This window comes from Schistocerca gregaria, chromosome X (genome assembly GCF_023897955.1).
Source record: "Schistocerca gregaria isolate iqSchGreg1 chromosome X, iqSchGreg1.2, whole genome shotgun sequence".
NCBI classification, from domain to species: domain Eukaryota; kingdom Metazoa; phylum Arthropoda; class Insecta; order Orthoptera; family Acrididae; genus Schistocerca; species Schistocerca gregaria.
Genome location: NC_064931.1, coordinates 570,619,852 through 571,773,284, shown reverse-complemented (window position 1 = coordinate 571,773,284; position 1,153,433 = coordinate 570,619,852). Strand labels below are relative to the sequence as shown.

At 41.8% G+C, this 1,153,433-nt stretch overlaps 2 protein-coding genes and 3 pseudogenes across 3 annotated transcripts; all 5 read left to right on the top strand.

Moving 5' to 3' along the window:
* Window positions 1-92,491: 92,491 nt before the first annotated feature.
* Window positions 92,492-185,566, top strand: LOC126297778 (protein BCL9 homolog). 2 transcript variants are annotated; one of them, XM_049988956.1, is made up of 9 exons: window positions 92,492-92,617; window positions 100,355-100,691; window positions 109,040-109,207; window positions 109,292-109,554; window positions 116,948-117,085; window positions 143,103-143,541; window positions 156,459-157,181; window positions 163,889-164,123; window positions 172,485-185,566. In XM_049988956.1, exons 2-9 carry the CDS (start codon window positions 100,394-100,396, stop codon window positions 174,166-174,168), a joined length of 3,948 nt encoding a protein of 1,315 aa, XP_049844913.1. In that variant the 5' UTR covers window positions 92,492-92,617; window positions 100,355-100,393; the 3' UTR covers window positions 174,169-185,566. The 2 variants fall into 2 exon arrangements, with proteins under 2 accessions (XP_049844913.1, XP_049844914.1); XM_049988957.1 differs by lacking the exon at window positions 116,948-117,085 and having other exon boundaries at window positions 92,503-92,617.
* A 91,813-nt stretch (window positions 185,567-277,379) lies between these two features.
* Window positions 277,380-279,827, top strand: LOC126298203 (alpha-ketoglutarate-dependent dioxygenase alkB homolog 4-like; annotated as a pseudogene).
* Window positions 279,828-384,460: 104,633 nt separating this feature from the next.
* LOC126299097 (relaxin receptor 1) lies at window positions 384,461-1,141,091 on the top strand. Its single transcript, XM_049990771.1, has 21 exons — window positions 384,461-384,636; window positions 592,005-592,124; window positions 740,402-740,515; window positions 740,584-740,692; window positions 748,263-748,331; window positions 762,333-762,404; window positions 767,377-767,520; window positions 836,049-836,117; window positions 851,830-851,901; window positions 863,828-863,899; window positions 869,891-869,962; window positions 916,227-916,298; window positions 967,090-967,161; window positions 984,984-985,051; window positions 1,014,669-1,014,836; window positions 1,038,158-1,038,303; window positions 1,057,355-1,057,505; window positions 1,075,256-1,075,385; window positions 1,078,083-1,078,276; window positions 1,114,790-1,115,001; window positions 1,140,680-1,141,091. The coding sequence occupies exons 1-21, from the start codon at window positions 384,549-384,551 to the stop codon at window positions 1,140,701-1,140,703; spliced, it is 2,238 nt and encodes a 745-aa protein (XP_049846728.1). The 5' UTR covers window positions 384,461-384,548; the 3' UTR covers window positions 1,140,704-1,141,091.
* Window positions 905,825-905,943, top strand: LOC126299914 (5S ribosomal RNA; annotated as a pseudogene).
* On the top strand, window positions 1,114,157-1,114,275 carry LOC126299861 (5S ribosomal RNA; annotated as a pseudogene).
* Window positions 1,141,092-1,153,433: the final 12,342 nt, after the last annotated feature.

Here is a 1,153,433-nt window from a genome sequence, read left to right as displayed (position 1 = left end):
CTGATAATTGTTGTTGAATTTTGTGTACATTTAGATAGCACTGAAAAAGTGCTACCAAAATTCCCATATGGTTTACAGTATTTTTGTTTAACATCTCTTTAATAGCATTCCTTGGTGTATCATATCCTAACATATTAACGAAAAGTGTGAGATGATCCACAGGAGTTCCAAAAGAAATCCGTTGGAATCCGATTACTCGATAAATAGTACAATTCTCAAGGCTGTCAATTCAACTAAGTACCTGGGTGTTAAAATTACGAACAACTTCAGTTGGAAGGACCACATAGATAATATTGTCGGGAAGGCGAGCCAAAGGTTGCGTTTCATTGGCAGGACACTTAGAAGATGCAACAAGTCCACTAAAGAGACAGCTTACACTACCCTCGTTCGTCCTCTGTTAGAATATTGCTGCGCGGTGTGGGATCCTTACCAGGTGGGATTGACGGAGGACATCGAAAGGGTGCAAAAAAGGGCAGCTCGTTTCGTATTATCGCGTTATAGGGGAGAGAGTGTGGCAGATATGATACACGAGTTGGGATGGAAGTCATTACAGCATAGATGTTTTTCGTCGTGGCGAGACCTTTTTACGAAATTTCAGTCACCAACGTTCTCTTCTGAATGCGAAAATATTTTGTTGAGCCCAACCTACATAGGTAGGAATGATCATCAAAATAGAATAAGAGAAATCAGAGCTCGAACAGAAAGGTTTAGGTGTTCGTTTTTCCCGCTCGCTGTTCGGGAGTGGAATAGTAGAGAGATAGTATGATTGTGGTTCGATGAACCCTCTGCCAAGCACGTAAATGTGAATTGCAGAGTAGTCATGTAGATGTAGATGTAGATCGGCAACTTCATTTGCATAAAACCAATTATTATTTTATTCATCAATAATCATAAAAAAGTGCTTATTGTTATACAAAAGCTTTTTGTTGATGATACCTACAATCGATTCCATTTAACAGAAATATTTTTAATTAGTTTTGAAAAATTAAATGGGTACCTCTATTTTATTTATTCATCTTCCCTCTTTCCAAAATATTTGTATGTATTCTATTGATGACATCATAAATATTAAATTTTTCTCCATCAGGATTAAACCGAATAAACTTACAATTAAATTGATCTTCTATGAATTCCATTCTTTCGATTTCTTCTGTTATATTTAGAGCATTATGAGAATAATCGTCCCAGTCGAAAGCAATTTTAAGTTCTGTAAAATATAAATCAAACCTGTACTTTCTAGTAGTGAATTGTGTTTCAAATTTTTCATTCTTGAAACAATTGATGAGGGTATCAACCAATTTTTACCCCTTTGTTTGTGTATCTAAATTTAATTTCAATTCAAAATAATTAGAAGTTTCTCTATTTCTTTTTTTAAGTAATTCTTTATGTTTTTGTATTAATGGAGCTATTCCATTTTTATTAATGCGTATTGTGCTACTTTGTCTGTTTTTATATCTGTCAATCCTTTCAATTCACTATACAAATTCTTTTCACAAATATCAAGATGTTTTCTAATTGCATTGTTGGTATCATTATACTCTAATATCTGTGCAACATCTTTTGCTTTAAACTAATGATTTTTGGTACTTCAATAATCAATCATACTTGTTTATTGTTGTAAGTAAGCTTTTTGTTGATAAGATCTACAGTCGATTCCATTCAAGTTCAACAAGACTGCTGTGTAAAACTAAATTTTGCAAATATTGTAATACAGAAAAATGAATTAATAATTTCACTTTATAAAAGTACACAAAGGCTGGTTATAGAACTATATGTAGTCCATGTTTACATAAAATTTCATCTAGAAAATTACAATAATAATTGAATTGCTACGTATGTGGAAAAAGTGTTGCTAAATATTATTTTAATGGATATGTAATACGAAATCCAAGTGAAGAACAAACGAAAATGAAAATGAATTTACAATGAATTATGAAGGTATAAATGAAGAACGAATGAAATGTAAAATTTGTCAAGAAAATAAAGATTGAAAAAGTTTTTACATAAATCCATCACATAAAGATAAACATAATAATAAATGTAGGAAATGTACCTTAAAATATATTAAGAATAAGAAAGCTTTAATTTTAAATATAATCCTATTTGATTAATTATCCATTATATAATAATATTTATCCATCTATTGAATAATTATCATTTTATTAATAAAAGAATTTCTCTAATCTACTGAATTTTTATGTGAAAAATAGAATAGCAAACTAATTGATTGTTAAACTAAATACTAAACTAATTTTTTTAACTAATTGATAATTAAGCTAATTCTTTTTTGATTAATTATTTATTAAATCATAAACCTTATCCATCTATTAAATAATTATCATGTTTAAAAAAAAACCAATAAATTTTTTTGTAATAAATAAAAGAATCAAATGGAAAGATACACTGCTGTTCGACTAGAATGAATTACTAATCAACTACAACAATATACTATTCCAACACTTCATGATTTTTGTTAAGATTATAATTTACTCGCATATTCAAGATAACTAAATTAATTAAGTTTATCATTAGTAATCGTTCACGTATTGTTAGAAATCATTCAGTTATTCTTAGAAATAATACATCTAATAGTATATCTGAGACTGCTTCAGCTGTTGGTGAATTAATAAAAATATTGTTGAACAAAATATGACTGAAGTAAGTGAAAATTATAAAATGTATATAACTGAAGTAAGTAATAATTACAAAAATATTGTTAATATTTGTATACCTGAAGAAGTAACTGCAAATCAAACAAATTCTCTTAAAAATAATATAGCTGAAAATCCTTGGGAAAAGTTAACATTTGATATTTATGATGTTTTCGTAACTAAATAAATAAACCATTAAAATGAATATTCCCATTTTCTACAAATAGGTTTGTAAAACCAAAACATATAACAACAAAGATTACTTAGTAGAAAAAGCATTTACAGACACATTATAATATATAAATTTAGAATAAGTATAGATGTACTTGATCCTAATCTTTTTTTAAGTGCAGTAAAGGAAAACATATTTAAGATTGTGAAAGGCTATTGGACAGTACATCATGGTGTAGAGATAAATTTTAATTTATATTGTGAATATCAATATCAAACAAATGAAATAAACGAAAAAGGTCAAGAAATTGGACAACAAACACGAAATTATCCAATTGTAACAGTAAAAGATTTTAATAAAAAATTCTAATATTTTAGAAGATACATTTTAGAAAAAATATCTAATTTTCAAGCACAAGGATCGGGATGTTCATTGAATAGAATTATTGGTTGACTGTAAGGAATTAACAAAAATGTTCCACTAAGACGATCATCTTTATTGACTTACTCGAAACAATAAAAACAAAATTCTTTGTATTAATTAGAAAAAAGATGAACAAAAGTGTTTTCTATGTTCTATAAAACCAGCTTTGTTTCCTGTAGATAAAAATGCTGAACGAATAACAAATTATAAGGATGTAGGTTGATCTTGATCTTGATGAAAAAATTGAATTTCCTGTACTAGTTGATCATATTCCAAAAATAGAAGATGTAATTAATGTGTCTATTAATGTTTATTCATTTGATGTTGAAGATGTAAATACTTAAGTGTAACCATTAAAAATAACAAAATCTAAAAAAGAACATGTGCACCTAAAACAATAAATACAATAATTCACTTTCTTGTTATATAAAAATTTATTCAGACCTGTATTAAGTCAAATGACTAAAAATATTGAAGTTAAATTTATTTGTGATTTATGTTTATAACATTGTAATAAGATGAACAAACAAAAAATTGTTTAACTAATAAAACATTAAAAGTTGAAATGCCAGATAAAGGTGAAACTGTATATTTTAAAAATTATCAATTTACACAAAGGGTTACATTGTTGTATATGCTGATTTTGAATGTTTACTTTCAAAGATGGATAATCTGAACCAAATCCAGAAACACAATATACAATGAAATATCAAAAACATGAGCCAAGTGAATTTTGATATTTTATTAAATATATATGGCAATTATAAAGATCCTTTTGTTTATAGAGGTCCAAATTGTCATAAAAACTTTATAGAATGTATCAAACAAGAAGTTGATAAATTGGAAAATTTATTTTGAAATTCAAAAGTGAAACCACTTACACTTGATGAATAGAAAATGTTTCTTAAATCTAAATTTTGCACAGTATGTAAATGTTCTTATTGAAAAAAGGAATTACAAAGTTCCTCGTCATGATGATTCAACTGGTAAATATATTGGTCCATTATGTATTATGTGTAACTGAAAATTATAACAAACTGATTTTGTACCTATTTATTTACATAATTTATCTTGTAAGAGAACTTGGTTATGATGATAAAGAAACAGAACTAATACCAAATAATGAAAATAAATATTTTATTTTTGTAAACAAACAAAAAAATATAAAAAATTGAGATTTGTTGATACATTTGGATTTATGGCTTCTTTACTTGATAAACGTTCATCAGATTTAAAGAAAAATCAATAAAAAAATATTAAGAAATATGTTTCTACATAATTATTTAACTTAGTAATTAGAAAAGATGTTTATCCATATGATTACATGGATTCTTGGAAAAAATTTGAAGGAACACAATTACCAACAAAAGGTAAATTTTATAGAGAATTAAATTATTTTGCATAAGTGATGAAGATTATGAACATTCAAAATTAGTTTGGGAAAAATTCAATATAATAAATTTTGGTCAATATCATGATTTATATCTTAAAACTGAAGTATTATTATTAAGTTACGTTTTTCAAAATTTTAGAAGAACATGTACACAAACATATAATCTAGATCCTTATTGGTATTTTACTGTACCAGGTGTATCTTAGGATGCAATGTTAAAAATTACTAATCAAAATCTTTAATTAATACATGATTGTGATATGCTTCTAGTGGTTGAAAAAAGAATAAGAGGTGGAAATTCACAATGTCGTAAATGATATATAAAAGCAAATAGAAAATATTTAAAAGATTATAATAATAAAGATATATCAAATTATATGATGTATATGAATGCAAGTTATTTATATGGTTATGCTGTGAACCAATATTTACCATATGGTGGATTTAAATGGGATGAACCAAATAATTTTAATTCTAAAGAAATAAGAGAAATGTGAAACAAAAGTCAAGATGGCTAAGTACTTGAAGTTGATCTAGACTATCCAAAAGAATTACATGTTTTAGATAAAGATTTGCGACTGGCTCCTGATTAAAAACTTGCTCCAGGTACAAATGAAAGTAAATTAATAACTACTTTAGATAAAAAGTGTAATTATGTAGTACATTCTAGAAAATCTTAAACAATATTTATCTTGAGGAATGAGAGTGTTAAAATTAAAACAATCTGATTGGTTAAGGGAGTATATATATCTAAGCACACAATTAAAAAAACTAAAGCCACAAATGATTTTGAAAAATATTTCTAAAATTAATGAATAATTCTTTATTTGCTAAAACAATGGAGAATATAAGAAACAGACAAGATGTAAAATTAGTTTCAAATAGAAAGTATGTGATAAACTTTAAAAATAGAACTATATTTAGTGAAAATCTTGCTGCTCTTCATATGAATAAAACTAAAATAATATTCATTAAACCTATTTATGTTGGATTAAGTATACTTGATCTATCCAAAGAATTGATGTACAATTTTCACTATAGAGTTAGGAAACCTAAATAAGGAGAAAATACATAATTATGTTATCAATATACACATAGTTATATTTATAATATTAAAACTGAAGATTTCTATGAAGATATAAAATCAATGAGTATTTATTTTGATTCAAGTGAATATCCAACAGAAAATATATATAATATTCTACAAGTAAACAAGAAAGTTGTTGGTAAAATATAAGATGAATGTAATGAAAATATAAGATGAATGTAATGGAAAAATAATGGAAGAATTTTAAGGTTTACGAGCAAAAATATATGCTTATAAAATTGGCGGCAAAATAGAAAAGCAATCTAAAGGAATTAAAAATTGTATTGTTAAAAAAATAAGTTTAGAAGGGTATATAGATTGTTTATATAAGAATCTACATCTACATCTACTCTGCAATTCACATTTAAGTGCTTGGCAGAGGGTTCATCGAACCACAATCATACTATCTCTCTACTATTCCACTCCCGAACAGCGAGCGGGAAAAACGAACACCTAAACCTTTCTGTTCGAGCTCTGATTTCTCTTATTTTATTTTGATGATCATTCCTACCTATGTAGGTTGGGCTCAACAAAATATTTTCGCATTCGGAAGAGAAAGTTTGTGACTGAAATTTCGTAAAAAGGTCTCGCCGCGACGAAAAACGTCTATGCTGTAATGACTTCCATCCCAACTCGTGTATCATATCTGCCACACTCTCTCCCCTATAACGCGATAATACAAAACGAGCTGCCCTTTTTTGCACCCTTTCGATGTCCTCCGTCAATCCCACCTGGTAAGGATCCCACACCGCGCAGCAATATTCTAACAGAGGATGGCTGGTAAAGCAGAAAGTAAATAATTTCATATACTTATCCATTAATATAATTTTTTAAGAACTCGTTTTTCACTGAAGTCAAAAAAGGTCAATTTTTGGGGCCACGAAAATGATCTAAAAATGCTTTTTAAAAATTTTTTTCGAAATTAATTTTAAAAAACTTGTTTTTCACAGAAGTAAAAAATAGGACAATTCTTGGAGCTAGGAAAACGATCTGAAAATGCTTTTTTAAATTGTTTTGAAAATAATTTTTAAAAACACATTATTTACAAAAGTCAAAAATACGACATTTCTTGCGCCTAGAAAGAGTTGTAAATAAATAATTTTTATATAGTTATTCTTTAATATAATTTTAAAAACACGTTTTTCACTAAAGTCAAAATTAGGACAATTTTTGGAGCTAGGAAAATGATGTGAAAAATGCCTATTTTTAAAAAAAATTTAAATAGTACCTAATTACCTAATATATTTGATTACCTGACAGTCACCTATTGAAAATGTATGCAAAATAAATAATTTTTATTATAGTTATTATTACACAAACTAATATTTTATATTATATTATGTTATATAATGTTATATTATATGATATTATATTATATTATAATTAGGTAAAGGGGATAATAGATTGTTTTGTATGTTCTAGATAACTAGGTCAATTTTGTGAAAAATAAAAAAATTGTGATTGTTAACAATTTTTAATTTTTATAAAATATTGCTAGTGAGCCCAAACATACAAAAACAGTATACTCTTGCAGAGTGGCTATCACTGTAGCCTTTAATAGGCCAAATTCACCTATGCCCAAGCTATTTATGCTAAACAGCACCATACACTTACAAACCAAAACATTATGACCAACGCCCACTGCGAAATTGGATGCTGCCTGGTATCATATTGGATACATGATGTGGTAACAACATTATGTAAGTGGAATAGATATGGATGAGGCATCACGCTAGCAAAGATATAGGGCAAAAATGGGGAAATCCATTGAGATTTTGACAAAGGGCAGATTATCATTAGACAGAGCCTGTGAACGAGCATCTTGAAAACAGCAAAGCTGTTCAAAAATGTCTCTGAGCACTATGGGACTTAACAGCTATGGTCATCCGTCCCCTAGAACTTAGAACTACTTAAACCTAACTAACCTAAGGACATCACACAACACCGAGTCATAAAGCTTTTCGAATGTTCTACTGTTGTGAGTATCTATGGAAAGAGGTAGGACAGTGAAACTAACAATAAGCGCTAAATGGTTGAATGTTCACGACTATTCACATGGCGTGGGGTTTTGAACCTTGTCTGATTTGTAAAGTAGATTAGATGGTGGTCTGTGCCATCTCTGCCCAAAGAGCACAATGCTGGTGCACGCACAATTGTTTTGGAACACACCGTTCATCGTACATTGTTGAACACACAGCTCTGCAGCATACCACCCCTACATGTTCACATGTTGACCCAATGGCATCGCTAATTACGATTGTATTGAGCATGGGACTAGTAGAATTCAAATATCGATCAATGGAAACATGTCGGCACTTAGGGTGAATCACATTTTTGCTACACTAGGTCGATGGTTGTCTCCACAAACACCGTCATCGAGGTGAACGGCCGCTTGAAATGTGTAGCACATAAAGGATGAAGACTGATGGGAGCAGAATTGGGCTATGGGAGACATTTTCCCGCACTTGCATGAGACTTGTGGTAGTAATCGAAGACACGCTTGCAACTGCAAGCTTGCTGTCTTCCCCAACAACGATGTTCTCTTTCACTTGCGAAAGTATTTGTGTCTCGGTGCCAGAACCATGGTACAGTGGATTGAGAAGCTTTATAGTGGACTCACGTTGATGTCTTGACGACCAAATTAGACTGATGTAAATCCTGTGGAACCTATCCGGATACTCATCGGGCGCCATCGCCGCTTACGCAAATCATAGGCCCATTATCTACGCGAATTACATGACATATACGTAGAAATCTATTATCACATACTTCCACAACATACCAACAAACTGTCGGATCTCTCATATGCAGAATCAGTGATGTATTTCGTTCCAAAGATGGACCAACAATCTGTTAAGCAGCTAGTCATAATATTTTGGCTCTTCAACATATGCTCTCCATTAATATTACTCGCTCAAGATATGCTTCTGGGTACAAAACAATGTGAACCATTAAACCCTTTATAGCTCCAGAGTGGCACAACCACATAGAAAATCATGCAAGGCAAATTGATACCCACAGAAACACACACAAATTTTTCCGTACCTGCCAGTATTTTACCCTGTTGATCAATCTTTAATGATCTCGTCAGCAGTTTAACTGGCATCACCTTCACGACATGTGAACCTTGCGACATTGCTTGGTTTACAACTGTATCCCCCCACTGAAACAAAGTTTCACTGAGGTCCATTGTGCACTATCAAAGGTCAATCCTAGCACAATGTTTGTCGAGAAAATCTAGTCTGAGAATCGCTGAGTTGCTTCCACCCCCACATAGCAAAACCTTGTTTGCCCAACACCAAAATCAAGTACCGTCGTATCCAGTGACTCCACACTTCTACAGCCAACTCCACGTAACTTATATTGTGGTGTACCAAGTCTCCTGCTCACAAGGTCTAGACTGATAATGGATATGTGTGTTCTGTGTGTACAAGAAACCATTGTTCTATACCAATCACTAAGCCCACTGAGCAGCATTTCGTCTGTGCTCTAACTTGTGCAGTGTTATGGCCTATCAGGACCACTTTCCGATGTACAAAGCATTCCCATTTGAATTTAGTGGATGTCTCTCCCAGTTACCCTTTTCATATTTCCTAATGTAGCATTCAGTGGCCAACTTTCCCACAGAAGTAATTGTCTGGTTGCTGATACTGTAACATTTGACCTCTAAAGTGAATACACAGTTACTTCATAGCAAAATCTATCTCCGCCAACCGAACTGCAATTCTAGGAGCTGCTGTTAAATCACAAGGATTCTCAATACGAACTCTTCGTGATAGTTCTGCTGGTATCCAGCGCAACGAAACTTCTAACGTTCTTTTTTCTGCTTCCTGCAGTAGCGCATTATTGGTCTTCACCTTCTGGGTAGGCACATATGTCTTTGCTAATCCTGTCTGAAAGGACTTCCACCAACTCATTATATTTCAAAGATAAAGTTATGGGAAGGGGCCAAAATAAACGGCTGCCAGTTGCATTCGAACATACAACCTTGTATTTGATCAAACATTACAAAAGCCAATAAATTAAAAAAAAACACAGCTTTAGTTTTGGAACTTAATTAGCAGGTGAATGCGTTGTGTAATCTCATGCCTTAAGGGCAAGACCACTTTAATGTAAAACGGCTGAAAACTAATAACTTAAAGGTCAACCAAAATCAGAAAATCAAAAGAGAAAGCCTTATCTTAAAACAGTTCCCTAAATAGGCTGAAGGCCAAAAGAATCTGACGCTTTAAAAGCAAACAACTTAAATTCAAAATCAGCTGAAGGCCCAACACTTAAGATTCAATAACATTAATTTTAAAAATGTCAATAGCTTTACATAAAACAGTTCTTAAATTATGCTGAAGGCCTAAACCATCTGACGCCTTATGTGCAAAACGACCATAATCTAAAAATCGGCTAGAAGCCATACAAGAGCAAACAACAAGAACAAACAAGAAAAGGCAGTACACCCAAGGGCACTCAGAAGTTCCAAGGGTTGGCCTGAAATTCAAACACTAACGCTCGCTTAGGTGGGACACGCAGTCGGCCCAACCATTTTGGATCCAAGACAACCCAACTGACAGACAGTCAACGGACACACGTACAAGCTAACCTCCGCTTGACCCGACCAGCACACAACAGGGAGTTCAATGGAACAACGTAGAAAGTATTCGCGCCCACTACCAATTATTCACTGAGCCATCAAACTACACACCATGCTGGACAGCGACAACACGATGAGGAAAATACACTGCCTGAATTTACATCAATGGCCAGGGCAGGTAACGGGAACGTTAACGCCCACAAGGCAGAAGATTCCACTGGTGCACTTAAAATAACAGAGTACAGTTAAACTCCACTGGAGGGTGGCTAAAATGTTCCAACTTGAAAACACACGTTCTTGCTCGCGGGAATCTTCCATCAGCCGACAACGAACTCCAAACGACACAATGTGAACAGTCGTGACTTGCTGGTAGATTATCTCAAAACTCAACTTTCATGTCCAGGATCGGTGAGCCACGAACCTCATAGCAATGGGAACAGCACCACACATTCCAACACCGCATAGAGGCCGCCAGCGGGCCCTGCCAAACTCGCGGTGCGGAGACTTCCTCGCTGCTCCACGCCAACTGACCAACTGCAGGCCCGTAAAAGGTGAAAGGACCGAATACACGTCGGCCTATGAAATGACCAACCGAACGACCAATCAACGGTCGTCCCGCTCCAATCTCCCTCTGTCGGACAGTTCATGTGTGTCGCCAGCTGTTGGGGAGCACTGGCTGTCAGTGCCTCACTGGCGCTCCGTCCCTGTCTTCACTGTTAGTGTGTCCCGACAGAACTGCTGGTCCATCTCCAACTGACTGCTAGACACACGACGACTCGAAAATAGTATGGGTCGCTCCAAAGATAGTAAGACAGTGCACTTATCGATACGCGCTGCTGCTCCCACTCATGGGCAAGTAAGGCAGGCAGTAAATGGAATAAGAAAACGAGGCGGCAGTATCGTAATAGAAGATGACAATAAATAAATGGCCTGAACACAAGCCGTGCACGGCTCACAGAGTTCTCGTGAAAAAACCGTGTGCTGTTTTGTTTTTGGTAGCGCTCATGCAGTCCAGGGACCGGCTACTGAACGACTGTGCTTTAGCGAGGGTCTCATGGTACAACATAGATGTTTCGGCTTTCCATGTTAAAAGCAACTTAGGCACATGAAGGATTACTTCGTCTGACCAACTGCGAATTACAGCAACAGCAGTAATATCAGTATCGAATATTGACATGTCTTCTGTCGATTTACCCAAAAGAGATTGATAATTGCAGCTAGAACTGGATCAAAAGAAGAAGGAGATAACCCCAACTGACTTAGATTTTGATTGCAACTGAACGGCTTGTAAAGTCTCAGATCTATGAAGGAGTTCGTTATGCTCCTCCTTTTGACCAGAATTCCAATCTGTTAACATCCGTTCCTGCTCTGTTAGAGCAACAACGGACTCCATAGTAGTAGCAGCAACACCTGTTTCTACCATTTTGTATACTTTACTCCTACTGTAATTAATACCCAGAAACATAAATAAACAACTGATGCACTCAAATACTTAAAAAAACACTATAAATTAATTTTTTCGTCTTATCATGGCCCACTAATACCCTGAACAATCGCAAGCCAAATGACAAATTCATTTATACGTAAGACATGTGGCTGCTACAGCCTTGGTGCACAGCAAGTTGTGCCCTGCAAGATTACAGACTAACACCTTACCAGTACGAGATTATTGGGTCTAACATTACCCATAAATAATTAGATAGGATCATAAGGTTTCACAAATGTAACCTGAAAAATAATCTATCCAGTACTCAAACAAGGTAAATCTAACAACTGAGAATAGATCCAGAGTCAAACATAAAAAAGTGAAACTCACTGCACCACATTGTGCTGAGGTGATACTGATGAACTGGAGGTGAACTAAGAACCACCGCTCGTACATAATTAACCAAGTGTTCAATACATACTACTCAACACCAGTGTACAGAAATTACAAAAATGGTTCAAATGGATCTGATCACTATGGGACTTAACAGCTATGGTCATCAGTCCCCTAGAACTTAGAACTACTTAAACCTAACTAACCTAAAGACATCACACAACACCCAGTCATCACAGAAATTACAGCTTTTGGTTGCCGAGACTTACTCAACAATCACTGATCCCACCGAACTGTTGCGTTTAGACGCCAGACGAACAACCCGTCATGGCGGGAAATGTAACAACCACTTACTGACATGTCAGGATGGGTGAGTGAAATGCTGCGGGAGTGGCTTGATGTGTGCAGCGGAGGACAGTGAAACAGTGGTTGCATTAACAAGTATTTATTTCCACCAGCAATGTATAGTGGGACAGCCGCCCTCTGGGTCGTCCAGCATGCCTTCTAGTTCTGCCAGTTGCAGAATGTACTGATGCCCTGACAGCACCCACAACGTCCGTTGCCCTGGGTCGTGGGCTGCTTTTAACATGCAGTCATGGACTGTGCTGCTGGTCCCAGCGAAGGTTCGAGTGCTCCCTCAGGCATGCGTGTATGTGTTTGTCCTTAGGTTAATTTAGGTTAAGCAGTGTGTAAGCTTAGTGTTGTGTACACAGTTCCGCATAATCAGTCCGTACACAACTTTTCCTCTAGTGCGTTTCCCACCAAGCACAACAGCGCAGGTGCAGCACTCATCCATCTCCACACTACGAGATGCTGCTGCCTTAGAGACGGAACAAATTTTGCTTCCGCCGATCCGCGTATTAATATGTAACGCAGCCAATGAGATTGCTGCTAACTTAGAACCATTTCTCCTTGCGGATCACACTCGTGCAGTGATACCTGAACAAGCGAGGTATTATAACGAGTGTACAGATCTCCGATTAGACAGTCTGCATTAGTCTGCATTAGTCTGCATAAAGTCTGCATTAGACTATAGTCCAGTTTCAGTCTGCGCCTAATAAGATTATCATATTCCTGTACATAGCCATGAAGATAAATGAATAGACACTTTGTCAAGTATCAGAGATACGTGAGAATAAGATTAACGTTTCCAAGAACAAAGGAACTTCAGAGTGTCAATTGTAAACAGCATCGAGAATCAAGTTACGTAATGTCTATGCTTTTTATTATTTTAATAAATGTGTGTGAAAATTAATCAAGTTCTGTTTAAAGTTGGTCACCGTGAAACTGCTACTCTAAGGGTGCAAGTGGCATTTCTATCGTCTGACCTAAGGGCAAAAGATAAACACGCCACGATAACACCACTAGACGTATTGCTGACACTCGCCTACTTCGTTAGAGCGACAAGACAAATAATCTGATGATGTGTGTACCGAAGGTCTTACAGTACGCACACCACACTTAGGGACTGATGACCTTAGCAGTAAGCTCCCATAAGATTTCACACACATTTGAACATTTTTTTTATTTTTTTATTTTTTTGCTTTTAGCGCAGTGCTGTGTGGCCAGTGAGCAGACAAAGGAAAGGGTATGGCCCACTCAGGGCCTCAGGAGTTTGGCCGACTATCCATCTATGTCCCCATTTGTCGCTCGTGGCCCCTATTTCGTGCACTTGGGTACGATAGCTGAAACTATATTTTCGGTGCTGAGGAGAAATGGCCCTGGTAACCCACCAGGAGTTGACCTGAACAGTGGCCGACGACGTCTAGGTGGCTATGAGGACTCGAGGGCGCACCTCCTCCAGCCAGATTATAGACAACACGTAGTATGTCGGCCGAAGTCCTTCAGAGAGCAGAGGCTGGTTGCACACAAGCTTCTCACATCGGTGAGGTCCAGCAGATGCTACGTCATAGGTGTGGCATGCCTCGGACTGCAACGTGAGAGATTGACCAGCAAGCAGTCAGCCAGCTGATCTTTATCATCCAAAGAGTTAGCCATAGTTTCTCTGAAGTGCCGGCCGAGGTGGCCGAGCGGTTGGAGGCGTTACAGTCTGGAACCGCGCTACCGCTATGGTCGCAGGTTCGAATCCTGCCTCGGGCATTGATGCGTGTGATGTCCTTAGGTTAGTTAGGTACAAGTAGTTCTAAGTTCTAGGGGACTGACGACCTCAGATGTTAAGTCCCATAGTGCTCAGAGCCATTTGAACCATTTCTCTGAAGCTCAACAGACAGTCGTTCTCTCCAGTTCATGATGCAGCCAGAGTGTTAGCATGATTGAATACCATGACCCTCTACATTTACTTCTACATTATACTCCGCAAGCCACGTCATCTTTTGAGGTGGAGGGTACTTCTGGTGCCACTAACGGATCCTGCTTATCCTCTTCCATTTGCGAATAGCATGTGGGAAGAATGATTGCTAGTAAGCCTCCGCATTGGCACTAATTTCTCGAGTTTTCTTTCCATGTTCGTTACGTGAGATGTATGTGGGAGGAAATGAGTGCTATTTTGTCCGACTTTTACTGGAAGGTGCTGTCTCGTAATTTCAGTAATAAAACTCTCCGTGATTCACAGCGCATCTCTTGTAACGACTCCAAATGTGGTTTGTTGATCATCTCGATAACGATTTCGCGCCGAAAAAAGGATCTCGTGACGAAAGGTGCCTCTCTTCGTTGGATCTTCGCTATCTCTTCTATCAGTCCTTCTCGGAAAGGATCCCATACTGATGAACTCAAGAATCGGTCGAACAAGCGCCTTATAAGCCACTTCCTCCGTGGATGAACTACATTTTCTTAAGATCCTTCTCAGTAATCTGAGTCTAGCATCTGCTTTTCCTATTATTTGTTTTATGTGGTCATTCCTCTTAAGGTCGCTCTGGATAGTTACTCCTAGATATTTTACGGTAGATACTGTTTCCAGCAGTGTAGTTGTACAGTAGTGGCTTTCTTTTCATTTATTTACGTTCAGAGTCAACTGGCAGAGTCTGCACCAATCATCAGTCCACTGCAGGTCATTCTGCAAATTGATAGTGTCTTCTGATGTTGCTGCTTTGTTACAGACAAACGCAACATCTGCAAACAATCTTAAAGAGCATCCGACGCTTTCTCCTAGATCATTTATATACATTGTAAACAATAACTACCTTTTTTTCAGAAATTACTGCAACCAGTCACCTTTTATGTAGATGTATTTTATTTAACCATGACCGGTTTCGAGCTGCCTAGCAACTCATCATCAGATGGTATATACATTCAGTGCTTTTTTGTACCCATTGTGTGGGTGGTTGAGTATCTGTGGCTAGACAGAAACGAGAACAAATAATCGCTACATGTGGTACAGTAACACGAAATATTTACAGCATAATTTATGTTTAACGTATAAGAGCAAATAATCACTACATGTGGTACAGTTACACGAAAAATTTACAGTTTAATTTACGTTTTGAGGTGTTACTTACAGATAAATCTTTCTGCAGGTATATATATCTCTTTTAGGAGGTATTCTTGAAACCATTGTTGTTCTTGTTTTTCACAATTTCACAAGTTAAAACTTTCTCTAGATGTATATTACTTTTATGAGGCACTGTAGGAAACATATATCTTGTTTTTCGTAATCATCGCTGAACACACTTAGCCACAGATACGAATACAGGATTTACACATTATAAACAAGCCAAAGATTGCAATATAACTACAGTATCAAAGATTTCAAGTTGACCAGAGACATTATTAGTCATCACTCACACTCACAAGAGATTTGTCTTTATTACATAGAAAATAAATGTAAATTAGCTTAAACTAGTAAAATGTTGATTTATAAATTAACTGTGCAATTTTAACAGGTATATAAAACTAGATTTTTTACATTATATTTCAGTTACATTCAAGATTATTGGTATTGAGAGTATTATAACAGCTAATTTCTTGCTCCTTCCATTGGCTGATCTTGGCATATGATGTCTGGGATGAGAAGGTTGATGGTTAACTTAAAATAATAAGTAATGCTGGTATTTGATAGGGTGTGGAAAAGGAGTTGGCGGTGGGGGGGAAGGGGTATAGGAAAATAGAGAGGGGGGGTTGAGAGGGTGATGTGGAGAGAGAAGAGAGCTGAAGGGGAGGGGGGGAGAACAGGTAGAAGCTTTTATGTGTGTGTGTGTGTGTGTGTGTGTGTGTGTGTGTGTGTGTGTGTGTGTGTGTGTGTGTGTGTGTGTGTGTGTGTGTGTGTGTGGGCCATTTTATTTCTGAACGACTGTTTAGTTTTTTAAGTTCAAAGAATCTTTAAATTTCTGAAAGAAGGAGTTATTCGCCAATTCTGTCTGCTCATTTAAAATGGTATGTGGGGAATTATGTTTGTGGGTAAAAATCTCTAATTGTTCGAGAAGATCCATCTTGATTCCCTTGTCTACAGTGTGTAGGATTTGAAGGTTAGTTTTAATGTATGTTATGGAATGTTTATTATCTGCTAGATGGGTAGCAAAAGTGGATGTATTTAAGTTGTTTAGGCGAAGTGCATCAGTGTGCTCTTTGTATCGGATCTCAAAATTTCTACCTGTTTGCCCTATGTAGTAGCAGGAGCAGCTGTCACATCTTAATTTATATATACCAGATTTTTGGTAGGGTGTGCTGGCTCTTTTGGTGTTGTGGACTATTTTGTTCTGTATTTTGTTGTTAGTGTGAAAACTTATTTTGACATTATGTGGTTTGAATAGCTTAGCAAGTTTGTATGAAATATTGCCGAGAAAAGGCATACAAACGAATTTGGTTTCTTCTGCTACTGAGGTCTGGTTTGCTGGTTTTGCTTTGTTAGATATAATGTTTTTATCTAATTTTTCAATTATGCTTGGGTCATAAGCATTGTTTGATGCTATTGTTTTTAATATATTGATTTCATTAATTTTTGCAGTAGGATCAGCTTGAATCTTGTTGATACGGTTAAGTGCTGATTTGAAAAAAGCTAGTTTATGCTAATTTGAGTGGCATGATGTATTGTTTATTATGACATGTGAAGTGGTGGGTTTCCTATATATCTGAAATTTATGTTTGTTGTTGTGATGTGTTATGTTTAGGTCAAGAAAATAGATTCCTTTTTGGGTTTGGTGTTCTACTGTGAACTGTATTTTGGGGTGAACATTATTAAGTTTACCAGCTAAGGCCTCAATTTCAGTGGCTGTCCCATCATATAACAACAGGGTGTCGTCAACATATCGTTTATAATAAATGATTTTGTCTGTTTCTATTCGATTTGCTTTAAAGAATTTAATTTGGAGATCATTAATGTAGATGTCAGCAAGAAGGCCAGCTAGACTACTGCCCATTGCTAGACCATCATGTTGAATATATATTTTGTTGTTGAAGGTTAAGTAATTGTGGGACAGCACTAATTCAAGTAAATCCATCAGCTCATAGATTTACATGTCACTTAGCTTTTTATGTTGTAATAAGTTATTTTTTATTATTCGAAGTGTGTCTATTATAGGTATGTTTGTGTACAGGTTGACAATATCAAGGGATGCAAAGTTAGCTGCATTGGGAATGGAAATTTCTCTGATACTGTCAATCAAATCATAGGTGTTTTTTATGGAATAATTGGTTGGGAATGTATAATATTTCTTGAGTATTTCATGCAGTTTTTTAGTCACTTTGTACCCTGTGCTATTTATGGAATTCACAATCGGGCGTATCGGGTGTCCATCTTTATGAATTTTAGGTTGTGATCTAAGCTTTGGTGCTGTAGGGTTCATTATAACACATTGTTTGGCTTCAATGGATGTCAGCAGAAAGTTACAATTTTTTAACATGTCTTTTATTTTAGCTTCGTATTTGGGAGTGGGGTCAGATTTCAACTCAGTTATGTTGTTATTCTTGAAAAATTCTAGGGTTTTCTTAATGTAATCAGACTCGTACATTATTACGGCTGTGCTGCCTTTGTCAGATTTAACAACAAGGGCACTACTGTTTGTTAGCTTTTTGTTAATTTGTATCAGTGTTGCAGATTCATCATGTTTATTACTATGGAGCCTTTGTGCATCTATGTTTTTCTTTATTATTTTGTTTGCATCATGGGCTAGAGCATTTTGATCATTCTGATCTAGTTTTGATTCTATACAGGCTATTTTGGTGTTAGCTATTAGCTCTTTAACACTGTTGTAATCAAGTTTTGTGGCAATATTATGTTTAAGTCCCTTATTTAACAAATTTAATTCTGTGCTATTGAAATTAAAGCTTGTTGTGTTAACTACTCTCTCAAAGAATTTATGTTGCACGGGAGGGCATTCATTTGGTGGAATGGGGGATTTTTTTGCAATCAGGAGTGAGAGCTTTTCTTTTTGTTTATGTGCAATTTTCAACTTCTCTTTATCCACATTTAGTTGGGTTAGATCTAAGAAATTCGTGACTTGGCTTAGAGTGGGATAGTTGCTTAACTCTAAGTGCAGCGTGTAGATGTCTCTGTTTAACAAGTCTTTTCGTTTGTAATGTGATCTAATTTCATTTTTGATCCATACAATTTCACATTTTCTCTTGGCTGCTTGTGCAGATTCACTCTGGTCTTTAACTACAACTCTTATGTAATTAGGTGTTACATTCTCTAAGATACATTGCTTATTAAATTTGATGGCAAGAATAGTTTTCATTAGTTTCACTTTGCACTTCCTGTATTTGTTCATTGTTCCTTTTACCTGGCTAGGTAGCAAAATAAGACTTTTATCCATTGTGGATGTGGAACACTGCGACTGTGGTGTGAAAAGGTTTTCAGAAATTACTGCAACCAGTCACCTTTTATGTAGATGTATTTTATTTAACCATGACCGGTTTCGAGCTGCCTAGCAACTCATCATCAGATGGTATATACATTCAGTGCTTTTTTGTACCCATTGTGTGGGTGGTTGAGTATCTGTGGCTAGACAGAAACGAGAACAAATAATCGCTACATGTGGTACAGTAACACGAAATATTTACAGCATAATTTATGTTTAACGTATAAGAGCAAATAATCACTACATGTGGTACAGTTACACGAAAAATTTACAGTTTAATTTACGTTTTGAGGTGTTACTTACAGATAAATCTTTCTGCAGGTATATATATCTCTTTTAGGAGGTATTCTTGAAACCATTGTTGTTCTTGTTTTTCACAATTTCACAAGTTAAAACTTTCTCTAGATGTATATTACTTTTATGAGGGACTGTAGGAAACATATCTTGTTTTTCGTAATCATCGCTGAACACACTTAGCCACAGATAAGAATACAGGATTTAAACATTATAAACAAGCCAAAGATTGCAATATAACTACAGTATCAAAGATTTCAAGTTGACCAGAGACATTATTAGTCATCACTCACACTGACAAGAGATTTGTCTTTATTACATAGAAAATAAATGTAAATTACCTTAAACTAGTAAAATGTTGATTTATAAATTAACTGTGCAATTTTAACAGGTATATAAAACTAGATTTTTTACATTATATTTCAGTTACGTTCAGGATTATTGGTATTGAGAGTATTATAACAGCTAATTTCTTGCTCCTTCCATTGGCTGATCTTGGCATATGATGTCTGGGATGAGAAGGTTGATGGTTAACTTAAAATAATAAGTAATGCTGGTATTTGATAGGGTGTGGAAAAGGAGTTGGCGGTGGGGGGGAGGGGGTATAGGAAAATAGAGAGGGGGGGTTGAGAGGGTGATGTGGAGAGAGAAGAGAACTGAAGGGGGGGGGCAGAAGTGGTAGAAGCTTTTATGTGTGTGTGTGTGTGTGTGTGTGTGGGCCATTTTGTTTCTGAATGACTGTTTAGTTTTTTAAGTTCAAAGAATCTTTAAATTTCTGAAAGAAGGAGTTATTCGCCAATTCTGTCTGCTCATTTAAAATGGTATGTGGGGAATTATGTTTGTGGGTAAAAATCTCTAATTGTTCGAGAAGATCCATCTTGATTCCCTTGTCTACAGTGTGTAGGATTTGAAGGTTAGTTTTAATGTCTGTTATGGAATGTTTATTATCTGCTAGATGGGTAGCAAAAGTGGATGTATTTAAGTTGTTTAGGCGAAGTGCATCAGTGTGCTCTTTGTATCGGATCTCAAAATTTCTACCTGTTTGCCCTATGTAGTAGCAGGAGCAGCTGTCACATCTTAATTTATATATACCAGATTTTTGGTAGGGTGTGCTGGCTCTTTTGGTGTTGTGGACTATTTTGTTCTGTATTTTGTTGTTAGTGTGAAAACTTATTTTGACATTATGTGGTTTGAATAGCTTAGCAAGTTTGTATGAAATATTGCCGAGAAAAGGCATACAAACGAATTTGGTTTCTTCTGCTACTGAGGTCTGGTTTGCTGGTTTTGCTTTGTTAGATATAATGTTTTTATCTAATTTTTCAATTATGCTTGGGTCATAAGAATTGTTTGATGCTATTGTTTTTAATATATTGATTTCATTAATTTTTGCAGTAGGATCAGCTTGAATCTTGTTGATACGGTTAAGTGCTGATTTGAAAAACATGATGGTCTAGCAATTGGCAGTAGTCTAGCTGGCCTTCTTGCTGACAGCTACATTAATGATCTCGAAATTAAATTCTTTAAAGCAAATCGAATAGAAACAGACAAAATCATTTATTATAAACGATATGTTGATGACACTCTGTTGTTATGTGATGGGACAGCCACTGAAATTGTGGCCTTAGCTGGTAAACTTAATAATGTTCACCCCAAAATACAGTTCACAGTAGAACACCAAACCCAAAAAGGAATCTATTTTCTTGACCTAAACATAACACATCACAACAACAAACATAAATTTCAGATATATAGGAAACCCACCACTTCACATGTCATAATAAACAATACATCATGCCACCCAAATCAGCATAAACTAGCTTTTTTCAAATCAGCACTTAACTGTATCAACAAGATTCAAGCTGATCCTACTGCAAAAATTAATGAAATCAATATATTAAAAACAATAGCATCAAACAATGCTTATGACCCAAGCATAATTGAAAAATTAGATAAAAACATTATATCTAACAAAGCAAAACCAGCAAACGAGAACTCAGTAGCAGAAGAAACCAAATTCGTTTGTATGCCTTTTCTCGGCAATATTTCATACAAACTTGCTAAGCTATTCAAACCACATAATGTCAAAATAAGTTTTCACACTAACAACAAAATACAGAACAAAATAGTCCACAACACCAAAAGAGCCAGCACACCCTACCAAAAATCTGGTATATATAAATTAAGATGTGACAGCTGCTCCTGCTACTACATAGGGCAAACAGGTAGAAATTTTGAGATCCGATACAAAGAGCACACTGATGCACTTCGCCTAAACAACTTAAATACATCCACTTTTGCTACCCATCTAGCAGATAATAAACATTCCATAACAGACATTAAAACTAACCCTCAAATCCTACACACTGTAGACAAGGGAATCCAGATGGATCTTCTCGAACAATTAGAGATTTTTACCCACAAACATAATTCTCCACATACCATTTTAAATGAGCAGACAGAATTGGCGAATAACTCCTTCTTTCAGAAATTTAAAGATTCTTTGAACTTAAAAAACTAAACAGTCATTCAGAAACAAAATGGCCCACACACACACACACACACACACACACACACACACACACACACACACACACACATAAAAGCTTCTACCACTTCTGCCCCCCCCTTCAGCTCTCTTCTCTCTCCACATCACCCTCTCAACCACCCCTCTCTATTTTCCTATACCCCTCCCCCCCACCACCAACTCCTTTTCCACACCCTATCAAATACCAGCATTACTTATTATTTTAAGTTAATCATCAACCTTCTCATCCCAGACATCATATGCCAAGATCAGCCAATGGAAGGAGCAAGAAATTAGCTGTCATAATATTCTCAATACCAATAATCTTGAATGTAACTGAAATATAATGTAAATAATCTAGTTTTATATACCTGTTAAAGTTGCACAGTTAATTTATAAATAAACATTTTACTAGTTTAATCTAATTTACATTTATTTTCTATGTAATAAAGACAAATCTCTTGTCAGTGTGAGTGATGACTAATAATGTCTCTGGTCAACTATAAATCTTTGATACTGTAGTTATATTGCAATCTTTGGCTTGTTTATAATGTGTAAATCCTGTATTCGTATCTGTGGCTAAGTGTGTTCAGCGATGATTACGAAAAACAAGATATGTTTCCTACAGTGCCTCATAAAAGTAATATACATCTAGAGAAAGTTTTAACTTGTGAAATTGTGAAAAACAAGAACAACAATGGTTTCAAGAATACCTCCTAAAAGAGATATATATACCTGCAGAAAGATTTATCTGTAAGTAACACCTCAAAACGTAAATTAAACTGTAAATTTTTCGTGTAACTGTACCACATGTAGTGATTATTTGCTCTTATACGTTAAACATAAATTATGCTGTAAATATTTCGTGTTACTGTACCACATGTAGCGATTATTTGTTCTCGTTTCTGTCTAGCCACAGATACTCAACCACCCACACAATGGGTACAAAAAAGCACTGAATGTATATACCATCTGATGATGAGTTGCTAGGCAGCTCGAAACCGGTCATGGTTAAATAAAATACATCTACATAAAAGGTGACTGGTTGCAGTAATTTCTGAAAACCTTTTCACACCACAGTCGCAGTGTTCCACATCCACAATGGATAAAAGTCTTATTTTGCTACCTAGCCAGGTAAAAGGAACAATGAACAAATACAGGAAGTGCAAAGTGAAACTAATGAAAACTATTCTTGCCATCAAATTTAATAAGCAATGTATCTTAGAGAATGTAACACCTAATTACATAAGAGTTGTAGTTAAAGACCAGAGTGAATCTGCACAAGCAGCCAAGAGAAAATGTGAAATTGTATGGATCAAAAATGAAATTAGATCACATTACAAACGAAAAGACTTGTTAAACAGAGACATCTACATGCTGCACTTAGAGTTAAGCAACTATCTCACTCTAAGCCAAATCACGAATTTCTTAGATCTAACCCAACTAAATGTGGATAAAGAGAAGTTGAAAATTGCACATGAACAAAAAGAAAAGCTCTCACTCCTGATTGCCAAAAAATCCCCCATTCCACCAAATGAATGCCCTCCCGTGCAACATAAATTCTTTGAGAGAGTAGTTAACACAACAAGCATTAATTTCAATAGCACAGAATTAAATTTATTAAATAAGGGACTTAAACATAATATTGCCACAAAACTTGATTACAACAGTGTTAAAGACCTAATAACTAACACCAAAATAGCCTGTATAGCATCAAAACTAGATCAGAATGATCAAAATGCTCTAGCCCATGATGCAAACAAAATAATAAAGAAAAACATAGACGCAAAAAGGCTCCATAGTAATAAGCATGATGAATCTGCAACACTGATACAAATTAACAAAAAGCTAACAAACAGTAGTGCCCTTGTTGTTAAATCTGACAAAGGCAGCACAGCCGTGATAATGTACGAGTCTGATTACATTAAGAAAACCCTAGAATTTTTCAAGAATAACAACATAACTGAGTTGAAATCTGACCCCACTCCCAAATACGAAGCTAAAATAAAAGACATGTTAAAAAATTATAACTTTCTGCTGACATCCATTGAAGCCAAACAATGTGTTATAATGAACCCTACAGCACCAAAGCTTAGATCACAACCTAAAATTCATAAAGATGGACACCCGTTACGCCCGATTGTGAATTCCATAAATATCCAAGGGTAAAAAGTGACTAAAAAACTGCATGAAATACTCAAGAAATATTATACATTCCCAACCAATTATTCCATAAAAAACACCTATGATTTGATTGACAGTATCAGAGAAATTTCCATTCCCAATGCAGCTAACTTTGCATTCCTTGATATTGTCAACCTGTACACAAACATACCTATAATAGACACACTTCGAATAATAAAAAATAACTTATTACAACATAAAAAGCTAAGTGACATGTAAATCTATGAGCTGATGGATTTACTTGAATTAGTGCTGTCCCACAATTACTTAACCTTCAACAACAAAATATATATTCAACATGATGGTCTAGCAATGGGCAGTAGTCTAGCTGGCCTTCTTGCTGACATCTACATTAATGATCTCGAAATTAAATTCTTTAAAGCAAATCGAATAGAAACAGACAAAATCATTTATTATAAACGATATGTTGATGACACCCTGTTGTTATATGATGGGACAGCCACTGAAATTGAGGCCTTAGCTGGTAAACTTAATAATGTTCACCCAAAAATACAGTTCACAGTAGAACACCAAACCCAAAAAGGAATCTATTTTCTTGACCTAAACATAACACATCACAACAACAAACATAAATTTCAGATATATAGGAAACCCACCACTTCAGATGTCATAATAAACAATACATCATGCCACCCAAATCAGAATAAACTAGCTTTTTTCAAATCAGCACTTAACCGTATCAACAAGATTCAAGCTGATCCTACTGCAAAAATTAATGAAATCAATATATTAAAAACAATAGCATCAAACAATGCTTATGACCCAAGCATAATTGAAAAATTAGATAAAAACATTATATCTAACAAAGCAAAACCAGCAAACCAGACCTCAGTAGCAGAAGGAACCAAATTCGTTTGTATGCCTTTTCTCGGCAATATTTCATACAAACTTGCTAAGCTATTCAAACCACATAATGTCAAAATAAGTTTTCACACTAACAACAAAATACAGAACAAAATAGTCCACAACACCAAAAGAGCCAGCACACCCTACCAAAAATCTGGCATATATATAAATTAAGGTTTGACAGCTGCTCCTGCTACTACATAGGGCAAACAGGTAGAAATTTTGAGATCCGATACAAAGAGCACACTGATGCACTTCGCCTAAACAACTTAAATAGATCCACTTTTGCTACCCATCTAGCAGATAATAAACATTCCATAACAGACATTAAAACTAACCTTCAAATCCTACACACTGTAGACAAGGGAATCAAGATGGATCTTCTCGAACAATTAGAGATTTTTACCCACAAACATAATTCCCCACATACCATTTTAAATGAGCAGACAGAATTGGCGAATAACTCCTTCTTTCAGAAATTTAAAGATTCTTTGAACTTAAAAAACTAAACAGTCATTCAGAAACAAAATGGCCCACACACACACACACACACACACACACACACACACACACACACACACACACACACACACATAAAAGCTTCTACCTGTTCTCCCCCCCTCCCCTTCAGCTCTCTTCTCTCTCCACATCACCCTCTCATCCCCCCTCTCTATTTTCCTATACCCCCTCCCCCCACCGCCAACTCCTTTTCCACACCCTATCAAATACCAGCATTACTTATTATTTTAAGTTAACCATCAACCTTCTCATCCCAGACATCATATGCCAAGATCAGCCAATGGACGGAGCAAGAAATTAGCTGTCATAATACTCTCAATACCAATAATCTTGAATGTAACTGAAATATAATGTAAAAAATCTAGTTTTATATACCTGTTAAAATTGCACAGTTAATTTATAAATGAACATTTTACTAGTTTAAGCTAATTTACATTTATTTTCTATGTAATAAAGACAAATCTCTTGTCAGTGTGAGTGATGACTAATAATGTCTCTGGTCAACTTGAAATCTTTGATACTGTAGTTATATTGCAATCTTTGTCTTGTTTATAATGTGTAAATCCTGTATTCGTATCTGTGGCTAAGTGTGTTCAGCGATGATTACGAAAAACAAGATATATGTTTCCTACAGAGCCTCATAAAAGTAATATACATCTAGAGAAAGTTTTAACTTGTGAAATTGTGAAAAACAAGAACAACAATGGTTTCAAGAATACCTCCTAAAAGAGATATATATACCTGCAGAAAGATTTATCTGTAAGTAACACCTCAAAACGTAAATTAAACTGTAAATTTTTCGTGTAACTGTACCACATGTAGTGATTATTTGCTCTTATACGTTAAACATTAAATTATGCTGTAAATATTTCGTGTTACTGTACCACATGTAGCGATTATTTGTTCTCGTTTCTGTCTAGCCACAGATACTCAACCACCCACACAATGGGTACAAAAAAGCACTGAATGTATATACCATCTGATGATGAGTTGCTAGGCAGCTCGAAACCGGTCATGGTTAAATAAAATACATCTACATAAAAGGTGACTGGTTGCAGTAATTTCTGAAAACCTTTTCACACCACAGTCGCAGTGTTCCACATCCACAATGGATAAAAGTCTTATTTTGCTACCTAGCCAGGTAAAAGGAACAATGAACAAATACAGGAAGTGCAAAGTGAAACTAATGAAAACTATTCTTGCCAACAAATTTAATAAGCAATGTATCTTAGAGAATGTAACACCTAATTACATAAGAGTTGTAGTTAAAGACCAGAGTGAATCTGCACAAGCAGCCAAAAGAAAATGTGAAATTGTATGGATCAAAAATGAAATTAGATCACATTACAAACGAAAAGACTTGTTAAACAGGGACATCTACATGCTGCACTTAGAGTTAAGCAACTATCTCACTCTAAGCCAAATCACGAATTTCTTAGATCTAACCCAACTAAATGTGGATAAAGAGAAGTTGAAAATTGCACATAAACAAAAAGGAAAGCTCTCACTCCTGATTGCCAAAAAATCCCCCATTCCACCAAATGAATGCCCTCCCGTGCAACATAAATTCTTTGAGAGAGTAGTTAACACAACAAGCATTAATTTCAATAGCACAGAATTAAATTTGTTAAATAAGGGACTTAAACATAATATTGCCACAAAACTTGATTACAACAGTGTTAAAGACCTAATAACTAACACCAAAATAGCCTGTATAGCATCAAAACTAGATCAGAATGATCAAAATGCTCTAGCCCATGATGCAAACAAAATAATAAAGAAAAACATAGTTGCACAAAGGCTCCATAGTAATAAACATGATGAATCTGCAACACTGATACAAATTAACAAAAAGCTAGCAAACAGTAGTGCCCTTGTTGTTAAATCTGACAAAGGCAGCACAGCTGTGATAATGTACGAGTCTGATTACATTAAGAAAACCCTAGAATTTTTCAAGAATAACAACATAACTGAGTTGAAATCTGACACCACTCCCAAATACCAAGCTAAAATAAAAGACATGTTAAAAAATTGTAACTTTCTGTTGACATCCATTGAAGCCAAACAATGTGTTATAATGTACCCTACAGCACCAAAGCTTAGATCACAACCTAAAATTCATAAAGACGGACACCCGATACGCCCGATTGTGAATTCCATAAATATCCAAGGGTACAAAGTGACTAAAAAACTGCATGAAATACTCAAGAAATATTATACATTCCCAACCAATTATTCCATAAAAAACACCTATGATTTGATTGACAGTATCAGAGAAATTTCCATTCCCAATGCAGCTAACTTTGCATCCCTTGATATTGTCAACCTGTACACAAACATACCTATAATAGACACACTTCGAATAATAAAAAATAACTTATTACAACATAAAAAGCTAAGTGACATGTAAATCTATGAGCTGATGGATTTACTTGAATTAGTGCTGTCCCACAATTACTTCACCTTCATAACAAAATATATATACAACATGATGGTCTAGCAGTGGGCAGTAGTCTAGCTGGCCTTCTTGCTGACATCTACATTAACTGGCCTTCTTGCTGACATCTACATTAATGATCTCGAAATTAAATTCTTTAAAGCAAATCCAATAGAAACAGACAAAATCATTTATTATAAACGATATGTTGATGACACCCGGTTGTTATATGATGGGACAGCCACTGAAATTGAGGCCTTAGCTGGTAAACTTAATAATGTTCACCCCAAAATACAGTTCACAGTAGAACACCAAACCCAAAAAGGAATCTACTTTCTTGACCTAAACATAACACATCACAACAACAAACATAAATTTCAGATATATAGGAAACCCACCACTTCACATGTCATAATAAACAATACATCATGCCACTCAAATCAGCATAAACTAGCTTTTTTCAAATCAGCACTTAACCGTATCAACAAGATTCAAGCTGATCCTACTGCAAAAATTAATGAAATCAATATATTAAAAACAATAGCATCAAACAATGCTTATGACCCAAGCATAATTGAAAAATTAGATAAAAACATTATATCTAACAAAGCAAAACCAGCAAACCAGACCTCAGTAGCAGAAGAAACCAAATTCGTTTGTATGCCTTTTCTCGGCAATATTTCATACAAACTTGCTAAGCTATTCAAACCACATAATGTCAAAATAAGTTTCCACACTAACAACAAAATACAGAACAAAATAGTCCACAACACCAAAAGAGCCAGCACACCCTACCAAAAATCTGGTATATATAAATTAAGATGTGACAGCTGCTCCTGCTACTACATAGGGCAAACAGGTAGAAATTTTGAGATCCGATACAAAGAGCACACTGATGCACTTCGCCTAAACAACTTAAATACATCCACTTTTGCTACCCATCTAGCAGATAATAAACATTCCATAACAGACATTAAAACTAACCTTCAAATCCTACACACTGTAGACAAGGGAATCAAGATGGATCTTCTCGAACAATTAGAGATTTTTACCCACAAACATAATTCCCCACATACCATTTTAAATGAGCAGACAGAATTGGCGAATAACTCCTTCTTTCAGAAATTTAAAGATTCTTTGAACTTAAAAAACTAAACAGTCATTCAGAAACAAAATGGCCCACACACACACACACACACACACACACACATAAAAGCTTCTACCACTTCTGCCCCCCCCTTCAGTTCTCTTCTCTCTCCACCTCACCCTCTCAACCCCCCCTCTCTATTTTCCTATACCCCCTCCCCCCCCACCACCAACTCCTTTTCCACACCCTATCAAATACCAGCATTACTTATTATTTTAAGTTAATCATCAACCTTCTCATCCCAGACATCATATGCCAAGATCAGCCAATGGAAGGAGCAAGAAATTAGCTGTCATAATACTCTCAATACCAATAATCTTGAATGTAACTGAAATATAATGTAAAAAATCTAGTTTTATATACCTGTTAAAATTGCACAGTTAATTTATAAATCAACATTTTACTAGTTTAAGGTAATTTACATTTATTTTCTATGTAATAAAGACAAATCTCTTGTCAGTGTGAGTGATGACTAATAATGTCTCTGGTCAACTTGAAATCTTTGATACTGTAGTTATATTGCAATCTTTGGCTTGTTTATAATGTGTAAATCCTGTATTCGTATCTGTGGCTAAGTGTGTTCAGCGATGATTACGAAAAACAAGATATATGTTTCCTACAGAGCCTCATAAAAGTAATATACATCTAGAGAAAGTTTTAACTTGTGAAATTGTGAAAAACAAGAACAACAATGGTTTCAAGAATACCTCCTAAAAGAGATATATATACCTGCAGAAAGATTTATCTGTAAGTAACACCTCAAAACGTAAATTAAACTGTAAATTTTTCGTGTAACTGTACCACATGTAGTGATTATTTGCTCTTATACGTTAAACATAAATTATGCTGTAAATATTTCGTGTTACTGTACCACATGTAGCGATTATTTGTTCTCGTTTCTGTCTAGCCACAGATACTCAACCACCCACACAATGGGTACAAAAAAGCACTGAATGTATATACCATCTGATGATGAGTTGCTAGGCAGCTCGAAACCGGTCATGGTTAAATAAAATACATCTACATAAAAGGTGACTGGTTGCAGTAATTTCTGAAAACCTTTTCACACCACAGTCGCAGTGTTCCACATCCACAATGGATAAAAGTCTTAATAACTATCTTATCACACTTCCTTGGGACACTTTAGAAATTATCTTTACATCTGTCAATTTTGTTTCTTTAAGGGTGAAGTGTTAAGTCTGTCTGCGAAGAACTCGTGAATCCAGTCGCAAATCTGCTCCGATACTCGATAAACTCGTTTCTTTCCCCACTAAGTGGCAGCGGGGCATGATGTCAAATACCTTCATGATGTCAAGGAACACGGCATCACCCTGAGCGCCTTTGTCTACAGCGTTATGGACCTTATGGGAGAACAGAGCGAGCTGAGTTTCGCAGTATCTCTGGCTGCGAAATACATGTTGATTTTTATATAGGAGGTTTTCGTTTTCCAAGAACATTATAATTCCTGATTATAAAAAATGTTCCATAATTCTACAACAGACTGACGTCAACGATATAGGTCTATAATTGTGTGCATCTGTTCTGTGGTCCTTGTTGAAAGCAGGAGTGACCTGCGCTTATTTCCAGTCGCTAGGTACCCTTCCTCGCTCCAGCGATCTACAATAAACCGCTACTAGAAGGAGAGCAAGTTCTTTCGCATAATCTTTGCAGAATCTATAGATATATCATCTTGTCATGTTGCCTTCCCACTACAATGTAATTGTAGTTGTTTTTGTCTTCCGCGATCGGTTGTCTCATTTTGTGACATTTCAACGTTCGTAGAGTGATTGAAAGGAGGGACTGTGTTATGAACTTTTGCGATAAAACAATTTCGGAAGATCAAATTCAGTATTTCTGCCTTCTCTCTGTTATCTTTCGTTTCGGTGACAGTATGGTTTCTTAGTAAATTAACAGATGATTTGGAACCACTCATTGATTTTACGTTAAACCAAAACCTCTTAGGGTTGAAAAAAAATTTACCTTCGAGGTCGTTCAAAGCGCCTCTCATTGCTCTTTTTACGTTCACTTTCGTTTCGTTCAACTTTTTTTTGTCAACTAAGTCTTTAATTGCCTTGAATCTGAAATGAAGCTCTATTTGTTTATGGAGCAGTTTTCTAACGCGGCTATTGAACCACAGTGGGTCTTTCCAGTTTCTCGCAACGTACTTGTATAAGGCATATTGAGTATTGCTTTTGAATTTTTTCTAATTGTGCTCCACATCTTCACCTTCATCACTGAATATTTGATGGTTTCTATCCCATCAGTCTTGCTAAGCAAAACGTCTTCCTATCTTTCTTAATATTTCTTGTAAACCCCGAAATCATAATTGCTATCACAGCCTTATGATCATTGATATCTTCCTCTACGTTAACTGGTTCGATAAATTTAGGTCTCTTATTCGCCTGTAGATAACAAGTACGAAACTTGTTCAAACGTTGCCGCAGAACGTCTTGACTCGGCTGTTAACCCGAGAAGGCTTCATCATAGGCGCATATCGAGGTCATGTTTAGTTAGGAGCATCTTTGGAAAGACTTAACACCAAGTTTCAGGCATATTGGTCTATTTCTTTATGTTTCGTGTGAATCAAGGAAGTCGAGTGATTGTCAAAACATGGACGAAAAAGGATTTCGTGTGGTGATTAAGCATTACTTTATGAAATGCAAAACGCCTCAGGAGACCAAAGAGGAGTTTGATAAACATTACGGTGACTCTGAACCTCCGATTAGAACAGTTTATAAGTGGTTTCAAAGTTTTCGGGATGGCCATATGGGCACAAGTGATGCTGAACGTTGTGGACCCCCGGTAAAGGTTAAGACTCCAGAAATCATGATATGGTGATGGATGGCAGAAGAACTAAGGTGAGTGAGATTGCTAGTACTGTGGGCATCTCGAATGAACGGGTACATAATATTTTGCATTAACATTTGGACATGAGAAAGCTATCCGCAAGATGGGTTCCGCGATTGCTCACGCTTGTCCAAAAACGGAATCTTGTGAAGTGTTGCAAGGATTGTTAGCAGCTGTTCAGGAAGAATCCGCAGTACTTTAAGCGTCGTTTTGTCACTGTTTATGAAACATGGATACATTACTATACTCCTGAGACCAAACAACAATCTAAACAATGGGTTATTAAGGGAGCATCTGCACCCAAAAAGGCGAAGACCATTCCTTCGGCCGAAAAGGTTATGGCGACTGTCTTTTGAGATTCGCAAGGGATAATCGTCATCGACTCTCGGGAAAAGGGTAAAAATATCACAGGTGTAAATTATTCATTGCTACTGGACCGTTTGAAAACCGGGCTGCAAGAAAAACGCCGGTGATCGGACCGCAAAAAAGTTATTTTCCATCACGACAGTGCACCAGCACACACCTCAGCAGTTGTGGTTGCAAAATTAATGGATATAAGATTCCAACTCGTTTCACATCCCCCCTGTTCTCCAGACTTGGCTCCCTCGGACTACTATTTGTTCCCCAATTTCAAGAAATGGCTGGCGGGACAAAGATTTTATTCAACGAGGAGGTGATAGCAGCAACTAATAGCTATTTTGCAGACTTGGACAATTCCTATTATTCGGAAGGGATCAACAAATTGGAACAGCGTTGGACGAAGTGTATAAGTCTAAATGGAGGCTATGTCGAAAAATAGAAAAGGTTTACCCCAAACACATAAGTAGTTTTTATTTTTGCACGGACTTTTCAAACGCCCATCGTAGTTCGTTCGACAGCCGCCATCAAGGCCTCCTCCATGTCACAGACAGAGCCCCTGCTAAACATACTTCTAGGCTTGGATATTTATATACTTCTTGCTACGTTTCTGATGTGGCCTTTGTGGGAGGGAATAGTGAATTTGTTCCACATCAGTCGTCCCGTCAGCTTTTCCTGGCTCGCTCCGTGGCTCCGCATCGGACACAAGTTGCTAGGCGCAGTCATATTTTCACCGTGTGTGTTTTCGGCAGCACGCAAGTGCGACGAGTTTCAAGACGTTACTTCACCCTCGGCCACACTGTGTTGCGACTGTAGCTATTCCCTGTACTTCAGCCATGGACGACGTCACAAACCCATCCAGCTGGAGTGTTCGACATAATGTCAATGGTACTGCGCATTGGCCTCCTGCACATCGTTCTTGGCTGGCCTCTGTTGCCTGGCAGCAACCGGAATAAAACTTTAAAAAATTTTAAAATTCGGATGCCGAACTTTTTCGGGGCTCACCAGTACCTTATTCTGCACAAAGTTGCGCATTGTGTAAAACAGTGAATTTGTGTTATGAAGCGATGGGGTTGAAAACCCGGAGGAGCCACCCTCATTTAGATTTCCTCTGTACTCTCAGTCGTTTCAGAGGAATGCTGGGATGGTTTTTTCAACAAGCTGATAATCGCAAATTATTTGGACTTGAAAGGTATGATAAACTCTAAGGTGCCCTTCAGTTTCTTTGTTTTGATGACGCAGTAAGATGGTGCCGTTAAAGTCGATAAACACACACAGGTCTCTTTGTTTTTCAGTCCCTGTTTGGTATACTTCAGTTAAGATACAGTATGTGATCAAAAGTATCAGGACAACCCCAAAAACAAACATTTTTCATATTAGGTGCATTGTGCTGCCACCTACTGCCAGGTAGTCTATATCAGAGACCTCAGTAGTCATTAGACATCGTGAGAGAGCAGAATGGGGAGCTTGTCTGTTGACTGACAGAGACCGCCGACAGTTGAAGAGGGTCGTAATGTGTAATAGGCAGACATCTATCCAGACCATCACACAGGAATTCCAAACTGCATCAGAATCCACTGCAAGTACTATGACAGTTAGGCGGGAGGTGAGAAAACTTGAATTTCATGGTCGAGCAGCTGCTCATAAGCCACACATCACACCGGTAAATGCCAAATGACGCCTCGCTTGGTGTAACGAGCGTAAACACTGGATAATTGAACAGTGGGAAAACGTTGCGTGGAGTGACGAATCACGGAACACAATGTGGCGACCCGATGGCAGGTTGTGGGTATGGCGAATGCTCGGTGAACGTTATCTGCCAGCGTGTGTAGTACCAACAGTAAAATTCAGAGGCGGTGGTGTGATGGTGAGGTCTTGTTTTTCATGGTGGGGGGGGGGGGGGGGGGGTGCTTGCACCACTTGTTCCGCGTGGCATTATCATAGCACAGGCCTACATTGACGTTTTAAGCAACTTCTTGCTTCCTGATGTTGAAGAGCAATTTGGAGATGGTGACTACATCTTTCAACACGACCGAGCACCTGTTCATAATGCATGGCCTGTGGCGGAGTGGTTACACGACAATAACATCCCTGTAACGGACTGGCCTGCACAGAGTCCTGACCTGAATCCCATAGAAGACCTTTGGGATGTTTTGGAATGCGAACTTTGTGCCAGGCCTCACCTACCGACATCGCTACCTCTTCTCACTGCAGCACTCTGTGAAGAATGGGCTGCCATTCCCCAAGAAACCTTCGAGCACCTGATTGAACGTATGCCTGCGAGAGTGGAAGCTGTCATCAAGGCTAAGGGTGGGCCAACACCATAATGAATCCCAATATTAGGGACGGAGGACGCCACGAACTTGTGAGTCATTTTCAGCAAGGTGCCCGGATACTTTTGATCACATAGTGTATTTTGTGTACCTTGCATAACGACAGCATTTCCTGTGACAGTAAATGCATCATTTTTTCTTTGTGATTTGCGATTGTCGCCTAAAACGAAACGAGTCTGTCTGTCTTCTCTGACCCTTTGTTTTCATACGACGAGTATTTACCAGACTTTTTGGCGCTTTTTGGAGCTGTGTATCATGGAGCTGCTACAATAACTCATGGAAAATAATTGATTTCCATTCTATGGTGCTTAATAATATCTGCAGGCATCGGTACTGAATTTAGTCGATAACAATGAGAATTATTTCTAAAGCTGGCATCAGTATAGGGCTCAATTTTAAGAGTATAGCGACATAATTGGACGATTGTGTTTCCTTTTTTTTGTGAGGAGTTAGAGAGTTACACTACTGGCCATTAACATTGCTACACCACGAAGATGACGTGCTACAGACGCGAAATTTAACCGACAGGAAGAAGATTCTGTGATATGCAAATGATTAGTTTTTCTGAGCATTCACATAAGGTTGGCGCCGGTGGCGACACCTACAACGTGCTGACATGAGGAAAGTTTCCAACCGATTGGTTGGTTGGTTTGGGGAAGGAGACCAGACAGCGTGGTCATCGGTCTCATCGGATTAGAGAAGGATAGGGAAGGAAGTCGGCCGTGCCCTTTCAGAGGAACCATCCCGGCATTTGCCTGGAGTGATTTAGGGAAATCACAGAAAACCTAAATCAGGATGGCCGGACGCGGGATTGAACCATCGTCCTCCCGAATGCGAGTCCAGTGTCTAACCACTGCGCCACCTCGCTCGGTTTTCCAACCGATTTCTCATACACAAACAGCAGTTGACCGGCGTTGCCTGGTGAAACGTTGTTGTGATGCCTCGTGTAAGGAGGAGAAATGCGTACCATCACGTTTCCGACTTTGATAAAGGTCGGATTGTACGCTATCGCGATTGTGGTTTATCGTATCGCGACGTTGCTGCTCGCGTTGGTCGAGATCCGATGACTGTTAGCAGAATATGGAATCGGTGGGTTCAGGAGGGTAATACGGTACGCCGTGCTGGATCCCAACGACCTCGTGTCACTAGCAATCGAGATGACAGGCACCTTATCCGCATGGCTGTAACGGATCGTGCACCCACGTCTCGATCCCTGAGTCAACAGATGGGAATGACTGCAAGATAGCAACCATCTGCACGAACAGTTCGACGACGTTTGCAGCTGCATGGACGATCAGCTCGGAGACCAAGGCTGCGGTTACCCTTGACACTGCAACACAGACAGCAATGGTGTACTCAACGACGAACCTTGTTGGACGAATAGCAAAACGTCATTTTTTCGGATGAATCCTGGTTCTGTTTACAGCATCATGTTGGTCGCATACGTGTTTGGTGACATCGCGGTGAACGCACATTGGAAGCGTGTATTCGTCATCGCCATACTGGCGTATCACCCGGCATGATGGGTGGTCACCTCTTGTTCGCATTGACGTCACCTTGAACAGTGGATGTTACATTTCAGATGTGTTACGACCCGTAGATCTACCCTTCATTCGATCCCTGCGAAACCCTACATTTCAGCAGGATAATGCACGACCGCATGTTGCAGGTCCTGTATGGGCCTTTCTGGATACAGAAAATGGTGCCCTGGCCAGCACATTCTCCAGATCTCTCACCAATTGAAAACGTCTGGTCAATGGTGGCCGAGCAACTGGCTCGACACAATACGCCAGTTGATGAACTGTGCTATCGTGTTGAAGTTGCATGGGCAGCTGTACCTGTACACACCATCCAAATTCTGTTTGACTCAATGCCCAAGTGTATCAAGGCCGTTATTACGGCCAGAGGTGGTTGTTCTGGGTACTGATTTCTCAGGATCTATGCACCCAAATTGCGTGAAAATGTAATCATATGTCAGTTCTAGCAAGTTGTATTTGTCCAATGAATACCCGTTTATCATCTGCATTTCTTCTTGGTGTAGCAATCTTAATGGCCAGTATTGTATTTAGATTTCGGGATATGATTGCGATGAATGCAGGGAATCTAACAGATGCTTCCAAATGTTATATATTTGTTCATTAAAAACTATTTATATTGAATTTCAACAAAGGTACTTAATGAATGTACAAAGTTAGTATAGAAGCTTCCACAGCTCTAGGCCTTCCTTAGTTTTGCAGTAGTATCTGTACGAACATTAAATTTGAGGTAAGATACTTCGTGCTGCATTAATAAGGGCCAAACATATTTTCGTTATTTCTGTTTTGCTAATCATTGTCGTAACCGATCATGATGCCAGATTATAAGGCTATAGGTGTAAGAATCAGATTTTTCCCGTGGTATTTTTGTCCTTATCAGAATTAGCGTTACACAGGAACAAAACGATGTTCATTTTCGGGACATGAAAAGGCCAGTCACTCAGCTTCGTAGTAATTTAAACGTTCTAAAAAGAGTATCACTTTGGCAATACAGTCCTTCGAACTGGTTCTTTTCGTTGTGATGACAGTACTTGACACAGAAGCTCCTATAGTCTGAACTACACCCTTCACACACAGAGGATTATACGCCTCAGAGGGCTATTGATGCAGTTGACATCTTCCATCATTTGAAGAGAGGCCAAATCGTGACACGTTGAAGCACAGTATGCAACCCCAGTCCAAGTTGCTGGCCATCTGAAGGTACGCCGTTTTATGTGCTACTGTGAGCGATGGCCTTTTGCGAGCTACCAGACTCCAAATGACCAGTCCACGCACTTGCGATCGTAGTGTTTTCTCAGTAACTGCTGTCTGAAATGGTCTTGCATTCACTGACAGCATCACACACTGTTTGGTCTGAAATCGACTGTCATTGGCAAGGTGTGGCATTCGTCTACGGATCTTTTTACGACCAATGCTCTAACACAATGCTGCGCTGCTATCAATTGTACACCATTCGTTGCAGGCCCGTTGAAGAGTCCGCGTTCATCCACCAATAGACCTGTCAACTTCGTTAGTGGTGTGGTAATTTTGCCTCTACGTAAACCCATCTTATTGCGTTTGTTTCATACAACTGACTGATACATATAGTGTGTTATATCCTTATTATGTAAGTTCTCCTACATGACTCATTAGAGCTATTTAGCAGCAGATCTGAGAAGGACATTGCGGCTTTGTCTAAACATGTGGTTACCTCCGCTTACCTCTTATTTAATAACCAGTATTTGGAACAAGTTGACAGTGTCGACATGAGAAGTCTCCTGTGTCCCATGGCACCCAATTAATTTATGGAACATTTTGGGGAAAGAGGCACTGTGGTTGGTAACTCTCCAACGTTCCTGCTTCTGGCGGTATGTTGAAGATACACTTGCGGTGTGACCCTACGGAATACAAATATTTGTCCAGCATTTGAACACGCTGTATTCGTGTTTTGGAAGAGAAAAAGATGTTAGCGTACCATTTAATGGTTTTAGGGTCAGAAGAATCTCGAATATTTAATAGAACGAACAAACACCATATACCGAGAGCAACAGATCTTCGCAGTTAATGAAGATAAATGGAAAATTAATCGATGATGCCATTTCACATGCAATATTTCTACGAGATAAGTTCTATTTTCAAATGCCATTTGAAATATATGGATTATCATTCTAAAGCAGCTGACATCTTACCAAAATAAACAAATAAATGCATGCATATGTAAAAGTAAAATCTAACTAAGAGTTTACACAAAGTAATCTCCCTAGAGAAAATACATTGCTCTGAACGCTGGGAGAGAATGTGTATCGGAAACACTCACACAGGGTTATTTTTGCAGACTAACTACTTCCTCCATTGTGCGCAAGGCGGCTATGTCTTTCGCTCCCTGGTACATAGAGCACAAGCGATCTCAAATTCAGATCCTGACCGCCTGCTGGTGAGCAGCGATACCTAAGAACAGTGTTCCAACAGAACGGTTATTTTGATAAACAGATATGAAACGCATACCAATCAGATACAGTTCGTGTTCGGATATGAATGAAGATGCAGAGGTACACATTGCAATGGTCTTCTTGCCGTGTTTTGGCGATATGTCAATGCGTTTTTCGTCCGACAGCAAAATCTGGGTACCTATTGTCTTCGGCCAGACACAATATTGGCCTGAGAAAACGGGGAAAATATAGGGTGATTCAGTTCTTTCTAACGATGTTAATTTACGCAATCCGCAGTTTTATATCTGGCATTCAAAAATCATGCTCAAGATCTTCATATTCTCTCACTCGCATAGCATTCAGTCCAACAGATGCCAAAAGATACCTAGGGGTATCGTCCATGAATTCTGCTTCAACAGATCTGATACTTATAGGATCATATTTATACACTATGGCGCTGGAGAATGCAAATGTCTATACACTGATCTAATTGCTTTATACTTCCACCATTCTCAAACAAATACTCTATAATATCATAGTATTCACCTATCAAATATGGACGCCAGTGTGTCATTCTGTAGCCGGCCGTTGTGGCCGAGCGGTTCTAGGTGCTTCAGTCTGGACGGTCGCAGGTTCGAATCCTGCCTCTGGCATGGGTGGGTTGTGATGTTCTTTGGTTGGTTATGTTTAAGTAGTTATAAGTTCTAGGGGACTGATGACCTCAGATGTTGAGTCCCATAGTGCTCAGAGCCATTTTGTCACTCTGTCTGTAGCAATTATTAACTCACTGTACAGATCATAAAAATTCACAACACTCGAATGTTGTATGTAAATGAGCGTGTCCTCTGATGTTAATTGAAGTACCTCTACTCCACATCTATCCATTGAATAAAAAAAATGGTTCAAATGGCTCTGAGCACTATGGGACTTAACTGATTAGGTCATCAGTCCCCTAGAACTTAGAACAACTTAAACCTACCTAACCTAAGGACATCACACACATCCATGCCCAAGGCAGGATTCGAACCTGCTACCGTAGCGGTCGCGCGGTTCCAGACTGTAGCGCCTAGAACCGCTCGGCCACCCCGGCCGGCACCATTGAATCCATCCTCCCAAACATTTGGATGTGAATTGGTGTAGGAGGTAGATCAAACATCTTCTTAATGTTCTCTGCTCCCATAATACCTTGTCACTGTCATGAGCTAAGCCTACATTTATGGGTTTAGATCCACTAGCAACCGAATTATATGTGTTAGCAAATAGCGGCACTTTTATGGAACTTTACTAAGGCTCAGCGAGTTGGCGGGAAGCTCAGGTAGCTGTACAAAATAATCGAAGGGCATCTGTAGGTTGCTGCTGCATTTCAACTGGGGTCCGTTGCACTGCTGGGAAATAAATTAAGTATAATAGAGTAAATTTATAACAATAATATTAATAAGTGATGAACAAATACTTACTTTCAGTCTTATTCTACTTTTTGACTGATCTCTGATGAAAGCACGTCATGACGATCCTTTCACTATTGTGTACAGATCCTGAATGAACCATAATGGGCGAGAGCAAAGTGGAGGAGGGAAGAGGGATTGGGAAGGGAAGGGGATGGTGAGAGAGTGGGGATGGGAGGGTAGAGTAACCTTAAATAAAATGTGCGCAATCGTGTAATTTCAATGTTGGCTCATACTGGCAGTAATACTCTATTAAAATAGTCCGATTTCTAAGAACTATTTGTGTTGCAAAGCCATATTTTTCAGTTAAATTATATTCGGCAATAGTTTCCTCCCTTCTGGCACTGACATGAAGTCCCATGTATTACAGCAGTCTCTCAATACAGTTAAAGATGCACTGAACGCTCGGATATGGGTCAGGCACTTACCAAATAAACTAATTGTGCCATCCAGGATGCTGCACTCTTTAACTTTTGTATTTATCAGTACTGTACTAAAATCATGAGAGAGCTTTTTTTTCTAAAACAATCCGTCTGTGGGTTGTTGAACGATATTATGTGTGAGAAGAGAAAACTCATTACAGTGGCTAGGTGCACTTCACTAAATAATTGATGGAACGATTTAGACATTTTTCATGCTGATGCTACGATGACAGTTTTGCCACAGTATCATCATAGAATGCTCCCACGATCCTATTCAGCCAGTTTCTTACTGTTGTGCAGCCAAAATTCCTATATAGATTTGTAGCATAGTAAGGAGATCTGTGACAGATAACACCCTTCTCTCAAGGTCACCGGTAACAACTTCAAGTTTCAGCTAGTACACTTGGGCCAGTTATATTCAAGGTCAATTCCACTCCGCTCCACCTGGGGAATCACCGGCAATTGTATGTGGTACAGTCAAGGACATTGAAGGGAATATCTGCCCTTCCCACACACAAGGAACAATTGTAAGAGGTACAGTAAGGCCATTATGTAGCCTGATACCAATCACATAGCCCTGTATGATATAAAACTGTTGGGAAACCACTACCTCTCTCAGTCAAAGAGAAACATTAAAAGGATGGGAAACTGCTCCCTCCCATACTCTGTCAATGGGAGCACATTAAAGTGGTGGGAAACACCTCCCGCTCTGGGCCAATAAGATTCAAGCTCCCCCTCCCCCTCCTCATACTTTATAACTAGTTCGATTTCATAGGTTTAGTATCTGCGCAGGCATAATACTTCGCTACACATAATACCACTCTACCTCATGATGTGATCTCTTGTACTGTAATGCCCCACCCACAAGTAAACTAAATGACTTTCGCAGTAGCTTCTAACATTTTACATCGTGTTGCCAAAAACGCATTTTGAAAAAGATTTTTACAGATCAATGACAGAGTCAAAAGTGGCGAGAGACCTCTTTTCGGTACAAATATGAATGTACTCCTTCAACGAGGGATGCTGCTCGAAGGAGATGATATTGATGATTCTAATAAGTGTCATACCAAAACTGAGACATCTATCTTCAGTTCTGGGAACCGGGGTGTTGAAAAACTTTTTTCGATGCGTGTACAATGCGATTGATATTAAGGACTAAGAACCATCGTAAAATTAACGAACAAGAAGTTATGTGTATATGGGTGAAAGGTGACCTTGTATGTAAAAACGTTAAAATTGTTGGTGATGTAACTTGGGAAAAGTTCCGAACCTCCCTGCGACTGACTCACACCGCAATGTCACACTAATGGCCGCCCAGATTTGGACAATGCTCTTTTCCTCAACAGCACTGCTGCCCCCTTTCTGGGGTGCGTGAGTTCATAGTACAGAACTGCTTTGCACTTAATGAAGGGATACTACAGGTCGTTGACGAAACCGGGGAGCGCTACATGTACATATACATATTTATGATTACTCTGCAATTCACAATTAAGCGCCTAGAACAGCGCGCGGGAAAAACGAACACTTGAATCTCACTGTCAGAGCTCTGACTTCTGATATTTTATTATGATGATCATTTCTCCCTGAGTAGGTGGGCGCCAATGAAATATTTTTACACTCTGAGGAGACAGTTGGTGATTGAAATTGCATGAGAAGATCCTGCCGCACCTTTGTTTTAATGATTGCCACTCCATTTCATGTATCACGTCCGTGGCGCTCTCTCTCCTGTTTCGCGATAGTACAAAACGAGCAGCCTTTTTTTCAACCTTTTCGATGTCCATCATCGATCCTATATGATGTGGATCCCACACTACCGCGCGGGATTACCCGAGCGGTCTATGGCGTTGCAGTCATGGACTGTGCGGCTGGTCGCGGCGGAGGTTCGAGTCCTCCCCGGGGCATGGGTGTGTGTGTTTGTCCATAGGATAATTTAGGTTAAGTAGTGTGTAAGTTTAGGGACTGATAACCTTAGCAGTTTAGTCTCATAACATTTCACACATTTGAACATTTTTGATCCCACACTGCACAAAAGTACTCCAGAACAGGACGTACGAGAGTAGTGTAGGCAGTCTCTTTAATGGATCTGTAGCATTTTCGCAGTGTTCTGCCAGTAATCGTTGTCTTTGGTTTGCTTTAACCGCAACATTCTCTATGTGGTCGTTCAAAATTAGCTTATTCGTAATTGTAATCCCTAAGTAATTAGTTGTATTTGCAGCCTACAGATTTGTGTGATTTACTGTGTAGCCGAAATTTAACGGATTCATTTTCGTACTCATGTGGATGAATTCACACTGTTCATTATTTAGAGTCAATTGTCACTTTTCGCACTATACAGACATCTTGTCTAAATAGTTTTGCAATTTGTTTTGATCATCTGATGACTTCACAAGACGGTAAATAACAGCATCTTCTGCAAATAATCTAAGAGGTCTGCTCAGGTTGTCTCCTGTGTCGTTTATAGTGATGAGAATCAGCAGATGGTCTGTAACACTTTTTTGAGGAACGGCAGTTATTACTTCTGATTTACTCGATGACTTTCCACCAATTACTACGAACTGTGATGTTTCTGACGGGAAACCACGTATCCAGTCGCACAACTGAGAAGATAGTTCATAGGAATACAATTTCATTAGAAGTCCTTTGTGAGGTATGGTTTCATAGGCCTTCTGGAAATGTAAATATATGGAATCAATTTGACCTTGCCTGTTAACAGCACTCGTTATTTCGTGAGACTAAAGAGGTAGTTGTGTTTCACAAGAACAATATTTTCTGAATCCTTGTTGGCTGTTTGTTAATAAATCGGTTTCTTCGAACACAGTATATTTTCAAAATCCTACTACAAATCGACTTTAGGGATATGGGTCTGTAATTCAACGGATTACTCATATTTACTTTTCTGGCTATTGCTGTGACTTGTGCAACTTTCCAGTCTTTAGGTACAGATGTTTCATCGAGCGATCGTTTGTATATGATTGCAAAATATGGAGCTATTGTATCAGTGTACTGTGAGAGGAACCTGACTCGTATATATTCAGGACCGGAGAGCTTGCCTTTATTAAGTGATTTAAGCTGCTTTGCTACACCGAGGATGTCTACCTCTAAGTTATTCATGTTGTCAGTTGTTGTTGGTTAGATTTCTGGAATATTTACTTCGTGTTCTTTGATGGAGGAATCTCGGAAAACCGTATTTAGTAACTCTGCTTTAGTGGCACTGTCTTCAGCATTCATCACCATTGTTATTACTCACATAAAGTATTAATTGTGTCTTTCCACTGGTGCACTTTACATACGACAAGAATATCTCTGGATTTTTGGCCAGATTTCAAGACACAGTTTCGTTGTGGAAAATATTAAAAGCTTCTACCATTGTAGATTTAGAGCTTCTGTAAAACTCCACCAGTCTTGAGGGTTTTGCATACTTTTTAATTTTTATGCTTTTTCGTTGCTTCTACAACAATGTTTTGCCCTGTTTAGTATGACATGAAGGGTAACTATCATCTCGTATTAATTTGCTTCGTATGTGTCAGTAATGGGGTAATGGGAATCATCTGACACCAATTTTGGTAAGAAATTGATATCAAATTGATATTCAAATTAATTAATTGATTAATTAATTACCCCCACCCCACTCCATCGCCCCCAGATGACTTCATGTGTTTTCCCCAGCCGGCTAGTGGGTCCCCTCCCCTTCGCCCTAGCCCACCTGCCTTATTGGCTGGTCTCGCGGTTCTAGGCACTCAGTCCGGAACCGCGCGACTGCTACGGTCGCAGGTTCGAATCCTGCCTCAAGCATGGATGTGTGTGATGTCCTTAGGTTAGTTAGGTTTAATTAGTTCTAAGTTCTAGGCGGCTGATGACCACAGATGTTAAGTCGCATAGTGCTCAAAGACATTTGAACCTTATTGGCGGTAATTTGGAATTTTTGTAGGAAATCTGAATTTTCGCGTAAAACCGAGTTCAGTGGTTAATTCATGGGTGGTAATACTAACGAATATTTTTGATGGAACTTCTTTATAACTGTGCGCCGCTGGGTGCTACTGAATGAGCAGATGCATTCTGTACTAAGTGCGTAGGGAGCCTGTAAATAGTCTCTCTAGACTATGGACAGGTGGACAGGGCTGTACAAACCGCTGTTATAAGCTGTTCTTCACTCGGTAAAAATGTGTAACTTCAAGAATTTTTACAGAACACTTGCAGTGCCTCTTAGCATCTAAAATTTTGGCAGTGCATTTCTTCCGTTGTCTTCTTCCAGTGTAAAAAATTTCAAGATGGGTGTCAACATGTCTTATAGGATCATTCTCTTGTCAGGCTGAGATTAATGTGAAACTATGCACAAAATATCCCACCATCAAAACAGCTACTACAATGAGTTTTTGCTAACTCTATTCTCGTATTTCGTATGCAACTTTTAAAAATACACGACCCTTTCAGGAATCAAATTCATGACCCAATGTACTTGCACTCAACTGCGCTATCCATTGCATAACCTAGGGCCCGTTTGGTGGATCCTCTCTCATAAGAGTCTTCTTTATAGGAAATCAGCACTAAGGTGTGCCAAGAGTAATTTATTGTGCTTTTGGTCGTATTTCATGACTGAGAGTAAACAAGCTAGTAATAATACAAGGTCCCATTTACAAACATTAGTAGTAGGGCAAGACCGGTGTCACCCGACTCTGCATTGTTGCCACATTTATTCAAGATGGCGGATCCATGATAGTGGTGATAGATGTGGAAACATCGCAATGACGTCATGGCAGGAAGTTCAAATTTTGGCAGATAGATAGGTCAATTGGGCTACCTCCATTAACATAACCCCCTCCCCTCCACCTCCCCTCCCCCAGAAAATGGAGCGAAGTTCAAATTTTCGATCGAAAAGGGTCACTTGGGCTATCTCCACTAACCTAAATCACCAAAATAATTCATGTAAAACGCTCTGCAGACACGCTCACTAATTGTAAACTGTCGAAATAACGCATTGCACAGCCTACAGACCTGTTCACAAAATAATGGAACAAACACATCTACTAGACGTGAAATTGTCAAAAAATAATGCATATTTTACGGTTTGCCAAGTTACAACGTTTGAACAGCTGAAAATAACGCACTGCACAAACACTCATTGCACATGGAAAACGCTTTCGAACTATCATTAAGAAATTTGGTCGTGACATATCAGCAAATTGTTCCCTACAGAGATCCATTCGCACGCACATGCCAGTATGGCCTGCCCTGTAAAACGACAACAAGCTACCAGACCACTCACAGGTGTCTGTTTGGGTCCCACTAGCATGAGGCGTCGGCATGTCTTTCATACAGGACACCTGAGAAATACCTATTGAAACATACACTCCTGGAAATTGAAATAAGAACACCGTGAATTCATTGTCCCAGGAAGGGGAAACTTTATTGACACATTCCTGGGGTCAGATACATCACATGATCACACTGACACAACCATAGGCACATAGACACAGGCAACAGAGCATGCACAATGTCGGCACTAGTACAGTGTATATCCACCTTTCGCAGCAATGCAGGCTGCTATTCTCCCATGCAGACGATTGTAGAGATGCTGGATGTAGTCCTGTGGAACGACTTGCCATGCCATTTCCACCTGGCGCCTCAGTTGGACCAGCGTTCGTGCTGGACGTACAGACCGCGTGAGACGACGCTTCATCCAGTCCCAAACATGCTCAATGGGGGACAGATCCGGAGATCTTCACTTACACCTTCTACAGCACGTTGGGTGGCACGGGATACATGCGGACGTGCATTGTCCTGTTGGAACAGCAAGTTCCCTTGCCGGTCTAGGAATGGTAGAACGATGGGTTCGATGACGGTTTGGATGTACCGTGCACTATTCAGTGTCCCCTCGACGATCACCAGAGGTGTACGGCCAGTGTAGGAGATCGCTCCCCACACCATGATGCCGGGTGTTGGCCCTGTGTGCCTCGGTCGTATGCAGTCCTGATTGTGGCGCTCACCTGCACGGCGCCAAACACGCATACGACCATCATTGGCACCAAGGCAGAAGTGACTCTCATCGCTGAAGACGACATGTCTCCATTCGTCCCTCCATTCACGCCTGTCACGACACCACTGGAGGCAGGCTGCACGATGTTTGGGCGTGAGCGGAAGACGGCCTAACGGTGTGCGGGACCGTAGCCCAGCTTCATGGAGACGGTTGCGAATGGTCCTCGCCGATACCCCAGGAGCAACAGTGTCCCTAATTTGCTGGGAAGTGGCGGTGCGGTCCCCTACGGCACTGCGTAGGATCCTACGGTCTTGGCGTGCATCCGTGCGTCGCTGCGGTCCGGTGCCAGGTCCACGGGCATGTGCACCTTCCGCCGACCACTGGCGACAACATCGATGTACTGTGGAGACCTCACGCCCCACGTGTTGAGCAATTCGGCGGTACGTCCACCCGGCCTCCCGCATGCCCACTATACGTCCTCACTCAAAGTCCGTCAACTGCACATACGGTTCATGTCCACCCTCTCGCGGCATGCTACCAGTGTTAAAGACTGCGATGGAGCTCCGTATGCCACGGCAAACTGGCTGACACTGACGGCGGCGGTGCACAAATGCTGCGCAGCTAGCGCCATTCGACGGCCAACACCGCGGTTCGTGGTGTGTCCGCTGTGCCATGCGTGTGATCATTGCTTGTACAGCACTCTCGCAGTGTCCGGAGCAAGTATGGTGGGTCTGACACACCGGTGTCAATGTGTTCTTTTTTCCATTTCCAGGAGTGTATATGAAACTCTTGCATGGAAGCGTCAGTGCGTCTTGATGCTGGATGATAATCCTAATTTGATCGTTCTTGTTAAACATGGTTGAAGTGTAAGGCTTATGCGAGGAGTGTTCCTGACATATAATTCTCTCATCATACACTGCTGGACTGGTTATACTAAGTGAGGACACCATTGCGAGGTTTCAAGCCAACTCATTTAAGAAACTCATAGTTCAAACGTGTTATCACTTTGCAGTTTGGCAGCGAAGTGACGTGCTGTGGATTGCGTACGCCCATCCTACCTTACATGTAATCGTACAACGATTTCCTCACCGAGAACGTCAACAAGTAAATTATTCTGGTCCACAATATGCAGCTCCAAATAGTTCAGTGTCTGAGCTGTTACTGGAAGGTATATTGTATTGACAGGAGTCTCAACAACCTTATACCACGTTGCAGCTGAGGAGAAGAATCCATAAATAGTATGAATCAGATTGTTGTTGAGATAGGAGTTCGTTCCATTGTTACACTCAACTGGGACTGTGCTGGCGGGCAGTATGTTCACAGTCTGATCTGACTTTTTAAATTTATTAGGATCTTCTTCAAAACCTGCCCTTTTGCGAAACGCAGTAGGCGCCCTATTGAACCTTTCTGGTTAAAGTCAGTCGTTGCATTTACAGTTCTTTTTTTTCAGATTTAATTGTATTGGTGTTTACATGTACTTCAATATCTTTTCCAGACTGTTTTAAGACTTCGTTTAAATCGTCGATATTGTATGCACCCGGTTCTATTTCCACACTGTCATTTTCAGCATTAATATCCAGATGCAGTTTGTTGTTAGTCTTGGTGATATTCGGGATGCTGTTGTAAGTCTCCAGTCCAATCAATGCAATACTCCATTCATAAATGCTCAAATCAATTGGCGGGAAGTAATTTGCATGTACTATAGATGATCGTTCTTTTAACGTCAAACGTGGGTTCCAGGGCCTCCAGCAACATCTAAATTCACCAGTTTTCCACATAGTCTTCGGTGATGTATCCTTTATAAACACACCATTGAATCCTGGAATGTTGAATTTTTTTCTAACAAACTTAAGAAGATCAGTATTTGTGAGTGGTCGATCTGGTAGGACCGCTAATGGGCTTTTTTTAATTTATGAATAGACCACACACTTTCCTGTACAGTTTCAAGTATAGTCCTTTTCCGATGGCTGCGGCTTCCATCATGCGGTTATGTCTTCTTGTCTCTTCCAACTGCGCTTGGAAATTTTGCATGTCCTTGACTGTTCGAGCAATAGCTTCAGCACCACGAGCGAGGGACCGTGCCACTGAGAGTGCGGAGAAGGTTGGGATGAGGAATGGAAGAAAACCACCACATGTCTTGGATGTTGGTAGAACTCGAGGTGCGTCAGCCGATCCTCTTCTTCTTCTTCTTCTTCTTCTTCTTCCCGTATCTTTCTGCTTCATTGCGTTTTACCTGCATACATCGATGTCAGGATACAGTTCTCCAAACAGCTCTGCTTCCGCCCTTCTCCTTCTTCTCGTTTAGTGCTCAATGTGCAGCATTCATAACTCGCTTGAATTTCATCACTCCTAAACCCAATTTAATTTTTCCATTCATGGTTTTATCAATTGCAAATGCTGAGATGCGTTGACCTATACCAGTATCCTTTCTTCTCCGTATCGCCTTAACCTTGTCAGCTAAAATCCTGTCTGCAATATGACGACTTGAGAGAACTTTATTTGCAGCGTATGCAATGTCATGTTCCACACAAGCTTCGTCGAACAGATTAACCCCATTTATCACCTTGTGCCAAGTGTTTCTGAAGCTTTGTTGCAGCTCCACAGTAGTTATATCCCAGAATGTATAATTCCACTGGCAGTTTGTCTAGAATACCACCACCTCCTCTAACGCTTACCTAGCACGCATGTTGTGCTACTGTGGTGATTGTGGACTGTGCGACTCATTATATAGCAATTATATAGCAATCAATCCAACTGTTTTGTGTTGCAGGAAATCCAAGTCATTTGACTAGTGCTTTATTTCCCCAACGTCTCATGACTCTCTCCAAGAGACACATCTGGTTCTGAGCTTTTCTGCAACTCCTCAGTGCAGAAGCAGCCTGCAGTTTCTTAAACCTTTACTATCCTAGGATTCGTTCTTTGCACCTTTGAAACTGTAAATATCTCTGTTGACCTGTTAGGTTAGTATAATTTCTCAAATGCTGTCTTGTGTTTTCAGATATGCACCAAATCACCTACATTAAATTTCTGTTTGCGTGGATCCAGCATTTTAACGTGATAGTACACTGTATCCATGTGTCCATTATCATGAACGTCGATTGGTCTCATTTTTATTTTGCCATGTGTTTGGTTCAATTATACTGAGTAACTATATCTGGAAGGATATCTGTCCATTTGTAAGAGCCGCCAAGGTTAAAATGCATCCACATTCGACCTTTTATTCTTCTGTTCAGACGCTCCACGATAGTTGCCTTCAGGTGAGTGAATGTTGAGTAGTGATGTATTCCATACCGCTGCATCACAGTCTTGAAATATTTATTGTAAAACTCTCCACCGTGATCAGTTTGGAGATTGTCTGGGCATCGATTGTCCCTGTCTGTAGCAAACGCTCAAACACATTCACGACATTTCGACCCATTTTTATTTTAACAGGTAATTCCCAGGCAAATTTGGAGTATGTATCAATAACTATTAAAATATATTTGATTCCATTATTCTCATGTGAATATTCCGTCATATCTACAAGATCAGCTTACCATAAGTTATTCAAGTCTTTAATCATAGCATGCCTAGGAGGGTATGTTTCGCTTGCTGGTTTGTGCATTTCTCGAACTACTGTCTCCATACTTATTCGAAGATACGTCTCTTTCTAAGCTCAGAGATTGTTGAAACAACTCCATTCGAATGAGCTGTATTACCGCAGCAGCTGATGCCATGAGCAGCAGTAGTCGATATATTGGCTCGTTGGGGTCATCATAATAAATATACTGCGGGATTCCATTGTTCACTCCTTTATGCTCAATGTCAAACCATCGCCGCTGCTGCTTTTGTTGTTGTTGTTGTTGTTTTCGCCATCAAGTATTTGGCTTTTTGCGATCTTATGTACATCAACTAAATGCAGTATTTCGCGGTAAATTTCCCTATTATTTTTTGGTAGGTCGTAGGAAAATAAGATTCATTAAGCCAGGTGTTTTCGCAAAGCACCTATCACCAATCTGTATTGTACCATCAGTTACATTTATAGGATGAATGTCTAACATAAACTGTCTCCCCCTGTTAACGCCAAATGTTCTATCTATGTGACTCTGGGCGTGACGGATAATGAATCCATCAATGGCAACACCATCGTTATCGTGTGGTTTTGTTTTTGCTGAGAGCTGCCTGAGAGTTTGAGCAACAGGCTTAAAGGTCTCTCTTAGTGGTTGCTGTCGATCCATATGCCCTAACCTTAGCAACCAATTTCTCTCGAACCCCTTTGTGCGCTTGAATCACTTTCTGCTTCGTTGACATCTCGGTGTATCAGACAACTTCGCAGTGTGAGGCTTTATATATCCGCTCTTCCTCATCCCCCTACTAGATGCCTGCTCACCCTTCTCAACAACAAGGAACTCTACGTCTGTTTTCCCCTCAATAGCCTCGACCTTTTCAGTTAAGTCTGTACTTTCTTACCGATTTCATTAATTAACTCATTTAATCCATTGATCATCTCAGAAGAGTCTGGTAATATGTCTCTGGTTCCCTGCACATACCTCCAACATTATGCACAATAGCCTGAATTTTCGCATCTATGCATAGGCGAATGTTCTCTCCGGTTGAGAGTTAGACATGTGCGCGAATTTGTCCTTGGTGCAGCATATACTGATGCACTAACCTCTTTTACTCGGCTATATACAGAAAATCTTGAAAGTTTCACCTGTACCTACCATTATTCAGTTTTTTTGTTTTATCAATAACGAGAAACCCATGCTGTGAATGGTTCCAGCAATCACCTCATATCTTTACAAAATCCTTGAACGACCTATCAGTCCCTTCAGATTGTCTTGTTTAAAGGCTATAACGAGGTTTGCTTAGATAAAATACATCATATGACGACCGAAACACAAATATTTTCGAATTTGGTCTTGGTTTTCCACAGCAACATCGTCAAAAATGAAGACTGTGTTTGGCTTTGTTTTTTCGGCTGGGGAGTATCACCACTTTCACTGAATGTTTTGTATGTAACACACTTTACACCGCGCAATATCTCCTGTAATAGCTGATACTTGGGCTGAAACAGTGTTTTTGAGAATACACAAACGTGTTCTAGTCGCACTCCATCTACATGTGTTAGCAACATCAAGAGGACATTAGTCTTGCCATAAAGGGCTGGATCTACAATAATTGCTCGTATATTATCAGGAAGGAGAATTCCGTTCTTCTTTTTCTTATTCAGGTCTTCTTTTGCATCTTCAGGGGACCAGTCAACTACCACAAAGTCCTTGTGATGAGAATGTTTCACTCACCCTGCCATGATACTAACTGTGCCAGATACTGACAAGTAGTTGGCATATATAGAAAGATACACTTGAAGGCATGGTAATAGTATGTGTAGCCACTATAACACCATCACTTAACCAACTGAGCTATATTGGCTACACAGAGAAATCAGTTATATATATTTTACCCATGAAGAGTAACTTGATCATTCATTTTGTCAATACCTGGTGAGGTGATGTTTGGGCTAATTGTCTGCTGCTGTATCATTATAGGAGTAGCACTGAAAAATAATGATATTAATAAGCATAATACTTGGACTATAGTGAGTGTGGCATGAAATAAAACACAAACACAGTTTGGAATTATATATACATACATTATTTATTTAGATACCATACATAGGATACAGTATTTCAAAAAAATCGTCAGATTCTTTCTTTATCTTCTTCTTCGCACCTGTACAGTATTTCCCAAACAAAGCTTTTTGTTATGCAATAAATTCCCAGCATATCTCCCTCAGGCCAATGGACACCTCACAGTACTTGGGTTTTTCACATACACATTTAATCTGTTTATCTTTTGTTTCAGCATGTAAACTATGCATATGTACACTATGCACATGTAAGAAGTTTACATTGCATTGTATGGAGAGTCTATGCTTGGCAACCAACGATACAATCTCTCCAATGCAAGGCATAGGGCAATATCCATAACCGAGGTGTGCCATAGATAAACACACTTTTCACCCAATTTTACACATAGTGCACAGTCATCATACAATGTTGTAATAGATAGCGTCACACTAGTAAGGCGAATGCCTGGCCAGCGGGCGGGCGTGGTGGAGGGAGGGGGGAGGGGGGAGGGGCGAGTTGAATAATACTCTGTAGTCATCTGCTGATTGATGTAGCGCTCTGCACGACCTATTTCGTCCCAGTCGAACTCATAAATTGGCACTTTAACACCCTTTGATGCATTTTCAATTTCTATTCTTGCAAGCAAGCCCCAGTCATGATGTGCCTCTATACCAACATTCACACATTTCGTTGTATGTAGAACTGAAAAGCATGGGGACACTTGATGCCAGCTTATTCACTGCATCTGAACTGTGTGCCTGCACTAGCACAGGGATGTTTTGCTGGGATGGGTCGTATGTTGGTAAGTAGCACTGTCCTCCATCTTGCTGTTGTTTAGGACTACCACGAGCGTTCAATGTGTTGGGAGCAGACCGCATGTCCCCATCACACAAATCAATGAGTGGGATGGACAATAACAGCTCCTTGTCCTGCTCCAGAAAGTGGGCTATGTGCACTACAGGATCCCACGTGGCCGATATAGGTTCAGACATGCTGGAGGTTGTTGCTGCCACAGGTCCAGAGGTCAGGTAGGTTTCGACAAGATGGCAGCTGAGGTTGCTGCAGGTCCGGAAGCAGCAGAGGTCGACATGTTGGTGCTCGACCCTGCAGGCTTAGACATGTCAAGGGCTACTGCTGAACAAAGAGGAGGAAGAGTAAACATACAGTTCAAGATGAAAAAACAACCAATAACGATGATAATGGTAACGACAGACAAAGTTGTGATAGGGGATACTTACTTTTCTGCTTCTTCCTATTCTGCAGGGCTGTGCTGTGCTGCAACTGCTGTTGATTCTTCATAGTTCTTCTTCTTCTTCTTCTTCTTCTTCTTCTTCTTCTTCTTCTTCTTCTTCTGCCGCTTCTGCTGGCTGACTGAGTGGGGCTGAGTTCTCAGACCTGCTGAGTCTGCCCTATAACCCTTCCAGTGATGTTACCAGGTACCCCCATCCTAATGGCTGAAGTCTATCAGCCCACCTCTTCCATTTTGGAAGAATGAATGTTTCATGTGGAACATCTTGGCAGTTTGTGCATGCACATGAACATGTATTGGTTCCAACATACATCTTGGCTCCATCCCTTTGTATTGCCACAATCTGCTGAACCGAATTCTTTTGTTTCATTCTCCTAAACTCTTCCATTCTCGTATTTCTACCATCCCTCTTGTACTGAACTGTCGCTGCTTACATGTAATACAGATATTGAAAGCTGCTCTATCCTTCACACTCATACCATTTATTGAACACACTCAATGATTCCACAACAATAGCTGAGCACAGACTGAAGCTGTCCCACCAACTCCAGTCATGCGAGTGAAGGAAAAAAATATTCCCACCCAAATCTGAATTTCCCAGGAATTAATTGATCAATTAATTAATTTGCATATCAATTTTATATAAAAATTGAGTGTCAGAGTCCCATTATCCCATACTTCTGTCACTTAATAGCCGTCGATATTACTTCTTTGAATTTAAATCACACCTCGTCTATGCTGTAGCTGTGATTGCAGACATGAAGTCTCCTGCAGCGTATCCTACTTTCCCATCAACACACAATTAACAGCATCCACTTTGCCCCTTGCTCACCCCCCGCCCCCACTCTAGTCCAAGCAAGTTTATTAAAAAAAATAAAGTCGAAGGAACACACCAACTTTGAAGCTATGTTTAGGATCACACAACAGAGATGTCAAGTAGCTGTAGCGACGCCAGTGCTCCAACCGGTTACATTTCACATTGCAGTGAACAGAAGACAAACGACTTTTATGGTCAAATCTGTGGCGAGGCACTAGATTTGATCATATTTACTTGACGACAGGAGAGATTTGACAAAGTTCCCTATTACACCACCAAATGTCTTCGACATAAATATTTTACACATCAACTTTGACAAAGAAATATGATACTGTAATTCCGACCTTAGGAGGGCCACTGCCTCCGCCGAATTTTTAACTGCTTTTTTTAAAATAGATGTATTTTGCATTTTTTTTGTGGCCTAAGAGGTTACAGTATTCAGTCTCACTACAACACCGTTGTGGTCAGTAGTACATGCATCTGTCATGATGTTCCCTGTTTGCTCAGGATCATTTGTTGCTAAGAGTTCAAGTATGTATTTGCAACCATTTACACTTTGAGTGGGGTCTTGAACTAATTATTCAAAACAAATTTTCTAAGAACGCATTCAGAACTATTTCAGACGAAGTTTTGTGCCTACTTCCGTTCCGACTTGAAACATGTATTTTTACCAACATATCGAGGTTAGATTGAAGTCAGCACCAACTATTATTGAATGAGGCAGGTACTTATTTGAAATGAAACTAAAGTTTTCTTTGAACTGTTCAACAACAGCTGTATCATCTTAATCAGTGGTCAAGTGTAACATCTACTCATAACTAACTCAGAGGTCCTATCTACTTCGATTTCACTATAGCAATATACATTCCACCACCAAATGTATTTAATCTATTCTTTTTGAGCACAGTTAGGTCCTTTGTAATAATTTCGCCTGAACTTATTTCTTGCTTTAGCCAGTTATCCATACATATACCGATTTGAGCTTGGCTCTGGTTCTTTTCAGACACACTACGGCAATGTACAACTGCAATAGCGATTGTTCTGGTTCTGCCTGCGACGCTGTGTTTGTTTGCATCCTTTTAGACAAAGCCCTCTCTGTAGCTTCCTGAGACTCTCTTACCTAAAGAACCTCTCATTCCGCTCCTGCTACCTGTATAGCTGCTTCCTGTGCATAGTGGACTGCTGACCTATTAAGTGGAACCCAGAAACCCACCACCCTATGGCGTAAGTCGAGGAACCTACAGCCTACATGGTCGCAGACAGTCTGTTCCTCTCTGATTCAGTTGTTCGGCACAGTGCTGTACCAAAGAACCACAGTCAGTTCTGTCAATGATGCTGCAGATGACGAGCTCCACCTTTAGCTTACAAGCAAGACCGGCAGTCTTTACTACTTCAGCTAGCTGCCAGAAACCGTAGAGAATAGCTTCTGATCCAAAGTGTCACACATCGTTATTTCCAACAAGAGCCACCGCCTGCAGCTGGTTGCAACCTTTCCCAATCTGGAATGATTCCTCCCAGTATCCATAGAGAGTTCACACTGGATTCCTTCCCCCTCCCCCCCCTTCTCAGCCACATCCCTAGGGGGCCCATTATGCGCCTACTGCTGGTGCTTCCAACTACCAGTAAACCCATCCTCTGTGAATCCCCAGACCCTGTAGGCTGAGGGGCTTCCTCTGGAGTGACCTCATCTAACTCACTTTGTTAGCCACAGATAGCACCTTTTAATCTCCCACCTCCTTCCTAATTTCAGCTATTGTCCACGATAATCAAAATCTTTTATGGAAAATTTGTCTCTGTTAGTAGTAGTTTATCCTGTAGTGAAATAGAAATGGATAGTTACTATGAATTATTATGTGTGGAGGATATTCTCAACAACCGAGCTAGGTTAATAATTGGCTCCTTTTACCGACCTTCCAACTCGGCACCATTAGTGGCAGAACAGCTGAGAGAAAATCTGGAATTCATTTCACATAAATTTCCTCAGCATGTTATAGTCTTAGGTGGTGATACCAATTTACCAGATATAGACTGGGACACTCAGTTGTTTAGGAGAGGTGGTAGGGACAGAGCATCGTGTGACATTATACTGACTGCATATCCGAAAATTACCACGAACAATTAAACAGAGAACCGACTCATGGAGATAACATATTGGAGCTACTGATAACAAATAGACCCGAACTTTTCGACTCTGTAAGTGCAGAACAGATCATAAGGCCGTTGCAGCATCACTGAATATGGAAGTAAATAGGAATATAACAGAAGGGAGGAAGATTTATCTGTTTAGATTTCTGTTCCGACACTGACAATGTTGAGTGTTTATGGAAAAAGTTCAAGGCAATCGTAAAATGCGTTTTAGACAGATAAGTGCCGAGTAAAACTGTGAGGTACGGGAAAAACCCACAGTGGTTCAACAACAAAGTTAGGAAACTACTGCGATAGCACAGAGAGCTTCACTGCAAATTTAAACGCAGCCAAAACCTCTCAGACAAGCAGAAGCTAAAATGATGTCAAAGTTAGCGCAAGGAGGGCTATGCGTGAAGTGTTCAGTGAATTCAAAAGTAAAATTCTATGTACCGACTTGACAGAAAATCCTAGGAAGTTCTGGTCTTACGTTAAATCAGTAAGTGGATCGAAACATCATATCCAGACACACTGGGATGATAATGGCATTGAAACAGTGGATGACACGCCAAAAGCTGAAATACTAAACACCTTTTTCCAAAGCTGTTTCACAGAGGAAGACCACACTGCAGTTCCTTCTCTAAATCCTCGCACGAACGAAAAAATGGCTGACATCGAAATAAGTGTCCAAGGAATAGAAAAGCAACTGAAATCACTCAACGGAGGAAAGTCCACTGGATCTGACGGGATACCAATTCGATTCGAGTACCCGAAAGAACTTGCCCCCCTTCTGACAGCCCTGTACCGCAAGTCTCTAGAGGAACAGAAGGTTCCAAATGGTTGGAAAAGAGCACAGGTAGTTTTCAAGAAGGGTCGTCGAGCAGATGCCTAAAACTATAGGCCTATATCTCTGACATCGATCTGTTGTAGAATTTTAGAACATGTTTTTTACTCGTGTATAACGTCATTTCTGGAAACCCAGAATCTACTCTGTAGGAATGAACATGGATTCCGGAAACAGCCATCGTGTGAGACCAAACTCGCTTTATTTGTTCATGAGACCCAGAAAATATTAGATACAGGCTCCCAGGAAGATGCCATTTTCCTTGACTTCCGGACGGCGTTCGATACAGTTCCGCACTGTCGCCTGATAAACAAAGTAAGAGCCTACGGAATATCAGACCAGCTGTGTGGCTGTATTGAAGAGTTTTTAGCAAACAGAACACAGTATGTTGTTCTCATTGGAGAGACGTCTACAGACGTTAAAGTAACCTCTGGCGTGCCACAGGGGAGTGTTATGGGACCATTGCTTTTCACAATATGTATAAATGACCTAGTAGACAGAAGTTCCATGCGGCTTTTCGCGGATGATGCTGTGGTATACGGAGAAGTTGCAGCATCAAAAAATTGCACCGAAATGAAGGAAGATCTGCAGTGGCTGCCAGGTTGAGATTCAGGGTTATTTGGTAAGCGTGATGGCGTTACGAAGATGTTTAACAAACTCAAGTGACAGACTCTGCCAGAGAGGCGCTCTGTATTGCGGTGTAGCTTGCTGTCCAGGTTTCGAGAGGCTGCGTTTCTGGATGAGGTATCGAATATATTGCTTACCCCTACTTATACCTCCGGAGGAGATCACGAATGCAAAATTAGAGATTCGAGCGCGCACAGAGGCATTCTGGCAGTCGTTCTTCCGCGAACCATACGCGACTATAACAGAAAAGGTAGGTAATGACAGTGGCACGTAAAGTGCCCTCCGCCACACACCGTTGGGTGGCTTTCGGAGTATAAATGTAGATGTAGATGTAGGTGCCTGGAAGTATGCGCAAAGGTTCACCAATTCAATGTGCATCCGAACATAGCAACCACAGCCCCTACTCATACCAAAGACGGCAAAACTGTACACTACACAGCTATTAGAAAGCTAGACGGTGCCTGGGAGGCAGGCAAACACACAAGAAATTAAGAAAGTAAACTATTATCTACACAGATAATTGAAAATGTAATTAGCAAACAAACGGTGCGCTCGCCTTATCTGCAGCAGCAACGAAAGTTGGACTCTCGCTGTTAGTTCAACTGTCACTGACCCAATCCAAGAAAAACAAACAAAAGTCTGTATGATATGGGTATCGGTACAAGCATCGATACTGGTGTGGATAATTTACACTACACTGCTATTAAAATGAAAGAATGTGCCCAGTAACCACTCAAACATTCAAGGAATTAAGAAAATAAGCTAGTATCCACACAGATAACTGAAAGTAAGTCGTTCTTGTTTGAAGATCATAAATAAAATATGCAAACAAACAGTGGTCTTCCCTTATCTGAAGCAGGAACAGAAGGTGCTCTCTCTCGCTGACGGTCGAACCGACTTTCCTAAATGGCTTCACAAACATTAAGAAGCGTGTTAGGATCTCAGCAGCCCACATTTGTGTTTTCAGTGTTAGATTCTGAGATCCTGTTCCCAAATGTGCCAGCAGCCACGGAGTAGTCCAAAGCAGCTGCAGGATTTGTCTGGTGATCTGTAACAGAGTGGACAGGGGAGCCGCTTGCCCAGGGCGATGTAGTGAAGATGCCCGATGGCGGCGATCATGAGACAATCAATGGTGCAGGGAGTGTGGCCAAGCCCATGGCAAACAATCTGGGGTTGCAAGTCTGCGCCACGTTGGTATTGACAATGGACCAGCATGGAACAAATACATCATCATCGATGAACAGAGCTATATGGCTGATGTACCATGTGTAGTTGCAGGCGCAAACCTGTGCCTGCATATGTCCTCCATATATGATGCAAAGAAAGAGTAAATATTGATAAGTATCATGCATAAAAAAATTGTATGCAGACATCTACATTAGTTCTACTTACATTTAAAATTGGCAGCATTTTAATCAGTCCAGTGGACACACATCATACCATAATCGGGCATTATGTATCATAAGTTCTTGTCCAGCTTATCCTGCAGATCGACATCCATCGCAATATTATCATCTAATACACCTAGAAACAAACAAAATTTCACGTAAGTATTGCATGTGTGTAAGTGCGTGCACGTAAAAAGAATATTGTTGTAGAAGAATAAGAAGAAACATTACTTACATACATCCCCCTTGATGACAGGGGCCAACCGCCATGAGCTAACGCTGAGAATGGAGCTATGGTCTGAATAACATCTTTTAAATTTAGTTCAGCAGCTACCGCAACAATCCAGCAGTCTCTATCATTATCAGGTGCACCTAGAAACAAACATAATGTCACATAATTATTGCACGCAACTGGTTAACAAATGTATTATTGTAGAAGAATATTAGAAAGAAATACTACTCATGTATTCGTTCCTCAACGTCCAGATTCATCCCCTGTGAGCTCACATTGGGAAAGGCTTTGGCTCAAATATCAGGATAGAGAGAGTGCATGTTTGCTGTATTGCTTCAACCTCATCAGCCTCCTCCCCTGAATCAATTTCAGTAACAGTCTGGGACTTGGAATTAATTGTTATTGGATGTGGCCATACCTCATCAGTCGCTACTGCTGAAATGTCACTGAAGAATTCTACAACAAGAAAAAGAAAAGCATTATGTTAGAACAACTATGGTATGTTAGATAACGGCACTATAATTCACACACAGAAACACAGATTTGCCAGTTATCCATAATGCGCCATCCTCTGGAGCTCTAATAATGTAAGTTTCAGCAGTTGTTCCGCTGTACTGTCATGCATTAGGGATGATGGTAATCTCCAATCTGCAACAGAAGAAGAAGAAAGGGAAATTAATCATCAGATTGAAACTAAAATACGCAGAACAACAACATTGACAAAAATCTTCACCACATACCTGCTTAATCACTGGTGTGTATTCTGGGATTCTTAATAGTTGCATCATCATCACTAGCAAGCAATATGGCGCTTCATGGTTCAAGCATGCATGTAGAATGCTGACAAGGTCAGGGAGCGAAAGAAAACAAGGGAATAACAATGCCTACTGAGAAGCACTAGAGAGTACTGTAGTTAGTCTACTCAGCAAGCAGGTAGGAAGGAAAAATGGGACAACCTCTACTGGGAAGCCCTAGAGAATATTTTAGCCAGTCTACGTAACATAAGCAGAAATGGAGTGATGCTGATAAGTACCAGAGAGTCGCTCAGGCTAGTCTACTCAGAACCCAGTACCCAGGAAGGGAAGTAATTCCTGTCACTGTTCAAGCTGGAATGGGCTTCCACATCGAAGCAGCAGCTTTTTATAGGCGAGAGCTGCATGTAGTAGCTTATTTCAGCCAATAGGAAACAAGCGTTTATTGCCATGTAGACAGGTAGAAACCTGCATATGTAGGTGTACGCAAGTCAGAGACTGCCCACTATGATGCCAGTGTGGCCACTGGTCTACCAGATGAGCGTTGGCAGTATGCAGTGCATCTGGTGATGAAAGGGAAATATTTTCTTCCATCGACTTGTGGCACCCCATTAACTGCAGTGCTATCATTCCGGGATCCAGAAGAATGGAACTTCATAGCTGCTACTTCTGCTTCTGTCAGCTGTCTGAACAAGATGGAGGTGAATTGCAGACCCACAGTGGGCTTATTAATAGTTAGATCGTGGGAGGGAAACAGTATACATAAAGATTCGGTGGGATCAAATCTAACTAATAGGATCACTCCACAATATTTTAAAAACCAACCAGATGGTTTTATTGGTGTAGGCAAGACGATATCTAATGACTAACGATTACACACTGATCGCAACCTACTTTAAAAAATCCAGTAGTTGCAGTAGGACATGAAAAATCTATTGCAGCACCACCTCCAATGCATATGGTTATTGCTCTCTAATCAGCAGAGCTATAAAACAACTTCCTACAACACAGTGGTTGGTCCACTACCTACACTGCTTCTGCTTATAACCTTCAGTCAACAGAGAAATAAGACCCCTTGTGCTCTGCAGGTAGCACCCACATACTATTGTGTCAGGACCTGCTCCTGTCAAGCCACAACTGGCTGGCTGCATGTGTGCACGCCCGGGAAGCCAGGCCATACTGGACAGACCGAATTCATGGAGTGTCATGCCTGTATACCCATATTTCTGTGCAGTATTACATTAGTGTATTGAACACTTACAGATACATGTCAGGCGGTTTATCGAACATGAGTGTAATGTTGGGCAAGAAAATGTACTTTCCACATGAGATGTGTATTTCAGTCTGCACAATAAATGCTTGGGCTTTCATATACAGAGCTGCACAGATAGCTCCTTAAAGAAGAAGCAGCAAGAGATCGTTGTCGATTCCAATGACGTATAGAAGCTACATCTAAAATTATTTTGGCCATGTTAGATGAGCAGTATAGGAAACATATGTGGATGAAAATAGATGATTACTGTGAATAATTCCATACCTGCACACATGTTGTAACTTGTTGGTGGTAGTGGGGGAGGAGGAGGAGAAAATAACGTTGGTATTGTGCCCCCATAAACTCTGTCACCAAATCTTTCTAAGCCATTCGAAGATTGTCCCAACGATTCCCATGGTAAAAACACATTACTCATGATGCAGTTTCGCGACTGTTGCCACACTTCGCAGTTCTGAATGGTTTGGGCGATGAAAATTTGTGGAGAGTGTCGTTATTACACGACCAGTATTCCTGAATGTAATGATGGTGATATCCTCAAACACAAATTGCCCACGTTCATCATAGAAGCCCTGTGAGTCAATAATGATGTTCATACTTTGACGTCTCATTTTGTTAAGGCTTGGATGCAGTACAACACTTGTTAGTATTATATACTCGCTGCAAAGTTCCAGTTAATAGTGAGTAATTAATCACGTGGTCATGTAACAATATTGTGTATGCTGCAGTACCTGGGCAGGGGGGTGGGGGAGCGAAGGAGATGGTCATTGTCTGAGGATTCATATTCAGTACATAAGTCTATTGGTCCTGACTTCATTCATTCATTTTTCTTTGAACAATTTATCACAAGGAAAGGTACTAATTCCCTAAACTTCTGTAGGCTGTGAATCCATCCAAATTCATCGCCCTCATAGTAAGAGGAAGCAAACATTGCATGCAAGTCATATAGTAGTCTACGAATGTTATTACGGCAGTCAAGTAGTAAATTAACAAAAGGCTAAAATTCAGAATTCGTGTATACTTTAGTATTGGTTAGTTCACAAATTTCAAAGGACTCGAATCCTTTTCCAGACCTCCCCTCCTATATGTTTGCAAAGCCAGAATAATCAATATAAATGTTTCTAATTGAACTGCTATTTCAATGGCCTATGTCTGTATAGAAGTCATTGGTAGAATTGGATATTCCAATAGTACCCATGTACAAGAAATTAATTACATTGAGTACCTGGAGTCAATAAGCACTAAAAATTACAAATGCTGCTCATCTCCTATGGAAATAATGGTCATTTTCTATACCAATAAATTTTATTCTTGACAGTTCTAGGCTCTCCTTGAATGTATAAGTTATTATCTGTTGCACTTCACATCAAAATAAGCTCTTGTTTACCATACATGATGACGTATTTCATATCCTCAAAGTACTCCATAACCAGTTTGAGTGGCATATAAACACAAATCCTATCATTTACTAATCCACCTATGAACCATTCTGCATCCGATAAACCATTCAAGTCCAAATCTAATGCAGAAAGGTATGTTTTGAGGGTTAATGTGATTTTAAGATTTATTGTGCAGTCGATCTCTATGCCATTTGGTTCATATCTTATCTCCTGCAACAGCAAGGTGAACATATTTCGTGTAAGCTTTTGTGTCAATGTATGTCATCATTCTTCTTCTCAAATTTTCTCTCCAAGTACAGGAAACTGTTACTCAGGATTATTTAATTCTCTTGCTGTTAAATGAAATCCTCATCATTACTATTAAAGATCACGAAACCAAAAGGCCTGTAGAAGAAATATTACTAGGTAATGGTCAGCATCTCATGCTGAACTGGGGTTCTTATATCGGGTAATGCCATAGTGTTGTTTAAATCCTATCGATTTAAGGAACTTTATAATTCTCCTGTCTTACAGCATTGTGCTTCCACATCTATAGATACAGCAATCGATTTTATACCTTATACACGTGCTGCTGCTTCAAATGAAGATGTACTATGGTTACCTCTCCTCAGAGTCGACTAAATTTACGTCCTGTGACACAATATTCAACCTGAGATGGTCTAATGGCTGCACTGTCACTGTGAGGTGTATGGAACTGCTTGGCAACTCAATGAATTTTTGTCATGATGCCATTGCAGGAAAAAATTCGTTGTTAGTTTGAATTACGAAATTGTTGCAATATTACAATATATGTGAATCTTGTTGACAGGTGATATATCTACTGATTGTTCCAACTCATTAAATTTATCAAAATTCAACTCCAAAACTTGACTTCTTGTGTCCTATTGGGCCTTCCTTGCTAAAGCCTATTATGTGTTTGTCGTTTTTATCGCTGTTTTAAATGTATTAATATTTGTATGTAACTCAAACCCTTTAACAGACGTTTTTTATATGTGTATTTCCGTTGTCATTATTGTATGAGCCACAGTGTATTTCCACAACTGTGTCACTTCATAGATGTTCTTAATTGTTTGCCTCGGTGATATTACAAATGCTGTTGTATGTCTGAAGACCAGTCTATGCTATTCCTCGCTCTCTCTTGCCTAGATCTATTGCAGGAAAGCAGTGTGCATTTAATACTGGCGATTGCTCTTTTAAAGTTAGTGTATATGACATCACATGTAATCCTCAACTGAGAAAGTGATGTTCATGCTAGCAGAATATTACAGCAGGTACTAGCTCAACTTTTTAAAGCTAACTCGTTCGCTTGCTTCACTAGCTCACATGTTACATTTAAACCATGGCTGCTCGCTTTCACGTAATAACTCCCGTGTTAGATTTTTTCTAACAATGAGATCTTGCACCTTTTTTTATCTCTTTATGCCAGACAAAGACACGTTTGTACAATAAATCATTTCTTTATTATTACCAAAGCATTACAAATTAGTATAAACATGGTATGGAACATGTAATTTGCTAAACATAAAAATATTTCAAGATGTAAAGATTTCACAAACTTTTTTCAGTACATTTACAACGCCTGTGTGAACAGCAGTTCATTATAATTATAGCAAGTGATGAATTAAGGTTAACCACACTGCTTTTTACTCGTCAGATTCAGATATGGCTTCTTGTGACATACACTCCTAGCAAATGACAACACTTGAAGCTGTATGTTCTTTACAGATAGGGCTGGAACAATGATGGCAGTGATGCTGCGTGAATCTGTTTTTTATTTTATGGCAGTAGTGTCATCTTGTTCTTCTCTTGCTTCATTTTCTTCTTTAGCTGATGATAGTTTGCAAATGTGTGCAACACCTTTTATTTTCTCCTTCAAGCAAAGTGATATCCCCTGAATCGACATGTATTTGATCATTAAGCTTTTGTAAGCTACATACTCTTCTGTGACGAATGTTATCTGTGGAATTAAGTCATTTGTGTTTACGTTACATATTATTTGAGCATATATTGCTCCAATGTTCAGCAAGATGAGAAACAGTGTAAGAGGCCAGCGGTTGCTTACTCTTGAAACAGAATATTCTGATTTCAACCTCCTTTTGTGAGAGTGTAAAATGTAATGATGTCATGTTTGTTTGCTTTGCCACTGTCAGTGTCTATAGCATCGCCACTGTGCATGTTGTATAACATTAGAATATTCTTTTTCTGTTTCTTTTTTGGGACTATGAGCAAATCAAGCAGTTGTTGCTAGGGTTTCCTCCAAATGGGAATATGCTGCTGTTTAGTTGCCTACACTTTACATCCAGAATTTTCAGTGGGATTCCTCTTTTATTCTAAGTAGAGCACTTATTACTGTCAGTCAATGATTGGCGTACATTTTGTTAGCCAATGGTATAGATGTAAAACAACTGTTCATCGTCACATTCTCGCGTGTTTTCTCAGTCAGTCGAATCAATCGTAACATCACAATCTCTGCATCACTGGATACTTGATACGGCCCAGTAGGCTGTTTTGCCTGCGTATACTTCCATATTAACGAATAAAACGTTCTGGCATCACAGAGCACATATAACTTGATGCCATATTTACAGGCTTGTTTGCTATATGGTGCCTGAATTTCCAATGTCCACAGAATGGTCCTAACGTCTCATCTATCGTTCTCAATGCACCAGCACTATAGCTCTTTTTGCAAACATCCACAAATTTATCAAATATTTCTCTAAGCTCTCTTAGATTTGTCGTCAAAACGTATAGCTTAGAGAAGTGTGTGGAATCTTCATTTGCTCATCGATGCAATAAAGAAATCTGGTGCAGTCCCACAGTGGCCCATAGCTCATCAGTGTTGACATGCTGTGCCTTTTTCACTCCTGCGAGTTATAATACACCAAAGAAAGCAGATAACTCTTCAAAATCTGTCTGTGACAGTCTCGAGCTCTGCATGAATAAGATGCTGCCATTCTGTCAAGTTCTTGGTTTGTGTATTAGACAATGCGACCAATTACACTATCTGGAAAAAATAATTTCCAGCATTCCAAAATTGTTTTCGAATTTTTTGCAACACCCTTCACACCTGGAAGCTGTGTTACAATATTCTGATAGGCAGTTTTTGCTGGAGGAGCACTCAACCATTCTGTTATTCCAGGCTTACCAAGAAAGGTTTCACGATCTGTATATTGAGAAGCAGCTGTAGCAGAAGTATCAGATTCGCTGTCTGACTGACCTGTTGCGGTATTGATTTCTTCATTCTCAGAGGATGCGTCAGTATCTGATGACAGACCCTCTATGTAAATATCCTCGTCTTGTGGTTCATCTAGCTACAACAATATATGTTTCTCTGACATGACTTGTTCCTTGGAGAGTTTTATATATTTCATATCTGACAGAGAATGTCATGCACTCTGTAAAACAATTACTTCATTAAATTCATACAACCCAATAAGGACACTTACTTTTCTTATGAAAGGCGTAACATACACTGAAAACTTTCAGGAGAAAACAAACGAACACAGCCACATGTTGCAAGTACAAGAAACAGACTAAAAGTGAAGTAAGGCGGTATTCCACAAAAGGAGAAGTAATTGTTACATATAGACTCCCATGTTAGAAAGAAATCTAACACTGTACACCACTTTAAGTAATGGCACAACTAGCAAGCTATTGTTGAAATATGATTATCGAGTCACAGATCAATTGAAGCACAGGATATTAAAGAAAACATTTCTAGAATGTCACTTCATTAGCTTTGAAATGTCCTGGAATAGTTAACTAAAATTATAAGTGTTAGATTTTTTCTAACAACACTTTTGATTGTGGGTTAAAAATTTACCCAGTACCTGCTGAAATAGTCCACTATTGTTTAAATTTTGCGTCTAACTCACTTATTTTCATTTAATACACCTGTATTTTATAATAAACTACTTAGAAAATTAAGATAAATAAATATTTTTGTCATATTCACTAACCGTAAAAGATATTTTTTTCATACAAGAAGTAATTGTAAGAAAAGAATAAAGGAATTATCATTAATGGAGAAAAATAAAATTACTCGACTATTTTACAGGCTCATGAGTTGTGTGCAGTTTTAATAAAAGGTGAATTTAAGCAAATAAATAAAAATGTTTTTAAAAGTTTTATTCCTTACCCAAAACTTTCCTTAATTCTTTCTTCGTGAGCAGCCATAAGATTTTTATAAACTATTAATTTTTCACGTTATTCTGAGATAAGACTTGACTTAAGTTCTACCACATCCACATTTGACTTTAATTTCCTTGTATCTCTTATGTGAAAATCATACATTAGTTCTTCAGGTAAATCGAATATAGTCATACCAATTTAGGTGGGTTTATTAAATGTATCAATGTTTTATTCGTACAAAAGACAACTATATTTTCATTAAATATCGTTCTTTGTTTAAAGTTTGGTTTAGATATTAATTTATCACGCTTATCTCCATCTGAAACTAATTTTTTATTACATTGTTTCTTATATTTTCCAAATATTTTCCAAACACTTGAATTATTCATCAATTTGTAAAAATCTTTCATAATCAATCTTCGATTTCATCCTCATTTCTGTATTCAAGTCTATATACATTTTCAACCAGTCAAACTACTTAAATTTTAAGACTCCATCTATTTTTATTATTTCCATTCCTTCTGATAAATACTGTTTAAGATTTCTATAGTGATCTACTTAATTATGTTTCTTATTCAAAGTAGTCATTAACTGATTTCTTTAGTCCCTGGTACAATTTTAATTTCTGAAGGAACAATTAACACAATGAAAGGTACTAATTCCCTAAACTTCTCTAGTCAGTGAATCCATCCAAATTCATTGGGCTCATAGTAAGAGGAAACAAACATTGCATGCAAATTATGCAATTAATTTGAATATCCTAGATCTACTTCAAATATATATCCATGTGCTGACTTATCTGAAATCTCACTTATTTTTCTCTAATCAAAAAAATCTGGTTCATCCCATTCAAATCCAGCATATAGTAAACATTAATTTATATTGTAACCATCTAAATTGTTCCCATATAAATATGCTAGATAATTAGATTTCTTTCTTACATCATAATCTTTTATATTTGTACTATTTGCTATGACATATCTTTTACAACACTTTGATATACCACTTTGTTTCCTTTTCAATTATTAAAATCATATCACACTCAAGTAATAATACTATTGGTTTTTTAGCCTTTTTAACACTACATCTCATGATAAATCTAGTACTGTAGAAAAATAGCATGATGGATCTAAATCATATGCTTTTATATATGTTTTTCTAAAATATTCAAACACATCAGCCAATAACAAAACATCAGTTTTAAGATATAGTGCATGATGTTCGCCAGGATTTAGGATATTAAATTTTTCCCAAATTATTTTTGGATGTTTATAGTCTTCATCAGTTATTTCATAGTCATTCAGTTAACTGTGAAATGCTTCCTTTGCTGGTAATTATGTCTCTCCAAATTCTTCCAAGAATCCATGTAATCATGTGGATAAACACCTTTTCAGATCACTAGATTGATTAATTCTTTCAGGGAAAATTTTCTAATGTTCTTCATTGATCTCCTTTCAAATTTGGTGAAAGTTTATTGAGTGAAGAAGGCATAATTTTAAATGTTTTGACAAATCTCGTCTGTCATCTTACAAAAACTTATGTATAGATCCTCATTATTGGGTATTAAATCTATCTCTTTTTTATCATAACAAAGTTCTTTTACAAACAGAAGTGAATCATACTCTGAGAGATTACGTAGATAAATTTGTACAAAACTCAGAAGTGTCAGTTTCAGTTTAAAGTTATTAGATAATGGTCTTATAAATTTTCCATTCCAATGATCTTGTGAGTAAATACATTTACACAGTGTACAAATTTTTGATCTTGCATATCTTGATTGTTCTGCCAGTGTTAACAGTTTCATTTCTTCAATTTTAAAATACATTCATCTCATATCTTCTACTTCTTGTTTTATCCATTCAATAAATTTTTTATGACAATTTGGTCCTCTATATACAACTGGATCTTTATAATGTCCATTAGTTTTTGGTATAACAGAACTCACTTTGTTCATGTTTTTGATGTTTTACTGTGTGTGAATTTTCTGGATTTGGTTGACAGTTATGCATCTTCAGCAGTAAACTTTCAAAATCAACATAAATAACAGATTCAACTTTTGTGTAAGTTGATTATTTTTAAAATGTACATATGAACCTTTTTCTGGTATTTATACTTTTAATTTTTTGTCACCTAAACAGTTAGATGTGTCATTGTCGGATTTTTCTTAAATATTGAAAATGAGTATACATAAATTACGACTAAATTTTACTAATTTGTGTTTATTAATTTGAATCAAAACAAGTCTAGATAATTTTGTTATTTAACAAAAGTAGGAATTACTTCTGGCCTTCAAATAAAGGAGATTTACATGTTCTTCTTTCTCACATTTAGTAAATCGTAATTGATACACTTCATATCTTTCATTAACCAAATTAACACATTAATTTTACATTCATTTTTGGAATGTTTTCAACCACTATTGAAAATTCAAATTTTTCAAGTTTCTGATCAAGATCATTACCAACATATTTATATTGGTAAGCTCTTTAACATTTTTATCTGCAGGATACCTTGCAGATATTATAGACAACAGAAAACATTTTTATCGTTATTTTCTCGTTAATACATACTTTTTATTTTTATTTTCTCTGGCAATTGCATGTGAGATGGCCCTCTCAATGGACCATATCTGTTATTTCCCAGTTGTAAGCCAATAATTTTATTTAATGTCCATTCTGATCCATATGCTTGAATTAACCCATTCTTGATCAAATATCTTGTTAACCATACTTAAATTTTTAATTAACTCTCTTTCATTTGAAGTGTTGAAGTTTACTGTCTGAACCTTAAAGTATATAATACTTATATTTGTTTGCATTTGCTACCAACGAAATCGTTTAGAAGTTACTTTCAATCCATGATGTATTCTTAGATTATTTTTTCCAATTTGATAATTTTCAGTTTCACCACAGATAAGGAATGGTTAGGTTAAACTGAGATTCCATTATTTTCAAAATTTATAGTTTCTAATCTCTCAGCAAATGCTTTATCAACTACATAATCATGAACCTTTTTTTTTTGTTTCTCAAAGATGTTGATAGGAAACGAAAATATATTTGTCAATGGTTAATCATCTTTAATTTGGAAAATGTCAGCATAGCTTTTATTTTACAATAAGGTAACTGTTTCCCATTACTTCCAGCTTGCAGCAGCTGTCTCTTAATAAATTTAATTATATCAGATTTATTTATTATAATATAGCCTCTTTTACAATAATCACAAAGTTGAACAAGTGTAAATTTCTCTATTTTAATGTTCTATTTATTGAAAATAAGAGTTAGTTGATTTGTGAAAACTAATCAAAAATCGACTGCAGCGAATTCTTATTTAATAAGTTGAAAAACAAAACTAAATACAGGATGATATTTCTTTCTTATTCCTCATATTTTCTGAAACACATTTTTACATTTACTAGTATCGTTATCTTTATGTGGTGGATGTATGTAAAACAATTTAAAACTTCAATTACTTAACAAAACTTTACATTTCTTTGTAGACGTATCAGTTTCCTGTTTTTCAGCATTATTCACCAACACCAATATTTTCGACTGTTCTTCAATAGGAATTCGTTGTAAATGACTTTTATAATGATATGTAGAAATCTTTTTTCCAGGTGCACAAGGAATTCGTTCTCATTGTACACTTTGAGATGCTATTGAATTACAGATTTTATACACACCATTCTATTATAAGCGTCTTTTGTGTATTTTTGTGAATTAAAATTATCAACTGACTTCTCATTGTTATAATAGTTACACAGTTTAATCTTGTTTAATTTCATTTATATAAAAATGGTTCATTATATTTTTTTATAAAGACATAGTCTTAAGACTGCTTAAGCTGTTCCAAATTTTCTTATTTTTGTATTTACCTTTCAATATATTTATTACTTTACGAATTATTTCTGACCATTTATTACAACCAATACCAAATAAAGATAAAACAATTCTACCAGCTTAAACAAATTTTTTATGAATTCATAATATTCATAAAAGTGTCAACCTTGAAAAGAAAGCAATCCGTTAACATGTCTGAATGCAGAATTTAATCCTGTAGGAAATTGGCTACTTATAATTCCTCACGATGTATATTTGAGATCACATTCATCTAACTCTACATAGAAAAATTCCCTAAATGGTAAAATTGTTCTACCAGAATAAGTGTTTAGTACACCATTCAATAAAAAATATTTCATACTCCCATACTCCTTATTGACTTTGGTTATTCAAGGTTTAACTCAAATGTGTGGAAATTTAACATATACATCACATCATCAACAAATAAAATAACACCACTATTCTTTCTTTGATACACTCAGTCTCTTTTTTGTGAATATTGTGGTAAGAATGTTAACCAATTACTTATTAATTGTGCATTCATAACAATACCTATCAGTGCACACTTCTTATATATAAAATTCGACTTGAAAGTATTAAATAATCCAATTTATTAATTTCATATAATGCTTTGACTGATTCATTTGTGTTAACTGATGGTACAACTGCTGTAGATTATGGTATAGTCCCATCTGTTGAGATCTCTTTTACCATACAAACTCTTAATACCACTGATGTCATCTTGAAGTAATTCTCTAAGTGAGCCATTACAGTGTGGAAACATTATTGGTTCACAAACATCTGAATGGACTAAATGTAATGAATGACCAGTTCCATAAAGTAAATCCTCAAATAAATTTGTCAGATTTTTAGTGTGTTTTGGTCAATTTCCTAGTACCACAACTCATCTTCATCCATATGTATTTCTAGTGGAGCATTATTCATAGTTGGGAAAACTGCAAGACCAAACACATTTCCTTTTCCATATAGATCCTCCGGACAATGATGATCATATATATTATTTTTTCATAATCATCTTTTATTTGAAAGTAATATATCAGGGCTCCTGTGATCAAGATGAAATCTAATACCAGTATACTTTTGCCATAAATGAATTCCAATAATTTATAGAACCATTTTTTAATTCTTTTTATTCCATTTATACATACTAAATCTATAACTACCAAATAAATATTTTTTCACAACATCTAAGCTTAGTCATAAATTTTAAAGTTTCTTCATTCAATTCACCAGCTGTTTTATGCATATTGAAATAACATTAAAGCTCTTGTGAATACATCATCACACACTTGAGTAAGTTTTGCATTATCATGAATATTTAAGTAACCAAACACATATAAAAATTTGTGGGCTTTATTCTTTTCAGGAGACATTAATATTACCAACAACAGTAGTAGACATACCTTAATTTATATACACTTAAAATATCATGCAATTAATCTAAACTTAAGCATCAAAGATATTTATCAATGAACCATGATTTCTGTCTCATGCATATGTAATATTATAAAATAGAAATAAAAAATCTAATAAATTTTTTTATAATGAATGGAGTCTATCATATATCAAGTCAACAACAGGCTTACATATAATTATAACCAAATATTAATCATTATTAACGGAAATAATGTTCCTTCATTTAAAGTAAAGGATTTTGCTGAAATATTAGAATATAAAGATACAAAAAGAGCATTCAGAAAAATTGTCGATTAAGTTGATTGAACGATATTAGAAAATTTTGAGACTGTCTCCAAGACACCCTTAAAAGGTAATGAGAAATCTTCTACATTTATTAATGAATATGGATTATGTTATTTAATTTTAAAGTGGAGTAAGAAGAAGTAGAAAAATTTAAACAATGAGGGGCCTCACGATGCTTTACCTTCAATTAGAAAAACAGGTAGATGTAAAATGAAAGATCAAATATCACATTCAGAAAATTTAAATAAAATTAAAGATGAAGGAATTAAAATTAAGATGGTCAGATAGATCACTTAATTCAAACAGCTGATTATGCTTTAGGTACAATGAATGAAATGAATGAATGAATGAAATGAATGAAAATAGCCTGTGTTCTGCCCTTGAGGGTAAAGGCCTCCTATGAGTAGGGGTAACTGCTTTTAAAGACTCACACGGTGAGCTAGTCTGCGTAAGAGGGTACTGCACTTAACGCACACAACACATTGAATTACACTTGATCACTTAGTTGTAGTTCTAGTTCTTTCCACTCCTTTTTGTTTCTAGCTATGCTAGTCCACTGTATTCCTGCTTGTTTTCTGAATATGTCCAACCATTTGGGTCTTGGCCTTCCTAGGAGTCTCTTGCCGGTTTAGGGGTCCCATGCAGTAGCTCGTTCTGTCCATCTGTCGTCTTGCAGCCTCACTAGTCTTTATCGACAGTTTTTCTCATTGCTCGTTTTGTATTTTTATTTCTAATATTTCAGGAACATCTTTTCCTTTAGAGCAAGGAACATTATTTTCGTTAATAATGATTAACACTTGCATATTATTGTATGTAAGCTGGTTGGCTACTTGACCTATGATTGACTCCATTCATTATAAAACTTTTTTGTTAGATTTTATATTTTTATTTATAAAAATTATATATAGATGGGACGCAAATTGTGGTTCATTGATAAATATCTTTTATGCTTGGGTTTAGGTTAATCTCATAATATTTTAAGTGTATGCAAGTGAAGGTACTTCTTCTACTGTTGTTTGTAATATTAACGTCTCCTGAAAAGAATAAAGCCCCATTTCCATTTGGTCTTCATAATCTGTTGAGCTATGTCTATTATTCTAACATCTTGTGTATTTAGGTGTTTGATGTTGTGTCTTTCAGAGGGATGCCAAGGATCTTCCTCTGCGTTTTCCTTTGGCATAACTGCAGACTGTTTCTCTCTTTGAATATGAGAGCCCATGTCTGATATGCATATAATAATTCAATTATTTGTCCTAGGCATATGTATTGTGATGGATACATTAGTTCCATTCCTTCAAGACATATTGGAGTTTTTAATCCATTTGTCATTACTTGAGTTTTAGATTTTCCCATTGTGAGTCTTGCAATCCTGCTTTGTGTGTCAAACTCCTGGAGCATTGATTGCAGTTCCGTTGCAGTTATGGCGAAGAGGACTATGTAGTCAGCGAACCTCAATTTTGTTAGTCTCTTACCATTGAGGCATACTCTGATAATCTATTTCCATTTTAGTTTCCTGATTATGTTCTCTAGTACGCAGGTAAATAGTTTTGGGGAAATGGGATCCCTTGTCTAACTCCTCTTTCCACACACAAAGGTTGGCCTGTCTTTTGGGTTTTAACTCTAGCGAAGCTGTTGTTTTGAATGTTTCTTAGTAATTGGATGTATTTTGGTTCTACTCCTTGATTTCTTAGTGACTGAAGTATGTTTGGGTGTTCGATGATATTGAATGCTTTGTTGTAATCAACAAAAGTAAGGTATATTTTGAGGTGGCAATCCTCTAATTTTTCTATTATCTGTTGAAGGATTTGAATATGGTCCACTGTGCTAAATCCTTCTTGGAATCATGCTTGTTCTGAGGGTTGATTCTCGTCTAGTGTTTTTGTTAATCATCTTTTTAGTATCTTTTGTGAACAGTTTATATAGGTTAGACATATTGCGTATGGGTCTGTAATTGTTCATGTCATCTTTCATAACTGTTTGTGCAAAAGCACATATGTACTAATTTTCCACTGGTCCGGAATGTCTTCTGTTTGTATGAATTTGTTGAACACTTCTGTGATGATTTGTATTAAGACATCTTGGTATTCTTTTAAGAGCTCATTGTATATGTTGTCATCTACAGGTGTCTTTCCATTTTATAATTCAGTGATGGTTGTTCTAACCTCGCTGTGTGTTGTAGCAGGCATGGTTTCAGTGACGTTTGGGTTTGGATACACAGGGTTGTGGTCTGTGGCTATCTTTGGTAGAGAGCTTGTGTATCTTGCTTTGTAGAATTCCGTTGCTGATTTGGTTATATCCTCTCTTATGTTTAGATGTTCTCCCACCTGGTTCTTCATTCCTAGTAGACATTGTTTCTCACACTGGGCGCTTATCCTCACTTTTCCAATTGATCTGTTTATTTCTAGTATTTGCCTCATTGTTACTGATCAGTGTTCACAGATATCCTTCAGTATTTCCCTTTTCGTTATTTTGTCTAGTTTTGCATATTCTTCTTTATTCCTGTCTGAAATATCAATATTTTTTATCATTATCGGTCTGTGGTCGATTAGCTGTATCGTACTCTGGCTTCATTTGCTTAGACTTTTCTTCATTTGCTCGTCTTTGCTTGTGAGCTTGATATCTGCATTTTTATAGTGTGTTATACATTTCTTGAGTGCTTTGTTTTGTGCTGATATCTGCTTGTTGTACTTGCTTCTGTAGTTCTTGTTTAAATTTGTCTCTGTTCAGTTTTCCTTGATTTTTCTATGTTTCTTCATTCCTTTGGAATTTTTATTTTTTCCCACACCATTCTATGGAATGTGCTTAATTTTAATTGTGAGATTACTTGGATGTTCTTTATTATCTTTTGATTGTCTGTTAGAATGCAATATATTTCATTTTTCACCTTGGTATCTGGCGAGCACCAAGTTCATGTTCGGTTTTGATTTTTCCTGAAGAAGGCAATGGTTATTTTAAGTTTATGGTTTTGAGCAAATTGTACAATTCTTTCTCCTCTCTTGTTCCTTATTCCAAAAACATGTGGTCCGACTCTTTCTTTGTCATCGTTACAGCAAGAGCCGACTTTACTGTTGAAATCTCCAATTATTAGGTTTATTGGTGATCAATATCTGTCTAAGGTGTAATCTAGTTTCTCATAGTAATCTTCTATTTCTTCGTTGGTACTCGTTTCTGTTAGGGAATATATTTGTATGATTGTTATTTGGTGACTTTGTGTGGTAAGTTTCAAAGCTGCTATTCCTGCTATTCATTCTGATACTCCCACAAATTCTTGTATGGATGGTTTTATGTCGCTTTTCATGATGCAGCCTATCCCTCTTCGTCCTGTGGTTGATCCCTTATAATATAGCAGATCACCATTTGATTTTTCTATGATGATTTCCGCCGTTTTCCTTACTTCACATAGTCCGAGTATATGGAATTTTATTTCTTTTAGTGCATTTTCATGCTCTTCTTCTCTCCCTATGGTTCTCAGCACTTGCCTCTTCAATGTTCCGACTATGAATTCGTTATTATTGCTTCTTGTTAGTCTGGTGCTCTTGACTGTCGTTTCTTCTATGTTGTCTGTTGTGATTATTTTAGATTCTTGCTCACTGGTGTGTCTGTTTTTATAGTCTTCTGGGCTCTGTCTTGGGGTGTTCCTTTCATGTTTTCTTCTTTGCTTTGGGCATATTAATGTGTCCTCGGGCCAGAAATATGAATTTTGTGTGATTTCTAGGCTATTTCATCAACACAGAAATGATTACTTTATTACCTCAAGTTGTTCCTCAAATTTAAGACCAACATTCAATCTTTTAAAATTATTCGATCATGTCTGTGAATATATTTATTACGTCAGCAGAGCACAACGAAAACATTTACGCAGAATCGAAGAATGACATCCTAATTGTGAAGAAATGTTAAGATTTAATTACACTAAGAACTCAGTCAATTTCTACCAAAGAATGAAAGAAACTTTAAGAATTGTTGTTGGCTAAAATATTTTAATATTTTGATCGACTATATACAAAAATAATTATATAACTAAATAATGAATCTTCACCAAAATTAAGATTATATACTTTCAAGGGCTATTTTTCTATTTTAAACGACAATTGGTAAATGATATAATAAATCAGATTTCTTTCAAGTAATCAAGTAATTCACACTGTGAAATAAAATCTTCATAAAAAATTTAATGCATTAATAACATTTCTACACAAGGAACAAATAAATTTTTCTTTTAACTACCCATCAGCACATTCTTTATGAATAATACGTTTGCAAATTGTATTTACATATCGATGATTTTTCATACTTAGGTGTATAGAATATACAAGACATTCTGAAGACTCTATTGCTTTATAAGTTTTAAATACTTCTTCTATGAAATATTCTAATAAATTTTGACAATTTAAAATATATTCCCAACTACCTTGATTTTTAAATTCTCGTATAAAATCTGCAGATAATTTTTGTTATATGTTACATTATCCCAATTTACTTTATATTGAAATTCTCTTATAAATTAGCAGATAATATTTTTTCCCTTGAAATGAAAGACCATTCTAATTCGTCTCGGAATTCTCTCATAATATCTCCAGATAATTTTTTTCCAAATACATACACAAAATCCAATTTGTTTTTAAATGCCAGTAACACTTGGTCAGCTAATTTTTTTCTTCTTCTTGATATAATTCTCCAATCAAATTTAGCTGGAATTCTCTTATGATATCTTCATATAATTTGTGATAACTTGATGTATATTTCCAATCTAATTTATCTGGAAACTCTTTCATAAATTTTTCACATAATTCAGAAAAAGGTTGAAATTTGGTATATCTGTTTAAATTCAGAAAATGGATTTTCCTTTTTAATACAGTCAACAACAATTTTTCCGTACATTTTGTTTGTTGAATACAATTTGTATAATTAATTAAAATCTAAATTTTTATACATAATATGAATCTTTTGGATATATTGTTGTTCTTTAGTATTTGATTCATTCACCTTATCATTAATGTTATTGTTCATTTGTTGATTAATATTATGGTTCATTTCTTCATTAATATCATGATTATTAATGAGATTAATAATGTGTTGTCATATCACTTTTGAATGACCTTTTCACGTTCTAATTGTTTTGCTCTAGGTTTTTATTCAATCACTTTTAGACAATTGAGACTTGAAATTTATATAAATAAGTATTATTAGTGTTGTAAATAACATAAAAAATTGTAAAAGCCCAGTTCGAAGCTGACTGTATGAAAAACTAAAATATGAAAATATTTTTAGACCCTCAGGATTGGACTTCCTAACATATAAAAAAAACAGACAATATTCACAATGTCAAATAAAATCTGTTTAGTCACAATGTCAATCACCACTTATTCATTAACTGGTTTTTGTTTGAACAGAAGGATGTATTGATTACAAATAATATTTTTTGTTTCGTGTATGGAAGTTCGGGCACTAAATAATTCATCATCAATAATAGTGTTCTGCCAAAAGGCAGGTTTTCATATGGTAGTTCTCCAGGCTGTCCATTCTTCTGCAACCCTCTTCAGGCCTGCGTAACTTCCTCTTCTGTTTATGTCATATATCAATCATCGTGTATCTTCATCTTCCTCTCAGTCTTCTCCCAGAAACCAGTCCTTCCAAACCATCTGCTAACTAAATAATTAGTGTCTGAAAATTTTAAAGGTTGTTTATTGTTGAATTTCAGCCAATGTGAAGTTAGCGCCTGAAAATTATCCTACGATTAAAGAAGTTTAGTCATAAATTTTAAAAAATTCTGTATATATTACTAGTGATGTACTAGACTTTATTTATGTAGATTTTCAGGTGGGTAAGAATATACATACCTGGAATAATATAGATTTTCATGATGTCAAGAGTTTGATAACCTACGAAAACACTGACTTCAATGACCATAAAAGAGGAGAAAAATGTAGCGATCACAAATATTATCTTATCTTTTCTATATGGGATTCCAGATGTATCTAATTATTCCTGTAAAGGTTTTAAACAAATCAAAAAAGTTTATATTTTATTCAAAGAGTAGTGTCCCACTAATTGGAAAATTAAAACATATAGAAACTAATTCAATTATATATGATATTTCACAAGTTGATAATTTGATGCTGAAAAAATTAAACAAAATGAAAAATCTAATAAAAAAGTTTTCTCGTAAATGACACTAGTTCCAATACATCGGCTTCAACTGTCACACATAAATGAATATCTTCCAGAATAACAACAGATTTGTTTATAACAATAAAGAAAATTGATATTGAGAATAATTCCTGGTTTTAAGGATCAGATGTAGCCAGAAGTTTAGAATATAAAAGACCTAGAGATGCATTTTATGATAATATAGATAAAAAGGGCTCAAAAACATATAGCAACTTAACCATATGTCAGTTGCTGACACTTTATACTGTAATATGAAACTGAATACAACTTTTTTAACGAATTGTCTTTATACAAACTTATAATTAGATCTAAAATACCTTTAGCTGCAAAATTTACAGATTCTGTAACTAAAACAGTTTTACCATCAAGTCAAAAAATGGTCAATATACACTATAATCAACAACTGAAAATTTACAAGAAGAAATTGAAGCTTTACAAACTGATAAAGAAATGGCTATCTGTGTTCTGAAGAAAAGGAGCGAAGAAAATCATACCTTAAGAGAACAAATTAATATGAAAGATGAAATACTCCAAATAATACAGTCTCTTGTTGTTGGTCCAACTGATAATACTGATATGAGACATGTTTATTCTTTTAAAATTATTTAATGATCATTGTAATTATCATTATTATATCCTTAGAATACAAAGAAGTAATTTACAAAGACAGTCGTTGGAATTATAGACACATAGCCAAATTGTGAAGAAATGTTGAGACTTGAGAATGATCCAACTCAATAAATTTAAATCAAAGCATGAAACAAAATTTGAGGCTTTTTATGTCATCTGAACTATTTTATTATTTTGGATGACTATACATAAGAACAATTGATTTCTGACATAATAATCTTCATCAGACAGAATTTCTGTAACAGAGTTTTGTTATTATCAATCCAACTGTTATGTAAATTTACAAATCCTAACCAATTAACATACACTTTATCTCCTTACTTTTTCAATACTTTTTAACACTATATACATCAGAATATTTTATTTCCTCACCATTTAAATCTCTTAAATTTCCCGAATTGGATTAGAATGAATAAGAGATTTAATTTCAAAAATTTCTGTTGACCAACTGGCAGTGTAACCTTTCTCAAATATTACATTAAATTCTCTAATTCCCACTTATCTTCTTTTTTAAATTTTGCATTAGCTTTAGATACAACAGTAGTTGGTTTAGAATTTTTTTCATTAACATCTGTTGGCTTCATGTTTATTGCTAAGTGTTCTGTGTTATTACATTCACCAACTAGATTTTTAACTAAGTCAATCCATTTATAATTTCAATGTAAGCCAGATTTTTTGCACGTCTTTTCTTTTAATGCTCTGTTAAATTTTTCAACAACAGAAGCTTTTAATTCAGTAAAACTTGAATAATGATTAATTTATATTTTTTTCATCAGTTCTTCAACTTCTTTATTATAAAATTCTTTACCATTATCAGTTTGTAAATTTCTTGGTTTCCTAGAATTATATATTTTTCTAACCCATTTTATCTTTAAGTGGAATAGTCCAAGAAAGTTTTGAAAGAAACATTAGTAACAGTTAATAAATATTTATATCCTTTATTCACTTTTGGAATTCTTTTTCGGATTATCTGAATCCATTTCGACTAAATCAGCTTGATATAAATCATCAATGCCGAGAGAAATCTCATTTCTTCATTTACAACTTTCTCATTGGTGTATGTAAGTCATTCATAATTACTTCACAAATATTTGAAGAGGTATTCTTGGGCCTACAATTTTTTTTGTGCTGAATGTTAATACCTTCATTGACCTGCTTTATGTACACTATGTAACAAAGGTCTAATAATATTCTGGTATTTTCTACAGTTTGGGCTTTTTCTTCATCAACTTGGGTTGTGTGCATTAGTCACGTGCAGTATTTCAGCTCATGTTTGTATCTCTTTTCAGGGCTCAAAGTTTTTAAGCATGTTAAAGGAAAGAAAACCCTGCACTCAGGCCCTGAAGAGCAACTGATAGTTGCCTAACTGCCAATCAGCCTCACTCATTCATGATTTGAGCTATGTGGAGGGGGATAGGGTCACCACACTGCATTTCCAGCTGTTTTCGATGCTCTGACTTCGGATCCGCTACCTATCGGTCCTGCTGTTCCTCATTTGGCATCATAATGCTGAATGCATCCCAGTCCAGTCATCCCACCAAGGAAAACTCCCTGGCAGATACAGGAATCAGGAGTGGATACCCCATATGAGGGTCTGTTGTATTTATCTTTGACTATGGGGGTGGACCTCTAACGCTATTAGATCCACTAAACCAACTCTATTTATATTCTTCACCCCCAAGTTGCATTGCATTTTTGTTTAGATATATAGGATGCTTTCCCAGCATATATGGTTTACTGCTGTCTACTATGTATGTTACATCTGTGTCGTTAACACTGTGATGGTTGATGTAATGGGCAATAGTACATCCTTCTTTTTCTTTGTCTTCTTCTTCTTCTTCTCCCCCTGATTCTCCTCGTCTGCCACCATTCATCACGTATGAGAGCCGTTTAATACTTTCAGTTACTAGCTTATAGGTTTCTGATAAAGAACAACTTCATTCCGGTTGTAATAATTTTAGCAGTTGTGATTTCCAGTATATCACCTTCTGTGCCTCAATGACCTCGTGTTTTGTCGACATGCTGTTGCACACTAAACAGGGTTTGAGATATATACAACTTAATAGTCTCTTGCAAACTTACACAGGTTCTTCTCTCTGTATGTCTAAACCTCTTTCAGTCTTGTAAACCTTTGCGTTTGCTATATATATTAACTTCAGAAGCTCTTTAGTGATTCCTTTCAGAGCATATGTTTCATTAATGTTTACATTTTTTATAACCTCTAATGCTTTTTTTCAGTTTTATGGACGATTGCAGTTACAGTTTTCATAGCATCTCCATGTGCTTTCATTTCCATAGCATGATGTTTAAGGGCTTTATTGATATCATTACTTTTCATTGTACAGCTTTTAAAACTTCCATTTTGTATCAATGTTGGAATGGACATTAGGCCTGTGGACCACCCCCTCAGAATGAGTACATAACATCTATCAAACTTATCCATAGTACCCAAACTACTGGCACAATTATGTGTTGATATGCTATCTTTTAAACAGATTCTCTTGGAAATTTTGTCTATATTACCCTTCGTTCGATTTTCTTGTCTTATGAAAATCCAGAAACCCGTACTGTATGTGATTCCAGCAATCCCCACATATGGTTATAAAAATTGAATGTCATGTTAGTTCCTAATGTGCTTGACAAATGCGTCAAAAATTCATATTTTCCTGTTTGAATGGATTAATAATGTTGGATTATCCTGTGACAGCTGTTTTGGAATCCTGGAATATGTTTATCCCATATAATAATGTCAACCTCCATATGGCTGCCAGAACAGAAATATATTTGTATTTCATCGAGCTTTTCCATTGCTATATCGAAATATAGTATTTCGCTTTACTATTCTGGTGGTGGGATACCATCGCTTTTGGTGAATATAGTGTATGTTACACCATCAATGACCTCTAGTGTATCTTGTAATAGCTAGTATCTGGGTCGAAATAATATTTTTGAAAATATATACTCATGATTGAAGCAGATGCCTTAAGGACATGTTAATAATGTCATAACAACATTAATCTTCCTTCAGTCTAATCGACCAACGGCTGTAGCTTATATGTTATTGAGAAGGAGTGATCCATACTTCTTCTTCTTCTGCTCTTCAGTAGCATTGCAGGACAAGTCAGTCACTACAGAGTCCTTGTGATGGGGTTGTTTTGTCCACTAAGCCGTTGTGACGAGTATCTCTTTACATCAGTGTACAGGGGATTTTATAGAGAAATGAAAGCACACACGTAGTTCTTACACTTTTTTGTTTATTCATAAACTCTTACATATAGCTTAGTATATGTACATAATTAAATAAGAGTATCGTTTTTGCCTACATCTGGCACATAGTTTCATACAAATTTAGATGTACTGATGCACAACATGAATCATAATGTTGCACCATCGTTTCTTCTGATGGATGAAGAGTTTAATGTGCTAATTCCAACAGATTAGTCCACATTTTCTCTTAGAATATGTTTGCCAGATTAGCCACTTATCTAGAACATACTTCATCAGATAATTAGTATATATTAGATTTTTAAATGTATACTGTTGTAGATGAATGTGGTTCTCCCTCGTTAAAGAGTCTAACTGTTCGTGGGATGTCCCCTGCAGTTATTGTATGATGACCCAGTACCACTGAGCGAGAGCGAGCATTTCTATAGAACTTGGAGAAATTTTCATTGATGTGTCGCATTGGTGAATCCACTCATCTGGAGCTGACTTACGATCTGACATCATTCCCACTGTGCTCTATTTTGCCACTGCTATTTAAACAACATGTAGAATCAGTGGCATAGCTAATGGTGGACAATGGGGATGGACCACCCTGGATGCCTCCCGTATAGGGGTGACACAGGACTGAAAGTAATTTTTTTCTTTTTGCTACAATAACTAAGCAGCATTTTTTCTTTTGATTTACATTCTGTTCACAGCCCTGAGAGTTGGTAGAATACAGACACAGACATATGGTCTGGCTGTTTATAGGGAGCTCATCTTACTGGAGTTTCTGCAGAGAGGGGAAAGACTACTTCTACTTCCGAGTCAGGAATGGTGGTGCAGGGGACAGCATCTTGTGCAATACTAACAAATCAGTTTTTCTGATAATCATCTGCCATGGTAGGAAATTTCATAGAACTAGAACAACTGTGAAAAGGCAGTTTAAATATGATCACAATTAAATACATTATAATATGGCAGCAACAACAACACAGGCAGTTGATATGCAATATTTCATGCCATGGTAACTGGGATGCATTCTAGTACTTGTGCTTTGTACCAAAGAATGGATCGCTAGGACTGGCAGAAGTGATATAAGGCATAAGTACAGTTGAACTTCAACATTTGAACTCACTATGAAATGAACAGACTGTAGAGGACACTTTGTCTGTTGTTTTTATTTTCATAGCTTCGTGGATCAGTTGTGATTCCTCCAAAATCTTCATTGTCTATCTGTTATTTTATTTCTCATTTCCTTCGTATCGTGAGCTGTGATTCACATGAAGTTAATTGTTGTTACTTCAATAGTCTGTTATAAAAGAGCTAACAAAATATTGTAAAAAAAGCTGAAACAAAGGTAAGTGGACTGGACAGCTTAATAATTTGTAACAACATTTATCAATATAATATACACTGTGATATCATTCAGAATTAGAAGTACAGACACCAGCTACACATGGAAAGGAACTTATTCTTGGCTGGTTTTGGTTAGCATAAGTTATCTATTTTCAAAATTTAAATGAGAGAAATTTATGAGATGTCTATTTGTGGGCAGCATAAGTTACATAGATAAATCATGACAGAAGTGGTGATAATCACTTGTCAATTAACCACACTGTGCCCAGCTTTCAATTGCTAATAATACCTTTTTCTGTTAAGATTTGTGTATGTGACTTACATTACCTAAGCACAAACCTATCAAAATCATATCATTCAACTTAAGAAAATGGAGGGCTTATGCTAACTAAAACTGGTAGTAACATTACCGTTTTATTTTTGGTATATAATGTTAGGCTTCATAAACAGATGTAACAAGGAAACATTAATTATCTGTTTGTCACTGCTTTTCATCACATTCATTTCACAATGTAATTTAAACCATTTTCACAGTAAATATGAACTGACATGTACAGAGAATGGACTGTCCTTATTTGTTAACATGGGTAGTGCATAAATCCTTTAAAATGGATATTTACTATAAAATGTACACCTCTAATTATACAAGTAAATATTTTTTGGATGTAGATATGTGGAGTCTGTTCCTTTAGACATGTCTGAAAGAACAGACACCGTTTTGATTCAGCAGCCACTATGAATTAAAGCACAAAGGAATTACAAACATTCACTGCAAGCAGACATTGATTGAAATCAATGGGGAAATTTGAAAATTTATGCCTGACTGGAATGTGATACCTGTGGCTCCTCCTTACTAGGTACATTCTCTGATCACAAAGCGATGTGTACACAGTGGCCATTGCAACTGAGCAGACTACACTAGCATGTTTCCCATCACGCACAAATTCTTAACTTATCCACAAACTACTAATTTAGTGCCACAGGCCCATTATCCGCTTTACTCATGGCATTTTGAGTTTCACCGAGGGCAGACTGTGATGGCCTGGATGCTTGGCATGAACATTTTGGGAACTCCACCACTTTTCAGGTATTCAAGGAGTGCCGTGGTGAGTGTCTTCATCATCTGGCGAAACCAAGATAAGGCCACATCCAGATATCATGGGGTTGGGTAGCCACCCCTCATTATAGATGTAAGATGTCGTAGCTTGGGGAGACTGGTAAAACAGGACAGGTGGCTAACTGTGGCGGAAATAACGTCAGACTTTTTTGCTGAGCAGAGTACAAGTGCCTCTGAACACACGGTGCATCACTGAACACACATATTGATGGGTCTTCGCAGTCGACAGCCTATGCATATGGCAAAGTTAACACCATGACATTGTCAACTACAACTGAAATGGGTACATCACCATCAGCAATGGATATTGGCGCAATGGCAGAGCATTGCGAGGTCTAATGAATTCTGGTACTTTCTTCATCGTGCCAAAGGGAGGCACGAATCCATCGTCTTCCAGAGGAACAGCTCCATGGCATCTGTACTGCATTACAATGACAAGCTGGTGGCGGCTCCATTATGTTTCACATGGGCATCCACAGGTCCAGTCAAGCTTGTACAAGGGACCAAGATAGGCAAAGATGGTTGCAAGCCACATGCATCCCTTCATGACGATCCTGTTTCCCTATGACAGTGGCATTTTTCAACAAGATAGTATGCCATGTCGTAAGGTCAAGAGTGTGGTGGAGTGGTTAGAGGAACGCAATGTCAAGTGCCAATTGATGTGCTGGCCCCCAACTTGCCAGATCTGAACTCGATCAAACACATCTGAGATGTGACTGAACGTGACATCAGAGCTCATTGCCCCCTTTCCTGGAATTAACGGAAATTAAGTAACTTGTGTGTGCAGATGTGGTGCCAACTCCCTCCAGCGACATACCAAGGCCTCATTGCTTTCATGCAATGGCACATTGCCACTGTTATCCATGCCAAAGGTGGACATATCGGTTATTACATAGATGATCATAATGTTGTGGCTGATCAGTGAATGTAAGATCCGGCAAACATTATGAATTAAGACGCAAAGGAATAACAGACAATGGCGAAAGTTGAAAATTTGTGCCAGACAGGAGTTTTAGCCCAGGTCTCTTGCTTACTAGACAAATGCTCTGGCCACTAGGCCATCCAGGCCTAGTGGTCATGGCAACTGCACCGATTACCATGACACGCCTCCCATCAGACACAAATTCTCAACTTACCCACACACTGCTAATGTAGTACCCTTTGCCTATTATCCTAATTATTCGCCGATTACCGAAAGAGTTCAGCCTGGTGTGCATCTATACTGACGATATCATTGACTACCTTGCCTTAGTTACGTATTTATGTAGTGTCTGTTAAGAAAGAACCAGAAATACGTTGCAAAACCTGATGGTAGAAAAGTTCCGCAAAAGAAAGTGATTCTCATGTTGATGCAATGAATAATTAAGATAATATCAGATAGTCTTCAGAAGGCAACAATGACAATACAGTAATGATGATAACTTATGATTAAGACGAATCAGAAAGAGATATTGAAAATGATTGTGATAATACTGATAATGTTACTGCCCTCAAAGACTGTAATAATATGAATGACTCACTTCAGTACTTGAGAGGTGTCTTCCCATTGAGGCACACCTGTAATGTTAGCAATGTGATCATAAAAAAGGAAGTGAATATTTACAGACCAGAAAGGGGCTGTTTCACACTATATTTAAGCAACGATTAAAACGAAAGACGATGCGCAATATCTTTCAAAAGAATGGTCTTATGACATGATTCTGCAGTCTTCAATTGTTTTCTCTCCTGTAACTAATACCCAATACTGCTTTTGCTTCTTATTTGCTATCACCAGTAGTGATACTGCAAGATCAACATTTATAAGTGGATTTCAGAAGCGGTGGAAACTAAATCCTGAAGTGGCCAACCAAGAAACTACAAATGAATGTATACAAAAATCTTGAAATGTGGGAAACGTTGGAAATCAGCATAAAATGGCATAAAACAATTGCAATTAATGGATCCGAAAAACTGTAGTGGAAGCATGTTTTGTCTCGATTACTTTATATAACTTTGTTTCTTGCTAAACAAAACGTTGCATTTCGTGGAATTGATGAAGCACCAAGCTAAAATAAAGGCAGTTTCTTAGAACTATTCAAATTAATGTCCAAGTACGATGCAGTGTTGAAAGACCACATCTTGAACTAGGAACATGGTAAATCACAAAAAGTATAATATTTGTTGTCTGAAGTACAGAATGAACTTCTAAATGTTGTAGCTAACAATGTGAAATCTAAGAATGTCAGCGAAATTGAATTGCTGATTTTTTGTATTACAGTTGATAATCACAACTAATTTTTCACAAATTGATCAAATGTCTGAAATGATTAGTTATGTGAACACTAATGATGGAAAAGTGAACATAAAAGAAGTATTACCTGGATTTTTTTCTGCTACAAAAACAGTAAGCCACTGATCTTAGCGACGAAATTCTTAAGAAACTTGACAATGAGAGTTGGGATGTTTCGATGTGTTGTTACCTAGGTTATGACAATGCATGTGTTATGATCAACAATGCAAGAGCATAAGTTATTATTAAAGTAAAAACCAATAAAGCAGTTTTTTTAAATGTATTGATCAATCAATTAATGTATGTATCTCACCCTCATTTGCACAAAATGTACCTTGCGTTATATTTTTCATAACAGCAGAGCCCATGTCTACATTTTTTTCTGCTTGCACTTGTAGCTGCAAAATTCTTATTAAACACAGGAAATCATCTGTTGAAAGATTCCCATCCATGTGTTGATGATCATTATGGTGCTGTAAATGCTGATAGAAAATTTTGATGGGTTCTCGTGTAATTGATGAATTATGTGATCAACAAGAAAATTTAGACCATTGTGTGTTATTTCACATTTCTTTGTTATCTTTACTTTTGGAATGACGTACTATGAGAAGTAAATTGCACTCAGGTTGCATTACAAATTAAAGGCTTGAGTCTTGATCAGTTAGCTATAAAAATACAGGCACTTCATCTTTGTACTGCACAAAAACGAGTTCATATTGTAGAAAAGGCAATAGATATTGCTGCGAAAAATCTGAGGACTACAACATTCCAATAGAACGATGAATTCGTCGTAAAAAAACGAATGACTGGTGAAATGGCCACCGATGCAGGACTCACACTGAGAGCAGAGCATCAAAATGATATTTTGAAATGTCTTGACTCTTTCAGTATTGAACTCCAAACTAAGTCATAGTCCATTCAAAACATCGCCTTATTGTTCCAGGTTGTGCATTCAAATATTTTGCTTTTGGCAGACAATAAGGAGTTGAAATGTATTGTTTCAAGACATCTGAAACAGAACACATCTTTGAGATTCCAAAGCTAAGAAGACATTTAAATGCAGTAAATGTTGTATTTCCTGATTGGATATGTCTAGACTTCTTTAAATTCAATGTGGAATGCGATTTACAGACTCTCTTCCAAGCCTTATGCTCCCTCCAAACTTATTTATGACAATTTGCATATCAGTTGTTTGGTGTGAGAGGAGCTTAAGCAAATCAAAATTAAGTTAAAACTACTAATGGTCCACAATGAGCAACATGAGGGTAAATAATCTTTTCATATTAACTATCGAACATGAGACAACACAAAATATTAATTCTGAAGATGTAATTTCAGAGTTCACAGCTGTTAAAGCTAGGAAGAAAATTTAAGTGTTTGTGTCTTACTTTACCAATTAGTCTATACTAATTTATTGTGTATAATACTATATAATAATATATAATACACAATAAAAGAGTACTATTACACTATATGTCGCAATTTAACGATTAATGTCTCCAGTGACTTTCATTTTTACTGTTTCAAATCTTACTTGACGTGTATCCAGGTTTTTTTATTTTAAGAGTTTTTATTCGTGGAGTGACACCACTGCATTGGGTGTCCCCCATTTTAGATATGCCACTGTGTGGGATTAAACAGCACAAGTGTCACATCAGGCAGCTGCAATGACTTTACATCACCTGCACAAAATAAAATTATGAGTTACACATATTTTTTTGTTTGACTAGGTTGTTATACATCATTAACACTTAGATTACAGCTGTCTTCAGGCAAGGAATGGTGCTACATGTTTCGACATGTTCACCCTTTGAGAGTTCTTACATGACTGGATGAGTGATCTATCAACCACTGTAAGTATTCAAACATTAGCAGCAGTGTATGCATCTTTGAAACACAAAAAGTGTAAGGTAATCTTTGCTTTCGGTGTAAAAGAATAAATAGGCTAATAAATGTGCAGTCATTGTAGTTTAGGAAGTTGGTGAGAGGATGCTGACGACTCTGTTTCTATATCAATTTCTGTTTAAGAGACAAATACTTTACTCATTGAGCTACAGTGACTGTATTAGAAACTCTTAAATCACCTTAATGGTAGAATATGGTAGGGAAAAAATAAAAACAGTTTTATATGAAAATCTTATTATTTATTACATATATTTTGATACATCAGTAGTTGTATATTTGCTGCAGTAAATCATAATCTTTAAAATTTTCAATGATTCTTTTTTCTTACTATATCACAAGCTGTCCAGTATTTGAGATATAACTGTTTCTTATTCATCCTAAATTCGAAATGAAAAGCATTCAGACAAGCAACAAAAATCTGAGGTACTCAATCTGTATGTTCTGCTTGTGTTGCTTTAAGGGTGGTAGCAGCTGATCTTGACATTGTGTGGATAGATGAATATATGCACTTTCCTAAGTCATCTAGACGTACATAGTGCCCACATAGTTAACAGCCAATGTCATCGAATACTGCTTTGACATATGGTTGCCACCTACTTAGTTCATCAAACACAAGCCGTAATGCAACACTTACGTCAAATAACTTCATAACACTTGAGTGACAAATAAGTGGGACTGTCTCCAGATGTAACCATGAGTGCTGCATCCTGTGTGTGTGTGGGGGGGGGGGGGGGGGGGAGGGCGGGGGAGGATGGACAGTTCACACCAAGAAGCAGATATCAGGTAGAGGACAAATTGGGTAATACTATGTTGTCATATGAACATCGATGTACAACATCGCATGGCTTAGCCCATTCCACTTTGTGTATGTAAACTACACCTGAACACCATGTTTAACATTCTCAATTTCCATTACTACATGGCAGCTTCTATACCTATGTTGACACATTTAGATCCACTGGCAGTCAAATTATATAAACTGCTGAACAGTAGCACATTGGAACTGCTTAGCTGTGGTTTGGCAGGTTGAGGAAATTCGATTGACTGTTTCTCCTGATCCCACATTTCAGGTAAACATACTGTGGGATGTGGGATGCTGTGCAATGCCAGAAACTGATAAATCAGGTAAACCATATGTGTGCTACTCCTGCAATGGTGAAGTGAACAGGCGAATGTCTTGCTCCAACACATCAGCATCACAGGGCTGTTGTGCTGTTAAAAAACCTTAAGTATATGTGAAATTACGTGCACACACACACACACACAAAGCATGAGAGATAGATAGAGAGAGAGAGGGGGGGAGAGAGGGAGGGAGGGAGAGAGAGAGAGAGAGAGAGAGAGAGAGAGAGAGAGAGAGAAGAGTGGATAAATACTTAGCCTGGGGGCAGTGGCTAATCCATGATGATGCTTCTCTTTCCATGACAGGAAACATAAAGCGAGTGAGAGGACCCACTCAATAGTCCTAGAAAGAGAGAAGGGAGGGAGGGGAGGGAAAGGATAAATCTAGCTGTTCTCGTTCCCCCAACCAAGAGGAAGCATTTCCCGCCATTTTTAAGCCACAAATTTGGTACAGAGATGTGGGAGAGAATAAATCTGGCTGTCCTCATCCCCCTCCCCCAATCAATAGGACAATGTGTCACCCATTTGTTTTTTGTTTTCTTATCACTTATTAGTCATATAACTGCGCTAGAGGTGTGGGTGGATAAGTGTCATGATGGACGACCGCGACACAGGTCAGTCTGATGTGACCTACACTTTCCTGCCATTTTAAGTCACATAACTACACTAGAGGCATGAGTGCCATGGGTGACCTTGAACTGTAATATTCGTGATGAAAGGTCATAAAACCAATAAATCAGTGACGTAAAACTCTCTTCAGTCCACTAATAACCTGTTCAGCAGAACCTCCAATTTGTTCAAAAATTTACGGATTACTGCTTGGTGCTCCATATGCACTGCATGGCAAAACAGGTGGAGCGCCCAGAATGGGAGGAGGAACTGAAATGAAAGATAACAGGTTGAAATGGTATGTGATGTTATTCCAGTGAATAAAACATTGACTTAAATTTGCAAAGAACCTGGCAGTGTGAACTCACTTATCAGTATAATCTTGCACACCCTGTGGAGTAAATGTATTCACTGATTCAATTGGGAAAGGAGTCATAAAGCCATTGTATCCTCTCCTTGACATCCTAGATATTGTCACTGAGTAGTTTATCATGGACAGATCTGGGTATCTTGCCTGTTATGTGAGTTCCTCAACATCACATAGACAGTACACAGACACACATGCCATGTGTGGACGAGTATTGTCCTGCTGAAAAATGGCAATACATGATAAGTAACATATAAGGCTGTAGGATGTCCATGACGTCCTGTTGTGCCGCCAGAGCCCTTCCACTCCTCCAAATCACGGCATGTCGTGATCTAAAGTCATATGTGGTGCCACCCACACCACTACATTAGGAGTAATACCGCTGTGGCCCTTCAAAATATTGGTATAATGGGACTCTCCCCAGACTTCCGCCGTATTTGACAATCCAGTGCAGTGCAGAAATGCAACTCACCGCTGAACACCGTGTAACGCCATTCACAAGCACTTCATACTTTCTAGTCACAGCACTAATCTAAATACAGCCGTTTTTGCTGTAGTGTCAATCGCAGCGTATGAAAGGGGTGGTTATTCCCTAGCCGGCTGCTGCTAGTCTCCATCCAATGGCACAGGATGACACATACTGCTGCAGGATTATTGTTACTTTTTCTCGTATGGTAGGTACAGAGTTTTGCAGGTTATGATGTGCTTGGTGCACAACACAATGCACTGTGTGGCCATTCTACCTGCTCACAGGGAATTGCAACTATATAAACATTTACATACCCGGTGATGGTGAGTATGTGTACGAAGTTGTATTGACATTCGCCCATGTGTGCTAGGTACATTTTTTTCTAATCGAGATTTGACGTCATGGTTTAATATAGCAAATGATAGGATCTTTTGTATCTCTGTTGATGTTTTTCCTGAAGGCATATTTAACAAAACACTTACCTCAAAAATGTTGTTTGAACTCGTGTGTGATTTCCATTTGCAGATCACCGACCATTGATGTATTTACTTGTGGAGGTTTTAGTTGCGCTGCTTGTGGCCCCTACAAACCGCTTCAGTACACCTGATAGAGGAAAAGGTAAACTATTAACAATTCGCACAAAGCCACATATGCAGTCACTCTTTCGTGCCGGGCTTCCTATGTGACTGGAGGAGTATATCGCACCATAAAAAATTACCCCTCCGCTACGCACTTTTCAGAGATTTGTAAATTATAGGTGTAGATGTGTGTCATGTAAAATTAGATGAATGCGTAGTTTTACAGCATATTTCATCATTGGAAGAATGCAAAAAATTAAAGTACCAAGTTATTTCTTTAAACCGTCTGATCACAATCGTTTTTTCGTCAATGAAATGTGATCTGTGCATTTTTAACTGCCGTACGAAAGAATTTAAAAGGACACCAGACATTGGCAATTAATTGTTGATTTTTTGTGTTATTTATTAATGTTGTTTAAGTTACAACCAGCCACAAATGTTCGAGAAGTTACATCATTTTGAGAACTATGATTTCCTTCTGTCTACATATTTTCTGATATCTTGTTCTAAGAATTGTAATATCTCTGGTATACTTATTGTGATCAAAACTTCCAAAATGGCTTGGTGATGTGTTTCGCTGGCGGTGATTGTAAACAAATTTGGGAAGTCCTTTTGTATAATGCCAGAGAATGAGAGATATGGAGGTAAGAAGGTGTTTTACTTGGAAGTCACCGGTGTCGTTTGTCGTTATAGTGGAAAACATTTGAAAGTGCACTTCTTGTGTTTTGTGTATTGCCATGTGTTTTTAAAGTTCAGAACGGAGCTGCAGTGAGTTTATTTACACACGGTACGGTGTTCGAGAAATATGAAAAGAAGCATAACAAATATAATTAAAAAATACGTTCCGTTTTCGCATGTAATGGCAGAAAGTGAACAGTTTTTTTCTTCGTTTCAGTTACCGTAGTTTTTTTGAATCCAAACAATGAAAGGTGTATATAAAATGTGAAGTGAAATTTGATTGTTGTTGTTATTAAGTTTATTGTTGCTACCAAGCATAAAGGAAGACGGAGCTAATGTGGTTCGTACAGCTGTTTTATTTTAAGTAAATTTTAGTTGTCATTGACGCTATAACGTTGAAAAGTTTTCCTGTTCTCTTGCAAAGAACTTTTGTAGTAAGTTGTATGTCTTGTCTCAGATTCCCTTATATACATATTTTTATTAGAATATCTTTCAAAGTAAGTTTATTGTCTTATTGATTTTAATTATTTGATATATTTCCTCACTCAGAGTATTAAACTTTGTTCAAAGCTTTTACTGTTCTGACTGTTACCAAATAGTGGAAATGGATGGTGATATCAATTGTGAAAGGGCTCAAGTTGTTAATAAACTTTCGCTCAGTTCACTGTGAACTGCTATTGAGGGGACACCAATTACTGTTATTCTTCATAACCATCTGTGCTAGACCGATAGTTGTGAGCATTAACTTTTACTTCCTGAAACCGATACTATTTTCTGTGTATTTGGGAACTTACGAACATTTTATTTTCGCGGAATATACTTTTTTTGGGTTTGTGTTTATATTTTAGTTTGTTAGTGATTTTGGAAAGTACCCTTCACAGTATTATGTCTTAGTGAACTGCTATTCCTTAGAACTTTTGGTCTGTCATTTACGATTTTTTTGGAGCAGTTGTAGTGTGTGTACTATCAAACACTTCTCAAAATGCAACTACTGTAATAATCTGAGAAACTGTGGCCTATGGTGAAATACAGAGAACTTCTGTGAAAGTGTATAAATGATGCACAAAGAAAAATTATGTGCACATGAAAAAGACCATTGGTAAATGCCACACTGCCTACAGTAAACGTAGTGTGTCTCGCTGTGTGTCGAAGTCCAGGTTCATCTAAAAGCAATGCAGAAAAGGGTATCTTATTTCATTTTTGCACAGAGATTTTCTAAATTAGTCATCATCTTTTGATACATTAAATTAAAATATGTGTTATTTTTATTCATAATTACAATGGAGTGATAATGAGTTTGATTTATTTATGGACATATTTCTATTCCAGTCAAAACATGGGTATCTTTCATTGTGCTCCCAGTTGGTTGAAACTATAGGTACTGTGCAGTACTATTCATGTTTTATTTAGTGCTCACAATAATTCGTTGAATATTTAAATTGATTGTAAGTTGCAGAATGATTTGATTTTAATGTTGTGTGTCATTATATTGTAATATGCACTGAAGTGGTAGCAAACTGTGTTGTTTTTTTGTTTGCTTTGGTGCATATTAGGAAATGACAAGGCAAATGTTAAGTTCACTCCCCAATACGTATCTCAGACCAGTTCACGTCACGTACCGTATGATACTGGTGTAGATATGAATAGAAGTCATAGGTGAAATACAACTTGTACTAATTTTAAGAAAAATAGTTTTGGTGTGAATTTCATCTTAGAATGAAGCCTACATTTGTCAGTTCAGTTGACCCAAATGTTTGGTTAAATCAATGTTTGAGTCTATAAAGAAAGACATTAGCTAAGGCACTAATTTATCGGAGAGTAGGCATATGTTAATACTGGACAACTTATGTGATCTCCAGAAATAAGATGCGTAGGGCTTACACACTGACAGTAGAATGTCTGTGCATATGTGAGACTTCTGTGAATGAAATATGTAAGTCATATGGACCAAATTTCTTGTTGAATATTGGTCCATTGTTTAATGCAGCTGTTGTGGATTTACATTAAAGTTTTAGTTAATCAATTAATTAATGAGTGTATTAAATATGGAGCAAGCATAGACATTTGGGTTGTGTTACGAATCACTCTGTTGCCACAACCAAGATTTGGTGGGGGGCGGCACAATTGCCCTCAAACTCATCATACTCACTAATAATTTATTGTATTTTAGTTGAGCTTATAACCCAGAAATCCTCCTAAAAGTGTAGAATAGTATCTTCGTATAAATACCCAGTTGCCATAATGGGAGTAACTGCAAAAAAGTGCACATATACATAAATTCTGCCTCAGATATTGTATATTTGCAGTTGAGGTACATATGTTGAAACAGCACAAAGGGGGAAAGTGGTGAGTGGACTATCCAGCCAAGAAATGCGCGAAGAGAAATTTTATAAGATAACATTTAATGATTGGTTGTAAGTAATGCTAGTTTATGGATATGAAAATAGAAAAATTTCCCAAACCTCCTCTATTTTAATACCCAAGGAGCTTACTCTGCACCTTTAATGGAAAGTGAATAAGTCTAATAATTCTGATGAGCTGTTATTCATGTGTTTGTGCATGGGGGGGGAGTGAAGATTTCCGAATGCAAAGCTGAGCTGTATATAATTGTCAGTTTGTCAGGATCACTTATGATAAAACAGATTTTTTATGTGTAATGAATTGTGTAACTCATCCATTTGACTAATTTTGAATCTAATATAAAGTCAGCTTTTGTGATTACTCGATTGACCACCACAAAATTAATGCTCTGCATACTCGATTGACCACCACAAAATTTATGCTTTGCATTCTCTTCCTGCTCATTTATTGCCATTGATTCTATAAATCCTAGTAAATTATTGATTCAGTTTGCTAAATGATTGAGTCAGTTTGATTTAGTGTATCATCTTTAGTTTGTTTGCATCATCCAAGGAAAAAAAGTGATAAAATTAAACCTGTCACTTGTCTCGTAGATGGAATACAGAATGTAAAGTTTTGCTCATACACTAACAGTGACTTACTGCTCAACAGTTAGTTATTGGTTCCATAGACCATTTTCATAAGACATTATTATGTGGAAGTCTTTAATGTACTTGTTTCTAAGAATTTCTTTTTTCTATGTAGGCCAGTAACTCTTTCGGTCTTTGTTGCATTTGATACACTGATGTTTATCATTACCTGAGGAATTAAAGAATCTTAGTAGGATGAGTTTGTGGATGAATTCTTAGAAGACATAACTGTCAACAAAACTACTTCTAGAGCAGATTTAGGCGCAGTTAACAATGAATGCAGTGGAGGTGATTAAGCTAGTCTGATAGAAGGCATTACAAACACTTGGGATGTGGAGTGAAATTGCTCATGATCCATCAGTATTTGTGTTCATTGAGAGAATGAGGTTGAAGTTAGATTTGTAAAATTTTGGCATTAGTGTACTTTTTGTTGTTGAGAAGAATACCTTATGTTATGAGTGGAACAAACAGATGTGTATGTTGGGTAGGAAACAGAAAAATGTAGGATGGAAGTATCGAGTAGGTCCTCAAGGTGGAAGGATACAGATTTTGAAATAAAAGTTTCTGGGACTGTTGCAGCAGATGTGATCTTGTTGTTTTCTGATAGAACAGTACTGTAATACAAGCCCTTTGTTCACTATCAGATTATGCTGGTCTGTTCTGAGCAGGAATAGATTTTAGCTGTTGCCGAGATGTCTTCACTTCCCAGACAACTCATTGCAATCCAAAGACCAAATATACAAAAATTTGCCCATGTGGCGTTGCAGACAAGAAGCTCTGCATTGATGAATCAGTGGATTTGTGGTGCAATCTCTCTCTTTCTCTCTCTTTTCTATTTTGTTCCCCCTCTCTCTTGATATGTGCTTTATATGGAAAATTTATATAGTTCTTTAGATCTGATAAAACTGTTGTCTACTTATAAAACCTATGCATGTGGAACATGACGTAACAACACAAAGAATAACCTGAAATCATTAGTTTTTATGAAACTGAAGAAATGTTGAATGCCAATGTAGTTGTTTCTAAGTGGAAAGAGAAAAGAGAGATCAGTGGAAAGAGAAAAGAGAGATCCTCATCACTAATACACATAATGGTGAAATATTGGAATTTGCAATCACCACCTTTCTTCGATGTCAGCAAACAATAACCACACAAAGACGGAAGGTGGCAGTACTAGCAGTGGAGGATATGTAAAGCATGTGGGGGGACGTGGAAAACAGTGCAGTTGTTATGGTAATGCAGAATCTGACATCCAAAAGCATGATTATTAGCTTTCGGACCAAAGGCGGAAGCATTTCCGAAATGGTCAAGTTTGTAAACTGTTCATGTGCCACCATATTTAAAGTATACCATGTGTGGCAAAAGGGCGCTAACCAAAAGCAGTGCCGAGGCATCTGTGATGCACCATGGGCCATAAGCGAGAGGCGTGAATGATGGCTGCAGAGATGTGTACAGCTGATTAGACGTGCAACTGAATGGCCAGATGAGCCAAGGGATTACCAACAGTGTCTCCTCCATCTCTGTTCAGCAAATGTTACTGTTACTGTGTATGGGCCTCTGCAGCAGGTGCCTGGTTCATGTATCCATGCTGCTTGCTGTTCATTGACGGCGAAAACTGGAATTTGCACCCAAATACTGCAACTGAAGTCCTGTGTCATTGACATGTACGGTTTGAAACGTCTGAAAAAACAGACATCCTACAACAATTGTTGGAAGGGTCCAGGGCAGAGGAAGGAGCATTGTTTGGGAAATGTTCTTGTGGCATTCCCTGGGCGATCTCATCATTCTGGGAATCACAGTGGATAAACAGAAGTGTGCATCTATCATTAGGGACCATGTCCACCCCTATGTTCAGTTTGTTTTTCCTCGGCATGATGGCATCTACCACCGGGACAATGCAATGTGTCACGCAGCTCACAGTGTACGTACGTGGTTCGAAGAGTACGAGGATGAGTTTACTGCACTCGCCTCGTCACCAAGCTCCCTGGATTGAAATCCAACTGAGAATTTGTGGGACTAACTCAATCAGGCTGTTTGCACCATGAAGTCTCATTCAAGAAACCTAGTGCAATTGGCTATGGTGCTTTAGTTGGCATGTCTCCACATCTCTGTTGGTATCTTCCAGAATCTCATTGACTCTCCTCCTGCATGTCTCACAGCGATCTGTACTGCAAAAGGTGGCTATGCAGACTTTTGGCAGGAGGTCACATTAGTGTGACTGGACAGCAGTCGGAACCAACAGTGGCACGTCAGGTGTTGATAAGTTTGATTAAATGCTTTCCTATTATTCAGTGTTGTGGAAACTATTAAATGAATACGACATTGCTTTACACTTATAAAAATATAGATCCATTGGTTTTGAATTCATTTAAAGTGAAGATCTGTTGAGTCTCAACCTTTTTGAGGAACATTTATTCAGGCATTAATTGGGGATGTACCACCCAAAAGAAGACTGGAGCATGGGGTAGTTTCATTAGTTAGCCATACTGATAAGAAAATGTAACCAATAAAACCACGCCAAGTATACCCTTAACAGAAGAAACATTGCAAATAGCACTACTGTTGTATGACTTGTGAAGCAGAGTAAGTTGTTTGTAGAAGAATGCTTCAGGATCTTCACCAGTATTATGAACTTCAATTTCTAATATCGTTTGAATACAGTGTATATGTTTTATGTCAAAAACTTAACTATTTGTGTGAAATTTTGTGTGTGCTTTAAGTTACTCAATTCTGTGTGAAAATGAAAGTCGCCTTCCTTCATCCCATAACAGTTTACTACACCTATCTGTGACTCACACACATTTGCTATGAGTGTTTACTTGTCTGACACTATGTAGAAACTACTTTTGCATGAGTTAATTTGCAGTTGACGCCAGCAACTATAGGGTATCCATAATTAAAGTTCCAGTTTCAAAATGCTGTAGAAGGAGAACCACTTCTCAGAAAAATGTCAAATGTGAACAGCATATTATTGACATAGGAAGAACTATCTGGAGGGGGTGGGGGCAGAAAATACCTTGTAGGTGTTGGAATATGCTTGCACATCAACCGGTGCCACTTCATTCTCCAAAGGTGACTGTGGTGCAGGTTGGTGGTATCATTTATCTTAGTGTGGCATCGTTTATCTTGCGGCCATATTTTCTGAGGAGATGAGTCCTGCGGATAATGTTACCTTTACCATCCCTGGTAAATGCTATGAGAGCCTTTTGCACACCATCATCATTCCAATCCTTAAACAGCATGAGTGTATACTGAGGATCATTTTTATGTAACATCTCCCTCCAGACATCAGATAGCCAGTGAAGCAGCCACTGCAAATTTTTTGTCTCAGTGATATTTCCCTTCTATTACTTTTGAATACTACAACCAGATGTTCTCTCACTGGGGGTTTGTGGGTAACAGTCCTCCCACTGGTTATTTGTGGGTAACAGTCCTGGGAGAATAAATTTGGGACGTACTGACTCGTTCCATGACCTTGGAGATTTGCTCCTCAACTTGGTCCTACAGAACGTGGCATGTAAATAAAATAATTAAATAGTCATTTCAACCTACCAATACCAGACGTTACTTTGACCTATGATCAAATTATATTTATAGTGTATATTTTATATTTTTGAATGTAAGTTGTAGTGACAGGCTGTTCTGTTGTGCAGCTTGATGTCTAGACTAGTTTGAAAGGTAACAGTTTGCTTGTGAGTTACCGTATCCAACAAATGTGAATAAATTTTAGTTGTGGTGGTATATTTATCTGTAGAGTAGCCTGAGCTCTAGATACTTTGGAAGATGACTGGTTGAGTGGCAAAGCCCATGAATGTGACATTGTGAGAATAAATGTAATTCTTTTACAGCATATGTTTTACACACATTTTATTGTAATGAGTGGTTTATGTCCACAATTTTGGTTACCGTATTTCTCAAAACCCATGGGTCGTATCGGTAGTTCCATCACTCCAGGAATGTGGCTTTGCATTGCCGTAGGGATGTCCATCAGTCGAAATAAATTCACTAAAATTAAATGGTAAGCCATGGTCCTCCACCAAAGAGAAATACTATCCTATTACTAATTTGAGATGGGCTTAGAGACACACTCAGTTGGCCAAAATTTGAAGATGATAGGTCATAAGAAGCAGGAGGTCAGGTTCACATCTCAGTCTGTCACAAATTCCCATTTGTTGTTTCACTGATATCATTTATATTATTACTATTCATTGACTTCATCCCCATTGCTTTCATTGATTCATTTCCATAAATTTAATTTATTTGACAGAAACTAATAATTACCAACTGTGGGCATGCCGTGTGTGTACAATGAATTAGGATAACTTTACCAGTCAGGTTATCTTTGTATCATTTACTACTTAGTTTCAAGTGGCTATTGTTCCTGGCCTATCTACTGATTTTATTTATTTATTAATGAAAATTACCAATTTCATTATTTGTGTTACTCTTAGAATAAAATACTGCTGTTAGGTGAAACACCAGCCATTTGAAACAAAAATAGTAAGTGGTACGAAGATAAACTTACTGGAAAAGAGTTACCCTGGGTGACTGTACCTTTTACATTTTTTATGCTGTAAATGAATGGCAGTTTCCCTGCTAGTCAAATAAGGATTTGGGATTGCAGGCCTTAAACCATACTTTGTTACAGTTTTAGCCATTTTCATTTCTGTGCCTCATTGCTTTGGCACATGTTTATTCCATGTGTTCTTTCAGATTTGTTACTAATGGTTTACGTCAGGTGAACCAAGAAAAATGATAAAAGAGAGCAAAGACTTGCAGCGGGAAAATGGAAGTACACCAATTGTGAAAACAGAAGCGGCTACTCCTACTGGTGGAGGGCCAGAGGCTGAAGCGGCAGCTGCAGCAGCTGTTGTTGCAGCAGTATCTGCTGTAGTGAAGGAAGAGGCACAGGCGGAAGGTTGTCTCAATGGTGTAGGAGTGGATGAGGCTGAGCAGGTGGTAGAGAAACCTGCTGAGCCAGGACCGAGTTCCCAGCAGCCAACACCAGAAACAAACTCTGCTCCTGTCCCTGATTCCACAACACCTGTAGGTGAGTACTTACAGTGTATTGCATGTTTTGCACACTTAGGAGGTGCAGTAGCATGATGGCTTGTATGCAGTGTAGTTTCTCAGTAATAAGGTGGGATATGAAGTCATGTTTGCAATAAACGCACCAAAAAAATTTTAGGTACTAGCACCTATCTTTAATTTACCTATTGCTTTTGGATCAATTAAACACCAGGCAATATAGATGAGTATGATGTACATATTAGCATTCTGATTACCAAACTCTTCAATATTTTGTATGGAGTAGGATTAGGGCTAAAATAATAATGGGACTATACAAGTTCAAATTCTGCCCCAGACACACCAGTAAATAGATCTCTTCTCTCACTCTGTGGCTCTTTCTGACTAATGGCCTCCACCTCTTCCTTTTGCAGTAGGTAGTTAATTGTTGGTGTTTGCTTAAACACGTCTGTGTTTCATTTCTGAAATATTAATTGGAGCTGGTTTTGGAAGATAATGAAGAATTAGGCACCGAACAGAGGTCTGCAGTAGAGTAAAAAAGGATACCTATCTATGGTGTCCAGGTGTACTGCCGTGTTGTCAGTATGATTGGTTGTAGCAAGTTGCTTGGCTATGACTAATGAAACAATGTTGTATGTTATTGTGTTAGAAACTGTAGCTTTACTGGACTGGAATGATACATAGCACCGACAAAAACTCTTAAACATGCTGACCAGTCTAGTCATACTACAATCTTTTTGTTTTAGTTTTGATATTACTATTCCTGCACACTATTCTAGTGTAGTATTAGAGTGTAGTATTTTTTGTAGCATTTTTGCAAGACACTCATGGTACATGCTTTGCTAAGCCAGATGAAATTTATTAATAAAAATTGAAATAAGAAGAAATTTTATATTTAGTAAATGAATTAAAGTATTTCATACAGGTGGTTAATTGCTTTCAAATAATATGTAGGGTTATGAGTTAGAAACCGTGGTGAGTGTTTTACCACCCTATCCTGACATTGTCCATGTGGACAAAGAACATCGCAAGAATCCATGCTCTAGAATGTCAATTATTAGGCAGATCTCTGTGTGTAAAAATGTAATGTGTCTCATGCAAAACATTCTCTGTAATAAATAGTTTAGTAAACTGAAGCGATGTCAAATGAAGAGCAAAATTGTCACTAAAAGTGACTGAAACCTGGTTTTCTTATTTAACAGCAGAAATATATGTGAAGTATTGTTGACATGGCAACAATTGTGCTAAGAATTCTTTGTGTGTATGGTTAATGAACTGCAAGGCATGATAGCAGATCTGGTGTAGTAGGTCAAAATGGAACTCTTCTGAATTGAACAGCTGTGTTAGAATATGCAAGGAAGGAAATGTAAAAAGGAAAGTTGAGATGTCACATTTCCTTCATAGGAGATTTGCTGTTTCCCCTAGTACAACACTCTTGATGGGAGAAGACAAGGGAAGTGCTAATGTTCTGTGGCCCCTTGAGAGCTATTCTTCCAGACGTAATAACATACTGAGCACGTCTGAGGATATGTATCAAAGATGAATTCAGAAACCTTCGTAACTTTGTTGAGCAGTAGAGAGATGCATTAGAATTGTGATATAGCCTGAAATACTTGTTTTGGCAAGGTCTATAATCAGAACTGAGGCCACTGAAAGAGAGTTGGAATAGCCTCATCTTGTGCACTGCATCACTTTTGATACTTGGAAGTTCATTGTATCATCCTTGTATGAAATTCTATGTAAAGGTAGTATGCATATCTAAATATGTAGTTAATAACTGTGAGACATTTGCTGTTAATAAAACATTTCAGAAATGTAATGTTTATTTCCACTTTCAATAAAGTGTTAACTTTTTACTGAAATAGATAAATCCTTCCATGTGCCTGTGTGAGACATGTGAATATACTCAGGAAAATCTTAGTGTGGATTCCAGTGCATCTATGCTAATTTAAAGTTATGTGGTTACTACAACCAATGTATACTTTAGATGTATAGATGCTTAGATGTGTGTGATGTCCTTAGGTTAGTTAGGTTTAAGTAGTTCTAAGTTCTTGGGGACTGGTGACCACGGATGTTAAGTCCCATAGTGCTCAGAGCCATTTGAACCAATAATAATTGCTGTATTGAGTAGAACATGTTGCATAGTTTGCGAATTTCGAGATGGTAGAGTTGGAGGAGTAATCTACCTGCATTAAATTTTGTGTGAAACTCAAGAAAACCTTTACAGAGACACACTAATAATATATATAAAACAAAGATTCCAAGACTTACCAAGCTGGAAAGCGCCGGTAAATAGGCACAATAAATAAAACACACACACAGAATTTCTAGCTTTCGCAACCGACGGTTGCTTCTTCAGGAAAGAGGGAAGGAGAGGGAAAGATGAAAGGATGTGGGTTTTAAGGGAGAGGGTAAGGAATCATTCCAATTCCGGGAGCGGAAAGACTTGCCTTAGGGGGAAAAAAAGGATAGGTATATACTCACGCACACACACGCACGCACTCACTCACGCGCGCACACACACACACACACACACACACACACACACACACACACACACACACAGACACGTTGTCTGCTTGTGTGTGTGTGTGTGTGTGTTTGTGTGTGTGTGTGGGGGGGGGGGGGGCGCGCACGCGTGCGCGAGTATATACCTATCCTTTTTTCCCCCTAAGTAAAGATAGCTCTCAAGTAGATTGGTAACTCATACAAGTTGTCTTCACAAAATTCCAAAACATTCATAATTTCGTGCCAGTGGTGTGGTGGAGTGAAATGCTGTTGGCATTCCTGCACACACCTGTGGTTAATGTGTAACTGCCGGAAGTTTCATTGTTGTATGCCTGTTAGTTATTGTTCAGTGCTGTATTGAGTAGAACGTGTTGCCTAGTTTGCGAATTTCGAGATGGTAGAGTTGGAGGAGTAATCCACCTGCATTAAATTTTGTGTGAAACTCAAGAAAACACTTACAGAGACACACCAAATGATGCAGGAAGCCTATGGTGATGAGTGCTTAAGCCATACTCAATGTTACAAATGGTTCACATGGTTTAAAAATGGCTGGACAGGAGTTAAAGATAATCCTCATTCAGGACGTCCTGCAGTGTCTACCAGTGGCGTTCAAGTCAGGAACGTCAATGAAATTGTGCGTGCCAATCGAAGACTGACACCCAAGAAATTGCAGAAGAATGTAACATTTCAGTTGGATCATGTCTTGAAATTCTGACATAGCATGCAGGAATGCTTTGGATTGCCATCAAGTTCATCCCATGGCTCATGAGTCGAGACCGAAAAGGCCTTCGCCTCACAATCTGTGAAGAGCTTTAGGATCACGCCAATGAAAATGAGATGTTTTTTAAGAGAATCGTAGCTGGTGATGAGACATGGGTCTACAGTTATTATGTTGAAACCCAGGTTCAATCTTCACAATGGGTCAGTAAAGTTTCTCCAAGACCAAAAAAAGCTCGTCAGGTCAAGTCAAGTATCAAATCCATGCTTATAGTTTTCTTTGACTTTGAAGGATTAGTTCGTCATGAATTCATGCCCCAAGGACGAACTGTTAATTGATGGCACTGTTAGGATGTGTTGCGATGCCTGCAAGAAAATGTGAGAAGGAAATGGCCTAAAATGTGGTGATATAATTCATGGCTCATGCATCACGATAATGCACCTGCACATTCATCCCTCTTCCAACATGACTATTGCACAAAAATGAAATCACTGTGCTGACTCATCCTCTGTACTCTCCAGATCTGCCCCCTGCTGACTTTTTTTATTTCCAAAGTTGAAAACCCCATTGAAAGGATGAAGACGTGCACCCATGGATGAGACCAAAGAAAATTCGCAGGCAGTGCATTGCACAATCCAGTAAGAGATGTACTAAGACTGCTTCCAGAAGTGGAAACGGCATTGGAAGTGGTGTATCAATTGTGGAGGAGAGTATTTCAAAGTAGACCATGCACAATAAGTTAAAGGCAGGCATACAAAAATTTTGTGGACAAAGATCTGGAATTTTTTGAACAAACCTCATATCAATACTTATTTTATTCTGGCACAAGGGTTTGCAGTTCTCTGTTCTTTTTTAACAAGATGTTCATCATCCTTGTCTACATTAGTGTAATATATGTAGAAGGTGCAACAAAACAATGGAACAAAGTAGGTGGCTTGTAGAGGGTGGTACTAAGAACAAATTGAGGATAGGAACCCATGTCCAGAAATGTCATTTAGCGACACCACAAGATGTAGAAACTAAAGGAGGCAGTGCATGCTACTAGGCCACCCTTTGGCAGCAAACACATGTTTGTACAATGACAAAATATAAGAGGAACATCTTTAATGATCTCAACAACATTTTTGATATTAGATGGCATCAAATATCTCTGCACCTGTCTTAGCAACATTGCATCAGTGTATAAACTTAAGTTTGCTGTGATGCCTTCCTAATGTCAGATATCCTCCCCTTTATTTTTAATGCCCTGTGACATAAACGGATGACTCTTTCAGACACCTACATCTACATGTCTTCGTAGTTCCTGTTCTCTGTTTATTCATTAAGCCATGCTACAAACCCATGAAATTTGTCATTATCATTTTGTTATACACAATGTAGTAAAAACGGCCAATACTGTGGAATATGTTGACTTTTCTTCAAGGTGACTGCTGTGTAATTAGATGCAGTTGGAGATGCACAGGTTTGTATCGTGATTGGTTTCTGTTGGAATGTGGTTGGCTGCCATTTGTGAAATGAAAAACAAATATTTCCATGGAAAATCATGACCAAATTAATCATATCTATATGCAGATGGTTGCGTTTCGGACTTACGTGAAAGCACTTTGAAATAGGATTGTGACTGAAGGCGGGAAAGGCCAACCATGTAAACTAGTGTTTAGAATCACATTGAAGTTGGCTGTAGATTATTCTTATGAAGAGAAGTTAAAAGTGATTCTAGATTTGATCCTTAGTTTATGAGACACTAAAGAAAGGCATAATGCATGGTTTGCATGCTAATATTTGCACACTGACACAGCAAGCAGCTGTGATTTCACTGTAAACAGGAGTGTAGATTAGTGTAGTTTCAATCATATGTCATTATCTTTTCTTCTAATCAGTTTTTAACAAAACTAACCTTTAGTTGACTAGAAAATTGCAGAAATAAATACTTGTCAAGTAATGAACTTGAGCCAAATGAGGATTTCATTCATTTCTGAGCTGTCGCTTACCATGTCCACACTTCGTTGGTACTTTCCCTTCTAGTGTTTGCACAGTGGACTCAAATCAGTGTTGGTCTCATGTTGAGGCAGTCATTCCTCTGATTTTGGACTTGAGCTTTGAATCTGTTACATCAACATTTCAGTGAGTAAGTTCTTACTTTCAGTATTCACTATCGGGCAGAAAGTTCCAGGAAGGAGGAATCATCATGAAGACATCAAATCAGAAACATGTTGTATGTTTCTGAGGCATTCCTGCCACACTGTTTTGAACCAAGACTGTAATTAATTGCTATTTATTTCTGAAGGATAGTGATGAGCCATCTGGCAAGTAATTTTGACACAGAAATTTAATTGATGACTTACTAGGGCAGCAGACAGACCTGTGAAAGAAGAAATATATGTTGTGCTGTGAAAAAGCCTTCCATTTTACAGACAAAATTTTATTCCCACACCATGTAATCAGAACCTCTAAATGTTGCAAAGAATTAAAAATGACTTGGTAAGTTCATGGGGAATTTCCTTCCATGTGGTTTGCATGCCAGTCTACAGGGCAACAAAAGAGGCTCCTGGAGAACTGTGATGTAGTAGTTGCTAACCAGTGAAATCACACTTATGTTTAAGGGGGTGAAATGTAAGTCGAATTCTGGGCCAGAGAAGCTGTGATACCGGTCATTATTCAAAGAAGGCTTGCACAGTCTTTATATGGCTTACCAGAGACCAGACAGTATTCTCTTTTTGAACTATTGTACTAATATGACTGCCCAGCTAGTCGAGCGGTCACTGCTTTCCAAGCGAGAAGGCATGTCCGTCCTCGACACAAATCCGCTGGCAGATTAGTGTTGAGGTCTGGTGTGCCAGCCACCCTGTGGATGGTTTTTAAGGTGGTTTTCCATCTGCCTCGGCAAATGCGGGCTGGTTCCCCTTATTCCACCTGTCACACTATGTCAGCGATTGCTGTGCAGACACCGTCTCCACATATGTATACACCATAATTACTCTACCATGCAAACATTAGGTTACACTCATCTGAAATGAGACATTCCTGGGGGGGGGGGGGGGGGGCGTCCACTGGGGGCCGAGCCGTACAATAACCCTAGATTCAGTGTGGGGTGGCGGTGGGTGAACTGCTGTGGCCTGTTGTGGGCTTGTGAACCACTGAGAGCTACAGTGGAACGAAGCCTCTCCGTCATTTCTAGGTCCCCGCTTCAATACAAAATTGCACTAACATTACACCCTTTGATGTTGGCAAGGTGTCCTTAGTTTTTACTGCATTTGATGGCTCTTTCATGCTCCAAATTTGTGTTTGTTTGGCCCAATATTTCTTGGTCTGCAATTTTCTCAAACATTATGGTATAAGTGGTGTATTTTTGGGTTGTGTTGTTCTGTAAAGGAAAAGATTTTTGAAACACTAGAAAAATTCAGGGTAACATAGGCTGAATTCCCATTTGATTTATTGAGTGAAAATTAACTGTAAGTCTATATTCTTGTGATATAATAAGCATGAGTTGGTATTATGTACATGAACTGTTTCAGCCACTGTTGTAAGCTGTATATAAGAGTTGCTTCTTATCAGGTTTCTGCCCTATGAATAATCAACACTAAGGAATATCTTGCACTAGTAGTGTAAAATGCCTGGGCATTTATAAGTTGGGGCAAATGCCCAGGATAAATTCCTTGACAAATGTCCAAAATTTATAAATGCCGTGGCATTTATGGATTTTAAAGATTAATTGATACATGACACTTATAAAAAAATTTTAAGCTGATATTTTGTATTGGAAAAGATGTTTTGCAACACTACTTGTTCAAAGCCCCCTTAGAGTTAGGGGAGAGTTATTGGGGGGGGGGGGGGGTAATAAACTGGACTGTAAACATAACTTTTTAAATCTTTAATAAGGTCACTTCTTATAATAACCGAGCGAGGTGGCGCAGTGGTTAGCACACTGGACTCGCATTCGGGAGGATGACTGTTCAATCCCGTCTCCGGCCATCCTGATTTAGGTTTTCCGTGATTTCCCTAAATCACTTCAGGCAAATGCTGGGATGGTTCCTTTGAAAGGGCACAGCCGATTTCCTTCCCCATCCTTCCCTCACCCGAGCTTGCACTCCGTCTCTAATGACCTCGTTGTCGACAGGACGTTAAACACTAATCTCCTCCTCCTACTCTTAATAATAAAAGAAAGACACTGCACTTTAGAAGTAATTTTTGAAATGAAGTATAGTTTATATTAAGCAGCTAGCCTGTAGGTAGTATTTTTACTTACACTATACTACTGCACAAAAATTAAAAAGTTGTTCTCAATCACATTTTTCAAACTCTTAGGGAACTTGAAACACTTTTTGGTGTGCTTTTCCATTTTGTTGATATATGACTGTTTGTATTCATTAAAATGATATTTACAAGACACTCCTTTCCTATTTGAACTGAAAACTTTCCAAATAGGTTGTGTGTTCTTAACCATCTTGCAACTGTTCAATAGCGTATTGTCTGTAATGCTGTAAATGACCCAGAGAGGAGGTTTTGTTGCTTTTCACTCAACCACACAGATATGAATGACTGTCAGATCATCAGACCAGTATTGCCAGTACCATTTAATTAAATAACCCACAGAATTGTACGAATTGGCTGAATTAACAGCCACTTGCCAAAAAATTCGTCTACTACCTATTCACAGTAACAACAATAGCACTAATATTTCATTAGAATAACTAGAATTAGTGTAAACATGTTCATCTCTGTCTGATGCCATTAATAACTCAGCATTCATCATAAGGATCAACTGAACACATTCATTCCTGTGTCCTCACATAATATACTTGGTTTGTTCAGTGTATTCCATCACTGGAATAGGATATCTGTTCATCATAACTCATTACCATGTGTCAATCTATTTCACTTAAGTGTTCTGTTAAGTACAAGCACTTATTTTGTACCGTTGTATCAACAGTGCTAATTTTTTATTTATGTACTGTCATGTGCAAAGTCTAATCACTGAAAGAGATTTTTCACGTGTTTCTTACTGTTTACTTCATTTAGACTGACATTGCACAGTTTTGTTCTACTTCAAAAAGCCTGAGTGATTTGTGTATAATTTTGCTATTAGTCTTACAATAATTTCAAAATGTTGACAATGTTTAATTCAACCATGCAATTGTCTTCAGTTCCTGATTGCCCAGTGAAAGTTGAAGAAGCACCAGTTACTGAAAAACTTGTACCATCAGTTCCAATTAAAACTGAGCTGAATGGCAGTGGTAGTAGTAGCAGCAGCCATGATTTTCCTGTGACAACAGCCCCTCCGTCAGGCGGAGGGTCCACTCCGACATCGACAGGTTAGATGTTATTGTCTTTTAACTGATGAGGTGATAAAAAATAATTGTAAGATACTGGTAATGCAACCATTGTTCGTATGCTAGATCACTGTGAACCTGGACTACCCATGAGCATGGGTCTCACCACAACTACTGGACCACCTCCAAATGGAGTCCAACCTCTGCCCAGTAATGTAATTAACAAACAGCCAGGCAGTATGGAGGCACAGTATATGCAACAGCAAAGCCAAATATTTGTATTTTCCACCAACTTGGCCAACAAATCTGCTGATGCTGTTCTGCAAGGTCAATACCCATCCATCATTGCCTTTCATTGCGCACAGCCAGGAACCAAGAAGTACTTAGAGGTATGTAGTTTACCATAAAGTTCAGTATTGTGTTTACTGAAGTGTAGTTGATGCAGAATAGCTAAATATGATTTTTTTATTCAATCTATGTGTGAAATGGCACTGTTTAAACTTCGGGTATTGGGTGTGTGAAAACTCATGTTTCTGATGAGTGATTAGTTTTTATCTTAGGTGCACCTGCATGGATTGTAAGCAAGTAACAGGTAGTACTCTTCTAATGTAAATAAGATAAACAGCTTGCTGTTATAGATTTTGTGATGTGTACTGAGAACTGCCTTAATAACTCTCACTTCTTTCCTTAAAATGTATTTTGTACTAATGATTTTTGATTTTGATTTTTTGAAATGTACTAAAACTCCAGATTTCCCCCTTTCCATGTTTTCTAGGTTGTATTACATTACTGCAATTGCATTCTGTTGATATATGAAGACAGCTCTGTTTATGGCTGAGACTAATTTGACACCAGATGCTGTTCAGTTCGGTCACAAATGTTGTGCCTCAAGTGCAAGTTCTTTTTTACATATGGGCAATAATACTTGTATTACATGTGACTGCAGCATCATAATAATTTCCTTCACTAAGTATGAGAACCTCCTTTCCATGTTATATAATCAAGGAAGACATAAAGGGAAGAAACCACTTACTAGCAGAGCAGAGGGTGGAGGCTCCAGGGGGGGGGGGGGGGGGGGGGGGACTCAAAGAATGTTGCATAATTTTGAATGTGAATCATGTGAATTTATTAAAAATAAAAGGTATTGTTTTGTATTGGAACATTCTGTAAGCATTCATTTGAAATTAAAGAGTATCCTCAAAGTACAGCAATAATTAGTAAAGGAAAATTTTCGATAAATCATAAGCTGCACTAGAACTGTTCTGTTTGCCAAAACCAGTTTTTGGGTTTTCCATGACAATTCTTGATAACAGATATGCATGTCATTGCTATAGAGATACATCATGTAAGTAGACTTACATTTCTGGCATTGTACATGCAGTTATAATTTTGTAGACATTGCTGTACATACAGTTGTTTGTTCCTCTATTAGCTGCCACTGATGGTGGGTTATAAATCCTAAAACAGTATTGACAAATCAACCATTTCAAATGGAGCTCATGGTGTACAGACGATTTCCTTTAATAAATATTTGAAAGCTAAGGAGCACCAAGCATTCAAGATTTTTACAGCAATAACATTATATCCATAGTAGGTGGATAAATTCTGGAATGTACTGCAACTTAGGCTTTATTAGAAGGGCTGTACTTGGGAAAAATTGTTGTAACATAATTATGTATCTAATCTATGACTGATTTTGATAATTTTCACATCATATTCAAAAGGTTTATATTCAGTTTTGATCCTTCACACTGGGTGTACACCATCTGCGTGTACACAAAAACTGATTTGAATGCATTTGAAAATGAATCATAAATGCTAGAAACCAGTCATAGTTTAAATAAAGTTCTTCCAATATGTGTGGCTGGTTGTTGCCATTGTCTTACAACCTGTAAAACACACATTGTTTATGTGGTAATTAATGTGCACAATAACATTGCTGACAGTAGACGTGATCAGCTGTGACTCGTATCTCTGCTGAAATGCCTATGGCTTTGAGGACCCAATAGCCTTGCCACCTCCAAACTCACTCAGTTCTCTCCATTCACTGAAATTGTATTTATGAAGTAGAATGTGGGTATGCACTTACATAAGCATTTGTTCATAACATGACATCACAGAAAACATGTTCAATGTGGTTGACTGAGACTTTAACCATCTATGGTACATGGATTTCTAATTATGCTGTGGGTGGGGATTTGGCTTAATGGATGTAGTCACAGTGCTTAAGACACACTGGATTTGCATTTGGGAAGGCAGCAGTTCAAGTCCCCATCCATCCATCCATCCATCGAGATTTATGTTTTCTGCAGTTTCTCTAAATCTCTTTAGGCAAATTCTGTGGGGGTCCATCTGAAAAAGTCACGGCCAGTTTTCTTTAAAGGCTGAAAGATGAATGAAATATATAGAACAACTATAAAAAAGGGAAGATAGTGAAATATATTATTAAAAGGTAAGGGGCATTGATGTGACACTGTGAGAAAAAATTGACAGGGCTCTGAAAGTCACAAATCAAAACAGGGCACCTAAAATAGTAAACATTCCCTGAGAATTATTAAGATCCTTGAATCAACTGTGCAAAACTGTTCCACCTGGTAGGTATGAGGCAGGTAGAATACCCTCAGACTTCAGATGAATGTAATAACCCCAATACCAAAGAAGGCAGATGCTGACAGTGTGTCTCAGAATCCTGATCTTCAGAAGGATGGAACAACAGTAAGAAGGCTATCCACATCAAGATCAGTTTGGTTTCTCAGAAATGTAGGAGCAAGAAGTTTTATTAAGGAGGTCATTAGAGACCGAGGACAAGCTCTTACTGGGGAAGAAATTTGGGCCTGCATACAAAAGAATTATCCTAGCATTCACTTTAAGCAAATCAGGTAATTAATGGAAAACCCAAATTTAAATGGCCAGATGGGGACATTTACTGCAATCTTCTGAAATATAAGCCCAGTGTGTTGTCATTGTGCCATCTCACTTGGTAAATGCTGGAACATGCAAGGTAAAAAATGAATTTGCAGTTTATCTTCGAAGATAGATTGAAGGAAAAAATCCACATTTACATTTTTAGATTTAGGGAGGAAAAAAATTTGTAAACAGTGAAATGAATACTCTATTTGGAAACTATGTTTGTTGACATTGACTAATTACTCTCTTTGGAAATGGGAGAAGTTTGGAATGAAAATTATAGTTCAGGGAGAAGAAATAAAATCTCTGTAGTGTTTGCCATTGATATGGTTTAATATGAGGTGCCAAAGAATTGGAAGATCTGTTGAATAGAATGGATAATGTCTTGAAATGAAGCTTTAAGATGAGCATAAATAAAAGTAAAACAAAAAGACTGATTTTTTTTTTACCTGCTTGTATAGCGTGACATGCAGCACATTTGCCTGCAAGTCAAATGAGACGTCTGAGACCTGGATCAAATCTACTTGATGGGTTAATACCCATTGCTATAGTAAACCGGTCAGCCTGATTGTGATTTCTAGATAGTTTTACACACTCATTAAGGGAAGTGCTGAGCTGGTCTCCAGTCCCCACCCCAGAAAATGCTATATGCAAACAGTTGAAATATTATTACACACAGAAAAAAGTTTACAAAATTCATAGACAGATGGTGCACAATGCTGCTCTCCCTTAATCCTATCTCACACAGAGTAAGAGTCGCTGCAAGCTTACTTGCCAGCTCGCATGATGGCTCCCTTGTGGGCTTCATTGTCTGCTCGCTGGCTGCTCTGCAGGGAGCTGTGCATTTTTTCTGTTGTAGATCCAGTGCTACTTTCCTTGTGGGGCATAGTAAGGCTCCATGAATGCTGCTTGCATTGGCCTATCAGAAGTCCTGTTTGATGTTTGACGTCACGGCCCTCAGAGAAGGAACTCTCAGACAGCGCCAGTTAACCTTCAGTACCAAACAGAATGTCACCTGCCTGCTGGCTGATCTTTGATTTTTATGAAATGATTATAAAGTAACTAGTCAGTAAAAAATTTTGATTGTCGCCCATCTTATAGCTTCATTCATTGGCTTCATGACAAACTGCCTATCACTTTGTTAATGGTCATATTTATCATGATATTTCAGGATTAAGTAAACTAGTGCTAGAATTTTGGAAAGTTTCCAGTGAAAAATAGAAGTTGGTGTGAATTTGTGTTTGGTACATGGTAGGCCATATGGTACTGCATATGAAATATAGCTAACATACTGAATTATTCTTTAAACATGAAAGGACATTGATATGCATCACCATTCTTGGGAAAAGGGTTCGCACGTAAAGTGCTTCGTCTTGAATTCATGCACCAGCAAAAAAAAAAAAAAAAAAAAAAAAAAAAAAAAAAAAAAAAAAAAAAAAAAAAAAAAAAACCAGAATGAAATATTCACAAAATGTATTGTATCTTGTAAATGGTTTCAGATATTGAAACAAGATTTTCACAAATGATAGTGTGCAAAGAGGAGATTATACAACAGATTAACATGCAGAACTTCTGTATCTAGCATGATATTCAAACGACTGTAGAATTTATTCAATGAAATAATGTAATATTTAGCCGCGAGGGATTAGCCGAGCAGTCTAGGCACTGCAGTCATGGACTGTACAGCTGGTCCTGGCGGAGGTTTGAGTCCTCCTTGAGGCATGGGTGTGTGTGTTTGTCCTTAGGATAATTTAGGTTAAGTAGTGTGTAAACTTAGGGACTGATGACCTGATCAGTTAAGTCCCATAAGACTTCACACAAATTTGAAATTTGTAATATTTAAGTGCCATCAGAGCTGATGAATGAGATTGCTGTGGGTTGTTTTTGAACCGAGAATGGGTCTTTTCATAAACTTTTGATTAGTCTTTCCATCAGTTGCTCTTTCATGATTCTGTCACAATTTCAACTGCTGTAGAATGTTAGTGAGATGAATATAAACTCTGCTGTATTTTGCCAAAAGAAATTATTTTAATGTGGCAACAAGGGGACTTGCGTATTACCGAAAACTTGTCATTGACAACGTTTCTCTGCAGAAAACTGAAGGTAATGATAACTTTGGGGGAAAGAAAACACTTACTTCTGTTGTAATTTCGTTGGAATCCTAGGTCCCATTGTATTTTTAAAGACAAATGATATGGAGTGAAACTGGCCAATAGATTTTATTTCTATATCTCAATAATCTAAAAAATACGAAAACGATTAACAGCACATAGTATGTCATTTCTTCTTTCCTGTCCGTGTACAGAATGCAGGATTGTTCTTTTTTACCACAAACATCATCTAGATCCTCAGAGATATTGGTAATCTGTTTACACCATGATGAGTAGCTGATAGGATTTTGCAAATTGAAATGTTTCCATATGTCTCAGATCACTGAGATACAGAAATAAAATTCTTTGGCCAGATGGAAAGAAAAGTAAACTGTTTATGAAAATGCCCATCCTCAGTATAAAAATAATTTGTAATTTCTTCATATATATTATTTCAAACCCACAGCAAATCTTGTTTCACCAATTCTCAAGAATGGCGATAGGTAGCAGTGGCACTTGATTATTACATTATTTCATTAAAAAAAATTGTAGTTGCTTGAATATCATGATAGGTATGGAAGTCTTGCATATTAATCATATGGCAAAATAATCTCCTCTTTGTGTGCTATCATTTGCCATGATTCAATATCTGAAACCATTTACGAGATATGAGGAATTTTGTGAATATTTCATTCTGGCTCATTCACTGGCCCACGACTTTGGGATTTTACACACAGTCCATTTTCTCGAGAATGGCGATAGGTAGCAGTGTGCTCCAAGTTAAAAGAATAATTCAGTATATTAGCTGCATTTCATATGCAGCAATTTTGACATAACATGCACCAAATGCAAATTCATGGTGACCTCTATTTTTTATTGCAAATTTTCCTAAAGTCTTGCAGTAGTTTACATAATCCTGAAATATCACAATAGATATGACCCTTAATGAAACAGCAGGTAGTTTGTCATGAAGCGGATGAATTAAGCTGTGATATGAGGAAGAATCAACTTGCCTTTTTTAAAAACTTAATAGTTTCTTTACAATTGTTTGAGAAGGTTGCAGTTTGGCAAGCTTGTGCACCTTACCATTCATGGAATCGAGCCAGCTAGCTAGCTTCGGTGCTGTCATACACTGCATGTGAGGTTCAGCATGTGAAGTAGCCATCACTGTCACCTGCCAGCCGACAGTCATGCGTGGCAGCTAGCAAACTTGCAGTGAACATTATTCTGTGTGAGATGGGCTTTAGGTTACCCAGCTGTGTTGTGAGAAGAAGGGCATTTTGACACAAAGTTAAATAATAAAAATTTACCAATCATGAAAACAGTGGACTCCATACAAAGGGATACGTTCTAGAAAATAAAGTGAAGGATAACTGAATTTAGTCAGCTTCAGTTGGCTGAAGCTTAGGAGATTAGGTTAGGAAGTGAGACACTGAAACTCATGTACTGATTTTGCTATACAAGTTGTGCTATTTACACAGAAAAATAACTAATGACAACAGAAGTAAATGGGGTGTAAAATGAGTGGAACATGGATAGGTAAGTTACTAATAGACCTGTCTGTGAAATTAGAAGATACACATTTGAATCAGATCTAATATAGAGCTTTTAATATGCCAGATATTTCAGATCAGCTTACACTCCACCTTTAAAATTTGATGCTGCAGTGTTTAAACAACACAGCCCTTGCCTAAACTTTTGCACAATACTGTTAAGTTTGTTAGTTAAATTGCTTTATGGATGATTACAGAAAAATTAGAGCAGTAACATTAAATAGTGACTCCTGAAGTTTATTCCACTAGTCTTGGTTTGATAAGTTTTTTGTACTATTGCCAGTTATTCAGCACTTTGGGGACCGACATTTCTGCTGTTCGCCTTTGTCTTTCTCAAGAAGATTCAAAGACTGATACGCTAATGTGACTCAACTAGATATAATTGAAATGTAGGTCCACGAAGTACTGAATATACGACAATATTCACATAATCACATATGAGCAATTCTCAGTTCTTGTGGTTGTATTAAATATGAGCTGTTGCAGATATAATTTTTTAAGATACATTTATGTGTTTGGATTAGTTTTTCAGATCTCTAAAAATAACGTTTTTTTTTTTAAGTTTGTAAAGCGCAGATCACTTTCTAGTTAAATCACTCACTTTGAACGCTACATAGATTGCTGAGAAATGTAGCGGTTGTTGACAGGATTAAATATGCTGAGGCTACGACATAGTTTGTTGAGGTTCTCAGTTGATTAACTCACAGTAATGCCTGTAGATTACCAATCATGACATACTGTGAGTACTGCCTTTTATTCTGTTTATTCAAATATTTGTCTGTTTGCTGAAGAGAATGAAAATGTATGTCTGTGGAAAATTACATTGTTGTCATTTTAACTTTGCTTTCACTCTTTGTGTTCCATCTCATTGCTAAAATTTTGTTTTGAAGTTAATTGTAGCACATCATTTTCAAAAGTGGTGGTAATTTATGTTATTATAACGAAACTGAAATTTTTTTGGAGCATGCGGGATCCTGTTTGCTTGATTTGTACCTCTCTGTCGATGTGTTACAGTTCTTCTTTTGTTCTCAACTGAAGTTTCTCGTTGTGACTTTATGTGTGTTTGTTTATTGTGTTATTCCTCTTGCATGTTTGTTTGCATTCAGGCATTTTTGTGTACGCTTTATCTGTTCTGCAGTGTCTTTAAGTATTGTCACAGGTGCAGTGTGTAGAGCGTGACAATTTACTGTTTGGCAACTTGATTGGGCTTGTGCATCTTGCTTGGTCCACAGAAACACCCACTGAAGATGAATCAGTTCAGCCGCCAGAACCCTGCGCAGTGGCTCAATAACCTGGTACAAATGAAGCAGAAAGGAGGGCCGGGGGGCTTGAAAGGAAGCACCACTCCACTACCTGATCCATGGCTGCAAGTAAGAGCACAAACTAATCAAGTTGCTAGGCAAATTCGCCAATTACGTTATTTTTTTTTTACTCATTGGCAATGTGATTTTGTGTGTGCAATGTTATTGCTATCATCTCTTCACCTATGGACAATGTTTTTTATGATAATTCTGAGTTAACTTTTGCTTTTGTTTGATGCACGTAATTGTAGGTAGCTAGGCAATTATATGTGGTTTGTCCATCGTGATGGAATATTGTGTTTCATTTTAGAAGTACCAAATTAATTATGTGTATGTAAAAAATATTAATCTTGTCATTTATTGCATTTCATGTATGTACTTTATGGTGTAGTTTCATTACAGATCTGTCAGTTGATAATTTAGCGAATTTATTGTCACAAATTGAGACACTCACTTCATGTCTGAGAATCCTATTCTCACTCAAGATTGATTGTAAATAACAGCAGTTTCATGGAGACATAGCTTTCTGAGTTTTGTTGGAGCAACCATGTTCTCCTTTTGTATATATTTGTTTTTAAGAGGCAGAAATACTTGCTAAAGGTTTGTATACAAATTCAGAATACTTTTTTAGTACTGTCGATTTATATGTTTCTAGGCTGCTTCTCGTTCTCTTTGTCACATATTCACTGTTCAGATGTTCAAACACGAAAAAAAGAACAGATTAGACCATGCAAAAGGGTAACATGTATTCCTATTTTTATTAAGTAAAGTGATGTGTGTGGAAGTATATGGTAGTGACTTTCGGTATTCACAATGGTTAATAAGTATAGAGTCACATTTGGGAGGACGGCAGTTCAAATTGCCATCCTGATTTAGGTTTTCCATTATTTTCCTGAATTGCTTAAGGCAACTGTGGCTGATTTCATGCCCTGTACCTTCCAAATTCGAGCATGTTCTCCTCCTTTAATAGCTTTATCATCAACGGCATTATACCATAATCATCCCTCCTTATTTCCAAGTAACTGGTGCCAAAAGTTATCGTTGTTTATGCTGTGGGTGATGTAGTTTTTGGGGACACGTTATACAGAATATGATTGTAAATGCATAGCTACCGACCTTGAGAAGAGGCTGTCAGTGATCACATTGCAGACACTGTGGAAGGAAGGGGGGGGGTCAAGGACAAATCTCTCCTCCCCCCCCCCACCCTTCCGAAAGATTTTAAAACATAGGAGCCAGATTTAGGTCTTTAAACAGTATATATCAAATATTATCCAACCTTAAACAATGAAGATATATTTAATTGTATCATATTAAAATTAATCCAAATTATCAGTTTCAGTGAAGAAAAATTCTTCAGCCACAAATCTGCAGTTGATCACCTGGGCACATCCATGTTGTTTATTACTGACTCATAGAAAGTGTTGTAAACCTCTCCTTCTCCTCCTCCTCCTCCTCTTCCTCCTCCTCTCCTCTCCCTCCCCCCCCCCTCTTCCTCCTCCTCTCCTCTCCCTCCCCCCCCCCCCCTCATCTTGCCATTTTTCGTATGGCAGCAACTCACATAATTTGCTGATGATAAATTTTTCCAAAGTCAGATAATGAATACTGTTGTGCTGTGATATTGAGTTAACGAATGCTGTTCTTGAGGTGGTATTGAGAAATGAGGACCTTAATTTTTCTTTATCTGCATCTCTGTTGCTGGAGCGAAGCAACGAAATATTTTTTTGTTGGGAGTCATCCTTCTGTTTAATATTTTTGTAACTATAACTTCAAGCATCACAGAGGCACTTCTCTGCTTCATGTTGTTAAATTTGCTGCTTATCCCCTCCATTTCATAAAAGAACACGTGTAAAGACAACACATAACACCACAGACATAGCAAAAACAAACACTAGTGCTGTGTAGTGGCATTCAGTGGTAGCAGGCCAGGAACAGTGTTCCTTTGGTCCATATCGACACAGCTGCGGAACACTTGTTTTGTGTTGCCAAGATGCTGACAACATGTTGCAAAGAGTGGTAGTACTAGGCGCGAACATGTTTCAAACTCTGTGTAAACATGCTTTTGGTAAGACATGGTGATGAAATTATTCATAGACTGGTTTACTGAGTACTTGGGAGGAAATTATTACAATCTATAAAACGTTTCAGTGACATATGATAAGCAAAATGTAAACGTTACCTTTTTTAAAAAAAATCAAATTGTAAAATGTCTATTTCCATAAATTTTAGTAACTTCTCATAACTGTGTAATTAAGTTGATCAATCTGTAACAATTACGGACAATCCATAATAGTTGGCAGCCATGTAAATGTTTAACAGCTCTGGAAAAGACGCGTATAGTGGTGTAACACATTTTGCTATTGTGATTCAAACTTCACTTAAAAGACGCTTTGAAGTATTGTACAATTGAAGGTCGAGGTGGTCGGAAGTGGCTGCAGATTGTAAACATGCCTCGCGTGACGCGCAGGCCGAGTTGCCGTGCTCTATGCAGCATGCACGGCCTATGCTACGTAGGTAAATCCTCATCCACCCTCTTTTAAGCAAAGTTTGAATCACAATAGCAACATGCGTTACATCACTATACGCGTTTTTTCCAGAGCGTTCGAATGATGGTAAAAAATGTATAGCGTCCAATTTAAAAAACATGTACTTGCCCCCTTATCTCGTTCAATATAAATGTTGTGATTATTGTGCATGTACCAATGTATGTGCCCCATAGTCTGCTATGATTCGCTGAAAACTGCATGCCGATACGTGCAATCGCCCCCAGAATAAAGGGGGTGTTACCTCTTATGCAACTCACCCTGTATATATATTACAAACAAAGATTCCAAGACTTACCAAGCGGAAAAGCGCCGGCAGACAGGCACAATGAACAAAACACACAAACACACACACAGAATTACTAGCTTTCGCAACCGATGGTTGCTTCTTCAGGAAAGAGGGAAGGAGAGGGAAAGACGAAAGGATGTGGGTTTTAAGGGAGAGGGTAAGGAGTCATTCCAATCCCGGGAGCGGAAAGACTTCCCTTAGGGGGAAAAAAGGACAGGTGTACACTCGCACGCGCGCGCACACACACACACACACACACACACACACACACACACACACACATACACAGACACAAGCAGACATATTTCAATATGTCATATTTTTGAAATATGTCTGCTTGTGTCTGTGTATGTGCGGATGGATATGTGTGTGTGTGCTAGTGGACACCTGTCCTTTTTTCTTCCCTAAGGGAAGTCTTTCCGCTCCCGGGATTGGAATGACTCCTTACCCTCTCCCTTAAAAACCACATCCTTTCGTCTTTCCCTCTCCTTCCCTCTTTCCTGAAGAAGTAACCATCGGTTGCGAAAGCTAGTATTTCTGTGTCTGTGTTTTGTTCATTGTGCCTGTCTGCCGGCGCTTTCCCGCTTGGTAAGTCTTGGAATCTTTGTTTTTAATATATTTTTCCCATGTGGAAGTTTCTTTCTATTTTATTTTCACCCTGTATATATTAATTTAAACGTTTAACTTTTCCTATTTGTGTATTTGCACTAATTAACAATGATGTTGCTGTTTACTGACAATGTCACATGTCCTTTGCTCTGAATATCTGCAGTCATTGGCTGGCGAGATCACATGATGTGAGCTATGATTGGGTGACAAAAGTGCATCACAAAGGCAGTCTGAATTTCTGTGCTTTGGAAGCTGAAATCCATATTTATATTTTCATAATGCAAATATGTGCAGTGTACATTTTCCGCATATCAAAGATCTTTCCAAAATGCATTGTTTTTTGCTGGGTTTCATTTCCTGGAGTGCCGGGAAATTCTACACCAGTGTATAAAAGGATTAATAAGTTTTACAGCTTCAAGGGAAATTGTATTGTCACTTAACACAAAAAAGTATGTTCTTATCTAAGGAATCCAGATTTTAGTTTTTTCTCGTCTGCATATACACACTGATCTTGGAACTGAGTTTCTCCAGTCAAAGTTCTCATTATTGTATGTGAAGTTTCTGCTAATGCCACAACAAAGTGTCAGTTCACTTGCTATGTTTGAGTAGTGCTCAGCAGCTGATACACTTGGACAAGTGTCTTTTACTAACAGATCTCGAGTCCTGACTGTTTTGTCAATTGCTGACACAGTGGGCTGTGTTTGGTTCTGTCTGCTGTGTAGGCAATCTGCTACCTGTTTGCTCTACTGAAAATGCTATCTACATGTTTACTAACTACATTTTATAATCATTAAATTACAAATAGCACTGGTAGATATTTTCAAAGGTGTTTGACTGTGGGAATCACAGTATTCTCCTAGATTAACTGTAGTTTTATGGGACAGGTGCTAAAGCCAACCAATGGATAATGTCCTATGAAACCAAAAAAAAAAAAAAAAAAAATGCTGAAAGTTGTACTTAGTAAGTCAACAAATGTAGTCGGGGGACATTAGCTGACTGGAGGAAATCGTATATGGTGTTCCCCAAATCTCAGTCATCTGCACATTATAAAAAGACACAATATATTCAGTTCTGCGCATCTGGAGGTTCTGCACACTTCATATGTGTAACACATGGTGAGAAAATAGAGTGGAAACTTCAAAATCCACAGGTGTCCATATCAGTGAGAATTTAAAATGGAAAAAACACATTTTGGAACTCCTAAAACAACTTAGTTCAGCCACATTTGGATTTAGAATCATTGCACACCTTGAGGAAAGACAAACCAGTAAGTTGACATATTTTATGTATATTCACTCACTGTCATGTGGTATAATGTTCTGGGGTAACTCACTTTAAGAAAGGAAGTCTTCATTGCTCGAAAACATGCTGTGAGAATATTACGTAGACATCTGTTTTATGAGTTAGGCATTCTGACTGTTGCTTGTCAGTATACTTATCCCCTCACCAAATGTGTTGTAAATAATCCACTGCTTTTCAAAGGAACAATGATGTATATAATTACAGTACCAGAAGAAAAAATTACATTCATTACACCGCAGTAAGGTTGTCTTTAGCACTATGGGTGCCCAATGCTGTAACCAATATTTCTGTTCACTTACTCACTGATATAAAATGTCCAACAGCAGAGTAAAATTTGAAAATAAATTGGAATCATTTCCCCTTGACAACTCCTTCTGTTTTTTAGAAGAATTTCTATTATTTAATGTGTAAAAGGAGTGGAAAAGCAAATTCTCAGGTGAGATATTTATTCATTCCTGAATGAACATTACATATTCATTATTTATTGATGGCAAAATTTGAAATCAAATAATTGAGGGACAATTAAAGGGACTGTACAGAAAATGGAGCAAAAAGTATCTCACCAGGTTCTGATTACAGAACATAATCATGGTATTCAACAGTTCATGCCTGACAAGAATGTTCCAGGGATGTGAAGCAGCCCATGTGGCATGAGTTCCATTTGCGTTTAGAGAACAATTTAGAATTAATTTAGAGTTTTTCGGTTATTGAAAGTCAGGTATCAATTAGGAGCACCCTTCTGTGCTTCGTAGGTTTTAGATGTGAGTATCTTGCTGACAGCTACATTATTTGAAATCTCATCAGCTGTTGATTGAGTAATGTTCTCTGTGTTGTTAGAAATTTTTGTGTTATGAAAAACAGTTTGCTGTCTTGTTCTCGTGCAGATAATGATCTGAGATCTTATGCTTTTGCTCCTTAGTCTTCATGATGTTTCTTGGGGACACACAGAACTTTTTAAAAGTCGATGAAAGTCTCCCCTCCAGAAAAACATTACTTCAGCCTTGTACTGCAATCCTTAAACGATAACATACAGCAATATTTCCATGGTTCACTCTGGAATTTTGCCTGTTGTAAATATACTGAATATGTTCCTGTTGTAAATAATTGCTGATTAGAATGTGAAAATATGTTGAGGACTGACTGCGACTGCATATGGTTATTAATTGTGAGAGATTTGTCTCCTGGCATACAGGTTATCTTCATTTTGCTTTCTATTTGCTGAACATGTAGATATCCATATGTGAGCAACTGTGTTCATACATACAATACTTTTCCTTCCAAGGATGCCAATGTGTAGTTAATAGTGTGTAGGACCTTCTACTATTATAGCATTTAATCTTTGACAAAACCTTTGTGGCTAGTTCTGAAACACTGTAGACTAAGTTTATTTCCAAACTTTGCTAAGTATGGTGGAAAAATTATTGCTGGTAGGCCAATCTAGCATTTTTAAAAAAAAAATCAAAACTAAAGGTCAGAGCCCAAAGTAGGAAAAAGAGCCCCAATCCATCACATCTCCTTCACCAAATTTCATTATTATTACTACCCGCTCTGGCAAATGCCTTTTACCAGTTATTCTCTGGATCTGCTCACTCCCATTTGAATGCTACATCATATATTGTGCCTCAGTTCTCCAGGCACTCACATTTAGGACTGAGGTTCAAATACATGACCAGCAATCTAGATTCAGATTTTCTTTGGCATCCTTAAATCACCTAAGATAATTGTGGTACAGTGTTTACCATATTGATTCCTTTTGGAAAAGATACACTTATTTACTTTGCCAAACTGAAGGTGTGTAATTACCTTATCATTGATGGGATATTGAACCCTAATATTTCAACTACTTCCTTCACTTCTCTTTAAAATCTTCTATTGATTCAAAGGGTAATGATGATGTTGTTGGCACCTCTTTAAGCAATGTCTGCATTTCGTCTTGTGATCAATGTCTCCTGAAAAGATAGTGAGAAAGAGAGATCTATTGTCTCTTGGTGGAGTATTCTGCCACTGATCCGTTTTGTAGTAGTTAATCAAGCTAAACCTTTCTGGCTCATTAAAACTGGCTGCTGTACTGTGGCTTGAAACCAGAACCTTTGCCTTTTGGGGGCAAACGTTCTACCAGCTGAGCTATCCACACTTGGATATCTCTGTCGGTAGAGGTTATGCATGAAAAAGGTATGAGTCCTGGTCTGGCACAAAATTTTAATCTGCCAGGAAGTTTCAAATTTGTACTCACTCTGCTGTAAAGTGAACGTTCATTCAGTTAACAAAGGTATCAGACAGTTGTATCCGAAAGTATTCTTTAGTCTTTGACAGTCTATATCAGTTAATTTAATAGGCCAAACTGATTATTGGTCGTATTACTTTCATGACCCTTTTTTTTAACATAAAAGATGTGGGTGGATATTACTCCAGTGAAATCTCTCTAACATAATTCTAGAACTTGAGACACCACACGATCCTGCCCTTTTCATACACACTCTTAATTTTCCATTGAATATTTCTGACAGAAAATGTGTTTATGGCATATATATGCTGGTTTGCATTTATTTATCCATGGATAGGAAGTTTGTTGTAACACAGTACAGTTGGTAGGGCATCTGTTTATCTGCATAGTATAGGTTAAATGGGTGCAATCTAATGTTGTGTACACTTGGCTTGATGCAGATAGCCTGTTCTCAAAGCACTTGTATGAATATACAAGGATAATCCCAAAAATAAGGTATCCTTTTTTTTATAAGTACATAGATTGTTTATTTCTACAATGGTTTACATCAGTTTACAGCTTGAACATTTAGCTATATTTTGACATAATCACCATTTCTGTCGATGCACTTATTTAGACGCTGTGGCAGTTATTGTATGCCCATGTCGTACCATCTCACTGCCATGCTGTTCATAAAGTTACAAACCTCTTCTTTTACCTCTTTGGAGCTGAATTGCTTTCTGGCAAAATGTTCTTTTAACCTAGAGAACAGGTGATAGTCACTGGGCACCAAGTCAGGACTGTAGGATGGGTGAGTGATTAAGTTCCACTGAAACTGTTGTGGGACAGCAACGGTTTGCCGAGCGATGTGTGGGCGAACGTTGTCGTGGAGAATGTGTACGCCCTTGCTCAACATTCCTCTTCTCCAGTTCTGAATTGCTCGTTTGAGTTTTTTACAGAGTCTCACAGTACCTGTCAGTGTTAATTGTGGTCCCAGCAATTCAGCTCCGATGAGGAGGTGAAAGAAGACATTCATAACTTTCTGAACAATATGGCGGCAAGCTGGTATGACATGGGCATACAAAAACTGCCACAGTGTCTACAGAAATGCGTCGAGAGAAATGGCGATTATGTCAAAAAATAGCTAAATGTTCAAGCTGTAACTGATGTAAACCTTTTTAGAAATAAATAGGTCTATGTACTTATAAAAAAATAGGAGACCTTACTTTTGGGAATACCCTTGTAGTAGTCATCACTGCCTGATGACTCGTACATTTGACCTCCACTGTAATGTTGCAAGGTAATTTTTGTTAAGACGTGCTATTTCTGTTGCCTATGAAGATTAAAGGATTTGAAAGGAGCGAGTTTCATATCACTGTCTGGCCATCCGAATTACAGGTTTAGTTTATCGTTGTTTTCCGTTAAATAGCTTTAGTAAATGCTAGGTTGATTTATTCAAAACTGACAGCTAATATACTTGTCCTATCCTCATCAACAGGGAATTAAGCACAAAGCTTTTTGCCTGTGTTTTCATTTACACTCAAAATTAGTTTTTTTAGCAACTCTACTCAAAGTTTTCTTTTCTGTTTCAAAAGTCATTAGAAGTAAGGCAGTTTTGTGTACTTCTCCTTTCACAAGATTTTTAAAAGGTCATTTAATTATGTTCTCTCTCGGAGTTGTGACATAAGTTGGTTCTTATCAATGATGTTGGTCATTTTGCCTCATTTTATTTACAGTTTAAGTATTGTATTTTATTGTTAAAAGTGCCTCACAAGAATTCAAAACATGTAAATGGAATATTTCAGGGGAGATAATTCTTTCAATGTAAGGTGAATTTTTGTGAATTCTTTCATCTTGTGGACATTGTGTTGAAATAATATGTACTGTGACATATTGTGATAGAAGGAACAGTTAACTTTATTCCATCCTCTTTTTGTGCCATTTCATTCTCCCACTGACAGCTTAACATGGTGGCATGATTTCCATGCTCGTGACAGTAAGGGAGACAAGTGCCTGTAACAACATGGATGTGCTTTCCTATGCAGCTGAGAGTTTCCCGTGGTTCTTGTTATCTGCACAACTTGTCTTTATTACTGCAGTTCTGTTCTGTTATATGAGATGGAACATTGATTTGGGATCTTTCCATGTTGATTTATATTCTCTATTGTGCACCAAATCTGTTCAACTATAAATGCTATAAAGTTTCCCAAATGGGTCCACAACTGATCCGATGTCCATAGTTGACAAACACACACACACACACACACACACACACACACACACACACACACACACACACACACACGTACGTTTAGAATATATTTATGTGGGAAAGACTTATTAAATAACCTAACTTGACAATTGACATTGAAGCGGATACATATCGGGTGTACATACGATGATATGGATATGTTTCTAGCCCATTTCTGACAAATGTATCTTTGGAATACCACTTCATCGTATATGATCAATGTGGATACTAACAATTCTACAAGTTTTGCTGTTAGTCAAGTGTCGAGATGGAAAAACGAAATACTGGAGGTGGGGAAAGGGGATATGGAAAAAAAGACTTTTTTGACAAATCTGTGTGCACTGTTGTAACAAACATGAAAAGCAACAAAACTTTTATTTGAAATTTTTGTATAACTGTTACCATTTCAACAGCATTCTCTCAAAAATATTAAACTTTTTTTCCCTCCAATGTGGTGTTTCACCTCTTAACAGTCATATGGGAACGTATAAAAGAAAAAGTGTACCTTATTTTGCTCTACACTACAACATATTCAAAGCTGATCAAAATCGACTGGCTGAGCGGTTCTAGGCGCTGCAGTCAGGAACTGCGTGGCTGTTACGGTCGTGGGTTCGAATCCTGCCTCGGGCATGGATGTGTGTGATGTCCTTAGGTTAGTTAGGTTTAAGTAGTTCTAAGTTCTAGGGGACTGATGATCTCAGAAGTTAAGTCCCATAGTGCTCAGAGCCATTTGAACCACCCCCCCCTTTTTTTTTTTTATCAAAATCGAAGTATGTCGCTTAGATAGGTTTACTTGTCAGTTGAAGTCAAGGGATTTCATGAGTGGAATTAACCAAGAAATCCTTCATTGCATTTAGTTAGTTGCATGTAAACTCTTAACAGGAAAAGCAAAAAAGTAAATGAAAATACTTTCCATCATATTATTGTTATAAATATGCATAAACCATTCAGCTAACATGTGCCCTCTAAATGCGTCCTCTGTGTTAATTTTTTGTAAATTGTGAGTGTCTCATCATGTCCTACCACATTTGTGCTTCTCATGTTTATCCTGTATGCCATTAATTATGTTTCTTCCCAACATTGCATGCAGTCTTATATACTTTATTTCCTGCATTTCCTTTGGAATATTGTACTAATTTCATCTTCTCAAATTATTCCCTCTACTTCTTCGCACTTGTTTGGATTTGTGACACTAATTTTGCCACACATGGCCTGGTGCATCATGTTGCCTTCTTAGCATTTCATTACTGTATTGCAATTTTTAACTTTTAAAGAATTATTAGTAATTTATTACCTGTTTCAGTCCATTTTTTACGTGTCAGAATATGTATGGGTAGCTGATAAATGTGCAATACGCACTTTGGACTTTATGTATAAATTACTGTGTTATCTGTAAAAAATTGTGTGCTGATGCATACATAATTTGGACTTTACGTGCATTACAGAGTTATATGTCTATTAATTTTATTGCTTTAAGTCAACACTAGTTCAGTATTGTAATTAATTCAACAACTGTTCCAATATTGAAACAAAATGTACAGACAGAAATCACCCTGCGGATTTACTCAATGACCAGGTACGCTGTATGCACAAGTATAAAGTTTGTCACACTACACAACATTATTTTCTGGTTTTACGTTACCCTGGTTCTGGTTATGTAGTGTGAAATAATTAATCTGTGTGTGCAGAGTTTTGGTTTGAAAATGGTCAAAATTTGATTCCCTTTTCTTTTTCAGCAAAACTCTTTGAATAATGCAAGAAACAGTAAATTATTGTTCAGGCCTTTTACTATGTTATTACTGACATTCATTGTTATTTTTATTCTTTGCCAGAAATAATTAGCAGACTTTTAGCTACAATGTCATGGTGAATAAATGTGAATTTTTGTGTCAAGTTAATAAAAACCTCACACACTAGGAAATGACACTACTAAATTAATTTCTTCATATACGGGTCCACAACCTCCGTGTATCGTCTAAATGATGGAACCCTTATAACTACCTTTTGCTGTCAGTTTTATTCATTTAATGCATCATGGATTTAAATTACATTACTGCCAGTTTTGGCTGAAGGCCTTTTTCAGATGCATGATATTGGCATTAAAAACTTGTTTAACATTGACACAAAACGAGTTTTTTAAATGTGGCACACACATCATCAATATCATACCTTTGAAAATGGACATAGGCTGAAACTGGTCAGTAATGTAATGCATGTGCACAGTGCATTAAAGGAATAAAACTGACAGCCTGTGGTTGTTAAAATAGTTCCACCATTTAGACGACACTACTAAATGATCAAAGCTGCAACTTCATCTCTCTCTGGACATTTAGTCATCTAATACACAGACAGAAAAACTCCAACACCAAAAACTAATTAATGTAGAGTAATAACATTTCAGTAATACATTTGCATAGATAATGTATGTAAATGATTAACATAGCAAGACCACAGTTCAATGTAAGTGCGAGGTAAACCATAGCAGATGTGAAATGCTGCAACATTGCAAGACCACATTTCAATCTAAGCGCCAGGTAAACCATTGCAAATGTGAAATGCTGGTACATTAATAACCAGTGTGACCACCAGAATGTAGAATGCAAGCGGGCTCAATTTGTGGGATACAGTTCCAAGCCTGTTGCTCTTGGTCGGTCAATACAGGGGCGGTTAATGCTAGTGATGGACGATGCTGGAGTTGTCGTCCAATGTATCTCGTATGTGCTGGACCGGAAACAAATCTGGCGATCAAGCAGGCAAAGCAACGTGTCAACAGTCTGTAGAGCATGTTGGGTTACAGCAGCGGTCTCTGGGCAAGTGTTATTCTGCTGGAAAACACCCCCAAAATGCTTTCACGAATGGCAGCACAACAGATTGAATAACCAGGTTGACGTACAGATTTGCAGTCGGGCTGCATGGGACAACTGCAAGAATGCTCTTGGCGATCAAGCAGGCAAAGCAACGTGTCAACAGTCTGTATAGCATGTAGGGTTACAGCAGCGGTCTCTGGGCAAGTGTTATTCTGCTGGAAAACACCCCCAAAATGCTTTCACGAATGGCAGCACAACAGATTGAATAACCAGGTTGACGTACAGATTTGCAGTCAGGCTGCATGGGACAACTGCAAGAATGCTCTTGCTGTCGAATAAAATCGCACCCCAAGTCATAAACTTCAGATGTAGATCCAGGGTGTCTAGCATGCAGACAGATTGGTAGCAGGCCCACAACTGGCCTCCTCCTAACCAATACACGGTCATCACTGGCAAAGAGTCTGAACTAGCTTTTAACAGAAAATGCAACACACCTCCACCCCACCGTCAATTGAGCTTTTGTTTAACACCACTGAAGACGCAAATGGCTGTGGTTTGGGGTCAGTGGAATGCATGCTTTAGGGTGTCTGGTTTGGAGCTGTCCTGGAAGTAACCGATTTGTAACAGTTCATTGTGTCACTGTGGTGCCAACTGCTGCAGATGTGGTGCAATGCACCAGAGCCATACACAGCTCGATGGTCTTCCCTCTAGGTAGTGCCACATGGTCGTTTGGAACCCAGTCTTCTTATGAACGTTTTTGTGACCAGCACTGCCAGCAATCGTGTACAGTGGCTGCATTCTGCTGAGTCATTCTGCAATGTCGCAGAAGGAACATTTGGCTTCTTGTAGCCCTATTACACAACCTTGTTCGAATTCAGAGGAGTGTTGATAATGGCATCTTTGTCATCTTAAAGGCATGCTTGACTAACATCAACTCACCACATCCTGTCTCAGAAGTAACTAACGCTCACAATTGTTACAGTATGTATTTAAAGTAAACCTGATTTGCATCCTCTTATGCGACTGGTGCGAAATTTGAATAGACGTCATCTTTCAGACAGTGAAACGTGCCTACCAATTTTTGTTTGTGTTGCACAACTCCTTGGTGTAGTGTTGTTTTGTCTGTCAGTTTAATTACAATAGCCATCTGGATAAATTCTTATCTTGATATTACTGACACTGACATTTAGTTTGAAAAGAATAGGAAATAAATTTGACTTGTTTCAATCACTTAAGCTACCAAATAAAATAACTTTTATCCATTGGAGGGGGCACTACTATCTATCATGTTATCCTTTTGTTAAGGTAGTTACATTCCTAGACTCATTGAAATACTTTGTAGCTGAGAGTAATGATCTGTTTCACTTCCATCACATAACTTTTACAGAAGCATGCTACTTGTGTAGCAAAAGGAGTAGGCTTCATCTCTAGCCATGTTTCTGTACTTTGGCACAGACCTGACAAAATGTATCCTTTCTTTGTGTATACTCAAAACAGTATAGAAAATTGAGTGAAGAATGATTTAACTCATTACAGTGATATTGTAACAGTAATGATTGATGGTTTGTGAATTCAGTTATCCTTTCTCATTTGTTCCAGGGATGTGTTGGCTCCTCCATGCTGCCACTACTGTTATAGTTGTGTTTTACTGCGCAAATATATTACAAAACATTCACATTATTATTGCACTTAAAAATAAATAATTAAATACAGTAGCATTGTGGTACTCATTACTATTTTGTAGCTTGATGGATCAGTGCAAAACCAGTTATAGTGACATTGTGTAACCTGAACATTACACTACACATATTGATGACTTGCAAATGACCAGAGAGGCCAAAATCAGCTGATTGTGTGAGGTGTAGAGATTTTGCTTTGTATTTAGAGCCTAATAAAGGGAAAATGTTATCACTTAATAATCACATACTCCATGACTTCCCTGTGATTACGTTGTAGGAGAACCCTCACCGCTATTGGCAAGGTTCAGGTGAAGACTGTTTACCACTACCTTCCCTCAATCTGTGGATGATAAAGTGACAAAAATGTTAGTGTGTAGTGTTGTTCACTCTAGTGGATGCATGTGAAGTGCACTATTGTGTTTCATTGTCATGAATAATGGTATAAATTAAAGGAAGAGAAATGACAGAACTTACTATTGTTATCAGCGTTTAGTGTGCCCATTGCAAAAGCTACCAAAGGATCTGCTAAGTGGAAAATTTCCTCACTTGGCACCTAACACAGGATGTTGACAACAATACTCTGCTCAGGAACTGTATGCCTTACGCCTCTTCACCATCTGAGAGCCTTATTCAAGATACAAAAATATCCTTGTACAACCAACATTCTAAGTAGGTACCTCTATGTTGAGTGCTGTTTCTGTGGTGTCCACAGACAAAGTTGAATATATGATGAAATTTATGCAGCAAATGAGAATACACTGCAGTGGCATCAGTTTGATCTCGGTCTCTCTGCCACACCTCATACATCTGTTCCTCTATTCTGTCAAATAACTGTGCTGAGGTATGCCCCTAATAGGGACTCATTTCTGTTTCTGACTGTCTCTTCAAAAATTCATACATGTGGAAGAAGAGGAAGTGGGGTTTGAAGGAAGAAAGAGTAGGGATTAACGTCCTGTTGACAAAGAGGGCTTGCGAGACTAAGTATAAACTCAGAATGAGGAAAGAAATCAACTACCTCTTTTGAAGGGAACAGTTCTAGTATTTGCTGTAAACGATTTTGGGAAACCACAGAAAACCTAAATGTAAATGACTGGATGAGAAGTTCAACTGCTTTTCTTCCTAATGCAGATCCATTGTCTTACCATTGCATCATCTTGCTCGATGAGAGATGTTTGAGACTTGCAGACATTGGGGCTGGGAAGGCTGCATCCTTGATTGATGTGTGTTTACGGGTCAGTGTGATACAGAGCATCTGACTTCCTTAAGCAGGGAAGTACATATATGATATAGATTGTGAAACTACTGCTTAAGTTGATAGCATTGTGCCTAATAGCCCTTAACTGAGAGTTCAAACCTGTCAGGAACTACAATTTGATGTTGAATGTTCTTGTAATTGCTTTTTTGTTGTAATACCATATAGACTGCTGGTATTGTTTAATAATCGGGAGTGGGGTCCATTATGGTGGGAGTGTGGGAATGTGTTTTGGAGCCAAGTCTATGTCTGCAGAGGCCTTGATAAGACTGTCAGTGTATTGGAGAGCTTATAACTAGATGTGACAGGTGGCACTGATATATGGGAGGGAAGAAAAGAAAGTAAGAGAATAATGTCTTTTTTGTAGGAAGCACATTGTGCTCATGTGGGAGCGATCTAGGTGCTTGTAAAACAATAAATGGTAGCCAAGATCACACGGATTCTTTTTATTCCATGATTACAGGTTTCGGTGAAACTAAAGCTGCCATCATCGGATCTTAGGACACATACAGGTTACAACATCAAGGCAAACAATGGTGATATTAATAGATGCCTATAACACTCAGGCCTTACAAAATTGTCGTGAGCAGCACATAGGCGTCCAAGAGAGGTATCTAGTATGCGCTTGCATGTGAGGGAGACACTTAACATTTATGATGTCATCTCTCTTGGACCCCTATGTGCTACTCAAGACAATTTTGTGAGGCCTGTGTGTTATAGGCAACTATTAATGTCACCATTGTATTCCTTGATGTTATGACCTGTATGTGTCCTAAGATCCGATGATGGTGGCTTTAGTTTCGCTGAAACCGGTAGTCATGGAATAAAAAGAATTCCTGCTATATTGGATACCCATTTATTGTTTTACAAGAATAATGTCTCATCAAACTTGATGTCATAAGAAATAAAGCGTTCGATGTGAGTGCAGTGTCTTAACCACTACACATCCTAAGTATTGGAGGGGTGATGTGGAGGAACTACTGGGATCCAGTGGGTTATTGAACTGGAGGTGTAATGAAAACATCGGAGAGGTGAAGATCAGCATATACACCTTACACTCCAGGGTACAATGTACGTCCGAGATCTGAATTCATCTACTCCGGAGACTGGATTTTTGAGAGCCTCTGTTTTACTAAGACAAATGAATTCAAATGAATTCCAAGCAAATACCACATTTAAGAATCTCAACTGAAGTAGCCTTAGCCATTAATTGCCTTGATTTTTGTCTCCAGTGAGTACTGGTGAATGATCCTGGACTCAGTGAATAATTGTGGAGTTGTATTTGTCTTGTAAGTAAAGCAGTTTACAAGTGACGTCACTTTACTTGACTCTCAACAGGTGAATTAGGTGCTGTATTATTATCTGTCATTTGTGTGGGATGAAAGTATTTTGATGTATCTGTGTAAGGATGTGTACTGCTAGAGCAATTAACAGAGCATATAATATACTAGTTCCAGAGAGACAGACATTTCAGTGGAGTGCATATTACATTAATAAGCAACTGGTTTAGAAAAAACTGCAGTGCTGGAAAAAGAGTTCTTCTGCCTCTGTGGCAAATAGAATATGCTAAACTCTCGCTAATCCAGTCTTACATAGACTGGCTTTTCATTAATCTAGTCCACATTGGGCCTCCAGTCACTATAACATAAATGACCATTACTGCTGAGTACAGTGTCAGATGTGCAACTATTCACGACATAACGCCGGCCGCTGTGGGCGAGCAGTTCCAGACGCTTCAGTCAGGAAGCGCGCTGCTGCTACGGTCGCAGATTTGAATCCTGCCTCGGACATGGATGTGTGTGATGTCCTTAGGTTAGTTAGGTTTAAGTATTTCTAAGTCTAAGGGACTGATGACCTCAGATGTTAAGTCCCATAGTGCTTAGAGCCATTTATGACATTAAAAAAGAAACAACACATTATTCGACAGTACACGACCCAAATGGAGAGTTTGTTAGGAAAACGGAAGGTTATGCTGTAGGGTGAGAATGAAGAACTGGACATTAATCTGTACAGATGGTCCATAAAACAACACAGCAAAGGAATTCCAGTCAGTGATCCAATAATAAAGGAAACAGCAGTTGCATTTAACACACAACTTGGTGCCAGTAACTTGTTTGCTGCAGGCAGAGGTTTGCTATCAAACTGGAGCAAATGGCAAAGCATGTGGCTGCTGACAGTCACCGGAAAAAAGTCGCTTGGCTGAAAAGAAAGATACAAAGAGTTTGTGAAGAAGATACGGAAGATAATATAGGGAGAAGATTTTGCTACTGATACTATGTACAATGTACTTGAAAAAGTTACTTGGCTAACAAGGAAGATACAAAGAGTCTGTGGAGAAGATACAGAAGATAATATAGGGAGAAGATTTTACTACTGATGCTATGTACAATGCCAATGAACCTGGCATCTTTCACGAAGTGTTTTGTTCAGAAATGTTAGTTGCCAAGAACAAGAAGGAATCTCATGGGTGCAAATAACAGAAATGGTGCACAACATTAATGGCATGGCATGTTGTAACGGAAATGCAAGTCATGAACTACTGTTCATGGTGATTGTCGAGACCTAACATTCACATTGCTTTCAACACTGTGATACAGATGAATTACTGTTGCAATATTGTGCTCAGAAGAAAGCATGGATGGAAAGAGAAATATTCTGTCAGTGGTTCTGCGAAACATTTGTGCCAGCTCTGAGAAAAAGTGCTGAAAGAAAAAGCTTGCACTGAGAGCTATCCTTGTAAGTGACATTGCTGTCAAGCCATCTTTCCGATGTGAGTCTATAGTCCAATGGTATACATGCACTCTTTCTGTCACCCAGTGTACAGTTCAGTATCATGGTTTCTAAAAGGAAACACAGAACACTAACCCACTGACCAGGGAATTTTGGAATCAGGTTATGCACTACTACTCTCCTTGCAGAATGAATGTGAAAAGACTCTACCAATGCTATACTGAAGGTGTTGGATGCAATCAGCGTAAGTCATTTTGTGTTCCAAACAGCAGAAACAGAGGCTAACACTGGAGAATGCTAACATAATGGAAAGCTGGAGAAAAGCTTGAACATCCGTTGATACAGAGATGGAAACTATGTTGAGCAACAGCAATGAGCCGGTCAATTAAAAATCATCAAATGCTGACACTTTATACACTGACATATTCAACAAGCTTCCAGGAGGAGGAAAAATTGATGATGATGATGATGATGATGATGCTAAGTGGCTAAAAGGGGAAAATTGTGAGCTAGACGAAGAAATAATCAACAGCATGCAGGAAAGCAGTGATGAAGAGCAGGACATTGGAGGAGAGAGCATGGAGATTTCTTTCAGTGCTGATGTTGAAGCAGTAGACATCTTTGTGGAGTTCATTACACAAAAGCCAGATATATGCAGTACCAATATAATGCTTATAAAGCAGTTGCATGATAAAGTGTACTTCCGTCGCTTATCATCAGTGCAAGAACTAAAATCTCGAGACATGTTTCATAATACTGTGATACTGCAGTATATGGACACACTCACAGACTAAGTTTGCTGTGAAAATTAATGTGTCTATGGATTTAAAAAAGTATAGTTCCAATGTTTTTAAACTAAATTTCAGTCACTCTCAATAATTTGGCTCTTTTGCTAGTCTAGTACCCATATGTGTGACAGCTGGTCAGCTTAGTGATAGTCTGGTGTAGTTTGTTGTGTCAAGTGATTGGAATGTGATCAGACTTAGTCTTGTGTGTCAGTATGAAAGTGAAGTGTAGGGTGGCCAATGCACGCAATGTGCAGTGCATTTAATTGTGTCCATATAGTGGGTACCTGATAATGCATAGCTCTCAATATCTCTTAGGTTATTGACCCACTAGACTTTTCACATGATGTTGTTTGAAGAGTGTACTGTGTGGGCCCTGATTCTTGGGGAAGGGGTCATGGACAATGGTAGATGAGCCACAGTAGTGGAAAGAAAAAAATTAGAGAGACAAAACATTTATCAGTACAGTGGTGGGCAATAACAACCACTGTACGCAGATGCTTTTTAGATCTGCCTCCTTGCACTGGGGTACAGATACAACTGCTCCACACGTGTACTTTACTCATTGCATGTTACAGATGCTAACATGAAAATACATTTGGATTAAAGGAGGCCATTCACTGAAAAGCAGAAGAGTTGAGTTGTTGATAGGCATGCACAAAAGAAAGAAAACTTGCTAGCTTTTGTAGTTATCCTTTGATGAGCTAGACTAAAGTACACAATCATACACATGCATACACGCACCTATGCACCTACATCTTGCTAACTGAATTAACAGTGCCTCTGCTATTTTTTGGCAGATGGACTGATTGTTGTGGAGGCAGTGTCAGATGTGGTGGGTAGAGGGAAGCGGGAGAAGGACTAGGGGCAGGCGGCTAGTGGCTCGGAGAGAGGCCGAGGGTTTGCCAGCTAGGAATGCAGGAGGGATGTGTGGCAGGTGTATGGTCTGGCACGACTGTAGTGGCCAGTGGGAAGTGGCACATGGGCAATATGGGGATGGGAATTGGGAGTGTTTGACAGGATAAAGGAAGGGCAGACTGTTGGATTTTCACCTGTGTAGTTCAGAGAAGCTGATGGTGGAGGGAAGGATCCAGGTAGCTCAGGTTGTGTAGCAGCCTATGAAATTTAGTATTTTGTGCTCAGCTGTGTGTTGTGCCCCTGGGTGGTCAACTTTGTTCTTGACAACAATTGGGTGGTGCCCATTCATCCTGGTGGACAACTGGGTGGTAGTCAGACCAGCACAAAAAACTGTGCAGTGTTTGCAACAGAGTTGCTTTCACAGGTGGCCTGGTCTCTGATGGGGTAGGATAAACCTGTGACAGGACTGGAGTAGGAGGTGCTGAGTGGGTAGATTGAGCAGGTCTTGCACCTTGGTCTGCATCTCCCGTTCCCTTGTCAAGGGGTTGCGAGTGTGAGTGGCACAGGGATGGATTAGGATGCTGTGTACGTTGGGTGGGTGATGTAACATCACCTTAGGAGGGGTGGGAAGGATGTTGGGGTTGGGGAGATTGTCCTTCATTTCAGGACAGAATAACACATAATCAAAGCTGTGGCAAAGGATATGGTTCAGCTGTTCCTGTCCGGGATGATATTGGGTGATGGGGATGCTCTTTTGTTGGTGGCTCTTAGGGATGGTGGGAGGACTGGGAATGTGTTAGGATATGGAATAGGAAATCTGTTTGTGGACTGTGTTTGAAGGGTATTGCCTGTGTGTGAAGGCCTTTATGAGGTTTAATGTGGACAGAGGTGTGGATGGTGCGGGTGAAGTGGGTGACAGAAAAGGTATTGAGTTTGTGAAGGAATATGGATAGTGTGTTTTGGCCCAAAGTCCACATCATGGAGATATCATCAGTGAACCTGAACCAGACTAGGGGTTGGGGAGTTTTGGGAGGCTAGGAAGGTTTCCTCTAGATGGACCATAAACAGGTTGGCATAGGAGGGCACCAAGCAGGTGCCTATGGCTGTGCCACCGATTTGTTTGTAAACCATCCCTTCAAAGGAAGGGTCATGTAGCAGCCAATAAAACTGAGCATGATATGCCCCCAAGAGGTTAACTTTGTTCTTGGCAACAGTTTGGCGGTAGCCATTCATCCTGGTTGACACATGGCTGGCAGTTATACCAGCATAAAAAGCTGTGCAGTGTTTGCAGCAGAGTTGATGTATAACATGGCTGCTTTTGCAGGTGGCATGGCCTCTGACAGGGTGTGATAAGCCTGTGACAGTACTGGAGTAGGAGGTACCGCGTTGGTGGATTGAGCAGGTCTTGCACCTTGGTCTACCACAGGGATAATATCTCTGTGTCAAGGGGTTGGGAGTACAAGTGGCATAGGAAGGGACTGGGATGCTGTATAGGTTGGGTGGGCAATGGAACTTCACTTTAGGAGGGGTGGGAAGGATCTTGGGTTGGATGTTCATCATTTCAAGATCGGATGAGATATAATCAAAGCACTGGCAAAGGATGTGGTTCAGTTGTTACTGTCCAGTGTGATATTGGGTGACAAGGGGGCACTCTTTTGTAGCTCATTCTTGGGGATGGTGGGAGAACTGGGGGTGTGTTAGGATATGACACAGGAAGTCTGTTTGTAGACTAAGTTTGGAGGGCATTACCTGTCTGTGAAGAACTTTGCAAGGCCCTCAGCATACTGGGCAAGTGAGTTCTCGTCTCTACAGATACATTGTCCACAGATGGCTAAGTTCTATGGGAGTGTGGGAGCAATTTTTAGGTGTGGAAGGGATGGCAGTTGTCGAACTGCAGGTACTGGTGGTAGTTAGTGGGTTCATTGTGGACAGAGGTGTGGATGGAGAGGTAAAGGTCAATGCCCAGGAAGGTGGTGCGTTAAGTAGAGGAGGATCTGGTGATGCAGGTGGTAGAAAAGGTGTTGAGTTTGTGAAAGAAGATGGATAGCATGTCTTGGTCCTGAGTTCACGTCATGAAGATATCATCAATGAATCTGAACCAAACTATATGTTGGGGAGTTTTGGTAGGCTACGAAGGTTTCCTCTAGGTGGACCATAAACAGGTTGACATGAAAAGGCACCATGCAGGTATCCATGACTTACCATGGATTTGTTTGCACACTTTACCTTCAGAGGAAAAGCAGTTGTGGATCAGGATATGTGGTAAGGTGTATAAGGAATGACCTGGTGAGTTTGGAGTCTGAAGGACACTAGGAGAGGTGGTGTTTAATAGGCTGTGACAGGAGTGGGGTAGGAGATGCTGGGTGGATGGATTGGGCTGGTCTTGCGCCTCTGTCTGCCACAGGGATATTATCTCTGTTCAAGGGATTGTGAGTGGAAGAGGCAAATAAATGGACTAGGATGCTGTGTAGGTTGGGTGGGTGATGGAACATCACTTTAGGAGGAGTTCCCTCATTTCAGGGCAGAATGAGAGATAGTGAAAGCTGTGTCAAAGAGTGTGGTTCAGTTGTTCCTGTCCAGGGTGGTGATGTGTGATGAGGGGGAAGTTTTTTTGTAGCTGTTTCATGAGTATGGTTGGGGGACTGGGGATGTGCTAGGATATGGAAAGGGAAATCTGTTTGTGGACTAGGTTTAGAGGGTATTGCCTCTGTGTGAAGGCCTTTGTGAAGCATTTATATGTGAGGCAGTTCAGATATGTATCCCTTTCCCTAACTAAAACCCAGTCCCACATCGTGTTCTTTAAATGCTGTCTCAACCTTTCAGTCCCCCCCCCCCCCCACCCCCTATGGTCTAACCATAAAGAACCCCTTCTCTGTGTCCCACACCTTCTTTCACAACAACCTTCACCTTTTCAGTTTCCATCAGTCCCTATCCCTCAGGAGTCAGGTACTGCAGAATAAGTCTACATGGCACATGTGTTCCAGAACCACCTCTATTTCCTCTACAAGGTAGTGTTACAGTGCAATTCTCACTATGTATTAAAATCTCTGAAATGGAAATCTTTGCACTCCAACGCCTGGGGTTGCATTCTATACACCACCTCCATAAACTGCCCAGCTTGTCGACATTCTACTCCCACATTGGGACATCACTGTCCATCAACACCCATCCTACATACAATGAATCCCTCATTAACCCCTCATAGCATCCAGACCCTGCCTAGCTTGACCTCATCATTGTACCACATCTTCCAAATCTTCCTCCCAAAAACCACAACATCCAGAAAACAAGCAAACCGAAAACATTATTGTTGACATCTCCACTAAAAACAACAGTCCCACAGAACCTTCAGTCCTACACCCAGTTTTAACCATGCTGGACTTGCCAAAGACCTACTCTCAGTTTCTCCTAAGCCCTACATTGGAAACTCTTCTTTGCCACAATCTTTCCAACTGAAGCCAACCTCATGCCAACATGGAACCTTGCCTCTCCCAATTCATACCACCAGCCAACCATGATCGTTCCTCTCCTGCCTAACTAACCCTGGTCAGCTTCCAGGAATTCCTTACCTCCAACTTCGCCTCACCATAATTCCTCAGGTCCTAAGAGCACTAACCTTTTGGCAGAAGAAAAGACACCCATACACAACTCGAAAAAAGATCCAGATCTAATCATCCTTCCTATGGACAAAGGCTGTTGTGATGAGTCACAGCGACTACCTGACACAAGACCTCTGCCAACTGTTTGACGGCTCCACCCACAAGCTCTGCCAGAGTGATCCCATCTCGAGCATCCAACATAACCTTCAATCCCTGCTGAAATCTATAGACCCTTTCCAGAACCTCTCACCTGAGTCCATCTCCCTCCTCACCCCAACAACACTGGATGCCACATCATAGCTGAATTTCCATTCTCGTTGACCAACACTGCCAATCAATTGCCCAAAATTTAGCCTCTCACATCAAAGGTACTAAGCACTTCCTTCACTGAGTTTCCACCATCCCCACCCCTTTACCTCAAGGATCCCTGCTCATCAGTGTTGATATCTCCATATACACCGACATTCCTCATGCCCATGGCCTTGCCACCGACTTTCATATACACCAACACCCCTCATGCCCATGACCTCACTACTAACCTCCATATACACCAATATCCCTCATGCACATGGCCTCACCGGTATCAAACACTACCTTTCCCAATGTCCTTCAGACTCCAAACTCACCATGTCATTACTTATACACCTTACCACATATCCTGATCCACAACTGCTTTTCCTCTGAAGGTAAAGTGTGCAGACAAATCCATGGTAAGTCATGGATACCTGCATGGTGCCTTTTCATGTCAACCTGTTTGTGGTCCACCTAGAGGAAACCTTCGTAGCCTACCAAAACTCCCCAACATATAGTTTGGTTCAGATTCATTGATGATATCTTCATGACGTGAACTCAGGACCAAGACATGCTATCCATCTTCTTTCACAAACTCAACACCTTTTCTACCACCTGCATCACCAGATCCTCCTCTACCTAACGCACCACCTTCCTGGGCATTGACCTTTACCTCTCCATCCACACCTCTGTCCACAATGAACCCACTAACTACCACCAGTACCTGCAGTTCGACAACTGCCATCCCTTCCACACCTAAAAATTGCTCCCACACTCCCATAGAACTTAGCCATCTGTGGACAATGTATCTGTAGAGACGAGAACTCACTTACCCAGTATGCTGAGGGCCTTGCAAAGTTCTTCACAGACAGGTAATGCCCTCCAAACTTAGTCTACAAACAGACTTCCTGTGTCATATCCTAACACACCCCCAGTTCTCCCACCATCCCCAAGAATGAGCTACAAAAGAGTGCCCCCTTGTCACCCAATATCACACTGGACAGTAACAACTGAACCACATCCTTTGCCAGTGCTTTGATTATATCTCATCCGATCTTGAAATGATGAACATCCAACCCAAGATCCTTCCCACCCCTCCTAAAGTGAAGTTCCATTGCCCACCCAACCTATACAGCATCCCAGTCCCTTCCTATGCCACTTTTACTCCCAACCCCTTGACACAGAGATATTATCCCTGTGGTAGACCAAGGTGCAAGACCTGCTCAATCCACCAATGCTGTACCTCCTCCTCCAGTACTGTCACAGGCTTATCACACCCTGTCAGAGGCCATGCCACCTGCGAAAGCAGCCATGTTATACATCAACTCTGCTGCAAACACTGCACAGCTTTTTATGCTGGTATAACTGCCAGCCATGTGTCAACCAGGATGAATGGCTACCGCCAAACTGTTGCCAAGAACAAAGTTAACCTCTTGGGGGCATATCATGCTCAGTTTCATTGGCTGCTACATGACCTGAGCCATCTGATCCTTCCCTCCACCGCCAACATCTCTGATATTCGCAGGTGGAAGTTATTCTTACAACATGCCCTCTACTACATAATCATCCTGACCTCACTCTCAGATAACCCATTATCCTTGTGCCACCCACCCAACGTTTTGCCCTACCTCTGTCCTTTCCACCCCCTCCCAGTTCACGTCCCCATGTCACCTTCAACGTGTACTGCGTCCCACCAGCCACTACAATCGTGCCGGTCCATATACGCACCACCCCTCCTTCCCGCATTCCTAGCTGGCTAGCTGGCGTGCCTCTGAAGTGCTAGCCACCCACCCCTAGTCCTTCTTCCTGCCTCGTGCCTCCCTGTCCCTCTACCTGCTCCGCCTGACATTGCCTCCACCACAACCAGTCCCTGTGCTGAAAAATAGCATTGGCACTGTTATTTCAGCTGGGACCATTTAGGTGCATAGTTGTGTGTGAGTTGGTTAGTTAGTTAGTTACTCTGGCGCATCAAAGGAAGTTTTCTTTCTTTGGCGTGTGCCTATCGACAACTCAACACTTCTGCTTTTCAGTGGGTGGTCTTCTTTAATCTAAAAGTATTTACATTCTACAAGAAAGCTCCTACTACAGATAATATGAGTGTGGGAACAGTGCCATTGAAAACACGAAGAAGGGTGCATGTTGGTACATGCAGGTAATGGAGCTTGATTACATAAAAAAAAAAGCCATGTAAGGCTATGCATCCTGGTTAGCAACAGGACACCATTCAAGGAGGGGCTTTGGGGGTGTCTCATATGGGGGATATTTACAGGGGGTGAAAGAGGCCTCTTATATATCGACCATCGTGTCCTACCGTGGAATGACAGAGGAACCTACTGTTGGATCATTTGCATCATTTTGTTCGAGTACAGCTCTTGTAGTCTATCGGTACCTTGATCAAGACAATGCACCACCCTCTCTGTCCTGAAAAGTGTCAAAATTGTTTGAGGAATGTTCCATGGACATGGTTGTGCTTGTGTGCCCCACTCAGTCCCATGACCTCAGTCCAATTAAGCAAATCCGTGATTCCATCAAGTGAGATGTATGTGCCTTTGATTCAGTGGATCTGTTGCTTATGTAAGTTATTGCAGAAAAGTGTAAGGAATATTTATATTTCTGTGTGATGTTCAATCCCTTGTTCCAATTGTTATAGCAAAGGTCCTTTTGCATTGATACTGGCTATTAACATTTGTACCCCATCAAGCCTAATTATGATATACTTAAGTTCTTTTACGCAGTGCAATATAACTGTGCTAATTGCCATTCTTATGAATATCTTGAAGAACAAACAAAAGATAAATAAAATAGAATTGGAACAAATATTCATTTCTAAGCTGAATATGAATGATTTGTTGAAGTACTGTTAGTGAAATAAATTGTTATGTCTTTTACAGAGTACATGTGCTGGCAATACTGTGAGTAGTACTGTTGGCAACAGCAGTGTTACCAGTGGCTCTGGAATGGGTGGTGCCAACAGTGGCAGCAGTGGCAATAATGGGGCCAGCAACAACAACAATGCTAACAACAATAATGCCACAAGCAACAACAACAGTGTTACTCCCACTAATAGCAGTACACCAATTGTCAGTACGAGTGGCATCTGCACAAGCAACAACAATACTGCAACAAGCAGCACAAATACAAACATTACCAATGCTGCCCCTAGTAGCTGTAGTACTTCTGTAGCGAGTAACAATGGCAATAATGTAATGATCCCTCCTTGCCCCAGCAGCGGACCAGTAAAGGATACACCGTGTCTTATGGGAGGATCACCAACTGCAAATCCTATGATGCATCACAGCCCAAGTGATGTACAGCAACCGTCTCTGACAGGTATTGTAACTTTGTGGCACAAAATCAAGTACATATCGAAATGTAGGCTACCTTGTATAGAGTTATTATTTATAATTTACTTTAAAGGTCTTTCATGTTACTAAAAAGGTACTAGGTTGTCATTGGTGTACTAGATATCCAAGAAATTTCAATAATATGTTAGTATAAAATTTAAAAAAAATGACTAAGAAAACTGTCCAAACGCAATGTTTAAGAGTAGTGAATGCTGTAAAAACTAAATAGAAGTCCTGATTGGCATGTGAACCTTGCTGAATCTACCCTTAAATTATTAAGGTACATTTATGTGCATATTGCTGACAATATATCCTGACAATTTTGTCCAGCGACAATGTGGCCACTCAAATTGCAGCCACATGTCCTGCAACATTACCAGCCACTTTTGCCCATTAATGTTCACAGCAGTACATTTCTGGACCAGACAAGTTTAGAAGGGGCCACACTATTGCAACAAAATGGATGAGCATGAGCTTTAGAAAGTAAGTGTGACTCTCCTATTTTCACACTACAAAAGGAATGAAGTTAGAAAGAACAAGAGAAATTAGGATTTGTGGAAACATTCTTTTTAAATTAGCAGAATGCTTCAGAAAATTGGATTACTGAACTGGATACATGCCTGTTCCAGAATTTTACCAGACTATCGAAACACTGTTTTGAATATCCTGTACAAGCAATCTGTCAGAGAATTGCTAAAACTGATACAAGTGTGATAGAGTTTGAAACTTCCTGGCATATTAAAACTGTGTGCCGGACCGAGACTCGAGACTAGAGTTTGTACCTTCAGTTTTTTGCCATTGATGATTCATATGGAAATTTATATACCTGTTTAAATTTCAGTATTTGTCAATAATCCTCGTGGTGCCAGAAGTTTGCAGTGGTTTGGTATGACTGAAAGAGTTCATTTGTGGAAGTTTGAAGTAAGAACACAATTTTCATTTTATTTTTATTCGCCAGCACATATCACTATTTACATTATCAATTCCTGCTTCAGTTACATCTTGAGGTAGTATGAAATGCAAACCTTGTGGATGAAGAACCACCTGTGATTCCCCTCTTCTTGTCCAGTATTTTTACCCAGCATTTGGCATAGGTTTGAAGGATTTGAAAGTTTTTGTGTGCTTTATCAAGTGCTGTTCTCACTTCAGCAGCAACAGGTTGCCAACTGTTCTCTTTTTTCGAGAGTTTGATCTTTGTATACATTAATTTCAATGTCCCATAACTCTGGTCGTAGCCGAATCGCATTTATATAAAGTTCATAATTCTCTTGTTTGTCCTCTTCTTCAGTGCATACATAAAAAACTCACAACAACAAACAACTTCAAAAATGTGCCTTTCTTTACGCACGGAAACTTTCGAACAAAAGAGAATTGATGTTTTTTTCACTCTGACCCTTGACAGCGGCACTCTCGGTGAGATAAGTATGAAACAAAGGTGAGAGTGAGAGGGAAGTGCTTACAGACAAGGACAGTATGAGATATTCTCTGTTCTTGGTGGACAACACTGGCAGTATGTCGGCAGCTACCTGCAACAGATTGCAAAGTCTTCAATATTGCCAGCCATACTGCAAAATTGCCATTTATTTCAGCAGTGTTGACAGCAACACTATAGTGGTGAAATATCATTGTAAAATATGGCCCAATTAAAGGCACCTCTAGACATGCCACTCATTTGAATAACAATAACAATAACAAAAAGTGGAACATATAGGAAATGAGGCAGAGAACATAATTTTTATAACAACAATGTTTCCGTGAAGGAATCGAGTAAACCAAAATTTTTAAACAAATGAAAACATGGTCTGTTGTAGGCTGTGGACCCACAAAGGAACAAAATTTTAACAGTGTTGAAACATTAAATTTAATTCTATGTAAGGAGAGTACATTGTGCTAAGCAATTGGCTGAAAGTGGGAGGTGAACTGGAATAGATTCCAACTCTGTTAATACGATCAATGTACAGACACACCGCCAATGAGGGCATGTCTTTTAGGCTGTTTATGTGATACTTTTTGTTAGTGATGAGCAATTTTTATATGAAAGTAGTGTGGTAAAACATGTTTTTGTGCATGTGTTCAGAAGTTGAGTCCTCATAGTGAATATTTTTCTATCACGAATTGAATTACACAAATGAAATGTCACTTGTCAACTGAACTGCAACTGAGTAGTAACTTTGATGGATTTGTGAGCACATATTTTAAAGTATGTTTAGACATTTCATATTCTACATTTTGCGACAAGGGTAGCCCATAAACACGTTTACTGGTATAAAGAAAAGAATTTTCATGTAACTTGATCGTGCGGTGCAAGTCTTTCAATTAGATGCTACTTCAGTTACTTGGGTGGCCCTAACCTATCTTGGTAATCCTACTGAGAAAAGGAGACCTACAGTTTAACTTGGAATCTTAACCTTGTGTCTTTCCTGATGTGTCTTCACATCATTGAGAAGTGAAAGCTAGGTTAAAGACAGACAAAAATTTCTGTGCTTCTAAGTTTCCAGGCACACACTTTTCCACTAGGCCACCAGTTCCACTTTCATTGATGTAATAAGAATGTATAAACCTGATACAGAATTCTGTAACATATATATATCTTTATATTGATGCAACATATATATTTCTTTATATTGCAACTTGTATCTTGATAGCAGGCTCTTATTTTGAAGAACAGTGTAAGAGGAAAGTGTACACTCTTTATTTTATTGAACAATTCGAGGTCATATTAAGGTACTCATTAGATGAAATGTTTTGTGATTGGCCCATTATTGCAGCATCAGGAATGGAAAAAAGCTGACCATTTTTCCTCTGGTCCTGCATGTTAGCAGTAGACAAATTTGTGTCATGAAACAAGAGTGCATATATTCACTCTGGAAAATACAACTTGCTCAGAAGCATGAAGTGAAGTGCTGCGTGTAAGTCCACAAGTGCATCCAAGTAAATAAGCCAATCCTGAAGGAACTACATATAATACTGTTGTGTTGAACATAACAGTTGTGAGACCAAATTTTAATTAAAGAAATTTTTAAAAGACTGCAGTTCATTTTCATTATATTTCCTTTTCTTTACTTACAGAGAGGATGTGTACAAATAGCTGAGATGTGGGATAAAATCTAAAGTAGTATGCAGACATCTGATTTATTTCCATTTTTAAACTGGTCTCTAGCTCGTTTATCACCTCATTGAATGAGATTCTGAATTGTTAGCAGTTATGATTACAACTATAATGAAATCAATGAATTCTACAATCTTGTGAGGAGACACCAATTATAATTTCATGAAAATTCTATTTATTGTTTGAGGCTTCATATTTCTGTGAAGGAGTTCTTAAATATAACGAATGGCTAATTTTAAATGCTGTGACTTGTGAATAAAAGTTTTTTTTCTATTGCTGTCTGTAACATTATTTATTTTGTTTTAATTTAATAAATTGCAATAATTTTTGAGCATCATCATCAGGCATTTAATTGGATGCATTTGGAAACACAAGTTAGCTATAGATTATTTCAGCTTTCATATGTGTGCAATAAAATACCTGGTGATGAGCATGCATGCAATAAAATACCTGATGAAGAGCAGTGCACGCTCATAACATGTCACAAGGTATTAAAGTAAAACAAAACAGACTGTGTCTGGTAGAAGTCAAAACAATTACAGTGCAATGCAAAATTAATGGATCAGGATTGTGAGCAAAAAGCGTTTAAGTGGTTCATTTCCTGACATGCTGTGGGTCACCAGTTCAAGCGTAACCACCAGCAATTATTTGTCATGTGTGCTTGTCAGAATAGCTTCGCCAGTGTAGAGCTCTGATCCTCCATAGTCTATGACAGCGTATGATGATTGCCAGAAGTTCCATCTGTTAATAACATTATGACTACATTCTGCTAAAACACCAAATTTGAAGGGTTGTGTTCTGTCATTGATAGTTATTTGTACAATACATGTTCCTTTCAGCTGAATGTATTTCTCACTTGTGACACTTTGCGCAAGTGGTGTCATATCGAGGAACATTGTCTTCTTCAGCTAACCATGATGAGCACCCAACATATCAGACTGGGAAGCCTCTGGGTCAATTACTGCCCAGACAGTGTTGCCTTAAATGGTGACATCAGTGAGATTTCGTCAAATCTTGGTGACAGTCCTACATGGAGGAGTTGCACCTGTGGCAGCCTTACCTCCATAGATGGTTGTATCGGTTAGTCTTCTGAAGGTGGCAGCTAAGTGATTGGGTGGTACATCTTTATGATGACATTAAACAGCTACAGTCGGAGAGCGACCTCATCCAGAGTATGTCAATGAGTTTCATCCCACAGATCGTGTATAATAACCTGCAGTTGACTGTCATGAATGGAATTGTTATGACAGTTGACATCTGACAGCATGACAATCATCAAAAATTTGCCTTCTTTCTATGCAGTAGTGTGTTTATGTCCACAGTGGAAACATACCAGTGTGTTGTCCTCTGTCCCCCAAATGTCTGTTCTTCTATAGGATGTTACACTTGGCATTGGAGTTAGTTTTACCTGCTGTGGTTGGGTGCTGGGTTGTCATTGAATGGTTGCAGCATAAGTCTTGAGTTGGTTGCATTCATTCTTCCTGGCTGGTGGCAGAGGTTGGTGCTAAGGATCTGTACACCACTTGTTCAACATTCACTTAGTGGGTCAGGTTGATATTAATGGTTGCTACCTCTTTCTTACTCAATTTGATAGTTCTGGTTGCCATAAAATGCTGTATTTCGTTTCTCACTACTCGGCATGTGAGGGGGGTGAGGTCATAGTGATCTTGCACAACTACCATAGAGACCACCTACAGGACCCAGTCATACTTCTTTTGTCCAATTCTTTTCTGTTTCATTTCCTTGATGCACTGCCACCACTTGATGAATTCCTCAGTTGTGAAATAATTTACCAGGAGAACTTGGTACGTGTCTTCTGCATTTCCTTTCAGTAATTGTTAGACTTTGCCAGTTTCTGTCATATTTGGTTTCACAGTTTGCCATAGGGCCAAAACATTCTACATTTATTTTCCCATGAAGTACTCTTCAGTAGTTCTTGTGCCAAGTGTACGTGTTGCTGATTGTCGCCAAACGTTCTCTTCAGTTCAGCTTGGGCTCGGTTTCAGCTATTAAGCTTCTCTTCATTGTGCTCAAACCACTGCTGTGCTGTGCTGTTGAAATACACATTTATTAAACACGTCATGTCCTCCCACCTGTTGTATTTGGTGTCCAGTTGAATCCTTTCAGCACAGCATCTCAGGAGAACAGTGATGATGGATGCCTGTGTGCACTTGATTTACTGCTGGATGCCTGTGTGCACTTGATTTACTGCTGGCTTGAAATCCACTGGTCTTCTGAATATACAGACTGTGGGAACAATGTACTGCTTGTATTCCAGTTTCTGTATGTGTAAGCTACACTATGTGATCAAAAGTATCCAAACACCCCAACAAACATACATTTTTCATATTGCATTCATTGTGCTGGCACCTACTGCCAGTTACTCAATATCAGTGACCTCAGTAGTCATTAGACATTTGTGAGAGAGCAGAATGGGGTGCTCCGCTGTACTCACAGACTTCGAACGTGATTAGGTGATTGGCTGTCAGTTGGGTCATATGTCTGTATGCGAGATTTAGACACTCCTAAATACCCCTAGGTCTACTGTTTCCCATGTGATAGTTAAGTGGAAACATGAAGGGACATGTACAGCGCAAAAACTTACAGACCGACCTTGTCTGCTGACTAACAGGAGACTGCTGACAGTTGAAGGGGCTCATGATGTGTAGTACTCAGATATCTATTCAGACCATCACACAGGAATTCCAAACTGCACCAGGATCCACTGCAAGTACTATGACAGTTGGGCGGGAGGTGAGAAAACTTGGATTTCTTGGTCGAGCGGCTGCTCATAAGTCAAACATCACTCCGGTAAATGCCAAACGACACCTCGCTTGGTTTAAGGAGCGTAAACATTGGACGATTGAACAGTGGGAAAACGAATCACGGTACACAACGTGGCGATCTGATGGCAGGGTGTGGGTATGGCGAATGCCTGTGAATGTCATCTGCCAGTGCCAACGGTAAAATTCGGAGGCAGTGGTGTAATGGTGTGGTCGTGTTTTTTATGGAGCAGGCTTGCACCCCTTGTTGTTTTGCATGGCACTATCACACCACAGGCCTACATTGATGTTTTAAGCACATTTTTGCTTCCCACGGTTGAAGAGCAATTCAGGGATGGCAATTGCATCTTTCAACATGATTGATCAGCTGTTCATAATGCACGGCCTGTGGTGGAGTGGTTACACGACACTAACATCCCTGTAATGGACTGGCCTACACAGAGTCCTGACCTGAAACCTATAGAACACCTTTGGGATGTTCTGGAACACTGACTTCATGCCAGGCTTCACTGACCGACATCGATACCTCTCCTCAGTGCACACTCCCTGAAGAATGGGTTGCCAGTCCCCAAGAAACCTTCCAGCTCCTGATTAACATATGCCTGCGAGAGTGGAAGCTATCATCAGGCCTAAGGTTGGGCCAACACCACACTGAATTCCAGCATTACAGGTGGAGGGCACCATGAACTTGTAAGTCATTTACAGCCAGGTGTCCAGATACTTTTGATCACATAGTGTGTGTCTTTCACATTGCGTAGTTCGAACCATGGTGTTGTAAAAGTTTTGAAGTAGCCTGCATCCCCACTAACCAATGTCACATTGAAACGACTCTGAAGTCCAGATCTGAAAGCATATTTATTACAAACACCAGCATACAGCCAGAACAGAACTGGACTCCTGCACAGAGAAAGCATGTGCTTATATAAACATTGAATACTCCAGAATTTACAAATGTGAGATATTTTAAAAACCTTCCAGACATGATATTTACTAAATAACACAGTTGCTGGTGGTTGGGTTTGAACTGGCAATCCGCACACCAGCCAGTGATGATAATCACTGTGCCACATTGCATGCACTGCAGCTTGTGCCAGTATTATCTCGACCATTAGTTGAAAACTTAAAAATGTTATGAAATGTGCAAGTTTTTCACACAATACTGCATTCAGTAAAGCAAAACCAGATTGAAAAACCTGTGTGCATGGAAGATTTTTATTCCATGACATGATGTGTCAACAATTGAATAGAGCTCGGCTGGTGTTTCCCTATTGAACACACTAAAGTTTGACTGTCTTAAACTGGAATTGAAATACTTGGAAAATTGCAATCTTTTGTAAATGATGAGTACATGATAAATAGATGTCACTGTTGTTTAAACATGTCCTATGAACTGACAAACTGGAATGATAATTTAAAAATATGTTTAGGTCAGAGATGTTGCCATAACAGTATTAGTTTTAAATCAGTCTTGTATGCATTTCCTTAGTTTTAAATATCTTGTATGCTGGTGCAAAGGATGTTCAAAAAAGTAAGAATCTTTTAATTAGCATTATCTTTGTCTTGAGATCTTTAGTTGTCTGTCCATATGTTTTTAGTAGATTGGCAATAATATTTAGTGATCATAGGATCATGCACCCCTATATGACATTTCTGTAGTGCACCTGTACTTCGGTAGCAGCTTTGCTATTTATAATAGCTGGTATGAATATATTGGACTCCTTTATCATTTTTATATTTAATTTTTTACTTCCTTTTCCAAAAGTTTTTCGTTATATGCCCTAGTTAATGTGATTGTTATGCAAAAATGACAAGATAAGATTTGAATTGCTTATAATTGTATTTTAGTTCTGCAGCAAAAACAAGAGACCTTTCAATATAACAGTTAATGATTGCTGAAATTTACAGTGCGATATCCCAACTATACTGAATTCAGTTGGCCTTCAAAACCTGTAGCTGACTAGTCATGTTGTAGAGTAACTTCTTTGCAACCAGTTTTAGATAAACTTGTGCAGCCTGTTAGATAAGGTTTGTATGTTGTCATTGATACATTTTACAACATTATGTAAGATGATTCACTGCAGATGTCAAATGAATAGGATTGCCATGAGTTTCATTTTGGCAATGTGAGGCTTTTTCAGAGCATTTTTTGTGTGTTTTGGATCATACTGTAAAATCCATGTTTCATTATATCATCTCATTTTGCAACAAGTATGACTCTTTTATTAGTTGTTTCATGATGTCAGAGCATATGTTTCTCTAGGTGTCTCTTTTTGTTATGGAGTGATATGTTGACCATTTTTACTATCATGCGTTAGCCATGTTCAAGTTTTCATGTTAAATTTGTCTTATTGTCTCTTCATTGATGTTCATCATGTATGTAATCATTATAATGCTCAAACATTGGTGTCTTCACGTGGTTTAGTCACTTCTCCAAAAGTTTAATCACCACTAGCAGTCACTAGTTGACAGCAATGCTCATCCTTTCCAACCTCTTCCCAACCCTCTGAAAATTGTTTTTTCCTTTCTGATACTTACAAATGTGACATTGAATTCGTACCAGTCAGAATCATCAGCAACTGAAAATATTCAGCTACAGATACTTTTATTTTTGAATTTCATAGGACATTTGACATTTTTGAAATTATGTAAATACAATATGCTTTAAAACACTAATGGCATGAAGATCAACAAGATTTCAAAAACAATCTTCCTCCCTGCTTTAACTTCTCCTACATTTGAATATTAGAAGCTGCATAATTTTATTATTTATCCTGCCATTAAATTTTAGAGTGACTTCATCTGTAAACCTAGAAATGGTCCAAATTCGAAGAGGCTGGGAAATAAGGTTTTAAATGTTTACAATACCAAAGGTATTATATACAGTTTCTCTCAGGCTTTTTTCAGACTTTCTATAGCATCCTGAATGCTTAGTGAGACAGATGACTATTGTTTATGAGATTTTAATCATGTTATGGACGCATGACCAATAATGCAAATTATTCAAATGACTCACAGTGTAGAAAATTATTCATTGATAAAGGACTTATTCTCTCCGCAAATACAAATAATTATTTGCAGTTTGTTATTTGTCACTCTACTAACAAGTAGCATACAATACCACCACAGCTTGTGTATTTCTTGATCAGTGCTCTCTTAAATATAATCAGTGTTTGTTCCTGTGTCTCAATGTGGTTCCTGTTTGAAAAAGAATTTGTTAATTCTTTGAACAGGAGTGTAACTCAGTAGCTCAGTAGGCAAGTACCATTCAACAAATCTAAAGATCTGGGGTTCGATGCACCTCTGATCGTAGGATTTTGTGTTTCATTTATTGCCCCTTTCACATCTAGCTGTGATTTGTTAATTAGAAAACTACCTAGTGATTTTGAGTCCATATTATTCTATACTGGCTGTTTATAGATCATGGAAAAGCATGGGCTTTCACCTTCAATAGGACCAGGTCCAGCAAAGCATTACACAGTTCAAACCAACCTTTGTATTCATGACAGCTTTATAGTGTTACAAATGTAATATAAAAATGCTTCTTAGCCAAATGACTTTAGCAGTTAGGCTACAAGACGAAGATAAAAATGCAGCTGAAGGGCACTAATCTGCAATACCTTCCTCAGTTCTTCAAATATTCCTAATGGTATTGGATGTTGGTCTTGATATAATTCTGTAGTTGTCTCATGTTCATAGCACTACAAAAAGTGTGGACAAAGTAAGGATTCTGTTATTTGTAATAGTGTACATCAACAGATTTTAAATCTGTCTCCTAAAATGCTAACATCAAGTGGCTGAAATGAAGGTACTCAAAAAAGATACACCATCATCATACGCCCTACCTGACAGTATGTTTTTTTCAGACTTCACGCTATATGTTTGAAGGAAAAGATGTATTGTGGCTGTGTATGTGAGTTGCTCGCCTAAGGTTGTTGGAGTTAATGCAAATGTTAATTCTACCCCGAAATTTTTGAGTCATGTAAAATAAAAACATGGGGAGCAAGCTGTTGAAGAATAGCATGCTTACTCTTAGCAAGTTAAACTAAGACAAAGAAAACTTCAAGCTGTCACAGCCACAGATAATGGTGTATTGTGTTAGAATCTTTTACAAGATAAACTTGAGAGTGATCTTATTAAGTTTCTCATCTGTCCATTATCGTGTTCAGTTCTGTTTAAAACTCAGATTTTGTTGGAGTACTGAACAGTTTGGTATAAATGTAATTAATCAAAGACACTGACAAGAAAAAGAAAAATTATTTTCACCAGGATTAAGTTTCAGAAATAAAACTTAACTGACAATCAAAAATGGTAGCCTGTTGGAGACTTTCTGTATCTAATAGCTACAATTGTATAGCCGCTATGCTGGATGAAATTTGTAGAGAACTCAGTTCAAATGCAAAAAGAGTTACTGCAGCAGTAACTGGTAGCAGAAGCAGTTTTATGACAACATTTAAGAATTCGCTGACACAGCCATGACTTTAATGGTGTCAGAGGAAGAGGAAGAGGCGAGACATGACTACTGAAGATGAAGATAATATTGGTGACTGTGATGAAGATGGTTATTTATAAATGTTGGAGAATCTACGGATCAGTGACAATGCGAATATCACACGACATGATATCCTGTTAGCATCAGTCTTTCAGTATGTCATATATACACTAAATTTGTGTGCTAAAAATAGCCCCTTTTGTACAATTTACTTTCTTGTACCAACTGACTCCTCGAGGCAAGTGAGTCTACTGCAGTGGCACTGGTGTTTCATTCCTGTAGCAAGTTTCGTCTGTCTCACGTGCTCATTTTGTTTACACGTCAGTGCCAAAGTTGTGTATGTTGTGAGACCTGACTGCTGTGCAGTTCAGCACCTGTACAGCTGCAGTGAATTTTTGAGGGACTGTCATTTTATAAAGAAATAGAAATATAGTAACAAAATGTCGGAACAAGCAACAATAATAAACTTTATTAATGAGCAAAGGAAAATTCATTGTAAATGTTCCTGTCAGAGGTTGTGTGCGAAATTCTGTATGCTCCAGAGAACTGGAAGAATAGGAAAAATGTCGTCCAAACATTTCAAAATATACTTATTTGTTTGCTCGAGAAAATACTTAATTGTAAACATATTAAACAATATCTAGAACACTGTAAGTAGTGCCATTTCATCTTATCCTTTGTATCTTAATTCCTGATAAGTGTAAAATAACATCAAAAATAATTTTTCTTGGCAAATAATTCTGACTTTTCCACTGTCAAAATAATTTTCATTAAAACATTTTTACCTATTGATGTATAGTGTAGGCTTTTCTCTGTAAAACGTAAACACCATTTTGCTTTCAGACATTTCATCTCATGTAGGAAAACACTAGCAGGAAAAATAGCAGGACCTCATACAACATTTTCAGTGTGTCACGAAAACAAATAAAACAGCACAATAAAAATTAAGAAGACATGAGAGCACAAAATCTGTTTCTATGATACAAGTGATCTCAACCACAATAGATTCACTTTCAGTGTTAGTAGACAACACCACACTGCCCTGTTTCTGTGCATGTGCAGTGAGCAGCATACTAGAAAATTTAGAACTTCACACTTGGCACACAATATATGGTTGGCTGCCAATTGACACACAGGTACAAAAGGTGCATGCAGTTTGAGTAGTTGATTTTTGACTATAAAGTTGCTAGTGTAAAATGGGCATAAGACGTGCTAATTGTGTCCTTCAGAGTAATGACAAAACTGGAGAATATATAGCATTAGCTAAAGTGCATCACAAGGTGAAAAAGATGTATTAGGGACTTAAATATTGTGCTTGGCAAAAAGGTACAGAAACTGGAGGACAGTCCTCTTAAATGTTGCAGCACACTGACAATTTTCCTATTGCTAAACTGCCAAGAGATAATTTTTAGCCTTTTTTGATTTGAAGATTTGAAAACAGTTGATTCACCTATATTGCTGTCCATAATCAAGGGGGGTGATCAGTAAACTTCAGACTTGCCAAAAGAATGTTGAAGAAATTGAGTGGCGAGTACCAGATGAAGTTGTGATGGATTATTACATACGCTCCTGCCTTCGTTTTAGAAGCTGTGACTACATTTGCTATTGGTTGTAGTGGATTAAGTGATTTACATCAGACAGGTAAAAAAGTATTATATGGCAGCATCAGAACAGAGTATTGAAATGTCTCTTCCATGAGCGTAAGAAAATTTTGCATTTAAATTGTGTTTTGAAAAGCATTGTTCGGAGACTAGGGTGAGGGGCTGCATTTTAAGACATTCCCTTTTACTGCAAAAATTCCTTTAGCTAATTCATTCTGTCTACTAATGTTGGTGCTTCTGATTTGATGCCCATTTCTCAGTGCTAGTTGGTAAGTCATTTGCTGATGTTTACTCTTTGTAGTCCCACTGTTAACTGTTAGGACTATACTCTTGCAATATGCCAAGAGACTAAGGTTACGGAAAATAGAATATTACCTTCAAACAAATAGCCTTGAAAACTGTCAAAATAATTTTATTTGAGTTAAGGAACTAAAAAGAAAAAAAAAAATCATAAATGATTGAGTCTCAATGAAGAATCTTTTTTTTTTTTTTGGTCACGTGTCATGTACATTTCTGTAACTGTTGTTACACAGTGCAGAAGTCCTGGGTTGTGTGTTGTGTCATTCTTATTAAAACAATGTCAGGTTATATTTTGATTCCATATTTTCGATATTCTTCACAGTGAGTGACTATATGTAGTCAATGATGTAGATGGTGGCTTTAGCAATGAACCTAATGTTGATAGATAATATTTAAGTTAGAGTTTCATAGTTGAACAATGTAGTTAACGTGAAGAAAATTTCAACAACACAGTAGATATTCTGATGATCAGCACTTCAATGAAAATGAGGTGGTGTAACATACCAAACAACATCTGTACTCTTTATTGCAACTTGCTTGGACTGACTTTGTTTGCCTGTTTGTGCTCCTTGTAGCAGAGCTATATATATATAGTAATGGTATTTGTATTTAATTTTTCAGGTGTTAAAGTTCCTGATGAAAATTTGACCCCACAGCAAAGGCAGCATAGGGAGGAGCAGCTAGCTACCTTGCGTAAGATGCACGAAATGCTGTTCCCTGGGGAGCATCAATCTCTAATGCCAGATGGATCCATGTTAGGACAGCCAGCAGACAGTGTAGCAATGCAAAACTTGGTGCTTATGCCACAGAAGAACATGGGTGCTACAAATCACGTTACACCGACATCTGCCGCTGCACAATTGGAATGGCATAAATTGCAGCAGCAGTTTTATGAAGAGAGAAAGAAGAAGCCTGTGATGACAGGTGTTGGCAGCCCAGGAGGTGCAGCTAGGGCAGCTTCGGGCCCTGCACTGTTGAGGTCTCAGGGGCCACCTCCACCATATCATCCGACGACTAGGTCTGCAAGTGTCCCAACAGCCCTGTCTTCTCCAACCCCCGGTTCCCCAAATAACCCTACATCAAACTTGTCTTTGCCATCGCCACGTGCCTCATCAGGTATAAACTCTCCTTCTGATTCGAACAGTCGGCAGCAGTTCAGTACTGGATCAGCTCGTCTTCCTGGAGCAGGACCTAGTCCAACAGGTCTTCACAACACTCCTCTTGATTCGCCAGGTCCAAGTCGTCCACTTAATCCGAGCAATCCTGGGACACCACTGTCCACTCATCTGTCACCGACAGCAGTTCGAAAAGAAGGCACTGATTTTACAGGACAGCAGCAACCTGGTTTGTATATCTTGTTTTTAAAGATGTTTACACTCATAACATCTGTAATTTAGTGTGCTTGGTAGATCAAGTATTGTTTATTGCTCATGGTGATAATGTTTTCAAATGCTATACTATAATATATTTTTGACCAAAGTAAGTGAATAGTCAGTGCAATTATATTGAGTGATTTACATTAGAATCTGCATGATGCAACAAAACAATAGGAAACTTGCATGTTCTCAATCTGTTGTCCTTCAAAGCCTAGATTCTTAGTGTGTGTGGAAAATGACACATTAATGCCAAGCTCTTGTCTTCATGTTGTTAACTTTTTCTCATATTTCCACATAACCAAACCATGTTATTTAGCCCTGTGGTTGAGACATGACAGTCATGTTAGGCAGATGCTGTGACAGATCCTTAAACATGGGCAAGCATAATGTCTTCCCAAATCTCTCTCAAACTGAATTGGTGTCCTATTGTAAAGACCTTAGTGTTTATAAGACAGTGATTTGCGCTCTCTGATCAGAAGTATCTGGATATCTATTAGTGAACATTAATATTGGATGTGTCTACCCTTCACCTTTATGACGGTGTAAACTCTGCAGGGGACACTTCCAATGAGGTGGCTGAATGTCTGTGTTGGAATGGAAGCCGATTCTTCTTCAAAAACTGAAACCAGAGAAGGTACTGATGTTGGGCACTGCAGTCTAGAGGGCAGCCAACTAGAGATGGGTCATTCGCGAACTAACGGGTCCAAAGGAATGGTTCACCAAGATGAATGGAACGAGCGAGGAACGAATTCTAAGGAACGGTCTTTCATAGTTCACTTTGGTCGTGGCTTTCTACTTATAGTTCCCAGGAATGGGAAACGGTTGGTCTCGTTCCAGCAATGGCACATCGGCCTGTCTCGTTCCAGCCTTGGTCCTGTTCCCGTCTGACTCAGTCTTGGTCTCGCTTAGCCGGACTTATCCTTCTTCGCATGGCCACTCGCCACAGTGATACTGCCAACTGCTCATAGTTAGTTCAATATTGAATTGTTGTTGTTCATTTCGTTCGCTTTGCACGCCAATTCTAGATCTGTTTCAAACCTTTTTTGAACTCTGAACTTCTGCTTCTTTTCGAATTCTATTCAGCGTCCATGACCGGTAATTAAAATGTATTTTATAATTACGTAAATTACGTGAAAATTGTGTGGCATGTAATGGATACATCTTTTTAGGTAACAAAACGGCGTATCAACTTACTTCACTATTTTGATAAGCAGCAGAAGAAATACTTGTGAAAAGGCAAGATTTTTTGTTATTACACATGCAAAGGTCGTCAGCACGGCATACATGAGTGGCCATTTTCCGTCTTTTTTTTTTTTATCCAAGATAAAAGAGTATGTTTATTGTTACAGAAGGCAGACCGACTAACATCCAAATGAGTCCCGCACTTCAAAATCAAGTGTTTGGTGTCACATTTTGTAAAGGGAATATGATAACTCCTACAATATTATTTCAGTGGTACAGGGTGGAGCACGAAAAATTGGCCCCAATACCAAACTGCTCATTCTCACTTACCAATCGTCATCTTTTGTTTCGAAATTGTTTGCATTGGCTTATTTGTTATGCTACTAATTTTCAATTTTTCATGAGAACCATATACCAGCACAATGAACGGTGAACAAGTAAAAATGAACGGTTCCCAAAAAAGAGTTATCATCAGTGAGCTAGTTCCCAAGGATGAACGACTTTGCCCATCTCTACAGCTGACGTTCTAACTCGCCCAAAAGAAGTTCCTGTGGGTTTAGGTAACGATTCTAGGTAGGCCAGCATATTTCAGAAGTGTTATTGTCCACAAACAATTACTTCACAGATGTTGCTTTATGACAGGGTGCATCGTCATGCTGATACAGTCATCGTCTCCATAGTGTTCCTGTATGATACACAATATGCAATGCTGTAAAATCTGCCCATATCTTTCCACATCTAGCATTTACTCAAGTGCATTTAGGAGACCACATCCTAACCATGAAAACGCCCCCAAACTGTAACACTGCCACAACCATACATCACTGATTACACTACATACAATGGCAGGTAACACTCTCCAGTTATTTGCCAAACCCAAACCCTTCTACCAGGTAACCAGAGGGTATAGTGTGATTCATCACTCCAAATCACTCATTTCCCATCATCCACTGTCCAGTGGCATCCCACTTTACACCACTTTAAGAGTCACTTTGCATTGACTACAGAGATGTATGGCTTGTGAGAAGCTACTCTACAACTGTATCCCATTATTTTTAACTCTCAGTTCTCAGTCATTGTGCTAGCTGCATTGCGGGTAGCACTTAAGAACTCCCAAGTGATTCCTTCCCCTGATATTTTATGACCACCCCCCACAGTCCTCAATGACCCCTGTTCCATCAGTGCATTGGTGTGCATGGCCTTGATTTAACAGTGGTTTTTCCTTTGCATTTCAATTTCACAGTCACGTCACCAACAGTTGACTAGGTCAGCTTTACAAGGGGTGTAATGTTTCTGGTGGATGTGTTACTCAGGTGACATCCAATGACTAGTCCACATTCAAAGTCACTAACCTCTCTTGACTGACCAATTCTGCTGTTACTGCTACTCTAGTGGCAAGACGATACTCTCTGCCTCCTTTTATACTGACATATAGTGATCAATTCTGCATTACATAGAGGTGTTTGGGTACTCTGGTCCAGGTAGTGTATAACCATCCTTTCTTCCACATTACTATAGTTTCTGACATAGTTATCATTGGTTCTGTAACAGAATAATTACAAATAATGTCTTTCTGAAAATCATCCCAAGCTATCCCTTGCTTATTCCTCGGCCACTTTTTTTCTGGTGACCAAAACTTTGTTGTGCCAGTTTCATCTCAGTCTGTATTGTTCTGTTCTTTCTATATATCTACAACAATGGTTTTGCTTATTTTCCAGGCCATTCTAGCTCTCTTTATAACCCGAGCAACAGGAAATGATAGTTTGCCCATATCCTTCTCTTTCTCAAAATGTTCCCTCACTGAGCCCACAGATTTATAGACTTCGCTGTGTAGCACACTTTCTTCCTCTGTTTCACTTCACTCATTTAGCTAGCACTGCTCATCACACTGCATGTCATTTCAAATGAAATAGAAGTGAATAAATACCAAAAATCCAAAAACAAAATAAATTACCAACTAGTTTTCAAGTTAACCAAAGCAAAATGGCAGCACCAATTACAGGCAAGAAATTCACTGCTATGTTTCACAAATGTGAGCATCTATTTTACAGTGCTAGTAGTTCATTTTACCTGCTCAAGCTCCCTCCTCCATTGGCTGGCATGCAGCAGCTGTTAGGCAAAAACATGATGCTACTGAGCTGTCAGTACCAAAAGCTAGTTGCCCATACTGTATCAGAAGAATGTGTATACACTGCAATGTTGCCAGAGTGGTGAGTGTAAGCAACTGGTCAGTTGAACCAGCTAACATCTCAGTACACCAATGTGTTAGCTTCCTCTCATGACCATCACCTCGACTATCAGACAAACATTTCTAATATCTTTGTGTTCTTGCTAAGAACCCACACTTGAATCTATAAAAATTTTGAACCCGAAGGCTCAGGAACACTTAATCAGCCTGAGTTTATAATCTGCAGTTAGTCTAAGCAGTTATCGTTAAACAGCTGGATTGATGTGTCTGTCTCAAGGAGTAAGGGGTTGATATTAGCAGTAGAATGTATGCACTCAATTTTATACGTTTTTGTCTGTTTTATGTACTACTAATAAAAGTAAAGGACATTTGTAATTATGTTTTTTTTTATGCCTAAGTCCAGTTCCCACTCATTAGCTGGATCCTTCAGCACCTCGTCGTTGCTGTATCCATTGTTGCTTAGGGACACGATAAGCAACCTAACCTCATGTTGGACCAGGTACCATGTACATGAAATGTGTGGACAGTGACTGTTCAGCTACAAATGCTATGTTCTGTATTTATTTACTCTGCAGTATAACTGTTGGTATAGCTGTGTATTCTGTTTGGAGAAAAGTATACATATCTTCTTGGAACAGCTGCAGAATAGTAACAGGACCAGGTTTGCCTAATTTTTGAAGTAATATTTCCTATTATGTGTGTTCCTTATGCAAATGGGAAAATTGGCTTGTTGCATTTCATACACACCAGTGCTGTACAGGTCTTTTATCTTGAACTATAATTGCAGATGGCCAACTTTTCCGCAGCTAATGGTAAATATTTCCAACATAGCTGTAAATTGTGAGTGTATTAAAGCTACTAAAGCAGTTTCTTCAAACTATATTGTACCCTGCATGTTATCATAGGCACTGTAAATTTGAAATATGTTAACAGCTAGGTAGACTAAAATTATTTACAAAACATATGATATTCTATTCAGTTATTCCCGTTTACCATTAAAAGTGCATTCTGTTATGCATTTCTTTCAACAATTTTGACGCATCTAGACATGGTGCTAATTTCAAGAGACCCAGTGGGTGATTTGGACACTTTTTGGCTACAGGTTTTGATATTTAATATAACAAATTGACTTGGATTATTGATAAGGATTTTAAGAGATTTTACTTTACTTTTTGAATTTTTTTGATAAGAAATTTTCTTTGTTCCCAATTGACATTGCTATTGGACGAAGGATTTTCCAAAATTTCTCCCTCAGTCTTGGCATTGGGTGTCCAGGATTCTTCTTTTCTAACTACTTTTCAAACAAAACATTCTGGAAATAGATCAGATCTTTCTCAGTGCTTGAGAAATTCACATGTAATAGGCAGTTTCCAATCCCAAGAACTGGATGAGGATTGAAAAGCTCATATAAATGTTCAAGGAATTCATACTGTTCAAAAGTTTTGAAGAACATTACATTTCTGACTGTGAGCAACACACATTAATTCATTGTTACTTCTTGTTGAAGTTCCTTGTGCATTAACATACCACATTCTTATGATTCAGTAACAGTAAAAAAGTTTGGTCAGCCGCTGATGATGAGCTTCAGACCGAGTCTTGTTCTTACCACACTAATAAGCACTTGCCGCTACGTGCTGCTCTTTAAATGAGCTACAATTGCTGTATTGTTGATGTAACTCCCTGGTGTCTGTGTGGCTAATAATCATTATAAATGTAATGTGAACGTAATGTATCCCAACTGGCCATGAATGCGAAATTAATATGTATAGTGCAAACAGTTATGTCAGTGTTCTCACACTGCAAACATATTCAATGTAAAATCCACTGCTTACAATCTCGCGTGAAAGGAATAGAGCACATTTTCTGTGTTAAATTTGCATTTCTACGTACATTCAGTTTTATTCACACTATTCATTCCATCTTTATCTAAAACTAATTTGCTCATATGAGCTTTATCTTCCACCCAACTGATTTTCAGCGTTAGACAGTATTACCTTTTGCCTTAGACAATGTAGGTTCACAAGTACTTCACTTTTGAGAACCCATCAGGCACATGAAGTGAATGCCATTGAGAACCAAAACACTCTTTACTATCTTACTATTTTATACTACCAACTATTGTGCAGATTCAAAATTTTCTTGAACCTCCTGCATATCTTAAGCAGTTCCTATATATTGAGTGATTGTCTGCTCCCAACAAGTAGGTTTTTGTAGCAAGTACACTTGATCATGCGTGTTCCCCAGGTACATCATAGATGTCTCTGATTGTGTCGGTTTATGAAACATTAAATTACAACATTCTGTTGCCTTTACACTCTCTAGTTATGTCCGAAGCTGTCTTGCAAACAGATTTATTACATGTAAGTCTGCAGACTTTCACAGCTGTTGTCACTGAAGGTAAAACCTTCTAGGTTGGTAGGCCACATTATGTTCCACTTTAAATTTCTTTTTCATAATCACCTAACTGGGACCACCAGAACATCCTGAAGATCATCCTAGCAGAGGGGTCGAAATGTCAGTTGAAAGAAAGAAATTTGAAGAGGAACATGTTGTGGCATAATGACCTGGATGAGTATATCTTCAGATTTATTACATCTTTCTGAATGCACTGCAGATTGAATTTTTGCCTAAATGGTGGATCAGTTTGTACTCTGTGGTAAATTATTGTCCCGGTATGGAACCCATCAACTAACTTCTATATAAAGATTTTGCTATGATCTAAGTTCCCACTGACAGAAGATTATGCTTCACAGGTGCTTTTCAGCTTGTAGCTGTTACTTCACCTACTTCTTGTACATTGTGTTTATTTTCTTTTCTTTTCCCCTATAGTAACATCTTCATTCTCTACTCATTTCGAAAAACAGGCATTTTTATTGAGTTCAAAGTAATAATAAGGAAAACAGCTAACATATTTCATATCCGAAGTACATGTATTTAATGTGAGAATATCCACTGCTGTGAAAAGCTCCAGTTGATAATGCACATTCATGCAGTTTTCAGAAAATTCTATGGTTGATGAATCTGAGCTTAGTGTTGCTAGTGCGTAGGGATTAGTAGGAGCCTTTTGCTGTATGTATTGAGAGAGATTTCTTATGGAGGAATAGAAAACTGTTCTTAAAACTTGAGGGTGAGAGCCCAGTTTGCCAGCGACTGATACTGTGAAGCTTTTCTTTTTTGTGGGGGTGGGGGGCACTAAAAATACTGAAAAGGACATTTAAGGAGTATGCCAGTTAATGTTCTTTATAACTGTTTACATTTAGTGCTAATTAAATCTTTCAGTGACATCTCTTGTCTGTATGTTGCAGTTGACACTATGTTCTGCAGAACACTTCAAACACTTGCCCAGCAGAAGCAGCAGCAAATTCCAACTCAACCTCCTAAGGATTCAAGCCTTATTTCAGTGCCATCTAAGGAGCCAAATCTTATGCCGGTGCCATCTCCACAGCAGATACAGTACCTCAATACTTTTGAAGGGCAAGAATTAACTATTCAGAAGCAACCAAACACAAGCTTGAAGGAAAGCAACATCAGTTCTCCTTCGTAAGTGTTAAAATATTGTAATAGCTAATTTTTCGTGTACATTGAAAAAGTTCTCTTTGGACACTGTGTGTGTGTGTGTGTGTGTGTGTGTGAGAGAGAGAGAGAGAGAGAGAGAGAGAGAGAGAGAGATTAGTTTTCAAAAGATTACAGAAATGGTGGTGTTGGTACAATTTGTGTTATGTGCGCATTCAGCCATGGACCAAGGCCTGTTACTGTGATCAACGTTTTGACTCCAAGTTTATTAAAAAAAATCTTTTTAGTTTGAATTTTTACGGCCTCTGTGTACATCCTAGTATAGTAATGATTGGAACTTCATATAATGAGTCATCTGTGTTTCCCAGACAACAATTACTTTTGTTTTCGTCGAGTGAGGTGCTTCTTTTGATATTTCTTATGTATGTTTCACTGCATGTGAAAGCAATTTTGCATATTTCTGCTATAGTTAGCAGCGAGTGTCAGTCCTTTGCAATCTGATACAATATGTGACTGACTGTTTTAATGAATGATAGGAAAACTTTCCCTTTCGCTGGCTCTTTTCCACTAGAAGCTTCAGATCTTTGAGGATATTGAGCCCGATTTATTTTTTGCCACAGCAACCATTTCATCCAGAAGTAATTCATAAATTATTGAGCTTTTCCTCCAAGTACTGTGGCTCACAAATTATTTTAGCAAGGCCCACCTATGTTTTAATCATTCCTTTTATCTGCTCGGCCTGATGAGGGTAATTTTTAGGAAGGTATCCTTAGTATGTGCACCCCTTGAGAGGGAAACAAACTCATCATGAGAATTAATCTACAGGAAGCGGAGAGTCCGAACCCACATAGAGCGGAGCATGGGAAGAACTCACCTCGGGGATGTTGCAGACAGCATTTGGTACAAGACATGACAATATGGTAGGTGGTCAAGCTTTGAGCAAGCACTGACCTGCCTGACCTAGTGCCTCCTGTAGGTAAACACCTCTGCCAGCGAGTTGGCTAATACTACATGTCACCAGGTTTCCGCACTATCACACCAGCACCACTGGCTCTGCTGGAAGGGCGGAAGGGCACAGATTCTGTGGCAGTGGCAGTCACAGTGGAGAGGATGGCACCTCCATAAATGAAAAGGGGTGGGGGGAGGGAAGTGGCAGAGGAGGAGGGGGGGGGGGGGTGGACCTCAAAATCTATGGGCTCCACAGTGACAGGAGCAGGTGGTGGGGTTCTACTGGGGGCCGCTGCTGCAGGCCATAGGAGGGCAGCAGGTATGTGGAGGGGGCTGCAGCAGGGAAGCACCCGATTGCAAATGGGAGCCCTCATCTGGAACAATATCGTGACCGAAACAACTGCCTGGCAGTGTAGCAGATTGTAGCAGTGATGTCCCAAGAGGGTGCGAGTGTAGCTGATGTGCTTGGTAGGCCAGCTGTTCCCTGCCAACATCCACCACAAACTACTGTTGAGCTTCGTGGCCCACTATGACATCCTGCAGTCACTCATGCCACTGGCTGAAGTAGCTGGCCAAAATAGAAGACCCAGGAGGAAAAAAAACAGCAGTCCTTGGTAGTCTATAGCATGCAAATCATGGTGAAGCAAATCCAGGAGACCCAGGGACGGTGCCTGTTCAAATGTTTTGCCGGACCGCACCCATCACGGGAAGGGACGGACACAGACTACTTCTTTTGGGTCTTAAATATATACATGAAACTCTCCACCTGCGAATTTGAAGGCAGATGAAACAAGAGCGGTAGCCAGATGCTGGATACCATTGTGGATGCAAAGGCGCTAAAACTGCCATGACCCCAATTGCTGATCATTGTCAGATATCTGGGTTTTGGGGGAAGCCACAAAGACAAAAATTATTGACAACCTGCAAACTGTGGCAGTTGACAACACGGAGGACAGCTTTGGCAACATTCAGGAAAATGGAACAGTGCACTGACCACCAACAACCACATGCTGCCCAAAAGGGGCCAGTGTAGTTGGCACGCACACTGTCCCAAGGGTGCTCCAGGATTGGCCAAGGACAAAGAACTGGTGCTTTGGTGTCGCCTAGTTCTGTGCAGAAGCCTTGCAGGAACACACTGGATGTTCCATGTCATGCTCGATCGCCAGCCAATAGATGTGACGTTACACTGATGCCTTCATATGAGTCATAGTGCGGCAACTGGAGTTTACGAGGACACAATTCTGTGAGAATGGCCACATGACAGAATTGCTCCTCTGTGGCAAGAATGAGAACCCTTCTGGACAATGTTAAGTGGATCACGAAGGAGGAAGAATGTAAACTACACTTGATCTGCACCTGAAGAGATGGGCTCCAGCCAACCCTGCTGGACTATCGAAACAATATTCCAGAAAAGTGGGTCAGTGGCCATGGCAGTTGGGACTTTGCCTGCCGTCAGCAGGAAGTCCAACAAGATTTGCGGCAAGAAATCATTCAACACCATTATAAGAGTCTCCTGCCGATTGAACTCCAGATCACGCCCCACTGGTAACTACAAAAGCACATCAGCATTGGCATACTAGATGGTGGAGCAGTAACCAATGTCATAACAGTAGTTAACTGAGAAAGAGGGCACACTGCTGCAACTGGTGTGCAACTTGAAATGAGGGCCAAGTAAGGAAACAAGTGGCTTTTGGTTGATGAGGAGGAGGAAACTTGCGATATACAGTAAGGCATGGAACTTTTTAACCCCGAAAATAATAGCTAGTGCCTCCTTTTCCACCTGTGAATCATTATGCTGTGCAGCATCTTTGATGCATAATTGAAGGGCTGTTCAGTGCCATCCATGTTTAAATGGGACAGGACGGCACTGGTGCTATACTGGGATGCAGCACAGGCCAGGGTGAAAGGTTTACCCAACATAAAGCAAGCCAAGCAGGCAGCATCACAAGCACAGCCTGAGAGACTGAAAAGACGTTCGACATTCTGCAGACCACAAAAACTTAATGCTCTTGTGGCAAAGCTGGTTAAGAGGCTGGCAGATGTGTACAGCCTCAGGTATGAAATTTTACCCAAAAAAAGACTGAATTTCTTTCAGGTTTTCGGGTGTTTTTATGTTGACAGTGGCCTTGATGTGGTCATCCTTGGGGACAAGACCATCTTTATGAAGCACATGACCCGAAAAATGCATCTTCAGGAAGAAAACACTGCATTTTACCAGTTTGCCACGAAGGCCATTCTCCAGGAGGTTTTGGAAAATTGACAGAAGGTTTCTTAAATTCTCCTCTCGAGTATGGCCTGTGACTCAGATGCCATCAAGTTACTTGATGCAGTAGGGAATATTCTAAATCAGCTGTTCCAAATACTGTTTGTTAATTCCTGGTGCAGGCGAGACCCCAAAAGGAAAGCTTTAAACTGGTAAATCCCAAAGGGGGTGTTATTGAGGAGGGATGTCCAAGAAACCATGTTTGGGGGCTACTGCAGGTAATCATCCCACATTTAAGTGGTAGGAAAATACTGCTCCCCACCCTCCCCCTCCCAGCAGCTTTGCCAGCAACTCCGTCTGCTGAGGAATGGGATACGATTTTGCGACACATCACACTTTGACTGTCTGTTTAAAACCACCACAAAAGCATGTGGCACCATTGGGCTTCTGAAGTACCACTAAACTGGTGGCCCACTGACTCAATAAAATAAGAGCAATGATGCCTTGATCCTGCCAATGCTGCAACTCAGCCTTTACCTTGTCACGAATGGCAAGGGAATGGCGCAGGGGCGATAGATTTTGGTACTGCGACAGCTTAAAAGAAACATGCCTCAAAATTTTCTCATCAGCCCCTGGTTTTCTCAAACAATGGGCTGCAAGACTGCAGCAAGGAGTCCCAATGATGAAAAGGGACAGATTGAGAAACTAAATGCACTGCACCAACCATATAGGGGGGCAAAAAGAGGAAAAGCGTTAAATCCAAAGATATTTTGCGCCCATGGTGAATTGACCACTAAAAAGGTAAGTTGTCGTTCCACAAGGAGATGAAAACAGCCCCGTCCCTGCAAAAGAATGCGCTGTGTGCTATAAGACACAACCTGATGGAGCAACTATTGCAACTCTGGAAGAGTGTGTACATATCAAAGGTTATTAGGCTGTTTGCCACTCCCATGTCTACTGAAATTCGACCGACTGCCCATCTACACACACTTCCCAGGCATATCTGCACACTGTGTCACCAGTGATTCATAAGGCATGCTATGGTGGGTCCATATAACTTTGTGAAACATCCTGTAGTTGTTTCAGTTGTGATATATTGGTGTAGATAGAGTTGTAAATCACATGCTCATCTTTGTTTGCAGACTATGGAGAAGAGAAGTTCATGAATTTAAATTTGTTTTTAACCCACTTCATTTTAAGACTAATTTTTTACTGGTAAAACAATTATTTTAATAATCTGTAACTTTCTCATCCCCTGCAACACAAAGACTTTTTATTCTAGAGAAAAAATAAATGTGATAGTTCTTGTAGAAACTTAAATGTATTTTAATTTTGTACTGGAAAAAATTGAAAAAAATTCTGCTAGAAGTCTGTTCTCAAGTTATTTGAGAAACACATAAAAAAATTGATCTTTTAATGCCCCTCACCCAAATGATCACACCTCGCCTATTAGGATTTTTAGTATGTTGTTCATGACACACACTCCTACCACTGTGCAAAAATTTGCAACTAAGTTTTCTTTGTTAATAGGACTTTGTGATGTGTTGGTCAAAAAGGATTTTGATGGTATGCTGGGGCTTGCCATTTGTGGGAAGCCAAGTCTCACTGTTTTGTATCTTCAGGCTGATAGTTGTCACCATCTCACTGAGCGTGAAAAGATACTTCATACCATGGTTCATAAGGACACATGTCATCTCAGTCCCTGAAAGTTTGTCAGTTGAGTTAGCCCACCTTGAAGTAACCTTTCAGCAGAATGGTTCTAGTGAAAGACAAATCAGACAGGCATTGTGCTATCAACCAACCATGTGCAGAGTGAAGTGTTATCAGATCGATAACATAATGTCTCGAGAGAACTTTGAACTGATGACAATGATTTAATTTGAATAACTTTCAGCAGTCTATGATTACAGGTTTTTAATTTTTTTTTATGAATGAAATTTTTTTAAAAATCACAAGATACCAACCGGCTGCTTCCTGAATGTTGTTTGAACATTTTATACACTGGGAGAAACTGAAATTCCTTCTATTATGCTGCGAAGAAAAGCTGAATAATTTCCAGTAAATTATGAAGCAACTGATTTCCAGATTTCCCTCAGAATATCTTACCACCGCTAAGACCTGTCTTTCCAGATGCACATAATAGATTCCTTTTACATGTCAGCATTAATACTGTTAAATATTATCATCCCATGCTTAAAACAAGAGCCTAGAGCTGTGGACACTGATGTACATTGATCTGAAACCATAGGAGCTGTTATCCTAATGTGGAAGTGCAACCCAGTTTATTTAGTGCTCCTGTCACCTCTACGCTAAGTATTAATCCTTTCGTGCTGTCAAAAGTGTGCTTGTTTAATCACCAAAATTCATTTTTCCACCTTAATGAAGCAATCTGCTCATAAATGTGGAAAAGTACTAACTACACACATCAAAAAAAGTTTTGCATCACATCAGTTCCAAGAGTTCCGGAACCTATACAGAAAATTGGATTAGATATCAACATAAAAATCATTTCTGCCCTTTTTATTGCTCTTTAAAACCACACATAGCATGTTGTACCACCAGACAGTGAGACTTTCAGGGGTGGTGGTCCAGATTGCTGTACACTGGTAGCTCTAATGCCCAGAAGCGCATCCTCTTGCATTGATGCATGCCTGTATTCGTCGTGGCATACTATCCACAAGTTCATCAAGACACTGTTGGTCCAGATTGTCCCAATCTTCAATGGCGATTTGCTGTAGATCTCTCAGAGTGGTTGGTGGGTCACATTGTCCATAAACAACCTTTTTCAATCTGTCCCAGGCATGTTCGATAGGGTTCGTGTCTGGAGAACACACTGGCCACTAGTCGAGCGATATCATTATCCTGGAGGAAGTCCTTCACAAGACGTGCACAATGGGGGTGCGAATTGTCATCCATGAAGACCAATGCCTTGACAATATGCTGCCGATATGGTTGCACTATCGGTCGGAGAATGGCATTAATGTATTGCACAGCTGTTACAGCACCTTCTATTACCACCAGTGGCATATGTCGGGCCCCACATAATGCCACCCCAAAACAGCAGGGAATCTCCACCTTGCTGTACTCACTGCTCAGTGTGTCTAAGGTGTTCAGCCTGACCAGGGTGCCTCCAAACACGTCTCTGACGATTGTCTGGTTGAAGGTATATGCAACACTCGTGCCGATCCTGAGCTGTCCATTCAGCATGTTGTTGGACCTCACCATGGATGCTGGGAGTGGAGTTGCACATCTCACAGCCTATTGCACACAGTTTGAGTTGTAACATGACGTCCTGCGGCTGCACGAAATGCATTATTCAATATGGTGGCAGTACTGTCAGGGTTCCTCAGAGCCATAATCAATAGGTAGTGGTTATCCACTGAAGTAGTAGCCCCTGGGCGGCATGAATGAGGCATTTCATTGACAGTTCCTGTCTCTCTGTATCTCCTCCATGTCCGAACAACATCGCTTTGGTTCACTCCAAGACATCTGGATACTTCCCTTGTTGAGAGCCCTTGCTGGCACAAAGTAAAAATGCAGAAGCAATCGAACCATGGTACTGACTGTCCAGGCATATTTGAACTACAAACAACACAAGCCATGCACCTCCTTCCTGCTGTAATGATTGGAACTGATGGGCTGTCGGACCCCCTCCATTTAATAGGTGCTGCTCACACATTGTTGTTTGCATCTTTGGGCGGGTTTAGTGACATCTCTGAACAGTCAAAGGCACTGTATCTGTGACAGTCAAAGAGACTGTATCTGTGATACAATATCCACAGTCAATGTGTGTCTTCAGAAGTTCTGGGAACCTGGGTGAAGCAAAACTTTTTTTTTCATGTGTGTATTATCACACGTAGAGAAACAGCATGTTTCATATACATTTTTTAAGTGAAAAGTACACATTCATGAAACTTGTAATTGAAGTGTTTGTGGATGGAGAAGAGTTTTGTGGGTGCGAAATTTTCAAGAGTGTCTCAACATATCAACTAAGATGAGAGAAGAATGTTCCCATGGTGGTCACCAACATTCCATCCATAAAGAGCTACCATTAAATCAAGAAAAAAAGAATCTGCAGACAGGAAGAGCTACTCTCAGTATATCATGGGTCCAGGAGAGGGGGGGGAGGATTTTGTTGATATGTCCATCACTGCTGAAATTAAGTTTTAAGTTACTGCAAAATACCTTATGGAGTTTAGGAATTTAATCACAGTATAAATCAGTGATTACCAGGAGGCCACCATGCAACTTAAAAATGGAATATTATGTGGCTGATAAATATTGTGTCAGACTATTTTCTTAAGTTTTCCAATTCTGTTCTTAGGTTGTCACACTTCTGATGTTGCGACATGACTCACTGAGGGATCAAATGTTTGTAAACACAGTAGTGTTAAAGCTTCTTATCTGAACAAGAATTTATAGTTACTAAGCATCAGGAAACTGTTTTCCCCTTTTTTGCTTCACTCTGCAGCTACGAACATCTGAAATTTAACATTTTTGTACAAGTGAAGTAACTTCAGGAGAAATAAAACTAGGGAGGAATGGGAGGAAGCAGTAATGTAATGTGGAATAGATACTTCATCATCTGCTCTATGTAAGGAGGCCTATAATATTCATTAAAGTGTTAAAGAAATTGCAAAAGTTGAAAAATATGATACGATATGATCAGACCAAAGAATAATGATTGTAAGAGCAAAATATTGTGCAGTGAGACTAGTTACTATTTTAATAGCAAGAATAGCTTCATTGAAATTGGGATTTGATTTTAAAAAATGAGAGATACATTGTAACTCACCAAACTGCGGATGTTTCTCAGCTTGGTTTTTATAACTCACTACCACTTGGATGAAAATTACCATTAGTCTTCGCAAGTGGTACATTGTGTTATAGTGTCGTGTAAGCATGTCAGAGTTGCACACTTTTGACGTATTATTGATGTAGCAGAAAATCATAATTTAATAGATTATGTATTAGAATAAACTGAAATTTATTCTGAATAGACTGCAGAGTATAAATGTACCAAACCATTGACAAGTAATATATGAATAAGGTCTTTGGGATTTTATTCAGAATTGCTTACCTAAATCCTTTTCCCACATTAAGAAAAATACAAATTATTTCTGTTATTGCACTTTGTTCTCAGTATGTGGGAGACAATTGTTTAGTTTTTAGTATGTGTTTCTCCTATTGTTCTCTATTTTCATTAATTACCTGTGTTTTTTATTTTATTTTGGCAGCTTACCTCCACCAAATTTGGATGGAAACTTACAAGGCTCGTCCTCAGATATGAACACTCGTATGTCTGGGCCTGCCACTCCTCTTACACCAACGTCTGTGGAGTTAAGGTACCCAAGTGGATCTGGTGATACTAGATTTCCTTTACCAAGTCCACACACGCCAGGATCAGATAACAAGGCTCCACGCCGAACACCAGGAATGGATGGACCTGTGAAAGCACCGCGCCCTGAGGATGGAGCACATTTCCTTAGCTCCAGTCCATTGAATGATGGAATGGGTGCGCTAAGGTTTCAGAATCCCAATGGACCACCAGGAAGTTCTCCATCAATGTGTAGCCAGGTACCAGGATTTGTACCACAACAGGCACAGCCGGGTGTGGGTGGTGTAAAAGTGACATCTCACTTTTTAGATGTTTCGCCATCTGGTGGAGGACCACCTGTTGACATTTCACCAACAACTGGAGGCAACTTCCCATGTCTGCGATCAGAAAATGTGCCTCTGAATCCAAATGTGAGTGGCAGTGTTTCTTGTGATGGTAAGATGGCTCACTTTGACCCTATCACGTCAATGGCGCAAATGAGTCAGCAGTTGACGAGCAGTGTGTCAAACTCACCAAATCCACAGAATCCTGTAATGGTAGGCGGACCTGGTGTGATGGGTTTTCAGCAGTCACCGGCCCATCCTGGAGATGTGGGACCTTGCCAGGATGGTGGACCTGGTGGGGGTTTTGTGAGTCTCCAAGTGCAAGGTGTGCCACCACACTCATATAGCCCCAGTGGTGTTTCAGGGCAAGGAGGAGCAGTTCCATGCAGTGTGCAGCATCCTGGAACTGTTGGTTCTCCCAAGTCTGGCAACATGTTGGGGTTAGGTCCACCAAGGGGACCTTCTCCTTACATGGGAAATCCCTGCCCACAACGTGCTCCTGGAAGACCCCCAGCTCCAGGAACGTATGGTCACACAAATGTTCAGGTAAAAGCAAGTACCCCTAATACGATACAGTACTTACCAGCAAAGCCACAGACAGGAGCCCCAGGGCCGAGAGGACCACCGAGTCTTGACTTCCTGCAGCGATTTGCCAATCCTCTATCCAGCTTAGATGGCAGTGTTCCTGTCCATAACCTGCAGTATTTTCCTGGAACTGGTCAACCAAATGGTAATGGAGTGCGAATGGGCAATGTGCCCCATTCTGGCCCTGGCTGTGGAAATGTAGGTGGCCCAGTAGTCGGTCCCAGTAGTCCTGTTGTTGGTGTGAATCTACCAATGTCAGGTGGAATGGTTGTGGGCCCTGGAGGGCCAGGAATGGGAGCAGTCCCACTGCGTGGAGGCCTGCGTCCAAGTGGAATGATGAGGATGAGTGGTGGAATGCTGGGAGTTGGGCCTTGTTCCGGTGGTGAACATCCATTTGTGCCGGGTCCAGGCCCTGGCTCACAGGTATTTGTTCCTGGACCAAAGTCCTCACCTATGGGGTTAGGTGGTGCACCAGATGCAAGTCAGCCATTACCACCTTCAATGGGACAAGCAAACAATTTCAAGAATTCTCCATTCATGGGTCCGACAACAGCTGACCCCAATTATGCCCAACAGTTCCATAATTTTCAGCAACAGTTGTATGCTACCAACACTAGAAGTCAGATGAGCAATCAGACTCTTGGTCCAAATCAATCATTTTTTGTTCCAAAATGAGCTTTTGGATTGTGTGAAGTAGTTCACAGTGTGTTGCCATTTTGGATTGTGTATTTGAATGGTAAAAATACCAGCACATCCGTTGTGAATATGCGTGTGTGGTGTAAGAAAGATAATCCCACTGTTTCAACCTGGAACAGTGATCAACGAAAGCAATATGGATCCCATTGGTCTGTGAAAGTGATATTAATATTCTGTTTAATTGCCATGTTAAACAACTTATCATATTAATTTAAACATTGTAAAAATTAGAACCTGATGTCTGTTCGTAAATTTTGTCTGGTGTTTTACAGAATATTCGTACTGATATATAGTACGTTACAGTTGTATCTTTGTTTATTTACAGAGGGCAAAATCACTAACCGTGTTGAGCTTAGACATTTGCAGTTCTCTTTGAAAAAAGATGGTGAAAATCTCTTTATTTCTGTTTAAAGTTTGGGAATGTATTTGAAAACAACTGGTTTGTTTTACTTAGCAGTTTTGTGAAACACTAGATACGTATCTTGAAAACTGTCATATCAATTGTATTTCATACATTTATCTTCAAACACATGAACTTCATGTGTAAATTAAATGATTTCCGTGTTGTTCCATAAATCAAGAGTTAATGTTTTTGTGTCTTGTAAATACCAGATTTGTATAACAGTACATGCAGTTTGTCATTCATATTCCACCCAGTCTTTTAATAGTGTTTTTGCACTCCACTACATATCTTTTTGTGTTCCTTCCTATTTGAACTGTGGTAGCAGTTTAGTGAGTTGCACAGTGTAGTTCACTATAGAGATTATTGCCACAGAGAATGGTTGTGGTAACTATGAAGTTTGGGGACTGAAACTTCGTGGGAAAGAAAGAGAGACACTGAAGGAATTGCACCACTCATTGTACTTAAAATGGGAAAAAAAATCATTTGTGATTGAGTGTCTTCCATTTTGTTTTTAATTTTATGGCTCCCATTTGCGTCCTAAGCTGTGACTGTTACATCAAAAGTATGATTTAGCAGTTGTATCTTTTTTTTTAGTAATGAAGACTGATGACTTTGAATGTTTGTAATATGGTAACAAACCATTTATGACATACTTTCATAAGTGCAGCTGGCTTTTGAAAGGCATTTATCGCTTCTCACTTCTCAGGGAATGTTAGTGGCTATGTGACATGGATGATATGTGGTTTTTGTATATATGTATAAATTATGTCATGAAGGAACCAGTTACTTGGATGTATAATGTAAAAAGATTCTTATACTTGTGACTATCATTATAGTCTATTTGACAATATTACTTTAGACTTCTGTCCATTGTAATTTCACTTTGCCTCATCTGAACAAAAATGATGAATGTTACAAAAAGTCTCTTTTGGATGAAATAGTGACTTGTCAAGTGGACATTATTGGTGGACAGGATGAAGAAAATTTCAGCCTAAGTTGTACAACCTATAGTTGAAACATGGCAGAATGTTTATAGATTTGAATATAGAATTTGTATTTGCTTTTTTTAGACATTTTTCTCATTTATTTTGGTAACACTTTAATTTCACACATTTATTTTGATACTTTTAAGCTTACATAGGCTAACAGTTTCGTTGCAGCTACTATCTGCTCTGTTCCCATTAAAAAAATGGAATTGGTAGCAATCCTTTTCATATATTGTTCAAATTTTAATTATGTTAAAATAGTTTGTTACCACGATATAAATAAAAAAATCTTTAAATATGGACTATATGAAGCCACAAAAACTGTATGTTGAGAGTGCACAATATTCTCGAAGTAGACTATAATGGGCTACAGCACAATTGGACGTGGTTATTTCAGTTCAGCAGTTCCGCATGACTATTGTGAGGAACTAGAATTATGCTGAGAGAGAGAGAGAGAGAGAGAGAGAGAGAGAGAGAGAGGCCAGTAAGTAACAAAATTGCAGAACAGACTCCAAATAGAGAAAACTCAAAGAGTGGGTCATTGGTGGGAGACTTTGATAAAATACTGGTTGTCAGGTAACAGATATAGTAATATGTGAAAATTCAGTGGTTAGGAACTTAACTGTTCGGTCATGGAGTACCCATTACAAGGCAAATTTCATGCAAAAACTTAGGCGATTAATGAAATTTGGGAAGATGGGGAATAGTAAAGAAATAACACTACAGTTCCAGGTATTGATTATTATTTTAAAAAAATGAGAATTTGCAAAGAAAATAAATAGTTGAACAAAATGTATAAAAAATTACAATGATGGACAAAAAATGGAAAAAGTGAATAATGAGACAGTTAACTGCAACAAGAGTGTGACTATACCTTCAGAAAGAAAATGAAGAAAAGAAGGTAGAGAGAAGAAAAGGGGGGTCAAGAACTTGATTGTGGATGACTGGTGATGTGGATGCAGATGAGCAGTTAGTAGAGAATTATTGGGCAATATTTAAAGCCTGTCCAATATGACATGAGAAGGCTTCAGCACTTGCTACTTTGAGTCTTCCGAATTGTTTCATATGCTGCCACCCACAGAATATAAACTATTGGAAGTTGTCTTGCAGTTCTTACTTTTATCTTATAGGCTCCATGACCATAACTTTTACATTAGTATCATCAGCCCCTTTCATCATTCATCATTCTTTTCAACCCTATAGCATTCATATAATTTGTTTCAAGGTTCTTCTCCTATCTAGCCTCTTGTCAGTCAGTTTGATGTGATTTATTCTCTATGTTCAATTGTTCAGCCGTTTACCCATCCACATTCATGCTCTCATCTTCCTCTAGGTTTTGGTGTTGTTGTCTTCTTCACTTTTTGTCCATTTTCCTTCCTGTCTGCCTACCTTTCTTCATTATAACAGTACATGTTTTTGTGTTTCATCCTGTCACTACCTCTTTGTTATCTGTGATCAGATTTTGCCCTCTGACCTCCTTTTTGGTTGCCCAGCTGCCATGTTATTCCTGTTTTTTGTGAGATTCCTTTTTATTGTTATTCAAGCTGGTCCTTTTTTGTGTTTATGTATGATTTCATTTTGTGTTCATTTACTCAAATCCTTTCCTTTTGTGTCTCTCTCCTGTGTCATTCATAAGTTGTGGAAATTATCAAGCATTTCCTTTGAGTATACTCTGTAAATTTCCTCTCATCTCTCATGATGCTGTTGTCACCTATGTTATTATTTCCATTACATGTTCACATCTTCAGCCATTTCCATCTTATAAAATTCACACATGCACAGAAAGTGTAATGTATTGTTATAGCTCTTTCTGAATGATAAGAATGAGACATTGTATTTTGTCCATGAGAATACATCGTTAGAGACTAAGGACAGATCTAGCAGTACATGTACCAGTTAGTCTTGAAAAATCAACGTGTTCCAGTTTCTAATACAATAAACAAAGCAGTTATATCACCTTGTTTTTATTCCTTGTGCACTGCTTGAATTGTGTTTGTTGGTTCTTGCAGTTAATCATTAAGCACATCTGTTTTCAGTAATGTAGTTCCATTTGTTGATCTGTTATTTGTTACATTCATACTGCCTCTTTATTTCCTGTATTTCTTTCTGCCCTATATTTCTTAAGTGGTTCTTCAACAGGTAGAAATTCCTTTGTTCTTGTTCTTTCTCTTCTAACAAAAATTTCACTATACATTGTCTTATCTTCAAGGGAATGTGAACATGGCCACTGTTATAACATTTTTGCCACCACTTTAATATCACATGATCTGAGTAACAATATTCCAACACAGTGGCCTATTTGAAAGTTCGTGTAAGTTTTTTTATGAACACTGTAAGTTTGATGTAAACTTACTTGAGATGATTATTTTGGTACAGTAGATGTTGCTCAAGTTTCTTCTACATCTTTTTTTACTTTAAAATCTTCTGAGGTGGCTTATTTCCTAGCCAGCTCTTTTTGTTAATTTCTTCAGCTGTGGTTAAGAAAATTCTGGCAGTAATGATTCTCTTGTCAACACAGAAAACATGCGACGCAGTTTCAATGCGGAATATCAGTATTTTATAACAAAGACAGCTGCTGCAGTAACTACCAGTTCTTCTCTCTCCTTTATTTTTGCTGCACAACTTTATGTAATGGGTTGAGTTAGTGTGTTTCAACTCTTTTTTTAAAACAGGTGAAAATTTGTTTTAAAAGTGCAACTAACCCAGAAAATCAAACAAATTACAGAAATTGTTATCAAATTTTTTTGTATATGATAAAACTTTATCTAATTGGCCATTTCCATGTGTATTATTTTTGGATAGTGATGTTATTCACTTTAACACACTATGAAAAGTTTTTTTTTTAAAAAAAAAAAAAAAAAACACGTGCTGCCTTAGGACTATGAGGATGGTGTTGGGTATGACTGTCAGTAAAACACTGAAGAAGGAGGGGGGGGGGGGGGGAATACCTAATTCGCAGAAGTGGGGATGATTTTATGATGCACTAGTTCGTTATTGTAGAGGAATTTTCTGCTAACTTCTGTAAAGAGTGACAAGTGACCAGTAAAATAAACATCTACTTAACGGCGGTAGTTATTTGGCCATACTTTCTATTTTTTATTTTAGATATTTATATATTGACATTAAGGATCAGTTATGCTTGATCTGTGGGAACTGCAATAAATATCCTAATTTGATCTTGAAGATTTAGAGATGCTCCACAATCCCTTCCAGATGTTTCTTATTCTCATGACACGGTTGCTTTTTCACTCAAAGAACACAATAGTCAGTCACTAAGAAGCTGTTTCTTCTTTTACTAAGTGAAAAAAATGCCTTCATCGAATGTTTGACCCTCTTAAGCATGAAATTTGCTCATAACATGATTCGCTACTTTCTCTTTTCCTATGTGTCACCAATGTTTTGAGAATTTTCTTATAAATCGTAAACAGCTGTTTCATTGTGAAACAAAGCTTATGCTCCCGGTGCTGACAAGTGATGTAGGAACTATTTTTAAAGAGTAGTTATTTTATTTGTAAAAAAATCAATTAATTTACTAGGTGTTATTTTTAGAACTATGGCCAGGAAATGTTTGAGACAGACTTCAAGCACCTACATGAACAAACTATGTGCTTTTTAATAATTTTCCAGGTCTTTGGTGAAGCTTTCCACTTTCACTGTGGTTACTTTTATGACGCTTAAATAATCTTACAAAACACACACACACACACAATTCAGTCTTCTGTAAAATTTGTAACTTCAAAACAACATTGTTGAGTAAATAATTAATGGATAGGCAGTTTACATTAAACAAACTTATGTGTAGCACTTAAAGAACATGGTTAGACAGCTGGGGTTGAACAGTGGTAATGTAATGAGCAGAACCACAATGCAATTTTACAGATCAGCCATTTTGATTTAAATTTTCAAAGAATTTTGTGAAGTGAGTGAAGAATTTCTTGTGGAGGATTATCTATTTCTTTTCATTTCTAACTGGATGTGATCAGTTATTCAGGTTGTAGTAATCTCACAGTCAGTAAGATGTTGGGTATTTGTCCACTTCATTTAGGAACAAAAAAGAAAAACGAGTGTGGTAAAGATACTGAAGTCTTTTGCACACACACAACAAAAGAATTATTAAATGTGCTTTGAAACAACCGATCCAAATGGCTTGCTTGCTTTTGGTTGTCGTTATCTTTTTCGAAAGTGATATGATGAAATGTGTTTGGATTCAATGTTGTACTGGATTTATACAAAAGGAAAGTTGATTTTTATAATTGTACATAAAGCTCTGGATAGTTTTACTTCCATGCACTCGGTGATCACATCATTCTGTGATTTCACTTGAGAAAATATGATTTCATGCTGAAATTTTCAAGAATCGTCAGTCGTTAAAAATTCCTTGAAATTTTAATTGGTATTTTTGACTTATTCTTTTAACAACAAGGGGTTAATTAATTAAACGAGGAGAATGCTCTGGAATTTACTAGGCTTATTCTGTCTTTAATATTTTGTTCCATAGAACGTAACATACTGAGAAAATGACCATAGACACAGGAAAATTAATGTAACTGTGTTTTCAGTTACTTGTTTTCAATTTCATTGATGATGCACATTTGAAATACAGTCGTGTTGAGCCTCAGTACCACAATTCTTACCATAACAGTTAATGTAGTTCAGTTTGATAAGGATTTTCTGTATTTAATAATGATTTTTTTGGACCTTTTGTCTTTATGAGTGTAAACTTATGCAACAAAATCTGCTTTCAGTTGAGACTGTTGTCTCTGGAATATGGAAGCTGATCAATGTACCGTCTGAATGTTATGTGGCAGTTTTGCGTTTCTGGACAATATTCACATTGCATGTTGGATTATGATATTAAATTGCTATCTTTTGGCTATATCTGAGTAAAACTGGTATCATGTAATTTGAAATATGTAACTCATACATGGGAGAGGATATTTATGGCTTTTGGTGTAACGTTTTGTGTCTGTCAAATTTTTTATGAATTTCGTGTACAAAGGAATAGGCTTTGGAACAATGCACTATGATATGTTCCTCATTCATTCCTAATTCATGTGGATTCAGTGACGAGGAAAATGAAAGTTGTCAACATCAGGAACTGAAGCTGATTGATGAACAGTGACATAACAGTTAGTCCTTTAGGTGGTGATTAAACATTTCTGTTCTTTTGTAATCTTTATTTATGTTAAACTTAAAGACAAATGACATGTAACATTTCCCAACAGCATGCCACTTCGCATAAGATATGAGGAAATTTTTGACCAAATTCATGTTATACAAAACAAGTGACGTCATCACCTTTAATGAAATGTCTAACATAGGAAGAAAACAAAATGTGTTATACATATTCTAGATGGTGTATTGTATCATGAATAGTAACCATGAAGAATATATAGCAAACTTAGGGTTTCATGTTTTCTAATTTTTCCCGTTTGGTACCACGCATTAAAAACCAATATGTGAAATACCAGAGCCGTGAAATACTGGTGAAATTGCAGTGGGAAAATATCTTTCTTTCCATTGTATGTCCTCCCTGTTTGTCGATTTTATCTAATGACATAGAGGTTGTGTAGAAGAAATACTAATTATTAGTGGTTTTTGTGTAGTGTTGTGCATTATATTATGAATAATGCTTAAGTTTGTGAGAGATAAAAAGAAAAGTGATGCTCTTCCTATCTAAATTCTTGAACTGTGACTAGATCTGCAGGGGAGGGGAAATAAAGTAGTCAATCACACCCTAGTAATTGTACCCTAAGAAAACATATGAAGTGGAAAATTTTGTGGTAGGATTAATTCAGCGTAAAAAGCAGGATTTAATTTTGAGACTGTTACTGTTTATAATAATTACATTAATTTTTCCATTCAGATTGTAAAGATTTTAGTTGATCTTTGAGATGAACTCTTTTATGAGAACTGATACTGGTATGATCCAGCTGGTTATCATTTACATGAAGGTGCTTAGGACCTGGGAGCACGATGGTTTGCTGATTGGTTAGAGCACTATGGTATCGTTATGAACATTGAAAGAGACAAGAAGTGTGATTTTGAATCTGTTTTGTAGCAAATAAATCCTTCAAAAAAGAAAAATAAAGTAAAATACAAACATTACTCTGCCACAATTACATTAATTATGTGGAAAAAATAATTCCTGTCCTTCCGTTTGTCCAACTTTGGTCACTGATGTAAAATGTGTGTATATTAGGAACATATTGTTAATTGTAATCCCGAAAGTTATACAATTATTTGAATTTATTTAAAAGGTTCCGCTGTTGTGGAACTGCTGATACGCTGTTGTGGTTTGCTCCAAAAATTTTGTGGGCTCTATGAGTGTCTTGGATTATATCTGCATAACTTTGTATGACCACAGGGCCATAGGCACCATTATTGTGTAAGTGGACATTTCCTCTTCCCTTGTACATAAAAGTTTTCAGTGTGCAATTCTGAAACAGATTTCTGGTATTGTGTGGGTCAGATTTCTTATTTACAAGGTAATTAAAATTTAACTACCAGAAAATGAGTTTTGTGGAGTATTCAGCTGCAATGGAGAAACTTGTATGACTCAAAACATACTGTGTGAACAGTTGTACCTATTGATTGAAGGTGAAAGTTTGGACATAAAAAATGATACAATATTCAATAAATATCTGTGTGTATCAACTGAAGTGAAGCTCTCTGATGTAATGTTTGGAATTGTTAGTTTCCAAGCTGAGTTGTTTTTGTATTGGTTGTAAAGAGCAACAAAAAGCGATCAGAATATAGTTTGCACTACTCACTCTCAGTTACGCATTAAAATTGATTAATGTCTGGTTTTTGGATTGCAAGCATCCATTATGAAGCTTCAAAGAGAGATGAAATCACCATTTTGTAGCTATTTCAAATGTTATAATGGATGTTTGCCAACCAATACCAGTTTTTAGTCAATTTGAATGAGCACGTGATGCTGAGTACTACATTCTATTGCCATGCATTGTTTTAACTGGACTATGAGTTAAAATGATTTAACTTACTTTGTTTCCTGACTAGCATAGTTTTGCCTGTGTTTTTCCACAGACCAGCTGGCCTCCAGCTCATTGACATTAACACAATTGTGAACTCTACTATTAGACAAAACATGATATTTATGAAATACTTCAAACTCTCTAGTGTACCAACTTTTTGATATAAGGCAAATATTTGCCTATCAGTGCAAAGTGGGAAGAATCTACAAATGTGATCTGTAGAAGCTTTGTCTCCATTCAATGGCAGTGTCGTGTATTCCATTACAGCTATTCAGATGAGGAAACTTGTTAGTTATAATCTTACGTTGATAGATAATCTGAATAGGTTCATATACTGGCATTAATGGAATTGATCATATATATATATACACAATGTGCAGAGTTCCCTATTGGATTTTTCATGTTACTATCACTGTTACAAATTGCCCAAATTTATAGAAAATTTGACAAGTTTATACATATAGGCCCAACAACTGGAGTTTATTATAGTGCACTATGTGGGGTCTAGAACAAGCGTTTTCATATGTTACATTGAAAACATTATTTTTTTATGGCCAACTGTGTGGCATTCCTGTATACATATTGCAGTTGAATTTTATGTACAGAAACTTAAGTCGATAACATGAGAATGTTTCCCTGCATACATAAATATGTGGAAGTACATTAATTTCATATCGTTCAAGAAATTAAATTTTCTTGTTACTGAATTTCAGACTTGTAAATTGTTTGTTGTCCCACCCCATTTCATCTCTCCTCTTTTTCACCCTCCCTATCTTCTTCTGTAACATTCACTTCCTCTTCCATTATCCCTTCTGCTCTCTTCCTGTATCCCTTTCTTCTCCACTTCTTCCTCTCAATTCTTCCTTCTCTGTAACTTTATCCCCCCCTCTCATTGCTTCTCCCTCTCCACTTCTTCACCCCCCCCCCTCCCCCTGATCTCCATCCCACACACTCCGACACTTCCTCTGTTACAACATCCTGCTCTCCTGCCCAGCCTCCTTGCTATAGATGCTATTCTCTCTCCCGTCCTTCCTCCCTCCCCGTCTCCCCCCTTTCCACCCTCCATCCCCTCTCCTCTCCTGTAATAGTGTGTACTTTGAACTATTTTTCTCTTTGTCTGCATTTTCTCAGCAGTCATTGTTACATTACCTGACATTGACATTGATATATGCATCATCCATTCTCCAGTGCATAGTCTCAGTCCCTTTAATGTAAGGTATATTCAGAACATACTTAACTAACATTTCTATTTCATGCACACATTGCCTAAAAATATTTTTTGTAAACTTGAGGAGAACCTCAGTGTATTGTCTACTTTTTGTTTTGATATTTATGTAATGTTATTCCTAGAATTTCAAGATAAATGCTCTGTGATGTAAAATTATGGCAGTATGCCTTGTGTTCAAAATTAGTTCTTTGATAAGCATTTTGACAAAATTGGTTACGCTTTTAACATATGAACTTATGCCAAGTGATTACTGGAAAATTTGTAATGGTTCTTTTACGGAGCCAGGGTTGTTTACCTTACAGGTATTCTGTTAATACTGATTCTTAGATTCCTGCTATTTTCTCTAGGTTCTTGATAGAGACACTACTTTCCTCATGACCCAACTTATATTTTTGTCAGCCTTCTACAAAAGTAAACTTGTGATTCAAGCTTGCTGTAGAGAACCATGTTTCAGTAAGAGTGTAACAGATGTTAAATTTGATCTTCAAGATTATTTATACATTGTGACAAAATTGCTATCTTTGCACAAAATGAGGAACGTGGGAAACAAAACTTCCATTTTACAAATATTTGATTCATTGCACATATATTCTTCATTGGTAGGTCACTGTTATTACCAATATTAACTTCATTTATCTTGTTACTCATGTATAGGAATTTCTGCTTGAAATATGCACGGTAGGAACAATGTTTTGTCATATATGTACAGTGTTATGAAAGTTCATAAGAAATACTAACACAGTTTATTTTTATATTAGTTCTTTTTTATGTGGCTCTGAAATGCTTAGAGACAACTTCATGGTGGAATATGAATGCTGCTAATTAATACACATTAAATGACATAAGCAATAATTATAGATTGCAAAAAATGTAAAAAATTCAGTATATTTGTGATATGTGGATGTTATTTCTGTTACAACTGCACATACTGACTGTTCTCTACCTCTGTGTTGCCATTTGAGATGTGCTCCTCTTATTCCTTATTTCATTTTACTGCAACTCTGGTGCTGTATGTTGTAATACTTAAATTTTATCTAGTCAGACAAGAAGGAACAAGGGAACATACCACATCTTGGTGTCATCTTGGTAGATTTGTGAGAGTAATGTGACAAAACTGTCCCAGGTTTTTTTAGGATGACTCATGCCACTAATATTTGCAAAGAAAATGCAATTTTTTATTGGCAGTTTCATCTTCAATACTACAAGACTTAAAACTTGAGAAAGCTTTGTAATATAGCTATACTGTCAAAACACCCATTTACACTTCATGTAAGTAATTGTTCAAACAATATAGGGCACATGATGAACTCCTCTCTATTCCTTATTCAACTGTGGTTTGATTTCTTTGATGAAAACAAAGTGTTATATTTGAAGTAATGTTTGAAACAAAGCAGTAATTTGTACTGCTTAAGTACTTAAAATTTGTGAACTGATTTTGATGTTGCGCTTTCAATATTATGATGTTTAGATTTGTTGTTCAAAAATGACAGTGCAAAGCATTGGAAAAAATTTTATGTACAAATTTTCAGAATACAATTGAGATTATTTTTAATACAGCTATTTTAATAGTGTACAAATGAAAACAGAAATACTTGACTATGTATGTAAATACTAAATAAATATTGCAAAATGAGATGAGTGTATTTGAAGTGAAATGCATTGTGTATATGTAATGAATATAACTGTTTTATCATCTAATTCATTGCTGTTGCTATCTGTCCCAGTTTTCTTTGTGAGTGTTAAATACATATTGAAATTTTAAGTTAAATTTTTCAATCTTTATGAGGTTTGATCAGTGATATTCTTACCTGGGTATGCTCAAGACACTCACCGTTAGTGGATTTTGAATTCTACAAATTGTATAACATTTGTCATTTTAAAAATGCCATGGAATTTTTACTGTTGGTTTTTGCCTTGCTCTTTTTGTTTGACGCTGTTGAGACACATTAATGTGAGCACCTATAACAAACCTGAATAACCAAGTTTTGCAGCGCAGACCACTGAGACGTGTGGAAAGAGTGTCAGTGAGGTTGTGGAAGGTACTGACAGGGATGTGGAGCCATGTCAAATCCAGTTCTGTTGCCAGCTGCACTACATTTCTCATTTAAGACTACATGGTGCAAGAAGCCCAATTGAAGTGCAATTGAGTTTAAATTTGGTGAGTTTGGCTATGGTAGTATGGTAAACTCATCCTGATGATCTTCAAACCACACATGTACACTCTGATCCGTGTGACAGGTTGGATTGTCTTGTTGGTAAATGCCATCATACCGAAGAAAAACAAACAGCATGTAGGAACGGACATGGTCCCCAAAGATGTATGCATACTAGTGTTGATCCACTGTACCTTTCAGAATGACGAGATCACCCCAGGGAATTCCACAAAAACATTCCCCAGACCATAACACTCCCTCTTGTGTTTCCTTTCAAATGTTTCACACTGTGCACGCTTATAACCATCCGTCTAATGGAGCATAAAATGTGGTTCATCTCAAAAGGCCTCCTGTTGCCACTCAGTGAACTGTCCTGTTGTGTTATTGGCTTGAAAATTCCTGTCACCATCACTGACAAACAGCAGTCAGCATGGGTGCATGAACCAGGTACCTGCTATGGAGGCCCATACGTAACAATGTTTGCTGAATGCTCACTGAGGAGACACTGTTGATAGCCCTTTGGGTCATCTGGGTGGTCAGTTTCTCAACAGTTGCATCTCTGTCCTTGTATATCTCGAAATCTGTCATTCACCCATGTCATGTATGGCCTATGGTGTGCCACAGTTGCCTCGCACTGGTTTTGGATAGCTCCACTGTGCCATGCACAATATAGTTCAACCACAGCAACACTCGAATAGTTTATCAACATAGGCATTTTGGAAATGCATCCACCCTTGGCCTGAAAGCCAATGATCTTGCCCTTTTGGATGTCAGATAGTTTCTCCATTTCCACATTACAACAATAACTGCATTGTTTTCCACGTGCTCCTGATGCACTTTATATAACCTCTACTGCTAGTGCTGCCATCTGTATGGGGTTGTTTCACACTGATGTGAAACTTAGGTGGTAGTCACATTAATGTGACTGGACCATGTATAAATCTGACTTGCAGACACAAGAGATACTTATAAAATTTTGTAATTAATTTTTTGTTTGTTTGCAGGTACACGTCTGTGTTCTTGGTACAGATAGAAAGTCTCCTGCCACTGTACTGTAGCACACAGCAAGAGAAGCCTAAACAGAATGGTGCAACCCATTATAAACTGGAGTGTTGTGCAGTGATTTGTATTTTGCAGCACCACAACAGTTGCAACTGTGTCAGCCGAATCCAAACTACTAAAGAACTAGCCTGACACAGTTGCTAAATTCCTGCTAGTGCCAAAAATGTATTACCACATGTTACTTTACTTTATCAACATTCTGCACTACTTTATTTTGGCTCCTCTAGTGGCATGCTACAGTACTGTGACGCACGGATTTCAATGTTTGCCACGACTGGAGCCATGCACCTGCAGACAAATAAACAGAATAGTAATAACAACAAATGTGAAAAGGACTGATTGTTACCCACCACATAGAGGAGGCACTGAGCCACAGACATGCACAGTGAAAAGACTGCTAAACATTTAAGCTTTCGGTCAAAAATGTCCATCTTGTGAACTAGAAACATGCACACATTCACAACGTGAAGGCGGCAGTAAAACACAGGAAAGAAGGGAAAGGAAAGGACTGACATTGACTAATGTAATGCATTGGAAGTGGGAGATGGATTAACAACAATATGAAAAGGATAGTTTGCTACTCACTGCATGGAGGAGGCACCAAGTCGCAGACAGGCACAACGAAAAGACTACTAAATGCCAAGCTTTTGGACAAATAGAAAACTACACACTTTTCCTATTTCATAAGGACTTTTTTGTCCAAAAGCTTAAATGTTTAGCAGTCTTTTCATGTGTTCTACTCAATGCCTCCTCTGTGTGGTAAGTTGCAATGAATCTTTTCCATATTGTTTTTGTTCCATCTTGGACTTTCCACTGTTTAAAAAAATAGTAATGTAACCTTTTTTACTGAGATGATAATTAAAACTTCATGATATCACTTGTACCTGCTGTAGACCACTGTCAACATTAACAGATGATTGAATCTCAGGAGGCAAGTGATTTTCTAGTATATTTTTTACTTTTGAGCACATCCAGACTTTCTAAACAATTTAATGTCAACACACACTCACCTACAACTATTAACAAGAAAGAAAAGGGAATGAAAAAATATGTTTGCAGGCATATTTCTTTTTAGCATTCTATTAACAGTGATAGTAATATTGTGCACATTTCAGCTGGAAAGGAAGTGGTACTTCAATGCATGTATCTTAATTCTTGCTTGTACAGCACTGCAGTTTATTTTCAACAAGATAAATTAACCGTAAATAGACTAATGTATGACACATTATAAGTATTATACTCAGACATAGAAATCAGCATGGCAAATGGCAAAGATCAGGGAGATGAAAACAGAGTGCCAGTGCCTGAAATATGAGACCTTAGGACAGAAAATGTCAATGTTTTCCTTTGTCTGTCCTTTTTATCATATTTTGTTTAGATTCCTCCCTTCCATCACAAGAAATATCATACTGTCTTAAACACTTTTGCTGGATGTGTATGGCATCTGTACTGCCCTGTGTAACATAGCTATATGTGATAGAGAATACATATGAGGATCCTCATAAAGATTATTATTCAGCTGACAATGGCCCTCAGTCAAACTCGAGAGCCTGTCTGTGCCAGCAAGTTATACATGTGTGTATATACTGGATCAAATAGGAAAAAGAGAAGGCCTAGTAGAAATCCTTGGATACTGTGGGCCACATTGAAACTAATTTATGAAAGAAAAAATATTAAACAGGCGAAAGGGAATAAAGGTGTCTAAAAAAATTAGACTGACATAAATTGCAAAATGGCTAAATAGAAATGCCTGGAGAACAAATGCAAGGCTGCAGAACCATGTGTAACTAGAGGAAATATAGATACTGCCCATAGTTAAAGAGGCCTTTGTAGGCTATCAGTCTCAGATGTAAGTCAGTATTAAGCAGAGAAGGGAAAGATCAAAGAGTGAATAAATTTAAAGAAGTACTGTACAGGGGGAACATACTTGAAGATAATATTTTGGAAAAGGATGTGAAACTGTGAAGATTAGATCGAAAATATGACAAATAGATGGAGCAGTGAAAGACCCAAGTCAAAGCACTGTGTCTGGAGCAGACAACATTACCTCAAAATTATCAATTTCCATGGGAGAGTCAACCATGACAAAACTATTCCACCTGGTGTGAAAGTTGTATGAGACAGGTGAAATACCCTCAGACTTCAAGAAGAATGTAAGTATTACACTGAACTGTCAGTTTAATAAGTCATGGTTACAAAAAATAATGAGAAGAATTACTTATGGAAGAAGAAACATCTAGTAGAAGCTGATCTTAGGGAAGATCAGTTTGGCCTATGGAGACATACAGAAATTGTGACTACAACTTACCTTATAAAATAGGCTGAAGAAAGGCAAATTTATATTTGTAGCCTTTGTAGACTTCGAAAAAGTGTAGACTGGAATACACACATCGTTAGGGATAAAGTACAAGGAAGAAAGGTTATTTACTTCTTTTAAAGAGACCAGACAACAGTCATAAAAGTCAAAGGACACGAAGGGAGGCAGTAACTGAGAAGAGTGAGAGACAGACTTGTGTTATCACCCTTGTTAATCCATATCTACACTGAACAAGCTACAGAAAAATTTGGAAAAGATATTATAGTTTAGGGAGAAGAAATAAAAAATTCAAACTTCGCCAATGATATTGCACCTGTCAGAGACAGCAAAGGACGTGGAAGAGCAGTTGACTGGAGTGGACAGTGTACTGAAAGGAGGCTATAACATGAACATCAACAAAAGCTAAACAAGGATATTAAAATGTAGTCAAATTAAATAGGCAGAGCAGGGTGAATTAGATGAGGAAACGAGACATTAAAAATGGTAGATGATTTTTACTATTTGGGCCAGTGGAATAACTGATGATAGCTGAACTAGAGTGGATATAAAATGTAGAGTGGCAATGTTAAGAAAAGCACTTCTGAAGAAGATAAACTCATTAACAGTGAATACAGATTTAAGTGTTAAGAAGTCTTTTGTGAAGGTATGTGACTGGAGTGTAGCCTTGTAGAGAAGTGAAATGTGAATGATAAGCAATTCTGACAAGGAGAATAGAAGCTTCTGGAATGCTGTGCTTCAGAAGAATGCTGAAGATTAGATGGGTACATCAAATAAAAAATTAGGAAGTACTGAGTAGAATTGGGGAGAAAAGAAATTTGTGGCACAACTTGACCAAAAGAAAGGATCAGATGATTGGACACATTTTCAGACATCAAGGAATCATCAGTTTAGTACTGGAGGCAAGTGGGTGGGGGAGAGGTAAAAATGGTACAGGGAGACCAATAGATGGATACAGTAAGTAGGTTTAAATGTATGTATGTTACAGCAGTTATTCGGAGAGGAAGAGGCTTGCACAGGATAGAGTAGCATGGAGAATTGCATGAAACCAGTCTTCAGATCGAAGACCAAGACAACACACAGGCTGGACAATGTCCAGGTAGCCAGCAGTTAACTGCACATCTATTATCAGTTCACATGTTATGTTCTGAAGTCATTTGTACTGTTTAGCAAGAAGAGAGAGAAAGTGAGGTAGTCCATAACATGTAATGAATTTATAGACCAATGTACTCGTGCGCAGATACTTGATTCACTTTTCTACACAAAAAATATGGTACCTGAGGGAACAGTGAGATTTAACTTGGAGACTGACTCTGGAATTTTACAATTATGAAGACTGCACATACTAAATAAAAATTTTGACATGAGTCTGAACCTGCCCTTCTAAAGACAGCTCGTTATAATAAGGTAGTTAACAAACAGAGGAAAGATTTGGCTCTTTGGGCCATTTACAATTTGCATCCATCTTAGGTTTGTCCAAGTGTGACTTCTACAGAGAGAACTTTTTTGACCCTGTGTTTGTTGACAAAAGTGACTCTGATAATGTCTGATAAAAGAATGCACACACACACACACACACACACAAACAATCAAGTTCATTAAAAAAGTGCCATCTATAACTAAAGGTGAAGAAAAGGGAACCCTCATTTGTAGATTTATGAAAGGCTTATGTTGAGTGGAACACACTCCCTGGAATTCTGTAGTTATCAGTTGTGAAATACGTAGAGCAAAAGGTTATGTTAACGCATACAGAAACCAGACTACAGTTAACGAGAGTGAATGGATATGACGGAGCGACAGTAACCGAGAAGTGTGCAACATAGAATTGTGGCCTATCCCCCCCATATTAATCAGACTCTACATTAAGAAAGCTATGCAAATATTTGTAAAAGAAATTACTGTTCTAAAAGAAAAAAATAAATGATCTAAGAATCTCTAAACGAAGTATGAGAGTTATGGTATTTTGCTAGTGAAATAATGGATGATGGCCAAAGTAGAGAAGATATAAAATTCAGACTGGCAGTAACAAGAAAATGTTGCTGAGTAAGAGAAAGCTGTTAGGAAGTCTCTTCTGAAGGTGTCTGTGCGGACTGTAGCCTTGCATGAACGTGCATGATAAACATTTCAGACAAAAAGAAAATAGATGTTTGTGAAATGTGGTACTACAAAAAAATTACTGAATATTACGTGGTTAGATCAAGTAACTAAAACGGAGATTCTGAATCGAATTGGAGAGAAAGAGCTTTGTGGCAAAACTTTGACTAAAAGAAGGAATAGGTTGAAAATGACCCAACTTGATAATTTTGTAATGGAGGGAAGTGTGGGGGTTAAAAATTGTATGGGGAAACCAAAGATTGACTTCAGTAAACAGAGTCAACTGGCTGCAGGGTACAGTGGTTATGCAGATATGAACTGAATTGCACAAGATAGACTAGTTTTAGAGCAGTGTCGCACTAAGTCTTTGGACAGCTGACCACAACGACGACATGTTGGGTTATTTACAAATAACATATCATGACACAAAATATCACCTATGTAATTTGGTAACTTGATAAATAAGTACATTAAGTAAACAGTTTATTTGATGATTTGGTCCTGGTTTTGTAATGGTGTCAACTCCCATGAACTGTAATTGGTGCAAGAAATCTGCCAGTGTTTGGAATCCATAAAAGTGCAAGCGTGATACATAATATGGATAATGAGGGTTGCCTTTCAGAAACATTTTTTGTATCCTGATGATGATAAAGTTCATGTTTTGTTTTGATCTCCCATACATGGCACCTTTATTGATGGCATGGTCACAAAAATAAAAAAAGGTGTGGCTTTTCAATTTTTTATCCAATATTAAGGAAATAAAGTAGACAATCCCTTTAACCTTTTGTCAGGCACAGTGTTTTTCGCAACGAGATTGGGTGCAGTGTATCAAATTGATCATATCGCTTATTCACGTGATTATTTATTACATTTCATTAATAAAACACTCAATAAATTAAAAATATGTTTAAAGGAAGACAAAGAAGACATAAGAGGACAACAGCAATAGAAATATTATTCATATAGATTTCTTTTCGTCAGTGTGGTAATAAATGATAACATTGCCTTTTTTTTGCTTGCTTTTTTATTACATTTCACTAATTAAACTCATTAGAAGTGACAAATATTTTTACAGAACGGCAAAGATGACATTATAGCATAAAAACAATGGCAACATTACTTATTCAGTTGTATCGGTGTCACTTTTGGATTGCGGTAACATTTGAGGAGCATTACCATAGCCAGAACAAAAAGGTTCATTGTGCATCAAACAGATTGGCTTTTGTCACATTTTGCAACAATATTTTGTCAGTCTTTTCTTTACTGTGTAGTTATTACACCCTTTCCTCTTGTTTGCAGCAGTTTTTCCTGATTTCATCTTCTGCTTCATCTTCACACGTTTCCCAATAATGTCGTAGCCTCAGTTGAAGATCCCTGTGAACTCTTGTGGTGTCCAAACTTCTTTGAACCAAGCGAGGTAGAAGTAATGCATGGGATAGTTGTTTCAGGAATCCTTTTCTTCTGATACAATTCTCATTGTTGCCACAACAGATTACTTGTGCATTGATTCCACCCATATTAATCACTGCAAAAACTATAACCATGGGCCAATGGTGCACGTTTCTTGCAACATTGTACGAAGACGTCAACTTATCCATAGTGTCGACTGCACCTTTGGTGCTATTATAAAATGTTACAATCAACGGCTTTAGTTTATTTCCAGTGTTAGTATCTATTGAATTATCATCATGCAAACTTGATGCTAGGATCACACACTTCCCCTTTCTAGGAACATAGGAAACTAGAGTACACCCTTCCTATCTCGACAACAGAGCAGTCACGTTGATACTGAAGCACACAACAATGGAAAGCGTTCAGAGAAGGGAAGCTACTAGGGAGAAAGCACCAGTGCTGCCAATTACTGACAAATAAGTTACAGCAAATATCAACGTGTATCAATTAGAACACTTGCACCTTACGGAATGTTAAAAGTAATGATGGGTTCATAGAGCAAACATCACAAAACATTGTGCACATATCAGGTAAACTATGTTTTATAGTTAGTGACAAATAGAACTTCAGGCCAACAAAATGAGTTAGACACGGCACAGTGATGTCATCTGAAATGGAGGGAAATGAGAACATTGAAGCTAGACCATCTTAAAAGTGCTCAGTATATCAACAGAAAAATGACTAGTCACTCAAACTGCCAAATTTTATTAACATCTACTTACTAAAATTAAGAAGGGAATTGGAAACAAAACATTTGATTTGATAGGAAAACTAAAAAACAAGAAGCTGGCCGAAATGAACATTCAGAAAACACTGGGGGTAACCATTCTCACAGATGTAATTGACTTAGCCATTTTGGTTCAAGGTGACCAGCTAAAGCCCACCATGTCTAAATTCAGTTTCCAATTTCTTAACTATTTAAAGTAGGCATCAGTCTCCTTTTGTTATGAAAAAAAATTAGTCAAGATTTTGGCGCACAGCCCGTGACAGGCCCACTAGACTCACTGTAGGGTGAGTATAGACTTTCTTTGCCACAGTACTAGGGGGGGAATGTGGTGGGCTCATTGCTCTGGCCATTTTTTTAACCCCTGGTAATGATCCCCAGCAGGCTGGGTGTATCTGAGAGTGCCCTATTGGCTGAGAAACAACAAAAAGTCACCGCTCCTACCTGCGACTGAATCCAGGGCTGGAGTTCAGATTGTCATGGCCACTTCATCATGATGGATAACTTCTTGTAAAAATGATCTGTCTAAATTTTATGATGACTTTAGAAAGTATTATAAACGAAACTATACTGCAAGTCAAGTATGCACTTGGCTTGTGTGGTACAATTTCAACAAACATAAGAAAAATAAATCTTTGTTGATAGGAACACAATATTTGTGTTCACTTGTGATTGGTATACATTTAGTGAGTTATGTTCCCTAGGTTATAGCCAAAAGCAACTTGAAGCAAAGAGCAGTCCATTATGAATATGTACCAAAAGGCTCTTTTTGTTGAGAACAGGTACATATTTTTGTATAATTTTGCAAAATGGGGGGAGGGTGAGAAACAGATTCCCAGCTTGATTTCTACATGGTGAAATAATGGAATCTGCATTATTGATGAGCAGAGGCACAGTGCTCAATTTGTGACACTATGCTCCAGTACCCCATATTTGAACCTTGACAAAAAAATCAGAACCCCAGAAGAATTCTAAATTTAAAAAACAACCCCCTGATAGGTCACAGTACCAGAACCTCTTATTTTACAAATTAAGCACTGGTGAGATGCTGACTATTGTATCATTGGTGTGTTGGGCCAGCGAGTCAACCTAGGCTCACTGTGTACTCTAAACACTTCCCCCCCCCCCCCCCCCCTAGCCACATGTGTTACTGTGACTGCTTAGGGGATGAGGAGGTATCTTGTTCCCAGGCCAAATCCACCTGACAGATTAGTGACAAGGGGTCGGTGTGCTGGCCAGCATACAAAACTGTGTGTGTGTGTGTGTGTGTGTGTGTGTGTGTGTGTGTGTGTGTGTGTGTGTGTGCGCGCGCGCGCGCACGCGGGGGGGGGGGGGGGGGGGGTGAGTAGTAGACAGACTGATGACATTCACATTCAATTCACTGGTTTTGTCTCCTTAAACACTTACTCAGCATCAGCATCTGTTTTGTTCTCATGTTTCTCCCCTCCCCCAGACAGAGTTAAACCGTGAGGCTGCTGGCATTCAGGAAAGGTTTTTCTTAACTTGTGACTCAGAAACACATTCAGCCAATGTGATATACACTTGCTGTGGCAAAGATATGTGTCAGTGCAGAATCCTACTGATCCCATCTCCCAATACTTCTTTCACATGGGCTACTTTGTTGTGAAACATTATTCATGAGATAAATATTTTATTCACTGCGTCTGCAGCTTGTTGTCTAGTGGCTACCATTGCTACCTCTGGATCCTGGGTTCAATTCCCAGCCAGGTTGGGGATTTTCTATGCCCGGGGACTGGGTGTTTGTGTTGTCCTGATCATTTCATCATCATCATCATCATCATCATCACCGTCATCATCATCATTCGCATCACGGGCTGGCAACAGGAAGGGCATCCGGCCACCCGTTAAATTAACCCTGCCAAATCTTACCATAACCGTGCCGACCTGCAAAACAGTTGGACAAACGAACAAGAAAAAAAAAAATAATAATAAGAAGAAATGTTTTATTCACTGGGTTTAAGTTAGTGCACTTTCCATCGAATTGCTCAGCAGTTCAGAAATAATGTGTTGCTGTATAATATTACAATTGACATTCACTTTAGCCATTGTTTCACATAGTAATAATATTTATATTTAATGGATATGTACATCATGTACGTTCAGGTATAGCTCTCTCAGTATAACAATAATTCATCATATTTTATCTGTCGTCCCATTTGGGTTATATGTGATATGGGTCAAATTGTGATATAGTTCATAGTACACACAGCTTTTTTCCAACTTCTGGAGGAGACTGATCGGTTATTTTCTTAAAAGGGTATAGTTTGCTGTACCCATGTTGCTGTTCATTTAAAATTGTAGTAAGTAAGCATAACATGCTATGTTTGTGAGTCTCAGATACTGTAAACACTCTTTCTAAGTTGACTGTCCTCAACTAGAAAAATTACTGCACACCATTTATTCTAATACAAAAGCACAGTACACATTTTCGCTTGAAGGGTGACTACTGAATCTTTTGCAGATCAGTAGAAAATTGTTGAGTTCAGTTTACATAAGGACACTAGACAAAAATTAATCACTGCTAGGATACACTGCAATAATACGGCGTAACACCACCTCTAGCCTTGATAATGATCTTAATTTAGTGAGGAAGAGCTGCATCAAGTATGTTATATCCAGCTGAAGCCACCCACTGATGATTATATCTTTTAGAGCCACCAAATTGTGGGAATATTGATTGCTCCATTTCACCTGCTTTGGTATCCCCACCAGACACAGGCATGTCAGACAAGGAATGATTTGTGACTCTGTTATGAGCAGTGTGAGTGTTGTATACATTGGGTGGTGCTTCTGGCATCATTACTTTCCTGCTTTGGTCACATAGAATCTGGTGTTAGTCACGTTCTAGCTTCAGCCTGTGTTCTTGTTTACTCAGCTTGCACTTGCTGACTTTCATGGGTGAATTCTTTGAGCTGTTACTCTTTCTTACTTCCTTGTTTGTCCCTGGTCGCACTTTTAAACTCTCTGCTTGTGAGTAAGTTGATACTTGGTGTTCACAGGCACCACATATCATGATTCCGTGCACTCATTTTCAGGTGTTACGAAATGCTACAAATGTAGTTGTTGGCAATGATAGCTTGCTATCACTGGCACCAAAACGGAAGATAACAGAGAGAAGGCCAAAATACTGAATTCGGTCTTCCGAAGTTGTTTCACTGTGTAAGATCGTAACACTGTCCCTCCTTTTGACCATTGTGCAAACGTCAAAATGGCAGATATTGAGATAACCAATCGTGGAATTGAAAAGCAGTTACAATTGCTTAGTAGCGGAAAGGCTTCAGGACCAGATGAGATGCCTATTCTATGGAGGTTATGCAAAAGAACTTGCTCCATTTCTGGCAGTAATTTATCATAGATTGCTTGAGCAACAAAAGGTACCTAATGACTGGAAAAAAGCTCAGGTCATTCCCGTTTTTAAGAAAGGGTATAAGACAGATCCACACAATTATAGACTTATATCGTTGACGTCAATCTGTTGTAGAATTATGGAACATGTTTTATGTTCAAGAATTATGAACAGCTTCTCTATAAAAATCAACATGGATTCTGCAAACAGAGATCCTGTGAAACTCAGCTCACTCTTTTTCTCCATGAGATCCACAACACAGTGGACAATAGTGCTCAGGTGGTGATGCCATGTTCCTTGATTTCAGTAAGGCATTTGACACTGTCCAGTATTGCCGTTCAATGAAAGAAAAAGAAAAAAAAAATACAAGCTTACAGAGTGTTGGAGCAGAGCTGCAAGTGGATTCAAGACTTTCTCACAGATAGAACTCAACACATCACTCTTAACGGAACTAAATTGATGGATGTAAAGGTAATATCTGCAGTACCACATGGAAGTGTTATAGGACCGTTGCTGTTCACAATATATATAAATGATATAGTAGAAAACATCAAATGCTCTTTAAGGCTATTCACAGATGACACAGTTGTATATACCAAAGTAGCAATGCTAGAAGATAGTAAGAATTTGCAGAATAACTCTGGCAGTTGACCCTGAACATAAATAAATGTAACATATTGCACATACATAGGGAAAGAAATCCACTACTGTACAGCTACACTATTGATGACAAACAGTTGGAGACAATGTCTGCCATAAAATATCTAGGAGTAATTATCCAGAGTGACCGTAAATGGAATGACCATGTAAAACAGATAGTGGGAAAAGCAGACAGCAGACTCAGATTTATCGGAAGAATCTTAAGTAAATGTAACTCACCCATGAAAGAAGTGGCTTATAAGGCTCTTGTTTGCCAGATTCTTGAGTATTGTTCATTTATCTGGGATCCTTATCAGGTAGGACTGGTAAAAGAGAGAGAGAAATCGAAAGAAGAGCGGGTGCAGGCAGCAAGAGAGCATCATGGAGATGCTAAACAAACTCCACAGGCAGACATTACAAGAGAGACACTGCGCGTCATGGATGGATTTACTATTGAAATTTTGGGACAGCACTTTTCAGGAGGAGTCAGACAACATATTATCCCCCCCCATCTTGTGCATTGACCACGAGGAGAAATTTCGAGAAATTAGAGCCAATGAAGAGGCTTACCGACAATCATTCTTCAAATGTACTATTCATCAGTGGAAGAGGTTTGGAGGGATAAGGTAGTGGTAACAAAAGTACCCTCCGCCTCACACCATTAGGTGGCTTGCAGAGTATGATGTAGATGTATGTTCATTTTCGCAATAGTGTGTTTGTTGTGCCCATAATGGACCCACTATTATTGGAATGTTTACAGCAACAGATGCAGCTGCAGGAGGAGCTACTGAAACAACAACAACAACAGCTGCAAGAGCAGCAGTAACAGTTGCACCAACAGCAGTTAAAGCAGCATTAGGAGCAAATGCAGCAGCTCATTCGATTGCTGGCCACACAACCAGTGAGAACAGGTGGTGCAACCACCATTGCCAATGCCACTAGCTCCACTTGCAGGTTTTGATGAGACCACAGAAAGATGGGAAAATATGTATGCCATTTTAAACTGTACTGCCAGTGAGGCACATCAGCAAGTGTATAGATCAGAGTGCTCTGTTCTTGTTGAGTGGCAGCAGTCTGTATGAAGTGGTGCAGAAACTGCAGTCCCTTAAAGACCCTGAAAAACTCGAATTTTCAGTGTTGCGTCAATTACTAGTGCACTACTGTGACCAGCAGTCCACATGGTAGCTGCCAACCTGCGTCCCAGGCAATCATATGTGATATGGACAGCAGACTTGCGGAGTTAGCATGTAAGTATTACCGAATTTCCTATGTGGACTGTTAATCATGATATAGTGATGTGGCTGCTGCACAACAGGTTTGTACAGTCTGAAACATTACTGCATTCTGATCCAGTATCACACAAGGTAGTGTAAATTGCAGAGTCAGTGGAGTTGATATCTGCAGGACAAACAGTATTTTCAGATAATTGGCCGGTGGAGGAGCTTGATGTCTTTAGTGACCATGTTGTTGAGTTAGTCGTACAGGCATAGTATCAGGATGGGGCCTCCAGTGTCCCAGTGCAGGTCTGCTACAAGGACGGGGGCCACACTGGACCACCTTCAGTCCCTGGTGCATGAGTCTTTTGCTGACTTCACGGTGGGTGCAGAGTGGTGCACTTCAACAGTCCTGGACTTGCACCGACAGATGAAGCAGTCTTGTCCAGATTGCTGCTCATTACATGAGAGAAGACAATGTCCTTATTTCTTTGAAACCTGCTGCATCTGCCATATACAAGACACTTAGTGGCTGTGTACGGAAAAGGTCAACAAGCTGCACCTTGAGACAACATCTCAGTGTTCGCACTCAAGTCCACAGGCATGATAACACCCATACTATATTATGGCAGATTGAGGAACAGCTCCATGTTGCAAAAAGTTTTGATTAGAAACAGGAGCTTTGTGCAGTCCAACAAGCAGTGTGGATACTTATCACTTCCTGGGGTGCCTCCCCCCCCCCCCCCCCCCCTGCCATTACAGCTCTCTCAGCTCTAAGTAGTATCATACAGTGGGCAGCAGATTCCATTGTGAGTACAACTTCTAGTCATGGGCAAATACAAAAATGTGGAATGCCAACTCTTGCATGTGGCCGTGAATTTTCAGTTAGCAGAAAATGTTTTCCGACTTTATACATTCACTGTTTTTTTTATTTGAAGTAACTTGCTCTCACATGTAGTGGCAATTTTACACACACTATCAGTGCACCAATATGAAACAGGTCTTTATCCCCTACCATGTCCTAAGGATTTGTCGGCTAAATTGGCCAATGGTCAGCATTTTTTCAAGATTGATCTCTGTGATTCATACTTGCAATTGCCATTGAAAACTGACTCTTGGCGAATTTTTTAATACACCCCTTTGGGCTGTACCAGTTTAACCAGTTGCTGTTTGGAATAGGCTCAGCTCCTGGAATATTTCACTATTTTCATGAGCAACTTATCAGTGGCATTCCATTTAACACCAACTATCTGGATGACATTTGGCAGAGCATGTTTGCAGCAATTGACAAATTACCGGTTCCTAAGAACATTAGAGAGTTCAAGTTATTTTCAGGGAAGGTAAATTACTATGTAAAATTCATTTCACAGACTGCTTACACTTGTCATAAATTGAATCAGTTTTGTAGGAAAGGAGTGAAGTTTGTGTGGTTGGAGGCATGTCAGTCAATACTGCAGAAACTGAAGTAACATTTCTGCTTCATTCCATCTTTGGCCCTGCTCACACCCAGTAAAACTTTGACTCTGGTTGCTGATGTGTCCCAACATGGGACTCTGTGCTATTCTCTCTCACAGCCAGCCACGGTGGCCGAGCGGTTCTAGGCACTTCAGTCAGGAACCACGCGCCTGCTATGGTATTTCCTGTGCCAGCATCGAGGCTAAAATTAACTTGGCATCCACAGAAAAAAATAGGTCCATTCAATATAACAGATTGGGCTGTTCCATTTGTGCCAAGTTTGTTTTCGAGGCTTATAATATGTTTGTAGTCAGGCATGCGGTGGCGACGTTGGCGATACAGACGTCGACGAGGCATAGTGCTTCAATGCTGTTGCAGATAGAGCTCGCAGTGGAATGATTCCACTGACACTGATGCTTTACAGACGGGCCTTGGCCTTGACCCGAGGTTTAAGAGTTTTGACTTATTACAGCTTTTCCTCCTGTTCCTGATGATGCGATGGCGATGTGGCCTCACTGTGTGGTGTGTCCTCTCGTTGTCCGGTGTCTGTCCTATCCTGGCTACTAGCATGCAGGCATACTAGTGGACTTTGATATTTTAGGTCTTCTTTGTCTCGCGAGAGACGTTCTGCAGCACTGTCTGCAGGTCTGCAGATAGCTTCCTCGTGCCATCGCGAACCTCGTTCCTCAGCCGCACGACTGCGTCCTCTAGGATGTATTCCCAGTCGCGCGGCGTGAAGACCCGGTTCGCGTTGATGGTGTTGAGATCTTTCTTGGTGACGAACTCGAGCAGTATTGCCCGATGCCCGCCACGTATCTCAGTCGGCCTGTGTGGGAGCGACGGCTTCCGTTCCCCCTCCACTTGGGCGAAGAGGTACGGGTTCGTTTGGGCGTTGAAGCGCCCATCCCGTAACATGGCGGCAATCTTCTTCAGCACGTTTGGCATGTTCGTGCTGTACGGGAAGGGTATGATGTCCATGCGAAGATTGCAATCCTCTTCTTGCATCCCCTTCTGTGTTGCCTTCCCGCCTGGAGTTGGGGAAGGGGAGGACGGTGCCACGTCCATGGGCGTCTCTCCGATCTCCTGTATTGCTACAGGTTCCAATGATTCCGCTGGCATGCACATCCCGGTTATATGGGGAACGAGTGACCTTCGTTACATCACGCGCTGATAACGGACTTAGACTCTGCCGGCACCAGCGCGAAAGTGTTATCCCGGACGCGCATACTGGATGTTCTAGGTGTGCGCGTACGCTGGTGAAGACGATTTGTTGATATTTCACTCGCAGCAGACTGGATCACGCCACTGGCACTTTCATTGCTGTTAACTGAACGTTGTGGCTGTGGAAGATCAAACCTAACCTTTTTCCGATAGTTTACCGGTACACTCTTCTTACGATTGTTTTCACTTTCTGTGAGACTATTACTAGAACAAGGTACATCAAAATTGTTTACATTCTCGAACCTCGAAACATATGCTGTAGACGAAGTTTTAGTGCCGAATGTTTGACACTTGTTGTGTACTACCTTCCATTCTGATGATTTATCAGCGTCATTTTGCGGCTATGTATCCATACTCTGATGAAAGTTTTTGTCCTTCTGTCAGTCTTGAAGCAGACAATTGTTAATGTCAAATTTAAGACTAGAATACAGAGAATTGTTTCAGTAAAATGTAATATAAAAATATTTAGCTTAGATAAAATATATGCCCTATTAAATAATGGACTATATGAGGAATTACAGCAATTGTTCGGAGAAGAAAAAGAAGTTGAGCAAAATAGATCAATAGAGCATCAAATCAAATACCTTTCAGCCATCTACTTTCCAAATAGTTATTTTACTGGGCTACCAGTTTTGGTAGAAGATTCCAACATATAGGAAGATTCCAACCACAGTTCCACTCAACAGAGGAGTCAGCTTTCGAAGACTCGTATCTGTAGATTTCTCTTCAAAAGAAATAAAATGTAGGAAGTAACAAATGAAAGGAACATCTTATTTCTTTTGAAGAGAAATCTACAGATACCAATCTATGTTGACCAGAACCGAGGTTGGAATCTTCCTACATGTTGGTCAGGGGGCCTGAAGATGGTGTATCCGATAAAATAACAGTTTGGGAATTAGCTGAAAATTGTTTGATTTGTCATTCTGTACTGAACAGTCGAGTCCCACAACTGTCTATGAAAAGATGGACATACAGAGGAAATAGAGAAAACTTTGGTGACATGTTCCAAGAGGTTGACTGAATAAGATAATCTTGTCCTTAACAGGTCCATTGTTACAAACAGCTAAAATATTACAAGTGAGACCAAACAGGTAAGCAAACACCAGTAATTATACATCATAAAATTTTAAGAAGACATACAAAACTGCAAAATAAAGTAAATATGTGGCATGGGAGCAGGAGGAATAATTTACAAAGCCCACTGAATGACATTATCAGCAGTATCTGCAGTTAAAAGTGGTGAATCAGGGAATTGTGTATGTTCATTCAGTAGAAAACTTGAACAAGTAGATACATGTGTATTACTTTCCACTTGTTCAAGGTAGTTCATCTTCTTCCCTTTGTGGACATTATGTATGACATGTCACACCTCACAACTGACACCTTCTTTAAGCAGATAGTCTGCAAAAGTAGTGACTCCTGTTCTAAGTTCACAACTTCTATAGTATGCCTTTAAGTGTGTGGATACTGTCCTGCCAGACTGACCTATGTAGAATTTGCCACAATTACAAGTGATCTTGTATATTCCACTATTTTCCAAAGCTGATGTGCAGTCTTTAATACAGGGTGAAATAAGTCACTGAAGGATTTACATTGCTGTTATGATAAAGTTTTAGCATCTATTATGCGGCATGATGGCAGTGTGCAAGATGAACAGGTTACAATTCCTCAGTTCTATCAAATAAACTCATCAGAAAAAATATTAGTCGCACAATCAAAAGTGTACACATTTCCCCTTTGAATGCTGTATATGGTATTGAACTGCTACCAGACAGTTATGTGATGCTCCACCACTGATGTAAGTGATGGCAGTGAAGTGATGTGTATATGACAATCAGTTGTATGAATGAGCACAGGAAGATTGGTTGACATGGAAACTTGACAGAATGGCAGAGAAGACTTAATGTGTTTTGGTGTGCCCACAATCACAACATCATGAATGAACTTGACCCAGTTCTTGATGTATCAACACAGACTACCTCATATATCTACAAGAAATAATGTACCACTTGCAGACATGTAACAAAACATGAAAACAATGGTCATAAAAAGATCCTAACTGGTAGAGACCGAAGATGAGTATCACACCTTGAGAACGACTAACAATTTCAAACCTGACACTGATGAGTCTATTTGAGAATAAAGTTTCTACAAATCACCAACACTTTTGTGGTGCATTACCAGCTGTGATATTAACCAAGGAAAAAAAATTACCCATAGCAATCTTCTAGTAATTGTGAATATTCCATGTAACACTGTTTATGTTTATCTACATTATCTGCATTTAAAAGTTTCAACAATAATGAAGTACTAATTACTGAATCTATTTTATAACTGTCCTGTCATTGTGTCCAAAATTTTACACTAGGACCTTACCTTGTTTCCAAATTGACTTTAGTCTCATGCTTAGGACATTTAGACAGTGGTTTATCCATATGTTAGTCATGTATGGCTCTTTGCAACATTATTTCAAATGTGTAAGGTTTGGTTTTCAACACTCCTTAGAATTCGTCAATTTTTATTGCACATTAGTGAAAGCAGTATGCTTTGGGTTCTCTTGTATTAAATGAGGCACCATTGAGAGGGAAAATATCTGCAAAAGTATGTAGAGTGAAACAAACTGACAACTTGCATCATTGTATCATATCTGTGAGCAGCACTAGAGGTATCTTTGTCCCACTTATCAGTATTTGTTATGTTATTGAAACATGAAACCAGGTGATTGCAAGGTTTTCACTACATGAGATGCAGAACACTACATAGCATATACTTTAGGCAGTCGTTTTGTTACTTCGTGATCTAGAGCTGATGTTCTTCTGGTTGACTGAGAAAAGAAGTATGAAAAGCATTCAAAACAAGGAAAAAATTTTGGCAGTTTTTGATCTCTAACACAACTTGCAACAGACTTGATGAGCAAAACACTGAATGAACATTGCAGTAAATAATGTGTTTATCACTGTTTTTTTCATTGGAATCCATTCAAATGAACACCATGTTCATGAATTTTAAAAATCTTCAATTGACTTGACCCCTCCGACATAGTCAGGTACAGAGGAGATCTTTGAGAAATTATATACATCAGTTACATCATGCAGAATAATTGACTCAAAAATTGATTCACTTATATCCTCTCTTATTTTATTCATGAGTGTGTTTGAAGTAGAAGTAGTTAAGTCATTCTGTATTAGATTTTTTACTTTCATAAACACCGAGGAATATTCTAAATGATGTTTCAGCTCTTCATTACATTCACTGAGAAGATGTACAATTTCAACAAAATATCACAGATGCATTTGTTTACCTCATCAATGGTTTAAAGAGGACTATCACTAAGATGACAATGAACTTTCAGCAGACAGTAAGCGTGGAAGAAAGACTGATCATTGCATTGAGATAAGCTTTTTCTCAACTTATAAATTTTGTATCACATACTGGCATGTGCTTTCAAAGCATAGCATGATATACAATGATCAGCCACCTACCTAATAGCTGGTATTTCCACCTTTGGCATGGATAACAGTGGAGACGCATCATGGCATGGAAGCAATGAGGTCTTGGTATGGTGCTGGAGGGAGTTGGCACCACATCTGCACACACATGTCACCTGATTTCCATATATTCTGGGGAGGAATTGGGGGGGGGGGGGGGTCAGTGAGCTTTTGATGCCACATTCAGTCACATCCCAGATCTGTTTGATCAGGTTCACACTTGTCAAGTTGGGGGGCCAGTGCATCAGTTGGAGCTCATCACTGTGTTCCTCAAACAACTCCATCACAGTCTTGTCCTTGTGATATGGTGCATTACCTTGTTGAAAAATGCCACTGCCATTGGGAAATATGATAGTCATAAACAGGTGTAGCTGGTCTGCAACCAGTATATGATACTCCTTGGCTGTCATGGTGCCTTGCACAAGCTCCTCTGGACCCACGGATGCCCATGTGAATGTTCCACAGAGTAAGATGGAGTTTTTCTGTCCTACAGTAAAGGTGTCAAGGAGCTGTTCCCTTGGAAGACAATGGATTTGTGCCCCCATCAACACAAGGAGAAGATATTGGGATTCATCAGACCATGCAATGCTCTGCCACTGCACCAATGTCCAATGCCAATGATGACATGCTGATTTCTGTTGTAGTTGCTGATGTCATGGTGTAAACATTGGCACATGCATGGGTCATTGACTGAGGAGGTCCATCATTAGGAGTGTTTGATGCACTGTGTGTTTCCAAAATGCTCGTGCTGAGCCTCACAATCTGCCCTTGGTCAAACTCAGATGGATCGTGCACCTTCACCATTCTACACATAGACTCCACACTCACTGATACTACATGCACCATGCATGTGACTGACTAGCAGCCATTCCTCGCCAGGTGATGCTGCTATCACCTTGTATTGATAGTTGGTCAGTGGTCATTTTCTTCTGGCCGATCAGTGTATATATCATTAGAATTTTGTTTCACATTTCCTTTACAATTTATTTGTTTCAAATTTGTGCTAGAGCAGTTGGTATAACATAAATTATGTCAACAGTTACAAATTTTCAACATGCTGATGATGGTAAAATGATTATGTATGTGATAAATTTACACCTCGGAGGACCAAACATTTTTTGCTAGTCTGAATAGTAAAAATGGGTGTCTGGAGCTGAAAGCAATTATTATAGATTATCTGGTCCAATTTACAACATACCACTCTTACAAATCAAAAGCTGTGTAAATACATTTTCCGTCCCATTCCTTCAGGTATTATGCTATAGGTGTGCCATTTCACCAGCTCTCACTTCCACTTAGAGTTGGAAAAACAACAGTGGGAAATATTGTAAAGGAAGAGTCAAGAGCTGTGTGGTAATATTCCAGCCATTAAACTAAAAATACCTTTCCAATACTGCAGATGCCTTTGAGAACAAATGACAGTTTCCAAACTGCATTGCCAGTATTGATGGGAGAGACATGAGAATTTGCTACCCAATTATTCTGGAAGACAGTGATTGAGCTATAAAAATTATTTTTCTGTATTCCTGATATCAGTAAAGATGCAAAATATACATTTGTAATTATTGATGTTGGAGCTTATGGAAGAGAGAATGATACTGCAGTAATTAATAATTATGCTTTTCATCAAAAAAATGAATCCAATCGACTAATTTTGCCTGCTATATTTTGATGTGAAAATGCCACGTATGTTTGTTCCCATGAAGGGCCTATGTAATGAGACCATGCTCAAAATGAAATTTAAATGCTGAAAAGACAGTCTTGAATGAGAGACTTTCAAAGACCAGAAGAGTTATGGAATGCTCATTTTTCAGTCTTTAATCAAAATGAAGAATTTTCTCAAAAGAAATTGAAACTTATGTTGACAATGCAGTGGCAATTGTAAAAGCTACTACTAGTTTACATAATATTGCTACTGATCAAGAAGTATCAACCCCATGTTTATTGCAATCAGGAATGGGGTCAAGAGTCGATACAAATCTAAGTGTTTCAGTAAAGTTAAATTCTCAGGGAGAGGCAATGTGAATTTAGATGTACCTGAAAGTTTTTCATATGACTGACTTATGAACATATATGTATGCTAACATTATTAAGTGAATAAAATTGTGATAGTACTTTTAATTCTTAAGAAAAAAGCCAAAAGAAAACAAAAATGTACTTTGTAACATTATTTGATTTATACTGTAACTTACAATGTACAATCTGATTTATATTATAAATTATAATATATATTATGAAAGAGCTTTTACTCACAAACACCCCTGCAAGTCGTTCTTGAAATGGAATTGGTTCTGGAGATATTTGTCAGCTGAAATTTTTGGGAATGGTAGGTAATGCACCATGTAACACATTTCCACAGAGTAAGTGAACATAAAGTCTTCTCTTACTTCTGCTTCAAAATCTGAAATACCTTATGCATCTGGGTTTAACCACATGATAAAGCAGTCTAATACCTGACAGCCACTGTGTCATTAGTAGTTCCCAAATTTCCTCACCAATCACAAAACCTTTTGAGGAGATGGCAAAGTGATTCAACCACAATTTTATCACATCTTGTATATTCTAAGTTTTAGCTGTACACTTCATCTCAAAGTACTTTACCTTGAAGTGTATACACACATATCCCAATATATCAGACACATTAAATTCCTAAGATAATGCACTGAATAACCAACAAATTTTGCTTATATTTTGTTTTTCAGAACATTATTCATCAGAAATCAATCTAATGCCAAGTAAAGTCTTTCAATTAATCTAAATAATCTTCCAGACCAATCATTTTCTACTACCCTGCTGATGTACAGTGCTACAATTTTCCTCCTTTCCACATTGTTGTTATCTAAAATTGTGCTTTTAAAAACAGGAATTACCTGCACCATGGCATCTAATTTTTCTATTGGTTCTATCTAGTCCGAATAAGTCACCAGAGATACTAAAATCTCAAATGTCCTCCCACACAGGTTTCAATTCCAGTGCTTTAATTTTTCACCTCTCTACATCAGGAAGCTCCTTCTCAAAGCTAGAGCTGCCTAATTTCCTTTCCTTTGCTGGTCGTGCCAGTGCTGGTGGCAGTGGTGTTGGAGGGGGTGTTTTTGCTATCTAGGGGAAAATGGTCCTCCCTGCAGGGCAGCAACTCCTCGGTAACAACACAATCAAGGTCATTGTCTAGGAATACACTCCCACTGGAATCTGTTTCTGAAACCTCAGTGTCACTGTTTGACAATTGTGTGTGTGGACATTCAAATGATATATTTATTCCAGCCTTCCTGTGTGTCATAATGTTTTTGAAAAACATTAAGAAATTGAAGTAGCACCACTTGCTACTGCACACAGCAACAGCCTCACCTGATAATAACACTGGTCTTTCTTCAGTTCCCTTCAAAAAGAATCCTTTAAGGATTTCCATTTTGGTATCATCCTCTAAAATCATATATACTCTGTCTGAAATGGACTTGGAAGGTACAGTGGAACTGACTGACTGCTGTGTCATCATTAGCCAGTAGGCATCACTGGATGTGGATATGGATAGGTATGTGGTTCAGCAAACCGCTCTCCCAGCTGCTGTCAGCTTTCATGACTGGAGCCGCTACTTCTTGATCATGTATATTGTCATGTAGAAGAAGATGTAATTAGATGAATAATGAACACTAACTTCACTTAACGAAGGTTTATTCTGCACCTGCAGATAGAAGAGCACAGAGTGAACTGCCTCCTGCCAGAACACATGCAGTATATATACAGCTACAGAACATTCTTGCAGAGTGACTCTTGACATTTGTGGATACTTCTAGAATGTACTGAAAATGAATATAAATGAAAATTGTACACTCCAGGTGAGTTTTGAACTCATGACCCTCCGTGCAACAGTTTAGTATTGTAACCACTACACCACAGTACTACTCAGTTCCTTCTGTGACATTGCTCCCTCCTTTAGAGAACAGAATCTCAGTGTTAAGTCCTCATAGTCTGGGAATGCATCTGCAGAGTAGAGTAGGAGTTGCCACATTTATTAAAAACTGCCATAAATTCAAGAACATTGACATTAATAAATTCTGTTTAGAGCAGCATCTAGAAGCATGTGCAACAGAAGTAGAGTTCCATAACAGATCCTATATAATAGTAACTATTTACCGAGCACCTGCAGGAAATTATAATCTATTCATAAATCATCTAGAAGCTCTTTTGGGTTATTTAACAGTAAGAAACAAAGAAATTTTGATTGCTGGTGACTTAAATACAGATTTTCTAATTCAATCTTCCAGTAAACATTTACTGCAGTTAGTAATGTTGTCTTTCAAACTAACTCACACTGTAAACTTTCCAACTAGGATCACTAAATCCTCAAGGACAGCCATTGATAACATTTTTATAGACAAGTCAAAGGAACAAAATCATATCATAAAACCTGTAATAAATGGACTATCAGATCATGACATGCAGATCCTTGTTTTAGATGTAAATTCTAAGCAGATTATCAAGACTGCTAAATCTGAGTACAGGAGAGTATTCAATCAACCAAAAATTGAGTGTTTTAGAAAACTGCTCAAAGATATGAACTGGAAAGATGTTTATAGTGCTCATGACATGAATGAAAAATATAACACATTCATGAACAATGTCACTACCATGTTTGAAAACTGTTTTCCTCTAAAAGTTACTCAAATTAAACAGAAGTCTATAATAAGACCATGGATCACCCAAGGAATAAAGATTTCCTGTAAGACAAAAAGGAAAATGTATCTCTCGACCAAGAATAGCTCCAATGCTGATGATTTAGCTAAATACAAGGAATACTGTAAAATATTAAAAAAAGTAATTCAGGCACCTAAACAAATACACTACGAGAAGAAGATAGCAATGTCAGGGAACAAAATAAAAACAATATGGGATATAGTGAAAGAGGAGACTGGTAGAACCAGAAAGGAACAGGAGCAAATAGCACTAAGGGTAAATGACACATTAGTAACGGATGGGCATAGTGTGGCAAATCTGTTTAACAAGTACTTTATATCGGTTACTGATAGAATGGGATTGTCAGGATCAGTAAATAATGCCCTTGAATATCTGAAACTAGCCTTTACAAATAGCTTTAGGGACATGAATATGTCACTCACACCACCAAAAGAAATAACTTCCATAATAAAATCTTTAAAAACAAAGCATTCTAGTGGTTACGATGAAATATCAACAAAGTTAATTAAGGCATGTTCTTGTGAGTTTAGTACAATTCTAAGTTACTTGTGTAACCAGTCAATTATAACTGAAACATTTCCTGACTGGCTGAAATATGCAGATGTTAAGCCTCTATTCAAGAAAGGGGATAAAAAGATGCCATCAAACTACAGACCGATTTCACTTTTGCCAGTATTCTCAAAAATTTTAGAAAAAGTAATCTCTAGGCAGCTTCTCAACCATCTGACGACAAATAACATATTATCAAGAACATAGTTTGGTTTTTGAAGGGTTCTGATATCGAAAAGGCTATTTACACCTACAGTGAAAATGTACTTAATTAATTAAATAACAAGTTACAAGCAGCAGGTATTTTCTGTGATTTGTCAAAGGCATTCGATTGTGTAAACCACAACATCCTTTTAAATAAATTAGAATTCTATGGTGTCACGGGCAGTGCTGCAAAATGGTTCTAGTCATACCTCGCTAACAGGAAACAAAGGGTGTCAGCGCAAGAGACTAGTGAATTAAGCCATCAGTCATCATCAGAATGGGAAGAAATTACATGTGGTGTCCCACAAGGATCCATCTTAAGGCCATTGCTTTTTCTTGTGTACATTAATGATCTCTCATCAGTTACACTGCCAGAAGCAGAGTTCGTTTTGTTTGCAGATGACACGAGTATTGCAATAAACAGTATGTCGAGTGTAGTTATAGAAAGATCTGCTAATGATATTTTCATGGATATTAATAAATGGTTTAAAACCAACTCACTGACATTAAACTTCGAAAAGACTCACTATATGCAATTCTGAACCTGTAAGAGCTTCCCACCCAGCATATGCATAAAGTACGAAGAAGAGCAGATAGAAGAGGTTGACAGTCTTAAATTCCTGGGATTACAACTTGATAATAAATTCAGTTGAGAGGAGCACACCACAGAACTGCAGAAACGCCTTAACAAATCTGTATTTGCAATTAGAGTGTTAGCAGACATTGGCGACATAAAAGTGAATAAGCTTGCATACTTTGGCTACTTTCATTCCATAATGCGATATGGTATAATATTTTGGGGTAACTCTTCAAGTCAAACAAAAGTTTTCAGAGTCCAATAGCGTGTAGTACGTATTATTTGTGGAGTGAACTCACGGACGTCTTGTAGAAACCTCTTCAAACACTGGGTATACTAACTACTGCCTCTCAGTATATTTACTCCTTAATGAAATTTGTCCTAAATAATATATCTCTTTTTCCAACAAACAGCTCAGTTCATACATACAATACCAGGAACAAAAATGATCTGCACAAGGACTTAAAAGCACTTACTTTAGTTCAAAAAGGGGTCCACTACTCAGGAACACTCATCTTCAATAATTTGCCAGCAAACATAAAAAATTTAGTTACAAATAGAGATCAGTTTAAAAGGAGCCTGAAAGACTTACTAGTGGCCAACTCCTTCTACTCCATCGAGGAATTTTTTAATAGAAACAAGTGATGTATTGTATATATTTATACTATAAGTATTGTTATTTCAGCTTAAAAAAATAAAAATAAAAAATTAAAAAGAGGTGACATGTTCCACATCCACGAGGATCTCCTCAACACGTATCTATGGAACGAAAACTAATCTAATCTAATCTAATCTCATCAGTCCTGCATTCTCTGACTCCTGATGACTGATTCTCGCCCTGGCAGTCATCTTCTTAGAACTTCTTCTGCCGTTACACTCTTTGTCACCTTTCCGCTTGTTGCCTGTCGCTGGAGCTTTGAATTTACCCAGGTTTGCAGGATCCTTATAAGGCTTCATTTGAAGGATTTGGACCGTATCTCTGATTTTTCGTCGTCTTGTGTCGGGGTCAAAATCTTCAACTTCATAAGTAACATCAGACAATTGTCTTACAACCTAATAAGGTCCAAAGTAGCGCCTGAGGAGCTTCTCAGAGACACCAACCTTCCAAACAGGAGTGAAGATCCAGACAAGGTCACCAGGCTTGTAGACAACAGGGCAGTGGCTCGTGTCATACCTTCCACGATCGTTTTCTTGAGCCTGCAGTGCGCGGAGTTCAGCTAACTGCCGAACTTCCTCAGCAGGATGTAACCGAAACACAGTGTCCATAATCAAAGTCGCCTCATGCCCAAGCAGCAGGAAAATTGGTGTAAATCCTGTGGTGTCTTGTTTGGCATTGTTGTAGCCAAACGTCACGAAAGGTAGCACCTCATCCCATTTGCTCTGCTCAACATTGATGAACATTGATAGCATGTCAGCCAAGGTCTTATTAAGGCATTCAGTAAGCCCATTAGTTTGCGGATGGTAGGCAGTCATCGTGTGATGAGTAATGTTGCGCTGACGGTTTATCTCTGTCACAAGATGCGATTGAAAAACTTTCCCTCAATCTGTGTTTTAATATAATGTCTTCAACGATGAATTTGGCTATCTCACATGCCTCGGCTGTTTTCATGGCTTTTGTAATGGCATAGCATGTCAGATGACCAGTGCAAACAATAATCCATCTATTGCCACTGGCAGACGTTGGAAATCGTCAAAGGAGGTCAATCCCAACACACTGGAAAGGCGTTTTGGTTGGTGGAATTGGTGTGAGTCGGCCAGGTGGTTTCTGAGAAACTTCCTTTCTCCTCTGGCACTAAATCTCTTACGGGTTTCATCACATATCTTAATAAATCCTAAATGTCTGGCCTCAGGTGTGTCATGGAATTTCTGTAAAACATCTAAGCGCATGTGTTTACGAATGACTGGTAGCCACCTCTTTCCAAACGGATCAAAGTTTTCTTCCAAAGTAATCCATTAACTACCTTATATTGTCCCTTCACATCCTCTGGCCGATTTAAGCAAGCATAATTTGAGATATCTTAGCTTCCTTCTTCTGCTCAGCAGGGAGATCCTGGAGTGCAGCGAGACAGTCACTATGTTCATGAAAGTCTTGATGGTCTTGCACAGGGTTTCTTAAAAGACAGTCAGCATCTTGGTGTTTTCTTCCACTTTTGTGCACTATGGTAATGTCATACTCTTGAAGACGTAGTGCCCACCTGGCGAGTCGTCCTGTTGGATCCTTAAGACCAGTCAACCAACAAATTGAATGATGGTCTGTTAAAACTGTGAATGGCCTTCTATAGAGATACTGTTGAAATCTGCGCATGGCCCAGATCACAACAAGACATTCTCTTTCTGCAATTAAGTAGTTTCTCTGAGCTTTTGTAAGAGTCCTAGAAGCATAGGCTATAACCTCTTCTCCATCTGAAATTTGCACCAGAGCAGCACCAATCCCATACCCGCTGGCATCTGTGTGTAGTTCTGTACGTGCTCTCTCATAATACAGACCAAGTACAGGGTCAGTTGTCAGAGCTTTTCGCAGAACATCGAAAGAATCTTGTTGAGCAGCACCCCAGATAAATTTAGCATCATATTTTAACAACTCTTGGAGTGGCCTGGCTTTGTTACAAAAGTCTTTGATAAAACGATTGTAATAAGAACATAATCAGAGGAAGCTTCTCACATCTTTAATACTTTTAGGAATAGGAAATTCCGTTATAGATCTCACCTTTTCTAGGTGTGGCCGCACACCTTCGTTTGACACAAGGTGACCAAGAATTTTCATTTCTTTTGCTCCAAATAGACACTTTCTTGGATTAAGTTTCAATCCGCCTTGTTGGAGACACTTAAGAACGGCCCTCAGTCATTTTATATGTTCATCAAATGTCTCTGAGAACACTATAATGTCATCTATAAAACAAAGACACATCGTCCACGTCAGGTGCCTTATAAGATTATCAATCATCCGTTCAAAAGTTACTGGTGCATTACACAAACCAAACGGCATTACCTTAAACTCATACAGGCCCTCAGTGGTGATGGATGCAGTTTTCTCATGATCAGCCTCATCTACTTCGATTTGCCAGTATTCCAAGTACATGTCCATAGTTGAGACAAACTTAGCCCCCTTCAGACAATCTAGTGTATCGTCAGTTCGTGGGATAGGGTAAACGTCCTTTTCAGTTGTCTTATTCAGCTTCTTGTAATCAACAAAAAAGAGCCAACTGCCATCTTTCTTCCTGACAATGACCACTGGTGATGACCATGGGCTCTGCCAAGGCTGAACGATTTCATTCTTCATCATTTTCTCTACCTCGCCACAAATTATTCGACACTCCATTGCTGATGTATGGTATGCTCTCTGGCTTATTGGCTGATGGTCTCCAGTTCTAATCCGGTGCTTCACCGTCGATTTGTCTAACTTGCTCTTCACCTGTGGATTGAAGCATCCAGAGAACTCTTGAAGAATGTAAAGTAGCTTCTTCTGTTGTTCCTTAGTGAGATCTGATGATAGTCGAGCTAGAAGATCTTGTCTCATAGTGCTAGCGCTAATTTCGCCCACAGACTCAGCATGGTTCAAATGGCTCTTAGCACTATGGGACTTAACTTCTGAGGTCATCAGTCCCCTATAACTTAGAACTGCTTAAAACTAACTAACCTAAGGACATCACACACATCCATGCCCAAGGCAGGATTGGAACCTGCGACCGTAGCGGTCGCGCGGTTCCAGACTGTAGCGCCTAGAACCGCTCGGCCACTCCGGCCGGCCGCTCAGCATTGGAGGTTTCTATGATGCTCAGCTGTTCTTCAGTTAATGGCTCAGCGTTTGCTATGCACATGCATCTTGGAAGTATCTGCGGTTCTCAGTGACAGTTAACCATCCACAGTTCACCGAATCCATTCTTAAATTAGACGACAGAGGCTAGGATGACAAAGTAATTCTCCATGGTATGCTTCTCTTACATTCCACTACAAGATCCATGGGTTGATGCATGGCATGAAACGTGACTGTTAGCTTTCTAGCGGTGACTGCAGGAATGATCACTTCATCCAGCACACATCTTCCTGTACACAGTATCTCATCTCATCTAGCATAATAACCAAGCGACCATAATCTATAATTGCCAGAGAATCTTTAACAAAGTCCAATTTGAGAATGACATCATGACTACACTCTTGTAAGATGATGAACTCTAAGGGCTGTGTATGGCCACTTATACCCACACGAATGGTACATCTTCCTGTAGGTTTTACACATTTCCCATTAGACACTTTCAGCAGAGATGTTTTGCTGTCAACGAACACGGTTTTCTGCAACTGGCAATGGTACTTCTCCGAATTGACTGAATATGATGCCCCAGAGTCCACAAGAGCTTGGGCTGGTTGGCCATCCATGAGGATATCAACATAGTTTCGTATCATTTTTGTAGTGATCGACAGGGGAGGATTTTTCTCTTTGGCGGCCTCACCTCCAAGGAAGGTTGCACCCTTTAGTTTTCCAGGTTGCGGCAGCTAGGTCATCGGCTGGAGCTTCTAAACAGTGAAGGAGATCTTGATCGGCGTGTTGGGGAACGTCCTCTCCAGCACCTAGCTTGCGGTGATGGTGACCTACGTCGTCCTGCACCCACATCTTTTTGTTCATCTTCGTCGTCCCGGAGTTGGCGTCGGCTAAGATCACACCCTTGAATTTAGGGCCATGCGACAGGGCTGGAATTAGTATCAGGCAGAGAATTAGGGAGACAGACCAGGAGAATTACAAGATGGGTTTGCAAGGACAATACTCATCTACGCAATTGAGAGTAGTTGATTTCGGTGGCAAAGACCCTGAGAGGAATATAGTCTGTGAAACACCTGCCACTGATGTTGCTCTTGCCCCTTGGCTACAATTTGGTGGTGGTCATTGACTTCTATGCACAGCTGGTACGTCACCATGCCCACATAAAAAGCTGTGCAGAAATAACAGGAGCACTCGAATATCATATGACTGCTTCTATCCTAATAGGATAGAGTAAGTTAGTGATGGAACTGGAGTAGGATGTGCTGGATTGGTGCAGTGGACAGGTCTTGTACCTAGGTTTCCCATGGGTGTATGACCCATGTGGCAAGGGGATGCAGCTGCCATAGTGTCTATAATTCTGGCACTGGGTGTCAACAGGCAGAGTCCAGAACTCAAGTTTAGTCAATGCACTAAATAGAGTCCTTGTCACCGCAGAGTATTTGGAACAGAAACTGATGAACATACTGAATTACTAAACACATTAACAGGACAAAAAGTGAAATACTTTGTACTTGTCTGTGGACAGTTATCATCCACTAGGGCCCAAAACAAAACAAGATGGCTACACCTAATGTCCAATGGCACCAAATCCAAGTTGTCACATGCAATAACAAAGTCCTCCAATGTAGTAATACAGTATATATCAACGTACACAGGCAACGAACAGCACCTTACCTCGACCAATTTGGGTGGTGTCACTAGTTGCTTGACGAACCAAAGTGATTGTGCATAGCTAATTCTGGATCCTGTATACTAATCAAGTGCCATAGTTGAGGGCACCAATTCTGTTGTGAGAGTCCTCTAGTGCACCCACACTGTCTAGTAAGAGCCTCCTAGTCTGGGCCACTTATTGTTGTCTGAGTCAGAGTCTGAGTTTCTGATAGTCTGGCATTAGTATGGGATATAAGAGCTATGACTTCGTAAACTTGCACTTATGACTGAGAACTGTAGGATCTCCCTAAATGTCAGGTGAGCATTATGCAGAGAGGTTGGGGTGCATACAATGGTTTGATCCCTTCGTCATACCATATTTGCAGTAGTGGTGAATGTCTAGGGGATAACAAAATGAAATCTACCACCAACAACCATCATGTGTTCCAGAATGGACCCATAAAATCAATATGAATCCACTGTCATGGTCCAGACAGGCGTGGCCACTCAAAAAAGCGATGTCTCAGAGCTAGCTGATGTTCTGCACAAACAATGTAAAAAGAGGTCATTTGGTTTGTCTGAGCATTCTGAGTCTATTTGAGAATAAAATTTCTACAAATTGCTAACAATTTCGTGACACACCATCAACTATTATCTTAAACAGGAAAAATAAATAATTCGTAGTAATCTTCTTGTGAAAGTTACCTGTAACACTGTTTATACTAGTCAAAAATATCTATATTTAAAAGTTTCGAGTATAACAGAGTCCTAATTTCTGAATATGCCTTGTAACTGCCCCATCATTGTGTCCAAAACTATCACACATAGGACTTTTAGCTACTGGTTCACTCATGTGTTGGTCACCAAGGAGTCTTTTCCAATTTGTTTCAAATCCGCCATGTTTGGTTTTCTACATGTTAGAATTTATTAATTTTTGTTACACATTAGTGAATGTAGTGAAGTCTGGCTTGCCTTATACCAACGAAGGCACCTGTCAGTGAATGTGGATCCATGTCAAATACCTTTCAAGTAAACATTTTGAAGGGACTTGCTTGAAATGTATACTTATTTATTTATTTTATTTATTCTCCATGGTCAGATACAAGGATTTGTTTTGGAAGTTTACATATTGATCATTTCCCTTTATAACATTGTGGGAAACAATTATATACAATAGGGCTACAGATAAAAAATTATGTTTCTTCTTTTTTGGTAAATGTAAATACTATTTATACATTATTCTACTCCTCTGTGAAGAATTCTTTAATACTATAAAAAACTTATTACTGAGGAACTCCTTCAAGGCAATTTGAAAGCAGCTTCTACTTAAGATTTTTTATTTTTTTGGTAGCTTGTTATAAAATTTGATCCCAATGTAATAGGGGTTCTTGTCTGCACTCTTTGTATTATTTCTTTCCAGGTGATAATTATCATCCCTCCTAGTATTCTACATGTGCACTTCTCTATTTAGAAGATTTCACTGCTTGTATTTTAGCTTGTATTTTGGACAAGAAGAGAATAGAAGCTTTCGAAATGTGGTGCTACAGAAGAATACTGAAGATAAGGTGGATAGATCACGTAACTAATGAGGAGGTATTGAATAGGATTGGGGAGAAGAGAAGTTTATGGCACAACTTGACTAGAAGAAGGGATCGGTTGGTAGGACATGTTTTGAGGCATCAAGGGATCACAAATTTAGCATTGGAGGGCAGTGTGGAGGGTAAAAATCGTAGAGGGAGACCGAGAGATGAGTACACTAAGCAGATTCAGAAGGATGTAGGTTGCAGTAGGTACTGGGAGATGAAGAAGCTTGCACAGGATAGAGTAGCATGGAGAGCTGCATCAAACCAGTCTCAGGACTGAAGACCACAACAACAACAACAACAACAACATTTTAGCATCAGCTGAACAGTTTTATAAATATTTAGTGATGGGAGTGTTAGTAGTTTCTTAATTTTGAAAATTGCTTTGCAGGACTCATTATATGTAAACTTACACATGCTTCTAACTGCCTTTTTTGTAGGATAAATACCCTATTAACGTGCTTGGCAGCAGCACATCCTCATGCTTAAATTCCATATGTGAGGTATGGATACACTAAAGCATAGTAGATTATACTCATTTTCTCATATTTAAGAAAATAAATTGCATAAATTGATTTGCTTAGTTTTGGCCTAAGAAATCAATATGATGCTCTCAAGAGAGATGCTAATCTAACATTACACCAAGGAAGGAACTTTTACGAAGTGCATTCAAGTTCTAAGGCCTTTGTAATTAACAACTCACCCGAAATCGATGAAACTGGCGTTACTTCTCGACGTAATGGCCGTGCAGACGTGCACATTTTTCACAACGCTGATGCCATGATTCCATGGCAGCGGCGAAGGCTTCTTTAGGAGCCCGTTTTGACCGCTGGAAAATCACTGAGGCAATAGCAGCACGGCTGGTGAATTTGCGGCCACGAAGAGTGTCTTTCAATGTTGGAAAAAGCCAAAAGTCACTAGGAGCCAGGTCAAGTGAGTATGGAGCATGAGGAATCACTTCAAAGTTGTTATCACAAAGAAACTGTTGTGTAACGTTAGCTCAATGTGCGGGTGCGTTGTCTTGGTGAAACAACACACGCGCAGCCTTTCCCGGACGTTCTTGTTGTAGTGCAGGAAGGAATTTGTTCTTCAAAACATTTTTGTAGGATGCACCTGTTACCGTAGCGCCCTTTGGAACGCAATGGGTAAGGATTACGCCCTCGCTGTCCCAGAACATGGATACCATAATTTTTTCAGCACTGGTGGTTATCCGAAATTTTTTTAGTGGCGGTGAATCTGTGTACTTCCATTGAGCTGACTGGCTCTTTGTTTCTGGATTGAAAAATGGCATCCACGTCTCATCCATTGTCACAACCGACGAAAAGAAAGTCCCACTCATGCTGTCGTTGCGCGTCAACATTGCTTGGCAACATGCCACACGGGCACCCATGTGGTCGTCTGTCAGCATATGTGGCACCCACCTGGATGACACTTTTCACATTTTCAGGTCGTCATGCAGGATTGTGTGCACAGAACCCACAGAAATGCCAACTCTGGAGGCGATCTGTTCAACAGTCGTTCGGCGATCCCCCAAAACAATTCTCTCCACTTTCTCGATCATGCCGGCTTGTGCGAGCCCGAGGTTGTTTCGGTTTGTTGTCACACGATGTTCTGCCTTCATTAAGCTGTCGCACCCACGAACGTGCTTTCGACACATCCATGACTCCATCACCACATGTCTCCTTCAACTGTCGGTGAATTTCAATTGGTTTCACACCACGCAAATTCAGAAAACGAATGACTGCACGCTGTTCAAGTAAGGAAAACGTCGCCATTTTAAGTATTTAAAACAGTTCTCATTCTCGCCGCTGGCGGTAAAATTCCATCTGCCATACGGTGCTGCCATCTCTGGGACGTATTGACAATGAACGCGGGCTCATTTTAAAACAATGTGTATGTTTCTATCTCTTTCCAGTCCGGAGAAAAAAAATCGGAGGCCTTAGAACTTGAATGCACCTCGTATCTTCCAATATTATTCCTGAACCATCATCGGACACAGCACCCCATTGCATTTCATCTTGTTTGTGGTGTATTTGAAATTCCATTAGATATGTTTTGTCAATGTTTAAGCTTAAGTGATTGTTTTGGAAGTAATTCTTCAATCCAAATAAGACCCCAGAACAATATTGGGCCAAAAAGTATAGTTGGTTCCGCACTTAACAACGGTTTTGTTATCCACATAGTTAAATATGTTGCTGTTATGTTCTGTGGGCAGATCATTAGCATATAGTATGAACAATAAAGAACCCAGAACTGACCATTGGGGCACACCATACTTTATTATAGCTGCACTGAAGCTGTACTACATAATAATGTTGCCCACTTTGTGTGTGACTTGTGTGACCTGATATCTCTCTTGTAGGTGTGACTGTATGGGACTTTTGGCTGTTCCTGATTGCAATTACGCATCTTACAAAAGGCCATTGCTCACAGCAACATTTAAAGCTTGTATGTCTTCAATAGTCCACACAACACAAAATGGACAGTGGAGGACTAGAGGCATGTAATATGGTCCGATCAGTCACAATTGTCCCTATATTTGAATGATGCAGTGGATGGAGTTTGTCAATAGCCCAACAAGAAATTTAATACACAGTGTGTGGAGGATGTAGCCCAGGCCAGAACTGGTTCTGTGATGATTTCATATGATGGTTTTGACCCACTCATTCAGATTACCACAAACATGAATCAGGATATTTATTTTCTACTTCTTCATGAAGAGTCTACTGAGCTCCCATCTTTCAAGACAACAACCATAGTGTTTAGTGTTCACAGAACTGCATATAAAGGTTCATGGTTTTGCCATCACTCACTTCTCAACTGCACCACTAATTTACTAGACCTTAATCCCATATAAAATGTCTGCGATTATTTGGAACAGCTGGTGTTATGTCTCACAAAGTGAAAGAGTAGTGTTTTGTAAACACTGGAAAATGTGTGTGGGGAACAGTGATGTGTGGTGCCCATGAACAAACACTAAGCGTCAACCCAATCTGCAAGCAGAGAGTGTGGAAACATGGCCAGGGACAAACATGGAAGTAAGAAAGCTTGACAGTTTGAAGAGCTCACACACGAAAAGCCATCAGGGTGAAGCGAAGTAAACGAGAAGAAAGGCTGATGTTAGCAAGCGACTAATACCAAATTTGGCATGGACGAACCAGGAAAGTTACAATTCTAAAGGCACTGCCCACTCTATGTGACACTCATGCTGCTCACAGTGCAGTTACACATCACTCAGACTCTTGATCACGAACAACCACTCATCTGACAAGCTTGCGTCTGGTGCAGGTACCAAATCCCTTCCAGCTTTAAAAGGCATGTAGGACCCAAAATTCCCAGGTGTGACCAGAACTGTTGAGTTAAGGGACAACAGATGATGAAGACGTCTGCCATAGGACCTGTTTGGGCAGTTTCAAATGGAACATCAAGGGTGATGCTCGAGGTGGCGATAGGCTGATGCTCCACCCAAGGCTGGTGGTTGAGGACCAATGAAGGCTTTGGGCAATCTCTGCCAGCTTCTCTGGTGTGGTGAGAGGCATTCCAACTCCATCAAACGAGGAACAGGATAGGGTGCATAAGGAGACTATGGAGACACATACTAAGAAGATTGTGGCGAGTTTATAAGCAACTACAAACACACGGAGGGGTCGCACCGTTTGCAGCGTCCTGTCATGGATTGCGCGGCCCCTTCCGTCGCATGTTTCAGTCCTCCATTGGGCACGGGTGTGTGTGTTGTTCCTTGCATAAGTTAAAGTTAGTTTAAGTAGTGTATAAGTCTAGGGACCGATGACCTCAGCAGTTTGGTCCCTTAGGAATTCACATACATTTGAACATAAGCAGTTACAGAGATGATCCAGAAACAACTAATTCAGAATACTCAAATCATAAAGGAACACTAAAAATATATAGACACATCAAAAACGAACAGCTCCCTTCCCCCCACCACTCCTTGCGGGATCACCTGCATTGCCACCCACGCCATCTCCGCCAGTCAGTCCGCACGCTATTCGTTCATTTGTTTCGTCAGTCGACTCGACTGAATCGAGTTATTGAGTAATTGTACTTTCCTATGTAGCTGCGCATCCATGTCATCATATTTTATACATTTCTGTAAATAGCTGTATACAACTAACACATAACTATGAAAAAAGTCGCGGCCATTCTAGTGACGTCAAAAAGTTATTCTGTCTGGCATTTGTTCGAGAAAAGTCCCGAATATTCCACTGTTTTCTTGTACAGAGAACCTTCGATACGTAGCATTATAAATATGGACTATTCGCCAAATAGGAAGCTAGTTCAGATTCAGAAGCTGAAGTATTAAGACTGAAGAATGAATAACTAAAAAGCCCTAGTTGTAGCAAGTGCAAATGTAAAGATTAGTGAAGAGTGAGAGTGATCAGTTGATTCTGAAGTATTAATTATAGTACTTCACAGCAATTTCTCATTAAAAATATTGTTACGTGATTTGTAACAATACTTATACTAATAACATAACAGTATTCCAGTTACCATTCAGCCGTAAAAACACCACCAGATATACAGGTAGAGCCCAGCACACTGTCGAAACTTCCACAACAAAGTTCATCATTTGATTCCTTTAATCCCATGGATATTGGCAATTATTTGGACATATTAGCGTGGTGTACGGGAAGGTGTCGTCGTTGAGTGACTGTAGGAGGGTACAAGATGACTTTGACAGGATTTGTGATTGGTGTAAAGAATGGCAGCTAACTCTAAATATAGATAAATGTAAATTAATGCAGATGAATGAGAAAAAGAATCCCGTAATGTTTGAATACTCCATAAGTAGTGTAGCGCTTGACACAGTCACGTCGATTAAATATTTGGGCGTAACATTGCAGAGCGATATGAAGTGGGACAAGCATGTAATGGCAGTTGTGGGGAAGGCGGATAGTCGTCTTTGGTTCATTTTGGGAAGATGTGGTTCATCTGTAAAGGGGAGCGCTTATAAAACACTAATACGACCTATTCTTGAGTACTGCTCGAGCGTTTGGGATCCCTATCAGGTCGGATTGAGGGAGGACATATAAGCAATTCAGAGGCAGGCTGCTAGATTTGTTTCTGGTAGGTATGATCATCACACGAGTGTTACAAAAATGTTTCAGGAACTTGGATGAGGCTCTCTGGAGGAAGGGAGGCGTTCTTTTCGTGAATCGCTACTGAGGAAATTTAGAGAATCAGCATTTGAGGCTGACTGCAGTACAATTTTACTGCCGTCAACTTATATTTCACAGAAAGGCCACAAAGATAAGATAAGAGAGATTAGAGCTCGTACAGAGGCATATAGGCAGTCATTTTTGCCTCGTTCTGTTTGGGAGTGGAACAGGGAGAGAAGATGCTAGTTGTTGTACGAGGTACCCTCCGCCACGCACCGTATGGTGGATTGCGGAGTATATATGTAGATGTAGATGTAGGAAATATTGGTCATGAGATAAAACACAAGCTTTTCACAGCTCCAAGGAAACCTGAAAAAAGGTTATATCTTTCCTACTTCCAAGCACAACAAAAGGGGACAGGCTGAACACACACAAGTGCACGACAATCACTTTCAACAGTATCTATAGTTGCTGTTCTAACAAGTTAAAAAGAAACTTCGTTGCATTAGCCCACTCTGTCGTGTGTTATGCTGAAGATAGAACATTACTTACCCCACATCAGAACATTTTGGATCTGAATAAACTAACAAAAGAAACATTTAATAAGGCCCTGCACTGGTTTGCAGCCAATAAGTTCCTTTGCAATCCTGATAAAGCCCAACAACTTTTAATGTGTACATCAAATGAAGTAGGTAATAAGTCAGTAAAGCTCTTAGGTATTCAAATTGACTCTAAACTCTATTGGGAGGAACATGTCAATCACTTAACGTGAAAAAATATCTCAGTTGGCATACCTTATCTTGAAACTAAGGGAAGTAGTGAGCTTAGAGTTCCTTAGGGTGACATACTTTGGACTATTCCAGTCACATATTTCATATGACATGAAATTACAAAAAAAGTCTTATGCATAGTATGTAAAAAAGATCATCGAGAGCACTGTTGTCCTCTTTTTTTCCATACTCAGAACACTTACAAATTTATACATCTATGTGTCTGTATTCTACATTAAAAATAATATTTCAGAATTTATTGCCAGAGGGAAATATATGAACATGACACCAGGGCTAAGGGTAATTTAGACATACTGTGACAAAGATTAGCAATAACAGGAACTTCCCACAAAGTTAACCCACTCTATATGTTCAATAAACTGCCAATTCATCTTCAGTCATTGGATATAATTTTTTTAAAAACTAAGTGTTACAGCTGGCTGTCAGATAATCCATTCTTTAAGAGGCCTGAGGAGGATATTAGCATTTAAAAGTTGTATGTAGTTAAACATATTATTGTGGCTGTGGTTAATCATGTGTAATTACATAGTGTATAAAATAAACAATACAATAGTATATTATATTCAATTATAGTATAGAATATTGCTTTAACTTTTAGAAGCTACCCTGGTGTAATTTGATACACTGCCGTGCTTGAAACCTATTCTACAGTATAATGTACTGATACTTGTTTATTTTACTATTCTGTACGTACTAGTACATCCTGTATGATGAAGCCAATACCATTGTAAAATGATCTATGGTGAATAAAATTCTTGATTCTTAATAACTGTTCAATTTTTGTGAATAACAAAATCGTTGGAGGAAAGAAATGCATTGTTGCCCATAAACTTGTGACTGAACCACTCAAAAGTTTACCAAACTGACTGGTGAAGAGTGACCTTGAGACCCACTCTCAGCTCAAGAACCATGTTGAAGTTTCAACAGTTGCAAAATTATTTTTGGCAACATGAGACAACCATGAACTTGAGGTCATAAATCAATTGTCACGACAAAGAATGAAAAGCATTAGGGAAAACAGAGACCATCTTTTACCTATAATAAAAATAATCATATTTCATGGAAAGCAAAATATTCCTCTGTGGGGGCGTAGAGAGTATATAATGAAAATGATCATGAGAGTATAGTGAGAATCGAGGGAAACCTTAGAGCACTTCTAAGATTTAGAATTGACACTGGAGACTTGCAACTAAAACATCACCTTGAGACCACTAAAGCGAAAGCCACATACATAAGTAAAACGATGTGTAACGAACTTATTTCATGCTGCAAAACAGTGATGTTATCAAGAATACTGGAGGAAATCAAAGATTCTCGTTATTACATCATAATCTTTGATGTTACTAAGGACATAGCGCACATTGCCCAACTGAGTTTAGCTGCAAGATATGTTGATGGTGACGTCAAATTACACTAATGATTTTTGGGTTTCATTACAATCCATTAGGACAATGACTGTAGTTGAAACACTGACGATGAACCTCAAGAGAGTCAAGATGAAGAGTGTTGCGTTACTGGTGAAGTATTAGGTACTATGATTCTAAAGAGAATGGAAAGCCTTTCAATATCACTGGAGAGCTGTGTTGGTATAGGCTGTGATGGTTGCTCGGTTAATATGTCAGAATTGAAAGCAGCTGTGGTTACAATAAAAAAGAAAGCTATCAACACGCAAGCAGCACCATGTTGAAGTCATCAGCTCAACTTTGCTGTCTCTCGCAGTTGCAAAGTTACAATTGTGAGAAACTCACTTGGTACTATTGAAGAAGTAGTGTCGTTCTTTACAGCGTTGAGCAAATGGTTTGCAACATTGAAGACTCACCTGAAACACCCGGTGCAGTCATATTGTCAAACGAGATGGGTTGAGAAACATGATACTGTTATTCAATTCGCAGCTGATCTCGGAACAGTTTGCAAACTTCTTAAAGAAATACAGTGTTGGAGGGATAGAACAACGGTGGCCAAAGCCAATATTCTCCTTCGAGCTCTCTCTCCAATTGCAACTTTATTATCTCATTGTTTACACTGAGTGACATTATGAGCATAACATATCCAGTCAGCAAAACCTTACAAGACCCTTTTTGACGTTGCGATGGCAAAAGCAAATTTAGATTTGGCACTCAACGTGTATGGTGCCATGAGAGCTAATGCTGATATCCACTTTGCTCGTATTGTTGAAGAGGCGAAGGCAGTTATGGAAGAGTTAGACATGGAGATGACTGTTACTCGTCATACAGGCAGACAAAGGTATGGGGAAAACAGCGATCATACTGATGATGCCATGACATATTGAAAAAGTACTGTTTTTATTCCAACACTCGACCATATTATGACTGGCATGAGAGAATGTTTTGCTGAATAAAATATTTATCATTTAAAGGTCAACATACTTCTGCACTCACAACTACTGAAACATAATGGTAATGAACTGGCACATAAATTGAATCAGTGCTTAACTGATCTACCGTTCTTTGAAGAAGAATTACTCTTTGTGATTAAAAAGAGACTAGTGGAAGAGATTCTTCAATACAAGCAGATGGGCATAAATGCCCCTAACGATCATGATTCTGTCATGCAAGCATTGTCTGTTTGTCCTAGATCTGACTGTCCTACTTTGAACACGCTGTACAAAATATTTGCTTGTCTATCTGAATCTGTTGTTACAGTAGAAAGAAAATTTTCAACATTGCAGAGTGTAAAGACACGGCTAAGGTGGACAATTAAGGAGCTCTGTTGAACACTCACCCTGACATTGATTATGCCATTGACGATGTAATTAACCAGTTTTCCAGGAAGAATAGGTGCATAGAAGTCATCATTTAAGGAAGAGAACCACAATTGTAACTACTTTTATATCATAATACGGTATTGTCTTGTATATGTGTAATCAGTTTAAATAAAACTTCCTTAAACTTTGCACGTCACTTGCTTATTTTTTATTAGATAAAAGAAAAGGTAGCTCAAGATATCTTTAACATCTCCTCCTGGAGGTTTTTCTGTATCTGCCACTGACTGATAGGACATGAAAGCGACAAAATATATAGAAACAGGACCTGAACAGTGATTAGCGCATGCTATAAGCTGCATCCAGTATTCAATGAGGCCAACCACAAGGTTGGTGGAAGGGGAAGTTTTCAACTTTAAATCCTTCCTGAAACTTCGCAGATTTCAGGTTTTGTAGGAAAATAAGTAAATCCTCTGTCCCAAAGCTTGGGCAAAGTTGTTTGATTATTCAGTTGCACCATCATGGCCTGTTCGCTTGCAACTAGACTTTATGTGTAGTTTTCTCAAAGGTGAAGCAGTGACAATGATCCAGACAGTGGCACAAAATTTCCAATCTTACAATGAATTTCGAGAGCAGCTCCTCATGATAGATTGATCACAGGAGGCTCATGGACGTATTGGAAATTTTCAGTAATCAGGAAATCTTCTGTCTCATCGTGACTTCTGAAAGCTAGCTTCTGCTTACACAAAATACTTGTGACATCAGTTAGAATTTTATCGTTTTCTCTGTTACTTTTCGCTCCACTGTTGTGTCTGATTTTGATCAGTTTGTGGTGTTCATTAAGTAGCTCTGAAATACTACATATTACATGAAGGTACAGCTTCATCCATATTCACTGCACACGGGACAACTAACATAAAAAACCTAGCGAGGCAGCTCCACAACTATTGGCACCACACATGGCAACACGTCTTCGACAGCTTGTACCCCCTCTTCTATTCCTAGTAGTGGCGTCGTGTTTACTACGACAACCGAGCGTTTGATAAATCTATGCTACAGAAGGCCTGGATCTACTATATTTCGGAACAGAGGCAGAAACTTGATAGTGGAGCCCCCTCTCCCCACGTGTTTGAGATAGAATATACAAAATTAGAAGGAAATAAAGATTTTTCAAAAACATGTTCATTTTGTAGATACAGGTTCCTGAAGAGTTTGATATATAAAACATAAATGTTCGAGGAAATGTAAGCCATGTTATTTGGCCTTAAGTGTGCCAGAGTGCAGTGGCACACCTCTTTAAGCTGCATTCTTCTATCACACGTTGCTGTATTTTGCTCTGTAGAATTCGAACATAGATATTTTGTAATGGAAACCATCAAATCTACATTCAGGATAGTGGAAATTAAAATGTCCTGTGGTGCCTTTCCTGCTTCCAGTCACCCAGTTCGACATATTAACCCCCTTAAAAAATCACAATTAATACTGGGTGGGATTATTTGTAACTGAGAGAAAAAAATGTTTAGAAAATTTGCAGTTTTTGTTGCGTATTAGGTCACAAACTTTCTCTTATGTGTGACATAAAATCAAACATCAGAAAAATACAACCAGCAGAGTCGAGAGACAAGCAAAGCCAATAAACATTCCTTCAACCCTTACGTCCCAGTATGTTTTCTCTCTCTAATCTTGCTAGAGCTTTACATGACGTGCCTTCCTTTCTGTGATGAAATCTATAGCCTTATCAACGTTCGTCAAACGTTTTGCTACATGAGAAATCAAAATGTCGTTGTCTAACACTGAAACAGCTGTTAATATGAATAGTATCCCAGACCGGTGTGGTTTCTCAATATGATTACATCTATTCTATCACTGTTGCTAGATAACATAAAATAGACCTCTCTAAAATTGCAACAATTGAAACACATGCCAATCAAGTGAGACTGCTTTGGCACAGCACTTTTTCTCTTGTTTTGATTGATTGTAGGTAAGGCTATCAATATATTTAGATGAATAATTAATTTCTTTTTTACAATTCTCACAAGTAAATATTTTTTATTCCAGTTACTAATAAGCTCTTTTATTTGTTGATATTTATTTTTCCTTTTTTCTTCTTTTTATATACCCAATAAAACCCATTTTTGAAGGCATGTTCCTACTTGTAATTTGTATTTTCTTATGAATTTCTTTCTCTTGTTTCAACAATGGACAAATCATTTTATATTCACTTTCTATTTACAAAGAAAAAAATATTTAAAAAATATAAATTAATAAACTTTATTGCAGATAAATAAAGAAAGGAGCTTTCAATTATCAGAAAGATAACGAAAGTTATTATCAAATAGTTGAATGTTTTGTGGAAAATTTATCTGTAAAATTTATTTGAAAACACATCAAAATTACTATATCATGAAGAAATTATTAAAAACTGATCAAACATAGAACAATGTTCTTATTTTATAATTCATTTTGGTTCATATCGTTTAATTTGTTTTGTTAATTATCATTTGTCACTGTTTTATACTGTCAGTATGGAAAAGTATTAAATCCAACTTGTAATATAATACATTTATCATTGTCAGAATGTAAAACAATTATACTACATTGAACTCTATACAATGTATTTTTAAATAATGTATTTAAATTTCTTTTTCCGTATTCTTTAATTTTGTTATGGAAACAATTTTTTTAATCATATAACTAATTTCGCTTTTTACAACAGATTTGTTAACTCCCTTAAATTTTTCTTTTCTTTATCACCAACTTTATATGTATTAATTTTCGCTCTTAAACAAACATGCCCTAATATAATTTTGACACAAATTTTTCATCTTTCATTTTCACAAAACATTCTTGTTTACTTGTGGAATTTCATAAGTATTATGTATTGAATAATCACTTTTGTCATATTCGTTTATCATCAACTTCATAGCTCTATAAAAATCTGAAGTTCTCATATCTTAAATAAAAGAATCTGTATCAATATAATATAAATCAAAATTTTCACCATATTTTGGTTTCCTAACTTTATAATGTAAATCATACATTTTTATTCTAAAAATATCGATAATACTCATTTCATTAAAAACTGGTTTATAGAATACTGATATTTTCATATGAACTGCAACTAGATTTTCTGAAAATTGAGTATTATGTTCAAAATTTGGTTTTTAAATATATTTGGTATATTTTCTAAATCTGTTATTATTGTAGTATTTTGTGTACTTCTAATATTTTGCATCTATTTTACGAATACTTAATTACTCTTTAAGTTACAGAAATCATATTCAAATTCTTTAGCTGCATTTCTTCTGATTTTTCAATTAAAATCAATGTATTTTTTCCAAAAATCAGATTGTTCAAGTGATAAGATTCCATGAATTTTTTAAAATTTTAATCCAAGTTTCAGACAATGTTTAAGATATTTGTAATGTAAAACGTATCTTTCTTTATTGTTGAATGGTGTAAGTGAGTTGTTTTTACCTTCTGGTGCTAATAGTAAATCCTTGTGTAAATCATGTAATTTGTTTGGATATTGTAAAACAACTCCTAAAATATAACCATATTTACTATCATCTGGCATTTTAATTTTTTTAGAATTAAAACGTTATGGTTCTAACCATCTGAAATCTTTAAATGGTAAAAATTGAGACATTGCCCTACCATATAAATTATTTGGCTCTACATATACAATGTAATTCGATTATTCTTCTGGCTCAAAATTTTTCATATATTTACTGCTTTATTTAGCATATCTTTTAATTCTTTGAGAAATTCCCTCTCGAATTCCTTTTACAAGAAATGAAATCATATCATAATCGTCCAATAAATCTAATTCAACTTTTGCCATTTTTAACATACACTCCTGGAATTTGAAATAAGAACACCGTGAATTCATTGTCCCAGGAAGGGGAAACTTTATTGACACATTCCTGGGGTCAGATACATCACATGATCACACTGACAGAACCACAGGCACATAGACACAGGCAACATAGCATGCACAATGTCGGCACTAGTACAGTGTATATCCACCTTTTGCAGCAATGCAGGCTGCTATTCTCCCATGGAGACGATCGTAGAGATGCTGGATGTAGTCCTGTGAAACGGCTTGCCATGCCATTTCCACCTGGCACCTCAATTGGACCATCGTTCGTGCTGGACGTGCAGACGGCGTGAGACGACGCTTCATCCAGTCCCAAACATGCTTAATGCGGGACAGATCCGGAGATCTTGCTGACCAGGGTAGTTGACTTACACCTTCTAGAGCACGTTGAGTGGCACGGGATACATGCGGACGTGCATTGTCCTGTTGGAACAGCAAGTTCCCTTGCCGGTCTAGGAATGGTAGAACGATGGGTTTGATGACGGTTTGGATGTACCGTGCACTATTCAGTGTCCCCTCGACAATCACCAGAGGTGTACGGCCAGTGTAGGAGATCACTCCCCACACCATGATGCCGGGTGTTGGCCCTGTGTGCCTCGGTAATATGCAGTCCTGATTGTGGTGCTCACCTGCACGGCGCCAAACACGCATATGACCATCATTGGCACCAAAGCAGAAGCGACTCTCATCGCTGAAGACGACACGTGTCCATTCGTCCCTCCATTCACGCCTGTCGCGACACCACTGGAGGCGGGCTGCACGATGTTGGGGTGTGAGCGGAAGACGGCCTAACGGTGTGCGGGACCGTAGCCCAGCTTCATGGAGACGGTTGCGAATGGTCCTCGCCGATACCCCAGGAGCAACAGTGTTCCTATTTTGCTGGGAAGTGGCGGTGCGGTCCCCTACGGCACTGCGTAGGATCCTACGGTCTTGGCGTGCATCTGTGCGTCGCTGCGGTCCGGTCCCAGGTCGACGGGCACGTGCACCTTCCGCCGACCACTGGCGACAACATCGATGTACCGTGGAGACCTCACGCCCCACGTGTTGAGCAATTCGGCGGTACGTCCACCCGGCCTCCCGCATGCCCACTATACGCAATCGCTCAAAGTCCGTCAACTGCGCATACTGTTCACGTCCACGCTGTCGCGGCATGCTACCAGTGTTAAAGACTGCGATGGAGCTCCGTATGCCACGGTAAACTGGCTGACACTGACGGCAGCGGTGCACAAACGCTGCTCAGCTAGCGCCATTCGACGGCCAACACCGCGGTTCCTGGTGTGTCCGCTATGCCGTGCGTGTGATCATTGCTTGTACAGCCCTCTCGCAGTGTCTGGAGCAAGTATGGTGGGTCTGACACACCGGTGTCAATGTGTTCTTTTTTCCATTTCAAGGAGTGTAGAATCCAAAGACAAACCAGGAGCTGTAATATAGTAAGATGGATCGAGTTTATAAGATATCATTCATGTATCTCTAAAATTTTCGAAAATATCTGCTAAAATTAAAACATCAGATTTACTATATAATGTATATTAATATAAATTTTTAATATTGTTTTTTTCTAATTTGCATGATTATATCTACATCAGAAATGTTTGATTTATTAAGTATAGAATAAAAATATTTGTTAATAAGAAATTTTGTTTGTTTCAATTTTTCTTCAAAATTAATATAATCATTAGGATAAGCTATTTTTTGACTCTCTGAAACTAATTGTTCTCCTTTAAAATATGTTGAAGTTTCTCTAAAGAATCAGATTAGAAAATAATTTATTAATACTTGAAGCCGAATATTTAAATTTATGCAATGATCTTAATGTTAATCCATCTTCAATCTTTTCACTGAGTGAAATATATTTTGATCATTCTTTGGAATAGCGTTAATATCCTCTTGATCTATTTCTAGTTCTTTAATAAACAAATAAACATCGTAATTTGTTAAATTATGAATATAAACAGGAATAAATTTAGGGTTTTGATGATTAAGATTACAATTACCTCGATTTTTCTGTTAAATGACGATGATGTCCAATTCTTTTTTCACCAACAGTAATTTCTTTTTCACAAATAAAACAAGTTTTTGAATATTTAAAATTTACTTTGTCTTCATTTGTCATTATCATTTGTACACTTCAGTCACATATTTGAGCAATTTCTCTAGATTCTTGTTTTAATATTTCAACAATCATTGCCAGTATACATAACAGCGTTTTTTATAAATACTGTTAGAATGTTTAACATAATAACTAAATAAAATTTGTAAAACTTTTTATTAATATAAGCTTTTCCAGGATTTGGTTGACAACATATGTTGAAAGACTTTCGAAATGCGCATAAATTGCAAAAGGTACTCGTAATGAATTACAATAGTTTTAAATTTAATTTTTCATTTTCTGTAGGCATATCTACGTTTACTTTTTTATATTCTTTACAATTGTTTCATGATTGTTTAATTTTTCTTGTGAATAGAGATATCTTAAACACTGTCAGAAGGATACATTCATTCGTTTGTATACTAATTAATGTAGATACATTTTTATCCAATAATAATGAGAATTATTGTCGTCTCAAATTAAAAGAACATTAACTTGTTTCATCATAAGCATAAACATTAATTGAAATATTTGACTAGTTTTCACATTTTGCAATAACTGTTTACTGAACAGGAAATACTTTTCTTTATTCAGAAATTTCATCTAATTGTAATCCAATATTTTTATATTTACTAACAATTTCTACAATGTGATCTACTTTATATAAATTTTATTGGATAAACAATACTTTTTAACAGCAATTACAGCTTTTCATCTTTAATTTCTTTTGCTAAATCGATGTAAGAAGAACCAGAAATTGGATGCTGTCTGTTAACACTTAATTCTAAATATTTTATTTTAAATAAACACCAATTACTTCTTTTTCTTTCCATTTCTTCCATTTCACTTAACAAGTGATTTATTGCATTTTGATAACAATCTTCTTAATTAGTTCTTCTTAATAGAACTGCATTACTTGTTTTAAATTAAATTCTTGTATTTAGTCTTGTCTGTTACAATCTTAATTTTAGTGATTACATCTCCAGTTTAATTAAAAAATTCTTGTGATTCAACAATATTATTAACATTTCTAAGTTATTCTCTATAAAAGCAGAACTGTTTCTACTAACTAGTTTAGGTGGTTTTAAAAAATCATCAACATTTAGAAATTTGGAACTATGCAAATTTTTCTCGTATTTTTTGTTTCATATGTTTATATTCATGTACTAGAAGTTTCTGAAATTAATTCTCTTTATCGATATTATTGATATGATCTACTGATAATGGTTAATTGTTGTGTATTAAATTTAGAATAATTGTTTTTAAATTTCTCGTATCACAGATATTACATAGATCTTCTAAAGTTTTTTTTACTTTAATCGTTATCGTTATTGATGATATTGTCCTCATATCTGTCGATAAGAGCCATTCATTGTTGTTTATTAAGTTTGGAATACTATTTAAACTGTTTTGTATTACAAATATTATGAAATTCTTATAAAGATTAGTTATTCAGTTCATTATCATTATTGTTATACTGGCAACAGGATTTAGAATAAGATAAATTGATTTTTCTTTGTTATGTTTGGAATAATTCTTAAAGTTTTTGGTTTTCCTAATTGATTGAAGTTATTTTATATTTTTATATTTTAGTTCTCTCCTTCATTTCATTCAAAATACAATAATCAATAAATTACTCTGGATCTTGTCTAATTGCATTTGAATAACCTTTTTCTTTATAATGCTTTTCTAGATCTTCAAAAGTAAATTTATGTCTTTCTTACAATAATTGTGTAAGTTTTGGAACAACTCAGCTTATCAGTACATTTTGCTTTGGTGTATATTTTGTAATTCATTTATTTATATAGAAAAATTAGATTTTTTGAAATTGCATTGTCTACAGTTGAAATGTACCTTTTCAAAAATTTCAGTCAGTTGTATAGATAAAATCGATCTTGTAGAATGTATCCATAAAGGAAAAATGTATTAGATTTTGATTGGTAATATAAAAAATTTCATTTGTTGTCATAGATAAATTCTTGATAGTGGGGTAAACAAACAATAAAATCTCAGTTTTAAATTAAGAATTTTTGGAAAACAATATGCCCTTTTTTCCAGAAGTGTCATAAATATACTGCGCACAGAAAAATTAGGAGGCGAGAGAAGTGCAGGAATGTGAATGCAAATCATTAGAAACTGTACCCTATTCTTGCACATCACAAATCTGCCTATGTAATAAGAGCAGACAACAGAAATTTATGCTTCTCATGCATGAATGTGTATTAGTATTTTCTTGTTTGTGGTGGGCTAAGCTGCACATTTCTTCATAAATGAATTTTTGCTGATGTCTCTAAATAAATGCTATTAGGTTGGTTTTTAAATGTATTGGATGATCTTTAATATCTCTTTAAAATCTACTAATACCCAGAACCCATAAATGTGACTACTTCCTTATGTAACCAGAAAATAAATTAAAAACAAACATTATCTTAGGGTGGTTTTCTTTGTGCTATTGTTGTTCCAAGAGTTAGATGGGAACAACTTTCACAGCTTTGAGTGTCATGACTGTGAACGTTAATTTGGGTTTCCACATGCAACAAAAGTGATGCCGATAGACCACCAGTCGAGAAGAATCATTGAGGTTGTGTGTGGAAACAGCCAGATTCCTGTGGCAACACCTGAGTGCTGATACTTTTAGCCTTGTGACAAAAGTTTAAGTCACTTCAACTTTGTGACTCCACTTTCCATCTTTCGTCTGTCATGTCAGGGCTAAATTATGAAACATCATCGCAATGTTTTTACTTCCGTGTTGGTAAGTTAATCGTGTGTGTGTTTTGCAGTGCTTCAAAATATCTATAAAGTCGTTGTTAGGAGTAATTTCTGCAATGTATTGAGCTTTACAAGGAGCGACCTTGTTTAGGGAAACGCAAAAACATGTGCTACAAAGGCAAATATCAATAATTGTTTGTAAATATAGATGGCATGTAGAAAACGGTACATTAAAGTGATTTATGTATTGTAAAAACTAAACCAAGAAACATTCACAGTGCCTACATCAAAGAACTGTACAATCTTATAAGAGTGGAGCATCTGCAATTCCAACCCGCACCCAAAAAGATTAATACCTGAAAATTACGTAGCAACCGAATACCTGTCAATAAAATAAATTATTACCCACTAAGAAAATTATTGGTATCATTTATGCATATTTTGAAAAATATTCCTGCATTTTCTGTGAAATACAAGTGTGGCAATTGTGAAAGTTTAGTAGAATATTGCTATTATTGTGCTGAAGCCAATATTAGCAGATGATCAGTTTATGCAATGTTGTAAACACACAGGCTATAATGACAAAAAAGTGATGCGGCATATGATTTCACTGTGTTAGAAGCAACTCTGACATCGTGATGTGTGTTTTGTTCCCAACTGCATGTGCCCTGAACTTCGACAGCATGGAATTTTAAGAGGAACATAATATTAACTTTCTACATTTAAGATTGAGGGCAGCTGAAGGTTTTGACATTGCAGTTATGAGCACATAATAGTTACTTTATGCAGTGAAAATGTATGTTGTTTTCACATTGCAGTTATGAGCGCATAATTATTAATTTAACTTCTATGCTCTCAAGTAATCGCCCAATGGATTTAAGAATGTAAGTAACAAAGTTTCTGGTGTCTGTAGGTTTCAATAAAGAAAGTCACCAATTATTTTACTTTGTCTTTTAGTGCCTTTGCATGAAGGATTGCTCTGAAATTTGGTGTAGAATAACTTAAATATTTCGTCTTATGTAACTGATGTGAAATATCAGAGTGAAAATAATAGTTTTTATATGAGTCTTCAGGCCATTGTAAATAGTATCCAAGAATTCTCAATTTGTACTGTTGAGAACATGGTATAAAGAATGGAGGGATCACGGAAAATTTGCAAATGATGAATGCAGGAATGTCGCTTTTAGAGTCATCCAAGCCATGACTGTATGTCTGATGCGAGTTTCGGATTTTTTAAATAGAGAGTCAAAGATCAACAAGTACCAGAAATTGGTTGTTGTTATTCCAAAGCAACTCACGTTTTCTTTACCAAGCTACATACATTATATATTTGTATTACGCCACTGTGATATTTATGTATATAATCCACTTCAAAATCCAATACTTACGTTTTTGGATTCTTGTCTCAGTTCTAGTGCCATAACATGAATGGCAATATAAATGTAGATATGAATAATCCCAACTAATATAATATTGAAAATATATGGCACTAGCTTTTTGACAGTAGCAAGCACCTGTCACCACTGCTCTATCAGCAGACCTTTATACTGTGGCGCAGACATTACTGCGAAATTTGTAAGAACTTGAGTGATGTAGCTATTGAGTTTGTGTCACAAGTAAATTTTATTTCGTTTTGAGTGTCAAACTTGGTGAATGGTGTAATTTTCATTATCAGTTTATACCAGTAGTATTCAACCTTCCTTCTCTGCATACCCACAAAACAAATTACATTCCAGCGTGTACCTCTAGACCTAGGGTCTAGTCCCAACCTTAGAGTCACCCTTTATTCAAATACCTAACCATACCTAAAATTTCATTATTTCCAAAAATCCATCGTCTATAATACCAACTTCATTTTGTCTACTATGTACCAACACAACTGGAAAAGCTACAATATTCCCTGTACTAACGGAATCAATGCAAAATAAAACTTTCTAATAAAACCCCTTTACTGTCTCACAAATGTTGAAAATATTTCTATCCAAATGTGAGAGTTGAAGACTGAGCTCGTTAAATTTGTTGAGTATATCTGTCAAATAAGCTAACAGGCAAAACCAATCGTCCTCTTCGAAATGTTTTGCCACATTCCCTTTGCCACAACAGTCAATCCAGGGCAAAACTTTCTCTAAAAAACCCATTTGGTTTCTCATGAGGTTTAAAAATATTTCTGTCAAAATCTTGGAGTTTAAGACTGAGGTGGTAAAATTTGTTGATTATATCTGTCAAATAAGCTAAGTGGCAAATCCACTCTTCATCTTCAAAATGCATTATCACATCGGATTTGAATTTTATAAGGAGAGATGTTATCTAACTTTTTAGTCCAAAAAGACAAGTCACTATGTCCGCACCAAAAGAAGTGGATCTCCATGTACAGAAATAATTGAGTGTCCACAGATCCAATCTCCACACACACTGTTAGAAAAGATAGGAGTTTAGCTCACATGGCTTATTAAATTTACTTTTATCGCAATGCTCAATGTTTTTTGTAAATCAGGAGCAACGTTTTCACTATTATACTTTCTCTGTGTATAGTGCAACGTAGCCTGATAGTTTTGGGTTTAATTTAACGAATACAAGCAATAAAACTCCTTTCATTGTCTGCCAATGAAGCAGCAGCATCTGTCGAAAACTTACTTACCAGTCCCATGACAAATTTAATTTTAATCTTATGAAATAATAAAGTATTTTGAAAATATCCACTCCATTTCTGAGTTCTGGCAATTGTTTCTATCCTAAAATTTCATCAGCAATACCATCTTTTTTAACTTCAAAACACTGAACATATATAAGTAGCTCAGCATCATGAAACACACTCACTGATTCATCGATCTGAATTACAAACCTCTTCTCCCTTTTAATATTTTCTACTATTCCTCAATAATATCTTGTGTCATAACATGTTTTCTATGCTCTACACTTGTGTCAGAATTCGGAATTGTTATGATTACTTTAGCAGAATTTTCGTATAACGTTTTATCTGCTGTAATCAAATAACCAGGAATAATAAAACATTCGATTGTGGATTAAGGTGAATGAGCAGCGATAACTCATGTGATGTCTCCTGTGCCACCTTCTTTATTTTCTATAATTGCATATAACATTCGTATTTATATCTAAATTTTCTGCTTTTTGACTGAATCGACTGACTAGTCTTTATAACCCCTGCAATTGGTTAAGTTCCTATGAATATTCACTGTAATATCTTTATTTATTTTTCGCAGGTTTTCAGACTTCTCATGGATGGTACAACTTTAAACTATTTTTACTAATGTCCTGTGGTAGCACACACATTGTCACACTTTTCACTGGCGGTGGTTCGACATTACTGCCCCTGTCACATGTTTCATTAAATCTATGGTTTCCTCTTAAACGAATTTATCCATCTTCCAACAAAAGTGAAAATGTGTATGCCATTAACTCAATAATGAAAAAAATTCAAATTGCGATAACCTGAAACTCAATTCACAAATACAAGATTAAGATGTGGTACTTTGAGTAAAGAAAACAAACTTGCACACAACAATAGTGTGATTTAGTAGGTTCTAGCTCACTAGCTCAAAATTTTATTTTTACAATATATTAAAATAACTGAAACGATTTTTAAATGTTAACTAAATACCTAATTTCTAAAATAACTCAACTAATTATAATAACCAACTGATTTATAAATTAATTATGTAATTACCAACATGATTGTAATATGTATTAGTTAACAAAAGTAAATTGTTTTTTAAAAAATGTGCATTGTGAACGTATTTAATTTTAATTAAAATATATTAAATATAAAAAGTAAGTTATTAGAAAAAAGTTACGCTCTGAAGGTAATGAAATTATTTAAAATGTATTAGTTAACAAAAGTAAATTATTTTAAGATTTCCAGTTCTTTATTTTTTTCAATCTGTCTTAAAATGTTTCAGAAATGTATATAAGCATGAAATTAACACTTTTATAGATTTTTTAAGTTTTTCATTCATTTATCTAGAAGCAGATATTAATAATAAAAATTTTCATTAAGTAATCTGTGTTGTGCATCAGATGTAAGATTCTTTGTACCGTATGTAGTTACATAAGCAAGTGTATCATCATGTATTCTATCATTAAAAGTTGTAAAAAGTTTCATATTTGTTTTTGTGCAGTTATAATATTCCTTCTATGTGTCATATAGAACATAAATTGGATTATTAGTAATAAAATTAAATGGATTTATATCAATATCTGATTTTAGTAAAGTAATTCTTTAGAAATCAAAAATGCATCATATGTTTTAGAAAATTATTTGGTGGATTGATATTTAACATTTCTTGAGGAAAAACTTCATCCTTACTATTTTTAAATATATATACTGCAGTTTAACATGATCAAATAATGACGATTTAAGTTTTTCATTATTTTTAAGATTTGTTTGAAATACAACAAAAACAAAATATGGCATATGAAATTCTGTAGAATAATAGTAATTTGTTATATCTAGTCCAAAATTGTTTTTACCAGATAATCCAGTAATTTCTTCTGTTTGAAATTCATAAAAAGGAATCGCAATTTAAGGATTTTTGAAAATAATTTCACATTGTTCAAATTTGTAATTTTGTTCATATTTAACAACAGGTACAAGTATTTCAATTGATTATTAAATAATTTTACCTTCTTAAGAAAGTGCATCTTTTGTTTCAACACCAGCATAATTTTTATCTGCCCAATGTAAAATTGCATCTTCAGATGATGAACTACATGTAAAAAGTACTATTCAGTTTCCTGCAATCATAATTCTTTATAATCCTTAAAAAAACCACTATCATTGACAATAGATAAAATAATTAATTTTTACTATTTATTTATCCTGTTTTAAGAATATGTCCTTCTAAACATATTTTGTCACTAATGTATGAAGGTAGGTGGAGTGAAACTGATGAAGAAATAAAAAGATGTTGAATTCTAGATAACATATTATCACCTTTTTTATTATTAAAAAAGTCAAAGAATTTAGTTACATATTTATCAATTAATTTTTTGTTTGTTTTTTCATAATTAGTTGGATAGTCTGTACCATCATTTCCAACAATACTAAAATTCATGTATAATAGTGCATGATTTGGATGAAGCCAACAATCACAAATATATTTTTTCAATATCTGTATATTTGTTAGGAACAGTAAAATTATTTTTAGTTTTTTAACAGGAAAATGAACAGAACACATAACTTTTAATGTAATTTATGATTATATTAGCAATTACCTATTTATTAAGGAAAAAATTTCTTAAGATATTACTGGAATAAGTCCTACAGTATTACCATTGAAGTCAATTAAATTTATCATTTTCATCTGTTACAGGAACATTTAAATCTTGAATTGTATTAAAAATAGGAACAGTTTCAGGATAATTTGGTTCATATGTTATTGGTTCACCAAACTGCATTATGTTTAAATGAAGCAATAATATTAATTTCTTTATGAAAATGATCATAATGTTTTACATACATTCCATCAGAAATATGAAAATTAATGTTGTAATTCAAAAGGAATTATATAAGGAACATCATTCACTACAACATTTTCATTATTTGAAGAACTTGATTATTAAAACCTAGTAAATTTTCAAAACTATCTTACATATCCATATTTAATTTTGCATTACATTCTATATTTATTCTGTTTAAACGTTCATCTGCTTTAATGTGTATTGGCTTTTTTCAATTCACAATAAAGTTTATTATTTTTTGTTGTAATATTTGGTGATATAAAGTTCAATAAAAACCAAATGATAAAAAATTAAAATAATAATAACATATTGGAACAGTTAATCATTTTCTACGTACAGATGATGTGTCACTAAGTTGAAACAATGTACTCATATACTACTTAAATATTGTTAAAAAATGAACAATTACAAACATATGAAATAATTATTAAACGTAAAAAATTACTAATAAATAAACAATTATTAATAAATGAAACAAATATTAATAAATGAACAACACAGATTGGGAACCACAAGTAAGAATTCCAGAAAATAAGTTAAAAAACAAACATGTCAAGCTATTACCAAATTCTATAAGATGTATAATAATAGAACAAGTGGTTAATGAAAACAACTGTTTATGGTTGAGAATTATATTTTAGCTTCAGTGTGGTTAAATTGGATAGAAATTAAACATTTGTATGTTTATTCAAAAAGTTTAGAAGATTCAAAATTTCAACAATTAATAAAAAATGGGAAAAATTGAAAATGAAATTATTAAACAAAATGTTATGTTTATTAAGAACAAATTCAAATTATTCCATTAGATTATTCTAGTAAATCAGAATATTGGTAGAAATTATTTCCCTAGAGGTAGACACAGAGGCATAGATTTCATTTAATTAGCTCAATCTTATACAAAAATACCAAAACACTTACAGATAACTTAAAATTTCAAAATATTTTTAAACAAATTGATGCCAATTTGAATCTTATTTGCCAAGAGTTTGTTGTTGGAGAAATAAATATTAGTAATTTTAAGCAGTTGCATAGTAAATCTGGGAATGATGAATTTGGTATGTCTAGAAAATCAAGTTTAGAAATAAAAAAAACCAACATAAACGTTAAACAAAAAAATTAAACATAAACATTTACTTCAACTTTAACCAAAAACATAGTATTAAACATAAACATGAATATAAATATAAACATAACATAAACATAAACATAAACATAAAAATATGAACATAAATATAAACATATAAACAAAAATAAACATAAACTTAAATATAAACATAAACATCATCATAAACATAAACTTAAACTAAATCATAAATATAAACATATTAATGTGTCTTCTTCATTGATAAAAGTTTGCAAAGTACGATGAAATGTCGATAAATGAGTTAAAGGAGTTAGAAATAACATTGAAGATTTAAAAGAACAATTTATGATTAGGAAAAAACAACCATGAAGAGAATATGAAAATTATAAAAAAGGAATATCAGCGTGATATTGATGCTATTGAAAAATAAACAGGGTATTGAAGATTTAGGTGAGAATGATTTAAAAGCAACTGATGAAAACAGGGAAGTTGAAAATCAAATAATAGACATCATGTAGAATATTTTGGAAATTGGTCTGAATTTACTAAATAAATATAAAGAAAAAAATGACAGAAGAAAGATAAATAAAAAAATTAAAAACATAAATGTTAGTGAAATAATAGTAAGGTATATAAATCATTGTGAAGAAAAAGTATTTGCTTACAAACCATTTGCTATGTTTAAATATGTTGGTAACTTACCTGTTGACTTCAAGGGTGATAAATTAACAATTTTCACAATACATATGAAGGTACAGATGGATTAATGAAACGTTGAACTGAAAACCAAATTCTTGTAAATGATTTAAATGAAAAGTTTAATGGTGAAAATTTTTCAAAATATGAAGATGTATTATTAAAGTCTGGAGCATTTTATCCTGATAATAAGCGAAATAGAATAAGAATGAGTAGAGGTAATAAATATAAATATTTTATAAAACCAATTGTTGATGATTATTTTCTAAACTTAAGAACTATAGATTATTCGGATATTAGTTCTCCTGGCATAAATAACTGAAGTTTTAGTTGAAAAATGTAAAGATAAAGCAATTGTATTATGTTAGAATATTAATTGATAGATTAGCAGTAATTTATGGATATGATGTAGCTGTAAATAGTAATTATCAAAATGTAAAGCTGGTATTGCACAAATATTAACAAATAAATTTAGTGATTTTATAATTGAAATCAAAATGAATTTGATATTTCAATTGATTTTTAAATAATCTTTCTTAAACATTTTGGAAAATTGATAAATATGGAAAAGCGTTAGTTAACACATCAATTGACAAACTATCATTTGAAATGCATCTTCCAAGTTATAAATTATGTGGTCCAAGCACAAAATTAGAAGAAAGATTAGTTAATGATGATAATAGTATAAATCCATTAGATGAAGCTTGTAAAAAACTTGATACTGCTTACAGAGATAATAAATATTCAGAAAAAGGACATATAGCTTATAAAGAACTTCAGTTAGCTGCAAAAAAAAGTGTGTATTCAAATGATGGTTCATTTGATGAAAAAACTGCAGCAGCAAATCTTAGAGGAATAGTGTGTGGAAAAAAATTTAGGTATGGGAATGAATGTTGATGAAAATGGTTGGCGATTAAAAAATCTTTATAAAATTTAAAAATATATAAAAGTCTTTATACATTTTTAAACTATATTAAATCCTTTTACAATTTCTAACTATATAAAAATCTTCATACATTCTCAAACTGTACAAAAAACTAACTACAATTTTAAACTATTTAAAAATATTTATACGTTTCCAAACTATATAAAAAATCATAGAAATTTTCAAACAATATAAGAAACCTCCATACATTTTTAAACTATACAAAAAATCTGTTATAATTTCTAACTACATAAAAACCTTTATTATTCTTTGAACTATATAAATGAATAACTTTACATTTGTTAATACTTCGTTACCTCGTGGTAAAACTAAACAAAAATCAATTGAATTAATGTTGTACACTGAACAATTAAAAGCGATTTAACCATTTTTAACTATACCACAAAAACGTCTGAAAAATAAAATAAATGGTAGAAATTTATTTATCACATTACTTATTCCTGTTGTTAAAAAATTATTGATATTTAAGTGTACCACGAAAACGTGAGAACGATAGAAATACTGGTGGAAATTTACGTATCACATTCGATATTTCTGTTATTAAAAAAATTATAAAATATTTAACAAAAAAGTAAAATGGTAAAGGATTAACACAACATTATGGTGTATTTCTACCATTATTATTAGCTGCATTACCATATTTAGGAGAAATTAGTCTATCAGATTGAGGATCTCCAGCAATTGCAAATACAGTATTAATCGAAATAAAAAATGATGAGAAATTTGAATAACAATAAGACATAACTTAGAAATGGAAAAAATTCTTTTTATAGAATAAAGAAAGCAATTAAATTTCAAATACTAATTGATAAATATCCTAATGCAATAAGTAATTTTTATATAGAAAAACTTTCTAAACTATTAAAAATTAAAAACTTTTATGGCGTGTTGATGAATATTTAAAATTATCCATTATAAATTATATGTGTTATAATAAATTTTGGTATGTCTGATAGTCCATGTAGTCATTGGACTTGTTATTATAAAATGAATGATAAAAATTTGTTTTTGATTCATTTGGATGTAATATACCAAAACAACTAGTTAACTATGTAGGAAAAAATGAACTATACTGCAATACAGAAGGAATACAAAACGTTTATGAAGTAATATGTGTTCATTTATGTCTATTTGTTTGAAAATTGTTTTGTGAGATTTGGAATTTTAATGTTAATTTAGATTTAATAAATGGACATTTTTGGAATTAAGATTCGTCTAACTAAACAAACTAAAGAAATACTTAATATACCTGCATTAAATATAAAATAATTGAAGAAATTGATAATGTTAATAAACAACTACAATCATTAATAGATCCGAAGATATCTAATGGAATTTAACAATTTCAAAAAAATTAATGTTATTTTTAAAGTAACTAAAGGTAATATTTTTTAAAGAAAATAGAAGACTTGTTAGTATAAAGTATTCAATTAATATGAAAGATGTTGTTAACAAACATTATTTTGATAAAAAATAATCAAATTTCGTTACAAATCCTGAATACACAAGCACTTTAACACAGCTCAGTGATTATTTTAATAAAGAAGATTATAGCAAGTTTCTTACACATTTAAAGCAAAGAAATTGTATTATGTATGGTATGATGGAACATGATAATAAAGAAACAAACTATATGAAAAATAGTCTCCTTACTGTATTAGTTAAAATTGATTTACTAGAAAGCAATCATTAGTATAACAAATTAATAAAATCTTAGATAAAAACGTAGGTGAAGATCTAGAAGTAATGACATCATTAGATTAATTTTAAACTTATTAAATTTTTCAATGTAAATGGAAAATCATAGTTGACTTTACTATCACATTTATTGTTGAAAGTGAAAAACGTTTACTAAAAAACATAATCAATATGGAATAACAACTAAAAATGGAAGACAAAGAATTGAAAGTATTCTACATCGACATCTACACCTACATGACTACTCTGCAATTCATATTTAAGTGCTTGGCAGACGGTTCATCGAATCACAAGCATACTATCTCTCTACCATTCCACTCCCTAACAGCGCGCGGGAAAAACGAACACCTAAACCTTTCTGTTTGAGCTCTGATTTCTCTTATTTTATTTTGATGATCATTCCTACCTATGTAGGTTGAGCTCAACAAAATATTTTCGCAATAAGAAGAGAAAGTTGGTGACTGAAATATCGTAAATGGATCTCGCCGTGACGAAAAACGTCTTTGCTTTAACGACTTCCATACCAACTCGCGGATCATATCTGCCACACTCTCCCCTATTACGTGATAATACAAAACGAGCTGTCCTTTTTTGCACCCTTTCGATGTCCTCCGTCAATCCCACCTGGTAAGGATGCCACACCGCGCAGCAATATTCTAACAGAGGACGAACGAGTGTAGTGTAAGCTGTCTCTTTGGTGGACTTGTTGCATCTTCTAAGTGTCCTGCCAATGAAACGCAACCTTTGGCCCGCCTTACTCACAATATTATCTATGTGGTCTTTCCAACTGAAGTTGTTCGTAATTTTAACACCCAGGTACTTAGTTGAATTGACAGTCTTGAAAATTATACTATTTATCTAGTAATCGAATTCCAACTGATTTCTTTTGGAACTTAATGGTTTTTTAGTTAAACAATTTGGTTTATGATCATCTAATGTTTCTTTACTACTGAAATGCAGTAAACAAAAATCAAAACTAAATTTTACTTAATCATATTTATTGATTTGACTTCATACAAATCTAGATAAATTTATTAAGTAATAGTAGTGTGAATTATGATCTTTCTTGTAATAAAGTAGATTTACATGTTCTTTCTTTTTTACATTTTAAATATTTTATTTGATACACTTGATATTCTTCATCACCAAATGAATAAACATTAATAGAAATATTAATTATATTTTCTATTTTTGGAATATGGTGAAGTAATAGAGAAAATTCAATATTTTCAAGTTTATAACAAGATGAAGACCAACATCTTTACATTTTGTTATTCTTTCAGCGTGATTATCTACTGGACACAAAGCTGATCTTATAGACCAGAGAAAACACTATCGATCATTATTTTTCACATTAACTCATGGTTTTTTTTATTATTATCTGGTAAATCAATCTAAGGCGATCCTCTTACTGGAATATATTTATTAATAATAAGATTATTTTTTTGTGATTCATCTTATTTAGTTAGAAAAATATCATTAATATTATAATATGGTAACTTTTTTCAAAGATTTTCACTTCAGGTGTTTAATTTTTGATAATATTTGGTAACTTTTTCCTAAATGTATCACTTCTTTACAAATTTACCTTCTAACCCTATTTGTATTATTTTCTCTTACTTCTGGTGTATAGCTTTTAAAAATATTTGTATGATTTTCACTTACTTGAGATCTATAATTTGTGCCAAAATTTCCATTTTGCCCATTTATTTATTAAAAAACTTCAATAGATTAGTAAAAAAAATTTTATCAATGTAATTTCTATTTAATAGATGGATAATATATTTAATCAATTAGTAAATCAGTTTACTATTTATTTCAACAATCATTTAGTTTCTAAAAAATTAATGTATTAAAACAATTAGTTTAGTATTTTGTTTAAAAATCGATTACTTTTTCTATTATTTTAACAAAGAATTAGTGTTCAAACGTTAGGTTAATTAAAAGATTTAGTTTATTATTTAGTTTAACAATCTATTAGTTTTTCTATTATTTTAACAATTAATTAGTTTTCATACAATAAGGCTAATTTAAAGTATTAGTTCAATATTTAGCTTAATAATCTATTGGTTTACTTTTAGTTTAACAATAAAGTAGCTTACTATCTAGTTATCAATCTATTAGTTTTAATAATTCATTTAATTAATGATAAGGGATTATAATTTAATAAAAAATAAGTTACTACGTTAAAGTTTTCTTATTCTTAATATATTCTAAAGTACAGTTCTTACAATTATTTTTATGTATATCTATATGTGAAGAACTAATATCAAAACAGTTTAAATCTTTAATCTCTTCACAACTTATACATTACTTTGTACATGTAGATGTATCTTCATTACTTATTATTTATAATATTTTTGAGTGTTTTCATTTGGATTTCATTCTAAATGTTTCCTAAAATAATATTTAACAACATTTTTGCTACATACTCAGGGAATTCCGTTTTTATTATAAATTTTGACATATATTATCATTCATGGTCTTCATATAATTCTATAACCATCTTTTGTATATTTTTGTAAAGTAGAATTATCACTTGATTTCTGTGTGTTACAACATTTACATAATTTAGATTTCACTGTAGATTCTTGTTGGACTTAGTCCATTCATATACAAAAAAATGTATATTTGTAAAAAAGGAAATTTTTACAATTTTTATAATTTTTACATTTTAAGTAATTAATTAGTCAGACTCATAATAATATACTGGTTCACCAAAATCTACTGCTTCATCTTGAAAATCAGAGATAGCACAAATATCAATTATTTTAATTTATTCTGGTTCTTTATTTTTAACAGTAGTTCTACAAAGTGGACAATTTTCATTTTCCTTTAACCATTTTTCAATACATTCTTTATGAAAATAATGATTACAATTTGTTTTAACAAATTGATTATTATTTTCATAATGTAAACAAATAGCACAGTCAATATCTTTTTCAGATTGCTCCATTAGATCATAAGTTTCTTTTAGTTTAGTTTGCATTTCGTTTAGGTTTTCCATTTACAAGAAACAATTTTTATTAGATTTATAAAAAATGAAAACGAATAATTTTCAAAGCATCATTTAGCTATAAGTTCAAAATTACAATTTTTAATAATATGTAGAATGCGAATTACAAATATCTTTCTGTAAAATTAATAAAAAGTTTTCTATATATCTGGAAACTACTTTAATGAAGAAGCTTAAGAATGTAAGTATTTGTAAAGAAATTTAAATATGTTAATGAGCTAGAGTTAAATGTTTTACATAATATTACGAACTGTGAATATTTATATTCTAGATATGGATAACTACTTTATCTAGGGTCAATAAAGATTTTCTAAATTAATTTATGTTTTTGATTTTCATATAATTAAAAAAGAAAAATGAAATTGTCATATAAAGGAATGAAGAAACTTAATAGTAGAAATAATGTATTTCATGATATAGAGTTCCCAATCTAAAATTTTTAAAATAACGTACTTTCATTAACTAATACATCTTAATTATTTCCTTATGTTCACAATGTGATATTTTGAAAATAATTTACTTTTGTTAAGTAATATATTTTAATTAGTTTACTTACATTCACAGTGTCAATTTTTAAAAATAACTTACTTTTTGTGACTAGTAAATTTTAGTTGGCTGTGAGGACTATGGGACTTAAATTCTGAGGTTATCAGTTACATTTCAATTAATTTACTTACATTCACAGTGTAAGTTTTTTAAAAATAGTTTACTTTTTAAACTAATATATTTTAATTAATTAACTTATGTTCACAGTGTAAAATTTTTAAAATAATTTACTTTTTTAAAGTAATACATATTACTACCTTACAATCATGTTGTAAATTAAATAATTAAGATTTAAATCAGTTGGTTATTATAATTAGTTGAGTTATTGAAAAAAATATGTGCTTTGTTAACATTTTAATATCGGTTATGTTATTTTAATATGTTGTAAAAATAAAATATTGTACTAGTGAGCTAGAACCTACAAATCCGTTCTACTCACAACAGTCACGAAAATATACTGACTTCTGAAAGAGTATAAATCAGTAAGTAAGGAGTATGGTGATTATAACTCAAATTTCGCCAACTGAGTCAGTTTAGACTGAAAGCTATTTACCATATGGGCACCGTACTGTATAGGCATGATGATCAAACTCTGCACTGCAGGATTTCATCGTTAATAATGAAAATGACTTGCCATTAGGTGCTGGTACTGGTGCAGTGAAGTAGGGCTGAAACACAGGCATCAGTGTGCAGTACAGGTTGCAGACAGTCAACATGGTTCTGGACAATGTGAATGGGCCTTTATTAGTAATGCTGTTGTATCAAAACAACAGCAATAGTGCTGCTGTTATTCACGAGTGTAAACACATTGAAGTAATGCAGAGAGGTCCTCTTTCCACACCATGGTTGTGGGACATGATTCTGAAGTTCAAATTAACTACTGATGTGGGAATTACTCCTCGGAGAAGCCGACAGCGAGTTGCGCCACAATGTATTGAAGAAGTTACTGCTTGCATGGCTGAGAAAGCTGAATGCAATGTGAGATTTTTAAGCAGTCATGACTGCTTAACATTCAATGGTCCACCGTTCGAAAAGTGCTATGAACAGCTGTGAAATGGTATCTATACACACTTCACATTATTCACCTACTTTTGCCACGTGACGTCTATAACCTGGAGCATAAACATGGTAAGCAGTTAACAAATATTACCCTCTCATGTGGAAATTAAAATGTGTTTCCTTCAATGGTTTATTCATTATTTCTCTTCTGCATGTCCTTACAAATGTCTCCACAGATTTATAGGAAAGCATTTTTATTTGCCAATCAGCTGCGTAAATTATATTTATTTGACTGGTTTCAGTTGTTTTAAGCAGCATCAACTGCAGGAAAAAAATTATAATATTTGTTGGTTTAGAAATGTATATTCCTCATAGAAGAGACCATCATAAAGCAAATGTTGCATTGGTAAAACGTAAAATGCAATATATTTCAGATGTAGACGGACTCTTAAGAAACTTACTCATGTACTGAAATATTCAGGAGAGCATGTGTAATTTAACTAAGTTTTTAAAGAGTTTGTCGAAATCTCATTGTGCTGCATTTCACGTTTTGCCAATGTTACATTTGGTATATGAAAGTGTCTTCTATGAGAAATATGCATTTCCAAACCGACACGTTTTCTAATTTCTTTCTTGACTTGATGATGGTTGGAACAACCAAAACCGGTCGAATAAATATAGTTTATACAGCTGATTGGCAAATAAAAATGCTCTTTTGTTAATGTCACATGGCTGTAGCCAGTTACCTACATAATTTCCTGTTTACACAAAGTATCATTTTTGTGTGAGTACTCGTTTTCCATGGGTCCCTCTCAAGTAGACAAAGTCTGATTATAACCCCTCTGTACATTTTCAGGTATTGTTATTGTTGTTGGTGGCGTTTGAAACGAACAGCACAAATGATTAGTGGACACAGATGTAAGATATTATTGGATACACTGGCAGAGTAAGCCAAATGGATTATTCGATACACAGCAATTCAGATCTCTTTGACTGAAATAGTCTTCGTTATTGGTCACCATTTAGGAAACATGTTGCACTGCCAGTATGTGTGTTTTTTATTTTACTATTTTTCGTTATTTGTGATTATTTAGAAGTTATATAATACTAACTGTATCTGTATTTTAAATTTTATATACCACTTAGAAGTCCTTGCATACTCCCAGGGTATGCTTACCTGAAGTTGAATATCACTCGTTTATAAATGATAGGCAATGAAAACTTCGTAACTGGTTTTTGTGAAATTTTGTAGGAGAAGCTAACACGGTTTCTTAAACATAATGTAAAGTGATACAGATGAAGGTTTTACAGGTGTAACTATACAGTGTGTCTCACCTAACTCTGCCACCTCAAATTTCTCTGGAACAAAAACGGTTTTCATCAGCATGAACGTGGGGCAGGGGCTTTGGAAACCAAATACAATGCGAAATTTTAAAATGTAAACAAATACTATTTTCAACAGAAGCTTGTGTATTTTGAAATGGACACCCCCTATTATTTCGTATGCAATCAATAGCATGAAAGATCACAAAAATCATGGCATTGGTTGCATCGCAATACATCAATTACATCCCGAAAATTGTGAAGCGAAGTTGACACTTGAAATAAATGAAGCTCACAGCTAGTGAACGTCCTGAGACTCAGGGGTGCACCTCATGCTGCCTGTGCCAGGGACTCACACAATAGGAAGGTATGCACAATCCACAAAAATAAACAAGTAACACGCCAACGCAAAGTTACATTTCTCAAATTGTAAATGTATATTTACTCTAGCGAAATGACAACTAGAGCTAGAATTGGAGATAACACACTTGAATTCACTTTGCTAAACACATTTACTAGTGACCCCTCGCCAACAGAAACTGTATTGTTGTGCATTACATCCAGCACAGAAAATATCCCACATCTTAACCAATGAAACTCTATCACGTCAACATATGTTCGAAGTGCCCTCCGTTTGCATCAGTACACGTTTGCAGACAGGTAACGAGAGAGTGTTGCACAGATTGTAGAGTTTATACAGATATTGCAGCACATGCCGCAGTGATACGATGTTGCATATCCTCTACTGTCGTTGGGTGTTCTCTCACTGTGCCCCAGAGAAAGAAGTCTATTGGCGTCAAGTTTGGGGACCGTACTGGCCATTGCACAGTACCTCCCCGCCCCATCTGTATTTGGAAATGTCGCATCTAAAACGTCTCTGGCAACTTTTGCATTGTGTGCAGGACATCCATCATGTTGGCACCACATTGATAGACGAGTTTCCAATCCTAGATCCTCCATAAGGAGCGCTTGGGTGTGTTGAAGAAATGATGCATATCGTTGTCCATTCAATGTTCCGTGGTGGAAATAGGGATCTACAATACAGTTAGCAATGATACCACACCAATCATTGACACTCCACTGTCGTTGATGAGCAACTTGGGGAATCCAGTGGGGATTTTGAATGGACCAATAGTGCATGTTCCGCAGAATCACACTACTGTGATTTGTAAATTAAGCCTCGTTCGTAAACAACGTATTGCTTAGGAATACTGGATTACCTTGCAAGTGCTGAAGTGCGAAACGACAGAATGCAATGTGGGATTCAAAGTCATTCCTGTACAGTTTTTGGTGCAGTGAAGTGAGATATGGAGCAGATGAAACCGATTCCGATGGAAAATTCTACACACACTACTGTCTCTTATTCCTACACCTCGTGCAATTTCTCGTACACCCATCTGAGGATTTTGCGCTACAGCATCCAGAACAACAATTTCATTTCCATTGCCAGTAGCTGGCGTTGTACGTCGACGTTTTGTGGGAGTCTGGCGGCCTGTTTCCGCGAGTGCCCTGAAGGTGTTGCCAATGGTTCGACGTGACGGACACCGCCGACCTGGGTAGCGTTGGGCATACAGTGTTACAGCTGCTGTTGCATTTCTGTGACATTCGCCATAAATTAAAATAATATCTAGTTTTTCTTCATTATTGAAGACCGGTATATCGACTAGATGGCAAATGTAACAAGTCACAAGAAAACAGGTTTTAATGTGGAAACGTACATGACAGTATGACAGCAGTTCATCAGACTGGATTAGGAGACACTTCTACACTGAAGGTAGAGCGTGCCGTGAGGATATTGATATGTTTACGGCAGGATACAGGCGCCAGTGCAGGCGAGGCCTGCTCTGACCTCTGTGCTACATGCAATGCATTACGTCAGAAACTGTAACGCCATTGCTATCCTTTACAAGCCACATACTTCAGAACTTATGAGGTTTGTAAACGTGAAACCAAGTGTGTTGGCACTAATTGTACCTTTAGTTGTCATTTTGCAACAATAAACATCATGTGCAGTTCATAAACCATTCTGAGACCGCATTACTTGACACATTATAAGATGTGAACCAGTTCAAGTAAGGGGCTGAACTATCCCCCTTTATGGGCATCATCAATGAAATATGGGCCAATGATGTGTTGTCATACAATACCACACCACGCATTAACACTTCACTAACATAGAACGTCAATTACACCACCATTACCGCCAGAGTGAGTTGCATGCTTGAGTCTCAGGATGTGCGCTAGCTGTTCACTTCATTAACTTCAAGCGTCAACTACACTTCACAATTTCTTGGGATGTAATTGACGTATTGCGATGCAAAAAACACCATTATTTTTGTGATTTTTCATGCTGTTGATTGCATACATAATAATAGGGGTTGTCCATTTAAAAGTACACAAGTGTTTGTTGAAAATAGTATTTGTTTACGTTTTACAATTTCCTAAGCCACTGCCGTACATTAATGCCGGTGAAAACTGTTTTTAAATAGCTATTGTTGTTCCAGAGATATTTGAGGTGACAGGGTTAAGTGAGACACCCTGTATAAGAGAGGCATAGTTCTTAACAGATTAGAGAAATCCATGCACTTCCAAATCTCTCAATGATAATGGAGTTACTGGTTATTTGAATTACGAGGTTTTCATAGACAGAAGGAGTTACAACGTTTTCACTGCCTACCATCATTATACTGTAAAAGGGGAGCAGCAATATTATCATACTAGTATTAGTATTTAAGTAGTCTAATGTAGATTGTATTGTAATACCGAATTCCCACTCACTCAGCATGGTTTTTGTTTCTTTCATGTTTTACTGAGCAATGTTAGTCAGGTAGTACAGGTCAAACCCAGTTCGGGTAGTATGACCCACACAGGTAAATCCCTGATTTGTTTATAGGGCCTGCTGCAAAGGTTCGAGAGTGAGGGTCGAGGGGAGCGGTCTGAGACTGCAAATAAACAAACAGTTTCGAATGTTTTGGAAGGTGAAAAGACAGAAAGGGCTACTATAGATTATTACAGTGTTCCTAGAACAACACTGCACAGGAAATTAATATTGGTAGTTGGGTTTCAGCAGAGATCTATGACAGTTCTGATGGGGATTTTCAAGCTAATGTCGTTTGTGACGAATTTTGAAGAAGAAAACTGGATCCACAGCGAAAGACGTTAGGGAAGGACACGTGAACTTTGTGCAGTAATTGAGAATTCATTTTATTACAATGAAAACAATTTTTTCACTTGCAACTATTATTTACCTAATTTGCAATGTGTGAAAAAACTAAAATATTTGTTGAAATATTAAAACAAGAATCTAGAGAAATTGCTCAAATACGTGACTGAAGTGTACAAATGATAATGACAAATGAAGACAATGTAAATTTTAAATATTCAAAAACTTGTTTTATTTGTGAAAAAGAATTTACTGTTGGTGAAAAAAGAATTGGACATCATCGTCATTTAACAGGAAAAATCGAGGTAATTGTAATCTTAATCATCAAAACCCTAAATTTATTCCTGTTTATATTCAGAATTTAACAAATTACGATGTTTATTTGTTTATTAAAGAACTAGAAATAGATCAAGAGGTGGTGCAAAAAATAACGTCGCACCCAGTCTGGCATAGGTACATGCACTGGTTCTATTAGCAATGGTGTCATGAAGCCGTTGCATCCTCTCCTGAGGCTAGCTGGCCTACAACCATTGTACCTGGTCCATGATATCCTAGATATTGGCACTGGGTTGGAGATGACGTCCGAGCTGATGAAACACACTTTCTATCATAGACAAATTTTGCTGGCTACAGTGGGATGTCAGTGAGGAACCATTTAGCAGTCAGAGTTTTCTCAGTCACTTCCAACCTTGACTTGTGATCATGCTTGATGACTCCCCAAAGTACGGCGTTAGAGCTAACTCTGCTGTGCGTCTCCAAAACACTGTAAGAATGGGACCTCTTCCTAGGCCGTCACCATACTCGACGACGATGCTCATCTGGGGTAACGAAGAACCGCATTTCATTACTAAAAACAGTGTGACGTCATTCACGAGCAATCCATGCTTCCGTGTCATGACATCACTCTAAGTGCAGCAGTTTATGTTAAGGTGTTAACAGCAGCCTACACATGGGACGGTAATTCCCTAATCCAGCAGCTGCTTGTTTCTGACCAGGGATGCATTATTATACAGAATGATGCAAGCAGTCCATTACTTCTTCGCACACTGCAAGTGCAGATGTGAAGGGACTAAAACGTGTTTGGTGTACAAATCGGCGATCATCCTTTGTTATGGTTAGATGTGGTCATGTGGACCATAACGACGATTGAACTTACCCTCATTTCCTATGTAGTCCAACATTGGGCGATTGCCACATCTGATCACATGTGGATACTCCATGATTCGACCAGTTGGTCAATTAGAGACCCACAATGCCTTTAAAACTCTATCAAGTGCTGACTAAGTGCAATCTCCATTTCCTTTACAGCCAGCACTCAGTATCCGACGCTGTTCACACCTCTCATACACCATACCAATCCTGATAACAGCACTAAATAATAAGAACATGAAAGGAGTCTTGTGGCTGCTAAAGAGAATCATTTACGTACCCACCGATGATATTTATGTCCAAGACATTACCTTGGCATATGACCATGACTTAAGGATGCATTACTTTTTATTGTCATGCAGTCTATATTTTTATGAGTTTCAATTAAATCCCAATTAATAGACCTTTGCACATTGCTCCAACAGTTCCACCTCCTTACAAACAAAATCTACTAGTGTCCTGCTAAACAACAATCGAGTGTTATAAATAATTCGCTGTTACGAATGTATTGGATGGTCTGTACATGTCAGTGCTGAACCGAACCTCAACTCTGGCCATCATTTCGGCCAGTCAGTTTTAATGCTGTTGAGGGTTCAATTTGGGCAACTATGGGTTGCTTATGGAAACTCTATTCCATGGCGATCTGTCATAGGATATTACACAGATAGATTTCTTCGTGCACCACTAAATGGTCAAACTCATATTCAAGATGATGGCAGTTCCTATCTGTGTTTTGTCATACAGATTTAGGTTTTGTGTGAATTTAAAAAATCACTTGGGTATACAAGGTTAAAAGTATTTAAACCTACAAACTCTGGGAGGCTGTAGGGGACATGAAAACAAATGTTTTTCCCTAATGTCATTTTTTCCTATGAGGATTATTTAAACCAGTGGACGCTGTATTATGCTCTTCAGTTATTAGAGGCAGTGTTCTTAAAGTGCGACTGCGTCCCTGTCTAGGTAATCTGCTAAATGATCTAGTCTCACACAGATGTTGGTACACAGCAGTAAAGGTCATATGATGCGGGATACTGCTTTTAGGATATTGTTGTTGATAAACCCTCTCTGCAGCTCATCCGTTGTGGTGCACTACGTAGTATGGACCAACCATATCAGTTCTCACTCCAAGTGTATTGCTCCATTAGTAAACAGAGACAATGCACTACTACACTGGCGGACAGCAGTTGCCTACAACTGAAGAGTGTAATACGCCCTCTAACAACTGAAGATCGTAATATTGCCTATAACAACCAAAGAGCGTAATACGACCTCTACTGGTTTAAATAATCCCCATAGGAAAAAACGACATTAGGGAAAATGTTTGTTTTGATGTCCCCTACAACCTCCTAGAGTTTGTCGGTTTAAATACTTTTCACCCTGTATGGTGGTATGAGTACTCTGAGAAGGACACAGCCCATTTCCTTTCCCATTCTCCTCCAAGATAGTGCATCATTTCTAAGGGCTCCGTCACTGAATGGGCGTTAAACCCTAATCTTGCTTCCTACCCTCTTCTTGCAGGGGTATGTGAGGAACTTCATGCACTCAACTCTAGGGGATACCATCACAGATCTCATTCACAGGACTATTTCAGCAACAGAAGTTATATCCCATCAATCTGGTGTGTCACATTCTGTAACAATCATGACGGCAATATTTGGGGTAAATACTGTGAAGAAACAATTCTGCAATGTTGTGTACTGTACTGTACAGTAACAGAGATGCTGTATTGCTCTTTACAGTGGAAGCTTTTGAAATACGTTATCTGCTTTGAAACGATTACTCATTTTGAGGGTGTATGATAGGACTTGAGTAGATATGAATATAAATAGGGAATCAAGTCTGGAAACATGCCGTTTCTGTGCGAAGTAAACAAACAAATAAAATGTTGTTTTTCACTTTTCAAGGTCGCCTGGATCAAAGATCAATAGCAGTTTGTTCTAGTACTCGACAAAGTAATTCTAATCTGCACAATCAATATAGCATGGAAACAATGGATTCCTATTGGAAACGCTGTCTTCTTGATCTCCTCTACAAGCCTTAAAAGTATGCAGGGTATTCCGGAACTGTTCGTTTAAATTAATACAGGGAATAGATAACACTGAAATAAATACATGTTGATAAGTAATATATGGTCTACAAAGTCAATTTTTAGTTTCAGGGAACATATTTTTAGTGGTGCTGACGTAATATGTTGTGTCAGTGTTGCGGAATAGTTGGATGTGAGGTCTGCTTTTAAATATACTGATTCAAAAATGTACAGTTGTGTGTGAATTCCTTAGGGATCAAACTCCTGAGGTCATCGGTCCTTAGACTTACACACAACGTAAACTGCCTTCAACTAACTTATGCTAAGAACAACACACACATCCATGCCCGAATGCCTGAGAGAGGACCTGAACCTCTGGCAGGAGAGGCCCTGCAATTTGTGACATGGCGCTTCAAACCACGTAGCCACTCCATGTATTCATTCATGCACATCACTGCCGGCCAGCCAGTGTGGCAGAGTGGTTCTAGACGCTTCAGTCTGGGACTCTGCGACCGCTAAGGTCGCAGGTTCGAATCCTGCCTCGGGCTTGGATGTGTGTGATGTCCTTAGGTTAGTTAGGTTTAAGTAGTTCTAAGTTCTAGAGAACTGATGACCTTGGATCTTACGTCCCATGGTGCTCAGAGCAATTTGAACCATTTTTGAACATCACTGCTTTGTGACAACAATGCTGATAGTTCGATCTGACCATATATTCTTCCATTCCACCTCAATGGATGGAGATATTGCATCTTTGTGGAACTGGTGTTGCTATAACTTGTGAGTGTTGTACCTCTGAATGTCAGAGAAAGGTGTATGGGTACTTCTATCAGCATTTCTGTGCAGAACCATTGTAGGGCAGCCTTCAAGAATCGGTGGTGGCCATGCAGCCTGGCCAGAAGCAGCTGGTGTATCAAATTGTTGTGAGAACAGTTGAAGACAGCGACACTGGAACTGCCATATGTGCTAGTACCATTATTAACATGCCAGGAATCTTCGAACAGACACAACATTCTATAGTCTGTTGACATATTACGTGCATACAGGCCAATGGTCATGTATTCAAGCAGTTAACTATTGTAATTACTATGCTAAACTACTTTCTGTGACAATGAAATGTAGCATCAGAAACTATCATTAGGGACCATATTTGCCATAGCTAAATATATTTGTTTTTGTGTTCTCTGTCTCTTTTATTGAGAAGATAATCTAAATATAAGTTTTTCTCCAAACAATTTTGAAAGAATCCTTTGTAGCTCAGACATCCACTGTCAACAAAATTTCTCCCCAATGAAAATGTCATTGTCTACACTATGTTGCACAGTGTTTGACAAATATTTTGTAAGGAAAGCACTTAAAAATACATCATATGTTCTACAAGAACAACCCATTCTCATTCCCCATGACAATGCTTCGCCTTACAACTTAGTAATGACATATCCAATCTTCTTTCTATCATCTCATGCTTTAGGTGATGAATTCTCAAATACTTTTAGAAATGAAAGAGGATGAATTATGCCCCTTGTTGAAAACTGATGGAACTTTCATACCCACAGACAACTGTCATCAACTGCTTCACAGTTTCCTATTCCAACCCTACTCACTTCCTGCAAATACCAAGCTTGTAACCATTATCGAATGCTATTTTAAAGTTGAGCATCAATCTGATTTGATTCTTGCTTATTAACATCACTATTTTTAGTAGCAGATTATTCAGTTTCTTTTAACTTCACGTTATCTAATACAGCACTCAGATTTGACATTACTTATTTCACTGGTGTTGTCAACTACTTTTTTATTTCTTTGGATAATTCCAGCATTCAAATATGTCATACGATTATGAAAATACTGAGCATTATGGTCTGATTATTTCTTGCTTCATCAACACCAGATGTTAGTTCACTAATTTGATCATCATAATCCCAGATTTTATTTTCATTGGAACTAATTTTTTCTGGCAATTTCCCTTCAGTTTTCTCCACCGAAATGATTAGCTGATCAATTTGGTATTTGTCTTTTGATTTTCTGTGTTAAGCATTTCCGTCATAACTTTCATTTCAGCCTTAAATTTGGACAATTCAGCCCTAACTTCATTTATTAATTTCTTATTATATCTGGTCAGCTATGACCAGTTCATCAATTTTCTTTATAGGTCCTTCCTAGTTTGCCTTAATTAATTATTAGTTTGGTCAATTTTCGTGCCCAAAATTTCACTGAACTCATCAGTTTTAGTATTTCTCTTCGCCAACATCCTATTACTCCTATAATTTGCTTTTTACATATCTCTGTGTATATACACTCATGGAAATTGTGAATTCATTGTCCCAGGAAGGGGAAACTTTATTGACACATTCCTGGGGTCAGATACATCACATGATCACACTGACAGAACCACAGGCATATAGACACAAGCAACAGAGCATGCACAATGTCGGCACTAGTACAGTGTATATCCACCTTTCGCAGCAATGCAGGCTGCTATTCTCCCATGGAGACGATCGTAGAGATGCTGGATGTAGTCCTGTGGAACGGCTTGCCATGCCATTTCCACCTGGCGCCTCAGCGTTCGTGCTGGACGTGCAGACCGCTTGAGACGACGCTTCATCCAGTCCCAAACATGCTCAATGGGGGACAGATCCGGAGATCTTGCTGGCCAGGGTAGTTGACTAACACCTTCTAGAGCACGTTGGGTGGCACGTGATACATGCGGACGTGCATTGTCCTGTTGGAACAGCAAGTTCCCTTGCCGGTCTAGGAATGGTAGAACGATGGGTTCGATGACGGTTTGGATGTACCGTGCACTATTCAGTGTCCCCTCGACGATCACCAGAGGTGTACGGCCAGTGTAGAAGATCGCTCCCCACACCATGATGCCAGATGTTGGCCCTGTGTGCCTCCGTCGTATGCAGTCCTGATTGAGGCGCTCACCTGCACGGCGCCAAACACGCATACGACCATCATTGGCACCAAGGCAGAAGCGACTCTCATCGCTGAAGACGACACGTCTCCATTCGTCCCTCCATTCACGCCTGTCGCGACACCACTGGAGGCGGGCTGCACGATGTTGGGGCGTGAGCGGAAGACGGCCTAACGGTGTGCGGACCGTAGCCCAGCTTCATGGAGACGGTTGCGAATGGTCCTCGCCGTTACCCCAGGAGCAACAGTGTCCCGAATTTGCTGGGAAGTGGCGGTGCGGTCCCCTACGGCACTGCGTAGGATCCTACGGTCTTGGCGTGCATCCGTGCATGGCTGCGGTCCGGTCCCAGGTCGACGGGCACGTGCACCTTCCGCCGACCACTGGCGACAACATCGATGTACTGTGGAGACCTCACGCCCCACGTGTTGAGCAATTCGGCGGTACGTCCACCCGGCCTCCCGCATGCCCAGTATACGCCCTCACTCAAAGTCCGTCAACTGGCTGACACTGACGGCGGCGGTGCACAAATGCTGTGCAGCTAGCGCCATTCGACGGCCAACACCGCGGTTCCTGGTGTGTCCACTGTGCCGTGCGTGTGATCATTGCTTGTACAGCCCTCTCGCAGTGTCCGGAGCAAGTATGGTGGGTCTGACACACCGGTGTCAATGTGTTCTTTTTTCCATTTCCAGGAGTGTATCTACATAGTTTGATAATTAAAAGATTCATTAAACCATCAGTACCAAGTGTTAATTTTTATCCATCTTATTTTACTTGTAATTTAACAACAAATTTAAATGTGGTAACAGGTGTTAATCCAAAATACTTTTGGAAATGTTTGGGCTAAGTAAAAACAGTCTATTGCTTTATGTCTACCTATAGTAAGATATTTTTTATGTATATCGTGATTTTCAAGAATAAAATCAGCCAATAAAACAATTCAATTTTTTTCTTGTTCATCTATTGATATAATATCATCATTATGATCAATAAGTTGAATAACATCATATTTGAATTTCTTTTTATATATTTTGATACATTCGTAATATTTTGGTTTATCTAAACTATTAGAATACATATATAAATAATTAATTATACCCAGTATAACGATTTTGGAGCTAAAATGTTATTGTTAGTCATTATGTTGTTTTGGAACATTTGCTTGGTCATATCATAGAAATTTGTTCAGCATTAGGCAAGAGGTTGCCTTGCTTATTTTTTTTAATTTATTCTCTTATTTTTGGTTCACAATCGATTCTCATTTAATTAAATAACATTTACTAATATTAAATAATGTATTACAAATATTACTTGAGCTACCAGTAATTTAATAAAAAGGAAATTCACGATGTCTTAAAAGATGTTGCAGTAGTTGGTTTTTATACGTCTTTTTTAACACCTATCTTTACCTCAAAAAATCAATTGTATTGTTTTACAGAAACTATAAAATTCGTGCTGTAGCGCCTAGAACCGATCAGCCACTCCTGCCAGCTGAATATTATTGGTGAGGTTTTAGGCTTGATAATCAAATTATTGAAGCTGAAAGATCTATTGCTAATACTTTGTCAAAATTTATTCCATTTGAATTACTAAATATTTAATTCAGTTACCTGGTTTTTTTTGTAGAGAAAGTTAAATATTTATATCAAGAAACTAATGCTATTCCTTCTTTTGTACCTAATTTAGAATTTGGTTCCCCCATAATTCATGAACTAAATTATGCATAACTTTTTTTCCAATTAATGATATAAGAATTTACGATTTAGAAATAAATATTATCGATGAAAATATTATTTTGATAGATTTTAATAGTGCTGATGTGACAGTTAACTTAAATTTAAATTTAAAAATGTTTTAATCTTTGTAAATCAAGAATGCAGTACTATGAAATTTATTCTTTTCCCATGAATGAGAAAGGTAGAAGTAATTGAAATATTCCTAATAAAGATATTGAAATTAATATCAATATTGATAATGGCTGGCTTAATCCAAATCATGCTCAAGAGTTTAAAAATGATTGAAGCTAATGGTTAATGTTACCCTACATGAGATGGAAATCTAATAAAAAATTAATTCACAACTATACAGCAAAGTTACATGACTTTGTAAGAATAAAAAAGGGAGTAATATTGTATCATGAACAGAAGATTATTTTATTTCTTCATCAGTATTATTAAATTTAACTTCCTCTCTTTGTGATAAAATTTATATGGTGGGACATATACTTAATAATGGTAAAATAAGAAATAGAAATTGAAGTTCTTTATCTTTTATAAATATTAGAAGGTTTTTTAAAGATTATAAATAAGTAATGTAGAAGTAGATTGCACTATAATTTTTATATGGTTTTCCAGTGCTGAAGATTCTATACTGTGATGTGCTGATTATAATGAAGGTGCTATTGAAATAAAAGATACATTACCTAACGATGGTAAAATTACTGTTGAAAATATGGAATACGAATTTCTGTTGTTTACTAGGCACCTTAATACGAACTTGAATTAGAATAAAAATGATTAAAAAGCCCCAAAGTACCAATATCTTTCTATGAATCAATAACTATAGAAACTGCTGGGTTGAGCTGTAAAAATAATTCTTAATTAAATACAACAAATTATTATAATCCAGGAGAGTTTGATATGTCTTCTTTCGTTTTTGTTGTTTTTGTCGCAAATCGAAAAAATAAGGGTTTGGTTGATTCTTCATTATTTGATAATGTCAAATTACAGATTATTTATTTCAAAAAATGAGAGGAATGAAAATTTCCCTAAAGGCAGATCGAATTTTTACCCACCAAATTACTTTTTAAAAGGCTAAGACTCATTTCACGATTTTAAAGAAATAACACAACTGAAAGGAGATACTGATTTTTTTGGGTCATAAGTCTTCTGACTGGTTTGATGTGGCCCACCTCGAATTCCTCTAATGTGCCAACCTCTTCATCTCAGTGTAGCACTTGAAATGTACATCCTCAACTATTTGCTGAAAGTATTCCAATCTCTCTGTCTTCCTCTACAGTTTTGCACTGTTCAGTTCTCTCTAGTACCATGGAGGCCATTCCCTGATGTCTTAACAGATTTACTATGTCCTATCTATTATCCTTGTCAGTGTTCCCCACATATTCCTTTCCTCTCCGCTTCTGTGCAGAACCTGCTAATTCCTTACCGTATCAGTGCACTTCAATATTCGTCTGTAACACCACATCTCAAATGCTTTGATTATCTTCTGCTCTGGTTTTCTCACAGTCCATGTTTCACTACAATGCTGTGCTCTAAATGTACATTCTCAGAAATTGTTTCCTAACATTAGGGCCTATGTTTGATACTAATAGACTTCTCTTGGGCAGGAATGCCCTTTTTGGTAGTGCTAGTCTGCTTGTAGTGTCCTCCCTGCTCCATACATCACTGGTTATTTTGCTGCGTAGGTAGCAGAATTCCTTAACTTCATCTACTTTGTGACCATCAATAGTGATATTAAATTTATCGCTGTTCTCATTTCTGCTACATCTCATTACTTTCATCTTTCTTCAATTTGCTGTCAGTCCATATTCTCTGCATATTAGATGGTTCATTCCATTCAGTAGATCATGTAAATCTTCTTCACTTTCACTCAGAACAGCAATGGGGTCAGTGATTTGTGTCACTGATCTCCTTTCGCCTTGAATTCTAATTCCAATTCTGAACCTTTCATTTATTTCCAGCTTTGCTTCTAAGATGTACAAACTGACAGCAGGGGTGAAAAACTACATCCTTGTCTTACACTCTTTTTAATCTAAGCACTTCGTTCTTAGCTATCTACTCTTATTATTCCCTCTTGGCTCTTGTACACATTGTATATTACCTGTCTCTCCCTATAGTTCACCCCAATTTTTCTCAGAATTTCGAACATCTTGCACCATTTTACATTGTCGATAGTCATAGTGCTCAGAGCCATTTGAACCATTTGAACATTGTCGAGAGCGTTTCCAGGATGACAAACAAATCCTATGAATATGTCTTGATTTTTCTTAAGTCGTGCTTTCATTATCAACCACAATATCGGAATTGCCTTTCTGGTGCCTTTACCTTTCCTAAAGTCAAACTGATCTTCATCTAACACATCCTCAATTTTCTTTTCCACTCTTCTGTACATTATTGTTGTTAGCAACTTGGATGCATGAATTGTTAAGCTGATTGTGCGATAATTCTAGCACCTGTCAGCTCTTGTAGTCTTCAGAACTGTGTGGCCCTGATCCATAGAACGTTATCTTTCCATTGGTTATTAAATATTTTTCCCATGGCAATCCCTCCCAGATATCCAAATAGGGGACTATTCCGGAATCTTTTGCTAATTGCAGGCCAATTTTCCAATTACAGGCTATATATGTCTTTAATGCAGTGGTTTCCATTGGTTTCAGCATCCTCATGCTGTTAATCATTGCTGATTGTTCTGCTTTAACGACAGTTTCCCACCCCTAGGACGAGACAGTGCCCTGAACCTCTGCTTGCTCCTCTGCCCTCTTTGACAAGACTGTTGACAGAATGAGGGTGACTTGTTATGCTGAAAGTCTTTGGCCACCAATGACGCTTACTAATAAAAATTTAAGCAATGGTGGGTTTAAGTCCCATAGTGCTCAGAGCCATCTGAACCATTTTCTCAATAGTACAGTTAATGAGGGTGTGACTTTTCACTTTTCTGGCATCACTAACTTAGGGTTTTGTCTAGCATCTTATGGAGTCTCATCCTGAATGACCTCTTCTCCATATAGGCGCAGGATTCGATGTGTAAATAACAAATTATGCTAAACTGAAATTGCAATGTGAGAAAAAATCCAGCGTTACAAAATAAATATATCAAAACATAGAAGGCCTATTGATTTTTATCATGAAAGTTTAACTGTGATCATGAAATACAAGTCAGATTCTGATCATGTTCATTATTTAAATCAAATTCCTTGGAAGATGACTGACTTCAGACCACCGCCACAAAACACAGTCTAATGATTCGCTGTATTACAAGATTCCCAGAGCTTCACATGTCTGTTCACCAAGGTACTGTCAACATTGGAAATAAATTTGGGCATCTCGTTACACTATATGGTCCAAAGTGTGTGTTGCATTTGTTAAATACCTGATATAAAACTTCTAGTGCGCTGCTGCAGACAAACTTTTGCCAAGGCACTGTGAATTGTGATGAATAAATATCGGCATCATATCCCACTTTAGTGTCCTGATGTGTGTTGCCTCACTTGTACCAGGTAGAAAATTCGTTGTGAGGTTCAGTACCAGTTAGGACCCTGCTTAATCAGTGTGCACTCCTGACTTGTCCACCGTCTTCCACCAATAACTTCTAAGTTAAAATATTTTTCTCATTTACATCTTCACTTAGTTAATGACTTTATGAAATTATTATTAACGTTCTATCAGTGCAACTAATGTTGATGGTGCAGCTGTAGGAGTGTACCAGTGTACAAATAATAAATATGCACTAACAACACTGTATTGTTTCATTTGATCTCAGTATGTGATTCCCAGCTGTCTACATGGTACTCCAGTATGATACAGTCATCACTAACACACGTGTTGCCACACACTACAACCATCTGTTGCACAACTCAATGCAGGTTAGTCTCTCCCTACCTTGCAATTACAGAATATTCTTGTCTACTGATAATAAGTATAAGAAAAATAAAATTGTCATGTGGATGAAAAATGTGGCAGAAAAATCACACATATCCCAAACAGAGTAGGAGAAACAAAACTATCTCCAACCCTACTATTGCATTATTTGCACTGTCCATTTTATATCCCTACTATTTTATTCTCAATAGTTAAGGTGCTGCCCCTACAGTTGAAATTACAAATACAAAAATACACTGACGAAAAATAAAACGCACCGCCAGCAAGGAGTTGTGCGAGAAACAAGAAAGTTGAGAAGCATGTTCCTACATCTGGTAAATGATACTTATTCAAATTACTTGCCAGTCGCATAAGTGTGGCACTAGCAGTGCTACTATGATGATGTAAATCATGTTTGCTTTAAACACACACTGTAACTGTCATGAGCATTAGTTATCTTTGAGACTGGACAGGGTGAGTTGACATTAGTCAAGAATGCTTTCAAGGTGGCAAAGTCGCCATTGTCAACACCTTGCAGAGTTTGAACGAGGTCAAGTAACATGGCTATGAGAAGCTGGATGTTCTTTATGTGATATTGCAGAATGACTTGGCAGGAATGCAGCCACTGTACATGACTGCTGGAAGTGGTGGTCACAAGAATGTACGGTTGCAAGAAGACTGGGCTCCAGTTGGTCACGTGGCACTACCGAGAGGACAGACCACTGTGCTTGGAGTATGGCTTGGGTGTATAATACTGCATCTGGAGCAGAAACTTGAGCATCAGTTGCTATCACAGTGGCACAACGAACTGTTACAAGTCGGTTACTTCAAGGACAGCTCCTGCAGCTTGTATTTTACTGACCACAAACCACCGCCATTTCTGACTTCAATGCTGTCAAGCGAGAACTTATTGGATGGCAGGGTGGAGGTCTGTTGCGTTTTTTGATGAAAGCTGGTTCTGTCTCGGTGCCAGTGATGTCTGTGTGCTGACTAGAACGAGACAAGTTGAAGGACTGCAATCAATCCATCTGCAGCCGGCCTGTGTGGCCGTGTGGTTCTAGGCGCTTCAGTCTGGAATCGCGTGACCGGTACGGTCGCAGGTTCGAATCCTGCCTCCGGCATAGATGTGTGTGTTGTCCTTAGATCAGTTAGGTTTAAGTAGTTCTAAGTTCTAGGGGACTGATGACCAAGATGTTAAGTCCCATAGTGCTTAGAGGCTTTTTTTTTTTTTTTTTTTTTGTTGCAAGCTTGAACACTGTACCTACACCTGGAGTTATGATCTTGGTTGCGATTTAATATGACAGCAGGAGAACTCTTGTGGTTATCCCACGCACCATGATCCCAAATATGTACGTTAATCTTGTTATTCGATGTGTTGTGCTTCCATTCATGAGTAGTATTTCAAGGTGTGTTTCTCAACAGGATACCGCTAGCACACATACCACAGTTGTAACGAAACATACTCTACAGATCGTCGACAGGTTGCCTTGGCCTGCTCGATCGCCAAATCTGCCTCTAATCGAGCACAAATGGGACATGATCAGACAACAACTCCAGTGTCATCCACAACCAGCATTAACCATCCTTGTTGTGACTGACAAAGTGAAAAAGCCATGGAACTCCATTCCGCAAACTGACATCTGGCATCTGTACTACACAATTCATGCACATCTGCAAGCTTGCATTCAAAATTCTGGCGATAACGCCGTTTATTAATGTACCAACATTTCACATTTGCAATGACTTGTCTCAGGCTTATGTTAACCAGTGATCTTGGAATTTTAATCAGTTAAATATATTACCTACACAAACGTATTCCCAAAATTTCATTACTCTGCATTAATTATTTTTTGGCGTTGTGATTATTTTTCTATCAGTTTACTTAATTATAAAGTGTTTTGGTTCCTTGCAACACAAAAAGTTTTTGTTTACAGTTAGTAATATTGTATTTTGATATACATTTTGAATAATAAAATAATTTTGATTTATAACTTACAACATGTCGGTAGCATGTTTACTGGTCACATGTCTTGTGGCTGTTCGCTGAGTGTTCTGTTGATTTAAAGGTAGTTCATGTCATGGTATTTGGCACCCATATTCCACAGCTCTCATACAGTTTGGTTGCATGTAACATCATCAATCAACACAAATATTAGATATGAAAGAATAAACAATATTAGTGGCAAAATGTGATTCTTTTATTTAATTTATCCATCAAATGCAGTGTTGCAACCAAGACCGGTTATTATTTCATATTGTTGTCATTGGTTGGTGCCATTCACGAACAGCATTCCAGGGAGTTTTCCTAACAGGAAATATTACATACATATAATAGACATATTTTACATTATAATGTTCCTGAGACAATTACACAGTTACATAATTACATAATTTATAAAAGAGAAAGATAAAATGATATAAACATCGATCTGTCATTCACTATGCAGTATTACAGGCGACCTTACTGTACCAGCTGATGGATTGTCGCTTCAATGGCCCAAGCCACATTTACAACTTCTCAGGACTGTGTTAGCCACTAGGCTGAGTGTGGCAGCCCAAGCTGCTTACTTTCTTAATTTCACTGAGTCATTTCATTCATTCTTGAGCATAAGACAAACACAAACTGTGAACGAAGTCAGATTTACACAAAGAGAATATTAAAAAATCAAAATCAACTTAACATTATAGATTTTCGATATTTACATTACTTATTTTCATTAATTAAATTGTAATGTGGGCGATAAATGTGTCAGAAACATCAAAAACCTAAATATTTGTTGACCACTGTAAATTACTCTTAGTTCGTACCAGACCAGTTAAGCACTTTGTGTATGCTATCAAGTAGTTTGTTAAGTTTATTATTTCCCATGATCATAAGATCCCCTCAGAAGATAAGGTCTTATGCTAGTTCCTTCAGTCAACTATCCCTGGAAGTAAAAGCGATATGGGCAATTGGCGTATTATCTACCTTGAGTTGCTGCTATCAATAAAAATCTCACAATGCTGCTGTTATATCTAAGGAAGTCCTCAGCAGCCACGAAAAAACTGAGTGGGCCATGTTGCAAACCTATGTACCTTGGAAAAAAAATGCTGGGTGTTTTTTGAAGTAAGTCTGCATTCTTTTCCTATGTTACCATTGTTAATTGGTGGCTGTAGTTTGAAGAAAATATTACTGTAAGATGTTATACACTGAGATGACAAAAGTCATGGGATATCTCCTACTGTTGTGTCGGATCTCCTTTTTCCCAGCGTAGTGGAGCAGCTAGACGTGGCACAGACTCAACAAGTCGTTGGAAGTCCTGCTACAGAAATACTGAGCCCTGCTGTCTCTGTAACCGTCCATGATTACGAAACTGGTGCATGTGCAGGATTTTTTATATGAATTATGTCCTGTAAATGTTCGATGGGGTTTATGTTGATCTGTCGAATTGTGCAGAATGTTCTTCAAACTAATCGCGAACAATTGTGACCTGTTGACATGCCTCATTGTCATCCATAACAATTCCATCGTTGTTTGGGAACGTGAAGTCCATAAATGGCTGCAAATGGCCTCTAAGTAGCCGAACATAACCATTTCCAGTCAATGTTGGGTTCAGGGGGTTGGTAGGACTTAGTCCATTCCACCTAAGCACAGCCCACTGCATTATGGGGCCACCACCAGCTTGCACAATGCCTTGTCGACAACTTTGGTACATGACTTCGTGGGGTCTGCACCACACTCGATCCCTACTATCAGTTCATACCAACTGAAGTCGGTACTCATCTGGCCAGGTCACGGTTTTCCAGTCGCCTATGGTCCAATCGATATAGTCACCAACCCAGGAGAGGCGTCACAGGAAACGTCGTGTTGTTAGCAAAGGCACACGATTCGGTCTCTGCTGCCATGGTCCATTAACGTCAAATTTCGCCTCGTTTTCCGAACGGATACGTTCGCCTTATGTCCCACACACATTTCTGCGGTTATTTCGTGCAGTGTTGCTTGTGTGTTAGCACTGACAACTCTACGCAAACGCCGCTGCTCTCGGTCGTTATGTGTAGGCCGTCGGCCACTGCGTTGTCCGCGTCGGTGAGAGGTAATGACTAAAATATGGTATTCTTGGCACACTCTCGATAATATGGATCGCGGAATATTGGATTCTATAACGATTTCCGAAGTGGAATGTCCCATGAGTCTCGCTCCAACTACCATTCCGCCTTCAAAGTCTGTTAATTCCCGTTGTGCGGCCATAATCACGTTGGAAACTTTTTCACATGAATCACCTGCGTATAAATAACAGCTTAGCCAATGCACTGCCCTTTTACACCTCGTGTACGCGATGCTACCTCGATCTGTCTATATGAATACCACTACCCGATGACTTTTGTCACGTCAGTGTAACTGTTTGTGGCTCATAAAAATATTACATACCACCATAAAACATACCATAAACCATGGAATTGTTCTATACATAGCGTATTAAATTAATTGTGATTCACTTTAAAAATTGATTCAAATGATAGGACAATTTCTCACAGGCCGTAATAATTCACTAACTTGTAACTTGTCATTTCCCCTTGAGCTCTACTTGTGCGTAATGACACAGGGAGTTCGAGCTCTACCAACTAGTTCTTCTCCAGTTTCTATTTAGCCTTCATCCACCGACTTCAGATAACCCAGTAGGAAAAAAAGAAATTACGGGCAAATCACAGAAGATAATGGTTTGTTTTATAGGCTAGTGCCATTGACGGAGAAGCAGAATCATAAGCAGGTACAAACATGACATGCATTGCTTATTCAAGACGCTGTACCATCTGAAATACTCATTGTTGATCACTGATTCCACGTCTGCAGGCATTCAGTGTAGTTCTCTCTAGGATATGTATAATTTTGAAATTAAAAGTTTGAGGCACAATGTATTAAATGAAGAGTTGGTGAGTACGATGCACTGCATTTCATGACTGGAGACAGCATTTCTGTAAGCAGTGGAATTCTCTGCTGACAAATAAAATACCACAGGAGAAGAATCGACAATAGAGGGTGTGACATTCAGCTGGCATACGACCATGAGAAGTGGCCTTCATTTCTAGTTCAGCTCTGAGGAAGATCGGTTGGTCAGGTGCTCACAGACATTAATACTGAAAGTGGATAGCAAGATGTCGCAGTGAGACCACTTACTCTCGCAGATAAGATGTACAGTCTCTAGTAATTGTGGCAATAAGTCTCGAATGGTCACTATGTGGCGCGTACCATTCAAACAGAGTGGCAGCAGTGAGGTACAATGTTGTACAATTCCAACACACTCGTTGATAGAGAACTGTTGTTGGTGATGTGAGAAGTGCATGGCGTGTTGGTTTTCATCCTTCAGACACGTCTATTGTGAGAGTTGAAAACACCACCATGGTTGAGAGAGGACTCATCACTACAAGCTGTCAAATTCGACACTGCATCACTACGCTTGATAATGTATTGACAGTAGTGAATTCCATTGCGTGCTCGTGTTGTGTACGGTAGGCTTATAATTGCTACCGCAGCAGTATTATCCACATTGCAGTCTTCGAAGTGTGCATGTCATGGGTTATTTGACTAGCACTTATTGATGAATCGTCTTCCTTGCGATCCAACACCAATTCCTGAAATTATTATCGAGTACTTTCGCCAGCTCTTGGTTGCTTGGAGAACCCAGTTTCTCGTACGTTTTCTTCCATGGTGCTGAATTTCATTCAATTAAGATGAGACCAGTACTAAAACTTCTCGCTATACCGTTACTGTAACTTTCCAGGCACTATGTCCTGCTACACCAGCGATTATATGCATGTCTGCTAGTTACTGTAAAGCTAAATGTTACATCTTCAACAACTAGTCAACATCTCTAAACAGAAGTAAAGTATACGGAGGGCACATCACAGACGAATGTCTTGTCTTGCAAGGTAGCTTCTCCATGGATGATGCATTAGGCAGATGTTTGTTATGAAAGAGAAACAATTTACAAACATGTGACCCTGACGCATTTCTCATTTAAGACCTCGCACCATATGAAATATTGACTTCCGACAATTGATTCCTCTCCTCAAACCACATAGTTCAGGATTCTCTACCGTCTGTATGGTTTAGATCCTCAAGTTCTCGGACATCCTGTATACAGGGTATTTCACAATTTCTATTACAGGCTTGTAGAGTCGTAAAGGGGACTTAGTAGATAAATTTTTGATAAGGAACCCTTTTACAGAACTGTACCATTTGTACGTAATATAAGTTTAATGACAAAATTACTTTTAAATCTCCCACTTCATGCACCTTCTAATAACATGGCAAATACGAACCTAACATTAAATTTGTCAGTTACTCCTAAAAATGTGCTTGGTACCTAACTGTTATTTGCGGCGTGGTTACTTTCAAAGTATACCCTTTGGGAAACTCGACACCGTTGACAGCACTTATTTCTTTCTGGAAAATTGTTTTGGATCATTTCCTGGGTTGGTCTTCAGGATTGCCGGCTTGTTACTGCCCTGAATACTATCAAAATTTCTCCCTTTGAAAATCTGTTGCAACTTAGAATAAAGAAATAAGTTACTGATAGTTAGGCCAAGTGTACACGACGGGTGCATAATTAAGCTATTAATTTCCATGGTGCTGCAATATCATAGATGGTATGACTTCTCAATAAAAGTCTCCTGTCGTCTGCACAGCAAATTTCTCGCATTCATTCCAGAACAGTACTGTGAGACACTGAAGCACCAAATCGAGTGTGGTGGATCATAGGTAAAAGCACTGGACTGGCGGCGTCCAGTACTTGAGATTTAGGTTTTCTGTGATTTCTTTACATCGATTATGATGAATGCCAGCCAGTTTGAAGTCTAAGCTCCCTTACTTTTTTTATTTTGAACCCATAAGCCAGGAAATCGTATAGAGATGCTTACAAAACCCTTGTTCGCCTAATACTGGAACACTGCTTGTCAATCTGGGATCAGTACCAGACGGGATACAGAAACACATAAGATGCAAAGAAGAGCAGCACATTTCGTCACAGGTTCATTTAGCAAGTGTGAATGTGTTACGGAGATGATCAGCCAACTCCAGTGACAGACGCTGCAAGTAAGGCATTTTGCATTACGATGCATTTTATTGTTGAAGTTCTGAGAGCGTATGTTCCTAGAAGACTCAACCAATATATTGTTTCCTGGCGAACAGACCAAAGACATGAAAATAAAATTAGAGAGATTCGAGCTCACACAGAGATTTACCAACTATTTCCCTTCCTGCGACCATTCGCGACGGGAACAGGAAAAGTGGGAAGTGATAATGGTACAATAAGTACCCTCTACCACACACTCTAAGGTGGCTTGCGGAATATAGACGTGGGTACTGATGTAGATGTAGTATCGTTTGCAGCCCTACGGGATCGTAAATTCATTACTTTGTCAGACCTGGTACTGTGTCCTATCCGAATTTCAATGCAGCTGTTATACAGACAGCTCATGTTATAAGAATATGGACACGCTGTTTCAGAACTTCGTAGACATCACAGTCGAAAAAAGTTTGTACGCTAGAGCCAGAAAAGAGACAAAATGACTTCATACATCACCGATAACAAGGCAACACCAGGCGGCAACGAACCGGGAGACGTAAATTCTTGTCGGATATAAACGGAAATGACCCCAGTAACGATCCATGGAGAATGTTTCGTATTTCCTCTTTTTCAGAACAATTCCATTCTTTCGGGCCAGGTCTACAACTGTTTTTCAAATTTTTGAATTTACGTGTGTACAGGAGGGGGGGGGGGTTCTATTACCGATTTCTCAGGTTCTGTTTCTATAATGTGCTAAATAGAAATTCACGTTGACTAATTCTACATTGCAGTTAGTAAATTGTAGTGTTATAGTGGAAAGGAAGAAACGAGGTGCGATGACTTGATTTTCTCAAAAAAAAAAATGAATTGAGATGTGCTAACATTAAAAATGTACTGTTCCTAGCCATACAATAGACATGAATGCGTTTCTGTCGACGGCTTCATATGTTTCAAGCAATGATTTATTTTTTTGGAGACACGGGGGAATTGAATTCTCAAGGCGATTCGAACTAGGCACTTTCTGTTAGCTTTAGCAACTTCTATCTAAAAGTCATCTTGGTATGGTTAACAGAACTCTTCAATATATCCTTTGATTATCTTAGAGATGATCATATTTAATGAAGTTACTCGTAATTTTAGCGCTCAACAAAATGAACATTTTCGACTGAGCATACTAATACTGGAGTAACATTGTTTTTCGTGTTAATATTTTCCATAAAAATATTTATGTACATTGTCTACAGTAGCCAGATTAGGGCTTTGTGTTGTTATTTGTTGTACAATTAGGTGTAGTAATTACTGTATTTTTGCAAATATTTCCTATATATTAGACAGTCCAGCCATTTTCAAAAGAAGTTTGCAGGTAAATAACTTATGTTTCATGTATAAGACTGTGAACCTCTCGTGTTATAACTATAACGTCTGCCTGTTTAATGAAATTATAGTTTAAGCCTTTTCAATAAGACTTTTCGGTGACAAAAATACTGAATATTTGTCTACCATTACCTGATTGTAAAGGTTCTATGCTTAGTAATAACGTCAACGGCCAATTGTATAAAGCATTTGACCTTAGATTAATTCAGAAAATGATCTTGGATCAAGTTTAACCAGAAAATCTGCGTTGTAGGCCTATAAACGTCAATTGCAGATTACATCGCGGTGAAGTAGGATAAACTTTGACTGGCGAAAATTTAGAGATCAAAGTCAGGTTCAAATGTAATCGTCAGTTTATAATGTAGTGACATTATGACGCTCTTGTTTTGCGCAAATACTAATTCAAGTAATAAAGAAGTTATTATTGACATGTGAATATGTAACTACGCTACTCCTATATTGTTGAAACTCGGAATATTTTTCTTGATCTATAAGGTTAGGTTGAGGGACTTACGAGCTATGTACGTAGTGAGTGCAGCTAATAATGTGTCTCATAACAATTCATAGATACGTTTCGCAATTTATATGATTCATTTCGAGGCATTTTGTAGACTCTCAGTAGCAGAGTGAGAAAGGAAAATTCGAAATATTTTCATTGAACAGTTACGTATGTTGATATTGACAACAGCCGATAATGATTTAACGTCTCTTATAAATGTGCTCTCGCCATTCTAGTAGCAGCAACTATGAAATGCGTATTAATTTTTGAACTATCGAACATGTGAGTAAACTGCTATGGCGTCTGCATTAGCACTGACGAACAGCGCCGGCTGGAGTGGTCGTGCGGTTCTAGGCGCTACAGTCTGGAGCCGAGCGACCGCTACGGTCGCAGGTTCGAATCCTGCCTCGGGCATGGATGTGTTGATGTCCTTAGGTTAGTTAGGTTTAATTAGTTCTAAGTTCTAGGCGACTGATGACCCCAGAAGTTAAGTCGCATAGTGCTCAGAGCCATTTGAACCATTATGAACTGACGAACATAGGAGAAATAAATACTTATACTTAAGTTGTTTAGCAAGCTGTTATGTGTCTAGTGTATTCTGTACCCGTGTTTCGGTAGCTGAGAGCTTGCGTTTTTGTCTCTCGCACGAAAGAGCTCATGTTCAAATCAAGGTTAATTTTTTTTTTTTTTTGTTGATACTACTTTCTCTGCTGTACTCGTCGTAAAGATAATAGATAATTATAATAATGCTACGTCCGGAAAACACATCACTCTTTCCGTTTTCCGAGGGTTTTGGGCCACTGTGGTAGGCAGCATTTTGTGTGCAAGAAACTTACACGATGTGAATTGTGGTATATTGTTTTCTATTGTTCAATTTGCAGATATCTCAGTATTCCGGTGTGTCTGCTGAGGACGATAAGACGCGAGCTCATTCTCTAAATTAAGTGATGAATCATTTAAGACTGAATAAAAAAATAGCTCTTGGAACTAGGGGTGAGGGAGTACGAATCTGCTGAAACCATAAAAAGAAAACGACCACTGACTCCAACGCGCATGCTACTTTTAACATTACTATTTTGTGCTACACGAATCTTTCAGATAACGGTTGGCGATTTGTTGAAACAGAAGTAGCAACAATTTGCAGGGTTGTCCTCAAGGTATCGGACTGCATTGCCTGGCTAAAGCAAGAAATCATCAAAGTACCTACAGAAGAAAATAACATGACCTAAACGCAGGGTGGTTTTTATTAAATATCACGTTTTTCTGTATTTTAGGCGCTTGGAGTGTACCCATGTCCCCATCATATCTCCTGATGGCAAAAGTGCAGAGATAATTAAGAATCGTCACTGATGGTTTTCGTTAAACGTGCAAGCAATCTCAGGCGCTAAGCTTAATCAGAGCGTATTACAATTTATAAAAGCATCGCATGTAACTTCGGGATGAAATCTTTCTACGAAGAAAGTTCAAAAACGACAGAAACTGAAGCTAACAGGAGTTACAATGCGATGGATGCGGGATTTATGAACAAGATATTTACAAAAAACCAGTTCTGCCTTTTCTTTGTTGGTCGTCGCAACTTTATCAGACGTTTTTAATTCTATTTTGTTCTTATATTGGCTCAATGAGATTTCCAGTAAAAAATATTTTTTGTATGGAGAGAAGTTCCAAGATTGGTTCTTTCTACGTTTACTTTCCTTTGTTTTGATAACACACTTTCGGTAATAAACATTGTGTGCCAGCGATGTACAATTAATGTCCGCAGTCGCCGGCCCCGGTGACCGAGCGGTTCTAGGCGCTTCAGTCCGGAACTGCGCGACTGCTACGGTCGCAGGTTTGAATCCTGCATCGGGCGTGGATGTGTCTGATGTCGTTAGGTTAGTAAGGTTTAAGTAGTTCAAAGCTCTAGGGGACTGATGACCTCAGATGTTAAGTCCCATAGTGCTCAGACCCATTTGAACCATTTTGTCCGCGTTCGAAGCGTGATAATCGTGTCGGTTGTCGATTTCTACGCTGTTGCCAAGCATGCTTCTTGCTTTCTTAGATCAACACTGAACCTCCTTTGGTGGATTCAAGTTTTGTGTTATACACTACTGGCCATTAAAATTGCTACACCACGAAGATGACGTGCTACAGACGCGAAATTTAACCGACAGGAAAAAGATGCTGTGATATGCAAATGATTAGCTTTTCAGAGCATTCACACAAGGCTGGCGCCGGTGGCGACACCTACAACGTGCTGACATGAGGAAAGTTTTCAACCGATTTCTCATACACGAACAGCAGTTGACCGGCGTTTCCTGGTGAAACGTTGTTGTGATGCCTAGCGTAAGGAGAAATGCGTACCATCACGTTTCCGACTTTGATAAAGGTCGGATTGTATCCTATCGCAATTGCGGTTTATCGTCTCGCGGCATTGCTGCTCGCGTTGGTCGCGATCCAATGACTGTTAGCAGAATATGGAATCGGTGGTTTCAGGGGGTAATACCGAACGCCGTGCTGGATACCATGAGCACTACCGGTGATGTTACTTACAGCTAAAAGTGTTCTTGTCGACGATAATTACCAAGGTAAACAATGTTATTCACACAACTGAATTCGTCAAAATCTCGCCTCTACATCTGATATGAAAGTCAGCCAAACATCATGGTGACACTGTGATAGGGTATAAACTTAGTCTTGCAGTTCAAAATGTTTGTCATCTTCTGCTCTTAATGCTAAGCAGGTAAGGCAGTAATGGTTGACACAAACAAACGGCAATCATAACTGCACATATCTCCACAGTGTAAGTGCCGTAACTTGACAATGGGAGTCACCGACCAGATTTTAAAACTGTGCGGTAACATCAGTATCTGCTAGTGGAAATACGGAATGGGTGTCAGCTACTGAAGATGTCAGTTACTAGGAGTGTCAGTTACCGCGCAGTGCCAGCTTCTGGTTGTGTCAGCTGCTGTAGGTGTCAGCTAATGATGTTGTCTTCCGTGTTACAGTAAAACTGTAAAACGTTGCCACATATTACCGTGAAGCTGTGACAAGTTTCTCTCCATTTTACAGGAAAACTGTAACAAGTTCATTCATATTACAGTAAAACTGTAACTGCAGGCCTCCATGTTAAAGTGGAACTATAACATGTTGCTTGTCCATGTCACAGGAAAAACAGTAACAAGTTAGCCCACATTATACCAATTTTCAGTACAACCGTTTTCCAATTAAACTGTTTAGGTACTGTTGGGTGGGGCAATGATGGTCAGTTGACGTAACGAGAGGTGTCATTAGCCCACATGTGCGTTTATCTCGATTTGGTGAAATATGAGCATTACCCAGGATGCGTATTGACAAGTGGGTGTCAGCTGCCATAACCTGACAGTAAGTTCCTAATAGTTCCGAATAATTCCAAGCAGCTCCAACTAGTTCCGACTACTTCTGACAAGTCACGTTGTCATGTTACAATAACTGTCATAACTTGACAGTAGGTGTCAACTACTGGATCTTAAAACTGCATTGTAACACAAGTAACTGACTGTGTACGTGCAGTAGATGTCAGTTACTAAGTGCGTCACTTATGGGAGTGCCAGCTACTGGGAGATGACGGCTACTGGGAATTTTAGCTACTGTTGTGTACTCATAATATTAATAACGTCGATGCTAGAAAAAATGTCTTCCGGCGAATGATCTTTTTAATTTACATTATGTTCAATACACAAACCAAAAATAGCTATGGCGGCGACTTTGTTTATGATTTTTGAGTTGGCGTATACTTTAGGTATTTAGGCTCCCAGCCACAATGGTGGCAGAAGGCACCATTCCATCTTCCAAATATGAGCTTCCCCATTGCTAGTCAGCTGAAGAAATATATGTGCTGAGCAAATGTATTTTTTTCTGTCGCTAGTCTAATGGACATTTGGCAACATTGTAGAAAACTTTAGGCAGTATGTGACTGTCGATGAACTTCCTGGAGTGGTTCAGAACTACCCTACCTACATTCACTTGATACCTTTTTGTCATTTACAATAAATAACTTGAATAATTCTCACTGGTTAGATGTAATACTGGGTTATTAGAATTATGATTTGATTCTAGGAAGGTCGTTCCATGCTGAATCTACAGCTAATCACATATTTTACGTTACAAATTATACATGTTATCAATCACTACGGCAATTAATGTGTACTGGCAGTGGCACTGGCTAGCTAGCTACTAAGAAACGTGGCCGCTTTATGGTTCGCAAAAACTCTTGGTTCCTGTCTCACTGAATGAGATGCTAATGAATTCCCAGGAATATATATACAGCTTGATTTCTTGACACCAGAAGAAGAAGCAATCTTAATTAATGGCATTGATGAAATGCCATGGGATTTATCTCAGAGTGGCCGTAGAAAGCAGAATTTTGGACCAAAGTGTAATTTTAAGAAGAAGCGTCTGCAGTTGAGTGAGTTTAATGGTTTCCCAGAATTCACAAAGTTTGTACAAGAGCGTTTTGAGACTGTACAATTATTATCAGGGTATAAAACAATTGAACAGTGCTCCTTGGAATATGATCCAATACGTGGTGCAACAATTGATCCTCATATTGATGACTGCTGGATATGGGGTGAGCGTATTGTTACTGTTAAGTTTCTGTCAGACAGTATGTTGACATTTACAAAATACAGAGGTGATATTAAGCGATATAATTTGTGCTGCGCATTTGAGTATCGTCCAGTTGTCCTTGGTCCTCTAGACTGTTGTGAACAAGAAGATTGTGTGGTTCGTGTAGCCATGCCAACGCGATCTCTCTTGGTGATTTATGATCCAGCACGGTGTGGTTGGGAACATTGTGTTTTACGTGAAGACATTTCAGAAAGAATGGTGTGTATTGCTTATCGAGAGTTCACTCCACCATATCTTAAAGGTGGGCAACATGAAGAGAAGGGAAATTTTGAATGCTGCCAACAATTTCTGGGACCATAGGATAATGTCACAGGAATCATGATCATGGGCACAGGAGCTCTTACATTTTACCTCCAAGAAGAGAGAAAATTTATAAACAGGTAACTTTCCTGCAGATGCACAACATTAACCATTGGATGAAGTCTGTATATATACGATTTAACAGCTTAATTAAGAGCAAGTACATGCTTTCTCATTTTACTGCATTACGAAAGACTGTGTGTTCTTACCATTTACACTGCACATAAAATGTTGTCAGAGTATCTTACGATTGAGATCTATCTTATTTTTACATCGTTTATTCTAAAAAATATTAGAATGTGTTGTGTATACGTGAAAAATAAAATTTATTGATCCTGTTAAAAAAAAGTGGAGTAAATTCAAAGAACTGGGTATACTAACTACTGCCTATCAGTATATTTACTCCTTAATGAAATTTATCCTAAATAATATATCTCTTTTTCCAACAAACAGCTCAGTTCATACATACAATACCAGGAACAAAAATGGTCTGGACAAGGACTTAAAAGCACTTACTTTTGTTCAAAAAGGGGTCCACTATTCAGGAACACTCATCTTCAATAATTTGCCAGCAAACATAAAAAATTTAGTTACAAATAAAGATCAGTTTAAAAGGAGCCTCAAAGACATACTAATGGCCTACTCCTTCTACTCAATTCATAAATTTTTAATAGAAACAAATGATGTATTGTATATATTCATACGGTTAGTTTGTTATTTCAGCTTAAAAAAAAATTGACATGTTCCACATCCACGAGGATCTCCTCAGCACGGATCTATGGAATGAAAAACTAGTCTAATCTAATCTAATCCTACACTGTTTATCACATTTTTCTCTCTTTTCTTACCGAGCTACAAGCATCAAGACTGAAAATCAGTAAGAAAAACTTAACTTCTCCGTGTTATGCCTGCTCGAGCCCTTGAATTACTTCTCCCTAGATATAAAGACGCAAAATTTGAGAAATTGTGGCATTGTACACTTGTTAAAACTTTTTCTGCTTATAGCAAAATCATTTTGCGTCATTTGCGAATATAAAGCTTGGTTGCTATGTGTTTGGAACTGAGGAATTTAGCTGGGGTTCTTTATAGGCCTGCTGTCACTACTAGATTTACATATTTCGTCGTAGTTCCAAAATTCTTCTTGGGTATCACACAGGACTTCACTTACACACATACTATATCGAGGTCAAAAGCGCATGATGTCTTACTACGGTGTGAAATGTTGGGAAGGCTTGTATATGTTTTGTTTATTAAGGTAGTCTTTTATCGTAAGCTTATCACGGTAAATTTGTATTACAATAGTGCTTATTTTTATAACGCTTCTCGCTTCATTGAATGTTACAGAAGGACATAACAGAGAAATTACTCATCAACAGTATATTTTCTCCCATTGACCACCACACTCTGATGATGCTCAGGCAGTTTTTGGTTTTCACCAGAGATAAATATCTCTTCAATAGAAGATAAAGTGCATTTTCGCCCATAAAGAAACTTTCCTGGTGGTTGCTGGATAAGGAGCAAGAAAAGTAAACGTTTGATGGCGCGAGATTAAAAGAATAAGTGCAATAGGGATTACTTTCCCGCTATACTCTTGGATAGGTTATTTAGTGAAACCAGCAGGAGGGCGTTGACGCAGTTTCCTTCGTCAGTTTTCTTGTATGGCAACCGCAAAGCATCTCAGCAACAATGCCAACTGCGGTGGACACACGCCTGGGATGCAGTTCGTAACACAAAACACCTTCTTAAGGCATCAGATATATGCAGATATATTTTTGTTAGGGCCAAACATTATTTTATTTTTATGAAGTTAACACACTATTGTTCAAATCCCCGTCTGCCCATCATGATTTCAGTTTCCGTTAATTCCTTAAATCGATTAAAGAAAATCCTGAGATCTTTCCTTTGAAGAGGCACAATGGATTTCCTTCACCATTCAACTCAATCCTAGCTTCTGCTTCGTCTTTAATTACCTCGTCGTCGCTGGGATCTTGCCCACTGAATGCATGTGTCTAACGAAGGTTAAACGGTCGCAGTTAATTACGTTTGCCAGTAATCGAGTGGATAGTAGTGGGTAGTGGGTAGGTTCCAATCCCAGTAAGGCAAAACTCTTACGTCTCGTCACTTTGTTTTTGATCATCTCATTACTAGTGAAAAAAAATTAATATCTAACAACTGACTGTGCTTAGGCAACAATCCGATTACGTGCTAGGTTCGAATGCCATGTAGCACAGACGTTATATGACGTTATTTCAAATTTAAACATTACGCGTACTTTGTTACTTGTATGTTTCTTTTGTATGAAATGCACTATGATGAAACTCCATCAAAGCTGTTTTTATATGTCTTTTTATTTATTGGTACTGGTTTCGAGCTTACGCTATAAAATCATATATGCTATTTATCAAGTATGATGTACTTTTGTTTTGTTATATTTTTGCATAGGTGTTACAATATCGATCTACATGTCACAGATATGGTTTAAGTTTAAATTTTTTCTTTGATGATAGTCGACTTATATCGTACATACATTTCAAATACGAAGAACATATAAACGAAAGTGAAAACCATCTCCCCACATTTAATATGTATCTTCGAAACTCTACTGTAGACGCAAGTACTAACGTTTCTGGTCTTCATAGAACAAAAAAGGAACCTACATGAGTATTTTGGATGAAATATAAACTTATACACATTTGGCAAAGAATCCAAATAACATGCTAAATGAACGAACACAACTCGAAAATAAAAAATATATTGAGAGCTTCGAAAAATTTTTTTTCGGTGACTGATAATTCATATCTAAAGGAGATACTAAAATTTAGGCACGGTAGAATTCGATATTTATCATAGATAAACACTGAAAAGCAAACTATATCTCCGACACATAAATCGATACTGTAATACCAATGTATAATTATAACAAAACAAAAGTACATAATAATTGAAAAACAGCATTTACAATCTTATAGCGCGAGTAAAGAAATTATAATTCAACCAAATATTACACACACACACACACACACACACACACACATATATATATATATATATATATATATATATATATATATATATATGTGTGTGTGTGTGTGTGTGTGTGTGTGTGTACATTTAGGTACAGCTTGAAAATGAGCCGTGCTTGAAATCGGCAGCAATGCATCTATAAAAAAGCAGCTCTCGTGGCCTATCATTGCAACGCACTTTTTTAGTTACAGTTGAAACCATATTTAAGATTAGTGTGTGTGTGTGTGTGTGTGTGTGTGCTAGCTTGATTACATTTGGGTACAGCTTGAAAATGAGCCGTGCTTGAAATCGGCAGCAATGCATCTATAAAAAAGCAGCTCTCGTGGCTTATCATTGCAACGCACTTTTTTAGTTACAGTTGAAACCATATTTAAGATTTTTGCAGTTAGCTAACAGGAAAATAGTTGCTGGACAGGATTCCCAGGTTCTGGTACAGTACAAAAATTTTCATCCCATACTAAACTGAAACTTGCTTTTTGGAATGTCATTTATTGTAATAAATTTAAGGTGACAAGCGTTAAAGGCTGTATCTTCTACAGTACTGTGTTTTCTGGTATTTGCATTACCGTGGTATAAATTTGCATCTGGATTTATAGCCATACAGGGCAGTTTGTATAGTACCGTAAAGAGATAAGAGGACCTGAATAGAAGTTACGCAATGTGGGCATCATACAAATCAGGCGAAACGCAATTCAGTTCATTTAGATACTTTTGAGGATGATAATACGTGCACATTACTGTGCTTCGATCATTCATCGTGGTGCTGGTAACCCGTGCGTCGATTAATCGGCACCGTCATCTGAAAGAAATGTAGCGTCATACGCTGCTTATAGACACCTATAACTCATCTATTGATCAGCGTAACCTGATACAGTTGTTTCATGAAATTGTATGTTTTACAGCATTTGTTTATGGCTACAGTGTTATACAGTTTGTGCTTTCTCGTACCAGTCCCGCGTGCGTCATAACATTCGCAACTACACGTCCTGGCGTCCCCGCTCTTCAGAATGTTTTGTCTCAAGCAGAGTTTGCTATATTAAACTGCTACAACTTTCGCTAGCTAGCTGTGCTCGCAGAAAATCCAAGTGTACTCTGTTTTCCGAGCATTATGAGACGATCAGGGCATGATACTTTATCATTAATCATATCTTTCAATTTTCGCAGTGATAACAACAACTCAAAACGTAAAGCAAACTCACGTCCAGAGATGCACACATGTTACTCATTTTACGCCAATACCTTTAGCTTATTCTTTACGCTTCTTGTTATATGTGACGAAAAAGAACTCAACTTTCAACAAATATGTATCAGGTTTACTCCCAAGCTTTTCCTGAATGTCCCAAAGAACTTCCTTCTTTCCATCATTCAGCGTCAAGTCTTCGATGAAACTATCTGTTCGAAAATGATATATAACATCGGATTAAGTTTGTCAAAATTAATACTTACGTTAGTTTGCAACCGAATAAACACACCAGTAACAATTTTTCTTTTTCTTACAAATTCCACGACCAGTTTTGGCCATCAAAGCCGTTTTTCAGAGGCTAAACAATATTGATGAACAAATAACAATGGAATAAGCTATATGACAAAGAGAACAAGAACAAGCATAGTGGAAAACAACCATAGAAAATAAATAATGTTGTATAACAACTAATCTACAAACATCATCAAAAAAGCACAATAAAATAAATAGTGTTGTGTAGAAATTAGTCTACAATTTAAGTAAGACTCCAGAGACAGGTGAAATGTCGGCACATTAATAGGGGAGCGGCAGATTACAGGAAGGGCATGTAGAGGGCGAGGAAGGTGGACAGGGGTAAGCAAATAATGATAAGGACGTAAGTACAATGCTTTCAATGTAAAACAAAATATAGAAGTACATGACATTTAAAAGTTAACATAGGTGTATAAGAGACAGATACGTAAAATGTGACAGTATATAAAGACAAAAGCCAGCAGACAATTCTCCGAGAAAATAAGACGAAGGAAGAGTCAAGATTGGATAGTTAGCAACGGCGAACAAGCGTAAACAGCAAGTGCATCTTCGCACACAAACACCATGTTATGTTTACATGACATGAAGCCTGAGATACAACCCAACCACGATAGTCTTGTACTTGACACGCGGTGACATGACAGTAAACAAGAACCGCATGTATTGTTTCGATTGTCGCGCACACTGTGGTAGTCCCAACAGCTTCACGAGCAAGTGTCTATTCGTTAGTGCAGCAAAGCACAGTCTGGCGGGCTTCAGGCGCAAAGGTAAACATGCGATCCGACCGAATCATCTGACACCCAGGAGCAATAATGTTGGGCTCCACTAATAAACAGCATGGTATGTTGTTGAAGTAATTGAGGCATATTTAATGTGTCATGGTAAGTGACAGCAGTAGATTCATTTACATTTCAACACATAGGACACATCAGGAAAAAACTGTTTACTTAAAGTGTTTCTGTTCTTTAAGAATGTTATTTTCACTGTGGTGCATATAGCTATAAATTTCTGCCTCTTCCAGGAAGTCCATTCTACTACTCTTCCCCATTTTGTGCAAAATCATAAAGTTATTGTCAATGTCAGTAACGCAGTGTCTTTTTATAACTAGGCGGGAGTGAAGATGGATTAGCCTTCTGCTCCCTTTCTTCCTGTATGTCCTTTGTATCTGTTTGTGAAGTTTTTGCCTTTTTGGACGATATAAAACTTCTGCATGAACTACAGCAGATTTTATGTATACCTGGGGATGCAAATTTGTTATTGGTAATTTAAATATTGTGGACAAGTAAATGACAGAGAATGTTAGCGGTCTTGAAAGCAGTTCAGATATTAAACCTGTGAAGCAGCGCAGTAATTTGAACAATCTGCCAATCATTACCTGAAATTATTTTTGTGGTACTGGATGGTATGACAGGTAACAGCTAAATTTTTCTTGTAGAAGCAGAATGAAGAATAACTGGCTCCGTCCCTAGAAACTCCCAATTGAGATGTCGCTTCCTCGTTGAGGGGCTGAGTGACTTGACGCAATGATTAACACCCTGGGGAGTGTGGAGTCCAGATTCTCTTTCGGCCTTCTGTATGCATGTTTTCCATGGTTTCGTAAATTCATTTCAAGCAAATGCCGCATGATTTCTTTGATTGAGCCACGGCCAGTTTGCTTCTCCATCCCTGTGCATCTGTAATTACACTCCGTGAATCACTACTAAAACGGGCTCGAAACGGGTAATTTTTATTATGTGATCTAGTATTTCTTACAGTACTTCTTACTAACGGAGCTTGGGAAGAGTGCTTAGCTATATGTCTCTGTGCATTAATTTAATTTTATTGTCGCAGTATCTGTTGAAGCAGAACGTTGCGGTCTGAGAAACGTTCCTTGATTTCGCTATGAAAACTTAATGTTTTTAAATGGCTTCTGAAGAAACACTAGGTATCTTTAATCTATGGTTATCAGATTGTGTTTATTCAGCAAATTCTGTTAAAGTGCCTCGCAAATCGAAGAAATCTGTTTCGGTTTGCGCTGTCCTTTTTTATTTAGAAAGACCTATCCTTCACCGGAGGCTGCGAGTGAAATAGGAAAGCGCGCAGCGTCATGTCCTCTATAAGAGGTTGCCAACTTCTCGATAGGGTGAACCAGGTGGTGGGGCTGAAACGCTTCTCATTCTACGCATCTGAATTGCATTTACAGTATTCAGTGGTGACTGAATGGCGAGATAGGTTAGTAACTAGAATAAATAAATCAAAGGTGCGATCTAGATGGAAATTGGTATAAAGAGTACACATTACGGACTCACGTTTGGGATTGATTCTCGAAACTTATTTAGAGGTCAAAACGCAAACGTTCCTTTTTATGGGCGCTTTATGGACAGTAGCGAACAGCACCGTCATGTTCATTTCCGTATCCTGACTAGCTCGCCATTGCACATCGCTTACGCAGAATAGATTCGCCGTTGCGCTTTGAAGAACCAGTAATACAAAGCTGATATGTTATTCAGAGCACATACTAAATTAAACTGTAATATAAACAGACTAACTCCTATTTACTCTCTGTAAACTGTTATTTTAAGTATATTAGCTAGTTCCCAATCAAATATTATGATCTTTGCTGTAAATCTAAATAACCAAATTAGTTCAAACATATGTAAACATTCAGCTAACTTAAGTAGTAAGTCCATGTCAGCAAACAAATAAAACAATTTACTTAAGCTTAGATATTCTGCACAAACATAAAATGATTTAAACAAGGGGAAATCACGGCTCACCATAGTTTCCAAACAGTCGTTCAGAATAAATACCTATAGAAAATAGAAATATAAAGAGCTTAGAAAATATGCCATTGTGGCGCCTCTGACTAGTGGTAAAAGTAATTACAGTGATAGCCGGCCGGTGTGGAACCGCGCGACCGCTACGGTTGCAGGTTCGAATCCTGCCTCGGGCATGGATGTGTGTGATGTCCTTAGGTTAGTTAGGTTTAAGTAGTTGATGACGTCAGATGTTAAGTCCCATAGTGCTCAGAGCCATTTGAACCAATTACAGTGATATACGCTTAACAAAGAATATTTATCGCAAGTCGTTTATTGACACATTAGATTTCTCGGAGACTTATAAAGACTCCTTGAACTACTATACAAAGGAACGACGCCCTGATATCTCTTCTGGTCGCTCGTGTTTTGTCTTGTTGTTTAGCTCCTGGCTTGTCTTGTACTCGTGTCTCTGTATGCCATTCGATGTACTGATGCTTGCTGGCTATTTGTTTAAACTGATTCACCTCACCAGACACCTACCTGGCGGCACAGTTAGATTTGTCTGCCTATCCAGCTATGGTAATATTTGGCAAAACTACGGTAGCAGGTACGGCTATCGGGTGCCTTCACGAAATTCACATATACTCATTACTCATACTGTGTTACGGGAAAAGTATACAGGCAAGGCACAGGCACACAAATGTCAATGTAAAAACTGAAAACAAAACCATTCGCTTCCTTCCTAAGCGTATAGCAACTTTGCATACAGGTAGCGTGTGGCAACACAATACAGGAATGACGTAAAATAGCTCAAAATATACCTATCCCCAAGAGCGGTGATTTTCTTACAGAAGCTCGAAATTTTGCGTTGACTTCATTGCCATATTCTTATAACAGTTTCCACAACGAAAATTTTGTCTTGAAACCTGGCAGAAAATCCAAAGAGATTCTGGTCGTATGTCAAGTATGTTAGCGGCAAGAAAGAATCAGTCCCTTTCTGTGCACGATACCAATGGAGATAGTACCGAAGACAGTGCTGCCAAAGCAGAGTTACTAATCACAGCCTTCTGATATGCCTTCACAAAAGGAGACGAAGTAAATATTCCAGAATTCGAATCAAGAACAGCTGCCAATATGAGTAACGTTGAACGGAGTAGAAAGCAACTTCAATCACTTAATAAAAGCAAATCCTCTGGTCCAGACTGTATACCAGTTAGGTTCCATTCAGAGTATGCTGATGCATGAGCGCCATACGTAACAATCATATTCAACCGTTCGCTCGACGAAAGATTCGTACCCAAAGACTGGAAAGTTGCACAGGTCACACCAATATTCAAGAAACGTAGTAAGAGTAATCCACTAAATTACAGGCTCATATCATTAACGTCGATATGCTGCAGCATTCTGGAAGATATTTTGTGTTCGAACACTATGAAGTACCTCGAAAAAACGGTCTATTGACACACAGTCAACATAGCTTTAAAAAACATCGCTCTTGTGAAACACAACTAGCTCTTTCTTCGCACGAAGTGTTGAGTGCTATTGACAAGGGATTCCGTATTTCTGGACTTCCGGAAGGCTTTTGACACTGTACCACACAAGCCCCTTGTAGTGAAATTGTGTGCTTATGGAATATCGTCTCAGTTATGTGACTGGATTTGTGATTTCCTGTCATAGAGCTCAGTTCGTAGTAACTGACGGAAAGTCATCAAATAAAACAGAAGTGATTTCTGGCGTTCCCAAAGGTAGTGTCATAGGCCCTTTGCTGTTACTTATATATATATATATATATATATATATATATATATATATATATATATATATAAGTAATAGCAAAGGGCCTATAAATATATATATTTGGGAGACAATCTGAGCAGCCGTCTTCGGTTGTTTGCAGACACCGCTGTCGTTTATCGACTAATAAAGTCATCAGAAGATCAAAACAACTTGCAAAACGATGTGGAAAAGATATGTGAATGGTGCAGTTGACCCTAAATAATGAAAAGTGTGAGGTCATCGTCATGAGTGCTAAAAGGAATTCGTTCAATTTCGGTTACAGGACAAATCAGTCAAATCTAAAGGCCGCAAATTTAACTAAATACCTAGGAATTACAATTATGAACAACTTAAATTGTGAGGATCACATAGAAAGTGGTGTGGGGAAGGCTAACCAAAGACTGTGTTTTATTGGCAGGACACTTAGAAAATGAAACAGATCTACTAAGGAGACTGCCTACACTACGCTTGTCCGTCCTCTTTTAGAATACTGCTGCGCTGTGTGGGATCCTTACCATACAGGACTGACGGAATACATCGAAAAAGGACAAAGAAGGGTAGCACGTTTTGTATTATTGCGAAATATGGGAGAGAGTGTCACTGAAATGATACAGGATTTGGGCTGGACATCATTAGAAGAAAGGCGTTTTTCGCTGCGATGGAATCTTCTCATGAAATTCCATTTACCAACTTTCTCCTCCGAATGCGAAAATATTTTGTTGACACCGACAGGAGGCCTTGCCTTTATTAAGTGATTTAAGCTGCTTTGCTACATTTAGGATATCTACTTGATGGGAATTCAGGAATATTTACTTCGTCTTCTCTAGCGAAGGAGTTTTGGAAAACTGTGTTTAATAACTCTGCCTTAGTGACACTGTCAGCACTGACTTCACCATTGTTTTCGCACAGAGAAGGTATTGTTTGCGTCTTGCCACTGGTGTGCTTTATGAATGACCAGAATCTCTTTGGGTTTTCTGCCTGATTATGAGAGAGTGCTGAGAGGACTATATATGGTGCTTTCTGTCTTCGTGGTATATGTACGAGTGTCTAGCGGTCGATAGGTATATGTATGATGCAAAAGGGGCGATTTTCTATGGTGCAGAATACGAATTGTATATTTACTACATCGACACGGTACCCAATGATATATTGTTGGGTTTAAGACCGGTTTCACACTCTAATATTTAAGCTTCCATCCTCAGTGGCAGAGCAGTGTAATTGAGTAAGAGTCTTTCTGTATTTGAGGATCTGTAGACCCACTTTTGCATGGTTTAACTGTCAGTGCTATATGACGATGTGTACAAAATACTTTTGCCACTGAAAGTCTTGTCTGCAGAAAGGAAAAGGTGGACAGTGCTTCCACACCAGCAGCATCAGTAATTTGGAGGGCAAATTCAGTAAGAGCTGATCATAATGCTCCATTTATTCACAAGACATCCTTTGTGCTGGGGCATAGGAGCCTCTATGTACCTGTGAGAACATTTGCATTTCGGAGATGTTCGTCGAAAGCAGGAATTAACGATTTCCAGGAAGGGTAGCACATGATGTACAGGGCGCCACATTAGGACCTTCAAGAGGAAGGCATTCGTCGTTATTGAGCCACTATTCAGACATCTCTCACTTGATGCTGGACTTGCAGGTAGACATCAGTGACAGTAAACACGTGCACGGCCAGAGGCGTCTTACATGTCCCAATGGGATCGCTAGGAAATATGCACCCTGTGCTATTCTGGGAAGCATTGCAACAGATTTCTAAAGCGCGACGTGTGACGTCAGTATAGCATTGAGAACCTTTTAGCTGCATCTGCAAGGGTGAGTTGCTTGGCAATTAGGTCTTTGCTGGACTGCAGGTAGAGAGGCATCACGCCAGCAATGGTAAACATGTGCACGTCCAGAGGATAACTTGGCTCTTATTCAAATAGACATTTAACATCAGTATAACACTTGGTGAGTTCTAACTGTACACCCAAAAACAGACACAGCTTTCACCCACTGTATGTATGCCGTAGCAGCCTGAGAGCAATAGCTTGGGCCCCTGCATTTGTCTGTCCATCAGTGCCACACATCAGCTTCAATGCATGTGCGCGTTGAAACAGTTCACGGATGATGATAGTTCGAAACCATTTTTTACATGCAATGAGTGTTGTGCACTGCATTATTTCCGGCTGTTTAAGCATTGTGACCCTCTTTGCACAGCCTTTTACATGCATTATTTTTTGACAATTTACGAGTTGTTTGAGTGTTCGTTGCATTTTTTTGCGAGTAGGTCTGTAGGCTGCGCTATGCATTATTTCAGTAATTTACGAGTAATTTGCAGGTCTGTATGCTGTGTACTGCATTATTTCGGTAATTTACGAGTCGTTTGCGTGTCTTTACATCAGTGTACTGCGTTATTTCGATAAATTACAACTAGTTTGTAGGTCTGTAGGCTATGTAGTGTGACCACAAGAATGTTAGGGCGAGTGTTTTGTATCTGTGTAATAAATGAACTGCGTGAAATCCATCCATAAATAAATTGTTCCAAAATAAAGTACACTCCTTCTTCTCTCTAGCAACCCAGTACAGGATGTGTCCTTTTGCCACAATTCCCCCTCACAGACCGCCATATTGGATTATGTCACAGAAGGGACGACAGTGCACTCTGGTGGCGGTACTGTGCACTAGGTCAGATGGACTCCAGACCTTATTAGTGAAGACGCTGGATTGAACTACTGCCTCAAATTGTTTAAATAAACACTGCATGCAAAATCAAGACTTACATCCATCCTATCCAGCACCCCAGAACAGGCTGAATCCTTCTCCCACCAATTACAAAGGAAGAGGTGGCGGTCGGATGACTCAGGTTAGTGGAGGTAGCCCAAGTGACCTATTTTCCCACAATTTTCTTAGGCTAGTGGAGGCAGCCCAAGTGCCCTCTTTTTACCTGCCAAACTTTGAACTGCTCGCCATTTTCTGGCAGAGGGAAGGGGGAAGGGGTGGTTGAGGGGAGGGGAGGGTGTTAGGTTAATGGAGGTAGCCCAATTGACCTATTTTGCTTCCAAAATTTGAACCTCCCGCCGTGATGTCATTGCGACGTTGCATACCTATCGCCACAATCTTGTATAAATCTGCCAACAATAGAGAGTGGGGTGACGCCCAGTTTGCCCTACTACTACTACTGCCTTGTCGTCGCTAATCCCTGTATTCATCACGATACTCCCTATTTGTCCAGGGTTATTTGTTGCTTGGAGGTGAAGTATGGTTTCACAACCATTTATGCTTCGAGTGGTCTCATGAACTAATTGCTCAAAATAATTTTCTGAGAAAGCAATCAGTACATTTTCGGATGACGTTTTATGTATTCTGCCGGCTTTAAACGTATAATTTTCCCAGCATATCGAAGGTAGATTGAAGTCACCATCGACTATAATAGTATGAGTTGGGTACCTATTTGAAACTCAAGTTTTCTTTGAACTGTTCAGTAACTATATCTCCTGAGTCGGAGGGGTGGGGCGGTAAAACGATCCAAGTAATTGTTTAGTCCGATTTTCAAGTATAACCTCTATCCATACTATTTCGCACGAACTATCTGCTTCACTTTCATTTCTAGGTAAACTACGTCTGACAGCAATAAATACTCCACCACCAACTGTATTTAATCTATCCTATCCGAACACTGTTAGATCGTTTGAATAAATTTCGGCTGAACATATTTCCGGCTTTAGGCAGCTTTCTGTATCAATAACTATATGAGCTTGAGTGCTTTTTGTTAGGGATTGGAGCTCTGGTTCTTACCCAACACAGCTACGACAATTTACAACTACAATACCGATCGTTCCGACAACTACCTTACTGCGTTTTACCTGCCCCCTTTCAGACGGACACCCTTCTGTGTTTTGTTGAGACCCTCTAACGTAAAAACCGCCCAGTCCCTTCCACACAGCCCCCGCTACCCATGTAGCCTCTTCCAGTGTCTAGTGTTGTCCTGACCTATGAAGCGAAACCCGAAAACCCACCACCCGATGGCGCAATTCAAGGAATCTGCAGCCTACATCATCATAGAACCGCCTGAGCCTCTGATTCAGACCCTCCACTCGGCTCTGTACCAAAGGACCACAGTCGGCTCTGTGGACAAGTATATATCCAACTAGCTCCACAGATCATGAAGAGATTGAAGAAATGTCTGAGGAGATAAAAGAAATTATTCAAATAGTTAAGTGAGACGAAAATGTAATTCTGAAGGGTAATTGGAATTCTGTAGTAGAAAGAGGAACAGAAGGAAAAATAGTGGACAAATATGGACGGGGGAAAGGAATGAAAGACGAACCCGCCTGGCAGAATTTTGCACAGAGCATAATTTAATCATCGCGAACACTTAGTTTAAGGTTGTATACGTGGAAGAGACATGGAGACACCGGACACATGGAGACACCGGACTCTGGCCACAATTTATTGGTTTTGAACTGTAGATTAAAACAGACGAAATTGCAAAAAGGTAGGAAATTCAAGAGAATGGACCTAGACAAGATGAAAGAACCAGAAGTTGTTGACACTTTCAGAGGGAGTGTTAGGCAACAATTGACAGGAACAGGGGAAATGAATATCGTAGAAGACGAATGCGTAGCTTTAAGAGAAGAAATAGTTAAGGCAGCAGAGGATCAAATAGTTAAAAAGACAGGGCTAGTGGATATTCTTAGATCACATTAGAGATACTGAATTTAACGGATGCAAGGAAAAAATTTAAAAATGCAGCAACTGAAGAAGGTGAAAGGGAATACAAACGTCTAAAAGTGAGATTGACAGGAAGTGAAAAATGGCTAAGCAGGAATGGCTAGAGGACAAACGTAAGGATTTTGAAGCATATATCACTAAGGGAAAGATAGGTGCCGCCTTCAGGAAAATTAAAGAGACCTTTGGAGAAAAGAGAACCTGCTGTAAGAATATCAGTCCGAAACAAAGAAGGGAAAGCGAAAAGCTGGAAGAGGTATATAGAGGGTCTATTCAAGAGAGATGAACTTGAAGGGAATATTATAGAAAGGGAAGTGGATGTAACTGAAGATGAGATGGGAGATATGATACTGCGGGAAGATTTTGACAGAACTCTGAAAGCTCTAAGTCGAAACAAGACCCCAGGGGTAGACGATGTTCCATCAGAACTGCTGATAGCCTTGGGAAAGCATTCATGAAAAAACTTTTCCGTTTGTTGTACAAGTTGCATGCCGTCAGAGTTCCAGAGAAATGTAGTAATTATAATTCCATAGAAATCAGTTGCTGAGTGGTGTGAAAATTACCGATCTATCATTTTGATAAGTCATTGTTACAAAGTACTAACACCAATTATTTACAGAAGAATGGAAGAACCGCTAGAAGCGCCAGCCGTTGTGGCCGAGCGGTTCTAGGCGCTTCAGTCCGGAACTGCGCTGCTCGGTTGTTAAGTCCTATAGTGCTCAGAGCGATTTGAACCGCTGGAAGCTGACCTCGTGCAAGATCAGTTTGGATTCCGGAGAAATACGGGATTAGCGAGAGGCAATACTGACTCTACGACTTATAATAGAAGACAGGTTAAGCAAAGATAAATCTACGTTTATATCATTTGTAGACTTAGCGAAAGCTTTGGACATTGTTCACTGGAATATTCTCTTTGAAATTCTGAAGGTAGCAGGGATAAAATACCGATATGGACAGCTATTTAAAACTTGTACAGAAACCAGGCGGTCGTTATGAGTCGAGGGACATGGAAGGGAAGCTGTGGTTGAGAAGGGAATTAGACAGGGTTGTAGCCAACCCCCCATGTTATTCAATCTATACACGGAAATAGTAGTAAAGGAAACCAAAGAAATATTTGGAGTGGGAATCAAAGTTGAGGGAGAAGAAATAAAAACCTGAAGGTTTGCCGATGACATTTTCATTCTGTCAGAGACAGCAAAGGACTTCGAAGAACCGTTGAACGGAATGGGCAGTGTGTTGAAAGGAGGGTATAAGATGAAAATAAACAAAAGCAAAACAAGAGTAATGGAATGCAATCGAATTAAATCAGGTGATGCTAAGGGAATTAGATTAAGAAACGAGACACATGAGGCAGTAGATACGTTTTGCTATTTGGACAGCAAAATAACTAATGATGGCCGAAGTAGAAAGGATATTTTCTGAAGACGAGAAATTTGTTAATATCGAATATAGATTTAAATGTTGGGAAGTATTTTCTGAAGGTATTTGTCTGCAGTGTTGCATGTGTGGAAGTGAAACACGGGCCATAAACTATTGAAAAAGAGAATAGAGGCTTTCGAAATGTGGTGCTACAGAAGAATGTTGAAGATTAAATGTATCGATCACGTAACTGATGAGCATGTACTGAATAGAATTAGGGAGACAAGAAACCTGTGTCACAACTTGACCAAAAGAAGGGATCGGTTGATAGGATATATTCTGAGACATCAAGGGATCATCAATTTAGTACTGGAGGGAAGTGGGGGGTTGGAGTAAAAATAGTAGGAGGAGACCAAGAGTTGAATGCAATAAGCATATTCAGAAGGATGTACGTAGCGGTAGTTATTTTTAGATGAGGAGGCTCGCACAAGGTACAGTATCATGCAAAGGCGCATCATACCAGTCTTCAGACAGAAGACTACAACAATGTGTATTTTGGCAGAGTGTGCTGAAAGGTAATGCATCCGAATTTCTTAGCTGAAAACTCTTAACGCTTTTAAATAAAACAAACGTTATTAACACTCTACATCTTTATTCTTCATGTCATCATACTTATTTCTCAACATAGTCACCGTGACGACGAACATATTTCTCACAACGAGAGCCCAGTTTGTTGATGCTGTCACTGCAGACAGTTTGACTTTGTTGACTTTGTCTACTATTGTAGTGTGCAAAATGTGTTGGATAGGAACAACTGACTCACATTCGTACATTTAATTAAAAAACTTATAAATGTTCAGCAGGTAGCCGTATTTACAAATTAATTTGCAATATGAATGAATTTGACTTGTTCCAAACCATTACGATTTATTGTGCAGTTGATCCGTAGAACATGGGACAAAGTAACTAATGTATAAAGTTTGATTCACTGTATTGGAACTCCAGGTCAGTGTGCTAGTATTTACCCCCTCGCCCAAAAGAAAGACAGAGAGACCGTAGTTTATTGGCCTGTCAATGACGACTTTGTTAGTGATGGAGCACAAAATCGGATTCTGGAAGATGGAGAATGACATCAGCCGTGTCCTTCTCAAATAAACCGTTCTGCCTTTTTCTGAAGTGATTATTGTGGTCATCTAGTATGAGAATCCAGCGTTTTAACTCTTGCGCCACCTCTCTCAGTCACAACGTTAGGTTCGAACTGCCCGCCCGCCTAGCCGTGCGGTCTAACGTACTGCTTCCAGAGCGCGGAGGCGTGCCAGTCAAATGGCTCTGAGTACTATGGAACTTAACTGCTGAGGTCATCCGTGCCCTGAAACTTAGAACTACTTAAATCTAACTACCCTAAGGATATCACACACATCCATGCCCGAGGCAGGATTCAAACCTGAGACCGTAGCGATCGCGCGGTTCCAGACTCTAACGCCTAGAAGCGCTCGGCCACTCCGGCCGGCGCGTGCGATTCTCCGGCACGAATCCACCCGGCGGATTAGTGTCGAGGTCCGGTGTTCCGGCCAGCCTGTGGATGGTTTTCAAGGCGGTTTTCCATCTGCCTCGGCGAATGCGGCTAGTTCCCTTTCTTCCGCCTCAGTCACACTATGTCGGCGATTGCTGCGCAAACACTGTCTCCACGTACGCGTACATCATAATTACTCTACCACGCACACATAGAGGGTTACAGTCTTATGGAATGGGACGTTCCATGGAAGGGGAGGGGGGAGGGGGGCGGGCACTGGGGGCCGAACCTCACAGTAACCCTGGGTTCAGTGTGGGGCGGTGGTAGGGTGAGTGGACTGCTGTGGCCTATTGTGGCGTTGTGAACCACTGAGGGCTACGGCAGGGACGAAGCCTTTCTTTCGTTTCTAGGTCCCCAGTTCAATAAAATATGGGTTCGAGCTAAGGACGAATCAGGTATTACATTGTCCAATTACATTAATGTGAGCGCCTATCAAAAGCCTGAATAACCACCTTTTGCCACGAATCGTACAGGAAGAGAGTCAGTGAGGTTCTAGAAGGTACCGCCAGGGATGTGGAGCCAGGCCAACTCCAGTGCCGTGGCCAGCTTCGGTATGTTTCTCAGTTGGGATCCATGGTGCGAACAGCCCGGTCGAGGTGGTCCCATACATTCTCGACTGGGTTTAAATCATGGGAATCTGGTGGCCAAGGGAGTACTGAAAACTCATCCTGGTGTTCTCCGAACGACACATGTACACTGCAGTCTGTGTGATACATTGCGTTGTCCTGCTGGTAGAGGCCATCGTGTGGAGGAGAAAACAAACTGCATTTAGGGGTTAACATGATCCCCAAGGATAGATGCATGCTTGTGTTGATTCATTGTACCTAGCAGAATGACGAGATCATGCTGTGAATACCACGAAAGCATTCTCCAAACCATAACGCCCCACCCTCTGGTCTGGACCCTTCCGACGATTGTTGCAGAGTGTTTACTTTCAGACGTTTCATGCCAATTGAGCATAAGACTAGATTTATCTGAAAATACCACCTAAAACACTCTGTGGCTGTCCAGCTGCGGCAATGACGTGCAAATTCCGGCCTTCATCGCCGATGAACAGCGGTCAGCATAGGTGCACGGACCAGGCGCCTTCTGGGGAGGGCCATACGCAACAACGTTCGCTGAACGTTCGTTGAGGAGACATTGTTGGTGGCCGCTTCATTCATCCGGTCGGTCAATTGCTCAACTGTTGCAGATCTATTCGCCAGTACATACCTCCGCAAGTGTCGTTCATTGCTGTCAACTATGGCCCGTGGTGTACCACTGTTACCTGAAGGTAGCGCCATTTTGCCATCCACGGCATACTTTAACCACAGTGATTCGCGAATAGCTTACAAACCCAGCGGTTTCGAAAACGCTCCTATCCTTGGCTCGAAAGCCTACGATCATGCCCATTTGGACACTAGACAAATGGTGTCGTTTGAGCATTACAACAGCCACTGCACTCTCCACTGCTAGTGCTGGCAGCTGCTGTCTGTGAACAGTTATTGCGCGTTGACCTCCAACATAGGTGGTTGTCACATTAATGTGACTGGACGGTGTTTAACCGCAGTAGTACTTTATCACTGGCTTTCTAGTTGATGGGCCTGTAATTCGCATGCTTACGAAATATTCAGGGTTGCCCGAGTGTTATTTTCATAACAGGGAGTGATGAGTGTGATGTTAAAAGTCGAACATGCTTCCTTAACAGATTTGTTCAAGTGAGAGACTCAGTTTCCCTGTTTTAATCAGCAATATTTTAGAATAAATATTTTAGTGTACGATTGTTGATCTGTCTCTCAAGAACTTGATGAAATGAGTTACGTAAAAATAACGCACATTAAATATGTTCAGAGGCGCTGTGAAACAAACTTCTGATAAACATATATCAGACCGTAATCGTATCCGCCGCGCGGAATAACGACGAGAGCCTATAAGTCGACAAGTCTGTATGAGTTTTTAGACCGTTTCCCACATATAACTAGGTAAACATAGGGATGGTACACACGTTCCGCCTCAGTTACACGCTACGCAAACAGAAAACGTTCTGACTCTTGAACATGGAATTTACTCTAGACGTCCACTAAGCGAATACGTCGATTCCACCCTGGGAGAAGGAGTGACGGCTCCAGGCAGGTGATCCGGCCACCTACTGTCACTAACATTGCCATAACCCACATAACAATGCGAAACCCGTAGAGAAATGGGAACAGACATGGCAGAAGAAACAGTAGAAGAAGTATATCAGGCCGTTAAGGGACCGCGCAGAGAACAAGATCGTTACTTTAGAAGCCATCATTTCAGCTCTCTGAAGTATCAGAAACAGTTCATCTTTGTTAAGATATACTTACTTCTCAAACGAATCTTTATAGCTGCTCGTGTCATAAACCGTCAACATGCATGGAAAATACACATTCACGTCAGCAGTTATTGCTCTACCAGAACAAAAGTTATTTCCGACTGACCAGCAGCCCAGACCGGACACGTGAAACAGTCTCTGAAGGTTGTTTGTGGCAAAGCAAAACGCGTCAAAGGCTACAGTATTACGGAAAAGTGAGAAAAAAAGTATAGTGTAGCGTTCCATGCTCGCAGCTTCGTATTTAGGTTTCTGACCTGAAGAACAGAGGTAATTCAATTCTGGGCTGCGAGTTAACTTGTCCCTAGTACATCTGAGTGTGTACATTGTTTATAAAACTCGATGTGGCTGGAGAAGTTTTGAACTATTTTAACTTGTAGGTAAGTGATCTCGTGCGAGAATGGAAAGAAAAATTTTGCAGAATGCAGCAGATTTTCCGTTGTAACGAAATTTTCTGACAGGTAAAAACAGTGTGGGCGATCGTAACTCGAAAACACTAACATGCCAAGACCTTTTTAGGCCTTCAGTGCGAACTGTCTGCGTAGATGAGCTGGTAAGAATGACGGTAGCGCGAGGCCTTTCAGACGCTTCCATTCAATCTGGCAGACAGTTTCTGCAGTGTTGTGGCTGGCGCCTAGCTTTATCTCAACCAGTTAGTAAATCTCAGTGCAGACTGTGCAAAAACTGCACTTAGCGAGCGTACACGCCTTAAGGCATGGAGGGTGTTTTGATGCACGGAGCACATCTGGCAGTTTAAAGCGTGGAGGCCGAGGCTTTCTTAAAGAGGATCCACTGGGGCGGAATGGCTGAAAGGGCGCGCAAACCTGGCGGTGACGTAAGTGCGCTACTCCGTCACGCCCCTTGGCCACGGATCATGTGATGAAAGGGAAAACGTGCTTCATGGGCTCACAAGCTGCTCCTCCATATATAAAGAGAGAGGAGACGCCAGACATTTCCATTACTTAGCACTCTTCAGTAACAAAATGAATGTCTGGGGATTAGCCAAGACTTAGTGTAACCAACCCATTTTAAGTGTACTTCCCTCCGACCCTTAATTGTAAACGCACTTCCCTGAATTTTATCCCTGGAAATATACGTTTTGTTTTCGATAGGTTTTACATTACTTCTGGCTTTCCAATAAGACTCGCTATGTAATTGCTGTATTGTCGCTACCAGTAATACTTGCAAGTAAAAATCTGTTAAGAGAGATTTCGACTTCGAAAAGTAGAATACGTTTCAACAGTGATATGTATGCGAATGGGTGATCACCATATTTTTCGCAGTCAGTGTCCATCGCAAAACGAATGAGATGTGTATGATGGAACTATTCTCAGAGACAATCTACATTGAAGACCACAACCGAAAGCGTTGCATGGTTTTGAAGCATGGTATTCAGATCATACATTTTGTGGGAGCCAAAGGATCGCTACAAAACGGGAATATAATGGTTTCTGTTATGTTAAAAATTCAAAGAACATTTTCATCAAGGGGAAAAGGAAGGTACATTAGGGTCATTAGAGATCTTCTAAATTCTTGTCCAATGTGCGAATCAATTCTTCAACTCACTAGGTCATTTGCCTAGAACTGCATCTCAACAGTGCTGGAATTAAGCTGTGGTTACAGAACAAGGGAAACTGCTTCTTCTGCTTGTTCTCTGAACAAATGGACCCAATACATTTGAATTTTTGTCCGAAATATCTCTACATGCGATTTATTTTGTAAATAATTATGTACTGTAATGTAAGAGAACGGCATTATAACATGAAAATATATTTGAAGCAACTGCTGGTAAGGCTATATTGTCGATAATCGTAAGTGTAAACTACAGTGAAAGTTGATAGTGGTGTGTGCATTTATGTGTTGGCGTCTGAAGTGTGAACTGTACAACCACTAACGAAATAGCAGCATATTAAAAGAACTGGACTAGACAGAAAAAGAGACGATGTGGTGTTCGTCACACTTTAATGATATACTTATCCAATGTGTTAACCATTATGCCACTCACTTTGGGCGCAAATTTTCAATAATGAAGCATAACAGGCTGGTCGCGACTCATAAATTTTGAATTTAGTTATAAATACCAGAAGTACGAATCAGCTAGCTCGTATATCTAAACTGACAGCGTGACAGCGTACGGGAAAAAGTGTAAACTAGGCTCTAATGTAATCTGCGGGCTTGAATAACGAGATTTCGCCTCGTACATCGGCAGCATGAGTGTAGATTTTCATCTCTTTTACATTATGTAAAATTCTTAGTTGGTTCCCAATAAGAAAAGAAGAAAATATTGTAAATCAGAAGAAAGATTTATCTTCTAGATTAGTTATTTATCAAACTTAATTAAGTATATTTCTGCTAATGCTAATATGGATTACATACTTCTACTACATGCCCGTTGATTCGATGCGTGCGTTAACTCCGCTAATTAGTCTCGTTTAACGTCTGTGTAATTTAATGTGTAAACGGTAGTAGAGTTACATTGCATGAGTGCATATTTGTAACTGTCGCGCAAATGCTCTAAAACTAACTTAGGTTTCATTATTTGCATACAGATCAAATTAATGTGCGTGCTTTGAAATATAAATCCGAGGGAACTGTTTTAATCACTAAATATGATTAACATTAATCTCTCTCTCTCTCTCTCTCTCTCTCTCTCTCTCTCTCTCTGTCTCTGTCTCTCAGACACACACACACACACACACACACACACACACACACACACACACACACACACACACACACATGCACATGCACATTCTCTCTCCCACCCCTCTCTCTCCTGCTGTGGGCTGAAAATTTCGCTATTTATATGTGCGATTGATCAGTTTTGGTCTTTTGCCATTCTTAAGTGAACATCACACGTAGCATTAGCGGATTATGCACTAGCAGAAAAAATGCAGCGTCCTCAAGGACAGGACCATTCTATTGACAAGTGATATGAAAGGTAGTTCACCATTGTAGCAGTATCTGATAACAAATTCAAGCCAAATGAAACACACAGTGTTATACACCTCTGACAGCAACGCAGGCGTGTATCCTCACATGCAAGGTATTGCAATTGTGCCGAATGGCATCCTGCGATAGACTGTCCCAAGTACTCTGCAGATTTTGTTGCAATTCGGCAATGGTTATTGTAGGCTCTGGAGAATGAGTAAATCCCCGCATCACCATGTCTCATGCGTTTTCAATTGGCGAGAGATCTAGAATCCTGCTGGCCAGGCCAATTGGTGTACACCACGAAGGGCACGTTGTATCGCAGCGGCCATATGTGGACATGCATTGTCTAGCTGAAAAAGCACATCACCTTCCTGTCGAAGAAATGGTAGAAACACGGGGATAAGAACCTGTGCAATGCAGCGGGCATTAGTTACTTTACCTTGCAGAAACACCAAATGTGTCCGGGAGTTGTAACTGATGGGCCCCCACTCGTGAGACCTGGGGTAGGACGTGTGTGCTGTGGGTGAATGCACTTCGGATCAGGCAGCTCATAAGGTTTGCGACATACACGTGTAACGTCGTCACTCGCACACAGGCAAATCCTACGGTCATTACTGAATTCGACTGAGTGCCATTCCACTCTGCAGTCAACTCTTTCACGACACTCCGCAATAACTATGCTTGGCAATGTGGTGGTATCAGTGGTAGCCTGGCCAGAGGCACATGTGGTTTTAGTCTTGCTGCAAACAGGTGGTTCCCGATGATCTTTGGTGACACATCCGGTGCAATACGTGCCCAGATTTCTCGCCTGGATGATGTTAGGTCGGCCAATGCTACTGTCACAATGCATCGATATCAATGTACGTCTCTACTACACGGACGTCCAGAACCTGGTCTGCTGGTGCGTGAATGTTCCACAGTCCATTATTGAAAGCAGGTATACACCACAGATGCATTGATCCCAACGGATGCACCAATGCGTCATTCGTCCATCCTGCTTCCCTGAGGCCAACAATGCGACTCTGTTCAAATGGCAGAAGTTGTTCAACAGGAGTACGTATTCTTTGGTGGGACACGGTTGAACCCTAGAATGAATGCTACACATATTGTTCAACTCTACACTCAGTAGAGTTACTTCCTGGAACGCCAAAGCAAAGAGTTCACAGAGTGGCCCCCAGAGCACCAGCTGATCTATGGTGGCCGTGTAAAATGAATCACTAACATTACATCCTCTCATATAATACTGTGGTGCCACTGAACACAATCGTTGCGGGTGTTATATTTTTTTCCAGCAGTGTATGCTACTTTTCTGTACACTGGCCAAACCATGGAAGGCACACTGTGAACCACTCAAAAGCCTGCAACTGGTCAAAATTCCATCAATATCTACACGAAACAGAACAGAGAGGTGTTGGGCCAAACAAAGATTTAAGCATATTCTGTCTTCTAGACATACAGAAAAATCACATAGTGTGCTTCATTTAGTATGTGGACTTATACGTGGATACTGTTTCCTGTTATTAATGGCCGGCAGTGGTGACCGAGCGGTTCTAGCCGACACAGTCCGGAACTGCTACGGTAGCAGGTTCGAATCCTGCCTCGGGCGTGGATGTGTGTGATGTCCTTAGGTTAGTTAGGTTTAAGTAGTTCTAAGTTCTAGGGGACTGATGACCTCAGATGTTAAGTCCCATAGTGCTCAGAGCCATTTGAACCAATTTGTTGTTAATGTTCATGAAGTGTGTTATGGTCAGTTTCAGGATGTTGAGTGGTCAACCACAGGCCTTACGTGGACTGCCTTCTGTACAGAATGCTTTGTTATTACGTATTGCCGCGAGGGGTAACTGAGCGGTCTAAGGCGCCTTGTCACGGTCCGCGCGGCGCCCCCCGTCGGAGGTTCGAGTCCTCCCTCGAGCATGGCCGTGTGTGTGGTCCTTAGCGTAAGTTCGTTTAATTTACATTAAACAGTGTGTAATCTTAGGGACCGATGACCTCAGCAGTTTGGTCCCATAAGACCTTACCACGAATTTCCAATATTACGCATTAATAATATGTGTAGTGTTTCACTTGAGGAAGAATTTAAAATCGAAATTATCCACTGGGACTTATGAATGAACAAATTTACAGTCGAGACTGGGCAATATCTTGATTCAAACACTTCATTGAGACGGTGGAAACATGAGCAAAGATCATATTTTTCTCCATGTATTCTAGACTAAATAATTACGAAAGTACGGATTTTCATTCAGTGCGAATCTAAATTGATGCCGTTAGGCAGACTGTTTACAAAATTAAGATTCTGAAACATATCTCGGACAAGACGAGAGATTTTACATTCAAAAGCAGCGTTTCGCTAAGTAGTGGAATCCTTTACGGTGAGATGTTACGTGTTGTAAACGAGTGGCATTCGCTCGTTGGGAAGTATCGAGTGTGTGGCGACGGGCGACAGCTCGGCATTTGTAAGCTAGGAGCGGCCCTGTGACGCGACCCGTGAAGAAGGCCGGCCGTAGCTGCCCGCTGGGCCCAAGGCTTTGCCTCCCGTCTGACGCAACAGCCTCAGGATTTCACGCCTGGGAACTGTATTCGCGACATTTCTTCACGACGGAGGTCAAGCAGAAGATTCTTTCCTCGATATTTCGCCTTCATGCAAAAGTTCCAAATTATTTTGCTGACAAAGAGTTCACATTGCACTGTTCATAGTGTCAATGTAAGAGGCATGTTATCATGCCGACTGAATTCAGATATATTCGGTTCATTGAAGGAATAGAAGTTTTGTTTATTGTTATTGTTAGTTAAAAGCAATTTATTACATTAACATTAAATAACGACGCTTTTTGAGCGAATTTCACTCAAGAAATCACTAAGTTTCTATCTGGAAATTCCTAGAGACGTGTACCAGACTCGCGCGGGTAGCACTAAGTATCTACAGCCGGACATCGTTTCTGGTGTAACGGTAATAAATTGTATACACAAAATTTTCTCGTAAATCGCTCTGTTTATCAGTGAAAGCCGTATCAAAATCCTTACAGAAGATCCTGAGATTACCTTTCACATGCATCCAAAAGAATACAGCAGGAGTCTTTAGTTTACAGCATACATGGGTCAGCTACATTAATGTGAGCACGTTGGACGTCAATATGCAATAACCACTCACAGTCGGCAGATGGCAGCACTAGCAGAGGAGGATATATAAAGTTTTTCGGGAGGGGACTCAAAAAAATTGTGGTAATGTGGAAACGGAGCGATTTATCTGAAGTACAAAGAAAGCATGATCATTGGCTTTCGGGCCAAGGGTGGAAACGTGTCCAAAATGACTACGTTTTGAAACTGCTCGCGTGCCGCCGCGATTAAAGTATACCGTGCATGGCAAAAAGGCGGTATCTAAAGCCGGTGCAGATGCAATTGTGGTTGATGACAGGGATGAACGACAATTTCAGAGACGTGTACGGGTCGATAGACCTGCAGATGTTGAGTAATTGGCCACTCAGATGAACCTAGGAGCTACTAACAGTGTGGCTTCAACCGGCGTTCAGCGAACGTTGCCGCATGTGGGAAGGAGGAGGAAATATTATGGTCTCGGGAATGTTTTTGTGGCATTCGCTAGGTGATCTTCTCATTATGGAAGGGATAATTGATCAACACAAGTATGCATGTATCCTTGGGGGTCACGTCAACCCTTACATACAGTTTGTTTTCTCCTCGGCACCATGGCATCTACCAGCAGGACAATGTAACGTGTAACGCAGCTCGCAGTGTATGTGCGTGGTTCGAAGAGCACCAGGATGAGTTCACTGTACTCCCGTGGCCAACAAGCTCCCCGGATTTAAACTCAGTCGAGAATCTGTGGGACCACGTCGATGGGGCTGTTATCACCTTGGATCCTCAACCGACAAGCCTGACGCACATGGCCTCAGCGTTGGAGTCGGCACGACTATACGGCATCCCTGTCTGTACCTTCTAGAACCTCACTGACTCTCGCCCTGCACGTTCGTGCAGCAAACTGTGGCTATTCAGACTTTTGACAGGTTGTCACATTAATGTGAGGGGACCCTGTGTATACAATGTAAATGTACTGCTTCTGTTCAGTCTTCGGTGCTCTCTGGCACTGAGGCAGCTGTTTGCTTTATTGCTTTTCCCAGCACATACTGCCTTCCCTGTAGCAGACCAGCTCACAGTTACCATAATTGTCACATCAAAAGCTTATTAAATATGGAATGGGTAACAATACATATATTACAGACTCATAGTTACTATTATTATAAATTGTATACACAAACCTTTCTTGCGAACCAGTCTGTCTATTAGTGAAATGAAATGTCGTGTGACGAGGGCCTCCCGTCGGGTAGACCGTTCGCCTGGTGCAAGTCTTTCGATTTGACGCCACTTCGGCGACTTGAAATGATGATGATTAGGACAACACAACACCCAGTCCCTGAGCGGAGAAAATCTCCGACCCAGCCGGGAATCGAACCCGGGCCCTTTGGATTGACAGTCTGTCGCGCTGACCACTCAGCTACCGGGGGCGGACTGTCTATTAGTGAAAACCATATAAAAATCCCTGCAATAGCTGCTTCACATACACATAGAAAAACGCGGCGGGGGACTTTAACGAAGTAATAGGTGCAGAAATGCCCACAAACATTGTGCAATGTAGGTAAAGCGATCGATGTGGCACAGCGGTAAGAGAGGCCAGTGTTCGAATCCCTTTATGGCTACGTAGGTTTAGATTTCCCGTGGTTTTCCTACATCGTTTAAAGCAAATGCCAGGCGGTTCCTCTGCAAAGCACGCTTCTGATTTCCTTACCTACCTTTCCAAATTCCGAACCTGTGCCCCGTAATCACCAAGTCGCCGTCGGAACGTTAAATCGAGCGAGGTGACGTAGTGGTTAGCCCACTGGACTTGCATTCGGGAGGACGACGATTCAAACCCGCGTCGAGTTATCCTGATTTAGGTTTTTCATGATTTCCATAAACTGCTTCAGGGAAATGCCGCTATGGTTCCTTTGAAAGGGCAAGGCCGACTTCCTTCCCGATCCTTCCCTAATCCGATGGGACCGGTGACCCCGCTGTTTGGTCCTCGCCCCATCATCAACCAACCAACAATCGGAACGTTAAACTCTTATCTACCTTGATGCACAAGCTTAAGACTGAATAACTTAAAACTTGCACCCATTTTATTTTGTGAACCGCTACAGAAATCGAAACCAGGTTTTTAGAAAATAATAGTACACAGGGGGCAACGTAATTTTGCTGCATCTTTAATGCCCTTAACTCTTGTATCAATCGAGTTATTGAAGCAATTATAGTGTTTTAATAGCACAGTTCATATCTTTAACGGCATTAGAAAGCTCTGGAGAAGCTGTGCAGCGCTTGTTAATATTGGCGTTGAAACTTCTGTGAAAAATATCCGGGAAATGAGCTAAAATTAGAAGGCAAGGCGGTCAGAATTGGCTATTGCGGTGTAAACACCGCCAAGTGCCGCTCTCGCGCCAGACTTCGTCGATGTATCAAGCCTTTCAACTGTTTACTTGTGTCCACAAAAGTTGTTCACATAAACGTTAGTAAGTAAGTAGGATAGCAGTACATGTATGAGTCCAGGGCCAATGGGCATAGGCAACTCACTCTTTCGGTGATAAGATAGCACTGTACCTGGTAAGTAGTAGATTATCACTGTGGGAATGAGCCCAGATAACTGTCGTTCAGTTGTTCAAACGTGTGTGAATTACTAAGGGACCAAACTGCTGAGGTCATCGGCCCCTAGACTTACACAATACTTAAAGTAACTTAGACTATCTTATGCTAAGAACAACACACACACCCATGTCCGAGGGAGGACTCGAACCTCCTGCGGGAGGGGCCGCGCAGTTCGTGACATGACGCCTCAAACTGCGCGGTCACTCCGCGCAGCTAATTGTCGTGTCAGGATCACTGATGAGGACTTCCTGTGTCAGGTTACAGGTTTGTGCTAGTTTCCGCCACTCCCCTCCTCATTCAGTGGAGAATAACCGATAATTGGTCAAGGTCACCCAGGAGAACCCCTGTCCTGCACTTTGGCAAATGTGTGAATTACATTCAATATGGGAGCCTCAACACTACCCACGCAATTATTCGAGATATATTAAAGGTCATTACGTTTCTGTGGGGAACCCCTGGACCAATGAAAGTACATTAAAATGGCAGGAAACGTCTCTCCTCCACCTGGACCAATAAAATTCAAAATACCCCTCCCCCTTATCATCCTTTACAATTACTTCAGTTGCACAGCCCTCTTCATTCGAAGTCTGCACATTATGGGGAGATTTTCAGGTTTATTGTTAACAAATTACTGTTAACAATAATTCTATAGTGGCAGGGTTTGGAAATAATAACAATGATATAAGAAATTAAATTACTAACAATTTCTTTTGAAATACAGGTGTTTACAATAATTTTCTTGTTGTTTATTATCTGTTTTTATGTTTTTATTTCTAAATGCAAAAAAAAGGAAGTAGGTTACAGTACGCTTGTTCGCCCACTGCTTGAATACTGCTCGGCAGTGTGGGATCCGTATCAGATAGGGTTGATAGAAGAGATAGAGAAGATCCAACGGAGAGCAGCGCGCTTCATTATAGGATCATTTAGTAATCGCGAAAGCGTTACGGAGATGATAGATAAACTCCAGTAGAAGACCCTGCAGGAGAGACGCTCAGTAGCTTGGTACGGGCTTTTGTTAAAGTTTCGAGAACATACCTTCACCGAAGAGTCAAGCAGTATATTGCTCCCTCCTACGTATATCTCGCGAAGAGACCATGAGGATAAAATCAGAGAGATTAGAGCCCACACAGAAGCATACCGACAATCCTTCTTTCCACGAACAATACGAGGCTGGAATAGAAGGGAGAACCGATAGAGGTACTCTAGGTACCCTCCGCCACACATCGTCAGGTGGATTGCGGAGTATGGAAGTAGATGTAGAATGTATAAGAACTATTTCTTCGATGACTTATATACATTGGTTTATTTACAATAAATTGTAAAGGCGTTTTTTACAACTTTGTTTCCTAATGAATTATGCACTTTACTATCAGGTACATTTATTTACACTAAAATTATCAGAGAGAAGAACAACTTGAATACTAAGTTTCCCACTGCCAACGGCCTTGCCTACTTGATTGAGAGTTAGCGACCACAGTCAAGAAAATTGACAACAACCAGGAGAGTGGTGTGCTCACCACATGTCCTCCATATCCACATCCAGTAGCGCCTGTCAACTGAGGATGACACGGCAGTTAGTCAGTACCATTGGGCCTTCCGAGGCCTGATCGGATGGAGAGAGAGACTAAGTGTCCCATTTTGTTTGAGTTACACTTGTTACTCTTTTATACAATGTTCAAAATTTTTCTTCTGACCATTCTACATACACAATATATACATTTTAATCATATATTTCTGATTATTTTCCTGCATACAATATGTATAGTAATGAAGATTAGCATCAGAAGGTGAAGAAAAATCACATACACACATACACATATAAATACACTGAAGAGCCAAAGCAACTGGCACACTTGCCTAATATCGTGTAGGGTCGCCATTAACACGCAAAAGTGCCACAACATGACGTGGCATGGACTCGACTAAGTGTGGAGTAGTGCTGGAGAGAATTGACACCATGAATCCTGCAGGGCTGACCATAAATCTGTAAGAGTACGAGAGAGTGGAAATCTCTTCTGAACATCTCGTTGCATGAAATCCCAGATATACTCAACAATGCCCATGTCTGGGGCCTTTATTGGCCAGCGGAAGTGTTTAAAATCAGAAGTGTGTTCCTGGAGCCACTCTGTAGCAATTCTGGATGTGTGGGGTGTCGCATTGTCCTACTGGAATTTCCCAAGTCCGTCGGAGTGCACAATGGACATGAATGGACGCAGGTGACCAGACAGAATGCTTACGTACACTTGTCAGAGTCGTAACTAGAGGAGGTATCAGGCGTCCCATATCACTCCAACTGCACACGCCCCACACCATTACAGAGCCTCCACCAGCTTGAACAGTTCCCTGCTGACACGCAGGGTCCATGAATTCGTGAGGTTGTCTCCATACCTGTACATGTCCATCCACTCGATACAATTTGAAACAATACTCGTCCGGGCAACATGTTTCCAGTCATCAACAGTCCAATGACGGTGTTGAGCGGCACAGGCAAGGCGTAAAGCTTTGTGTCATGCAGTCATCAAGGGTAAACGAATGGGCCTTAGGCTCCGAAAGCCCATACAGATTATGTTTCGTTGAATGTTTCGCACGCATACACTTATTGATGGCCCAGCACTGAAAATTGCAGCAATTTGCGGAAGGGTTGCGCTTCTATCACATTGAACGATTCTCTTCAGTCGTCGTTGGTCCTATTATTTGCAGGATATTTTCCGGGCGCAGCGATGTCGGAGGTTTGATGTTTTACCGGATTCCTGATATCGTGGTACAATCGTCAAATGGTCGAACGGGAAAATCCCCACTTCATCGCTACCTCGGAGATGCTGTGTCCCACCGCTCGTGCGCCGGCTATAACACCACGTTCAGACTCACTTAAATCTCGATAACCTGCCATTGTAGCAGCAGTAACCGATCTAACAACTGCGCCAGACACTTGTTATCTGCCGACCGCAGCGCCGTATTTTACCGGTTTACATATCTCTGTACTTGAATACTCATGCCTATACCAGTTTATTTGGCGCTTCAGTCTACATACAATATTTACATGCACATATAGGGTGCAGTTTTGTACATAGTACACAAAATATAGTTTGTAATTAGGTATACATACTGCACAACTATGACAAGCAGTTCTTCCGAACATTCCGCTAATTACAAACAAATAAATACATAGCCACTCACTCAATCGCTCAACGCGTAGTGTGATTATGGGAAGGTCCCAATCCCGTCCCCACAGGTAAACCATTTGTCATCATGATGTGACTGCTCAACTTTCGGCTGCAGTGCAATATGTACACCCTGGCATTGTGATCAGAGGACTACGTGCTGCATCGTACGTGGAGCGGTGCCAACGCCCTCGAGCAAATACCTCTTGTAATCCTTGCTCTTGAGAGCTATCAAGGCTGCACAAAGCACTTCCCTTGCCCGTCTCTCGGTGGCACTTGCATCATTGCTGTAAGCGTACATTTTCGATTTGAGCCCTACACTCCACAATCCGTATGCATCCATATAAAGTAACTTAGGAAGTTTGTCTTTGCGAACTGATAGTGGAATCAGTAAATATGGAATTTGGAGAAATCCAGAAAACGCATACCGTAATAGAAAGGTTTCGTGAACTGCACTGAAACCTTGGTCATTTCCATAGCAACCAGTCCTTATTGCAGTTAGTAGCCCTCTACAAATTTGGCCTGGCGAAGTAATCTCTTGCGGTATAACGACCACGCCATCAGTAAACTACATGAATTTCGCGATGTTCTGCAACATTTTCCATTCTTTATCCAGGACCTGAACTGATCATTTATTTGTGAACATTGTCTTCAAATTCACACGTCACCAGAGCCCTCTGTTTGGTGTTTATATCAATGTACTTCTTGAACCAGGAACGTTGCTTGAAGGAAATGCTACGGATGATTCTAACAGGTTCTGTCCCCAACTTGAGACATTCCTGGAGGTTTCTGTATTGCAGAATATACTGCTGTTTGCTTCCCAGCACATCAACGGCTTCGGAATGGGACCGTTTTGTGGAACTACGCACTCCAGACAGGGCTGAAAGTTGATGAGAACATCACTCAAATAGGCTGAATAAGCCAGTTGTACCTTCAGATCATACCATTCTCTAATATCGGCAGACACATCATGGACAGTTTCCTAGAAGCTCAGAATTTCCTCTCAGGCATCAATCGCAAACGTCCAGACGGTAGATTTTGTTGCATGGCGTACCCACAGAGATAGTTTACATCTAAGTCAAAGATGAAACATAGCTCGTCAGATGGTCTGTACTCCTCGCTCATTTACGGGTTATTGGCCTCGGTATGCCTGTGCACACACTGGCAAAGTGCCTTGCGAATCCCACATTAAAAAAAAGAGTAGCATGTCAGCATTGGTCGCACAATGCAATGTCGACACATGTTCTTCTTCACATTGCTACCTGCAAAAGCCCTGGTGTGGTGGAATACAAAGAAGGATCTAGAGAGTATGTACCTTGCTATACACTACCGCATTTCTCGAAAATGTCTGGGAGCAGTTGTACATCAGTGATCTTGTATAATTCACCCTAAATCAGAGATACTGCACTCCTGCCAAATTATCACCATGTGCTCATATTCTGCATGTGTTATGGAAGTACCCATTAGTTGACTGGAAAATGCGGCTATGTCAGGCAGTGTGATTTTGTGTAATCTCTCCATCAAATATAGGTATTTATATGGAATGAATCTCTTATTCGTCACATGCCGAAACACTGCATCATCGGGATTTGCGACCCTGGTGATATGTGTATCCTTTTGACAGATTGCCTCAGTCAGTTTTTGAAGAGATGCATGTATGAAACATAGCGAATCCAGGAAGCAGAGCGTTATTTTTGGCGTGATACGCTTGGAAAATGAAACTTATATTTCAATAGTGTCAGGAATGACACTAATCTTATCGTCTTTCAAGCCAAAATCACCCAAGTCATCATCATACCCACTCAAATTGTGAAAGGAGACGTGTGCGTGTTGTGGAAGTTGGTACTTCAAATTGCATGTATTGTGAACTGTTCTGTGGAACTTACCCATTAGATGACACTGGTATGTACGTGGAGTTTCCACATTGCTATTCATCGTCAGCCCAAAAATATGACAATGAACTGTCTGCTCGTATAAGGCATCATTTCCCCGCGAGTCAGCCATGGAAATGTTGTTGCAGTATACCCCATCAGCTTCTCACTCTAGTTATTCGAGCTCAGAGAGTAGCCATCTTACTGGATTTTTCCCAATGTATGATTCGAATTTGTTGTGACTGTAGTAGTATTAGCATATAACTTGATACGCTGCCATATACAGTATGTGACATCCTGAGAAAATACTGCAGGAGGTAGAAGTCGCAATGCACCAAAGGAACTAGGAGCCACCCGCAGTCGGCGGATATGACAAAGGGACGTCGCTCCTGGTGGTGGGAATTCTTAAAGGTTGAGAACTTTTCATCTTCGTAGGCATTTGCACACGCATAAGTTCGTGGCTCGAGCAGTCAATGAGGTACCTTTTGAGATACTCAATGGTCAGGTCCCTCTTTCCCCATGGGTACTCTTGGCACGTGCACAGGGCCCCGCGATCGATAGGGACCTCCTAGTTCCTGCCAGATCACCAAACGATAACCGATATTTAAAAACAAATTCATTTCGAAAAAATCGAACGACAATGACTGACTACAATACTTACTTGCTTATTAGCTTTGCGCAGTGCACATTACTGCACGGAGCGAATAGCGGCGTAAAATTAAACTTGACCGACCGACTGAAATAAACCAACTTGACGATCGGGAATTCCCCTGTATTTGTCTGCGGAGGTGAGACGTTTGTTTTGTTTGTAGTTGTTACTAACTGTGCTCTGAGGTATTCTTTGATTAAATCATCGTTAGCCTGTTTTGTTTTGTGTTAGCAACTATTTTCGGTGTAAAAATAAATACTGAGCTATAATATAAAATGTCGAAACGGTCATATCCTAGTGGATCTGCAAAGAGGAAAAAAGCTGTACATCAGAAGGAAGTAACTGAAAAGTTACAAAAATTAACAGCATATTTTGCCACTGTTCTGGCGCAACTTTTGTAAATAGCAGTCAAATAATAAATCTACCACATGATGAGTCTACATCAATTTCAGATTTCTACCAATTTAGGAAAAGAGATTGAATCAGAAAGCGACCATCCCTATGACGAAAGTGCAACAACTTCGGTGATTTTACCAACATCGTCAACTGTGTCAGTTGAACAACAGTTTTCTAACTCAGAAGAAATATCACACGATCCAGCTGATTACAGAAAGATTGCAGAAAGAAATCGCGAAATTTTGGTTCGTAAGGGACCTATATATTTTCCAAATAAAGATTCTGACTTTTCCGAGACATCCAGAACCTAAAAAGATGGTAATAAATCAGTAACTGGGTATTTCAATCAACTATTACCTATTCGCAAATTAAATAACAATGAAAGTGTCGAAAGAAAATGGTTGTTGTATTCGCCTTCCAAAAACTCTGTATTTGGTTTTTCATGTTGCTTATTTAACGCTTTTGATGTAAATCTATGCTCCCTGAGTGGATGTAATGATTGGAAGCACATTAATCACATAATTTTAACACATCAAAATACCCCAACACATAGGAAATCTATCATGACTTATGTGACACGAAGTAAAGCAGTTGGTAGACTAGATATGGGTTTATTATCTCAACATCAAAAAGAAGTGGATTACTGGAGAAATGAACTTAAACGGATTGTAGATGTTCTAAAATTTTTGACATCGAGAGAGCTTCCATTTCGCGGTGACAATGAAATTCTAGGATTTACCAAGAATGGAAATTATTTGGTAAATGTGGAGTTATTAAGTGAATTCCATCCATTTCTTGTAGATCACTTACAAAAATTTGGCAATCCTTGGAACGCTAGCACTTCTTATTTATCAGCGAATTCTTTAATGAATTTGTTGACGTAATGGGAAAACAGGTCTTAAAAAATTATAACTGATGTTAAATTACCAAAGTATTTTTCAATTAGCGTTGACAGTACGCTCCATCTGTCTCATGTTGACCAGCTAACTTTTATAATTCGATACGTTGAAACCATGTTCCTGATGAAAGGTTCCTGAAATTTATACCTATTAAAGACCATAAATCTGAGTATTTAACGGAAATCATCTTAAATTTGTAGAGAATCATGATATTCCCATTAAAACATTGTAGAGGACAAAGCTACGACAAGGCTTCCAATAAGTCGGGGAAGTATACTGGTCTACAAGAAATAATCAAGGAGAAATGTGAATTTGCCACCGTTGTACCATGTGCGGAACATTCACTAGACTTGGTAGGTGTCCAAGTTGTTGGGTGTGTACCAGAGGCAACAAAGTTTTTGAAATGGTTCAGAAAGTGTACAACTTTATGTTGAGCTCTACCAACCTATGAAATATATTGACAGAACATTTAGGTTCAAAAAAATTTGTTAAAAGTTTTTCACAAACCAGATGGTCAGCCCCAGCTAAGGCAGTAGCGCCTTGCATGAAGGTCATAAACAAATTATAGGAACTTTGATGTCCATCGCAGAAGATACAGACTGACTCTTGCACTGTATTGAGGACATTGCATCGTTGTTGTTCTTTGTGAAATACAACAGTGTAACTATCAGGGTTGGCTAGCAGCGTTTCTTGATAGTTTCCATTTTTGTTCAACCTCTGTATATAACAGTTGTTAATGCTACCACTGAAACTTGTCGACACAGTATCCTACAAATGAATTAAAAGTGAGAGGCAAGGAGGCCAGAATCGTTTTTTTTGGTATAAACACTGGAATGTGCAAGGCTTCCATTCCCCGAAAAACTAAAGAATCTAAAAATATCCAGGGGGCAAAGCCTGATTCTTCAATTCATGTATACACCCTGGATACTAGAAGAAGATGATGTTCATGAGCACACTGTGTAGAATAAAGAAGTGAATCATGAAGTTGTTGGACCCCTCTGCTTTTCAAAATTAGCTATTCAGTGACACACACACACACACACACACACACACACACACACACACACACACATATATATATATATATATATATATATATATATATATATATATATATATGTGTGTGTGTGTGTGTGTCACTGAATAGCTAATTTTGAAAAGCATATATATTGGTAAAATACATATTACCATAGATGCCTCAACTCATTTACCACCATTGACAAGGCCGTCTTTAACCTATTGCAGGTCCTGCGCACATAAGCATAATGGGGCCCTTATGACCTTGACAGAGCACTATTTTGTTAGAGTAGACCAAAAAAAGTAGATAAGCGAGGTTCTAGATATGTTTTTATCTCTTTACAGTAAATGAATAGATGTTGTTGTTGTTGTTGTCTTCAGTCCTCAGACTGGTTTGATGCAGCTCTCCATGCTACTCTATCCTGTGCAAGCTTCTTCATCTCCCAGTACGTACTGCAACCTACATCCTTCTGAATCTGCTTAGTGTATTCATCTCTTGGACTCTCTCTACGATTTTTACCCTCCACGCTGCCCTCCAGTGCTAAATTTGTGATCCCTTGATGCCTCAAAACATGTCCTACCAACCGATCCCTTCTTCTAGTCAAGTTGTGCCACAAACTTCTCTTCTCCCCAGTCCTATTCAATACCTCCTCATTAGTAACGAGATCTATCCACCTTATCTTCAGCATTCTTCTGTAGCACCACATTTCGAAAGCTTCTATTCTCTTCTTGTCCAAACTAGTTATCGTCCATGTTTCACTTCCATACATGGCTACACTCCAAACAAATACTTTCAGAAACGACTTCCTGATACATAAATCTATATTCGATGTTAACAAATTTCTCTTCTTCAGAAACGCTTTTCTTGCCATTGCCAGTCTACATTTTATATCCTCTGTACTTCCACAATCATCAGTTATTTTACTTCCTAAATAGCAAAACTCCTTTACTACTTTAAGTGTCTGATTTCCTAATCTAATTCCCTCAGCATCACCCAATTTAATTGGACTACATTCCATTATCCTCGGTTTGCTTTTCTTGATGTTCATCTTATATCCCCCTTTCAAGACACTGTCCATTCCGTTCAACTGCTCTTCCAAGTCCTTTGCCGTCTCTGACAGAATTACAATGTCATCGGCAAACCTCAAAGTTTTTACTTCTTCTCCATGAATTTTAATACCTATTCCAAATTTTTCTTTTGTTTCCTTTACTTCTTGCTCAATATACAGATTGAATAACATCGGGGAGAGGCTACAACCCTGTCTCACTCCTTTCCTAACCACTGCTTCACTTTCATGCCCCTCGACTTTTATGACTGCCATCTGGTTTCTGTACAAATTGTAAATATCCTTTCGCTCCCTGTATTTTACCCCTGCCACCTTCAGAATTTCAAAGAGAGTATTCCAGTCAACATTGTCAAAAGCTTTCTCTAAGTCTACAAATGCTAGAAACGTAGGTTTGCCTTTTCTTAATCTTTCTTCTAAGATAAGTCGTAAGGTCAGTATTGCCTCACGTGTTCCAACATTTCTAAGGAATCCAAACTGATCCTCCCCGAGGTCCGCATCTACCAGTTTTTCCATTCGTCTGTAAAGAATTCGCGCTAGTATTTTGCAGCTGTGACTTATTAAACTGATAGTTTGGTAATTTTCACATGTGTCAGCACCTTCTTTCTTTGGGATTGGAATTATTATATTCTTCTTGAAGTCTGAGGGTATTTCCCCTGTCTCATACATCTTGATCACCAGCTGGTAGAGTTTTGTCATGACTGGCTCTCCCAAGGCCGTCAGTAGTTCTAATGGAATGTTGTCTACTCCGGGGGCCTTGTTTCGACTCAGGTCTTTCAGTGCTCTGTCAAACTCTTCACGCAGTATCTTATCTTCCATTTCGTCTTCATCTAAATCCTCTTCCATTTCCATAATATTGTCCTCAAGTACATCGCCCTTGTATAAACCCTCTATATACCCCTTCCACCTTTCTGCCTTCCCTTCTTTGCTTAGAACTGGGTTGCCATCTGAGCTCTTGATATTCATACACGTGGTTCTCTTCTCTCCAAGGTCTCTTTAATTTTCCTGTAGGCAGTATTTATCTTACCCCCAGTGAGATAAGCCTCTACATCCTTACATTTGTCCTCTAGCCATCCCTGCTTAGCCATTTTGCACTTCCTGTCGATCTCATTTTTGAGACGTTTGTATTCCTTTTTGCCTGCTTCATTTAATGCATTTCTATATTTTCTCCTTTCATCAATTAAATTCAATATTTCTTCTGTTACCCAAGGATTTCTAGCAGCCCTCGTCTTTTTACCTACTTTATCCTCTGCTGCCTTCACTACTTCATCCCTCAGAGCTACCCATTCTTCTTCTACTGTGTTTCTTTCCCTCATTCCTGTCAATTGATCCCTTATGCTCTCCTTGAAACCCTGTACAACCTCTGGTTCTTTCAGCTTATCCAGATCCCATGTCCTTAAATTCCCACCTCTTTGCAGTTTCTTCAGTTTTAACCTACAGGTCATAACCAATAGATTGTGGTCAGAGTCCACATCTGCCCCTGGAAATGTCTTACAATTTAAAACCTGATTGCTAAATCTCTGTCTTACCATTATACACTCCTGGAAATTGAAATAAGAACACCGTGAATTCATTGTCCCAGGAAGGGGAAACTTTATTGACACATTCCTGGGGTCAGATACATCACATGATCACACTGACAGAACAACAGGCACATAGACACAGGCAACAGAGCATGCACAATGTAGGCACTAGTACAGTGTATATCCACCTTTCGCAGCAATGCAGGCTGCTATTCTCCCATGGAGACGATCGTAGAGATGCTGGATGTAATCCTGTGGAACGGCTTGCCATGCCATTTTCACCTGGCGCCTCAGTTGGACCAGCGTTCGTGCTGGACGTGCAGACCGCGTGAGACGACGCTTCATCCAGTCCCAAACATGCTCAATGGGGGACAGATCCGGAGATCTTGCTGGCCAGGGTAGTTGACTTACACCTTCTAGAGCACATTGGGTGGCACGGGATGCATGCGGACGTGCATTGTCCTGTTGGAACAGCAAGTTCCCTTGCCGGTCTAGGAATGGTAGAACGATGGGTTCGATGACGGTTTGGATGTACCGTGCACTATTCAGTGTCCCCTCGACGATCACCAGAGGTGTACGGCCAGTGTAGGAGATCGCTCCCCACACCATGATGCCGGGTGTTGGCCCTGTGTGCCTCGGTCGTATGCAGTCCTGATTGTGGCGCTCACCTGCACGGCGCCAAACACGCATACAACCATCATTGGCACCAAGGCAGAAGCGACTCTCATCGCTGAAGACGACACGTCTCCATTCGTCCCTCCATTCACGCCTGTCGCGACACCACTGGAGGCGGGCTGCACGATGTTGGGGCGTGAGCGGAAGACGGCCTAACGGTGTGCGGGACCGTAGCCCAGCTTCATGGAGACGGTTGCGAATGGTCCTCGCCGATACCCCAGGAGCAACAGTGTCCGTAATTTGCTGGGAAGTGGCGGTGCGGTCCCCTACGGCACTGCGTAGGATCCTACGGTCTTGGCGTGCATCCGTGCGTCGCTGCGGTCCGGTCCCAGGTCGACGGGCACGTGCACCTTCCGCCGACCACTGACGACAACATCGATGTACTGTGGAGACCTCACGCCCCACGTGTTGAGCAATTCGGCGGTACGTCCACCCGGCCTCCCGCATGCCCACTATACGCCCTCGCTCAAAGTCCGTCAACTGCACATACGGTTCACGTCCACGCTGCGCGGCATGCTACCAGTGTTAAAGACTGCGATGGAGCTCCGTATGCCACGGCAAACTGGCTGACACTGACGGCGGCGGTGCACAAATGCTGCGCAGCTAGCGCCATTCGACGGCCAAAACCGCGGTTCCTGGTGTGTCCGCTGTGCCATGCGTGTGATCATTGCTTGTACAGCCCCCTCGCAGTGTCCGGAGCAAGTATGGTGGGTCTGACACACCGGTGTCAATGTGTTCTTTTTTCCATTTCCAGGAGTGTATAATCTATCTGATACCTTTTAGTATCTCCAGGATTCCTCCATGTATACAACCTCCTTTTATGATTCTTGAACCAAGTGTTAGCTATGATTAAGTTATGCTCTGTGCAAAATTCTGCCAGGCGGCTTCCTCTTTCATTTCTTTGCCCCAGTCCATATTCACCTACTACGTTTCCTTCTCTCCCTTTTCCTACACTGGAATTCCAGTCACCCACGACTATTAAATTTTCATCTCACTTCACTATCTGAATAATTTCTTTTATTTGATCATACATTTCTTCAATTTCTTCATTATCTGCAGAGCTAGTTGGCATATAAACTTGTACTACTGTAGTAGGTGTGGGCTTCGTATCTATCTTGGCCACAATAATGAATTCACTATGATGTTTGTAGTAACTTACCCGCATTCCTATTTTCCTATTCATTATTAAACCTACTCCTGCGTTACCCCTATTTTATTTTGTGTTTATAACCCTGTAGTCACCTGACCAGAAGTCTTGTTCCTCCTGCCACCGAACTTCACTAATTCCTACTATATCTAACTTTATCCTATCCATTTCCCTTTTTAAATTATCTAACCTACCTGCCCGATTAAGGGATCTGACATTCCACGCTCCGATCCGTAGAACGCCAGTTTTCTTTCTCCTGATAACGACATCCTCCTGAGTAGTCCCCGCCCGGAGATCCGAATGGGGGACTATTTTAATAAAATCCACAAAAGTAACTCTTGTAGCATTCACAGGTTAGTGCTTAAAAATCTATGTTGATTGAAGAGGTACCCTTCTAGTTTTGAGACGGGCAAAAACGTTAATCACTTCTTCAAAATCTATATTTTTGATCATATCACATTCTATGGATAACAGCGTTAAACTGGTTAATTTCTATTGATGCATTGTACTTCTTAATTCATGTTTTATTCTTTTCAGTTTTGAGAAGGGGGGTTCCGCACTGCAGTTCGATACCATCATGCTTAAAAAGATTCTCAATGCGATTTCTACATTTGGAAATGTGTCTTCAGTTTTGTTTTCTTTCAAAAGGTGATATAGTTCCATTATACTATTAGTTCCCCTATTTTTATTATAAACGATTTTCAAGTATTTTGTTAAATGCAAACATTCCGTTTCCAGCTCTTTCTAGTTAACGACTTCATAATAAATTTCATAAAATTCTTTGCAACTTTGCCTAAGCTCTTCGGAATTCAGAGTTTTCAAGCAAAAAAAAAAAAAAAACCAAAACGTTGACTAATGTTCTCATACTAACTTATTCGTTATTTTACATGAACGCTCAGTGTATCAATTATGAGAATGAAGATTTTTACTTTCGATTTCTCTTTTCCATTCAGTTACACTGACGGTGCAGAGCCATCAAGAAACCTCTGGCGTGAGCTTCTACGTTTTGTTCCTTGAGATAGGTTCTTGTAATCAAGTTCCTGGTTTCTTTCTTTGATGGATGATTCGAAGTCGTCAAATTTATCCCTGAGGTTAATGATAAAATCATCAAGTGAAGCGAACAAATTAGTTGCAACGTGCAGTGTTAATGTTTCTTTCTGAAGATAATTACTTGTTTTGTCTGTTCTTTCCAATATAGAGCTCCAAATTTCCGTTAGTATAATAGAGTCTAGCTTTCCCATTTTTGTGGACAGACTAAGGGCTTCGTCAGTAGTTTCTCTTCCCTCAATACAGTGCAAGAGTCAGTCGTGATCTCAACAGTGTTCTGTACAGATGTGAGTGAATTATATCAGAGCTAAGAGAACTCAAATGTGAGCAAATTTTTGGTGCTGATAAAATGGGTATTTCCTTCACGAAGGTAACCGAAATGTTTTTCTTTCAGGAGACACCGCATCGAAGATTTAGTCTGCGTACAGGGAAAGCAGAAAAACATTATCCGCTATGTCACAATGTAGACAAAAGTATGTGATAAGTGATCATGACAGACGGTCATTGAAGAAGATTGTGACGAAAAAAAGAGAATGACATTGTTGACTCCTGTCTAGTCGTCGAATATGGGGTGTCTAGGAAACCTGTGCCGGCCGGAGTGGCCTAGCGGTTCTAGGCGCTACACACTGGAAATGCGCGACCGCTACGGTCGCAGGTTCGAATCCTGCCTCGGGTATGGACGTGTGTGATATCCTTAGGTTAGTTAGGTTTAAGTAGTTCTAAGTTCTAGGGGACTGATGACCTCAGAAGTTAAGCCCCATAGTGCTCAGAGCCATTTGAACCATTTTTTAGGAAACCTGTTTTCTCGGATCGCTAGACAACTATTCAAGAAAATCGTATTACTGAGTTTTATTACGAAAGGAACAATGCCAATACTTAATTTTTACAATAACACAGAAGTGTGACAAGCAAAGGGTGACATGCAAACAAGAAATCTCTTCAGCACATACAATTTCTAAGTCGCTGGTCTTGAAGTGCCTAATCTTGATGCTGCTGTAGAAGTGGGCCGCGACCAGTCGGCGAGGTGCTTCTGCCCTCTTCGGATAGAGGTCGCTGCCGTCGCGTTGTCGATCTGTAGTGAGGTTGGTCAGCGTGCAATTGGCTGACGTCTTCTTCAGACCTCAGAGGCTCTCGTTTCCGACTGGGGTGCCGGCGTTTGACTTTACGCCGTAACAGACTTCGCAAAAGTCACTGTAGAACTGAATGTCGCACTCATGAATCCCATCAGAGTTCCAGAAAGAAGAAATTGATGGGTGAGCTGAAATGGCAAAACCACTCATCAGTGGTGCAAATGCCCTTGATAGGAAAACGTAGTGCCGAAACCATAAAACCCAAACTAAGGAGTAATGTAGCAAAGTCATTTGGATGGATGAGTTCTGTTCCACCCTATTTATTACTTCTGTCCCAACTGACGTCAGAGTGAAACATGGCGGGGGTTTGATGACGATAATGGTTGCTATATCGTGGTATTGCATCGGCCCCACGGTTAACTTTGCAAGGTCGTATTACTACCAATGATTGTGTGACCTCTCTGGCTATCCAAGTCCATCCAGTGGTTCAATGTTTGTTCTCCAATGGTGATGCTGTGCTCCAAGATGATGGGCCTCTGTTCACACATGTCCCATCGTCCAGGACAGGTTTTGTGAGAACGAGGATGAATTGTCGCATCTCTCCTGGCCACCGCACTCACCAGATCTCAATATTATTGAGCCTTTGTGGTCCACTTTGGAGAGAACGGTGCGTGTACTCTATCCATCTCCAGCAACAGTATCTGAACTTACCATTAGTTTGCAGGAAAGACAGTATAAGCTTTCCTTGAAAACGATACAGGACCTGTATTCATCCAGCCCGAGAACACAGGACGCCGTTTTGAATGCCAACAATTTTCCAACACCGTATCAGGCATGGTAATGTTTTGTGTTTTTGGTATTTCCATATTTTTGTCCACCCCCGGAACTGAATTCGTCTTTTCAAGAGCTGTCGTTAAATAGGACAGAGTTATACTAAAAACAACTATAGTTAATACAGTATATCGGTTCATACAAGAGTTAAGTAGATTTAACGTAAAACGAAACATTAGACGTAGGGGCCCCGCTGTGTACTATCATTTGGGAAAACATCATGTCGATATCTTGAAGTGTTCACGAAATAATAAGGGCGAAAGCTTGAGGTAAATGTCCTGTATATTTAGCCTCAAAGTCATGACGTGTATAACATTGCATATCCTCTACTGTCGTAAGTAATATATTGCTATACGAGTATCTTATATACAGGATCATCCAAATGTAACAGAAAAAAGTAAAATGAAAACGTACATAATTTCGAAACTACAGCCAGTAGTGCAGCGTGGTTTCCGCCGAAGAACGGGAGACATATTAAATAATAATATAATTTATTGCCAGAATATTTACATATGTAACAAGATATGTATCTGAATCGTTGTTCGAGTTACTGCTCTTTGTTATTTAAATAGATATACTAGACAGTGCAAATGGAGAATAATGTGAACTGAATGAGGAGACACAATGTGCACATTTACTTGATGGGAGCTGCACTACTCCAATTAATTTAAAAGGTATCTGTCGTTGAAAACTAACTATTCTGGGATTTCCACGCTATTAAAGCAAATACCATGTCTTTCAACGCAAATCACATCTAGCCACTGACAATGCTTTTCTCATTATTTGTTCACGCGCTATATAAGCGAGTGAAAACACGTGAAGTTGCTACATTATTTTTGTATAGGGCTATTATAGAGGGCAGTTAAGACTGTCACTCAAATCGCAGTACGGAACCACGCGCTGAGAATGAAACCACTGAGTCCATAACGACTTTATTGAACTTGCTGAGAGACTGATTTCTTGTTATGCACTTTCGTTTAGTTTCGCTATCGTCAGATTCTATAATAGGAAAAGAGAAAATCTAGATTATGAACTTAAAATTTCGCCATTTCTGTTAGTAATTAACGGAAAGTAAAAATCCAAATACATGCAGTACATACCTGTGTGTCATAGGTAGCATTTGGTAAACAAAACATTGACATACTATATCTAATAACTAGGGAATACACTTACATATATGTGCAAGAGTAAAAACGAAACAGGCTCTGAAAACTTTCTTCAGATTGTATTCCACTATGCTCGGATTTATATGTGGTTTTTCGATTACATCAAAATAATTTATAATTAGTCGTTTGTAATATATCAATGTAAGAAACATCATAGTCCTTAAAGATTGTACAAAATAATTACAATGAAATGTGTTTTTTTAAAGATTATCCTTACATTCTATTTCAGTAGTCAAGAAAGCATTTAAATTATGAATGAAAACACACACGACACTGGTATAATATTCTATACTATGTATTAGCTATTTCACAAGCAGGCTTTCAGCTGTTGCGCCATTACCATGTACAAAGATATATATGTGGTGCAGCGAATTCTTTTTAGAATCAAAGATTTTAAACTGGTGCATGTATAGAGTATCTCCGTTTCCAAAGTCGAAAATGGTTAATGTTAGATTTAGGAACAAAAAGAGAGGAGTTGTTTCAATGGAAATACGATGTAAGATTATTTCACTAATATGGAATATGTGACACAATATCTACTTAACTAGATAACAAATTACAACAATTGATGTTCCTTTCAGAAAAGAAATTGAACAATAGATTTTGGTGACATGTTCCAAGAGAGAGGCTGAACAAAATAATCTTGTCTTAACAGATCCTAAATTACAATAAAATTTCTAGTGAGAGTAAGCAGGTAAGTGAAGCAGCTGTGATTATGTGTAGTAAATTTTTTAACAGGACAAGAGGAATTTTAGTAACTGGAATAAAAGAAAAATGAGAAAGATGGGTAGGATGGGTAATTTACAACTTGGGCGGGATGAGATTATGAGTTAGAAGTAGCGAGTAAGCGAACTGTGTCTGGATATTTAGTACTAAGCTTGGCATATGTACATACATTTCTTAATCTTCATTACTTCTAGGTAATTTATCTTCCTTCCTTTATGGATCTGATCTAAAAGTTTATGTGGCACCTTGTAACTATGTAATTCCTTAAGCAAGTTTCCAACTTCTATGGTGTTTCTTCAAGTGGGTAGAATATTACACTAGTCGTGTCTGTGTTTTCATACATAATGTATAAAATATTTCATCAACAACCGAAAAAACTCAATCAATGCAAGGCGTTAAAACATATTGAAAAATAGTAGAAGGAGTCTTCTTCTTCGTCTACACTTCACGTATTATGGATTTGGCTACTGATATGCACATATTTTCTCGGTCTTCCTCGAATTCTCCCTTTAGGCTCGTGTCTGTGATTTAGAGAGGTAATCTGTGGCTACTGATCTTGTTAATATGATCATTTTATTTTTTTCCTGGTCTATTGCTCTTCAGTTCATTCCTAATATCATCACTCATAACTCTGTCTAACCTACTACATTCTTTCACTAGTCTCAGAAATCTCATTTTCATTGCCACAATTCTATTCTCTTCTTGCCTGTATGTGTGCGATGACTCAGTTGCATACAAGAAAGTATGAACAGCATCAGGATTACACAATTTTCATCATTTATCTTTTGGTGTTTTGTTTTACATGCCCCTATTGATTGTTCCACATATTTTTGGGAATTTTGCTAGATTTGTTTCTGTATTTGTATCATATTTGTATGTAATGTCATGTGTTTTAAGTGTGCTAATACTTAATTATCAACCACAAATATTGATCTTTTGAGGAATTTGGCCTTAAAAGCCACGGTTTTTCATTTAGCCTTTGATATTTTTATGCTATATTAGTTACGTAATCTACCCAACAAATAAATTATTTTTTGTAGGTCCTTTCTTTCACTCAAAAGTGTGCCATCGTCAAAATATATGAGACAGGATAAAATAGTGTCTCTATCTATTGGAATATCTATTTCTAACAGATCTTTTCGTTCTTGTATTGCATCGTCCAGATATTTGTTAAATAGGGTTAGCACGGATAAGCGACTGGTGGCTGCTACACCGACAAGCCTAACACAAACAGTTAAAACACAGTATCACACGGCACATAGTTTATACGATTGACAGTTAGATGGAGCACAGAACATCCCTCCCTCAAGTTCCCTCGACGATTGTTTGTGGCACCAAGAAGAGCATCCGACCACTTAGTTATATATTAAATTAAATTTTGCCAAATCTAGAATAAGCGACCCAGTACTAGTTGGAGTGGCAGGGAAAAGAAGAAATATTAGTGGTGCACTATGCCCTTGTATGACCTCTTTGTTTGTGAATAAATGCTGTGTGAATTTACCATTTTAAACTAGGACAAAACATGCATATTTGCACAGGAATCTCATTGTCAGAGCACCTCTCAAATGTAATGGATAAGCTCTTTTTTCATTATTCTCCATAGGAGTTCTCTGTTACCATTATCGAAAGCTTTTATATAACTAAAGAGGTTTTTCTGTTAAATTATCTTGGCTTTTAAACTTTTTAAGCACTTGTACTGCATCTCCCATAGATCGTCTCTTTTTAAAGCCCAGATGATCTCCATTTACGAGACACTCGTATATACTTTTCAGTCTATCATCCAAAAGATTAACGCAAAATTTTGCATTTAATATCCACAGGCTGATGCTTCTCTGAATTATACATAGTTATAGCTAGTAGTAGGACAAAGTTCATATGACACCACTCTGCATTGTTGCCAGATTTATTCAAGATGGCAGATCCAAGATGGTGGCGATAGATATGGCAACATCGCAATGACGTCATGGCAGGAAGTTCAAATTTTTGTGGGAAAATTGGTCAATTGGGTCACTCCACTTGTCTATCGCCACCATCTTTTATCTGCCATCTTGAATAAATTTGGCAACAATGCAGAGTGGGGCCATACAAACTTTGTCCTACTACTATAGATATTTCCCTTTTTGGAAATTGAGATTACTTCCATCTATTGCCATGCTTTAGGTTCTACTAGTTCTTTCCCAGCACATGTTTCACAATCAAGAATCAGATATATCGGCAAACTGTCAAACTTTAAATGTTCTTTTTGTATGCCATTTATGCCTGCTGCCTTCCTTTTTTCTAAGGTTTTTGTGTTGTCTACCAGTTTTTCCTGCACCGAACTGGACTTTCCATTCTCGTCCAGATATGCAGCAGGCAGATGAAGATATAGAAACATCACATGCACAATACATTACCATGCCTAATCGGTGTAGGAAAACTGATGGCACTGAAAACAGATCCAGCCGTGCTGGGATGGGTAAATACAAGGCATATATAGTTTTATGAAAATTTATACCGTTGTTCCTGGAAAATAGTGGCAAACACTGGTAACGATGATGGAGATTGATAGCGATCACGCACCTTTCTCTTGAAAACAGACCATAAAAACTCAATGACATTGAGAAATTTGGAAATTTGTGGTTCGTTCCTAAGGGACCAAAGGTCATCGGTCCCTAGGCTTACACACAACTTAAACTAACGTACACTAACGACAACACACATACCCAAGCCCCAGGGAGGACTGAAACCTCCGACGGGGGAGCTGCGCGAACCGTGGCAAGGCGCCCTAGTCCGCACAGCTATCCTGTGCAGCTGAGATTGAAATCTGGTGACTATGGTGACCAGGGAAGATACAATGATTCATCCTTGTGCTCATAAAACCAGTCTTTGACGATGCGAATTGTGTGAACAGGAACTCTGTTATCTTCGAACATAGCATCATCACTGGGAAACAAGCATTATACCACAGTATGAGCCTGATCCTCCATAACGCTCACATAAGCCTGGGCAGTAATGCTACTTTGCAGAGTAACAATGAGAGCTGTGGAATACCACGATATCATTGCTCAAATCACCGCCGTATCCCTGCCATGTTTCACTCTTGTGAAGTATTGTTGACCAGAAGTTGGAAACACTGTGAAACAAGGCTCATGCGACCAAATGGCTTTCTTCCGTTGTTCCATAGTCCAGTTCTGCACTGACTTTTGAAGCCGTCGTCCTCTTATCTTTCACCACCGTCCTCTTCAATTACCGCCTCTCACGGTTACTCAACACACACTTCGTCCGCGTTGTGACTTAGCGGACGATATTTTCCCGTTTTCCCTGTATGCGGTAAAAATTTTTGATACGGTGCCTCTTGAAACACCAAGCAATTCGACTATCTTGGTTACGGTAGCACCCACCACACGAGCGTCAACATTCTGCCCACATTCGAACTTACTTAGCTCCAACATGACGCACTCACAACTATACGAAATACTGTTGGCACCACGAGTGACACTTGGAACGTGTCGAGGACATTGCGTAAGCGCCATTTGTGCTCAAATATAACAACGAAACTTGCAGGCCTGGGTAGCATCTGTATTTACGATAAAGCATGTATTTCTCGCAGTGGTTTCATTGTTTTGTCCAACCCGTGTAAGTTTGCTTGGTTGTCTGGTGTTTGGTCTTAGATTTAGTATGACAAAACTTGGCTCACCAAGTTTGACATTTATGACCTGTATGTATTTTGAGATTTACTTTACGCCGATTACAAACGTAACTGACAAAACATTGTTTGGAACAAAAATCAAGGTAGGAATGCTATAGTTATTTACGCATGTTGCCAACTACTGATGATGCTCTACCTCTGGTTGTGTGGTATTTACATCATTCACCATATGCTCAGAAGAGATAGCATGACTAACACAGCACACGACAGCATTCTGCTGCAGACTGATGATACTTTTCTTCCAGCTACGAGGTGTTTATGTTATCTGGAAAATTGCACGGAAGTCACGACACGCCTAGACGGCACAGAGTAGCTCTCTGCCAACATCAGCTGGAACATAGGAAACCATGTAGAGCGTAGCGACTGTTACAGCTGAACTCATCGTCGTAAAATCAGTGCAACCATAGTAGAATAGAATCTAAAGAATGTTTTCAAAAATATCTCCCCTCGTGTTTGTTCCTAGATTTAGTACAGCGTTTCTCTCACCAAACACTGCCTATGACGTTTGGGATGAATTGTACGTATTCTGAGTTTTTACTTTGCTTTAATAACAAATATAACTGTCAAAATTTCTTAATGTAGATAATTACTATCATATTATGTGATTGTGGCTAAAATAAAAGAAGATAAATACTTCAATTACTCATCTCTATGGACAGAATCTAGTTTATTATTTTGACAGGGTTAGTAAACAAAAGCGATGAGAATAAACGCCGTTTAACGTATTCTTAGACGAAAAAAAGATAGAACAAGCAAACTCCTTTCTGTACTTCGGAAGTTTAATAATAAGGAATGGAAGCTTTACGGAAGAAATAAGGAGGAAGTTATCTATGAGAAAGAGAGCATTTGAAAATGTGAAGCAGTTATTAACAACTAGAAAAATTCCAATACAGCTGATGAAAAGATCTGATAAACATTCTGTTTCGAGTGCATTGTTATAGAGCAGTGAATCATGTACAGTTAAAAAGAAGGAAAATAATTGGAAAGATTTGAAATGTGCATGTGTACAAGAATGCTTAAGGTGAAGTGGACTTGCAGGCTTAAAAATGAGGAAGTAAGAAAGAAAATAGATGAGAGAAGAAGAATACTGGAAGTGATCAGAAAGAAGAAAAAAATCTTAGCTGGGACATAAATTGTGTAGGAATTGTCTGCAACGAAGAGTTATAGAGGGAAAAGTGGAAGGAATGAGAAGAAGAGGTTGGAAGAGAACTGGAATGATAAATGACATTAGGAATGGATGAACATATAAGCAGATGGAGGGAGAAGCTAGAAAAGGGCGCAATGAGGAGCGTCCACTTGATACCTGTCGTAAGACAGACACAGTTCAAATGGTTCTATTGGCTCTGAGCTCTATGGGACTTAACTTCTGAGGTCATCAGTCCACTAGAACTACTTAAACATAACTAACCTAAGGACATCACACACATCCATGGCCGAGGCAGGATTCGAACCTGCGACCGTAGCGGTCGCTCGGTTCCAGACTGTAGCGCCTAGAACCGGTCGGCCACTCCGGCCGGCACAGACACAGTAAAGAAGAAAGAATAAGTAAACATTATGGATGTTAAGTCGGCGTTGACCAGCACAGTTAGTGCTGTTAATTGAACTTCTGCGAATTCGTGCTGCAGGAATGTGAGATGTTGGAAAGCACTTCCTGAATAGTGCCCAACACGTTGGACGTCAAGTGTGTCGCTGTTGATTGTGCAGGGAAGATGTACTTTGCGTGGTCATCGTCCTGGTTTGCGACGGCAGCGGCTTACATTTTCTCACCTCGAGAATCACAGCAGAAGATCAGGGATCGCAGTAGAAGTAAGAACCAGTTTTATACACAGAGTGTCAGCTAGAAGCACCAGGAGCCGTATGCTCCAAACTGATCTATCAACACGCTTACTGATCGCCACGCTACCTCCCACATATCATCAACGTAGACTCCACCTGCTATTTGTGATGAAGAATTCAACGGATGGAATAAACGGCAAAAAAAAAAACTTCAGTGGTAGGAGGTGATAACCGCCGCGGCATCAATCAAGATCAAGGACTGTGCGGCTGGTCCCGGCGGAGGTTCGAGTCCTCCCTCGGGCATGGATGTGTGTGTTTGTCCTTAGGATAATTTAGGTTAAGTAGTGTGTAAGCTTAGGGACTGATGACCTTAACAGTTAAGTTCCATAAGATTTCACACACAGTTGAACATAAATCAAGATAGTTTGTTCAATATTCTCATTGAAGTCCGGTAACGACAGCTGCTCAGAGGCGATACAGTTTGCAATTGATGACCGTCACCGTCCTGCACGGCACATAGCGAGGGCTGAGCTGCTCGCAGCAGTGACCCAGCAGTTACCTGTGACTCAGTCTTGGACAATCCGTTGCATGAGCTACTATCAGTCACGCCATTGTGCTTACTCCACTGTACCTGGGCTTTCTTATCCTCGTTATTGGCTTGCCTTCAGCGTTAGACTCTTGACGAACTTGACTTCGCTGCGGTCCCTCCCGCCGGAGGTTCGAGTCCTCCCTCGGGCATGAGTGTGTGTGTTGTTTTCCTAGCATAGGTTAGTTTAAGTAGTGTGTAAGTCTAGGGACCGATGACCTAATCAGTTTGGTCCCTTAGGAATTCACACACATTTGAACACTTGGCTTCGTTCCATTTGGATCGGGACCAGAGAGAAACGTTTGTAACCGAGGCGTTGACATGGGAGCGGTATTTAACACTCGTGGATTTGGAGTTCGGTTCTGGGGGAGCTACAGTATGTTAGACATGGGAGCGGTATTTAACACTCGTGGATTTGGAGTTCGGTTCTGGGGGAGCTACAGTTTGTTATAGCCTCTCTCCCCTCCCAAATATACCTAGCCGACAACATCACGTATAAGATGCTACAGATACGTATGACTGTAAAAATAATAAAAATAAAATATTTGAATCAAATTATATTAATTTATTTATGTTAGTGAGAACATCGCTTTAACGTAACTTCCAAGGTATTTCATTTCAGAGGTGTGTGGCATTTGGAAAGCATTGATCCAGAAATTTGAGAAGTACATATGTCATGTAATTGATCTAATAACTATAATATGAACACACTGTCACAATTTTGACGACATCACAATCTGCACAATGTAAAATCAGCGTGTACATTCACCATTATATGACACTGCCAGCGAGTAAATGAGAGGAACGCTGTTTATTTTAGTCATTTGCGCTTATATTCTGTAAGTAAGCATTTGTATAATATTTTTCTTAGTAGGGCAGGGCTTTTTTCCCTCTCTGTATCAACTTATTAAGCTTTCTGTGCCTCTCTAACCTAGTTGTGGACTCTGGAACCGTATCAGATTTGTTCGCGATAGCAGGTACAGACAGCCTATAGAATGGTCGCCTTTACCTGGTTGGAATGTTTCGACAGACTATCGGGCCACAAGCTCACCCACGTAATAAAGAAACTGAAAAGCAGCTTGTAATTTTCTAGAAATCCTTGCATTTTCCAGACTGTTAGTTCTTATGCTACTTTATTCTCCGAAAGTTAGCAGAGAAACTCAGAAATTTAAATATGTAAAGCTTTAAACATTTTTACGAAAATGTGTTTTGGAGGGTCATTAAACTGCTGCACCCCGCTCCCCTACACGGCTCCTTTGGATCCACACCTGATATCTAATGTTCTGTATCAGAAAGTGAAATACGTACCATCTCCGATCACCATAGAGGGGGATTCCATAGCAAAAAATTGGCGATACCCTCTAGTGTTTGTTGTGGGCGCACTGAACAGGCGTTCGTATAAATTCTGGGGCATGTGATGTTCCTGCACGACAATGGCCAAGACACATTTCGGTTTCTCACACCACGCAACGCTCCCTGTGAGATGATTATCAACTCTGTATTGTTGTCGTTGCGAGCGCGCGCTCATGTGTGTGTGTGTGTGTGTGTGTGTGTGTAGAGAGAGACATTGAGAGAGAGAGAATGGAAGAGGTGAGGAAGTTCTGTATGGGCTCTAATTTCTATGATTTTCTTTTTGTGGTCCTTTCACGTGATGTATGTGCGAGAAACTAATACGTTACCTGGCTGTTTTCGGAACGTACACTCTCGGAAATTTAGAAGAAACTTCTAGGTGATTCTGAACGTTTCTATTATAATGTTTAGCATTAGAGTTTGATGCTGATCTCCATAACGCTCACGCACGGAATAAATGTAACCGTCGTGCAACGCGCCTTTTTATTGTCTCACGCGGGGAATCTTGGCCTATGACATTGTCATGATATATCAATAAGCGAGGCTCCTGGCTGTCCAATCGAAACCTGTGCAGGCATTGTATTGTTTAGCATGTTCTTGACTGCAATAAACTACACTGTTCCAAGTGTGCTTGCTATTATTCTCGTCTTACGTTGCATGTGATTGTGGTGTTCACTCCGACATCAGGTTTGATGCAGCTCTCCATGCTATTCTATCCTGTGCGAGCCTCTTCGTCCTCGAATAACTACTGCAACCTAAATTTTTCCGAATCTGCTTACTGTATTCGTCTCTTGTCTCCCTCCACGATTTTTGCTCCAACCCTCCACTTCCCTCCAATACTACATTGGTGATTCCTTAGTGTCTCCGAATATATCCTACCAACCAATCCCTTCTTTTGGTCAAGTTGTGTCACCAATTTCTTGTCTCCCTAATTATATTCAGCACTTGCACATTAGTTACGTGATCGATCCATCTAATCTTCAATATTCTTCTGTAGCTCCATATTTCGAAAGCTTCTATTCTCTTTTTGTATAAACAGTTTATCGTCTGAGTTTCATTTCCATGCATGCTACACTACAGACAAATACCTTCAGAAAAGGCTTCCTAACACTTAAATCTATATTCGATGTTAACATATTTCTCTTCTTCAGAAATGATTTTCTTCTCATTGTCAGTCTTCATTTTACATCCTCTCTACCTCGGCCATCATTACTTATTTTTCTGCCCAAATAGCAAAACTCATCTATTACTTTATGTGTCTCGTTTCCTAGTGTAATTCGATTAGCATCGCCTGATTTACTTATACTACATTCCATTATCTTTGTTTTGCTTTTGTTTATTTGCATCTTATATCCTCCTTTCAACACACTGCCCATTCCGTTCAACTGTTCTTCCAAGCTTTTGCTGTCTCTGACACAATTACAATGTCATCGGCAAACCTTCAAGTTTTTATTTCTTCTTCCTGAACTTTAATTCCTACTCCAAATTTCTCTTTGGTTTCCTTTACTGCTTTTTCAGTGTACAGATTGAATAATATGTGGATAGGCTACAACCCTGTCTAATTCCCTTCTCAACCACAGCTTCCCTTCCTTGTCCCTCGACTCATAGCTACCACCTGGTTTCTGTACAAGTTGTAAATAGCTGTCCCTACCTGTATTTTACCCCTGATACCTTCAGAATTCCGTCAGCGTTGTCGAATGCCTTCCCCAAGTCTGCAAATGCTATACACGTAGGTTGCCCTTTCTTTAACCTAGCTTCTAAGAAAAGTCATAGGGTCAATATTGCTTCTCTTGTTCCTACATTTCCCCGAAATCCAAGCTGATCTTCCCCGAGATCGGCTTCTATGAGATTTCCCGTTATTCTGTAAACAATTCGTGTTAGTATTTTGCAACCATGACTTATTAAACAGATAGTTCGACAATTTTCACACCTATCAGCAACTGATTTCTTTGGAATGGGAATTACTACATTCTTTTTGAAGTGTGAGGGTATTTCACCTGTCTCATACATCTTTCACAACAGATGGAAGAGTTTTGTCATGGCTGGCTCTCCCAAAGCTATCAGTAGTCTAGACGGAATATTGTCTACCTCAGGCGCCTTGTTTCGACTTAGATCTTTCAGAGCTTTGTCAAATTTTTGTCGCAGAATCATGTCTACCGTTTCATTTTAATTTGCGTCTCCTTCGCTTTCTATGTTATTGATTTCAAGTTCATTTCCCTAGCATATGTACTCGATGTACTCCTTCCGCCTTTCAGCTTTCCCTACTTTGCTTCGGACTGGTTCAACATCTGAGCTCTTCATATACAAACAGCCGCATCTCCTTTCCGCAAAGGCCTCTGATTTTCCTATGGGAGGTATCTATCTTTCTGCTAGAGACATACGCTTCTAAATCGTTACATTTGTCCTCTAGGCATTCCTGCTTAGCCATTTTGCAATTCTGCCCTTCCTGTCAATCTCTTGCTTTAAACATTTGTGTTCCCATTTCGCCTGCTTCATTTATTGCATTTTTGAATTTTCTACTTTCATCAGTTAAATTCAATATCTCTACTGTTATCCAAGGATATCCACTAGGCCTTGTCCTTTTAACTACTTGATCCTCTGCTGCCTTCTTCTGTTAAAACTACCCATTCATCTTCTACTGTATTCCTTTCCCCCGTTCTATTTAAGCGTTACCTAACGCTACCTCTGAAACTCTCAACAAGCTCTGGTCCTTTCAACTTATCCGGGTCCCATCTCCTTATTTTCTCACCATTTTGCAACTTCTTCAGTTTTAATCCACAGTTCAAAACCAAAAAATTGTGGTCATAGTCGACATCTGCCCCTGATAACGTCTTCAGTTTAAAATCTGTTTGCCGGTCGGTGTGGCCGAGCGGTTCTAGGCGCTTCAGTCTGGAACCGCGCGACCATACGGTCGCAGGTTCGAATCCTGCCTCGGGAATGGATGTGTGTGATGTCCTTAGGTTAGTTAGGTTTAAGTAGTTCTAAACTCTAGGGGACTGATGACCTCAGATGTTAACTCCCATAGTACTCAGAGCCATTTGAACCATTTTAAAAAAAATCTGTTTTCTAAATCTTATTCCTACCATTACATAATCAATCTGAATACTTCCGGTGTCTACATGTTTCTTCCTCGTATACACTCTCCTCTTATAGTTCTTAAATCGACTGTTAGCGATGACTAAATTATACTGTGTGCAAAATTCTACTAGCCAGCTTCCTGTTTCATTCCTTTCTCCTAGTCCATCTTCACCTATTATTTTTCTTCTCTTCCATTTCCCACTATCTAGTTCCAATCCCCCATCACTATTAAATTTTCGCCTCCTTTAACTAGCTGAATAATTTCTTTTATCTCATCATACATTTCGTCAATCTCTTCTGCATCTGCGGAGCTAGTTGGCATATAAATTTGTACTATTGTGTTAGGCGTGGGCTTTGCGTCTTTCTTGGCTATGTTAATGCGTTCACGTATGCTGTTCATAGTAGCTTAGCCGCATTTCTATTTTCTTATTCATTATTAAACCCACTCCTGCATTGCCCCTATTTGACTTTTTATTTATAACTCTGCATTCACCTGACCAGAAGTCCTGTTCCTCCTGCCACAGAACTTCACTAATTCGTAGTACATCTTACTTCAACCTATCTATCTGCCCGGTTAAGGGATCTAGATTCCACGGTCCTATTAGTAGAATGCCAGTTTCGTTTCTCTAGATGAAGACATCCTCCTGAGTAGTCCCCGCCCCGAGATACGAATGGGGCAACTACTTTACCTCCGGAATATTTCACCCAAGAGGATGCCATCATCACTGAACCATACAGTAGGGCTGCATGTCCTCAGGAAAAATTTCAACTGTAGTTTCCCCTTGCTTTCAGGCGTTCGCATCATCAGCATTGATGGTTGATGTTACAAGGGCAGATCAGTGAATTGTTGCTTGTGCAACTACTGAAAAGATTGCTGTCCCTCTTCAGGAACCACACGTCTGTCTGCCCTCTCAACAGATACCTCTGCGTTGTGGTTGTACCTTCAGTATGGCTATCTGTATCGCTGAGGCACGCATGCCACCCCACCGACGGCAAGGTGCATGGTTCATGGGGCGGCGGGGATGAGGAGGGCTTACGTTACATACATGAACAAAAGCCATTATGGCGTATATGAGTCTAAAGACCTTTTAACCCTGACATACACCTATCAGGTATAGCTATGATAAATCATTTGTATGATTCACGGGGGCATAGGTGTGTGTGTTCTACGTCTACATCTTCATGGATACTCTGCAAATCACATTCAAGTGCCTGGCAGAGGGTTCATCGAACCACCTTCACAATTCTCTATTATTCCAATCTTGTAAAGCGCGCGGAAAGAATGAACACCTATATCTTTCTGTACTAGCTCTGATTTCCCTTATTTTATCGTGGTGATCGTTCCTCCCTATGTGGGTCAGTGTCAACAAAATATTTTCGCATTCGGAGGAGAAAGTTGGTGATTGGAATTTCGTGAGAAGATTCCTTCGCAACCAAAAACGCCTTTCTTTTACAGATGTCCAGCCCGAATCCTGTATCATTTCAGTGAAACTCTCTCCCATATTTCACGATAATACAAAACGTGCTGACTTTCTTTGAACTTTTTCGATGTACTCCGTGAATCCTATCTGGTAAGGATCCCACATCGCGCAGCAGTATTCTAAAAGAGGACGGACAAGCGTAGTGTAGGCAGGCCCCTTAGTAGGCCTGTTACATTTTCTAAGTGCCCTGTCAATAAAACGCAGTCTTTGGTTAGCCTTTCCCACAACATTTTCTATGTGTTCCTTCCACTTTAAATTGTTCGTAATTGTAATACCTAGGTATTTTGTTGAATTTGTGGCTTTTAGGTCAGACGGGTTTATCGTGTAACCGAAGTTTAACGAGTTCCTTTTAGCACTCATGTGGATGACCTCACGCTTTTCGTTATTTAGGGTCAACTGCCACTTTTCGCGCTATTCAGATATCTTTTCTAAATCGTTTTGCAGTTCGTTTTGGTCTTCTGATGACTTTATTAGTCGATAAACGACAGGGTCATCTGCAAACAACCGAAGACGGCTGCTCAGATTGTCTTCCAAATCGTTTATATAGATATGAACAGCAAAGGGCCTATAACACTACCTTGGGGAATGACAGATATCACTTCTGTTTTACTCGATGACTTTGCGACATTTACTACAGACTGTGACCTCTCTGGCAGGAAATCACAAAACCAGTAACAAAACTGAGACGATATTCCATAAGCCCGCAATTTCACTACGAGCCGCTTGCGTGATACAGTGTCAAAAGCCTTCCTGAAATCCAGAAATGCAGAATCGATCTGAAATCCCTTGTCAATAGCACTCAACACTTCATGTGAATAAAGAGCTAGTTGTGTTTCACTGGAACGATGTTTTCTAAATCCATGTTGACTGTTGTTCTTAGCATAAGTTACTTTAAGTTAGATTAAGTAATGTGTAAGCCTAGGGACCGATGACCTCAGTAGTTTTTCCCCTTAGTACTTGCCACAAATTTCCAATGATTCACGGAAGACGTCAGAGGATGATGCCGACGAACTCTGAAGGTTCAAGGTTATACCGCGCGTTAATGGGGTGGTCAGGCTTCTCGCATGGAGATGGCGTGTTGGCAGAAGGCGTAGTTTGAGGGTGGCTTTTAGGACAGACCGCTGATCGAGGATATTGTCAGTTGTGGCAACAGCTGACCTGGACATGCGGTGTTGGTAACACAGATATGTGACGGCCATTCCGGGAAAGGGGAAGGAGATGAGAGACGCTACAGGGGCTGGCGTCCAATGCGCTGGCCCATACCGTGTTCCATGAGTGGTAATGGTCAGGGACAACTGGAGGAGGCAGTCCGTGAAGGATGATGTAGTATGGGCACTTTTCAGCTGTAGACCATACACTATCTGATCAAAAGTATCCGGACAGCCCTATGAAATGGGGAATTGACCATCAGATGCCACGAGAGGCGGACTCGCCAGTATAAAATGAGGCGGAGAGTATTGTGTTGTCACTAGAGATGCAGTAACAGCAGAATGGGTGGGTCGGAAGATCTCAGTGATTTGAACATTTACTAGTAATTGAATGTCACCTGAGTAACAGACCCATCAGAGAAATTTTAACTCTTCTGAAGGTGCCCAAATCGACTGTTGGTGATTGATTGCGAAGTGGAATCGTGAAGTAGCAACCATAGCTAATCAACTGCGCTGGAACCCCACAGCGCCTAACAGACAGGACGATGACGTCAACGAACATACGTAACGCCACTGGCCACGAGGTGGGAGAGGAGGAGGGGGGAGGGAATCCAAGGAAAGAGATGTCGATTCTTGAAAAGAAAGCTCCTTCTGATATCTGCGATTTTGACCAGAACTGGCAGTGATACCCAACTGCCATCATGTATAGTGCCAACAGTGAAGTAAGGAAGAGTTGGTGTTACGGTACTGGGGTGAATTTCGGGGTTATGAAGGATATAAGGATATGAACACATTTTGCAACGTTTTGTAGGTGTACTGTAGAGGAACCGTTCTCACACGATGATTCTTTGTATCAGCATGACACTGCACTTTGTCATAAAGCTGCATCTGCAATGGACTGGCCAGTCCGGAGTCCGGACCCGACTCTAATGGGGCGCCTTTGGGTTGAGTTTGAGTGCGAACTTCGCTCCAGACCACATCGTGCAACATCTTTACCTTCTCTAGTTTCGGATCTTTAGGATGAATGGGATACTGTTCCTCCACAGACGTTAGTAAACCTCACTGAAAGTATCCCTAGTACAGTTATCAAGCCAAGGGGATGAAACACCTCATATTAATGACCACTAATAGGTGTCAGAATATTTTTCGTCAGACAGTGTATTGGTAGGAATATGCCCTTTCATCAAGTATGTTTATTCATTTATTACTGTTTCATTAAGATGAGCCCCACTGAGTCTTTTTTGCAGGCCATTTAAAGTGCAAGGGAGGACAATAAATAAATACAGCGTGACAGTCAACAGCAGAAAAATTGTTTTCAGCAAACGAAAATGCTTAACGCTACATATGTACAACAAAAAAAAAATGAAATTAGTATAAACCCACACAAATTAAAGAAAGACAAATGAACACAATTTACGCTGGTATATCCGATACTATATTCCAGTGCCTGTGTTATTCCGAATTACGATGGAAAGTTCCTTCGGACATGCACTGTGGCGACTACAGTCGTTTTGAAATACAAGAAATATATTCGCAGTTGCGAATATGGACAACAGTCAGCCGCATAATGGAATGACGATAGTGAAAATTTCTGACGGACTGGGACTCGGACCCGGATTTCCGGCTTATCGCGAGCAATCATCTTTCCATTTTCTTCTTTCTTTATTTAATTGGCCGGCCGCGGTGGTCTCGCGGTTTTAGGCGCGCAGTCCGGAACCGTGCGACTGCTACGGTCGCAGGTTGAATCCTGCCTCGGGCATGGATGTGTGTGATGTCCTTAGGTTAGTTAAGTTTAAGTAGTTCTAAGTTCTAGGGGACTAATGACCACAGCAGTTGAGTCCCATAGTTCTCAGAGCCATTTGAACCATTTTTTTAATTTAATTTTTTTTTTATCCTGGAAGGTGTTTCAAGTGACAAAGTTACAATTTCTCAATGCTTTGAAACAAAGAAAACATTTGTCTTTTAAGTATTTGTTTAATTTTTTAAAGTTTTTATTTTTATTTTTTTGTATTAGGGTCACAGTCAGTTACAGGCTGGAGGAAACAAGATGGGTAGGGGTCGAAACCCGAGGCCTGGCCATGATGCTTCACCCCTGCCACCGCTGTGCTGCACCCTCACACTGCTCATTTTTATTTTACATAGTTACAGATTTATTTATTTATTTGGCACATATAGACAGTTGAAAACAAATTGAAACTAGTCCAGCCATCTGCAACCCTGGAGACCCCGCAAGGTGATAAAGGATGGCAGGAGCACCGAGTGCAATGTGGAGGTGCGTCGTGTTTCGTTCCAAATTGGACGGGTGCCTGCCACACCGGAACACGCCTACTTAGTGGGGGAGTGGTAAAAACGTTGTTAAGATAATTGGTAAAATACGCTGCATAACGGGAACAGCACTCAGCCTTCACATGTGCAGTCTGCAAGTACTGCCAAAAATCAAGGGGCGAGTGATGATCATCTCCATCTAGATATGCTAAGGTCCAACCTTTCATTCAGAGAACCGCCTGAGACTTTGTTGCAGGAAAATATTCCACCGCTGGCAAAAGAAAGGACTCTCCGTCTGCGGTACTCGTACAAAACAGGCGACCATTTGTCGCCCCAACAACCACACATCCACAACGGCTACACAGTTGAATCGATGATGATCATCGTCGTCTCTACGACAGACGGCGGAGAGGGGAGAGTCCGCCATTCCTATGGCATAGAGTTGCTGATTAGTTGGAAACTTCCCACAGATCGCATAATACCAAGTCGATCTGATATGAGTCGGAAAAAAACTTTGATGAACGTGCCGCCATATCACAGTTCACGGCAGCAATGGGAACTAGCATTCTACTACGTTACAGGTGACATTAAACAGGCAAAGGACATAGAAATCCTTTTCCCGCGGCGGGCGCAGTCTGGGAGTTCGATGCGAGCATAACTAAAGTGCACAATGAACGCCACGATGTGTGCAAACGTGGGTATGACGGTAGCATCCGGACCTGGCGGGGAGAGGGACACTGGCAGATGGACCGCAAGTGAATAAGTGAGTAATGGAGGCCGCAATACTGCACCGTCATTTATACACCCTGGCCATGTAAAGTGTCGCCGTACGATAGTGTACGTTGGCGAGACCAAGCCCTCCTGTACACAGTGGGGTGAGTAAGTACGAGGATGGACCCAGCCGTCAGAATATATCCGAATGCCGCTTGAATACTACGTCCTATCGTAATCGGCATCGGTAGAACCTGAGTAATATGAACTATTCTGGATGCCACATAGGCATTCAGTTAGGCAACACGCTGCAAAGAATCAAGGCGGCGTAGAGAGTTTGACTGATCATCAGAGGGGCTATTCTGAAAACTTCACTGAAGCTGAGCGAGGCTGTACGGCGCGTTGACTACGTAAAGGTGATTTCAAGATGGTGGAGACATTGGGCACAGGGCGGTGGCCCAAGATCTTCCGTGGGTAGCTCGCGCACATTCGTAACATTTCCAGCCGCCCTCCCATGAGCCGTAATGGTGTCGAGCGTCTCCTCTCGAGAACGAACCAACTGCAGAAGGTCATCTGCGAATGCACGACATCGGAAGGTGTAACGACGTAACGAGAGTCCAGACAACCGCGCCGTCAGCAGGCCGACGAGCGGCTCCAGTGCCGCTGCGTAGAGGTGCATGGATAGGGGGCAGCCTTGGCGGACCGACCGTTCAATTGGTATCGTACCCACCACACTCCCATTGGCCTCGATCAACGAACGCGCGCTGCTAGAGCCGACTAAGGACGCTCATGAACCGGTCAGGGAAGCCATTCCGTTCTAAGACAGAATATAAAAATACATGGCGCATACTGTCAAAAGCGCTGTCAGAATCTACGTCTACGATCATCGCACGGTCTGTACGCCTCTGCCAGTGTAATCACCTCACAACAGTCTCCAGCGGATGTCTGGACGTTAACTCTGTCACCTGGCGTAGTTTGCTCGGTGGAGAGAACACTTGGTAAGAGGGGACTGCACCACACCGCCAATAACGACACAAAACTCTTATCGTCAGTATTTAATAAGGTGATAGGGCGGTAGCGGGCTGCAGTAACTCCAGGTGTCGGTTTATGAACGGGAATAACAATGCCATCGATGAAAGTTTGTGGAATGGCAGCTGCAGACGTGATCAGTTCATTATACATATCCGTCAATCGTGTAGACATGAGACCACAAAACGTACGATAACATTCAGTAGGGAGTCTGTCAATGCCTGATGACGTGTACACTGCGCCCTTAAAGGCAAAGAACTCGTGGAATGTCCACGGCTATAGGATCGAAGTCCAGGACGGCCTCATTATCGGCATGGTAGTCTCGGCGACAATGTTCTTCAAAGATGTCGACTATGTCCACTTGACAGTTGACCCGCTGTGCACGGTGATCTACGAGTTCGGTGACTAAGTTTTGTCTGCAGTGTTATGAGATCGTGCATAATATGATGCATGGAAGGTTTCTCCCGCCCACCACGTCGTGTCTGCAGCACACACCGCAGCCACTTGTAGTTCCCGGCAAGTAATCGCCAATAGCTTCGCCTTAATCATGCTGCATTCAGTTTACTCTTCCGGGGAAGGTGACAGGCCACCAAGGTCGCGGAAGTCAATGAAGTAGAAGTCTGTAGTGTGCCTGTGCCAAGCGGCGGCCACCTCCCTTCCGAAAGTGACGAATGTGCGACGGAGCATAGGTTTGGCACATTCCAGCCACCATTCCACCACTCATGCGTAGGATCGGAGACGCCGTTCGCACATTGTCCACGTCTGAGTGATACGTTGGCGACAATAAGGATCCTGAAAATGCTGGGTGTTTCCACGGTGCCCGACTCCTCCAAACCTCCTGGCAGGGAAGGGGCAGTGTACACATGTACGCGCAGTGCTCAGAGAACACCAAGGCCAGCGCTCTCTATCTAGCACCGCATCAACCAGCGCACGAGAGACATAATACTGTCTAACCGACTTGCTGAATGGCTCGTGTGAAACGTGAATCCCGGGTCGTCTGCGCCCAGTACCTCCCAGGTATCCCGTAGGTATGGATCGCAAACAATTAGACAGAGCTTCTGGCACGGCGTAAAATTCGGAAAATGATCTTTCCGCCGAATACGCAGTTGAAGTCCTCTACAAAGAGAAGATTTTCATGTCAGCCTATGAACAGTGGGACAATCTCCTCTGCATAATGTTGAGCGCTTTCACAACGACGCCTGGTACCAGAAGGCGTATAGGCATTAATGACACGCGTGGAGTGAATCATAAACGTCAGGCCCCTGGCAAACGGGACATACCAGGTGATCAAAAAGTCAGTATAAATTTGAAAACTGGATAAATCACGGAATAATGTAGATAGAGAGGTACAAATTGACACACATGCTAGGAATGACATGGGGTTTTATTAGAACCAAAAAAATCCAAAAGTTCACAAAATGTCCGACAGATGGCGCTTCATCTGATCAGAATATCAATAATTAGTATAACAACGTAAGACAAAGCAAAGATGAAATGCTCACTATGTCCACCATCATTCCTCAACAATAGCTGTAGTCGAGGAATAATGTTATGAACAGCACTGTAAAGCATGTCCGGAGCTATGGTGTGGCATTGGCGTCGGATGTTGTTTTTCAGCATCCCTAGCGATGTCGGTCGATCACGATACACTTGCGACTTCAAGTAACCCCAAAGCCAATAATCGCACGGACTGAGGTCTGGGGACCTGGGAGGCCAAGCATGACGAAAGTGGCGGCTGAGTACACGGTCATCACCAAACGACGCGCGCAAGAGATCTTTCGTGCGTCTAGCAGTATGGGGTGGAGCGCCATCCTGCATAAACATCGTACGTTCCAGTAGGTGTTTATCAGCCAGGCTGGGGATGATGCGATTCTGTAACATATCGGCGTGCCTCTCACCCATCACGGTAGCAGTTACAAAACAAGAATCACGCATTTCCTCGAAGAAAGAAGGCCGGATAACGGTAGATGTGGTAACTCCAACCCATACCGTGACTTTCTCGTCGAGCAATGGAGTTTCCACGACAGTTCTGGGATTTTCGGTAGCCTAAATTCTGCAGTTGTGGGCGTTGACAAACTCTCGGAGCGTGAAATGAGTTTCGTCGGTTCACAACACGTTACTGCCGGCCTAGTTCTGAAGCCCATATCATTTCTTTCAGGAGATGAACAATGACGACGCCGTCGTCCATGATCTCAGACGCTGAAGCATTGATGTTCTCAATAGGTAGTGTATTATCTGGACAGGGAGAAGAGTACCTTTCCGACTTCGTATGGCGCCTCATTTTGTGTTGTTTATGGGAGCGTTGTTTGCGCAGTCGTTCTGCCGTGTTTGCAGACGGGAGAGAGTCGCGACGGTCAGGCAGAAAGGCCGCCGTCGGAACATCCGGAGAGTCGACTGATGTGTCGCTTTCGACATCAGCGTCGGCTATGGTCGCAGCCGGAGCAACCACCCGTACTGAAGACATGGCTGAAGTAAAATGGCTAGTCGCCTCGTCCAAGGTCGGTTCAGGAAGGATCGTAACGCTGTTCAGCAGCTGTTCACGTTATTCCGGTAGCCGCCGAGCGGCCGGCCGCGATTTAAGTGCATCTCAGTTCGACTCGATGCTGCCCATTCGGATTAAAGTCGGTACTGCTGGTGGTGGGTGCAGCTCAGTGCACTCATGTTCGTACCATGTATACACCAGATCACTTAAAAATCTAGTCATATGTCTTCCTGTTATACTAGTACATGTATTCAATACTCACATGAGATAGACAGGGTGGTCAGAAACAGTCTGAAAAGCTTGTAAGAGTGTTGCAGGGTAGGTAGTGCCGAGAAATAATTTTTAAGAATAAAAATTCGGTAATTTCCAATTTAATTAGCAATGAAAGAAGCCAATCAGGTCGCTGGGCGCGCAAATCCAAGCAGCCTGCGAGAGATGATGTTACCAAACGTGTTCTTCGTTTGGTTCCCTCAGACTGAACAAGAGAACGGTACAAAAATCGAAGTTCACATTTTGCAACGGATTTGTGTGCACAGTGACTTGATTGGACAACTTCAATTCTAATTAAATCGGAAACGACGCACAGTATCGTACTTTTCTCTTAACAGTTATTTCTCAGCACATCTACTGGATCACCCTGTACGATGCTTAAAGAAATGAGGGCAGCCGTAACATATAGGCACTCGTAATTCTGCAGACGGAAACGCTAAATCTGCCTTATGGCACAGCTTCCATTACCTAATAAAACGCTGCTATCGTAGTCAGTGGCAATTTCCACTTGTTATAGACACGAACGGCGTTAAAAACGACATTTCATACAAAGAGATCTGTACTTGAATTGTCTCCATATGTTAACTGCTAACTGGATAGTTTTGTGTGTAGAACAGCCTATTCCACAATTTGTACCTTTTGCTGTCTCCATTCTTCTAGCATCCGACTGGAGGAGCAGTCCTTGCTTTCATGTGTAGAATGATAGCACATGTTATGACGTAAAATGCATTTTTCTGTCTTACTTCCCCAGAATTCTTAATACATGTAGCACCCTTTAACTATGAGATAATCTTTGACAGTAAGAGACCTAAAACCGAAGTTTAATAACTGTTTCTAAAGTATCATATTTGACATCATCACCGTTATTTACAGAACATGATGTACTGTGTGTTTGTCTCCTTGACTAGTCCTAAAGCCAATTAGATCTCTTCCATAAATTCTCTCCACTGCTTGTGCTCAACGATGGATTCCGCGAGCTCTTCATCCCACACGATCTTTGATGCATTGTTTTATGTGACCTCACTTTAGGTGACTCACGCGTCACATTCGGTATTTCAGATGATTTTTCTCTACGTCGCATGCACTGTGTTTGCAGTTACCACTATGAAACGTCCACTTAGAAAAATTATACATGACTGCTTAAACTGACACACAATATTTTTAGCGCAACGCAATCTGACTTTCAACAATCCCTACAAAAGAATGGCTCTGACTAACAACAACCTATATCTTTCATGAATCACTTACCTCATAAAAATCTTCGTTACTCGAACTACTGCAAAACAGTATATATATATATATATATATATATATATATATATATATATATATATATATATATATATATATATATCTCAGTTCATGACATCCAGTCTTACAAATTTACTGTCTCTGATGGACACACGTCCAGATCATCTGCTCTCAAACCTCCGCCATCTCTCTCCCCACATCCACCACTGCTGGCGGCTCACCCACAACTACACAACGCTACGCGCTGTTCACATCCAACTGCCCAACACTACAATAGCGACGATTCCAACAATGCCAACCAGCCACAGACTTCACACAGCACAGACAGTCATTTTTATATAGAGTGCTACGTGGCGTTACCAACATTAAAACCTAAACAGCCTACTTACATAGCCCCCATGCTCCCCACAAAAAACTTTACAAATTATTTTGGGCGGTGGCCATTACAGATTTGAAAAAAGTTTTCACAGTTACAATAACAAAGATATCAAATGCACACACTTATTGATACAATGTTGGTCAAAAGCTAAAATTTTCTCACAGTCCATAAAGACAGTCCTGATCATTCATCACAGTAAAATTGCAGTGTTTTTTTTCTCAAAGTCTGAGCAGTGAAAGAAAATGCACACGGAATTAGTGGATTTCCGTGCAGTCTTGAAGAAGTAGTGTTGTCCTTCCAATGGAAGGACAGTGCTGACTCTTGACATGCAGACAGGTAATGGGCCACAACAGAGCAAGCCCACCGCAGAGTCAGTCGAAGTTTTGAAGAATATTGGTAGGTAGATCATCACAGAGTAGACCCACTGTAGTCCTGGTAGAGATTATGGTATTGGTGGGCCACCAGAGATGCAGACCCACTGCAGTCCTTGTAGCAATAATGGTATAGGCGGGTAATCAAAGGTGCAGACCCACTGGAGTCCTTGTAGAAATAATGGTATTGGTGGGTCATCAAAGGTGCAGACCCACTGGAGTCCTTGTAGAAATAATGGTATTGGTGGATCATCAAAGGTGCAGACCCACTGCAGTCCTTGGTGCAAATGGCTCTGAGCACTATGGGACTTAACATCTATGGTCATCAGTCCCCTAGAACTTAGAACTACTTAAACCTAACTAACCTAAGGATATCACACAACACCCAGTCATGAAGTGCAGTCCTTGTAGAGGCGGCCAGCAGCCGTCTGTTGCGACTGTGCAGGTGCACAATCACCATCGAAGAGTCTTGCAGACAATATCGCAAGTCCATAAACCACCACTTGTGCACTCACAAAGTTTCTGGAATTGTCCTTAGAACCAGCAATGCTGTTAACCACTCCCTTGCTGAATTATCAACACACGTGCGAGCACTCACATTCCTCTTTTTTTCACATATTGTGCATATACTATGACCAACAGAAACGTGTGCAGTGAAATGAATGTTTACAAGTTACTTAATTTGATGAACTGGTGTCAATTACAATTTTATAAGATGAGAATACAATAACAAAGGTACAAAATACATAATTAAAGGACATAACAATACAGATAACGTTTGTAGTAATACAGGCTTTACAAAAGAATCGAAATAGCATATACATCAGTGTTACAGGAATTATGACATAAGTACATACATAAAAGATCAGAATAACTTTTGAAACATCAACTTCACACATGAACAAAAAAAAAAAAAAATGGTTCAAATGGCTCTGAGCACTATGGGACTCAACTGCTGTGGTCATTAGTCCCCTAGAACTTAGAACTACTTTAACCTAACTAACCTAAGGACATTACACACATCCATGCCCGAGGCAGGATTCGAACCTGCGACCGACACATGAACAACAAAGCAGAATAAATAATATCTAAACATCTTTACAAAGTAAATAACATATTATTAGAAAAATTCTACAACATAACTCTTATCAGCTAAACACATAAAGATAGGAAGAACACAAATACACAAGGGTACACAAACACATAGCGGATATAACACAAAAGGAAAAGACAGGGTTCGTTTTCAGTGTAACATTTGGTACTGCTGTCCAACCCGAAACTTCATTCCATAGATCTTTCCTCTTATTTCAACATTTGTTTTCATCAAAAAAATCCTATCCAAGCATGCTTTCTATATTTACGTATATGTTCACATATTTCTTACCTGATTATTTATTTTCCATTATCTTACCTCATCATTTATATCCAAGAAAATCCTACGTAAACCTGTTGTCCCTAAACCCAACTTTTTTGTTCATATCCTCTTTTAAAATCCTTTTTAGGCCAAACCACTTTCTTATAGCTTCTCAATGCATTTCTTCCAATTCATCACAACTCGTTTTCTTATATAGCCTGCCCCATCTTAAGCTAACTTGAATCTACTGATCTCAGATGCATAAACTAAGGGACGAGGCAATGCAGCAGCACAAAACAATTAACACAAACAGCAGGGACAAAAAAATGCAAATTGGCAAAGCTAGCAGCAATAAATATAAATTAGCAACATTAGAACTAATATGAGTCACTGTGCAGCAACAAGAAAAATAAATCAGTAGTAAAACTGGCTTAACAGAGTAATACAAAGTGAAATTCAGTAGCACTATGCCTGGCAAATAGCAGCAGCAAATGCAATAACTTATATCTAAACATGATATAGCTCAAGCAGAAAAAAATTACAGTAAAGATAGGAAATGTCTAATGACTATGTCACATCTTAACACTAGAGTGATGCATCACCTTGACTTACTGTAAGAAAAAAGTTACCCAGTCATTGACAAAAATTATGTATGCAATTACTGTGAAGGGAAATGTCTTTTTGTGCTCCCTCGTTTTCTTGGAAGTAGATCATAAAATTATTATTTGCTGGATCAGTAGGCATAAAATATCTATATTAGTACATCTACTAAATTTTATTTTTACCAATGCTACAGTGCAGCTAGAAAATAGATATTAAACGAAATGAGCAAATATATATATATATATATATATATATATATATATATATATATATATATATATATATAGCAAGGCATAAAACGTCGTTCACAGGCAAATGGCGTCTCCAAAGGCAGTAAAAAAATCTCTCGACTAGAAAGACAATAGATGTAAAATGTTTCTCATTATTTCATTAGGTATTTTAGTAAATATCATAAATTAAGAGCTCCACAGTGTAATCATACGTTTTCAAGGTTGAGGGTGTCGTATTTGCGATGCTTTCTACAAATAACTGGCACAGCTGGGCGTCCACAACGCATTACGTCAAGGTCACTTAGCTTTCTTACTGAAATATTTACGACAGCAGTTTGTGCTACAGTGACAGTATCATATAAAAAAAATTCACAGGTTGAGAATTTGCGTTACAAATGTGTAGAAACAAAATCCTATAAATATAACAGTTTCCAAAAAATTTTCGCCGGCATTGTGATCCATTCACGCATATCCACACATTTCATAACTCTTAAACTACGATTCTTAGTTTCCACCATCCTTTTTCACAAACCAGAGTCTCTAACTTCTGTTCATTATTCATATACATATAAACACGTAATCACATTCCTCATATACTGTAGCATCAACTAATTGATCATAAACATACCTCATCAGCATAATACACATTGTCATCATAATAATAACATCATAAAACCTCAGCCAAATCTCAAAAATGTCGTAGCTTTCTGCAATAATTTCAAAACTTTAAAAAAAATTCTTTGCTCATTCCAATAGTGTCATCTACCTCAAACGTACTTTAAAAATCATGTTCCCATACCAAATACATCATTCAAAGCTTTCATAGTATCACAATGGTTCCAAAAAAATATGAATAGTTCACAAAGTACAGATGAAATACAATTTCATAAGTATGAATTTATCCAACTGTGTAATTCCGTAAACATGTGTCACTGACGTAGTAAAAAAAGTGTTTGTTTCTCTGTAAAACAATCAGATAGCTGTGTAATTCTGTGTTATAGAAATACGGTGCCTATGTGTAAAGTTGTATAATCAAATACCATATTAGCTAGGGCTCCTAGCGCTCGCTACACGCTTAGCACACAAAGTAGGCGTGTACCCACTGAGGATTAATGTAATTATACCCTCAGGTGTTACAGATTACAGCAATGGAATGAAATGTATCACGGAAAACCTTTGTATCTTTGTAATTCAAAAATCTTTAAAAATAAATGTTTTAAGTACAAAATTAATCACTCAAATACGTGAACTGCAGCGCTAAACTGTGCGTCTTGTTGTAACATAATCTCTGTCATTAAGGGTTAAAAATGTGCCAAGTGTCGTAATTATCGTCGTCCGTAAGCAAAGTTCTGTGGAAGTCAAAGTACTTACCTCGTAATAAACAAAAGCGAAATGCTATGCGTATAGATATCGTAGTTATTACGTACAGTACCGTGATCAAGAAAATACTACACTGTAACGTATTGTTGTGCTACGAAAAAGGCTGTCTCATTGTAACTATACCACAAAAGTTACTACTAAAACATGTTTTACTTTCCAGAAGAATTCAGAAAAACTGTGCAGATATAAGACAGATAGAGCGCAAAAGCAATAATATAAATTGTGTCACTCATTAGTAACGTCGTGATATATATTAGCTGTCAAATAAACTAACCACTGTGTCATCTGGCATCTCTCAGAAAGTACCTTAAATCCAGAATGTATTTTCAAGTAAATCAAAATGTTGCATTAAAATCTCATTAGCAGTGCAGGTATATGTTCTAAGTATGTGAGCCTTATAGTCGTTACGTGATCATGCAACTAACAGGCAAGAATGTACACAAACAATAACACTGTCTCGTCTGTTCACTATAACAATGTATTCGTAATTACTATCAACATATGTTTCCTAGGTTCTAGACTGGATAGTTAACTTCAAAACATTGTTGCATGTTGACAGTTTCTAAGTGTGACAAAGGTTAGCGGCTATGTTATTTTTCTCTGAGCCAGCCGGCGCACGTGGCTGCCTACGGTGTGAGTCATTGTCTGCCTCTTTGTTGGCGCGCGTCGTTATTAGGATTAGGGGACCTAACATCTATAAATTCACCTTGCCGAGAGGGCCCTGCCCTCATTCAGGTCTGTCGTTTTGTCGGGAGTTTATATAGTTTCTTTTTTGTCGGTCATGTGGTGGAGAATTTCTCCGGGAATCTTAACTGCGCGGTGGACCGTTGCGTCTGACGTTATTCTCTCTCCCTTGATAATAATTATTTTGGTTCCCATATTGTCCGTTTCTCTGATTGTCTCTGTGATAGTAATTACCGTGGAGAGGTGACCTTTCCCTGTAATTATTACTACTCTGCCAACGGTTGTCATACGGGTGGTGTCTGTTTTGGTCACGATTTACATTGTAAGAATGGCCTTGTCGTGTCCAGTTATTATTTCTTTCATCGCGGAATTGTGACGGATGTGACCTGTAATTGTTGTGTTCCTGTTTTCGCGTCCCGCGATTGTCAGTGTCAGTTTCCAATTCTTGTAACAGTCCCTGAAAAGCTTCAATGTCGTCTTTGCAACGTCCTGCTAAATAATATGTCGTAAATGTTCTGGCAATTTGACTAAGCAAATGCGGATGAGTTCTGAGGGGCTGTACGGGTTTGACAGGTACTGATTCTTGTGCAACATGTCTTCAAAATATTTCACAAGATTGGAAAATTCAGATTGTTCGAAATGTTTCATCATTATGATGCTATGTTTTACTCGGTCTTGTGAAGCTTGAGACCAATATGCTGAGAGTAAGGCATCATAAAATTCTCCTTCACTGTGACAATCGTGAATGACCGATCGCATTCTTACAGCTGGTTCATTCTCTAAATAGCCACACATAAATCCTAATTTTTGCTCTAATGACCAGTTAGGAGGAAAACAATGAGAGAATTGATGAAGCCACGCTTGTGGATGTATGTCGTTGCCGGAATTCTTAAGTATATTGAATTTACGTGTAGTAATGAACAGCTTATAGTCAAAATCATCGTGTCGGCGATTCGCATATCGGTCATTGTTACGTCGTGTCGGCGGTTCCATTTCAAAATTCGGTGCACCTTGCCAATTTATTTCATAATTTCCAAAGTATCCTGTGTTATTATTTTGTGGCTTTTCCGTATTTCTAAGTCCCTCTTCCCGTGTTGGAGCGCGAGTGTCCTCTGAAATACGTAATTGTTGTATTACCTGTGTCAACTGATCTTGTACTTCCCGGATTTCTCTTTGGTGTTGGGTATTAATTTGATTCTGATTTTGTTTGAATTTCCTAATTTGTTCGCACTCTTCTGTGTCATTAAAGACAACCGGTCTGGCCGGCCGCGGTGGTCTCGCGGTTCTAGGCGCGCAGTCCGGAACTGTGCGACTGCTACGGCCGCAGGTTGGAATCCTGCCTCGGGCATGGATGTGTGTGATGTCCTTAGGTTAGTTAGGTTTAAGTAGTTCTAAGTTCTAGGGGACTAATGACCACAGCAGTTGAGTCCCATAGTGCTCAGAGCCATTTTGAACTACGGGTCTTGTGGCATTCAGATTGTCATCTACCTTCGTAGAAAAATTGTTTAACTTTCTCTGATAATAAACTGATTTCCTCCAAGTGTCTTTCTGAACCAGTTTTCAGAGTATCTACTGTGTCCCTCAAGTTTTCCTGAATTTCTAGCAAGTTGCGTTACCGAATCGGTAGATGCAACTGAGTCAATTTTAGCCCGCAAGGTCTCGTGATTTTCATGAACAGTAGTTTGCAGCTCTTTTATGGCTGCTTCGTGATTCTGTAATGCATTTTCATGCCGCGAAAAAATAGGTTGAAAATGATCACAAATTTGTGTTTTTACGTCATTACAGACTTTTTGACATTTCGATTCGATGTTACGTAACTCAGTAGTTAAACTTTCACGTGTTTGTTCAAGCGTTGTGTCTAACATTTGAAGATTTTGTTCCATTGTGTCTAAGTTTTGAAGGTTTTGTTCCATTGTGTCTAACTTTTGAATCTTTTGTCCCATTTGTTGTATTAATTGAAATAACAATGCACTGGTGTCTCAAACATGTTCCTTAGTTCTTTTCGGCAGTACATTTGCACCGGCAACATTCACATTTTGACAGGCAGAAAATATGTCTTGACTTATCTGAGAAAACGGTGAGGACCGAAAACCTGAATCTACAGTATTTGCGAGATTGTGTCCTGTCATTTCGGATTCCTGAGGTGAGCTGTTGCCGACCGATCGATCGATAATGCTTCCCTGTTCACTAATTGTTTCACTGTCTACACCAGTATTTGCAGCCCGCTCCATTTCCCTATGCAAAATTACCAAATTACTACTTTGAACATTAGTTAACTCATTACACGGTGACGCTAACACATTGCTTTCGTCTTCACTGTCATTTGTCAGTTTACTTAGGAGCCTAGCATTACGTTTTTTACATGCCATTATTGTCACAATATTTCGCACGATAACACAGAAAAGCACAATTTGAAGAGCAAAATAAGAGTACACAATAAAATAGCACTGAAAATAATATCTCGTTAATTGCAAGCGCAGCTGCGAAATACTTGGTGCAAAGCTACATGCATTCCAAAACTGTTTTACTGTACAACAATGAAAAACTGCAATTACAAAGGAAATACTCTCTATAATTACGCGCTAGCAATAAACAATAGCTAGACTAATTACACAAACTACAAGAAAAAAATCAGAAGATTCCAGTGAGGTATCCTCGGCTAAGGGTCGACATATGAAACGTCCCCTTAGAAAAATTATACATAACTGTGCTTAAACTGACAAACAATATTTTTAACGCAACGCAATCTGACTTTCAAAAATCCCTACAAAAGAATGGCCCTGACTAACAATAACCTATACCTTTCATGAATTCTTACCTCACAAAAATCTTCGTTACTCGAACTACTGCAAAACAGCGAGCGCCAATACTGCCAGCTAAATAAAAGATCCTAACTACTGAAGGCACTAACTACTGATAGGCATAGTTAGCAAATGAAAGATTTTGATAGAGAACAAACAATATATTTACCTTAATAGTGTTCGAAAGTCATAATATATATATCAGTTCATGACATCCAGTCTTAAAAAGTTACTGACTCTGATGGACACACGTCCAGATCACCCGCTCTCAAAACTCCGCCATCTCTCTCCCCACATCCACCACTGCTGGCAGCTCACCTCCAAGTGCACAACGCTACGCGCTGTTCACATCCAACTGCCCAACACTACAATAGCGACGATTCCAACAATGCCAACCAGCCACAGACTTCACACAGCACAGTCAGTGATTTTTATATAGAGCGCTACGTGGCGTTACCAACATAAAAACCTGAACAGCCTACTTGCACCACAATTAAAATATTATTTGCAACTGATATCTATCAATTCTTGGATTAATTGGCAACAGTTATGTTTTGATAATAATTTAGCTTATATGTTGGCAGTTACTTTACTTATTATTTACTTACCTCGAGACTGATTTGACAAATTTTAGCGTTTTTTGCTTTTTATGTCTGACTTACCAAGTGACATGTTTCTGCGTTTCTCATTTTCTGTTTGGTCAGATAAACTGATAAGCCAAAATATTAAGGTTACCTGTTTTGGTGTCCGTCTTTGGAACGAAATACATCACTAATCCTGCGTATCGGATCTCGGACAATTTGCTGGCAGGTTTGTAGAAGTATGTGGCATTAGATGTCTACGCATAGGTCATGTAATTTGCGTAAATAACGGGCCACTGATTTGCGTACGCGGTGATGGCACCATATAGCGATCCAGATGGGTTTCAAAGGATTTACGTCATCCGAAATGGGTCGTTGAGACATCAACGTGAGTTCACTATACTGTTACTCAAACCACGAAAGCACGGTTGTGGCTCCGAGACACGGACAGTTGTACTGCTAAAGATGACATCGCCGTCGGTGAAGGCATTGAGCATGAAGGGATGCGGATGGTTCGTAGCTGTCAGCCTGTCTGAAATTACTATCACAGGCCCCATGCAAGTGCGGGAGAGTGCCACCTTTAGAATATTTCTGCGACCTAGTGCACCAAACTTGTTATTCAGCCAAAGAATTGACATGTTTCTATTGATCGACGATCGAATCCCGATGGTCCCGTGCCCAGTGCAATCGTAATTAACACTGAACTAGAGCCGTACACCTCCTTGATACTAAACTTAATTAATCTAAAATTTCTATTAATAAATAATCCTGTGTTGTCACATATCTTTGCCATAGATGTTGCCAAACCCTATTTGTCACTGTGACGAGGCCGCGTAGTTTCTGTTTGACCTCCCCCCTTCCCACGCCTGCCCGCCTCTGCGGAATGCCACCTCAAAACAGCAAATACGAGGGGCGTTCAGTAAGTAATGTAACACATTTTTTTCTCGGCGAACTTAGCTTGAAAGATGCGGAATTTTTTTTGGTACATCGTGGAATATTCCCGCTTCGGCTCCTATAGTTTCATGAAATTCCGATAGGTCACCACGCTTCATGTTGTCCTCAAAATGGCGTCTATAATGGAGGTGCATTTCAAGCAGCCATTCAGTTTGTTTTGGTGGAAAAACCAGACCATCGCTGATATTTGTAGGCGCTTGCAGAATGTCTGCGGAGACACAGCAGTTAACAAAAGCGCGGTGAGTCTTCAGGCGAGGCGTCTATCGTCATCGCAACGAGGTCTCACAAATCTGTCCGATCCCTCGCGTGTCCGCCAGCCGCACACAGATGTTACTTCAGCAAGGTTGAAACTTGTGGACACTCTCAGTGATCGACAGATCACAGTCAAACATCTCGCTGCTCAACTGGACATCTCTGCTGGTAATGCTGACATACTCGTCTACCAGTTGGGGTACTCAAAAGTGTGTTCCTCACCGCCTTACAGAAGGACCACCAGTGCGGAATTGCTTGCACATTACGAGGCTGAACGTGGCAATTTTTTGTTGAACATAGTCACAGGCGATGAATCATGGGTTCATAAGTTCGAAACAGAAACAAAACGACAATCCATGGAGCGGCCCCACACCACCTTTCTTCCGAAGAATAAAGTTGAAAACAGCACCCTCTGTCGGTAAAGTAATGGCGACGGTCTTCTGGCACTCTGAAGAGGTTATTCTAATTGATGTCCTCCCCCATACTGCGACGATCAATTCCGAAGTGTACAGTGCTATCCTCAGGAAGTTAAAGAAACGACTTCAGCGTGTTCTTCGCCACAGAAAAGCAAACGAACTACTCATTTTCCATGACAACGCAAAGCCGCATAGGAGAAAAGCCCACAAAACTTTATTGGACTGTTCTTCCTCATCCACATACAGCCCGAATCTCGTACCTTCTGACTCTATCCGTTTGGCCCGATGAAGGATGCACTCCACGGGAAGCAGTACGTGTATCGTGGAGAGTTTATTGATGCAGCAAGACGTTGGCTCCGACTTCAACCAGTAGAGTGGTAGCATGTGGACATACAGGGCCCTTCGAATAATGTGGCGTAAGGAAGTTGCATAGTACTCAAGTTACGTTGAAAGACAGTGTTCTGTAGCCAATACAGAGGGGATTAATACGGTGTACTGGAATCCTGTATAAAGCCTCTCGTAATTTCGATGGTAGGTTGTAATGCTCCTTCCACATATTCGTGTTTGACACGGAACAGCATTTAGTGAACACATGAGAATGTTTCTGTTTTAATTCACTGAACAGCTACACATTTTTCTTTGGATTTTTAATTACCTCGTAGTCGATAGATTGATATATGTATTCGAAAAAGTCGTCGACAATATCAACGTTCCACTGCGTCCTCCAGCCCACACTACTGTACAGAGACATGGAGACAGTGGACATGCACTACGTTGGCTTATGCAAGCTCTAATTGGTAAGTCAATTAGATATTGCAGCTGCAGTATACCTTTACGTTCCGCAGAGGCGGATAGGCCTGGGAAGGGGGGAGGTCAAATAGCTGAGCGGCACGGCGTGGCTACGTCATCTCTGCAAACTAGTGAACAGGTGATACTTCGCTGGAACTGGATGACGTAGGCGAGCTTCACGAACCCTATAAGCAAGCTTCGCACTCGTAACCACTAGTGTCACTTCCGCACCGTCGGTAAGATACACTGATGGAAAAAAATCGCAACACCAAGAAGGAGTTGTGCGACGAAAACGGAAGTTGGTAGGCGTGTTTCTACATACAAAAGACGATGTCCGTTCCAATTTCGCGCCCATCGCATAAGAGAGGCGCCAGTGGCGCCACTATGAGGATGCCAGTCAGGGTTGCTTTAAATACAAGCTGTAACGGTCGTGAGCGTTAGTTACATTTGGAATTGGCCGTGATGAGTTGATGTTAGTCAAGAACATCTTTAAAGCGACAAAAACACCGTTATCAACACCTCACTGACTTTGAACGAGGTCGTGTAATAAAGCTACGAAAAGCTGGATGTTCCGTCTGCGATGTTGCAGAGTGACCTGGCAAGAATGCAGCTACAGTACTTGGTTGCTGACAGCGGTAGTCACGAGAATGTACGATTGGAAAATGACCGGGGTCGGTACGGCCACGTAGGATTACCGAGAGGGAAGGCCACTGTGTTCGGCGCTTGGCTCAGGTGCATCGTACTGTATCTGCAGCAGCAGTTTGAGCAGTAGTTGGTACCACAATGACACAACGAACTGCTACAAACCGATTACTTCAGGGACAGCTTCGAGCCAGACGCTCTGTAGCGTACATGCCACTGACTCCAAACCACCACCATTTGCGACTTCAGTGGTGTCAAGCGAGAGCTCATTGGAGGGCAGGGTGGAAGTCTGTTGCGTTTTCTGATGGAAGCTGGTTGTGCCTCGGTGCCACTGATGGCCGTGTGCTAATTAGAAGGAGCCCGGTTGAGGACCTGCATCCAACCTGTCTGCGTGCTAGACACTCTAGACACACTCATGGAGTTATGGTATGTGGTGCGGTTTCGTATGACACCAGTAGCACTATTGTTGTTATCCCACGCATCATGACTGCAGACGTCAGCTTGGTGATTCGACCTGCTGTGCTGCCATTTATGAACAGCATTCCAGGGGGTGTCTTCCAACAAGACGCCGATGGCCCACATACTGCTGTTGCATCCAAGATGCTCTACAGAGTGTCGACATGTTGCCTTGGCCTGCCCGATCGCTAGATCTGTCTCCAATAGAGCGCACATGGGACATCATCGGACGACAACTCCAGCACCATCAACAACCAATATTAAGCATCCTTGTATTGACGTGTGAATGTTAATCACTTAAATGTGTTACCTAGACAAATGTATTCCCGAAATTTCATTTCTCTACATTATATTTTGGTGTTGTGATTTCTTTCCATCAGTGTTTCTTGCGCCGTAGTGACGTTCATTACTTACGGCATCGTTGTCCACCAATGACAGTCGGAATTGGCATGGCACAGCTACCCACGTTGTTTAGGCACAGTCCCATTGCAGAATTTTAGTCCAAGTATTTCGGCAGCTTTCCCTCACTTGTCCTTACGCTGTTCGCATATTGTTTGTGCGGCCTGACAAAGAAGTCAAGCATCCAAAAGACATGGTCGAATAACAATGTAATTTCATAAACATACACAAAGTTGGTGGGTATGTAAATGGTTAGAGTTGCAACTGTGACAGGTAAAAGGGCATTCGTTTTGTTCGTGTTTAGCGTTGATACCAGGCCTGGTAGAGCATACAAGGGGCTATCAACATCTGACAGAGTTTAAATGTACCTACGCAGCCTAGTGGAATAATGCAGTTTCCAGATTTATTGGGCATTTTGATGTGGCAGCGGACCGATGTTTGACGGTTCCGCCAAAATTTGACGATAGCGCATGGCTGCATCTCGCTTGTACCTGGCCAGAGCAGGACGCATCAGCAGTGCACTGACGGCTTTCAGGGTCCTGCCACGCTCTCTCTACTCCCGAGCGCGCAATGCTTGCTCATGGGCGGACGCTCCTGTCTCACCGCCGCTCGGGGTAGCTTGTCACGTCACATATTTCTACCCCAAAAAAGATTATGGGAATTTGACAGTTGTTGTCAGTGAGAGTATTCCAGGGGTCTGGCTCCCAAAATAGGAACGGCTAATGGGAGGGGGGGGGGGGGGGTTGCCTCCATGGGTGGCACGCAGGATATAGCTCGCCAGATATGAAGGATTCCAGAGAGCTAATAGTTTTGGGGTTTACCAAACTAGCAACTTCTACAATTCAGTGTGTGATATTGGTTCTTCAGAGGCTAAGCGAAAAGAATCACAATGAGAAATTACCTGATCCTCAGTGTTTGGTTTCAGCACTGGGATAACAATCTACCACAAAAAATTACAATTCTGCGATTAACAGAGGCCATACATAGAACTGCGTGCAGCCGAATAACGACAAGGTATGGCAAAGTGAGATGATTTTAGGCGAATGGATATCCAAAGATGGAGACAGGTAGCTGAGAACAGAAACTTATGGAGGAATGTTACACTGGAGGCTATGGCCCTTTGTGTATTGTAGTCCTGTGGAGTAAATGGAATAAAATGAACGAAGACGATAAACAGCTCAATGAAGAATAGGATGGAAGTTTCTGAAATGTGGTGCTACAGAAGAATGCTGAAGATTGGATGAGTGGATCGCGTAACTAACCAAGAGGTATAATCAACTAAAACAAGGGATCTGTTGATATGACACACCCTGAGTCATCAAGGAATCGTAAATTTGGTAAAGGAGAGAAGGATGTGCGTGTGGTGGGGGGGGGGGGGGGGGGGAGGAGACAGTTGTAGAGGGAGACCAAGGTTTGACTAAACAGTGCAAATGGATGAAGCTTTCAGCAGTGATTCAGGTATGAAGAGGCTTGCACAATATTGGCGAGCGTGGAGAGCTGCATCAGTCTTAAGAATGAAAAACACTACAACAGAAAATGGGATCGGACTCTATGTGAGAGAGTAAATAATTTAATAAAAGAACTGCGTTTACATAAAAATCCATTACTTATCAACTCCCAACTTCACCCACAATTCATTATTGCGTTAATTGTTATGGCTTTTCTAAGCTACCACTTTGTTATCTAGAAGTTTCTCACCTAATGCTTCGATACAAGTATGTGTCCTACAGAATGAAGGACAAAAACTGACAAAACAAGCCAACTAAAAATTAGTGATTAAAACATTAACAGAAAACCAACGAAATTGAAATGCTATTCGGGTGTTGGCTAACGTAAACTGCAAATTTGTATACGAATTTCACACAAAACTAGTACAGATATGTACGTGACATGTGGGACACATCGTTGTTTCAGCGAGACCTGAAACAGAGTTACTGAGTGACATGCCACCGTGGTAAAAGCATAGGACTTGAAATGTTTGAAGATAAAATTTGAATCAGAGACGGCTGCTTCAAATTACGTTCCCCAATGGCTTCTTTAAATACGTTCAAGTGAATACCGGTACTATACTTCACGAAAGTGTTTTGATTGGCGTCGCTAACTTGTAATTGTGCAGTAGCACTCAGTCAGGAAATTGCTATTCGGATGCTGCGACCTTTTAAACACCCAAATTATATGATTCTTGAGTTTCTCCCGGCATATTTGATAATCAAAATATCCACGGGTGTACTGCCGGTCTATAGTGTCCAACGGGCACAATATTTCGGCGATCAAAGATGTCACCATCATCAGGTGAACTGACGGACTGAGCTCCTGTGAACGTGCCGGCACGGAGATCCGTACGCTATGGCTGCTCAGGGGGAACAGTTCCCCCTGAGCAGCCATAGCGTAAGGATCTCCGTGCCGGCACGTTCACAGGAGCTCAGTCCGTCAGTGCACCTGATGATGGCGACATGTTTGATCGCCGAAATATTGTGCCCGTTGGACACTATAGACCGGCAGTACACCCGTGGATATTTTGATTACCCAAATTATAAATTCATTTGACAATCTGAGAGTGGCGCTTTGTTTTAAGATCGGATTTGAAATGAAGTATTTTCTTAGAAAAATTACTACTTAGGGGCCGATCGCGAATCAGTGCAAAGCAGTTCATTCTATAAGTTAACGTTTACCAAATTTATTTGGTGGACTTATTACCTACAGCATAAAAGTAATGTAAATAGGTGGAGTTAATTCGATTGACTAAATTAGAAGACACTTTAGTTTACAGTGCAAAATAAAAATGTTTGTTGAAGAAAAAGGCAAGTCTTATTGCGGCTGAAGCTGTTAAATAACTACACAAGTTGGCAGCCAATGCACACAGTGCTTTACTAATATGAGGAACAAAGTTCATTTCCTACACCTATTACTTCTTTTATTCCGACGCTTGACGAAAACTTCACGACGTAAAATGCTTCACGTTAATATCTAAGTCTCACACTGACTCCTCTCGGAAAATTATTTTCAATATGAGGCTGTATATCCAGAAGCTAAGAACAACAACTTGTTTATACTGTCATCATACAACATCTTCACTCAAACATCTCCTGAGTGTGTGTGTGTGTTTGAAGTTTATGGGTGCTCAACGGCGATCGTATCAGCACACAGCCATCTCCCAACACGACCCGTTCACTTAACTGTCTTCCAGGACGTCTCGTCCAACACTCCCATCATCCTGTGTTTTCCTCTCTGCTATAGCAATCTATTGACTGTCGCTTTTACTGCCTCCCTTCCAGCCACACCGTCCCAAGTGACGTTTTTGAGCACTGTATGAAATTTACTATTTCACGCATGTCGACCGATTTACGTAAATGACATCTTGCAAGTAGAACACTAAAACGCACGTTAACTTGATGTGATACAATTTAAAATAATAAATTATTTCTTATTGAATGTTAAATTAATAGACTGCAACATCGCTAAAATAGTCTTTTAACATCTAATAAATTAAACTACAAGAAATTGTGGTTATAACGTACTACTAAAGTACAATTTAAAGTACCAGTGATCCTTTATTCCGTCTGTACCATTTAGTTAACTTAGAATTACAGCTAGACATATAAACAATGATTTTGCACCGGTCTTACTTTTACGTAGTGGATGTGGGATAAAGGTGAAGCACCTAAATTTTTGTGCTACGGTGTATTTTCATTTATTGTTCAGTGTATCTGATAAGAATTTCCATTTCTCTGGAATCTCAAATTTCACCCAATTGTTTATTTTGATTCGAGCCCCGATTACTAATATAGAATCTTAGATCCACAACTCCGGTGATTATTCTTAACTTTCTCTCTTGCATTGTTCAGAGTGCGTGCCTACGGCTTCATATGAATATTTGAACTACTCTCATATTTCATAAATGATAAACAAGCACTTTCAATGATCTCGTTTATCTCTGATCCACGTGTATACAACAACAGATCGATGCACTGAGCGACTGATGTATCTTGCTCTCTCAGTGCGTCAGTGTTGCCAACTTCATCCTAGGCGAAAGCAAAGAGTTTGGCAAAAACCATGCGGCGCTATCTAGTAATTACACGTACGTATGTCGCCTAAACACGACATCCTCTAGCGCAAGTGTTGCTGACAAACCGATCCCTGTTTACCTGGGGCTGCCGCATTTGTTATAAATGCTGGTGACGTCATTTCTATGGCGTCAGACAACCCTTACGTTTAGAATTACAGCATATGTAATGATTCAAATTAAGTATTGCGTAAATTTAAACTATGTTGATGGCTAATAATACATACAGTTTTGTGCATCAAAATGACCCTGGGAATGCCTCCCAAACTGCCGGTTCTGGTTGCATGGAAAATTTGTTTATAGAGTTTTGATCGAATCGAACTGACAGGAATGGAAAGCAAATCCAAAAACAAAATTACTAGAAAAATGCGAAAATAAGAATCTAACAGAATATTACACAGTCCAGTCGCATCAATGTGACCAAGAGAACAGCGCGATCGAGGTGGTCCCACAGATTTCCGATTTGTTTTAAATCCGGGGAATTTGGTTGTTGTCAGGGGAGTACGGTAAACCCATCCTGGTACTCTTCGGACCACGCACGTATACTGCGAGCTGTGTGACACGTTGCATTGTCCTACTGGTAGATGCCATCATGCCGAGGAAAAATAAACTGCATGTAGGGGTGGACAAGCTCCTCAAGGACAGGTGCATACTTGTGTTGATCCAGTGTGCCTTCCAGAGTGATGAGGTCACACAGGGAATGCCACGAAAACATTCCCCAGGCCATAGCCCTCCCTCCTCCGGCCTGGACACTCCTGGCGATTGTTGCAGGGTGATTAATTTCAGTTCGATGGGACGTAGAACGTGATTCATCTGAAAAGACCACCTGTCGCCATTCAATGGACGTCCAGTTGAAGTCCTGGAGTGCAAATTCAATGCTTCGTCGCCGATGAACAGCAGACAGCATGGGTGCCCAATCCAGGCGCCTTCTGCGAAGGCCCAGACGTAGCAACGTTGGCTGAACGGTCGTAGAGGAGAAACTGTTGGAGACGTCTTGGTTCATCTGGTCAGTCAGTTGCTCAGCAGGTACACGTCTATTCGTCCGTACACGTCCCTGCAGTCATCGTTAACCACTGACGTCTATGGCCCGTGGTGTACCGCAATTGTCCTGGCGCTGATTTGGATAGCCCATTTTACCATGCACGGTATACTTTAACCACGGCGGCACACGAACACTTTGCAGACGTAACCGATTAGGAAACGCTTCCACCCTTGGCCGAAAAGCTAAAGATCATTCTTTTTGTAAGTCAGATAAATCGCTCTGTTTCCGCAGTACGACAACGACTGAGCGTTTACGGCATGTTGATATATTAGACGGTCCCAAAGAGAAAATTACCAATATACCGTAACGTCATACGCAGCTGAGGATGACAGTGCTATAAAAGTTGACGAATGCACTGTTTCCTGTCCCCACCCCCTCCCCCCCATCCACGCTTTATGTACCCTCTTCGTGTACTGCTACCTCCTGGCCGGCCGAAGTGACCGAGAGGTTATAGGCGCTTCAGTCTGGACCCGTGAGACCGCTGCGGTCGCAGGTTCGAATCCTGCCTCGGGCATGGATGTGTGTGATGTCCTTAGGGTAGTTAGGTTTAAGTAGTTCTAAGTTCTAGGGGACTGATGACCTTAGGACCTCAGATGTTAAGTCCCATAGTGCTCAGAGCCATTTGAACCATTTGCTACCACCTGCCGTGGTAGTGGTAAGGTTTACGGGATCAAACTGATGAGGTCATCGGTCCCAAAGCTTATGCACTACTTAATCTAGCTTAAAGTAACTTACGCTAAGGACAACACACACAGCCATGCCCGGAGGAAGACTCGAACCTCCGACGGGGGAGCCGAGCGGGCCGTGACAAGGCGCCTAGACCGCGCGGCTACCTCGCGCGGCACCACCTGCGGTCTGTTGCGCTTGTTGCACCTTTACGCTGAAAATAGGAGGTGGTCACATTAATGTGATTGGATCGTGTATCATGATCTACATAAAAGTTTTCGTTTGATTAGAGGATTATAAAACTGTAACTGGAATTTGTCTAGGCAAGGTATTATGAAAATTGTTGATATGTCTTTATCGATGTCTTCATTAATTCATAGGAATTAATACATTGTCTTTTAAGTGAAAATTGTTGTCATAAGCGAGGTATTTTGACCTGCTGCTTCGACTGAAATACAATTACTTCAAACGAATTTTCTAAAAACGTATCGAAATTAAAATGAGCACTGTTTTCATAGCAAGTGTTGTAGGATTATTTGATCGAAGCATTCCCCGAGAAACATATTAGGTCGCGGAGAATAAGAGGTGGTTCTCACTTCCAATACATGTTAATGAAGCTGTGAATACTTTACAAAAAGAAAAAGAAACGAACACAAAAACCTAAACCACATGTAGAAATCTGGCTCAGGTGAAGTTACGATATACCTGTGTGTAGTTGGTGACTGCGTCATGTATTGGCTGACTGCAATCATATTTGATATGGAGAGCGGGAGAAACACTATTTGTGATGGCAGATTGACCTGTAATGAACCCGGAGGCTGAGGTTATGTAGGAATGTGACAATTTTATTGTGAGCTGGAGAAGATAATGGATGTCAACACAAAAATACGACGATCCATCGTGATCGCTTCTCATCATGCAACACGCAGTAACTAATTGCATCACGCAACGGAAGATACGGATACACTATAACTCCATTTTTTACCGAATGCTGATAAACTAAATCTAAAGACTGACTCAAAAAGTGACGGATAATTTCTGTCAGTTTTGTGTAGTGGCCGTAATCATACGTTACATTGCTTCAGAACCAACTTTTCATACTTAGAGTTAATATGATGACGAAGCTAACAATTTTCATTTCCAGCAGTAGATTATGAATACACCGACTGGTCACAATCTATCGTGAATTTATGGAAGGTACGGAGAGTTAAATACAATTAAATGACATGCTGGCCGTGCTGAAGGTAAGTATACATTTAAACTGCGCCAACATACTTGCGCATCTAAGCACTTTGAGCCCCAAGTCAGTACTTTCCTGCTTCCATTCGTATATGCCCAGGGATCTATTCCCAAGCCGTTCCTATTTGACAGTCACTTCATTCACTGAGCTAAGCTTCTTATAGCTGTATTGAGCGCCCACAGGTAAGTGATGCTGATATAACATCGCTCCCCTTATTGGAATTTCTCAGCATACTCATATCCAACGTGTTCAGTCTGTTAAATCTTCTCAAAGGCCAAACTTTCCGACAGAATGCTACAACACTGCGCAACGCTTAGATTTTAAACTTTTGGAAGCATATGCCTACTTAAAACAATTTCAGGTGCAGTACTGTTAACTCAACGTGTTCAGTCTGTTAAATCTTCTCAAAGGCCAAACTTTCCGACAGAATGCTACAACACTGCGCAACGCTTAGATTTTAAACTTTTGGAAGCATATGCCTACTTAAAACAATTTCAGGTGCAGTACTGTTAACTCACAATCCAGATGGTGTAGTACATTTTTGTTAGTAATGTTTGGGAAGGCAAGGGCAGTTGCATTGGAGACGTGCAGTTTCGAATCGTGAGACTGCGTTTCCTCGCCCTTGGTCAGAAAATCAGTAAGAAAGTGTAGGGTTAGAGGTTCTGTCTATGGCGAAGTCATTAGAGACAAGCTCAAGCTCGGATTGGAGGAAGAATTCACAAGAGAAGCATACACTCAACGAGTCACCAATTTTACTCAACTTTTACTGGATTGTCGTAAATGATTAGATGAAACGAATGATGCTCTAGAAAGATGAGTTTCTCATGCGTTTCCGAGAAATCGAAGGTCAAAGATTTACAAGCCTATTGAATATGATATGAGAGCGCCAGAAGGCAAGCAGCGGCGTTAACGCAACCGGATAAGGCGGTGGAACACGCATTTTACCCGTACTGAGTGAATCACATAACTTGCTTTTTCCTTAGTGTTCAGCTGAGTACTATTATAATGATTCTTCAATTACTGGTGAAGGATTTGGTACTGGCTTCGTACACAATAAATGTATTTTCTCAGTGTACAACAACGAACAACCGTCTTCAGCGACCATCAGCTGGTGACTAACGACTCAAATATGGTATCTGCATCAAGTTGTCTGCAACACCGCAGGTTGGAAAGGAATCAGCTCCCTACCATTCCACTAACAGAGGACATAGTGCTATAAAAGCAACACAAACACAATGTATGTATATTACTTGATGCAGGTATTGTCTGACATGACTACACCACCGTACGCACAAGTATGTCTCGATGAATTTATGTTTATTTCATCACGATTCATCTTTGTAAGACGATTTTTCGTCACCATCAATGTACTACTATAGTTATCATTATTATAATTACTTCTAGAAGAATCATGATTCGTTATGTTGATGCAAGTGTCTTATAGAGGAGTAGAAAAAAAAAAGACTTGGGCCCAGTACGAGTAGAATTCTAATCTGCCTCCTAAACTGATTCTGACAACGCCACTGGTCGATGGAGGGCGCTCTCGTATAATATTCAACAGGATCCATAAAACACAAAGGAATTAAAGATATTAACTATCAGTAGACATTCATTTATATCAATCGGACAAGTTGAAAATTTGTGCCGGGCCGGGATTCGAACACGGGTCTGCTCCTTATTAGGCAGATGAGCTGACCACGTATAGGATCCTACAATTTCGAACCTCGGTTTCTCGAAAACGTTAGAGAACCGCAACGCCTCCTCGCAACATTTGTTACGTTTAAGTACACTATGAGATCAAAAGTATCTGGACACCTAATAGAGGACATGACTGTTGGGTGTGTTCACCCTTTCCTCTTATGGCAGTGTGAACTCTGCTTGGGACACTTTCAATGAGTTGACTGAATGTCTGTGGAGAATGGTAGGCCTTTCTTCCTCAAGAACCGAAACCAGAGACGGTAATGATGCTGGATGCTGGGATCTGGAGCAAAGCTGACGTTCTTAATCACCCCAAATTAGTTCCATTGGCTTCAGGTAGGGACTCTAGGCAGGCCAGTCTATTTCAGGATTGTTATTCTCCACAAACCATTGCATCAAAGATATTGATTTATGACAAGATGAATTGTTATGCTTATACAAATAATCATCGTCTCTGAACTTTTACCGAGCGAGGTGGCGCATTGGTTAGCACACTGGACTCGCATTCGGGAGAACGACGGTTCAATCCCGTCTCCGGCCATCCTGATTTAGGTTTTCCGTGATTTCCTTAAATCGTTTCAGGCAAATGTCGGGATGGTTCCTTTAAAAGGGCACGGCCGATTTCCTTCCCAATCCTTCCCTACCCTGAGCTTGTGCTCCGTCTCTAATGACCCTCGTTGTCAAAAAATGGTTCAAATGGCTCTGAGCACTATGGGACTCAACTGCTGTGGTCATCAGTCCCCTAGAACTTAGAACTAATTAAACCTAACTAACCTAAGGACATCACACACATCCATGCCCGAGGCAGGATTCGAACCTGCGACCGCAGCAGTCGCACGGTTCCTGACTGCGCGCCTAGAACCGCGAGACCAACGCGGCCGGCCCCTCGTTGTCGACGGGACGTTTAACACTAACCACCACCATCTCTGAACTTTTCCTATACTATACGCAGAGCACAATGCTGTAAATGTGGTAATATCTCTACGTATTTGGCGTTTCCTTGAGCACAATAAGGCGACCACACACTTGCTACGAAAAACAACCCAATACAGTAACACCACTCCTCAGTACTTCGCTTTTGATACTACACATAATGACAGGTAACGCTCTCTAGGCATTCGCCAGACCCAAAGCCTTCCATCGGATTGCCACCGTGAATATCGTGATTCAGTACTACAGATCACTCGTTTCCAGTCATCCACTGTCCGGTGGCGCCGCTCTTGACGCCACATCAAGCGTCGCTTAGCATGGACTACGGAAATGTGTGGCTTATGAAGAGCTGCTCGACCACTCTACCACATTCTACTTAACTCCCTACCAAAACAAATTATGGTATCCGGACCGCTGATAGCACTTTGTAACTCAAAAGTAATTCCTTTCTCTGAATTCATGCTATTTTGTACAACTACCCTCCGCAATGGCAGGTTGTTCCTTCGCGTTTCCACTTCACAGCCTCATCACCAGTATTTGATCTGGACAGTTTACATGGGCTGAAATGTCCCAGATTTTGACTCACGTGATATCAAGTGGTTAGTCCATGTTTGAAGTCACTTTGATCTCTTGACCGACTCATTCCGATGTTACTGCTTCTTGTTCACAACACAATATTTCCCACCTCCTTTTATACTGGCGGATCGGCCTCTCGTGACATCTAGTGGTGAATTCCGTATCACATGGATGTGTCCGGATATTTTTTTTTTATCAGGTAGTGTATGTGCCATCGTGTGAAAGATGAGGAAAATCGATGAGCCGTTTGATGTATGCTCTCCTCTTGAGCCTTTGTTTTTCAAAGAAGCCTTCGCAAAATTTAAGAAAATCTAAATCTTGATAGCTGAAGAGGGTTTTGAGCGCTGGTAGCTCAGACTTCGAGAGCATTGTATCAATCATTGCTCTAGGTATCTCATATGCAGCGTAGTCGTATACAATGAAGTCGAAACAAACAAATTAACGCACTGCGCATAAACAGGTGGAAAGATCCGTCGTTGTGTGATTACACGATTGGAAAACAATTATTAGAAGCGTTCATATCCAAAAAATATCTTAGATGTGAGTATGAAACTATTTAAAATGGAACGACCATATAAACCGAATTACAGGAAAATAGATTTCAGACTGATATTCAATGGAAGAACTCTCAGAAAGTGTAGTCCACCCCTTGAAAGAGATAGCTCTTTTATGACCCATACTTAAATATTGCTGGTCAGTCTGGGATCTATACCAGATGTGATTGATAAAGGAGACAAAGATATAAAGAAGTTCAACGCGTTTAGTTATAGGTAAATTTAGTAGCGTCAGTGAGATAATCAGCCAGCTCCATTGGAAGAGATCTAACGCGGCGGTGTATTCGGGACAACGACGGTTCAAATGAGCGTCCAGCCATCCAGATTTAGTTTCTCCCTGATTTCATTAAATCGCTCCAAGTATATTCCAGAATGATTCCTTTGAAACGACACGGCCGATTTCCTTTCCTATGTTTGAAATATTCCGAGTTTGTTCTCTGTCTGGCAGATGCTTGAAGGGAAGTGTTATGCAGCATGTTGTGATTTACTACTGAAATTCCGTGAGGTTACTTCCCTAGAAGAGCCAACCAGCAGTACAACAAAGATCTTTCTGCCTCACTCTCCATTGTTGCCAAATTTATTCAAGATGGCGGCGATAGATATAGCAACGTAGCAATGACTTCCTTGTGGGAAATACAAATTTTGGCGGGACGGTAGGTCAATTGGACTACCTCCACTAACCTAAGAAAATGACGGGAAAATAGGTCACTTTGGCTACCTCCATTAACCTGAGTCATCCGACCGCCACTTCTTCCTAGGAATTGTCAGGAAAAGGACTCAGCCTGTGCTGGATAGGATGTGTATAAGTCTTTATTTAAACAGTCTTTATTTAAACAATTTGAGGCAGTGGCTCCATCCAGAGTGTTTACCATGAGGTCTGAAGCTCATCTGACATAGTACGCAGTAGTGCTACCAGACGGCGCCATTGTCCCTCCTGTGACGTAATCCAAGCTGGCGGTCTGAGGGAAAAATAGGAACCCTTAACCCAGTCACATGTTAGACTTCAGACAGCAGGATGACGGTATCTGGTAACGTCACTGGAGGGGATATAGGGGAGGCTCAGCAGGTCTGGGACTTCAGTCTTACTCAATCAGTCAGCAGTCAGCAGTACCAGAAGAAGAACCATGAAGCATCAACAGGAATTGCAATCCAGCACAATCCTGCAGAACAGGAAGAAGTGGAAAAGTAAGTATTCCATATCACTTATTTCTCTGTGGTTGGCATTATTATTATGGTTATTATTATTATTGGTTGTTTTTGTATCTTGGTCTATATGTAATGCTTCCTCATCTTTGTTCAGTAGTTCAGCAGTAGCCTTTGACGCGTCCAAGCCTGTCGGGTGGAGTGCCAGCATGCCGATCTCTAAAGCGTCTGGACCTATAGCAACCTTGGCTCCCAATAACAATTCTGATGGACCGTAATATATATATATATGAGATGCACATGGAGCGTATATATGTATATATATTGACAGGCAACTTACATTCCATATGAGCAAATAAATCAATATATAAATATATTTTCTGTTTTTGATTTTTGATATTTTTTTGTTTATTTTTCTTCTTAAATTTTGTTCTTTTTATTCTTTCTTCTCCACACATTCTCTCTGTATGTATTATACTCATGTACATAGGACACAAAAATATTTACACGACACACACACACACACGCGCGCGCGCGCGCGCGCGCGCGCCCACACACACATACACACTTACACACACAAAATTACTTACACTATGATAAAAGGTTCATAGTACTACTCTGCAGACACACTCTTTCTCTTCCTCTCATTCACTCTCACTCTCACTCAATCACAGTTCCACACCTCTTCTCTCGCTCTGCTGTACCATATGTGGCAGCTGCGGTGCAGCACCGCAAACACCACTGTACAGGCACCGCAAATAGTCTGCAATAGAAAGGGCTCTTGATGCCATACTACGTACACCCTTAGCCCGCCACTGGGTGGCTCGTTCCAATGTGCGATACGCATACACTTTTGAGCGTAGACCTACAAACTCCACAATCGGCAATCCATTCGCCTCGTCCTTCATAAGACCGATAACCTTGTTGTTCCATGGAATAATACCATAAGGATTCTCGGCCCTGTATGAAGACGTGTCGAATACATTACCGTTGCACCACATTACTTCATATGTATCACAGTTCTTCACCCAATAAATGACGCTATCTGTATCCATGTAAAGTAATTTAGGATCTGCAAAACGAGTTTTCACAAACTCATAATGAAAGTGGTACATGTGGAGTTTGGACAGGTCTAGTACACGCATTCCCACATAAATAGGTTTAATAAACTCTACTGCAGTCTTCGCCATCTTCACAGCAACGAAGTTCTTATTGAATATGTTGACCTGGTTAAAATTTGGTCTGGCAATGCATTTTCTTACGCCATAACTCCCATCCCATTCAATTCTAATCAAAATCTCATGTTGTTCCGTCAAATTCTCCATTGTTTTACCGAACATTGAGTTATTCATTAATTTATAAAAATCTTTCTCCAAGTCACATGTATGGAATCTCTCTGTCTCGTATTCATATCAATACACTCATTCAGCCAGGGGGACTGCTTGAAGGAGATAGCCCTGGTGATTCTGACCAGCTCCATACTCAAGTTGAGACACTGCTGGAGGTTATGATAATGAATAACGTATCTCCGCTTGTCCCCCAGCGTTGTCATCAGCTTTGGCGTGGAGCCACCTCACGGAACTAGTTGCTCTGGACACAGCGGCAAATCGGCGTGTGCATCATGCAAACTAATAGTGTATGTGAGTTCTGCCTCCACCACATGCCCTGCATCAGAATCAGCTGCCATACCCCCCATGACTTTTCCACCTAGTCCTCTGTGTTCGTCTTTGGGCACCCATCGAAACTCACCAATCGGCAGTGATTGCTGCATGGTGTGCCTGTATAAGTTATTTAGGTCCAAGCACATTATGTAACTCGAATCAAGGGATGCATTGAACCTGTCATCATCAGCATGTTATTTGCCTTCGTGTGCCTATGGACACATTGGCTAAGTTCTCCATGGATCCCTCGCTCAAAGAAAAGAAGCATTTCACCATCGGTCAATAATTCAATGCTGCACTTCATTTTCTTGAGCATTGCGTCCGAAGACAACCCAAGTGCCGTGTAATGAAAGACGGGATCCAGAGAATATGTGGCCATGAAGAGACTCCGAAATTTTTCGAAAATGTCCACAAGCAAGGGCACGTCTGTGTCAATGTAAAGCCGTGTGTTCTCTCCTAAAATTGAAATATTGAATTCCCGCCAGATATTCATGGCATGCTCATTCTCTATATCAAGCATGAAATCAGCTGTAAGGTTGCTGGAGAATGCAGTTATGTTGGGTTTCGCATTACTTTCCACATACTCATATGAGAAAATCCCGTTCCTAGTCACAAGCTAAAACTTTTCCTCGTCGAGAAATGCAGCTCTAGTGATATGCATATCCTCCCAGGTAGTTTCACCGAGTTTCTGGAGTGGCGCCTGCACAAAGCGTAGCGTATCAAGGAAGCGGAGCGTAGTTACTGGCGTCATTTGTTTGGAGAATGAAATGTATTTCTCGACGCTCTGACGTAGGACACTGACCTAATTTTTCTCCCGACCTAAGTCAGCCAATTGCTCACCTAGAAAGTGAGTGTCATGTCTGCTTAAATTGTGGAAGAAAGAGGGTATGTGTCTTGGTGGCTGGTACTTCAAATTGCACGTATTGTGAGCTGCACCAAGGAATTTCCCTGTAAGATGACAGTGGTCCCTATGAGGAGTTTTCGCTTCTCTGTCTAACGGCAGACCACAAATATGACTCTCAATCGCGTTATTATACAAATCTTCATTTTCTTTACATGTGGTCATGGAAACGTTGTCGCTGTAGAGCTTATCACCCCCAAATGAAAATGTTTAGAGTTCAGTGAACAGCCAAACCACAGGATTATCCCTGACATAAGATTTGTAGCAGTTAAGACTGAAATCGTAGGATGATACAATTTGGTACATTGCCACATATGGTACATGTTTTTCTGTAAAGGTGGGGTGTGTAAGGCTGTAGGGTCATCTCCATAGCGCGTCACAGGAGCGAGGATGCATTCAAAGTCGGCGAACACTACAAATGGGCAGCGTTCCTGGTGGTGAGCATTCTTAAACTTTATGAATTTGTTTTCCTCAGTAGGCATAATAACACGTACCGGGTCTTTGGAAGCACAGTCCACTAGATGCTCCACTAATAACTAGTCTGAGGAGAAATAATTCAGACACCTTAAGCAAATATGTTTTACACAATGATTAGTTGATAGTTGGGCGGAAAGGAGTCGGGACATGTATTTGGTTCAAACATAGATATCATCTTCAGAGAAGAGCAGCATGTTTACATGCAACTCACGACCACCGGCAGATTTTGATAAATGGAGGGGACCGATGACAATTCTCTGCCTCGTGATGACTGGGTGTTGTGTGATGTCCTTAGGTAAGTTAGGTTTAAGTAGTTCTAAGTTCTAGGGGACTGCCGGCCGCGGTGGTCTCGCGGTTCTAGGCTCAGTCTGCTTTCGGCTGCGGTGGGGCGAGGACGTCCGCTGCGCCCCGCCGTGCGCGACCGTGAGCGCTTGCTAGTGTTTACCTTCTCGCGGCGCAAGTTGTAGTAGTTCCAAGTTCAGTGCGACTATGGCACACACATGGCGCCACGATACGATCAAAATTACTTTCCAACCAGATCACGCGCGTCCTCGAGCCTATGAAATAGAACAGTTCATACGCGACGATCTACGTTTAGATCCGGCGACTGTCGTCGGAATACAGTTTTCTATAACGGCGAGCGTGGTTTATGTTAAAATGACCAGTGCAGAGGTCTGCGCGACAGTGGTGTCTAAATACTCGAACTCTCTCAGATTCAAACATTCTGACGGGCATATCGGTGCAGTGACGGTGGATCATGCAGACATGGGCTTAAGGACTGTGAGGGTTTTTGAGCTCCCCTTCGAGGTCCCAGAGGAAGTTGTCAAGGACGCCTTCCGACCATACGGCAATGTTCTCAACCACGTTGCAGAAAAGTGGCAAACTTTCTCGACGTATAAGGTCTACAATGGTGTGCGCCAAATTAAACTTGAGCTCAAGAAACATGTGCCGTCCTATTTGAACATCGGTGGCTGTCGTGCAATCATCATGTACGACGGTCAGCCGCGTACCTGTTCCAGATGTGGGCAGGAAGGCCATGTTCGATCGAGCTGCTTACAACGTCGAATTACGCAGATACCAGTGGGAGACTCCGTTTCCCCGACGGGGACGACAATCCTGCCCCTCACGTACGCTCAGACGACGATGCGCACCATAGTTGAGGACGAAACGGGCGATCAGACACACCCATCGAACCCAGAAGTACCCAGGGAGGAAGAGGAAGGACCCCCGATGCCAACCCATATGTCGCCCCTCCACAGCAACAACAGCAGCAACAGTCCCACGGACTCCAGACGCAAAGTAACATCCAGAACGCGATGGACGTGGACGCGAACATTGTCCCGACCGCGGCTTTCCTAGCGGAAGGTGATACGACGCTGGATTGCCTCCCACATTCGGATACGGATGTCCACGTTCGAAAGCAACGTTCGCCTCGACGACGGAAGCAACGTCGGCGGACCCCTTCAGACGATTGCCTCTTACACACGGCCGGTCAAGAAGGTGACATCTCCTCAGACGGCATGGATGCTGCGCCTGCTGAGGATCTAAGTGGTGTAGACGGTTCACTTGCCCATACCACGAGTGCCAAGTTACTTCTTGCACCACGGATTCAGCAGGTCGCGTCGATGGATGGCGCTCCGTCTACCTCTACCAAAGACGACGTACGTGCGGGAGATTCAGGTGCCGATCAGCTACACAGCATCGTGTTGCGGCCACTGTGGTCGGACGATGTTGAGGAACTTCCTAAAGAGGGCACGGGTGACAGGGGAGGGGGTGGCATTGGAGATGCCACTCCTATCGTAAAAGACTCATAATTTGTAACGGATTTGGTAGGTCCGGCATCTCTTGAGGTTAGCTTTGATTGCCATGGGGTCTACCCTAGGTGAAGAGGCTAGGCAGCACACCTTTCACCTAGCCACAATCAATATCAACGCGATAAGGGCACCACACAAACTGACAATGCTACAACGCATGCTTGATGCGGCGGACGTCGACGTGGCCCTCTTACAGGAAGTATGTGTCGCTAGTTTCCCTGACTTCTACGGATATACCGCCCACATCTCCCACGCCTCTTCTACCGATTGTGGTGTGGCTGTTCTGCTACGGGACGGTTTGGAGGCTACGGAAGTACTGTACTTACCGAGTGCAAGAGCCATGGCAGTAACTGTCAACGGTGTACGACTCATCAATGTCTATGCCCCTTCAGGATCAGGGAGACGGAGAGATCGGGCCCGCTTTTTTTCGGAAGATATCACGCGTCTATTTATGGGCCGCATAGACGATATGGTGATCGGAGGAGATTTTAACTGTACATTATCTCCGTCTGATCAGCAGCCACATCACGTCCCGTGTGCGGAATTGGAAATGCTAGTGCGTCACCTCCACCTGATTGACACGTGGTGCCATATCCATGGCCCAGCTCCTGGATACACCCACTATACAAGTCATTCATCAAGTCGATTAGACAGGATTTACGTCACAAGCACCCTTTCGACGGCGACGAGAGGAGCAGAGCTCTGGCCCAGTGCATTCACCGACCACGCAGCCTATATTTGCACCATTGCCCTCCCAGCTGCACGTGTGTGGCGCAGTAGGCCCCCCTGGAAACTGAACGTCGCCCATCTGGACGAGCCGGCATGTAAACGTGCTATCGAAGAGTCGTGGAACGCGTCCTTACAGCGTCGTGGTCGTTACCGATCGACCCTCAGTTGGTGGATTGAATGTGCGAAGCCTGCTCTTAGGCGCACCTTCATGTCTTACGGCCGAGAAGCGGCAGCATGGAGGAGGAGCACGGAAAACTTTTATTACACCGTCCTACGGGAATGTCTTGCTATGGAGCCCTCACCTGACCGGCAGATCATAGTCAATCGCGCGAAAGCGCAACTCATCTCCTTAGCACGCCATCATTTACAAGGCGCTGTTATACGGTCGCGTGCTCCAGACATGATACAATCAGAAAGGCCATCTATGCACCACGTGCTCCTAGAACGCAGGAGGCGCCATATTGCACTGGTAACCGACATGATAACGGACGACGGACGACACGTGGCAGAACAAGCAGATATAGCAGAAGCCTTCTATGGGCATTACGCTCAACTTTATTCAGCAGTGCTCTCTGATATGGCGACGGTAGACACCGTTTCAGCACATGTCCACGGTACAGTTCCACCAGACATGGTACCGACTTTACTGGGAGAAGTGACAGAAGAGGAAGTGCTCGACGCCATTGGTAAAGGTGCTCCCCATAAATCACCAGGAATCGATGGATTACCATTAGAGTTCTATCGAGCATTTAAAGAACTGTTGGTACCGTGTTGGGTTGAAATTTGTCAGGAATTGATGTCCCCGGGTATACCGTTGCCTGCACCGTTCTTGGAAGGAGTGATTGTCCCCATCCATAAGTCGAAGGGACGGAATCATGTCCGCGATTATCGCCCCTTAACGTTGTTGAACAGCGACTTCAAGATCTTTTCGAGGCTGCTATCAGAACGTCTTCGGGGCACACTATTGCACGTCCTGTCCAGCGATCAGATGTCCTTGGGGGGACCCAACAACATCAGAACTGCGTTATGTCGTTACAGAGATCTCATCTCCCTTGCACAGGCGAGACGTTTGCCGGCAGCCCTGGCGTCTATCTACTTTAGCCAGGCTTTTGACCGTGTGGGCCACACTTTCCTCACTGCCGTTCTACGGCGCATGGAATATCCCGACCCCTTTATCACAGTGTTGACACGCCTTCTGCATGGGGCTACTTCTCGAGTTCTTGTTAATGGAAGACTGACGGCACCCATGCCGATCCGCCGATCAGTACGACAGGGATGTCCATTATCAACATTGTTATTTGCACTGGCCTTAGAACCTTTGTTGTGTGGTCTCCGAGACAGGCTCACTGGGATACAGTTCGGCGGCTCCATCTATCGCTGCACCGCATATGCGGATGATTTGATGATCGTCATACGAGGAGCTGACGATATGGCCGCGACGTTGGACTGGATTGCAACCTACGGTACAGCTTCTGGTAGCCAAATCAACGTTGACAAATCTGTAGCCTTGAGCATCGGGATTGGGCTACTGCAGGAACACATTGCCCCCTTCCGCTTCAGTGATACTGTCCACTGCTTGGGCTTAGATTTCATGAACGACATGCGACGCGCGACGACGCTCAATTATCGACGCCTTCTTCACCAAATTAGGGCCGGAATTGCAAATCAGCGCTTGCGATCCCTCAACATCGTTCAGCGGGCGTATTATGCCAATGTATACCTTGCGTCCCGCAAACCGCATGTCGCCCAAACGCTACCCATTCCGAAACCCTTGGCTCGTAGCATTATGGCAGCGCTGGGATACTTCGTCACCGCTGGTATGTTACTGAAGATCAGATACGTATCTCTTACTCTCCCCAAGGAAAAAGGTGGTCTCGGCCTAGTCAACGTCCATGATAGGGTCATTGCCCTCCATGTTAGCTAACATTTATGTCTGCTGCGCCGTTGTCCTACGAGCCTCACGAGTCTGCTTCTGACGGCGCTACGACCTGCTTCACTAAGAGCGCCGGTGCCACTACAGGACATCCCAGCGCCCCTCTTTTATATAGGACGTTTCTATTTAGAACAAAGTTATTGCAGTGTAGCGCCCACGACACCACAAATGGCCACGACTCAACGTATTTATCACGACGTGATGCAACGCCGCCCCCTAAATGTGGTCGAACTAAAATATCCTGACGTACGGTGGCGCGTGGTGTGGAAGACTGTACACGATGCCATGCTTGATTCGTTTCCCAATGGTACGTAGTCGTTAATGGGAAGCTGGTGACGCAAGAACGTCTCTACAATATCCACATGGCAGAATCCCCTAATTGTGTGGGTTGTAACACAGTAGATTCTGACGAGCACCGCCTCAGCTGCGGAGAGGCGGCACCGGTTTGGCACCTAGTGCGGCAGATGCTGGCTTATGTCTTGCGAGTTAGGCCGGAGCATATATCTGCACGCACGTTATTGTTTCCGGATGAGACCTTTTACCCCAAGACTCGAACCAACTCCGTCACCTGGATACGTGGACATGCGGTCCATTATCTCTGTCGTGACGGACACAAGAATTTCCTTGACTTCTGGCTCTATTTGCAAGAAAGACATAATGCTATTTCCGGGCATACCAGATATCGACAATGCTTCGCAAACTACCTATGGAGCGCCTTTCACAGCCCCCCGTGCAGCTGGAATGTTCCGGGCAGTAGCAGATGAGGTCAGAACAAACTGCAAACGAGCATATATTGAACAATTTTTATCAGTGGGCGCAGTCGTTGGGAAGCCTAACTACGACGTGGTAGCTTTCTTTTCATTTTATTTACGTTTAATATCTTCGATGGTGTCTTCATTCTTTTTAGTTTTCCAGGCTTGATTAACTATGACTGTTCGCACATTGATACCTATATAAATAAATAAAAAAAAGATAAAAAATGTGGGCAGGAGACCTGCGTTTAGAATCCAAATAAATACACATGAACAAACTAAGAACAAAATGAACAACAAATCAAATATAATAACGTATTATACCCTTTCCTTTCTCCTTTTATTATTATTTTTTTATATTAAAAGTTCAGGGGCATATTTAATTTTTGTTTCGTTGGCAAAATCTGAAGTGGTGGCGAACGGCCGTTCTAGTTAACTGTAGGATGAAAGTGACGGTGGCACTAGCTTTGTTTTTGTTTTTAGGCTAGATAGGTGAAAAAAAAGGCAAAGGTCCCGAGTTCGAGTCTCGGTCCGGCACTTAATTTTAATCTGCCAAGAAGTTTCATATCAACGCACACTAAAAAAAAAAAAAAAAAAAAAAAAAGGGCGCGTAGTCCGGAACCGTGCGACTGCTACGGTCGCAGGTTCGAATCCTGCCTCGGGCATGGATGTGTGTGATGTCCCTAGGTTAGTTAGGTTTAAGTAGTTCTAAGTTCTGGGGACTGAAGACCACAGCAGTTGAGTCCCATAGTGCTCAGAGCCATTTGAACCATTTTTTTTCTAGGGGACTGATGACCATAGATGTTAAGTCCCATAGTGCTCAGAGCCATTGAACCGATGACAATATGCTTGTCTTGCTCATCTGACTTGCTTTTCTTCTCCAGGTCATAGCATGAACCGATATTCTGGTATTCTGCGCCTCAAATTTGGTTATGTCGTGGATCTTGACGGGTAAGTCGATACCATCAAAGTTATAACACCCACGAATATTATCACCTACATGGTATGTACCGGGATGTTCAGGATGATCCCTTCGATTGTAATTTCTCTCGCAAGTCAGGATTGACCATGAAAAAATAGCTAGATCGTTTCTATTTTCGATATTAATACATGCGACTCCACCACACCGTCAAAATAGTCATCATCATCATCATCATCATCATCTGACAGCTCCACATCAGAGCGCCTTTGTGTGGCCTGTTCAGGTATGTCATCGTACTCATCAGAATCTGTCAATCGTACTGTCTTCCCTACAACAACAACAACAACAACAACAAACACGATATAGAAACCGATCTTTTACAGAAAAAAACTTCTTATACTACTACTACTACAGGCACGTACAAATGCAATATTTTTTGTAAACTTACAGATATGCTGCTCAGGCATCTCATTATTTGCTGGACGCTGTTCCTGCATCTGCTGATGAAAAGCCTCCAGCTGCCTGTACAACAAATCGAACTCCTATAGAAGTGTTCCTGTAAGAGGACGAGACGTAATTTTATTTATTTTGAACGTCGAGTTACACAGAAAGATCACACATGGATATTTTTTTCTATGCTTATGTGAGTGTTGTTGTTCGTTATCCACAGCTGGAGACTGTTCCACATAGCGGTGCTCCTGCTGCAGTGAATAGTTTTTTTCAGCCCCAAACTCTGCCTTCAGTTCAGTTTGCACTTGCATCAAGTGAGCTAGAGGAAAAAAACAAGTATCAAATAAGAAAATTTTGAACCGCTACTATACAAGAACAATTTACAATGGAACTTATACCCACATGGCAATTCTGGCTGTGAACCCAACACAGGAGCCTGGACATAGAGAGTCTGCACTTGTACAGCCCCCTCCTGTCTCTCCCCACACTCCAAGACAAAATCCTGGAGTTGTACTACAACAAAAAGGCGGAATTAATAAGGCGAATTTAACATACACACTCGAAAATTTACACTCAAAATAGAAATTATTTACTCCCTTGGTAATCATGTCTCCAGAACTCTAGGCCTCTTGGCACTACACTCTGAAGTGTTGCTGCAGCTACCTCTCTTCATCTTGTGGAGAGACAACAAGTACATACGGAGACAATGGTATGCACAACAAGGTGGACAGCAGTGGACTGAGGATGATGGAGATTGGTTGTCGGTTTATATATAGACTGAAGAGACAAATGAGAGAGCTTCATTTGAATGTTCAGCTAAAGAGAAACTTTTTTGGAACGTCACTATTTCTGGAAGGGCTTGATGCAACCATCATCTCTCTCTCTCCCTCCAGGTAACAAGAATGCTTTAATGATTAACGATGTTTTTGCAAGCATACACATAAATAGTGAATGCCTTTAGTGGTGGGAAGTTTACCGTTTATGAGACGTATGTTGAAAGCAGGATATTATGATTTCCGGGAATGGTAACACATGATTCCTCATTAGGACTGTCAGGAAGAACGAAGTCAGTGTTATTCTGGACTATTTTCATTAACAAGTCCTGTTAGGACAGGAATTTCCATTCAGACAAGCTGAGACATCACGAAAGCTACAACAAAAGTGACAGTTAACTATTTCTGCAGCACTTTACCGATTCCTAGAAGTGACTGATAAGTAATCGACAGTGTGTCCCATTAGGGTCACGAAGGAGAAAGCACTCAGTGTTATTCTGGGCTATTTTCGTAACCAGGTCCTGTTAGGACCAGAATTTCCATGCAGAGAAGCTGAGACATCACTAAAGCTCTTATAAAAGCGATCATTAGCTATTTCTGCAATACTACAATTTCCGAGAGGTCGACTTGACTCTTATTTACATATCCATGTGAGGTCCGTATAACATTGAGAACCTTTTAGATACACCTGTGATGGTGAGGCACTGCCAAAACATTTTGCAGTGATGCATCAGCCATGCTGGGCAGGTAAACATACGGTCGCGGCTAGACGCAGCTCGCATGTCCCGTTAGGATCGCTTGGAACAATGCACCCTGTGCTGTTCTGGGAAGCATTGGAACAGATTTCTATAGTGCAACCTATGATGTCAGAATCCACAGATAGAGAGGTATCGTGTCAGCAATGGTAAATTGCTCTTATTTACATAGACATGTGACGTCAGTATAACACACGAAGAACTGAAATGGTATACCCAAAAATAGACGCAATTTCCACCTGCTGGCTGCCATCAGCAGAGCAATAACTCACACCCCTGTATTCGTCTGTTCGGCGGTGGCTCGTGGCATCGAAGCGTGCGTGCAATGGAACAATTCGCTGATATGTAGCGATTGACGATAGTTCGAAAGTGTTTCTTTTTACATGCAATGAGTGTTTGTGCACTGCATTATTTTCGACTGTTTAAGCATTGTGCTCATGTTTGCAGAGCATTTTACATGCATTATTTCAGTGATTTACAAGCAGTTTGCAGGTTGCAGACTATATAGTGCATTATTTGCACAGTTTAGAAATAGTTAGTTGGTTTGCAGAGCATTATACATGCATTATTTTGACAATTTTCGAGTTGTTTGAGTGTCTGTACATCAGTGTACTGCATTATTTCGGTGATTTACGAGTAGTTTGCAGGTATGTAGGCTATGTAGTGTGACCCCAATCACGTCAGAGCAAATGTTTTGTATAAGTGTAATAAATATACTATGTCAAATCCACCCCTAAATAAATTTTTCAGAAATAAGTGAACTACAATCCTTCCTCTCTCCAGCAGTCTAGTGTAGCCTAAGTCATTTTTCTGCCATGTTTCCCTCCCAGACCGCCATGGGACGACAGCACCCTTTGGTGGCAGTACTGTGTGTATATCAGTTGATCTCTGTACTGGAATTTGAATTTCCCATCATTTTCCGGGGAGGGGAGGGGGTTAGGTTAGTGGAGGTAGCCCAATTGACCTAGCTTCCATCCAAAACTTGAATTTCTCTCCATGACGTTATTGCGACGTTGCCATATCTATCGCTGCCATCTTGGATCCGCCATCTTGAATAAATTTGGCAATAATGGAGAGTGGAGCAGAACGAACTTTGTCCTACTCCAACCAACACATTGCTTCTTTCTGTGTATATTAGATGAAAAAACCATGTTGGTAAAATTAGAGTGATTTCAGCTCGCACAGAGACTTACCAACAATAGTTTTTGCCTTGCACAGTTCGCGAGTAGAAGAAAGGGGAGAAGTGACTGTGGTACAAGGCAGAGGTTCAAAGTTACTTTATTTGTACATGTAAAATACGCACATAACATCCAGTGTTAGGTGAAAAAGTAGTTCTAAAATGAAGTAACGCGGATAAATATGCTGTGTAGTGTCTTCATTATCTCTGAACCCCATGTTGTAGTACTGAAGCACATGCAAAATTTTTGTGTTCTTAAAATTCGTTCTGAAGTGTAAAATTAGTTTTGAGTTATTTCAATTTCACGAAAGTAAACTATCAAAATTTTACTGACCCGTGAAGTTTATTTTATATGAATGACATGCCCTGCTACAGCAGGGAAAAGAAGAGTATGCTTCTATCAGAGCATGAAAGCTGTGAACATGTTCTTGACAATTTAATTTAAAAGACTCTGACTGAAAAGTGGGCTGCCTGCTGCTTCATTCTAGCGGTAAAAATATTTCAAGAAGTTTTGGTATGCGAACATATTCGCTCTTTTTTTGTGCTGAAAGAGAAGAAGACAGTGGCAGTGGCAAAGAGACGGAAAAGTAATAATTACTGGAAGGCACTAGACAGTGGCTGTGTTACAGATACTGAGAAGGAGACAATGGCAGTGTGAGAGAAAGGGAGGGACGCAGTGGCAGTGGAATATAGTTGACAGTGACAGGGTGACAGAGCAGTGCTTGGAAAAAAGGGAAGGAGAGAGTGCCAGTAGGGGGGAGGAGTAAAGAGAAAGAGGAAGTTGAAGTGGGTGAAACCCATTTATGAGAAACAGAGTTTATGGGCGTAACAGCGAGGAAGAGAGACATAATGTTAGTGAGAAGAGACAGCAGCAGTAGGAAGGAAAGAATGAGATATTAGCAGTGAGAGGCCGGCCGCTGTGGCCGAGCGGTCCTAGGCTTTTCAGTCTGGTTCAAATGGTTCAAATGGCTCTGAGCACTATGGTACTTAATATCTGAGGTCATCAGTCCCCTAGAACTTAGAACTACTTAAACCTAACTAACCTAAGAACATCACACACATTCACACCCCAGGCAGGATTCGAACCTGCGACCGCAGCGGTCGCGCGGTTCGATACTGAAGCGCCTAGAACCGCTCGGCTACAACGGCCGGTCTCTTCAGTCTGGAACCGCGCGACCGCTATGGTCGCAGGTTCGAATCCTGCCTCGGGCATGGCTGTGTATGATTTGTTTAGGTTAGTTAGGTTTAAGTAATTCTAAGTTCTAAGGTACTGATGACCTCAGATGTTAAGTACCATAGTGCTCAGAGCCAATTGAACCATTTTTAGCAGTGAGAGAGAGCAAGAGGGGGGACAATGGCAGTGAGAGGAGACTGTAGTAGGACAGAACGAAGGGGACTGTGACTGTGACACAGGAGACTATGGCAGAGAGACACAACGATAAATGACTATGAGTGAGTGAGAAAAGGCAGTGGGTCTAGCGGCAGTGAGTGAGTTACGGTTGGGGAACCTTGTGAAGTCTGAGGTTCAAATGCTTCAAATGGCTCTGAGCACTATGGGACTTAACATCTGAGATCATCAATCGCCTAGACTTAGAACTACTTAATCCTAACTAACCTAAGGATATCACACACATCCACGCCCGAGGCAGGTTTCGAACCTGCGGCCGTAGCGGTCACGCGGTTCCAGACTGAAGCGCTTAGAACCGCACGGCCATACCGGTCGGCGAAGTCTGAGGTGAGCTGCATGTTAAAAAAAAATCTAGAATATGTTTGCATGGCAAAAATTTTTGGGGAAATTTTTTAAGGTGCTGAGGGAGGCAGAATGAGGCAGCTGATACCCCGTTTCCTATCAGAGTCTTTGAAAGAAACACCAGCATAATCATTTTTTTAGTGCTCTGATAGGAGCATTTTTCACAACTGATGCACTGGCGTTAGGAAATAAGAGACGCTATCAGCCACGGAGGGTCCTGACTATGCTAGCGATAGAGTTTCCTGAGTGAGGCCGGCGGTAAACAACATTGTGTTTCACGAAAGGTGGTTTACAGCGTGAGTGGGCGACGCGTCGCGCTGCGCAACCGCACGATACCGGAGTGGGGGCGGCGGCGGCGGTGGCGGCGGGCAGTCCGGCGTGGCGCTCGGCAGCGCACGGAGCACGGAGCGCAGAGAACAGCCCAGGGGGCAGAGCGCGGCGTGCGTCCACTGGAGCCGGTATGCGCTGCGGCCGAGGCGCGCTGTGCGGCGCGGCGGCCGCTGCCTGCGCGCTGCTGCTCGCCACGCTGCTCTGGATCCTCGCCCAAGGTAGCCTCCTTCCTCTCTTCTCATCCTGCATTCGCAACAGGGCTGCTGTGTAGTGTATTGTTGTATAGTAGTGTAGGCCAGAATAGTGCGTGTACATTCTGGATTCGGGATGAACAGGTATTGTGCGTCAGGTGGCCAAATGATAGTACCGGGTGATCAAAAAGTCAGTATAAATTTGATAACTTAATAAACCACGGAATAATGTAGATAGAGAGGTAAAAATTGACACACATGCTTGGAATGACATGGGGTTTTATTAGAACAAAAAAAACACCCCATATTGCTAGACGTATGAAAGATCTCTTGCGCAAGTCGTTTGGTGATGATCGTGTGCTCAGCCGCCACTTTCGTCACCTTTGGCCTCCCAGGTCCCCAGTCCTCAGTCCGTGCGATTATTGGCTTCGGGGTTACCTGAAGTCGCAAGTGTATCGTGATCGACCGACAGCTCTAGGGATGCTGAAAGACAATATCCGACGCCAATGCCTCACCATAGCTCCGGACATGCTTTACAGTGCTGTTCACAACATTATTCCTCGACTACAGCTATTGTTGAGGAATGATGGTGGACACAGTGAGCATTTCCTGTAAAGAACATCATCTTTGCTTTGTCTTACTTTGTTATGCTATTTATTGCTATTCTGATCAGATGAAGCGCCATCTGTCGGATACTTTTAAACCTTTTCTATTTTTTCGGTTCTAATAAAACCCCACGTCATTCCAAGCATGTGTGTCAATTGGTACCTCTCTATCTACATTAATCCGTGATTTATTCAGTTTTCAAATTTATACTGACTTTTTGATCACCCGGTATGTAGACTTTTTTTAGTTATTATTTCTCATGCCAATTCGCGTGCAACATACAGATAACAGGCTGAAAAAAAATAAAAAAGAAATTTCACAACAGAAGCATACTAGGGGTACGATCCGTTTCACAATGTACCCTCTCTACATAGCCGTCTGTAATGACATCGATGTCGACGGGACGCTGAACCCTGATCTTCCTTCCTCCTTTCCTCCCTTCCTCTTTACAGGCTGTTGGAGAGGACCCTGTACCCAGAGTCAGTCTCAGGCTCGAGCGACACAATCTGCAGCTTGGGATGCCAGAGGCATCCAAGTGCAACATTTCTGAACAGTACTGATTAGTAATGAATACTAACATAAGTGAAAGTATACCATAATAGTACAACAAAACGTTTCGCAAACATGGGTCCGCTCTCGATATAAGTACGAGCCCCCCCCCCCCCCCCCTCCGCCCACTGGCTTCAGTATGAAATATGAATTCAGTATGAATACAAATGAGTTCGCAAAAATAGGTTTGAAATGTAAACTTTCCGATTAAGTCCCCATATAACTCAGCTCCGATTTCACCTAAAGCGTACCTTAACAAGAAATGCGATGCTAATTCGGCTCTTTACGTTTTACAATTTACTACACACTTGTAACTGTTAAAGATCTTTCAAGTGACGAAGTCACGTGATTCATTTATAGAACATTTCACTTTCGTTTCACACCGAAATTTACTGTCTGGGGAACTTTCTTGGGATATAACGTACAGCTTACACAGTTAAATATCATCTTATGTTTAACACGTCAGTATAAAATCAGATGATATTATGTGCATTTCTGTCCCACTTATTCCGATGGAAAGTGAAATAATTAGGAAATTACAGAATTAAAATGTACGTTTTTAAATTAATATATAATAGGAATTTTATATTTTCACTTTCTCTATCCAGTTTAATAGAGGTACAAATGGCTCTGAGCTCTATGTGACTTAACATCTGAGCTCATCAGTCCCCTATAACTTAAAACTACTTAAACCTAACTAACCTAAGGACATCACACACATCCATCCCGCGGCAGGTTTCTGACCTGCGACCGTAGCGGTCACGCGGTTCCAGACTGTAGCGCCTAGAACCGCTCGGCCACACCGGCCGGCGTTTAATAGAGGGCGGATTTTTATTCTATGTAGAACAATCCAATAAGTCTGTTCCGGACAGTTTAAAAAACAGGCTGCATAGTGGATATTTTTCCTTCTTTTGCGCTTTTCGATCTCCGTCCTGATTGTGTAAAGCGGGCTGTTTAAATCTACCATTTTTAGCCACATGTTATAAGAGTATAATTTATTTTTTTCATTTATTACCTATATATTACAAAAGTTCAATTGGCCATTTTCTTAATTTTAACAAAAATAAGGAATTACACAAGTACATATTCATAAAAAGAAGGAATTCCGTTATATGAGGAAATTTAAACTGGTTCATATCTTTTAGGTGCTTGCGTCCTGTTTGCAGTTTCTGTATGTAAGGAGTTAGTATGTTCGTGATATTACGTGTTTCAATTCAAAAGTTTTAGTATAAAATAAAAATAAAATAGAAATATAATAAGTAGGAATAAATGTAGAGAAAATTTAATGTATACATAAAAGATGAAGTAGACATGTAGAGAGAATTATTGCTATTATTAGTGGACCTGTGGTTGGTTGAGAGTTACTCGTCTCGACTGTGGTACAAGGGTACAATTTAAGTTGCTGTCACAATGATTATCACACAGAAAGTAGGTAATGGGTACGATTAGGTGAGAACAAGTTATTACAATCTAAAAGTTCAGTTACGAATATTGCTACAAACTATTACAAAAAGCGATTGTGAACCTTAGGTCGCCGCCACAATGGGGATGAGCAGTGCTGGGGCACCTACAGTGTTGATTACATTTTCTGTGCTACATAGCTAGATTAAGTCTAAAGCTTGTACGTGTGTGTATGTACGTGAGCCGAGCGCCTGTGTGTGTGTGTGTGTGTGTGTGAATCCATGTGCGTATAGGTGTGTTAGTGGGTTTTTACTTATTGTTCTGTTCCTGGTCAAGGTGAAGGAGTTATTGCTCCATACTTCATTAGAGTGTCCATGGTGAGGGCAATGTCTGGATAGCCCAGGTTCCCGGGTTCGATTCCCGGCGGGGTCAGGGATTTTCTCTGCCTCGTGATGGCTGGGTGTTGTGTGATGTCCTTAGGTTAGTTAGGTTTAAGTAGTTCTAAGTTCTAGGGGACTGATGGCCATAGATGTTAAGTCCCATAGTGCTCAGAGCCATTTGAACCATTTGAATGTCTGGATACTCTTTGGCTGTATTTTGAGTTGCTCTACAAAAACAGAGTAAAGCTAAAATGGTGGTTTTAGAGCTCCAGATATTATACACAAGCTCTCCCCGCTTCAGTACAAGTCAAAGATCTTTAATAAACCTGCGAAACTGTCAGAAACATACTTCGTTGAGAAGTTATTGAACTCGCGCGTCACATTTGCACTTTCTTCAGCCTTCACGAAGCATTAGTGACCCATTCAGCACTTTGTGGTAGGTTAGTTTTGATAACACCTAGCTGTGTCACCTGAAATGACTTTTTCCAGAAAATAATTGTGCGTGTTTTGCGTTTCAATAAAGCTGCGTCAAGGGTCCACTAGTCGCTGCTTCGTTGAGGAGTCAAGGTGTGAGGCACAAACTTCGCACAATTTTCTCTCTTCTTCAAAACATTCTGGAGAATGCACTGAACACTTGATTTAGAGATTTTCATTCCGTGCTCCATTGCGACTTTTAATACAACAACGTTGACACAATATGGTCGCACGTCCACCACTGTACACTGCATGATCACAAAAGTCTGGTCGACGGTACATCGATTGTTTACAGTTGTTAATTCAAGCTGCACCGTAGTTTCTGCGCTAACGTCTGTTATACGCCAGGAATAAAATCAGTCTCGGAATTTTTTGAACCGATGGTGCAAGGATGTAGATGCATTTGAAATAGTTTTCCTAAGCACCTTTTGATACACTAGAAGTTATCACATTGTTCCATTTACAGCATTCATAACTTACCCTGTATGTATATCGTATAAAGTAGGTCAAGCGCAAATAACTTTTGTCTTAGTAGCGGACGCCTATCTTATGCTGCATATGACAACGGAACGTGGCATGAGAGCCACACTTGCCGGAGTTTCCACCGCAGTACCCGCATCCGGCAGGTAAGTCTTTCGGCTATAGCACATTTCTCGGATGCTTTTGGGAAAAGTTTGAAAGCCAACATTAACGAGCGTTATGTAACTACACTTGCGTTTCTCAAGAGCTCTAGAAATTATGTCGCCTCATTAAGAAAACACATTCGTTTCCATATTTCGGTTGATAGAAGACTAGAAAGTATTACCCGTGCAACAAAATTACATGCCACTCAGTCTATCATCATTTGCCGAAAACCCTGTTACCATATCTCGGACCATTCACGATAGGGGGTGTCCTAGCGGCTCTAGGCGCTACAGTCTGGAATCGCGCGACCGCTACGGTCGCGGGTTCGAGTCCTGCCTCGAGCATGGATGTGTATGATGTCCTTAGGTTAGTTAAGTTTAAGTAGTTCTAAGTTCTAGGGGGCTGATGACCTCAGAGGTTGGGTCCCATAGTGCTCAGAGCCATTTGAACCATTCACGATATAAAAGAGTAGGAAGGTTTAAGTAATCACCTGCTAGGATAGCCGAGCGCGTTAAAGGGCAGTTTGTTGGATCCGGGGAGACGAGCCAGTTTTGAATCGAACGCTCTACGCAGATTAACGACGAGGGCTGGTGGGCCTTTTTAGACGGTTACCCACATTCATGTCCTTCCTCAGATACACGCTACGTAAATATTTGGAAAAAACGCTCTTTCACTTGAACATGATATTTACTCTAGACGCAGGCGTCAGGAAGGGCATATAGCCACCAACTGTCACTAACATTGCCAAAAATAGTTCAAATGGCTCTGAGCACTATGGGACTTAACTGCTGTGGTCATCAGTCCCCTAGAACGTAGAACTACGTAAGCCTAACTAACCTAAGGACATCACAACACAGCCATGCCCGAGGCAGGATTAGAACCTGCGACCGTAGATGTCGCGCGGTTGCAGACTGTAGCGCCACTCTAACATTTCCAAAACCCATATAACAATGCCTGCCACGTCGAAACCGGGAAAGGAAAAAATGAGAAGTATTTCTACGTGATTCAGTCTGTACATTTAACAGTTGTTTCCATTTTTCTTTTGTATCTTGTGTTATTACTTCTAACTGTATTTATATGCGTCTCAGTTTTTAGTATAAGCATAATATGTTTCACCTACAATTTAAATGCGGCTAAACCACATAGGATATAGCAAATCTAGTTGTATCGATTCAAACAGAGCTATCACGCTTCATTTAGGAAGTGAAATCTCATACAGGCAATAGTCTGCGACTCGAATTTACCGAGGTCGGCACAAATCCGTGAGTAGTAGAGCTTTAGTTTAGAGTTAATTGCCAGCTTCTATGTACGTTATATTTCAGGCGTAATTAGATGGTCTCAAGTTATTGTATTTTTTTCTATTTTTAACTACACGTTTTTCACTTTTCGTTGCTATATTTTTGTGCTTTTATTATTATTATTACTGTTATTATTATAATTTCATTGAGAGAAGCAATATCACATATTTCTAAACATAATCTCATGGTAATTTACGTAAGGATGTGTTTATGCAACCTGATGCAAGCAACTAGGGAATAGCTAATGTAAATTAAGTGAAAATAAATGCTAAAAATGTAAAAATTCACACGAGAGCTTCCACTGATTTGCTAACTTCTCTACGCCTGTAGCAGTTTTCAATTTACTCTCATATTAACGTCGAATAATTCAAATGGCTCTGAGCACTATGGGACTTAACTTCTGAGGTCATCAGTCCCCTAGAACTTAGAATTACTTAAACCTAACTAACCTAAGGACATCACACACATCCATTCGAACCTGCGACCGTAGGAGTCGCGCGGCTACAGACTGTAGCGTCTAGAACCGCTCGGCCAACCCGGCCGGCTAACGTCGAATAATTTGTAGAGGTTATCTGTGATTAATTTGCTAGTGACGCTTCTGTTTATTGTAACTCTTAGTAATCTTACTCTTTATGACGGTTCTGAATGTGACGTGTCAACATTCTGGAGGTATCATATGGTCGATATTATGCTTCGTTATTTTGTCATATAATTTCTGTATACGCTTTTTAAAGTCCTCCGTTGTCTTGGCGTTACGTTCTTTTGAAATATCATGTGTTCGAGCCTAACGTGGTATATCCAGTACGGACACTTGTTTCACATATTTCTATATTTCATGTTAGTATTTGCATAGTGACTTCAGAAAGTAAGTTACACGTATTGTCTCACGCTAACAAGAGTAGCGCATTTTCAAAAGAGTGTACATGTTCCGGATTTTTTGCAATGACTGTTCTGCTACTGTACAGATAACAGGTGCCTCACAGTGTGCGACTGAAATTAAATTGCAAGTGGAAACGCACCCCAGGGTTGAGCTACGGGGACAGTTCGATTCTTGTAGAGTTGTAAAACTACAGTAGGCTACCGTGGACTATCATAAGTTTTCCTAGTAGCCACGGTCAGTTAAGATTGTAACCACGTTACCTGTGCATGAGATGTGTTGCATACCGATCGGACGTTACCTCATTTCAGTCAGTTTGCATGCGTATGGGATCAGTGTCTTATTACTGCTCTAGAAACCGGAAACGGTGAACCGTCTAGAAACTGAATCAGGTTGTATGAAGAGCATCATAACTTACGGAGCATCTTTGTTCTACGAGGGTTGGCACTTAAATAGCGGCAACTATTTATTCACAACCGATACAAAACAGTTACATGTTTGCACCTGTTACTGTCCTTCAAAGTAGTCACCAGCGTTGTGCAGAACCCGTTGCCAGCGATGTGGAAAGCGTAGTATACCGTTAGCAAAGCCTGTTCTGTTGATGGTGCGAATGGAGCGGTCTTCTGCCTGTCGAATCTCTGGAACAATGCCGAAGCGAATGCCACGGATTCATCTTCGGAATCAAATCAAAGTAACAAGGACTTACGTCCGGGGAGTATGGTGGATGGTACTGTGCTTTCCAGCCTGGTCGACCGAACCAACAGCCACAGCTTGCGCATTGTCGTGTAAAATGATGGTGGGTTGCGCAGAAAGTGTCGTCGCTTCTTTCGCAAAGCTGGTCGCAGGCGATGTTCCAAAAACGAACAGTAATACTGTGCATTGACGGTATGCCGTGAAAGAACGTAATACGTTAGGATAACACCATCACAGTCGTACACGAGAATCACCAAAACTTGAGGCCATTCCATTCGCACCATCAACAGAACAGTCTCTGCTAACGGCATAATACGCCTTCCACAACACTGGCAACGGTTTCTACACAACTCTAGTGACTACTTTGAAGGATAGTAACAGGTGCAAACATGTAACTCTTTTGCATCGGTTGTGAATAAATAGTTGCCACTATTTTAAGTGCCCACCCTCCTACATAGTTATTCTCCTATCTGTTACTTAAACATATACAGTATTTATAGCAAAATTGTAATTGACAATGTTTAATTCAGATTTTATTGGAAAACTGTTGATTTGTAACGTGAAACAGAGGGATGTCGTAGCAAAATTAAAAAAAAAACGGATTTATTATGTAGCGCTAGAAAACGGAATTCCTCAAAAAAGGTAAAATAAAAAGAGCGGCGAAACAAGAACATCGTTTCAGTACTTCGTCGAGGTTATAACATGTTCCTGTTATGCATGGACAGCTTTCGAACTCATCAATAATAACAGGAAACTCTTACCTTTGATCATGATGAAGAACGTTTCATTGAGTACAAAATAACAGTAATTATATAGCTTTTTAATGTTTGAGCATGTAAATTGTACTTTCTTCAAAAATAATTGCTTTGCTTCGATAAAAGCGCAGAAGTTACGCTATCAAGTAATTTCTGTAACTTATAAAATGCAGTTTATATTTTGTAAGCATAAAAAACACAATGGACTAACACTGACTGATATGCGGTTATAATAATGTAGAAAAGAAACAAAGAAAAAAAGCAAAGGGAGCACGTCGGCTGCAAGTTTCTGTCTCATACATTCATTTATGTTACTTTCCCTACCAATGCTACCAGTGTTACAAGTAACACTAGCATTTACTACGTCATTGACGTAGTGTACGAAAACCGGCGAAGTCTAGTTTCGGTAGAGATCAACCCTATATTGTTTTGTGGTGATTCAGCTGCTGTCGATCAGCATCAGCATCAATACAGCGGACATTCTTAGACAGTATGTTACGGATTGCCTTCCTCACAAGAGACTCAGTCACAAGTGCTTCGTCGCTCCATTGGAAGCCAGTTGATGCTGTAAGAGCCATGACCCATAAAGAAGCATTTCATGCTTCTTGAGGGCTTCATGTACCTTACTCACAGTCTCTGTTTTATGTTTGGGAGACAGCCAAATGTGCTTCTGGCTGTTTGGGCACCATCCCATCGTTTCTGCCTCAGGAGAAAGATTTGGTTGTCAATTTGTTGCTTGTTTTTGGGCCATCTTCTTATTAAATTCTGCATTTGATTCTGTTGGGTAAACATTTGTGGTACCTCTTCTCACGACGGCGGGACAGTTGTTTGCGGGTTTGTTATTTGATAGTTATTGGTCAAGTTCCAAGGATCTTTCCAGTGCCACAGAAAATGCATATAGTTTCATTAAAAAAACAATATAGGTGACGTTATTCAGCAAATAAAAACGTAAAAAAATGCTTGCTACCGACAGGAAGTTTACTACATTGTCCGCTGCACATACATTCATGAGCTAACTCATTATGTCCACTGACCAACGTGAGATTAAATGTATCCTGGTGGCGTTTTGGGCACGTAATGAGCAAAGAACGGAAGCGGAGTAGAGGCGAATGGGGAATCATAGTAGTGACGTTTTGGGCTATAAATGGGGAAATCAAATAACATTATGAACTTGACCAAGGGCCAACGCCTGGGAGCGACCATCTCGGAAACGGCGAAACTGGTCCGCTGTCCGCGTGCTACTGTCGTGAGTGATTGAAAGACGGTGAAACCAGGAAGCGACAAGCTGTTGGGCATCCGTACCTCCGCACAATTAAGAAAGATAGGTGGCGGTCTGTGTCAGATCTGATGATAGAGAACATTGCTGATGCAGACACAAGAGTTTTGGACTACACTGTTGGGAGCAGTAATATGCTATGGTCGATATGTAGCAGGGTTTCCATGGGACCTGTGTTAATAATCTAAGACGCGGTAACAGCTGTGGACTACCTGAACATTACTGCAAACTACTTGCATCCCTTCATGCTCAATGTCTTCCGGGAAGGCGATCACAACTTTCTGCATTTAAATGTCGTTGTGAAGGCCATAATTGTGCTTAAGTGATCTGAGTAGATGATAGTGAACTCAGGTTGATGTCTTGGCCCGAAAATTCGTCTGATCTGAACCCGACAGAGCACATTGCGACGTTATCGGGCGTCAGCTCCAAGTCCTCTAACAACCGGCCATTAATTGACGGGAATTGCCTGACTTGCGTCACATACCTCAGAAAACCTATTTAGGACAGAATTGCTGTTCCACGGCATGTGGATCAAAATGTTATTAAACAGACGGTTACAATATTTTGGCTCAGTGTATAGTCTCATTCTGGATATATCTGTGGTGCTCCATGCTAACACACTATAGGATCAAAAGTATCCGGACACTCCCAGATACATACATTTTTCATATTAGGTGCATTGTGCTACCACATACTGCCAAGTACTCCATATCAGTGACCTCAGTAGACATTAGAGATCGTGAGACAGCAGAATGGGGCTCTCCGTGGAACTCACGGACTTAGAACGTGGTCAGGTGATTGGGTGTCACTTGTGTCATACGTCTGTACCCGAGATTTCCACACTCCTTCACATCCCTAGGTCCACTGTTTCCAATGTAATAGTGAAGTGGAAACGTGAAGGGACACGTACAACAGAAAAGTGTACAGGCCGGCCTCGTCTGTTGACTGACAGAGCCCGCCGACAGTTGAAGAGGGCCGTAATGTGTAATAGGGAGACATCTATCCAGACCATCACACAGGAATTCCAGACTGCATCAGGATCCACTGCAAGTACTATGATAGTTAGGCGAGAGGTGAGAAAATTTGGATTTCATGGTCGAGCGGCTGCTCATAAGCCACACATCATGCTGGTAAATGCCAAACGACGCCTCGCTTGGTGTAAGGAGCGTAAACATTGGACGATTGAACAGGGGAAAAACGTTGTTTGGAGTGACGAATTACGGTACTCAATGTGGCGATCCGATGGCAAGGTGTGGGTATGGCGAATGCCTACCTGGTGAATGTCATCTGCTAGCGTGTATAGTGCCAGCAGTAAAATTCGGAGGCGGTGGTGTTATGGTGTGGTCGTGTTTTTCATGGAGGGGCTTACACCCCTTGTTGCTTGTGTGGCACTATCACAGCACACGCCTACATTGATGTTTTAAGCACCTTCTTGCTCCACACCGTTGAAGAGCAATTCGAGGATGGCGACTGCGTCTTTCAACACAATTGAGCACCTATTCATAATGCACGGCCTGTGGCGGAGTGGTTACATGACAATAACATCCCTGTAATGACCTGGCCTGCACAGAGTCCTGAGCTGAATCCTACAGAACACCTTTGGGATGTTTTGGAACGCCGACTTCGTGCCAGGCGTCACCGACCGACATCAATACCTTACCTCAGTGCAGCAATCCGTGAAGAATTCCCCAAGAAACCTTCCAGAACCTGACTGAACGTATGCCAGCGAGAGTGGAAGCTGTCATCAAGGTTAAGGGTGGGCCAACACCATATTGAATTCCAGCATTACCGATGGAGGGCGCCACGAACTTGTAAGTCATTTTCAACCAGGTGTCCGAATACTTTTGATCACATAATGTTCAAATGGTTCAAATGGCTCTGAGCACTATGGGACTTAACATCTGTGGTCATCAGTCACCTAGAACTTAGAACTACTTAGAATCCTAAGGAAATGCAATCCGACAACAAAGGAAGTAGGTTACAATACGCTTGTTCGCCCACTGCTTGAATACTGCTCAGCAGTGTGGGATCCGCACCAGATAGGGTTGATAGAAGAGATAGAGAAGATCCAACGGAGAGCAGCGCGCTTCGTTACAGGATCATTTAGTAATCGCGAAAGACTAGAAGGGAGAACCGATAGAGGTACTCAGGGTACCCTCCGCCACACACCGTCAGGTGGCTTGCGGAGTATGGATGTAGATGTAGAACCTAAATAACCTAAGGACAGCACACACATCCATGCCCGAGGCAGGATTCGAACCTGCGGCCGTAGCGGTGACGCGGTTCCAGACTGAAGCGCCTAGAACCGCACGGCCACACCGGCCGGCATCACATAATGTACCTCGTACGGTATACACAAGTACAACACTATTTCGAGGTAAATGCCTCTTCCCTAGCTCTGTGGAAACGTGCTACCCTGAGAGAAAGCGTCTGTACTCCGGCACAGTAGCTCAGCGTGTTCGGTCAGAGGGATAGCTGCCCTCTGTAATAAAAAACTGAGTTAATAGATCAACAACGAGCTTAAAAGGGTATCTTGCGACGTAAGCCCTGATCAGATGCAACGAACGAAAAAGAACAAAATGAAAAAGCGCCGGTACGGCAGCTCAGCGTGTTCGGTCAGAGGGTTAGCTGCCCTCTGTAATAAAAAAACTGAGTTCACTGATCAACAACGAACAAAAAATGGGTGTCTTACGACGACCGCCCCGAGCAGATGCAACGAACAAAAGGGAACAAAATGAGATGTAAAAAACAAGAGGATTCGTTGCTCTCTGTGATGAAAAAACTGAGTTAATGGGTTACTGATGAACTGGAACAATCGTCATGGGACGTCCGCCCCGAACAAACAGAACGAATAGTACAGAACATAATTAGATTAAAAAAAAGAAAAAAGGTAACTGAGTGGTCAGCGTGACAGAATTTCATGTTAGGAGGGCCGGGTTCGTTTCCCGGCTGGGTTGGAGATTTTTTCTGCTAAGGGAGTGGGTGTTGTGTTGTCCTAATGATCATTAATTCGAATTCCTGAACGGCACAAATTTTCAACTTGCCCATTTGATATAAATCAGTGCCAACTGGCAGCTAATGTCTTTCACTCCTTTGTGCCTTACTAACTGCAGTAGAACCTCGCTAATCCGACCTCGGATGGTCCGACTCACCGTTTAGTCTCACCGCCCGATTTCTGGTGTTTGTTTACATACACGTCGATGTTTACGTACGCGTGGATGACTCATCGTCTGCGATATGGATCAGCTGGCAGCTGACCGTTGCTAGGTGCAATAGTTCAATCAGTTTTAGTATGAAGTAACTTGTTTTAGAAATTAGTGGCAGTATACTTCTTTCTTGTTGAAGTCTGTAAAACTAATTTTTGGAACGAAATAAACAAAAACATGAGACACTGTCTTTACAACAGCAGTTGAGCCCAGTCACGTGACTGACTGTATCAGTATAGCTGACGTTGAATGCAGAACGGAAGCAGGTTTAACTGACGACCAAATCACTGACGCTGTAACTTGAACGACTGATGATAACGAGAAAGATGATGACGACAACGAAGAAAATTAACCTGTCCCACAGAGTTGCTAAAATTGCATTTGATATAGTTCAGTATATCGAACAAATCTCTATGTCTACAATAATAGTCATCGTGTGGATTAGGAAATGACGGGCGCACGGGACTAGCCGTGCGGTCTTAGGCGGTGCAGTCATGGACCGTGCTGCTGATCCAGGCGGAGGTTCGAGTCCTCCCTCGGGCATGGGTGTGTGTGTTTGTCTTTAGGATAATTTAGGTTAAGTAGTTTTAAGCTTATGGACTGATGACCTTAGCAGTTAAGTCCCATAAGATTAAAAAAAAAAAAGGAAATGGCGGAACATCGCGACAAAATCAAAGTTGTCGTTTGTTAAGCAAAAGAACCTTACAGACTTTTTTCGTCCTGCTTAAGAACAGAACATTGTTTACCGTGTGATTTTTTCATGTTTTAAATGGTCAAGTGCAAATCAAGCGTGTGACAGTTCAGTACTGGAATAAGATATGCACACATGTTAAACTTTCATTCATAGTAACAATATCTTACTGTGCAATACAGATGTATTTTACAGTACAGACGGCCGCTGTGGTCGAGCGGTTCTAGGCGCTTCAGTCCGGAACCGCGCTGCTGCTTCGGTCGCAGGTTGGAATCCTGCCTCGGGCATGGATGTGTGTGATGTTCTTAGGTTAGTTAGGTTTAAGTAGTTCTAAGTCTAGGGGCTGATGGCCTCAGATGTTAAGTCCCATAGTGCTTAGAGCCATTTTACACAACAGACATTACTGTACACTATACTTCCGTGTAAGAGTTTATAGTATGTCAACGTTTCCTTTTAGTTTTGTTATTGTTTCAACATGGAACAATATTTCAGACAGTATTTCCAGCTGAAAATTTAAGTAGTATTGTACTGTGGTGTTACAGCTCAGTTTAAGTGTTCTTCTGATAATCCGACCTTTTTTGCCTTCCGTTTATGCTCCCGGTCCCGTAGAGAACAGATTAGCGAGGTTATTCTGTACAGCTATCACAAGTCGCATGGTTTTAGGTTGGGTAGTGGCTCCAAGTACATGTGGCAAGAGCAAACCATTAATGCTTATTCTCCCTTGATCAGTAGGTCAGGTGTTGAAGCGTGGACTCGTCGACGCAAACGGTCAGTCTATACTGACAGGCCTTGTCCACTTAGTGCGGCTTTGCTTAGTGGTGCATTATAGCCAAGTAGAAAACATCAGGTCGTAAAGTTTGTGGGAAGACTGTTCGATGCAGAGAAAAACAACCAACACAGTAAAGTGTGCATATTAATGTACCACATATAAAAGTACGTGCACATGTACATATTATACGCTTTATATGCTTCTTGTTTATCGTGGCAGCTATTTGATCCCAGACGTGTTGAGACGCTGGTACGTCCCACACCGCGCTGATGCAGGGTCAGTTCTCCCTTCGGAAAAAATGTTGCATGTGCTACAGTAGAGCACGCAAAGGCGGCGCAGCTCCGAGTGAACTCACAATGTGGCCACGAGACATGTGCGCGAATGTAAAGTTAGTAACTCGTGCCATAGATGTGGTTACAATTGTTAAGGCTATGCCGCTCGGCTCTCTCGCTTGTTCCCTCGTGGTCTTAAGTGTAGAGCGGAAGAGAACGAGAAACAGCGTGATACGCTATAATTCTGCGCAAAGTACGAATAACAAATGTGAGTCCGTTCCTCTTGACATTATGATGACGTACTTCGGCGTAATTTTGCGTTGCAAGCAATGTTTGTGGAACAAAATGTGTTGTGTTCACTTTGATTTTTGTTTCAATAGTCTACTGTAAGAGACGGATAATTGTGCTGTGGTGGTACATTTTATCATGTTAACCGATTCTTCCGTCACTTCTTGGTAGGACAAAGTAATAATCTACGTTCTGTTCTAAGTAAACATCATTCATGGATAAGGCCTTACCCTGTTCCGACTGTCAGACTGCTACCTACAAGGCAGTACGAGGAGCCGTCCGTGATCGTGGGACATAGGGACATGTGTTCACTTTGTCGCCAATCCTTCTAGCCGTTATTGCCAGCCGGCCGCTGTAGCCAAGCGGTTGGTTCTAGACGCTTCAGTCCGGAACCGTGCTGCTGCTATGGTCGCAGGTTCGCATCCTGCCTCGGGCATGGATGTGTGTGATGTCCTTATGTTAGTTAGGTTTAAGTAGTTTCAAGTCTAGGGGACTGATGACCTCAGATGTTAAGTCCCATAGTGCTTAGAGCCATTTGAACCATTCGTTACTGCCAATATATGATTCCTGGTGATGCCGCTGCTTCTTTATTCAAAGAACTCCCCATCTGGCCACACTAGGGGTGAGTGAATCCCATACCCAAACTCCTTATCTCAGAAAAAGTCTGAGGAGGTATCGGGAATCGAACCCGGGTTCCTCCGTAGCGAAAGCAGCAAAGCTATCCATTTTTTCCCCTAAACTACATAATTACAATACAAAAGAAACCAGCAGGACAGCATTGTATTTTATTAGAATGGAGTGTATAACAGAATACAAGCAAACAGATGACACTCTTCCGGTAGCGCAATAGCGACAACCACTGGCGCATCAGAAAATAAAAACTGTCCGGTTCCAACTCTCCACAGCAGGGACTTGGGCACGTCTTCTCGGAGTACATTCTTGTTCAATGGTCCATTGCTGTATGCAAATCAGTGTCTACCAGAATCAACTTCTCTTACCCGCTACAGTCGAGCTGCGGGGAGTTTGGGTGTGGGGTGGGGGTGGGGGTGGGGGGATGAACCTTGAATACACCGCTTAAGTAATTAACAAAAATCTGGTGATATCTGGAAGAGGACTGCAGTTCATCATGTCGTTCCTATAGGAAAGTCCAGAATTCAAGGACATCTTTAAGACGGTCCCCAAATAGGTAGTACACAGACAGTGCTTCAATCCAGTCTATCAAGTGTAAATTTGATTGGGAAAAGAATGTCTGAACAGGGAGAAGGAGCATTCCGGGCGCAATCGTGTGGGAACCATTCAGCTAGTTACGGAGGTGGTCCATCTTTTATTCTATACGTACATAAATTAAAATCTGCCTCTGCTATTCCTTTCTTGTCTTTGGGCTAAACTCAGTAACTACTGCAGGAATTTTGACATGCTCTTCACTAATAGATAGACTAATAGGAAGTTTTGTGTGTATAGTTAGTAAACATATCGTGGAAATTGCCTGAACCGTGATGAGTTAAAGTTACACGCTGCTGTAACAACAATGTTATTGCCAGCTATCTTAAATAGCAGAACTCAGAATCATCCATACACATTATAAGTTAAAGTCACTCTCCATGTTCTTCTCTCTATATGGTAAGGCTAATTTCAGGGAGCATTGTAAGAAATTTCATAGGGTTTTCACTGATAGTGATTCATGAGCAATATTTTTGAGCGTAGGGGTTAGGTATAATGCTGCTCAACTGCAGAGCCAGGCCAGTGTGAGCTGTTGCATTGTAATCATTGTAAGGTACCGCTGACTTCCTAAACAACCTGCGATTATTAAGCTGATAAGACCAGACGTTTTGATATAGAGTTAATGTTTAAGGGGTGTGAAAGGAAATGCGAAAAAAGGTCACACAGAAAATGTAGCTCGCGCCGTACTGACAGTGGAATCAGGCGGCTGACAAGTGTCCACAGATTACACCGAAAACCAATTGCAGTTAGGCGGACCGTGCCGTACTGACGCTGCATTCTGACGGCCGGCAAATGGTCGTTGCTCGGCCCGAACTGGTGATGCAGTCAGGTGGGCCAGGTAACATGGTAGCCTGCAGCACCTACCATTGCCATGAGGTGGCACTTCGGACACAAATTTAATACGAAACAGATAACATTTCTCCTTTTGAAACGGCTTAAATCTTTGCAACTGTATGAAAGTGATCATATTCGGTTGCCTAACGCTATTCTCTGAATTTGAATCATAGCTCTACATAGTGGCCTGCAAACAAAATTACTGCAATGTAACACAAGGTGTTCGGTCAAGGATACTTAGTGCTTCCCTTTCGAAGCTGGGATGGGTCACTAGCTGTAAACAAAAATCAAAATGTTGAATTTGTTCTACAGTATTAATTTATTTAATTAACCGATTTTGGCTTGCAGGGACGTCATCATACATTAGACTTTTGTGGTCAAAGAGGGTACAATATCAAAGACAACGTCGAAAAAAGAAAGTTACACATCGAGAGTGAGGTAAAAACACCTTAAATGGTATTTTTGGCAGTGCTGTGGTAATGCAACTAAAAATATTAAAGTCAAACAGTAAATAAACATAAAGGGAACAAATCAGAAATATTTTAATGCTTAACTTGAAAAAAAAACAAAGCTTGTAAAACAATTTAAACAAAGTAACAATATCAATAAAATAAAAATAGTTTTTTTAAACACATTTCTTTCCATCATCGATCAAGAATACAACTATATGTAATGAAGGTAGATACTAAATAAACTTTAGCTAACAACGTTATTTAAAACATTTATATGTTCATGTATTAAAACTAGACACAACGTTTGACTGTAATACTCCACAGACAGTATCTAGAGTTCCACACCTTCAGTATATTTAAAAAGCAATTACATCAGCAAGATATCATTGCTACAAAATCAAATAAAGGCAACACAACTGTGCTTTTGAACAAGCGTAATTAGTTGGGAAAGTGAATCATTTACTATTTCCCGTATACTTCCAAGTTCTTCTCTAAGATCGTACTAAGTAATTCAAACATGAGTTAAAATATGTAACTAATTCTTCCAAAAGTATATTTCCTGATTTTGGAGCGAAATTATTAAATGATGTGAACCCAGTCCGACCTATGTTGTGTGGGTTTCCAGAACTACGGTGTAACCACCCGTTCAGGTGTATCTTCCTACACAACTCTATCTTATTAGCTCGTAACTAACCTTCGTATTTCAATTAAAAATAAGAAAAAATCAAACCACCGCATAGTATTTCAAACTCTGCGCACCTTATAAGTAAAATATTATATCTATATCCTTTGATGTCTACAGTTTGTTTTCCAACCAGTAGCGGAATGTGTTAATATTCTCGCAGAGATGATGTGTAGATCTAATACCAAACCTCTGGAAATGGATGACTTGGGATTGGCAGCTCAGACACGCTTAGCACAACTATTCCCAGTTATAAGAGACAGTGTATAAACAGTTAGATGACTTAGTTATGAGGGCCCATCTGAGTCCACTTTCAGGTGAAATAATCATGTACAGTATTCAACAATGTTTCTTGATGAAGGAACCTTTGAGTGCAATATGTAAATGAGTTACTGTGTATGTGGACTAGCGCTACAAGACAACTCAAACTTTTTCGTAATTTAAACAATCAACATAAGAACATTCAGATCGCAAAGGAGATTGGTGACAAATCCATGAACTTCCAAGACCAACCACTGTCATCTGTACACAAATATACTGTGTCAAAATTTAAAGAAAAACTGCAACTACGGGCACAGTAATACCTTCAGCCCGTAACTGAAACAGTGGAAACCTGCAACTCCAGGATTTACTACTATGTGAGGAACACCACACATCAGTGCATACTCAATAGTATAGAGAAGCTACAATTACTGGCCAACAACTGGGTATATAAAATTACTCGTCATGATTATGGTAAGTTTCATATTAGTCAATCGGGCAGAGACATAGCAGCTAGGTGCCCTGATCATGAACGCAGCTGGGATTGCAGAATTATGACTCAACATTTTCTGCACATGTACTAAGTGAGAGCCACAGCTGTCAGCCTCTATCCATGTACTCAAATTTGGAAAAAAATATTAAAAAAAGGCCAAAAACTTGATCTTTTGGAAGTCGTGGAAATCAACAAACATGTGGTGACTCACAGCTATGATTTGTTATTAAATGACAGAACACATTTATTTTTTATTTATTTCATTGTGATTGTCTGTGTACTTAATATTTACGTTTTTACAGTGTGATTTCTATCGTTTACTCTGTTTCGGTATCACCTTGCATTTGTAATACATTTTCAAGCTATTCTTCAGTATTCTTGTCACATACTAATTTTATTTTATAGTCACTGTTTTTTCGCATCTAGTGTTTGATATATTTCTTGTTCGTTCCCTTAATATTTATTTGCTGTTTAAATTTAATTGTATTACGACTGCACTATCAAACATGAAATTTACTCTGTATTCATACCTTACTCCCGATGTGTAACATACTTACCTACGTATTTCTGGAATATTGTACTCTCTTTGGCTACGACATTCAGTTAAAGTCTGCGGATGACCTCATAAGCCGGAAACGGTTAACAGAATAAATAAGTACTATAGAACATTCAGAATATTGTGCTTTTCATTGACAATTATTAATGTAATGAATAGTTATTCGGTTTTTTAGCTCAATTACTTTATGTATTTGAAAATACTTTCAAAACTTAAAACACTAAACACTCAGTAATGGAACAAGCCTCACATGATGCAAAAGTACTGTGGTGTGGTTATCGTCACTGCGGTAACAGCCAACACAGCGTCATTGTGTTGCCCTCCATAGCATACAGTGAAGCCAGACACGAGGTGCATATCGGCCAACTCTCCAGCATTTAACTTATCCATATTGCTGTGTATCACTTTAGAAGTACAACACCACCGGAAAAACAAATACGAGGGATAACGGAACAATACTAAATGTTAACTTGAGGATGAAGAATAAATTGGTCATTTCTATCGTCAACAGCAAGTACCGTGAATGAATGTAATAAGCTTGTTTCAAAACAAGACAGCACACACATACCGTCGACATTTGTCACGATGTAGTGATATTTTCTACAATACGAAAGGAAAAAAATGTTGACGAGGACTTAATGTTACTCTTTACTTGAGCTTTTTAGGCAGAAGTGAAGAAAACCTCTTGCAATGCAAGAGTTGCTGCTTATTTTTAGGGTCATAGCCATAAATCCAACTTTCGTCACCTGTCTAAACGACTGAACGAAATTTGGATCATTCTAAAACAGTTGTTTAAGTTCCCTGCAGGCTTCCACGCGATGTTGCTTCTAATCGTCATGAAGCAGAAGTGGCCTAAATTTCGCCTCATCATTCTCAAGTTCAATTCTTCTGATAGAATATGGCCATAGCTACTATAATGTACTACCAGCGCGATGTAGAGGTCTCAGGTAGTTTGCCAACTATCCTTCAGAGTCAGAACCCTGACTTTCTGAACCTTTCCTCGGGCGATGTCCGATCGCGGCCGTTCCGGACGGTTGTCATCGTCAGTCAACGTCCACCCATTTTTGAAACGCTTATATCAGTCATAAATCTGTTTCTGACATAAAGTGATATGTCCAGGAATTTACTTAAGAATTTTTTGCATTTCTACAGCACTTTTATGAGTTTGAAGCAAAAAATTGTACAGCCATGCTGTTCATTCAGGTCAGCCATCACAAAATCGCAAACTCACGGAAACACGACCATGAAATATACTCACCAAAAAAATAACCAAACCACTCAGATCAAGGCCACACTGATTCAAGAAAAGATGTATGGAAAGACACCTAGCGCTGTTTCAGAGTAGGCCTGCTCGTAACGATTTGTCTCGTGGACAAGCTGGTGAAGCAGTATGTGAGAAGAAACCGGAATCACAAAAACGAAAGCAATGATCTTCATCAGGACAATGTACCTGCCAACGAAGGTGCACTGGCTGAGGCAAAAAACTTAAGCATTTCAACCAAGAACTGTAAATCCACCTTACTCATCAGACTTTGCACTGACTACTTACTCTCACACATAAAGAAATTTGACAGGAAGACCTTCCGAACACAATGAAGAGTTTATAGCAGCCGTAGACAGCTGTTTCACAGATATGAATGAATCTCATTTTAGAGATGGAATAAATTGTGTAAAAGCTTCGGATAAAGTTCATTGGCCTTAAACGATACTACGCCGTAAAATAAGAATATTTCCAACCCAAAAAATACAGCCTTTGACTGACAGACCGAGGACTTCAACCCTTACCCTCGTACTGTTTCCATGCTACAGAAGCAAACATGTAAAAAATGGTGACTAATATGGATACATCTACCGGATGAAAGAAGGCGAGTAATTTACTGTTACTTCAGTAATTATTACATTTTTAATCAACTAAGTGGTAACAGTAGCTTGTGCTAACGGCTGCTGTAATAGTGGAATGAGATACGGACCGTCAGTGATGAAGAGGCGCCGACTATGTAATGCGGCCCGTGCATACTTAAAGGTTTCCCGTTTACCTAATAAAGAAAGACCCCTTTGAAACAGGATAGAGTGGAGTACTGACGAGTCTAAAGTCCTATATCCGCAACATTCAACTATTCAAAATACGTTAACACAACGACGAGACTAATTCTATGGCACATTCTTGCGGTTTCGTAAGTAGACACAGTTGCATAATCTGAAAGATGAATTGCTATTCAATATGTCTGCCAGAAAATCATAGTGTTAAGGTTGTTCCTCTTAGACAGTAGCAGTAAAAAGCGAGAAAAAACTGTTTAGAAGAAACATACAAAAGCAAGAGAATAATTCCGAAAGTATCTGATTCGTAGTTTAGTACTACATGGATGAGGTGGTTTGGTTGATTGCCGACTTATGTCTATAACAATCCAAGTGAAAACGGTTCAGTACGTTGTAGCTAAAAAATACAGTATCACAAAACCGACCAACTATTAAAAAATTAGAACCAATTAATACTGCACATTAGAGACACCACTGTACGTAGCTATATGTAGAATGTGTATAGCGTGGGTAACGCCACGTGAAATCCAAAACATTCAAGGATTTTTTTTTACAAAGCAAAATCACCAAACAGCCGTATGTTTTGAGAAGTTATTTTACTGAGACAACCAGATTCAGCATCTCAATTATACCACCTACAGATCCCTTGCAGTCCATCTATAGACAATCTGGTATATTGATACTTGCATGCTGGAGCCGTCAGTATCTGGATTCCGTGAATTCGTTTTTGGAGTATTTACTTCGAAGACTTGACAGGTGGTGTGCTAGTGTGACTTCCGATTTTATATTCTGCAACAAATTTTTGTTGCGAATATATACTTCAATAAATGTTTTTTAAGAGCGACAGCTGTTGATAACATTTATAGAACGTTGGCAATATTCAGGCTGTAAGCTTCTTGTTATATTGGGATGTCGGTTACATATCTATATTATAAAAATAAAAAATGTAAATAGTAACATACGATTTGCCTACATTTAAAATTGTGTGGTAATAATAATAATAATAATAATAATAATAATAATAATAATAAACGATATAGTTTTGTTTTTAGAGCATTCTTTGTTACTTATTTCCAAACTAAGCTTCTTAGTGTATCGTGATTTCCCTAAATCGCTTCAGGCAAATGCCGGGATGGTTCCTTTGAGAAGACACGGCCGACTTCCTTTCCCATCCTTCCCTAATCCGATGAGACCAATGACCTCGCTGTTTGGTCCCTTCCCCCATATCAACCCTGTTAGAGGATTAGTGTGTCCTCACAGTATGTGAAATTCTCGATCTATAAACGAAAAAAAATATATTTACGGCAAAATTTCTCCCGGCGTCTGGAAAACTCTGTGAACATCCACAGTTAATAGATAACATTCTGTGAGTCAATATAATGCTAGTGTGAAGTCTGATTTTATATTCTGCAATAGATTTAATTTATCAAATTTTTATTCTCAATATGTACCTTTTTAAATGTTTTTAAGAATTATAGCTGTTGATAATATTTATAAAATGATGAGAAAATTCTTCTTGTTATACTAGGTTTACTTTTAGAGCCGTTACTGTTGATTATTTGCAAACAAATCTTCTTAGTATAAATTCGCAGTATGTTCACATATTGATGCACAAAGCAAAAAACATATTTACGTAAAACTTTCTCCTGACGCCTGGAAAAACTCTTTGAGCATCCACAGTTATAGGTAATATTATTTTGTGAAAGAAAATGAATTCAAATCTGGCCAGAAATTAGGTGGTACCGCATATTTCGTTATTTTACTTTTAGGAGGATATTGAAAATGTCGACTGATGACCATAGATGTTAAGTCCCATAGTGCTCAGAGCCATAAAATGTCGTGGTATTACAGTGTAGGAACAAAAAACATATTTCATTCATACAGACATTTACATACTTACAATATAGGCCTAGTTTGACAAGGATGGGGCAGGTAGTCGACTGTCTCGTTATAGTAGGAACCATCCCAGTATCTCCCTGAAGTAATTTACGGAAACCAAAAAAATGGTTCATATGGCTCTGAGCACTATGGGACTTAACTTCTCAGGTCATAAGTCCCCTAGAACGTAGAACTACTTAAACCTAACTAACATAAGGACATCACACACATCCATGCCCAAGGCAGGATTCAAACCTGCGATCGTAGCGATCGCGCGGTTCCAAAAGACTGTAGCGCCTGGAACCGCTCGGTCACTTCGGCCGGCTATGGAAACCACACAAAACCTATATCAAGATTGCCGGATGGCGTTGGAGGCACTGTTAAATCAGCACAACATCATTCGGTTTGTCACTAGTGTACAATATTGTTTTGTTTATACATTCTTGCAAAGAATTACTTTACAATGTAAAAATCTAGTACACACTGTCCATACATTTTTTTCTGGCACCAATCAAAGCTTGCATTGCACATGTCATACTCGCATTCATTCATAATGTAAGAAGCTACTGCTACTCTTTTCATTCATTTCTTATCACCAGCTGTCACCAGAAACTTGATCACTGTATTTTGTTTTCATTTGGTGCACCGCAACTACTCATTTGCTCGCCCAAAAAACTCAGTCAACATCCTTCCATAATGAGAGAGATGATGAGCTCAGGAATAGGATAAGATGTTACCATGTGGATAAGATGTTGGCAATATACGCTGCAGACCTTTGGTGTAAGTTTGAGAAAGAATTGTCGGAACGTTTGTTCTGAAAAAACAGTGGTGATTTATTGTTATTCATCTGTCTTACATACTTTGACCAAACCCCTGCTCCACATCCTTCAGCAAGTAGAATGTATTGTTCAACAGATATTTTTAAATGTCTGTTAAAATAATTTTGTTTCACTGATCTCTGTGATCATTTTAGACAACGTAACCTGATAGGCTAACCAACTTGCCTCATAAATATTAACCCCAGGGTCACTAGGGAAACATGGAAATTAATAGTATTGTAAAAACAAGTGAGAGTGTAAATCTAGAAGTTTGGAATTTTGCTTATTGTTTCATTACTTCATTTTGTCTCATTCTTCTTTTTAATTTCATGTTATCAGTAGTGTACATATGAACTATACTGAACAGTTAGAATCCTTATAGTCACACCACCTTGGCGTTTTGGCACATTTGGAACCTGAATGCAGTTATTGACCTTCAAGGTCACCACAGATGGCGTCATCGATGACTTTGAACTCATGAGGTCATTATCCTTATCAGTGATGTCACCATCTTATCAGTGGGTCCCCTTTCCCATCCCCCTGCTTATCTCCAGCCAATCATAGCAGAGTACTGAAAATAAACGAGCAAATGAAAAAAACTAAGATGGCTGAAATGGCCTGATTGCGTAAACAGAAAGTTACAAAACATTCTCTCCCCTCTCCCCCTTTCCCCCTTTCACAACTCCTCTTCTTTATCCCCAGCCAATCATAGTGCAGTATTAAGAATCCTAGGTGACTGGAACAAACCAGTTGAGTTTCATATCCCACGTCTCTCCTTCCCTACCTCCTACCAATCAGAGTGCAGAATGTAAATATAAAAATCCAAGCTGATGGAAGTAGACAAATTGGGTGCTTTACAACCCCTTCTCTCTCTTCTTTCCATCCAGTAAGAGCATAGTCTTAGAAAATAACCCAATTGTGCTATTGGGAAATTAAACAAACCCGCTCTCTCCCTGTCTCCAGTTACTCATAGTGCAGTATTAAAATATCACAAGATAATGGAAACAAACCAATTGTACTTTACATCCCACGACCCCTCCTTCTTATCACCAAACAGAGTTTAGTACTTAAATAATGTCTAAAAATGGTGTGAAATCACATTATTTCCAATGTACACCTCCCCTCCCCTTTCTCTTTCCCACCAATCAAAGTGTAGTGTTGAAATAATGTGTAAAAATAGTTTCAAATTATATTATTTCCGACCCAATCACAGCGTAGTATTAAAATGATGCACCAATATATAGTAAGAAAAATGACGTAACCTCCACCTGAAAGTCAAAGGTATGCATTATTTCCCTTGAAATATATTATTATTTCTGAAAGGTATTTACATACCTCTGGTGTGATATTATTATTATCGTTAGTAAAAATTATGTCAAGTTACAACATTTTATGTGAAAGTCAAAGGTGATTATGTACACATACATGGCTCTGACTCAATATTAAAAATTACTCCAAGGTCAAAGATGAGTATTAAATGCGTAAAATGTCATATATGTATGTCAGATTCTGTGCACCTTACAGACATATGATCTCTCTGTTTTTCTTGTGTCAAATTCTACACTGTATATCTTAAAAACCATTCTCAAACTAATCTTTACTCTCGTCTTCTTAGGTGTCGAAAATACTGTTCACACCTGTGGTTTCTTTCAGGGAAAGTAATCATTTTCGATCTCTCTCTTTCTCTCTCTCTCTCTCTCTCTCTCTCTCTCTAATACATAGATTTGTACATACATCATACACAACTACACATATATCTGTGTATTTCATATGTGAAATACTCCTTATAAATATGTGACCTGTAGTAACTTCCTGTCACTCACAAACACACACACACACACACACACACACACACACACACACACACATCTAAAAATAAATATTACATATATATATTTTCAAAGAGAACTTTGACTATCATATACAGTGGAAATACATCAATGTAAAGCACATTCATCATCATCATCTTCCACACTTTTTACAGTATCATCTATTACAAATAATAGTTTCTTGTAATCCGAGTCGATATTTGAAACAACTCCATTACTATGGCATGTTTTTACTGTTAAAACTGCCTTAATGAAATCGAAACGCCACTGAATAGCATTTTGGAGACTACGTACGTACATTCTGAATAATATATCTTCAACGTAGAGATAGAGCATCTTCTTATACTCGAGTAGAATCATTTCTCTGTAGTAAATACACACATATCGTTCACTTCAGAATCAATATATTGTAGGTTTTGGTAAAGCACTCTCTCTGAAGCGATTATGCCATTCTCTTGTTCACCTTTGTAAAAGCTTTTAGATCACCAATGACTTTGTATGTGAGAACTAAATACCTTTGCGAATAAAACGAAGAGTCACAACAGTCTTCATGCAGAGATCTAATATTAAGATCTTTCGTTCTACGACTGCATTATACTTTCTGAACAGAAAGTGACATGTTCGTATATAGAACAATTACGTAACAATATTTTCAATACCGACTATGACTATGTTAGTCTCTCTTCCACAATATACATTGAGGTGAGGAAGTCATGGGATGCCTCCTAATGATGTGAGAACCTGCTTTTACTCGGCGTAGTGCAGCAACTCGACGTGTCATGAACACAACAAGTCGTTGGAAGTCCGCTACAGAAATACTGAACCATGCTTCCTCTAGAGCCGTCCATGATTGCGAAAGTGTTGGGTGCGGGATTTTGTGCATGAACTGACCTCTAGCTTATGTCCCATAAGCCTTCGACTGGATTCACGTCGGGGGATCTGGGTAGCAAAATCGTTCGTTCGAGTTGTGCAGAATGTTCTTCAAATCAATCGTGAAAATTGTGGCCCGTCGTCATCATTGTCTGGAAACATGAAGTCCATGAAAGTAAATAGTTTCCAGGTAGCCGAACATAACCATTTCGATTCCGTGAACGCTTTAGATGTACCAGAAGACCCTGTGCGTTCCAAGTAAACACGGACCACATCATTATGGAGCCACCACAGTGCCTTGTTGACAACTTGGGTCCATGAATCGTGGTGTCTGTGCCATACTAAAATCTTACCATCAGGTCTCATCAACTAAGATCGGGACTTATCTGACCAGGCCACGGTTTTACAGTCGTCTGGAGTCCAAATTGTATGGTAACGGTCCCAGGAGAGGCGCTGTAAGCGATGTCGTGCTGTTAACAAACACACTCGCACCAGTCGTCTCCTACCCTAGCCCATTCGGGCCAAATTTCGCCGCACGGTCCTAACGGATACGTCTGTCGTACGTCGCACGTTGATTTCTGCGGTTATTTAGTGCTGTGTTACTACTGTATTAGCTCTGACAACTCTACGCAAACGCTGTTGCTCTCGGTCGTTATATGAAGGCGTTGTCCGCTGTGAGAGCTAATGCCTGAAAATTGTTATTCTCGGCACTCTCTTGAGAATGTGGATCTCGGCATATTGAATTGCCTAACGATTTCCTAAATGGATTGTCCCACGAATCTAGCTCCAACCACCATTCCGCGTACAGTCTTTTAATTCCCGTCGTGCTGCCATAATCACGTCGTAATCCTTTTTGTATGACTTACTTGACTATAAATGATAGCTGCGCCAATGCACTGCTCTTTCATACCTTGTGTACGTGATACTACAGCTAGTTGTATATGTGAATAACGCTATCCCATGACCTTCGTCACCTCAGTTGATTATGGACACGTCACCGCTTTTGAAGAAATGGAGTTCGGTGGGACTGGTGGTCAAGAATCTTGATACTAGATAAATCTTGATGTGTTTTTGATGAACCGAAATCGTTGTCTCAAATTTGGTGGTGCCACATTTTGGGTTCAATGTCGAATGGCGCCGCCCTTTCTTCAATGATGACAGGCTTACCATCTGTACTGCATTCCAGACTCCTGCACTCCAAGTCTTGTAACAAGGAATCCCTTCTACATGTATTGCAGCAAGTAATTGATAAGCAAAAAATATATGGTCAAAATATCCACTGGTGTACTGCCGGTCTACAGTGTCCAACGAGCACAATATTTCAGCGATCATACACGTCGCCATCATCAGGTGAACTGACGGACTGAACTCCTGTGAACGTGCCGGCACGGAGATCCGTACGCTATGGCTGCTCAGAGGGAACTGGGCTCGGTCGCGGCGGCGGCCGATTTAAATACCCTCCGCCCGTGGCGCGCTCGCTCCGCTTGATTAGTAAAGACTAAATCGAGCAAACGTATAGTTGTGACGACCACGGCGGACAGAGCCATCACACCGAAGTCATCTCAGACGCCGTCGCGATCTGCTCCACCGCGCGACCGTGGCGCGGGGCGCGGACAGCCGAGGGAGCGCGCCGCGGGCGGAGGGTATTTAAATCGACGGCCGCTGCGACTGAACCCAGTTCCCTCTGAGCAGCCATAGCGTACGGATCTCCGTGCCGGCACGTTCACGGGAGCTCAGTCCGTCAGTTCACCTGATGATGGCGACATGTATGATCGCCGAAATATTGTGCCCGTTGGACACTGTAGACCGGCAGTGCTCCCGTGGATATTTTGATTATCAAATACGCCGGGAGAAACTCAAGAATCAAAAAATATATGTTTAGCTCTTAAATGCACTGACGGAAAAAAAATCACACACCAAGAAGAAACTGAGCGACATAAACGAAGTTGGCAGGCGTATTTCTATATCCGGAATCTATTAAAATTTCGAGCCAGTCGTATAAGAGTGGAGCTAGTACCGCCACTATGAAGATGCCAATCAGGTGTGCTTTAAATACAAGATATAACGGCCGTGAGTGTTAATTACCTCTGATATAGGACGTGGTAAGTCGATGTTACTCAAGAATGCCTTTAAGTCGACGAAGACGCCATGTTCAGTACCTCACTGAGTTTCAACGAGGTCGTGTATAGGTCTACGAAACGCTGGATGTTCCTTCTGTAATCTCGCAGACAACAATGCAGCCACTGTACATGATTGGTGGCAGCTGTGGTCACGATAATGTAAGGTTGGAAAACGATCGGGCTTTTTATGGCCACGTAACGTTACCAAGAGGAGCACCGTCGTGTTCGACGTATGGTACTACAGAGACACAACGAACTGGTAACAATCTGGTACTTCAAGAACAGCTCCGAGCCAGACGCCTTGTAGCGTGTATTGCACTGACTGCCCCCCCCCCCCCCCCCCCCAAAAAAAAGGGTCAGATGGCTCTGAGCACTACGGGACTTAACATCTGAGGTCACAAGTCCCCTAGAACTTAGGACTACTTAAACCTAACTAACTGAAAGACATCACACACATCCATGCCCGAGGCAGAATTCGAACCAGCGACTCTAGCGGTCGTGTTGTTCCAGACCGAAGCGCCTAGAACCGCTCGACCACAACGGCCGGCCACTGACCCCAAACGACCGACATTTGTGACTTCAGTGGTGTCAACCGAGAGCTCGTTGGAGGGCAGGGTGGAGGTCTGATGTGTTTTCTGATGAAAACTAATTCTGCCTCGGTGCCCGTGACGACCATGTGTTGGTTAGGAGGAGGCCAGTTGAGGACCAGCACCCACCTTATCATTGTGCTATACACACTGGACCTATTCCTGGAGTTATGGTCCAGGGTGCGATTATGTATGGCAGCAGAAACACTCTCGTGATCATCCCACGCACACTGACTGTAAAACAGTAGCCGGCCGCAGCGGCCGTGCGGTTCTAGGCGCTACAGTCTGGAACCGAGCGACCGCTACGGTCGCAGGTTTGAATCCTGCCTCGGCCATGGATGTGTGTGATGTCCTTAGGTTAGTTAGGTTTAATTAGTTCTAAGCTCTAGGCGACTGATGACCTCAGAAGTTAAGTCACATAGTGCTCAGAGCCATTGGAAGCCATTTTGTAAAATAGTACGTCAGTCTGGTGATTCACCTGTTGTACTGCCATTCACGAACAGTGTTCCAGGGGATGTTTTCCAACGCGATAGAGCTCGCCCATATACGGCTGTTGTAACCTAACGTGATCATGCATCATGCAGGCCAAGGCATGTTGCCTTGGCCTGCTCGTTCACCAGATATGCCTCCAACCGAGTACCAATTGGACGTCGTCGGACGACAACTCGAGCGTCATCCACAACCAGATTAGATTAGGTTAGCTTTTTGTTCCATAGATCCGTGCTGAGGACATCTTCGTGGATGTGGAACATGTATTTTTTTAAAGCTGAAATAGCAATACTAGTAGGATGAATATATACATCATTTGTTTGTATTAAAAAATTCGTCAGTGGAGTAGAAGGAGTTGGCCACTAGTAAGTCTTTCAGGCTCCTTTTAAACTGATCTTTACTTGTAACTAAATTTTTTTTATGTTTGCTGGCAAATTATTGAAGATGAGTGTTCCTGAGTAGTGGACCTCTTTTTGAACTAAAGTAAGTGCTTTTAAGTCCTTGTGCAGATCATTTTTGTTCCTGGTATTGTATGTATGAACTGAGCTGTTTGTTGGAAAAAGAGACATGTTATTTAGGACAAATTTCATTAAGGAGTAAATATACTGAAAGGCAGTAGTTAGTATACCCAGTTCTTTGAAGAGGTTCTAGTGGTTGCGATGAAATATCAACAAAGTTAATTAAGGCATGTTCTTGTGAGTTTAGTACAATTCTAAGTTACTTGTGTAACCAGTCAATTATAACTGGGACATTTCCTGGCTGGCTAAAATATGCAGATGGTAAACCTCTATTCAAGAAAAGGTATAAAGAGATACCATCAAACTACAGACCGATTTCACTTTTGCCAGAATTCTCAAAAAATTTAGAAAAAGTAATGCACAGGCAGCTTCTCAACCATCTGATCACAAATAACATATTATCAAGAACACAGTTTGGATTTCTGAAGGGTTCTGATATCGAGAAGGCTATTTACACCTACAGTGAAAATGTACTTATTCATTAAATAACAAATTACAAGCAGCAGGTATTTTCTGTAATTAGTCATAGGCATTGGACTGTGTGAACCACAACATCCTTTTAAATAAATTAGAATTCTATGGTGTCACGGGCAGTGCTGCAAAATGGTTCAAGTCATACCTCGCTAACAGGAAACAAAGGGTGTCAATGCAAGGGACTAGTGAAATAAGTCCCTGTATTGGCCAAGCAAGTGGAACAGACACTGAACTCCAAAAAAATGTTCAAATGTGTGTGAAGTCTTATGGGACTTAACTGCTAAGGTCATCAGTCTCTAAGCTTACACACTACTTAATCTAAATTATCCTAAGGACAAACACAGACACCCATGCCCGAGGGAGGACTCGAACCTTCGCCGGGACCAGCCGCACAGTCCATTACTGCAGCGGCCCAGACCGCTGTGCTAATCCCGCGCGGCCACGGAACTCCATCCCGCAAACTGACCTCCGTCACCTGTACTTGCAATGAATGCACGTTTGCATGATTTCTTTCCACATTCTGGCGGTTACGCCGATTATTAATGTACCAACATTTCACATTTGCAGTGGCTTGCCTTGCGCTTACATTAACCTGTGATCTTGCCTTGTTAAACACTTAAATATTTTACCCAGACAAAAGTATTCCCGAAATTTCATTACCTTATATTAATTATTTTTTGGGGTTGCGATTTTTTCCCAGCAGTGTACTTTTGCGAAGACAGCAGCTGCAATGTTGACTCTCCAACGTTTCAGCATCAACTAAAAAACTTCTTGGCGAATCTTTATGCTTTTATACCCCAGCTTCCCTGCTCAGTGAGCAGGAATTTCTTCTCATGTCCTGAATCAGAGATTGGACAATCACGTTCCTGGGAAAAGACCACTTTCTCACAAAAACCAAGCTTGAGGAAACATATAAAACCTAAACAAGCACCGAGATAGGTGGCGCAGTGGTTAGCACATTGAATTCGCATTCGGGAAGATGAGGACTCAAAACTGTGTCCGGCCATCCAGGTTTAAGTTTTCCGTGATTCCCCGAAATCGCTTCAGGCAAATGCTGGGATAGTTCCTTTCAAAGAGCACAGCCAACTTCCTTCCCATTCCTTCCATAATCCAATGGGACCGATGACCTCGCTGTTTGGTTCCCTTACCTGAACCAACCAACCAACCAACTTAAACAAGCTGAGAAATTGTTTTCTGCGACACAAGAAAAATGAATTGAATTTTCCTCCTCCAGTTTTGCTTAGGCTATTCAAACTTATCTTCTTCTCATGACTGCATGCCTCTATAGAAGCAGAGGAGATGTTCTGAATTTAAAAAAAGAATATTCGTGGCAAACCAGTTTTAATACATCAATATCTCTTTGTGTTATTGAGAGAGAATTCATATTACTGTGCAGATAATGCTTAAATGTAGCGGTTTGTGTCCCAGCAGCAACGATATGCGCGCCAACATCAGTGCGACAGATAAGATTACGTACGTCTTTGTATATTGCAGGCTGTCATCTGCAGTGTGCTTTGGTTGCCTTACTCCACACTCTCGAAGTAGTGCTGACTAATATTTTTAATTCTTCTGCAGAAGCCCATAATCCTGTACGTGTTTTTGGATCGAAATCAATGATTACGTAGACTGCTTCTTAATTTAGTCTTTCACTCTAGTATTTTCATCACGTCATGAATTTTTAGGCGATAATCTATTCTTCGCGAATAGATGTTATCGTGTGAATTATTACCGACTGCTTTCGAAGCTAGCAATAATACTAATCGCTTCAACACTTCATTTCTACACAGTATTGTAGTAAATAAAGTCGATGAGTACTTGCTATTCAGTGGGGAATGTTTCCAATCGCTAAGTTCAAGTGCATTTTCGTTTCTTTTCTTAATCGATATGTGTTTCATCATCTGTCACTGTTCATCCATCAATTTTACTTAATGCAGGCTTAACGATTTGAGTGTATTTATGGCCTAGATTTGAATTTAATGGTTTGCGAGAGAGATGGCTTTGCTTATGCACATTGCGAGTTCCGAGAATTTTATCGTAATTTTGAAGATCTTGAGCTGTGTGCCTCGTTTTAGAAGGTCTAATTTAATTAGTTGATTATATAACATTCTAGTTCCTGGGTATCTCACATTGTAAATTACTAAACCATCTCCTTTGACAGCCTAATTGCGAATTACCAATATCCACACTTTTGTTGTTGGTTCAAATCTGATACCGTATACAGTATCATGTGTTCTGTCTGTTGGTTTACTAAAAAATGTTGCCAGTGTACCCCATGCTGCCGAAATAACTTCCTTTCATGTCTCTGCCTTATCTCCATCACCATAATAATAATAATCATCATCATCATCATCTTCTTCTTCTTCTTCTTTCAATAACACGCTGTTTTCTTCCGAACCATCTCTTTCGTCTAGGTATGTCGTATTCTCCTGTCAGAATAGCTCTAGCGGTTGAGAAACAGGTCTCAATGCTTTTCAAAGTGCAGAGTCAGCTTCAGCTTGCCTCTCTTGCAGCAAGGCGAGTTTCTTGCGAATATTTCGTCGAGATTTCAGCACCTGACTTTTAAGACTAATCTCTCATGCAGTCGAATTGAGAGACATGTTAACAACTGCACTGCTCAATCACAACTGAAGCAGTTACAAGCAAACGTCTCTTTTTATACCACTGCTCATGTGTAGTGCATGATCCCAAACAGAAATGTAGTAATTGAAATCAATACGATCTCGCCTGTTATTTAAATCATCATGCTTGGTTACAACCAGAAAATTATATGGGTTCTTACTAAGTGCTACTTTATACATTTCGACGACTGTATTAAAGTCATATATCGATTAACATGATCGCTGAATATAAGCCTCAAATTACTTTCGTCTTGTCTGAAAAGAATAAGTATCGGGTGAGCAAAAAGTCAGTATAAATTTGAAAACTGAATAAATCACGTAATAATGTAGATAGACAGGTACAAATTGACACAGATGCTTGAAATGACATGGGGTTTTATTAGAACCAAAAATATACAAAAGTTCAAGAAATGTCCTACAGATGGCACTTCATCTGATCAGAATAGCAATAATTAGCATAACAAAGTAAGACAAAGCGAATATGATGTTCTTTACAGGAAATGCTCAATATGTTCACCATCATTCCTCAACAATAGCTGTAATCAAGGAATAATGTTGTGAACAGCACTGTAAAGCATGTCCGGAGTTATGGGGAGGCATTGGCGTCGGATGTTGTCTTTCAGCATCCCTAGAGATGTTGGTCGATCACGATACACTTGCGACTTCAGGCAACCCCAAAGCCAATAATCGCGTGGGCTGAGGTCTGGGGACCTGGGAGGCCAAGCATGACGTATGTGACGGCTGAGCACACTATCATCACCAAACGACACGCTCAAGAAATCTTTCACGCGTCTAGAAATACTTTTTTTTGTTCTAAAAATCCCCATGTCATTCCAAGCATGTGTGTCAATTTTTACGTCTCTATCTACATTATTCCGTGATTTATTAAGTTTTCTAATTTATACTGACTTTTTGATCACCCGGTATATTAGCATTGTCTCGGAATTTTCCTATATGTTTGTCATTGATAAAAGCTGTCTATTATATAATGACGTCCCATATGAAAGCATGCTTTCATAAGAACTTGCTTATAACAACCAATAGCGTTGAAAATAAAAATCGAAAGCGATAGTGCTTTGCCAGGCAATGTTACAACCTCAACACTAGAATGTGTGATACATCCAGTAAATTCAAGTTTTCAAATATTTATGCTAGAAATTTACACTTATATTGCTGAGGCGGTTTGGAATATACACTGTGCAACACAATTAAAGGATTACTTACTCGAAACGAAGTAACTGTCTTCCGTTACCATGTAGCAATTTGAATGGTTCAAATGGCTCTGAGCACTATGGGACTTAACATCTATGGTCATCAGTCTCCTAGAACTTAGAACTACTTAAACCTAACTAACCTAAGGACATCACACAACACCCAGCCAACACGAGGCAGAGAAAATCCCTGACCCCGCCGGGAATCGAACCCGGGAACCCGGGCGTGGGAAGCGAGAACGCTACCGCACGACCACGAGATGCGGGCTAGCAATTTGAAATTTGTCTCAAACATACCTACATACTTCCTCTGTAATAACGCAAAAGCGTGGCGCCCTGCGACGTCACCCTTGGAACCGGTGACGCTTCAAAAAGCAAGATGCCGATACACGTGAAAAAGGACCAAAGGCCAGAAGTTAATGTGGGCTGTAAGGTGCGTTAATGATGTCACGTTAGAACTAGATTTCATCAAAATTCTGCCCAACACCTCCTTGGACGTGTCACACGATGTGAACATCATTGCAGCCCCTCTTGCTCACACTTTACTCCTTCTTTTGACGCCTCTGCGATAGAAGACAGAGCCATGACGCCTAGGGTTGAAATCACAATTTTCTCCCGGGTGGCTGAGGAAAATATTTCAGACACAGCGCTGCCCAGAATTGTCAAGAAAAGGCCTTAAGGGGTGGCATAAAGGCCGCCAATGGATCCACTCCTTTCCCTGGGGCGTCCGTTACAGCACATTTAGCGGTCGAAAACGACAGTTGGTAGTGCGATGAGCAAGAGGACGAAGTTCTTGAGAACCTTCGACACTGACGACAACCCACGCCCGCTTCTAGGCCTCCTGTGATGTAATCACTTGTTGGTTGCAACAATGCCACATGTGGCAAAAGATGCTTCTAAGTCCCCCCCCCCCCCCCCCCCCAGTTCGGCATCACCAACATTGCCACCCACCAACCCGCCATTGTTGAGCGCTTTAAAAATGTACCTGTACAGGGACAATACATTTTTTCAGGTCTGAACAAAGGCGAGCTGTTGACTCCGGTGGTGTTGCCGAACTGGGCGGCCTTAGAGGATCCTTTGCCATTTTATTCACGCATGTGTCAATTTCGCGCCCCTCTCTGATCACCCCACAGGAAGGTGCACAAAAAGAGAGATGTAAGTGCATAAGCAATCTTTGCTGCTCCTGATCACGCTCGAATTTCATCGAATGAGTTTGAACGATCCCTAGTGATACCACCCCGTGGACTAGAGGAAAAATTGTGATCACACTGCACACCAAAGGGCTGCAAGCACGTTCAGTTCGATGCGGATGCAAGCCCACGATGTGCTTAGAGAAGGGTTGAGTCACCTAGGGGTGTCAGCAATGTCAAATGGTCCTGTTGCTCGTCACATTGCGAACAGTCGTTATCGACGGCGAAATGTGTGGGAATCAGCTCACCAAGGAAAGCGGTGGTTTCATTGACGTCCTTTACACCACCCTGTAAGGTCTTTTCGTGTCAGTTCTTAGCGGTCGTGCGTCTTAATAGTTTTCCTTGGCCACCCATAAGAAAACTTCGATTCCAACGCTGGACGCCTCGGTTCTGACCTCCGCCTCAGAGGCGTCAAAGAAAGGGATGAAATGTGGGTAAGAGGGGGTGTGACGACCTTCCTAATGTGTGGCACGTCTAAGATGACGTCGGGCAGAATTATGGAGCAGTTCGGTGACAGTGTGACATTGTTAACCCACCTTACACTTGGGATGAATTTCCGAGCTGTGACCTACCTCGACACTACTGCTGTACTGTCAGCACATTCTCCTGTCTGTTACCCAAGGAAAACATCTGACCACGGTCTACCGAGGGACTAGGACGCTAGCACTGGCCAGCCACTACCATTGATGAACGTGAAGCAGCCTGGAATGGCGTATCGATATGTTTCATCCAAGCTCGGTTCGACTCGATGTCAAGGAGCGTTAGTGCCGTTGTTGCTGCTACAGCTGGAAACTTAGTGTACCAAATTTCTCATTCTGTTTACCCCCAAATCATTTATAAATTTAATAACGTGTTATTTCTACTATACTGTAAATGCACAATAAGTAAAATTTTGTTATTTGCTTTTATTCCAGGTATCACAATTTCAATGGCCAGCAGTGCGTAAAATCTTTTTTACAGTGAAATTTTTTGTGCTGCCTCAAATTAGTTTGATGTAATAATCAGTTCGAGGATATTTATTCACAGTGCCAGGAAACACGATGATTAATCTGTTTCTCGAGCAGTAACCGGGCTAAGCCGGCGGAGTATCGAGCGTTTCTCGGGGTCTGCTGTCTGCTGAATCTCTCAGGCAGCGAGCTAATACACTTAGACCAGACTGTAGACAAGATGCTATCAGTTTTGAGAGCCACAGCGAGATTACACATACAGCTTGGACCATTCTCGGCTGGCCGACGTAGGTACATTCACAACTTTTCGCAGCGTAATGCTGCCTGCCAGTCACTGCTTCACAAGTACAACCAACACTTGCGTGTCATCAACTCATTTCATAGTCCAAGGAACCATAGTTGTTACAGAAATTTATTTTATCATTCCAGTAGTTGCTACTTCATGTAGCGTCATTGTAAAGTGTGCAATTATACTCATCGCTCCAGACAACTGTTTTATATTAAACACGTATCTGTTTATTTGTGTAAGCTAAACGGTAGCTTTCGGACGGAACAATCGGTTCCGACTGACCGCCATGTCACCCTCTGACATCCATGTCATCGGATGCGGTGTAGAGATACATGAGTTCTGCACACCGCACTCCCGTTTGTTTTCGGGTTTCTTGACCTTCGAACCGCTTCTAATCTATCGAGTAGTTCCTCAGTTTCCCTCACGAGACTGAGTACACCCTGTACCAGTCGTCCCATCAAAGAAAAATCCTTGGCAGTACCGGGAATCAAACCCGCCTTCCCTGTTGGTAGTCAGCCTCAGCGACCACACACCTATGGAGGCAGGCTGTTTATTTCTGTAAGAGACACAAATTTAAATTAACGACTACGGAACAGGCAGCTCTTAAAGTACTGTGCGAAGACTGGTGCCTTCCGTGCGTAATTGTGAACCATATCGGCGTGAAACTATGCGCTGGACTAACGATATTTGATCTAGCTCATGCCCAACCCGGATAATAATAATCAGTGCTTATCAACACACGCTTCAGTAAGTTTTAGGCTGGTTACTCACTTTCGTTCCCGTACGCGATACAGGGAGTGCATGATTCATAGTCATATTCATATTTCCTATTTACTTTGTTAAAATGGTTCAAATGGCTCTTAGCACTATGGGACTTAACATCACAGGTCATCAGTCCCTTAGACTTAGAACTACTTAAACCTAACTAACCTAAGAACATCACACACACCCATCCCCGAGGCAGGATTCGAACCTGCGACCGTAGCAGCAGCGCGGGTCCAGACTGAAGCGCCTCCAACCGCTCGTCCACAGCGGCCGGCACTTATTCTGTACTTGTTACACGCCAAGTACTCATAATACAACTATAAAACAGTTTTAAAAGTTAATTCATTAGTTTTCTGTTGCTTAAATAATCCTTTGTCTACAACCATCATAAACAGTTATACGATGACCACCAAGATGGCGCTGTCAGGCGTGCTTGCGGCAATAGCTGGTAAGAGGCGGCGTAGCTCACGCGCTGTTTCGAACGTGACACGGTTTCGATGGGGTCGGGGCTGGAGCGGCGACGAGACTACTTTTGCGTGGCTGGTCGTCGAAGTTTCTAAAGTAAGCACAGTGTTCGCATTCACTCTGTTGATTTAGTAGCTTGTCAGGTTCTCGCATATTGCGACTGAGTTTTCGTAAATCGCCACTCAAAAAACTGTTCTTATCGAAATTTTATGGAACATGCTTGAGTGTTTACCGATAGGCTCTGCTGAACGCTTAGTAGTTTTCAAAGATCATCAAATGTTATCCTTTCTAAAATACTGCTGAGCTGTGGACACAAATAACATCAACGTAATCAATTGTCGACTTTTTACTCCCAAGCCCCGTATGTTCAATAAAACGTGTTCTGTAAACCCTGCCTATCTGTCTTATACGCTTTAAAGAAATGACGTATGTAATTGTACGTAGACCTATGTGAAGCATTAGAGTATTAATTGTAAGGTTTGGAAAGGGCTCCATTTTGCAGAGATCTTATTAGTCAGAAGATGACTCTCTGTGAGAGTCAAAACCGATAGTCACCACATTATTGTGGCATCAAGACAGACTATTATCCTACAGTGTTCTACAGGTTTTCGTACGATAATTACAATTCATTTTATACACTCCCGAAGGCAGGATTTAGGACTTAGAAATGTTAACATTACGTTTAACGTTGTAAGGGGGAATATTATATTAAGGAAAAGAAAATATTATATTAAGAAAATCTGTCTTCACTTTTTTACTGAAGAACCTATCTTCTTGTTACAAGGTTATGCTTCACAGGTGTAATATGTTAATGAAAAACGTATTAATGCTCACCATCAGCTGCTCTATAAATTTATTAAATGTACTACTAGTTCCGTTGTATAAATACCATCTTCTGGAACTAGTCAAAAATTTGTTATTACATTTTGATTTGTGATGTATTAAACATAATTGCTTTAGTGGGCATTGACCTTGCTGTAACTGCCGTTGAATACTAAATATACAAAACAATAGCCCACAGTCACGCGGAATACGTTTTCCATCAATGCAGTTACGAAATTTTCGATTTTGTAGCTATGTGAACGTGATAACAGCTATTTGGACAAGTTTCACAAGAAGTATATACGTCGCTTTCTGGGCAAGATTACAGATGTATCAGTTATCAGAAGTATTTGACATGTGATATAAATACTGAAATTTGTCTATTTAAGTCAGTCTTAACACATCAGAAAGGAAAATGATACAACGAATTTTTGACCAGTGCCAGTAGATGGTGCATATCGACCAGAACTAGTAGCACATTTTATAAATAGTTATATAGAAGCTGATGATGCTCATAAATATGTCTTTCAATAATCATCTAATAATCGTCCAGAGACTCCTCCTTTATATGTCATCTCTACGCACACTGGCGGAAAAAGATTCAGAGCACATGGAAACAAGAGATCGCTTTGAACCAGAGGATATTTCATGTCCTAATAATGGTGTCAACGACGTCCGTTCACAAATGACGTAGTAGCATAGCTACCAGAATGCTTTCTGTTTCTACCCTTCAAAATGGAACACTGAGCATAAGACTAGTCGTAATGAAAACAACAAGATGAAGGGGCCGCGACGCCACGGAGACGCACTCGTGCATCTTACGGCCAACTGAACGAGTCAGAGGCGAAATTGTGGCCTTTTGACTGCTGAGGCGGTCTTATCAGTGAATGAGCCTAAAACTGAAGAAGCCACGTCAGTTCCGCGCCACGCTGGTAACATCTGACACGTGAAAACTCTCATAGCAGAGGTGTTTCTGGACGCCGCACGTATACAGACGCCAGCCAAGATCGCCGTATTGTAAGGAAGGCAGTCGCAGATGGTACACACTCCACAGCACAGATATGAGCAAACGTGACACCTTAAGTGTAAGAAACGAACTGTTGAAAACTACTTACTACATTTATTGCATTTTGACAACGGGCATGTACACCACAAGTCCACTTACCATTCACGCCGCCGCATCGATGTGCACGGCACGACTTATGCCGTCAGAGGATCACTTGGAGGATGTTGGCGCTCCGTGATCTGCAGCGATGAAAGCAGATTCTGCCCGTACGCAATTGACGCTCATTTGCGCGCACGGCGTAGACCTAGTGACGCTTCCTCGAAGAGAGCATTCCTCAAGGTCTCATAGTCTGTGGCGCGATAATCAACAACTCTCGTTCACCTTTGGTGTTTGTGGGAGGAACGCTGACCAGAGTTCCGTATTTACAGAATGTTTTTCGACCATTTAGTTTGACGTACTTGTAACAAGAGGGTGATGTGCTATTAGAATAGGATAATCCGCGCCCACACATTGCCAGTGAAACTCGACAAGACATGGACCAGTACCCCCAGCCAACGTGCGCTTCGGACTTGCTACCACTAGACCACTGTGGGACATAATGGGATGCCAAGTGACTCATGCGACTCGTTCAAGAACAATTGTTTCATAGATGCACGAAGAGGTCGCGCAGATGTGGAATGAAGTATCCCAAGACAGTAATCGCCACCTGTACTATCGACTACATGCGAGATTTAGTGTCTGCATTGCCACCTGTGGATGCTACACAGCGTACTAATACGGATATGGACGCACTGAATAAAATTAGGGAACACCCCGCGAAATGGATGCTTGAACATAAGCGCAGATGCTAGCCAAACCTGCTGGTCGCACTGTTGTATTTGACGATGAACGGTGCCTGTGCAACATCCTCAATACGTTGCAAGTCTCAGTCGTGATCACAACAGTGTTCTGTGTATGTGACTGCATTATGCTGGAGCTAAGTGAACTCGGACTTGGCTCGTAAGATGGGTGCATCCGTTACCGGAGTAGTCCAAATATTTGATGTTTCAAAAGGCATCGATCGAAGATTTATACCGCTTACAGGGAAAGTGTAAAAATATCATCCGCTAAGTCACAACGCGGTTGAAAATGTGTGCTGAGGAATCGTGACAGATGGTCAGTTCGATTTTGCAAAGAGTACTCTGCAGCATTTACAGCATACCTAGCTTGCATTTATCGTGAATCTCTCGCCCAGTGCAAGGTCCCAAGCGACTGAGAAAAAAGCGCAGATGACTCCAGTACATAGGAGAGGTAAAAGAACAAACCCGCAAAATTACAGACCTATATTCCTAACTTCTGTCTGCTGCAGTAGCCTTGAACATATTCTTAAAATGGTTCAAATAGCTCTGAGCACTATTGGACTTAACTTCTGAGGTCATCAGTTCCCTAGAACTTAGAACTACTTAAACCTAACTAACCTAAGGACATCACACACATCCATGCCCGAGGCAGGATTCGAACCTGCGACTGTAGCGTGGCTCCAGACTGTAGCGCCTAGAACCGCTCGGCCACCCCAGCCGGCTGAACATGTTCTCATCTAGAATATATTAAACTTTCTTGAGACAGAGAGAAGCTTATATGCTCGAATGCGCATGGCTTTAGAAAGCATCGCTCGAGCGAAACTCAGCTTGCCCTTTTCTCGCATGATATACTGAGAATTATGGCTGAAGGGCAACAGGCAGATTCCATGTTTCTAGATTTCCGGAAAGCATTTGACACGGTGCCCCACTGCAGACTGTTAACGAAGGCACGAGCATATGGAGTAAGTTCACAGATCTGTGAATGGTTCGAAGATTTCTTAAATAATAGAACCCAGTATGTTGTCCTCGACGGCGATTGCTCATCGGGGAAAAGGGTGTCGCCAACAGTGCTTGGCTGACAGTGTGGGCAACAATTTGCGGTTGTTTGCTGATGATGCCGTGGCGTACGGTAGGGTGTCGAAGTTGACTGACAAAGGAAGACACGAGTTAGACAAAACGTCCAGTTGATTTGATGAATGGCAGCTAGCCCCAAATGTGTAGAAATGTAAGTTAATGAGAATGAGTAGGAAGATCAAAGCTTTGATTTTCAGATACAGTATTACTAGTGTCATGCTTGACACCGTGAAGTCTTTTAAATATCTGGGCGTAACTTCACAAAGCGGTATGAGGTGGAACGAGCATGTGAGAACTGTGGTAGGGAAGGCGAACGGTCGACTTCGGTTTATTGGGAGAATTTTAGAAGAGGGTGGTTCACCAGTAAAGGAGAAGGCTTATGGACGCTGGTGCGACTTACTCTGGAATACTGCTCGAATATTTGGGATCCGTACCAGGTCGGATTGAAGAAAGACATCATAGTAATTCAGAGGCGGGCTGCTAGATTTGTTAGCGGTAGGCTCGAACAGTATGTAAGTATTACGGAGATGCTTTGGGAACTCAAATGGGAACCCGTGGAGGGAAGGCGACGTCCTTTTCGAGAAAATTTAGAGAACCGGAATTTGAAGCTGGCTACTGAACGAATCTTTTGCGGCCAACATACATTCCGCGAAAGGACAACGAAGATAAGATACGAGAAATTATGGCTGATACAGAGGCATACAGTAGTCGTTTTTCCCTCGTTCTATTTGCGAGTGGAAGAGGAAAGGTTCAAATGGCTCTGAGCACTATGGGACTCAACTGCTGTGGTCATCAGTCCCCTAGAACTTAGAACTACTTAAACCTAACTAACCTAAGGACATCACACACATCCATGCCCGAGGTAGGATTCGAACCTGCGACCGTAGCAGTCGCACGGTTCCGGACTGCGCGGCTAGAACCGCGAGACCACCGCGGCCGGCAAGAGGAAAGGAAATGACAAGTAGCGGTACAGAGTATTCTCCGCCAAGCACCATATGGTTGCTTGCGGAATACGTATGTAGACGTAAATAAAGAAGAAGAAGATTGTGGCGAAAAACAACAGGATGACAGTCGCAAAAGTGATTGCAGAACTTAATGTCACACTCGCGAACCCTGTGAACACAAAAAAAAAAAAAAAAAAAAAAAATACGAAGGTAGCTCTATAAGAAATGATGAAAATAATCCGTAACAGGAAAAGGTGGTACTAAAGCCATAAAGCATGAAATATGGAGCAATGTAAGAAAGTCATTTGGTAGGACGACTTTTGCTTTAACCTGTTTGTAACTTCTGCCTAAGTTCCCGTCTCAAAAATGTAACATGACAAAGGATCGGTGATGATTTGGGGAGTCATATCATGGTATTCCATGAGCCCCATGGTTACTTTTTAAGGTCACATTACTGCAAGGATTGACTGATGACCTTCGCAGTCTGGTCCCTTCAACCCCACAAACAACACTGCAAGGATTATGTGACCATTTTGGCTGATGAGGTCCAGCCAATGCTACAGTGTTTCTTCCCCAATGATGATTATACGTTCCAAGACGATAGGGCAGTTTTTCTCACAGCGCGCATCGTCCAGCACTGGTCATGTGATAAGGAGCATTAATTATCGAATCTCCTCTGGTCACGACAGTCACGAAACCTCTATACACACTAACGGAAAAAAATCGTAACGCCAAAAAATAATTAATGTAGAGTAATGAAATTTCGGGAATATATTTGTCCAGATAAAATATTTAAATGATTAACATTGCGATGTCTCAGGTTAACGTGAGCGCAAGATAAGCCACTGCAAATGTGAAATGATGGTACATTAATAACCAGTGTAGCCTCCAGAATGTTGAATGCAAGCGTGCAAACGTGCCAAATGTCAGTTAAAGGGATGGAGTTCCATGTCTGTTGCAGTTGGCCGGTCAATGCAGGGACGGTTAATACTAGTTGCGGATGATGCTGGAATTGTTGTCCGATGACGGCCCACACGTGCTCGATTTGAGACAGATCTGGTGATCGAGCAGGCCAAGGTAACATATCGATATTCTGTAGAGCTTACGATATTGTAGAGCCTTTGTCATTCTGATTACGAAGCAGAGTTCCTTGGGACATTCATGTAGACGCATGGTTGACGGCATATGGAAGTTTGGGTCTTGCCGTGTCTCGTGCACGGATAGCCAAATGGTAAGGCGACTGCTCGCGATAAAAGGGAAACCCGGTTTCGAGTCTCGGTCCAGCACAAATTTTCATTGTCGTCATTCCATTCTACAGCTGATCGTTGTCCTTATTCGTAATTGTGAATTCATTTGATTTACTCTATAGAGCACGTTGGGTTACAACAGCCATATGTCGGCGAGCGTTATCATGTTGAGAAACACCCCCTGGGACGCTGTTCGTGAATGTCGCAAAGTTGACAAAATGGTAGATATCGAAATAGACGACAGAGGGATAGAGAAACAATTAAAATCGCTCAAAAGAGGAAAGGCCGCTGGTTCTGATGGGATACCAGTTCGATTTTACACAGAGTACGCGAAGGAACTTGCCCCCCTTCTTGCAGCGGTGTACCGTAGATCTCTAGAAGAGCGAAGGGTTCCAAAGGATTGGAAAAGGGCACAGGTCATCCCCGTTTTCAACAAGGGACGTCGAACAGATGTGCAGAACTATAGACCTATATCTCTAACGTCTATCAGTTGTAGAATTTTGGAACACGTATTATGTTCGAGTATAATGTCTTTTCTGGAGACTAGAAATCTACTCTGTAGGAATCAGCATGGGTTTCGAAAAAGACGGTCGTGTGAAACCCAGCTCGCGCTATTCGTCCACGAGACTCAGAGGGCCTTAGACGCGGGTTCACAGGTAGATGCCGTGTTTCTTGACTTCCGCAAGGCGTTTGACACAGTTCCCCACAGTCGTTTAATGAACAAAGTAAGAGCATACGGACTATCAGATCAATTGTGTAATTGGATTGAGGAGTTCCTAGATAACAGAATGCAGCATGTCATTCTCAATGGAGAGAAGTCTTCCGAAGTAAGAGTGATTTCAGGTGTGCCGCAGGGGAGTGTCATAGGACCGTTGTTCTTCACAATATACATTAATGAGCTGGTGGATGACATCGGAAGTTCACTGAGGCTTTTTGCAGATGATGTTGTGGTGTATCGAGAGGTTGTAACAATGGAAAATTGTACTGAAATGCAGGAGGATCTGCAGCGAATTGACGCATGGTGCACGGAATGGCAATTGAATCTCAATGTAGCGAAGTGTAATGTGATGCGAATACATAGAAAGATAGGTCCCTTATCATTTAGCTACAAAATAGCAGGTCAGCAACTGGAAGCAGTTAATTCCATAAATTATCTGGGAGTACGCATTAGGAGTGATTTAAAATGGAATGATCATATAAAGTAGATCGTCGGTAAAGCAGATGCCAGACTGAGATTCATTGGAAGAATCCTAAGGAAATGCAAGCCGACAGCAAAGGAAGTAGGTTACAGTACGCTTGTTCGCCCACTGCTTGAATACTGCTCAGCAGTGTGGGATCCGCACCAGATAGGGTTGACAGAAGAGATAGAGAAGATCAAACGGAGAGCAGCGCGCTTCGTTACAGGATCATTTAATAATCGCGAAAGCGTTACGGAGATGATAGAGAAACTCCAGTGGAAGACTCTGCAGGAAAGACGCTCAGTAGCTCGGTACGGACTTTTGTTAAAGTTTCGAGAACATACCTTCACCGAAGAGTCAAGCAGTATATTGCTCCCTCCTACGTATATCTCGCGAAGAGACCATGAGGATAAAATCAGAGAGATTAGAGCCCACACAGAAGCATACCGACAATCCTTCTTTCCACGTACAATACGAGACTGGAATAGAAGGGAGAACCGATAGAGGTACTCAGGGTACCCTCCGCCACACACCGTCAGGTGGCTTGCGGAGTATGGATGTAGATGTAGATGTAGAATGGCAGCACAATAGGTCGAATCATCAAACTGACGTATAGTTTTGCAGTCAGTGAGTGTGGGACAATCAAGAGAGCGTTTCTGCTGTCATACGAGATCTCACTCTGGACCATAGCTCCACGGATAAGTTCAGTGTGTATAGCCTGCAGGCAAGGTGGGTGCTGGTCCTCAACTAGCCTCCTAACCAACACACGCTCGTCAAGGGCACCGAGGCAGAATTAGTTTTCATCAGAAAATACATCAGACCGCCACCCTGCCCTCCAACGAGATCTCGGTTGACACCACTGAAGGCACTAATGTCGGTGGTTTGGAGTCAAAGTAAGTCCCATAGTGCTCAGAGCCATTTGGAGCCAATGGAATACACACTACAGGGTATCTGGCTCGGAGCTGTCCTTGAAATAACCGATTTGTAACAGTTTCTTGTGGTAGCAGCTGCTGCTCAAACTGCTGCTGCATATGCAGTACGATGCGTCAGAGCTCCACGCCGAACACGGTGGTGGTCGCTCTCAGCAGTGCCACGTGGCCGTCCGGAGACCGGTCTTCTTGCGACCATCACTTCTGGCCATCATGTACAGCGGCTACATTTCTGCCAAGTTTTTCTGCAGTATCGCAGAAGGAGCACCCAGCTTCTCGCAGCCCTGTTACGTGATCTTGTTCAAACTCAGTGGGGTGTTGATAACGGCGTCTTTGTCGCCTTAAAGGCTTTCTTGACTAACATCAACACACCACGTCCAATCTCGAAGGAACCAATGCTCATGACCATCACAGCGTGCCTTTAAAACAAACTTGATTTGTTACGAGTGCCACTCTTTTGGAACAGGCACTAAATCTGAATAGACATTGTCTTTCACATGTACAAAAACCCCTACCAACTTTTGTTTACGTCGCACAACTCCTTCTATGTGTTACGTGATCTTGTTCAAACTCAGTGGGGTGTTGATAACGGCGTCTTTGTCGCCTTAAAGGCTTTCTTGACTAACATCAACACACCACGTCCAATCTCGAAGGAACCAATGCTCATGACCATCACAGCGTGCCTTTAAAACAAACTTGATTTGTTACGAGTGCCACTCTTTTGGAACAGGCACTAAATCTGAATAGACATTGTCTTTCACATGTACAAAAACCCCTACCAACTTTTGTTTACGTCGCACAACTCCTTCTATGTGTTACGTGATCTTGTTCAAACTCAGTGGGGTGTTGATAACGGCGTCTTTGTCGCCTTAAAGGCTTTCTTGACTAACATCAACACACCACGTCCAATCTCGAAGGAACCAATGCTCATGACCATCACAGCGTGCCTTTAAAACAAACTTGATTTGTTACGAGTGCCACTCTTTTGGAACAGGCACTAAATCTGAATAGACATTGTCTTTCACATGTACAAAAACCCCTACCAACTTTTGTTTACGTCGCACAACTCCTTCTAGGTGTTACGTGATCTTGTTCAAACTCAGTGGGGTGTTGATAACGGCGTCTTTGTCGCCTTAAAGGCTTTCTTGACTAACATCAACACACCACGTCCAATCTCGAAGGAACCAATGCTCATGACCATCACAGCGTGCCTTTAAAACAAACTTGATTTGTTACGAGTGCCACTCTTTTGGAACAGGCACTAAATCTGAATAGACATTGTCTTTCACATGTACAAAAACCCCTACCAACTTTTGTTTACGTCGCACAACTCCTTCTAGGTGTTGCGATGTTTTTCCCTCCGTGTGTATTATTGAGCCGCTGTGGTCTACTTCGGAGAGAAGGATGTGTGATCGCTATACACGTCCGTCATCGTTACCTGATCTTGCCACTATTTTGTAGGAATGTGGTATGAGGCTCCCTCGACAAACATTCAGGATCTGTATTTATCCTTTCTGAGACGACTGGAAGCTGTTTTGTACGACAACAACTTTCCTGCATCGTATTAGGGCATGGTAATGTGTTGTGGTTTTGATTCTTCCATACCAGGTACCTCAGAATCGACTGACCTATTTATTTTTAAATGTAATCATCGCATATACTTCCTTATGTTTTGTTACTACACTAATCAAGAGTACATTGGAATTATTTTTTCCAGAAGTAGAGTTTATCTATTGCTTTAGTTGCTTTTTCCCCCTAAAGTGCTGTCTGTACTTTAAGTTGTTGACTGATATTTAAATATGGGGAACAGTTGGGTTACGATACCTGGTATACAGTCGGCACTCCTTGCAACCTGCTTTAAAATATCGATCTCTCTTCTAATATCGGACTCATCCGCGTGACTGCTTTAGTACTCTACGGATGAGGAGCTGAAAATGGGCTTCCTTATACTGATAAGAATAGCATGAATTTTCACTGGTAGAATAATTCATACGTGCCGATTCTATATGTACAGCTAATTATTGCGTAACTTAGGTTTTTTAATAGATACATCTTGAATGATTAGGTACAATTGTTCTAGTTTTCAAACGTTAACTTTATTTTCGGGTACAAATTATTTGGCTTACTTGCTTTTTCCCTCTGTTTCGTTTCCATTTGGCTGCCCCTTATAAAAGACCTATCATTATCGGTATGTGGGAATGCGGATATTTGAGGATATATCTGTCAATACTTTCTGTAGTAACTATTTTGCATATAAAAGTCTGCGCCCTGGTGGACGTCAGCGGATCTACCTAGGGATATCCGTAATAAGAATTACTTTGTGGTTAAATATTAAAGTACAGTCTCAACATTACAATTTTCTTCTTTTTGCATTGTATGTAAATAAACAATGTTCGATATAAAACCGGTGGAAAGTTTATGACATTGGCAAATATTGCTTGTTGAAATAATTTTACGTTACGGTAAATTAACGTTCGTTTTATAAACTGACTATAGGAATAACATTTAAATGTGTGGAAGACGACAATTTACAACACGCCCTCATTTGACTTTCCAACTGTGTGGAAATGTACCAAGAAAATTTCGAGAAATCTGTTTCAGTTATTACGACAGAAAGTTATAATTTACGCAACGTACCAAGTTTGTGACTGATGAAGTTATATTAAAATGTGGCCACGATCGGCTTCTTCTTTCTTAGTCAGTGAACTGTGAATTGCGAGACCCAACTTCAGCGCAAGCCTCTGGCCAGAGCTCCGGCGTAAGGAAGGAAGGAAAGAAGGAAGATTGGGGAGACATCGAGGTCATTAAAGGTGGAGCACGAGCTCGGTGTGTGTCAAGGACGGGGAGGGAAATAGGCCATACCATTTCAAACGAACCATCCCGGCATTTGTTTGCAGTGAATTACGGAAAACCTAAATCAGGATGGCCGGACGCGGGTTTGAAACGTCGTCCTCCCGAATGCGACTCCAGCGTGCTATGCACTGCGCCACCGGCGTCCCGAACAGGTTAACATGGTTTACAAAATTTCAATATCTGTCGATGGGGATAAAAGACTTTCTGAAGCAGATATCATTTCTCCTGTCCACGCAGTCTTCTGCCTCAACCAGCTCTACTGCTGTGTCTTACTGATTTGGACTCACCGAGAAAGTCCTTCAGTTTGCTGAACTTCTGCTGCAGCTGCAGAATCATAAACATGACCATTACTCTAGATCGCGCAGCCATTCCATCTCATGTCCCTTGTACTGTGTCCTGAAACACTCGTTGGTCCTTAGCGGTAGCCGATAAAAAACTTACGAACTGTTTAAGTAAAAGCTGGATGTCCGCAGTTGCCTTATGGGCGATTCTTTCTCGTTAGTCGATTTTTAGTGTCCTGTTTTGAAAGAACCGACTCGCGAATTTCCCGATTACTCTCTTGCAGCAACAAAAATAAGCGTCGAGAGGTTAAAAATTGTTCAGCACCTTGTCTACGGGCATGCTTGATTGAAATTTCTCTTACACGTAACTAATTCGCCATTACTTTCCAGGCAGCGTATTTAAAATTTATAATAAGTTCAAAAAAAAATCAATCACCAAGATTCAACTTAGTATCTGATTGGGCAGCCATAGCATTCTTGACGAAAATAAAGCACATGTTCAACTGTAGTTGTACATTTTTACTCGTTGTAAAATTGTCTGCGATTCCGCGTAAGCGTAGTTTTAGATCCAGCCAGCATTTCGTCGCATATCGGAATGGGTAATACTATGGCTTTAGTAATCGCTGAGTACGTTTTTTTGTCATTTTGTTCGCAGGAAGTTACACAATTTCCTTCGGCACAGCTGCGTTTCCGGCTGACCTAAAAGAAACCTTTGCAGAAGAGTACTGAAATAGATGTCTAATTACAGGCAGCCACCGATTCCCTGAAGACCCCCCCCCCCCCCCCCTCCCCTCTCTCCCTTTCTCTCTCACCACCCGTTCGCTGTCACACAAGTTAGTCGTTTAATTAACCTACTTCCGTCACCCTTCGTCAGAAGGCCACTTCCACCCCCTACCCGCGAAAGTTTACCTTTGGCTTGTGCAAAGACCACCGCTGTGGTGGATACGTGACACTGAACTGTTTTACAGCGATGGTCTGGACACTGAAGAACCCGATCTTGCACAGGGTGGTGAAAGGTGAAGGTTGCAGCGATTCATTGTTTAATAATTCGTAGAAACTAAAGCATTCTTTGATCACGAATTTCTTTATTTAATGCAATTACCGGTTTCGATCATTTCGATCATAATCACATACATATTAAGAAAGGACGTGCATACTTATGAACAAGGGCATTATAATAGGTTACAATGGCATAAATAGTACCGTTGTTTCCTATGAGTTCAGAACCATCTGACAAATAACATATCTGTCTCCTTAAACTTAGTACTCACACGAACTCCTATTTTTCACGATTTGACAGGCTGTCGCAGCCCTTGCATAGCCTGGTTTTCTGGCCGTATCATTCTGACTTTGGTACCTGGCCCCATGCCGCACACATACTACTCACAAGCTTGCACGTCCTTTCTTTTCTAGATTTGCGTCTTCTTGGCTCTGTTTTCGTTATCTCGTTCTACCTGTGGTTTATTTGCTGTCCCGCTACGCTGCTTTCAAGTCATTTCATAAAGTGCTGTGCATGTAGTACACACATTTGTAATTTTACCTAATACCTTACTGCGGTCCAAATTTTATGCTACAGCTGTATTTGAATAAGATTTTCAATTCATCCTGTTTTGTCCCATGCGGAATCTAATACATCCTATCTCTGGCTTTGTAACACAGCAGTGTAAACCGTGCTTAAAGTTAGTGGCACTTATCGGCCAAACACGGTCAGTTGTTTGCATTGCAAACTGCAAGCGCAGTGTGAAAACTGCAGTCACAAATTACGGATCATGCGTGTTTATCACTGTCCGAATATTGTCATGTTCTTATATCTCGCGACGATGCCACTCCCAGGTAAAATTTTCATCTGCTTCTTTCACTAAGCTTCATGAGACAGGTGTATTATTTGTCAATTGCTTCTGAGGTCACGTGAATTAACCTACTACTTATATTGCTGTAACCTATCATAATGCTCTTACTCATAGGTATGTGGATCCTTTTTTTATTCATGAATCTAACGGCGATCATAATGACCGAATCCGGTAACTGAATAAAATAAAGCAATTTGCGAGCAAAAACACCTGTTTCCAGGGGTTCTTATACAGGGTGTTTAGAAAGTTTACCTTGGCGTTATTTGTAAATTGCTCGTTCCTTTGGTTTATTGATAGGGATTTTCCTGACCAAGTTAGCTTGCTCGCTCGCTCACTAACCACTGTGCGTAACTCGAGGACGTACTGAATACATTATATTTTTTTCAAGACGACGGAGCACAAATACAGAGCATCAACTTTTCAAAACGCATAATCTCAAAGAAAGTAAAACTTTCAGAAAAAGCAAAAAACAAACACCGCAAAATCTATTTTGTTATTTTTCCGAATTTTACGTAAAAAACTCGGGTAAGAATGTTGATAGAAAATGTATTTATTGCAAGGCTTTTCCTTACTGACTTGACAATCGCACAAAATTATGGATTGGATCGTTTTACCTGCCCCTCCTCCCTCCCCCTCCCCCCCAGAAGATAATAGTTGCTGAACAGTTCAAAGAAAACTTGAGTCTCATTTCAGATAGGTACCCCATTCATACAATTATAGTCGGTGGTGACTTCAGTATACCCTCGATATGCGGAAGAAATTACACGTCTAAAGCCGGCGGCAGGTATAAAACGTCATCCGAAATTGTTCTGAATGCTTTCTCAGAAAATTATTTTGAACAATTAGTTCATGAGCCCACTTGAAGCGTAAATGGTTTCGAAAGCATACTTGACCTCTTAGCAACAAATAATTCTGGACAAATAGGGAGTATCAAGACGATTACAGGGAATAGCGAACACAAGTCAGTTACTGCTAGGCTCAATACCATAACACCCACAACCCTCAAATAGAAACACATAGTACATCTATTAAAAAAAACTGATATAAATGCTCCACTCCATCCGATCCGATCATGTAAGCGTAGAAAAGACGTGGAATGATTTCCAAGAGAGAATATTAACGGAAATTGAGAGATATATAGCACATAAATTAATAAATGATGGTCCTGATCCCTCATGGTACACAAAACGGATCAGAACTCTGTTCCAGAAGCAACGAAAAAAGCATCCCAAATTGAAAAGAACGCAGAATCTCCATGATTGGCAAAGTTTTGTAGTAGTTCGAGATACAGCACGTGCTTCAATGCGAGATGTTTTTAGTAATTTGGCTAAATGGGTTCAAGTGGCTCTGAGCACTATGAGACTTAACATCTGAGGTCATCAGTCCCCTAGAACTTAGAACTACTTAAACCTAACTAACCTAAGGACTCACACACATCCATGCCCGAGACAGGATTCGAACCTGCGACAGTAGCGGTCGCGCGATTCCAGACTGAAGCGCCTAGAACCTCTCGGTCACAACGGCCGGCTTTTTAGTAATTTCCATAACGAAACTCTGTCTCGGAACCTGGCAGAAAAACCCAAAGAGATTCTGGTCATACACAAAGCATACCAGTGGCAAGACGCAATCAATACCTTCACTGTGCGATATCAACGGTGAAGTCACTGATGACAGTGCCGCTAAAGCAGAGTTATTAAACACGGTTTTCCGAAACTCCTTCACCAAAGAAGACGAAGTAAATATTCCTGAAATCCAATCAAGAACAACTGCCAAGATGAGAAACACAGAAGTAGATATCCTCGGTGCAGCAAAGCAGATTAAATCACTTAATCCAGGCAAGGCTTTCGGTCCAGAATGTATACCAGTCATATTCCTTTCAGAGTATGCTGATACAATAGCTCCATATTTAGCAATTATATACAATCACCCGCACATAGAAAGATCCGTACCAAAAGACTGGAAAATTGCTCAAGTCACACCAATACCCAAAAAGGGAAATAAGAGTAATCCGCTGAATTACAGGCCCGTATCACTAACGTCGATTTGTAGTAGGGTTTTGGAAAATATGCTGTATTCGAACATAATGAATTACCTCGAAGAAAACTTTTTATTGACACATAGTGAGCAGGGATTAAGAAAACATCTTTCTTGTGAAATACAACTAGGTCTTTATACTCATGAAGTAATGAGTGCTATCGACAGGGGATGTCAGATTGATTCCATATTTTTAGATTTCCAGAAGGCTTTTGACATCGTTCCCCACAAGCGTCTTCTAACCAAACTGCGTGCTTATGGAATATAGCCTCAATTGTGCTACTAGATTCGTGATTTCCTGTCAGAAAGGTCACAGTTCGTAGTAATAGATGGAAAGTCATCGAGTAAAACTGAAGTAATATCCGGCGTTCGCCAAGGAAGTGTTATAGGCCCTCTGTTGTTCCTAATCTATATTAACGACATAGGAGACAATCGGAGTAGCCCTGTTAGATTGCTTGCAGATGATGCTGTAATTTACCGTCTTGCAAAATCATCAGATGACCAAAGCGAATTATAAAATGATTTAGATATCTGTATGGTGCGAAAAGTGGTAACTGACCCTGAATAAAGAAAAGTGTGAAGTTACTAAAAGAAATGCGCTAAATTCGATTACGCGATAAGTCACACAAATCTGAAGGCTGTACATTCAATTAAATACTTCGGACTACAATTACAAATAACCTAAATTGGAACGATCACATACTCCTAGATTATGTGTAGAGCAAACCAAAGACTGTGTGGCAGGACACTTAGAAGGCGCAACATGTCTCTTAAATAGACTGCTTACACCACGCTTGTCCGTCCTATCCGGGAGTATTGTATTGCTATGTGATGTGGGATCCACATCAGATGGGACTGACGGATGACATAGAAAAAGTTCAAAGATGGGCAGCTCGTTTCGTATTATCGCCAAGTAGGGGAGATAGTGCCACAGACATAAACGTGAACTGGAGTGGCAATCATTAAAACAAAGGCGTTTTTTGTTGCGACGGGGTCGAAGCCATTGTCCTGCACTACGGTACAACGAGGCAAACTGCCTGTTAAAAAGCATAATTTTCAACTAATTACAATGTATAAAATAATTGCATCAGTAAAATTTCATAAATACCATTATTCTCCCTTTGTCAAAAAAGTTCCAGGATAGATTTAAAAAAAAAAACAGAAAATTGCACTTGCCAAATAATGATCCTAGCTCCTATCGAAGTAGTCCCCTTCTCTGTCCAAACACAGTTAGCAAAATTCTAGAGGTCATGGAAACAAGCAGAGAAATTGATGAAGCTTTCCTTTCGGTCGCCTTTTCACTTGTGGAAACTAGAAAAAATCGCAAGGCGAGAAGTCGGTCGAATATGGCGGATGTGGGATGGAAATAACAGAATGTCTGGCCAGATACTCGGTAACACTTAAAGAACCCAAACTATGTGTTGCTAAGCACAGCCCTGCCATCTACTGAGTTTGCACGGAAACATGGTCAAGGTCATTTCAAGGACGCACACATACCAAGTAACATAAAAACATTTGTTCCTTTCTAGCACTGCAAACTCAGAAATAAAGACCTGTCCTGGTACTTTCCTGACAAAGGAACTGTAATATTTTACAAAGTATTGAAATGTCATTCGACTAAAGCACAATTAAATTTGGAGAATTGTTGGGGCCCATGCATTGCGATAATGGCCAACGACATCAAAACTTAGTGAAACAGTGAGCAAATCCATAATAACCACACAGAAAGGAAATTCAAACAAACTGAGAAGAAGCAACGTTTAGATGCCATACATCAGTATAATCTATAATTCATGGCAACCAATCAGGTTACATTACTGAACTAAGAGCCGGCCGGAGTGGCCGTGCGGTTCTAGGCGCTACAGTCTGGAGCCGAGCGACCGCTACGGTCGCAGGTTCGAATCCTGCCTCGGGCATGGATGTGAGTGATGTCCTTAGGTTAGTTAGGTTTAAGTAGTTCTAAGTTCTAGGCGACTGATGACCTCAGAAGTTAAGTCACATAGTGCTCAGAGCCATTTATCGAACTAAGACTCCTCAACCACCAGACATCAGTTTAAACAGAACACCATCAAGAATCACAGACACATTAAACCAGTGCAACAGTGATGATAATAATGGTTCAATGATAATTCTGCAACCTTACATAATAGATTCCCATATTCACACATTAGATATAACATTTTTTTCATAGGAATCCAAGATAATTCTTACAGACTAGACATAATCATATAATAGGTACGCTGGAATTTTGCTTATGATAAATTACCAAACTCAAAATTAAAGAAACTAGGGGGGGGGGGTAGGACAACAGCATTAAGCCTGGAACATTTAAAATAACTTATATAAGAACATTTGTTTGTTCTGTAACTACAAACTAGTTTTCATATAACAATCCTTTTTGATTAAAAGATAATACTTTGAAAGCGTTTTAAGATGCCATAAAAGCTATTAAGATGCAGTTGGTGGAGAGAGGAGTAAATGGAATTAAATTGGATATACTCAAAATATCGTTTAAATTGTCTGTAGTTCCATGACTACAGATATTGTACAAAATGACAACCCTTAATTAAAAATAATGCGAAAGGACTGTGAAATAACTATATTAGAATTGTTATAGGTGCTTTAGGCTTAGACCACGTGGCGTCAAGCGCTGTGTAATACCTTACAAATACACTCCTGGAAATTGAAATAAGAACACCGTGAATTCATTGTCCCAGGAAGGGGAAACTTTAGTGACACATTCCTGGCGTCAGATACATCACATGATCACACTGACAGAACCAAAGGCACATAGACACAGGCAACAGAGCATGTACAATGTCGGCACTAGTACAGTGTATATCCACCTTTCGCAGCAATGCAGGCTGCTATTCTCCCATCGAGACGATCCTGGAGATGCTGGATGTAGTCCTGTGGAACGGTTTGCCATACTATTTCCACCTGGCGCCTCAGTTGGACCAGCGTTCGTGCTGGACGTGCAGACCGCGTGAGACGACGCTTCATCCAGTCCCAAACATGCTCAATGGGCAGGGTAGTTGACTTACACCTTCAAGAGCACGTTGGGTGGCACGGGATACATGCGGATGTGCATTGTCCTGTTGGCACAGCAAGTTCCCTTGCCGGTCTAGGAATGGTAGAACGATGGGTTCGATGACGGTTTGGATGTACCGTGCACTATTCAGTGTCCCTTCGACGATCACCAGAGGTGTACGACCAGTGTAGGAGATCGCTCCCCACACCATGATGCCGGGTGTTGGCCCTGTGTGCCTCGGTCGTATGCAGTCCTGATTGTGGCGCTCACCTGCACGGCGCCAAACACGCATACGACCATCATTGGCACCAAGGCAGAAGCGACTCTCATCGCTGAAGACGACACGTCTCCATTCGTCCCTCCATTCACGCCTGTCGCGACACCACTGGAGGCGGGCTGCACGATGTTGGGGCGTGAGCGGAAGACGGCCTAACGGTGTGCGGGACCGTAGCCCAGCTTCATGGAGACGGTTGCGAATGGTCCTCGCCGATACCCCAGGAGCAACAGTGTCCCTAAGTTGCTGGGAAGTGGCGGTGCGGTCCCCTACGGCACTGCGTAGGATCCTACGATCTTGGCGTGCATCCGTGCGTCGCTGCAGTCCGGTCCCAGGTCGACGGGCACGTGCACCTTCCGCCGACCACTGGCGACAACATCGATGTACTGTGGAGACCTCACGCCTCACGTGTTGAGCAATTCGGCGGTACGTCCACCCGGCCTCCCGCATGCCCACTATACGCCCTCGCTCAAAGTCCGTCAACTGCACATACGGTTCACGTCCACGCTGTCGCGGCATGCTACCAGTGTTAAAGACTGCGATGGAGCTCCGTATGCCACGGCAAACTGGCTGACACTGACGGCGGCGGTGCACAAATGCTGCGCAGCTAGCGCCATTCGACCGTCAACACCGCGGTTCCTGGTGTGTCCGCTGTGCCGTGCGTGTGATCACTGCTTGTACAGCTCTCTCGCAGTGCCCGGAGCAAGTATGGTGGGTCTGACACACCGGTGTCAATGTGTTCTTTCTTCCATTTCCAGGAGTGTAATTTATCGTTCGGTGGCCAAGACGAGCGTATGCAGCTAAGCATGTAGTAACTTACGTAAAAAAGCAAAACACAAATGGAAATTACGCAAAGATGCATAGCCTTGAGGGTGAAATACAGACTGGTACTGTATTTAGCACAAAAAGAATACCACTACAGTGCACCGCCACCTAATGAGGCCCCAGCGAGTGGTAGGAATGTATCTACAAGTGCTCAGTAAATAAACAGAAAAACCAATTCTTTGAAAAATCTATTTGTTCATCTAGCATTTCTGACGAAAATTTTATTTTGCTCTCTAAAATTTCCAATTGCTCAAGCGTATTCAAAAATATGGTAGATTGGTGACGAGATACAATGTATCTATTTGACCGTTTTATACCTTTCATATTACAACATAACGTTTGGTAAGCTAAGAAGCATATTCTACTCAATATGGCTTGTCTCTAATTAGTGGTGAAAATGCAACATTTTTCTTGTCTTTGGATACTTGTCTTGTATTGTATCTTAGAGCCTTTGAAAACGAAGGAATGTCAACCACGTAAGGCAAATTTTGAAATAAGACGAAGTGTGGTCAGGATATCTGAAAGCTTCTACAGTGAATCCAACGGCCGCTTCTTCTCATAACATTTTCGCGCAAATTGTAGCTTTTGCAACAGTATTTCGCTAAAATTACATCGTCTTCCTTTCGGGGATATCCATTTAAATTCAAGGTACATTTCTGTAATACCCGAGCGTTGATCGAACTTACTAGTAATAAATCTAGCAGCACGCCTCTGAATTATTTGGATGTATTCTTTTCATCCGAACTAGTGAGAACCGCCTGACACTCAGTCAGTATTCAAGACTGGGCCGCACAAGTGTTCATACACGGTCTCTCTATAGATGAGCCATACTGTCCTAGAATTCTCCCAATCAATCGAAGTCGACTATTAGCCATCCTTACAGCAGACCTTACGTGTTCATGCCATTTCATATCGGTTTGCAACGTTACGCCTAGGTATTTATCTCACCCGACAAGCAGCACAGCACTAACACTGTATTCGAACAACTGTATTGTTGCTAGTTTGCATTAACTCGCATGTTCTTTCATTTATAAGAGGCTGCAATTCATCACATCGAACAGAAATTTTTGGCCATCCTGTGTCCTGCTGCAGACAACGGTACTTTCTCGTGCACTACAGCGTCATCAGCAAAGAGTCGCAGATTGCTGCTCACCCTGTCAGATTATTTTACGTGTATAGACAGCAATAGCTGTCCTATGACAGTTCTCTGAGCCATTTCTCTCGATACTCTTGTGTCTGATGAACACTCGTCGTCCAGGAACCCGTACTGTGTTCGGTTACTTAAGAAGTCTTGAGTCCCTAATATAATTGAGGACCTGTTCTTACGCTCAGACAGTCTGCAGTGGGCCAGTGTGTCAAACGCTTTCCGGAAATGCAGGAATATGGAAATTTTTTTTTTTGTTATTCATCTAAGGTTCACAGGAAATTGCTCGAGGAAAGGGAAGGGCGAGTTTCGCATGAGTGATATCTTCCAAGTGAGTGATTGTTTCTGGACGGAAGCTTTTCTGTCTCAAGGAAATTTTCTTAATTTCGACCCAGAATGTGCCTAATAATTCTACTAAAAATGTTAAGGATCTTGGCCTACAATTTTGAGGGTCCTTCTTACTCTTCTTACGTGCAGGGACCACCTGTGCTTTTTCCAGTCGCTTGGAACTTCACGCTGGGCGAGAGATTCACGATAAATGCAAGCTAAGTAAGACGCCACTTCGGAAGTGTACTCCCTGTACAACCAAACTGCGATTCCATTCGGACGCGGTGATTTGCTCAACACCAGACTCAAAATCAGAGGGGAAATCGTCATAAACCATCAAGGAATCCAATAGAGGGTAAGACAGCCGACACTACAACAAGTCACTCTTCAATTCCATACAGGACAATAACTGGTGAGCATTCATCGAGTATCAATTTCTCGCTATAGGGTACTGAAATCACACCATATGTCACAGAGCACAGCATTGGCACAGAAACACAAACATTACACATGACGAAAGGTCACCTGGAATTATGAGTCACGGTACACGTTGCTGCATGGCGATGACAGGGCGTCGGTGCGTCTAAGAACACCCGAGGCAATGCATTCTTCTTGTCAATGTACACCGCTAATATATGATATTGATGTGGGGTATGGAATGTGTCCATGATTATACATCGAATTAATGTCGGAACGTGAGCCTCCGTTTGTTCGCCTCTAGAACCACACAGGCGACGTGAACCTCTAGAACGGTAATGCATCGTTTGTCACCGTCGAACTGTGTCTGAAGGATTTACCAACTCTCCAGGAACTTTAGGGTGCTGTGTGACCCCCAAGGTCACTTGACATCAGTCCTATTGGGCACATCTGGGACGCCAACCTACTGAATGTCTGCGATTTGGGCAGAACTCCGACCACTCTTCGTAAATTGTGGCCGTCGGCTGAGTGTGCACGGAATAAATGGCTCCAAAATGTCTTCAGTGTCTTGTGGAACAGATGCCACAACGCATCACCAGTATTTTTCATAAATTTTAATGCAGAGTGTGTTCATTCCGAGCAGAAATACAGCACATGCGGCAATGTATGCTGCCATTAACCATGATGTTTATGATTAGAAAGTGAATGCCATTCCTCTTGACCCTGTCTCTAATTGATTTGCTCACGAACATAAATTTACAAGATTGAAGCAAATTTTTTTGTTTGTTTATCAAGTCATGAGTGGAAAACTACCTGTGAAGTGTCATCTTGTTTCATATCTTCATTTTGTACTGAACACAGCTATGGTACATGGAGCAGCGAAAGCAAGTAGCTTTAAAGCGACTTAAGGGCGGCCATTGATTAAGGTGGTCGCATTCGTTAATACACAGGACTCGCATTCAGAAGGAACCGTCCGTCCAGTTGTATGGCCTGTGCCGGCCGGAGTGGCCGAGCGGTTCTAGGCGCTTCAGTTTGGAACCGCGCGACCGCTACGGTCGCAGGTTCGAATCCTGTCTCGGGCATGGATGTGTGTGATGTCCTTAGATTAGTTAGGTTTAATTAGTTCTAAGTTATAGGGGACTGATGACCTCAGATGTTAAGTCCTATAGTGCTCAGAGCCATTTGAACCATATTTTGTATGGCCTGTGATTTTTGTGATAAGCACGGGAACTGAGAATACTTTCACCATGCAGACATTGTTAAAATCCAAGGAACTGAACTGGATGTGAATTTCAAATTAATTTATTGAGGAAATCTCCATTGCTCCTCTAAGTACTTTATTCGCCCATCTCGCAAGTTTGAGGATCCAGCTGATTCACGTGGCTTAGGCTTTGTGTCACTGAAATACAGAATATTTCGGTAATTTAACAGTGGCATTTAGGATAATGTAGATGAACAAACGTACTACTCACTATTAACGGAAATGTTAATTTATGCCAGCCAGATGATTTCCTACCTTACAGACGTAAAAAGAGATGAAACACATAATATAAATGAGTGCTATTTTGTCAAAAACTGACGTTTTGAACCTGTGGCTGTGTACAGAATATAGGTTGACTGTTACACAGAAGATAACAGCAACCTTCCACTTCTTACAATGCTATTTATTTATTTAAATAGCGCCGTTACCGGTTTCCAATCGACAGGTTCGTCTTCAGGCGGCTAGTTCACATTTTACATTGGCTTTCGCCTTCTGTTTCTCCAACATACGAAATTTCCCTTGGGAGGTGGTGCCCTACAACCAAAACAATATGTGAGACATTGTCTTTTTAACTGTTATTGTGCCTCACAATGATTTTAAGTGATGTGAACGAATTATTAAAGGGAAGATGTTTCAGTTACTTACGATGACAAATTCGGGCCATTATGTTTTAGTGCAGACTGCTTCGTCAGTTGGGGAAACAAAAGAAGAAAGCTAATGTAAAACGTGAACTAGCCATCTGACGATGAACCTGTCGGTTCGAAACCGATAACAGCGCTATTTAAATAAATAAAAAGCATTATAAAAAGTGGCTAGTTGCTTTTATCTTCTGTGTAAGTATCAACCTATATAAATGAGAGTTTAAGTGTTAAACATTTCATTTGATCCATGCAGAAAATTTTGTAAAGACCGACGCTCAGGGTCATTTCGTATTGTTTACGACCGTTATATTCAACCTGAGCGTTAGGTACCGCTGTAGGAGAGCAGTTACTAATTGTTTCCTATAAAAAATCCCATTATGGATCCACTGCGTATGAAAGTCGCTTGTGGAACGGAAGTTTCTGTAGTTAGAAATATACTTTTTTGGACTCGCTTCTCATATGAACCCAAAACACGATAACCTAATGGCACAACTGATTAGTCTATTAGATATTCTTTGATTCAGTTTAGCTTGATTTTCTTGATCTTCTTTTTATATATATATATATATATATATATATATATATATATATATTCCTGATTTTGATAATTTAGATCTCATATACTTAACTGAACAAGCAATCTACGTGTGCGTCCACAGTGCATTCCAGTGATAAGATAAATAATTCAGCGGCCGAAGTACGGAGAACGAAGCGAACCACAATTTTCTTTGAGAATCCAAAGAGGAAAGAAAACCAGTCGTTCCACCCTGCCAGCTGTACATCTTCGATAAGTTTCCTATTTTGAGATCTGAGTTTCTTTCGGCGTTTATAATGTTCAGATAACTTACGGAAATACAGCTGGTGACGTCGTCGGCAACCATCGATATTTCAACAAGTGACCACCCTGTCATTTTCAAGGCAAAAAACAACAGGTAAGCGGTGTGCAAGGGAATTTAAACCTCGGTTTGCAGAGCATTTCGGCAAAGATAATACGCACACACACACACACACACACACACACACACACACACACACACACACACACACACACTGTACACACTATCGTCACAACACAGTCAATGATGACCGACAAGCCAGAAGTTATCGATAGCGAAAATTACTAAGCAACGGGTGCGGTAGCATTAACTATGTTCCTCCGCTTTTTGACAAGGGAAAGAGCAGGATTCCATCCAGAATTTAAGGAAAAACTTTAATCTCAATTTATAAGACAACTTCCTAGTTTAATTTCAACTGCTTCCTTATTAACACTATCTCAATAGCTGGAAGTGCACCCCAGAATCGCCGTGTTGTTAAATTCTATAGGCTGACCGCGGCCACGACAATGTTCAACGACAGTAGTTCGTTGTCACCTATTATTACAAATGTGTTTATGGAACACTTCGAGGAACTTGTCTTGGAATCGGCGGTTTTGAAACCTGCGTGTTTTTTTCAGATATGTAGATGATACTTTTGTTATTTGACCCCACGACAGTGTGAAGAACGACTTATTAGAACACCTAAATTCAGTCCACCCGAATATTCGTTTCACGATGTGTTGGTTGGGAGGAAGTCTGATGGAACATTGAGACATGCTGTTTGTAGGAAGCCTAGTCACACTTACACCGAGCGAGGTGGCGCAGTGGTTAGCACACTGGACTCGCATTCGGGAGGACGACGGTTCAATCCCGTCTCCAGCCATCCTGATTTAGGTTTTCCGTGATTTCCCTAAATCGTTTCATGCAAATGCCGGGATGGTTCCTTTGAAAGGGCACGGCCGATTTCCTTCCCATCCTTCCCTAACCCGAGCTTGCGCTCCGTCTCTAATGACCTCGTTGTCGACGGGACGTTAAACAACACTAACCTAACCTAACCTAACACACTTACATGTATCTACAGACTGGTAGTTGTCATCATCCGGCTCAGAGTAAAGGGATACCTCGTACCTTTGTTCACAGCGCCCACGCCATTTCCGCCCCCGAGAGTTTACCCACCTTGAGGTATTCTTTTGTCAGAATGTGTATAGTGAAAGACAGATCAGACGTGCGTTGCTCTGTCGACCAACCGTACAGTCGGTGGGTGATGATAATACCGACTTGGCACCAAGGTTTTCGGCCTTTCTGCCTTATGCAGGGAGCATTTCCAACAACACTCGTCGTATTTTGCGGAACTATAATGTGAAATGTGTTTTCCTACCGCCATATAACATTAGGATCCTTTCAGGTTCCGTAAAGAATGATCTTGCTTTGCGTAAATCGGATGTCTATCGTATCGCTTGCAGCTTTGGTATGTCATATATTGGTTAGACTATCGGGACCGTGGAGGAACTGTGTACCGAGCATAAGAGTCACACACAATTACAACAGCCGAACAAATCAGCTGCTTGGCATCGGTCAAATTACTAAATACACTCCTGGAAATTGAAATAAGAACACCGTGAATTCATTGTCCCAGGAAGGGGAAACTTTATTGACACATTCCTGGGGTCAGATACATCAAATGATCACACTGACAGAACCACAGGCACATAGACACAGGCAACAGAGCATGCACAATGTCGGCACTAGTACAGTGTATATCCACCTTTCGCAGCAATGCAGGCTGCTATTCTCCCATGGAGACGATCGTAGAGATGCTGGATGTAGTCCTGTGGAACGGCTTGCCATGCTATTTCCACCTGGCGCCTCAGTTGGACCAGCGTTCGTGCTGGACGTGCAGACCGCGTGAGACGACGCTTCATCCAGTCCCAAACATGCTCAATGGGCAGGGTAGTTGACTTACACCTTCAAGAGCACGTTGGGTGGCACGGGATACATGCGGATGTGCATTGTCCTGTTGGCACAGCAAGTTCCCTTGCCGGTCTAGGAATGGTAGAACGATGGGTTCGATGACGGTTTGGATGTACCGTGCACTATTCAGTGTCCCTTCGACGATCACCAGAGGTGTACGACCAGTGTAGGAGATCGCTCCCCACACCATGATGCCGGGTGTTGGCCCTGTGTGCCTCGGTCGTATGCAGTCCTGATTGTGGCGCTCACCTGCACGGCGCCAAACACGCATACGACCATCATTGGCACCAAGGCAGAAGCGACTCTCATCGCTGAAGACGACACGTCTCCATTCGTCCCTCCATTCACGCCTGTCGCGACACCACTGGAGGTGGGCTGCACGATGTTGGGGCGTGAGCGGAAGACGGCGTAACGGTGTGCGGGACCGTAGCCCAGCTTCATGGAGACGGTTGCGAATGGTCCTCGCCGATACCCCAGGAGCAACAGTGTCCCTAATTTGCTGGGAAGTGGCGGTGCGGTCCCCTACGGCACTGCGTAGGATCCTACTGTCTTGGCGTGCATCCGTGCGTCGCTGCGGTCCGGTCCCAGGTCGACGGGCACGTGCACCTTCCGCCGACCACTGGCGACAACATCGATGTACTGTGGAGACCTCACACCTCACGTGTTGAGCAATTCGGCGGTACGTCCACCCGGCCTCCCGCATGCCCACTATACGCCCTCGCTCAAAGTCCGTCAACTGCACATACGGTTCACGTCCACGCTGTCGCGGCATGCTACCAGTGTTAAAGACTGCGATGGAGCTCCGTATGCCACGGCAAACTGGCTGACACTGACGGCGGCGGTGCACAAATGCTGCGCAGCTAGCGCCATTCGACCGTCAACACCGCGGTTCCTGGTGTGTCCGCTGTGCTGTGCGTGTGATCATTGCTTGTACAGCCCTCTCGCAGTGTCCGGAGCAAGTATGGTGGGTCTGACACACCGGTGTCAATGTGTTCTTTTTTCCATTTCCAGGAGTGTATAATAACACGGAGATTCTGGAATATACTTCCAGCTGTTGGGCTAGTACTATTAAGAAAGCAGTTGAAATTAGTAAGTAAAATTGTAAATAGAGAAAGATGAAGGTTTTTCCTAAAATTCTATGTTGAATCCTGCACTCTGCCTTCTCAAAACACAGAGGGGCACAGTTAATGCTAACTCACCCGTTGTTTATCAATTTTCACTGTCGATAACTTCTGCCACCGGTCTTCTTTGGTTTTGTGGTGGCGTTAGTGTTTACAGGGCGTATGTATGTTATGTTTGCGGAATTTCTCTGCAAACTGAGGTTTTAAATTCGTTTGCGCTGCGCTTACTTGCTTGCATGAAAATGTCAGATTGCTCACCTGTTGAAATATCGGCGGTTGTTGAAGACGTTACCAGACTGGTTTCCCGTAAGTTATTTGAAGTTTCTTGTTGTCCGCCTTGAGTACATTGCAGATAGTTATCAGAGACGACTTCTACTTCGGTGGTTCAAATTAAATGCTATGTACCTGATTAGCTTCTCTGGAAGATTTTGCAGTCATGCTCATTCTACGTTTCCGCTATGACAACGATATTGGCCATCATGATCGATTTGACCTTCATCTTGTCTTTCGTTGAGCTTATTGCATCGGCGAACTTCACCTTAACCTCTTTGGCATCCTTGCTCTCGGTGACTTCGATATCTTGGCTGTTGCAGTCAATTTAAGCTTTTTTGCAACTGCGACAGAAACGAGTGAGGATATGTATGCAGTTCAACACTGGCTTTCAGCGCTCTAGGATCCTGTTTAGAATTCTTGCGATTTAATCATTCGCTTTCCCTTCTCAGTTCTCGTATCTGTGTAACCAAACTGGATTGAATATGATTCATACTGACGCTTTCTGCCTTAGTTCGCTAACTACAATTATTAACGTTTTTCGCTTCTTGGAGGAAACTTATTATATCGTAATAGGCCTTACGTGATTCATCAAATATTTTGAGAAGTTACCTCGCTCATTCAGTAAGATGTCCAACCGTTTCGACGCTTCTGTTTCACTGTTCTATTGCTTGACCTGTGGTCTGCTGTCATTATGACTCAGCGTCGGATTATGTTACATCTACACTCCTGGAAATTGAAATAAGAACACCGTGAATTCATTGTCCCAGGAAGGGGAAACTTTATTGACACATTCCTGGGGTCAGATACATCACATGATCACACTGACAGAACCACAGGCACATAGACACAGGCAACAGAGCATGCACAATGTCGGCACTAGTACAGTGTATATCCACCTTTCGCAGCAATGCAGGCTGCTATTCTCCCATGGAGACGATCGTAGAGATGCTGGATGTAGTCCTGTGGAACGGCTTGCCATGCTATTTCCACCTGGCGCCTCAGTTGGACCAGCGTTCTTGCTGGACGTGCAGACCGCGTGAGACGACGCTTCATCCAGTCCCAAACATGCTCAATGGGGGACAGATCCGGAGATCTTGCTGGCCAGGGTAGTTGACTTACACCTTCTAGAGCACGTTGGGTGGCATGGGATACATGCGGACGTGCATTGTCCTGTTGGAACAGCAAGTTCCCTTGCCGGTCTAGGAATGGTAGAACGATGGGTTCGATGACGGTTTGGATGTACCGTGCACTATTCAGTGTCCCCTCGACGATCACCAGAGGTGTACGGCCAGTGTAGGAGATCGCTCCCCACACCATGATGCCGGGTGTTGGTCCTGTGTGCTTCGGTCGTATGCAGTCCTGATTGTGGCGCTCACCTGCACGGCGCCAAACACGCTTACGCTTACGACCATCATTGGCACCAAGGCAGAAGCGACTCTCATCGCTGAAGACGACACGTCTCCATTCGTCCCTCCATTCACGCCTGTCGCGACACCACTGGAGGCGGGCTGCACGATGTTGGGGCGTGAGCGGAAGACGGCCTAACGGTATGCGGGACCGTAGCCCAGCTTCATCGAAACGGTTGCGAATGGTCCTCGCCGATACCCCAGGAGCAACAGTGTCCCTAATTTGCTGGGAAGTGGCGGTGCGGTCCCCTACGGCACTGCGTAGGATCCTACGGTCTTGGCGTGCATCCGTGCGTCGCTGTGGTCCGGTCCCAGGTCGACGGGCACGTGCACCTTCCGCCGACCACTGGCGACAACATCGATGTACTGTGGAGACCTCACGCCCCACGTGTTGAGCAATTCGGCGGTACGTCCACCCGGCCTCCCGCATGCCCACTATACGCCCTCGCTCAAAGACCGTCAACTGCACATACGGTTCACGTCCACGCTGTCGCGGCATGCTACCAGTGTTAAAGACTGCGATGGAGCTCCGTATGCCACGGCAATCTGGCTGACACTGACGGCGGCGGTGCACAAATGCTGCGCAGCTAGCGCCATTCGACGGCCAACACCGCGGTTCCTGGTGTGTCCGCTGTGCCGTGCGTGTGATCATTGCTTGTACAGCCCTCTCGCAGTGTCCGGAGCAAGTATGGTGGGTCTGACACACAGGTGTCAATGTGTTCTTTTTTCCATTTCCAGGAGTGTACATCTACATCCATACTCTGTAAGCCACCTGACGGTGTGTGGCGGATGGTACCTTATCTATTCTCCCTTGTATTCCAGTCTCGTATTGTTCGTGGAAAGAAAGATTGTCGGTATGCCTCTGTGTGGGCTCTAATCTCGCTGATTTTATCCTCGTGGTCTCTTCGCGAGATATACGTAGGAGGGAGCAATATACTGCTTGACTCCTCTGTGAAGGTATGTTTTCGAAACTTCAACAAAAGCACGTACCGAGCTACTGAGCGTCTCTCTTACAGTCTTCCACTGGAATTTATCTAAAATCTCCGTAACGCTTTCGCAATTACTAAATGACTCTGTAACGAAGCGCGCTGCTCTCCGTTGGATCTTCCCTATCTCTTATATCAACCCTGTCTGGTACGGATCCCACACCGGTGAGCAGTATTCAAGCTCACTCTGGCATGTGCTTTACCGACGATTATTTTTATATGGTCATTGCATTTTAAATCACTCCTAATGCCTACTCCCAGATAATTTATGGAATTAATTGCTTCCAGTTGCTGACCTGCTATATTGTAGCTAAATGATAAAGTATCTTTCTTTCTATGTATTCGCAGCACATTACACTTGACTACATTGAGATGCAATTGCCATTCCCCGCACCATGCGTCAATTCGCTGCAGATCCTCCTGCATTTCAGTGCAAGTTTCCATTGTTACAACCTCTCAATATACTACAGCATCATACGCAAAGAGCCTCATATAACTTCCGATGTTATCCAAAAGGTCATTTATATACATATATTGTGAATAGCAACGGTCCTGCGATATGCCCCTGCGGCACACCTCAAATCATTATTACTTCGGTATATTTCTCTCCATTGAGAATGACATGTTGCGTTCTGTTATCTAGGAACTTTTCAATCCAATCACACAGTTGGTTACTGTTACTGGACAAACTTACTGATGAGGTACACGTATCACTATAACAACGTTCCTGGCCATGTGTGTATGTGACACGTGCTCTCTCGAACTGAGATCTCTCTTCAACATACTTTTATCACTAAATACTCTATGGTGAATATGGCTCCTGTAATTAAACAATTTATAAGTAATACAGAGATTATTATATCCTCAGTCAGTAAAAATGCTCTCTACACCGATATAGAAACTCACTTAGCTTCAGGAACACACGCACTATTTACATTGACCTGTGAGTTAGCCATAAGCTTTTTCTTTTAAATCCTGATTTGACACCGTTATAAAAAATATACAAATTTGAGTAACACAATATTGATTAGAATAAATTAATTAGAATAAATTCACCATACTATTCGCGCCACAGTTTGCAGGCACAGAACAGTGCTTTTCATGCCGTGAGCTCGGTAAGCAGACTTCCTAATGCGCACCTTTTTTCATTGACCATTAGCTGACCCCATTCCTTAGCTGACGTTACATCCCCATGTCACTTGTGTTCTTTGCTTCCGTAGAGATGAGTAACGTTAAGATTCGATATGTAGTTGAAATATCGATATCTGTGCAATTACATACTCTCACTGAACATTTTCTGAAACTGCTTGAAATAAAAATTTGATAAAATAAATAAAAGAAAAATCTGTGTGGTAACCATGGAAAATTCGAAACTGAAACTGAAGTAAAAAATCTGGGAAATGCTCCACAAACAATGAGAAAACACCTCTGCTACCCTCTTCTTTCAGTCGTGCATTGAGAATCTGTTATGAACCACACACAACATTGCTCTGTAACACATCCATCCACGCAAGTAAAAGTTTTAAAACAGTTTTTATGAAATTTTCATAACGAATCCATATTATTTACTATCAAAAACAGTCTTGATCACAATTTATTTATTACGGTGACCGGTTTCGACCACTACTGTGATGATCTTCAGACCAATGAGTAAGAACTTCCTTCTGCTGGAGAATCACTAGTGATTCTCTAGCAGAAGGGGGTTCTTACTCATTGGTCTGAAGATCATCACAGTAGTGGTCGAAACCCGTCACCGTAATAAATAAATTATGATCAAGACTGTTTTTGATAGTAAATATTTGTGACACATTGATCGCTGTTCACTCCCATAATGTATTCAAAAGTAATGAATCCATATTAATATTATAAATTCGAATATATGTTATTCACGACCAAACAAATGAATCAATTTTGATGAAGTTTGATATGGAGAGAGCTTGAACCGCGAGGAAGAACTTAGGCTAATTTATAAAGTAAAAAAAAAGAGCCCTAATAGGGAAAATATGAGTGGGATACGGATAGTTGTGCTGAGGTCGGCCTGACGGTGCGAATCCAATGTTCACTCATATATGCCGTTTCTGAAATTTTAAAAAGAGTTGCTAAGCCATCTGGATAGTTTTTACGGCGAAATATTGTGGAGATTGAATAATAATATCCGACGAGAAGCCCGAGAACCGCAAAGCTCTAAGTGAGTACATGCAGAACGTCAGGCCGCCTCAAGAGCTACAGAGACAATGAAACAGTCACAAGCAAGTCACTTTTTAGGCGCTGAGCGTAAAACGTCTCTTATAGCTTCTGAGACATACGAAGATTCACAGCAACGGCGTCACTTAAAGGCTGTATGACAAACAGAGAGACGTCATGCCTTGACATGTAGAACGCGAGAGTCTTTTAATGAGCTGAATTTCACTAAGATCCATTACTTGATTGCGTTAATCATCGATTAGTCATCTTTGGCAGAACGTATGAAAAATGAACTCACTGTAATGCGTTGTAATGGAAGAAAGAGAGGGTCGGTATGTGTTGCTTTGGTGGCAAAACCTAACTCCATTACTAGGTGAACCAGAGAAACCCCTAAAAACTCTACTTATGTGCGAATGTATGAATTGGGGCGTTTATTTAAAATGTAATTAGAAAATATAATGCATGCATTCGGATTTGACATACTGCAACATTATAGAAACACATTCATTATGTGTCTGTATATCGGCAATACACACATGTACACTACCTGTCACTTGAGCCTTGTCCCGCAGTTACGCAGGGTCAGCCATCGTTAATCGGATTTGGCATGTTAATGTTTAAGGGGTGGCCAGATGCCCTTCCTGCCTCTACCCCGTACCCCCCGGGACGGAATTAGTGTACCCCAACTGTCTGCGTCGAGTGTAATCCATGGAATAGTGCGAATGTGGTCAGATGTCAGCGAGCCGTGTAACTGAGGCGGAACATGGGGACCAGCCCGGTATTCACGTAGCGGGATGTGGAAAACCGCCTAAAACCCACATCCAGGCTGGCCGGCACATCGGCCCTCGTCGTTAATCCGCCGGGGGCCGGCGCGCCTACCCGAGTCCAGGAAGCAGCGCGTTAGCGTTTTCGGCTACCCTGGTGGGTAAATACACATACATACATAAATATCTACACCACTGCGTACACAGGTATTTGTAAATTACTAACTCACTTGCCATGACTCATCACAACAAAACGACTGATACGAGAGCATAGTCGCGGGTGACATGTAGTAGTGGCCAGCTTAAGTTTCTTGATCTTGCTGTGTAACTGTGCTGGTTAATGGGAATATTAATTTACTATTCTCTTACCTCGAGACATGTTCTATGATTAGCAGACTACAATGATTGGTATTTTTTATTTATAGTACTTAATTCCATAGAAAGTAAAAGAGCTACAATTACAAGGCTTGTAGAAAGTGTCTTAAGGTATCGGACGTTGTCTTTTCTGTGATAATATCGGCTGTTAATAGCACACTTCACTTTACTTATCGAATAATAATAGAACACATAAGCAGTTGTTACTATTTCAGCTAAGATTAGCAATGTTTAGTTCACTGTTTTACAGAGATCGCAAATGGAATACAAAATATTCTCCTAATCCATACATCCAATAGCTGCCCAGCCCTACACTTGGTACAAAAATGACTCCAAACATGTAGTACTGGTTTCAGTCTCTTCTGTTGAACCGTTACTTCCAATAAATTACACTCTTCTTCGCTGCTTTGTAAGTGGCTTTCCATGGCCACCCTTTGCATGTATATTTTAATTTTTGAACACCCGATTTAAGTTCAGTTTTCTAACAACTGCGCCAGACACTTGTTGTCTTATATTGGCGTTGCCGACCGCAGCGCCGTATTCTGCCTGTTTACATACCTCTGTATTTGAATACACATACCTATACAAGTTTCTTTGGCGCTTCAGTGTATATTCTCAAATGCTCGATTTAAGAAGAAGAACAGTAGTGTAAGCGTAGAGAAATCATCCTCACACTAAATAGTTGAAACAAAAAAATGTACTTATGTTTTTCAAATACTATTGTGGTTTTGCTAAAATTGGCTGAGGCTTCAGTTCATTTATTTAAGAAAAAGCTTCTATGTAGTGTCCATTTTGTTGCACAAAGTTGCACAGTAGTTTGTATTTATTTGAATGGTGACCAGTTTCGGACCTTTGCAGTTCATTATCAAAACATCCACATAATGGACTACAAAGGTCCCGGACTTGTGACCATTTAAATAAAAACGCCGGCTTTAGAGGTCGTGCGGTTCTAGGCGCTACAGTCTGGAGTCGAGCGACCGCTACGGTCGCAGGTGCGAATCCTGTTTAGGGCATGGATGTGTGTGATGTCCTTAGGCTAGTTAGGTTTAAGTAGTTCTAAGTTCTAGGCGACTGATGACCTCAGAAGCTAAGTTGCATAGTGCTCAGAGCCATTTGAACCATTTAAATAAAAACAAACTTTTGTGCGACTTTGACGGTTTTAAAATTTTATTGAGTCATAGTAAGTTGCTGCCTATTGCCATACAGCTTACTGGAAGTAAGTAAAGAAATCACCTCACTTCACGCTATGGCCGCACATGTTTCAAATAAGAAAAAATAAAATACACAGGAACATGAAATAACTTACACCGGGCACTGCACACGCGCTCGCTGGAAAGTTATAACGCGCAGCCGGCCGATTTCTTCTGCAATTCCTCCGTAGGGTGTCACATGTGTCATAGGCGATGTCTCTGGCTGCTGAGCTCAGTGTTCTGGTGGGGAGGTTGTCATGCGGCGTTCGCTGAAAGCGCCTTTGAAACTTCCTACTCTACCGACTACTTGCAGTCGCTCTGCCTATGGAGGTATTAAAGAGAAGGGAGTTTGCATTACAGACATACGCTGTAAGTTATTTTGAAACCAAAGTGGGCAGTGCCTGTCGCCATTTTAAGTGGCCCAAAACATTAGCAAACTACTGTTTACGAGTGCTTCTGTTTCATTATTTATGTCTTTGCCGGCCGCGGTGGTCTCGCGGTTCTAGGCGCGCAATCCGGAACCGTGCGACTGCTACGGTCGCAGGTTCGAATCCTGCCTCGGGCATGGTTGTGAGTGATGTCCTTAGGTTAGTTAGGTTTAAGTAGTTCTAAGTTCTAGGGGACTGATGACCTAAGATGTCAAGTCCCATAGTGCTCAGAGCCATTTGAACCATTTATGTCTTGTGCGCGCAACAACTGTTTTAAGTACTAAAAATTATGGAGATTACATAAATAACGCAGTTTCAGGAAGGCAATTTCGAACGTTTTTCTGTTCTTGAATGCGTATTTGCTCTAGTAATACGACACAGTCAGAGCGACCTCACGGGGAAGTGTCACCGCGGCGAACTATTGGGGTATGAATTCGGTGAACCTAACGTCTTGGGCTAGTTAAGACGACGGACATCGGCTTCAAGTCTGTGATGTAATGCAACCTCCAGTGTCGGTTGCTATCCGAGCTGCTGTGCTACCACATCAGCCTGTTCTCCAGCTCGTAACATGAAACAAACAAACAGGTGAACACGATACATAGCTGACAATACTGCTATGCTACATGCGAGGCGGCGTAAATGCTTCGCTGAGCTGTTACGTAAACGTTAAATATATACACTCTGATGTGGCTGTATTTGATTACTTTGTGCAAATGAAACATCATAATAAGAAAACTGTTCAAAATACTCAACAAACCACTTCACACATCATACTGTTCATAAAGTAAAGACAGCCAGTATAAAACAATAAAAATAAAACAAAATTGTTCAAATGGCTCTGAGCACTATGGGACTTAACATCTAAGATCAACAGTCCCACGGAACTTACAACTACTTAAACCTAACTAACCTAACGACATCACACACATCCATGCCCGAAGCAGGATTCGAACCTGCGACCGTAGCAGTCGCGCAGTTACAGACTGAAGCGCCTAGAACCGCTCGGTCACCGCAGCCGGCAAAAATAAAACACTTCCTCTCTGTTGTATATCTACAGTCACTTAGTCGCCAATGCCTGTATCACCTTTTTCAGCTGAGCGTCGCTTTTGTGCAAAATGTTGTTCTTCCACATGTTCACAAGATCACACAGTCCAAGACTTACTTTAAATTTCCGGGCTCTCACTCTTAATTTTCATCATTTTGTACTGTTACGGCAGCCATAGTTTTATTGTAACTACTTCTCATTTTATAAGGTATCATGTCATTAATACTCATACTCCCAAATTTTTCTTCGTATTTTTGTATAATATGTAAAAGTTATTAGGGTGCGGATTATCTGCCACCTTGTAGGTCCCTTTAAATATGTCGATAAATTTGGAATTTTTGGAGTAGATATCCTTCGATTTTTTGAGGGTATCAGCTAAGTCGCCAATATTTCTTTTTGTTTTCTAGTCATGTTGTTCTTTTCGCACTTTATCGCTGTTATCATCTCCACTTCTTACCAAAAACAATCTGCTTTCTTTCCTCCTCTTCTCGAATTGTGCAACACTGTTTTTCAATTATAGGTTCTTTCTATTTTTATGTACTCCCTTTACTTCTGGCGAAGTATCTGTGTTCTCGTTATGATTTTCAGTATCATCCATTGTCTCCAAATTAGTCCCTTCTACCACCTCCACACCAATTTCGGTTTTCCACGTCATGAACAACTCCTCATAACACATCTTTGCTTTTCCACATTATCACTTACTGCTTGAAATTAAGTTTTCATAGCTTCTCTTCATTCTTTGATGTTTCTTTTTACTCGATAGGTTTTTCTTAAGTTTCCTCTGAATTATCTCTGAATTCATTCGCGTCCTTTCCTAATTAATTTGGGATCTTTTATAGAAGTTCTGCTATGACACACTATGCGATCAAAAGTATTCGGACACCCCCAAAAACACGTTTTTCGTATTAGGTGCATTGTGTTGCCATCTACTGCCATGTAGTCCATATCAGCGACCTCAGTAGTGATTGAGTGTGACTTGTGTCATACGTCTGTACGCGAGATTTCCAGACTTATAAACATCCCTAGGTCCGACGTTTCCGATGTAATAATGATTTAGAAACGTGAAGGGACACGTACAGCACAAAAGCTTGCAGGCCTACCTCGTCTGTTGACTGACAGAGACCGCCGACAGTTGAAGAGGGTCATAATGTGTAGTAGGCAGACATCTATCCAGAGCATCACACAGGAATTCCAAACTGCATCAGGATCAAGTACTATGACAGTTACGCGGTAGGTGAGAAAACGTGGATTTCATGGTCGAGCGGCTGCTCATAAGCTACACATCACACCGGTAAATGCCAAACGACGCCTCGCTTGGTATAAGGAGCGTAAACATTGGACGATTAGCTCTGAGCATTATGGGACTTAACTGCCGAGGTCATCAGTCCCCTAGAACGTAGAACTACTTAAACCTAACTAACCTAAGGACATCACACACGTCCATGCCCGAGGCAGGATTCTAACCTGCGACCGTAGCTGTCACGCGGTTCCAGACTGTAGCGCCTAGAACCGCTCGGTCACTCCGGCCGGCCTTGGTCGATTGAACAGTGGAAAAACGTTGTGTGGAGTGACGAATCACGGTACACAATGTGGCGATCCGATGGCAGGGTGTAGGTACGGCGAATGCCAGGTGAACGTCGTCTGGCAGCATGTTTAGTGTCAACAGTAAAATTCGTAGACGGTGGTGTTATGGTGTGGTCGCGTTTTTCATGAAGGGGGCTTGCACGCTTTGTTGTTTTGCGTTGAACTATGGCAGCACATGCCTACATTGATGTTTTAAGCTACCTCTTGCTTCCCACTGTTGAACAGCAATTCGGGGAGGGCGATTGTATCTTTCAACATGGTCGAGCACCTGTTCATAATGCACGGCCTATGGCGGAGTGGTTACACGACTATAACATCCTTGTAATGGACTGGCCTGCACAAAGTCCTGACCTGAATCCTACAGAACACGTTGGGGATGTTTTGGAACGCCGACTTCGTACCAGGCCTTACCGACCAACATCGATACCTCTCCTCGGCGCAGCTCTCCGTGAAGAATAGGCTGCCATTCCCCAATAAACCTTCCAGCACCTGAACGTACGTCTCCGAGAGTGGAAGCTGTCATCAAGGCTAAGGGTGGGCCGACACCATGCTGAATTCCAGCATTACCGATGGAGGGCACCACGAACTTGTAAGTCATTTTCAGCGAGGTGGCCGCATGCTTTGGATCACATAATGTATTTATTAAATTTGGAGTATTTCTTAATGCTGTGTTTGCCGATTCTGCATATTTGATCTCGCTGCCATATTGCTTTGCCTCTATGTCTTCTTGTCGCACCGTTTGGGGTGTGGTTACATTTCCTGAGTTTCGTATCTGTTTCTGTCAGTTTGCATAAATTCTGTAATAATTAGATTTCCTGTTTGATAATTCTCCCAGTTTAACATATTCTCCTGCTTAATGCCACTAATCACTATATTCGGCTCCATTTAGGTATTCTACACGTACAATTAATGATCTAGAAAATATTATCCATACATGAAATGGTCAGAACTTTCTCACCTAAAGTTTCAGTACACACAAGTATAGTAGTATTATTGTCTATGTGTGTTATGTTGCATCCACTCGTCCAGGATGTGTTCGCCATGTGGGCAGTTCTCTTCTTCTTTTATCCTTTTTTCTTCCTTTATTACATCTACGGAGTCTCAGTTCAGTTTTTATGCATATAAATTCGCATGTAAGGCAAGTGTTTCACTTTCATGAAGCGATGGTATCTGAAGAGTGAAATGGTCCTGTCACAAGGGAGCCACATGTAAGCTGTCTGTTTTTCTGCTTCTGTTTCACTGTTCCTTTTGTTGACTTATGGTTTACGGTCGTTTTGACTCTGTATCAGATTACCTATAGACAGTGTTGCCGGAGAAACTTACTCCCAAGGTGTAAGTATCAGTATAATAATGTGTATCAGATGCCGGCCGCTGTGGCCGAGCCGTTCTGCATTTCAACTCTCAAATGATGAAAATTGTCTAATAGACACTGTCGACAAATTTAGCTAGAAATTCACCACATTTCCAAGACCTGTTATGATTTAGGGGAAGCGGGTACTCCTTCCTATCCGCAGCGGAGGTGCCAACGAATCACGATTGCAGCCGGTACGGGACTTTTATCTTACTGCATGTAGCAGCCCGCCCTAGGCGTGTGATTTTCGCTTGCTAGTAATTAATGCTCAGTGAAGCATCACCAAAAAATACTGTATTTGTGAGCTATGTAAAATTTTAGAAAACTGAAGACACATCTTTGTGAAAGTATATAATTCCAAGTTTGACATAATAGTTATTATTATTTGTTACCATTATTCCAGATTTTTTCGTAAATCTTAAGGCTGCTGCAAACGATAGCTACGAATTTGAATTTTTCGGAAGATGTGTATTTTAACTCTGACAACGCCATAAAGGCCTTCTAAAATATTTCTCTTCTTTTACAAATTATTGTGAAAAATTTGATATTCTGTAAAACATAGATTGACTGTAGATTGACTAACCTTTGGAAATGGTATACAGTCAAGAAATTTCGGCACCAATTTCAACTTAAAAAATCATAAAACTTCACCAAATTTAACGCTTGTAACCACAATATTTTAGGGTACAGTGAGTTTCGAAAGTAATGCATTGGTGGTGACAGGCTATACTCTGAACTGTTTTCAGTTTTTATTAGCTTCACTGGAAAATAAACGTCTCTCAAAAATAAAATATGTCAGTTGAGTAAACTCCTAAACGGGAAAGTTATAAGTGAATATAGAATGACCTATTTCGTAGCCACTAGCCTGGGTCACACTAAACTTCTCCGGCTGGTGTGGCCGTGCGGTTCTAGGCGCTTCAGTCTGGAACCGCGTGACCGCTACGGTCGCAGGTTCGAATCCTGCCTCGGGAATGGATGACTGTGATGTCCTTAGGTTAGTCAGATGTAAGTACTTCTAAGTTCTAGGGGACTGATGACCACAGATGTTAAGTCCCATAGTGCTCAGAGCCATTTGAACACTAAACTTCAGAGAGGAAATTCCTAGTTTCTATGCCATCCTCTCCCAGGTAAACCCATTGTTCTTGAATCGTTGCAGAGAGGCGGACACTCAGTGTTAGAAGCCACAGTGGATCAGTCCGGTCAGCCATCTCAGTGATATAGTCCACACTTGGAACAGTCAGTATGTGAGAGGTGTTGCTCACCTCAGATGACTGTAAAAATAACGTCTAGTATAACGGAAAGAGCTTCATCGCATTTCAAGAATTTAGTGATTGACAATCTGAGTGAAATATGGATATGAAATTGTGAAGATCTTTTCAGTTAACTGCATTTCAGTTTTCAGTAACTCTGGACGCTTGTGTATTGCCTGTGTGACATATCAGAACTATTCAGTTTATATCTAGCAAACGTATATTGAACTAACCTGCAGATAATTTTGGATTCATTGCCTGCAACTGAGGAACTTTCATAACCTTTCAATTCCAATATGTGCTAGGGGCCGCTAGGAAAAATATGGGGAAAGTTTTGTCCGAATCTGCAGATCTGGTTTCAGTATAGTTTTTTTCTCTCGTTTACGGCCATTATAGAACATAAATGGAATTTACGGAGTCCTTTCTTTCAGCCCAAAAGCACTGCTTTCTTTCTCTGGCTGCCTGTCTTCTCTCTTCTGTCTAGTCACAGTTCTCCTTTTGATCATCGTGGAAGCCCTTAATGTTTTTGAGCAGTGGTCTATACTTTGATCGGTTACCTCTGCCCTTTTAATTTATTTCAGTGCTCTTGAGGTACTCCCGTACTTCCTTGAACCATTTCTCAGAGACTTTAGGCCTGTTGTCGAGGACATTAAGAAACAGCTTTCTTAGTCAGGTTGTATTCATCCTGAATAGATGGGCACATGACTCCACTTGTCGTTTTCATTATTCGCCCCATCAGCTGTTCATTATCTCTGTGTAGCGCGCTTTTTCCTCGAAGTCTCTGCTATCTGTCTATTATCCTAGGACCCATTATTTTGCCAAAGATATTGCGCTGAAACTTCTCGACTTCTCTCAGTCCAGCCTTTCCTTCCGTTCTGTCGCATTCACTTAAGTACAGACCTTCGATTTTGATCACTGTTGTAAGTAGGCTGTTTAGGTTTTAATATTGGTAACGCCACGTAGCGGTCTGTATGAAAGTCACTGGCTGTACTGTGTACAGTCTGTAGCTGGCAGGCATTGTTGAAATATTCTCTATTGTAGTGGGCAGTTGGCTGTTACCAGCGCGTAGCGTTGCGCAGTTGGAGGTGAGCCGCCAGCAGTGGTGGATGTGGGGAGAGAGATGGCAGAGTTTCGAGCGGATGATCTGGACGTGTGTCCGTCAGAGAGAGTAAATTTGTAAGACTGGATGTCATGAACTGGTATGACTTTTGAACATTATTAAGGTAAATAAATTGTTTGTTCTCTATCAAAATCTTTCATTTGCTAACTATGCCTATCAGTGGTTAGTGAATTCAGTAGTTTGAATATTTTATTTAGTTGGCAGTATTGGCGCTCGCTGTATTTCAGTAGTTCGAGTAACGAAGATTTTTGTGAGGTAAGTGGTTCATGACAAGTATAGGTTATAGTTAGTCAGGGCCATTCTTTTGTAGGGATCATTAAAAGTCAGATTGCGTTGCGCTAAAAATATTGTGTGTCAGTTTATTGATGTTCTGAATAAGTAAAGAGAGAAATGTCTGCGCACGTTCAGTTTTGTTCAGCTATTTGAAAATCAAATAACGTAAGGGGTTTATCAGCACAGTAATTCATAAATTTTTCTAAGGGGAGGTTTCACTGTGCTATAGAGCCTGCGTTCAGATTTTATTGTATAGGACATGTGTCCAACGAAAGTGCAACAACAATCTCCTCTCCCCTAGAGTTCTTGAGTTCCTTCTCACTAGTTTTCATCTCTATTCTTTCACGACTATATCTGAAACTGTCAAATCCTGTTTCGCCATACTTTGTTGTTAGGTGATTAGACGCTGTTCGGTTGTTGGTTATGGATGTTGTATTCTTGAATGAAATTTGGAGACCACATTTATGTAATTTGACATGAAATGTAGTCGCAGTTGCGAATATGGACCACCCCCAGCTGTGTAATGGAATGATGACAACGAAAATTCGTGTCGGACCAGGATCCGAGCCCAGATTTCCCACTTTACGCGAGTGGCCGCCTTAAATGCTTCAGCTGTCTGACCGCGACTCATGACCAGACCCAAACTTCTCTCTGTCGTCGTCCATGTGTCATACCTGTACTCATACATTCCACTGATTTATTCCCGTACAGAGGAGACTCTTTTTAATTGAAAATCGCAGGCCTGGTATCAGCTGTTAAATACGAAATTGCTTGCGAATCTGAAGGCACATTGTACTGTACTTTTTCACAACACAGGCAGTGCAATTTTATATTTATCGGTCACTATCAGGCTTGCGGCCTACAAATAAAAGAAATGTTTTCCCCGTATGAGAATAAAATTAATGGGATTTTTGAGTACAGGTATGTCACATGGACGACGAGATGGAAGTATCTGCCTGGCTGTGAGTCGTGCTCAGATAGCCGAAGCGGCAGTCTATCTTTGGTAGCAGAGCAGTACAGACGGAACTGTTTACGTCCTCACTGCGGCGCGTGCTTTCGAGGTGTTTTCGTGCTTCAACGGCTTTTATGAGAGTTAGTGTCTTTTGAAGTAAATGGTCATTTCATATGTCTCTGAAATTCATCTTCTCGAATGAATACACACATCCCGAAATGCTGTAAGTCGAATGATTTCTTCGAGACAATGTGAAGATCCCCTGTACTGATCTTGTTGGAATCCACCTCTCAGTTTTCAACAGGGTGGCTTACATCAAATTAGTAACTGATGCTGCATGCGATGCGGTTGTAGAGAAGATGAGGGATGTGCTCAAGGTCCGAAATTAGGATTGTAACATTTTGGTGACTGTGGATGATGCACGTCTCGGATTCAGGATGATCTGCATATTCGAACTCCCATTCGAAGTGCTGATGCACGATGTGATGGCTGCACCTAGACCTTATGGAATGATTCACAGCAATGTTGTGGAGAAGCAGGTACCATTCACCACCTACTCTGTATTGAATGTATTGCAATAGTTATGCATGTTCCATCCTACTTTTACATTGGGGGATGCAGAGCGATCATCACGTATGATGGGCAGCCAAAGACATGCTCATGTGCGGAAAAGAGGGCCGCCTTTGCTCAGAGTGACTGCAACGACAGATTGCCCAGCTCCGACCGACGAATTTGACGCCTTCCACCATCCTGACATCTTTACCTCTCACTTACGTATCAGCACTCTGGAGGGATCGTAGTCTGATGCATGGTCCTGATCACCCACTAGGTATTTCACAACCGGCAATGTCGAGACAGGACGAGGATGGGCAGCCGACGCCTAACACTGTCCCCCTACTGCTTCGAAAGGTCTAGAAGGAGGCGAAGAGAAGCCCTATGGTGATATGGAAGTTGATGTAACGGTTGTACCCACTACCGCCTTTGTGTCTGGACGTCGGGCTTCACTCCTGTCGTCTGTCACTGGGAAGCACTCTCGGATATAGTGGTGCCCAATCAGGCATAAGAAGTGAAAGATGACCTCTGCTGGGAGGCGTCTGTAGACCTTACTACTCACATGATGACATGGGCAGATGATGTTGTTCCCAAATCTTTGGCCGAGGATACATAACCGACTGTTGCCTCGATGGCACAGGAATGGTAGAACATTTTGTCTGTGAAGGGACGGCTCAGTGTGGTTGATCTGCTGACGCAATTACACCTCCTCCCCTTTTTGTTATGAATTTCCCACTGCCTGCAGACCAGTTGCTTACCTACAAGATTGCTTTCATCAATCTCAACGTCATTGGCACTTGTATCATACTTGAACTACTGCATGATGTGCTCAGGGCTGCTGGCATGTATTTTGCTCTAATGCAGGAAGTTCGACTGGAGACCTTAGCAGACATCTACAGGTTTACTGCTTACATCACTCTTGCTGCTATAAGAGTCAGTGGAATGGCTGCCTTTTGTGAGATAGAGTAGAGGCAACCAATGTGATGTACTTGCTGTTGACACTGGGACAGGAGTTTGACATGCAGTTGGACACGAGTTGTTAATGTCTGTACCCCTTCTGGGACAGATAAAAAGACGAGTCTGGTCACGATTTTATGCGGAAGAAATTACGCCTATCTTGTTGGGCCACCATGACGACGTTGTTATTGGTGGAGACTTTAATAGCGTGCTGTCTCAGAAAGACCAACAACCAAACTACACTCCACGTTCCAAACTGTGTCTCTTGGTACAACATCTGCAACTTGTTAATACATGGGAGATATTTCATGGTGATCGCCGTGGCGTTACTTATGTGACCAGTCATTCCGCCAAGAGACTCGATCGCATCTACATCTCCTTGCCTTGCGACGGCGACACAGGTAGCGGACTGCTGGCAATCGCTTTCTGGAAGCATATTGCATACATCTGCATAGTCAACTTCTGGAGACAGTGTGGAGAAATCAGGGAACATGGAAGATGAATGTGGTACTCCTATGGGATCAGGAATGTAGACAGCTCATACCGAATACATGGGCCTCATGTGAACGTCGATTGCTGTCGTATCAATCGTGGCTTTGATGGTGGATCGAATACAACAAACTGGCTTTGCAGATGTTCTGGTTAGTTATGGTTGGGAAAGACCGCTCTGGCACTGACTAACGAAGGACTTCTATTACGCAATTCTCCGAGAACTTACAGGGCTCCCACCATCCCCTGACCGCCAGACAGAGATCCATCACCCCAGAGAGAAGGTTCTCAGTCTTAGCTGCCATAGACTTGAAGTTGTTATGGTGCAAATGATACACCAGTACAGGACTGGCGAAGAACCGCCACTTGTCCACACATTATCTCTCAACAGCAATAAAGACGACGAACATTGGTACACTGTCTGGATCTCCCAGATGGTGACAGGGTGACGATCCAGGCAGACATCGCACGTGCATTCATCAACTGCTATGACTGAATATATCAGGAGGCGCATGGCAATGATGCGACCTTCGCAGCAGTCCACCAGCCCTCGCTGGCACACTTGTTGACATGGCATTGGCATCCCTTTTGGAGGAGATCATGGCGATTATGTTGCAGACGACCGTGCCAAGAGGGCAATTAATAAACCACTGGGTCTAGACGGTTTCCATTGGAATTATACTGGATATTTAACGATTAGATGGCCTCATGGTGGAAGGTGATGTACCAAGAACTGCTGTCCCTATTCCGCTGGCTTTCATGGAAGGTCTCGTTATTCTGGTGCCCAAACCAGCTGGAGGCACACACATTGCGTATTACTGCCCGATCACCCTCCTCAACAGTGATTTCAAGATATTCACCAGAATCTTGGCAATACGTCTTAACCGAGTATTTTGCCAAATTACACTCCTGGAAATTGAAATAAGAACACCGTGAATTCATTGTCCCAGGAAGGGGAAACTTTATTGACACATTCCTGGGGTCAGATACATCACATGATCACACTGACAGAACCACAGGCACATAGACACAGGCAACAGAGCATGCACAATGTCGGCACTAGTACAGTGTATATCCACCTTTCGCAGCAATTCAGGCTGCTATTCTCCCATGGAGACGATCGTAGAGATGCTGGATGTAGTCCTGTGGAATGGCTTGCCATGCCATTTCCACCTGGCGCCTCAGTTGGACCAGCGTTCGTGCTGGACGTGCAGACCGCGTGAGACGACGCTTCATCCAGTCCCAAACATGCTCAATGGGGTACAGATCCGGAGATCTTGCTGGCCAGGGTAGTTGACTTACACCTTCTAGAGCACTTTGGGTGGCACGGGATACATGCAGACGTGCATTGTCCTGTTGGAACAGCAAGTTCCCTTGCCGGTCTAGGAATGGTAGAACGATGGGTTCGATGACGGTTTGGATGTACCATGCACTATTCAGTGTCCCCTCGACGATCACCAGAGGTGTACGGCCAGTGTAGGAGGTCGCTCCCCACACCATGATGCCGGGTGTTGGCCCTGTGTGCCTCGGTCGTATGCAGTCCTGATTGTGGCGCTCACCTGCACGGCGCCAAACACGCATACGACCATCATTGGCACAAAGGCAGAAGCGACTCTCATCGCTGAAGACGACACGTCTCCATTCGTCCCTCCATTCACGCCTGTCGCGACACCACTGGAGGTGGGCTGCACGATGTTGGGGCGTGAGCGGAAGACGGCCTAACGGTATGCGGGACCGTAGCCCAGCTTCATGGAGACGGTTGCGAATGGTCCTCGCCGATACCCCAGGAGCAACAGTGTCGCTAATTTGCTGGGAAGTGGCGGTGCGGTCCCCTACGGCACTGCGTAGGATCCTACGGTCTTGGCGTGCATCCGTGCGTCGCTGCGGTCTGGTCCCAGGTCGACGGGCACGTGCACCTTCCGCCGACCACTGGCGACAACATCGATGTACTGTGGAGACCTCACGCCCCACGTGCTGAGCAATTCGGCGGTACGTCCACCCGGCCTCCCGCATGCCCACTATACGCCCTCGCTCAAAGTCCGTCAACTGCACATACGGTTCACGTCCACGCTGTCGCGGCATGCTACCAGTGTTAAAGACTGCGATGGAGCTCCGTATGCCACGGCAAACTGGCTGACATTGACGGCGGCGGTGCACAAATGCTGCGCAGCTAGCGCCATTCGACGGCCAACACCGCGGTTCCTGGTGTGTCCGCTGTGCCGTGCGTGTGATCATTGCTTGTACAGCCCTCTCGCAGTGTCCGGAGCAAGTATGGTGGGTCTGACACACCGGTGTCAATGTGTTCTTTTTTCCATTTCCAGGAGTGTATTTCAAATGAACAAACTTTCTTCCCCGTGGACTTTGATCGCACTTTTGACGCAGTGAACTATTCTTTCCTTCCACGATAGTTCGTATGAGCGTCCCTGTCACCTTTACCGGCATGATCATGTGCACTCTGCATGGTTCCTCGTCAAGGGTAATGATTAATAGCAGGGTGAAAGGACACATCCCCATCTTATGTTCGGTGCGACAGGGCTATCCCCTCTCAGTGATTCTATATACTATAGTGACAGAGCCACTTCTATGTGGGCTTCTTCTGGGGACCACGCTGAGGGAACACACTTTTCAGTGTCATGCTTATGCAGATGATCTACTCTTTTCGCCCGTTATGAAGAGGAGATGGGGATGGCACTAGGATGAATCGAGCATTATGGGGATGTAGTAGACAGCAACATGAACATGGTCAAAACACGTGTCATGGAAATCGTATTTATGAGAGATGTCCACCATACGATGGCAATGAAATATAAACTGCTTTTACAAGCTCTACACATGGGTGTCCGAGGCCACCTCCTTCTGGCTTTAGATGTGGTCCAAAGGGTCTCCTTAATTAACGCCCACATGGCGTCCCAGACATTTCACTTAGCGCAGATCCTAATGATGACTAGCGATTCACCAAAACTATTTCATAACTGAGATCCTCACCATCTTGTAACTCGTAGTCAGCGAAAAGTTACGGACAGGACGTAGATTGCCCATTACTCTAGCTGATTTCCCAACTTGCATGAGATATCATGTGACAGACATGGATGAAAATCGCCTCAAATCTGGACCTTTTGCGGATATGTGGTTTCTAATTCGGAATATGCTTGTCTTCTATCTCTGAGTGCCGCTCCACACCATCTAGTCCGGAATGTTCCTTCGCCTGGTTGAGACCTACAGTCACCAGACTTTTGAACGACCAGTTGCAGTACTATTCCAGATACCGGACTTACGATAATTACTTAAACAGTGCCGGTCGGTGTGGCCGAGCGATTCTAGACACTTCAGTCTGGAACCGCTCGACCGCTACGGTCGCAGGTTCGAATCCTGCCTCGGGCATGGATATGTGTGATGTCCTTAGGTTAGTTAGGTTTTAGTAGTTCTAAGTTCTAGGGGACTGATGACCTCAGATGTTAAGTCCCATAGTGCTCAGAGCCATTTGAACCATTTGAACTTAAACACTGCATTCAAGGATCGCCACACAGTTGAGCAGTACCGGGTAAGAGAAGTTGATGGACACAGATCTGCGTCTTGCAATGGATCATTGAAGATACTGCATTCCGAGAAGACGCACTCGAATCCCTGCTGTGAAGAGTCGGGACCGGGATGATCTTGTGATGTGTTAAAGTGGTCGTCGTTTTAATGTTATACTACCAGAAGGGTGTCCTCAGTCTGGTTGTATACTTCTTTATATTGTTTACTAATAAAATACAATGCAGTCAATTAGGTTTCATTTTGTATTTTTGTATTTTAATTTTGTTATGTTCACTATTGCTAGGACCGTGTAAGTCCCTTAACTAAAGCGGAAAAACTGGGTTCATGTCCCGATCCAGCACAAATTTCCATTGTCGCCATTCCATTATGCAGCTGGAGGAGGTTCATGTTAGCATGACCTTCATAGCAGCTATAGTAGCCGCAGTGCCTGTTCCTTTGGATAAGCATGCATGTTCGAAGGAACTTTGCATCGTACTTCTTCACAACTCAGGCACTGCAATTTCGTAGTTTTGTGTTTACTCCATCAGTGTAAGTTTCTGTTGCACAGTAATAAACAGTTTCAGTACAAAATTAGCTATTAATACAAGGAGAAGTTATATAGTTAAGGAAAATTAAGACACTTAGACACCATAATGCAGATGTGAGTGAATTTACTTTTCTGGTCACTGAAACAAAAGTTAATTCCTTTGAAGAACAGTAGCTGCGATGTCAGCAAATGGATAGCAGACCGCAGGTAACTCGCTTTAGTTATTTTCTACGAACGGACTGTCATCAAACTTAAAAGAGGAGACGACACCTCACTGCCGATAGGAATGCAAACAGTGGTGCCAGTAATCACATTTTCCTCGAGAAACAAGGCCTAGTTCCACTGTAGTCTCATGTAATTTTCTCTTTTGCAGGTCTGTGTTCGTGACAGGATTTCTAGATCATAGACGTATGCAAGGCAGTTAACTGACACCGTTATTCTCACCTGCAATCTGAACTTCATTCAGTAACGATTTTTCGGCTACTTCCTTTTCCCCTTCTCAGACGACCTCTTCTAAAGCGACAGTAGCTCAGCTTTTGTTTATCTACAACTATATAAAATGGCAGTCAGAAGCACCCTGTAAAATGGTAAGGCTGTTGCACTGTAGATTCTGTTGATGAATAATTGTTAAGAAAAAAATTCGATACTTTGCGCCGTTTTAGATTTAATTAGCATTTAAGTTAGCCAATCAGGGCGTCGCGCGTGCAAATTAAAGCGGCCCGACAGATATAAATACTATGACTTGTTCTCGTAGTGTATGTGATAGTGCACGAGACTACTTTTGACATGGGTTCAATCCTTACTATCGTCCCATGTACAATCGCTTTTGTATCGCTCCTTTGTTTGGTTTGGGAAACCAAACGAAGAACAAATTCGGTGCCACCGTCTCTCAAGCACGCGCTACGGCCTGACTGGCTAAATTCAATGGCAGTTAACTCGGAATCTGTGCAGCATATTGAATTTTTTTTCTTATCAATTATTTCTCAGCACAACATACCATGCAACACCCTTAAAAACTTTTCAAACTGTTTCTGATCACACTGTATACCCCCAAGCCTGTATACGGTACTTTGTGGCGAGTGCTTCGTAGCAGTATTAGCGATTTTTGGCGTACTCCATTCGTGCATTGAGCGAGGGAAAAATGCCTGTCTGATGCCTGTGTATTCTCTCTAATAACTGTTATCTGTTGCCTATTTGTTGTGCTCCCGCAGTCGTGCATAGCGTTCGTGCTCCGATACATTCATGTTTACCAGTCTCTCGTTTTTATCAGCAAAGACGTGGCTTTGCTCACACGGAACCTCATGCTCTCTTTAGTGTAGATAGTGCAGTGGCTTGGGGTCCCATACTATCCGCTTACTGACAAAAGAATTGCGAGCCCCCTGGGGGCTACAATCGATAGAGAATCTATGAGGTTATCCATCAGATCCTGTGGTCTTTTTTCTGCCGAGCGACACGAGCCGCCATAGTTCTTCCCGTCACATATATCTGTATCTACTATATCCTGTACAAGTAACGCTCGAATGAGGATCTTCATGAGACAGAAACTAGTATTCTGATATACAATTAATCATTTTAGCTAATGTCGCCGTACAATAATAAAAATTATCCGTTAACTGATTGAAGCATATTAGATACTGCGTTCTGATGAGCAGTTGGCCATTTCTTGACTGGGAGGTGCCTGTGGAGACAGCTCTCTCTTTGAGAGTTTTTTTTATTGAAACAGGTTAGCCAAAACGAATTACAACGATAATACGCACTTTCGGCTTCGAAACGGTCTGTGTCTATGTTCAGTCCACTGTCACAGTTGAAGCGTTGCAAGACTACCACGAAAGTCTGCAAATATAGCAGTAGGGTAGATACATTTTCCTGGTGGGAAGGCTTGCCGGTCCCTGGCACGAATCCGATCGACGGATTAGTGTCGAGGTCCGCTGTGCTAGCCAATCTGTGGATGGTTTTTAAGGCGGTTTTCCATCTGCCTCGGCTGGTTCACCGTACTACGCCTGTTAGACTATGTCGGCGATTGCTGCGCCAACGCTATCTCCACGTACGCGCACACCATAATTACCCTACCACACAAAACGTTGGGGTTACACTCGTCTGGTGTGAGACATTCCCAAGGGGGAGAGGGTGGTCCAGTGGGATTGTGTACCACTGAGGGGTACGGCGGGGACGAAGCCTCTCCGTCGTTTCTAGGTCCACAGTTAAATACAATACGATACAATACAATGCAATACAATGGTAGATACATAAGAAAATCCAAATAACAAACGATTCAGTCATTATGTCAATAGAAGTAACAGAAGCAGAAAAAGTATGCATTAACCAGTAGTCCAACAAGTTTTTCACCTTTAGATCTTCAGGGTACAAAATCAAGGTAGCGACAAAATTTATGGGGAAGGAGTCGTCTTAGGATTTCTTTATTGATTATCAATCAACCAGCTAGTGGCTCTTTCACAGAAGTATAAAATACACGCCTGGATCCGTAATAAATTGCAGGCTCCAGCTGCCGAGAAAGTGATTTGATATGATTGGTTTGCCGCGAAATTATCACTAGATCGCGAGGTATTTAGCAACGTTAACTAGGTTGCTTTTCCTGATGATAAGCACACGAAAATATGTGATCGTGGCATATATGCCTTTGTACGTGGTGCTCTGAATTTCTACGCTTTGAATGTTTTTATGCTATATATCACCCTAGGGAACGCACTGGTTCTCTTGAAGTATAAAGAAAAAGGCAAAAATTGAAATATTAGAATTCGTAAGTTTTTGTGTAAGGTTGTATAAGATTTTAGATGGCAAAACTTTGATAAGATTTGAGATTCTTATTTTTTTCTCAATAACTCTATTGCTATTTCTCGATTTCATAAAAAAATATTGACGTCACAGAGAGAGAGAGAGAGACAGAGAGAGAGAGAGAGATTGGATTTGAACACGAACTTCCCGGCGATGCGGTCACTTTCGTGTCACCGCCCGATGGACCAATTACCACAATGTAGAATAAGTTTTTGCCTCCTTACTTTTAGCATTACGAACCTCTCAGGTAGAAGGTGTTCTTTACTCTGTAACTGTCCTCGCCCTTCATCGGTATGGTGGGGGGTAAGATGCGAGTGGAGTTCCTCTCTCCACAGACAAGCCATGGGAGGTCCTCTTGTATGCTAACCTAAGTATCGACCCGGCTCATATACTTTACTTCTCTTTAACTTTTTTCTCACCTCTGTCATCAATATTGTTTTCAGGGCTTCGATTTTACCACTCCTACCTATTTTCGTAATTCGATCAAATTGCTCTACCTGACGTCACTAACTCCAATCCCTCAGACCCCAACCATCCACTTTGTCGATTACACGCACAGACTGGCCCCTCGTTTACCGAAAATCTCTGGAGCATCAACGAATCCCTCATGTTAGGAAAAAGGTACAGACCATTCAGTTCTTAGCGGGTATCAGAGGACAGATTCGTTGCACATTTTATTGATATAAGTTTGTCAAATTATGGAGTATATGTTGTACTCAGGCATTATTTCTTTTTGAATTTTGGCAATAACTCCCATGTAACAGTCAACACGCATTTCACAAGCACCAATCTTGCGTACCTTGCTCTAGCTTCTCGTCCACGAACGCCAGAAGCCAATAAATATCGGGTCGTAGGCTAATGCTGGTTTTCTGAGTTTTGGAAAGCCTTCGACATGGGTTAACACTGTTGGTTAGGAAAGGCCAGGCATTCTAGGAAGCAGAGTTCAGTACATCATTCACGTCAATGAAGCGTGGTAGGACCGGTATTGTTGACTATACCCCCAGGGTATAAAAGAACGCTGAAAACGCTAACTTTGTTGAATGGGACGGTGAACTGACTATTTTTAAATGGGGAGCCTATGTCCAGATATTTTGAACGTTTGCCTCGTGTGCAGTATCGAAGTTTTTATAACAGTTCGTATATGGTGATGAGTGAGCGTTGATAAAAAACATACTGACTCATTGGGTCACATGCGTGCGGTTGCTTGCTTAATATTCCGGTCGTGGATAGGTCTTTTAAAAATATTGAAACTTTGTACACTGTTACTAAATCATCTTAAACTTTACTACTACAACTTTTACTCAAAGGGAGTTATTATATATAGTTTATGCACTACTTCATTACAGTTACAAGGTCTCCAGTGGTACGTCATATACAGAATAAGTACAATATGTTCTGTTTTAGACCCTATACTTACAATACCCAGCTGGCGGGAACTGCGAATTGGTACCAGCTGCAGTGATAAATTTTACAAGGATTTAGTAGTCTTGCATTAAAAGAGTAGAGCGAATTTCAGAACAATGGTTACTCCAATGTATTTAGGGACTTGCTGTCTTAGTGGTTGCACTGGTCAACACCTTACGCTAAGAGATGGGCAGCAGGCTACGTTTCTACGACTGGAAACAGAGCAAGCGTCCACTTACCGACACACCTTGACGTGCAAGCAGAGAGAGAAGACTCGACTTAGGATTTCCTCCGCGAAAGTCGGTAAGCGATCTGTATAGTTTGTTTTAGAATCTGTTAAACTTTATATCAGTTTTTATTTTTGTTCTGTGCACTAACAACAGGGACTGGTATTTTTTTGGTAATTATTATAAGACTTTAATACAGGTGCAGTCACATTTTTCCTATTGTAGAATGTGAAGAGGGCACAGATCGGTTTAACTGTAATAATATTCCATAGTTGGGGCTAAAATAAAAACGAATTGTGTGAACTCTGTAGTGACTGTGCAACAATATGAATGATTTACAGTTTAATTGCTAATTCTTAATGATGATTTTATGTAGTTTATAACAGATTGCTGTCTAACATTTTAAATCTTAATTGAAATTATTTCGTACGTATCTTTACATAAACGCAGGATGCTGTACCTTGCGTAGAGGACAAAGCTTTCCTTCCTTCCCTCTCCTCTCCTCTCTTGTTTTTATATAACTATTGGTTGATATTCCCTAATTTCACCGACCAGGGATTTTGCTACTCTTTCGTGAGCGTGGAGCCATTGAGACATTTCTTTCTACCTCATGCCTCAACCCCTCCCTCTCACCCTCTCTCTGACTATCCTCCCCCAAACCATAACCGATGGCGGCTTGTTTGATACGGACCACACCTGCCCATGGGCTCCGATTTCGGTCATTCTTCCATCCTTAGCCTAAATCTCTCATCGTTTTCGAATGATCAAGCAGAGTCCCAGTTAACAGGTTTAACCCTCCTTTACCCAAGTTTTTTCTCTATACTCCGCACTGTGCTGGGAAAGTTATCTAGTGTGGTATGCGCCCTACCACATATGCGATCCCAGCGTATACATCTGATGTGTCAGTATGTTATAGGCACAAGTGCCAAAAATCCAGAATGGTAGCTAACCCTTTGTGATAAGGAGGTAGGATTATCGCTTACCCGCACGAGTTTGTTTGTGCGTGAGCGGTGAGTTTCCGATACCCAGGAGTACGTGTTCCTCATAGCTAACAGGATAAAGACTCTGTGCAAACCTCGGGTGATCCTGTGGCTATATTAATCAGTCATCACCCGCACAATAACGAGAGCTACTCTCATGTAACGAACTTTATGCTATTCCAGTCCCGATTAAATCTAATATGAGCCTTAATATGACGGAAATGACCTTACACTATAAATAGGTGATTTATGGGGAAACTTAGAAAGAATCCAAAGATAACAGGACGGATACGGGAGCATGCACCATGGCTTTCGAATGTGATTCATCCGCGGAAAAGGTGAAAATGTTGGTCTATGGCTGTGACATAAAATCTTATGTGCTGCCTCCTATGCAATGTTTAAAATGCGTTCTGTTTGGCCACATGTCATCACGCTGTACGATCGACACAGACTATGAGGTTTGTGATTGAATGTCACACGACAATACTCAATACGTATAATCACCACTTTGTATTAATTGCGGGAAGGTCATTCCCCATGTAACGACTTGCCAGGTCTTTAAAAATGAACTCGAAATACAAGAGTACAAAACGTTTGACCGATGAACCTTGAAGCTGGAAACAAGTACGAAAACTTACATCTAGTGCAAATGACGAAACATTTCCCACAAGTAGCAACAAGGGTGCCATCTGCGGCCAAAACGTGTGTCCACCATCCAACCAGACCCCCGCCCCCCCTTCCCTTCCTCCCTCCATCAACGCTAGGTCCCAATGACCTCCCAAGTATGACCCTTCATGAAAAAGACCTCATTCCTCTACTACCTCTTCTTCGTCTACCCTGAGTACCACAGCCTTCCTTCTCCGAACAGAGTAGTACCCTCCCTTATTAGGGAGGGCAACCACCCACACTCAAACCCACCTCACAAACTACCATCGTTCCAAGCCCCAAAAATTATCCAGACATTTCCTAACTTGAAATAAATGCTGTAAAGAAGAGAAGAAAAAGGGAGGAAAGAAACCAAAGAGAAAGACAAATCTGGTAACTTAAAAGGCTTCGGATCCCCTATTGTCACCTACACAATCTCTCACATTAGGCGATCAACTCACATTTGGTTATGATATAAATTTTCATCGCTTTCACTCCTCCGCCCCCCTCCTCCTTTTCTCGTAAACCCACGCAACGATTATCCACTGGAACTGGGAGGACTATTTCCGCCACCTCTCAGAACTTAAACACCAAATGACATCCTACCCAGTGATTGCTATAGCCCTACTGGAAACCCTACAGACTACTCTCCTATTCTCATCCATTATAGTGCATAATAAAACATCAAGTAGAGAATGAGAGTAGTTAGGGAAGGGTTTGTACGTTGGTTCATGAGACCAGTTTAAGTGAACAGATACTACTGAATACTTCGATGGATATATATATATATATATATATATATATATATATATATATATATATATATATATATGTGTGTGTGTGTGTGTGTGTGTGTGTGTGTGTGTTTTACGCTCTGTGGTACTTATAGACTCCAAAGAGGAAGGTCACTGATTCTGTATATATGGCAGGCATGGATTTTACGCTCAGTAATATTTATAGATCTACATAAGGGGAAAGTCAAGCACAGGATGATCATTAACTTCAAGTACCTCCATACCTCTTGAGCTTGGGGTAATTTGCTGTCGACAAGCCTTTGTGGAGCAGTTCCAAAATCTCTCACTGAGGCAGTCTACTAGAAGAAGCGTATTTTAAATTTTAATCTTTGTTTCCTAAACTGTAAGTCTTCCACTGATTTTAGCCCTGTACCTTCTCGACTGTTCATCTGTAGCTCTGTATCGCCAGCTTTCTCCTGTGTTACTGGAAGGCGCATGATTAATTAAGCGACACTGACCATTTTTTTAGCCGTTCTTTCTGTGCCGCGCCGTCACATATTAGAACTACCTTTGCGCTGGAATTTTAAGAATTCTGGTTAGCATAGCTTCACCATTTCTTAAAATACTTATTTGTCTTTAGCAGCCTAAATACTACTACTGCGATATTACAAGCCGCAGAAGCAACAACACCTCTCTCCTCAGGAGACCTGTACTGACATGTAACCATGAAATAGCAGTGGCCATTACAAGCTGTAGACAGCGCTCCTTCAACGTAAACATCCATCGACTGGTGCACTTATCACCTTCGAAAGACTGAGTTCGGGCCAGTTCTCCAATTAAAAAAACACAAGCAGTTTTGAGAAATGTATGTAACCGGATCTCCTCCTGTCAAGGACGGGACAAAGTATGCGGTATTTGTAAGCGCCGGTCGTTCTGCAGTATCCTCGGCATTTATCAGGGTGGTGGCATTTAATATGACTCCAGCAGTGTTGCTAAACAACTTGCAACACACTTCGCCTGAGCACTGACATTTGAAAGTTACCCTCCCGTCTTCCACCTTCATAAAATACGAGCAGAGAGTGTTCATGCATCCTTCGATTGCCAACTCTACGTGGCATACAATGACGAATATAACGAATGGTAACTCGTGAGTGCCTTGGCGCAATACCGTGACACGATACCAGGTTCTGACCACATACACAACCAGACGTTATATTGTTACATAGACTGCATACGACATATTATTTCACTTTTTATCGTATCTGCCATGAGGGTGTCCCTCCTGTTCCACTCCCACCCCATTATCCTATGGAGTCATAGCGCAGTTATCCAAAATTAGAAACAGATGAAGAACCATTATGAGGTGAATAGCTATCATCTCATTTGTGTTATAAATGCTCAGCACACGTGGTTCAAACGAGTGTGCTAACCGCTGCGTTCCCTCGCTCGGTGTATTGGATGCTGATTGCCTACTAAACTGTACGGAGTATATTAAATTACGCAGTATTCTAGTATACTTTGCAGCCCTTCTTTTTCCTTATTAAACATATGTCAAGTTGGAGTGTTCTTATTACCCAAAATTTTAGGCATAAAATATTGTTGAATAGACGGAGCAGGTGAAAATATGTGTCGACCAGATCTGGCTTGTGAATAATATTTAGCCGATCTCTGTCAAGACATCCTGTTTTAGGTTTTCTGTTATTTCAGTAAATTACTTCAGGCGGACACTAGCATCGTTTCTTAAGAAAATTTTACGATCGATTTCCTTCTATTTGATTTCACAATGGCACTTTTATTGTAATTATAAAGGGTACATCATGACGATGTACCACTTGGTGAATTTAGTGTACACACACACACACACACACACACACACACACACACACACACACACACACACACATGTTTGGGAGGAAACAAATGCCCATCTGACCATTCTGAATGAAGTTTTACACAGTTTTCCAAACGTCTCTTCAGGTGAACGCAAAAGTCGATTTTCCGGTGAAAGCACAGCTGATGTTTTAGCGTGTCTCTCTGCATGTGATTTAGTGCTGCGTACCTAGTGCTCTCGCTGTCGACGAGCCGTTAAATCACAATCACCCACCTCACTGCAGATGGCTCATAACTGGTCACACATTCACCGTCAAATACGTTTCAGACACACCATCAATCACCTTCGTTTACCGAACTCTGAATAGCTGGCGCAGGCTTACGAGACCCGTGCACGAAGGATAGCTCATTTGTCCGCCTTCTGTGCATACTCACGTTATCGAGGAAAAATACAAGCTCTGCGGAAAAATGTATGTGCAAAATAGGTTTGCTCTCATACAAGAAATTACGAAATTTTAGTACTTGACCGGAAAAGTTCTTCTTAACACAACTCATGGCCAACAGTAACATAAGTATGAAACCAACACTCAGACAAGTACCAGCCAAATACTGCCACATACTTGTTCACCGAAGTCACTGTAGGCTGAAACTAGTGTTTATTAAAATCAAAGCAATGAATAAAAGACGCCCTTGAGGGCTTGCTTCACACTGTTTTTTTAAGCTGCTTTCTTCTAAGATACAAGTTCACCAGTACTTTCTACAAGGTGTTCGAAAATTACCGCTATAAACTTCTAGGACTTGCAGAGGGGAGTGAGTACATAATATTTTGAACAGGGTCCCATATCCATGCTACAGCCGTTTGAAAACCATATTGGCTAGGGGTTGGAGGTAGTATGGGGCGTTGGAGGTGGTATGGATGTAGTCGTTGGTCATCTACAACGTGCTAGACAGTGCTGGGAGCATCATGTTGTGTGCGTGATGTTGCTTATTTTCGACTTTCTGTAGCCCAGGCAGTAAGCTGAAGGAAACATTATTTACTATTTCCTAAGTCTGTGGTTGCTGCTGAGGGTGGTGTATTCTTATTTTGGAACGTGCAGCACCACACTAGAATTGCTTGCTGACGGTGTCTTTGGTGACAGGAAACCATCGACGTTCAGTGATTGTAAGGAGTTATAGAAGGATGTAGACAGTTCTTCTACATAGTGTACAGATTGGTGTCTCCACTTAAACATGGAAAAATAAAAGATGATATACGTAGATGGAAGAAAAATACTTTATCTGTTTACAGTATTACTTGTAATAGTCTAAAGTCTGTCACTGTATACACTCTGAGGTAACACAGCTGTTTATGGAGCGCAATGAACGCTTGTTATCAATAACTGGTACGATTAATGGAAGACTTAATCGTACAAAACGCAGATGATTTATTAAGTAAACTGCGTACAAGACGATATTGCGAACTATTCTACAGTACTGCTTCAGCATTTGGGACCATTATCTAATCGACCTGAGGAAGTACGTCGAATGAATTTCAATACGTGCTATTGAGATTGTAACAGGTCAGTAACAGAGATGCTTAAAAAAAGTACTTGGGAATCGATGGAAGAAAAGTATATCTATCGAATGTCTCGCAGTGGGAACTTCAATTCAAGGAAGCTTATGTCAATAATCTTTCCTTTCCCCATAATGTGGTAACCTAAAAACATAAGTTTTCTTATTAGGTGCATTGTGCTGCCACCTACTACCAGGTGATCCATATCAGCGACCTCAGTAGTCATTGGACAACGTGAGAGAGCACAACGGGGTGTTCTGTGGAACTCACGGACTTCGAACGTGGTCAGGTGATTGGGTGTCACTTGTGTCATACGTCTGTACGCGAGATTTCCACACTACTAAACATCCCTAGGTCCACTGTTTCCGATGTGTTAGTGAAGTGGAAACGTGAGGGTGCACGTACAGCACAAAAGCGTTCAGGCCGACCTCGTCTGTTGACTGACAGAGATCGCCGACAGTTGAAGAGGGTCGTAATGTGTAATAGGCAGACATCTATCCAGACCATCACACAGGAATGTCAAACTGCATCAGGATCCACTACTAGTGCTTTGCAGTTAGGTGGGAGGTGAGAAAACTAGGATTTCATGGTAGAGCGGCTGCTCATAAGCCACCCATGACGCCGGTAAATGCCAAACGACGCCTCGCTTGGTGTAAGGAGAGTAAACTTCGGACTATTGAGTAGTGGAAAAACATTGTGTGTAGTGAAAAAATGAAAAACGTTTCACAATGTGACGATTCGATGGCAGGATGTGGCTATCGCAAATGCCCGGTGAACATTATCTGCCACCGTGTGTAGCGCCAACAGTAAAATTCGGAGGCGGTGGTATTATGGTTTGGTCGTGTTTTTCATGGAGGGGGTTTGCAGCCCTTATTTTGCATAGCACTATCACAGCAAAGGCCTACATTGATGCTTTAAGCACCTTCTAGCTTCCCAAAGTTAAAGAGCAATTAGAGTCCTGACCTGAATCCTATAGAACACCTTTGGGATGTTTTGGAACGCCGACTGTGTGCCAGGCCTCACAGACTGGCATCGATACCTCTCCCCAGTGCAGCACTCCGTGAAGAATAGGATGCCACTCCCCAAGACACCTTCCAGCACCTGATTGAACGTATGCCTGTGAGAGTGGAAGCTGTCATCAAGGCTAAGAGTGGGCCAACACCATTTTGAATTCCAGCATTACCCATGGAGGGCGCCACGAACTTGTAAGTCATTTTCAGCCAGGTGTCCGGATACTTTTGATTACAAAGTGTATCTCAATCAGCGACCAGTATTTCTATTAGACATAAATATTTGTCGATCGCTGAAAATACTGCTTCATGATCACTCCAAAATCGAAGGGACTAATGCAACACGTCTATCTTCAGGACATGGTAACCCACCGCCAAATCATAATTATCATCCGTTGAAGGAGGGTGATATTCTCATAAATGCATGTAAAGAATTCGCTTCTTCGGGACTATGGTTTGGGTGCAATTCCATTTTCCCTATTCAGTTTCTAATGGTTAGGATCCCCGGCTGTAGCGTGTGATCCCCATGGGAGACCATAAACAGCCCCAGCAACAGACGTCTGACTTACTTAACAGACTCGACAGAACCCGTCGATGGTTTAGGAGACACTGTCAGAAAACTCTGTGCGTCTTTATGGCCATTTAGTGATTCTGCGGCAACCTTTGTCCATGTTGGTTACCTGCGATACGACAGGAAATCACAAAGAAAGGTTATGGAAAGAGGAGATAAACGACCTTTGAAAAAGAACTTTCGATTTGCAGTGTCCAATAGCGACCCAGATTCCCATAGGGGTGAAGTCTGCACCTGGACCAGAAGCATCTTCTTGCAGCTCTTCTTAGACATATTTTGATGTAATCCAAAAGTAGCTTGGCTGTCGGAAGACTTATCGAAACTGTGTGACTTACTTGCAAAACTGTCACTACAGTCACGCCGAGTCACAAGTGAATCCCAGTTGCACATGCTCAAAAACGCTCTTCAGGCGTAAGGTAAGCGCTGAACTCCGATTTAAGACGCGCTGCTATACAGCGCCAAGCTTAATTTACTGTCTTAGCAAAGACTGATGAGATTCCTTTTCACGCGTAAGTCATAAGCTCTCACATGTAGCAAATGCAGTGCCTGACAGTTGTAGCAGCAACCAGCCTTGGGCAGCTGCCGCGGGATTCTACTCACGAATATCTCTAGACAACACAACCTCTCACGCCAACTGTACGAGGAGATCATACCAACCACTAATGCCACATCACCGAACACAATTCCGATAACCCCTACAACTCATGTTCTCAGGCAATGCGCCCACAGGCAGTATCTTATGATCCAGGCCATATTTTCAACATCTAAACATCTACATCATACTCCGCAAGGCACTTCATGGAATGTGGCAGAGGGTACTTTCAGTATCACTATCTGAGCCTTCCAACACTGTTCCACTCGCGAATAGTGCGTGGGAAGAATGATTGTCGGTAAGTCTCTATTTAGGAACTTTAAATACTAGTTGGTGTGACTTTCTCGATGGCAACCAGATGCCAATCCTGGCTGCCTAAGAAACAGAAAAGTTAATTGCAATTATTCAAGTAAATCTGAAATATGACGTATTTAAATACTAATATACAAGGCACCCAATAGGTAAAGCTATTACAGCGAGTAGATGGTATAGGACTGGAAGCAAAGAAAATAACGTTCTGCAATGCAGTCTATAAAACACACATCAAAAAAAGTTTTACATCACCCCAGTTCCCAGAACTCCTGAACACAGACGTTGACTGTGGATATTGTATCACAGACACAGTCCTTTTGCCTGTTCAGAGATGTCACTAAACCCGCCCAAAGATGTAAACAACCATGCATGAGCTGCGCGTATTAGACGGAAGAGGTCCGACTATAGACCCGTTCCAGTCATTCCACCATGGAGGAGGTACACGGCTTGTGTTGTCTGTAGTTCAGCCATGCCTGGACAGTCAATACAGCAGTTCGATCGCGTCTGCATTGTTACTCTGTGCCAGGAAGGGCTCTCAACAAGGGAAGTGTCAAGGCGTCTAGGAGTGAACCAAAGCGATGTTGTTTGAACATGTAGGAGATACAGAGAGACAGTAACTGTCGATGACATGCCTCGCTCAGGCTGCCCAAGGGCTACTACGGCAGTGGATGACCACTGCCTACGAATTATGGATCGGAGGAATCCTGACCTCAACGCCACCATGTGGAATAATGATTTTCGTGCACCCACAGGACGTCATGTCATGACAAACTGTGTACAATAGGCTGCATGATGCACAACTTCACTCCTGACGTCCACGCCTAATGCCGTCTTTGCAACCACGACACCATGCACAGCGGTACAGATGGGCCCAACAGCATGGCGAATGGACCGCTGATGATTGGCATCACGTTCTCTTCACTGATGAGTGTCGCATAAGTCTTCAGTTAGACAATCGTCAGGCTGCACGCCTTAGACACACTGTCCAGCGAGTGTAGCACGGTGGAGGTTCTCTGCTGTTTTTGGGTGGCATTATGTGGGGCCGACGTACACCGCTGGTGGTCATGGAAGGCGTTGTACGATACGTTATTGCCATCCTACGACCGACAGTGCAACCAAATCGGCAGCGACTGGCGAGGCATTCGTCTTCATGGACGGCAATGCGCGGCCCCATCGTGCACATCTTGTGACTGACTTCCTTCAGGATAACGACATCGCTCGACTAGTGACCAGCATGTTCTCCAGACATGAACCCTATCGAGACCTATGAAGGTCTCGCTGTATGTTCGTACAACATGCAATGTGTAGTTTTCATGAGCAATAAAAAGGGTGGAAATGATGTTTTTGTTGATCTCTGTTCCAATTTTCTGTACAGGTTCCGGCACTCTCGGAACCGAGGTGATGCAAAACTTTTTTTGATGTGTATAATTTGCGGAGTATGTAGCAAGATGAACACAGCCGGACAATGAAAGTACAACATCAGGAAGTACAGTAAATAACGAAATTTTACTTATAGTATAGTAGGAAGAATATATGATTATATTTGCAGGTGATCCGCTGGTTTACAGGTTAATAAATCTAATATGTTGTGATCTTCTGCCCGAAGACCAATTTGATGCAGTTCTGTTTGCTACTCTATCCTTTGCAAACCTCTTCATTTCCGATAAACTAGCGCAAATTGCGTCCTTCTGAATCTGCTTCCTGTATTCAGCTCTCGATCTCCCTCTACAAATTTAACCCCCCTCCACTTCCCTCCAATACTAAACAGGTGATCTGTTGATGTATCAGAATTTCCTATCAGCCGATCCTTACTTCTCGTCAGGTTGTGCCACAAATTTCTCTTTTCCTCAGTTCTATTCTGTACCTCCTCATTAGTTACGTGATCTGCCCACCTAACCTTCAGCATTCTTCTGTAGCACCACAGTTGAAGAATTTCTACTTTCTACTTGTCTAAACTGTTTATCATCCATGTTTCACTTCCATACACGGCTACATTCCATACAAATACTTTCAGAAAAGTCTTCCTAACACTTAAATCTATATTCGATATTAACAATTCTCTTTTCTTCAGTAACTCTTTTCTTGATATCGCCAGTCTGCATTTTATACCCCCTCTACTTCGGCCATCATCAGTTGTTCTGCTGCCCAAATAACAAAACTCACCAACTGCTTTAGGTGTTCCGTTTCCTAATCTAAATCCCTCAGCATCACCTGTATTGTAATAAACTTGCTTCAAAAAACTTTTTTTGAAGGGATATGTTGATAACACTCTGTTCTTTATTCGGTGATACAAAAGATGAACTTGATGAAGTTCACTCCAGGATAAAATGAAGTTTGCGACAGAGAATTAATAAAGAATTCCTAAAATTTCTTAGAGCGCACAACTATTACTGAACAGGGGGAACACAGCTTTTACATTTACAGGAAATCAACTTACACTGATATCACCACACAGAAATAATCCTACTATCCAAACACACGTAAGTATCCTGCGGGTAGGTCTGTCTTGAATAGGGCACACACAGTACCTTTAAAACTTAAAGTATCAACATAGGAACTGGATACCATCAAAGCAGTTGCAATGAATAGCGGGTACTTAGCAAAAACAATTGATAAAATTTCCAACAAAATACACGCCAACATCAATTTTTAGAAACACCACTGGAAAAGCAACTGACATAGTACAAACTTTGGCAAGCATCTCAAAAAGTGGCTAACTTATTTAAAAATTTCAGTATATTTATACCTTCCTGCACACAGTGGAAATAAACACCCCCATAACAGAATACAGTGAAATATACAGTGTAACAGTTTCCCTCCGTTCTATGTAGGCAAAACCGGAGGAACCTTCCATACATGCACCAAAGAACACACTGATGCCTCCACGCTCAACCTCTTTTATAATTATCAGTAGCTAATCACATGTACATGAACAGACCCGCACTAAATGACATCCAAAACCGTCCAAGTCTACTCCACACACAAGACGATGTTAGGCAACTTTATCTGCTACAAAAGTTAGAAATACTGTTACGCACAGAAATATTTTTTGAAAATATCTTGATCGAAGGAACAGAGTTTAAAAAGTTTCTTCAGCAATTTCAGAAATTTATTTTTACTAAGGAAAGAAATGTTTAATAGCTGTAACCACTTTACAACGTAAAGTCACATGTGCTATCTTGCAGAAATTCTTTTGTAAATTACATCCATGTATAAATAATAATGCAGTATCGTGTCTCATCTTAGAAATAGCAACACTTGTGCGTAGGCAGAAATGTGACATATTTATATTTGATTATTCTTTGACATATTCAAATTCTGTATACAAATGTGCTATGACACGAAAAGTGTGTATATGTATGTAAATATATCTACTCTTACTATGCTTAAAAACTACACAACCACTGCTGGAAAAAATAAGTAATTTTCCGTATTTTTCTTAATTTTCTAAAAATGTAGTCACAATATGCCACCTTGTAATATACCTATGTTCTTTTCACAGAACCAACCGTAACCTAAATTTAAAAAAAAAATAGTGTAAACTAATGAAGCACTTGAGGTGAGCCGCCGTGGCTCGAAACGCATTGTATATTGAAGTAAAAGTCACGATTTGCGACTGGATTTAGTTTGCTTTCTGTTTTGCAAAAGTTATCGATGTATCTTTATCGATGTTTCAATTAATTACCAGTAATGAAAACATCGTCCTTTAAATGAAACCATTACGGTGTTTTAACACTGAGCTTCGACTGAGATACATCTCGTGATTCTAAAGGCTTTAAAAAGCTGTCAAAATTAAAGTGAGTAGTAGGCCATTCTCATATAGGGCATTCAAAGATTAGTTTATTGAAGGCATCCCTCACAAAACTTAAAATATTCCATGCTTAATCCTAAACGGGACAGAATTAACCTTTTTTCGCTTCTGCAAAGAACTTGGGGTTGATTCGGGGCCATCACTTAGACTGAACTGAAAACACAACTGCCACCTATAAAAATGTGTCGGCGTCATTTCATTTACAACAGAAATATAAAAATTATTTCCTTTCGAACATAAACAGAAGCGTATAGAGTCACTAATACTCCTTGTACTTGTCTGGTGATTCTATTCTTCAAGAACTTTTGTACGAAAGTTCACGCGGTCTAGAACTGCCGGTGAATACTTGTGTGCGACGCATTTCTGACGTATGCTGCTTCGACCATATCACTCCTGCCTACGAACAATTATCATGGCTGCCTGACGATGAACGTAGAGACTATCATACTCTACGTCTGCTCTGTCGTCTTCTCAATCATTACACTCCTTCTTATTTTACTTCAGCTTTTACACTACTATCTGTACAGCACAGCGGAAATACTCGACTCAACAAAGCAAAATCTTCTCCATACCATCGCATAACACGTCCTTGTTCTATAATCATTTTTTGTATCAGGAACCCGACTTTGAACAATCTTCCTAAAAAATCAGAGAAATTAAATTCCTTCTATTACAATAGCCATCTCTCTCATATACTAGTCTGCATCTCACTCTCGTCAATACCCTCTCCCCTACGACGCTTCCCTCCTCCATGTTGACAGAGTTTTTTGTTTAAATTCTATTCTTTTCCAAGAGCCACTGTCACTGTCATTTCAGTCTTCTCATTTTTCTGTATCCCTTCCACTTCTATAATGCTAAACATATATTCAAATATACTGTACTAATCTATACCATTCTTAATGCGCTTTACTATTTTCATTATTATGATTAGTGTCAGCTATTATTTTCTTTAATATTATTGTTATTATTATTATTGATATTATTATTAGTATTAGTGTCAATTATTATTATTGTTATTATTATTATTATTATTATTATTATTATTATATCTGTGGACGTTTTTGTAATACCTTTAGTATGTGTTGTTCCTGGTTAGATATAAGAGAGAGGATCAGGCTAAATAAACAATAAATAAATGAATATTCAGCACCATTGGACGCAATTGAGTGACATATGCGCGCCTTGGAATCAAACCCCATTATTTGTGTGTGGCAATGAAGTGTTCACGGATCAGGACAGCTCCATAATGCGATTTTCACTTTGCAGCGGAGTGTGCGCTGATATGAAACTGTCTGGCATATTAAAACTGTGTGCCGGACCGAGACTAGAACTCGGGACCTTTGCTTTTCGCGGGCAAGTGCTCTACCAGGAGACGAGGTACTGGCAAAAGTAAAGCTGTGAGGACGGGGCGTGAGTCGTGCTTGGGTAGCTCAGTTGCTAGAGCACTTGCCCGCGAATGGCATAGGTCCCGAGTTCGACTCTCGGTCTGGCACATAGTTTTAATATGCCAGGAAGTTTCATCAGGACAACCTCCTGATGCTTTGGGATTTCGTTGGAGTTGTACCATGAAGCGTTGGCGCAGAGTGCCACGGAGTGCTATCCACCACTAACAAGGGAACCTCCCCATCGCACTCCCCTAAGATGTAGTTATAAGTTGGCACAGTGGATAGGCCTTGAAAAACTGAACACAGATCAATCGAGAAAACAGGAAGAAGTTGTGTGGAACTATGAAAAAAATAAGTAAAATATACAAACTGAGTAGTCCATGGATAGGCAACATCAAGGAGAATGTAAGCTCAGGTGCGCCGTGGTCCCGTGGTTAGCGAGAGCAGCTGCGGTATGAAAGGTTCTTGGTTCAAGTCTTCCCTCGACTGAAAATTTTACTTTCTTTATTATCACAAAGTTATGATCTGTCCGTTCGTTCATTGACGTCTCTATTCACTATAATAAGTTTAGTGTCTGTGTTTTGCGACCGCACCGTAAAACCGTGCGATTAGTAGACGAAAGGACGTGCCTCTCCAATGGGAACCAAAAACATTTGATCGCAAGGTCATAGGTCAACCGAGTCCTCCACAGGAAAACACGTCTGATGTATTCTATACGACACTGGTGACGGCATGTGCGTCACATGACAGGAATTTGTTGTCGACCCACCTAATTTGTACACTTAGCGAATGGGTAAGAAGATTCTTCTACCCTGCTCGATTTAGGTTTTCTTGATGTTGCCTATCTTCGCATGGACTACTCAGTTAGTATATTTTACTTATTTTTTTCATAGTTCCACACAACTTCTTCCTGTTTTCTCGATTGATCTGTGTTCAGTTTTTCAAGGCCTATCCACTGTGCCAACTTAAAACTAAATCAAAGGGGGATGCGATTGGGAGGTTTCCTTGTAAGTAGGAATGTGATTCAGCTGCTCATGAATGTGATTGCGGCCCGAAGAAACCACTCGGAATGATACAAACGTTGTCGGTAAATTCCAAATTATCAGATCTGAAAGATTAAATTTATAATCTCAGCTATGGACTTAGCGTCCGATAAACAGTGCTCATCACTGGGTTTATCGCTTATTTTAAGATTTTGAGCCTACTTTCTATTGTATCATTTATTATTCTGTCGGTAGCATCATTTCAAAATATAGCAAGCAATGGAGCTGAGTTTAACAGCAATTCGACGAGTAAAAACGTTCGAGAGAAATTGCACCGAAATGCTGCTCAAAAATGGGTGGGCATTTAACTGTAATGCACTCAACACCGGTCGTGCAGATGTTACAGTAGCCCGCTAAGGATAAAATATGGCTCACATACAAAACAGTCAGTGTCTGAATGACCGCTACAAACCACCAGACCAGAAGACCGTCGGATTGTTTGGCTCCAACTGCAACGTGCTAGTGCTAGCACTGTCTGCTGATTACTGCGAGACAAAAAGCTCTAACAGCACGCCACTGCGTCGTTAAAACAACAGCGCCACCGCAGACCCCCAATGGTATTTTGAACGGCAGCCATTGGGCTACGCAAAATGACTGCAGGTCACTTTTAGTGATAATTCTCGCTACTTTCGTGGTGGGGATGGCGCAGAACCTGTCCGTGTATGGAAGGAACGAGTATGCGCTAAAATATGAATGGTATTTAATGTTAATGGGAATGGTATTTCATCAGGTGCGCGACCAATGAGCAGCTGACATAAACTCAGTCCTATTTGAACGCCCAAGGCAGAAATCTATTTCAACAGGACGACGCGTATCCTCGTCACTTAGTCATCTCCAGATATTATCTGGTTAGCTGCCATAATCACCTTCATCGTCAGAAGTATCCTCAATTGCGAATTCGTGAAGTGTTTGCTACTGAGCAAGCCAGCAGGACTTAAAGGCTGCCTATAAATCTTCAGATAGTGCATTCGAAAATACAAGCTGCTTGGGATAGAATATCGCAGGAGACCTTTAGAGAGCTCTAAATCATTATGACAGAACTTCTGGCCGACAGAATTCGTGAACATAGACTCCCGAAACAATAAAGAAACACAGTCTGTCTCTATAGCGCAATAAACATGAATAGAAGTGCTTTCGCACTTTCGTTCGAGTTACTGATTCCATTTTTTTGCACGATAGTTTGACAACCGACCTAATCGTGTTCTTCAGGTGCTTCGAGCAGTTCTAATTGCCTTGTCTCCGACCTGACTGTGAAGTGTTGTACGTATCGCGCCGTTATTTATAGCTGAGTTCGAATCCTGGCACAACTACGCTGTAAGATGCTCATACGTTCCTCTTTTGCTTTCCGGAACACGCATTGATATTCCGTGAAACGCAGATTCTCTCAGCGTTTTCCAGCTCTGATGGATGAGATGGAGGCGAGACCTTAATAAACTTATTGCTGCATCCCAGTCGGTGCTTATATCTCTATCCAAGTTTATTTGGCTTTCAGACAACCATCAATCAATCATGGCGAAAAAACTGAGAGTTATCATTAAACGCTGTTTCTCTAAATATTGTAAATTATGTATGGAGAACTGTAAACGGATCCTAGTAAAACCTCGACATACGTCACGTACCAAGAATAATGGAGATGTTACCCTTGTGCGCAATTTCTGGTTGAGGCACCTCACAAGGACAATTATAAATTTAAAAATTACAGGGTCGCCACCAGCCCATGCCCTTCCTAACAATTAAGAAAATACCAAACTGGAAATTATCAGCGTAATTAAATTAAGAATTTAATTATAAGAATGCATTTTTTCGAAGAAACTATCAAGATGAACAGCATAGTATGTCGTACATCAGTGAGCTTGTTTAATTAAATGTGAAATTCTTAATTTTGAGACAGTACACCGTTCACTTTGATTTTTTTCCGATTTTTGTTCACCACAACCAAGCAGATTAACTTACAAAAATAAGGAAATAGAATATTAATTTGAAAAGTGGCATCAATCAGAAAGATAAAGGACGCTGAATTTATCTTTTATGTAGCACGTTTATTTCATGACTGAATTTGATGCACATCCTATGAATACACAAGACTGGTGCGTGAATAAAAAAATTAACTAAATAGTTCGCCAAAAACTGTAGAATTGCGCAATTAAAAAAGGAAAAAACACGCAAAAGTGAAGTGGAACACAATAATTCAATCATTCCATCTACATACCCACGACAGAAATAGTTCAGAGAGATACCTATAGCCATTATGCTCATGCAATAGCTTGGAAAGAGGTTTATCCGAATGGTTCAAATGGCTCTGAGCACTATGGGACTTAACATCTGAGGTCATCAGTCCCCTAGACTTAGAACTACTTAAACCTAACTAACCTAAGGAAGGACATCACACACACCCATGCCCGAGGCAGGATTCAAAGCTTAGATCGTAGCAGCCGCGTGGTTCCGGACTGAAGCGCCTAGAACCGCTCGATCACAGCGGCCGTCCGAATCCCCCTAATGTGCAGGGAACGTTACTGCCATGCTATGACGTTACCCAACAGGTTTTTCACCTTGCCAATTTCACAGAAAAAAACGTATAAATTCAGGCAACCAGCAATTGCAAAACTCAAGGAAAATACAAGCTATACTAAAACCATTATAGTATGAGTTTACGTGTGGTACTAATTTAAAGAATTTAATATTGACCTCATTTGGTCGGCAATGGAACAACAGTTATATAGAAAGTACCACAACAGAAATGACGTGTTGGTATGATCCAAATTAGTATACACAATAAAACATTTTCAAAATGGTTCAAATGGCTCTGAGCACTATGGGACTTAACTTCTGAGGTCATCAGTCCCCTAGAACTTAGAACTACTTAAACCTAACTAACCTAAGGACATAACACACATCCATGCCCGAGGCAGGATTCGAACCTGCGACCGTAGCGGTCGCGCGGTTCCAAACTGAAGCGCCTAGAACCGCTCGGCCACCCTGGCCGGCCAATATAACATTTTATCAGTAATAATATTCAATTAATGAAAGTTAAAATTTCTAGTGAAAGTTACTTGTGGTCCTAATTTACTGAATTAAAAAAAATGGACCTCATTTGGCCAGCAAAAGGGACATTCATTTGTTTGCAAAGTACTACAACACAATGATAATGCACAACATCATAAGAATATATGACACACAGTGTTACATAGCATATAGAAAATCATATTAACAAACATACACAATTCATAGACATAATGTTACACAGCATACGAAAATCATAGTAATAAACGTAGTAGAGTCGTGAAAACAAGGTTCTTACATGTCACAAAAAAACTAGTATGAATCAAATTATCAGACATAAAATGCCAATAAGAAACATGTGAACAACAAAATGATTCCTCTCAACGCTACATGAACTCGCCCATCTACTGTAGTCTCTGAGAAACGTCATGAGGCAATTTGTCGACGCAAGTTGCACTAGCGACGATTATATCGTCGTCGGTACTCAGAATGTCAAACAAATCTCTTGTGGTTACTGCCGTCCCAGCGACTTGGAACAGCCCATTCCAGAAAAAGTAGCCTAAATCTTGCCTTCTACTCTCGTGACTCGATGCTGTTTTGGTGATGTGGATACTCTGGCGCGAGAGCGACACTGACTGGCTCTTCTTTGTGCCACCCTCTGCAGCACAGAGCATCGACCAGTATGTAGTGCCACCAGAATTGTCTAGCAGCAACTCCTCACAATCTATGTCGGGTGACATTGTAGTGAGATGGCACCTCAACAGCGTCCCACAATGCCACGCGAAACTGCAGATCCAACTTCTTGTCATGCTCGTTTTTGTGGTTGAGCGACTATTCGTGGTTGTTAGGCTGTCCTCGCGCAAGGGTGGCGCTTATTGGCTCTTCTGCGCACCATCCTAGGCAGCAGAGGACATTGACCATTCCACATTTTCTCCGTTCTTCAATAACGCAACGTGCAGCATGCAATTGTCAGTTTCTCAGGCACGCCCTCTTCCCCACCGGGTTAGAAATGTAGCCAGCGCAGATGCCCACGCGATTATGGCTTGACAACTGGCCAGTTTCATCGGCGCCTGTCATCTGTTGTTTCCCTGCGGCCCCCGACCCGGCTGGTTGGTAAGGTTAGCGGCTGCCGCGGACACAGAGGCCGCGTCTGGCAAACCCATCGGCCTGTGCGTGGTGAGGGAGGGGATGGTAGGGGTAGCTGCCCACCCTTCCTTATGCTGCAGCGGTGACTCGTCAGCTCGCTCGAGCGAAAATGTTTTCGAGCACCGCTATCTCCCGTCCTCAGACTTCCGCTGTTAACTGGCCTCGCCGTTCATCAGTGTGCTCCACCCAAACAATTCTGCACTAACAAACTGAACATACGGTAAACGATTTCCATTTCAAACTCCACCATCTCGCATTGTTTCTTTAAAAGCTTGGTTAAAAGGATAAAACTTAACTGGTCCAGTAAAATTTCATAAAAAAGCCATTTATGTAATTAATATTGCACTAAAAATTTGACCCATAATTGGCAATTTATCGAAAAAAAATAGAATGACGTAGAACTCTAACTGGCTAAATCTTTAATGCTTACTTGCACCAAAGGCAAGAAATTTTAGAAAAAACATTTTAGAACAAGTATAAAAATTTAATATTACAACAATTTTCTTAAACAGGTACTCAGTAATCACTATGCAAAATTGTCTAGTGTTTGATGCACCGATCTGTTTAAGCACTACTACATCAGAAGAAACAAAGTAAATTACTCAATGTATATTATATAGGAGCGTTGTACTTACACATCAAAGAAAACTTATTTGGCTAATTCAATAAATATAAAACATTCAAAAGAAATCAATAAGCCGTGAATAATAAAGAAAATTACAACTGTTATCTGAGAATCTTGTGGATTTACTCCTTCAGTTACACTTTTAAAGGTAACGATTACTTAAATCAGTTTAAATTATGGTACCAGAAAGATTAGTCGAGCTCCTTGAAAAGGGATTGCGATAACATTTTTTCGAGTAGGAATAAAGACAGCACAAGGAAAATCGGTTAGCGACATTCCAACACCTGTCAGCTACTTTTAACCACATCCCACATAGAATAAAATAGAAAGTCTACTTTTTAACACAACGGAACTCGTCCACTAATTTAAGGCGTTTGAACTATATTTTCGATACAGAATATCACCACTATCTAGGTTTGTGGTGTGGTGTCTCTCTCTCTCTCTGGAGTTGGTAACAGTAGTTTATGATATCGACTGAAATCATTGACTGGCACCCCCTTGAGCATCATAAATGTCATACATTATTTCACTGATAAGATAACATACACAAAACCTCATCTCTAAAAAAACCATTCTTATTGCAACATACAATTATACACTCCTGGAAATGGAAAAAAGAACACATTGACACCGGTGTGTCAGACCCACCATACTTGCTCCGGACACTGCGAGAGGGCTGTACAAGCAATGATCACACGCACGGCACAGCGGACACACCAGGAACCGCTGTGTTGGCCGTCGAATGGCGCTAGCTGCGCAGCATTTGTGCACCGCCGCTGTCAGTGTCAGCCAGTTTGCCGTGGCATACGGAGCTCCATCGCAGTCTTTAACACTGGTAGCATGCCGCGACAGCGTGGACGTGAACCGTATGTGCAGTTGACGGACTTTGAGCGAGGGCGTATAGTGGGCATGCGGGAGGCCGGGTGGACATACCGCCGAATTGCTCAACACGTGGGGCGTGACGTCTCCACAGTACATCGATGTTGTCGTCAGTGGTCGGCGGAAGGTGCATGTGCCCGTCGACCTGGGACCGGACCGCAGCGACGCACGGATGCACGCCAAGACCGTAGGATCCTACGCAGTGCCGTAGGGGACCGCACCGCCACTTCCCAGCAAATTAGAGACACTGTTGCTCCTGGGGTATCGGCGAGGACCATTCGCAACCGTCTCCATGAAGCTGGGCTACGGTCCCGCACACCGTTAGGCCGTCTTCCGCTCACGCCCCAACATCGTGCAGCCCGCCTCCAGTGGTGTCGCGACATGCGTGAATGGAGGGACGAATGGAGACGTGTCGTCTTCAGCGATGAGAGTCGCTTCTGCCTTGGTGCCAATGATGGTCGTATGCGTGTTTGGCGCCGTGCAGGTGAGCGCCACAATCAGTACTGCATACGACCGAGGCACACAGGGCCAACACCCGGCATCATGGTGTGGGGAGCGATCTCCTAAACTGGCCGTACACCTCTGGTGATCGTCGAGGGGACACTGAATAGTGCACGGTACATCCAAACCGTCATCGAACCCATCGTTCTACCATTCCTAGACCGGCAAGGGAACTTACTGTTCCAACAGGACAATGCAAGTCCGCATGTATCTAGAAGGTGAAAGTCAACTACCCTGGCCAGCAAGATCTCCGGATCTGTCCCCCATTGAGCATGTTTGGGACTGGATAAAGCGTCGTCTCACGCGGTCTGCACGTCCAGCACGAACTGTGGTCCAACTGAGGCGCCAGGTGGAAATGGCATGGCAAGCCGTTCCACAGGACTACATCCAGCATCTCTACGATCGTCTCCATGGGAGAATAGCAGCCTGCATTGCTGCGAAAGGTGGATATACACTGTACTAGTGCCGACATTGTGCATGCTCTGTTGCCTGTGTCTATGTGCCTGTGGTTCTGTCAGTGTGATCATGTGATGTATCTGACCCCAGGAATGTGTCAATAAAGTTTCCCCTTCCTGTGACAATGAATTTACGGTGTTCTTATTTCAATTTCCAGGAGTGTATTAAAGTCATTAAAGTTTTCTTTACTCTAAAGCTTTTTCATTCATTTACTACTTTACGATTAACTGCAGATTAGCATACTAGCAAAAAATAAGTTTAAATTTCGATACTTTATGTCACCATGATCAGAAGTCTGCCGTCCCCTTTTCTTAGTACATGCAGTACTATTTGCTGCCACACACCCTGCTTGCTGGAGAGCTATCTTGAACATATACTGCAGAACAAAACAACAAAATATAGACACAGTTACATTTGGTACACAATACCTCCGTATACATCATTTCTTGACACAACACAACTGAAATAATATACGAATATCTTAATGCTAAAGACTGCTTAACATTAATACATTATTACGTCTCCTCAAAGAAAATACCTCTTCATTAAGCGACAATAACTCATTCTCGAATACCTCTATTCCCCAAACGGTTTCACATTCGATATGTGGTGCAACCCTTTTCATTTTCGGGTGCGTAGTCCTTCTATTTCCACAACATTCGGATGTGGAATACGCGTCACTAGGTAAGGCCCATTGAACAGATTGAAAAACTTTTTGCACACATCTGTCCGCTTATTCGACAACTTGTGGGCCCTCACGAGCACTTTCTGCCCCAGTGTGAATTTTATTTCTCTAGTTCTCTTTTTATATGCTGGCATCAGCCGCGAGGTTTACCACAGCTCTGTGCCGTAACTTCGGTCCTGTTGGCCAAGGCACAGTCTCTTAAATCTTACTCGGTGATGGCAGCTTAGACGAGGCATTGGGCAACTCATTTAGAAGGTCTTGGAAGGTACTTCGGTGCGTATCCCACGACCGAAGATTGCGACTACAATATAAACGACACAATTTGTTTATTTCCTTAATAGTTCGCTCACTAGTATTAGAGGCTGCGTGAAATAAGGATATAAATATTGGCTTAATTTTCCTTCTCCTTAACAAATGTTTCCAAAGTCTCGATCTAAACTGCGGTCACTTGTCTGACTGAGATGACGCGCTTCACGGGACCAACTTCTTTTAAGAAGTGGTTAGCAAAGGCTGCCGCCATCGTTCTTCCCGTGGCTCGTCGCAAAGGTGTGAGTTCGACCGCCACTAACACATACGCATAGCCTCTCTGAGAACGAACGAGAGGCGCTAGGAGGTCGACAGCCGCGATTTCTCTGAGCCTGCTAGGGACGATAGGATGTAGTGGTGCGGTCTACAAACTCTAATGAGACGATGAATTCGCTTCGGCATGTTATTGATGTAGCATGTGTCCTGCAGCTTTTCAAAGCACTTCCGTGCACCGAAATGACCATAGCTCAAGTGCACATACCATAACAGTTTGTTCACTAGTTCGTTGGGAATAGCTAACAGCCACCGGGCGTCGTTAAGTCCTCGCCTCTTAAACACAATACCATTCCGCACCAGGTAATGCTGCCGCAACGCGGCATTGTTCCTGTCATGCCATTTCGTTTTAATGTCACACAACAATTCATCGCCGGCAGAGGTGGGCGAGCGGTTCTAGGCGCTAAAGTCTGGAACCGCGCAACCGCTACGGTCGCAGGTTCGAATTCTGCCTCCGGCATGGATGTGTGTGATGTCCTTAGGTTAATTAGGTTTTAGTAGTTCTAAGTTCTAGGGGACTGATGATCCCAGAAGTTGAGTCCCTTAGTGCTCAGAGCCATTTGAACCATTTTGAACAATTCATCCTTGTCCTGCTCGTGGCTGATGTCACTCAGCGAGGCATTGATATAGTTTTCAAATGCAACTCCCTTGATGTACATGATACTAAAATTATTCTGTATGTTTGAGCCCTATCGGAATACGCGACAGTGCGTCCGCAATCACATTCATTTCTCCCGGAATGTATTCTATAGTGAACTGATACTCTTGGAGCAAAAGGGGCCACCTGCCTAATCTTCCCTGTCCAATTTTCGCGCTCATAAAAAATTGTAGGGCCTTGTGATCAATGAAAAATCGCGGTGAATACACTCGTAAAATACTCATTCAGTCACATTCACGCACACATAGGGTAGGGTGAAGGGAAAAACGTAATATATGCAGGTCATGATTTCCTATGGAACACAAAGAATTAAACATAATATAATTTCATCAGATTTAGTTTGATTGCTCAGTCTTTCTGGGAAAGTTAATAAAGCAAATCGCACTCAGGTGGTGGACAGAATCCAGTGAGACAAGCGTCTTATGAAACGACTCCACAGAGACGTTTTAATATTAACTCGTAAGAATTTGTTGCTCTTGGGGATCAGTACCAAACCGCCAAATATTATCACTGGACCCTTCATCCTTTTTTTAAATGTTTGGAATACCAGTTAATTCTTCTCTTGTTCAAAGTTAATTGGATTTAGATGATAAATGGAAGAAAACAGATCGGTTTATACTAACCAACAACTTACTATGGAATAAACTGCCAGCACTAGGAAGCAGAATCCTAACAGGGGTGCGTGACTCACAAGGAGATCATCAGACCTGTTAATCGCATTTGATGAGTATTAGGTATGTTGTAGAGTGACCTGTCCTGTCTACCTGTACAGCGGCTTTTTATGCGGCGGTTCCTATTTTTTGAGAAAATCGATGTTGATATTTTATACGTACCTCTGTAACCGTAACGCAAGCAAGAGCAACTTAGCGACTGAGGTTAACGGCTACCATACTGACAGTACTGGTTCAAATCCTGCCAGTGTACTTTTTTTTCTATTTCGTCGTACAGAATAACATTAAAAAGTATATATCATTCAAGATACTGACGAAAAACTCATTTCTAATTTTGATCTTGATTATGTAATTAATACCGATGAAACCGGCTGCCAGTACCAATTGACGTGGAATAGACCCCTGTGGAACAAGGGGTGATAACCGTCTCTTTACAGAAAAAAGATGCGGACAAAATTAATTATTCCTTCAGAGCAGTTTGTGTATAACTGCGTCAGGAAAGATACGACTTTACGTTTTTTTCTGTATGAACCATCGGGCAAATTTGGTCGTATGGTTCAAAAAAGAGTTGAAGAGTTGATTCATAAATTAAAAAATGTAATGGTGACATACACGAAATTCTGGAACTTAACGAAAGTTCTCTAAGAAGACTTTTTAAAATGTGGGGCGACAAAAATTTCTATACTTTATTGATTTGTGGACAGTGCAGGCTGATCAGACATTTGCATCATAATAATTACCCCTTTTTAACTCCCCTTTGCCAACGCTGTGAAGTTAATTTTTACGAAAAGAATCCAAAATCTTCTGGCTTGTTAAAAATTTTTATTGGAAACACATCGATGTTAGATTCCATAAAAATACATTATTTAATTCTGAATGAGTTTAATGTACCTGATTTTACATTAATGACCAAATACATGAGAATCACATCGAAGTTGATCGAAGAGAGAACAATCTTACTGAATTTAATGGAACTATGTTTGCCGGCATCGCTTCAGAAAAATCCGTATGCCTACAAGCCAGCAGCTTTCATTATAGGTGCGTGGTGCTCTATGGCTTTCTTTCGGTTCCCTCTGCGACAAATATAATCCTAAATTCTGTTCTAGCACAGCAAGCGATGCAAGTGATAACGAGTAAGACGATTCTGTAATCTATCCTGTAACAAGTGGAATACGCATTAGAAGGGCGGTTGCTGTAACGATTGATTTATTAATGAAATTATTATTGCGAAAATAGCTACTTTCCTATAATTTTGCATGACTCAACTTAATGACATTATTCTGTGTGAGAAAGGTGAAAAAAGAACACTGGCAGGAACTGAACCTGTACCTTCAGCGTAGAAGCCATTAAGCTGGCTGCTGTGCTATGCTGGCCTGCGCGAACCAGCCGTAGAGTCCGCGCACAATATGGTGAACGGTGCGCAGTGATCAATTTTAGTCCGAAGACTTGGGCGAATTCATTTATTTGTTCGGAAGGGAAGGCCAACATTGTCGACTTCCAGCTGGTTAGCGATGCGCTACGCTCACAGAATCGAGCCGCACACCCTGCAATCTTTCTCAAAAGATTTTACAGAAACTATTCCTTACAACATTCATTTTTGCGTTCCTTATTGCTTTCTATGTCAGCTTCCTCATGATGGGCTCATCATTTCGTTAATTTTCATAGTTACTGTAATATTTTCATTTGAATGAGGCACTGCCGTAAATTGGAAAAAAGTTAGCGATAAAAAATTAGGCGACATTAAATTCTTCATTTGTGTGGCCATAGTGTCCGTAGTTGCTTTATAATTCTTGAGGGTATTGGCAACACTACAGAACACAAACCACAACACATTCTTGAAGAACAAAAACAAACAGTGTGCGCGTAAAAGTCTGTTGTGAAAAACACAAGAAATGCATAGTGCTGCAGAACTACTAAAAATTAGACCAAAATTATGACTGTCTAACTCAGAAAAACAACGATGTTTTAGCAGACGGTATTTCCCGATGTAAACGAGAAATCAACGGAAAATCACGACTGATGATGCTTTACCTCAATAAAGCGAAACGCCTCTGGTTAAAAAATCACACATTTTTGTAGTTGCTACGGCAGAACAAAAATACCCTCAAGAAAAAATAGGGGTCGCTAAGATTTTGCGCTTGGTGCATATTACATAATATGTTACTGCTTATGGAAGTTAGCTAATATTGAATTTTTCTTTAGACATAGATGGAGGTCTCTTCTCTGTTACCATTCTTGAGAAAATTGATCTTACGTAGCGCTTTCAATTGCGATCGCGGGCGCCAGCGACAAACACAGAATGAAATATCCATAACATTTCCCATATCACATGAACGGTTTGAGACATCGAAACGAGATTTTGATAAATGATAGAACGCAAAGAGCAGAGTGTTTTGCCATATGGTTATTATGCGGAACTCCATTATCTACCATGTTATTTCACTAACTACAGACTTTTCCGATGAAAGAATGAAATGTTTAAGCGCCACCGATAGCTGGTGAAACGAGAAATGCTATGGGTTTTGGAACAACCGAAGATCTGCTTTTTCATAAGCTATTGACCTTAGTTGTCCTCAGTTCCTCACTTAATAAACCACTGTTTCAGAATTCTCTCGCAACTGCGTCTGCACGACATGATAGTTAGGTGACATTGTGTAAATTCTGCTTTGCTTTGGCAAAAGAAGCAAATGTTAACATGGCAACAAGAGAAATGTAGATTTTACTCCAAATTCGCCACTCATGGCACTTCTCTAAAAGATACGAATTTTTAACAAGTCAGCTGAAAATAAATCGCTGCTTTCGTTACATTTTCAGCGGTTTTAGATACTAACCAAAGCAGAGGTGATAGTGGTAATAGTAGCGCTTTTTGTATGGTCATCATGCAAGTGTGGGCGTGGAGAGGCTCCACTTACTATTTCCAAAAAAAAAAAAAAATGAGCTTAGGCTTCAATTTACAGCGGCACTTCACATCTAGCGCTCGTCATTTTACCTACAGAGCGCTCACTGCTTGTCCACAACCCACACCACTGCCACTCTGTTCACCTTTATTACCCTGCCGACTGTGCATCTACCGGCCACATTATACTGCACGCCGGGCCGTCACCTGAAAAGCCGCTAAGCAGGTACTCAGGACAGGTCTCTCTACAACATACCGAAGACTCGTCAAAATCGGGTATTAACAGGTCTGATGGTACCCTTGTCAGTTTTCAATGCACACCTACCCGTTAGTACTGCGTCTTCCAAGTCCATCGCACACCTCGACCTGTTCAACTTCCCTGCCCTCACATGTAGTGCAATTACTGGCACCCTGTACTCCATCATATGAACTCTGATGATGAATTACTCTAAGACAACAACACCCTGGGGGAGGTGATATTCACGTCAATGAATTCAAAATGAATCTTCTTGAGGTCCAGTGTCCTTCAGTTGGTAGGTGTACATCAATTGTACAAAGTTACACGTGCATTTATCACAATTCACGGAACTCACACGAACGTAGTTATTTACTAATAATACGACATTACTGGCCCGAATGAAACAATTACTCAGATATGAATTTACACTTCTAAGCAACATTTGTCTACTGTGCAGCGTATGATTTATGCTCTCTGCCAAGTGGGACATAGGATCGCAACGCCATGATAGTATAGGGTCGGAAGACAATTAAAACATGATATCCTCCAAGACAAACAAAAATTATCAAAACCCATCGTCACCAGCAATAGGTCATCGGCGCCAATATGCTCACAACTAGATGGGACACATCGTTCTGCTTATCGAAATGTGTTGAAGTGATGGCTATCGCACAGCATGTGCTTTGCTGTTTATCTGTCATCTTCTAAGTCTGGGTAGTTTGTTGCATATCAAAATATGCCCATTACTTACATTCTGACGCGGTACAATACTCAGAAAACTTTTATGTTAAAATATGCTTTATCAACACCACACAAATTCACTGTTCTTGATTAGACGTTGCTAGCTCAACATGAGCAAAAACAAAGCTTATTATGCCACAGAGGTGCATTTGCCATTCGTCGCACAACCGACCTCTTCCAGCAGCCGATGTGTTCTTTCTGATCAACGATTTGCCAGCCCCACTGCTTAACTTTCTAGGCTGCAGTGACATCAGAAAATCCGCTTGAGGAATATTAATGTTTCTCATAATATAATGGCCTAACTTTATGGCTCCAGTGGGGACACTCTCAGAATGATACGTAAAATAATTTCTCCTGACTCTGACAATACTTAATTTTATGATGGACAATTTTTCCTTTCTCTTCTGCAATACCTTGGACTGTTCCGCCATGTCACAGCAAACTATGCTTTACTTTTTTTGGGTACCTGTAAGGTACTGATGATATGTGCCGCTGTGGATCGGAAGAGATTCCCTCTGGTTTCCATTGGCTAAGTGGATAGATAAAGACTGCCAGTCTCGCTTGCGAGATGAAGCAGAGCTTCGTCGGCGAGACCGAGTGCAGACCTTTGATACATGGGTGAGTGCTGGGTCTGAATCAGAGACTCAGACGGTTCTGAGACCGTGTAGGCTACAGATTCCTTAACTTGCGCCACAGGATGTGGGTTTATCGGGCACCCCTTAATAGGTCAGAGGTTCACAACACTAAGGACGCAGCTACATGCGTAGCGAGGGCTGTGTGGAGTGGAATGGGTGATTTTTTAAGTTGGAGGGTGTGGAGAAACAATGAAAAGGGCTACAGTCTCAAAGGGTGCAGGTTAAAAACAGAACAATGGTTGACACAAGAACCATAGGTACTATAGTAGTAAATTGCCGTCGTTCAGTTGGGAAAGAACCAGAACTCCAGGTGTTTATTGCTGTCGGAGTAGTTTATCTTGATGTGAAATTGAAATAGATAGTTCCTATGAGTTAGTATGGGTAGAAGTTATACTTGACAACCGCAATAAGTGAATAATTGATTCCTTTTACGGACCCCCCCCCCCCCCCCCCCGACTGAGATGTTATAGTTGCTGATCAGTTCAAAGAAAGCTTGAGTTCAGTTTCAAATATGTACCTCCACTCCGACAGTAATAGTTTGTGGTAACTTCTATCTTCCCTCGATATGTTTGCGAAAATACGTGTTTAAAGTCAGAGATAGGTACAAAATTCAGTCCTAAATCGTTCTGAATGCATTCTCAGAAAATTATTTAAGCAATTAGTTCAGGAGCCCACTCCAAGTATAAATGGATGCGAAAACATCATGAGCCCATTCGAAGTATAAATGGATGCGAAAACATTTTCGACCACTTAACAACAGGTAATCCCAAGCAAATACGGAATATTTTGGTGGAGACCATAATCCACCCCTACCAAAACTAAATGCAAAATACATCTATTTAAAAAGGCAGATAAAAATTCTCTTGACGCATTCCTGAGAGACAGCCTCCATTACTTCCGAACTAACAAAATTTTATCAAAAAAGTCAAATTTAGTTAAATTTTCGATAACGTGTGAAAAGATGGCTGCTGATTTAAAGTGGTTCAATTTAATTGTACTATAATTTATTGTTTGATTAGATTATTTGAATTACTTGTTTGACTGCACTAGAATACATAGTGAGGCGTCGTACATAGTCTGTAGTAGCACACTTACTCAGCCGTGCGGTGTAATCAAAGTCGCGTAATGAGTCATATGCAAATTGTCACATTTCAGGTGTGATGAGGTAACTTAACGAAGCAATCTCCCACAAAACCCATTATACTATTGCGATTATTGCATTGTTTTGTTTTACAGTCGCTGGCAGGATAATTTAACTTGAATACAAAGCAGACATCGGAAAAAGTAATTCTTTCACTGATATCCATACTAAATGAAACAATAAGTTTACTGTTACCAGTCACTGTTTGTTTCCACGACGCGTTTCGAAGGTTTAAACCTCCATCATCAGGTGGATATACATCAGTTAATATGGCGTTTGTGTGTTTGTGTTGTGTTACGATTTCTTTGGAGGAAGTTGTGACACTGTCTCCAGTGGTCACAGGATCCTTTCACAGTCGTAACACATCACATGAACACTATCATAAATAAACAGTGACTGGTAACAGTAAACTTATTGTTTCATTTAATGTCAATAACAGTCACGGTAAAGCCTAACCTAAAAATGTTCGCATTTAAAGTGATATCCATACATCTACATCATACTCCGCAAGCCACCTAATGGTGTGTGGTGGAGGGTACTTTCGGTACCACTATCTGATCCCTCCAACACTGTTCCACTCGCGAATAATACGTGGGAAGAATGATTGTCGGTAAGCCTCTGTATTGTCTCTAACGTCTCAAATTTTAAATTTTCTCCTCGTGGTCAATACGCGAGATGTATGTTGGAAAGCGGGAGGGGGGGGGGGGGGGAGGGGGGACGCTGTCCCCAATTTTCAATAGTAAATCTCTCCATGATGCACAACGCCTCTCTTGCATCGCCCGCCAGTGGAGTTTGATTAGCATCTCCGTAAAGTTCTCTCACCAGCTAAATGATCCCGCGACGAAATGCGCCGCTCTTCGTTGGATCTTCTCCACCTCCTCTATCAGTCCTACGTGATAGCGATCCCAGATAGGTTAACAATACTCAAGAATCGCCTTATAATCCACTACTGTCTTGGATGAGTTACATTTATTTAAGATTCTTCCGATGAACCTGAGTCTGGTGTCTGCTTTTTCCACTATCTATTTTATACGGTCATTCCAAAAAAATGGCTTCAAATGGCTCTGAGCACTATGCGACTTAACTTCTGAGGTCATCAGTCGCCTAGAACTTTGAACTAATGAAACCTAACTAACCTAAGGACATCACACACATCCATGCCCGAGGCAGGATTCGAACCTGCGACCGTAGCGGTCGCTCGGTTCCAGACTGTAGCGCCTAGAACCGCACGGCCACTACGGCCGGCGGGTCATTCCACTTAAGGTCTCTCTGGATAGTTACGCCTAGATATTTTACGGCAGCCTCTGTCTCCAGCTGTTTGTCATCAATAGTGTAGCTGTACAGTAGTGGATTTCTTTTCCTATGTACGCGCAATATGTTTCGTTTATTTTCTTTCAGGATCAACTGCCAGAGTCTGCACCATACATACGAATACGTATTTAGCGTGTTTAGTGGCAGGCGACTGAGAATTTTAATGGAGGACTGTACGTTGGTACTGAAAGTATATATTCTGTGTCATGAAAAAAAAATCTACTTTCGTTAGGAGCCAAAGATATTACAGTCTGAGAATTCGATCACGTATTGACCTTCTACATACAATCAGTGATTGGGTGTGTCAGTACTTACGGTACTGACATTGTATCATATGCTACAAATTAGATTCGGAGCTGTGTAGGCAATTGCCGTGATTTGAGCATACATCTACTTGCATCACGCTTCGGTGGACATCCAATGCTTTATAAATTTCAGTAGATGCGTTCGCTAATAGTTTCAAGAAGCTTTACAAACGCGGCCCCCTGCTTACTTTTGGCAACTGAAATGACTTTAAAGGTGAATAAATATACTTTATGTTTGTATGGAACCCTTCGGTGAAACGTTTCAGACTCACGTTTTAAATATACTCAGAGATTTGTGGTATACAAGGTAAACTGAGTTAATGAAATATAGTGCGTAAGGCACTTAGGGACCACTACCCGTTCAGTTTTCTCGAAAATTGTGTACTGTGTCTTTTTCGTAAGAATGCATTTTAGGCCAACCAATAAAGGTGAACTGAACAGCGAACCGTTCGTTGCCGGGAAGCTACTGTAAACGGAAGAAAACGTACTCGACTCGGAATTTCGAATGGGAAACGGCACAAAACAGAGCTCTGAATACTGTCCATTTGTCTAAAAATATTTTAACTTTTGCGTCAATTTGTTATTACTAAAACATTTTTCTGGAGCCGGCGATTTGGAAGGAAGTAAAAAGGAATTTCGTAGGATTATTCTGCACGGAGAGGAAAGTTTTTCTTATATCTTCAACTTTGTGATTTAACCACTTACAAATTTAGTAGAGAAAAACGCTTTACTCATTTGTTTTACAGTATTAGGTATTAAAATACCTACCAGCTTGTTTTACGTAAAGACTGTTTTAATTAAAGCTTGTGTCCTGCGAGTACCCGTAGTTAGTAGCGGGGCCAAGCTACGGGAACCAAACTCTCTGACGCGAACTCAGTCTTTCATATCATCTTTCTTTGTAGGTTGCTGTTGATATACAATGTCTTTGATGTGTCCTCAGAAGAAATAATCAACGGGAGCTAAATCTGGTAGCTGTAGCCTTTTTATAGCGATCCACCGACTAGGAAGGATTCGGTATAAGTTATGGCTTGACCTATGGAAAAATCTTCCAGATATTAACAACCTTGTTACTAGTCTTTGCCAGAGTGAGTCGGAGAATGTCAGAGGCAAATAACCATGTAACGTGATAAATTTGTTTACACATGGGTCCCCAGCAACAATATATTTTTCAAAAGAAAACACTGTTCGTTATGGGCTGTACAATTTCCATTTTATCTGCTATTGGCCAATTTCGACTCTGTTGTCATTGTCAAGTAAACTACAAAAAATATCAAACACAGAAAGAATATAGCATATGACTAGCATAAAAAACTCTATATAAAAACACTCTATATCGCAGAGCTGGCAGTTTAACATCGGATACAGCCTAGTACTTACCATCAGATATCTATATGTAACTCGTCGCAACAGGTATGACACACACTTCGATCCACCAGTCGGCATGTTAATATTTATAACTGTTTCCGCTTGTGGACTGGGAGATTGATTTGTGTGTCACATCTGTTGCGACATGTTGCATAGTGGTATCTGAATGTAAGTACTGTACTGAGTACTATGTAAAATTAACAACTCTACCATTTGGTGTGTTTTTATATGTCTAATTTCATGGGTATTTAACTATTCATAAAAAAAATCTACATCCTAAAATTTGATCATGGATGAGTCATTCCGGGTATATATGCTGAAGAGTTGCTGGTAGCTGTGCAGAAGTAACCAGTAAGGGTTTTCTTGTGACCTATCGAGATCATTGTGAATATTTAGCTGATTATTAGATTTGAAAATCCACACGGTAAAATCCACAATTTAAAATTCACACTATTGCAATCTAAATTTTGAAATTTAAATTAGTTGCAGAAGGTGATTCTAGTCTATAAATCATCTTCGCTCAGTGCCTAATGAAAATGTAATATATACTTACTTCCGTTAAATAAAATTTTTCATACTGCAGTTCTGCTTACAACAGAACCCTGTGATATTTTTCGTGTGAAAGAATTGGACTGGGATTTATTGCAGTAAGAATCTCTGCACTCCTCTAACACATTTGCTTCATTTTTTTTACTATTATGAACTGCTTGTGCATGATCACAATAACGAATCCATGCACTGACTCTCCGAAAACCATGTTGTGATCGGCGTGGAAAAATTTGATTTATCTCTCCATAAACCCTCTCTTCCAGTCGGTAATTATGGCAACATTGTCAGAGTACCCTTAGCATATAAAACGCCTCCACCTTAGGATATATAATTACTTAACGAATAACACAATCAAATTTAAGGCCACTACAGAAATCTCTGACAGTGTGCTGCCAAAACGCCTATTGTTAGATGCGAGTAATGGCGTTAGCACGAAGTAAATTCAGGTTAGTAAACGTTCCCAATTAGTTCAGTGCGCTTGGGTGGCATGGCATGATGTCTGGAAGAGTGTTTTAATGGTATCATATAATCTGCACGAAACACGGTTTCCAAATAGAAAAGATCAGGTTTCAGACCTTTGTTCAACGGCACTAATTTTGCAACCCCGTCCCTATTTGAAATCGTGAAGTGGGGTTTGTTTTCTCCTTTATGGGTTTCCCTAAAAAACATTTCACCAGATACAGTTTGGTAGCATCCTTTTCGAGAAAAACAACATTACAGTAGGTCAAAAACTTTCTATAGAATTGGAGTATGTCGCTAGGTGGCACAGAGGGAAAGCGTCAGACTGTGCTTCCAAAAGTTATAAATTCGATTTGTAGTCGATTCTAAGAATTTCTATGGCACTTAACGTGATTTTCACCTGTGCAGTGACTTTAATAAGGGAAACATACTACGCAGCCCCGTGGTTAGCATTCGAGATTATACTGTAAATCTACTTCTGACTGACTGAGACGCTTCGCATTTTGGACAGATGGCATACCATGTGTTACGGACCATAGAGAGTAAACGTGTGGAAGTGATTCAGACGAGCATTCGAACTGATGAGTACTATATTTCAGTTACTTTTGTAGATGTTTCTGGTATAACAGAATATCAGGTGAAGTTAAGTGCGAGGGTGGTCCAATAAGGAAGGCAAAAAGAGCTCTAACGGCTGCATAAACACCCCATGCGTATTACTTTACATTTTTATAGAAGGGACGATCAGAGCCTTAAAATGCCACTGACTGGTGAAGGTAGCTATACTGTTACTCTTAGATATTGTTTCAGAGTGGAGGCTATAACGGATATATGGTCGGCGATTGATGTGCAAACTGAAAAATATTTTTGGCTTTGAAGAAAAATTCCCGGTTACAATTACTGCGAAGTGAAAAATACTTTTGGATTTGAAGAAAAATTCCCAACCTCAATTCATTGCCAATTATCCAAAGTTTACGAAGCAACTCTGACGTACGAAAAATGTAGAATAGATGTACGAGACGAGCAAAAGTTAGGGTGGCCAAGCACTCCTAACCCAGATGACAACGTCCCTGTCGAACATTTGATCCAACCCGACCATCGCATTTATGAGAAGCAGATTGCACCTGCACTCAGCACCTCCATTAACAATATAGTCGATATCATGCACGGCACGTTGGGCTACCGGAAGTCATAAACTTGCTGGGTACTGCGGCGACTCCCACACGAGAATAAAGCCAAGCGAATGGGGTTGTCTCTCCAGCAGGCATGACGCGGATGATGATCCATTCCTATATCGCATCAAATGAATTCGTAATTGCGAATAAGGATTACCATCAGCTGTAGAATCGAGTGACGACAATGAAAATCTGTGCCGGACCAGGACTTACCGCTAGCGGTCGCCTTACCATTTGGATATCTGTGCACGACCCACCACCAGACCCAAACTTCCATATGTCGTCAACCATGCGTCTACTACGTGGACTCGTACATCCATTATGTATATTCCCGTACACGTCAGAAGTTGTACTTGAAAGTCGCTTGCCCGGTATCGGCAGATAAATACGATATTGCAGTGCCTGTGTTATTCTGATTACGATGCAAAGATCCTTTGGAAATACATGCATTGCTAGCGGAATTACGTCTCAAAAAAAAAAAAAAAAAAAAAAAAAAAAAAAAAAAAAAAAAAAAAAAAAACTCTGCTGGTTGTACCTTGTAAGGGCGTTTTGTAAAAGCTACGGTGAAGACTGCAACACTATGGGGAAAGCAGAGCAAGCAGAAACCCTCTCTGCCAGGTTAGCACAATGAGAAGCTCCATCCCGGAGGAGAGTAGTAGCATCTCCACCAGCCACAGTTCGCGAAAACTTAAGGAGATTTCTACGGCAACTGTGACGTTACCGTGGGCGTGGTCGGGAAAACTTCAGCTGGTGCAGTACTTTTATGAGGACAGCAACAGGAAATCACTACAATAACTTTTCCTAGTGCATGTAGTTCTCGGCTAAGAATGTCGTGATGATTTACAGCCGGGTTATCCTCCATTCGGATATCTGGGCAATCACTACCTGAAGGAGCTCTTGAACAAAAAGAGGTGGTAGTTCGACCAGGCATGTGGATCTGTAGAACGCTAAGGCAGCATAATAAATTATGAAATCTATAGGTAGAAATAAAAGCACCCAGATAAATATTTTTGAAATCAGGAGTTCGACGCCAGAGTAAGGAGATTCTTGGAATGGGGATAGTGAAACGATTATTTGTACTGAAGTAGAAACAATAATGAATAGGAAAATTGGCTGCACAGTAACGGGTTATATGCAGAAAACAGAAAGAACATTGATGGTGAAATTGAACGGTTGTCCATCTGATTTTATCATTAGACAACTATAATTGCACATATCTATTCAAATGATAGTGAAAATGAATAAGTATCTGATACTATTTATGAATCTATAATGTGGTCAAAGAGGATAAGAATTTTATCATAATGCAGTCGCCGATGAAGGTAGGGAACATAATATAACGGGACAGTTCGGCTCGGCAAGCGAAATATTTGGAGAAAAAGATTAACAGATTTCCGTGCGCAGCACAGGTTACTCAATGCAAATACACTTCTTAAGATGAAAATATGTGTGGAATGTGTCGGGGAACAACAGAAGATTTTGGCTGACTAGAGTTCGGAAATCAACAAGCAGGATGATGATGATTTAACGTCCTATAGATGGCAAGGTCATTAGGGACGGAGTACAAACTCAGACTGGGGAAAAGTAAAGAAGGAAATCGGTTGTATCCTTTAAAAGAAACTATCCCCTGGATTCAAATTAAGCGATTTAGAGAAATCACGGAAAATATAAATCAAGCTGAACGGATGAGACTTGCCCACCGTTCTCCCAAATACATGGCCGAGCGGTTCTAGGCGCTACAGTCTGGAACTGCGCGACCACTACGGTCGCAGGTTCGAATCCTGCCTCTGACATGGATGTGTGTGATGTCCTTAGGTTAGTTAGGTTTAAGTAGTTCTAAGCTCTAGATGACCTCGGAAGTTAAGTCCCATAGATCTCAGAGCCATTTTATTTCTCCCAAATACAAGTTCAGTGACTTAGCACTGTGCTACCTCGTTCTGTACGGAAATCTATTTTCAACCCTCAAAAATTATGCAAATTCTGGCATTTATGGTGAGCAAACCCTAGTACTGATGAAATGCTAGTTGAAATTCAGTAAATGAGGAATTTCAATGTATGTATAAAAGCTGAACTTTTTTAAATTTATTACTCAGCAAACAATTTCAGTCTATGTTGTTCATGTCCTATATTATCTGAAGATGGTTCGCTGTAGGACGAAATCAGCTGCTGAATAATAAATAAAAAACAAGTTCAGCTGCAATACGTACCATGATATTCTTATAAGTATCTTGCACCTAGAAACGACTGCTAATACTAAAAAGAACTTCAATTGTTATTGATAGAATATCGACATGATAGTTCCCTGAAGACATAGCAGTAGTTACAGAAAGTAAATAGGAAGGGGAACTAGCGCTTAATGCAATGTAAAGAGCGCTAGGGAATGACTGAAAACGTATGTACACAAAAAAGAAAAACTGTTGTGCACGACAGGTGACATAGTAGAAGGCTAAATATTGAACTAGAACATGAGGTCCTTGAAGAGACGTACGAATTTCTATATCTCGAAAATAGAAGAGAAAAGGAAGGAAGCTTTCAGAATTGCATAGTTATAAGGCGCTTTGTAATAAAAATAAAGAGCCGCTAAAATCCAACAATATACCTCTTCATGTAAAAAAAAAGTTAATTAAATCTGTGTTTGGACAATGGAGAGGACAAAATGAAACGACTGGATGCCTTTGTAATGCGGTGTTACAGGAGACAGTTGAAGACTAGATGTATTGAGTAAATAAAAAATTAAGAAGTTTTTCAACGTGCCAACGAGAATAGATGTCTAACACAGAACATAATTAAACAGAGATATAGAATGGAGGGGGGACGTCCCGTCGAGATATAGAATGATTGGGCTTATATAGAAAGACTGGGCTTATATTACGACATGAGTCATCGCTAAAAAATTAGTACAATAGACATCGTTGCGTGGCGGCAGGTAATAATTAAATAGTCGTTATGTCATTATAAAAGGACTATTACATTGTCTGTGTGTGCTTTCCACCTACCTTTGTCGTCTACGAGAGCCTGAAAACTATTTTTGCGGTCATCCAGGAAGCAATGGAGAACATACTGACCATAAGTATAGTCTGCAAGTCCTCATTACTCTTTATGCCCAGAGAAAGAAAATGTTCCTACTTGCTATCTACTCAGCCCGATCAGGAACTATGACTGTAAATAAAGGTTTTGAGTTTTAACTGAATGAAAATTCTGCAAAATTTCACACGCACAAAATAAAAGTCTTAGTAGTGTAACTGATATCTCTATCGGAAACATCATTATTAACAGTTCAGAGGTTTCCTCTGCAGGAAGTTCCAAGTAAAGTGGTCTGTCGCCCTGGCTTCTGATCACCAAAAGTTAATTGCTCACCTTAAAAATGGAAAATAATCTCGTCATTTACTACGTGGTTTTGTCAACGTTACGGGCGGCACACGAACAGTTACTTCCGTGAAATCCAAGCGATCCAGGACGGTATACAGTCCTCGCGAGTTCATTGCTCACTTTTACCGAAAACGCATTCAATTCTGCCACGCTTTGAGTTCATCCGAAGCACAATGCACGAGGGTGTTTCACTGACACTTACAGTTTGATATCTCAGTGCGAAGTGTCGTAAAACTGTCCCTCTGGCTGTATTTATATGGTACAGGGGCTCAACGGACCGCCATTTTCGGACGTGTATTAATTATTAGCTCTGTCGTTTAATAGTTTACAGTCTTCTTAATTTTTATGTAAATATAGTTAAGTTTGCTTTACTTTACTGAAAAAGTTAACCGGACACTGTGGCCGAGCGGTTCTAGGCACTTCAGTCAGAAACAGCGCGACCACTACTGTCGCAGGTTCGAATCCTGCCTCGGGAATGGATGTGTGTGATGTCCTTAGGTTAGTTAGGTTTAAATAGTTCTAAGTTCTAGGGGACTGATGACCTCAGTTGTTAAGTCCCATAGTATTCAGAGCCATTTGAACCATCTGAAAAAGTTATAGTTCGACTGCATTTAAACTTTTCAGGCTAGAATTTCTAGTACGGAACAGACAGTAGAATGTGACCTCTGAACTGCCTCTTTAAGAATCCTTGTAACCATTGTTGTTTACAGTACAGTCTTGAAACGTGGTACAGCTGTATTTCATCATGAATTTAATAGAGTGCTGTAATTATAACTTCCTGTTACAAATGATACTTAATCTACCATGAATAAAGACGTTTTTTTCCAAATTTGGTTTTTAGTAAATAACTTGAAACCTAATAGAGGTAGCTTACTGGTGTAATATATTTTATGATTTTAAATGAAACTATGGCTTTCTTTGTCTAATATTTAGCAGCTTCAATTTTTCGTAAAAGTGCCGATTTTAACCAAAATATTTCTCTAATCAAGCTGAAACTTGTAACTTTGGATTGTGACAAGCATTTGCGTATTCTGACCAATTTTTAGCTTTCTTGTTTTATTATTCAGCACCACTTATTTTTTTCTTAAGATAGTATATTTTGCCTAACATATTCATTTGATCATTCTCAGACTTAGCAACGTTAGCATTAATACTTGCGCATACATTGACGAAGTTTGGTGAAGTTATTTTAATTTTACTCTCAAATTATGGTGCAGTCCTTTTTATTTTAAGCACAGGCACGTTATGATGACGTGGCACTGGTAGTGGGTTACACCCCCGCACATTCGCTCGCCTCTCTACAATGCTAGGTCTCTTGTTTCGTCTCGCCGTGGCTTTCACAGAAAACAATTATTAATTATTCCGTAGCATGATTCTGATACATCATTGAACATTGAAGACAAGATGGATGGTCGAAGTAACAGCTACGACTCATCACTATACAGGAGTGAACAAAATAAAACTGTCCCGAAAAATATTTGCAATAAAACTGACGCGGAATAGTTCCTTCTTAATGAACATCGGTACAGAGCCCGTTTCGCGCCAGTTTTCCACTAAGTTTTTCATTACAGACTATGTTCCAGGTTTTGTCAAAACACTTCCATTGCTAGCAAACAGTTCTAAACAAATTTTCCACGAACGGTGCTTCTCATAACACTCTCGTGAGCATCTTGTGTTGCATTGAACTGGTCACTAAACACCTCTGCTCCTCTCACTCACTCAAAAGTAATGCCATTAAGTACTCGGAACATAGCATGCGGGAGATGTGCATACGTAGACATATAACAGCAAGCGACTGGTGCGCCGAAATCAGAGTTTCCAGGGTTTGCTGTGATGGGCAGATCTCCTGTCCATTAGTAAGGGTCACTTCTGTGTCACTCTTATAAATACCCTGAGGTGGCAAAGGTCATGGGATACTTCATAATATTGTGTCTGACCTCCTTTTGCTCGGCGTAGCGCACGAACTCGACGAGGCATGGACTCAGCAAGTCGTTGGAGGTGCCGCTATAGCCGCCCATGATTGAGAAAGTGTTGCTGATGCAGGATTTTGTGCTCGAAATGACCTCTCGATTACGTCCCATAAATGTTCGATGGGGTCCATATCGTGCGATCTGTCCAGAATGTTCATCAAACCAATCGCAAAAAATTGTGGTCTGATGGCAAGGTACATCGTCATTCATAAAAATTCCATCGTAGTTTGGGAACATGACGTCCATGAGTGCCTACAAATGGTCTTCAAGTAGCCGAACAAAACCGTTTCCAGTCAATGAGCGGTTCAGTTGGATCAGAGGACGCAGTCCATTCCATGTAAACACAGCTCACACCATTGTGGAATCCGCTACCAGCTTTGACAGCGCCTTAATGACAACAATTAGCGCAGAAAGCACTTTTCATTATGAACACCAACTTACAGTCGGATCAGAACAGAACTCTTGGACGGAGAGTGCAGGTATTTATACGAACGTCGAATATTCTAGAATACACAAACATTAAGAATATAAGCTATTACGAGGGATACTCAGAAATGATAAATCTAAATAATAAATACGAGTAATAAATAGTGGCGGTATTTTAACTGGTTTCGTGGGGACTGCGCCACACTCGATCCCTACCATCAGCTCTTACCAACTGACATCGGGACCCATCTGACCAGACCATCGTTTTCCAGTCGTCTAACGTATAGCCGATATGCTCACAAGCCTCGGAAAGGCGCTGCAGGCGACGTCGCGCTGTTACCAAAGGCACTCGCTTTAGTCTTCTGTTGCCATACCCCATTAGCGCCAAATTTCGCCGCACTGTCCTAACGAATACATTCATAGTACATCCCAGATTGATTTCTGTGGTTATTTCACCAAGTTTGCTTGTCTGTTAGCAATGACAGTTCTACGCAAACGCCTCTGCTCTCGGCCGTTAAGTGAAGGCCGCTCCTCAGTACACTGACATTTTGTACCTTGTGTACGCGATACTACCGCTGTCTATGTATGTGCATATCGCTATCCCATGACTTCTGTCACCTCATTGTATTTTCCTGGCCACTTTCAGTTTGACCGCCCAGTACAAAGAAAATATTCTAAATTCCATTAGTTCGATTTATAACTACATTTACATTGTCACAGAGAATATGCGTTTTGAATTTTTTTTCAATGTCAGCATGAAAATATGAGGTCAGTTACTAAATAGCATCAGTTTTTGCGGAAGACTGTTGAAGTATGCGCAGAAGAGAAAAGTACACTTTTTGGTGGGCACAGAAGGTTGCAGCTGTTCGTTTCTTTCAAATGCATGTTATTATCAACCATTTTCATGAGAGCATAAATGTACTGCGACGTCCTCTTTACTTATTGCCAGCTTATTTCATAATATCTTATATTAGGTTTGTGAAAGAATATCACATATGGGCCAAATGACACTCTTTTGGGTCACAATTTATCCTTAGTTTGTTGCTCTGTACTAATGAATTCTACAGTAATCTGTACTCATACTACACTCCTGGAAATTGAAATAAGAACACCGTGAATTCATTGTCCCAGGAAGGGGAAACTTTATTGACACATTCCTGGGGTCAGATACATCACATGATCACACTGACAGAACCACAGGCACATAGACACAGGCAACAGAGCATGCACAATGTCGGCACTAGTACAGTGTATATCCACCTTTCGCAGCAATGCAGGCTGCTATTCTCCCATGGAGACGATCGTAGAGATGCTGGATGTAGTCCTGTGGAACGGCTTGTCATGCCATTTCCACCTGTCGCCTCAGTTGGACCAGCGTTCGTGCTGGACGTGCAGACCGCGTGAGACGACGTTTCATCCAGTCCCAAACATGCTCAATGGGGGACAGATCCGGAGATCTTGCTGGCCAGGGTAGTTGACTTACACCTTCTAGAGCACGTTGGGTGGCACGGGATACATGCGGACGTGCATTGTCCTGTTGGAACAGCAAGTTCCCTTGCCGGTCTAGGAATGGTAGAACGATGGGTTTGATGACGGTTTGGATGTACCGTGCACTATTCAGTGTCCCCTCGACGATCACCAGAGGTGTACGGCCAGTGTAGGACATCGCTCCCCACACCATGATGCCTGGTGTTGGCCCTGTGTGCCTCGGTCGTAAGCAGTCCTGATTGTGGCGCTCACCTGCACGGCGCCAAACACGCATACGACCATCATTGGCACCAAGGCAGAAGCGACTCTCATCGCTAAAGACGACACGTCTCCATTCGTCCCTCCATTCACACTTGTCGCGACACCACTGGAGGCGGGCTGCACGATGTTGGGGCGTGAGCGGAAGACGGCCTAACGGTGTGCGGGACCGTAGCCCAGCTTCAAGGAGACGGTTGCGAATGGTCCTCGCCGATACCCCAGGAGCAACAGTGTCCCTAATTTGCTGGGAAGTGGCGGTGCGGTCCCCTACGGCACTGCGTAGGATCCTACGGTCTTGGCGTGCATCCGTGCGTCGCTGCGGTCCGATCCCAGACCAACGGGCACGTGCACCTTCCGCCGACCACTGGCGACAACATCGATGTACTGTGGAGACCTCACGCCACACGTGTTGAGCAATTCGGCGGTACGTCCACCTGGCCTCCCGCATGCCCACTATATGCCCTCGCTCAAAGTCCGTCAACTGCACATACGGTTCACGTCCACGCTGTCGCGGCATGCTACCAGTGTTAAAGACTGCGATGGAGCTCCGTATGCCACGGCAAAATGGCTGACACTGACGGCGGCGGTGCACAAATGCTGCGCAGCTAGCGCCATTCGACGGCCAACACCGCGCTTCCTGGTGTGTCCGCTGTGCCGTGCGTGTGATCATTGCTTGTACAGCCCTCTCGCAGTGTCCGGAGCAAGTATGGTGGGTCTGACACACCGGTGTCAATGTGTTCTTTTTTCCATTTCCAGACGTGTATTTTGGTCGAGAATATTGGCTTCTTGGTCTGCACAAGTGAACCTGTTGGAGAGCATTTTATCTCATCGTCACCACACTCAAGACCAAATCCGAAAACAGTCATCAATGAAATATAACAATTTGCGCAGCAAGCACTTTTCATTATGAACACCAACTTACAGTCGGATCAGACAGAACTCTTGGATGGAGAGTGCAGGTATTTATACGAATGTCGAATATTATAGAATACACAAACATTGATAATATAAGGTATTACGAGGAATACTCAGAAATGATAAATACTAAATAGTAAATACGAGTAATAAATGGTGGCGGTATTTTAACTGGCGAACCGCAACATGCCAGCCATCAACGCTAACCACTGACCCGCAGCAGCTGACGGCAATATTGATTTACTCTGGTCAGATTTCTTTAATAAGTTGGAGCATAACATGGCCAACAGCAGTCTACGCCTTTTAACGTATCATCGGTGTAAAGGTACAGATATCGACACCATTATGAAGTATCGAATCTTACCCTTATCCTTCTCTTCTGGACCGTAGATGCGGAGATGCCGCGTCAGCGAGGGATTGGAGTGGACGTTTGGATCCTGCAGAAATGACGTGTTGGACTGTAGTGTGCGAGATTGGCTCATAGAGTGAAAGTACGAAACGGTTGGCGACACCCGTAGGCGCTAATAGAGGCGCGAAGTATTTATTCTATGGTTAATATTGTAAAATACGAATCAGTATATTTTTCTTTATGGCGACCGAGTCGAATATTAATGGGCCATGGCTACCTCCAGTGAGAAGTGGATAATGTGAATGTTCATATAAGCAAAGTGGACTTAAGGTCAACGGGGGACCTTTTTATGAACTCAGGGTATAATAAATTCAGAGTTACTCGTCAACCGTTTTGAAGATCTTTTTCATCGTAGTATGTTATTTGAGTCACTTACATTGAAGAGTGGAGGTATTAGACTGAGATGACACGTGTCGAGAAGACACGTGGTTAGAAGTTATTACAGAGATTCGTGTATCTCGGGAGTAAGTCATCCGGAGACAGACGACAGATGAAAAACCAATACGGCACCAACCAACAGATCAAGCTGATGAACGGCAAATAAAATTTCTAAATGACCGGGCAGCTTACACTATAATACTTAGAAATTCTATACGTGACACAACGCGTGGCACTCTGAAGATGATCAGCAGTTGCGATTAATCGACGGCTATACCGCAATTTCCAGCTACTCCAGTCCTACTACTTTTATCCGACACTACCGTAAGTAGAGGCCGAAACAGGGGTCATTGTGTACCAGTAACCAATTTGATCGAAATGTGCTGAATTCAGTATATGAAGCAACAGTGAAGCAAGTGTGGGTATTTTTACTGGAGCTCTATAATTAGTTACGTGAAACTGGCTGTTTCTATCATAGAACACTATTTATAATGGAAAATATAGTGTATCTGATTAAAATTATAGGGTCACACACCCATAGACATTACATCTACAGAATCCTATTCAGTATCTTGAACAATACAGGCTGCACAATCCATTGTTCCATCACATACTTCTACATTTCCACACTATAAACCGATGTGAAGTGTACGGCAGAGTGTACTCAGCAGCTGGCCGCTGTGGCCGAGCGGTTCTAGGCGCTTCAGTCCGGAACCACGCTGCTGCTACGGTCGCAGGGTCGAATCCTACCTCGGGTATGGATGTATGTGATGTCCTTAGGTTAGTTAGGTTGAAGTAGATCTAAGTCTAGGGGACTGATGACCTCAGATGTTAAGTTCAAAAAATGTTCAAATGTGTGTGAAATCTTATGGGGCTTAACTGCTAAGGTTATCAGTCGCTAAGCTTACACACTACTGAACCTAAATTATCCTAAGGACAAACACACACATCCATGCCCGAGGGAGGACTCGAACCTCCGCCGGGACCAGCCGCACAGTCCATGACTGCAGCGCCTGAGACCGCTCGGCTAATCCCGCGCGGCAGATGTTAAGTCCCATATTGCTTAGAACCATTTGAGCCATTTGAACCATTTGTACTCAGCATTGTATCTCTTGCAGTGGGATCTTCCCTATCCATTCGCGTGTAGAGAACAGGAAGAATGACAGGTTAAATCACTCTGTGCCCTATAATTAGTCTCATATTATCCTCATGGTCCCTACGGGAGCGATACCTGTGAGGTCGCAATAGATTCATAGGCCTCTCACTTATTGCTGGTTATTGAAACTGTCTAACAAGGGAATAGTCCTATCCGACATGTCGAAACCCTCTCTGAAAATTTTTATCCAGGAAAATGGAAAGAAAGGAATACACTGTCAAACTTTTAGCTTATAAGATTCACTACAAGAATTGGTTCAAATGGCTCTGAGCACCATGGGACTCAACTGCTGTGGTCATCAGTCCCCTAGAACTTAGAACTACTTAAACCTAACTAACCTAAGGACAGCACACACAGCCATGCCCGAGGCAGGATTCGAACCTGCGACCGTAGCAGTCTCACGGTTCCGGACTGCGCGCCTAGAACCGCGAGACCACCGCGGCCGGCACTATAAGAATTCTTTAAACATTGTTGAAGTTCGCGCAGTCGGCCTGTAAGCATAGAAGTGTATCGTTGACTATCGATAGTCGCCTCCCAGCCGAGCGCAGAGCAACAGTGAGGGGCCGTTGCGTAGCTTTCGTGGAGCGTGGGCGGAATGTTGTGTTGATGCCGTGGCTGCAGCACGTATCTTACAAGTTATGGTGAAGTAATTGAAAATGTTTGCCACACAAGTTTTGCGTTTAATTTCAGCGTTCACGGTGCAGTGTCAATGTTTATCCTAAAGGTGATGCTTGTCGGTTTCGTGTGTCGTGTAGGGAGAACAAGAATCATCCGCGGCGCGACGGTTACAGAAAAATAATGTGGACTGGTGTGCTCCTAATTGCAAGTTCTAAGTGAGACAAACAGATATCGTTTTGACTGGCTGAGTATCACGAGCGCAGGTACTTTGTCGTTCGTATATCGTTCTTGAAATTTTATGGGGCATCGACGTCGCGAGTCGGTCACGCGCACGCTCGTGTTATAAGCTTACAGGCCGCGACAAGAAAACGTAGCGCCACGTACTGGAAATGTCCGGAGTGACACACGAGGCTTTGAAGCACCTAAGCCATATAAAAAAAGTCACGTATCATTAATATTTTAAATAAGAAGCAGTTCATATCGTTAGCTGAACCTCTGCGTATCTAATTCCTTCAAAGGTGACTAGCAGAGGAAAGTAAATCGAGACAATGTTTGATGTTAAGTTACAGACGACTTCCTTCAGTCATGACTTTAATTTATCTAAATAAAATATTTCTTGCATATTCATCATTTTATAACAATTTATGTAGCACGGTACATATGAAAAGTTTTGAATAATAAGTATTTTAGTAAAAGTGAGTTCCCTGTTAATTTGAATAACGAAAGTAAACATTTTTCTTACACCAGGCACACCTGAAAAAAGAAAAATTAATGCTTTCAGGCACTACACAATAAGTATTAGTTTTATTTAGATAGAAGCGCGGTGGTGTAAGAAATGATCCTGGATGTTGATCTGCTTATTTTGCTGCATACTGAACATGTTCAAAGCAATTCGTTAAACGTGCCGACGCAAACTGATAATGCACTGAAAATTAAGAATACTATTCTCCTGATAAACCTGAAATGACACGGAGCTATCATAAATCATATTGACCGACAATTTCCTTAAAAATTCTTTTCACGGTCGGAAAAAATCTATATCCACAGGTGGAATCTGAATTATATAAACAATCTGTTCGTCGTCCTCTTGAAAGACAGAGGTATCGTTATGTTCAGGCCAATAGACCAATAAGAGCAATGGATTTCTGCAGCTGGTTAGAAACCGTTTCGAGTGAAATGTTAAAAATTATTCTTTCCTACTTTTCCAGATTTTGATAGGTCCGTTATTAGATTTTTGCCGCTTAACAGTCTTTTTTTCGTCCTAATATGACTTGAGATCCCTGAAGACAGATATAAAGCTGTGAAAACAGTAATCCACTCATATTTATCACTGTTATTCTTGTATATGAAAGTGTGATTGCATTAATTAATTGCACGACAGACTCTTTCTTTTTTCGCCTCTAAATGGTAATGTACAGATGGCTCACAGTTATTTATGGCTCTGAGCACTATGGGACTCAACTGCTGTGGTCATCAGTCCCCTAGAACTTAGAACTACTTAAACCTAACTAACCTAAGGACATCACACACATCCATGCCCGAGGCAGGATTCGAACCCGGGACCGTAGGAGTCGCGCGGTTCCGGACTGCACGCCTAGAACCGCGAGATCACCGCGGCCGGCTACAGATATTTAATGAAAACTGATTCATCAGCGTTAAACGCAGCATATGTGGGGATAAAACCAAGCTTTGTCTTCACATTAGCTACAAATTAATGGCCTCTCCTCTACAGTTTTACTTGAAGTAAACGCTGTTGTTTTGCCACTTCCTATTCTGTATAATCTTTTGAATATGCGTAAATAGGTCGAAGAGGATTTGAAATCAGCAATGTCCATCTCAGCTGTGATTCAGAGAGCCAAGTCTCGTAGATCTCCATTCGCAATGGTGCATTGACTCTCACGTGCTGCTCTACATGATTCATACACTATGTGATCGAAAGTATCCGGACACCGGGTTGAAAATGTCTTACTAGTTCGTGGCGCCCTCCATCGTTAATGCTGGAATTCGATATAGTGTTGGTCTACCCTTAGCCTTGATGACAGCTTCCACTCTTGCAGGCATACGTGCAATCAGGTGCTGGAAGGTTTCTTGGGGAATGGAAGCCAATTCTGCACGGAGTGCTGCACTGAGGAGAGGTATCGATGTCGATCGGTGAGGCCTGGCACGAAGTCGCCGTTCCAAAACATTCCAAAGGTGTTCTATAGGATTCAGGTCAGGACTCTGTGCAGACCAGACCATTACAGGAATTTTATTGTCGTGTGCCCACTCCGCCACAGGCCGTGGATTGTGAACAGGTGCTCGATCGTGTTGAAAGATGCAATCGCCATCCACGAACTGCTGTTCAACAGTGGGAAGCAAGAAGGTGCTTAAAACAGCTGTTCAACAGTGGGAAGCAAGAAGGTGCTTAAAACATTAATGTAGGCCTGTGCTGTGATAATGACACGCACGAGCGAGGTGGCGCAGTGGTTAGCACACTGGACTCGCATTCGGGAGGGCGACGGTTCAGTCCCGTCTCCGGCTATCCTGATTTACGTTTTCCGTGATTTCCCTAAATCGTTTCAGGCAAATGCCGGTATGGTTCCTTTGAAAGGGCACGGCCGATTTCCTTCCCAATGCTTCCCTAACCCGAACTTGCGCTCCGTCTCTAATGACCTCGTTGTCGACGGGACGTTAAACACTAACCACCACCACCACCACCATTGACACGCAAAACAACAAGGGGTGCAAACCCCCTCCATGAAAAACACGACCACAACATAACACCAACGCCTCTGAGTTTTATCGTTGGCACTACTCATGCTGGCAGATGACGTTCACCGGACATTCGCCATACTCACACCCTTCCATCGGATCGCCACATTGTGTGGAGTGAGGAATCAAGGTAGACAAAGTTTTTACACTGTTCAATCGTCCAAAGTTTACGCTCCTTACACCAAGCAAGGCGTCGTTTAGCATTTACCGGCGTGATGTGTGGCTTATGAGCAGCCGCTCGACCATGAAATCCGAGTTTTCTCACCTCCCGCCTAACTGTCATAGTACCTGCAGTGGATCCTGATGCAGTTTGGAATTCCTTTGTGATGGTATGGATAGATGTCTGCCTATTACACATTACGACCTTTTTCAGCTGTCGGTGGTATCTGTCCGTCAACAGACGAGGTCAGCTTGTACGCTTTTGTGCTGTAAGTGTCCCTTCACGTTTCCACTTCACTATGATATCAGAAACAGCGATGTTCAGGTGTGTGGAAATCTCGGGTACAGATGTATGACACAAGTGACACTCGATCACCAGACCACGTTCGAAGTCCGTGAGTTCCGCGGAGCGCCCCATTCTGCTCTCTCACGATCTCTAATGACTACTGAGGTCGCTGATATGGAGTACGTGGCAGTAGGTGGCAGCACAATGCAATGTAAACATGAAGACAAGCAGTTGAAGCTCTCGCCGTGCGCGAGCGGGCATTCTATTGCTAAAATATAAGTCCAGCATGGCTTGCCTAGAAGGGCAAAAAAGCGGGGCGTACAATATCGACGACATACCGTTCGGCTGTAAGTGAGCGCGAATAATAGCTAAAGGGGTTCTATTATGGAATGAAATGGCACGCCTGGTTGTTGGGCCGTATGGCGATAGATAGGGTTGTACCTCACTGCTCTCTGGAGCGTCTCCAGACACCTCTCATCGGCGCTCAGTTCAAAGCGGCTCTCATAATTGAAAACAGTTCTGCTTCAGATACAGAGAGTCAAAGCTGAACACGTGTCTGGACACGCTCCGGACATTGGTGGGTTCCTACCCTAAGTGTCACCCGCCATACTGCCCGACAACAAAGAGTGATCGTCCGGGGTGCCATTTCTTTTCACAGCAGTATTCCTTTGGTCGTCATCCGTAGCACCCTTACAGCACAGCGGTATGACGACGATATTTTACGCCGCGCTTTGTAGCCCTTCATTGCAAGCCACACTAGACTTACATTTCAGTGGGATAACGCCCGCCTCCCCACGGTGAGAGTTTCTGCTGCCTGTCTTCGTGCTTGACAACCCGATCTTATCCACCAAGGTCACAGGATGTCTCCCCAATCCAGAACGTATGGTGCGTTATGGGCAGGGCCCTTCCATCAGCTCGGGATTGGACAGAATTTGGAACTATATTCCTCAGGAGGACTCTATGAATCAATACGCAGCGGTGTAACTGCTTGGATAAGGGCCAGAAGCGGACTAACGCGTTATTGACTTGATCACTTTTTGAAGTTCTTTTTCTTGAATAAATCATTCAATTTTTTTTGAAATTGTAATCATTTGTTTGTCTGTACACGTACATCGCATATACCAATTTCCGTCCTATTCTCATTGTTCCTTCGCAGTGATATGTGGGCTTACATTCTTACTAGAAATTTATTTCTCTGGTACACTGAGCCCACTTATTACAAGTCATGGCTTAACACTCTGGCATTCAGATATTTGCAGTCCAGAGACTCCTAACTACTAAGATAAACATATTTCACTTGCTAAGACAGTAAAAACAATAAAATTGATTTATTCTGATATAAGCATATACACTCCTGGAAATGGAAAAAAGAACACATTGACACCGGTGTGTCAGACCCACCATACTTGCTCCGGACACTGCGAGAGGGCTGTACAAGCAATGATCACACGCACGGCACAACGGACACACCAGGAACGGCGGTGTTGGCCGTCGAATGGCGCTAGCTGCGCAGCATTTGTGCACCGCCGCCGTCAGTGTCAGCCAGTTTGAGTGGCATACGGAGCTCCATCGCTGTCTTAACACTGGTAGCATGCCGCGACAGCGTGGACGTGAACCGTATGTGCAGTTGACGGACTTTGAGCGAGGGCGTATAGTGCGCATGCGGGAGGCCGGGTGGACGTACCGCCGAATTGCTCAACTCGTGGGGCGTGAGGTCTCCACAGTACATCGATGTTGTCGCCAGTGGTCGGCGGAAGGTGCACGTGCCCGTCAACCTGGGACCGGACCGCAGCGACGCAAGGATGCACGCCAAGACTGTAGGATCCTACGCAGTGCCGTAGGGGACCGCACCGCCACTTCTCAGCAAATTAGGGACACTGTTGCTCCTGGGGTATCGGCGAGAACCATTCGCAACCGTCTCCATGAAGCTGGGCTACGGTCCTGCACACCGTTAGGCCGTCTTCCGCTCACGCCCCAACATCGTGCAGCCCGCCTCCAGTGGTGTCGCGACAGGCGTGAATGGAGGGACGAATGGAGACGTGTCGTCTTCAGCGATGAGAGTCGCTTCTGCCTTGGTGCCAATGATGGTCGTATGCGTGTTTGGCGCCGTGCAGGTGAGCGCCACAATCAGGACTGCAAACGACCGAGGCACACAGGGCCAACACCCGGCATCATGGTGTGGGGAGCGATCTCCTACACTGGCCGTACACCTCTGGTGATCGTCGAGGGGACACTGAATAGTGCACGGTACATCCAAACCGTCATCGAACCCATCGTTCTACCATTCCTAGACCGGCAAGGGAACTTGCTGTTCCAACAGGACAATGCACGTCCGCTTGTATCCCGTGCCACCCAACGTGCTCTAGAAGGTGTAAGTCAACTACCCTAGCCAGCAAGATCTCCGGATCTGTCCCCCATTGAGCATGTTTGGGAGTGGATGAAGCGTCGTCTCACGTGGTCTGCACGTCCAGCACGAACGCTGGTCCAACTGAGGCGGCAGGTGGAAATGGCATGTCAAGCCGTTCCACAGGACTACATCCAACATCTCTACGATCGTCTCCATGGGAGAATAGCAGCCTGCATTGCTGCGAAAGGTGGATATACACTGTACTAGTGCCGACATTGCGCATGCTCTGTTGCCTGTGTCTATGTGCCTGTGGTTCTGTCAGTGTGATCATGTGATGTATCTGACCCCAGGAATGTGTCAATAAAGTTTCCCCTTCCTGGGACAATGAATTCACGGTGTTCTTATTTCAATTTCCAGGAGTGTATATGACGTTGCACATATTAAATATTCCGATTATTTGGCATTAATGTATGCATTCTATCTTTTTTGGAAGTCTCTCTCAGTTTAGCCTACGCAGGATTATGAAAGAACTACACAAAATTTTGTAATTGCCTGATTGTGTGTGTTTATCGGTCTACGTATTTAGCCTGTTCTATGTTTCATGTTGTATCTTAAACATGTGTTGCAGTTTGTTATAAGTTGTGAAACCGATGTTAATTATGTGTGCGTTGAAAATATTTGCTGAGTTGTACCAGCGTTTACTTTTGAATGGTATGCAAGAAGGGGAATTCTTTTTTGTTTCTGTGTATGTGTTGTCTGTTATTGTTTGTTCTTTTCTGTATGTTTTTGTCACTAATAGTTTCATCGTATCCATCTGCTGCAGCTGTTTGTTTGCTCGTGTTCAGTTATTCATGTTTTGCATAGTTTTCCATTGGTATATTACTGGCTCTGTTAACTAGTGCTCGCTATGTAGCATGTTTATATGTACGGTATTTCTGTGCCATGTCTTTACAGGCCTTCATTTTTCAATTTTCTCTAGTGTAAACGATTTCAGATATTAAAAGAAATTATGGCAGTTTTTTGAAAACGTGCAATACCTTTGTTATTTAAAGTAAAAATACGTTTGTGTGCACCACTCCAGTGTAGTGGCACGTGGTGCTCTCCTGCAAAACAAATGTGTTTCTACAGCTGGAGCTGTCAGAAGAAAAGAACATAACAAGCACTGTTCTGTCAGAAGACCTTTTAACAAGTGCTTACAAGCTGCGGAGCACCAAGCATACAAGATTTTCACGCTCTGTTCCTACACAGCCATAAAATCTATTTCAGTCGTAGGAATGAAACCTGTTGCGAATCGTTTCTCTTTCCTAACGACTAATAATTGTACCGTTTCACTAACACAGAAGTTCAGAGAGCAAGATATTGCTCCTACTTGTCAGTGTTACGTACATTCAAAGACTGTCAAATCAAATTTTGGAATTTTCAAGAATTTCATTAGATTTTCACAAGACTTCAAGACATCTAGACGTCTACTATGATTACAGGACAAAAGAAGATGATGAATAAAATAGAACATATGTCCAAAATAGCATCTGATCGGTGCTCAGATAAAAAGACAAGGCTAAAATACAGATTCGAAGAATACTATGTGACTTAAAATACGAGTAGTGATGATGATGTTTGGTTTGTGGGGCGCTCAACTGCGCGGTTATCAGCGCCCGTACAAATTCCCAACCTTTGCTCAGTCCATTCTCGTCTCATTAAGGAACAATGATGAAATGATGAGGACAACACAAACACTCAGTCATCTCGAGGCACGTGAAAATCTCTGATACCAGCGGGAATGGAACGTGGGCCCCGTGATCTAGAAGCCAGAACGCGACCGCGACACAGTGAGCTGCGTACTAAGGGTAGTGGGTTTTGCGTTTAAAATGCTCAAATTCGAGCTCATTAGCGCAATCTGCAAACTGACAGAAAAACGACGCCTTTACATAGCAACGAATGGTGTAGTGAAGCAAGGTCAAAACGCGTTCCTGGTAGTTTTGAAATTGTTGACGTATTCAGAGACGAAATGCTGGCGAGTGATGCATGCTCAGATACTGGCGTGTCTCTTTGATATGATGGGCATTTGGCGATCAAAAAACACATGCTGAGGACGGAAATAGCTGCGGGGTTGAGGAGCATTTGATCAAAAACATCTGTCTGCAAATTGATGGATCGCAGTAGACAAATAGCGAAAACAGCATTAACATTTCTGGTTACCTTTCCTACAAATTTGTTTCTTGCTTTTTATCAGTTTTTACTAAGAAAGTTATAATTATAAGGAAGTTAAGAATCACTACATCCAGTAAACTTTCATAATTGTCAAATAAAATATATTTAATTTCGTATACAGTACGTTTGCACCTTACAAGACCATTTGCGGCGATCGGTATTCAAATGGGCTCCGGCCATTCAGATACTGATTTTAGGTGTACTTCCTAAATTGCATATCGCTTAAGGCAAATGCTGACACGGTTCCTTTCGAAAGGACACGGCTGATATGTTTCTCCATTCTTGAACTTCAGTTCTATCTCTAATAACTTTGTCACTGACGGGACCTTAAACTCTGAACTTCCTTCCTCCTTCCTTACAAAGTCCAGCTTCTGTTTGTTTTATTCTAAAAGAGTATGTTAAGGACAAGCATTTTATTCTTTGCAAATTTTATTAATGTGTAGCTCCTATCATACTTCATATCACTTACAAACTATCCTTCTGAATAACCGTCCTTTCGTTTTTGACATATTTTTTCATTTAAATCTTGTTTTAATTTCTTGTACTGGTATTTGCTGTCTGTTATCAGTTATCATTAGGGAAGGAATCCCATTCCTTCGATATCATTAGGGCTGTTTTCCAATTTATATTATTATTATTATTATTATTATTATTCCCCTTTAGGAGAGCGATTGAACTTGAATTCATAATTTCATCTCAAACTTTACATTGCGTTTTTATTCCGGCACTCTGTGCGGTATTCGAAATTTTTTATGTTGATCTGCTGCAGATCCCTCTGGACTTCTCTCAGCCATTCTGTGCCGCATTTACTCTTTGTTATAATATTGAAAAGTTTCCTTGTTGTTCTGGAGTGGTCTATCCTGTAGACATGTGTATAAAATTTGGCTCGGCTTTTTCTGATTTCGTCTGTTACTGTGTTGGTCTTTATATAGAGCTCGTTTTGTGGTCTCTTCATCCAACTGCTGCTTTTGTTGATTGCCCCGAAAATCTTCCTGAGAATTTTTATTTCCTGCTTTTGTATTTCCCTAATTTTTGAATGCCATCAATCACCATTGTTTCAGCTGCGTAGATTGCTTCTGGGAGTGCCTTAATTTTGCGTCTGTCGGAATGCACTTCTTGTTGTACTGCGTCCATAGTAACTTGTAGGCCTCCAGAGCTTGGTGATTCTTTGTTCATTGGCGATTCGATTTAATCCTCAGGACTGTATAGTTTGTTGGAGGTATTTAAAATGGCAGGCTTGTGCAATTTTACCATATTTTGTGATTAAAAGCGATTTATCTTTCCATATATTTGGTCTTTTCATAAGATATCTGTAGTTCGGTGTTTTGCGAAATTTCATGTAGTTTTTCCACTGCGTGAATCGCTTCTGTTCTGTTATTGATGATAATTGCAATATCGTCAGCGAAAGCAAGGCACTTGACTTTAATTTGGTTCTCTTTTTTGATACCAATTTAGATGCTCTTTACATGAGATTCCCATTCCCTGATTTTTTCTAGAATTTGCTAGAACAATGTTGAAAAGTATCGGGGATAGTCCGTTTCCCTGTCGGACTCCAGTTTTGATTTCAAAGGGTTCTGATATTACTCCCATGAATTTCACTTTGGATGTTGTTCCTGTAAGTGTCTGTTCTGTGATTTTTCGTGTCTTTCGGACAATCCCAAATTCTTCCATGATTTTAAGCAGGGTTTCACGGTTCACTGAATCTTATGCTTTCCTGAAGTCGATGAATGTAATTACGTTGTTTCTGCATTTCCTCATTTGTAATATCGTCTTTAAGCACCAGATACCAGATGTGTGGCACATATTATCGTCCCTTTCTGAATTACACTATTCGCAAACATTTAGAAAACTTGCGCTCAGTTTCACATGGATAAAACTACTCGCAGACAGCTGCAGTACACGTATTCCGTGCCGGGAGGTACCAGGGTAGCGACAGGAAGGGTATCCTGCCACTCCTTAAGATTCACAATGCCAAATCCATAAATAATCATGCCGACCCGGTGACGATACGGGAGAAACGCACAAGAAAAGGAGCAGCAGATTATAACCCATATTGAAATTTCTCCCCATTAAATTTCTCTGTAGTAAAACGCAGGCCGTAATTAAAATTAAGTTTTTTCATCTTTTTTTCGCGCAATTTATTGCCCTGGATAAAAGTAGTTGAAGCAGTTACATTTCTAAGGCTTTACAAGCTTGCTACGTATGACATTCGGCTGAGGTAGTTAGGTAACATCTTAATCGCTGGAATGGACATGGCCTGGAACCCTGTTCCTCCCTAATACGAATCTGGAGCACTGCGAAGACGAAATTGTGGCTGAATTGCTTAAAGGAAAGAGCTGAAGAATTTTAAAAGTGTTGGACGATTCAAAGTAGTCCTTTGTGCCAAGTTCAGATAAAGACACATGCCAGAACTATCGAGTTATATTCCTCCTTAATATTATGTGTAACATAGTATCAAGGATTTTCGATCTTCGTCGGTTCTCAGTTCGAAGCGGGACTCATCACTGAAGACGATTCTACTCCAGTCAATGAGATTCCAGGCTGAAGACGTGTCTAGAGACGCTCCGGACTGACTTGTCATGTAGCCCGACAACCAGGAGTAGTGGTCTAGGATGCAATTTCTTGTCATCCGCTGTATCCTTGCAGCACAGCAATCCGTCGACGGTATTCTACGCATCGTTTTGTTGCCCTTCATGGCAAGCCATGATAGACTTACATTTCAACAAGATAATGTCCGCCCGCACCAGGTGAGATTTTAGGTCGTAGAGATCGCCTGCTGCGGAGCCCCATGTACAACAATGTGAGCAGAACGATGCGCTCTGAAACGTTTGTGCCCGTATCAGCGTTGTACTTAATCAGACCTACCAGCGATCGCCGCCTATCCTACTTCACAGAGCAGGCTAGCCTACAGCCTCCACGTTATGATATGATGCGTGGACGCCCGTCACCTTACCGCCTACTAGTGATTTTACTGTCTTTCAAACAGCACACAAACAGCCAACAAGCTCCACCGTTTCCAGGCGCCAGGTCATTACAATTTGCCCTTTATCAGAGTCACTTATTGCAGTTCGTATCGTCACTAGAATAATTTACCTTTTATCCGAGTGTGTTTGACCTCCTATCGCCTCCACTGCGTGTAAGAAATGAGGGTTATGTTTACTTTATTTCACTTTGGAGCAGGGATTTTAGAGACATGTGGGCCCATAAGCTGACCTCCGGTAATACTGTTCCAAAATTATTTCTTTTATACCAGGTGGGGCAACGTCTTAGGAACTTTGAGTCGGTGCCAGCGACGTGGATTCGTTGTGCCTGTGTGCTCCGGCTGTTTGACGGCCTCGCGGAGAAGGTCGACCTTACTACGTTGATCGCTTCTGAATTGCTGTCTGTAACATACCAACGTGGGAGTCGTCATAAATGTCTGATTCTCGAGTATCTTTTCCCTCTCAAAATCCATCTGATATATTTATTTAGGACCATCTTCATTTACACGAGACGGGTGTTTCTCATTAAGCTCCAGATAGTGCTGCCATAGTGTATCTTTGATAGTACCGTTTTCTTGTATAGTCTTAAGTTTATCGCACTGCTCAGATAAAGGGCGATGAGTTTCTTTGCCATCGCGAGCGGTTTTGTTCGCAGTTCTTCCACACGTTTTGGAAGAACAAATGTTGGTCTAGATTTCCCCACAGGTAACGGATATCAGGGTTCCATGAGATGTTCCTATTTTGTAGTCGTAATGTTTGACGTAATACAGATCTATTCTTGGTGAAGTACACAGGAGTTTCTTGCTGAAACAGGAAGCAGTTGCCTTCTCTGCTCTCAATTTGACTTTATTCTTTCAGCACCTTTCGCTAGTAAGGGCTACCTGGCGCTGAAGATGACGAGTGTCAGTCGCGTGTCTCCATCCGTTCATGAAAGCTACCGCATCACCCGCGAACTAAGCGATGTGCGCATATGGAGTGCTGGGGCTGTCGTTGATATAGATTGTGGATAAAATAGGGGACAACACTGATCCCTCGGGTACGCGACATTTGGGGTTTTGAAGAACAGTTCGGTATACGTATAGACTCTTGAACCTTCTTGAACAGGTGCTCATTCCAAATTTTATCACGGAGACAGTAAATTTCAGAACAACGGCAGTTGTTAACTTTGTACGATTATAGTTCTTCGTGATATGCGCAGTTAGTCGCAGCAGTTGGAGCTCTGGAGAGACCTTTGGTAGGAATCAAAATTGTTCTGGGTGTATCGCTTCGTCTAGTGTGTGTGTGTGTGTGTGTGTGTGTGTGTGTGTGTGAGAGAGAGAGAGAGAGAGAGAATGGTTCAAATGGCTCTAAGCACTATGGGACTTAACATCTGAGGTCATCAGTCCTCAGACTTAGAACTAAGTAAACCTAACTAACCTAAGGACATCACACACATCCATGCCCGGGGCAGGATTCGAACCTGCGACTGTAGCAGTAGCGCGGTTCCGGACTGAAGCGCCTAGAATCGCTCGGCCACAGCGACTGGCAGAGAGAGAGAGGGAGAGAGAGAGAGAGAGAGAGAGAGAGGAAAGAAAGAAAGAAAGAAGGATAGATAGATAGAGTGGGACGGGAGGGAGGTGCTGTTCTTGATTACCTGCTTGAATATCTTGCTGAGGCTGCTAAGAAGACTTACAGGGCAATGGTTTACATCTTTCCTGAAATCTCTGTTTCTCTGTGATATAGGAATCTCCTTGGCTCATTTCTTCACTGGAAGGCGGCAACTGTTCCTGGTAGATGATGTTGTGGGTAGATTCCCCATTCGTCTCTGATTTGCTTACATACTTTATTTACCGGGTCATGTGCGTACAGCTCCACTATGTGGCAGTAAATGTCGCAATGGACAGTGGTCCTATTTTTGGCTTATCAGTGCACTTTCAGATAAATATGTGGAATGGAGGAAGATTGCCGCAAAACGAATATTTGAAACCTTCTGAAGGACTTTGAAATGGCATAGAACAACACGCATCGTGACAGATTACATACACATTCTAATTACATTAATGTGACCACCGCCTATGTTCGACGTCAAAGTATAATAACAACTCACAGACGGCAGATGTCAGTACTAGCAATGGAGGGTATACGAAGCGTATCGGGGGCGGGCAGAAAACAGTGCAATCGTTGTTATAATGAGGATACAGAGCGATTTGTCTGACGCCCAAAAGGACATGATCATTGACTTTCAGGCCAAAGATGGAAGCATTTCCCAAAAGACTAAGATTTTAAACTGTTCACATGCTGCCGTGGTTAAAATAGATTGTGTATGGCAAAATGGTGCTATCCAAAGCAAGCGCCGAGGCTCTATGGTGCACCACCGGTCATAGATGACAGAGCTGAACGACAGCTGCGGAGATGTGTGGGCCAACAGACGGGCAGCTGTTGAGCAGCTGGCCGCCAAGATGAAACAAAGTGCTTCCAACAATGTCTCCTCAACGACCGTATAACGAACGTTGCTGCATACGAACCTAGAATTTGCAACTGGACGTCCACCGAGTAGCGAGAAGTGGCCTTCTTAGATGAAACACGTTTTATGCTCATAGCATTAGGGTCTGGGGAATGTTATTGTGGCATTCTACATCTACATCCATCTACATCCATACTCCGCAAGCCACCTGACGGTGTGTGGCGGAGGGTACCCTGAGTACCTCTATCGGTTCTCCCTTCTATTCCAGTCTCGTATTGTACGTGGAAAGAAGGATTGTCGGTATGCTTCTGTGTGGGCTCTAATCTCTCTGATTTTATCCTCATGGTCTCTTCGCGAGATATACGTAGGAGGGAGCAATATACTGCTTGACTCTTCGGTGAAGGTATGTTCTCGAAACTTTAACAAAAGCCCGTACCGAGCTACTGAGCGTCTCTCCTGCAGAGTCTTCCACTGGAGTTTATCTATCATCTCCGTAACGCTTTCGCAATTACTAAATGATCCTGTAACGAAGCGCGCTGCTCTCCGTTGGATCTTCTCTATCTCTTCTATCAACCCTACCTGGTGCGGATCCCACACTGCTGAGCAGTATTCAAGCATTGGGCGAACAAGCGTACTGTAACCTACTTCCTTTGTTGTCGGATTGCATTTCCTTAAGATTCTTCCAATGAATCTCAGTCTGGCATCTGCTTTACCGACGATCAAATGATAAGGGACCTATCTTTCTATGTATTCGCATCACATTACACTTGTCTACATTGAGATTCAATTGCCATTCCGTGCACCATGCGTCAATTCGCTGCAGATCCTCCTGCATTTCAGTACAATTTTCCATTGTTGCAACCTCTCGATACACCACAGCATCATCTGCAAAAAGCCTCAGTGAACTTCCGATGTATATCGACCGTATTTGGTCAGAAAGTGCCACAGAACGGAAGTGAGTTGCAACAGCCACAGGCAGCACGTGTGTAATGCACTGCGTAGCAAACACGGCTGGCAGTCGTTGCAAAGCAGAGCCAGTTGGGCGCAGTATAGCAACAGCTGACGCTGCAATATGTTAGCGGAAGGATGGCAGCCTTTCCTCATTTGCCACCAAGGATGCGTTTAAAGTATGTGCCGTAAGCCCTAAACGAACATAGTCTGGAGTGCATATGTACTCATCCATTCACGTACTAAAATATGCTCATGTCAGTGTCACAGCCTACACCACGAGACTTTAACACCTGGATCGACATTCTGGAATGCAACCGAGCGAGGTGGCGCAGTGGTTAGCACACTGGACTCGCATTCGGGAGGACGACGATTCAATCCCGCGTCCGGCCATCTTGATTTAGGTTTTCCGTGATTTCCCTAAATCGCTCCAGGCAAATGCTGGGATGGTTCCTTTGAAAGGGCACGGCCGGCTTCCTTCCCAGTCCTTCCCTAATCCGATGAGACCGATGATCTCGCAGTATGGTCTCTTCCCCCAAACAACCCAATCTGGAATGCAGTATGGGGTCCGCTATTCGACCACGGGCTGGGGTAGCCTGCCCTGAGTCACGAAAGCAGCCGTCGCCGGAGCAGAAGTGTACCTACTCGCTGGACGGAGATCATCACCGCCTCTGTTATAACGTCAGCTGCGCTACCACACTGTTATCACGGTCGCAGCCGGAGACTTCGCTGACAGCGGCGTTCGAGTGACACCATGCTCAGCCCCGCTCTTTGCGCTGTCAGCTATGCCTTACGTCTATTGTTTTGCATGAGAGGCAAATGGACGACCCTACCAAGCCGTTCCTGATGTACTACAGCCGAGGCCCGAAATAAAGAAGATAATTTTAAAAAATCTACTGTCGTCCTGATGTCTCATTTCACTCTCCATGGGTGACAATTTATAGGTCATCTAACACTTGGGCCATCTCATCATTCTAGAAGGCGCAATGGATCAACACAAGTATGCTTCCATCCTTGAGAACCGTGTCCATCCCTACATGTAGTTTCATTTTCCCAGGCCCGGTGACATATACCAGCAGGACAATGCAATTTGTCACACAGTTGCAATGTACAAGCGTGGTTCAAAGAGCGCCGTGATGAGTTTCCGTACTCCTCTGCGAACCAAATGCTCTGGATTTTAACCTAACCGAGAGTCTGTGGGATCACCTCGATCGGGCTGTTCGCTCCATGGATTCTCAACTCAGAAACCTAGTGCAGGTAGCCAGGGTACTGGGATCGGAATGGCTCCACACCCCTGTCAGTGCCTTCCAGCGCCTCACTGACTCTCTTTCTGCACCGCTACACTGCAAAACGTGATGTTTCAGGCTTTTGATAGGTGGCCACAGTAATGTGACTGGTCCGTGTAGTATCTCTAACGAGTGATATAAACCCTAGTATTTGATTAATCTAACGAGAATGTACGTGGGAAGGACGGTGATAGCAGTGCTGTATGAAGGACAGTTATCTGAGATATTTAAAATGTAACTCAGACTCCAGAAATGTGATACACTGTCTTAACTCTTATTTTGTCAAGTGCCGGAATGTGTCACCAGGCAGTGTGATAAATGACAGTGGAATAGTGTATAAATGACACGGTGAGCCAACACATATGACGTTGTGGTGATGTGTCAAGACAGACCAGCTGAATAGAATGTTAGCAGGAGTTGTGCAATAGCCTACAAAAGTAGGCTTACAAATCAGTGAGATTAAGATGGAATATACCATTATTGTAGGATACAAATAGACACATTCCCGCTGCGCGGGATTAGCCGAGCGGTCGGGGGCGCTGCAGTCATGGACTGTGTGGCTAGTCCCGGCGGAGGTTCGACACCTCCCTCGGGCATGGGTGTGTGTGTTTGTCCTTACGATAATTTAGGTTACGTAGTGTGTAAACTTAGGGACTGATGACCTTAGCAGTTAAGTCTTAGGCCGTCCAAGGTGGCCGTGCGGCTCTAGGCGCTGCAGTCTGGAACCGCGTGACCGCTACGGTCGCAGGTTCGAATCCTACCTCGGGCATGGATGTGTGTGATGTCCTTAGGTTATTTAGGTTTAACTAGTTCTAAGTTCTAGGGGACTAATGACCTCAGAAGTTGAGTCCCATAGTGCTCAGAGCCATTTGAACCAGTTAAGTCTCAGATTCAGCAGGTGGAGTAATAAGATTAAAATGAGTGGACTAACTTAAGTTCCTGTTCGCAGTGAATTAGACATTGGTTTAAGGGAGAAGATGAATCAGGTAACCGCTGTTTTCTGGTATGCGAAATATACTGAAAATATAAGTTTTATCCAAATGAAAAAGAGACTACAGTTATGTGAAAAGAAATTTTAATAACAATATTATAATTACAGTTCGTATGGAACAGTACAACTATACATAACTGATGCACTGATCCTAGTGCGTAGGATATGAGTGGATGGCTTCAGTGTAGAAACTTCTGGGTTGCTGACGTATTTAAATCTCTATGGTGTCCTGCACTTCGCTGCACAGGTGAACCTCTGAATTTTCAGATACTTTTTAAGGGACCGAAGACATGTGAGTCACATTGGGATGTATCAGGACTGTAAGAAAGATGTTCTAGGAACTACCATCGAAATTTTTAAGGCAGCTCAAGGGTCGTCTCGGCCACACTTCCGGCCTCATAACTGTGGCGCCACTTGAAATAAGTGCACCGTGCGAAACACTGCTCTCCATACATCTACATCACAAATTTATGAAGCATGTTCCAATTCTGCACTAATAAATTGATGAAATGCTCTTTGTGTTGATCTGTGGGAATTAATCGTACAACAAACTGCAGAAACGACTCTCCATAATGATTAAGTTCCTGTGAAGCCGTTAACTCTGCTTGTGCAACTGGCAAAACCACACATTCACGCAATGGGACTACATACAACACCGCCACACGAAGGTCTCCTTTTCTGTTAGACATACCTCATAAATGTCCTATAGTACCGACTAAAGATAAAGAACTACAACACCATCATTGGTCCAACGGCACTTTACACCTTTCTACTTACAAGTTAAGTGGAAAGAAACTTCAAGTCTTTTAAAGAAAAGAGAAGAAGATAACGGATGGACTCATCAGGATTAGAGGATAGAAAAGATAACTGGAAAAGATGTGTAATTTATGATAGTATAAAACTGCATACACTTATCGTGATAAGAAAGCGAATCCAGTGAGCTGGATGTGATGTATGGAAAACTGCAGAAAATGCGCACCCTTCACAGAAAATATCCTGTGGACGACATGAGCTGGGAGACGACTGTTTCAAGATTTTGGATTAGGTGGAAGATACGTGTTAGTACAATATGTGAATTTCAGGGAGTTTATAGCTGAATGAGTGGCTTTGGACAAATGCTGAAATGGCTGCTCACTTCCACTTAAGTCATTTAAGACAAAACATGGAATGAAACATGAGGTTTTGAAGGTGGGGTGTTGTGCTTGAACTGGGAGTTGTTTATTTTTACCGTCTCTTCCACAGTTGATTGTCTTAACATCTGTATTTATCTTCCTCTGGTCACACTCATTAACCTTCATGCTTATCTCGTTAAGAAAGTTCAAACTACTGAACAGGCCTAATGGATGAAGTAATTATGGCCTTGCGCGACTGACAGCGAAGATGAGTCTTATCTGTTGTCGCAGGCATGAGGGAAAGAAGAAAGTGATGTCATCTGTGATACGTTGACGTAAAGTTTACTGAGTTAATCATTCAACTTGAGATTCTCTTTTAAAAGTACACGCATTGATGTCATTCATATTATTACTTTCAGGTATTTATATAAGAGTGAACTGGAAGTGAAATTGTGCAGTGGAGAGTATGTTTAAATGAGATACAAGGTTCATTAATCACGAAAAATACAAGCAGCAGTTTTTGATATACAATAAAAAAAACATCTCTGCATATCAAAGGACATTTACGACATCAATGACGGTAGACTACTTGACATTTAGATGCGTCCAGTGACAAGGCATAACTAAAATGGTCCTTTAATAGACACTCGGTGAAGGAAATGTGGGCAACACAGGCACAATCGTAAGCAAAGCCAGCACTTCTTGAGATGTATAGAGCAATACAATGGATGGGATCAGGATCAATGCACTTGTACACAAGAGAAAAAGAGAAACAAACCACGTTCACATCTACAATTTACTGTCATTGATGTGAGCTGGGAGTAAACAAAAATGGCAGGGATGTCATTCAGGCCTGGAGCAAGTGTCCACGATGATTATTTGAAAGTTATGAAAAGATCTAATTCCGCAACGAAAATGAATTTCCTGCACAAGCAAGTATTTATCAAGTTCAGAACCGTGCATTCTTCAATGTGAATTGCCCTTTTAGCATTAGTAGCAAGGTTTAGGACACGTGGTGAGCTGTCGGACTGAGGCTGCACTATCTTTAGAAAATGCAATAAGGATAGAAATTCTGTACAGACATAGGTATTCACTAGGCTCGTTACTTCGCGATCTGTCATTTGAACCACTCTGTTCAACAGTAGCAGTAAAGTTTGGGAGATGTGGTGAACTAACAGACAAGGACTACACTGCCAGACATAATTACAACTATGTTAAGACATCAGGAAAAATACTACTCAGGACTTAGTACGCAAACTATTAAAAAAATTGAACCAAGCTAGTCATAAGGCAAAAAAGGCAATGAAAAAGGGATCACGGTCACTTCCATATTTACCGAAACTGAAATAGAATAATTAATCGCACTCTCGAATTAAACTACGTAGGTCAACTATCTTTGTCCACATCATGAGTGGACTGCTCATAAAGCGACCTATACGCACAGATACCCAGACGGAAAGTGACCACTGGCTTTGCTGCTCGGACTGTGTCTCTCCCTCAGGTGGTGGGGACAATTTACCGTTAGAAACCAACCTACCCCGTGTCGTTCTGGCCTAGTCTATGTCCCTGTCACTGACCCATACTTCCTGCACTCTGTGATTCGCAACTACAAGTTTAAGTTGGTAACGCTAACCCACAGCACTACTAACCCTAGACGTTCCGGAGGAAGAATCAATCTTGCAGCCTTCCACTCAGATATTTGTAGGGTAGAATAGGAATTTGTATCGGTAAATAAACAAACAAATCGACTTGTCCTTTTTCTAGAGGCTTCATATTTCTGATAACAAATAAAACATAACATGAAATTAACATTGAAAGTGTGGTAAGACATCTCGTATTTCTAGAATTCAAGAAATGGATTCAACTGACTCGATTTAATTTGAATTTAACGATCAATCGATATCGAGGTAATTAGGAGTACATAAGTACCTCAAACGGGGAAGAAATTGATCAGCATGTTTTCGAAGGAGCCATCCGACCACTCACGTGAAGTGATTTAGGTTAATCACAGTGTACGTAAATGGGAAAAGCTGAATGCGGCTTTGAAATTCGCTCGTCCCAAATAAAGAGTCTAGCCTCCTTCGGTTACAAACATACAACAGTGTAATAATAAGTTAATAACCTAAAATATGACTATCTACCTCAGTTGGCTTGACACTAGGTGCCCACATAACCTTGTGGCTTTACTGAAGATTTTTAAGTATAATGGCTGCTCTAGAACGATTGACTAGTGTTTCAAGTAAGAAAGCAAGAGAAATAAAAATTAGCTCATTAGTATGGATGAATCGCAATTTAACTCTTAGAGGTAACTTGTATCCCTTCACATCATGCCATGTATAGGACTCAACACCCTGTCTTCTTGTGGTCCGTGATCAGAGTTTTTCGGGTGATTATCAGACGAGACAATTCTTGAGGATCGGTGCATCTTCCCCACACTCTTTAACACACTGCCATGTTCCAGCACTTAATTCCTGATTTCTATTGCAAATACTGCGTGTCGCAATGAACCAGAGGTGTAGGGAACACAGAGGAGTTCACTTTCAATATAATTAACGCTGTTTCTAATGCAGTTGGTTCTCTCTTCCCGTTTAGTCGTTCTTAACCTAAATTCAGCTAGTTTCCTGACTGATTCTTCAGTGCTTAGGCTGTTTTAATCTGAGATTTCGTGGTTGCTTCATTTGGTCCTGACATACGGCCGGGAGAGTGGTGTGTTGACCACATGCCGCTCCGTATCCGTATCCAGTGACGCCTGTGGGATGAGGATGACACGGCGGTCGGTCGGTCCGTTGGACCTTCATGGCCTGTTCGGGCGGGGTTTAGCTGTCATTTGCTCCAACGATGATGTAGGTTTGAAGAAAAGAAAGAAAATACGAGGGACAATCAAATGAAAAGGAGACAGACGGAAAAAAGTAAGTAAACTATTCATTATTTCAGTAGTACTCGTCATAACTGTTAATGCATTTATCCCATCGTGGGACAAGACGGTCGGTGCCGTCATGGAAAAATGTTTACGGTTGCCTGCGGAACAACGATAGTACCCACTTGTCCACCTCTTGGTCGTAAACAAGTAGACGCCACGAATGTCTTTCTTCAGGACTCCAGAAATGTGGAAATCGCGTGGGGAGGGATCGAGATTGTATGGAGGATGTGTAAGGATTTCCCAGCGAAACTTCTACAGAGTTCTCGAAACAGTCTTGTGGATACAGTCCCGATTTTTTCCCATGTGATTTTCATATTTTTGGAGCCTTGAAGAAAGATATTCATGACGTCGATTTGCTTCGGACGACGAGGCGCAAGCCTGAGTACAAACATGGTTCGCAAACATTTTTTCCACGAAGGCAGTGATCGTCTTGTCTCACAGTGGGATAAATGTACAAGTATTAATAGCGATTATTTTTGAAGTAATAAACTGTTTACTTACTGTCTTTCCATCTGTCTTGTTTTAATAAAAATGAAACTCCTCTAGCTGTACTTAAGATTTCATACTTATTTGGCTACTAGTTTCGACGTTGCATCAACGCCATCTTCAGGGCCGTACACTTTGATGAAATCAATTGTGTGTGGCTGAGTACTAGAAGTCCGCTGTGCGACCAATAGGTGCTCCACATGGATGGCGGGCAGTAACTAGTATCACTTGCCAAATAAATATGAAATCTTAAGTACAGCTGGAGGAGTTTCATTTTTAATAAAAACAAGACAGATGGAAAGAAAGTAAATAAACTGTTTATTACTTCAAAAATAATCACCATAAGTGTACCGATCGATTGAAAGTGGAACGTCTACGTAAACTAATTAAACTAGTCGCAGACAAGGCAGATGCTTGACTCAGATTCATTGCAAGATTCCTCAAGAAGCGTAGTCCTCCCACGAAGAAAATGACTAACAATACCCTCGTTTTATCAATACTTGAGTATTGCTCGTCCACCTGGGGTACGTACCAGATAGGTTTGATACGAGAAATAGAGAAGGCTCTAATAAGAGTATCGCGTCTCATTACAGGTTTATTTAGTAAGCACCACTCTACAAGAAAGGCGTTGTGCATCACAAGATGTAGAGGCCTGCGCGGATGCGGATATCCGCGGATATATCCGCGGTATTTGTTACTTGGCGGATAAAATCGCGACCGGCGCGGATATCCGCAGGTCATCTGCGGATAATGAGCAAGGCATCTGCCCATTACCTATGTTACAATGTTAGTTGAAAACTTCAAATCTGTTGACATTCTTAGAATCTTGCAGGGCCCGGGTAGAGTGGATGTCTGTTGTCCTCAGCCCCTGGCTACGACCGATGTAGCTGTACCCAGGAGACCTGCGCCTAATCCGTTTCCGCGACCGTGTCTTTTGTGTGGCCTGTGAAGTACTCTCTGAGTGGCAAACGTGCCCACTGTCTACCATCAGATGGATAGAGCGACTGCCATGTAAGCTGGAGATCCCGGGTTCGAGTCCCGGTCGGAGCACACATTTTCATCTGCCCCCCGTTGGCGTATGTCAACGCAACACCAGTAAGCAACTAAGGGTGTTCATTTCATTGTAATTTCATTCTAAAGAGCTGCATGTTTTAATAAAAATGAAACTCCTCTAGCTGTACTTAAGATTTCATACTTATTTGGCTACTAGTTTCGACGTTGCATCAAAGCCATCTTCAGGGCCGTACACTTTGACGAACCATCTTAGTATATATAGTATATATAAAAAGTAGTTAAGTTGTCGCAGAAATGGCACCCTAACTATAACTATGTCATTACATACGATAATTCTAAGTACTACTGTCTATAAATATTAATTACTCATTCAAAACTTAAATATATGCGGACGCGGATAAGGAACTTGGACGCGGATTGCACTTTTCTTATCCGCGCAGACCTCTAACAATGTGGTATACTGTTAAAGTTCCGAGAGCGCGAGTTCCTAGAAGAATCATCCAACATGTTGTTTCCTCCTACGTGTATCTCGCGAAAACACCGTGAAGGTAAAATTAGAAAGATTCGAACTCACACGCCGGCATACCAAAAATGGTTCTTCTAACGGTCCAACCGCGACTGCAACAGGAACCGGGGTAACCTACAGTGATACACGAAGTATCCTCCGTCACACACCATAAGGTGGCGTGAGGACTTGTGACAGAGATGTAGATCTTGTTGATTACCGATTTTTTTTACATTCATACGTGTTAAATGTGAAATTAACTTCCAGTGTTATTGTTTTTTCTGAATATGCTGATGTGCCCGATGAATGACAAAATGTACGCGTACAGTTAGTTTTATTAACAAATATTTGAAGATATCGTTTATTGACATTTTTGGAAAGACTTTTATAATTCGTCCTGTAGCACTTATAAAATTGATGGAATCTCACGTGCTTAGCAAAAGGTGTAAGCGAGGTAAGGAATACCTGTTCCAAAGTGTGTTTCGATGGGCATGCAGAGCATTTGCGGATTAATTGTGCTTCGTTCGTCAGTATCTAGCTGCGCTGCACATGACTTGAGGCTTTCTGCAGTGCAAGACGAGACCTGCTCACTGTTGCCGCGTTTGTTTACAAAAGCAAAAGTAAACATACGGCGGTTCTGTCTACACAGACCGCCGTTTGTTTCTAGCAGACTTGTAAGGCTGGCGTTTACTACTTGTGAGATTATTTGGTTTTCTTGTGGCTTTAGTATGTGGCAGTGCACAGACTGCAGCTGCAGCTTTTGAGACATCTTTGTTACTCCGGACTACGTTAAGTGAACACACTGGCTGAAGTTTTCCTCTCTGTCATATTGAAATTGTTGTTTTGCTAGTTTCTTCAGCATTAAATTTATTTCAATTGAGAATGACGTCTTTACCCAGATCATTAACAGGGGTCGCTGACGCACACCATAGTTGTGTTGCTTTCTCAATGGTAAGTAACCATTTCGAATTCAGATGGAAGAAAAAAAAAATCTTCTTCGATACATTGCCGGTAAATGGAGGAGAAGTGGTAATGTGATTAGAGGACTGAGCACCACACCTGTCTGCAGGTCTCATTGACTTAGGTCATAAGAAGGGGACCTAAATTTCTGCGCTCCACTTCGTTTTATGCGGGAGTAACGATAATCGTCCATAGCAACCCTGCACTGAACGATCAGTTACCACACAGGGTGTTTCAAGTGTTTCAAAAATGACCGGTATATTTGAAACGGCAATAAAAACTAAACGAGCAGCGATAGAAATACACCGTTTGTTGCAATATGCTTGGGACAACAGTACATTTTCAGGCGGACAAACTTTCGAAATTACAGTAGTTACAATTTTCAACAACAGATGGCGCTGCAAGTGATGTGAAAGATATAGAAGACAACGCAGTCTGTGAGTGCGCCATTCTGTACGTCGTCTTTCTGCTGTAAGCGTGTGCTGTGGACAACATGGTTTATTCCTTAGAACAGAGGATTTTTCTGGTGTTGGAATTCCACCGCCTAGAACACAGTGTTGTTGCAACAAGACCAAAGGACCGAAAAGCGATACAATAAAGGATCTGTTTGAAAAATTTCAGCAGACGGGAACGTGACGGATGAACGTGCTGGAAAGGTAGGGCTACCGCGTACGGCAACCACAGAGGGCAACGTGCAGCTAGTGCAGCAGGTGATCCAACAGCGGCCTCGGGTTTCCGTTCGCCGTGTTGCAGCTGCGGTCCAAATGAAGCCAACGTCCACGTATCGTCTCATGCGCCAGAGTTTACACCTCTATCCATACAAAATTCAAACCCGGCAACCCCTCAGCGCCGCTACCATTGCTGCACGAGAGACATTCGCTAACGATATAGTGCACAGGATTGATGACGGCGATATGGATGTGGGCAGCATTTGGTTTACTGAAGAAGCTTATTTTTACCTGGACGGCTTCGTCAATGAACAGAACTGGCGCATATGGGGAACCGAAAAGCCCCATGTTGCAGTCCCATCGTCCCTGCATCCTCGAAAAGTACTGGTCTGGGCCGCCATTTCTTCCAAAGGAATCATAGGCACATTTTTCAGATCCGAAACGATTACTGCATCACGCTATCTGGACATTCTTCGTGAATTTGTGGCGGTACAAATTGTCTTAGACGACACTGCGAACACCTCGTGGTTAATGCAAGATGGTGCCCGGCCACATCGCACGACCGACGTCTTTAATTTCCTGAATGAATATTTCGATGATCGTGTGATTGCTTTGGGCTATCCGAAACATACAGGAGGCGGCGTGGATTGGCCTCCCTATTCGCCAGACATGAACCCCTGTTACTTCTTTCTGTGGGGACACTTGAAAGACCAGGTGTACCTCCAGAAACAATTGAACAGCTGAAGCATTACATCTCATCTGCATGTGAAGCCACTCCCCCAGACACGTTGTCAAAGGTTTCGGGTAATTTCATTCAGAGATTATGCCATATTATTGCTACGCATTGTGGATATGTGGAAAATATCGTACTATAGAGTTTCCCAGACCGCAGCGCCATCTGTTGTTGACAATTGTAACTACTGTAATTTCGAAAGTTTGTCTGCCTGAAAATGTACTGTTGTCCCAAGCATATTGCAACAAACGGTGTATTTCTATCGCTGCTCGTTTAGTTTGTATTGCCGTTTCAAATATACCGGTCATTTTTGAAACACCCTATATATATATACTGCCTGTAAGAAGAAAAATGCCGCGTAATTTAGCTCTTTTGTTAGCAATTTGTGTCGGAATTCCTCCTTCGTAAGGCTGCCAAGAGCAGTGAACACTTTTTCCGCCGAGGCATGAAATCTGCTGGTGGCCCTAAAATGTGAAATATGTGGGGTAGGATACAGTTTTGTCATTTCAGTACTTTAGCTGTGGGGTACTGAAATTTATTACGAGGGTCCTCCTACACTAACTCAACGCCACATATTGCAAACTTTGTTACGAAAACTGCATCCTTGTGACGTCGTACAAATTATACTGTACGTAATAAAATGCAGCACCTACAACCGTCCTTATGATGGCATTTATTGTACGGGTATACGTTTCGGTGCTTCAGTGCGCCATGTTCAGACCTTAGCTGACGCTGATGTCCCTCCAATCGTCAACTATTGAGTTGATAAGTGATGGTTCACAAAGTCGCTGTAACAGGTAATCTGCGAAATCCAGTTATAGATGTTGACTACTGATGAATCGTGTATGCGGATGGTGTTAATCCCGTCATCGTCAACTAAGGCCGGAAGATGGTGCACTGCCGGTCCCTGTGGCCGACCGGGTCTAGGCGCTTCAGTCTGGAACCACGCGACCGCTACGGTCGCAGGTTCGAATCCTGCCTCGGGCATGGATGTGTGTGATGTCCTTAGGTTAGTCAGGTTTGAGTAGTTCTAAGTTCTAGGGGACTGATAACCTCAGCTGTTAAGTCCCATAGTGCTCAAAGCCATTTTGATGGTGCACTGAAGCACCGAAACTATTAGTCGTGTGAAAGATGACGTCGTAAGGATGGCTGTAGGCGTTTCATTTTATTACATAAGTGAACGGACGAAGTTCCTCAGAATTCCAATCACAAGGATAAACATACAAAAAATTTGCCGTAAGAGTTCGCAGATTTCTACTTTTGCTTGTAATTAGTCGTTTAAGAATTTTAGCTGGACGCATAGACACCTGCTTTATTTCTTGCAGTTTTCCTGGCAGGTCGACACATGCGTGTTCACTCCATAGGGTCAAGTGCGTTGAAATTCTTACAGGTTACTCACCTTGAGAATGGCTGGAAGGTTGTCAGCAGAAAAATCGGTACATGAGATAATAATATCCTGGATGCACTACCGAAAAATGTTGAAATAATAAATAACCGTATTTTTGCCCAACAAACAACGACACATCCATACATCATGTGAGTGGTGGGTAGTACTAGATATCGCTTCCTTGGACGCTCTCCATTCGGAAAAAAAGTATTTTCTAAAAAAAAAAAAAAAGAAAGACGATTCATGAGGCCATGTTGCTATGAACTAGTCATCAACCAACACTTTTTCTGTTGTACGCACTGTTCTTCTGCAAGAGTATTTGTAAGTAGTTCACAAAATAACGTGATAGTCTTAGGAAAAAACATACAGAGAAAGAAAGAGAATTCTCCTATCGGTAATCTGCTCAATCTAAATATTAAAAGAGAATATGGAATTAACTGAAAATTACTGAAATGTATTTCTTTCGGCACCAGTTCTGAAGATATTCTCTTTCATCGTTTTTTTACGTATCCCAGAGGAAGCGCCTAAATTTACGTTACACATTTTGAGGTCTTCTTTCGAGGTTCCAGTGAAAATTAGAAATACCCTGTATATCTGTCGCCAGTCCCACAAACCCCTGGTAATATGTTCATACAGGCCCGCTATGGCTATATGAAGGGAGGTAAGGAAGATTGAGGTTTAACGTCTCGTCGACGACGCAGTCGTTAGAGGCGGTTTACAAACTGGAATTGGGAAAGGGTGGGGATTGATCTCAGTTGTCCCTTTTCAAAGGAAATTGTGGGAGGAGTCTGTCTAAATGGCTGGGCCAGGTTTTCATCTGACGCCCACCTGAAGAATAATGCAAAAGCTAACGGCCTACCACTATAGTTCCTCCGTAGGTAGAAAGAGTGAATTGCTGTTCAGAAACTATTATTGTTAGATAATGTTCGGACTTCATCTGTTCAGTAGTCCTAAGTTGTACACACTAACTTAGTTATGTGAAAGAAAGAAAGAGAGAGAGAGAGAGAGAGTATGAGATTCTGAGGTTATGCAACTGTCTGTCCCATCCCATCTTTGGTTAAGATCAAGCGTTAACGATACAACAGAATACACGTTACAGACAAAAATGCTAAATGTGAATATCAGTTACTTCAATACTATTAGATGTGTACCATCACAAACAAAAAATTGTAGGCATGGAAAGATATTAAAATTCTTTCAAATGACTGAGACTTCAATTCAAAGCCATGCTAGTACTGCCCTGACATAAGCTGTCGCCAGCCCACCGGTCGGCAAAGTTGTAGCACGAAGATCGATAGTATGCACTGGATCAAGTGCGCCTATCAGGAGAGAGGCCAGAGACACAGCGACAAGCAACAAGCCGCCAACGCCCTCTCGACAGCATGTATTTAGGCCGCCGCCCCCGCTGACCGGAGGGCCTCACTGACTCACTAACTCACAGTCCAGTTTGGTGTGTGTCAGTTCAATAACGGTGTGGAAGTAGTTAACAATAGGCTACGTCAGTACATAGCGGAACTTGGGCTTAACAGCAATGGGACTAAAGTTTGTAATAGCAAGATTACCGATGTTGTCTGAAAGAGGGCTATTACTGAAGAGCTTGTACCACAACACATGGACTGTATTCAAGTAGTAGCTATCTGTTCGTGTAAATAAAGAACCGTGTTAATCCACATGGGCATTTGTGTTGTAGAATGAGGATACTGCCCAACCATAACAACATCCTCTCCCTTGCTTCCTTACAGTACAAGACTACAATGGCGACGAGGATACTACAAGTACCAAAGAAGATACTCGGTAGTGCAAATACAATCAAATTGGCTTATTCGCACATTGGGAATAAATGACGGAAACGACAGCAGAAAGATTAACAAAATAATGTACATACTGCTGAATTTTTGAATTACTCGTTTTATTTGCGTTTTTAGCTTTTGGAGCTCTTATAAATGATTAGGACACCTGAAACCTCTTAGGCCTGCGCACTTCTAATCCTGAAACATCAATAAGGGGGCAAAATAATGTTTGTGACTGGTTTCAGAAGTACTGTGTAAGTGTGGTAGGCCCGCTGTTGTTTTCTATCCACAGAAATGATCTTTTGGATAGGGTGGATAGCAATGTGCGGCTGTTTGCTGATGATGCTGTGGTGTACGAGAAGGTGTCGTCGTTGAGTGACTGTAGGAGGGTACAAGATGACTTGGACAGGATTTGTGATTGGTGTAAGGAATGGCAGCTAACTCTAAATATAGATAAATATAAATTAATGCAGGAAAAAACTCCCGTAATGTTTGAATACTCCATTAGTAGTGCACCGCTTGACACAGTCACGTCGATTAAATATTTGGGCGTAACATTACAGAGCGATATAAAGTGGGACAAGAAGGTAATGGCAGTTGTGGGAAAGGCGGATATTCGTCTTCGGTTCATTGGTAGAATTTTGGGAAGATGTGGTTCATCTGTAAAGGAGACCGCTTATAAAACACTAATACGACCTATTCTTGAGTACTTCTCGAACGTTTGGGATCCCTATCAGGTCGGACTGAGGGAGGACATAGAAGCAATTCAGAGGCGGGCTGCTAGATTTGCTACTGGTAGGTTTGATCATCATGCGAGTGTTACGGAAATGCTCCAGGAACTTGGGTGGGAGTCTCTAGAGGAAAGGAGGCGTTCTTTTCGTGAATCGCTACTGAGGAAATTTAGAGAACCAGCATCTGAGGCTAACTGCAGTACAATTTTACTGCCGCCAACTTACATTTCGCCGAAAGACCACAAAGATAAGATAAGAGAGATTAGACCTCGTACAGGGGCATATAGGCAGTCATTTTTCCCTCGTTCTGTTTGAGAGTGGAACAGGGAGAGAAGATGCTAGTTGTGGTACGAGATACCCTCCGCCACGCACCGTATGGTGCATTGCGGAGTATGTATGTAGATGTACTGAACGTTAACGTAACAGTTTTATGTGCGTGTTATATAAAGACGTAGGAGAAGTAGTGTGTGATAATACGTTGATGTTCGTCTAAATGAGCCGGTAAAACCTACAAAAACGCAAATAAAACCTACTGCAATGCTAATTGGAACCTGTGCCGAAAGAGATGGCGCAGCGATTAAGGCATTAGGTCACCGGGCTCGCATTCGACAAGAGCGACGTTCATATCCCCGTCCGAGCGCCGAGATTAACGTTTCCCTAAATCGCTTAAGGCTATGACAAGCCTATGAGAAGGATTAGTCCTATCTCTGTCCTTTTCAAACTTATACTCTGTCTCTAGTGACTTCGTAATTGACGGGTAGATAACGTTAATCATCCTTCGCTTTCCTCTCAAAAACATTTATTTTTGAACGCTAATTCATTCAGATTTGAAAACGGCAATTTAACTTAATGTTAAGTAATTTTTGTTGTGATAATGACTACTGTTACTGACGTCACTAACGCACGCTTGTGACGTAGCGCTCGACTCGGAGGTAAGCCTGTTTGAACCCTGGCGGTGGAAAATTTCCACTGCCAGCATTTAGTCGACAAGGTGGGCAGAGATGGTGGCGTACAGTTCCTGACCACCAGCCTTCGAGCCAGTATTCAAACCCTCCTCAGTGTCTCATGAGGAGTGTACGTAACGCACTTGATGGGGATCCATCGGTCAGATCTACATCTACATCTACATCCATACTCCGCAAGCCACCTGACGGTGTGTGGGGGTTCCCTTCTATTCCAGTCTCGTATTGTTCGTGGAAAGAAGGACTGTCGGCATGCCTCTGTGTGGGCTCTAATCTCTCTGATTTTATCCTCATGGTCTCTTAACGAGATATACGTGGGAGGGAGCAATATACTACTTGACTCTTCGGTGAAGGTATGTTCTCGAAATTTTAACAAAAACCCGCACCGAGCTATTGAGCGTCTCTCCTGCAGAGTCTTCCACTGGAGTTTATCTATCATCTCCGTAACGCTTTCGCGATTACTAAATGATCCTGTAACGAAGCGCGCTGCTCTCCGTTGGATCTTCTCTCTCTCTTCTATCAACCCTATCTGGTACGGATCCCACACTGCTGAGCAGTATTCAAGCAGTGGGCGAACAAGCGTACTGTAACCAAAGTAAATTTTTCACTCGAGGGAAGACTTGAACCAAGAACTTCTTCTATAGTTGCACACGCTAACCACGGGACCACGGCGCAGATGACATCGTTCAGCTCGGCGGCCCCGTATGTGCTATTCGAGAGGAGTAGGCTGTGTGCCAACACCAAGTTTCACCCTCTCCCTGCCATTCTTCCACAGCAACACAAACACAATACTACACTGTACGAGCACTCATCACTGTCGTCAACACGACGTAATTACAATCTTGCCGAGGACGGCGATTCAGGATTCCTGTATCTGCACCCCAACATTCATTCCCTGAATATGATACTCTACGGTTCATGACTTCTATTAAGAACTTAAGAAATGAGGAAATAGCTACGGTTTTAAATACAGATTTTTAATAAATCTTCTTCAGCTTACAGTGACAGGAGTGGTTCAATCACAACGAACATTTAGCCGGTTACTTCCTGGTCCCTGTGGAGTACAAACTATCGACTGTCATACGTTTTTACTGATATTCAGAGAGAGAGAGAGAGAGAGAGAGAGAGAGAAAGAGAGAGAGAGAGAGAGAGAGAATAGGTCTACTGTCACCAGATCGTTTGGGATTTCGACGATCACTATGTCGTTTTGTGGTTCATCAGTCGGTGGTTCTCGTCAGTTTCTTTTTACTTTCTGTTATCTTCTTTCTTTGCCGAGGCTGCCTAGCAGCTCTGGATGTTTTGTGCGGACGCTGACTAGGTTCTAGTTATTTGTGTTGTCAAGACAGTCGTGTTTTATTTTAAAGAGTACAGGATGTCAGTGTAAAGTGGTCGCTCTGATATCTCTTGGATCTGTGTCCGTGCGGAGGAAAACTTTCTCGGATCTTTATCTAGTGTCTGTATACGCGTCGGACCGAGCAAACCATAAACGTCCGTGACAAAATGATGCACGGGGCTTTGCATCGCCTTGTGAGTAATGGCGTCGAGCTGCTGCTCCAAAAATGAGTATGGGTTGTACAGCATGCTGTGCGTATCAGATATGCTAACGTCACATGGCCCTGTTGCTTAGCAAAACACTATGATACTGCGCTATGTAATTCCATGGGACCGGGCTGCCTGAAACGTTAAGAAATTGAGTTGCCTCTGACCACCAGAAACTGTCTCTTCCTTGCGCTGAATTTGAAGCCCGCGCAGTTTACTCGTTGCAAGATTTGCAGTAGGCGGCCTGGAAGGAGGTGTTGCTGCTACGTAAGACGTCGTGTCGTGGTTGTAAGAGGACAGCGTGACATAAATGCCGTATGCTTGGTGTCAGTGTCCTCTTACATCCGTGTTAAAGTCGATTGAGACTGGACGTGACGGAATACAACTTCAAAACATTGCACAATGTCTTCCGAATGGAGGCATTCATACAGAACATCAACGTCAAGTTTTTCTGAAAGAAAGTTTGGACACTGACGTAGGTGGGAAAACGGACATCTTATTTCAATATCGGAAGTTAAGCCTGACCTCTCCGCGCTCCCTCAAAATGTGGTAGTGGATTTTCAGCTTTTGTGTGTTGGTGCAAAAAAATGGTTCAAATGGCTCTGAGCACTATGGGACTTAACAGCTATGGTCATCAGTCCCCTAGAACTTAGAACTACTTAAACCTAACTAACCTAAGGACATCACACAACACCCTTTTGTGTGTTCTTAATATTTATTTCGTACTGTGCTTTGCTTTCGTGACACATTGCGAAGATTATATGACAAATTCGATGTCTTTACAGAATGAGATTTTCACTCTGCAGCGGAGTGTGCGCTGATATGAAACTTCCTGGCAGATTAAAACTGTGTGCCCGACCGAGACTCGAACTCGGGACCTTTGCCTCTCGCGGGCAAGTGCTCTACCAACTGAGCTACCGAAGCACGACTCAGGTCCGGTACCCACAGCTTTACTTCTGCCAGTATCCGTCTCCTACCTTCCAAACTTTACAGAAGCTCTTCTGCGAAACTTGCAGAACTAGCACTCCGCTGCAGAGTGAAAATCTCATTCTGGAAACATCCCCCAGGCTGTGGTTAAGCCATGTCTCCGCAGTATCCTTTCTTTCAGGAGTGCTAGTTCTGCAAGTTTCGCAGAAGAGCTTCTGTAAAGTTTGGAAGGTAGGAGACGGATACTGGCAGAAGTAAAGCTGTGGGTACCGGACGTGAGTCGTGCTTCGGTAGCTCAGTTGGTAGAGCACTTGCCCGCGAAAGGCAAAAGTCCCGAGTTCGAGTCTCGGTCGGGCACACAGTTTTAATCTGCCAGGAAGTTTCGATGTCTTTTATTTACGTATTATTCTACAATAGAGGCCAAGTATCTTAAAGCAAAAACTGATTTAGTTTTGAAAATACCTGGGCGTAGAGAAATTCTGCATTGCTCATAAACCCATACACATAAAACTGGATGTACATATACTGGCTGGTTATAATTAAACTTTCCCCATTTAACACGTTATAACACGGAAACTAATTACTGTACGCGTACCAAACTTGGTAGCATTAATGTCCAGAGTATGGGGTGCGTCACAACACACAGTCCAGTTCCAACTATGGCTACCAGGTGCCGTGATCTGTTGTCGTGATGCATAGTCTCACACACCTGACAAGTTGCAGTGCACTTGTTGATGTGTTAAGATGAGCTTGGACGAAAGGAGCAGGGCATTATTGGTGAAGCTCTATTATCTAAACAACAGTAATGCTGCAGCTGCACTTTGAGGATATGGCCGGCTGAAAGAATTACGGAAGGGCCCTCTTTCTCCACCTGCTGTGCGGAGCAAGCTGAAGAAGTTCGTATCAGCTGCAGAACTGGGCGTCGTTCCGAGAAGAGGCCGACGATCGGTTGTACCACAGGTGGTTGATAAAATCGCTGTTGCTATGGTAGATTCCCGATCATCAGGTAGTGCGCATGCTGTGTCACGACAGTTGAGCATCCCGTGGTCCACTGTACGGAAGGTACTTCGAATCATTCTTAAATGGTATTCATACCAGAGCCTTATCGCACAGCAGCTTGTACCACAGGATGCACAACGACGCGTTGACTTCGTTCTCCACTTTCTTGCAAGAATTGAAGTTGACGAAGTCTGGCCCTGGACCATCCAATGGACAGACAAAGCCCATTTTTCTCTGACGGGTGAGGTGAACACACAGAATTGAAGAGTGTGGTGGTCTTCACCTCTTGTCACTGTGCATGAAGTGCCTCTGCATGGTGGACGTGTCACCACAAATGGCTCTGAGCACTATGGAACTTAATATCTGTGGTCATCAGTCCCCTAGAACTTAGAACTACTTAAACCTAACTAACCTAAGGACATCACACACATCAATGCCCTAGGCAGGATTCGAACCTGCGACCGTAGCAGTGGCATGTCACCACATAGTGAGGCTTCACGGCTACGTTCATCATTGGCCCATTCTTTTTTGAACGGGTTGGCGGTGAAGAACGAAAGACGCGCAGTGTGACTGGCCAGCGTTACTGTTCATCAGCATGTCATACGCGTCCTACAGGAGAGAGAGACACATTGAACTCAACAGTTTTCATGCAAGGTGCGGCCCCACGGCACATCGCTAGTGAAGTTCAGCTGCTTCTCAGAAAAACATTTGGAAACGATCAAATTATCAGCCGATCGTTTCCAATTGCTTAGTCAGCACACTCACCTGATCTCACTCTCAGTGATTTCTGATTGTGGGGCTACCTGAAGGAGAGCGTTTACCAGTCCTACATTTACACATGTGCTGATCTGAAGCGCAGCATATCAAGAAAGGTTGCCAGCAATCCCACAGATATGCTTCATTCTGCTGTGCAGAATGCAATCCTGTGCCTTCAGACTCTTCTTGACAACGATGGGAGTCATGTTGAGCCCCCAAAAACAAAAATGCTACCGGTATGTAATGGTATGAAGCACCGTAACAGCACATTAACAGTGTTTCAATTGAACTGATTCTGCATTATTTCTCTTTCCAAAGTCCTTCACATAAATGCTACCAAGTTTGGTACTCGTACGGTAACTAGTTTCCTTGTTATAACGCGTTAAATAGGGGAAGATTAATCATAACCACACGGTATGTGTATACCTATGTCTGTTTCACATCTCCTCTTAAAGCACTGGATGAATTCCAACCTAACTTGGTACACATGGCACTTGCTGTCTGGAAATCATCGCTGCGGGGGTAAGAACCATCTACCTATCAAAGGGGTGGAGGCTGAGATGAGAAGATAGTGTACCGCACGACGCGCGAACACCAATACTTTAGTCATCCAGTATCTGAGAAGGAGAGCATACTTGCTACAAACTTTATACATATTCTCAAACTTAACGAAACTTTTTCTCACTGACGACCCGCAGAAAATGATGAAAAGAAAAAAAAAGTTTATCACTTATTACATTTCCGCTGTTCATGTAATAAAATTGCCGCATGTAACATGACGTTTTATTTAGCACTTCTTTACTAGTAACTACGAGGTCTATTCGAAAAGCCAGGAACGGTCGGTAGCGAAATGGAAACCACAGTGAAAACGAAACGTATTTTATTTACAACAGTTAACTACACCTTCCAGCTATTTCTCTACATAGTCGCCGCACCGACTTAGACATCCGAAATTACAGTGAAATCCAGACCCTAATGTGCTTACGGGAGTTGATAAATATCAACGGGGACAGTTGAAAATGTGTGCACCAACCGGGACTAGAACCCAGAACCTCCTGCTTACATGGCAGACGCTCTATCCATCTTTTTTTCTTTTCTTTTTTTCTTTTTTTTTTGTAACTCTAATATTTTATTTATTCATTTAATTTTAATGTCCCAAAAGAAAAATCATATATGAAAAAGAAGGGAAAGAAATATAGGGACGAAGTGACATCCTCGACACTTCACTGGGAGTAAATCCTATCCCTCGAAACAACGTAAACCTGGGTCTCCCCACCGCTTCTGGGGGTTATGAAACATGCTGCCTAGAAAGTTCGCAAAATGTTATATTTAGAGTGGCGTCGGATGATTTCGTGCTGTTCTAGTAGATAATGCCAATAGTCCATGCCCGATATCAAGGTCCGCGAGAGCACGTAGTGCGATGCGTGTCCTCCAATCCACCGGATTGCCGATGTTTTTTGTGAGGGGAAAAAGACAGCGTCAGGGAAAAAGAAAGCGTCCGTCGTGATCGTGGATTCGTCGGTGCGTCGGAGGAGGGCCATGATGCGTTGCGTCAGCTGCCAAATATCTTTTGCCTCATGGCACTGAAGACAATGTTCGTCGGTGTCCTGCATGCCCCATATAAGGCAGAGCGGGGAATCTACCGTGCGAATGTCGTACAATCGTTGGCGGTTGACTGTCTTGCGGTTGATGAATGTATACCATGACGATCTCGCTGCCGTGGTGAGGAGAGGTATATGGACAGCTCGCCAAATCTGTCGCCAGTCTCGCGTTGGGTATTTAAGTTCGACAACATTGCTGCCATGATGACGCCGCAAGTATCGATATATCTCACGGGTAGTGGGGATTCTTGTAGAAGGTATCTGTAACTGAACATAACTATAATCAACAAAACAACGCGCGACGTCAGAAAACGAGGGCGAGATTGTGCCTACCGCCACCGGCAGTTCAAAGGACGTGGGAAAAAGCACATCCAGGACGGCCGATGTGATGGCGTGTTGCCGTTGGTTCCAAGTTCGTAGCGTCGCTCGCAGGTATAGAGTGAGAGCCTTTTTCCGCACAGCCGTGAAGTTAAGTCCTCCAGAATGGTGTGGGAGAGTTAAAGTCTCGTATTTGATCTTAAACAACATTCCTTGGCTGGCATACTATCCAAAGGCCGCCAGTAATCTGTCAGCAATACCATGTGGCATTGGCAGTACCTGTGCCAGGTGCGGCAGTCGCGAGGCCAGGTGAACATTATTGTAGTCCACCCTTTGGAGCAGGTCGTGCATCCGGAGTGAATTGTTGCGTATCTGCAGTCAGACGTGCTGCAGGAGACGTCGTTGGCTCGCCGCCGCTGATTGCCCTAGCGATCGGGTGAATAATACACCTAAGCATCTCAAGATGTCCACCGTCGTAAACGGACTGTGTAGGGCGTCCAGCCCTCGACCGATGTGCATAATCTTGGTTTTATTCATGCTGACCCTGCTTCCCGCTTCCGTTCGTAGTAAGAAGGGTAACCACCTTACTTACTTCGTTCTCCGACCGGACGAGTATCATCAAGTCGTCGGCATATGCACGACACGTGAAGGAGCTCGCACGTAGTCGGACGCCTGTTAGAGTCCGTCTAAGAGTCTGCATCAATGGTTCGAGCGCTATTGTAAACAGTATCATCGACAAGGGACATCCTTGCCCAACTGAGCTGCAAATAGGAATCGTCCCTACCTCCCTGCCATTGACTCTCACCGTGGAAGAAGCGCCGCGAAGGAGGCGCATGAGGACGGTAATAAAATCCTGTGGTATCGCCATGCGTCGCATGGTCGAGTCAAAGAAATCATGGTTGATCCTGTCAAAGGTACGATCAAAATCTTACGATACGAACGCCGCTCGCATGCGACAAGCTTCCGCCAGGGAAATTACGTCACGGTATTCGCCTAGGATAGAATGTATGTTGCTCCGAACCCCTAGACAAGCCTAGTCTGGTGGTATTGTCTTGGATATTACAGTCTTGAGCCTTGCCGCCAACATTCGCGCAAAGATCTTATAGTCAGTATTGAGCATCGTGAGCGGTCTAAATTGATAGGCGCTGACACTCGCTGTCGATTTCGGTATTGGTATAAGCAGTCCCACCGTGAACTGAAACGGAACGTCTGTGTCAGGGCTCAATAACTCATTATACATCAATACCAACTGGGACATCATTAAATCCGCAAATGCGCGATAAAATTCGAGTGTCAACCCATCTGGCCAAGGTTTTATACACCGCATCTTTCGTGAGAGCGCCCCGGATGTCATCTTCCATCAGGGGTTACAATAGCGCCTCTGCATCCGGACCATTCACCTCCGTTTGCATCTGTTGCAAAATTTCTTCTCCTGTCCGATTGTCTGCCGGTGTCCCAGTGAAAAGGAGGCGTTAATGCTCCAGAAACTCAGCAACAATGTCCTGTTGTGACGTCAAGGGCCGATCATCGTCATCATGGAGCACTGTGATCCGGGATGGGCGATTACGCGCATGTCCCTTGGATACATGATGCATGCTAATACGTTCTCCAGCGTCGTTGTCCAAGCACCGAGCACGGATCGAAAGTCCCTCCAGTCAACGCCTCATGATCGATAAAATGCAGACTTGAATGCGATGGACTTCCGCTTGACGCTCGGGTGATGGGGCCTTGGAGGACAGGTCGCGGAGCACCATGTAGTAATAATCAAGTGTATCTCTGAGCCATTTCGCTTTTTCCTTGCCATACGTTATGAGAGCTCTTCGTATCTCCGGTTTTGCACATTGCAGCCACCATGAAAGAACCGTACGGTGCAGTGGCAGACGGCGAGAGCATGTCTGCCATGTTCTTTCGATCCACTGGCGACATTCGAGATCCACCAATAAGGATGAATTAAGTTTCCAGGAACTACGACTCCGAAAGACCCGCTGCCGTGGGAGGGTTAACGTGCACAAATATGCAAGGTGATCTGTAAAAGCTGTGGGCCAACGTTCAGCAGCCAACACGTGATCTCGTAATCTGTTAGAAACATAAATCCGATCCAGCCTGCTCGCCGAGTGGCTAGTAAAATACGTGTAGCTCTCTCGCTGCCCATGGATCTTTTCCCACGTTTCCACTAGGGCCATGTCCCGGCAGATCGTGTTCAAAGCGTGGTAGGAGCTGAAATTAGGAGTTTGATCCTTCGGTGCGAGTACACAGTTAAAATCACCCCCTACCAAGATGTGGTCATACCTCCCATGGAATAGTGGGGCAATCTCCTCCGAGTAGAATCGTGCACGCGCCTGTCGATTGTCAGATCCGGAGGGTGCATAGATGTTGACGATACGAATGCCGTTCACGGTCATAGCCAAACCCCGAGCCGAAGGAAGGTAATCGAGGCCACACATTGGAATCCCTTCCCGGACTAGTATCGCTGTGCCACGTCCTCCATCTGGAGTCAGCGCTAGGTAAGTGTTGTATCCATGCACGTAGGGAAAAGCAGCATTGCAGGTTCCCTGCATCAGTAGAATGTCAACGTCTGTGGCGTAAATCATGTCCCGGAGAAGTTGCATCTTTGCAAGCGAACGTGCGGTGTTAATGTTCACTGTGTCCACATTATATGCTTGGTCCGTTGTCGTTGTCATGATCGTGTCATGTAATGGACAACTCCAAGGGCTTTAGTCCACTATTCGTGCTCAGACGGGTGCAAGCCAACGGGTTGCCCTCCGTTGTTGTCGTCCCGTGGTGTGCATCATGTAAGTGAGTTGTCATCATTTGGGGGTGGCAATTCCTGTATGTCTTCGACTGGTTCCGCCCAGTCGCAATGGTCATCAATCCGAGAAACGTCCTCTGATGTATTTCGATGTGGCTGCCGGGACATTGGCGTCCCTGACTCCTTCGTCGGCAGCGCTGGGTCAGTCGGTGTCAATGAAGAGGGACCGTCTGAAAAGCAGGACATTCGGTCACCATCTAACGGAATCCTGTCAGCGTCCTCTAAAGGCACGTGTTCCGTGTCAGACAATTCTTCGGCTAGGATAACTTCCGTGTCCCCTAGGCTAGGGGGGGACGTGTCACCCGAACTATGGCGACGCTATTTGCGACGCTTCGGCGACCGCTGTTTTCGTGCCCTGTCCTCCGTTGCCTCACTGTGTTCGTCCATCGTTCGTTGATCCGTTGCCGGCGCCACTGTCTCGACCTTTACTTCCACGCCGCGTGCTATATGTGAGTTTTCGGAGGGTTCCTCCCTCATCTGACGTGACGTGAGTCTAGGGACATTCTTCGAGTCACCTCCATGCTCCCGTAACTCGGTCTGCTCTTGCAGAAACACGTCCTTGTCACGTTCCGAACTTGGCAACACCTCCCGGCGGGCCACCGACATGTACGTCATCGGCAGTGCGTGAGAACTTCTCGCTGTGACACTTCTCCGTGTGGCAGTTGCACGGCGCGGCGTTGGATGCATTCCGAGCGGATATGTCCTCCACCCAGCCAGAACAGGTGCGTGGCTGGCCATCGTAAATCACAATAGCTCGACATCCTCCAATGTATAAATAAGAAGGGATATGTTTAGTAAGGACGATCCGCACCTGTCGGACGCCGTTTAGCATGGGATAGATGCTAAAACTTTCCCAGCGCTCAGGCTATGACTACGTACCGTTCCATATGGTCGCAGCGATTCAATAACCACCGATTCTGGCAACTCAAACGGCAATTCAAACATCCAAATGACTCTCACACCCAATCCTGAAGGAGCTACTGTTACATCGCTGATATGGCCATCGGAGTGTCGAAATTTAAATTCTCTTTGAACATCGGAGAGAGTTCTTTCACGCGCACCTTCATCCGTCATCTTTACGTACATTGTACTGCTTACAATGGACAGGTGCATTCCAATTATGTCTGCAGCAGGTAAACGAACTTCTTCCCTCAAAAAACGCTCTATTTCGATAGCTTTGGGTCTGGCATATTCTTTGTCGAACGTAAACTGGATCGTAGTTTTTCGCAAATTGTGTGCCATGGCGATCGAGTCAGACAACAACACGCGCGAGTACCGGCGGTGTTAACACTGCCCCACCTCGCTCGGTCAACCAAATTTGGTACAAATATTAGTTGTAATATGGAACAAACAACTGAGTGAGAACCACGAGCCCACAATTGAGGTGGAGGTGATGATGTAGAGAGAGAGAAGTGGGGAGGTGGTGATAGACAGACAGCGAGGGAGAAGGAGGATATGGGCACATATAGGGGGGAGGAGGGGATGCACAGAGAGAGGGAAGAGAAGGAAATGGATAGAGAGAGGAAGAGGAGGAGAGGGACAGAGAAAGGGGCAGGAGGAGATGGACAGGGCGATGGAGCAGGTGGACAGAAAGGAGGTAGAAGAGGAGATAGCCGGAATGAGGGAGTGAGAGGAGATGGACTAATAGAAGACTGTGATAAATACATTCCAAGGTAAAGCCAGGTACTCCGACAGTAAGAAGATAAATAAAAGGAACATATTAATTGAAAATCGTTTGCAAGTGAAAAAAGAGTGAGGGAGGATTAGAGAAAAAAGTATTGTCGAAAACGAGGTCATAAGAGACGGAGCACAAACTCAGATTCTTTCAAGGATGGGGAAGGAAATCAGCCTTGTTCTTTCATCCCATTTTCCTGTGGCGATTTAGGGAAATCACAGACAGCCTAAATCTGGGTGACAGGACGTGGACTTCAAACGTAGTCCTCTGGATGTGAGTCCAGTGCGCTAAGCACTGCGCCACCTCTCTCTCTCTCTCTCTCTCTCTCTCTCTCTCTCTCTCTAACTCTAACTCTCCCCTTTTTTTAGCGAAAAATTTAATTCCATTGAAAGATAAACTTTCTGTTGTTTTTGTCTTTTCTTGGTATTTAGAAGCAAAGCGAATCACAATGCTTAAGTTAAAGAGGATCTATGAATTGTCTTCTAAATATTGTTTTATGTGTTTATGCATTTTTATCATATTGGGAAAGTAAATAGCGACATTTTGAAATATTAGAACGACACTTTTCCTGTTCTTTTCACTTCTCAGCAGTGTGGAAAATTGATGATTCACTCTTTTTCAAGAACAATCGTTCTGAGTATTTCTTCGTCCATTAATAAACCCCGTCGTTGCTAGTTTCTTGATTGTGATACTATATTCCGCTTCTTAGTATCAGTTTAGTGCTGGATTAAATAAATTGACATCCCAACTAGTGTGAACACATAGCGTTCCGTTACGATGTGTGCCTATCTTTATCGATCGTTCTTTACCCATTTGCATATAATACGTTAGTCTCCATGCATCTCCACTGTGACTACTTCAATCTCGCGATGGGTGGGTTTCACTCTGCACTAATTTTTAGCCGTCACCACTGCTGAGATGGAACTTAATATAAATGTGGTCCGTTTGTCCGACTCATTGTTCACGCTCTTCGTATGCCACGTTTTTGTAACGACTTCTTTATGTTCCCATATATCGATCGTTGTTGAGGGCTTAAGCAGAGAGGGACAGGGGAAAGGGGCAGCTGTAACTCTCCCCTACCCTACAAGAAACACAATCAAAACTCGCATCCAGCCGCAACCTGCACTGACGTATCAAATAATCTTGAAGAAATCCAGTTACTGACCAGTAACTAATGTATGTAACCAGAGCCATTTGTCGTTAAACCTTAAAGATATTTCTTGTCGTACACCGTAAATCTTACACGAGTAGTCGGGAACCCCTCTCCCCACTTTCCCCAGTTTAGATTGTGGGCACACTCATGATCACTGTTAAGTCCCTATACGAATGAACTCATTTACTAAAATTCATTGTATTTTGTTATTATACAGCACTCACCAAGCCAGTTTGCTGTTTGTAGTAAAGTGACCTGAAGAGAAGCAGATGTTTCTACAAATACCAATCAGGTTTTGAGTTTCTTCACTAGCTTGAGATTTGTGGTAAAACTTTACAAGTCTTTTTTTTATATGGAAGGGGTTACACACTGCAATCTGTGACATTGTTTCAATACTATGAAAACGTTTTCAAATTTTTCATGTGATGAATGGGGACAGATATTTGGTTTTAAGCAATCTGTTTTGGTGGCCTATCTAATGTTCGTTTTGTGGAGTGGGTGCTGTCACCTGTCTGTACTCCAAATGAGATACACTGTTCGCAGTTAGAAAAGTGCGATGAGTATTCTCCACATTAATTTCGACTAAAAGATGACGTGTTTGCCTATCCTAAACGACGTGATGCCCATAGTTTTGAAGGCACTCAGCATAAAGGGCCTTCGTCAATTGTGAGAGGTGGCACGTCACACTGTATCTCTTTATCAACGTTATCAATCAGATTTACGTTCATATTTTAGATCACGATCTCGGTGTTTCCCAGTACTACACTTTGTATGTATGATTTATGACTTTTTTACACGGGAAAATTGTGGGGAGAATGTTCTCATAACTGCAGATGTAGCTTGTAGAGAACTTGAACCCGAGGAGCCTTATTGGAGGCGACTGAGAGCAGGGAGAATTGAACTGGGGACCATAAATGTTGAGTGCGACGACCTGGCTGTATGAGTGATTCTGGGAAGCAGCGCTCAGTGAAATTTACCTGCAGAGAGACTTCTGGCCGATGCCCTCACCTATTTCCACTTAGGATCGGACAGTTCGTAAAACATTTTACCTAGGCCAGGCGGCAGTCCATCGCCAAGACGCTCAGATGGGGGGAAGTGGGTGAAGCAAGCCATTTAAGAGAGACTCCTGAAAACCGAGCCTTTGTGTAAATGGTGGGAAGGTCTTAGAACTCCGTGCATTCTCATGTTAGAAGCTGGGACATACATACAGAGCAGCTGGTGTATGTGTCTAGTGGAGGTAGAACTGTAAGCTCCCCTGACGCCAAGAAGTCGCTGAATTGAGCGGCAAAAACGTACATTTCACGGGCACGACTGTGACGTAAGCTCAACAACCTTCTTTCTGAAATTGGAAATGGTCAGCTCGAAAAAAATAAGATCACTCTGTAAATGAGGGACTGTGGTCCCATCTAGGTATATGTTTTTTGCCAAAACATGAGGACGACGCTTCCCTAGTCTAAAGTCTCCTTTTATCATGCACGAGAGATTTGGAGTCGCCGCTTGGCTGCTCTCAGGATATACAAAGAGGAGGCTTGCTCCCTAGCGTGGGAACCCCAGCGCTGTGTCTGGATTGGCTACCAGGCCAACAGAACAGTCAAGAGGGGAGCTTTAATGAGTAGAGTATAGTTCGACTGGTTTGTGCAATGAGGGGGTGGTTTATTTTTACTAATTCGGCTCCAGTACCGTGGCTGGGCGGAATGTGGTTTTGATTCTTGGCGTTCTTCGTCTTCAGGTCCTCCCGTGATGGAGAACTTCAGCTCTTTCCCTAGTGCGCCAGATTTCTGGTTTGTATCTTGCGGTGCTCTAAGAGCCAGTGGCAGTTTCCAACTGTACAGACAGTGGAACTGCTTATCATCTCGGACATATCGTGTGTCTAGAGGGTGAACGTTTTGTCCTGAGTCGGCCATGTGACGTTTCACAATTCCAGTACGCACTGCCGTACCTGTGATTAAAATTGGTTTGGTCAAACCAGCGAACGGGTGCACCTCACACACAAGTCTTCCGGGATTACAAGGCTCTGACAGGGAAGTTTCCCGCGTTCTGATAATCAGAATGCCAGACCGCATAGTCTACAAATTTTCGTGGACGCGCTAGAATATAACTGCCGCAGCGCACCGCTCCTTGCAAACAGTGCTCTGTTTACTGCTGTAGCCTGAACAAAGGTGAAAGGGTAAAATATTCGATTTGAATATAGTTGGGCCTCACAGTAGACTCATGTAAACAAAGTCAGATTGCGCTGTTAAATGGATTAATTAAATGGAGAATTTGTATAGCTTCCACCCCAATGTATGCTCTGCCAATAAAACACTTTTCCTTTTCTGATTTGCGTTTGTCATTTCTGTGTAAGTTTCATTTGCTAGTTGTGGTTACAAAAGGATTAACAAAACTTGTCATTATTTTGTAAACTTAAATACGCCACTGTTCTCATTCATACTCTCTCTACTATTCACGGTTTTTATTTTATTGTGGTGGTACATGGGTTCACAAGCAATTTAAGGTTAGTTAATGTGATCATTAATTTGAGTTCTGAAAGTGACCACTGACAAAGGAAACAAAAGTGCCTTGAGCAAATTCACTAATTCATATATAGAAATGAAGGGAGTAGCTCACGATTTTGAAGGTTATTGAAAAGATAATACTTTTCTTTATGTAAAGATAATAACATTTAGCACCACGCAGACGTATATTTAAGATTGAAGCAAGTGACGACTCGCAACTGTATATATGACCTTGGGATATTTATAGATGTACGGTTTATGGTTACACGAGTTCTACATATAGAACGCCGCGATTTTGCTTCTACAAGAAATTATGACGATAATATTGAGATTTCCAGAATGAAATTAATCACGCGTGTCAAGCAATGCTTCTTCAAACAAAAATCGATGTATTTGATAAAATTATAATTTTCGTGGCCCATAGTAAGTATTTTTACAGTTTGAACTACTAGGTGCCTGACTCCGAAGATCGGTGTAAGATGGCAAAATAAATTTGATGCCATCACCAATTTTACTACATATTTTACAGTCAAGAATACGAAATAAAAGTTTGTATTGCAATTACCGCCCGTTCTCCGGTTGATATTTACTGTTTTACAGCAGTTGTTACACATATTTACTTCATCTGTGAATGTTTTACGAAACCACTTCTTACAGTGAATGCAACGAATCCAGTCCACTTATGGTCCGTTTTATTGTAGTAGTTCCTTTTACACACAACACAGTTATTGTCTTTAGCAGTAGATTTTACATTTCCACCTCAGAATAGTCATTGTCTTTAGCAATAAATTTTATATTTCCATCTCGTTTGGTGTTTGAAAGACTTTTTTTGTTGTCAATGCTTTTCTGTCGCGCTGCTTTCATACTCTGTAGGATTACCCGGTCTGTGAACACTTATGCAATTTTCTCCTGCTTTTTTCTGGTGTTTCCAAAATAGGTATCCATACAATCTTTTCAGATGTGGTAGAGGTCGCTAATTTAACTGCTACACTTGCGTCAAATGCAATTTCTGCGCTTAAGGATTCATTAATAGAGTTCGGTTCTCAGTTGCCAGATGCACCAAGAATGTTGGTCTCTTTAGGATGCTTCTCAGCAATTTTTAGGCAACGTCAGCAAACAAATAAATGTACAAAAAAGATATTACTAGTGTCCATATTACACAAAAGAAAATATGTCATCTTTCACAGGTATCGTCGTGAGATGCAGGTTGAAATGTATGTAGGACAGAAAACGGGATGTAACAGGACGCACATACAGTTAAAGACACAGAGTACGTGATAAACATATCGTCAGAGCTATTGAAAAGTTTATAAACCAGTATTACTGCTTTTAAATATATTGCGCTTATTTTACCGTGTAAATTTTAACACATTCCACGCTTTTCAAAAACTGGCTCTGAACACTATGGGACTCAACTGCTGTGGTCATTAGTCCCCTAGAACTTAGAACTACTTAAACCTAACTAACCTAGGGACATCACACACATCCATGCCCGAGGCAGGATTCGAACCTGCGACCGTAGCAGTCGCACGGTTCCGGACTGCCCGCCTAGAACCGCGAGACCACCGCGGCCGGCCCACGCTTTTCGAACACCAGTAAACAGACAACACACCCCATTTACAGATTACCGGTTTGGGTCTTTAATGACCATCATCAGATCTGTTTCATAAAAACAAAGTCCTAATGTACTGCAGCCATAGTGGCATCGTCAAATGTTAAATGCGGAAGCAGCACCAGCATTTAACATTTGACGATGCCACTATGGCTTCAGTACATTAGGACTTTGTTTTTATGAAACATATCTGATGATGGTCATGAAAGACCGAAACCGGTAATGTGTTAACAAAAAGTTTGACCATAGAAGTAAATTAAAGGAAACTTATTACATATACGGGTCACTGTTTCTTCGCGACGATTTCGCAGCTTGTGAAGCCCTATATCTGCTGAGACGGACGCACTGCTTCTTATCATCCTACAGTAGACCACCACATTGTGCCATTCGAAGTACACTTGTGTCCAGAACTTAAGGACGAAAGTAACTTTCGCAAGATGCGTCACTGCCAAGTAACACATCTCGATGTAACTTGGACCATACACAGAAAGACCTACTACAGTAAAGTAAAGACGGTAACTGAAGGAAATACGCAATGAGATAAACAGAAAAGGCACATTTATTCAAAGAAAATAGTTAAATGAAGTCATCGCGTTTTACGTTGGTCACCTGGAAATTACAAAAGGTGAGACGTGATTGTTAATAGGATGTGTGACCACCACGGACAGTAACGCTTGCTCTGCAACGTGCTCCTTGCTGGCCACGAGGTTGGATCGGTTTCGTATTTGCTTTGGCGGACTCGGTGAAAATTTTGACAACGGTATTTAGGTATGTCAAAAGAAAGGTGCTCGTTCCTGAATGCTTCTTCATAAAAAAAAGTGACCCACTAAATGTTCCACAGCGGCATGAAGTCTATGACTATCTGAAATTTGCGAAATATACTAAAATTCATGGTCTGGTTTGGTAACTATGAAGCACTCAATTCCACGCTATTGCGAACAGAAGCTGATAGAGCAAACGGCATGTCGCGTCCTTAATGTCCCTTTAAAGGAAACTTCTGCCTTTATGTAATTATAGAACCACAAGCATTCATTGCATTCGTTATAGCGTGCCATTCATTGTGGCAACGACTTGTTTTAACTACTACGCCACTTTGTAGAACAAGCTACTCGCCAGAAGAGCCCGAGATTACGGCCTGGTGTTGTTCGACGGGGCAATAAAACCTCACTGTGCTGCTCCCCGGTTCGTAACTTAATGAAAGCTCACAGTCCAGAATAAAACAATGGCCGGCCTCTGCAGAGTGACACGGCTTGTAGTCATTTCCCAGAAACATTTTTAAGTGCCAGTTAACAATGAGAGAGTGAATTACTGTTTTTATATGCCAGACATAGCGCGCTGCTCAAGTTCTTTCTTTTCAGTAGAAAAGAACATTCAACTCTCACGCCTTCTCGGAAAGGACTAAAAAGAAACACACAGCCGAGAAAAATAGCAAGACGGTCGTAAACCTTCCGTTCTGTAGCGCGGTTACGGGAAAGATAAGCCGGCTTCTCTAGAGGCATAATATTAAGTCAGTCTACAGACATCCACGAGAAACAAATCCGATACCTACTGACATCTGTGAAGGACAAAAACACGCGACTCAGAACTTCCGTCGTATACAAAACACCATACTAGTGTCGTGTGTATATTATTAACCTGGCCAGACAATGGCTACTGTAGACTTGTATCGAAAGGATCATGCGAAGTTTTGAGGATGCGCTGTTCCGAGAAACCACCATAACAGCCGGAAGCGAGTTTTGTTTGTGTTTCTTGTAGGGTGTCGGAGGAGAACAGGTGTCCCTTTCCTCTATCTATCTCTGGGTGCATCTTCGTCAGCGATCAATCTATGGGAACGTAAAAAACTCGTTACAGAAATGTGACACACCAAGAGAGTGAATGAGACGCAGAAACCAGTCACATTTATATCAAGTTCAATCTCATCAGTGGTGACAGAGAATGCGTGTACTTACTGGATTTGTCAAACGTCGAGGTAAGTCCACGTACAGAAAATCCGATGAAGTGCTTTCGATTTCAACATTATGAACATACCAGCACATCATGTAATGGCGAAGTAGGTTGCTGAAAATACAATGCTGTGCAAGAAACAGTAATATGTTCTTTGCCATAATTTTGGAGCAATTATTCTAGCAATCGTGCAGTCTGGATTAGGGACTGCCCAATGTTTATAGATCGAAAGAAGATACAGTAGATAAAAGTACTGAAGTGATTACCATATAATGAAGCAAAGAAGGAAACAGATAAGAAACCACCGATATTTGTATCACGACAACAAGCCTGACTAAATACACTGCTGCTCATTAAGACTTCAGCACTAGGAAGGATACCAAATGACTAAATTTTGAGTAATATGTGTATACAGAAAAATAAGAATAATACATGAGTATATTGGTAGGTGATATGAGAGTATACGGAATACTGTATATAGAACATAAAACTGCCATTTCTGACAACAACTATGGCTCTAACCCGAGTAAGCATCAAGTTGCACTGAGTCTGGATGACAGGCACGAGTACGAAATTCCGTGCTGCTACAACTCTAAGCCAGATTTCATTAACGCTAGTGGTGGGCGAGTGATGGAGTGCCAGTCTCTCTGCAAACTAGTATCGAATGAAAAATATAGAGGACATGCTGGCCAGGCAGCAGTCGAAAAGCCCCAGTATCAGGATACCATAGAAAACATACATTCCTGTGGTATATTCTTGAACGAAAATCACCTGGAGAGCTCAAAGATAGGCCACAACAACCGGTCTTACAACGCAAATTCACCGGCTGAGTGAATCAGAGGCGATCGTGTTATCGTATGGCATCCCATACCATCAGTCCTGATGCTGTGGCCGTATGACGATGATAAATGTAATCTGGCAACATCTGCTCTCCTCGGATCATCCACGACTGGGTACATCCATAGTGGTGCTGTATATAGAACTGAGAGTCGTTTGAAAAGCCAGGGCAGTGGCAGTCGTGTGTCCAGTGTTGCCTCTGGGCACACCCTGTCGGACCCCCTCTCACTACTGACGTAACGGAAACTACAAAAATGGTCGCCGTGTGACAGTCCGTAATTCTCGAGAGGTAGCTACACTGCCCTTGAGGATAAGACCTTCATTGCCCGTATGGATCGATCCTTACTATTCGTGAGCATGCTTGTCTTGCTGCAAACAAGTCCATTTTCCGACTCGAGGCACGTGACGTAGGTATACGATCCTGCACCACCAAGGGAACAATATGACTGTCCTCACATGCGCTAATGATGTGGGGCAACTGAGATCCTGCATCAGGTTAAGTATGGCTGTCCTGAAATAAACGCTTCCACATTCGAACGGCAGTCGTGGGGCCCCGACAGAAGCGAGCAACAATATCGTGAAATCACGGTCTCGATACGTCTTAATACTTTCACCGTCAAATCCAGATACGCTGACGTTAAACCTCCTTACGGAGTGTAGATATGGCGGATGAGACACTGCCAATTGCTTCCAGTACTCTAATGCTATTCAGTTCAAGTTATAACGTAACAATCAGCGCATTAAAGCGCTTAAATATTGGTAAAGAAGCATCAGTGATTTTGCTAGAGACTGAAAATGCACCCAGAGGTGTTAAAGTGAGGTTTATGGATTCGGCATGGAACTAACTGTGTAACGCAGAACCCTTCATCAATCAACAGATGACCACAGAATATGAACCATACCGCTCTCCCCCAGAGATTTACTGTGCCGGCCTGATGCTATATACATCATCTCTGTACAACGGCACTGCACTTATGCTAAGATCGGGTGGTCGGTCCATTTATTTGTGTACCATTACTAACTTGTTCAGTCTATGGATGGCGCTATCCATTGTGTTGGAAAGACTGAACAAATGATTATCTTATATTCAAAGAGCATATAAAGAAATCGTGCAGTATCTCCATATGCATAGTGTGCATGCGGACAATTTAGAATGTTATATCAACATGAGACCAAAAGAAGAAGCTAAAGGAATACCAACCAGTTTGAGGGAAATACACGCTGAATACTATGCATACAAGATAACGTTGTTTGCTAAAAACTGTACTGGTGTTAAGAAGGAACCAGGGGATTTTGCTGATGTACTGCATACTATGTACGATTACTGAAGTGTAAATAAAATATATTATCAAAACATTTTGTTTTTCTTACTTCATAACCTTCTCATTACAAGGTAGCCATTGTAGCTCAGTTGGTAAGATGGCTATCTATATTATTACAAGTGTTTTTGTTATAAAGACACATTGCATGCTAATACCTGATGTAATCAGTATCATGGCAGGGTGGGTAAAGCCTCAGAACTTTGTTGTAAGCGACTGATCCTGTGTGGAAGAAGACAATAAGAAGAAGAAAAGCAGAAGAAGAAGAAGAAGGATGGGATACTCCTCCCTGATAATATGCAAACGATAATGTAGGTCCAACCAGTTGTGGGAGACCAATGTTCTCATGTCGCTGCTAACACACCTGGATGGAGTCCACTTTGAGCATGTATGTGTATTTTCAAAAACAATGTTTCAGACCAATTACCAGTTGCTGAAAAAGATACTACAAGGTTTAGATGCTGTAACATACATGATATCTAGTGAAAGCAGTGAGTGCCCTCTACCAGAAGAGGTGAAACCAAATACTGTGTTCAGATTTGATGATGTTACTGTGGAAAACCAAGATCAAATTCTACGATATTTCTGTTTTGGTCATCAAATGGCTGTTGTCATACTTTATTTGAGTTATATGTATTCCAGAAACCAAAAGCAGTTTGTGAGGCATTATTCAAACCTCATTATAACATTTAAACAACACAATTTGAATTTAAAGCACATTTACCAAGTGCATGTAGGAACTGGTATGTCATTCAACGAATTTGAAAAGACATGTGGAGATTGCCAGAATCACTCACAGTACAGGTTTCTTGTTATTGGCAAAACATGGAAACTGAATGATGGTAGGCATAGACGCAACTTCCAGCGGTTTCTATGTATACAGCAAGGAAAAGAGGTGAGTACATCAGTACGTATCGCACAACAAACAAGTTGGCGCGCATGTCGGGGACTCCACGCTAGATGACCGGTATAAATAGACAGAGAATTCGTCTATAAGTAGATGAAAAATTTTATCCTCAGGACCATAAAGTTAAGGACATAGAGACGTATGCCAGACCCTTCTGAGGCAGATCAACTACTTAAATGCTAGGGTTATTCCACTTGAAAAGAACGTAAACTACGTATCTGTGAAGATAGATGGAACTGAAGAGAAAGTACATGACTTAACTTTGTTGCCGTTAATAGAACTGGGTGAAGTGTATATAATGTGCAAACTATGAAGTAGTCCAACTACACTCCTGGAAATGGAAAAAAGAACACATTGACACCGGTGTGTCAGACCCACCATACTTGCTCCGGACACTGCGAGAGGGCTGTACAAGCAATGATCACACGCACGGCACAGCGGACACACCAGGAATCGCGGTGTTGGCCGTCGAATGGCGCTAGCTGCGCAGCATTTGTGCACCGCCGCCGTCAGTGTCAGCCAGTTTGCCGTGGCATACGGAGCTCCATCGCATTCTTTAACACTGGTAGCATGCCGCGACAGCGTGGACGTGAACAGTATGTGCAGTTGACGGACTTTGAGCGAGGGCGTATAGTGGGCATGCCGGAGGCCGGGTGGACGTACCGCCGAATTGCTCAACACGTGGGGCGTGAGGTCTCCACAGTACATCGATGTTGTCGCCAGTGGTCGGCGGAAGGTGCACGTGCACGGCGACCTGGGACCGGACCGCAGCGACGCACGGATGCACGCCAAGACCGTAGGATCCTACGCAGTGCCGTAGGGGACCGCACCGCCACTTCCCAGCAAATTAGGGACACTGTTGCTCCTGGGGTATCGGCGAGGACCATTCGCAACCGTCTCCATGAAGCTGGGCTACGGTCCCGCACACCGTTAGGCCGTCTTCTGCTCACACCCCAACATCGTGCAGCCCGCCTCCAGTGGTGTCGCGACAGGCGTGAATGGAGTGACGAATGGAGACGTGTCGTCTTCAGCGATGAGAGTCGCTTCTGCCTTGGTGTCAATGATGGTCGTATGCGTGTTTGGCGCCGTGCAGGTGAGCGCCACAATCAGGACTGCATACGACTGAGGCACACAGGGCCAACACCCGGAATCATGGTGTGGGGAGCGATCTCCTACACTGGCCGTACACCTCTGGAGAGCGTCGAGGGGACACTGAATAGTGCACGGTGCATCCAAACCGTCATCGAACCCATCGTTCTACCATTCCTAGACCGGCAAGGGAACTTGCTGTTCCAACAGGACAATGCACGTCCGCATGTATCCCGTGCCACCCAACGTGCTCTAGAAGGTGTAAGTCAACTACCCTGGCCAGCAAGATCTCCGGATCTGTCCCCCATTAAGCATGTTTGTGACTGGATGAAGCGTCGTCTCACGCGGTCTGCACGTCCAGCACGAACGCTGGTCCAACTGAGGCGCCAGGTGGAAATGGCATGGCAAGCCGTTCCACAGGACTACATCCAGCATCTCTACGCTCGTCTCCATGGGAGAATAGCAGCCTGCATTGCTGCGAAAGGTGGATATACACTGTACTAGTGCCGACCTTGTGCATGCTCTGTTGACTGTGTCTATGTGCCTGTGGTTCTGTCAGTGTGATCATGTGATGTATGTGACCCCAGGAATGTGTCAATAAAGTTTCCCCTTCCTGGGACAATGAATTCACGGTGTTCTTATTTCAATTTCCAGGAGTGTAGTATATAACAAAATGTCGACTAAAAGAAAGTTATCTTTGAATGGAAGGCAGTTTGAGAGAAGTTACGACTGCTAAGACTAAGGCAATCGGATGGAGATCATACACTGAGAGAAACCTTAAAACCAGTTACAGAATCTTTCAATGACTGTCACCGAAATTACACATCGACGATGAAGTTGATGATTTCATTAACCACCACAGTGATAATACGATAGACTAAATACTTAGTGTCAGTGGTGAAAAACCATACACGTTAGGCATGCAAGCTATAAGTTTAAAAGAAAAAAAAACAATGGAGATTTCAAAGAACCAACTGGTCTAATGAACATCATTTTCCTAAATTTCGTAAAAACTGTAAATTATTCACCCAAACATCTGGAGATGTATGGCGAACTACTGCAAATGACTGGTGTACATAGGAAAGCAGGAAACTGCCACAGTGTGGAACACATTATAATACAAATATTAAATGCTCGATATAGCACTGGTGATGGTATTGACATCATGCATAAAAGAGTCACCAATCGACTCCCGCAGTACTTATACTACAACGATCCCAACGAGCTAATAGATCGACTACGACTGCTCATGCATCAGCTGCTACCGGAAACACTGCTCATTCGAACAAAATTGTTTCAGTAATTGCTGAGCTTAGAGAGAGAGCTATAATCGAATAAAAAAGGAGACAGTAGTTCGAGAAATGCACAAACCAGCACGTAAAAAGTATCCTCACAGACATGTTATGATTAAAGGTTTCGAGGAGTTATGGCAGGCTGATCTCGTACATATGAGGGAATATCCACATGCCAATAATGGATTCAAATATATTTTAACGGTAATTGATACATACTCTAAATTCGCGTGGGCGTTACCTGTCAAAACAAAACCAGGGAGGGATCTTGCATGGGTATTTAAGCGTTTTCTGAAGACAGGGACGAATCGACGTCCGCACAGCCTTCAAACTGGTCATGGTGAGGTGTTCTACAATAGGTATTTCAAGACTGTGATGCAGCAGTATTGAATACACCGCTACTCCACATTCACCTAAATGAGAGTGTCGTGGAATGTCTGAAAAGAACAATAAAAGGTCAAATATGGGTGCGTTTTTATCTTGGCGGCCCATACAAATGGGCATATATCCTTTCAGAAATAATTGCACAGTTTAATCAAACCAAACATATAATAAAATGAGACAAATCGATGCTCATGATAATGGACTCATGGATACAGTGTTCTATCCTATTTAAATGCTACATTCACATAAACAGAAATTTAATGTGAGTGATTTCGAACGTATCTAAAGCCACAAGACAGCATTTGAGAACATATATCTCTGAAACTGGTCAAGTGAAATAGTCACAGTGTCCAAAGTGCAGGGAACAAACCCCAGAACTTACATCTTAAAAGATAGCAGTGGCACTGAAATTTAAGGATGCTTTCATACAGGGGGAATGCAGAAGAGCTCAGAGCCACACATGTTTCTCATAGAGAGAGTCATAAGACATCAAGGCTTGGGTTTCCGCAACATAAAACAACTGGACTGACGCTGACGATTTTCTATATAATGGAGTGCACAGAGCACAACCATCACAGCAGCAAAAGACCCATTATAGGAAACACATTATGGGTGGCGGTGGTAATATCTACAAAATTCGAGTTGAATAGCACTTTCTGGAGTATAATTGCAATAGGCCTGGCAGAAAGCTTCAAAAACGTTTAGCACATGGTGATAAGGTGATTAACGTGCTTGATGAGGTATGTTTGGACCCCGACATTGTATCCGCAAAACATAAAGATCTCCCATGACGTCACGCTGAAGATCGAATTTTAGCTGATAAACTCTAGGCAATACGTATGTGAAAGGATATTGGTATAGGCCAGCAAACTGCGGTATTTTTAGTTGATTGAACCATGCATGGTAAAATTAAGTTGGGTCTGGGTGTGACTCGCAAGCAAGCTATGAACGCTGCACATCGTGCACTGAAGAAGAAGAAGAAGACAATGATGAAGAAAAAGGGTGTTTCAAAAACTGTATCCTGATAGCGATGTATGAAGCTAAAATCGCCATGGAGTATAAAGGATTGGTTCTGGCAGTACCCAAAAATCGCTCTTGGAGGTCTCTCAGCGATGGGGTCATTGGCTGGTGTTGCTGCGGCTATTGCCTGAACAGTCTAGAACGTACAGAACTCACAGAAGCAGCTACAGGAGGCAAGGAGACATAACTGCGGGATGCAAGCAGGAGCCATGGAAACCATTCAAGAAAGGTCTAGGTCTCTTCATAAATAAGGAAAAAAAGCCCATTAGCCATCCTACCGAATACACGGCTTACAAGTACAGATCTGTTCAAGTTTGTTGGGATAAATTCAGCATTCCAATATTTCGTGGAGTGTTTATGCTGGACACTTTACCGAGGACTATGCGGAAATCCAGAGAATGTGAAATTGTGAATTTACATGTTGCTAGAGGACCTGTAACCCACTGGGTGCCGCACGTTACGAAAAATACAAATAACGTCTACAGTTTCGACTCATTTGGAGACCTGCAACCACCACAAGAGTTACAAAGATACTTCACCAACAGAAGACGTGTGTTCTACGATTTTCTTCGCTATTAAAACTTTACTACTTACTTGTGAGGATATGTATACGTCATGTTAATCCCAACGTTTACGAAGAAAGATGTATAAGGAGGTGCAATAAGCATCCACTTGTCAGTTGTGGTTCAGATGCAATGTTGTATACTTTGACTTTAAACGAACGATCGTCTGTGTCACTCGCAAATTACTTCCCACCGACTAATTTAAGCAGTGGAGTGTGCAGTATTGCATTGATTGAACTGGAGACGTAAGACAGCATTCTGAATATCACAGAGGTTAACAGTAGACTTCATCTGGAAATTAATGGTCGAAAACAAATTGTGGATATAGAGTCTGATGCATACGATATTGATGATTTATACTAAATTTTAAAGCGGGCTGGAAAAAGGATTGTGCTATGCGCAAACATCAATACACTTAAATGTGAAATAAAGACAGTCACTGCAATGACTGACTTTAACCCGAAGGGTTCAGTAAGACGACTACTTGGATTCATAAAAGGACAGATTTTGAAGAAGGATCCTAATAAATTTTACAGATCTAATCAGTCAATATACATACTTCCTGCCAGTACAATCCGTGTCGAGTGTAACATTGCAACAAACTTCTATCTCAACAATACGTTGATGGATACAATTTAGGGATTCTTTCCATTAGTTGAAACTGAGTATAAAATTATTGAGACCCCTACCAACGCTGTATACCTCCCAGTAATTGTCCAGACATGGGGCTATTTGGCGCTATGTATTGTGGACCAGGACAATCAACTTGTCAACTTCCGTGGTGAGGAAATCATTGTAGAACTACTGGTACAGCTAGAGCAGAACTACCACTGACCTCGAATGGGCAGAGACAATGACCTTCAACCAGTCGGGACTTGCAGTGGACCAGTCCCCCTACCTATCAGTGAGTATAAAGGCACCACCTTGCCGGAAGACTAGGAGCGACAGCGGCGACGTTCAACAGATTGAGGTGTGCCAGTGGTCAAAAAGCAACGTGGGGATCATATAGAAAACCGACGTGCACAACGCACAGCGTGACACTCCACAACAGAACCGCAAGGTGATAACATGTATGAACTACGAGTTTCCTAAATCAGTAGGTCTGAAACTTCACAATGACGTCGTTCGATATAACTAAAGCAGTAGAATATGAGGAGCGTATTATACGTGAGGAATACTTCTTGCATGAACCTTATGCTTCAACCAAATTTAACAACAATGATGAAATTAGGATTGCCATTTAACACCAGGACGATTTAATCCTACCATGCAGGAGCTTCATACATCATGATGGATAAGTTATGAAAAGAGACAGTACTGCTACAGTGGAATCGAACCTTACACGTAATGTTTTAGTTTTCCTGTTTAATGAGATACACTATGGGCTTAACAGAGTTGAGACTGACCATACACATAGTTTAGGCATAGCATCAACTCTTAAAACCTATGTCTTTCCTTTCCCTCGGACTTGAACGATTTAGACAATGCTGGATGGTTCACAGAAGAGCTAGTGAGTATAACAGCTGAGCAGTACATGAGATTTACTGCATGTGTACCTCTAAAACTGGTTATGGGATACATTGAAGACATGTAACAACTTATTTTAAACGTCAAACAGGAATTTATTCTGGTATTCTGGGCAACGGATAACAATTCAAACATTCAGAGAGCTCAAGAGGAGATCAAGATCACTGTCAATAAAATAATTTGGGGAATGCCACACATGCTGTATTGGATGAGCAGCGTTTAAAGTTTTTAAAAGTTCTGAATGCAAGTGTATTTCTACCGCTATCTTTCCGTTCATGGGAGCGTTTTGAATACCCAGTTCTATCGACTGCAAGCAGACAGACATGGTCTATTAAGACCTCTGCTCAATCGGACGCGCTTAAATTCATCATACTTGCGATGCAGACTGACAGAAGAGGGAATAAAACAAACGATTCCATCAAATATGATAACTGTAAGTTAACTAACGCCAGAGTCTACCTGAAATTTGAATTCTACCTGTATGATAATTTATGTCTCCAGTGGGATGAAATATATACAGTCTAGAATTTGAAATCTATGCACAGTTCCATGCTTCTTACCACTACTTCTTACTACTACTCTACTCAGCCCATGGAAATTCGCCGACCGCGGTGACCACGTGGTTCTAGGCGCCGCAGTCCGGAACCGCGCGACTGCTACGGTCGTAGGTTCGAATCCTGCCTCGAGCATGGATGTGTGTGATGTCCTTAGGTTAGTTAGGTTTAAGTAGTTCTAAGTTCTAGGGGACTGATGACCTCAGATGTTAAGTCCCATAGTGCTCGGAGCCAGTTGAACCATTTGAACCATGGAAATTCAAGGAGCTGGAACCAATCATCGTAATAGATTGCTCAAAATAGAACGAGATAATTAAATCAGAGCCTATAGATGTGGGAATTGAATTTGAATCTTCGGCAAATTTTCCTGAACACACTTGAGTGTATGCTCTAGTTCTGACGTGTGATTAACTATTGCCCCCTCAGTGGTGTTATGTAACGAGCTGTATAACTGAAAAAAAGCTGTGCCATACCTGCAGCATTTCACAATGACATCTCAATGTATGAACACCATTATAGACATTCAGCGTTTCCGTGATGAAGAGCATGGACAATTCATATTTAGAGATATTTTATTCGTAGCGTACACAGAAGATTCTGATATAACAGAGACATTTTCAGCATGCATTACGTCACTGAGATCTTTCACGGACGTTACGTGTTTTAAAACACGGAGGAGTGCAAGGTGGCGAACACATTTCTACCATGGAATTTACTGGGAGGATCCTGCTATACCCTATAAAGATATGGTGGCATCGCTTCGATTATTTGACCACACGGATACCCTTATCTACGTCAAAGGGGAGGGGAAGATCATATGAATGCATAGAATCTTAAGTTGGATGAGAAATAAATGAATTTCCACCCCATTCTTTCTGTGTACTTTATTTTCTTTCACATTCTGTCAGTATGTACCTTTACCCAGGTACCACGTCTGTGGTTCTCCTCAATCACAGGTGATATAATTTTAGACATGTTTGTTATATGTCTTTCGAAGTGGACACAGTCACGTGCCACCTGAACCCACAACTAAACACTTGCAGCACGATAGGCATAGAGTCCCGTGCAACCATGACATATATTTCGCTATTCTGCAACTTAAGCTTCACCTTCTTAATAGGACTCATGTTCAAAACTAATGTCAATTGTTTCCTATACATCCTTTATGTATATAGATGGGATAGGTTTTTTTGTAAATAACAACAAGAAAGACATAATTATGGTAACGAATTTTTTTCCGATATTCAATTCTTACAAATACAATTTTGTTCTTGACATACAATTTTGTTCTTGACATACAATTTTGTTCTTGACATACAATTTTGTTCTTGACATACAATTTTGTTCTTGACATACAATTTTGTTCTTGACATACAATTTTGTTCTTGACATACAATTTTGTTCTTGACATACAATTTTGTTCTTGACATACAATTTTGTTCTTGACATACAATTTTGTTCTTGACATACAATTTTGTTCTTGACATACAATTTTGTTCTTGACATACAATTTTGTTCTTGACATACAATTTTGTTCTTGACATACAATTTTGTTCTTGACATACAATTTTGTTCTTGACATACAATTTTGTTCTTGACATACAATTTTGTTCTTGACATACAATTTTGTTCTTGACATACAATTTTGTTCTTGACATACAATTTTGTTCTTGACATACAATTTTGTTCTTGACATACAATTTTGTTCTTGACATACAATTTTGTTCTTGACATACAATTTTGTTCTTGACATACAATTTTGTTCTTGACATACAATTTTGTTCTTGACATACAATTTTGTTCTTGACATACAATTTTGTTCTTGACATACAATTTTGTTCTTGACATACAATTTTGTTCTTGACATACAATTTTGTTCTTGACATACAATTTTGTTCTTGACATACAATTTTGTTCTTGACATACAATTTTGTTCTTGACATACAATTTTGTTCTTGACATACAATTTTGTTCTTGACATACAATTTTGTTCTTGACATACAATTCGGTTCTTTCAGACACTGCTGCATGTCAGCGTTCAGTGATACAATTTCATTCCTTCTACACACTGATTCCCGAGATAAAATCAGCCGGCTGTTGTGGGTGAGTGGTTCTAGGCCCTTCAGTCCGGAACCACCCTGCTGCTACTGTCGCAGATTCGAATCCTGAGTCGGGCATGGATGTGTGTGCTGTCCTTAGGTTAGTTAGGTTAAAGAAGTTCTAAGTCTAGGGGACTGATGACCTCAGATGTTAAGTCCCATAGTGCTCAGAGCCATTTGAACTATTTTTAGATAAAATTCACAGAAAGAATTTGTTTCATGTGATACAGTTTGGTTCTTTTTTTAGGAAAGAGACGCGTTTTTGATATTTTGCGAAAAAGTTACAATTCTGTTCGTTTAGAAAACAGAAACTTTTGTATTTTACAATGTGATTGAACAGTCAAGTAGAGGCACTTTTTTGCCCTTCAGCTATTACTGTTACAAATAATAACTATAGCCTACAGTGTAAGGAATTTTGAGCAACATGACAAATTTTTTTACAATGGACTATGTATTTATGGAAAATACTGCAATAATAACAGTGGATGTATCCGAAATATCTACTAGTGTCATTCGGCTGGGAAATAGAGTACTAAAAAACTAATGGGACTGGGATGGCTAGAAGCAGGTAAAAGTTAAATACTACACTATTACGTTTGCACTTGGTACACATTTTTATATGACTTGCTGTCAGACACATTGGGAAATAAAACACACTGCAATTTATATTTCTTTTAAACTGATTTTTTATAATTTTTTACTATCGTTTTATCATTTTTTCTACACAAGCACACCAAAACTATATACAAAGCACACATGGTGTGCAGACAAAGTGTGACGCACACGGTACGCATGGAAAAAGAAATATTATACAGGGTGTGATGTACATGAAAAATCTATTTACACTATAGCATACACGGTGTGCAATATACTACTACTGGTAACAGTATGATGAGCCAGTCACACGATTCCATACACATTCATTTATATTATACACACTGATACACTACCTATAGTTCTCTCCACTCATGTCATGGAGTGAATAGTGTCAGTATGGGAGAGTTTCGGTCCTGACCCTCTTATCGCCATGAGGCGAGAAGCCAAATTTACACTGCAGCACAGTGCACACCTCATGCCCTTGTGATTGAATACTAGTTTGCTGCACTATGTCCCATGGTTGTGGTGGAGCACCATGAATACCACTGTGCAAGCACCCGGAACAATCCTCAACCATGAGGGCCCTTGACGCACCATGATGCACACCCTTAGCCTATCTCTGGGTGGCACCTCCCAGTGTGTGATATGCATACACTTTTGCTCACAGACTGACAAACTCCACAATCAGCAATCCATTCGCCTCGTCTTTCATTAGTGCGATAACCTTCTTGTTCTGCAGAACAATGCCGTAAGGATCATTGGTGTGCATGAGGATGTGTCGAATTCATCGCCTAGTACCTAATTACTTCATAAGTATCGCAGTTCTTCACCCAGTAGATGAAGCTGTCTGTATCCAAAGAAAGTAATTTCTGGCTAGCGAAATGAGTTTTTGCAAACTCATAATGTAAATGGTATATGTGGAAATTGGATAGGTCTTGCGTGCACATCCCGACAGACAGGTTTTGTGAACTCTAATGCGACCTTCGCCATCTCCACAGCGACAAAGTCCTTTTTGGATGTGGTGACCCATTTGAAGGAATGCCCATAAGAATACTGCGGAAGTTTCTTAAATTCTCCATAGTTTTGCCAGAAATTGCATTGCTCACTAATTTAAAAAAATATTTTTCAAAATCACACGTCGCACTCCCTCTGTGCGGTATTTAAATCAATATACTCCTTCGACCAGGAACCCTGGTTGAAGGAGATAGCACGCCTAGTTCCAAACAGAAACATTCCTAACTGAAGACACCGGGGTAGGTTATGGTAGTGAACAGCATACCTCTGCTTGTCCCCCAGTGTTGTCATCAAATTGGGGATGGAACCTGTGCCTTGCAGATCTAGTAGCTCTGGACATACTGGGTAATAGGCATGTACATCATACATACTAACAGGGTATTCGAGGTGTACCTCCACAATATACCCTACATCAGAATCATCTGCCGTGCCACTATTTTTAAATATCTCACATAATCTGTTGAGACCTTCTTAGGGCAACAGTTGAAATCCACTAATTGTCATCAGTTGTTGCATGGCATGCCTGTACAAGTTATTCACGTTAGAATACATATTACTAGACTCAATGGATGTGTTAAACAACTCACCCACCTGTGGGTTATTTGCCTTACTGTGCCTGTGGAGACACTCGCAAAGTCCCCCATGGACCCCTCGGTCAAGGAAAAGAATCATGTCCAAACAGTCAATAGTTCGATGGTTTTCTTCATTTTCTTGAACAGTGCATCCAAAGAAAACCGCAGCACTGTGTAATAAAAGGCAGGGTCGAGTTTTATGTGCTCATGCATACTGTCCAGAATTTTTCAAAAACATCTGCAAGCAAATACACATCTGTTCTTGCTTTGACAGCTTTGCATATTTGCCAAAAGTTGGGATATTAAATTCGTGCCACACATTCACAGCATGCTCGTACCCTACATCCATTTTGGTGTAGCCCGTGTGATTACTGGAGAATGAAGCCATGTCAGATAGTCTTGTTTCATCGAGTTTTGCCATACTGTCCAGGTACTCATATGGGAAAACCCCCTCCTATTCGCAAGCTGAAACTTTGCGTCATCGGGAAATGCTCCTCAGGTGATGTGCAAATCACCTTGGTACACTGTTTCAGCAAGTTCCGGGAGTGGTGCCTGCATAAAACGTATTGGGTCGAGGAAGCGCAGCATAATTATAGGCGTCATTCGTTTGGAGAATAATATATATTTCTCTACGCTCTCAGGCAAACACTGACCTGATCGTTCTTCTTAACGAAATCACCCATGTGCTCAACAAGAAAGTGAGCATTGCACCCACTCAAATTATGGAAGGAGGCGGATATGTGTCGCTGTAATAGTTGTATTCATTGTGAACCACACTCCAAAATTTCCCTGTTAGGTGACAATGATCCTTACGAGGACTTTCCGCTTTCCAATCTAATGACAAACGACAAATATGACAGCCTTCTTTTGCAAATCAACATTCTCCTTTGACTCAGTCATGGGGACGATGTTGCTGTAATGCTTATCGACCTCCGATGAAAGTTTCTCGAGCTCAGTGAGCAACCAAATCGCAGGTTGGCCAGAACGAACAGCCCAGTTGTGGGGAAGCTGACAGTGGATTTGTGCTGAGGCGCCTCAGCGCAGTAGTATGCGAGTGTGCCCTTACGAATACTGTTGGCATCTGCTCAGGCCACGCATGCGGCACCCGCACAGGGGTCATGTGTGGAGGTAGCCCGCCACGAGATACTGCCGGTAGACTAGCTGTAGAACGAAAAAGGATATTAAATAAAAATATAGATGCATCGACTGTAGAGGAGGTTGGACCTCAACAGGAGCAGGCCGAATAGCCTGCCATGGTCCAGCGACCTCCTCTTCCTGTCTCTCCTCACAAGCCAGAATAATGTCCTGAGCTGTGCTGTAATGAGCAAAAAGAAACGGAATTACTGACGAGAAATTCACTATAGAATTAACACACGGAATTTTTCCGATTTCCACACGATTACCACAGATCTATGAAAAAAATATTTACTTACATGGCAGTAGTCTATCTTCTACAAATCTACGGTGCTTGCCGCTAATGTTGGTGTTGTTGTTACTGCATTTCAATTTTAAAGACGCACAGAGAGAAAACAGATAGATAACTACAGCCACCTCAGCAGAGAGGATGGGGGTTGAGGGACGTGGGTTGTGGACTTACATACACTCACCACATTTCACAGGCAGCCAATCAGAGGGCTTCTTTTGAATGGACTCCCAATCGGGAAGGGCAGTTGATGCGAAGTTCTGGAGGCATATTTTCAGGAACCGATGAGGTTCCTTTGACCGAATGTTCTGGAAATCCCTTGTTCAACTGTAAGGTGGTCTTATCCGTGATGTCACATTTATTTGTCAGAGTGAGACCAGTCTCTCTCTCTCTCTCTCTCTCTCTCTCTCTCTCTCTCTCTCTCTCTCTCTCTCTCTCTCTGTCTCACCATGAAGCAGGTGTCTACTGGACTCATGGTTCGTTACAAGGCAACACATTCAGAAGCGGAAAACGCCAATAATCACTTGTACAGTGTACAGCGGTCCCATTCATTTCATAAAAGCATGGACGATGATGGAACGTAGTATTCAAAATTTCTCCTAGATAATGAGTTATTTATCGCGATAATTTTTAGCATAGGGCTGTTTTTTTTTTCTCTTGAGTAGGAGAGCACGTTGTTTTCTTTCATAGATTTCTCGTCTGTGGGACTCCTACCTCATTTCCCATTACCTTTCGAAACACGTGACCTAATGGATGTGAGTGTTCCTACTAGGCAGTGTGTACTTTGGACTTTAACTTAGCTATATGCTGCAGTGGAGAATAGCAGTAGCCGCAGATACGATTCTCAAGTTGGATCAGTAATCACGTGTTTTTTGTGGTGGGATGTGACACATGAGAACAGAGTTTTTCCTGTGTGAGACTATACTTAGTGGAAATATAGCCTATGACATACTGCAATACCGAGTTTTCGCTATACATTATCGATGTTGCTACGAATACAGGGCAGAATATATGTTTAGGAAGATCTGCTTAGCAGACATATCTTGCTAGTCGCCCGCAGAGTGTCAATCAAGTCACTCCACCATAACATGTTGCGTCAACACCCCCTCCCCGTCCCCTGGAAGCATGGGACCCTGAGCTAGCACATGGTAATTTACAAAGCTTTTTCGTGTTGTTTTTATGTCCCGCCGTATATGACTGTAATTTATAGACGAAGTGGTGTTACTCTTCACGCAGACGTTTTTAGCACAGTGCTATTATCAGTATCAGATATGTGTAGTCAGATTTTTAACATCACTGCAATTCTAGTTTCTCCTTAATTTGCATGCATATACTGTAAGTAGGCTGTTTAGGTTTTTTTATTTGTAACACCACCTCTGTATGAAAATCACTGGCTGTGCTGTGGGCAGTCGGTGGCTGGTTGGCATTGTAGCGTTGGGCAGTTGGCTGTTAGCGGCGCGTAGTGTTGCACAGTTGGAGGTGAGCCGCCAGCAGTGGTGGACGTGGGGAGAGAGATGGCGGTGTTTTGTAATTTGTAAGACTGGATGTCATGAACTGCTATATATATGACTATTAAGGTAAATACATTGTTTGTTCTCTATCAAAATCTTTCATTTGCTAACTACGCCTGTCAGTAGTTAGTGCCTTCAGAAGTTTGAATCTTTTATTTAGCTGGCAGTAGTGGCGCTCGCTGTATTGCAGTAGTTCGAGTAACCAAGATTTTTGTGAGGTAAGCGATTTGTGAAACGTATAGGTTAATGTTAGTCAGGGCCATTTTTTTGTAAAGATTTTTGAAAGTCAGATTGCGCTGCGCTAAAAATATTGTGTGGCCGGGATGACCGAGCGGTTCTAGGCGCTACAATCTGGAACCGCGCGACCGCTACGGTCGCAGGTTCGAATCCTGCCTCGGGCATGTATGTGTGTGATGTCCTTAGGTTAGTTAGGTTTAAGTAGTTCCAAGTTCTAGTGGAGTCATGACCTCAGCAGTTAAGTCCCATAGTGCTCAGAGCCATTTGAACCATTTTTTTGTTCACTGCAAAACACCACAGCTTCGACCCACGTACCTCAAAGTGTTATCGCCGAGTCGGGAGGTAAAGGCACATTTCTAAGTTTTTCTTTGTAGGTCTTGATGCGAGCAGGAACCTTTAGAAACACTTTCTTTGTGGATGAAATTGGTTTATTTACATTCACAAACGTGGATCGTACTTCTTCAGCAAGGTGATGTACTCCATGAGCAACGCATGTCACTTGAATCAAATTGGGATAAAATACTCGGAGGGTTTTTCCTGCTTTGATCATATAGGTAGCAGCATCTGAAATAAACACAAACACCCTTTCTCATCTGCAGAAGATTCTGGAAATATTTTTCAAATGCCGTCATTCGCAAATGTGGCGATCGTAGAATGATTTAGTTTTTGGAGTTCCTTGCAGGCCGCTAAATAGTAATAAGAAGGCTCTTCTTTTAAGGCACCAACAATTAAATTTGCAATGTAGCGGCCACAAGTGTCTGTAGTTTCGTCAACTGAAATCCAGATAATTCTGTCCTTAAGTTCGTTGCGTATGTCTTCCAGAACATTCACGTAAATTGTCGATATGTAACTTTTACGCAATGTTGATTCATCTGGTATATTTTGATTTAAGCAATATTTGCGTAGGAAGCCTTTGAGGATAGGGTTTGTCAGTTCTTGAAGAGGAATATTGATTGCAATGAATGCTTCCCATAAATCCATTTCAAATGGATTTTTTTGGTTACCTTTCGAAAAATCCCTGCTACTGCAACTTGCTGTTGTCAGTAGTTGTCATGGTCCTTTCTTCTGCATTCCTGCGATATGATGACTTGTCTTGACATGCTGGTCTATTTGAAATTTTTTTTGCACGAAACGTTTTTCTCGAAAACGCTACAATATAAAAGAATTCTGTCAAACGTAAATGTTCCAGAATGGTCAGCTATCCATGAAACAACGTTTCTTTTTTCTGGTGGCATGACGCACACACGTTACACTCAACACTTCGTAAACAAGTTCAACTGTGTACAAATAAATAGAAAGCTAAACTGAAACTGTGGACGTGTGACTAAAAGTTTGCGTAGTTTAATTTAATTGTTGCCGACGCGTATGGTATGACAGCGGTGGGGATTAACCGGGGGGCGCGGGTGCAGGGGCATTGACTCTGCCTGTTTCTGTTCCTCTTCTGTAATGATTTCGCTAGGCAATGGCCTCTCGGTTAGCGATTGCACGTAGTTCTAGGTCGCGGTCAATCTGTTAGACATCAAAACTAGATCGAGCTAGAGACCGCCCGTCTAAATTTTTAAAATATTGTAAACATAGAGCGAAAATATGTATTGTCAGTAGTTCTTCGTTAAAATATGCAATAAACGGTGAAAAGGTGCCAAATATGTAAATGCATATTATCCGGTTTCTAGTTATGACTGTCTCGCCTGACCGCAGCTTCACGCAGCTAACAGACTAGCAAGTATTTTGAAATGGATTAGACATTATAAAACTGCAGTGAACACATCTACGTGCGTCAGACTAGATCGTCGCATTGAATGAAAGGCAAAACGTAAGGCATCTGCGGATGATACATCAGTTGAGCTGCGGTAACGATTCTGCTTTTGTTCCTGTCAGTGTTGCAACAATACTGAATATCTCAGTTACCGGATACGTAGTCCGCCCCTGGTAGCTGAGTGCTCAGCGCCAAGGATTGCCATAGCTAACAGCCCGGGTTCGATTCCCGGGTGGGTCGGAGATATTCTCCACTCGGGGACTGGGTGTTGTGTTGTCCTTATTATCATCATTTCAACCTTATCGACATGCAAGTCGCCGAAGTGGCGTCAACTCGAATGACTTGCACCAGGCGAACGGTGTACCCGCCGGGAGGTCCTAGCCACATGGCACTTCCATTTACCGGACAGGTAAAACCTTAAAACGTCATATGAAATTCTTTAAGTAATAAAAAAATTATTGTAAGTGAAATATGAGGGCTCGAGTTCAACGTTTCGTAGACGCCATTATCATCAGGGAAGCAGAGCTTAGCCAACTGGATAATTGATGGGGAAGGAAATCGGCCATCACACCTTGAGAAGAAATTGTTCTGATATTCCTTAAAGCGATGAATGGAAAGTACACGAGACGTAAATCCATTTCCGTAGCTGAGTGGTCAGCGTATCTGGCTGCCATTCGGAGAACCTGGCTCGATTCCGGATACTGTCAAGAAATTTTCCTTGGTAGGAAGGGGAGCACTCAGCCTGCTGATGAGATAATTGAATGAGTGTAGCGGCTCTGCGGTCTGGAAAGTCGGCAAAAGGGCCGGGGGAGCTGTGTGCTGACCATATGCTGCTCCATACCGCATCCGCGTGACGGTGGCGCATCGTTATCCCCTGGGCCTTCCTGGCGCTGATTTAGGTTTTCCGTGATTTCCCTAAATCGCTCCACGCAAATTCCGGAATGGTTCCTTTGAAAGGGCACAGCCGACTTCCTTCCCTGTTCTTCCCTAATCCGATGAGCCGATGACATCGCTGTTTGGTCTCCTCCCCAAACAATCCAAACAATCCAATCCTTCTGGGCCTGCACGAGGTGCTCGTAAAGCTCGTATACGAGAGATAAATCGCAATGGTAAATCAGGAATCTGCAAGCTGTTCTTTCTGAAAACAAGTTCAATATCTTAACCACTACGTCATACCGCTTGGTACACTTCAACATAAAATGTTATATTATTTTAATTCAGCTTCGCGGAAACACCCTAAGTACTTAGGGCGTTTAACAATATAAGTTGGTTTTTTGAGAGTAATAAATATTAAGCGAGTTGCCACATTAAGCTCTCAATGCTTCTTTGTCACCTTCTCTATGTAAAAGAGCTGTCTTCAACCCTGATATTGGTTTGAATACATACTCTTATCTTCTTTTGGCGTTTGAACTGACTTGCGAATCAGTTAAATTTAACGTGGACGCCAAACCACAGTTCGACTTGGAATTTTTCAGGTTGACAAACCAGAGCTAGAGGTGAAAGAATCGATAAGAAGCAGAAGAAAGTCCTAGGAGCTACCGAACATTCACTTGTGGACGTTTGGGTTTGCTGTCTGATACTGAACCATTGACTTTTTAAGACACACATCTGCTTTATAAGAATGCAATACAGCATGACGATACAGTACGCAATAGAATTACAGTTTACAATGAACAACTTTTTAACGGGTTCATATCCCATGCTAAACATTTAATATACTTAAAATTAACGAAATACAGCGTTCGACAGTTGAGCTTTAGCTGATACTGTAGTGGTGCGTCACATCGTAACAACTCGCAGAACCAACACGAAAAAATGGTTCAAATGGCTCTGAGCACCATGGGACTTAACTTCCGACGTAATCAGTCACCTAGAACCTAGAACTACTTAAACCTAACTAACCTAAGGACATCACACACATCCATACCCGAGGCAGGATTCGAACCTGCGACCGTAGCGGTCACGCGGTTCCAGACTGTAGCGCCTAGAACCGCTCGGCCACTCCGGCCGGCCCAACACGAAATTCATTATGGCCTCAGAGTATTCGTTTTCTATCGATTCGGAAACACTGACGTGAGAAGTCAGGGGAAAGTTGAGGGATGACAATATAATAAATTCTCCCACGTAACTGCAAGTGCAAGACTTCATACATGGGGTCGCCAAGACCGTGCGTGTCAGTTCTCTCACTCTGCAGTATTTGGTTAACAAGACGACTTGCTGTTGCTCTGCAAAGTGAAACTTCCAGTGCGAACACGACACACTTTCGATTATTCGGGCAGCGCAGTGTCAGCAATGATATCTACAGGTTTGACGAAACTTGATTGTCATAACCTGTGGTCCCTTCTGGACCATTACGTTAGAATCTCTAATTGCGAAAAATATTATTGTGCAGTAGAAAACAGTACTAACACATAGCTATTTTTTCCTTTCCTTCAAAGAACGTCCCTTAAAAATTTCTCCGTTCTTCCAGATCAGTTTTACAGGTCGACTCAAGAAAATACAATCAAGATAAAAGGCATAATCTGAAGCAACAGCTTATCGGGATTACTATTCCCAGAAGAATGGGAGAAATTAATTCTCGCGAAAACACAGCTTCAGACAGATGGAAACCGATGATGGGTAAACAACTGCTTGTTAGTGCAATGCAACTTGCAATTCTTTTCGTACAGTCCACAGACTAGGAATAGGTTGATTATATAATGCATTTTGCTATTGACAGCAGTGACGCACTACGGTTTTTATTATATTTGACGCCACACTAAGAACGTTGCCATACAGGCTGTTAGAAATAAATTTTGAATATCTCAAATTAATCACATGATCACTAACCGATGGTTAATAAAGGTTTATTAATCAACAGCACTGAGCGGCTCTAAAATATGATCTTTTTTTCAAATGCATTCGAGCTGTGGGGCATCGCTCGCCCGGAATACACAGATGACGAAAATCATGGGATAGCGATATATACATATACATATAGCGGTAGTATCGCGTACAAAAGGTATAAAGGGGCAGTGCATTGCCGGAGCTGTCGTTTGTACCCAGGTGATTCTTATCAGCCGGCCGCGGTGGTCTCGCGGCTCTAGGCGCGCAGTCCGGAACCGTGCGACTGCTACGGTCGCAGGTTCGAATCCTGCCTCGGGCATTGATGTGTGTGATGTCCTTAGGTTAGTTAGGTTTAAGTAGTTCTAAGTGCTAGGGGACTAATGACCACAGCATTTGAGTCCCATAGTGCTCAGAACCATTTGAACCATTTTGATTCTTATCAAAAAGTTTCCGACGTGATAATGGCCGCACGACGAGAACTGGCAGATTTTGAAAGCAGAATTGTAGTTGGAGCTGTATGCAAGGGAAATTCCATTTCGTAAATCGTTAGGGAATTCAGTATTCCGAGATCCACAGTGTCAAGAGTGTGCCGAGAATACCAAATTTCAGGCATTACCTCTCACCTCTGACAACGCAGTGGCCGACGGCTTTTACCTAACCACCGAGATAAGCAGCTTTTGCGTAGAATTATGAGTGCTAACGGACAAGCGAAAGAGTGAAATAACAGCAGAAATCAATGTGGGACGCACGATGAATGCATCCGTTAGGACAGTGAGGCGCCGGCCGAAGTGGCCGTGCGGTTCTAGGCGCTACAGTCTGGAACCGAGCGACCGCTACGGTCGCAGGTTCGAATCCTGCCTCGGGCATGGATGTGTGTGATGTCCTTAGGTTAGTTAGGTTTAATTAGTTCTAAGTTCTTGGCGACTGATGACCTCAGCAGTTAAGTCGCATAATGCTCAGAGCCATTTGAACCATTTTTGACAGTGAGGCGAAATTTAGCTTCAATAGACTATGGCAGCAGACGACCGACGCGAGTGCGCACTACATCGCCTGCAGCGCCTCTCCTGGGCTCGTGATCCTATTGGATGCACACTAGATGACTGGCAAACCGTGTCGTGGTCAGATGAGTCCCAATTTCAGTTTGTAAGAGCTGATGGTAGCGTTCGAGTATGGCTCAGACCTCATGGAGCCATCGACCCTACACGGCACTGTGCAAGCTAGTGGTGGCTCCGTGATGGTGTAGGCTGTGTTTACGTGAAATGGACAGGATCCTCTGGTCCAATTGAATCAATCACTGAATGGAAGTGGTTATGTTCGGCTTCTTGGAGACCATTTGCAACCATTCATGGACTTCATTTTCGAAGACAACGATTTCATTTCACTGGGCCCCAGTTGTACGCGACTAGTTCGAAGAACGTTACCGACAAACCGAGCGAATGATTTGGCCACCCAGCTCGCCCGATATGAATGCTATAGAACATTTATGGACATAACAGAGAGTTCAGTTCGTGCACAACGTCCTGCACCGGCAACGCTTTCGAAATTATGGACTGCTACAGAGGCAGCATAACTCAGTATTTCTGTAGGGGACTTCTAGCGACCTGTTGAGTTCATGACACATCGAGTGGGTGCTCTTGTGCCGGGAAGAAGCAGGGCCGACACGATATTAGGATGTATCCAATTACTTTTGTCACATCAGTGTAAAAGATAATCGACTGCTCCATTATCGATTTCGTTTGTTCATTTCATATTCCTATCTTCGTTTTCATGTAGAAGGGCGTTTTTCATAGAAATGGTTTCAAGATGTAGTCAGTAAGGATTCAGTTTAAGGAAGTGTCTGTTTATTATGTCTATGTGTGCTATGATTTTCATATGTATTTTTAACATCAATTCAGCGTATTAATTATTTAATGTTTACGATTGTAACAATGCAACGCCGAAGTTGGATTCTTGCAGTCTATTCCTACTCACTCCCCTACCCGTTGATTAGCAACATTCTCATAAATCTGACGATTTCTTAAGAGACACGTTCTAAATTAATCCTGTTTGATGTCACATAGTTTGTTTACAATTTTGTGGCTCATCTGTACTAGGCAGATTGCCAGATAGGAGCTGACTAAACAGGAACTCCTCTGTTTATTTTCATCCCTAACTGATATCCCTAGAATCCCCTCTTATCGCTGACGAAGCCAAGAGTGTTGACTGGAGGCTGGAGCGAGCTTGTTCCACGGTTAAGATAATGGAATTGTGTTCGCGGGGGAGGGGGGTTGACCGTCCTCATTCCAATTTAGCGCTGTTTCCCTAAATCCTCCTGGCAAATACTGTGACAGCTGCGTATCAGGACTACAGATGACGCCTTCCCATTTCTTGTCCAGCAGTGCCAGTGCTTCGTGCCAAACGACCTCGCCTCGGAATGGGCGATGAACTTTCATTCTCTTGTTGCAGCGAAGGAGCACGCTCTTATCTTTACGGCACAGGAATCTCCGCGACAGTTTGCATCAGAGCGCACAATTCTTGGACGACCGACGTAGCAGAGCCGCAGCTGACCTCATGCCTAAGACTGGCGACTAAGCAGTGATGCTATCGTTTCAGGCAGCTGCTCCCGGGCCAGCTTCGCCTGCAGCAACTCGTCGCTGTGCATCCCGCAGCGTTACATGTGTAACGGACACGCAGACTGCCCAGATGCCAGCGATGAAGACGTCTACGCTTGTGGTAACTCTCTTACAATTCGTTCCTTCTAGAATGTAACTGTCTAAAAATTAAAAAAAAAAGAAATACAAATGACATATGGAACTGTGGTGTAGGCAAGATACAACTAACAAAGTGCCTGAGACGTTGTGTCACAGGGGGATGGTATTTGGCAATTACCCAGTCAGAAGTTCCAACTCTAAAGGTTTCATTCTGGTCTTATCTTCGATTTGAGAATTTTGCTACGACTTTACAGTTTAGTTACATACTAGTTTTTCTACTTTGTACACCTTTCCACTCTAGTTAGTTGCATGTTCCATATACGATTTCAGCAATTTATTTTTACCGAAGTGATGGGGAACGAGTTAGTTTACAAGATATGTTTGCTTCATTAGTTTCAGTCGATGGCCACATGCCGAGCATTTACAAGTTCCTAAATGACAAACTGGCCTAAATTTAACAGTAATGGATGTATTTTTCCAACTATGCTTACAACTAAGGTTCTTTCTTTTATAACCTATTGTTTTTTAAAATAGAAATTCATCTATGGAGTAGCAGAAGTCACCCAGAATAGCTGATTTTTGCTTGGATTTAGATTCTTTGCGAATTGTATCTAGAGTTCTACGTTGACTAGTTCGTAATTACGCGCCACTGCGAACCACACCCAAGACACACGTATTGACTCTCGGAGCACTAGTCCAAAGCTGGGGTACAAACGTCTTCCGAGGCTGGCTTAGGGAATACCTTAATCTGAATCAATCCGTATCAGGAATACGTTGCTGGTGTGAAGTATAGTTACGAACTGCCTGACGAGATAGCCTGACAGTTTGGAGCCTACCTGCTCATGTCGTGATTTTGATTAGTCGGTTCAGCCCGCCTATGATTTACAACATTAAATGAAATCTTTAATAATGCTTTGTGCGTAACTTTATATTGATTGAAATTATTATTAGAAAGTTGTCAATGTGGCTAAATGTCGTCAGTACAGGTACAGGCGTCTATAAACATTTAAGCTGTACACAGAAACAGAGTTATGCGCTTGGTACCAAACCTTTTTCTATACGCTACAGAAAGGTACAGCTTCTACTCACAACACCGTTCTCGTGCTTCATGACCATCTGACGCTTTGTGAGTTGGGTATGTCTTCCTATCTTGACGGCTGGCTAGCATACATGATAGAACGGGGCCTGAAATGAACGTAGCCTAAACTCCACATGTCTCACAACCAACATGTTTTTTAGGATTTTTTGTTTTCAACAAAAAGTGGAAAACTTAAAAAATAAAGAAGACTCAATCCCTACTGGGGCTTATCCACACAGCAACTGTACAGTTTCCCTAATATTTTCGTCTACTAATATTAGACATTTCATTTTTACTTTAATTCCTGAGGTGCACGTCCTATTGTAATTTGTATTAATGATCCAGCCCTTATATTTCATTGCACAGTTACAATATACTTAATTGTTAATAATAATCTGATCTCTACATGTAATATATAACAAACTTCATTTGTTGCACTCACGATGCAGTTACTTCATTTGTCCATAAGCTTATGTTTGTTGTTGCAATTGTGGCAGCAGTTATCGATACACAGGCTGGTCATGGCGTTCAGGTGTATGTAGCACCCCTTCTCCATTCCTGTCCAACACCATAATATATGTAATATACATTCGATACAACCCACATTAGATAAGTAGAATAATGTAATACTCCTGAAAAATGAAATTACAATAACTGATACGCCCGGTAAACCCGCTGGGCCGAACAGGTAATGGAATTGTGGAAAGGGTCAAGGGTTGAGGTCAGTTTCGGCTTCTAATTGTCATTTATTGTAACTTAATAACCTTTACAACCAAAGCGGCACATAGCCGAATCTCTACCGAATGCATCTCTTTCACTGCTGAAGGTCTCCAACAAGAAATATTAACAAGATAAAATCCAACTAAGATAGCAATAAAATAATTCAAAAAACAACATACACAATGTACAATATAAATGGCTGAGGGCCACAATTAAATTCCCAAATTTTAGAATATAGTGCCATAGACCTTTAAAGGCAGAGGGCCAGTATGCTCAACAACAAGAAATCTTAAATATCAACAAGATAAAAATCCAATGAAGGTAGCAACAAAATAATTTAAAGAAGCTGGTGCAATACCAGTGGCTGAGAGCCACAATTAAACTTCAAAATTTTAAAATATATTACCATGATCTTTAAAGGCAGAAGGCCGCAGTGTTTAAGCTTTAAAGATAAATTTAAAAATAAATTTTGCACAAGTTTAAGAAAACAAACAAATAACCATAAGCCCAAAATTTAAAATAGCTGACAACAGATAATTAAACATCGGTGGCACTCAGAAGGCCTCCAGGGAGGTCGGTCTGCCCTCGTTCACTTTGGCGAGACAGGTGGTGAGCCCAACCGTACTTGATCTGTCGGAATCCAACCAGGGGACAACCACGGACCGACCGACACAACGACTTTCTTCGCTTCAATCAGTACATGAGAAATCAAAGCGGTAATGTTACAAACGTAATAATCCACAATTGAGTACGTATTAGCTGTCAAAATTACACACTATGTTGGGCAGCGACAACAGGCGAGGAAAGGACGCTGCCTGAAATTACGTTAGAGTCCAGGGCAGGGTACCGGAACACTAACGGCCACTAGACCAAAAATTCCGCTGGTACACTTGAATCTGAAACGCAGTAATAGTTAACTTTGCTCAAAAGAACACTCCCTGAATTTACGTCAGTGTCCAGGGTAGGTAACCAGAACACTAACGGCCACAAGACAGAAAATTCCATTGGTGCACTCAAATCGTAGTCGACCAAAATAGTTAATTACACCACATGGCGGCTAAATCTCAGCAGTAGAATCACTCGGTGTTGCTCGCCGGAAAACCTCCCCAACAGCAAACCACCGAAGCAAACCACCACAACATGAACAGAAGTGGCTTATGTAGTTGAAACTACTACTCAACTTTGACGTCCTGGATCGGTGAACCACAAAGCTCATAGCAATCAGACAGCTTCACACACGCTCCGACACTGCCCAGAGGCTGCCAGCGGCCCCAGCCGACTGCATCGCGCGGAGATAACTTCCCTCGTCCGCAACAACCGACCGACTCACTCCACACCCCTTGCCAGAAACTATATGCACCAAACCAAAGATAGTACACGGCGCAAATATCGATAGACATCACTGTTGCCACACGTAGAAGGAAGAAGAACAACAACGTAACCACGACAAGGGCGGGAAACCAAACACAGATAGGCAGCGAAGTTCACGAAAACGAATAGTTGGGAGGGAGCACGACTCAATAATGTTTTCCACATTAATATTTGTTAATATAAACAAACTGGCTTTAATATAAAGCACATATTTTACGTGCTTATTCAGTGAGTTAATAGTTGCTTGGCTAATTTACAAACAAGACCTGACTTTTTATGTCACTCTGACAAATGCTAGCTGGCGATGCATCGTGCAGACCACTGCTTCGTTCTTGGTCGCACAACTGGTGGTTGTCCGTCCACAGTCTCAGATGGTACAAGTTATTAATAACTGCGCCACACGTACATAGGTGTCATTAAATGATCTGCTGAATCGACATCTCTCTTTGTGACAGCACTCCGTTTTGTTTCTTCTGTAAGCTACCCGTGTAAATAACATAAGTATACAATATTCGTGGCCAACCCGACAGACCATTATCAAAGCACTGAAATGACTCTTCAATATATAATACTAATATGTACACATCTAATAATCTGAACCTGCACTTAATGTTATTACCTATGGCTTTCTATGTCACTAGGTCATGACCAGAAGCCATAGTTTGAAATAAATTATCATTCTCACTGATAATTAACTGATTAATATTGTTCTTCTTATTATCAACATGTCCTTCAGTGCGATAATCTCATTACCCATATTTTTCTTAACAGAACTGATCTTGATTTCTCTACAATAACAGTGACTCACAAATATAAAAAAATTATGTCCTAAAATAGGAAGGAGAGGTTTATTAAAATTTCAAACAAAAATTCTTTTCTTTAGTTATATTCTAAGTACAACTTACATTAATCACTGCAAAGTCTGCTGCTACCTCCATGCGGACATGAAGTTGAAACTACACGTGCAGATCAACCAGTGACTGATAGTGCACGTCTGCAACTGCTGGACTCATGACCACTCAGGCTGTCCATCATATGTATCCTGCTGTTGAGTTTGTAACCACGTTTGCGAAGGAAGTTGCCAATAACATGCCTCTGCCATAATTACATCTGTAGTCACTTCCACACTGTCCAATGCGAAATCCTCCTTCACTTGTCCAGTTACGATTTACATGCTTTCATCATACTGACAGCTTGACAGTTAAGATCCACATACAGCTAGCAATAATCCTCACTGTTCCATAACTGTTGCCTGAACACATCCACTGTTCACAGTGCTAATATATCATCTCATAAAATTTTCATGCAATATAGCACTTGAGTTCACTGTAGATACCACTTCAGTTGCAAAACAGCATCGTTCATAGCAATTTATGCAGTTACTGTTCATAAAAAATGTTCCACAGGAACAGTCCAGAACCAAAGTTCTTTTCCAAAGTTCACTGTTCATATTTAACTTGCAATCATAAACTCTGTTATCCTATAGAAATATTTAAAGTCACTGCTTGTAAGAGCATAATCCACTATAACAATTCAAAATCAATTCTCTCCAAGCGTTCAATGTTTTGTGTGATAAACTTAGCCACACTTTATATTAAATATTCACAATAGTGTCTACTATAGCAGTTACCCAAATCCTATCACAATTAACAAATTCACACGTTATAGTCACTGATTACAATAATTTGTACCATTCTATGTATTCATTGTTGAATGGCTGTTTGCAAAGTTCAGATATGATATTCACTGTTCGAAATATTTACTGTTTAATAGCTGTTACTCCATAAAGGATGCTAAGTGTATCGGTTCCTACCAAGTCCTAATTATGTAATTAGGATGAGATATGAAATGTTCGTGCCTTGAACATTACTGTGTTGGACACGCTAACAGCGCAAGTTGTTCTTTGTGTATTGTTGGTCTGGAGGACTAAGTTGACCAATTAATAATTGAGATGTCTAACAATCTTCCCGAGGCTAACAATGCGAGGTTTGATGACATCATCTCTTCTAAAATTGTCCCGGTTTCCCCATTGCCTCTCCCCTCCTCCAGCTGCAAATCCTAACATGAGAGCAATGAACAGTAAATAATTGAATGGCGAGTGGGAATATCTCAAAGCCACTACAAAAAAGTCTCAAAATAAAAGGATGTCACCTCATTTTACTCTCTCAGTACCAAAAATGAGAAAAATTAGTCTTAGAGCCAATGTGATTTAAATGTTTCCATCATAGATCACGGATTCAAATAGCTGCTTAGCTATATTGATGACAGTATGAGTTCTTAACTAGATATTTGTGACACAGTTTCAATCAGTGGTTCATTTTTACGTGTCATTACAAACTGATGTACTGTCAGCGAAAACTGGGTTACAATTGAATCCCAAGGTTGCTATGGACTTTCACTTAATTTCAGTAATACATAATATCTACTCATTATCACGAAAATTTTGCTAGTGGAAAATATACTTACAAACTGCCTAGTGAGCTAGCCTAACTGTCCCGTGATTCCTGCTCAGGGCGCACTGGTGACTAGTTGATTCATTCTGTCTATGATTTACAGTGTTAACTGGGATCTAATTAATTTTTGTGTGTAGCTTTATATTGATTGAAATTGTATCTAGAAAGCTGTCATTGTCAATAATGTCATTAGCATAAATAGGACCATGTATAAACTTTCAAGCAGCAAAGAGAGACAATCAAAGATATGCACTTAGTGGCAAGCCTAGCAAGTGAATCACCATACTCTCTCTATACGATCAGCTTCTATTCACACCAGCATTTCCATGCTTCATGACCACCTGTCACTTTGTAGGATGTGTAGATTTACCGACCTTGATTGCTGGCTAACGTATAGCAGCGTGAGCCTTCAACTGCAGTATTATATAACATGATTATATGTGGGCTGGAACGTGGTCTCCCTCTACATTTGTTGCGTCCCTACATTTCTAACCAAGAATTTGAGGATTCCTTAACTCCTCAGGATGATTATATCAACCAATCTCTATTTTTAGTCAAGTTGTGCCATAAATTTCTTTTACCTCCCACTAGATTTACTAACTTCTCATTAGTTATTTAATCTCCCCCATCAAACTCAATCATTCTTCTGTGGCATCACATTTCAAAAACTTCGATTTTACCTTGTCTGAATTGCTTATCTTCCATATCTGCCTTCTGTAGAAGGCTACATTCCATACAAATACCTTTAAAAAATATTTTGACAAAACTGCATCCAGATATTCTCACTGCTTTCCCAAAACATACTTCTTTCACTACTGAGAAAACTCCAAGACTGTATCAGAATGCCCCACAATTCCTAATACTGTATACTAAAGGCTGAATAGGGGACTTAGTAGATAAAATTTTGATAAGGAACCCATGTCCGAAATTTTAACATTTTAATGTAAAAACCTTTATAAAACGTGGTCGAATGTCAATGCAGCTGTATACACATACACACCATGGGTGGGTTTTTAAATGATTATTCCCGCAATTCTCTGTGAGAGGTAAAACAACTACCAGAGAGCATTACACTAGGGTGATAAAACCTCCGTTTGCCTGGCGTAATGCAGCAGCTCGACGTGGCATGGACTCAACAAGTCTTTGGAAGTCTCTACAGAAATATTGACCTATGCTGCCTCTATAGCCGTCCCTCGACTATGACCTATAAATGTTTGATGGATGGCCAAATCATACTCTCGAATTGTCCAGAATGATCTTCAAACCAAACGCGAACAATTGTAGTCCGGTGACACACATGTTATCATCCATAAAAATTCTATGGTTGTTTAGGAAGAAGAAGTTGATGAATGTCTGCAAATAGCCTCCAAGTAGCCGAACATAACCATTGCCAGTCAATAATCGTTTCAGCGGGAACAGTCCATTCCACGTAAACACAGCCCATACCACTACGGAGCCACTACTTGCTTTAACAGTACGTTGTCTACAACATGGGTCCATAGCTTCCTGGGGTCTGCGCCACGCTCGAGTGTTGTTTGTGTTTATGTTTAACGTTGTTACAAGTCCTGGAAAAGTGTATAAGGGGCGTGTACAGTATCAGGTGTTGAGTGATCACAGGGAAGCACAATAAGATACAGCATACCTGTGCGTGAAAACACTATGAGCACCTCAGAGAGACTGAAAGGGGCCTCATTGTTGGTCTCCATTTTACCATTTAGTCGAATCGTGTAATATCCAGTTCTATGGGGCATTCAGATGTGACACTGGCTAGATTTTGGACCGCGTGGTATCGCGAGGGCAGGCATTCTGGTATTCAAGGTTTCGGCCGACCACGGCTGGCCACCCCTAGGCAGGATCTTTGTACTGTGCACCACTCACACCATAATCCCTTCATGTCTGTGCCTGACATCCAAGAACAAGTAACGGACTGCCTGTAACATCTGTATCATTCCACAACATTGGTCGGAGATTGGCAGCAGCCGAACTAGGGAACTACCATCCTATGTGTAGGCTTTCGTTAACACTGAGATGGAAACGGCTGGGTTTGGAGTGGTGCTGCAGCCAGGAAACATGGACTGCTGATGAATGATGTTCGACGATGAATCGTGATTCTGCAGTACCTCGAAAGAGTGTCATTGACGAGTATATCGGCGACCTCTGGAGAGGCCCCTATTCCCAGTGTTTTTACAGAGGTACAGCGGTGTTCCTCCTAGAGTAACGACGTGGGCAGGCACAAGGCATGACTTTAGGTCACATTTGGTAATAGCTGAGGGAACTCTGGCGCCATACATCCTATTTCTTCATGTGTTATTTCTCATGCGACAGTATTCTAGTGCCATTTTGAAACATGACAGCGCTCTTTCACTTATTGTACATATGGAACGTGTATCTATATCTTGTTTGTGCGATAATAAGATACTTCTGTGGCCGGAAGGATCCCCAGATTTAGTCTAATGGAACATAGTGGGATTAGGTCTGACCTCAAATCCATTTTAATGCCTTTATCCAGAATATGAAGGACCATTTACAACAGTTTTTGGCCAGCTTGTCGCAGGAGGGGATACAATGGCCTTATGACACCCTTCCCAACCGAATCAATGCAAGCATCTAGACTAGAGGGGTAGCAACGTCATACTGGTAAGTGGACTCATACAGCTACGTTACTCGTTAATTTGACACACTTAGTTTGTGAAGTTTCATTTCATTTCCTCCACTTTCTGTGTGCTTAACTATTTTTATGAGGCAGTGTAAATTTGAAGATCGAATTACTTTCAAATCTTCCCCTTACCGGTTCGTACACAGGAGAGTCAATAAGCTCTGAAGTGTAGCGTTACAGGAGTCCATGACATGGGCAATGTTTCGAGTACATGTGATCGGGTGTTCTCCTGCGTGGCTGATTGAGGTGGCGCAGTAGTTAGCATACAGGTCTCGCATTCAAATCTGCACGCCGCCTACCTAATTAAGATCACCCGTGATTTCCCTAAAACGCTCCATACGGATGTTGGGGTCGTCCCTTTGAAAGGACACGGCCGATTTCCTTCACCAACCTTGAAACAATCCGAGCTATTGCTCCGTCTCTAATAACTTTGATGTCGACGGGACGTTAAACCCCAATATTCCCTCCGTTCTTCAGTCTGCATGACAAAGGACATCATCTTCGAAGAAGAGAGTGTCGGGCATCTGTGGAGTACCACAGTCAGTCCTCTTGGTTGTGAATGTACTTGTTCCTCGTGGCGTCGTTGTAGTTGGACGAAAATGGTATGTGATGTCACATTTCTAACAGAGTATGCAGATGGTTCCCTCGTCTCAGTTTGTGTGCGTACGATGAAGCGGAAGATATAAAAGTGATCCAATCTTCAAATTTATTTTGTATCCAAACGGTATGTTTCCATATATGGGTTCTTTACCAGAACGTACTCTGCTAAATCCACTCTAAATTTCTTAGAATCCTGTAATTGGAATTGTTAAACTTTCTTTACACTTGGCCGTTCAAAATTACAATAACAGTGCTTGCTCCATTTTTTTGCGAGCTCCGAAGGTAATTATTTAATTAGAAAAGATAAGTAGAATGCCGGTGTGTTCAAAAACTTTATTTACGGTTGCCAGATGGGGCAGTGAAACATTTTCTTCCTGAATGCGAGAATAATTTCTTCATCTTTAGTATATCTCTCTCGGTTATGTGGAATTCTCAACGTTTCAAAAAACTGTTTTATCTAATGTACTGCTGAAACGGTCACTGCAAATTGCTGGCGGGATCATTTTATTAAAATCATTGTGTATCTCCTCTTATTACTTGACTTCCGCTCGCACCCTCTGATAGGAGAAGATTAATAAATAGGAACTCCGTTATCCAACTTTCCAATTATAAGGTAGTAGCATCTTATAGTACAGCCAGGGACATTACAGTTCTGATCACCCGGTAAAAGAGATTAAATTCTTAAACCGTAATGTAATTTCAGTTCTTGGTATCAACCCGGAATTAAGAAACGTGTACTGAGCCTTCGGTGTAGGGAGGATCTATTCGTGAAAGATGACTTGGTTATCGCCACAAAAAACTTTACGTAAGTAGCTCTGTCTATGGCGCTTCAAAGGACGTGTCTTCATCACAATAACAGAGAGTCTTGTGTAGGAAGTTTGAAGCGAGTTGGAAAGAGAAATCCTTTAGTGGCTGACTGTCTAACTGGCTGCGCGCTCTTTTCAGGAAGTTTAAAGCGAGTTGGAGAAAGAAATCCTTTAGCAGCTGACCGCTGGGCGACATGCCAGACTTCAGTTAAGTTCTTCGCCACTCTGTAACAATGTATCCTCCTCACACGACATGATCCGTTGGCGCCTGTAGAGTCGTGGGTGGATGAATAACTCTTCTCAGTAGACGTTCGGAATTATATTGGGTCAAATTGAGGAAGGGTAAGGTTCCGGCGCAAGCCTACCAACAGGATATTTTCTAAAAGGTCCTAAAATTCTCAGCGAAACTGGCGCTAGGAAGCTGGTTCGGCAAACATACTGTCTCATTCGCACACTGTGTTTCGTTCACTCTATTATAATATGGAAATTTTCGATTCGAGTTTACTAGGAGGAGATGGCAGAAAATCAGCTTCTGTCTGGCCTGAACCCATAATTCCACATAGAGGGGATAGGCCTTTAAACAGCCTCACCTGGCTGGCGGCTAAGTTGCTGACAAAACGTGACTGGCTAAAAGAAACTGCGCTTTTTCGTATGCAGAGCCAGGTGGTGCTGAGAAACAAGGTGCATGAAGAATCGTTTCTTGTGTCAGGAATGGAGGGAAGCAGCCGGGAAGCATACCAGTGATGACCGTGGGCGGAGGCAGATGTGAAAATTTCTAGTAGTCCATTGGGGATGCAGACTTGAGATGTGGCTTCAGCTCTTCATGGAGTAGTCGCTGTCTTGTGAAGTGAGATGTTAGGTTCCGTTTTTGTTCTTACGGAGACATCACTCCTGAGAAGTGTATTTTAGTTAGCTTAACTTCATCTAAACTCACCAAATTCTGCACCCTGAGTTCGTGAATGGACCACAGTTTAACTGATCGTGTCCGTTTGCTCACTTTGAAAAAACTGCTCATGCAATGACCACTGGCGAGCCACTTGTTTTGGTCCCGCCGATATGTACAAGTCTTGTGACACTGAAAACGTTGAAGCTCGCCATCGAGTCCAAACGCCCAGGAATGTTGAAGCACGTCATCGAGTCAAAACACCCAGGAATACTGATGAATGTGATGGATGATGCCACCCTGTAGAAGGGTAATGCCCGCTCACATGTTGCCAAGCTGGTTTCGAGTACGCTACAGAAGTTTCGCTGGGAAGCCCTTACACAGCCTCTATACAGGCCTGATTTTTTTCCCATGCGATTTTCATGTTTTTGTAGCGCTGAGGAAAGACTTTCGTGGTCGTCAATTTGCTTCGGACGACGAGGTGCATGCCTGGGTACAACAATAGGCAACAGTAAACATTTTTTCCACGAGAGCGTTGACCGTCTTACCTCATAATGGGATAAGTGTATCAACAGTTTTGGGGTTTACTTTTGAAATAATAATACGTTTACTTGCTTTTTTCCATCTGTCTCGTTTTCATTTGACTGCCCTTAAACCAACACTGTATAGTCTTGCACAATTTAATTTTTCAACCTTAAGATGCAGTAAATAGTTAGAATATGTAAACTAATAGATTACCCTCATTAAGTAGTTTATTCCTCTACCTTTTCTGCTAATCATCTCAACGATACCAGCACTAGAAATTAAAGGTACCTCACAATTTTCAGTTAATTCAGATCTCTCAAGGGATATTGCACAATGTACGAACGAGTAAAGAGTCCACACAGGAAACATGAGGCCTTTACCAGAACTGGTGGAAGCACAAAAATTAACTGAGGCAATCGTGCTACAGCATCGTTATGTTAATGCACGACTTTGGCTGTACATTGTATACTACTGGCCATTAAAATTGCTACACCACGAAGATGACGTGCTGCAGACGCGAAATTTAACCGACAGTAAGACGATGCTGTGATATGCAAATAATTAGCTTTTCAAAGCATTCACACAAGGTTGGCGTGATGGTGACACCTACAATGTGCTGACATGAGGAAAGTTTCCAACCGATTTCTCATACACAAACAGCAGTTGACGGGCGTTGCCTGGTGAAACGTTGTTGTGATGCCTCGTGTAAGGAGGAGAAATGCGTACCATCACGTTTCTAACTTTGATAAAGGTCGGATTGTAGACTATCGCGATTGCGGTTTATCGTATCGCGACATTGCTGCTCGCGTTGGTCGAGATCCAATGACTGTTAGCAGAATATGGAATCGGTGGGTTCAGGAAGTAATACGGAACGCCGTGCTGGATCCCAACGGCCTCGTATCACTAGCAGTCGAGATGACAGACATCTTATGCGCATGGCTGTAACGGATCGTGCAGCAACGTCTCGATGCCTGAGTCAACAGATGGGGACATCCTCAAGACAACAACCATCTGCACGAACCGTTCGACGGCGTTTGCAGCAGCATGGACTATCAGCTCGGAGACCATGGGTGCGGTTACCCTTGACGCTGCATCGCAGACAGGAGCGTCTGCGATGGTGTACTCATCGACGAACCTGGGTGCACGAATGGCAAAACGTCGTTTTTTCGGTTGAATCCAGGTTCTGTTTACAGCATCATGATGGTCGCATCCCTGTTTGGCGACATCGCGGTGAACGCACATTGGAAACGTGTATTCGTCATCGCCATACTGGCGTATCACCCGGCCTGATGGTATGGGGTGCCATTGGTTAAACGTCTCGCTCACCTCTCGTTCGCATTGATGGCACTTTGAACAGCGGACGTTACATTTCAGATGTGTTACGACCCGTGGCTCTACCCTTCATTCGATCCCCAAGAAACCCTACATATCAGCAGGACACTGCACGACCGCATGTTGCAGGTCCTGTAAGGGCATTTCTGGATACAGAAAATGTTCGACTGTTGCCCTGGCCAGCACATTCTCCAGATCTCTCACCAATTGAAAACGTCTGGTCAATGGTGGCCGAGCAACTGGCTCATCACAATACGCCAGTCACTACTCTTGATGAACTGTGGTATCGTGTTGAAGCTGCATGGGCAATGTGCCTGTACACGCCATCCAAGCTCTGTTTGACTCAGTGCCCAGGCGTATCGAGGCCGTTATTACGGCCAGAGGTGGTTGTTCTGGGTAATGATTTCTCACTCAAATTGCGTGAAAGTGTAATCAGATATCAGTTCTAGTATAATATATTTGTCAATTGAATACCCGTTTATCATCTGCATTTCTTCTTGGTGTAGCAATTTTAATGGCCAGTGGTGTATATAATCATAATTGAAAGGTGATATGAACTTGGTATGATATCCTTGGGCAACAGTTTCCGCATTTTGTACGACTGCAAGTTCCCAGATTAGCTGTGAAACCTGTTTTCTTTGTATTAATTTAGATGAATTTCCTTTAACGATGAATAGAACAGAACTAGATCTGTTCTAAGTGAATGTTTTAACGAAACAAACAAAATACTAAAATTTAATAAATTGTGTACACAAAACCTTTCCACAGATAAAGTAGTCAGTTGACTTACGTCATTTTAAAACTTTTACTGATGTACAAAAACAAAATTTGATACATATCATCGCAACCTCCATGCCAGCCCAAAAACATTTGATTTGCTGCAATGTAGCTTCCTTCAGTTACATTTTAGATCTACAATCGACACCTACATATACATACATACTCTACAAACTACAGTGCAGTGCGTGGCGGATAGTGCTTCTATTTGTACCATATCTAACTGTTTTTTCCTATGCAATTAGCTTCTGGAGCGCTGGAAAAATCACTGTTTAAATGCGTCTCTGACTAAAAAAACTGTGAACATTCGTGTTGCTATTTTTTGCATGCATTCAATATGTCCTGTTAGTCCTATTTCATATGTATCCAACATATATTAGCAATATTCTGGGATTGATGTGATAAACATTCTGTAAGCAGTCCCCTTTGTAGAATGACTACATTTTCCCAGTAGCTTGTATTAAACCTGGAAAAATACCCAGCTATTAAATGATTAGTAAGTTTGTTGTTAACACACATAAACAACCTCCTCCGATGGGAGTTAGTCTGGAACACAATAATTAAGAACAAGTCACTTTTTGAATACTGGAAGAACAACTATAATATTTGTAGACTGAGGATCTGAAAATGTCACAGTAAACTGAAAGCTTCAAAATCCAACGTCCATACACGAAGTGGGTCGCATTCAGAACCCATAAGGGACATCCAAAAGAGTCCCAAGGAGACAAGTATAAGTTATGGTCCTGAAGGGATGCACAATAGTTTAGGTCCAGCGTATTGCTGGGGATAACAAGACAAATAGTACAGAATCCAGTTGCTGGTAACAGCGTCGAAGTCCACGTGTCTTCAATGAAGAGGTCAAAAATGGTGTGAGTCAGTAGTTGTCAGTTCCTGGAGTCGAAGGTCAACATGCAGAGCGATGCTGTCGTAGCGGCGGCTCGAGAGTGAGATCCTGATTGCGGGAATGCTTTCGCAATAAGCGCCTGGCCTAGGAAACTCACTTGGGCCAAACTCCTTGAGCATAGCCCAGGCACCAGCCTAAGTACTGCCCAGGTCCCAGAATACTGCAGGTACTACTTTAGGTTATGTGCACCATAGGTGGGAGATGGTCCATGGGGCCAGTGATCCCTGGCAGCTCTTGGGTAGCCGCCTGGTGGCTGAGGGTACTGTAGCCATCACTTGGCAATCGACTGAAGAACTGTCCCGTGCATGGTCCATGCCCCCTTAGTCTGTCTGTGCTGTTGGTTTCTGGCTGATTAGGCACAAGACATTGACACAACGTTTGTCACCATCCACCCTCCCAAAGGGAAAGAGGGATCGTAGCATATGACGACATCCCTGGAAGGGGCTGTATCCTCGCTAGCAGACACGGCAACTGGAAGGACTCGGATTCACCTCCATCGGCGTTCGCACAGGTGTGGCGTGTGGAACAGCTAAAGGCCCCCGTCAGGGAGCCAGCCACAGGCTTGAGGTGAGAGGGGCCTGTGTTATCCAGTATGGGCACTGAGGAGGACATCACCTCTGGAAAAAGAAAGGTGACTGTAGACAACCAGAAGGACTGTTATTGCTTAATCTCCTTACAGCACACTGTGCTACCTTGAAGTGTCACCTCAGCTATGCTCTTTCGCAGTAGATTGAAAACGACAGCAGGAAAACAATGCACACGATCTATAATGAAGACGAGGGCACATACAGGAACTGGCGGGGGCGAGACTACTGAGAGTGGAGGTGGGCGCTGGTGGGATGAATAGGTAGATAATTGCGACCGTTGTGGTCGGCGATGGAGTTTTTCTGCTGGGGCTGACCTAGCCTGGGGAGTGGAGCTATAAAAAGCCTAGTTCAAATGGTGATGATGGTGGAGCCTTGACAATTGGGATTTAAAGGAATGAATGAAGTGGTCTGCTAGAACATTAGAAGCTGGAAGAAGGGCGCAGTACGCTTCAAACAGTTCAAATGGCTCTGAGCACTATGGGACTTAACATCTATGGTCATCAGTCCCATAGAATTTAGAACTACTTAAACCTAACTAACCTAAGGACATCACACAACACCCAGCCATCACGAGGCAGAGAAAATCCCTGACCCCGCCGGGAATCGAACCCGGGAACCCGGGCGTGGGAAGCGTGGGAAGCGAGCAGCTGCTTGGTCTGGTGTTCAATTATGCTGCACGCGGTAGTTTACCTCGTGAACCAGTGGGTCCTCAGTGGTGTAACGCTTCATGAGCTTGACATCCAATGTCTTGAAACTCCACAAATGCGCACTGTGCCGTTTGGGTTTTCTATTATGACTAAGGTGGACAGTGGGCTGTTGTGAATGGGAGTGAAAATATCCTGCCTGCAACTACTGAAGGTCTAGCCGAGGTTTGTCTCTGAGTGCGAAGGAAACATTTCTCGCTTTGAAGAACTTTGGTATCGCTGATCAGAGAAGAACAACATGTGTATCGAAATAATGGCGCCTGAAGAGGATTGAATGAATAGTGAGCTTAACTTGGAGAAGAGACCCTTTAGGTAGGTGATGGTGTATAGTGGCTTGCTGGTGGTGGCGGATTTGTGAACTTCTGGGCCAGTGGCGTTGAAGAGATCCAGGCCCAAGAGGCAGATGGCACCAGGAGCGTCGGCGACCAAAATCATGGCTGTAAGGGTAGTCTAATAGCTAATAGTACTGTACTTGGGGACTATAAACTGGCCATCGACTTAAATGATGTCATTTCTGTATCTGTGCAGTGGAGTTTCAAAAGGTTTTAGGGGAGGGGACCCCCTATGCAACAATAGGATCGCCAGTCTATGGTGGTCACAGTAGAGCATATGTCTACCTACACCCCAATTGGCATGTTGTTGATGGCTACCACGATCGATAGAGATTTCAGTGAGTGAATAAAGATAGATTGGATGCAGGATACGCCAGGGAACAGGCCTGCCCTGTCGGCCAGCCCCACGTAGGAGAGGTCCATTTGTTCACAGTCAACATATGTTTTGAGTGTAGCTTGGTGCACTTCAGTCCTATGTCCAGATTTCCCACAAGAGGTGCACTTAGTTCGGTGCTAAGGGCACTGACGTCTCTTGGGACTAACAAAACACTGGCTGCAGGAATTGGTGCAGTTGAAGACGGCGTCTGGCTGCTGAATCATTGCCTGCACTGTGGGAATCCGACCCAGTTAGGGGCGTGAATTGAGCTGATCGTGGTGCATTGTTCGGGAGGAGAACACTTGTGGTCGGTCCTGCAGGGTGGTTGACAATCTGAGAGACTGTTCAAAAGCTCTGATAATGGGGAGCCATATCAAAAAGGAAGGGTCCTCCAATTTAAGGAGATCCATACATATACCGCTATTCGTCCACAAGACTCAAAGGGCCATAGACACGGGTTCACAGGTAGATGCCGTGTTTCTTGACTTCCGCAAGGCGTTCGGTACAGTTCCCCACAGTCGTTTAATGAACAAAGTAAGAGCATATGGACTATCACACCAATTGTGTGATTGGATTGAGGAGTTCCTAGATAACAGAACGCAGCATGTCATTCTCAATGGAGAGAAGTCTTCCAAAGTAAGAGTGATTTCAGGTGTGCCGCAGGGGAGTGTCATAGGACCGTTGCTATTCACAATATACATAAATGACCTTGTGGATGACATCGGAAGTTCACTGAGGCTATTTGCAGATGATGCTGTGGTGTATCGAGAGTTTGTAACAATGGAAAATTGTACTGAAATGCAGGAGGATCTGCAGCGAATTGACGCATGGTGCAGGGAATGGCAATTGAATCTCAATGTAGACAAGTGCAATGTGCTGCGAATACATAGAAAGATAGATCCCTTATCATTTAGCTACAAAATAGCAGGTCAGCAACTGGAAGTAGTTAATTCCATAAATTATCTGGGAGTACTCATTAGGAGTGATTTAAAATGGAATGATCATATAAAGTTGATCGTCGGTAAAGCAGATGCCAGACTGAGATTCATTGGAAGAATGATAAGGAAATGCATTCCGAAAACAAAGGAAGTAGGTTACACTACGCTTGTTCGCCCACTGCTTGAATACTGCTCAGCAGTGTGGGATCCGTACCAGGTAGGGTTGATAGAAGAGATAGAGAAGATCCAACGGAGAGCAGCGCGCTTCGTTACAGGATCATTTAGTAATCGCGAAAGCGTTACGGAGATGATAGATAAACTCCAGTGGAAGACCTGCAGGAGAGACGCTCAGTAGCTCGGTACGGGCTTTTGTTAAAGTTTTGAGAACATACCTTTACCGAAGAGTCAAGCACTATATTGCTCCCTCCTACGTATATCTCGCGAAGAGACCATGAGGATAAAATCAGAGAGATTAGAGCCCACACAGAAGCATACCGACAATCCTTCTTTCCACGAACAAAGGGAGAACGATGTAGATGTGGATGTAGACCTTCATTGGGATCATGCACAAAAACCTGGACCAAGGAAACTGCGTACGATTGATGATGCTGAGGATTACGACACTGGAAACTGCAATAATGAGATAAACCCTGGAGGCAGCCGATTCAGTCACTGTAAGACTGTCTGTTAAGTTTTTGGTAGCTGAAAAACTTATGGCGAGCTGCTACCACATGTACCAGGCAGACAAGGTATTTGAAGAAAGTAGACTTCAACATGTGAGGAAGAGGAGGGGTTCCACTTCTGGGTTAAGTTGTTGCAGCAAGTGGTACACGTCTAGGCCTGCGTACGCCAGAAAAAAGGCACACTGCTCAGTATCACCTGTGATGATGATGGGCTAAGAAGTGCTGAACCATGCATGTGACATAGTTCACCCATGGCTCGACCTTCATGTCAAACTGCTGGAACGGTGCGGGCGCTGTCAAAATGCTTTTGACCATGGACGCGATGCGGGAGAGGTGGTTGGAGGTCACTGAAGGTGATATGGAGATGGCCACATTACACTGCATCTGCTGGAGCAGCAACAACACCTGGCCATAGATAACCACTGGTTCTGTCATGCTGATAGCAAAATGACAGTAAATGTATTTGAAAGAGCAAGAACACACGCCGAAACACTATCTCTGTGGGTCAGGAGCACACACCTGAGACAATGACACGAAAAATATACCTTTTCGCCAACTTATACTTCTGCCAAAGATAGTGCAGCAAAAACATCTAGATATAAAATTGATATGAAGTTTATTACAACGAACGTAAACAGCGTTCTCCGAGGGGAGTTAGTTGGCAACACAGTAATTGAAAACAAGTCACTTCTTGAATACTGAAAAAACAGGAGTAATATTTGTACACTGAATGCCTGTAAATGTCGGAGTAAACTGAAAGCTCCAAAGTCCAATGTCCATAGACAATTAAAGTCCACGATCAAAGCCCAGAGGGGATGCGAAGAATTGAAAGTCCCGAGAGGATGAGCAAAAGTTAAATTCCTGAAGGGACACAGAAAAGTTTAAGTCTGCCGTATTGCCGATGAGAAACGAAGACAAGTATTATGAAGTCCAACTGCTGGTCATGGTGTTGGAGTCCAAATCTCTTTGCTGTAGTGGCTATGATTGGTGTAGGTACATAGTTGACAGCTCCTGGAAGTGAAGGCCAACGTGGACGGCGCCGTCGACGTAGCGGCAGCTCTAGAGGGAGATCTTGATGGTGGGAATGCTTTTTCAATTGGGTCGTGGTCCAGAAAATTTATTCTGAGTGAACACCCTTAGCGTAGCACAGGCGCCAGCCTAAATACTGCCCAGGCACCAGGATACTGCAGGTACTACTTTTAGTCACATGTTTCGTGCAGGAGAAAAGGTCCACATGACCACTGACCTCTGGCAGTGCTTTGATTGTCACCTGATGGCTGGGCAGACAGCAGCCATCCCTTGACTGTGATCTAAAGAACTCTTCCCTGTGTGGTCGACACGCGCGTATCCTGTCTGTATTTTCGTTTGCTGGCTGAGTAGGTGCAAGGCGTCGACACAGCGGAACTAATGTCTGCCACTGTTATACCTACAAGTGAACCTATGTGATCACTCATTTCATGTCTCCAAAAATTTTGTTACATCCAGGTGTTTGTACGATTTGGCTGTTTACAATTGTGACTCACTGATTTTGTAATCATAGGATTCAACATTTTTACATTTTCGAATATTTAAAGCAAGCTGTCAGTCGTGGCATCGCTTTGAAAATTTATCATCACCTGACTGGATATGTGCACAACCTGTTCTTTTAGAGGTATATGACAGCTTGTAACACGTATCGATTAGAAGTAGGTTTGTATTATGTAACTGAGTGAATTCTTTGTTATTTAAAGTCCTTGATTTGTGACAGGAAAATTACAGTTTTGTAATGTATACATGAGAAAAGCAAAATGACTTGCTAAAATGATAAATTATTATAATATGTGTATGTTCATAAAAATAACATATTTATTGAAAGCTGGTTTATGCTTAGGACACTTGTATTTGTAATATATAAAAGATGTAGGGAAGTCCCTCCACAACGGAAGTGGCATGGCGCGATGTAAAAGGTGATTTTGGCAGAAGAACTGAGTGGCTCCTTGGTGTGAACGGTACGCAGTATGTGGCTAGCTGTTGCACGGTACACTTTGACGGTGCCAAGAGAGGAAATGGAAGCTGCTTTGTAAAGGATTTATCTCGGATGTGGATCTCGCTATTATTTGGTATTCTCGTCAAACAGGAATGGCTCCAATATGGTGAAAATCCGACGCCAAGAAGAGTTTTACAGAGCATTCGAAAATCAAGAGCGGTGAGTACAGTAAGCCGCCATGTCGCTTGCCACCAATTTTCGCCACTGTTTCACTAACTTCATATATTTAGTAATGTATATGAGCATGGACCAGTTAATTTGTGTGTCGTTTTAATAATAATAACAAAAACAATTTTGTGTGCGGAACCTTATTTTTCTATCCTGATCACGAACCTATGCAGGATCCTCACCTAAGTGCTATTAAAACCGAGTATCCTGATTTAAACGAACAATTCTTGTATTCAAGTGTTTTAAAGTAATTTTTTACCTAATTCAAAAGGAGTAGTGAAAGTTTGAGTTAAAACTACAAAAGTGAAGTTAGATAGGATTTTGTTAGAGTATCCTTCATTTATTACAAAGTATAGTTTTGTAGGAATACAGTGCAAGATTATGTAAATATTATTGTCTAAAATACCTTCTTCACAGGTGATACAAACGCAAATAAGTTAAGCTCATTTTTAAAAACAGTGTGGTTTTGATTTCTATCATGAATGGTTCCTTATTTTTGAAGTTAATTAAGCCCTGTGTCGTATTTTATTGTCTTACTATGTAAACTATGAACTACTCCAAGTGATGTGAATGATTAGCTATTTGAATTAGTCTTTTCTACTGAAATAATCAGAGATCGTTGAGTAGTGAAACTATACTAGTTTATGGGTCCCCATCATATTCTCCACTTATCAGAAACAAAATTGAACTATTACTGATGCTAAGGAAAACTGATATATGCAGAGGAGTTTAAACAGTGTATTTATGATATTATTAATCTCTATTTGTTTTTCTTTTTTCCTAATGTCCGTTAAGATAGAAGCCTCTTATGTCCAAATTTAGTTCTGCACTTCATGCAGTAACATTTCAGTATTTGATTAAGTAATGCTCTTGAGTGTAGCTGCCATTAATGTGAGCATGGTTCAAATTTGCTTTCTGCACTTACTGGTGTGTGCGTTATTGGTAACTGCTGCTACACCCAATTCAGAGTGCACTGTGTCAGTTTGTATCCTGTGTGCTATTCAAAGGGAAATGCTAACGAACGTAACTTCAATAGCCAATATTCAATTTTCTTAAACATATATTTCCAAATTAATGTGTCTAATTGGGCTGGCGATCGTTCATTTTTTCATTCACAAATGATTTTACCACTTTCATTAACTCCCAGGGTTAAAGTACGTTTAGTTCTTCTGTTAATTTCACCATATTCAAAATTATAGTCCGATATCTTTGTCCGTTAGACATACGCCCGGTCAAAATTCGAAATCCTCTCGGAGGGTAACATTAGCTTGTTTCACGGCATGTTAGTGTTACAAGCTGAAGTGTATTATCATAGATGCAGAATACCTCATAAATATGTTATAAGGAGTACGTTTTGTACACAAGAATTAATGTGCCTATATTTAATGTCCAGTCTACATATACATAGTGGACTGACCTTATGGCTTATATGATGAATAATAAGTGAAAAAAATTATAATTATCTTTTCCTTACAGAAGAATATGAGTCGTAATAGGCAACAAAAGAAGAATATGCTAATGTGCATAACGTAATGTTTGAGCTATTATAGCCAGGTATTGACCTTCGTTGGAATCATGCACGAAACTCATGTCCTGGACAAAGAAAGCTGCTTATGATTGATGACACTGAGGATTATAGCACTGGAGACGACAGTCACACAATAAACCCTGGAGGAAGGCGATCTAATTATAGTAAGACAATCTGTTAAGTTTCTGGCAGCTGAAAAACTTCCGGCGGGCTGTCACCACATGTACCTGGGAGTTAAAGTATTCTAACAAACTAGACTTCAACATGTCGTAGAGCAGAAGGTGGGGTTCCACTTTTGGGTTAAGTTGTTGCAGAAGGTGGTAAATGTCTGGGTCCGCGAATGCCAGCAAGAAGGCGCAGTGCTGGATATCACCTGCGACGATGGTGGGCTAAGAGATGCTGTTCCATGCATGAGACATAGTACATATATTTGTAATGTTCACACCTGATAATTATACTGTGGCACTTACGTGTAGAACACAAAACTTACAAATCGTCAGTCAGGTAGAAAGGGATGGTTACCATACTCTTCACAGCCGACATGCCAATCACAGACCGCATGCAACTCGTATTGCACTAGCTGATCAAACGTATCTGGACACTTATGAGTGGACATTAATCTCGGATGCGTCGATCCATCGCCTGACAGCTCTGCTGGGGACAGTGTCACTGAGGTCTCACGAACGGCGGCCCTTTCTTCCTCCTCAACATTGGAAACCATAGAAGTTAGTGATGTTGAACTCTGGGTCTGTCGCGAAGTCGACGTTGTAACTCATTCCAAAGGGGTATCACTTTCATCGGGTCGGGTCTCTGGGCAAGCCAGTCCACTTAAGGAATATGATTGTCCACAAATCACTGTCTCACAGATGTTGCTTTATGACAGGGGGATTGCCATGATGATGTAAACAACTGTCGTTTGCGAATTGTTCCTCTACTGTAAGCAGAACACAGTGGTGTAAAATGTATTAATATCCTTCCGCATTTAGCGTCATCTTAAGCTCAATGAGAAGGCCAAAACCTAACCACGTAACATGTCCACTTACCATAACATCACCCCCTCCATATTTAGCTGTTGCCCTTACACCCGATGGCGGGTAACGATCTCCAGGCATCAACCAAACCCCAGAACTTTCATCGGATTATAAGAGGGAATGGCATGATTCATCACTCCAGATCATTTGTTTCCAGTCATCCACTGTCACTTTTTATACCTTTCAGGGATCTGTTAGCATTGATTATACATATATCAAAAAACTTTTTGCATCATCCCGGTTCCCATAACGCTTGAAGACAGATGTTGAATGTGGATTTTTTGTATCACAGACACAGTCCCTTTGACTTTTCAGAGATGTCACTTAAACCCGCTCAAAGATGTAAGCAATCATGCATGAGCAGCGCCTATTAGATGGAGGGAGTCCGACAGCCGATCAGTTCCAGTCATTCCACCAGGAAGGAGGTACACGGCTCGTGTTGTCTGTAGTTCAGCCATGCCTAGACGGTCAACTCCACGGTTCGATCGCGTCCGCATTGTTACTTTGTGTCAGGAAGGGCTCTCAACAAGGGAAGCGTCCAGGCGTTTCGGAGTGAACCAAAACGATGTTGTTGGGACATGGAGGAGATACTGAGAGACAGTAAATGTAGATGACACTCCTCACTCAGGCCGCCCAAGGGCTACTACACCAGGGGATGACCGCTACGTACGGATTATTGCTCGGAGGAACCCTGACAGCAAAGCCACCATGTTGAATAATGCTTCTCGTGCAGCCACAGAACGTGGTGCTACGACTCAAACTGTGCGCAATAGGCTGCATGATACGCAACTTCACTCCCGACGTCCATGTCGAGGTCCTTCTTTGCAACAACGACACCATGCAACGCGATACAGATGGGCCCAACAGCATGGCCAATGGACCGCTCAGGATTGGCATCACGTTCTTTTCACCGATGAGTATCGCATATGCCTTCAACCAGACAATCGTCGGAGACGTGTTTGGTTGCAACCCTGTCAGGCTGAACGCCTTAGACACATTGTACAGCGAGTGCAGCAAGGTGGAGGTTTCCTGCTGTTTTGGGGTGGCATTACGTGGGGCCGACGTACTCCGCTGGTGGTCGTGAAAGGTGCCAGAACGGCTGTGCGATACGTGAATGCCATCCACCGACCGATAGTGCAACCACATCGGCAGCATATTGTAGAGGCATTCGCCTTCATGGACGCCATTTCGCGCCCCCATCGTGCACATAGTGTGACTGACTTCCTTCAGGATAACGTCATCGCTCGACAAGAGTGGCCAGTATGTTCTCCGGACATGAAACCTATCGAACATGCTTGGGATAGATGAAAATGGCTGTTTATGGACGACTTGACCAAACAACCACTCTGCGGGATCTACGCCAAATCGCCGTTGAGGAGTGAGACAATCTGGACCAACAGTGCCTTGCTGAACTTGTAGATATTATGTCACGACGAATGTGCCACAACGTACCTGATTATATCAGTTACAAATATGCGCCGCCCAAATAACAGCAAAATTTAGATGCTAAATTACTGGAAAAAATACTGGTTCGATAGAATCCACGTCATTAATATAGCCCACAAGGCTACTGCCAATATGTGGCGTCTGCTATATTTGTCACATTGGAATAAAAAACACACACACACACACACACACACACACACACACACACACACAAACACACACACACACTGAATTAGGAACATCATTTTTTTTTTTGCTCCTGGAGAGATTTAATTAAAATTTAGGATTGTAAGGATTAAAAGACATTATAAAAAGGTTATAAATATGTGCTTGCTTCCCCATGTAATCACGGCTTTGATGTGTCGCGAGCTGATCAGTCCGTGAGCCGATGGTCACGCAGGCGGGCACCCTCCACCGATGTCAGGCACAGCACACTATCTTGTTACAACTGTCCCACACCATCTTCACTGCCGAAGTTCTTGCAATTAAGAACACCTTTCAATATGCGGCAAATCAGTTTAGCGATATACTTATTATCACGGATTCGAGGAGTGCACTGGAAAATCTGGAAAAGCAGAATTGGGGTCCCCACACTATCCGTCATGTACTCGATGTAATTAAGTTGCTCTATCAGTGTGAAAGTCAACAGAAACGCGTCCAGTTACTATGGATCAAGGGAGATACTGGTATCTCATGTAATGAGATGGAGGACCACCTGGCGAAACAAAGTGTGACTGATGGTCAAACTTACTACACCTGCCTCCCATATACAGATTTTGTTGCTGGGGTTCATCAAGAATGATCACATACGTGAGAGATCTCAAAATATTCCAAAGATGCTGTGTCCCCTCCCTTGTGAGCCGACTACAACACAGCGTTCAAACTCACTTAAATCTTGATAACCTGCCTTTGTAGTAGCAGTAGCTGATCTACCAATAGCGCCAGACACTTGTCTTCTATAGACCCTGCCGTCCGCAGCGCCGTATTCTGCCTGTTTACATTCTCTGTTTTTGAATACGCATGCCAATACCAGTTTCTTTGGTGCTTTATTATATGTAGTAGTAATATTTCATAATCAGAAGTGTATCGGCAGTTGTATGTGAGATTCAAGTCAAGCATATTGTAGAGGCATTCGCCTTCATGGACGCCATTTCGCGCCCCCATCGTGCACATATTGTGACTGACTTCCTTCAGGATAACGTCATCGCTCGACAAGAGTGGCCAGTATGTTCTCCGGACATGAACCCTATCGAACATGCTTGGGATAGATCAAGAGATGAAAATGGCTGTTTATGGACGACTTGACCAAACAACCACAACATTATCATTTTCATTAAGCACGTTCTGAGACTTGGTTAAATATCAGTTCAGAGCTATGAGACTGGTGGTTTGTTTATAAGTTATATTTTCATAAACATCTATTTTTCTCCAAATTTTGTGTCTAAAGTGCTTATAAACAACTGCTTTCCGAATACAAGCTGGTGGCGCTATGTTGTGAAACAATAAAAGACCTTTGTGATAAATTCAGTGTTTATAGTTCATTACTGACTGTCTACTGACGATATTATTTGTTACAGAAATTTAAAGCCTTCCCTTTAATGCGAGGTGCACCAAGATGTAAAGCAGAACAAACGTGCCAAGAATCGTTTCACATCAGGTGTCACATAAATTTTTATTGTTGTGCACAAATCTTTATGATAAAATGGCTCATTTAAACGTCAGAGACTTGGACAAATTTCTCGACATAGAATGTTTCGCAGAAAGCGTAGTGCAAGAGAAAGGTAGTCAATAAACCTCCGTCAATTTCAACACACTGGCAGTCATCACTTAGAACAGTTTTTATTAGCTTAATACGTCACTGCAAGGTGTAAGTTATTAAAGTCAAAACACTTAATAATTTCCGACCATTAGTTTCTTGTCTCAAAGCACTTGGTTTACGTTTCTCTACCAGCTGCATAAAGTTTCCCTGAAGGCAAAGATCATTAGTGTCTTGTCTCAAAGCACTTAGTTTACGATCCTCTACCAGCTGCATAACGTTGACCTGAAGGTAAGGAGTATCCTGCATATTGGGTCCACAGGACACGCTTCTCCAGGCTACTTTGCAAGAGTGAATGCGGCATTTTTTCTTCAATTAGGCTGTTATTTACACTCCTGGAAATGGGAAAAAGAACACATTGACACCGGTGTGTCAGACCACCATACTTGCTCCGGACACTGCGAGAGGGCTGTACAAGCAATGATCACACGCACGGCACAGCGGACACACCAGGAGCCGCGGTGTTGGCCGTCGAATGGCGCTAGCTGCGCAGCATTTGTGCACCACCGCCGTCAGTGTCAGCCAGTTTGCCGTGGCATACGGAACTCCATCGCAGTCTTTAACACTGGTAGCTTGCCGCGACAGCGTGGACGTGAACCGTATGTGCAGTTGACGGACTTTGAGCGAGGGCGTATAGTGGGCATGCGGGAGGCCGGGTGGACGTACCGCCGAATTGCTCAACACGTGGGGCGTGAGGTCTCCACAGTACATCGATGTTGTCGCCAGTTGTCGGCGGAAGGTGCACGAACCCGTCGACCTGGGACCGGACCGCAGCGACGCACGGATGCACGCCAAGACCGTAGGATCCTACGCAGTGCCGTAGGGGACCGCACCGCCACTTCCCAGCAAATTAGGGATACTGTTGCTCCTGGGGTATCGGCGAGGACCATTCGCAACCGTCTCCATGAAGCTGGGCTACGGTCCCGCACACCGTTAGGCCGTCTTCCGCTCACGCCCCAACATCGTGCAGCCCGCCTCCAGTGGTGTCGCGACAGGCATGAATGGAGGGACGAATGGAGACGTGTCGTCTTCAGCGATGAGAGTCGCTTCTGCCTTGGTGCCAATGATGGTCGTATGCGTGTTTGGCGCCGTGCAGGTGAGCGCCACAATCAGGACTGCATACGACAGAGGCACACAGGGCCAACACCCGGCATCATGGTGTGGGGAGCGATCTCCTACACTGGCCGTACACCTCTGGTGATCGTCGAGGGGACACTGAATAGTGCACGGCACATCCAAACCGTCATCGAACCCATCGTTCTACCATTCCTAGACCGGCAAGGGAACTTTCTGTTCCAACAGGACAATGCACGTCTGCATGTATCCCGTGCCACCCAACGTGCTGTAGAAGGTGTAAGTCAACTACCCTGGCCAGCAAGATCTCCGGATCTGTCCCCCATTGAGCATGTTTGGGACTGGGTGAAGCGCCGTCTCACGCGGTCTGCACGTCCAGCACGAACGCTGGTCCAACTGAGGCGCCAGGTGGAAATGGCATGGCAAGCCGTTCCACAGGACTACATCCAGCATCTCTACGATCGTCTCCATGGGAGAATAACAGCCTGCATTGCTGCGAAAGGTGGATATACACTGTACTAGTGCCGACATTGTGCATGCACTGTTGCCTGTGTCTATGTGCCTGTGGTTCTGTCAGTGTGATCATGTGATGTATCTGACCCCCGGAATGTGTCAATAAAGTTTCCCCTTCCTGGGACAATGAATTCACGGTGTTCTTATTTCAATTTCCAGGAGTGTATTTATTTGCACTATCGGTTTCAGCTTATGAAGCCGTTGTCTAGTGAATATCTGTACAAAAGAGCGTACGTATGTTACCAATACGAAATAACAACACAATGGTGTGAAGGCAAAATACTGAAAAAAATTTAAATTTGCCTAGTGTCTAAACTGGCAGCGTTCTCGCAGTCTGTGTCTCAATTCATATTGGTTTACGAACTGTTGTAAGTGTTTTGATATTTTTGACATTTATTTTGTGCTTATCAGGCGGAAACATGCACAGATATATAGTCAACCAATGAATAAAAGTGTGGGTATCTAGTAATCTCGCTGTATGCATAAAGATAGGAACTAATAAAATAATTGGTGATTTGGAAGTAGTGGAAATTGTCTCTCAGGAAGGTGTCAAGTGAATGTTTATTTGATTTCTCAAATATGTATATTTTCTCGTGTGTGTCATCACTCAGAACTATTCCTTAAGGGTGCCTAACGCAATACGGAGAAGCATGAGCTACGAGCTCTCGTGAAAGAAATTAAACTCTTTCCAAGCTAACCTTCTACGTGGAGCTAGCTTCTGTGTTACACAGACATGGCAATACGTGACATGTCATGTGTTCATATTACCAACTTCTACATCTACACTGATCAGCCAGAACATTATGGCAACCTACCTAATAGCCGGCAACTTTGGCACGGATAACAGCGGCCACGCGTCGAGGCATGGAAGCAATTAGGCCTTCGTAGGTGGCTGGAGAGTGTTGGGACCACGTCTGCTCGCACAAGTCACCTAATTCCCGTTAATTCCCAGGAGTGGGACGATGAGCTCTGACACCACGTTCAATCACATCCCATATGTTTTCGATCAAGTTCAGATGTGGCGAACTGAGGGGCCAGCACATCAATTGGAACTTACCACTGAGTTCCTCGAGCCACTCCATCACACTATTGGCCTTTGGCATGGCACATTATCTTGTTGAAAAATGCTACTGCCGTCTGAAAACATGATCGTCAAGAAGAAGTATACTTGGTCAGCAACCAGTGTACGATACTCCTTGGCCGTCACGGTACCTTGCGCGAGCTCCACTGAACCTTTTTCCCGGCGTAGTGCAGCAGTTCGACGTGGAAGTCCTCTGCAGAACTACTGAGCCATGATGCCTCTATAGCCGTCCATAGCTGCGGAAGTGTTACTATTGTATCTCTTAGTGGCAGTGAAATCACGGAAATATTTGCAAAAGATATGAATACCTTAATGTATCATATACGCTCAACTGTAGAATACCGCGCCGGCCGTGGTGGCCGAGCGGTTCTAGGCGCTACAGTCTGGAACCGCGCGACCGCTACGGTCGCAGGTTCAAAGCCTGCCTCGGGCATGGATGTGTGTGATGTCCTTAGGTTAGTTATATTTAAGTAGTAAGTTCTAGGAGACTGATGACCTCAGTAGTCAAGTCCCATAGTGCTCAGAGCCATTTGAACCATTTACAGACCAATTTCCTTAACATGGGTTTGCTGCAGAATTCTTGACCATATTGTCTGTTCTAATGCAATTAACTTCCTTGAGGCGAAAATGCTTCTGTCGCTCAGTACAGTTTTAGGAAGCATCGCTCGTGCGAAACTCTGCTTGCCATTTTCTTACATGTTATCCTGCGAACCACTGACGAAAGACGACAGGCAGATTCCATACTCCTAGAGTTTCTAAAAGCGTTTGACACGGTGTCCCACTGCACACTATTAACAGAGTTATGAGCATACGAGGTAGGTTCCCAGATATGTGAGAGGCCTGAGGACTTCTCAAGTAATACGACTCAATACCATGTCCTCGACAGCGAGTGTTCATGAGAGACAAGGATATCATCAGGAGTACCCCAGGGAAGTATGATAGACCAGCACTTACTCTCTGTACACATAAATGGTCTGACGGACAGGGTCAGCAGGAACCTGTGGCTGTTTGCGGTCGATGCCGTGGTGTACGGGAAGGAGGCGTCGTTGAGTGACTGTAAAAGGATACAAGAGGACTTAGATAAATTTTCTACTTTGTGTAGTGAACGGTTGCTTGTTCTAAATATAGAAAAATGTAAGTTAATGCAGATGAGTAGGAAAAACAGTCATGTTGTGTTCGAATACAGCATTAGCAGGTGCTGCGTGACACAGTCACGCCGATTAAATGTCCAGGCCTAACGTTGTAAAGCAATATGAAATGGAACGAGAAGGTAAGGACTGTAGTAAGGAAGGCGAATGATCGATTTCGGTTTGTTGGGATCATTTTAGGAGAACGTTGTTCATGTACAGAGGAGACCATATAGAAAAAACTAGTGCGACCCATTCTCGAGCAATGCTCGATTTTTCGGGATCCCCACCAGATCGCATTAAGCGAAGACATCGAAGCAATTTATAGGCGAGCTACTAGATTTGTTACATGTATTTTCGACGAACACACAAATGTTGGGGAGTTCCTTCGGGAATTCAAATGAGAATCACCCGATGGAAACTGACATTCTTGTCGAGGAACACTATTTGAAGCTGACTGCAAAACGATTCTACTGCCTCCAACGAATATTTCACGTAAGGACCACGAATATAAGATAAGAGAAATTAGGACCGGTACGGAGCCACATAGACTGTCGTTTTCCTCTCGCTCTGTTTGCCAGTGGAACACACCGTCAGGTGGCTTGCGGAGTATGTACACTCCTGGAAATTGAAAAAAGAACACATTGACACCGGTGTGTCAGACCCACCATACTTGCTCCGGACACTGCGAGAGGGCTGTATAAGCAATGATCACACGCACGGCACAGCGGACACACCAGGGACCGCGGTGTTGGCCGTCGAATGGCGCTAGCTGCACAGCATTTGTGCACCGCCGCCGTCAGTGTCAGCCAATTTGCCGTGGCATACGGAGCTCCATCGCAGTCTTTAACACTGGTAGCATGCCGCGACAGCGTGGACGTGAACCGTATGTGCAGTTGACGGACTTTGAGCGAGGGCGTATAGTGGGCATGCGGGAGGCCGGGTGGACGTACCGCCGAATTGCTCAACACGTGGGGCGTGAGGTCTCCACAGTACATCGATGTTGTCGCCAGTGGTCGGCGGAAGGTGCACGTGCCCGTCGACCTGGGACCGGACCGTAGCGACGCACGGATGCACGCCAAGACCGTAGGATCCTACGCAGTGCCGTAGGGGACCGCACCGCCACTTCCCAGCAAATTAGGGACACTGTTGCTCCTGGGGTATCGGCGAGGACCATTCGCAACCGTCTCCATGAAGCTGGGCTAAGGTCCCACACACCGTTAGGCCGTCTTCCGCTCACGCCCCAACATCGTGCAGCCCGCCTCCAGTGGTGTCGCGACAGGCGTGAATGGAGGGACGAATGGAGACGTGTCGTCTTCAGCGATGAGAGTCGCTTCTGCCTTGGTGCCAATGATGGTCGTATGCGTGTTTGGCGCCGTGCAGGTGAGCGCCACAATCAGGACTGCATACGACCGAGGCACACAGGGCCAACACCCGGCATCATGGTGTGGGGAGCGACCTCCTACACTGGCCGTACACCTCTGGTGATCGTCGAGGGGACACTGAATAGTGCACGGTACATCCAAACCGTCATCGAACCCATCGTTCTACCATTCCTAGACCGGCAAGGGAACTTGCTGTTCCAACAGGACAATGCACGTCCGCATGTACCCCGTGCTACCCAACGTGCTCTAGAAGGTGTAAGTCAACTACCCTGGCCAGCAAGACCTCCGGATCTGTCCCCCATTGAGCATGTTTGGGACTGGGTGAAGCGCCGTCTCACGCGGTCTGCACGTCCAGCACGAACGCTGGTCCAACTGAGGCGCCAGGTGGAAATGGCATGGCAAGCCGTTCCACAGGACTACATCCAGCATCTCTACGATCGTCTCCATGGGAGAATAACAGCCTGCATTGCTGCGAAAGGTGGATATACACTGTACTAGTGCCGACATTGTGCATGCACTGTTGCCTGTGTCTATGTGCCTGTGGTTCTGTCAGTGTGATCATGTGATGTATCTGACCCCCGGAATGTGTCAATAAAGTTTCCCCTTCCTGGGACAATGAATTCACGGTGTTCTTATTTCAATTTCCAGGAGTGTATTTATTTGCACTATCGGTTTCAGCTTATGAAGCCGTTGTCTAGTGAATATCTGTACAAAAGAGCGTACGTATGTTACCAATACGAAATAACAACACAATGGTGTGAAGGCAAAATACTGAAAAAAATTTAAATTTGCCTAGTGTCTAAACTGGCAGCGTTCTCGCAGTCTGTGTCTCAATTCATATTGGTTTACGAACTGTTGTAAGTGTTTTGATATTTTTGACATTTATTTTGTGCTTATCAGGCGGAAACATGCACAGATATATAGTCAACCAATGAATAAAAGTGTGGGTATCTAGTAATCTCGCTGTATGCATAAAGATAGGAACTAATAAAATAATTGGTGATTTGGAAGTAGTGGAAATTGTCTCTCAGGAAGGTGTCAAGTGAATGTTTATTTGATTTCTCAAATATGTATATTTTTCGTTTTTTTTGGTGTATTTGGGAGTTGCTATATTCACCCTTACTACGACAATGATATATTTAGTAATTCCTGTATCCCTTTTGATGCTCGTTACTAGCTCAGAATTATTTGTTGCTAAGAGGTCAAGTTTGTTTTTACAACTGATTGCTATCAGAGTGGGCTCATAAACTAATTGCTGGAAATAATTACCGGAGAATGCGTTTAGCACGACTTCGGATGATGTTTTATGCGTACCTCGTAGTTGAAACATGTATTTTCGTCACTATAAAGAGGGTAATTTAAAGTTAGCATCAACTATAATTGTATGAGTCAGATATTTGTTTGAAATTAGACTCAAGTTTTCTTTGAACCTTTCAGCAGTTGTACCATCTGCGTTGGGAGGTCGCTAAAAGGATCAAGTTGTTACTTTATTCCCATTATCAAGAATGACCTCTACCCATACTAACTCACAGGAACTATGTAAAAACTTCCTGGCAGATTAAAACTGTGTGCCGGACCGAGACTCGAACACGGGACCTTTGCCTTTCGCAGGCAAGTGCTCTACCAAGCAGAGCACTTGCCCGCGAAAGGCAAAGGTCCCGAGTTCGTGGCTCGGTCCGGCACACAGTTTTAATCTGCCATGAAGTTTCATATCAGCGCACACTCCGCTGCAGAGTGAAAATCTCATTCTCGAAACATCCCTCAGGCTGTGGCTAAGCCATGTCTCCACAATATCCTTTCTTTCAGGACTGCTAGTTCTGCAAGGTTCGCAGGAGAGCTTCCTGTTAAGTTTGGACGGTAGGAGACGAGGAACTGGTAGAAGTAAAGCTGTGAGGACGGGGCGTGAGTCGTTCTTGGGTAGCTCAGTTGGTAGATCACTTACCCGCGAAAGGCAAAGGTCCCGAGTTCGAGTCTCGGTCGGGCACACAGTTTTAATCTGCCAGGAAGTTTCATATCAGCGCACACTCCGCTGCAGAGTGAAAAGCTCATTCTGAGGAACTATCTAATTCAGTTTCAATACAAGATAAACTACTTCCCATAGTAAAAAACACCCCACCGCCAACTGTACTTAGCCTGTTCTTTCTGAAAACCGTTAGGTGCTTCGCAAAACTTTCGGTTGAACTTATCTCCTGCTTTAGCCAGCTTTCAGTACCTATAGCGACTTGAGCATCAGTGCTTTCTATTAACACTTGGAGCTCTGGTACTTTGCCAACACAGCCACCACAATTTACAACTGTTACATCGATGTTTCCTGCATCTGCGTTCTTCCTACGTATGTTCGACCTGTACCCTTTGAGACTGAAGCGCCTGTGCGCCAGAGACAGCAGCACTGGCTTCCATTAAAGATGATTTGGTACTTCGGAAGTCTGGCGTCTACAAGTTCCCTTGCGAGTATGGCCGTTCATACATCGGACAGACGACACGTACAGTCCATGAGAGATGCACAGAACATCACAGGTACACACCCGGCTCTTACAGCCTAATAAATCAGCGGTGGCAGGACACTGTACTGACATTGGGAACTCTATGGTTTACGATAGCGTCGACATTTTAGCCTCGACGTCATTTTTCTGAGACTCAGTAGTGAAAAAAAGCAACAGAAATTCGGGTGCCGACCAATTTAATTAATAGAAATCCGGAACTTCCTCTAATAAACACACAAAGATTTCACGACGGTCATACATCGATGACACCGTGTGGATCGACCGTGCAGCCACAGATCTAATTTCATGCATATGTTGTATCTCTTTGCTGCCGATCAACTCCTCTGGCGCCCTATATATCAGTGGCCGCATGCGCAGTGACGCAGCCCAGGATTTAAAAGGAGGGAGCAAGTGCTGACGCGTCAGATCTTCAAATCCGTCCTCTCCCGTCGTATTCGTCACCACCTTAATTAACACCACCTCCTCCCCCTCACCCAGTGTGGGTTCTGACCTTCCTTCTCCACCGAAGTCCAACTCCTTAACTTCTTCCGCCTTCTCTCTTTCGCTCCGCCATTTATGTTTCTCTCGACCTCCAAAATGCTTACGACCCGTGTATGGCATCCCGGTCTCCTCTTTCACTCCAAACCTACACCCTGTCTATCAGTTCTGTCCGTCTGGTCGCTTCCTTCCTCCCACGCCGTCCTTCCTATATCACACTCCACAATACCATCTCCTGTATCTTTTATCCCACCACCGGCATCCCCCAAGCCTTCGACCTCTCCTCTCTCCTCTATCTCCTGTACACCGTTGATATGCTCAAGCCACTCCCGCCTGTACACCTCCTCCAATATGCTAATGACACCGCCTTCGTGGCTCTCTATCCTACCCTTCAACGATCCCAACGAACCCTTCAAACACACCCTGACCAGTTCACCACTTGGTGCAACCAGTGGTTGCTTCATATTAACTCCTTCAAGACCCAGGCAATCATCAGAGGCTGCACCACCTGCTCCTTCCGTCTCCATGGTTTCTACCTCACCATTTATTGGTCGTCCCATCCAGGTCTTGCCAACCGTGAGATACCGTGGCCTCACCTTCGACCACCAACTCACATGGACCCGTCATCTCATGACTATCTAGCAGAAAGCCTGTACCTGCCTTTGCCTCCTGAAACTCCTGTCCAGCCAGACACGGGGATTGCATCCATCCACCATCCTCCACGCCTACAAATCCTAATTCGTCCTATCCTTTGTTATGCCTCGATCTCCACCCCCCTCCCCCGCTTTTATAAGGCCATCCAAATACATGAATGCCATGCCACCTTGCCTTCCATATCCGCCTTCTGTCCCACACATGGATCCTGTACAACCTGCCCCCACCTCCTCCTTTTCCTCCAACATATCCGAATCCTTTACACTGTCTGCAAGCTTGAACCCCCCACCCCCCACCCCACAGTGCCCCCTCCCTCTCCACCCCTGGCCCATTGGCGCGCCTCTATGATTGTATCCCACCCTCTCTCCACCTCCACACCCTCCATATCTTTCATCAGGGCAATTTCTAGCACTTCCTCTTCCCAGAAATTGAACTTCGCCATGGTATTTACCCTTCTTATCAACTATAGCCTGGCCTTGTTTTCACCCCAGGCCCTCCTTTCCCATCCCCTCCTTCTCCCTGAGTGGTTTTTCTCCTCCCTCCCCCCCCCATGAGTGTCTGCACTCCTCATCCATCCTTTCCCTCCCCGACCCCTTTGGTGCGTCACTCACCCCATTCCCCATCTCATTCTCTCACCTGTTCTAACACCACCCTCACCCCGATTCCCTTCTCTCCTGTGTCCCCAACCCAGACAGATTCTCCCAGTTTTTATTCATCGTCGAATGTGCTGCGCAGCGTTCTGTTTTGTGCAGTTCTAAAGTATCATCGAGTGGTTTGGTTTTTAATCGTATGCTCAAGTTTTATATAGTTTTGCCGTCCGTGGTTTTTCAGTGCTGCGCCGCCCATCACGTGGTTGTTTTTATCGTTATGAGACTTTTTATGCCACTGCCATACTTGGACTTGTGTCTGGCTCTGTGCGGTTTTTGTGTAAATTATTTTTTGCTTTTATCTCCATTTTACAGTCACCCTTTTTTTTGTATACTTCCTCTCATTATGTTCCCTCTTGTTTATATCTATGTTCAACCATGTTTCTCCTTTTTATTGTTTTAAATGTCCTCCTGTATCACTGTAACATGTGTAGGCTGAAGAGTAGCGCCTATGCTGCTGCCACCCCGCCCCTGATGGGGAGTTGAAATTACAATAAAGGAAAAAAAAGAGCCAAAGCTGACGCGTCAGTCACTTCGGCTCACTCTGAAGATCAGTGGGCAGTATACAGCCGAAATATCAGAAGAAGAAGTGAAATTTATGCGGTTGCACGCCCGAAATTTTGTGGAACATTCCCATTGGATACCCAGAATTTCTAGAAATTTACTTCTGACACCCAGAGCAGGATGTAATAACAAGGGAGCAACTATCGGTTACTACCACAGTCTTGTTCTCTCTTGTGTTTCTGTTGCTTCATAGTATATTTCATTACCAGATGTTGACACCACCGTTACTGTTGTAAGGTTCTATTATTTAGATCACGACCGGTTTCGGGCTCTTGTACGCACATCTTCAGGTGTCCCGTGTCTTGTACTCGTCCACTGCGGCGCTCGGAGTCACAGCAGCAAGTTACGACACCTGAAGATGGGCGTAAAGAGCCCAAAAGCGGTCGTGTTCTAAATGAAAGAACCTTACAACTGTAGCGGTATTTTCAACCTCTGGTATAATGCTCAGTTGCGAATGTTCCTCCAACAGGATTGTTTGTATATTTCATTACGTTTATATCCTTTCCTGTTTTGCAAAATATGGGCCAATCCAATACACTGAATTTTTTCAAGGTCCTGCACGGAGTCCAACAGAATGGATTATTATTCAGTGTATGTGTCGTTCATTTTTTAATAACTTAACGCAGTCTGGGAAATTTTTCATTGTGTGTTTCGTTTAAGCATTAACTTTGGTCTTTTTAAAATGTATTATGTAAGTGTACTTATGTGCAAAACTTATGGAAGAAAGTAACTTTCGTACTGTGTACTACTGTCAAGCATCACAGCTCTATGAAACTTGGACCATACGCAGAATGAACTGCTACGGTATACTATAATACAGTACAGTACAGAAGGCAACTGTAAGAGATACGCAGTGAGACGAACAGAAATGGCACTTTTATTCAATGACAATAATTGCACTGGAAACATCGCGACTTTTGATGAACACCTGGACATTACAATAGGAAGGTCATGGTTGTTAATAGGGTTTGTGATCACCACGAAAAGCAGTTCATGTTCTGCAATGTTTTTTGTGCTGGCCAAGGTGCTTGGTAAGGAATTCTTGTGGTAGGGGCTTTCCATCCTCCACCAGCGCGGTTGTCAAATTTTGTATGGTCTTTGGTGCATGTGCACGTACGGAAATACGTCTCCCCGACGCATCTCACGCGTTCTCGAAGGGAATGAAGGAGGAGGAACGGGCAGGTCAGTCCATTTTCGGAATATACTCTCGATCCTACAGCTGCTCCACCTGTGCTGTTTGATACGGTCGCTCATTGTCATCCATAAAAGTGAAGCCAAGGCGCAACGCAACGCTGGAAAGATGCAGATGGGGAAGGAGTACAGTATCACAATGCCTTTGACCGGTGAGTGAACGGTGTTCAAAGATTTGTTGATCAGTACGTCCACGCAACATCATACCTCTACGCACCTTAATACCTGGATCACTAAAACGATTATGTTCAACCATTCTGAACGTACGCTCACATGGCCAGGGCCTGAACACATAATGCAGCCAGCAACATGATCGAAAATGATCATTTGATGGTCCATGTTTTAAGATGTGGAGATCCTTAATATTGCGTGACTTACAAACAGTGCATTAACTCACGCTCTTTTGAAGCATTAAGAAAAACATCTTTTTCTGACAGATTTTCTACAGAAACTCACTTACATCAGGAATTCTATAATAAATTAAGGCGTTCTTGATCGCATAGAATGCTTGATTCATCAGTACGATTCCCTTCTCTGCTTCAGCTCAGATGGCACGTAACTGTCTCCATTTGAACAGGAGGAACGGGACGTCTACGGGGCGAAGCTGCATCTTGCCGCGTCAGAGCAAAACTTAGAATTTCTAATAAGTCGACCAACCTGCCATCTACAAATGGTGATGCGTCCCAGCGCAGAAATAGCAAGTAGATCTTCAGTCCACTGCTTTTGTTGTGGTGCTTTCATGGAACAACAATGAAACAGGCTAAGCCTCTGTCTCATTGTAATAATAAGTTCTTTAGTTTATACGGATGCCAGGTGTTTCTTATTATGCAAATTTATTCGGATAAAATACGAAACTGAACAATAATTTTACGTAACAACGCATACGCCTTCCGAAATCACACACAAAGTTACTAATCATCAAAAAACAGTTCTTCCTCTCTTTCAAACATAGGAAAAACATGTCATTATCGTATCACAAGTCAAGTTGCTCTTTCCTAAAGTCAATAACACTCTTCATTGTTCGCAAATTCGTGATGATAGACGTCCACTGTGTTCCATCTAAATTAGCAATTGAACTGTACTCCCTCCGACTTAATACCCGAACTGTTTGGTGCATAACTAGCAACTGCCCTGTTTGGTGCACCCTTCGCTAGTCAGGCATTTGGTACGAAGCCGATGACACATTAAATGATTCGGCTCTTTCTAGTTATTCGAATATCCACTAAAAGTAGACAATAAAATTGTGTTTTGAGACGTAATGGTACCGTAATAGTAAGAGGTTCTCTCATTTTATTATCAACAAAATCTGAATATTAATACAGTAATAATCAATGATCGAAAACAAGAGATTTGGCACGTAGGTCAAAGGATAATCCTTCCATCTTTTACTAAATCAGTCAATAAAAACACAAGTCGACTCAATTAGCTCAATTTCCCACGATCTGTGTAACCAAGTGGCACCATATGCCGTTCCAGGGTGGCTCCACCTTATGAGTTTATACAACAGCTACTGTATCTTCTGTGAATGGAGATGTGATTTCACATCGGTTACGTTTCCATTCAGCCCAGAAAATATTCAATACGGAACCGAACGTCAAACAATACGTTCTGAATTATGACGATTCCAAAACGCAGCATTTCCGCCCGTCATAAAAAATTTACATTCGTTAACGGTACGGTGTGACCGTTCCCCCAGTTTCGTCCTAACATTTGTTTCCACAGCATTGAACTTCTGGACAGTAGTTATAAATCGTTCTTACGCTTCTTTCATAATACGTTCTCTTTGGTTCCCTTTTTCATTTTTTTTTTTTTTTACTTTTACTGTGCTAGAGTTGTTATGGCGCTGTGAGTCACCGTTCGTCTCAAAAGAGATTATGCAACATACACAGACACCCACAAGTCATGATAGACAATGAAAAATATAGTTACATGAAAAGCAAATAATAGACCTGGTCTACAGTCTTTTCATAATTTACTGGAAATGAATATTTATTTTAAATGAATGTTTATAGAGAGTTATTTGCTTCGGGTAACTGTTAAACTTTCGATTAAATTATGTTATGGTTCACCGCCAAACAGCATTAAAACACTGGTGACACAAATAATGAACTGATATTACATGTCCACTGAAAATAAAGATAAAAGACTGCCTCCGATCCTACGAGTAATTGCGATGGTAATTCTCTTCTCAGTTTATAAATTCTACGTAAACACTGTTTCGGCAAAGTTTTTTTTAATATATGACTGTTTCTGTCGATGACGGTACAGATAGCGAAGTTTTGATCATGCACAGTCATATTCTACTCTTTTATTGTTATATATTTCAGACTCAGCTCACACAAATGGTACAATTGCTAGTTTCGACTTATTACAAAGTAATCCTTAAAAGATCTGTTTAAAAAAGAAAGAAAAAGGGTAGTATAATAGTAGGAGCCAAAATTATAAACCAAATTAAAGTCTATACACAACTATACATACTTGAATACGATACATAACAACTCTTAAATGAACAGGCTCAGAGAGGCGCTCCCAATGCTTTGATTGCTGGATATCAAGGCTACAGTTAACTACGTAATAGCATACAGCTGATAACTGTTAAATCGGAAATAAAAGGTTAATAATATTCATTATATAAAAATGATAGTGAAAGGAAGCATTCTAAGAAAATGGCTCTGAGCACTATGGGACTTAACAGCAGTGGTCATCAGTCCCTAGAACTTAGAACTACTTAAACCTAACTAACCTAAGGACATCACACACATCCATGCCCGAGGCAGGATTCGAACCTGCGACCGTAGCAGTCGCGCGGTTCCAGACTGTAGCGCCTAGAACCGCTCGGCCACTGCGGCAGGCTTAACTTTAGGGTTCAAATGGCTCTGAGCACTACGGTACTTAACATCTATGGTCATCAGTCCCCTAGAATTTAGAACTACTTAAGCCTAACTAACCTAAAGACATCACACAACACCCAGTCATCACGTTAACTTTAGGGGTGGCTTACTAAAAATGGATGGTTATCGAGGCAAAATATTTTAGAGTCTTTTATTTTAGGTCGTACTGAAGCAACATTCCGAATATGAGCCGAAGTGGTTGGCTATATCTGAGGCCTTCCTCTCTCTCTAACCACAGCCTGAGGGATAGTTTCCATAATGAATTTTCTATCTGCAGTGCAGTGTGTGCTAATGTGAAAGTTACTGGCAGATTAAAACGGTTTACAGGACTGGGTCTCGTACTTGGGACATTGGGACCTGGTAGGTTACAGAGACTCAGCTACTTGGAAATCACGAATGGTAGGGGGAAAGTGCACCGCTGTGTGCTTAAGGGGACGAGGCAAAATGACCTAGGAATTGACTATGTTAAAACTGACAGCTAATAAATTCACTAAAAATACCAAAACTTCTTACATATATGCTACGAAAAATCCAAAGACAATATCTGATTTACGATAGTCAGACTAGTTCACTAGAATCATTACCACACATATAAAATTATTATTGACACAGTTATCAATATTTTACTCTAAAATTATTTATGAGTTCAGTAACAAATGATACAGACACGCGATATAGGCATGTGAGACATTGTTAAGTAGCACTGTCGTCTAAGTGAAGAACAAGTTTCTAACATTCTTAAACAAAAAAGTAAGTAGCTGAGGAACTCAAGACCATAGGGGTCCAATAAACAAAATTTTGAGAAAAATAGATGTTTATGAAAATCTAACTTATAAACAAACCACCAGTCTCATAGCTCTGAACTGATATTTAACCAAGTCTCAACATACCATACTTCCTATGAAAAAGTAGTGTATCCAGTTTATGTTATGAAATATTAATTAATACTTAAGATTGTACTTACAATTAATGTTAACTCACAAAATTGCCGTATGTAGGCTAATGAGAATAGCGTCTTTTGACAGATGTAAAGTTTGTTCTTAATATGAAACTAGGATCAGAACATAAAGAACGGATACTAAACGCACAACACACAAAACTGTGACCTACTTCAATAATTTATGGTCTTTGTTATCATTTTCATTAAGCACGTTCTGTCACTTGAATCTCACATACAACTGCCGATACACTTCTGATTATGAAGTATTACTAGTACATATAATGAAGCGCCAAAGAAACTGGTATAGGCATGCATATTCATAAACAGAGAATGTAAACAGGCAGAATACAGCGCTGCGGACGGCAGGGTGTATAGAAGACAAGTGTCTGTCGCTATTGGTAGATCAGCTACTGCTACTACAAAGGCAGGTTATCAAGATTGAAGTGAGTTTGAACGCGGTGTTGTAGTCGGCTCACAAGGGAGAGGACACAACATCTTTGGACTATTTTGAGATATCTCACGTATGTGATCATTCGTAATGAACCCTTTTCTTTACGCCAACAAAAAATCTGTATGTGGGAGGCAGGTGTAGTAAGGTCACAATTTGTTCCGCCAGGCGGTCAGCCATCTCATTACATGAGATACCAGTATCTCCCTTGATCCATAGTAACTGGACGCGTTTATGTTGACTTTCACACTGGTAGTGTAACTTCATTACATCGAGTACATGACGGTTAGTGTTGGGACCCCATTTCTGCTTTTTCAGATCTTCCATTGCACTCCTCGGATCCGTGATAATAAGTATATCGCTGAACTGATTTGCCTCATATTGAAAGGTGTCCCTAATTGCAAGGACTTCGGCAGTGAATATGGTGTGGGACAGTTGTAACAAGATAGTGTGCTGTGCCTGACATCGGCGGAAGGGGCCCAACTGCGTGGCCCTCGGCTCACGGCGGCGGTCGGCAGGCGACTAATCAGCTCGCGACACGACAACAAAACCGTGATCACATGGGGAAGCAAACACATATTTATAACGCTTTTATAATGTCTTTTAATCCTTACAATCCAAAATTTTAATTAAATGTCTCCAGGAGCATTGTTCTTAAAAAAAAATGATGTTACTAATTCAGTGTGTGTGTGTGTGTGTGTGTGTGTGTGTGTGTGTGTTTTATTCCAATGTAATATATGTACCAGACGCCATATGTTGGCAGTAGCCTTGTGGGCTATATTAATGACGTGGTTTCTATCGAACCAGTATTTTTTCCAGTAATTCAGGATGTAAATTTTGCTGTTAGTTGGACGGGGCATATTTGTAATCGATATAATCAGGTACGTTGTGGTACATTTGATGTTCGGTGATGGTATAGTACGATAAGATCATGTATTTCGTAGAGTATTTGTTGATTAGCTATTTTACTGTTGTCTACAGATCTGAAGAGGGTGAAACGTCCCCTTAGAAAAATTATACAAAACTGTGCTTAAACTGACACACAATATCTTTAGCGCAACGCAATCTGACTTTCAAAATTCCCTACAAAAGAATGGCCCTGACTAACATTAACCTATACGTTTCACAAATCACTTACCTCACAAAAATCTTGCTTACTCGAACTACTGCAATACAGCGAGCGCCACTACTGCCAGCTAAATGAAAGGTTCAAGCTACTGAAGGCACTAACTACTGACAGGCATAGTTAGCAAATGAAAGATTTTAATAGAGAACAAACAATGTATTTACCTTAATATCATTAAAAGTCATAATATATATAGCAGTTCATGACATCCAGTCTTACAAATTTCAAAACTCCGCCATTTCTCTCCCCACATCCACCACAGTTGGCGGCTCACCTGCAACTGCGCAACGCTATGCGCTGTTAATAGCCAACTGCCCAACACTACAATGGCAGACAACAATGCAAACTAGCAACAGACTGCACACAGCACAGCCAGTGATTTTTATACAGAGCGCTACGTGGCGTTACCAATAAGAAAACCTAAACAGCCTACTTACATAGCCCCCATGCTTCCCACAAAAAAATTTAAAAATTGTTTTGGGCAGTGGCCAATAATGATTTGATAAAATTTTTCATAATTACTATAACAAAGATATCAAATGCACACACATATTGATACAATGTTGGTCAAAAGCTAAAATTTTCTCACAGTCCATAAAGACAGTTCTGATCATTCATCACAGTAAAATTTCCGTTTGTTTTCTCAAAGTCTGAGCAGTAAAAGACAATGCACACGGAAGTAGTGGATTTCCGTGCAGTCTTGAAGAAGTAGTGTTGTCCTTCCAATGGAAAGACAGTGCTGACTCTTGACATGCAGACAGGTAATGGGCCACGACAGAGCAAACCCACAGCAGAGTCAGTCGAAGTTTTGAAGAGTATTGGTAGGTACGTCATCACAGAGCAGACCCACTGTAGTCCTAGTAGAGATTACGGTATTGGTGGGCCACCAGAGGTGCAGTCCCACTGCAGTCCTTGTAGAAATAATGGTACTCGTGGGCCATCAAAGATGCAGACCCACTGTAGTCCTTGTAGAGATGGCTAGCAGCCATCCGTTGCGACTGTGCAGGTGCACAATCACCATCGAAGAATCTTGCGGAGAATATAGCAAGTCCATAATCCACCACTTGTGCACCCACAAAAAATTTATTTTGAAATGTCCTTAGAACCAGCAATGCTGTTATCCAGTCCCTTGCTGAATTATTAACACATGTGCAAACATTACCAGTCCCAACTTCTCACATACTGTGCATATATTATGACCAACAGAAACGTGTGCAGTGAAGTGATACTTAATTTGAAGAACTGGTGTCTATACAATTATAAATTTACAGTAAAAGAATACAATTACAAAGGTACAAAATACATCATTAAAGAACATAACAATACAGATAACATTTGTAGTAATACAGGCTTTACAAAAGAATAGAAATAGACATATACACAAGTGTTACAGGAATTATAACATAAGTAAATATATAAAATAATGGGAATAGTTTTCGAAACATTAATTTCACACATGAGCATTAAAAAACAGAACAGAATAAATAATGTCTAAACATCTTTACAAAGAAAATTCTACAGCATAAATCTTATAGCTAAACACATAGACAGGAAGAACACAAATACCCAAGCGTACACAAACACATAGTGGGATAACACAAGGAAAGGATAGGGTTAGTTTTACTGCAGTATTTTGCAAACAAAACTTTCTTTACTTCTCGGAGATCTCCCTTCATTCTTCATTATTTCCAAAAAGTCCTATCTATATCTGCTTTCTGTATTTTTTTTATAACTTCTCAATGCATTTCTTCCAATTAATACAAACAGCAATGAAAAAAATGGAAATTGTCAAAGCTAGTAGCAGCAAATCTAAATTAGCACAGCAAATGCAACATTACAACTAATATAAGGCAATGCACGGCAAACAAGAAAAATAAATCCGTAGTAAAACTGGCTTAACACAGTAATATAAAGTCAAATTCAGTAACATTGTGCCTGCCAAAAAACAGCATCAAATGCTATGACCTATATCTAAAAATGACAAAGCTCAAGCAGAAAAAAATATTACAGTAAAAATGGTCATGTTTAATACCTATGTCACATCTTAACACTAGAGTGATGCAACACGATAACTTACTCTACCAAAAAAAATTACCAAGTAGTTGAAAAGAAAATTATGTACACAGTTACTGTTATTAATCCCTTCTTATTGTTCTTTCCTTCCCAAGTGATCCTTATTTGAAGAATGTGGATCATAAAATTATTATTTAATAGATCTGTTGATAGAAAGTTTTCACATTAGCAAATGCATTTTATTTTATTTTATAAAACCAATGCTGCAACACAGCTGGAAAACAGATATCAAATGAAATAAGAAACTATGTACAAAGCATAAAAAGATCATTCAATAGTCATGTGGCATTTCATAAGTTAGTAGAAATTCTCATAGAAAGACGCTTGTCATAATCAAGTGTGCAGATGTAAGTATCTTTCCAAGTAATGAGCGTGTCGTATTTGTGATGCTTTCTACAAAGAAATGTCAATAGCGAGGATAATGGCCTCTTTTTTTTCTCCACCTAATGGCTTTCTTTTGTCAGACGACTACCTCTCAGCTGGGCGCCCAAAACGCATTACGTCAAGGTCACTTACCCTTCTTACTGAAATATTTACGACAGCAGTTTCCGCTACAGTGGCAGTCTCATATAAAAATTTCACAGGTCAAGAATTTGTGTTACAAATCAGTAGAAACAAAATCCTGTAAATATAACAGTGTCCAAAAATTTTCGTCGGCATTCTGGTACATTCATGCATTTACACACATTTCATAACTCTTAAAGTACGATTCTCGGTTTCCAACATCCTTTTTAACAAACCAGAGTCCATAACCATTACTCATTATTCCTTGCTTTATTACACATATACACATTTGTAGACACTTCTTCCATATTTCATCGTAATAAATAAGTAGCATTATCAAATTCCTCATATAGCATCAGCTTATTGATCATAAACATACCTCAATAGCATAATACACATCGTCGTCGTAATAATAACACCATAACACCTCAGCCAAATCTCAAAAATGTCGTAGCTTTCTGCAACAATTTCAAAACCTAAAAAAAAATACTCTGTAATTTCAATAGTGTCATCTACCTCAAACGTACTTTAAAAATCATGACCCCATATCAAATGCGACATTCAAAGCTCTCATAGTATCACAATGGTTCCAAAAAAAAAAAAAAAAAAGAAAAAATGAACAGTTCACAATGTACAGACAAAATACAATTTCATAAGTGTGAAATTATCCAACTGTGTAACTGCGTAAACATCTGTCACTGATGTAGTAAGAAAGACATGTTTGTCTCTCTCAGTTAAATGATCAGATAACTGTGTAATTTATGTGTTAGAGAAATATAGTACTGATGTGTAAAGTTGTATAGGCAAATACCACATTAGCTAGGGCTCCTTGTGCTTGCCAAACACATGGTACACAAAGTAAGCGTGTACCCCCCCCCCCCCCCTGAGGATTAATGTAATTATACCCTGAGGTGTTACAGATGACAGCAATGGAATGAAATGTATCACGGAAAATCTTTGTATCATTGTAATCCAAAACTCTTTAAAAAAAATGTTTTAAGCACAAAATTAATCACTCAAATACGTGTACTTTAGCGCTAAACTGTGTGTCTTGTTCTAAGACAATCTCTATCATTACTTCAGGGTAAAAAATGTGCCAAGTGCTGTAATTATCGTCGTCTGTTAGCAAAGTGCTGCAGAAGTCAATGTACTTACCTCGTAATAACCAAAGTGAATTGCTATGCGTATAGATATCGTAGTTGTTACGCTTATTGCCGTGATGAAGTAAGTACTGTACTGTCACGTATTGTTGTGCTACAGAAAAGGCTGTCTCATTGTAGCTATATCACAAAAGTTACTACTAAAACATGTTTTACTTTCCAGAATAATACATAAAAACTGTGCAGATATTAAACAGATACACCGCAAAGGCAACAATGTAAATTGTGTCACATATTAGTAGGGTCAGGTACTGATTCTTGTGCAACATGTCTTCAAAATATTTCACAAGACTGGAAAATTCAGATTGTTCGAAATGTTTCATCATTATGATGCTATATTTTACTCGATCTTGTGTAGCTTCAGACCAATATGCTGAGAGAAAGGCATGATAAAATTCTCCTTCACTGTGGCAATCGTGAATGACCGATCTCATTGTTACAGCTGGTTCATTCTCTAAATAGCCACACATAAATTCTAATCTGTGCTCTAATGATCAGTTGGGAGGAAAACAATGAGAGAATTGATGAAGCCACGCTTGTGGATGAATGTCGTTGCCGGAATTCTTAAATGTTTTGAATTTACGAGTAGTAATGAACAGCTTATAGTCAAAATCATCATGTCGGCGAGTTGCATGTCGGTCATTGTTACGTTGTTTCGGCGGTTCCATCTCAAAATTCGGTGTACCTTGCCAATGTCTTTCATAATTTCCGAAGTGCTCTGTGTTATTATTTTGTGGCTGTTCCGTATTTCTATGTCCCTCTTCCCGTATTGGAGCGCGAGTGTCCTTTAAAATATGTAATTCCTGTATTACCTGTGTCAACTGATCTTGTACTTCACGGATTTCTGTTTGGTATTGCGTATTAATTTGATTCTGATTTTGTTTGAATTTCCTAATTTGTTCGCACTCTTCTGTATCATTAAAGACTACTGGTTTTGTGTCATTCATATTACCATCTACCTTCATAGATAAATTATTTAGCTGATCCGAAAGTTCAACTCATTTCTCTGATAATGAACTAATTTCCTCCATGTGTCTTTCTGAACCAATTTTCAGAGTATCTACTATGTCCTTTAAGTTTTCCCGAGTTTTTGCAAGTTGCATAACCGAATCGGTAGATGCAATTGAGTCAATTTTAGCTTGCAAGGTGTCGTGATTTTCATGGACTATAGTTTGCAGTTCCTTTATGACTGCTTCGTGATTCTGTAATGCATTTTCATTATGCGAAAAAATAGGTTGGAAATGCTCACAAATTTGTGTTTTTATATCATTACAGACTTTTTGACATTTCGATTCAATGTTATGGTACTCAGTAGTTACATCTTCACATGTTTGTTGAAGTGTGGTGTCTAACTTTTGAAGATTTTGTTCCATTGTGTCTAACTTTTGAAGCTTTTGCTGTGTTTGTCTCTGATTTTGTTCCATTGTGTCTAACATTTGAAGCTTTTTCTGTGTTTATCTCTGATTTTGTTCCATTTGTTGCATTAACTGCAATAATAATGTTTAAGTGTCTGGAATCTGTTTGTCTATGCTTTTTGGCAGTGCATTTTCAACGGCAACATTCACATTTTGACAAACAGAAAATGTGTCTTGACTTATTTGAGAAAACGGTGAGGACCCAAAACCTGAACCAACAGTATTTGCAATATTGTGTTCTGTCATTTCGTATTCCTGAGGCGAGCTATTGCCGACCGATCGATCGATAATGCTTCCCTGTTCACTGATTGTTTCACTGCCTACACCATTATTTGCAGCCCACTCCATTTCCCTATGCACAATTACCAAATTACTACTTTGAACATTAGTTAATTCATTATTCGGCGGCGCTAACACACTGCTTTCGTCTTCACTATCATTTCTCAGTTTACTTTGAAGCCTAGTATTACGTTTTCACACGCCATTATTGTCACAATATTTCACATGACAACAAAGAAAAGCACAATTTGAAGTGCAAAATAACAAAAGACATTAACATAGCATTGAAAATAATATTGAGTTAATTGCAAGCGCAGCTACGAAATACTTGGTCCAAATCTACTTGCATGCCACAACTGTTTTACAGTACAAAAATGAAAACTACAACTACAAAGGAAATTCTCTCTACAATTACGCACTAGCAATAAACAAAGACTGCACTAATTACACAAACTACAAGACACAATCAGAAGATTCCAATGAGGTATCATCGGCTAAGGGTCGACATATGAAACGTCCCCTTAAAAAAATTATACAAAACTGTGCTTAAACTGACACACAATATCTTTAGCGCAACGCAATCTGACTTTCAAAAATCCCTACAAAAGAATGGCCCTGACTAACATTAACCTGTACGTTTCACAAATCACTTACCGCACAAAAATCTTGATTACTCGAACTACTGCAATACAGCGAGCGCCACTACTGCCAACTAAATAAAAGATTCAAACTACTGAAGGCACAAACTACTGACAGGCATAGTTAGGAAATGAAAGATTTTAGTAGAGAACAAACAATGTATTTACCTTAATATCATCAAAAGTCATAATATATATAGCAGTTCATGACATCCAGTCTTACAAATTTCAAAACTCCGCCATTTCTCTCCCCACATCCACCACTGCTGGCGGCTCACCTCCAACTGCGCAACGCTACGCGCTGTTAAGAGCCAACTACCCAACACTACAATGGCAGACAACAATGCAAACTAGCAACAGACTGAACACAGCACAGCCAGTGATTTTTATACAGAGCGCTACGTGGCGTTACCAATAAGAAAACCTAAACAGCCTACTTACAATGTGTCATGTTGAACCGAATCTGGCTATTTAAAAAAAAATAGTAATGGAATCAAGACGGGACGTAAACTATTGTTATACAACCGATGATCGTGGATTTCCTGCAAAACATTATGACAATTTTTGCAACTGCTATTAGTTGTCTTCCGTTACGAAGATGTATGGAGCATAGCGCTTATCTTATTCGTATTGAGCGGGACGGTGCGGCTCTTTGCCTCACTCGCTTACTTTGCGAAGATGGCGTGGCACCTTCCCTGATTTTATTTGAGTCTATACCAAAATTTATTATTGGGGCTCTTAAGAGGCAGACGGACTTTAGTCAAGCAACTGTTCTGGAAAGTAAATAAAAATGTAGCAATATACGAATTTTTTGTTTTATTCTCAGTATCGGTAACGAGCTATTACATGCCCTGCATACTGCCATAAGAGGGTTCCGAATTGTAGCTTGTAACATGGCGGTGTGTAACGGAACTATATCGGTGCATGAGAAATTTCGAATTCGAATCCGAAGAGTTCGCTCACACATGTGGCACCATCTCCTTCAGCATTACAATGCCAATCCACACACGAGCTCTGTGACACCTGCAACAATCCGACACGTTGGGTTTACTATCTTCGATCATCCTGCATACAGTCTCGACTTGGTCCCACAGATTTTCATCTGTTTCCAAAGGCTGGAGAACACCTTCGAGTACTTGACTTTGATACTGATGAAGTGGTGCAAGCAGAGGTGAGGTTGTGGCTCCGCCCAACAAAGTTAAACCTTCTACAGAGACGGTTTCAACAAACTGGTCTCTCGTTGGGAGAAATATATTCATCTCTAGGGTGTCTAAGATGAGAAATAGATATGTAGACAAGGAGAATAACGGTGTAGAATGTGAATAAATTTGTTTTATTTAAAGTGCTTCCAGAGTTTTTACACAGAAGATACGGAGGCATAATTTTTCAGCGCATCTTCGTATGTAGTAATATCCAGGAGAAGTCAATACTTTCACTTTGCCCACAACTGCTGCTTTTCAGCACATTTTGCTAGCAACGTCCGATGTCTAGGCGTAGGTGGTCGATCGTTTATTAAACCATAAAACACAATTCCTTTAGATATAGTGTGCCTTTAAAAAAGTTTTGCTTAGGAAATAAGATACACCCGACGTTATTAATTGAGAAACTCCCGCCAAAAAGCACTGCCCTCTTTACTCTATGGTTCTTTCAGCAGAGCCATTACGATCAGCAGTATTTAGCAAAATTATAACAAACGTTTAGCACTTCAGATCACACAGTCTATACTCAATTTTTATACACGTTATCACTAACTGTCAGTAAAATCCACATATTGATACACTCAGCTTTCAGCATAGCCAACAAGAAAGACAATGTACCACCTAACTTTCCCGCCCTCCATCTGCAACTATCATACTCCCATGGTCGCTCTCTTCCACCTATTTTATTTTAATATAGTAATACCTCTAGACACGGCACTTCGTAATAAATATTGCGTACAAAATTTTATGCAAAATTTTTAACATATCTAGACTGAATTGTTTACAAAAATTTGTGCTAAGAAATTATTTACGTTACTTTAAGAAATTAACACTCAATTTCCGCTGATGTAAAGTACTTCTCAGTTAGTAGCAACGAATGTCACGCGCCAGCACTTGGCTCCCCTGTATAAGGTACTCGGTCTAGCGACAAAGAATAGGGAAGACTGAGCTGCATGCAAGATTAACGAATTTACAGTAGCTAAAGGTAAAACGAAAGAATATTTGAATTCTCATTCATAATATAGCCGGTTGCTTAACATTTAACTGTCATGGAAATGAAAAGAAGCAACACGGAATGGGAGTTTCTGTATGAATATAGGACAGGTACTTGCAAATAACAGCTACCTCCCTTTGCCCTCTGGAAGTAGTGTACAGAGAAGCGAACAAATTTACCGCCGGTGATAAACCTGGGACGGCGAATGCTGATTCGTTGTGTGGCAATCAGAAATCTCTGAGAGGCATCGCCTGGTTATTATGCGCAAGTGCTTGTGGCTGCTGGATATTCGATCGTGAATGCCGACATCGTTAGCATTTGAGCGCTGTTGCGTGGATTCACGACAGCCGCAAGTGGCTTCAGTCGTGACGGCTATAAAATTCGAATTACTGAGTGACTTACGAGGCAATACCATCTGTTATAGATTCAAAATGGTAATGAGGCATGAGGTATTCATAACTGTAATCCCTTTTAAAAGCAACATTGTTGTTGTTGTAATTGTTATTATTATTACGTTATTGTTTACGATTGTCTAAGTAACAGTACTGTTGTTGTAATTATTGTTATTATTGCCATTATTATTATTATTATGTTATTGTTTACAATTATCCGTTACTGCGTCACATCACGCCCTATATTACACTGAATACTGTCTTATGCCATCTACTACAGGACATGGTCCAACCTCGTGAAGATTAGGGCTACTGAGCGATACCGGACATTCGGGTAATACCTATTATAGTTTCTACACAAATAAGGATGATATCAAAAGTTCCGGTACTCACTACTTTATTTATATTTGAGGTAAATTCTACGGTCCTTCTTGTTGAAAGCTTCAATTACGAAATCTTAGAGTGACTCTTGATATATCACGGACTTGACCAATTGCCTTTCAACGGACAACAGAGCAAGGTGAGAAAGCCTGGTTTGCGACTGTGTATCTCAAAGATAAGTTTTGATCGTCTTAAATCAAAATGACATTTCTGTCTGAAGAACTAGTTCAGGAATGGTTAAACTTAATTTCATTAGTTTTGATACTTCAGGTACTGCTCCACTGAGAACACAGGAGGTGAGATACGGACTTTGTCTAAATACTAGCTGGTTCCGGAGTTCATCTGAAGAACATATCACAGATAGTTCTATCCATAGTCGAGGGATACTAAAATGTCCACTATAGGAAACCTTCAAGGAATTAAATGCAGTCCCAGGGAAGTTATCTGTATATTGTCTATACTTTTCATAATTTATAAGTGAAAGAAATTCCAAATTATCCAAGTCAGCATACTTGCCAGTTAACTGATGTGAGACAGTATCAGCAGTTAACGCAAAACAAAGTACAGGAAGACGTTTCTCCGTCAGTCGTGCCATTCCATTGCTTTTTTCTTGGAGACTAGCTATTGCTTTCTCCTGGCTCGGTTTTAGATCCTACTACTCCAAATTTAAAGGGAAGTTAGTGTAACTCAGTCTTAAACTAGCCAACTTACTTCAATCAATAGTCGACATCAAAGAGTTTTGCAGTATTTTGAAAAGATCTGCTGACTTGGGAAGTAATACAGAAACACGTTAAGTAAGAAATTGAAACTAAATTGGTCAAGTGCCATGTAAACGCCTTTGGCACATGCTCGGTTCGTGTGTTGCAATCCAACGGCTTGGGATCATCTTTCATAGACTTGAAAAGCTCTTCGAGCTCAGTGCTATAGTTGACCACTAGCTCGATTAGTCTGCTGTTACATAACCATCTGGTGCCGGATACTGAAGGAAAATGTCTGTTGATCAATTCATCCACAGCGTTGGATATTTTAGACGCTTTGGAGAAAAAAGAGGCAAAACCAGAAATTGCCTGAAAGAAATATTTTGCACTTTTCACACTCCCGTATATGTTCAACAGACTGTTCAGTAATAAGTTCAGTTTATGAGCTCAGCAATGTGTGAAGAAAGCTGAAGGATATTTGTCACTCACAAGTTTTTGTAACTTTGTTGCCCAGCCATGACGGCACAGCCATCATATTTCTGATCTACAAGTTTTCTACAACAGTCAAATTCATTTATGAATCCAAACAGATGCTCCGCTAAGCAAGTAACATTTCGGATATCACTGACATAAACAAATCCCAAAAATCTCTCCCCAACTTCACCAGAGAATGACACATATCGCAAAGAAGCTGGGACTGGTTTGAAATATTTACCATTTAATCCATAATAATGTCAACAAATAACGTTTCTTTTAGTTCTTTCAAAATTTCTGTACTTGAGCACTAGAATCGATGAAGTCATTCTGTATGTCCCTTGAGATAACTTGAAAAACAGTTGACGTCGGCAAGTGATTTGACAAACATTAATCTTACGCTGCCATTAAATATACCAATTCATCATGCTTGCATTTATCACTGTTCTTTGTTTCATCGTGTCCTCAAAGTGAAGTTCTTGTGCTGCTACAAAACATGTGACATCAGTTCAACAGCTGTGTTTCTTCACTTCTACGTTATGCTTCTGAACATTTGATATCAAGTACTCTGTCATCTCGGGTTCCGTACACAACTGGTAACGCTCTTGCCCTTTTGCTACCTTTGCACTTGGGTAGATTTCTGAAGATTGAAATAATTCCGAAAGGCTTTATGCGTACCTTGTGGTCAATGAGTACAGCTTAACGGGGCAGTTTATCTACATATCTGCGAGTATTTAATACCAAGGCATTGGTCAAACAAAAATCTATCACAGTACCGCCAAATTTAATGACTGTCCATAGAGATGTAATATGATCCTTGGGATTTTGACGCCGTTTCTTTAAGTTATTGCAATTGTTCATGTCACTCACACCATTTTTTGTCCACAAGGCATCAGAAGAAAGGAAAACAGATGAATAACAGTACAATTTTTGGTCTCTTTACAGCCGCTTAGCCGTTAGTAAGAGGGGTACCGAGATTCTTCAAAATGTCTGACAACTTTTTAGTTACCTTATTTACATGTCGAAGATTTGATGTAGGTTGTCTCTGTTTGATCGCGTCACATTTTCGCTCAAAACTGCGTCCACCAAGTGGAAGTGTCCACAGACTTTCCAGCTCAGATTTACAATCTTATATGTTTATATCTTTATAGGAACCCGCTAATTCGTCCATGTTGCTTCAGCAACCCAACTTCACACTTACACAGAAACTAATTTAATATGATTAAAATATACCTGTTCACTAAATCTGTAACGAACAAATAATAAGACGTATTAAATTTCTATGAAACAGTAAAATATGTACTGCGATTTATATATGAACACTTCCAGCACTGCAGTGCGCGAAAGAATAACACACTTCTCTTTAGAAGAGCTAAGGAATCGTAGCCGCTACACGATTATCAGCTGCTTTTAACAGCTTCGCAGCCCTCTTTCTCTAACGAAAGCAAAAGAGGGGATGGACTTTGCATTGGGATGCGCGGGCACGGTTAATCGCTGTTGCTGAGAAGTTAACGGGAGTGTAGCATGTAGCTGACCTGCAGCCCCTGTGGCCTTCCAAACTGGCACTTGTCACACTGACAACCGCTAAAGTCTTAAGCACCTCGGTTCAACAGCACGTTTTACGAGTATGAAGTACGCCGCAACTGAAATTGTAGAAAAAAACCTATAAAACTGTTTAAGTGTAAAAAAAATGCATCTTATCTGCAGCTGTAATCGGCACTCAGTTGCTAGCACACCTCGCCTCTGATTAATAGATTTATAATTATTACTTTCTTTACCTTTTCTGCAAAGCCATCTACGTTACAGGACCACGTCCACATTTTCAAATGTTAAGTTTGCGCAAGATGCTACATAGTACATACTTTGAGAAATTTCTACACAAGGTTTTATTTACATTGTTATAGTCTCACGAGGAGAACATAGCAGGTTCCATAATCCGATTTCGCAGAAACGTCCTCTTCGGAGCCAAAATAAGCCAACACGTGTTTCTGCTATCCGTACATACTAGACCGTTTCTGAGAAAACGAGCGATAAAAGTTTCGACGTATTATAGATGTCTTTTATCGAGCGGTAAGCTCAGCATGACAGGTGGCGCAGTGGCTAGCGTCGTGGTCTCTCACTTCTTCGTCCACTGTTCGAAACCCGATTACTGTTTCTATTTTCTTTTTCCTTTTATCTACTCATGTCCGTAGAAGATTACTAGACGAATGTTTCTTATCGAGTTAATGTGTATGGTATTTTCAGGGGTTACAAGCTTTTTAAGTTCTCATATTCCTGTATTTCATCCTTATATCAAGTCTTAGTTCTTATATTCCTATATTTATTCTTTAGGAAGATTTTCGCATTACCTTGGATTATGCCGATTGTAGAAACATTCGAAAAACATAAATTCGGGACACCTTAAGCATCGCGCGAAGGCAGGTTTGCGACACTGACATTTCTTCCTGTGTCGTAGCTATGTAACCAAGAGCCCCGGGGCAAAAATGAAATTGGGCTCGATTTAAACTAAGCTAAATACTGTACAGATGCAAAACTACTTCATCATCAGCTCCTTACGGCCCACTGAATGGCATAAGAAGTCAAACCTACTTACTAGCAAGTAAATTATTGCGTGTAGTGCAGCAGATAATATTTAATCGTACTTCCTAATAATATTATAACTGTGAAAGTTTGTTTGTTCGTTGCACTTTCACGCAAAAGCTGCTGACTAGATTTGGATGAAATGTTGCACACGGATAGAGTTCGACCTGGCTAGGACATAGCATACTTTCATACCGATGGAAATGGAAATGAGCGTTTGGTATTATTGGCCGGGAGGCCCCGTGTGGGGCAGGTCCGGCCGCCTTGGTGCAGGTCTTATTACATTCGACACCACATTGGACGACCTGCGCGCCAGATGGGGATGAAATGATGAGGAAGGCAACACAACACCCAGTTCCCAAGACATAGGAAGTTTTATTTATCTTTTCGATGAGGGTATGGGTCGAAGGTTCTTTCTCTGTTTCGTATGTCAAGCAGATGTCGTCGACATGATCGGTGGCATCTTCGTGGCCTGTGATAGTTTTAACCGCAATCATTATCGGATCACCTTCAATAGGCTTCCCAACAGAAACCACACTATCTGCGTCATAATCAACACAAATGTTTGGGCCGGAGGTACTTGTAGAAAGACGAGTAAAAATTCGGTCAATTTTGTTCAATTTTTGTTTACCCTTCTCAGTTTTGTTGTTTTCGCTTAAACACATCATTGGCTTTTTTTATCCTTGATTTTAGTTCACTTCAACAAAACTTTGCAAACTAAACAAACAGTTCTAATGCTTGGTTACCCGTATGTGTTCGAAACGAATACTCATTGCACTGCACTGATTTTATACTTTGTTAAGAACAAGCCGGATGTAAACATTGCGCTATGTACACTTCCGCGTTTGGTGTTACCTAATTGGCCTTTCGTTTACGTGGAGCTTAAAGCACGCGCTATCGAGTACACTCAAGAAGTCATGAGACAAGTTGTGCTGTAATGTCGCCGATAAGACTGAAATAATCTCACAACTGCACAAATATTACCGGCACTTTTTCGCTGACTGGGCAGCCGTACCAGCTAACTCATAGTTATGTGAACATATGGAATCAAATTAACTAGAGGTATTGTCAAAGATCAATTAAACGTTAACCACGTTTTGAAATTAAAGCTACTGGAAACTAACAGAAATGTTCGTTTTAAACACCGGTCAAATTGTTAAGACATTAATGAAACTCTGTTAAAATGCGAATATATCGTATTCCATGGCAAAAGATCTTGTCCTGTTTCGAGGTTCTATATGGTGCACGACCAGTATGTATAGATTTACCGTCCACACTTTGTATAACTAGATTTAAAGATATACACATCAAAAAAAGTTTTCCATCACCCCGGTTCCCAGAACTCCAGAAAATAGACATTGACTGTGGATACTGTATCACAGACACAGTCGTTTTGACTGTTCAGAGATGTCACTAAACCCTCCCAAAGATGTAAACAACCATGCATGAGCAGAGCCTATTAGACGGAGGGGTACGACAGCCGATCAGTTCCACTCATTCCACCAGGAAGGAGGTACATGGCTCGTGTTGTCTGTAGTTCCACCATGCCTAGACGGTCAACTCCACGGTTCGATCGCGTCCGCATTGTTACTTTGTGTCAGGAAGGGCTCTCAACAAGGGAAGCGTCCAGGCGTTTCGGAGTGAACCAAAGCGATGTTGTTGGGACATGGAGGAGATACAGAGAGACAGTAAATGTAGATGACACTCCTCACTCAGGCCGCCCAAGGGCTACTACTGCAGTGGATGACCACTACCTACGGATTAAGGCTCGGAGGAACCCTGACACCAACACCACCATGTTGAATATTGCTTTTCGTGCTGCCACAGGACGTCGTTTTACGACTCAAACTCTGCGCAATAGGCTGCATGATGCGCAACTTCACTCCCGACGTCCATGGCGAGGTCCATCTTTGCAACCAACTAAGCAGCGTGGTACATATGGGCCCAACAACATGCCGAATGGACCGCTCAGGATTAGCATCACGTTCTCTTCACTGATGGGTGTCTTCAACCAGACAATCGTCGGAGACGTGTTTGGAGTCAACCCGGCCAGGCTGAACGCCTTAGACACACTGTCCAGCTATTGCAGCAAGGTGGAGATTCCCTGCAGTTTTGGGATGGCATTATGTGAGGCCGATGTACGCCGCTGGTGGTCATGGAACGCGCCGTAACGGCTGCACAGTTCATGAATGCCATCCTCCGACCGATAGTGCAACCATATCGGCAGCATATTGGCGAGGCATTCGTCTTCATGGATGAAAATTCGCCCCCCATTGCGCTCATCTTGTGAATGACTTCCTTCAGGATAACGACATCCTCGACGTAGATCGGCTAGTATGTTCTCCAGACATGAACCCTATCGAACATGCCTGGGATAGATTGAAAAGGGCTGTGTATGGACGACTTGACCCACCAACCACTCTAAGGGATCTACGCCGAATCGCCGTTGAGGAGTGGAGCAATCGGAACCAACGGTGCCTTGATAAACTTATGGATAGTATGCCACGACGAATACTAGCATGCATCAATGCAAGAAGACGTGTTATTGAGGTACATCATTAGAGGTACCGGTGTGTACAGCAATCTGGACCACCACCTCTGACGGCCTTTCTGTATGGTGGTACAACATGCAATGTGTGGAGTTATGAGCAATAAAAAGGGCGGAAATGATTTTTATGTTTATCTCTATTCCTATTTTTGTACTGGTGATGCAAAAATTTTTTTGATGTGTGTATAATTACAGGATATTACTTGCCATGAAGTTCTGTAACTGAGGAATTAACAATGTATTCAAAGTAGCTATGATATATTCATATCGGGTCTGCAGCCAGTACATAACGTCATCTTGACACAATATTTCGGCGGTCTTGAGTCAAGATGACGTTATATTCCGATATGAATACCATCAATTACTACGCCAGTAAAGTTTACAGAGCTCAGTTTTGATGTATTACACATCACTTGAATGTGTAGAACTCGAAGTATTTACAAATGCTGCTCGAATCACAATCTCATGTCTAGTAAGAACAAAACTGTAGGAAATGGCGGAAACTGCTTATGGCGGTCTGTACTTCGTATTCCTTTATCTGATTCTACAATCAGTCACTAGAATGGAGTACTGGCCAAAAAAAGTCATGTGTCCCTAGGTGCTACACTCTCCCCTATACTGTCTTACAACGCTCATCCGACACGTACAAACTATAGATAAAAAACATTGCTGTCTTTTTAAGAATTGTAATGGTTACGAAGCTGAATTTGCTTTGAGGCAAGTGATATCTATTTAGCGCATAATGTTCTTTTGTAGTATAACACGAAATCTGAACTGCATAAAGCCACCACAACAAAAAAGATGACAAAAAGACGCATCGCAGCGATCGCTGCCAGTGAAAACGGGATGTTGAAATTGAGCTTTCAAATGTCCATACAATTGGACTGCATAGTATAACTAATTGCAGTCCCATTGTAGAAAGGATTTGAAAAGAGATCCACTTAAAGTCGCTACTGAGGATGCTTCAGATATGAACGAAGTGAAATGCGCGTGTCAGGCAATTAGTCTTTTGAAAGTTCCAGGTAGATTAAACCTTTGTGGCGGATCGGAACTCGAAAATGGGATCTTTGCATTTGGTGGAGAAGAACTCTATCGACTGAACGAATAGAGCGAGTTGAGTTTCACGCAGTCTGTGTTTGTCGGATCTGTGTTATCCTTATGACTGTACGCCATTGTGTCTGCGTTTACTGTAATATGTGGATACGGTTTTATGGCGTGGCGTGTGTGTGTTTGTTTGTGTGTGTGTGTGTGTGTGTGTGTGTGTGTGTGTGTGTGTGTGTGTCACAGTTTCATGGTATTCCGAGGAAGTTATTGTTATTTTCTAATGACGGAGGCTACTTGACAATATATCACCAGGTTAGGTGATAAAAGTGCATACGATATAGATTCTGTTCCCTAACAATACCGTTTTCTTCTTAAACGATGACGCCCATATCGACAATAGTAGCTGTGTTCAGTTGCACGTCATGGACATGTAATTAATCTTCAACTCGTTTGTGTGCCATTTCTAACAACAGGAAAATTAGGAATATTGTCTTCTCCATAACGTGTTTCACTGCATGGCGAGTACTACAGAACTTTCCTGGAAACATTTCACAAGTGATAAGCATGCACTATATGATGCATCGCAATCTATGCCAGGCTAGTGGCACTTAGTTCCAGTACGAATGGTGTTTTTTCAGGTTTCGCCAGTAGTCTGCTTCTACATTTGTTGATTTGGTAATGTTGAAACGCCTCTTACTCACTGCTTCTAAGTGTAAACTAAACGCTATTAACCCCCCCCCCCCCCCCCCTTGCCTAAATTTCATCCCGCGGTGGTGGACGCGTGCGCCAACTACAGTAACATACGTAACTGGTAACTGTAATTTAGTTTCACATAAATACACTCCTGGAAATTGAAATAAGAACACCGTGAATTCATTGTCCCAGGAAGGGGAAACTTTATTGACACATTCCTGGGGTCAGATACATCACATGATCACACTGACAGAACCACAGGCACATAGACACAGGCAACAGAGCATGCACAATGTCGGCACTAGTACAGTGTATATCCACCTTTCGCAGCAATGCAGGCTGCTATTCTCCCATGGAGACGGTCGTAGAGATGCTGGATGTAGTCTTGTGGAACGGCTTGCCATGCCATTTCCACCTGGCGCCTCAGTTGGACCAGCGTTCGTGCTGGACGTGCAGACCGCGTGAGACGACGCTTCATCCAGACCCAAACATGCTCAATGGGGGACAGATCCGGAGACGGTGCTGGCCAGGGTAGTTGACTTACACCTTCTAAAGCACGTTGGGTGGCACGGGATACATGCGGACGTGCATTGTCCTGTTGGAACAGCAAGTTCCCTTGCCGGTCTAGGAATGGCAGAACGATGGGTTCGATGACGATCTGGATGTACCGTGCACTATTCAGTGTCCCCTCGACGATCACCAGAGGTGTACGGCCAGTGTAGGAGATCGCTCCCCACACCATGATGCCGGGTGTTGGCCCTGTGCGCCTCTGTCGTATGCAGTCCTGATTGTGGCGCTCACCTGCACGGCGCCAAACACGCATACGACCATCATTGGCACCAAGGTAGAAGCGACTCTCATCGCTGAAGACGACACGTCTCCATTCGTCCCTCCATTCACGCCTGTCGCGACACAACTGGAGGCGGGCTGCACGATGTTGGGGCGTGAGCGGAAGACGGCCTAACGGTGTGCGGGACGGTAGCCCAGCTTCATGGAGACGGTTGCGAATGGTCCTCGCCGATACCCCAGGAGCAACAGTGTCCCTAATTTGCTGGGAAGTGGCGGTGCGGTCCCCTACGGCACTGCGTAGGATCCTACGGTCTTGGCGTGCATCCGTGCGTCGCTGCGGTCCGGTCCCAGGTCGACGGGCACGTGCACCTTCCGCCGACCACTGGCGACAACATCGATGTACTGTGGAGACCTCACGCCCCACTTGTTGAGCAATTCGGCGGTACGTCCACCCGGCCTCCCGCATGCCCACTATACGCCCTCGCTCAAAGTCCGTCAACTGCACATACGGTTCACGTCCACGCTGTCGCGGCATGCTACCAGTGTTAAAGACTGCGATGGAGCTCCGTATGCCACCGCAAACTGGCTGACACTGACGGCGGCGGTGCACAAATGCTGCACAGCTAGCGCCATTCGACGGCCATCACCGCGGTTCCTGGTGTGTCCGCTGTGCCGTGCGTGTGATCATTGCTTGTACAGCCCTCTCGCAGTGTCCGGAGCAAGTATGGTGGGTCTGACACACCGGTGTCAATGTGTTCTTTTTTCCATTTCCAGGAGTGTACATTACTGTCTACTGTTAGTATGTTTCATCTGCATGCAGCTGAGATGGCTGGTAGTTTTAGCACGTAGCACAACATCTCGATATTTCATTATAACGTAGTGTTAAATGTAATATACTGTAGATAAGTAACATGCTTATAGGATTAACTATAAAACACGCACGGAGTCGTGATGATTCGGGAGACACCGACCACATACAAACTGAAGGACAGTTCATACACATACTGTGCTAGGAATCAGTGAAAAACCGGTTAGCTTCCCGTGATGCTGGATCAAGAGATCCAGCGCACGTTCTTCGACGGCCTCTTGATGAATGAGAGCTGATACGTAACTGGAGAATTATTTGGTTGCAAAACGTTCCTGGAGGCTACTAAGGTGGTGTGAGTAAGAAATGTGACGCAGAAATTGAGGACGTACCGCAGATGGTCTCATTACTCTGCATGCTACCGACTGTCTCTGATGATTTTCATGTTCCACGTTATGTTCCCGACAATGAAGTTCCCATCTAAGGAGAACTTCCCACAGAGGATCAAAAATGTTTCGAAGTCTTCGGTTTGGAGGTTTCTCTGAAATGGTATTTTGATAGAGGAGTATGAAGTGCGTACATGAGCCTTATTTACAATAACATCCGTGCCATAAATTCTGAATTCCGTCGTTAGAGACAGTTGCAAATGCAGCAGGTGTTGGAACTAACTAATCCAGACGCCAGCTGCAGGACAATGTGTTTGCAACGACGGAAAGGAAAACGACGGCATTACCGCCGTGCCATAAGACTAATCCGCTTCCGTATCATTTGTGACTAAATAGCAGTCATGTTATTTCTAAATAATTCCAAACTGCTCAGTAAAATTTCAGTTTTAAAGGCCGTGTTGTGTGATTTCTTTCTCAGTGTGATAGACTAATGATGTAGGTCTCAGAGCTTGGATACAGTTTCTGTGGGCTGATTGGTGTCACGTACGAGCTCGTATAATTTGCTACTAACCTAAAATAAGAAGAAAGGAAGATCACGCTTGAACATCATGTCGACGATGACGTCCTTAGAAATGGAGCACAAGCTCGAAGGGAACAGTGAGTGAGAAAATGTGTCTTGTCCTTTTGAAAGAATACCTTGAAGCATTCGCTTGAAGCGAATTAGGGAACCCACGGGAAATCTTAATCTAGGTAGCGGACAGAGTTGGAAGCACGAGTTCAGTGTGCCTACCAGCGCGCTGCCTCTCTGAGCTGCCAATCTAGCGGAGTGCTGTAGGAAGCTGGTGGTCCCCGTGGCACAGAAGACCTCGGCCACGGCACTGCAAAAGAGGTGAACCGTGTCGGGCTTTCCAAGCAGGAGGGAAGCGGACGCGCCCTCTGAAGGCTAAAGAAATGGTGTGAACGGAGCAGAGTGGTTATAGATCCACAAAATACGAGAATGGTGCATTTCACAACATATAGGTCAATATTAGAGACCAGGCTCTTTAACGGACACGGGATTAAGCTCAATGAAGTTGTGAAATATTTAGGAGTGGCCACTGGCTAAAGACTAACATTCAGAGACGACCTGCATGGAAAATCAAGAGGAATAGTGAGTAACTTTTCGTCTGTTCCTTTCAAGCAGGGAATTAAAATAAACGAACTTACATACCATGTGTAATAATATTTAGTATCTCCTCAGGAGAGCTAGTTAATGACTGCCAACTTAAATCCTTCGGGTGGTGCAAAATATGTGCCCTGGATGCACCAAAATCACAGCATTGTCGATCGGAAACATAGAACGCCTGATAAAACTATTAACTGGTACGCGAAATAAAGAGTAGGTGACAGTCAGTAACGAACTAATTAACAATGTCTAAATTTCGGCACACTGAATTTGTACATGTCATCTATCTCCAGTGGCTTACACTGGTTCTTTTTTAACATTTTTCCTACTTGGAAACACGCAATGTTGATATATACGTACATAGTTTGTGAATGCAATACAAGTTACAAAATAGGATGCAATAACGAACCGCTCCTGCGAGAGTCTACGGTTATTCTTGTTCTTTTTGTATTCAACTTCTTCTCCACAAATTTTTATGAACAAGACGTGATGTAATCGCTCGAGTACACGTATGAATGTATGTTTGCATTGGTATCAAGGATTCAAAGTGCTTCAAATGGCTCTGAGCACTATGGGACTTAACATCGGAGGTCTACTTAAATCTAACTTAAACCTACTTAAACCTAACTAACCTAAGGACATCACACACATCCATGCCCGAGGCAGGATTCGAACCTGCGGCCGTAGTGGTCACTCGGTTCCAGACTGAAGCGCCTAGAACCGCTCGGCCACACCGGCCGGCTCAAGAATTCATATTTGATGTCTATATACTTGTAAGATTCCCCATGAACAATGGAACTTACCGAGCTGAGATAGCTTGCACTCACATATGATGGGTATCAGTAGAGGGGGTAGACTAACATATGATTCCTGAAGAAGGGCAGCAGTCTTTTCAGTAGCTGCACGGATGACTGACTGATTTGGCCTAGTAAAATTAGCCAAAAGTCTTTGCCATGCTGGTACTGCGAACGGCTGAAGCCAACAGTAAACTACAGCTGTCGTAATTCCCGAGGACATGGAATTATGTAGTATAATTTAATGATGGTGGTAACCTCTCGGGCGAAACATTGAGACGGTAAAATTGTCTCACTTTCGGATTCCCCAAGTGAGACTACTCGGGAAAGTGTTTATCAGCAAGGAAAACAAAACAAATGTTCTACAAGTTGGAGCGTGGAATGTTGGTTCTCTCAATCGGGTGGGTAGGTTAGAAAATTTACAGATAGGTTGAAGTTCGGTGTGGTGAGAATTAGTGAAGTGCATATCGGAAATAACATAACATCCGGTCAGGTGATTACATAGCAGAACGCAATATGTTGTAAGGAGGAGTAGGTCTAATAATGAATTAGAAAATAGGAATGCGGGTAAGCTCCTAAGAACAACATAGTGAACACATTATCATAGCCGAAGATCGACACAAGGCGTCACCTGCCATAGTAGAACACGTTTAATTGCCTACTACCTCAGCAGACGAAGCGTTTGCATATATGATGAGATAAAATTATTCATATAGTTAAGAGAAGTGGAAATTTAATTTTGATGAGGGACTGCATTTCAATAGTAGTAAAGATAACAAAAAGAGAAATTGGAGGACAAATGGACTGGGGGAAATGAACGATAGGGAGAGCGGTCGGTTAGAGCTTTGCAGAGTGCACAAGTTAATCAATGCTAACACTTGGTTTAAGAATCATGAAATCATGAAAAAAGTGGAAGAAACCTAGAGACACAGAAAGGTTGTGGATACATTATATATTTTTAAGACAGATGTTTCAAACCCGGATTTTAAACTTCTAAACAATTATAAGGTAAATTTTTTGCTAATCAGTTGCAGATTAAGACTGAAGAAACTGCCGAATAAGATGATCGGCCCCCGATACATTAAAGGAATTACTGATTGTTGAGAGTTTCAAAGCGAGCTTTGGGCTACAATTGACTGACACGGTGGAAAGGAGTGTAACAAAAGACCAATGAGTAGTTTAGAAAAATGAAATAATGCAGGCAGCATAGGACCAAATAGGCAAAACGACAAGGCCCAGTAGAAATCCTTGGATAACACCCGAGATGAATTTAGGTGATGAAACGAGAACATATAAAAACGTAGCTAATGAAGTAGGCAAAAGTGAATCAGACGTCTAAAAAATGAAACTGATTGAAAGTGCAAAATGCCAAAATGGGAATGGCTAGACCAGAAAGGTAAAGCTTTAGAAACGCGCAAGACTATGGGAAAGATACATGCCACCTATAGGAAAATTAAAGAAAATTTTGGTGGTTACATAATCAGCTGTTGAATATTAACAGCTCAAATAACTAGTCAGTAGAAAAGCCGAAATCTGGAAGGACTATATAGAAGGTCTATAAAAGGGAGATAAACCTTAAACACAATATTATGAAAAGATAAGAGCAGCTAGACCCATATGACGTGGGAGACATGGTACTGTGAGAAGAATTTGTCAGCGCACTGAAAGACCAAAGTCAAAACAAGGCACTTGGAGAGAAGACATTGCCTCAGAAATATTGAGATCCCTGAAAGTACCAACCATGACCAAATTGTTCCACCTGGCATTGAAATACCGTCAGACTCCAAGAACAATGTAATAGCTTTAGTTGAAAAGATGGCAGGTGCTGACAAGTGTGTAAATTACTGAACAATAACGTAATTTGTTCCCAGAACATTGAAAGAACTGGTAGAAGCCGAACTCAGGGAAGAGCGGTATGAGTTTCACAGAAATGCAGGAACATGCGATGTAATACGTAGCCTATGACCTCAGAAGATAAACAGAACAAAGGTGAACCTGCATTTATAGCATTTTTAGATTTAAAGAAAGACTGACAATGTTGACTGGAATACGCTCTTTGGAATACTGAATGTAGCAGGGTTAACAGACAAGGAGTGAAAGGTTATCTACAACTATTACAGAAACCAGCCTCTAGTCGAAGGGCGTGAAAGGGAACTAGTGGTCGATAAGGAAGTGAGACAGCATTCTGGCCTATCTCCCGTGTTATCCAATAATCACACTGAGCAGGCAGTAAAAGAAATGAAGGATAAATGTGGAAATGGAATTAAAGTTCAAGAAGATGAAATAAAAAGTTTCCAGTTCAAATGGCTCTGAGCACTATGGGACTTAACATCTGTGGTCATCACTCCCCTAGAACTTAGAACTACTTAAACCTAACTAACCTAAGGACATCACACACATCCATGCCCGAGGCAGGATTCGAACCTGCGACCGTAGCGGTTACGCCGTTCCAGGGTGAAGCGCCTAGAACCGCTCGGCCACAACGGCCGGCTCGAAGTTTTCCGATCAAATTATAATTCCATCACAGATGGGAAATGACTTTGAAGAATTGTTGCAAATAAAGGATATTGTATTGAAAAGGAGATATTATCTGAATTGCAATAGATATAAAACGTGAGTAATGGCATGTATTTGAATTATATCAGACGACGCTGAAGGAGTTAGAGCAGGGCCGGCCACGGTGTGCCAGACTTCACACGTGGAGCGTGCTAGCCCAGGCCCGGGCTGTCGCTCCACTTTGCTCCGTCCTTCTGGGAAGTGCTCGGAACAGCGTGATACAGTATTTCATTCAGCATTTCAGTGTGGCATTTCCAGTCGGCACAACTCTCTGAGTTCTGCAGAATCGTGACGTCAGCGCTGTTTACTCGTTGTTACTTGTTCGTGGTATGAAGGACATTCACAGGTCCAGTGGCTGTTAACACGGAAAGAGGCAGCTAGCTATTTATCAAATCCTTTAAAATGAATGGTAATGGCAGAAGACAGGGATGAGAGCTCTCATTTCACGTAAGCGACAGGTACTGCATATTTGCAATGGAACGACATTAAAATGACATGCAGTAAGAATTTACAGATTTAGTTGACAACGAAAGACCAAAATAGTGCAAAGATTGACGGACGATATTCATTGTGCTGTACATCAAGGAACAAATTGTCCTAAATTTGCAAGCAGGGAACACGTGAAAAAACCGGTGGCACAAATAGTAAAGTTTCTGAGGTCGTAGGCATTATTCCATTGTCAGTTGCAGCATTTTTCAATGGACCTGAATTGAGAGTGTGGGGACTTCATACGTTACTGCAAAGTACGTTGGTTAAGTCAAGGGGCACGCCGAGAACGATTTTTCGATTTAAAACTCGCTATTGTTGAATTTATGATGGAAAAAAAGAGTGTAGGAACGAAAATTAGAACATCCGAAACAGATTGCTGACTTCGCGTTTTAAGTGGATTTGACTGCACATTGTCACAGTAAGTCGCTGCAAAGTACCTTCTTTCGAATGTGATGAGGATGCATTCAAAAAGTTAATCGCCTTGTAGAAGGGAAACATTCTGACGAAGACAATCTATTTTTCTAAGCCCACTGGCGTTAAAGAAAGGCGAGGTTTGAAGCATTCGTTGCAGTCTTAAAAGAATTACGATAGTTTTGTAAAGATTTTGAGGACACTGTCAATCTTTCATCTGTTTTCGAGCTGTTGTCGAGACCGCTTGCCGTTTCAGTTGAAAGCAATCCTGTACATGTGTAGATGTAACTGACTGACCTTCAGTGTAACTGGTGTTATAATAAATGACATGTCTTCTTACATTAAAACTGTCCAGGATGTCTACATTGCTTTCCACAGGTAGAGCTTCCAAGTCTCCATAATGGGGTTACAAAAGTGTTAGAATATTTCGATCGACATTTTTATGTGAAAGACCTATTTTCGATTATGAAAATAAATAAGTCTGGACTATGTGACAACTTGAGTGAGAACCTCTGTGAAACTGTCTGCGTCTGTCCATATGCTGACAGTTAGTATCAGATTAAAGGTATATTAAGTCTTCAGCGCACCAAAAATAAATAAATAATATTGAAAATTTATTTTGTTTGTGATCTATGTTGTTAACAAATGTGAAATATGAAACCAAGTTCTATGCAGTGCATCTGCATTGTCATTTAAATGTGGCGCGTTCGCAATTTTCGCCTCTTCCCCTCCTCGAGCTCAGACAGCGTGGCGTTGCAGTGGGGGAAATGTGGAGCGACGTTGAGGGCTCTGGCGCCTGTGAGCCGAAATCTTGGCCGCCCCTGAACCAGAGTATAAAATGAGACACTAAAACTAGAAGAAGTAAGTCACGAAGCTATAAAATGCAACCTGACAATACCAAGAAACATTGTTAATTTTTAACAACGAATAAAAATTTGAGTGTTATGCAGACTCTCTTTAAGGTTGTGACGTAAAGGGCGAGTTGTGGCGCCCTGGAAATTTTGTATGTTCGGAGTTGGGACGGCCGCACGGGATACTCGGCCAGCAAACACGCGGTGCCGAACGTTAGCCGGACTAGAGGGGTAGCCTCAGCGCACGGTCCAGTCGTGTGGCTGGGAATTCCGCAGTGACGAGGACGGTGCATTGTGTCGATGAAGGAGATGTGTATGCCGAGAGTGCCAAAGATGGCGGACATTGTGAAACCATCATGGCAGACACTCCACAGTTCGTATATAAACTAATAGTAGCCAGATGAATCATGATACCTCAAAAAGAAATATGTACATTACTATTATTTGCTCGACAATTCTGATGGTGTAATCAGATTTTCAATATCTTTATTAGTTTGAAGTTTAGTATCTGACAGTAAATTATACTAGTAACACTCAGAAACGAATTTCCAAAATATAAACGCCTTATCCGATTTTGTCGATTGCCATGTATTTAGAAAGCTATTAGTGTAAACCTAAAGTGCTATGAATTACAGGCATGTAACTTGAATAGTACACGAGTTATTGGAGGTCAAAATGGCCGATTATTCTCAATCGTGTCAGTCCATAAGTACTCCACAGTTCCACGAAAAAACGGTAGCAGCATGCTTATAAATATATTTAATCATCTATGTCTTTGTTTATATCCGATATATACTATTCATGAAGAAATTGGTTAAATATTTACTGTGTGGATTAGGAAGCACAGAGACATTAGGCTACTGGCCTACCTTTTCTTCTATTCCTTTGATATATGTTAATGTAATTTGTTTATGTATCTAATAATGTGAGTTAGAGTGTGTTTATGGTCCAGCCGTAGGAATATTTATTCAATTTCAAGTTATTTAAATGTAACTCCAGTATTTCGTATGTGTTTAAAAATGTTCGTGAGGGTATGTTGGCTTGGAGACATGGAGGGAGCACTCTAGCCAATCACAGTGCTAATTAATGGTGAGACTGTATGGAAGTGGGCGAGGAGGATCGTTTCAAGAGAGGACACGAGGTAATTCTGGGCAGTGTGGCAGTGCTGTACGGTACGGCACAGGAGAGTGGAGCAGTTTGAACGTGGTCGCGGAGGATTGAAACATTTCGGAGTGCCGACCTGTGCTCTTGTGTGATTTCCGTGGCTTCTGCAGTGAAATCCTAGTATGCCTTCACAAGTGAATATCTCACGAGCTATGTTGTTCATAACTAATACCGTGAAGTAGGAATCTGTTGTTTCCCTGTTATTCAACTTATATTTTATTTACTTGCTGGACCATCGACAGCAGTAGGAATCCGTTGTTTCCCTGTTATTCAACTTATATTTTATTTAGTTGCTGGACCATCGACAGCAATAAGTGTTTAGCAGAAATATACCGTATTCTCAAAAGTAATTCTACTGTTGTACTCACCATTTAAAGTCGTTAAGATAGTACCTGAAGATTTTATTTTATTGCAGTCTTTCATTTATAAATTTATATGTTACTTTCGTGATTGACAATTGACGAGTGATATAAACCTTCGATTCATGTGTGTATTCTTATCGTATACTGTAGACTCAGCAGTATTTGGCCTGTAATGCAGCAACTACGTATCCCAGCCCCTAGACAACGAAACCAGCCAAAACTTTTAATATTTCAACGTTGAGTCGGAGGGTACATAGTTGAGGGCCACCACACCATCAAAAAACCATTTTTTTTCTTTTTTGAAAGCCCGCAAGGTATTTGTCTGGCGTGTAGCATTCTACAGAGGTGAAAGGTGAACGATAAACGGTTCAGGCAAAAAGAGAATAGAAGCTTTTAGAACATGATGCTACAGGAGAATTTTAAAAATTAGATGGATACGTCATAGAACTAACAAAGAGATACTGAATCAGAATCTGCTGATAGGATCCTGACACGTCCAAGGAACGTGAGTTTGGTGGTGGAGGCAAGTGCAACAGATAAAAACTGTAGAGGACAACCAAGCCTTAACTACGCTAATCAGGTTACAGTGGGTGTAGGGTACAGACGCTATGTAGAGACGAAAAGACTTACACAGGATAAAGCTATGTTCTCAAAAGCTGACATTTTGAGAAACGTGGCTGAAGTACAGTTATATACCCGATAACTGCACAAGATAGACTAGCGTGGAGAGCTGTATATAACAAGTCTTGTGACTGAAGATCCCAAGACGTACTTGTAAGAATTAACCAACATTACCCCACTGTAAAAATAACAACAATATAGTGACTTACTCCTCTGATTTAGTCGTAACACCCCGATGCGTCGCAGTTCATATCCTTTCTAGGCGTAACGAGTTGCAAAAATGTAAAAGAAATTTCGTAACTCACCGAAGTTGGACAGTTACCTCCAACTGGTTTGGCAAAACAATCTGTTACTTCTACACTGCCTCTTCCTAACACACTAGTGCATCTATATTTGTTCGTTTAGGCTAAATCAATTAGGAAACTGTACAAGAAACTACATTAAATACAGACCTAATAAACGAAACAATACAATACGCACCAGAAACAGGAACTACTTTGTCTGTGATATGCGTAGGTTTAAATTTTTGGAGACATAGATTGAAAATTAGGAAATTGTACGCTATAAATGTAGGAAACTGCTAACAGTGTAAGATTTGGGTCCAAAAGCGGTCCTTAATGGTCATATCCCAAAGTAAAAACAAAAGGTAACTGAAACGTACAGGTTGCCACAAAAGATGAACCTTCGACCAAACATGAAAAAAAAACACCATTAGCGATAGTAGGTAAAATTCTGTCCTATGTTATTTGCTGAGAACGCCTGAAATAGCATCTGCCGTAAACGAGGCCACCCTTTGAGCGAGAGAAGGAGTGTAAGATTTCATAGAGTACGCGAAGTTAACTGTGAAAAAGATCACGGATAGGGCAGAATATATAGACTAGGTCTTAGACATGGCCTGGTAGTTGTACTAGTTTTTGACTATGAAACCTAGCTTCTGGTTAATCCTTTCTTTTTGTTTTGTTTCTCTGCAGTCAATATGACTTTCAGCGCTGTCTATGGTTCAGCTACGTGAAAAAACTAAAACCATTGATCGGGTATCGTGCATAAATCAACATCCCCTAAAACTGATTGGGCAGGTCGATTTACAGGTTTATGGAAAGCATACCACTCCTAATTACAAATTGCCCAGAAGATAAATACAATGTTAAAAACACCTTTTAGGATTATGATGGCGGTACATTTGATCATCTGATAGAAGATAATGAAGGATTGGAGGGTGATATGATGCAAAAGCGGTGTAGACTATTCAAAAAAGGTGGAAGTTGCCACAGACAAAACACCATTTACTTTACTAAAAATTAAATTAACACATTTTGAAAAGTACCATAGACTATTTTTATCAGTCGAACGACACAATGAGTATAAAACCAGATAGTCAGAGGTTTAATAGGCTTGTGGGTCTTATACACGAGTGCTTGCATGGTCTCGCTTTGGCTGCTACCTGACGAAAGTTATTACTACATCATTGCAAGCTACACCTTCGTGAATGTAGCAAAACGGAGAGCTTCCTGAACACCGTCAAGCTACTGAGACGAGCTGTAGTCACATCTACGTATTTCCGGCAGCATTTTTAGCCTCAGTACGTTTGTGTACGATGCCGTTTTTCGGTTTTACTGGTTTTAATGACCATTCTGTTTCCTAAATACACTGGTGCAGTCTAAGACAAAAGCCGCTAAAGAAACTTGAAACTCTATTCCGAAAAAGATGAAGACAAACGCTGGTAATTGGGCATTAAGGAAAGGACGTAAAGGAATATTTCACGTGAAACATAATACACGGAAATGAGGAAGAAAGCACACATGCAGAAGGACGAACTCATTCTCACGACCTACGAGAAAAAAAATCTGCAGATTTCTTATATGTATAAGCGAAATACACGACAGATTTAAATATTTGAGGAAGAAGACGCGAAACAAGGGAAATTGATGTCATGCATTTGAAGTCAGCCGTTGATCAGATATTGCTTGCCACACAATTACAAGAAAATCTTTGGTTAATTCACACATGTTCTCTTCCATTGTTACTCCTACTGGCAAACATACATTCATCTCTGGGCGCAGATGATTTTAAATTACTTATATTTTCTTGGCTTGATATTATTAGAGTAGTGGTGTCAAATAAAGAGGCTTTCACCAGGCTAATATTGGCATATGACATTCGTAGAAGTAAACATGCACTAACACAAGTGAAACTAGAAAATACGTCAGAACAATGTAACTTTAATAACTTTAAAAATAGATGAACCTACCAGTCTCGTTGACAAGACACTACAATCTTTTTTCCTTAACGTTCAAGGCAGCTCTAACACCACGCAATGTTAAGAAATCTACCACAGTCCATTCATCTTCAGGCAAAATAGAGATCAGTGCATCATGTAATCCTGTTACTACATATTTCTTTTGTATGGAACACATTCATTTAAAATTTATACTACGTATATCATCTGTATATAACAATCACTGCGCGTCCTTGCTAGAGAACGAATACGCGATTCAAAATGGCTATGGTTTATTCGAAGGTGCGTTAAAAGAAATTTATCTCTCATCAGTAGGCGAAAGCTGGAATCTAGATCTATACTACGAAATCCAAATTACAGTGTGTGGTGGAGCCTGACTACAACTTGATGGCTCCCATATCAGCTGCAATTGTTCTCGCTGATGCATGGCCCTGTGTCTTAGCGTGTGGACGACAGCATGCACAAGGACAGCATTTAAAGTTCGAATGTGTACGATGCAGACGTGTTTATCTATAGCCGCACTTCCGTTAACGTGCACGTGCCCACGTATCTACATATGTCAGACGTTAGCAAACGGCACTTTCACTTACAGCAAGTACATTTCCGTTTTTATGTTTTGTGGGTCCACTGCCATCTCGCGAGATGGCAAGGGACCAACAGAACATAAAAACGGAAATGTTTAGTCTCAAAAGAAAAAAAATTCGAAATTTGTGATAAGGTCTTATGGGACCAAACTGCTGAAGTCATCAGTCCCTAAGCTTACACACTTCTTACTCTAACTGAAACTAAATTACGCTATGGACAACACACACACACACACACACACACACACACACACACCGACGGAGGACTGCAACCACCGACGGGGGTAGCCGAGCGGATCGTGACAAGGCGCCGTTAGACCCCTCGGCTACCCCGCGCGGCTCTCAAAAGCAACTGCTTGTATAATACTGGGAAATAGGGAAAACAAGATTGTGCTGAAAGGTAGTGTGGTAATCCTGATGCCACCATAGTGCACAGTGTATATAATCTTCGAATATCGTTGCACAGGTGAACCGTAAACTGAACATCCATTGTCCTGCAAGGATCGCGCACGAAGTGTAGTAGATGCGCTCTTTCTGCTTCACAGAGTCTGTACTAAAGCATTTCAAGAAATTCAGAACCAGGCCTTTCTTCTTCCAATAATTTATATGCGGTTAGAAACAAGATCTTCAACAAATATGAGACAAGAAACCACGTGTAATTTCATACCGGCTTTGAACCTCTCCTTTTGTCGTTGTTGTCTTCAGTCCAGAGACTGGTTTGATGCAACTCCCACGCTACTCTATCCTGTGCAAACCTCTTCATCACCGAGGAACTACTGCAACCTACATTCTTCTGAATCTGTTAAGTCGTCCGTTGTGGCCGAGCGGTTCTAGGCGCTTCAGTCCGAAACCGCGCTTCTGCTACGGTCGCAGGTTTGAATCCAGCCTCCGGCATTGATGTGTGTGATGTCCTTAGTTAGGTTTAAGTAATTCTAAGTCTAGGGGACTGATGACCTCAGATTTTAAGTCCCATAGTACTTACAGCCATTTGAACCATTTGAATCCGCTTAGTGTATTCATCTCTTGGTCTTCGTCTACGATTTGTACCCTCCATGCTTCCCTCCAATACTAAACTGATGATCCCTTGATGCCTCAGAACGTGTCCTATCAACCGATCCCTTCTTATAGTCAATTTGTGACACAAATTCCTCTTCTCTCCAATTCTACTCAGTACCTCCTCATTAGTTACGTGATCTACCCATCTAATATTCAGCATTCTTCTGTAGCACCATGTTTCGATAGCTCCTATTCTCTTCTTGTCTAAACTATTTACATTCCATGTTTCATCTCCGTACATAGCTACACTCCATACAAACACTTTCAGAAAAGACTTCCGGACACTTAAATCTATACTCGATGTTAAATTTCTCTTCTTCAGAAACGCTTTCCTTACTATAGACAGTCTACATTTTATATCCTCTGTACTTTGGCCCTCGTAAGTTATTTTGCTTCCCAGATAGCAAAACTCATTTACTACTTTCAGTGTCTCACTTCCTAGTCTAATTCCCTCAGCATCACCTGATTTAATTTGAGTACATTCCCTTATTCTCGTTTTGCTTTTGTTGATGTTCATCTTATATCCTCCTTTCAAGATACTGTCCATTCCGTTTAACTGCTTTCGCGGATCCTTTACTGTCTCTGACAGAATTACTATGTCTTCAGTATATCTCAAAGTTTTTACTTCTTCTGCATGGATTTTAATTCCTACTCGAAATTTTTCTTTTGTTACCTTTACTGCGTGTTCAGTATACAGAGTGAATAACATCGGGGATAGGCTACAACCCTGTCTCACTCCCATCCCAACCCCTGCTTCCCTTTCATGCCCCTCGACTGTTATAACTGCCATCTGGTTTCTGTACAAATTGTAAATAGCCTTTCGCTCCCTGCATTTTACCCCTGCTGCCACCTTCAGAATTTGAAAGACAGTATTCTAGTCAACATTGTCAAAAGCTTTCTCTAAGTCTACAAATGCTAGAAACGAAGGTTTGCGTTTCCTTAACCTATCTTCTAAGATAAGTCGTATTGCCTCACGTGTTCCAACATTTCAACGGAATCCAAACTGATCTTCCCCGAGGTTGCCTTCTACCTGTTTTCCACTCGTCTCTGAATAATTCCCGTTAGAATTTTGCAGCAGTGACTTATTAAACTGATAGTTCGGTAATTTTCACACCTGTCAACAGCTGCTTCCTTTGGGATTGAGATAATTATATTCTTCTTGAAGTATGAGTGTATTTTGCCTGTCTCATACATCTTACTCACCAGATGGAAGAGTTTTGTCGAGACTGGTTCTCCCAAGGCTACCAATAGCTCTAATGGAATATTGTCTGCTGCTGGGGCCTTGTTTCAACTTAGGTCTTTCAGTACTCTGTCAAATTCTTCGTGCAGTATCATATGTCCCATTTCACCTCCATCTATGTCCTTTCCATTATGATAATCCTGCCCTCAAGTACATCGCCCTTGTATAGACCTGCTATACACTCCTTCCACCATTCTGCTTGCCCTTCTTTGCTTAGGACTGGTTTGGGCTTGATGTTTTCACCTGGGCTTGCAATGCTTCACAGCATAGATGGCTGTGTTGATGCCACCCAGAACACCCATATTATGGGTAATATTGTCGTACCATTGGTGCGACGACTATACCCCGAGGGAGTAAACTACCTCCAGTAGAAGCAGTTCCATATACACATGTCATCTATGGTGCAGGACAGGCTTGCAGAACACAATGAGATTTCTCTTCTCGATTGACCGCCTTCTGCCAAAGACCTAAGTCCTACTCACAACGCATGGCATAGACGAAAACGCCCATTCGAGAAAACTGGCCTGATCCCCTGCCAAAACCCGTGGGTACCTTGGTGAGTCATCACACTAGTTGCCTGAGAGAAGATAGCAGAAAATAAGAGTTTCATTACTCACCTCACAAATTCCCTTCCTTGTAGACTGCAGAAAGTAACTCAAGTTGAAGGCCTTTGGACGGGATGATATGTGGAGAAGAACCCAGTCGCCAGGTAGTTGCCTACTAGACAGTCTGCTATACCACTGAGTAACGTATGTATTGCGTTCCAACTTCTTAACTCCACGTCACGACACGAAGCTCCTTTACTAAGTCTGCAACGCTACGAATGACTCGGCGTTGATCTGTATACGATTGGCTCCTGCGTAACGTGGCGGATAATTCAAATTTCAGCAATGTGTGGATATTGCCGTAGAAAAAACGGAGTACCACAGTCACCGTGATGTGGTGGTTATGATACCAGACTGTTGCATGGAGGATCGTGAGTTCAAAACTCACCTGAAGTGTAAAATTTTAATTTCTATATTCGGTTCGTGTACATTCTAGAAGTATCCACAAATGTCAAGAATCATTGTGCTGGAATATTCCGTAAGTGTATATATACCGTATGTGCTCTGGCGCTCTTGTATGTGCAAGTGCTGAACAAACCTTCGTTAAGTGAAGTTAGTGTTCGTCATTCATCTAATTTCACCTTCTTCTACGTGACATTATTCTGGTGGAGGCGCCGAATATTGGAACTAGTGATAGCGCGCATTATCGACGACACAGTGGCATCCATCAGGCCACGACAGAGCCGCCGTTTACGTGGCAAGAAACCCAAGTTTATGCCATATCCAACAGATCGCAATCTATCGGAGACAGAAGAAGAAGAGGACGTTACCATGACAGCAACTGTGTGCCACCACATGAGACATCTTTACGGGTTCTCTGGGGACGATGGCCAAGATTTAAACAAGTGGCTGAAGGTATATTAGTGTATAGCCAAATTTAACAAATGGGATGAGGCCGTCTGTTTGGCTAACGTATTTCTCTACTTGGAGGGCACTGCCAACAAATGGTATGAGAACAACGAGGAGAAGTTTACGAGCTGGGAAGTATTCCAGGTGGAACTGCGCGAGTATTTCGACGACACACAACGGCAGAAGTGTAAAGCTGAAGATAAATTAAAGTGCAGGGCACGGCGTCCAGGAGAAACGACAGCATCCTACATTCAAGACGTCTTCGAGCTGTGTAAAATAGTGGATCCTAGAATGGTTGCACATCTCATTAAGGGTGTTGCTGAGGACATACACTCCTGGAAATTGAAATAAGAACACCGTGAATTCATTGTCCCAGGAAGGGGAAACTTTATTGACACATTCCTGGGGTCAGATACATCACATGATCACACTGACAGAAACACAGGCACATAGACACAGGCAACAGAGCATGCACAATGTCGGCACAAGTACAGTGTATATCCACCTTTCGCAGCAATGCAGGCTGCTATTCTCCCATGGAGACGATCGTAGAGATGCTGGATGTAGTCCTGTGGAACGGCTTGCCATGCCATTTCCACCTGGCGCCTCAGTTGGACCAGCGTTCGTGCTGGACGTGCAGACCGCGTGAGACGACGCTTCATCCAGTCCCAAACATACTCAACGGGGGACAGATTCGGGGATCTTGCTGGCCAGGGTAGTTGACTTACACCTTCTAGAGCACGTTGGGTGGCACGGGATACATGCGGACGTGCATTGTCCTGTTGGAACAGCAAGTTCCCTTGCCGGTCTAGGAATGGTAGAACGATGGGTTCGATGACGGTTTGGATGTACCGTGCACTATTCAGTGTCCCCTCGACGATCACCAGAGGTGTACGGCCAGTGTAGGAGATCGCTCCCCACACCATGATGCCGGGTGTTGGCCCTGTGTGCCTCGGTCGTATGCAGTCCTGATTGTGGCGCTCACCTGCACGGCGCCAAACACGCATACGACCATCATTGGCACCAAGGCAGAAGCGACTCTCATCGCTGAAGACGACACGTCTCCATTCGTCCCTCGATTCACGCCTGTCGCGACACCACTGGAGGCGGGCTGCACGATGTTGGGGCGTGAGCGGAAGACGGCCTAACGGTGTGCGGGACCGTAGCCCAGCTTCATGGAGACGGTTCCGAATGGTCCTCGCCGATACCCCAGGAGCAACAGTGTCCCTAATTTGCTGGGAAGTGGCGGTGTGGTCCCCTACGGCACTGCGTAGGATCCTACGGTCTTGGCGTGCATCCGTGCGTCGCTGCGGTCCGGTCCCAGGTCGACGGGCACGTGCACCTTCCGCCGACCACTGGCGACAACATCGATGTACTGTGGAGACCTCACGCCCCACGTGTTGAGCAATTCGGCGGTACGTCGACCCGGCCTCCCGCATGCCCACTATACGCCGTCGCTCAAAGTCCGTCAACTGCATATACGGTTCACGTCCACGCTGTCGCGGCATGCTACCAGTGTTAAAGACTGCGATGGAGCTCCGTATGCCACCGCAAACTGGCTGACACTGACGGCGGCGGTGCACAAATGCTGCGCAGCTAGCGCCATTCGACGGCCAACACCGCGGTTTCTGCTGTGTCCGCTGTGCCGTGCGTGTGATCATTGCTTGTACAGCCCTCTCTCAGTGTCCGGAGCAAGTATGGTGGGTCTGACACACCGGTGTCAATTTGTTCTTTTTTCCATTTCCAGGAGTGTATATCGAGTCCTACTCCTGAAAGAGGTTCCGACAGCAGACCACTTCATAAGATGGTGCCAGTATATCGAGACAATGAATCAAAAATAATTACACGCAAGTAGTTTGGACGGCTTCAACGTCATATCGATGTCTGTGATGGAGGGAAGAACTGATTTTACAAGTGTTCTTCATCAGATTGTGAGAGAGGAAGTTCAGAAGGCACTTCGATTGCACGGCGAGCAAAAATCCCAGACGCTTCAAGAGGTCATAAGGGAGGAAGTGGAACAGATATTGAACCCAATGTCTCCTCCTTCATTTCCCTTTAAAACGGTGAAAAAGTCGAGACCCACGCCCGCGCCAGAAGACAGCAGACCGATCTTAGCCGACGCCAACTCATGGGCGACGAAGGTGAACAAGAAGATGTGGGTGCAGGACGTCGTAGGTCACCATCGCCGCAAGCTAGCCGCTGAGAGGCCGCTCCACAACACGTCGATCAATGTCTCCATCGCCGTTTAGAAGCTCCAGCCGCTCACCTAGCCGCCGCAACCTGGAAAACTAAAGGGTGCGACCTTCCTTGGAGGTGAGGTCGCCGAAAAGAAAAATCCTCCGCCGTCGATCACTACAAAAATGATAGGGAACTACGTCGATATCCTCATCGACGGCCGACCAGCCCAAGCTCTTGTGGACTCTGGAGCATCATATTCAGTCATTTCAGAGAAGTACCGTCGCCATTTGCAGAAAACCATATTCGTCGACAGCAAAACTTCTCTGCTGAAGGTGGCTAATGGGAAATATGTAAAACCTACAGGAAGATGTATAATTCATGTGGGTATAAGTGGCCATACACAACCCTTAGAATTCATCGTGTTATAAGAGTGTAGTCATGACGTCATTCTCGGATGGGACTTTTTGAAAGCTTCTCAGGCAATTACAGATTGTGGTCGCTCGAAAATTATGCTAGACGAGATGAGATGCTGTACGCAGGAAGATGCGCATCCGAGTGTGCGGAGACTGTGCGTGCTGGATGAAGTGATCATTCCTGAAGTCAGCGCTAGAAAGGAAACTGTCATGTGTCATGTCATGCATCAAGCCATGGGATCTTGTAGTGGAATGTAAGAGAAGCATACCACTGAAGAACAACTTGGTGATCCCAGCCTTTGTCATCTCGTTTAAGAACGGATTCAGTGAATTGTGGATAGTCAACTGTCACCGAGAACCGCAGATCCTTCCAAGACGCAAGTGCGTAGCAAACGCTGAGCCGTTAATTGCTGAACAGCTGAGCGTCATAGAAACCTCCCATGCTGAGTCTGGGGGCGAAATTGGCGCTATCACTACGAGACAAGATCTTCTAGCTCGACGATCACCAGATCTAACTAAGTAACAACAGAATAAGCTAGTTGCCCTTCTTGAAGAGATCTCTGAATGCTTCAGTCCACAGGTGAAGAGCAAATTAGACAAATCGACGGTAAATCACCGGATTAGGGCTGGAAACCATCAGCTAATAAGTCAGAGAGCATACCATATGGAACGTCGAATAATTCGCCACGAGGTAGAGAAAATGATGATCAACGACATCATTCAGCCTTCGCAGTGCCAATGGTCGTCACCAGTGCGTCTCGTCAGGAAGAAGAATGGCAGTTGGCGCTTGTGTGTTGATTACAGGAAGCTTAATAAGGTAATTAAAATGGACGCTTGCCTCCTTCCACGAATTGACGATACACTCGATTGTCTGAAGGGGGCTAAGTTTTTCTCAACCGTGGACATGTACTTGGGATACTGGCAAATCGAAGTACATTAGGCTGATCCTGACTATACTGCATTCATCACCCCTGGGAGCCTGTATGAGTTTAAGGTAATGCCGTTTGGTTTGTGTAATGCAACAGCAACTTTTGAGCGAAAGATGGATAATCTTCTAAGGCACCTGAGGTGGACGATGTGTCTTTGTTATTTAGATGACATTATAGTGTTCTCAGAGAAATTTGATGAACATATAAAAAGACTGAGGGCCGTTCTTAAGTGTCTCCAACAAAGCAGACTGAAACTTAATCCAAGAAAGTGTCTCTTTGGAGCAAAAGAAATCAAAATTCCTGGACACCTTGTGTCAAACGAAGGTGTGCGGCCACACCCAGAAAGGGTGAGATCTGTAAAGGAATTTTCTATTCCTAAAAGTATTTGGGATGTGAGAAGCTTCCTCGGATTATGTTGTTATTACCATAGTTTTATCACAGACTTTTGTATCAAAGCCAGGCCACTCCAACAGTTGTTACAAGCCAATGCTAAATTTATCTGGGGTGGTGCTCAACAAGATTCTTTCGATGTGGTGCGAAAAGCTCTGACGACTGACCCTGTACTTGGTCGGTATGATGAGAGAGCATCTACAGAACTACACACAGATGCCAGTTGGTATGGGATCGGTGCTGTTCTGGTGCAGATTTCGGATGGAAAAGGAATGTTATAGCTTATGCTTCTAAGACACTTACAAAAGCCGAGATAAACTACTCAACTACAGAAAGAGTATGTCTTGCTGTGATCTGGGCCATGTGCAGATTTCGACAGTATCTCCGTGGAAGGCACTTCACAGTTGTTACAGACCATCATTCACTTTGTTGGTTGATAGGTCTTAAGAATCCAACAGGACGACTCGCCAAGTGGGCACTACGTCTTCAAAAGCATGACATTACCATAGTGTACAAAAGTGGAAGAAAACACCAAGATGCCGACTGTCTCTCAAGAAACCCTGTGCAAGACCATCAAGACTTTGATTAAGATAGTGACTGTCTCACTGCACTCCAGGATCTCCGTGCTGAGGAAAAGGGCGCCAAGATATCTCAAATTATCCTTGCCTTAAATCGGTCAGAGGATGTGAAAGGACAATTTAAGGTAGCTTATGGATTACTTTGCAAGAAAAGCTTTGATCCGTTTGGAAGGAGGTGGCTACCAATGATTCCCAAACACATGCGCTTAGATGTTCTACAGAAATTCCATGACGCAGTTGAGGCCGGACATTTAGGATTTATTAAGACATGCGATAGGATCCGCAAGAGATTTTTCTGGCCAGGTTTATTTAGGAGTGTCCGCCACTATGTGTCGCACTGTCGAGGGTGCCAGAGGAGAAAGACAGTTCCTCAGAAACCACCTGGCCGACTCATACCAATTCCACCAAGCGAAACGTCTTTCCAGTGTGTTGGGTTTGACCTCCTCGGGCGATTTCCAATGTCTGCTAGTGACAATCGATGGATTATTGTATGTACTGATTATCAGACACTCTATGCCATTATAAAAGCCATAAAAACACCCGAAGCATTCGAGGTATCTAAATTCATCGTGGAAGACATTTTATTAAAACCGGTGTCCGAAGGTCGTTAATTACGGATGAAGGGAAAGTTTTTCAATCAAATCTTGCGACAGAGATAAACTGTCGGTCAACATTACTCATCACTTGATGACTGCTTACCATCCGCAAACTAACGGGCTTACTGAACGCCTTAATAAGACCTTGGCCGACATGCTATCAATGTTCGTCAATGTTGAGCAGAGCAACTGGGATGAGGTGCTACGTTTCGTGGCATTTGCCTACAACACCGTCAAACAAGACTCCATAGGATTTACGCCCTTTTTCCTAGTGCGACTACGACGATGGACACTGTGTTTACGTTACATCCTGATGAAGTGGACGACGACTACATCGGCCAGGTGTTAACCAGAGCTGGGGAAGCTCGGCAGTTAGCTCGACTCCGCACGCTGCAGGCTCAAGAAAACGATCGCCGAACGTATGACGCGAGCCACCGCGTTGTTGTCTACCAGCCTGGTGACCTCGTCTGGATTGTCACTCCCGTTCGGAAGGTTGGTCTCTCTGAGAAGCTCCTAACCTAATAAGGTTGTAAAACAGTTGTCTGATGTTACTTATGAAGTTGAAGATTTCGACCCCGACACAAGACGACAAAAGATCAGACATACGGTCCACTACCTTCGAATGAAGCCCTATAAAGATCCTGCAACCAAGGGTAAATTCGAAGCTCCAGCGATAGGCAACAGTCGGGAAGGTGGCGAAGAGTGTAGCGGCAAAGGAAGTTCTAAGAAGATAACCGCCGGGGCGAACATCAGTCATCGGGAGTCGGAGTATGCAGGACCGACTAGGAGGACGTGACACAGAGATGCTGTTTTCTTATGGAGGGAGCAGTTTCGCAGAAGAAGCTGAGTAGTACAGTCACCGTGGTGTAGTGGTTATGATACTGGACTGTTTCGTGGACGCTCGTGAGTTCAAAACTCACCTTAACTGTAAAATTTAATTTCTATATTCGGTTCGAGTACATTCCAGAAGTATCCACAAATGTCAAGAATCATTGTACTGGAATGTTCTGTAACTGTATATATGCCGTATGTGTTATGGCCGGAGGCAGTTGGCTCCGCGCTCTTGTATGTGCAAGTGCTGAATAAACCTTCGTTAAGTGAAGTTAGTGTTCGTCATTCATCTAATTACGCCTTCTTCTACGTGACAATATTCCGCTAACCGCCTTGCGGCGCATAGCTATGGGTAACTAGGTGTTACGTTCAGAATTCGCTCTATCTGCCGTTTCTAGGGTTGCTAAGCTATGTGGATTTTCATTCAACGTGATAAAGGCCGCTTTTGTTTAGTTACATGTGTGCTTTCAAAGCTTTTGTTGCTTCTCCTGCTGAGGCTATGGAGTAGTGACTTCAGCCATATGTCCTTCGTGCCTGTGAGCGCTTTTCTGCTCTGCTTATAAGACATGCTTATTGCTTTTTTGTGCTTTTCCGTGCGATTTGTATGAGCTGCCTATGGTTACCCGGGGCAACGCCACAGCAGTTAGGATGTTATCCCAAGATAGAGACTGCGCAGTCCAGCCACACTCTTTTCACACGAAAGGGCTTTGGAACGAACAACATAATGCCAGCTAGCAGGAGATTTATGATATATGAATCTCCAAGAGAGTTGCAGAATATAAAGAAGTCTCTCGTAACTCACGAGTTTACTCGCAATGAATAGGGCAGCCGGATAAGAGGGATACTGTTAGCAGTGCAGCGCCCTTTATGCCCGAGTTGGTATGCTGCTAGTGGCTGCTCCCCTTTTTGTATCTGCGCTTTTGTTTTCTGGTGCTGACAGCAGCGGTCCGTAATACGCTAGCTTTCTCCACGTCTCACGACTCCTGTTGTCACATGGAGTTAGTTGTGCGTGCTCTTAGTAAAATGAATGATGTATCCAAAAAAATCGGCTAAAATTGTAAACCTCCGACTTTGTTTATTACTATATGAATTTAACCATCCTGTTTTCAGCACACCAAGCGAACTTAATTACTACGATCTGGAAATTTGGGGATATGTCACGATAATGATTTCACCATACCAAACTTCATGTTTACGCACCAGAAATTGCTCACCAACAGCTGATCTGCTTGGTTGCTTCAATGAAATTTCTCGCTGGTTTTCCTGATATCTCTTTGCATAAAAAATGCCTCGCTAAGTCACTGTGTGGTGAAAATCCGGTTTCAGAAACCTAAGTAGTCTTAAATGATAAAAAATTATCTTCGATGATGATGGTGAAATACACTAAAAACCATGTATCCGTAAGAGCCTACCTAGTTTTTGCTTCAGTGTACACTAGTATGCTACTTATTTTTCTTGTTTGAAAAGATCACTTAAATTAGCATCATCAACTTTCAAACAGCACTGACAATATACGCCTAAGTTCTGCTTCATGTTTGTAGTGACAACTGAAAAAAAAACATGCCACTCTGTATTTCAGTAAGCTCTTGAACGTCGTCAATAATGCAGCCAGCTTGTATTCTATATATATGCGGAGAGGTGCCTGATCGAAGGTATTTTTTACTGAAACGTATATGAACGTTTTTTACCACTTCCCTGACGTGCGAAGAACTACCACCTGTGCGCTTATGTTCCAGCTGCCGTTTGCCTAATTTTATCGGCACGACCTCCACGAGACCGATATCTTGGGGCCTCAAGATTATTCGTATTTTCTGCCGTGAAAGATGGTTGTCGACGTTTAATAACCACATTTTCTTAAGGCGTACGGTGTCTTTCTTCCAGTTCCTGCCAGTTACGATTTTCCGTTACAGTCCTCGCCAGTTTAAAATTCTATGTTATAGCATCACTCGTCTTCGTATACGCTCGATGCTCCCGTTAGTCCTACCTGACCTATATCTACACCAACAATACAACTGTAAAACCGTCGTGTCTGCCTGTTTCAACAAGACAATTTCCAAAATTACTTTACGAATTTTCATGCGATTTCCTCAGTTAGCTTCAGCTTAGCTTGGGACAGCGTAGAGGGTTTATTTCATTAAAATCTGATCACGGAAGGAAAAGATATTCAGATTTAAATGTTTTATGTGAAGCCATCATGTCAGTTATTTAGTTAGTTACATGTTCCATAGGTGATTTGAACGATTCTTTTATCATAATGATGTAGAGCGAGTCAGTTTACAGGATATGTATACATGATTAGTGTTAACATCGATGAACACATTATCATATTATTCCTACTTCTGCAACTATACTTAAAACAAGTCTTTTTCTTTAAACACGCTAATCTGTAAAACTACTAGATTAATTTTCACGAGGTTTTCACAGGTAACATGAGCGTAACTTGGGAGAACGTATAGGGAATATTTCATCAAAATCGGAACACGGAAAAAATATCGTAACTTAAAGTTTTATCTAAAATCGTCTCATCAGCTCACAAGCTTACATATTACAAGTTCCATAGATAGCGCTCTGTCACAGACGAAACTTTGCAACATTGAAAGTAGGGTGAAAAAAAGAAACATTTATTTTATTTGTGACATTACTGGCAATTGGCTCCATTTGCAATGGCTAGCTGGAAAAAGGGGCAGGTATGCAAACGAGCTTCAGACATTTACTTTTAAATGCATAAGAAAATTACTAAATGTTTCTTTAGAGTTAGCGGAGAAGAAGGAAGAGACTAGTGTTTAACGTTCCGTCGACAACGAGGTTGTTATAGATAGACCACAAGCTCGGGTTAGGGAGCGCTGAGGAAGAAAATCAGAGGTGCCCTTTGAAAGGAACCATCCCAACATTTTCCTGAAGCGATTAAAGGAAATCACGCAAAACCTAAATCAGGATGGCCGGACACGAGTTTTAACCGTCGTCCCCTGAATGCGAGTCCAGTGTGCTATCCACTTCACCACCTCGCTCGGTTCTTTGAATATAATCCCGTTCGAAAATTTTACATATCATCTTGAGTATTTTTCAGTCTCAATTGCTTTAGCGCAAGTGGGGCATCAAAATCAGTTTTAGTCGTTTCCCTCAAGCTCAACACTTACCCCATATAAAGTAAATAAGGTTTCAGAAACCAAACTTCTTAAAATATAAATAATAAAACCTTACAGATGATAACCTTGCCTAGCGAACTGATTACTTTAAATTATGGATATCGTATCAGAATAACATGTTAGAAAAGACTGACTGAAAATATAGCAGTAGTACTTACGAAATTTCCAAAATTTCATTACAATAACAAAACACATCATCACATGTCATATAACAAAATACTGTATCAAAAGGTGTCAAATTTAAACAAACCTATGAGGGGCATTCAAAAGTAAGGCAACACAGTTTTTTCTCTGCCAATTTAGGCTGAAAAAATGCAGAACATGTTGCAGGACATCGTGGAATATTCCCGCTTCAGCTTCTGTAGTTTCATGAATTTCTGAGTGGTGACGGCGCTAAACGTAGCTTTCAAAATGGCGTCTGTAACGGTGGTGCGTTCCAAACAGAGAACTTCTTTTGGCGGTAAACCAGAGCGTCTCAGATATCCGTAGGCGCTTGCATAATGTCTACGGAGACCTGGCAGTGAACAAAAGCACGGTGAGTCGTTGGGTGACGCGTCTGTCATCATCGGAACAACGTCGCGCAAACCTGTCCGATTTCCCACATGGCGACCGGTCGCACATAGCTGCGACTCCTACGACATTCGAACGTGCGGACATTCTCATTCGAGGTGACCTACGGTTCACAATCAGACACCACGCTGCACAGCTGAGCGTCGCTGTTGGTAGTGCTGATAACTCGTCCACCAGTTGGAGTACTCAAAGGTGTGAGCCCGCTGGGTTCCTCGCCGTATAACAGAAGACCATAAAACCCAATGAAGGACCATCTGTGAGGAAGTGCTTGCTCGTTACGAGACTGATAGTGACAATTTTTTGTCGAACATCGTCACAGGCGATGGGACATGGGTTCATCACCTCGAACCGGAAGCAAATCCTGGAGTGGTGCCACACCACCTCTCCCACGAAGAAAAAGTTCAAAGTCGTGTCCCTAGTTGCTAATGCTACGGCGACGGCCCTCTGGGAGTCTAAAGGGGTTGCTCCATTAGATGTCCTCCTTCACGGTGCAACGATCAGCTCTGAAATGTATTGTGCTACACTCACGAAACTGAAGAAACGACGTCAGCATGTTCGTTGCCACAATAAAGCAAACGAACACCTCGTTCTCCATGACAACGCAAGGCCTCACACAAGTCTCCGCACCAAAAAGGAGCTCACGAAACTTCATTGAACTGTTCTTTCTCATCCTCTCAACAGCCAGGATATCGCATCTTCCGACTTCCATCTCTTTGGCTAGTGAGGACGCGCTCCGCGGGAAGCCGTACGTGGATGATGGGGAGGTTATTGATGCAACAAGACGTTGGCCCCGACGTGAACCAGTAGATTGGTACCACGCAGGCATTCAGGCGCTCCCAGTACGGTTACGTAAAGCCGTAGCATTGAACGGAGATTATGTTGAAATACGGGGTTTTGTAGCCAAAAGAGTACGGAATAAAATGTTATATAGGAATGCTGAATAACACCAACCAGCTTACAGGAAAAAATTGTTTCGTTACTCATTGAATTCCCCTCGTACTTAAGAAATTCTTTCGCAAGAGTTAACAAAACTCTACCAGAAAAAGTAAAGCCAAACACGATATATATATTGGATGATGTTGTGGAAAAAAGGCCATCAAATTTGAAAATATTTCTGTTTTGGTCGCCAGAAGGGTGTTGACGTATTTTATTTGAGCTATACATATTCCAGAAACCCAAAGCAATTTGTGAGGGATAATTGAAACTTCACTATAACCTCCAAACAAAACAATTTTAATTCAAAGCAAATCTTGCTAAGCACGTATAGGAACTAATATTTCATTCAATGAATTTGTAAAGATACACTACGGGCCATTAAAATTGCTACACCAAGAAGAAATGCAGATGATAAACGGGTATTCATTGGAGAAATATATTATACTAGAAGTGACATGTGATTACATTTTCACGCAATCCTGAGAAATCAGTACCCAGAACAACCACCTCTGGCCGAAATAACGGCCTTGATACGCGTGGATATTGAGTAAAACCGAGCTTGGATGGCGTGTACAGGTACAGCTGCCCATGCAGCTTCAACACGATACCACAATTCATAAGGGTAGTGACTGGCGTATTGTGACGAGCCAGTTGCTCGGCCACAATTGACAAGACGTTTTCAATTGGTGAGAGATGTGGAGAATGTGCTGGCCAGGGCAGCAGTCGAACATTTTCTGTATCCAGAAACCCCTGTACAGGACCTGCAACATGTGGTCGTGCATTATTCTCCTGAAATGTAGGGTTTTGTAGGGATCGAATGAAGTGTAGAGCCAAGGTTCGTAACACATCTGAAATGTAGCGTCCACTGTTCAAAGTGCCGTCAATGCGAACATGAGGTTACTGAGACGTGTAACAAATGGCACTCCATACCATCACGCCGGGTGATACTCCAGTATGGCGATGACGAATACACGTTTCCAATGTGCGTTCACCGCGATGTCGCCAAACAAGGATGCGACCATCATGATGCTGTAAACAGAACCTGGATTCACCCGAAAAAATTATGTTTTGCCATTCGTGCACCCAGGTTCGTCGTTGAGTACACCGTCGCAGGCGCTCCTGTCTGTGATGAAGCATCAAGGGTAACCGTAACCATGGTCTCCGAGCTCATAGTTCATGCTGCTGCAAATGTCGTCGAACTGTTCGTGCAGATAGTTGTTGTCTTGCAAACTTCCCCATCTGTTGACTCAGGAATCGAGACGTGGCTGCACGATCCGTTACACCCATGAGGATAAGATTACTGTCATCTCGACTGCTAGTGATACGAGGCCGTTGGGATCCAGCACGGCGTTCCGTGTTACCCTCCTGAACCCACCGATTCCATATTCTGCTAACAGTCATTGGATCTCGACCAACGCGAGCAGCAATGTCGCGATAGGCTATTATTAAAGTCGGAAACGTGATGGTACGCATTTCTCCTCCTTACACGAGGGATCACAACAACGTTTCTCCAGGCAACGCCGGTCAACTGCTGTTTGTGTATGAGAAATCGGTTGGAAACTTTCCTCATGTCAGCACGTTGTAGATGTCGCCACCGGCGCCAACATTGTGTGAATGCTCTGAAAAGCTCATCATTTGCATATCACAGTATCTTGTTCCTGTCGGTTAAATTTCGCGTCTGTAGCACGTCATCTTCGTGGTGTAGCAATTTTAATGGCCAGTAGTGTATGTCGATATTGCTGGAATCACGCACAGTAAGCATTTCTTGTTACTGATTAAACAGAAAACTGTATGATGGTAGGTATAGAAGAAACTTCTAAGAGAGAGGTGAGTACATCAGTATACATTACATCATGGACAAATTGACACGCAGGTCAGGCACTCGGCATGATGGGATGGGTGTACTTAGAGAGAACGTTTGCTTGTACATGGGTGCAAAAATTTAGACTCTTGAATGTTAAGTTAGGGACGTATACGGAACTAGGGACGTATTATTGGGCTCTTCTAGATCGACCAACACATTAAATGACAGGCCTAATGTAACTGAAAAGAAAGTAAAGGACTTGATTGTAAAGACTGATGTAATTGAAAAGAAGATGGGCAAGGATGTATATAAGATGTACCCTGCACCGAACTCCGGTAAGTATATAACAAGATCGCGCCTAAGCATAAAGTCTCTCGAACAGCATTCTGTGCCATCTGGAACAGGAGCAAACACTAAGAGAAACCTTTAAGCCAGTTGATCAATCTCTCACGTAACTCTCAGCATAATTACTCAATGACGACTGTGCCATTGGTGATTTCATTAACCATAACAACTATGCTGCAATAGTCAGAACATACGGCGTTAGAATGGTGAAACCATACATGCTAGGCGTGCAGCCTATAAATTTTACAGGTAACACAATACAGATCGGTGATAGGGAATTTTAGAAAGCATCAGGTCTCTTTAACCTTGTTTTCCTAAAATCTTTAATTATCGTAAATTATTCATCAAATATCTGCAAATGTATGTGAAATATTACATTTGACAGGTATACGTAAGTAAGTTGACGGGAGATTAAAAATCCAAAGGAGTGCGAAATACAAATCCATTATAAAACTTAGATACTGAACGTAACAGCGGTGACGGTACAGACATTCAGCATAAAAGAGGGAACAATCGGTTCCTGCAGTATGTACATTATGACAATCCCGATGAGCTAACAGATCGTCTGCAACTTCTCATGGCATCAGCTGTCACTCGTAATAAGGCTCGTCCGAATGAGATTGTTTCCGTAATTTCCATGATCAGAGAGTGGGGTATGATCGCCGGATGGTGTGGCCGTGTGGTTCTAGGCGCTTCAGTTTGGAACCGCGTGACCGCTACGGTCGCACGTTCGAATCCGGCCTCGGCCTGGATGTGCGTGATGTCCTTAGGTTAGTTACGTTTAAGTAGTTCTAAGTTCTAGGGGAGTGATGACCACAGATGTTAAGTCCCATAGTGCTCAGAGCCATTTGAACCATTTTTGAGGTATGATCGAGTAAGCATGGAGAGGATAGGTCAAGAACAACACACAAACCATTACACAAAAATACCCTCATAGACATGAAAGGTTTGGATGACTTATGGCAAGTGAATCTTGTACTTATGAGGGAATATTAATGTGTGAATAATGATTTCAGATATGTATTTATGGTTACTGATCTATGTTCTGAACTTCTCTGGTCATTACCGATAAAAAATGGAGGGAAATGCTGGACAAGTGTGTGAGTGATTGCTGCAGACAGGAATGAATAGATGCCCTGAAAACCTTCAAACCGATCACAGTGGGTGTTACGCCGGAGCCTAGATACCCCCGGAGGATCGGCAACCCATATTACATCACACAGGACGGGGTTGTCTATGTCCAAGGCGTACCAAAAGCACCATGGTATAGACCGGCTATTTACATACAAGATAATGGAAACAGACATTCCGAGCACTACATCTTGCAGGGGGAGTTCGAGCCACGGCCTGCAGAAAGTTTCACTATGCCAAAACCTGCTTGGTTGGAGACATCTATTTAGGGACTAGAACCAGCCCCGAATTTCAGTTCACTCCAAATGCCGACCTCGTAGACTTCGACCGGTGAAGATAACGTCTTCATCTCTGAATTGGACTTTTGCTAGTGTGTGTGTTATCACAAACCTTTGAGGAAAATTAGAAGTGAACTTTTGTTTCCCTCAATTAGGAGACTTTTACTGGCATCGTTATTGTTACCTTTCTTTTGTTGTCCAGTCATCAACCTTGTAAAATTACATGCGTGAAAGTTGTGTTTGTGAAAAAATGCGAATTTTCAGTCACAACAGTGGGGAGTTTCACAACAGACATTTCAAGACTGTGATGGGGTGGTACGGAATACACCAATACTTGACATTCGCGCATCTCAAGGCAAGTACCGTGGAATCACTGAACAGAACAGTGAAATCTCAAATGCGGATGTGCTTTAATCTTTATGGTTCTTACAAATGGATAGATATCCTCCCACAAATAATCGGGCAATATGATCAAACCAAACATCGCACAGTACAAATGAGACCAATCGATGTTTGTGATAATAGACCCCTAGACGCAATATACAATCGTATTAAAATGGTGGATCAACACAAACAGAACTTTAATGTGGGTCATTTAGTATTTATTGAAAAACACAACACAGTATTTGAGAAGTCATACCTACCAAACTGGTCGATCGAGATATTTACGGTTTCTAAAGTAATGAGAACAAATCCCAGAGACTGCATTTTAAAGGATAGCAGTGGTACTGAAATTGAAGGACACTTTTACACAGAGGAAATGCAGAAGAGCTCAGAGCAATATGTGTTTCACATAGAGATGGTCATAAGACGTCAAGTGAATAGAGCTTTTAAATGGTTTGGTTTTTCTGCAACACAAAAAAGTTGGAATGACGCCAACGATTTGCTTTATAATAGGGTGCACAGACCACAACCACCACAATAATATAACATACGTGATAGGAGACGCATTAGAGGAGTTGGCGGTCTAAGGCTTGAATTCAGTCCCTTGGTGACCAGTCTGGTGCGGGAGTTGAGGATTGCAAAACGAAAGCCCAAGTTTTAAATTCCACGTTAAAGATGTCGTTCACACAGGAGAACTGTACAAACGTGCTATCATTTGGCCATTGAACAGACTCCCGCATGGACGATGTAGTAATAAGTATACATGGCATAAAGAAAGCAATGAAAGACTTGAAAGCAAATAAATCACCAGATCCGGATGGAATCCCAGTTCTGTTTTTCAAAGAGTACTCTACAGCATTGGCCCCTTACGTATCCCTGCGTTTATTGTGGATCTTTCGCCCAGCGTCAAGCTCCAAGCGACTGGAAAAAAGTGCAGATGACTCCATTATACAGGGTGGTCGGAAATTCCCGTTACAAACTTCTAGGACATGTAGAGGGTAGTGAGTACAGAAAGTATTGAATAGGAACTCATTTCCGCAATCGTATCGTTTCTGTTCTACGACAGTTTCAATTCAGACGTGTACCTCGTCAACGTCTGCTTAGGGCAAGAGAAACGTCTCAGAGTTCCCTGACCTGGTGTGCAACAGGGTAGACACGATGACGTGTACTACGTCAAACGATACCCCGGTGTCACTTATTGTCCACTTTGCTGTGAGACCGAGTCAATACTGTGCATCACCGATAGAGGAAACATGGTGTAGTACACGTTTGCGGAATACACAGAAATTCTCCTGGTGTATGGCGAAGCTAGAGGTAACGGAAGAGATGCTAGTCGGCTGTATCACGAACGTTTTCCACACCGTCACACTCCATCGCACAAACTGTCTGCTCAAGCTACACAACGGCTACGAGAAACGGGTACCTTCACCGTGAGGAGGCAGGACTGTGGTGCTCCACGGCGTCGTCGCACTCCCGAGTTTGAAGAAGGTGTACTGCGTCACATTGAAGATAGCCCGTCAACGAGTTCGTGAACAACTGCGCGTGCAATGGCTGCTAGTCACAGTACAGTCTTGGACATCCTGCATGAGCAACAATTACATTCCTACCACTTACAAAGGGTACACGCTATGGGTCGAGCAGACTTAACACAACGCGTCGCCTTCTGCACATGGTTCCTGCACTGTTGTATTAACGCGCCCCTGTTTCCACGTCGAGTTCTCTTCACAGATGAATGTACGTTCACAACGGATTGTGTTCTGATTCTCGAAATAGTAATGTCGGGGCGGACGAAAACCCTCATGCCACGCATGTTCAGGGATTTCAAGACAGGTTTGGAATTAACGTGTGGGCAGGTATTCTGGTCATGTGACTGGACCATACCTTCATACATAGAAGCTCCGGGTCCAACATTGTCCGCAGCTCGTGGTCGTGCGGTAGAGTTCTCGCTTCCCACGCCCGGGTTCCCAGGTTCGATTCCCGGCGGGGTCAGGGATTTTCGCTGCCTCGTGATGACTGGGTGTTGTGTGTTGTCCTTAGGTTAGTTAGGTTTAAGCAGTTCTAAGTTCTAGGGGACTGATGACCATAGATGTTAAGTCCCATAGTGCTCAGAGCCATTTGAACCATTTTGGTCCCGCATACTTAGTCTTCCTACGATACGTCATGGACCCGTTCTTGGAAGCTGTGCCATTGAATGTCTGTCAGGGAATGTGGTTTCAGCGTAATGGAGCAACACCTCACTTTTCACTGGCTGTCCGGAGACATCTCAACAGACAGTATGATGAAAGATGGATAGACCGTCGTGGTCCAACTGCGTGGCCGCCACGATCGCTGGATTTAACCCCTATGGACTACTTCTTGTGTGGTCTTATGAAGAGTCTAATTTATGAGACACCTGTAGAGACAGAGGGAGGTCTGCTTGCACGAGTTCTGGCTTCTGCACAAGACACTGAAGAGACACCAGGTGGGATGGAGAGAGTGTACCAGAACATGCTTCGGAGGTACAATGTGTGTAACAATGTTGGTGGTCGCCACATCGAGCCGCTGTTGTAATGCATCGGTACGTGCGGCTCGTGCCGTAGTTGCTGGGTTCTTGTTTTTGTCGACTAATATAAACCATAAGGTGTAATGCAAATGGGTAAGTAATAACGGAACGAGTCAGTATTCTTTTCAAATGGGTTGCAACAAATGTATTTCGTCACGCTTAAGTACATTCCTTACGTGGGTGTGGATGAGATAATCATCTGCATTGAAACTGTCGTAGAACGGATACGATACGTTTCCGGACAAGAGTTCCTATTCTAATGTTATGTACTCAGTACCCTCTACATGTCCTAGACGTTCGTAACGGGAATTTCCGACCACCCGGTATAGAAAGTGTAAAAGAATAGACCTCCAAAATTACAGACCAATATACCTAACTTCAGCTTACTACAGAAGCCATGAACATGTTGTCAGTTAGAATATAACAAACTTTCTTGAAACTGAGAAGCTTATGTACACGAATCAGCATGGTTTTGGAATGCATCGCTTGTGTGGAACTCAACTTGCTTTTTTCTCACATGATATACTGTGAACTATGGATGAAGGGCAACAGGAAGATTCCATATTTCTAGATTTCCAGAAAGCATCTGACACGGTGCACCATTGCGGGCCGTTAAAGAAGGTACAAACATATGGAATACCTTCACAAATATGTGAAAGGCTCGAAGACTTCTTAAGTTATAGAACCCAGTATGTTGCCCTAGATAGCGAATGCTCGTCAGAGACAAGGATATCGTCTGGTGTGCCCCAGGGAAGTGTGATAGAACCAGTGATGTTCTCTATATACATAAATGATTTGGCGGAGAGGGTGAGCAGTAATCCGTGGTTGTTTGCCGATGAAGCTCTGGTGTCGGCAATGTGTCTTAGTTGAGTGACTGTAGGAAGATGCAAGATGACTTATGCAAAATTTGTAGTTTGTGAGATGAACGGCAGATAGCTCTAAATGTGGACAAATCTAAGTTAATGCGGATGAGTATAACGAACAAACCTGTAATGTTTGGATGCAATATTACTAGTGTCCTTGTTGACACAGCCAAATAGTTTAAAAATCTGGGCTTGGCGTTGCAAAGCGCTATGAGATGGGACGAGGATTTGAGAGCTGTTGGAGGGAAGGCGAGTGTTCAACTTCGGTTTATTGGGAGAACTTTCGGAAAGAGTGATTCACCTGTAAAGGAGACCGCATATAGGTCGCTGGTACAACCTATTCTTGAGTATTGCTCGAGTGTTTGGGATCCGTACCAGGTCGGTTTTAAGGAAGACATCACAGCAATTCAGAGGCAAGCTATTAGATTTGTTACCAGTAAGTTCGAATAACACTTAGGTGTTACAGAGGTGCTTTGGGAGCTCAAATCTGAATCCGTGGATGGAAGATGACGTCCTTTTCGCTAAGCACTACTGAGAAAAATTAGAGAACCGGCAATTGAAGCTGACTGCCGAAAGATTCTACTGCCGCCAACATACAACGCGCGCTGGGACAATGACGGTAAGATTCGGGAAATTAGGCCTCATATAGAGGTGTACAAACAGACGTTTTTTTCCTCGCTCTATTTGCGAGTGAAACAGTAGGAAAGTAAATGATAAGTGTTGGTATAGGGTATCCTCCGTCACGTACCGTAAGGTGGCTTGCGGTGTGTATATGTAGATGTAGATGTAGATGTAGGTTCTCAACATACTATGGCCGAATTACACATTCCCAGATATAATTACTGTCGATCTGGAACAGAGCTTCAGAAACTGTTGGCACTCGATGATAAGGGGTTTAATTTGCTTGACGAGGTGGGTATGGAACACGAAACTGCGAACACTGCAAATAAAGATCTCCCAGGACGTCACGCTGCAGATCGAATTTTAGTTGATAAAGTTAAGGCAGTACGTGGGAGAAAGAATACTGGTATAGCGTTGCAGCATTTGCGTTGGTAAAACCGTGCGTGGGAAAAGTAAGTTGCGTTTGCTGGTGAATTTCAACTATATTGTGAGCGCCTCAGATCGTGCACAGAAGAAGAAGGAGAAGATAATGATGATGAAGAAAACGACGAAGATGGAGCTGCGGTTTCCTAATAAACTGTATCCAGTTAGCTATGTGCGCAGCTTAAGCTCTCTGAAGCAGAAAGGAGTGAAAAGACTGGTTAGAGCAGCAAGGGTTCTGCCAATACCCAAGTCATCAGGTAGATTTATTCTCTTCCTCGTCGCAGCCCTTGAAGGTCTCTCAGCGGTGGGTTCACTGGCATGTGGTGCTGCGACTATCGCGAGGACAGTCAAGAACGCACAGAACTTCCAGCAGATACTACAGCAAGCATGAAGACATAATCACATACGCAAGCAGCAGCCATAATGAAATGACTATACTTGAAACTATACCAAAAAGAAGTAGGTCTCTTCGCAAAAAAATAAAAAATTAAAAATCAAATCCTACCATATAGAACGATTACGAATATAGATCTGCTTAGGTTTGTTAGAAAAAAATTCAGCAAATTTTTGCTCACAAGAAAAAAGTCTCCCCACACCTCCCTAAATGACCAAACACGTTTAGCACATAACTCATTCTTCCAAAATTTCAAAGAATCATTACACCTGAGAAACTAAGCAACTCATAAGAAACTAGTCTCTCTCTCTCTTTCTCTCTCTCCCGCCCGCATCTCGTGGTCGTGCGGTAGCGTTCTCGCTTCCCACGCCCGGGTTCCCGGGTTCGATTCCCGGCGGGGTCAGGGATTTTCTCTGCCTCGTGATGGCTGGGTGTTGTGTGATGTCCTTAGGTTAGTTAGGTTTAAGTAGTTCTAAGTTCTAGGGGACTGATGACCATAGATGTTAAGTCCCATAGTGCTCAGAGCCATTTGAACCATCTCTCTCTCCCCCGCGCGGCTTGACCAGCTCACCTATTTTGAGTATCACAGAGTGGATAATGTCATTTGTGGAAGTCGATAGCAGGTGAGCGTTCTCTGTTTTATTTTTTATGTATGTGGCTACTCCATAGGTATGGTGGTATGTTGCGCCAATGATATCGTATCCTGGTATTTTTCCTCTGGAGCGTAGTTGATCTTCGTTATCTGTGTGGGTTTCCTGTAGGGCATTCACGTCAATGTTGTGCTTAGTCAATAACTTTTGAAGAATTTGGCATTCGGTTTTACTAATGCCCTCAATATTCAGCTGGCATATTTTAATACTTGTTCCAAGTTTCCTAGATGTTTGGCTCTGGCTTTTGATGTGATTATGAGTTTTTTCCTCTCGGTTATGTACTTCGCGAATAGCCAGATTTAGAAAGATTGTCTGGCTGCCAGTTTTGTTGCCTTCTTAGCACCACCAATGGGTGTCACGTGGGGCAAATTTCAGGTTTACACCCACGGACGTGAAGCAACATCGATCCCCTGGTGTATATAAATTAACGTGTGACAGCCGCTTCTGCTACCACATAGGGCAAGCAGGACGAAACTTTGAAATTCGATACAAACAACACACAGATACATTACGCTTAAAAATGTAAGTAAACCTAGTTTTGCAGCCTACCTAGCACAAAACGGTCGTTCAATTACAAACATCAAAACAAACCTACATATACTATACATTTCAGACAAAGGAATAATGATGGATCTCCTGGAACAATTACAAATTTTTGCTCATAAGATAGAGTCTCCCCACACCTCCTTAAATGACCAAACCATTATACCTGAGAAACTAAACAACTCATAAAAAAGAAGAACTAGCCTCCCTCCCTCTCTCCCACATTTGCACTGCTACTCAACACTCTGTTTCTCCTTCTCCACAAACACACACACACACACACACACACACACACACACACACACACACACACACACATACACACACACATATATATATATATATATATATATATATATATATATATATATATATATATATATATATATCATTTCCTCCTCCCACATACCACCCAGCTTAACAGTTCATTATTTAAGTAAAAAAGAAGAACAATGCTGTGATTTTTATTGTTAATTTCATAAGTTATCACTAATGTCAGTTCAACAAAAGAGAAATGAAATGTAAATCGAAATTTCAGTGCTAGAATTGTAGTTGTCATTATCTTCCAAATTGATCGTTTAATAGATTTTATAAACAGCACATGTCAATTTTGCCGTATTACGACATGATATTTTACAGTAGAGAAATAGATACATACTTACTGGCGCCAGGGTGTATTACATGAGCTGAAGAAAGAGAATCTGTGGCCTAACACCAACTCTCTGACGTAACTTTAGCTATACTCTTTTGTTTATTTACGTTTGTAAAGAATGTGGAACGTGTTACCTGTGGCGAAGCGTGTAAAGCACAGTAGCCTACATTTAATGTCACTGAAAAACATTCAGTATACTTTCCAGAATCATGTGTACACCAACATCCAACCAACGAATACTAATGACTGTATGTAGCCGGCCGGTGTGGCCGAGCGGTTCTAGACGGTACAGTCTGGAACCGCGCGACCGCTACGGTCACAGGTTCGAATCCTACCTCGGGCATGGATGTGTGTGATGTCCTTAGGTTAGTTAGGTTTAAATAGTTCTAAGTTCTAGGGGGCTGCTGACCTCAGATGTTAAGTCCCATAGTGCTCAGAGCCATTTGAACCATTTGCACTGCATGTGGATCAACACAACCTATCTTACAACGTGAATAATTCACGCCACACTAACTGCTTACATGAATCGTTTATACATCTTGCCACAGCTACATGACCCACACACTGCTGCAGACAATATATGTTCTATCTAGGCTGTTCGAAACCGGTAGTGGAACAATTAAAAAAAATTGAAGAAGAAAACAAAAGGGGACTGGTTGCAGTAATTTTTAAGAAACCTTTATTCATCACAGACGCAGTGTTCTTCATCCATAGTTGATAAAAGTTTTACAATTTTAGAAGAAAGCACAGTCAGAAATTCAGTCTTCAAACAAGCAGAAATAATTGCTAGCTATTTTTAATATGATGAGGTAGTATGAACTTTAAACAACTAAATTGTACGGTGCCTCACAAAATGCATCAAAAATCAATAATGTTTAGCAAGAACGTACCGCTGAAAGGGAGAATTCAGCCAAGGTCACATCAGCAAAACATGCGTCAGTAAAGGAGTGCCCCGACAACCACATGCAAGAACGGTTACTCGCTGCTATCCACGACAGTTTTGCTTGGCGAAAGCCGCTAGGTCCTCACTTCCAGGCAAACACAACCATGATTAACAGCCCTCCTTAGTTTGTGTCTGTAAAATTGCTCCCATCCGGTGGAAACTCTTACTCCTCTCCACTAGCTGCTTGCTTTAACCCATGGTAACATAAACAAAGTGCTCGCCGCCGAAGTGCCGTACTTAGGAACAGTCTCGAAGTAATGTTCGTTTGTCCTAGAACTATCACTCAAACATAGACACTGTTTCAACCATAGGCGACCAGTAATCGAGAACTCCACCACCACAGTCGGAATTATACTCCCCCTTTCGGCTGCCTGTCAGTAACTCCACGCCCGCTCTCGCAAGCATCACCTATCACATAATACCAGATATCTCTTCCACAGAAGCACTCCACCGCAACAGTGCCAAGTTCCGAGCCGGCCGCGGTGATCTAGCGGTTCTAGGCGCTCAGTCCGGAACCACGCGACTGCTGCGGTCGCAGGTTCGAATCCTGCCTCGGGCATGGATGTGTGTGATGTCCTTAGGTTAGTTAGGTTTAAGTAGTTCTACGTTCTAGAGGACTTATGACCACAGCATTTGAGTCCCATAGTGCTCAGAGACATTTGAACCATTTGAAGCAAGTTCCGAGAAAATTATGGTTAAAGTTTCAACGCTAATATATCAGTCTGGTAGGCACTGCCAGAGGAAATGAATTAGGAGCACAAATTCTTATTTTTACGCCCTGTGTTCAAATTCAGACTTATGTCGTTTGTTTTCTTTATCTTTTACTGTTGCAGATGAATGTGGTACAAGATTTTTGGTGACCTCGCGAAATACGATGGAATTGATGACATGAAAAACAAGTTTTCCAAATTCAGTTAAAAATACACTCAAGGCAAAGAAAGCGACGCACCACGAAGGAACTATTCGAATGGGACGTAAATCGGTAGACGCGATGTTCGTCTTCAGACAAACAAATGATTACAACTTAAAAAATAGTAGAAAGAGCTTCAAAAATTGATGAAGACCAGCTCTGGCTCTTATGCAAGTAGTTATTCGGCTTGGCATTAACTGATTGAGTTGTTTCTGAGGGATCTCTATCAAGTTATGTCCAATCAGCGCATTAGATCATAAAAATCCTGAGCTGATTGGAGGGCCTCTGAACTGGAAAGAGATCCGGACTATTTAATAGGCCAAGGCAAGGTTTTGCAAGCACAAAGACAAGCAGTAGAAACTCTGGCTGAGTGCGGGCGGGCATTATCTTGCTGAAATGTAAGCCCTGGCTGACTTGCTATGATTGGCACCAAAAAGGGGCGTAGAATATCGTCGAAAAACCGCTGTGCTGTAAGAATGCTCCGGATGACAACCGAAGAGGTCCTGCTACGGAAAAATGTTTTACCCAAACCATCACTCCCGGTTGTCGGGCCGTACGGCGGACGACAATCAGGTTGGCATCCCACCGCTGCGCGGGGCGTCTCCAGACACATCTTGACTGGTCATCGGGACTCAGTTCGAAACGGGTCTCGTCACTGAAGACAATTCTACTCCAGTTAATGAGATTTCAGGCCGAATGTGCCCGACAACACTGCAAACGAGCCGGTTGATGTACAGAGGTCAATGGTAGTCGGAGCAAGGGACACCTTGAGCTCAGCCTCCCCTCTTTGAGCCGCCTGTTAATGGTCTTTGTGGTCACTGAAGCACCACCTGCACGTCAGATCGATGATAATGATGAATCCGGGGTTCTGAATGCGTCTCTGACGATTACTCGGTCCTCACGTTCTGTCGCATCTCTAGGTCGACTGTTTCCTTCTTGGGGCTGTATTTGATAGTGATTTACCCATTTCTGCCAGCATCGTCGGATAGTGGCATAGCTTATAATGCTACCACTACTATTGTAATTTAGTATGCTTTTATCTGAATAACAGAAAACCCTGTCTCTATGTTGCCAAGTATAATCCTTTTACTAAATTTAGTTTACTTTCCAAATAAAGGAAGGATAGTACTGTTAATAGGAAAAGCAAATCAATAGAGTTACCCTTTTTACAGGATTTGATCGTGTGTTGTGTCTAATGGATAAGTAAATTAGACTATTCAACTCTTTTCCCAAGATCTTACCCAGCTGTTAGAAAGAAACGCAGTATGAATAATATTATATTGAATGAAGCTAGCGGCTGGTCCCGGCGGAGGTTCGAGTCTTCCCTCCGGCATGGGGGTGTGTGTTTATCCTTAGGATAATTTAGGTTAAGTGGTGTCTGAGCTTAGGGACTGATGACGTTAGCAGTTAAGTCCCATAAGATTTCACACACATTTGAACATTTTTTTGAATGAAGCTAGAACAACTCGGTTCCAAGTTCATTTAACGGTTTAAAATATGTACTAACGGTCGTTAGCCTATCCATGTAATAAAACAGTGAAGTACTGGAAAAGCAGAAGTATGAATTGTGCCTACTTTCTTGCTACTGTTTAAGTTGCTTCTTCAAATAAGTATTACTCCACGTAAACTATGTTGGTGCAGATATTGGAATATCTTTTTGACTATTACACCCTTACCTTATTACGTTTCTAAAAGAAAAAAAAGCCCAGTAAATAACTTCAAGGAAGCTAAAAAAATTTTGGCCAGGGGGGGATCTTTAGAAAAGCACTTTCTATAACCAACCAACTTAAGTTTTAAAATACTTAGATACTAAAGCACACACTTTTTATATTGAACATTTCACTTCAAGGAAACCTCTTTCTTACTCGAATTTACTTTCAAAAGATATCACTCTGATTATTTACACAAAAACAATTGAAATGGTGCTTCTTTATATTAAGTTGGCTTTCATAAGTATGTAAAACAGTATACTCGGATTAATCAAACACCAGGAACGAACACTGTATAGGTGTACGATTAGAATGAAATAACATGGTGAACCAGTTTCTTTAAAGTTCAAGAATGATTAGTCACTAATAAAACACAGTATAAATTAATGGGTCACGCGGTACAAAAGTAGAATACCAAAAAAAAATCTTATCTGGTGGCTGTAGGCTTGGGTATGGCGAACAATTATAGCGGCTACGCCACCTACAGTACAGCCTACAAGTCTCTTATGGGCTCAATTTCTCTTCTTGCCGTCGTTCAGTTTCACATACAGTAGCCCAAAAACTCGCAGCTATGCCGTAAGCCGTTTGCAATCTTCATCCGACGCATTTTTGTGCCAATTTGCAGGTAAAGCTTTTCCTGCTCCACAAGGGTGCTGCCTCAATCACTGCTGCCTACAGACTGTGTGACTTACTTCCCGCGCTTGCTCTAGGTAGCGCGCCCATTCGCCCTTATCACCTTGTCAACCACCCAGAGCCACTTTCGTTAAAAAAAAAAAAAAAAAACATCCCGGCTTTAACATAACACCTATTTTTTACATTGCTCCTATGAGTGACCATTTATTGCAATTGTCAAATTTATGTGAACATGAACAGTTTATACACACAAATAGTTTTAAATACAAAATATCATCAGAAAATTGTTTAACGTAATAAACAATTTACATAGTACTTTACAAATAGTACTCACATACAATGCGAAGAACTTCAACCTCCAGTATAGCACACTTTACTTTACAGATACAGAAAATATATTACCAATATGCGAAAATTTTGAAACCAAAATTTATAAAAATATTGGTGAACCATAAACAAATAGTGTTATACGCTCCTAATAAAATTTCGAGGGATTCGCCGATTACCCCAACCGACTTCTTTGAGCCCAACTGTACGTTCTCTCCCAAATGCTGACATCTGGGTATATTGTTCACATGCCTGTCTGCGAGGGATAGTTACAATACAACTGAGTACACGGATGATTTTTTTCAATTTATTTGCTTTATGGATGTGCCCATTCAGCCATCTCAATAATGGAGTGTCAATTACAACGATACAAACGTAAGAACAACACAGTTCCCAGACCCAGGGTGAAGAAAACCTCCGACCCGGCCGAGAATCTAACCAGGGCCCCTTCGGTTAGCAATCCGAAGCGCTGATTGCGTGGCTACCCTGGCGGACGGAACGAATTTCATAAAGACTTTGTACCTGGGTATCGACATATCTCCTGTTTCCCATCGTTGCCAGTTGCGCGGCGAAATTGCGCTGCAGCGTCCCATATTCATCCATCGGCCGCCAAAGTTTACAGTTTTGTATTTTCTGTCGATACCTGAATAAATATCAATTTGTAACCAATTTGCGTAACTCCTTAGTGGTGTCTCGGTTTTTTCTTGTCTTAGACTGTACACTTCATCATCAGAGCACTTGAATCATCTTATATCATTTTAAAATGAAAAACCTATAATTCTAAGCTTTTCAACTTTTATTTTCATTTTTACTTTTCTGCTTCAAGAGATGCGGTGCATTCCCCATGACGACACGTAGCACAGAAACATTCCGAGCACAAAAATTCAGATCACTACTAGCAACGTGCTGTCACATTTTTTAATGTGAATATCATTAGGAAAACAAGCCTCGTTAAGGCTGCTAAATAATTCGCGATCTGGCCATAGAAATGAGATGCCGTGTGGCTAGGGCTTCCCGCCGGGTAGACCGTTCGCCTGGTGCAAGTCTTGCAAGGTGACGCCAGTTCGGTAACTTGCGTGTCGATGGGGATGAAATAGTGAAAAGGACAACACAACACCCAATCCCTGAGAGCAGAAAATCTCCGACCAGCCGGGAATCGAACCCGGGCCGTTAGGTATGACATTCCATCACGCTGACCAGTCAGCTACCAAGGGTGGACGATCTGGCCATAATTTCACGGCAAACAGTCACGCATATCGAAGCATTTTCTTGAAAGCTGGAGCCTGCAACTGATGATGGATCAAGACGCTTATTGTAATTGTATCGCTTCTACTTTTATAAGGAAAATTAAATATTCCAAATACAATAATCATGCATCATAACCCACTAATTAAGATAATTAGTGGGTCTTAAGCCACTAAATTAACAATTGCAGCTACATACTTCCTGAAAGGCTAACACTATGGACAAGGTTAATGTTTGCAACTGATCTACTGCATAAGTATACAGACAAGCCATGACCTGTGCAGCGTTACATGTGTGCCAGCATATCTTATAAACATACAGTGACTGGCCTACCCACTGAGGTAATCCCATTGGGAGTGCCTCTGGCACTGGACTGGTCCAATTGCTTTACCTCGCTGCAGTCCCTAACATGTTAATGGTTGCTGAGTATGTCTACATTGTATTCTAAAACTACTAGAGCCTAATAACTACTAACTAAGTACCATTGTCAGTTCAGGGTTGGGGACACACCTGCCCCCTAATCCAGGAGCGCGGCGGATGTCGACTGTAACGTTGATCGACCATTCCGCGCCCGGCGGTACTGGGCAGATGCGTCTCAGTTCTTCACATTCACTCACCATTGTGGTCTCTTATAAATCCCGTCAGATTCTTTCGTGATACCTCGTTTGCCAATGTATTAGTTATTTGGAAGGTATCATTGTGTCTCAGCAGAGATAAGATGTCATTATTGGGTAGTTGTCGTCTTAGTTCAGTTGCCACATTATTGTATATTGGGCACTCGTAAGCAGGAGTGCCTTCTTCAACGCCACAGTCACACGCGGTTGTAGCTCGCTTCCCATAACGACATAAGTATGTCGGATATGATCCACGCCCTGTAACTAAGTGCAGCAGAACTCTACTCAGCTTCAAGTACCCCATCTGTAATCTCTATCTAACGTCAGGTAGCAATTGGAAAATCCTCCGTCCTGTTTCCTCGCTTCCCCATGGTTCTTGATATAACTTCTTCCCTCTTCTCCTGATTGCTAACTTGTGTCCTACTTATACCCCCATAATTTCCATGGTCTTGTCAATTTTGCTCTAAGTTACCCAATACCACGCTGCCCGTTCACGGATTCTAATTTCTAAAGGACACAGCCCCATCAACACCAAAAAAGCCCCCCAGGAGTTGTTCTGTATGTCCCAACAGAGCGTAACACCATATTCCGCTGCACCCTCCTCACAGCCATGGCAGGCTTCACCCTCGTGAGCCTGTGCCCCCAGTCTCCCGGCCCGTATTCTACTACAGAAGTCAGTATGCTATTATGATAAAGTATGATTAGGTCGGGTGACAACTGGAAACTTTTACGCCGGATGTTTATTAGGTTATTTGAAACCTCTAACGATAATTGGGCTACGGCGTCTATGTGGACTGTATGATTCCATTTTTCATCAATAATTATCCCAAGGTATCGAGCCTCGCTGCGCCGAAGAACTGGTGCTCCCTCACCGTGAGGTTTCTAATTAAACTACCTTTGAGCAGCAAGTACGTCGACTTGTTTGGTGCAATCTTCATTTTCGATTTGTGGCACCATTCAGCAAGTGGGGTCATGGCCCGTTCCACTTTTGGTTCTAGGTCTTCGTGCTTACGGCCAGCAACCAACAGGAGGAGGTCGTCTGCGTAGCACATCATCACCAAATTGTAGATTTTCCAACAGAGGCTCCATATTTACATCCTAAAAGAGTGGCCCCAGGACGGAGCCCTGTGGACACCCCTTGGTGATGTTTTACTTATTCTTCCGCTAGTGGATGATAATCAGACCTCCCTTTCTTCACAATAGCTCCCCAGACAGCCGTATAGCGGCCCTGGAAACTTCTCTCGCAAGCAGGAGAAGAGCAAAGGCCACCACAGGCCGCCAAGGGCGCCACTGATGTCCACCATGATGCCCAACACACACTTACGCGTGGCTGAGGTGCAGACCTCGGCGGCCAGGGGGATTGCATCAGACGCCGATCGTCCTGGCAGAAAGCCAAAATGCCTATCACTCATTCCACACAGCATCTGTGTACCGCCAGTCTGTCAGCCAATAGCTTCTCAAACATTTTCCCCAAAACTTCTAAAAGACATATTGTCCCATAGGACTTGGCTTCCATTGGGTCTTTATCTTTGCGTTTCTTTATGATGACAACATCTGCCTCCTTCCAGACTTTGCAAAATTTGCCAAGGCTCAGGCATTCGTTATAGATCCTACTTAGAAGTGCGATTAGCTGAGGGTCGAGGAACTGCACAATGCCGTCTGGCCCCAGAGCCTTCCCCGTTTTCATGGATTTTATGCGAGTCCCTACCTCAGAGAAGGGGTACAACACGGTGTTGTTAGTGTACTCAGCAAGATCGTCCCTGCGGATCTGGCGCTTGCACTTCTGTGTCTTCGTGCTCGTCGTCATCTGGCAGCAGGGTCCGAAGGAGCACCTCGGCAGTCTCCTGCCAGAACTCTGTCACCCAGCTGCCATCCATGATGGTCGACAATACAGTAGGAGATGTTATCTTTTCCCTAACCAGCTTGTAAGGGACTCCAAAAGGGTCAGTGGTTAGCTGGTGCAGCACATACTTTTCCCAACTCTTAATTCTCACTGCCTTTAGTTCCTTCTGGAACAATTCCTTGGAATTACGCCACCTTTGTAACCGGCACTGTTTTTCATGCCAGATCACACTTCGCTGGTAGTACCTCCTCGCCATTCTTACAGACTGACCCATACGTCTAAGTTCGGCAGACTATAAGGATGGAGAAGCCTCAACGGCTCTCCTCCTGCTTGGTATAGCAGCGTTCACCGCTCTAACTATTGATCCCACCAGGTCCTCGGCTATCCATCCACGTTTTCGTCATCCTCTGGCAATGGAGGAATTTCACACTCCCGGGGCCGTCGTTTCCAACCACTTTTGTTGAAGTTAAATTGAACCTCCCACCCCATGTCCCAGAGGCAGTCCCCGTCATTCAAAGAGAAAACAATCAGGTTGTGGTCACTTGTTGTGACCTGGTCAAGAACTCACTATGTTGCCAATGACACTGGGCGTCGCTAGCGATAGGACTTGGCTTCCATTGGATCTTTATCTTAGCGTTTCTTTATGATGGCAACGATTGCCTTCTTCCAGACTTTAGGAAATTTGCCAAGTCTCAAGCACATTTATGGCACCTATAGTTGAGGGGATTCCCAGGTCTATTTACAACAATTAGTTGAGAAGCCATTACGAGCTCTTCGGCTCTCTCTCCATTTGCATCTCGAGTGCCACTGAACCATAGGAGGGATTTAGCAATCATGTCTGCTGTTACAATAACCTTGCACCCCCGCAACGCCGTGGTGGCCCGTGTGAGGTAATGCAGGTAATCTTCACATTACCTCCATACTGGAAGTACATATTCACGATATACACGAGTCCGGCAGGTAACTGAAGCTCCACGACGTTACACGGGCTATCTCACAATTGTGACAGGACTGTGACACGCAGTACCTTATTGATTACAATTAGTGTTGATTTCGGCTCATCTCCAATACTTATTACCTGCCAAGTGACAGCCATAAAAGAAATTCGCCCAGTTTGGGAGTAGGGCTCCTGTAGGCAGACTACATCCAGCCTCCACTCCTCCACCACCCTTCTCAGCTCCTGCATCACCAATCGACTATTGTGTGTATTGATTTCTCCGATATTTATCTGGAAAGGCATTATGGAAAATATGTATGTACATTGCACTCGAGCCAGTTCTTTTTCCAATCTTATGCAATGCGCCAATTTACTAACATCGACTATATATAAATTTCGTCTGGATCGAATCTTTCATCTCTCCTTTCAAAGACTTTCTTGTCGAAGTCACGCAGGGTTCCGAAGTCAGTGGGGAGATTCATCATCTTTAACTGTATTCTATTCACAGCCTCCATTGTTCAGAAGGTGACTTTTCATCTATATTTGTGCCCAACGCGAACGACATGTCTTGGGGCAGTCGGCAGTATAGCCGGCTGCTCCGAGCACGAGAGCTGCATGGCGTGCTCTAAGTTCGGGTATACCCTTCTTGGTTCAGCACTTGTGGCACTTCCTGAGTTGGCACCGTACTGGCTACAGTGCTGTCTTGCATTCGGTGCTGTGGCTATTTCATGTGTGCAGATAAGGTACTGCTGATTGTGCCTGCTCTGAGCGATTGTCTAGTAGTTCGCAGCCCTGGATCGCCACTGGCCAGACTACTACGAATGGTCGCCCCACATGTCTCTCTGCTTCATCTCTCTGACCATGAGGATACGCCAGCCTGAGCCAGGGGATCAGTCTGAATGCAAGCATCAACCATTATTACTTCTCAGAGAGACTTCAAAAAATCTTTAAACTGGCACGCACTATCAGCATCTCTCCTCCTTTTACTCGGGGACTTCCTCTTCCTTGCCAACCTAGTCAAGATAATGGTCTCAGCCATAGTCAATGCGGGATGTTAGACGTTGTTCTACAATTTTGTAAGTGGAACAGGTCCTTCCAGTGGCACCACAGGCCCTCTTGCCCCTTCGCGTACATGGAATGCATATACTCTAGTTCTTGCAATCGTTCCTTATGTGATACTCAGCACCGCACTTGGAGCACGCCGGACCCCAACTGCAGTGCTTTTGAATGTGATCGACATCCCAGAAATTGTGGCAATGAGGTACCACTAAATAATCTTTCACATTTATGGCATGAAAGTCAATATACACCTTGCCCATAGTCGTGAGTCATTTCCACAATTTACCTGAAACCTTAGCAACGTGATGAACGACATTACGATCCCGAGGTCCGGTGCTGAATCTTAACTTGAAATTCTTCTTAAAAGTTTCAATGTCCATATCGTCAAGATTCTGTTGGTACAAGGTCTTATATAGGTCCTCGTCCTTTAAAGCCCGTGCAACATCATACAGGATAACTAGCGGGTTACGCTTTTTAGAGGGTTCGCATTTCACAGACTTACATAGTTTTGATTACTCAATAACTTAATCTTATCATCTTCAGTGGCAACATCGACTATCACCACGTTCTTGGTTGCTTTTACTCTGTTTATCTTGATCTTTCCTCGCGCCGCATTTACTGTGATGGGAAATATTTCTTGCACCTTTTTAATACTTTGGCCGGGCTCGGGCCTCGGAAAGACCGCCGCGTCCGGCTGTTTGGAAACTTTAGCTATAGGCTCTTTTGTTGTTTGGGCCTTTGGTTCCGCAAGCGCGGACACTCCAGTCTACGTTTTCACTTGTTGTTTTCGTAGTCTATATTTATTTCCCCAGTTCCTCTATGAGGCCTTCAAGCTTCGAACTTGCGAAAGCCCAAGCAGCCAGTTCATTTTTAATAGCCTGAACTGCGGCCTGACTGATTTCACTATTTTTTAATGCTCTGATCAAGGATATGAGTGATCCTTGTGTACCTACTCCTAACACCGTTCTCCACTGTCTGACGCAGGCCGTCTTGTAGAGAGGGATCGGCTAGTATCGAAGCCATCACAATGGGCGCAGTCGAGTCGCTTGTCTCATCTATAGCCATCATGATCAGTTGACAAGCGAAGAAATTGGGAGCCACGTCTTGTCCATTGACAAACAACCACGAGTATGAAGGAATTTATCTTCAATTATTGTTAATAATATAAATTTATATAAGAGTTGTGATGATAAAATGTAGCCGGCCGTTGTGGCCAAGCGGTTCTAGGCGCTACAGTATGGGACCGCACGACAGCTACGGACGCAGGTTCGAATCCTGCTTCGGGCATGGATGTGTGTGATGTCCTTAGGTTAGTTAGGTTTATGTAGTTCTAAGTTATAGGGGACTAATGACCTCAGATGTTAAGTCCCATAGTGCTCAGAGCCATTTGAACCATTGTGATAAAATGCCTTTTTGGTAAGTGTTGGAATACTTATTTCATGATGTCACAACAAAGAATATTTATGTCACATGCTTTCACACCAACCAACGATAAAAAAATAAGAAGAAATATTGGGTTTTAATACGGATCGCAAAAACTCGATCATGTGCTCTCATTCATGATACTACTGATACAGATACATCCAGTATGTGCAAAAAGACTGATAAAGTAGCGTCGTAATTTTCACCGTCATTTTCTCGGAAATTATTGACTGTTGTCAACTAAACCAAAATAAGTTTCCTTTAATTTTATTCCTTCTTTCACTCTGCGAACTTTCGTCTGCGTCAGAGGGCGACTCATGGAGGGTTCCTCTTGTGACTAGTTCGGATTTTTAACCATCACACCGTAGCACATCAAAGAACCAAGCAGATGGCGCTATTAGTTTCCTAGTACACAAAGGAACCAATAGATGTTGCTGTGAGATCGTTTTCCTAACTCAATGACAGCTGTATTTTTGGAAGATTAAGTCAATGACAGAATTAAGGGCCGCAACCTTATTTTTATGCACATTGACAGTGAATTTACTTGGGCATGATGTATGGATTTACTATCTTGGGTTTCTGTATTGGTAATTTAATGACATTGCTTTACTTCTAATTACTAATGACCACAGATGTTAAGTCCCATAGTGCTCAGAGCCATTTGCACCATTTGAGTTTTACTTCTTTCAATGGATTTTATTTATGTTCTTTGCTAGGAAAAAAGAATTTATTGAGGTTGCTCGGTGATTCGGGTGCATACTCATCACATTATGATTTCGTTTTGTTTACAAATAAAAATGTCTGTAAAGCGGTCGAGTGTTACTGAATACGCCAGAACGGCTAAAAAACTGAGAACTACGCGGTCTCAAGAATCCGATGAAGATCGTGAGGCAAGATTTGATGTGGCTCGAGAACATCAGGCTTTAACTCACTCTCTGCAAATTTATTCCAAAAGCGAGGTGCGACGTAACTCTGATCGAGAGTGTCATGCGTTATCTCGCTCCACAGAAACCTTAGCTCACATAGGCGTAAGGTTACTTTTTACCGAGGTAACATCACTGAAGCGGGAATTTTGATGGGAAGTGGCGTAGGTGAGGGGTATAGCCCAGAATCCTGCTTATCCCTAACAACTTAACATTTCGCTTTAAAAGTGTACATTCGCGGAGAGGTTATGGTATGTCATGACCATACACAAAGCACAAGGCCAGACTCTGCGTGTTGCGTGCATTGACATCAGTGTCAGTTGCTTTTCGCATGGATAGCTCTACGTGGTTCTCACCCACAATAGTGGAGAAAACAAGCTCTTCAACGCCGGCCGCGGTGGTCATGAGGTTCTAGGCGCTGCAGTCCGGAACCGCATGACTGCTCCGGTCGCAGGTTCGAATCCTGCCTCGGGCATGGATGTGTGTGATGTCCTTAGGTTAGTTAGGTTTAAGTAGTTCTAAGTTCTAGGGGACTAATGACCTAAGATGTTAAGTCCCATAGTGCTCACAGCGATTTGAACCATTTTGAACTAAACTGACACACAATATTTTTAGCGCAACGCAATCTGACTTTCAATAATCCCTACAAAAGAATGGCCCTGACTAACAATAACCTATACCTTTCATGAATCACTTACCTCACAAAAATCTTCGTTACTCGAACTACTGCAATACAGCGAGCGCCAATACTGCCAGCTGAATAAAAGATTCTAACTACTGAAGGCACTAACTACTGAGAAGCATAGTTAGCAAATGAAAGAGTATGATAGAGAACAAACAATGTATTTACCTTAATAATGTTCAAAAGTAATCATATATATATATATATATATATATATATATATATCACTTCATGAGGCAGGCATACTGGTTTGCAACGTTTCGGTGGACAACATGTGACTACCACAAGGCCGGATCGCTATGCAGTGCACCAAGCAAATCACAACCTCTTCACATCTGCGCCTGCCATCCATATATATATATATATATATATATATATATATATATATATATATATATATATATATATATATATATATTAGTTCATGATATCCAATATTACAAATTTACTCTTTCTGATGGACACACGTCCAGATCGTCCGCTCTCAAAATTCTGCTATCTCTCTCCCCCACATTCACACACTGCTGGCGGCTCACCTCCAACTCTGTACACATGCAACTGCCCAACACTACAATAGCTAATAGTCCAACAATGCAAACCAGCCACAGACTTCACACAGCACAGTCAGTGATTTTCATATAGAGCGCTACGTGGCGTTACCAAAATATAAACCTAAAAAGCCTACTTACAGTGTGTAGTCTCTTTTGACATAACTTGATGTTTCTCGATATTGTGCCAATGAATTGCAGCGTAACTCATGCCTTACATACAACTGAGCCAAAGTGGTTGTTCGACTTCATGCCTCACACGTTGTAACTCCCAAATACACTGCCTGAAAAAAAAAAAAACTGAAGCATCTCTAAGGCATGGTCGGACGCCAATGTAAATTCGTACACGTACACACCATCGGTGGGTATGTACATGATTAGAGTTTCAATTCTCTCTGACCGGTAGAATGACAACTATGGTGCATTAGTGTTGTTCGTGTTTACTGTTGTTAGCAAGCCTGGTAGGGTATATGAGGAGCGTGAGCAATGTCAGATGTTGAGTGATCACTGGGAATGATACGAAGTTGTCGTGCACCCGTGCGTGTCAGCACTATCAGCACCTGGAGCAGTGTGGAAGGGGCCTCATTGTAGGTCTCCATTTGGCCAGCTGGTCGAATCGTGCGTTATCTAGTTTTGTGTGGCACTTAAATGTGACAGTGGGCTGATGTTCGACTGCATGGTATTATGATGGCAGGCACACTTCATGAGGCAGGCATACTGGTTTGCAACGTTTCGGTGGACAACATGTGACTACCACAAGGCCGGATCGCTATGCAGTGCACCAAGCAAATCACAACCTCTTCACATCTGCGCCTGCCATCCAAAAGCAAGTAACGGACTCCCTGTAGTATTATGTATCATTCTCCACCACTGGTCAAAGATTGGCAGAAGCTGGACTAGGAAACAAGTGTCCCATGCATAGACTTCTGTCAACATTACAATGCATATTGAAGCGTTTGGATTGGTGCTGTCACTGGGAAACATGGATTACTGAGGAACGGCATCGTACTGTGTTTAGTGATGAACCGCTGTTACGCATTATCCCTGATAACTGTCGTTGGTGAGTATGGCGGTGATCTCGGGAGAGGTCGCATTCTTCCAGTTTTTGGAGAGGCGCAGCGGAATTACTCCTAGCGTCATGACATGGGGAGCCATCAGGTATGACTTTAGGTCACAACTGGGGAACTCGCCAGCATAGTGATGTGCCACAAACGTACTATTTCCTCATGTGTTATTTCTCGTGTGATAGTACTGTTGTGACTTTTTCGCGTTTATTGTTGTTAGTTGGCCTGGTAGGGTATATAAGGGGCGTGAACAGTGTCAGATGTTAAGTGATCACTGTGAAGATCGGGGAGATGCCGCCTAATTGTATGAGACAGCGTTATCAACACCAAACAGCTTTTGAAGGCTGTCTGATCGTGGTGCTCTATTTGGACAGCTGGTCGAATCATGCAATTTCCAGATTCGTGGGGAATTAAGATGTGACAGTGGCCCGTTGCTGGACTGTATGTGAACTTGAGGGCAAGTATAGTCGACGTCTCAATGTGTGTCATCCGACACCATGGGTCAGAGACTAGGAGCAACCACACTAAGAAATTAATACCCACGCGTAGGCTGCCGTTGATACCACAAGACAAACAGCTGCGTCTGGAATGGTACCGTGGGCAGAAGGCATGGACTGCTGATGAATGGTGTCGCTCTGCGTTCACCAGTGAATCACTGTTCAGCACTATTCAAAATGTCCGCCTCCGTAGCGCAGCGGTAGCATTACCACCTACCACGCAAGGGGGGGCCGGGTTCGATTCCTGGCATGGGACTGGGTGTTGTGTCGCCAAAGTGGCGTCAACTAAAAAGACTTTCAATATGGGGGCCGAACCCCGAAGGGGATATCTCGCCCAACAAATGCCATACAATCATTTCATTTCACTATTACAGATGACTATCGTCGGCGAGTATGATAGCGACATGTGGAAAGGTCCCACTCTTCCAGTGTTTTGTAGAGGGACAGAGATATTACTGTTGATGTCACGGTAATGGGAGCCATCAGTACGACTTAGGCCACAGACAGCAGTGACTGAGGGAGGAAAGGTCAGGGAAATCTTGCATCCTCATGAGTTACAAAATGGTTCAAATGGCTCTGAGCACTATGGGACTCAACTGCTGAGGTCATCAGTCCCCTAGAACTTAGAACTACTTAAACCTAACTAACCTAAGGACAACACACACATCCATGCCCGAGGCAGGATTCGAACCTGCGGCCGTAGCGGTCGCGCGGTTCCAGACTGTAGCGCCAGAACCGCTCAGCCACCAGCGGCGGGCCTCATGTGTTACATATCATGTGACAATGCTGAGGTGGCATTTTTAATCAGGACAATGCTAGTCCACACGTTGCACGTGTCTCAATGAACTATCTGCATGATGTTGAGGAACTCTTTTGGTCAGCAAGATCTCGAGATATGTTCCTGGTAGAACACGTGTGGGAGTAGCTCGGACGTCAACTCCGTCTCAGTATCAAATCATTTTATCGTTACGAGTATGTAGGGGAGTTATTCGCAGATCTAGGGCTAGTATTTAGGGGAGGTGTATTTTCTCGTGTGGCTGAGAACTAGCTGTGTGACTCCAGGGCCAAGGGAGTGTCGCGTCCAGTGCCGGCCAGCCAGGTGCAGAAGGGAGTAGCGTCGCCGATAATGGGTAATTACCAAAGCTGGAAAGTTTGGCAGCTGTGGCTTGCATGGCCTCTGTGCAGAAGACAGTGCTCCAAGAAATGGAAGTGTGTCAGACAAGTTGAAAGATGTCTTCTCACAACTCTTTGAAGTTCGGCCATAGCTGACAGTTAAATATTAGTGTAAATCTGAATACATCTGTGATAAATGAGGCGCATCCAGTGACAACAATATTTCAATATTTTTAAAACGACAGAAGTAAATATTTCACAAAGAATAAAATTTTCACAGTGACCCTTTGAATTAACAACTTTTAAAGGCAACATGCAATTTCAACATATGGTATCTCAGATGATAGCATTACAGCTATCAGCCCTGAAAGCTACATATCTGTATCTATTTTATTTATTGATTTACGATGTCTTTTATATGTTTTTGGAGATGCAAGTGTTAATCAGAACATCGTATACTCCACAAGTACACAGCATATGAATACAGCATGAGTACCTCACATTTTGTCATATTTGTGTCTTTATTTAATGAACAGTTTAATATTTTGCCGGTATCTTTATTCAAATGTTGAGTGAAAATGCTGTAAAAAACTGTGCTGATTTAAAAGTGGTCAGTGGCATGTGTCAGCGGACACCACAAATGGAAAGTGAACCAAAAGACACTTCTGTCAACAAGGCATAATAATTGTTCAAACAAAATCTGATGACGATTCGTTCTCATTTAACATGAGTGCACTTGTGTAACAATACTAGCTAATTCACTTGTAAACCGACCTTTATTTGTAATTATTGTGAATGATCTGATTATGACTGAATATTTATAGCATTTCATTATTTACATTTATTGTAATATATTAGTTTAGTCCAGGTAGTTTTCAAGTTGTGTCTGTTGAGCTTAAGTACGATGCATTTTTGGTGGTGACAGCCTTCAGCCAATGGAAAAGTAGATACTAGCGGAATACTAGAAGAGTCAAGTGGAGACTGGGACGTTTTCGAGAGAAGAGCTCAGGGGAGCGATACAGACACTTTTACGTTTGTGGTGGAAGAAGACAGACCTGCCCTGGATTCTGGGCACTGAACAGCCACTATGATACTTTAACTTTGTAGGATACTTTTCGATTAGATCTTGTAGGGGACACTTGGATGTTCGTTCTGGAAGACGGCAGACCTGCCTGTGATATTCTGTGTTTTTTATGGGGCAGGTGATAGATTCTGGATGGTAAACAATCGCTACGATGCTTTAACTTCTGAAGGTGTTTTATATTTCGCGAGGTCTGAATGTGCTCCAGAGTAGGACTCTTTAACTTTTTCCGCTTGTATTACGGAACTGAGGATAGACATAGTATGAGTTACTATTCTCTGTATTGTGTGTGTTAATTTGTGAATCATCATGTTGAACCCGGAACTGTTTTGAGCTGGTGAATATTTCGTGTGTTGTGATTGCGAAAGGGACTTAGTTTTCGCGTATCTTCGATGGCTATTTAGTTTGGGGATTTTGCTACCATTCTTGTAACATTGTCGACGTAACTTAACTGCACTTGACAAGGGTATTTTGTGTCTGTATTTTAACTGAATATCGTAGGACCACTCCCGTTTATCTAAGATAACCGTTCTTGACTGAACATTATTCAACATAATTCTCAGTCGTCTACATAATTATGGACGTTAGAATAGAAACTTTGTTATTCATTTATTCATTTAAGTTTTGTTTTGTATTTCTCTATATTTTATTAATTCGTAATTCTAGCCCATGCTTAGACTATCTGACTGCAGTATCACAGCTGCAAGTTATTAAGGTTTGCTCGTAAGGAATGCTGTTTGGAAGAGCAACTACATTCAGCAGTAACTGCTAGGTACCGCTGCAATATTAAGCACCAGTTACAACAGTTGCGGGCCATCTTGTATCAAGTGAGAACACAGTGGCTTTATGACGCCGTTCCCAACCGAGTCAGTGGCTGTATACAAGTCAGAGGCCATTCAGTGTCATACTGAAAAGTGGTCTCATACTGCAAATTTATTTGTAAATTTTTACTCGATTTATAAACACTGGTCGGCCGGTGTGGCAGAGCGGTTCTAGGCGCTTCAGTGTGGAACCTCGAGGCCGCAACGGTCGCAGGTTCAAATGCTGCCTCGGGCATGGATGTGTGTGATGTCCTTAGGTTAGTTAGGTTTAAGTAGTTCTAAGTTCTAGGGGACTGATGACCTCAGATGTTAAGTCCCATAGTTCTCAGAGCCATCTGAACCAGCCATATAAACACTGCAATAACATCACACACCGTACCTTGCCAAGCTTCATTTCGCTTCCTCCTCCCCTTTTGGGTGATTCACTTTTTTTGTCAGGCAGAGTATTCGTGTGACAGGACTAACTCTATATATGGCTTATTAAACCTGTATTCAAGGGATATCACACTTTACAGTTTCGTGAAGTGTAAAACTTTGTATTCTCTACATTGACTATTTACCTGTCCTGGCACAAGGCTGGTACTTCAGTGATAATTAACTAGATGTTATGTAGTTTTTACCAGACAGAATTTACTCACAGGTAACTGCATCACCTGCGAATAGTCAGGGAATGACTCATCCATGAATAATATGAACGGCAAAGATCCTATTACATTAGGATCACTCCAGGTATTACATCAGTGTCTATAGATAACTGACTTTCCAACCATATGTCCCACCCGATAGGAAATTTTTTACTCAGTCGAAAACCTCGTTACACATTACTTTTCTCTAAAGACCTCTAAGTGGTCCTGAATCTTTTTGAAACAGTGGAAACACCAGACCTACCTGGGTTCGTCCACCGCTGTCACTGATGAATTCATGCACGAAGCGCACGAGATGAGTTTCACGTGAACAATGTTTTCGCAGCCCATGATGATTTCAATAGAGAACGTTATCTCTGTGTGTCATAATGTTTGCACTCATAATTACTTTTAGAAGCTTGTTAAAAATAAATGTTGTTAATACAGGACGCTACTTGTGTGAATCAGTTTCACTCTTGTCCAATCGCAGCGAACGTATCCCTGCTCAAGACATCTATTGTAAACTACGATCGAGAAAGCACACAATCCACGTACACATTTTGTGTAGACTTACATCGAGGGCAGGGTCATTGTGAATGGGATTTGTCGTTGTCTGTTACGAAGTGTCAAGGCCGTATATGTACCGTTTGAATTAAAATGATGAGTGATTGTGCTAATTGGAGTAGCGTTATGCTGTGCCGGCGTTGTTGTGGATGAACGTGCAATGAAAAGAGAGAATGGGAGCGAAATCCAGTGCCAGCACATCGCCCACATTTCTCTGATACCATCAAAGAGAAATTCGATGGACGGATCATCATCAAAAGTGTCAAATGCTTTTCTGTACGAGACACTGTGGAGAGTTTGGACTTAACCCAGAATTTTGGTGCGCAGAATAGTGGTTATCGTCCTCCTCCTCTTTGCAGATGAATATGGGATAGTTGGAGGTGGCGCATTAGCTGAGACAGGGGGCTTCCGTTTTGGAGGACAGTCCTTCAAATCCTTATCTAGCTATCCATATTTAAGCTCTCTGTGGTTTCCCTAACCAAACTTATGGAAAACTCTGGAATGATTTCTTGGAAGTGTATACAGCCGATTTCCTTTCACACTCTTACCCCAACAGAGCTTGTGCTCTGTCTCCGATGACCTTATCATTGACGAGACGTCATGTCCGAAACTTCCTTCCTTTTCAAATATCAGTGACAAACACTTCCCACCATCATTTGGACTAGTTACCGTTGTTAATGAAGTGGAACAACATGCATTAACTGATGTTCGCAGCAGCCTACTACAAGCTCTTTTATTTAAGTCACTGAGCACACAGTTGATCACAGTACAACAGTTAGCTCGGAAGCAATTCCACGCAATGGTTCACTTAAGGGATTAATCTTCTCAATCAGAGTTCAAAAGAAGAGTTGGGTTGAGTTGTTTGGGGGAAGAGACCAAACAGCGAGGCCAGCGGTCGCATCGGATTAGGGAAGGAAGTCGGCCGTGCCCTTTCAAAGGAACCATCGCGGCGTTTACCTGGAGCGATGTAGGGAAATCACGGAAAACCTAAATCAGGATGGCCGGACGCGGGATTGAACCGTCGTCCTCCCGAATGCGAGTCCAGAGTGCTAACCACTGCGCCACCTCGCTCGGTCAAAAGAAGAACAAAAGCTAAGTTGATCAGTGTAGCCTGAATGAATAGTTAATTAATCACTGATAGTTTGAGAGATAAACTTTCTAGTTAACAGTCTAAATCCAACTAAGAAGTAAAGCTATGTCAACTGGAAAGTTTACTGACCATTAGTGACAGAATCCAGCGAGGCAGTGGTCAGCGGTGGAAGGGTTGGCTTCATGCTCCTTGACAACTTAGATGCCCTCTGAATGTAATGGAGTTGAGACTGTTTGGGACTGCTATCAGTGTGTCTCCGTCTACTACCACAGGTCCCATGCAAGCGTATGAGAACGTTTCCCATAGCATAATACTGCTCCCACCAGCCTACGTCCATGGCGCGCTGCACGTTTCCAGCCGTCGTTCACCTCAATGACGGCGTTTGTAAAGATGACGATCGACCTAGCGTAGCAAAAATGTGCTTCACCCGAAGCGAAGACGCGTTTTCAATGATCAACGATCGAATCCCGATGGTCCCGTGCCCACTGCAATCGTGACTGACGATCTCGTTGGGTCAACATGTGAATACATAGGGGTGGTATGCTGAGGAGCTTATGTTCAACAATGTACGATGAACGATGTGGTCTGAAGCACTTGTGCGTGCACGAATGTTGTACTCCTTCGGCTGAGATGCCACCTACCCTACTTCACAGAGCAGTCAAGCCTCTCAACCCCACGTTCTGTGGAGAGTCGTGGACGTCCAACCATTTAGCGACTAATGGTAATTTCACTGTCTTATCTATTTCTGTAGGTACTCACGACAGTGGCACGTGAGCATTCGACCATCTTCACCGTTTTCGAGATACTCGTTCACAGGCTCTGCGTAATGACAATCTTCCCTTTATGAAAGTCGCTTATCTCAATGAATTTTCCCCATTTGCAGCCCGTAGCCCATAGTTTACCTAGGGTAATCCCTCGTCCGTGTCTGCTCCACTTAATACTTTTCTCACCGCGTTCCGCCACCAGGCGGCATCCAGCGTCGCGGTGGACAGTGGTCATAATGTTCTGGCTGATCACTGTAGTTGCCCTGCAACTTTTCTAGTTAAAAGTATGACAAATTTTGCAAGTGCTTATGCAGTAGAAATAATCCCGACTTAGGCATGTTTGAAAATGTAAATAATAGTTTTATAAATGTATTCACCAATTAAATTACATATTTATTTTCTATAAATAGGAGAGGAGTGTCACACCTTATCAGTGGCAACTGGTTTGAAATCCGACAGGAATTGCTGCTGTCAGTGATTGTAGATCCATCTTAATGTGTTTTAAATGAATATTGCGAACGAAACGGCGTGAAACTGACTTTTGTAATCGGGGACCAAACAAAATATCATTGCTCATAGCGGAAAGTAAGGCTCCACAGCTGCAAAATGAGCCAAGGAGCACAGAAAGTGCATAGTAGCTGACCGGAGACGTTTAGTGTGGTTAAACGATTTGCTGTTTTACCTCTTTTCAAACGATGGATGGCGTCGAATGCGCCAGTGGCCTCTACTAGATCTGATCGTCAATGAGTGGCTTCTGGTAGATATGGCGTATCTGAAGGAATTTCAGTACTCTCTGCCTCGCCAAATTGAAGTCATTATTCAGTTTAGAGGCCGTGTTACCCGGTATTAGTTTGATATCTCTTGGGGATGACGTAATGGTTTGTCCGGTGTACTTCTTAGTTGAGATTGCCATTTTGTAATCCAACTACCATATATAGCAATATATATTACAGATTTCAGTTGTCGTGATTCTTCTCTCCTCTGTAATAATAGTTCGGTGCCATAAAATGGGATGTGGCCGATTTTGTTTGCTTGTAACACCGCTAATGCATGTCACGACATTCCATATACAGGGTGTAACGGGTATAAGTGCGGATATTTTTGTATGAGCTACCTTAATGTATTCACACATCAGAGTGTGGTTTGCTTTTTCTCTGCGTCGAACAGTCTTCCCACAAACACGTATAATATTTGCTACCGGATATTTTCTGCAGAGTCGTAACTACACCACGATGTGGACTATGCTTCTCACTATAGGCTAACCGTTCTGCGTCCTTGTGTTCACACTTCAAAACCTTACCTTCTGCCAGCGAAAAATAAGTGTTAATGGCTTGCTCGAGCCACGTGTATTTGGAGGTACTAACCAACCTGAAAACATACTACCGCTAATAGCTATAAATGTTAGTCTGCAAATGATTAAATACTTATGTAATGTTGTTCAATACAATGTTCTTAGTTATGAATAAAAATATCTGCACTTATACTCTTTAAAACCTGTATATGTTTGAAAATTAAAATTCATAGAAACTGGAATCACAACAAGAAAAGATATTGGCAGCGTGAAGGTAGTGTATAAGTTGCATGGTATTGTACAATCTCGTGATTTTTGATAGACATATTTCTGTGTTCAGCATAGATTACAAAAGCTGTAGATGTTGTTCTAATGTTTATTATTGAAAAGACGCGAGCATTGAATAGGAAGATGTGAGGGCATAGGCTGTAGGAGAAAGCTGCAAAAATATAACACATCATTGTAGGTGGAACACAGTTTTGTAATACGACATAGTAATTGACTTCATGTTATTTATTTATTTATTGTTCCGTGAGACCACATTAAGAAGTATACATGGTCATGGAACGAGTCAATACATGAAATTATAACACGATTGTAGAAACAGATAAAATGAAATATAAGAAACATATTCAGTTGTAGATTTTACAAACAGATAAAATGAAATATAAGAAACGTATTCAGGCGACAAGTCGTTAGTTTAAATAAAGAAAATCAAGAATGTAACACTGGAATTTGCTTAATTTTTTAGCTCTTCCATGAGATCCTCGACAGAATAGAAGGAGTGAGCCATCAGGAAACTCTTCAGTTTAGACTTAAAAGTGTTTGAGCTACTGCTAAGATTTTTGAGTTCTTGTGGTAGCTTATTGAAAATGGATACAGCAAATACTGCACTCCTTTCTGCACAAGAGTCAAGGAAGTGCATTCCACATGCAGATTGGATTTCTGCCTAGTATTAACTGAGTGAAAGCAGCTAACTCTTGGGAATAGGCTAATATTGCTAACAACAAACGACATTAAAGAAAATATATACTGTGAGGGCAATGTCAAAATTCCCAGACTATTGAATAGGGGTCGACAAGAGGTTTTCGAACTTACACCACACATAGCTCGAACAGCCCGTTTTTGAGCCAAAAATACCCTTTTTGAATCAGAAGAATTACCCCAAAAAATAATACCATACGACATAAGCGTATGAAAATATGCGAAGTAGACTACTTTTCGTGTTGAAACGTCACTTATTTCAGATACTGTTCTAAAGGTAAATAAAGCGGCATTTAGTTTCTGAACAAGATCCTGAACATGGGCTTTCCACAACAGCTTACTATCTATCCGAACGCCTAGGAACTTGAACTGTTCCGTCTCGCTTATAATATGCCCATTCTGTCTGATTACAATATCAGTTCTTGTTGAATTGTGAGTTAGAAACTGTAAAAACTGAGTCTTACTGTGATTTAGCATCAAATTATTTTCCACAAGCCACGAACTTATTTCATGAACTACATTATTTGATAATGTTTCAATATTACACACAAGATCCTTCACTACCAAGCTGGTGTCATCAGCAAACAGAAATATTTTTTAATCACCTGTAATACTAGAAGGCATATCATTTATATAAATAAGAAACAGCAGTGGCCCCAGCACCGACCCTTGGGGAACGCCCCACTTAACAGTGCCCCATTGGGACTGAACATCACTACCACTCTCAATATTGCGGAGAATTACCTTCTGCTTTCTGTTCTTAAAGTAAGAGGCGAACCAATTGTAAGCTACTCCCCTTACTCCATAATGGTCCAACTTCTGCCGTAATATTTTGTGATCAACACAGTCAAAAGCCTTCGTTAAATCAAAGAAAACACCTAGCGTTCGCAACCTTTTATTTAATCCGTCCAAAACCTCACAGAGAAAAGAGACTATAGCATTTTCAGTTGTTAAGCCATTTCTAAAACAAAACTGTACATTTGACAGCAAATTATGTGAACTTAAATGCTCCAGTATCCTCGTATATGCAACCCTCTCGATAACTTTAGCAAACATCGATGGCGTAGAAATAGGTCTATAATTTTCAACATTATCCCTGTCTCCATTTTTATAAAGTGGCTTCACTACCGAGTACTTTAATCGGTCAGGAAACCGACCACTCCTAAAGGAAAAGTTACAGATATGGCTAAGTACTGGGCTAACATACATGGAACAATACTTCAGTATTCTGCTAGATACCCCGTCGTATCCATGAGAGTTCTTGGTCTTTAGTGATTTAATTATTAACTCAATCTCCCTCTTGTCAGTATCATGGAGGAGCATTTCAGGTAACAGTCTCGGAACACTTTTTTCTACGAGCGCTATATGATTCCCTGTTGGGACTAGATTTCTATTTAATTCACCTGCTATATTCAAAAATTGATTATTAAATACTGTACATATATGCGACTTAACAGTAACACGGACATTCCCACGACGTACTGATTCTATATCCTTTACCTGACTCTGCAGACCAGCCACTTCCTTTACGACTGACCATATGGTTTTAATTTTATCCTGAGACTTAGCTATTCTATCTGCATACCACATACTTTATGCCTTCCTAATAACTTTTTTAAGCACCTTACAATACTGTTTGTAATGGGCTGCTGCATTTAGATTGTGACTGTTTCTAACGTTTTGATATAACTGCCACTTTGTTCTACAAGATATTCTTATCCCTCTAGTCAGCCACCCAGGCTGCCTGTTTGTGCTAGTACCCTGTTTTGAACGTTCTAACGGAAAGCAACTTTCAAAGAACATGAGAAAAGTCTTGAGAAAAGCATTATATTTATCGTCTACTGTATCAGCGCTATAAACATCTTGCCACTCTTGTTCCTTGATGAGGTTTACAAATGTCTCAACAGCAAATGGATCTGCTTTCCTAAACAGCTGGTGACTATATTCAACACGTGATGCAGCACAAAAATCTTTTAGAGTTAAAATTTGTGCATCATGATCTGAAAGGCCATTGACCTTTTTGCTAACAGAATGCCCTTCTAGTAATGAGGAATGAACAAAAATATTGTCTATGGTTGTTCTACTGTTCCTTTGCACTCTCGTTGGAAAGAATACGGTTTGCATAAGATTATATGAATTAAGGAGGTCTACCAGCATCCTTTTCCTTGCACAATCACTTATACAATTAATATTGAAGTCACCACATATAACTAACTTTTTGTATTTCCTATAAAGTGAACCAAGGAGCTCCTCTAGCTTTAGCAAAAATGTTGTGAAATCGGAGGCTGGGGATCTACAAATAACAACAGTAAGAAGTTTAGCTCCGCTAAATTTAACCACACCTGCACAACATTCAAACACCTTTTCAGTGCAGTACTTTGAAACATCAATTGACTCAAATGGGATACCGTTTTTCACATACATGGCTACTCCCCCACACCGCAAAGAGCTCCTAGAAAAGCTACCAGCCAACCTGTATCCTGGTAAAGGAAGCTTCTGAATTATCTCCTTATTTAAGAAGTGTTCAGATATACCAATAATTTCAGAGTCAACATCTATAAGCAGTTCACTGACTTTATCTCTAATACCCTGTATATTTTGATGAAAGATACTAATTCCCTCATTAATCGGATTCCTAAGCTTTGTCGAAAGTGGTTTCTTTGTTAGAGAGACTTCCCTTAAGCAGAAATACCTATCGGCTGACTTCAATCTAAAAAAGTTACAGCTCTAGCACCCACAACTACCGGAATTTTCCCATGAGTGGTCCCACCAGCCCTACTTATGCTGTCACCTATAAACTTTGCCAACCTCCCCTTTTCCATACCTGTTGAGGTGCAGGCCTTGTCTTGTGAAACCCGTCCTGCTGATAGACTCCACCGACACCACTGAAATGTGACTCATGCCTTCTGTCATCAGCGCACCCCAAGTCTCGTGTTATTTCGCCAGACGGCTGTATTAAGATGAGGCCGATCTTGACGCTGAAACAGTTCCACGAAATGCACATTCGTGTTGCCAGTCTGAGTGGCTATCTTTTCCAGGTCACCATCTATGTCATACTCCCCATCCCTATCAATACTATTACCAGCTCCACCCACAATCACTACCTGATCCTCTTTAGTAAAATCCCTACATAACCCCCCTATGTTAACAGTCACCTGAGCCAATCCTGCATTAGGCTTCACAATGCTGGTAACCTGGTACTCACTCCCCAAAACTTCCTGCAACTGCTGTCCTACACCTCTACCATGAGAACTACCTAAAAGCAGAACCTTCTTCTTTCTCTTAGAATTTGCAACTGTCCGAGCCACCGTAACTGCTGGGGTCTGCTGCATACTTCCTACATCTACAGCTATTAGAGATTCCTCTCCACTAGACTCTGACAGTTGGTCATATCTATTACAAACACCAATAGTAAAACTACACTCCTGGAAATGGAAAAAAGAACACATTGACACCGGTGTGTCAGACCCACCATACTTGCTCCGGACACTGCGAGAGGGCTGTACAAGCAATGATCACACGCACGGCACAGCGGACACACCAGGAACCGCGGTGTTGGCCGTCGAATGGCGCTAGCTGCGCAGCATTTGTGCACCGCCGCCGTCAGTGTCAGCCAGTTTGCCGTGGCATACGGAGCTCCATCGCAGTCTTTAACACTGGTAGCATGCCGCGACATCGTGGACGTGAACCGTATGCGCAGTTGATGGACTTTGAGTGAGGGCGTATAGTGGGCATGCCGGAGGCCGGGTGGACGTGCCGCCGAATTGCTCAACACGTGGGGCGTGAGGTCTCCACAGTACATCGATGTTGTCGCCAGTGGTCGGCGGAAGGTGCACGTGCCCGTCGACCTGGGACCGGACCGCAGCGACGCACGGATGCACGCCAAGACCGTAGGATCCTACGCAGTGCCGTAGGGGACCACACCGCCACTTCCCAGCAAATTAGGGACACTGTTGCTCCTGGGGTATCGGCGAGGACCATTCGCAACCGTCTCCATGAAGCTGGGCTACGGTCCCGCACCCCGTTAGGCTGTCTTCCGCTCACGCCCCAACATCGTGCAGCCCGCCTCCAGCGGTGTCGCGACAGGCGTGAATGGAGGGACGAATGGAGACGTGTCGTCTTCAGCGATGAGTGTCGCTTCTGCCTTGGTGCCAATGATGGTCGTATGCGTGTTTGGCGCCGTGCAGGTGAGCGCCACAATCAGGACTGCATACGACCGAGGCACACAGGGCCAACACCCGGCATCATGGTGTGGGGAGCGATCTCCTACACTGGCCGTACACCTCTGGTGATCGTCGAGGGGACACTGAATAGTGCACGGTACATCCAAACCGTCATCGAACCCATCGTTCTACCATTCCTAGACCGGCAAGGGAACTTGCTGTTCCAACAGGACAATGCACGTTCGCATGTATCCCATGCCACCCAACGTGCTCTAGAAGGTGTAAGTCAACTACCCTGGCCAGCAAGATCTCCGGATCTGTCCCCCAATGAGCATGTTTGGGACTGGATGAAGCGTCGTCTCACGCGGTCTGCACGTCCAGCACGAACGCTGGTCCAACCGACGCGCCAGGTGGAAATGGCATGGCAAGCCGTTCCACAGGACTACATCCAGCATCTCTACGATCGTCTCCATGGGAGAATAGCAGCCTGCATTGCTGCGAAAGGTGGATATACACTGTACTAGTGCCGACATTGTGCATGCTCTGTTACCTGTGTCTATATGCCTGTGGTTCTGTCAGTGTGATCATGTGATGTATCTGACCCCAGGAATGTGTCAATAAAGTTTCCCCTTCCTGTGACAATGAATTCACGGTGTTCTTATTTCAATTTCCAGGAGTGTATCTGAAAATTTCCTTCTCTCGGCAGATCTCTTGCCAACAGCCAGCTCCCATTCCCCAACCCCCTTCTCCCTCCTCATCCTGTGTAGCTCCTCCTGTGCGTTTTTCAGCTGCACCTGAAGGGCACAGATCTTACGCTCCTGCTCCTCTATCAACTTACTCTTGCTACATAACCTGCAGTTCCAGGAGAGGATCTCACCAGAATGCCCACTGGTTTCCCCACTGCATTCCCCCCAGTGAAAATACTTAGAACAAGTCTCACACCGCAATCCACTACTCACGAACCTACGGAAGAGCCTACACTTCTCACTCATGGTAAAATTTTACAGTTATTGAAACAAGAAAACAACTTTATCTAAGTTCCGCTACTACAATAAGAAGATGTTAAAAACTGACTACAATAATCACAAACTTGCTCTACAAGGGAAGTAACTACTATTATTGACAGTATTAATCAACAACAAATGAGAATATAACAAAATACTAACGCAGAAAGAAAATCAAACTTCTAATGACACAGTAACGAAACTGAAAGCAGTTCGCAAAAATTTCTCCTGAAGTTATTTCACCGGAAAACACAAAGAACACCGGTTGAAGACTACTAAAGTTCCTAAATAAACTAATATACACAAACAATTAATTACTTCTTAGCTTTCGATGCGACGCTACAGCTGCAACTGGTCAGCGCGGAATGTAAACACGGGTAAGAGGTTAAGTTGCTCGATACGAAACACAAATATCAGGTCACAACACAAGAAAGGCAGACGTGAATGAAGAAACCACAAATAAGTCACTTATATAGTAAATATTATCACAAAAACCGTTAAAATATGTATCTGAAACCTAAAAATATATAAAAACTTGGAGAGCGATCTCACATGCAGTCACGCGCTTATGACGTCACACCAAAGACTCATTATTATTATTATTATTATTATTATTATTATTATATTCCTTCTAACAGAGCTATAGGAGCTCGAATTATATTTAATTAGGGTTGTAACATACTAGATCTGTATTTCTTAGGGCTCAAGACCTTGTCATGACACAGAAAGAAATTTTCTGCCTTAAATCTCAGAGGATTATGCTGGACGGTTTCGCAAAGAAAGCCAAGTCCAAGACCTTCTGCATTCTTCTTGAATTACTTTAGTTTTTTTCCTTACTTTCTCTATCTCCACGAGATGTTAAATACATTTCTTTTGTTTACACAAACCTTACATCCAATCTTTTTAAGTTCTTCAACCCGTGCTAAAGTTGCACCTGGAACACACTTAATCGTGAAGGGAGATGAAGTATTTTATAATCAGAGAGATCTGCAGAACAGAATTCACCATGAGGAGAAAATGTGGCCACTTTAATAGCATCTCTGAAACGTTATAACTTCTGCAGTTATACATGTGGACATGATAATACGACAACCTGCAATGAACGTGAAGAAATCGAAAAAGAAATGATAGTCGGGGGGACGCACTCAGTATATAGGAAAGTCAAAACAACCTTCGGTGAAGTTAAAAGCAAGAGTGGTAACATCAAGAGTTCAACGGGAATTCCGCTGTTAAAATCAGAGGAGAGAGCGGATAGCTGGAAAGAATACATTGAAGGCCTTTATGAGGGGGAAAATTTGTTGTTGTTGTTGTGGTCTTCAGTCCTGAGACTGTTTTGATGCAGCTCTCCATGCTACTCTATTCTGTGCAAGCTAATTCATCTCCCAGTACCTACTGCAACCTACATCCTTCTAAATCTGCTTAGTGTATTCATCTCTTGGTCTCCCTCTATGATTTTTAACCGCCACGCTGCCCTCCAATACTAAATTGGTGATCCCTTGATGCCTCAGAACATGTCCTACCAACCGATCCCTTCATCTGGTCAAGTTGTGCCACAAACTTCTCTTCTCCCCAATCCTATTCAATACTTCCTCATTAGTTATATAATCTACCCATCTAATCTTCAGCATTCTTCTGTAGCACCACATTTCGAAAGCTTCTATTCTCTTCTTGTCCAAACTATTTATCGTCCATGTCTCACTTCCATACATGGCTACACTCCATACAAATACTTTCAGAAATGACTTCCTGACACTTAGATCTATAATCGATGTTAACAAATTTCTCTTCTTCAGAAACGCTTTCCTTGCCATTGCCAGTCTACATTTTATATCCTCTCTACTTCGAGCATCATCAGTTATTTTGCTCCCCAAATAGCAAAACTACTTTACTACTTTAAGTGTCTCATTTCATAATCTAATTCCTTCAGCATCACACGACTTAATTCGACTACATTCCATTACCCTCGTTTTGCTTTTGTTGATGTTCATTTTATATCCTCCTTTCAAGACACTATCCATTCCGTTCAACTGCTCTTCCAAGTCCTTTGCTGTATCTGACAGAATTACGATGTCATCGGCGAACCTCAAAGTTTTTATTTCTTCTCCATGGATTTTAATACCTACTCCGAGTTTTTCTTTTGTTTCTTTTACTGCTTGCTTAATATACAGATTGAATAACATCGGGGAGAGACTACAAACCTGTCTCACTCCCTTCCCAACAACTGCTTCCCTTTCATGTCCCTCGACTCTTATAACTGCCATCTGGTTTATGTACAAATTGTAAATAGCCTTTCGCTCCCTGTATTTTACCCCTGCCACCTTCAGAATTTGAAAGAGAGTATTCCAGTCAACATTGTCAAAAGCTTTCTCTAAGTCTACAAATGCTAGAAATGTAGGTTTGCCCTTCCTTAATCTAGCTTCTAATATAAGTCGTAGGGTCAGTATTGCCTCACGTGTTCCAACATTTCTACGGAAGCCAAACTGATCTTCCCCGAGGTCGGCTTCTACTAGTTTTTCCATTCGTCTGTAAACAATTCGTGTTAGTATTTTGCAGCTGTGACTTATTAAACTGATAGTTCGGTCATTTTCACATCTGTCAACATCTGCTTTCTTTGGCATTGAAATTATTATATTCTTCTTGAAGTCTGAGGGTATTTCGCCTGTCTCATACATCTTGCTCACCAGATGGTAGAGTTTTGTCAGGACTGGCTCTCCCGAGGCCGTCAGTAGTTCCAATGGAATGTTGCCTACTCCGGGGGCCTTGTTTCGACTCAGGTCTTTCAGTGCTCTGTCAAACTCTACACGCAGTATCGTATCTCCCATTTCATCTTCATCTACATCCTCTTCCAATTCCATAATATTGTCCTAAAGTACATTGCCCTTGTATAGACCCTCTATATACTCCTTCCACCTTTCTGCTTTCTCTTCTTTGCTTAGAACTGGGTTTCCATCTGAGCTCTTGATGTTCATACAAGTGGTTCTCTTATCTCCAAAGGTCCCTTTAATTTTCCTGTAGGCAGTATCTATCTTACCCCTAGTGAGATAAGCCTCTACATCCTTACATTTGTCCTCTAGCCATCCCTGCTTAGCCATTTTGCACTTCCTGTCGATCTCATTTTGAGACGTCTGTATTCCTTTTTGCCTGCTTCATTTACTGCATTTTTATATTTTCTCCTTTCATCAATTAAATTCAATATTTCTTCTGTTACCCAAGGTTTTCTACTAGCCCTTGTCTTTGTACCTACTTGATCCTCCGCTGACTTCACTACTTCATCCCTCAAAGCTACCCATTCTTCTTCTACTGTATTTCTTACGCATTATTGTGGCCAAGATAGACACGAAGCCCACACCTACTACAGTTGTACAAGTTTATATGCCAACTAGCTCTGCAGATGACGAAGAAATTGAAGAAATGTATGATCAAATAAAAGAAATTATTCAGATAGTGAAGGGGGACGAAAATATAATAGTCATGGGTGACTGGAATCCGGTAGTAGGAAAAAGGAGATTTATCTGACGTGATAGAAAAAGAAACAGAAGTCGATTTAGAGGAGATAGTGGAGCCTGTATTAAAATCAAAATTTAAAAGAGCTTTGGAGGACTTAAGAGCAAATAAATCAGAAGGTATAAATAACATTCCATCAAAATTTCTAAAATCATTGGTGGAAGTGGCAACAAAACGACTATTCACGTTGATGTGTAGAATGTACCACACCATCTGACTTTCGGAAAAATATCATCCACACAATTCCGAAGACTGCAAGAACTGACAAGTGGGAGAATTATCACACAATCAGCTTAACAGCTCATGCATCCAAGTTGCACACAAAATAATATACAGGAGAATGGAAAGAAAACTGAGGACATGTTAGATCAGTTTGGCTTTAGGGAATGTAAAGGCACAAGAAAGGCAATTCTGGCGTTACGGCTGATGATGGAAGCAAGACTATAGAAAAATCAAGACATTTTCATGGGATTTATCCACCTGCAAAAAGCGTTCGACACAATAAAATGGTGCAAGATGTTCTTAATTCTGAGAAAGATAGGGGTAAACTATAGGTAAACACGGGTAATGTACAATATGTACAAGGGCCAAGAGGGAGAATTGCTCCGATTAAACAGGGTGTAAGACAGGGATGTAGTCTTTCACCCCCTATTGTTCAATCTGTACATCGAAGAAGCAATGATGGACATAAAAGAAAGGTTCAAGGTAAAAGGATATCAATGATACGATTCGCTGATGACATAGCTATCCTGAGTGAAAGTGAAGAAGAATTACATGATCTGCTGAATGGAATGAAAATAATAAGAAGCAGCAGAAATGAGAACAGCTAGAAAATTAACATCAGGGTTGATGGTTAAGAAATAGATGAAGTTAAGAAATTCTGCTACCTAGGCAGCAAAATAACCAATGACGTACGGAGCAAGGAGGACGTCAAAAGCAGACCAGCACTTGGAGAAAGGGCATTCCTGACCAAGAGAAGTCTATTAGTATCAAATGTGAAGAAGAAATTTCTCAGAACGTACGTTTGGAGCACAGCATTATCTGATAGTGAAACATGTACTGTGGAAAAATTGTAACAGAAGAGAATCGAAGACTTTGCGATGTGTTGCTACAGACGAAAGTTGAAAATTAGGTGGACTGATAAGGTAAGGAATGAGGACGTTCTGCGCAGAATGGGAGAGGAAAGGAATATGTGGAGGGGAAGGATGTGTGTGATGCCCTTAGGTTAGTTAGGTTTAAGTAGTTCTAAGTGTAGGGGACTGATGACCGCAGGTGTTAAGTCCCATACTGCTTAGAGCCATTTGAACCATTTTTGAATATGTGGAAAACACTGACAAGGAGAAGAAACAGGATGAGAGGACATTTGTTAAGACATCAGGGAATAACTTTCATAGTACTAGAAGTAGCTGTAGAGGGCAGAAACTGTAGGGGAAGACAGTAATTGGAATACATCGAGGATTACAAGTGCTACTCTGAGATGAGGGGTTGGTACAGGAGAGGAATTCGTGGCGGACAGCATCAAAACAACCACAAGACTGTTGACTCAAATAAATAAATAAATAAATAAAATGTAGCGAAACAGCTTCAATCACGTAGTAAAAGCACAGCCTCCGGTTCCAAATGTGTACCAGTTAGTTTCCTTTCAGAGTAAATTGATGCAGTAGCTCCATTGTATTGTATTGTATTGTATTGTATGTTATGTTAACCAGGGGGCCTAAAAACGATGAAGAGGCTCCGTCCCCGCCGCAGCCGCAGTGGTCCACAACCCCACGACGAATACCGCAGTCCACTTCACCCTTCCGCCGCCCCACACCAAACCACTCTTTCAGGGTTATTGTTCGGTTCGGCGCCCAGGGAACGTCTCACACCAGACGAGTGTAGCCCCTATGATTGCGTGGTAGAGTAATGGTGGTGTACGCGTACGTGAAGAACTTGTTTGCGCAGCAGTCGCCGACACAGTGTAGCTGAGGCGTCATAAGGGGAACCAGCCCACATTCGCGAGGCAGATGGAACACTGCCTAAAAACCATCCACAGCCTGACCGGCTCACCGGACCTCGACACAAGTCCGCCGGGCGGATTCCTGCCGGGGACCAGGCGCTCCTTCCCAATCCGGTAAGCCGTGCGTTACTCCAAATGACTAACCCGGCGGGCTGCATACTTTGAAGTGATATACAACTGCTCGCTCGACGAAAGATTCATACCCAAGGACTGAAAAGTTGCTCAGGTCACATACATACCCAAGACAGGAAACTAGAGTAATCTACTGAACTACAAAACCATATCATTGACGTCGATTTGCAGTAGGATTTTTGAACTTATAATGTGTTCGAAAATTATGAATTACCTCGAAGAAAACGATTTGTTGACAAATAACTAACACTCATTCAGAAAACATCGTTCTTGTGAAACGCAGCTAGTTCTTAATTCACATGAAGTAATGAGATATAATGATAGTGGACATCAAATTGGTTGCATAGTTTTAGATTTTCACAAGGCTTGTGAAACCGTTCCCCACAAGCGACTTCTAATCAGATTGCATGATTACGAACTATCACCTCAGTTGTGCAACTGGGTTTTTGATTTCCTGTTATGACGGGCCGGCCGCGGTGGCCGCGCGGTTCTAGGCGCTGCAGTCCGGAACCGCGGGACTGCTACGGTCGGAGGTTCGAATCCTGCCTCTGGCATGTATGTGTGTGATGTCCTTAGGTTATCTACGTTTAAGTAGTTCTAAGATCTAGGGGGCTGCTGACCTCAAATGTTAAGTCCCATAGTGCTCAGAGGAATTTGAACCATTTGAACTGCATGTAGATCAACAAAATCTATCTTACAATGTGAATAATTCACGGCACACTAACTGCTTATATGTATCGTTTATACATCTTGCCACAGCTACATGACCCACACACTGCTGTATTGTCGCGAAATAGGGGAGAGAGTGCCGCGGATATGGTTCGCGAATAATAAAAACAATGCCGTTCTTTATTGTGGCAGGATCCTATCATGAGATTTCAATCACCAACTTTCTCCTTCGAACAAAAAATTGTTTTGTTGGGGCTCACCTACATACGGAGAAATTATCATCATAATAAAAATAAGAGAAATCAGAGCTTACTCTGAAAGATTTAAGTGTTCGTTTTTTCCCTGCACTGTTGAAGAGTGGAACGATAAAGAAATAGCTTGAAGGTGGTTCGATCAGCCGTCTACCAGGCGCTTAACTGTGAACTGCAGAGCAGTCGTGTGGATGTAGTGAGTTTGAGAGTATTAAAATATGTAGTGTAAATGGTCATTTCTGTTGATTACATTTTGTTAGAAGCTTAAAGTTATTACATCGCCAACGTACCGTATACCTTAGTATTTGACATAAATATCAACTTGATAACTCAACCTGTTTCTGAATAACAGGGGTCTTAATAGATGGACGGTCAGACCGATAACAAAGTGAACCTATCGACAGAGATACGAACGTTAAGAAAGTACAGAATTGTAAAGAGATTATTTATGATGCGCTATTCAGTGGTCCAATTGCACTAACCGCAAACTGCACAGGTTGCACGAGAACTAAAAAGTACGCAGTGTGTGATAGTCTCTGTTTGCAAACAGGTATTCGTCGCGCGTGTGTCTCTGTTTACGATAGCATTACCGGGCGGTCACCCCACGGGCTGTAATACGCGCCGCGCCAACATGGGCACGCCTCATATACAACAGTGCTCACGGTTTTCCGGCACGCCACGTACCCACAAAATCAACAGCCCCGTCGCTCTGTAGACGTACACACCTACTGGTTCAAAACCCAGACATGCTGAAAGTTGACATGCTGCGCTGGAGGCTGTGAATCGACTTCCTCCTAGAACCTCATCGTAGGCAAGGAAGCCGCTTCCCGACTGGACGTCTAAACCTTTAACGAAGTAAAGAGGAAAGACGATGGTACGTCTGCAGATGGCGCAGTCAGGTCGTCAATTTAGCATTCCTCATTCACATTTGGTTCTTGTAATAACATTTCATTTACGTTATAGTACGATACTTGGTTGATAAAGTTTTACATAAACAGTTAATTTCGTCAATATAAATAAAACAAAACAGAATTTCGCTTCTAACTCTGTCGTGAATTTTGTTATTTCTTACGTAAATTAATAAAAAGAATATTTGAAAAATGGAGACCATCTCCGTTACACAACTTTTACTCGTGCAATAAGTTCTCATGCACGAGGCAAAAAATATTTAGTCTACAGTGAATAACTTCCTCTGCGCCCACAGTCTGTTTAACATGGTCTCTTTTGACTGTACAGCGGTTTCGTAAGCAAGACTCACCATTTCCCCCTACAAAAAAGTCTAAAGGGGTCAATTCCGGAGGTCCAGGACTTGTTGTGATCGTATTGTCTAAACACTCAAGGTAAGAGGAAATGCTCGTACGAAATGGTTTTATTTTTTTTTTTTTTTTGAAACATGGACACGGACTGTTTCCAAATGTACTTTTCTGTGTGAAACTTACTCTGTCTATAGTAATAGAGAGGATAGCTCTCGTATTACACGCTATTTCCCTTTCGCCCAATTAGCAGTATAATTTTATTTGATGTTTTATGTCTTATCTTAAGCAAAGAAATGTGGTCTCTATCCATTATAAGTTTCTGTTTTGAATCCTCCGCACTTTTATTATCCCCAGTTCTTTCTGTCCCAAAATTTTCGTTGTAACTTCTCACACCCTCTAAAAACTACTGGGATTTTTGTTTAATTCAACATATTCTGTCATGTTGCTACTATCATTCGCTTGCAACTCTCACTCTCTGTTTAACAACTGTCTCTTTCCATGTGAGATTTGTTTTTCTTTTGATTCCGTCGTACCCTCATGGTCTTCTGCCGCTTTGGTAAGTACTTTTACGGTTATTAATATATTTCAGACTACTATGCCGTCTTCGAACGAATTTCTCGGAGAAACCCAACGTATCGTCCCCCATCTGTAGTGCGGAAGTTAAAAGGGCATTGTAACTTCCATGAAGGTTCGATTCACATTCTGACTCGCTACTGATGGCGATAAAATTTCGTCTCCCACGCAGGGATGTGTCGTCACATAATTTAAAAACTTTAATGCAGTTGGCCGCTCTAGGTTTCTGTCGTCTGCTGATGCTATCGCCCCGCAGTACCTTTGTTACATAATTGTCCCGTTCGTTTATGTGTGAGCGATATACATTTTTTTAAAAATCTAAGCTTGTTACTTAATTTGGCCTCGTAGACCTCCAAAATTCTAAGAGTGTACATTTCTGACTTTCAGTCCAATGAGTCTTTCTTTCTATTCTTCTTATATCTATTTTTACTCTATATTTTGCAAACCTGTGATTACTTAGAATTCGACAGTGGTTTAGGAGCGTCATATCCCGTGCAATTTCTTTATATTTTGGCACACCATTAGTAGTAGTATTTTGAGTTACCATTATAATCACGTTCGCCGTTTCTATAAGACATGTATGGTACTGTTCCAAGAAGATGATGTCCAACAGTATGATCTCCCGACTGCCGATGCACTATTCGTAGCGCCCGTCGTTTTCTACCTGGCCCCTCCTCATGCAAACTATTGCGTATATGTTGTCCCCAAAACTGAAGCACACTCAGTACGTTAGAAAATATTTCCTTATGGAGACGCTGCAATGATTACTCCACGAGACAAAGCTTAATTAGACCACTTTTGGCTTACTAAAGCGTCCAGGATATAGAAATAGGACATTTCTGAAACTAAAGATATACGAAATGAAACTGGAAAAGTCTATTCCATTAGAGGAATACAGTAAGTAAGGTATATGGCTATCCCTAGTTGTAAGATACGGATGGGGGTAGCACGGAACGATCTGCATGAAGTAGTTTAAGAGATGTATTGGTAGTTGTTCCCTTTACTGAGACATAACTTCGCTGACGCCTTGAAGTGTCCTTGATTCCACCTTACGAGTTGCAGTTCTTTTATAAAGTACAACATTTTTATCTTCTGTATTCGACCGTGATTGCTACAGCTGCCAACGCCTAGTCCTCTTGTCTCGAACATGGATCTGAGAATGTACGATTGAAACGGGCGAAACCAGTTATCTGAAAACATAATTGTGATTATGTTGTAAAATATAAATCACTTTAATTATGGCTTCAGTCCGTTTCCACAATGCGTAGAAAAATGTTATATAGTATAGAAATCAGAAGATCTTCCTGGCCACTCACTTAAGAGCGACGTATTATCCATTTGGAAACGTCACGCGTGGTTGCAAAACATAATATGTATACACGTGGGAATTAACATTGTTCTCCGGCTAGCAATGATATTATTAAGTTCCGTGAGCCTGTTCAGCATGATGTCTCGACACAACATGGTCCCATCAAACCTTTATCGGTCACTATAGATAGATTTTGTTGATTCTAAAAAAGGGGTCGTCTCTACACTGAATGGTACGATTGTGTGACTCTTCAATTATTTCGGTAAAAAGTAATAAGTGGAAGAAGTTATGAACGTTGCCAATGTTTGATGATGCAATATTTAGGCGTCGACGCACGCACTTTTTCATTATCTCAGTTACATTTGGAAGTTTCCCGGGGGCATGAAATGACATAAATATTTTCAGGATTGCAGCCCACTCCAATAAATAAGTTGCCAAACAGTTATGGTGAAATATTACGTAATTTCCAATAGATGAATAATTTAACATTAAGACGAGGCATCAAACGGTGCTACATATTCAGTAGCAGTAAATAGAGAATATAGCTATGTCTATTTTTAAGATACGCCCCTTAAGATCGGAAGCCTCTTAACAACTGCGATGTGTATCGTGGTCTGAAAGTCTTATGTAGGCAAAAATTAAGACGTTGGCTTCTGGGTGCAATATGTGTGGAGATTTTGTAGGCGCATTGAGGTAGCTGCGTGAGCCACTTTGGGAAAACTTACAGAAGGCCGCTTCCAGGTCTTACTAAGCTCCACACTATTGTCCTACTTGATTGGACTATAAGCTGAGGAGACTTCAACTGATGCTTCACACTTAATCACGGTCTTAATGTTATCGCAATGCTGCCGTAACGACGCTCTTGGTGAGTATACAGCTTTTGGGCTGCAGGATACGACATATAACTATGGTGCGCTAAGCAACATTGTTATTCTTTTCTCTTCATTACTGTTGTTTCCTTACTCCTTGAAATGAGGAGATATACAAGTGTTGATGGAGGTTACACATGTCTTCTCCTCCACAAAACATCAACATTTATTTTCTGTTCTGTTGTGAGAAATACTATGTTATTAGTTGGAAGTTATCCAAAACCTCTACAACGGATGATAGCCATAATTGTGTTTGGAGAATTGCTGCTTTCGACTCCTAGTTAGACGCAATTTCAAACGATCAGAGGCAGGTAGTGTGAAAATACACTCAATGCCAAATCATTCAACGACCAAGCCTGGTGCTTCTGTTGATTATGTACGCCAAGAGGAAATTCTGAGACTATAATACGGTTCAAAAATGGTTGAAATGGCTCTGAGCGCTATGCGACTTAACTTCTGAGGCCATCAGTCGCCTAGAACTTAGAACTAATTAAACCTAACTAAACTAAGGACATCACACACATCCATGCCCGAGGCAGGATTCGAACCTGTGACCGTAGTGGTCGCTCGGTTCCAGATTGTAGCGCCTAGAACCGCACGGCCACTCCGGCCGGCCTATAATCCGGGTTAACGGAAGAACCAACAGTACGTGAAATTGTTCTTTTACGTTAAAGGGACCTTCCCCCTCCCACCCTTCGGATTAGTGATGAATAGCCTGCCGAAATAGAAGATACATCAGCCATACTATTCTCAAAGGATGCTCCTCCCCGTGGAAAATGCTGAATATGATACTTGTAAACTGTAGGCGTGTCCGTGGTAAGGCACCTGTAGTAGTATAGCTTATTGAAGGTTATAAAGACCAGATGGTATTAGGAACACAAAGATGGTTGAAATCGGAAGTGAACAGCAACGAAATCCCAAATTCAGATTGGAATATTTATCGTACGGATAGATTAATCGCTAGTGGTTGCGACGTATTTATTGTGATAAAGACTTCGATACCATCTAGCGAGGCTATCACGGACTCGAAATATGAGTTAATCTGGGTGAAATTAAGTATCAATGGTGGATCAAAAATGGGAATGTGGCGTTGATATAGACCACTTGAGTCAGTGGCTGTAGTTCTTCAGAGAGAACTTGCAGAATTTCATGAATAGGCTTCCTGATCATGCTGTGCAATAGGGGGTGATTTTAACTTGCCATATACAGATTTTGGAGTCATACCTTCAAAACGGGTGCCAGAGATTTGGATATTATGAATGTCTTATCCGAAAATTACTTCACGCGCATAGTTAGAGAACCAACTTTGGCAGGTAACTGCCTAGACCTCCTAGTAACAAACAGACCTGAACTTCTCGAATTAGTTAACTTAGAGGAGCGTATCAGTGGTCATAAAGCTGCGATAGTATGTATGTAACGGCTATTACAAAGGATGTTAAGAAAGGCAGGAAAATATCTTTGCTTAGCAAGAGTATTAGGATACAAATTTCAGATTACACAAGTGTTCAACAACAAATATTTAGGCTGAGGATGAAGATGTGCAGCACAAATGGAAAAAATCAATAGCATCATTCACTATGTGTCAAACAAATATGTTCGAAGCTATGTCTTGAGAGATGGGAAAGGCACAACGTGGTTTAAGAACTGTGTTAGAAAATTGCTACATCACAGCTTCCAGACAAGTCAAAACGTAGCTGACAAACAAAGGCTGCATGAAGTGAAAATTAGCGTAGGCAGAGCAATGAGTGGAGCGTTCAAAGACTTCGAAAGTAAAATTTCATCAACTGATATGAGTGTAGGTGCTAAGAGGCTCTGGTCTTACTTAAAATCCGTAAGCGTTTCGATATCATCTATTCAGTCACTAAGTGATCACAATAGCACCTAAAAAGAAAATGACTGATAGAATGACGATATTCTCAATTCGGTCTTCTGAAACTGTTCCACTACTAAAGATCGTAATACGGTACCTCCTCTGAGTCATCGTACGGACTTCGAAATTGAGATAACTGATCGTGGGATAGAAAAACAACGACATTCTCTCTGTAGTGGAAAAGCACAAAGGCCAGACGAAATACGCATAAGATTCTACAAAAATTATGCGAAACAATTTGCTCCTCTTCTAACAGCAGTTTATCGTAGGTCGCTAGAGTAACAGAAGGGTACCTAGCGACTGGAAAGAAACGCTGGTCATTCGAGTTTTCAAGAAGGGTCGTAGGACAACGCATATAATTATAGACCTATATATTTGACTACAATCTTTGTAGAATTATGGAACATGTTTTATACCCACGTATTGTAACTTTTCTGGAGAACAAAAATCTGATCCATAAAAATCAACAAGGATTCCGCAAACAGAGATTCTGCGAAACTCAGTTCGCTCTTTTCTTCCATGAGATCCACAGCACTGAAAACGTTGGCTCTCAGATTGATTCCATTGCTTTTGACACTCTCCCCAAATTCCATTTTGAGAAAAAATTCGAACTTACCGAATATCGGACCATATTTACGACTAGATTAAAGACTTCCTTGCAACTAGAACTCAGTATCTCTCTTTTAACAGAACAAAACGGACAGATTTAAAGAAAATTTCGGGAGTACCCCAAGGAAGCGTGACAGGACCGTTACTGTTTTCAATGGTCATGTAATGTCTAGTAGAATGTGTCGGAAACTCTTTAAAGATGTTCATAGATGATGCTGTTGTTTGCCGGCCGCTGTGGCCGAGCGGTTCTAGGCTCTTCAGTCCGGAACCGTGCAGCTGCTCCGGTCGCAGGTTCGAATCCTACCTCGGGCATGGATGTGTGTGATGTTCTCAGGTTAGTTGGGTTTAAGTAGTTCTAAGTCTAGGGGGCTGATGACCTTAGATGTTAAGTCCGATAGTGCTTAGAGCCATTTGAACCATTTGATGCTGATGTTTATCAGAAGGTAGCAACGCCAGAAGGCAGTAACGGTATGCAGAAGGACCTACGGATGATTGAGAAATGATGCTGGGACTAGCAGTTGGGCCTGAAGGCAAATAAATATAACATATTGCCAATACATGAGAAAAGAAATCTCGTACTGTATAACTACGCTAATGATAACAAGTTTCTGGAAACAATAACTATCGTAAAACATCTAGGAGTATATATTCGGAGTGATCTTAAGTAGAATGACCACATAAAACAAGTAGTAGGAAAAAAAGATGCGAGACAGAGTTATGACAAGAATATTAAGGTGATCATTCACGAAGGAAGTGGCTCGCAAGGTGCTTGTTCGACCTATTCTTGAGTATTGTTCATCAGCCTGGAATCAATACCAGCTAGGAGTGACAGATGAGTAGGAGAAAATTCAACGAAGTGTGGCGCATTTCTTTCCAGGATCATTTAATCGATACGTGTAAGGTACAGATATGCGCAACAAACTCCAGTTGCAGGCACTATAAGAAAGTCGTTGTACATTACTGTTGAAATTTCGAGAGAGTACGTTCCGCGACGAGTCGGACAACATATTGCTTTCTGCTACATACGTCTCGCGAAATGACCACAGCGAGAAAATTCTAGAAATTAGAGCTAATACAGACTCTTACCGACAATCATTCTTTCCACACACCATTCGCGAGTGGAACAGGGCATGGGGGATCAGTTAGTGGTACAAGAAGAAACCTCCGCCACACACCGTCAGATAGCTTGCGGAATGTTGACGTGGATGTAGACTAAAACTGACGGTTATCATGGATGTCCACCGTAATCACTATAACAGTTTTCTGTTTGCAACTGCCAAACAAAGGAGCTTAGTATTACTTCCAGTTTATGTTATATAGGTGTCAGAAATTTTCACCTGTGATAATTTTTATCGTAGTGTTATGATTTAAAGGCAGATAGTTATCGCAGATTTTCATAACTATCAATACCTACCATAACACGCAACCGCGCTACAGACTGACGCTAATTCTTTACAGTTTGTGCTTCCTAAAATCAATTTAAAGGTAAAAAATATGTTTGGAAAATTTAGTGTCAAATTATTATCTAAGGAAATGATGTTGAAAAAAAATTTTGGAGTCATAATTCTTGTGGCTGGTCTGCTTCAGTCCGCAACGAATTCCTCTCTTGTGCTAACCTCCTCACCTCAGAGTAGCACTTGCATCCTGCGTCCCCAATTATATATATTCAAATGCCTGTCTCCCTCTGCAGCTCCCTCTAGTAGCATCGAAGCTATTCCTTGATGTCTTAACACATGTGCTATCAACCTTGCCCTCCTTTCCCCCAGTTTTTTCTAGATGTTTCGCTCCTTGCCCGTTCTGCAGAGAATCTCCTCGTTCTTCATCTTATCAGTCCATCTAATTTCCAACTTTCTTTCATAGCACCCCATCCCAAACGCTTCGATTCTCTTCTTTTACGGTTCCCCCACAGTACATGTTTCACTATTCTTCTAATTTATTACAAAAGGCATTAAACATCTAACGTATCATTGAGCACCTAGTTGTGCACATTTTTGATCTTTATACGACTTATGATGTTTTCGGTTCAAATCCACCATTAGTAGCCAATGCTAAGTAGGCAAAGTTTTTCTATTTGACCGATACTCGAACATATCATCGACTGTAATGATTATGTAGGCATCAAGGGACGGGAAGTATTTTAATTTTGACCAGTATCAGTTAGCAAGTCTCTACTTGAAATAACTAAATGAAAAGTTTTGTACTGGACTGAGACTTTTACCACCAACCACTGACTTGCTATGTAACCACGAGAGATGTTAAATATGGTTCCATTCACAAGTAGCAAAGTGCGTTACATTTAAGCTTGAAATGACATGAAGTACCGCGTTGGACAGGGATATGAACCGAACAACTAAGTGAATCTTTAACGAAGCACTATCCAGCGCTAGGTACCAACTTTTTTTCACCAGTTAGGAGGTGTTCGAAATCGAAATGACGAGATAAAAAAATTTTCCTTTACTAGGATTTAAACCTATCACCTATTCCTGTTGTTTTCTAGCCACGAATAAACATTAAATACCGATTTCTTTCACCAGTAGTGAGATGTGCGCATGTTTGAACCAGAAATAACGTGACAAAAATTCTGTGCTGAAACATACCGTCGTTGCTGACCACAACCGAAGAGACTTTAACTATCGAGTTATTTTTCACCACTAAGTATGAGTGGCATATTTGAACGTGAAATGATGTGATGAAACGTTCTGTGACTGAATGTGCGGCGAAAACGGCATCTATCATCATTGTTGGCCACCCTCGAAGAACCATAAAAAAGCAAAATTATTTTTCTGTAATAGTTAGCTGTGCGCATACCTGAATTTGAAATGATGTGATGAAAAGTTTTGAGCTACTTCAGGATTCTAATCCAGACATGCATCTTTTATGGAGAGCTTGTGGAGTTAGGAATCTTGCGGAAACAACGTAATGATGGAAGCGGTCAGATTCCGCCAAATGGAGATCAGAGTTCGAATCCTAGTTCAGAACTAACATTATCAACATCTCAAGTGCAAACACAATAAGACGTAAACGTCCTTTCAACTTTCATTACAGTTGGTTTATTAAATAAAATAAAATTTCTAGTGCAGGCGTGGTTACTGGTGACATACTTTCTACTCGCCACAACATCTGCAGCTGGTATGGCGCAACCTAAATCGACTCTCCTCCACTCGACAGTGTAAAGGTATCCTATTTAATGTGGATTTGCAGCCACAGTGAAAACCTACGTTCTTCACTTTCGTTAGAACAGGTGAAGAGAGTCTGTTCGTGGTTGTTAAAAATGGTTGCCCAAAGTGCAAAACAAAACTAGACGTTATGCTTAGAAAGGTAGAATCAATCTAACAGACACACCGAACTACAACTGTGGCTGGCTCATGATTTTTCCGTAAAGGAGCATGTCTCATAACGGATGAGAACTCTGACCCCGTGGAGATGCACTACAGACTCTTCAGTACATTCTTTTCCATGTTCTACAGCATCGCCATTCACCAACTACCTCGGTTACCCAGTGCGTATCGTCAACTGCATTTAATAATCACTGAAATAAAAACAACATAATGGCTATCTGCACGAACTGGCAACAGCCTAAGACGGAAAGTTGCTACAGAAAGTGTTTCTTTCCACTTGAACTGTATGTGTTCGTGGTCTAATGGTAAACGCAACGCAATGAAATCGAAAAGCTGAGATGTAGAGTGTAAGCATCGTTTTACATTTTTGAACCGCATTTTGTCTGGTATAATTGTGTAGGCAGCAGGATTACGACCATTGCTCAGGCAGCATGTGATATGAAGAATGTTGAATTGCACTGCGCAACAGAAGCAAAGGGATATTTTCGAACCTCGATAATTGGCTTCAATTGCGGCTTAGAAGTTTGAAATTTGGAAAGGTGACTACAATCTTCCTCTGTAACGGTGCCAAAGCCTGGCGCAGGGCAACGGCGCTCTCCGGCTTGACGAAACTTCAAACAGCATGTTGTCGCACATGGAAAATAAAGGCCAGAGCTCACAAGACAATGTGAGGCTTAAGGTGGGCTTAAAGAAATCACATTGGCATCAAATTTCACCACAATTTTGCCCAATACCATCGTGAACGTGTCATATAATGCGCCCCACCCCTGTTACCCACATTTCATCCCTTATTTTTACGCCTCTGCAATGGAAGTCACAACAGCAAAGTTTAGCCTTGAAGTAATGCGATTAACTTATTGGGGGCCGAAGAAAATATTTCAGACACACTGCCACTCAGAATCGACACGGAAAGGCTTCAAGGTGTGCCATAAAGGACGTCAATGTGGCCACCCCTGCGCCGCTCCTTAGGGGATTGATTCCCACACATTTCGCTGTCGAAAACGACAGTTTTCAGTGTGGAGAGCAACAGGACGACGTTCTTGACAACATTTGACACTGCTGACACTCTGGACGATTCCCCCTTTCTGTAAGGACATGGTAAGTCAGCAAGCCCACCGAACGTGATCGCACCCGTTTAAAGAGCCGTGCAACCACAACTTTTGCTCTGGTGTGGCGTGATGGAGGTAGGAGTGGAGATGAGTGGGGGTCGACATTGACTTATGTGTGTACATGAAATCGATATGCTTCAGGGCCAGCGGCTTTCAACCATTACTCCGGCTAATTTATAGTTTCCAGCATGATGTGGCCGACCCTCGGCTCACTAACAACACGTCACAAAAATTAGTTACATTATGTTTTAAATGATTTAAGCATTATTTAAACTTTAGTTCACTGTAACCGGTATTACGCAAAGATGTCTCGTATTTAATTCTTCGTGTAAAAATGCGGCGTACTCTTTCTTCAGTTTTTTTTTTACTCTAGCTGTTTCATACACCTTTAATCACCCACCGTCCAATACCATACTCTGCACGTTCTAATTGTTTTCATCTGTGGTTGCAATTTTGGAAGTTTCTCTATGACAGTCATCTTCTACATCTACATGACTACTCTGCAATTCACATTTAAGTGCTTGGCAGAGGGTTCATCGAACCACAATCATACTATCTCTCTACTATTCCACTCCCGAACAGCGAGCGGGAAAAACGAACACCTAAACCTTTCTGTTCGAGCTCTGATTTCTCTTATTTTATTTTGATGATCATTCCTACCTATGTAGGTTGGGCTCAACAAAATATTTTCGCATTCGGAAGAGAAAGTTGGTGACTGAAATTTCGTAAAAAGGTCTCGCCGCGACGAAAAACGTCTATGCTGTAATGACTTCCATCCCAACTCGTGTATCATATCTGCCACACTCTCTCCCCTATAACGCGATAATACAAAACGAGCTGCCCTTCTTTGCACCCTCTCTATGTCCTCCGTCAATCCCACCTGGTAAGGATCCCACACCGCGCAGCAATATTCTAACAGAGGACGAACGAGTGTAGTGTAAGCTGTCTCTTTAGTGGACTTGTTGCATCTTCTAAGTGTCCTGCCAATGAAACGCAACCTTTGGCTCGCCTTCCCGACAATATTATCTATGTGGTCCTTCCAACTGAAGTTGTTTGTAATTTTAACACCCAGGTACTTAGTTGAATTGACAGCCTTGAGAATTGTACTATTTATCGAGTAATCGAATTCCAACGGATTTCTTTTGGAACTCATGTGGATCATCTCACACTTTTCGTTATTTAGCGTCAACTGCCACCTGACACACCATACAGCAATCTTTTCTAAATCGCTTTGCAGCTGATACTGGTCTTCGGATGACCTTACTAGACGGTAAATTACAGCATCATCTGCGAACAACCTAAGAGAACTGCTCAGATTGTCACCCAGGTCATTTATATAGATCAGGAACAGTAGAGGTCCCAGGACGCTCCCCTGGGGAACACCTGATATCACTTCAGTTTTACTCGATGATTTGCCGTCTATTACTACGAACTGCGACCTTCCTGACAGGAAATCACGAATCCAGTCGCACAACTGAGACGATACCCCATAGCTCCGCAGCTTCAAGGGCAATAAGACCACCTTTGGATTTAACAGCCACCTTTTTCGTTGGATTTACAGTTCAACACAAATAACTTTATAACGGCTTGGCATTTTTATAAATTCTTTCAAACTAGGCATATAACTCACCTACTTTAGAAAGTCGTACAAACACAGATATTCCACCGAATAAGCTAACAGTTAACTTACGTTATAGTGCTACATCTGCAATGTAACAAGAAAAGTTTGATTGATGTTAACATTATATCGCCGAGCCAGGTAGCGCACTGGTAAGGCATTGTAGTCGTATTCTCGTGCACGCTGGTCCAAATCTACGTCCGACCGTCGAGAGTTATGTTTATTTTGGTTGCGCTAAATGGCATAAGGCAAATTCCCGGGTGATTTCTTGGAAACTGACAAGGCCACTCTTCTTCCCTAACCATTGTTTGTGTCACACCTCTAATGATCTCATCGTCCCTAGGGCTTTATACCCTGACCCTCCTCCTCCTTCCAACGCCAATTATATCTCAGACTGATTTTTTTTACTGATTTGTTGCTGTTTTTACATGTGACTTGCATGCTAGGAGTAACTGCACGCCGTATTTCACAGGTGTTAGTATTGCTACAGTCCACAATGTTGTTTGCTTCTTTAACAAATACTAATCCGTACAGCTCCAAAATCCAACACTACGCTTCCCTACTTAATGAAAATGCAGAAGAAGACTTTATTAAAGCAAAATAACATAGAGAAAGAGGGAAGATATAAGAAACGAAAGAATGAGATTGGGAAAAGCAAGTTATTCTGAAAATTATGAAAAAAGACTAAAAAAAGTAAACAAGTTAGTAAGATAGTGCTAGACATAGGACGTAATTGGTCATAATTCTGTTGTTGTTTTATCTGCTCTTGATGAAGGCACTCCACCAATCGCAGTCCGTGACTCCGTATACGGAGGGCTGCAGAATCCCCAACACTCGGCATCGGACTCGTATATCTTGGCTTGCTTCAGTCTGGTTGATCTTCAGACTGTTTCTCGTGTTTTGGCACGTAGAGCGTCATCCACCGGAATGAAATCTTCTCTCTTTTCCGGCACTGCAGATCCCGCTAACGTAACATTCTGTCTTCCATTTCCCCTCTGGAGGACACACCAGTACTCATCAGGAACCCAGGAGTCCATACTCACAGTACGTCCTGGGAACACAATGCTTTTTAGCCAAGTTCTGATTTCATTCTAGGTTTCTTTACACTGTTTCCTCTGACGATGGGTCTACAGTGAAGCTGTGGTGTTAGCCGTTAACGAGCTTCACGTTCTCTTCCTCCCTAAAGGTTAAGATACATACGTAGCTCGGTCCTGGAATACGTGTCTGATAGTTCAGAACTGCACGTTTCTCTGCCATGAGCAATATACACTATCTCATCAAAAGTATCTGGGCACCTATTAGTGGACATTTATATGGGGTGTGTCCACCCGTCGCCTTCATGACGTCTTGAGCTCTGCTGGACACACTTTCAATGAGGTGTCTGAATGTCAGTGAACGAATGGCCGCTCATTCTTCCTGAGGAGTCGAAACCAGAGAAGGTAGCGCTGTTGAACCCTGCGGTCTGGAGTGAAGTCGACGTTCAAACTCAACTGAAAGCTGTTCCATTGGGTTGAGACCGAGGCTCTGGCCAAGTCAAATACAACTTCAGGGATGTTATTGTCCGCAAATCATTGCCTCACGTATTCTGCTTTACGTCAGTGTGTGTTGTCACGCTCACACAATCATCGTCTCTGATTTGTTCCTATAGTGCACCGAGTACACAATTCTGTAAAATGTGTTCATATCCTTGCGCATTCAGCGTTATCTTCAGCGTGATAAGGGGCCCACAGTCTAACCATGGAAAACACCTACATACCGAAACCCCCTCTCCTTCGTGCTTCACTGCTGGCACTAAACATGGTGGCAGGTAACGTTCTCCACGTATTCACTAACCCAGACCATTCCATTGGATTACCACAGAGTGTAGCGTGCTTGTCCACTCCAAATCACTCATTTCCAGTCACCCATTGTCCAGTGCCGCTGCTCTTGACGCCACCTGAGGTGTCACTTAACACTGACTAAGGGAATGAGGCGCTCATTAAGAGGTACACAAATGGCTCTGAGCACTATGGGACTTAACTGCTGTGGTCATCAGTCCCCTAGAACTTAGAACTACTTAAACCTAACTAACCTAAGGACATCACAGACATCCATGCCCGAGGCAGGATTCGAACCTGCGACCGTAGCGGTCATGCGGTTCCTGACTGAAGCGCCTAGAACCGCACAGCCACACCGGCCGGCTAAGAGGTACTCGACCACTGTATCTCGTTCATTTTGCTTCCCTACGCGGAGACGTTGTGCTAGATGGACTACTGACAGCACTTTGCAACCACCGAGTGAATCCTTCCGTTGATTTCATTCGATTTTGTACAGTCACCACCTGCAATGCTCGACGGTCCCTGTTCATCTACTCTTGGTTTAGTTGTGCTTGTTCCTTCACCTTTACACTTGCGTCGCATCACCAGCAATTGACTTAGGCAACTTTAGAAGCGATGCACTGTCCTTGATTGGTCTGTTACTGAAGAGACGCCTAATGATTAGTCGACGTTCGAAGTCACTGAGCTAACTCGTCCGAGTCTTCTGCTGTTAATATTCCTCTACTGATAACAGAATAGTCAACGCCTCCTTTTATACTGGCAGGTTCGCCTCTAATGACATCTAGTGGTGAAACCAGTATTACATGCGGCTTTTCGGATATTATGCTCATATTTTGTATATTTATTTTCACTTGGTCCTCGTCTGACAAATACTTTGTGTACGAAACGTTACGAAAATGAATGCTAATGGTAACGTTGTGTTTCGCAGCTGACTTGAACGGCTACTCGTTCGTGAACGAGATGGTGGGGAACGCGAGTGGTGCTGCGGTTGTCCTGGAGGCGGAAGGCGAGGACGAGGAAGAGGAAAACGAGGAGTCTTGCGGTAAGCGTATGCAGAGCGCGCGCCTGCGGCGTATGCGGAGCGAGAGCTGGATGTGTGGTGTGTTGCAGAGGTGACAGGCGCGCGGGCCGCCTGCTGGTGCCTCGGGTCCGCGCTGCGCTGCGCTGGCGTCGGGCTGTCCGCCGTGCCTACCGGCTTGTCACCAGACCTCACTCACATGTGAGTACCCTCTTGTACCGAGTCCATATGATTTTATTACACACAGTTTACAGTTCTTCATGCCACAGTTTACAGTTATTCATGTTTTTCTGTGATAATGAAAGTAAATACCAGTACACACACACACACACACACACACACACACACACACACACACACACACACACACAGATTTATATATACGAGGGCTATTCGGACTGTAAGGAACGATAGGTCGCGAAATGGAAATTCACATTTAAAATCAAAACTGTTTTATTTGCAACAGTTAGCTACAACTGCCGGCTACTTATCTCCATAGTCGCCGATCCGACTTAGACGTTTGTCGTAGCGTTGCACCAACTTTCCAATACCCTAGTTAAGTGCTTTCCGCCAATACTCTACGCTGGCCTACAGCTCGTCGTCTGTGCCAAAATGTTTTCTTCATGGCCAGCGGTTCATGTGAGCAGAGATGAAACTCAGAGAAATACAATTACAGGCTGTATTGAGGGTAATCAAACATTTCCAATTGAAAACGATGCAGGACCATCTTCATTGCCGCTGCAGAATGCTGCTGAGAATTGCCTTGAAGAAGAAAATTAACGACAGTTATGTAATATTGGCTGTATAGCTTCAGGCGAAATTCCTCACCAAGCCCTCGTACTTGGCGCCAGACATTATTGTTCTAGCTATCTTTACGTGCTCCCTGTGTACGCAGAACTAAAAAGAACGACGTAACGCGATCGACGGGCATACTAGAGACACTGCCCAATACACCTGTGCAAAACGTCATCGGATTTTCACTGTGGTTTCCATTTCGCAACCGATCGTTCCTTACTTTCCGTCTAGCCCTCGTATATCCTCATGTTACCATTAGCACTGGTGCTTAAGAAATTTAGGGAAACAAGACAATCTTAGGGGTGAAAAGTGATACAAAGGCTTTTATGAATTATTGTCAGAATAACCAAATGTATACAGTAAACAGATCGCAACTATGACCTAGTATTTAGTCGAACCTCCATTGCTCTTAATATCTGCGAAATCCTCTTAAATGTATTGATTGTATAAGGGCGGTGATTTTTCTTCTTCCGAGAGTGAGATCCAGCTAGGTCACGGCCTCAGACTGACGCTCATTGTGATAAACACGTTGTGCTAGGATGCCCCATAAATTCTCCAAGGGATTTAAATCCAGGCCTCTCGATGGCCATCTCAGAAGTGGAATTCCTTTATCTCGAAATCGCGACTTTGTCTTGGAAGACTTGTGAATCCCAGCGTATTGTGTTGGAATAGTAAATCATCATAGTCAATTTCTTCATGTATCCAGTACGAACCAATTCAGTTTCCAAACTTCCTGCGTAATCGTCGGACTTCATTTTAGGGTGCTAAACTAGGTTATCGGAACGTGCTCTTCTGTATGGAGATCATGCCAGGAATACTGAAAGCCATCTGACCCATCCAAATTAAACTTCTTCTCATCACTGAAAATTACTTTGTTCTAGTCCACGGTCCACGACATACGTTCTTCCGCAAACTTCAGTCGAGCCTTTTTATGCGTCTTGTTTAAAGGTGGCTTATGGAGCCGTTTCTTCATTGCCAGATCCGCGTCTTGAGCCAGGATTTGTCTAACGCCTCTGGAAATGACGTAAATGTAAATCAGCACCGATTTGAGAGAAACAAAAGCTGTCGACTTTTGCTTTACACGGAATCAAAAGAGTATCAGATGCTGACAGTTCTCATGCTCTACCGCATTTGCCGTTTTTGCCATACTGTGCACGCAGATAAAATTATCAACAACACAAGTGAACGCTCTAATTTCTTAGCCATCTGGCGATTAGACAGGACCATTTCCTTGTACATCTTAGTACTTGTTTGCTTTTCATCCGATAGAGGCTTTTCACGTGGGATTCAAATAGTTCAAATGGCTCTGAGCACTATGGGACTTAACTTCTGAGGCCATCAGTCCTCTACAACCTAGAACTACTTAAACCTAACTAACCTAAGGACATCACTCACACCCTTGCCCGAGGCAGGATTCGAACCTGCGACCGCAGCGGTCGCGTGGTTCCAGACTGTAGCGCCTAGAACCGCTCGGCCACTCGGGTCGGCCACGCGGGATTATCACAATAACTGCCGTACGACATTATCAGACACACCACCAAACTGTAACTGTAGGGATGTTGACATTCACCAGCTTATATTTACAGTGGTGTAAATTATTACAAAGGTATATGATTATTTGTGGAAAAAACATGTTTATTTACGTATTTAATGTTGCACGCGCCATTTCACTCCCACACTTTAATGCACATGTTACTCGTTTCGTAAAAAACTGTGTTTTCAGGAAAGTCAGAACATGTTCTCTCTTCTGACAATGCTCTCTTTTTGCGCAATAGTTTTAGTGTGGGACGATATGTGTAACATTCATTCTGAAGTCCCTACGTAGTAATTCTTATGACTTGCATATGCGCTATGAAAATTTGATCTCTGTAAGTCGATTTTTTTCTCAAGTAGTTTATATACTTCAGTTAATTTAAATATGCGGGGTCGTTTCGTTTCGTCACTGTTATCAACTAAAACTGTAGTCATGTATACTCTAAACATAGCTGACCTAAATAAATTCATTACTATTATGGTGTAACTTTTCCAATTCAGGTTATGGTCTAGATTTGCTTCTTATGATACAGGACGTAGAAGGTGATTAACGTATGTTAGTAGCAACAACAGGTTTCAAATTGAACCATGTGCTACATAACGGCTGATTGCCTCGAATTCAAAGTTCTTATTGTTGTGTAATGGACAGAGAAGTTATACACTCTATATTCTACCATGCAGGTATGATTAAGAAATAAATCACCTTTGTTTACTTTGAAGGTGTTAGCTACATCATAAAATACTACATGTGCCATAAAGTTCTGATTTAGTGGCGCAATGTACTTTATACAATGTGGAATACAACCTGTTCAGTTGACAGTCATTGTCGAAATTCCAAATATTTACTACTGATAATATATTGCTGTGCTAGGCGTTGTTTGACCTTCTCTCATTTAAATGGAAATAGTGACAACAAAGCTAAAAGCCTGTAGTTTTTTTAACTACTGTTTACTTTGTTTTTCATGAAGTGACTTGACAAAAACATGTTTAAGCCTGTCTTGAAAAATACCATTTTAAAGAGATTTATAGCTTAAGTAATTGAGGCAATAATTGATTACCGTGCTACTGATCACATCATAAACATGAAAGTATTTGTTTGTTTTTCGGCTGCGTAGGCTGTAGCTGTAGTTCTTTCCAAAATCTGTAGAATAACCACTAAGTAACTGAGCGAACATACATTACATGCCACTTGCAGAACAAAATGTAAACGCGTCTGCAATTTGCGTAATTGCTCATTATTTACTTTTAGAATAATTTACATATTTACCTTATTTATCTTTTCAGGCTCATTTTGTAATATGTTTCAAACAGGTCTTATCTTCTTAACAGAGGCACTTGTTGATTTGGTAATAGTGTCATTTCACTGTTCACACGATTTTGCTTATATTCATATGACACTAATTATTATTTGATTAAACTCTTACTCCTTAATGTGAAGTTACCTCTTAGTGTTCCACGATATTCTGATTCCCTTTACAACCCAGGGATTGGGATTATCTAATCTACTGATACTGGTTACTCTTCTTAGGACAATTGTTCTCAAAGTAGCGTGTAACTACCGTATATTACGCAATGAGTACTCTGTATGGCTTCCAGTCCGTACGACTTTTGGACTATTGGAATTACTCAATTCCCTTAACATTTATTATTCATATGGTTCCCTGCTTCTTGTTAAATTTGTCAAACATTATATATTTCAGCCGTTGAGTATCACTATCTGAGATACTGCTAACTTCTGGATTTATTCCGTTAACTGTTAACTTTTGTCAACAACACACTTTTTGAATAGGTACTGATGTACCTAAAAAATTTATTTTAAAACATTCTTCGCAATACGAACACATTTTCCATGACCAAGTCGCGACACTTTGTGACAGCCACAAAAATTAAAAAAAATTACAAGTGTCGTTTATTCTCGTTGACCTGTATTTACAACATACTTTTTAAAGTTATATAGTTGTGTAAAAGGAACATGAAAGTGAAAAGATGAATATGAAATTTGTTATGAAAAGTCCATCCACTACTAACACCAAAATTTTTGGGTCAAGTTTTACTGAAAAATTTAAAACAATTCCGGAATATGACGGAAGATATCATTAAAATCAGTAACAAATTATTTTATTTTTTAATACCTAAGTTACATGGCTAGATATAAATGTTTTGAAAAGATAGGCATACAGTATCCCCCCCCCCCCCCTCCCATTCCTGGGACTACGAGTATTAAGCTACTAAGTTAGAAACCATATTGTCCATACAGTAACTGATCACAGTCATAAAGAACTTCAGCAAATATAGATCATTAATGAGTGTAATGTTTAATATTTAGTTGACCTTGTCATGATATAGTTTTGATCTCTGCATGGAGAAACTTATGGTTGATCTTAGCGTCATGCGAGTTTCGAATTTTACATAATTCCACGTACAACCATGCGAATTAAAGAGGGGGGCGCAGTACATAAGGCACTGGACTTGTATTCGTGAGGAAAGCGGCGCAAATTCCAGCTTTACTATTCATATTTAGGATGTCGATGTTTCCCTAAACCGATTAAGACAACTGCGTGGTCATCCATTTGAGCACTCTATCTAATTCCTTCCCTAATCCGTTGATTGTTCGATATCGTCCTGGACTACATCTCTAAAGTATCATCTTACAACTAAGCTACTATGCTTTATACTTTCGACTGAGATGTGCTACTCGATTCGTGATTACCTGTCATAATAATCATAGGTTGTAGTAATTCACAGAAAATCATCGACTGAAACAGAAGTGGCGTTCCCTATGGAAGTGTTCCAAGCCCTCCGTTGTTCCTAATCTGTATATACTGATAAGCCAAAACATTATGACCACGTGCATAATAGCTTGTTTGTCCGTCTTTGGAAAGAAATACATCACTCATTATGCGCATCAGGTATCTGACAGTTTGTTGAGAGGTTTGTGCAGGTATGTGGCATTAGATGTCTACACACAGGTCGTGTAATCCTCGTAAATAATGGGCCCTGATTTGCGTACGCGTTGATGGGACCCGATAGTGACACAGATGCGTTCCATAGGATTTACATCAGGCGAATTTGGTCGCCGAGACATCAACGCGAGTTCACTATAAAGCTGCTCAAACCACTGTAGCACGACTCTGGCTCCGAGACACGACAATTATGATGCTGAAGGATGACATTTGGCATGAAGGGATGAAGGTGGTTCGCAGTTGTCAGTGTGTCTTCGATTACTACCACAGGTCGCATCAAAGCGCAGGAGAATGTCTCCCACAGCATAATGCTGCTCCCACTAGCCTGCGTGAGTGGCACGCTGCACGTTCAAGCAGCCGTTCACCTGGAGGATGCCGTTTGTTGAGACGACCAGCGAGCTAGTGTAGCAAAAATCTGAGTCACCCGAAGACCCGACAGGTTTCCATTGATCGATGGTCAAATCCCGATTGTCTCGTGACCACTGCAATCGTAATTGACGGTATCGTTGGGTCAACATGTAAACACACAGGGGTGATCTGCTGCGGAGCTCCATGTTCAACAACGTACCATGAGCGGTGCGCTCCGAGACACAGACAAGCCTCCGAACACCACGTTTTGTGAGTCCAACCCTTCAGAGCCTAAGGGTAGGCAACGCCACCGGGCAGTGGTCATGATGTTTTTGCTTATCAGCGTAGGGTATCCCAGACGTATGGTCAATATTCATGACTATGACAAGAACAATTATTTGAAGCAAAAAAAGAAAAAAAGAAAAACTTAATATGAACATATTCCTTATTCTGAAAGGTTTCCACGCCAGAAGACATTTAACGTAGATTGTTATTTATTTTCGGTTGTTTCATTCATTTTCTGGTTTATACATGCACACATGTACAACAGTTAGTGAACATTGTAACATGCGTTTTGCAGTGTAATGTTTGCCGTACACGTCTTCATGGGACATTCATACGTGCAGAGAGTCGCCGTGTCTTGATAGTACGACAACGCTGGACCATTTCAACAGCGTGTTGCCGTTCCTGCGCAGGTCTTTGAACTACATGTTCAGTATAAAAATGTGAATGGAAGAACACCTGTTTCACGCAATGTGCTGAGAACTCTGGTAAACACTCTATGATCAGGAATTCGACGCTTCGTAAAACGCTGGCGGTATTCTTCGACCGTAGCAGAAGCATATCTGTATATACTTTATTAGTGTAGATTTTGTGGCGTTTTAGCCAGAACGTTTATAAACACTATTAACCGATGCTTCTCTCTGATGCACACTCAGTCCCTCGCACTTACTCACTTACAACATATCACGGACAACTGCACTGTCGACGGGCTAGATTAACAGCAGAAAAACATCCCGAGCAACGACACTGAAAGCAACGAGGTGCGTTGGGCTAGAATAAAAAGTCAAAAATGTTGGATGGATAAGAGACGTGATAAGAGATGACTTAGACAAAATTTTTATTTGGTGTGACGAATGCAAAAGAATGAAGAGAAATGTGAAGTTAATGCAGATCTGTAGGAAAAACAAACCCATAATGTTAGAGTACAGCATTAGTAGTACGCTGCACGACACAGTCACGTCGATTAAATATCTAGTCGTAACGTTACAAAGCATTATGAGATGAAATGAGCATGTAAGGGTTGTAGTAGGGAAGGCGAATGGTCGACTCCGGCTTATTGGTACAATTTTAGAAATTGTGGTTCATCTGTACAGGAGGTAGTGCATAGCACTACTGCGAACTATTGTTCAAGTGTTTGGGATGCGTTCCAGGTCAGATTAAAGGAAGACATCGAAGCAATTCAAAGGCGTGCTTCTAGATCTGTTACGCTATTTTCGATGAACACGCAAATGTTACGGAGGTTCTTCCGAAATCAAATGAGAATCCCCAGAGGGAGTATGTCCATGTAAAGTTTTTGCTTCAACTGAGCATTCCTATTGTATCACTGAATAATGACCATCCCTCCTGGGACACCCCATATGAATCCTTTTGCAGACATTCTGATCAGTCATCTTAAATTTTTGACGGAGGACATCGAAAAAGTTCAAACAGTGGCAGCTCGTTCGTACTATCGCTTAATAGGTTACGGATATGATATTCGAGTTGGAGTGGAAATCATTTAAACGTAAGCTTTTTCCGTTGCAGCGATATCTTTTCACGAAATTTCAATCACCAGCTCTTTCCTCCGAATGCGAACATATTCTGTTGACGTCCACCTAGATAGGCACATAGGAAGAAATGATCATCGTAATAAAATAAGAGAATTCAGAGCTCTCACAGAAAGATTTAAGTGTTCGAGAGTGGAATAGTAGAAAAAGAGCGTGGAAGTGATTCGATCTGCCAGGCGCTTAAGCGTGAATTGCAGAGTAATCATGTAGACGGTAGAATATCATCTATATATGTATATACTGCAATATTTATGCATATTACGCCTTTTTTTTATTTACCGAACGCTTCCTTATGGTTTTCAGGGTGCTGAACAACAATTCAATCCAAGTGATCGCTGCTGACGCCTTCAGTAATTATTCATTAAACGTCCTGTAAGTAATTATGTGGATTCTGTATTCGTAGCACCTTATTACAACCTGTACATATTTTTAGTGCACATGTTCACCACAACAACTTGACATGATACGTAAGTGCTGCAAAATTTCAAGTCTGTGCATCGGTCATAGACTTTGTAAATCTACTTTACGTGGTCATCAAATGCATTAACTTAGTAAAAAAATCTATTTGTATGGAACTCTGTTTAATTTAATTCACAGTGACTTGTAATACAGACGTGAATTTATTTGTACATAAGGGACATTCAAAAAGGAACGACTGCAGGCTGTAAAATGAAAACCGCTGAAGGGATCGTAATGCCACTGCCTACTGAAGATGATGTGGTCCTTATAAGAGCGCTGAGACGGCAAACTCGGTGCTAGAGGGACATGGACGCACACCCACGTGACTACAGAGCACGTGCCGATAGTCCACTGCACTCAGTAATGCTGAATACCGAGCAATGGAGGCTTTAGAAGATGATCAAAGGACTACAGTGACTTTCTTTAAGGCTAATAGTATGAGGGGAAAAGGAATTCATCGAAGAATGGCGTTAGTATTGGGAGAGCATTGCGATTACGACGCTCAAGCGACCTCTCAGGCAATGGCTGCCACCGCAACTTGCCGGCCTTCAATAGTGAGGGCATCGATAACGCGGAGTTGCGTTCCAGAACGCGTGCCATCGGCCAACTACATCCGGCCGCCCCTTGATCGCCAGTGACACGTCTTGACACTTGCAATGGACATGCAGTGCTTCTTGTACACTTGTGCTGTTTTTTGATGAATCTTTATTCCCAGTTCTGCTGTCAGGAAACGCACTACACACGTTTGCCCTTCTTTTAAAGCCTGTGTTTCACTGTTTTCAGCACGACTGAGTGTAGTAGATGCGCGACGCCTGCACGTGCTCGCTCTGGCGTCACATGCATGTGGGCCCACGTACCTCCAGCGGCGACTTTTGGGTCTCCGTGCTCTTATAGGGACCACACCTTCTTTCGTATGCAATTGGATTTCGACCCCTTCACCAGTTTTCATTTTACAGCCTCCTGCTCGTTTCTTTTTTACTGAACCTTATAAAAACTTTCTGTTATAGTCTTCGACAATGTAAAAATATCTGTCTCTTTCTTGTTGGGCCAAACTGATGCCTCCGAGAAGTTTCGATTCACCTTCGTCAGTTTTTACATGGGAAAGATTAAGATGCCCTGCGTGGCTCTGAAACGTCATTCCTGTTTACAACCTAACTGTTGTAGAACCGCATTTAGAGACACCTGTCCACAGAATAGCATATTTTAGGATGAGTTTATTAGACGTTACCAATTTGAAATACACTACTGCCCATTAAAATTACCGGGCGATCAAAAAGTCACTATAAATTTGAAAACTGAATAAATCATGGAATAATGTAGATAGAGAGGTACAAATTGACACACATGCTTGGTATGACATGGGGTTTTATTAGAACAAAAGAAAATACAAAAGTAAAAAAAAAAACGACAGATGGCGTTTCATCTGATTAGAATAGCAATAATTGTCATAACAAGTAAGACAAAGCAAAGATGATGTTCTTTACAGGAAATGCTCAATATATCCACCATCATTCCTCAACAATAGCTGTAGTCGAGGAATAATGTTGTGAACAGCACTGTAAATCATGTCAGGAGTTATGGTGAGGCATTGGCGTCGGATGTTGTTTTTCAGCATCCCTACAGATGTCGGTCGATCACGATACACTTGCAACTTCAGGTAACCCCAAAGCCAATAATCGCCGAACATGGCGAAAGTGGCGGCTGAGCACGCGATCATCACCAAACGACGCACGCAAGAGATCTTTCACGCGTCTAGCAATATGGGGTGGAGTGACATCCTGCATAAACATCGTACGTTCCAGCAGGTGTTTATCAACCAGGCTGGGGATGATGCGATTCTGTAACATACCGGCGTACCTATCACCCATCACGGTAGCTGCTACTGGCGTTTTGCTGCCCAGCGCCATCTGTCGGACATTTTGTGAACATTATTTCTTTTTTGTTCTAATAAAATCCCATGTCATTCCAAGCATGTGTGTCAATTTTTACCTCTATATCTACATTATTCCGTGGTTTATTAAGTTTTCACATTTATACTGACTTGTTTATCACCCGGTACTACACCACCAAGATGACGTGCTACAGACGCGAAATTTAACCGACAGGAAGAAGATGCTGTGATATGCAAATGATTAGATTTTCACAGCATTCACACAGGGTTCGCGCCGATGGCGACACCTACAACGTGCTGACATGAGGAAAGTTTCTAACCGATTTCTCATACACAAACAGCAGTTGACCGGCGTTGCCTGGTGAAACGTTGTTGTGATGCCTCGTGTAAGGAGGGGAAATGTGTACCATCACGTTTCCGACTTTGAAAAAGGTAGGATTGTAGCCTATCGCAATTGCGGTTTATCATATCGCGACATTGCTGCTCGCGTTGGTCGAGATCCAATGACTGTTAGGAGAAAACGGAATCGGTGGATTCAGGAGGGTAATACGGAACGCCGTGCTGGATCCCAAAGGACTCATATCAGTAGCAGTCTAGATGACAGGCATCTTATCCGCATGACTGTAACGGATCGTGCAGCCACGTCTCGACCCCTGAGTCAACAGATGGGGACGTTTGCAAGACAAGAACCATCTGCACGAACAGTTCGACGACGACGACGTTTGCAGCAGCATGGTTTATCAGCTCGGTTACCCTTGACGCTGCATCACAGACAGGAGCGCCTGCGATGGTGTACTCAACGACGAACCTGGGTGCACCAATGGCAAAACGTCATTTTTTTCGGGTGAATCCAGGTTCTGTTTACAGCATCATGATGGTCACATCCTTTTTTGGCGACATCGCGGTGAACGCACATTGGAAGCGTGTATTCGTCATCGCCATACTGGCGTATCACCCGGCGTGATTGTATGGGGTGCCATTGATTACACTTCCCCGTCACCTCTTGTTCGCATTGACTGCACTTTGAGCAGTGGACGTTATATTTCAGATGTGTTACGACCCCTGGCACTACCCTTCATTCGATCCCTGCGAAACCCTACATTTTAGGAGGATAATGCACGACCGCAAGTTGCAGGTCCTGTACGAGCCTTTCTGGATACAGAAAATGTTCGACTGCTGCCCTGGCCAGCACATTCTCCAGATCTCTCGCCAATTGAAAATGTCTGGTCAATGGTGGCCGAGCAACTGGCTAGTCACAATACGCCAGTCACTACTCTTGATGAACTGTGGTATCGTGTTGAAGCTCCATGGGCACCTGTACCTGTACACGCCATCCAATCTCTGTTTGACTCAATGCCCAGGCGTATCAAGGCCGTTATTATGGCCAGAGGTGGTTGTTCTGGGTACTGATTTCTCAGGATCTGTGCAGCCAAATTGCATGAAAATGTAATCACATGTCATTTCTAGTATAATATATTTCTCGAATGAATACCCACCCGTTTATCATCTGCATTTCTTTTTGGTGTAGCAATTTTAATGGCCAGTAGTGTATTGTCTTCCGCAGCAGTAGGACGCAAAAGTACATAGATTTAAGGGGGTTATGGATGTTCTCTAAGTTTCAGGAGTCACAAATTGTGCTGAGGATTTAGAGATCAGAGGAGTATATTCGAGGGGAGGATCAGGTTGTGGTGAATAAAGCCAAGGATTATGGCGAATAATTAAGATATGCCTAATGACAGTACACTAGAGACACTTTCCTGACTCTTTTTCCCTCTGCTAAGGTTATATTCATATTAATTACACAACAGTGGAAACGTACTTCTGCCTTACTGAACCAGTACATGAAACAGAAGGAAACTGTTTTATATACTAGTTTAGCAAGGCCAACCGCGTTAGCACGCCGCTTCCAGCATTCGCCCCTGACCAAATACGCCCGACGGATTAATGAAAGAGCTGGTGTACCGACCAGGCTGTTTTCCACATCCAACTAGGTTAATACCAGGCTTGTACCCATGTCTCTCTGCAGTTACACGATTCACAAACACTTCGAAACATTCTCGTAATTTCAGTGGGGCAACACTAGACACTGACAGTTGGGGTATAAAAATTTCGTCCTGCGAAGGGGCGAGGGGGGGGGGGGGGAGGGGAGGGGGTAGGTAGGGAAGGGTTGGATGGCGACAGAAAAAGCATACGGTCACCCTCTGCCTCTGCCACAAACATTGCCAAATCCTGATTATCATGCCGACCCCGCGAAGATGTGGGATGATACCAAAGAAGGAGATAGACTATTTCAGCAAGAAACACATAGCTCATGATATCGAAACCGGTCATAAAATAAAATAAAAACTTTTTTCAACGTTTGGTGTATGATGCCATACATTGTATACATGTCCACTACAGGGTAGCATAATAAGAAAGCTTAAGTAATGATTATCGTACCTTGGGTTCTGCAGTTAGTATTAGTTAGTTCGCGAGAAATACAAAATCTTGTAAACCATTTTTATTTGTTGTTTTTACATGAACCAGAAATTTTTCTCTCTACACCGTACGCGCCTCTGAATTGACCAAAGAGGAGCTACCCTCTGTCTCCCGAAGCTCACCGGACAGGCTTTGGGACATGTACATTGCGACAGCACTCTTGTACCTAGTCAATCTGCAGTTGGGTGATAATTTATAAGACAATAGTTGAGCTGAGGCATACAACGCTCTTTGCGATAACAGATGTAACCTGAAACAGTGGAGTCCATGGAGAAATATCTACTACCAAGATTACCACTGAACAAAGGGTTCCTCGCTTTAATTCAGCACAATAGAAGAGTTTTCTCCTAAAAATGTTCAGTGAATGTCAAATACTGTTAAAAAGAGGCAGAAAACATTAGAATGAGCCTACGAAGTTCTTGAGGGACACCATAGTAGTAGAAGTGTTGAGTGAAAATTAAATTAAGAAGCAACAGAAGGTGAGTATAACGAGTAGAATTCAGACACCAGAACCATGGAGTCTGCTATACGCTTCAATTAATAAGGCGGCTTCAGCACATTTAGTACCTAAAGGCTGGAAAGCAGTACAGGTCACACCAATACTCAAGAATGGAAATAGCAATGATCTGCTGAAATACAGACGCATATCACTAACGTCGATATGTAGTAGGATTTTGGAACATGTGCTGTGATCAGACTGTATGAATTACCTGAAAGAAAACGATTTATTGACAAACAACCAACAGGTATTAAGAAAATATCGTTCTTGTGAGACACAACTAGCTTTTTTTCTCACGAAGTAATGAGTTCTATCTACAGGGCACCTCAAATTGATTCCATATTTTTAAATTTTCAAAAGACATGTGCCACCGTTCCTCACAAGGGACTTCTAATTAAATTATGTGGCTACTGAGTATTGTCTCAGATGTGCAACTGGTTTCTTGAGTTAAATTCAAAAAGACTACAGTTCGTAGTAATTGACTTAATGTCATAGAGTTAAACAGAAATGATATCTGGTATTCCCCAAGAAAGTCTCATAGGCCCTCTGGTGGTACTGATGCATATGAGCAATTTAGGAGACGTTCCGAGCAGCTGTCTTAGGTTGTTTGTAGATTATGCTGCCATTGACTGTCTATTAAAGTCATCAGATGATCAAAAACAATTACGAAATAATTTAAACAAGATATCTGTATGTTGCGAAAAATGGTTATTGATTCCGAACAATATAAAGTGTGAAGTCATCCACATAAGTAATACACTGAAGAGCCAAAGAAAGTTGCACACCTGCGAGCACCCCGCCAGCACGCAGCAGTACAGCAGCACGACTTGGCACGGATTCGACTAATGACTGAAGTACTGTTGGACGGAATTGACATCGTGAATCCTAAAGGATTGTCCGTAAACCCGTAAGAGCACGAAAGGGTGGAGATATCCTCTGAACAGCACGTTGCAAGGCATCCCAAATATGCACAATAATGTTCATGTCTGGGGAGTCTGGAGACCAGCGGAAGTGTTTAAACTCAGAAGAGTGTTCATGGAGCCAATCTGTAGTAATTACGGAGGTGTGGGGTGTCCTGATGGAATTGACCAAGTCCGTCGGAATGTAAAATCGACATAAATGAATGCAGGTGATCAAATAGGATGCTTACGTAGGTTTCACCTGTCACAATCGTATCTAGATGTATCAGGGGACCCATATCACTCCAACTGCACACGCCCCACACCATTCCAGAGCCTCCACCAGCTTGAACAGTCCTCTGCTGACATGCAGGTTCCATGGATTCATGAAGTTGTCCCCATACCAGTACACGTCCATTCGCTGGATACAATTTGAAACAGGACTCGCCCGACCAGGCAACATGTTTCCAGTCATCTGCAGTCCAATATCGGTATTGACGGGCCCAGGCGAGGCGTAAAGCTATGTGTGGTGCAGTCATCAAGGGTACACGAGTGGGCCTTCGGCTACGAAAGTCCATATCGATGATGTTTCGTTAAATGGTTCTCACGCTGAAACTTTTTGATGGCCCAGCATTGAAATCTGCAGCAATTTACAGAATAGTTGCACTCCTGTCACGCACATCGATTCTCTTCAGTCATCGTTGGTGACCTAGTAGATAGTGTCGGAAGTTCCATGCGGCTTTTCCCGGATGGTGCTGTAGTATACAGAGAAGTTGCAGCATTAGAAAATTGTAGCGAAATGCAGGAAGATCTGCAGCGGATGGGCACTTGGTGTAGGGAGTGGCAACTGACCCTTAACTTAGACTAATGTAATGTATTGCGAATACATAGAAAGAAGGATCCTTTATTGTATGATTATATGACAGCGGAACAAACACTGGTAGCAGTTACTTCTGTTAAATATCTGGGAGTATGCGTGCGGAACGATTTGAAATGGAATGATCATATAAAATTAATTGTTGGTAAGGTGGGTACCAGGTTGAGATTCACTGGGAGAGTCCTTAGAAAATGTAGTCCATTAACAAAGGAGGTGGCTTACAAAACACTCGTTCGACCTATACTTGAGTATTGCTGATCAGTGTGGGATCCGTACCAGATCGGGTTGACGGAGGAGATAGAGAAGATCCAAAGAAGAGCGGCGCGTTTCGTCACAGGGTTATTTGGTAACCGTGATAGCGTTACGGAGATGTTTAGCAAACTCAAGTGGCAGACCCTGCAAGAGAGGCGCTCTGCATCGCGGTGTAGCTTGCTCGCCAGGTCTCGAGTGGGTGCGTTTCTGGATGAGGTATCGAATATACTGCTTCCCCCTACTTATACCTCCCGTGGAGATCACGAATGTAAAATTAGAGAGATTCGAGCTCGCACGGAGGCTTTCAGACAGTCGTTCTTCCAGCGAACCATACGCGACTGGAACAGAAAAGGGAGGTAATGACAGTAGCACGTAAAGTGCCCTCCGCCACACACCGTTGGGTGGCTTCCGGAGTATGAATGTAGATGTAGATGTAGATGCTTGCAGTATCTTTTCCGGCCGCAGCGCTGTCGGAGATTTGATGTTTTACAGAATTCCTGATATTCATGGTACACTCGTGAAATGATCGTATGGGAAAATCCCCACTTCGTCGCTACCTCGGAGATGCTGTGTCCCATCGCTCGTGCGCCGACTGTAACACCACGTTCAAACTCACTTAAATGTTGATAACTTCCCATTGCAGCAGCATTAACCGATCTAACAACTGCCCCAGACACTTGTCTTATATAGGCGTTGTCAACCACAGCGCCATATTCTGCCTGTTTACATATCTCTGTATTTGAATATGGTTGCCTATACTAGTTTCTTTGGCGCTTCAGTGTAAAAGGAATCTGCCGATTTCGGTTACACTATGGATGACAACAATCTTAAGGCCGTGAATTTCTTTAAATACTTAGGAATTAGAATTAGGAATAGCTTAAATGAAAACATAGATTATGTTGCGGGTAAAGCGGACCATAGATTGTGGCTTATTGGCAGAACGCATGCAACAGGATTACTACAGAGGCTGCCTACACTACGCTTGTCCATCCTGTTCTGGAGTATTTCTGCGCGGAGTGGCATCTGCATCTGACAGTAATGGCGGAGGACATCAATAATGTTCAAAGAAGGACAGCTCGTTCTTCATTTTAGCAAAACAGGGGAGAGCGATTCACAGATATGATACGCGAATTGTGGTGCAATCGTTAAAATAAAGGCGTTTCTCGTTGTGGCAAGTTCTTCTCATGAAATGTCAACCATCAACTTTCTCTTCCGAATGCGAAAATATACTGTTAGCACCCATCTGCATAGGTAGAAATTATGATCATAATAAAGTAAGAGAAATCAGATCTCGCTTGAAGGGATTTAAGTGTTCGTTTTCGAGCAAGTTGTTCGAGAGTGGAACGGTAGAGAAATAGCTTGAAGGAGGTTCGATGAACCCTCTGCCAGGCACTTAACTGTGAACTGCAAAGTAATCATGTAGATGTAGGCGATGTCAATGGATTCTGAAACTGTAACGATCAGCCACTTTAGATTCATTCAACAGGATCTATCACTGATCGCTTATGTGTCATTCCATGGAATATGAAAACGGACAGATTTTGGTCATAGCTTCAACTTTTTGGGATTCTATAGTCAAAACAACAATGTAAATACAATTAACAAACAGCTCAATCAGCCGAGATGAGGATTTGCGTTTAGATATTCCAATGAATACACTATGGGTTTTTCTTGCACTGTGAAAAGTTTGAATTGTGAATGTCTGGCATTTGATATCTCGACGTCTGCGACCAGTTTGAGAGGCAACTCGGACGATCCACAATCCTCGCGAGACTTGCAGTTTTCCACCTATGTGACGCTATGTTTTTTAAATGCGGCACTAACTCTACCAGGTCACTGTATTTCATCTTTGTTGCATATACAGGCTGTCATGGCGCGTCGGTTTACGTGTGACGCATGGGTTGTTAAGCCACAGTGTTTGATATGTGACGCATGTCCCATTATGCAGGTGCAGTTCATGTTTGATACATGAGCTCTGACCGGCGTTTCAATGAATAAATAAGCTCAGAAGTATGTTTGCAGCTAACCTTCAAAGGAACTGCATTGTTCATAATGAAAATATTGGTCAGTTGCCCACTCGATCACCCATCGAACATCAGTATTTCTGTTAGTGACAGGGAAGTCTAACAAGAGATATACACCTGCTAAAACCGAACAAAAACGATTTTAAAATACGGAGATGTGTCTCTTCTACCATCCACCATCATAATTTTTCTGTAAAACTCTGCATTTATGTGCTACTGATGTGTGAAAGTTAACTAATGTGAAGACTAAGGATCCACAAGTCTCTAAAAAATAATACCGTGTAACAGACTATTATTATCAGAGCTTCACAAAAGTCATGAATGAGGTAGTATTTAGCAAGTAACTAAAAAAATTTCTTCAAAGCATGGAGTACTTACAGAGTCATATTTCTTTGTCACCGAAGTGCAAATGCGGCGTTGCAATGAAGTGATTAGAATAGCGAAATGGAACAGTATGCTTACTTGACAAGGTCAACAGCTGTACAGGCAACTTAATTTTCGGTGTATCCACACTTCAGTAGTCCAGTATCATACACCACTTGATCACATCATACAGGTCATTGCCTCGAGATGATCCATTCCATGGCTTCACTTCGTACTGAATTTTCAAAATCTAGTTCTGGCATTCCTATAATTTGTGTAATTTTAATGGCCAGTAGTGTATTTCAAATTGGTAACGTCTGATAAACTCATCCTAAAATATGCTATTCTGTGGCTCAATGTGATGACCATGTGCATCCACGACAGCATGGAACCGCACTAGAGATTGCTCTACTGTTTGCTACTTCCCTCGGTATGCTCATGTTAACCTCCAAAGTTTGTTAGTGTCCTGCTGATCAACCCCGTCATTCAGGTAACGCACAGTCAGAAATTACACGGGTTCAAATCTAGATATATTACTGGCCTCGCAAATATATTACGGAGTAACGGAGGGACTTCACCAGCAACGTGAGGTGCATCTCAATCGCGCATTAAAACAGTTGAGTCCAAAGCACCTCCCTCCCATAGAGCAGACCACGGCAACAACTGATCGCTCGTTGGAATCCCACTTTGGTCACATTTTTAATTTAATTTAATCTTTTCGTTTGATTCAAGTACCTACGTCAGCACATATCCAATATAAGCCGATTAACAAATGTTTAATCAATTTCTTTATGAAAAATGCACAACATCTTCTAATTACACGCTGGGTTCAAAATTCCACTTTTTATTGCAAATATATATTCTTAACTATCAATATTTCATAAAAATTGTTAATAAATTTGTAATGTGATTTTTAATTTAAGCACTCCAATATGTAATGAGAGACATTTTTCATAAGAAATGGAAGAATTCGAATTTAACGAAAAAAATAAAACGAAAGAAAAGACCATAGCGATAAAAGAAAAAAAATCAGCCTTACCTTTAGTGAAGTAAGTTGCATTAGAAATGGTCAATGTCGATTTTCTGGAGAATTTTTGAGAGTTGGATCGAACTATTTCGGATATTAATATTACATATTTGACTTTTGAACTTCACGTATTATAAATATAAGAAATTACAAAATTCCGGTTGACAGGCGATGGTTTCCTTGTTGAGTGTGTGCCGCGGAAGTGTTTACCACCACACGTAATGGGCCTGCCTCGCAACCGCTGTCGGTTTGTGTGCCGTCTAGTATTGGCAGCCAAGACAATGGAGAGCTGAAGAACTCCACGTTACATACGCAGACCAAGAGGGCTTACAGTATCTCAGCTTCCTTCCTCTTCATTTCTGTCACATGACCAGACTACAAAATTTGTTAACCTCCTCTCGAAGGATTATATGTACTGGGGTAAATTTAGAATTCTAGTTTCATAGTTCCAGTAGTATTACATACCCTAACGAAGGTCAGCTGAGGGTATGGCCGGTACATTTGTTCATGATTTTACAGTATACCGTAGTCTACAACCGAGAATAATGTGGTAACTGGCTCCAACAGCGAAAACTTAGAACAATAAGTCTTTTGGCAAGCTGAGACATAAAATGTATTTTTCCAGTGAATGACTACCTTCTATTTCTTTGATTCCATCTTATTGTTCCTGCCCACATTCATACTGCTACTTAAATCGAGCTGAGGACACCTGTTTGCTTTTCTGCCGTCAAGGACGTTAGTGCCGCGAAACTAGTGTTGAAATTATGAATTTATGTGGTTCGGGCAACTTAACAGACCAGAACTATTATATTTGTTTGGTAAGCCGCAAACATTTTTGTGCATGGGCATAATTGTCATTGTAGATTTACTATATGAGCATAAGTACGTTTAATGAAATGTGACACAAGCACAGTGGAGGGCATAGTGATGCAGTGTATAAAATTTGTGGAATTCAAAACAGTCTTTGATAGCAAAAAAGTACTTTTTTATTTTATGACTGTTTTCGATCTATATTATCATCTGACATGTATGTCTTGCTAAGCTAGTATATCTCCTTTTGCCTGGCCTTATTCCGTATCTTCACGCGTTCGACATGATAAACTGGATTTGATAATAATAGTGACACAGGGTTACCAGGTGTCCCCCCTGGCGTCAAATCCCCCCCTTCCCCTTCCCCCCCTCCCCGGTCGGAATTTTTGTACCCCAGCTGACTGCGTCTAGTGTTCTTCCATGTGAAAGAGTGAGAATTTTTTAGAATATTTATTGCTGGGTTACTGATGACGTAAGAACGTATATTGTCCAGCATGCATTGCGTCCGCAAGTTATAAGTGAGCTGTGGCAGACATTACTCACAAGCAGACCTTAGACCATCGTCGGCGGGAATCGACTTCCCGAAGTCAAATGTCCTTATTATAGTAGCAGCGGCGAACTGCATGCACAAGATTTATGGAAACCTGGGAGAGCCTCCATAATTTAAAAGCCACACTGAAACATCTGTCGTCTCGCTCTCAAAGACTCCGTGACGTCACGAGATTACCCACTTGTAATGCGCCCGTAATCCATCCATTATTAAGAAGCACAGGGTGCGAGACAAATGCGCAATGTATTGCGTCGGCGATTCACAAGGAAAAGTTTATTTGCAGACATGAGCCACTTCTCGGCACTGCTACGTCCTTGAAATAGTCTTGATAAGAATCGCCAGCCTCATTAAGCCAAGGTTAAAGTAATCGCTACAGCAGTATCAATGTTATATACCCTTCAGTCATCGAAGTGCTTTAAAAAATACTCAAGATTCGATTACTAGATGGAAGAACGAAGACCGCCGGGCACAAGTCAAGAGAGCATCCTCGCGAAAAGTGTAAAGCAGGATAACTGTTAGAAATTACGAATTTCAAGCATCGCATAGAACACTTCAGGTTTCCATGGAAATAAGTACAATATATTAGGTTCAATTCACGGTTGTCAAGTTATTTTTTTTCTTCTTTGAACAACATTTCCAGATACCTATCAACTTCATCATCTAATGCAGGCCTTTTCTTACCAACCACTTACGCACACGCTAAGCCACACTCTTGCCTAAAAAATATGAGAAACGGATCAGGACTCCATTCTCGCACACGGGAAATTCTTGCAAATGCTCTGTAGAAGAGAGAAATATTTTGGCTAACACTGTGGATCACCAACTCCCGATTAGACATAGGCAAAACATTTAAACACAGGGTACGCAGCTTGCCTTCTACACGTGGAAAGACTGTCCGATGTTCAGAGCTTGTAGTAACTCCAGAAAGTACCTCAAAAAATCAGGCATTTGAGCCAAATAGTCTCAGAAATTCTGCAATGCAGATGTTCTCATTTGTAATCCCCTTCTCATGCTGTAAGCACTTGTTAGGAAACAGTGGTATTTTTTCAGGAACTCTTGCACATTTATTTCCAACTTAAAATACGCTGAAGAAAACCCGATGTCATGGGGAACCAAGCCGAATTCCTCCTGGTAAGAGCCAAGAAACGTCCCCCTAGCGCGGCCATCTACCTGGTCAGACTAAAAAGGAACTAAAATACCTACTTCTGCTACAGTCTGACTCGGATGGTTTTTCTTCCGAGCCTTTGTCTCACTAGCTTCGTAAATGGTATGTTACAACATGGCATAAAGCACACGGAGGTGTTTTCTGGTACTTATTACACTGTCGGCAGGTCCTGACAGGGTGGTCGATTTTACCATGGATGCCTGATCAGGATATGCTAGTCTCTGTACACGAGTCTTTTCTTAGAAGCTGCAGTGCTGTAATGGAAAAATCCAGGTCGTTGATATCCAGAGGGATGAGCTCTCAACGCTCTGTTTTTCCGTGCTGAGGTGTAGCGCTCATTTAAACAGCGCTCGCTAGTGGAGAAAGGAACAATGACTGCTAGGGAGGGCGAATCTGACCTCGCTAACAGACGGTCGAACCAACCTTGCAACACGATGGGTGAGTGATCAACTAGAAATGAACAACTGGAATAGGTAAACTCCTGTACGTATGGACCTTACCTTGGAAAAAGTTGATAATGATTTTTTTCATTCTAGAAATATCCCCTGGTTAAGAAATTCGGTTTAGTTAATTATTTGGCAATTATTTATGTTGCTGCAACAGTCGTCAATAAACCTAATGGAGGAAAGTCGCTTGCACCGCCTATTCGTGAACCATGTGAACCTTGTTAAGTATGTAATGGGATTTTTATATTATGTTATGTGAGAGAGAGGTTAGTAACACGTCCGGTATCTTCCTAAACTAGGGTATGGAACACTTGGGCTAGCCACTGTACCAAATCAACTCTCGTTAATCCAGAGTGTCGGCTCGATCTAAGTCTGGCACGCCATCCCGTCTGTAACACTCTACGTGTAAAGCTATATCTGTAGGAAAAAAGAAAACCTTAATGACATCCTCTCAAAATTGGGAAACAGTATTGAATATACTGAGCTAGCTTCTCTGATACTAGGGTGCAGGGCCCGTGAAGGACAGTCAGGAAGTTTTCTCCTTTTACATGTTCAGTCTCATCATCCAGTGTATAACATAAAATGTTAATTTTGGTGATTTTGAAGTAATACAATTCTTTACTCTTTTTTCAGGAACCTGGATGAAAATGGTCTTGAGTTTCTTCCACCTGGACTATTCGATGGGCAGACACAACTGGAAAGATTGTTAGTATATCATTTCCACAACTTTTCTCCTTCTCTGAAAATGTTTCGCAGTTTTCTATTAACATGTACGCTACAATTTTACTGTCGCATGTGCTTATTATTCGTAGTGCCTACATTCCGCACATACAGGGGGTGGACAAAAATGTGGAAACACAGTGAGAAATGCATGCTTGAACATAAATGTCGATGCTAGCCAGGCCTGTAGGTTGTGCTGTTGTATTTGACCTCGAACGGCGCCTGTGCAGTGTCTTCAGTACGTTGTAAGTGTCAGTCGTGGTCACAACAGTCTTCTGTGTAGCTGTGAGTCGATATGGCGGCTCATTGAATTCGAACGTGAGCAAATTGTTGGCGCTCGAATCTTGTATGCTTCCGTAACCAATGTAGCCGAAGTGCTTATTGTTGCAGGAGGCACCATATCGAAGATCTGTACCGCATACAGGAGAAGCGGAAAATCATCTTCCCCTAAGTGACAAGTCGGGCCAAAGTGTTTTGCGTGATCGTGACTGATAATCATTGAAGTGAATTGTAAGGAAAAATAAGAGGACAACAGCTGCAAAAATCACTGCAGAACTGACTGCTGCACTTCTGAATTCTGTCAGCACTAAAACAACATGAAGAGAACTCCACAAGAAGGGAAGTGTAGGGAGATATAGAATTCCAGTGATGCAAATGTCCTTAACAGGAAGACATTGTGCCGACGTCGTAAAACATGGGCCATCGAGCAATGGAAGAATGTCATTTGGTATGATGAATCTTCTTTCACACTCTTTCCAACCTCTTGCTAAATTTACGTCCCAAGACTGAAACATAGCGGGGGGCTCAGTGATGATTTGCGTAGCCATAACACAGTATTTCATAGACCCTCATGGTTACTTTACAAGTTCGCTTCACTGTCAAGGATGATATGACCATTTTGGCTGATTAGGTCCGTCTCATGGTAGAGTGTTTGCTCTCCAATGGTGACGCTGTATTTCAAGACGACAGAGCCCCAGTTTACACAGCTCGCATCGTCGAGGACTGGTTTTGTGAGCGCGATTGAAATGGTGCATCTGGCCTGGCCGCCACAGCCATAACGCGTAGTCGCTGTCCATCTTCATCATCGTTGCCAGAACTAGTCGTTATTTTAGGGAATAATGGTATAAGATTCTCTTGAATACCATTGAAGATCTTGTGAGGATTGCGGTTGGGAAGGTAAATGGCCGATGTCGGTTTATTGGGAGAATTTCGGGAAAGTGTGGTTCATCTGTAAAGGAGACCGCATGTAGGTCGCTAATACGACCTATTCTTGAATGCTGCTTAAGTGTTTGGCATCCCTAACAGATCGGATTAAAGGAAGACGTCAAAGCAATTCAAAAGCGGGTTGCTAGATTTGTTCTCGGTAGATTCGAAAAACACGCAAGTATTGCGGAGACGCTTCGGGAAATCAAATGGGAATCCCTGGAGGGAATTTGAGAAAATTTAGAGAACCAGCATCTGAAGCTGACTGCAGAACGATTATATTGCCGTCAACATACATTTCGCGTAAGGACCACGAATAAATTAGGGCTCATACCGAAGCATATAGATAGTCATGTTTCCCTTGCTCTCTTTGCGAGTGGAACACTAAAGGAAATGGTTAATAGTGGTAATGGGTATCCTCCGCCACGCACCGTGCGGTGGCTTGTGAAATATGTATATTAATTTAGATGTAGGAGTTACACGCTGATGAGCCAAAACAACTTTGGCCCTCCCCTTAATAGCTTGTTTGTCCGTCTTTGAAACGAAATACACCACTGATGCTGCGTATCAGATATGCGACAGTTCGTTGCTAGGTTTGTGAAGATATGTGGCACTAGATTTCTATTTACAAGTTACGCAATTCGCGTCAATAACGGGCCACTGATTTGGGTAGGCGGTGATGGCGACCGATAGCGATCCAGGTGGGTTCCACAGGACTTACATCAGGAGAATTTGGTTTCCAAGACATCAACGTGAGTTTACTATAATGCTCCTGAAACCACTGTAGCACGGTTGTGGCTCCGACAGTTATACTGTTGGAAGATGACATCGCCGTCGGGGGAGACATCAAGCTTGAAGGGATGCTGGTGATGGTGCGCTGCACGTTTTGAGCCGCCGTTCACCTCGATGATGCGTTTATGGAGACTACCATCGACTTAGTGTAGCAAAAATGTGATTCAGCTGGAGAACCGACGCGTTTCCATTGATTGACGGTCGAATCCCGATGGTCCCGTGCCCACTGCAATCGTAATTGTCGATGTCGTTGGGTCAACATGTGAATACTAGGGCTGGTCTGCTGCGGAGATCTATGTTCAACAACGCATGATGTGCGTTGTGGTCTGAAACACTTGTGCGTGCGGCAGCATTGTGCTCTTTCGGCAGAGATGCCACAGATCACCATCTATCCTTCTTTACAGAGCAGACAAGCTTCCAAGCCCCATTTTCTGTGAAGACTCGTGGGTTTCCAAACATTTAGCGCCTAGTGGTAGTATCACTGACCTCCCTCTTTGCGTGAACATTCGACCGTTTTCGAGATAATCGTTCACATGCTCTACGTTATAATAATATTCCCTTTGTGAAAGTCGCTTATCTCAGTGGATTTCCCCATTTGCAGTCCATATCTTCGTTAGGGTGGCCCTCCATCTGTGTCTGTTCTGCTTACATCTTTCGTTACCACGTCACGTGCCCGCAACGTCACCATGCGCCATCGAAAGTCGCGATGCGCAGTGGCCATAATGTTTTGACTTATCAGTGTATTTATCCGTCCCAGGACGACTGGAATCTGTTTCGAATGCCACCGGTTTTCCTACACTGTACCTTGCATAGTAATGTGTTGTATTTTTCGTGTTTTAATATTTTTGTCGACCCCTGTATTTTCAAGACATTTTTGCCCTTGTGTTTGTTGTGTTCGTGTCCTTATTGCATAACTGACACGTGATATCGGACTGCATTATTACGTAGACTTAATTTCCTAGAAGATCATTCAACTCCTTGATTAGTTCAGTATTTCTTAAATACGCAGTGTGTGCCAGTTCTGTTAGGATTGCTTGTGTGAAATACCAAACTGCAATGCTATCTCGTGTACAATTGTGTTACGATCCTTGAAGTTTCAACGACAGCTGCATAAAGGATCAAAGTGCTGGCTGGCATCGCTGCAGCAGACTTCCTTACCGCGTATGTAACAGCACTTGTCTAACTGTAGTCGGAAAATGGTGGTGGAGAAGTTAGGCAACATCAAGTTTTGTGTTACGTTTCGTGTTTGTGGGAGAGAATTCGTCACATCTGACCCTAGTACCAAGAGGCAGGTACCTGGTCACTCCTCCACAATAGCTCAAAACAGCCCACAACAGCTCACGACAGCCCACAAAGCAACAATCGCGTGTGAGTTTTTGGCCACAGTCCTGGATAACCCTCTGTATTCACTGAATTTGGCCCCAGCCGACTTTTGGTTGTTCCCCAAATTGAAGTTCGCAATGAAAGGGCACCGTTACGATGCAGTTAAGGACAGCCAAGAAAATTGTACTGCACAAAACACTTTTAAAGCGATTTTAGCTGTGTATTAAATCTGGTGCATACTGTTATGAATAAATATAGTGATTTCGTGGCATAATCCATGATTTTTATTTTTCATACGCACAGTCATAAAGGAACTGGGACACACTGTGTATGTGTGACATAGTTAGTATGGTAAAGTAGCAGCAGCTTCAACATAACGGCTCACGTGTCATACCACTTGCGAAACTTACATTTTATCAACACATTTTTGCACGAGAGGCTTTTTGCTACACCCATTCTGTGAACATCGAGTGGCTCTGTATCTTGAAAAATTTAATAAGTAATCGCAAACATTTATTTCTTTAAATCATCCAACTACAATTGTTCCTTAAGACATGCTATGCATATCACATATTGGGAAGAGGGTCCTGATTGTATATCGCCTGTCCGGAAAGTTTCGAAACTGATTTTATTGCTGTCGTATAAGCGACGTCAGACCATTAACTACCGTGGCTGCTTGAGCTAATATCTGCAAACAACACATAAGCATTCGACCAGTCAGTTGTCAGCAAGCAGTGTTACGTAGTGGACAAGTGACCGTAGCGTGACAACGTTGTTTTGTCATCAATCGCAATGGAGCAGTATCTCCAAGTCAGGTGTTCAAGACATTCTCCAGAAAGTTTTGAAGAAGAGTTTCTCCCAGATACCTTGACACCGAAATTCGTGGAGACCTGCCACGACTTGATTCGGATGCAAAATGTGGACAATACTTTTCTGGGAAAAGTGATCACGGGTGATGAAAAAAGAAAAGAAGGGGAGCTTGGGCTTAATGTCCCGTCTACATCGAGGTCAGTAGAGAGGGAGTAAAAGCTCGGATCGTGTCAAGAAAAGGAAACGAAAGCGGCCGTGCCCTTTCAAAGGAACCTCAAGGCATTTGCCCGAAGCGAATTACGGAAATGACGGAAAACCTAAATCTGGATGGCCAGACGTGAGTTTGAATTGCCATCCTCCCGAATGCGAGTCCACTGTGCTAACCACTGCACTGCCTGGCTCAGTACTGGTGATGAGACTTACTTATGTCAACACGAACCTACCACAAAACGACAAGATGCAGAAATTTACATGAATGGTCAACGCTCTGACGACATGACCGACAGTCAAGTCAATGTGACGCGCGCGTTGGACAATATCCCAAAGGAGTACTTTTCTGACATTTGCACACGGTTATATGAACGCTGTGTGTTGTACTCAAGTAGAGGGAGACTGCGTAGAACACTTGAATCATTAAAACCACCATCTTCACTTTTCTCTATTTCTTATTAAGCCAGTCTCGAATCTTCTCGGAATGGCAGGATGTTTCACTGATCAATGAAAATATACTGTGCAGCTATCTCTCCTAGATCCTCCAACTCCTCATCCTACTTCTTTACCTTCTTCCATTTGTGGCGAGCTGAATGAGAGGGAAGACGTGTTTGTCGAGGTACCTGTCGGACAACGCGCTGCGGGCCGACAGCGTGCCGCAGCTGTCGCTGCTGTCCTCGCTGCTGTGGCTCTTCCTGGACGGCAACCGCCTGCACCACGTTCGCCTGCAGCACTTGGCCGGCCTGCGCAGCCTCGTCTGGTTGTAAGTAATCCATCTACAGCTAATAGTCTATGCTTGTAAGAGATAAATGGATGCACCTTCAGATCTATAGAACGTTTATGTGGCAAGTGTTCAACCCTCCATGAAGGTACGAATTATTTATGTGAAACTCTTAAGGCTTGTTAAGGTAGGTAGGGCGTGAAACGGGCCGACTTGGAGCAGGAGAGGCACCACAGGACATTTTAATTTACACTGTCTATACTTTTACAAATAAATTCATAAAGGCCGGCCGGAGTGGCCGAGCGGTTCTAGGCGCTACAGTCTGGAACCGCGCGACCGCTACGGTCGCAGGTTCGAATCCTGCCTCGGGCATGGATGTGTGTGATGTCCCTAGGTTAGTTAGGTTTAAGTAGTTCTAAGTTCTAGGGGACTGATGACCACAGAAGTTAAGTCCCATAGTGCTCAGAGCCATTTGAACAATTTTTTTGAAATTCATAAAACTTTGTTAGCATGACCAGGAAGGGTTCAGGATTCACACTCATAGCATAGGAAGTTCAAAAACATTACAAAACAATTATTTTTACATGTGAAATTTCACCATTTTTTCACTTGGTATTGGCTGCATTTGTTGCTGTAGGTACACTTATCTTCATAAGTAAGAGAGATTCTTCGATGAATTTTGCACAGCATACAAACCATACTTACATGTGTATGAAACTCTAGAATTTCCCAAATCTGCTAAAAAATGTGGAAAAAAATTAACTATAAAATTCGAGTTTTCTCTAAACACGAAGTTTAAAACGTAACAGCGAGTTCATTTTTCCATAGATTAAATAAATTCTAGAGTTTCATACACCTGTAAGTATGGTTTGTAAGTTGTGCAAAATTCATCGAAGAATCTCTCTTATGAAGAAAAGTGTACCTATAGCAACAAATGCAGCCAACAGTAAGTGAAAAAAATCATCAAATTTCACATTTAAAAATATTATTTTTCGTGTTTTTGAACTTCCACTGCTATGCTGAATCCGTCCTGATCATGTTGACAAAGTTTTATGAATTTATTTGTAAAAGTATAGACAGTGCAAATTAAAATGTTCTGTGGTGCCTCTCCTTCTCGAAGTCGGCCCGTTTGACGTCCTACCCTCTTAAATGAAACAAACGTTATTAACATTCTACGTCTTTATTCATCTTGCTTACATATTTAAAATGATGTTACAAAAGTCATGAGATGGTATCTAACATCCGGAAATTAAGGTCCGGTCTGGCGTGAAATGAAGATCACAGTGAAAAATCCGATGAAGCCTTGCACAAATGCATTGGGAAGTGTGTCAGATATTAGAAGTGGACCTCTTTTAACACGGCGCAGTGCAGCAACTCGACGTGGCATACAAACCAATCGTTGGAAGCCCCCTGCACGAATCGTGTGCCATGCTGTAGCAATCCATAATTCAAAAAGTGTTGCCGGTGCAGGATTTTGTGCACGAACTGAGATTTCGATTATGTCCCATAAATGTTGGATTGGATTAATTACGGATGATCTGAGTGGCCAGATCATTCGCTCGAATTGTCCATGATGTTCTTCAAACCAATAGCGAACATCTGTGGCCTGGTGACATGGTGCACTGTCATCCATAAAGCTTCCACCGTTGTTTGGGAACATGAAGTCCACGAATAGCTCCAAATTGTCTCCAAGTAGCCGAACATAACCATTTCCAGTCAATAATTTATGCAAACACAGCCCAGACCATCATGAAGCTACCACTAGCTTAAACAGTGCCCTGTTAACGCCTTGCGTCCATGGCTTCGTGGGGTCTGGGGTCTGCGCCCCGCTCGACCCCGACCATCAGCTCTTACGAACTGACGTCGGGACTCATCTGACCAGGCCACGGTTTTGCAGTCACCGCACTGTCCTAACGAATACGTAAGTCGTACGTCCCACATTGATTACTGACGTTATTCCACGATGTGTTGCTTGTCTGTTCGCACTGAAAACTCTACGTAAATGCCACTGCTTTCGGCCACTGCGTTATCCGTGGTGAGAGGTAATGCCTTAAATCTGGTATTCTGGTCACTCTCTTGACACTGTGAATCTCGGAATACTGAATTCGCCTAAGATTTACGAAATAGATAGCCCATGCTTGTGTTATGCTTGTATTATGTTCGAGTATAATGTCTTTTCTGGAGACTAGAAATCTACTCTGTAGGAATCAGCATGGGTTTCGAAAAAGATGGTCGTGTGAAACCCAGCTCGCGCTATTCGTCCACGAGACTCAGAGGGCCTTAGACACGGGTTCACAGGTAGATGCCGTGTTTCTTGACTTCCGCAAGGCGTTTGACACAGTTCCCCACAGTCGTTTAATGAACAAAGTAAGAGCATACGGACTATCAGATCAATTGTGTGATAGGATTGAGGAGTTCCTAGATAACAGAACGCAACATGTTATTCTCAGTGGAGAGAAGTCTTCCGAAGTAAGAGTGATTTCAGGTGTGCCGCAGGGGAGTGTCATAGGGCCGTTGCTATTCACAATATACATAAATGACCTGGTGGATGACATCGGAAGTTCACTGAGGCTTTTTGCAGATGATGCTGTGGTGTATCGAGAGGTTGCAACAATGGAAAATTGTACTGAAATGCAGGAGGATCTGCAGCGAATTGACGCATGGTGCACGGAATGGCAATTGAATCTCAATGTAGACAAGTGTAATGTGATGCGAATACATAGAAAGATAGGTCCCTTATCATTTAGCTACAAAATAGCAGGTCAGCAACTGGAAGCAGTTAATTCCATAAATTATCTGGGAGTACGCATTAGGAGTGATTTAAAATGGAATGATCATATAAAGTTGATCGTCGGTAAAGCAGATGCCAGACTGAGATTCATTGGAAGAATCCTAAGGAAATGCAATCCGACAACAAAGGAAGTAGGTTACAGTACGCTTGTTCGCCCACTGCTTGAATACTGCTCAGCAGTGTGGGATTCGCACCAGATAGGGTTGATAGAAGAGATAGAGAAGATCCAACGGAGAGCAGCGCGCTTCGTTACAGGATCATTTAGTAATCGCGAAAGCGTTACGGAGATGATAGATAAACTCCAGTGGAAGACTCTGCAGGAGAGACGCTCAGTAGCTCGGTACGGGCTTTTGTTAAAGCTCCGAGAACATACCTTCACCGAAGAGTCAAGCAGTATATTGCTCCCTCCTACGTATATCTCGCGAAGAGACCATGAGGATAAAATCAGAGAGATTAGAGCCCACACAGAAGCATACCGACAATCCTTCTTTCCACGTACAATACGAGACTGGAATAGAAGGGAGAACCGATAGAGGTACTCAGGGCACACCGTCAGGTGGCTTGCGGAGTATGGATGTAGATGTAGATGTAGATGCTTCTAGTTCCAACTACCATTCCGCGTCCAAAGTCTGTTAATTCCCTTCGGAAACCTTTTCACGTGAATTACCGGAGAACCAATCACAGCTCCGACAGTACACTGCCCTTTATAACTTGTGTAAGCGATACCATCGGCTTCTGTGTATGTGCGTATCGCTATCCCACGACTTCTGTCACCTCAGTGTATTTATCAACACAGTGACTCTCCCAACGAGAGACTAGTTCGTTGATACCATCACTGTATGATGTTTGACATCAGTGACAAAGCCACAATCTTACCTCTGCTTACACCGCTCCATCACTATCAAAGTGAAGTCCCCGAAGGTGTTCTTCAAGGTTTGGAAACAGATGAAAATCGAATGGAGCCAAGTCGGGACTGCATGCAGGATGATCGACAACAGTGAATGCAAGTCGTCGCATTGTTGCAGATGTCGTAGCGCTTACGAGAGCGATGTGATGACCTCATGCCCCTCCATATCAATATCCTGTGACGTCTCTGGGTGAGGGTGACACGGCAGTTGGTCGGTACCGTTGGGCCTTCAATCCTTGTTCGGACGGAGAGTTCATTTAAGCCGAGCTGACATAAGGATAGGAATGTTTAAAACATTAAAAACAAAATGCTGAAGGAGAGGGTGCTACATGTGTGGACGAACTCTTTAAATTTGAAACTAGATTACAGCGGCTGTTTCTCAAGCACCAACACACGAGGGCTACCCGTAAATTAAGGTCCGGTCCGGCGTGAAATGAAGATCACAGTAAAAATCCGATGAAGCTTTGGACAAATACGTTGGGAAGTGTATTTAGGTCGCTATTTTCAGTTCTGAGCACACAGTGAGCAGTTTCTCACATGAGCTACTGGCTATGAAGACAACATTTTGGCACAGACATCGAGCAAGAGACCAGTGTAGAGAATTGCCGGAAAGCACGGGTGGCTGCCTTCTATGACGAGGGTATTGGAAATTTGGTACAACGCTACGGCAAGTGTCTACGTCGTAGCGCGGCTATGTAGAGAAGTAGCTGGAAGATCTAACTGTGGCAAATAAAAAGTTTTTGATTTTCATAGTGATTTCCTCTCCACGAACGATCGGACCTCGCTTCCCGAATAGCCCTCGTAGATACGTTACACAACCCCATCTTACACGTTACAGTTCGGAGACCTTTTGCGGCAGAGAGCTGCAAATGTATAAATAGGAACACTAATGATGTAGAATGTTAATAACGTTTATTTTAGCTGAAAAAATTGTTAAGAGTTTTTACAAAAAAATTTCGGAAGCATTACTTTTCAGCACGGTCTCGTAATATGTGGATCAGAAAATCCACAACATTCGTGTCTATACTATTCTCTGTGACCTTTGTTATCTTTGTCTTATCCTAAGATGTAGGTCGATAACTACCCTTGACTTCCTGAGAACATTTCAGTATTATATTGCCAATGAATAATTTGAAAAAAAAACTTTGTTTAATGTGTGTTTGTTTTCCACTTGACGGAAAAACACTATAACACCGATATCGAAAATTTAACATGGTTGAAATTATTAATTAGGCTATAAAATAATCTCGAATGGATATACTTACCTAACATATGTGGTATACGTCAATACCAACTCGACACCCACTATTGCACATTTCCCGACGTTCAGCTCAACCAGCTGGCCTTCTTGGCACAGCGGCTCTTGGCGTTACTGTCACAGTAGCAACTGAGACGTAATTCCTGACGATATGCATCTTTATTTAATTCATATCTTGCAGAACGTTCTCATCTCGGTCCGGTACACAGTTTTGATCTGGTACGATGTTTTATATCTTGTTAATTTCAGCTGGAGGTCAAGTATCTACGTGGACAATCGTAATAGAGGCTGGAGTGTCTCACAGTGTGGTGGTTCTGTCTGAAAGAAAATTACATATATAATATGCTTATTAAATCAGGTAATGGGTTTGCCACAGTAGTAACACCGCTTCCCAACAGATCACCGAAATTAAGGGCTGTCGGGCTTGGTTAGCACTTGCATAGGTGTCCGTCATGAACTGCCAAGAACTGCTAGCAAGCGCGGTGCGCTCATCTCATGTGACGTCAAGTGAGGAGCTACTTGATTGAGAAGCAGCGGCTCCGCTCACAAAAACTGATAATTGCCAGGAGAACGGTGTGCTGACCACATGCACTGCCATATCCACAGCTTGTGACGCCCCTGGGATAACGATGACACGACAATTGGTCGGCACTGTTCGGTCATCAAGGTGTGTTCGGAGGGACAGTTTATTCAGCTAAGTTGACATAATGTTAGGAGTGTTAAAGACATTAAAAATTACCATAAAATTGTAAGTATAAAAATAGTATGAAATGTTATTTTTATGTATACTTAAAGATATCGTTTGATTTGGGGACTACTAAAACTGAATAAAATTTTTCCAGTTAATCGATATATTCCTGCTTATGTTTTAATTAATTCGCATTAATTGAAATATAGCAACATATGAGAAAGATGCTGTCTCATTGAGATATTTTGACCTCTTACTTCAATGAGATAGCTCAGCTGCTTAAAAACTCTGGTTATAAATAGCGTAAAAAAATATCGAGCAGTGCTTTCCTGCCAAGCTTCATGGGGTTAGCTCATGGGAGATACCCCAAAAAAAAGCATCTCACAGCGGATAAAAGATGGTTCTTATTTTCAATAAATATTAACGTCATTAGGCCTAATGCATAAAAATTAAACCAAAGTAAAATACAAGGGTCATTCCATAAGTCATGGTAACTATTGTATTTCTTGCGATAATGCGACGTCATAGAAATTCCATGACGTGTAAATGAATGCATGTGAGTGCAAACACAAAATAGGGTTCGATTACGGGAGGTCATGCATAGGTTGAAATGAAACACACGCATTGGAACTCTGTGTAAATTTATTCTGCACGGATACAAGACATACAAAATGAATCAAAATCAACTACTGTCCTTCAAACTACACGCAGTTCACCCACACAGCGTTGTCAACGATGGGAAAGGCACTGAATGCTATTGGAATTGCTATTAACATGTGCCACCAATCACTAAAATGCCGTGAGGATATCCGTCCTGCCTGAAAGCGCCTGCCAAACAGTGGTTTCTTCAGCTGTGGAATGAGGTCGAAGTCGCATGGAACGACGTCTGCTGAGTAGCGTGGGTGCGGAAAGATCCTTCTTGTAACACAGCGAAGACAACACTCATTGTTTCAGGCGCTCGTACCGAGCGGTCCTGGCATGCGGTCGTAGTCTGTCGGTTGATTTCGGTGATGTTGACCGCGGGCTTTCGAATGTACATTGACAGAAAAAAATCGCAACACCTAGAAGGAATTGGAAGTTGGTAGGCGAGTTTCTACATCTGAAAGTTGATGTCTATCCAAATTTCTCGCCAGAGGATGTAAATCAGATTTACTTTAAATAAATACTGCAACGGTCGTGTGGGTTAATTGCCTTTGAGATTTAACGTGATAAGTTAATATTAGTCATGAATGTCTTTAAGGGGATAAATACGCCCTTATCAACACATCACTAAGTTTGGACGAGGTAGTGTAATAGGGCTACGAGAAGCTGAATGATCCTTCTGCAATATTGTAGAATGACTTGGCAGGAATGGAGCCACATGATTGCTAGCAGAGTGGCCACGAGAATGCGCGGACGCAAGAAGACCGGGTCCGGATGGACACGTGGCACTATCGAGAGGGAAGACGACTGCTCTCGGCTTATGGCTCTGGCGCATCGTACTGCAGCCACAACAGCAATTTCAGGAGCAGTTGGCACCAAAGTGACACAACGAAAAGTTAAATATGTGTTACTTCAAGGTCAGCTCTGAGACAGACGTCCTGCAGAGTGGGTTCCACTGACCCCTAACAACTGGAGGGCAGGATAAAAGTCTGTTGAGTTTTCTGATGAAAGCTGGTTCTGCCTCGGTTCCAGTAATGCCTGTGTGTTAGTTAGAAGGAGGCCAGTCGAGGGCCTGCAACCAACCCGTCTACATTCTAGACACACTGGACCTACACCTGGAACTATGACCTGGGGTGCGATTTAGTATGAAAGCAGGAGCACTCTCGTGGTTATCCCACGCACCCTAACTGCGAATTTGTACTTCAATCTGGTAATGCGACTTCTTGTGCTCCCATTCATGAACAGCATTCCAGGGGGTGTTTTCCAACGAGATAACGCTCGCCCACATACCACTCACTGTTGTTACATAACATGCTCTACAGAATGTCGACATGTTGCCTTGCCCTGCTCGATCACCAGATCTCTCTCCAATAAAGCACATGTGAGATATAATTGGATGATAATTCCAGCACCGGCCTCTGTGACCGAGCGGTTCTAGGCGCTTCAGTCTGGAACCGTGCGACTGCTACGGTCGCAGGCTCGAATCCTGCCTCGGGTATGGATGTGTGCGACGTCCTTAGGTTAGTTAGGTTAGGTAGTTGTAAGTCTAGGGGACTGATGACCTCAGATGTTATGTCCCATAGTGCTCAGAGCCATTTGAACCATTTTTTTAATGACCGACCATGTGCAAAAGCATGGAATATCATACCACAAGCTGACGTCTGGCACCTGTACAGCACAATGCATGCTCGTTTGCCTGCTTGCATTCAACATTCTGGCGGTTACGCCGGTTATTAATATGCCAGCATTTCGTACTTGGAATGGCTTACCTCGTGCTTATGTTAAACTGTAATCTTGCAATGCTAATCACTTAAATATGTTACCTAGACAAATGTCTTCCGTCACTGTATTTACTGCCATTACGGTGATGCCGCATGTTCGCATGATACACCATAGTTGCCATGACTTATGGAATTTCCCTTGTATGATGCACACGATGGCAATTAATAAGGTAAAAATACGTGAAATTATTGGTTTGAAAAGAGAGAGTCAATTTCAAGCCATTTTACATTGTAGCTGGAAGTGTAAGTTTTGTTACAATAGAATCAGCCCGCCTGGTTAGCCGTGCGGTCTAACGCTCTGCTTTCCGGGCGGGAAGGCGTGCAGGTCCCCGGGCGGACTGGTGTCGGGCTCCGGTGTGCCGGCCAGTTTGTGGATGGTTTTTAAGGCGGTTTTCCATCTGCCTCGGATAATGAGGGCTGGTTCCCCTTATTCTGCCTCAGTTACACTTTGTCCACGTACGGGTACACCATAATTAATGAAACCGCGCACGAACGATGAAGATCAAAGCAAGGCAATAACTATATAACCAGTAGCAAATCTTTCCCCTGATCATGATGCACAGTTAGTTAGGATAAATGAAACAGTCCTTTGCAGTATTGATACTTCACAGCGAAAATTACTTAGAATAATTAATGAAGCCCAGAACAAATGTTTTTGAGAATAGTTTGCTGTAGATGGCCTGGAATGAAATTTATGACGAACCAAATGCTGACACAAAATTTAATCTGTTCCATGATAAATTCATACATACATTTCAAAACAGCTTTCCGCGTAAGTTAGTCAGAAAGGCCATGAAACAGCCATGTAAAAATTGTAGATCACTAGAGGGTCTAAGGTACTTTGTGGAAGGAAAAGGGAAATGTATTTGCTGGAAAGAAGAAGAACAGATCATGCAGTACTTGCACACTACAAAAAATTCTCAAAATTACTAAGAAAAGTTATTAAAAAATCAAGGAACATGCACACACAGTCAGAAATCAGTATTTTGGAAAGCAAGCTTACGGTTATGTACCACGTAGTGAAACGAGAGGCACGGCAACCGCCTAGAGAACAGGATAACGGCACTATTGAATTAAATGGAAGTGCTATAAATTATGAAGCACGTGTATCAAATGTGTTTAATAACCATTTATTAAATATACCGGGTAATTATAATCAAACTTTCGCTATTTAACGCGTTGTAACACGGAAACTAATTACCGTACGAGTACCAGACTTGGTAGCATTAATATCCAGAGCATGGTGTGCGTGACTTTGATGCGTCACATCGCTACCGTTCAGTTCCAACTATGGCCACCACGTGCCCTGGTCAGTCATCGTGGTTCATAGACTCACACACCTGACCAGTCGCAGTGCACTTGTTAACGTGTCAACATCAGCTTGGACAAAAGGAGCAGGGCTTTATTGGTGAAGGTCTATAATCAAATCAAAAATAATGCTGCAGCTGCACTTCGAGAAAATCGCCGGCTGGGAAGATTACGGAATGGTCCTCTTTCTTCACCTGCTGGGCGGAGCAGGGTGAAGTACTTCGAATCAACTGCAGAACTGGGCGTCTCTCCGGGAAGAGGCCGACGACTGTTTGCACCACAGGTGGTTGATGAAATCGCTGTTTCTATGGGAGACAACGCTTCCCGATCGTCAGGCAGTGCGCGTTCTGTGTCACGACAGTTGAACATCCCGTGGTCCATTGTACGGAAGATTCTTCGAACCATTCTCAAATGGTATCCGTACTAGGTCCATATCGTACAATAGATTCCACCACAACTACGCGCAACGACGTGTTGACTTCGCTCGCCACTTTCTCGCGGGGATTGAAGTAAACGAGGGCTGGCTCTGGACCATCCTATGGACAGACGAGCTTATTTTTCTCTGAGGGGTGAATACACAGAATTGCCGAGTGTGGGGATATTCATCTCCAGTCACTGTACTTGGAGTTCGTCGGTATTGTACTGTATGGTGTGGCTTCATGGCTAAGCTCATCATTATCCCATTCTTTTTTGAACTTGGCACTCAAGAACCAAAAATGTGCAGTACGACTAGCCAATGTTACTGCGATATGCTTCGCCAGCATGTCACACCCTCCCTACAGGAGGAAGCCGTTGAACTCAACAGTTTTCATACAAGATGCGGCCCCACCGCACATCGCTCGTGAAGTTCACCTGCTTCTACGAAATACATTTGGAAACGATCAAAATATCAGCCGAGCTTTTCCAAATGCTTGGTCGGCACGATCACCTGATCTGACTCGCTGTGATTTTTGGCTGTGGGGCTACCTGAAGTATAGGGTTTACCGGGGGAACATTCACACATGTGCTGATCTGAAGCGCAGCATATCAAGAGAGGTAGCCAGCATTTTAGGGACATGCTTCTTTCTGCTGTGCAGAATCTAATTCTGCCATTGTTAAACCCCTATATCAGATATAACTAACGACCTGTTTCACTACTGACGTAATTTTACAGAATTTTTAAGAAGGTGACGTACCAAGAATAGTATACCATCTGAAAAACAATTATATCTACATTTACATACATACTACGCAAGCCACCGTATGGTGCGTGCTGCGGGTTGCCGTGTCATTTCCTTTCCTTTAAATTTACATACATACTCCGCAAGCCACCTGACGGTGTGTTCCACTGGCAAACAGAGCGAGAGGAAAACAACAGTCTATGTGGCTCCGTACCAGTCCTAATTTCTCTTATCTTATATTCGTGGTCCTTACGTGAAATATTCGTTGGAGGCAGTAGAATCATTTTGCAGTCAGCTTCAAATAGTGTTCCTCGACAAGAATGTCACTTTCCATCGGGTGATTCTCATTTGAATTCCCGAAGGAACTCCCCAACATTTGTGTGTTCGTCGAAAATACCCGTAACAAATCTAGTAGCTTTCCTATAAATTGCTTCGATGTCTTCGCTTAATGCGATCTGGTGGGGATCCCGAAAAATCGAGCATTGCTCAAGAATTGGTCGCACTAGTTTTTTCTCTATGGTCTCCTCTGTACATGAACAACGTTCTCCTAAAATGATCCCAACAAACCGAAATCGATCATTCGCCTTCCTTACTACAGTCCTTACCTTCTCGTTCCATTTCATATTGCTTTACAACGATAGGCCTGGACATTTAATCGGCGTGACTGTGTCACGCAGCACCTGCTAATGCTGTATTCGAACACAACATGACTGTTTTTCCTACTCATCTGCATTAACTTACATTTTTCTATATTTAGAACAAGCAACCGTTCACTACACAAAGTAGACAATTTATCTAAGTCCTTTGGTATCCTTTTACAGTCACTCAACGACGCCTCCTTCCCGTACACCACGGCATCGACCGCAAACAGCCACAGGTTCCTGCTGACCCTGTCCGTCAGACCATTTATGTATACAGAGAGTAAGTGCTGCTCTATCATACTTCCCTGGGGTACTCCTGATGATATCCTTGTCTCTCATGAACACTCGCTGTCGAGGACATGGTATTGGGTCGTATTACTTGAGAAGTCCTCAGGCCTCTCACACATCTGGGAACCTACCTCGTATGCTCATAACTCTGTTAATAGTATGCAGTGGGACACCGTGTCAAACGCGTTTAGAAACTCTAGGAGTATGGAATCTGCCTGCCGCCTTTCGTCAGTGGTTCGCAGGATAACATGTAAGAAAATGGCAAGCAGAGTTTCGCACGAGCGATGCTTCCTAAAACTGTACTGAGCAACAGATGCATTTCCGCCTCAAGGAAGTTTATTGCATTAGAACAGACAATATGGTCAAGAATTCTGCAGCAAAGCCATGTTAAGGAAATTGGTCTGTAAATGGTTCAAATGGCTCTGAGCACTATGGGACTTGACTACTGAGGTCATCAGTCCCCTAGAACTTAGAACTACTTAAATATAACTAACCTAAGGACATCACACACATCCATGCCCGAGGCAGGCTTTGAACTAGCGACCGTAGCGGTTGCGCGGGTCCAGACTGTAGCGCCTAGAGCCGCTCGGCCACCACGGCCGGCGCGGTATTCTAGAGTTGAGCGTATATGATACATTAAGGTATTCATATCTTTTGCAAATATTTCCGTGCTTTCACTGCCACTAAGAGATACAATAGTAACACTTCCGCAGCTATGGACGGCTATAGAGGCATCATGGCTCAGTAGTTCTGCAGAGGACTTCCACGTCGAACTGCTGCACTACGCCGGGAAAAAGGTTCAGTGGAGCTCGCGCAAGGTACCGTGACGGCCAAGGAGTATCGTACACTGGTTGCTGACCAAGTATACTTCTTCTTCACGATCATGTTTTCAGACGGCAGTAGCATTTTTCAACAAGATAATGTGCCATGCCAAAGGCCAATAGTGTGATAGAGTGGCTCGAGGAACTGAGTGGTGAGTTCCAATTGATGTGCTGGCCCCTCAATTCGCCACATCTGAACTTGATCGAAAACATCTGGGATGTGATTGAACGTGGTGTCAGAGCTCATCGTCCCCCTCCTGGGAATTAACGGGAATTAGGTGACTTGTGCGAGCAGACGTGGTCCCAACACTCTCCAGCTACCTACGAAGGCCTAATTGCTTCCATGCCTCGACGCGTGGCCGCTGTTATCCGTGCCAAAGTTGCCGGCTATTAGGTAGGTTGCCATAATGTTCTGGCTGATCAGTGTAGATGTAGAAGTTGGTAATATGAACACATGACATGTCACGTATTGCCATGTCTGTGTAACACAGAAGCTAGCTCCACGTAGAAGGTTAGCTTGGAAAGAGTTTAATTTCTTTCACGAGAGTTCGTAGCTCATGCTTCTCCGAATTGCGTTTGGCACCCTTAAGGGATAGTTCTGAGTGATGACACACACGAGACGCGTCTCCTCCTGGTTTATTAACGTACGACGCATCGCCGAAGAAAATGTTTGTGCTGCGCCCAGATAAGCTCCTCGCCGAGAAGAGTTTAATTTCTTTCTCGAGAGCTGGCCATTTCGCAGGCGAAGGGATACGTGCACCATTCTTCGTGGTGCTTTTCTACGGCTTATTTCCTCTGTTGTTCTGTTGATGAAACTGTGACTACATGTGGACAAAGGAATATGACACGTGAATACTTTCTCCTAGAATAATGAAATGACGCAGACGTAACTCTAACATATATACTTAGTTTATGGGTGATATCTTGGCTTAACCTAACCTGTATGAGACTTTTTGGTGGTGTCCTTATCTTATTTATGACAATATTACACTCATATATGCCGATGTTATGTACAGGAGAAGCAAAATTGAGGACAATTCCAAAGAAAGAGAACAGGCAGTAGGTAAAGATGGCTGACATGTTTGATCATTTACCCAGAACCATAAAGTGTTTAACTGGTAGCAAAATCGGTTTGAAATCTAACCTAAAATCATTTCCCCGCGACAACCTCTTCTTTTGCGCGGTAACAGATACAGCTCAGAGTGCGTAGGTTTTCTGTAGATACTGTGTCCCAACTTGCCATCTGGTTTCCGTTTCATCCGAGCATCAATGCTGCTCTAGTCGCATGGCCAAAGGACAAACGTGTCATCCACATTATGTTAGAAACAGATCGAGTTTAGCTGGGTTTGTTTAAGGGCGTTCACCTATAATTCCTTCATGGAAAAAATTCACCACAGTTAGCGACAGGTAATATCTCATGTCCACATCATCTATCTGTTCATAATAATTTCCATCTCGAACAGGCTGTACGTTGAAGTGAACACGAACTCGAACAGTATCGTGAGGCTGGTGTCGAACTTGTTTCTTATGACGTTCCATGGAGTCCTTCTGTGGTACCCTGGTGAAACGGGCACTACGTCGAAACTCTCCAGCATGTCATTATCACTGAGGCAAAATTCTTGTATATATTGTACTAAATGAATGGAATTGCGGGTGTTATTTCGCCTTTCCCGGAAGGACTCAGGAAGGCAGTCAGTTGTTTGGCCTATCTGTATCTTGCTGCTCCTATATTGCTAACTACGGAGCGCAGTGGAATATCCTCTTTGTGGACGCCGGCAGCCCATACATTCGTGGCGGTGTGGTGCAGCAATAGTGATCGAAGTTTCTTAAGAGTTTTCGCATTAAAGGGTACTGCGAAGAGGTTCGGTGATTTTTCTCTGGAAGCGACTTATCGGCTCTCATCTATCGTCCTGTACGCCGCGTCATCGAGAAGTCCATACAACATCTGTTTATATTCTGAAAGTACCGCACTGTTCCTTTTGTCAGCAGACAGAACGGTGAATTTGCGTAACTCATGGATGGCCGCTCTTTTCACCTTTGGAATATTGCTCTTCTGTTGTATAGCGCTTATGATCCTAGAACACGTGGATGACACGTCTGTCTTTTGACTACATTGATGGAGCAGCTTAAGTGAATTTCTCCATAACCTCAACTTGGTGCACTCCCACCAGTGTACCGTGGAGCTGGAACAGAATGTCTCCTTCCTGTTTTTAACGTCCTGGTGAAACGGAAACAAAGTGGAATTTCGGGACACAACATGTACAGAAAACCTACATACACTGATCTGTATCTGCATTCCTCCAGTAGATACCACAACTTGCAGCATGAAGGCGTCTTACGCACACTTATTCACAGGGCGCGATCCATCTCCGATCAAGATAGCCTTCTTACTGAACTGAATCACCTCGAGACGACATTCCAAATTACTAAATCCAGCGCAAGCAGATGAAGCGTACGTTTGGACAGAAAAAGAAGGGCACAAGTCACTAGCATGCATCCCGTTTGTCGGCAATCCTTCCATGATGTCGGCAGGATCTTGGAGCCACACAGCGTTAAATCAGTATTTCGTCTTGACTCTTCTAGCACAGCGTCTAGAAGAAAAAGTATAGGCACTCGTCAAGTTTCCGCGGGCTTGCCGGTTATGCTGTATTTCACAAGATCAAGATAAGGTAAGTGATCTATGCGATCTGCATTGAAATATAAAACGTTGACGTCCTTTAAGGCAATCATGAAACATCGGCTCACGTATAATAAGGAAATAAAATGTATTGACGGAAATCGAAATATAGTTTAAAATGCAAATAAAACTTCTATAGGGGCACATACCGATCAATAATATACACTAAAACATGGGAGATAAAAGATAATATAAACTCCTCCATATAATTTGTAGCTGTTAGTTATCGGAAACCTTGGAGAGCTTGTGTGATGACTTCGCACTCTTCGCTGAGAAGAGATCGTTGCTGATTTCTTTCGTACGAAAGAAAAAGCGGCACTTCATGTAATGGAAAATTAATTTACAGGCAAGGTTCAGTTTATGTTCCAACGACATCCTAAATCACATGTTCCTAAAACAATTTATTCAGTGCTGTCTACACACTCATAAAATACACTCCTGGAAATTGAAATAAGAACACCGTGAATTCATTGTCCCAGGAAGGGGAAACTTTATTGACACATTCCTGGGGTCAGATACATCACATGATCACACTGACAGAACCACAGGCACATAGACACAGGCAACAGAGCATGCACAATGTCGGCACTAGTACAGTGTATATCCACCTTTCGCACCAATGCAGGCTGCTATTCTCCCATGGAGACGATCGTAGAGATGCTGGATGTAGTCCTGTGGAACGGCTTGCCATGCCATTTCCACCTGGCGCCTCAGTTGGACCAGCGTTCGTGCTGGACGTGCAGACCGCGTGAGACGACGCTTCATCCAGTCCCAAACATGCTCAATGGGGGACAGATCCGGAGATCTTGCTGGCCAGGGTAGTTGACTTACACCTTCTAGAGCACGTTGGGTGGCACGGGATACATGCGGACGTGCATTGTCCTGTTGGAACAGCAAGTTCCCTTGCCGGTCTAGGAATGGTAGAACGATGGGTTCGATGACGGTTTGGATGTACCGTGCACTATTCAGTGTCCCCTCGACGATCACCAGAGGTGTACGGCCAGTGTAGGAGATCGCTCCCCACACCATGATGCTGGGTGATGGCCTTGTGTTCCTCGGTCGTATGCAGTCCTGATTGTGGCGCTCACCTGCACGGCGCCAAACACGCATACGACCATCATTGACACCAAGGCAGAAGCGACTCTCATCGCTGAAGACGACACGTCTCCATTCGTCCCTCCATTCACGCCTGTCGCGACACCACTGGAGGCGGGCTGCACGATGTTGGGGAGTGAGCGGAAGACGGCCTAACGGTGTGCGGGACTGTAGCCCAGCTTCATGGAGACGGTTGCGAATGGTCCTCGCCGATACCCCAGGAGCAACAGTGTCCCTAATTTGCTGGGAAGTGGCGGTGCGGTCCCCTACGGCACTGCGTAGGATCCTACGGTCTTGGCGTGCATCCGTGCGTCGCTGCGGTCCGGTACCAGGTCGACGGGCACGTGCACCTTCCGCCGACCACTGGCGACAACATCGATGTACTGTGGAGACCTCACGCCCCACGTGTTGAGCAATACGGCGGTACGTCCACCCGGCCTCCCGCATGCCCACTATACGCCCTCGCTCAAAGTCCGTCAACTGCACATACGGTTCACGTCCACACTGTCGCGGCATGCTGCCAGTGTTAAAGACTGCAATGGAGCTCCGTATGCCACGGCAAATTGGCTGACACTGACGGTGGCGGTGCACAAATGCTGCGCAGCTAGCGCCATTCGACGGCCAACACCGCGGTTCCTGGTATGTCCGCTGTGCCGTGCGTGTGATCATTGCTTGTACAGCCCTCTCGCAGTGTCCGGAGCAAGTATGGTGGGTCTGACACACCGGTGTCAATGTGTTCTTTTTTTCATTTCCAGGAGTGTATATCACCCCATAGATTCGAGGTGGAAGACAGTTTCCTTTCAAGAACTACTTCAACCTATAAAAGACTGTTGAAAACGCTTTCGGACGGTAAGTCAAATAAGAAAGGGAATTTATTGAGCCGAAGTCCTTAATGGCTGTGAAGGTTCCAACTTTTGTGTCAAACGGCTTTTTATTCATAAGTGTTTGAGCACACTTCACACACCCGCTCTGTTTATTAAGCTAATTGACATAGGAAGATCGTTCTCCCAGTCCGCTATCACCATTTTGTCCTTAATTTTGTCCTCAGCAGGAATGTTAATGCGTTTGTTTCCTATCACCATTTCTTAAGCATATATACGCATCTGAATTCCGTTCACAGTTCATGGATGCAGATACAGTCTTCATAACGGGGACATACACGCGCTATAACATATTTAATTGCAGAAAATATACAGTTGATGGGTGGTTGTCACGACTTATAGACCTCAAAATTCCAAAATGACGCTCCGGAGGGTTTTGGTAGACTTTTCCTGCAATTAAGTACTTAAAACCTTTGAACCATAAATACTGAGAAACTTCCAATACACTCTTCAGCGCGACAGAAATTCCAGTGTTACGTTTGAGAAAATTAGTTTTTTTTTAGCAAATGGTTTCGTAAAAGTCATTTAATATTTTGTATAAAGGGGAATCGTTGTAGAATGGTATTTTGGTATTCTAGAAATGGTTCAAATGGCTCTGAGCACTATGGGACTTAACTTCTGAGGTCATCAGTCCCCTAGAACTTAGAACTACTTAAACCTAACTAACCTAAGGACATCACACACATCCATGCCCGAGGCAGGATTTGAACCGGCGGCCGTGGCGGTGCGCGGTTCCAGACTGTAGCGCCTAGAACCGCTCGGCCACCTCGGCCGTGGCGGTATTCTAGAGTTGAGCGTATATGATACATTAAGGTATTCATATCTTTTGCGAATAGTTCCGTGTTTTCACTGCCACTTATGTTATTGGGATTAGTTTTTTTCAGAAAAAGTGTACAAACACTGACGAAATCATTAGTCTACCGTTATTTCTTGATAAACAATTATTTATCACACGAAACAAAACTGCCGGCCGCGGTGGTCTCGCGCTTCTAGGCGCTGAGTCAGGAACCGCGCGACTGCTACGGTCGCAGGTTCGAATCCTGCCTCGGGCATGGATGTGTGTGATGTCCTTAGGTTAGTTAGGTTTAAGTAGTTCTAAGTTCTAGGGGACTAATGACCACAGATGTTAAGTCCCATAGTGCTCAGAGCCGAGCCGAAACAAAACTAAACACAACAACAATATCCTAAATGTGTCTTACGAACCGCACTGTCAGAAATCTACTTCATCCAGCCACAAGCGACCGCTGAACTGTCTGTCGATGGTCGCAACAACCACCATTGTGAAAGATATAACGGAAAGAGAAGTAACTGCACTTTTCCTTCTAAGCGCTATGCTACTAGGCTCATTTAAGGATTATCTAGGCCTTCGCAAACTAGGGGCCAAGCAAATCCTCTATCAGTGGGCAAAACATAGCTGTACACACATTAGAAGAAAGGTGGCATGAACATACACACCACAGTAAATTATGTCAGACCACCAAATAAGCTGTGGCCGATCATAATATAAACATTGGCCAACACAAAAATACTTAGACAATCTTCCTCCTGGGACTGCGTGATTAAAGAGGCCATTGACATCGAGATCCAAGATGGTCTAATTAATAAAGGTAGCGGCCTACAACTGAGTCAGGAGTGGAACCCTGCACTGAGCCTAGAAAAAGAATAGCGCCCCGGTACAGTGAGTTTCGCTCTCGCCAGCAATAGCGAGAACGCTGGAGACCAGCGTTTGGATCGCTGCCCCCACCATACCACCATCAACTGCCGCAACCGCACGGATAGCGATACAGGCAACAGTCAATATAAATAGGATGCGGAGAGAAGCCGAACAGCTGAGGCGAGAGCACAGCTGCTATTGCGCGCTCCGGTGCTTTGCGTGACACAGAGCTGAGACGGCGTGCTCGTGCTGTGGCGAGTGCGGAAAGCAAATTGTTGTGTGTCGTTGTTACGACGCGAGAGGAAATTGTCATGTTTTCGTTCCACAGCATGAGCAGACGAGGCTGACTGAAGAAAGTGAAGGGGCCTTCGATAGTGCACCTCAGGGAGTTAGCCGATCAACAGAAGGCAGAAGGCTGCCGCTCCCTTGCATATCCACTACAGAAATTCGGGGTGGAAAGAGTTGTCCCATGAGATAGCCATCTTCTGGAAGCACGAATTTTGCATCGAGTTGGTTGAGTCTGATGTCACGATCGAGTTGCAGGCAGCAAGTTTGGCCGACTACAGGACACTCAAGAGCGCTGTGCGCCCCCACATCGTAGAGACGCTTGTGAACGAATCAGCTATACCAGAGTAACGAGAGAAGGCAACCAAGGCACTCCTCAAGGTGTAGCCTTGTATTTGTGACGGTAAGACGGACTGGGAAGGGCTGTTACGTTCCGGCTTAACCGGACGAACGAGAAGAGGCCGCAGCTGTTCATCATCGCCGTACAAACGCCCACCATTAGCGACGAAATCTTCGAACTGCGGAAGGCGGAAGCTCTGCTACCAGGACTGGACCATATGTCTCAGTGTTTCACGTGCCAGCAAGAAGGACACTTTGCGAAGCTTAGCAGCGCCTGCGGCCGTGGCAAGAAAGAAACGCCGACGTGCGCCCGCTGTCTTGCCAACGAGCGGGACTGCAGGACCTATTCGAGCCGCAACCGCACCGACTGCGGGATGGCGCCCCCAACCACAAGGCCGAACAGGCGAAGAGGACGACTACACCGATGCGCAAACTCGAGGCTGGAGCAGCAGAGGAAGGAGCCGGAGGAAGGTGGTAGTTCACCCTGCCCGCGGACGGCCGAGGCGGAAACACCGCCCACCCCACAGACGACACAGCAGCTGAGGAATGACGACATACGCGCCACATTGTACGACGTCGTCGGGCAGATAACTGTAGGCTTCAAAGTCGTCATGGCGGCAGAGGGCCGCACTCAAAGCCGCCTTAGCTGCTGAGACGGAGGCTTGCCTCCAGCTGGGGCAACTACGTGCGACTGTTTCACACGACCTCGGGGCTGCCACAAAAGAAGAGCCTGCCACCGTCACGGGGTGGAAGGAAGTGGAGGACACCATGGCGACCCTCGCCACCTCCTCTCAGCCACTCAGGCCGATTACGAAGAGCAAGCCGGCCACCACAGACGCCTCGTGACGTGTGGCTGACACTGCGAGATAGAAGACATCTGCGGTAAAGCCCAGCGAGACATCGCACAGTCGTCCTTAGCGCCAGATCGCAACTTTTACCTCCCACCCTTAACCCTTATAATAACAAGGAGTGGGTACATTGTGCCCTCCTTTTGTGAATATTGTAATTTACATTTGCATTTCATATTTCAAATTTATGTTAAAATATTTATTGTTTTTTATTTCCTCTACCAAATTTTACAAATATATAAATTGTTCAGATAAACTTAATCCATTAATGTAAGTATAATCACGGTGGTCGTAATGTGTACTTTTTTAGCAGTAAATGTGAATTGACAATGAAGGTTTTATTACATAAATTGTAAGATTTCGGCTGTTTACACGCTCTGGGCACTGAAAAAATGTGTGTGAATTCCTAAGGGACCAAACTGCTGAGGTCATTGGTCCGTAGACTTACACACTACTTAAACCAACTTATGCTAAGAACGAGACACACACCCATGCTCTAGGGATGACTCAACCCTCCGATGGTAGGGGTCTCGCAATCCATGCCATGGCGCCTCTAACCGCGCGGCCACTCCGCACGGCCTCTGAGCACTGAATTTCTCTTTGTAGGTAGCAACAATGATCTCAACAATTATTAGTTTCTCTTTGGTTTCTGATTGTTTCTTGTTCTTTTTCTATTCAGTGCAGTTTCCTCCTGTATGAGAAACAACTGTGACTGAAAATGTACCGTCGCTCTCTTACTGAGAGAGAAGTATCAGACATTCTAGAAGAATCTACAAATTCTGAAATTTAATTTGGTGATAGTGATGAAGGAGCGAGTGAAACTGAAGAGGAATATGTTCTCCACGGGGTGTGGATATTGATGGTGCACACACAGACTCTGAAGACGAATTCTGGCAGCTGCAGCGGATGATGAGCCAGCTGGTGAGGCCAGTGAGAAGTATTTTCCAACCACTGGAAAAGTTTTTACTTCCAAACCTCCTCATATCACAAGGCGGGTAGCACCAAGCGAGAAGACTTAATAACTGAAGGTAAAGTAGGAACAATAAGAGAATCATTTGAAAATATTTTTTCTCCAGAAATTGTTAACGTCGTAATAAAGCGTACCAATGAAGAAGCACTGAGACAGAATTTACCCAAAACAGACAGACTTGAGTTCATGACATACGTAGCGTTACTTATTATACGGGGAAGGAGAGCAATAGTAAGTCATCTATTCCCGATTTATGGTCCAACACTTCAGGAAGATTTGTTTATACTGCTACTACAAGCAAGTAGAACTAGATTTCGTCAGCTTACTAAAATAGTAATAATCGATGACAGAGAGACGCGAGCGCAGGGAACATGACACGTTTGCTGCAGTACGAAAAGTATTTGATAAAATGAATGAATTACTGCCAAGATATTATTTTGTTGGATGCTCACTGTTATTGATGGAAAGTTTCATTGTTCCGTGGCAGGTGCCTCTTCTAGGTCATCATGAAAAGAAGGCCTGGAGTATGGTATACTTACACGAATATTCACAGACTCTAAAACCAAATAAGTTCTCAGGATGGGGCCATATGCAGAGAAGAAAAATGATAGTCCACAACAATGAAATTGACCTGCCGCTGTAGGGAAACGCCTGGTTATTCCTATACGTAATTCAGGGAGCAATGTCACCGCAGACAGATATTGCACTTCAGTTGATTTGGCCGAAGATTTGTGGAGGAATCACAAGCTAACTCTCGTGGGAACATTACAAGCTAATAGGAAGCAAATACCTCAAGAACTGAAGACATCTCAAGAACAGAATTATACTCCAGTAAATTTGCTTTCAGTGATCGTAGTACTGGAAAAACCCCAATCACAATTGTTTCATATATCCTCTCTGAAAAACCCCAAAAAACCATTTTGTTGCTGTCCACTCAATATTATGACACTGCAATTCGTTCACCTACTGACACTAAGGAGGAAACAGTCATAAATTTATATTGCAAAGAGACGAAAGGCAGTATTAACACAATCGATTAAATGATAAGAAAATTTTCAACTAATAGGACTACAAGAAGGTGGCCGTTATCTATTTTTTACACTCCTGTGGACATAGCAGCGTTAAATAGTTATACACTACTTCTGATCAACTTCTCAGAGTGGAATAAGACAAAATCAAATAAGCGATGGCTTTTTCTTGAAGAATTTGGACTACACCCCATTGATGAAAGGGTTACGAGTATTAGAGGACTTCAGAATTGTGTGGTTTCACCCATGGGAGGTATTCTTGTACGGAATATCAAGCAGTAGTTCGCTGCAAAAGAAGCTGGAGGAGGAAAGGGAAGATGTCATTTTTGTTGTTGTGAAAGCCAGTCAAAAGCAGTGAAGTACAGTAAGGTGAACAAAACAACAATGATCCGTAACAATTGTAAGAGATACACATGCAATAAACACAGCAAGAAGAGTGGTACATGTTCCAAGTATGAAAATGTTTCCGAAGAAAGTGATGAATTAGTTAGCCTCGAAACTATGTAACGTAGACTGCTGTTTTAACCTAAACTATCCGTAATATTGCTTGAATTAGAATGAAGTGATCTTAAATAACCCTGTAATGACTTACTCCCCACGTAAAGAGATTCTGCTCAAGAAAATAAGACACTATAAACTGAAAAGACGAAAAAAAGTGAAATATACTGTGTGCGGTTTTGTAGAGAGTGCTAGAAGAAATGAACCTTTATTACACATCAGTAGCTCTTTGTACAATATTTTGTTAATAATTGTCAATATAAATATTAAAGAAATTTGAATTATAAATTTTATTTCGCGTCTGGTAACGAAAACTGACAATGGCCAGGAGAACAATGTGCTGACTGCATGTCCCTCCATAACCGCATCCAGCGATGCCCGTGGGCTGAGGATGACACGGCGGCTTTTCGGCACCATTGGGCCTTCAAGGTCTGATAAGGCGGAGTTTTAATTTAATTAATTCCGCCTATCCCTCCCCCCCCCCCCCCCCCCCCCCCTTGGTACTGCGCGTTACGAAGAATATGTTGGTACTGCAAGGGTAACCTGCCATTTCTTCGTATGTCTCTGTCCACTTCAATCTAAAGACGGGCCCATATTATTGGTTAATCTTACCCGGGCCTACGGACAACGTCACACTCCCGAATCTTGTGATCTCCTTGATTACAAGAAAATGATTTTTTTTTCTTTGACAACCTGAATGAGTCTTTGCCGAAATATTTCGTAGTAATTAGTACGTGACCTGGCCGGACACGCGAGAATTCTACGTGAAAGAATAAAATATGCCGGGAAAAGTTAGATCACATATGTAGCATTGATCTCCCAGTCTCTAATGTGTATTGAAGGGAAAAACGATTGGTTTTAAGAAGTGATTCGCCGGTCGATTGTTATTTCATCCAGTTTGTTTTTTTCAGTCTAATGAATCAACAACCAAATGAAACTAATCTCTGCGGCCACGTCGGCTGCATCAATCATTTCAGTAACTCTCCGGGTGTGAGTGGTTTCAGTTAAAGCGAGACAATCGAATGATACGACTCTGCTGTGTGAATGAATGCAATGTTTATCTTGGTAGGTGGTTACGCAACTGGATATTGCATATATGAAGTGAACCGAATACCAATTCATGTCTATAGAAATATTCAGAGTGCCCTTTTCATATAACAAAAATATTGAAATATAATATTACACGGCGATAGAAATGTAGGCTCGGAACTAGCGTGGTAGTTTGTAAATATTAAATATAATGAGTTCAAAACTCCGTACCAATGTCCTCAAATATAGGTATTGAACAGTAATAACCTGTGCCTGTTTATTAGTTTTTGCCCGTACATAGGCACTTGCAAAAGTGGTGTTTGTTTTTTAACCATGAGTAGGTACTTTAAGAAATCCGGCATTTTTGTTGTACAGAGGGGGGGGGGGGGGAGGATAGTTCCTGTTACAGTGAAACGAATTTTTATTAACAGTTTCGTGTATTCTTTAACCAGTATTCATTTTGTGCACTTCATGATAGGTTAGTGTAACTCACAATAACCAACCCGCTATAACAGTATCATAATTATCACTCCTCCTACCGCGCCTATATAAGAAATAGGGTTACGTATTATTCAGTCCGTGTATGTACTACAAAAATATCTTAGGACTCTAACATTTCTGATACAAACCGTTTCAGTATAGTTTTCGACGGGGAGAAGAAACGCAATTGTAAACAATTAGTTTCACGTTTCAAGCTACTTTTATTATATACTTACAATACACAATTGAGCGTCAGGTCTTAGATCCTAGTTCTCTCTGCTGCAATGTATGACCCATCTTTTTCTTCGCTCTGTGTGATCTAAATATGTGAAAGTTATTTTTGCAAAGGTTAGTGCAGTTCACAGCTAAGCAGTATTTCGTCTCTCATCGTACGGGTCTGTTTAGCATTAATCTGACTACAAGCCTGTCATATAGTTGCGAAAAATAACTTTTTATTGTGGGCTGCTTCCTTAAGACAAGAACGAAATAAGAATTGTAAAAGTGAATATTATTCTGAATATTATCTTTGAAAAGTTACTTAAAATCACTTTTACCATTTACGGGTCGAATATAGTTCATATTATTTAAATTCCTAACAGTAGTGCAGGCCAAAGCTGCTGTACGTAGCTTGGAAATAAAACGTTGTAGAGACTGAGAAAACCTGGAAGACATCTCGGTACTCTGATAGTCACCCTTAAGTGGAATAATTTTAGGTAGTCTCCTGCTGTTACTGAAGAAGGCGAAAATCAATATTTGAATACATTCGAATTTGCTGCGTAATGGCGTCGCATTGTCGTCCACCAGCTATGCTCTGTTAACTGGTGACGCTGTATTTAGAAAATGCTAGAAATACTTAATCTCATATCGTCAGGTACAGCGACTGCATTCGACACAAAACAAAACGTAAGAGAAAGATGACGACGATTGATCACGCTTTTTTATAGCAAAAAGAAAGATAATATTGCACAACACTTATCCTTCTCACGCAAATACTTCATAATTATAATGTTCAGTACACCGATCGTTTACTCGAATTTGATTGTTATTCGGTTTTGTATTCAGATTTCACTTTGCCATGACATGTTTCTCACAAAACAAAAAAATTATGAAAAATTGTATGTTTAGTAGTCACATATTCTGTCCTTTGGACGCCATGGCAGACACCAGTTACGACGAATTCTTCAATACATTTAACTATAAATCTCCAGTCACATTGTGACTTACATGTGAACAAAAATGTATATCTTATACTTTGGGGAGAACGGTGGAGAGTTCAGCTCAGGTTATAGGGAGGAGTCGTCAGTCAGTCTTACCAGGGGCGGCAACATCCATCCATCCATCGTTGGGACCGGGAGTGTGGCACCGACGTCGGCAGACTTTGGCAGCCAGGAATACATCCGACGCAAGGAGGAGGCCTCGTCCCCCGTGAAGGCATGCGGCCCGCGCGCTAGTTTGCCACCTTCTCGTGACGGATGCTACCCTGGTAGCCTGCTGGAGGCTGCCTACGTTGACTGCGCGTCGTCGCCGCAAGTTTTCGTATTTAATTAATGGCCACCGCCACCACTGCTTTCCAGTAAAAAAGAATGCAAACAGTTCCTGAAATCTGGCAATGTTCCTGTCGTCTTCACGTACTCCTTCGGAACCTTTTATGCTTAACTTCGTGCCCCCAACGATACAGTTTGGTTAGTTATTAAGTTAATTTACTTACTTACGCATCTCGAAGTTAAATTAGTAAAATATTAATTAATTTATTCAGTATGTCATTAAATGCTTACGTATAGCGCTTATTTCAACTTTCGTGTACCCCCGACAGTGTCTTCACGTAGTTCTAGGGGTAAGAACCTACCAGTTCAGAAGAATGAATGACGACGGATAGCTCAGTCAACTAAATACTGAAGTTCGGTTTCAGTTCGAAAAACGAATAAAATATATGGTTCAAACGACAGAAAAACTATTACTGGTTTCACTTGAAAAGAAAGAAGGAATAACTTGGTCAATATACGAAACTGTGTCCACTGCTTTCATCGATTTCCTCCCAGAAATTGGTTTCACGCGAAAGACAGCAATGAATGATAAACGATGCCAGAAACTTATAAATAGGAATATGAAGTTCTCAACGCTACAACTTCAAGTCAGTTTTTTTTACAGCTCTAGCTTTACTCTACTGACCACAACTTCAGCAAACTCCCGAAATGATGGAAAAATTCCAGAAAATGTTTCCGGTATAGCTACGTCGTAACTCAAATCTTGCCTCGAGAACATGACGCATAAAATATTCTTCGATACAGATAACTGTAAAGTTTTGAAACTAGACACACTCGTTAATAAAATAATGGTAAAATAAAAAAAATCTTACACAAAATTAAGACAGTTACTTCTAGCTACTTCACTTTATTAGCATCGTTTCATACTCTGTATGAAGTGGTTCAAGAAATCTATTTGCATTCCTGGAAAAGAGCTGAAGTCGTCTCCACAAAGTTATGGAGGATTCATATCCGGAAATGTCACTGGCCTTTTGAATTCTTCATCTACAAAAACTTATTGATTCGTACTGAAATTACTGTCTACGAAGAAACAGTAGAAACATACTGTATACCTGGAGAGTCGTGCCAGTTACCGTTCTGACCTGTCTAACGTGCGACGGAAATCATTCTATGCACACAAATACACTGAAGAGCCAAAGAAACTGTCACACCAGCCTAATATCGTGTAGGGCCCTCGCGACCACGCAGAAGTGCCGCAGCACGACGTGGCATGGACTCGAATAATGACTGAGGTTGTGCTGGAGGGAACTTGCACCACAAATGTTGCAGGGCTGTCCATAAATCCGTAACAGTACGAGGGGGTGGAGATTTCCTCTGAGCGGCACGTTGCAAGGAATCCTAGATATGCTCAACAATGTTCATGTCTCGGGAAACTGGTGGCCAACGGAGGTGTTTAAACTCATAAGAGTGTTCCTGCAGCCACTCTGTAGCAATTCTGGACGTGTGGGATGTCGCATTCTCCTGCTGGAATTTCCCAAGTCCGACGGAATGCACGATGGACATGAATGGATGCAGGTGACCAGACAAAATGCTTACGTACCTGTCACCTGTCAGAGTCGTATCTAGACGTGTCAGGGGTCCCATAACACTGCAACTGTACACGCCCCACGTCATTACAGAGCCTCCACCAGCCTGAACAGCCCCATGCTGACATACAGAGTCCATAGATGCTTGAGGTTGTCCCCATATCCGTACACGTAGATCCGCTCGATACAATTTGAAACGAGACTCGTCCGACCAGCCAACATGTTTCCAGTCATCAACAGTCCAACGTCGGTATTGATGGGCCCATGCGAGGCGTAAAGCTTTATGTCGTGCAGTCATCAAGGGTACATGAGTGGGCCTTCGGCCCCAAAAGCCCATATCAATGATGTTTCGTTGAATGGTTCGCACGCTGACGATTGCTGATGGCCCAGCATTGAAATCTGCAGCAATTTGCGGAATGGTTGCACTTCTGTCACGTTGAACGATTCTCTTCAGTCGTTGTTGGTTCTGTTCTTACGGGGTCTTTTTCCAGCTCCAGCGATGTCGGAGATTTGATGTTTCACCAGATTCCTAATATTCATGGTATACTCGTGATATGGTCGTATGGGAATATCCCCACTTCATCGCTACCTCGAAGATGCTGTGTCCCATCTCTCGTGCGCCGACTATAACACCGCGTCCAAATTCACTTAAATCTTGATAACCTGCCATTGTAGGAGCAGTAATCGATCTAACAACCGCGCCAGACACTTGTACATAGGCGATGCCGACCGCAGTGCCGTATTCTACCTGTTTACATTTCTCTGTATTTGAATACTCATGCCTATTTCTTTGGCACATCAGTGTACAATTCATCTGTAAAGATCACGTTCCTCCGTACATTTATGATCCAGATGGGTGTTGCAGACTCAAAAATAATAAAGCAGGTTAGTTCACTGCCGTTATCTACGCGTCTGTCATACAAAGCAATTGCTCTGGGGATTTTCAATGAAACTGAAATTCCTGTGACGACTGAATGCTCTGCAGGCAAATTGTCTCGAAGACATCCTTCGATTTACTCATAGTTCTGCGGCTAAGATTAGATGTCGGTTTTGTTTGGGAGTGATTACAATTTGGCGACACTATGCAGGCCTAACGAACATCTGTGTCACAGAGCCTTCGCTGAGATCTTCAAAGACACACTTTGTGGCACATACGACGCTGATGTGAGTGCAGCATGTGTGTCTCGTGGAAACATGGTCCAGATGGCAACATTTTAGTTCCGCCCCAGTTCGCGTACTTTATTAAGAAAAAATCTTTATTTATTTTATTCTTACGCATAGCATCTTCATGTGTGACAGCTTGGAGAATTATATAGCTCCGAAGGACCAACACTCTATTCTGGTGTATTGCGCTGTTTTGAAGATGTTAAAAGTATTTTGTGTTATTAGTTCTCAGGAAAGCAATTTTGAACGGGGTAGTATCTACTTTTTTTTACTTACCAACACATACTTCGTAAGAATAATTTCAGTGTTTCTGTCATAATTTGCTTCTGCTTTCAGGCTTCATAGAAGCCAGTAATGAGCATTATTTGAAGTGGACCTTCCGTTCAACAGCGCGAGAGGCCAGGATGCAATTTCTAGCAAAGAGAGATAAATCAATACTTCCGCTACAAAATTATTCGCATACCTTCAAATATTGTCTTGTCAGTTACCTCTGTTATCTTTGTAGTTCACAATGGCCTTAGTATATTATACCATTATTCCACTTATGAGAGAATCAGAATGAGATGCTTCTCGCATGTTGTATGAGTACATAAATAAGTTATGTGTTGCTCGCGGCCTTGTGGAAATTTGAGTGCATATTTTATTGATGCAATTCCAGAAGCTTGCAAGTGAGGAATATCTTGCTGTAATGCTGCTGAGCTTAGGACGTCTAGTGTAGTAGTATTATATCGTTACAATAGTACTGTGATTTCTGGCCCAAAATGTGTCACCGATGATGTCATCAATATGTAATAGGATTTCCGCACCCCCTACGTCCAGCCTCTCCCTTCTGACAAAGCCCAATTTTACTATGTATAAAATTGCGGGAATTGCAATTTTTGCGGGAAATTCAAAATTCTGGCGAGAAATTTAAGAACGGTGCCCAGTTTTGCTAGTGTATTTCATGTGGGAGTAGGGTATTTATTGTACTAAGCATAAACTGGTGGGAAATTCAAGATGACACTTTGTCATGCTGACTGTCTTGCAATAATGGGACAGGCTCTACCTTTATGTCGGCAGAATGTGTGTCCTGGAATACTGACACAATGATGTCAGAGACAAAGGATGCTTGTACAGCCCCAGGCATGCGTGCTGACCTACTTGACAATGTTTTCCCTAGCTGCATATGGAAATGAAACAGAGTTATACTTATTGATAACTCGAACCGTACCCATGAAAGTGTGACAAATAGATATTGCAAAGTATGATTTTTTCTACGAGAATGTTGGTCAATACTTTTCTTGTACCTGACATATAAAGACGAAAAACTGAAGTACCTACTCAACAGTGTGCAGTGCAAACTGACAGCAGATGACTTTTTACATCGCCCAGCGAGACAGCAGAGATCGCTAAATCCCTGTTGTGGAAGGAATATGAACGCTATGCCTCGAGAATGCTGCCAGAGGCTATTGGGAATTACGTATGAAAGCTCTAGCCGCTACATAACGTCGCATGTGATTCACACATGCAAACACCATTGGCCAAACGGCGGCCAGACGACGAGTTCGTGCAATGGTTCACTTACCTGAGAAAGCCTATGTAGTCAAGTTCCACTCCCTGTTTTAACTGTAGGTTTTCTAAAATTTAGCATTTATGTTTCATGAAATAAACGTCCACACACCTCTGAATTGTTTTGCAATAGGTGGAATCTAAGTGCTACATTCCCACTTAGTCATGTTTGAACAAAGATAGAGAGTGATACCCAGTGACAGTATATCATCTGCTTCTCTTGTTCAACACCAAGGCAACCGCTGAACATCAAGTTAATATCCGACGGACGTTTTGCCGTTACAATTGTCAGTTTATGCAGTACTACGTGGTGTTGTTTTCACTGTGATATTGTCTCCTAACGTAATCATAAGAAATGTCTGCAACACTTTCTCCTCTCTTTCCAAATACCGGCTATGAATGTCTTCCAACAGCAACTTTAGGTTCGTCTGTCTTAAAGGCGAATACCATCCCACAACCAAACTTTAATTTAGCGGCGTTATTACGGGGACTAATATTGAGGAGGTAATTCGATGTACTATGTAGGGGGATATTAGCATCCGACGGTGATTCGGATTCCTGGAGTAGCCCGAGTATCTACCGGGAGAATATGTCAGAGGTACTTGGGCTCCAGACTACATACATAGCTTGCACCCACGCGAGGCGCAACAGCTGCGGCAATCGCGTCCAGTGGCACCGCCCCAAAACGATTGTTTACTGCAAAATAACGTGGCTCGGCTCTTGATAGTCAGTCTCTCACTTCTCACTTGTCTCACAGTCACTGAGTACGGTGTTCTAAAAAGAAGTACTACCACAACTGTCAGAAATCCACTCCCGTAGCACACACAGGAACAGACGTAACTAATAACGCAAACAGGCAAAGGTATAAATCGCCGTCGACTAGGATGACAGTCTGGCGGAGAGCCGTTGCCTGAAGGCAACACATGGGGATACTACAACCCCCAAATGCAGATATTAGTACTAATGTAATGCCTCAGCTCTGGGAAACAATACGCTACGGTCGCAGTTTCGAATCCTGCCTCGCGCATGGGTTGTGTTATGTCCTTAGGTTAGTTAGGTTTAAGTAGTTCTAAGTTCTAGGGGACTGACGACCTCCGCTGTTAAGTCCCATAGTGCTCAGAGCCATTTTTTTGGGAGACAATACAATTTAGGTACTTCAGCATTACCGACTATATAGGCGACATGTCCATGTAGGGTGCAATTGAATGTGAAGTGGCCAGGCACCTGAAACATCACATGTTTGATTGGGCCATCTTTCAGACTGGTCTCCTTTTACGAGGTGACGAGGTGGAAGACAAAATACTACGAGATGGTACGAAGAAATGTAACAACATCCTTAAACATCCTGAGAATGAAGATGTACCAGAGTTCACAAGAAATGCGACACCTCACGCAAACACAAAGACAGTTGCACACTACCCGCTCAACAAGTAGAATGTGATACAACTGAATTGTTGTTGTTGTGGTCTTCAGTCCTGAGACTGGTTTGATGCAGCTCTCTATGCTACTCTATCCTGTGCAAGCTTCTTCATCTCCCAGTACCTACTGCAACCTACATCCTTCTGAATCTACTTACTGTAGTCATCTCTTGGTCTCCCTATACGATTTTTACTCTCCCCGCTGCCCTCCAATACTAAATTGGTGATCCCTTGATGCCTCAGAACACGTCCTACTAACCGATCCCTTCTTCTGGTCAAGTTTTGCCACAAACTTCTCTTCTCCCCAATCCTATTCAATACTTCCTCATTAGTTATGTGATCTACCCATCTAATATTCAGCATTCTTCTGTAGCACCACATTTCGAAAGCTTCTATTCTCTTCTTGTCCAAACTATTTATCGTCCATGTTTCACTTCCATACATGGCTACACTCCATACAAATACTTTCAGAAATGTCTTCCTGACACTTAAATCTATTCTCGATGTTAACAAATTTCTCTTTTTCAGAAACGCTTTCCTTGCCATTGCCAGTCTACATTTTATATCCTCTCTACTTCGACCATCATCAGTTATTTTGCTCCCCAAATAGCAAAACTTCTTTACTACTTCAAGTGTCTCATTTCCTAATCTAATTCCCTCAGCATCACCCGATTTAATTCGACTACATTCCATTATCCTCGTTTTGCTTTTGTTGATGTTCATCTTATATCCTCCTTTCAAGACACTATCCATTCCGTTCAACTGCTCTTCCAAGTCCTTTGCTGTCTCTGACAGAATTACGATGTCATCGGCGAACCTCAAAGTTTTTATTTCTTCTCCATGGATTTTAATACCTACTCCAAATTTTTCTTTTGTTTCCTTTACTGCTTGCTCAATATACAGATTGAATAACATCGGGGATAGACTACAACCCTGTCTCACTCCCTTCCCAACCACTGCTTCCCTTTCGTGTCCCTCGACTCTTACAACTGCCAACTGGTTTCGGTACAAATTGTAAATAGCCTTTCGCTCCCTGTATTTTACCCCTGCCACCTTCAGAATTTGAAAGAGAGTATTCCAGTCAGCATTGTCAAAAGCTTTCTCTAAGTCTACAAATGCTAAAAATGTAGGTTTGCCCTTCCTTAATCGACTATAGACCCTATATTACACCAGTTAGTTTTGTCTACGGGAGTTACACACACAGCCACTATGAAAAACGAAACAGTAAGGTAACTGAACAGAAAGACACATCCTGCACCGGCACAACAGCAGACACACCAACCCCAGAAACGTACATTCAACAGTCAACAAAAGCAAGGAGTAATTATCAGGGGAAATGTTCAGTGAAAACGCATCAAAGTCCATACTACCAGAAACCAAAAAGCAGTGTAAACATGTTAAGCTACAAAATTACTCAAAATCGGAGCAAGGAGCGAACAGTCAAGAACACCAACCAGACACAACCAAGGATTCCATGCTGAATACCGTTAATCACGTAAAGTACGAAAACATAGAAGCTAACTTACGGCTTAACAAACTAGAAATCAAGGGTACATTTCAGACAGCTCTACGCTATGTAATACGAACTAAGCATGAAAACTAGGATAAATTCTGCTTCCCAACTACAGAACAAACTGACAGGATGATCCTAAGATTTGAAAATCTCCGAACGAATCCCAAAGAACTGTGTAAGCGTTTAGGGGCAGACATGTGTGCGAAGGGGGGGGGGGGGGGGGGAGGTGGTAGACCTAGGGAAAGTATACTAGGACTTTGTAAGGGTACATGAACGTGTGTTTCTATATTTTAAAGAAACCACACCCAAGTGTTTTTCCTTCACTAGGTAACCCTTCCGAAGATAATACAATCAAACTGCCAGGGTAGTACGCTAGTAAACATGGAACTAGGTAGGCTCTTAGATGAAAAAAAAGCAGATATCGTCTGCGTTCAGGAACCCTTCCCGCGAGCCACGAAGATTCCAGGGCTCCTGCTACGTTGCATCACAATAGCCGGAACACCAAAGCGCATTGGTTCTCCAGACTGCAGAAGTGCATTGGTCACGTAACGCTGAAATTCATGTATTCAATTTATGAAATGCTCAATCAGTATTTGACCCATATCATCCCACCGTGTATGTATGTAATGTATCACACAGAATATACGACAACTACCAACGACAAGATAAACGAGCAACTACTGAATATCATGTAGTGTCCTGACATGCAACACGCCAAGCAATATATCAATACACACAACGCAATAAACATACATAAAGGCAAACCGTTCAGATGAGAATAACTCGAGATTCTACAAAGACCTTCGTACCTGAAATAGGTAGAAATAGGTTATTATCAACCAACAAGGTACTTAGACTATACTGCACATCCAAATATAGTATATCACTTCCCTCTACACATTCCAACTTATTTTCACCACAATTATTGCATTAAATGTTTCTCTTTTCTTTGACATTTGCATTATATAAGTTACATTCTCCTCAACCAGTTTAACGACTGCTAAGCATTCAGTTCTCTGTAACCTTAGAAAAACTTTTCTATATTATATTCTTCATATTATTTAAGACCGCAGCTCGTGGTCTCGCGGTATCATTCTCGCTTCCTGAGTACGGGTTCCCGGGTCAGGGATTTTCGCTTGCAAGAGATGACTGAGTGTTGTTGTGTCGTCTTCATCATCATCATTCATCCCCATTACGGTCGGAGGAAGGTAACGGCAACCCACCTCCATTAGGACCTTGCCTTGTACGGCGGTGCGGGTCTCTCTCATCGTTCCCCTACGCTCTGTGAAGAAGCATAGGACTTCATTTACATTTCCATATTATTTAAAAAGTATTAACAACTGTACACCAATAGGATTGTAATAATAAGTCTTTACTGTTAGGTATAGAAGCATCCGACCCACCTTACATTTCAAGGCGGCTGGTTACACTGTACTGTTAATGAAAGCCGGCCGGAGTGGTTCTAGGCTCTTCAGTTTGGAAATGCGCGACCGCTACGGTTGCAGGTTCGAATCCTGCCTCCGGTATGGATGTGTGTGTCGTCCTTAGGTTAGTTAGGTTTAAGAAGTTCTAAGTTCTGGGGGACTGATGACCTCAGATGTTAAGTCCCATAGTGCTCAGAGCCATTTTTGTTAATGAAATACATAAATAAATAAATGTCTCTGAAGCCTTTAGTTACGCGCCATTGAATAGTAAGGTCTTGGGTCTTGATCTTGCCTGATATAGGTTTGTGACTTGGATTGCTTCCTTGTTTGTTGTAAACGACGACTTTGCTACGCTCTGGACTCGCTTTGTTTATTCGGTCACTTCGTGAAATCCGCTGTCATTTACCTTCGGAACTGCTCGTTTCGTTCTGCCGTTCTCTACATCACCGCAAGTGTGGGTTGTCATAAACTGTGTTCTTCCCTCACATAATATGATAGAAAAGATATTTAACCATTCCTCATCTTCTTTTTTTTTTCTTCGTGCCTTTGCCCCGCAGTGAAGCAGAGTCGGCATGACTATCAACGGATTTGGCTTGTTAATTTAAGGGGTGGCCGCATGCCATTCCTGTCGCCAGTCCGTTATCCTCCGGGTCGGGATATATGCGCCCCAACTGTCTGCGTGTAGTGCTATTAATGTGAAATGGAGCGGATGTTTTCTAAATGTTTGTGAATGGCGTAACATCCTGGTATTCACCTTCTGGGATGTGAGAAACCGCCTAAAAACCACACGCAGGCTGGTCGGCGCACCGACCCACTTCGTTAATCCGCTGGGTGTATTCGACACTGGGCCGGCCCACGTCCCTGTACCGAAAGCGGAGCTTCAACACGCACGGCTATCCGGAGGATAAATATTACCCAACAATTATAAGAAAAAAAAGTTTGTGGTCGTTCAGATATTTACATCTACGTCTGCACTACTTCTATAGCCTGCAAATCACTGTGAAGTATTAGGGATTCTTCCTAATCCATTCGTGTATGAAGCGCTGAAAGTATGATTGCTTCAGTGGCTCTGCCCATGCCGCTATCAGTTCAATCATTTCCTCGAGGTATCTACGGGGGCTGTATGCAGGATGCTACTGAACATTCCTAGATTCTTCATTTAATACTGTTTCCTGAAATTTCGTAAATAGGCTTTCATGGAGTAGATGACTCTTTCTCTCTCTCTCTCTCTTTCTCTCTCTCTCTCTCTCCAAGCATATACCAGTTAAGGTTTACCGGAATTTCTGTAACGCTCTTCTGTGGGTCAAACAGAGCTATGACGATTCGTGTAGCAGTTCTTTGTATACGTGCAGCATCCCCTGTTAGTTCTATTTGGTACGGATCCCATACATTTGAGCGATATTCTAGGATGGTTCCCACGTGTGTTTTTGAAACAAACTCCTTTGGAGACTTATTGTGTTTTCCTACTTATCTTACCAATGGATCGAAGTCTGTCATCTGCTTTCCCTACGACTGAGTCTATGTGATAATTCCATTTCACATATCTTCACATTGTTACTCCCAGATATTTGTGTGAGTTGACTGCTTCCAGTTGTGAGTTACTGATAATTTAATCAAACAATACTACGTTTATTCGTTTTGTGTGGCGCTCTGTTTTACACTTCTGGGCATTTAAAGCACGTTGCCAATTTTTGCACCACTTTAAGCTCTTATCAAAATCTGACTGAACATTTGTGCAGTTTGTATCTGCTAGTACTTCATTAGAGATAACTGATTCATCGATAAAGAGTCTAATGTTACTGTGTTGTCTTCCAGAAGATTAATATATAGCAAGAACAGGAAGGATTCCAACACACTTGCACGGGGTACGCCTGGAGTTACTTCTGCAACTGTAGACAACAAAATGGTTCAAATCGCTCTGAGCACTATACGACTTAACTTCTCAGGTCATCAGTCGCCTAGAACTTAGAACTAATTAAACCTATCTAACATAAGGACATCACACACATCCATGCCAGAGGCAGGATTGGAACCTGCGACCGTAGCGGTCGCTTGGCTCCAGACTGTAGCGCCTAGAACCGCACGGCCACTTCGGCCGGCTGTAGACAACACTTAATCCAAAAAACATGTTGCGTCATCCTCACCAAAAAATGTTCAGTGCAATCAATAATCCTGTTTGAAATCCCACATGAGCATAAATTCGTTAATAACCGTTCTTTCGGATACCTGGGAGGTAACAAATGTACAGCCGACGAGGAGTTCCATTTCGTAATTCTGAAAGAACGAGAGCAATGACGAGATTATGGTAAAGTGCGAGCGAAACGGTTCCTGCCAGAAAAGGTCAGCCTGGTTGTAAACGTGCAACTGCGGGATATGTTTGATATATCTGGAGTTGCGCACTCACAGGCGGACTCATAAGGCAGCGTGAACCCTTGCCGACTAGCCCGAAGGAACTTGCCGCAGCTAATATAGGTTCTCCCAGCCGACAGTCTCCATGTCCGCTGATGGAATAGGCGGGCCTTGGCCGGAACACTCGACCACGGACCATCTATTGCCCCCCCTCCCCCCCGCCCTCTCTCTCAGCCTTTTCTCTCTCTTTCTTCTCTCTATCTCTCTCTCCATCCCCCTCCCCTCTCTCTCTCTCTCTCACTCACACACACACACACACACACACACACACACACACAAACACACGCACGTTGACAGACCAGTACGTCAGCAAAATCTTACAATTTTTTGATCCGTAAGAAGAAGTAAATCAAAGTGGTTTTAAAAGCAAATTGTCTGACGTGGCAAGTCGAAACCTCGTAGTTATTTCTTACTCGTTGTTAACATCATGGAAAAATTCACAGGCTAATTTTTAACTGCCGATACGCACTGAAAGTTACTCAAATTTATGTTCTGAGAAACGTTGTTCATCGATGTGACGCTCGTAATGAAGAAGTGGATCCCCCAGAATATTGCCAGCTATGGGTTGTTTCAGTTGCTGTTGCTTGCATAATCCAGAAAGTAACACTATTATAACATCACTGAAGTAGTCAAATGTTGATGGTTTTGGGACAGCAACCAGCCACAAATTTACTTTTAGTTCCTTTATTCAAAGGGTACCGTTACCGGTTTCGAATCGCTATGATTCATCTTCAGACGGTTTACATGCTTTACTTACAACATGTGGTGAGTTTTTATACAGATTAATTGTCCTAAAATATAAATAATACATAATTATAAGCACGCCACACAGATGGTTGCGTTACAGATTTTTCATTGGATGTGACCTAAGTGAAATGTCGGTTTGGAGTGTTTGTCCCAACACCATCAACATTTGTCTTCAGATAACAGCCACGGTGTCCAACCATATCATCATGTGACAAAATTGCATGAATGAAGTAGTCATTGGAATAAAACTGTTTCTTTAAGGATATGTTAGAAATACAAGCAAACATTAGACACTTTTACTTTCATTTTCTTAATTTATGATACTTGTGTGAAAAGAACCGTTTTGACTGAATGTTGAACTTCAAAGGTATTGTATGTATGATTTAATCTCGAAGTGCAGGTAATAGGAATCGCTGTGAATGTTGTCTCCTTCTTATTGATATGTACCGGGTGGTTAGAATTATACTTCCATTATTTAACATGTTATAACACGGAAACTAATTACCGTACGAGTACCAAACTTGGTAGCATTAATGTCAAGGACATGAGGAAGAGAAATAACGCAGAATCGATTCAATTGAAACACTTTTAACGTGCTGCTATGGTAAATCATACCACCACATCCCGGTACCATTACTAATACAAAAGAGGATCCAGATGCCGTCCATCAGTATGCTGAATGGTCTGAAAGCGCAGGATTGCTTTCTACACAGCAGAACGAAGCTTGTCCGTAGGTTTGCTGGATACCTCTCTTGATATGCTGCGCTTCAGATCAGCAAATGTGTGAATGTTCCCCTGTCCTTCAGGTAGCCTCACAACCAGAAATCACAGAGAGTCAACTCAGGTGATCGTGCTGGCCAAGTGTTTAGAAATTATCGGCTGATAATTCGATAGTTTCCAAATGTGTTTCGGAGAAGCAGGTGAATTTCACGAGCAATGTGTGGTGGGGCCCCATCTTGCATGAAACTGTTGAGTTCAATGTGTTTTTTTCCTGCACGACGAGTATGGCATACTGGCGAAGCATATCGCAGTAACGCTGGCCAGTCACACTGCACGTCTTTGATCCTTGAGCGCCAACGTATTCAAAAAAGAATGGGCGAATGATGAACGAGGCCGTGAATCCGCATCATACAGTGGCACGTTCACCATACAGAAGAACTCCATTCACAGTGACTGAAGGCGAAGATCCCCACACTCGGCAGTTCTGTGTGTTCACCTCACCCGTCAGAGAAAAATGAGCTTCATCTGACTGATTGACTGACTTACTGAGAGGGTTTATAGTACCAAACGGCGAGGTCATCAGTCCTGCGATTCCGAAATTACTCGCAGAAGAAAGAGGGTGGACGAATCCACTCAGGGTAGTCAAATTATAAAATAATAAAGTTAAAACACACACAGTAAAAGACATAAAAGGTGAGATCATATCTCTAAAAACTGGAAAAAAGAGCTGTATTTCCATGGGGGAGTCGTCATTGGGTCCCAGACTGAGAAGACATGAAGAGAGGTCCCAACCACAATCATCCTGCCGTGCTCCAGCAGTAAAGCAAAACCTTATATCTGGAAATAAAAACCACTTTCATGGAGGAATCTGCAGATTTGTTCAGCCATCCGTGAATCGTCTGCTAATATTAAAATTAAGGAATCTGGAAGACTATGCTTAGCACAAAGGGCCAAAAGAATGGAACATTGCATCAGTATGTGTTACCGTCAGTCTGGCTCCAAAACTACATTGTGGGGGTGGTTCGTTACGTAGGAGGAAACAATGAGTGAGTCTGGTATGACCAATGCGTAGACTGCATAAAACAGTGGACTCCTTCAGAGAGGAATGGAAGGAAGGGGGTCAAATCCCGTAGACTCCTTGATTGTTCGGAGTTTATTACTGTGAGCAGTAGCGCACCAGATGTCATTCCACTTTTGGGCAAAGAGAGATTTGACGTAGATCCGCATATCCACAGCTGGAATCATGAAAAGAAATGGGGGGGGAGGGGGGGGGCAGTATCTACGTCTCTAGCCAAACGGTCAACCAGTTCATTCCCTGGGATGCCCATATGACTAAGGATCCAGAGAAAGATAACTGAACAGGTGGCATGGTCAAGGGCAGACGGAAGGTCTTGGATAGCAGAGACCAGAGGGTGACGAGAGTAGCATCGTTCGATAGCACGCAGGCTGCTCATTGAGTTGGTACAAATTAAAACACTGTAGGGGAAGGCCTGAGAAACAAAATGGAGAGCTCTATGAATGGCTAGAAGCCCTGCTGTGAACACACTGCATGATTCCGGCAATAAATGGTGTTCTAAGCTAGTAGGAGACATGAAAGCACCCTGGAACTCTGCAAGGAAAGAACATACAAGACGCTGGAAAACCACAGGGGTGACAGAGACCTTAAGACCCTGGAATATGATGGTCCTAATCAGTGGTCTAGGCACCATCCAGGGGGTGGGGTGTGGGAGGAAATACACCGGGTGCATTCCAATGAGTGGAAGTGAGACACATGCCAACCAGCAATCCCACTCATGGGCGTTTGCCAGGAGGGAGACATCCCTTATTTGCAAAAAGGACAGGGTACGTGGAATGGTCAGGGAATTGGCGAATGGAGATTGTGTACGAAACCACGAATTGATTCCATCCTGTTTGCAGAGGGGAAATCCCCGCTTCTGTGAGGATACTGTCAATGGGACTAGTGCGAAAGGAACCAATAGCCAGGCGCTCCTCACAGTAGTGAACATGGTCAAGCAATTACAGAGTTGAAGGAGATGCTGAGCCATAAACCTGACGACCATAATTTAGTCTGGACAACAGCTGCGCATGGTAAAGATGGAGAAGAGTGGTACAATCTGCACCCCAAGATGTGTGGGCCAGGAGGTGGAGAGCATTAAGCTTCCTCATGCATGTAGTCTTTAAGTGGCGAATATGGGGCATCCAAGTCAGCTTTCTATTAAAAACGAGGCCCAAGAAACGGGACTTTGCTACAACATCGAGAAGCTGGCCGCTTAAATAAAGTTCTGGATTGGGGTCTACCGTGGGTCGACGACAAAAATGCATAAGCCACGTTTTGGAGGGAGAAACCTGGAAGCCATGGGAAATGGCCCACGCAGAGGCCCATCAGATACCGCCTTGGAGTTGGGGCTCAGCAGATGCTACCGTGTGAGAGCTGCACCAGATGCAAAATTCATCGACATACAATTCTGGTGTGGCCACAGGCCCAATAGAGGTTACTAGCCCACTCATGGCCATGAGTAAGATTGTGATATTTAGTACAGAACCCTATGGGACACCATTTTCCTGAATCCGAGGGGTGTTGAGTGAGGTGCCAACGCCAAAGAGCCAGTGAGATAAAAACTCACAGATAAAAATGTAAGGGGGCCACGGAAGCCCCTGTCATGGAGGTTAACTAAAATGTGATGGTGCCAAGCCATTTCGCACGCCTGATGTACGTCAAAGAAGGCCGCAACAAGGTGCCAGCGGTTAGTAAAAGCCTGTCGGATTGCTGTCTCCAATGTGAGTAAATGGTCTGTTGGAGGTCGTCCTGCTTGGAAACAACACTGATACAGGGACAAAACGCCCTGAGATTCGAGTGCCCAACTTAATCTGAAGCTAACTATCCTCTCGAGCAGTTTACAACGTACATTCATCAGGCTAATAGGGCAGTAGCTGCCAAGAGAGGTTGGGTTCTTCCCAGGCTTGAGGAAGAGGATAACTGTACTGTTTCGCCATTGCGATGGGAAAGCACCCTTGAGCCAAATGTGGTTGAAGACCCTGAGGAAATGTTGTCCCTGGGGAACGTCCAAGTATTGAATCATCTGGTCGTGGATGGAATCCAGGCCTGGGGCCATGTATCATGGCGAGTGAAGAGCCTGCAAGAATTCTCATTCAGTGAAGGTTTCCTTATAGGGCTCAACGTGATGAACAGAGGGGGTCTGTTCAGCTCAGTGTTTCTGCCAGAGAAAGGTAGCAGGATAGGAAGAGGACGCCGATGCCATCGCAAAGCGTGTCACGAGGTGTTCTGCACAGAGCACATTGGAGGTTAAGAATGTGGACAGTTAACTGTTGCTGGCGGCGCAGTAGGCTATGGACCTTGGACCCAACCTGCTATGAAGAAGCATACGTCCCCAGGGAGGAAACATAGCGCTCCCAGCGTTCCTTTTTAGTCTGCCTAATAAGGTAACGAGCCTTAGCCTGAAGACGCTTAAAAGCGATGAGGCTGGTCTGTGAAGGGTGTCATTTATATCGTTGCAGCGCCCATCGGCGGTCCTAAACAGTGAATGCTATATTCTTGGTCCACCATAATACCTGTCGACGACGAAGGGGAACTGTGGATAGGGGGACAGCAGTGCATGAAGAATAGAGGTAGATACGCCTTGCACGACAGCATCAATGCAATTCGAGAGGGAGGTGCCGAAGTGCACAGCAGACTTTTATAAAGACCAGTTGGCCCTGCAGAATACCCAACATGGGGGCCTGTCTGCCTGGTGGGAGCAGGGGAATGATAGACTCACCGGAAAGTGGTCATTGTCACAAAGGTCAGGAATGACCAATGTAGGGAAGCCCGAGGGCGGGGCAGGAGATCGTAAGGTCTATAAAAGTGCCATGAGTAGCACTGAAGTGGGTAGCGGAAGCATCTTTGAGGAGACACAAATCGAAGTCTGTAATAAGTTGGACAGTTAGCAGACCCCTATCCGTTGAAGTGGCACTCCCCACAGTGTGTGGTAGACATTGAAGTCCCCAAGGTGGAGAAACGGGAGTGGGAGTTGCTGTATTAAGGTGGACAGTTCAACATATGGAAGTGACCTCTCTGGAGGGAAGTAGGAATTGGAAACAGTGATTGCTGGAGTCATTTTCCAGGTTGGTATGTAGGGATATCCAGTCACTAATGACATTGGAGCGAATTAAAGTGCAGACCCCATCAGATGCTAACCTGATTCCAGCACGGTTCTGACAGAAAGACCGATAACCATGAAATGTTGGAGAGTGGCCATCATGGAAGTGCATTTCTTGAAGAGCAAGAACAGGAGGAGACAAGACATTGTATTTCCAGTAGGTGATGATAGTATCCGTCCCAATTCCAGTGGATGATCGTGTGGTGAGAGTCTAGGTTAGACATAAAGAAGCCAAGAGGAGGTCATATCACTTGGTCAGTGGTCGTCACCGAAAAGTTTGTGGTGACATTCATAAATAAGATGTCAGGCTCAGGTTGTGAGAGGGGAGATGGCACTTATGGAAGCATTGGGAGGGGGCCTTGTCTTGGTATTTATGTTTCTTCTTCTTCTCTTTCAGAGGTGGAGGAGGCCAGGGCACAGGGGGAGTACAGATGTCTGCAAGATCCGGAACCGAAAGAGTGCGGGCGACCTTTGGGTGCACAGATGGCGAGTCTCATGGCCACGTTGTGGTAGGAGGCTTGCAACCTGAGAGACACTGGAGAGAGGGGCCCAGGGAGGAGGGGGAGCCCCATCACTGGCAGGTGCCGAAGAAGGGGAGCACTTATTTGGCCAGGGATGGGGAGCAGCTCCCGGACGGAATTGTAGCAGAGGAGGAGGGGAGAGGGTGGTTGGGCTGGGGTAAGGAAGAGGTAGGATGAGGAAAGGAAGTAAATCATACTCTTGGATCTTCTTTTCTCTCTTGTAGGCTGGATAATGCGGCAGTCATGGTAATCATGACAATTGACACACACAGGTGGCGGAAAAAAGAGGTTTCCCTCATGGAGTGGGTGTCCACATCACCACACAGAGGTTCTGCCATACAGCAGGAAGGTATATGCCCAAAACACAAACACCGAAAGTACCTCATGAGTGATGGGATATACAGCTTCACTTCACATCAGTAGCACATAACCTTGACCTTCTATGGGAGGGTATCCCCCTCGAAAGCCAGAATGAGGGCTCTGGTATAGGTGTGGTTGACTTTGCGACCCTCCTCCACACATTGAAAAAAATTGAATGCAGCATCACTCAAGATTAGCCTGGAGTTCCTCATCAGTTTGCTGGATGTGGCCTTGATAAAGAAACCACTCCCTGGACCGTATTCAGAAATTTGTGAGACGTAATAGACACTGGGAAATTGCCAAGACGATCAGAAGCATTAAGAGTTGCATACTGTCCAGCAAAAGATGCTTTGATCAATAGGGAGACTGATCGCATCTTAGTGAAAGACTTGTTCTTGATATGCTCCATAAAAAACAATGGCTTTGTAGCGGTGAATATGTCCCTATCTGTCCTAGTACAGACGAGGTAGTGGGGAAAGTGTTTCATCCCAAGACAGCGAGGCTGGCCCTCCTCCCATGGAGTAGCCAGGAAAGGGAAGGCTGCTGGGTGATACGAAGCAGCGTTCAGTGATCCTTCACCATTTGAAAAGACGGCCGTTTGAGAACGGCCAGATTTTTGCAGCTTGAAACGCTTCATGCACCACTCCAGTCAGGGGCTCTACCCATTAGCGCTACCCAGGCACAGCAAGGGCCGCCTGGCACAGTGGCTGTTGCCGGGAGTTCTGATGCTCCAAGAAGACATGCAACCACTCCTTGGCATACATGGGGAGGGAACACCTCAGATATCATTAGCGTGGTCCCTATGTTGTCACGGGCTCAGCCAGATGGGTATCATAACAGCCCTACCACACAGACTGGCTACATGTGCTGGTGACCTAGCAGGGTGGAAGGGGGATATAGCAGTGAACGGAGAGGGGAAGGAAAGGGGGAGAGGTATCCTCATCGTAGATGTTAGGGAGGGAGTTCTCCCTCAAATAGCTCATAATAAAAACAGAAAATTTAGAAGTGGAGGTCAAACCTCAAGCGTGGACATAAATACCAAAACAGGATGAAAGAACATACAGAGAGAACAAAATTGCAAGCAATACAGGGAACCAGGTGGATAGCCAGGTCGATATTAATCAGAACACCGAGGGAGGGGAAGGGGGATGGGGACAACGGGGAAGGAGCGACGATAGGGAGGGATGGCAGAGTGAAAGAAATGCATCCAGGGAAAGGAGAATGGATTACAATAGCTCGGGGCCTCATGTGCACCAAGGTCTAACTCACAAAAGAACCGTTATCCCCCTGGGGAAGAGCTTCGTCTGTCCATAGCATGGTCCAAGACCAGCCCTTGTCAACTTCAATTCTTGCGAGAAAGTGGAGAGCGAAGTCAACACGTCATTTTGCGTCCTGTGGTGCAAGCTGCTGCACGATATGGATCTTGTACGGATACCATTTCCGAATCGGTCAAAGAACCTTCCATACAGTGCACCACGGAATGTTCAATTGTTGTGAAACAGCATGCTCACTGCTTAACGATTGGGAATTGCGTGCATCGTAGTCTGCCACAGCAACAGCGATTTTTTCAACTACCTGTGGTGCAACCCGTCGTCAGCCTCTTCACTGAGCGACACCCAGTTCTCCAGCTGATTCGAACTTTTTCATCATACTCCGCACAGTAGGTGGAGAAAGAGGATCCTTCCATAATCTTTTCATCTGGCGATATTCTCGAAGTGCAACTGCAGCATTACTATTGTTTTGATTATAGAGCTACACAGATAATGTCCTGTTCCTTTTCTCCAAGTTCATAATGACACATCAGCAACTGCATTGTGACTGGTCAGGTGTGTGAGACTATGAATCACGATGACTGATCATGGTATCTGGTGGCTATAATTGGAAATGGACGGTGGAGCTATGATGCATAGAAATCATACACCCCATACTTTGGACATTAATCCTAATTAGTTTGGTACTCGTATGGTAATTAGTTTCCGTGTTATAACGAGTTAAATAGAGAAAGTTTAATTTTAACCACCCAGTACAAGTACACTGATGCTACCTGAAGCCATTGACAGAACGTGGCCAGTATCGTCATCTGATGTACGAATCGATGGTTAAATTTTTGTACGTATATTCATATAATCCAAGTACACAGCATGTATAAAAAGACAGCATCAAAGTTTGTGAACAGGGACTTGTCACTCCGACTCATACGTCAGTATTGAAGCAGAGCAATTGCTGACAGACAGCGCTGTCTGCACTAGGAGGTGTCCACGACTGTGGCAAGTGGGTATTATAGAGGGACCTACATCGGCCATACAACAGCACTTTGGGTCACAGAACACCAAAGATATAAGAAATACAAGTCCCATGTCACGATACAGAAGCAGAGAAAGACAGCAGTACTCCCATTTTCTCGGAACTGAACATAGAATGCGATAGTAGTAGGGATATGGGGGCATCAGCGCAATTTTGATATTAAATTGCTATGCAAATTAATTAAATGGATAAATTAATCAGCCCCACCCCCGCCCCCAACCACGCCCACCCTGACCACCCTGGATGAAGTCACATATTTTCCCAGCTGCACGTGTGCCCCAGCTCCATCCTCCGTCTCCCCCTCACTCACACTCACCCCTCCCCCAACCTACCCTATTAGTGGGAATTTCGAATTTTGGCAGGAATTTCTTTGTCCCAGGGCTGTGCTGATGTCGCTCCCCACCTGGGAATTTGTGGGAAACTAAAATTGCCAGTATCCTTACCGAGACTCAATTCTTGGTCCTCCTGGGTGGAAAGGTCGAAAGCACCTCCTAACACAATTAAACCGCCAGACGCGCTTGGAATTCACAGGCAATTGAAAATGGCGGTGCTCTTTCCGGGACTCGAACCCTGGTGCTCCTGGTCGGAAAGCCCTAGTGCACCCCCAACACATGGGAACTTTCTAGATGTGGGAGAGGAGGTTAGATTAGTGTACTTTATTTATTTTGGTTGGGAAACTGACGCAAAGATCGATCCTAATTACATAATTAATCACAAAGATCAAGCCTAATTACACCACTATATGCATAGCGCTACACAAGGACGGCATAAAATCGCAATACAGTGCAAAAATTGACGATACCATACAACTGGTGTTGTCCTGCTGGGAAAAAAATTTCGCAATACCACACGAAACCGGCGACAGAAACACTCAAACTTTATTCTTTTTGGTGGGAAATACGTTCAACTGACTAGATGCTGTTGTTGGTCAGAGAGGATTTTAAAATTTGAATTACCTGCAAGCATACAGTATCTATCATTGACATCAGATTTCGCTACAGACGCCTACTAAGGATCACCCTACAGCACAGATAATCGAAGCCAATACATGTTATCACAGCTGATGGAAAAAAATGGATCACAGTTCTAATTACACTTCCAAATTGTCGTGAAAAACCAGCATTCGTATTGAACAGGTCATAATGCAACTCATGTACTGGGGAAAATCGTCGTCCTAAGAGACTGCAGATGAGGCGGTAGTTGAACTTGCATTCTCGTCGATGTACAATCACAAACTGCCGAACATCGAGGCCTTCTTCTCTATCTCCCTCCATCCACCCCATAGGGAGCCTTCCGTGACACATGCACATACACAGACATAGAAAACAGAGAAAATGCACTGCAAATGTCGAATATGCGGGTGGAGGCGAGTGGATGCAATCGAGTACAGTGTTGTAATACGCCTCCCGCTCAGAAAAATAGTGAATTTTCGCTAAGTGTTGGCAGCTGTACTACGTTTACAAGCAGTTTTGGACCACGGAACGAGAGGTTATATCATGATTGCATGGGTAGAAGTGACATAAAAATCGATAGAATTGCGAAAAATGATGGAAATTGAGGGAAAATACGCTGAAATGCGGGGAAATTGAGGAAGTGATTGCGTGTCTTCTGTTTGGCGCCTTTCTTGTACATGTGAACAAGTATGGGACGGCAAGAGGAATCCGAGAAAACGTCGACATGGAAGGGAAGCGAAGGGGACCAGGGAAACAGTTACTTTTTTTCTGTCAAGGTAGCAGTCTACTATATGTCTATTAAGGTAACAGTGACACACACAAGTTGACTACTGTATTTGACGCTTTTAAGGAAACAGGGATTCATCTGCCACTAAACTTACAGATATCTGCGTTACAGGATAACAGAGAGTGGACGGTGTGATCGATTGAGATGGAGCTGTAACGAGGTACGATGTAATGGCCGACTAATGATGCATTCGAGAGAGGGAGATCATTTGGCCACTTTTTCTGCTATTCTTTCAGGATACACCAGTCGCATGACATAGCCTGCGTTCAACTATGTAACCACGTGTTCTGTATTTTACTTAGAGCACTGTCTACTTGCGATCGTTAACAGCAATCCTCTCCATCATCAGAGGACTTCCATCTCAAGTGTGATGAAATGTGACCCTCCGGTTTCGACACATTCCTCTAGACAAATGAAGACTTATGCGATGTACTCCATTCCCTTGCCGCATCTTTGGTATAAAATCGATACTTCAGTTTCGTAACTAAGATGGTTCTAAGTTAGCACTAGGTGTTTGTGAGATACTGCAATCCCCATGTATACATCTGCTTTACAGATGTCCTGTTTACAGAGTTAGTGGTGGCATGACGTGTAATTTCACATGTTGGACGCCGCTGATATGCGTTTATCTGTTTCCTTGTGAAAGGTACTCTCTGCGACTAATGATAATTTTATATAGGACTGATGCAAGCATAGTATAATTTCTGAACCATGATCGGATCTGAACAGTGGACACTATACATCCCTGGAAAGCTACGTTGTGCACGTATCACACGGAATTGATATTTTTAAGGAAGTGGTTTTCTCATTTTACAATTTGTTATCATAGTTTATCGTAGAGAAACCTGCAGGAAGGATGTATGTCATGCGGTGGAAATATATTTCTTACATTGGAATGATGTTATAGGTCGGAAACTGAAGCGATCTAACATTAAAGCCCGCTTTAAGTGCAGAACCATGTAGCCTTAGAGTTGCGTGTGTTTATGTTCCCTCTTACCGATACCCTCCTGGTACTAATCCCAGACACTAGAACAATACTTTAAAATTGATAGCGTAGTTGATTTACGCAAAATGCTTCGAACTCCATCAGTCTGCAGCTCCATCATGTATAAAAACCACTCGTTTCTTGTTCTCCTTAACCGTCTGCTATTACATCACAGTACTTTCAAATCCACTACTCTACACCGAAAAAGGGTGCTAACCTCGTCGACATGGGCACGTCTGGAGAAATCTTGTGCACTTGGATGGGCAAGAACTTGGCAGGCGGTCTACTTCTGGTCAGCTGCAGATTAAATTGGTAACGATACTGCTGGGTGGATTAGTCAAAGACAGTGCGAGGGTGTCTTTCAGTCTCTAATTTTATCCTGAGACTGCAAGAATGCTCTGTGACTCCCATCCGCTTAGAGACAGATCGTAAATTATGCACTGTGCTTGAGGTACTAGAAATATGTAGAGTGCTATCTGGTATAATTTGATGATGTATATGTTCGAGAATTAACAATGAATGGACATACTGCACAGTCATCTATGTACATTCGCAATGATACTCACAAAATAGAGAAGGGACGGTTTAGTGATAATACGGAAATCGGGAAACATGATGTCGCATCATTGGTTGGTGTTGAAATTACTGTAAAATTGCTAAAATTGTTCGCGCTATCTACTGTGATGCTTATTATTACAGTACATGGATAGTGTCTGTTCCACCCCATCCATCCACTGGGTCACTGTTGGTTACCACTTAATGATTGACTGACATTGCTTGTTTGAGATGGAGAAAGAGTTTTGGTGGAGGGGCAACACCTTCTGTAGATGGCTAGCACCAAAACAGTGATCACTTACATGATTTTATTTGTGCTGTCTCACACGTGTTGTGAACCACACCTTCCGCCTATGGTCCACACTCAAACAGTAATCATGTACATGACTGCAAAATGAAGGAACAACGCTTTTCCAAACGGAGCACCGAGACATCCGCTACCATTTCGATGGAAAGATGGGAAGGTGAGATTAACTGTACGAGTAGTTGTCTTTTACATTTTTGTCAGTGAGAAACATCGCATTTGTGTTTTATTTCTACTAGCCTGTGGTGCCGGCAGCGATGGTCTAGCGGTTCTAGGCGCGGAGTCCGGAACCGCGCGACTGCTACGGTCGCAGGTTTGAATCCTGTCTCGGGCATGAATGTGTGTGATGTCCTTAGGTTAGTTAGGTTTAAGTAGTTCTAAGTTCTAGGGGACTGATGACCACAGATGTTAAGTCCCATAGTGCTCAGAGTCATTTGAACCATTTTTAGCCTGTGGTGTGGTAGCTGTACAGTTTATGCGATGTGATGTTCAGTTTTCTGTTAGAGCCAGAGGATCGAAGTGTGTTAATGTCCGTTTAGCAGCAGTGACACGGGTCTCTAAGTCATGGTAGAAAAAACACAATTTATGGCATTGTATACTGATTGGATGTGTTACAAATGAAAAAAAGCAATGTATTAAACTGCTTATGAAGGAGCAATACAGGAAGCCTCTCATGTCATTGATAGTCAGTTGGATAAGGTCGTCCCACAGTACAGGTGATGAAACTTTACACCGGTCTGTGGAAGCGACTTCAGTCACGAACCACCTACACCAATGAACTAATACCTGTATATTTAATAGGATCGCCACTGCGCACAGTTGGTAGAGATACGACATCATGTTCCCATTTCTACCAAGTGGTCAACACGCGCTCCTGTGGCATTAACTCAGCTTGTCGAGTTTCCCTACAGGATGCAGAAGGTCTTAGATATAGCGCTCTCCGATTTCTGTACAAGAGAGACTTAATTCCGGGCGATCACATATACTAAGCTGCATGGATGGTGGGGGCACAGACTTACGTGCAGTTACAAGATGCAGACGGACTGTCTAAAAAACAGTGCTGGAGTTTCTAAAGTATGGGATCCTTAGCAGATAGGTTCGAGGGAGTTGACTCATTTCGAGATCTGAGAGTGCCACGAATATGATTCACCAGTGGCTGCAGTCATTAAAAGATGTCTCTACAGTATCCAACGTAAGTAAGTGGTTGAATGGATAGACTTGATTCAAAATCGCTGACAACATTTCTACCGGGAAGTGTAACACTATCAGTGGACCATGTGTGTACCTGTAGATTCAAGACCGCTTTTCATGCAGGGTGATGCTAACGTAGGCGGATCTGTAAATCAACTGCACTGAATAGCTCTACCGACACAATGGAATTTGTAGCAGTGCTAACTGCACCTGTGTAAATTCAGTACTGGTTTAAGCAAATATCGTTAAACATCGGGATAAAGGCCAAATACACCTTCATATAACGATAAATCATTAGACCTAGTGCTGTAAATTTATATTAAGCCACTCTATACTAAGCCATTAACCCATTCAGTGGGAAAAGATTTCTCCTGCACTTAATAGTGCCACAGCTATGTGTGTGAAAATCATTCTAATTGAATGATCTGCTTGGTGTGACTACAACAGAGGATAACGTGTTACTGACTTGTTCCATGAGAATATAACCTTTACGAATATGCCAATAACAAAAACATATTAATTAGAAATGCAGTCATGTGCGATGCCAATATTTGGTCTTGTAACAGAGAAATAAACATCGGAAGAACAAAACAACTCAAGATTTTTCAATTACATATAAACTCAGGGCAACATGTAGCAGCCTCAGTAGAGTCCAGCTCAGTTCCCACTTAAAAGTACTGTGTAACATCGAATACAACAGTAAAAACCTTGAAATGCTAAAAATGCAACATTAGTGACGGAAGTGTGTTCAAATGTTATTGACGAGTACTACAAACAGATTTTAGGAATTTAGCTGGCGAGAGAGCGTTACGGAGATCTAAACAAACTCCACTGGCAGACATTACAAGAGAGACGTTGTGCATCACGGAGAGATTTACTATTGAAATTTCGGGACAACACTTTTCAGGAGGAGTCAGACAACATATGACTTCTCCCCACATACGTCTCGCGTATTGACCACGAGGAGAAAATTCGAGAAATTAGTGCCAATACAGATGCTTACCGACAATAATTCTTCCCACGCACTATTTGCGAGTGGGACCGGGTTGGAGGGATCACATAGTGGTACCGAGATTCAAAGCAGTATTAAATACACATTTCGTGAAAAGATGTAATAAAGCTTAATACCAATTCTGTTAAAAGCTGCTTCATGGATTCCTCCATTAAAAGCAAGAAATTACGAAAGACAGATTCGAATATCTATAAAGTGAAATACGAGCAAGATACGCAATTAAATTGTACAGTACACAGACGTATTCGTAAGCAGGGACAGATATATGTGAGTTCACATAACACCATGCGACGAAATTATCTTTTGTTTTTTACAAAACGAAAACAAATATTGGGATCATTCACATTACTCAATGTTATGAATTCGAACAAAAACCAAAACGTGGAAGACCTTTGTATCAACCAATAATAAAACGATGTGATAAAACAATGTGCGCTCCAAGTGGTTTGAAGGAGAATCGTGATTGTTTCACCGGAAATCCCTATACAAGTTTTGCCCCCTGCTCTGGATCTTTGAGCAGCTAGTGACATCGCATGAAGCGATCGTGAAAACATACGATTGCCTATGGACTTGGATATGTTCTGAGTTTTACATTTGAGGGTTTTGATATGGTAGACAACGATTTGGATTTTGACCCCTGAATATTCTAGTCAAACTATCGTACTCCGTTTCGGACTCCAACGGACCTTGACTTGATATGGACAGTTTACGAACTAATTCTCTTGTTGTATTGTGATTGTTAATTCAGGGTGTGAACAGATCAGAGTGTTCATCAAATTCAGTGTTGAATACGTCAGTGGCGACTGCGTGTATTCTGACTGTGTTTTGTTTCCTAGTTAGTTCTGCAGCTCATCAGCCGTCATTGTAAGGGGGTTGGGCGCATTTCGACATCTCACAGGTCCCGAACCATGGGTTTTCGGAGATGGTTTCCGTCTTGAAATCTGATTAGTTTACCATTCTGCTCAATAAAGAAAATATTTTATCTGGTGAACATCCGCAACTGAGGAACATATTTATAGAATAAAAATCCGCTTCAAATGCTAGTAATTTTGTTAATTTATTACACGACCGGTTTCGAAGCTTAAAGCTTCATCTTCAGGTACCGCCAAATAATTATGAAAACATGAATGTGTGGCGGTCGGGCCAGTCAGTCGTTCGGGATCACACCCACGTTAGACAAACACTTGGGAGCGTGAGAGCGGCAACCACAGCGTCTGACTGAACGGCACGACAGGGAAGTGACACTAGCAACTAAAGCGGATTTTTATCCTATAAATACTGCTCAATAAAAGAAACGCCCTCCAGACACATTTCATGGATCCATTTTACACTGATAGCTAATGGGCTTCATAATTAATTGTGAAACTAAATACAATACGAAGAAGGTTTGACGCTACCATTCTCAAACATGGATGCCCCACAACGCTGAAACTATGCGTTTCCGACCAGTATAGTAACCGATATCGCATTTGTTACACATTCTGTAATGCGGAACGATTACAATCTTGAAAAAAAAAGAGTGTTAATTGAAGGAAGATGATACGAAACGTGGCATAACAGAGTTGAGACAATTTAGCTTTGACCGTTCTGAACGTAAACCAGTTAATTGGAAAAACGAAGTTTCAGAATGATGTAAGAGTCAATTGGCAGTAACGACGATGTTTGGAGATGCTAGATTTACATAAATACTGGTTCAAAAGGCTCTAATCACTATGGGACTTAACAAGTGAGGGCATCAGACTCCTAGAATTATAACTACTTAAACCTAACTAACCTAAGGACATCACACACATCCATGCCCGAGGCAGGATTCGAACCTGCGACCGTAGCAGCAGCGCGGTTCCAGACCGAAGCGCCTAGAACCGCTCGGCACAGCGGCCGGCACGTAAATACTCTGCAAGTTAATTTTCAGTACATGACGGACGGTACGTCCTAACAATATTATCAATATTCTTTCCTATTCCATTCGTGTAATGAGCGAATGACTCTGTACGTGACCCACACTCTTTGATCCCTACACGAGATATACGAGTACAAGTTATCTGAATTTACCCAACAAGATTTTACAAGCACTACGTCGTTTTTCTTCCTGGGATTTCCATTTAGTTTACGGGTGAACTGCCGAAGGCACCTAATGATGGTAACGTGGTCGTTTGCCGAAATATTGTGTCTATTGCACACTGCCAGTTCACACGTGAACTATTTCGACTTCAAGCACACCGGGAGAAACTGAATAATCAGATTCCGATTTCGGTTCTGCGAGCATTTCTGTTACATTTTCGCATGAGCTATACCGACCTGTTACGATCCTAACAGCGCATCTCTGAATTCATTCGATATCTGTAGTCTTGCCTTCTTGCTAAGGTCTCCAAACACTGGAAGAGTACTCTAGAATTGTACACACGATGCGATTTCCTTAAGAGATGCACCGCACTTTCCCAAAGAGCTTCTAGTATACCTAAATCATCCATTCACTTTCCCAAATATCGATTTTACGTGATCGTCTCTTATCAAATCCTTCTAAGTATTACCGCTAAATACGCCAATGTTCAGAAAAAAGAACGCCTTGTATGACTAGAGGTAGGACGTCTATATTCACAGGACATGTACATTGTTATGTTCTCCAGAACTGATAAGCATTTCAGTCACCTCGGGTCAGCATGTGTCCTGGTGCCTAGTAGGCAAACTTCCTAGTAGGCAAACCTGAGCAATATGAGGACGTGCGTTGTCTTGCTGGAGAATCACACATCTCCTCTGAGATCTAGGACGTCTCTCTCACATGGCTGACTTCATCTTGTTTAAAAGCAAATCTGAGTAGTATTGGCTGTTCATTGTACGCTGCTCTTCGAGCTAATCGCAAAAAACTGGACATTCAGCATCCCAAAATACCGTCAACATGACTTTTCCTGCTGATGCTTTGGTTTCGAATTGTTCCTGACAGATGAGTTGGTGTGCATCCACTCCATGCTTTGTCTTTTTCATTGTGGCTCATAATAGCGTTTCATCACAAGTTAAAATTTTGTTGAGGAAGTGCTCACCTTCTCTTTCACAACGTTTCTTTAGCTCTGTGCATACTGTCAACATTGTTTCCTTGTGTAGCCACGTCAGCTCCTTTGGGACCCACCTTGCAGTACTTCAGCTTGTTACAGATAATGTTATGAACTGTACCAGTACTAACTTGAAGCTTATCAACTATCATTTTCTCAGTTACATGGCGGACGGCACGAATAATGTCATCGACTTTTAAGTGAGGGAGTTGAAACCGCAACTGGTCGGCCAGAACGGTGTTCGTCAGTCACTGAGTCGCGACCATTTTTGAACAGCTGTACTCAATTGTAAAAATTTGCACGATTCATACAATCTTCACCATGAACTTTAGACATTGTGTGTGTATCGTGTGTATTGAACTGGGGACCTAGAAACGACGGAGAGGCTTCGTCCCGCCATAGCCCTCAGTGGTACACAACTCGACAACAGGCCACAGCAGTCCACCCACCTCACTGACGCCCCACTCTGAACCCAGGGTCAATGTGCGGTTCGCCCCCCCCCCCCCCCCCCCCCGCCAGTGGAACCCCTCAACCCCCCGCCCCCTCTGGGGAACGTCTCATACCAGACGAGTGTAACCTCAATGTCTGCATGGTAGGGTAAATTATATTGTACACCGTGTTTGCGCAGCAATCAACGACATAGTGTAGCTGAGGCGGAATGAGGGGAACCAGCCCGCATTCGCCGAGGCAGATGGAAAACCGCCTTAAAAACCATCCACAGGCCGACCTCGACACTGATCCCCCAGACGGATTCGTGCCGGGGACCCCCACACCTTCCCGCTCGGGGAGCAGAGCATAAGACCGCGCGGTTAGCCGAGCGAGCAACTTCAGACATTCGACAGTATATATTCGCTGGTTCCTCGCCTTCCGCATGTAAAAAAAAAAAAAAAAAAAAAACCAATAACAAAACGTTGTTCAATTAATGTGGAAGTTTCAAGCGGTCTCTCCATCTTGAAATGTATTTTTGAGGCTATAAACAAAACGATGTTGATACATCAGCTGATCATGGCTCATCTCAGTGATGCCAACTTAAAGCCATAAAAGTACCAAACTTGCCCTACTAACGGTTTTTTTCCCAGACCAATTTATCTCTTTAATTATTGAATGACCCTCATACATGTCCTGTGAATATTTCTGAACATGAGTGTATTTACACGATTTGATGTGCTCAATATTCACCACTAACCTTGCAATCAGATACTGTCGGTTCCTTTCTCTTTGTTGTAGAAGCTATATTACATATGTCAACGATGAGGTTCGTTTTTCTTTACATAATATTGTAACCTTCAAGAACCTAACGGATACTCCAGACTATGTGGTCGACGGTCAATGTCCTGTGCATAAAATCTTACGATAGACATACCGAAGTGTATCCGCACCTAGTCTCCGACGGATAACAACTTCACATACATACGCGTCCTGCACAGGCGTCTGCGACCACTACAGTTCCCGGGAACAGCCTAGCACAATAACGGTATAACAGTGCGTCTCTTTAACCCCTGAAACTCAGAACGCCACCACTGCAGGAGCTAGTGCTGCCGACAGGTGGCGCAGACAGCATCGGTCTATTCCACTGCGCAAGTCACGTGCTCGAAACTAGCTAGCGCTGTATACCTCTGCCTCTTGTACGGCATCCGTAAGTCAGTAATTGTCGAGAGATGCGCAAGGCAACTGTGCCGACCGATCTGCGGTTCCTTATCCAGAGTAACATCCAACCAGCGCTGACCTCCGCTGATATGACGAATCCTACTGTCGGAGGACGCCGACTCGCAGCCGTGCAGGCGTAAGCCTTGGACTACGTGTCGCTGTTAGGGTTCTATCGTTCGCTTTCAACCGAGTTACTAGTCTAGTGATATCGTGTAATCTGCTAGATGGTTACTCGCTAAGTGGTATGTCTTCCTGTAACCCACACAGACTACACAGTTGCTTGATAGTGCTATTTCTTCCTGATACTCTATTGTGAATAAACGTATCAATGTTTCGTCTACTTGACTGCTATTCATCTGTACGTATCGAACTCTGGTCCATAACAACGACATATGTTCGTCAACTGTTAGGCTATGAAAATTTCCAACAGCGAATGTCATTTAAGAGAACAGTAAGAGATAAAATTAGTGTGCACAGATCATACCAGTCTGCCATACTACACTCCTGGAAATTGAAATAAGAACACCGTGAATTCATTGTCCCAGGAAGGGGAAACTTTATTGACACATTCCTGTGGTCAGATACATCACATGATCACACTGACAGAACCACAGGCACATAGACACAGGCAACAGAGCATGCGCAATGTCGGCACTAGTACAGTGTATATCCACCTTTCACAGCAATGCAGGCTGCTATTCTCCCATGGAGACGATCGTAGAGATGCTGGATGTAGTCCTGTGGAACGGCTTGCCATGCCATTCCCACCTGGCGCCTCAGTTGGATCAGCGTTCGTGCTGGACGTGCAGACCGCGTGAGACGACGCTTCGTCCAGTCCCAAACATGCTCAATGGGGGACAGATCCGGAGATCTTGCTGGCCAGGGTAGTTGACTTACACCTTATAGAGCACGTTGGGTGGCACGGGATACATGCGGACGTGCATTGTCCTGTTGGAACAGCAAGTTCCCTTGCCGGTCTAGGAATGGTAGAACGATGGGTTCGATGACGGTTTGGATGTACCGTGCACTATTCAGTGTCCCCTCGACGATCACCAGAGGTGTACGGCCAGTGTAGGAGATCGCTCCCCACACCATGATGCCGGGTGTTGGCCCTGTGTGCCTCGGTCGTATGCAGTCCTGATTGTGGCGCTCACCTGCACGGCGCCAAACACGCTTACGACCATCATTGGCACCAAGGCAGAAGCGACTCTCATCGCTGAAGATGACTCGTCTCCATTCGTCCCTCCATTCACGCCTGTCGCGACTCCACTGGAGGCGGGCTGCACGATGTTGGAGCATGAGCGGAAGACGGCCTAACGGTGTGCGGGACCGTAGCCCAGCTTCATGGAGATGGTTGCGAATGGTCCTCGCCGATAGCCCAGGAGCAACAGTGTCCCTAATTTGCTGGGAAGTGGTGGTGCGGTCCCCTACGGCACTGCATAGGATCCTACGGTCTTGGCGTGCATCGGTGCGTCGCTGCGGTCCGGTCCCAGGTCGACGGTCACGTGCACCTTCCGCCGACCACTGGCGACAACATCGATGTACTGTGGAGACCTCACGCCCCACGTGTTGAGCAATTCGGCGGTACGTTCACCCGGCCTCCCGCATGCCCACTATACGCCCTCGCTCAAAGTCCGTCAACTGCACATACGGTTCACGTCCACGCTGTCGCGGCATGCTACCAGTGTTAAATACTGCGATGGAGCTCCGTACGCCACGGCAAACTGGCTGACACTGACGGCGGCGGTGCACAAATGCTGCGCAGCTAGCGCCATTCGACGGCCAACACCGCGGTTCCTGGTGTGTCCGCTGTGCCGTGCGTGTGATCATTGCTTGTACAGCCCTCTCGCAGTGTCCGGAGCAAGTATGGTGGATCTGACACACCGGTGTCAATGTGTTCTTTTTTCCATTTCCAGGAGTGTAGTATAATCCTAAGTAGCACTCCTAAACTTCAAAATTTTCGAAAAATCAGATATTCAGTCACAATATAAACAAAATATAGTTTAGTTCAGTACAAGTCCAATCAGAATATGAATCACAGCATGATTATCAGTTCATCAAGTTATCTAAGTCTTCTGTTTAGAAATCTGATCGAAGATGCTTATCATTCTTCAAAAGGTGTAAACATTTGGCCGTATTCTTTGCCATCTCTAGTCCAGTTTCGTGTATACTGTGAGTTTGTCTGCAACTCACGTGATTTTTAAACGTTTTCCTTAATTGTATGTTCATCACACATTGAATTGTATATTTACAAAATTGAATCAGTGTTCCAAATTATTGTAATCGTTTCAGTAAATAAATGTTGATGAGTTGAAAATCTTGTATACATTTGTGTACTACATATCAATTTGGTAGCAACGCTATAGATAAAAAGATACTCTGTATTGATCTATGAACCGTTCGATGCATTGAAATTGCTCTTAATCGGTGAGTTCAGTACTGCGCAGTGAGAAAAGAGCTCAGAACCTTGTAGCGTCAGGGTACATTAGACTATTTCACGCGAGAAACCGTGTGCAAAATAACATTTCATTTCACATCGGCACTTAAAATTTTGCTTAAAAATTCTTTTACACGGTACTGCCAGTGACACATCAGTCGATTAGGTTTTGAGGAGACATATCGTACTAATTCCTTGTTAGTACTGTCTCTCGGGTCATAGAGCTGGCTTTCTTTTTATGGCTTTTCGAATCACTGTTTCGTGCTAATCAATTCCACCGATGTTCTCGTTAGCGGAGGAAATACTTCACTATCAGACAACTGCTGCGCGGAAGTAGCCGAGCGGTCTTGGGCGCTACAGTCATGGACTGTGCGGCTGGTCCTGGCGGAGGTTCGAGTCGTCCCTCGGGCATGGGCGTGTGTGTGTTTGTCCTTAGGATAATTTAGGTTAAGTAGTGTGTAAGCTTAGGGACTGATGACCTTAGCAATTAAGTTCCATAAGATTTCACACACATCAGACAACTTTGTAGGTAGGGCAACCACAGCTGTGAGTAATCACATTGAGTATTAATAAACCGCTTCAGCTGTATTTTCGTCTTTATTTTTAGGTCAATGCCGGTTTCATGGTACTAAAAGCTACAGCTTCAAGTGAACAATTGCATAACAATAAAACCAGAAGTAACAACAACCTTGATACATTTCATTGATATGATAAGTGTTTAAAATTATTTTAAGATTTAAATTTTTTTTTAAAAGCTATTTTTTTAAAAGCTATTAAGAACCCAATATGACTTCTCTAACAACTCATGAAGTATATGATCATAGGTCTTCTAGTGATTACGCTTCCCTACCAACTGCAGGATTATGTGTAAATACAGTATATTAGAAAGATTAATTGATTAAGCATAAGGAAAATAATGCTAGAACTTAACTCCCCGCGATGTCTGTGACGGGACTCATAATGTAAATTTTACGCAAAAGTGAGTTAAGCAGAAAAGGCTGCATAGAGCATATTTGAGCGTGGCAGCACCCAGCTTGTGTAGCACACTCCGGCAGAGGCGACAGGCGGTTTTATGAGCAGGACTTCTGTTGACAAGCGGTTTGCAAAACCGCAGCACGCCAGTTCGCTGCGTCCTGTGAAGCCGTTCTTTACGCTCCACAAACAGTTCGCTTACGACGATCCTCCTTTTTATTTGAAATTTAGCTTGGCTACTGACTGGACTATTTAGGTTGGTTTACGACGACTCATGCTTCGATTACTGGTTGTAACTTTGCTTGTAAATGGTTTGATGTCCTGATTACCCTTGATAACAGTGGGTGAACCGGATTTGTTGCTGATCATGGGTCACGATGAAATTGCTCTCTGCGGTCACTGTCATAAGGAACTTGTTCGGGCATATACTGCAAATATGACGAAGATCCTAACTCATTTCTATGTATCAAGACATCATGAATTCACAATTCTCGAATGTGTGGCAGCAAAGAATACATCAGTGACAATATAAATTCCATCAATTACAAGTGTAGCAGCAAGTAAAGCAGCACAAACAACAAGAACAGCAACAACAGGAGCACGAGGAACTGATGCAGCAACAACTTCGAAAACGACAGCTGGAATAGCAAAAAGTGCAGTACAAAGAGTTGCTACATGTATTGAAAAAGAGTTTAAAAGCCCATTCCCACCTATTTTACGCTTCTTTAAGTTTCGACAAGCTGAAAGTGAATTGGGAAGTTAACCTCTGTCGCTTTTGCTATACTGCCAGTTAAGGTACATTAAAAACTGAACTCATCAAAGGACACTGGTACTTGTGAGTTATACGAGGCGGTGCTGTAGCTAAAGCTTCTCAATAATCTTGTCGGTTGCCGTTGTATAATGTCTTCGATGTGAAAATTGGACCTTATAAACCACATAGTAGCTACTCGCCTTCGGTTCGGTCAGCGCAATGAGGCGGGTGATAAGTGCTGCTCACCCTCGTCAGCCAGTTTAGCCGGCAGTGCCGACGATGTAGCTTGAAGTATCTAATTTGCGGTGTATCACACGCCAAATCTCTTATCCGATTCTTAGTGTTACCATTAACAAATGAGCACTAAATATACTCTAAAGCACTAAGGAAAACAGATTGAGCACTTACTGTTGTTCGGAGAACTGCTCAATCATTTGAGATAGCATCGGTTGCTCACAGTTTCCAGCGACGGCTTCGAAGTAGCTATTATCCAGCAACGATGTTTTCATCAGTCAACGGTTGAAGACATTTCATTTTTCAATGTAGACACACCTTCGTTGATCAATAATGCTATGACGAGCAACAGGGTAATTAGGGGATTTTACTTATTTGTGACTTTGCGGACAGTCTGGCCTTTTTTAAAATGATTTTCGCATTAAACGTACATCTATCACAGCCGTGAGATGAAACCCAAATCACCACTGACTCTTAACATTTCACTTTAGACATACCGTAAGAAAAAAGGAAACCTGGAGCGGAAGTTATTCCCTCAGAATTATTAGGTCACTGTGGTAATAGACCACACAAAATGATTCCATCTGGTATGAAACAAATACCTTCGGACTTCAAGAAGAATGTAATAGCCCTATTTTAAAAATATGAGAGTTCCGACAGAAGTGAATGTTATAGGACTATCAGTGTAGTAACTCATGGTTACAAAATACTGACATAAACAGTTTGCAGAAGAATGTAAAACAGACAGAGGCCGGCCTCGGAGAAGATAAGTTTGGATTACGCAGAAATGTAGGAACACACGAGGCAATACTGATCCTAAAACATATCCTACAGAACAGACTGAAAAAGGAAAACTTGTTTCGCGCCGTTGGTAAATTTAGAGATTGGTTTTGACAATACTGAATGGCTTACAGTCTTTGAAATTCTTAAGGACTAAGGAATGAACAGATGGTTATCCATAATTTTACAGAAACTAGGCTGCAGTTATTAGTGTCGAAGGACACGAAAAGGAAGCAGTACTTGAGAAGGGAATGAGACAGATCTATAGATTATCTGCGATATTATTCAGTCTGAGCTATGAGCTCGCAGTGAAGGAAATTAAAGAGAAATTTGGAAAGAAAAAATAAGTTCAGAGAGAAGAAACGAAAACTTTTATGATTACCGATCTACATTTTTCGTTTCATCGTTTTGTGGGAGATGTCAGAGAGAAAAGATTTCTTAAGTTTTCTGGAAGTCGCTAAGTGCACTCATTCTCAAATACTGCAGGAATATAGTCTTGGTAATCAATGCGTCGTGAGCTGCCTCAAGAGATATACACATTACCTAACTCTAATACAATGACGGGAAAAATCGCAGCACCAAAAAAATAATTAATATACAGTAATGAAATTTTGGGAAATATTTGTGTAGATGACATATTTAAGTGATTAACATTGCAAGACCACAGGTTAACGTGAGCGCAAGGTAAGCCACTGTAAAAAGGAGGTCGCTGGTATATTAGTAGGTATAAACGCCAGAATGTTGAACGAAAGCATGCAAGGGTGCATTTATTGTGTTGTAAATGTGCCGACGTCAGTTCGTGGAATGGAGTTCCATGACTGGAGCACTTAGTGGCTCAGTACAGGGGCGGATAAATTTGTTTGTGAATGACGCTGGAGTCAGTCATACGATGATGTCCTACATGTGCTTGACTGGAGACAGATACGGTGATCTAACAGGCCAAAAAAACATGTCGACATTCTGTAGAGAATGCTGGGTTGCAACAGTGGTATGTGGGCAAGCATTATCCGTGTGTAAAACAACCCCTGGAATGCTCTTCATAAATGGCCACACAACGCAAACAGGTTGGTTGCAGGCCCTGACCTGACCTCTTCCTAACTAACGCACAGCCATCATTATTGGCACCAAGGCAAAAACAACTCCCATCAGAAAACACAACAGACCTCCACCCTGATCTCCAATGAGCTCTCGTTTGACACCACACTGAAGGCGCAAGCGGCGGTGGTTTGGGGTTAGTGGAATGCAGGTTTCAGGGCTTCTGGCTCGGAGCTGTCCTTGAAGTAACCTACTTGTAACACTCTGTTGTGTCACTGTGGTGCAAACTGCCGCTCAGATTGCTGCTGCATATGTAGTAGGATCCGCAAGAGCCATACGTCGAACACGATGGCTTCCCTCTCGGTATTGCCACGCGGCCGTTAGGAGCCCGGTCTTCTGGGACCGTACATTCCCGTGACAACCGCTTCCAGCAGTCATGTACAGTGGCTACATTCCTGCCAGGTCTTTGCGCCATACCACAGAAGGAACATCCAGCTTCTCGTAGTTCTATTACACGACCTCGTTCAAACTCAGTGAGGTGTTGGTAATGGCGTCTTTTTCGCCTTAAAGGCATTCTTGACTAACATCAACTCACTACGTCCAGTCTCAAAGGTAACTAATGCTCACAATCGTTACAGAGTGTATTTAAAGCAAACATGATTTGCGTCCTCATAGTGGCGCTACTAGGGCACTCCTATGCGACTGGCGAAAAATGTAAATAGACATGGTCTTTCAGAAGTAGAAACACTCCTACCAACTTTCGTTTATGTCGCAGAACTCCTTCTTTGTGATGTGATTTATTTTCCGTCACTGTACTTGTCTTGCTATATTAAATTTTTAACACAAAATTATACCTCTTAATGAGTACTATTCACACCCCGCAACTGTTTAAACTATATAACCTTTACATATTGGGAAGCGGCAAGCCGGAAACAAAATAAAAAGGTTTGTTGCTTCGTAATGGGTAATGCTGAACCACAATTCAAATATCAAATTTCTTATGTGGATACTAAATAGGTGATCGCCTGGGCGTCAGGCAACCCGCACTGCTCTCGTGCGTGTCGTGTGATCTGGTATCCTGGCTGATGTCCGGTTCCTCAGGTAGTGGGCTGGGAAGATAAAGAACTTACTATGAACAAGTACTCCATTTCATTGAATAATTTTTGTCGTATCAAACGGCGGCTAAGTTTACTATTTGTTACAACTGTATTGGTTAGTTCACTAGGTGTATAATGGACTGAAAAACAAGGGACCGACTATCACCGTCTCACGTATGGTGAAATAATTTGTAATATATCGGCTGCAAGTCGTTGATGGATCTTACCGCGTGTGGATTCTAGCAGCTTTTTCACTGTTCGTGTCAATACTTTGCAAACGCGACGTATTAAAATGATGATTCGGTAATATTCCCACCTGACAGCAGCTCACTTCTTTGAAATTGTAATATTAAATTCTTCTTGAGATCTGAAGATATTTCCCTTGTATCTATATCTTGCACACAAGGTGGAACGGTTATCATGATAGATGATAGATGATAGATAAACTCCAGTGGAAGACTCTGCAGGAGAGACGCTCAGTAGCTCGGTACGGGCTTTTGTTAAAGTTTCGAGAACATACCTTCACCGAAGAGTCAAGCAGTATATTGCTCCCTCCTACGTATATCTCGCGAAGAGACCATGAGGATAAAATCAGAGAGATTAGAGCCCACACAGAAGCATACCGACAATCCTTCTTTCCACGTACAATACGAGACTGGAATAGAAGGGAGAACCGATAGAGGTACTCAGGGTACCCTCCGCCACACACCGTCAGGTGGCTTGCGGAGTATGGATGTAGATGTAGATGTAGATGTAGATGCCAGTGGTCGCAATAACTCCGAGGGAATGTCGTTTACTCCAAGGGCCTTGTTTCCACTAAGATGTTCTAGTGCTCTCTCAAACTCTTCTCGTAATATTATATCTCCCTTGCCATCTTCACTTACTTCCTCTTCTCTTTCTGTAATATTGTCCTCAATTTTGCTTACCTATGTAGATACTCTATATATTCCTTCCTTCTTTCAGTTTTCCCTTCTTTGCTTAGTACTAGCTTACCGTCTGAGCTCTTGATATTCATACAGCCGCTTCTTTTACCTCCAAAAGCCTCTTTAATTTTCCTGTCGGTGAACTCTATATTTCGCCAATTCATGCTTGTTTCTACAGCCTTACAGTTGTCTTTTAGAGATTTTGCAACTTCTGTCAATAAATTATTGACGTCTGTATTCCCTTTCACATGCTTCGTTAGCTACATTTTTAAATTTTCTCCTTTCGTCAATTAAATTCATAATGTCCTGTGTTATCCAAGGATTCCTACTACGCGTGGTTGTTTTACACTACTGGCCATTAAAATTGTTACACCAAGAAGAAATGCAGATGATAAACGGGCATTCATTGGACAAATATATTATACTAGAACTGACATGTAATTACATTTTCACGCAATTTGGGTGCGTAGATCCTGAGAAATCAGTATCCAGAACAACAACCTCTGGCCGTAATAACGGCCTTGATACGCCTTGGCATTGAGTCAAACACAGCTTGGATGGCGTGTACAGGTGCAGCTGCCCATACAGCTTCAACACGATACCACAGTTCATCAAGAGTAGTGACTGGCGTATTGTGACAAGCCAGTTGCTCCGCCACCACTGACCAGACGTTTTCAATTGGTGAGAGATTTGGGGAATGTGCTGGCCAGGGCAGCAATCGAACATTTTCTGAATCCAGAAAGGCCCGTACAGGACCTGCAACATACGGTCGTGCATTATCCTGCTGAAATCTAGGGTTTCGCTGGGATCGAATGAAGGGTAGAGCCACAGGTCGTAACAAATCTGAAATATAACGTCCACTGTTGAAAGTGCCTTCAATGCGAACAAGAGGCGACCGAGACGTGTAACAAATGGCACTCCATACCATCACGCCGGGTGATACTCCAGTATGGCGATGACGAATACACGCTTCCAATGTGCGTTCACCGCGATGTCGCCAAACAAGGATGCGACCATCATGGTGCTGTAAACAGAACCTGGATTCATCAGAAAAAATTACGTTTTGCCATTCGTGCACCCAGGTTCGTCGTTCAGTACACCATTGTAGGCGCTACTGTCTGTGATGCAGCGTCAAGGGTAACCGCAGCCATGGTCTCCGAGCTGATAGTCCATGCTGCTACAAACATCGTCGAACTGTTCGTGCAGGTGGTTGTTGTCTTGCGGATGTCCCCATCTGTTGACTCATGGATCGAGACGTAGCTGCACGATCCGTTACAGCCATGCTGATAAGATGCCAGTCACCTCGACTGCTAGTGATACGAGGCCGTTGGGATCCAGCAAGGCGTTCCGTATTACCCTCCTGAACCCACCGATTCCATATTCTGCTAACAGTCATTGGATCTAGACCAATGCGAGCAGCAATGTTGCGACACGATAAACCGCAATCGCATTAGGCTACAGTCCGACCTTTATCAAAGTCGGAAACCTGAGGGTACGCATTTCTCCTCCTTACACGAGGCACCACAACAACGTTTCACCAGGCAACGCCGTCAACAGCTGTTTGTGTATGAGAAACCGGTTGCAAACTTTCCTCATGTCAACACGTTGTAGGTGTCGCCACCGGCACCAACCTTGTGTGAATGCTCTGAAACGCTAATCATTTGCATATCACACCATCTTCTTCCTGTCGGTTAAATTTCGCGTCTGTAGCACGTCATCTTCGTGGTGTAGCAATTTTAATGGCCAGTAGTGTACCTGCGCGATCCTCTCCTGTTTTTGTTAGTTCATTTCTCAAAGTTACCCATTTGCCTTCTATTGTACCCCTTTCCCCATTTTCAATCCAATGTTGCGTTATGCTGCTAGCGAAACTCTCATCAACCTTTGGTTCTTTTAATTTAGCTGGATCCTGCCTTCTGCTTTTTTGAAATTTCTTTAGATTTAATCGTCCCTGGAAGCGTCTCACCCCTTAAAATCTGATTTCTAAATCCGTGCCTTATTATCGTATAACCAGTCTGAAACCGTCCTCCCCCACGTCTCTTCCACGTGTACAGCTTCATTTTATTATTCATAAACCTAGTGTTAGAGAAGATTAAATCGTGCTCCGTGCTAAATTCCACCGGGCACGTCCCTATCTCATTCCTATCCGCAGTCTGTGTTTTCCTACTATTTTTCCTTCTTTTCCTTTTTCCACTACTGAATTACAGTCATCCATCGCAGTTAAACTTTCGCCTCCCTTAACTATCTAAATAATTTTCTTTATCTTATACATTCTTTCAATATCTGTGTCATCTGAGGAGCTAGTTGGCATATAAACTTGTATTACTGTGGTAGGTATTGCCGTCGTGTCTATCTTTTTCTACGATAATGCGTTCTATGATCCTTTTCATAGAATCTTGCTCGCATTTCTATTCCTGATTATTAGGCATACCTCCAGCTTTATCCCTGTTTGATTTTTTGTTGATAACTTTATGCTGACGTGACCGGAAGTCCTGTTCTTCTTGCCACTACACTTCACTAATTCCCACTATATCTAACTTCTTGTTAAATTTTCCAAGTTGTCCACCAGATTAAGACAGCTAAGTTTCCGCATTCCGACGCATATAATTCCGGTTTGGTTTTCGTGATGACTACTTCCTCCTAAGTAGTCTCTGCTTGGAGATCGAAACGGTGGACTAATGTACCTCCAACACGTCTTAGCCAAGAGAATGACGTCATCCTAGAAGCATACAGTAGAGCTGTATGTCATCGGGGAAAAAATAGCGACTGGAGTTTCCCATTGCTTTTAGCCATTTGTACTACCAGCACAACAATGTTTTCCAATGTTAAAAGGCCAGATCAGTCAATCATCCAGACCATTGACCCTGCAACTCCTAGAAAGGCTGCTGTGCTTCTTCAGGAACCACAGGTTAGTCTGATTTCTCTGCTGTTATGGTTGCACCTACAGTACTGCTGCTTGCATCGTTTAGGCATGCAAGCCACCCCACCTCGTAAGGGTGCATGGTTCATGAGAAGATAAAGTAAATAAAATAGAAATTTTTGAAACTCGATTTTTTACATATTCCGCACATATGCCACTAACAACAAATTGATGCTTCCCACAAAATACAATATGAATCATAGGCTTTAGAGCTGCATCTTACTACCTTATTGCTGAAGATAGAACTCATTTCCGTCTGGGGTACGTTCTACTGTTGTACAAAGTGATATTTTAATTTTAATTGTACTCTTGGTATGCCATATTACAACATGTATTTGTACAGAAAGTATTTTCGTGGGGCTTAAACGAATTGGTTTTACTAGTGATGTCTGAAACTTTTGTTCTAGATCGCTTTATACGAAAATCTGATGACCGTTATTGTCACAAACAGAATCGCCAGTGTATGAATTTACAAAGTAATTAACGATTATTAACTTGAAAAAAGGCGACTGTTGCCGTTAATCAAGAATACTTTCCGGGTCTAGAAGTCGAATGTCGTTCAGAGCTGACACTATTTTGACCATTAACTGATGACAGTCGCATTTTCTTATGTTAAACAGGTATTCTTCTTTGATGGGCTAGGTAGACGCTTAGTCACCCAGTAAATATGCACGTATCGTGGAATATTAAGGCCCAGTGCCTCTATATACTAGAGAATAACCTCGAATATTTCAGGTAAACGGATAAAGTCATTAATAATTCATAGTATGATTCTATAATCAGTTTTTCAATTTTTTATTACTTAAGAAAGTTCAGATACTATTTGTAATCGATCAAAGTTCTTGTAGAGTACATGTTGTATGTTAAATTCGATGAACATTTATAACATTACCGTATGTCTATTCTGTTTTGCCTTCTAAACCGAAGTTTCTACTTTATCAACCATTTTGCAGATAAAACGCACGGGAGAACTGTGTGCTGACCACATACCCCTACGTATCCACATCCAGTGACGCCCATCGGCTGAGGATGACACGGTGGTCGGTTGGTACCACTGGGTCTTTCTTTTGTACAGAGTTTAGTTTATATCTAGCTAATGGAGTTTGTGCAGAGCCTACGATGGGCCACTAATCTTTGAGAGGAACCTGGTTCCAATCCAGACTACTTTTCTTGCTTAGGGTTCGCTTTTGACAAATGGTTTCTGTAATTGTGCCAAGGTTCATTCCTTGTTCAAGCCATGCAACGTATGCTAAAATTCCGTAGCTAAAGACGTAGCTGTTAGTGGTATGTTCGAGCAGAAAGGAATATTTAACTAATCAACTACACGAAAACAAATGAACCTTTAAGTGGAAAGAACATATACAGCATGACACTTATAGAAACTTTGTATTATTTTCGAAAGTGAATTACGGTAATAGAACTGTTGATTTAGTGCCCTACAACTTTTCCTGAATCCATTATTTCCATTTATTTTACATTTTACTGAATCGCACTAAATAGCTAATGTCTATGATTTCAGGGACTTGTCAAGGAATGCGCTCACGTTGGAAGGTGAGAAATTTCCCGAGCTACCTCGACTGAAACTTCTGTGAGTACAAAAATCAACACATTCAATAGAGTCAAGTAATTATTTGTTTTTATGTTAGTAACTCGTTAACGTAACACAAATGTAAAATAAATATTACGTTACAATTAACATCTGTATCTCCCAAGAACAAGCTGAGCCTATCACACATGTTACTCTATTACAAGGACTAAGTGTAGGACTAGCTTTGTGATTAGATGGAGAATGTCCAGTGTCTTATCAAAAGTATACGTAAATGGGAAATTCGTGGTAAGGACTTTGGGACCAAAATGGTTAGTACATCGGTCCCTAGGCTTACGTACTGCATAATCTAACTTAAACTAACTTATCATAAGTACAACACACACACCCAAGCTCGATGCAGGATTCGAACCTCCGACGGGGGGGGGGGGGGGGGGGGGGAGCCGCGCCGTGACAAGCCGCCCGAGACGGCACGGCTACCCCGCCCATCAAAAGTATACGGACACCCTTATATAATGCGGAAATAACCACCAGATACCACGTGAAGCGGACCCGCCAATATGAGAATAAAGGGAAAAGAAAAGCAGTTACAATAAAATCGGTCGCTCAGTGACTCCGAGCATGGACTAGCCATTAGATGTTACCCGAAAAACAAATACATCAGTTAAATTACAATCTTTTTAAAGCTGCCCAAGTCGACTCCTGACGATGTGGAAACGTGAGCGAACAGCCACAGCTAAGCCAAGTCAGGGCATACCTGATGTACCGCCGGACAGAGATCGTCGAACATTGTCGAGGGTGATTATAAAAATCGCATGAAATCAGTGGAACGAATCACTCGCGAATTCCAAAGTCGAGCATTGTCGAGGGTGATTATAAAAATCGCATGAAATCAGTGGAACGAATCACTCGGGAATTCCAAAGTGCTACCAGAAATTCAACTAGCACAATGACTGCTCAGGGAGATAAGAAGAGTGAGATACAATGGTCGAACTTGTAAGCCACACATTTCTGCAGTCAATACTAATCGAAGCGTCAGGTAGTGTACAGACAGTGGATAACTGGGAACAAGTGATTTCGAACGATGAATCACACCATGGCCTGCGGCAATCCGAAATAAAGATTTGGGTTTGGTGATTGCCTGGAGAACAATGCCTGCCATCTCCTTGTGAGGTAACGGGCGAGTTGTCGCGCCCTGGAAATATTCCAAGTTCGGAGTTGGCGTGGCCTCGCGGGCCGCTCGGGAAGCAGGGGCCCGGCAGCAAACACGTGGTGCTGAATGTTAGCCGGACAGGAGGGGTAGCCCCAGCGCATGGTCCAGACCGAGCACGTCGCTGGGAATCCCTTGGTGACGCTGTGTCGATGAAAGAGACTTGTACTCCGAGAGTGCCAAAGATGGCGGACTTTGTGAAACCATAATGGCAGATATTCGCAGTTCATATAGAAATTAATAATAGCCAGAGGAATCATGATACCTTCAAAAGAAAGATGTTCATTACCATTATTTGCATGACTATTCTGATGGTGTAATCAGATTTTCAATATCTTTATTAGTTTAAAGTTTAGTATCTGACGGTAAATTATACAATTAACACCAAGCAACGAATTTCCAAAATCTAAACCGTACATCCGATTTTGTCGCTAGATGTGCTTTAGAAAGCTATTAGTGTAAAACTAAATTGGTATAAATTACAGGCATGTAGCGTGAATAGTACATGAGTTATTGGAGGTCAAAGTGGCCGATTACTATCGATCGCGTCAGGCCATAAGTACTCCACAGTTACACGAAGAAACGGTAGCAGCATGCTTATAAATATATTTATTCATCTATGTCTTTGTTTACGTCCGATATATACCATTCAAGAAGAAATTGGTTAAATATTTACTGTGTTTTAGAAAGCATAGAGACATTAGGCTACTGGCGTACCTTTGTTGCTATTCATTTAATATATGTTTATTTAATTTGTTTGTCTATTTAAAATGTGTGTTAGAGCGTGTTAATTTCAAGTTATTTAAATGTAAAGCCAGTATTTCGAATGTGTTTCATTACGATTGTGAGTGTGCGTTGGCTTGAAGACAGGACGGGAGCAGTCTAGCCAATCACAGCGCTCGTGAATGGGGAGACTGGATGGAAGTGAGAGAACAGTAAGGGCACAGGACGTGTAGAGTGCTGGACGGGACGCACTGTCGCGAGAGAGACTTGGAGTGTGGAGCAGTTTGCGTGTGGTCGCCAGAGATAGAAGTGCTTCGGAGTGTTGACTTGTGAACTTGTGAAATTTCCGAGGTCTCTACAGTGAAGACGTAGTATGCGTTTAGAAGTGAATATATAGCGAGCACTGTCGTCGTTCATAACTAATTTCGCGCAGTAGAAATCTCTTGTTTCCCTGTTATTCAACTTGTATTTTATTTAATTGCTGGACCATAGGCACCAATAAGTGTTTTGCAGAAAAATACCACATTCTCAAAAGTACTTCTACTATCGTACTCATCATTCAAAGTCGTTAAGATAGTACCTGCAGAATTTATTTAATTGCAGTCTTTCATTTATAAACGTCTTTGTTACATTCTAAATTCGCAATTACCGAGTGATAGGAACCTTCGACCATTCGATTCATGTGTCTATTCATATTGTATACTGTCGACTCAGCAGTATTTGGCTTCTAATGCGGAAACTACGTATCCCAGCCCCTAGACAACGAAACCAGCCAAAACTTTTAATATTTCAACTCTGAGTCGGAGGATACGTAGTTGAGGGCCACACCACACCACCACATCATTTTCATTAGGAAGCCCGCATCATGCAGTACCAGTAGCGAGATGGAGTGACGGTGTAAGGATATTTTTCATGGTTAGGGTGTGATACCTTTATTGTGTTCAAGAAAACGCTAATTGTGGAAAGATATGAAAGCATTTTAGACTATTGTCTACTGCGAATTGTAGAGGAATACTTCTAAGATGATAACCCTTTACATCGGCATTACAATGAACGCCGTCATAAAGCAGCAATTGTGAGGCAATAGTTTGTAGACAATAACATTCCTGAAATGGACTGACGTACCCAGAGACTATTTGAACCAAGTGCGACGCCTTTGGCGTAAGTCAGAGCGTCGATCTGTTCGCTTGAGGAGGCATGGGTTGCATTTCCTCCACATACATTCAAACACTTCACTGAAAGTGTCCCTAGCAGAGTTCAAGTCGTCATAACGGCGAAGGGTGGACATAGCCCGTATTAATACTTTCAGACCAGAATTTTATTTGGGGGAAGGAATATTTTTCTTTATCTGGCAATGCTCTTAGGTGATTTTTTTAATGATTTTAGATGCAAGATTTATACTGAAATATGCACCTGCTTTCAGAACATACTTTGTACACTTGGAATCATTTTATGGACTAAAATAACTGATTACGAAGTATTATTTATGGTCATCAATAGCAGGATGATCATTCAATAATTACCAAGTAAAACGACAGCAATAATATGCAATTATACAGTGGAATATACCGAACCAACCACATCCGTGTATTCTTATGGCCACGTGGTGCTACGCAGTGCTACATGGACTTGCTCATATTTTCATAGTGATGCGCAACAGTTGGCAGCACTTACGTATGATGAAAAGGTTGCTCATTCGGAAATGTGTACCTCAGGTATCTATTAGAAAAAAATACTTTTGTTGCAGGTAAAACAAAGTACAGGTTGATGTACACAATTGTAACCAGAGGGTCTGAAAGAGTTAATCTCCACTAATAACTATCGGGACACTTTTGATCGAAGAGTGTTCTAAAAGATAGTTTCCAGCGCGTCTTTTTTAATAGGATGAAATCGTCAGACATGAAAGTAACTTCAGTCATACTGCAAGAAACTGCTACTATATATACACTGACGGAATAAATCGCAACACCGAGAAGGAGTTTTGCAACATACACAGAAGTTTCTAGGCGTGTTTCTACATCTGAAAGATGATGTCTATTTAAGTAAGTTCGCACCATTCGCAGAAGAGTGGCACTAGTAACTCTAGAGTGAGGATGCACATCATGTCTGCTTTAAATACACGCTGTAATATTCGTGAGCGTTGGTTACCTTTGAGACTGGACGTAGTGAGTTGATGTTAGTCAAGAATGCCTTTAAGGCGACAAAAATGCCGTTATCAATACCTCACTGAGCTTGAACGAGGTCGTGTAATAGGGCTACGAGAAGCTGGATGTTCCTTCTGCGATACTGCAGAAAGGCTTGACTGGACCGTAGCCACTGTTCATGACTGCTGGCAGCGATGGCCACGAGAATGTACGGTCGCAAGAAGACCGGGGTCCTTACGGCCACGTGGCACTGCCGAGAAGGAAGACCATCGTGTTCGGCTTATGGCCCTGGCGTACCGTACTGCATCTGCAGCAGCAGTCTGAGCAGCAGTAGGCACCACAGTGATCCAATGAACTGTTAAAAACCGATTATTTCGAAGACAGCTCCGACTCAGACTCTCTAAAGCGAGGTTTCCACTGACCCCAAACCACAGCAACTTTTGATTTCAGTGCTATTGCGCGAGAACACGTTAGATGGCAGGGTGTAGGTCTGTTGTATTTTCTGATAAAATCATGTTTTGCCTTGGTGTCAGTGTTGGCCCTGAGCTGGTTAGAAAGCATTAACCATCCCTGTATTGACCGACCATGTGGAACAGGCATGGGACTTCAACCCACGAACTGTCACCTTCACTTGTACAACACAATGCGCGTACGTTTGAGTGCCTGCGTTCAATATTGTCATGGCTACATCGGTTATTAATGTGCCAGCGTTTCACATTTGGCTCTGGTCACTATGGGACTTAACATCTATGGTCATCAGTCCCCTAGAACTTAGAACTACTTAAACCTAACTAACCTAAGGACATCACACAACACCCAGCCATCACGAGGCAGAGAAAATCCCTGACCCCGCCGGGAATCGAACCCGGGAACCCTGGCGTGGCAAGCGAGAACGCTACCGCACGACCACGAGATGCGGGCTGTTTCACATTTGCATTGGCTTATCTCGCACTTATATTAACCTGTTGTCTTGCAATGTTAATCATGTAAATATGTTACCTAAACAAATGTATTCCAAAAATTTGATTTCTCTACATTAATTACGTTTTGGTGTTGTGATTCTTTGGGTCAGTGTATAAACGACCTGGTGGGTAACTTCGTAAGTTCCGTGAGGCTTTTCGCCGACGGTTGTTATGATGAGAATGATGGCGTTGTGTATACTGTACAGGTAAGAGGCAACGCCAGTTAACTGAAGCGTAAAGTTGGTAGAGCTGCACAAGATCGACACTTGCTTCTGGAAATGGAAGCTGACCTTACATAAAGAGCTGTAACGTATTGCTGATAAATAGACAATAAACAGTTATTGTTTGATGCCATGATGGACGATTTATCAATGTATACAGTAACAACCGTAAACATCTAATAATAAGCATCGGGAGCGTCCTTATAGGCCACAAAAACCCAAAAAATTGCTCTAGGGAAAACTGGTGGCAGGCATAGTTTCACTGAAAAAATCTTAGGAAGTGAAACGGCCGGAGAGTATGATCGTTTAGCATTTTTACAATTATAACATGTCCAAATTTCTTGCACAACCTGACTATAGGATAGGATCGGTTGATAAGTAATATTCTGAGACGTCTAGAGATCTCCACTTTAGTACTGGAAGGAGGTGTGAGGGTAAAAGTTGTAGAGGGAGACCAAGAAGTGAGTAGAGTAAGCAGATTCGGAAGGATGTAAGCTGTAGTTGTTATTCGGAGATGAAGACGCTTTGCGGAGGATAGAGTAGCATGGAGAGCTGCTGCATCAAACTAGTCCTTGGACTGAAGACCACAACCACAACAACAAAATTTATATAAGACTATCTGTGTATCGCAGAGATCCACACCATTTTTAGCCATCACAAAGTGTCGTTTGAGGCAGAAGTGCACAATGTATGCCACTGATGATTTGGCTATATGTTCGAATACCGGTCAGGCAAACAAATACTTCAGAAGGTCGTGCCGTTCAGTAAGATGTCCTGTATCAAATGAACCAGAGCCACGAAAGTGATATTTTACAAAAGGACTACTCAAACAAATTCCCTATTATGGACCATCTGTCTGTGAGCCATATCAGGTAGGATGAATATAGGTGACAGAAATAATCAATATGAGAGCGTCGAGATTCGTCATAGTATAGTTTAGTAAACGCGAGAGCGTCAAAGCGAGGCTCATTAAAAGCCAATGGCAGGAGCTACATAAGAGAAATTGTGCATCATGGGGAAGTTTTTGTTGGAATTATGAGAGCATTAGTCCTAAGAAGAGATCGGCAACACTGTGGTCACATCTCACGAAACTGCAAAGACGAGAAAATCAGAAAATTCGAGCTCGTTCAGAGCTTTGCTGACAGTTCCTCTCCCCGTGGACCATTTCAGAATGGATCAAGAAAAGGGGAAAATTACAGTGGTACACGATATACCTACAGGCACGCACAGTACAGTGACCTGCAGAGTATAAATGAAGACGCTGAAGTGTATGAAATAGTCGACGCGAGACATACATCAGATGACCGAGTGCGGTAGATTGTAATCATGATTTAACAACGAGAAAGTTTTGTGCAAGAAGCCTGTCGTATTCTTAAATTTAAATGAAACGCAAACGTGGAAATAAAAATCTCGATAATGTTTGAAGATTATAAAAATAAATTAAGGAACTATTTTGTAAAAGGAAATAGACGAGAAGCGGCTTAGACTATAAAAATAAAATTCTTTTGGAGATTTGACCAACGTGGGAAGCGGACCGCATGTAGAGAGGAAGATATGCACGCTCGGATGTACGTTAGCCTTTTATTGTACTCGAGTTACGTTCACCTTTATAAACTTGTGACTGTTTCATCCGATTATTACTATTCGTTACAGGCAACGGTCATGAGTTTTCGAAATCGATAGTTACGCCGTTCAAAGCAAACAGTACTGCTTTTAGTTTAACATTTCCTCTGCTTCAGACATGTGACGTCCTAACATTTTGACACTCTCTTTCATCCGTAGATGAAACTCCACAAGGTAATGCTCTCCTGCCATTGGAAACAACGCATTTCTACTGCTGTTTTAATCAAACACCTGACACACGTATGAGCATCCACAAGCCGTTGTAGTGATGTGAAATTCTGGTGATTTGTCGAATTTGACGAATGTGGAGAAACATGCTAGACGGCAGCGGTTTATGGAACGACGTCACTGGGGACGGGAATAGCATCAGGTAATGTTTTCAGACGAATCCAGGTTCTCTTTGTTTAAAAGTGATGTTCGCATTTTGTTTCTCCGCAGACAGGGGTAACGGCATCACACTGACTGCATTCGCAGAAGACGTACAGCGTCAATTCGAGGCCTTGTGGCGTGGGATGCTGTTGGGTACAACCACAAATCAAAGCTGGTGCGTGTCCAGGGCACTGCGATGAGTGTGAGCTACTTGAATGGCATCCTGCGACCCGTAGCCATACCCTTTCTGCACACCACCACAGACGCCATTTTTCAGCAAGACAATGCACAACCACATGTTGCTACACGAACACGTGTCTCCTTGTTGTCGCAGGATGTCAGCCTTTTGCTCTGGTCCGCCAGAGAACCAGACTTGTCTCCAATCGAAAATGTGTAGGATATTGTGAAGCAACGGGTGCCTCGCTGTGACCCAATGCCAACCACCAGAGATGAACTTTATAACTATGCCACAGAACGCCATTCACGCCTTATCACGCGTTCGATGCCATCTCGCATGGGACAAGTTATCAGGGCCCATGGCGGACGCTGGGCCCACAAGCAACAGGACACATGCTGAACGGAGGTGACTGAAACGTTAATCATTTCTACAGAACATACTAATGTACATGTAATGTAAATATGAACGTCCTATCTCTAGTCGTTCAAAACGTTCTGTTTCATTCCTGAAAGTGGGTTTAAATTTTTTTCCATCTTAGGTCAAACAAATTTATGCTAAGCTAATTCTGCAAGTAGGATCAGTCCTTCAAATGCATTGCGAAATGTTTACGAAATGCTAGTTTACGGCTGCCATATCGTATTTTTTGGACGCAAAACTACTTCGTCCAGACTTTTCTTTAGGTAAAATATAGAAGACAGTTACAGGGCCTCAAATCTGCTGAAGGAAGTGAATGTTCTATCAGTACTTCATTCAGATATCTCAGTTTACTTATTTTTAAAGCCCCTTTGTGGATACGTACATTGATCTGATGAAAGGTGTTATTTTCTTTTAGAATCAAGAGAGCCGGTACACAAGATCTAGCGTGGAGTGTTGACCGACGTTTCATCAATAATAAGATTCAAGCAAACAAAATAAGATGGATTCTTTTGATATATAAGTCTAAACGTTACTGAAAAAATTGTCTTCGTATTTGATATTGCTCAGCATTTGACAAATGCAGCACCTGTTTTACCAAGGAACTCTCATTGTTGAATTGTGATATAAGCATTACTGTATGCTTTCCTTTATTATATTATAGTATCAGCTATTTCACATATTTCTCACCATCGATTATTTAGTATCATAGTACGCACTTTCGTTTTGTTTTCATTTGTTGTTAAAGTTCAGGGACGTCCTTCACGTGCATTAGTTTCAAAGGAAGTAGGGCGACGATTGAATTCAGCAAACCATTTTTACTGTAATTGAAGAAACAGACTCATTATTTACTTTCTCTTTCACTTAATTTAGGGTACTGGATAACGAGGAACTATTAAAGAGACACTTCATTATTATCAGCGCAATTTCTGTGGCAGTCCGGAAGCTTTTACCTTACTCTTGAGAAAGTATTACATTATTGTAATATGCAGCAAGCGCCTGGATTACTGCAGACTCTTGACAGCACGGCAAACCGAAAAAATGGATAATCCGAAATACATATTTTTTACTGGAAGCTCCTATTTACTGTATTTGTAAGACATGCTGCATGTCACATATGAAAGCTCACTACATTACATACGTGTTACTCGACTGAAACGACGGGTTGGAAATATTCGAACTTCAACTCGTAGGGTAAGGACTACGTAATCATACGGATAGGAAATTGGCAGTGGTTATGTTAAAAGCGCTGAAGACGAAATAGGAAACAGTAGAAAAATTTCCAGGGACGTCCGACGGTGGACTTGGCAGTCTGTTGTTAAAATAAGATTCACATACAAAAAGTAAATTGTAAACGATAATATTCGTTCTAATTCCTTTTCGTTTTTAATTTTCTAAATTCGCTGAACTGTACACTGATAATCAGCAAGCCTCACAGTCCGAACGCGGATAATATACAGTTTGCTGTTCTATAATACACGACCGTAGATGTTCAACCATGTAAATGATTAATTTACTCATATAAGTTACTTGTAATTTTTGCTGCAGCAAAACAGTCAGTTTCATTTCTATTTCTTGCGCACTATTTTCGCGTCTTTTTCTTTATCGGAGCACAACTGAAGACTGATCAGAAATTCCTTCTCCATGAAAATGCTGCTCATTTAGTGAAAAATTATCCGGCAAGTAAAACTTGAATGAGACGTCCAACGACTCCCACTGTGCAGTTTCTTCCATCGTTAGCAAGCGAAGTTACGCGGGTGCGGGGGGGGGGGGGGGGGGAAGATTGTTATATCCTAAATTATTCCTAGATGCAGAGCAAGCATAGCTCTGAGTGCCGCAAGAACTGCTCTGTGTACTTTACAGCAAATCTTTTATTGTCCAAATACGGACTTTCAAGCTCGTGAACTTTAGACCTAGACGTCATTTTGGACAACCTGCAATGTGTCCTACTTTCTAAGGCGCAAAAGACAGGAAGTTTCTTTAATCCACCTTTCAATTAACTTACTGATTGCGTGGATGTTTCAGGGCCTCTAACACATACTTCCGGCAGTAATTATATGCAAATTACAAAGCTACTCCTGGATCATTTCGTAGCTCACTGATCAGATATGCTGGCTGCTATGAGGAGGAACTGGGTTCGATACTTGGTATTCCCGGGGACTTTTTCCTCGGTGAGATGACTGGACAGGTGTGCATTCAGCCTCGTGAGGCGAACTGAGGAGCTAACTGACTGAGAAGTAGCAGCTCCAAAGTTAAGAAAGCCGACATCGGCCAGAGAGCGGTGTGCTGAGGCAAAGCCCCTCACTAAAGCATCCGATGATTCCATTGGCCTAGTGGTGCCGACTGGCTTATGAGGGACAGAATGTGGAGCGTTGCTTGGTTTGCTGCTGCTGTAACATTACTATAAAGCTTAATTACACGACTGCAAAAATTAGTACACAATTTTTGAGATTTCCAATTCTATCAAGATTTATTGTTGCAACGTTGCATATTGAGTCCATGAAATGATTCCGTTTACAGATCAATAGCAGAAGCGGTTCTGAGGTACCAGGTATCGGCCAATGCTGAAACACCCATACTAGTACGTGGTGTTGCCTCTACGGGCGGCAATGCAGGTGCTGACTCTGGTATCCAGTCGATTGTACACATGGCGAACACTGTCCAGGAGTACACTATGCTACTCCTGCTCAGCCTGTTCCCGCTTTTCAGTAACAGTTGTTGGTTGACGAGTCGCACGAGTCACTTCTCACCCCATCATATCCCACACGTGCTCGATTGTTGACAAGTCAGGAGATCGTGCTGGCCAGGGAGGGTGATGATGATGATGTTTGGTTTGTTGGACGCTCAACTGCGCGGTCATCAACGCCCAACCAGGGAAGTTGCTGCATATCTTGCAGAGCACGTTGAGTTTCACAGGCTGTGTGGGTGAACATTATCCTGTTGTAACAACACAGCACTTTCGTGTTGCAAGACTGACAAAAGAAAGGGTCTAACAACATTTTGCAGGTAACATGCGCTGGTTAGCGTCCCCTCCAGAAACACCGAAGGTGTACGAGGGTTGTAGCTTATCGCACCGCAGACCTTAAGGTCTGTGGTGAAACCGGTGTGTCTTGGACGAATTCCCTCTACGAGATAGCGCTCACCAGGTATACACCGTACTCACAAGCAGCCATCGCTTGCGTGTAGGCAGAGTCTCTTTTCATCGCTGAAGACTACGGGGGGGGGGGGGGGGGGGGGGGGAGGTATTCCATCTTCCAAGTGAGCCAAGACGGGCTAGAAGTGTGCGTGCCCATAGTCCCATTGCTAATAACCGGTTCGCAACAGTTCGCGTTGACACATCTGAGCCCACAAGACCTCTTAATAGCGCTGTGGCAGGTGTGTGATCAGCCATTGCTGCCCTTCCAATACGACGATTCTGGCTGACATTTGTGCTGTGTGGACATCCAGAACCCTGCCTACGGACGTGAGAATGTTCACTTGACCGCTGATGCCAGCATCGTTGCTCAACTGGTGCAGCACGTCGAACTTGTGTGGTAGTTCTCTGAAAGGATCATCCCGCCCCTCGGAAGACCACAATTTGACTCCTTTCAAGCTCACTCTGTTGGCACTAGGAATGACAAGTTTGTCTCCTTGGCATGGTTGCCTGCTTGATTGACAAATCTGCACCACACTAAGCCTTCTGTCTGTAATGATTCTCCATTAAAAGGTAGATAAAAATGACGCTCAGGTAGCTATGCCACTATGCTATGTGTTGGCGGGCGACGGTGAAACCATTGTCATCACATGTACTATCCTCCAGGTTGCATATGCCGTCATTGGATCAAAATCGACGTAGTATTCATAGGTGTATTATTTTTTCCGGCTGTGTATTCATACGTTTTGCAAAGCACAGGTAGACAATGAAGTGGTAACTTTCCATTGAAATATCAGCCATCATCTCACTCTCCAAAATACTTTAGTTAAATGCTTTTTCAGTAATCTTCTCGATACGTCTTGTAATTTTTGATATTCAGGCATGTTTCTTTTTCTGTGTAGAAAACTTTTTCCATCTCCCTGTGTCTTATTTTTGTGTGCAGGCTTCAAATTAGCAACGGTATAAGCGAACATGAATTGATTTGATTCCCCGGCTACTACCGTATCAAATTATGAGGATAGTTTTATACTCATCTAACTGTTATAGTAAAGTACAAATATTAGATTTTCGAAGTTGACAGTTTGTAATGATTCTTCCGCTGCGTAGAAAGACAGCCCCCTTTACTAACTCCGAAGTGTTGTTCCGTCACGTGTTTTGAAAAGTTGGGTTAACCGGCCACAGACTGGCCGAGTTACGCGAAGTGTGTTTCAGAACTGAACAACTGTTAATTTAAAATGATCTGTAAATTTTATTGTTTAAAGAAAATTAAGACAAAAGCATTTTGGAAATATTAATATGTGGCTTGATTTTACAAATATTGTGTCGTCATGGACTAGTGTATGTGCATTAAAGCTGTACGGCTCTGAATGAGAAAACAGGAATTCACTACGCTATAAAGACTGAATATAAAGTGTAGCTTATATATATAAGCGTTCTTGACTTTTGAATGGTGTTCTCCAAATAAACCCTACTGGAATTGCAAGAAATATGGCGTAGAGCTTGGAGACCACGTAAAAAAAATAACTCATTTTTATTGAGTCAACGGCGTGGATGGTCCAAAACCGGTAGCTTCTTGCCCAGTAATGAAAGTGAGAGCCATGCCATACTGTCGTCGACCCAGAAGGCGGCTAGGAAAATTTGTGGTAGCTCCTATGGGACCAAACTGCTGAGGTCATGGGTCTCTAGGTTTACACACTACTTTATCTAACTTAAACAAACTTACGCTAAGGACAACACACACCCATGCCTGATGGAGGAATCGAAACTTCGGCGGGGGGAGCCGCTCGAACCGTGACAAGGCGCCTGAGACGGTGCGGCTACCCAGCGTGGCAAGGCGGCTAGGAAGACTACGCGTTGTCTTCTAGTGCTATTTCATTAAGAGCATGCAATAATGCCTATGGAAGTGCTGCCTTAATATAAACATTTAAACTTAATTACGCCTTAAATGTATTGGCAGTCACACTGCCTAATTGAAGGCTTTCGAATTGCATCATTTCTAAGAAGAAGTACAATACCGCATAACTATAAGAATATTACGCAGAATACAAAGAGGAGCTAGGTTTCCAGGAGCCAAAATGCTGAGAGAATAGTGGATCAGAATTTACAGAGTCAATGTAATTCATCTTTAAGTACTTATAACAGTTGTGGATAGTAACGAAATAAGACTTAAATAAAAAAATAAGCATCTAAAATGGATGATGCGACAGAAGTAGTAAGTGGTCAAGTAATTATATTTTGTTCCGTTATTTCTAATGTATCCAAACACAGATAAAATCGTAACAACCATATCGAAGCTTGATAGAGTAAAAGAAACCTATAAACTTTAATTCAGAAGTTTGTATAGTCAAATTATGAATGCACTCCGGAAAGAGGAAATTTTAGAGATGAATGGGTAGCGTAAATGCTGAGCAAAAATAAATAAATCATAGAGCTTCAAAGTACATAGTTTGTTTAAAAACTAACCGTACGTTTTTGAGCGTGGTAGAGGGTAACTAGGAATGCCCAAACTACGCTTGTTCGTCCTCTTTTAGAATACTATTCCGGAGCGTGGGATCCTTACTAGGTTGGATTGACGGAGTACATCGAAAAAGTTTAAAGAATGGCTGCGCGTTTGTATTATCGCATAATATGGGAGAGAGTGTCACTGAAATGATACAGGAATTGGACTGAAAATCATCAAAACGAAGGCATTTCTGTCGCGACGCAATCTTCTCACGAAATTCCTATCATCAACTTTCTCCTCCGAATGCGAAAATATTTTGTTGACACCGACCTACGTAGGGAGAAACGATCACCACCATACAATAAGGGAAATCAAAGCTCGCACGGAAATATATAGGTTTTTGTTCTTTCCGTGCGCTATACGAGATTGGAATCATAGAGAATTTTGAAAGTGGTTCGATGAACCCTCTGCCAGGCACTTAAATGTGGATCCATGTAGCTGTAGATGTAGATGGTGACGAAGTGTACTAGCGACGTACAGCACTGTGATCGTCATAACCCTCAGAGTAAACACATTTTTTCTCTCCGTTGACGTCTCTTCTACTTTCAGAGCTATTACCATGTGAGTAAAAACTATTACTGTATTCGTGGTGATTTTGATTTAAAGGAGCAACTCTATAATGCGAAATTTTGCGTCGAAATGAGAATAATATTCACAAAAACGTTATGTTCCAAACATACGAAGGTAATGCCCTAGGTCAAATATGATTTTACGAAGGATTTTTCCGATACCGAAGTGACTGTCACTCAGCTGCTATAACCAGGGTGTTATGCTGTTCTTTAACATCAGTCAGAATATCAAGAATTTTTTCGCGAAAACTGTCGTCTGTCAAAGAACTTGTTTAAGAGATATGAATCACAGTTTGTTAGTGTCTGAAAATTTTAACCGAATAACTGAACATCCATCGAGATGAGCAATGCTTGTTACTCGTTTGATGACAGAAGAGCAGAAGGAATATCTAGTTAACATCTGCAAGAATCCCTCGAAATAATAACTACACGATGAAGGAAAATGGGTGCAAAAAATCATCAAAAGAGTGTAGTGTCGCATATATGGCAGCGACATTGATATTGACGTCCAGTTATTACAGTGGGCAGCCAAACAATCAGCATGCTCCGAAAAAGGACCCTGATATTGAACGAATTCCAAAGGCATGGTCCCTGTTTTCTTCGACTGCATTGGTATCGTGGATTTCGAATTTTTGCCTAAAGCCGACCACCATTATTATACAAGGCTTTTGTAGCGATTGTCGTATAAAACTGGCAAAAAACAACAACAATTACGGAAGGACAACTCATGATTCCCTCAACATGACACCACGTCGGCTCACTCAATTTGCTCATTTAACTATTCAAACGACCGTCCTCCTCCTGCACCCAACTTCCGAGATCTCGTGCCATGTAGTATTGTTTAGTTTCCAGAACTGAAAATCGTTGGTTAATCAACAAGCCATCAAGAACAGTGATGATATTAAGGACAATTCGTCACAGGAACTGAAAGCTGTGCGATCACCGCTGGAACAAGTGTGTCAGTAGAGAAGGAGAGTACTTCGAAATAGTCAAGGACTAAATACCTCTCGGTTACATAAAACTATTATTTTAGACTAAGTACTTCTACTTTTTCACAGACCTCGTTAGTGATTGCACACTATCACAACATTTCAACTTCTTCTTCGTTGCCTTCTCCCGTTCTCTACTGGGCGGCATTGTTAGACGGGATTTGGCAACGTTAGCGATATCTCGTGGCCGGGTGCCCTTCCTGATGCCACCAACACTCACGGTACGGAATTGGTGTGACCCATCTGTCTGCGTCTTGAGTAAATATCACGCTCAAGTGTGACAGCGTTTTGTAAATGTTTGTGTAGCGTGTATCTGAGGCGGGACGTGGGAAACCGCCTAAAAACCACATCCGGATCGGCCGGCTCACCAGCCGCCGCCGCTAATCCGCGAGGCAGATTTGATCTGCGGCGGCTAACTTCACCAAGTCCTGGACGTGGCGCGTTAACGCGCTCGGCTATCCAGATGGGCACCGCAACATTTCAATTTATATAACATTTTATATATAATGCTTTCTTAGTTATTATAGTTGGCTGGTCCGTATGACATTTACCATGTCACTCCCCCACAATCTCCGTCTACTTCAGAATTGACAAAACACCGTATATTTCACCTATTGCTATATTACTATAGTGAGAGTCTTCTTCTTTTATTATGTATTATCAATGTAAATCTTCTTTTTGTGCTGATACTCAACCGACTTTTTGTTTCGTTTCAGAATGCTGCAGGAGAATAACATAGAGCTGATTGGGGAGGATCTGCTTGCCGCATTAAGAGGCCTTACACAATTGTAAGTAGAACCGTCTTCTCGCACCTTCTAATGACTGAATGTGCGTTGTTGACTCGTTATTTCATTACATAATATTCCAAATCATCATTGGAGGACTGAAGTTGTAAAAATTCTTTATGTGGAAAACGCATAATCTAAATGTAAATTTTGTCTTTTAAAAAACTTTTTGCACAAAAAGGTTATGTGCAGCCAGAAATAACAGATTAAATAGAACCGACATCCAGTTCTCTCCAATAACTTGCCATTCTGATTTACACCGTGACGTAGAAAGGTACGCAACAGATACATTTCTCCGTTTTTCATCACTAGTATGGAATTGTTTGTTCAACGCTAGATGCTGTCAGACTTTAAAAGCACGATCTCGTTGCTTTCCTTCAGTACAAGGCTAATCCCAGCCGCTTAGGGCAAGACTTTGCTTTTATTTGAAATCAGACCCACTACACCATCTGGCGTTGTTAAGCTAATTTGTGTCTGAATCGTTGGTGGAGAAAGTAATACATTATTCAACAACCACAGCAAGGTTTATTTACGTCGTGCAAGTAATAAATGGACGGACATTTCTGTCATTTCGTTTTCTTTTTCTCTGACTAAATACACAGTTAAATTGATTTAGAACGAAATTTGTAAAATAATGAAGATCTACATCTACATGACTACTCTGCAATTCACATTTAGGTGCTTGGCAGAGGGTTCATCGAACCACAATCATACTATCTCTCTACTATTCCACTCCCGAACAGCGAGCGGGAAAAACGAACACCTAAACCTTTCTGTTCGAGCTCTGATTTCTCTTATTTTATTTTGATGATCATTCCTACCTATGTAGGTTGGGCTCAACAAAATATTTTCGCATTCGGAAGAGAAAGTTGGTGACTGAAATTTCGTAAAAAGGTCTCGCCGCGACGAAAAACGTCTATGCTGTAATGACTTCCATCCAAACTCGTGTATCATATCTGCCACACTCTCTCCCCTATAACGTGACAATACAAAACGAGCTGCCCTTTTTTGCACCCTTTCGATGTCCTCCGTCAAACCCACCTAGTAAGGATCCCACACCGCGCAGCAATATTCTAACAGAGGACGAACGAGTGTAGTGTAAGCTGTCTCTTTATTGGACTTGTTGCATCTTCTAAGTGTCCTGCCAATGAAACGCAACCTTTGGCTCGCCTTCCCGACAATATTATCTATGTGGTCCTTCCAACTGAAGTTGTTCGTAATTTTAACACCCAGGTACTTAGTTGAATTGACAGCCTTGAGAATTGTACTATTTATCGAGTAATCGAACTCCAACGGATTTCTTTCGGAACTCATGTAGATCATCTTACACTTTTCGTTATTTAGCGTCAACTGCCACCTGACACACCATACAGCAATCTTTTCTAAATCGCTTTGCAACTGATACTGGTCTTCGGATGACCTTACTAGACGGTAAATTACAGCATCATCTGCGAACAATCTAAGAGAACTGCTCAGATTGTCACCCAGGTCATTTATATAGATCAGGAACAGCAGAGGTCCCAGGACGCTTCCCTGGGGAACACCTGATATCACTTCAGTTTTACTCGATGATTTGCCGTCTATTACTACGAACTGCGACCTTCCTGACAGGAAATCACGAATCCAGTCGCACAACTGAGACGATACCCCATAGCTCCGCAGCTTGATTAGAAGTCGCTTGTGAGGAACGGTGTCAAAAGCTTTCCGGAAATCTAGAAATACGGAATCAACTTGAGATCCCCTGTCGACAGCGGCCATTACTTCGTGCGAATAAAGAGGTAGCTGCGTTGCACAAGAGCGACGTTTTCTGAAGCCATGCTGATTACGTGTCAATATATCGTTCCCTTCGAGGTGATTCATAATGTTTGAATACAGTATATGCTCCAAAACCCTACTGCAAACCGACGTCAATGATATAGGTCTGTAGTTAAATGGATTACTCCTACTACCCTTCTTGAACACTGGTGCGACCTGCGCAATTTTCCAATCTGTAGGTACAGATCTATCGGTGAGCGAGCGGTTGTATATGAGTGCTAAGTAGGGAGCTATAGTATCAGCGTAATCTGAAAGGAACCTAAACGGATGAAATGACAGATTTCAATAATCTATGCAGTATTCTTCAACCGTGAACAGCTAACTGGATGTTGAAAATATGATAAACTCTGCGTTCTTAGAGTTCAAAATTGACATCGTAATCTCCAGTTTATATATGTCATAAGATAATTACGTGTAAAATATGAAAAATACACTAAATTTTTATTGTCAACTTTATTAAAACTTGCCACCTGTGATACTATACTGTCTATTCACATAACTTCTTATGGTTGTTCACTTGACAGGACAGATGGCAACTAACGGAAATAACAGACGTGAATTTGGGCCAAACATAGACACTTCTGATTCTGCATTCCATAATCTAACGTTCACTAAGGAATTTTGTTATTGAGTATTTTGCGTACAATCTGTGAAAATAGTTAACTCACAACTCCCGTATGTATGACTATTTTATCAATCCTCGTGAAGATAACCATTTTGTAGGCATAAGTCGAGACCATCCGTTCAGCGTATTAATACTTCAGTTACCAATGTCTAATGTGGCAGAGCAGGTGAGCGAACACCCATCCAAGATGGGGACTTGAAAGTAGTTTTTGCGCCCTTCACCAGTCCTAGGCAGAGGGATACCAGCTGGAAGGAAAGCCACTCCTTAGCTTTCTTATCTGACCCCCCTCCCCCTGCGAAGTCTCCTTGACATTACAACGACATTGTTATAACCTGCCCAAGGAACTAGGCTCGATAGAGAATCTCTCAGAGCCTTGCAGACAGCAGCTGAGAAGCACATGCAAATAAAATGCTGAGTACAGCAACTGCGGTTGCTTATTCCACTGCAGATTATCAGCATCGCATATCATTACACGTACTGCATTACTGCTAGGTGGTAATTACACTTCTTATCGCCACTATACTGATATGCAACATCCAACCCGTACATATCAGAAATATTCTAAATACATAAGTAAATTCTTTGTTTTCCATTGTGTTTTCGCGTTTTATTCGTGCTGATTTGCGTGTCCAACACTTTTTGCTATTTTTCGTAACATTCGGCACCCCACGTTATGGTTTCCTTATATCATTGTTTTCCAGCTTTCCTGAAGCCATTACCCCTGAGTGCAGTGAGATATTACTAATACCGTCAACCACCACTAACGTCAACATCAGTGTAACTAAATTTTATAATGAAAAACAATTCTGTTCGAACACTTCTGTTTTCAGAATGACGAAATATGATTTCTGTAGGTATTTTATTATATTATGAACTAATGGTTTTGCTTATTCCTAACAACCTCTTTTATTGAATAGTGAAGCACTTAGTAGTGCACCGCGAGTGCTACCTATAAATTCTCTTCAGAGAAGAAAGATAACTGTCTGTAATGGAGACAAACACTTGTAACAAAATATGCTTCTTCTGCACCACTCCTCTCCGTAGCGACTCTTACTTCACCCACATTGTACATCACAATTTAAAAGCAACCGAATTAAAATTCGTGCGCACCCCTTACTGTTTGTAAATTACTCCTTTGCTTGACTCCTTACTTCTAAACTGGTTGAAATGGGAAGACCTTAGCTGCCAAAGCTTTGTGTCTGACAACTACTACTACTAATAATAATAACATTGTGAAGGGCCACAACAATTTATTAACCATTACGTAGTTACTGTGGCGTCGTGCCGTCAATTAGATGCATTATCTGCTGCCAATTTGTAGTCCGTTGCAGGAACTACCGGATGAGATGTCGAAGCATATCTGATGTATACGTCTTAATTTTTGCCTCATAGATGAATGGTGCAAAGTAAAATAATTGTGTCTAAAGAGCGAACTATGTGAGTAGAAGATTTTCATACGTTCGTTTCATAAGCTTTAACCTCAATCAAATTGCGTCACGGGTTAATGCTCGTGGTTGAAAAAAAGATAATGACTGGTAACTTAGAAATAATTATTACATTCCTACGAAATAGCGATAGTAATAACGATATTTGAAAAATAATTTAATTTCGTACCCATAACACCAATCGAATTCTTTTGTTTTTACCCCTTAGAAAATTTCAAAAAATGGTTCAAATGGCTCTGAGCACTATGGGACTTAATATCTGAGGTCATCAGTCCCCTAGAACTTAGAACTACTTAAACCTAACTAACCTAAGGACATCACACACATCCATGGCCGAGGCATGATTCGAACTTGCGACCGTAGCAGTCGCGCGGTTCCAGATTGAAGCGCCTAGAACCGCTCGGCCACACGGTCAGGCAGAAAATTTCATTTTACCCCTTATGGGGTAATTACCCCCAGGTTGGGAACCACTGCCCTAGATGTATCAATACAAGTTAAGGTTAGGCTAGGACTTGGATTCAAACACGGATTATGGTTTCCCGATTTACTCGTAATTTTTTTACTCGTGAATTGTTGTCCTTCCTAAATATTATTCCGTATCTAATGACTCAAACTTCATGGGCAGATAAACTATTACCTTATTTGAAAATAAAATCTTCTTTGTTATCAGGCGACGTCGTATTCCTCTTCAAACTTCCTGTTCGATATTTGACGTTTGGACCTTCTTCAGAAATCGTGAGGTGTTCGTGGGTGGCTAAACACTCGCTGCATAATAACCCGAAAGATTTTACCTTCAGTGACAACGACCACGAAATCTATAGGCTTATGAATGTAATGTAATTTTCTTCCTCCAAAGTAGCTTCGACACAATCTTGACGCTACACATATTCTACCATCCTGAAAACAACACACTTCAGTTATAGTGCATACCGCACTGCAATGCTCACATCTTATACTTGCTGGCGATGTAGAATGTCCCCCATAAACGTTTCTTTGAGATTACAGAGTAGCTATTACACAGTAGCTGGGATGTGCCTCGCTGGCAGTTGTAACAATGAGACACGTGATTACTGTACTGCAGTTGCTAATTACCGACCAGGCGTCTCTTCCGCTTTCACCCTCGCCATGTGCAGCAGCATGCAAGCCACTGAGTGCTTACAGCAAACGATCAAACTTTCAACCGGTTCACCCGACAACTGTTATTGCACTCAAGCAGAGGGCAATTAATGCTGCGCAGATTTTCTAAACAGATTACAAACAAAGTAAAGCGTTCACGACAGGAGTAATAGGAAATTACAAGTAGCTAACTGCAAGTAGTAGTCTAAGTGACATGTTAGGAATGACATTTGGCAAATTACCTGTCGTGTAGGCTTTCCAGTATCGACGTAACTGGTACTGTATAAACGGTTCAAGCTATACAAACGCCACCTAATAGTGTAGGGCCACCTTTGAAATTTAAAACAGCTTGAATCTTTCTAGATATTGATGCATTCACATACTGGGTAACGATCAACAGGAGTCTACAACTTTCTTTGTAAAGAAACAGTTCAATTTCATTTCTTTTTATTTGAGGACACAGACGATCGGTAATACTCGAATGACTTTTAGCAGGCCAGGAAGGACGTTCTGTTCCAACGTCTGGAGGCCAAGGGCAACTTTGACAATTCTGGCAAGTTGAAAGGGGACATTATCATCTTGGAATGTATCATTCCCTGTTGTGAACAGTTTCTGGCTTTGAATGAATACGGTCATTTTAAACGGTTTAAACGACCTTCCCAGTTATAGCATTAGTATAAGAGTAGTACCTGGGGTGGGGGCAAACAATAATATGACTATCCAAAATATGACAAAACTTCCAAGGCATTTTAAAATTGAAGGAGTATAGTCGGAATTGTGCACTATACGAAAAAATTCTAAAGTGCAAGACAGTGTAGAAATAGCCTCTTAGAACACATTACATATTTTCACTCGTCGGTAGTCCTTTTCTTCTGCTCCTTGCACCACTGAAGATTCTGCTTTGTGTTTCTCAGCGTTATAAGAGGTTTGCCAACAGAAGCTTTACCGCATTTGTTTTCATTGTATAGTGTGCAACACACTGTTTCGCTTATTCTCCTTCCCAAATGCATGTTAAGCTCAGCAATCCTTTTCGCAGGCAAATGTCTTCTTTAATATTCTTCTGACTCCATTAATAAGTTAATGTTTTGACTGTGAGTCATTCAAAAAAATGGTTCAAATGGCTCTGAGCACTATGGGACTTAACATCTTAGGTCATCAGTCCCCTAGAACTTAGAACTACTTAAACCTAACTAACCTAAGGACAACACACACATCCATGCCCGAGGGAGGATTTGAACCTGCGGCCATAGCAGTCGCGCGGCTCCGGACTGAGCGCCTAGAACCGCGAGACCACCGCGGCCGGCGTGAGTCATTCCCTTTGCATCAAATGACAATGCAATGCTATGCATGTAGCACTAGTGATAAGGATCACTACTGCTCTCAAAGCCTGTGGAATCGAGATTTTAATGCATTTCACGAAACTACTTCATCATATGGTTTAAGATTTGAACCACGCACTCATATCTGCGCTGTTATTTTAGACTTCCGTTTAGATATTATGCCAGACCAATTTCGTCCATTTAGAGATTCATTCACAGCACAAAAATTGGCTGGACCTAAAATTTGGGCTACCCGTGAATTTACAAAAGGAACAATCACCTTAAAAGGAGTACATTATTGCTTACAAGTACAAAACGTGTGTGTGACTGTTACTCAGCACGAAGTATGCTCCTCAAAAAAACCTGTGCCATCGGTTTCCTTGGATTCGAGGTATGGAAAAGGAACCTCATGTGGAATTGGAGTCTAGGACGCAGAAGTGACAAGTTGTAGTAGATACTGTTATAGATCAGTAGTTCATTGGAATAGTGGAAAAGCTGGAACGTTACGGCACTAGTGTGTTTGGTTCGGATCCCATATTACAAGTCATTTTTTTGAGGACCTATGTTAATTTGTTTCATGTGCAGAATCCGAAACTAACACTTCAAAGAGATAAAGGTTCTACGTTAGACTGTTCGTCCCTTAGAAAGGTTTCTTTCGGCACTTGACATATCCTCCTGTGCTCTTCGACTATAGAAAACATGTGCGTGCAGGACGGCAGGTGGACATTAAATCGCTCACTTTCTGTCACCTTCGCTTACGCAGTTATAACCTTGTTCCAAAGGTCGTCTCTGGTGCTTAGATGAGGTCATGCAACTGCTCAGTCTCCGCCCATAAGTTTTCTATGGCGTTTTCGATGACTTTCTCTATCGTCTTCATACCCATACTGTCTCGTACACGTGGCTACAGCAACACGACTCGTATACAGGCAATAATTTCCAGTTTGTATTCTCGTGCCAGACTATCTTTCACAATTGGAAACTTTACATTTCGCCAGTTATCATTGACATTACCTTCAAATGGTTCAAATGGCTCTAAGGACTATGGGATTTAACATCTGAGGTCATCAGTCCCCTAGAACTTAGAACTACTTAAACCTAACTAACCTGAGGACAACACACACATCCATGCCCGAGGCAAGATTCGAACCTGCGACCGTAGCAGCTGCGTGGTTCCGGACTGAAGCGCCTAGAACCGCTCGGCCGGCGACATTACCCTCGGAAAACGGTAGTTTGTAGAGTGTATGCTGACCACAAAGCCTCTACCTTACCGTAAATAGTCTTTTTGACCTGCATTGCTGTGTGTTCGCTAGTTAGTTATTGTGCATCGGTGTTGAAATATGTTACAGTCCAGTTCCTCGACCCCTGCTGGTTCAAAAATTCTCGACATCGTTCTGATATATGTCCCTCGTTATGCATTGGCCACAGTTACGCAATAACATGGCCTGGCCTCTAACGTCGTAGAATTCCATTCTCCGTAAGAGAAATGACGGGTCTGGAAAACTGTGTTGTTGGTGGGACGCGTCTTATAAGTTATGGCTGGACTCATGTCGAGATGGAACAGGTATCTGAAGTATTATAGGCCACAATAGGATCCTTTTGCAGACATATATCATTAGACACCACTGTGGTAAAAACGTACTCAACTTTCATGCAAATACCTTTATGATTTCAGTAATTGTTACTGATGCTATGATTTTTCCTAATTAATGGTAGCGTACGGATCACATTCCCTCTGCTGGCAGTATACGTACTCTTCTTGCAGAGCATGGAGGAATGCTCATTCGACAACAGTAAGTTTGTACATAAGGTACTTTCATCATCTTCGCCGTGCACTGGCTCACTCGAAATGGATTCTAAGTTTGGTGGACGTCACAACAGAAGTTAGATTATTGTCCTTGTGAACTCATTAGAATAATACTTAATAGAAAAGAGTATCGTCATTTCAGTAAATTACTATCTCTTTCCAACAAAGGTTCAAAGCATCAAACTCGACCCTCTAGGTAAACTTTGCATACAAAAGTGCGTTATTAAAATGTCAGTTTCAGCTGTGATGATATTCGTGTCGGATATCATTCACTGTGTTGTTACACGGCCAACGTACTTTTCTATTGATAATGCTAACCTCTGGAACACTATGATCCATATCTATGTAATATTAGAAGCCTCAGTTTCGTGTATTTTTTTCGTAAGTTCACATTTCGTGTACTATCTTCCCTACTAACTTTCTTTCTTTCATTCTTCGAATGGTTATAAATTTCCATCTTACCGGAAAATTCAGCTATCCCTACAGGCTAACGCATTCTCCCACTGTTCTACGTTTTATTTCACCTTTTAAACAGAAGTGAGGGGTTAACATCACCCACTTGATAATATTCTTCTCGGGTATGCAGCCGGATCATAACGTCTTCATGACACAATATTTCCGCGGTCCAACTGGCCGCCATCTTCAGGTGAGAGTGCTGGTGCACGATCTCGCCGGAACTGACTTCCCAGCGCAAGCGGCGGCCCCTATATAGGCCGCAGAAGACCCACAACGCGTGCGCGAGAAGGTGCCGTAACTGCCCTCTAGCGCAGTAGACATACTTCGCCGCCAGTGATGGAAACAGGCGAAATCGAGATATCGCTGTCAAAAATTAAAAATAAAAATAAATAAAAATTTTATTCCGACGATAGAACCACAGACCGTTGTTTTTTAATGTCAGATAACACTGGGTCCCAAGTCCTACTTAAAAGAAAACCCTTGTCTCTATTAATAAGATTGTCAGATAACCGAATCTCTATGGATTCTTTTAAAATACAGTCCCAATAGCGAGATGCAGGGGCAACCATTTGTGTCTCGTCATATAGTTTTCTGTGTCTCTCGGTGAGACAGTGTTCCGCCACTGCAGACTTCTCAGGTTGAAGCAGCCTTGTGTGCCGCTGATGCTCAACACATCGCTCCTGAATGGTCCGGATTGCCTGACCAATATAAGCCTTTCCACAGTGGCAAGGGATCTTGTAAACACCGGGCTTCCTCAAGCCCAAGTCATCCTTAACAGAGCCAAGGAGCGCTCTAATCTTGGCTGGCGGACGAAAAATACTTTTGATGTGATATCTTTTCAGAATCCTTCCTATCTTCGACGAAATGCTCCCAGCATAAGGCAGAAAAGCTACCGATTTGCAGGTATCTTCTGGTGATTCAGGCGAAGGTCCAAACTGGAAAGCACGACGGATCTGTTTATCTGTATAGCCATTCTGCTTGAACACAATCTTAAGATGGTCCAATTCTTGTGTCAAGCTTTCTCCATCTGAAATGGCATAAGCTCTTCTCGCCAACGTCTGCAGGACCCCCGTACGCTGGAACGATGGATGACAGCTAGGAGCATTTTTATTTATTTTTATTTTTAATTTTTGACAGCGATATCTCGATTTCGCCTGTTTCCATCACTGGCGGCGAAGTATGTCTACTGCGCTAGAGGGCAGTTACGGCACCTTCTCGCGCACGCGTTGTGGGTCTTCTGCGGCCTATATAGGGGCCGCCGCTTGCGCTGGGAAGTCAGTTCCGGCGAGATCGTGCACCAGCACTCTCACCTGAAGATGGCGGCCAGTTGGACCGCGGAAATATTGTTTCATGAAGACGTTATGATCCGGCTGCATACCCGAGAAGAATATTATCAATTATTACGCCGGGAAAGCCTTCGTAGTCACATCTCCCACTTATTTACTAGCTAGGGAACTACACGCCGGTAATTATTTTTCATTTCTATTCAGCGTCAAAAGGAATACAGCATATCAGTTCTTACTTATTTGAGATGAATTAAATGTACTGACATGAAATTAATGAATCGATGGGGATGATGATACAAAAACATGAGATGATATCAAACCGCTCAGGCATGATAAACCTACTATGTAACGAATATTTAGTGACTACTGGAAATTTTTGCCAGACCGGGTTTCGAATCGGGACTTCCTAATTATCTCTTGTAGTTGACTTAGCAATTTTTTTAATGGGCCTCCATCTACACCTTCAGCCCATCCTTCTGATTGACAAATCATTAGCACCATAAGCATTGGTTCGTAGGCTTGCAATTCTTGCTTTCAATGGCTGTTTCCTAGGAAAACTGAACACCTTCTCTCTTGAAAACAAAATAAAAACTAAATACAATTCTTCTTTCTTGTAAAGTCTCTCCATTCTCCAAAGTTAAACATCTTAATATTTGAAAATAAAATTCTGCATGCTTAAAAAGCTAAAAATTTCATTCTTGGGGATTGAAATTAGCACGCCAGGAGAGAGGTCGGTCATTGTCGAATTCTCTATTGTATTCCCCGTTAACGCAAGCCAAGATTGATGATTAAAAACTTTTGGAACAGTCTCACTCATTTTCTGCCATGGTTTTGTTGCTCCAACACAGACGTTTGAAAGTCCTATCTATCTGGAGTGGCTGTGCTTATTGATTAGTGAACGAAATGAGCCACGTACAAAGTACGTAACAGGTGGTCGGCGCGCGGGAACAAGTGCCAATGCCGTTGGAGAATGGCAGTCAAGTCTGTAATGGTGGGAATCAATCTGGTACTTAACTCAATTGCTTCCTCGTCCATGCACGCTCCAGAGCTGATTGAAACATTATTGTCGTTTATATCTTCACCTACGATTTCCAAGTAGTAGAAACATAGCTTTTGTTAAATTTCCCATGGAATTTTGCATTTATGATTATTCTCTATAAAGCGAGCTTTTGAAAGCTTTGAGATGCGTAACAGAGACAGGTGCTTCAATTTTAGAGCATAAACAATGTACATTCAGTGGAATCAACAATGTGTAGTGACGTAAAGGGATTTGTAAATTATTTTTTCTTTTATTTACTGGTTTTAGGGATTTGCCCATACAGCCCTCTCAATAATGGAATGTCAATTATGACGATACGAACGCGAGGGCAACACAACACCCAGTCCACAAACAGAGAAAATGTCCGACGTGGACGGAAAATGAACGTGGGCCATTCGGTTAGCCGCAAAATAAATAGCTTCGAAGATTCATAAATCGTTATACGAAGTGAGAGAAGGCCTATAATTTAAAAAAAAAGAGTCAGTGGTACATATAGAGCATAAAAATGTTACGGTCCTGAAATTATGCAGCTATAAGGAGTCAAATTCACGAATGGAATATGAAGACGCTTGTACACTGTGTGCACTTCGCTCCACATGCTACGGTGGCTCGTAGGCGCTGATGTAGATGTAATCATCTTTACTGTTCTTCAATTATGGTGTTATTGCAGCTACACTCATTTCTCGGTATTCTGCAGTGCCATAAAAAGTGCAAAATGGCGGAAATAATGTTTAAAAATGTTCCCCTGCAAGAGCGCAGATAGAATTCTTTCTAACGAATTTACATAGCTAGAAATGAAATGTGAGCTGCAATAAAAGGGCGAGAATCTGCACTGGAGAAAATTTGGTGTAGAACAGTAATACCATTTTACTTGTTCATGAGCATTATTTCATAGCGCATGGTATACATAAACCAGATGTCAATGAAATGTTTGTGGTTCGTATTCAACATTTTAAATTCAGTGTACTTAAACTTTTTACGAGAAATATGTTGAAATTGATTCTTTTTTCTCTCTTTTTTTTAGGAACCTGAGAAGAAATGCCATCCGATCAATAGATGTTAATGCGTTTAGGAACCAGAAACATCTGGAACACTTGTAAGTAAATAAAATTTGCTCGTTGTATTGTATGGGAGAATCTCCTGTCTCAGTTATGCAAATGGACGCTCATTCTCTTTCCTGTATCAGTTGTATCCAGTTATTTAACCTGTCTGTATATTACATATAACGTCTGCGTCGCGCACGAGCGCGCGCGCGTGTGTGTGTATGTGTGTGTGTGTGTGTGTGTGTGTGTGTGTGTGTGTGTGTGTGTGTGTGTTAAGGAATGTACGAATCGCTCATGTGAAATTTACTGCATGAAATTGATATCTTATTAACAGTATGATGTCAACATTATTTCTTTATTGTTTTGCTAGGTGGATAAATTGTATCCACCTAGAACAGCAAATGTCCAAATTGAAAACCACAGTCACTCTCTTTTCTTTCCGGAAACAGTTTGTGTGTGGGAAAAATATCAAGTTGCAGCGTGGTAAGGAGGCCACATTAAACCGTAGGCCATCGCATAATACTGGAGGAATCGTAGTTCAAAGATCTGAGGAAGGCAAGAGCATACATCCAGTCCTAGTGAAGCACGCTGATCGCGGATCGCCTTACCTTTGATATCCAAGAGGATTGATTAGTCGCTCATTTATGTGCTGTGAATTGCTAATAAGCTCCTTTTTGCTTCACTTATATTACCGGTCAAAATTTTCAGTCACTTATCGCAACTACGAATTTGTGGTTAAAAGATGGATTTCGTTTTGGGTATTCTGTAATATTCCCATACTGATAATAAAGCATGTGCAAACATGTAATGATGGGCCTCTGTTGTGAACTTGACTGGTTCTTCGCTTAGAGGGGCAAACTAAGACGGTTCCATTCGAATGGGCCTCATTAAGTCGGCTATCTGTATACGATCATTTGGTGTTAGTTTACAAGACATTGTGTGCTTCTAGCAGTGTGTTTGTATACGTGATCAGGTTCAACCATACAACCCTTAATGAATTGAAGCAAGAGCCTGGAATTGAAAAACGTGTAGTAATTGTAGCTCTGCATCAGGAAGGCTATTCTAGTAAGCCAGTAGCAACAAACGTTTGCCTAGAACAGTCTGCATTGGTGTATACGTTGCAGCGGTTTAAGCAAACTGCTGCCAGTGAAAGAGTGTCGTGATCTGGAGGTCCCGATTAACATCATGCACGGAGGATCAGTTCAAACGTGTGCAAAGTAAACGTCAGAGGACTCGTACGGCACCTGAAATCTGACAGGAAGTAAATAGTACGTGAACAGCTCCAATCTCTGTCCCAACAGTGCAACCCCATCTCCCTGAACAAACAGCTGTATAGCGGACAAAAGCTCTTTATTACGTAAAGAAACATAACAACTTGAGTGTGCAGCAATGCTACAAGATATTGTTCAAAGACGAGTCTACGTTTGAAGTTTTTAGAAGCCATCGATGTTTGTTCGTCAACTTTGTGGTGAACGTATGAAGAGTAGTGTCTGACGCCAACGGTGACGCGTAGTGGAGGGTCTGCCGTGGTGTGAGGATGTTTTTGGTTGATAACGTTGGTGGTCTAGTGAGAATTAATGGGACATAAAAGAAGGAAGGATACCGTGGCTTACTCATCAACAATGCAGTTCCCTCACGCAAGAGAATTATTGCTCGTTTAGTCGTAGGTTTGTTCTGAAAGGTCCCAATCATGCTTCTAAATTGTGCAGAGGGTATGTCAACAGAAAATGAAAATGTAGGGAACTAAATAATATGATCTGGCCAAGTCAGCAACCTGACCTAAATGACATTGAATTCTTATGGGATAAATTTCACAGAGAGGTCAGAAAACTGAGGTCATCTAATGTTGAAGATCTATGGAATAATTTACAGACGTGATGGACTGCAATGTCTGCAAAAACACTTCAAAATCTTATCTCCAGAATGCCAAGAGATGGTGCAGCTGTTCTGAGAGAAAATGGTGGATACTTTGAAGATGCTAAAATGTGAACCGTAATGTATTGTACTTAATCATAAAAAGAGAAAATACTTATTTTGTTGGTCCATTTAGTTTGTATGAAGTGTTTGTGCATCGAAATAAAGTTTCAAGCTTTTTTCATGGCTAATCGAAAACATTTGACCGATAGCGAATGACCGTGCGGGATTAGCCGAGCGGTCTGGGGCACTGCAGTCATGATGCTGATCTCGGTGGAAGTTCTAGTCCTCCCTCGGGCATGGGTGTATGTGTTTGTTCTTAGAATAATTTAGGTTAAGTAGTGTGTAAGCTTAGGGACTGATGACCTTAGCAGTTAAGTTTCATAAGATTTCACACACATTTGAACATTTTTGATAGCGCATGTTTGATCCGCGTGTTGTAGCACGCCACCCATGAACATTTACAACCAGTAGGTGCAGCAAAGAAACAATCAGCTTTCTTCTTAGTGTATATCTCCGTCCACTATCATCCTCTCAGATAGTCCACATTACTCCTCTCATTTCAGTACGTGGTTGGACATTTTCTTAGTGTCATGTCTGAGCACAATTTCTACTCGCGTAGCGGCCTCGCAACCAACATAATACACGGTCCTGTCACATCTATGTGGGCACCGCCTATGTTCGGCGCCGACGTGCATTAACCACTCACAGACGGCCGGTAGCAGCACTAGTAGAGTAGGGTATACAAGGTGAACGTTAATAAAAGCGAAAAACTGCGGGGACGCATTCCTGACTGGTAATGGAGAAAAAAAGTCCTACAAACATGTGTCCATTGCGCTGACGAATGGAAGTTCCCCTGACTACGTGCCGTGTATTCCTTGTGTGTTTCAGGCTGTGTTACTGACGCAGCGTACTGTAAGCAGCAGATTGGTCCGGTATTCTTGTCGGGAACAAGCCAGGCAGATGGAAACGGTCGAAAGGCAGCACGGCTATAACAAAACAAGTATCCTCACATACACTAACCACGTCACAAAACATTTCAAACCCTTTTTGGGCGTCTTTGTGGTCATGGGTCCTTTCAGAACGTTCAGGGAGGCGGCGGACTGTGCGTACACCAGATTTAGAGGACCAGGATCTACAGGATGTTGAGACACATCAACAACAAATGGTTCAAATAGCTCTGAGCACTATGGGACTTAACATCTGAGGTCATCAGTCCCCTAGAACTTAGAACTACTTAAACCTAAGTAACCTAAGGACATCACGCACATCCATGCCCGAGGCAGGACTCGAACCTGCGACCGTAGCGGTCGCAGGGTTCCAGACTGTAGCACCTAGAACCGCTCGGCCACAACGGCCGGTACATCAACAACATCTTATCCGGACGTGGGATTGGACGCGGAGGCCGTGTAACATGGCCTGCTAGATCAGCGGACTTAAACCACCTAGATTTCTTCTTCTGGGGTCATATGAAAAGCACTGTGTATTGAACCAGTTTCTATTGCGCATACGCTTCAACAGCGTGTTCACGACGTCCACGAGGCTGTTCAGAGACATGCCGGAACGTGCGAAAGAGTGCGGCAATCCATGATGTGGAGCATGAACGCGTACATTGCATTCCATGAAGGCCATTTCAACGTCTGTTGGGACGTGGACGCGATGCAGCTCTGTACTGTTTTCTGGGACGATTTGCTGTCGTTGCACGCACACCGTCCATTTCCGGACACATGTTCCTAGGACTTTTTTCCACCACTTTCAGTCGGGAATTCGTCCCTGCATTTGCCGGTTGTATTGATATGCACATTGCATAAAGTGTGTCGGACGATGCGGGAAACAGTGCAATCCTTATCGTAATGCGTAAACGGAGCGATTTATCTGTCATCTAGAAAGGTATGATAATTGGATTTCGGGCCAAGGATGGAAGCATTTCCGAAACTGGCAAGTTTGTAAACTATTATCGTGCCGTCGTGGTTAAACATGCCGTTCATGGCAAAATATTGCTCTCCATAAACGGAGCCGAGGCAACTTTGGTGCACCGCAGGCCGTAGATAATAGGGGTGAAGAAAGATGCGGATATGTGTATGGACGAGTACACGTGCAACTCTTGGCGAACTGACTGGCCGTATGAACCAAGGGGCTACTAACAATGTCTTCTCAACGACCGTTCAGCGAACGTTGCTGTGTATCGGCTCCGCAGCAGGCGCCTGGTTCTATGCGCCCCGCTGACTGTTGTTCTGCGGCAACGAAGGCTGGAATTTGAACGCCTGTACCGCTAATGGATAGCCACTGAATGGCGACAGGTGGCCTTTGCCACGTTTTATGCCCCATCGAATAGATGGCCATTGACGTGTATGGTGTAAAACGTCTGAAAACTGACATCCTGCAACAATTGTCAGAAGCGTCCAGGCTGGAGGATGGCCTAGGGATGATATTCTTCACGGGTTTGCAGCCGGATCATGTCGTCGTCCTCACACAATATTTCGGCGGACCAGCTGGTCAACGCTAGTGCACTGCCTCGCCGGGACTGAAATCCAGCCCCAACGTCGGAAACCTTTATACACCATGAAGAGCGCACCGCGCGTGCGCGAGATGATGGGCAGCGCGTCCAGGCGGCAAGTAAACACACATCGCGCCGGTGGGAGAAGACGGCAGAAGCGATAAATCGCAACAGCACTAGTTGGAAGAATCCAGTAATCGAAAAGAAGACCGTTGTTGTTGAATGTCAGACAAAATCGGATTCCATATCTTACGTAGAGGAAAACCTTTATCCCTGTTAATAATATTACTGGATAATCTAATTTAAATCGATTCTTCAAGAAGACATTCCCAATAGCGAGAAGCAAGAGAGATCAATTGTGTCTTTTCATACATCATCCTATGTCCTTCGTTAAAGCAATGTTCCGCCACTTGCCCGACATTAAACAACAATGGTCTTCTTTTCGATCATTGGATTCTTCCAGCTAGTGCTGTTGCGATTTATCGTTTCTGCCGTCTTCTCCCACCGGCGCGCTGCGTGTCTACTTGCCGCCAGGAGGCGCTGCCCATCATTTCACGCACGCTCGGTGCTCTCTTCATGGTGTATAAAGGTTTCCGTCATTGTGGCTGGATTTCAGTTCCGGCGAGGCAATGCACTAGCATTAACTCACCTGAAGACGGCGGCCAGCTGGTCCGCCGAAATATTGTGTCAGGACGACGGCATGATCTGGCTGCAAACCCGTGAAGTATATCAGAAGTTATTACGCCGGGAAAGTTTACGAAACCACATGGTCTAGGGATGTTTCCTTTGGATTCGCTGGGTGATCTCGTCATTCTGGACGGCACAGTGGATCAATACAAATATGCGTTGAAATGGCTCTGAGCACTATGGGACTTAACAGCTGTGGTCATCAGTCCCCTAGAACTTAGTCTTCTTAAACCGAACTAACCTAAGGACACCACACACATCCATGCCTGAGGCTGGATTCGAACCTGCGACCGTAGAAGTCGCGCGGTTACGGACTGCGCGCCTAGAACCGCGAGACCACCGCGGCCGGCAATACAAATATGCGTCTGTCATATCCACCCCCACATGCAGTTTATTTCTCCCCGACACGACGGCATTTACCAGCAGGACAATGCAACGTGTCCCACAGTTCGCAGTGTACGTGCGTGGTTCGAAGATCACCAGGACTAGTTTACCGTACTCGCCTGGACAACAGACTTCCCGGCTTTGAACCCAATCGAGAATCTGTGGGACCACCTCGATCGATCTATTCTCGTCGTGGACCCGCAACCGAGAAACCTAGCACAGGAGAGCACGGTTTTGAAGTCGACGTGGCTCCACACACCTGTCGGTACCTTTCAGGTCCCCACTGACTCTTCCTGCACGTCTCGCAGCAGTCCGCGCTGTAAAAGGTGGTCCATCCGGCTTTCGACAGATGGTCACACTAATGTGACTGGACAGTGTAGCAATAAACGACCTCGCGAGTGAACGAGTAGAGCAATCAAGTCTCATTTGTATTCATTCTATTTATTCGCATTTAATGTTAATGCGTAGGAAAAAACTACATTACTATTCATATCATAATGGCGCAAGGCATCGGAAGACAGAGATGTATTTGTGTTAACTGATGGCTCTCGTTTGTTTTCAGAGATATATCAGAGAACCAGCTCATGACGCTACAGAACAGGGTGTTCTTACCACTCGGGACCCTCAGCAGATTGTAAGTATTCTGCACGAAACTCCAAACATTTTTTTAAAATTAAATTGTGTCTTATAATTATTCCTTAGCTCTCGCTAGTTACGTTGTTACACAGGCCTTCAGGTTTGTAACAATTAACCTTTCGCTGGTTGACAGGCCCCATGAAAGACTAGTGACCGTAGGACATTGAAACTTGGTGAAAACATTTGTAAGATATGCAGAAGAGAAATTACATAGAAATCATTAAAAGAAACACATGTTTCCACAGGACAGGGTAACATTTGTTAATTCTGTGCTGCGTTTACGTTCTAGCTTACAAAAGTTGCTCAATGTGATGACAATGTGCATCCACCACAACCTGGAACCGCACAAAAGATACTATTTCACAGCAGTTCTCAGCACTTTTCGAACAGTGGACCGTGGAGTGTCCAGCTGTCGTCACACGGCTCGTGCACTACTTGAAGATCACTGATTGAATTCAGCAGTCTCAGCCATGGAAGTAGTAACTTCTTCGACAATTTCTGGTGCAAATGGTCGTCGGCCTTTCCCAGAAGCAATTCCCAAATAGCCAGTTAATCCAAGCTTCCCAATCATATTCTTCAACCTCTCTGCGGAAAGAGAAACTCTCCGTGTTACTTCAATGCGTCGATGCTCGCGAAGAGCAACAGCACTATTACTGCTATTTTGCTAAAAAAGCTTTACGGTTAATGCTCTGCTCACCCAGGCCAGAAATATGTTGACTGTCTGCAACTGTAATAACTAATGCTTGTGGTTCCATCCTACGTCACAGTGCCAGTACCAGCGTCTAACGGCAAGTCGTGACACTACCATTACTAACAACGTAAATCGTACAGCGCGCAGTCTGAACATCATTCCTACAAAGTTGGGAACCCATATGGTAAGTAGTTTTCCACCTACGCTTTGCGGGTCGAAATGATATTTTTCTACCTTTGTCGAAGTATAAGCTGTTGTGAACACTTGTGAGAAGTTAAAACTGAGCACCGGGGCGGAACTCGGACTTGTGATGAGATACGAGTGACGTGGTGTAGCTTCTAGGCTTGCACGGGGACCACAATTGGCTGCGCACTGCATAACAAAGGCAAGGATCCAGTTTCGAGTCGCAGTCCTGCTCCGGCTCACAGATTTACCACGAGATAAATGATCAGCAATGCTTGACCCAGAAATAATATAAAATATTCCAGGGGTCCTTATTTCTTAAATTAAGTAATTTCTGGTTTCTTGTATAACGATTTGTAGGGGAAGGTAGTATAACATGGCGAGGCCGGAAAAGTGTCCGTTGCAATTTTTTGCCCTCAACAGCGGTGCTGACTACCGGGATGTGGTCAGGTTAGTTCTAACATGTAAGACGAGTCATTTATAACATTCTTCTTACCTCAGTTAAACATATTACCTTTTTGCAATATCAGTGCTCAAACAAGGTCTTTTGGCTTGCAAATTCAGTTGCTTTTGCTTCTTTCGGTGTGATAGTTTCATCTGTGAATCACAAATGGCGACATGGCATCCAGTCGGGAAACGTGGCCACGCTACTCGTTGGAAAATGGGGCCTAGGTGACCATTTTTCCCAACAGTTAATTTTTAATCTACTTTCCCCAATAAGAGATATTTACGTAAATATATCACTCATAATATTACAAACTGATTTCGAAATAATTTTATATACAAAGCTATCATCCTTTATTCTGCCCTTTGTAAAGGTTTTCAGTTGATTATTTACTGCTATTGAAACCGTCTATGGACTGTTATAATTGACCTAATGCAAAAATCCGATCCAAAACAGTCTTCTGCAGTCGTCTGGTATTTTTTCAGGTACTATGGAACGAAGATGGTTAGAAAATATGTCTGGAAATCAGAGCAACAAGCAAGGGATCCTATTGCTACGGAAATTCCGCATAAGGCGGTAAAGAATGATAAGATACAATCTCATGTTTACGCAATAAGCTGAAAAGAAGAGTTATAGGAAAAAAATAGGGATGCAGTAGGAGGTAAAAAGATTGAGGCCATCTTATGGAGCACATTCAGTAACGAACAAGAACGAGAAAACCTTGATTATGTTTGTTAAATAACTTTACTAACATCATTAAAACACTGCAAGGTAAACATTTTCATCTTGCACATCATATTTGTAACGTGGATGAAACCGTTGTTAGTTCAGCCCAAGAACAGCAAATTGTTTTCACTAAAAGGAAAGCCTGGCCTGTGATGATACTTCACCATTTTCAGCGTATGTAGGTCCGCACTGTCTACATTACGCTGCTATCTTGGGAATAATGTCCACTAAATGAGGCTTCACAAAAATGCATATACACTATCAAAAGAAACCGGACACCTATTAGTGGACATTAATATGGAGTGTGTCCTTCGTTCGCCTCTGTCGGCCTGCTCTCTGCTGGGGACACTGCCAGTGAGATGCCTAAACGTCTATAGAGGAATGGGTGCCCATTCTTCTTCAAGAGCCGAATCCAGAGATGACAGTGATGTTGGACACTGGGATCTGTAGCGAACACGACGTTCTAAATCCCACAGGTGCTCCACTGGGTTCAAGCTTGACATCTGGGCAAGCCACCCCAATAAAGGAATGTTATTGTCCATAAACTATTGCCTCGCAGATACTGTTTATGACAGAGTGCATTGTCAAAGTGGTACAAACATTCGTCGTCCCAAACAGTTCCACTACTGTACGCCATACACAACGCAGTAAAATGTGTTCATATTCTTCCGCATTTAGCGAATTCAGAAAATGGTTCAAATGACTCTGTGCACTATGGGACTTAACATCTGAGGTCATCAGCCTCCTATAACTTAGAACTACTTAAACCTAACTAACCTAAGGACATCACACACATATCCATGTCCGAGGCAGGATTAGAACCTGCGACCGTAGCAGCAGGGCGATTTCGGACTGAAACGCCTAGAACCGCTCAGTCACACCGGAAGGCATGGATTTGTTATGGAGGTGACTTTCAATGACTAGTCCACGTTCGAAGTCAATGAACTCTCGTCACCGACCTTTCTTTACTGTTGCTTCTTCTTTACTGACAACACAATTCGTCACCCTCACCCCTTCTTTAATACTGGTGGATCTGGCTCTCGTGGTCAGTTCGGCTCACAGTGCGTTGTATGGATATTTCTCACCGGAGAGTGCAGGTGTTAGTCGCCATATTTATTTTTTTAATTGTAAATATTTAGGCTGATGATATGTAGATTCATTATATGGAAGAGGAAAGGTTTTATCAGTAACCATGATCAGGTGAACATCCAATCGCCTTTAGTGTGACCATTTTAACTCACCTCACATTTATATTGGAAAACACCCTTTCTTACTATAGCACATCTCTAGTGTTGCTGCAGATAAATGTCTATCACCTCTCGTCTTTTCCCATCTGTTCATTACCGTTGACAAGTCAGATGCATTTTTAAGGAAACTTTACGACTATAAATTAAGTACAGGGTGTTTAAAAAATGACCGGTATATTTGAAACGGCAATACAAATTAAACGAGCAGCGATAGAAATACACCGTTTGTTGCAATATGCTTGGGACAACAGTACATTTTCAGGCAGACAAACTTTCGAAATTACAGTAGTTACAATTGTCAACAACAGATGGCGCTGCTGTCTGGGAAACTATAGTACGATATTTTCCACATATCCACCATGCGTACCAATAATATGGCGTAGTCTCTGAATGAAATTACCCGAAACCTTTGACAACGTGTCTGGCGGAATGGCTTCACATGCAGATGAGATGTACTGCTTCAGCTGTTCAATTGTTTCTGGATTCTGGCGGTACACCGGTCTTTCAAGTGTCCCCACAGAAAGAAGTCACAGGGGTTCATGTGTGGCGAATAGGGAGGCCAATCCACGCCGCCTCCTGTATGTTTCGGATAGCCCAAAGCAATCACACGATCATCGAAATATTCATTCAGGAAATTAAAGACGTCGGCCGTGCGATGTGGCCGGGCACCATTTTGCATAAACCACGAGGTGTTCGCAGTGTCGTCTAAGGCAGTTTGTACCGCCACAAATTCACGAAGAATGTCCAGATAGCTTGATGCAGTAATCGTTTCGGATCTGAAAAATGGGCCAATGATTCCTTTGGAAGGAATGGCGGCCCAGACCAGTACTTTTTGAGGATGCAGGGACGATGGGAGTGCAACATGGGGCTTTTCGGTTCCCCATATGCGCCAGTTCTGTTTATTGACGAAGCCGTCCAGGTAAAAATAAGCTTCGTCAGTAAACCAAATGCTGCCCACATGCATATCGCCGTCATCAATCTTGTGCACTATATCGTTAGCGAATGTCTCTCGAGCAGCAATGGTAGCGGCGCTGAGGGGTTGTCGCGTTTGAATTTTGTATGGATAGAGGTGTAAACTCTGACGCATGAGACGATACGTGGACGTTGGCGTCATTTGGACCGCAGCTGCAACACGGCGAACGGAAACCCGAGGCCGCTGTTGGATCACCTGCTGCACTAGCTGCGCGTTGCCCTCTGTGGTTGCCGTACGCGGTCGCCCTACCTTTCCAGCACGTTCATCCGTCACGTTCCCAGTCCGTTGAAATTTTTCAAACAGATCCTTTATTGTATCGCTTTTCGGTCCTTTGGTTACATTAAACCTCCGTTGAAAACTTCGTCTTGTTGCAACAACACTGTGTTCTAGGCGGTGGAATTCCAACACCAGAAAAATCCTCTGTTCTAAAGAATAAACCATGTTGTCCACAGCACACGCTTACAACAGAAAGACGACGTACAGAATGGCGCACCCACAGACTGCGTTGTCTTCTTTATCTTTCACATCACTTGCAGCGCCATCTGTTGTTGAAAATTGTAACTACTGTAATTTCCAAAGTTTGTCCGCCTGAAAATGTACTGTTGTCCCAAGCATATTGCAACAAACGGTGTATTTCTATCGCTGCTCGTTTAGTTTTTATTGCCGTTTCAAATATACCGGTCATTTTTGAAACACCCTGTACATAAAGTGCGGTGATTAAAGGGGTCACAGTCATTGGGGTTCCAATTTCATTACTCTGTACGGCACATAGGTTTTCACTAGGATACCAGCAAACGTCGTATTTTGCTGAGATATTGCCCTCTTTTTTATAACTGAAATGTTAAATATTTGATGTAAGTAATCAACGCAGTAATATACTAAAAATATATAGATGGGCCTATATTTATAGAGTGACACTGCTTAGTGAAACTTAGGCCTTATACACCCGAGAACAAAGCGTCCTTCCTTTACTCAGCAGCTACTGAGTTGCTGTGTTACTTAACACAATGTAACAAGATCAGCCTTATTTATTCCTTGGTTGTTGTATTTACATATAACCATCTCGCTAGAAGCTACTACATTCCATTTTATATGGTTATAATTATTAATGATTATTATTATTATCGACAATAAATTATCATTTTCGTTATTTTAAAAAGTGTTTACTGCACAGACCCGAAACTCAAAACTACATTACTGTATTTAATAATTACCGAGATCTATAAGAATAGAAAATAGTTGAGGTAAAAGACAAAAAATAATAATGAGACTGGCGGATGTAATAGAGTGAAAGATAAGGGAGTATCTTGTTCCAAATTGCTTATAATTTTGAAAAAGAAGCTAGCATTAATAATGACAAATTAAGAAAAGAATGCAATAACTCTAGATATAATTAGTGTTCATGATCCTACTGTATTATTAGCTGCACACGATGAAGAGCAGTTTATCAATGGTAGTTCATGAGTCTGCATCCTAAGTGCTACAGCTGCCCTGGCAGTAGAGGTCGGACGCTGAAAAGTCGGCTTCCTCCGAGGGCCGACTCACTTTCAAGTCTGCACGTTGTTTAGCACGTAAAGTGTCATCCAGCGGATATGTCTGTGGATCTCTCTGGTCTCTTGTGCATCAAAACCTGTTTGTGCGGTTATTTCTCTTCCTGTGTTAGCAGCATACATGGAATAAACTCTGTTCTTGGAATGTGCACAAGTCGGAGTCGCGGGTTCCTTAAGAAACCCAAGCACATGACTTCCGATACATACCGAGAAAATCCTGCCCTTCGAGCCAAGTGCTGACATTAGCGAGCCAGAGGAAAGGTTCCGCCTGCACGGATGTCACTAAAGCGTTGAATGAAGCAGTTTCAAGAAACTGGCTGGAGAAACTTTTCGGAACGTTACTTAAAGACGAGTGACTGTAGAGGAGCCATTGACCTGATGCACAACGATGCCTTTTCTGCGTCCTAGTCATGAGTATCCCGTTACAAATTCAACAGCGAACAAGTTTATAGTTAAGTTTAACAATATTCTATTAAAATTTCATACGTTACAAGAAGTCAAACTACATGATTCCTGAATGAAATTTTCACTCTGCAGCGGAGTGTGTGCTGATATGAAATTTCCTGGCAGATTAAAACTGTGTGCCGGACCGAGACTTGATCTCAGGACCTTTGCCTTTCGCTGACAAGTGCTCTACCATCTATTTTTTTTTTTTTTTGAGATCTCATTTTATTTGTTATTGTTCGTTGCATTTGTTCGGGGCGGACGTCCCATGACACATGTTCAAGCGCATCGTTGATCCGTACACTCATATTTTTTTTTTTTTTTTTTTTACTACAGAGGACAGCTAACCATCTGACCGAACACGCTGAGCTACCGTTCAGGCGATCTTAGCTACCCAAACACGACTCACGGCCCGTCCTCACACCTTTAATTCAACCAGTACCTCGTTCCAAGGCGGTACCTTCCAAGGAAGTCAAGAGACGAGGTACTGGTGGAACTAAATCTGTGAGGAGAGGTCGTGAGTTGTGCTTGGGTAGCTCAGATGGTAGAATACTTGCCCGCGAAAAGCAAAGGTCCCGAGTTCGAGTCTCTGCCCGGCTCACAGTTTTAATCTGTGAGCAAGTTTTACATGATTCCTTTTATTACCTCGAATTACATACGGGTACCAATAAGGTGACAATTTAAGCGTATGGTATTTATCATATTAATTGTGATCATACTGGATACTTATGAACTGTTCCTTTAGCATTTCACTTTCAACAGTGAATTAACCTACTTTTCTGTCCGTTATTGTAAATGGACAGTACAGCAGAATTTCGTGTTACAAGGTGTCAGGTAAAACACCAAAGTTAAGTGTGATGTGAGGTCTATCAGTTAACCATGATTTTAGATCTTTCTCTTTTCACATTCTCCTTGAGATTACCGTCCCAGTGCATAGCTTTCTTGATATTGGTAAAAGATATACTATAAACCAGTGAGAAGAAATACAGTCGAATGTTCCATTGCAGTTGCACAATACGATTTGGTACACAATTTATGTTTTGTTTCTGTTTGCGATGTGTTTCTTCATAACTTAGTCACATAACCATCTTTGTGATATTTATAGAGGTCGGGCACCTTTTGCAAAAGCAAAATCTATTTGGATGATACACCGCACACCAAATTAGAGTCTAACAAATTTCTACTAATTACAATCTGGTATACAGAAGGGGTGCACGGTGACGGCACATATTAGACTGACATCCATTCGCCAAGTGGGACCTGAATCCCCGCCCTTCGACTTACGAGAAAGGTTGAAGAAATTCTAGACAAGGTCATGTGAGACGCAACACAAGGCTCGGACTGGACAATGATGGGGAAGGAAACGAAACTTGTCTGTTCAAAGGAACAACCGCGGCATTCGCTTTAAGCTACTTAGAGAACCTATTGAAAAGAATCTGAATTCTAGGGCGGGGATTGGAACCAAGATCGTAAAGAATGAGAGATTAGTGCCTCAGTCCCTGTGCTATGTTTCAAAGGAACCAATCGGGCGTTTGCATTAATCCTTTCAGAGAAAGCACTGAAAGCTAAATCTGGATGACGTGACGGGCATTTCAACAGCAGTTATGTCGAATGAGAGTTTACTCTTCTCACAATAACATAGCCTCCAAGTCCACCAAGATTTCTTCGCATTCATCAATATGAGACAATATTAGTCAAACAGTTTACAATGACAGTTAGTTTTTCTCACCAGTGATTCAATAAGACGCTCATAAATGGTGAAGATGCAGCAAAATTTATATATGGATATGTAATGTGAACTGAAAATGACTTTTTCACATCATCACGATTAACCATACAAACAACCCTAGGAACATGAAACTAACTAACCAACTGAAGACTTGGAGCAAACAAGAGACACGTTGGACATCATTAGAGATTGTGTACCCTTAATCACTGTGGCCTGTGGTCTGCAGCACATTGACTAAAATCATCAACAAAACTGAAATAGTTCAAAGTACTAACAGTTCTTAGACCTAAATTTAGTGAAAAGGCCAAAAAAATGAACACAAACATTTTTAATCTGTATGTGGCATAATATACACTGAAGAGACAAAGAAACTGGTACACTTGCCTAATACCGTGTAGGGCCCCCACGAGCACGCAGAAGTGCCGCAACACAACGTGGCGTGGACTCGACTAATGTTTGAAGTAGTGCTGGAGGGAACTGACACCACGAATCCTGCAGCGCTGTCCATAAATCCGTGACAGTACGAGGGGGTGGAGGTCTCCTCTGAACAGCACGTTGCGAGGCATCCCAGATAAACTTAATAATGTGCGTGTCTGGGGATTTTCGTGGATAGCGAAAGAGTTTAAACTCAGAATAGTGTTCCTCGAGCCACTCTGTAGCAATTCTGGACGTGGGGAGAGTCGCATTCTGCTGCTGAAATTGCCCAAGCCCGTCGGAATGCACAATGTACATGAATGGATGCAAGTGATCAGGTAGGATGCTTACGTACATGTCAACTGTCAGAGTCGTATCTAGACGTAACAGGAATGACATATCGCTCCAGTCGCACATGTCCTACACCATCACAGACCCTCCACCAGCTTCAGCAGTCCCCTGCTCACGGCAGAGTCCATGTATTCGTTAGGTTGTCTCCATACCCGTACACGTCCATCCGCGCAATGCAATTTGAAACGAGACTCGTCCGACCAGGCAACATGTCTTCAGTCAGCAATAGTCCAATGTCGGTGTCAACTGGCCCAGGTGAGGCGCAAAGCTTTGTTTCGTGCAGTTAGGAAGGATACACGAGTGGGCCTTCGGCTCGGAAAGCCGATATCGATTATGTTTCGTTGAATGGTTCGCACTCTGGTACTTGTTGATGGCCCAGCATAGAAATCTGCAGCAATATGCAGAAGGGTGGCACGTCTGTCACGTTGAACGACTCTCTTCAGTCGTCGTTGTTCTTGTTCTTCCAGGATTTTTCTCCGGCCGCAGCGATGTCGGAGATTTGATGTTGTACAGGATTCCTGACATTCACGGCGCACAGTCCCCACTTCATCACTACCTCGGAGATGCTGTGCTCCATCACTCGTGCGCCGACATTAACACCACGCTCAAACTCACTTAAATCTTGATACCATGTCTTTGTAGCAGTAGTAACCGATCTGACAAATGCGCCAGACAATTGTCTTATATAAGCGCTGCAGGCCGCAGGGCCGTATTCTGCCTGTTTACATACCTTTGTATTTGAATACGCATGCTTATACCAGTATCTTTGGCGCATCAGTGTACATCCATATGTATTATTACATGTGACGTTTTATGAACTGCGATGCAGTGGATATTTTCTGAAATAGCTGTATAACACAATCCATTTAATCGTATCAAAATATTCATCATTTATTACTGTAAAACTGTATAAATGTTTCCACGTACTGTAATAAAAAGTTTTGTGGAAACGACATAATACAACACTATCAACTGACGTTTACTTTATACTTTATTATGAGTTTTGTTTCAGTCAAAACATCATGAAAACACAATATCGAAAATATAATACTTATGAATAATGTTCTGTCACAAAGAGGTACTTATAAATTCGTATTTTAGATGTATGGGGGCAGTCAAATGAAAACCGAACACATACCACAACGGATCTATGGAATGGTTCCATTCAAAAGTAATCGCCACCCGCGCTAAGACATTTATCCCACTGGAAGGCGAGACGATTAATTCGTGTTTCGTCGAACACGGTCTGCCGCTGACGGATCCATAACCTCACCCACTCTTGCACTCTGCAACCCACGTCCGCGCATGTCTTTCTGCAGGTCACAAAACGTATGAAAATCACACGGTGAAAGATTCAAGCTGTACGGAGGATGTAGCAGGGTTTCCCAACCAAATCGTTAAACCGTAGCCTTCGTCCGATTGTGATTCCACGCCCAAGGAACTTGTTTCTATGTGATCGCTGGAGTCCGTACAGTGTACGGGCGACGAATGTAGGCCAAGCCTGCTACACATCTGTCTGAAGGGTTGTCGAGTCATAGGCGCTGGCCGTTCGATACCACGACAGATGGACGACCACACTAGACCAATCCTCTGACAACCAAGGTCATAACCCAACAACCGCCTCCAACTGTGATGCGGCACAATTTCTTTCCCCTACCACAGCAGTGGGAGTATAGGAAAGAAACAACCGGGGGCCCCCTGTCGCACAGAGTGTGTGTTATGGTGCGTGTTAGGTTTTCAGTTGACTGACCCTTACATATATGTAACCCTTGTTCTTAGCAAGAAACTTATATATTTAGGAAGAATTATAGCAAGAAATAAAGGTCTGATGTGAGTCAGGAAGTGATGACAGTGTCATGACACCCCGACGATGACTGGCTTCTCGGAGACCGTGCGGCATGCAGCAGCCTAAGTACTGCCGGGGCGAAGGTGTATGGCACTGACGTTTTTGAGGCACATGACTTGAGGACGGAAATAGTCCCACGCTGGTTGCACCTCCTGCCATCGATTGGAGTGCCACTTGTTGGCGAGATTAGTGCCTGTGTGGGGTGACGGGTTGATTATATTAATAATAATTAGACATTGGAGGAAATTGGAATTATTGTTCGCCGTCTTTTACGAGAGCCTGGAAACTATGGAGAACATACTGACCATGGTTCCCGGTGTGCAAGTACACATTCTTGTCCAAACCACTGAAAGAATTGTTTCTATTCTCTATTTTCTCAGAGGGATCAAGACTATGATTATAAATGAAAATTTTGGGTTCTAATTGATACATATATTTGGTAAAGTTTCACACACAGAACATTGTAACATACATTATGTTCAAACCGACAGTAAATCAGTCTATCCTAACCAGCACTATGAGCAGTTCAGAGGTGACCTCTACGGTAAGTTCCTATTAAATTGTCTTTCGCCCTGACAACTGACAATCATAATAAATGCTCGCCACAAAACTGGAAAATAATTGTCACCACTTGCTACGCAGATTTGTTAACATTACGGGCGGCACACTAACAGTTACTTTTGCTAAATCTAAGCGATCCGGGATGGTGTACAGTCCTCGCGAGTTCACTTTCTATTATTACTGAAAATAAGCGTTTTGTAACAGCCGGTCTCTGACGTCATCCGAGTCAGCGGGCACTCCGGCGTTTGACTAATGCGGATCTTACGGTGGTTGGGTGCGAAGTGAAGCCTAGTCTTGCCTCTCGGGCTGTATTTATATATGTGGCGCAGCAGACGTCCAAGGGAACACCTGCTGTCAACCGCCCTATGCCCACGCTAGCAGTCTGTAAACGGTCGCTTTCTCGGACACACAATAATTAATAACATTTTTTATGAATCAATTTAAGAGCTTAGCTTTCTCGGACACACTATAATTAATAACATTTTTAATGAATCAATTTAAGATCTTAGCTTTCTCGGACACACAATAATTAATAACATTTTTTATGAATCAATTTAAGATCTTAGTAATTTTTCTGTGCAAGTAGATAAATTGGTCAAAATCACAGAAAAAGTTTTAGCTCACCTACATTAAAACTTTGCCTTCTAGAATTTTTATAACGGAACTGACAGTACAACATTACCTCTGAACTAAAAATTTAAAAGACCTTGTATTGGTTGTTATTAACATAAAGGTCCTAAATTTTGTTATAGCTGTATTATTTAATAGGTTTTATCATGTGCTGTAACCAAAACTTTCTAGCATTAATATAACAGATACTTAATCTGCTACAAATAAGGACGTTTTTGTTCCAATATTAGTTTTCATTAAATTACTCGAAAACTAATAAAGGTAGCTTAATGGGGTCACATAAGTACTGTGTTTGAGACTTGATAAATTAAACACTATTACACTAAAGCATATGTTGACAAAGTTTGAAAAAGTAACTTTAAATTTTAATTTCATTCTTAATTATGGTGCAACACTCTTCTGTAAGCACAGGCGCGTTATGGTGACTTGGCCCTACTAGTAGTGAACTGGGGTAAGTCCGGGCACACTCGCTCGCCTCTGTATCTCTCAAACGACACTGCGCTTGTTTCGGCACACCTGCAGTGGTGACATCTTAAGTCCCGGCCACAAGAGTTTTGTTGTTGTGTTGACTTGCAAACTGGCACTGTTGTCGTAGTACAGGGGACGGTCAAAAATATGGAAACACCAAAAACACAACTCATTACTTTGCCTAATACGGTGTATGAAAACGCTTGGTATTCAAAACTGCTTCCGGTCGTTTAGCAATGGATAAATACAACACCTGTGTGGTTTTCAAGGGAATCTTATAAATTCTTCATGCAATTTTAGATAATAATGATGGAGCTGTACAGCGATCATGCACATGCTCCCCTCTCTTCAAAGTAGACCACAAAGACTCAATAATATTGAGATCTAGTGACTGTAGTGGTCAAGGTAGATGGAATAATTCATCCTCGTGCTCACAAAAACCAGTCATGGACTATGCGAGTTGTGTTAATAGAGGCTCTATCGTCTTGGAACACAGTATCACCATTTGGGAACAAACATTTTACCATAGGATGGACCTAATCAGCCAAAATGTTCACATAATACTAAGGAGTAATACTACCTTGCACAGTAACCATGGGGCTGAGGGAATACCACCATATGGCTGCCCAAATCATCAGCAAACCTCCACATTGTTCCACTCTTCGGACGTAAACTCGACCAAAAGTTGGGAAGAGTGTGAAACAAGATCCATCCGACCAAATGACTTCCTTCTATTGCTTCATATTCCAAGTTTTATGCTTTCGGCACTAGGTTTTCCTGTTACGGCCATTTTTATCACTGATTAGTAGTTTTGAAATTCCAGCTCTCCTTGCAATTCTTTGTTTGTGGCTCTGTCTTCCTGTTATTTTGGTGTTGCCAAAGTTCGCGAGTGCCACATCCAGTTCTGCTCTGACTTTTGCAACTGTCGTTCTCTTATTTTTTGTCAAAATCCTCTTCAATGACCGTCCGTCACGAGCATTCAACTCACAGTTTCGTTCGCGTTGTGACTTAGCGGATGATGTTTCTTCCGCTTTCCGTGTGTGCGGTATAAAAATTCAATACGGTACCTTTTGAAACACCACGCACTTCAGCTACCTTGATTAAGGACACACCGGCAATTTTTACACATTCGAATTCACTTAGCTCCGACATAATGCACTCACAGCTACACGAACACTGTTCTGCACATTCTGTTCGTGATGAAATACATTATCACAACCCGCAAGCTTGGGTAGCATAAGTATTTATATTCAAGCACGCATTTTCCGCGTTGTTTTCATATTTGTATTTGATGGCTGTAGCTGACTTGCAGACGACTGAGCCGATAGCGGACGACGCCTGAATCTAGGCCACCCGTGGGACGCGAGTGTGCTTACAGTTGCGGTCTGGTTGGGGAGTATCTGTGGATACGGCCATTTCACACAATGTAAGTTACCGGAAGCAATATTACACACCCCCTTAAAACAGCATATTGATCGTTTTATAACGTTACAGATAGTGTAAAGCCGGTACCAGGTAGTCTTGTGACCCACCACCGTTGGCGTAACTGATGGTAGTGAAATGTCGAGGTCGTATGGAATCAGCCCAGTAAAATGGGTTGAAGGGACGTGACAGAATTATAGAAAGGAGCTGCACGTCTTTAATGGGCCTAATAACTCAGAAACTGTACATGAAATAACACTATACATGTAGTTCGGCCTGAACCGCCCCGCTGTGTGCGGAGGGTGTAGTTACTGGCAGAGATGGTAAGTGGCGGTTTGAGGGTGTTTTACATACCAGGACTTTGATCCGTTCATTCAGGTTACCCTGAACGTTAACCTAAAAGTTTATTTAAAATTTGGAGGTGGATAAAAGTTGGGCTTTCTTCTGTCTCTTTCTAATCAGAATAATGCGGATACTCCCGTCTTCCAAGATGAAAAAAATCATGTCCACAGAGCTGCACGAATACGTTCCTGGTTTGAGTAATTCTCAACATCTGCGCAGTCTGGTAGCACAACAGGATCTGATCATCAATGAGTGGCTTCCGTTGGATCTACCACACCTGAAGGAGCTTGTGGACTCTCCTCATCGCCGAATTCAGGCCATTTCATTGCTAGAGGTAGTGTTTCACGATATTAGCGTGATGCTTCACAGGTGCCAGATCTTTTGGCCATTGTGCTTGTGGTACGTACGTTTCGTTATCCAAGTTAAATAATGTTATAGTGTTGTCAGTATGTAACGGGACCGCCATTGTTGTACTATATTGCCGTGAGCTACGCTGCGTGCACTGTGGTGCAGCGGTAAGCGTTGTGTTGCTGGCGGGCCGCGGGTCTCCAGTTCCAGTCCGATAAATAATACATATTTGTTTTTTATAAGGGCCGATTAAAAAGTTTTTGTCTAAGAGCTAAGAGCGTTGTTGCAGCGTATATGTATCGTAGTGCGACTCCTACGCGGGATTACAAGCACCGACATGTAGATAATGGATTAGTGTGGCATTTGTGACTTTTCGACGTGTGTACGGTAAATGCGGAAATGTGAACTATGGCGACGTTATTACCGAATGCGTTCAAAGAGGACCAACGTGCTGTTTTTCTTATTTATTTAGTTATTTTTTGCTATCGAACTGGCACTGGGAGACATCTCTCGGAGAATGAAGAATTTCTGTGAGGCAGTGTATCTTTCAAAAACCACCGACAAGTGGTGCTGGTGCTTCATGATAACTCACATTGCCGTATCGTAAATCTCGTAACACGGAAGTAGCGCCAACTCAAGTGTGAGACACTCGAGCAGCCGCCCTCTAGTCCTCATCTCTACCGATGCGATTATCACGTTTTCGGTTCCTTAAGAAAGGCCTTGAAAGGCCGATTATTCCTATTGGACGAGGATGTGCAGCAGGCAGTTACGGACTTCTTCACGTAGCAGGGCAAGGAGTTTTACCAAACGGATATCTTCAACCCCGTGTCTCGGTAGGATGATTGCCTCAACTCTCACTGCAAATTTGCCTGATTGGCGTACCAATCCTGGATATTACATCTTTCAAACGGAAACTTTTAAATCGCCCCTTATAGTATTTACCATTCCTAGAAAATTCTAGAAATTTCTAATATTTGTACAGTTTCAATATTCAGTAACATTCGATGTCTGTATAAATAGCAGCACTCTTCGTTCAGGAGGCAGCTCAGTTCCGGCTGTACGTTGGTTTCCGTAATCAACATGCTTTCATTATTAGGTGCTGTGCTTCACTGACGATCCTGCTTTCGGTTCAAATGGCTCTGACCACTATAGGACTTAACTGCTAAGGTCATCAGTCCCCTAGAACTTAGAACTACGTAAACCTAACTAACCTAAGGACATCACACACATCCATGCCCGAGACAGGATTCGAACCTGCGACCGTAGCGGTCGCGCGGTTCCAGACTGCACTCCGGCCGGCCTTGCTTTCGGATTTGGACTTGAGTATGGTAACGACGTCGCATTTTTAGGTGTAGAAAACGGCTACTTCGGAACACCTGCATCACTGTGGCCCCAATTAGACAACGTAAAAGCTGTCGCCTACACGGACATGAACCGGAATACACTAAGATGACACGAGTCATGGGATACTGATAAGCACATACTCAAATGGCTGTAGTATCGCGTGCACAAGTATAAAAGGCAGTGCACTGGCGGAGCTATCTATCGTGTCTAAGATAGTGCGTTCAGTATGCCGTTCATAGTAACTTACACGCATTATCATTTCCTTATCGATTATTAGGCTTCCTCGTGTATTACCCCTATTTGATTTTCTGTTTTTTTTTTTTTAATTAACCTAACAAGAAGTCCTGTTCCTCCTGCAAACGAACTTCACTAAGTCCCATTATATGGAACTTCAACCCATTCATTTCCCTTTTTAAATTTTCTAACACACCTGCCCCATTAGGGAATCCAACATTCCACTCTCCGATCCGTAGAAGGTGAGCTTTGCTTGCGGTGTTTCAAGATTTAGCCACTACTATAATTCCATTTCGTCTCCTTTCAGCAGTGTTAGTATATTACGTTGATGTTTGATTATAGCATGTATCTCGTACTGTATGTATTGAACACGAAAACAAATAAGTACATTTAAATCCACCACATCTTCTCAGAGATGCACGTCACATTAATGTTATTTAGTTGCACAACAAATTGGCTGGAAATCTAGTCCAAACGCCTTCAGAGAAACATTACTTTTCCAGATTTTGTCGTTACTACGTGAACAAACACACTGCATCTAGTTCAAAAAAAGCTTTCCTCTTTCACCAATCTGTTACTAATTCCATGTTACTTCGGAGATCTTCTGTTCAAATGGCTCTAAACACTATTGGACTTAACATCTGACGTCATCAGTCCCCTACACTTAGAACTACTTAGACCTAACTAACCCAAGGGCATCACACACAACCATGCCCTAAGCAGGATTTTTTCCTATTGTAGCATCTGAAGATGACTATTGTGGGCCGAAACCAGTTATGACTTTGTCATAAAAAGTGATAGAGTCAAAAATAAACAGAACTTCATAATGAGTCAGTCACCGATCTCCTTAAAAGGAATGTTTTTCTCCAAATGCTGCTATCCATTTAACTCAACAGCTTTTCTAAGTTTTCCTTACAAAAGGACAATAGAATCTGCAGACCTTAACAATGTTTTCTCTTTTAATTTACTGTTTAATTCTTGTTCTGAAAGGTTCTTCCTCTCTCTTAACTGATTTGTCGATAAATGAATTGTATAACAACGACGATATACAGCAATCGCACCTCATATCTTTCTTAATGCGAACCTGTTTTTGTTTTCTACTTTCTATACTCGCATTTCGTTCCTTCTGTGTGCTTAATCCCAAATTCTTTATAATTTCGGGCATCTTATTTCACCTCACGTTCTCAAAGGATTTCTGTAGAACGAGACCTATGAAAGCAATTATTTTCCTACATTCATACTGCGGCTCTAGACATTTAGATATTTTCGTGTCAAACGTATCTGCTTCCAGTACCTCTTTGAGTTCGAGGTTTGTTCTTGCGTACTCTACTTGTGTAGAGGTATTATTTTTCAGACTAATCGGCGGATACTTTTCAGTTTTATCAACTTGTTCATTATTCGATAGCGTGGTGGTGAGGCCAGGAATCTAATGATAAGTATCATGCTTCATCTATCCTAGAGAGCATATCAATCAATTATTTTTATGAAATGCAGCATCGCCACCGTAAAGGACAATAGCGGTCCAGAAAAATTGGGAGATTAGTTCAGTGGTAGATCGCAAAAGAAAATCTTTCCGATTTTATGAATAATGATCATTGTCCTGGCGTAGAGAAACAACTGAAGGATTTGAAAGCAAATAAATCACCAGGTCCGGATGGAACCCGATTTCGATTTTACGAACAATACTCTACGGCAGCGACCCCTTACCTAGCTTGCATTTATCGTGAATCTATCGCCCAGCGCAAAATCCCAAATGGCTGGAAGCCACAGGTGGTCGATTGATAGTGACCGGGCCAAATATCTCATGAAATAAGCATCAAACGAAAAGACTAAAAAGAACGAAACTCGTCTAGCTTGAAGGGGGAAACCAGATGACGCTATCGTTAGCCCGCTAGATGGCGCTGCCAGAGGTCAAAAGGGGATCAATTGCGTTTCTCTAAATAGGAACCCCCATTTTTTATTGCATAATCGTTTAGTACGTAAAGAAATATGAATGTTTTAGTTGGACCACTTTTTTCGCTTTGTGATAGATGGCACTGTAATTGTCACAAACGTACAAGTACGTGGTATCACGTAACATTCCGCCAGTGCGGACGGTATTTGTTTCGTAATACATTACCCGTGTTAAAATCGACCGTTTACCAATTGCGGAAAAGGTCGATGTCGTGTTGATTTATGGCTATTGTGATCAAAATGCCAAACGGGCGTGTGCTATGTGTACTGATCGGTATCCTGGACGACATCATCCAAGTGTCCAGACCATTCGCTGAATAGTTACATCATTTAAGGACACAGTAAGTGTTCAGAAAAATGTGAAACGTCAACCACGACCTGCAACAAATGATGATGCCCAAGTAGGTGTTTTATCTTCTGTCGCAGCTAATCTGCACATCAGTAGCAGACAAATTAAGCTAGAATCGGGAATCTAAAAAACGTCGGTGTTGAGAATGCTACATCAACATCGATTGCACCCGTACCATATTTCTATGCACCATAAATTGCATGGCGACGACTTTGAACGTCGTATACAGTTCTGCCACTGGGCACAAGAGAAATTACGGGACTATGACAGATTTTTTGCATGCGTTCTATTTAGCGACGAAGCATCATTCACCAAGAGAGGCAATGTAAACCGGCATAGTATGCAATATCGGGCAACGGAAAATCCACGATGGCTGCGACAAGTGGAACATCAGCAACCTTGGCGGGTTAATGTATGGTGCGGCATTATGGGAGGAAGGATAATTGTCCCCTATTTTATCGATGGAAATCTAAATGGTGCAATGTATGCTGATTTCCTACGTAATTTTCTACCGATGTTACTACACGATGTTTCACTGCATGACAGAATGGCGGTGTACTTCCAACATGATGGATGTCCGGCACATAGCTCGCGTGCGGTTAAAGCGGTATTGAATAGCATATTTCATGACAGGTGGATTGGTCGTCGAAGCAGCTTACCATGGCCCGCACGTTCACGGGATCTGACGTTCACGGATTTCTTTCTGTGGGGAAAGTTTAAGGATACTTGCTATCGTGATCCACCGACAATGCCTGACAACATGCGCCACCGCATTGTCAATGCATGTGCAAACATTACGAAAGGCGAACTACTCGCTGTTGAGAGGAATGTCGTAACACGTATTGCCAAATGCATTGAGGTTGACGGGCATCATTTTGAGCATTTATTGGATTAATGCGGTATTTACAGGGAATCAAGCTGTAATAGCATGCATTCTCAGAAATGATAAGTTCACAAAGGTATGTGTATCACATTGGAACAAACGAAATAAAATGTTAAAACGTACCTACGTTCTGTATTTTAATTTAAAAAACCTACCTGTTACCAACCGTTCGTCTAAAATTGTGAGCCATATGTTTGTGACTATTACAGCGCCATCTATCACAAAGCGAAAAAAGTGGTCCAACTAAAACATTCATATTTCTTTACGTACTAGACGAATATGTAATAAAAATGGGGGCTCGTATTTAAAAAAACGCAGTTGATATCCGTTTGACCTATGACAGAGCCATCTAGCGGGCCATTCATATCGTCATCTGCTTTCCCCCTTCAAGCTAGACAAGTTTCTTTCTTTGTAGTTTTTCATTTTGACTCTTATTTCGTGAGATATTTGGCCCGATCACGATCAGTGAACCACCCTGTCTAAGAAAGGTAAAAGAACGGTCCCGAAAAATTACAGACTAATATTCCTAAGTCCTGTTTGCTGCAGAATCCTTGAACATATTCTCAGTCGAATGTAATGAACTTTCTTGAGACTGAGTAGCTTTTGTGCACGAATCAGCATGGTTTTAAAAAGCATCGCTCATGCGGAACACAGCTTACCTTTTCTCACGAGATATACTGAGAACTATGGATGATGGGCAACAGGCAGATTCCATATTTCTAGTTTTCCGGAAAGCTTTTGACACAGCGCCCCATTCTAGGCTGTTAACGAAGGTACGAGCATATGGAAAAAGTTCACGGATGTGTGAGTAGCTCGAAGACTTCTTAAATAATAGAACACAGTATGTTATCCACGACAGCGATTGTTCATCAGAGACAAGGATATCGTCAGGAGTGCCCCAGGGAAATGTGATAGGAGCGCTGTTGTTCTCTACATACATAAATGATTTGGCTGACATGGTGGACAGCAATCTGCGGTTGTTTGCCGATGATGCCGTGGTGTACGGTAGGGTATTGAAGTTGAGTGACTGTAGGAAGATAAAAGACAACTTAGCCAAAATTTCCAGTTGATGTGATGACTGGAAAAATGTAAGTTAATCCGGATGAGTAGGAAGATCAAACATATAACGTTCGGATATAGTATTACAAGTGTCCTGCTTGACACACTCAAATAGTTTAAATATCTGGGCATAATGTTGCAAAGCGATATGCGGTGGTACGTGGATGTGAGATCTGTGGTAGGGAAGGTGAATGGTCGACTTCGGTTTATTGGGATAATTTTAAGAAAAAGTGGTCCACCTGTAAAGGAGACGCATACAGGACGCTGGTGCATCCTATTCTTGAGTACTGCTCGAGTGTTTGGTATCAGTACTGGGTCGGATTGAAGGAAGACATCGAAGCAAGTCAGAGGCGGGCTGCTAGATTTGTTACCGATAGGTTCGAACAACACGTCAATGTTACGGAGATGCTTCGGGAGCTTAAATGGGTATCTATGCTATTACATATGACGCGTTTGAAATAAATGGGGAGAAGCCTGTATCATGTTGAAGCTTCGATTCTGTATGCATGGCGTGCTTGGATAGCGGAATTGGTCTCGGTCTGTCTGCTATAGGTAGATATTTAAGTTCCGGTCCGGCAAACAGTTTTAACATCTCATTTACAATCAATGTACCACCAACTTCCTGCGGAAAACAGTTCCTCAGATTTTACTGGAAGCATTGAATGTTGATCCTTTCGGTATGGTATTGAATAAGTGGATAGAAAGCAGAGTATAATTTGACGCAGAGGTGCAATAAAGGCCAGGCAACAGATATTAGAGCAGAGCGTGAGATCAGTTTTCGAAACACCTGCCCCAGTAAATATAATATATATACGTACAGAAAATTGCATGTTTAGATTTCATTTTCTAAAGAAAGACCACAGCAAGCTGATGAAATCCCTCTTGTAATCGTATGCGACAGTGCAAAAAACAGTTCTGTAAAATAGACCAAATATCTTCCTGATTTTTTCTGACTTCGCAGTACTGTTAGTCCTAAAGGATGGGTGCGGAATTTTCTAAGTCGGGGCGTTATCACTGGTTATATTCAGAGATGTCCGAATGTCAGTGCTCAGCACCCTTATTTAGATATTCACGTGAACGTAAAGGTAAGTCCTATGACTATGTCAGGAAGTTCCCCGCTGGAGTCACTTGAGAGAAAGTCCGAAGCACCTATGGCGCTTTATTGGTGTTGCGTGTGCTCGCGTCTTGCACAATCCTACTGGCCTCCTTTGAAGACAGACGATGCTCTGATTTCCCACACCGCTGTTTTCTCTCTTCCGTAATACGAGGCTGGCGCATCCCGTGCCCTGGTGCACGTTTGCGTCCTCTCTCTGTCTCTCTCTCTCTCTCTCTAAGTCTCTCTCTCTCTCTCTCTCTCACACACACACACACACATACACACACACATACACCACACACACACACACACACACACACACACAATTCCCGGTTTTACGGTTTACATTGTAAGTTTATAACCAAGTACATTATTTCCGAACAATAATGTATCCACATTAAGCACTCCAGATAAAAAACAACATGTAGACCGTTAAGAATTTTTTCTTACAAAGTCATAGGACAGATAGAACGCGCTGGGTGGATAATGATTTTGTTAGATACACATATAACACGTGTAAATACACGGTGATTACTGAACGCAGAGAAAGTTTTACCCTCCCACATGCGCAGTGTGAAAGGATGATAACAATTAACCGTTATGGTAGTTCCAGAGACTACGGACTATCAGGGGAAAAAGAAAAGCTGGCCGCTGTGCCCGAGCGGTTCTAGGCGCTTCACTCCAGAACCGCGCGGCTGCTACGGTCGCAGGTTTGAATCCTGCCTCGGGCATGGATGTGTGTGATGTCCTTAGGTTAGTTAGGTTTAAGTAGTCCTAAGTCTAGGGGACTGACGACCCCAGATGTTAAGTCCCATAGTGTTTAGAGCCATTTGACCCATTTTTGAAAAAGAAAAAAAAAGAAGGATTAGCATTTAACGTTCCGTCGGCGACGGGGTATTTAGAGACAAATGAGAGACGAATACATCGTTTTATTTGTTTGTTTATGTAGCACGGAAATGGTTTACACGAACATGGGCTTGTACTTGTATTATTTTTTTGCCCTGTCCTCCTTACACTTCTTAGGATGTTGTAAGAGTAATTGTCCAAAAACCTGTAAATTTCTAAGCGCAATGCAATAGTGCAGACATTACAAAGTAAATGTAATCACATTACACTTTCAGAAAAGAGTTTTAAACAAAAGTAACTTAATAAACTAATGACTTCGCGAGCTTTCACCAATTGCGTTATGCTTTATTTCATCGACTGTTTGTCTTTATCACCTCAATGACTCCAGCATTCTGATAAAAATCTCATGCGATTGCACAACTGGGATACTGTAACACTGTCGTAATACTCGACAATGTACGCTATTATTCTACCATTTTCTAATAAACTGAAGGGTTATACATACGCAGAAAGAAGAACAGAAACTCTGTGACCAAAATTTATGAATGCCTTTAGTATACTCACCCTACGTGTATAAAATTACATTTCTCTACACTTCAGTTACTGAACATAATATTTTCCATCCCTTTAGTTATATGCAAGGAAGTAAACTACTCAAGTTATGTCGGCGACATTTGCACCACATTTGGGTATTATGCTCGTAACCTGCTTTTGTTTCATGCGCTTTAGATTTATATTGGGTTGCTGATAAATTATTTATCGAATAACCATTATTCAGATTTTCACCTATTATTCAGTCCATTACACAGACAAGGTCTACAGGTTCTGGACTTGCTTAGAACAGTATACTTCACCCTCGTTTTTAACACGTTGCCTTTGTACACTTGTTCCAGAAGTCACTAGACAAAATTCACTTCACCCCATAATTTGCATTCATCAGTGTGCTACACATTTTTCGCATAACTATAACGCAAAGATTCCTTTTATGAAGAGTTTTGTTTACGTAATGGTTGATTCAGGTCAGATTCTTCCTCCATACAATTCTGCTTTGTTTTCATGTTGTAAATTTGGCCTTTGCACATAACAGACATGATGCACACAGCAAAGTTTCATTGTGACCTTATCCCTTGTTGTGTGTGTAATTAGTCCCTTATCCACATCATGCCGTAGTTCTTGTATATCAAATGCGGGGATTAAAGCTATTTAAAGGCCATACATAATCCTGATTACATTTATTCGACTCAGTACCTGTGATTAAAGGAAAAATCTATGTATGACTAAAAGCTTGATGAATTAGCTGCACCTAGAGTTATATTCACAAACATCGAATAAATATTAGCACATATGGATATTGTACATGCAACCCACGCTGGGCACCAACTATAAAAAATAGGGTCTTTCAGATAGCCTGTCCTTATCGTATCACAAGGACTTAGCTTATCTGGACTGCGTTAGTACTTGTAGTTGGTAGAGTGACTAATCGGTTCGTTATTGCAGATGACTGAAACCACATTGCAATGTTTTGACTGACAAATGGTAGATTCTATCAGAAAAATCTTTACGGACTTTACATAAAAAGTAATTAGTTACTGCACATAAACAGAGGAAGGATTTAGACGCAGGCTGTATATTGAGTTTGGGTGACAGGGACATACACTCCTGGAAATTGAAATAAGAACACCGTGAATTCACTGTCCCAGGAAGGTGAAACTTTATTGACACATTCCTGGGGTCAGATACATCACATGATCACACTGACAGAACCACAGGCACATAGACACAGGCAACAGAGCATGCACAATGTCGGCACTAGTACAGTGTATATCCACCTTTCGCAGCAATGCAGGCTGCTATTCTCCCATGGAGACGATCGTAGAGATGCTGGATGTAGTCCTGTGGAACGGCTTGCCATGCCATTTCCACCTGGCGCCTCAGTTGGACCAGCGTTCGTGCTGGACGTGCAGACCGCGTGAGACGACGCTTCATTCAGTCCCAAACATGCTCAATGGGGGACAGATCCGGAGATCTTGCTGGCCAGGGTAGTTGACTTACACCTTCTAGAGCACGTTGGGTGGCACGGAATACATGCGGACGTGCATTGTCCTGTTGGAACAGCAAGTTCCCTTGCCGGTCTAGGAATGGTAGAACGATGGGTTAGATGACGGTTTGGATGTACCGTGCACTATTCAGTGTCCCCTCGACGATCACCAGAGGTGTACGGCCAGTGTGGGAGATCGCTCCCCACACCATGATGCCGGGTGTTGACCCTGTGTGCCTCGGTCGTATGCAGTCCTGATTGTGGCGCTCACCTGCACGGCGCCAAACACGCATACGACCATCATTGGCACCAAGGCAGAAGCGACTCTCATCGCTGAAGACGACACGTCTCCATTCGTCCCTCCATTCACGCCTGTCGCGACACCACTGGAGGCGGGCTGCACGATGTTAGGGCGTGAGCGGAAGACGGCCTAACGGTGTGCGGGACCGTAGCCCAGCTTCATGGAGACGGTTGCGAATAGTCCTCGCCGATACCCCAGGAGCAACAGTGTCCCTAATTTGCTGGGAAGTGGCGGTGCGGTCCCCTACGGCACTGCGTAGGATCCTACGGTCTTGGCGTGCATCTGTGCGTCGCTGCGGTCCGGTCCCAGGTCGACGGGCACGTGCACCTTCCGCCGACCACTGGCGACAACATCGATGTACTGTGGAGACCTCACGCCCCACGTGTTGAGCAATTCGGCGGTACGTCCACCCGGCCTCCCGCATGCCCACTATACGCCCTCGCTCAAAGTCCGTCAACTGCACATACGGTTCACGTCCACGCTGTCGCGGCATGCTACCAGTGTTAAAGACTGCGATGGAGCTCCGTATGCCACGCAAACTGGCTGACACTGACGGCGGCGGTGCACAAATGCTGCGCAGCTAGCGCCATTCGACGGCCAACGCCGCGGTTCCTGGTGTGTCCGCTGTGCCGTGCGTGTGATCATTGCTTGTACAGCCCTCTCGCAGTGTCCGGAGCAAGTATGGTGGGTCTGACACACCGGTGTCAATGTGTTCGTTTTTCCATTTGCAGGAGTGTATATCGTAACTGGCATAGGAGAACAATTTCTCGCACAATTGCTTAAGACAATGAGTAGAGAGACACTTTAATATTACGACTGGTTTACCACCTAACGTTTTGAAGTTAAAAATGAGACATAAAACAAAGAGTGACGCGTTGTTATACACATAGGGTGCTTACCACACAGATGGAAGGCTTACAAAGGAATGGTCAGACTAGTTACGCCGAAACCTGCCCCGATGTTTTTGCCACTCCACATGCTAAATTTCAGGTGCCGACATGAACTGGGAGTTACTGAAAAACAAGTACGATATGTGTCAGATAGGGGTTGGACAAAAATATGGAAGCACCGTCAGTAACGTATGCTTGAACATAAATGCAGATGTTAGCCAAACCTGCAAGTCACGCTGTTGTATTTGATGACGAATGGCACCTGTGCAGTGTTCTCAATACACTGAAAGTGTCAGTCGCGGTCAGAAAAGTGTTATGTTTGGTTGTGAGTACATTACGTCGGAGCTAAGTGAACTCCAACGGTTCCAATTATCGGTGCTCTTGTGGTGAGTGGTTCCATAACCATGACAATCAAAGTGTTTGGTGTCTCAAGAGGCACCATATCAAAGATTTATACCATCTACAGAAAAAGCGGAAAAAACATCATCCTCTAAGTCAAGACGTGGACGAAATTGTAATAGTCGCAGTCACTGAAGAGCATTGTGAGGAGAAATAGGAGAATGATAGCTGCAAAAGTTACTGTATAACAGAATGTCCCACTCGCGAACCCTGTCTCCACCAAAGCAACATTAAGGGAGCTCCATACGCTAAGAATTGGAGGGCGAGTTGGAATTCCAACACCACATATCAATGATGCAGATGTCGGTACTAGGGAAACATGGTGCCGGAACCGTAAAACTTTGACTATGGAGCAATGGAAGAAAGTTATTTGCTCTTTTTTCACACCGTTTCCAACATCTGGGCGAGTTTACGTCCCAAGAATGAAACATGGCGCGTTTCCATGATGATTTGGTTAGCCATATTGAGGTATTCCATGAGCCATGTTGTCAGATCTGTCCAATCCCATGGTACAATGTTTGTTCCCCAGTGATGATATTTTTATGACCCTATCAAGAATCTAAATGGAGACGGATATTGTTCTCACAAAACGGAAGAGTTGCGTGGTGCATGAATAGTACAAGCCTTTCAGTTCCTATTTTTTCAGACTTCGATGGACTACCAGAAAATTGTCTATGTAGGGCATTGATAGTTTCATACTAGGTTCAAAATTTCCGGTTGATTCTTGAAGACGAATAAGTTGCACAGATGACAATGAACTATCCACACTGATTATTGGCATTATTCATGCTGTAGGAGCCCGCCAGATGCGGCCTCCTATGTGGATGTAGAGTAGTCGAACGGATGTGTGGTCCGGTGGTGCAACGAGGCGCTTATGAGACATCATTCAATTAACAGTCATTTAACTGATGTGAAGCCGTCATACAACTGTTATTCAAGCAATATTAAGGATATTCAGCCCAGTTGGGAATCGTGTGATCATTGGTTGTTGTTTTTGGGGAAGGAGACCAGACAGCAAGGTCATCGGTCTCGACGGATTGGGAAAGGACGGGGAAGGATGTTGGCTGTGCCCTTTCAAAGGAACAATCCCGACATTTTCCTGGAGCGATTTAGGGAAATCACGGAAAACCTAAATCAGGATGGCCGGACGTGGGATTGAACCGTCGTCTTCCCGAATGCGAGTCCAGTGTTTAACCACTGCGCCACCTCACTCGGTCGTGTGATTATTGCCACAACATGTTTCGGAACAACATTATCCCATTTTCAAGCGATAACAACAAGGAAACCAGATTAAAAAAATCCTTCATATACCGGCAGATCATGTAATGATTACAGACGTCAGGAGTTATAACCTACCAAAAACAATTTTTATGTCATTAGGCCTCGTCAGAAGTTACAGTTTGCAACTGCACCTCGAGAACGGTGGATACACCAGCTTGTGATGCTCTAGGTTATATTGTTTGAGTTAATAATGCACACAGCCGGCCAGTGTGGCCGTGCGGTTCTAGGCGCTACAGTCTGGAACCGCGTGACCGCTACGGTCGCAGGTTCGAATCCTGCCTACAGCATGGATGTGTGTGACGTCCTTAGGTTAGTTAGGTTTAAGTAGTTCTAAGTTCTAGGGGACTGATGACCACAGATGTTAAGTCTCATAGTGCTCAGAGCCATTTGAACCATTTAATAATGCACATGTGCATCTTGTTTTTAAGTTGTGACGAGGCCTAATGGCATAAGAATTTTTTAAAGGTAGGTTATAACTCAGGACGTCTGTATGCTTATATGTCTGTCGGTATAAGGAGGATTGTTTCATATATTTTCTTCTTTGTAGCACTTAAAAATAGGATAATGTTGTCCCAAAACATGTTACAGCAATAACCACACGATTGACAACTGGTCTGAATATCCTCAGCTTTGCTTAACAGTAATTTATTTCCTGGAATTTTACAATCATTCTGTCTTCCCTCCGGTACGGCCTAGTAGCGGCCGTGCTGTGCCCGCGTTGCTCGGAGACGCAGGGTAGTGCGCCAGCGCCCGGCGATGAATCTGCTGGAGCGGCCCCTGGCGTTGTCTGCGGTCAGTGAAGCGGCCACGTCTTGTACGGTGCCCGGCGTGTCTCGGCAGCCTGGCGTAGCTGCGGACGTCTGTCGGAGCGAAAGCGCTCTCGTTGAGCTAAGCTACGCTTACACTGAACCCAAGAATTCTACATGCCCCTGTTGTCAGATGTGATGGTATGTAGGCGGAATTTCCAACAGTGATACGAAGGACAGCAGAAGAGACGGTCTCAGAGTAGAGTCGCTAAGGCAGTATTTTTACTGTCCAGAAGTGGCGGAGCAGTTGCCCTGCTCTCAAGTTGAATGGCTTGGAGATAGGCAGATCTGTTCTTCGTCCACGTCCACGGAAGATAAGCCCAGCCCTCATCTTTTGGTAGTCACAGGTGTGACCGGCAGGAAGGAAGCTCACAGAGTTCAAGTTCCCTCCACAGCCTGACGGCTGCGCTCTCGTAGCCGTAGACTCCAAGCTGATGGTGGCTGGTAACACATCGTTGTATTCATCAGATCATCCTGCAACAAGTAGAGCTGGTCTTCCATCGGTAATAGTGATGTAGATAGAGTGTCTAGACTGAGAGCGATTGGAATGAAGACAAGGGTTTTATAGTAGTCGCTGGCGTGATGCCCCTGTACAGAAGACTGAAGGTGCCCCGTTTTTCGAGCCTGTCAGTGCTCTTGGCTATAATGTTAAATTTTCAAGCTTCATAGCATTCCTTTACGTGAAGTCTGCAACCTGAAAGGCGTTCTTGTGTAGTTCCTAGGTGAAGTTACTACATGTAGCCCAATTACAGCAGACATTATGTCTGCGCTACACTGTTGTCTAGGTGCTGAATCTGGCGTCCCTGCCGTTCTCTCTCGCACAGTCTGGGGCAATGAGGTCCTTGCTCGTTTGTACTTTGTTTCTTGCAAGTGTTGAAGTTGGTTACACCACCGTTTCGTACTCGATGAACATGCTCCACATAGCGTCGTCACAGTCCCTTTCAACAATGTTTTATCCCTCGCTTCATTACTATTCTACTGCGCAACATGCGAACCCTCCCCCCCCCCCCCCCCCCCCGAATTCTACATAAAATTCGTCCAAAATTTTTGCACTCTGCTAACTATAATACACACGATATGATATTGCAGTGCTTGTTTGTTGAGATGAACTCTTCATTCGTATATTCATGCATATCCGAACGAAAAGGCATTGCGGCCACTACAGCCGTTATGAAATACATAAACGTATTCGCAATTTCTAATACGAATAACCGTCAGCTGCATAAAGGAATGACGACAGTGAAAATTTGTACCGGATTGGAACGCGAGCCCGGATTTCCTGCTTTATTCGAGCCGTTTCCTTAACCATACTGAGATTCTGAGCACGACTGACGCCCATATCCCAACTTCAATAAGTCGTCGTTCCTGAGTCAGAACCTCCACGTACAGCCAAAGCGGTTAAGGCGACCGCCCGCCTAAAGAGGACAAAAGTTTTCAATATCGTCGTTTCCTTAAACAGCTGCTGATTGTTGGTATTCGTAACTGCGAATACATTTCATAACGGCTGCAGTCTCCGCGGTGCCTTTTCGTTCGGACATGCATGCATGTTCCAAGGAACATAGAATTATTCGTCTTAACAACATAGCCACTGCAATATCGTATTTATTCGTCGATACCAGGTAGCGACTTTCATTATCGGCGTTTCCTTAAACAATTGCTGATTGTTGGTATTCGTAACTGCGAATACATTTCATAACGGCTGCAGTCTCCGCGGTGCCTTTTCGTTTGGACATGCATGCATGTTCCAAGGAACATAGCATTATTCGTCTTAACAACACAGGCACTGCAATATCGTATTTATTCGTCGATACCAGGTAGCGACTTTCATTATCGGCGTTTCCTTAAACAGATGCTGATTGTTGGTATTCGTAACTGCGAATACATTTCATAACGGCTGCAGTCTCCGCGGTGCCTTTTCGTTTGGACATGCATGCATGTTCCAAGGAACATAGCATTATTCGTCTTAACAACATAGGCACTGCAATATCGTATTTATTCGTGGATACCAGGTAGCGACTTTCATTATCGGCGTTTCCTTAAACAGATGCTGATTGTTGGTATTCGTAACTGCGAATACATTTCATAACGGCTGCAGTCTCCGCGGTGCCTTTTCGTTCGGACATGCATGCATGTTCCAAGGAACATAGCATTATTCGTCTTAACAACATAGGCACTGCAATATCGTATTTATTCGTCGATACCAGGTAGCGACTTTCATTATCGGCGTTTCCTTAAACAGCTGCTGATTGTTGGTATTCGTAACTGCAAATACATTTCATAACGGCTGCAGTCTCCGCGGTGCCTTTTCGTTCGGACATGCATGCATGTTCCAAGGAACATAGCATTATTCGTCTTAACAACATAGGCACTGCAATATCGTATTTATTCGTCGATACCAGGTAGCGACTTTCATTATCGGCGTTTCCTTAAACAGCTGCTGAATGTTGGTATTCGTAACTGCAAATACATTTCATGACGGCTGCAGGCTCCGTGGTGCCTTTTCGTTCGGACATGCATGCATGTTCCAAGGAACATAGCATTATTCGTCTTAACAACATAGGCACTGCAATATCGTATTTATTCGTCGATACTAGGTAGCGACTTTCATTATCGGCGTTTCCTTAAACAGCTGCTGATTGTTGGTATTCGTAACTGTGAATACATTTCATAATGGCTGCAGTCTCCGCGGTGCCTTTTCGTTCGGACATGCATGCATGTTCCAAGGAACATAGCATTATTCGTCTTAACAACATAGGCACTGCAAAATCGTATTTATTCGTCGATACCAGGTAGCGACTTTCATTATCGGCGTTTCCTTAAACAGCTGCTGATTGTTGGTATTCGTAACTGCGAATACATTTCATAACGGCTGCAGTCTCCGCGGTGCCTTTTCGTTCGGACATGCATGCATGTTCCAAGGAACATAGCATTATTCGTCTTAACAACATAGGCACTGCAATATCGTATTTAACGTCGATACCAGGTAGCGACTTTCATTATCGGCATTTCCTTAAACAGCTGCTCATTGTTGGTATTCGTAACTCCGAATACATTTCATAATGGCTGCAGTCTCCGCGGTGCCCTTTCGTTCGGACATGCATGCATGTTCCAAAAAACATAGCATTATTTGTCTTAACAACGTAGGCACTGCAATATCGTATTTATTCGTCGATGCCAGGTAGCGACTTTCATTATCGGCGTTTCCTTAAACAGCTGCTGATTGTTGGTATTCGTAACTGCAAATACATTTCACAACGGCTGCAGTCTCCGTGGTGCCTTTTCGTTCGGACATGCATGCATGTTCCAAGGAACATAGCATTATTCGTCTTAACAACATAGGCACTGCAATATCGTATTTATTCGTCGATACCAGGTAGCGACTTTCATTATCGGCGTTTCCTTAAACAGCTGCTGATTGTTGGTATTCGTAACTGCGAATACATTTCATAACGGCTGCAGTCTCCGCGGTGCCTTTTCGTTCGGACATGCATGCATGTTCCAAGGAACATAGCATTATTCGTCTTAACAACATAGGCACTGCAATATCGTATTTATTAGTCGGTACCAGGTAGCGACTTTTATTATCGGCGTTTCCTGAAGCAGCTGCTGATTGTTGGTATTCGTAACTGCGAATACATTTCATAACGGCTGCAGTCTCCGCGGTGCCTTTTCGTTTGGACATGCATGCATGTTCCAAGGAACATAGCATTATTCGTCTTAACAACTTAGGCACTGCAATATCGTATTTATTCGTCGATACCAGGTAGCGACTTTCAATTAAAAGCTACTCCCCTGTACAGTAACTACATAATTTGTGTAAGATGACAGGTTGTGAAGCAGGAACAACGACATATGGAAGTTTGGATCCCGCCGTGAGTCGTGGACGGATAGCCAAACCGGTTAAGGCGACAGCTCGCGTAATGCAGTGTCCCAGTCCGGCCCAAATTTTCATTGTTGTAATTCCCATATACAACTGATGGTTGACCGTAATACATTTCATGTAACTAGTATACACGTTCAATTAATTTCGACGTTCATGGTATATCGCAGTTTCAAACTGGAATGTAATTTCATAAATCATGATTCACTTAAACTGTTACACTAATTCGAAATCACTGCTTTACTTTTACTTTCTAGTGTTTATCTTTACAATACGACTTGATTACTCCGTTGTACTTCTTGTCATATCGCTAAACCTGGCAACACGCAACTGATCCACAGGTAATCCTGGGTGTTGTACAGTTCTTCCGTTATAATAAACTTAAATTTCTCAAATGGCGAGCAGAATCGTTTCAGTACCGGTAGCTGAAAAGCTTATGTTCAGAATCTGGTTACTCTGCGTTTCGTGGTACTGTTAGATGTGTTGTAACATCTGTTCTGTGGAAAACTGCCTCTTCTTTATTGCTGCTGGTTGGTACTCGTATATGAGTTAGAAATGTTAGCTTTTGGACTGGCAATATCTCTAACGGGAAGGCTGTTCCGGCTGTCTCACAAAAAGTACCATTTATTAGGATTCCACTGTCTCTTAGCTCCATCTTCGTCATACCTTGTGGCTTTACTTTTTTGCCTATCAAGTGGTTTTTTAAACTGCTGTTTCAGTACATCATCTAAAAAAAAGTATTTGAAACAAGTTTCTCTAGCGTTTCCTCAAAACACACATCTTTGTAATTATGTTTACACACAAACTGTTTGCGGTACTATCACATACAGAATACTGGTCGGTAGCTTCAATTCCTCTCTTATCTTACAGTTACTTACACCTCAACTATGCATTACAGAGCCATGATGCCTTATACCTTCCCTATTCAAAACTAACTTCTTTGTGCTCTTCGGCACTTTACCATGCGCAGTGGCCTTAATGACGCCGTACGCAGTATAAGTGGTTCTACTTTAAGGATAATAGACTCTTGCGACATTGTCTCACTCATAGCTGTCTCCTTTTGGGTGAAACGATGTCTCCACGAATTTGACTGCTTTTACTAATTTTACGCCACGTTTTCTCTATCCTCAGAACGCCTAACATTGCAAGTAACGTCAAATTCACCCTGAATCTCAGGCGCACATTTCTGAAAGGATTCAGTCTTGTCGGCTAGCACATTAGACTTACAAGCACCTTTCCCCCTTTTCTCTCCTTCACTTCCTCCTATGGAGAAGGTGGCGTCATCCGAAATGGCATCGAATTTGCATCCTTCGGGGGAAAAAAATGAATCTGTACGTCCCCAATACCCACAACACCCGCAACACAACTAATATCATCAGTAACTTCCTCTGAATCCTCCGTAGCATATATACTGTAGCGACAAAGAAACTGGTATAGGCGTGCGTATTCAAATACAGAGATAAGTCAACAGGCAGAATACGACGTTGCGGTCGGCAACGCCTATATAAGACAACTAGTGTCTGGCGCAGTTGGTAGATGGTTCAAATGGCTCTGAGCACTATGGGACTCAATTGCTGTGGTCATTAGTCCCCTAGAACATAGAACTACTTAAACCTAACTAACCTAAGGACATCACACACATCCATGCCCGAGGCAGGATTCGAACCTGCGACCGTAGCAGTCGCACGGTTCCGGACTGCGCGCCTAGAACCGCGAGACCACCGCGGCCGGCGCAGTTGGTAGATCGGTTACTGATGCTACAATAGCAGGTTATCAACATTAAAGCGAGTTTAAACGTGATGTTACATCGTACGAGCGACACAGCATCTCCGAGATAGCGATGAAATGGGGATCATCCCGTACGACCATTCCACGAGTGTGCCGTCAATATCAGGAAAATGGTAGAACATCAAATCGCCGACATCGTTGCACCCCAGAAACATCCTACAACAACGGGTCCAACGACGACTGAAGAGAATCGTTGAACGTGACAAATGCAACCCTTCCGCTAATCGGTGCAGATTTCAATGCTGGGCCATTAACAAGTGTCAGCTTGCGAATCATTCAATGAAACATCATCGACATAGTCTTTCGGAGCCGAAGACCCACTCATGTACCCTTGATGACTGCACGACACAAAGCTTTGCGCATCGCCTGGTCCCGTCAACACCGACATTGAACAGTTGATAACTGGAAACATGTTGTCTGGTCGGTTGAGTCTCGTTACAAATTGTATCGAGAGGATGGACGTGTACGGGTATGGAGTCCATGCCAAGTCCATGCCAAGTCGTGTTTCGGCACTTCTGCGTGCTCGCGAGGGCCCTAAACGATATTAGGCAGATGTACCATTTTCTTTGGCTCTTCAGTGTGTTTTAAAGTCACCACTCTGAACGACAAAAAACTCAGTAGCACATGAAGTTTCCTATACATCCATCTGTCGCGTCCCAAGCGTGGGTTTTGCGAGGGATTGAGCGACATGGTTCGTAAACGGGAATTAGCCGGTTGACCTTATTGAGAGGGAGACTTTTGATCTGGCTAAGATGTTAAATTCCCTGGTGTGAAGGTACAAGGCTAGGATGTTGGTAGAAGTAAACTCGTATGGGCGTTATAAAAGTTCTAATTTATTCATAAAGAATACAGATCACCCTAACTGCGTAGTGATTGTACCTACAGAATAGCCAAGCCCATTACAGAGACGGTGACTGACTTCCACCGTTCTGGCTGCCTGATAGAACTTTCCAGCACTTTGCTGCCCACACTAGCACCCTACGTCAGAGTCCCGCGGTCGCTGACTAAACGCTCATCGGCGACTATCTCCAACTGTCTGCCTGCAGCCCGCCCTCAGCCCAAGTCGGCTGCTACTCACGCTGACTACCGTCGCTGCCTAAACCCGAGAGAGAGAGAGATCCCCGGAGCGGCGTGCCTCCGAGTTTTGTTAGCTCTTCCCCTTCGACCCCGCCAGCGCTTGGCATGACGTAGCGTCGAGTGCAACTTTTCCTTATTAGGGATTGTTTTAGTATTAACTTCAGTACTTTTCTTCAGAAGCTGGGTGGGGGGGTAGAGGGGCCTCTCCCTATATGGTCACGCACTGCGTCCTGAGCCCTTCATTGGCTCCTCATGACGTAGTGCGGTCCCCACCTAGGGCCCTCTTTCTTTCTCTCTCCGCTCCCAGACTTCTCCCTCTAGCCAAGAGTGTTGATACTGCAAGTTATTGCTTATTGAGGGACCTGCCCAGAGCGCCCTGTTTATCTTAATAGCTGAGTCTGCTTCCTTGCTTATCACGCGCAGCTGCCTGGCCGCTTGGACCGCCGCCTCGGCTATCTGGCTGCGTCGTTATCTTTTGTGACCCCTCTGACACGCCTGGCGTCCCCTGTTAACTCTATCTCCCCGTATGATTTCTGGTGTATCGTCTGAGAACAACTGCATTTAGACTTGGCTTTTCTGCGGTTACAACACATCCCAGGCACCACAGCCTCAAAATAACAACCATTATCACCAAGTGGTGTAGAGTCATGTTACTACTGACACACTCATTTACTTGAGTACATCCCACATGTACTTCGGTCGGCACAACTTCTTCAGACTCCACATTTTCGCAAAATATCGAAGTGGATACGACTATACTAGTAGTAGGGCAACCTATGTGAGGCCCCACTTTCCATTGCTGACAACTTTATTCAAGATGGCGGCGATGACTTCATCCAATATGGCGGCATGTAGACTTTGAACCAGCGCATGACGTCATCCAAGATGGTGCCTTTTGGCAGGAAAATAGGCCAATTGTGCTATGTCCACTAACCTCAGCCTGCAGAAGAAAAAATGGCGGGAAGTTTGAATTCCAACAGGATAATGCATGCAACACCTTACTTATCTTTATTATTATTCACTATTATTCATTATCATTTATTAACATTCATTATCATTTATTATTATTTATTATCATTTATTATTATTTCTTATCATTTATTATTATTTATTATTATTGACATGCCTCCACTAGAAAATTCCCTCCAAATTCAAATTACAACACGATAATGGCTGCAAAACCTTACTTTTGTTTATTATTCATTATCATTTATTAACATTCATTATCATTCATTGTCATTTATTATCATTCATTATCATTTATTAGGCAACGGCCTTAACCGCAGTGGACACACCGGTTCCCGTGAGATCACCGAAGTTAAGCGCTGTCGGGCGTGGTTGGCACTTGGATGGGTGATCATCCGGGCCACCATGCGCAGTTGCCATTTTTCAGGGTGCACTCAGTCTCGTGATGCCAACTGAGGAGCTACTCGACTAGCGGCTCCGGTCAAAGAAAACCATCATACCGACCGTGAGAGCGGTGTGCTGACCACACGCCCCTCCCATCTGCATCCTCATCTGAGAATGACACGGCGGTCGGATGGTCCCGATGGGCCACTTGTGGCCTGAAGACAGAGTGCTTAAATTATCATTTATTATCATTCATGATCATTTATTGTTATTATTATTTATTATTATAGACCTACCTCCACTAGAAAATTCCGCCAAATTCCAACACGATAATGTCTCGAACACAGTACTTCTATTTATTATTATCATATATTATTTATTCAAGATGTCCGGTTTTCTCGGCGAGAAAGCCATTTTCCTTACATCCATAACAAAAATCTATCACAAGTTCAAATCACAATACCATAATCGATCATACGTACGAACTTTCTCCGACACTTATCTTTTTTTCACTGGTAGCCTCTCAGAATCACCTCAAATAATAAACTGCACTTATAGTAAGGTAAGTCACTTCCTTTGACTTTACAGGGGGGAAGGGACTGAAGACTTTATTTCAAGCAGTACGGTCATGACTTGTTCTCCAACACAGTCTGCACACACATCTTTTTATATCGCAGTGCAGTCGCCATGACGTCCGCGCTCCAACTGAATTAGTTCGAATCCTCGCCATCACCTGGCCAGCGTGCGGAGACACTACCGACACCTGTCACTTGAGGCGGTCGGCCGCTCGCGCTGGACTGCCGGTACGCTGGGGGTAAGCCCAGCGATCTCTCCCACATCGTAAACATGTTTTCGCTGGACACGCTGGAACTTGCCGAGTTTTACGTCACAGCTGTCCCTTGTCCGCTCACCACGTGAATTCGTCGCCTGCGCACGTTTCCCGCCAAAATTGTTTGCCTCAGAGCTGAATAACACAACGGTTGGCCGTTCCCTGCCACACTTTTGGCGCCAAAGTTGTTTTCCTGGGAACGTTCAAACCTGTCGATGCCGACCGCTCACTGTCCACCATGTGTCCTTGTACGAGCGAGGACGCAGTGCTACACATTTGGCGGCAATGTTTGCTCGACAGTGGAATCCGTCATGTCTGTATAACAGCACGTTTGGTCAGCACTAGAACGCTCGCTAATTAACTCTCTCTTGTGTGCGCATTATAATTGTACAATCGCTGCTCCGACGCCTCGCTTACGTCACACACCCTCCATACACGTGACGGACATAGTCTTCTGTAAATACCTAAGTACTTAATTTCATTACAGTTTTAACCATATTAAATAATACAATTTACAATTTCATATACGAATGCTAAGGTGTTCAAGTACCTAATTTCAACTACTTTTCGAGGACCAGACAGCCACCTCTTCCTAGAAATCAGCGCCGAGTTTGAATTCTGACAGTAAAGAAAGGTCACTTCTGTTTTCTCTACCAACCTAACAAAATTGTTGGAAAGAAAGGGCACTTGTACTAACTTCAGCCACCCAACCGCCACTTCCTCCTAGGAACCAGCGCCAAGTTTGAAATCTGCCATTAAACAAAGCTGACTGGCGCTTCCGCCACCAAGCTAAGAAAATTGTTGCAAACCAAGCTCATCACCGCTAAACTAAGCCACCAGCACTCACCCTCTTCCTACACTTTTTGGGTAAAAGGACTCACCCTGCACTAGGCCCATGGATGGAGGAACCAATTTACTTTATTTAGGAATGGGGTATATGTATCACACCGACATGTTCCACACCATACAGACCTGCAAAACACGCCTACATAACTCATTTATAATGCTTGCTAATTGTAAACAGTTAAAAATAATGCACAGCACAGCCAGCAGACATGCGAACCGCTCGTAAATAATGCAAAACTTTTACGTCCAAGTAGCCAAACAAGTGCTAATTTTCTGAAATAATTTCAGTCCATAAGCTGATGGAAGGAGGAACGAGTGTACTTTATTTATTTGGGACATATCTTTTTGAAACTTTTGGTTCTCATAGGTGTCGATATGTAAGGCTGACCTAAGGCATGTTCTGAACTCCAGTAGTACACTACACTTGGCAATACAACCACACCCATCAGGACATTCATTACAATTCAGATCTTTAACTCCTCTACAGATAAATTTGTCCAGTTATTTGTCGACTCACTCAGAGTCTGACCAGATTGCCAGCTTGCCGTTACCTGCTATGTGGCATATGTTTTAGCGTCATCCGTTAACTGTAGACAGACATGTAGCATCAAACCAATTCCATAATCGATCTGCTTTCTCATATCATCCAGATATGCTAATACATCCTCGGATGTTTCCCAGAAAAAGGCGAAATGAGACTAGCCAACATAGGACCAATGTATGGGACAGGAACGTTCACTGACGTCGTGGTATCCCTTTACTTAGATTACGTCAGCCCAGTCGCGACTTGTAACGCTTCCAGTTCAGTCTGCAACTACTCATTACCCCGGTTTTGTTCTCCTTTATTCTGGCTTAACGCGGCTACCTGGCGCTTTAGAACTTCAGCTGCTTCACTTTAAATTGCTTCTCGCGTTTCTGGTCGTTGTGTAACTTTCATTTCGATTTATAGTACCGAATAAGTGGTAATCTTGCCGAACGACACAGTATCAGCAGGCAAAAAACGATACTGATCTTTGCTACGTATCATGGCCCAATGGGACCCACTGCACTGCCGTTCTGCATAGGCACACATTCTACAGTTTTCAGACGTTGCTGCCACTGCTTAGTACACGGCAATCCACTGCCTTAGTACACGGCAATTCGTGCCCTGATAAATGAAATACTAACACCTTGTCGGCCATAAGTACTCTTCCTTAGAGTTACCTCGGAACTGTGATAGGCCTGCATGTTCTTGAGGTCAAAAAATTTCAGTCTCAAGTTCCGACGCAGATCCTTCCGACTCAACAATGCTCCAAAATAAAAGAAATATAAAACAGGTCAACAAACATTGGTTATTCACCGTATCCCATGACAGATGTCGATGGTTGGTGATGTGCACGTGTGGCTCCTCGATGGCCTCCTACGTGGGTGTAGAATCATCGAGCGGAGGTGGGGTGGTGTTGTCCTTTGGTGCACCGTGAGCTAATGAGACATCATTCCATCAACAGTTATTTATTTTCAAGAGTTATACAATCACTCTTGTCTTCTTCCCAGTGCGGTGTAGCAGCGGCCGCGCTGTGCCCGCGTTGTACGGAGGCACAATTTAACTCGTCAGCGCCCGGCGTGAAATCTGCTAGAGCAACCCTTGGCGCAGTCTAGGTCAATGCAGCGACTACGTCATAAGAGGGTACGTGCTGTCTCTGCACCCTGGCTTGGCTTAGGAAGTCTGTCGGAGCGAAGCTGCGTAGCTCGGCTCCAATCCGCGCTGAGTAGCCGCGCGGTCTAGGGCAGCTTGTCTCGCTCACTCCCCCCTCCGTGTAAGGTTCGAATGTGTGTGTGTCGTCCTTAGCGTAAGTTAGTTTAAGTAGTGCGTAAGACTAGGAACCGATGACCTCAGCAGTTTCGTTCCACAGGAACTTTCCAGCAAAAGAAAATTTTAGGCTCTACCCCAGAAGTCTCCGTGCCCTCGTTGTCGGTTGTCAAGTTGTCGTGTAGGCGGAAGACCTAACAGCGACACGAAGGTCAGCCTGAGAGGCGGTCCTAGCACACAGCCGGTAAGACATTTCATTTACTGCTCAGGAATGGCGGATGAGGGGCACTATTCTCAGGTTGAACAGCCCGCAGACGGGCGGAATCGGGTCTACATTCACGGATGATTGGCCCGGCCCTCGTCTTCGGATAGTCACGGATGCAACCGGCAGTTATGCAGCTCACAGTCTTGAAGTTCCCTCCACAGCTGGACGACTGCGGACTTTAAACACAGGGATAAAAATGAGCTCCGTATACTCGCTTTAAAGTCGCCAGCGAGTCTTGTGACGTCAACATCGAACTCGCCTTCTCTGTGTACTCATAGACTTGACTAGTGAGTCTCCACCGCAGCCCACTCTTGTCTTGAGTCTGTTGTCAGGTAAAACTGGAGTCGACGTGCTTAGAAATTAGAGCAAGTACACGAATTCGCAAGTGTAGCCGCGTACTCTCGACATTCCTGCTACATAAGAAACCGCTTTAAAAGAAATTTCCGCTGTTAAACTGTAAATTACTATTCATTTATATCACACAATCATGATTTCGGACCGGGCGAGGTGGCGCTATGGTTATCACACTGGAATCGCATTCGGGAGGACGACGGTTCAATCCCGCGTCCGGCCATCCTGATTTAGGTTTCCCGTGATTTCCCTAATTTGCTCTAAGAAAATGCCGGGATGGTTCCTTTGAAAGGGCACGGCCGACTTTCTTCCCCGTCCTTCCCTAACCCGATTAGACCTATGACCTTGCAGTTTGGTCTCTTCCCCCAAACAACCCAACCCATGATTTCGGCTTTGTAGCTATTCCGAAGTTCAACTTGAAATGTCACAAAATGTCCGAACTGCCTAAATGACAGAAACAACCACATGGCTTGGCGATTTTTAATACCAATGTAATGACCGGTTGGTTATAAGTGAATAATGTTCTGTTTATATGTACATTTATATGGATAAAACTTTTTCGAACTGCTGTAAATTTATTTTAATATTTAGTATCTATTCAGAGAATGCCTAACAATTACGTTGGGCATGTACACACTGTCGAAGCATAACCGTGTCTGTAACGAGAGTACTAGAAAACATCGCATGCAGATGAAGTGCAATCTTGAAGTGGTGTTTAATTATTAAAATAAATTACAGAAATGAATGATAAACTACACAACCCACTGTTCCATAAACACAGGATGCCATGACCATATGAAAAGAGAAATAACGTTCTTTTTGTCGTGCCGATATAACAGTGACGTTGCTCTGTGCGCTGTTTTCATTGGATGGAGCACATATGTTTTCTCGTGGAGGAGATGGAATAATCAAGAGTAAAATCAGTTTGTTTGCCCTCGACGCAATTTGTATGTTTTTCCTCTGACGTGTGGCCCATAGCATGAAACTCATTCGAGAGATCTTCCTCCTGTAATGAAAAGAAATTTGCAGTTGTGTACACTACAATAATTAAAGTTCGTGTTACACCTTCCACAGTCTCAGAAAACGCATTTTCCATAAAGGCTATCTGATCCCAACAATCGGTCGTTTTGCCTTGTCAGTGCTACCTTAAAGCAGGAAGATGGTGTACTCATTTTCCTTACTAACGAGAAGTCACGACTAGCCTCAGTCTCCTGCATGGTTCAGTTACAGAGAATGACGCGACGAGTGTTGAAGGGACCACAGCGTCACTGTTTTCAGATTCACCATACGAAACGACAGTGGGAAGCCCGTTAGTAGTGCTGTAACATCGGCACCTTGATTTGTGAGGTATGCAACCCACAACATTAGACTCATATTGCTCCACTCCAAACTGTCGGTGACAGGAATGAAGCTCACAAAGTTGAAGTTCCCTGCACACACGTAGCGGTAGATTCCCAGCTGCCGGCAGCTGGTAACACTTCATCGAATTCCCCGGGTCATCCGGCAGCTAGTAGGTTCAAATGGTTCAAATGGCTCTGAGCACTATGGGACTCAACTGCTGTGGTCATTAGTCCCCTAGAACTTAGAACTACTTAAACCTAACTAACCTAAGGACATCACACACATCCATGCACGAGTCAGGATTCGAACCTACGACCGTAGCAGTCGCACGGTTCCGGACTGTGCGCCTATAACCGCGAGACCACCGCGGCCGGCGGCAGCTAGTAGAGCTGAACTTCCATACACAACAAAGATAAAGATGGAGTAGAGTGAAAGGAAGGCGACAGTCTCATAGCATTCAATGACATGACACCCCATACACGTAACCTAACATGTTCCCATTTTCGGAGTCTGTCAACACTCTTACCTAGCCTAATGTTTAATTTCAAAACTTCAGAGTGGTCCTTTATGTAAAGTTTGCCGCCTTGAAGGTGTTCTTGCGTTGTGTAGTTACTACATGGAGTCACATTACAGAAGGGTATCGTGTCTGCTCTACGCTGTTGTCTAGGTGCTGAATCAGGTGTTTCCGACATTCTCTCTAGCACATTCTGAGGCAATGAGCTCCCTGCTTTTTTGTACTTTGGCTCTTCCGAGTGTTGACATTCGTTACGCCATAATTGTCTACTTAATGGGAGTGTCCATTTAGCCTCATCCCAGTCGAGTTCAAGAAAATTTTATCCCGCCTTTAATTATTATTCTGCTGCACAACAGTGTGAATGCGTGAGTGGAGTCACAGATTGCACAGTCTCCTCTGTATTTTTCTGCCCTTTGAGTGAAGGCATTCTTTTAGCTTCCAACTGTTTTTAAAATCTTAACTGATCTGTACTTTAAAATTAAAGGTTCATGAAAAGTTGTGAGTTGACGCTTTGTGTTCGTAGCAAAACTACCCGTCATGTCAGTATGAGTCACTTCATTTTTCTGAAGTTTTCTCAACACTATTTTTATTTTTATTGCAGTTTTGTACAATTTTTTCAGCACCTAGTGCAACAATGAGAAGCATTAAACTGTTTTGTGCCTATATTGCTAACAATAACCAAACCCTTTTCGCAGAAGATGGTACTGCTCAATTTAAACGACTTTTGTCTGGCTTTAGGAGAAAAGGTTCAAAAAGACATGCATTTTATCTCTCCATTATATCCGATCAACTCTTACGTCGTTCTGCGACTTGGTATTCCCACCTATACAGTTCACACTTAAAACGGACAAAGCGAAATTTCTTTTGAAAAGTACTCACACACAGGCGTTTCACCACTGACGTTCACCCAATACGCTACCGCTTTTTCTAGACGCGATATGTTAATTTCTATTGGAGCTAACTGTTAATTAAATGTCGAAAATATTTGATTATTATAACTTTCTTCAGTTTTTTCGCCTTCTGCGGATACAAAGTCTCCAATATGAAGAGCTTGAGCCGTTTCTGACCATATGTATGGACTATTTAAATGTTCGTCTAAAAATTTAAACACCGTTTTGCACATCACATAATCTTCACACGTGTTTTCTATTGACAATTTAAGTTGGAAAAATGTTCACAAGACTTCGATCAGCTGCAAGGCAAGCAAGAATATTTTTTGAGGTTCGAAATAGGATCAGAAAGATGTGTTTCCAAATAATTACCAGATATAACGAGAAAGAACACAAAAATGTATATTATTTTCCATTTCTAACAAAACCTTGAAACGTTATTTTCTGTGTCCCCTGGCTACCACCTGCAACCTACAACACAGCTACCAACTACACAGACGTGCACAGTAGGTTGCCCCCTGTTAACGTACATCCTCTGGACGCTATACAACAGTCTGCATCAACAGACACACGCTGGGATGTTTCCAACTTAACCTCCGACAGCCACCATGGTGTCATGTGACACCAACCACGCTGCCAGAGGCAGAAACATCACCACAAACGGCGATGCCATCGCTGAACTCCCTGTCTTCCGGGAGCCACGTGCCTCCGCCGGTATGTTACAGCCAGGTGAGTTGTTCGGTCGCCGCCCGACCGCTCTGCAGCCAGGTCACATTTCCGACTCACCCCCGAAGCGCCTAGAAGTTCATCAATCGCAGTTCACATCACTGAGCCAACGAGGAGTATTTCACTGCAGCGTCCATGGAATTCAACTGTCCTCAGGCTACCGAGGCGGTGGACCTCTCTCAACTGTCCTCGAGCCACCATTCCGTGCATGAGCAGCCTACCACTCTCCGCCGACCACAATCTCATGGACACAACATAAATGATTGACTTTCAGCGTGAATCGAGTAGTGCGGATAGCCGTCCCAAGGAAACTGTGTTATTGTATTCTGTTCCTGAGGCTTAATAAACTTACAATTGTTCTTTGCTACCTGGGCACTTGTGTCGTAGCTTCTTCTTCGTCTCGGTCATGAACACGGCAAAAATTCATAAACGCTGTGCCAATAATAAGATGAACAAGCTTCCCCGATGGTAGACAAACGGCTCGCTGTAACAACAGCTATTGAAAACCAGGAGTACCCGATTGTTTTTTTATTGTTTTTTTTTAATCTTATGGGGCTTAACTGCTAAGGTCATCAGTCCCTAAGCTTACACACTACTTAACCTAAATTATCCTAGGGACAAACACACACACCCATGCCCGAGGGAAGATTCGAACCTCCGCCGGGATCAGCCTCACAGTCCATGTTTGCAGCGCCTGAGACCGCTCGGCTAATCCCGCTGGGCTGTACCCTACTCCTTGTTGCAAGAGACGAAGAATAAATTACCAATTTTCGTGATTTTTTTAAGGTAATTTCCACCCCGTTTCTGCAGCTGAAATTTATCATGTGGCCGGCCGTGGTGGCGAAGCGGTTCTAGCTGCTTCTGTCTGGAACCGCGCGACCGCTACGGTCGCAGGTTCGAATCCTGCCTCGGACATGGATGTGTGTGGTGTCCTTAGGTTAATTAGGTTTAAGTAGTTCTAAGTTCTAGGGGACTGATGACCTCCGATGTTAAGTCCCATAGTGCTCTGAGCCATTTGAACCATTTTTAGAATGTGGATTTCAACTGAGGCTATGAGCGCCAAGGAAATCACTGCAAGTTTCGGCATGGCAAGTCTGCTCATTCCCTTGTTAGCATGAATCCCCTTAGTGTAACAGCTCCAGAGTGAGCAAACCGTGTAGCTTAAAGGCGTGCGTAACACATCACGTGATCCACTGAGAGAACTTAATGCCACACAACGATTTTTAACCATACTTAACGTTTGCACACTGTCACTACATGTGTGAAGGCCATACTGTATTCTGGTAGACGATACACCTGTATCCATGCGTCCCCCGTGTAGACGTCAGTGTTTCTCCTCAACTGTTGCCGTATCGAATGGGACAATGAGCTTATGTGGACATACACTATACGTTAAAAGTATCGGGATACTCGTATGTGACCGCATTCGGGAGGACGACGGTTCAACCCCACGTTCGGCCATCCTGATTTACGTTTTCCGTGATTTCCCTAAATCGCCAGTCATTGGATGTCACCTGAGTAACAGATCCATGAAGAACATTTCGACCCTACTATAGCTGCTCAATGAAGCTGTATCTTGTGGCGATCTGACGGAAGGGTTTGAGTTTGGTGAAAGCGTAAAGCCAATTAATGAGGAAGAATATGAAACATCTGACAGCATAGGCGTATAGTAGAATAACAGTTTGTAGACGAGAACTGGTTGTATCAACTTGACAATGCACCTTCTTATAAAGCAGCATTTATGAAGCAATGTCTTGTCGACAGTAATATTCCTGAAATGGCCGGCCTGCCCAGAATTCCGACCCGACACCAGTGGAACACATGTGGAATGAGGTAGAACGTCGACTTCGCTTCAGACCCCAGCGTCCAAAATCAGTGTCTCTTGAGGAAAAATGTGCTGCCCAGTTTTCCACAGACTTTCAGGCATCTCACAGAAAGTGTGCGCAGCAGAATTCAGACCATCATAAAGGCGGAGGTGGGCACACACCAAATTAATGTCCACTAATACGTGTCCGGTTATTTCTGATCAGACAGTGTATTTTACAAGTACAGCAACAATATTACGCAACCTCAAACTCAGGAATACGCAGACAAAAACAGGATGATTTGTAATATTTTATTTACCCACTGGTAATATCACCATGAGATTTAATCATTCAACGAATATTTGTGACTATAATTGGGATGGAGGGATAGAAAAGACTTACAAACTATCGCAAACACTAAAACTGAAATTATCTTGGCATATGTTCTCTGCACCAGATATATGTTGATGCTAAAGGAAGAAAAATTGTATCATATAGGCAGATAAGAGCAAAATGCATTAAATATAGGGGTATACAACAAAATGAGGAACAAAATTATACAATTATACTGACTATTCCTGTTTGTAGGGTAATGTTAACTTTTGAATGTTTTGGAATACTGCACATAAGAATGTCTTTTGAAAACTGACTATTTTGTTGAATTAAATAAGGATTTAGATGTACGAGTAGCTCGTAGGCGGTCCAGATAATTATAATCCAACAACCCTCTCCGGTACAAGTGTGCTACTGTTTGAATTTGCAAGTATTTCAAAAACTGTCGCCAATAAACATCGACAAGTGACAAGTAATTATTTCAATTCTAAAAGGATATGCTTACTGTTTCGCGCCTCGTATGCTGAAATCTACGAGCAGTAATTGTGTAAGCTAAATTAAGGTATCACACATTTTGAAGAACTGACACAGAGTATAAGTAAGTAAAACTGTTTCTTTTTTATTCGCAGGTCCCTTGGAAATAATCCAGTTACCTTCATACCAGGAGATTTATTCCAAAACTTGACAAATCTTCAGTCATTGTGAGTATTACGACTGTAACATTAATTAAAAAAATTATTAACTCTCTGCACGCATGGCCCTTTACGTAAATAAAAACTGTGATGAAAAAAAAAACGTGTCTTGTATTCACCGATAATTTTCATCAGGTGGTATTCAAAGGAAGATCAGATTCCTCTATATTTCATAAAAATGAGACGCAGTCGGTTAACATATAACATTACGCTCGTCGTTGAATCACATTGATAGTGAAAGGGAAAGATTATAATCTTTACGAGTTGATTGGTGACAAGTCCAGCTTTCAAGAAAGACATGAGAAGCATCCGTGAAAGAGCTGCAAGTGTTGGCATATTTTATCCTGAGTTTTTCTACTTGTTAAGGTTTGCCAGAATCACTTCGAGTGCATGAGCAGTTCCTTAAGCTGCTATTTAAGAGGCATTAAAACCCACTAAATAAACAATCAGAAAGCCAGTGAAGAAAATGGAACTGTTTCTATTCGTAGATAATAGATGTTTGTCACCTCAGTATTGAAAGGGACAAATTGGTTGGTGGCCTTGTGCGAGAAGATTTTAAGAGCCTATAGCCGGAGACAAGTACAGAAACAAAAATCAATATTTTGTCGGGCATCAGTAGGGAAATCCCGAACAAAAGAAGCAAGTGTGTTGCTTCAACATATTGCACAGTATTTCCTGATAATTTTGGCTTGTATGACAAGACCTATACTGACGGAAAAAAACGCTACATCAAGAAGCAGTAGTGCGACGTAAAAGAAACTTGGTAGGCGTGTTTCTACATCTGAAAGGTGATGTCCATTTAAATTTCGAGCCAGTCACGTAAGAGTGGCACTAGTAGCGCCAACATGAATAAGCAAATGAGGTTGCTTTAATGCAGGTAATGGTGGTGAACGGTAATTACTTTTGAGATTGGACGTGGTGAGTTGAAGTCAGCAGACCGCTTTTAAGGTGACGGAGACGTAATTATCAACGACTCACTGAGTTTGAACGATGTCGTGCAATAGGGCTACGAGAAGCTGGATGTTCCTTCTGCGATACTGCAGAAAGACTTGGCAAGAATGTAGCCACTGCACATGATTGCTGACAGCGGTGGCCATGAGAATGTACGGTATCAAGAATACGGGGCTCAGGACGGCCAGGGCACGTGTCATTACCGAGAGAGAAGACCATTGTGTTCAGCGTATGGCTCTGCTGCTTCGTACTGCATTTGCAGTAGTCGTTCGTGTAGCAGTTGGCACCACAGTGACAGAAAGAATTGTTACAAATCGGTTACTCCAAGGATAGCTCCGAGCCAGATGCCCTGTAGCGTGCATTCCACTAACCCCAAACCATCGCCATTTGCGACTTCAGTGGTGTCAAGAGAGAGCTCATCTGAGGGCAGGGTTGAGGTCTGTTACGTTTCCTGATGAAAACTGGTTCTGCCTCGGAACAGTGATGGCTGTATGTTGGTTAGAGCGAGGCTAGTTGAGGGCCTGAAACCAACCTGTCTGCGCACTAAAGACACTGGACCTACACGTGGAGCTCTGGTCTGAGGTGCGATTTCGTAGGACAGCAGGAGCACTCTCGCGGTTGTCACACGCACCCTGACTGCTAATTTGTACATCAATTGGCGATTCGACCTATTGTGCTCCCATTCGTGAACAGCATTCCAGATGGTGTTATCCAACAGGATAACACTAGTCCACATACCGATTTTGTAATCCAACATGCTCTACAGTTTGTCGACATGTTGCCTTGACGTTCTCGATCACCAGATTTGTTTCCAATCGAGCACATATGGGACATTATCGGGCGTGCATCGGGTATGGAACTCTGTCCCACCAACTGGCATCCTGTACCTGCACACCACAATGCATGCACGTTTGCGCGCTTATATTAAACATTGTGGCAGATACACCGGTTATTAATGTACCAGCATTTAGCATGTGGAATGGCATATGTCGCGTTTATATTAAATTGTGAACTTGCAACGTTAATCACTTAAATACGAGTATATTACTTAGATAAGTGTACTCACGAAATTTCATTACTTTACATTAATTATTTCCTGGTGCTGCAATTTGTTTCCGTCAATGTATATTTTATTTTAGTTTCTTGTTCACAACATTTAGAGACATACCTTTGCCAAATTTAAAATTTATCCATTCAATTGTTTTCATGAAACGAATCGAAAATTACAACATGAAATTTTAGCAATATGTTGACATAAAATTAACTCAAACGTGTAACTCAGAAGACTATAGAAGGGCCTAATATTTAAATTATTTTATGGGAAATGTATACTATTAGAACATGGTGTTAAAATTTCATTGAGATTGTCAAATTACATATCATTTTCAAGGAAAATGGCTTGGTTTAGTGGAGAATGCTATATTCAGTACTATGTAACACATATAGACTAACTAAAAAACTGGAGTTGTAGGAATTTTCTATGTTTGTTTTCATTTATTTGGTTTATTTCGACCCTTTAGGATTACGGGTGAATTGTCCACCACGTCTTCTTTGTTTTCAGGAGTTATTCATTCTGTTGCTGCTCCTGATTCTCTCTGCTTCCGTGATCCTAATTTCGATTCTGGCATCAGTCCACCTACGACCTTGTTGTATATCCCTATTGCTGAACTTGTGCTGCAGTCATGGGTGTGGATGTAGTCGCTTATTCCAGTTGTTTTCCAATGCTCTGTGAGGTCTTTCTTCCAGTTAATCACTACTAAGCATGTTGCGTTTTATGCCTTTTTCCTCAACTTGTTGCCCTCCATCCTCATGAAGTGCCCGGCAAATCTGTCTTCTGTTCAGCATGGTGCTTGAAATTGTTTCAACACTCTCATACATTTCCTGGCTCGATCCATCCACCCAGGCTGCATCTTGTTCATTCGTGCCTCACTTGTCACTTATAAATCTTTCGTTTCCCCTTCTCCCGTCTGATACAGGTTCTTGCCTTCGCTGAGTAAAATGCGATATCTCTGATTTTTTACATAATTGTAATGTCTCACTATGGGGTTCCTGGACAGCTTTTTCTTTCCATAGTTTGTCTTTCCAAAATATCGCCGTTTCTGCAGCGTTTCGTAACTGTTTATTATGGCCTTGTTGGTCTCTAACTTGCCTGTTATGTTTTGCCCTAGGTAACGGAAGCTGTTCACATATTTCACCTCTTGACCTTCAATCTTCCAGTAGGTCTCTGCTTTCAAGATGTTGATTTTTTAGTACGCTGTCTTGAGGCTCGCTTATGGTTCAACGACAGCAACATTTTCGAGTGTCATTTTTGTTGTTTCTTCGTTATCATTAGCAAAGCCATGTCGTCGGGAAATACTGGGCAGTATACTGTGGTGTTATGTTTTATTTTGTACCCAATTTGAACACCTCCAATAACAATGGCTTTGTACACGAGTCTGCACTGTTGGAGCACGTCATACAGTGGCACGTTCAACAGAATCGGTCGCAACTCAGCTCCTTGACGAACTCCTGCCTTTATTTCAAAGTTTTCCGACACTGTGCCTCGATTTATGACCCTAGCAGTTGCGCCTTTCAAGGAATCCCTTGCTAATTCGTGTGTTCTGCGTCCCGTCCTCTGGCACAGAGGCCATTCAACAACATATTCCTGTCTACAAGATCATGTGCTTTCGTAACGTCTACCTCCTGTGTCTATCTCAATAACAGTATTACATTCGTTGGATTCCAAAATGAAGGAAATGTCATGATTCGCTATATGAACTCGAGGAACACGGACCTTCGATTGGTCGGCTTAACCGACCAGTACTGGTCGTTTTATATGTGAGAAGCTCTGTTCTTGACGTGTCTACATCTACATCTACATCTACATGACTACTCTGCAATTCACATTTAAGTGCTTGGCAGAGGGTTCATCGAACCACAATCATACTATCTCTCTACTATTCCACTCCCGAACAGCGAGCGGGAAAAACGAACACCTAAACCTTTCTGTTCGAGCTCTGATTTCTCTTATTTTATTTTGATGATCATTCCTACCTATGTAGGTTGGGCTCAACAAAATATTTTCGCATTCGGAAGAGAAAGTTGGTGACTGAAATTTCGTAAAAAGGTCTCGCCGCGACGAAAAACGTCTATGCTGTAATGACTTCCATCCCAACTCGTGTATCATATCTGCCACACTCTCTCCCCTATAACGCGATAATACAAAACGAGCTGCCCTTCTTTGCACCCTCTCGATGTCCTCCGTCAATCCCACCTGGTAAGGATCCCACACCGCGCAGCAATATTCTAACAGAGGACGAACGAGTGTAGTGTAAGCTGTCTCTTTAGTGGACTTGTTGCATCTTCTAAGTGTCCTGCCAATGAAACGCAACCTTTGGCTCGCCTTCCCGACAATATTATCTATGTGGTCCTTCCAACTGAAGTTGTTTGTAATTTTAACACCCAGGTACTTAGTTGAATTGACAGCCTTGAGAATTGTACTATTTATCGAGTAATCGAATTCCAACGGATTTCTTTTGGAACTCATGTGGATCATCTCACACTTTTCGTTATTTAGCGTCAACTGCCACCTGACACACCATACAGCAATCTTTTCTAAATCGCTTTGCAGCTGATACTGGTCTTCGGATGACCTTACTAGACGGTAAATTACAGCATCATCTGCGAACAACCTAAGAGAACTGCTCAGATTGTCACCCAGGTCATTTATATAGATCAGGAACAGTAGAGGTCCCAGGACGCTTCCCTGGGGAACACCTGATATCACTTCAGTTTTACTCGATGATTTGCCGTCTATTACTACGAACTGCGACCTTCCTGACAGGAAATCACGAATCCAGTCGCACAACTGAGACGATACCCCATAGCTCCGCAGCTTGATTAGAAGTCGCTTGTGAGGAACGGTGTCAAAAGCTTTCCGGAAATCTAGAAATACGGAATCAACTTGAGATCCCCTGTCGATAGCGGCCATTACTTCGTGCGAATAAGGAGCTAGCTGCGTTGCACAAGAGCGATGTTTTCTGAAGCCATGCTGATTACGTGTCAATAGATCGTTCCCTTCGAGGTGATTCATAATGTTTGAATACAGTATATGCTCCAAAACCCTACTGCAAACCGACGTCAATGATATAGGTCTGTAGTTAAATGGATTACTCCTACTACCCTTCTTGAACACTGGTGCGACCTGCGCAATTTTCCAATCTGTAGGTACAGATCTATCGGTGAGCGAGCGGTTGTATATGAGTGCTAAGTAGGGAGCTATAGTATCAGCGTAATCTGAAAGGAACCTAATCGGTATACAATCTGGACCTGAAGACTTGCCCGTATCAAGCGATTTGAGTTGCTTCGCAACCCCTAACGTATCTACTTCTAAGAAACTCATGCTAGCAGATGTTCGTGTTTCAAATTCTGGAATATTCCATTCGTATTCCCTGGTGAAGGAATTTCGGAAAACTGCGTTCAATAACTCCGCTTTAGCGGCGCAGTCGTCGATAACAGTACCATCGGCACTGCGCAGCGAAGGTATTGACTGCATCTTGCCGCTTGTGTACTTTACATACGACCAGAATTTCTTCGGATTTTCTACCAAATTTCGAGACAATGTTTCGTTGTGGAACCTATTAAAGGCATCTCGCATCGAAGTACGTGCCAAATTTCGCGCGTCTGTAAATTTTAGCCCATCTTCAGGATTTCGCGTTCTTCTGAACTTCGCATGCTTTTTCCGTTGCCTCTGCAACAGCGTTCGGACCTTTTTTGTGTACCACGGGGGATCCGTTCCATCTCTTACCAATTTATGAGGTATGAATATCTCAATTGCTGTTGCTACTATATCTTTGAATTTGAGCCACATCTCGTCTACATTCGCATAGTCAGTTCGGAAGTAAATAGTTTGTGAGTGGGCAATGATGAAAACAGTGGATTGTGGAATCAGAAGAAATGTTTTGGTTCAGCATGATGTGGGTTGCACTATGTGCAGTGCAAAAGTGCCTACTTTTAGATTAGTAGCTTTTTGTTAGTCAATGGTTTTGACTTAACGAACGTGTAAGCAGTATATCTCAATGTATACAAGTACAACTGTGTTGTTCAGGCGTTTTGGACTACACGTGGCGTATTCTATCTTGCAACCTTTACTTTAAAATTCGGTCTCTGAATTACTTTGGTTGCCCAGAGAAAATTACGCGCGACAAAAACATAGCAGAATCGAAAAATATTAGCTTCCTTTATCAGGAGTGCTTTTAAGCTATCCTTGGCGACTATGAACAACGACCTAATGAACTCCACTGATTGAAAATGTGTGCGTGACCCCTGATCGTCTCATAGAATTGAGTTTGCTTGAGTTTGCTTATGAGAAACCTTGAGCGATAATGAAATTATACCATTGCATTTTCAAGTCTGAATCGAATAGGTGAACTGACAACACACCTTAAATCATTTGATACTTCCTGCAGCTGTAATTCTTTTTTTTTTGCACTAGTATAAAATTTTAGTCTTAGCGCAATTTCGGGTATGCTAATAAGCGGAGAAACAGGAATTAAATGCTTTAACAATCAGTTAAATGTTACACGAACACTGGACGCACAGTCATCTTGCTTTGCCTTTATTATTATTTCCTCCTTGCCCCACCGGGCAAACGATTTCATAAATTTTAAAAGAGTAAATTTTTTGATAGAGTTATGAACTGGATGTTTTCACAAAAGTAAAAGACAAATGGTGAGTTGCGTTGGTTAAAAGATAAAAGGTCGATTTGCTGATTGTTTGAAATATTCACTCATAGAAGAATGAACTGATGAGTTTCTGTAGACTGTCATGGGTAAGGGTTTTATGGGATTTGTATGGTTTTGGGTGGTGTGTTATAGGGGTTTATGTGGATTGATGTTTGTTTAAGGAATCTGGGAAGGGGCTGACAGAGAGGTACCGAGCTAAGGCTTAGGATGTGGGTGGAGGGGAGTGGTGGACACAAGAAACCTAACAAGGGTAGGAGAAGTGTATAGGTGTATCCTGCTAGATGTGGTAGGACGCCTGTATATCTGGGCGGATTTCATGGCCGGATAAGAGGAAGTTACACACCTCTGCTCTGTATCTAATTATAGTGCACTTTTGTCGTCGTTTATTACAAGCGGCTGGTCGCCCTTCAAAGCTGTGTTACCTTGCCACAATCTTGAATGGCTTCAGTAGCGTCTAAGTACTGACTCGCGAAGAGTAATAAAATTTATATTTTGAGAACTATTTAGGCTTCAGTTGGACTCTATTACAACTGTTAACTGTGTCGAAGTTTGTTTGAATATTATTTAGGTTATCGTACTGGTCCCGGAGCTTTTAGTGAAAAACTAAGAGGTCGTTCTATCCAGAAGCAAAGGCTAACACGTCAAATCGCTCCTAACCTTTATTTATCGTTTTGATAATGGCATAATGGTTTTTCACTAAAAGAAAAGTGCCAGGATTTACAGTTGAGCCAGGAATCAATACCAACTCATCTTGAGAACTTTACTTCTGGAAGCAATTAATTCAGCCTTCTAATACTACTCGCCCATTCCGGATGGACGAATTTTGGGAATAATACTGATCCTCAAACTTGAAACAGTTCACGAACTTATCTTTGAAAAAAATTACTTTAGCATTGTCTCGAAATTTGGTAGAAAATCCTGAGAAATTCTGGTCGTATGTAAAGTACACAAGCCGCAAAACGCAGTCAATACCTTCGCTGCGCAGTGCCGATGGTACTGTTACCGACGACTGTGTCGCTAAACCGGAGTTATTGAACGCAGTTTTCCGAAATTCCTTCACCAAGGAAGACGAATGGAATATTCCAGAATTTGAAACACGAGCAGCTGCTAGCATGAGTTTCTTATAAATAGATACCTTAGGGGTTGCGAAGCAACTCAAATCGCTTGATACATACAAGTCTTCAGGTTCAGAGTGTATACCGATTAGGTTCCTTCCAGATTACGCTGACACAATAGCTCCCTCCTTAGCAATCATATACAACCGCTCGCTCACCGATAGATCTGTACCCACAGATTGGAAAATTGCGCAGGTCGCACCAGTGTTTAAGAAGGGTAGTAGGAGTAATCCATCGAACTACAGACCTATGTCATTGACGTCGGTTTGCAGTAGGGGTTTGGAGCATATACTGTATTCAAACATTATGAATCACCTCGAAGGAGGAGATTAGTGTTTAAGGTCCCATCGACAACGAGGTCATTAGAGACGGAGCGCAAGCTGGGGTGAGGGAAGGATGGTGAAAGGAAATCGGCCGTGCCCTTTCAAAGGAACCATCCTGGCATTTGCCTGAAGCGATTTAGGGAAATCACGGAAAACCTAAATCAGGATGGCCGGAGATGGGATTGAACCGTCGTCCTCCCGAATGCGAGTCCAGTGTGCTAACCACTGCGCCACCTCGCTCGGTCACCTCGAAGGGAACGATCTATTGATACGTAATCAGCATGGTTTCAGAAAACATCGTTCTTGTGCAACGCAGCTAGCTCTTTATTCGCATGAAGTAATGGCCGCTATCGACAGGGGATCTCAAGTTGATTCCGTATTTCTAGATTTCCGGAAAGCTTTTGACACCGTTTCTCACAAGCGACTTCTAACCAAGCTGCGGGCCTATGGGGTATCGTCTCAGTTGTGCGACTGGATTCGTGATTTCCTGCCAGGAAGGTTGCAGTTCATAGTAACAGATGGCAAATCAACTGAATTGATATCAGGTGTTCCCCAGGGAAGCGTCCTTGGATCTCTGCTCTTCCTGATCTATATAAATGATCTGGGTGACAATTTGCGCAGTTCTCTTAGGTTGTTCGCAGATGATGCTGTAATTTACCGTATAGTAAGGACATCCGAAGACCAGTACCAGTTGCAAAGCGATTTAGAAACGATTGCTGTATGGTGTGGCAGATGGCAGTTGACGCTAAATAACGAACGGTGTGAGGTGATCCACATGAGTTCCAAAAGAAATCCGTTGGAATTCGAGTACTCAATAAATAGTACAATTATCAAGGCCATCAATTCAACTAAGTACCTGGGTGTTGAAAGTGGTGTTAATAAAAATTCTCCTTTTAAACTAGACTGAACTGCATGTGACTGCTTTAGTCTTTAATAAAACTTGCATCAGACTGCGTATTTAACTGAACTGAACTTTATCTGACTGCATAAAAATACTGTTGCAAAAATAATACTCAAAATACACATCTGACTGCATGAAAGTTTAATGGTAAAAATAAATGAAAGTCACCAACCTGTGTCTGTGGACTTAGCTCGTGCACTCCTTCCCGTTTAGCAGATAATAAAACATATATTCAACTCAGTCGTAGTGCAATGGCATAAAATTTTCATTCTAGATAACTTTACTCATTTGGCCCTGTTTGTTACTTAATAAAAATTCTGTCCTGATCTGAATATGTGCAATGGCACATAGATTATTTTACTCTGATAAATGAAATTATTAGCTTTACTCATGGGAACTTTACTGTAATGTACATTTTGGTTCCATGCAAGCACAGGATGCGGAGAACGACATAAGGTGTGAGATGAAGCTCTAATTTTATCTAAAAAAATATTTATTGTTCAAACTTTTAAGGCACATGTGAAAAACTAAAAAAAAAACTTCTATAGCTTGGATTTAAGAGAAAGTTTCACAAAACGCCTATTGCATCAACAGTGGGATTTCTATCTAGCTTTTAGACATTATTTAACCAAAGAAAACCTATTTTATTAATTATTCTTTCTTGTTTCCCCAGGTATGTGCCGAGTTTCGCTCAATATATAGCTTATTACGTGCGTAGCGCCAATTCTTACTTTGATGCTGTCACGACCCGGCTGCCTCCTGCAGGCATCTAGCTCCGACTCGAAACACGTCTGCTGTCTCTGCGCATCTCCTCACCACTACTCAAACTTTTACCGCGTGCACCTAGCTCTGTTAGCTGTCAAAGATCTTAGTACTCGAAGACGTACTACTCGTCCAATCTTGCGGTTGGGAACTATCGACATTTTTCACTGTCTCTATCCTGATCGAATCTCATCACATACCTTTCAGTGTTAAAATTACGAACAACTTCAGTTGGAAATACCACATAGATAATATTGTGGGGAAGGTGAGCCAAAGGTTGCGTTTCATTGGCAGGACACTTAGAAAATGCAACAAGTCCACTAAAGAGACAGCTTACACTACACTCGTTCGTCCTCTGTTAGAATATTGCTGCGCAGTGTGGGATCCTTACCAGGTGGGATTGACGGAGGACATCGAAAGGGTGCAGAAAAGGGCAGCTCGTTTTCTATTGTCAAGTAGTAGGGGAGAGAGTGTGGCAGATATGATACACGATTTGGGATGGAAGTCATTAAAGCAAAGACGTTTTTATTCGCGGCGAGATCTATTTACGAAATTTCAGTCGCCAACTTTCTCTTCCAAATGCGAAAATATTTTTTTGAGCACTACCTACATATGTAGGAATGATCATCAAAATAAAATAAGAGAAATCAGAGCTCGAACAGAAGGGTTTAGGTGTTCGTTTTTCCAGCGCGCTGTTCGGGAGTGGAATGGTAGAGAGATAGTATGATTGTGGTTCGATGAACCCTCTGCCAAGCACTTAAATGTGAATTGCAGAGTATTCATGTAGATGTATATGTAGATGTAGTACCAGAATGAAACTCACAAGATATTTAGCAAATTCTTTTTCCAACAGTCACTTTACGAACTTTTTCAAACAAGAATGAAGTCAGTTATTATTTACAGACTGAATTTATTTCAATTTTGAGGAACAAAGCAAATGAATTTAATCAAGTACTGTCAAAGTGCGACCCATGAAAGGTGCACATTTCCACTGCCTTACATAAATGAACTACACAAACATAGCATTAAATGCAATTACTTTTCCAATTAGCAAATAATAATTTAAGGATAGGATTTAAGCAAAGTAATTATTAGGTATTTGAAATAAGAAAATAAAATCCTGAAGCACAATCACCAAAGTTTCTATTAACCAAGGTATGTCCGTTTTTCTTACCTTAAAAATTACGAAATAAGTTGTTAGTAGCTTGCTTGTTTTGTCACAAGTAGTGTGTACAGAATCTGGTGCAAATTAGCTTCCACAGGATCTTCACGGCTCATATTATTTAGACAAACCAAACACGCCGTATTATCTACCTTTTGGATTCATTCTGGAAGTAAGATGGTGAAATTCTTCCAGCCCATAATTTAGCATGGAAATATCTTGCATCCACGACTAAGGTTTACATGAGACGACTTATTACAGAACAATTACTGGAGATCACTTGGAACATTTTCACACTATCACCTCTAGCTGTCCCTGTAACGGAAGATTAATTTATTTCCTTATTGCGTTTTAAAATGGTAACACTTGATATGGGCTGAAGAGTTTTTCTGAAACTACGTAAATTAATCAGAGAAAAGTAAGGTTCATGGAGGTATATACCGTCTATGCAACTAAATGAAGTTGTTTATTTGATGCCATACGCGTTTCGCTTCATTCATTTGGGAAGCACCATCAGTGGACAGACATACATGTTCCTTTTTATACATACAATAGACGTATTATGTGATAGACATAAGCCGGCCGGAATGTCCGTGCGGTTCTAGGCGCTACAGTCTGGAGAGAGGGGAGAGAGAGAGAGAGAGAGAGAACAATAAACACACATTTGACATCTTTAGAAAGCCAACAGCCACAGACATTATCATACATGCTTCATCCAACCACCCGCAAAATAAAAAATTAGCGGCCCTGCGACACATGTTACACAGGCTAGATAACATCCCACTCAGCAAAGAATATTATGAAAAATATTACAAAAAATACAACTCATAGCCACTAACAATGGTTAGAGAACCCATATAATACAAACACCAAATCAAAAAAGTAAAGCACAACAAAAGAAAAATCGAAACAAGCTGACAGCACAGAACTCCGCAGACACTACAGCACACACGGGAACACAAAACAATAACACTCATGACGTAAATAAAAAAAGTGGTACACTCTTATATACAAACACACAGCAACACACAAGATAGCAAACATACTAAAGAAACAGGGATTACAAATAGCTTACAGAACAAGAAACACATTCGAATCACATTTACAAACAACAGAAAGACCAGATAAATACCAAGGAGCAGGTATATACCAGCTAGAGTGCAAGGAAGGTAAATCAGTATATCTGGGGATGACAAGCAGGAACTTTAAAACTAAATATAAAGAACATATAAGACGTTGTAAACATGAAAACAGTTACTCTACCTTCGCCGAACACCTGATAAAAAGATGGACATGAACCATCCAACGTGGAATGTGACATGACAGTTATCAGAGTGAATAAAAACAACAAAAAGCTCCTGACATTGCAAGAAAACTTTCACATACAAAGAGCCATTTGCAATGGAAAAGAAGGTACTCAGTGACCAAATCCATATAGGCAATAACCCCCTGATCATGCTAGCCACCAAAACAATAACAAACCGAAATGTGACCAGGATAAACAATTAATGAATCTCCTTCCCCTCTTCTCTCTCTCTCTCTCTCTCACACACACACACACAAACTAATATTTATAAAACACACACACACACACAATAATACATTAGCACACAGCAAATTACACACACATATACATATACATACACACACACACACACACACAACAGATGAAAAACATCAAATACAACAGAAACAAAAGACAGACAAACACACAACAACAGTTGACAACACTACACACTGAAAACACACATATGTTGATCACCAAATGGAAGTGAAAGTGAAACATGCGACGTGACAAATGTATATAAACAACGCTAGAAATCTTCCAACTTGAGTATGAAGACCAACAAATCATCTCCAGGAACACATACATGTGTTAACAACGCTGGAAGTCGTAGGTAACACCGAACGATACATTCACTATACGGAACTTGTGCTTCAAAAGGTTCTTCTAACCAAAAAAGGAAGAGAAAAACACGCAAAAATGAGATATATCAGCATATTATGTCTATTACATAATACGTTTATTGTATGTATAAAAAGAAACATGTATTTCAGGCCACTGATGGTGCTTCCAAAATAAATGAAGCAAAACGCTTTTGGCAACAAACGAACTGCCTTCATTTAATTGCATAGGCGGTACATACATCCATGAATTTAGAACAACTAAGGGAAAGACGGAAAACAGATAAAAATTATGAAAAGTAAGGTTTTTAGAAATTTGAAAACCCGTCACAATTTGTAACGAGTTCATATCTTAAAGAACAAATATTCTATTGGGATTTAAAAGTGTTGCAATCGAGAGTTCCTCGTCAGTACGCTACTTACACTGAGGTGAGAAAAAGTCATGGGATAACGATATGCACATCGCCTTCGGCGATTCTCCTCTGCTTGTGACCATATCAGTTGGATCTTAGACCACTGGAAACCATGGCCTGGTGAGATGAGTCTCGATTTCATCTGTTAAGAACTGATGGTAGGGTTCGAGTGCGCCGCAGATTGCAGAGATCCATGGACCCAAATTGTGAACAAGGTACTGTGCAAAGATCCATAATGGAACGTGCTGTGTTTACGTGGAATGGACTGGGTTCTTTGGTCCAACGGAAACGATCATTGACTGGAAATGATTATGTTTGGCTACTTGGAGACCATTTGCGGCCATTTCTGGGCTTCCTGTTCCTAAACGACGACGGAATTCTTATGGATACTCCATGTTCGCGATTGGTTTGAAGAGCAGCCTGGACAGTTCGAGCAAATGATTTGGCAACCCAGATCGCCCTATATAAATCCCATCGAACATTTATTGGACGAAATCGAGAGGTCAGTTGGTGCACAAAATCCTGCACCGGTAATACATTTGCAACTATGGACGGTTATAGAAGCAGCATAGATCAACATTTCAGCAAGGAACTATAACGACTTGTTGAGTCGCAGGCGACGTCGAGTTGCTGCACTACTCCATGCAAAAGGAGGTCCGACTCAGTATTGAGAGGTATCCCATGACTTTTGCCACTTCATTGTAATTGCGTATGTGTTACATTATTGCTATATTACATACCAGTAATCAGTAAGTGTAATCAAATTAAGATGTGGTCTTATCAGAAACCGCTTACAAGCTAAAAACCCTTTGAAATACAAGCTGTTGATAACTAACACAAATTTCCATTTTAGAGAGAGAGAAAAATGTTGAGGCATTAAATAAAGGTTGATGAAACACTTCGCATCAAAAACGCAGGAGGAGCCCTGCAGCTGCAGTTTATGGCCGAGCATTGACATGGGGAAGGACAACAACTGAAGACAACATTCATCTTAGCTTGTTCTGCATTGTCCTTCATAGAAGATTTCTCGAATCGCCTTATCCACTCGTTGAGCAAGATCATCGGTTGACAATCTCTTCCTACCCTGACCGCCAGCATCATGAACGCCTGTGCATTCTGCTTCAAAGTTCCTGCACCATTGGCACACTTTGCTGTTACGCATGACAGTCACATTACGTGGGCTGCATGAAAACAGGGTAAACCCCTCAGCATGAAGAAATGGAATGACACAATGCATTTCACACGTGGCGTCAGACTTTATTATTGTAGACACCTTTATGTGCTCACTGTATGCTCAGAACTGAAAACTGCAATATTATCCGAACAACGAGCGTACTAGAAACACTGCGCAGCACATCTACGTAAAGCTTCATCGGATTTTCACTGTGGTTTTAAGTACGCGATCGATCGGACCTTGACAAAAAAATATCCCTCTTGATGAGCGCACTTGCCACTTGCTAACCACATGCTGACACTGTCCTCTGAGGCAGTCTATAGCACATTCTCCAATAGAAAAGGCGTTCCGGAAAACAAAACGACTATGGAAAAGCTTGTCAGTTTACAGTCCTTATACACTGAAGAGCCAAAGAAACTGGTACACCTGCCTCATATCGAGTAGGGCCCCCCGCCAGCATGCAAAAGTGCCACAACACGACGTGGTATGGACTCACTAAAGTCTGATGTAGTGCTGGGGAGAACTGTCACCATTAATCCTGCAGGGCTGTCCATAAATCGGTAAGAGTACGAGGGGGTGGAGATCTCTTCCGAACAGCAGTTGCAAGGCATCCCAGATATGCTCAATAATGTTCGTGTCTGGGGAGTTTTGTGGCCAGTGGAAGTGTTTAAACTCAGAAGAGTGTTCCTGGAGCCCCTCTGTAGCAATTTTGAACGTGTGGAGTGTCGCATTGTTCAAAAAATGGTTCAAATGGCTCTGAGCACTATGGGATTTAACATCTATGGTCATCAGTCCCATAGAACTTAGAACTACTTAAACCTAACTAACATACATCATACAACACCCAGTCATCACGAGGCAGAGAAAATCCCTGACCCCGCCGGGAATCGAACCCGGGAACCCGGGCATGGGAAGCGACAACCGCTACCGCACGAACACGAGCTGCGGACGGAGTGTCGCATTGTCATGCTGGAATTCCAATTGCCCAAGTCCTTAGGAATGCACGATGGACATGAGTCGATGCAAGTGATCAGATAGGATGTTTATGTACGTGTCACCTGTCAGAGTTGTATCTAGACGTATCAGGTGTCCCATATCATTCCAACTGCAGACGTCACACACCATAACAGAGCCACTAGCTTGACGTGCAGGGTCGATGGATTCATGATGTTGTCCCCATACCCGTACACATCCATCCGCTCAATACATTCTGGAACGAGACTCGTCTGACCAGGCAATATGTTTCCAGTCATCAAGAATCCAATGTCGGTGTTGACGGGCCCAGGCGAGGGGTAAAGCTTTGCGTTGTGCGGTCATCAAGGCTACAGGAGGGGGCGTTCGGCTCCGAAAGCCCATATCGATGATGTTTTTGGTTGAAATGTTCGAACGATGACAATTGTTGATGGCCTAGAATTGAAAGATGCAGCAATTTTGCGGAAGGGTTGCTGTTCCGTTACGTTGAACGATTCTCTTCAGTCGTCGTGGTTCCTGTTCTTGCAGGATTTTTCTACGGTCTCAGCGATGTCGGAGATTTGATGTTTTACCGGATTCCTGTTACTCACGGTACACTCGTGAAATGGTCGTACGGGAAAATCCTCACTTCATCTCTACCTCGGAGAAGCTGTGTCCCATCACTCATGCGCCGATTATAACACCACATTGAAACTCACTTAAATCTTGATAACCTGCAATTTTAGCAGCAGTTACCGATCTAACAACTGCGCCATACACTTGTTGTCTTACACAGGCGTTGCCAACCGCAGCCTCGAATTCTGTCTGCCTATATTTTGTCTATTTACACATCTCTGTATGTGAATACGCATGTCTATGCCAGATTCTTTGGCGCTTCAACGTAGCTTCCCAGTTTCTTTAGCTGAATACCACACTTCCTGTATAATAACTTATTACTTCATTACTTCTCCAGGAAGAGGCTGCAATTCACATACATGATTATTTTAAATTTAAAAGTGTATAACTATGAAATAAAGCTTGCAGTTGCTAACCAGAATATACTTTTTCAATAAATTTATAACATCCGAGACCTGAGTATCTCCAGGCGTACACAATGTTAAAATGACTTATGGGAATGCAGTCAGGTGGCATCGTCGGCAGCTGCTGATATTTCGACAGGAGCACACCCTGCCACTTTATTCCCTGCCACCTATGCCTTGCAAGTGGCAGGATATGCTGCTTTCAAAATATCGGCGGTTGTTGACGACGTCATCGGGCTGCATTCCTGATACTTATTTGAACAATTTATACCATCTCTCTCCCCTGTTAACATTGAAATAATTAGCAATTACAACACACCACTGAAATTTAAATGTGACGCTGTTCCGTTACAAAGTGATCAAAGTTTTGTTGGACAAGATGTGATGGGTACGAAGGTGTAGTGCTGTAGTTCTGTGGGATGTGTTGGTATAGACGCGGCAGAGTACTAGGATTGGAGAACAGGGGGAAACTGCACGTTAGTTAGCGTCAGTTTTACAAAAATCAAATGGCTTTGAGCACTATGGGACTTAATATCTGAGGTCATCAGTCCCCTAGAACTTAGAACTACTTAAACCTAACTAACCTAAGGACATGACACACATCCATGCCCGAGGCAGGATTCGAACGTGCGACCGTAGCGTCGCGCTGTTCCAGACTGAAGCGCCTAGAACCGCTCGGCCACGCCGGCCGGTGCTCAGTTTTACAGGTCATGATACAGGTGTTCAGTACAGTGAAGAGTAATTTTATATGTTGATAAACGGTTCGTGTACGGGATCATAACCAGTTTTGAGAGGCTAGTCAGAGTGTATGGAGTTCTAGGCTCTATAGGACTCGGTAGAATTTCGGAGGAAGGGAAGTCCATGCTACGTTTCCGTAGCAGAGGGCGTGTCGAATCAGGGATTTAAAGGTGTGGAGTACGTTGGATGTGTGCAATCCCCCTATTCGGCAGGTTAGTAGCTATAGTCTAATGTGATATTTCTGTTGAATGGTTAGCAGATGAGGTCTCCATGTTAGTTGGTTATCAAGCGGTAGTGTGTTACTTTAGTTTCCTGGTTATTAGGGTAGGACTGCAGTGAACTGTAAGGTAAAAACTAGTGGCGTGGAAACTGTGGGCAGTTCGCGCAATATTTATTGCTGGGTTTTAGAAAGATTTACTTGAGGAGTCACTGGATGCACCGGGATGTGGACTGCTTGAGATTGATTTGGAGGGACCGTTGAGGAATCTGATGAGTAGGGTAGGGGGCTAGGAAGGCAGTGTCATCAGCATACCGGAGGAGATTTAAAGAGGAGGTTCCTTAGGCATCTTCGCTATATATATGGGACATACAGGAATGGAGAGAGGACAGATCCTTGTGGTACACTTCCAATAGGATGGAAGATAACGGAATTTTGTAGTTGTTGATGGTGACACAGGAAAGCCGGTTGGACAGAAAAGCTGCGCCAGTGTGGAAATACTTAATTGTAAATGCGTAGATCTGGGCCTTGAAGTGTAGACCGGGACGCCCTACACGGTCATTCGCTCTTTCGAGATCATGGGTACAAAGATGGTGGATCTGCGGTTGCAAATGTAGTGAGTTAGGAGATGGGCCAGCCAGAGGCTTGGTCATCGGAAGAGAAGGGACGGAAGTCACGTTGGCTGAGGAGGTGACACTAGGAGGTTAGTTCGGTCTGAAGAAAGAATTCGAGAGGTTTTCGATTGTTGAGGTAGAAACTTGTGTGGCAGTTTTCACTGCAATGCGTGGCTAGGATTTCTACAAAGGAGAGGAGGTATTCTCTCGGGCACATGCAGGTAATGCAGTTTTGATTAGGAGTGATGTCGCTTTTTGTATGCAGTACTTGTTCAATGTAGAGTGCTCTGTGTGCAGTATGTTGTCTAGGTACTTGAGCATGACAGCAAGAGGTAGGTCAGAGGTATTGGTGCGTTCTGTACTGTAGGGAGTATGAAGTAATAAAGGTGGAGATCATCAAGGATTGTCAAGTTGTCATATACACTCCTGGAAATGGAAAAAAGAACACATTGACACCGGTGTGTCAGACCCACCATACTTGCTCCGGACACTGCGAGAGGGCTGTACAAGCAATGATCACACGCACGGCACAGCGGACACACCAGGAACCGCGGTGTTGGCCGTCGAATGGCGCTAGCTGCGCAGCTTTTGTGCACTGCCGCCGTCAGTGTCAGCCAGTTTGCCGTGGCATACGGAGCTCCATCGCAGTCTTTAACACTGGTAGCATGCCGCGACAGCGTGGACGTGAAGCGTATGTGCAGTTGATGGACTTTGAGCGAGGGCGTATAGTGGGCATGCGGGAGGCCGGGTGGACGTACCGCCGAATTGCTCAACACGCGGGGCTTGAGGTCTCCACAGTACATCGATGTTGTCGCCAGTGGTCGGCGGAAGGTGCACGTGCCCGTCGACCTGGGACCGGACCGCAGCGACGCACGGATGCACGGCAAGACCGTAGGATCCTACGCAGTGCCGTAGGGGACCGCACCGCCACTTCCCAGCAAATTAGGGACACTGTTGCTCCTGGGGTATCGGCGAGGACCATTCGCAACCGTCTCCATGAAGCTGGGCTACGGTCCCGCACACCGTTAGGCCGTCTTCCGCTCACGCCCTAACATCGTGCAGCCCGCCTCCAGTGGTGTCGCGACAGGCGTGAATGGAGGGACGAATGGATACCTGTCGTCTTCAGCGATGAGAGTCGCTTCTGCCTTGGTGCCAATGATGGTCGTATGCGTGTTTGGCGCCGTGCAGGTGAGCGCCACAATCAGGACTGCATACGACCGAGGCACACAGGGCCAACACCCGGCATCATGGTGTGGGGAGCGATGTCCTACACTGGCCGTACACCTCTGGTGATCGTCGAGGGGACACTGAATAGTGCACGGTACATCCAAACCGTCATCGAACCCATCGTTCTACCATTCGTAGACCGGCAAGGGAACTTGCTGTTCCAACAGGACAATGCACGTCCGCATGTATCCCGTGCCACCCAACGTGCTCTAGAAGGTGTAAGTCAACTACCCTGGCCAGCAAGATCTCCGGATCTGTCCCCCATTGAGCATGTTTGGGACTGGATGAAGCGTCTTCTCACGCGGTCTGCACGTCCAGCACGAACGCTGGTCCAACTGAGGCGCCAGGTGGAAATGGCATGGCAAGCCGTTCCACAGGACTACATCCAGCATCTCTACGGTCGTCTCCATGGGAGAATAGCAGCCTGCATTGCTGCGAAAGGTGGATATACACTGTACTAGTGCCGACATTGTGCATGCTCTGTTGCCTGTGATTGTGTCAGTGTGATCATGTGATGTATCTGACCCCAGGAATGTGTCAATAAAGTTTCCCCTTCCTGGGACAATGAATTCACGGTGTTCTTATTTCAATTTCCAGGAGTGTAGATGGGATGCAAAGTGGGTGGCGTTGCTTAGGTTGTCAGGTAAGGTGCGATGACAGACATACGAGGTAGCATTACAGGAATACTATATAGCCACGTAACCATAAGCTGTTGTAGTATTATTTTATTATACAAGGTGTTCGGAAATTCCCATTACAAAATTCTAGGAGTTGTAGAAGGAAGTGAGTACATAACATTCTGAAGAGAAATCCATGTCCGAAAACGTACCGTTTCCTCACTACAGCCGTTTTAGCACATGTTTGTTAAGTAGGTATGCAACAGGGCAATCATGGTGGATGTGATTACTTCGGATTGGCTGATGTCATTGTCTTCTATCCTACCTCTCTGACCTGGTTTGAGCCTCATTCACGTGTCTGTGAGTGTTGGAGCAACATGGCTGAGCACACTTTTGCATCATACACCGACTTGATGCTCCTGAATGGCGGATCTCACAATAATGGAAGGGTTGCTCGTTGTCTATAAAGATCGATCTCCACAACGTCTGAATCCACCCCATACCCTTTTCTCCACAATTACGAAACAGCTTCGAGAAAGGGTACCTTGACCTTCAGCAAGCATGACTGTGGTGCTCCAAGGAGACGCGGCACACCCGAACTGGAAGAGGCTGTACTACATAACGTTGAAAAGAACCCGTCAACGAGTAGATGGGCAGTTTCTTTGGTTATTAATGAGTGAAACTGTAATACAAGTGACGTAACGGGTCACGTCTGATCAATTACTTGTAAAATTGGTCGCGTTACCAACATGTTTTCAAATAATTATAGCACGGAAACGGTACATTTCCGGACACGGATTTCAATTCGAAATATTATCTAATAACTCTCCTCTACAAGTCTACAAATTTGTAACGGGACTTTCCGAACACACTGTATAATTACAAGAGTACCATATATTCTATTTTTTTTACTCAGCTGGTAATTTATATACCTTGGCCATTTTATTTAGCCAATCCAATGATCCTAATTATATGTGAATGAACTTGATAGACATAGACTTTTAGCGACAACTATGTGCGTCTTCTCTGTTTGTCGACTACATCATCTCTTAATGTCCTCTGTATAGTTTAGTATATGCTCTTTGTAGCAGCATTTTCCGTAGTGGCCGGCCGGAGTGGCCGTGCGGTTCTAGGCGCTACAGTCTGGAACCGAGCGACCGCTACGGTCGCAGGTTCGAATCCTGCCTCGGGCATGGATGTGTGTGATGTTCTTAGGTTAGTTAGGTTTAATTAGTTCTAAGTTCTAGGCGACTGATGACCTCAGAAGTTTAGTCGCATAGTGCTCAGAGCCATTTGAACCATAATTTTTCCGTAGTGCCGTTCCCACATTAACCATCGTGCAGTCATATCGTGTAAGTCAAATGCGATAGTACGTGGAAATACATGTAAGTTAAAACTTGTATAGTGCACCGTATTAAATGTGCTAGTGACACTGGTTTTATAACAACTACGGAGTTTGCACTCACAAGCACAATGACAATAGTCACCATTCAGATATAGCATATGCAGAGAACAATGAGTCAAAATGTTCCACGGCTGAATTTTCGTGCATTTTATGTTCTTATTTTTTAGAATGTAAAACCTTAAACGATTATTAATGCATTGAATTCCCGTTGCTTCTGCGTATCTGGGTACTTGAAAGTGGTCTAAGACGGAAATTATGCAACAATAAAACAAATGAAGAACAAATGACGGCTAAAAGCGTCAAGAAATAATTCAAATAATCTGTCGTAGCTCCGGCTCCAAGTTCAATGAAAATTATGACAAAATACGTTTCCAGGGACATCTATGCACAATTTGGAATGAGGGAGAAGTGAACTGACAAGTAAAGAAGGTCTTTTTCAGCTGGCAGAGACAACATTAACTCTATTAGGTACCGTGTACTGAAAGTTACCTTCCGTCATACAGTTGGAGGGTGGGGAATTTCCATTATCTGAGTGTGGATGCACAAACAAACAACGATGAATTAAAATCCTCCCCGCTGCAGCGCGATACATGGTATCATGTTCCTGATTGAAACCAAGGACGTGTTACAGTATGCGAAACCTATCAGTTCCGGCAGCAAATCGTTACTAATCGTGTTACGCGGAATCATTTCATTTTGAAACTTGTGTTGCTAAGCCCCGGACTGTTATTTGACGCTGAAATATGTGTCGCAACACAGATATATCTGGAAGACTCATATAATAAGTATCATCAGCTATCTGACGTCACACCATGAAACCGTGGTCAATAGTCCTCGGCCAGGAAGTGAAACGACGTGATTCTTTTGACGAAATATGTACCTCATTTTGGTGTTGTTCGCTATTATAGCTTTTCACTTTGTCCAAGGCCCTACAGTCCGTAGATTCTGTGAGGTCTGTGCAATATCCAAATTTGGCTGATATAATCTCTTCATTTCATTATAAACGTTTGTCTGACATATATTTATTTAATGTTAAAATAATTGGAAGTCAGAGGGTGCAAAAATTCTTATTTCCTCATTCTGGCAAAGTCAAGACATCCTTGTGAGCAGGTACAGTCGTGCTCAAAAGTATCAGAACGACCTGAATATCATTTCGCCTGATTCGCATGCGACCCGCATATCGCAGCTGTCTAGCAGGTCCCCTAATCGCTCCTCGGTACAGTCGTTTGACTATTGAAGATGGTTACAACAAGTCACCACTAGAAAACACTGCTCTGTATCGCAATAACTCAAGATGTAAAGCAATACCACGATACTACAAATATCAGGGACCACCTTATCACAGATAAGACTGTCCATAAGGCTTGTAAGCTCACATTTATTACAATAAATGACACACGTGAAATGTTACCACTCTCATTATTGCGTCAGACAGGTAATGCACGTAGTAAGTTCGTCGTATTTATGATTTCCTTTTCAAAGTAACATACCATACTTATTATTTAACACCAAATGATATTAAAAATTTCAGTTATTCACAAGCAGCTAGTTGAGAATGTGTATGAAGTTGAAATGACACGACAAAGCGTCTCGTTGTGCATATGGATCCAAACCCAGGTCATGCAGACTAAGATTTCGTGGCTGACGGAAACTAACAGTCATTCCTGACTAGGCATACACACAGTGATGTACCTTGATTTTAGACAGTGTCAGTTAGCTAATATCAACTTTACATTTCATAACGTAAACATTTTTAACAGACGGGAATTCCTACCCATCATCTATTGTCACTGTTAACGAACTACGAGAGATGTTAAATATTGTTTCTTCACAAGTAACTTACTTGAAATGCAGTGAGGTAAAGCATTTTGTTGGACAGGGATTCGAACCCAGAACCTAATCTGATTGATATCGAAGCACAATCAACTGTGACATATAGGATTTTCTCGGCAGTAGCTAGACGAGACGACTCCAACCCGGCACCTATCGCTGTTATATTCTAGAGGAAACGAAGGTTAAATATGGGTCTGTTACACCTGCAGCGACATGTGAGCATGTTTGAAGAAGAAATAATATGACAAGACGTTCAGTGCTGATTGGGAATCGAGCCCCACACACAACGTTGTTGACTACACACAAAGAGACGTCAGCTACCGAATTTTTCTCCACCAGCAGCTCGAAATAACATCCTTGAACTTACAGTGATCTCGCAAATAGTTCTGTGTCTCACTGGGAGCAAGAACTTCAGATATAGTTAGTGTTGACAACGAATGAAAATACTGTACATTAAAGATCAAAATTATTATCCACCAGCGGATGGGTGTTCTCATGCTCGAGCTTCATAATACATCATGAAAACTATAGTGCCTGGCCAGGATTCGAACCCATTCACGCGCTATATGTGGATATGTTGAGGAACCTGCAGTTCTGAGCAAGCAACAAATTGTAGTCGAGCTTTATTGTCACGAAGGGATCATATTCAGCGTTAAGGGCATTCCCAGCTCAGAACCAATTTTATCGACATACATAAGCTCAAATAAAAGATGAAATAAGTGTCCTGTGACGCTACATAGCGTTTGTTTCGTCCCTAAAAATAAATAACTAGTATAAGAAAGGTTACTGGAGATAGAGTTTCTACATGTCACCACTCCTGACTTTACTGTGGTTCAACGTAATGTCTACTTGATAGAGAAGGAATATTATGTTTAAGGAGAATTTCAGACCACAATGACATTATATCTTATTCACTTGGCGTAGCCAAAAGAGAATAGATTCTGTCTCTCCCTATCAAAAATCATCAGCAGAAGTTGGAATCGAACCCAGACCATAAGTATAGAAACATATGGTCAATCCAACAGACCACCAAATCCCCTTCTCTGTTAGTAATTTTTCTATACTAACGCCGTTGCGCCACACTGGATGAGAATTCTGACACACAGGCTCCCTGTAGTGGTTTGCAGCATGTTCAGTAGATTTATTTACTTGATTGACCTAATCACCTTGAACTAGGTGCCTCGGCTACCCAGTGCATACATTCGACTCTATTTTGTAATAATCGAAATAAAATAACGTAACTGCCACCTACACAGAACTGCCAACAGTGTAGAATGCAGAAATTTGAATAGGAAGTGTCCCTCTCTACTTGAGCTACTCCATTGCGCTATCTGTTTATTGAAAACGTCGTGCAGTGCAAAAGAAAAGCTGTAAGTGTCTGTCTCTCAGAAGTCTAGATACGGCCATATGCATTATCTCACAGCACTGTGGAATGCGGAAGTTCTGAAGGAATTGTTATTGACTTCTGGAGGTGCCGTAGTTACGTGTCAGATAGTAGCGTAATGGTAAGCGGCGAGCGTGATAGATAGGACGTAGTGAGTTTGTGTACATGCACTGCTACATTTTTCAAAACGCAGTTTTGCTGTCTGCTGACGTTACCAGTCTAATGGAACTTTGAACATAAATAGTCGCATGTGCAAAAAGGGCTAACTTCTGCGACATTTTGTTCTTTTCGGGTTTAATAGACGGCCAGGCAGCATATGCATCTCGAAACTCTTGTATTATGTGTGGGGAGAGCGCATCGTGCCAAAATAAGTCAGAAAAGTATTTTCTACATTAGCTGTCGTGTATTAGTGGCATGTTATTCTTCTTCAAACCTTGTTTGACAGCTTTAACTCAGAACATGTTTTCTACATGCATGTAACCAATAAACTGCATGTGTACTGCCAGACTGTTGTAAACAACAGCAGAGAATTCGGATACGGATATATCGTTGATGATTAATTTCTCTCTCATGTGTACTATTGTTTTAACAACACTAAAAGAAACCTTACGAAAATTGTGAACTGTGTTATAAGAAATGTAATAAAACTACCCACGATAACCTTACGACGAAAGTATGTCTTAATAAAACTTAGTAACTGAACACAAGCGTGCCTCTATCGGCATGAATTAGTAAAATACTACTCACTTAGATTTCGATTGGATCTGGGTTTAATTGGTGTGCTGTGTCATACTCAAGAGGTATGCAAATTTGGCATTTCATAAATAAAGGTATGTATTCCTAGAAACCCAAAATTTGCTTGTCAGCAGCGGAAAGAGGGGCTACCTGTTATGAAGCATTGTAAGTTTTTCACCATTGCCTATGAGCCGATTGTACTTTCTTACAATGTGACAATGTTATAACAGCTGTTAAACGAACGCATCTTGTCCTCAGAAAGTGAAATAATCCTAAATACAACAATAGTAAATTTTAACTAGGAGTTTCTTTTTACAATCATTCTTACGACTAGATCATGATGTTGGCCAGTACTACTGTAAATCATCCGATTCTGTTTCAAAGTTCAGTACTATTTAGGATGAAAATCAAGTCTACAGAGAATGGTTAGTGCTGTGACAAGTTGAGCAAAATATTATCCAAGGTCGCTGCAAGATAATGAACCAACAAGTTTTACCTTAGCTGCGATGAGCTGTCATGTCCATGGCTGCTCTTGTCGTCTGAAATTCCCATAAAAACATGTACTCATCCCTAGTCGTGGAATATGGCGATATGCACGTGCATGGTTGGTGCAGAGTGCTTATTAAAATGCCCCCTCAATCCTCGCAAGAACAATAAACGAACTGGCTAGTTTGTTTTTCCACAGTTGGAGTTCAACGACGCTACAGCTAATATCTAGCTGAATGTCAGCCACAGTGAAGGCAGTGTTCACACAAGTTTCTCCTCTGCGTTGTACAGAGCGTTATGCGCCCCGTTCTGCACTTGCCGCCAGTTCAGAGAAGAGTCCCCGAAAATTTCGTTCTTGTCTTTCTCTTAGCCAACCTGTCTGCCCACCAGGGTTCTTTCGTCCTCCACGTCACACCTTTTTTTGATCAATAGGAACGTTCCTCTTATTTTGTGGAAACTCTCTCTGCCAATCACAAGCCCCCTACCATTAAACTGCGTCCAAATCTCGGCACTTTACTTCTTCCTAGTTCGTTTCCGCCAATGCGACGTTTTGTGCCCACTCCAGACGCCTAAAAGTTACGTATCTATATCACATGTGTACCACTCTCTGTTCATGTGATCAGCTGTGTCACTTGTTTTGTTCATATCCATTTGGGATTCGGCAAAGTCCTACTTCTGGTGGCCTGTTACTTGCTCTCCAGTATGCATCACCTGTGCGGTCACTGACTCCCGCCGCGGAATGCCCCCTAAGAGGTTTTCGTGGTGCCTTCTGTGGTGTGGCCTCTGCTTTTGCCCGCAGCTGCTTCCACACAAAACGTGTCCTCTCGCTGCTTGTTTCAGCTTCTGCTCATTGACAATCATTATATAGGGGCAGGGTGTCAATACTGTGAATACTGTCAATTGAGTGTCATCCCTTTTGCATTACATACTTATAGGCAAATCTGCTCATTACTGCTGAAGTAAGTTAGGTGTCATATTCACCTTTCCATTATGATGTGTCAAACTCTCATGTAAGGTGCGAAATTGACCTACATTTATTCTGACACCTTACACATTCTCCTCCTTCCGTGTTTGATTTTGCTCTGTGTCAATCAATGGTTGAGAAATTGATTGAAGTCAGTGCAAAATTGGTTGCAACTGCTGACTGTAGCAAATGATGTATTTACTGACCAATATCCTATTTTAATCTTTTGCGTACCTTTACAGTGGTTCGATCTAGTCTCCTTATATTTCCGTTTTTCATTGTACTTGATTTCATGTTTACAGATTTGAGCTCTTAAGTGATGTTCTTTTTTATTTCAAAATTTAAAATTCTTCCTAATTTTCTGATTTTTATACAATTATTTTTAACTAATCTAAAATCCTTTTATTTCAATATAGTTGTCTACATTTTAATTTTAATTTAAATTCAAACAATTTGAGCTTATCTATAAATTTGTATCATCCCTAAAATTTTTTACTTTGAGACTGATCTGTTTTTTGATTACCTAATTTATGTTAAATGATGATGGATATTTATTGAAGTAGATAAACCTTCATTTAACATCATCTTCTCCTTTTTCAATATTTGTCACTTTATCTCCAGCTTTCATATCGATCATAATCTAAGAAAGATTCATTTCTGACAATAAGGCTTTATGATCTATATTAAACTCAACCGAATCATTCCCATTACCTTACAGGCGTAATCCTATTCATAAATATTCTTATATTCCCCAAAAATCTTAAATCTACACATTACAACTTTACAAAAATTTTAAAATTTAACTTTTACAAACATATTAAATTTCTAATCCTACGAATTACTTTACAAAATGACATCATGGAATACCTAAACCCATTCATATTTATGTATCCTCTATTTTTGACGAACATATCACACATTACAATCTTAACTTCCCAAGAAATGTTAATTTTAGGTTATCTTAATTTAAACATGTTGAAAATATGAAATACTAATAAATATTATTGATATGTCAAGCAAGATTAACGTTTTAAAAACATCGTTAATAAAGATCTATTGCTAACATCTTAAAGTCTTCCAATTCACATACTTTTTTTTAAACACAATCGCAAAATTATCTCCTTTTTTCCAGTTTATTCGGACAGTAGCCTGTCGCAGACAGTTCTTTCCCCTACATCTTTAACATGGTTAATAGAAATCGTCACTTTTTTTCATATGTTTCGGCGTGCCTCCGTCGACATGGAATGATGGTCAGCCGTGTGCCTCGCGATGTGTCTGTTGAGTATGGAATGACGATTGGCATGTGCCTCGCCTCGTTTCTACTGAGCATGGAATGCCAGCCGGCAGGAAGGTAGGTTACTGAAGGTCTGAGCGTGTTGTGAATGCGTGGTTGCCTTTGTTCAAATGGTTCAAATGGCTCTGAGCACTATGGGACTTAACTACTGTGGTCATCAGTCCCCTAGAACTTAGAACCACTTAAACCTAACTAACCTAAGGACATCACACACATCCATGCAAGAGGCAGGATTCGAACCTGCGACCGTAGCAGTCGCGCGGTTCCGGACTGCGCGCCTAGAACCGCTAGACCACCGCGGTCGGTTGCCTTTGTTCCATTTTTCATGTGCCCATGGTGACGGTTTTATTTGAGATCCATCCGTGGCAGCAAAAAACGTATCGATTCTTTGGCGGTTCATCGTTGGTCTATTCGTTTCTAGGTATTCATATGAGTAGTCATCTCCTATTTCTCGGTATGACATCTGAAGATGTTGTAATTTGCCATAAGGAATAGCGCTAGAACAGTTAAATTGGATTCTCGTTATTAGTTAAATGCAAATAACGGCCTTGTATGGGAAGGGGTTTGAAAAGGTTTCTTGATCTCTTCTGGTACAGGCTCTTCCTTCTTCCAAATCTTCTGCGTGAAATCTTCTGATCTTGGTGCATCTTGCAGTCTTCTACCTAGTACCATCGTTGTTATCTGGACCGGGAATTGGGATTGAAGACCTGTTTAATCTCATTATCGTTTAATCCGTTCTTACGGTGTCTTCATTGAAATTGTTGTGTACTCTTTTATTGTATTCGATTGTTCATCTACATAGATTGGACAACCTTCCATCGTTTTCTTGCTTCGTCCCATGAGTATCCATGGGTCGTTTCGCAGTTGTTGAATTCGATATGGTCTGATAACAGTTTCCGCTATTCTGCCCGTTGAGTTACAGATATGCATCTCTTCTTCTTCCTGTGGTGAATTTAAACGCCCACTAGTCCTTACTGTAATATGTCCGCCTCCGTTCCGGTTCGGTGGACATCCATCATTTCTCCATATGCTACTTTCAACAGTTCGGGATAGAAGTGCCAAATATCTAACACTTTCGCAAAAGCAATGTTATAACGCTTGTATGTGGCTTTCGTATGAATAAAGTTCACATCAGGGTACATGTTGATTGTATCCAGGATGCGTTGTAGCTCTCCAGACTTTGCCGCGGAGGTGTTATCCTCTTGGACCGTTGCTTCCACCAAGGCCTCTTCTTTCGACATCTCGTAAGGAGACATACCAGGCACTCACACTTAGTGTCCCTTAATCTCACGCCTAACAGCTCTCCTCAGTCCTGCCGTCGATCTGGCCGCAATGATGCTGCACCTTGTCTGCTGACTTCATATCTAATACAATGTTTGTCCCTGATTTGATTACCTTACTTCTTTTACACCCTCACCTATTCTCTATTTCACATGATATCGTTATCTATTTTATTGTAACCCTTACTCCCTTAAATTACACTACAACTTTACAAACATTAAAATTCTTTAATAAACTTTACAAAAGTTATCATTTACTCTATAAAAATATTTTTCTTATCATGGTGTATATCTATTCATCTCTTCTCCCCATTCTACTTGATTTTCTTAACATACAGGTCATGGTTTCCTCATCTTAATCAGGATGGATATTAAGAGTGAAACTGATGGTGATGACTGTTAGTAAGTTAGTGAATTCCTTCCACTAACTCATTTTATTATTCTAACTACAAGTACTTCATATTATTTTTGAAAACCTCGCGCCTTGACTCCGACTCCCGCGTCTTTTTCTCTACAATCTCTTCTTTTTGCCATTGACTGTAACAGAACTTCAAAATATAAAATAAATCCCACCTCTTTCCCATTCCTTTTCAAAAACGTGCTCTGTTGTTATATTCCATTGTTATAAAGTATAAATTTTTTCTCATTTGTTCTTATCCCTTTCTCCTTTTTCTCGATAGTAAACTTTTATGTTCCTTCCTTTCTCCATCATACTCTTCCTTATTGAAATCTTTTCTGGGATAATCTTACTTTCTACTGTTTACCTCTTTCCACGAAATAACATATTTCTTGCTTAGCTTAATAATTCAATTCTCTTTCCTAATTATTATCTCCTAACGACTTCTTATATTTATTTCCCTCCTTTCTTTATTTCAGTATCAGTTTGTGGTACCTTCCACAAATTATATATGCTTCACATATTCCCCCAAAATATCTCCTCAATTATTTTTTCACCGTCCTTGACGGAACAAATTAGAAATGACTATGCCCTTCTTACCGAATTATTTATTTCCTTCCTGCTTCTTTACCTCCTTTCGTCCACAAAAATCAACTCCCTTCTTCTTTACACTACGCCTTTAAGAGAGAATATACGTTACTTTCCTGTCTTTTCTTCATAATATCCTTTTACCTTCCTACGAAATGTGTTTTATTTATTTAACTGAGATAAACACAAGTTAAATGTTTTATCAGTGTGCAATTTTTGTCTTTCATACTCTTTGGTTTCTGGGCATTTAATACAACTAAATTCTAGTGTGGAATTGCTCTTTTTTTCTTTTGTTTACCCTTTACACAATTTCAAATGACTCACATGGTGCAAACTCAATGATTTTCGTGTGCTAAATATGTCATCTGCCTTAAGTATCACTATCGGTGTTATCAATGGTGCTTTATCCTCTTGGCATACTATTTCTCTCTCCGTTTCGTATACATGAGCTACATCTTTTACAATTTCGTCATCATCAGTTTTTGTACTACTGTCTGTTTTCACTGTTAATAACTCCTGTTCCTCATCATCGGTCGATACCTAGTCAACTGAATCCCAGCATGTTGGTTTTTGTATCCGATTACCCCCTATACCTACTTCAGAATGTTGCTGATCAAAACTATGTCTATTTTCATGTTTAATTATACAATTAACTTCATTTCGCGATTGAATCACTTGTGACTGGTCTTCGTAGGGTTCATCTCGTCAATTCTGTCTTTTACCTGGGTTTGGTGGCCTCGACTCGATTTCCTGTACCAGTTCACTACGCGTGTTTTGTCCTGCTAAAGCTTTATTTTCCCAATCTACCTGAGTTCTGATCATTCCATTTAAACCTGAGTAACTTGGATTTTGTTGTTGAAAACCTCTAAACCTTCCTGCCTCGTTTGCACGGTGATTATACCTCGGATCACAGTTACCACCGTAGTTTCTAGGACCAAATCCACTATTGTAATTCCGCGGCCCACCGAAAACATAATTATTATTCGACCTCTGTGAATTTCCAAAATCATAGTTATTGTTATTCCATGGGCGATTACCATTCTTTCGAAATCGATTACCTCTTTCTACGTTATTATTGCCATTGTAACTACACTCCTGGAAATGGAAAAAAGAACACATTGACACCGGTGTGTCAGACCCACCATACTTGCTCCGGACACTGCGAGAGGGCTGTACAAGCAATGATCACACGCACGGCACAGCGGACACACCAGGAACCGCGGTGTTGGCCGTCGAATGGCGCCAGCTGCGCAGCATTTGTGCACCGCCGCCGTCAGTGTCAGCCAGTTTGCCGTGGTATACGGAGCTCCATCGCAGTCTTTAACACTGGTAGCATGCCGCGACAGCGTGGACGTGAACTGTATGTGCAGTTGACGGACTTTGAGCGAGGGCGTATAGTGGGCATGCGGAAGGCCGGGTGGACGTACCGCCGAATTGCTCAACACGTGGGGCGTGAGGTCTCCACAGTACATCGATGTTGTCGCCAGTGGTCGGCGGAAGGTGCACGTGCCCGTCGACCTGGGACCGGACCGCAGCGACACACGGATGCACGCCAAGACCGTAGGATCCTACACAGTGCCGTAGGGGACCGCACCGCCACTTCCCAGCAAATTAGGGACACTGTTGCTCCTGGGGTATCGGCGAGGACCATTCGCAACCGTCTCCATGAAGCTGGCCTACGGTCCCGCACACCGTTAGGCCGTCTTCCGCTTACGCCCCAACATCGTGCAGCCCGCCTCCAGTGGTGTCGCGACAGGCGTAAATGGAGGGACGAATGGAGACGTGTCGTCTTCAGCGATGAGAGTCGCTTCTGCCTTGGTGCCAATGATGGTCGTATGCGTTTTTGGCGCCGTCCAGGTGAGCGCTACAATCAGGACTGCATACGACCGAGGCACACAGGGCCAACACCCGGCATCATGGTGTGGGGAGCGATCTCCTACACTGGCCGTACACCTCTGGTGATCGTCGAGGGGACACTGAATAGTGCACGGTACATCCAAACCGTCATCGAACCCATCGTTCTACCATTCGTAGACCGGCAAGGGAACTTGCTGTTCCAACAGGACAATGCACGTCCGCATGTATCCCGTGCCACCCAACGTGCTCTAGAAGGTGTAAGTCAACTACCCTGGCCAGCAAGATCTCCGGATCTGTCCCCCATTGAGCATGTTTGGGACTGGATGAAGCGTCGTCTCACGTGGTCTGCACATCCAGCACGAACGCTGTTCCAGCTGAGGCGCCAGGTGGAAATGGCATGGCAAGCCGTTCCACAGGACTACATCCAGCATCTCTACGATCGTCTCCATGGGAGAATAGCAGCCTGCATTGCTGCGAAAGGTGGATATACACTGTACTAGTGCCGACATTGTGCATGCTCTGTTGCCTGTGTCTATGTGCCTGTGGTTCTGTCAGTGTGATCATGTGATGTATCTGACCCCAGGAATGTGTCAATAAAATTTCCCCTTCCTGGGACAATGAATTCACGGTGTTCTTATTTCAATTTCCAGGAGTGTATAATTAAAGCCTAATCGGTTGCTATTATCCTCCTGCCATTGTTTTCTCTCACTGTACGTTGATTCTTCGCGTCATCTTCACTGAAGATGAATTCAAGCTCTCTTAACATCCCTTTAAATGCTTGTTTATTATCTCCTGCCCCAACAACCAGTAACTGCTGATAACGTAAGGGTAACTTCATTGTGCACATACGTATCAATTTCCCATCACTGTGTGGATTATCTAAACACTGATTCTTTTTTGTCATTTCTTCGAAAAATCTAAATGGTTTCTTTTCTCCTGAATTTTCGAATAACTCTTTCTGTAACAATTCATACTTTATTCTATTTTGGGTTTCCATGGACCAGTATCGCTCCAACAATGTGGATTTAAATTGCTCATACGATTGACAGTTTGTAGCTACTCTTTGCATGTTTTCCGCTATTGCCCCGTCCAAATGCCCACAAATGAAGTCAAGTTTATGTCTAAGTGGCCAATGCTCTGGTAAACCGATCTAGAATTGATTTATAAACGTGCGTGGGTGTAAGCCGTTCCCACTTTCTTTGTAATGTTGGAATTTTCGGACTGTCAGAAAGTGATCATTGTCAAATTTTTCTGTTCCACCATAGGGCGTTTGTGTTTTCACAATATTATGCGTTCCCTTCAACTGTGTCATGTTTTCTTGTATTCGTTCTACCATATTTGGGTTTTGAGATGACAGATTTACGTCCCATCTAGCATCGTATGATATGACATGAAAATTGAGAAATGGTACATGTGTCGTCGCAACTTGCTCTGTTCTCGCGTCACTCGCGTACGTTCGGAGGGTCGGCTGCGCTCTGTTGGAATGCGCGCCTTTACCGTTTCCCGCTCCATTGTCTGTTGTGACCGCACATTACCTGCTTCACTCACCTGTGTTAACTGTTCTCTTGCAATTTGCTTCTGTTTCGTTTCGGTAATTACTGACTCAACCTCTTGTGGATATACGACTACAATCTCATGGCTTTTTTGTGTTTCCGCTACAGCTACGGAAGATTGCACAACTGACTTGTTTACTTCTGGATTTCTGTCCATCACTATGTCGGATGATACTACAGATTCCGTTGACTCACTTTTGCTTTCTGTAAGGTTCTCTATACACTGTTTCAGTTCCGTACGAAGCTGTTCATACTGTTTCTGATTTTTCGAGACGATGTTTTCAATGGATGTATAGAATCTTTTTAGTGCGGCTCGCGTGACACGTTTTCTGACATTGAGATCTTCCACGACTTGTTGCGCCTTATCAGACGTCTTACGTGCTAAATTATAAACTCTTTGATTAACATTAGACACTGCATCCTGCACCTGATCAACGTCAGAACGCATCTTTTTGTCGTCGGCCATTAACGGTGGTATAAGCTCGCACGAATCTCTCGCCTCTCTCCGGATTTTAGTAAACTTTTCGTTAACTTCCGTTCGTAAATTCGCTGATTTTTCGCGGACGTTTTCGAATCCAGCATAGGTTTCAAATTTGAGACTATTTAAGCCAGCATTTGTCTCTGTTTTTAAAACTTCTAACCTTGCATTTGTTTCAGTTTTTAAATCTGCTAACCCTGCGTTTGTTTCAAGTTTTAGGTGTGCCAACACTGCATTAGTTTGCTTTACGACCATAGTGAGATGCTTCAATATAGTGAACACACTATCTGGCTCTTCGCAAACGTCACCTGTCACTATTTGATGTAAATTTTGCCGTTCGCGTCTTTCACGGGGTGTCTCAGCGGCTTCCGTACATAGTGCGGACGCACTTACACACACTCTTTCTGTTGGAAACTGCCCTGTGTGCTTTAGAATTACTATATTTTGTTTATCGTACTGAACTTGCTCGTCCTCCGATTCTACTTCTGGCCCACTAGATCCGTCATTTGTTTGTAGCTGTACATTCTCAGACTATGATACAAATCACGAAACTACCACCATTCCCTCTGCACTGTCACTATGTCCCTTTCCGTGACTCTCATTCGATACATTTTGTTGTACATCAATCTATATCTTTTCCAGATCTTCTGTTTGCCCTATCTGCGATAATCTCCGATCTTCCACCATCTCCGATCATCTAACTAACCTCTGTCTTTCTCGAATTGCGCCAGCCTGAGCTCCGGTCAACATCAAGTTATATGATATCACACGTTTCCAAAATAGCATAGACTGTTTCTTTGCCTATGTACACATCACCAGCAAAGCCGCTCACTGTTTGTAGAATTTCAAATCAACTCAACATCGCCTTGAATAACTTCACACGCGCCAGCAAGATCATGCACAAACTACTTTTACACCAACATAAACATTATCTTATTTATTAATGCACCGTTTCTACACTTTGCATCACACATTTACTGTATTCTGGCCACTATACATACACATACATTGGGTAATCTTGTCACAAAACAAAAAAGAAAAACTTTTTTTAATTCAAATATTTTAATTTCCCTTTCAGATTTGACTAATTGCCATCCAGGCAAATCAATTGCTATCCTGTCAGGGTCGCCATTCTGTAAGATTTCGAGGACAGAACAATTCCATAAGCTGTAACTATTTTGGTTTAATGTTGCAAATCTTATCACAGTACTACAGGCACTTACACAGTTTAAAATGTGACAATGTTACGACAGGTGTCAAACGAACGCATCTCGTCCTCAGAAAGTGAAATAATAATAAACACAACAATAGTAAATTTTAACTAGAAGTTTCTTAACAAAATTATTCTTATGACTACATCATGATGTTGGCCAGTACTACTATAAATCATCCGATTGTGGTTCAAAGTTCAGTACTATTTAGGATGACAATCAAGTTGATGATGGTTAGTTTGAGTTGAGAGAAAGATTATCCAAGGTCGCTAGAGTTTACAGTGATGCAAGCTGAGCAACCAACAAGTTTATGCCTCCGCTCGCGATATTTACCTTAGCTGCGATGAGCTGTCACGTCCATGGCTGCTCTCGTCCTCTGAAATTCCCATAAAAAAGTACTCTTACCTAGTCGTGGAATATGGCGATACGTACGTGCATGACTGGTGCAGCGTGCATATTAAAATTCCCTCTCACTCATCGCAAGAACAATTAACGAACTGGATAGTTCGTTTTTCCACAGTTGGAGCTCAACGACGCTACAGCTACAGCCGCAGTGAAGGAAGTGTTCACAGAAGTCTCTCCTCTGCGTTGTACAGAGCGTTATGTGCCCAGTTCTGCACTTGACGCCAGTTCAGAGAAGAGTCTCCAAAAATTTCGTTCTTGTCTTTCTCGTAGCCAGCCTGTCTCCCCACTTGGGTTATTTCATTCTTCATGTCACTGCTTTTCTTGACCAATAGGAACGTTCCTCTTATTTTGTGGAAACTCTCTCTACCAATCGCAAGGCCCCTACCATTAAACTGCATCGAAATCTCGGTACTTTACTCCTTCCTAGTTCGTTTCCATCAATTTGTGCCTCCTCCAGATGCCTAAAAGTTACATGTGCACGTCACATGTGTACCACTCACTGTTCACAAGATCAACTGCATCACTGGTTTAGTTTGTATCCATTTGGAATTCCGAAACACTATTTTCTAAAGCTTCTTTCTGTCCTAGTTTTGGTGGCCTGTTACTTACTCTCCAGTATGCATCACCTGTCCGGTCGCTGACTCCCGCAGCGGGACGCCCTCTAAGAGATTTTCGTGGTGTCTCCCATGGTGTGCCCTCCGCTTTTGCCCTACCTGCTTCCACACAAAATGTTTCCTTTCGCTGCTTGTTTCACCTTCTGCTCATTGACATGCATTGTATAGGAGCTGTGTGTTAATATCAGTGATTGAGTTCCATCCCTTTTGCATTACATAGATATAGGCAAATTTACTCTTTAACACCAAAGTAAGTCAGGTGTCATATTCACCTTCCCATTACACTGTATAAAACTTCTATGTAAGGTGTGAAATTGACCTTCATATATCGTGCCACCTTACACAGAAGCCTTCTAGTAGTTTGTGGTGGTTGGCAGGAGAGCCAACCAGTATAACTAAAGGAGGCCGAAATGCACGCGTTTTAGCTCACGCAGGCTGACGTGAGGTCTGGAACATGACAAGGGAATTAGAATTGAAAAACGGACGTAGCGGGTGGAATACTTAACTTTAATCCATTAATGAAGAACGTCGCTCTTTATGGTACCTGATTCACAATATCAATAGTACGGATACTGGCGCCTTGCTAGGTCGTGGCAAATAACGTAGCTGAAGGCTATGCCAATTATAGTCTCGGCAAATGAGAGCGTAGAAGTCAGTGAACCATCGCTAGCAAAGTCGGCTGTACAACTGGGGCGAGTGCTAGGAAGTCTCCCTAGACCTGCCGTGTGGCGGCGCTCGGTCTGCAATCATTGATAGTGGCGACAAGCGGGTCCGAAGTATACTACCGGACCGCGGCCGATTTAAAGGCTACCACCTAGCAAGTGTGGTGTCTGGCAGTGACACCACATACACTCCTGGAAATTGAAATAAGAACACCGTGAATTCATTGTCCCAGGAAGGCGAAACTTTATTGACACATTCCTGGGGTCAGATACATCACCTGATGACACTGACAGAACCACAGGCACATAGACACAGGCAACAGAGCATGCACAATGTCGGCACTAGTACCGTGTATATCCACCTTTCGCAGCAATGCAGGCTGCTATTCTCCCATGGAGACGATCGTAGAGATGCTGGATGTAGTCCTGTGGAACGGCTTGCCATGCCATTTCCACCTGGCGCCTCAGTTGCACCAGCGTTCCTGCTGGACGTGCAGACCGCGTGAGACGACGTTTCATCCAGTTCCAAACATGCTCAATGGGGGACAGATCCGGAGATCTTGCTGGCCAGGGTAGTTGACTTACACCTTCTAGAGCACGTTGTTTGGCACGGGATACATGCGAACGTGCATTGTCCTGTTGGAACAGCAAGTTCCCTTGCCGGTCTAGGAATGGTAGAACGATGGGTTCGATGACGGTTTGGATGTACCGTGCACTATTCAGTGTCCCCTCGACGATCACCAGAGGTGTACGGCCAGTGTAGGAGATAGCTCCCCACACCATGATGCCGGGTGTTGGCCCTGTGTGCCTCGATCGTATGCAGTCCTGATTGTGGCGCTCACCTGCACGGCGCCAAACACGCATACGACCATCATTGGCACCAAGGCAGAAGCGACTCTCATCGCTGAAGACGACACGTCTCCATTCGTCCCTCCATTCACGCCTGTCGCGACACCACTGGAGACGGGCTGCACGATGTTGAGGCGTGAGCGGAAGACGGCCTAACGGTGTGCGGGACCGTAGCCCAGCTTCATGGAGACGGTTGCGAATGGTCCTCGCCGATACCCCAGGAGCAACAGTGTCCCTAATTTGCTAGGAAGTGGCGGTGCGGTCCCGTCCCCTACGGCACTGCGTAAGATCCTACGGTCTTGGCGTGCATCCGTGCGTCGTTGCGGTCCGGTCCCAGGTCGACGGGCACATGCACCTTCCGCCGACCACTGGCGGCAACATCGCTGTACTGTGGGGACCTCACGCCCCACGTGTTGAGCAATTCGGCGGTACGTCCACCCGGCCTCCCGCATGCCCACTATACGCCCTCGCTCAAAGTCTGTCAACTGCACATAAGGTTCACGTCCACGCTGTCGCGGCATGCTACCAGTGTTAAAGACTGCGATGGAGCTCCGTATGCCACGGCAAACTGGCTGACACTGACGGCGGCGGTGCACAAATGCTGCGCAGCTAGCGCCATTCGACGGCCAACACCGCGGTTTCTGGTGTGTCCGCTGTGCCGTGCGTGTGATCATTGCTTGTACAGCCCTCTCGCAGTGTCCGGAGCAAGTATGGTGGGTCTGACACACCGGTGTCAATGTGTTCTTTTTTCCATTTCCAGGAGTGTATTTAATTCTACAAGAAGGTTGTTAGAGTTATAGCAAACACTTTCTTCAGATATTCAAATGGTATTAGCTGTTTTGTATAGTTTTAGTCGCAAGTAACACAACACATAATTGCTAACTTTTTCAGTATTTAAGTCTGTGTACTTTAGGTCCATTAATGGGGCCACGGATGTGTCGTTAAGTGTCTCTATAAGTCAAAGAACCCACTTCCGTTGTTTTTTTCTTCTTTGATATACTAGCATGCCTGACTTCTTTCTGGAGTAATGCCCATTTTAAATCTTTTAAAGCAGTTTCCCTGGAAGAGAATGTATACGTGAAGTGATAGTACTGGTTTGTGTACTTCCATGTATTTTCAAACAGTACATCAATTATACGCTACTGGCCATTAAAATTGCTACACCACGAAGATCACGTGCTACAGACGCGAAATTTAACTGACAGGAAGAAGATGCTGTGACATGCAAATAATTAGCTTCTCAGAGCATTCAAACAAGGTTGGCGCCGGTGGCGACGCCTACAACGTGCTGACATGAGGAAAGTTTCCAACCGATTTCTCATACACAAACAGCAGTTGACCGGCGTTGCCTGGTGAAACGTTGTTGTGATGCCTTGTGTAAGGAGAAGAAATGCGTACCATCACGTTTCCGACTTTGATAAAGGTCGGATTATAGACAATCGCGACTGCAGTTTATCGTATCGCGACATTGTTGCTCGCGTTGATCGAGATCGAATGACTGTTAGCAGAATATGGAACCGGTGGGTTCAGGAGGGTAATACGGAACGCCGTGCTGGATCCCAACGGCCGCGTATCACTAGCAGTCGAGATGACAAGCATCTTATCCGCATGGCTGTAACGGATCGTGCAGCCACGTCTCGATCCCTGAGTCAACAGATGGGGACGTTTGCAAGACAACAACCACCTGCACGAACAGTTCGATTTCGTTTGCAGCAGCATGGACTATCAGCTCGGAGACCATGGCTGCGGTTATCCTTGACGCTGCATCACAGACAGGAGCGCCTGCCATGGTGTACTCAACGACGAACCTGGGTGCACCAATGGCAAAATGTTATTTTTCCGGATGAATCCAGGTTCTGTTTACAGCATCATGATGGTCGCATCCGTGTTTGGCGACATCGCGTTGAACGCACATTGGAAGCGTGTATTCGTCATCGCCATACTGGCGTATCACCCGGCGTGATGGTATGGGGTGCCATTGGTTACACGTCTCGGTCACCTCTTGTTCGCATTGAAGGCACTTTGAACAGTGGACGTTACATTTCAGATGTGTTACGAACCTTGGCTCTACTCTTCATCCGATCCCTGCGATACCCTACATTTCAGCAGGATAATGCACGACCTTATGTTGCAGGTCCTGTACGGGCCTTTCTGGATACAGAAAATCTTCAGCTGCTGCCCTGGCCAGCACATTCTCCAGGTCTCTCACCAATTGAAAACGTGTGGTCAATGGTGGCCGAGCAACTGGCTCGTCACAATACGCCAGTCACTACTCTTGATGAACTGTGGTATCGTGTTGAAGCTGCATGGGCAGCTGTACCTGTACACACCATCGAAGCTCTGTTTGACTCAATGCGCAGGTTTATCAAGGCCGTTATTATGGCCAGGGGTGGTTGTTCTGGGTACTGATTTCTCAGGATGCACCCAAAGTACGTGAAATTGTAATCACATGTCAGTTCTAGTATAATATATTTGTCCAATGAATACCCGTTTATCATCTGCATTTCTTCTTGGTGTAGCAGTTTTAATGGCCAGTAATGTAGTACACCATGCTGACAAAAGTTATAGGACAGCGATATGCATATATACAGATGACAGTAGTATCTCAAACACAAGGTATAAAAGGGCAGTCCATTGGCGGAGCCGTCATTGGTACTCTGCGCGTGTAACGGGAATTAACAGACTTTCAATGCAGCACCGTGGTTTGAGCTAGACACAGGGGACATTCCATTCCGGAAATATTTAGGAATTCAATATTCCGAGATCCATAGTGTGGACGTCTGTCTTGTGTGCATGGGTCATTGAGAAATTTTGCATACACAGGTTACATATCTTCAGCTTCAAAATGTAAGTGATAAGCAATTGACTAGAGTCTCTTGACATTGGAGGTTGTCTTATTGGCTGTTTAATTTTTATACTGATTTGTGACTGGGAGATCTAAATAGATGTAACTCAACTGCCTTAGAAAGCTCTCTGATTCTCCTATTTCCAACAAAGGGGCATAGCTCATAATCGAATTGAGAAATGTGAGAGGCTGCTCTGTATTTATAATAGTGATATACTTAGCTGTTATAGGGAGTGCTAATATTTGTGTTACCTTAGAAACTCTCAGACTGGCTGAGCTGTCATAGGGAGTGCTAATATTTGTGTTACCTTAGAAACTCTCAGACTGGCCAAATTCCAACAAAAGGGAGTGGCTTGAGACAGGGTTAAGAAATACAGAATTGTGATTTTGTGAATACATGGTCCAGTCACATTAATGTGATCACCGCATATGTTCGACGTCAATATGCAATAACCACACAGAGACAGCAGGTGACAGCACTAGTGTGGAGGGTATAAAATGCATGTTGGGGATGGCTCTGAGCACTATGGGACTCAACTGCTGTGGTCATAAGTCCCCTAGAACGTAGAACTACTTAAACCTAACTAACCTAAGGACGTCACACACATCCATGCCCGAGGTAGGATTCGAACCTGCGACCGTAGCAGTCACACGGTTCCGGACTGCGCGCCTAGAACCGCGAGACCACCGCGGCCGGCATGTTGGGGATGTGGAAAATGTCATGGTTATTTGTGGAAATGGAGTGGTTTATCTGAAATCCAGGAGAGCGTGATCATTTGCTTTCAGGCCAAAGGTGCAAGCATTTCTGAATTGGCTAAGTTTGCATAATCTCCATCTGCCACCACAGTTAAAGTATACCGTGCATGGCAAAATGGTGCTAACCAAAATCGGCACTGAGGCAACTGTGGTGCATCAAGGGCTATAGATGACAGGGGTAAATGATGGCCGAAGAGATGTGTACAGACGAAGAGACTTGCAACTGTTGAGCAAATGACCGTCCAGATAAATCAATCGGATACCAACAGTGTCTCCTCTATGACTGTTAGCGAACGTTACTGCATATGGGGATCCGCAGGAGGATCTTACTTCGTGCACCTAAGCTCACTGCTGTGCTTCAGCAATGAAATATTAATTTGTATGCCAGTAACGCAACTGTACCACTGAGTAGGGTTAGGTAGACTTTTTAGACGAATCATGTTTTATGCTCCATCGAACAGATGGCTGATAGCTTGTACAGCATGAAGTATCTGAAAGTAAACACCCACCATCAATCGTCAGAAGAGTCCAGGTTGAAGGACGTTCCCTGAGTGATCTTGTCGTTCTTGAAAGCACAGTGAATCAACACAAGTATGGACCTATCCTTGCGGACCATATCCACTCTCACAGGCAGTTCATATTTTCTCCCATATTTGAATATAATCTACAATCTGTGGGACCATCACGATCGGGCTCTACACGCCATGGACCATCAGCTGAGAGTCCTAGCGCAGGTGGTCACAGCACTGGAGTCAGAATGACTCCACATCCCCATGAATACCTTCCAGAACCTCACTTGCTCAGTTCCTGCATGTCTCACAGTGATCTTCATCTACATCTACATCTACATGACTACTCTGCAATTCACATTTAAGTGCTTGGCAGAGGGTTCATCGAACCACAATCATACTATCTCTCTACTACTCCACTCCCGAACAGCGAGCGGGAAAAACGAACACCTAAACCTTTCTGTTCTAGCTCTGATTTCTCTTATTTTATTTTGATGATCATTACTACCTATGTTGGTTGGGCTCAACAAAATATTTTCGCATTCGGAAGAGAAAGTTGGTGACTGAAATTTCGTAAAAAGGTCTCGCCGCGACGAAAAACGTCTATGCTTTAATGACTTCCATCCCAACTCGTGTATCATATCTGCCACACTCTCTTCCCTATAACGTGATAATACAAAACGAGCTGCCCTTTTTTGCACCCTTTCGATGTCCTCCGTCAACCCCACCTGGTAAGGATCCCACACCGCGCAGCAATATTCTAACAGAGGACGAACGAGTGTAGTGTAAGCAGTCTCTTAAGTGGATTTGTTGCATCTTCTAAGTGTCCTGCCAATGAAACGCAACCTTTGGCTCGCCTTCCCGACAATATTATCTATGTGGTCCTTCCAACTGAAGTTGTTCGTAATTTTAACACCCAGGTACTTAGTTGAATTGACAGCCTTGAGAATTGTACTATTTATCGAGTAATCGAATTCCAACGGATTTCTTTTGGAACTCATGTGGATCATCTCACACTTTTCGTTATTTAGCGTCAACTGCCACCTGACACACCATACAGCAATCTTTTCTAAATCGCTTTGCAACTGATACTGGTCTTCGGATGACCTTACTAGACGGTAAATTACAGCATAATCTGCGAACAATGTAAGAGAACTGCTCAGATTGTCATCCAGGTCATTTATATAGATCAGGAACAGCAGAGGTCCCAGGACGCTTCCCTGGGGAACACCTGATATCACTTCAGTTTAACTCAATGATTTGCCGTCTATTACTACGAACTGCGACCTTCCTGACAGGAAATCACGAATCCAGTCGCACAACTGAGACGATACCCCATAGCTCCGCAGCTTGATTAGAAGTCGCTTGTGAGGAACGGTGTCAAAAGCTTTCTGGAAATCTAGAAATACGGAATCAACTTGAGATCCCCTGTCGATAGCGGCCATTACTTCGTGCGAATAAAGAGCTAGCTGCGTTGCACAAGAGCGATGTTTTCTGAAGCCAAGCTGATTACGTGTCAATAGATCGTTCCCTTCGAGGTGATTCATAATGTTTGAATACAGTATATGCTCCAAAACCCTACTGCAAACCGACGTCAATGATATAGGTCTGTAGTTAAATGGATTACTCCTACTACCCTTCTTGAACACTGGTGCGACCTGCGCAATTTTCCAATCTGTAGGTACAGATCTATCGGTGAGCGAGCGGTTGTATATGAGTGCTAAGTAGGGAGCTGTTTCAAATTCTGGAATATTCCATTCGTCTTCCCTGGTGAAGGAATTTCGGAAAACTGCATTCAATAACTCCGCTTTAGCGGCACAGTCGTCGGTAACAGTACCATCGGCACTGCGCAGCGAAGGTATTGACTGCGTCTTGCCGCTTGTGTACTTTACATACGACCAGAATTTCTTCGGATTTTCTACCAAATTTCGAGACAATGTTTCGTTGTGGAACCTATTAAAGGCATCTCGCATCGAAGTACGTGCCAAATTTCGCGCGTCTGTAAATTTTAGCCCATCTTCGGGATTTCGCGTTCTTCTGAACTTCGCATGCTTTTCCCGTTGCCTCTGCAACAGCGTTCGGACCTTTTTTGTGTACCACGGGGGATCCGTTCCATCTCTTACCAATTTATGAGGTATGAATATCTCAATTGCTGTTGCTACTATATCTTCGAGCCACATTTCGTCTACATTCGCATAGTCAGTTCGGAAGGAATGGAAATTGTCTTTTAGGAAGGCTTCTAGTGACACTTTATCCTCTTTTTTAAATAAAATTATTTTGCGTTGGTTTCTGATGGATTTGGAAGAAATGGTATAGAGCCTAGCTACAACGACCTTGTGATCACTAATCCCTGTATCAGTCATGATGCTCTCTATCAGCTCTGGATTGTTTGTGGCTAAGAGGTCAAGTGTGTTTTTACAACCATTTACAATTCGTGTGCAAAATGCAAAATGTGGTTATCCTGGCTTTTGATTGGCTAAAGTGACTCGACAGTGTATGTGTGTTAGCTTAGAAGCTCTCTGACTGGTTCATTTTCTAGAAAGGGGCATCCCTTTGGGGAGGGGAAGGGAGGGTAACTATCATGGCTTGGGAAGGATTAATGGAGGAGAGTTGGGCAAAGAGAAATTTGGGAGGGGGCGGTAGGGGAGGAGAGGGCAAAGATCTGGGGCAGAGATCTGAGAGGAATGGAGGGGAAGAGTGAAGGAGGTCAAGGTCATAGGTCAAAAGTCAAATCTGGTCCACAATGCCTGTTGTCCTCCTACTCAGCAATACTCAAGAATGGATCACACCAGCGTTGTGCATATGGTCTCATTAGTAGGTGCACTACACATCCGCAGAACTCTCCCTCTAATCCGTATTCGTTCATGAAGTTGCACAGTAATATCCGTGTCTTGGTAAAAATGCGTTTCATATATACTGCAAACTCGAACCCCATCAACACAATTTCAGAAATTGTTGAGGGAGTCATGAGTAACACAGCAGAGACTGGACCCTATTTACGCAAACGTCATGGAAAGAATATACAGAGCGCCGAAGTAACAGCGGAAAAACTCTGTTGCTAGGCAACTCTTTCGGCAGTAAACGTGAGGCATATCAATGACAATCCCACTAGTTTCGGTGGTGTTATTGTAGCAGACTTGTTAGACTTGTTAGAAGGGATGTAACGCCCTACATACTGTTTCGTCTGCAGTCTGTCAGCGTACGAACCTATGTTTGCTGCAAAACGCGTGGCCTAGTGGCAGGCGTAACTTCGACGCCCTGCAACGTTTCTGGACATACATTATCTCATCATAAGTTTCCGGAAACCTGTTAATGGACATTAATTTTGAGGTGCGTCCTCCATTCTCCTTTATAACGACTTCAACTGTGCTGGAGACACTTTCCATGAGGTATCTGTAGAGGAATTGCAGCCCATCATTCCTCAAGGACCGAAACTAGAGAACGTGCTGACTTTTAAGTTTAACGTTTTGTCTACTGATGGTCCATCACGTAAGTAACGGAATGGCTCGCTTTTTACATTTTTTACAAATATTCAAAAGACATTTTTATTGTGTTCTAGTAACATATTATCTTACAACTAAACAAAAACTTAAAAATAGCTTTAGATTGAAAATTTATAACAATTTAAATAAAGAGTGTTTTATTAGGAGGAAAGAATGAAGAAGACAGAACATAATATGTTCCCTTCACCAGTGCCATTCCAAATGCGTGGACCCTGGAAGGATACTTCGAGCCACTCACTACCTTGTGGCATATTGATTTCTAATCTTCATAATTAACTGATTGTAGTGAAGCATCGCTGAATGAACATGGACTTGGTACCTTTAACCTGTCTTCTATGCTATTATATTCTAATAACTATTCTATTCTAATTTAATGTAAGTCCTTGTATCGCTCTGTGTTTGGCTGATCTATTCCATGCATGAACGATCTAGTTACCCTGTGGTATTGCCTCTAGACAACAGCTCTTACAGGTTCCAATAATGGTTCAAATGGCTCTGAGCACTACGGGACTTAACTGCTGTGGTGATCAGTCCCCTAGAACTTAGAACTACTTAAACCTAACTAACCTAAGGACATCACACACATCGGTGCCAGAGGCAGGATTCGAACCTGCGACCGTCTTGCAGGTTTAACGTGCCTATTTAGGGCACACACCGGCATAGTTGTAGATAGTTAATGTCTACAAAGGTTATTTCTTGGCGTCCTCTGATTTGGAAGGTGTTAGCGGCCAATTTGTCAGTGTAGTGTGCCCCATTTTGCATCCAATGTTTCGCTCATGAGTTATAAACTGTCATTGTCATAGCCAGTGTTTTCGTTCTGTTCTATGTGTTGATAATTCCCACGGGTCAAGTTTATCTCGGGAAATTGTCTATCTAGTTCGTCTGTACAGCCTTCTTTCTATGTATTCGTTACATACACTGTCCAGTCACATTAATGTGACCAGCTGCCAAAAATCTCAAAAATGACCTTCTGTAGACGAACCTATGAGAGACGTGCAGGAAGGAGTAAGTGACGTTCTGGAAGGTACGGACAGGGATGTGCAGCCATGGCCACTCCTGTGCCGTGGTCAGCTGAACTATGTTTCTCAGTTGAGGATCCATGGTACGATAGCCCAATCGAGATGGTCCCACAGACTCTCGATTGGGCTTAAATCCGGAGACTTTGATAGCCAGGGGAGTATGGTAATTTCATCCTGGTGCTCTTCGGACCACACTGATACACAGCGAGCTCTGTGACATGTTGCATTATCCTGCTGCTTGATGCCAACATGTCGATGGAAACCAAACTGCATGTATGGTTGGTCATGATCCCCAAGAATAGATACATACTTGTAGTTATCCAGAAAGAGAAGATCATTTAGAGAATGCCATGAAAACATTTCTCCGACGCTTTTTGAAGGCTGTTAGCTTTCAGACATTTCACGCCGTAAATGCCGGCGGCCATAGGTCGAATGGAGAATAAAACATGGTTCACCTGAAAAGACCACCTGTCGCCGCTCAGTGGACGTCCAGCTGCAATATCGGCGTACAAATTCCAGCCTTCGTTATAGATGAACAGCAGTCAACAATAGTGCATGAACCAGTACCTGCTGCAGGTACCCATAAGCAACAACTTTCACTTAGCCGTTATTGACAAAACCCTTTGGTTCATCGGTGTAGGGGGTGGGGGTCAGTTTCTCAACAGCTGCACATCTCCACAGCCGACGTTAACCCCTGTTATCTATGCCTGGTGGTGCACCACAGCTGCCTCGTCGCCTATTTTGGATAGCGCCATTTTGCTGTGCGAGGTATATCTTAACCACAGTGGTCCGCGAACAGTTTACAAACTTAGCCGTTCCGGAAGTGCTTGTACCATTGGTCTGAAAATCAACGTTCATGCCCTTCTGGATATCAGATAATACGCTCGATTTCCTTGGTTTGACAACGACTGCACTGTTTACCGATTCCTCCAGACACGTTTCTTATATTCTCCAACGCTAATGCTGCCACCTGCCATCTGTGAGTGGTTATTACACGTTGACATCGAACATAGGCGGCTGTCTTATTAATGTGACTGGACCGCATAGTACGCGTGATATAATGTCAGCGGGTCCGTTCAGGTCTTCCCATTTATGTGCGTCGCCCTATGGATTCTTAGATGTTGCCATGTGTGAAATTAAATTATCAGGTCCGCATATGTTGTGTGCACTGTAGATGTATACGCTCAGGCGATCTTCGTTTCCGACGGTAATAGTCTGTTCGCTGAAAGAGGTGCATTCGATAAAGATGTATTGGACAGGGCCGTGCCTTGTAAAAAGTGAGCAGTGCCTCGACTGGAGTCTATGTGGCGCATTTTCAACCATTCCTGTATGTTAGGAATAAAGGACTAAACTCTGCGGCCTTTATGACAACTTGTCCACTGTCGCTGCCACGCATTCGCTCGCCACAGTCTAAGTTGACGCTTTTGCCTTACATCTTCCCTCGTGATTTCCATTACTTTATCTAGTCTGCCCCTCTTCAGCCACTATATCATAGCTCGTTCACTAATAGCTAGGGCCATCGAATATATTCTGAGCACTACGCGCACTGCTACCACTGTCGTGGTGCCGAAAGCCCCTGATAGTCTGATCGTTTTGTGACGCCGTTTGTGTTCCGCTGTGGTCACCGCAAAACGTGCTATTGATTCAAACATGGCATGCTGACAGATTCTTATGCTATAAGTATTTAAGTGACTGTGTTGAAGCACGTGACATTATGCACTTTTTTTTTTTTGTCAGCTGCCTGGTTAAATGTCAATCGATCGTCAGTCTGTATGTCCAAGTATCTAGTTACGTGTTTTCTGTGAATATTAGCATTGTGCAGTTTTGTAACCGAGTCTTTCTGTAGTTTTTCTTGCAATAATGTGTAGACTGTCTTGTCCGGGAACCATAGCGAACATGCTTTTAGGGCACCACCTGTCCATCTTGCGTAGAATGCCACAGGCTTTGGTTTCCAGTCCTCTTCTTGGGTTTGCTGCCACTAAAACCAACAGATCATCAGCGTATGTGACAATCCCGTGTGTGTGTGTGTGTGTGTGTGTGTGTGTGTGTGTGTGTGTGTATGTGTATCCCCATCCATTTCTGGATGATAATGGACATTGATATGAGATGTGTCTGCCATTCGTCTTTATGACGACTTGAATTCTGTTGGTGACACTTTTAATGAGACGTCTGAATATCTACGAAAGAACAGAAGCCCATTGTTCTTCAAGACCCGAAACCAGAGAAGGTAATGATTTTGGACGCTGAGTTCTGGAACTAAGTCGACGTTCTAACTCATCTCGAAGTTGTTCCATCGGCTTCTGGTCGTGACTCTACGCAGGCCAGTCGATTTCATGAATGTTATTGTTCACAGATCACTGCCTCATAGATGCTGTCTTATGACAGGGTACATTGCTATGCTGACACAAACATCCATCGCATCCGAACTGCTGCGCTACTGTATGCAGTACACAATGCGTACAACGTGTTACGCCCTCCCCCATTCAAAATTTTCCTGAGCGCAATAATCATACCACACCCTAAACACAAAAACACCCCCATACCGTAACACCATGGGCTCTGTACTTAATTGTTGCAATTGTGATCCATTACTCCGAATCAATCGTTTACAGTGGTACACCGCTGAGTGGCAAAGCTCTTTACGCCACCTCAAGCGTCCCCTAACTGACTACACAGATGTATGGCTTATGAAGAGCTGCTCGAACACTGTACCCTATTCTTTTTAATTCCCAACGTACAGTCACTGCGGTAGTTGGACTGCTTTCAGCACTTTGGAACTCACTAGCCATTGTTCCGCTGATTTCATGCAATATTTTCTAACCAGCTCGACGGCCTCTGTCCATCTCTATATGAGGTTTTCCTGGTCTTGGTTTAGCTGTGGCTGTTCCTTCGTGTTTTCACTTCACAATCACATCATAAACGGTAGACTTGGGCAGTTTTAATGGGACTGAAATATCCTTGATGGATATGTTACTCAGATCATACTCAACGACTAATCCACGTTCGAAGTCACTGAGCATTCCTGACCGACATTCTCCTGTTACTGCATCTCTACTGGCGACACAGCACTCGCCGCCACCTTTTATACTGGCGGGTCCTCCTCTCGTGACATCTAGTCGTTAGTTCAACATTACATAGGGGTATCCAGATACTTCTTATCAGACAGTATTAGTGCCTATTCTCTGTCCACTACAACACCTCTAAGTTTGTCGGTATCTTTTTATCTACCCTGTACACGAATTATTTCAAGATATGAATAATATATTAACACTTATGAATATAGCCACATCAAGAAGGATGCACCTGACAGAAATAAGCTTTATCTGTTTCAAAGCAGGTTTTCGGTCATTAATAGCAATCGTCACTTCCACCTATGTTTCACAACGTTTTATTGCAGACGATCTAAGACTGGATTACAAGCTCAAATGGCTCTGAGCACTATGCGACTTAACATCTGTGGTCATCAGTCGCCTAGAACTTAGAACTAATTAAACCTAACTAACCTAAGGACATCACACACATTCATGCCCAAGGCAGGATTCGAACCTGCGACCGTAGCAGTCTCGCGGTTCCGGACTGAGCGCCTAGAACCGTGAGACCACCGCGGCCGGCGGATTACAAGTCAAATTTATTGTGTACACATGATCTGCAATGGAACTAAAGATTGCAGGGTGCGACACACTTCATACAGAGTCGCTGAACACACTGAGTTACTCCTCGTATTTTACTGACACCGTCAATAAATGTCGTAGAACAGAATGTCGTGTCGAATGATTTTAGGCTCTTCCTTCTATCGAGCGCGTGGAACTAACACTTTTTACAACAGTTGGTATTTAATGAGAACCAATATCCTTTAAATCTGATCATTACACATAATACTTCATGAGCAGTTTTGGTTTAGGTTAACTCGACCTAAAGCGAAATTGAAAATTTCTTCAGAAACACTAGGCACTGGATGTCTCACTACTCTCATGACAGATAGCCGGTACTTATAACGGGCATTTCTAATGACAGGCTGCCGTTATCTTTTGTCAGGTGTTTTTAAATATATTTTAGGTATACATAGGCCTATACTTAAATTATCACTGAAGATAAAAAAGCAGCTGCATCCAAGGGATTGTGTTCGAGGAAAATGGAATTTTTCGATGTTCAAAATGCTTGTAACTTTTGTTGTTTATTCACATAGCAAACCATCCACATAACAGGTTGTACGCCATCAACACTGCTTTCGTACCAGCAATGTGTCATCTGCCAATTTCATTTTATTTGAACACAGAACGCAACGTACACTTGCTTCCTGAAAAAATAAAACTGTGTTCTCATTAGTCTCCTTGTTTCAGAGACCTTCGGGCCATCAACATAGAGAACATAGACACCACGATGTTCACGTTACTGAAGAAATTAGATTTTGTGTAAGTACTGTTTTCAGTATTACTTAAATTACATTCACTGTATTGTACTATCTGCACCGCTACACATTATTAGTATCATAAGAATCAGAAATATCGTTACCTACACTGCTGACCATTACAATTGAAAACCATGAAACTGATACGCAACAAGCTTTAAATTGGTATTGAAATACTAACAATCGAAAGTGGAGATTTCACAATCGCATGCTTGTACAAACCTGCAAGAGAAAAATTCGCTTACTCACCAATAAAATATTTTAACAACCAGAATACCAAATTCATAGTAGGATAGTTCAATAGCCACAGCATTCACCGGGGCTACAACGAAACAGAAACAAGTGTTCTCTCTATCCTTCATGATCCGAAACTTCCCTGCTCCTTCACAAGTGAAATGTGGACCTCACTCATACATCCTAAATTGCCAAATATTTGCAAAAATACTACAAATAATCTCGAGGCAACACATACTACGAGGATGCACACAGCAATTCATCCCAGGCCTCACACATGTATCTAAGAAACTTCTCTTTAAATGTGATAAATTCTCAGAAATACCCTTTTAATGAAGAAACCATAATATGTAGTACAGCAAAATGGAAATGCTAAGTGAAGAGAGGCACAATGGATGGATCAAGACCTTACAGAGGATGAACATGACACACAAGAGCCCAATAGCATAGAAGCTCAACGGTGATCCAAAAGGCACCAGAGAGCCTGTTGATGTAACACCCATCCCGGTGGTCGTTCAACTCCTCTTGATTGGAAAGTCCAATGCAAAACATCAAAAATTAAAAATCTGCAGGATCCTACAACCGAAAAACCATACGTTCTCAACGCCTTTCACAATGAAAGAACGTAAACAGGGCCTCAATACTATGAAAGACGGTAAAGCTGTTGGAGTGGATAGTATGTGTACGGAGCAGATCAAACATTTTGGCCCAGGCGCCAAAACGTGGATCCCGCAGCTCTTCAACCATTGCCGCGAAACTTATGAAGCCCCAAGATTTGAAGAAAGGCGGGGCTAGTGGCACTGCTGAAGCCTGGGAAGGACCAGACTCGTCGAAGAACTATCGAGCTATATCCCTTCTTTGTCACCTATACAAATTGTATCAGAGACTCATTTTGAATCGCATGGCAGACTCTATCGATCTGAAACTTATCCTTCAACAGCTTGGTTGTAGACCTGGCAAATAGTGCACCAGCCAAATTCTGTACCTGGCAGAACATATAGAAGAAGAGAACGAAAATAAAAAGATGACAGGTCTAACAATGGTCGACCACAGTTCTGCATACGATACAGTCAGCCATATGTTGCTCTTCCAGAAACTCTGTAACGAATTCAAAGATAACCATTTTGTCAGTCTCGCTGATTTTCTTTTACGAAATAGAGAATGTCACGTCCTTCTCAATGGAAAGAAATGCATTTGGAGAAACCAAAAAATCGACTGGCCCAGTGAAACGTTTTGGCCCCCTCCATTTTTAACCTATACACTAAAGACCAGACAGTACCAAATCATACTATCCTACATGCAAGTGACCTCGCAATCAAAGCACAGTGACCACTTTTCGAGGATGTAGAGCAAAGGCTGGTGAAAGCACTCAGAATCTTGACAGGATATTATCAAAATAACTTCTTTAAGCCAAATCCTTCGAAGACTCAAGTCCACATTGGAACACTCGGATAAACCAACACATTTGGATGTGACATTGGATAGAACTCTGAAATGTAGACACGACTGTGAAAATATCCGTCAAATACGGGATCCAGAAATAATATTTTACGCAAAGTCGTAAACAGCAAATACAGAGCAAAATCTGCTATCCTGAGAACCACCGAACATGCACTATGCTTCTCTACAGCTGAATACGCCTGACCGGTATGCAGCCTTAATGAAACATGTCCAATAGCAACAGGATGTATGAAATGCTGGTTTTGCGAGTCCCAGCTCCCAAAGAGCATCTCACTAATTCGCGGAGAGGCTCAGTCAAACCACCGATGATCGATATCCTCTCTTTGGCACTGAGTGCGAGCCTGGCTCCACAACAACCTGGGAAACATGAAGGATCTTGAACCGAATATGAACAATGGGTGTCCCTGGTGGAAACAAACATGATCAGATGAGTTCACTGTTACGTGGATGACGACAAATGCGACTGTAATACTACGAAAGACATTAAACACCTCCTAGGCCGTCAAGACTGCCCTTACCGATCAACCTCGACGATTTGTGGCTGAAAAAGAAAGAAGCCATGGACATATCCCAATACTGGTCTAAAAGATTGTGATTGGTTTCCGGAAGGGAGAAGTAAAGTGAGGCATTAAATGTACTACATATCATGTCGATATGGAATCGATGGGTTCTGGAATGGCATGTGCAACCCCACGTACGATCTCAACTGATCCACACGATTATCGGCCGAAAGGACAGACATTGTTAGGTCGGCCGCGCAGGATTGTGCAGCCAAGTCACCCTCCTTGAGACGAGAAATGGGCTTTTTTTAAGCAATACTACGAGGGCGCGCTGAAAAGTAATGCTTATAAGTTTTCCATGTGAAAGCCCATAAAGCATTTTAAATAAACGTCTTTATTCCCCCATGTCTACATATTTATTTATCAGCGTAGTCACCCTGGCGACGAACAAATTTCTGCCAACGAGTGACCAGTTTGTCGATACAGTCACTGTAGAATGTTTCACTTTGTTGACACAGCCACAGCCTCACTTCTGCTTGCACCGCTTCATCACTGTCAAAGTGAATTCCTCGAGAATGTCCTTTAAGTTTTGGAAACGGATGAAAATCGAATCGGATGGGACCAAGTGGGAATCAACGGAGGGTGACCGAAGATGGTGAAACCAAGACGTCTAACTGTTGCAGACGTCGCAGCGTTCGTGTGTGTTCTGGTATTTTCATGCTGAAGGAAAGGGTGCTCCAAGTGTGGACGAACTCTTCGAATTCGAAACTCGATTACAGCGCGTTGTTTCTCACGCGCGGACATAGTTACGTTACACACCTCCATGTTATACGCTACAATTCGCGGCCCTCTAGCAGCAGAGCGCTGCAAATATCTAGACATGAAGAATAAAGATACATAATGTTAATAATGTTTGTTTTATTTCCGGAAACTTCAAGAGTTGTCACATAAAATGTTGGGAGGCATTACTTTTCATCACACCCAGGTAGTATCCACAACGATAGTGCAACGATGGCTGGAGCACCACGGGATGTCAGCACGGCGACCATTGTTGTGGTTTCCGTTGACGCGGCAGCAGAGGAAGATGCGCCTACAGTGGGACCACCAATGAGAGCACTGGACACAGGATTGACAACGCGTCGTCATTTCATATGTGTCCCACTTCTGCATACAGCACTTTGATTGACGACTGCGTGTGAAGCTGTTCTGAAGAGAACGTTGCCAGATTGCATTCGTCGTCTAATAGGGGCCCAGCACCTGGTGTGGTTCAAATGGTTGAAATGGCTCTGAGCGCTATGGGACTTAACATCTGAGGTCATCGGTCCCCTAGAACTTAGAACTACTTAAACCTAACTAACCTAAGGACATCCACACACATCGATGCCCGAGGCAGGATTCAAACCTGCGACCATAGCAGTCGCGCGGTTCCGGACTGAAGTGCCTAGAACCGCTCGGCCACTGCGGCTGGCCACATCCATGCCCGAGGCAGGATTCGAACCTGCGACCGTAGCAGTCACGCGATTCCGGACTGAAGCCCTAGAACCGCTCGGCCACAGCGGCCAGCACATTGTGTGGTACTGGGTACACAACATGACCTCTGGTTCACATAAACGGTCATTTGTACACCAGGCGTTACATTTGCCACAAAGCATGAACTGTGGTTGTGTCTTGTCTTCGACGTCTCCGTGTCGTTATCTTTCAACAATTTAACGCAAGATCGCCGTGCTATCCTGATGTAACTCGAGACTGTGGATGTTCGACTGTTGCCCTGGCCGGCATATTCTCCTAATCTCACACGCACTGCAAACACCTGGCCGTGGGTTGTTGGGACACTAGCAAGTCACTGCTTGTCAACCACTACTATTGATGAATTCTAGCATGCAGCTAAATCAGCAAAGAATGACGTACACATATCGGTCATCCAAGATCAGTTCGGCTCGATTCGCAGCCAAGTTAGAACTAAATCACGGACGCTGTACATGCCCAAATCACCTACATATACAGGGTGTAACGGCTTTGAGTGGAGATATTTTTATATGTGGCGCCTTAATATGTGCTTGCACGGTTAGCCGTGCGGTCTAACGCACTGCTTTCCGGGTGGGAAGGCGTGTCGAGATCAGGTGTGCCGGTCAATCTGTGGATGGTTTTTAAGGCGGTTCTCCTGCTGCCTTTCCGAATGCGAGCTGGTTCCCCTTATTCTGCCTCAGTTACAGTATGTCGGCGATTTCTGCGCCAACGCTTGCGGTATGAAGGGGGGGGGGGGCACTGGGGGCCGAACCGCCCAATAACCCTGCGTTCGGTGTGGGGCGGCGGTGGGGTGAGTGGACTGCTGTAGCCTGTTATGGGGCTGTGATCCACTGAGGGCTACGGCGGGGACGAAGCCTCTCCGACGTCTCTAGGTCACCAGTTATGGAATACCTTAATATGTACACACATCAGTGTTTCGGTTGTTTTTTCTCTGTTTCTACATCTACATCTACATCTACATCCATACTCCGCAAGCCACCTGACGGTGTGTGGCGGAGGGTACCCTGAGTACCTCTATCGGTTCTCCCTCCTATTCCAGTCTCGTATTGTACGTGGAAAGAAGGATTGTCGGTATGCTTCTGTGTGGGCTCTAATCTCTCTGATTTTATCCTCATGGTCTCTTCGCGAGATATACGTAGGAGGGAGCAATATACTGCTTGACTCTTCGGTGAAAGTATGTTCTCGAAACCTTAACAAAAGCCCATACCGAGCTACTGAGCGTCTCTCCTGCAGAGTCATCCACTGGAGTTTATCTATCATCTGCGTAACGCTTTCGCAATTACTAAATGATCCTGTAACGAAGCGCGCTGCTCTCCGTTGGATCTTCTCTATCTCTTCTATCAACCCTGCCTGGTGCGGATCCCACACTGCTGAGCAGTATTCAAGCAGTGGGCGAACAAGCGTACTGTAACCTACTTCCTTTGTTGTCGGATTGCATTTCCTTAGGATTCTTCCAATGAATCTCAGTCTGGCATCTGCTTTACCGACGATCAACTTTATATGATAATTCCATTTTAAATCACTCCTAATGCGTACTCCCAGATAATTTATGGAATTAACTGCTTCCAGTTGCTGACCTGCTATTTTGTAGCTAAATGGTAAGGGACCTATCTTTCTATGTATTCGCATCACATTACACTTGTCAACATTGAGATTCAATTGCCATTCCGTGCACCATGCGTCAATTCGCTGCACATCCTCCTGCATTTCAGTACAATTTTCCATTGTTGCAACCTCTCGATACACCACAGCATCATCTGCAAAAAGCCTCAGTGAACTTCCGATGTCATCCACCAGGTCATTTATGTATATTGTGAATAGCAACGGTCCTATGACACTCCCCTGCGGCACACCTGAAATCACTCTAACTTTGGAAGACTTCTCTCCATTGAGAATGACATGCTGCGTTCTGTTATCTAGGAACTCCTCAATCCAATCACACAATTGATCTGATAGTCCGCATGCTCTTACTTTGTTCATTAAACGACTGTGGGGAACTGTGTCAAACGCCTTGCGGAAGTCAACACTCTTCCCACAAACACGTCACAAACTTTGCGTCCTGATGTTATCTGCATGGCAGTACCTGGGCGGCGAAGTCAACGACGTCTGACCGTATACATTGACCACTTTGCGTCCACAATTAAGCATCTGACCTGCTGCCTAACGGAAAATAAGCATTAATCTCTTCCTTTTGACAAGAGCTGCGATGTACCAAAACTACAGTTCGGTAGTTCTTGTGCACTAGATAAATCACGTAGATAATGGTAGGACTGGTATGGAAAGAAGCGCAAATGAATGTGTAAGAGGGAAACTGGGATACTACGACTTCTCTTCGCTTTTTGTTTGTTTGTTTTTTACATTATTAGAACCGCGCATCATTCAGTGTTAGTCCATTGCATATTTTATATCCTTACAGCATATAAATGCAGTCACAGTTGAACATATTTCAGATAAATTTTCAGATTTAAACTAACGTGTGTGCTGAAAAGAAACGGACTACATGTGCCGTTATTCTGAAAGGTGTGTACCTGGAACTGGACAAGTTCCATATGCTACGCTTCGTTGAGCTTAAAGCGGAGTGACAGCAAAGATTGGTATCGACGGGAACATTGGCGTGGGAGACAAGAGTTGCGCATTGAACATGCATAGCTTGAAGATTGCAACATTGCCAACTAAAGCAACGGAACCTTAATCCAGTCCACAGGTTGCGCGCTAAGTAATCCGTCACTGACAATTAAACTCCTCTAGTTGAGCGGCAAATGAAAATAAAAAAAATTAAGGGAACTTGACTGGTGAGTAAGTGTCCACTCTGTCATCCAGTGTAGTGGTCCTTGCCACCATCCACAAGCAAATCAGTTGATGCTGCGATCAAATGAGACACTCACAGTCAAGGCGATTCTCAGTCAGATGCGGCTCAGCGTCCATTGTGCCAAAGGGCCGTTAAGCCAAAGACTCGTACGTCTTTAAGCTCACTATATGAACAGTATGCCAACAATGCAGCGCCCAACTCGAGTATTGGCATAAATAGCCAATTATTCACCATTCTACAGGCAATACGATTACTATCAAAATGAAGTCTGCTCCGTATAAGTGTAATAAACTTAAAATAATTGAGCCATTAATATTATCAAGAAGTCAATACAAGACAAGTAACCACCCTATTGTCTATCGTGTTCAAGCGCCGCTTGCGGGATACGAGGAGGTGATCCTGCCCCTAATCTAATCCGCCTCTCAGGTTAACAACGATGGCTGCCTGGACGTGGTTTTTAGGCGGTTTCTCACATCCAGCTAGGTAAATACCAGGCCGGTACCCACGTCTGGCCTCAGAAACACGCTACGCAAACATTTAGAGAACCGTCGTCACACTTGAACATATATTAACTCTAGACTCAGACAGGTGGGTACACAGATTAATATCGCCTGAATACAACATAAGAGTAGTCTTGAATCAAAACTGCTCTGATCTTCTTTTTATCGATACTGCGAATTGTAAAAGTTTTTAATAAAGTTGCAGTACGTACATAAATGTCATGGAATAAAGATATAATTAGTGTGAAACCTTAACCGCGTCTTAGACTTATTATTACTTCCACGTTACATAAAAATTCTACCTGTTTTGTGCTGGGCATGCTTTATTAGACACTCCGTAAACGTACTATCAGCCGTAATGAAACTGTGACAAACTCGATGTTTATAATAACGTTCGTACTTCGATGTTGTAATATTTAACATAATCTTTGGAATGCAAATATTAACAAGAGCGCCTGTTCATACTGTATCTGCAAGAGTTTGAAGAATTGCTAATAGATTCTAGTGTTATTTAAAACTGTGTAACGAAACTTCTAAAGACGGGATGGAGGAACACCGTATTTCCAAAGAATGCTGGCAGATGGTATTAAATATTATTATTAAAAGGACTATTCTGTAGATGGTATAAGAAACGACGACCCTTAGCTACTGTATTGTGGTTGCTTAGAGACAATTATGTTCTGAACATCAAGTTGGATTAGTAAAGATTGCAGATATTCCAAGACGGCGTCGACGAGAACAATTTATACAATTAAGTGAATTTCAGTGACGTCGTATTATGAGCCTGAGAGAGGCTGAATGGCGCTTATGAAGAATTTCCCAATACGTTGGCAGTGTACAAATTTTGCTATACAGATTCTAGTGGAAATACACAGGCTTCTCATCGTGGTTACAGGCGCCAGAGGTATATGGCTTCATTTCTGAATCGCCGAAACATACGAGTAGTCGTTTCTAATCTACTGGCCACCACAGTCCAAATTAGGACCAATGCTACTCCTCGAGTGTCTAACAGGACCATAAGTAGTAGATGGCAGTACGAAGAAATCTGCCGCTCGCCAGGCTTATACCCTTCAACACTATGCAACTGGCCTCCATTGGAGAAGCAACGATTGCAACTATAGAGATGAATGACACTAAATTTTATTTAGTTAAAAAGTAGATTCTGCCGTGATATGAGACGTTGTCGTTTGGAAGTACAGTGCCAATCAGCGACAACTATGGGAGTTCATGACCATATGGCTCTTTCGTTCGTTGAAGGGGCACCAAACAACACAGGATACATCCTGAGCATTATCCAGTCCATTCTGTGTCTCTTCCTGCGATGTCATGGAAAGTGCTGTTCCTGCAGGGTAATGCTTGTGTGCACAATTCTCGATTACTCAATATGTTCTCCAACAAGTTCGTCAACTCTCCTGATTCTACATCCCAGCCAAGCAGCAAGACTCATATGGAAACTTTGGAACTCCCATGGGGCAGTGATACCGATGTGGAGTAAATGGATAATATTAGTTGCTTCCATGTAATCCTTTCTGTTTCGTTGAGCATGGCGCATAGACTCTGTTGACAGACGGCAATATGATTTTCATCCAGAATGTGTAGTCTGTTGTCTGCAAATGGGATCTTCCTAATTTCAAGGAAAATCAATATATTTACGTCTCATCATCACCTGAGTACAGCAGTTTTCAGAAATATGCTTAATTTTTAGGAGTTGAAGGGAAAGATACCATCTTTAGAGATTTTAATTGTAATTAGATATAGATTAGGACGGAAGAACCTTATGGGTATTATTAATTTGTTCTTGACGATTTACTTGAAATTTTTACACAATACTCTAATGTAGGCCTACTCGCAGATTCAGACGGACATAGGTTATATAAATTTTTAAACAAGAATGTACAGGTTTTTTGTTAAAACCGAATGTGAGAAAAAAATTATGTGCTGTGAAAATATGCGGTTGCGTTTTTTTTCTTGATGTCAGTTGTAACTACAATATCATGACATTTAAACCATTAGACACATTGTTTCTCCCATAGTATTCTTTCTCGTTCTACATAACTTTAGACAAAAATTCATACACAAGAATGTGCTGTTCTGGATTCTTCCTCCCTGTCGGTTTTAACAGAAAACAGAAAAGTTATACTTACGTTCGAAACTTTGTAATGTTCCCCAGTCGCAGATTAAAACTATGCAGAATACTGTCATAAATGATAACACAATAAGCAAGGCTCTAGGTCGGGGAGAAGGGGGAAGAAGAGGTGCACAAAGAGAAGGGTTGGGAGGAAGTGAACATAGTCAGGAGGAAGAAGGAGACGGACAGAGTTATGGAGGAGGAGACCGACAGAGAGAGGGGTTGGACTTAATGGATGGAGAGAGGGGGAGAAGGTGATTAGGATGTACATCCAATTCCCATACATATTTAGGAATTGCGAGACATTGCCGGGTTCCGGTTCTAGGCGCTTCAGTCCGGAACCACGCGGCTGCTACGGTCACTGGTTCGAATCCTGCCTCGGTCATGGATGTGTGTGATTGCCTTAGGTAAGTTAGGTTTAAATAGTTCTAAGTCAAGGGGACTAATCACTTCAGATGTTAAGTCCCATAGTGCTTAGAGCCATTTGAACCATGGCCGATTTCGCTGGTAACAAATAATTACCTCACTATTCACAAAACTGCCTTCAATTAATTTTGTTTAGGGTTGACATTGGAAGTAAAAGAAAATAACCATGCAGTGGCAAAAGTTCTTTATCACTTGTGAAATAATGCAAAATTTCTAACTTATTCCAAAGTTAGCTTGAAAACTCACTAGAGATATTTACTCCCCATAATTCATTTCGTTCCGCACTGGAATTTTGAGTTGACTGAGCTGCTGATCTGAAATAAATTGAAATTGCAGAAAAACTACAAATAAGGAAATTTGAAATATTGTGCGTTAGAGCATAATAGAAAGAATACATTTTAGTTATGTCGGCTGCACAGTTTAGTAGACAGAGCTGTCACATCTCACAGCAACAATGTCTTTTATCCGGTTGGACATCAAGCCGAGTTGAGTTTGGACTACAATTAATGCATGCCACTTCAGCTGCGTGATAGAATACATCAATAGCAGTGGATGCCAAGTAGTGACGTTCTAGTGTCCTGCAACCCATGGTGAGAGATTCGCAACGCGTGAAAGGTCAGGAGAACGTGTTTACCAAAGAAACAGTCAAACACTGACGCTTTCGAAGTCAGTCAGCGTAACGCAACCAACATGTAGCCTTGTAATAAATTGTTGAAAGATGACGTCACGGAGGTCTCGAAGATAAGACGCATTCACAGGCCATAATATGTCAGAAATGTGAAGCCTGTTGTCCAAATTACCGACTATGCAAACCAGAGTTATATAGCCAATACCACACCAAGAGCTGAGCCCATATGACGACGATGAGTGTTACCCGGCAACGTTAGTTCTCCTCGGAACATCGTCACACGTAATCTTCCAATAGGATCCTATACACGGAAGTGGGCACACCTGGAATGACAGTGTGTTAACATTCCTGTGTCGTGTTATCGTTAGAGCACTACTGTAGGAGAGCGTCTCTCTACTACCGTGTGAAGGGAAGCCACATCAATGGCCGCCCTGCTGACAGTCCGTGGTGCTCCAAACGTCGCCGCAATACCCGTGTGGTTATTTGTCTTGCTGCAAGCAAGTCAGTTTCCTGACGCAAGGAATGTGAGGTGGCTGTAAGATCCTGCACGGCCGAGTGAATAATACATCAGTTCTTCCCGCCAGTTGTGTGGGATCGTTGAGATCCTGAACGGCATAGGGTATGGCCCTTCTGAAACCATCGATTTCATATTCACCTGACAGTTGTGGGATCCCGATCAACGAGTGCAGCAGTATTGTGATACGATAAACGGCAGTGTCAATAACCCACGACTCTGCCGCTGTCTTGGTGGTAGAAGTTTTTCCTTATTCAATGAGACATAAATGTTCTTGTAACAAACAAACAACATTGAAGTGCAACGTGTCACTGAGAAACCCGCTGTGTAATCTTTCCTTACTTGCAGAATGTAGATAAAGTAACTCCGAACTACTGTGTATGGTTGTGCTGAAATGATAATCATTTGGGCATCCAAAATTGTAGTACACATAATGCCAATTTTATGTTTGTTCTAAAGATTGTCAGTGCAGTAAAATGGTCACTGGCTTCTCGCCGCGTGAGATGGCATTGTGAGCTTTCAAATTGGGATCTTGTGCGGCAAAGAACTTCTGAAGATTTTATTGATGTTTGTAGCTTACCGCCTTCATGGTATTGCAGTTTTATGGTCAGCAGTGCATTTTCACAGTAGTTGAAGAGGATTTCAGAAATTGATGGTGTGCAATGCGGGTAATGCTTTTTAACTGTTCTGTCTACCAATATACTGAAGTAAACATATTTTACCTATTATAAATGTACTGTAATTGCAACTGGGCTCCGTGAAAACAGAAGTAAGGTGTTATGGCACTTATTACGACAGGCTGTGACTAGTCTTACAAAAAGGGATGGTTGTAGTTCTAAACATGAAGACTGGGAGTTCCATAGCGATGCCGTTTCAAAAGTAGGTGAAACTAAGCTATGCTGTTTACCTCTACTGCTTGCTGAACATAAATACATTGCCGGTAAAAAATGAAACACCTTCAGGGACAACGGCATTTTATTGCCAAGTGAAGTGATAAGTAGTTCATAATACTAGGAGTATATGATAACAAATTCAGACTGAGTGAAACACACATGTCACAGTAAAGGGTGCCCAAACAATCGAATCGATACACTCTGTATCCCCCTGTAGCGGCAACGCAGGCGTGTATTCTCGCATGCATACGATCAGAAAAGGATCAGAATGGCATCCTGCGATACATTATACCAAGCATCCTGCACCTTTTGTTGCAATTCGACAATGGTTCTTGCAGGCTCTGGAGAACGAGTAAGTACCATGTTATCACGCCCCATACGTGTTCAATTGGTGAGATGGCTGGTCATCTTGCTGGCCACGGCATTTGTACATTGCGAAGAGCACAATGTGTCGCAACAGCCGTATATGGACGTGTAATGGCCTGCTGAAAAAGCACGTCAACTTCCCGTCGAAGAATGGGGGTACCACTAGAACAACAGCCTGTGCAATGTAGTATGCACTGATTACTTTACCCAGTAGAAACACCAAATTTTACAGCAAGTTGTAACCGATTACCCCCCACATTATGGATCCTGGGATGGGACCTCTGTGTCCAAGGCGAATACAGTCTGGAATATGCAGCTCATCATATCCACGCCATACACGATTACGCCCGGCACTCAGAGTCAGAATCTACTCAAATCACTGAAGACAACAGAGCGCCATTCCACTCTCCAGTCAACTCTTTCACTACACCAGAGTAGACAATCTTGGCGGTGTCCAGATGGCAGTGGTATCCTGGCCAGGGGCATGTGTGATCTTAATCATGCTGCAGGCAGACGCATCACAATGGTCCACGATAACACAGCAGGTGCAACATATGCCCAGATGTCTCCCTTGGATGACGTTCGGTCGTCCACCACTGCTCGCACAATGCACACATCTTGACATGCGTCTGTACTATGCGGACGTCCAGATCCTGGTCTACAGGCGAGTGAATGTTCCACAGAGCACTGCTGAAATCAGTGACACACCACCAATGCTGTGTCCAACATGTGGAGCCATCGAGCTTACTGCAGCTCCACAATGCGACCCTGTTCTACTACTGCTGTTCAACAGCAAGCCACCTAACGGTGTGTATCAGAGGGTACTTATGTTACCACTAGCTGATCCCCCTTGCACTGTTCCATTCACAAATGGCGATTGGGAAAAATTATTGTAAGCCTCTATAAAGCCCCCCCGGTTAGCCGTGCGGTCTAAGGCACGGCTTTCCAGTCTCTGGATGGTATTTAAGGCAGTTTTCCATCTGCCTCGGCGCATGCTATTCCGTCTCAGTTACACTACGTCGGTGATTGCTGTGCAAACACTTTCTCCGCGTACGTGTACACCATAATTACTCTACCACCCAAACATTGGGATTACATCCGTCTGGCGTGAGACGTTCCTGGAAGGGGGGGGGGGGGGGGCAGAAACGCCTCTCCATAGTTTCTAGGTCCCCAGTTCCATAGAACACAATACAATACAAAGCCTCTGTAATGCTTCTAATTTCTCGAATTTTCGTACCTTGGTCATTTCGCGAGATATATGTGGGAAGAAGTAAAATATTGTCTGACTCTTTTCGCAAAATGCTATCTAGAAATTTCAATAGTAAACCTCTCCGTGATGCACAATATCTCTGTTGTGGCGTCTGCCATTGGCGTTTGTTGAGCATCTCGGTAACATTTTAGTGCCGACTAAAATATCCCGTTACGAAACGCGCCTACCTTCGTTGGATCTTCTCTATCTCTTCTATTAGTCCTACCTCTTAAGGAGCCAAGATTGATGAAAATACTCAAGAATCGATCGAACAAGCGCCTTGTAATCCACTTCCTTCGTGGATGAGTTACGTTTCGTTAAGATACTTCTTACGAATCTCTGGCCTTCACTTTTCCTACGTTTTGTTTTATGTAGTCATCCCACTTAAGGCCACTCCTGGTAGTTACTCCTAGATACTTCACGGTAGATACTGTTTCCAATAATCTGTCATCAGTTGTGCATTAGTGGATCAACTTTAGCGCCGTTATATACAGCGCTGTGGATCTCATGGCGGAACAGAGCGAGCTAAATTTTGTAAGATCTCTGGGGAACCCACGTTGATTTTTTTTATAGAGGAAATTTTCGTTCTCCAAAGACATCATACTTCTTGAACGTAAAACATATTCTATAATTCTACAACAGATTTACGTCAACGATGTAAGCCTATAATTTTGTGCATCTGTCCCTAGTCCCTTCTTGAAAACGGAAATCACCTGCGCTTTTTTCCAGTCGCTAGGTACCCTTCTTTCCTCCAGCGATCTACGATAAACCGCTGCTAAAAAGGGAGCAAGTTCTTTGGCGTAATCTTTGAAGAATATTATAGGCATGTAAAACAATTTCGGAATACCAAATTGAGTATTTCGACCTTTTCTCTACTATATTCAGTTTCGGCGCCAGTATGGCCACTGAGTGAATGAATAGAGGATTTGGAACTCACTGATTTTACGTAAGATCAAAACGTCTTAGGGTTTTTACTCAGATCGGTTCACAAAATGTTACGTTCAGAGTGACTGAACGCTCCATTCATTGCTTTCCTTATGCTCATTTTCGCTTTGTTCAACTTCCGCTTGTCATCTAGGTTTTGACTTTTCTCGAATCTGTGCTGAAGCTCTTTTTGTTTACGTAGCGGTTTTACAACACTGCTATTAATCCACGGTGGGTCTATCCTATCCTTTATGATCTAGCTCGGAACATGTTTGTGTAAGGCATGTGGAAAGATGTGTTTGAATTTTTCCCATTTGTACACCACACGTTGGCCCTTAGCACCGAATATTTGATGCTGACTATTCAGTTTGTATCCTGTCAATCTTGCTAAGCAAAATATTCTTCTACCTTTATTAACATCCCTTGTAAAACCCGTGGTCACAGTTGCTATCTCAGCCTTTTGATCACTGATACCTTCCTGTACGTTAATTGACTCGATAAGTTCAGGTCTGTTTGTCGCTAGTGCTCTAACTATCTGCTCGAAGTAATTTTCAGACAAGACATTCAGAATAATATCGCACGAATTCCTGTCTCTGGCACCAGTTTTGGTAGCACGAATCTATCAATCTGTACCTGACAACTGAAGTCACCCTCTATTACAACAGCATGATAAGTTGACTGTCTATAAAGCCATTTCAATACAATTACCTTTGATGCTTAACTTCATCCAGATTAATTCACATTTGGAATCCGTGATAACCTCGCTAGATATTAATGAATTTTTTACTGCAAAAAAGACGCCGTCACCATTGCCCACTGACCTATCCTTACGATAAAAATTCCAATCTGAACCTAGGATTACGTTGCTGTTCACTTCTGATTACAGCCAACTTTCTGTTCCCAGTTCTGTCTGAGCATTATCTTCAATAAGCGATAATAATTCTAGGACCTCTCCTTGGATGCTCATGCTGTTTAGTAATATCATAGTGATCTTTTCTGTATCCGATCTGTGAGGACCAGCATACTCTGAGGTCATTGTGGCTGGTGTAACTTCGATTTTGGCAGACAGTTCATGTCTGATCCCAAGGGGGGGGGGGGGGGGGAGGGGGTTCTCCAACCTAAAAAACCTCATGTGCGCCTCACACGTACTTCACTACGCTAGTAGCCTCTTCCTGTGAGTAATGAATGCCTGACCTATTAAGGGGAGCCTTACAACTCTCCATCCGATGGCGCTGGTCGAGAAATTCGCATCCGATACCGTAGCAGAGTCGTCTGAGCCTCTGGTTTACATCTTCCACTCTGCTCGAAACCAGAAGACCTCGATCAACCCTCAGTGGGATGCTGCAAACAGTCAGCTTAGCATGCACCCCGTGTGCGATGCTAGTTGCCTTCACCAGATCAACCATCCGCCGAAAGGAGCCGAGGATAGCATCAGAACCCATGCGACAGGTGTCATTAGTGCGTACATGTGCCACTATTTGTAGCCGGTTGCACAAAGTGCGGTCGATAGCCACCGACAGAGCCTTCTCCACCTTGAGGACGATATCCCCCGGGAAACATACCATGTGACCACTGACATTCCATCCCGCCCTGCATGCTATTTCCCTGAGGGACTCCATTACCCATTTAACGTTGGACCTCCCAATGAGTAGCATACCAGCCCTCTTCGCTCGTCTGGACTGGGCAGCAAAATCGGCCGCAGTGGCAGTCAGGTCACCAGGGGACTCCAACAGCTTTGAGCAGCAGCCAAAAGACTGTCGACTATGGCTAATGCAGCTGTTTACAGACAAAGACCAATTCTCTTCGGGCCGATTCACACCAAGCACCGCCCCTATCCATACCGTACTGTGTAAAAAAGCCAATAAAAGCTCAAGAATACAAACAAAACAGTGAGGAGTAACTGAAAAAGTGCAAACAGACCGCCGCAAAGGAGCAAATTAGCCGACTGTGGCGCTTCTGAGAGGAAAAGCTCAAGCTGCTACATAAAAACCAACTCACTACCCACAACTGCACAAGACAGATGGAGACATCTAACTCGTCGGTAGGGCATGGTCGTACCCTAGAATGAATGTTGCAAACGCTGTTCAACTCTATATTCAATACAGTTACTGCCTGAGGAGTCAAAGCAGAGTTTGCAGAAGACAGGCCTCCTGAGTGCTGTATGATCGCCGATGACTGTGACAAATGACTTACTAACATTACAACCCCTCAGTATGCATATATTATACCCTGGTGCCACTGAACACAGTCCTTGAGTCTGTTGCATTTTTTTCGGGTAATGTATGTTTCACTAATATATTCAGTTATGAGTAAACAGCAAACAGGTGCGCAAAACCAAATTTTCGTTACGTGTATATGCTGCAAACTGACTTGTCCCTCATTATTACAACAGGTCATGCGGGTGCACTTTAGATAGTTACTTCTATATTCCATTTAACTCACATATGGCTTAGTCAGATTCGAAATGAGAACATTGTGGAAAGATATTTCCAACGTCATTGTACTGTAAAGTCCAACATGATCCTGTCAGCTTTACACGCATGTACGTGATCCTTCTCTGAGAGTTTTACTGCTGTAAGTCGGATGCAGATTTTTCCACTTTGTAACAAGGAAAGCGTTTTGTTGCGTTAAGAATAACGCGCAACAGGAGTCTAAGCAGAAGAGAGCAGCAAAAGAGAGTTCTATTTCGGCCTACCTTTTATAAGCTACTAAAACATAATTGCAGTGAACACAAGTTGTGCTCATCTACCCAGCGACTGTGGACAAAGGTACACTTCTCCCCGATATAGTAGAGAATCTCAAAAATAATCTCTTTCACCTATTATTACCTTATTTACTAGAGACGATTACCTGTGGCGACACAACAAGCAACTGATTCATTTATTTCTAATTTTAAGTATTTGGTTTAGTAAAGCTCTTACCATTGCCTTACAATAAGATTGCTTTATTTATCAGATTTTTCATTGTCCTGAAATCTAAGTTATGACGGCACCACGTTATAAATGAATTAAAATGTATTTTTCACTATTTTTCTGATTAATTGATGTACGAGTATTATACCGAAAGTAAAGATATAAAGCACACTAAATACTTGTGAAACCCTACATTTTTGTGTTAACTACAGGTATATCTATAACATATCTTTAGTTACTTTCCCTGCCGAACATCAGTCTTCTGCAGAGACATTTGAACGTAACTACTCCTTCAACTTTGGAAACGAGAGGCAGTGTTTTGGTGCGAGATCTTTGCTGTCCGGTGGACGCACCAACATTACTCTACCGAAGGAACGCAACAGTTATGTGCTGCCAATACGGCTTTTGTACTGTCACAAAGTAAAAATTACTTTTTTATCGTGTCCTCGATCCAAAAATTCAACGAGGAGTCAGCCATCTCTGTCTTCTTCAGTACCAAGCTACACATTACTATATTATGTTTCAACGCTGTAATTTTCAAACAATTTTTCCAGCAAAAATTATATCTGGAGAATTATAACACATCATACAAACAACAGAGCAACGGACTCCCGACCGCCTGTGAAAACTTAATTTCATTCAGCCGTTATATTTTATCTTTTACTTTGTGTATAACCCTCATATGCATTTGAGAAATATAGATATATTTTATGTAAGTGATAATTAGTTTAATGTTTGTTCTGCTTGTGTTTCAGGTATTTCAAGACGTTCAATTACTGTAAATATGCTCCGACTGTCCCAAAATGCAAGCCGAGTACAGACGGTAAGTGTTGAAACCTTGCTTGTGTTTAGGTCTGGCATTCTGTACGTAACTTGCTTTTCGCCACACCTGGTATTCTACTGGCCCGACTTCAGTGTAAGACACCCACGAGAATCTCTTTGGTAGAGGTCCTACAAAGCAAGCTACTGGCTATGTCACATCTCATAGTCAAATGGTTCAAATGGCTCTGAGCAGTATGGGACTTAACATCGTTGGTCATCAGTCCCCTAGAATTTAGAACTGCTTAAACCTAACTAACCTAGGGACATCACACTTATCCATGCAGGATTCGAACCTGCGACCGTAGCAGTCGCGCGGTTCCGGACTGAGCGCCTAGAACCGCTAGACCACCGCGGTCGGCAGCTCATAGTCCATAAATACCAGGGAAACATCGTTATAAATGTCCCAGTATGAAATTGCTATGTGCACAGCATCAGGTAAGATTATTAAAACGTTTTATCTGTGAACGTCTTAGACAATGTGATAATAATTCTCAACAAGACACAAAAATTCAACTGTCAGGAGTACTGATGGAAACACATGTTAAAGCTGTTGTCCATTGGCGACGCAGAGCACTAGGTGTACGACATAAAGGTATTGCGTTTAGCTACTGCGTGTCCTGTAGCGTGTACCTTGCTGTTGAGCACCCAAAATCAAAATAACGTTATATCCTGTACTAGGAAATAGATGCACTTATTCATCTGCAATCATTAAGTTACTGCTAATTTTCTAAACTCTCAACTGCACGATCCTTTCGTTTTGCATATTACAGTCACATACAGTATTCTAATTTTAGTTTGTAACTGTGAAACCTGTTAAACAGTGTAACATAAGTAACATCACCGTGATCCCTTAAGAATAGAGTTCTTGATTGTCAATAAACTCTAACAAACATTTACAGTGCATTAAAACATCCAATTCAATCATTATCACAAATAGAGCTCGTACTGTTGTAAACCGGAGTATGGATACAAATTTCACCTTCACTCAGTTATTAATATTAGTATTGTCAACTTTTATCTTTCGTCGTACTGCTGTTGTACTTATCATCGTGAATCTGCCAGCCACTTAGAAGCAATGCCGTCAAAGATATCCTAATTAATCGCTTACACAGCTGGATTAAATAAGCATTTACTAAATCAGACTGGGCTAGAGATTGCATTTCAAGAGAAAACTTACAATAGCAGGAAATAAAGCAGTCAAGAAACATAGCCCTAAAAGAGATGCACAAGAATAAAACTAATATCATGCAGAATCTCCTTCATAGTGGGCACCAAAGCCATACATTTTTTCAGTGAAGGTGATATTTATCCGCTTAGGCTGTATTTATTAACATCTCTTCTTAGTTATGCAACTATTTTCTGCTTTAAAAACCTAGTTTTTGAGTGTTTATCTAGAAATGCGTTCTACGCGCATGGAAATGGAGGCGAATTCACTCGATGTACTACTGTCAGTGTTGTCGAGCCTGTTGATCCAGTGGAAACCGAGAGGTGGTGGTATCGAATCCTGGTCAGACAATGGAAATTTTCAGTCTGCCTTTAATCTAACCTTCACATTACAACGACGTGAGGAGTCTTCAGGAACGACATGCAATTGGGATTCCACTGTAAACTGTAGGTGCCCTTTCTCCGCTTGGATACCTGAGGTAGATTAGAGACATGTAAGAAACTGAAGTGACCTACAATTTAATGGCTTGCACCAGGCAATTGACCCAGACGAAATTATTGTTACATTCACTGCTGGTTAGAAAATCATCCATCCGTCGGCCTTAAGAACGAAATAAATAAAGTAACATAACATGTTAACAACTAGGTGGAAATAAAAGAAATTGCGGATGCATGTTGCCAGGTATCCTGGTCGTGCACAAAGAGCTGAAAGTCACACAGTGTGAGATTAGCGTGACTAAGGCGTCAAATGGGGGTGTCCCTACAACACGATTCGGTTGAATGAACGGGAATAGAAGGATGTGCCAATCAACGAGCAGTAACTGTGCACTGTGGTGGTGTTCTGAATTACAAAATGGCCTGACGGCGACATCTGACTTCAGACGGGCAAGAGTCATAGGGAAACTGAAAGAAGGACGAAGTGTGACGAGTGTAACCCAGGCGTTTAGTATTGCTCACACAGTCGTTTCACATGCGAGGAGAGCGTAGCGACCCACAGGCACTGTTGCCCGAAGCGATGAAGGTGGTCGACCGTGGGAAACTACAACAGCAGATGAAAGCTACATGGTGCAACAGGTCAGAAGGGACCCACGGCAAACAGCTGGTACACTTGCAACCACATTTAACAGGACTGCAAGGCACACAGTGGCACGCTCCACAGTGACACGGTGACTGCATGGGAGTGTTCTTTTTGTCCGACGACCAGTACGCTGCGTTCCGTCGACACTCACAGAGCGAAGGCACCGTTTATGAAGGTGTCAAGAACATACGGACTGTACCAAATAGGAGTGGAATCTCGTGCTCTTCTAGGATGAGGGCAGATTTACGCTGAGTAGTGATTCTCGTACCCTCTTATGGGGAGAGGTAGAAACACATAAAGCCCAAGAACTCTGTCGAGCATGATGACTTAGGTGACCCAGGAGCTGTGGTGTAGGGAGACATAATGTTGCGTGGGCGTATTGACCTCCAATTTTTTGAACACGGCACATTCACGGTCAGCGTTATTGTGACACTGCTTCCCGTCACAATGTGCGTCTTTTCAGCGGTGCATTCTGCTCTGACATCTTTTCCATGGATGACAATGCACAGCCGCATCGAACAGCGCATGTGGTCGGGTTCTTGGAATGAGAGGATATTCGGCGAATGGACTGGCCTGACCGTTCCCCGGCTCAGATCCCGCAGCGCACGTGTGGGACGCGCTGGAGAGACGTATTTGCAGCGCGTCCACATGCTCCAATGACCATCCTGCAGTCGTCAACCGTGCTAGTGGAGGGGTAGAATCCCCAATCACAAGAACTCATTACCAATCTTGTGGCCAGAATTGGAGCACATTGCAGAGCATGCACTGCCGTCCGTAGTGATCGCACAATATACGTATTACGAACCATGTCCCGCCATTTGTAATGTCCAGTGGACCATCATAAATCGCGGTGAATTCAGTGTCATTACTGTCTTTGAATGAAAGTGTCATTTATGGTCGTCCCATTGAGAATTTCTTGCAGTTACCTTCTGTATTATACTATAGCAGTTCTTTCTATACCTCTACACTCAAGCGAACCCCTACCACACTGTCTCCCTCATACTTCTCAGAATCACGTACGAAATAAGGAAATCGCAAGGTTTGCCGCACTGACAACCAAAACTCTCCCTCTCTCTTCCTGCGTCCAGAGAAAGCCTTCAGAATTTTTCCATGCAGCCTATGTTGTATTCTCTGTTACACAAACTGAAGTTGGCAGAATATTGGACGTAGCTTTATGATTGGCAACTCGCTTTGCAAGCTGTTAAAGGGAACATAGCGGTGGCCCTGCTTTCCTGCTCCCATCTTCTGGACCATCTGCGGGCTTTGTTCGAATCTCGGACCTCTCGTGGCTAGCACAGTTTCAAAAGGCGCTTGTGTAGCACTCTGTCTCAAGACACACTCAGAGCGGCTTATTCGCGCGACCTCTGCCCATGAGAACTTTTGTTGGGAAACTCTTCGAAATTCCGCTATTGTCAAACCACTGCTAAAGAATTTCAGATGCAGCGCCAAGCCACGTTGCACTAACTGAGGAAAACACGAGCTAATATGCCAGAATACACAGGTCCTGCTTTTCTATTCAGAAAGTGTGTGAGAATACAACATAAACTGATTATACGCTGACAGAAATAAATCTTAACACCAAAATTACCAACGTAGATTAATGAAATTTCGGGAATACATTTGTCTAGGTAGCATATTTAAGTGGTTAACATTGCAAGATCACTGGTTAATGTTAGCGCGAGACAAGCCATTGCGAATGTAAAATGCCAGTGCAGTAATAACCGGCGTAACCGCCAGATTGTTGAATGCAACCATGTAAACGTGCATGCATTGTGTTCTACAGGTGTTGGATGCCAATTTATGGGATGGAGTTCCATGCCTTTTAGACTTGCTCGGTCAATACAGAGACGATTAATGCTGGTTGTGGATGAGGCTGGAATTGTCGTCTAATGATGTCCCATATGTGAGGATAGGAGACAGATCTGGTGATCGAGCAGGCCAAGACAACATGTCGACACACTGTGTAGCATGCTGGGCAACAACAGCGGTATGTTATCCTGTTGGAGAACACCCCCTGGAATGATGGTCATGAATGGGAGCACAACAGGTCGAATCACCACACTGACGTACAAATTTTCAGGCAGGATGCTTGTGATATCCATGAAACTGCTCCTGCTGTCATACGAAATCATACCCTCGATCTTAACTCCAGGTGTTGGCCACTAAGCCTAGCACGCCTACAGATTGGTCTTCTTCTCAGCAACACACGGCCATCACTGTCACCAAGGAAGAACCAGCTTTCATCAGAAAACACAACAGACCTCCCCCCAGCCTTCCAGCGAACCATCGCTTGACACCACTGAATTCGCAAATAGCGGTAGTTTCGAATCAGTGGAATCCATGCTGCAGGACATCTGACTTGGAGTTTTTCTTTGAGTAACCGATATGTAACCGATCGTTGTGTCTCTGTGACGCTATCTGCTGCTCGAATTACTGCTGCAGATGCAGTACGATGTGCCGGTAGTGCCAAGTGGCTGTTCGGAGCCCGGTCTTCTTGCGACCATACATTCCCGTTGCCATCGCTACCATCAGTCACGTACAGTGGTTACATTCCCGCCAAGTCTTCCTGCAATCTTAGTGAGGTGTTGGTAATGACGTTTTTTTCTCCTTAAGGGCATTGTGGACTAAGAACATGTCCAATCACAAAGTTAATTAACGCACACGACCGTTACAGCGTGTATTTAACGCAAATTTTCTTTGCATCCCCATTCTGGCGCTACCAGCACCACTCTCATGCGACTAGCGACAAACTTGAACTGACATCATACACTCCTGGAAATGGAAAAAGGAACACATTGACACCGGTGTGTCAGACCCACCATACTTATTCCGGACACTGCGAGAGTGCTGTACAAGCAATGATCACACGCACGGCACAGCGGACACACCAGGAACCGCGGTGTTGGCTGTCGAATGGCGCTAGCTGCGCAGCATTTGTGCACCGCCGCCGTCAGTGTCAGCCAGTTTGCCGTGGCATACGGAGCTCCATCGCAGTCTTTAACACTGGTAGCATGCCGCGACAGCGTGGACGTGAACCGTATGTACAGTTGACGGACTTTGAGCGAGGGCGTATAGTGGGCATGCGGGAGGCCGGGTGGACGTACCGCCGAATTGCTCAACACGTGGGCCGTGAGGTCTCCATAGTACATCGATGTTGTCGCCAGTGGTCGGCGGAAGGTGCACGTGCCCGTCGACCTGGGACCGGACCGCAGCGACGCACAGATGCACGGCAAGACCGTAGGATCCTACGCAGTGCCGTAGGGGACCGCACCGCCACTTCCCAGCAAATTAGGGACACTGTTGCTCCTGGGGTATCGGTGAGGACCATTCGCAACCGTCTCCATGAAGCTGGGCTACGGTCCCGCACACCGTTAGGCCGTCTTCCGCTCACGCCCCAACATCGTGCAGCCCGCCTCCAGTGGTGTCGCGACAGGTGTGAATGGAGGGACGAATGGAGACGTGTCGTCTTCAGCGATGAGAGTCGCTTCTGCCTTGGTGCCAACGATGGTCGTATGCGTGTTTGGTGCCGTGCAGGTGAGCGCCACAATCAGGACTGCATGCGACCGAGGCACACAGGGCCAACACCTGGCATCATGGTGTGGGGAGCGATCTCCTACACTGGCCGTACACCTCTGGTGATCGTCGAGGGGACACTGAATAGTGCAGGGTACATCCAAACCGTCATCGAACCCATCGTTCTACCATTCCTAGACCGGCAAGAGAACATACTGTTCCAACAGGACAATGCACGTCCGCATGTATCCCGTGCCACCCAACGTGCTCTAGAAGGTGTAAGTCAACTACCCTGGCCAGCAAGATCTCCGGATCTGTCCCCCATTGAGCATGTTTGGGACTGGATGAAGCGTCGTCTCACGCGGTCTGCACGTCCAGCACGAACGCTGGTCCAACTGAGGCGCCAGGTGGAAATGGCATGGCAAGCCGTTCCACAGGACTACATCCAGCATCTCTACGATCGTCTCCATGGGAGAATAGCAGCCTGCATTGCTGCGAAAGGTGGATATACACTGTACTAGTGCCGACATTGTGCATGCTCTGTTGCCTGTGTCTATGTGCCTGTGGTTCTGTCAGTGTGATCATGTGATGTATCTGACCCCAGGAATGTGTCAATAAAGTTTCCCCTTCCTGGGACAATGAATTCACGGTGTTCTTATTTCAATTTCCAGGAGTGTATTTCAGACGCAGAAACACGTCTACCAGCTTTCGTGTATGTCGCACAACTCCTTGGTGTTGCAATTCTTTTTTCCGTCAGTATACATATTGTCTATTAGTGGCATGTGACAGACCAGTGTCGTCACAATATCTAAGCTGATTTACTTAAGCAGTTAAATATATACGCTGATTTCCAAAACTTAACAACGAAAGTAGCTTTCGCCTGATGTGTCACTGTGGAGTAACATAGCGATTCCTGGGCTTGTGTCTCGTTCGTTGGAGAGTTGCTGTTCAGTGCACGGCTGCAGCTTGGCGTGCCTTTGGCGATTTTCCTGTAAGTGTCGCGTTTATCTTTTGCGTTTGTATTTGCACTGCGTAGCTCACAATTCGCAAGTCTGTTTCGCAACTTGTGGCTAGAAGTTTGTCGTTATTTCTTTAATATACCGGGATCCAGAGGTTATGCTATGCGGTATACGCGCATTTTATAAGTTCTCTAGACTTTAGAAGGTGATGTGCATATCAGCCTATAGTCTTTCAGAGAACATTACCTTCGGCACAGATGCAGTTTTTATTATTTGAATATTATCACGTTTGTGATCCAGAGAAACCTAGAAATTTTTAGCTTATTGCTATTTACGTTTTTGATGAAAGCAATTGTGAATCAGTACTACGTGAACTTAAATCATTACAACTGAGACTAAATAAATTAATATATTTGAAAATAACTTTACTCACTCCATCATTTCCTCCCACATCATTCAATTGAAGTAACCCTCGAAAAACTATCGTCAGTGGAGTCTAGCTCACAGAATTTTAGCCTCATTGTGACGGTGCTTCCAATGTTACATAGGTGCCACCCAGAGAAATATTGTTTCCTTTGCTCTTGAGTCATTTTTAATTATATGAATTTAATTAAAATTTTATTTCGTTCATAATGAAATTTCAGCTGCATTTGTACATAGAAGTATGAATATATACCTACTTTATAGATGTATAACTGTGTTGGATTCTAGCTGAGCGTAGAATGGGTTGTTTGGTCTTCTGTGTGTTGAGTTCGCTAGTATGGTAGATAGCTTGCACTAACTATTGCTTCACCCAGTCGACTCGCACGCGGACGTAGCAGCAGAGATAGCCGCAACTTATCAGTATCCATCATTTTGTCCCAATAAAGCTGAAAGCTGCCTAATTAAAAAAGAGATTACCGTGGGAAGGGTGGGGTTGTGGACTGTTATAACGCAGCATCTTGACAACGTATGTGTGATGTGTTTTTGGTTTAGGTGCTCCGAAGTGGGCGGAACACTTTATTGCGCTTCGGTACTTAATTTAAGTTGTATTGCAACTCGTTGGATGTGGTTGCGGGCAGATACAACTACCTAGTGGCCTGTCAAGGCGTATGTTACTGAATACAGTGTCAATAAGGCTATGTTCGGCCTGGGAGCCGCACTGTCAATCACTGTCGAACACTTGTCCCTATCTGAAGGCTATAGGGCACTCCAGTCGTAAACTAAGACTGGAGGGCTGATCTCCACTACGAACTGCAGCCCTGGAACCCCGTACTAAAACTGTCATGCGCCAACGCCGAACGTGAACCGCGTTGCTGCCTGTGGCCGCCGCTCATAGAGGACGGCACATAGTTTGCTGAATGCGTTTGCGGTTGCTAGCGAACTTCAAAGGTCGCACATAGGGGCAATCGGAAACTGTTTCAGCGCGCCACATCCGGCTGCGTCCATTGGCGAGGACACAATAATGTAAATACGAAATTTACATACGTGCAATTCACACTTTCATATAAATGGCATACTTGCTGTTTTGTTATCCAAATATAGATACATGAAGCATCGGTTTACATTCCTAAACAAAATATTTAGCAACTCGAAGTTTTTTTTCTTGAGAAGCCAATTTTTTATAAGTTCGTTAGGAAGTGTTCTCAGTGGCTAATACAAATTTTTCTGGTCTACCAATAAATTCTTTACGTTATCATAACACGTCCATTAAAACACACATCGAACGTAGCTTCCTGCCATACGTGAATTTACGTTACAAGTTTTAAATGCGATGATTCCCTTAACTCAAACATTAGAACGAGAGAGAGACTTAGGACAACTGAGTGCATGTACTACACTACTGGCCATTAAAATTGCTACACCACGAAGATGACGTGCTACAGACGCGAAATTTAACCGACAGGAAGAAGATGCTGTGACATGCAAATGATTAGCTTTTCAGAGCATTCACACAAGGTTGGCGCCGGTGGTGACACCTACAACGTGCTGACATGACTAAAGTTTCCAACCGATTTCTCATACACAAACAGCAGTTGACCGGCGTTGCCTGGTGAAACGTTGTTGTGATGCCTCGTGTAAGGAGGAGAAATGCGTACCTTCACGTTTCCGACTTTGATAAAGGTCGGATTGTAGCATATCGCGATTGCGGTTTATCGTATCGCGACATTGTTGCTCGCGTTGATCGAGATCCAATGACTGTTAGCAGAATATGGAATCGGTAGGTTCAGGAGGGTAATACGGAACGCCGTGCTGGATCTCAACGGCCTCGTATCGTTAGCAGTCGAGATGACAGTATCTTATCCGCATGGCTGTAACGGACCGTGCAGCCACGTCTCGATCCCTGAGGCAACAGATAGGGACGTTTACAAGACAACAACCATCTGCACGAACAGTTCGACGACGTTTGCAGCAGCATCGCCTATCAGCTCGGAGACCATGGCTGCGGTTACCCTTGTCGCTGCATCACAGACAGGAGCGCCTACGATGGTGTACTCAACGATGAACCTGGGTGCACGTATGGCAAAACGTCACTTTTTCGGATGAATTCAGGTTCTGTTTACAGCAATATGATGGTCGCATCCGTGTTTGGCGACATCGCGGTGAACGAACATTGGAAGCGTGTATTCGTCATCGCCATACTGGCGTATTACCCAACGTGATGGTATGAGGTGCCATTGGTTACACGTCTCGGTCACCTCTTGTTCGCACTGACGGCACTTTGAACAGTGGACGTTACATTTCAGATGTGTTACGACCCGTGGGTCTACCCTTCATTCGATCCCTGCGAAACCCTACATTTCATCAGGATAATGCACGACCGCATGTTGCAGGTCCTGTACGGGCCTTTCTGGATACAGAAAATGTTCGACTGCTGGCCTGGCCAGCATATTCTCCAGATCTCTCACCAATTGAAAACGTCTGGTCAATGGTGGCCAAGCAACTGGCTCGTCACAATACGCCAGTCACTACTCTTGATGAACTGTGGTATCGTGTTGAAGCTGCATATGCAGCTGTACCTGTACACGCCATCCAAGCTCTGTTTGACTCAATGCCAGGCGTATTGAGGCCGTTATTACGGCCAGAGGTGGTTGTTCCGGATACTGATTTCTCAGGATCTACGCACCCAAATTGGGTGAAAATGTAATCACATGTCAGTTCTAGTATAATATATATGTCCAATGAATACCCGTTCATCGTCTGCATTTCTTCTTGGTGCAGCAATTTTAATGGCCAGTAGAGTACTTTCAAGTGCACCACAGATCACTGGAGTGTACGTCATCTCGTTTATAAGAAGGGTTAAGGAACAATTGCTCAGAACTATATATAAATATACCTGACTGCATTTTGTAGCACGTTTCTACAGTATGTTCTGAGTTTGAAATTTACCACGCTCAGGAGCGAAACAAGTTGATTTCAAAAACTTCAGCTCGAACTCAGGAAAACTGTGAAACATATTCTGCTGTTTCACAAACGCTGTCTTACCATGTAAATGGTAGATGCAGAGATTTCAGAGACAGTCTGCGAGTATCGCAATGACAGGGGAGCGTCCACGCGAAAATCTAATGGAGAAGTTCGGAGAACATAAACTGGAATCTTTGGAAGAACGCCGAAGTTATTCCACTCTGGGTAAATTCAGAAAAGCAATAATAGAGGAAAACCATACCGCAATTTTGCTACCGCCATCACACACTGTCCGATTAAAGATATCCGGACACAAATTATTGGACATTAATATGGGGTTATTTCTCCATCTACTTTATTATAGCTTGAGTTTTGACGAAGGGGCTGTCAATGAGGTGTCTGAATGTCTGTGGTGGAATGGTGGCCCATTGTTTTTTTTTTCAAGAACCGAAACCAGAGAGGGCACTGATGTTGGACTCTGCGGTCTGGAGTGAGATCAAGGTTCTAACTCATTCCAAATGTGTTATATTAAGTTCGTATCGAGATTGTGGGCAGGCCAAGCCATTTCAGGAATGTTATTGTCCACAAACTATTGCATCATAGATGCTGCTCTATGACAGAGTGCATTATTATTCCAATGTGAACAAACATTCTCTCCGAACTATGCCTCGACTGTACGCAGTAGACAATGCTGTATATAGTATTCTTTCCCTTCCATATTTAGCGTTTTCTTAAACGCGGCAAGGAGGCAACACCTTGACCACGAATAACACCCTGTACTGTAACACCACCTTCTCTGTACTTCACTCTTGGCAATACACATGATGATAGGTAAAGTTCTCCACACATTCGACAAACCCAAACCATTCCATCGGATTACCACTGGGTATAGTGTGATTCATCACTCCACATCATTCGTTACCAGTCATTCATTGTCCAGTTATGTTGCTCTTTACACCACCTCAAAAATCGTATAGTACAGATTACTGAAATGTGTAGCTTATGAGGAGAATTATTTCCCATTCTTTTTAACTTCATATGTACAGTCATTCTGCCAGCTGGACTTCTGGTAGCTCTATGGCATTCACTAGTTTCCTTCCGCTGATTTTATCGCACTCCCTGCGCAAAGCTCGGCGGTTCCTGTCCACCAGTACATCATGAGGTCTGCCTTTTCTTGTTTGGCTGTAGTTGTTCTTCCGCCTTTCCACTTCTCAATCACATCACCAATAGTCGACTTGTGCAGCTTTAAATGACCGATCCATTATGCTGTTTCTTCTTCTGTACTGACAACACAATACCATGACGGGTGATCAATTCCGCTTTACGTAGGGGTGTTCGGATGCTGCTGATCAGATAGTAGTGTATAACTCACGTTGAGGTCGTGGGGAAAAGATAAGAGAGACTAGGGCGCGTAGAGGTGAATACAGACAGTCAGTTTTCCCTTGCTTAGTGCGAGAATAGAACCACCGCATTTTATTGGAGTACCCTCCGCCATGTACTGAACAGTGGCTAGCGGGGTATAGATTGTGTTAAAAAAAGTGTTACACGTTCTTACACGAGGTAGTACTGATAAAAACTAGAAAAAAAGCTTATTGATTGGCGACTCCATGGAGTGCTGTGTGCACAACGACCATATATGTTAAATTAAAAGAAAGATCAGCGTTGGCAGTAATATTGATGTTTTATTGAGAGCAGGATCGATTTTCTATCACGTAGTGATCATCTTCAGTGCTTTACAAATTAAACTCAGACGCTGGTATCAAGTTATCAATAATCAAAACTGAGAAGTGCTTACAATATTGTGAACACTTCTCAGTTTTGGTTTTTGATAACTTGATTCTAGCGTCTGAGTTTAATTTGTAAAGCACTGAAGATGATCACTACGTGATAGAAAATCGATTCTGCTATCAATAAAACATCAATATTACGGCCAACGATGACCGCCCTTTTAATTTAAGAAAAAAAAGCTTCTACAGTGATAGTCTGGAAACCAATACCTGTTGAGACAGGGGTCAATCTCTTACCTCAATCCCACCTGTCTGTTGCATAGATGTAGACGTTACAGGGAGTGCTGCATCCTGACACAACCTTAAGACCTCGCAATCTCTCAAATCTACCTGGCTCCATTCGGATTGCGTCACATGCACTGGTCACACTTCCTATAATGTCTCTTCATTTTCGTTGAGTTAGGCATACACCAGTGCCTTTAAATATCCCCATAGCCTGAAATCCAATCGATTCACATCCAGTGAACGGAGACGCCATGCTACTGGGCCTTCTCGAATAATCCATAGCCAAGGAAACGTTGTGGTGAAGTGCTGTCGCACGATCCGAAGAAGTGGGGTGATATCCCGTCGTGCATAAACAATAGTCGATGTCTTTCTGCATGTGGGGTCTCGACTACTCATCGCTAATAGAGTGCCTAAGGAATGCAGCGTTCCCGGAATGCTATACAAAAATTCAAACAAATAACAGTAGTAGTTTTATTTCTATTAAACAACTGACAATACTTAACTTTGGAGATACATAGGTGTCACAAATCACATGCAAACAGTAATAGTTCTCGCTATAGGCAAAGGCCAGGCAAGTAACTGTTAAGACTCACAATTAATTGTTCTGTAGCACGCTCCGCAAATATGTTCCATTAATGTCAGTATACTGAGGGGATCTGAGCCCCGAGGCTGGCAGGAGCGGCGCATATATTCACTTCTTTCAGATGTCACTTCTGGCGCGGCGCGGTCCAATTCCGCGCACCATTGGCCGACGTTTCCTCACTGCCTGCTCTGGTCTTCCGTTCGTCTTCGTAGTTCTGGCCCTTGTGGTTACGCCAGAACACTGCAAGGTTAACGTTCCTCAATGGCGCTAGTAATTCATCGCACAGGTGATACATAGCGCCAATTAACCAGTCTGTCACTGAGAGTTCCTGCCCAAACGTTGATACTGAAGTGATCCTGGAGGATTTGCACGTGCACAGACGAGCGATTTGTGGTAATTTACAATGTCACCTTTTGTGAATCCCGCCTGATCCACACATATTAGAAAAACGAATGTCCATAAATATGTATGTGTTTATGTTCCACATCTCCTCCTAAACTAGTGGATCGATTTCAACCAACCTTGGTACACAAGTCACTTAATGTTTGGAAAGAATCGCTTTATGGTAAGAATCACCTACCTGCCATATTGGTGAGAGTGGATGTGAAAAATCAGAGTAGCGCAAGACGCCGAACACTCTTGCTTTAGTCATCCAGTATTTGAGAATGAGAGCACCTAGTGGCCTGCAACAAGCTTTACAGATAATTTGAAACCTTAACCAATTTTTTCTACTAACAACCCCCCAAAACGATAAAAGAAAAAAGTTTATAACTTACCACTTTTCGCTGTTCATTCAGTAAAATTGCCGCATGAACCACGACTTTCGATTTATTACTTCTTTACTACTAAATTAATCGGGACACATTTTTCAGAACATGTTAACATTTACCACTGAATGCACCAGCAAACTTATATCATTGTACGACACTTAGTTCAGGAGATACGACACCGTAACACTCAGAAGCGCGGTTTATAATTTCTTTGGTGTTAATTCTATTCGCAACAAATTTCGCAGACAGTATCGACATATGCCACTGAATGTACCTGCAAAATATATCATTGTATAACGTATAGTTGATGAGGAAGAGTTTATCGTTAGCGTGGTATTGAGCTGTGTGCACGTCTGTCGCCAGGCATAGCGTTTCTTTGCAGTAAGCATGTTGTGGAAGTGGCATTGTAATTGCCGGTGGCAGATGAGTGTGTCCCGGTCACGAGTGCGGAGGAAGGATTGGTAGAGGCAATGGGATTCACGAAGGAGAAGGACGGCCTGTGGGGGCAGGGCCAGATGGTGAGGGTGGATGGCTTTGGTAAGGGTATGGGTGGCGTCGGCGTCGGCGTCGCCCTATTCCTGTGCATCCAGTTCCATTAGCAGTTTTCAGGAGGTAGTGCCCCACAGCTCGTAGATACCCGGAAAAAATGTCATTAACGCCTCGAGCTGCTGATAAAATCTTTACTTAACGACCAGCTGCGGTGGACTGACCATCATTCGGTTCCTGTATAGCAAATTAAAATAATACATAAGCAACATTACAAGATTAAACTGCCACAGATCTGTTAACTGGTGTAAATGTTAATGACAACACACATCCAATAAAACATCACATACTCACTTAATTGCATTTATTGCATGATATTAGGCGAATATAAAATCATTGAAGTCAAATAATAGAACCATGAATTTTCACAGAAAATAAAAGTATGACACTCCAAGCAGTGTAACCCAATATGAACAAATTGTATTATAAAAGAATTAATGCTTTACATCTATACAGAGTTATCTATAGTAATATAAATTACATCATCAACATACAAACTGTGCTAGGCAGTGCAATCTTTCACGCTACATCAGCAGTCAGCGGCAACTCTGTGATTGGATGCATTCCAAATAGAGTCGACTGCACAGCTGATCACTGTTTACTGGTAGGGCCGTAAATGTTCAAAAAGGTTTTCATACATTGATAGTGACTAGTACCTCACGATTTTACAAGCTGTGTCATATACTATGCAAAAGTAAATGTGACAGTCATGAAAGATAGTCTGCATGTTCCACCTAATAGCAACTACCGAGTGCTGCGATCATAGCCGCGGTGACAGAAATATGAGTAAAAGTGACTGTTGTAACAGCGACAGGAACGGTCGCGGGGTTGCCGCTAACGAAAACGAGGCGGGACCGAACGGGAGTGGCCCGCGAACAAATAAGACAGACGAACGGGAATGGAAGGGCAAGCACGACGACAGACAACCGAGCAATACACCAATATCAACAATGAAGTATTAAGCAACGGGGTCACAAGAGATAACCTCACGAAATCAAAACAACGTCCACTCGTGAACGGGTAGAAAGCACACGAAAATTAAACACAATGTCTGTAAGCGAGATATCAACCGACTGAACGCGAACACCAGACCCCCTCGCTGAGTAAGAGGCAGCCGCCTAAATACACGAGAGTATGTCGCTATTGGCCGCTGGGACCACGTGCTCCTCAGTGGCGCCCTCACGTCAGACTCAGGGCCAGGAAAGCGCGCAGCCACGACATGGCGCGACTGCTGCAGGGACTTCTAGAAGTCATCGAGTTCCATGTCGTCTGGAGGGGATTCGAAATCCACGGCACTCGGTACCAGAGTAACGACATACGAGGTGCATTCAAGTTCTAAGGCCTCCGATTTTTTTTCTTCAGACTGGAAAGAGATAGAAACATGCGCATTGTTTTAAAATGAGGCCGCGTTCATTGTCAATACGTCCCAGAGATGGCAACACCGTACGGCAGATGGAATTTTACCACCAGCGGCGAGAATGAGAACTGTTTTAAATACTTAAAATGGTGACGTTTTCCTTACTTGCACAGTGTGCAATCATTCGTTTTCTGAATTTGCATGGTGTGAAACCAATTGAAATTCATCGACAGTTGAAGGAGACATGTGGTGATGGAGTTATGGATGTGTCGAAAGTGCATTCGTGGGTGCTACAGTTTAATGAAGGCAGAACATCGTGTGACAACAAACCGAAACAACCTCGGGATCGCACAAGCCGGTCTGACGACATGATCGAGAAAGTGGAGAGAATTGTTTTGGGGGCTCGCCGAATGACTGTTGAATAGATCGCCTCCAGAGTTGGCATTTCTGGGGGTTCTGTGCAAACACTCCTGCATGACGACCTGAAAATGCGAAAAGTGTCACCCAGGTGGGTGCCACGAATGCTGACGGACGACCACAGGGCTGCCCGTGTGGCATGTTGCCAAGCAATGTTGACGCGGAATGACAGCATGAATGGGACTTTCTTCTCGTCGGTTTGACAATGGATGAGACGTGGATGCCATTTTTCAATCCAGAAACAAAGCGCCAGCCAGCTCAATAGAAGCACACAGATTCACCGCCACCAAAAAAATTTCGGGTAACCGCCAGTGCTGAAAAAATGATGGTGTCCATGTTCTGGCACAGTACAGTAACAGGTGCATCCCACGAAAATGTTTTGAAGAACAAATTCCTTCCTCCACTGCAACAAAAACGTCCGGGAAGGTCTGCGCATGTGCTGTTTCACCAAGACAACGCACCCGCACATCGAGCATCGAGCTAACGTTACGCAACAGTTTCTTCGTGATAACAACTTTGAAGTGATTCCTCAGGCTCCCTAATCACCTGACCTGGCTCCTAGTGACTTTTGGCTTTGTCCAACAATGAAAGACACTCTCCGTGGCTGCACATTCACCAGCCGCGCTGCTATTGCCTCAGCGATTTTCCAGTGGTCAAAACAGACTCCTAAAGAAGCCTTCGCCGCTGCCATGGAATCATGGCGTCAGCGTTGTGAAAAATGTGTACGTCTGCAGGGCGATTACGTCGAGAAGTAAGGCGAGTTTCATTGATGTCGGGTGAGTAGCTAATTAGGAAAAAAAAAATCGGAGGCCTTAGAACTTGAATGCACCTCGTACATACACACAGAGGGCAAGCGTGAAAAAAGCTATAGCTGTGTTCCGCGTGGGCACTGCTTCTGTCGTACAGTAACGTTTAAGGGATAGGCGATACAGATACATAACATTTATGCCTAACAGAAATTGTTCAAATTACATATGATATAATATAGAACATTTAGTAAAGTTACAATAGCTGTACACTTCATAGTTTTAATTCAGCATAATCCTATGTTACTGTGTACAATTTTAATTGGTAACATGTGGTGGTTGGCAGGAGAGCCAACCGTGTTTTTCTAAAGGAGGCCGAAATGCACGCGTCTCAGTTCACGCAGGCTGGCGTGAGGTCTGGAACATGACAAGGAAATTAGAATTGAGAAAAACGGACGTAGCGGGTGGAATACTTAACTTTAATCCATTCATGGAGAACGTCGCTCTTTATGGTACATGATTCACAATATCAATAGTACGGATACTGGCGCCTTGCTAGGTCGTAGCAAATAACGTAGCTGAAGGCTATGCTAACTATCGTCTCGGCAAATGAGAGCGTAGAAGTCAGTGAACCATCGCTAGCAAAGTCGGCTGTACAACTCGGTGAGTGCTAGGAAGTCTCTCTAGACCTGCCGTGTGGCGGCGCTCGGTCTGCAATCACTGATAGTGGCGACACGCGGGTCCGACGTATACTACCGGACCGCGGCCGATTTAAAGGCTACCACCTGGCAAGTGTGGTGTCTGGCGGTGACACCACATTCCTCCCCCGCAAATCGGCGTACGGTTGTGGCATAAGGCTTCCGCCCGCCGCGGGGAGGACCGCATGTTGACGTATGCGACGAGGTGGGGAGCCTAACAACAGGCGAGGCTGTGCCACCCGCTCCCTGCCATTCGGACCACGGGGAGCTAGGAAACGCCAGAAAACCTGCTCCAGGGTGCACGCCAACATGCGGTGTATGCGCCCGTAGCGAGACAGGAGGGGCCGAAGGGTCGACCTTTATCGGGCCGGGGCACCCGACGAGCGAAGACGACATATGGTCCGGAGCGGGCAAGAGTTCCATGTCGGAGGACAACTGGTCACGGGAAGCGATCGGCGGCGCGTGACCCAGGGAGGCGCCCGGCGGTTGCAGCGACGCGTCCACTGCGGGCGTCGCGGGCGGGACAACAGGCGGCGGCGGTGGCGGCGGCGCGTTGCCATGGGGCAAAATGGAAGGCAGCGTCGGGAACACCTGGGGCTGAGGCGAGCCAGTAGATGGGTCCCCGGGGCGCTGACCGGACGGCACCGTGGCTGAAAGCAAAGGGCGAGCGACAGATCCCGTGCGACGACAGAGGCGCAGCTGATTGAGATGCCGACACACCTCACCAGAGGCCCCCAAAACCAGATACATAGCGCGTCCGAGGCAGCGAAGAATGCGCCCTTCGAGCCAACGCCGTGAACCTCGATAGTGGCGATAGTAGACAACGTCCCCTGGAGCAAAAGCAGGTGTCTGCCGCTGCACAGGAACCTGATGCGGCGGATGTAGCAAAGACATCAAGGTTCGATGATGACGATGGTGGAGCAACTCAGCCGGCGAGCGATACGAGGACAAAGAGAGCAATAACGCGTCCTCCCGAGAATGCGACTCTTTCAACTTCAACATCTGTGACTTGAAAGTCCTGACCAAACGTTCAGCGGCACCGTTTGACTGTGGCGAAAACGGCGCGGACGTCAGATGTTGAATACTATTGGCCTTGCAGAATGACTGAAATTCTGCGGACACGAATTGTGGGCCATTGTCGGAAACAATAGTCTGTGGAAGACCCTCAATGCAAATATAGCGGATAACGCTTGGATGGTGGCAGATGACGTCGTGGAAGACATCCGGACAACAAAAGGAAAATTACTGAATGAATCTACCACAACCAACCATCGAGCATTCCAGAATGGACCAGCAAAATCGATGTGTAAGCGTTGCCAAGGGGAAGTGGCTTTTGGCCATGCAAAGAATTTCCGCGGTGGTGCTGATTGTTGTTCGGCACACACCGTGCAAGAAGAGCACGTATTCGTAATCGCGGCATCGATTCCGAACCAAGTACAGTGCTAACGAGCAAGTTGTTTCGTTCTCACTATACCCCAATGCTCTTGGTGGAGAAGCTGTAAGGCAGAGGACTGTAACGAACGTGGTACCACGACCCTGGACTGATCATTATCAGAACGCAAGAGCAAAACACCACGTCGTACAAAAAGTCTCTCCTTGTGAGCAAAAAATCGGCGAACCAACGGGTCCCCGATCCTTGACTTTGACAAGGGCCATTGCGTAGCAACGAAACGCAGAACGGGAGCAAGGACAGGGTCGCCAGCTGTGGCTGTAGCTACACGACGAAAATCTATCGGAAACGATTCGACCACAACATCGGTTTCCGCATCAATGAACATGCAAGCATGTTCGGAGGAATCGAATGCCCTATCCTCAGCAACAGGCAAGCGGGATCGTAGCGGTACTGCGAGAGGAAAATAGACCAGCGAATGAATTTCTGTGCTGTAGGTGGAGGTACAGGCTTAGTCGGATAAAAAGCGATGTCAAAGGTTTGTGGTCTGTGATTATGGTAAAGTGACGACCATACAAGAAATCACGAAACTTTGTAACACCAAATACAAGAGCCAATGCTTCTTTCTCGATCTGTGAATAATTTCTTTGCGCAGACGAGAGCAATTTGGACGCAAAGGCAATAGGGCGATCGTGCGATCCATCTTTGTGCGCAAGCACAGCACCGATCCCGAAATCCGATGCATCCTCAATCAACAAAAGGGGCTTCTGGGGATCGAATGGCGTAAGGCAAGTATTGGGAAGCAACACCGATTTCAACTGGCGAAAGGCGCGTTCGCATTCCGTCGTCCAGACGAACGGAACACCCTTACGGCGAAAGCGATGTAGCGGAGCTGAAATGGAAGAGACATGCGGCACATAACGATGGTAATAATTTATTTTTCCCAGCACACTCTGTAGCTGCTTCAAATTCTGCGGCGACGGCAGGTCTTGTATGGCACGGAGGTGCGTTGGACTGGGATGTATGCCGTGGGCATTGAGTACATGTCCTAAGTATGGCAAGTCCCGAGCAAAAAATACACATTTGTCCTTCCGTAAGCGAAGACCATTTTGTCGCAAAACCTGAAATAATGTTCTGAGATTGGCCAAATGTTCTTCTTCCGTCTTTCCAGAGATCACAATATCGTCCAGATAATTTGCTGCAGTAGGGACCGACGCAGAAACAGTTTGTAGATATTGCTGAAACAATGCAGGGGCGGATGCACACCCGAATGGCAGTCGTTTGAATCGATACAAACCAAGATGCGTGTTAACCACCAAAACGCGCTGGGATTCTTCGTCCACCGGTATTTGCAAGCACGGATCTGCTTGGTCCAACTTCGAAAAATATTTACCTGGGCACAGTTTGTCAAAAAGATCTTCCGGGCAGGGTAAAGGAAAAGTTGCAATCACTAGTTGCGGATTCACTGTTGCCTTGAAGTCCACACAAAGTCCCAATTTTCTTGAAGGTTTTGGCAAAATTACTAAGGGTGATGCCCAGAGAGAAGCCTGCACACGTTCAATGACAACTTGTGATTCCAAATCGTGTTATGTTTTGGCGACCTCATCACGCAATGCGTGGGGAACATTGCGCGCTCTGGAAAATGTCGGTTGCGCGTGTACTTTCAGTTCCAAATGTGCTTTATAGTTCTTAGCGCAACCGAGACCCGGTGCAAAAACGTTTGTAAATTCTTCACATAGACGAGAAACACTGTCTGAAGGCACAGTCTGATTCACTGATAGGACCTGATTTACTATAGGCAAGTTAAACAACTGAAATAAATCGAAACCTTACAAGTTCATTGCAGAAGAAGAAGGAAGGACGTAAAATGACACAAGTTTTGTTTGTCCTATGTATTTTTCAAGAAGGCTGCACTGTCCTAACACAGGGATCTTTTGTCCGGAATAGCTAGATAAGTTAACATTTGCGGCACGCAACGGAGGTGTGCCCAGCAGTTTGTAAGTGTCTTGATTGATCAGTTAAACTGCAGCTCCGGTATCGACCTGGAAAGGTATCACTTTGCCGTTAATGTCCAAGTCTACAAAACGTTTATTGTCCTGCCGACGACAAGAGAGACTGTCTCGTGCAACGGGAACTGGCACTGGTACATAATCACTTGCGACTTGACGGGAGTTCCGGCGATGTCGACACACACTGTTTTTGGGACGAACACAGTCACTGTTAGAGAGAGTGGCACTGGGCGGCGTGGAATGAACTACATGAATTTCCATGGGCGAAGTTTCGCTAGCCTGAGTATCCTTGGTTCAATTCCGATTCCGGTGCGAAGCTAAGGGCCTGGAACGGTTTTGAGCTTCCGATCTGAGCTTTTTCTGGCAAATACTCTGAACATGTCCTTTTTTATTACAATAAAAGCAAATAGCTTGGCGTGACGGGCAATTCTCACGCGAATGTTTAGTAGCACATCGCGGGCATGATTTCATCACTGCATTAGCTTGCCTGCGCGGCACACGAGGCTGAGAGCCTGGCGGCAGTGATGCGGCCCGACGCAAGGACTATTTACTGTTCCGAGCAGCTCGTCCGGCGGGCCGGTTAACCTGAAACACTGCTGGCGAAGTTTCAAATATTCCTGAGCAAAGTCAAGTGTGTCCTGCCGATCCAAGATGCCCATCACTTGTTGAAGGGAGGGATTCACTAGTTTCAAAATCTGTTCCCTTATACGAACATCAGAAACGTTCTGTGCAATTGCATCACGTACCATAGTATCTGAATAAGGGAGTCCACATTGACACTCAAAAGCACAATCTCTAGTAAGGCCTTGCAATGTTTCAACCCACTCCCGATTAGTCTGACCTGCCGTACGTTTTGTACGAGAGAAGGTACACCGTTTGGCAACTACATTGACTGATTCTTTGAAATATGCATCTAATGTAGACAAAATTTCTTCGTAGGACAGAGTTGCTACGTCGCGTCGGGGAAATAATTTGACTATCACATGGTACGTGGTCACCCCGACGGATGAAAGCAGAAAAGGCTGCCGATCTTTACCTTGAATTCTGTAGGCGGCGAGATGGAATCCAAATTGGCGTGACCACTCCGTCCAGCTTTCCAGTGCAGCATCAAAAGGTCGAAAAGTGGATGCAACAGCGTGTTGTGGCTGCGTTAGCGGTGAAGCGGCTGCTGCCGCATCGTTTTGCATCGCACGTTGACCCTGGACGAGCTGTCCAAGGGCATCCAGTAAGGCCTGTGTCTGCTGATTCTGTAAGCGATAAAATTCGGACAGTAAATCTGGAGATTGTGACAAAGCCATTACACAAGTAAATCAGGGCAATGTAGAAAAGAACGCGGTATTGCCTCGTCGCCAATGTTGTGGTTGGCAGGAGAGCCAACCGTGTTTTTCTAAAGGAGGCCGAAATGCACGCGTCTCAGTTCACGCAGGCTGGCGTGAGGTCTGGAACATGACAAGGGAATTAGAATTGAGGAAAACGGACGTAGCGGATTTAATACTTAACTTTAATCTATTCATGGAGAACGTCGCTCTTTATGGTACATGATTCACAATATCAATAGTACGGATACTGGCGCCTTGCTAGGTCGTAGCAAATGACGTAGCTGAAGGCTATGCTAACTATCGTCTCGGCAAATGAGAGCGTAGAAGTCAGTGAACCATCGCTAGCAAAGTCGGCTGTACAACTCGGTGAGTGCTAGGAAGTCTCTCTAGAACTGCCGTGTGGCGGCGCTCGGTCTACAATCACTGATAGTGGCGACACGCGGGTCCGACGTATACTACCGGACCGCGGCCGATTTAAAGGCTACCACCTAGCAAGTGTGGTGTCTGGCGGTGACACCACATAATACATTCCGCAGCTGCCCTTTTTGTTTGTTGTATGAGATATTGAACGAACTATTTGTCTATGGAACGACACGTGTTACCAACTGAGTTCGAACTTCTCACCCACAGAGGAAAACTCTTAACAGGATTCGAACATCTCATGGACTATGGCAGCACCTTTAGTACGAATGGGGCAGATATCTGACCATATTGTGAGTGACTGCAACGTCATAGCTTATCCAGGATCAGTAACAGATCTTTACGAATTGAAAGATGATGCAGTTTCCTGGCTGAATGGCTTAGACATTAATATGTAATGATTATACTTGGTGCCCATGATCCTTAATCCAATTAACTTTATTCATGTAAATTTAGTGTTCATTTCATTCTTCTTTTTATTAGTTATCTTATTTTTAATAATTTCAGTGTTCTTTTTATAGTTGATTTTAATGTTCATTTAACTGCTCATTTTAATGTACAACTTACTGGTCCTCTCATTTGATCCTCTCACAGTCTATTTTTATTAGTCTTTTACAGTCTATTGCATCACACATCGTGCTGTCGTTTTACTACATATTTTACACCTATTTTATAGCTTATGTACATAAAGCTTGATGTACTTGTTTTCTTACCTCCTCAGCTGGAGTAGTTTAAATGTAAAATGTACCATGCATGTCCATGTGTTAATGCTAAACAATAAATAAATGAGTCATGTGATATATCAAGACTATTCGGTTAGGCATTCATTTTATATATCTGTACTGTCTGTTTATTGACAGTTACTGTACGATAGAAGCAAGACACATGTGGAATGTGACTGTATACCTTATTTCACACTAGCATCTATATGTGTGTGTGTGTGTGTGTGTGTGTGTGTGTGTGTGTAAGTCGTTACTTTTATGCATTTATTTCTGTAACTGTGAATACGAATGTAACAAGCTTAACAAGGGAAAGTTGCTATTAACAATATGCAGGCTATCACACTTTTTCATAGTATACGACACACATTGTATAATCGTAAGAGGCTAGTCACCATCGATGTATGAAAACCTCTACTACCAAACAGTGATTAGATGTGCAGTCGGCCTATGTGGAATGCATCCGTTCATAGAGTTAACGCAGATTGCTGATGTAACATGAAAAAGTGCACTGCCTAGTACAGTTTATATGTTGACAATGTAATTTATACACACTGACACTAAAAGACCGACACACCACAAAGAAATTATCCGAATGAGACGGAAATCTGTAGATGTGATGTACATGTACAGTCAAAACAATTATTACAGTTTCAGAGAAACTGAATGATTTATTCAAGAGAATGAGCTGCACGAACTGAGCAAGTTAGTAACGTGTCGATCCTCTTCGGGCTACTATGCAAGCAGTTATTCGACTTGGCATTGATTGATAGGGTTGTTGGATATTCTCCTGAGGAATATCGTGCCAAATTATATCCAATTGGCGTGTGATGGCTCAAATGGGTCTGAGCACTATGGGACTTAACATCTATGGTCATCAGTCCCCTAGAACTTAGAACTACATAAACCTAACTAACCTAAGGGCATCACACAACACCCAGTCATCCCGAGGCAGAGAAAAACCCTGACCCCGCCGGGAATCGAACCCGGGAACCCGGGCGCGGGGAGCGAGAACGCTACCGCACGACCACGAGCTGCGGACAATTGGCGTGTGAGATCGTCAAAATCCCAAGATGGTTGGCGTGGGCTGCCCATAATCCTCTAAACTTTCTCAGTTGGGGAGAGATTCGATGATCTTGCTGCCCAACGAAGGATTTGGCAATCAGGAACACAGGCAGTAGAAACTCTCGCCGTCTGCGGGCGGGCGTCACCTTATTGAAATTTGATCCCAGGATGGCTTGCCATGAAAGGCAACAAACCATGCGTACAATATCTTCAACGTAATGCTGTGCTGTAAGGGTGACACGGATGACAACCAAATGAGTCCTGCTATGAAAAGAAATGGCGCCTCAAACATCACTACTTGTTGTAGGATAACAGTCAGGTTGGTATTCCACCGTTGTCTGGGGCGTCTTTACAGACGTCTTAGACCTCGAGTCTCATTGAATGGAGCAGAATTGTTTTCAGTGATGAGTCCCGCTTCAAAATGAGTCCCGATGACCAGCGAAGACGGACCTGGAGACTTCCCGGACAGCGGTGGGATACCAACGTGACTGGCGCTAGCCATACGGGCGGACAACCAAGAGTCATTGTCTAGGGTTCCATTTCTTTTGATAGAAGGACCTCTTTGACTGTCATCCACGGTACCCTTACAGCACACCGATATGTCGACGACATTCTACGCACCGTTTTGTTGTCCTTCATGGCAAGCCTTCCTGGGTATACATTTCAGCAAGATAATACCCGTCCGCACACGGTGAGAGTTTCCACTGCTTGTCTTCGTGCTTGCCAAACCCTACCTTGGCCATCAAGGTCACCAGATCTCTCCCCAACTAACAACATTATGGGCAGGGCCCTCCAACCTGCTCAGAATTTTGACGAGCTAACGCACCAGTTGGAGAGAATTTTGCACGATATCCCTCAGGAAGACATCCAACAACCCCATAAATCAATGCCAAGCCGAGTAACTGCATGCGTAAGGGCCAGAGGAGGACCAACACGTTGCTGACTTGCTCAGTTTGTGACATTCTTCCTCTTGAATAAATCATCCAGTTTTTCTGAAAGCGTAGTCATTTGTTTGTATGTACATGTAAATCACATCTACAGATTCCCGTTCCTCTCGGATGACTCCTCCGTGGTGCGTCGGCATTTTTAGAGTGTACTACAATATGCCAAATATATTTTTATGATACGATGTGTTCATAATGGTTTACGCCACGGCGTATGCCATACTTTTATTTTCTGCGATAAAGTCGTGGTACCATTATCTGACGTCAATCATTTTATATTCGACTACTATGCTGCAGTAAATGCTTTAAAGTGAGTATGTAGCTTTTATGACGTGTGTGTTGTCGTTCACATCAGTTAACGGATTTGTGAGAGTTTACCCTTATTTCAGTTAGGTATACAGGAACCTGATGATGGTGAGTCGGTCCAAACTGGCCGTTTAAATAAAGATTTTATCAGCGGCTCATGTCGATAATCACTATATTTTTCAAATCTCTGAAAATTGTTCGCTCAGAATCCGATTGAGATGAACCTGCTTTAGCTCCCAGAGAAAACGCTGTTGTATTTGAAACAGTCATTGACAATGTGTGACACTCGTTTTCGTTCCGTGTGGGTTCCGATTCTTCTACGGCCTCTGATCTGCTTTGCCAATGCAGCGCTGCATGGTAGCGAGTGGCGCACCACTCCCCGTAAACACGCAGGACAGTCCGCGCCGACACAGCTACAAGTCAGGCAGCTTCATTCACGTGGCGACCTAGCTGAGTCTGATCGAGGGCACATTGTGATGGAACGGAGGCTCAGCACGAGCATTTCGGAAACTGCACGAGCTGTCGAGTGTTCGACGAGTGCTGTGGCTAGTGTCTTCAATACGTGGCGAAGCAAAGATGAAACCACGTTCAGACGTTGTGGTGTTGGGTGGCCACCCCTTATTACAGATGTCGGTAGGCAGTGAACTGTGGCGAAACTATTATAAGACTTCAATGCTGGGCAGAGCACGAGTGTGTCTGAACACACAGTGCACCGACCACTCCTAAAGACGGGCCTCCACAGCCGACGATCCATGCATGCCGTAACACTTATATCGATTAGTGGCAGATTTATATTAGGTAACTGTGTATCTACGATTATGGAGTGTGTGTTCTTTGTTAATTGAGGTCATTGATTTGTGAGAGGAAATTTAAAGTATTGTGATTTATATAGGGATAAAGCTAAGTGATGTTTAAAATAATGAAATTTTATAATATGTGTATATTTAGAAGGAAAACTTTGTATATTGGGAGATGGTTCATTCCTAGGGCATTTGTGGTTGTAATACGTAAATGACATAGAGAAGTCCCTCCACAATGGAAGTGACTCGGCGTGATGTAAAAGGTGGTTCTGGTGGTGGGAACGATACGCAGTCGGTGGCTAGCCGTTGCACGGTACACTTCGACCGTGTCAATGTAGGCAACTGGAAAAAAAAATGGAAATGAGCGCTTGACGTCATGGGCCGGGAGGCCCTTTGCTGGGCCGGTCCGGCCGCTTTGGTGCAGGTCTTATTACTTTCGACGACATATCGGGTGACCTGCGCACCGGTTGGGGATGAAATTATGATGAAGACAGCACAACACCCAGTCCCTGAGCGAGGAAATCCCCAGACCCAGCCGGGAATCGAACCCGGGCCCGTATGACGGCAATCCGTCGCGCTGACCACTCAGCTGTCGGGGCGGACAGCAATTGGAAGCCGCTTTGCAAGGTATTTTGCCTCGGATGTAGATTTGGCTGTTGCATGGTGCTCTCGGCAATGAGGAATGGCTCTAACACATTAAAAATCCGTCGCCAAGAAGAAATTGCATAGAGTATTCAAACATCAAGAGGAGTGAGTACAGTTAGCATGAGTACAGTTTCTCCACCAACTTCATGCATACAGATATATATCAGAGCGTGGACCATTTCATTTATGTGAGTAATTTTAATAATAATCCAAGTGCTATAAACCTGTGTTTAGAGCCCTAACTTTTATCCTGATCATGAACCTATGCCGGATCCCTTTCTAAGTGTTTATAATAACCGAGTATCCTGCTTCAAATGGACTAGTGATTTATTTATGTTTGTTAAATGTGCAAGGATTAGCAAAAGTTGAAGTTAGTTAGAATGTTGCTAAAGTGATTTCAATTTATTGCAAAGTATCGGTTTGCAAAAATTTTGTGTCAGACTGTGGAAATGTGAAACTTCCTGGCAGATCAAAACTGTGTGCTGGACCGTGACTCGAACTCGGGACCTTTGCCTTTCGCGGGCAAGTGCTCTACCGACTGAGCTACCCAAACACAACTCATGCCGCCTCCTCACAGCTTTACTTCTGCCAGTACCTCATGTAACTGCGTAAATGTTACTAAAAGGCGTGCTTCACAGGTGATGAAGAAAGGCAAATAAGTTATATAGCGATCGAGGGCTATACAATCGCTTAGTATCAGTTCTACAGGGGCGTTTGCAAAGTCCGTGCAAAGTCCGAGAGATAGCACCACTGGCGCGTATCGAGATCATGTTTAGTTAGTAGAATTGTTGGAAAGAATGCACACTAAGTTTCAGTCATATTGGTCTATTTCTTTGTGTTTGGCATTTGTGTGAATCAAGGAAGTCGAATGATTGTCAAAAAATGGACGAAGAAGAATTTCGTGTGGTGATAAACATTACTTTATGAAAGACAAAACGCCTCAGGAGACTAAAGAGAAGGTTGATAAACATGACAGTGACTCTGCACCTTCGATTAGAACAGTTTATAAGTGGTTTCAAAATTTTTGGAGTGGCCATATGGGCACAAGTGATGCTGAACGTTCTGGACGCCCTGTGGAGGTTACGACTCCAGAAATCATTGATAAAATCCAAGAAATGGTGATGAATGACAGAAGAGTTAAAGTGCGTGAGATTGTTAGTGCTGTGACCATCTCGAATGAGCGGGTATATAATATTCTGCATAAATCTTTGGACGTGGGAAAGCTATCCGCAAGATGGGTTCCGCGATTGCTCACGCTTTACCAAAAACAGAATCGCGTGAAGTGTTGCAAGGATGGTTTGCAGCTGTTCAGGAACAATCTGCAGGACTTTAAGCGTCGTTACCTCAATGTGGATGAAACATGGATACATTAATATACTCCTGAGACCAAACAACAATCTAAACAACGGGTTACCAAGTGAGAATCTGCACCAAAAAAGGCGAAGACCAGTCCTTCGGCCGAAAAGGTTATGGCGACTGTCTTTTGGGATTCGCAAGGGATAATCCTCATCGACTATCTGGAAAAGGGTAAAACTATTACAGGTGCATATTATTCGTCGTTATTGGACCGTTTGAACACCGAGCTGAAAAAAAAGGATTCGACTGCAAAAAAGTAATTTTCCATCACGACAATGCACCAGCACACACTTCAGCAGTTGTGGTCTCAAAATTAATGGAAATAGGATTCCAACTCGTTTCACACACCCCCTATTCTTCAGACTTGGCTCCTTCGGACTACTATTTGTTCCCCAATTTGAATAAATGGCACGCTGGACAAAGTTTTATTCAAACATGGAAGTGATTGCAGCAACTAACAGCTATTTTGCAGACTTGGAAAAATTTTTTTGTTCGGAAGGGATCAACAAATTTGAACAGCGTTGGACGAAGTGTATAAGTCTAAAAGGAGACTAAGCCGAAAAATAAAAAAGGTTTACCCCAAACACGTAAGTAGCTTTTATTTTTGCACGGACTTTTCAAACGCCCCTCTTACACCATTCAGAGTTACCCAAGTGAGCTGTTTGCTCATTTAATGGTTCAAATGGCTCTGAGCACTATGGGACTCAACTGCTGTGGTCATTAGTCCCCTAGAACTTAGAACTACTTAAACCTAAACTAACCTAAGGACATCACACACATCCATGCCCGAGGCAGGATTCGAACCTGCGACCGCAGCAGTCGCACGGTTCCGGACTGCGCGCCTAGAAGCTCATTTAATGGCGTGACTCGTAATTTTTCTGGTAGTGCATAGGGAATGGGTATTAAATGTAAAAAAACTGTAGTTTCTACCTTTTTTGTCATAAACATCTACATCTACATGACTACTCTGCAATTCACATTTAAGTGCTTGGCAGAGGGTTCATCGAACCACAATCATACTATCTCTCTACTATTCCACTCCCGAACAGCGAGCGGGAAAAACGAACACCTAAACCTTTCTGTTCGAGCTCTGATTTCTCTTATTTTATTTTGATGATCATTCCTACCTATGTAGGTTGGGCTCAACAAAATATTTTCGCATTCGGAAGAGAAAGTTGGTGACTGAAATTTCGTAAAAAGGTCTCGCCGCGACGAAAAACGTCTATGCTGTAATGACTTCCATCCCAACTCGTGTATCATATCTGCCACACTCTCTCCCCTATAACGCGATAATACAAAACGAGCTGCCCTTCTTTGCACCCTCTCGATGTGCGAACTTTCCGAACGTTTCTCGTACAATCTATATAAATAGGGATTTGATATAAGATGTTAGTGCAAGAGGTGGGGCTGTGTCGCAGGCGTGTCGTCGGCGGAGCACCTGCTGTCGCGGCCGGAGCTGCGCGCTTCTCTGTGGGCGACGGCGGGCTGCACGGCGGTGGGCAACGCGCTCGTGCTGCTGGGCCGCGGGCAGGCCGCCAGCGCCGCCGACAACCGCGTCGTCAGCCTCGTCGTCCGCAACCTCGCAGGTCAGTCACAGCTCTGTGTTACACACTAACCGACCAAAAGTATCCGGACATCTATTGGTGAACATCACTGAGGGGGACGTCCACCCTTTGCCTTTATGGCGGCCTTATATCTGCTAGAGCCAAATTCAGTGAGGTATCTGAATGTTTGTACTGTTGTCGGGTGCCCAGTATGGTGTAGTCGGTTTCAAAACACGATACTTCGACAGTGTATCTTGCCGTCATAAGCACCACATCAAGAACGCTGTACATTTCATTCAACAGGTGCAGGACCTTCGCTCGCGTGACTAGGACCTTACAGTAAGGTTTGATGTGGTATCCCTCTTCGTCAGAGCGCCGCTTGCTGATTCCGGTTAGTTCAGAAAGTGAACCCGATAGTGACTAATCTCTAAGCCTACGTGCTTTTTCAGATATATTGCTGACACGTTTGTGGTGTGGTCACATGGGAGTGAAAGACTTCAGGAGTTCCTCCAACATATGAACTCTTTGCATCCTTGTGTCAAATTCACTATGAAGTGAAGTCTTAGTAAAGCGCGAAATGAACGACACCTTAGAACACACTGTGTACAGGACGGCCAAGCACAATGATTTGTATCTTCACACTGCAGCTGCCATCATCCTTCTCAGCATGAGGGTGTGCTACGTAAACTGGTGCACAGGGACCTCGAAATATGGGACGAAGAAAACCTACTAAGGGAGCTTAACCACCTCAAGCGCGTTTTCAACAAAACAGACATGCTTTCAGGCAGAAAGTAGAAGCCCAGCGGACAGAAAACTACGAGGAGGAGAAGACAATGGAGTATATGCAGTACGTCGGCAAAGTAACGAAGAAAATCGGCAGAATCCTTGCTCGATGTCAAAATTAAATGTTTTCCGTCCACCTCCAAAAACGTGTGCCCTAAGAGCTATGATGAAACATGGCTTGGGGCTCTACAAATCAGGTGTTTACCGCATTCCATGCAGATGCTGTAAGACGTATATCGAGGAGACTGTGTAAACAATCGGAAAAAATTCAAGGAACACAGAAGACACACCGAACTTAAGAAACCAACAAAATCTGCAGTCACGGAACACTGCGTGGCTATAGCGGACTCCGTGAAGTTCAAAATGTGTGTGAAATCTATGGTACTTAACTGCTAAAGTCATCAGCGTACACACTACTTAACCTAAATTATCCTAAGGACAAACACACACACTCATGCCAGAGGGAGGACTCGAACCTCCGCCGGGACCAGCCGCACAATCTGTGACTGCAGCGCCTGAGACCGCTCGGCTAATCCTGCGCGGAACTCCATGAAGTAAAGAAACTGAAGTGCTTAGACAGAACTCGTGGTTTTGTAACTGTGTTATAAAGGAAACACGAGTGGCTGACGGGCTAATCAACAGTGACTCTGGGTCCACTGTCAGCAAAGCTTGGAACCCAGCACGCGTCCAGTTAAAATCACAGCGTCGGCCGAGAGCGAGTTTCGCTTTCGACGGAGGCCGCAGGAGTACTGAGGGAAAAGGGTTCGCGCCCAGTATCCAGTGGCGCCGAAGGCGCTACAACTCCACTTGTCGCGGCGTGCGACCGGCAGTGGAGGAAGGGAGTGTAAAGGAGTCCTAATGAAGCAAAGACGCTCGTTCTACAGGTACCCCTGAAGACGACGGCAAGGTATCGCGTTACGAAAACGACTGCACGCGGGCGGATACACGACAACAGTACAGACGGTTGGTTCGTCGGGAAAGCCAAAGATCACACAGGTATCTGAATGCTTTTGCAGAAATGGCAGTTCTTTATTCTTGATTATCCGAATCCAGAGTTGGCAGTGAGGTTAAACACTGCGGTCTGGAGCGAAGTCGACGTTCTAACTCATTCCAAAGGTGTTCCATTTGTAACATGTCCGATATTCCCTCACGGTCAGACTGATTTACACTGTGAGTCTAACAATTTCGTTGATGCTGAACACATTAAATTTACATCGGCGAACTCTGACACAATACGGAATGGCTAACCCTGCGCGACAATATACTGTTGGACATAACTCCTTGATAGACGGCAGTTTACACGGGTCCGTGACACTATGTTGGCACTGACCTAGCTGTCAATGCTGCATCGCTGCAGGTAATTTGCACTGTTCCAAACACTGAAACTCAACTGACTTTACATCAAGTATACTTAGCAGTACCCTACGCCCCAATTCTGCCTAGTTAAGTTTTTAATATAACACGCTTGGGGAATATCAATACAGCTGGGAAACTAACTCTGATAGACTTCGACTGTACTGTGGAGGCCCAGCGACCTCAAATTAAGTGGTTGTACATTCATCATTACATCGAAACAAATACAAAGATAGCGCGTATCAGAGATCACAGGGCTTCCTCAAAAGCGAGTGTGTCGCTCCTAGTGGTACAAAAGCCAAACACGACATTTCAATCAGGTAAGAGTTTATGCTTTGTGAATACCACAACGCATTTAATCTATGTTGGAAAGATCTAATTGCCAGCCGGAGTGGCCGAGCGGTTCTAGGCGCTACAGTCTGGAACCGCGCGACTGCTACGGTCGCAGCTTCGAATCCTGCCTCGGGCATGGATGAGTGTGATGTCCTTAGGTTAGTTAGGTTTAAGTAGTTCTAAGTTACAGGGGACTGATGACCTCAGCAGTTATGTCCCATAGTGCTCAAAGCCATTTGAACCATTTTTGAGGTCTAATTAATGCCCATTGCGACGCGAGGTTTCTCACATCATGCAACGATAGTTGTGAAAGCGGTAAATAAGTAATATGGTATCCTGCAGATCAACGAATTCCATAAATTGCTAGTTGTGACCAAAGGGCCATCGGCGACGACAATATCACAGAAGTGGAATAGCTAACAACTTGCCGGTACACGGAATACAGCCTACCTTCAGAAACAGGGTTGATGTGTCACACACTCCCCAAGCTTCGCTCACCAGGGTCTAAAACTAAGTGTCAGCCTCTGTGACCGAGCGGTTCTAGGGGATTCAGTCCGGAAGCGCGGTGCTGCTACGGCCGCAGGTTCGAATCCTGCCTCGGGCCTGGATGTGTGTGATGTCCTTAGGTTAGTTGTGTTTAAGTAGTTCTAAGTCTGGGAGAGTGATGACCTCAGATGTTAAGTCCCATAGTGCTCTGAGTCATTTGAACCATTTTATTTTCTAAACCTCAGCAGTTTATCACCAGCAGAAATATAATTCGAACACATTTTTAATGTACACTGCCTGCGCGACTTTAGTTAAATAACGTTACTTGCACGGTATGAGTATGTGCATTAGCAAAGCTCCTTGTGCAATCAAAGCGGAGCGACCCTCGGCACACATGTGTCCTTTTCAACCGGCGAGTCGTGTCTCTTCCAACACTGGTGATTCTCCCCACTGCTCACGATTCTTGGTGGCAGTGACGTCAGTCACCGTCGTAGTTTGCCCAATATTCATTATGCTTGTAATTACACCATTCTTTACGATTTACGTACACGTAGAAAAACTCTAAACATTGCTTTAATAAGTACGAGGACTTCTCTATTGTCGGCCGCAATGAAATGAATAGTGGGCTATTTTTCCTTTCGGGTTGGGTCTGACGATGGACTCGTCCTCAGGTACCAAAGTGTCCGCTCCCTAGAACTGCATCTTAACGTCTACATCTGGTCCTTTCTCTGTATTCCTGTGCTTGCTCCTACACTTTCCAGGCCCTGCTAGCTTCTTCCACAATGCTTACTGGTGATACTGGTTGCCGCCGACCGCACCAGCTCCCGAATGCGCTCCAGTCCCCTCTTAGTCAATTCTGATATGCTTACTCCAGTCTGTATACTCCGATCCAGTCTGTATACTCCAGTCTGTATACACCGTTCCTATTACAACAAAATCCTGCATGAATTAATATGTTTCCCAAATAATTACGTTACTTAACTATCATTCTCAGTGGTTTAAATTTTTAATTATCAGTGTGAGTGTGCGCAGTGTTGTGACAACACAGTGCCATGTCTGACGTTGGGTTCAGGTCAGGACTCTGGGCTGGCTGCTCCATATCAGGAATTATATTATCTGTAAATCATTCCCTTACAGATCCTGCTTAATGACAGCGTGCAATGGCAAGATGATAAAATCAGTCATCGTCGCCGAACAGTTCACATTCTCTACGCAGTGCTTTAAACGTGTTATTGTTCTTCTCCTTTTAGGTGTTTCAGAATTGCTATAATGAGACCACACCCTAACTTCAAAAGTCACACCCATACTGTAACACCGCCTCCTTTTGTGTTGGCATTACACGTGATGGCAGGTAATGTTCCCCAAGCTTTCGCCAAACCCAAACCCTTCCATCGGACTGTTACACGATATAACGTGATTCATCACTCCAGATCAGTCGTTTCCAGTCCTCCACTGTCCAGTGGCGTTCCCCTTTGCACCTCCTCAAGCATCGTTCACCACTGACTACAGAAATGAGTGGTTCATGAGCAGCTGCTCGACCATTGCATTCCACTCTTTTTAACTGCCTACGCACAGTCATTGTGCTAGCCGAACTACTGGTAGCACTTTGAAACTTACGAGTGATTCCTTCCGACGATATCATGCAGTGTTTTTTTCCAGCCATCCTCTGCTGCACTCGCCAGTCCCTGTCCGTCAGTACATTTGCTCTGTCTGGTCTTCATTTAGCTGTGGCTGTTGATTCGCGTCTCCACTTCACAGTCACATCACCAACAGTCAACTTGTACAGATTTAGAAGGGTTGAAATGTCTCTGCTGAATTTGATAGTCGGATGACATCCAATGAGCAGCCCACGTTCTATGTCACTGAGCCCTCCTGGCCAACCTAGTCTGTTTTCACTGCTTCTCTACTGACAACACAGTAGCACCACCCTCCATGTGTACTGGTGGGTCCGCTTCTCGCGACATCTAATGGCGCATTCCGCGTTACATATCGATTACCCGGCACTGTTGACCAGATAGTGTATTTAAATGCATTACAATGAAATTACTTAATAGTATGAACGCTTAACGTACAGGGTCTTTCCAAAAAATTCAACGGATGACTGTCTTCCACGTGAATGACTGTAGACACCCGCGTTGAATTTTAAATTGAGCATGGAAACTAATAGTTTCTCTTGGTGTCAGTTGTAAAATCGTGCAGTTTCCCTCGCAAAGCTACCTCGCAAGCTCGCATGCTAGCTAATTTATTACCTAACAGCAGCCTTTTCCACAATGGCGTGAACACATTCAATTTCATTTTTCAACATGATGGACCATCACCTCATTGGCAACTGCATGTAAAAGCATTTTTTAACAATGAGCTATCTCAACGATGAATCTCGCATTACACCATTGTTACCCAAATTACAATTATATTAATACCTTCAGCTGCTAACGGGCGTTGATATATATCAACAGGGACAAGTGAAAAAGTGTTCCCAGACCGGGACTCTAACCCGAGATATCCTGCTTACATGGCAGACGCTCTATCCATCTGAGCCACCGAGGACAGTAAGGATAGCGCAACTGCAGGAACTATCTCGCGCCCGGTCGGAGCACACATTTTCACCTGTCCCCTTTGATACACTACTGGTCATTAAAATTGCTACACCACGAAGATGACATGCTACAGACGCGAAATTTAACCGACACGAGGAACATGCTGTGATATTCAAATAATTAGCTTTTCAGAGCATTGACACAAGGTTAGCGCCGGTGGCGGCGCCTACAACGTGCTGACATGAGGAAAGTTTCCAACCGATTTCTCATACACAAACAGCAGCTGACAGGCGATGCCTTGTTAAACGTTGTTGTGATGCCTCGTGTAAGGAGGAGAAATGCGTCCCATCACGTTTCCGACTTTGATAAAGGTCGGATTGTAGCCAATCGCGATTGCTGTTTGCTGCTCGCGTTGGTCGAGATCCAACGACTGTTAACAGAATATGGAATCGGTGAGTTCAGGAGGGTAATACGGAACGCCGTGCGGGATCCCAACGGCCTCGTATCACTAGCAGTCGAGATGACAAGCATCTTATCCGCATGGCTGTAACGGATCGTGCAGCCACGTCTCGATCCCTGAGTCAACAGATGGGGACGTTTGCAAGACAACAAACATCTGCACGAACAGTTCGACGACGTTTGCAGCAGCATGGACTATCAGTTCGGAGACCATGGCTGCGGTTACCCTTCACGCTACATCACAGACAGTAGCGCCTGCGATAGTGTTCTCAACGACGAACCTGGGTGCACGACTGGCAAAACGTCATTTTTTCGGTTGAATCCAGGATCTGTTTACAGCAATATGATGGTCGCATCCGTGTTTGGCGACATCGCGTTGAACGCACATTGGAAGCGCGTATTCGTCATCGCCATACTGGCGTATCACCCGGCGTGATGGTATGGGGTACCATTGGTTACACGTCTCGGTCACCTCTTGTTCGCATTGACGGCACTTTCAATAGTGGACGTTATGTTTCAGATGTGTTACGACCCGTGGCTCTACCCTTCATTTGATCCCTGCGAAACCCTACATTTGAGCACGATAATGCACGACCGCATGTTGCAGGTCCTGTACGGGCCTTTCTGGATACAGAAAATGTTCGACTGCTGCCCAGGCCAGCATATTCTCCAGATCTCTCACCAATTGAAAACGTCTGGTCAATGGTGGCCGAGCAACTCGCTCTTCACAATACGCCAGTCACTGCTCTTGATGAACTGTGGTCTCGTGTTGAAGCTGCATGGCCAGCTGTACCTGTACACGCCATCCAGGCTCTGTTTGACTCAATGCCCAGGCGTATCAAGGCCGTTATTATGGTCAGAGGTGGTTGTTCTGGGTACTGATTTTTCAGGATCTATGCATCCAAATTGCGTGAAAATGTAATCACATGTCAGTTCTAGTATAATATATGTGTCCAATGAATACCTGTTTATCATCTGCATTTCTTCTTGGTGTAGCAAATTTAATGGCCAGTATGGTATATATCAACGCCCGTTAGCAGCTGAAGGTATTAATATAATTCTAATTTCTTTCTATAGTGCTGCAGGTCATCAATGGTGTCTGTTCTTTCGGACATGTCCCAAAGAACAAACACCATATCCATACAAGTATATTGTTATCCAAGGTCGCCTGATCACAAGTTATTTTTGCTGTACCGGACGAAGTAACACCTTCGGTACAGTAGTGGATTCTTAGCTTTACTCGTGGAGAGGCCTGAGATAATACTACATCATATATGATATTTCAGTTCACATGAACAAGGTGAAATACTTAACTTTGTTGCCATCTTTGTCCACAGGAATACAGCGAGTACTTATTACTGCTCATGCACATTTATGTGTCGCTTGATACAGAACAAGATACTAGTCTTTTCTCACAGAGAACAACTGACAAAACAAATTTACGCCGAATTCTATGTAATACTGTGGTCTCACTGCTATCTCGGTACAGAGACGATGCCGTCGTCTTCGGCGATGATTGCCGACTGACTGAGCGGCAGTCCACTGTGCCGTAAGTAAACGACCTCGTGCTGTGGCGTATGGAAACTCTTCTGGGCGTGTCTATGCCTCCGTGTCTCATTTGTTGTTGCTTCCAGCAGTCACTATGTTTACTTGTGGCTACGTCGCTAGGTGCCATCTTGCCACGTTACCTCGTTCTTTGGACGAAACCACAGTTTTTTTATGTGGGTGTTTGTGAAAGACTTTGTCTATGCTCCTTCCCTCCCAAAAATGTTTGGTGAACTGCGACACCACATAGCAACCGCAGTGACTACCGGAATAAAGAAATACTCACAAAATTATGGGACGAGTTTGACACGCCCCCATTAAAGTCTAGTTGTTTTTTACCTATATGTTGACAATAGTCTTGAAATGTCTCAACAGCATTAACAGTATCATCCACTTCGATACGCAACTAGAAAAAGACTTTGCATTGCCCTTCGTCTACTTCCTCGTCTGCCTCAAACGATATGAATGCCTTGGCTACAGAATCTCGAGAAAAATTACTTTCACCGAGCTGTACCTGCTCTCCATGAGCCGTCATCATCCGGCACAGAACCGCACTGTGTTACAAACACTGACACATCAAACACGAACGATATCAGACTCCAGTAACCTCTCCCACGTGCCAAACCATCAAACGGGAATGGCAGTAAGACCAAGAAAAGTAACTTGCTTTTTTGTTGTTCTGTGGCTCCGTGTTGGGAAAGACAGTCCGCCTGCAGAAATGACAGAAAATAAATTCTGTCTTCAGTCCTCAGCGAAATACCCACCATTTAATGAGACCAATTAAAGATGTCGCAGGTCACAGAAGAGCTGGGCTGTACAAGATATTTTGTGAGCGTGGCCAGTCTTACGACGAACAAACAACGCGCACTGTAGAACAACGCAGGAGTCACTGAGCTCAGCTGACCCACCCAGTTTGGGTGTCACTGCTTCTCTACTGAGAACACAGTACTCCCCACTTCCTTTTATGCTCGTGGGTCCACCTCTCGTGACATCTAGTGGTGTATTCCGCATTATATAGGGCTGTCCAGATACTTTTGACTAGGTAACGTATTTAAATGCAGTACAATTAAATTACTTATCATTATGAAACCTATTCATACCAGGTCTATCAGAAAGGTTCAACGGTGAGAGGTTTTATTGTCTACGCTACCCCAAAAATTTCACTTTAGCTAAGTGTGCTATAGAAAACGATCACTGGGTCAAATTTAACGAAACATCTGTCGTGGCCTGCACTAACGACTTCTGGAGCTGTGTAATTAAAGAAGCCATTGAAATAAAATTTACCAACAATATATATGAAGATGGTGTCTGTTCTCTCGTACTTGTCTGAGACATGTTCGAGAGAACAGACACCATCTTCATATATATAGTTAAGGCTCACCGGCCATTTGACCATCTTCCGTGCGGATGCACACACATTGCCCGAACTCTTACGGGAATCGATAAAGCCACCAGTAATGAGTGTAGTGGGCAGGGGCACTACGAATATAGTGTGGGACAATAAGTTGCAAATGTGGGTCTCACGGGAGGCGTGCCAGAGATAAGTCCCTGCAGTCGCACTGTCTCCCGTGTCCTCGGCGGCTCAAATGGATAGAGCGTCTGACAAGTAACCAGGAGATCCCAGGTTCGAGTCCCGGTCGGGGCACACATCTTCAACAGTCCCCATTGACATATATCAACGCCATGATGCAGCCAAGGGTATTCATTTCATTGTATCGAATTAACTGTACTTCCATACCAACAATATCCTTAAGGGAGATGGCGGTTCGCAGCTCAACGCATCGTGTGATGCATTAATAAGGAGGTAGAAGCGGGCGCACCGAACATGGAGTCAACGTGTGATCGCATGCCGTGAGGACCAGTGACGTCAGAGCAGGCAACTAGAGCATATAAGGGCATATCAACAGCCCATCAGCTTTCATTCCATTTGACAATGGCCACAAAGTCCTTGGTCGAAACTTCGTAGCATTTTAACGACTTGACGCGTCTGTAAGCCCAACATTCTATTCAATTTGACCGCCACGAGACTCTGCAGCCTTAAGCTACCGTCTCGATGCTTGTAGTGCATGCACTGGAGGGCACACTGTACACTTCTGAAAGGGAAGCGTAAACTTTGATCCTAAACACCAAGCGTGTCCAGTGTCCTAATTCTATATCGCCTGCGCGTGGACAGGCAGACTTACATTATAGTTGGAATCCGCCACGTGCAGGACGAGGGGAGCGGGGTACAATTATACCGAATCGTGACAAGCACCAGATATGACGTAGACTAGATCCTTACTCTGTAGGACTTAGAATTAGGAAATTAAAATAGGTACCTGCAGCGATTAGACATCCTTGGTCTGGGCACGGTCATCGGGGTAAGCTCGATGAGCAAGGCTGTATAGCAGGTTTATATACTTGCTGACACACCTGTGACGCAGCAGGCAGTAGTGATTAGTAACTTATAAAGTAGAATTTTAATAGTAATATATAGTAATATAGCTGCCCATTGGAAATCGGTAAATCTGTACTGGCTGTAGTTCACTTGTTAACATGTAAACTAGCTGTAATTATAATAATTTTTAGCATCTAAGGACCCACTAATTATATATGGTGGTGGGTTACATTGTATAATTATAATGATTTTGTAAATAAAGAAACTTTTTTTAAAAATAAAAAATAAACTTTGATCCTAAACGTTATTGCAAAAGGTAACTCAAAGTTTTATTTAAATGTTTGTAAAAGATATGTCCTTGTAAAGGCGGATGGTTCTTTTGAAAATCAAAATTTCGTAGTCCTATGTATAAGTTAAAATTTAACCCAAGTTTCTATCTTCATACATGAGAATGTATAGTCTTGTGAAATCGGATGAATGTCTTTCAAACATCCTGTATTATAATGGTAATGTTAGATATAAAATAATGTAAGTCATTGATTTCAATAAGTTCTGTGAAGAAACTTTTCAACTGAGTAGTAGTATTTAATTCAGTCTTAAACCGCATCACCTTACGTATCCTTGGATACATGTACACTATATTCGTGTAACTGTTCCCTTTCGGGATTAATGACAAGCCTTGAAATCTTTCTAGAGGTTGTCTTCTGTCCTAGAATTACTATGCATGTTTTCCTTATTTTCAGTCAGTGACAAAAGACAGTAATATTTTCTTCAGCAGTTGCCAAAATACCTGTACACTTTCTGGGGTATTGTAGAACTGAAACCAGCTATGATGATTATAGCATGCATCTCTTCTTTGAAAATACTTGTAGGCTGAGTTTCCGCAAAAAATCATACCATAACTCATAGTGAATGGCAGTATTCGGAAATTAGTTCTTTCTTGTGCTTTTCAAGCTTTTCTGGCGGATCTATTGCAAATGCATTTCTGGGGTTTGTCGCCTGGTAAGATTATGTAAATCTTACAACATTTCTTCAAAACAACTTTTGGGGATCTTCATTTGGTCATGAAAGTTGCTGCTGTAAAGCGCAGCTAACGATACTCAAGCGGCGGCATCCGAATTTATTGGGACCACGAGAAGAATCACACATTCACGAAAGAGCTCTTACACTTGGTCGCGGAGTGTTTCAGAGATTTACTTCAGTTTTTAGCCACAGCAACGCGCGGCATCACAGACATTGGCTAAGACGCGCGCGCAGAAGCTCTTTGTTCGGCTCCCGGTAGCGAGCACTGTTGAGCTCTATTTTCGTCCACCAGGCTGTGGCTAAGCCATGTCTCCGCAATATCCTTTCTTTCAGGAGTGCTAATTCTGCAAGGTTCGCAGGAGAGCTTCTGTAAAGTTTGGAAGGTAGGAGGCGAGGTACTGGTAGAAGTAAAGCTGTGAGTACTGGGCGTGGGTCGTGGTTCGGTAGCTCAGTTGGTAGAGCACTTGCCTGCGAAAGGCAAAGGTCCCGAGTTCGAGTCTCGGTCGAGGACACAGTTTTAATCTGCCAGGAAGTTTCATATCAGCGCACACTTCGCTGCGAAGTGAAAATCTCATTCTGGCACCAGTAAGAGCTTTCCCGTGCATCTGTGATACCTGCTAGTGGCTCCGATAAATCTGGACGCCGCCTCAGGAATGTCATGAAACGCGTCTTGCAGCAATAACTACTGGAACCACCAGAAAATGTTGAACATACACGGGAAAGCTCTTACTGTTGGACGAAAATACAGCTCAACAGAGCTCCGTACCGGGAGCCGAACACAGGGCTTCCGTGCGCGCGTCGTGGGCAATGGCTGTGATGCCGCGCGTTGCTGTGGCTAAGAACTGTGACTTACACTATGTTATCCTGCGGCAAACCCAAGAAGTACTTGCGTGATTAACGTCATTTTTAAATCACCTATAGCAGTAATCAGCTAAATTAAGGCGCCTTATTAATTCTACACTGCGGATTTTCCAATTAATCTTCTTGTATTTAAGTATTCGAGCAGGCTATTTTTATAGCTAGTGGACAGAAGTACTGAAACGTATGCCTCATCACAACTAAATCGTAACTCAATTGCTTTGAAACTTCGGTTAACATTTTCAGATATTTCCTGTTAACTGTCCATTCCTTCCTATTGGAAATGACACACAACACTTTCTTCTCACGCCTACCTTTTCCGTTTTCAGTTGCTACAATTTGAACACCTCCATTTTCATTTTAATAGCAGGGGTTTTCTCAGACTCTTACCTCATAAATAAATATAAATTCGGTCTTCCTGCAGTACTGTAGAAACCAGAAATTTCATCTGCGTGATTTTCTCGAGCTTGAACAGAAGAGGAAATAAAAAAAAAATTCTTACACCTGATTCCACTACTCTATCTACACAACAGGAGTTTAACAATATTGAGTGGAATATATTTACTGAAATAGATTAAATGCATTCACAGTTGCGAATATGGACAACTACTAGCTATATGAACCGATAGTGAAAATTAATGTCGAGCCAGGTCTCAAACCCGGATTTCCCACTTATTGCGAGCGGTCACCTTACAAATTGGCTATCCGAGCACGACTCACGGCCAGATCCAAACTTCCATATCTTGTTAGTTTCTGAATAACACAAGCACTGCACTATCGTATTTATCCGCCGACACTGGGAAAGCAGCTTTCAAGTTCATTGTCTCTCCTGTACAGGAATGTGCATAATGGATGAACAAGTACGGGATTTAGATACATCGTTGACGACATATGGAAGTTTAGGTCTCGCCGCGAATCGCGCTCAGACAGCCAAAAGGTAAGGCGAGCGCTCGCGATACGCGGGAAATCCGGGTTCGAGTCTTGGTCCGGCACAAATTTTCACTGTTGCCATTCCACTCTACGAACACATTTAATGTACTTCATAACGGCTGCAGTCGCGGGAACTTTAAATCGTATTTCTGAATAACACAAGCACTGCAATATCGTACACTCACTGAAGGTCTTCTTTATCGCGGTTTCCCATATCTCTACGTGATCGGAATGTTATATCGGCTTTGGCAGTGTTAGTGGTAATTTGCAGCCTGATGCTTTTCCTGATGGCACCACTTCCCCTGGGACGGAATATGTGTACATAATGTGCTTGTGTCTAGGTGAACTCTTATGTTCAAGTGTGACTATGTTTTTTAAATATTGACGTAGCGTCTAAGGCGGAACGTTGGCACCAGTTCGGTATTTACGTATCAGAATGTGGGAAACCACCTAAAGCCCACGTCCAGTCCACCCAGCATACAGGCCCCTGTCGTTAATTCGCCGGTGGGACTACCCATGTGCTGGGAGTGAGTGCTTTAACACCCTCAGCTATCCTGGTGAGTATCATGATTCTGAAGTTACTGGGGATAAGAAACCAAACATCTTGCTGAGGTGGTCGTCAACAGCTTGTAAAAATTTTTAAAAAATGCATAACACAGTACTGTCTGTAATAACGTTATTTTTTATTTTGCTACCGGTTTCGGTTCTCAACCATCATCAACGGCAGCTGTACAATGTAAAAAAGTGGACAATGTGACAATTCGATATAAGAAAAGACAGGAAAAACCGTTAAATCGATCAAAATACTCACGAAAAGTATCACATATCTATCACGTGTCATACATGCTTTAACTTCAAAGTCAAATATGATAATCTTGACCAAATACAAAGAAGTTGCGATTAAATGCTTCTGTGATAACCAGATATAAGTATTAACAGTAGTACACTTGTTATTACACAAAAACACCAATAACATGAAATCTGACGTAACAGATAAACAGGATTGGTGAATGTGAGAATATACAATCTTTTACAATCACGTCAAAAAATGTAAGCATGTAAAATACAAGCTACAGAGTAATCCATGAAATTAAAATCACTGAAGCCATACCTTACGAAAATACACATTAAATGAAATTAATGAGAAGGAAATACAATTGTTAGGAGTGAAGAAAAATAAAAAAGGATAGTAGAATATGTAGATGCAAAACATCTAAAATTTTATGCATATGCCACAATCTAACCAAAAATTTTAATGAAGAAACATGGTATACAACTAAACTGTTACACATGGGTTAAAAAATATGTCATCCGAATGTCTACAAAATCACAAAATGAAATTGTTGTTGTTGTTGTTATTGTTGTGGTCTTCAGTGCTGAGTCTGGTTTGATGCAGCTCTCCATGCTACTCTATCCTGTGCAAGCTTCTTCATCTCCCAGTACCTACTACAACCTACCTCCTTCTGAATCTGTTTTGTGTATTCATCTCTTGGTCTCCCTCTACGATTTTTACCTTCCATACTGCCGTCGAACACTAAATTGATGATCCCTTGATGCCTCAGAATATGCCCCACCAACCGATCCCTTCTCCTAGTCAAGCTGTGCCACAAAGTTCTCTTCTCTCCAGTTCTATTCAATATCTCCTCATTAGTTATGTGATCTACCCATCTAATCTTCAGCATTCTTCTGTAGCACCACATTTCGAAAGCTTATATTCTCTTTTTGTCTAAACCATTCGTCGTCCGCCTTTCACTTCCACACATGGCTACACTCCATACAAATACTTTCAGAAACGACTTCCTGACACTTAAATCTATACTGGATGTTAACAAATTTCTCTTCTTCAGAAACACTTTCCTTGCCATTGCCAGTCTACATTTTATATCCTCTCTACTTCGACCATCATCAGTTATTTTGCTCCCCAAATAGCAAAATTCATTTACTACTTCAAGCGTCTCATTTCCTAATCTAATTCCCGCAGCGTCACCCGATTTAATTGGACTACATTCCATTATCCTCGTTTTGCTTTTGTTGATGCTCATCTTATATCCTCCTTTCAAGACACTGTCCATTCCGTTCACCTGCTCTTCCAGGTCCTTTGCTGTCTCTGACGGAATTACAATTTCATCGGCGAACCTCAAAGTTTTTATTTCTTCTCCATAGATTTTAATACCTACTCCAAATTTTTCTTTTCTTTCCTTTATTGCTTGCTCAATATACAGATTGAATAACATCGGGGAGAGGCTACAACCCTGTCTCACTCCCTTCCCAACCACTGCTTCCCTTTCATGCCCCTCGACTCTTATAACTGCCATCTGGTTTCTGTACAAATTGTAAATAGCCTTTCGCTCCCTGTATTTTACCCCTGCCAACTTCAGAATTTGAAAGAGAGTATTCCAGTCAACATTGTCAAAAGCTTTCTCTAAGTCTACAAATGGTAGAAACGTAGGTTTGCCTTTCCTTAATCTTTCTTCTAAGATAAGTTGTAAGGTCAGTATTGCCTCACGTGTTCCAACATTTCTACGGAATCCAAACTGATCTTCCCCGAGGTCGGCTTCTACCAGTTTTCCATTCGTCTGTAAATAATTCGTGTTAGTATTTTGCAGCCGTGGCTTATTAAACTGATAGTTCGATAATTTTCACATCTGTCAATACCTGCTTTCTTTCGAATTGCATTTATTATATTGTTCTTGAAGTCTGAGGGTATTTCGCCTGTCTCATACATATTGCTCACTAGATGGTAAAGTTTTGTTAGGCCTGGCTCTCCCAAGGCTGTCAGCAGTTCTAATGGAATGTTGTCTACTCCTGGGGGCCTTGTTCCGACTTAGGTCTTTCAGTGCTCTGTGAAACTCTTCACGCAGTATCATATCTCCTATTTCATCTTCATCTACATTCTCTCCCATTTCTATAACATTGTCCTCAAGAAAATTGCCCTTGTATAGACCCTCTATGTACTCATTCCACCTTTCTGCTTTCCCTTCTTTGCTTAGAACTGGGTTTCCATCAAAGCTCTTGATATTCATGCAAGTGGGCAGTATCTATCTTACCCCTAGTGATATGCGCCTCTACATCTTTACATTTGTCCTCTAGCCATCCATGCTTAGCCATTTTGCACTTCCTGTCGATCTCATTTCTGAGACGTTTCTATCCCTTTTTGCCTGCTTCATTTACTGCGTTTTTATATTTTCTCCTTTCATCAATTAATTTCAATATCTCTTCTGTTACCCAAGGACTGCTACTACCCCTCGTCTTTTTACCTACTTGATCCTGTGATACGTTCACTATTTCATCTCTCAAAGCTACACATTCTTCTTCTACTGTATTTCTTTTCCCCATTCTTGTCAATCGTTCCCTAATTCTCTCCCTGAAGCTCTCTACAACCTTTTGTTCTTTCAGTATCTAGGTCCCATCTCCTCAAATTCCCACCTTTTTGCAGTTTCTTCAGTTTTAATCTACAGTTCATAACCAATAGATTGTGGTCAGAGTCCACATCTGCCCCTGGAAATGCCTTACAATTTAAAACCGGGTTTCTGAATCTCTGTCTTACCATTACATAATCTATCTGAGTCCTTCCGATAAAATGAAATTAAAATTCCAATTATCATACGGATAAAAATCAATAAAAAGATATGGTATGAATCTACACTTTAACGCACTGCTCAAAAATATTTCCTCAACATTACTATATTGTCACAAGACAACATAAAAAAGACAAACTAGCATACAGACAAAAATTAATAAAGGGAGAACAATACTCAATTCTAAAATCAAAATACAGAGAGATAATCATATCACATGACAATTTTGTTTGACAAAACCAGAAATACAATGGGAAAAATTTCCTCCTTCCTATAAATTTCCCAAAGTCCCACAATATTTTGTTATTTTCACAATACGTTTAAGGTTAGGGTTAAATTACCCCTCTTATTTTTTTCCCTTTGTACCCCTGGTTTTGTCAAAAAAATTTATCTGGAATAATATAGCTTTGCTTTTATGTGCGATACTTACAGATTTGAAAAAAGTTCACGTTATAATTTTTACATTAAAAAACAATACTAACAGTTATCGGTTTTTCTTTTTGCACCGAAATCTGCTTTTTCTCTCACCTGGTCCTAGATCAAAGGTGGCACGTTCACTTTACTTAAAAACTTTGGCACATCCAGTACTGAAAAAAAGACAAACTAGCATACACAAGTGGATGCCGTGTTTCTTGACTTCCGCAAGGCGTTTGACACAGTTCCCCACAGTCGTTTAATGAACAAAGTAAGAGCATACGGACTATCAGATCAATTGTGTGATTGGATTGAGGAGTTCCTAGATAACAGAACGCAGCACGTCATTCTCAATGGAGAGAAGTCTTCCGAAGTAAGAGTGATTTCAGGTGTGCCACAGGGGAGTGTCATAGGACCGTTGCTGTTCACAATATACATAAATGACCTGGTGGATGACATCGGAAGTTCACTGAGGCTTTTTGCAGATGATGCTATGGTGTATCGAGAGGTTGCAACAATGGAAAATTGTACTGAAATGCAGGAGGATCTGCAGCGAATTGACGCATGGTGCACGGAATGGCAATTGAATCTCAATGTAGCGAAGTGTAATGTGATGCGAATACATAGAAAGATAGGTCCCTTATCATTTAGCTACAAAATAGCAGGTCAGCAACTGGAAGCACTTAATTCCATAAATTATCTGGGAGTACGCATTAGGAGTGATTTAAAATGGAATGATCATATAAAGTTGATCGTCGGTAAAGCAGATGCTAGACTGAGATTCATTGGAAGAATCCTAAGGAAATGCAATCCGACAACAAAGGAAGTAGGTTACAGTACACTTGTTCGCCCAATGCTTGAATACTGCTCAGCAGTGTGGGATCCGCACCAGGTAGGGTTGATAGAAGAGATAGAGAAGATCCAACGGAGAGCAGCGCGCTTCGTTACAGGATCATTTAGTAATTGCGAAAGCGTTACGGAGATGATAGATAAACTCCAGTGGAAGACTCTGCAGGAGAGACGCTCAGTAGCTCGGTACGGGCTTTTGTTAAAGTTTCGAGAATATACCTTCACCGAAGAGTCAAGCAGTATATTGATCTCTCCTACGTATATCTCGCGAAGAGACCATGAGGATAAAATCAGAGAGATTAGAGCCCACACAGAAGCATACCGACAATCCTTCTTTCCACGTACAATACGAGACTGGAATAGAAGGGAGAACCGATAGAGGTACTCAGGGTACCCTCCGCCACACACCGTCAGGTGGCTTGCGGAGTACGAATATAGATGTAGATGTAGATGTAGAAATATGACGTGATCTGTTTTCTGTTCCATATGTAGCACATATAAAAATAAAACTGTGTATTCCATATTATATCCACCAAAGATGCCTTAGTGGAAACCTCAAAACTGTCTGGCGCATAAAAAAATTCATATTGAACCAATAAAAAGCCGTATCAATTTATAAAACGAATATTTATATACTTGTTGCGGATAATGGTCACAGCAACAAACTTGTCACAAGACGTAAACTTGTGTGAATAAAAAGGAAGTTAACTCCTTACAGAGAGGGCGTGCTGTGGTCGATTTGCAAGGAGCCAGATAGTCACAGCAGAGCTAAATATGTTACAGAACTGAAATCCGCAAAGAAGTTAGAAAGGTGAAACCTCCTAGGTGGGTGAAGGTGGTGCCAAAGAGAGCTTGATGTTCCTTGAACTAACGCCCTCCGGTGGGGACTAGCAGTCCATACGTGATTCCTCTCCTTCGATCGCTATTGACTACACACCGTTAGCGCATAGAAAGAACATTGTCAGCAGTTCACGTTCCACGTGAACAAACAACCTCTTCCGAAGCGAAGATCTTATTCGACACGTAGACCACAAGGAATTATATTTGAACTTTGTAAGAAAATTTACTATTGTAACCATTTTCAACAAATGTAGTTGTATATACCCAAATAATCATCAACCAGTTGCATAAAAGATATTTAATTTCCTTTACCGGCTTCAGGGCTTAGTGTGGTTTTCACAAAGCTGTACAGAAAAATGTACCACAAATAAGTAGAAGTTACGTAAGAATATTAACATTCAGGACGAAAAGTTTGAAATTTTAAAAAAATTTGAAGATAAAAATGGTGCATACTTATAACTATTGCATTATTTGCGAGTGTGAACAATAATCTGCATGCAGCGTATTTCCGTGGTCCTAAAGAAATACAAGAGCGATAAATAATGCAATAAAGAATCCATTAATACAGCAAGAGGTCGTACCTGCTTACATGTGGTTCATTGTGCCTGTGAAAAAAGTATATGAAGAAGCTAAACAACAAGTGCAGAGATCATGCCAGAGCTGGAGATAATCAGCTTGTGACATGCATATCTTGAGGTTGGTCTCAAGGTGGGGCGTAAAAGTACGATAATATAATAAAAACAAACGTTACTAGCTATAATTTTCGTAATACATGAACAAAATTGTAAGTACATACAAGCAGCGTAATAAGTAACACATAAAAAACTAACGTTAAATAATTAAGTTAATACCAACGACAAGTGGCGTTATGGATGGGAAATTTGGAAACTAATCTCCAAACAGCTGTTGTGTGGTCAGTAGCAAGCTAGCAGGGAATCTGTCAGCAAAAGCAAAGTGCGAAGCGTATCATGGGGCTGGATCCCGTGACTGGAGTTGTGTGGAAAGACAATTCTCATGATCTGGCCAATGTTAAGTGCAGGAAAGTGACTATAGCGAAAAAAGAGCGATGACACAATTATAATAGAGTGAAATAACTAGTACTGGAATATATGCAAGTTTCAAGTACGTTACGTGAAAGAATTGTAACTAGCGGCATTTATACCAAGTCAGTGGTAGTATAAGTTTTAGAACACATTGATGAACTAGTGCAGAGATTTCAGCAGATGGTAGCAGGAAATATGACCGCGCAAACAGCGCGCAAGACGCACCAAGGGGCGAGAAGCAGTAACTGAAGTGGAGAAGTAATTCCCAGTCAGTAGCTAAAACGAAGAGCCAAAAATAATTATAGGAGAAAGGAAACGTGGGCATCGTTGTATTTTTTTTTTTTTTTTTTTTTGCAGTGCAGCAACTCCTTCAGAAAAGAATACTAATTCCCAAATACACTTAGTGAATTAAATATAACTAGCGACAGTCACAAAAGTTGTATGAAGTAAGTAAAATAGATCTGACTACCTTACCGTGGATGATTAAAACGCTTATTAACCGTAAACACTACTTGTAACTATAGAATAGAACAGCTGTAACTTCACTAATAGAATATCTATGTGCCATCGTTTACATATAGCTAACCACATGTAGCAAAAATATATCATCACATGTAGGTTGTAGATGGTTTAGTATCTGCAATAATAAATGGTTAGCTACCTGCCAATGGAAGTGACTAACCACTTAGAACTGAAAATGCTTCACTTCTTAGAACTATAGATGATCAGCTTACTAAAAATACGTGCAAATAAGTTAAAAAAGTAACTAACTGTAACAGAAAAAATTAACTAACTGTAACAGATGTACCAACAGTAAAAGGTGGACTCATTATAGCGGTGAGCAGCTGTTTGATTGTAATTGTATACAGCAAACTAACAGCAACTAAATTCAACAGCGTATGGTCAAGCTATAGCCTGTAAAATACTACTAAAATTTTACTGGCAATAAATAGGAAATTAGTGACAATCTGAATATACCAATAATGCATATCATTAAAACTAGCATACTGATCGCAACCACTGACTGCAACTTACTGAATGGATTTGCAAACAAATATTTGTAGTAGGGACTGTAGTAGGGGCGAGAGGAGAGTTAGAGAAATTGGGTGACTAAGGGGCAGAAGAGGGGGAGGGAAGGCGCAGATTGGTTTGTGGTATATTTTTTTCTATAGAGCTTTGTGGAGACGAGAACTAAGTGCCTGATATCGATTAAGGAAATAAATTTATTTTATACAGATGGTTGCTGATTATTCCGTCGTATTATAAAAAAAAGTTAAAAAGAAAAATTCGAAATAAATGTCAAACATGTTTGCCGACTGTAGATTTAATTTAAATATTGGAAGTAGAAAGCTGCTTAAATTTTTTCAATACTTCGTAACTGGTAGTCACTCTCTGTGTGTTTTTTACACAGGAGCAGTTGACAATGGGGCCCACCTGGATGGCAGTGCGCGTTAGCAAGCCACTTCTAGGATTCGGGAAACTGCGCTAGCCCAACATCTAATCCACTTACGGGTTAACGACGATAACGGGTGTGCCGGTCACACTGGATGTGGTTTTTGGGCAGTTTTCCACATCTGGCTAGGTGAATATCGGGATGGTACCCACGTTCCTCCCCAATTACACGGTTCGCATGTACACACATCCAAGAAAGTTTTGCACCACCCCGGTTCACAGAAATTCTGAAGATAGATGTTGCCTGTCGATATTGTATCACAGACAGTCCCTTTGACTGTTCAGAGATGTCACTAAACCCGCTCAAAGATGTAAACAAGAATGCATGAACAGTGCCTATTAGACGGAGGGGATCCGACTGCCGATCAGTTCCAGTCATTCCACTAGGAAGGAGGTACACGGCTCTTGCTGTCTGTAGTTAAACCATGCCAAAATCGCAATAATCGCGTCCGCATTGTTACTTTGAGCCAGGAAGGGCTCTCAACAAGGGAAGTGTCCAGGCGTCTCGGAGTGAACCAAAGCGATGCTCTTCGGACGTGGAGGAGTCACAGAGGGACAGGAACTGTCGATGACGTGCCTAGCTCAGGCCACCCAAAAGCTAGTATTGCAATGAATAACCGCTACCTAAGGACTATAGCTCGGAGGAACCCTGACATCAAAGTCATCATATAGACTAATGCTTTTCGTGCAGCCACAGGACGTCGTGTTACGACTCAAACCGTGCGCAATAGGCGCATAATGCTCAACTTCACTCCACCGTCCATGGCGAGGTCCATCTTTGCAACCACGACACCATGCACCGCAGTACAGATGGTCCCAACAACATGCCGAATGAACCTCTCAGGATTGGCATCACGTTCTCTTCACCAATGAGTGTCACATATGCCTTCAACCAGACAATCGTCGGAGAAGTGTTTGGAGGCAACCCGGTCAGTCTAAACGCCTTAGACACACTGTCCAGCGAGTGCAGCAAGGTGGAAGTTCGCTGCTGTTTTGGAGTGGCATTATGTGGGGACGACGTACGCCGTCGGGGGTCATGGAAGGTGCCGTAACGGCTGTACGATACTTGAATGCCATCCTCTGATCGATACTGCAGTGATATCGGCAGCATATTGGCGAGGCATTCGTCTTCATGGACGACAATTCGCGCACCCACCGTGCAACTCTTGTGTATAACTTCATTCAGCATAACGACATCGCTCGACTAGTGTGTCCAGCATGTTCTGCGGACATGAACCCTATAAAACATGCATGGGATAGATTGAAAAGGGCTGTTTATCGACGACGTGACCCACCAACGAGTCTGAGGGATCTGATCCGAATCGCCGTAGAGGAGTGGGACAATTTGGACCAACAGTGCCTTGCCGAACTTGCGGGTAGTATGCCACGACGAATACAGGCATGCATCAATGCAGGAGGACGTGCTACTGGGTATCAGAGGTACCGGTGTGTACACCAATCTGGACCACCACCGCTGAAGGTCTGGCAATATGGTGGTACAACATGCAATGTGTGGTTTTCATGAGCAATAAAAAGGGCGGAAATGATGTTTGTTCCATTTTTCTGTACAGGTTCCGGAACTCTCGAACTCGAGGTGATACAAAACCTTTTTTGGTGTCTGTATTTAAAAAACGTCCGAGCACCTTCACATGGGGTGACACTAGATTCGGACACATGGGGTACACAACTTTCGTCTCAAATGGGTTATAGGAAGAGGAGGTGATTGAGGCGGGGGGGGGGGAGGGGGGGAGGAAGAAGGTGCGCGACAGGAAGGGCATCCATCCACCCTCTACCACTAACACTGCCAAATCCCGTAATTATATGTGACCCCGTGCAGATACGGAATAAAGGATAGGAAAAAAAGTGGAAGAAGCGGTTCTTGACGGGACTAGTTGTGGTCAAAAGAATAAGAGCATCTGTGGAACAGTTTTTCCGAAAATATAATATTACCTCCGCGGTCCAGAAAAAAATCTCTAGAAAGAAAATGGAGAAGATTATGAGTTTTTACTTAGCTGTAACTTTTTTTTTTCAGTAGGAGCGACTGTTAAAGCCACAGATGACGGTGCTAACATACTGTGAATTCACTCATTCAGACTCATTCCTCTGCTGCAAGTATAGCGAGTTATATTTTAGCCGATTATGTTGGCTCTAAAAGAGTGCCACTAATTGCCTTTATCTGTGGCTCTACGAGGAACTGTGGAGCCAAGATGTGATAAGTTACTCTCTGAGGAAAACAGGTCTATGAACTCAACTCCAGTCTGCAGATTTACAGGCGTAATTGTAACAGAAATTTAAGAAGGCTTCACTGGAAAACAGAGAATGTACGAATTGTATCTCTTATGGGGGATAGCCACAGTTCGCCAATAGACACGGAGAGAGACACAGAACATGGTACTGCCCCATTGCCAACAACAGCCCAGTTTGCAAACATTTTACAGACGTGTCAATATTGCTGCTTAAACTAGAGAGTTAACTGAGGTGTGTGCCGCTTGTGTGCCGGCAGCTTCTGACTTGCTGATGTCGGTGTACCTGGCGGTGATTGGGTGGCAGGACGTGCAGCTGCGGGGCGTCTACCACCGCGCTGCGCACTCCTGGACCACCTCCTGGCTCTGCACTCTCTCCGGCATGCTCGCCATGACGTCCTCAGAGGTCAAGTATGCACTCACTCCATATTCACTCATCTCTGTCTCGCCTTTACAGTTATGGGAAACGGAATTACCTGAACCACTGAAGTAGAGCATCATTTTTAATTTTTATTTGTTCTGTGGGACAACTGTAACATCGTTACACGATTATGGAACATACCATTACAGAGAGTGAATAGTAATTAAATGCAAAGAAAAAATCATTATATTAAATCGTATGTGTAAAATTAAACAGACTGCTTGCCATTCCGGCCGCTGTGGACGAACGGTTCTAGAAATTCAGTCCGGAACAACGTTTCTGCTACGGTCGCAGGTTCGAATCCTGCCTCGGCTATGGATGTGTGTGATGTCATTAGGTTAAATAGGTTTAAGTAGTTCTATGGGACTGATGACCTCAGATGTTAAGTCCCATAGTGCTTGAAGCTATTTTTTGAACTGCTGGCCATTAAAATTTAAATGCCATCAAATTACATGAGCTGTACTGGGTACGCAAACTATTACTATTTTACTGCAACAGCACAAAGTAGGTGGGAGTAACTTGTCTACGTTCTGTACAAAGGGTGAACAGAAATAGTCTGAAAAGCTTTTAATAGTGTTGCAGGGTAGACTGTGCTAAGAAATAACTGCTATGAAAAAAAATTCAATAGGTTGTCTATTTCCGAGTTAGTTAGCATTGAATTCAGACAGTCAGGCCGTTGCGCCCGCAAATTCAAGCGGCCCGCCAGATTCAATTACTGACAGTTTTTCTCATAGCGTAGATGATAGCTCACGAGACTGCTCAGCTTTTGATTCAGGTTCGATCCTTACTATGGCCCTATGTCCAATTTTTGTATCGCTGTCTCGTTCGGTTTTAACAAACCAAACGAAGAACACGTTTGGCGACACCGTCTCTATCGGGCCGCTTAGCGTGCGCAACAACCTAATTGGCTAACTTCATCGCTAATGAATATTAATTTTCAGAAGTGTATGGATTGCTAAGGGACCAAACTGCTGAGGTCATCGGTCCTTAGACGTCTACAGTACTTAAACTAACGTATGCTGAGAACAACACACACACCCATGCCCGAGGGAGGATCCGAACCTCCGGCGGGAGAGGCCGTGCAATCCGTGACAGGATGCCTCAAACAGTGCGGCCACTCCTCGCGGCCATTGCTAATGAACTCGGAAACTGGGCAACGTATCGAATTTTTTCTTAACAATTATTTTTCAGCACAAGCTTACCTGTGACACCCCTACAAGATAGTCAAACTGTTTGTGACCACCCTATGTAAGGTAAGATTTAGCAGCGGGCTTCATAAGGAAATTTCATTTGAATGTTGTTTGTTTCTGTTCGTGATATGCATCTTGTAAGAAAGAGAAAAGTCTGCCAGCACGTGCCATAATTCGACAGTGGCACGATCGTCGGCTATTGAGACTGCAGTTTGTTGCTCCGTATAATTGTTGCTAGCGTTCCGTCGGGATTCCAATGTGCAATTGTCGTATCCAACGCAATGTAGGATCTCAACGACCCCACGTAACTACGGCCCGAGAGGACACACATATTGTTCTTTCGGACGCACAGGCTCGTACAGCCACGTCGCCAACCTCGAGTCACAAAATGGTCTTGTTTGAAGCAACGCAAGTATCCTAAAGGACAGTACAGCGCCGTCTGGAGCACCACAAACTATTAGCACGGCTACCTTTGATGCGACTTTCTTTGAAATGGTGGCAGTGAGAGGCGCACCGACAGTTGTGCGCCAACGATGACAATTGACACGGGAGTGTCAACAAGTCGTGTTTTCGGATGAGTCTCGGTTCTGTGCACAGCACCACAACTGACGTATCCTTTTGTGGAGGTTCCGAGGAGAACTAACATCGACACATTATACTCGTTATTGTCATATGGACCCATCGCCTATTGTCTTGGTGTGAGGTTCACTCTTTGACAGAAAGTCTTGCGGGAAGGCGGCCGCCACTGTAAGTGCTCGTCGCTCACGACGTGGGACAAATAAACTGGCTAAAGGCTCACTGCCCCTTTGACCATCTTCTTCTCTGCGGATGCACAAACAGTGCCCGAACTCTTACCGGAATCGGCGGTAAAGGAGCGAGTAATGAGTATGATGGGCACGGCACTATGAATCTAGTGTGGGACAATAAGTTGGGAATGTGGGCCTCACGAGAGGCGTGCCAGAGATAAGTCCCTGCAGTCACACTGTTCTCTGTGTCCTCGGGGGCTCAGATGGATAGAGCGTCTGCCATGTAGGCAGGAGATCCTGCGTTCGAGTCCCGATCGGGGCACACATTTTCAACTGTCCCCGTTGACTTATGTCAGCGCCTGTATGCAGCAAAGGATATTCATTTCATGGTAATTAAATAAACTGGCCACGCTGATTATTAATAATCTCGCAAGGGAACGGTCTTACCCGACGTGTCGAAACCTATTTGAAATTTTTTATACACGAAGAATACACCGAAAGAAACGCTATGTCAAAATCTTAGCTGCTAAGGCACTCTACAAGTATGTTTTCTTAAACGTTAAAAATTGTGTGGTGTCTGGAGAAACGTACACCCCAACTGCAGCTGCAAACATCGCATGCGCACATAGCAGGTACATAACATTCTTTAACGGAGCGTCGCTAAATAGATAACGTGGTACAACGTGATCGTAATGTGTAAAGCGAATTCTAGTTTCCGTTGATGATTTCTATGACTCAGTTGTTTACAGTTACTGTTCACGCGATTTTCCAACTCGTTTAATATCTACATCTACATCTACATCTACATCTACATGACTACTCTGCAATTCACATTTAAGTGCTTGGCAGAGGGTTCATCGAATTTCGTAAAAAGGTCTCGCCGCGACGAAAAACGTCTATGCTTTAATGACTTCCATCCCAACTCGTGTATCATATCTGCCACACTCTCTCCCCTATAACGTGATAATACAAAACGAGCTGCCCTTTTTTGCACCCTTTCGATGTCCTCCGTCAATCCCACCTGGTAAGGATCCCACAACGCGCAGCAATATTCTAACAGAGGACGAACGAGTGTAGTGTAAGCTGTCTCTTTAGTGGACTTGTTGCATCTTCTAAGTGTCCTGCCAATGAAACGCAACCTTTGGCTCGCCTTCCCGACAATATTATCTATGTGGTCCTTGTTCGTAATTTTAACACCCAGGTACTTAGTTGAATTGACAGCCTTGAGAATTGTACAATTTATCGAGTAATCGACTTCCAATGGATTTCTTTTGGAACTCATGTGGATCATCTCACACTTTTCGTTATTTAGCGTCAACTGCCACCTGACACACCATACAGCAATCTTTTCTAAATCGCTTTGCAAATGATACTGGTGTTCGGATGACCTTACTAGACGGTAAATTACAGAATCATCTGCGAACAGTCTAAGAGAACTGCTCAGATTGTCACCTAGGTCATTTATATAGATCAGGAACAGTAGAGGTCCCAGGACGCTTCCCTGGGGAACACCTGATATCACTTCAGTTTTACTCGATGATTTGCCGTCTATTACTACGAACTGCGACCTTCCTGACAGGAAATCACGAATCCAGTCGCACAACTGAGACGATACCCCATAGCACCGCAGCTTGATTAGAAGTCGCTTATGAGGAACGATGTCAAAAACTTTCCGGAATCTAGAAATACGGAATCAACTTGAGATCCCCTGTCGATAGCGGCCATTACTTCGTGCGAATAAAGAGCTAGCTGCGTTGCACAAGAGCGATGTTTTCTGAAGCCATGCTGATTACTTGTCAATAGATCGTTCCCTTCGAGGTGATTCATAATGTTTGAATACAGTATATGCTCCAAAACCCTACTGCAAACTGATGTCAATGATATAGGTCTGTCGTTTGATGGATTACTCCTACTACCCTTCTTAAACACTGGTGCGACCTGCGCGATTTTCCGGTCTGTAGGTACTGATCTATCAGTGAGCGAGCGGTTGTGTATTATTGCTAATTAGGTAGCTATTGTATCAGCGTAATCTGAAAGGAACCTAATCGGTATACAATCTGGACCTGAAGACTTGCCCGTATCAAGCGATTTGAGTTGCTTCGCAACCCCTAAGGTATCTACTTCTAAGAAACTCATGCTAGCAGATGTTCGTGTTTAAAATTCTGGAATATTCCATTCGTCTTCCCTGGTGAAGGAATTTCGGAAAACTGCGTTCAATAACTCCGCTTTAGCGGCACAGTCGTCGATAACAGTACCATCGGCACTGCGCAGCGAAGGTATTGACTGCGTCTTGCCGCTTGTGTACTTTACATACGACCAGAATTTCTTCGGATTTTCTACCAAATTTCGAGACAATGTTTCGTTGCGGAACCTATTAAAGGCATCTCGCATCGAAGTACGTGCCAAATTTCGCGCGTCTGTAAATTTTAGCCCATCTTCGGGATTTCGCGTTCTTCTGAACTTCGCATGCTTTTTTCCGTTGCCTCTGCAACAGCGTTCGGACCTTTTTTGTGTACCACGGGGGATCCGTTCCATCTCTTACCAATTTATGAGGTATGAATATCTCAATTGCTGTTGCTACTACACTCCTGGAAATTGAAATAAGAACACCATGAATTCATTGTCCCAGGAAGGGGAAACTTTATTGACACATTCCTGGGGTCAGATACATCACATAATCACACTGACAGAACCACAGGCACATAGACACAGGCAACAGAGCATGCACAATGTCGGCACTAGTACAGTGTATATCCACCTTTCGCAGCAATGCAGGCTGCTATTCTCCCATGGAGACGATCGTAGAGATGCTGGATGTAGTCCTGTGGAACGGCTTGCCATGCCATTTCCACCTGGCGCCTCAGTTGGACCAGCGTTCGTACTGGACGTGCAGACCGCGTGAGACGACGCTTCATCCAGTCCCAAACATGCTCAATGGGGGACAGATCCGGAGATCTTGCTGGCCAGGGTAGTTGACTTACACCTTCTAGAGCACGTTGGGTGGCACGGGATACATGCGGACGTGCATTGTCCTGTTGGAACAGCAAGTTCCCTTGCCGGTCTAGGAATGGTAGAACGATGGGTTCGATGACGGTTTGGATGTACCGTGCACTATTCAGTGTCCCCTCGACGATCACCAGAGGTGTACGGCCAGTGTAGGAGATCGCTCCCCACACCATGATGCCGGGTGTTGGCCCTGTGTGCCTCGGTCGTATGCAGACCTGATTGTGGCGCTCACCTGCACGGCGCCAAACACGCATACGACCATCATTGGCACCAAGGCAGAAGCGACTCTCATCGCTGAAGACGACACGTCTCCATTCCTCCCTCCATTCACGCCTGTCGCGACACCACTGGAGGTGGGCTACATGATGTTGGGGCGTGAGCGGAAGACGGCCTAACGGTGTGCGGGACCGTAGCCCAGCTTCATGGAGACGGTTGCGAATGGTCCTCGTCGATACCCCAGGAGCAACAGTGTCCCTAATTTGCTGGGAAATGGCGGTGCGGTCTCCTACGGCACTGCGTAGGATCCTACGGTTTTGGCGTGCATCCGTGCGTCGCTGCGGTCCGGTCCCAGGTCGACGGGCACGTGCACCTTCCGCCGACCACTGGCGACAACATCGATGTACTGTGGAGACCTCACACCCCACGTGTTGAGCAATTCGGCGGTACGTCCACCCGGCCTCCCGCATGCCCACTATACGCCCTCGCTCAAAGTCCGTCAACTGCACATACGGTTCACGTCCACGCTGTCGCGGCATGCTACCAGTGTTAAAGACTGCGATGGAGCTCCGTATACCACGGCAAACTGGCTGACACTGACGGCGGCGGTGCACAAATGCTGCGCAGCTAGCGCCATTCGACGGCCAACACCGCGGTTCCTGGTGTGTCCGCTGTGCCGTGCGTGTGATCATTGCTTGTACAGCCCTCTCGCAGTGTCCGGAGCAAGTATGGTGGGTCTGACACACCGGTGTCAATGTGTTCTTTTTTCCATTTCCAGGAGTGTATATCTTTGAATTTGAGCCACATCTCTTCTACTGTGCAGGCCAGTCCATTAGAGGGATATTATTGCCTTCCAACCACTCCGCCACAGGCCGTGCATTACGAACAGGTGCTCGGTAGTGTTGAAAGACACAATCGCCATCCCCGAATTGCTATTCGGCAGTGGGAAGCAAGAAGGTGTTTAAAACATTCATGTAGGGCTGTGCTGTGATAGTGCCACACAAAACAACAAGCGGTGCAAGGCCTCTCCATGAAAAACACGACCACACCATAACAACACTGCCTCCGAATTTTACTGTTGGCACTACACACGTTGGCAGATGACGTTCACCGGCCATTCGCCATACCCACACCCTGCCATCGGATCGTCACATTGTGTACCGTGATTCGTCACTCCACACGTTTTTCCACTCTTCAACCGTCCAATGTTTACGCTCCTTACACTAAGCTAGGTGTCGTTTAGCATTTACTGGCATGATATGTGGATTATGAGCAGCCGCTCGACCATGAAATCCACGTTTTCTCACCTCCGCCTAACTGTCATAGTACTTGCAGTGGATCCTGATGCAGTTTGGAATTCCTGTGTGATGGTCTGGATAGATGTCTGCCTGTTACACATTACGACCCTCTTCAACTGTAGTCGGTCTCTACAGTCAACAGAAGAGGTCAGCCCACGGTTGTGTGTTGTACGTGTCCCTTCACGTTTTCACTTCACTATCACATCGAGAACAGTAGATCTAGGGATGTTTAGGGGTGTGGAAATCTCGCGTACAGACGTATGATACAAGTGACACCCAATCACCTGGCCACGTTTGAAGTCCGTGAGTTCCACGGAGCGCCCATTATGCTCTCTCACGATGTCTAATGACTACTGAAGTCGCTCAGATGGGATACCTGGCAGTATGTGGCACCACAATGCACCTAATATGAAAAAAGTATTTTTTGGGAATGTCCGGATACTTTTGATCACATAATGTAAATTAATATCACAGGATCCTATTTAACAATCGAATAGGTAGTATGGATTCTTCCACTGTTACAGATAGCTATAAATTTTTGACCGCGACCATGGTTTACCATTGGTGCAGCTGCTGGTTATAGTGTTACGTCTATAAATGGAAGACAATGTGTGACATCTACATCTACATGACTACTCTGCAATTCACATTTAAGTGCTTGGCAGAGGGTTCATCGAACCACAATCATACTATCTCTCTACTATTCCACTCCCGAACAGCGAGCGGGAAAAACGAAAACCTAAACCTTTCTGTTCGAGCTCTGATTTCTCTTATTTTATTTTGATGATCATTCCTACCTATGTAGGCTGGGCTCAACAAAATATTTTCGCATTTGGAAGAGAAAGTTGGTGACTGAAATTTCGTAAAAAGGTCTCGCCGCGACGAAAAACGTCTATGCTTTAATGACTTCCATCCCAACTCGTGTATCATATCTGCCACACTCTCTCCCCTATAACGTGATAATACAAAACGAGCTGCCCTTTTTTGCACCCTTTCGATGTCCTCCGTCAATCCCACCTGGTAAGGATCCCACAACGCGCAGCAATATTCTAACAGAGGACGAACGAGTGTAGTGTAAGCTGTCTCTTTAGTGGACTTGTTGCATCTTCTAAGTGTCCTGCCAATGAAACGCAACCTTTGGCTCGCCTTCCCGACAATATTATCTATGTGGTCCTTGTTCGTAATTTTAACACCCAGGTACTTAGTTGAATTGACAGCCTTGAGAATTGTACTATTTATCGAGTAATCGAATTCCAACGGATTTCTTTTGGAACTCATGTGGATCATCTCACACTTTTCGTTATTTAGCGTCAACTGCCACCTGACACACCATACAGCAATCTTTTCTAAATCGCTTTGCAACTGATACTGGTCTTCGGATGACCTTACTAGACGGTAAATTACAGCATCATCTGCGAACAGTCTAAGAGAACTGCTCAGATTGTCACCTAGGTCATTTATATAGATCAGGAACAGTAGAGGTCCCAGGACGCTTCCCTGGGGAACACCTGATATCACTTCAGTTTTACTCGATGATTTGCCGTCTATTACTACGAACTGCGACCTTCCTGAGAGGAAATCACGACTCCAGTCGCACAACTGAGACGATACCCCATAGCTCCGCAGCTTGTGAGGAACGGTGTCGAAAGCTTTCCGGAAATCTAGAAATACGGAATCAACTTGAGATCCCCTGTCGATAGCGGCCATTAGTTCGTGCGAATAAAGAGCTAGCTGCGTTGCACAAGAGCGATGTTTTCTGAAGCCATGCTGATTACGTGTCAATAGATCGTTCCCTTCGAGGTAATTCATAATGTTTGAATACAGTATATGCTCCAAAACCCTACTGCAAACCGACGTCAATGATATAGGTCTGTAGTTAAATGGATTACTCCTACTACCCTTCTTGAACACTGGTGCGACCTGCGCAATTTTCCAATCTGTAGGTACAGATCTATCGGTGAGCGAGCGGTTGTATATGAGTGCTAAGTAGGGAGCTATAGTATCAGCGTAATCTGAAAGGAACCTAATCGGTATACAATCTGGACCTGAAGACTTGCCCGTATCAAGCGATTTGAGTTGCTTCGCAACCCCTAAGGTATCTACTTCTAAGAAACTCATGCTAGCAGATGTTCGTGTTTAAAATTCTGGAATATTCCATTCGTCTTCCCTGGTGAAGGAATTTCGGAAAACTGCGTTCAATAACTCCGCTTTAGTGGCAGAGTCGTCGATAACAGTACCATCGGCACTGCGCAGCGAAGGTATTGACTGCGTCTTGCCGCTTGTGTACTTTACATACGACCAGAATTTCTTCGGATTTTCTACCAAATTTCGAGACAATGTTTCGTTGTGGAACCTATTAAAGGCATCTCGCATCGAAGTACGTGCCAAATTTCGCTCGTCTGTAAATTTTAGCCCATCTTCGGGATTTCGCGTTCTTCTGAACTTCGCATGCTTTTTCCGTTGCCTCTGCAACAGCGTTCGGACCTTTTTTGTGTACCACGGGGGATCCGTTCCATCTCTTACCAATTTATGAGGTATGAATATCTCAATTGCTGTTGCTACTATATCTTTGAATTTGAGCCACATCTCGTCTACATTCGCATAGTCAGTTCGGAAGGAATGGAAATTGTCTTTTAGGAAGACTTCTAGTGGCACTTTATCCGCTTTTTTAAATAAAATTATTTTGCGTTTGTTTCTGATGGATTTAGAAGAAATGGTACTGAGCCTAGCTACAATGACCTTGTGATCACTAATCCCTGTATCAGTCATGATGCTCTCTATCAGCTCTGGATTCTTTGTGGCTAAGAGGTCAAGTGTGTTTTCGCAACCATTTACAATTCGCGTGGGTTCGTGGACTAACTGCTCGAAATAATTTTCGGAGAAAGCATTTAGGACAATCTCCGAAGACGTTTTCTGCCTACCACCGGTTTTGAACAAGTATTTTTGCCAACATACCGAGGGTAGGTTGAAGTCCCCACCAACTATAACCGTATGAGTGGGGTATTTATTTGTTACGTGACTCAAACTTTCTCTGAACTGTTCCGCAACTGTATCATCGGAGTCAATTATTTTACTCTGCTGCTGTTCGAATGAGTTATGCCAATGGATAAATTAGGGTTTCTTTTAGAATTTATTTAAACAGCTACGTAAAATATCATGGAAATTCCGTGTAATGAACTGCGTGTTTCACTTGTGATATTCGGCTTCGAACACAGTTCGTAAGCCCTGTGGCATCTACGTTCCAGCACCTCATGGGACCACGTATGTATGGTTTCTGCTTTACGAGTGCCGAACAACAACATACAAAAAAAAAACTCGCTGGTAAGAGTGGAATGAACTATGAGTGATATGGATTTGGATTATTTTCATCGTTTAGGGGCCAAAGAAGAAAAGAAATGGTTGCAGTGAACAGGCTAGTTATTAGGCATTATACCTATAGAGCTCAAGGTGAAAGACATATGAAGACACAGAATTGCACATTGTCCACATTCTGCGTTAATTAACATAATTTTCAATTTCTTCTCATCTGAATCGTCAAAGGAACTGATTACTGCGTGGCATCGAATAATTAGTTAATTACGTTTCTTCTTGCTTCCATCACCACCAGGATACTTCTGCATTCTCATGATAGTTGTGAAATTCTATTTGTATGAGGCACAAGACTACATAGTCGAATTCCATGTGCTAAGTGTTTTATATCTTACTGGTTTGTGACGTGTGGGAGAAAGTTGATTTCTAATTACTTTTCATTCCACTGAAATAATTATTCGTTACAAACTATCAAAGAACTGTATTTTCGGGGGACTGTAATCATGATGGGAAACTATATTCCTCACTGTTTCGGATGTCGTATGACGCATTAGCGGAAACTAAGCTGTGCCTGCGCTGAAATTATATAACACCGGCGTTAAGAGTCTCTTCCCCCCCCCCCCCCCCCTCCCTCCCCAACCCCCACTCACACTCGAACACTTCGCATGTGAGGAATTCTACATTAAATCTGATTGAGGGCCTTAAATACAGCGTGGTCGGAAACAGTCCGAAAAGCTTGTGAGGACGTTGCAGGATAAGTTGTGCTGGGAAACAAATGTTAAGAAAAATATGCGATATGTTGCGCCGTTTCCAAGATAATTAGCATGGCAGTTACGTACCAGGCTGTTGCGAGCAAATTTAGGCGGCCCTTCAGTCACGGCGTCGCCAGACGTGTACTATTGTTTGCTAGAACCGAAAAACACAGCGAAACAAAAATTGGACATGGGGTGGTAGTAAGGATCGTACCCGAAGCAAGGGCTGAACAGTCTCGTGCGCTGTCAACTACGCTATGAGAAAAACTTATACTAATTATGTCTGGCGAGCCGTCTGAATTCCCGTGCACAACGGCCGGATTGGCTAACTGCAATGCTAACTAACTCAGAAACGGCGCAAGGTATCGATTTGTTTTCTCAACAGTTACTTCTTAACACAGTCTTCCCTGCAACATCCTTACAAGGTTTTCGGACTGTTTGTGTCCACGGTGTATAGACATCCTGAAAGGAGAATTATAAAATATCAGGAAATAACACTGCATACTGCATAAAAACCAAACTCTTTCGCACCTCGCTTCTGACAAGGGAAACTCTCTATAGCACTCCCCCCCCCCCCCCCCCCCCCCCTCAGATTTGATGGTAAGTTGGCCCATTGGAAGGTCGGTCAAAAACTGAACACAAATCAAGTATGAAAACAGGAGGAAGGTGTGCTGAACTGTGGAAAAAGAAGCAAAAGAGAGACTGTGAACGGTCCCATTGTAATGTGTACAATATCGAGCGATGTTCGCAAGCTTCGTGTCGTAGTCACATCATCACGTTGTGAGACTGCGAAATGCAAGATACAGATTCAAATTTTACTAATACCCAAAATTTATTTTTCACAAAATTACGAACTGTCCGTCCGGTCATTGACGTGTCTGTTCGCTGCATTCAAATTTGTGTATGTGTCGTGGTGTAATGTATGTTTACAACAGCGACGTGTAACGAAGGGACCTGCAGACGTACGTACCTCCCATTTGCTCTACTCAGGTACCACATGTTATGCCTCTTGCGTTCCGTTTAAGAAGTTGTGTCTCTTGGGTACCTTCGTTGTAACTTAGTTCACAACCGTTTATTTGTTGTTTTCATTTCTGTGAGAATTGTATGCGGCATCTCTGCTGCTCTCAGTAGTTAACACATTTACTTAGGACTGTAATATATTCTTACTGCATGACTTATATTATGGGACCGTTCACTTCTCTTTTCCACAGTGCAGTACACTTTCTTCCTGTCTTCGTGCTTGATCTGTGTTCAGTTTTTGAAGGTCTATCCAATGGGCCAACTTACCACTAAATGTGAGAGGGGCGTGGTGGGGAGTTTCCCTTGCCAGAGCCCGTATAGGACGTACACGACAATTATTTCGTTATACAGCTGCCCGAACTACAGCTAAGACTCGTCAATATGGTTGCGAATATTTTGCAACCCTGTGACAGTGCGTTTACCTCCGCTTATGGTCCTAAACTGTTCCGCTTAATTCACTTGGGATTCCCTTTCCACTTCGATGTTTAATGCTACATAATCGTTTTGTAAGGTGAGATATTGAGATAGAAAATTTAATTTTTGGACTCGAGTAATACCGTGTATCACATAAGTAACAACTGTTCTCATCGTCAACTTCGCTTTATGAGGCTCAGCGACCAATATAGCGACGAGGGAGACCAGTAGCGTCTGGTTAGCTCATTTCCGCTTGAGAAGCGACAGTGCTCAGACGTGTTTACTCCTTAGTTCCGCTCTAGCGCTTTGAGTGCAGCAGTTAGCTCTTCCCGTGTTGTGTGTTCATTTGTGAGCGTACTTGCTTCACAGTCGACCTTGTTTATCCTTTAGTGCTGTTTTTCTATTTTTTGTCACAGATTCGCGGGCTTTTTTCCGTGTCCCTAGCGACCAGGATGATTCCACGTAAAACTACACTCAGTTTCATGTTTGGTAAGTCCATCCGTAATGTGCAGCCAAGTTCCCTCGAAATTCACGATTGGTTATTGGCAACGTTTGGTGTTATTTCAGATCAGTTTCACACCGCATATTTTCACTCTGAGCTTTATGTCTTCTTTGTAAAATTCATGAACATCCTAAAAATAGACAGGTAGTTACTTAGACATAGCAGTCGGATTTCTTTCAGCCATAGAGCTGGATCAGTTACTGTTGTTCTACTTGCCTGTTACGATGTTGAATGTACCATCGTGCAGATTTTCAACTTGCCGCTGAAGGCAGATGACCAATATCTTAAGGATGTGTTGCTTAAATATGGCGGGCTCGGAACACTGGTCGAGTCAGTACCACCTTCAGTACTACAGTGAAATGTACATTAAACAGAACATCCCATCACCAACGATTCAATTATCCGGAATGATTTTTTGTTTTAAAACATTCTTTTGCACAGCGACATAAATTGATGGTAGGTGCTAATTCTGATATCAGTCCACAGCCCGATTAGAGTTTATTCGCGAGCAATTTTCCCCGTTACAGCCGAAGACGGATTCTGCGCTGTCTGCTCCTCGTGCCGATGCTCAGGTGCTGCGGTATGGCCCACGTCGTACCCAGGATGCACATATTTCCAACGTGGAGTCCCTCCTGCGTCAAGTCTCTCTCTTGGTGAAACAGATTACGTAGTGGCCTCTTGTCATCCTGTGGAGGCTGGGGGTGTGACGTAATCGGGTTTTCGTTAGGCCTCTGGCGTGGATCTTACGGAGTCGCACCAGGGTTCGGGCATATCTGATCTGAACTCAGTGTTCCTTATGGCCGCGCCCTCATCGCCTCCAGCTGACAATATGGGACATACCCCTTAGAACGCAGCATGTCATTCTCAATGGAGGGAAGTCTTCCGAAGTAACAGTGATTGCAGGTGTGCTGCAGGGGACTGTCGTAGGACCGTTGCTATTCACAATATACATAAATGACCTTGTGGATGACATCAGAAGTTCACCGAGGCTTTTTGCGGATGATGCTGTGGTATATCGAGAGGTTGTAACAATGGAAAATTGTACTGAAATGCAGGAGGATCAGCAGTGAATTGACGCATGGTGCAGGGAATGGCAATTGAATCTCAATGTAGACAAGTGTAATGTGCTGCGAATACATAGAAAGAAAGATCCCTTATGATTTAGCTACAATATAGCAGGTCAGCAACTGGAAGCAGATAATTCCATAAATTATCTGGGAGTACGCATTAGGAGTAATTTAAAATGGAATGATCATATAAAGTTGATCGTCGGTAAAGCACATGGACAGACTGAGATTCATTGATTCATTGAAAGAATCCTAAGGAAATGCAGTCCGAAAACAAAGGAAGTAGGTTACAGTATGCTTGCTTGAATACTGCTCGGCAGTGTGGGATCCGTACCAGATAGGGTTGATAGAAGAGATAGAGAAAATCCAACGGAGAGCAGCGCGCTTCGTTACAGGATCATTTAGTAATCGCGAAAGCGTTATGGAGATAATAGATAAACTCCAGTGGAAGACTCTGCAGGAGAGACGCTCAGTAGCTCGGTACGGGCTTTTGTTAAAGTTTCGAGAACATACCTTCACCGAGGAGTCAAGCAGAATATTGCTCCCTCCTACGTATATATCGCGAAGAGACCATGAGAATAAAAGCAGAGAGATTAGAGCCCACACCGAGGCATACCGACAGTCCTTCTTTCCACGAACAATACGAGATTGGAATAGAAGGGAGAATCGGTAGAGGTACTCGAGGTACCCTCCGCTTACGGAGTATGGATGTAGATGTAGATGTAGATGTGGATGTAGATGTAGATGTTATCAAACTTACAAACGTCTCTAGCGGGTTTTAACTAACTAGTGAGGTGAATGACGGGGAGATGGTTCAGGGCAGCGTAAAATAATATAGTATAATTTATATCACTTGAGTATAGGCCTTTGGCGTGAAACCGGTCGTGGCTTTATGCGAAATCTTGCTGCAACCAGAGCGCGGGTTTTGCCTTCTTATAATAATTTTCTACTTTTATTTAGATTTTAATCTAGAATTTGCAGGGGAGAGCTGTGCCTGCGAACTTCAAGGTGGGAAAGGATGATCTCTTTCCGAAGCATCGTGACTGTCTAACAGAGGCTGATTTTCGTCCCCTGACACCACTCATCTTTGTCTCCAAACCTATTGCATGGGCTGTGAACATCATATTGTCATTATTACTTGGTCATGTGATTGGTAAACGTCAATACTGCCTCCCTAGCTGTTAAATTTTGACTCTGGTGGCAGAGTATAGGAATGTGGTATCGGTGGCGGCTGTTACATCTACTCATTGTGCTTTTGCCTTCTTAGATGTTTCTAAGACATTTGATCTCGTTAGTTGCGCGTATCTTGATGACCTATTGGAGATTTTGGCTTTACAGCTCCCGCATGTGTCGCTCTTTGCAACTTGTGAACTTTGCAGCGTCAGGTCAGTGGACGACTGACGTCACCGGTTGTTTTCTGTAGGGGAGTGCCTCAGGGCAGTTCGCTATGTCTTTGCCCTGTTTCTTGAACCGCTGTTGCGGCAAGTTGCTGATCGGCTGTCAGATTTAAAATTGTTAGGGCGTATGCTGATGACGTCGTGGTTTTCCTTTGTCGAAGTAAGGAAGAACACTTGCTAATGCTCATAACTGATAGTTTTTGTCGTACTTCAGGCGCTGGCTTAAAGGAAGGCAAATGAAAATTTCACAACCTACGCAGCTTCGAGGGTGCTGTCCTTTCTTGGCCACGTTTTGTGGACTGGCATACACCTTTGGTGGTGTCGTTGGCCATTGTCCACTGAAGATTGCGACTTTGAATTGAAAATCTGAAATTCAGGGTGCCGTACTGGAACACGAACCACGCACGCTTACCATTTTGCAGAAAAGTACGGATATTGGATACCCATATTTTGTGTAAGGCGTATTTTACAGGATGTGGCTATCGATACGAAACCAATGATGTGTAACAGTAAGGTCTTTTAAAGTCAACGAAGGCTAAAAAGGTGGCATGGAAGTCCATTTATAGAAGGTGTTCGAAGTGATGGCCATTGGTATCAATGCAGTGCTACAATCTTCTTATCATGGATTGAGCGGTATTCCTTATCAATTCGGCACTTATCGAAGGACATTCTGAGACAATTCTCTCTCGTATATCGTGCAAATAGTATATATTCGCCGAATATGGCATATCAATCTAACGTACGATTGACATGTAAACACCATTCGACGGTTTCACAATACAACACTAATAAGAACAGTAAGAATAGTATCGTCGAATCAAGCGAATGTGAATGGTGTGTTCCTTCGAAGAACAAGTCGATATGCTTCTCACTTACGGAGAATGCCAACGATATTCAGTGAGAGCTAGAGACTTATACGCTGAAAGATATACTCAACGTACTCAACCTACACGTCGTACATTTAAATACGTGTATGATAAATTGAGAACAACTGGATCTTTAACGCATCGGAAACATAACCGGCAAAGGGAAGTTATTAATAAGGAAACGGAAGTTGGTACTCTTGCCACAGTGGTTCGAGATCCTTGAGTTAGTTGGTGTCAAATTGCAAGGGAATCTTGCATCGCCATAAATACCATCCTTACCATATCAGCTTCCACAAAGAATTAACTGGTACGGATTGTATGCATCGCACGGAATTCTGCCGATGAGCTCAATTTCAGATTCAGAGGGATGACACATTTATTAATTTGATTTTATTTACTGACGAGGCTACATTCACGAACCATGGAAATGTTAATTTGCATAACATGCATTATTGGCCAACTGAAAATCCATGTTGGCTGCGGCAAGTTGCACACCAAAAACCGTGGTCGGTAAATGCATGTTGTGGAATTCTGGAGGAGCCAGCAGGTGTCTCCGAGCGGTTCTAGGCGCTTCAGTCTGGAACCGCGCGACCGCTATGTTCGCAGGTTCCAATCCTGCCTCGGGCATGGATATGTGTTATGTCCTTTGGTTACTTAGGTTTAAGTAGTTCTAAGTTCTAGGGGACTGATGGCGTCAGATGTTAAGTCCTACAGTCCTCTGAGCACTATGGGACTTAAATGCTGAGGTCATCTGTCCCCTAGAACTTAGAACTACTTAAACCTAACTAACCTAAGGACATCACACACATCCATGCCGGAGGGAGGATTCGAACCTGCGACCGTAGCGCCTAGAACCGCTCGGCCACTCCAGCCGACTTACCTCGTAATTGTTTGTTGTCCAAGATTGACTGTCCACGACTTCATAATTCTGTATGTTTGAGCTGATGTTTCAACTTTATAAATGACAAACAATTCGAACCATCTTGGTTTATTATTGTTCAGTACATAAACAAGATGAGACAAATGCACTGAAAAACAGAAGCATCTTGCTGCCTCAGCGAGTCAGTGTCGCCACCCTCACACTAGGCAAAAACATTGAAGCTCCAACCCAGAAACGTACGACATTTGTCATCTGTCATCCGCTAAGCGTCTGTCAGTAGTCTCACCATGACAGCCGCCCGAATTACTGCCGCCAGAAATGGCAGCCCGCTCCCTCCCTGTCGCTTTTATTCTAGTGGCTAGTGACGTCGCTCTCATGGGCTCAGAAAAAGCCCTACATCAGAATTACCGCCTGTCTAATGATTCACATTACGTATCGTGTAAATTTAGTTTTTGCTGATAGCTAATATTGCAAACAGTTCAGGTCATCCAAATGACATCGGCAATCCCTCACAAACAGTCGGTTGGCATCATACGCAGATTGTGTTCATAACATACCGATTCAAACAAGCTGAAATGGGGAGAGGCTAAAGAAAAAGACTAGAAACATTCCAAAATGAACATCAAACAGAATGCTATCATGATGCAAATCAAACAACTCTGTTTGATCAAAGGATTACAAAACTTTAATTTCATTTCATCTAGACAAAGTGTACCGAATGTTATTGATTCGTCTTTAACGATGCTTTAATTAATCTACAGTAATTAAAACATGTTTCTAAGTGAAACTAGTTGTCAGAATGGTGGTATGTTCACTAGCAGTTTCGAATGAAGTACATCAATCGCTTCAAATGGCATTTCCAATAAAGTATCAAAAATAAGACGAGCAGTGTTCTCATGTCAGACGTCAGGATTAGTTAATAGAAACCACCCCCCACAAAACGTATTATGTTACCGCAAATAACAGGTGGTTTAGACTTCCAATTCATATTAGTAAAACTGGGGATAATTTTTAAGAGAGAAACCAATTACGAAAGGAAGCTGATAAGTAAATAAAGTAAAGACATTGATATGGAAAGTGACGGACAATTTCAAGCATTTTTGTGTAGTGGATGAAAGTGTTTGTTACATTACGTCACACGCGCGGAGTGGCCGCGCGGTTAGAGACGTCATGTCACGGATTGCGCGGCCACTCCCACCGGAGGTTCGAGTCCTCCCTCAGGCATGGGTGTTAGTGTTGTCCTCAGCATAAGTTAGTATAAGTAATGTGTAAGTCCAGGGACCGATGACCTCAGCAGTTCTGTCCCTTAGTAATTCACACACATTTGACCATTTTTTTTACGTTGTGTCAGAACCAACTCTTCTTATTCAGAATTTAGGTAAGGCGAACAAAGCAGTTTACATCAGAAGCAATCTATTTGGAATAGGTCAATTAATCGTAATCGATCTCGTAGTCATAGAAAGTGCAGCAAGTTGAACATAATTATATCAGAGTACGTTCTCTGATTATACAGCAAATGACTGTCAATGATAATGGACGGCCGTTTAGTGGATCACTTCTACTAACCTTTTCGTACATTACATCTGATGCCGTTCGTGATAACAAGTGTGACCTATGCTCGTTTCCAAACGCTGGTTACGCTTTTTGTTAGAGTAATCTAGGGTATATCATGGATAAAAAAGTGACTATCTCAGCAGCAAATCCGGTATAGCCTCTGACAGGGATTCCATCGACCCCTAGAGGTTTTTTCAATTTTAAGAATTTCAGCTATTTCTCAACGCCTTGGTCACTAATATCCATTTCATTCACATTTCCAGTGATACAGAATTAAATTGGATCTTTTCTTCGTTCTTCAGATAAAAGAAAATTGTTTTTCTTTTTGTTTACACACATTTTTAGAGTATACCGCCACAAAGCCACATAATAGCTACGCCTACCTGTCCTATAACTCTATTAAGTACTTCAATTTGCGTGAGTTTCAAAGAACAGTCAATAGATATTGTGAAAAAACAATAAATCCCTTAATGCTCAGAAAACCCTGCTGATATTTCATACGAGTTATATGAATTCTAGCGATAAAGTGCACGTCCCTTGCTTCTACCTTTTCCTTAAAACATGCACGGACGCTAAGTAAATGTCAGAAATTGTTCGTCAACTGAGATAAGATCAGTAGCTCCCACCTTAAATAAAAAGAAGCTTATCGACGATCCCATAAAAAAGAAAAACCATTGTATCAAAAACCTAATTAATTTAGAAGTACTATCCTATTTCCATATAATTAGTTTCAAGCTTTTGTTATTATGCATTCACTTGAAATCTAGGGATTCTTAAAACTCATTTGTCAGGGAAAGAAAACCACAAATTCTGTTGCAGGTTTCAGTGCTGATAATGGTGTTCATGTCGCTGGAGCGGTTCATTCTGATCGCGCTGCCGCTGTCTCACAGCACCAGCTTGGCCGTGAGGAGCGCCGCTGCCACGCTGGCCCTCATCTGGATCGCAGGCATCAGTTTGGCTATCATTCCAGGTACAGTAAGAGATCAGATTAGTCATTGTTACAAACGCTCCTGGCTTCCTGGGTCTCAAAGATTATGACAGCAGAAAATAACGGCTTAGTAGTGAAGTAATAGCGATCTCATTCTTACAAAAAATCTATTTCAATCAATCCTCTCTAATGCTGGAAGTATAATAATTAGCGCCCGCCATAATCAATATCCATTTTTTAATATACTCTGAAGTGACAAGTCATGAGATACCTCCTAATTCCGTCTCTGATCTCCTTTCACCCGGTGGAGTGCAACTGCTAGACTTGGCATGGACTTAACAAGTCGCCGGAAGTCCCCTGCAGAAATATTGAGCCATGTTGTCTCTATAGCCGTCCACAATTGCGAATGTGTTCCCAGCGCATGATTATGTCCAATGAAAGTTCGATGGGAATTATGTCGCGCGAGTTGGGTTGCCAAATCATTCGTTCGAATTGTCGAGAATGTTCTTCAAACCAATCGCAAGCAATAGTGGGCCGGTGACATGACGCATCGTCATCCATAAAAATTCCATCGTTGTTTGAGAACTTGAAGTCCATGAATGGCTGCAAACGATTTCCAGGTATCCGAAAATAACCGAGGACCCAGTCCATTCCATGTAAATGCAGCTCACACCATAATGGAGCCACCACCAACTTAAACGGTGTCTTGTAGACAACTTGGGTTCGTGGTTTTGTGGGGTTTGCGTAACACTTGAATCCTACCATCCGTTCTTACGAACTGAAATCGGGACTCATATGACCAAGCCACGGTTGTCCAGTTGTATAGGGTTCGACCGATATGGTGACGAGCCCACAAGATCTTCTCTAGGCGATGTCATGCTGTTATCAATAGCATGCGATATGGTTTCTGCTGCCATAGCCCATTAATGCGAAATTTCGCCGCACTACACTAACCGATACGTTCGTCGTACGTTCCACATTAATTTCTGCGGTTATTTCAAGCAGTGTTAATTGTCTGTTAGCACTGACAACTCTATACACGTATGTCACTGCTCTCGGTATTTAAGCGAAGGCCATCGGCCACTGTGTTGTCAGTGGTGAGAGATAATACCAGAAATTTGGTACTCTCGGCATACTCCTGGCCCTGTGGATCTCAGAATATTTCCTAATGATTTCCGAAATGGAATGTCCCATGCGTCTAGCTCCAGTCACCATTCCGCGTTCAGAGCCTGTTAATTCCCGACGTGTGTCCATAATCACGTCGAAAACCTTTTCACATGAATCAGCTGAGTACAAATGACACCTTCGCTTTTTTTTTCCTTTATTGAATTTCGATTCCCCCCAAAGGGGTGGGCTGGCCGCAGCTTATTACGCTACTCTGCAGCCTACAGACTTTTTGAAACGTAAGAAGTAGATAAGAAATAATAAAAGCAGGTGATAAAACGGTGACTTAAATTGTAAAACGGCGGAAAATTGGGGAAAGTTAAAACATAAAGCAAAGGGTTGGCAAAGCTAATAAAATACACAGGAAGCAGACAGGTAACATAGTAGACAGACAATTAAAAAAACATGGCGACAGTCTGGTTTCTGTTCGCAAGAGATATAAAAATCACACCCAGCGACAGTATGATGTCTGTTCGCAGCACGTCGGACAAGACATACAACACGGAACACTTACTGTAAACACTGCACTAAAATGTCGGAATAAAGATGACACAGCATAGTCAAGGGCAGATGGGGGGGGGATGAACCTGGACAGACTGGGGGGGGGGGGGAACAAGGAGGGAGGAGAGGAAAAACGAAAGGGGGGATCCAAAGGAGGGAGATGATTCATAAGAGGGGGGGGGGGGGGGAGGGGCAGGGCAGACGCGAGAGGGAATGGGAAAAGGCAGAGGAGGGAAATGCAAAAGGACTTGATGGAGAGAAGGGGGGCAGAGAGAGGGTAGGTGGGGAAAAAAGAGGATGGAAGGGGTAGGAGAGGGAGTCCAGGAAAAGGATGGAGGAAGGGAGGGGGGGTGAGGATCAGAGTTGATAGGAGAGATAAATGGAGGTAGATAGGGCATCATCCGGGAGACAGCTCCACCAATGCGCTGCACTTTTATACCTTGTGGACGCCATTCTACCGCCATTTGCATGTGTGTATATCGCTATCCCATGACTTTTTGTCATCTCAGTGTATCACATAATATTCATAGTATGTGATTTGATTCTTAAATTAGCTGTCTTGATGCTGAACTATGTGAAGTAGCAGAAAAACGTGTTCCAGGGAAGTGTAACACTCCTTGACTTTACGTTGGCATTTAATATTGACAGCTGAATTTCATACGAATATATCGCTAGGTTAAAGAGTGAGAAAACCGCTGTATGAATAAAATTGCACCCAACAACGGACCTACAGCGACGAATATATGAAGATGGAATCTGTCCTGTCGGACATGTCCAAAAGAACAAATACTATCTTCACATAGATAAGGCTTCCCCGCCAATGATCTTCTTCAGTGCGATTTCACTCACATTGCTCAAAGTCTTACGGGAATCGATAGACTGACTGCCGCGAGTAATGAGTATATTTGGCAGGGGAACTACAAACGTAGTGTGTGGACCGTAAGTGGGAAATGTGGGTCACATGGGGAGCGTGCCACAGATAGGTCCCTGAAGTTCCACTGTCCTCTGTGTCCTCGATGGCTCAGTCGGATAGAGCGTCTGCCATGTAAACAGGAGATCCCGACTACGAGACACAGTCGGGGCGCAAATTTCGAAATGTCTCGGTTGATACACGCATCAAAACAAGTTTTGAATCACCCAGGTTCCCACAAATCCTGAAGATAGACGTTAACTTTGGATGTTGTATCACCGACACAAACCCTTTGACTGTTCAGAGATGTCACTAAACCCGCTCAAAGATGTAAGCAACCATGCATGAGCAACGCCTATTAGACGGAGGAGGTCCGACAGCCGATCAGTTCCAGTCATTCTACTAGGAAGGAGGTTCACGGCTATTGTTGTCTGTAGTTCAACCATACCTACACAGTCAAAACCGCGGTTCGATCGCGTCCGCATTTTTACTTTGTGCCAGGAAGAGCTCTCAACAAGGGAAGTGTCCATGCGTCTCGGAGTGAACCAAAGCGATGTTGTTCGGACATGGTGGAGAAAGACAGGAACTGTCGATGACATGCCTCGCTCAGGACACCCAAGGGCTACTACTGCAGCGCATGACCGCTAAATCCGGATTATGACTCGGAGGAACCCCAACAGCGGAGCGGCTCTAGACGCTACAGTCTGGAACCGCGCGACCGCTACTGTCGCAGCTTCGAATCCTGCCTCGGGCATGGATGTGTGTGTGTCCTTAGGTTAGTTAGGTTTAAGTAGTTCTAAGTTCTAGGGGACTGATGACCTCAGAAGTTAAGTCCCATAGTGCTCAGAGCCATTTTAACCATTTGAACCCTAACAACATCGCCACCATGTTGAATAATGCTTTTCGTGCAGCCAGAGGACATCTGTTACGACTCAAACTGTGCCCAGTAGGCCTTCATGGTGCGCAACTTCACTCCCGATGTCCATGTCGAGGTCCATCTTTGCAACCACGGCACCATACACTGCGGTACAGATGAGTCCGACAACTAACCGAATGGACTGCTCTGGATTGGCATCACGTTCTCTTCACCGATGAGTGTCGCATATGCCTTCAAGAAGACAATCGTTGGAGAAGTGTTCGAGGCAACCCAGTCAGGCTGAACGCCTTAGAGACACTGTGGAAGGCGCCGTAACAGCTGCACAATATGTGAATGTCATCCTCCAACCGATAGTGCAACCATATAGGCATCATATTGGCGAGGCATTCGTCTTCATGGACGACAATTGTCCCCATCGTGCACATTTTGCGAATGATTTCCTTCAAGATAACGACATCGCTCGACAAGAGTAGCCAGCATGTTCTCCAAACATGAACCCTATCGAAAATGCGTGGAACAGATTGAAAAGGGCTGGTTATAGACGATGTGACCCATCAACCACTCTGAGAGATCTACGCTGAATCGCCATTGAGGAGTGGGAAAACCTGAACCAACAGTGCCTTGGTGAACTTGTGGATAGTAAGCCACGACGAATACAGGCATGCATCAGTGCAAGAGGACGTGCTACTGGGTATTAGAGGTACCGGTGTGCACAGAAATCTGGATCACCACCTCTGAAGGTTTCGCACTATGATGGTACAACATGCAATGTGTGGTTTTCATGAGCAATAAAAAGGACGGAAATGATGTTTATGTTGATCTCTGTTCCAATTTTCTGTACAGGTTCAGGAACTCTCAGAACCGAGGTGATGAAAAACGTTTTTTGATGTGTGTATTTATCAACGCCTGTAAACAGCTAATTGTCTGGATTTCATTGTAATTTCATTCTTCGAGACCTGCAAGATCACAAATGGTGTCTGTTCTTTCAGACATGTCCGAAACAACAGATACCATCTTCATAAAGATACAGCTTACCGGCCAATGATCTTCTGCAGTGCGGATGCACTCACATTGCTCAAAGTCTTACGGAAATGCGCAGATTCACTGCAGCTAGTAATGAGTATAGTGGGGAGGGCACTAGAAATGTAGTGTGTGGACAGTAAATTGGAAATGTGGGCCACACGGGGAATGTGCAAGAGATAAGTCCCTGCAGTCACGCTATTCTCTGTGTCCTCGATGCCTCAGTCTGGTAGAGCGCCTGCCGTCTAAGTAGGAGATTCTGGGCTCGAGTCCAGATCGGGGCACACATTTTCAACTGCCCTGTTGATATTTATCAACGCCTGTAAGCTGCTAATGGTCTGGATTTCACTGTAATTATACAGCGATGGAGGTGTGGAGGCTACTCCACATTAATGTTGTTCACGTTTTATTATATTACACTATGTATCACCAACACGCCTCTCCGCTGCCCTTAGTGGCTCAGGTGTTATATGTATTGCATCCTCAGTGCCGCTGATGACGAGATGTGCTGTCTTGCACTGGTGTACTGCAGCTGATAATGCTCACTGCGTGCAAAAGGTCAAGGAATGTTCCTCCCATTTCTCCCCAGTGCACTGGTGTCCGTAAGGCAAAGAAAACAATAACTCCAAAAGCTGTGTGTTGAATGTGGTAAAACACAGCCAAAATGTGTAGTTGATTACATGGCGTGAATAAAATTTCAAAACACTACCCGAGCCATAGCATTTGTATTCGAATTTAGGAAACATTTAAAATACACAAAATTGATGTATGATGCAAGGAACGTCAGTACGAGATTTGAATACCCTGAGCACATGCCTAATGGACTGCTCAGGAATGGCACCACGTTCTCTTCACCAATGAGTGTCGCATATGCTTTCAAAAAGACAATCGTCGGAGAACTTGACAATGTTAGTAATGGCGTGGATGAACCTCATAGCAAGCAGATGTAGTTATTCTTGAAACGCTGCTCCCAGCGTGTCAGGCGTCTGAGGAGACAGAAAATGGCTCTGTGCACTATGGGACTTAACATCTGAGGTCATCAGTCCCCTAGAACTTAGAACTACTTAAACCTAACTAACCTAAGGACATCACACACATCCATGCCCGAGGCAAGTTTCGAACATGCGACCGTAGCAATTGCGCGGTTTTGCACTAAAGTGCCTAGAACCGCTCGGCCACCGCGGCCGGCTGTCGAGACAGAATTTGAGCAAGAACACCCCTCCCGGGCCATTCCAATGGGAGATTGAATTTTCCTTTCCATTCGCTGAATTATTTCGTTTCGAAGATATTTTTCCACGAAAAACTCTTGCGTCGCGGAGTGTTGTAGTAGAATGACCTCATCTATTTCACCGACATACAGAAACACAGATTCATGAAATATATCATCTCTACAAATTTGTGCAGTCAAAGTTCCACAGAGCGAGGTGGTGCAGTGATTAGCACACAGGACTCGCATTCGGGAGGACGACTGTTCAAACCCGCGTCCGGTCCTCCTCATTTATATTTTCCGTGATTTCCGTAAAATTGCTTCAGGCAAATGACGGGATGGTTCCTTTGAAAGAGCACGGCCGACTTCCTTCCCCACCCTTCCCTATTCCGATGGTACCGATGACCTCGCTGTCTGGTTCCCTCCCCCAATTCAGCATACATCAAAGTTCCACATCGAAAGACGTAGATTCGGTGTACCCATCCCAAAATACTCCCACAGATGGACACTGCCTGGACCTAAGGCGTCCCTTTCATAAACATTTGATGGAAGATGGCGGTTTCCGGCTTCTCTGCCTTCACTTGAAACATAAACTAGGAGTCACACATAAAGACTGTTGGTTTCCATTAGTCAGTAGTCAAACTAAAATGTGAATAACATACATACTCACCTACATCTGGGTCCATACTCTGAAAACCACTTTTAAGTGCATGACAGAGGGTACGTCCCACTGTATCAGTTACTTGGGCTTTTTCCCGTTTCATTCACGTATGGGGCGCGGGAAGAATGTGTGTTTAAATGGCTCTGTGCGTGCTGTAATTAGTTTGATTATATCCTCACGATCATTATGGGAGGGATATGAAGGAGATTGTAGTATATTCCTAGAGTCATCATTCAAAGCTGGTTCCTGAAAGTTTGTAAGAAGGCTTTGTCGGGATAAATAACTCCTATCTTCAGGAGACTGCCAGGTCAGTTCTTTCAACATCTCTGTGATACTCTCCGCGGGTCAGACAAACCTGTGACTATTCGTGTTGTCCTTCTCTATATACGTTTAGTATCCCCTTTAAGTTCTATTTGGTACGGATCCCAAACATTAGACCAATGTTCTAGGATGGGTCGCACGAGTGATTTGTAAGTAATTTCCTTTATAGACTGACAGCACTTTCCTGGTATTCTATCAATAAATCGAAGTCTGCTACCTGCTTCACCCACAAATGAGTCCATGTGATCGTTTCAATTCATGTCCCTACAAAGTCCTACACCCATGTATTTGTGTGAGTTTACCGATGGCAAAAATGACTCACTGATACTATAGTCATATTATACTACGGTATTTTATTTTGTGAAGTCCACAGTTTAACATTTATGAAAATTTAAAAGCAACTTACACACTTTGCACCACTTTGAAATCTTACAAAGATCTGACTGAATATTTGCGCACTTTCTTTCAGATTGTACTTCATTATAAATAATTGCAACATCTGCAAAGAGTCTGAGTTGCTATTAATATTATCCGCAAGGTCATTAATATGAAACATAAATAGCAACACACTTCCCTGAGGTACACTCTTAGTTACCTCTACATCTGTCAATGACTCTCAATCCAACACAACTAGCTGCGTCCCTATCAAAAAATAGTCAATCCATTCACAAATTTCCCTTGATACTCCATGCATTGTACTTTTGATAACAAGCGTAGGTTTGGTACTGAGTCAAAAGCTTTTCGAAAATCGAGAAATACTGCATTTATCTGAATGTCTTGATCCATGGTTTTCAGTATGTCATTTGAGAAAAGTGCGAACTAGGTTTCACATGATCAATGTTTTCGAAATCCTGCTGACTGGCATGGAGGTAGCCATCCTGTTCGAGATACCTGATTATTTCTGAGCTCAGAATGTTTTCTAAGATTCCACCAAAAATGGATGTCAGAGATATTGGTCGACAGTTCTGTGGATCATCTCTGCTATCCTTTTAGTATACATGTTTGACCTGCGGTTTCTTCCAGCTACCGGACAACCGGGAATAATTTTGTGTTCAAGCGGTCTAGGATAGGTTAAAGTTAATTGAGGACCTAATTCAACTGCAATTACCTGATAATGATTCCATCGAGACGGCAATGTGTACTTGACTTGTCTTTCCAACAGAGTCAAATTGGGGAAACACTACTGGGTTTCCCTTTCTGAGGGAAAATTTGAAAACTGAATTAAACATTTTTGCTTTCGTTTTTTATCCACAATTTCAACTTCCGTCTCATCGTTGAATGTCTACACACTAAGTCTGGTGCAGATAAAAGCATTTACATACGACCAGAATGTCTTTGGGTATTGTGAAAGGTCATTTGACAATATTCTGCTACGGTACTCATTGAAAGCTTCACACAGTGGTACCTTGACAGCCGAATGCGTTTCATTCAGCATGTTTCCGTCTATAGTGCTATGCTTTGTTTCATACCGAGCCCTCTTTCTTTAGAAGTTTTCCGGCCGGAGTGGCCGAGCGGTTCTAGGCGCTTCAGTCTGGAACCGCGCGACCGCTACCGTCGCAGGTTCGAATCCTGCCTCGGGCGTGGATGTGTGTGATGTCCTTAGGTTAGTTAGGTTTAAGTAGTTCTAAGTTCTAGGGGACTGATGACCTCAGCCGTTCAGTCCCGTAGTGCTCAGAGCCATTTGAACCATTTTTTAGAAGTTTCTTTACGATGACTGAATGCCATGGAGAGACCTCTATCATGAACTGTCCTCCTGGGTGCATATCTATCCAGTACATCGTCAACTATTCTTTTAACCATGAGCCATAGTTCCTCTCTATATGCTCTAGCCCTGAGCTAAAAGTTTGAAGTTTCGCATTCGGATATAACACAGCTGCGTGTTTGTCTATGTTACTGAACATATATACTCTACTTGATTAAGTTGCCGTTTGTACTTTGGTATTCATTGTTGCTATAGATGCTACATCGTGACTGATACTAGTTTCGATGTGGACATCATCAAAGAGGCGAGCTCTATTTGTTGCCATTAGATATGATGTATTTCCATCATGAGTGATGTTTCAAATTATATGTTCAAAGTAGCTTTCAGAGATGACATTAATAATGTTTCAGAGGATATCTGGTCACGGCCAACACTAATAGAACTGTAGTCATCAAAATGGATTGGTTATGGTTAAAATCTCCTCCTATGTTTACAGTATGGTTATAGAAATTTCATACAAGCGAAATAAGGTTTACTCTAACGTTTTCGGTTACATCAGGAAATTGGTCTGTCGCTCGACAGAAGGATCCCGTTATAATTTTATGCCCGCACTTTATTCTGAGTCTTTCGCCAACAATGTCGCATGCAGTTTCAGTTATTATCTCGATGAATTTGAGTTTCTTGCTACTGCGACAAATACACCGCCTCTATCTCCCATTAGTTTATCCTTTCAGTATACGTTTAAATTTTCCTAAAAAAAAGTCTCACTACTGTCAACGCCCAGCTTTAACCAGCTTTCTGTACCTGGTGAGCTTCTTTGCCTTTTAAGAGGGCTTCAAATTCTGGGACATCTTTGCGAGTGCTTCGGCTGTTAACCGCTAGGATTTTAATGCTCTCGCTGTAGTGGGGCTTTTCTTTCGATCTTACACTGATACTTCCGGATTTCCTACAATTACTGTTATCTGGATGGGATGAAAAGTGGCCTAATCAGGCTTACACACCACGTGCACATGATGTTTCTTCCCATCCCTTACTATCATTCCCTTAAGGGGTAGCATTATACGCCGTACATTTGAACTTCTGATGATTGATAACCTCCTCCTCCCCCCCCCCCCCCTTTTGTGCTTGCCACCCTTTGACACGAGACACAATACTATTCCCAAAAAGTCATGTGAGTTTCACTGGCTCAGTTTCGATTTCAGAGTAAAACAACATCTCGAACTTGTTGGTTAGCGGGATAGGTATAAAATTCCGAGTTCTCCTTGGTCCCTGTCTCCCTTATACAGGACATCTAGACCTGACACTGGCACGCCGCTCACAGCAAAGATGACGATTAGTGACAGATACTGTATTTGCTGCAGAACAGACAGTATCAGCAGGAGAGGATAGTATCCGAGGCACTTTGGTAAGTCTGGTACATGACTCTCGGTAGCCCTCTCAACACATCCACACATCCATTCGCAGTGGCTTCCAGTTGCTTGGCAGAAGTCAGAGCCATTTCCATCTACTTACGAACACCAACTAGCCCATCTTGTCCCTGAGAAAAACTTACCAGACCAGCTTTATTGTGCCTGGTGTAAAATTTTACTAGAAAGTGAGTAAATAACTTTAAACGAAGCTTGCTGACTCTCTCTTAAATTAATCTATAGGCCTATTATGCTACAGGTGTTAGCAGTAATATTTTAGGACAGGAGCCAAAACCGCGATATCTATTACAACGGAAAAACCTGTTAGCTACAAAGTTTACTAGAGATGTCCCTCCATGTTAAGAGTAATTACGGGTGTCAACACAGCCAGCGTTTCGTACACAGACCATTCTGTTACAATTTTCCACGTGAAATACGAGATGATAACATCTCTCCGGTAATAGCAGTAAGGATAGACTGCACCTGGAATGAGATCGTGGCCATATCACTTCGAATGCACAGTGGCAACAGCTGGTAATGCGCGCTTAGCGTAAGCCTTTTCCGTGCTTGGTTGAACTTCATGAGTACTGAACTGTTAGCAACTATGGCCACATTTTATGAAGCAGTGAAAGATGAACATTTAATCTTAAACCACTTACACCTGAAGTATACTGCGGCCGGCTAGCGTCATTTGTCATTAATAAATAAATTGTTCGCCATGATGTACAAGCCTAACAATTGAAACGCCTTTCAGTGACGGTCAGCGTATAATGCCTTGTCAGAGTAACCTTCTTGGGACTGAAGATATTTACGTTGAATATTCGCAATCGCTGCAACATTGTGAATACGCTACCTTTACTACACAACTATACAAACTACTCACTCACTTGAAGCACAACCTGACAATGATAAAAATTTCTTCCATCTTTCAAAGCTATTACATATTTTTAGTGTTTTTCTGCGAAATCTGCGTCGCGCTACCAGTAATAGATTTATAATTATTACTTTCACTTTCCTTTTCATTTACTTTTGCTTCTTTCAGTAAAATGAAACAAAAGAGTATTGAATACTTGAAATTTATGGTTTATGGTAAAATCAGCATAAAAACTAGAAATTAATTTTAGAAAGCTGAAAGCGGATGGAAGTAGCTCCATTTCTGGAATAAAGAGACGTGAGATTTATTGGGAAGTAATACACATTAATTCGATTTCTTGCGTACCTTGAGCGTCCAATCTGGCAAAATTTCCGGTCTCTGACAAAATTTCTGGTCCTCCCTGTTTCTGCGATGCTGGACAATCTGCTTTCTCTTCGTGGGCCACGAAATGTCGGCTACGTGAGGAAAAAATGAAAGTTTGCGTGGACCGGATCCAATCTGTATGAGCGACCATAAAGCCTTCACTGAGTCTCACAGACTGTCATGCTTTTGCTCTCGCTTGTTCCACTGAAAAGCAGCATCGCGGGAAGGAATCCAGGGCCCTTTGACAGACTGTCATGTACTCTGTAGCGCTCCTATTAAGGGGACTGACTGATATGTACCACTCTCCTAAACAGGTGCCACTGACATGTCCTGCACGTCTCATTTAGTAGTTCTGTTGTTCAGTGGAAGGAATTAGCAGCGGTGTAACTGTAAATACTATCGGACATGTGTTCGGTGATCGAGGAAACTGCTTCGAGTCTGGTGCGGGTTTCTTTGCGTCCTGTAATTGTGATACTAGGGAGCGTAATCATTCAAAAAAATTATAAGATTAGGTATTAGGAGGTCTAAGCTGTGCATTTTAGCAAGCTCAACTGCCAACGGTTCTCTTGCTACGCAGAGTAGGAGGCAAAAATGGTAATGTTGTTACGTTGCAACACGTTGAAACTAGTATGTTGGCAGATATGGTTGCTGTGCCCGTTTCTGTTAACGTTTTACTTAAATACTTGAATGTCTTAAAGAGAAGAGGTGAATTCTGTAGTTATCTGGGAAAACTGGAACTGTTCATAAAGCATGGGAGACTCCAAAACAGACCGAAAATTTTACGTGAACGTCGATGATATTTTGTTTCGCTTCCAACCTATTATTGTAGTTTTGTGCCAGTATTCGTAGAGGCGCTTACCATTCCGGAATGAACATAGACTATAAGACATGAGCGCTAGCGAGTTGTGGGATCAGAGACCTATCCAGTTTCAAAAGCGATAAGTTTTAATTCGTTGAAAACCATCATTTATAAATATTTCGACAATTGAAGCTAGTTCTCAACAATCACTTTCTTTCAAACTGCTCAGAAACAAAAATATGAAAGATATAAGTCTCGGAAATAAAAGCTTTCGAAATCGCATTTATCCGTTAAGCAAAGTTTGCTGCAGTCGCACAGGTTTCCATACCTTGATTTTAAAATAGGTATACGCTGCTCACGTTCGTCGGGTACTAGAATTTCGTCCAAAAGCTATTAAATTTCCCCTTCTAGACCAACGCTTGAATATTTATCTGCATGCTGCTGTCTACGGCTTACTTTTTGATCGATCCGGTTTATCGTGGCTGTTCAGTCACTACGATTTGCTCTTGTCTGCAAAATACCTGTCGGGAAAACTATCAGCATACAACGGTCTCGCTGTTTCTAAGTTAGACACGTCCGTATCACGCTAATGTGTCGATTTCTATTGTAAAAATGCCAACTTTTCACATTTAACGTGCAAGAGAATATCACCGTCTGTAGTTATCCGAGAAAACTGGAACTGTTCATAAACAGCATCTAGCTAACTGTTCAAGTGGTGCTGTCGGAATATGGAGTGACTAGGTGCGTAAATATGTTATTGGAAATGAAACTTCATCTCGACGGAGAATGAAAAGAGAGAAAGAGAGAGAGAGAAAGAGAAAGAGAGGGTTGAATGAAGACACGGACAGGAGGAAAAGGATAAGATGAAGCGGGAATTATTCTGCTTTTGTGCTGCTGAAGAAATAAACTTTTTAGGTGTTGGTTTATCGGTAGTGGAACGAGAGGTTGTGGTGAATGACTTCGTACCCGAATCACCAGACTGCCCCAGTATCCTGGATTAGATTAGGCAGCGACAGTCTTTCACATAATAGAATAAAAGACCCGTATACTTTTATCTCGCATTGACGCCGAGGTCATTAGAAACAGTTAACTACACACATCACAAAACTTTTCTTCATCTCGGTTCCGAGAGTTCCGGAACCTGTACAGAAAACTGGAATAGAGGTCAACATAAATATCATTTCCGTACTTTTTATTGCTCATGAAAACCACACATTGCATGTTGCACCATCATACATCGAGATCTTCAGAGGTGGTGGTCCAGATTGCTGTACACGCCGGTACTTCCAATACCCAGTAGCACGTCCTCTTGCATTGATGCATCCCTGTATTCGTTGTGGCATACTGTCCACAAGTTCGTCAAAGCATTGTTGGTCCAGATTGTCCCACTCCTCAACGGCGATTCGGTGTAGATCCCTCAGAGTGGTTGGTGGGTCATGTCGTCCATAAACAGCCCTTTTCTATCTATCCTAGGCGTGTTCGACAGGGTCCATGTCTGGAGAACATGCTGGCTACTCTAGTCGAGCGATGTCGTTATCCTGACGGAAGTCATTCACAAGATGTGCACGATGGGGGCGCGAATTGTCGTCCATGAAGACGAATTTCTCGCCAATATGCTGTCGATGTGGTTGCACTATCACTCGGCAGATGGCATTCACGTGTCATACGGCCTTTGCGCCGCCTTCCGTGAGCACCACGACTTACGTCGGCGCCACACAATGCCACCCCAAAACAGCAGGGAAACTCGACATTGCTGCAGTCGTCGGACAGTGTGTCTAAGGCGTTTAGTCTGGCCGGGTTGCCTCCAAATTAGGGTGGTGCAAAACTTTTTTTGATGTGTGTATTTCGCAAACAAGCACGCATTGAAGCACTTGCGAAAGATTTAATTTACTATTTAATTCTGGACGTTCCTGGTAAATTCTTGCTATGGAATGTTTCCGTTTCAGAACATTACTATAGGTTTTGTCAAAAACTGAAACATCGAGGACACGCCTCTTTCACGGTACGCGTATCGAAATTCAGAGCTTAGGCATGGCACCCACTTGCTAAGTAGCAGTGACTATCGGCAGTCAACACTGCCACAGAATCAAGTGTTGTAGCAGGTGCGCACATTTAAGCTCTGTGTTACGTTCTGCTGCAACTACACCAGCTGGAAAATCAAACATATTCCGAAATAAAAGAAGGAAGGTCATAGTTTTTGCAGGGGGCAGTAAAATGAAAACTAGATAGGTGGAAAAAAGATAAGTAAATTGTTTATTATTTCAAATATAATTGCCATAACTGTTAGTACAACGCCTTCATGGAAAAATGTTTGCTTAAGTATGAAAAATCTTTTTTCAAGAACCTTTTAATTGCCTAAAAATGATGGTTAGACTCACTTCATGCTCGTATTAGACTCAGGCTGAACAAAAATTTGATATTCCAGTAATAACCATATTATGCAGTAACTAGCGCTTGTGTCAGAGGCAGTTTCAATGTACAAAACTGTTAGTTGCTACAGCTGAGCCTGCCTCTTATTTGATTGTTGCTGTTATCACTATATTTCTCATTTAACCTGCTTCTGATACAAGTGCATGTTACTGCATGATATGTTTATTACTGGAATAAACAGTTTTGTTCGATTTGCGTCTAATACGAGCCCGATCTGAGTATGGTTGCAGTGACAACTGAAACTAGTCTAATCATAATATTTTATTTTTTACATATGTAGGAGTCGTAGACAGTTAAAACTTTGTTGAAAAGGATTTTTTTACATGTTAACAAACTACGTAAGCTGGCTTTCTCCTTCCCTCAAAATATCTGGCATTACTAAAAACGCTTGCAGCTGCCTACAGAACCATGATTGTACCCAGGTGTGCCCTTCGGCGTCCGAAGCAAACTGGTATCCATGAATGTCTTCCTTCAGGGCTCCAAAAATATGAAAATCGTATGGGGAGAGATCGGGACTGTATGGAGGACACATAGGACTTCCAGTAAAACGTCTCTATCATAGGCAAAAGAACCTTGGCAACATGTGGGCGGACATTATCCTACAACAGAATGATGCCGTTCGTCAACATTCCTGGGCTTTTGGACTTAATGGAGGACTTCAATTTTTGCAAAGTGTCCACGTATCGCTGTGCGTTAATTGTGGCAAGGTGATCCAGAAAGTCAATGAGCAGCGCGTTGACTGATGGCATCATTCTGTTGCAGGATAATGCTCGCTCACATGTTGCTAAGATTGTATGAACTACGCTGCAGACTTTTCACTGCGAAGCGCTTACACATCCCCCGTACAATCCTGATCCCTCCCAATTTGATTTACGTATTTTTAGAGCCCTGAAGAAAGGCATTCCAGGTCATCGTTTTGCTTCGGTCGAAGAGATGCACGCCTGGATACAATTACGGTTCCGTAGGCAATCGCAATCATTTTCCATGAAGGCGCTGACCGACTTGTCTTTCAGTCGAATAAATGTATTAACAATTACCTTTGAAATAATAAACTGTTTACTTGATTTTTCCATATGTTTCGTTTTCATTTGCTTGCCACTTATGTATCCAATCCACGGTAACGTTATTGGAACGCGGATAACAGCGTGGATAGAGCAATGCTCGAGAAGGAAATGTCACTCATTCATGTCAAAGAGTTCATTCCAGTGATCACCTGAACAAATTTATGGAAACAGCGGAAAAATTAAATCAGAGCAGCAGGACGAGGCTTGATAAGACACTAATCCTGAATGTGAATCCAACGCTGCGCTGTCTTCTCGGTCGGCCGCTGCAGATGTGTGTCACACGTAACAAAAGTTCCCCTATATAGGTCAACTTCGACGTCTTTCTGCATGGGGCCATAGTTATGGTTACAGTATTAAAAAGATGTAGAGTAGTGGTATTATTTCTACTGACTGGTAACTACACGCTTGGATTAAAGTACTTGATATCATTGTAAAAATGGTTCAAATGGCTCTGAGCACTATGGGACTTAACACCTTAGGTCATCAGTCCCCTAGAACTTAGAACTACTTAATCCTAACTAACCTAAGGACACCACACACATCCATGCCCGAGGCAGGATTCGAACCTGCGACCGTAGCAGTCTCGCGGTTCCGGACTGTAGCGCCTAGAACCACACGGCCACCGCGGCGGGCATCATTGTGAAATGCTAGCTTCCAATAATTCAACACGTTTGACATTGCATACCTAAGTCACGGTTGGTTCCTGACCACATAATGAAACTTGAACTGGTTGAAGAAGTACGAGCTGTGAAGTAGTATGGTGCCTTCGGCAACTTCAGTCATTTCCGCTGTCCTATTCCGCAGTCATATACTTTTGAATTAATCGTTATTAAGAAATTTTAATATTTAGTATTAGTTAATATTGTGTACATTCCAGTAACCATATCAGTTATGATTTTTTTGTGTTTACTTTTGCGTACTGGATGTATAAACTATGTACGTATTAACTGGCGATCCACACCATTCCTGGACCAATTTCTAGGGAATTACCCACCATAGTGTTGTGTCTAGGAACCCTGCATACTCAGTTCGGTAGACAATCAATTAAACAACTCGTATTAATGAGGTTTATTACAACAAGACAAATACAAAGACTTAACTTTGATCTGAGAATTCTCATAGTCCTTTACACATGATCATCCACAAGTGCAATTACACAGATATGTTGCAAGCAAAGGGCGACATACAAAATAATCAGTCTTCTTCAGAACAAACACAGGTAACACTTCTGGTCCTACCGACCGATTCTAACAAAAGTCTGTCAACTGAACTGCAGTGACTACTGATCTCTAACTGTGCTACGTAGAGATTGCTAATAAAGAGGCTACGATGCGTCGGCTAACGAAGTGGCTAATGTTGAAGCTGCTATCGAAGTGGTCTGCGGGCACGGCGCTTATGTCGTCTTCACCTAGGGGCCGCTACTGTGGCGTTGTCGTGCTGCAGGGAGGTCGGTCAGCATGTGATTGACTGGCCTCTTCTCACAGCCTTCTCTTCTCTGTCGGTCCCTACTGGCGTGCTGGCACTGACTTTACGCCACAACACATAGAACGTGGTAACGACTCTTAGCATAACTTATGTCCATGCTACCAGTCCACATTTGAGGTGGTAGGTATTAAGATGTGCTCCAGAGGCTTCTTCGTGAATAAATACCTGCTTGTAGCTGTGCCAGTTTAAGAGTTAAACACCATGTGAACAGCCAGAACGCAACGTGCAACAAAATGAAACTAATATCTTGTTTGAGAGATATGATAACCTGATTGGTTTAGCAATTTGTATGTGATTTTTTACAACCAAAAAGAAATATCGCTACTTGAAATAACTACAGAAAATAAAGCAAAACAATGCTGCGACAAGATCTGTCACAATACAAATCTTTAATTGCGTTGATTTCTTCAAAATACTTATTTCTGGAAGTAATTCCCTAAGAAAACAGCCACCTTATTCTGGATAACAGGAAATGAATTGTCAAGACATTTACCTTAAATGTCTTAAAACACGCTCGTGAAGGCTGAAATCTTGCAACCGTAAATAAAAACATGAGTAGCAAAAGAGATTTGATTTTGTAGAATACTTAGGAAAACATTTTGAACAGAAACAAAACCCAGTGATTAGGTTCTAAAAATACATAATGAAAAGAGGAAGTTTATTGGCATCATACAATTAAGAAAAGCTAAATTTATTGCACATGTAATTCGGTATAATGTCTCCATACGGTGCTATAGTCACTTTTAAGACGCGTCTTGGAAGGAAAAATCCTGGGGAGAAAATCAAGAAACGGGTGTGTTATTTCCATACTTCAAAAGAGCTGATTTTGGAATAAACTGAATGCTACAGATTTCAAGAGAGAGAAGTATGACTGCCATATTTTAAGTCGAATATTAATTGTTGCGTTCCTTCTGTATAGCCTCATTCAACTTACAAAACTGTATCAGATATGTGTTCCTTCTGTAGACAAGTCACACTTCGCTGAAGATGTTTCTTTCACTGTTCCAGCAATACACTATCGCGGATCGACAAGATACTATGGCATAAACAGCATGTGCTTTCCTCTACATATTGACGACCCTTTCTTCCTTGGCTGGCAGTATTCTGCATTTATATTATTTGGGATCAACATGACAGGGTGAGCATCATTTCTATTCTTAACTGCTAACACACTAAGTTATATTTTTGTGGTTGGCATATACTTCTAGTGAAATCGACTTTCTTGTGGTAAATGCTGCGCGGACTCGGACTTGTTAACTAACTTCTGTCTGCGTTCACTTACAATTTCGCATTTTTAATTTCCCAACTAGTAGTTTCACCTACAATAATTGTCAATTGTAATCATAGCTTACAACATTGTTTAATACTTTTTATTGTTTATTACTGTATTCGATTACTATTATATATCATTGCTTCTTCTGTTACAGCTTGATTTTAGCTACTTATTCGCACATCTTTCATGAGTTTTCGTTCCAATAACAAATTTTCGAGTGTATTATTTTCATTAAATATCTGACAATTTGTTTTTCTCTTTTTTTATCTATTATAATGCACCTAATACCTGTAATCAGCTAGTAATTTTTATTGTCTTACGGTTTTATGTGTAATTACTCACCCACTAGCAGTGGGTGTTAACGGACTTGTTCTGTTTCATTACTTGGGTTCCATAGTTCGCTACAGCGAAAGAAGGCACGAGGGAAAAATATCTTTCTCATTTTCGTCAAAATACATTGACCCGAGAAAGTAATGAATGAACTGAAATGCTTCTTGAATTATGCAAAGATATTTTGTTAGTATTATTTTATAATGTTATATATAATGATGATTCGTTTATAGTACTTATTTATCTTACGACAGCTACAGCATGATTACGAAATAAAGGATATATATACTAAGAATAATCCATATGTTTACATATAAATTTAAAATCTCATTAATAAATCTCTCATGTGGCACTAGAACATCCACAGGAGCACCAGTGCACTTTGGTTCTTCTCACCACAGTCGCACTTTACTGAGGATAGTACACAGATTACGAATCATATCATCACATTTCCTCTTTGCATCTGTTTCCGTGTTTAGCTGTCCGTGGGAGCACCAGTGATACTGTTTGTTAGAGGTCAAGCGACGTAGCAAGGTATGGGATGAGCTGTATTAGATTCAAATATAAATTTAATTGTCGAAGTACCAACACAAAATGTCTGCGACGTACACGTCTATGTTTATTCTTTTAAGGTGTGATGATGCTGCTGTTGGCCACTCTTAAGTACTAAGCCAACATCAGCAGCGGTTGCTTGTTTATTACTGCATAACGCCAAATGGATCAGCACTGGTAGCCTATAAGTGCACTGACAGTGTTTCAGCTGCACGTAAAGTATATTATTGCCATTACCATGTTCACTTAGGAGAATAGCATTTTGAATCCTACCTACTGCTTCATCTCATTTTACCTCTTCTGCTATAACTGTAAGAATACCTCTATGAATCACAAAGAAAGGTAAAAATTGCATCCACGATGTACAGTGGCCTGTGTCACAAATCCAGAAGTTGGTTTACGAGTAGCCGATACGGAAGTGTGAAATATCGGAAGACCAGGAAGCATAGGCAGAAAAAGTTCAGGGTTATTAATAAGTGAATCAATTATCTGTCTCGCAGAGTTTTTTTTATTCTTGCAGTATGAAGACGATAAATCTATACATTCTGCTGAACTTCCGTCAACCTCAGCTGACGTTTAATAGAAGTGCTGCCAAAATCGTGACGTTGAGGATGTTAGCTGCTTCTCTGTAGTTGAGATTTCCCCAGTTTGTTACCAAATATACTGCTTATGGAAAGTGGGGATTTTACCTGCTGGAATCTTTTCCTGCAACCCTCTAACAGTTAACCCTGCCTAGCACAAATTACAACGGAAGTATGAATGCCTAACTAATCTGTCAGTTGGGTGATACACATCAGTAATCTGCTGAAGACCAGTTTTCATTCGTAATAGAAATCTTAAGACACGTATTAACAATCATAATTTAGAGAAAAATTTTCTTATAATGGGTGACACAATAAATTTAGGAAACTATACGCCATTAAGCTGTAAAAGATTGGTGTTGACGTGATAAGCTGGCACGTTCAAGAGCATTGTACTTCTGGAGTTGCAGACTGATGAATGTGTCACTGAACAAGCATCAGATTAATGTGTTATATTGTAGGTTAGTGGTGATGCCGTCACTGTGCTTTTGATGTTTTAGGTAAGTGATGATGGCAGTGCTGAACACACTTAAGTTCCTGACAAACAAGCATCTTTTCTTGCTGGTTAGCACTAGTGGTACTACACAAAACCACCTTTATAATGATATAATACAATAAAAATGTAGCGAGTTAGGCTGAATCTGACAGTGGTACTCTACATGGACATGTTTGCGAGGTTTGTTCTGCTATATTCTGGATAAATGGTTATATGGGCGTGTTCATGAGCATTGTATGTGTTGTGTTCTAGACTGTGGTGTGGGGCTGGAGAGTGGGAGGGGTGCGGCGGGGGAGAGAGGAGATGCTCTAAATGTGGATAAGTTCGTGAGCATTATATGTATGTTATGTTCTGGACAGGTGGTGCTGGTGGCATTGTACACAGACATGGTCGTGAGCATCGTGTGCAATGTGTTCCAGACCAGTGGTGATGGCAATGCTGAACAGAAGCATGTTCGTAAGCATCGTACATTTTATGTTCCAGACAGGTGGCTCTGTACATGAGCATGATTGTGACCGCTGTGTGTGTTATGTTGTACTGTAGATGGCTGTGACGGCGCTCTACACGAGCATATTCGTTAGAACTGAGTTTGTTATGTTGTAGGTTGGTGGTGATGGCAGCGCTGTACACAGGCATGTTCATAAGCATCGTACGAACGCGCCACGCAACGCCCGTCTCGATGCAGGGTGAGCTGGAGTTCGCGGCTCGCTTCTTCTTCATTGTGGTCACTGACGCCGCCTGCTGGGCGCCACTCATCACTTTCAGAGCCCTCGCCATGTTCAGCTTCCACATTCCCAGTTAGTACTCACTATGTCTGACTTAAAATAAACTTCACGCAATTAATTCCGTGCTAGCATGAAGCCACAGCCAACCACATACACAAAACTTTGGTGTCAATAAATTTGTTATTATTTAATAGTAGGTAAATATATTGTTCCACTTTACTAAGTAATTCTTCTACGAGCACAATTTTACTTTCCTACTGTTACACTTTAGTATCATGAAAAATCCCGAAGTCATAAATGTGAAGGCCCTACACGAGAAGCTGCCTTTAGAATGATAGCCTCAATTCCTTACTCACTCTCTTCTGGAATCATGTAGAACAGAGGTCACAATGATATACAGATGTTTGTGAAAAATTAACTCACCATGAAACATACATCAGAAATAAATTAAAACTAGTCCACAATGAATCGATAGTGATTCCAAAAAATGTTGAAGTATATAGAACAATAAAATTTACTTGCCCAGAATCAGTAGTTGGAGGTCTTAACATGTGTCAGGAATAACGTGTTCACAGTTTGTTTTCCTAAGGAATACATTCCAAATATCATTTCTCGAAGTCTGAAATTCATCTGTATTGTTTGCTGAATGAACGTCAGGAGACCACTGTAAACTGAGGAAATTTAAGATACATAAAGCAGGCAACATGTCGAATTCATGAACAGTCCGATAGATACAGAACAGGTGAAAATGGAGTTCAGCAAAGACCAAGGTGGTGATAGATACGATTGCAGGCAAGAAGCATAATATCAGCACGAAAATCAAGCCAAACAAATACCAAGATACAACAGAGGATGTATCTATGAGCCCCATGAGTCCATGAGCCTTACTAGCTTCCAAAGGCCCCAACCGTAGCGGGCAATGGACGAGGAGTGTGTCGACGCCGTCATAGTCGCTCCTTAGCCGAATCACTTCCTAAATTCGGTAATTTTATTACGAGGTTGCCCCGTCGGCGTCGTGTAACCGCACTGTTGGTCTGATAATATACACTCTGGCGATCACCGTGAAACGTCCCCTTAGAAAAATTATAACAAGACTGTGCTTAAACTGACACACAATATTTTTAGCGCAACGCAATCTGACTTTCAATAGTCCCTACAAAAGAATGGCCCTGACTAACATTAACCTATACCTTTCACAAATCACTTACCTCACAGAAAATCTTCGTTACTCGAACTACTGCAATACAGCGAGCACCACTACTGCCAGCTCAATAAAAGATTCAAACTACGGAAGGCACTAACTACTGATAGGTATAGTTAGCAAATGAAAGATTTTAATAGAGAACAAACAGTCTATTTACCTTAATAGTCAAAATATATACGACAGTTCATGACATCCAGTCTTACAAATTACAAAACTCCGCCATCTCTCTCCCCACGTCCACCACTGCTGGCGGCTCACCTCCAACTGCGCAACGCTACGCGCTGTTAGCATCCAGCTGCCGCTGCCCAACACTACAATGGCAGACAACAATGCAAACCAGCCACAGACTGCGCACAGCACAGCCAGTGATTTTTCATACAGAGCGCTATGTGGCGTTACCAATAAGAAAACCTAAACAGCCTACTTACATAGCCCCCATGCTCCCCACAAAAAAATTTTACAAATTGTTTTAGGCAGTGGCCAATAATGATTTGATAAAATTTTTCATAATTACTATAACAAAGATATCAAATGCACACACTTATTGATACAATGTTGGTCAAAAGCTAAAATTTTCTCACAGTCCATATAGACAGTCCTGATCATTCATCACAGTAAAATAGTAGTGTTTTTCTCAAAGACTGAGCAATAAAAGAAAATGCACACGGAAGTAGTGGATTTCCATGCAGTCTTGAAGAAGTAGTGTTGTCCTTCCAACGGAAAGACAGTGCTGACTCTTGACATGCAGACAGGTAATGGGCCACAGCAGAGTCAGTCGACGTTGAAGACTATCGGTAGGTAGGTCATCACAGAGCAGACCCACTGTAGTCCTGGTAGAGATTACTATTGGTGGGCCACCAGAGGTGCAGACCCACTGCAGTCCTTGTAGAAATAATGGTATTGGTGGGTCTTCAAAGGTGTAGACCCACTGTAGTCCTTGTAGAGATGGCCAGCAGGCATCTGTTTGACTGTGCAGGCGCACAATCACCATTGAAGAGTCTTGCGGATAATATAGCAAGTCCATAACCACCACTTGTGCACTCACAAAAATTGTTTTTGAAATGTCCCTACAATGCTGTTATCAAGTCCCTTACTGAATTATTAACACACGTGCAAACACTATCAGTCCCTACTTCTCACATATTGTCCATATACTATGACCAACAGAAACGTGTGCGGTGAAATGTAATTTACAAGTTGCTTAATTTGGCGCTATGTGGCGTTACCAATAAGAAAACCTAAACAGACTACTTACAACCGTCTATATTCAGTATCGCGGTATTTGTCTGTAAAAACCACTTCATTTGGAGGTAATGCCATACCTTAATTTATAAATCTCGTACAGCTTTTAACATGGATATTTATATACATCTGTAGAACCAAGACCGCTTGTGACAGTAACATACAGAAGTTGTTGCGATCGTGTTTTTTAACATCCGGTGGTCTTTAAGAAGATTAGGCCTCTCTTTCTAAGACGCAGTGACTCCACTAGCAAGAAAAACTTGTGATACATGTCCATCCATCGTTGATTTTCGGTCATTATTATTTCGTATCGCTAGCAATCAGTTATTGGCGAAGTATTATACTTAGTAGTAGGGGATGCGCGATAGGTTCGCCTTGAGCATCAGACTTGTAAAGTATGTATTTGTGTTCTGACATGTGCAACGGAAATGATTATGTCCAGTCGTTAGGAAGGTATGGATTTGACGGGAATACTGTGACTGCAAAGGGAAGGGTATGTAAAGTCATAAGAATGGTACAGATATTTCTATTTCCAGAGCCACAGCCGTCAGCAGGGTGTATTTCCGATACTTCGTTCATTGTCGAATATTGTTCAGCTGAGACTGAAATCGTAGCATTTAATTGTAAGTATAGCGATCAAATATGTATGGGGCCGATTACGTAGGACGATTCAGTCTATACATGCTTGGCGTGGCGGCGACGGTAGCCTGTTTCACGTTTCCCGCTAACGACAGGCGCCGTCCAAATGGAGATGCGTGTTGGGATGCAGGAATGTAGTTAACTTAACCATGTCGTCCTCTAGACGGCCAAATAGCGGACTGATACTTAGTATGTGCTGCACAGGTTTCGTGATTACGTGGAAATTTGAGAAGATTCAATATCGACTTGTGTTTGCGCTGGGCCATTATTCCCTCCCATGTAAATTGTCCGATTGACTGCTTCTTCACATTTCCCGCCTTTATTCGATTGAAAGAAGATTGTGGTGCATGTTGAGTACATCTAGCAGGTGAACACCTTAGTTGACTTTGTAAATTATAAGGATGATTTAGAATCTGTTATATCACCAACATCGGTATTCACGAGTGGAATTATCAATTTCCTCTATTGTTATCGAGTTTTCACATAAAGGTCTTTGCAGACGGGATACGTTTGTAGTTACTCAATGGATTACAGAACACTACAACTCGCTAAAGTTTCGGTTTTATAGAGAACTAATTCCCAGTCAATATCTTTGGAATTATGTTGCTACAGTCGCAGGTTCGAATCCTGCCTCGGGCATGGATGTGTATGATGTCCTTAGGTTAGTTAGGTTTAAGTAGTTCTAAGTTCTAGGGGACTGATGACCACAGATGTTAAGTCCCATAGTGCTCAGAGCCAATTATGTTGTGTGAGCGATAGTGCTATGCAAGCAATATTGCTATGTGCTTGATATCGAGAAGTATCATGTGAATGGTAAAATATTCTGGTTCAAATGGCTCTGAACACTATGGGACTTAACATCTAAGGTCATCAGTCCCCTAGAATTCAGAACTACTTAAACCTAACTAACCTAAGGACACAACACACATTCATGCCCGAGACAGGATTCGAGCCTGCGACCGTAGCGGTCGAATGGTTCCAGACTGAAACGCCTAGAACTGCTCGGCCACACCGGCCGGCTAATATTCTGGTAAACCATGTGAAAATTCATGTGTTCTGGTAATCCCAGAATCTGGTGATGGGTGGAGAAGGTAAACAAGCAAGCAAATAGGTCAGAGCCAGAAACAGTGACGCCTTTGTGCCGAGGGGAACCGACCCCGACTTTGTACGACAATTCTGAGAGTGACTTCAGGCCACTGAGTGCTGTCTGGTCACACATTGGGAGTGGATGACTGCCCGACCTCGTGGGAAATATATAGAGCAGTGAGGCGTATACCTACGGTGAATTTGCTTATACTATCTGTCTTCGCAGTATATGTACAAGTGTCTGGCAGTCGATAACTATATGTGTGATGCAAAAGGGCAGGATAAGTTTTGTATGTTTACTACATCGACACGGTACACAGTGACATATTGTCGAGTTGGAGATCGGTTTCACGCCCTAATATTCAGGTTTCCGTCCTCAGTGGCAGAGCAGTGTAATTGAGTAAGAGTGTATCCTTATTTGACGATCTGTAGGTCACTTTGCAAGGTTTAATTGTCGGTGCAATATGGCAAAGTCTCATCTACAGAAAAAAAAGGTAGACAGTGCTTACCCACTGGCGGCATCAGTAATTTGGCGGGTAAATTCTGTAGGAGCCCATGATAATGCTCAATTCATTCACAAGATATCCTTTGTGCTGGGACGTAGGAGTCTCTACACTCTCCAAAACTCGAACGTTCTCACCACTATGGTGAGAACGTTCGCGTTTTGGAGATGTTTGTTGAAACCAGGACTTAACGATCTCCGGGAAGGGTAACACATGATGGATGTGGTGCCATGTTAGGACCGTCAGGAGGAATTCATTCGGCGTTATTCTGCGCTACTTTCGTAAACACGTTCTGTTAGGACAAGAATTTGCATGCAGACAAACTGAGACATCATGAAAGCTCCTACAAAAGCGAGCGTTAACTTTTTCTGTGAGTCTTTACAGTTTTCGAGAGGTTTTACTTGTTTCTTATTTACATAGCCATGTGACGTCTGTACAACACTGAGAAACGTTTAGATGGTGGGTGGTCACGCAAACATTTCGTGGCATTGCGTCAGCCACGCTGGGTAGTTAAACATGCGTGCATGGCTAGATGCAGCTCGCATGTCCCATTGTGATCGCTATTCAAAATGTTCAAATATTCAAATGTGTGTGAATTAGTAAGCGACCAAACTGCTGAAGTCATCTGTCCCTAGACTTACATGTTACTTGAACTACCTTTAACTAACTTATACTAAGAACAACACACTCACCCATGCCTGAGGGAGCACTCGAACCTCCGGCGGGAGGGGCTGCACAGTCCTTGATATGGCGCCTCAAACTGCGCAGCCACTCCATGCAGCCCCTGTGCTATTCTGGGAAGCATTGGAACAGATTTCTGTAGGGTGACCTGTGACATCAGCACCCACAGGTAGAGAGGTATCACGCCAGTAATGGTAAACACATATACACGGTACAGAGGGTGACTTTGCTCTTATTTATATAGACATGTGACTTCAGTATAACACTCGAAGAAATCTAACTGTTGATGCAACTTTCACCTGCTGGCTGCCGTCGACAGCGGCCTGACAGCAATAGCACTTGCAACTGTATTCGTCTGTCCATTGGTGGCTCGTGGCTTCGCCACGTGCACATTTTGGAACAGTTCACTGAGGGGGATCTGCTATGCAAACATCACAGGTAGAAATGACGTCTCATTGCACCAGCAATGGTGCCTACATTGATATGTGTTTCGAAAGGGATTTCTCAGGTGTCAAGTATGAAGGGGATGCCGCCGCCATGTGCTCGCGGGACCTGAACTGACGCCTCCACGTGGTTCGGCAACTGATGCCACGTCATCATTTCGCGGGAGCTGACGGCGCACCCCAACTCCTGGGGGCATGTGTGGAGTCGGGCATCGGGTGGCGGGATGTGTTTTTTACTAGCAATATTTTGTTTAAACTATATTCCACCGATTTCACCAACCAAAAGCATGCTGCGAATTAAAAAAAAATAGCATATAAATGTGAAGAATATCGATTTAATTAATTTGCATAAATTTCGTTTATCAACGTGGTGTTAGCGGTACAATTGTTAAGGGGAGGGTTTGCGTGAGTGCATGACATGTAGCAGAACAGCAGATTAAATGCAAAACACTATGTTAATTTGCATAATTGTTATGTAAAATGCAGTACAATAGTTTAGAGGGATGCGTGACAAAGAAGAATGCGCCAGAAATGGCGTTCAAAAGCATGTGAAATTCGAAGAGTGTACTAGAAAATGATGAGGGGACTTAACTAATTACTTAATTTGGTATCAAAGGCCATACAATACTCTAAGGTAATGGGAATGACATGGAAAACCACTTAACAGAACAATACATTAAGTGCCGACAAAGAGCCGAAAATTTCGTTAAGACACCCAGTGTGCAGTGCCAAAAATTAGGTGATGCAACATGTTTGCCCCATGTAATTACTTCTTACAAGACCTACATCTTTCCAAACAGCTAAGAACGATGAGCAAGAGATTTCCAACTCCTGCAAACTGAATTTCTAATAAATAAACAATGTTCCCTAGAATTTCCTGTTTCGAGATCCTTCCTCTCCACCACAGAGCTACCAGTTTCCATATATTCCATAAATTGCCTTCAATCTCCTAACATTCCACACATTGTCTAAATTGATTAAACAATATTCCATACACTGCAATCGAATTCCCTCCAAGTGACTGATCAATTGAGTCTTCCCCCCCACCCCCACCCCCAATTTCTGGGAGGCATGGTGGGAATGGAGAGAGGCTTACCAGAGGGAGATAGGTTAATTAATGGCTTAATTTAATTAGGTAGTCAATGAAATTGATAAGAGTGAAAGGGGTTATTCCAATAACTCAGACCTGAAAGTGTACTTGTGGCAGTGATGGGAAAGGGGTGGGTTGGTGGTTTCCTGAGGGGGGGGGGGGGGGGGGGGAGTTGGATGGGAGGTGGAAAAGGTTAAGGACCTGTCAATCAAAAAAAAATGGCTCTGAGCACTATGGGACTTAACTTCTGAGGTCATCCGTCCCCTAGAACTTAGAACTACCTAAACCTAACTAACCTAAGGACATCAGACACATCCATGCCCGAGGCAGGATTCGAACCTGCGACCGTAGCGGTCGCGCGGTTCCAGACTTAGCGCCTAGAACCGCTCGGCCACTCTGGCCGGTGTCAATCAAAAGGAAGGATCCTTTTAGCATAACAATAGGTTAAGTACCTGTCAATCAAATGAGAACAACATGTTTGCCCCTGAGTGCATACCTCCCCTGATGTGGACAACCTGCTCTAACAAAATGCATCAGAACTTAGTTTGCCCTTCTACTAATGCTACATATGCTAATCATGACTTCGTCATTGGATCCAGAGGATACAGCAAGGGTAAAAAAAACTTAATTCCTTATAGTAGCATGTGTATCTGCGTTACCTTTCTGGAATACATCTCTATGAATGTAACGTATAGGTGGCCCACCACTTTGTTCACCAACTCTTCTTTTCCAGAAAGGTGACAGTGTGTTGTCAGAAGAAAAACTGATATTGTTTTATCATTTTCTAAGCTGAGTACAGTTTAAATTGCACTTTTTGTCGAAGTGACTGATCCTTTCCGAGCTAGATCATCTTCAGATCCAAAGATGCCTGTCACTGGCATCGGCCAGTGGGCAACTTCAAAATGACTTTGTGTTTGTACTGCGTCGATACTAGCAGATAATAAAACAGACAATAAGAGAAACAAATCGTCAATTACGATGCTTTCTCAATAATATTGAATAGTGTTTAACGTCACTTTGAGGTCATTTATTTGTTGCATAGAAGATAGTTATCCCAAAGATAGCCTAGCATTAGGACCATTAATGGAGGCACTGATGAGGTAGATATAGCAAAACAATGAAGATCTGTTCACTGTTTCCAGACACCAAACAGTTTGGTCTTTTGTTGAAGTCATGACGAGATTATACGTATTCGAAGTAGTGAGTGGCGTGCAAACAAAGAACATGAGGCATGTCCTAACACGACATTTGTTGGGTTGCTCCAAGTTAACTAACTAAGCACATGAGGCACTGTATCAAACATATATTTCTGACAATATCGTTCATGGCCTCCCAGAATCATTCAGCATTTTTACTGCCTGAGCTGTTTCAAAATACGTGCCGACGGATTGGGTAAATAAAAATTTCACTTCCTGTGGAAATGTGCTCACAAATTTTCAAGGGGGAAGTTTTCTGCACTCATTATTATAAATCATTGAACAGTCCGTAGTTTTTTTCCATACTGTGTGGCCACTTTTCACTTTTATTTAACATAGTAATGCTGAATAGAAAGATTAAATATTAGCTGCTAAGAAATCTAATGGATTCTCATCACGGACAGAGTTTAGAACTGTCTGTTTTAAGTGTGTTTTTGTTAAAGCGTTTGTAACAGTTTTACAGGAAGCTTTTAGCTGTGCGCCATTCACCAATTTTTAATTTATCCATCTTAACTGAAGTATGTACAGGAGGTGCCACTTTGAAGACCAAAATTAACAATTTCATTACAGATGGGTCTTAGTGCCCAAACTAGTGTTTGACAATAAGACTCTATCACCAGCTCGCTTCAAGCTAGTAATAGAAAAATGGTTCAAACCGCTCTGAGCACTATGGGACTTAACATCTGTGGTCATCAGTGCCCTAGAACGTAGAACTAATTAAACGTAACTAACCTAAGGACATCACACACATCCATGCCCGAGGCAGGATCCGAACCTGCGACCGTAGCGGTCACGCGGTTCCAGGTTCCAGACCGAAGCGCCTAGAACCGCACGGCCACAACGGCCGGCTACTAATAGACAAAGAAGGACCCAAGATTAAAAAATAAAGTTTATTTCCTTACACTAATAACATTTGTTTGAGGAGACAATAGAAGATAAAATTACTCTCACACAGAAATCAACCGAAATAGTCAGAGGAACTGGTTTGTAATTAAATGTCAACAAAACAAAATATTTTGTGCTCAGCCATACTCCCGCAGTTAATGATAACTATGAAATCCAAAATCAAATGTTTGGACAAGTAAATGAATTTAAACTTCAGGAACCTTTTTGAATATAGCAAACAATTTAAATGATGAAACTAAAATTATAAAACAAAATGTGTTATGCTTTCTCAGACATCTCAAGCAGCAGAATTATCTCTAAAAAATATCCATCTGAAAGACCGTCTTTTCACAGAAAATCTTACTAATATCAATTTCTGGTTTTAGCCAATATTCCATACATTATCTTCAGAGCACCTCTGTCTTGTTTAAAACGCGAACTATTTTTGTGACTGTCTCAGCATTTCATCACTAATGAATTAAGGTTCTCGTCAGTTGTCAGCGTTTCGTGTGGCCTGGTATAAATATTTTAGAACTGTGTGCCTCAGTTATTATCCTCATTAGACGTAGGGACGTCTAATCTAAAAATATCCTTTCATGTATTTCGCACACAGTCAGCTCAACATCCAGTGTGTAATGCATCCTTGAAACGTTTTTAGAGGGACTCTACAGCGTTAAGCCTTATGATTGATCTCCAGGAAATATTTGTCTAGGTTGTCACAGAACCGCCAACGTCTCTCGTACAGACAGAGTGTCGTGTTGTGATCGGTAAGTCACTGGTTTAGTTTGCTGAAAGAAAAATCACAAATTCTCGTCAAGCCAGAGGAAGGACTCGGCCTTCGCCTGTAATGACATCGTCATAGATCGGACGTTGTATCACAATTTTCCTCCTTCTTTCTGTTTGACACCTGCCATTCGCTAAAACACTCAGGTTCACTGAGGTGTCATGGGAACAATGCTGCATAGCATGAGCATCGTCAAAACAGCACGAACAAGATTTGCTGCTATAATCTTCTCAACGACACGTCGAAAGGGTTCCAAACGACAGGCAACAGACATCATTTGCGAGAACGAGGGCCAGAAATTGCAATTGTTTTTTCCCTGTGCTTTGAACTGCTGTTGGGATTGTCTGTTTATCATGTTGAATGCGTCCTCCTGGCACACACACAGACTGCACATGACTTTCCTTTCCATTACTTCCCAAGGGGCACCATTTTCTCCCTAAGTTCGAATTACCAGTAATGAGAAGACCCACCACTTTTGCTTAAGTTTTTCCATGATAATTAATACTGAAAACTCTTCAGTAACAGAAGTTTATCGAACTGACAGCAGAACTGAGCCTTCATAAGAACTGCACTTCCTACGTATTAGTAAGGTCGATTCAAGTAGCTCCCCACGCTCTGCAGTTATGCCGGAGTGAGGTGGCTAAGGTACAGGATATATATATTGGACTAGTGGGCTCAAATCCCTGTTTGACTATCAAAATTTAGGATTTCCGCATTCTCCCTAGATCAATTAAGGTGAATATCGAGACGACCTCTTTGAAGAGTACACAACCGTTTCCCTTCGCACAACTTATTTCAAAATTTGACTCCAGGAGTACCAAGGTGACCCGTGTACATAAGTGAAGATCGTTGTCTAGCTAACTATGAGCACTGTCAAACAGGAAACAAATAAAAAGCTGTAGCCACAGTCGCAGATGAGCGAACGAATCAACTTTCATCCAAAACGTAGTTGAAGCTACGGCTTTGGCTAAATTCCCAGTGCTTGTAGCCTAAGTTGCGTAATTGTGGATTATGGCTCTGTATCTTCCCAACCACATTTATTTCTTCGTTAACTTCAATGTCTGAAAGATATGCGGGGCGAGGGATGGGTCTGCTTGCCCTTGGATTTCCACCAGCGTGTACTGCATGCTGTGAACTGGAGACTGCGTGTAGCTGCTGGGCAGGTTTGGCTCTGAGACATATGGTGGGATAGGATGGCCTTGGAGCCATTGAGGTTCAGCTGGTATACAGGATCTGCTGGTGTTAAGACCAAAAGTGATGTAGGCAGTGGTGATACTTCCACTTCAGTCCATTTCCAGTAATCATCAAGAACGTCTGCTAGAAATTGTGGCTGTGAGAGCACGAATGGATGCGCTACCTTGTCAAATGTGTTTGTTAAGCACTGACTTCTCAAACTTCTGATAGACACTGCGTCTAGTGATGGGTCAACCGTCTGCCGTTGGCTACAACTAAAAACGTCTGTCGGTTACATTCTCCAAAGACCGAGGCATAAATCAATCTCTGAAGGCCACCAAACATGTGAACTAAGAAGTGGGTGCCTCCTTGGAATAGTGGTCACTGAACTGGTACTACTACTCACAAGGGTCAGCAAATCAAGTCCAGTAAGGACTGCTGGTGACGCCCTACCTCGGCACAGTGCGGTTTTGCACCAGAGGTTAGCGGTAAGTTATCCAAAGCTTCATAAAGGCACCTTTTACGGACACGGTTTTCCATGCTTTCTTCGTCTGTATTCCGAATTTATGGACAAATGACTGGACGTTTGAATGGGATGTCGGACGAATAGGAGTGGTCACCAGGCGCTTAATTTAATTTCTGTGACAGAACGTTTCATACTGTGCTGAAAAACTGCAGCTCATTGCCAGGTGCTGTGGTACAAAGAGCGCTTTCTGCTAAAAAATTCTTTTCCATTTATAGAACGGTGGTTCTGGCTATGCTGGACCACATGTAATAACAGACAGAAAATTACAAAGGGCATCAATGTCCATGAATCACATGACATCCAAACCAAGCATCCGTTGAGTCTTCACGAACATATTCCAATGGCTTTAGTCAAATGAAGTACTTGTGTGCCAGGTTGGACTGATTTGTCACGTGTGGTAGTCATATGTGGGCTGCTTGGCCAGGTTCCACCCTGATGCCTGCCCAGTAGAAAAGACGTCAGGTGAGACTCTTCCTCTTTCGCATCCCCAGTGAACATAGTACAGTAACTGGAAGATTTTTGGACAGAAGGACTTAGGAAAGGCGACACTGGATTCTCGTGATTGTTGCCAGCAGCAAGAAGCCATGACAAACTTTCAAGCAATAATGGAATGTAAGATCTTGCTCTCCAATTCATTGACGCTTCTCGCATAGCTGTCCATGCTTGATTTCACTCTGACAGAACTAATCGACGGAGTGGTTAAGACACTAAACTCGAATTCAGGAAGGCAAAATTCAATTCACGTTCTGTCATCCTCACTGAAGTTTCCCTAGTTTCCGTATAATGGTTAAAGCAAAGGTCGAGACAATTTCTTTGAAGATAATACAGCCGATATCCCACACATCACTTCGCTATCCGAATTTGTGTTCCGTCTCCAATGACTTCGTACTCGGCGTGACGTATAAACCTTCATTTTCCTCTTTTTTATGTCTTCCATCAGCTTTTATTTGACAGCTAGGGACTGGCTACGTTTAAATTTGATATAGTACTCCCCTCCACTTTCGAAGAAACTTTATGACAATAATACTGAATATGATGAATTCTTTCCACCCATCAGCATTTTCTGCGGTATAAATCAAACTTACCTAGCACTTAGCCACTTTCTGTGTTTGTGTCATCAATCACTAACATCCTCCATAGAGATGCGTATTTGCTGTTGGCTCACTAGTACATAATAATTCCCTGAATCGAAAAGTTCATACATATTTGATGTTCTTTTATTTTTTATTTATATATTTTCGAGTCTTTAGTCTTCCGGCTGCTTTAATGCAGCCTTCTTTGAATTCTTTGTTGTGTCAACCTCCTCATCTCAGAGCAGCACTTGCAGACATCGTCCTCAATTATTTGCTGGATGTACTCCTATCTCTGTCTTCCCCTACAGTTTTTACACTCTTCAGCTGACTAACGTACCATCGAAGTTATTCCTTAAAGTATTAACAAATTTCCTATCATCCTGTCCCTTCTTCTTGTCTGTGTATATGTTCCATTCTTCACCGATACTTCGGAGACACCTCTCTTTTCTTGTCTTTTCAGTCCACTTTATTTTCAACACTCTTCAATAGCACCACATATCAAACGCTTCGATTCTCTTCTTTCCGGTTTTACCTCAGTCCATGATTCACTTCCGTACAACACCGTTCTCCAAACGTACGTACATTCCCAGAAATTTCTTCCTCAAATTAGGTCCGATGATTGATACTAGGTGACTTCTTTTGCCCAGGAATGCTCTCTTTGCCTGTGATATTCTGCTCTTTATGTCCTTCTTGCCTATGCATCATGTGTTATCTTGATTCCAAGATAGTACTATCTATTCACTACGTCTATTTTATGGTCACAAATTTTGACGCAAAATTTTTTGTTAATCTCACTTCTGCTACTCCTGAGTTTCGTCTTTCTTCGGTTTACTCTCAGTCCATATTCTGTATTCATTTGACTGTTCATTACATTCAGCAGGTCCTGCAATTCGTCCTCACTTTCACTTAGGATAGCAATGTCATCTGTTATTTCCGCCATTGCTTCTTCAATGTGTAGACTCAATAGAGGAGGCGAAGGACTTCATCCCTATCTTACACCTTTTCTAATCCGATCACTTCGTTCTTGATCTTCCATTCTTATTGTATCCTCTTGGTTCTTGTGCATATTCTATATTACCCATTTTCATTCTAGTTTACTCCTGGTTTTCGCCGAATTGCAACATTTTATATTGTCGAAAACTTTTTACAGGCTGAAAAATCATATGAACGTGTCTTCAATTCTCCACGTCTTATTTCCACTATGAAGCGTGGTATCAGAATTGTCTCTTTGGTGTCTTTACTTTTTTGAAAACCAAACTGATTGCCGTCATATATACATATACTAGATTTTCTTTTCCACTCTTCTATATATCACTACTGTCAGCAACTTGGAAGAATTAGCTGTTACGCTGATTGTGCTACAGCTCTCGCACTTACCCGCCCTTGCTATCCTCGGAATTGTGCGGATGGCGCTATTGAGAAAGTTTGATGTTGTGTTTCCAGTCTTATAGATTCGATATAGCAACTTGAACAATCGTTTGGTTGCCACTTCCTCCGGTGATTTTAGAAATTCCGATAATACATTTCTCTTCTTATTGGCTATCCTAATAAAGTACTCACGTTACTTTCCGGATAATACTCTTAGTACAAAGTCACCAAAATCTAAACTTGTGCAACCATAACTACATAGCCAGAAAATTGATGTATTTATGATCACGGAATTTGCACGCGATATTTTCCCCCAAAATGAGTTGACCCGTTTTCAGGGCTACACTCTTGTAGGGAAGCATCTCTAATTGTTTTTCATTGTACATACATCTGTAACAATTGTGAGTTAGAAGAAAGCCTTGGAAGTGTAACATTCCAATATGAAACATAGCCACATTTTCTGCACATTTTTCAGCTGTTTTGAATGAAAAGTAAACTAAACTGTCCCAATCTCAAAAATGTTCACCCATTCAACATGAGTGGCGAGTAGTCCGTCCACTCAGCATTCTGGTTGAGACGAAGACAGGATAGCGCTATGTCGGAATGCATCACCCGCACAGCATCGAAAAGCGTTTCTCCGTGAGGACGTACTGCAATGCGGTACTGTAGCAGCTGCAGCGCTCAACTCTTAGACGCGGAGAAATTACTATCATATCTACACACCACAGTTCGATTCCCAGTCGCTTCACGTAAATATTCTTTTTGCGACGAGACCTACACCTAATTTTTTTGCTGTGGTTGTGTTGATTGAGCCAGTTCCCCGTCACTCTTTCGGCAGTAATATCATTAATCAAATTAACTGAACTTATCAAAAAACTGTCTCAGTACAACAGCAAAAAAAAGCATTTCTCAAAATTTGTTATCATCGAATATAGGTTAAAATGTTGCAAAGTGTTTCCCTGAAGTTATTTGTCTGGAGTGTAGAATTATAGGGAAGTGTAAAGCGGATGGTCAAGAACTGAAACTAGAAGAGAATAGAACTTTTCGAAATGTGGTACTGCAACAGAATGCTGAAGATCATATGGACAGAGTGGGTAACTAATGCATAAGTGCTGAATCAAAATGGGTAGTGAAGAAATTTATGGGGAAAATTGGCTAAAAGAAGGAATAGTTTGGTAGGATACATCCTGAAGCTTTAAGGAAAGCTCAAACGAATCTAGGTTGCAGTAACTATGCAGAGATGAAGAGGCTTGAAGAGAACAGATTAGCTTGGAGAGTTGCATCAAACAAGTCTTTTGTGAATTCGGCTAAAAAATCGATGTTTGAATGCTTTATCATCTTCCTTGCAATTTCTTACATTGAATTGTCTACCAAATTAAGCTACAAGTTTTATTATGTGTGTTTGTTTGTACCATCTTGTTATTGGCTGATTATTTTAATATTTGAGGAATGACTGACATTCTTCTAAAAAATATCCGAATGAATTGTAGTCGTAGTGGTTATATTTTTGTAAATTACAAATCTCTTTCCAGAATGCTAACAAGTTCTACACTACACAGGTCCTCACTCTCCTCTGAGCTACTATTATAACACTTCGTCATTGACTATAAATCACTGGAATTTACTACAAAAAAATTAAGGTAAAATTCTTTTAAAACGAATTGTAACCATAATCTCCTTCTTTTTCCTCTTCAAAGGCGATTACATACTCAAGTAACGACATTGTAAATGATTCGAGAATAGTATATTGCCGTCTTTCCACAGGTTGTAGAAGAACGGGTTTGCGTTTGCCTTCCTCTAACTTGTTACGAAGTATCAAGTATGTATTTGTATCACGTGGATGACTGTTAAGAGTGTTGTGCAATTTAGAGTCGTATTTGTATTGTTTCACTCTACCATTTTCTCTTCCATCTGACGTCCAGGACCTTTACTCCCAAATTTTTTTTGCCAGACTCTGCTCTTACGTCCAAGTCGAGTGTCACTGAACCAGTTGCTATTCAAGCTGTGCTCAGCATGGAAAGCGTCTACGAATAATAACTCTGAGCACCAGTATGCCTCCTGAGACAAATCCAAACATTCTTTACGAGATTCAGGTCTGGAGGTGGAACTAGCCTCTGAATGTGCGTAACAGATCGTTGTGCAGATACTACTGTGGTCGACCTTTGTCGTCACGTTGTATAGAACTACCAGCTATAGCACCAGCATAAGAACGTCTATCATCTGGCAGGATGCCATCTCCTTAGGATGTGCAGACACTATTCGTTGAGCAACTATGTGGAGAGCTGTCTGTAAAAACGTGCCACCCTACTGACGGAGCCACGACCGAAGGCACTATTTTATCTAATGTGAACAAAAATTAGTTCCGTTTTATCTAGAAATAAAAATGGGGCTGGTGTCACTTTGCAAGGTAGCTCTTCCGTCTCCCGTGATGTTAACTCACCTTCATTGAACTGTAAGCTATTGCCCACGTTGGCGTTTATGTTGCAAGTGCGTCCTCTTTCTACGAGTGACGATTGGGCGCTCCGTATGCATACAACCTTCACGGAGCCTTCTGCATATCTTAAACTATGAGCAAGAGAGATGGCGCAATGGTAACACAATGGGAAGGATGGCAGCGGTTCAGATTTACCCCCAGCCATTCAAATTTAGGTTTTCCGTTGTTTCCGTAAGACGCAAATGTCTGGACGTTTCCGGTGAAGAGGATACGGCCGATTTCCACCGCCTCCCTTCTCCAATCCGAGGGTGTGCTTCATCTACAACGACTTCGTTGTCGACAGGTGCTAATTCCTCACCTTCCTTCGTTAACATTTCCAGTGGTTGCAACAAAGGCAGATCGGAAACGACCGTCGGTAGCGGTCCTATTAATTTAGAGCATGACTGTACATATAGGTCGGCGCTCGTCATAGCATTTCACACACGTTGTCTAATGTTTCCAGATACTGAAACAATAGTTGCAAATTGTTGTCAGGTGCTTTGTATAATAGAATGGTAATCACTTAATCACCTTTTCACAAATGCCAGACTTTACGTGCCTTTAGCCTGGCAGTGATCGAGGTATGGCCGGCCTGGGTGGCCGAGCGATTCTAGGCGCTACAGTCTGGAACCGCGTGACCGCTAAGGTCGCAGGTTCGAATCTTGCTTCGGGCTTGGATGTGTGTGATGTCCTTAGGTTAGTTCGGTTTAAATAGTTCTAAGTTCTAGGGGACTGATGACCTTAGAAGTTAAGTCCCATAGTGCTCAGAGCCATTTGAACCATTTTATCCAGGTATCCTGTCCCCACAGCAGCAACTGCATCTCACTCTCAACCTAGTAATTATACGGTCCAGTCACATTGATTCTACCACCTGTATAAAACTTGAATAAACACCTTTTGCAGGGCGGACGTGCATGGAGAGAGTCTGTGAGGGTCTGGAAGTTACCGACAGGAAGGTGCAACCATGTCGGCCCCAGTGTCATGACCAGCTGCACTAGGTTTCTCATGGCGCGAACAGCTCTATCAAGGTGGTCGACTGGGATTAAATCCGGAGTTTCGTGGCCAGGGGAGTACGGTAAACTCATCCTGATGCTCTTTGAACGACTCACGTACACTACCAGATGTTTGATACGTTGCGTTGTCCTACCAGTAAATGCTATAGTTCCGAGGAAAAAAGCAAACTGCATTTTGGGGTGGACGTGATACTCAAGGATAGATAGATACTTGTGTTGATCAATTGTGCCTTCCAGAATGACGGGTGCACCCAGGGAATGACACGAAAACATTCCCCAGACCATAACGCTCCCTCCTCCAGCCCGGATCCTGATTGTTCTAGGGCCGTACACGTCAACGGCCGTCTGGCCGATTGACTATAAACGTGGTTCACCTGTCACCACCTAGTTGCGGTATCGGCGTGAAAAATTCGAGCTTTCGTCGCCGATGAACAGCAGTCAGCATGGGTGCATGTACCAGGCGCCTGCTCCGGAGGTCCATATACAGAAACGTTCGCTGAACGTTCGTTGAGGAGACACTGTTGGTAGCCTCTTGGTTCATATGGGCGGTCATTTGCTCAACACCTGCTGGTCCGTTCGCCCGTACACGTCTCCGCTGCCATCGTTCACCCGTATCATCTATGGTCCGTGGTACACCACAATTGCCTCGGCGCCGATTTTGAATAGCACGGTTTTGGCATACACGGCATACTTTAACCACGTCGGCACTCGAACAGTTTACAATCTTAGCCATTTCGGGAATGCTTCCACCCTTGTACCGCAAGCCAATGAACATGCCCTTTAGGACGTCAGACAGAACGCTCCGTTTCCGCATAACGACAACACTCCACTTGTTTTCGCACCTCTCCGGCACTCTTTATATACCCTTCACTACTAGTGCTGCTACCTGCCGTCTATGAGTAGTCATTGCACGTTGACGTCGAACATAGGCGGTGATCACATTAATGTAATTGGACCGTGTAACTTCTCAATACAGGAGTTACCGATTAAAAGCAGCATTGGTATGCAAGTGGTGGTTTTATGAATCACTACTCTGATGAAAAAATAACTTTGTAGTACGTTTACTCTTGGTATCGCTGTTTTTTTCCGTAGTGGATGAAATCGGTATTTTTTTGTATATGGTATACTTATACGCAGCTTTTATAAATTTCCTGAAAGGCATAGTGATTCCATCGAAGTTGCAGCTATTTGCTCTTTGTTAATATGAGACTATCATGCTTTCAGAACTTGTCCCTGAACGTAACTACTTCATCTTCCAAGAGGAAATTACATTCGGAAAGGTAGCCTGTCTGTGGTGACCTATCTTGCAAGGAGCCTAGCAAACACTTTGACAGAGCATTTGGAGAATAAATTATTCTGACAAAATAAATGAATCGGTAAGGTAATCTATTATTGATGTCGCGTAGACGATCGCCTCATCCTCTATAATGAAAAAAGAAGAAAATGGCGAATGTAATTGATGTCATCCAAAAACATTGGCTTCACTATTGAACATGGTATAGTCCAGAGCGTATACGTCCTGGACGTACAAATCAACCACAGTCGACCGCATAATACGTAAGTCCTAATATCAAGCATTGCACACACACATTTTCACTCTATGGCAGATTGTGCCAGTAGACATCAAACCATCTAATAAGACTATGAAAACTGCATTAAACATGATCAATACTGCAATCTTTAATCATGGCTACAAATTATAAATAGTTGACTGAATAAAGAAGGAAACAAAAATCATCTAGATGGAAAAAATAATATTACGATATAAAGAAGGTCATTTTGAGATTCATTCTACTGCCTTAGCTATGTAAAATCCGTGATAAAATGGGCTATGTATTCCAAGGCACAAATCTCAAAATTAGATTCTGAGCAGATAATACAGTAGTAACAAACATGATACACAAAATAACTAATACGCAAAAATACGATCATGTGACATAACAAAACTAAGTACAGCAACTCTAACATGTTTTTCATTGATCTCAGAGGACAAAAACCAACCATAAATTATGAATAACACTCTAATAAAAGCGAAAACTACGTTTATGCATTCAATAGGAATCTAACAGAAAATAAACACTACACAGTAGATATTAGTACAAATCTTCAAATTCTTCACAAAGTAGGAAAAGGATATACTGGGTGTTCAGAAACAGTCTGAAAAGCTTGTAAGGATGTTGTAAGACAGGTTGCTCTGAGAAATAATTGTTCAGAAAAAAATTCAACACGTTGTGCCATTACCGATTTATTTAGCATTGAAGTTAGCCAAACTGGCCGTTGCACACGCAAATTGAAGTGACCCGCCAGCATAGCTGGGCAAAGTTATTAATCAAAAAGTTAACTTCACTGATCGTAAATCCGTTACTAAATAACTTGACTTCGTTGCGCGTTAAGGCGTTACTTTACTGGAGATTTATCAGAAGTAAAAGTTAATCGTTAACTCTTCACGGTAGTGACATGAACCTGCCTTCAATGTTTCTTCAAACTGTATAGACAGCGATTTATGAGTTCTCCTTATGTGTTGTTCCAAATTGTTAAGGCTGAAGTGTGAGCCCTAATTGTTGATGTTTTCCGAGCAAGAACAGTTTACAATCGAAAAGTATTTGTTCTCCCGATTTGCATATAAAATTAACGTAATCAGTTAAATGCTGCCACCGATTTTCATCAGTTATCGAGCTAGGATCCAGTTCCATATTTTAGTCTCCGCAGTGAATCCACGAAAAACGCAAACTCAGTAAAGAAACACCAATACACAGTCAACGCCTATATAATTGTTCTCGCTCGCACTCGATTGCTTACATCAATCATGCGCACCCCAGAGTAGCCGCACACCTACGTGAGCCGAACTTGTCTGAACATGACTCCCTTGGGCAGCGTGGCGTCATTTTTGTCATAAATGATAGGTACATAATTAGCGATTAACGGAATCAAAGAAAGTTAACGGTAGTTAAAGAATCCGTTAATGTTTTAATTAAATTAAAAGCTAATCCGTTATTCGAAAAGTGAACTTCGTTAAATAACGATTAACGTATTAACGGCCTTGTGCCCATCTATGACAGTCGTATACAATTAGTTTCAATTGTTCTCATAGGATAGACGATAGCGCATTTACTTCCCAGACTTTGGATCTAGTTCCATCATTACTACCGTCCCATGTCCAATTTTTATAACGCTCTCCTGTTTTACTTTAGGAAACCGTTTCGCGACACCGATTCTAGCACGCCTCTTAAATTTGCTCGCGCAACGAACTGAGTGTCTAACTTCAATGCTAATTAACTCGGAAACGGAGCATCATACCGAACTTTTTCTTAACAATATTTCTCAGAAAAACCTACCTGTAACACACTTACAAGCTTCCAGGCTGTTTCTGACCATCCCGTATATGAACATTTGGCCAAACAACCAGAAAACATTCAGAATCATCAGATAGCGCTGCAGAATAAAAGATATATCGAAAACTTCACTAGACTTCTGCTAGATACATACAACAAATTAAAACACAATTCGAGAGCTTTCCCATTGCTAATGGGGAGGGGCATTTTGTAATTAAAGAAAAAGGCGTGGACTCTATAAGAGAAACATATAATTTCAGTGTCTTTTTAATCGTATTTATTACACAGATGCACACCACAGATTTTTTTAGGTGCTACAAGAACTTCGAGTGAAAGCAACGTCGCTCCAAGTTTGGCTGCAGGATGTGCGCAGGTCGCGCCGTACCTGTCGCTGTTGTTAGCTGAGGTCAAGCCGCTAATTTTGAAACATCTGCCGACCTCGTCTCTTCAACTAGCAGTAATATCATGGCTTACACCAGAAGTCTGACCCAAGCTCTTACCAACGTAGCCTTCTTTTATTCCAGAGTTGGAGAGTCTTTCGTATGACTTTTGACCGGACACGCACAGACCACGGGTTTCTCTGGCACCTGTCGAAGAATATTGCGTAACCTTTGAAACAATAAAAGGGGTTTGCGTGTTAGCATTCATAAAAAAGTGAAAATAAATGGAATTAGTCAAAATACATTTCAGACTTTTCTCACCAAACTCACATAAAATATACTTAGTCTTCAAGAGGAATTTTTTCCATAGTGGATGCAGTTGAGCTCTGTGACTGTTCCTTTATGCGGTGTAGAATAATAATCGCTACCAGTCACAATAGAAGGTGGTTTTATTTAAGCACGACCAGTTCCCTCTTCATGGTGGTTCTACATTCAATTACATGTTTCAGCGTTCAATGTCAGAGACCATTGTTTAGATAAAAAACAAATAATGTTGTGGTGACTAAATAGATTCAACTGAAACAATTGGAAGTTGCTAAGCGGCATGTGTTGTAAAGTATTGTAGTACTTATATACAGCTGGAGTTTCCATGTCGCCTCCACATTATATTCATCACATTTTATAAAAAATATCTCGATTTCTTACACATTAACTGTATATTATATATCATGGTAAATATTGGTACTTACGTGTTATGCCTTTGATACCGTAGGTGATAGCAACTTCAGAAGTACATACACTCACAACATCTAACCTTAGATGTTGTGAGTTATGTGTTTCTGAAGTTATGAATACCTACTGTATCAAATGCATAGCATGGGAGTACCAGTATTTACCATGACGTATAATATACAGTTAATGTGTAGAAATGGCGTTCTTTTGGTGAAAAATATGATAAATGTAATGTGAAAACGACATGGATATTCCAGTTATATGACAGTACTATAATACTTTACAACACATGGTGATTAACAACGTTCAACTGTTTCAATTGGATCTATTTAGTCATCATCACTTTATTTGTTTTTTATTTAAGTACTGATCTCAAACACTGAGCACTGGAACACGTAATGTAAGACCTCCTGAAGATGGGCATAAGCCCAAAACCGATCGTTCATTAAATAAAATCCCCTTCTTTTGTGACTAGTAGCGGATATTACTCTGTGTCATACATACTCTTCTATAGATCGACTTGAGGTTCACATGTTTGCCGATGTGTTAAGTATTGTTTTATCCACACAATCAACACTGGACGAAAGAGTCACTGCAATTGCGTAGAGAACAATTTTACGTAGGATTGAATTTATATTGAGTTCCCCACTATTCGTACTGGAATTTCACACATATCGCACTAATTCTCTCCACTGGATGCCCGTTAACAGAGATGACGTGTGGGTGACCAGGTTGAATCTAAGCAGTTAGAATGTCTTTTAATGTTATTTACGTGACTGGATACAGATAGAATCACCAAGTTGTGCGCGACAGCATTGTTCATTAAACAATAGAGTTTTTACTTGTGTTCTGTGAAACTCTGTATAGTTAAAGTGCAACACCTTCATATTCAGTTTCTTTGCACAATTAAAATAAAAGCCTGAAAAAAAAGCTTTTTACCTGGCGTTGTATAAGATGTTTTGCTTCACTTAATTCGCGAATAGTAGAAACGATAAGTGAGTTTCTGCATATCTCAATAACGCCAGTAACTTCTTCCGTTTATGTCTGTCCTCATTACAAGTCGCACTATTTTAAAGAAAATACATTTTTAATTTTTGGCACCAAAGCTGTTGTTTATTTGTTGACTGATTAGTTTCGGATTTTGCCTATTGTCACAATTGCAAACAATTGGAAATGTCTGTTCTTCAATACCTGATGGCTGCTAGACGTGATGCACTGAAAATTTTTATACCAAACTATTTTGGTTTAATTCTATGGTTTATGTATCCGATTTCCAAAAACCATAATATTTTCCTCTCTAATATTTTTTTTTTATCGTTCCCATTTCTTTCATGCGAGATACTGATACTCTGTATTACCCGAAATGGCTATATGTTACTGCTCGAATTCTGCTCGAAGTGAAAAAATGCTTTCATACAATACAATAAAAATCGCGAGGGCACATCGAATTTATCATCAAAATGGTATTAACTGTACACATCCTGTTACTGATGGTTCCACAAGCGCAGAAAAAGGTACTCACTGTTACAATGTACCCGAGTACTCGCCATTTCTTTCTTAATACCTCACAATAGTGAGACATGTGTCTCATTGTCTGATAATGAGTGGCTGTTTCCAGATGAAATTTATCTGCTGATTAGACATCAGTAAAAGTACCATCTAATGCTATGCTGCTCCTTGACTTTATTCCTGTTGGGAAAGTGATCGTTGAAGGTAAGTTCAGTTAAGACAGCTGTTCTACTTCTTTCTTCTCTGTATAATTCTGCCCTGAATAGTCAATACTGAAGTACTGAAACTCATAGTTGAAAATAAATTCAGTTAAGATAGGAAATGTTTCATTCCCTTCTTCTCTGTATAAGTTTGCCATGTAAAGTCAATACTGAAGTCCCCACACATAGGATAGTCAAAATAAAACTATTCCAGAAATAAGACACCAAATATTAACGTACTAATGAGCCATTTTCTGTCAGATTTCATTCATGTGTTTGGATGTCCTTATCGTAGCCGCCTCCACAGAAATGAAAAAAAACTGTGGTTCCAAATATCCTTCTAGAACAACTTCCAGAATTTCCATTCATTTACTTGAAGAGCTGAACACGTACAGGTTAATCTGTCAGTTTTAACTCATGCTACAAAACAGAAAATCTGTGAAGATATGAGCGTAGAGTCTCATTAATAACGTTCTGACAAGACGGCGTTTTAATTCCGGGAGTTACGATTTTGTCGAACTTCCCTGTAGGTGATCTTTAACAACGCATTCTGATGTTCGCACTCGTTTAGTACAGTTGTCTAATGATCTCTCTGTTGTTTAGATTTCGTTGCCACAAAATGCTGCAAATACTTTTTAGGTCAGGTTTTTCTTGACTTGCCTGTTTTTCTAATACGAGTAATTAGAATGTATCTGCATCTACACCTACATGGCTACTCTGAAATCACTCTTAAGTGCCTGGCAGGAGATTCATCGAACAACCTTCACACTATTTCCTCATTATTCCACTCTCGAACAACGTGAAGAAAAAAAGGAACACTTATATCTTTCCGTACTATATCTCATTTCCTTCATTTTATTACGATGATCGTTTCTCTTTATGTAGGTCGGCGTCAACAAAATATTTTCGTATTTGGAGATTTAAGTTGGTGATTCTGCCGCAACGAAAAACGTTGTTTTAATGATTTCCACTTCAAATCCTGTGTCATGTCCGTGACGCTCCTATTTCTCGATAATACTGTACGTCCTGTCCTTCTCTAAAATTCCTCGGTGTACTCCGTATGTCTTATCTGGTAAGGATCCTACACTGCGCAGCAGTACTTGGAAAGAGGACGGACAAGCGTAGTGTAGGCAGTCTCTTTAGAAGATCTGTTGCATCTTCTAACTGTTCTGTCAACAAAACGCGCTTTTCGGTTCACCTTCCCCACAACATTCTCTTGGTGTTCTTTCCAATTTAAGTTGTTCCGTAATTCTGATTCCTAGGTATTTAGTTGAATTAACGGCATTTAGATTTGATTTGGTATATCGTGTAACCGAAGTTTAACGGATTCCTTTTAGCACTCACGGGGATGACGTCACACTTTTCATTATTTAAAGTCAATTGACAATTTTCACACCATACAGATACCTTATCTAAATCGTTTTGCAATTGGTTCTCATCTTCTGATGACTTTACTAGACGATAAACGGCAGCATCATCTTCAAACAACCTAAGACGACTGCTCAGACTGTCTCCGAAATCGTCTATATGGATAAGGAACAGCAGATGGCCTATACCAGTACCTTGGGAAACGCCAGAAATCGCTTCTGTTTTATTCGATAACTTTCCGTCAGTTATCACGAACTGTGACCCGTCCGACGCGAAATCACGAATCCAGCCGCATAACTGAGACGGTATTCCGTAAGCACACAATTTGATTACAAGCCACTTGCGAGGTACGGTGTCAAAAGTCTTCTGGAAATCTAGAAATACGGAATCAATTTCAAATTCCTTATCCATAGCACTCAATACTTTGCTTGAGTAAAGAGCTAGTTGTGTTTCACAAGAACGATATTTTCTAAAAAAGTATTGACTATATGTCAATAGACCGCTCTCTTTGAGGTAATTCATAATGCTAAAACACAATATATGTTCTAAAATCACGCTGCAAATTGACGTTAATGATATGTGGCTGTAATTTAGTGGATTACTCCTGTTACCTTTCTTGAATATTGGTGTGGCCTGTGCAACTTTCCATTCTTTGGATACGGGTCTTTTCACGAGGGAGCAGTTAGGTAAGGAGTTACTGCATCAGCATACTCTGAAAGGAACCTAACTGGCACACGGTCTGGAACGGAATACTTGGTTTTATTAAGTTATTTAAGTTGCTTCACTACTCCGAGGATATCTGCAGCCATACTTGCTTCCAATTCTGGAATACTGACTTCGTCTTCTTTGGTGAAGGAATTTGGAAGGCTGTGTTTAGTATTTCTGCTTTAGCAGCACTGTCGTCGACATTATTTCCGTTGCTATCGCACAGAGGAGGCATTGATTGTGTCTTGCCGGCAGCATACTTTAGATACCACCAGAATCTCTTTTGATTTTCTTCCAATTTTCGAAACAAAGTTTCGTTGTGGAAACATTTATAAGTATCTCGCATTGAAGTCAGCGCTAAATTTCAAGTTTCTGTAAAAAATCGCCAATCTTGGGGATTTTGCGTTACTTTAAATTTGGCAGGCCTTTCTCGTTGTTTGTGTACCAGCGGTCCCACCTTATCGAGTACCACGGGGGACCAGCTGCGTCTTTTGTTAGTTTATTTGGGTTAATCTCTCAATTACTGTCGATCATATTTCATTGAATTCAAGCCACATCTGCTCTACACTTACATCGTTAATTTGGAAAGAGTAGAGATTGTCCCTCCGAAACGCGTCAAGCGAATTTTTATCTGATTTTTTGAATAGATACATTTTTCCTTTATTTTTGGTGGATTTGGGAGTTCAGTGTCGCTACGACAACTCTGTGTTCACTAATTACTGTATCCGTTTTGATGCTCGTTATTGTCCCAGGTATTGTTTGTTGCGAAGACGTCAAGTGTGTTTTCACAACCGTTTAGGCCCTACTATTCGCGTGGGCATATGAACCAATTGCTCGAAACAATTTTCAGAGAATGAACACCGTTCCTAGTTTTCAAAGGAGAACTCTTAAAACCATTGCAGCTTCCCCATTTCTTACTCGTGGCCAAAAAATTCACAAAAAGCAATAAATAAACTGGAGCTATTATGTGAATGATTGACATTGTGAGGTTTACAAGGTTGTATTGTAAACTATGTTATAGATAGAGTGACCAACTACTAATTTAAACACCTTTCCTTTCAACACAATTAATTTTACATGCCATTACAGGTTTCGAACTTCCGTTCATAGTCAGATGTCTATATTGCAATATAAATTACTAATCAGACGTTGGTTGTTTCGTTTGCCATAGTGCCCCATCATGAAAATATATAAACGATAAATATTTGTAAAGGAATTATTCCCTATCGTAAAATTATACGAGGACCGTTCAATAAGTAATGCAACACATTTCTTTCTGAAAGGAGGCTGGCTTTATTCAGGATTCCAACACACAATATTATTCCCCACTGTTTTGGCTACACACCCTTATTTTTCAGCGTAATCTCTGTTCAGTGCGACGTCCTTACGCCATATTACTGGGAGGGCCTGTATGCCCACTTGGTACAACTCTAGAAGTCGACAACCGCTGCCATGACTTTACCAGCTGAGAGTCCGGCTTTCAACTTTTTCTGCGGAGGAGCGGTCGTGTTGCACAACTCCATGGATTGCTTCGGTTCCGGCTCGAAGTGATGAACCCATGTTGCATCCTCTGTTTCGCTGTTCGAAAAAAATTGTCAGGATGAGCCTCGTAACGTGGAAGCAATCCCGCACAGATGACCCTCTGTTGCTTTTTATTGTCTTGTGTTAGGTGGCGAGGAACGCAGAGGGCACACATCCTCTGTTTCGATGTTATAAAAAAATTGTCAGGATGAGCCTCGTAACGTGCAAGCAATCCCGCACAGATGACCCTCTGTTGCTTTTTATTGTCTTCTGTTAGGTGGCGAGGAACGCAGAGGGCACACACCTTTGAGCACCACACCTGGAGGAGTGTGTCAGCACTACCAACAGAGACTGCCAGCTGTGCAGCGAGGTATTTGATTATGATCCGTCGATCACTTCGAATGGGTGTGTCCGCACTTTCCAACACTCAGGAGTCACAGCCGTGTGCGGCCGGCCGGCAAGCGGGGGATCGGACAGGTTTGCGCGACCTTGTTGCGATGATGACAGACGCCTCACCCAACGAATTACCTTGCTTTTGTTCATTGCTAAGTCTCTGTAGACACTCTGCAAGCGGCTGCCTGAGATGCTTTGGTTTTCCGCCAAATGAAACTCTATGACAGCTCTCTGGTTGGAACGCACTCCGTTACAGATGCCATTTTGAAGGCTACCTATAGCACAGTCACCAATTTTAACTTCATGAAACTATAGAGCCAGCAGCGGGGCTATTCCACGAAGCTCCACAAAAGATTCCACATTTTTTCAATCGAAACTGGTCGAGAAACAGAAATGCTGGCGTATGTAGTGAACGCCCCTGGTATTAAATGATAAATATTCATAAAGAAAATTCCTTTATGAATATTTAAATCTTCATAAAAGAATTTCCTTTATGAATATTTATCAGTCAATGTATTTTAACGATTGGACAACAATGCAAACAAAATTTCCAACGCCTGATTAGCATCTCATCTTGTAATGCAGCCATCTGAGGATGAACGAAAGTTCAAAACCGGTAATGGCACGGAAAAGTAAAGTACGTTGAAAAAAAAGTCTGTAAATTAGTGGTTGGTAGCTGTTTTTGAAACATAGTTAATAAATAAAATAAGGCAATTGTTATGGAAACCATTTGAATTTAAAAAAAGTACAATATGCTCTCACGCTCTTCACCACAAAAAATAAAATAATGTTTTTCAGTTTAGTAAGGCAGCAACTACTAAACTGTGTGCCGAACTATAACGAGACCAAAACGAAGTTAATAAGTTGGTTGGCGTGAAATTGTAATTGTGATGTCAGGATTCCTCTACAGATGTAACAAAAATGGTTCAAATGGCTCTGAGCACTATGGGACTTAACAGCTATGGTCATCAGTCCCCTAGAACTTAGAACTACTTAAACCTAACTAACCTAAGGACATCACACAACACCCAGTCATCACGACAGATGTAACATTTAGTTCAGTTCTTGTTCAGCTCTTGATCTTACTATCAGTTGTTTATAGTAGTAATCTTGCAATCTATTGCATAGTTAGTACTAAGGAAAGTTTCGTCTCTCGCTAAATAAACCACACACATGCTGTGCTTATCTAACAAACTTTTTAAATTACCGTAAAAAGTGCAGTTAACCAGAATAGGTGACGTATTTCTGCGGCTGGATACCATTGCAGGCGTGACGCTGTCATCTTTATCTAAAGCCTGGAATGTCATTACACAGACTGTTTACTAGTCATACATACTCCGTAATAGGTGATTCTGTATTTAACAGTTTTCTTGGTTTGTTTCAAAGACGGAAATAGAAATCCATTCTGGCGTTCTGCTAAACTACTTTGGAGTAACCGCTACAAATTACATCGTGTAGTGCCGGCCGGTGTGGCCGGGCGGTTGTAGGCACTTCGTCTGGAACCGCGCGACCGCCACGGTCGCAGGGTCGACTCCTGCCTCGGGCATGGATGTATGTGATGTCCTTAGGTTAGTTAGGTTTAAGTAGTTCTGAGTTCTAGGGGACTGATGACCTCAGATGTTGAGTCCCATAGTGCTCGGAGCCATTTGAATTTGAACAGCGTGCAGTGTGGTATAGAGGTGTTCGTCAGGTCTACCTCACCTCACAGTTTCTCAAACTATCCCCCTATGCCCCTGTGTATTATACAATACGAGTGGATCTTAAACCGATTATCGCATAAGGAACTCGACTTTAATTCTATATTCTGACCGTATATACCATAATCAGCATCTGTTGCATACGATTGTGTAATCGATTTAATAATTGGTTTCAAGAAGTCACAGACAAAGCAGACATATACAGCAATACCAATGGATAACATAAAGAAAATGACCACATGTGGTATTTTAATGGCTAAAGCCAATAGTGAATTAATAAATTAGTGTCTGACACACAAGTGTGTTTCAATGAAAGCTATAAAAACCCGCTACAGACTTACCACCGGTGGTACATTCCTCTTATCTCCACTGCACGTGTCAGGTGACTACATATATGGTTGAGGGCTTGCAGATCATTGTAAGTAACCGTGAAAAGGACGCCTTCGGACAAAGGAGTTTCCGTGTGTGGAGTGTTATATCTTTAGCTAGAGCCCAAAACCTCCACAATTACACGTGCAACTTTGCCTGCCGCTCTTCCATGGCCTTAGGCCGATGATTTGTACATCCCACTAGAAGAGAATTTTCGACAACATATTGCTCATCTTTTGAAGGAATATTTCTAATAGGAAACAATTTGGGGCATTGAGTGAGTAACTCGACCTCCAGATTTGATTCCTTTAGAACTTCTTCGGGACTGTTTTCGGGGCGTATGGTCTGACTAGCAATCCTGTTTCCCATAACCTTGCTGCGCTAAGAGTAGTTTTGAAAAATCAACTGCATTCTCCACCCGCGGTCTCAACCCACTACTAACAACTTCACGCGTCGGTATATCCGCTGTATTCCTACCGGAATAATGATACTCGCTATCGGATTACTTTTGTTGCATCATACTAACACACACCTTTCTTGCATTTAAAACGTGTCAGTAAGTTTAAACCCTAACACTTTGTCTGGACCTGAGCTGTCACAATTCATAAAAACATGTCATTCGTCCTACACTTTGTCTAGCTTTCGCGATCTACGAGATTCAACTGTCTGAGCTATTTTTTCTTTTTCTTTGGCGCTCTTGACTGAAGGAAATCTGTGAACTGTCACTTAAAAATCCGATGATTTTATAAATTTTATTTTGTACGCTGTGATTTCTTTAGAGTTGCTGCTGAGCACACTGGCTCCTATACAAAGGAGGACAGTGATACACTATACGGAATAGAAGGTGATATGATATTGCAGAGCTTGTGTTGCTTAGAAGAATGCATGTCCAAAGGAATATTGTATCGTTCTTCTTAATAACACAGGCACTGCAATATCGCATTTATCCGCAAATACCAGGCAGCTACTTTCAATTAAAATGTCATCACCTGTACGGGAATTACACAATGTGTGTACGAGTACAGGTTGTTAAGCATGAACGGTGACATTTGGATGTTTGGATCATGCCATGAGTCGTGCACGGATAGGCAAAGCTGTTAAGGCGACCGCTCTCGTAAAGAGGGAACAAACTGAAGGTTGTTCGTATTCGGAACTGTGAATATATTTCGTATACAGGATGAAAGGACGTACGTTTTAGGCGAATATCGATCAATGGCAAAACTGACAGTACACATTTCATTAAAGTTTATGGGGCATTCGCTCTGATGTCACTAGGTATATTTTTCATAATCTTGTTGTACCAGTGGCGCACATAAAACAAATAAGTGAATGAATGCACTAAAATAAAACGTCTTCGAATTTTTACGTAACTTAGCACATTAAATTCACAAACAGACTAGGTTTCCAACTTCTGTCTCTTCCAGGTGCCTCAAAATGGTGAGGCCCATTGATACAATGGAGTTGGGCTTGTAACAACAACGTGATGCCGGGATTTCAGTGTGCATCACGAGTGCAGACATGTACCTGCAAACAAACAAACCGTAACTTTATTTTATCGATATCGTAATTAAATCTGTACTGCTACCCCCCATACAACGGACGTAGCTACTAATGTTTTAAAGGTTCAAAACGAAAACATTGGTATAAACAATTATTATTATTATATTATTACATGAAAAATTAATATAAAGTATTTTGCTTTACTCCTGATATCTTCTGCGAAACCTCTCTATTAAGAGCGTCGTCCTTGCATACACCGCGAAGATCCATTATTTCGCCGGCCGGGGTGGCCGAGCGGTTCTAGGCGCTTCAGTCTGGAACTGCGCGACCGCTACGGTCGCAGGTTCGAATCCTGCCTCGGGCATGGATGTGTGTGATGTCCTTAGGTTAGTTAGGTTTAAGTAGTTCCAAGTTCTAGGGCACTGATGACCTTACATGTTAAGTCCCATAGTGCTCAGAGCCATTTGAACCATTTGTATCCATTATTTCCTTGATGTGGTCATTCCAAGAACGTCGTATTGCGCTACGTTCACGTCTTCCAAGTGATTTCATTCAAAAATTTTATTTGACCCTTTAATGATCTGGCTTTCTCAACAAATGCCAATATGACTTTAATGATTTTCTTTCAAATCTTTCTATCGCTGTCTCATTTGCCCTCATTCTAGATCTTACTTCATCATTATGTTTTTCTCAATTCTTGATATTCGGTCGCTGCTTCGTAAATAATTCATATACAGCTATTACCTTCTTTTGAGGCCTCCATTTAATTTCTTTCTTCTGTTCCACAGCATATGATAGGTTCAACCATTAGTGTACCCACTCTTTACTTATTGTTAGAAATAGCTCTGTCCCACCAAAAAGAATCCATACACTCTATTACTTTTCCGCTTTGCTTTATTCTGTATTTTACTTTTGTATTATCCAATTCATTTTTGTCAACATATACTCCCAGGCATTTAAATTTTTCTGTCTGTCTCCTAACTGTTTGTTCACTAATGTATCACTATTAACTACCACATATTCGGTTTTCCTTAGACTCATCTGCAGTGCCCATTTGTCTTATTCCCAATATAATGATCGAATCATGAAGTCAGGATCGGTTTCAATTTGCGCCAGAATGGCTTGGTCATCAGAAAACCTTAAAGAAAACACCTGGATATAATTAACAATGTTTCCCATCCCCCTCAGCCGTTCTTCCATTTTCTACGAATAAATTAAATAAAATGTCCTCGTGTCAGCCCTTTTGTAACATTAATAGGTGCTGATAATTTTAAGCCTCTTTTAATCTCCGTTTCCCGTTTGGACTCCGGTCGGTGCAAGTTTACTTGCTGAGAGCCATCCAGATGTCGACTGTTCCGCAGAATCCCGAAAGCCAAACCAGCTCTTGAAAAGAAAGTCGCCATCGAGGCTCAGACGACAGCAGCGCCGACTTCGCAGGAATCTGGATCTGACACTGCGGGGTCGGGACTGGTCGCTGCTGCTAATTTCATAAAGGAGAAAGCACTAGCAGAGTAGTTTCCTCGGAGTGGAAGTCAAAGATCCGGTGCCTGCCCCGGTCTGTGCGTTTCGTGGAAGAATCTGGCGCACTTAAAGGAAAGTAGAAGTTGTGAATCCTCTCCACGTACACTGTTTCTATGAAGGTGTTTGAATTCCTGACACTCACTTCACAGTCTAAACACGTGCTTTCAGATTATTTGACAGTAATTCTACAGGACGTTGCCAGAAGCGAATAGTGAATGAGGCATACGTCAAAGTATGACAAGACTGTTGTTGCTCACTATAGAAAAAAATACGAGCTTACCGAGTATCGGGCCAGATTTGCGACTGGATTGACGACTTTCTTGCAGGTAGAACTCAACACGTCGCTCTTTACGAACAAAATCGACAAATGCAAAGGTAATTTGGAGAGTACCCCAAAGGAAGAGTGATAGGACCGTTATTGTTTACAATGGACATAAATGATCTAGCAGGATCCGTCGGAAGCACTTTCAGGAAGTTCACAGACTGTTGTCTATAAGAAGATAGCAACGCCAGAAAGCAGTAACGATTTGCAGAAGGACCAACAGAGCCTTTAAATATGGTGCAGTACCTGGCAGTTGACCCTGAGAGTAGACAAATGTAGCGTGTTGCGCATACATAGGAAGATAAATCCCCTATTGTACAACCACACTCTCGACGACAAACTGCCGGTAACAGTAACTACCATAAAGTTTCTAGAGTATTAATCTGGAGAGATTTTAGATGGAATGGCTACATAAAACATTTAGTAGGAAAGGCAAATGCCAGACTGGAATTCATAGGAAGAATCTCAAGAAAATACAGTTCATCCATTAAGGGTGACGAGGCGCTTATTCGACCTATGCATGTGCATTTTTCATCAATCTGGGACCCTTACCAAGTAGGACACACAAAAGAGATAGAGAAGACCCAACGAAGAGTGGTGCGTTTCGACATAGGATCTTCAACCTTCTACAGAACGTTACAGAGATGCTTAACAAACTCCACTGGCAGACGCTACAAGAGAGGTGTTGTGCATCACGGAGAGTTTTATTATTGAAATTTCGAGAGTATACTTTCCGGGAAGAGTCGGACAACATATTACTTCTTCCCACATATGCGTCGCGAAATGTTCACAACGAGAAAATTCGAGAAATGAGAGCTAATGCAGAGGCTTACCGACAATCATTCCTCCCACGCGCCATTAGCGAATGGAACAGGGAAGAGGGTATCAGTTAGTGGTACAAGAAGTGCCCTCCACCACACACTGTCAGGTGGCATGCAGAGTACTGATGTAGACGTAGATATATTTACACATGTTTTAGTAGGTATAACTCATCTGGCAGATCTTGAGCAATGGAAGTTTCTGTAGCTAACTGCGGGTAGTGTAACATAAAGAGGAGGTTGCAGGTGGAGAAGTACCACATGCGAGTGAACAATATAGGCTGTATTTACTGTAGAAATCAAAGTGGCATACAAGAAATATTTTTTAGGATTAGTATTTAATTCAAAATTTATTTCCGGGTTGTAGTTTGCCACATTACAACCCTGTGTTCCAAACAATCTCAGGAATTCTCTGTAGCATGAAGTCGGATGGTGAATGTATGCGTGCAGTCTTGTGAACACAGCTCCTGTCATCGTGGAAGACTGGAGTTTTCACAGCACACTCTACATGAGGATGTAGAAGAAAGGGTTACACTTGATCATCGAGAATATTGAAACAAATATCGTGGTTGATGTTCACGGCAGCCTCAATGAGTGGGCGCAGGTGTTGGTATGAAAAACACCGCGCAGCCACCTCCTCCCTGAGTCCAACCCCTAATGCGCTATCCGTTAAAGGCCTCATTCGGTCTGCGTACTGGACGCCCTGCATCATTTGAAAAATAAATAAATAAATAAAAATCGCTACTCTTTGGAACACACTACACACTTCCGATTAGCTATCGTCCAGTTTCTGTATTGTTTGGTCCAACGAAGACGACCAGTGGCATTTTGCGAAGTGGTAGACTCTATACGTCCATTGCATGCAGTTTTGTTCGCATTGACTGCAGGTTGAGACAGATCTGTATTCACTGAATGCGGCATCATCGGCGAGCATGTAAATGACTGGAGTTGCAGTTCTCCACCAGAACATATTCATGTTGTCCGTGTTTAATGTTGTTACCGGGCCTGTTAGGGCATATGTGGGGGTTGAACAGCGCCAGATGTTGAGTAATCACTGTGAAGGACACGGAAAAGCCGCGTACTCGTTTGAAACAGCGTTATCTGTACCTGACAGAGTTTAAGAGGGGTCTCATTGTGGGCCTCCATCTGGAGGACTGGTCAAAACGAGTAATATCAAGATGTGTGGGGCATTCGGATGTGACAGTGGCCCAGTGTTAGCTTGCACGGGAATGTGAGGGAAGGCATATACATCGTTAGTGTTCTAATCGACCACATCTGACCACCACAAGGGAGGACCGTTGTATTATACACCAAGTACATTGTACCCCTCACATTTGCAACTGCCACCCGAGGTGAAGTAATTGACTCTCAGAAACATTCAGTGGCATACCTCGTTATCGGCTGGAGACTGACAGAAGCTGCTGTTAATACTAAAACGCGAACGTCTGCATTTGAACTGGTGCAATATCCAGGATATACAGACTGGTGACGAATGTCGTCACATTGTATTCAGCGATGAACTGATTCTGTATTACTACATACGGCCATCGTCTGCGAGTACGACGGCGACTTGCGAAAAGATCCCATTTTTCCAATATTTTGAGGAGACCCAGCAGTGTTACGCTTGGCATCATTGTATGCGAAATTATCATTTATTGTTTCAGATCACTGCTGGTAGTGACTGAGGGAACTCTGAATGTACAACGGTACGTTACGAACGTCCTACGCCCTCATGTGTTATCTCTCATGCAACAATATCATTGGCCATTTTTCAACAGGACAATGCTCATCCACACACGGCATGTGTCTCTCCAAACTGTGTGATGATGAGATACTTCCGTGGTCGGAAGGAACACCAACTCTGTCACTGACAGAATACGTGTGAGCCCAGCTCGGTCGTCAACTTTATTTCTGTCCCCGAATTCAGTACATAAAATACCATTTACGGCAGTTGTGGGTCAACTTTCCCCAGAAGATTATACAAAGGATTTATGACACACATCCCAATCAATTCAGTGCATCCATCAGGGCTAGAGCAGGTGTAGTGTCAGACTGACAACTGAGTACTTACAGCCAAGTTCTTTGTAAATCTGACTCGATTTTGTAGTCATTGCAATAATTCACATATTCTCTCAGCTCATGATGTTTGGTTTCATCCTCCCCTTCTGGGTGGTTCACTTTCTTTGTCAGGCAGTATAGATATATGGCCAGCGGCCTTGCTACAGTGATAACACTGGTTCCCATCAGATCACCGAAGTTAAGTGCTGACAGGCTTGGGTAGCACTTGGATGGACGACCGTCAGGGTCAGCCGAGCGCTGTTAGCAGGCGGGTTGCACTCAGCCCTTGTGAGGCCAACTGAGGAGATACCAATTGAGAAGTAGCAACTCCAGTCAGGAAAACAACGGCCTCGAGAGTGCTGTGTTGACTACATGGCCCTCCATATACGAATCCACTGTCGCCTACCGGCTATAAGATGACACGGCGGATCGATCGGAACAAATGGTTCAAATGGCTCTGAGCGTTATGGGACTTAACATCTGAGGTCATCAGTCCACTAGACTTTGAACTAGTTAAACCTAACTAACCTAAAGGCATTGCACACATCCATGCCCGAGGAAGGATTCGAAACTGCGACCGTAGCAGCAGCTCGGTTCCGGGCTGAAGTGCCTGGAACAGCTAGGCCACAACGGCCGGCCGATCGGAACCGTTGGGCCTTCCGTGGCATCTCCGGGTAGAGTCCAATTGTAATACTGATGTACGGCATGTTTAGCCGTGCGGTTGCGGTCTGGTGTTCGCGTGTCAGTGTTTTAGCCGTCAAGTGTTTGTGGTGGTGCGCAGGCGAGGTGTACGCGTGGCTGGTGGTGCTGGTGCTGCCGGTGAACTCTGCGGTGAACCCGGCGCTGTACACGTTCACCACGCCGCGCTACTGGGCGCGCCTGTGCGGGCTGGTGTGCGACCGTCGCAGCCGCCGCCGCAGCCCCGAGACCCAGGGACTCAGTCGCCAGCAGTACGCACAGTGCTCGCATCTCACGTCGCTGCCGCTCGTCAAAGTAAGCACCACACAACTTCTTCCCCTTTTGTAATATTGTTGCAGAAGCATAACGATGTCATTTTGTTTATCGCAGTGGTTCTCAGATTTTCAAAAAACGTTCAAATGGGTGTGAAATCTTATGGGACTTAACTGCTAAGGTCATCAGTCCCTAATCTTACACACTACTTAACCTAAATTATCCTAAGGACAAACACATACACCCATGCCCGAGGGAGGACTCGAACCTCCGCCGGGACCAGCCGCACAGTCCATGACTGCAGCGCGGTAGACCGCTCGGCTAATCCAGCGCGGCTTCTCAGATTTTCTTCCTCTGCTACCCCCATCTCCACCCGCACCCCTTCTGGCCCCCAACCATTTTCATTAATAAAAGTAGTCATTTTTAAAATATTTTCTTTGCCTTATGCACTGTTTTATCAAATTCAATTAAGAAGGATTTTTCCCAACAGAAACCAAAACTAAACGAATTATATATACGAAGACAGTAACTTGTTCTCGGAAGAACAGTCACTGTTGATGACCGTGCAGCTTTTCCTTGGAATAATGTACAATGCATATGTAGAATTGTGGACAGTTGGAAATGTGAGTCTCACTGGAAACGAGCAAGGGATAAGTAACTGCAGTCGCGCTATTCGTTTGTGTCCTCGGTGGCTCAGATGCATAGAGCGTCTGTCATGTAAGCAGGAGATCCCGGTCGGGGCACACATTTTCAGCTGTCCACATTGAAGTATGTCAACAACACCTGTCGGCAGCTGAGGTTGTCAGTTAGTCATCAGTTAAACGAATTAAAGAAAATACGGAACACATTATTTATCTTTATCACAGTTTGATTTATTCAAAACTAAGAATTTAACACTGTTTACATTTCAGTAAACGAGAATTATAAGAGCATCAAAAATTTAAGTTAAAAATTTCAGTGTGATGAATTGGCTTGGTTTTGAGAAGAAAGTTTCTCAAGGCGCGGTGTAATAGCAAAAGAAGTCACTCGAAGTTCTTTGCTTACATGAAGTCTCTCACAAGTATGTAGTTAGAAAATTAATCAAGATCTTCATTGTATTTTGGCTCAGAGTTGACATTCCTTGCTAATATGCATCCAAAACGCCAAGAAAGATACTTCATTAAATCTACTGTTCATTGAAGTATATCAAGTAAGATGAATAAATTGTTCTTGCTCTTTTATATTTGACGTGATAGTGCAGGAGCATTTTTGAATGGATTTTTAATTCAGTTAAGTTTATCGAACTCGCCGCTGAAATACTATTCGGAATGAACTTTTAATGTTGCAAGATGATGAAGAAGACAGTTTTTAACGCCACTGAAAGTGTCGTATTATCTGTGTCCTCTAACAGTGGCATTAGAGTAGGGAACATATCTAGCAGGCCACTTTCCACACGGTTTTGTCACAGCTCTAACTCCTTTATGAACGCCATTCATTCCAAGTGGGTACAGTTGTCTGATTACTTTGACGTGAAGTGTTAAGAATATTTAGTTTCTCGAAAATATCAGTGAAGTAAGCCATTTTCAATAGGTAATCTCCGTTGCCAGAACAGTCTGCCAGAGAGTGACTTTTCTCCTTTAAGAAACAGAATACCTCATTCCTTAGGTCAAACATTCTTTTCAATGCTTTACCCCGTGAAATCCATCGAGAATTACTAGAAAAGAGCAGCTGAGCGTGTTCAGCAGTCACCTCCTCCCATAGCAATTTAAAAAGCGTTGAATTTATAGATCTTGCTTTAATAAATTTAACTGTTTCTATCTCCGTATGCAGCACTTCATAAAGGGGTGGGCTAAGTTCTTTAACAGCCAGAGCCTCCCGAAGTATCATGAAGTGAGTCCGTACTGCATCAGGAACTACACCTTTAACTTTCGCCTGCAATCCATCACGAATTCCTGAAGTTCAGCGAGCCCCATCTGTGCATAATGCAATGCACTTATCCATGACATCCAGTTTTGATTAAGAAAAGGCTTTTGAGCTGTGGCTGTTTTCAGTATCGCTTCACAGTAAAGCAATTAGTATCGAAGGTTATTCTCATCAAAGAAACGAACATAAGCAGTGAAATGGACATGTTTATGAATATCAGTCGCTTCCTCCACTTGAAGTGCAAACCAGGTGTTATGTAGTTTATCGATTAACAGCTCGAGCAAATCGTGAGAAATGTCTAAAAATGCCTGTACGCGCTGTGGTATTAGAGATAGGAATACTTTTCGACTACTGAGCAAATGAGTCACCAAAAATTGTTGATACTATATCAGTTGCTTCTTGTAAAGCTAGAGTTTCTGCAGAAGTGTGTGGTTTCTTTCATTCAGAAATCTTATGAGAAATCTGGTAACAAGCTACAAATCACACTCGAAATTTTAGCAAAGTTCTTCTGGGAAGATAATAAAACATTTACTTCTCAAAATTCTTTTGGCTTTCCCGTTAATTGAGGATGTTTGGTTTCAAGATGTTTCTTTAACGTGTTAGGCTTCTTGCTATCAGCAGCTAAAATGGTTTGACAAATTACGCACTGCGGACGGTCTTGACAATTGATTGTAGTTTTCGTGAAGTCTAACAATAAATAGTTCTCATCATACCGTCTCGTTTTCGCCTTTGGAGTATCTCCCTCCCCTCCGCCGGCTGATGGACCACTGGTGTCCTCATGTCTATCATTCACCAGGAACCGTATCGTACTGCAGTCCTCGCGAAGTCTTAAGAGATTGTAAGGTGGCGTCGACATACACGAGACAAGACTTGCACTCCTCGTGATAGTTAAGGATACAGTCGCAGTGCAACCGACAATGGACGATTCCGCCGACGGCCGGCGCCACCTAGCTCAACCGATCATTTCAAACAATGCTAAAAGTATGAACACTGTTTCATTTTCGTCGACAGCGTCCGGCGTAACACCAACATTGGGCGAAATTCGATCCAGATGAACAGCATCTTCTCTGTTGGAAGCATAAGATCAACGTAATTATTTGTAATTAAGAAAGTATTTTTTATAATATACCGCGAGCCATTCCCCCGCCACTCGCACCCCACTGAGGTTCTCGTCCCACAGTTTGAGAACCATTGGTTTATCGTAATGAGTAGTCATCAATCTTTAATTATCACTTCGAAAAAATCTAGCCTCGACCTATAAACTTGGTGATGATGTCAGTTTCACTCTACATACTCACTCTTCAATGCAACAGATCTTGGCGGAGATTTCGGTTATACACTACTGGAAATTGAAATAAGAACACCGTGCATTCATTGTCCCAGGAAGGGGAAACTTTATTGACACATTCCTGGGGTCAGATACATCACATGATCACACTGACAGAACCACAGGCACATAGACACAGGCAACAGAGCATGCACAATGTCGGCACTAGTACAGTGTATATCCACCTTTCGCAGCAATGCAGGCTGCTATTCTCCCATGGAGACGATCGTAGAGATGCTGGATGTAGTCCTGTGGAACGGCTTGCCATGCCATTTCCACCTGGCGCCTCAGTTGGACCAGCATTCGTGCTGGGCGTGCAGACCGCGTGAGACGACGCTTCATCCAGTCCCAAACATTCTCAATGGGGGACAGATCCGGAGATCTTGCTGGCCAGGGTAGTTGACTTACACCTTCTAGAGCACGTTGGGTGGCACGAGATACATGCGGACGTGCATTGTCCTGTTGGAACAGCAAGTTCCCTTGCCGGTCTAGGAATAGTAGAACGATGGGTTCGATGACGGTTTGGATGTACCATGCACTATTCAGTGTCCCCTCGACGATCACCAGAGGTGTACGGCCAGTGTAGGAGATCGCTCCCCACACCATGATGCCGGGTGTTGGCCCTGTGTGCCTCGGTGGTATGCAGTCCTGATTGTGGCGCTCACCTGCACGGCGCCAAACACGCATACGACCATCATTGGCACCAAGGCAGAAGTGACTCTCATCGCTGAAGACGACACGTCTCCATTCGTCCCTCCATTCACGCCTGTCGCGACACCACTGGAGGCGGGCTGCACGATGTTGGGGCGTGAGCGGAAGACTGGCTAACGGTGTGCGGGACCGTAGCCCAGCTTCATGGAGACGGTTGCGAATGGTCCTCGCCGATACCCCAGGAGCAACAGTGTCCCTAATTTGCTGGGAAGTAGCGGTGCGGTCCCCTACGGCACTGCGTAGGATCCTACGGTCTTGGCGTGCATCCGTGCGCCGCTGCGGTCCGGTCCCAGGTCGACGGGCACGTGCACCTTCCGTCGACCACTGGCGACAACATCGATGTACTGTGGAGACCTCACGCCCCACGTGTTGAGCAATTCGGCGTTACGTCCACCCGGCCTCCCGCATGCCCACTATACGCCCTTGCTCAAAGTCCGTCAACTGCACATACGGTTCACGTCCACGCTGTCGCGGCATGCTACCAGTGTTAAAGACTGCGATGGAGCTCCGTATGCCACGGCAAACTGGCTGACACTGACGGCGGCGGTGCACAAATGCTGCGCAGCTAGCGCCATTCGACGGCCAACACCGCGGTTCCTGGTGTGTCCGCTGTGCCGTGCGTGTGATCATTGCTTGTACAGCCCTCTCGCAGTGTCCGGAGCAAGTATGGTGGGTCTGACACACCGGTGTCAATGTGTTCTTTTTTCCATTTCCAGGAGTGTAGATGTCTGCATTTAACTGTCGATGCAACTTTCCACTTAGAAAATCAGCTCGTAGTCACTTTGGAAATGCCTGCCACGCAATGTTTTCGTCTTCCGAGGAAAGAGAAAGACGTCGGTGGGTGTCATCTATATTACTAAGTGACTATACCGGAACCTGAAAGCAAGTACCAGTTGCAGGTTGCCTATCTAACGTCTTCCAGGGACAATGGAAACTGGATTTTCCATACTTCATATAAATACTGACCGAATTTAAAAATTTAAAATGCTGTCGCAGTCTGCTCAATCAGGGAGGCAATCTTATGCTAAAAGTTTAACACAATAAGACGAATACTACAATTAGAAACCGTGCGTTTGTGTTGATGGAGTGTAAGTGGCGGTGCTAAACTACACTGAGGTGACGAAAGTCATGGGATAGCGATACGCACACATGCAGATGTAGGTAGCATCGCGTACACAAGATATACAAGCGAAATACACTGGCGGACCTTTCCTTTGAACTAGGGTGATTCATGTGAAAAGGTTTCCGACGTGATTATGGCCGCATCACGAGAATTAACACAATTTGAACGCGTAATGGTGGTTGGAACTGGAGGCATAGGATATTCCATTTTGGAAATCGTTAGCGAATTCAATATTCAGAGATCCATAAAGTCAAGAGTATGTCCAGAAAACCTAATTGCGGGTGTTACCTCTCACCACTGTCAACGCAGTGTCTGACGGCCTTCACTTAACGACCGAGAGCAGTAACTTTTGCGTAGAGTTGTCAATGCTAACAAAACTGCGTGAAATAATACTGCGTAATCTAACCTCAGAAATCAATGTGGGACATACGAAGAAAGTATCCGTCAAGACAGGGGGGAGAAATCTGGCTTTAATGTGCTATGACAGCAGATGACCGAAGCGAATGCCTTTGCTAACAGCATTACATCGCCTGCAGCGCCTCTCCCGGGCCCGTGACCATATCGATTGGACCATAGACGACTGGAAAACCGTGGTGTGGTCAGATAATCCTAGATTTCAGTTGGTAAGAGCTGATGGCAGGATTTGACCACGGTGCAGACTCCAGGAAGCTATGGACCCAAGTCGTCAACAAGGCACTGTGCAAGCTGGTGGTGGCTCCATAATGGTGCGGGCTGTGTTTGCATGTATAGACTGGGCCCTCTGGTTCAAAATGGTTCAAATGGCTCTGAGCACTATGGGGCTTAACTTCTGAGGTCATCAGTCCCCTAGAGCTTAGAACTACTTAAACCTAATTAACCTAAGGATATCACACACATCCTTGCCCAAGGCAGGATTCGAACTTGCCACCGTAGCTGTCACGCGGTTCCAGACTGAAGCGCCTAGAAGCGCTCGGCCATAGCGGCCGGATCCCTCTGGTTCAAATGAACTGATCATTCGTTGGCTATTTTCGGCTACCTGGAGACAATTTGCATTCATAAACTTAATTTTCCCAAAGAATAATGTCACGGGGCAAGAATTGTTCGCGATTGCTTGGAATAACGTTCTGGAAAATTTTAGCGAATGATCTGGCCACACAGATAACCCGACATGAATACCATCGAACATTTGTGGAACATAATCGAGAGGTCAATTCGTGCAGAAAATCCTGCAACGGCAATACTTTTGCTATTATGGACGGCTCAGTATTTCTGCAGGGGACTTCCAACGATTTGTTGAATCCATGCCACGTCGAGTTGCTGCTCTAAGTCATGCAAAAGGAGTCCGTCACGATATTAAGAGTTCACCATAACCTTTTTCAGCTCAGTTTACACGGGTTTCATTTACCCTTTGCTTGAGAAAGAGAGCACTTAACGACTTCCAACAAACTTTACACACAGTTTCAAGCCTTTATGAAACTTCCTTCAGTGACTCCCCCAACAAAATGATGAAAGGAAAAACATTTATCGTTTGCTAAATTTTAGGTTCTCATGCAGGAAAGCTTCAGAATTAGACAGGATACATATATATATATGACTCATGTAGAGTGTATTTTGTCGGTTTAGTAGAACGCGGGCGGGCGTTTTCGTGGAGTAGCATCACTTCATGCAGTCTTCCTGGTCATTGTTCTTGGAATGCGTTTTCAACACGTCTCAGTTATTGACAATAAAAATCGGCAATGATGGTTACACCTTGGGGAAGCAATGTGTAGTTCACTACACCTTCGCTGTTTCATCATATCCTTAACCTTATCCTTTTTGGATGCTCGCAGGTCTTGTACGGGGAATTGCTGCTTATGTTTGGTTCCGGCCAGTCCTTTATTTCCTTATGTTAGCATAAAGACTCCATTTCGAGTCACCAATAACGATACAGGACAGGAATGGTCGGTATTGTTCAGGAGCCAATTAATGGCGAAGCAAGCAGAGATGCACATATGGCCACCCCCTCTTTTTTTGTGATTTTCACTTAGAGCATGTGGTACCCATATACCCGATCATTGAACCTTCCCCATTGCATGCAAATGTCGCACGATGGTGGAATGATCACAGTTCATCACATTTTGCAGTTGTCGAGTACGCTAATGTGGATCGTTGTGGATTAATTAGCTTAAACGATCTAAATTAAACATCAAAGGTCTTCCTTAAAACGAGGAATCCATGTTATTGGCATGTTCTGTCCAATGACATTATACCTAGCAAATATTTCTGGCTGCCTTCGTTGCTGTCACTCCTCTACTAAAATCAAACAAGAAAATAAATCGGAACTGTTCCGATTTCTTCACTTGGTACTCCAATTTCTAGCGTCCACAGCCACACTCACTATCTCCAAATGATAAAACGACAAAATGTAAACACAAAAAGCAACAGTGAACTACAAAAAAAAATAACAATCGATGAATAAACCCATAGCAACTGGAATGCCAACATGCAAAACAAAAACGCCATGAACTTATGCACCAACATAACAACTCTAGTTCATTCTTTTCGTGGCAAGAATAACAACTGAAACAACGGTATCTAAAATCAGAGTGCTGAGCATTGGCTTTTGAGTAGAAAACGAAGCATTTGTTACACTGTATTACTGACAAGTAACTTTTATATTCTTGTTCTCTACGACATCAGAGAATTAGGAACAGCGACTTAGCCTGTGCATAAACTTTCCGCTCTGCGTTGGAATACTTCGTGCTATTCCTTCGGGGGCATCCGCTTTCTAAATACAGTGCAATGATACGTCGCCCTCTTTCCTTGGGGAGATGCACCACACTAGCTCACAATACAGAACTGCCATGCATCTGATGGTGTTCCATTTCCAACCCTGCTCGACAGGCATGGAGGAAAACAGCTGTTCTCGATACACCACATTCGTGTTATCAGAGCCAGATTGCAAGATCCTGTCCCTGAAAACACCAACCCCTGAGGAGCAGTTCAGCGCCGCTACATGATTTACCTGGTGTTCATGAACAAGGCAGGCTGCAGTACTGCAACTGCTAGACCTATAACATTGCCTGGTGCTCCAGGCCTGGGCGACCCGGCCACTGCAGGTGATGTAAGCAAATGGGGTCACAAGCAGTGACCATCAGTTTGATGCTCCTGGCTCAGCGGACAGTGTAACAAACAGCAGTCGCCAATTTGGCTGTGCGGGCTGGGCCGCAAGGGTAGCGGCCGCCAGTTTGTTACTCCAGACTGTGGTGATGATGGACACATCATACAGGGGTCTTACCACAGTGTTGTAAGCCCTCCTCCATAAGGCATAAATAATCCTGCAACAAAAGGTAGGACTGATAAGTATCACACACACACACAGACATTTATATCCATAATTAATAATAATACACTACTGGCCATTACAATTGCTACACCAAGAAGAAATGCAGATGATAAACGGGTATTCATTGGACAAATATATTATACTAGAACTGACATGTCATTACATTTTCACGCAATTTGGGTACATAGATCCTGAGAAATCAGTACCCAGAACAACCACCTCTGGCTGTAATAACGGCCTTGATACGCCTGGGCATTGAGTCAAACGGAGCTTGGATGGCGTGTACAGGTACAGCTGCCCATGTAGCTTCAACACGATACCACAGTTCATCAAGAGTAATGCCTGGCGTATTGTGACGAGCCAGTTCCTCGGCCACCATTGACCAGACGTTTTCCGTTGGTAAGAGATCTGAAGAATGTGCTGGCCAGGGCTGCAGTCGAACATTTTCTGTATCCAGAAAGGCCCCTACAGCACCTGAACATGCGGTCGTGCATTATCCTGCTGAAATGTAGGGTTTCACAAGGATCGAATGAATGGTAGTCACTGGTCGAAACACATCTGAAATGTAACGTCCACTGTTCAAAGTGCGAACAAGAGGTGACCGAGACGTGTAACCAATGGCACCCCATACCATCACGCCGGGTGATACGCCAGTATGGCGATGACGAAAACAATCTTCCAATGTGCGTTCACTGCGATGTCGCCAAAAACGGTTGCGACCATCATGATGCTGTAAACAGAACCTGGATTCATCGGAAAAAATGACGTTTTGCCATTCGTGCACCCAGGTTCGTCGTTGAGTACACCATCGCAGAAGCTCCTGTCTGTGATGCAGCGTCAAGTGTAACCGCAGCCATTGTCTCCGGCCTGATAGTCCATGCTGCTGCAAACGTCGTCGAACTGTTCGTGCAGATGGTTGTTGTCTTGCAAACGTCCCCATCTGTTGACTCAGGGATCGAGAGGTGTTTGCACGAGCCGTTACAGCCATGTGGTTAAACCTAGGATGCACATACAGGGCCTCCGAGGCCCTTGTATGCGGATAAGATGCCTGTCATCTCGACTGCTAGTGATACGAGGCCGTTGGGATCCAGCACGGCGTTCCGTATTACGCTCCTGAACCCACCGATTCCCTGCTAACAGTCATTGGATCTCGACCAACGCGAATAGCATTGTCGCGATATGATAAACCGCAATCGCAATAGGCTACAATCCGACCTTTAGCAAAGTCGGAAACGTGATGGTACGCATTTGTTCTCCTTACACGAGGCATCACAACAACATTTCACCAGCCAACGCCGGTCAACTGCTGTTTGTATGAGAAATCGGTTGGAAACTTCCCTCATGTCAGCACGTTGTAGGTGTCGCCACCGGCGCCAACCTTGTGTGAATGCTCCGAAAAGCTAATCATTTGCATATCACAGCATCTTCTTCCTGTCGGTTAAATTTCGCGTCTGTAGCACGTCATCTTCGTGGTGTAGCAATTTTAGTGGCCAGTAGTGTAATAATAATTTCTGATACTTATGTTATGGTTCACAGTTTTATCCACTTGTCACCTTCATCATTTAGTATACTGCATCATATTCCGATATTTTATGCTCCAATTCAGCATAGCATTTACATCTCCTTCGATGTCTCCATCAACCACATCTAGAACAAACACAAATCACAAATATTACATGGTAGTGTAAAGAAAATGTGTTATATAAGAAGTAGAACTAATACTAGTCACGTATCTAATTCCGCACAGTCGGCGAAAGACCCTGGAAATTTGGGTTAAGAATTGCAACTCCCAATCATATATTATGAGAACTAGATCACAGCTACCTTCTCCTAAATCAGATATGAGTAAACCACGGTCTGGTCATCAACGAGTGGTGCTGCTATGCTTGGAACCAAGTCGTCAACGTTCAACAAACGAGCGCACTTACCAAAGCCATCACGGCTGCCAAAGTCAAACTGTCACTTCATACTGATGCAGTAGTCAATGCTTGCACGTAAGTGATACAGGAACTGATCAACTCTCTTTGTTCACAGATGGCATGGCTATGTCTCGACTTGATACGTATTGCTAGTGTGTACGAAATTGTGACTGCGACATTTCTCCAGCACCAGAACAGTACATTGGTCTTGGTGTGCACAAGCTACACGCCGGCTCCTTCAGCTTGAGACACCACACACTGCTGCTATGTGTCATATGTGTGTTCTCCAGAGCGGTGGATGTCTATGACGTGAAATACTAACCATATAAGAGCTGGGTGAATAAATCAACGATATCATTTATTAATAATCCAGAGCGATCAGAGGTGGAAGGGAAGAGAGTTCATTTTCCAAGTGAGAAGTGTACATCAGATCCTATATTAAGTGACTGGAGTTTTTCAATATACAGAGAGGCTCGCACAGATCCCTCGGTGCAAGCAGCCATCTACCACTGTCACTTCTGGTGTCATATGGACAACATATCTGAAATTATTTCTCCAATTCTTCATGAGCAGCATACCTGAACTCTTTAAGTGGGGTTTTAGAAAAAAATATAACATGAATAAATAAACACAAAGCCTTTTTAGAGAATTATTTACTGATACTTCAACTTAGGAGTAACTGTGCCTTTTCTGAAGCCCATATATGTATGCTGTTGTTGTTTTCACCTTACATTTGCTTGAGTCTCCGAATTGATGGGCCCCTTTACTCCTCAAGATTCTGTATTGATGCTCTCCTGAAGATGCCATGCAGCCACAAACATTTTTCAGGACCATTGTCGTAAATTATGCTTTTGTTATGATCATAGGTTCAGAGTGATTTCACCACATTTTCGTATGAAACTCCCTCAACATTCCGCCACTTCCTGTGATGAAGATGCGTCATTCATGATTCTACGGATGTTAGCACACTGTGCTATACTAAATGGTTTGGATGAAGCAACAGTTATGGAATACTTCGTCTATACTTGTCCTGTCATGCAGAATGCAGCGAATGCAACATCATTAAACAAAATGTCTACACTCGTCACAAAACCCCTGTATATCCACGAGGACATTTGCAGCGTGAGAAGTTATTGAGAGATATGCTGCATGTCATTCAAGTCCTCTACATTTACACTACACATTGTACAACTCCTGTGAGAGGTGAGTAGCTTACGAGGAAATCATGTAATAATAACGCTTACGCAGCTGTGTCTGCAGGGAAGTTTTGCAATTATTCAAGTTCAATATGTACGCCTACGGTTTCAATTTTCAAAACCAGTTTTATTTGGAACAGTAAATTATCACTACATGTACTAACTTTTTTAAACATCTGAGGACTGAGCATATAACCGAATTCAGCACCCTCATAGTAAGAAGAGCGAAACCTTGGATACATATCATGCATATGGAAAATATTCTTAAGTTTGGTACACTTTAGTATTGGTTAATTTAAAGTTGTGAGCTACGCTCGAATTCTTTTTACGGATTGCCCCTCCTGTCTGTTTGCAGCGCTAGAATAATAAATCGAAGAATTTCTAGTTGAACATATGACTCAACTGTCCATGGCTGTTTCAGTGTCTCTGGAATGATTGGGCACTCGTTAAGATCCTATGAACGAAAGTTAACGATAGCTGGGCACCTGCAAACAACACATGCAATGGTTTCAGGCTCTCTTAGTCTGATACAGATAAATAGAGAACTTTACGCACCAATTTATGCAGCATAATTTTACTCTGCTCTTCTGGCCCTCTTTGAACATGAGAACGGTATCCAATAAGTTTTTCGAAATGTTCAAATGGGTGTGAATTCCTAAGGGACCAAACTGCTGAGGCCATCGGTCCCTAGACTTAGACGCTACTTAAACTAACTTGTGCTAGGAACGACACACACACCCATGCCCGAGGGAGGACTCGAACCTCCGGCGGGAGGGACAGCGCAATCCGTGATATGGCGCCTCAAACAGCGCGGCCACTCTGCGCGACGACTGTTTCTCCTCATCTACCCTACAGCCCAGACTTAACATATTCTGACTTTCATCTTTTTAGCCCCATGAAGGATGCACTCTGCGGGAAGCAGTACATAAATGATGGGGAGGTTATTGATGAGCAGCGCGTTGGCTCCGACGTCGACGAGTGGAGCGGTACCATGTGAGCATACAGGCTCTCCCAGTAAGGCGGTATAAGGCCGTCGCATTGAACAAAATTTATGTTGAAAAACAGAGTTTTGTAGCCAGAAGAATGGGGCATAATATGATGCATTGGAATTCCGAATAAAACCAACCTACTTGCACAAAAAAAATATGTTGCATTAGTTATTGAACGCCCTTCGTATGAATTATTATCCGTAGCACTTCGAACTATAATCACGTTTATTATCTTCAAAGATTCCATTAAAATCTTGAGCAGGATGCAAGCCCTAAATGGAGCATCTATTGACCCATCTATGAACCACTCTGCATTTTCTAATGCATGTAGGTTCGAAGTTCTTGCGGAGACATATGGTTTGAGGACCGATGTGATTCTAACATTTCTTGTGCAGTCGGGCTCAATACCATTAAGGACGCATGTTATTTCTTGAAGCAGAAAGTGGAATGAATTATTTGTAAGCTGCAATGTTGCTGATTAGAGAGCGCTTCAATCCCCCTTCATGGTCACAAATCTTCCTGCCACATATAGGAAGCTGTTGCTTGGAAGTGTTGACTCATCTTAATACAGAATAAGAATTATTATCTCATTGTTATTGTCAAAGGACGTTGAAGCAAAAGGTTTGTTAGGAAAATATTCCAGAGGAATTATCTGATCATCATACTGAACTGGAGTTGTTATGTCGAGTGACGTGATTGTGAGGTATCAGTTCTATCGAGTTAAAAAACTCCTAATTCTCGCGTATGGTTGCCTTCTTCTTCCACTGCAAAGTGGTATTCTAATGACTGTGTGTGATGTATTTATACTTTGTACCCATGATGCTGCTTCAGATTAAGATGTACTATAATTGCCGGCCCCGGTGGCCGTGCGGTTCTAGGCACTTCAGTCCGGAACAGCGTGACTGCTACGCTCGCAGGTTCGAATCCTGCCTCGGGCATGGATGTGTGTGATGTCCTTAGGTTAGTTAGATTTAAGTAGTTCTAAGTTCTAGGGGACTGATGACCTCAGATGTTGAGTCCCATAGTGCTCAGAGATATTTGAACCATTTTTGTACTGTAATTTCTTCACTACGAAAGCCGAATTAACTCAAAATGATCTAATATGTGAACAGTCATTGAGTGATATATTCGATTTTCGGCCACTTCCAAAATTTTGTTGGTTTCACCCACTGCAGGAAAAACTTCGTAGGGGGTGTGAAATAATGTATCGTTAAGATATAAATTCGTTGTAATATTACACTCGAGATGGAGCGTGCTAATAGGTTGAATGTCCAGTTATTGATTCGTCTCCTAAATCTTATCAGTATTATCATCCAACACTTGGCTTCTCAAGAAACCTAATTGTGCCGCTATAGAACCTTCATCCATAAAGTGTATTCACTACTTATCTCTGATTTATGCACATTAATGTGTGCACATAACTCAAAGCCTTGTACAAAACGTCTTATATACTCAATCAGATCTCCATAATCATATGAGCCAGGATTTATAATCACAAATTTTCCGCCTTCTGGATGAAGTTTATTGTACTAATGAGTCATGTTAGGTATGCTGTCACATGTTTCCAGGCTGATTAATGCAGAACTCCACTCCTCCTTGCTTAGATCTACTTTGCGAATGTAGTTCACTCTTAATACTAATGAGCTTCTTTTAAAGTAAGAGTGCATGATATTACATATAAATAGGGATGAGCATACTATCTGTTTTTATCCATCCACCAAGAGAAACATTAAACAATAATGACCAGGGAGATATGAACTGAAGTCTTGGATGCGTCGAAAATTGTAGAGCACTTGGTTCTTGTCGGTTAAGTATTGGCCTAATTCTTCACGCTGTCTCAAATCCCTGTGCGAGTGAAGGTAGTAGAAGGTATTTCTTTTTTTAAAACACATGCAACCCAGTGAGTGCCATATCCTCCTAAAACGTCTAAATTGGCAATTACATATTCCTTACCGTTCCACGTCCTATTTGGTAATGTACACTCCTGGAAATGGAAAAAAGAACACATTGACACCGGTGTGTCAGACCCACAATACTTGCTCCGGACACTGCGAGAGGGCTGTACAAGCAATGATCACACGCACGGCACAGCGGACACACCAGGAACCGCGGTGTTGGCCGTCGAATGGCGCTAGCTGCGCAGCATTTGTGCACCGCCGCCGTCAGTGTCAGCCAGTTTGCCGTGGCATACGCAGCTCCATCGCAGTCTTTAACACTGATAGCATGCCGCGACAGCGTGGACGTGAACCGTATGTGCAGTTGACGGACTTTGTGCGAGGGCGTATAGTGGGCATGCGGGAGGCCGGGTGGACGTACTGCCGAATTGCTCAACACGTGGGGCGTGAGGTCTCCACAGTACATCGATGTTGTCGCCAGTGGTCGGCGGAAGGTGCACGTGCCCGTCGACCTGGGACCGGACAGCAGCGACGCACGGATGCACGCCAAGACCGTAGGATCCTACGCACTGCCGTAGGGGACCGCACCGCCACTTCCCAGCAAATTAGGGACACTGTTGCTCCTTGGGTATCGGCGAGGACCATTCGCAAGCGTCTCCATGAAGCTGGGCTACGGTCCCGCACACCGTTAGGCCGCCTTCCGCTCACGCCCCAACATCGTGCAGCCCGCCTCCAGTGGTGTCGCGACAGGCGTGAATGGAGGGACGAATGGAGACGTGTCGTCTTCAGCGATGAGAGTCGCTTCTGCCTTGGTGCCAATGATGGTCGTATGCGTGTTTGGCGCCGTGCAGGTGAGCGCCACAATCAGGACTGCATACGACCGAGGCACACAGGGGCAACACCCGGCATCATGGTGTGGGGAGCGATCTCCTACACTGGCCGTACACCTCTGGTGATCGTCGAGGGGACACTGAATAGTGCACGGTACATCCAAACCGTCATCGAACCCATCGTTCTACCATTACTAGACCGGCAAGGGAACTTGCTGTTCCAACAGGACAATGCACGTCCGCATGTATCCCGTGCCACCCAACGTGTTGTAGAAGGTGTAAGTCAACTACCCTGGCCAGCAAGATCTCCGGATCTGTCCCCTATTGAGCATGTTTGGGACTGGATGAAGCGTCGTCTCACGCGGTGTGCACGTCCAGCACGAACGCTCGTCCAAGTGAGGCGCCAGGTGGAAATGGCATGGCAAGCCGTTCTACAGGGCTACATCCAGCATCTCTACGATCTCTACGATCGTCTCATAGCAGCCTGCATTGCTGCGAAAGGTGGATATACACTGTACTAGTGCCGACATTGTGCATGCTCTGTTGCCTGTGTCTATGTGCCTGTGGTTCTGTCAGTGTGATCATGTGATGTATCTGACCCCAGGAATGTGTCAATAAAGTTTCCCCTTCCTGGGACAATGAATTCACGGTGTTCTTATTTCAATTTCCAGGAGTGTATTTCTCATAAACATCCTATAAAATTTTGGAATTTTGAATTTTCTGACGAGTTTAGGTAAATTTGTATTGGTAGGTGAACTGCCTAGTAATAAAGTTCGAACGATTTTTTTATTAACAGTCCATGTTCTTTCTTGTATGGTTTTAAACATAATACTTTATTGATAGCTATACCCTCTATTGCCCTATTATACCTTTAGCTTCCTGTAGCTGCTTCTCTGCATCTGCGCATTCTTCACTGTTATCCCAACACCCATTCTATATTTGGCACACATTGATTAATCAATTAGGAATGTTGCAACACACTGTTCTATGCCTATGCCCTCTTTTCAACATGTTTCCCTAGCTTTATCTGCTAATATTCAGTCTGCAACTCGACGATCTTCATTTGTAATGGAAGCAATATCATGCTTCTTGCAGGTGTTGCCTAGTATATTAATTCCCTTACCACCATGAGCTAGACTCTTTTTCAGCTTCGCTGCAGGTCCGCAATAGTTGTATCCAGGTAAATGCAATCTTATCGAGAATACCACCACTACCTCTAATGTGCTTCCTAGCACTCATGTTAATTTACCCTATGGCTTTAAGTTTACATGTCCTGTTTATGTACCAAACTGTGAACGTTCGCCTAACTGTTGTGCTTTGTTGGGAAGCTGAACCACATCCCAAAAGTCTTGTTACCTCGACGTCTTATAACACGCTCTACGAGAGCTTTTCTTCGTATAATCCCGCAAGGTAAACACCTCCAGTAATTTCTTCTCCTTTGCTGCCCTTTAAAACACTTCGGAGACTGTGAATATCTCCATTACCTAATTCGGTAGGTAATACTTCTCTAACACAGTTTTGCACTACGAAATATTGAGACTCATCCACATATAGCTTTTTATAATATTGCTCAAACGTTCCACAATACTCGCTTTCCTGTGAGAGAATGTCATAGTGATTTATTCTGTATCTTTTCATTTCGAACTTCAAATTTCTGATGTAAAATTCACCCACATGGTCGATTTGTAGATTGCCAGGACATCGATTCGTCCCTGTCCACAACAACTGTTCAAACACCTGCACAATCTCCTTCCCTGTCTTTGTCCTCACAGGCAGGCTCGCGGTGAATTTTGAATGTGTACCTCTAACCGTTACAATATATTTTAAAACCTTTATTTGATCGTGAATATTGATTTATATCGGTGAAATCAGCCTTATGATCTAAACCCTGTATTATGACGTGTCTGTATGGGATTGTTTTGTGCACAGGTTTGTGAAGCACATGAATGGCTGTCTCCGTGGTCAGTCGATGATTTGTCTTTCTCAAAGCTCTGAAATTTGTGATATTGTCTTTCATATGTGTTAGTCATACGTAATATTTCAGCATATGCCTGGCCGTCTTTCAGTAGATACTAGTCAGGAATTGAAGTTTTGAAGAATATTTGCTTTAATAACTGTTGTGTTCTCTAAAAATTTCGTATTCCCACTTTAAACGTAAAGTGTGCCTACCTAGCATACATGGTTTATCGTTTCTGACCCCATATGCGGTGTCTAACTCTCTACCTTTGTGTTCGTTAATATGAGTAATAGCGTTTCCTTCTTCTTCTTTTACTCTTCTGCCTCCATATGTAGTTTGTGACAGCGTCTTTGCACTTTCACTTACGGATTTAAATGTTTCTGAGAGAGACTGTTCTAGTTACAACTGTCCAAGTTTTAAGAATCTAAATTTCCATAAAATTGTCTTTTATGCTTCGATAATTTAACACTTTTAAACGACATCACGTCCTATACTAAATCGGTTTTTGACATAAGGTACAACTTATACAAGCTGGTCACCAACAGTCTGTAAAGCTTGTAAGGGTGTTGCAGGGTAGATTGTGCTGAGAAATAATTGTTAAGAAAAAAATTCGATACATTGCGCCGTTTCCAAGTTATTTAACATTGAATTTAGCCAATTGAGCTGTTGCACTCATAAATTCAAGAGGTTCGCCAGATACAGTTAGTGTAATTTGTTTTTATAGTACAGGCGATTATGCATGAGACAGCTCAGCCTCTGTTTAGTTTAGTTTTAGTTATGTCATGTTCCGTAGATCATTTTCCCGATTATTTTATCGATATGATGTGGAACAAGTCAGATTACAAGATATATATACACGCATGAATAATGCTAATATTAATATTACTGAAATTTTTAGTTCTACACATGCAACTACATTTAGAGGTATTAGACGTACTTTTTTTACCATTTATGAACCAGAAACTCGTCCACGGAGTAGAAGGAGTTGTCTAAAAGCAATGATTTTAAGCCAGATTTAATACTTGATCTGCTACTTTCCAGACACTTCATGTTGTTGGGCAAATATTCACAGATTTTTGTTGCTTTTTGAGCAACTGACAGCTTCAATAACGGATAGGAAAGGTCATTTTTCCCTCTAGTGTTGTACGTATGAACATCACTGTTCTTCATGAATTGAGATGGATTATTTGTAACGTATTTCATTAGCGAATGTATGTACTCTGATGGTGCAGTTAAAATACCTAAATCCTTGAAAAGGTGCCTGCATGACGCCCTTGGGTGAACACCACTAATTATTCTCACTGCTCTCTTTTGTGCAATCAATACTTCATGTCTAAGCGGTGAGTTACCCCAGTAAACCATTCCGTAAGACATTATTGAGTGGAAATATGCAAAGTACGTTAGAAAGCTGAACTGTTTATTACCAAGACTGGCGATTATACGAAGAGCGAAAGAAGCTGAACTTAGTTGTTTGAGAAGCTCAGTAATATGCTTCTTCCAGTTCAAGTTGTCATCAATGTGAACACCCAAAAATTTGGAGAAATCTATCCTGTTAACTGAGCCCTGCTCGTATGCTACATCAATTGTCAGTATGAATCTATTCGGTGTACAGAACTGGATATAGTGAGTTTTTTCAAAATTAAGAGAGAGTCTATTTTCTGAGAACCACTTAGTAATTCTTTAGAGACATCCTTAACAGTATCTCCAGCTTGTAAATAATAGATTTCAGCTGTCAGTCGTCCTTTTGAAATTTTATTGGCAGATCTAGATTTCAGCTAGAACCTGGCCATAAATGATAGTGCATTGAGAATGGCTAGTTTCTAGCTGAAATCTATATCTGCCAATAAAATTTCAAAAGGACGACTGATAGTCAATATAACAGTCGCTGCGTGTAACAGCCTCTGAATGGAGCGTAACCTGATATATTCAGCTGCTTTTTCTGGAATGGGATTTATTATAACACTCATACCATCTGCAAAAAGTAATACTTCAGCTTGCTGAACGTTAAGTGGCAGGTCATTTACATGAATAAGGAACAGCAGAGAACCTAAAATTGAACCCTGTGGGACTCCCTTTGTAATAACTCCCCATTCACAAGAATTTACCACCATCCCAACATTATTTGTGATATTCAGCACAAATTTTTGCTTTCTGTTCATTAATTATGATTCAAATCAGCTGTTTGTATAGCCCTCAGATCCATAAAACCTGAGTTTTTCTAAGAGTGTGACATGATCCACACAGTCAAATGCCTTGGAGAGATCACAGAAAATACCAAATGGCGATAATTTGTTATTTAGGGCTTGTACTATTTGATGGGTAAATGTGTAGATAGCATTTTCAGTCGAGTAACCCTTCTGGAATCCGAACTGTGACATACTGAGTAAATTACACTCCTGGAAATTGAAATAAGAACACCGTGAATTCATTGTCCCAGGAAGGGGAAACTTTATTGCCACATTCCTGGGGTCAGATACATCACATGATCACACTGACAGAACCACAGGCACATAGACACAGGTAACAGAACATGCACAATGTCGGCACTAGTACAGTGTATATCCACCTTTCGCAGCAATGCAGGCTGCTATTCTCCCATGGAGACGATCGTAGAGATGCTGGATGTAGTCCTGTGGAACGGCTTGCCATGCCATTTCCACCTGGCGCCTCAGTTGGACCAGCGTTCGTGCTGGACGTGCAGACCGCGTGAGACGACGCTTCATCCAGTCCCAAACATGCTCAATGGGGGACAGATCCGGAGATCTTGCTGGCCAGGGTAGTTGACTTACACCTTCTAGAGCACGTTGGGTGGCACAGGATACATGCGGACGTGCATTGTCCTGTTGGAACAGCAAGTTCCCTTGCCGGTCTAGGAATGGTAGAACGATGGGTTCGATGACGGTTTGGATGTACCGTGCACTATTCAGTGTCCTCTCGACGATCACCAGAGGCGTACGGCCAGTGTAGGAGATCGCTCCCCACACCATGATGCCGGGTGTTGGCCCTGTGTGCCTCGGTCGTATGCAGTCCTGATTGTGGCTCTCACCTGCACGGCGCCAAACACGCATACGACCATCATTGGCACCAAGGCAGAAGCGACTCTCATCGCTGAAGACGACACGTCTCCATTCGTCCCTCCATTCACGCCTGTCGCGACACCACTGGAGTGGGCTGCACGATGTTGGGGCGTGAGCGGAAGACGGCCTAACGGTGTGCGGGACCGTAGCCCAGCTTCATGGAGACGCTTGCGAATGGTCCTCGCCGATATCCCAGGAGCAACAGTGTCCCTAATTTGCTGGGAAGTGGCAGTGCGGTCCCCTACGGCACTGCGTAGGATCCTACGGTCTTGACGTGCATCTGTGCGTCGCTGCGGTCCGGTCCCAGGTCGACGGGCACGTGCACCTTCCGCCGACCACTGCCGACAACATCGATGTACTGTGGAGACCTCACGCCTCACGTGTTGAGCAATTGGGCGGTACGTCCACCCGGCCTCCCGCATGCCCACTATACGCCCTCGCTCAAAGTCCGTCAACTGCACATACGGTTCACGTCCACGCTGTCGCGGCATGCTACCAGTGTTAAAGACTGCGATGGAGCTCCGTATGTCACGCAAACTGGCTGACACTGACGGCGGCGGTGCACAAATGCTGCGCAGCTAGCGCCGTTCGACGGCCAACACCGCGGTTCCTGGTGTGTCCGCTGTGCCGTGCGTGTGATCATTGCTTGCACAGCCCTCTCGCAGTGTCCGGAGCAAGTATGGTGGGTCTGACACACCGGTGTCAATGTGTTCTTTTTTCCATTTCCAGGAGTGTATTTTCACTTAAATGTGAGACTACTCTTGAATACATAACTTTTCCGAATATTTTACAAATTGAAGTCAGCAATGAGATTGGTCTATAATTATTTAAGTCACTCTTGTCCCCTTTCTTATGAAGAGATTTGACAATCGCTTATTTCAATCTGTCTGGAAAAATTCCCTGTGCCAGCGAAGTATTACGTATATCGCTAAGGACTCCACTTATTAACTTAGAACACTTCAAAATTCTGTTAGGGACTCCATCAACACCATATGAGCTCTTGTTTTTCGGTATATTTATAATTCCCTTAATTTTAGTGGGGGATGTTGGTGCTATTTCTAGAGGGCTAAAGTCCTGGGGAATGACATTTTAACATACGTTTTTGCTTGTTCAACTGAACCCTTTAATCCTATTTTTGTTGCTACATTCAGAAAGTGATTATTAAAAATAATTAGAACTTGTGAATTATAACTTACAACATCATTTAGCTTTATTGCTGTGGTATGCTGTGTACTGTCAGGCTGCCCCGTCTTTCGTTTGACAATATTCCGTTTAGTTGTAACCTTATTATCCGCATTATTAATTTCTGTCAGAACACATAAGCTTCTCGACTTCTTAATGACTTTCCTTAAAATATTACAGTATCTTTTGCAGTTACCATGTAACGTCGGATTAGGTATCTGCAGTAACCATGTAACGTCGGATTTTGACTTAATCTGGCCTGTCCATATATTTCCCTCTTCCTCTTACACTATTTCTTAATTTCCTTAGTAATCCATTACTTACTTGACTTTGTAATGGCTTTTTTATATAACGTTTCAGCAAAGCAACTCTCAGATATTGAGATAAATTTAGGGTGGAATAAACTGAGTTTGGCATCAGCATCTTCATCCCATTCTACCTCTTCTAGGCTGCACTTAAAGTTCTGTATCCCGTTCGCATTAATAAGCATCCCTGCCTTGTATGAACTTGCCTGAATACCGTCAGGTGTTATATGTGTTATTTTCATTAACTGTGCATCATGATAAGATAGCTCATTAACAACTGGGTGCACATTAATTGTTTCTGCCTGAGTACTGTCTATGAAAATGTTATCGATAAGTGACCTGCTATCCTGCTGCACACGAGTTGGAAAATATACAACAGGTACTAGATTGAAACAACCAAACAAAGATTCTATCTCATTTTTCCTATCCGTATCTTTTAAGAAATCTACATTAAAATCATCACAAACCATAAACTGCTTCTTTTTGTCTGAGAGGTAGCTCAATAATGCCTCAAGACTTTTCATGAATAGCTGAAAGTTACCTTGAGGGGATCTGTAGATTGTTACAAATACTATAGAAGTATATTAGAGTAGCAACCCTCAAGCACATGCTTCAAGGATCTGATCTACACAAAAACTATTTGTTTCAATATTTCTAACTTTGTGTCCAGTTTTTATATAAGTAGCAATTCCTCCTTTTCCCATGTTGACTACACATGAATAAGATACTAATCTGTAATCCCTTACATTTAACTTCTCCATCCCTGAGGTTACATGATGTTCAGAGAGACATTAAACATCTATACCTTCAGAATTTACCCCATTTTCGAGCCATACAAGAAGCTCATCTATCTTATTTTTCAGTCCTCTAATGTTCTGATGAAACACACAAATTTTATTTCTTTGGATACTGCTACAGACATTATGGCACTGTACTGTTTTAATCTCTTTCAATACTCTCTGTCTATAACCTGAATGCAACCTAAAATATGTGTCCCTCTGACTCCAGTAATCACAGGTATTTTGTCTTGTGTGCATGTGGCCCCCCGTACATTTCTTGCAAGAACATCAACTAATCTATCCTTCCCCCTCCTATTCACGTGCAGGCCATGACTAGTGTAACCCCACCTCATAATTGCATCAACAGGTACAGCACAGATACGAGATTTAGTTTCTGCCAACAATAACCCCACCAGCTCTCTGTTAACACGGTTGACAGCCGTATTAACCCAGGGCTGGTCATGGCACTGTAAAACATCCACAAACCCCACACGAGTGTGAGCTGTTGATGCACCTATTACATCCATTTCACACCTAAGTCCGAACTGCTAGCCAGGCTGTTTCCTGCTCCTCCTACTATAAGAACATGGTCCTCGCCATCAAAATCTTTGCACATGGCCCCTAGGGTTTCTGTAACCTGGCTAAGCTTAGCACTAGGTTTCACAATGCTTGTGGACTGGTACTCGACTCCTAACCTGTCCTATAGCAACTGGCCTACACCTCTCCTGTGACTGCTACCTTAGGCAGCAGAACTCTTTTCTTTCTGCTTGACTTTACTCCCGACCTAGCATAACAATTGTTACTACGAGTCTGCTGCACCCTACTTTGCTCAAAAACTGTCTGAACCGGGTTTCATCCGTACTACCGTTCCACTTCCCACTGAACCCTTGATCTGAGGAACAGGTGATAGCCGGAACTTACAAAACAGTTCAATAATACAAATACTCGCTTTCAGCACATTTTACGTGGAATGTTATGGAAAAGCACAAACAGACAGGTGACACCGGATCAAAACGCCAGCAATAGTACTACTCATTCTTCCACAATGGGATTGAATAACATGACATGTCACCACAGATTGTTGATAACATGTGATCTTAAAGCTGTGCGCAACATCTGAACATTCTATATGTTTCAGGCAATCTAATTAACATGTGTGAAAGTTTAATTATAGCTACCCTGTATTCATACATTTTTAGAACATCTCGATTAATGAATATTGGAACTAGGGGAATGAAGTTTTTGTGGTCAATAATATTTCTCTATGTACAACATGAAGTGGCTGTCAAACGCTACTCATATGACATGGTGCGCACCGGCACGCACTGGCCACGTCTCGAAGGGTTACCATGTGACACCGCATTTACAGGAATCTCATAACACTTGTGTATTCCAAGGGGAGGGCAATCACTCGCACAGCGCATCGTCTCAGAGTGTTTGCAAAATCATGAGCCGGCAGTTCGTCAAAGGAGCGTTGCAAGACGCTACACTTGCAGAAGAATCGCGACATGTGTGTACCCAAAGGCCAGGGAAATGTCGCTATTGTGATACAGCACAGGTCACAGTGCAGCACGACGCTGAATTCGGTGCGACGCCAGCGTAACACTAGTACGATGCTAGCGCAACACTGGTGCTACACTGGCATTGCATAATTGGAATAATTTATTACAACAATAAAAATTTGTCAAAAGGGACTTCACACAGTAGAGCACAGAGCTCAAATGATTCCTATTGGAAGAGGACAAAATGGGGACAGGGATCTGAGGGTGCTCGATTCCCATTGGACGACCTACCCCTTGCTTCCACTACCCCCTTCCCCTCTCCTCCCCTCTTGTCCCCACCCCTCCTCTCGGTGACCTTGCCACGTCTCTAAAGTGACCCTCAATATGACATGCAAAGCTGTAACATGACACTAGCCAAAAACTGCTGAGTGAAGCTGAGTCAGCGATTTGAGCTAGAAACTACAGTGACACTTTGCTGGAGGATGTGCACGTCTCCAGCGGTCAGCGAAATGAAGCACGATGCTCACGTTCTAGCCTGTGCCTTGTAGCGTTCTGTCTAACGATTAGATATTTTTTTGAGTTATAACACCAGTACATGTTGTTATCTGAAGATGTTCATTCTGAACGAAAGTGATTGTGGCATAATAAACACACATGTAACAACAATTGTGTTTCTCATTGACATTCACATTATTCAGTTTTGGGGCACGAAATGATCAAGATTTGATCCACGACAGATTTTCACTTTTTCCACTATTGTTTCAATTGCGCTACGCTGGTCCTCAAGCACCAGCCCCTCTCCCCCCCCCACTTCTCTTGCAACTCCCAATTCTCCACACAGAGATCGGATGCCACGTCATTCTTTGTCAATCACATTTGTTTCACTGTATCTGAAGTATGTGTACAACGTAATCGCTGTGTCATAAGATGTTTCGTTCTTGAAAACTCAGCGTGGTTGTTCCCCTAGAAATGCAGAAAATGAATTACCGCAAGATAATCCACTATATCAAGGCGCTGCGCCATTTTGTTTTGGCTCCTCTACCGGCATACTGCATTATTGTGGCGAGGGGAATCTGTTGTGTACCAGAACTGTAGACATGCATCTGCAGACAAACAAAAAAATTAATTACTCAACTTTATTTTCTTGAGATGATAAATAAAACTTTATAGCTACCCTTGGTAGTCCATGACTTATGAAAGATACTGAATGACTATAATAAATAAAGGCCACATAACCAGACACTAAACATTAATACGTCCATTGCGAAGCGTTTTGGGGACTTTGCTCCATACCAGGTGACAGTTATGGCCTTTGTCTTTCAGCTAATTAACAACGTCTGAATTTTTTGGAATAATTCCATTTTTGATGTTGTGCATCGCTTATCTCATTTCTGCGACTTCTTAATACAGTCGCCTTTTTTTAGTTTACTCACAGTCAATATTCTATGCTCTACACTCTTTTCGTCAAATTCAATAGTTCCTGTAATTCTTCCCGGTTTTCACAAATAATAACGATCTTACCAGTAAAATAAATCTAAATTACGACGGCTGGCTGGGGAGCTGAACCTCGCTCTAGTCAAACGGGAGTGTGAAGTCTTAAGAACATTGTTAAGTGAAGGTTAACAGTGTGTACCTATGCTAGAGAAAATGTATGCAAATTTGTTTTTCTATTATTTCCACGTTATGTATTAACCGATTAATATGGACTGTTTGTTGTTCCAGGTCATGCACGAGGCGAAATGCTGAAGTCCTTAGCAGGGAGCTTGAAGCATTTCTCATCATACTCACTTCGTTACATCACTGTAGCGCAGATTATTCATATCGAGAGCACACCTTTCTAATAAAAACTTATTTTATTTTACTTTTTCTATTAATTTATTTTTTCTTTATTTTTCTATTCTTATGCAAGAACTGTTTCAGGAAAATATTGCATGTCAGTAACTCTAAGTACCGAGTTTGTGGCAATTGTTTATTCGTAATTATGACATGTTAGGATTAGATGTAGAGTGTCACTGTCACACAACTGTAAACTAGATTAAGGTAAATTGATCTCAAAGGACACTGTTCAGTCTTATTCTCATCTTCAAGAAAACTACTGCTAAATAACAATAAAAGAAAGGAGTCGTGCAATAACTTTGTGCAACTTATTCTGTTTACCACCCAGAGTAGCTGCTTAAAATTCCATAGCTTTGTAAGTCTTGTCATAGGAGAGGAAAACTGCAACTGAAACCTTTTTCACTATCTCAAAAGTGTTCATCATGCACACGTATACTTGGTTAACGGCATCAAATTTATACAGATGCCTATTTCGACAAACCAAGCAGCAAAATAAACAAGATAACATTAGCCAAATAAGTATGTGAATAATGCAATGAAAAATAGCCGCAGTAAGGAACTTGTAAAAACAAAAACAAAAAAACTATAAAACATTATTCCAGGAAAAAAACGAAGTATCTAACAACAGACATTTAGATCTGTACCCTGTAAACCATCGTACAAATACCGTTTCCCTCTTTCTGTTCCTTTTGCGAAGGTGCGTAGTCAGAATAGTTTCCAGGATGCCAAATTACTCTAATTTTACTATCATGACCTAAATGCGAGAAATGTGTGGAAGGAAAATATATTTCAAGTAAATTCCGGGAATTCAGCCAGCTACCGTCGATATTTTGGCGGGAAAACACCCTACGATTTTCAAGGCAACTGCAACGGGCAGGTGACGTACATGCAAATTTAAAACCTCTGTTCTCGGACTGATGCAGGAACGATAATACACACACTGAACACTAGTGCCACCAAAGGTGACGAAAGCCAGAGATATCGATAGTACGAATTCGCAGGTGAGGTAGCATTGACTCTGTCCCTCTGTTTTTTGACAAGGGAGTTGCTGGATTCCAAACAGCCCACTGGCCAGCACTTTTAGGTTGTTGCTCATGGCCGCGCGGTTTTTTGTTGTTCATGACACTCCCTCCTACCAACGTAAAAAAAATTTGCGGCTACATGATTTATACAATAATTTTCCTTCGTTGACTGAACTACATTCACCAGACGTAAACTCATGACGACTATTATTTTTCTTTGCAATCTATTCGAATTTCATCCAGTGCATTACTAAACTGCGAAATAGCACTATAACTACGATTATTAATGAAACGATAGGTACTACAAAGTGAAGCTGATGAGTGAAGCTACAAGATGTAAAAGAATCAAATATTTTGTCGAATAGTTCCTATAATATCATTTGAGAAAGATTCCACGGCAGCTGGTATGTTAGCGCCCCGACTGTGTCAGCACAGCGCGTCGGCCACCGTAAGCGTCGAAGCAGGCAAAGAATGTTCCGTTCATTCTCGTGATCCGCCAGGCGTGTATCTGCAACTTCCGGCGCTGCCACCCGGCTGTCATTGAGTGCTGCTTCATTACATAACACAAGGATAATTTCCGTAATAGTTCAAGCTGCAAAATTGTTAAGGCTTTCGTGGCCACTTGTTGACAATCTGCCTGTTGGCTCCTGCCTCGGGTTCTTCGGCCGACGTTCTTCTAATGATTTTTCTGACGTTTCGCCAGCACGAGCGGCTGGCATTGTCAAAGCTTCACCCTCCATTGCCGATGGTGAACTGGAGCCGAGCTCGCGGCCGCAGACTATATGTACCTGCCGCGCCAACGTGCGAGGGCTTCTCCGCGGTCATTTCCGGTGCGGTTCTCCTCTTACTACCTGCGACGGTCGTTCGCTGCAGTACAGGAAACCAGGATCCGTTTACCTTAAGGCTTTCCTCTTTCTTGTTGAAACTGTTCACGTGTTTTTGTATTTCTACAGCTTCTCTGAACAAGCGCGTGTGATAGTGCTTCTCTACAGCCATAACTTCCGTGTCGGCGAATTTTATTACGTGGTCGGTCTCATTCAGTGCGTGCTCCTCCACGGCTGATTTCTCCACCTGCCCCAACCTGCAATGTCACTTATGCTCTTTGATCCTGGTGTTAGTTGATCGTCGGAATGACCACTACTTATCAAAACTCTGAATAATCACCTTTTCCATGGCAGACCGTTGCGAAACACACAGGAAGAGAGTCTGTGGTATTCAGGAAAGTTCTGACAGGAATGCTGAGCCGTGCTGACTCCAGTGCAATGGCCACCTGCGCTAGGTTTCTCTATTGAGGAGTCATGGGGCGAACAGCCCGATCGCGTTGGTCCCACAGATTCCCGACTGAGCTTAAATTCGGTAAAGTCATCCTGTTGCTCTACGAACCACGCACGAATATTGCAAGCTGTGCGAGGCGTTGTATTGTCCTGCTGGTAATTACCATCGTGCCGAGGAAAAACAAAGTGCATGTAGTGGTGGGCACGGTCTTCAGGGATAGATGCATACTTGTTTTGATCTACTGTACCTTCCACAATGACGGGATCATCCAGGGAATGCCACGAAAACATTCCCCAGACCAGTTCCTTCTGCGCCCTAGACCCTTCCCAACGATTGTTGCGAGGCGTTTGCTTTCAGACGTTTCGGAGCATAAAGACTGATTCATCCGAAAAGGCCATGTGTTGCCACTTAGTGGACTTCCAGTTGCGGAAATGGCGTGCAAATTCCAGCCTTCGTCGCTAATGAAGAGCAGTCAGCAGGGGTGCATGAACCAGGCAGCTGCTGTGGAGGTCGATGCACAGTAACATTCGCTGAACGGTCGTTGAGGAGACACTGCTAGTAGCCCCTTGGTTCATCTGGGTGGGCAGTTACTCAATAGCTGCACGTCTATTCGCCCGTACAAATGTCCACAGCTGTCGCTCACCCTGTGGTGCACCACAGTTGCCTTGGGGCCGGTTTTGGATAGCGCCATTTCACCGTGCATGCTATACTTTAATCACAACGCCACGCAAACTATTTAAAGACTTAGCCGTTGGGGAAGTGCTTCCACCCTTCGTCCGAAAGCCATGGATGATTCCCTTTCGGACATCAGATAAATCTCTCTATTTCCGCATTATGACAACGACTGCACTGTTTCCCGCGTTCTCCCCCCTCCCTCCTCCCTTTATATACCCCCAATTGCTACTGCTGCCCCTTCCCCTCTGTGAGTGGTTACTGCAGGTTGACGTCAAACATAGGCGATGGTCACATTAATGTGTTCAGACCGTGTACTATTTCGTTTAAAAATGTACGGGCAGGCAGGTAGCAGTTTGAATGTAAATGTTAAATAATATGGTATATTGAGCATTATTTCGATTTATTTGCTGTGGAGGTAACGTAAAAATTGAAGACAAAAACAACTTGCTGCATGCGTACTCGAATCCACGACCATTGGATTACCATCCTGAAGTCCTTCCGTTACACCAAGGACTGCCTGGAATACACGTTAACATAAATGGCTCATGCCTCGCCCGACCAGCACCAATAGTGCTATATTACCTAAACGCTTGGCCATATGGAGCTCCCACTTCTGACATTTTCACTTTTGGCCAAGCCCTGCATATGCCATAATTTTTTTTCGAAATCGCTGATGCCGAGTATGTGCGGTCCCCTTCTCAGGTTGCCAGCCCGGCGAGCCCACGCAACCCAACCCATGTGCCCCACGGACCAACGAGATGGGCTGGCTCCCCCAACACGTTGCACTGCTCTGCAGGTGATCGTACAGTAAGTTTCTGTACGGTTCATTCGTGAGAGTCGATGACAGACTTTTCAGGTGCCTCGTTTCCTCCCATGTAAACTAACCCCACAACAAAAAAAGTTTGCCTGTTGTCTCTACAGTGCCCTGTTAACAAGAGGGATGTATCACCTCGTATGATTTTCAACGTAGTTGTACCTCGTCATCAGCTTCTATCGTCCTCTTTACTGTACGATGTGCGGTGAGCAGTGGTGCAAATGTGTGACGGTGGTTTCCGGTTTTTCATAGCGAGGAGGTGTGGTATGCCTGCCCAACGGTTATTGCTGTCATGCTCTAAATTGGCTAACGATTTACTCCAGAGCGGCCCTTTCATTTTGTACGTTCTATTCAGCGATAGAACATGGAAACAATAATTGTGTATCATAGACTATGAGTGTTGCTATAAAACTCATTCTATCAATACATTTCCCAATGTAGTAATATGGAGGGGGGACAAAAATATGCAAACATCACAAACACAACACTTTACCATGCCTAATACTGTGTAGGAAAACCGTTGACATTCAGAATAGATTTTAGTCGTCTCGTAATGGATGGAGGTTGCTAGCGATCATACTCCCTTCTCTCTAAAATAGGCGACGACGGATCAATAATACTGAGATTTGGTGAATGTGGTGGCCAAGGCAGATGCGAAAATTCTTCCTCGGGATCACAAAACCAGTCCTGGACGATGCAAACTGTGCGAACAGGGGTCTCATCGTCTCGGAACACAGCGTCACCGTTGGGAATAAACATTGTACCATGCGATGGACCTGATCAGCCAAAATAACCACATAATACTTGGCAGAAATGCGGCCTTGCAGAGTAACCGTGGGGTACATGGAATACCACGATATGTCTGCTCAAACCACCACCGAATCCCCGCCATGAATCAGCCTTGTGACATAAATTCGGCCCATAAAATACCATGATATGTCTGCCCGAACCATCAACAAACACCCGTCATGATTCACGTTTGGGACGCAAACTCGGCCAAGAGTTCGAAATAATGTGAAACGAGGCTCGTCCGCCCTAACGACATTCTTTCCTTGCTCCATAGTCCAGGTTTTATGGCTCGGGAACACATTTTCCTATTACTGTCATTTTCATCACTTATCAATGGTTTTGGAATTCCAGCTTGCCCTGCAACTCCCAGATTATGGAGCTCTCTTCCAGTTGTTTTGGATCTGACACGGTTCTCGAGTGCAACATTCAGTTCTGCAGTGACTTTTGCGGCCGTCGTCACCTTATTTTTCCTCACAGTCCTCTTCAATTACATGATAACACACACTTTCGTCAACGTAGTGACTTGGTCTTGATGTTTTTCCTGTTTCCCAGTATGCGGTACAAATCTTTGATGCGGTGCCTTCGGCTGCTGGTTAAGAAAGAATTCGCCATAGAAGCACCAACTATTTGCCCAGGTTCAGATTAATTAAGCTGCCACATAATGCTCACACAATTACACAGACACTTGCAGCGCATTGAGGACATTTCACAGGTACTGTTCATGGTCAAATACGAGTACATCAGCGCAACCCAAGGCTTTGTAGCATCTGCATTTACTTGAGGCATGCATTTGTCTCGGCGTTTCCATATATTTGTCCAACCCCTGAATGTAGGTGGCTGAAAAATATTTACAGATTCCTCACTATGAAGCGGTTTCTGGATTCTTTAGCCCTTTCATGGATAAAATTCATTTTTTACAGATTTTTAAAATATTAAGGTGATAACTGTTCCTTTTCAGTCCCATTATTATATTTACACCACCAAAATATTTTTTAAGTTCTCCATTTTTTCACAACAGGAAGTGGGACACATATGTCCCATGAACCATGAAGAGTTGATAATAGCCAGATGAAAAAAAAAATTAGAATAGTCGATGCCACCATTTTATGGATCGTCTGCCTACCATATATCTTTCACGTAGCTGATCAAATCGGTCAACGCCGCCGTTTGTGTTATTGTAATGACTTACTACTTCAGGACAGGATACAGTTACCTTAGAGCCATCTTTCAGTTTTCTTTCAATAAATTTGACATCTTTTGGATTGTTGTATGTGGAAAGAAGGCAAACTGCTTTGTTGTCCTGCCATTTCACAGCAGCTACACCACACTTTACTGCAAACTGAAACTCTCCACGTTTGAGATCACTTTTTTGGTTTTATAATACTCCTGGTAGTCCTTTCCTCTTTCCTCTTCCTGTTCCACAACTACAGAGGCCTTTGTTCCTCAGTCCTTTCATCAACTTGTAAGTTGTGAAGAAATTATCGAAAACAACGATTCTGCCTGTGTAAAAAAAATGGTTGACACAGTTCCAGAACCAATCGTTCACACATCTGATAATTCTTGAAGTCCTGTATTGGAGTGCTGTATTTACCAGTATACACTTCAAAATTTGAAACAATACCGCTTTTCGAGTCTGAAAGACACCTAATTTTGTAGCCCCTCTTTGTTGACTTCATGGGCATATACTGTTTGAGAGACGTACGTCCCTTGAATGCCACCATTGATTCGTCTACTGCTAATATAGAAGTGGCTCATATACTGCAAAACAGTTTTTGTTTAGTGCTGCAATAATGGGTCTAATTTTATAAAGTTTGTCATAGTTTGGATCTGTTTTTGGAGGAAGAATAACTCTGTTGTCATTGCAGTGAAGTCCCAATTTTTTCTGTACATCTACGTCTACATCTACATTCATACTCCGCAAGCCACCCAACGGTGTGTGGCGAAGGGCACTTTACGTGCCACTGTCATTACCTCCCTTTTCTGTTCCAGTCGCGTATGGTTCACGGGAAGAACGACTGTCTGAAAGCCTCCGTGCGCGCTCGAATCTCTCTAATTTTACATTCGTGATCTCCACGGGAGGTATAAGTAAGAGGAAGCAGTATATTCGATACCTCATCCAGAAACGCACCCTCTGGAAACCTGGCGAGCAAGCTACACCGCGATGCAGAGCGCCTCTCTTGCAGAGTCTGCCACTTGAGTTTGCTAAACATCTCCGTAACGCTATCACATTTACCAAATAACCGTGTGACGAAACGCGCCGCTCTTCTTTGGATCTTCTCTATCTCATCCGTCAACCAGATCTGGTACGGATCCCACACTGATGAGCAATACTCAAGTATATGTCGAACGAGTGTTTTGTAAGCCACCTCCTTTGTTGATGGACTCCATTTTCTAAGGACTCTCCCAATCAATCTCAACCTGGTACACGCCTTACCAACAATTAATTTTATATGGTCATCCCATTTCAAATCGTTCCGCACGCATACTCCCAGATATTTAACAGAAGTAACTGCTACCAGTGTTTGTTCCGCTATCATACAATCATACAATAAAGGATCCTTCTTTCTATGTATTCGCAATACATTACATTTGTCTATGTTAAGGGTCAGTTGCCACTCCCTACACCAAGTGCCAATCCGCTGCAGATCTTCCTGCATATCGCTACAATTTTCTAATGCTGCAACTTCACTGTATATTACAGCATCATCCGCGAAAAGCCGCATGGAACTTCCGACACTATCTACTAGGTCATTTATATATATTGTGAAAAGCAATGGTCCCATAACACTCCCCTGTGGCACGCCAGAGGTTACTTTAACGTCTGTAGACGTCTCTCCATTGATAACAACATGCTGTGTTCTGTTTGCTAAAAACTCTTCAATCGAGCCACACAGCTGGTCTGATATTCCGTAGGCTCTTACTTTGTTTATCAGGCGACAGTGCGGAACTGTATCGAACGCATTCCGGAAGTCTAGGAAAATAGCATCTACATGGGAGCCTGTATCTAATAATTTCTGGGTCTCATGAACAAATAAAGCGAGTTGGGTCTCACACGATCGCTGTTTCCGGAATCCATGTTGATTCCTACAGAGTAGATTCTGGGTATCCAAAAACAACATGATACTCGAGGTTCAGTACAGTCGTCCCTAGATGGCAGCACCATGCAGAGCTGGGTAACATACACTCCTGGAAATTCAAATAAGAACACCGTGAATTCATTGTCCCAGGAAGGGGAAACTTTATTGACACATTCCTGGGGTCAGATACATCACATGATCACACTGACAGAACCACAGGCACATAGACACAGGCAACAGAGCATGCACAGTGTCGGCACTAGTACAGTGTATATCCACCTTTCGCAGCAATGCAGGCTGCTATTCTCCCATGGAGACGATCGTAGAGATGCTTGATGTAGTCCTGTGGAACGGCTTGCCATGCCATTTCCACCTGGCGCCTCAGTTGGACCAGCGTTCGTGCTGGACGTGCAGACCGCGTGAGACGACGCTTCATCCAGTCCCAAACATGCTGAATGGGGGACAGATCCGGAGATCTTGCTGGCCAGGGTAGTTGACTTACACCTTCTAGAGCACGTTGGGTGGCACGGGATACATGCGGACGTGCATTGTTCTGTCGTAACAGCAAGTTCCCTTGCCGGTCTAGGAATGGTAGAACGATGGGTTCGATGACGGTTTGGATGTACCGTGCACTATTCAGTGTCCCCTCGACGATCACCAGAGGTGTACGGCCAGTGTAGGAGATCGCTCCCCACACCATGATGCCGGGTGTTGGCCCTGTGTGCCTCGGTCGTATGGAGTCCTGATTGTGGCGCTCACCTGCACGGCGCCAAACACGCATACGACCATCATTGGCACCAAGGCAGAAGCGACTCTCATCGCTGAAGACGACACGTCTCCATTCGTCCCTCCATTCACGCCTGTCGCGACACCACTGGAGGCGGGCTGCACGATGTTGGGGCGTGAGCGGAAGACGGCCTAACGGTGTGCGGGACCGTAGCCCAGCTTCATGGAGACGGTTGCGAATGGTCCTCGCCGATACCCCAGGAGCAACAGTGTCCCTAATTTGCTGGGAAGTGGCGGTGCGGTCCCCTACGGCACTGCTTAGGATCCTACGGTCTTGGCGTGCATCCGTGCGTCGCTGCGGTCCGGTCCCAGGTCGACGGGCACGTGCACCTTCCGCCGACCACTGGCGACAACATCGATGTACTGTGGAGACCTCACGCCCCACGTGTTGAGCAATTCGGCGATACGTCCACCCGGCCTCCCGCATGCCCACTATACGTCCTCGCTCAAGGTCCGTCAACTGCACATACGGTTCACGTCCACGCTGTCGCGGCATGCTACCAGTGTTAAAGACTGCGATGGAGCTCCGTATGCCACGGCAAACTGGCTGACACTGACGGCGGCGGTGCACAAATGCTGTGCAGCTAGCGCCATTCGACGGCCAACACCGCGGTTCCTGGTGTGTCCGCTGTGCCGTGCGTGTGATCATTGCTTGTACAGCCCTCTCGCAGTGTCCGGAGCAAGTATGGGGGGTCTGACACACCGGTGTCAATGTGTTCTTTTTTCCATTTCCAGGAGTGAGTATCCCGACACTCGAACTGGCGCTCAAAGTTAGTGGGACATATTTGACCCATCAACCACGAAAGGGTTAAGCAGGTTTTCATAAGAAATTATGAGACTTCCTTTGAATGAATGACGACTGATATTCCTGAGGTTTTCTGTTACACTCTCGACATAGATAAAGTCTTTGTGAGCACTCGTACTTAGTATGCTCTCGGTATTAGTCCTTAGCCTAACCTGATAATTGCACTGGTAGTTGTTAAAATTGTAAAAACATTTAAGGCAGCATGCAACAATCGCCAAAGAAGCATGATGTAGACTGTATGCTTGGATATACTAATGATTAGCATTTCGACGTAACCACATGCTGTGATTGGAGCAATGCCATCTACGTTCTGTATACAGGGTGTTAGGAGTATAAAGTGCAGATATTTTTACTGCTGACTGAGAACAGTGTACTGAACATTACATCACTATTTACTTTATTTGCAGCCTGGTAATCTTAGTTATTAGGAGTAGTATTTTTTTAGGTTCGTTAGTATTTGCAAGTACATGTTGCAAGAGCAAAGCCATTAATTCTTATTTTCTCCTGGTCGGCAGATCAGGTGTTGAAGGGGGGACGCATGGACGCAAAACGATTAGTGTAAACAGACAGGCGTAGTTCACTTCGTGGTGCACTTACAACCGCGCAGAAAACATCAGGTAGTAAATTATGTGACGTGTTTGCTGAGAGAGTGCTACACGCAGAGAAAAAACAAATAATACAATGAAGTGGGTACATACACTACTGGCCATTAAAATTGCTACATCACGAAAATGACGTGCTACAGACGCGAAATTTAACCGACAGGAAGAAGATGCTGTGATATGCAAATGATTAGCTTTTCGGAGCATTCACACAAGGTTGGCGCCGGTGGCGACACCTACAACGTGCTGACATTAGGGAAGTTTCCAACTGATTTCTCATACACAAACAGCAGTTGACCGGCGTTGCCTGGTGAAATGTTGTTGTGATGCCTCGTGTAAGGAGAACAAATGCGTACCATCACGTTTCCGACTTTGATAAAGGTCGGATTGTAGCCTATCGCCATTGCGGTTTATCGTATTGCGACATTGCTGCTCGCGTTGGTCGAGATCCAATGACTGTTAGCAGAATATGGAATCGGTAAGTTCAGGAGGGTAATACGGAACGCCGTGCTGGATCCCAACGGCCTCGTATCACTAGCAGTCGAGATGACAGACATCTTATCCGCATGGCTGTACCGGATCGGGCAGCCACTTCTCGATCCCTGAGTCAACAGATGGGGACGTTTGCAAGACAACTACCATCTGCACGAACAGTTCGCTGACGTCTGCAGCAGCATGGACTATCAGCTCGGAGACCATGGTTGCGGCTACCCTTGACGCTGCATCACAAATAGGAGCGCCGGTGATGGTGTACTCAACGACGAACCTGGGTGCCCGAATGGCAAAACGTCATTTTTTCGGATGAATCCAGGTTCTGTTTACAGCATCATGATTGTCGTATCCGTGTTTGGCGACATCGCGGTGAACGCACATTGGAAGCGTGTATTCGTCATTGCCATACTGGCGTTATCACCCGGGTTGATGGTATGAGGTGCCATTGGTTACACGTCTCGGTCACCTCTTGTTCGCATTTACGGCACTTTGAATAGTGGACGTAACATTTCAGATGTGTTACGACCCGTGGCTCTAACCTTCATTCGATCCCTGCGAATCCCTACATTTCAGCAGGATAACACACAACTGCATGTTCCAGGTCCTGTACGTGCCTTCCTGGGTACAGAATATGTTCGACTGCTGCCCTGGCCAGCACATTCTCCAGATCTCTCACCAATTGAAAACGTCTAGTCAATGGTGGCCGAGCAACTGGCTCGTCACAATACGCCAGTCACTACTCTTGATGAACTGTGGTATCGTGTTGAAGCTGCATGGGCAGCTGTACCTGTACACGCCATCCAAGCTCTGTTTGACTCAATGTCCAGGCTGTCGCGTCCCAAGCGTGGGTTTTGCGAGGGATTGAGCGACACGGTTCGTAAACGGGAATTAGCCGGTTGACCTAATTGAGAGGGAGACTTTTGATCTGGCTAAGATGTTAAATTCCCTGGTGTGAAGGTACAAGGCTAGGATGTTGGTAGAAGTAAACTCGTATGGACGTTATAAAAGTTCTAATTTATTCATAAAGAATACAGATCACCCTAACTGCGTAGTGATTGTACCTACAGAATAGCCAAGCCCATTACAGAGACGGTGACTGACTTCCACCGTTCTGGCTGCCTGATAGAACTTTCCAGTACTTTGCTGCCCACACTAGCACCCTACGTCAGAGTCCCGCGGTCGCTGCCTAAACGCTCATCGGCGACTACCTCCAACTGTCTGCCTGCAGCCCGCCCTCAGCCCAAGTCGGCTGCTACTCACGCTGACTACTGTCGCTGCCTAAACCCGAGAGAGAGAGATCCCCGGAGCGGCGTGCCTCCGAGTTTTGTTAGCTCTTCCCCTTCGACCCCGCCAGCGCTTGGCATGACGTAGCGTCGAGTGCAACTTTTCCTTATTAGGGATTGTTTTAGTATTAACTTCAGTACTTTTCTTCAGAAGCTGGGTGGAGGGGTAGAGGGGCCTCTCCCTATATGGTCACGCACTGCGTCCTGAGCCCTTCATTGGCTCCTCATGACGTAGTGCGATCCCCACCTAGGGCCCTCTTTCTTTCTCTCTCCGCTCCCAGACTTCTCCCTCTAGCCAAGAGTGTTGATACTGCAAGTTATTGTTTATTAAGGGACCTGCCCAGAGCGCCCTGTTTATCTTAATAGCTGAGTCTGCTTCCTTGCTTATCACGCGCAGCTGCCTGGCCGCTTGGACCGCCGCCTCGGCTATCTGGCTGCGTCGTTATCTTTTGTGACCCCTCTGACACGCCTGGCGTCCCCTGTTAACTCTATCTCCCCGTATGATTTCTGGTGTATCGTCTGAGAACAACTGCATTTAGACTTGGCTTTTCTGCGGTTACAACAAGGCGTATCAAATCCATTATTACGGCCAGAGGTGGTTGTTCTGGGTACTGATTTCTCAGGGTCGATGCACCCAAATTGCGTGAAAATGTAATCGCATGTCAGTTCTAGTACAATATATTTGTCCAATGAATACCCGTTTATCATCTGCATTTCTTCTTAGTGTAGCAATTTTAAAGGCCAGTAGTGTATTAAGAACCAATGCTCACAATATCTGCACTGATACACCTAGTAGCCCTTATAAGGGAATACTTTGCAACATGTTTCTCATTCTGAAACAGCATTTCATTGTTGATTTTTTGGTGATAACAGCATGTTCTGCATCGTGTAAGTATCAGAAATGTCTACCAACACGTTTCGGAATTAGACACTGGCAGGATCTCGGCCTACCGAGATGCGTTTTATCATTTCACCATGTTGCTGTTCGCGTTGGTCGACATTCCAAAACGGTCATGAAAA

Bases quoted from the DNA above. Each gene is read 5' to 3' on its own strand.
- LOC126297778 (XM_049988956.1), top strand. From the start codon at position 100,394: ATGATAAAAGAGAGCAAAGACTTGCAGCGGGAAAATGGAAGTACACCA. The intron at 117,086-143,102 runs GTAAGAGCACAA...TGTCTTTTACAG, and splicing joins TACCTGATCCATGGCTGCAA to AGTACATGTGCTGGCAATAC. The intron at 164,124-172,484 runs GTAAGTGTTAAA...TTATTTTGGCAG, and splicing joins AGCAACATCAGTTCTCCTTC to CTTACCTCCACCAAATTTGG.
- LOC126299097 (XM_049990771.1), top strand. From the start codon at position 384,549: ATGCGCTGCGGCCGAGGCGCGCTGTGCGGCGCGGCGGCCGCTGCCTGC. The intron at 985,052-1,014,668 runs GTAAGTGTTGAA...GCTGTGTCGCAG, and splicing joins ATGCAAGCCGAGTACAGACG to GCGTGTCGTCGGCGGAGCAC. The intron at 1,057,506-1,075,255 runs GTACAGTAAGAG...TCACTGTTCCAG, and splicing joins CAGTTTGGCTATCATTCCAG to CAATACACTATCGCGGATCG.